The sequence below is a fragment of the Triturus cristatus genome, chromosome 7, assembly GCF_964204655.1.
Source record: "Triturus cristatus chromosome 7, aTriCri1.1, whole genome shotgun sequence".
NCBI lineage: Eukaryota > Metazoa > Chordata > Amphibia > Caudata > Salamandridae > Triturus > Triturus cristatus.
Genome location: NC_140590.1, coordinates 1275880257 through 1276970102, shown reverse-complemented (window position 1 = coordinate 1276970102; position 1089846 = coordinate 1275880257). Strand labels below are relative to the sequence as shown.

Below are 1089846 nucleotides of genomic sequence, written 5' to 3'. Positions count from 1 at the left end.
ACAGGACTGCCTCGTTGTATAAATTGGGCGCCATCTTAAAACAATAACAAAACCTATGTAGGTCTAAAGATAAACAAGGGACTAAGTCTAAAGGAGTTCAGGTGTCATCTTATACTAGTGATAAATAAAATACGTTAATAGAGTTAGGAGGGTGAAATCATAATCTAATACACAAGAAGCCCGCTATTGCCACAAATACTGATAAAACCAAACCGAAATGCATAAAGGGCTACTATTACCAATAAGTGGACACATTCTTAAATGGAGGTAAAACCAAGTCTGCTTGATATAACTTTGAGCGGCGAGAACAGCCATGTCAAACATTGGCAAATTTATGAAGGCATGACCACATGTCATTGCAATGTCGAAATGATTTACAACGAAGCCCCTGCCAAATAATTCAAAAATACTAAGGAGTACTTCAGGAACAAGAGCATCTAATCTCCTATAGATGTTGACTGTTCACCGGACAACCACCCCGGCGGACATGAGAAGTTGTTCTATCTTAAAGTGACCTCAAGATGTCACTATATTAGAGGAGTAATTTAAGTTAGTACAAAGGATACCAAAATAGCTGATCAGGAAACAAATCTGTAATAACGTGACAGACCAAGATATATTGCCTGGTTATGGGTCCGCCACCCCAGATAATATAAGGAAATGTACCATCGTAAGGTGGACTCAAGATATCACCAAATTTTATTTTTTTTTTTTTTTTTTTTTTTAAAGACCTTTATTGTGCTAAAGAATGGTCACACCGCGTCACGCCAACAACCCGGAGGCAGGCCGCAATATCAACAAGTGTTTACAATTAAGGTGTACCAGATTAGGAGACGTAAACAATGTAATATCCTAACATTCATGGCGATACACACCCTCAACCCTGGTGAGGAGTACCAAGGTGTAACCAGTGCAGAGTGGATTGGTCTTACATTTTTGGGTTCGTGAACTGGAAACGAATCCTAGGCTCACGGTCTCATCCAGACACTCCGGCGAGTACCAGGACCGCAGCACATGAAAGAGATACTGTATAGGTAAATCGTCCACTACCACCTTTACACCCAACCCCCCCGCAACAATCGGAAGGAAACAGCAAACTTCGGTGCAGAGCTATTACAAAAAGAAAAAAAAAAAGAACCAACAGACATCTCATCTCGCATACGCAGGGGCTCACGTACAAGGACCCGTCCGTCATTGAGGGACAACTACAAGCAGTATTGGTGGCTGCAGGAGGAACGCAAGGCAGCGGCCATGGGGCGGGGGCGGGGGAGGGGGGGGAGAGAACGCGGCAGGACAAAACAGCAGGGCGCCTGGACGGGAAGGGGGGCAATACGTCCACCCGATAGGATGCAACAGGCATGGGATCCGGCAAGAGCAACACATTCCACAGCCCTCACACACATCAACAAAGCATGTATCCATCCATCCCAACACAATGCACACAGGGCTCAAAGGTTCACCCCATGTCATCCGAAACACCCGTCCCAGGGGAGTCCACAGAGGCATCCGAACCCGCCTGCTCTCTAGTCCACTGCAGGAATGGTTCCCAGATGTCATTGGGCCTAGACGCGGTAGGCATCGTCTCCCAGTAGTTCGTGAGTTGTGCCTGACCATATGTAACGTCTCGAACCCATGCGGCGAACGTGGGCAAGGCTCCACGGCCCCAGTGTATCGCCACCTGGCGTTTAGCGTAAAGCAGCAGCATCGCGTGCAGTTTCCTGTCAACGGGTTCGGTGTCTTTAACGTATCCCAGGAGCCCCAAAAGCGGAGTGGGTTCATCTGACCTGTGTAAAATGTGATTGATGGCCTCAAAGATGCTCGACCAGTACTCATCTAGCTTTGGGCAGCTCCACGCCACATGGAGAAAGGACGCGTCAGCTCCGCCACACTTCCAGCATGAAGCGTCAGTGCGGATTCCCATGCGGTGTAGCAGCACTGGTGTGCGATAGTACCGGTGCAAGAATTTGAAGTGGACCAGTCGTAGCCTATAGTTCGGTGACAGCGCCGTGAGCTGCTTACAGCAGTATTCCCACACGTCATCTGACAGGGCACCGTCCAGGTCTGCGGTCCAAGCCAGCTTGGCCACAGGCACAGTGAGCGGGGCCTGCTCCTGCATGCAGTTGTACAGTCTGGATACCAGTTTCGCGGGGGAGGGTCGTGACAGCAAGTTCTGCAGGGCATCCAGTTGTGGAGGTGCCTCAGGGAATTGAGGTCACATCTTCTTGCAGGACTCCCGGAGGGAGTGATACAGAAGCGCGTCCGAGAACGAGGTAGGCTGACCGTCCTCACGGACACCCAACGCTCCAAACGTCCCATCAGGGTAGATGTCTGCGAAAGTGGCCACCCGCCTCCCCTGGAGCGTGATGGTGTCTCCCCTAGCGCAAAGGCAGGGCAGCATCGGGTTGCTTCGCAGCGGAATGGCCGGCGCATAGAGCAAGGGAAGGCCCGCCCTCCGGCGCAACTCCTTCCATGACCAGCGGATCATTTCAACGGTGTCCACCTCCTTCGAGGGGCGGGAAACCCTGCCATACAACGCCACCCGAAGTGGCAGCGGGGCAACCGCGGCCAATTCCACCGCTACATGCGGCTGGTAGGGGGTGGGGAATACCCAGAAGTGCAAAAATTGAGCCTGAGCGCACAGCGAGTAGAGCTTGAGGTCAGGCGCCCCGAGGCCCCCCTGCCGCAGCGGGAGTGTGAGCAAAGCCCAAGAGGTCCTTGCCTGCCGCCCAGCCCACACCAGAGATACAAGTAAGGAGCGGACTCGTGCATGGAAGCATGCAGTCATGGGCAACGGAAGATTAACAAACAGATATAGGAATTTCGGGAGAACTACCATTTTCGCCAGTGCAACCCTCGCAACCAGGGACAGGGGAAGTTTGTTCCAGACCTCCACCCTCCGCTCCAGCCAGTCGACCGCTCTGCCGAAGTTAAGTGACCATAGTTCCTGCGTGTCCCGACTAATCCAAATACCTAAGTATTTGACCGCGTCGGTCTCCCAACGTAGGGGGTAGTCCGAAGGAGGTTGAGCTGTCTCGCTAGTTAGAGGGAACGCAACGGACTTGGACCAATTTATAGACACGCCCGCCAGACCCTCGAAACGTACAAATTCTCGGAGCAGTGGATTCAAATTCTCTGCGGGGCTGGAGACATACAGAGTGACGTCGTCCGCATAAAGAGAGATCAGCAGACTACGAGAGCTGAAGCTTATCCCTCTCACCGTGTGGTGTTGGCGTATTCTGGCCGCCAGTGGCTCCATCGCAATAGCAAAGAGGAGGGGCGACAGTGGGCACCCCTGTCTAGTCCCCCTGGAGATGGGAAAGGGCTCGGACACCAGGCCATTTACTCGCACCCGAGCTCGAGGTCTGTCATATAGCAATTGGATGAGCGTAATAAAGTTACGACTGAAGCCCATCCTGCTCAAGACACGAAACAGGTACGGCCACTCCAACGAATCGAAGGCCTTAGTCGCGTCCAAAAACACGACTGCGGCCTGGACAGAGGGGTGGAGATAATGTAGGATGGAGAAAAGTGTTCTGAGGTTGTGCGAGGTGGCACGGCCAGGAATGAAGCCTGACTGGTCCGGGAGAGCGATGATCGGCAACAGCGGCTGCAATTTGTCTGCAATGACCTTGGCGAAAATTTTGGCGTCCACATTTATGAGAGAAAGGGGACGATAGGAGTCCAAGTGTAATTCGTCTTTGTCGGGTTTTAATAGGGTGACAATGAGTGCCTCGCGCATGGAGTCTGGGAGGGCACCCAGCTCTAGCGCCTCCACGAATACAGAGTGCAGTTTCGGGGCCAGTTCTTCAGCGTATGTCTTGTAAAACATTGTGGTTAGGCCATCTGGGCCGGGAGCTTTATTAGCTGGCATGCTCTTGATAACCTGAGCTATGTCTTGGGCCGAGACAGGCAGGTCCATGTATTGTCTATGGTTGTCATTGAACCAGACAAGGGCGATAGAATCAAGAAAACCGTCCAGGGGAGGCGGAGCAGCAGAGTGCTTGGACGTGTAAAGGGAAGCATAAAAATCGGCAAAGGCCTTCAGCACCGCCTCTTGGCCCGTGACCTGTGTCCCCTCACTATTCCTGATAGTGTGTATGTAATGCGCCTGAGCCTGGGGAGCGATCAGTCTAGCTAGTGTCCTGCTCGGTCTATCACCTTCCCCATATCTGCGGGCTTCGGCCTGTTTCCCTAGGAACTTCACCTCCCTCTGTGCCTCCTCGTTGAAGTCCAACAGTTTTGCTTTAATACTACCTGCAATAGCCAACGTCGGGTCTCGGCAGAAGGCCAAGTCCAGTTCCTTGAGTTCTTGCTCTAGCTTAGCCAGTGTCCGACGTATGGTATGTAGCACCCCTGCCTGCCGAGCTATGCACTGGCCCCGTATCACCGCCTTAAAAGCGTCCCACACCACGGCCTCAGAGGAGGCCGAACCCTCGTTTTCGGCAAAGTACTTGACAATGTCATCTCTGATTTCTTCCGTGAACACCTGATCCGTAAGGGCGTGGGGCGGCAGCCGCCATGAAAACGCCCTAGGGGCCACGTTGGGTATCCGCAGCTCTAGCATGCAGGGGGCGTGGTCCGAGAGCGACCTGGCCTGAATGTCCACCTCCCCCACCCATGTAGCCACCTCAGGAGACAGCAGCCAAAAGTCTAGGCGGGACCAAGCGTCGTGATGACACGTAATACAGGTCCCCATTCTCTCCCCAGGGTGACGAAGTCTCCACACATCAGTCAGCCTCCCCTCCTCCATCACATCTAGCAACGCCTGTCTCGCCTTCGCATGCGTAGGTCTACTAGCACCCCTTCTGTCCCAATCATCGTCCAGCACTACATTGAAATCCCCCCCCACCACTATCAAGGTACAATCGAGCAACACAATTTGCGCCCATACATTTCGAAAAAAATCAGGGTCGTCTACATTTGGACCATATATAGCGGCCAGAACCAGCGGCCTACCCTGCAACGAGCCATGCACCAGTACATAACGACCCTCTTTATCCAGTACACAATGATGCTCTCTCCAATCCAACCCTTTCCGTATGAGGACAGCCACCCCCCTGGCATAGTTAGAGTAGATAGCTGAATATACATGCGACCACCTGTGGTGTTTCAGCCTGGGCGATGGGGTCGAGTTGATGTGAGATTCCTGCAGCAAGCAAATGTCAACATTGTGTCTGGTCAACATGTTATGCATCAATCTGGCTTTTTTATAGTCCCCAAGGCCACGAATGTTCCAAGTCCACAGTTTAACTCCCCCCATGTCTATAGCACATCCAGGGCGACCAGGCCGCCACCCCGCTCCCCCCCCCCACACCGACAGGCCCAGGCCGCCGCACACCCCCGCGCAGCACAGTCATGAGAAGATAGATTGCAACTCGCTCCACCAGCACCGGTAACCAAACATTCAACATCCCCCCCCAACCCCCACCCACGCCAACCCCCCAATCAGGTTGCGCTAGAATCCCATACGTGCTCTGAATCGCACTTGAGTCAACCCAGAACAAAAACAACGGGAGATTTCCCATGGGGCGAGGTGCTCCTAGCTGACACCCCTGAATATACAGGGTGGCTGCACACTGAAGTTTATACGCGACACCCGAGGGGTGCCCAGCAGCATGGAACAAACAGTACTTTAGTTTTCGCCGTCCAGTACGCCTCGGACCTGTGACACAGTCAACAACCAAGACCCTCCCAACAGGAATGGGTCAGCTCCAGCAGTTCCAGTAGTGCCCTCCATTTCACCTCTCGAGGGAACCAAACAAGCCAGCAAATGTCAGCTTTAGTTGAAAGGGGCAACACAGACCCCATTACCCTCAGTCCCTCAATCATTGTCGCTTGTGCGGGCCGCTTCCTCCTCCAACCTCGGCGATTTGCGTCTGGCGCCAGGGCCACTGATATGTTTAGCAAACTTCAAGGCTGACTTAGCGTCGGTGAAGAAGTGGGCAGTTTGTTCATGGAAGACTTTCAATTTGGCTGGGTATAACAAGGAGTATTGGACTCCGGCCTGCATCAATAGTTTCTTCGCAGGTATGAACTCCTTTCTGGCAGCCTGGACGAGGGGGGTGAAATCAGGGTAAAATGAGATATGATTCCCTTTATGGATGATCTTGCCTTTTTCACGGGCCATCTGCAGGATGCGGTCCCTGTCCTGAAAATTGAGCAGCTTGGCCAATATAGGGCGTGGGGTGGCGCCTGGTGGCGGTCTCTTGCCCAGTGTCCTGTGCGCCCTCTCCACCGTGAATACCTGGGACAGGTCCGGGTCAAACAGCTCGTGTAGTAGATCAGTCACAAAGACCTCCATCTTTCCGGTGTTGTCCGTCTCCGGAATGCCCGTGATTCTGACGTTGGACCTCCGGGAGCGCGCTTCTAGATCGTCCGCCTTGGCCCGCATGGACTCCAGTTCGCGCTCAATATTGGTGATGTGATTTTTCGCCTGCTGCCGAAACTCGGCACATTCGGTATGCCCGTTTTCTAGGCAGTCTAGCCTCGTTTCGTGTACGTCCACTTTGGACTTGACCGCCTCTAGCTGTGTGGCCATAGCATCCAACTTTGCGTCGATACTCTTCAGGCTAGATCTAACCTCCATCATTAAAGCGCCAAAGTCAATCTCAGCTGCAGGGCTTTTGGGAGGAGACGACGCGGCTCCCGTGTCCGCTGTATGTTGCTTGGCCTTCTGCTTATGGTCAAAAGTCAGTTTGGGCTGCTTTGCATCCTTCGTGCCCCCCATCTCCGACACGCGTGGAGCACGGGGTGCAGGCTGTGGTGGGAAGCACTCCCCGGCACACCGCGTAGGCTTTTAGGGCCGACAGGCGCAGTGCGAGTCGTCGCAGGAGGGAACTGGGGGTCAGCAGCCCCAATCCACGGTGGGCTGCCCAGTGTCCCTCTGCGACCCCACCAAGTTCCCCCCACGAGCTCCGGCTGGAGGACAAAGCACGGGAAGGGCTCCGGCAGGATCAGGCTGAGGTTGCTAATACGTTGCTGTGCCCGGGAGCGGAGCTCCTGGTATCAGGGCAAGATCGACACCTGTACACCAAACGGCGATCTGCAGGGGTTCAGGGGCACGCCAAGCAGGGTGCTCTCGCAGTGTGGGCTGCAGCGCGCCACGGGTCCGCAGCTTCTCCGCTATCGACCCGGCCGCACCTCAAAATGGCGGCGTCTCGCTTCAGCCCAAGCCCCGACCTTCCCCCGAGCTGTTACCTCCGTCCAATGGCCGCTCCGCTCCCTGCCTCCGGTCACAATGGTCTCCGCGTAGTGGCCGCCGGCAGCTTCCAGCCCCGCGCCAAGAGCGCCAGAGTGGTCTCACCCCCGCCGATCTCCGTAGGCCCAGTAATCCCCGAGGCTCGGCCAGGTGTCACAGCCGCCTCGGGCTCCTCAGCAGCAGGAGGGCTTTGGTATGCGGGCCGGCGTCACCCGCGGCCGCCAGATCTCGGCACGCAGTCACCCGCGAGCGGCAAGGATTCAGTTTATCGTGCCTCCGGACTGCCGCATCAGTTACCCACGGAAGCCGGGCCCCTCGGTAGCGCTGTGTAGGATATTAAAGGATTAATTCATGTGCAGCCGGCGGAGCTCACTCAAAGAGCGGCCATCTCGCTGCTCGGTTCAAGATATCACCAAATTAACGGGATATTTGCAGTTAAGTTATTAAAGAGACACAAAATAACTTATCAGAACACAACTTTATCGTTTCGTGACAAACCACGAAATATCCTCGTTGAGTCCATTCCGTATGCAGTCTAGATGGAAAATCCAAAAAGTCTCACGTCTTTTACGCGTGAGTTCTATAGCCTGACCTACTTTGTTCTGTACCTTTTCTATTATACACCACTGTAACTCTGATTCTAGATGTTGTTTATCTAGGAAATGCTGTACTATCGGTGCAGTCAGTTTTTTTGTTCTTATCGCGGACTTATGCTCACTAAACCTGTAACGAAATTCTCGTCCCGTTTCTCCCACGTATGCAAGTCCACATGGACAAAATAGTATGTAGATTATATTGCTGCTTCTGCAGTTTGTAAGATGTTTCAGACTGATCTTAACTTCCTTGTAACACAGGGATGCTGTGACTAACGCTGCATTGCACGCATGGCATGAGCCACATCTATAATTACCCAAAACCATCGGTAAACCAGTGATGGTCATTTGCTGTATGGACCTGCCCGTATCACTGCGAGTATGGACCAGAAGATCTCTGAGATTTCGATTCCTGCGGTATGCCACCAAAGGTTGCGCGAGTTGAATCTCATTTTCGTTTGTATTTAAAATCCTCCAATTTCTATTGATCACATTTTTTATTTTGAAATTTAAAGTTGAGTGATTGATGACGCACGTGATTTGATCACGAGATGTTCGTTTCGTACCTTGTAAGAGTGCATCTCGATTGTAATATTTTGCCCTCTTAAAAGCATGTCTTACCAATCGATGTGGGTAACCTCGAAGTAAAAGTCGTTTTTTTAAAGCATCTCCATGTTTGTGGAAGTCCTCCATGTTCGTACAGTTACGGCGAATACGCAGGAACTCCCCAAATGGAATGGAATCTTTTTGGCAATTAGGGTGAAAACTACAATATTGTAAAATGGTGTTCTTTGCCGTGGGTTTCCTGAAAAGGCTCACCTGTATGTTACCTTCTGAACCATCAATCTTAATATCAAGGAACTCCACTGATTTTGTGCTGTAATTCGCCGTAAATTTTAAGTTTTCATCACTTGCGTTGAGCCACAATATATAGTCTTGGAGGGTCTCAATGTCGCCTCTCCAAATAAAAAAAATATCATCAATGAAACGCTTCCATATAAAAACATTTTCAAAAAACGGGGCTGTTGCATTAAAGATATTTTTTAATTCCCACTCGCCCATGTAGATGTTAGCCACACTCGGCGCGCAAGAAGCGCCCATACTAGTGCCTTTGATTTGCTTGTACAGTGATCCATCGAATTCAAAAAATGTATTTAGCAATACTATCTCAAGGCACTGTAGTATGAAGCCATCCGGTCTATTTCCAGGAAGCCTCAGAAGTAAGGAAGCCACGGACTGTAACACCCGACATTGAGGGATGTTGGTGTACAACGCCTCAATGACAAGCGTTACTAAAATTTCAGAGGAAGGATTGAATGATTTACCTTCAATTTTGTTATTTATGTCGCCCGTATCACGTATGAATGAGGCATAGGTTTGAGTAAGTGGACACAAGAAGGAATCCACATACTTCGACAGTGGCTCAGTGCTAGAGCCAATAGTCGAAATGATAGGACGCATAGGGGGATCCTCTTCATTTTTGTGCGTCTTTGGAAGACCATATAAGGCCGGAATGACAGGACAGGCTTTGTTTAAATACCTGCACTCATCTTCACATATGAGGTCCTCATCCAAGGCCTTGTGAGTCATTTCAAGGATGTGGGCATTCAATCTGACAAGTTCTCTAGGTTGTGCCGTTCTGTAGTGTTCAGTTATTGCCAACATATTAAGCATTTTTTTGTTATAGTCTGTTTTATTCAAAAGTGCAATTCCTCCACCTTTATCACAAGGTTTTACCACAAGGCTATTGTTAGATTTTATTCTGTCAAGGGCCATTTTGTCATCTTTCGAAAGATTAAAGCGTGGTTTAATCGGACATTTAACAATACGAGAAATGTCTTTTAAGACATTTTGTTCAAAAATCTGTACCTCCGGACCTACATCTAATGTAGGTGTAAAGTTTGAGGGAGGTTTACACTGTGATACGTTATTGTCTTGTTCATAGGGAGGCCTGTCCAAAAAGAACTTCTTCAATCTCACTTTTCTGAAGAAGGCAAATAAATCTTCATGAAGTTTAAATTTATCAATTTGTGTACTCGGTACAAATGATAAGCCATGACTAAGTACTGACGTCTCATTTATACTCAGATTTATTTTAGATAAATTGTAAATGGGCAAAGTATCAGTTTCTCTAGATTTGTTTACAGCAGCAGTACTATCTACCACCAGTATTGTTGGTTCCTTGTCCTTACATACATCTGTTGAGGTTGAGGGCTCATCTGATGTTGTCCTCCTCTGTCCTGTTCCCAATGGACATTCCTTCCCCTGTATTGGCCTGTCGATAAAAAACCCCGGTTGTAATTGGGGTTTCGGATTTGTCTGCCCCTATATGGTCTAGAGTTGAACGAGGGACCAGCTGTGTCTTGGAAATTGTCATTGTCTGAGTCAGAGGACCCTGTATCAGAAAAGTTGGTAAATCGTCTTCTGTAATTATTAGTGTAGTTAGGTACATAGTTACCTTGGTTTCCCTCTTGGTAATATGAGGGGGTCAGGTAAGGGTATGCTTTCTCTTGGGTATACCATCGTATATCCTTCCTCAACTTCTCCGATTTTTTATTCGTAAGATATAAGTCAAAATCTTTCATCTCCATTTGAATCCTCTCTAGTTTAGTTTTAGCCTCTTCAAGGGCGGTTGACTGTTTTAGTTTATCTTCCAATGCAAGGATCTCCTGGTTCAAGACTGCCAAAATTTATTTTGCTGTCTCAATTATCAAAATCATCCAATCCCTGGAGCAGCGGTTCGCAATAAGTGACCACCGCTCCAGGAATTTACGGACTTCCACAAATAAGGCTGGTGCATTACGTACCCTAAGGCCCGAGGGAATCACACCTGCCTTCAAGTATTCAAGCATGTAATGCGCATGTGATTCCATGCGTTTAAACTTCTTTTTGAGATTAAGTAAGTTCTGCCACTCACCAGTATCTCCATGTAGATCAGTGGTTGGACCTGTATTCATCATTACCTGTCCTATTAATGAAGAAAATTCCTCGTCAGAAAACCCAAAAGTCTTCAAACCCTCCATATTGGGGGTACCTCAAACAAACCACTCAATACTAAGACGTACAAAATCTCTGGTGACACCACAGCATCCCTGTGTTACAAGGAAGTTAAGATCAGTCTGAAACATCTTACAAACTGCAGAAGCAGCAATATAATCTACATACTATTTTGTCCATGTGGACTTGCATACGTGGGAGAAACGGGACGAGAATTTCGTTACAGGTTTAGTGAGCATAAGTCCGCGATAAGAACAAAAAAACTGACTGCACCGATAGTACAGCATTTCCTAGATAAACAACATCTAGAATCAGAGTTACAGTGGTGTATAATAGAAAAGGTACAGAACAAAGTAGGTCAGGCTATAGAACTCACGCGTAAAAGACGTGAGACTTTTTGGATTTTCCATCTAGACTGCATACGGAATGGACTCAACGAGGATATTTCGTAGTTTGTCACGAAACGATAAAGTTGTGTTCTGATAAGTTATTTTGTGTCTCTTTAATAACTTAACTGCAAATATCCCGTTAATTTGGTGATATCTTGAGTCCACCTTACGATGGTACATTTCCTTATATTATCTGGGGTGGCGGACCCATAACCAGGCAATATATCTTGGTCTGTCACGTTATTACAGATTTGTTTCCTGATCAGCTATTTTGGTATCCTTTGTACTAACTTAAATTACTCCTCTAATATAGTGACATCTTGAGGTCACTTTAAGATAGAACAACTTCTCATGTCCGCCGGGGTGGTTGTCCGGTGAACAGTCAACATCTATAGGAGATTAGATGCTCTTGTTCCTGAAGTACTCCTTAGTATTTTTGAATTATTTGGCAGGGGCTTCGTTGTAAATCATTTCGACATTGCAATGACATGTGGTCATGCCTTCATAAATTTGCCAATGTTTGACATGGCTGTTCTCGCCGCTCAAAGTTATATCAAGCAGACTTGGTTTTACCTCCATTTAAGAATGTGTCCACTTATTGGTAATAGTAGCCCTTTATGCATTTCGGTTTGGTTTTATCAGTATTTGTGGCAATAGCGGGCTTCTTGTGTATTAGATTATGATTTCACCCTCCTAACTCTATTAACGTATTTTATTTATCACTAGTATAAGATGACACCTGAACTCCTTTAGACTTAGTCCCTTGTTTATCTTTAGACCTACATAGGTTTTGTTATTGTTTTAAGATGGCGCCCAATTTATACAACGAGGCAGTCCTGTTTCTATGCAAACGATTTCAGATCGCGAAAACGTCTAGTGACCTCTCGCGTTATGTGATTGACGGAGCTATTTAGACCTTCATAGGTTTTGTTATTGTTTCAAGATGGCGCCCAATTCATACAACGAGGCAGTCCTGTCTCTATGCAAACGATTTCAGATCGCAAAAACGTCTAGTGACCTCTCGCGTTATGTGATTGACGGAGCTATTTAAACTCCGTTTAGAAGTATCAGCGACCTGGCGAATTTCACCTGGAACGCGTGAAGATCTACTGGCGAAGTAGTTTAAGGTATGGGGACTGGGAGACCGTTGCCGCATTTGGGTTATATACTGGAGCCTCTCTCGTCTTCTCAGAGGGACCATTGTAGTTTCCTCTGTTTCCGACAGCCTATTTCATTAGGGGTTAGTTTCAATCCCCCTTGCCTAGCGCAGCTGAGTAGCTGTCTGTTCTTGTTTTATACTGAAGGCAGGTCCGCATATATAGGTATCTGTGTAACCTCAATGTATTTTCGCATGTCGGTTTTTACGGGGTTGCTACAATCTGTGTCTTGGGTTGTATCCAGAGACTATATTGATTTTTAATTATACTTATTGCCAAAGCAACTTTAATTCAGAGTTAGTTTTTAGCTCGAGAGTCAACTATACCTTTAGATATCATGGATAGTACAGGGTAACTGTGGTAGTCTTTTCGTCATGTACGCCATCTTATTTTCATTATTTTGTTAATTGATTTGAGGGCACTGCACATTAGATATACGTTTTTGCTTCATTACTTTGAATCTTTCATGCGTATACCAGACTTAGGTTGAGATCACTTCCATATATAATAGATGAGTGGGAATCATCCGCTTATAGTCTTATGAGACTTGAATTCGACAGGGTCCTGTATATATACGGGCCTTTTTGCCAGTTTAACATACTGTGAGAACTATGTCAAGTGCGACATTGTCGTTGTATATACGTGTCGTTCTTGATATCTAAGTATATGGGAAATTTAAAATTGTGAGACTAATTAAATGTTATCACTTTTTTTAAGAGAATACTCGCCAACATTCAAGCCTACATATGATTTTATAACAAGGCTGATTTGAGGATTTCAAATTTTGGAGAGGAATCAGTAGCGAATCTCTGGTACATTCGTTTGGAACAAACCAACCCGTAACTGAAAATCTTGAAGCACTAAAAAATCGGATACGGAGTTTGCATACCACGAACTATAGGGATCCTCTTCGGGTAAGGATAGACAGGAAACTGGGTGACTTATAAAAGATGTATATAAATTTATCTCTAAAACAGAAATTCTACATCAATTTATTTTTTTCATCCAGAGAGACGCCTTTGATAGAGTCCCTTTGATTTCACGTTGCTATGGAAACAATTTTACAAATTTTGGCGAATAAAGTTGAGAAAGTGCCTTCTATCATCTGATTGTATGAGTAAGAACCAAGGAGTCTGTGTTGTATTAAGATTATGATATGTATTCACTTTCTTTTGGTAATAATGGTATGGTGACACTGGGCACTTGGGTATTGGTGGGTCCTTTGATCGACAGATGCATTGTATATACATGTTTGGCCCTTTTAAGAATGTTTGTGGATAAATTTAAGTTGTGCGTTGGTGACAAGTAAATTTTGCTTTATATATATTCTTTAGGTCCCTTGACAGCTATGTTGCGGATGGAATTGAACTCTGTATAGGTCCTGATGAAGGTGGTTGAATCATCTTTCTATACCACCGAAACGCGCGTCGACCGCTGACTGAGCTGTTTTGCTCTGCTATACTACACCTTATTGGTCGGAAAGGAATTAACTGTTATATACCACCGTGTCCTATGCACAGTTATTTTTTATATAAAGTTTTGTGAGAGTATGTATGTTTCGTATGAATGTGATATGCATGTATTTATTTGAGTCATTTATAGGGACATTCTATTAGTTTATTTGTAATTGTTGTTTTGACTATATGATGTTTTGCTAATAATTTATTTTCTTTCTTTCTGTAAAGTGTATGAATTAGGAATCTATAGTTTGTTGAAATATCTAAAAAAGATTACTTATCTTGAAAAAAATAACTTTAAAAAAAAGTGATACATATGAAAAATAAAATTATAAATGTTTTGGATAAGAACTCTTTGAAGAATGAAATTAATAAATTAATGAAAGAATTCATGTCTCTTGTCACTATTGTGAATTTATACAAGTAGTTACACTGGTATTAATTACCCTTTTCGAAAAGTGTCAAGGCTATGAGGGAACTTGTTTAGTTGTTTGTTTCTCTTTTTCCCCTCTTTTCCCTAGCCTAAAGTATCCTCTAGAGGGGGTCCCCCCATTTCTGCTGTCGCCTTAATGTACATCACAGATTATCAAAGTGTCTGGACCCCTGATCCTGGGCATGTATCTGTCTCTTTAATAGTTCTTGTGGGCTAGTCACTTAAGTCTGAGTCTAATTCTTCAGCCGGGGGGTCACAAATATTGCCCCGGAACGAATTCCACTTGCCCCACACCCGCTCCCACTTTTTTGGACACCCTCTGTGTGCAAAGACTGATTTTTCGGCCACCATTGATCTATCCATATCTTGGCACCAGTGTCAGTGTAAGGGTGTCGTTGGCGCGCCCCAGTGTTGTGCGATATTGCGCTTAGCCAACATAATCCCAAGGGTCGCCCAGTCCTGTGCCGCGTGATTAAGGTCGGTTGGTTCCCATTTATTGAGGAGGCACCTTTTCGGCTCAGGGGGAACTTCAAAGCCACACACCTGAGTAATTGTCCCCATGACCGCCTCCCAGTAGAGTGTTATGTGCGGACAGTCCCAAAGCATGTGGTAAAATGTGCCCGGCGTCCCACATCCTCGCAGACAGAGAGGTGTCTCAGCCCGGCCTATTTTGTGGAGCATGGTTCTAGTGTAGTACGTCCTATGTAGGATCTTCAGTTGTACCAATTGTAATCGAGACGGGATTGCCACCTCTCGTGGGGACGCCAATGCTTCCTGCCAATCCTGGTTGCCCATGTCTCCAAGGTCAGCCCACCATTTGTCTCGTAAGGCTTGTGTAGGGTCTTTTTGATTGTTAATTAGTTTGCGATAAGTGAGAGAAATGGCTTTCTTAGTTAAGTGGTCTGTAAGGAGATGGTCCTCGATTGGCGATGATTCAGCGAGATCAGTGCCTCTGGGTATGGCCCTTGTGAGTGCGTGCTTAATTTGTGTGTAGCGAAACAATTCAGTGTCTGCCATTTGGTATGTTGTTTGCAGGTGAGCAAATGCCACTACTTCTCCCTTTTTTCAGAGGTCCCCAATTCTTGAGATACCAATAAGGTCCCATTGTGCAAAACCTTTACTGTGGCGGAGCGTACCTAGTTTTGGCGTATCCCACAGTGGCGTAAGCCAGGTAAGTATTCCCTCCCAACCCAGCGCTCGCTGTGCTATGAACCATACGTGTATTTTATGCGCAGTGGGACCAATCCATGTGCCCCTTTTGTTTTTGTGGTAAATTGCCAATAGGGGTCCTTCGGCCCCGAGAGTGTGCCTGTCGAGCCAGAGAGCCGGTTCCTCCTGCGGGGCATGAAGCCATTGGTTCACTATGATAAGTTGCGAGGCCCAGTAATACAATTGTACGCTGGGTAAGGCGATCCCACCATCGTACCAGCTCCTAGTGATCTTGGATAGGGCTATGCAAGCGAGTTTTCCACCCCAGATGAGCAGTCCCACTTCCGCCTCGATGGCTTTGAAGTAGGAGTTTGGGACCAGGGTAGGTGTATTTTGCAGAGCCTATAGAAACCGCGGGAGAGCCATCATCTTACACAAGGCTGCATGGCCCAGGAGGGTTAAGGGTAGTGCATGCCAGTGTTTCACGTCGTTTTTTAGTCTCAGGAGAGGGGGCGCGAGATTCCGTTCATTGAATTGCGCATGGTCTGGGGTAATATGGATACCCAGATATTTAAAACCGTCTTTCCCTAGTTGTATCGTTACTCCCCTGGGTAGGCACGGAGGGGAACCGTGGAGGATAAACAAAACCGATTTCGCCCAGTTGATCACGTAGCCCGAGTATCTGCCATATGCTGTGCAGATATCCAATAAACAATTAATTGACGGCTGGGGGAGGTCATGTAGAGTAATATATCATCTGCGTACAGTGATATACGGTCTTCCCACCCTTCTGTCCATCTCAGTACCCGTATCACCGGGTCGCCACGTATCCAAGTCGCAAGGGGCTCGAGCACTAGGGCAAATAGGAGCACGGACAGAGGACATTCCTGTCTGGTCCCGCGCCCCAAAGGAAAGTCCTCAGATATGCGTCCATTGACCACTACGTGTGCCATGGGCTGTGTCATGCCCCGCGGTTAGGACCGGCAGACGGTCCAGTATATAAGGACTCTAAGATCGCATGAACGCGCTTAGCGTTCTAGCCTGGAATCATGTTCCGTCCTAGTTAGTGTAGCCTGTCTTCCGGTTGTTGGTTTCCTGTTCCGGGAGTCCTTTCTTGTTGTTCGTTGGTTTTCGCGGCTCGTTCCGCGTCCTTGGCGTTCGAGGAAGCGCCACTTACTTTTGTTGAGTTTGGTGCTTCGAGTCGGTGGTTAGCGCTCCATTCTTGCAGCTCTGCAGTCTTCAGAAACTTAGCGAGAAGTGTGAGTGTACTGTTCCCCTTTTTCTTTCTGCAACCGTCCTCAGTGTTGCAGTCACTCCCTGGTGGTGGTGTGTAGTGTGTGTGGCTGGGTACCTCAGTGTGCTCTGGCTTTGTGCTTTCGCCCCATTCCCAAATACTTCCATAAACCTCCGTCATTCGGCCCCCACAACCCGCTCCCTCAATACAGCGGAATTATACCGGGTCTGGTGTGTCACGGAGTGAGAGGTGCAGCCCATCCCCGTGTACCTCCCTGCATTTTAGTTACTAGTGGACGCTTGTGTTCCCCAGCGTTTTGCTCACCAGTTGGGTCTCACCCCTTCCAGACCCCTCTACTGTCTTATTCAGCGAGGACCATCCGAGGCCAAAGAACCTTATAAAGACGGAGGGGGAGCACTTACGTGGACCACGGTATTGTTTGATCGTTGTGCGTCAGAAACACGGTAATAGCGCTGTGCGCTACCTTTCTTTATATACACGGCATACCCTTGAGCGGGCGGGAGGTAACGATTGTTGTTCTGTTCCACTTTAGTCTTCAGCCCTTTATCGACACCTACTTGGTTAACCTGTTACCGGGATCCACATAGAAGAATCGAGGTTATTGGGTGTTAGCAAAGGGTGAGTTATCTTAAGGCAAGACTAATGTTATTGGGTGTGGGACAGGCTCTCAATTAGTGCTTTATGTTACATAGGATACTAGACTGCACTTTCCACGGTTCCTACCTCCTGACTGGGATCAAGATTCTCCATAGGAAAGAGCATACCGAGAGGTAGGACTATACAATCAGCAAAGTGATATTTGCAGGTATTCTTATGTGAATGGTTTATAATCTAACTTTCGTTACAGCACAGAAGAGTCTCACCCTTGGTTCCGCCTCTGCCACTATCTTGACGTCATACCCTCCTTCCCTTGTTTTGTTTCCCTGTTTTCCCCTGGCGCGTCCTCCGGTTCTCTAGTGTTCGATAGAGACGGGGAACCGCAGGGGAAGACTGGGAATTATCTTCACGGACCTGACGCTCCTGCGGATCAACCCACGGATCCTTACAGAACGCTAAGCCTAATAGAGTGTGTTCTGCCCGAGCTTCATGGACGTAGTACCGGTCACGTTGGCGGATGTAGCCAACATGATAGGAAATTTACAGGCTGAGACTCAAGCCTTGGCAGCCCGAGTGGACGCCCTGCAAGGCCAACATAGAGAAGCGTCCTTGGGAGAGAGAAGCGTAGTTCAACAACCCGTTATACAGGTTACTACACCCCAGTCTATTCCCTTGGCTCCTCCGGAGCGTTTTTCGGGAGACGCGGCTAGATGTGCTGCGTTTCTCAGTCAATGCCAGTTGCACTTTTTATGTAAAGCGCACTGTTTCCCTTCTGACCAATCACGGGTGGCGTTTACCATATCCTATCTCAGCGGGACCGCAGCCGATTGGGCCATTCCCTTGGTAGATAGGGACGACCCTTTATTATACAGTTATGCAGCCTTTAACAGGGAATTCCGCAAACTCTTTGACAGACATACATATACTCATGCAGCGGACACTGAATTATTGGCTCTGAAGCAAGGCAGTCATGAGTTAGTACAGTATATAACCTCCTTTCGGCGATTAGTGGTAGAAGCAAACTGGCCAGAGGAAAAACGTTGCACCCTCTTTTACAGGGGGTTAAGGGACGAGTTGAAAGACGCATTGTCAAAAATTGTAGACTTACCTAGTAGCTGTTCAGATCTCATCGACTTGGTGGTACAGATCGACCATAGGTTACGTGAGAGGAAACACGAAAAGGGGAAAGGAGAACCCCGGTATGTGTTTTCCAAAGAAAGAAAAGGTGACTTACCTAAGTCGATGGATGAACCGGAACCCATGCAGATAGGGGTGGTTCGGGGCCCTTTGACGCCCGAAGAACGACAACGGAGACGAACCGAGAATCTCTGCATGTATTGCGGTAAAACCGGTCATTACCTGAGAGCATGTCCAGTAAAGCCAATACCAGGGAATCGACAGGGAAACTAGAGTGTCCGGGGTCTTCCGAGACCAGGCTCCCGGGCAGTACAGAATATACGGTCTCCTCTGTAGAGCACGAATCATCGCCCGCTTCCCGTTTGTATGTCACTGCTTATCTCTCATTGGCACGCTACGATCTTCATGTACAGATTATGATAGACTCTGGGGCTTCGGGGAATTTCATGGATGTGGAGTGGGCTAAAGCTAATCTAATTCCCTGTCAAGAGAAGTCGTACTCCAATAAGGTTACTACTATCGATGGCAGTCCTCTTGTCTCTGGGCCCGTAACCCATCAAACAGTGAGGCTTCACTTGAGTATAGAGCCCCAGCATCAAGAAGACCTGTCTTTTGATTTGATTAGGTCACCACATATTCCGGTGTTGTTAGATATTCCGTGGCTAAAGCTCCACAACCCCATAATTGATTGGGAAAAGTCCACACTGGAGTTTCGAGCTACTAAGAGACAAGAGATCGTGATAGCTAGTTCTCAGGGGACCAGTGTTTCGGAAACCGGAGGAAAGATACCTGATCTGCCCACCTGCTATAACGATTTGAAGGCTGTATTCGATCCCCAAGAAGCTGATACCTTACCACCACATAGAGTCTATGACTGCCGTATCGATCTGGAGGCGGGAGCCAGAATACCTTGTAGTCGAGTTTACTCCCTTACAGAGAAAGAAAATACGTACCTAAGAGAATATCTGGATGATATGTTGGAAAAAGGGTTTATCCGACCCTCTCGCTCTCCTGCCTCCTCTTCCCTGTTTTTTATACCCAAGCGGGAAGGGGGATTAAGGTGCTGCATAGACTACAGAGGGCTGAATCTAGTGACCATTAAAAACCGGTATCCATTACCCCTCATCTCCTCCCTCCTTGACAAGGTCCGGGGCGCACAATACTTCACGAAATTAGATCTACGTGGAGCCTACCACCTGGTGCGAGTCAAGGAGGGAGATGAGTGGAAAACAGCCTTCTGTACCAAATATGGATTATACGAGTATCTCGTAATGCCCTTTGGGCTTTGCAATGCTCCAGCGGCATTTCAGTTTTTTATTAATGAGGTGCTGAGAGACATGCTTGAAGAGTATGTGATAGCCTATATCGATGACCTGCTGATTTATTCTGGTTCCCTGTCTGATCACATGCTTCATGTACGGAGGGTATTAGAACGCCTCCAGGAGAACAAGTTGTACTGTAAATTGGAGAAGTGTACCTTTCACACCCAAGAGGTGCCCTTTTTGGGCTTTGTGGTGTCACCGTGGGGTTTGGCGATGGACCCCGGTAAGGTAAAGGCTGTCCTGTCTTGGCCGGCGCCCACCACCGTCAAAGAATTGCAGAGTTTCCTGGGCTTTGCCAACTTTTACCGGCGGTTCATAAAAGACTTTTCCAACTTGGCGACACCCCTTACGGCCCTCTTAAAGAAAGGTGTCCTGTATTCATGGTCCAGAGAAGCTGAAAACGCGTTTCAACAGTTGCGTCTCGCTTTCACTCGTGCCCCTGTTTTACACCACCCAGATCCCTCCTTGCCTTATGTTGTAGAGGTAGATGCATCTCACGTGGCTGTGGGGGGGGTTCTCAGTCAAATAGATCCTGTCAGTGACCTAAATCATCCTGTGGCCTATTTTTCCCACAAGTTCTCCCCGGCGGAATACAATTACGCAGTTGGGGAAAAGGAGCTCCTTGCAATTAAAAAGGCATTCGAGGAGTGGCGGCAGTACCTATTAGGCGCCCGACATCAGACAACAGTCATTACTGATCACCGTAACCTCCAGTATCTTAAGTCAGCCAAGGCATTGTCCATGCGCCAAATCCGCTGGTCACAATTTTTTTGTGAGTACGACTTCAATATCCAATACAGGCCGGGTAGAAGGAATGGAAAGGCCGATACCTTGTCCCGTTTTGGTTTTGCTCTTCCTGAGAGGCCTGTGGAATCCCCGACTATTGTCCCCAGGGAAGCCTTCATAGGTGGGGTGGTCACGGAGGAACTGTTTCTCGCCCAGGTCAGACAGAGCCAGGAGTCATCCATAATGGGGGAAGTAGTGGGTTCCTGTTCAACTACCATCCAGGATGGGTATGTGTGTGTATCGGGGGGAGTGGTATTGCCCACCAAAGAACTGCAGACTCAGGTATTGAAGTGGTACCATTCCCATGCCCTGGCGGGCCATCCCGGAATAAAAAAGACAACTAGAGTAATAAGAGAACGGTTCTGGTGGCCAGGCATGACTAAGGATATTGAAGCTTATGTCAAAACCTGTCACGTCTGTGCTCAGACAAAGGTTTCCCGCCAAAATCCAGTAGGGTTGCTCTTACCTCTCCCTGCTCCACCTGGTCCATGGCATACGGTGTCCCTTGATTTTATTGTTGATTTACCTGTGACCTCCCACAAGCACAACACCTTGCTGGTGGTGGTGGATCTGTTTACTAAAGTCGCCCACTTTGTCCCCTTAGGCGGCTTACCTACTGCAGTTGAGCTGGCGTCAGTGTTTGTGCGGGAGATAGTCCGTCTGCATGGCTTTCCATCTGTTTTGGTATCGGATAGGGGGGCCCAATTTGTCTCCCGGTTTTGGAGAGGAGTATGTTCCTTGCTGGGGATAGACGTCAGGTTATCCTCGAGTCATCATCCACAGACAGACGGGCAGACAGAGAGGGTCAATCAATGTTTCGAGCAATACATTAGAACTCAGGTCTTGCAGAAACCCACGGAGTGGGATGAGTGGGTGTGGGTAGCAGAGATTGCTTATAACAACAGCCCACATTCCTCCACTAACCACTCGCCTTTCTATTGTTCTAGTGGGTTTCATCCCAAGTTGTTGCCTACAGGGGTTTCCCCGGGAGGCCCTACACCAGCAGCCAATGACTTCATACGGTTATTGCAAGATATCCATAGGGCCACCCTAGTACACTTGGAAGCTGCTAAAACAAGATACAAGGAGGGAGCAGATCTGCACCGTAGATTGGAACCCATCTATGAACCGGGGGATAGGGTGTGGCTTTCCACCAAACATCTGGCTCTTCGTGGTCCACGCAAGTTCAACCCTACGTACATTGGCCCCTATAAGGTACTGAGGGTGATAAACCCAGTAGCCCTGAAATTGGATTTACCTGCCTCCTTCAAAATACACCCTGTATTCCACACCTCTTTGGTAAAGCCTGTCGTACCTGGTACCCACATCCCTAGAAGACAGCTCCAATCCCTCTTCGGGAGGCCGAAGAATATGAAGTAGAATCGATTGTGGACTCCCGCATAGTACGTAACGCTCTCCAGTACCTGTTGCATTGGAAGGGGTATGGAGTGGAGGATCGCACTTGGGAGCCTGCTGATAATGTGCATGCTCTGCGTCTCATTCGTCTGTTTCACCTCAGATATCCAGATAAACCCAAAAGGGTGGGGGACCGTTGTGGGGGGAGTGTGCTGTCATGCCCCGCGGTTAGGACCGGCAGACGGTCCAGTATATAAGGACTCTAAGATCGCATGAACGCGCTTAGCGTTCTAGCCTGGAATCATGTTCCGTCCTAGTTAGTGTAGCCTGTCTTCCGGTTGTTGGTTTCCTGTTCCGGGAGTCCTTTCTTGTTGTTCGTTGGTTTTCGCGGCTCGTTCCGCGTCCTTGGCATTCGAGGAAGCGCCACTTACTTTTGTTGAGTTTGGTGCTTCGAGTCGGTGGTTAGCGCTCCATTCTTGCAGCTCTGCAGTCTTCAGAAACTTAGCGAGAAGTGTGAGTGTACTGTTCCCCTTTTTCTTTCTGCAACCGTCCTCAGTGTTGCAGTCACTCCCTGGTGGTGGTGTGTAGTGTGTGTGGCTGGGTACCTCAGTGTGCTCTGGCTTTGTGCTTTCGGCCCATTCCCAAATACTTCCATAAACCTCCGTCATTCGGCCCCCACAACCCGCTCCCTCAATACAGCGGAATTATACCGGGTCTGGTGTGTCACGGAGTGAGAGGTGCAGCCCATCCCCGTGTACCTCCCTGCATTTTAGTTACTAGTGGACGCTTGTGTTCCCCAGCGTTTTGCTCACCAGTTGGGCCTCACCCCTTCCAGACCCCCTCTACTGTCTTATTCAGCGAGGACCATCCGAGGCCAAAGAACCTTATAAAGACGGAGGGGGAGCACTTACGTGGACCACGGTATTGTTTGATCGGTGTGCGTCAGAAACACGGTAATAGCGCTGTGCGCTACCTTTCTTTATATACACGGCATACCCTTGAGCGGGCGGGAGGTAACGATTGTTGTTCTGTTCCACTTTAGTCTTCAGCCCTTTATCGACACCTACTTGGTTAACCTGTTACCGGGATCCACATAGAAGAATCGGGGTTATTGGGTGTTAGCAAAGGGTGAGTTATCTTAAGGCAAGACTAATGTTATTGGATGTGGGACAGGCTCTCAATTAGTGCTTTATGTTACATAGGATACTAGACTGCACTTTCCACGGTTCCTACCTCCTGACTGGGATGAAGATTCTCCATAGGAAAGAGCATACCGAGAGGTAGGACTATACAATCAGCAAAGTGATATTTGCAGGTATTCTTATGTGAATGGTTTATAATCTAACTTTCGTTACAGCACAGAAGAGTCTCACACTTGGTTCCGCCTCTGCCACTATCTTGACGTCATACCCTCCTTCCCTTGTTTTGTTTCCCTGTTTTCCCCTGGCGCGTCCTCCGGTTCTCTAGTGTTCGATAGAGACGGGGAACCGCAGGGGAAGACTGGGAATTATCTTCACGGACCTGACGCTCCTGCGGATCAACCCACGGATCCTTACAGGCTGTGTGTATAACAACCGGACCCACACACGAAATTTGGGCCCAAAGCCAAAGTGCTGCAGCACCGCGAACATAAACGGCCATTCCACGCAATCAAAGACCATACTGGCGTCCAGCGATAGAATAACTGCCTCTTCTTGGATGGTGGACATTCGGGCCATCACTCCGTGTAGTCGTCTCAGGTTCATGGCTGTGTTGCGGCATGGCATAAAACCGGACTGATCTGGGTGTATAAGGGACGTGAGGTGTGGTTGGAGCCTGGAGGCTAGTACTTTGGCTAGGATTTTCGCCTCTGCATTGAGGAGTGAAATTGGGCGATAAGAGTTGCAGTCCTGAGGGGGCTTGCCAGGTTTTGGGATTGTCACCAAAGTCGCTATTCTCTGATCCTTGGGGAGTATTCCCTTCTCTAGACTGTCTTCGTACATTTTAAGTAAGTGAGGCCCTAGCCTTTCCGCTTCCGTTTTGTAGAGTTCTACCGGAATGCCATTGGGACCTAGTGCCCCCTGTCAGGTTGTCACTCTGCAGGATTCAATCGCAGCAATAACCTCCACCTCCGGACCCGCCAAACACCCTGAGTCACAGATGTATACAGGGTATTTGAAGGATACGGCGAGGGAAAAAACCCCAAAGGGGAAAAACCACAGGAAGGGAAGGGAAGAGAAGGGACGGCAGGGAGAGGAAGCTGTAAAATAAAACACACAGGTTAGTACATAGCCAATTCCTACTCTCAGTAATGTCTCGCTAAAGATAGAGTGGTCACCTGAGCAGCTTCTGGAAGGAACCTCAAAGCGATGGAGCTCTCCTTGTCTGCCTGATCCCGTCTATGTAGTACTTAAGCAATAGTGGATCCAAAAACCCCCCACCAGTCGTGGTTTAAGTTATCAGTTCCTTATTTCCCACCTAGGTGATCCAAGTTAAAGATATGGAGGTCCACTGTGTATATTCCTTCATATACACTGAAGCCCGCTGGACTCCTCCCCTCTCACTAGTCCGACAAATACGGCAGGGCGTAGTGTATTTACTACTGCCGTCCGCTTTGACATTTGTAATCCTGAAAACAATCGTACCCTCTTCGTGCCGGCAGTGCGGAGTCGTCCTCCCCCTGCACTCCGCCACTTGCAATAACCTAACACGAAGGCCGGTACACTCTATACCCTGTCGTGCAGCTTCGCCGTGCAAACAGACGCACCATCAGCTGCTACCGGGTCGGAAGATAGACTATCCGTCTCTCCCTCACATGTTCGAGCCCTCCGCTCCGAACCAATAAATCCAAACACGGGAATCTTTCCCGATACACAATACCTTTGCAGGTCGCTGGGAACCTGCACCGATCCTCCGAGGAATGCTTCAACTGGGATGGAAGCCTGAAAACGGGAGCAGCCGCTCCCGCAGTGTTCACCAAAATCACGAACACTTCCTAAGATGCCACGCCTCCCTATATCCTGTCCGGCTGCTCAGGCTCATGGGAAATGTAGTTACAGCCCCGGTGATCATGGGAACTGTAGTTCAGGCAGGCGCCACAGCTACATCCTGACACCCCCTAAGTGCACTGGTAATTTCGTCCACTGTGAGCGGCTCGTCTAATGTGTCGGTGTCTTGGGATGTCAGAGTTGGCAAACGGATATCCTTGAGAAAGTCTAGATTCTCTTCCACTGTGGCGTTTGTGGTGAGTGTGTAAAGTGCCTCATAGTGCTGTGCAAAAGCTGTTACTATGCCTTGTGGGTCCGTTATGTCCTCCCCCGAAGGTGAGTGTAGGTATGCCACCCACCGACTAGCGTGTTCTTTCTTATCGAGCCAAGCAAGCAACTTACCGGCTTTGTCCACTATCTCATATATCGTGTGTTGCGTTTTTCCGGCCTTCGCCTTGGTGTCCTCCCATGTGTAGTCCTTGTATGCTTGTTTGACCAACTCTAGAGTGTGCGTTGTCTCATCGGTCTGTGTTCTTGTTTGTTCTTCTTCGGCTAGGCTAACAGCGCTCTCGAGTTCCTGCACTTCTTGTGCCTTGTCCCGTTTGTGTGAGGTAATTACTGATATTGCCTGCCCTCGTATGACCGTCTTATATGCCTCCCATAGATCACAGGGGAGGCAACTGAGTGTGTATTTTCTTGGAAATACTGTTTCGTAGTTTTGCGCAGTTGTTTCCTGATAGTTGGGACTTTTAAGTACCCCGGGTAAATCGGATAGATGCGCTTACGTCCCGTGTGATGCAATGTGTAAATTACTGACAAGGGAGAGTGGTCAGATATTCCTCTAGGGAGGTGTGTGATCTCTGTGATTGCTGCAAGGCTTGCCGGGGACGAGAGAATATAGTCAATCCTTGACAAACTATTATGGGCCCCAGAGTGGTATGTGTACTGGCGCGTCGTAGGGTGTCTTGCCCGCCAAACGTCTACAAGTCCCATAGCTTCCGTGAAGTCGCGTAGGTGTGTGGGGGGGTTCCCTTGATCTCGTGGTGGTAACCTATCCCAGGAGGCATCGAGAACGACGTTAAAATTGCCTCCTATAACCAGTTCCCCAGTGGGTAAGGTGAGCAGGAACTTACCAAGGGATGGGAGGGCCAGGCTATGGAGCGCAGGGGGGACATATACAGTGACTAGGTTGTAGGATCGTCCCTCCCACTGACAGGTTAGTGCCGCAAAATGCCCCATATCATCCGTCTGGGTGCTATGTATTATTAGTGGGCAACTCTTTCGTACCAGTATCCCCACCCCTCTCGATCCCATAGTAAATTCGGAGTGCACTATCATTTTGAACCCTCATCTGTCCAGTGCTTTAGTGACTGTTCCCACCAAGTGAGTTTCTTGTAAAAGGACTACGGATGAAGTTTGTCTCTTAAGATACTGTAGTACAAGCCCTCTTTTAATTTTGTTGCCTAGGCCATTAACATTCCACGATATGAGAATGAGGGGGGGGCAGGGCCCGCGAGTGTCGTCCCGACCTAATGGCGAGGGGGAAGGAATCATGTCACTCAGGGCGGTGAGGCAACTCTGTGACATTGGGGTCGTGTGTAAGGGTTGATGAGTTCCCTGTGCTTAACCTTGAGTTGCATGGTACCAGCTGAAAACAAATAAACATTTCTAAAAAGATCGAAAACACTAAATCCAACCATACTTAAAGCAAACCCCCCCCACCCCCCTCCCTGCCTCCCTGCTAGACGGATTTACAACTACCCGCCACCCCAACTGTGCAGAGTGCTTTAATCCCATGAACAGTACTTGCGTGTGAGGGTAGAGTACATCCGGAGCACTCCGAACATCCCGTCACTCCAAGACGTTGAAGAGGTCAGAATATTACGTTAAATATGGCATCAAGATTAAAGGTTCAGTCTCGGTAGTATGTCTCTAGTTGTTCCGTTCTGGACCTCCACGGGCGAACTGAGCCGTGTCCCGGTCTCTTGGTATGAGGTGAGTGTAGGTTCCAGTCAGTGAAAACCCAGTACCACCAAAGCGGCGATCACCATCCATTGGGGGTCAGTCCCCTGTGTCCGCTTGATGTTGGTCGTCTTCTTTTTCCATATGTCTCCGGCCTTGAGACGCTGCTGCTGAGTGGCGTTGGGGTCACCCGTTGCCGTTCTTGGATCTGTTGTCCGGTCGCCAACCCTCCAGCCAGTCATGGGCGTCCTCCAGCCTCTCGAAGAACCAGGTCTTACCATCTGCTACTACTCGAAGCTTCGCGGGAAAAAGCATGGAGTATGCAAGTTCCCTGCGTTGGAGTTCCTTCTTGACCTCAAGGAAACTCCTTCTTTGCTTGGTGGCTGCCACCGTGTAGTCCGGGAAGAAGGAGATGACGGAGTTTTCTATCCGCAGAGGTGGAGCCACCCTTGCTGTTTGGAGGATGGCGTCACGATCCCTGAAATGAAAGATCCTATCCAGGATCGGCCGAGGGGGTGCTCCAGGCTTTGGCTTACCCCCGTGTATTCTGTGCACGCGCTCCACTGAAAAGAAGCCGGAGAGACCCCTTGGCTGGAGGTGATTCTTGATGAGGTCTTCTACATAGAGGTCCATGGCTGGCATCCCCTTTGATTCCAGGACTCCTGTGATACGAAAGTTGTTGCGTCTCGATCTGCCTTCTTGGTCGTCCAGTTTGGCTGCCATCTGGCGGTTCTGAGCTTCCAGTTGTTGGTCCTGCCGCTGGAGACTGGCTGTATCCTTCGTTAGAGACGCCATCTTGGTTTCGACTTCAGTCATTCTGGAGGCCATTTTCTGGAAGTCTGCTCGGAAGAACGATACATCTGATTAAATGGACCCCACTGTCGTTTGGACATTCGTCAGGGCGGACATTATGTCTAGCAATGTGACTTCTTGTTGGCCTTCTGGCGTGGCACCGACCTCCGCGGGTGTCCGCTGGTTGGACACGCCCGTCGTATCTTGGGAGAAAGCATATTTGTCCAATTTGGCTTGCTGGGTCGCTCGTGGACCCCGACCACCCATCAGGCCCTCCCCGCAAGATTGCTAGTGTGTCGCAGTACTCACCGCCGCCTGCCACGTGACTGCATGTCACCTTGCGACCTGTCGGTTTTCCTGCTGGATTGTGAGGCGCCTTCCGGTGCAGGTCAAATTAGTCCTGGCCCTGTGTAGTCCGTATCTATGGCTTGTAGCGGTTCGTAGGGCATTGAATTCAGGGCTTCAAGCAGAGGGGTCCCTTGAAATACAGGGTCGTGAGGTCTCTCCGCGTGTGTGAGCGTGGTCGCGGTGTGATGTCTCAGGCAGCCCGGAGCCGCACGGGGGGATTCCGGTCTTTCTCGCCTGCGTGCCCTTTTTTTTTTGTCCCCCCCCCCCCTTTTTGTGTGTTTTTGTTTTTTGGAGGGGGGGGGAGGGGGAGGTTGTGCTGGAACTCTGTAGATGATAGTGGCACTGGAGTGCCGGGTATTCTGTATCCTTAACGTGGAGTCATTCAGTGCAGCCAGGCAGCGCAGGCCCCTCCAATGTTCCAAGAACTGCATATGATCCCTCCACCAGGGCGTGGGCCCCTCACCTGGGAGTCCCAGCGCTACAGTCTGTGTCCCTCTCTTCCAGTGGCGTGGTCTACCAGTTACATGATAAAGGCGGTCCCCCAAAGGCCTCAGGTGCACACCGCCTCACTGCTCCCTTCTCCTGTGAAAACCTATTAGTACGTTGGGTGCTGTTGTAGTGCAACCAGGGATGAGGTTTGATCTTGCTGTATAGATCAAGGCTCTTCTGTTGAGGTTTTTCTATAAGGATCAATCTGCAGCGCTACAGGGGGCATTCACCTGCGGTCAGAATCGCTTCTTTGGCCTCTGGGTTTAAATTCCTTTCAATCCTTCGTGTCTTTACAGTTGTTTGCTTTGCACAGCGCTACTTGGGGCCCACGGACTTGTAGTGGCTTGGCTCTGGTTGAAGAAGGGCACCGCCGGTGTCAGGACTCCACTGGCTCCTTCCCCGCGTGGCGATATAGCGGCTCGCCGGGCGGGAGTTGCGGATCGCTACCGGGACCCTCCCGGGCCCTGAAATCGCCGCAATGCTAACTTGCCTCACGGGGCCTCCCCAAGCTCTCAAGGACGTTGCATCAGGCAGCTGCCCAGGCGCCGTCCCCACAGCGACGCGGCGCCTCCCGCTCCTCACCGCTACTCCGTTGTCTTGATGGCCGAGCGGGCTGCGGGTCTTCCAATTGCACGAGACCGCGACTCCGTGCACGTCTGCAGGCCGCTCTTCGCCTCGCGCCCACTGATCTGCGAGTTCCCGTCGGTTCTGCTCCAAACTTGATCGGTAAGTGTCTCTGGTGTTCCGATGCCGATAACGGGTCTTAGGAGACAGATAAGTGGCCGGATTAGTTAGGGATGTTCTCGCGCTGGCCGGAGCTCGATTAGGTTGCGGCCATTACTATTGACTGCAAGCCACGCCCCCCAAGGATGAAGAATTGAATGTAAAGTAGAAGATCATATCATCAGAGGATGAGTCTGTCCTGTTAGGCCAGATGGCAAAGGAAGGGCCGAACTGAAAACCCAGAGCAGCTCCGGCAATTTTTTTTTAGACCAGCCCCATTCCATGTGTAGCGAGCTAGCCTACCCACTACAAGGGGGCATGGGCAGCTTCTCCCTCCAAGACAATTTGGGGAAAAACTGCAAAACATTATGCATTCTACATCAGATTTATCATTATATATTCAAATGTAGTTTTGAAGGGAACTATTCCAATACTGGAGTTTGCCACAGTATCAAGAAGCACCACTTCTCAACAGCAGTAAATTGTGTAGAGTCCCCATAACAAATTTGTGTGCAAAGCAAATATGTTTGTGTCAAAGAAGAAGTTGTTCCAACCCGGTATACTTTTCAATACAAGGAAACAACAGTGGTCTCTTGAGATACATCTATACTAATCTTCTAAATAGTCCAGTACAAAGACATTCTCGATGCCCTCATACCGCACCTCTATATGGAAATTCATCCCTACACCATTAGTGAAATATCCACAGAGCTCTCAAAATGTTCCTGTATTTTATTTACCACTCTAAATATAACAATATTCGTGGCCCTACACATGCCTTCTCCCAGAATCACTCCCCAAAACTCACACATTCTCTTACATTTCCTCTCTACGGCCTAGCATCCGCACCTATAGCTCTACATACATGTCGCCACCTCAGGGATTTCTGTGCTAGCTCCAGCGGGTACCAGACTATGGTCCCTCTCCCCCTTTTCCACCAGCCTTTCTAATATCTCGCCATAAAGGTCTAAGTCACGTTGACTTAATCTTTTAAGTTAACTGAGGTCTCCTTGAGACCAGTAAAGTAAGCAACAACAGCTGTACTGCTTACAGTAATTTAAGCGTTCATACCTTTCAGGACATATTTTGTAAAAAGTATTGCAATGTGCTCTGTCACAGCCAAAAAAGTCATCAGTATCTATTCATAAGAAAGATTAGCTGGTCGTCCTGGAACATAAAATGGAGTTACCAGGTGCCTAGTCAGGCAGCTCTGCTTAGGAAATGGAGATGCTTCTGTCTTTGGTTCAACAAAGCAAAACTGTATTTCAGGCCTGGGTTAAAGAGGTGCTCCATCCACTCCACTCGGCGACACTCCACTTCATGCCACTCTTTTCTACGCCACTAACTTTTAGCCATGCTGAACAGCCACCACAGTTGTGTACAGCATGGCTAAAACAACAAAGCCAATAGTTCTTGCATAGGGGTGACATATTGGCTTTGCTATGGCAATTTAACATTTTACATTTCTTTATAAGTGAACAATGTTCAGCTCCACTTTAACATCCTTATCAGCTTATTCAGACGTGAGACTGTGCTACTCAGTCAAAAGCAGTGTGCCTCTTCTTTAAGTTCAGAATCTAGTATTGATCTCTATGAGAACCGAGCTTCGAAAGGGCTGATTGTGCAGGATGTCTGCCCAACATAACACCAAAGTTTCTGCTTTGGTGATTTAGCCTGAGACCTCTTTAAGGAATATAGCTTTTGGGGCTTCAACGTGGTATTGCAATTAAAGGAATGTATTCGCCTTCTTTGAATGTAGAAGGACGGCCCAAGGTCATGGCTCTCCAAATCTCTTGTCTGGGAGACTGACCCATATCATATGCAAACTACTGCAATGCAAATCACTCAGCTGATTCAAACACAGTGTTGGTGTCTTATGAACTCCACTGAACTGTGTAAGCTTTAAAGACGTTTGGTGAATGGTTTGGTACCACCTGGTTTTCAGTACCTATGGTTCTTGTTTTACAGTAAATTTGAATGCTAAACTTCTCCACAGTACATCAGGGCGCCCGATTGTCTACTCCCCTGGTCACTGGAAGATCTTGCCTCCTCCTGTTCATACATTTGCCTACAAGCTTGAGAGGAACAGGAAGCTATTGGCGATTCTAAGCGTGTTCAACACCCTGTCTGTCAAAGCTCCTGCCTGACGCAGAGGGAGGGACAAACACCGCCATCCTATTGTGGGTTTCTATTGAAAAAGAAAACGCGTCTGTGCACCACACCCTCACACCCCTTCACTACCTGTATATGCTAGGCTGCCTGGCACCCAACCACGAAAAATACTGATACAGCCAGGAACAGTCTGGGAATCGGAGTGTGAATAAGGATGTGCGAGAGATGGCGAGAGCGAATGGGGGAGTGAAAGAAAATATTTCTTAAAATAATTACCTTGTTCCTTGTTCTTTTGTAACTTAGACCAGTTACACATCGGGTACATTGCAATTCTAGAATTTAACTCCTTTATAATGCGCTGAAATAGACTTCGAAATCGGGGCTGGGTATAGGATGAACTACTTTTTAAGGAAATTTCATGCAAAACTTCCAATTTCGCTCAAACTTGGCATATTGGTGTCTCTTGTATCAAGACTGGGGAGGCTGTTTTTTGGGGTTGTATGGATACAGTCTCCTCAGAGTTAACTTCTTATACACTGAGTCTGTAGTAGTAAAACAAAGTCAGAATTAAAAGACAGCAATCTGTAAATCACATCCAACCATGAAATCATTCAGATACACATCACCCTCTATTCCAAACTACGTTCCAGGATGGGTCTTTGTGGAATCAGCTTCTTTAGTGGACATAAGTGACCAATTTATCTACTTCTCCTAATTGACCTTTATTACCTTCATAAGTGGCAACCTATATACACACACATACATGCACCCGAGTGCTATACATCAAAATTAGGCCTCACCCTTACATGGATTAAGGGAAAATAAGCCTCCTTAGTCAGAGGTTAGCATTTCATCCAATACTTTGTTGAAATGAAAGGCTAGCCCAATCTGAACATGGTGAATGGATCTCACATATCTGCTTTTGAAGCTTTAAACGCTGAGTTCTGTGGATCGATGCATTATGTTGGGCAGCCCAAAAATTTGCGTTGTCTAAGCCACTTAAAACTCTCATAAAAGGAATGCCTTTAACCCGGGTGAAATGGCTGTTGAGAGTTTTTCAAAAATGGATTATCACATAAGGGCACTTGTACCTGCAGTTTGAGAAGTTAATGCATCAGCAAAAATTGTTCAGATTTAATTTCGTTGATGTAGTGAGCACAGATGACGAAGGAAACCACACCCAGGATACAACGGCTGTATTGGATTGGGCCCAAGATAAAAATAAAAAAAGATTGCACAACTGTGAATTTAAATAAAAGCAGTCTTAACAAAGGTTTCGATGGAAAACATAATTGATTTTGGTAGGGAATCGTTTTGTTTGATCCTTCATCGATCCATCTTCCAAATTCAATGGAATGTGTTCGCTTTGACCAAATGGGCGATTATAATACTTGCAGATTGACCTTGTATTTAGAAAAAACAAGCGTGCATCATATGAAATTTTGATGTCCTTGCCCACCCCTTGCTCATAACAAGGGTATGAATCGCACCTGGTCTTCCTTTAGAGATAAACCTCTTGATGCTATTGGTCCTTAGACATCATTGAGAGCGAAAACCAGGAAGACCCAAAACAGTCCCCACGTCTCTTTCTAATTGTGCTCAATGTTATGTTATATGCCTGAAAACAGAAAGGGTAAATCACCTTCTATTGAAAGTTCATAGACTGCTATTTTTTATTTTTTTTATTCCCGTTTAGGAATGCGAATTCAGGGGCAAAAGTCTGCAGTCCCTTGCAGGCATCCGTCGCTACATGTACAGCAAATTGCGACCTGCATAATTAATATTCATTAGACAGATAATTTTGCGACCGCCCACTGCGAATGTACAATTTGTGATGCGATCTATTAGTACAAAGGTTGCATCACAAATTGCATTCCCTTTGGGAACCAGTCGGTGGACAAAGTGTACATCTCTGGTTTATGAATGGGAATAGTAGATCAAGCCCATGTTTCTGGCACACGGTTTTTAACAAGATGGGAACAAATTACCACAGACCGTTCAGTGTTAAGCACCATTGGGGGATATCAAATTGAACTGTATACCTTTCCTTACCAGCGTTTCAATTCATAATCAGGTTTTTTTTTACGCGAAAACACTTTGTTGGAAGGGTGGTAAGTAGATCTATTTATTGGTCCAAAAGGGGCAATAATGCTGATTTCCATTCAGCCATCTGGGTTTCGAAACAATTCTCTGTGCTCAAAAGAAAAATGCAATTTGTTATACACTTGAAGAGTTTGCTATTTCCTGGTTACCTTCACCTCAAGATTGATGTATTAATTCAACTCGGAGATTCCTTGTTGCTAGGGGACTGGTTGGCCCAACTAGCTCTACAGCATGCTTTGCTTATGGCTCCTATTTATGAATACTACCAAAAGTTTTACAATAGCAATGGTCAATGTTACAGTTGACCTGCCTCACATTCGGTCTATCTTCAGCCCCACGTTTTCCAAATGTGAAACCATTGGCCACAGGCATGAGCTCTCAAGCAGTGAGAGTGCTTATTCACTTGGACAACATCTTACTTCTGGCCCAAGAACAGCTGTTTCGTCTGCAGCAAATCCGCTCAGCAGTGTTATTGCAGTCTCTGTGTTTTACCATCAAGCGGCAAAGTCTGACATTGTTTCCTTTGGACAAGCTGAATATAAGGGTTCTGAGATTGATAATCTCTCTATGAAACTTTGCTAAGATAGCGTCTATCTTGTCTCCTTCCATTGGGACTTTAGTCCGTTATTACATTATCAAGTATTTCAAAGACTAACGATTTCACATTTAAGACAAGGTTTGGCTTATGCAGGGCGATGATCTGTGACACAGGCATCTGAAACAACATCCTGGGAATGTTTTTGTAGCTTGGTTAAAGGCTTCATGTCTCCAGAGGAAGCACAACGCATCAGCTCCCAAATACAAACGTTGAAAGAGAAAAAATATATTTTGTTGCACTTTGGATCTTATGCTGCATGAGAAACGGGAACAATCCTCATCACCCTAAAAGACTGTTGACATTTTCACAATCAGATAGTGGTGCGTATTTAGGGAAAATAGGATTCATTTACATTAGTACGAATTATATAAACCTGATGTTTATTTATATTGCAGTTCAAGGAAAAAACCTTGAGTAAACAGTAGAACCAAAGAGTGCGTACTAACACAACAGAATGGGTTGTATGACGGAGCCACGCAAGTCATTACCATGCATGGCTTTACAACACAGCCATTACAACAACCACAACACTACCACGCATGCCATTACAACTAATTTTCGTTGTAAAGACATGTATGGTAAAGACTTATGCGTGGGAAAAATGTAACAGGTAACTATAACTCATATATATGTCTATATACACACACACACGCATATACAACCTTACTACGCAAAAACCCATACCAACCCTAAACCCTAAAATACCCTTGCCTCCTAAAAATCCATACCCACCCTAAACCCTGAAAACGTAATGCAAAATATATACATGGATGTGATGGTTTAAAAGCAAAATCAATAATTACATAAAGTGAGATTATGACAAAAGTTAAGTATATAATTACTGACATTTTATTTGTGTTTTAGGTCCATGAATGTCAGAGTTCCATCAGTGTGCCATAGAATTTGAGGCATTGAGAAAACTAGAGGTATATTTTTTGATGCAGACAGTGTTGAGGACTCTATGCAGAGGTTTGTAGTAAAGATATTATTTTCTTTACTTATCCACTGTTATCCAGCAAATGCTGACAACCACATAGTACACTTTAGCGTCTTACAGAATGATGATATCCAGTGTCTCCGTTTCTCTCCTCTCGTCTAGAGTCTACCCCGAAGTTATATATTACTATTGTGAATGGTTAGTCGTGGATCTGGAGTGGAAGAGGTACATCACTCCTGCTGTATTCACTTAGCATATTAGGATGATGTTTCTTTGGATCAAGAAGCTTGTGTGGGGCTCCAAGGGCCCTTAGATCATCTAGGTCGCTGAAACGGCAGGGCTATATTTTGTTCCTCCCATGATCTAGTCTTAGAGTCCAGAGCAAGCCTGACAGGATGGGGAAAGGTGTGGCCAGTTCTTGACTAGAGAAACACAGAGCAACAAGGAGTCATCTCTTTACATCTATAATTTAGAGATTCATTGGATTGCAATGTCTTGCAAAGGACTAGGGGCCACCCAGTCCTAGGTTTTACCCATTCTGTGTCTATGGGAAAATGTGTTTGTACCTATGGCCTTAGGGGCACTGTGGTATTCTACCTACGCATTGTTATATTCCATATAGGTACCCCAATATAGGCTCAGATAACATTCTAACCCTTCACCTATATTCTTCCCTACATTACATACATAACAGTTCTTAGGAACTGACCTTTTACCTAGATACGACTGCACACAGAATGCGGGATTCTCCCTGGTAAAAACCTCATACATTATGCATGAGGATTCTTGGAAACTCAGCAGGACTACCATCTTCTGTATGATAACTATGTATAAAGTTCATTCCCGACGTCATCCTAAATCCGACAAGTGGCACAGCAAGGTAGAACCCCCGGGGAGACCTTTGGGTATATAAGCATCACATCTTGCTGAGACAAATAGAGGAGATCAGGATTTCCCTGCCTACACACTGATGTGAGACGCTGAGATTCCTGCATGCAGATACTCCAGCTCGCAGTGGTCTAACATACCTTGCGGGCGGGTGTCCAAATTGAGACCAAGACGGGGTCCCACAGTCTCTCACTTCAGGTAATGGGGTTGACTTTATCCTAGAGGGATTCTTGGCTTAACACCTACATACATGCTAGGTACATTTAGGTATATCTAGTTAGGGTAGCATCGTATGAGTACGCATTTTATTGTCATGTATTTTATATACTTGCCTGTATTCATGATTATAGCGAAATGGTAGAAATCTACCATCCTTTTACTTTCTTAGTGCTTCTAATCATTTCCATCTGTTACTGTCTAATGGTTGTTTCAGCACACCTATTTTACACTAGAATAACGACTGCTCAATTAATGCTTATTGAAAAACTTCCATACCGTTTATTCTGTGTATCTCTCTGAGACTAAGTCGAAAGGTAGTGCACGGTTTCCACGGTCCTGAGATATCAGGTTTGTCATGTTCGATAGTTGCCAAAAACTATTCTCTCCTTGGTAAGAGGAGTTTCTAGCGGCACTGTGATCTAGCTAGTATACAGGCCAACATACCCAGTGGGGGTGTCTGTAATCAGTCTGGACACCCAACCTGCAGTATATGTTGTCCAAACGCGCAGATCCTGTATAAGTTTTATAGGAACTACACTACAGCATAAACAAATAGACGATCTCCTGAAATATAAACCTTTTGAGAAACTCCAACCATAAGCCTTTGGCAGAGTTAGCAAAAGGCTTCTAAGAACCTCTCAGTGCAATCTGAATAACTTTTGGGAAAAGTGGACATATTAAGGTACTGGTGTAGGACATCTGCCTTTTCTAATTGATCCCCCCCACAATTTTCTACTTTTTCTGGGGCCTATATTTTTGCTGTCTTTAGCACTCTGTGCACTTTACCCCTGTTAAACCGGAGTAAAAGTGCCTGTGCTTCCCCTTAAAAATGGGTGAATCGGCTTATTCTTAACTGCCACATTTAACTTGCTATTAAGTCACTAGTTAATGTTGTAAAAATACACCCAAGGCCTAGAAGTTAAGTGTCACTAGTGGACTGCAGCACCTTTGTGCCAGATCATACATTGGCAGGGCTAATATGACTTCAGGCTTACCTCTGTGGAACCTCACTACTGCAGTGTAAACCCTCCAGTGTGACCTGTCAAAATAACCCTTTTAGACAAAAGAAAACCTTCCATTCAAATATGAATATGTCACCCCTATGTAGGGCCTGCAGCCCACACGGAAGGGTGCATGGTTTTTAAAAGTGGGACAGTTAGAACATTAATGTTACCATTGTCCTACAGTGAGAAGGGCAAAACAGCTATTTTCGCTGTGGCATGCCTAGCTATCCTATGTAGGAAACCAGATTAAATGTTGCGTCCCACTGACGTGTCGCCCACCAGAACACTGCCAGAGCGTACGGCGCGGCTACGAGTCCGTAGTGGGCTAAACTACACGCCCCATGAGCCTCGGCAGCACGGACGCCGGTGACGTCAGCACGCGCCTGAGGAGTTTCCTTTTCAGAGCGCCCCAGGACCGAGGAAGGTGGCGATTACTCTCGCCGGAGCTGCAGCATTCAGCCGAGGCTGGTAGGGGTGCTTCGTGCACCATACTTTCTTGTTACTCTATTTGAATAATGCTGGTGGCTCGCTTCTGGTGGCATCCTTTGCTCTTGACGTTTTGGTTATGAAAGGAGGTGTTCCGTTGGTGGAATCATACGGATTCCTTGCGGAGCAACTCATGGTTTTGCCTGAGAAGATTCCTGGTCATTACATCTTGTGACAAAAAACCTGCTAGGCGGGGGGGGGCTTTAAACTGTTTTCCCGCATATTAGAACCTGGCAGTACCTGCGGGAGAACTGCTCCGGTTGTGCAAGACGTACAATCATTGCACACGCTGGCAAGTGAACTCTGTGGAACCACGCTGTTTAAAGAGAACTAGCCCGGAGCAGTGGGCTATTTACAGGGTGTGGTGATTCACTACAAGAATGAGTGGACTGTGAGCTTGGTGCCTTCTCTGAGCAGTGGAATTAAACCTTATAGGTTCATGTACCGACCTCTGTGCAAGACGTATTGCAGCACAGATACAACCTTTGTTTTTTCTACCGTCATTTTGGAGTGAATCATTGATAAACTATATCCTTTGATGTATGTCACTTTATGTATCACCTAGCAGGGGGTAGAGAGAAAGTGAGCTGGAGGTCGGCTCTTCAACTCCCCTGTTTCTAACAGGCTGGATAACTATATGGTACATGACTTTGTCTTTGCTGGTGATTCTGAGCTTGAGGTGTTAGGAAAACCCTGATGTCTGTTTGAATGTTGCATTGTCCTGTAGGTTCCGCTGGTACCACTGCACAATCCAGGCAGACACAAAGAATTTTCTTTCTTTACAGGTAATGCCCAGAGGGGTTCTGATGAGTCTTGTTCCCCATCACCTAGTATAGGAAGGAAGTAGGATATAATCGTATTGCTGTTACCTATCTTGTGCTTTCATTACAGGTCTCCCTCCCCGCTGTATCCTTCCTTCCCTTCCCTCGCTTGACCACTCCATGGAGTCTGTGTACTAACACTTAGACCGTGGTGGTGTTGAGAGGTGGACCATCTAAGCAACGTACGACCCCGAGGAGTTTCGGCCACAACAGAGTAATCGGCCCAAGGATTGTATTCCTCCCGGTTGTACGTTAGTGATGGCCACTCTAGAGGATGTGGTAGCAGCGTTACAGGTAGTACAGACGGAGCTGGCAGCATCCAGGGCAGAAACAGCTTCTCTATAAGCAACAGTAGATAGAATGCAGAGAAACCCATTCAGTATAGGCCTACCAGCACCTTCCCACACAACCCCACTTGTCGTGGAAATCCCCACACCCGTTCCACTAGCCACCCCTGAGAGGTTCCATGGCGAGAGCAGCAAAGTGCAGGTCTTTCTCACTCAAGTGATGTTACACTTTTCGTGCAAACCCAAAGCCTTTTCCACTAACCATGTGAGGGTTGCCTTCCTAATCTCCTACCTTGTGGGGGATGCTGCTCAATGGGCTGTTCCGCTGGTGAAGAGGGATGACCCTCTGCTCTATGATTGGGATTCCTTCATCCAGGACTTCGAAAGGACCTTCAACCGACGACTAGCCACTCTGTCGGCGGACAAAGAATTGTTGGAGCTTCGTCAGGGAAACCGGGACCTCATCGCCTACCTGAATGATTTTCGTCGGTTGGTCACCGAGACGGAATGGCCAGAGGCCAAACAGGCCGCCATTTTCCATAGAGGGTCTTCGTGAGGAGGTGAAAGACATCTTGACCCAGATAGACCCTCAACCTGTGACATGTGAAGACCTGATGAGCTTGGTTTTGCGGTTGGATCACCGCCTAGGCGAGAGGAGGGGAGAAAACAAGAGACGAAACCGAAGTTCCTGGAGAATGGACCTGCCAAAAACCTCGGAAAATCTCTCCACCGCTAAAACAGAGCCGATGGAAGTAGGAGCAGTGCGTTCTGCCCTGACACAAGAAGAGCGGGAATATCGACGGAAGAAAGGGTTGTGCATCTATTGCGGAAAGAAGGGCCATTTTATCAAGGAGTGTTCTCTAAGAGCCAGAGGTCCGCGAACCGAATACCGCGAGCAGACGGTAGCCACAACTGAAAGTACGCCGGGAAAAGACCTGGCTTGAGGATAACCGAAGGGATCTCTTCAAGCCACAGCTACATCCCTTCGTTGATGGATGATGACGTAGGCACCCACCCACACTTCTTTCTGGAAATCTCCTTGTTGGCCAAAGGACTATGGCAAACTGTTCCAGCCATGTTGGATTCCGTGTTTTATAGATCAAGAAAAGGCCTTAGCCCTCGGGTTGGTTCTTTAGGAGAAGAACAAACCAGAAGCAGTGTTTGCTGTAGACGGGAGGAGCCTAGAGGCCGGACCTATACGGTACCACACCGAGACCTTGGAAATGCGCCAAGGAAAGGACCACGTAGAACGGCTAACCTTTAATGTGATACAAGCCCCACAATACGGTGTAATACTGGGGTTACCCTGGTTGCGACTCCATAACCCGCAGGTGGATTGGGTGGAGAAGACCGTGCGGTTTACCTCTCCGTTCTGCGCAACCCATTACGCGCCTCCGTGCCACCGTCCGTCGTTAGGGCTGGCCGAACGTTATCACATTGCCACAGCAGCAAAACATCCAGTCACGCTGCCCAAAGAATACGAGGACTTTGCTGATGTGTTCAATGAAACCAAGGCAGTAAGATTTCCACCGCACAGACAATACGACTGCCAATTTGATCTCCTTCCTGGGGCAGTCGTCCCCACTGGAAGGGTCTATGCTCTAACGGAGCCAGAAAATGCCCATTTAAAGGCTTACCTAGACAAATACCTAGCCCTGGGGTTTATCCGCAACTCCATGTCCCCCGCGGCTTCCCCCCTGTTTTTTATCCCTAAAGCCAACGGCAAGTTACGGGCCTGCATAGACTTTAGGGCCTTAAACGCCATCACTGTAAAAAACAGGTATCCTCTATCTCTAATTCCGGTTCTATTAGAACAGGTGAAAGGCGCTGTCATCTATACACGACTGGATTTGAAAGGGGCGTACCACCTGGTTCGGATGCGTTGGGGCGACGAATGGAAGACGGCCTTTAAGACACGATACGGCTTGTATGAATACCTTGTTATGCCGTTTGGATTATGCAATGCGCCAGCCGCCTTTCAGTTCTTTTTGAACGACGTCCTGCGTGAGTACCTGGATCACTTTGTTGTAGTTTAAATTGACGACATTCTTATCTACTCACCAACTGTAGAGAGCCACACCACGCACGTGCGAACTATTCTACGCACCTTACGGGAACATCAGCTATATTATAAAATGAGCAAGTGTGAGTTTGGTGTGACTACCTTGGAATTCCTGGGGGTGATGCTGACCCCTAGAGGACAGGAGATGGCAGAAAGGAAGATCGCAGCCGTGAAGGAGTGGCCTGCTCCGGCTAATGTACATGACATCCAGTGCTTCTTAGGCCTCACCAATTTCTACCGTCGCTTTATCAACCACTTTTCCTCTTTAGCAGCCCCCTTGACCCGATTGCTACAGAAAAAAGTCCCCTTCCAATGGACCACAGAAACGCAAAGAGGATTTGAGGCCTGAAAGGACGCATTTGTATCAGCCCCAGTATTAGTACATGCCAACCCGGAGCAGCCCTACATCGTGGAGGCGGACGCATCGGATCATGCGGTGGGAGCGGTGTTATCACAACGCAACGTTGATACTGATCAGATGCATCCGGTGGCCTATCGGTCTAGGAAGCTCAACACGGCAGAATGCAACTACACGATAGCCGAAAAAGAGCTTTTGGCTATCAAAGACACCTTCCAAGAGTGGCACCACTTACTCAAGGGGGCTAAACACGTGGTTACGGTGTACACCGATCACCGTAACCTCCAGTTCATGACAGCTGTACGTCACCTCTCACCACGACAACTCCGATGGACCCTCTTCTTCGCAGAATACAACTTCCTCGTTACCTATAGACCCGGTAAGGAGAACAAAAAGGCTGATGCCCTCACCCGTCAAACTCACACCCGTCTTAGGGAAGATGGAGAAGAACAAACCTTGATAAGCCCTCAGCACGTTGTATGCGCCACCATAACTGAACCCTTTCTCAGGAGCATTGCATATGCTATCCAAACCCCAGACTGGAAGAACTGGCTGACACTAAATCCAGAATGGAGAATAAAAGAAAATCTAACGATACGAGGAAAACAGCTGCCGGTTCCACTCGTTTCTCTTCGGAAACGAGTTTTTACATGGTTTCACATCCTCCCCTGTACAGGCCACAACGGAGTGGCAAAAACTACAGAGAGAGGTGTTACGACAATTCTGGTGGCCTACAGTGCGAACCGACATCTATTCATGGGTCACAAACTGTGAAACTTGCAATCGAATGAAATCATCACATATGCCGCCAACCGGATTGCTGCGTCCCTTACCCACCCCAGACCTTCCTTGGGAAAATATTTCAGTAGACTTCATCGTGGGTATGCCATCAGACAAAGGTTACAAAAACATCCTGGTAGTTGTGGACTATCTCACAAAAATGGCGCACTTTGTCGCTTGTAAAAATATGCCCACGGCAGGACAGCTGGCCCTCCTGTTACTGGTTCACGTAGTACGGCTACAGGGACTTCCACAAGTGGTGGTTTTGGACCGTGGATCTCAGTTTACTGCCAAGTTTTGGAAGGCATGGTGTACAGCACTCCAGATAACATCCAACACGTCCACGAGATTTCATCCCCAAACAGACGGCCAAACCGAAAGAGCCAAATCAGTCCCTGAAACAATACCTACGGTGCTTTGTGGACAACACCACCGAAAACTGGGTTGACAGTTTGTGGTTAGCAGAAATAGCCTACAATAGCGCTACACACAGTTTTACACACCACTCACCGTTCTACAGTACTTATGGGTTCCACCCCAGGGTCATCCCCTTTGTACATCCCGCTAAAACAAAAAATCTAAAAGAGGTCAGAGAAAGAGTATCACATATACAGAAGACCCTGAAAAACACACAGAGAAGGTTGAGAGAGACAAAAGAGCGGTATAAGGCATACGCAGACAAACATAGGCGTTCAGGCCCGTCTATAAGGTGGGGGACTATGTATGGCTGGCTACGAGGAGTATTCGGTTCAAAAGATATAGCATCATTAACCCCAGGTATATAGGTCCCTACAAAGTAGTGAAGCTCATCAATGCAGTGGTGGTTCGACTCGCTTTACCCTCATCTTTGAGGATACACCCGTCATTCCATGTGTCCCTTCTTAAATCCTCCCTTTCAAAAGCCTCAGGAGGACCGCCTACTGTGCTGGTGAACGAGAACCTAGAACATGAGGTCAGGGGAATCCAAATATACCGGACCAGGCTATGGTACTTAATAGCCTGGAAGGGATACGGAGACGAGGAAAACACATGGGAACCAGCGACAGGGATTCAGGCGCCGCGTTATATGGCCCTGTTCCACAAACTATTCCCAAGAAAACCATGCCTCGGTCAGTGTTCTTCGGAGGAGGAATGTACTGTTGCGTCCCACCGGTGTCGCCCGACAGAACACTGCCAGAGCGTACGGCGTGGCTACGCGGCCGTAGTGGGCTAAAATACACGCCCCATGAGCCTCGGTGGCGCTGACGCCGGTGACGTCAGCACGCGCCTGAGGCGTTTCCTTTTCAGAGCGCACCGGGACCAAGGAAGGTGCCGACTACTCTCGCCGGAGCTGCATCATTCATCCGAGGCTGGTAGGGGTGTTTCGTGCACCATACTTTCTCGTTACTCTATTTGAATATTGCTGGTGGCTCGCTTCTGGTGGCATCCTTTGCTCTTGACGTTTTGGTTATTAAAGGAGGTGTTCCGTTGGCGGAATCATACGGATTCCTTGCGGAGCAACTCATAGTTTTGCCTGAGAAGATTCCAGGTCATTAAATCTTGTGACAAAAAAACAGCTAGGCCGGGGGGGGGGGGGGTGAGAGGGGTGTGTGTGCGTGCTTTAAACTGTTTTCACGCATATTAGAACCTGGTAGTACATGCGGGAGAACGGCTTCGGTTGTGCAAGGCGTACAATCATTGCACACGCTGGCAAGTGAACTCTGTGGAACCACGCTGTTTAAAGAGAACTAGCCCGGAGCAGTGGGCTATTTACAGGGTGTGGTGATTCACTACAAGAATGAGTGGGCTGTGAGCTTGGCGCCTTCTCTAAGCAGTGAAACTAAACCTTATAGGTTCATGTACCGACCTCTGTGCAAGACGTATTGCAGCAGAGATACAACCTTTGTTTTTTCTACCGTGATTTTGGAGTGAATCATTGATAAACTATATCCTTTGATGTATGTCTCTTTATGTATCACCTAGCAGGGGGTAGAGAGAAAGTGAGCTGGAGGTCGGCTCTTCAACTCCCCTGGATAACTATATGGTACGTGACTTTGTCTTTGCTGGTGATTCTGAGCTTGAGGTGTTAGGAAAACCCTGATGTTTGTTTGAATGTTGCATTGTCCTGTAGGTTCCGCTGGTACCACTGCTCAATCCAGGCGATACCTAAAGCAAACGCAAAGAATTTTCTTTCTTTACAGGCAATGCCCAGAGGGGTTCTGATGAGTCTTGTTCCCCATCATCTAGTATAGGAAGGAAGTAGGATATAATCGTATTGCTGTTACCTATCTTGTGCTTTCTTTACAGGTCTCCCTCCCCGCTGTCCCCTTCCTTCCCTTCCCCCGCTTGACCACTCCATGGAGTCTGTGTACTAACATTCAGACCGTGGTGGTGTCGAGAGGTGGACCAGCTAAGCAACGTACAACCCCGAGGAGTTTCGGCCACAACATTAAAATACTAATGTTGTATCTCAGGAACGGGATCAGCTACACAAATTATTAAACAACTATTGTATTAGTTATTAAAATCTGAATTCAATAAATATTAAAGAAAGGTAACTTTTAAAAAGTTACCCTTTACCTGCCTGGACTGTCAGAAGGCTAACTAGCATTAGCCTGAGCCAAGTCTCAGCCTGTGCTCAGCACTGAATAGGTGTGAAATCCCTCCCAATGGCAAACAGTAGGATGACCTGAGTCGGCAGAAGTAACTCCTCTGAACTCTACAGGATATTAGGAATGGGGGTTGTGGGCATCCTGTGACACCACACTGTCAAACTCTGTGTGACAGTACCTGCGCCAAACTGGATGTTAGTGTTATATATGGGAGGACACCTGGGTTATAGTACACTGCCCACAAACACACACCCTCGGAGCCCATGTTTAGTGTGGCTTAAGTCATCTGCCATCTTCAAAATGTCCCGAAGTGTGGCATTATTGGCCTGTTTGCATAATGGCAAACAGAGACTACTTTAAAAAGTGGGTAGGGTTGGCCCAGACAACTTTAACCCCATTGGTCTGGGAGGGGCGAGGAGTCACCTGGAAAGAACTTAGCTGGTGTATCTGATACATACTCTATCAGCGGTCAGCCTGGAAGTGCGCCCACGTCCTGGTTTACTGTGCTCATAGCCTATCCTTGGCACTTTGTGCTTTTTGGAGCTAATTTTCCTTAAATCTTTACAGACTCATAACTCTGGTTCCCATTATTTGATTTTTGCCATTTTGTATGTTAATGAAATTGTACTCTATTTTTTGCAAATTCAGTTTGGGATTTTTGTTGTTTTGCATTTTGACTTTACTGCAGTGGTCTTCAACTGGGGAGCTTTACTGTTTTGGTACTGCATAAATACTTTACACATTGCCCTAAGTTAAGCTGTCTGTTCCTTGCCATAGGGGTTAAGAAAAGGTTAATTGACTTTGAGGGTTCATCCCAACAAGGATTGTAATTATTACTTGAGGTGGGTACTTAGTCCTGTAAGAAATGAGTTACTTACCTGTAACTCCAGTTCTCCAACTTTGGATCTTTTACTCTTCACATGCTTGAATCATTCCTCATTGTCAGGCTTGGAATCCCAGGTACACTAAAATAGCAGTATACAATGTAAAATATACAGCATATAGTATACAATATAACATGGCCATAGGCCTGAAACAACATGGTATTTTTAATAGTACATCCACCTCAATTGGAAGAACCCAAACTTCAGCCAATGGGGTAGAAGCTTAAGTACTCCTACTCCCTCCAGAGGCCACCATGGCTCAGATTTTTACAGCACGTCTCCAATGTTAGTAAAATAATAACCCTATTTCTTACATTGGTGTTCTGCAGTGGGATCCAGGACTTGAGTTTTGCAATACTACGCAGTGATTTAAGTTAAGAACAATAAGCCCTTTTTATAATCCAACATCAAAATCGATTTTTGATATTTAAATTCCCCTGTTAATTTTGGTTGGTCATTTCTGTGGGCACCACAACCACATTCTAATAAAACTAACAACCATCCACTGAACACACAATCTACTTGATTTAGCAGAGGGTTGTTGCCACATTTAAGAGGCCAATCAAAATGTCACTACACTTCAAGAAACAGAAGCAGTAGTAATATTCTAGGATCAAAGCCACAATGAAAATAGCACATATTTTATTTCAAAATCTGCATATTAAAGAAAAAAGTATCCGAGTTAACATACAAACAAACACGAAGGACAGTTAATATCAGAGAGGTCAGAAAACAACTCCTTATTCAGAGTTCATACAGCAGGAAATGTGCTTTGAAAAAGATGAACATGGTTAAAAGACGACATAAAAAACAAAACAGGATAGAATACATTTGAAAAAAGGGCCCAAATGCCAGTAGTGCTCTTAACGAGAACATGGGAGTGGTGAATGTACTTAATCTCCAGCTCAGCACTCTAGACACAGATTGAAGGCAAGTGCAAGACTGTCGAGCTGAGCTCCTGGATTGGCATTAAAGCTCAGTACTTGCGGTGTCGTGGGAAGATGGCAGAGTAACGCTTAGGCGTAGTCAACTCCTTCCGGCCCTCAAACTCATCATCCATTCCAAAGAGGTCGCGGCCAGTTTTCATTATCTGCTCCTCGATCTTCTTGTGCCGCTTCATGTCTGACAGCACTTTGTCCAGCCTGGCCTCACGCTTCTGGCTCTTGGTGGAGCTCCCTGGTGACACAATAGATGTGTCAGTGGTGATGTCAGTTTATGGAAAAGCATGCTTTGTCTAGTAATGAGGAGGTTACATGGCACTGAAAAGACTTTAATACAGTGCTGTGCATAGTGTGCAATCCTTCCAGATAGGACCAGACACAGTTCTAGAATCTAAATAATGCTTAATAAGTGACAGAACTTCACTTATGATTTTACACAGGGGTTTAACATGTAGGGAGTCACTTTACGATGTCAGAGATAAACAGGCAAAAAATACAGTATAATGGACTGTAAACCAAAATCTACCATAGGAGCTTCAAATTACTTTTTGCTCCCATTGACGGGAGAGTGAGAGTGCATTAGCTAAGCCATTGGTTGGCGAGTAATAAATTAGCATGGAATGTAGTAGCTATGCAGATGCAGATTTATTATGCTTGTCCACATCCTCAAACATGTCATTACAGGAAACCAAGCCACCCTCCAAACATCTTTGTGGTTCCTAGTACATGAATGGTAGGGGCTACAGAAAGGTACGGCTATGGTTTACTGGCACAGTGGTGTGTGGGTTGCTGTATTGAAGCACCAAGAGTATCTGCAAGTCAGGTCTGAGGTGCACAAACTGATCTGTATGCAGGTCCATGAAACCCAAAAGCCAGGTGTGGGACTCCACAGATTTGAGAGGCATTGGCATAGCTTGTTGTGCTAGGTATTAGAGTATGTTATGAAATGGATACTTTTGGCTGTGCATTTGCCCCAATGCTGGAACAGCAGGGGTGCTGCATGAAAGCATTACGGATTATTAGTAGAGTTGTGTGTATGGGTCCCAGCATCAGAACAGCAGGGGTGATACAGGTTCAAATATGGGAAAATAGAGAGGGACCCCTTGTGATACTCAAGGGAATAGGGTACTCTTCCAAGTGTCTACTAGCAATCCCTTGAATACATATACATTGACACAGTCTTAGGTGTCCCAATATTATCACAATCACACATTCAAATTAAAAAGCAATGGACATTTATTTTATATGAAAACATGTGTTACATCGTATTAAAAACAGAATTTGTGCTAGTCCCTATTGCGCGCTAATCTACACAGTGGATCTTATCAAACAAAATGTTTATACCAAATTAAAAATATACAGAAAAAACATGAAACAAAATTTCATTTCTTGCACAATCATAAAAAAGTCAAAAGATCAAATAAAATAACACTGCCCCGTTATGAACCCGCATAACAGAGAAAACGCAACATAAAAAGACACTACACTTTGTCATATGATACACAACCAATTGAACAACTCTGGGAATTAACCACTTATGAAACATAAACCTATTTATCTCATCAAGTGGATATCCATTTCTCTGGATTATGTTTGTCCTATGCGTCATACAGGTTCAGACAGCGATGCCTCGCTAGATTGAAATGCATCAAAAAGAAACATCTGACTTCTAGTGCTGAAACAGCTGCATCTCTGAAATCTAGGCTGCAAATGCAATAATAGATCTGTGTGGGGTCTTAATACATGGAATAAGAAGGTCACAGTGAGGTGCACCTACAGAGCTGTGTGTGGGGGTCTTACTAATTGAATAGCAAGTAGTGCAAAAGGTCACGTTTGGGGTGCACTGATAACTTGCTTTGGTCTCAGTACTAGGCCTGGGCGGTGAACATCGCTCCGTTTGCGGAGTTTTCTGCACTCGCAGAAAACTCTGCTTCACGATGTGCAGCGGAGTTTTTCCCCCGCTCGGGAAAGGTAAGTTTGCAATCGTGAGCGGTAAGTTCGCGAGTGCGAGCTGCAGCTTGGGTACAATTTCTACCTGAGCAGCAGGAATACTGGTACAAACTGCAGGTTGCACTGCGCCACTCGCGGAACTTTGCAGAGTATTTTTGTAACTTCGCAGAGTTCCGCGTAGCAAAACTACGCGAACTACGCCTAAGCCTACTCAGTACTCGAATAGAATGGTTACGGCAGGTCATGTCTAAAGTGCCTCTATAGACCCTTGTGTAGGCTGCCATACTAGACTATCAAGGAGTGTTTGTGGTCAGGTCTGAGGACCAGTGGCAAAGATTAATGTATGCCGATGCCAGCGTTAAAATTGCAGGATGTGTTGCATATCAGAATAAGATGTCTCTGCAAAGCTATGTTTAGGGTCTGGTAGTGAAACAGAACATGTGCTGGTTACTAAGCACTTTGGTACACTAATAGATACCCAATAGACAGATAGATAGATATCTGAAGGCTTGAGTAGAGTACTGCAGGCAGAAACATTAATAGACCGATGAGTGAAGAAGCTGTGTCTCAGTTAAGCTTAGATTCTAGTACTGAAACAGCAGGGGTACTGCACAGTAGCAGACTTTGATTACCTTGGCATAATTAGAGATGCGCTTGGTACTGTTGTAACAGATTCTGATACTGTAAAGGACTGTTGCATCAGTAGAGCATTGCTGAAAACAGATTTTATCGGGCTGTATCTGGCTAAATATTTGTCAATAGCTGAAGTCCTATCAAAACATTTTTATAACCAGACCAAAATATTGACCTCAATTCCATTTCCTCTCCTCCTGCACCCCTTAGCGAAAGCTCTTTGTGAGAAATGCACACTTACCTGTTCTTGGCCGGTCTATGAGAGAATTTTTGGGTGTCACAGGCTCATCATCAATATCAAAGTCGAACTGGGTCGGCACATGGGGTCTGGAAAAAAACCAATTAAAATGGTAGAGAATGCTAAAATATGCAGAGTGTGTGTGATAGGCAGAGCCAAACAATAAACACGACATAAGAAAAAACGTAATACTTATGTGCGGGTAAGGTTGGTTGTTTTGTGCTTAATGTGACTTGTGGTGACTGCCTTTGCATGGGTTTTTTGTAGTCTGATGTTTTGTTTAATTGTTGTAGGTATAGATATATGCTGTGGGTGTTGGAGTTTTTAATATGCTATCCTGTTTTTTTAGTTACCTTTTAGCTTGTTTCGGTTGGTTTAGCTGTACATCTTAGGATTCCCTTTAGGGGAGTAGTTTTACATCCTTCTGTGTATTATGTCATCTCTTTTGCCATGTATTACTGCTATACCTTGTATTGCCTCGTCAAAAGAAAGAGGGTTGTGGCATCCTGCTGTGTGTTTGTGATTGTTTCAGTATCAAACTCCTGTAGCTTGGGAACTCTCAAATGGAGGGTTTTTAGTGGCCAGGGACTGATAGGCGCTCTGCTAGTTAATGCAAGTGTGTGTATAAGAAACGTATGGTGCAGCTAGTTGAGGGGATAAGCTCTATAACCCCTCAGTTTTATGTGTGGGAAAATCCCTCACAAATACAATTTAAAGCAAAATCATAGGCACACATAAACATATATGTGTGCCTAGGATTTTGTTTTAAACTCCTGTATCTTGTTAGTATCCCCAGATATCCTCAGCTGTGGTGGTGTATGTGAGAAAGTGGCTCTGTATATACTGTTCCCAAATAGGTACAGGGTGTCCCCAGAGGTTTGGCAGAGGCTAAAGTTAGATATAACCTTACTCCCTAAAGTGGTAACTTGCTCGAGCAGTAAGGCAGTATCAGAGGACAGTGTAAAGCATTTTGTTGTACACACTCAGTCAGCAAATGGTTTCACACACTCAATAACTGAACTCTAGGCCAATGGTTTAAATATAAAAAATATATATGCTTGTTTTATTTTAGAACCATCAACAGGTATCAAAATATACTTTCTCAGAATGAGATGCTTTAGGTAAATGCTTTTGCAGTATGCAATTGGCTTTTGTAGATATTTACAAGTTGTTGCAATAGGCAACACAGTTTAAACACAATAATGCATGGAGTTCAATGGAAGTTTCAGGTTATCTGCAATAGATTACTCTCAGGATTACTTTTGTAATTTCAGGACTGGATCCTAGATTCAGTCCTCGGACAGTTCTTAGAAACAAGTGATAAAAGTCGACTTGGTTACTACTAGGATTTTTAAGTAACATTTTGCTATTTTAAAAGTTGACACTTTGAAGAAATTTCATAGAAAACAGTCAATGATTCCCTATGGAAGAAAATGCAAGTTGCAGGTATAGTATGTTCTCGTTACTTTTGTAATCCAGTACTGGGTGCCTAGACTCAGTACTTGCACCTTTATCCAAAACAGGTAAGTAATTACGTTTTTACAATTTATACGATTTTTAAGGAATATTTAAAGTTTGCAAAAATCGACACTTGGAAGAAATTTCACAGAAAAACAATTGATGATTTCCTTTGGAAGAAAATTGGGTTACTGGTAAGTACGGTTATGAATATTTTTCAGGGTCAGTGCTGGGCACCAAGATCCAGCACTGGGAGCTCACCTAATAGCAGGTGAGTGTTTTCGTTTTCGTTACTCGGCTGATTTTTGGTGAATATTTTAAGTTTTGAAAACTCCACACTTAGGTTACACTGCCAGGGCCACTCGGGCGGCTGGGTGCAGGGTGCTTTTGAGCCTTCGGGCGCTCAATTGATTTCAATGGGAAAGCTCCGGTTTGGAAAAAGGCTGCAAGCTCGGGGACGAAGATTCTTCAGGTGCTACCACCACTTCGAGAGGTAAGTTGGGTAGCTGGAGGATAGGTAGGTACCCAGGAGTTGGGCACAGGGGGCCGCAGGGCGCCGGGTGCAGGGGTGCCTTTTGGTGTCGGGAAATCTTACCCTCTGTTGATCGCGGTGGGGGGGGTACCTGGTTCTGAGGCTGCAGGCGTCGTCAGGAGCGTCGAGGGAAGTCCTTGGGTGCTGGACTCGGGGTCACAGTCGCCAGGGGGTCGTCCTCGTGGTCTTTGTTCACTCCGGCACAGGCCAGGCTTGGCGGGTGCAGAGTGTGCAGGGTTTGCGGTTCCGGGCTGATGCCAGGGATTAGAAGCTGGTTTTGAGTAGAGCCTCTACTCATGGGAGTCCCAGGTGCTTAGAGCCAAAAGGTAGCCAGGTCCTCCGGGGTTTGTGAGGTTGCTGGCCACAAGAGGTGCCAGGAACAGGTTTGAGGGTCGACAGGCCGGTAGGGCTGGGGCCAAAGCAGTTGGTGTCTTCCTCTTCTTAGCAGCTGCAGGGCAGGTCTTCTTTCTTCTTGCTCTTCTTTGTATTTTGGAATCTGGACTCTGGGGAAGGAAAGTTCAGGGTGCCCTTAAATACTAGATTTAGGGGTGTTACAGCTAGGTAAAAGGCAGGGACCAATGGGTCCCTGTCCTGGGGTGGGTACACCCCCTATTCTGCCACTCTCCTGTGGGAGGGGGGCAGTAGCCTACTCCCGATTGGGTAGGGCCTCCCATTTTCCAGATGGCGAGCGCCTGGAGATATGCTTCACCTGCCTCCCCCACCTGAGGGGTGGGGTTGGCAGGCTGGCACATCCCCGGTCCTTATTTGGGGTTTCCGGCCAGGCTTCCTGCCAGAGTGGGGGTTGCAAGTGGCCTGGGAAGCTCACAGAGGTGGCATGCCTTTGAAGCTTCCCCCTGTCCATCCTGGGGGAGCAGACCTAGCACCTCGCCCAGGATGTGCATTGTTGCAGCCCCAGGAGAGCAGGGGCTCTCCTACCCAGGGGTCCAGCAACATGTCTGCTGTGTGGCAGCCTAGGCAGCCTCTCAGACCAGACGTAGATTGTAGGTTAGGTTTCAGGGGGCATCTCTAAGATGCCCTCTGTGGTTCTTGGTACATTAAATCCCACACTGGCATCAGTGTGGGTTTAATGTGCTGAGAAGTTTGATACCAAACTTCTCAGTCTTCAGTGTTGCCATTATGGTGCTGTGGAGTTCGTGTTTGACGAGCTCTCAGCACCATGTACTCTTAAATGGCAGCACTGCACTTACAGTGCCCAGGAATGGACCTGGGTACTGTAGGGGCACAGGGCTCATGCTCCTGTGCCCACACCACTGGCATAGGGTACCCAGCTAGAGGGGTGGCTGTTGTATGCCAGGGCAGTGTAGGTGGTGGGCATGGCACACAGGGATGTGTGCCATGTCGACTCTTTGTTTTGTCTTGTACCCAGACACTCAGCCTGCAAGGGCAGTGTGTGTGTGTGTTAGGGTACAGGGCCTCGAAGGGTGGCACAATGAGTGCTGCAGCCCTTAGAGGCCTTCCCTGGTCACAAGGCCCTGGGTACCTAGGGTACCATTTACCAGGGGCTGACATGTGGCCAGGGTTTGCCAATTTGGAGGTTTTTGTTTAGGGAGGGAACATAGGCCCCGGGCACCTGATTGGCAGGAGTCCAGGGCACACTCAGTCAAAGTACATTCAGCAATTCAGCAAAAAGTGGGGGCATACCATGCAAGAAAGATGGCACTTTCTCACAGTGTAGGCTTCTGGGGCAGTCTGAATTTCATTTGTGGTTCAAAGAAGGCTGGGCTACTGTTAACATTTTAGCTCCTGGTCGGGTACCCTGCATATGCTCTGCCTTACTTTCCTATTCCTGATAGTACAATTGTATAAAATTATATTGAACAGCATCTGCCATCTGTGAATCTTGGGACCACCCACCATTATAGATCTTCAGCCTCTTAGAGAGCATCCAGGAGTTGCCTGCCAGGTCTTGAGGTGGGTCAGTTCTCTAAACTTGCTGTACTTCCCTTGCTTTCTTTTATGTTATTCTATATTTTCCTGTTTCCTCCGAACATCACCAGGGCAAGATCCAGTAAAACAAAGGGCAGAACTAGCAACCACACACCTCTTAAGTGAGGAGACTGACTAGAGACAGGGGTGTGTTAGAAGGTATCATAGAGGCCATACCTTATCCATAGGCAGGTTTCCATTTGCTCCATTCTCTGTTTCCCTCCCTCTGGCCATTAGCTACTGGGCTCCCAACTCTCTCTTAAAAGACTTCAGACCATCTTCCGAACCTATCACTCAATCAGATCTGAAGTTGCTGACCAAGAGAAACTTGTTATTTTTGGTAACTTGCTTGAAGGGCATCGATTGAATATACTTTAAGTATTGCCACTAATGGCGTACATTCCATATTTTCTACAACTTTCTTATCAAGTTAAAGGAAACAGCTAAAGTGACCATCTACTTTTACCACTGCCTCATTGGTGATAAACACACCTGCAAAACAGTCCATTTCTAGCAATCTCTGCTCTGTGAAAGGCACACTCAAGCAAAACATTGGAGTAATAATACTCTTTCCTAGGTGATAGGCAGATCCAAAAAATGTCTTCAATTCTACCACACTCTCCTCTGTGATAAGCATACTTCATCAGAACTCCTCAGTTCTACCAGTCTTTGCTAAGCGCCAACACCCTCAACATACCTGACACTTCTACCATTTCCATTCGAGTACTAGCAGAACACATACCCTTTTTCCTAATTTTGTCTTCTTTGCCAAGATCTCCCTGTGCACCATTGCCCTTTAACCATGCTTTTATCAATGCAGAAGGGTACACTGGTAGTGTGAACCTGTAAACGTTGTCAGAGCTGTGAGGGTGCCATTAGCTGCATATGTGTACTCACCTTTCCACCTCTTCTTCCTCTTCCTCAGACTCTTCATATGACTTGTCATCGTCTGGATCATAGTCAGGAGTCAGAGGACGGCGTGGAAGAAACTCTACCTGTAAGGGCAGTGTGCCCTCACTGGCCAGTAGCTCGTACAGGTGCCGGATTTCTTCAGGGGTAGGCATCCAAGTGTCAGGTGATTCCAGTTCTTCATCACTGCAAGGCACACACCAATCCTCATCCTCTTCCTCTTCTTCTTCGTCCCCTTCCTCTAACTCCTGGTCACCCTCCTCTTCTTTTCCTGACCCTGCACCTTCCTCCGTGGCCACTGCTGCCATGTCCTCCTTCTCTTCCGCCACTTCTTTCTGTTCCTTGGGTTCCTTCTCCTGGTCTTCCTCCATTGCATCCTGGTCCTCCACTGCCAGGGACTCTATGCCAGCCGTCACCTCTCCCTCTTCCTCTGCTGCCTCCATTGTGAGGGGAAGGAGACTCACAAATCTGAAAAACAGTTGCCAAGCGGTAAGTGGTTTAAGTAACTAAACATAGCCTCCTCATCTGAGAACGAAATGTGTTATCTTTTATCTGAATTTAAATAAAAGCATTCATATGGTTGTATTAAGGTATTTTTAAAAAGGGATGGTGTGATTAAGAAAGGTTTTACAGTCAACGTTTATTTAAAGTAGGAACATTCACAGTAAACTATGGACGAGTGCATATGAAATATATATGGTTCAACTTAAAGTAATCCTCAACATATTTTTAACTAAGAGTGAAAATGGCAAGAAATACGAAAGAATCCCAGTTGCCAAGACAAAGCACCTTGCAGGTCCTTGTAACACCAACTGTCATTTGGAAATAGCAGGAGGAGATCATCATAGGTACTTATGAATGTGGTCTCTAAATTTACCCTTTCATCTACAAATTGTTGTTTTCAGGTGTTTTAGTCTAATGAGTACAATGGAAGCAAAAGAAGACTACAACTCCCAAAATACATTAGGTTTCACACAAACATTCTGAATTGGAAACAATGTCCGTAATAACCTGGAGAGAAATGAAGACTACAACTCCCAAAATACATTAGGTTTCACACAAACATTCTGAATTGGAAACAATGTCCGTAATAACCTGGAGAGAAATGGTAACCCTATTTGGAGAATCGGAGTCTCATTTCTGTCATATAACTAGAACAAAGAAATCATTTATGTGGCGATTCTTCAAAGTATTCACCCAATTGAATGAATTTCAATAGAATGCCAAAGGACCAGCATTACAACACTGACAGGATATGCGCGGCACCTGTGTTTAGGCACCTGTGTTTATTGTGATGCGTTCACCCTTTGATCCAAAAATACTTTGTCGCCTTGGGTCTTATAGCTGAACCACAGGCATAAAAACGTGTCCGCAAAAAGTTTTAGGATGGATGTGCAGTTAACTGAAAAGCCCAGATATGGGTCAGCTCGTCATCAACTGTTAGTCTAATAAGATTCCTGGTGTCATAATACACACTGTAGCTATAACCTGTACAATCATTGTACATGATATAGCAACAGTGTTTATTATGACACCAAAAATCTTATTAGGCAAACAGTTAATGTCAATGACTTGATTAACCAACTACCCATTGTTACAACACCCACTTGGCTGAAAAACTCTTGAAGAGGTCATAAAGCAATATGTAGCCCTCGACAAAATAAAAACATAGATGTATGACATTTTTCTGCATTCTGTCCATCAATAGTTCTTTATGCATTTGTCACCCCGAGTGGGAAGGGTATGCTCAGACATGAGTCCCGTGCTCTCCATGCCACTGGAACCAAGCTATCCTGGCTGAAGAGGGGTGAAACCTCGAAACCGGTCCTAGAGATGCTTGTTTCCAGTCCAGGGAGGACCTGGCCTGGCAGTTCGGACTGGACTGTTCCCATTGGGCACAGGGTCAAGACTGATTTGCATATGGCTGGGTCCAAACTGGAATGGCATGGTGAGCAAAAAAACTATGGATTTAGGCCCAGATCTCTGTACTGGGGTGAATGTATGACATTGTTCTGCATTCTGTCCATCAATAGTTCTTTTTGTAATTCTCGATCTTACCCCATTCGGATTACAAAGGAACTTAGACGTGCTAACAAGATATACAAGAGAGAACTTCTTGGTTCCAAATATAACAAAAACGAAAGTAGTCCCATTCAGAGGGAAAAAACATTACTCCAAATTCGCTGGACATTGGGAGGAGAAACGATAGAAGTGGTAAAAGAATATACCTACCGGGGGCGAATATTCACTCAATCATTACTAAGCTCTCTTGAGTCGTAAAGCAGACATTCACGTGGGGGCGCTCCAACGATTATATTCTTCTTCCGGGCAAAGGCACTTCTTTTCCTTGCCACAGGTTTATAGCTCTGAGATTCCCCCTATCTTATCGTATGCTCTAGAATACATTCCAATTGCCCATTGGTATCAAATACAAACTAAAGAAGGGAAAATCCTCTGCAAATTGGCTAAGGTCCAAAAAGCTGTCCCTGCACAAGCACTGCGTTTGGAATTTTCTTTAGTCAGCTCCTTCGATAGAGCCATCACTAATATATTAAGATGGGCTTACATTCTTTTACATGCAGATCAAGGCACTTTAAGATTCTTACTAAAAGTGGAGACATTCGAGCCCGAATCTACAAAATATACTTTTAGCCAAAACCTGATTATTGCTTTTAAATTATCAAAATGCACAACTGTACTCTTGAAATCAAGGACTCCTGCCCAATTGAAGCTTTTCTGAAACATCTAACGCCAAGGATCAGCTTCGAACTGGACATTTTGCACTGTCCTAAATTGCACCATTATGAATTTTATGCAGAATCAATTGTATACAAACAGGTTCCACGATATATTCGTTTTTCCCTTAGGGCATGAAATCCGGCATTGTATAATTTTATTGTGGCTTGGGATACTCCCTTTTAATTCATTGACTTTCAAATGGACTCATAAAGAAAATGCTACCAGTATTTGCGATCTCTGCAATGGAGGAGAACAAGACCCGAAGCACGTATTGTCGGTGTGCGCAAACTCGAAATTGGTCGAGGCTAGAAGGTGCTACTTAAAAACAATCCAATTTAGATATTCCATCGCATCTGTGCAGAGCCTAATCTCGCTTTTTAAATCTCCCCCAGATGAACTTGTGAGTTATACCTTGTTCAAATATTTAAAAACCTTTTTAAATCTGTATTTAATGTTTTTACGTATATCGTTACAACAGATGTTTTGTTTGAAATTTGTTGTTCTCAGCCGAGAACTAAATCACATATATTAAACTTGAACTTGGTATGGAATACACCAAACAATGGTAGAACTACCTAGTTGTGCAACGTCACGAAGGGTGCTTATTGTGTCCAGTTATTTTATTAAGGGTGGCAATCTTATTTACTGCTACAGTTATAGGTGACACAGTATTACTAGTTGCCACTTTGCTCCATATCAGTAGCATACGACGTTTACTACCCTGTGATTTCATTTCACAACCTTATATATCCTGACTGGTTAAATCTTGGATGGCTTACACTAAAGCAATATAACTAAAGCTCCTGATATTGATGAGTTAAAAACAAAAAACAGGAAGTAATCATTGTGGCATTTAGTAAAGCACCCTGTGCTACATTCGTCACGCAGTTTACTGTTAAAACAATCCCATTCATATTATTAAAATTCCATACTTGGCAATTTCTTCCTGTTTGAGAGCAGAACTGTCACATCAGGAGGCTGGCGGTCCTTGAGATTCCCATCTTCTTGCTCTTGAAACTAATTATTCACAAACTCGCTTTAGAACCACAGTGAAACAAAACACCCATGAAAGTTGTTTTAACCTCACATGATGTTACCACTAATAACACTTTAAAAAGATCTTGCAATTAGTCGGAAAACTGAATAGGCCGCCCTCTTAGTAGTGGCTTCCGACTACCTACATTCCTGTTCCGCTCTACATAGTAGAACGTCATAAAAAGCGGACACAGTTAAACATACTTGCTTTTAATCGATTTTATGTGTATACATAAAGAAATATTTAGGGTGAAGTCTGGTGGTTTTAGTTTAAGCTCAGTACTCCACCGCTTAGTGGTCCCCATACCTCCTCCAATTCTTACCAGTTATAAGGAGAAACGACGCGTTTTTCCCCTTTCTGTAATGGCCACCGTGCCAATTTACGAAGTATTACGTTGTTAACATTACGATAGCCTGGCCATGGTATGCAGCGGTCTTAGTCCGTTTTTCCTTTCAGAGCTCCGATTTTCTGCTTTGTTGTTAGCAAGACAAACGTTGATTGGTCAGCTTTTTTCAAGATGTCTCGCCAGGGCGCGTTCTTAATGAAGGATGCTGATTGGCTGATACCAGCGGACGAATTTCTAAATTTACTTTAGGTTTGAGGTGAGCGAAGGAACTCGAGAAAGAAACCAATACACGGTTTGTGGTGGTCCTTGAGCTACACAACAAGGGAGCGGTTCTGAGGGATTTTCTGCGGTAGTCGAAAATCAGGTGAGAAGGAAAATGATTAAATGTGAATGGTCACGACAAACAAGGATGTGTTTCAGCCGTTACTTGTTCCTCCCCCGTAACGATGCTCTCAACAGTTTTCTTTACTCTTAGACTGGTGAAGTCTTCTTCTTTTGGTAGAGCCCAATCAAATTAAGGTTAATAGTGTTTATAACGCGCTTACTACCCCTGTCGAGGTGTCGAAGCGCTTTTGGGCGAGTAGCGCTTTACCCGGAACACAAAAGGATTCGTGGTGAAGTAGTATTGAAAAATGAGTTAAATTGAGTAGTTTATATGCGAGTCCTTTAGTTCTATTGGATAGGGACATTGAGGGATTTACGAAGGGAAGAGTCTAGAAAGTGTTAGTAGGGAGATCATAGTAGTAAGATGAGGTGAGGTTTAAGATGAGAAGGAGAGCTGGAGGAGGGAAGAGTATAGAAAGCGACTAGGGAGATCATAGTAGTAAAATAAAAGGTTTAGAGATGAGTCAAAGGCGTGGTACATGAGGGAAGAATTTAAGGGTTGTTTTGGGAGCTCATTTTAGTAGACTGATGTTTGGGTGAGACGAGGAGGCACGATCCTAGAAAGGGTTAGTTTGGAGCGCAGACACATACATCGCCTGTATTTTCAGGGACACTGGCATTATGCTTCACTCTAGGCCTCATTCTGTGGTTGTATAATTTCACTTTTTTGTGTATTTTTATTATAGCAAACGCGTGTTTCCACAGGGACCTCTAACTCTGAAAATAGAGGGTGCTTCTTCAAAACATAACAAGCATTGGCATAGCCAATAGGTCTCGCCTTTGGGACCGTAGAAGTGTTTAGCCAGAGATATTGGCAATGTTTTTAAGGTATGTTGTAGAGCAGAGGTGTTCAATCTGTGGGGCGCTACCCCCAGGGGGGGCCTGGAGTCCTTGGAAGGGGGTCGCACATTTCTAGGCCTAACTTCTGCCTGGAATGCAAAACGTGCTTTGGACAAACACAACCGCACTCGTTAAAATGCTTCAGCTGACATGAATTGAGTCTCGTGCTGTAAAACTATGAGACCCAGCAGACGGGTAAAACAATCCTTCAAACACGCCTTCATGCAAGGGTGCCTGCTTGCCTGAACGAAATGAAAATGTACCCTACAAGTTAATCTGCAAATGTAAAGGATGCTTGGGAGTGGTTCTGGCTTTAATTGCTCGACTCACTTCAAGCATTGTGATGGCAAAGATGTGTTTTTTTTTGTGTGCTGGTTAGCAACTGGGCTGTGAAGTGTGTTTTTAATGATAACTGAGTTTACACAGCGCTTAGTACCCCTGAAAAGGTGCTGAATGGACAGTTATGCAAAAATAAATGCATTACTTGCAGTCTGATACACTAATCTACATTTTGGAAGCAAGTATAAAATTACTTGCACATTCACTGTGCTTTCTGTCACAGCCTGTGTCCTCAAAGCACTAAACATACCTAAGTCACTATTTTCCACTGCTCCAACCGATTTTTAATTCTGTGGCTCTCTGGTTACACACAGACCTATGCAGTGCATCAAATAATAGGTTATATAATGTACTGTACAGTGCTTTTCCCACTGAGTAACAACTTTTTAAATGTATTGTTCTTTTAAGCTACCCATTATTTTATGTAGCAACCTGATGGTGAAAGACCTACAAAGGAACAAAATATTTTAGGGCTGATTTATGAGCGGCTTGCGCCACTGAAGCTTCAATTATTTTAGCTTCAGCACCTAAATCGTATCTATGAGGTGAGGCAAAGTCGCCCTGCGTGGCTTTGCATCGCCTCATAGATATGGAGTAAGACAAAACATCAAGTCGCTGCGTTGCCTTGCTCTATGACAAGTAGGCATTCCATAGGAGTTGCGGTGTGTGTTCCAACACAACGCCCATGAATTTTGACGCTGCCCCAGATTTATAAAACCATGTAAACCTGGGGCAGTGCCAAACCTTATGCCTCCCCCACAGTAGGCGTAACGAGGGGAAATGTTTTCATGTCTCTTCGTTTTTTCCTCTTTCCATGTGTGCTGCGCACACATGGAAAGAGGAAAATCCCTCTCAGGATTGGTTTTTGTGCAGGAAGGTGCCCCTTTCTGCACAAAAACCATCCAACCCATGTTGGCGCTAGGCAGCAATTTGTGTGCCAACATAGGGGGAAATTTCATAAATAAGGTGCATTCCTGCCCTTTCACATTGGCATAGGGCAGCGCTGCAAGAAGACTTTCGGTGCTGCCCTATGTCAGTGCCTCATAAATGAGGCTCTTTGTTTTTAGCCACACCTTTGACCACGCCCCCAACCACTGACCTTTGGTTTGCTAAATACGGTTTAATTTATTTCCCCAATGTATAAATGCTCAAAGCCAGAAGGTTTCACCTATGCCAAATGTATTGGCTTTGTCAATGTGTTTTACGTCGCACAGCTGTTGATCTGCTGTACACCTGCACTTTCCCCTCTCTACTATAGTTGGGCTCTTCTGCCCCGATTATGAAATTGCCCGTGCGACAACACCGCACCCCCCACCTTTACAAACTTTACCTGGTGCACGCGCTGCACGAAACTCGGAGCATTAGGTGTGCTGCGTTCACAGGGCTGTGCTTCAAAGCGCCACAAAGCTGCAGGCCCCACCTGCAGCGCTGTTTACAGTATGCCTCTCCCTGTATTGGGACAGGTCAGTTCACTTTTTTTTTCCTTATGTATATAGCGCAAACTCGAGCCGAAGGTTCTGAAGCGCTTTACATGAGCCCTAGTTCCGTTACACAAGGACGCTTTAATGAGCCTGTGCACGTGAGAAGGATTCTGGGAAAGGTTGCGTGTGGTGGCCACATACACGCTGTCAGCTGCTGGGGCAGAGAGAACCATGCTTTTATGGCATAAACGGGTAAATGTAAATTTATCACTGTGACACAAACTATTCTTTCAAATGAGCACTCGCCTCGCTGGCGCCTGGAGTCACTGCTCACTCGGCTCTTACATTTCGTGTGTTCGTACACTCACAATTTACAGTGCGTTTCGGACAACAAAAAGGCGCCAATAGAGCTTGAGGCAGTAAAACACCAACCTACAGCAAACCGCGTTTTAAAGAGCGAACTACTCAACTACGTCACATTTTAAAAACTATCCTTGCCTCTAAACCCTTTTTGTTTAAATTCAATTCCCAGTTTCCGTTCCCCCTATAAAATTGTCACAGAAGCACAACACCTACAACGAAGTGGGAAAGTTTAAAGACCGGATGGAGGACGCAAACGAACACACCAACTGAATGAACAGGGTATTTGAAAATGAGGAAAGGAAGGAGAAAGTATTGCGAGAGCACCGAGAACGAGCACAGAACGCATGGATAAAGAACCGACCGATTGCGGGACTAAGGGGAGCGGAGGCTAAGATTATACATAATCTTTGCAATGTTGCTGACAGTCAATTAATCCGTTGTTAGGTTAATTAAAATTATTCCAATGTGCAAAATAAAGGAGCTGTAAATTAGCTATTGTCAGTACAGTATACAAAGTGCAAATGCATAAAACAGTAATACGTTAAATTAAAATTATTGCAGTAATCGAGGATACAAATTTTAAAAACATTGGATGGCTTTTAAAATCATTGCATTATGCTTAGAGTAAAAATGCAGGCAGGAGGGTGGATGGATTTATATCCTAGCCAGCTGCGAAGTGTCTAAGGCTTTCTTTAACGCCCCCTGAACTCCTGGAGATGTTTTACTGTCCAGGAGATTAGGTTCTAGTCTGCTAAATTGAAGCAAACCATTGTGGCTTGTCTGCAAGTGCGCAACCCAGACTGGTTCCAGAGAGGTCGCAGCCATCATCCATGTAGGCATATGGTAGATTTACAGAGGTATATAATATGTACCAAGTCTTTGACCACGTGGCCACATAGTTGACATCTGTCCTCTGTCAGAGCATGTTATACGAGATCGTGGTTAGGATCTCATCCTACAATTCAGAATTACTACCAGGTATTGCTGTGGTTTCAGGTTACTATAGCTGTTTAATATTGTACAGGCATGGGAGTGTTTTTCTATGGTTGCCCTGTCTTCTAGGGAAGGTAGTAAGGTAGTATTTTAGATGTCTCATTCAGTTTTCATTTTTATTTTGTTTTAAAAAAAAAAAAAAATTAAGTTCCATGTCTTGCTTCTGCCGTCCATAGTTCTGCAAGCCCGAACAGGTCAATTGTTTTACCAATATAATCTCTTGATAGTGAGCAGGATCTTTTACAGACTTTTTCCCATGCATGGTAATTTATTGTATTCTCCACTGCGGATTTACGCTTGTTGCAAAAGCTGCTAGCCTGGGAAACTATTTTATTAGCCCAAACTTGCAATCGTTATTCTAGTTATCGAGTCTTCACCCCTTAAAGCCTTGCTTCCTTAAGCCAAAGTGGGGCCCACTTTTGTGCTAGCGATTTCTAGGATGGGACTAAACAAGTGACTGTTTAGATTTATGATTCAGTATACAATAGGGTGACACTGTGTCCCTCAGAACCTGGGTATATGTAAGCAATAACAATGGTTCTGTTGGGTGCAAGCAACTATTTCTTATCCTGTTAACTTAATTATTTAGACCATTCAAAACAGTTCTCATATTTCGATATTGAGGCAATTCTAGTGACAAGAAACACAAAAATAACACCAGAACAATACTGCGTAATGGGTACTACCTTCTTTTATATCAATTCCATCATTTATATATACCGATAGATTTAAAGTGCTGCGTGATTGAGTGACATATTGTGCTTAGTGAAAGAAATAAGGCGAGTATTATACAAAGTGATAGCAATATGTACATGGGAGGCCAGAATGTTTAACAAAAGACAATGGCTCTGCTGGTATATCCAAATTAATTATTTGCATGCAGAGTCTTGATCTGGACCAGGCGGTGCAGTCGACATTTCAACCCAATATATGTGTTATTGAGTGGTCAATGCGGGTCCCCATCAGGACAATGGGGGAGGGGTTGACAGCCTGTAATTTATATAGTGTGTGTATTAGGAGTGTTGCAAGAGTACACCTTGAATAATTACTGTTCTGGTGTCGGTAGACAGAAGGAAAGAACTCATGGGCAACCAGAGAGAATCCTGGCTAGCTAGTCAATGTTGACAAGTGGAAATCTGGTCTGTACACGTATTACAGTACCATCATGTTCAATCTAAGGACAATGAAAAAACACGCGAATGATCATTACTTAAACCAGCCTGGAATGGCAATCGCAGGTCAAGTGCTCATTAACGGCAAGCATCCACGTTTATATGGCAGGGACTCACCAAGTTGTTTCAACGCTGCGACGGAGTAATTACTTCGCCCAGAGGTGTGCTGGACGTTAGGTAACTTCTGTGGAAAGGGGAGAGACTGGGGAGAGGTATCAGGAACCCGCTCTTAGATAATGGCTTTCTCACTTCATACAACTAACAGTGGCAGACCCCTCTGATTAAGTGTTAGGGACTCACCAAATGTCTCCAAATGGTAACGTATTGGAATTGCTTTCATCAGATGTCAAATGGCGCCTTTGCATGCTTGAAATCGGGTAATGCAGTGGAAAGGGCGAGACGGGGGAAGAGTTAAAATTAACCCGCTCGTATTTGTACAGGCAGCTAAACATGTGTCAGCGATTCAAGTCAAGGGCTTACCTCATGTAGAATTTCAAACTGGGCGATTTTGTTGCTCCCACTGCCAGGTGCTCTCTCAGGCCTGAGTCCAGTCAATGCACTGCATTAGTCAGTGACCCCCACGCTACTAGCAGACCTCAGACAAGGCTGCCAGAGCGTGTACCGGCGACCTCACGCACGTCGTGTTGCGGCGTGCAGCCGCTGGATGCTACTGTACTTGGTTGCTAGGCAACCGACTCACTGAGCTCGGGCGTCCCTGAATCAGTTCATGTGAGTAGCGCTGACTTGCGGGGAAGGATCTCAATCGCGAAATAAGTGCACAAACCATTTACAGATACAACATTGTATCATTTAAACACAATTAAAATAAGTTAATTGAAAATTCTCCAATTTGTGTATGCAATCAATTAAAATACCACTGGGCAAATGCATGTTTTAAAAAACGGTGATGTCATTCATATAGTGTTACGGAAAGTCTTGCACCTCGACGCTCCTGAAGCCGCCGGCAGCCTCAGAACCAGGGACCCAACCGCAATCCACAGAGGGTAAGACTTCCCGACACTAAAAGGCACCCCGGCGCCCTGCGGCCACCTGTGCCTACCTATCCTCCAACTACCCAACTTACCTCTCGAAGTTGTGGTCACACCTGAAGAATCTTTGTCCCCGAGCTTGCAGCGTTTTGTTCGTCCTTGTGCTTTTTCCATTGAGTGCCCGAAGGCTCAAAAGCACCAAGCCGCCAGTGGCCCTGGCAGTGCAACTTCTACTCCTACCTACTTTCCCATTTGCCCTGAGCAATTGACCAGCAGCCCAGCTCCCACAGCCGTGTGGCCTGCTAGTCAGCAGCCACTAACCAAGGCCCCCCTGCCTTCCATAGGATAACATTGGGCCTAACTCACTCTGCACCCGGCTGCCCCAGTGCCGCTGAGGGTGTAACAACTGTACCTACCTGACCCTGGGGACCCCTGAGTCTGTGCCCAGAACCTTAACTCTGCCAGTCGAGTACTTACCCAAAAGCCGATAACCCAATTTTCTTCCATAGGGTAACATTGACTGGTTTCTTCTAAAATTTCTTTTAAGTGTGCATTTTTGCAAACTACAAATATTCTTTAAAAATCGTACCAACTGTGAAAACGTAATTACTTGCCTGTTTTAGATAGAGGTCCCAGTACTGAGTCTAGGAGCCCAGTACTGGATTACAAGAGTAACGAGAACCTACTTTACCTGCAACTTGAATTTTCTCCCATAGGGAATCATTGACTGTTTTTCTATGAAATTTCTTCTGTGTCAATCTTTAAAATAGCAAAATATTGCCTAAAAATCACAACAGCAACTAAGCCGACTTTTATCACTTGTTTCTAAGAACTGTCCCAGGACTGAATCTAGGATCCAGTCCTGGAGTTACAAAAGTAATCCTGAAAGTAATCTATTGCAAATAACTTAAAACTTCCATTGAGCTCAATGCATTATTGTGTTTGAAATTGTGTTACCTATTGCAACAACCTGTAACTATCTACAAACGTCAATTGCATATTGCAAAAGTATTTAACTAAAGCATTTCATTCTGCCAAAGTATATTTTAATACCTATTGTTGGTTCGGTTCTAAAATAAAACAGATATATATATATATACCATTGACCTAGAGTTCATTTATTGAGTATGAGACCATTTGCTGACTGTGTACAACAAATGCTTTACACTGTCCTCTGATGCTGCCTTACTGCTCGACCAAGCTACCACTTTAGAGAGTAAGGTTATATCTAACTTTAGCTTCTGTCAAACCTCTAGGGAGTGTGGACTCTGTACACACTGTACCTATTTGGGAACAGTAGATACAGAGCCTCTTTCTCACAAAGGACAGTTGTTAAATATCTCATTTATGCTCCCACAGTACTCTTATTTACTGTGGTTATATAAAGACTATATACCTTAGCATAGGTTGCTTTGTTTCGAAGCAACTGTGGCTTAAATGGGTTTAATTGTAAATCGGCTACAAGTGTTTGTGCTGGTCACCAGTTCCTTTAGGATGAAGTAACCACAATGCTTTCTTCTTTGGTGAGTAGTTGGTAAAATCTTCAGCTTCGACTATTGTCTGCAGATGAGCTGCTCTCCCAGAGGTTACTAAAACTTTGAAAGAGGCTTGCTTGTTGCAGATCATGGGTTGGGCATGCAGTTGGCACCCCAGTCCTCAAAGGTATCTTGTAATCATGGAGTGGATCTTAAAACTTTATTTTTACGTATGCTGGAAATCAGTGGAATTCTTATTCGGCTTATCTTGTTTGGGATGCCAGAAATGTAGACTTATTGTGGCCATTTGGTTCTGAAGTCAGTTGAGGAATTTCTTTGAGAGCTTGGTGTAAACTTGGTCTATCACACCAGGACGTCATAAGGACATTTCTCGGCTCAATCAGATTTTTCAGTTAAGTCAATTAAGAGTCGCTATATCAGTCAACTGTTTAAATAAAGCTAGCCTTCTCTTCATCTTGCGCATATTTAACATGCTATTATGAAGCAACTGTGGCTCATTATTTCCAATCAACAAAATTATGGTTTGTGTGAAAGGAATACCTTCTCGATATTGCACTTCAATGCTTTTTTGAAGATTCCCAAAATCGAAAACTGGTTATACACAATCGTAGAGTAATTCCCGAAGTTGTCAAAACGCCTCTTCAGCATATAATACTTGGTTACATGCAGAATCCACTTTAAAGGGGTAGATCTTGGGATGGGTGATTTGTAAACGTTCCTGTTGGAGAGGCGTGGACCAAAGACCCATGCAATTTTACTCTGGTTTGATGCTCTGTTATACACCATTACTGCTACACAAATTGATTTGTTTTATTTCTGATAAGTGCCACAAAGACAATGTAGGGACTTTGCACCAATATGACTTCAGATTTTCCTATTTGAAAAGCACCAGGGAAAGATTTTAAATGTATTGCACTGGCGAGCGATAATCTGTATGTAGTACTGGTTAGGTCAGAGTTGCCACTGAAAAAGATATAATTTTTTTTCCCTCAACTCTGGCACTGTTTGAAGCTGCACAAAAACCTTCCAATAAAGTAGATCCAAATTGGCACAAAGTTCTGTGCAGATCAATCATGCAGGTTAAAAAAAAAAATGGGGGTGGGTGGACCTAGATAGATTTCAGATGTTAATTTCTATAGTATTTGATGCTTTACTATGCAGAAAATGCTAGTGATGTTACACCAAACTCTCTATGAAAGTAGTAATTTACTCAAGGATGCCTTTGCTAGGTGTGGTGTAAATCTGTTCATCAACGGAAGGTCCAGCATGGGTCAATGAGTCTGCGTGGGCTCACAAGCTCCATGGCAGAGCCCACAAAATAAAATCCTGGCCAGCCCACTAAGTTAAACCTCTCCTTTTCTGACATTCTCTAAGCCATGGGTCTCCAACCTTTTCTGTAATAAGTGCTACTCCGACTCAATGATGACCAATATAAGCTAATAATCCTTGTTCTAATAGTGACCACATCAGATTGCATTAGCGGCCATCATAAACATGTTTATTACCAGCAGTGATTGCCTTCGTGCATCAGGTATGGTTGCCAGCAGTAATGTGAAAAATGCTTACATTTGGAATGCCTCTACCTGGATAATACATAACTGCAATACTTGGGTAACAAATTAAAACTATTGTATGTTATCATTTGATTATAGCTCACAAACTAATCATCCCCAAACAAATATCTTAGCGATAGGCTTAAAATGCGGGCAAACAGTACCAACTGATCCAAAACCATCGACTACTATAGCCATGTTTTTAAACTTTTTTTATCTTTCCAAACTCAGAGCAAAGTCTGATATGTACAGATGACCCTTCCAGTGGATGGGGTGAGATAGGGAAACGCCTTCCCGCCATATCTGACAGTACGTTTTTGCAGCATTGGCAAAAAGGTTTTGTCTTTAGATCTTAACGGTCTGGTTTTATAATGTTGTCTGAGCCTGTTTTGCAGGTAAGATGGAGCGTTTCCTTTAAGTGCCTTGTGTGTGAGACCGCATATCTTAAAGTTGAGCCTTTTCCTGATGGGTAACCAGAGGAAAGAGTTCAGGATCTGGGCAGAAGAGTATGTAGGTGGAAGATTACAAACCAGTCTGGCTGCCATGTACCGCTTGTAATATGGACAGCAATGTTTTGTTTGCAGCAACCAGTAGAGCATTGCCATAGTCTAAACGACTTGTGATCAAGTCTTGCACTAGAGTTCTGCTAGAAGTTTGTGGGAGCCAAAGGGGAGCTTTTTTTTTTTTTTTCTCTTTCTTTTTCCCAGTAAACGCATGGTGGCAAAGCAGGTTCCACAAATGGTAGATATATGCACTTTTGTAGTGAGGGTAAGGTCCAATTTTACACCTAGGTTTTTTGCTACTGGCTTTGGGGATGGGGCTGGTCTCAATTCAGGGGCCCACCAATCAGATTTTATAAATTCTGAGCTGTACCAAATAAGAGTCTCAGTTGTTTTTTCTCCATTCAGTTGTAAACAATTACTCCACATCCAGAGAGCAGTCTTCTTCATACAATCAGAGTAGCGGGATTTAACCTCTTCTAGTTCTTGACCAGTTGTGTATCATCGGGATATGAAATTGCCCCAAAACATGCCTTGATGATCCGTGCCAGGGAGGGACAACCTAGATGTTGAATAATGTAGGGCTAAGTAAGGGACCTTGTGGTATCCCGTAAAAGGGCACGGTGCGCGATTTGAAGGGGTACAGAAAGATGTATTGAGTGTGGTCTTTTAGGAGGTTGATGAAGCATTCAAATGCTTTTACATGGACTCTTAACCCCCCCCCCCCCCCCCCACCTACACACACACAAATGTCATGCAGCCTGCAAATGAGAATCCTATGTGAGACCATATCGATGGCCACTGTCCACTCTAGAAGTACTAGCATCGCTGGAGTGCCTGCATCCAGGGACAGTAATAGTCCATGATGGGGACTAGCACAGTCTGTGCTGTGGTATGCTCTAAACCCAGGCTGGGAAGGATCGAGAAGCCTGTATTTTTTCTAAGAAGGAAGAGTTGCTTATTTATGATATACTCTAGAAATTTGCTGCAGAGGAAAAGTGATATGGGCTGAAAATTAGCTGGGATGCGGTCAGCTTTTGGTTTCTTTATATTGGGGGAGATTAGGGCAGTTTTCCATTCAGTGGGAACAGAAGCTAGGTCCATGGAAAGATTAAAAAGTGACATAGTGCAAGCGACGATTAAGCTGGAAATGCTCACCATAATGCTGAGGGGGCACAGGTCCAGGGGGAATCCTGATTAGGCTGTCTTGAGCAGCCCCTGGGTCTGCTCTAATGCACATGAGTTAAAGCGCTCCAGATAAAAAGTGGCCATAGGAGAAGGCCGATTTAAATCAGGAGTGCTGTCTGCCTCCAGGAAGCAGGGAAGTTTGCATAGATTCTCAATTTTTTTCTTCAAAAAAATTGAGTGGTGTTGCATAGTTCTTTGAAGGCCAAGATAAGATGCAGACAAGCACAAGCTTTGGTTGTCAAGTGTTGTAAAAATCGCTTTTGTAAAATTTTAAACTTGCTCAGTGTCTTTGGTTTAAAAAAAAAAAAATACAAATTCTCTGAGCTGTTTTAATATTATGATATTGCTCTTTAGCAGCAGTGTTGGTGCTTCCTTATCTGAAACGGATAGTCTTTTATGCCATCACCTTTCAAGCATTTTTCACTTAGTTTTTTTAAGTTTCTAAATCGTCTGGAAGCCAAGGGGCATTGTTCCTTCTGGGGGTGGCTGAAGACTTTTGAGAGGAGGCGACTAGGTCGAGGCCCCGGGTGAGAGCCATGGAAATCGGCAAGTGCATTGTCCTTGTCTGAAACACTTAAAAGCACAGGAGTAGTAAATGCTAGGCCAGTGCGACAGATTTCTATTCTCTTTTAGCCTGTCTGGCTTCTCTCTTAGATAACACAGCTTCATATGTCTTAGGAATTTGGAAATTAATCGGATATTAATCTGTCTAAAGAAGCAGTAAAGGTGACTCACACCTACACTCGGGAGTTGATAAAGATCAGGTCTAACGTATGGCCTGCAGAGTGGCTGTGGTCCACCACAATCTGAGTTAGGGCTAACATCTCCAGGGCGGCTAGAAACTGCTACCTCAATATTTTTGGTATTTACCCTAATAAATCAAAGTGCTTGGAAGCCAGAATGAGTGATGCTTTCTATTAGAAGATTACTAAAATCCGTAGCAGAGTTCAATTCTAAAAAGAAACCTTTCTACCCACTCAGCTAGCAGAGTGTCGACTACTACTAATTTGACTCTCTGAAAACAATACCCACACCTCATCGTGGTCTGGTCTCTTGGTCGAGGTTTAATAATTGATATGGCTCTGGGAGAGATAACGAAATGCATGGTAACACGGCTGCATTCAGCCACATTTCAGTAGAAAACTTCTGATGGAGGAATTAACAGGCCCCACAGTTCTGTTGCATGTTTTGACATTGCCCTTGTATTACAGTATGAGCTTTTTAGAGTGCGGGGGGGGGGGGGGTTTAGAGGGAGACATGGGGCTGGGGGTGGGGAGTGGTCGATCGGCTTCTGGCTCTTTATATGTGTTTGGCCATTTGAATTAACTGGTGTGGGACTAGCTGCTGAAACATCACTAGATCGGGATTAGAGAACCTACATATTAAACAAGAGACCGGTCCTTTGAGGCGAGGATGAAAATGGCCAGGGTAGCGCAAAACACAAGTCAGAGCACCTGTGTGTAGGATTGTAGAGGTGGCGATCTGGAGAGGAGTAGTAAAAATTCATAGTAGAATTGACTGTTCTAGTTAAAGCAGTGCAGTTCCTTGTGTCCGGCGCAGGCAACCCCAGACATGCTTGCTTTGGGGCACCAGTGGTGCATCCCCTGCATGTCCGCATCCCCATTAGTTCTAATTAGCTTCTCAGGCGAGTGAGGAGAGATGCCTAGAGCGCTGAACCATGACCAAAATGGCTGGCCAGAATGGGAATCTGGATGTGGGCAGCCTGCAGAGCACGGTTTCCGCATCAAATGGCCCTGCCGCGGTGACATTAAGAGGGCGAAAATGCGTGTGCAAATTTAAAATCACAACCATGACACCCTGAGCAGTAGACTAAATGCAGTTACAGCACTCTCTCTGCATCAGACAGCAATGCCGCGGCGGAACGAAGGGTGCAGAAGTGCATGTGCAGATCTAAATTCACGACCGTAACACCCCCAGCAATAAACTAAAGAGTTAAAAATACCACCAAGCAGCAGAAAATGTAGCCACCAAGCAGCAGAAAATGTAGCAGAGGTTTTGAGCTTGCCTGCATTTGGCAATATTGGGAATGATTCCCCACACTGCATGATTTATCACTCCTATTCGCTTTAAACACATTTTGGAAATTCAACCATTTATCTCCAGACATCTGGTTTTAAGTACTGAAATGCGCTAGTTTTATTGTCTGGAATTCACACTTTTTAATTTTTCTATACATATATTAATTTAAAGCGAGCAAAAGCTTCTAATTTAGCATTGTCTGCTGCACACAGGAGACCTATTTTCAAGTAGGTGGAGAGCTGATAGTAGCTCACAAACTACTTTTTGGAAAAGCCTTCTCTAAAGACTTCCTTCCTAATAGCTATCATGTTGCTAGTCCATCAGTCTTCAGCTACTGGTCTTTTTCATAGAACCGCAGACTCTGGCCAAAAGAGCATTACACACCACGGACATACAAAGGGGACTTTTGTACTGTCTACAAGGGACCACAACCCTGAAGAAAGCGAACAAACTCTTCATCTCCTTTGCAAGAGAAAGCAGGGGTTCAACAGTAACTAAGGGAACCTTGCACAGTGGAGAGTAGCTGCAATCCAAACCTGCTACACGAGCAGGGAAAGCTTTGCTTACAAGACCTAGGGCTCACTCCACAAGTAAGAAAGGAGCAACTCTAGGAAACATGCCCATCAAAGCCGTTTGCATGGCTGAGACACAGTTGTCCACATTCGCCTTCACAAAACACGAATGTGTGGACATCTGGGTAAACCGGGAAGCACTTCAACACCAGTCTGCAAATTCAAGCACATGTCAATCTAACCTCCCCAAGGAGACAAACACCATGTAAGAATCTGAAGATGGCAATCACACTTGGGAACTTACGGCATGCACATCTATCTGACTTCACAGAGAATGAACTTACCACCTAACTGTGATCAACAATGCCCAAAAACAAAACCCACTATTCTGGACCCAATCACTAGATGTCAGAATAATGCTCCGCATGTGAATCCAGAAATGTTTTCATGCTGCAAACTACTCCTGATTAAGTAACCATTTTGTTTTGGGTGCCCTGTTGGAAGGCTAAACCCACGTGGTGTGTTCAGTTATCATATTGCTGAAGTATTACAGATTCTACTTTCGCTATTGGAATTGGAAAACACCTATGCAGTATGACAGGTTAGCATCTTTCCCAACTAATGCCTTCTAACATAGTAGTGGAACTTTGAAAATTCCATGCTTTAAACCTATTTAGACTTCTATAAACTGAAGCATGGCTTGCAAAATCCTAGCCATTTCATTTTACGACTTTTAGGAGTTTGAATGTGTCACTGTTGTGATCTCATGGATGTGATGTTAAGTGCTTAATACTGTCGTTCCACTTATCAAATGATGTGGTAATTACGGGAATTAAAGCCCACTGCCATAATTCTTCGTAAAGTGTTTGTTGCATAGAAAGTTTGTGATGGTTAGGCTAACCATTTTTGTGCTAGATTTTACTGTGGTGCAAGTCCAGTATTGGATGTCTCTTGGCCCTAGAGTCATGGGTAGAAGTCTGTCCCTACAAACTTAAACACTATAACAACTTGGTAGGGATAAATTGTTGTCTTTCACAGACCTGATGTAATATTTGTCTCGCACATATGCTTCCAGCTGGTTCTCAATCATATATAGGGCTCCAGGTTTTATGGTATTTATTTTAACATTTCCACCTGTGTTTATCCATATATTTTTTTTTTGGGCCATTTTATCTGCATTTATCCAGATTTATTTTGTGTATAAATGTAGTTGTAAAACTGTACATTTCCATATTTATTTAAATGATGGACATGCAGTCATACTTTCTGTCGTGTTTTAGCTATTTAAGTTCCCAAATATTACAGAATACAGCCACTGGCAAATATTGGCAGTATCATTGGACAGTGGAAAGCATTTGTTGTACACACTCAGTCAGCAAATGGTCTCAAACACTCAAGAACTGAACTCTAGGCCAATGGTTTGTATAAAAAAATATATGGTTATTTTAGAACCAACAATAGGTATCAAAATATACTTTCAGATACTTTAGTTAAATACTTTGCAATAGGCAATTGACTTTTTGGAGGCAATAGTTAGTTTGCTGCAATAGGCAACACAATTTCAAACCCAATAATACATTGAACTCATTGGGAATTTCAAGTTAAATGCAATTGATTACTTTTAGGATTACTTTTCTAACTCCAAGATCCAGCACTGGGAGCTCACCTAAGAGCAGGTGAGTATTTTCGTTTCTCGGCTGATTATTGGTGAATATTTTAAGATTTGAAAAGTCCACACTTAGAAGAAATTTCAGGAAAAAGCCAGTCAATGTTACCCTATGAAGAAAATAGAGTTATCGGTTTAAAGGTAAGTACTCGACTGGCAGGGTTGAGGTTCTGGCATAGACTCAGGGGTCCCCCAGGGTCAGGTAGGTACAGTTGGTTCACCCTCAGCGACTATAGGGCGGCCGGGTGCAGAGAGAGTTAGGCCCAATGTTATCCTATGAGGGATAGGGGGGGCCTTGGTTGGTGGCTGCTGACTAGCAAGCCACGCGGCTGTGGGAGCTGGGCTCCTGGTCACTTACTCAGGGAAGTAGGTAGGTGTAGAGGTTGCACTGCCAGGGCCACTCGGGCGGCTGGGTGCAGGGTGCTTCTGAACCTTCGGGCGCTCAATTGATTTCAATGGGAAATCTCCGGTTTAGAAAAAGACAGCAAGCTCGGGCCGAGGATTCTTCAGGTGCCACCACCACTTCGAGAGGTAAGTTGGGTAGTTGGAGGATAGGTAGGTACCCCGGGATTGGGCACAGGGGGCCGCGGGGCGCCGTGTGCAGCGGTGCCTTTTGGTGTCGGGAAATCTTACCCTCTGTTGATCGTGGTAGGGGGGCACCTTGTTCTGAGGCTGCAGGCTTCTTCAGGAGTGTCGAGGGAGGTCCTTGGGTGCCGGACTCGGGGTCACAGTCGCCGTGGGGTCGTCCTCGTGGTCTTTGTCCACTCCGGCACTGGCCAGGCTTGGCTGGTGCAGAGTATGCTGGGTTTGCGGTTCCGGGCTGCTGCCAGGGATTAGAGGTAGGTTTTGAGTAGAACCTCTACTCATGGGAGTCCCAGGGGCTTAGAGCCAAAAGGTAGCCAGGTCCTCCGGGGTTTGTGAGGTTGCTGGCCACAAGAGATGCCGGGTTGGAGCAGGTTCGAGGGTTGACAGGCCGGTAGGGCTGGGGCCAAAGCAGTTGGTGTCTTCCTCTTCTTAGCAGCTGCAGGGCAGGTCTTCTTTCTTCTTGCTCTTCTTTGTATTCTGGAATCTGGGGAAGGAAGGTACCGGGTGCCCCTAAATACTAGATTTAGGGGCGTTACAGGTAGGTGAAGGGCAGGGACCAATGGGTCCCTGTCCTGGGGTGGGTACACCCTCTATCCTGCCTCTCTCCTCTGGGAGGGGGTCAGTAGCCTAGTCCTGATAGGGTAGGGCTTCCCATCTTCAAGATGACGAGAGCCCGGAGATGTGCTTCACCTCGCCTCCCCCACCTGAGGGGTGGGGTTGGCAGGCTGGCACATCCCCTGTCCTTATTTGGGGTTTCCGGCCAAAGCTTCCCACCAGAGTGGGGGGGTTGCAGTGGCCTGGGGAAGCTCACAGAGGCGGCATGCCTTTGAAGCTTCACCCTGCTGTAAGAAAGTGAGTTTCTGTTGCAGTAATCCCCCCCCCCCCCCCCCTCCCTTTTTTGCCTAATAGGTGATGCACTTTTCCTTGTTGTGCCCTGGGCTCCTGCCAATCAGGTGCCCAGGGCCTGTGTTCCTTCCCTGAAAACTGCCTAACAGCCAAAACGGCAAACCCTGGCCACATGTCAGCCCCTGGTAAATGGTACCCTAGGTACCCAGGGCCTTGTGACCAGGGAAGGCCTCTAAGGGCTGCAGCACTCATTGTGCCACCCTTAGAGACCCTGTACCCTAACACAACCACACTGCCCTCGCAGGCGGAGTGTCTGGGTACAGGGCAAAACAGTCGACATGGCACACATCCCTTTGTGCCATGCCCACCACCTACACTGCTCTGGCATACATCAGCCACCCCTCTAGCTGGGTGACCTATGCTAGTGGTGTGGGCACAGGAGCATGAGCCCTGTGCCCCTACAGTACCCAGGTTCATTCCTGGACACTAAGTGCAGTGCTGCCATTTAAGAGTATATGGTGCTGAGAGCCTGTCAAACACAAACTCCACAGCGCCATAATGTCAACACTGAAGACTGAAGTTTGGTATCAAACTTCTCAGCACATTAAACCCGCACTGATGCCAGTGTGGGATTTAATGTACAAAGCACTACAGAGGGCTTCTTGGAGATGCCCCCTGAAACTTAACCTACAATCCACGTCTGGTCTGCTGCCCAGACATGTTGCTGGACCCCTGGGTGGAGAGCCCCCGCTCTCCTGGGCCTGCAACCATGCACATCCTGGGCGAGGTGCTAGGTCTCCTCCTCCAGGATGGGCAGGGGGAAGCTTCGAAGCCATGCCGCCTCTGTGAGCTTCTCCAGGCTACTTGCTGTACCCAACAAACTGTCCCCCACCGGTTCTGACCCCCACTCTGGTGGGAAGACTGGCCGGAAACCCCAAATAAGGACAGGGGATGTGCCAACCTGCCAACCCCACCCCTCAGGTGGGGGGGGGAGGAGAGGTGAAGCACATCTTTGGGCGCTCGCCATCTTGAAGATGGGAGGCCCTGCCCAATCAGGACTAGGCTACTGCCCCCTCCCACAGGAGAGTGGCAGAATAGGGGGTGTTACCCACCCCAGGGCAGGGACCCATTGGTCCCTGCCCTTTACCTACCTGTAACGCCCCTAAATCTAGTATTTAGAGGCACCCTGAACCTTCCTTATCCAGATTCTGAACAAGCAAAGAAGAACAAGAAGGAAGACCTGCCGTGCAGCTGCTAAGAGGAGGAAGACACCAACTGCTTTGGCCCCAGCCCTACCGGCCTGTCGACCCTCGAACCTGCTCCTGCTAAATCCCGGCACCTCCTGTGGCCAGCAACTTCACAAACCCCGGAGGACCTGACCACCTTGAGACTCTACCAAGACTGGGACTCCATGAGCAGTGGCTCTGCTCAAAACAAGCTTCTCATCTAATCTATGAATAATCCCCGCCCATGTGCGGGATCCTGGAGCATATAGAAAATACATATATACATATATATGCATATGTGAGAACATATATATGCAGCCTAAAATGTTTCAAACATGGCAAAAATGCTGAAATTACATAGGTTTGCATTGTAGTACCCCTAACCCATAAGCAAACAAGCATTTGCAATGCAATAGGTCTCGCAGTTACACAAGTTAAAGCTATTGGCATTGTAAATGACAATGCCAATAGGCATTGTTATTTGCAATGTCAATAGCTCAAACTTGCGTAAATGCGAGACCTAATGCATTGCAAATGCTTGTTTTTAACTTGCCACTCTTCGTGAACTCCACGTGGATTAAACAAAACTCACACCGTTCTTGAGTAAAAGTAAGCGCATCCGTGTCTAAGTTTCCAAGAAAAAGTTTCCAAGAACAACATGTCCTTTAGCAAACACTTTATTCTTTTAATAAACACCCCACAGCTGTGTCTTTTCAAGCCCCTTTCTCTGCCACCCTGACGCTTGCAGTGTGTGAATGCACAAAGCCTTCTTAGCAGCCGGCCTGGCCGGTGCTTCACTACACCCTGTGCACACTCATCAACAAGGGAAGGGTGGATGGCTGCAGAGAGCGGACACAGCACAAAGAAGCTGGGATTCGCAAACCCCCACTCCCTGTTACCGGTGGGGTGGAAACTTGGGGCAACGCTTTACCAGTGTTTAAAGAAGCGGGGCCGCTCTACCGGATACAGAGGGATTCGCCAATATCTGGGGAATCAGGTGACGTAAATTTACTCCCGTCTGACCCCGCCAATTGTCTGAAAGGGAACGATAAAATGTTACCGTATAATCGCGTTAAAGCAAACGAGTGGTGCATCGAGGCAACAACTTTCCATAAAATAATTGCTGCGCACCTCGGGTTAACGGAGCCTCGGTTAAGTGTCTGCTCTCTTCTAAACAAAGCATGTTTATCGAGGCTCAAAAGTCTCTTAATGCGTATAACCTCCTGTTACTTGTTAGTGACCAAACAGCCGCTGAATGAACAGAGGCCAGAAGCACATTTAAAACAAAAGTAAAATGCTGTCTGAAGATAAAAATAATACTATTACGTTAGTTACAGGATACGCACTTGCACCGCTACAGCAGTGAACAAAAAATCATCAGGGCTCGTTTTAGAGCCTTTACGGTAATTTTGTTTAAAGCTTTCCCTCAATGCAACACACATCTCAAGAGTGCAGCAGGATGTGGAATGTCAGACAATACTGGCTGCAGGCAAAAGTAACTTCACAGATAGTCAAATGTATGCTATGTAAAATGCGTTTTTGTTTTTTTAACTTGTCTGTAGTGCCCTGTCATTTGACGCACCTGAAAAAACTCGCAGCGCACTCTATCGGAGAGAGAAATAACAGGACACATTTCAATTAAGTTTAAAGCAATACAGCTCTCCTAAGAAACAACAATAGCGCACCACCACCTCGCCTAGAAATTCGGTTGTGAGAGTTGTTCAAAAAGATGCTGCCACATGTTCGTCTGATGCCTAACTGTGGACAAGAAAGAGTTTCAGGAATAACCTACTTACGCACTGGGTATAACCTACTTACGCACTGGGTATAACCTACTAACGCATTGGGTATGCCTTGAAGAATCACACCGATTCAGTGTTATCAATATATTAATTTAAATAGTAATAGCATTCCTACATTCAAAACCAAAGGCGCATGTTACCAAATGTTCAACAATTGCGTTGCCATGTTTCCTACATTGGCAGTTTGCAGAGTACTAATAAAGTACAACTGACTGGTGAATAAATATGCCGTTAAAATGCTTACAGAAAGGGTGATATTTAACCATCCAAATGAATACCTTTTTTTAAATTGCCCGTAGAAAAAAATACGTACAGATGGATACAATAACCACGGATACGTTTGACTGACTGTGGCAACTACTTCTAAGCCTTACAACATTTTCCATTTTCTGCGCAGTACCTCAGTGGAAATACGCCACTGCACGTGACTAGAGTAAAGGAGAGGAAAGTATTTCTAGCACTGGCAATATATAAACAGATTATGCATGCTTAGTAATTGTGCAACTCACTAGCTCCGAGCACCAACAAAAACTTGAGATGGGCACAGCCTTTTACAATTGGCCATTTATCATCAGTCTGAAGCGTGAGAATACCCTCACGAACGTGGCAAAGTGACACACACAAGCCCGGCGGAGCGTGGCGCGCGCGTGCGCGCTTGGCGGGGGAGCACATTCCAGGCGGGGGAGCGGACCCTTTGAAGTGCGATGCCAAACGGATTGCATGGCGGCACGATGCGCGTGATTGTGCGCGTGCTAGCCATTCAATCCGCTTTTTGGGAGCACTTTTAAAAGCCCCTTACAATAGTCTCGCTTTGCGATCGCTTACGCGATAGCAAGGCGAGACCTAAAAAGGAAGCACTAAACCAGTTGTCCTACAACCATGCTTTATTGCTATCAAGCAAACTTGTAATTGCAGGTATTTGCCTGTAGGCTGCAGCAGAGTATCGAGAAAAGAAAACTGACCCCTTGCCTTTAAGGCATTAGAGTAGGGGGACCGTGCCTTTAAGACCTGTAGGAGACCCCCCTGCTCCCATGATGCACCACAGGTGACAGGTCTGTTCTTTTTTCCGGCTCCTTCTATGAGGATCCTGGAGCTTGAGCTCTTCAATTTTTTGACAGTGATTTTTCTTCAGATTTTCTCAGAAAACTCGACATTTTCTGACTTCTTAAAGCTTATTCTGCTGTATTTTGGTTTACTACTAAATTTTTCCAGTCAGAATGCCAGCCTTATTCAGTAAATGCCCTTCCTGTGGCAATAAGATGGCACTGGCAGATCCACACTGTGTATTGTGTCTCATCCTCACACAATCCTTACCAGTGCCCCCACTGCCAGAAATTTTCCAGGCGGACTCTACGTGATAGAGTGCATAAAGCTTCATGCCCAGCTGGAGAAGGAAAGAAGCCGTCTTGGAGGCGACCATGGACCCTTCAAACCGCCTTCTTCAGCCAAACAGCGACATACCACCTCTCCTGAGTCCAGGAAGAAGGCTACAGGAGATTTGCCGGCGCCGTCAAAGACCCAAGCATTCTTCGGCGTCAAGAGACGAAACATCTCAACGTCAAAATTCTCCGCCGCATGCAAGTAAGTCGGCGTCGAGGCACAGCACTTCGGGCTCAAAGGCTGTTGGTCCTATAAAACCCGGAAAGTCTCCGTTGAGGCTTCTGTCGACGTCGAGACTCTCTCCGCCACCCTCAGAGGTTGGCGTCGAGAAGTTCTCCGTCGTAAGTGGGCTTGTCGATGTCGAGCTTCGTCGAAGTCCCATCACTTGCCGTCAAGAAGATCGACGTCATGGGAGGTTGACGTCTATCACCAGCCCGACGGCGAAGGTCGACGTCTATCGCCAGGCCGACTGCAAAAGTCAACGTAGAGGTCTCCACATCGCCGTAGGCGATCGACGTCTAGGCCACCGTCTAGAGCGGAACAGCGTTCCCAGAGCAGATCCCCCTCGATCGACACCGATGGAGACGCAGACTTCATCGACTTCTAGGCATTCGACGTCGAGGGATAAAACTGCAGCGGCCACAGAGGGGACCCGGCGTAAAGTGATGTCCAGGTCTAGATCGTCATCTGGGAACCAGTCATCATCCCCTGGACTGCATATCGTGCAAATTTCTCCGGATAAATCTCCTAAAGCTGCAGAAAAGTATGGTCTCTCGCCTCGCTGGCTGGAGGCTGTGGGTACAGGTGACTGCAGAAGTCCGGGCTCGGACTACTCTTGCACGTATTCGCCCTCTAGGATCTCACCGCGAAGAGGCAAGTCTCCTCCCAGGAGACCAAGATCGCCTTCCACACGCCGATCGCGGTCCACGGTTCATCACAGCGATCGTCCCCACAAAGATGACGCACCAGATCACCCACATGGTCTTCCTCTACGTGGTCCGGGGCTATTCTCCAACCTTTTCCTTGACTCCTCCATCGCGGGTGTCTCCCATCGATGACCTCGCTACCTTCTCCGATGTCATGGGTAGAGGTGCGCAGAAACTGAACATCACGTTGCACACCCCTGTGGTTCCCACATCGATCATATTTGACACCTTACACCATCGCACAGCTCCCAGACCACTGCTTCCTTTGGTGCCAGGACTCTTGGAACCAGCTATGGCCACATTTCTCACCCCTGCTACGGTGTGCTCCGTGCCTTCCAGGATCGCCAAAAAATACAAGGCCCTAGCCGAGGATCCCTTATTCCTCAGTTGATCCACCAGCGGACTTAGTCATTGTGGCGGCTGCCATGAGGTCGCAGTCAGTGTCATCTCCTGTTCTCTTCCCCCCCCCCCCTCCTCCCCCTTAGAGAAGGACAGTAAGCAGATGAACTGCTATGGCAGGAGAATGTGCAATACATCAGCTTTGTACATCAAAGTTGCAAGTGCCTCAGCCCTTCTCGGGCGATATGACCTATCTCTTTGGGGCTCTCTCTCTCAAGGTACACTGAAAAGCTCCCTAAAGAGGACCGGCAGGACTTCAACGAGATTCTTCTTGAAGGTGGGCTTGTAGCCAATCAAATCATAAGTGCGGCAGCGGATCCTTCAGATCCTGCCGCTCATGGTTACTCCCATGGCGTCTGTTCTCGGCGTTCAGCATGGCTGCGAGTAACAGGCCTTAAGCCTGATGCGCAGAAGAAGATTTTAAACCTGCCTTTTAACGGTTCTTCCTTGTTCGGGGCTCACGCCGATGACGCAATGAATAAAATGAAAACAGAAATGGATACCGTCAAGGCTGTTGGGCTGGAGAAGCGCAAAGAATATCGGAAGCGCTTTTGTCAGAGCGACAAACGTTCCTTTCAGCAGAGGGCTCAAACCCCTCAATGGTCCTCCCAGAACCAACAGAGACCCCAATTCCAGCAGAGGAAGAGGGAACACCAAGCAGCAGCAGTCCACCTCGAAGGAGCCTCCCAAACAGTGAGGCTTTACTTCCTCCGCGCCCGTTTGCCACTCCGGTGGGAGGGAGTATCGTTTTTCACCTGGAAGAGTGGGAAACCATAACCAGAGACAAATGGGTGCTGAATATTGTGCGGCATGGTTACTTGCTAAGGTTCAAGTCTCCCCCTCTGCAAGTGCCCCCGCAATTGAAGCACCTTCCTCAACTTCAAAATCGGCTTTTACAGGACGAAGTAGCTATTCTCTTCTCCAAGAGAGCCATAGAGGAAGTCCCACCTCTCCAAAGAAACCAGGGGGGGTATACTCCCGCTACTTTCTAGTTCAAAAGCGAGGAGTAACCACACAGACCTATCCTCGACCTGCGCCTGCTGAACAGGTCTATCAGAAAGGAAAAATTCAGAATGCTAGCCTTGCATCAAATCTTTCCGCACCTTCACCAGGGAGACTGGATGTGTGCCATCTACCTGCAGGACGCCTACTTCCACAGTCCTGTCTCAGTGAAACATCGCAAATTCCTCAGGTTTCAGGTCTCTCGTCACCACTACCAGTACAGAGTGCTTCGGTTCGGCCTCAAATCCGCCCCATGCACTTTCTCCAAGTGCATGGCGGTGGTGGCTGCCTTCCTCCGCAAGCAGAAGATCTTCGTCTATCCTTATCTAGACGACTGGCTCATGAAAAGTTCCACACCTGCGCTGCTCCAGCGCCATCTCTCGTACTGCCTCAACCTGCTGCAGTCCTTGGGGTTGCAAGTCAACTACAAGAAGTCGGTCCTCAACCCCACTCAAGGGATACACTATCTGGGCGCCTCCCTGGACTCCGCAGAGGCAAGCGTGTGTCCTTCGGAGGAGAGGTTGTCATCAATGCTTCTCAAGTGCCACACTCTTCTCGACACTGCACTTCCCACAGCCAGGCAAGTGTCTTCACTACTGGGATCGATGGCCTCGTGCATCTACATTGTGCCCAATGCATGCCTTCACATGCGGCCTCTACACCAGGCACTCTATGATCAATGGTCTCCTAGGTCAGGTCGCTGGGAAGATCGTGTTTTCCTCCACCAAGCTGCCAGGGACTCTATCAGATGGTGGATGAAATGTTCTCACCTGCTGCAAGGGGTCCCTTTTCATCAGATGCCTCCCAACACAGACAGTGGTCACAGATGCCTCCATGCCAGGCTGGGGAGCTCATATGGACCAGCTTCAGGTACAAGGTCTCTGGTCCGAGACAGAAAGGAGTTATCACATCAACTTCAACTACGGGCGGTCCATCTGGCGCTCAAATCCCTGTACCCGTCTCTTCAATCCAGCCACATTCAGATTCAGATAGACAATACAACAACTATGTTCGATCTGAACAAGCAAGGAGGCACCAGGTCACAAGTCCTGTCTCTGGAGGCCCAATCCATTTGGCGTTGGCTGCTGGCGAGAGGCCTTTCAATAATCGCAGTCCACCTGCCAGGAACCCTGAACGCTCCGGCAGACTGCCTCAGCAGAGACTTCGTAGAAGCGCACGACTGGGTGCTCAATGACTAAGTCGCCCAAGAGGTCTTCCAGCAATGGGGGGTGCCGGACATCGATCTGTTCGCAGACGCGGCAAACAAGAAATGCCCAGTCTTCGCCTCCAGGTTCCCCCAGCACGGATCACAGGGGAATGCACTTTTGATCAGCTGGTCGCAGACATTGCTGTACGCTTTTCCTCCTCTCCCTCTCATCCCGGCGGTCATACAGAAGTTCTACAGGGCCAACACCAGAATAATCCTGATAGCACCGGAGTGGCCACGCCGGTGGTGGGGGTACCCGGATCTCCTTCAACTGTCAGAGGTTCCACACCAGAGGCTGCCCTGCCTCCCGGACTTATTGACCAAGAACCAGAGGAGAGTGTTCCATCCCGATCTCCCCTCCCTCCGGTTGACTGCATGGCTCCTGAAGTCATCCAGTACGGACATCTAGACATTTCGGCTGACTGTATGAACATTCTTCGAGAAGCAAAGAAGCCCTCCACTAGGAAGGCCTATGCCTTCAAACGGAAGAGGCTTTTCCTTTGGTGTAGAGACAACGCTCTTGATCTGATTCAAGGTCAAGCGCAAGTGATACTTCCATACTTACTGCACTTGGCATGGTCTGGCCTAAAGTACTCCTCCATCAGGGTCCACTTAGCTGCTATCACAGCTTATAGAAAGTCCCCTACCCAGACCTCATTCTTTCAACTGCCTGTAGTCCAAGATTTCCTAGAGGGGCTTAAAGTGTTTCCACCAGTGAGGTCCCCTTCTGCTCCCTGGGAGCTTAACATTGTTCGCACCAAGTTGATGGGTGCTCCTTTTGAGCCTATACATAAGGCATCTTTGCAGCATTTGACCTGGGAGGCTGCTTTCTTAGTAGCCATCACTTCAGCCCGCAGGGTAAGTGAGATTCAGGCCCTGTGCTGCAAGGAGCCTTGCAGTGTTTTCCACGCCAATAGTGGTGCTGCGGACTCATCCGAGCTTCCTGCCCAAGGTGGTCTCGGATTTTCACATAAATCAGGTTATCACGTTGCCCACTTTCTTGCCTCAACCAACCACTCCCCCGGAGAGAGCCTTACATTCTCTAGACCTCCGGAGGGTATTGAAGTTTTCCCTTGCTAAAACCTTTTCGCTTAAAGTCTGACCGGCTCTTTGTTAATTATGGTTTAACAAATACCAGGTTGGCTGCTTCCAAAAGATCTATTTCTAGATGGATCGTTTCCTGTATAGCCTTGTCTTACCAACTAGCCAACAAGGTTCTGTAGGGCAGACCACGAGCACACTCTACCAGAGGGAAAGCTTCTACTACAGCTCTCCTTCGCAACGTTCCGATATCTGGCTACATGGCGCTCGATACATACCTTTACACGCCATTACTGCCTAGATTCAGATGCACAGGCCGATGCCCAGGTGGGGCAGGCCTCTTTGAGGAATTTCTTTGCATAACTGCTGTTTGAATGTGATGTTACTTCATGTTCCATATGCTCTATTGCTCGTCCGCGAGACTTTGGGTATGGGCTTGCTACTCTATTCATAGATAATGACTTTTGATGAGTATCCCCTGGATGAGAAGGATTAGTTACTTACCTGTAATTGTAGTTCTCATCCAGGGGTATACTCATCAAAGTCATAAGCGACCCACCCACCTCCCCGGACGAGCATTCTATTCAAGTTATTGTTTATTGATTGCAGATCTACTCTGGTGCATGTGCACCGTCAAAAATAACTGACCTAACTGTCACCTGTGGTGCATCATGGGAGCAGGGGGTCTCCTACAGGTCTTAAAGGCACAGTCCCCCTACTCTAATGCCTTAAAGGTAAGGTGTCAGTTTTCTGTTTCTTGATACTCTGCTGCAGCCTACAGGCAAATACCTGCAATTACAAGTTTGCTTGATGGCAATAAAGCATTGTTGTAGGGCAATTGGTTTAGTGCTTCCTTTTTTTCCTTATGGGTACTACAATGCAAACCTATGTAATTTTAGCATTTTTGCCATGTTTGAAACATTTTAGGCTGCATGTATATGTTCTCACATATGCAAATATATGTATTTTCTATATGCTCCGGGATCCCGCACATGGGCGGGGATTATTCATAGATCATGACTTTGAGTATACCCCTGGATGAGAACTAGGATTACAGGTAAGTAACTAATCCTTCTAACCCCTGGCATTCTCCCGGAACCGCGAACCCTGCACACTCTGCACCCACCAAGCCTGGTCTGTGCTGGAGTAAACAAAGACCCCGAGGACGTCCCCCTGGCGACTGACACCGAATCCGGCACCTGAAGAATCTTCGTCTCAGAGCTTGCAGCCTTTTAGTCCTTGAGCTTTCCCATTGAAATCCATTGAGTGCCCGAAGGCACAAAAGCACCCAGCCGTACGAGTGGTCCTGGCAGTGTATCCACTTCCCCATTTGCCCTGAGCAAGTGACCAGGAGCCCAGCTCCCACAACCGCGTGGCCTGCTGGTCAGCAGCCACCAACCGCGCCCCCTCCCCCCCGCCTCCCATAGGATAACATTGGGCCTAACTCACTCTGCACCCGGCTGCCCCTGTGCCGCTGAGGGTGTAACAACTACATACCTGACCCTGGGAGACCCCTGGGTGTGCCCAGAACCTTAACTCTGCCAGTAGAGTACTTGCCCAAAAGCTGATAACTCACTTTTCTTCCATTGGGTAACACTGACTGGTTTTCTCTGAAATTTCTTCTAAGTGGGGAGTTTCTAAACTTTAAAATATTCACCTAAAATCAACCGAGTAACAAACGGAAATACTCACCTGCTATTAGGAGAGATACCAGTTCTGGATCTTGGTGCCCAGCATTGACCCTGCAAAGTACTCACAATCTTACTTACCTCTAACTGAATTTTTTGCCATAGGAAATCATTGACTGTTTTTCTGTGAAATTTCTTCTGGGTTTATTTTTTTTTTTTTTGCATACTACAAATATTCTTTAAAAATCGTACCAACTGTGAAAACATAAATGCTTACCTGTTTTAGGTAGATGTTCCCGCCCAGAGCCTAGGAGCCCAGTACTGGATTACAAAAGTAACGAGAACATACTTTACCCGTAACTTGAATTTTCTTCCATAGGGAATCATTGACTGTTTCTCTATGAAGTTTCTTCTGTGTTGATTTTACAAACGTATAAATATTCCTTAAAAATCGCCTGTATAACTTAAACGCTGTTTCTCAACTGCTTACAGGTGGTACACTAGTGCTGGATCTAGGACCCAACACGGACCTAGAAAAAGTAACCATAACCCCACTTAACTTTTAAGTGAAATTACTTCCATAGGATAACATGGGTAATTTGAACAGAAAAAGTGTCCACTTATAAAATAGCAAAAATCACAATAGTAACTAAAACGAATGTACTCACTTGTTTCCAAGACCTGTCCCAGGACTGAATCTAGGATCCAGTCCTGGAGTTAGAAAAGCAATCCTGAAAGTAATCAATTGCTTATAACATAAAATTCCCATTGAGCTCAATGTACTATGGTGTTTTAAATTGTGTTGCCTAGTGCAACAACCTGCAGCTATTACCTACAAAAGTCAATTGCATATTGCAAAAGTATTTAACTAAAGCATCTCATTCTGAGAAAGTATATTTTTGATAACTATTGTTTCTAAAATAAAACTACCATATTTTTATATAATCCATTGGCCTAGAGTTCAGTTATTGAGTGTGTGAGACCATTTGCTGACTGAGTGTGTGCAACAAATGCTTTACACTGTCCTCTGATACTGCCTTACTGCTCGACCAAGCTACCACTTTAGAGAGTAAGGTTATATCTAACTTTTGCCTCTGCCAAACCTCTGGGGACTGTGAACTTTGTACACACTGTACCTATTTGGGAACAGTATAATACAGAGCCATTTTCTCAGACTGGGGGAGCTGTATGTGATCTGGGTGAATGGAGGGGGTGATGTAAGTTAGGAGTGAGGTGCATTGGAAGAGCAGCTTGTGGGATCAGAGCTGCAGGTACACTGGGGGAGCGGTATGTGATGGAATGGCAGGGGTGTACGTTTGGAAGGAGTTGCATTAGAAGGGCAGTGTGTGTGGTCTCGGAGCTGGAATCAAACGGAAGGGGGCTGCAATCCACAATTGAGATGCACTGGGAGAGCTGCGTGTGGGTCTTTGTGGTATGGCAAGGGTGGCGCAGATCAGGATTTAGTCACACTGGTAGAGCTCTGAATTGGCCTCAGAAGTACAAGGCTCAGCATTGAGGGGCACTGGCATGGCAGACAGTGAGTCTTCAGCCCTCGGATAGTACGGTGTTCTTGTTGCAATACTGGAATTGTCGGAGCGTTGCAAGTGTGGACTGAGGTGCTCGTTCCAGTACGAGAATAATAGGGTAAGATCGAGGCGCACTGGCAGAGCTCTACGTGTCTCTCCTGCAGTGGTATTGAGCTACTGGCATTGTAAATGACAAACCTTTTATCTATGTGTTTATTTCGAAAATAGATAAATAAAAGGCATTGCCATTTACAATGCCAAGAGCTTAAAATTTCGCAAATGCGAGACCTATTGCATTGCAAATGCTTGTTCTTCTAAGCATTCCTGTCTGCTAGGAAACACCATTACTTTTAAGTTAAAATTGCATGTCGGGTGTATGTGTGTGTGTGTGTGTGTTTATTTTTTTATTACAAGTATGAGCCTGCTAGGTTTAGGTAGTAGCTTGTTGTGAGAAGTTGGCCTGGCATATGCTGGTCACTAGTTACAGTGGCCACCTTGCACCAGTCCAATTCGACTGTTATGGTAGAAAGGTTTAAGACACCCTTTAAAAGAAAGCTATCCTAGTGGTAGCTGTGGAGAGCAGCCTTCAGGCTAAGTCTCAGAGTATTGTAAAGCAGCTTGTTTTACCTTATAATCTCTTGACTCCACACAGGTATATATATCAAATATATATGTATTTATTTCTAGTCACACTCTACTAATCTGAGATTAGAAACCAGGTACACATTCAAATGTCAACGTTTCACAGTAAGTTAAGCACAAATATGGCTGGGGCCCTAGGGGCGTACCAGACCATATACTAAAAAAGAGGTTTAGGAAAGTCGACTTGCAGAATGACAAGGCCTAGGGCCTGTAGAATCGCTGGGGCTTCACTAATGCAGCAAAAGCAGGTAAGTAAAAGACCCACGGGAGACGCGTGCAGTGTGAGAACACAGCCGTGGGTTCCCTATTGATTAGAATAGAGCAAGTCGCGCTTTGATTTTTAAAGTTTACGGGTACTTCGAGGAAGTCTACAAGCAAGCGACTTACAAGGTAAGTAATTCGGGGGCCAACACACACTAGGGCACCGGAGTGCAGGAGTTACCTCACCCAGGGAAGCCGGGTGCATAGGTGTCTTTTGGTTTGGTGTCGGATCGCGTCGCTGTTTTCCATGGAGACCAAAAATTTGCTGCTTGCGGAGACTGTAGAAGTGTCCGGTGGAATCAAAGGGTGGATTCAGGATGAAGATGACCTGAAAGCAGAAGGGACAGTGTTCAGTCACTTGCCAGTGACCCGGGGCCAGGAAGATGGCTGCCCACGGAAGTCTGGTGATTTCAGGTGATCAAGGGTATTTTGACTCTTCGCTCACTAGGTCGAGGAAGGATCGACCATGACCAGCAGCTGGATTCGGAGTGTCCCACGACGTCTGCAGCTTACTGAGGTGTCTGTAACCGGATTGGAGCCAACAAGCCTTGGCAACAGCAAGTCTTGTGGAACGTGAATATAGTCAGCGGTGCAGACCAGCAAGGTCTGAGGGACTCACCCAGCGAGGGTGAGTGAGGGCAGACCTGGAGCAACCAGGGGAGCCTTTTGGTTTGATCCGAAAGTCTTAGGGGGACCCACAAGCCAACGGGCAAGGGATCGCGAAGACGCCTCATGAGGAAATGCTTCACAGGAGCCCACGGTCACTTGGGAATGGGGTAGGCCTCTGATTTTCGCTGCAAAACCTGCTGGAGGCTTGGGCCACAAATGGTCCAATGCACAAGTTTGTAGCACGTCGTGAAGGGGTTGCACTCGATGATAGTGCACGGTACCCAGGTATTGCTGTTCCTAGTCACTCGTGGGGTCCACTCGCCTCAGCTCTGCTGGGGACTCAATATGGCCGTCGAGGTCAGGAAATCCACTTCTGCTGCAGGAACTTCGAACTCCGGCAAGAGCGGGAAAGTTTGCGACTGTTGATTTAGAGTTTCTGGTGCCTGCCAAGCAGGGGAGTCACTCCTTGACTCCAAGGGAGATTCTTCTGTCTTCCAAAGGCAGTGGAACATCGAAGGGCCAGGATTCTTCTTGTAGAGCGTCGTCCAGGGTTATCGGATTTGCAATGGCAAGGTTTCCCTATCTTATACTGAAGGTAGGAGTAGGGACTAGCTCTATGACCACTCCTCTGGGAGGGTCGGGGTAGGGGGTGTTTACACCTACTTCCCTTTGTCCAGTTTCGCGCCAGAGCAGGAAAAGGTAGCCCCTGAACCGGTTTGAGCTGGCATATGCACAGAGGAGCCTACTGCTCCCCCAGTGCAGGACTTCAAAGCACTCTAGGAGTGCACCCACCCAGCCCCAATACACTCAATCCTGTCTGGAAGGTGGTGACCCCTCCCTGTGACAGGATTCCTATTGTTGGGCCTCCTCCACTGCGAGTTTGTCAGCAGCAGGAGGGTAGCCCAGTGTCTGTGCTGGTGGCATCCATTTTGTGATGCCAGGGCTCTTTCAGATTTCTACTGTTACCACAGTAGGTACATGTCGTCCCCTCTAGAAGGGTGGGATCATACTCCCACACCAGTTACTGGTGTGGGGGTATGATTCCAAGTTGTTTGACACCAAACACGACCTGTTTTGATGCAGTCATTCCAAAGTTAGCATTTACCGTTGGGTTATAATGCACTTAAGAGTATATGGTTTAACCGCATTCACAAACCGCCACAGAATAGACTCTGCCAGCTGCAGAGGGGTCCTGCTCATGCAGAGGCACCCCCTCCCATTGTAAACCAAGCACCCTGCCCTCAGGATTGATAGGGCCTGCCTTAGGGGTGGCTGATAGGTTTATATATGTGTGTATGGTGAGATATAGGAACCTATACCTCAGTGAGGAGTGCTAACACTACCTCCCCCAGGCTGCAGTAGCAGGCTTGTGGTGTCAGATTGAGTCTGCTTCCCAGGGGTGGCATAATACATGCTTCAGCCCCTGGTAGGCCTGTGAAGTACCTATGCCCTAGGTACCTAAGGTACCATATACTAGGGGCTCAAAAGGTACCACAGTATCCAATCACTAGTGCATCTAATATGCACTTCAAGTCGTTTAGAGAGAACAGACTGGGGCCCTGATTAGCAGGGACCCAGCCAGACTATAGTCAGAAACCAGTGTATACATCAGGAAAAAAGTGGGGGCAACATAAGTGCAGATCCTACTCTCCTACACTTGTGTTTTTCTAGCTAGGATGGGAGAGATGGGTATAGAATTCCAACTAAATATCCATCAAACTAGATTACCAAGACCCGATTTATTGGCTTTGCCACTTTTTTTGATGTGGCGTCCTCTATCCACCAAACTTAAAGGCCGCTGTCCAGCATGTCAGTAAAGATCAGGGGATGTGTGGGGGAGCTGGGGGACAGGCACCTGGGATGTGTAGTAGTATGGTAAGATCTCATCACTGATGTTGTGAACACAGAACCACAATCTGCCTCCATTACCTACCACTGCAGTGTTTGCCTCATCCCAAAGAGTCACACTAGCACCCCATATCTGCAGGACCACCATATATAAAACCCGTTCATGCTCCTCACAATCTTTTCACAAAAAAGCTGTTCTATTCTTCCTCAATTTTCCATGGAAGAGTTTTTTTTCAGTTCTGACGCACTTAAAATGAAAAAAGTATTGGGATCATTCAGTGATGTCATCAATTCTGGGGGGGTTGCACTCCGTTTTTCTTGAATTTTTAGCTCACTTTTAAACAACACAATTCATCTTTAGGTGTGCTCACTGGTGACGTGCCAAGCCCAAACAACACGTTTTTAAATTGAACACCATCTTATTGGGGCTACTTTTTACCCCAAAGCCAGTGGCGACAACCTGTTGCTGCAATTGCAGATGCATTTAATCATTCATTTAATTGTTCATCTTCTTCAAATCATTTTTCCTTTTCTTTCCACCATGTTTTTCCGTTTCTGCTTTTTACTGAACATACAGTATCCCATGCAAGGAAATGCAGCCCCAATAAGATGGTGATCATTCAGTGATGTCCCAGTTCTTCCACTGACAGTATTCAAGAGATGTGAGATATTTGGGACTGTTACACCAGCAGTCTTCTCTAATCCCTTTACTGGTATACAAAGGACTCGCATGGTGAGGTGAGCATGGTCTTCCCCCTCCCAATGGCTGCCAGTAATTAACTCTGCGCTATAGTTACTTTATAGTTTTTCATTATTGAAGCTAATCTTGACACTTTTTTCCTTCCAGCACTTATTTGAAGACTGAAGGTCTGGACTCTGCTGTGGTGGAGAGGCTGCTGAACCTGGAGAAGATGCTCATGAAGAAAGGGCTGAAAGGCATCCCACGTCCTAGCACCCCAAAACACGAGCGCCTGGATCTTATGAAGAAAGTAGAAGAGAGCAAGCTTGAAATACAGGTAATGGATGCTAGTTCATCTACTACTCTGTAGATCTTTACAGGAAACTAGAGCAAGCCTCTGCTGGTGGTAATTTGAGGCCACGGTAGAGTTGAAATTCTTCATAAGCAGGTTGTTCAGTGAAGCATTTTCCATCCTATTCTGGTGCTCTTATACATAACTTTTTTTTCATGGTAATATTGAATCACTAGAAACTCATGTTGTATACATTTTATATAGGCAATTTTCTTTTTTCCTTCAAGCCACCGTCAGACTTCCTCAAGTGAATTGTTACTACACTGCAGAAAAACTCCATTACTACCCAGTGGCAAAAGGCACTGTGTAAATACCTCGCTCTCGTGCGCTGGCCCCCCAACCCCCCACCCCCCTCCGGTAGGTAGTTCTCGTTAAGACCTGATTTCTATTAAAAAGCAGTTTATGATTAGCCAATACCTTTCATCTGACGATGTCACAATTTTCCAAACTCCCGCTCACTTCAGTTCCGGTCTTACATTTCAGGATGATCCGTCAAGCGGGGGCTGAGAAAAAGGGGGCCCAGAAATGCTTTTTCCTAGTCCTGGGGCTCTATTTTTATGCATGTCAGCCGCTCCCTGGGTGTAAAAAAACAATGCCAGCTCCCACAGGAGGTGGGAACCAACCTGAACCGTGGGGCCTTCAGGCTCCATCCGCCATCCCCAGTGAGGCCATGCCCTCGGGGATGGGGTTCCCAGGGCAGAAAATGGCCCGGTATAGGGGGGGCCCTCGGGGACCCCTCCCCCTTTAGAAAAAAGGAATGTATGTCGATACATCGCGGACGATTCCATTGCATGCTTTAACCACACCGTCAATACATCGCAAGAGCAAACACATCGCAATGTTTTACATCGCACGTTGGTGCAACGCGAATGCGTTGATGCCTATAGGCAAGTAGCAAACTTCACCAACGTTAAAATCGCACGTCATTACATCGTGTAACTTGTGATCCCGCCTCTACCCTTTTCTGCCTGCGGCCCCCTTTCCCCACGACGCCAATTCTTTAGTTTCTATTTCCCAATTCTTTTTTTTTTGTTGTGCTTTTCTGGCCACTAAATATTTCAATCCCTACATTATTTAAATTCTTACCATCAGCCTTGCAAAAACGTATTGGGGGGGGGTGGGGGGTACCAAAGATGTTGCCCACCGTGCATCCACCCATTTTTGCCTCAATTGTGCAGCTGACCAGACGTGAGGCCAACGTTCCTGTGCCCAGACATCCACCATATCCAGTAAGTGTAACCCAGTAACTGCTGAACGTTTAACCCGCTCTTTGAACTCGTTGCACATAAATTAATGGAATTTTTATCTCCTCCAAGACGAGACTTGCAGAGGCCTGCTGCGTAGATTGCGATGTTCACCGTACCCGTCCCCCCCCCCCCCCCCCCCCCCCCCCCCCCCCTCCCACGTTTTCCTCTGAACCGGTAAGTTGTAGCAATGCGAGTGATGCAAGTCTTGTCGATTCCAAACTGATGTAAGTTGTCAAGTCTCACTGCAATGTTGAAAGGGGTATAGTCTGATACAGCATGGCTGTCATGTCAGTCCCTTCAGAGAGGATTCTGGATCTATGCAATCATTTTTCTTGTCTCAAACCAAGATGGGAATTGCAGACTGATATTTGATCCAAAGATGCTAAATAAATGACCTTTGCTTGTCATTCAAAATGGTTGCTCCCCATGCCGGCCGCAAAGGGGAGTTCCGTGCCACAGTGGGACCCGCTACGGAGTATATATCTCCTGGGCCTGGGTGCATGTTAGGTCGTGCTTCTGCTAATTAAGCCGATAAAGCGAATCACCACAGGGTAATCTCGCTGTGAACCCCCACGTTGGCAGGAATGTGTATTTAAACCCGTCTGTGCATTTAATGAAAGTTAGTTTCTCTGTCTTACAAATAATTCGCGTTTCCACCTGATTATAAATGTCCATATCGACGTGGAGGTACAGTGTTCCAGTTTATTTGCAATCTTCGAATCTTGTGTCCCCAGCACTCCGCTGTAGCCGAAAACCCGTCCGCCTGCTTTTTTAGTATCTTCCACTTGGTGGCAGCGGAGTCACGTCTTTTGTACAGGTTTGCCCTATATGCTCTGATATGAACTATTATGAAAATCTTTACTGCCAGAATATCTTCATTCTGTCCACTCCCCTCCCTCCGCTGTAACAGTTATCTGAAATTGTCGTTATTTCTTTCCCGTGTTAGTGTCTGCTGGCTCCCATCCCTCGACCTGATATCCACTTCCCACCTTAGAAACATATTTTATTGCATTTGACTAGTTTAACATATAAGGCGGGTCGTTGTTGGTGTTTCATTTTACTCGATGCTGTCCTCATTCAGGTTTACTTACCTCATCGTTGACCTGTTAAATGACTGTTTCATCAAAAAGTAAGCATTAAAGACGGATGGGGGAGCTCTCTACTGGACAAGGGTTGGATTCCACGGTCTGCAAGACTAATAGTTCATATCAGCGCATATGATGGCGTTTTTCTCAGATAAACCAGGCAGGCAATGCAAAAATGCCTATTTTCCACCGTTGGTATATTATTTTAGAGGGCGCACACCAGTGATGTGTTTTTGTTTGTGGTACTGCTTGTCTGTATATTCTCACCTGTTTGACACCACTAAACCATCTTTGTTTCAAATGCAAACATTGTTATCTGAACTCAGTTACTTCCCCGTAATTGAGTAGTTATTTTGGCTTTCACTTCTCCTGAAGGACAGTTCCTAGGTATCCCTGTGCTTCCTGTTGAGAAATATTTCATCATGTTACTTCTGATTCCACCGCCCTCTTGTCCTATTATGACCTCTAATTATACATTAGCTGTTTCACTGTTCGGTCCACGGGGGGATGTGGCGGGCTCCTATTTAAAACATTTCCCCTCCATGTATTATCTGGATTACAAAAGTATATTTAATCTAGGTAGATCAGAGCTCCTTTTTGTTCCTCAGCGCAACCCCGGTTTTGACTCCTAAGGAAATAGCGTAGAGGGGTAGGTAATGTGTCTGCTGTAAAGCACATGTATTTATGTGGTTAAAAAAAATCTTTTTTATGTAGCTAGCTCAGTGGCTTACTGCTTTTGGCACGGAGATCCGCAAATTTAATTGTAAACTGTGCCCCAAAAAATTTCACTTGGTGCTGCCCTTTTTGCACATTAACGCGTGTGCTCAGTAAAGCTGTGTCTGCGCAAATGTAAAGCTCATGTCTGTTGAAAGTGTGTCAGTAATGGTAATGAGCTACCACACCATGCATACTCAAGTTAAAACCCGAACATTGAACAGTGACCTATTAACTGTCATCTAAGAGCTGCTTGCAAACGGCAAGTTATAACTTAGTGTTTATATTTTGATATGAAGCACGGTAATATCACCAATTGACATTCGGTGTAAATTGTTTATTCTTGCAACCTGAATCGCTTGGCTGTGATATTAATGTGCCATATTTTTTTTTTTTTTTTTTTTTTATTTTTTTACTTTCCCCACCAGCTAATGTCTGGATCAAAGAAGGCGAAATACCTCCCCTCCAGCAGAGGAAACCGCCTACTAGAACATAGTGGTTACGTGTATTGCAAAGAGCGCAATTCTGAACCTCGGTGCCATTGGAGGTGTGCAATACTACTCCACTCATTGCAGAGGTAGAGCGGTTACTCTGGGTGACTGTTTTAAGAAGCACATACCATAGCCACTCTGCCTCCGCAACAGCGATTCAAGTGAGTATCTGTAAATGAAATGAAAGAAATGGCAGTCAACTGTAATGAACCGTGCAGTGCAATTTTAAAGGAGGTAGCCCAACATATCCCTGAGCCTGTTGCAACGAGTATGCCTAGTATCCCAAATTTGCGTATGATTATACAGCGTAAAAAGCAGGCATGCAACCCCAAAAGTTACCCCGCAAATATTTTCCGATATATGTATTCCCCCCGCAACTATCTGTCACTGCTTGCAACGAACCGTTCTTATTATATGACAACGCTAACGACCAAATGCGCATTTTAATCTTTAGCACCCCCCAGGAACATGGTTAGGTTGGAGAACAGCGAGGTGTGGATGATGGATGGTACCTTTAAAAGCACGCCCCACCCTTTCAATCAAATGTATACAATTCATGGGTACTTTAACACAGTTGTCCCCTTGGTGTACAGTTTGCTCCCAGACAAGCAATCCTCCACGTATAGTGAGCTTATCGGTTGTAGGATCGAAAACCTCTGGCAAAAGTCCGCGCAAGGTTATAATGGACTTTGAATTGCCAATGATGAATACGATAAGTAAATTGTATTCAGAGACAAATCTTCAAGGTTGTTTTTTCCACTATTCTTAGATTTGTTGGTGCAAAATCCCCAAAACTCCTCTAATTGCAGATTGTGTCTGACAGCAAACTGCAGTTTGAGTTAAAAAAAAATTAACAGCACTTTGCTTTGTTCCTCCTGAAAGTGTAGATGAGAACTACACCTCTATTACAGAGTGATTACTTTACGGCAAATGAGGAGAAATTGGCACCTATCCTCAATTATTTTGAAGACACATGGATTGGCCATCTAAGCAGGTCAGGTCGCAGGAGGAAGCCACGTTTTCTTGTGGACTGGTGGAACTGCTACTCGACATGCTTAGAGGGAGGAGCAAAGACAAATAATTCCATTGAGGGATGGCACAACTCCCTAAACCACTCAATTGGGAACCTACACCCTCATTTGTACCATTTCCTTAATCTTGGTTAAGGAGCAAAGTTTCCAAGAAATGCGCATGTCTCAATCTTCAACAGGTAGTCTCACCCCAGTATTTCACATCGAACTAAGGAAATGTCTGCGAGACGGTCAGCATTACAACTTTCATTTGTCAGTGGCTTCAGACTACCTTTCTAGCCTTGCCCACATACTGAATTCCTATGTCTAACTATACTAATTTCCCCCTTGTAACATACAATAAAGAGTTGTTCTTTCAAATGTGTACAATAGTGATGTATAATTTCTACTAAAGAGGAGTAACCTTCATGTACTTTTCAAAAGTATTACTGTTCAGATTTTCTGTCCTCATGTCAATACATTTTGTGGAAAGAATCCAAAAATTGTACTTCATGTACATTAAAAATGTAATACTGTTAAGATGATGTTTGTCCTCCTGTCAATAAAATTTTGTGAACAATCCAAAATTGATTCCCAGTGAAGACGTACCTGTGTGAAATTACTATTCTAAAGTCCCCCTATTAATCACTCTCCCTTCACCCACCATCATTCTGGGGGGGGTTGTAGTGGCCTGGGGAAGCTCACAGAGGCGGCATGCCTTTGAAGCTTCCCCCTGCCCTTTCTGGGGGAGGAGATTTAGCACCTCGCCCAGGATGTCCATTGAGCAGGGGCTCTCCCACCCAGGGGTCCAGCAACATTTCTGCTGTGTGGCAGCCTCCCAGACCAGATGTGGGTTGTAGGTTAGGTTTCAGGGGGCATCTCTAAGATGCCCTCTGTGGTGCTTGGTACATTAAATCCCACACTGGCATCAGTGTGAGTTTAATGTGCTGAGAAGTTTGATACCAAACTTCTCATTCTTCAGTGTTGCCATTATGGTGCTGTGGAGTTCGTGTTTGATGAGCTCTCAGCACCATGTACTCTTAAATGGCAGCACTGCACTTACAGTGCCCAGGAATGGACCTGGGTACTATAGGGGCACAGGGCTCATACTCCTGTGCCCACACCACTGGCATAGGGCACCCAGCTAGAGGGGTGGCTGATGTATGCCAGGGCAGTGTAGGTGGTGGGCATGGCACACAGGGTTGTGTGCCATGTCGACTTTGTTTTGTCTTGTACCCAGACACTCAGCCTGCAAGTAAGTGTGTGTGTGTGTCCCCTCTAAGGGTGGCACAATGAGTGCTGCAGCCCTTAGAGGCCTTCCCTGGTCACAGTGCCTAGGGTACCATTTACCAGGAGCTGACATGTGGCCAGGGTTTGCCAATTTTGGTTTTGGCTATTAGGCAGTTTTTAGGGAAGGAACACAGGCCCTGGGCACCTGATTGGCAGGAGCCCAGGGCACAACAAGGAAAAGTGCATCAGCTATTGGGCAAAAGAAGGGGGGGGGGGTTACTGCAACAGAAACCCACTTTCTTACACGCGCTGCTGTGCCTTACGATGTAAATGTCGCCGCGATGTCCTGCTTGCGATGTGATCACTTAGTTGTGGTGGGTGTTTGCCGAAAAAAGACATGGCTGGGCCCTGGGATGCCTCCCAGCGCATTACTAGTTGGGGGATTAAGTCCCTCTGGAGACCTTGGAGGCATAGAAGCCCTCCTAGTACCTCCTGGAAGCCCAAGCAGCGGAATTCCTGCGAGCTGGTCAAAGGCCCAGCCCCAATTCTCCATCAGTCTGCAAACATGACTGATAGTTAAACCTTAAACATTCACTTAAAAATTCAAAGGTTACAGGGACGTTATAGTTGGTCAGATTTTACTCCTACAAAACCATAGCAATTCGGCCGTTCTAGTTACCTGAGTTAACTTACTGGCGTCCCTGCAATGTACTTCCTATGACCTCACATATTACATCACTCATGACGTGGTCAGTGACATCACTGACGACCTTTCCAATGACATCACTGACATCATCCACAGCATCTTTGACCCCTCATGCCCCTATGGAATCTTTTATATACCCACTGCCACACAACCATTCACACACCCATTTACCAGAGCCTTACCAGTACTTACACACCCACTCACTGATTCTTAGATCTACACACACATCCAGTTGCTCACCCATACTGCCACTCATACACCCACCCACCCACCCACTCACAGCCATTGACATATACACTGATACACCCATACAGGCACTCACACACTGAGTCAGTCCACCATAAAACTACTCACACACCTAGACACTCACCCATACAGCCAATTACTCACCCAAAAATTAACCCCCCCCCCCCCCCCCCATAATACAAATAATAACACCTACTCTGATGTATGGTGTTACAACGCGATCACATCGCTGTTTTTACAACACAAGTAGTTACGACTTGCGCTGGACTTACGAATAGAATGATTTACTATTCCAACTCCAGCCTACATACAGTAGGGAAGGTGTTGGAATAATAAATCACACTATTCCTTAGTCTATAGCACCATCCAGCGCAAGTCGTTGTAAGAAATTACTTTGTAAAAGCAGCGATGCAAATGTATCGCCGTGTTTTGACCGTGATAAGGTCCTTTTCCCACCTATACAGTTAGTGAAATACGCACACACTCCTCAATATAGCCACTCATTTTCACTCATGGATACAGTCACTCACATACCCTGTCACTCACCTATGCTGCCTTTCACATACCCAGTTACTCACCCATACTGACAGATGCACTCCATCACCGACACAGCCATACAGACACTCACACAACCATACAGCTTCTGAGAAATGCACACAGTACCCCCATACAGCCACATACCCCTCACTCATCCATACATACCCCCCTCCGACAACCATAGAGTTAGTCAGACAACCAATCTTCCTTATAACCATTCATGTGCCCACTAACACAACTCGTACACCCACTCGGACATCAACTCACAGATATACATTTATACGATCAGTCACTCACCTATACACTCACTTATACAGTCAGTCATGCACCCACTCTGTCATCCGTACACACACACATGCACCCACAAGTCACCAATACACCTTACTATATATATTTAATGCTCATAACCTTTTTAAAAAGTCACTTGATGTCCTCACGGCATTGCGGGGGTGTGATTTATAGTTAACTTGGGTAACTATAACGGCTGAATGTCTCTGGTTTTGTAGGAGTAACGTCTGACCCTAACTATAACGTCCTTGTAACCTTTGGTTTTTTCAGTGATCTACTAAATGAGATGAGCTGGATTGGACATGATGGTTAATGCATTATGCAGTTTTTTGTTTTTTTTTAAATCTGTCCTAAATTGGAGCTGTATTGGATTGGGGTGGTTCAGATTGCTACAGGTATGTTCCAGGACCTGGGTGAATAGAAGAAAAATGCCTGCTGTCTTGCCTTTGTTTTTTGCACTTCTTAATCTGCAGTCTAGTGTCCTTGCTGTCAGTCGAACTGCTAAAGGCCATCACCAGAAGGATGACCTTGTGCCTCACCCATTGCTAAATGCTGCATAGAGTCCAAGCTCCATTGGATGTAATGTTACTTTCCAGAGCTAATGCCGCGTCTGTGGCATTTTCCAGACATGTTCGTGATAGGATATACTATGTTGTTACCCACGCGATTTCAGATGGTGCTGCTCTGTAGCAGTCCTTATCAGAATGTGGCCAAATCAATGTTGGTAATTTGAACTACAAAACCATGCACAATATTTAATGTACAGATTTTCAATGGGAAGATAGAATCTTTATTAAAATTCAACTTGGGCTGCCCACCATCCATGCCTTATGATCTGTTTGATGCACTTGTACTCTTCCCATAAACCAATCTGATTATACCAACTTATTTTTTTTGATTGTTTCAAATTTCTTCCCATTTACAGAACGTTTAAAATGTTTCAATGTGCTTCTGTTTATTCACACTGTTTAATTTTCTAAACCATAGACCCCCTGATTAGGTTTTGTGGATCCCCAGGGACCATAGGTTAAGAACAATTCACTAGGGGAATTATTTTGGGCCAGGGTGGTTTTCAAAACAGCTATGACGAGGTCTTAGCTATCTAAGGCTGCTACCTTTTTCTTCCTAACTTAAAAAAAAAAAAAAAAAATTAACAGTTTTATATAGCGGGAACTTGACCCGAAGGTACCTGGTATTGGAGCGCTTTACATAGCACCTGTTGAGTTACATGAGGACACGTTCATTTTTGTTAGGCACTGGGAGATTAAGAGATTTGCCCAGAATCACATGATGTTCAGCGTAATTGCTGACTCTAACCCAGTTTCCCAGATTCAAGGTCGACTGCCCTAGCCTTTGGGCCAACTCCTCTCCCCAATAGCTGTAGAACTTCAACTGCGGTTCAGAATAGGTAAAAGCAGGTTCTCTTCCAGGGGATACTCATCAATAGTCATACGCACTGAATTATCTCCGCCCACGTGCGGGAACCCGGAGCATATACAAAAAAATACATGTGTGTTTTAGAAAAGGAGTACATAGTACTAAATAAACACACATATATAACATAAAAATATGCAGCCCCATACATATCCAATAAGCTAAAAAGCCAAAGTTGCATGCATTTCTCTAGTATGAAAAAAACACATATAATGTAAGAGAAGGACATGCACAGTAATATTCTGCAATAACCTTTTTTATTTTTATAAAGGAAAACTGGTAATAGCAGGCAATTGGCCTAAAAAAGGCTGCATAAATAAATAACATCCTTGTACTGAAAAGTAAACTGGCACCTCGCCTTTAAGGCCTGAGCACCTTGCCTTTAAGGCCTCCAGGAGCCCTTTGCTCCCATCATGCACCACAGGTGACAGGTCAGTTCTTTATTTTTATGGCTCCTTCTGTGAGGAAACTGGAGCTTGAGCGTAACGGATTTTGACTTTTTCCAGTCAATTTGTTCTCTAACTACTTTATTCGACATTTCTTGTTACTGGTTGTATTTACCAATCTTTTTCTGACAAAATGGTAATTCTTTTTAGTCAAATGCCACCTTTATTTTATAAATGTCCTTCCTGTGGGAAGATGGCCAAATCTGTTCCTCATTCGGTCTGCGTCGTGTGCCTACCTTCTCACGACAGAGACTTGCTACCACGGTCTTCAACTTTCAAGGACATTGAAAGACAGATCAGGCTTCTCAGTTTGATGGAGAGGGGAAAGGCCCAGAGAGTCATCATACCTCTAGAGAGCCCTCCTCTCAGAAAAAAATGCGAAGAACTAAATCACCAGACTCTAGTAGTAAGAAAAAACATCACAGCACGTTGTCTAAGTCAAGACCCAACGATGCAGGTGAGATTGACCTCGAAGACAAGATCACCGTCTAGGTAAGTAGACGTCCAGACATGCTTCGGACCAGAAGTATGATAGACCTCAGTTGACGTCGCAGCGCCCGTTGACATCAATTCAGAGGTTGACGTCTATCTCCACCTCCTTCTCAAAGGTCGTCGTCGAGACTCCAGATTACCCTCTCGGACCTATCAGCGGTCTACATCGAGGGCACAATCTATGTTGAAGTAGATGTCGAAGATGCCGCATGTACACCAGCGGTCGACGTCAAAGAGACCGACGTCGAGGGCTTCTTCTCATAGGTCTCCACTGTTAAGAGTCGCTGCCACAGTAGACTTCTATGATGGCTTACTCTGGTTCGACGTTGAGACGATAGATGTCGAGAGACAGACTGCTTGTTTCTGCTGAAGACCTGGAAAGACCGACGTCTATCATGGCGCTCTACGTCGAGGGATGCTTCTTCCTCTCCTTGTATCACTATTATACAGGTTACACTGGAGGGCTCTCCGACTAACAGGAACAAGTCTCCTCCTATCAACATATCACCAAGATGGTTGGAGGACATTAGGCACTGGAAAATCCAACCCAGGCCTTCTGAGAGACCGCCTCCCACGGAATCCTTACGCCAGTCTGCTGGTAGGTCCCTGAGGCGATCCAGATCTCCTTTAAGACTGCATACACACTCAAGAGCTCACAAGGTCCCGCCGATCACATACACCAAGAAGACTGAGGTCACCTTCAACGACCCGATCAACAAGGTCTTCGTATAGAGACTACTCACCAACTATCTCGTCAATGCCACCATCCAGGGTTTCCCCAGTTGATGATATTGGGACATTCAACGAGGTGCTCTGTAGAAGTGCCAGCAAGGTGAATATAAGCATGACTGTTCCTCAGGTGACTACTTCTATCATATTTGAAACTCTGCACCATCGAGCCTCTGCAAAGCCTCTTCTTCCTTTGATGCCAGGATTGTTAGAGCCTGTGATGAAAACCTTTTTGACACCTGCCACTGTGGGCTCGGGTTACGCAAGGATTTTAAAAAAGTATAAGGCCCCAGACCAAGATCCTTTGTTTCTTTTGTCTGACCCGCGACCAGACTCCCTTGTAGTTGCCGCCGCCAGAAAGGCTTATTCCAATACTTCTATCTTGCCTGCTCCTCATAAAGCTTCCTTGCAGCATTTAACATGGAAAGACGCTTTCCTGGTGGCTATTACATCTGCTCGCAGGGTGAGTGAAATCCAGGCTCTCTGTTGTAAAGAAGCTTCCACCGTGTTTCACGCCAACAGTGGTTCTCAGAACACAAAATCCGATTGGCCGCACCCTGCTGGTCCTACCAGCGTGTTACCCCAAAGAATTTTTGTCCATAAAGTAGCGACGGCAGGTACGCCTGTGCCAAAGTTTAAAGTGTAAGTAAGTGTCGCATTAGCCATCCCTGGACACGTGTTTCGAGGTAGTTGCCTCTCGTCAGCAGGGAGTAGGTATGTGTATGGGGTTGCCGCGTAGACTGCCAAAAAAGTATTCTCAGGTAAAGTACCACTCATGACGCGCAGGTGCTGGTCCAGGGCTCGTCCGCCCAATTGGCTCAGAACACATCCTAGTCTCAGACTTTCATATTAACCAGACTATCACTTTAGTTACCTGTGAGAAAGTGGCTCTGTATATACTGTCCCCAGTGGTTTGGCAGAGGTTAAAGTTAGATATAACCTTGATCTCTAAAGTGGTAGCTTGGTCAAGCAATAAGGCAGTATCCGAGGACAGTGTAAATCATTTTGTTGTACACACTGTCAGCAAATAGGTTCACACACCCAATAACTGAACTCTAGGCCAATGGTTTATATGTAAAAAAAAATATATATGCTCGTTATATTTTAGAACCAACAATAGGTATTGAAATATACTTTCTCACAATGAGATGCTTTAGGTAAATACTTTTGAAATATGCAATTGGCTTTTGTAGATACAAGTTGTTGCAATAGGCAACACAATTTCAAACACAATGCATTGAGTTCAATGGAAGTTTCAAGTTATTTGCAATAGATTACTTTTGTAACTCCGGGACTGGATCCTAGATTCAGTCTTGGGACAGTTCTTGGAAACAAGTGATAAAAGTAGACTTAGTTACTGTTATGATTTTTAGGAATTATTTTGCTATTTTAAAAGTTGACAGAAGAAATTTCATAGCAAAACAGTCAATGATTTCCTATGGAAGAAAATTCAAGGTGCAGGTAAAGTAGGTTCTCGTTACTTTTGTAATTCAGTGCTCGGCTCCTAGACTCCGTACTGGGACATCTATTTAAAACAGGTAAGCAATTACGTTTTTACAGTTAGCATGATTTTTTTAAAGAATATTTGAAGTTTGCAAGAATCGACACTTAGAAGAAATTTCACAGAAAAACAATCAATGATTTCCTATGGAAGAAAATTGTGTTACTGGTAAGTACAGTTGTGAATATTTGTCAGGGTCAGTGCTGGGCACCAAGTTCCAGCACTGGAATATCTCCTAATAGCAGGTTAGTGTTTTCGTTACTCGGCTGATTTTTGGTGAATATTTTAAGTTTTAGAAACTCCACACTTAAAAGAAATTTCAGAAGAAACCAGTCACTGTCACCCTATGGAGAAAATTGAGATATCGGCTTTTGGGTAAGTACTCGACTGGCAGAGTTAAGGTTCTGGGCACAGACTCGGGTCTCCCAGGGTCAGGTAGGTACAGTTGTTACACCCTCAGCAGCGTTGGGGCAGCCGGGTGCAGAGTGAGTTAGGCCCAATGTTACCCTATGGGAGGCAGGGGGGCCTTGGTTGGTGGCTGCTGACCAGAAGGCCACGCGTTTGTGGAAGCTGGGTTCCTGGTCACTTGCTCAGGGCAAATGGGGGAAGTAGATAGGTGTAGAGGTTACACTGCCAGGGCTACTCGGGCGGCTGGGTGCAGGGTGCTTTTGAGCCTTCGGGCGCTCTATTGATTTCAATGGGAAGCTCCTGGTTGAAAAAAGGCTGCAAGCTCTGGGACGAAGATTCTTCAGGTGCCGCCACCACTTCGAGAGGTAAATTGGGTAGTTGGAGGATAGGTAGGTACCCAGGAGTTGGGCACAGGGTGCTGCGGGGTGCAGGGGTGCCTTTCGTGTGGTGGGAAATCTTACCCTCTGATCGTGGTTGGGGGGGGGGGGGTTACCTGGTTCTGAGGCTGCAGGTGTCAGGAGCGTCGGGAAGTCCTTGGGTGCCGGACTCTGGGTCAGTCGCCGGGGGGTCGTCCTCGTGGTCTTTGTTCACTCCGGGACAGGCCAGGCTTGGCGGGTGCAGTGTGTGCAGGGTTCGCGATTCCGGGCTGATGCCAGGGATTAGAAGCTGATTTTGAGCAGAGCCTGTGCTCATGGGAGTCCCAGGTGCTTAGAGCCAAAAGGTAGTCCGGTCCTCCGGGGTTTGAGGTTGCTGGCCACAAGAGGTGCAGGGATGTAGCAGGAGCAGGTTCGAGGGTCGACAGGTTGGTAGGGCTGGGGCCAAAGCAGTTGGTGTCTGTCTTTTAGCAGCTGCATGGCAGGTCTTCTTTCTAATTGCTCTTCTTTGTATTTTGGAATCTGAGGAAGGAAGGTTCAGGGTGCCCCTAAATACTAGATTTAGGGGAGTTACAGGTCGGTAAAGGGCAGGGACCAATGGGTCCCTGTCCTGGGGTGGGTACACCCCCCTATTCTGACACTCTCCTGTGGGAGGGGGCCAGTAGCCTAGTCCTGATTGGGTAGGGCCTCCCGTCTTCAAGATGGCGAGAGCCCAGAGATGTGCTTCACCTCGCCTCCCCCACCGGAGGGGTGGGGTTGGCAGGCTGGCACATCCCCTGTCTTTATTTGGGGTTTCCGGCCAGGCTTCCCGCCAGAGAGGGGGTTGCAAGTGGCCTGGGGAAGCTCAGAGGTGGCATGCCTTTGAAGCTTCCCCCTGTCCATCCTGGGGGAGGAGTCCTAGCACCTCACCCAGGATGTGCATTGTTGCAGGCCCAGGAGAGCAGGGTCTCTCCTACCCAGGGGTCCAGCAACATGTCTGCTGTGTGGCAGCCTCTAAGTCCAGACGTGGATTGTAGGTTAGGTTTCAGGGGTCATCTCTAAGATGCCCTCTGTGGTGCTTGGTACATTAAATCCCACACTGGCATCAGTGTGGGTTTAATGTGCTGAGAAGTTGGATACCAAACTTTTGTCTTCAGTGTTGCCATTATGGTGCTGTGGAGTTCGTGTTTGACGAGCTCTCAGCACCATGTACTCTTAAATGGCAGCACTGCACTTATAGTGCCCAGGAATGGGCCTGGGAACTGTAAGGGCACAGGGCTCATGCTCCTGTGCCCACACTACTGGCATAGGGCACCCAGCTAGAGGGGTGGCTGATGAATGCCAGGGCAGTGTAGGTGGTGGGCACGGCACACAGGGATGTGTGCCATGTCAACTCGGTTTTGTCTTGTACCCAGACACTCAACCTGCCAGGGCAGTGTGTGTGTTAGGGTACAGGGCCTCTAAGGGTGGCACAATGAGTGCTGCAGTCCTTAGAGGCCTTCCTTGGTCACAAGGCCCTGGGTAGCTAGGGTACCATTTACCAGGGGATGACAGGTGGCCAGGGTATGCCAATTTGGAGGTTTTTGTTTAGGGAACATAGGCCCTGGGCACCTGATTGGCAGGAGTCCAGGGCATACTCAATCAAAGTACATTCAGCAATTCAGCAAAAAGTGGGGGAATACCATGCAAGAAAGATGGCACTTTCTCACACTGGGGGTAAATGTTTTGCCAATGTGCAACATCAGTCCATCTTGTGTGTTTTTTCAACTGCTCTAGTTAACCATCTTTTACTTTGTCTATTTAGGCAGACTCTTTAGCATCAAATACTTGATTTTTGCTGAAGGCCTCTTCAGTTTGATGGAGAATATCCAGATCTGCGTTTCAAGGACGCTTCTTGTGCCTGCATCGTGGCTTAGTATGGCTCGCATCGCTTCTTCTGTACTTAAAGTCTTTATCTGAAATCTTTTACAAACTCCAGAGCCTTCAGACTGAAGGTCCTTTGGAAGGACTATATTACACACCATGCATGTGTCTTTCTGCACAATTTAGGTTGGCAGCAGCAACCCCTGAAACGGTATTTTATGTTACTTTTCAGTCAAACTCAGGAAGGGACCCAGGAATTACAAAAAATCCTCCAACTATTCAGCCTTATTCCTTGACCTTCGATGGTTTCCGAGATAGTCAAACAAAATCCAGCCCAAGATTTAGTTGTAGTGAAAAGAGATTAGGTAGGGACGTTAGGGGTGAAAGTGGAGGTGGCAATGTACAGTCACACGAGCGCAACCATATAAATAGAACTGATTATTATAGAAATCTCCAAACTGCAAAGCCAAAGAGCTCAAGAATACGGTTATCCCTTACCTCTCAAAACTAAAAAGGATCCTCTCTAAACTAAAACGGATACATTCTGACAAGCTATCACACTCAATCACAATATTTTGGCAGCCACTTAAATTGCATTGCACACAAACTGTTTAAAGAAAGGCAAAACATTTAAATATTAGAGTATACGTGTTGGAAAGTTGAGCAGTTTATGCAGTAGGAAATACAATAAACACTACTCAATACATTGGATACAACAATCTAGGAGATGGTCAAGCATAAAATGGGTACATAAACTAGAAGTCACTTGCTCCAGAAGCAAAAAAAACAAAAAAAGCAGCAAACTGCAAGGCAAAATCTCACACAACCCACCAAGGGATAGATCATTCAGCAGAGTCAAGCTATCTAGGCATCAGTATCCAACCAGCCTGCTACGCAGGTTCAATTTCTCACCTTGCAAGGGCTGAACAATTGCCTGTTTCCGGTGTAAGACAGCCTTGCGCTGAAGTGGCCTAATGTAGGAAGGTGGAATCTGACTAATGGTTGCCCCCAACTTTTTGCCTGGTATTTGAGTGGTTTTTGACTAGTCTGGCTGGGATCCTGCTATCCAGGACCCCAGCCTATCTGCTTTCTCCCTAAAACTAATGTGAAGTACCCTAGGTACAACCCAATTGGATGCTGAGGATGCCCTGACAGTCCCTTGTAGATGGTACCCTAGGTACCCAGGGCATGGGTCCCTCAGTAGGCCTACCAGGGCTGCAGCACTTATTGTGCCACCCTGGGACAGCCATACCAAATGACACCACTAGACCACTACTGTAGTCTGGGTAAGGTGGTGCTAGCACCCTTTACAGGGATATAGGTACCCTATATCCCACCCCATTACAACACATATACTCTCATTGGTCACCCCTATGGCAGGCCTTGGTAATCCTACAAGGCAGGGTGCTGAGGTATGTGTGAGGGGGGACCCCTACGTGAGTAGGACCTCCCTGTAACCTTCGTAAAATCATTGCTGGGTTGTTTGTAGTGTAGCCATACCATATACTCTTAACCACATTATAAGTCTATCGCGATAACTTGGGAATGGCTACACAGAACCATATCGTGTTTGGTGTCAAACATGTAGGAATCATACCCCCAGTCCAGCCATCGGCATGAGGGTACGATTCCCCCCTGCTAGAGGGGCGATATGGGAAAAGCGGTAGAATTTGGACACCAATTTAAAAGTGCACAAGTAACACAAAATGGCTACTGCCCGCTACCTACACGACCCTGGCTGGCTGTTGCTGGGGAAAACCCCAGCCTCGCCAGCTGGACAATAGGGCTCCTGTGGCAGGGAGGTGCTAGCATCTCCCCAGACAGGATAATGTGGATTGGAACAGGGTGGGTGCACCGAATGTCCTTTCAGAGTTGCCCGTAGGCAGCTGCAGTGCCTTCATTCTGCATACACCGCTTGGAACCGGTTCAGGGGCATCCTGCCCCTCGCCCAGGTGGGAAACACGCAAAGGGGAGAGGGTGTAGCCACCCTTTCCCGCCTCACCACTCATTGGTGGACACTACTCTGGACACTCCCCTAATCTTGGGGATAAAGGTGAATAACGTGGCCCCAGAGCTTCAGATTAATCTTTAACTTTACAGTCTTGACCTTCGACTTGCTGCTGCCCAGCTGACGGAAGAAATCTCCCTTGGGATAAAGGAGTTATCCCCCTGCTTGGCAGGCACCTGAAACACTGCAAGTGACCTGGTTGGAACCTCGCTGCTCCTACGACTTCCAGCACCCTTGAGGTGGGTTTCCAGCGCATCCCAGAGGCCAGTGAGTGTGCTCAACGAGTTTTGGCACCATGGACCGCATGGGTGCCGAGATCCCCAATAACCCAGGACACCGGCCACCTCTTGCGTAGCACACAACCCTGACCAGTGGGGAAGTTGTGCTTTAGCCCGTTTACAAGCCAACCACTCTACAGCAATTGTGCCAAAGACCAGCGCCCTAGCCCCCTCTGGTGGACAGTGGGTGCCCTTTTATGCACTCCAAATTGGCGCCTCCCGCGGTCCCTTGTCTCTCGACTTGTGGGCTCCAGCGGAGGTCTATTTCGACAATCAAGAGTTCCCCTGGTTGCTCCAGGCCTGCTCTACAGTCTCCCCAAAGGAGACCTCTACCAGACCTCGTGGGTCTGTACTGCAGAAGATTTGTTCATCTTGCGTGGGTTGCGGTTGCCAAGGCTTGGTGGATCAAATCCGGACACTAACACCGCAGCGACCCTCATCCGACGTGGGACAGTCGCCCTCCGGAAGCTGGTCTTCCTTGAAGCTTCCCGGAGCCCGTGGCTGCAGATCCAAGCTACACCACTTGCCACCTGAAGCACCCGACATCGAAGGGCTCTTTGCTTTGAACCTCCTGGTCACTTTGCCGTGACCCAGACTCTGTCCCCTCTGCTTTCAGGTTCTGCTCTACAATCTTCACATCTTTGATCTTCACGGCATCATCGACGCTTTTGGCTAGCAGCACTTTTGAACATTTTCCTATAGAAAATCAGCCCACGACCAGACATCGAAAACGACCTATGCACCCGGCTTCCCTGAGGCAGGTAACAGTGGTACCTCGGTACTCTCGTGGTAGTGGGCTCCTCAAAAGCTTAAGTCTAAAGTTTTAACTTTGTACTCCTGCTAGAAGTGACTTTAATCTGTGTAATTTCAACCGCAACATTCTCCATAGGCTATAATGGAGATCCCGATAGCAGCTATTTCCACTGCACGCGCCTCCCGTGGTCAGTGTCTGGATTGCACACCAACAAGCCTTGGCAACTGCAACCCACGCGGGCAGAGAAAAGATGTTTGGCTGTGTACCAGCAAGGTCTTAGGGACTCTCCAAGCTATGGTGAGTCAGGGCACGTCTGGAGCAACCAGGAAAGCCCACGGAAAGTAAGTTACCTTCACAGGGACCCACAGGCCAACGGACCAGGGATTGCGAAAGGCCCTAGAGCTGAATCACAAAATACCAGCGCAAGGAACACTTGTGGAGTGTAGGCCAGAAATCTTCGGTGGAATTACTGCTTGGGGTCAGGTCTAAAAGTAGTCCAAAGCACGCCTCGGGGATCGCCAAAAAGCATATGCTGCTGCAAATGTACGCGGTGCACAGAGGTTCGGGTTGCACTGTCCCCACAAGGGATACGGGCCTTAGAATTTCTGAGAGCACAGATCAACCTCAGACCTCGGGAACCCACCTCCTGTGTTGCAGAAATCTTCAGAGTCCTCAGGAGATGCAAACCGGTCAGATGCGTTTGAGGTGCCTGCCTTGCAGGGAAGTAACTCCTTTACTCCAGGGGAGATTCTACAGTCACCCAGCGTCGTGCAGATCATCAAAGTACTTGGTTTCTGTAGCAGAGTTTAGTCCAGGTAAAATCTAAATTCCTGTGGTCGGGGGTTCCTACTTTATACCCAAGGAAGGGGTGGGACAAACTCTGGGAACCCACCTATGGGAGGGTCAGGACAGAGGGGTGGCTACACCCATGTCCTTTGTCCAGTTTCGCACCAGAGCAGGAGCAAATGGCTTCTGCAACCGGTTTGAGCTGGACTATGCACAGGGACACCAAATGTGCCCCCAGTGCAGACATCAAAGCGCGCTCAGAGTGCACCCACCCAGCCCCAATGCACTAAATCCTGTCTGGGAGGTGGTCACACCTCCCTGTGACAGGAAACCTATTGTCAAGACTTCTCCTGCTCGAGCTTGGCTCAGCAGCAGGAGGGCAGACTCGTGTCTGTGGCTGGCAGCCTCCATTTTGTGATGCCCAGGTCGAGAAAGCTGGTACCGGGTAGCCCGTTATGTCACATTTGCCCCTCTAGGAGGGTGGAATCATCCCTCTCCCGCCAGTTACTGGCAGACAACACCAAAGCCATGCACTACATAAACAAAGAAGGGGGCACCAGGGCTCTTCCGTTGTTACAGGAAGCCCAGAGGATTTGGAAGTGGGCTATCCTTCACAGGATATCTCTGAAGGCAGAACATCTTCCAGGAATACTAAACGAAAAGGCGGACATGCTCAGCAGGCTGTCGTCAGTCAGCCACGAATGGGAACTGAACCAGAGTGTCTTGCAGGAAATTTTTCACCGGTGGGGCAGACCTTCAATAGACTTCTTTGCTACCTAAAAATGCCAGTTTTACGCCAGCAAGCTACACCATCACGGATCGCTGGGGAGTGCGCTTTCGATAGCCTGGTCAGGCGCATTGTTTTACGCTTTTCCCCCCCCCCCCATTCGTTGATGCCCAGAGTACTCAGGAAGATCAAAACGGAACCGTGCAAGATGGTCTTAATAGCTCCAGCTTGGCCGAGGCAGTTCTGGTTCACGGAACTTCATCTCTTCTCCCTGGTCCTTCCACGGCTGCTACGGATGGTCCCAGACCTTCTCACGATGTCTCTGGGCCAGATCTGGCATCCGGACCCTCTCTCCTTACACCGAACAGCATGGCTCCTGAGCAGCAAGAGTTTCTTGGGCTAGATCTCTCGGAGGAGATTAAGGAGGTGTTCTCTCAGGCCAGAGCTCCTTCTACTAATAAGACATACAGTTTAAAATGGAAGAGATTCTGCATCTGGTGTCGGCAGGAGAGTTTCGACCCTTTTTCTTCTCAACCTCACCAAGTTCTTCCATATTTCATCTCTTTGGCTAAAGCGGGGCTGGCTCATTCATCCATAAAGGTTCATTTGGCGGCAGTTTCTCGCTTTAGACGCACTGCATCTGGACCTTCTCTTTGGTCAGCCAGGATTGTCAAGCAGTTCCTCAAAGGCCTGTTTAGAGTCTTTCTTCCAGTGAGGCCTCCGCCTCCTATGTGGTATTTGAATTTGGTTCTCAACCAGCTGATGAAGCACCCCTTTGAGGCGATTCATGGAGCAGATTTTAAATTCCTTTCTTGGAAGGTGGCGCTTCTCCTAGCTCTCACTTCTGCAAGAAGAATGGGTCAATTACAGGCTCTGACAATCCAGGAACCCTTTTCTACAATTCAAGAAAACTACAGTGATCCTAAGGACTAACCCAGGGTTCATACCTAAGGTACCTTCGGACTTTCATTTAAATGAGCCGGTGATCCTTAAGGCTTTCTTTCCTCAGTCCTCTACGCCAGCAGAACGAGCACTCCACTCTCTGGATGTGCAGAGATGTTCTATCTGGTCCGTACTAAGGAATTCTGAAAATCTTCTCAACTGTTTGTTTCGTTTAGCGCTCCCCGCAAGGGCTTGCCCCTGTCCAAGCAGGGGATTGGTCGGTGGGTGGCCAGTGCCATAAGTTTGTCATTCAGCAGCGGGCAAACCCCTGGAGGGTAGAGTCCGAGCACATTCTACAAGGTCCATGGCTTCCTCTACGGCCTTCTTTGCTGGGGTCCAGATCAAAGATATCTGCAGGGCTGCAACTTGGAGCAGCTCGCACACCTTCAGAAGACATTACTGCATGGAGGCCTCGACACAGGAAGACACGGCTGTTGGCCAGGCAGTCCTGAGGAACCTCTTTCAATGAGTGGTGAGCTTTGCTTTCCTTCCTTCCTTTCTTGTTATTGGCACATTTTGGTGATGGAATTATATGTATATATGCTTTTATTCTTTAAATGTTATTGCATTGGAGAGAACAAATGTGCTTCTGACTGATAGCTACTCTGATACAAGCTATGGGAATCTATGAAAGTTCCAATGCTGGAGTAAGAAAACAAGTTACTTACCTGTAACTTTGGTTCTCCAGTATTGGTAACTTTGATAGATTCCCATGCGCCCACTTTCCTCCCCTGGGAAAGCTCAGTCTTCAGCATGTTTTGTTATACTGTTACACAACGGCAACGAAAATCTGAGGTTCGCTCAGGAAGGTTCTGTGTGGTGAGGCTATTCTGATTTGTTGTTGCATTGTTTTGGTCTCTTTTACAAAAAGAGGTGGATTTGCTACAAAATGTGATGAGGCCTAGGCCTTTTCTCCTTTTTTTTGTACCTACTGCTATGTTTTTATTTACCGAGACTCCCATTCTGACGACGGAGAATGATACAAGCCATGGGAATCTATAAAAGTACCAATACTGGAGAACCAAAGTTACAGGTAAGTAACTTGTTTTCATACGTGCACCCAGAGGGTACCTTGGGAGGCACCCCCTGAAAGCTTGACAGCCTCTGGTGTGCTTTGACTGGTTTCTGCCTCCCGAGACACTGTTCTGACAGCCCCCCCTGCATTGGCTTGTGCTCTCCCCCCGCATTGGCTTGTGCCCTCTCCCCCCGACCCGCATTAGCTTGTGCTCCCCCCGCTGGCTTGTGCTCCCCCCGCCGGCTTGTGCTCCCCCCCGCCCCCCGCTGGCTTGTGCTCCCCCCGCTGGCTTGTGCTCCCCCCCCCGCCCCCCATTGGCTTGTGCTCCCCCCCCCCCGCCCCCATTGGCTTGTGCTCCCCCCCCGCCCCCATTGGCTTGTGCTCCCCCCCGCCCCCATGGGCTTGTGCTATCCCCCCCCCCCCCCCCCCCCGCCCCCATGGGCTTGTGCTATCCCCCCCCCCCCGCCCCCCATGGGCTTGTGCTCCCCCCCCGCCCCCCATGGGCTTGTGCTCCCCCCCCGCCCCCCATGGGCTTGTGCTCCCCCCCGCCCCCCATGGGCTTGTGCTCCCCCCGCCCCCCATGGGCTTGTGCTTTCTCCCCGCCCCCCCCATTGGCTTGTGCTTTCTCCCCGCCCCCCCCATTGGCTTGTGCTTTCTCCCCGCCCCCCCCATTGGCTTGTGCTCTCTCCCCGCCCCCCCGCCCCCCGCATTGGCTTGTGCTCTCTCCCCGCCCCCCCGCCCCCCGCATTGGCTTGTGCTCCCCCCCCCGCATTGGCTTGTGCTCTTCCTCCCTCCCCCCCCCCCCCCCCCCCCCCCCCCCGCATTGGCTTGTGCTCTTCCTCCCTCCCCCCCCCCCCCCCCTGCATTGGCTTGGACTCTTCCTCCCTACCCCCCCCCCCTGCATTGGCTTGGGCTCTTCCACCCCGCCACCCCCCCCACCCCCTGCATTGGCTTGGGCTCCTCCCAAGTTTTTCATGTGTATGCGTGCGGTTGCAGCCAAAAGAAGGGACCTTGTGGGAGATTGCATGGTATACATTGTAGGCCTGTCCTTCCGGGTACAAGGCTTTGTGACCCAGACCGTCTTAAACCAGGAACGCTTCCTGATCGGGAGCCAATGTATCCTTTTTAATATGTTGTGATAAATATCACTTATCAAAAACTGCTCTCTGCAGAGTGACCGATTATTGAAGGGTAGGGCCAATGGACTAGAATTGGTGACCGATTTAAATGCAAGTTGGTCTGTAGATGTTCTATACTTAAACCATCTTTAATCAAAATAAATGATCTGCTGCGTGGCAATTGTTGGCGTGCGAGATCAAGAAAGGCTTCACATAAATGAAAATCATAATGGTGACTTCTTTTTAGTACTAAATTCCATCCTCAAGTCGTATTGACCCATCTTGTTTGTACAGGTTTTGGATTTATTGGAGCCTAAACATCAGGATCTCCCCATCTGTGAGGACAAGGACAAAAACATCTTCATCCCGAACCTGACACAGAAGATTATAACCAGTTTCTCAGACTTTGAGAGCTTCTTCATCCCAGCCAGTCAGAACCGCACTGTGACTTGTACAAAGCGGAACACCCGCTCAAGCCGCAGCCACGAGGTATTGCTCATCAAGGTGAGGGTAGCTGCGTAATGTCCCCCATTTGTCACACAAGCTTCATTAACCTGTCTTGGCAATCCAGTGGCTGTCTGCATTATAGTGTAGTCCATTTAACTTTTGTGGGTATTATTTCACTTTCCTAGTAGTCGACACTGCTCCTTTTTTACTCCTAGGTAGTCCTGCACCAAGAGTAGCTACCTTAACTTGTAAGTTGTTTTCCGTGTCTTTTATTCATTGGAAAGGAGCTATCCGTTAAGGAGGCATATCACACTGTATTGTTTAATGTGGTATTTAACTATTTGACTTGTTTTCAGAGGAACAATTCAAACCATACTGGTTGAATCCAATCCTCAATTGACCAGTGAATATTGTGCTTCTTGTCCTTGTACGAGTTTGTCGGTCATGTTCCTGGATCTTCTCCCCACAGGTTCAGAAGAGTGTGTTTCTCACCCTTCCGGCAGCTAACTGGGAAGCTGTACTTGATTGACCTTGCTGGTTCTGAGAATAACCGGCGCACAGGAGACCAGGGTATGTCTCGAGAGCGGTGCGATCAACTCATCCCTCTTTGTTCTCAGTAAAGTTGTTGATGCCCTAAATCAGGGCTTACCCAGAATTCCACACAGGGACAGCAAGCTAACCAGGCTTCTGCAGGGCCTATCCTTTCCTTAACTTCTTTCAATTGTCACTAAGAACCTATTTGTTGATACTTGAGCACGACCTTCTTTCAATTTCTTAAGGAGTCTCTTGGAGGCTCTGCCCAGTGTCATGATCACGAACATTGCTCCTGGACAGAAATATTACTTTGATACACTCACAGCCCTGAACTTTGCTGCCAAGTCCAAGCAGATCATTAATAAACCTTTCACCCAGGAAACTACTCAGTCGTCAGGTGAGAACTCCAAGTGCACAGTCTCTGTAGATGACACATGGTTACGTTCAAGGTTGTGACCCTTTGTGCAATAGGGGAGAGGGGGTGTGCGGGTGGGCAGGGAGGAGACTTGAAGTTCCTAGTAACGGGTGGGGTAAGTGCAGTGTCCATGCATCAGGCAAACTCCTGCCCTTATCTCTGTTCCTTGAATTTATTACAAATACCTTTTCGACCTTTTGCTTGCAAGCTCTAGCACCCATGAAGAGACACCGGGAGGAGCAGGAGGCTGGCTCTGCAGGCGTGCAGCAGAAGAAACTGAAGGAAAGCAGTGAAGAGTTCCCCAAGCCCGCCTAATCTGTCATCTGGGCGCAACAATGAGTGTACTAAATTTTGTCAATTTCTGAGGGAAAACCAAATGGTTTACCACGATTTTAAGATTTAAAGCCTTATTTGTGAGGAACACTAGTCCTGGCCCTCTGAATGCAGAGTAAGGCGTAAAAAGGTTTTGGAATATTGTGGCTGCAATGTTTTTCATCCCAGAGTTTTAGGTTCATTTACATATATTAAAGTCTGTTTTTAAATTATTGGCTAGGCTTCCATAATTCGAGCTGCTGTATTAACTGTGCTAACTCTTATTCTTCATAAAACTTGCTGTTCATGAAATTGCTTGTGGTTTGTGAGCAGCCTAGTGTGTTTTTGGAAGGTTTTTGATCAAGCTCCAGTAATATTTTGATCTGTATGTTATAGGTACCTAATGTGCACGGTCACCAGGTAGCGCTTACTGTAGTCCCAGAATTGGTGATCGTTGTTTCCAGGGTTTACTCCAATTTAAATCAGTTCAAGTAATGCACTACACATCCCTGAAAGTATTGTTTTGAACAAATGCACACGACTGGAACGTGGAACGTTTTTTTTGTCCAGAGCATGAATTTTACCCAGGTCACCTAGAGGTGTATTTATTCTTTTGTGACACTATTGAAGTTTTGTGTATCGGAGGTCACAATTGCCTGTATTGAATTTAAAAATACACCTGTCTGCAAAAGGATTGCTCCCTCTAATAGAGCCTGTGTCTTTAAGAGGTCAATGGATATTTTCGGAAAGTCTGTTAATCAGTGCATGGTCTCTGCTTTGTTCGGCCAGGGCATTTCCTCAACATTTTCGTCATTTTTGCATTTTTTTTTTTTTTTTAGGACAGTGATTTAATGTCCATAGTACATCTTTTGTCACTAATATTACTGTGATGTGTGTTAAAATTAAAGGTTTTTATTCTTCTAAGCACTCCTGTCTGCTACGAAACAACATTACTGTAATATTAAAATTGCATGTCAGGTGTATGTGTGTGTATTTGTTTTTTTATAACAAGCATGAGCCTGCTAGGTTTATGTAGTAGCTTGTGTTTTTCGAGGTAGGAAGGGAGAGATGGGTGTCGAGTTCCAACTAAATAACCAAACTAAATTACCAAGACCAGATTTATTTGCTTTGCCACTTTTTTTTTTTTTGTTGATGTGGCGTCCTCCATCTACCCAACCTAAAGGACGCTGTCCAGCATGTCAGTAAAGATTGGGGGATGTTGCGGGACAGGCACTTGGGATGTGTAGTAGTATGGTAAGTAGTTCTCGTCGCTGATGTGAACACAGATCCCCAATCTGCCTCCATTACCTACCACTGCAATGTTCGCTTCATCCCCAAAAGAGTCACACTAGCACCCCACATCAGCAGACCACCATATATAAAACACGTTCATGCTCCTCGCAATCTTTTCAATCTTTTCACAAAATAGATAGCTGTTCTATTCTTCCTCAGTTTTCCATGGAACAGTTTTTTCATTTCTGACGCACATAAAATGAAAAAAGTATTGGGATCATTCAGTGGATGTCCCAGTTCTTCCACTGACAGTATTCAAAAGATGTGAGATCTTTGGGACTCTTGCACTAGCAGTCTTCTCTAATCCCCTTACTGGTATACAAAGGACTCGCGTGGTGAGGTGAGCATGGTCTTCCCCACCCCATGGCTGCCAGTAATTAACTCTGCTATAGTTACTTCATAGTTTTCATTATTGAGGCTAATCTTGACACTCTTCCTCCCAGCACTTATTTGAAGACTGAAGGTCTGGACACTGCTGTGCTGCTGAACCTGGAGAAGATGCTCATGAAGAAAGGGCTGAAAGGCATCCCCCCCCCCCCCCCCCTTTGTAGTTCTTGTTAAGACCGGATTTCTATTAAAAAGCAGTTTTTGATTAGCCAATAACTTTAATTTGACAATGTCACAATTTTCCAAACTCCTGCTCACTTCCGTTCCGGTCTTAAATTTCAAGATGATCCGTCAAGTGGGGGCTGAGAAAAAGGGGGCCCAAAAATGCTTTTTCTTAGTTCTAGGGCTCTATTTTTATGCATGTCAGCAGCTCCCTGGGCGTAAAAAACAATGCCAGCTCCCACAGGAGGTGGCAACCAACCGGAACCGTGGGGCCTTCATGCTCCCTGCGCCATCCCCAAAGAGGCCATGCCCTCAGGGATGGGGTTCCCAGGGCAGGTAATGGCCCGGGATGGGGGCCCCTCGGGGACCCCTCCCCCCCCCCCCCCCCCCTTTTTAGAAAAAAGACATGGCTGGGCCCTGGGATGCCTCCCAGTGCATTACTAGTTGGGAGATTAAGTCCCTCTGGAGACCTTGGGGGCATAGAAGCCGTCCTAGTACCTCCTGTAAGTCCAAGCAGCGGAATTCCTGAGAGCTGGTCAAAGGCCCACCCCCAATTCTCCACCACTCTGCAAACATGACTGATAGTTAAACCTTAAACATTCACTTAAAAAAACAAAGGTTACAGGGACGTTATAGTTGGTCAGATTTTACTCATACAAAACCATAGCAAATCAGCAGTTATAGTTACCCGAGTTAACTTACTGGCGTCCCCTGCAATGCACTTCTCATGACCTCACATATTCCATCACTCATGACGTGGTCAGTGACATCACTGATGACCTATCCAATGACCTCATCTACAGCATCTTTGACCCACTCACACCCTTATGGAATCTTTTATACACCCACTGCCACACCCATTAAGAGCCTTACCAGTACTTACACACCCACTCACTGATTCTTAGATCTACACACATCCACTTGCTCACCCATACTGCCACTCATACAGCCATTGACATATCCACTGATACACCCATACAGGCACTCACACACTGAGTGAGTCAGCCATAAAACTACTCACACACCTAGACACTCACCCATACAGCCACTTACTCACCCAAACAGTTACACACACACCCCACTCATACAAATAGTAACACCTACTCGGATGTTTGATCGCGGTACATTACATCGCTGTTTTTACAACGCAAGTCGTTACGTCTTGCGCTGGACTTAGGAATAGTATGATTTACTATACCAACTCCAGCCTATGTACAGTAGGGAAGGTGTTGGAATAGTAAATCACACTATTCCTTAGTCTATAGCGCCGTCCAGCGCAAGTCGTTGTAACAGCAGCGATGCAAATGTATTGCGGTGTTTTGACCGCAATAAGGTCATTTTCCCACCTACTCACTCACGTATACAGTTAGTGACATAGGCACACACTCCTCGATATAGCCACTCATTTTAACTCACGCCTAGTCACTCACGCATACAGTCACTCATATACCCTGTCACTCACCTATGCTGCCTTTCACATACCCAGTTACTCACCCATACTGACAGATGCACTCAACCACTGACACAGCCATACAGACACTCACACACCCATACAGCTTCTGAGATATGCACACAGTACCCCATACAGCCACATACTCACCCTCTCACTCATCCATGCACCTACCCCCCCCCCCCCTTCCCGGACAACCATAGAGGTAGTCAGACAACCAATCTTCCTTATAGCCTGTCATGTACCCACTAACACAACTTGTACACCCACTCAGACATCAACTCAGACAGATACTCATTTACACAATCAGTCACTCACCTATACATTCACTGAGACACCTAAGCACTCACTTATACAGTCAGTCATGCACCCACTCAGTCATCCATATGCTCATGCACCCACGAGTCACCAATACACCTTAGTATATATATTTAACACTCATAACATTTGTAAACAGTCACTTGATGATGTCCTCACTGCATTGCTGGGGCGTGATCTATAGTTCACTTGGGTAACTATAAACGGCTGAAAGTGTTTGGTTTTGTAGGAGTAACGTCTGACCCTAACTATAATGTCCTTGTAACCTTTGGTTTTTTCCAGTGATATATTAAATGAGGGGATGAGCTGGATTGGGTATGGTTAATGCATTGTTACGCAGTGTTTTTTTAAATCTCGGTCCTAAATTGGAGCTGTATTAGGTTGGGGGTGGTTCAGATTGCTAGAGGTATGTTCCAGGACCTGGGTGAATAGAAGAAAAATGCCTGCTGTCTTGCCTTTGTTTTTTGCACTTCTTAATCTGCAGTCTAGTGTCCCTGCTTTCAGTCTAACTGCTAAAGGCCCTCATTACCAGACGGATGACCTTGTGCCTTACCCATTGCTAAATTCTGCATAGAGTCCAAGCTCCATTGGATGTAATGCCAGTTTCCAGAGCTAATGCCGCGTCTGTGGCATTTTCCTGACATGTTCGTGATAGGATATGCCACATTGTTAGCAGTCATTATCAGAATGTGGCCAAATCAATTTTGGTAATTTGAACTACAAAACAATGCACAATATTTAATTTACAGATTTTCAGTGGGAAGATGGAAGCTTTTTTTGAATGCAACTTGGGCTGCCCACCATCCATGCCTTATGATCTGTTTGGTGCACTTGAACTTTTCCCATAAACCAATCTGATTATACCAACTTATTTTTTTTATTGTTTCAAATTTCTTACCATTTACAGAACGTTTAAAATGTTTCAATGTGCTTCTCTGTTTATTCACACTGTTTAATTTTCTAAACCATAGACCCCCTGATTAGATATTGTGGATCCCCAGGGACCATAGGTTAAGAACAATTCACTAGTGGAATTATTTTGGGCCAGGGTGGTGTTCAAAACAGCTATGACTAGGTCTTAGCTATCTAGGGCTGCCGCCTTTTTCTTCCTAACTTTAAAAAAAAAAAAAAAAGAAGAAATTTAGGAGTTTTATATAGCGGGAACTTGACCCGATGGTACAGGGTATTCGAGTGCTTTACATAGCAGCAGTTGCATTACATGAGGACACATTCACTTTGGTTACGCACTGGGAGATTAAGAGATTTGCCCAGAATCACATGATGTTCAGCGTCATTGCCGCGATTCTAACCCAGTTGCCCAGATTCAAGGTCGACCGCCGTAGCCGTTAGGCCAACCCCTCTCCCCAAGAGCTGTGGAATTTCAACTGCGGTTCAGAATGGGTAAAAGCAGGTTCTCTTCCAGGGGATACTCATCAATAGTCATAAGCACTGAATTATCTCCACCCACGTGCGGGAACCCGGAGCATATACAAAAAAATACATGTGTTTTAGAAAAGATGTACATAGTACTAAATAAACACACATATATAACATGAAAATATGCAGCCCCATACATATCCAATAGGCTAAGAAGCTAAAGTTACATGCATTTCTCTAGTATGAAAATAACACATATACATATAATGTAAGAGAAGGACATGCACAGTAATGGCATTCCGCAATAACCTTTTATTTCATAAAGGAAAACCGGTAATTGCAGGCAATTAGCCTAAAAAAGGCTGCATAAATAAATAACATCCTTGTACAGAAAAGGAAACTGGCACCTCGCCTTTAAGGCCTCCAGGAGCCCTCTGCTCCCATCATGCACCACAGGTGACAGGTCAGTTTTTTTTTTTTTTTTCTGGCTCCTTCTGTGAGGAACCTGGAGCTTGAGCTTAACTGATTTTGAATTTTTCCAGTCCAAATTTGTTCTCCAACGACTTTATTCGACATTTCTTGTTACTGGTTGTATTTACCAGTCTTTTTCCGACATATTGGTCATTCTTTTTAGTCAGAAATGCCACCTTTATTTGATAAATGTCCTTCCTGTGGGAAGATGGCCAAATCTGATCCTCATTCGGTCTGCGTCGTGTGCCTAGCTTCTCACGACAGACATGCTACCAAGGTCTTCAACTTTCATGAAGGACATTGAAAGACGGAGAGAAGATCAGGCTTCTCTGTTTGAGGGAGAGAGGAAAACATCAGAAGTCGCCTAGAGAGTCAGCCTACCTCGAGCTTTCCTCATCACCAGACTCTAGAAGTAAGAAAAAACATCACAGCACGTTGTCGACGTAGAGACCAACAACGCAAGTGAGATCGACGTCTAAGACAAGATCACTGTCTAGGTAAGTAGACGTCAAAACATGCTTCGGGCTAGAAGTATGATAGACCTCAGTCGACGTCAAAGTGCCCGTTGACCTCAATTCAGAGGTCGACGTCGAGATCTCTGCCTCTTTCTCGAAGGTCGGCGTCTAGACTCCAGATCACCCTCTCGGACCCCTCAGTGGTCTAAGTCGAGGGCACGATCTCTGTTGAAGTAGACGAAGATGCTGCATGTACACCAGCGGTTGACGTCCAAGAGACCGACGTTGAGGATTTCTTCTCATAGGTCTCCACCCTTAAGAGTGTTGCCGCCACGGTCGAAGTCTATGGTGGCTCACTCCGGTTTGACGTTGAGACGATGGACGTCTAGAGACAGACAACTTTTTTCTGCTGAAGACCTAGAAAGACCGACGTCGAGATCACGGCGCTCGACGTCGAGGGAAGCTTCTTCCTCGCCTGGTATCACAATTATACAGGTTACACCGGAGGGCTCTCTGAATAACCAGAACAATTCTGCTCCTATCAACATGTCACCAAGATGGTTGGAGGGGTTATATGACTTAACTACTGCCTAAACCACGACTTCCTGAACAACGAAGAGTACTTAACCACTACTTTTTTAGACAACTACTTCCTCAACAACTAAATAAAAACATTAAATTACCCATTACCAATTGAAGCCAGTATTTTCCTTTGAATAAACATGGAAAGAGCTCTGTCCATCAACGAGCACAATGAAGCAGAGAGATTAAAGGCTATGCTGATCTGTTTAAGTACCTAAAAAGTGACGAATACAAACCTCTGCGCTTACACAGTCAAGGACATTTCACTTGTATTTCTTTTACAAAAAGAAACGAGGATGTGCTTAATTTATTATCTTTAAAAGAATGTCAAAATAGTTAAATATTTGGTACGTATGTTTTTTTTAAGTGATTCCGTCAAAGAAAAGACATAATTCAAAATACCAGTCGGACAATTATAAGGCAATAATTCACACAGATTCACAATGTAAAGTCCATCATCTCATTTTAAACAGCTGTCTGCATTGATCACTAAAATGGCGGTATAACGACTGAAAAAGGTAAAGAAAAGCACTTTTTAAAACGATAAAAATAATCACCTATTCACACAGAATTAAACATTATTTTAAAAATGGATTTCAAAACATATTTTCATTGTCAATATAATTCAACAACATTAAAGCACATTTAATAACAAGCATTTACAATGCAATGGTCTCGGCAATATTATAGGTAGAGCTATTGGTATTGCTCATTTTTTTAAAATCATTTTTGTATCCCTAAATAAACGGCATTGTCATTTCTATTGGCATTAGCTTTTTTTGGCATATGTGATACCTATTGCATTAGCAGAGAGAGAGTGAGGTATTGAAATAGAGAGTGAGGTAGTGAGAGAGACTGAGGTAGATAGAGACTGAGGTAGTGAGATAGAGAGTGAGGTAGAGAGTGAGGTAGTGAAAGAGTGAGGTAGTGAGGGAGAGGGATGTTGTGAGGTAGTGAGATGTAGTGAGAGGTAGTGAAAGACAGTGAAAGTGAGATAGAAAGAGTGAGAGAGAGTGAGTGACGTAGTGAGTTAGAGAGAGAGTGAAGTTGTGATATAGAGAGAGGTAGTGAGAGTGAGGTAGTGATCTTTTTAGAGAGAAGTAGTGAGGTAGTGATATAGAGGGGAGTTGTGATGTATAGAGTTACGTAGTGAGAGAGAGTGAGGTAGATGGAGAGTGAGGTAGCGAAAGAGTGAGTTAGTGAGTGTGGTATTTTCTGACGTAGTGAGATAGAAACAGTGAGTGATGTTGTGAGAGAGAGAGATTGAGGTAGTGAAAGAGTGAGGTAGTGAGGGATGTCAGGTATTAAGATAGAAACAGAGTGAAGTAGTGAGATAGAGTGAGGTAGTGAAAGAGTGAGTGTAAGTGACTTAGTGTATTTGAGAGAGTGAGGTAGTGAGATAGAGAGTGAATTAGTGAGTGAATTAGTGAGTTAGAAAGAGTGAAGTTGTGAGGTAGTGAGAGAGTGATGTAGTGAAGTTTTGAGAGAGTGTGTTGTGATATAGTGAGGTAGTGAGAGTGAGATAGAAATAGATAGTGATGTAGTGAGATAGAGAGAGTGAAGTTTTTAAGTAGTGTGTTAGAGTGAGAGATAGTTACTGTGGTAGTGATATTGTGTTGCTGTGAGAGAGTTGAGTAGTGAGTTAGAGAGTTAGTGAGAGAGAGTGTAGTATAGTGAGAGATAGTGAGGTAGTGAGAGAGAGTTAGGGAGAGAGTGACGTAGTGAGAGCCAACCCCACACACATACAGAACCACCCACACAGAGCCACACACAGTGTATCCCCCAGACATACATACAGAGGCAAACCTACAGAGTCAGCCAGACAAAGATAGAGAGCTATCCACACAAATATTCAGAGCTACAGACATCCACATACAGAGCCACTGACTTGCACATACAGAGCTAGCTGCTTGCATTTGTCCCATTCTGTGGCTCGCGCAGAGCACTGTTGCCCGGGTTAGTTACCTTTCAATAAACCGATCACAAATGCTTTATTGGGGGGGGCGGCGGCCAAGCCCTAGAATTACACGAGACGGGACTGATATTTGTTATTTTAAAAGAGTTTAGACACTGTTTAGTGATTCAGAGTGACCAATTACTCATTTCCATAATATTTTGTAGTCCTGTGGGAACAAAGGATTCACATAACCTCGTGAGATTGCAGCCTCGAACAAATAAGGCCGCAGGGGATCTTTTTTTACTCGCAGCCTTCGCTAGCCGAGACCTAAAAACGTCATCTAGTGCGACACCCTAACTAATCCAAAGACTCTTTTGGATAGCAGGCATGTATTACCACGTGATCCCTAATCAGCTCTTTTTTGCAACCCCCCCCCCCCCCCCCCCCCAAACCTTGTAATCAATCAACCAACTTCTGTAATTTAGACACATAGTAAGTCTCAAGTCAAGTGGGCACTAGCGATGCTAAATGAGTGAACATCCCACGAAACACCAGTATTAGGTGATTGTACACACGTAAATCCATGGGGCCCAAATAATGTAATTAAGTCAGACAGAATAAAAATCAGCAGGGGAACGCAATGTGGATGTTCTGCCGTAGCTAATGTTATGTAAAAGTAGCCTTGTAAATTTCTGTGCGTATATACACATAAATATACAATGATTTCAATGGGCCGGTACTGAGTTCCAGCACTTTTTTATTTTGAGAGGGAGAGTATCTGCACTTCTCACGAAAAACAGAACACTGTTAATTGGAAAGTACTGGCACTTCCCAGAAACGAGATGTAACAGTGAGACTAGAGGCTTTAGTCCTTCTTTTATGACTGACCTGTCCCAGTACTTGCTTCTCAACATCTGGTCACCCTAATCAAGTGACACATAAAGCTCTGAACTATCACACATGTGTTGTCAAAAAAAGAAAACATCACACATAAGCAGACTGAAATCTTGGCGGCTATGTGCTGATGACCGGCTGCGTTTGGCAACCAAGCGGCACTGGGGTGACAGTCAGGAAGCTATGCTGCGGAGAGTGCTCCTTGACAGTGACACACTCAACATGCGTGTCAACTAGACTGCTTCTCTAATGAGCTGCTGTAGACACACACAACCTCTGTAAAAAACGCACTAGAGTGGGCCTAGCTCTCCCAAAAGCAGTGGACTACTTACCCAAGGGCTCCACGGTGAAGGCTGACATGGGATACATCGGGGAGCAGGGGAGGAATTCTAGGTGGCGGTTAATTTCGGGAGCAGGAAGCGACCAATTCGCCGGAGCCATGTGATAAGCAGAACTCCGTGGATTCCCGCTCCTAACCACGCCTATCCAATGACAGCAGTTTCCGATTGGTTAGCAGTTTCAGCTGTCTCTTTGATTTAATTTTCTTGGGTTGGCGTGAAGGAGCAGGCTGGAAGGAGAAACGATAGTTCACGAACGGGACAGAGCGCTCCTGCTTCCAAACGCGGATGCTCAAAAGCCGCATTGCACGAAGGGATAACTATGGGCTTTTGAGAGGTGTGCAGGAGGAACAAGCAACTCAAATTTTAAGGAAATAGAGCTGTTACTAAAGCTTACACGATCTGACAACCACCCAACACGGGTGCCTTCCTCAATAGTCCCAGACATTTCAAAACACTTAGCTCGTGAATTTTTTCGATCTAAGTACACCCAGGATGACTTCTTAAACTTCCGTTCTAGTAATATGGCGTACCTGACTGCTTCATGTTTTTTCCTCAAATGATACGTTTGTGGTCTACTTCTTTACAACACTTGGGACACCTCTTAGCAACGTCGATGCCGCTCGCAGCTGTACATGGCAGAAGCTTCTGACTAGCACCCGCTCTGCGCAGACACCACTGCCTTTCTCCGAGGTCGAGAAGAAATGCTTCGGAGAAACGCAGTGGCGTTTTCGGATTCGGGGGCGTGTTTCTTTTTCTCTCCTCTTGCCATTGGCTGGAGGAGAGCAAAACACGCCTAAAAAAGGGCGTGGCTAAAAAGTGGAAAGAACAGCATGGAACACGCCCCCGAATCTGAAAAAGACGGAGCCTATTTGGAGGGACGGCTCTCTCCTCCAATGGCTGGCCTCCGTTTAGGAAGCCAGCCAATGGAGGAGAGGCAAAAAGAGAGGCGGGCTAAATAGCCACTCAAAGAATCATAAGATCTCCGGACTTCCGGTTCTGCCTTCGGCAGACCGGACGGTCCCTCGACCTAAAAAACTGCACAATGTAGAGTCTGGGTATTAATAGAATCTATATTTTGGAAGCACTAGCTTTAAACCGTTTTGCACATTTTGTAGCAGCCTTTCTTATACTGTGCGTAATGTAAGTTTAAAATAATTACTTTTATGTTCAGAGTGCTTTTTGTCAAAGATTGGGACCTTGTAGCACTAAAACATACACACGTCACTATTCTCCACTGCACCAACCATGAATCAATTCTGACGCTCTCTGGTACAGTGCATTAACTAGGAGAGGTTTCATAATGTATTGTAGTGCATTTCCCACTAACTAATATAACTTACATTTAATTTTCATGTAAGCTGTGCCTGTGTTATTTTATATGTAGTTACTTGAAGGTGAAAGACGGAGAAAAGTTACAAAATATTTAGGTTTTTTAGCTACCTCTTTGAGCACGCCCATTCACCCAGCCCCACTGCACTCATCACAGTTTGCATTTTTTTTTTAATGCACTTCTTTAATGCACTTCTACCACTGAGTACATGTGACTGGTAGAAAGAGTAGAGATTTGTAATAGTAAGTTGCTTTGTAAAACTGAAGACATTTAACCACTATGGTTCGTTAAGTATTTTTTTGCATAAAAAAGGCATCTTCAATAAACAGACTGCTCAAAAGTGTTTAAAATGTCTCTATTTTAAGACCAGCCACATTATGTTTCTGAAGTAAAATGAATTGCATTTAAAACATAAAGGCCTGCGCTCGGATCTCAAGGGCGTCGTGTTACTTTTTACATTTTAATGGTGCTGCCCTGTAAATTTCTCTAGGGACAGGGATTATACATTAAGATGCATCTACAACAATTGCATAAACCCCACGAACAGACCATACTGAGCAATCTTAAGGACATCTGAGAGGAGAAGACGCGGCGGTGTGCGCCACCTTAAAACTCTGCAGTACAAGCAGCAGCCTTTGTCGTTCATTTACTGCAAGGTTAGGCTCTCGGATATGATGGATGATGCGTCGGGGCCGAAGCAAAGCTCCGCACTCAGAGAAGCGGCGGAAGTTTTACTCATAAACGTCGATAATCCTGATAAACGGCAAACTACTTTATGGGGGGTCGTGTCTTTTTCTATGTTTATAAAAAGGCAAACTAATATATATTGACATCGACAGTGCTCAGGTCTCCCGAGTGACGCTAGGTCGCCCCCCCCCGAATTCTCGAGGCCCCGGTATTTGCCTGTGGGATGAAGGGGACGCTTTGAAGGCTAATTTTTCACGCTTTGGATTAAGCGAGGCGGCGGGAAAAGGCGACGGCGCACGTGCCAGGGGTCCAAATAAGCCGCTATTGACCCGCTCAAATTTATTGTCTTTTTCTTGAAAAGGAGTCTGCTGTCCATGTCACTTTTGTCAGGTCATAACATCGGAAGGGACCAGGTCACATACCACCTCTGACACGCGGGCGAGTCACGTGCAGCTTTGCATGTCGGCAGAAAGCGCCAGGTTGTGCATTTTTTCAAACGCCTTTCGTATGTATATAGTAAAACATATTGTGGGGGGTTGTGCAATGAATGGTTATCATGGCAGAAGCTTCTGACTAGCACCCGCTCTGCGCAGACACCATTGCCTTTCTCCGAGGTCAAGAAGAAATGCCTCGGAGAAACGCAGTGGCGTTTTCGGATTCGGGGGCGTGCTTCTTTTTCTCTCCTCTTGCCATTGGCTGGAGGAGAGAAACACGCCTAAAAAAGGGCATGGCTAAAAAGTGGAAAGAACAGCACGGAACACGCCCCCGAATCTGAAAAAGACGGAGCCTATTTGGAGGGACGGCTCTCTCCTCCAATGGCTGGCCTCCGTTTAGGAAGCCAGCCAATGGAGGAGAGGCAAAAAGAGAGGCGGGCTAAATAGCCACTCTAAGAATCATAAGATCTCCGGACTTCCGGTTCTGCCTTCGGCAGACCGGACGGTCCCTGGACCTAAAAAACAGACAACCACCATTTTGATGTCATTTCAACTGTGACAGCCAGAGAGTTCAGACGCATCGAGCAGAGAAAGGCTCCACCATAGTGAAAAACAAAGCAACAGTGCCATCTACTGGCATAAACAGGTAAATACATTATAAACCTATTACAAGAACAAAACTTTAGATGAATTAGAAAATGTACTTTTTTTTTTGTAACATTTTTATTGACATTTTCATATTTTATATACTGTACATTATACAGTTCTATCAAGTAATTATGCCGTATAGCTCAGTATGCGGTATCACATATCTGCATAGATTGATGGAGTGTTGGCGATAAAAAGAAATGATCAAATACAAAACGATGTGTGTACCCTATGGTCTCTGATAAAGAATATGTCACTTGAACTGGGGTGCAACACAGGTACAAACTAGGGGATAGATATGGAAGTACATGTCCGGACTTCGCAAACAAATACTCGAGCTGTCGTGTGGGTGTGGCGCCCCAATGAATCGCGATTGAACCTCCTCTTATGTCCGACCGGCAACTGTGATAATATGCACTATAATGCTGCTTTGTATGTGATCATGTCCCCGGTATATTAAGGGGTTGGACGGTCAGGGTTTGAGACTGCGCTTGCAGGGTCGGTAGTGTAGGTGTGTCGTCTTTGGGGCCTTCGCCAGGGGTTTTAACTGCTTGAAGCGATATAATAACATGGCCCATTCCATGGATATAGGGTTCTTGCGGATCTCTCTCACCTCCTCCCGTAATGTCTCCTCCTCCGCCGCCGCCCATTTGTGTGTAGCTCCCACCCAAGCCGCCAGTGGGGGACCGGTGGGGGAACGCCAGTACATAGCGATGCTTCGTTTGGCCAATAACACCGCGAGGGAAAGGAAGCGAGTCTGCACCTTGTGTTGCTTGCGTGTGCGGAAGATACCTAGGGCGCTGGCTTCCCCAGCGTTCATGCAAGTGATCCCTGTAAGGTCACCCAGAGCAGTGTGAATGTGCTGCCAAAAAACTCGGATGACGGAGCAACTCCAGACCATGTGTTGGAAATCTGCATCCGGAGCATGGCATCTGGGGCAAAGGAACTGCGTGTCGGGGTAAAATCGTTGGAGGCGTGCTGGTGTTAAATAAGCTCTATGAAGTATGTAATATTGAATATTTTTAAAGCACGCATTTCTAGATACCTTCTTGGGGTACTCCAGGGCCCTCTCCCACTCCTCGTGTAGCACGCGCCCGATTTCAGCCTCCCATGTGGCCCGCAGGGTCTCAAGTGGTTTATTGGTCAGCTCTCGTATGGCCTTATAGAGCCATGTAGTTAGATGGCGACCCGCCCCCAGGTGGAAAATCGCGTGGAGAACTGGATGTGCGTGCGGTTCCCCCCTCGCGAGGTCTTGGTATGGCCGGTAACTATCTAATAGTTGGCGGTGAAGCAGGAACTGCCCCGGGGGAAGGTTGTAGTCGTCCACAAGATTGAAGAACGGTTTAAGCTGTCCGTCCTCAAAAAGGGAGACTCCATCTCTGTGATGCCACAAGATGTCCACGTGAGAAGCACGTTGTTTGTGTAATAGTGTTCCCGTTTGGGCCATCCAACCAAAGGGAGTAAAGGGGAATACAATGGTGTCCCCAGGGACATGCATTGAATTCTTTGCATGCACCTCCGTGCCACTGCCACCTGAAGGGGGTATGTACGTTTCGGTTTGGTGCCGGGGAACAGTAGGCGACGGATCTCTGGAGCAGGTATCCGCTCCGTTATGGTATGTGTTTCCACAGTGTACCTGTCTGCCGTCCAGTGGGAAAGCCACTGCAGTTGCGCCGCCAAAAAGTAGGCCTCGAATGAGGGAGCGCCCAGGCCACCCTGTGTGGTGGGCAACTGCAGTTTTTTCAGTGCTATTCTGTGTCTGGTAGATCCCCAGATTAACGCGCTGAGGAGGGAGTCCAGGTCCCGAAAAAAGGTTCTAGGCGGAATCACTGGCAGATTGGTAAAAAAGTATAACAATCGTGGGACCATAATCATTTTGGCTAATGCCACTCGTCCAATTGGGGCCAGCGAAAGGCTCTTCCAAAAACCGACTGCAGCTTTAATGCCTGCCAACGCCCTGCCATGGAATTAGAAAATCTATCATTTCCCAACCTTATTATTTTTATAAATATGATTTATACAATCAGAAACCGACTAAATACCTTATCAAGACAGGATTAATAAGCCCCTGACCAGGTCCCCCAATCACTCTCGCAATCAGGGCCAGCTCTAGGGCGGTGCAACCACACTGGGCTCTGACTTTGGGTGGGGGCATCATGCTTGAAGTATATTATGGATTTAAAAGCACCTGCTTCACCATTCCTGGCCTACAACATTTTTCAGGCAACAATAAAAATGTCAAGATAGCTCCGGTGATTAATTTTCTGCCTCAAGTGAGATTGGAGGTTTGTCTAGTGGAAGTTTTGACTCCTGGTACAGTGGGTTAATATGCCTGCTGCAAAGAACATGTATCATGCTGATCACAAAGTGCATTTAATGTAAATAGGTCAGTGTGTTACTGCTTTTGTCTTAGAGACCCTTTTGTTCCTTTCCATTTATAAGTTAAAATTCTAACATAGAACAGTGAGCTATTAAGTGTCATCAAAGATCTTCATACAAGCTGCAAGGTATAGATTAGTTTTACGATTTTCATTTTGATTGCAATCCATGGTGGAGGTGATCATTGGGGGGGGCACATCCACATTTTTTAGCTAATAACTTTCAATTGTTTAAAACATGAATCTTTTTAAAGGGATAAAACGTGTATAGTAATCAGAAATGTAAATTAAATAAAGATATGAAGATCATTGTTCCGCCCTCAGCCTCATATTATCCTGCACCCTCTTCCAAAAAAAAATATATTTTTTTAAATGTATAAATTTAAAATAGTCCCAAAAAATTATCTTTATATTCGAAAAAAATTAAAGATATTACTCTTTGAAAAACAAATTATTTGAGACGTCAAGGAGTATAGAAACAACCATAAATAACAAGTATGTTTAAAAATTATTTTATTTAATTTTTTTAATTATTATTTTTTATTTATTAATAGACAGCATTTTAAAGAGAAAAAAGTTTGGAAAGTGAATAAGAACCAAAAGAAAAATTCAAATCACTTAGGAAGTCAACATGCCTATTTTTTTCAGACCTGCTTAGACAACGCATACCTTTACCACAAATTATTTTTATTTTAAAAAACGTGTTTGTGAGTAGATACCCACCCCCCACTATCCCCAATCTTCCCTTAATGATGTAAAAACATGCGTTGTAAAAGCGTTCATGAGGAAAAAACATGCATTGTAAAACAAAAAACAGTGTGTAAAAACAGGTTTTAAAAGCCGATAAAGAGATAATGTGACTGAGAACAAAAACAACAATGCTACTTAGCCATTGAGTCAACACAGAACAGCTATGAATAAAATCACTTATCATGGTCTATTCATTTTTTAGAAATCTGATACGTTTCCTTGAGTCAAACAACCAAACAGCGGCCTATAAGGAATTTACAAATAGACAGATATACAAAATAAGTACCAGTAAATCTCTAAAAAATTAAATAGACTGTTAACAATTACAACTTGATAAACCAACACATTGTATGCCATTTACATGCCAATGCTTGAGTGGGATAAGTTTGAGTTTTTTAAAAATACTTTCCTTTACAGAACCAAAGAGTAGTAAATAAGCAAGTGCATAACAGTGACTCTGCAACCTAAAACGAGCATTTAACAAATCAAAGAAATAATATGCCTGTACCAAGACTATTTAAGACTGAAAAAAGTAAAAACTATTGAGAGAGAACCAAAACCATCAATGCAACTCATCCAAGAAGTCATCACAGAACAGCTGTGAATAAAATCACATTGTACCATGTCTATTCTATTTTCAGGAATCTAATCCTACTACGTTTCCTTTTTTTTTCAAACAACCAAGCAGCGGCCTATAAGAATCAACAAAAAAGAAAAACAGATATACGTAGTAAGTGCCAGTAAACTTTTTTAAATTACAGCGAATGTGTGAAAAAGACAACTTTAAGAAACATAAGTAAGAACCAATTTTATCGAACATTGCATGCCACACCATGTTTTTCTTTCTGCATACGTTTTTAGCTCAAACATGCTTTAACAACCCTTACCATTACCACGCATTTTTTTTTAAATTAAAAAACCTAACTTGTTTGTGGGTGGAGACCTCCACACCCCCAATCTTCCATTAATAATGTGGTGAAAGCATGCATTGTAAAAGAATATTTGAGGTAAAAATAATGCGTGATAAAACAGGTTGAAAAAAAAAATACTTTCCTTTATAGAAGAAGAGTGAGTACCAAAGAAGGAAGTGCGTAACAGTGAATCTGAAGCAACATAAAACAAGCATTCACAAAGCCAATAGAGACTTTTTAACCATGAAAGTTGAAAATAGTCACTAAAAACATAAGCAATAAAGCAAATCGCCCAGAAAGTCAACACAGTTCACCTGTGAAAAGAAAACCACTTATTGTACAGTTTCATTTCTATTCACAGATGTCTAATCCTTAATAAAAATTGTCACTTTGTTAATTACATCAACCAAGCAGCATCCTACAAGAAATTACGAAATATACAAAGTGAGTACCAATAAATATCTTTACAAATTAGAGACTGTGACAAAATGCAACTTGAGAAAAATAAGTAAGATGATTTAAAAAAAATCTTTTATACCGTGTCTTTTCTTTCAAAACACGTTTTTAACTAAAGCATGCTTTTAAAACGCTTACATTACTGAACATTTTTTTGTATTTTTTTAAAAATAATTTATTTGTGGGGGGGTCCCCCATTTACCCATATTAACATGGTAAAAGCATGTGTATTTGTGGGGGAGACCCCCACACCCCCATCTACCCATAATAACGTTGTAAAAGCATGCGTATTTGTGGGTGGACACCCCCAGCACCCCCCATCTACCCATAATAATCTGGTAAAAGCATGTGTATTTGTGTTGCGAGACCTCCAACACCCCCCCCCCCCCCCATCTACCCATAAAAATGATGTAAAAGCATAGATAATTGTGAGGGGAGACTCCACGCACCCCCCAATCTTCCCTGAAATGTTTTGGTATACTTTGAAAAGACATGTGTTCAGTAACAAACATGCGTAGGAAAAGCATAACCAGATTAAATCCACATTTGAAAAGCTGCTACCCATTCAAGAATCTGAAAGGAATCTTTTTTTTTTTTTTTTAAACCGATATATCCACAATGTCAAGCAGCAACCAAGCAACATATGTTAAATCTCGGACAGGAAATGACCTTCTAAAATATGGTGGGTACCTCTATTGTAAAGATAAAACTGTTGAACCCAGAAGTCGTTGGAGGTGTGTGCAGTACTTCTCATCCCATTGCACAGGTAGAGCGGTTACTCTGGAAGAAACCGTGGTTAGGACAACAGACCATAACCACTCTGCCTCTGCAATGGAAATAGGAGTACGTGAAAATGTCCAACAGATAAAACTTCTTGCACACACCTCCAATGAAAACTGTGGTACAATACTTGGGGAAGTGGCTCAGAACATACCTATGCATGTTGCCGGTAGCATGCCCTCCATCCCCAACCTCAGACGAATGGTTCAAAGAGAAAGTGACAAGTAATCCACACCACATAACACCCCGTAACTTTGAAGACATTAATATCCCTCATCATTTATTACTAACTTTCTCTAATGAAACCTTTCTCGTGTATGATAATGGAGATGTTCTTAAAAGAATTTACATTTTTAGCACTAACCACAACATTTTAACCCTTGAACAGTTCATTCTGATGGATACATCTGCCAGTGGATTCCTCACCTTGTGAATATCCCCTGCGCCAGCATTCCACTGAACTTTTTTCCCCAGATCTCTACGCCGACGTGGACGTCATAATGCTTCGGCTCCGCTCGCGACTCCGTATGACCGCCATGTGGTATTGCAACAAACAGGACAACAGTTCTATACGTGGACTGCGATGGTCATTGGAATGGGAAGACAAAATCTCACTTTATGCAGATGACATTCTGCTCTATCTCACTAACCCGAGGGGGTCCCTGACCTGTTTTTTGGACGTGTTAGCGATTTTCGGGAGGCACTCAGGCTTCGCGATAAATTGGTCCAAATCGGTGCTCTATGTCCTTAGGGGTGACCCGCCAGTCGTTCCAGACACTTGCCCGATACAGATTGCGCATGAAGGCTTTAGATACCTTGGCATCTATGTAACACTGGACCCGAAACTCCGCTACACTAAATCAGCGCCCTCCCCTGTCTAGATTCAGGAATGACGTGGCGCGCTGGAAAGCTCTCCCGCTCTCTATGCTGGGCAGAGCGGTACTTTTTAAAATTATGGCTCTGCCCCGGTTTTTATACGCGCTCCAGAACGCGGTGGATCCAGTCCCTGCCTCTTATTTTAGGGAAATAGAGGCCCTTCAGAGGCAGCTACTTTGGGATGTAAACCCCGCATAGCGTTTTCTAAACTCCCACTCCCCTGGTATGATGGGGGAATAGGATTGCCCGACTTAAGGAAATATTACTGGGCTTCCCAGTTGACGGCTGTTAATCACGGGATATACGGGCAGACAAATGACCCTGGATTTGCTATGGCCCGATGGCAGCTACCGGGAGGAGACTATACCAGAGCGCTATATGCCGGGCCCCGCAGATTTCCACTTACAGGGCCCACGGCGCATGCTGTCCAGGTGCGGCATGCGGTTAACAGACACCTTAAATGGGAAGGGAAGTTCACACTGGCCACCCGCTTTAGAGAGGTTGGGAAGTCTCTGGAAGTCCAAGGGGTTTGATAAGCGGGACCTTATAGGAATCACGCACATAAGGGACATCTGGAAGGAGGGTACAATACACACATTTATTTGACTCCCTTAAGTTGCAGTATAAATTGAATGATAGTGAGCACTTTCGTTACCTTCAGGTCCGACATGCGTTGCTCACACACATCCCCAGGGGCACAACGCTCCCAGACGCTTCTCCCCTAGAGGACAGGGTGTTAGACGGCCATCTTCCCGAGAAAACCATCTCTCTGATAAATAACATGGAGGATCCGTTAATTAACATACAACGCCACTGGAATGACGACGGTCTAGAGCTAGACGATGAGGACTGGCAGGTGGCGGTCTCTTCCCCACAAGTGGTGGCAATCCAGGTGAGGCTGAGACTGGTGCAACTTAAGATACTTCACAGGTCATATGTCACAGGGCCCTGTCTGGTCCGGATGGGTCGTTCAGAGAGTGGTGCAGAAGGGGATGTTGGGGACTAGGGACATTCACTCATATACTGTGGCACTGCCAAAGCATACAAGCGTATTGGGGAAAGATACACCACACACTGAGGGCGGTCCTGGGGATAGTCTTGCAGCCAGAGGCCCGCAGGTGCATCCTGAATGTCTGGGAGCCCACAGACCTGAACACACAAAACACAATGGGCAACGTTGGCATTCATGATAGCGAAGCGTAATATTGCCCAGCTGTGGGGGGCTAGCCAGCCACCCCGGATTGAGAAATGGGCAGAAGACCTGGACTGGTGTATGTTTAAGGGGGAGGTCAGTCTACTCTGCTAGGGGGTGCCCAGGGAAGTGGGGCGGGGTCTGGGAGGCTTGGAATAACTACAGGGGAGATATCTGTGCCCACCGGCCCGTCAAGAGGACGCTGAAGTGCGCAAGACCCCTTGATCCACCAACTGTTTTAAAAAAAAAAGAAAAATAATAATTAAAAAAATACGGTACATTATCTCTTTGGTATTCTCTAGGGGCTTCAGCCACTTGTCTGCCGTGGAGGATTTGAGGCGGAAGAACAGCGTTTTGGAGTTCTCCCTGTCATGTTCCTGGTGGGGTTACGCGCTCCCCGATTGCCTGCTTGTGTGTGTGTGTGTGTGTGTGTGTGTGTGTGTGCTCCTCAATGGGTGCGGAATCTCCTCCCTTCCGGCTTACTTGCGGTCAGCAGTCTAGTCTCTCCTTCCGGAAGTCGACACCACGGCGTTCAGCGCATCTGGGGGAGACCGCTTAAACATCTGCGGTTCCCGCCAGTTCGGCGCTTCAAATTAACGTCTGGCCGAGATCAGATGTCCACATCAGTGTTGGGTGCTACTTTCCAGGTATTCCGAGTACGCGCAGGAGCGCTGCCTCGCTTTCTAGCGACCCTGCTCCTGTTCCCCTGCGCCAACACCGCTTGTCCTTCCTAGCCTTGCTAAACTTTCAGACGCAAGTACACTGGGTTGTCCCTACAGTGGTGCGACAACAAGAGCCAGGGATTCTGTTTAGGTGTATTGACGTGCAGAAGCGCTTTCCCTTGGTTGTACATTGCCGCACTGGAGCGCTTTCTTTTGGTTCTACAGTACCGTGCAGGAGCGCCTTGTTTTGTTGATACATAGTTGCGCTGGGGCGCCAACTCTCCCTTTCATGCGCAGGAGCGCTTCATAGATTTCTGTTACTGTTGATGACTCCCTTACTCCATGGTGCTTCCCTTGCAAGGTGATTACCTGTTCCGCAGGTGTGTATGTATAGGAGGAGTGGAGGGTGTGTATAGGTCCAGGATCACCGGGTTTCCCCTTCTCTCCCCTAAACCAGGCCGTGTTTCACCAGACTTTCCCAGGACAGAGGGAGGTCCCTTAACTGGTCTTCTGGACACCATCTCCATCATATCTGGCTTCCTTCCCCGATCCCATCACCATCCTGGTTGGTGTATATACCTGTGCTAGGGTAAGGTGGGAACGGTGGCGGTAGCTCATGTCGTCTCTGCGAGATTACTTCACAAGCAGAAGGTAGGCCTTGTGGGGTACCTGACACTCCCCAGGGTTCCCCTTTTCTTTCCGGAACCGTACACTGTATGCCTCGGCGTCCATCCCCAGATCTAGTATGATTGTTTTGATCTCTGCATATCGGGTGTTACCGGTGGGATTCGCTACCTGGTAGGCAGCCTGGGCTTCCCCCGTCAACAAGGGCGCCAGGAAGAAGGACCACTTCTCAACGTGCCAACCACAGGCTCTGCCTGCCCTTCCAAAATTAAGGAGGAAAGCATCCGGGTCCACCCCTGCTATATACTTCTGTAGGGAAATGCCTGTGGGTGACTCCTGGTTTCACGGGTTCCGGCCGCGGTTTGTTCTGCTAATTTCTGTAGCCCTTCCATTTGGGCTCCTATGGTATCCTTGAAAACGTCCCAGTCGGCCTGGGCCGATGTCATTTGCCACTCCACGGCCCATTCCAGCCTCTCTTGTCCTTTTATCAAATGTTGGATTAGGGCGTCCATTAAGTCGGTACTAAGGGATAGGTTGCCCACATTCTCCACCAGTTGTGACGTAGAGCAAGGATCGAATCCCACACAAGGACTAGTTAAACTGGATTTTATTTTCCTGTTTATGCGTCTTTTATGAGAAGCCAGAGTTCAAGTGTATGGATAATACTTCTTATCCAGTCTTGGTCTTGACTCGTGAGTGTTTCTCCCCTTCTTCTCTTTTCAGTCTTCCTGACGATATCAGGTCACTCGGGCAAGAGAAGAGAGGGTGCAAAAACAAACGTGAGTTCTACTGTGAACGTCCAGCCTTGGGGAAAAAGGAGTGAGGGACCACCAGTTTCGTGTCAGAGGTGATAGTGAAGGGGGAACCGGGTAAAGACAGGCAAGAGAGAAGTGCCCCTAGTCGCCGGCTTTCTCCCTCTTCCCGACCCACCCCACAAAGCTGTCCCGTACCTGGGTGAGCCAAGCTCCACCAGGAGCGTGGCTGAGCGCAGCATGGAATCGTTGGCCTCCTGGCTCTCCCGATGTTCCTGGTTCCACAGGACTCGCCGTCAGGAGCAGTCATACATCTTCTGGCGTCTCCGTCTCTCTCCTCGAGGCATCTACGAACTCTTCTTCTTCGCGTCTTCTGGAATTGGAGTTCTCCTTGTCCTGACTTCAGCCTTCCTCTATTGGCCCAGGGCGGATGATGTCAGGCACCAGGGCGGCGTCTTCTAAGGACAATTCCCAGTTAAAAGGGCCATGACCTGCAAAGGGGATGTCCGCAGCATGCGTGGGGTATCGTGTGACAGTCCCGTCCTCTGGCTGAAAAGAGAGTAGAGGACCGGTTTCAAGAGGTACAGTCTACCAGTTCTCCGCATGATCCGTTTCCTCCCGGGAGATACTGGAATCGCGACATAAGCCTTTAACGAAATTGCTTACTACAGATGGATTATCTAGGGCTTCAGCAAGAATTGCTAGGCTTTCTATGTGACTTCAAGATTTTATCTATAATGTTCAGTATTTCTTGGAAGAAAAAATGTCACCGCTGATTTTTTAAGTAGATTATCCCTGCCACTCAGGGAAATTGATATCAATCCTTGGAATGATGTTTGTGTTGCAAGTATTTTTTCTATTGATGAAAAGAAAGGTTTACCAAGAGCTGAATGAGAGAAAGCTCAAGAGCTCGATCAAACTCTCAAAATTGTCAGACTTAAAATTCAAAATGGTTGGGGTCTATTAAATCTCAACTTCTTGTGTAATGAAAGCATTTTGGGAGGTTAGGAATGAATTGGGTGTTGATGGCTTGTTTGTCGTGAGAGGAGATAAAGTTATACCTCCTTTTAGTTTAAGAAATAAGATCATTTCTCTGTGTCATGAGGGCCATAGTGGCATTACACGCATTAAAAGAAATGTTAAGTCATTGTATTCGTGGCCTAAAATTGACATAGAAACTGAAAGGTTTGGGAGGTCTTGCAGTGAATGTGAGTGTGCTGACAAGTCACAGAAAACTCTTAATCCTCCTGTGAGCTCCTTAGGTTGTCCTTCTCTTCCTTGGGATGATTAAGCGTTGGACATTATGGGTCCAATCTTATGCAGTGATGGTTCATCTAAATATATTCTTGTTCTTGTAGACTTGTTTTCCAAATGGTTTGAACTCAAGGTTGTTAGTAAAGCTGACACCGCTAATGTCATTGACATTTTAGGTAGTGTTTTTGTTCGTGAAGGTTTTCGCAAAAATATTTTCACCGATAATGGTGTTCAGTTTAAGTCTTTTGAGATGAAAGTTTCTTGATGTGGCTGGTATTTCGCATACATTTTCTGCACTCTATCACCCTAGGGGAAATGGTGCTGTGGAAAGGATCCACCGCGTTATCAAAGCTGTTTTGTCAATTGGCCACTCAAGGCAAAAAAAAAATCGATTGGGCCCTTATGAAAATGCTTTGGACCTAGAGTCACCAGTCATGATTCCATTGGTGAGAGTCCTTTTGGTGTGATGAGGGGTCGCATTCCTTATTCCAAGGTCAATCCTGGCTGGATGAATAGAATCAAACAAGTAGAGTGGGATGCAGAAAGAATCAGGAGCTGTATTTTAGCTTCTCAACGTAAAAATAAAGTATTTTTTTTATAAGAAACATGGTGTTCGAGATGTTGAGTGTTGGCCAATGAGTTCGTGTTAAATCAGGTAAGAAGGTTGCTGAAGGTCAAAGCAAGTTTAGTTCTCCCATACAAATTGTAAAAGTTATGAACAACACTTAAATTATCTGATAGTAGTGTGTGTTACATGAATCGTTTATCGATTGTTAAAAATATTCAGGATCTTTCTCTAAAAGACTCCAAACAGTCCACACCTTCACGCAATTACTGGTGGATTAGTGTTCATCCTGAGAATTCTTCCTCTTCTGATTCTTTGTCAAAAAATTGTATTCAGAGTGGGGATGGTCTGTGTGGTTTTTCTACTGATAGTATTTCCGGAGAAGAGAGTTAGTACTTTTGGTAGAAGCATTGTAAAACCTAAGCGACTTGAAGACTATGTTTGTGAATCTTAAATATCTCTTATTGTACTTTTACATTTATTTATTATTTTCGTTCTGTAAGAAAGAGGATGTGTAGTATTGGGGTCTCATGCTTATGTGTCATGTGTTTCTCTTGTAATTCCTTTTCTGATGGATACATCTGCCAGTGGATTCCTCACCTTGTGAATATCCCCTGCGCCAGCATTCCACGGAACTTTTCTTCCCCAGCATTCCACGTCGACGTGGGCGACGTCACAATGCATCGGCTCCGCACGCGACTCCGTACGACGTCACCGGAGCCATAAGAAGCCCACGTCGGCGTGATGACGTCAGTTCCCTTTTTTCCGCGCCGTCGACGCGCAACGGTTTTTTCCCAGTGCTCTCTAGATACTTTGTAGTCTAGTGGTGTATTTTTGTTAAAATCGGTATGTCTTCGACGAGGAAGTCGGGCTTTAAGCCCTGTAGGGAGTGCGGAGGCCTGATCCGCATCAGAACTGTTTGTGGTGTCTTTCCTCTGATCATGACGTGGATGAGTGCGGGTGCTGTAGGAGCATGAATCCTAAAGCGCTGAAGGAGAGGAAGACCAAACTCTTCATGAAGAAGATCGGTGAGGAGAAGAGAGGGAGAAAAAAGGAGAAGTCCAGGCGAGAGTCTTCGACTTCGAGGTCGTCGAAGTCGAAGAAGCATCATAAGAAGAGGAAGCATTCTTCTCGGCGTCGGTCCTCGAAGTCTAAGAGGTCGAGGTCGGCTTCGCCTCGTCGACATCAGAGCAAGGTCTTGTCTCCTTCGCCTTCTCCTGATAAGTCTCCGAAGTCTCCCTCGCCGAAGCGGACTCCAGCTCGTTCCCCGACGTCATCACCGGCGCTGTCCAAGGCTTCGACTCCGGGTCGGGTGGAATCTGATGTGCATTTGGATGAGCAGGAGCAGGAAGAGTCTGTTCCTGTCAGGAATCGGAGGCGCGGTAAACAAACGCGCCTACCTAGAGTATAGACTACACATCCCAGCAGCCTCCGGGGCCCGGAAGAGGAAGCCCATATAACGGCGTCATACCCGGCCGGAGGTGTGCGTTATTCATTTACTTGGATGAGGTTCGGAGGAAGGAGCTGCGGAGCGTGGCGATCCCGGACGACGGTGCTCAGAGTCCCGACTTCCGTCGAGCGGTCACAACCGAGGGGGTGTTGTGAGAAAGTGGGTTTCTGTTGCAGTAACCCCCCCCCTTTTTTGCCTAATAGCTGATGCACTTTTCCTTGTTGTGCCCTGGGCTCCTGCCAATCAGGTGCCCAGGGCCTATGTTCCTTCCTTAAAACACACAAACTCCCAATTGGCAAACCCTGGCCACATGTCAGCCCCTGGTAAATGGTACCCTAGGTACCCAGGGCCTTGTGACCAGGGAAGGCCTCTAAGGGCTGCAGCACTCCTTGTGCCACCCTTAGAGGCCCTGTACCCTTACACACACACACTGCCTTTGCAGGCTGAGTGTCTGGGTGCAGGACAAAACAAAGAGTCGACATGGCACACATCTCTGTGTGCCATGCCCATTACCTATACTGCCAAGGCATATGTCAGCCACCCCTCTGGCTGGGTGCCTTATGCCTATGGTGTGGGCACAGGAGCAGGAGCCCTGTGCCCCTACAGTACCCAGGTCCATTCCTGGGCACTGTAAGTACAGTGCTGCCTTTTACAAGTACATGGTGCTGAGAGCTCGTCAAACACGAACTCCACAGCACCATAATGGCAACACTGAAGACTGGGAAATTTGGTATCAAACTTCTCAGCACATTAAACCCACACTGATGCCAGTGTGGGATTTAATGTACTAAGCACCCCAGAGGGCATCTTAGAGATGCCCCCTTACAGCTAACCTACAATCCACGTCTGCTCTGAGGCTGCCCAGGCTGCCACACAGCAGACACGTTGCTGGACCCCTGGGTGGGAGAGCCCCTGCTCTCCCGGGCCTGCAACAATGCACATCCTGGGTGAGGTGAGAAATCTCCTCCCCCAGGATGAGCAAAGGGAAGCTTCAAAGGCATGCCGCCAGTTGGAGTTTCCCCAGGCCACTGCAACCCCCCACTCTGGCAGGAAGCTTGGCCGGAAACCCCATACAAGGACAGGGGATGTGCCAGCCTGCCCACCCCACCCCTCAGGTGGGGGAGGCGAGGTGAAGCACATCTCCGGGCTCTCGCCATCTTGAAGATGGGAGGCCCTACCCTATCAGGATTAGGCTACTGCCCTCCTCCCACAGGAGAGAGGCAGGATAGGGGGTGTACCCACCCCAGGACAAGGACCCATTGGTCCCTGGCCTTCACCTACCTGTAACGCCCCTAAATCTAGTATTTAGGGGCCCCCTGAACCTTCCTTCCCCAGATTCCAGATAGAAACCTACAAGAAGAGCAAGAAGAAAAAAGACCTGCCCTGCAGCTGCTAAAAAGAGGAAGACACCAACTGCTTTGGCCCCAGCCCTACCGGCCTGTCGACCCTCGAACCTGCTCCTGCTCCAGCGCGGCATCTCTTGTGGCCAGCAACCTCAAAAACCCCGGAGGACCTGGCTACCTTTGACCTCTGATTCCCTGGGACTCCCATGAGTAGAGGCTCTACTCGAGAAACCTATTCCTAACTCCTGGCAGCAGCCCGGAACCGCGGACCCAACACACTCTGCACCAGCCAAGCCTGGCCAGTGCCGGAGTGGACAAAGACCCTGAGGACGACCCCACGGCGACTGTGACCCCGAGTCCGGCACCCAAGGACCCCCCTCGACATCCTGGACGAAGCCTGCAGCCTCAGAACCGAGTGCCACCCCAGCCGCGATCAACCAGAGGGTAAGATTCCCGACGTCAAAAGGCACCCCTGCACCCGGCGCCCTGCGGCCCCCTGTGCCCAATCCCGGGGTACCCACCTAACCTACAACTACCCAACTTACCCCTCGAAGTGGTGGTGGCACCGGAAACATCCTCGTCCCCGAGCCTGCAGCCTTTTTCCAAACCGGAACATTCCCATTGATTTCCATTGAGCGCCCGAAGGCTCAAAAGCACCCTGCACCCAGCCGCCCGAGTGGCCCTGGCAGTGCACTCTCTACACTAACTTACTTCCCCACTTGCCCTGAGTAAGTGACCAGGAGCCCAGCTCCCACAGACGCGTGGCTTGCCAGACAGCAGCCACCAACTAAGGCCCCCCTATCCCTCATAGGATAACATTGGGCCTAACTCACTCTGCACCCGGCCGTCCTGAAACCGCTGAGGGTGAACCAACTGTACCTACCTGACACTGGGGGACCCCTGAGTCTATGCCCGGAATTTCAACTCTGCCAGTCGAGTACTTACCCTTAAACCGCTAACTTCATTTTCCTCATAGGGTAACATTGACTGGCTTTTTCTTCAAAAATCTTCTAAGTGTGAACTTTTCAAAACTGTAAAAATTCACCAAAAATCAGCCAAGTGACAAAAACGAATTTACTCACCTGTTCCTGGGTGAGCTCCCAGTGCTGGATCTTGGTGCCCAGCCCTGACCCTGAAAAGTACTCACAACTATACTTACCTCTAACTCATTTTTCTCCCATAGGAAACCATTGTCTGCTTTTCTGTGAAATTTCTTCTAAGTGTCTATTTTTGCAAATTTGAAATATTCTTTTAAAATCGTACCATTTCTGCAAACAAAATTACTTACCTGTTTTTGATAAGGACCCCAGTCCTGGGTCTAGGCACCCAGTCCTGGATTACTAAAGTAACGATAAAGTACTCTACCTGCAATTTGAATTTCTTGCCATAGAGATCCATTGAATGTTTTCTGTGAAATATTTTCTAAGTGCTAACTTTTGAAATAGCTAAATATTATTTAAAAATCATTACAGTTATTAAGTCGACTTTCATCACTTGATTCTGAATACTGACCCCAGGCTGGTTCTAGGATCCAGACCTGGAATTCCAAAAGTAATCTGAAAAGTAATTTATTACAAATAACCTGAATTTACCATTGAGCTCAATGCATTGTTATGTTTAGGAAATAGGATTGTTTATTGCAACCAACTGTGACTGTTTACACAAATTTATTGCTTGAAACAAAAGTATTTATATTCAACCTCTCATTCTGAGAAAGTATATTTTTACCCCCTTTGTGGTTCTAAAAATAAAACAAGCATATATTTTATATATACAAATCATTGGCCTAGAGTTCAGTTATTGAGTGTGTGAAACCATTTGCTGACTGAGTGTGTACAATAAATGCTTTACACTGTCCTCTGGTACTGCCTTACTGCTCGACCAAGCTACCACTTTTGAGAGTAAGGTCATACCTAACTTTGACCTCTATCAGCCTCTGGGGGACTGTGGACTCTGTACACCCTGTACCTATTAGGGAACAGTATATACAGAGCCACTTTCTCTCATTGGTGGATCAGCGGTGGGATACAAACTTGCATTTGTTGGACTACTTGGTTACCATCTGATCACACGACAGAACTCTTAAAAATTGCCTTTAGAATTCTGATTGGTTTTTCCAAAATTACTAAAAGTCTTGCTAGGGCCTTGCTTAAGTCCCATTAGAATTTTAGAAAAATAAAAGTCACTATAGTCAGGGTAGAGGGTTAGAACTGTCAGGTTAGAATGTCTCAAACAAACCCAGCTATTAGTGATAATAATAACATGGACCTGGTGGAGGAGCTCGACCTCACACCTTACTTACACTTGTCTTTCAAGGAATTGAGGTCCTTATGTAAACTCAAAAATTTACAAATGGGTCAGCATCCAACCAAACAAGGGCTCCAGGAGCTCCTGGCTGAGTATGCTAAAGACCACCCATCTGAACATGGTGATGGCCAGTCAGATGAGGAAAGGGAAACAGGGGAGGAGGACAGCAACCTCCCCATACTATTCCCTAGGGAGGAGATGGCACCCATACCCTCCAACTCAAGACATAGCATCTGGGCACCTAGAGACCACACAGGTGGCTCTGGTCCCAGAGACAACACTGGGGGTCCCCCCAGTGAAGAGGACAGCCTTATGAGGCTGGCCAAAAGAATAGATCTAGAGTCCAGGCTCCTGGCTCTAGAAAAGGAAAGGAGAGAGATGGGTTTAGCACCCATCAATGGTGGCAGCAATAATAAAAACAAGGATAGGGAGGAAACTTCTGACCTTAAAATCCCCAAAGGGATTGTCCCTAAATTTGAGGAAGGTGATGATATCACCAAATGGTTCACAGCCTTTGAGAGGGCTTGTGATATCAGGAAAGTAAAGAAACCTCTCTGGGGGGCACTCCTGTGGGAACTGTTCTCTGGTAACTGCAGGGACAGGCTTCTGACTCTCTCTGGGCCAGAAGCAGGATCCTATGACCTCATGAAGAAAGCTCTGATTGAGGGATTTGGATTCACCACTGAGGAGTATAGAATTAGATTCAGGGGGGCTCACAAAACCCAGACCCAGTCCTGGATTGATTTTGTAGATTTCTCAGTGAAGACACTGGATGGTTGGTTAGCTGGACATGGTGTGCAGGATTTTACTGGATTGTACAATTTATTCATGAAGGAACATATTTTGAGTAACTGCACAAATGAAAAGTTGCATCAGCATTTGGTAGACCTAGGTCTACAATCCCCCCAAGAATTGGGAAAAAGAGCAGACCACTGGGTCAAGACTAGGGTGACTAGGACGTTCACTGGGAGGGACCAGAACCAAGGGGTCCCAAAACCTCCCCAGAAGAAAGAGAGTGAACCCCTTGTGGATAAAAGAAAGGAGTCCCAGGTAGCCCCCCAAAAACCTGACCAGGAGGGTGGGCCCAAAGACACCTCACAAACTAAACCAGGGTACCAAGGTAAGAATTGGGATCCCAACAGAATATGGTGTTTCAACTGTCAGAAGGCTGGACACCACACCCAGGACTCTAGCTGTCCTAAAAATAAGGTTCCTAGCACAGCTCCAGGGGTGACTAGTGTAGCCCCAGGGGTTGCCAGTGTAGCTTGGGAGGGAGGGTCCTCAGATGAGGAAGTCCTCCTAGCTTTCAACTGGGGAATGGGCCCAAGAAGCAAGCTGGAGATCCCAGAAGGAAGTAGACACTTCCACCACCTACTGGTGAATGGAATCCCAGCCACTGCCCTGAGAGATACCTGTGCCAGTCACACTGTGGTACATGACAGGTTGGTATTCCCACACCAATATGTCTCAGGGGAAACAAGAAGGGTAAGAACTGTCCCAGGGGGAGTCACTGTTAGGCCTGTGGCTATAGTGCCCCTAGCCACAGCTGGGTCCCTTAGATGGAGGAAAGTGATAGTCAGTAAAAACCTCCCCCTTGATTGTCTCTTGGGGAATGATCACTTAGATGTGGAACTGAGCCAAAGAGAGGTGCTGGCCCAATGCCAGGCCTCGCCCAAAGAACCTGTGGGGGCTCAACCTGCAGTCAGTGCAGCTGAGTCCCAAAAGAATGAGAAGAAACAGGGTAGGAAAGGTGGGCAACTGTTAGCCACAGTTCCAGAGAGCCAGGGAGATGCTATCCCAGTAAGGGAAAACTCCCACAATGGCACTGGTAAAGCCCCCCCTAGCCAACAGCAAGACCTGACTAGTCAGGCAACTGTCCAGCCTGAATTAGTGGCTCCTCAGGTGGCAGGACAAGGGGTAGAGGAGGGGTGTTCCCTACCAAGAGTAGGGACCCCCTATCCTCAAACAGACCAACAGCCAGGACCCAAAGAGAACTATAAAATAGCCCCCTCACTTGCCAGTCAGGAGCTAAAGGTATGGTACTGGGCACTGACAGCTGTCAGCAGCCTCTGCTGGGTGTTAGCCTTCATGGCAGCCCTATCCTTGGCATGGTGGCCTAACCCCCTGCCAAATAGCAAGTCAGGCCCCCTGACCTTATTGGTCATGGTGGGGTTGCTCAAGCTGTGGGTAGCCTCTGTGGGTAAGCTGGGCCTAGCCCTGGCTAAGTTAGAAACTACCGAGGTATACACCTCTAAACCCAAAATAGAAAGATGGGACCAGGACAGTAAAAGACAAGGAGAGGAGCCTTGGGAGTTAGGTCCTGAAACTAACAAGACAGGCCAGCTCCCCAAAGGGATTGACCTAGGCAGAAGGATGTAAGGCAGAGTAGGCCCTGCAACTTTCAAACCACTTCCCCAACTCTTCCTCGCCTGAAAGACTAGGTAGACTCTCCCAGCTTTGGCAGAAGTCTCCTGGCCTTTGGGCTGGGGGGGGCTTGTGTGAGAAAGTGGGTTTCTGTTGCAGTAACCCCCCCCCTTTTTTGCCTAATAGCTGATGCACTTTTCCTTGTTGTGCCCTGGGCTCCTGCCAATCAGGTGCCCAGGGCCTATGTTCCTTCCTTAAAACACACAAACTCCCAATTGGCAAACCCTGGCCACATGTCAGCCCCTGGTAAATGGTACCCTAGGTACCCAGGGCCTTGTGACCAGGGAAGGCCTCTAAGGGCTGCAGCACTCCTTGTGCCACCCTTAGAGGCCCTGTACCCTTACACACACACACTGCCTTTGCAGGCTGAGTGTCTGGGTGCAGGACAAAACAAAGAGTCGACATGGCACACATCTCTGTGTGCCATGCCCATTACCTATACTGCCAAGGCATATGTCAGCCACCCCTCTGGCTGGGTGCCTTATGCCTATGGTGTGGGCACAGGAGCAGGAGCCCTGTGCCCCTACAGTACCCAGGTCCATTCCTGGGCACTGTAAGTACAGTGCTGCCTTTTACAAGTACATGGTGCTGAGAGCTCGTCAAACACGAACTCCACAGCACCATAATGGCAACACTGAAGACTGGGAAATTTGGTATCAAACTTCTCAGCACATTAAACCCACACTGATGCCAGTGTGGGATTTAATGTACTAAGCACCCCAGAGGGCATCTTAGAGATGCCCCCTTACAGCTAACCTACAATCCACGTCTGCTCTGAGGCTGCCCAGGCTGCCACACAGCAGACACGTTGCTGGACCCCTGGGTGGGAGAGCCCCTGCTCTCCCGGGCCTGCAACAATGCACATCCTGGGTGAGGTGAGAAATCTCCTCCCCCAGGATGAGCAAAGGGAAGCTTCAAAGGCATGCCGCCAGTTGGAGTTTCCCCAGGCCACTGCAACCCCCCACTCTGGCAGGAAGCTTGGCCGGAAACCCCATACAAGGACAGGGGATGTGCCAGCCTGCCCACCCCACCCCTCAGGTGGGGGAGGCGAGGTGAAGCACATCTCCGGGCTCTCGCCATCTTGAAGATGGGAGGCCCTACCCTATCAGGATTAGGCTACTGCCCTCCTCCCACAGGAGAGAGGCAGGATAGGGGGTGTACCCACCCCAGGACAAGGACCCATTGGTCCCTGGCCTTCACCTACCTGTAACGCCCCTAAATCTAGTATTTAGGGGCCCCCTGAACCTTCCTTCCCCAGATTCCAGATAGAAACCTACAAGAAGAGCAAGAAGAAAAAAGACCTGCCCTGCAGCTGCTAAAAAGAGGAAGACACCAACTGCTTTGGCCCCAGCCCTACCGGCCTGTCGACCCTCGAACCTGCTCCTGCTCCAGCGCGGCATCTCTTGTGGCCAGCAACCTCAAAAACCCCGGAGGACCTGGCTACCTTTGACCTCTGATTCCCTGGGACTCCCATGAGTAGAGGCTCTACTCGAGAAACCTATTCCTAACTCCTGGCAGCAGCCCGGAACCGCGGACCCAACACACTCTGCACCAGCCAAGCCTGGCCAGTGCCGGAGTGGACAAAGACCCTGAGGACGACCCCACGGCGACTGTGACCCCGAGTCCGGCACCCAAGGACCCCCCTCGACATCCTGGACGAAGCCTGCAGCCTCAGAACCGAGTGCCACCCCAGCCGCGATCAACCAGAGGGTAAGATTCCCGACGTCAAAAGGCACCCCTGCACCCGGCGCCCTGCGGCCCCCTGTGCCCAATCCCGGGGTACCCACCTAACCTACAACTACCCAACTTACCCCTCGAAGTGGTGGTGGCACCGGAAACATCCTCGTCCCCGAGCCTGCAGCCTTTTTCCAAACCGGAACATTCCCATTGATTTCCATTGAGCGCCCGAAGGCTCAAAAGCACCCTGCACCCAGCCGCCCGAGTGGCCCTGGCAGTGCACTCTCTACACTAACTTACTTCCCCACTTGCCCTGAGTAAGTGACCAGGAGCCCAGCTCCCACAGACGCGTGGCTTGCCAGACAGCAGCCACCAACTAAGGCCCCCCTATCCCTCATAGGATAACATTGGGCCTAACTCACTCTGCACCCGGCCGTCCTGAAACCGCTGAGGGTGAACCAACTGTACCTACCTGACACTGGGGGACCCCTGAGTCTATGCCCGGAATTTCAACTCTGCCAGTCGAGTACTTACCCTTAAACCGCTAACTTCATTTTCCTCATAGGGTAACATTGACTGGCTTTTTCTTCAAAAATCTTCTAAGTGTGAACTTTTCAAAACTGTAAAAATTCACCAAAAATCAGCCAAGTGACAAAAACGAATTTACTCACCTGTTCCTGGGTGAGCTCCCAGTGCTGGATCTTGGTGCCCAGCCCTGACCCTGAAAAGTACTCACAACTATACTTACCTCTAACTCATTTTTCTCCCATAGGAAACCATTGTCTGCTTTTCTGTGAAATTTCTTCTAAGTGTCTATTTTTGCAAATTTGAAATATTCTTTTAAAATCGTACCATTTCTGCAAACAAAATTACTTACCTGTTTTTGATAAGGACCCCAGTCCTGGGTCTAGGCACCCAGTCCTGGATTACTAAAGTAACGATAAAGTACTCTACCTGCAATTTGAATTTCTTGCCATAGAGATCCATTGAATGTTTTCTGTGAAATATTTTCTAAGTGCTAACTTTTGAAATAGCTAAATATTATTTAAAAATCATTACAGTTATTAAGTCGACTTTCATCACTTGATTCTGAATACTGACCCCAGGCTGGTTCTAGGATCCAGACCTGGAATTCCAAAAGTAATCTGAAAAGTAATTTATTACAAATAACCTGAATTTACCATTGAGCTCAATGCATTGTTATGTTTAGGAAATAGGATTGTTTATTGCAACCAACTGTGACTGTTTACACAAATTTATTGCTTGAAACAAAAGTATTTATATTCAACCTCTCATTCTGAGAAAGTATATTTTTACCCCCTTTGTGGTTCTAAAAATAAAACAAGCATATATTTTATATATACAAATCATTGGCCTAGAGTTCAGTTATTGAGTGTGTGAAACCATTTGCTGACTGAGTGTGTACAATAAATGCTTTACACTGTCCTCTGGTACTGCCTTACTGCTCGACCAAGCTACCACTTTTGAGAGTAAGGTCATACCTAACTTTGACCTCTATCAGCCTCTGGGGGACTGTGGACTCTGTACACCCTGTACCTATTAGGGAACAGTATATACAGAGCCACTTTCTCTCATTGGTGGATCAGCGGTGGGATACAAACTTGCATTTGTTGGACTACTTGGTTACCATCTGATCACACGACAGAACTCTTAAAAATTGCCTTTAGAATTCTGATTGGTTTTTCCAAAATTACTAAAAGTCTTGCTAGGGCCTTGCTTAAGTCCCATTAGAATTTTAGAAAAATAAAAGTCACTATAGTCAGGGTAGAGGGTTAGAACTGTCAGGTTAGAATGTCTCAAACAAACCCAGCTATTAGTGATAATAATAACATGGACCTGGTGGAGGAGCTCGACCTCACACCTTACTTACACTTGTCTTTCAAGGAATTGAGGTCCTTATGTAAACTCAAAAATTTACAAATGGGTCAGCATCCAACCAAACAAGGGCTCCAGGAGCTCCTGGCTGAGTATGCTAAAGACCACCCATCTGAACATGGTGATGGCCAGTCAGATGAGGAAAGGGAAACAGGGGAGGAGGACAGCAACCTCCCCATACTATTCCCTAGGGAGGAGATGGCACCCATACCCTCCAACTCAAGACATAGCATCTGGGCACCTAGAGACCACACAGGTGGCTCTGGTCCCAGAGACAACACTGGGGGTCCCCCCAGTGAAGAGGACAGCCTTATGAGGCTGGCCAAAAGAATAGATCTAGAGTCCAGGCTCCTGGCTCTAGAAAAGGAAAGGAGAGAGATGGGTTTAGCACCCATCAATGGTGGCAGCAATAATAAAAACAAGGATAGGGAGGAAACTTCTGACCTTAAAATCCCCAAAGGGATTGTCCCTAAATTTGAGGAAGGTGATGATATCACCAAATGGTTCACAGCCTTTGAGAGGGCTTGTGATATCAGGAAAGTAAAGAAACCTCTCTGGGGGGCACTCCTGTGGGAACTGTTCTCTGGTAACTGCAGGGACAGGCTTCTGACTCTCTCTGGGCCAGAAGCAGGATCCTATGACCTCATGAAGAAAGCTCTGATTGAGGGATTTGGATTCACCACTGAGGAGTATAGAATTAGATTCAGGGGGGCTCACAAAACCCAGACCCAGTCCTGGATTGATTTTGTAGATTTCTCAGTGAAGACACTGGATGGTTGGTTAGCTGGACATGGTGTGCAGGATTTTACTGGATTGTACAATTTATTCATGAAGGAACATATTTTGAGTAACTGCACAAATGAAAAGTTGCATCAGCATTTGGTAGACCTAGGTCTAAAATCCCCCCCAAGAATTGGGAAAAAGAGCAGACCACTGGGTCAAGACTAGGGTGACTAGGACGTTCACTGGGAGGGACCAGAACCAAGGGGTCCCAAAACCTCCCCAGAAGAAAGAGAGTGAACCCCTTGTGGATAAAAGAAAGGAGTCCCAGGTAGCCCCCCAAAAACCTGACCAGGAGGGTGGGCCCAAAGACACCTCACAAACTAAACCAGGGTACCAAGGTAAGAATTGGGATCCCAACAGAATATGGTGTTTCAACTGTCAGAAGGCTGGACACCACACCCAGGACTCTAGCTGTCCTAAAAATAAGGTTCCTAGCACAGCTCCAGGGGTGACTAGTGTAGCCCCAGGGGTTGCCAGTGTAGCTTGGGAGGGAGGGTCCTCAGATGAGGAAGTCCTCCTAGCTTTCAACTGGGGAATGGGCCCAAGAAGCAAGCTGGAGATCCCAGAAGGAAGTAGACACTTCCACCACCTACTGGTGAATGGAATCCCAGCCACTGCCCTGAGAGATACCTGTGCCAGTCACACTGTGGTACATGACAGGTTGGTATTCCCACACCAATATGTCTCAGGGGAAACAAGAAGGGTAAGAACTGTCCCAGGGGGAGTCACTGTTAGGCCTGTGGCTATAGTGCCCCTAGCCACAGCTGGGTCCCTTAGATGGAGGAAAGTGATAGTCAGTAAAAACCTCCCCCTTGATTGTCTCTTGGGGAATGATCACTTAGATGTGGAACTGAGCCAAAGAGAGGTGCTGGCCCAATGCCAGGCCTCGCCCAAAGAACCTGTGGGGGCTCAACCTGCAGTCAGTGCAGCTGAGTCCCAAAAGAATGAGAAGAAACAGGGTAGGAAAGGTGGGCAACTGTTAGCCACAGTTCCAGAGAGCCAGGGAGATGCTATCCCAGTAAGGGAAAACTCCCACAATGGCACTGGTAAAGCCCCCCCTAGCCAACAGCAAGACCTGACTAGTCAGGCAACTGTCCAGCCTGAATTAGTGGCTCCTCAGGTGGCAGGACAAGGGGTAGAGGAGGGGTGTTCCCTACCAAGAGTAGGGACCCCCTATCCTCAAACAGACCAACAGCCAGGACCCAAAGAGAACTATAAAATAGCCCCCTCACTTGCCAGTCAGGAGCTAAAGGTATGGTACTGGGCACTGACAGCTGTCAGCAGCCTCTGCTGGGTGTTAGCCTTCATGGCAGCCCTATCCTTGGCATGGTGGCCTAACCCCCTGCCAAATAGCAAGTCAGGCCCCCTGACCTTATTGGTCATGGTGGGGTTGCTCAAGCTGTGGGTAGCCTCTGTGGGTAAGCTGGGCCTAGCCCTGGCTAAGTTAGAAACTACCGAGGTATACACCTCTAAACCCAAAATAGAAAGATGGGACCAGGACAGTAAAAGACAAGGAGAGGAGCCTTGGGAGTTAGGTCCTGAAACTAACAAGACAGGCCAGCTCCCCAAAGGGATTGACCTAGGCAGAAGGATGTAAGGCAGAGTAGGCCCTGCAACTTTCAAACCACTTCCCCAACTCTTCCTCGCCTGAAAGACTAGGTAGACTCTCCCAGCTTTGGCAGAAGTCTCCTGGCCTTTGGGCTGGGGGGGGCTTGTGTGAGAAAGTGGGTTTCTGTTGCAGTAACCCCCCCCCCTTTTTTGCCTAATAGCTGATGCACTTTTCCTTGTTGTGCCCTGGGCTCCTGCCAATCAGGTGCCCAGGGCCTATGTTCCTTCCTTAAAACACACAAACTCCCAATTGGCAAACCCTGGCCACATGTCAGCCCCTGGTAAATGGTACCCTAGGTACCCAGGGCCTTGTGACCAGGGAAGGCCTCTAAGGGCTGCAGCACTCCTTGTGCCACCCTTAGAGGCCCTGTACCCTTACACACACACACTGCCTTTGCAGGCTGAGTGTCTGGGTGCAGGACAAAACAAAGAGTCGACATGGCACACATCTCTGTGTGCCATGCCCATTACCTATACTGCCAAGGCATATGTCAGCCACCCCTCTGGCTGGGTGCCTTATGCCTATGGTGTGGGCACAGGAGCAGGAGCCCTGTGCCCCTACAGTACCCAGGTCCATTCCTGGGCACTGTAAGTACAGTGCTGCCTTTTACAAGTACATGGTGCTGAGAGCTCGTCAAACACGAACTCCACAGCACCATAATGGCAACACTGAAGACTGGGAAATTTGGTATCAAACTTCTCAGCACATTAAACCCACACTGATGCCAGTGTGGGATTTAATGTACTAAGCACCCCAGAGGGCATCTTAGAGATGCCCCCTTACAGCTAACCTACAATCCACGTCTGCTCTGAGGCTGCCCAGGCTGCCACACAGCAGACACGTTGCTGGACCCCTGGGTGGGAGAGCCCCTGCTCTCCCGGGCCTGCAACAATGCACATCCTGGGTGAGGTGAGAAATCTCCTCCCCCCAGGATGAGCAAAGGGAAGCTTCAAAGGCATGCCGCCAGTTGGAGTTTCCCCAGGCCACTGCAACCCCCCACTCTGGCAGGAAGCTTGGCCGGAAACCCCATACAAGGACAGGGGATGTGCCAGCCTGCCCACCCCACCCCTCAGGTGGGGGAGGCGAGGTGAAGCACATCTCCGGGCTCTCGCCATCTTGAAGATGGGAGGCCCTACCCTATCAGGATTAGGCTACTGCCCTCCTCCCACAGGAGAGAGGCAGGATAGGGGGTGTACCCACCCCAGGACAAGGACCCATTGGTCCCTGGCCTTCACCTACCTGTAACGCCCCTAAATCTAGTATTTAGGGGCCCCCTGAACCTTCCTTCCCCAGATTCCAGATAGAAACCTACAAGAAGAGCAAGAAGAAAAAAGACCTGCCCTGCAGCTGCTAAAAAGAGGAAGACACCAACTGCTTTGGCCCCAGCCCTACCGGCCTGTCGACCCTCGAACCTGCTCCTGCTCCAGCGCGGCATCTCTTGTGGCCAGCAACCTCAAAAACCCCGGAGGACCTGGCTACCTTTGACCTCTGATTCCCTGGGACTCCCATGAGTAGAGGCTCTACTCGAGAAACCTATTCCTAACTCCTGGCAGCAGCCCGGAACCGCGGACCCAACACACTCTGCACCAGCCAAGCCTGGCCAGTGCCGGAGTGGACAAAGACCCTGAGGACGACCCCACGGCGACTGTGACCCCGAGTCCGGCACCCAAGGACCCCCCTCGACATCCTGGACGAAGCCTGCAGCCTCAGAACCGAGTGCCACCCCAGCCGCGATCAACCAGAGGGTAAGATTCCCGACGTCAAAAGGCACCCCTGCACCCGGCGCCCTGCGGCCCCCTGTGCCCAATCCCGGGGTACCCACCTAACCTACAACTACCCAACTTACCCCTCGAAGTGGTGGTGGCACCGGAAACATCCTCGTCCCCGAGCCTGCAGCCTTTTTCCAAACCGGAACATTCCCATTGATTTCCATTGAGCGCCCGAAGGCTCAAAAGCACCCTGCACCCAGCCGCCCGAGTGGCCCTGGCAGTGCACTCTCTACACTAACTTACTTCCCCACTTGCCCTGAGTAAGTGACCAGGAGCCCAGCTCCCACAGACGCGTGGCTTGCCAGACAGCAGCCACCAACTAAGGCCCCCCTATCCCTCATAGGATAACATTGGGCCTAACTCACTCTGCACCCGGCCGTCCTGAAACCGCTGAGGGTGAACCAACTGTACCTACCTGACACTGGGGGACCCCTGAGTCTATGCCCGGAATTTCAACTCTGCCAGTCGAGTACTTACCCTTAAACCGCTAACTTCATTTTCCTCATAGGGTAACATTGACTGGCTTTTTCTTCAAAAATCTTCTAAGTGTGAACTTTTCAAAACTGTAAAAATTCACCAAAAATCAGCCAAGTGACAAAAACGAATTTACTCACCTGTTCCTGGGTGAGCTCCCAGTGCTGGATCTTGGTGCCCAGCCCTGACCCTGAAAAGTACTCACAACTATACTTACCTCTAACTCATTTTTCTCCCATAGGAAACCATTGTCTGCTTTTCTGTGAAATTTCTTCTAAGTGTCTATTTTTGCAAATTTGAAATATTCTTTTAAAATCGTACCATTTCTGCAAACAAAATTACTTACCTGTTTTTGATAAGGACCCCAGTCCTGGGTCTAGGCACCCAGTCCTGGATTACTAAAGTAACGATAAAGTACTCTACCTGCAATTTGAATTTCTTGCCGTAGAGATCCATTGAATGTTTTCTGTGAAATATTTTCTAAGTGCTAACTTTTGAAATAGCTAAATATTATTTAAAAATCATTACAGTTATTAAGTCGACTTTCATCACTTGATTCTGAATACTGACCCCAGGCTGGTTCTAGGATCCAGACCTGGAATTCCAAAAGTAATCTGAAAAGTAATTTATTACAAATAACCTGAATTTACCATTGAGCTCAATGCATTGTTATGTTTAGGAAATAGGATTGTTTATTGCAACCAACTGTGACTGTTTACACAAATTTATTGCTTGAAACAAAAGTATTTATATTCAACCTCTCATTCTGAGAAAGTATATTTTTACCCCCTTTGTGGTTCTAAAAATAAAACAAGCATATATTTTATATATACAAATCATTGGCCTAGAGTTCAGTTATTGAGTGTGTGAAACCATTTGCTGACTGAGTGTGTACAATAAATGCTTTACACTGTCCTCTGGTACTGCCTTACTGCTCGACCAAGCTACCACTTTTGAGAGTAAGGTCATACCTAACTTTGACCTCTATCAGCCTCTGGGGGACTGTGGACTCTGTACACCCTGTACCTATTAGGGAACAGTATATACAGAGCCACTTTCTCACAGGTGTTCACCGCGGCCGGCGGCTTCCCCGAAGATTACGTAGCAGGTAGGAAATGTCCCTGGCTCCCTGACTGTTTAACCCGGAGGGTTGCATGGCGACCTGTCCCAACCGCTGAGGAGCGGTATTCGTGTTACACGCACCGTAGGAGGTGCACCTGCTCAATTAGGCCGAGGGTGTCCAAATCCTTTCTAACCCCCGCATCATCCACCCTGGACAGGAAGACTTTGCCGTCTGGCATTTAGGGATGGGGGCTTATCAGAGGCAAGGATTCTAGCTCGGCAGGACGGCGAAAACTTCGGGAGTCTTGACACCAAACTGAATGCTCCTGGGAGTGCGCAAGCGGCGTATATCCCATTGGGAGGATCCCCGGGTGAAGTTAACCAGGGAGAGTCCTCTAACTTACTGTGTCAAATCCATGGGCGTGTTGATCCTCACGTTGTGAAGGAGCGCTTCTACATACGAACGCCGGCGGCGGTTGTACACCGTGGAAGCCTCTTGGAAGTACTCGAACTCCGTTAGTAATAGCGGGGAACTAGGATCCCTCAGTCTGAGGCAAGACTGAGGATAGGCCAGAGCGTTGCCTGGCCGGTGTGTTGTTTTGAACTAAGAAAGCCACAGGATTGGTCTGTGGGCTTAGAGACAAGATTTAGTGGTCCTGAGAGAGGCATCTCAGGGGTCACGGGGAAGGACTCCCATACACCTGGTAAATACTGGCGCTAGTGAGACCGTAATGAGAGTAGAGATAAGTGTTGTGCTTATATGAATATTGTCTTGTTTTGTCTTTCAGGTTCGATTCCCTGCTGTTCCTTGCCCCCCTTCCTTTTTTCCCTCACCTGATCGCCTCTGGGCTCTGTAACCTCTCGGTTGGAGTCCGGGGATATCGGGAGGTGGAACCCTGTTGCGTCGCCCGGATCCTGAGGAGCCCTGTATTCGTAACAGAATAACGCACCCACGATACGCGCTCCTCCCGGTCCGGGGTGGGCAACATGGCTACCTTGGATGAAGTAGTACAGGCTTTAGCCTTAGTCCAACAGGAACTAGTGGCATCGCGTACAGAAACCGCCGCCTTGCGGGACAGGGTAGATAGGCTAACGCGTAACCCCTTTGATGCGTCCGCAGAGGGCGGCCCACAGATTCAGGTGACGGTGCCACCCCCCATTCCCTTAGCCAGCCCTGAAAGATACGCAGGAGATCCCCAGAAAATACAAATCTTCCTGACGCAGGTCATGATGCATTTCTCGTGTAAACCATCGTCCTTTCCCACCAATCACTCGAGGGTAGCTTTTGCCATTTCATATTTAGTGGGGGACGCGGCGTCTTGGGCGGTTCCGTTGGTCAGAAATAATGATCCCGTTCTGTCCGATTGGGATGCGTTCAGGACAGCGTTCGAAGCCGTGTTCGATAGACGAACCACCACGTTTAGCACAGACAAAGAGTTGTTATCCTTGAGACAGGGGAAGAGCGATCTGGTGACCTACCTCACCTCCTTTAACAGATTGGTGGCGGAGACGGCATGGCCCGAAGAGAAGAGGATGTCCCTGTTTTATCAGGGTTTGAGCGATGATCTCAAAGACATAGTGGCGCAGATAGACCCCCAGCCTACCACCTGCGCCGCCATGATGAACCTGGTCTTGCGCCTAGACGGGCGCCTGGCCGAGAGAGGTGGTGATAGGTACAGAGGAGGAGGCTCCGCAAACAGATACACCCGGAGGGAACAGGCTCCTTTGGCCACAGACCACGAACCTATGGAGGTTGGGGCAGTGAGGGCCCCCTTGTCCAAAGTTGAAAGGGAAAGTCGCCGCACGTTGGGCCTTTGCATGTATTGTGGGAAACGCGGGCATTTTGTGCGCGGCTGTCCGGCAAAGCCCAAGGCCACCACTATTCCCTATAGGGGAAAAAAGGCGGCGGTGTCGGCATTGGGTAAAGACACAAGCAGCCAGGAGAGAGGCCAGGTGGGAACGGTGGGGGACACGGAATGGAGAATACCGTCGTTGACCACGACCCGGTCCACTGACACCGAAGCACATATCGTTCTGCAGGCAAGACTCGAGGTAGGTCAACAAGTACATCAGGTCCTAGTGATGCTGGACTCTGGGGCCACGGGCAACTTCATAGACCAGGGGTTAGTCAGAACCTTAGCCATAGGGGTCGTACCACGGGGGTCGCCAGAGGAAGTACTGGCGGTAGATGGGAAACCTTTGAAGTCTGGCCGCATTACCCTCCACACAGAAAGCCTTAAGATGTCCCTTAAGGACGGGGCCAACCAACATACGGAAGAAATAGAACTGAACATTATAGAGGCCCCTCAATACGAGGTCATTCTAGGGATGCCGTGGTTTTGTAGCCACAATCCGACGGTGGACTGGAAGGAACGGACGGTCCGGTTTCTGTCCTTCGGGTGTGCAGAGCATTGTCTGAGGGAACATCAAGCGATAGCCTTAGCATTGGCGTGTCCCTTTTATGTAGCTACAGCCGCCGAAAAAGAAGTGGAACTACCGGCCGAGTATTCTAAGTATGCTGACGTTTTTAATAAAACGCAGGCGGAACGTCTACCCCCACATAGACCGTATGACTGTCGGATTGACCTGGTGGAGGGAGCAGTCATCCCCACATGTAGGGTGTATGCTCTGTCAGAGCCGGAAACACACCATTTGAGAGAGTATTTAGATCACTACCTGACTCTGGGGTTCATCCGACCGTCCCGATCCCCGGCTGCATCCCCGCTATTTTTCATAGCCAAGGCCAACGGAGAGTTGAGGGCGTGTTGCGACTACCGGAGTCTCAATAAGAACACTATCAGGAATAGGTATCCGTTGCCACTCATTAGCGTCCTGTTGGATCAAGTGCGGGAGGCAGTGATATACACTAGGTTAGATCTACGAGGGGCCTATCACTTGGTAAGGGTCAGACAGGGGGACGAGTGGAAGACTGCGTTCAAGACCCGTTTTGGGCTCTATGAATACCTGGTAATGCCGTTCGGGCTCTGCAATGCCCCGGCGGCATTCCAGTTTTTCTTGAACGAAGTCATGAGGGAGTACATGGATATCTTTGTAGTCGTCTACATTGACGACATTTTAATCTATTCAAACACCGTGGATGAACACACTAGACACGTAGGGTTAATTCTCGAGAAACTAAGAGCCAATAAACTGTATTGTAAGCTCAGCAAGTGCGAGTTTGGGGTGAACACGGTGGAGTTCCTGGGAGTGATCTTGAGTCCCACTGGGTTGAACATGTCAGAAAGGAAAGTGAAGGCCATTCGCGAATGGCCCCTTCCAGGAAATGTGCGGGACGTTCAGAGCTTTCTGGGATTCGCGAACTATTATCGCCGTTTCATACAGGAGTTCTCCCAGATTGCAGTGCCGATGACTCGTCTGCTACGGAAAGGAGTGCCGTTTGTGTGGACTGAGGAAGCCACCATAGCTTTTGAGCACCTTAAGACAGCGTTCACCTCGGCTCCCATACTCCGGCATCCGCAGATGGATGTTCCATTCATCGTGGAAGCCGATGCATCGGAGGAGGCCGTCGGGGCCGTTCTGTCTCAACGAGACAAGAGCACAGGAAGGCTGCACCCGATCGCCTTTCTCTCAAAAAAGCTGGATAAGGCAGAACTCAACTATACAGTCGCCGAGAAAGAACTACTTTCGATCAAAAAGGCCTTTCAGGAATGGCGTCAATACTTGTGGGGGGCGCAACATACGGTGACGGTATATTCGGATCACCGAAATCTTCAATTCATGAAGACGGCGAGACATTTGACTCCAAGGCAAATGCGATGGACTCTCTTTTTTGAGGAATATGACTTTATAATCACCTTCAGGCCTGGCTCAGAAAACCGGAAGGCCGATGCACTGTCCCGTCAGTCCATGGAAGAAGACCGACCGTCCCCAGCGCCGGTGGCTATCATTAACCCGTCCAAGGTAATCTGTGTGCTAAGGGCAGACCGGTTCCTGGAAGAAGTGCGGATCAGCCGTTCCGTGGAGGAATGGAAGAAGTGGGCTCAGGAGAAGGCAGTGAGAGGGCTAAAGAGGGGACTCCCTTTTTATCTAAATCGGCTGTTTCTACCGACAAGAGCATTGCAGCGACAGGCGTTTCAATGGTGTCACGCAGCGCCCGTGGCCGGTCATCCGGGGATCCGGAGAACCTTGGAAGCCATGACAAGACATTTTTGGTGGGAAACCATGTCCCAAGACATACATCGGTGGGTAATGCAGTGCGAAGTATGTGCCAGAAACAAGGGAGAAAGATGCCGCAAGAAGGGGAAACTGCTCCCTCTACCTACGCCTCAACAACCCTGGAGAAACATCAGTCTGGACTTCGTAACTGGGCTCCCCAAGGATCAGGGGTGCTCGGCGATCCTGGTCGTGGTGGATAGTTTGACCAAGATGGGTCACTTCATCCCATGTAAGAACCTCCCTACTGCAGGACAGACCGCACAGCTGCTGTTGACCCATGTGGTGAGATTCCACGGCCTGCCGGGGGTGATCGTTTCAGATCGAGGCCCGCAATTTATAGCCAGTTTTTGGAAAACATGGTGCAAGGCGCTGCACATGGAGTCCGCCACCTCGACCAGCTTCCATCCGCAGACCGACGGTCAGACAGAGCGCCTAAATCAGACTTTAAAACAGTTCTTGCGGTGTTATGTGACAGAGGCACAAGGCTCCTGGGTATCCTGGCTTTGGTTGGCAGAGCTGTCTTACAACAACGCCCGGCACAGCTCCACCGGAGTGTCCCAGTTTATGGCAAACTTTGGGTACCACGCCAAGACACTTCCAGTAGAGATACCAACAGAGGTAAATAATCAACCGTCGGTGCAAGAACATGTCCGCGCTCTAAAGAATCTGCATAGGAAGACGCAACAGGCACTGCAGGCTGCCAAACAGTCCTACAAGAGGTGGGAGGACAAGAACAGGATCGATGGGCCTCAGTATGCTGTGGGAGACAGAGTCTGGCTGTCCACCAAGAACATCAGGTTCAAGCTTCGCAGCATTTTCCACCCACGCTACATAGGTCCGTATACCGTGGTGCGGCAAGTCAATCCGGTGGCGTACCGCCTCCGGTTGCCAGGCTCTCTCAGGATCCACCCCGTTTTCCATTGCGGCCTGTTGAAACCGGCATTATCAGCCAGGAAGAGGGCGCCACCGCCGATTTGCGGAGAACAGGGTTTGGAATACGAGGTCCGAAGCATCCTAGACGCAAAGTATCGCAGGGGCAAGTTGTGGTTCTTGATTGCCTGGAAGGGGTACACGGCGGAGGACGATTCATGGGAACCGGCGGAGGCGGTACATGCGCCGAATGCGGTGAAGAGGTTCTATGACAGACATCCCGGGAAACCTGGTGCTAGGAGGCGCTTGGGAGGGGGGCCTTCTGTCAGGAATCGGAGGCGCGGTAAACAAACGCGCCTACCTAGAGTATAGACTACACATCCCAGCAGCCTCCGGGGCCCGGAAGAGGAAGCCCATATAACGGCGTCATACCCGGCCGGAGGTGTGCGTTATTCATTTACTTGGATGAGGTTCGGAGGAAGGAGCTGCGGAGCGTGGCGATCCCGGACGACGGTGCTCAGAGTCCCGACTTCCGTCGAGCGGTCACAACCGAGGGGGTGTTCACCGCGGCCGGCGGCTTCCCCGAAGATTACGGAGCAGGTAGGAAATGTCCCTGGCTCCCTGACTGTTTAACCCGGAGGGTTGCATGGCGACCTGTCCCAACCGCTGAGGAGCGGTATTCGTGTTACACGCACCGTAGGAGGTGCACCTGCTCAATTAGGCCGAGGGTGTCCAAATCCTTTCTAACCCCCGCATCATCCACCCTGGACAGGAAGACTTTGCCGTCTGGCATTTAGGGATGGGGGCTTATCAGAGGCAAGGATTCTAGCTCGGCAGGACGGCGAAAACTTCGGGTGTCTTGACACCAAACTGAATGCTCCTGGGAGTGCGCAAGCGGCGTATATCCCATTGGGAGGATCCCCGGGTGAAGTTAACCAGGGAGAGTCCTCTAACTTACTGTGTCAAATCCATGGGCGTGTTGATCCTCACGTTGTGAAGGAGCGCTTCTACATACGAACGCCGGCGGCGGTTGTACACCGTGGAAGCCTCTTGGAAGTACTCGAACTCCGTTAGTAATAGCGGGGAACTAGGATCCCTCAGTCTGAGGCAAGACTGAGGATAGGCCAGAGCGTTGCCTGGCCGGTGTGTTGTTTTGAACTAAGAAAGCCACAGGATTGGTCTGTGGGCTTAGAGACCAGATTTAGTGGTCCTGAGAGAGGCATCTCAGGGGTCACGGGGAAGGACTCCCATACACCTGGTAAATACTGGCGCTAGTGAGACCGTAATGAGAGTAGAGATAAGTGTTGTGCTTATATGAATATTGTCTTGTTTTGTCTTTCAGGTTCGATTCCCTGCTGTTCCTTTCCCCCCTTCCTTTTTTCCCTCACCTGATCGCCTCTGGGCTCTGTAACCTCTCGGTTGGAGTCCGGGGATATCGGGAGGTGGAACCCTGTTGCGTCGCCCGGATCCTGAGGAGCCCTGTATTCGTAACAGTTCCGGTGCCTGGTGACTCTGCGGCTCCGGTGGAGGATTCTGAGGAGCCGACGCCGGTGACTCCACAGGAGGATACAGGGGCAGTTCCTTATCCCCAATTCCCGGCTCCAGGTACGGATCCTTCGGGATTTCTGAATGCCATGTATGGCATTTCTCAGAGAGCATCCTTCCCATCCGGAGCACCAGCAGGTCCCGTGGGTCCGATGGCGTTTTCTCTGGGAGTGCCGCAGCGATACGCTCAGGCTCCTTTTCTGCCTTTTATGCCGATGGCGCCTTCTTGGCAGTTTCCGGCGCCGGATGGGAATCCGGCTCGACCTCGGATGGATCGTCATTCTTCGGAGCCTTCTCTGACGTCGAGGCCGACTCCATCGACGCCGCATCCGGCGCCGCCGACTCCACCTGTGGCGCCTCCGACGCCGGTGCCTTTGGCTCCACCGACGCCGTGTACGACGTCGACGACGCCGGCTCCCCGGATCCGTTCGAGGCGGGAGGCCCAAAGGGTTTTGGAGGAAGAAAGATATCGGGCTGAGGTGGAAGAAGGTGAAGTCGACTCTTCTTCGGATGAGTTTGGAGGTATAGAGGTAGCAAGTGGTTTGGATACCACCCCGGAGTGGGAGCATGCTTCTGCAAGGTCTTCTCCACCACCGGAATTGGCGCCCTACCACGTTGTGATCAAGAAGGCCGCAGAGTTGTTAGATCTGCAGCTGCCCTCTGTGGAGTACAAGTCCAATCTGCTTACAGAGGTGTTGCACTCTCCAACGTCGGCTTCGGAGCCTTTGTTACCTTTCAATGAGGCTCTCTTGGAACCAGTGTTGGAGGTGTGGAAGAAGCCTCTATCAGCACCGGCAGTTTGCAGACAGGTGGAAAGGAGGTACAGGGTTGCGCCAGGAGACCCGGATTTTTTATCCACGCATCCTTCTCCGGAGAGCCTAGTGGTGCAGGCTTCATGTTCTAAACATGCTTCGGGTGCTTTCCCCCAATCTCCTGCTGATAGGGAGTCAAAGAAAGTTGATCAGGCGGCCAAAAAGACATTCTCCTCAGTAAGTATGGCGTTGAAGTCATCGAATGCCACATGCTTGCTGGGGCGTTATGTTCATGCCCTGATGGACTCTATAAAAACTTTGGCCCCTAAGTTACCTGAGGGGGATAAGTCGTCCTTCATGGAGGTTGTGGCGGACACTCAGGCAGCTGCCAGGCAGGTGATCCAGTCTGGGCTGGATACGGCGGACTCGGTGGCGAGGATTATGGGGTCGTCCATTGCCGCAAGGAGACAGGCTTGGCTCCGTTCCTCAGGTTTTTCTGCAGATGTCCAGGCCACGCTGGTAGATCTGCCCTTTGACGGACAAAAGTTGTTTGGGGAGAAGGCAGATTCTGCCCTTCAACGTTTTAAGGACAGTAGGTTGACGGCGAAGTCCTTGGGTCTGCAGGCTCCTGCTAAGAGTTCAACTTTCCGTAAGGCTAGGGGATTCGGAAGATCATCCTTTCGCTCCTTCCGACAGCCACAACAGCAGCAGCAACAACAGCAGCAGAATCCCCTCTATCGCTCCTATAGAGGGAAGCAAAGGGGTCGGAGAGGTTCTGGTCGCAACCCCTCTTCTTCCTCCTCCTCCTCTGCTCCAAATGAGGCCTCAGGGAAGCAGCCCTAGATCCCCCATCCCGGATCATGTAAGACCTGTGGGGGGTCGGGTGTCCTACTTTCTACGGGGTTGGAAATCTGTTACAACCGACCTTTGGGTTTTGAACCTCGTAGAGACTGGGTACGCCCTTCCCTTTCGGGAGTTTCCTCCCCCTTATCCTCCTTGCCAAGGTTATTCAGTTTCAGTTTTTAACGTCTTTATTTCGAATATTCTTCATAAAAGACAAAATATTTACATACATATAATTAATAACAGTATTACATAATCAATAACATTATATAAAAATTAAGAATTAATTAAAACCTCAATTAAATTAGATATGTACATAAAGACGACAAAAGAAGATTATTATTAAACAGATGCATATAAAAAGACACAACATCAATACTGGTCGGAGACACAATCTAGTAAAGTAACATACTATATGGGTTTTTCATGATGGTATGTTACAAACTATCTTAGACCTTAAAAACCAAGCCCATCCAAGGAATTTGGCCATTCCGATTGAAAGACATTCAGAGGTGTTAGTTCTTAAAATGAGCAGGGCTTCCCTGCTCGACCGGGTCTTTAGTCTATAGCATATAGGCTTTAGCCACTTATGGCGTGGTTCACGGTAAGCATTACAAACAAACAAGAAATTACCTATTGTTTCTTTATGATTAATACAACATGGACAAAATGAGGTCACCGGCTTCTGCCAACCACTGGTAAAGGCCCGTAATGGCAATGTACCTAGACGGAACTGAAAGTAAAGTTTCCTATCTAAGGTTTTGACAATTACATCCCAAAAGCACTCGGTATGAGGGACTATTTTATATAGCAGAAACAGACCGGTCAGGTTCGGTTTCTCCGAAAGAGCAACGTGTTCGTCTTTGACCATAGACCAAAAGAGAGATTTAAAATCTTTCTTAGAGGGAAAGATGTGAGAGCCCGGCTCAAACCACAACTGGGGGAGGCCCAATCCAATAAGAGTGTTTCTAATTGACTTAAACCATGGAATTTCACCTGCCCCCTGTTGTGATCTAACATCCTGAAGCTCTTGGGCAAACATGGCAAGTTCCGGTGTGGACCATATTCGTCTCCATAACGCCACCAACCTGTACTGGGCTTGATGTTTAAAAGAATGGAACCCCATATCCATCAATAGAGGTAGAGCGGGTGTTGATGGCGGAAGACTGACTAGGTTTCGAAAAAATTTGTTTTGTATCCTATCAAGGACAGCCAGGTCCACACAACCCCATATATCAGCCCCATATAATATAGCAGAGCTGATTTTAGCGCTATATATTTTAAGGGCGGGCAACACCCTTTTGGTCAGAGAGCTCCGCTGCTCCTTCACCAGACAACCGGACAGGCGCGTTAATTTCAAGCTAAGCGCCGCTATTTGCTCTTTCCAGCGTAATCTATAGTCCATTGTAACACCAAGATAGGTAATAACTTCAACCTGTTCCAGACTTGACCCGTTCATCGTAACATTGCCCCTCTGTGGTTTTTTCTTCGTAAAGACCATGAATTTGGTTTTGTTGATATTAATTTCTAAATCGTTCTCTTTGCAGAAATCCACAAATTTGTCTATAGCTACCTGCAAACCCTTCTGTGTTTTAGCCAATATGAGCGTATCATCCGCAAATATTAAAAGGGGGAATTTAGTCCCACCCAGTGATGGGGCATCGGTAGGGGTTTCTGAGAGAAACTTAACCACTTGATTAATAAAAAGTATAAAAAGGGTAGGGGCCAGGACGCAGCCCTGTCTCACTCCACGAGTCACTGGAAAGGTTTCTGTGACCTGGCCCTGGCGACCCCACCTAACTCTAGCAAAATTTCCCTCATGCATCCTGATGGTAAGTTCTAGGAGCGCAGAAGGGACTCCCATCTTTCTTAATGCAGCCCACATCTTTCCTCTGGGGACCAAATCAAACGCTGATTTGAGGTCCACAAATGCAGCGTATATCGTGCCACCTCTCAGAAACACAGTTTTCCAATAGATCATAACAAATCTTAAGATCTGGTCTACAGTGCTAATGTGAGCCCTAAAACCAGCTTGTAATGGGGAAAGAATGTCAGCTTCGGTCATCCAGGTGTTGATTTTTCCTAAGAGCATTCTAGCCACTACCTTTTGTAGGGCATCAATAAGACTGATGGGACGGTAGTTTCCTGCATCAGTTTTGTCCCCTTTTTTATACACGGGCAGGATCTCTGCCCCTTTCCATGAATTTGGGATCCGCATCCCTCTAGCTATCGCATTTGCTAGGGTAGTTATGTACGGAACCCAATGCACCTGATCATACTTAAAAAGGTCCGCAGGGACACAGTCCATACCGGGGGCCTTACCGTTCTGAACTTGTTTAAGAGCAGCTACGGTTTCTATTTCTGTGAAAACAATGTGGTCAAGTAAAGGCACCGCAGTCTGTACACTGGCATCTTCCCAAGTGTGGGAGATCCGTACCGTGTTACTAAACTGCGTCGCGTAATGTTTGACCCATTGTTCTGCAGACACATGGTTAACAGGGACTTTCGAGTCCCCAGTCCCACCCCACCTCACAACCTCCCAGAATTTTTGTTGGTTAGATGAGGTGCTTGCTTGGTATAAATCTAACCAACGCTGTTCATCCCAGTTGGTTTTTGCCTCTTTAAGTACTTTCTTGTAATTAACCCTAGCTAGCCTAATATCATTGGCTGACTTGGATTTAATAGCAGCTATTAGGGTGCTATGGGCAAAACGACAAGATTTATCGTACCATTTAGTCCTAGTTGGTACTGGGCCATAATTCCTTCCTTTTGTGGGTTCAATAAAAAAAGTTTTAATCTTATTGATCAGAGACTCGTGGATCGACCCTATTTCTTCCAGGGAAGTACCTTCGTTAACTATCGGTACCATCAAATTGGTGGCTACTGAGACCTCCACCGCAACCCTTTCTAATACGGTAGGGTTGTCTATAAGCCTAGTCCAGCGTACCCTTCTACAGTCATTCGTGAGAACAGCCTCGGCTGTAACGGTAGTGGATGCAGAATCCAATCTGTGACCCTCATTCAGTAGTAATTTAATTGCCAGAGGATTATGGTCACTTTCAGGTCTTTGGACTACTTCCATATCCTCTAGGATTTTCCAAAACTCTATCTTTATTAAGAAGTAGTCAATACGGCTCGAATACTGGGAATTGTCAAAAGTGACCTTTCCCATCGAATCTGATTTAGTTCTACCGTTAGCTGCACGCAGATCCCATTCAAGACAGAGGCCTAACCACTGCATTGCGGCCTCGGTAACTTTTTTAATTGGAGGGATGGATAATGATGGAATATTCCAAATTTGATCGATTTCCCCATATCCTTCATTGTCAAGACTAGGAAAAGGTTCAAAAGAACAATTAAAATCACCTGCCACCATTGTACAATTGTCACTAGAAATATTGTTTAATAGGGAGTCTAAATCGCTGGCTGCTCTCGCAGGCTTCCCACCAGGTTGCCCTCTTGCATATATGTTAATCAGAAAAAAGTCCTCTTTATTTTTACCAGACAATTTCAAGGCAAGAATATCACTACTTAAGGTAGGAATATCTTTAATTGTGAAGGCTAGAGATTGCCTGATCCAAATAACCAGACCACCTGAGGGACGACCTTTAGGTCCTTTACAGGCTGGTTTGTAGTAGTTAAGATAGCCAACCCGAAAGATGGCAACAGTTGACCAGCTTTCCTGAAAAATAATAACATCAAAAGAGTCCACATAAGAGCCCCAGTCATCTCCAGACATTTTCCCTTTTAATCCCGCTATATTCCATGACAAAACTGTGAGAGTATTACTTGTTTCTTTCTGCAAGTTGTTAGATGGATTCATAGTCTCCTCAGGGACCAGAGGTCTATATGTGGGATTTGGAAGTTTTACCCCATCTACCTCCCCTTGGGAATTACCACTCAGCCCTGTTACAGTCTCAGCCCTGGGAGATGGAGTAGGGTTAGGGGAACTCAGTACGACTTCACTCAGCCCGGGAATCGGCAGTAGATTGTCAAGTCAATCCACACCTTCCAAGCCGGATAGCGGAGCAAACCGGTTTGTGAGGTGCGGGTAAAACAAAGGATAGGCTGGAGTATCAAAGTGAAATCTCCCTCTTGGCCTGTCTCTTCTAGAAGGTTGAAGTGGGGTGTGAGGTCTACTTGTACATAAAGCGGGATAGAAATAATTCAACAATAAAGTTTGCACATCCCCAACTCTTCCGAATCTAGGTTCCCTACTGATAAATTTAGCCACCCATGTCTCTCTAAAATTTATCACCACACAGTCCCCCTCAAGATCTTTCTTACCATAACCTATCCAATCCACCCTTCTTACATTAAGAATTTCGGGATTCGTGTTGGGAGGAAGCGGGTGATTTTTGTTAAGCCAGAATGTTACTTTATTGTAGAGGTCCTTGTGTGTTTCTCTTTTACCATCTACTAAGGGAGCCACGCCAGTTAAGATGATGGTATAAGGCTGTGACTCTGGGGGGAGATTAACACATTGTTTCCTCGGGATAGGTTTGATATAGGGCCGGATGTTTTGATCATGACTACTAAGTGTTTTCTTGGCCTGGGGTTGCTTTGCGGCCTTCTGTCTAGGTGCGTCCTCAGAGCTAACTATTTTCTTGGTGGCCGATACAGATGTTGGCTGCGGGGCTTTTAACATAATGGGTCCCGCTTTTGAACTTGACGCCCCTACTTTGTTATTCACCAAAGTAGGCTTCGATAGTGGCAGGGCAGTGGGGGGCACGCCTTTAGGGGCTAAACTGGCAAGCGTTCTATTTGTAGATGCGATATTATCTTTAACCAACCTATCCAAGGAATCCATTTTTATATTCAATAGTCTTGTCCTTTCTAATAGTGGTAAGAGCAGGGATTTCATTAATAACTCTATCTTGGCCAGGAGTATGCCTTCTACAATACTAACTGTGGTATTGTGGTCTTCGAGTTGACCCACCACGTTAGTATTAGGCAACTGTATGGATAAATCAATAGTGCTTCCCACCCCCTCAATATGTTCATCTAAGTCGGGAGAATCTAACCTTTTACGTTTCACCGGGTTCTGTGAGGGTAAAAGTTGTAAAATGGGGGGGGAAGTCACTTGCTCCTTACTGATATTTAGATTAGGTGAATCCGAGAGACCTGATTTCTCTCCAGGCTGGTCTAAAAAAATAGTAGTCCCGCCATTTAGCATATTATCATGTGCAGAGGTGAATGAGCTATCTTGACCCACCCCCACTAACTCCACAGTTTGGGTCTCAGGAACGGTTACAAGCACTAAATCAGTGTTAACGACATTGCTATCAGTATCTAGAAGGGAAAGCGAAATGGGGGAAACTGCCTCATTAATTTTCCCAAGAGAGGATCGCTTACCTGTGATAATATCTAGTGAAAGACGTTTTTCAACTATAGCGATTTCTTTCTCCAGTATTGCAGTAGAGCGTTTAAAAAACTGGTCAATTGTACCCGTGAAAGTGCCATTAGAAGTGGAGACCTGGACTTGCCTCTCTTTTCCAGATCTTAGGGTCATCTTTAGATATACAAGTAACCAAATTAATACCAACCTCAAAATATATACAGTAATGGACAACGTTAGGTCAAAGCGGTTATACTAACGATGGGGACACGAGTCTAGTTATGGTCAGATGCAATGTTTACAATATGAACATTTAAAACGACTATTAAGTGGTACCATGCGATGTTGTAGATATTGAGAGGAAAATGTTAGGAAGGTGGCCCGGCCCGACCTCGCTCGGCCTCTGACGGCCACAGACGGCCCGCCCTTTGCCCGGGCTTGGCCCCGGGCGCTCCCGCGCGCTCCCGCGCAGCGGGAACAGTTGCTGGCTATAAGCTGTAACGTGGGCGGGGCAGGCAGGGAGAGCGACCCAGGTGTTGCGGGTCAGGACCTCGCGCAGGGACTCCTGGTACACTGAGTCCCTGCGGGTCTGCTCGCAGCCCTGCAATCCTGTTTAAGCGTGAGCAGTCACGCCAGCTGCACCGCCGCAAGTCCGTGGGAGGCACAGGAGGCAGACAAGCCCAGCCGCAGTCACAGAGGCCCAGTAGATGTCCAGGGGTCAGAGGCGGCGAAGCGGGACCCGCGAAGCGGGTCCGGCGAGGAGTAGCTGCAGGGAGGTGTGACCGGTGAGTCTCCGCTCTTGACAAGCAAATATTAGTCCCCCCAGGTTATTGCTCGGAGGACCACCTGCTTCTCCTGCAGAAAGAAGTTCTAGCCTTGTTTCAGAAGGGTGCAATAGAGGTGGTTCCGGAGCAGGAAAGGGGTCAGGGATGCTACTCCCGGTATTTCCTCATCCCCAAAAAGGACGGCAGATTGCGTCCGATTCTGGACCTCAGAATCTTGAATTTTTACCTGAAACAGGAGAAGTTCAAGATGCTGACCCTTGCGCAGGTTCTTCCGGCGTTGCAGCAAGGAGACTGGATGGTGTCGCTCGACTTGCAGGACGCGTACTTTCATGTCCCAATCCTGAAGTCGCACAGGAAGTATCTCCGTTTTACGGTTGGGTCGCAACATTATCAGTTTGCGGTCCTCCCGTTTGGTCTTACTACCGCACCTCGAGTCTTCACAAAGGTGATGGCAGTGGTGGCTGCTCATCTCAGGAGGTCGGGGATTCCGGTTTTTCCCTACCTGGACGACTGGCTTCTGAAGGCAGAGTCCCCAGAGATGGTGCAGCGTCATCTGCAGGTGACAGCTCAGCTGTTGTTCGACTTGGGTTTTTCGATCAATGTGCCCAAATCTCACCTGGTGCCCTCTCAACGCAACCTGTTTATAGGGGCAGTATTGGACACTACTGTGTGTCGAGCATTCCCTCCTCCTCAAAGGATTCTCGACATTCAGGAGATGGTCCCTTTATTCCACAATGGAGCGGTTGTTCCAGTTCTGAAGGTCCTTCGCCTGCTCGGTCTGTTCGCTTCCTGCATTCTGTTGGTCAACCATGCACGCTGGCACATGAGGGCGCTCCAGTGGTGTCTCCGCAGGCAGTGGTATCAGCACAACGGGGATCTCGGGGAGTCGATCAAGATCTCAGGAGAAGCTGCGGCGGATCTATCTTGGTGGAGCGTGGAGGGCAATCTGTCCCAAGGAAAGCCCTTCCATCTTCCTCCATCGGTGGCCACAGTAATAACGGATGCCTCCACCCTAGGGTGGGGAGCTCATCTGGGGGATCTGGAGATAAAGGGTCTTTGGTCTCCAGAGGAAAGGTTGCTTCATATCAACCTTCTGGAATTGCGGGCGATTCGTTTGGCGCTCAAGGCCTTCCTTCCTTCCCTTCGCGGTCAGTCAGTTCAAGTCCTGACGGACAACACGACCGCGATGTGGTATATAAACAAACAGGGAGGAGTAGGGTCTCTTTGTCTCTGCAGAGAGGCCCTGCGTCTGTGGTCCTGGACTCAGGACCATCAGATTTGTCTGATGGCAAATCATCTGGCCGGGGTTCTGAACGTGCGTGCGGACAGTCTCAGTCGGCAGTTCTCCGCCGACCACGAGTGGGGGCTCCATCCGGAGGTGGTTCGTCACGTCTTTCGGACGTGGGGGACACCTCGGGTGGACCTGTTTGCCACCCGCGAGAACGCGCACTGCCCGTCGTTCTGCAGTCTCCAGTTTCCGATGCAGGGGGCGTTGGGGGACGCGTTTCAGTTGAGTTGGGGCTCACGACTCCTTTACGCGTTTCCTCCCATACCCTTGATTCCTCGGGTTCTGAGGAAGATTCGCCAAGACCGGGCCCAAGTCATATTGGTCGCCCCGGATTGGCCAAGAAGGGTGTGGTACACAGATCTTCTCCACCTCTCCTCGTGCCCTCCGCTCCGTCTCCCTCCGAGGGCAGACCTCCTCTCGCAATCGGAGGGGCAGGTTCTACACCCCCACCTCCAGAGCTTACACCTTCATGCCTGGAGATTGAACGGGGCAACCTGAGTTCCTTCTCTCTCCCACCTGATGTGGTGGATGTTATTTTATCGGCCAGGCGACACTCCACCAAGTCCATTTACTCCTACAGGTGGTCCAAGTTTGTTAAATGGTGTGGAGAGAGATCCATTGACCCTTTAAAAGCTCATCTTTTGAGGTGCTCCAGTTTGCCCTTTCCTTGGCTCAGCAGGGCTGTGCTGTGGCCACGGTTAAGGGCTATCTATCGGCCTTATCGGCATTTCTGTGCCTCCCAGATCAACCTTCGTTGTTTAAGTCTCCGGTTGTTCTGAGGTTTATCAAGGGCCTTACAAACATGTTTCCTCCCACTCCATTTGTAATGCCTCAGTGGGACCTTAATCTTGTCTTAACCTTTCTGATGGGGTCCCCTTTTGAGCCTCTACATAGTTGTCCCTTGAGGCTGTTGTCCTTTAAGGTGGTTTTTCTTGTGGCCATAACCTCGGCAAGGAGGGTTAGTGAGCTTCAAGCTCTTAGTTCCAAACCTCCTTTTCTTACCTTACATGCTGAAAGGATGGTTCTTAGGACCAGGGCTGCCTTCCTGCCAAAAGTTGTTACTCCTTTCCATTTGGGGCAGTCTATTACCCTCCCTGTTTTCTATCCACCCCCTCATCCCTCCAAGGAGGAGGAAAGACTCCATCGCCTTGACCCAAAGAGGGCTATGAGTTTTTATCTGGACAGAACCAAGGACTTTCGCCTTGATGACCAGCTCTTTATTGGCTACGTTGGTCGTTCTAAAGGTAAAGCGGTGCACAAGCGCACGCTGTCAAGATGGATAATACTGACCATCAAGATCTGCTACGCCCTGGCTGGTAAGACTCCTCCTGAGGGTATTCGTGCTCACTCTACTAGAGCTAAGTCTTCGACATCTGCTCTGGCCCGGGGTGTTCCTGTGGCAGATATTTGTAAGGCCGCGACTTGGGCCTCCCTCCATACTTTCGCAAAGCATTATTGCTTGGACTCTGAGATGAGGAGGGAGGGCCACTTCGCGCGCTCAGTGTTACAAGACTTTCTGGTATAGGAAGGTGGACACCCTCCTCCGGGAGTGGGGACTGCTGTGGGAATCTATTCACAAGGTGAGGAATCCACTGGCAGATGTATCCATCAGAAGAACAAGTTACTTACCTTCGGTAACGCTTTTTCTGGTGGATACAGTATCTGCCTGTGGATTCCTCACCAACCCACCCGCCTCCCCATTGTCCACCTTTGTATGCCATGAAAGAGGTCTTGTTTGAAATATGGTTATACTTTCTTGTACATTTGTAGGAAATGCTTGGTTGTTTAGCATGCTTATGTTTTGTATGCTATGTATATGTGTTGGTATTCTATATACTGTGTATACTTGGAGTTGTCGTTGGTTCACCTGTTCGCCTCGAAGGCACGGAAAAAATGGGTGGAACTGACGTCATCACGCCGACGTGGGCTTCTTATGGCTCCGGTGACGTCGTACGGAGTCGCGTGCGGAGCCGATGCATTGTGACGTCGCCCACGTCGACGTGGAATGCTGGGGAAGAAAAGTTCCGTGGAATGCTGGCGCAGGGGATATTCACAAGGTGAGGAATCCACAGGCAGATACTGTATCCACCAGAAAAAGCGTTACCGAAGGTAAGTAACTTGTTCGTTAGAATTGTTCCGATTCTTAGGAATTAAGAATCAGAAAAATTGCAGTGTTCCCTGTATTTATGGTTGTACTTTGGAATGTTATGCCAGATGCTGCTAGCTGCTTGTTATTCTGGTTACCTGGGCCACGTTGGGGTTGCCAGAATAAAGAGAATACTTTACAACCCTTCTGACTACAAGATATTTACTTCAGTGAGCCTAAAAAATAACAATGAGTCAGTTCCAAGACAATTGTGGAAAAAAACTCAGTTTTTTATTTTTTTATTTTAAAGAGTTTTAGATAGCGCAAACTAGACCTGAGACATCGGGTATCAGAGTGCTTTACATAGCACGAGTTTCGTTACATGAGCTTAGTCTGCTGTGTAAATAGAACATTTTACAAGGAATAATGGATAAAGGTTAAATTTCCATTTTAAATTTAATATTACTCATATGAAGCCATCAAAAAGTTGACTCACTGAAGAGCTGCCACTGCAGTTCAGGCATGAGGTGGGTGTTTCTGAGAATGCAATAGGGAGACTCAACAACATTTTTTGCAACAGAAAATGATGGATCTGCCAGGATGGGTGACGTTAACACTATTGCCAGCTCCCTGTAAAAAAAACGGCCCTCCAGGGGCCCATGACCAGGCCCACCCTGGCGGACCACCGGGGATACGCCCGGTGCCCGCTACGGCCAAACCGGCCGTGTTCTTCCACTCTAGTATTTTATATGGGGAACTAGAGAAACCCCAAGCAATACATTCTACCATGAATCCAAAGGTCTGCATTATTTGTAGATGACTAACATATGGATTATTGATATATTTCCAATAATATATTTGATAGGGATTGCCTTCTCACTATTCCAGGCTTTCTTCCCAGGTAGAATCCCACAAAAGGTGCCAAAATCTACTTTCTATATTCCTATCTCTCCCCTGGGCTGTACCCCAGGTTACTTTCACATGGCGTAGATTGTCATCCTTGAACTTCTTTTTTAAATTAGAACATCACTCTCCTTCCCAGTAATATTATTAATATTTTTAGTCTTTTGTGAGCACTAATGTGATCAATTCAAAGCCACAGTATTTAGCGGATGGTTATACTGTGCCCTTGAGTTTACATTATGGCTTTGGTAATGTTGCTAAGTAGTTCCGTTCAGCATACAAACCCAGTGGAGATCTGCCATAAGCAGAAGTAGCTTCTCCAGAGCTAGCAGGAGCTTCACATAGGAGAATTACAACCCCCCTTCAACAGCACTCACACAGCCATCTTCCACTGAAGGTGGCTCTCTCACAGTACCCCCTCCAACACACACAAAGGCTAGTTCACACAGTGGAAACTAGGTGTTTCACCTCACACCTTGCAAATTTGCAAAGCCAAACATTTTCACCCTTCTGGTCTTTGTTAAGGCATCATGTGCGCAGCTACAACCGTTGCCTTTTAATATTTGAAAAGCTGTGAATGCTGCCATGGACAAATGGTGAGGGTGTATCTATTGTATCCAAATTGTCCCCCAGAGCTACCCTGCCTAGGATTAGTGACCCCTTTTACACAGACGCAAACAAAAAAAAACCACTGGAGTCATGTCTGTCATCCTTCTGGTGACAGGGTGCCTTCCTGTAAAGAGATCCCTCCGCCACGCCCGTCTCTACGGTGGGCTCATCACTCCCTTGTTTGAGCAACACCCCCCTTTCAATATCCACAAAGGGAGGGATAGTGTTCCTGACAACAACCTTATTCTGGTTTCCAGAATTCATTCTGTAGCATCTCGTAAAAGGAAACTCAGGCTGCGACAGTAGGCTCCAGATGAAGTGTATTCCTCAGAAGATCCCATCCATCATCCACCAACAGCTGGAACAACTGACTCTTATTACTATGCAGAAGCTTGGGCACACGTGACCACCTTACAGCGCTGCGTATTCTTAAATCAGACACGCGTTCTATGTGCGCTTGCGCTCTATCGAAATTCTTAAGGTGGGCCTGGCTCCTAAGAACTAAAGCCCTTGTAGCCTTTGACTAAGTAGCCCGACTGTTTCTTCTGCTTGCTTGTATATGTATTTTATATTGTCCTATTTATAATGTCTACTTGTTTCTTTTAATTTTTTTAATTTTTTGTAGATCTTGGGAATATGATGATTTTATATTTACATGATTCGTTTGTTGGTTTCTCTTGTTTGTACTTTTTATATCTGCATGTGCTTTTTAAGATATTCTTTTTATCGAAATAAAGCTTATTTCAATTCAACTGACTCTTATTTGCATTCTAAGCTACAGCTTATCTCTCAACTACTATGACATACATATGTTCTATATAAGAACTCCATGACCCCACAGCTCTACTAGGAGGTGCTGCATGGCACAGTAACAAGCACAGATACCATACCACACTTTCCTTACCAGACAAGAAGCCCAATGAATTGGTTAAAAAAATGCAAATGCCCTCATTGAGATGGTTTATGTCATATTATTGGATATTTTCATATTCCTTTGACACACTGCTGCCTGCTATTTTAGGGCCTCCTATCTTGAAACACGCTACACTTAACCCTAGCTTCACAAGGGTTGTGCTGGCCTTTTTAATGGCAGGCTAATCAAAGTGATGATGTGTGTTGCTTTGTGCCACATTTGTGCAAAGTTACTAAATGCTCATTGCTACAAAGCACCTGCTCCAGGCAGAACACACATGCATGCTATGGGCCTTTTTCGTTTCACAGGCCATCTGTCATCTGACACATCCTGTTATGCAAGATCTACTGTAGATGGCTCTTAAGTTCACAGTCTGCCAACTTCTGCAGAAGACAACATCAGGAGCATAGATTTTTGGCGCTCATTTTGTCCTCCACATTAGATGTTTCCCCAGCCTCTGGTTCAGATTTTATACATTCACTGACTACTGGACTATGGCTTGCAGGCTTACAACCAGAGAATGTGTGTTTTTTAAAGCACTTTGTCTTCAATGATGACTTATATTGCACTATCTTGTTCAGTTGTCAGGGTTCACAGACCTTGCGACTACTGGCTGCAGAGTGTTGGTTGAACTTGGTCGCAGACTTCCCAATCTGGTGCTCGGGCACATCCTGGGGCTGTCTGAGATAGAGAGGATCCCACATTCTGTTAAGGCTTGGGGTATAAAACAACATATTGAAGGTAGTGGTAAGTTGAGAGGTTAGAACAGAAGGTAATAGTCTGGGGACAAATCATTTGGACCACCCTACACTTAAATTACCAGATACTTTCACTAGCATCGAGGAAGGGGAGACTGTGGACGATTCATCTAGCCCCTCAATATCACACAGTCCCGGAATGTGGGGGGGATCTGGCTCGAACCCCTCGATTGTTAGTAATAGGGAGGACCCAGGTACAAGGTCACACAAAACCCGTCTTTTCGGAATTCTCTCCTGGAACGTCGCAGGTATCCGCTCGAAACCAGAAGATGAAATGTGATTAAAGTATATAAATGCTTTTGATATTATCTGTACCCAGGAAACATGGGCCAGGGAGAATATCATACTAGATGGCTTCTCTTCCATCAACGTCCATGCAATTGCCTCACCACCAGGGAGAGGGAAAGGAGGATTAGCGACATTGATCTCCCTTAAATACGGGTCAATCAAAGCGAATTGCGTCATAGACTCACCCTGGTATTAAATGATTTTGATTTTTAATTTGTTTCAGGTCAAGACCCTTTTAATTAATTGGTACTACAATGTTTTTGACTCAAATAGATGTGACATTATTGTAAATCTTAAAGAGGAAATTGACAAAATCACGGGGAAGTGGCAGCCCCTGTGTTTCTATTGGGTGGGGTACTTCAATTGCTCCATATGCCGGCATAGCACAAATAGAGTATGCGGGTTAAAGGATACTGATGCATTTTGTACATACACCACAGGGAGACGCCTTAAATGATATCATTATTGTGAACTTTTTGTTGATACCTTAGTCAGTAACACATTAACCCAATATCCTACCTTTATGGGCAGAGGGAGTGAAAGTGTCATTGACCATGTTAATATCCAGAAAATCTGCCTTCTTGGTGGGTAGTTTTGAGGTGGAGCCCAACAATGCTAGCGATCATAACTCCCTCACCGCCTCCTTATACGTTACCTCCCAAGAGGAGAAAGGTGATGGTCCCCTCCTCCAGTATAATCCAAATCAAGGGGTGAGAATGAAATGGAATAAGCTCAATCCCCCCCAGTTTGAGGAGAGCATTGTCAAAGCAAACTTAAGCTCCGTACTGCAATGCTCAGACCATGGCTCCTCCCCCCCCCGAAATGGTTATACAGGGATTCGAGAGAATTTGTAGGAATGTGTCCCGAAACCTGACAAATCCAATAGTACCAAGGGAACCTAGGGGGACTAAATGGTTCAACACAGAGTGTACAAGGGCCCAAAAGTATCTAAAAAAGGCATTACATACAAGCCCTAAAGACAAGACCTTAATCAAGAGTGCAAGGCAGGCTTACAAGAGCATAGTCGCTCAGCGGAAGCAAGAACGGAGAAAGCAGGCCTGGGCAGACTTAGAGAGAGTGAGCGCACTAAAAGTTTCTAGGAGTTTTTGGGAGGTAATAAACCGTCCCCTATTCTCAATGGACTCTAGGGGGATGGATTCACTGATACCAGGGGAAGTATGGAAATCGCACTATACAAATATATTCAACCCAAAGGGCATCTAGCCAGGAAATAAGCCTAGACGTCCCATTAAATCCAGTTACTGCATACCACCTGAGCTCTTCCCTATCTTTAAGTGAGGTTGAGGATGTCCTCATGAAAGGTATACAACTAAAAGCCGCAGGGCCGGATGGGGTACCCCTTGATCTATTTAAAGCAGTATCCAACTTTGGTCACCCCTCCTAACAAATGATTTTAGAGCGGCAATTACTGGCCCCATTCCAACTTCATGGAAAGAGGTCATAGTGGTACCCATGTATCAAAAAGAGCAACACGGAAGACCCGGCCTGTTACAGGCCCATCTCCTTGATTGACGCTACGGTCAAGGTGATGGGGAGGGTCATTTTAGCACGACTAGAGTCTTGAGTCTTGGGCAGATTCATCTGGGCTATCACAAACCCAATATGGATTTAGGAGAGGCATGGGGACAAAAGAACAGTGTCTCAATTTGGCATTGATTAGGGGCAAGTACATGAAGGCAAGGAAGGGATCAATCCACCTTTTCTTCATGGACTTGTCCAGCGCCTTCGATACGGTCAACAGGGAAAATTGTGGTCCATGATGGGAGAAATGGGTTTCGGGGAACCTCTCATTACCCTCCTGCGTAGGCTGCACACATCCACTACAGTAGCCATACGATATGGTCCAGGGGAAGAGAAGACTGGATCCATTGTTTCCACAGAGGGAGTCCGACAAGGGTGTATATTGGCCCCCTTTCTCTTTCTCGTGTACATAATGGTTTAGAATCGGCACTGATAGACCTGTCCTGTTGTTGTCATATGCGGACGACACGGTTTTAATGGCTTTAACTGCAAATAGCTTACAGACGTCCTTGAATGCTTTTACTGATTTTATGTTTGCCTTGGACCTAAAAGTAAATTTCACTAAATCCTACATTATGGTTTGCGGTCCAAGACATATTAAATCTAGGAAATTTACTGTAAAGGGCAAGTCAATTGACAAGGTCTCTAATTTCACTTACCTGGGGAATGTTTTTAATAATAAATTGAACTGGGACCCTCTTATTACATCCAGGGTGCTGAATACTAACCGTGCTGTGGAAGGCCTTTTTCGCTTTGCATGTAAGTTAGGCTACAAACCAGTAACTGAATTGATTACTCTATATACAGCAAAATGCTTGTCTATTGCTACCTACGGGGCGGGAGTATGGGAGTTTACAAAAGTACTCAACTGCAAACACTAGAAAACAAGTTTTTAAAAAGATTGTTGATGAGCCCAAAGAGTGCCCCCAAAGCATTTTGTCACTTCGAGGTAGGGATGGGTTTTATCTCAGATTTGAGTAACAGTGCCCCATTGATTCTTTGGGCCAAAGTCTGATTGTCAGAAAACCTGAAGCTCACAAGAGCGATCATTAAGGATTGCTTGACGCTGGATAATGCTGGGGCCATTCCATGGCTTTGCTATGTGAAAAGAAAATGTAATGAAATAGGGGGGGCGCTAGGTGGCGCAAGTGCGGAATGGCTGCCTTACAGTGAAGCTCCCGCAGTCCGGTGCCTAGTATCCGTTAATTAATCCTTCCTGCATGCCATCGATGAGATACGATGGAGCGGAAACGACAGATAAGGCGCTACTGCATTGTCTGCGAAAGTTGTGGCAGTGACGGAGAAGTGAGAAGGCGGAAGGCGGCGATCAAACATTTGACCGGGGGCGAGCCATATCCCGCTGGAGGCCGGACCAGGGACACGACAAACTACGCGAGGCCCACGTGGAGTGAAGGCCCCGCTAACCTGCAGAGTGCAGCGGAGGGGGCGAGCAGAATATCCTTGGCTGACATATAGCTACCGGAGGACAGTGCGGGTATGGGAGGCTGCGGAACGGCCTTGTAGCAAGCCATAAATAAAGATGACTGGCTGGGAGACCCACGCAGCCTGACAGACCAGAGACGGTGAGCTGCGGGCACGGCTTGCGCTGGCGGAGCTGACGGCGCTGCAAACACCTCGGCCGGAGGGTGACGACTGGGAACAGGACAGCGGCGGAGAGAGCGACCCTGTAATTTGAACTAGCCAGGCTACAGCTCAGGCACGTAACCCAGATGAGGGGGTATGATCCGGGGGCGGCATTGAGGCAATCTGGGTGATACGTAGAAGCGCTGCCGTGATGTGCGACAGGAGGACAGACGTGCAATGGATGTCTATGCCGCTTCGGTGTCACTGACAGTGCGGCTGATACTGGCGGTGGACCCCCCGGGCGTACTCCCTAGAGGTGGCAGGCTATCTGAGAGGCCAACGCTACGTGGGCAAAGTGGAGAACTGGCTGGTGGAGTATAACATGATGGCAGAGGTGTGATAGAACTTAACCTGCTGCGATGCGATGCCTGGCCTGCGCCTTTGTGAATGACCTGATGCAGCGATAGCGGGGACTCCTGACAGAACAGCTCTGCGTGCCAGAGACTCTGAGATAACCATTGCGATTGGTGGTAGCCTGACACCTTGACTGGGGGCATATGCACTGTTAGATGGAGGCGCGCTGGCTGCCCTGAGATGCTGACGAGATACGGAGCCTGGGATATGTCTGTTCAGCAAACTCGCCAATGATGGACGCTGAGCCATAGAGACCGGCGGCGGGCCGCTGCGGAGGACGTAAACCGACTCCAGCATGAGGCGGCGCTGTGGAGGAGAGTGAGCTCCGTCCCGGTGGCCGGCGTGATGCAGCCTGCTGCTGTTGATGCCTATTGGAGTAGACCACGGAAGATAGAGCAGGGAGAGCGCATTGTACGATCGGGTTGCGGCAGGTACTACTCTTCGCGGCTGTCTGGGGGGGACTCAGTGGCACTAGAAAATACCCAACACCGCAAGCGCAAAATGGGGAAGCCGGATGCACGGCAGTCTCGTCTCCAATTTGAAGCTAAGAAGAGCTCCAAACTGGCCCCGGAAGAAGATGCCGGATCTATGGCTCTGGGGGCCCGGGAAGTGCCAACTGAACCTGATGCAGACATGAAACCTATCCTTCTGGAAGTGCGCCAGGGCATAGCAACAATCGCGAGCAAGATGGATGACATGACTACGACGATGGACAATATAGTGCGCAAAATAGACGGACATGACGACAGGATCAAAGAAGCTGAAAGGCGCATCTCGGATTCGGAAGACGCCGCTGCGCATATGCAGGAAACCGTGACCCAGATGGACAAATTGTTAAAAGTGATCGCCTCCAAGAGTGAGGACATTGAAGCGAGAAGTCGATGCAACAACCTCCGCCTCATTGGAATACCAGAGAGCACCAATATGGGCAGGATGGAGCTGTACGTGGAGAAAATGCTGTTGACGGTGATGGGGCGGAATCCTTTTCCTCCCAATTCGTAGTGGAGAGAGCGCATCGCTCACTAGGACCTAAACCCCCGGTGGGAGGCACGCCGCAGCCTATCATAGCCCGCCTCCTTAACTACCGGAACCGGGATGTAGCTCTTAAAATGGCGCAAGAGAAGAAGCAACTCAACTATGAAGGAATAAGTTTCACTATATATCCGGACTTCACCTCTGCGGTACAGGAGGACAGACGAAAATTCCTTCCTGTAAAACAGAAGCTTCGACAGGTGCAAATTGATTATGCTTTGCTCTACCCGGCCCGCCTACGCATCACTCACCAGGGGAAGCAAATGTTTTTTACTAGGCCACAGCAAGCGGAGGAATACCTGAAGCAAGTGAAACGACGCAGCAAACCGACACGCTCTACAGACGAATCTCGGTCGCCCACCACATCGGATATTGAATGATTACGTCATAAAGACGTAACTAGACATAGACATAGGCACAGATGCAGAACTTGGACGCTGCTCTTTGGCCCTAAGATGAAACCTCTGTCAATATAAAACTATACGTCTACATGATATTGTGCACTTGGCATAGCAGAACGTGCACGGAACACACCGGACACCCTTGCTACCTCTATGGGGTGTGGAGCGACACCTCGCGCCCCTGGGGAATTAAGTGCTACTTGTAAGCCGCCTGGCGATAGGTCCCCACTTGGGAGAACCCTCTACTCTTTGTTTCTTCTGGTTGCCTCAAATACGCAAGACATACCAGTCTTGCAGGAGGGGTGTAATTGGGACTGGGAGGGGGGTGGGAATTACTATGCTGGCATGATTGGGATGCTTCAGTGGGATGAGGGAGGGGGAGGGGGAGGGGTTGTTTGGATCACATTACAATGCAATGTGACGATAATCAGTAAACGGTCTGGATGTAAGACGACAGTAGATAGTGGGACGATGACAGATCTACGACTAGCCCTATATACTACTTCTAATCGGACCTGGCAACATGACCTTGGATAAATCTTTGGGGGTTCTGTCCTGGAATGTGAGAGGGATGGGAGACCCTAGAAAAAGACAGATACTATCATATCTAGACCGAAATCGCATCAGTGTAGCGTTTTTGCAGGAAACTCATTTTACTCCACAGCGCCCTATCTCATTTGCTGGGAAATGGGCGGGCTACAGACTGTTTTCCTCATATTCTTCCTATGCCCGGGGGGTGGCCATCCTTATTAAACACCACGTGCCTTTTCTGCCACGGGGAGAGATGGTAGACGACACGCCATAGTTTAGGGAAGGTTGGGAGCTGACACGGTTGCGCTGATTAGCTGCTATGGCCCAAATGTTGATGCGCCTGAATGTTTTTCAGTCCTATGGGGTAAAATATTGGCATTGGACACCACACACATTATCTGGGGAGGGGATTTTAATGTAGCCCTGGACCCCCACATGGATAGATCTAGGGTAATGCCGCATCATTATACTCGCTTGCAGGCAACGCTGCAAGATATCCTGGAAGAGGGGGGGCTCATAGATACATGGCGCTACATGCACCCACAGTCCACAGAAGGTACGCATTTTACGTCGGGGGGGGCGGCGTCATGGGCCAGAATTGATTACTGCCTCACATCGAGAGGTCTGGGACCGTCCATTGAAGGAGCGAGCCACCTATCCCGCACATATTCTGATCACTCGCCAGTGCACCTGTTGATCGATTTATTAGGGAATGGAAAGCCGTGCTCTGTCTGGTGACTGCAACCCATGGCCTTGCTGGACGCGGTGTTTCATGCGGAACTGGAAGAAGAGATCCGAAGTTTCTTTCAGAGAAACAGGGCTCAGTAAAGTCGGTAGAAACTGTGTGGGAAGCCTTCAAAGTTACGATCGGAGGGATATGTATCTCTAAAAGCTTTGGAGTGCTCCGCGACATTCGGAGGTGACTTCAGAGACTGGAGGGGGAGCTAAGGGAGACGGAGATACACATGACTGAGGGAGACAGAGGACAAGCACCAATTGAGTTTCGAGAGAAACTATCGGAATATGTAGAAACGGCGAACCGCGAGTCAAAGTTTCTGGGGAAATACTGGCAGGCCCGGAGATACGGAGAGGGAGAACGCCCGGGGAGGACGCTAGTGGACATGATACAGAAGCACAAAGGCTCTAACTGTGTCCTCGAGATAGTGGGCCCGACGGGAGACATGCATAGAAACACGAAGGACATACAGGATGCTTTTGTAGACCATTACACTAAATTGTACACCACACAGAGAGGTGACACCTTAGAGTTTGAGACTTTTCTAGGTGAGGTTGCATTGGGATGGTTGGAAGATCACCATCGCGAATTCCTGTGTGCCCTGTTTGAGTTGGATGAAATACGGGAAGCCATAATGCAGCAGAAATCTGGCAAAACGCCAGGCCTCGACGGCCTCCCTCCCGAGTTTTATAAAGCCTACATAGATGTAATAGCCCAGATATTGCGGGAAGTATGCGAGGAGTCCTTGGAGAGCGGTTTACTCCCCCCTTCGATGAGGGAAGCCTTGATTCTGTAGTGGGGGATCTCTGTGTATAGTCATAATCTAGTGAATAGTCCCGCCCATGTGCGTGGACCCCGGAGCAATAAAAAATAATCTCTAAAAGGTGACAAATCATGCAGACCTGCATACACCTTTAAGAGAGAATTTAATTTAAAGACAGATAATGCAGCCTATACCCACAGGCTACACTGTCCAGTACTTCAACTAGAATTCCACCAACATCCACAAACAGCACTGCCTGTCTAGTTTTTCTCCACATAGGAAAAAACCCTGCCTCTACCAGCAAAAGCCTCTGGAAAGATAGAGAGGAAGGAGTGGACAGACAAGCCCCATAGGCTGCCATTATGTGGCTTAGAACAGGATACTGTGCCTTTAAGAAAACTTTCCAGATTTCCAGAACTTTCCCCAGTATCCCAGAATGCCCAGCAGGTCCCATTTACTTTCAGTTCTTTTTTCCGGCTCCTGCTAGCAGGACCCTGGAGCATTGAGCTCTCCCCTTTTCAAGGGTTTAATTGAGATTTTGGCAATTTTTGTCACTTTTTCTTGTGTTTAGTAGCTGGTACTGTCAACATGCCTGGCTTGTTCGACAAGTGCCCGGAATGTGGTCGAAAGAAGGCTAAAACTGATCCACACGAGGTGTGCATAGGTTGCCTTCCCCAGTCCCACGTGCCTGAAAGCTGTACCATCTGCCACTCGTTCTCAGCCAGGACCCTGAGGGACAGAATGAAAATCAGGCTTCAAGTTCTGGAGGAGCGAAGACTGAAGGCACCAGGTGGGTCTGGAGGGGCTGATTTGGCCCATACTGAGGCCTCTGGGGGGCTCCCCAGGGGCAGGAAGACCAGTAAGCGCTCCCACTCCCCGTCGAGGGCGTCGACGGCGACGTCGAGGAGGATGACCACCGTCTGTTCGCCGTCTCCCCAGGGCTCTGGGGAGAAGCGGCGTCGACGATCGCCGTTGAGGGACCTGATTAGGCCGCCGTCGACTACATCGGCGTCGGCGGCGACGACGCCGTCGTCGGCTCCGTCCAGCGGTCGTCGTCGAGATGGGACCCGGCGTCGGCATTCGCCGTCGAGGGATCGCAGCTCGCCGTCGATGAAGAGGAGAAGGAGATCGACGTCGAGACGCTTGAGGTCGCCGTCAAGGCGAAGGTCGCCGTCGAGGCGAAGGTCGCGTCGAGGCACAGGTCGCCGTCGAGGCACAGGTCGCCGTCAAGGCGAAGATCGACGCCGAGGAGAAGGTCGACGTCGAGGCACAGGTCGACGTCGAGGCACAGGTCGACGTCGAGGCACAGGTCGACGTCGAGGCACAGGTCGACGTCGAGGCACAGGTCGCCGTCGAGGCGACGATCGACGTCGAGGAGAAGATCGACGTCGAGGAAGAGAGAGTCACCGGGATCGGTGTACTCGGTGGTGTATACGCCTCCTCGGATGCCTCCGTCACTGCCTCCTCTCCCGCCTCCGCCGCCTCCACCACCTCCACCACCACCAACACCTCCACCTCCGTCACCGCCACCTCCACCACCGCCACCTCGGCCGCGGACGCTGCCCCCGCCGCCCCAGCCTCTGTCGCTGCCACGCACTCCTGTGGGACTGCCGCCGGTTCCCCCGCGGTCGGTTTCCCTTCCACGGTACCCGACTCCGCCGCAGGGGACCCCGAAGCCACGACGCCCACGGTCGCCTGGACCAGCGAGACCGGCGGACAGGCCGAAGCCGAAGAGGTCGCGCTCCCGCTCTCACAGGAGGAGAAGATCACGGAGCCGTGGACGGTCCTCGTCGGACTCAAGACGACGCCGTAGGAGGTATAGGTCCAGGTCGCGCACGCGCTCCTCGGACAGAGACCTTTCCCCGACGCTGTCGGACTCCCCGGGGACTAGGGTGTCTCCGGTGGACGACTTGGTCTCGTTCCAAGAGGTGCTGTTGCGAGGGGCTGCAAAGTTGGGTATCACGGTGACGGTTCCAACACCCACGACGTCTGTGATATTCGAGACGCTTCATAAAAAACACCTGTCTCGCCCCCTACTGCCTCTTGTACCAGGACTGGTGGAACCCGCCTTGGAGCTGTTCCTCACTCCCGCGACGACGAAGGCCGCTCCTTCCAGGCTCATGAAAAAGTATAGGGCCCCGGAGTCGGATCCGTCCTTTTTGAGAGTGGACACGAAGCCGGATTCGGTGATCGTGACGGCGGCAAGAAAACAACATGCGACCGCCCCGTCCTCCACGGTTCCACCGGACAAAGAAAGCCGCTGGCTGGATTCTGCGGGCAGGAAGGTGTGTGGTACCGCCGCCACCACCATGAAGGCGGCGAGTGCAGGGGCTTTGTTGGGCCGTTACGACCGGGCCCTGTGGGAGTCCCTGCAGCAATATGCAGACCTCCTGCCACGGGACAAGAAGGAGGACTTCTTGGAGACGGTGCGCGAAGGCATGCTGGTTTCTAACCAAACGATCAGCGCAGCGGCGGATGTATCTTTATTGGCCGCCCACGCCTACTGTCATGGCGTCCACCAGCGGCGCCATTCGTGGTTGCGCCTGACGTCCCTCAAGCCAGAGGCGCAGCAAAGAGTGGCCAACCTGCCCTTCTCGGGGGAAACTCTGTTCGGGAAGCATGCGGACGATGAGATGGCCCGCATGAAGGCTGAGGCGGAAACCCTGACGGCCGTCGGGTTGGAGAAGGCCGAGAAAAAGAAGCGCCCGTTCCAGAGGAGGTTCGGGTCTTCGGGCAGAGGGTGTGGGCAGGGCTCGGGACAGCAGCAGCCACAACAGCAGCAGTTCCGCAAGCCCTTCCAGAAGCGCCAGAGGGCTAGAGGAGGCCAGCAGGCTACTACCACAACCAAGGGCCCGGCCGGGTCTCGGCCCTGAGCGGCTACTTCCCCCTCAACCGTTACCCACTCCAGTGGGGGGAAGCATTCAATTTTTTCCGGCAGAGTGGAGAAAAATTACTCAGGACAAGTGGGTGCTGAATATTGTTTGCAATGGATACAGTCTTCGGTTTATCAGCCCGCCTCCAGCGATTCCGCCGGTCAGCTCTCGATTCCAGCTGAGAGAGCTCCAGGCGGAGGCAGACATCTTGTTGAGAAAAAAGGCGGTAGAAGAGGTACCTCTGTCTCAAAGGGGAAGAGGTCTGTACTCTCGGTTCTTCCTCGTTCGCAAGAAGGACAAGAACGAGTTCAGGCCCATTCTGGATTTGCGACAGGCAAACAAATGGATTCGCAGAGAGAAGTTTCGCATGCTATCGTTGCACCAGATTTACCCTCAGCTGCAACGGGGAGACTGGCTCTGTGCCATAGATCTACAGGATGCGTACTTCCATGTGCCCATAGCACGGAAGCACAGGAAGTTCCTGCGATTCCAAGTCGGCGCCAATCACTATCAATACACAGTACTGCCATTCGGGCTAAAGTCTGCGCCCAGGACCTTTTCGAAGTGCATGGCGGTGGTAGCGGCACACCTGCGGAGGAACAAGGTGTTTGTCTACCCGTATCTGGACGATTGGCTGATCAAGGCATCATCCTTCGCGGAAGCGCAAGAACACTTCCGATGGACGTGCGAGCTCTTGCACAAGCTGGGGTTACACGTCAACATGTCCAAATCGGTTACGACTCCGGTCCAGTGCATACAGTACCTGGGGGCCTCCATCGATACGCGGTCAGCAAGCTTGTCTCCTTCGGAGGAGAGACGGTTATCACTCCTTCGGAAGGCTCAGGACTGCTCCATCGACGACAGTGAGGAAGGTGTCTTCGCTGCTGGGATCGATGGCCTCCTGTATCTTCCTCACGCCTCACGCTCGGCTACACATGAGACCACTGCAGGAGTGTTTGGAGGATCAGTGGGATCAGAGGACAGGCTCTTGGGAGAAAAAAGTTACGACTATCGCTGCATGCTCTTCAGTCTCTGAAGTGGTGGTGTTCGGCGGAAAACCTCCTCAAGGGGGTTCCCTTCCACAAGGACATTCCCACGACGAGTGTCGTGACGGATGCGTCTCTCCAGGGCTGGGGAGCGCATTCCGGGGACTTGCAGATTCAAGAAAAGTGGTCTGCGTTGGAATCGACATACCACATCAATTTCCTGGAACTCAGATCTGTCTTCCTGGCGCTGAAGGCCTTCCTTCCGTCCTTCCAGACCAACTCGCTGCTGATACAGACGGACAATACAACTACGATGTATTACCTCAACAAGCAGGGGGGGTCGAGATCGCGCACTCTGTCGCAGGAGGCGCAGGCGATCTGGCGCTGGCTGCTGGCCAGAGGACTGACGATTACGGCCACGCATCTGCCAGGGGTGCAGAATGCTCAGGCGGACGCCTTGAGCAGGCTGATTCAGGAAAACCACGAATGGGTCATAAACGACGAAGTACTAGGAGAAGTCTTCGCAAGGTGGGGGACTCCAGACGTAGATCTGTTCGCCACCGCCGAAAACAGCAAATGCCGAGACTTCGCATCCAGGTACTACCAGCGGGGGACGCTGGGGAATGCGCTATGGATCGATTGGTCGAACAGCTTTCTGTACGCTTTTCCACCCATTCCCCTGATTCCGGCGGTGCTCATCAAGCTGTCCCAGTCCAGGGCGCGGATGATCCTGATCGCCCCGGAGTGGCCCAGGCAGTGGTGGTTCACGGACCTTCTTCACCGGTCTCTCCTTCCTCACATGCGGTTGCCGTGCAGGCCGGACCTTCTCACGAAGTTCGGGGGGCGGATGGTGCACCCCAACCTCTCGTCTTTGAGTTTGGCGGCATGGCTCCTGAAATAGTGCAATATGGCCATCTGAATCTACCAGACGATTGTATGGACATACTGAAGGAGTCTAAACGACCTTCCACTAGGACATCCTATGCTTACAAGTGGAAGAGGTTCTGTATCTGGTGTAAGTCCAAGAACTTTGATCCGACAACATGTAAGGAAGATGTCATCCTTCCATACCTTTTACATCTGGCGCAGTCTGGCCTTAATTTCCATTCCATTAAGGTTCATCTGGCTGCTTTGACTGCTTACAGGAAATGCCCTTCACAGACTTCCTTCTTTCAGATCCCTGTGGTCAAGGATTTTTTGGAAGGCTTGAAGAAAGTGTTTCCTCCCGTCAGACTTCCCTCGCCTTCCTGGGACTTGAATGTGGTGCTGTCCAGATTGATGAAGGAGCCTTTTGAACCCATTCACAAGGCTTCATTGCAGCACCTATCCTGGAAGGCGGCGTTCCTAGTGGCCATTACATCGGCCCGCAGGGTGAGTGAACTTCAGGCATTATGTTGTCAAGAACCTTATACTGTATTTCATGCTGCTAAGGTTGTGATGCGTACTCACCCTAAATTTCTTCCTAAGGTTATCTCTGATTTTCATGTCAACCAGACCATAACTTTACCTACGTTCTTTCAGAATCCCTCTTCGCCAGCGGAAAGGTCTCTCCATTCCCTGGATGTTCGGAGGGTGTTGAAATTTTATCTGGATAAGACCAAGGATATTCGTAGGTCTGACCAATTGTTTGTTAATTATGGATCAGTCATGACTGGTCTTGCGACCTCTAAGCAGTCCATTTCTAGGTGGATTGTGTCCTGCATACAATTGTGTTATCAAAAGGCTAATAAGACCTTAGGGGGTAAACCTAAGGCTCATTCCACCAGGGGCAAAGCTGCCACGACGGCTTTGCTGCGTAATGTTCCTATTGCGGAAATCTGCAAGGCAGCCACTTGGAAGTCGGTCCATACCTTTGCTGCGCATTACTGTCTGGACTCGGATGCCAGGGCAGATGCTCAGGTTGGGCAGGCTTCGCTGCGAAATTTGTTCGCACAGTAGTGGGTTTGTCTTGTTTGTTCTCCACCGCTGCTGTTGTGTGGGGATGGGCTTGCCGTTCTATTCACTAGATTATGACTATACACAGAGATCCCCTACTACAGAAGGAGTAGTTTCTTTTCTGTAACTCCAGTTCTGTAGTAGGGGTATCTCTGTTATAGTCATAAGCGCCCGCCCTCCTCCCCGGTGGAGAGATATTTTTTCATATGAAGAATGCTACAGGTCTGGCGTGCTACGCCTTCAAAAAGAACTGAAAGTAAATGGGACCTGCTGGGCATTCTGGGATACTGGGGAAAGTTCTGGAAATCTGGAAAGTTTTCTTAAAGGCACAGTATCCTGTTCTAAGCCACATAATGGCAGCCTATGGGGCTTGTCTGTCCACTCCTTCCTCTCTATCTTTCCAGAGGCTTTTGCTGGTAGAGGCAGGGTTTTTTCCTATGTGGAGAAAAACTAGACAGGCAGTGCTGTTTGTGGATGTTGGTGGAATTCTAGTTGAAGTACTGGACAGTGTAGCCTGTGGGTTTAGGCTGCATTATCTGTCTTTAAATTAAATTCTCTCTTAAAGGTGTATGCAGGTCTGCATGATTTGTCACCTTTTAGAGATTATTTTTTATTGCTCCGGGGTCCACGCACATGGGCGGGACTATTCACTAGATTTTGACTATAACAGAGATACCCCTACTACAGAACTGGAGTTACAGAAAAGAAACTACTCCTTATCTCCATTCTGAAACCTGGCAAGGAACCTACATCCTGCGCCTCCTACAGACCCTTGTCGCTCCTGAACTGCGATACCAAAATATTGGCGAAGCTCATTGCAAACCGCGTACTCCTCCTGATTGACAAATTAGTACTGCCAGACCAGGCAGGCTTTATCCCTGGAAGGGCGACTTCCCAAAACCTTCGTACACTTTTCTCAATAGTATAGAACGTGTCGCCTAATCTACCGCTAGCTGCAATATTTCTGGACGCCACGAAGGCGTTTGACTCGGTGGAGTGGGACTACCTCTTTGGTATTCTGTACCGCATGGGGTTTTCCCCTGGATACGGCTGCTATATCCTCAACCTACGGCTAGAGTCCTTTTCAATGGTCACACTTCAGCAGCTGTCCCCATCACAAGAGGGACTAGACAGGGATGCCCACTGTCCCCACTCTTATTTGCCCTAGCGATCGAACCCTTGGCATGCAGGTTGCGGCAACACCATAACGACAGAGCGCTCCGCTGTCCATTGCGACAAATATTGATCTCGCTATATGCAGATGATCTGACGCTCTATGTTCGAGATCCTCAAAGTAACTTGAACCCTTTGCTACGGGAATTCATAGTCTTTGGGAAACTCTCTGGGGTCTATATTAATTGGGAAAAATCGCAGCTTTTCCCCCTGACACCGGTGGTGACCAAATTCCCCCTGGATTACCCGCTGGCATGGTGCGATACAGATCTGAGGTATTTAGGGATGCGGATATCCGTAGACCGAGACGAAATGATTCGCCTCAATTATGGAACTGCCATAAGCCGTCTTACCTCTAATATCACACGATGGGTCGCCCTACCGCTATCAATGGCGGGCAGAGCCTCGCTGATTAAGATGGTGATATTGCCGCAGTTTTTATACCTTCCTTACCATCCAGGGCGTTCCTTTTTTAAAACATTGCAATCTGAACTTACGTGACTATTTTGGGGCGGTAAACGCCCGCGGGTCCAATGGACGACACTCACGAGACCCACAGCGCAGGGTGGCTTTGACATCCTGGATTTTGAACGTTACCACGCATGTGCCCAAGCCCATTACGTATACTATTGGGTGCACCCACCAGCATGCATGCCGCAAGTTGCGGCGGAGCACTGGCTGGCAGACCCGATTCCCCTGGATGGAATGATATATGAGCAACCCCGCCCTCGCAGCGCTGAGCTATCCACAATCACGAGTACGGTGAATGCATGGCAATATATTATGAAGGTCTTGGGAGTGTCGCATCCCTACTCCGCGACCTTACCCCTGACGTACCACCCAAGACTCTCGCTGTTGCAGGAAGAGGGTTTTAGGCAGTTATGCGCTCGTGTACGCAGACAAACCTGGGGAGCTTTGTTCTGTAATGGGACTTTTTGCACGTCAGCTCAATTCTTTGGTGCCATACAACCTACCCCCTTAGAGCTATTCCTATATGTGCATCTGCGGCAGGGAGTACGAGCCATTTTCCCGAGTTTCCCAAGAGAACCGGCGACCCTCAAGCCACTGCACCAAATGCTGCAGAGCGCAAACCCTGGACACCTGGTGTGCAATATGTATTGAGCGATTAGAGCAGAGTGTGAGAACCCTTACAGTGCTGCACGGACACATTGGGTGATTGACCTAGGCAGGGATATTACGAACGACCAATGGCAATATTGCTGCCTACAAACTGCAGAGATTTCGGCCAGTGCCCGGCTACGTATAATCCATTACAAATATTTGCAACGCATATACTATACCCCGGCCAGGCTGTACCATTTTGGGTTACGAGACACAGACTGCTGTGATCGATGTGGTAGATTGGGGGCTGCATTCCTCCATCTGGCCTGGGAATGCCCGACCGTGATGGAGTATTGGAACCGGGTCTTTGCAGCGCTCTCTGAGATGACAGACCTGCCACTGGAGAGTGACCCTCTAGTTGCACTTCTAGGCTACACTAAGCAAATCCCTAAAGCACGCCGCAGATATATCACACTTTCCTTGTTATTGGCTAAGCGCAGAGTAGCATGCAAATGGGGAAGAGGACGGGCCCCCAAATTCAAGGAATGGCTGAAAGACCTGATGTACTGTCAGGACCAACTGACAAGATATGCGGAGACGCTGCCCAGGTCCTCGAGACCAAAAGACATATGGGGCCCCCTTACGCATTACCTGATGGCACACACTGTGGACTCTCCCCTGGATGATCAGGCGACAGCAGAGAGTGGTGACAGAACCATCCCCCATACATTATAACCTTGGGATCTAGCGAAGGGTCAGTGAATTATTATCTTGTGATACGGTGGAGAGGGAACGGAGGCGGGGGGCTGGGCTACACAAACCGAATGACGAAATACATCCCCAGATAACATATGGATGCCCCTGTGATCTCTACATGGATGTGGACTTCATATTGACCTGTGCTGTACTTGACAGAAATGTAGAGGAGAAGGACATTAAGAACCCCGGAACGTGCCTATAGTTGCTAGCGAACATTTGGAAAAGGAGGCTCGAATTCATGGACATGATTTGTTGTATATGTACCCACATGATTGATATATGTGCTGATCTGTACATCCTCTGACCGAAATGTTTCTTCTATTTTTCACTTGGAAAATATAAATAAAGGTTTAAAAAAAATAAATGTAATGAAATAGGCCTAGGGCATTACGATGATAATCCATCCAGCATCAATACAAATACGAAACTGATCATAAAAAAACGCATATTTTGCTGAGCTTGACAATCGCCGGTAGCAACCACGGCTAAACCCCCACCTAGATCAGCACCTTTTACTACAACAATTTTACTTGTCCTTTACCACAAACTCGCAGTATAGATTTTTATTGACTAGGTTCCGGCTTTGCACACTGCACTTTTTAATGGCCTTTCCCAAACAGGCTGGCTGGTGCAATAACCTCACTCCTTACCCCTGTGATAGTTTAGCACAACAAAGCACCCTGCACTTTATTCTTTTTTGTGCACTTTACAGCCAAGGACACGTTTCCTTATTCCATTTTTAAGAAAAACTTGCCCCCGCAATTACCAGGAGGGTTTTAATCTCCTACAATCGCTGTCCTCTGAAGGTATTTGCACTGCAGTATTAAACTTTATCAGAATCGCATTTTTAATAAGGAAACAGTATGAATTGTAAATTAAATGGCTGTTTGACCTTTTTAGCAAATTGATTTAAATAAAAAATATTTACAAAATAAAACACCGTGTAGTAATTGAGTCATATGACATATTGTTGAACAAATTTAATATGCACATTTTATTCATTTTGTATGTATGTATGTTATACTTTTATGGTCAATTCTTTAAAGTTATTCTTGACAGGACTCCTATATACTTGGGCTTCTGAATTAAGGAGAGTATGGCACTGTTCGATCAAAACATTATAAAGGAAGTTACACTCAGGAAGGGATCAAACACCAATTGATAGCTATTGTTTGCCCATTTAAAGCAATAGGGCCTTGAAGAATGTGGTGAGTCACTATAAGAAAAGAGGCCATCAGTCCAATGACATTAAATGGACAGATACGAGACAGGGGCATGAACAAATACAGAAGGAAACTTTCAGAGAGAACTCTACCATATGGAAGTAAGGTAAAAACTCTTAGGAAGCATAGATGAGGGTCAATATTGATGGAATCCAGTTTCCTTTTTTCCTTTTTTGTGTTTTTAAAACTTTATTGGCATTTAATAAAGCAGCAGTATATTTATCACCATCACCAAGGTGCCTGGGGTCACATCTGTCGCTGGCTTTAATTCTGACTCTCACCCCGAGCTGTCGGATCAAAGCCCCCTTTTTCCGACCCGTCCATGTAGGTATGCATGCATCAATTATATATAGCGCCAACCTGGCGGTGAGCATTTGTGCGCTGTGCTGCGAGAGCGGAGACCAGGCCTGAGCTCACCTCACCCGGCTCTCACTCCCTGCTGCCCTCTGCCGCCTCACCCGGCTCACACACCCTACTCCCCTCTGTCACCTCACCCGTCTCTCAGTCCCTACTGCCCTCTGTCACCCTCTGTCCCCTCACCCAGCTCTCACTCTCTGCTGCCCTCTGTCACCTCACCGCCACGACACTTGGATTAGGGCCAGGACACTCGCAGCATGAGGAATCCATAGCTTGCGGAAGAAACTGATGTAGCGGGGGAACGTTGTCTCGCTGCCTTTATAATTGAATTGTAGCCTAATCTTTCTATTAAGGCCTTTTATTACTGTACTGGATGGCGGGCTGTGGCACCCACAGAAAAATGCGTAGTCTGTTGGTGCAGGTGGTTCCTGTTGCGCGTATTTATTAATCACTGTATCATACATGCCAACATTTCAGAAGAGCAAAGTGGGAGATTCTTTTTTTAAAAATCGGGAGAATGGGGCCTTGAATCGGGTTACTGTCATGTATGGGCCTTGGAAGTTTGCTGCTGCAGGATCGGACATTTGAAACGCAAATGCACGTTTTTTTCTTACGCTATACATTGCTCCGTACGTCATGAACATGTACACTAATGAGGAATGTAAATCAGAGGTTTGGGAATTGCTAACTGTTTTGAATCCATATGGCCTGAGTGAAATGGGATACACCTTGCTGGTGCCTCGGTCATAAGAATGCTGGGCGGGGGTGTTTGTTATTTTGTAGGACAAATCTGATGTTAGGCCCTTAATAAATGTCTTCTACAAAGGTTCTAAATATGAACATGTAATCTTTATCAACGGCACTAGAAATTGCATATGTTGCTTGAAAGAAGTAGAATCATTTCCGACCCTGCTATGACAGCCTCCCGAACACACACACACACACACACACACCCGCACCAGAGTACTTCACAAGTCTTTAAAAGACTATTCACTTGCTAACAAGCCTTTGTTGTATTTCACCTCTTAGCGCCCCCGCAGCTCCACTCTTACTATCGCTGGAATTGCCCGGCCCCCTCTCGGAGTCTGGGCTGCTGCAACCGCCGGTGTTTGCTGACATTTTAAAAAATAAAAAGAAAAGAACACAGGTATATTGTCTGCAAGCTCCGCGGGCCGCCAAGGAAGGCTTGCTGGGCCGTACTATGAGTACCCTTGGTTTAGCACAACAAAGCACCCTGCACTTTATTCTTTTTTGTGCACTTTACAAAAAGCCAAGGACACGTTTCCTTATTCCATCTTTAAGAAAAACTTGCCCCCGCAATTACCAGGAGGGTTTTAATCTCCTACAATCGCTGTCCTCTGAAGTTATTTGCACTGCAGTATTAACCTTTATCAGAATCGCATTTTTAATAAGGAAACAGTATGAAATGTAAATGAAATGGCTGTTTGACCTTTTTAGCAACTTTATTTTTAAACTTCTTTTAAAAAATAAAACACCGTGTAGTAATTGAGTCATATGACATATTGTTGAACAAATTTAATATGCAAATGTTATTCATTTTGTATGTATGTTATACTTTTATGGTCAATTCTTTAAACCGATTAAAGTTATTCTTGACAGGACTCCTATACACTTGGGCTTCTGAATTAAGGAGAGTATGGCACTGTTCGAACAAAACATTATAAAGGAAGTTACACTCAAGAAGGGATCAAACACCAATTGATAGCTATTGGTTTGCCCATTTAAAGCAATAGGGCCTTGAAGCATGTGGTGAGTCACTATAGGAAAAGGGGCCATCAGTCCGATGACATTAAATGGACAAATACGAGACAGGGGCATGAACAAATACGGAGGGAAACTTTCAGAGAGAACTCTACCATATGGAAGTAAGGTAAAAACTCATAGGAAGCATAGATGAGGGTCAATATTGATGGAATCGGGCTCCTTTTTTGTGTTTGAAAAGCTTTATTGGCATTTAATAAAGTACAAACAAACCAGCAGTATATATAGGAAACAGCAAGAGATACGATAAGTGTATAAGCTGGATATCATAAAAGAAGCATAAAAGCATTTTCGGGAGTTTACAGATGAGGGAAGGAAAAGAAAAGAAGGGGGAAGGAAAAGAATGGAAGAGGGGAGGGTGAAAGTAGGAAAGTAAAGAAGAGTACACTATGTTACATGTCATAGATAGTCACAAAACAATTTGTGAAATGAGTAAAAATGTATAACAGTGCAATAGGATAAAATAAATATAAATATAAAAAAAACATAAATATAGTATAAGGAGACAGAGATAAAATCATTCAAGGAGGTTTAAAGTTGTCAGATGACAAGTGTGAGATTTTCTGTAGGACAATTCGGTCCAAATATGTGGTAAGAGGTAACCAGAACAGATCCTTATTATATGCTGGAACACATAAGGAGGCGAAAGCAACATCTAGTCTATGATATTGACAGAGTGTGTTCCACCAATGCTGTATGGATAGGCTTGTGAGGGATTTCCAGTTGAAAGAAATGTGTTGAAAAGCCAGGGCAAGCATGAGGTCAAAAAGACCATGAGAATGTGGGGAAAGCACTAAAGATTCATAAAGACTACCAGCAAAGATGAGTGGAATAGAGTAAGGAATCGAAATAGAGAACAAACGGGAAATGTATGACCAGACTTTCTCCCAGAAGACAGACACTGAAGGACAAAGGAAGAGAAGATGAAGAAGGTCAGCATCTGAAGAACCACAAGTCCAACATTTAGAGTCAGTAGAAGAAGAGAAACAAGATAAAGAAAGAGGAGAAGGATAGAGTCTGTGGTAAAGGAAAAACATGGACTGGGTTAGAGAGGCAGAACGGGAAATCTTTAAGGATCTGGTCCAAAGTTTGTCCCAAAAGACTATAGACCATTTGCATCCTAGGTCCGATTCCCAGGAGAGTTCCAGTTTAGATTTCATACGATTTGGATTGGGGGCTGAAAAGAATTTGTAGATAAGACCGGCTTAGTGAAGTACAAAGTATCGCAAGGAGAGAGTTGTGAGTATCCGATGAGGGAGAGGAGGGAAGAGAATAGTAAGTGTCAGTTATTATCGCCATAAGCGTAGTGAACTGTGGGAGAAAGGAGCGAGGGCAATGGAAGAGGGACTGAAAGTGGGGAAAGGAGCACGGGGAGATACCATCAAAAAGATGCTTGACCCATATAATGCCTTTTAATCTCCATGCTTTCCAGAGAATGGGCCTGTTATTTAAGAGGATAAGCGAGTTATACCAGATAGGGGATTCTAATAAGGATTTGCGAGAAATGACAGTAGGGCGGAACAAAGGTTTCAATAAGGAACAGGTATGTTTAAATAGAGGGAGAGAGGCTAGAGAAGTTTTGGTGGAGAAACTGAGAACTTCACTGAAAGAATGGGGTAGTAACGCGACTTGTTCAATAAGGAGCCAAAGAGGAGTAAAGGGGGGAGAGGTCCGAAAAAAGCCATTTTGAAGCTTGACGTAAGGAGAAGGATTTATGATCAAGAAGAAAATTCGGGAAGTTCATGCCACCAACTGACTTTGGTTTGCGAAGAGAGGATAAAGCAATTCTGGGTTTTTTATTTTTCCAAAGAAATCTCGATAGGCATGAATCAATACGTTTGAAATAAAGAGTAGGAATGTGGACAGGAAGCATGGATAGGATATAAATTAAAATCGGGGCAATCATCATTTCAATCAAATCTAAACGTCCCCACCAAGAAAGAAAAAGAGGGTTCCAAGAAGATGTTAGTTTCTCAATACGTGATAATGCAGCGGACATATTTAATTTAATGGAAGACGTTATGGAGTTGGAAAACCATATGCAGAGGTATTTAATTTTGGAACTGTTCCATGCAAAGCCAGTGGAGGAAAAGGAGTGTGAAAAACAGTATTTCGTAAGAGGAAGAATTTCAGTCTTGTCAGAGTTAATTTTATAACCGGAAACCTGTGAAAAGGAGACAAATTCAGACATTAAAGGAGGAATAGAGGTTTCAGGAGAAGAAATTAATAAAAGAACATCGTCTGCATACGCAGCGAGTTTCAGTTGATGGTCACCGTAAGGAAAGCCAGAGATAGAATCATTGGTATGGATAGAGGTCAAAAAGGGTTCGAGGGCTAGGACAAAAAGTAGAGGGGATAGAGGAGAGCCCTGACGAACACCTCGTCGAAGAGGAAAGTAGGAAAAGACACGGCCATTAACTAAAACCGAGGCCTTCGGAGCGGAGTAGAGTAAGGAAATGAGTGATATGAAATTAGGACCGAAACCATGCCAATGTAGTGATGCAAACAAAAAGGACCAATTGACTCTATCGAAAGCCTTCTCTGCGTCAACTGAAATAGCGGCCAATGAAGAGGAGAGGGAGGAGGTTTTATTTAAGCCATTGAGAAAAAGACGAGAATTGTCGGAAGTCAACCTACCTTTAACAAAACCACACTGCTCTTTACCAATAAGATGGGGAATGAGGGGGTCTAGACGTAATGCAAGGAGCTTAGCAAATAATTTATAATCCACATTAACAAGGGAGATTGGGTGGTAGTTTTTACAGAGTTGAGAGTCACGACCATCCTTCGGAATAAGGCAATTGGTGGCTTCCTGAAAGGTGCCTTCTGTCTTACCAGTGGAATAGAATGAATGAAAGAGTTTTAAAAGCTTGGGGAGCAACAGATCAGAAAAATATAAATACAATTCTACAGAAAATCCATCTGGGCCAGGCGATTTGCCTTTAGTAAGAGTATTTAAAGCAGTAGAAAGTTGCTGAAGTGAAAGGTCCTTTTCAAGATCAAGAAAATTAAGATGAGAAGTAGAAGGAATAGGGAGTTTATCAAGATAAGCTTGGATGAGAGCAGAGGAAGGGGGAAATTCTGGGGTATAGAGATTTTGATAAAGCAATTTAAATTCATCAAGAATGTCCTGATCTTTGTACAGAAGGGAGTTAGTAGAGGAATAAATAGTCAATAAGCTTGCGCTCCTTACGGGATTTGAGATAGTTTGCTAAGAGTGTCCCTGCCTTGTTACGACCACCAAAGTACCGAGCACTACTGCGAAGGAGCACTGATGACGCATTATCAGTAGAAGATTTATTGAACTCAATCTTGGCGCGTATCAACTCAAGTGAAATAGAGTTGGTGGAAGAGGTATAAAATTCATGTTCCAAGTGCTTAATATGTGCTAAGGCAGACTTCTGCTTATGAAGAAAACGTTTCTTTTTCTTAGAGACAAAATCTATGATGAAACCTCTAGCCGTAGCTTTAAAAGAATCCCATATAATATGGGGAGAGGAATCAGAGTCACAATTAAACTCGAAGAATTCGTTAGCAAAAGAGCGAAATGAGGAGGAGAAAAGAGGGTCAGTAAGTAGGGAATTATTAAAACGCCAACAAGAGGATTTTGGAAGGGGAGGGAGTAAGTCCAGGTCAATAACAATTGGGGCGTGATCAGAGATAACTATGGGCTCAATAGAATAAGACAGTAAGTTTTGACACAAAGATTGAGAGAGAAAAATATAGTCTAGGCGAAAAAGAGAAGCATGCGGACGAGAGATAAAATAATAATCAAGAGTGTCAGGGTGAGAAAGCCTCCAAGAGTCCATGACATGTGTCTGAGAGATAGTATCAAGAAATTGTTTGTGAGTCTTGTGTGGAGTGAAGAGGACTGTGGACTTGCGATCAAGAAACGGATCAACAATTTGATTGCAGTCACCACCTAGAACGAAGAAATCATTTCGAAATTGAATAAATTTTTTCATAATCAAAGGCCAAAAAGTACAACAGGTTGAGTAGGACCGTAAATATTAAAAACAGTTAAAGAAACAGAATTGATTAATAACTTTGCTAGAACCCATCGTCCATCCTTATTCTCGTGTGATAAAACTTTACACTTCAATTTTTTATGACATAGAATAATAACACCATTTTTTTTGTTGGTAGACGGGGAGAATAAGACCGTACCCACCCAGCTTCTTTTTAACTTGAGATTCAGTTTCTGTAAGGTGTGTTTCCTGCAAAAGAACTATTTCAGGATTATACGAAGCTAGGTGGGAAAGGATTCTCTGTCGTTTAATAGGATTAATAAAAACCTTTTACATTCCAGGAAATAACTCTGAACGGAGGAACATTAAAAATTGTAAATACTTATATAAAATCAAATATGTAATAGTAGATAGAGAAAGAAGAAAACTCAATGAAGAAAAGAGAAATAGGATCAGTAGAGGGGAAAAGAGAAAGGGGCAAATACCAGTAAGAAAAGAAAAGTAAAGAAAGGGTAAAGTGGAAGCAGTTAGATAAGACAGCTGGTATGGAAAGAAGTATGAATGTGAGAGGGAAAGGAGAGAGGAGGAGAAGGAAAAGACAAAGGAAGAGAAAGAAAAGACAGTACATATCCAAAAAGGATGACTGATACGACATACCTAAAGGGATCAGGGGAAGAGATGTCAGGGCAAGGACGACACATGACAGGACGGGTCACCAAAACCAAGGACATCCGGACCGCATCAGGACGGGGGAAGACAAAGGTAAGGACTTTACAGGCCACGGTGACAGATAAACCTATATGAAATAGAGAAAAAATTATTAGTGATAAAAGGCATGAAGAAGAAAAGAAATAAACAAATAAGTAAATAGACAGATAACTAAATATATGAACAACAAATATTATGTAGCATAGATAATAAGAAAAAGATGAAAACAAAACTAGGTCATGACTGTAGAATAGCTAATGAGCTAAAAAAGAATGACAAAAAGTCAACCATTGGAAGGACCAGCTGTGTCCATAACAGAAGTAGTATGAGAATGGATGAATTTCTTAAGATCCACTGGGTCATGGAAAGTCCGAGTCTGATTTTGGTATGTCACCTTAAAGATGCATGGGTGGAAAAGGCCATAAAGAGCACCAAGGGATCGCAGAGGAGGTCGGAGATTAAGGAATTCCTTTCTTCTTGATGCCGTTACATTGGATACATCTTGAGAAATAAACACCCTCTGACCAAGCCAAGAAAGCTGACGTTTGGCTCTAGCCGCCGAGAGAACAGAAAGCAAATCAGTGAACTTCAAAAAGAGAATAATGACTCCTCTTGGTTTCGTGGGAGCCGTAGAGCTGGAGAGGCGAGGGCCCAGACGATGGGCTCTCTGAATATTGAGAGATGTGGAAGAAGGCATATCCAGGAGCTTCGGCAAGAAGGTAACAGGGTCCTCACCCTCAAGGGATTCAGGAAGACCATAAATACGTAGGTTGTTCCTATTTTTCAAATCCTCTGTATGGAATCGAAGATCACGAACCTCTTGCTCCAGGGAAGAGAGCTTCTGAGACGTATCGTGCACCATATGGAGCTGCTGCTCTACCGAGGACACCCTGGATTCCATCGTAGACCACTTCTCCTCCAAAAGTTGCATTTTACTGTTAGTTTCTTCTACAAATGGACGAAGAGCTCTAGTTTCTTCCAGTAAAACTTCCAAAGATATAGGAGGAGGCGACGATTTGTCAGGAGATGGAGGGTCCTGCTTTAAACATTTGGATGACGATAATGGCGGAGAAGGTTTGGTAACAGGTAATTGTGTTAAAGTGGAGCAGTTGGAAGAAACACCTGCCATCTCGCTTACGTTATGCGGTGAAGTACTTGCTGAAGAGGAAATTGGTACTGGCAAAGTAGTGTGAAGCTTAGGTACAAACACAAACTATGGTTTACACAACTTTCCCATATATGAATGATATGGAATAAACACTGCAAAAGCAGCACGTAGTATAAGAGGCAGGTATGTTCAGTAAACCTCGCAAAAGGCAACGAAAAACAGGCACTTGAGAGATCAAAAAAGCTTCCAATACACTCCGATGCAATAATGTCAAATGAAAATGCCTGAAAGATAGTGAAGCGGCTGGAGGGATAATCACTCAAGGAGCAGAGCAGCTATCATCAAAAAGAGGAAGCGTCAGAATCATGGCACCAACTGCTTGCGGAGGAATTCATGAGAAAACACCTCAAAATAGAGCAGAGCAGATGCAAAAAGACATTGACCCAAATTGTACATCAAAAATATAATTGGGTTAAGTGGAAGTAAGAAATAAGATAAAAATCCACCACCATAGGCAGCCACAGCAAAAAAAAAAAAAAACACAAAGCTGCAGGGAGTTGCCAGAAGCATCAGATATACATTTCATGCAGGGAAAGAGCCTCCGGTACTTGAATAAATCACTGGTATCCACTGCAGCATGTGTGGTTCTTGAGAAGCATTAGCGCGAGAAAGCGCTTAAAATGGCGGCCGTTCTGAGGAGAATATGTCCGTGAGACGAAGGCAGCCAATTTAGGCTTATTTCAGGGAAAAAACGCTCACCGGGTGCACGTCATGTTTCCTCAGCAGGAGGCAGCGGAGGTCCGTTGAAAGGACGCGAAAGCAAGCGCCCTCAAACAGAAGCTCGTCCCGGTGCAGCAGAGGTCCTGCGTCAGGCGGTCATCGCTGTTGGCGCCGAAGCCACGCCCCGGAATCCAGTTTCCTTTTAATAATTACTTAAACTTTATGGTGGAACAGGCTTCTTGCACAACATGGGATAGCAGCGATAAAGTGTTTGCAAAGAAGTATGGCATGAGAACCATTCCAAAAAGTTATTATTTCACAAGAGAGATGATCAGCTATGTATGTATTCAGATCAGTCTGAACAATGCTGCTACAGACACTACAGATCTGAGTAAAGTTGCATTCCAAACTAAGTGAAGGAGCTTGGTGGTGAATCAGTTCAGTAAATCTTTATTTTGCTGATTAAAAATCAACATAAAAAGTACAAAATACAAATACAATATACAGTGTACAATATATTTACATTAGATCTGAGCCGACGGACATTAAAAACAGGTTAAAAACGAAACTTTAAAAAGGCACTTTGCAAATGGCACATTACGTTATTAATTTATCATTATTTAGTCACGGGTATTCCTCAATCTTACCGACACTCTCAAGAAATTTACAATCGAGCACAAAGTGCGGGTGTCCACGGCCATTTGTAAGAAATTCAGGGCACTCTTGGCTTCACGTATTTTAGCCTCCTTTAGGATATGAACAAGAAATTTGCGACGGGGGATTTGATAAAAAGAACACAGAAGTACAAAATGAAGGGTGTCCTGCGGAGACCTATTGTCGCAGCCGCAGGCACCCTTCTGCTCAACCGTTACTGTGAAACCTGGAGGATAAGCTAACATGTGGTGTAACAGGTTGAGCCTAAAACGGCACATTAAAAATCTGTCCTGGTGATTATGCATTAGATATAAATAGGGCTCCATTCCTGCTCCATTGCTCACTCGGTGGTGTGCTATAACTGATTTCTTTAAGGAGTCAGTGCTTGCTCTTTGTGCTTCAAATTTATCCAGTAGCTCTCTCTTAATCTGGTTTCTACATGTGGGGGTAATGGAGGTAGGATCACTGAAAAGAGATAGGTGGTCGATTGAATCCAATGTCTCTTTTATGTACCTCAGCCATGGGATACGTAGGTGGTTATCCATTTGCAAGCAGTCCCGAGCTATTTGCCTGCTTAGTTCCGCTGCGGGATTCACCCATAACCTGAGCCATAGCATAATGGGTCTCACCTTTACCCAGTCGGTGATATAAGGTAACCCCAGTTCTGTGTGTGTTATTCCTGCTGGGGTACCCTGTGGTAGCTTCAATATCCTTCTAAAAAATGTATCTTCCTCCAATTGCAGGGGCCTTACATCTCTAAATCCCCAAACCTCCGCTCCGTAAATGGCTTTTGCAGTGCTAACCGCCACATACAGATTCATCACCTGTTCCGGCGACCACCTCCCCAGTCTATGAGCAAAGTTATGAATAGCCCCATTTGCCAATACCAGCTTTCTGCATCTATCCTCCATTAACAGATCAAAATTTGTATCCCCATCAAACAGTAGACCCAGATAAGAAAAAGAGCTCACTGTTTCCAATTTGTGCGACCCTATCTTAAAAGCAAATTTCCTGCTTGGTTTCTTGCCAGCTATCATGACATATGATTTGCTCAAATTTACGGACAAATCTAATTCGCCCATAAACTCCACAAATCCATTGACCAATTGTTGTAGGCTCACGGCCGTCCTGGCAAGCAGGAGGCATCGTCAGCATACAGTAGAACCGGTATGTGACGATTTCCAGCTTTGGGACAATCCACATTTAAGGCAACCAACCTTCTCTCCAAATCGTTAATGTAGAGAGAGAACAAAAATGGGGCAAGGATACACCCCTGCCTCACTCCGCTCGTGCAGGGGAAGGGATCCCCCCACCCCCCCCGTTGTGCAGCGGACCCTGGCAGTGGTGTTCCAGTGCAATTCTTTTAAGATGTCAATGTGTCCAGGCTCAATTCCCAGGTTGGTCATCAGATCCCAAAGTTTGCTCCTGTTAACATTATCGAAGGCTGCCGCCAGGTCCATGAAACCCATGAATAGTGTGCCTTTACCAGCCTTTGTGTATTTAGTTATTAATAGGTACAAATTCAAGCATTGGTCACTGGTAGACTTGCCTGGCCTAAAGCCGTATTGAGTGTCTGCTATAATGTTGTGTTCTTCTGTTCATGACATCAAGCGACTCAAAATTGCCCTGCCCAATAGTTTGGCCGATACGTCTATCAACGATATTGGTCTGTAGCACTGTGGATTGTCCCTACACCCCTTCTTAAAAATAGGGACAATCAGTGCCGTAGACCAAGACCGTGGCAGACCCGTGGCAATTGCTGCATTTAGGACCCTCGTCATAATGGGAGCCCAGAGATCGGGGTTACTCAGGTAAAGGTCAGGTTGCGTCCCATCAGGCCCGGGTGCTTTGTTGCGAGTTAGCCCTCTGATTGCTTGGGTAATTTCTTGGAGTGAGAATTCGACCTTGCCCGATCGGCATTCCTCCCATCCCGCTGTAGTCACAGTATCACTTTCATGATTGTACAGCCTCTTAAATGCGCCACCCACTGGTCAGGAAGAATATTGTTACTGATCCCCGGGGAGTTTTTCTCTTGGAAGCAGGGCCTATTGATAATCCTCCAAAATTTGCTGAAGTCTCTATGTTCCCCCGCTTACCTCAGGTCCGCCCACACTTCTGCTTGGAGCGTAATCTTCCTCTGCTTGACCTTTGTCTTGTATACCTTTCTACATAGGGCTACTGCCTGTTTGTCCCTAGGGTAGATTTTGAGACATAGTTTCAATTTCCTAAGTGCTCTCGCACATTCGGGATTAAACCAGCGTGGCTGTGTTACAATTTTTACTGGGCCTTTTGCTTTCAGGAGTTCCCCTATCATGGTGGTTAGTACCTCAAAGGCAGAAACCAAACACCCACCTTCTACTAGGGGATCAAGACAGTCTTCAATTTGGTGTTTGCCTTTTATCACCAGGGATTTATAAAACTCCTCTGCATTGATCTTAGCCCATCTTAATCGCCTCCCCTGGTCTGTTGGAATCAGTATAGAGGCGGCCTGTTGAGTTCTACTGCGTCCGTCGCTGTATTCTAGGACCATTATCAGCGGGTTATGGTCGCTCAAGGGGTTCCAGTCTATTCTCACTTCCTTCACCCTGTCCTTTATGGCAGAGGATATCATCATAAAATCTATAATTGAATAACAACCTCTGCCCTTAAATGTTGGAGTGAGGAAGCCATCCCTCCCTGGGGTTATCAGATCTATAGTGTGGGTCATGGCAAAGGTGTCCAGAGTTTTCATGAGGCTGTTTCCCTCCCTGTTATGCTCGAAGTGAGGCCCACTTTCTACCGGACAGGATGACCAGTCTGCCTTTGCGGGAATCAGTTTGGGGCAAAGGTGGCAATTAAAGTCCCCCATGATCAAAACTGCTGGTTCCCCGCCCCTTCTCTGTTGTTTGGTCTCATGCTTTAACCTATTTTCTAGTTCCTGAGTTATTGATTCATTTCCTTCCCCTCCCCTGAGACTGAGTTGTAGATGTTAAATATCAGTAACCTTAGTCCCTGTCCCTGAAATTCGACTGCCTGGATTAGGTGTGACGACCATGAGGGTTCTGACCATGTGCCTTCCAGCTCTAGATTAACATACAGGGCTAGCCCACCCTTCGCTCTGCCCGATCTTCCGCCCCTTGCAGGGACAGAAAAACATTTAAAGCCTTCTAGTTGGTAGGCGGATGGGTCTAGTGCCCATGTCTCCTGCAAGGCTATGACATGGTACCCCTGGAGATTACTTATCCAGTCCACATTGTCAAATTTCCCCGCCAAACCAGCAATATTCCAGGACAGTATTTTTAGGCCTTCCCTTGGTAGTTCACTCTCCACTTCTTCACCCTGTGTTGATGTTATGGGGTCTGCTGCCCTACTCTTGGTCCCTCCCTGACCCCCTTTGCCTGTATGTGTTTGGGTGATAACTGTCCCCTTCTCTGGGATGCTATCTAGATCCCTCCCTTCCCCGTACTCCTTTACCACCCATTTAAAGGCCCTTTCCTGGGGTGATTGGGATAGTCAGTCTAGTTCTTCTAAGGATTGCAAAGGACTGAATCTGTTTGCCCACTGTGTGTAATCCTGCCCTCTCTGTCCCTCCTCTCTTGGCCAATTTCTAGCCGCTATGTTTCTTGGTCTATCCTGGGCATGGTGTAGGGGATTTGGGGCACATCTCCTGGGGTAAAAGTATCTTAGTGGTAGGGGGCATATTGTGCTAGTGTGATTTCTATTGTAGCCTCCTAGTATATATTTTACTAACTCCGTGTCCCTAAAGTTTGCCACGATGCAGTCTCCTGCAGCATCTTTCCTCCTGCTGCCTACCCAGTTTGTTCTTCTTACTAACAGGATCTCCCCACATTCTCCTCCTCTCAGGGGCCTGTGTATATTTAGCCACTTAATTATTTTCATTTTTAACTCTGCATGTGACTCTCTCTCCCCTGCCCTAAGACCAGGTACTCCCGTAAAAACCACCACATAAGCAGCAGCTTCAGGTGGTAAATTGATACATGTTGGTACATAGTCTGTGGGGATATCTGGGGGACTGCACCCAGTTTGAGGTTTTTCTACACAGTACTGACTTTTTACAGTCCCTTCTTGTAAGAGTGTAGGAATTGTGCTCTGTGGGGTATTTTCGCGTTCGGTTACCCCCCCTAGGTTAGGGTTACCCCTGTCTCCTTGAGCCATTGCCGAGCGTGTGTCATGTAGTAGCACTATGCGACAGTCCTCGTTACTCACACAGTTGTTTCTACCTCGTGCATGTTCCCCTGTCTTGATTCCTACTGCGGGGTGATTTACTATTTGATTGGTGTCAGATGTTCCCTTACTTTTCCCCTGCTTTGCTATTTCATTTATTGCTTTGTCTAGCCTGCTTATAATTGGTTTTAGTTGGTTCACTATAAATGTTTCCATACGTTTTTGGAAATCGCCCATCACTTCTTCCAACCAACCTGGTGGGAGTTGCTGCCCTGCTATTGTACCTCTAAACTCTTCAATCACTGTCTCCCCCCTGCTTTTTGTCCCCCCTATTCCCCTGCTTTGCTTCTTTTTGTTAACTCTGCTCTTCCTGCTAGCCCCTGGTTTGGGTTTCCTGTTATTTTCCATCACTATTTTGTTTACCACTTGTGCGCAAGGGATTATATCTGTAGAATTTTCCGATGACTCATTTCCCGAAATTTCTAGAATTTCCGGTGCAATGGGTTGTATCGGTGTGTTTGGGGTGGACAAGCTTCTCTCGGTTCGTTCTATCTCCCGGTTTACTTTTTGCAGCATCAAATCAATTGCAGTGGGTTGTAACACCCCATTTAGTGCCGCACCTGGGGGATTATCAGACCGAGATGACTGGGTTTTACTTGTGGCAGATCGTGTTTTAGTTTTGTTAGACATACCCAAAATTTCAACAAAGTCAGTTTAAAAGGAACTATAGCACCATAAGCTCCCTACTGCCCTAGGTGTTCCAGCAATTGGTCAGATGGCCTACTTTTTATCCCTACCGTGTGTGTGAATGGGTGGCTTCCCCCGAACTCAGTGTATTCAGTAGTCCTTACCAACAGGCTATTATTGGTGTTTGGAAGGAGCAATCCAATCCCTGGGGGAAGAATGTCCATACAGTTCACAGTTTGTGTCTCTTTTCTCAAATACCTTTATCGTAGAAACAATGGGGGTGATCCAGCCCAGCCGCTTCAGTCACTGATGGGCACGGATGAACCCACCCTTGTCCCAGGCTTCTCCCGGTGCTCCCGCGTACTCCCTCAAGCCGAGGATCCTGGGTAGTGTAGTTTCTGCCCCTCCACTGCGGCCGCACTCGAGGATGCTGCGGCGGCGAGGGGGACCCAGGTAAGCTTCAAAGGACACCAGGCACCAACAGGTCAGCTGTACTTTACAGCGCTATGCCCCCAAAGTTTTAGCAAGGCTCCCCGCCCCCACCGGGATGTTCGCGGCCTTATGAGCGCCACCAATCGCGTTGTGGGCGTGCGCTATGCCCCCAAAGTTTTAGCAAGGCTAACTTCCTGCGGGACACTAAAGCGTGTCTCGCAGGATACCACAGGCTTAAACAAGTTCGTATCTGAAGAGAGGAGTCACAGCAGGTAAAGCACTGCTCAGCTTTTGACAAAATAAAACATGCACCGACTCACTCTATGGGTAAGGAATCTCTCTCCCTGTCACAGCCGTCGTCTCCCCGGCGTCTCAACTCACGCTTCGTAGAACGAACGCACCAGGGACCAATCGGGCGCCTCCAGCTCCAGCTCAAGGTAAGTCCTGGAATAAGTTCCAGCAGCTGCAGTGAAAACACTCCTCAGGCTCACCTCACCTCGACTCAATTTCAAGTGTAGCAACGATATATTTGGCCTCAGAGGTGCCTCCGGATACAAACAAACAAGCATCCCAGGGGGGGAATTCACGCTCTTTGTCCATTCAATCCTGTGACCGGATTATTCACAGACCCAAAAATAACATCCATGGCAATAATGTGTAATTCAATAAAAAATATTCCAGTTCTCTCCACTAGATGGGGGTGGTGTCAGACAGGCTGATGGAAGCAGAGGCAGACGATCAGTTCATCGAAGCATTCGAGACCAAGATCCTCGAGGTTTCAGCGTTCGACTCCAAGCAGGTGAGTGCCACAGTTCAACCAGCAAGCAGCAGGGTTTAATCAATAATTGCGTTATAAACGCAAACAATGATTCTTGTATTCTGGAGAATTGAAGGTGTGAGCGCGTGCATCCAGGCATCCAGGCAGTCAATGCGCAGCGAGGAGCGAGATAAGGGTCAAGTTCGGGGAACAAGGAAGGACTCAAGCCACCAGCATCCTTTGCAGCCAAGTGCCACCAACGTTCAGATAAACAGCCGCTTCGTAGGGCCACCGAAGTGCAGGGACCGTGCCGAGGCCGCTGAGTCTGTTCCCGGCAGAGCTTCTCCTCAGGAGACCTCCAATGGCGCCCGGGCCTCCCGCCGCTCCGGCGCACGTCAGTCAGAGCCGAGACTCAATTTCCACTACAACCAACTTTCGATGTTTCCCGTCATGATGTCACTGCGAGTCTCCCTGTCTCAGACTGGTGGTGAATCCTAATCAACTGGGGAACATCCCACCATACAGTAATAGAGACTTATGGCATTATGTAAACAAGTATGCACTAGATTGTAATGTTTGGTCCCATTTTTCACATTTTCTTGGGAGAAAATGCTCTGAGGGTCTCTAAGGAAGATTCTGTGCTTGTTTGCTTATCACTCTCGCTCACTGTAGTTCGGGTAGGTGTTTATATCGCACCAAATTCAACAGCTACCAGTGTTCACAGCTGTAAGGAAATGCCTCCCTTGGCATGATCAACCCCTTACGTTTTGATTGATACTGCTGGTTTTTCGACACTGAAAGTGCACTGAGTCCTGCAAAACAGACCTCAGTGCCAGTGCTCTGTTATATGTCCAATTGGTCTACCCACAATTGGTGTAAGTTAGCTTACTTAGAAGTCCCTAGTATATGCTACCACATGTATTTATTGCCTGTAAGATAAGTGTTCCTCATGAATTCTGGCACTCATTGCGCCACCACAGGTGTAACAAAGGAAAACGTGGCTGGCAGAGCAGTTTAAAAATGCTAACTCAACTTTGCCATTAAAACCAATGGCAAAGCCCAAACCTTCCTTTGTAATATTTATAAAACACCCCTAAGGCAGGCCTACTGAACCCTATAGGCAGGATCCTGACAGTAACAACCCTGTATTGTTGTTTGTACTGTGGAAAAGCTGGTAACCACGTTGTCATGTATGGAGTTACACACTGACCACTCAGCTGTGCTAACTTCCAAATACTGAATCGTTGCATTAAACCTTGACTTGTTGCTCAAGTCAAATTTAATGTACCTTTTACACAAGTAGCAACTTTAGAAAGTTGCCACTTAGTTGCTCAAAGTCTCCAGAGGCCCTTCATGGTTGCACACAAGCTTCTGACCTCAAAACAGCCTTCTGCCTTCTTGAGGGAAGGTGAAAACAACTCCCAGGAAGCCGAACAATGGATAAGCCGCAGGGAAGAGGAGTAACCTTCTGCTAGCAGGCTCATGAGTGGGTGTGAGTCCAATTGGCAAACTTCAAAGTGGAAGCTGACTATAAAGGGCAAATGGAGATCACAAGTGGAAGGGGCTGCTCTTTAATTTAGGCAGACAAGCTGGCATCTCAGGCAGAGAGGGAGAAGCCGTTATCAAACTTTATTTTTGTGCATGTGTAGGCCCCCCGTTACCCACACCTCCGGGGTAGGCTATGGAGCTCCACACACCAAAAGAAGTGCTCTGCCAAGTTGGGAGTGGGCATAATAGTGCATGCTGAATTAGCCAGATGCCACACTTCGCAGGAAGTCATCACTTTGTGGGAGGAAACTAAGTAGCCCATTGGCTAGTAATAGCCACATCCTGAGGGCAAGAAATAGGCATAAAAGTGGCACTTCTGGTACCCAGATCTCAGATCATGTCTGAACTGGAGAGAGGACCGAAGGACTGCCCTGCTGTTCCCAGAACTCAGCAAAGAGCAGCTGCAGCAAAGACTGGACTGCACCTGCTGAACCGTGGGCTAGCAAAGAAAGGACCATGCATGTGATGCCGCACTTGAGGAAAAGTCATCCCAGATCCCCAAACAGGGAAGGTGACTCCAACAGTCAGGTAGATGACTCTGTTACAGCCACATGACCACAAAAGCTGAGAAGCCTACACCTTTGTAAACCTAGTGCTACGAAGCCAGCCTAAAGCTGGACCCCGAGGTGCAGCCTGAGAGATCGAATCCTGACCCTAAAAAGTTGCACCCGAGTCTGCTGGACCAGGAAGAGTCATCAGAGTTCAGTTTTTTTTGCCCAGCATGGAAGTTACTCCAAGTTAAAGGAAACCGCTGGTTTTCCGGTTACTGGACCAGAATACTAGTAGCAACTGGTTTTGTTCTGGACCACATCAGGACTTTGTGGGACATCGACCACAGTTGCCCTCCTTGCACAAGAACTTTGGGCTGGCCACAGGAAGACCCCTTACACCGAAAGTTGCAGTTTACCACCCTTCGCAGAAGGGTGGTAAACCACTCGCAAACCACTGCCTGCCCTTAAATAATGAAACTGAAAAGTAAAATTTTTATTTTTTAAATGCATCCTATTTTCCTTTAAGGAAAATGGGCTGCATTTAAAAAAGAAAAAACTGCTTTATTTAAAAGCAGTCCCAGACATGGTGGTCTGCTGACCCCAGCAGGCCACCATCCCTGGGAGTGGCAGCCATTCCCAATGGGGTCACAAATGTGCGACAGTCTCATTAATATGCATAAGGCATGCAATTTGCGACTCCATTGGGAATCGCAGTGTCTCAGACACTGTTGTGCATCCCAATTTGCGAGTCTCAAATACAACGCAATTTGCGACTCACAAATTGGTGAGTTGTATATCTGGATCCTGATCCCTATATTTTTTTCACAATCTAAATATTTGATTAACTGTGTTAAAAACCATTACAATAGCAAGGCATGCGAAACCAATCATTCCATTACTACTGACATACATGAATTACAACTAGACATTTATCCCAATGGAGACAATGTATATCCGTTTTATCTAACTAAAATGTATATTGAAAAAAATAGCACAATTTCTTTTTCGTCCATTAGATGAGGAGGGCTTGGGTTTCCCTAATGCTGTTGCATAAGCTTGAGTGGCCCAGTTGTGTCCAGTCCTGGACTGGAATTACAACTCAAACAATAAGCCATGGGTGCAGGTGGAGCAGGCCTTCTCTGTAGGTCTGCTTGACTTAATACTATGGTTGCCGCATAAGCTGAGTCTAGGCATACACCCCTCCTCCTGGCTAAGCTGAAGGTGCTATATCATTGGCAGTCTGTGGTACGTGAGAAAGCATTTACCATCTACTCCTTTCCATGGAGTCCCATAATTCACAACCCGAACTTCCCTCCTGGCACCTCAGACCGGGAATTTACCTCCTGGAATGCTGGAGATCCCCATCTCCTGAAAGAGTTTTATGAAGATGGTGATATACTAACACCAGAAGCTCTAATTGAGAGATTAGAAATAAACAAAAGGGATCATTATCGACTTAAAAGGTGCTGCATGGGCTGGGAGGGATTTTTGAGATTTGCATTCCAGACGATGCTTTGAGGGCAGTTTGATAGAGAGCAGCGGGCTCCTCCATTGTACACAACATAGATTCAACGTTTGAAAGCTACTGACTAGATGGTACCTCACCACCACTTGCTTGTGTGCCACATAACCGCCTTTCTAAACCCTTCCCTCTGACTCTTCCCCCTCCACCTCCCTTTTATTCATCCCAAGACTTCTCCTACTGCTATGAACTCCAAAAAATCAAAAACATTCCAAATCCTTCCCTCTTTTATCCCTCCACTACCCTTTTCAATTTAAATAACAGACTAACATGTTCACCACTCAAATTAATTCCATATTTCACTATACTAATTGTTATTGTTATTGTTATTTTGGATTTATATCGCGCCCAATCACCTGCAGGTCTCTAGGCGCTCAATATTAATACTAATTCAACACTAATCCTTTATGGGTTCCAGAGTAGTGCGCTACTCACCGAAAAAGCGCTTCAACGCCTCATCATGGGTAGCACATGCTATATAAATGCAAACCTTTTCCCTCTTCTATCCCTCCACTGTCCTTCTCAATCCAGATAACTAACATATCCACCAGTCAAATTACTTTCATATTTTCACTATACAAATTCACCACTAATCCTTTATGGGTTCCGGAGCAGCGTGCTACTCACCGGAAAAGCACTTCAACACCATATCAGGCGTGGCAAGCGATATATAAATGCAAACCTTTTTCCCTCTTCTATCCCTCCACTATCCTTCTCAATCCAAATAAATGACTAACAAATCCACTACTCATATTACTTTCATATTTCACTATACTAATTCACCAAAATCCTTTTTGGGTTCTGGAGTAGTGTAATACTCACCAAAAAGGCACATTTGAAAGAAACACGTTAGTTAGATTCCTCACCTTAGAATATCCCCAGGCGTCAGACTGGATCCGGAAGATTTTTCGTCTGCAATACCCCTTGCGCGTCGCTAGGCGTCGTCTGTGGCTCCGCGTCCGTCGTCTGCGTCGTGCGCCGGAATGACGTCGTCGGAGTACTTAGACGCCGCCCTCGTGCGCTGACGTCAGTTCTTCTTTTTTACGCGCCAGTAAGCGCCGATCCGGGAGAGCTACCACTTTAGTCAATTTTTGACTAACTTTTTCGACTCTTTTTGGTCACTTCTCGACTCTGGTGCCGGTAGGATGCCTGGTTTCAAGGCCTGCGACGACTGTCACCGACTGATGTCGGTGACCGATCATCACCGCCGGTGCCTGTACTGCTTGGGCCTCGACCACGACGCGGAGTCGTGCTCCGATTGTATGGCCCTGACCGCGAAAGCTAGGCGGGAGCGGTCCCGCAAGCTTCTCGAGCTTCGCCACTCGGCTCCGCGCCCCTCTCGATCCCGGTCCAGGAGGAGGTCCAAGGATCGGTCGCGGAGCCGCACTCGACATCGTCACTTGTCTGGCTCGAAGTCTTCGGGTAAGTCGAAGCACTCCAAGAAGTCCAAGAGGCGACACCGCTCTTCGGACTCCCCTCGCCGGTCGCGCGACTCGGCCGAGGGTCCGGGTGGTTCCACCCCCGCGGCTCCGCGGGTGCCGCAGGTGCCGCGCAAGTCCCCATACCCGCCGGTCCCTGGGACTGACGCAACGCCGGCGTAGGTCAGTGCCTTCCTCTTGGCCATGAGGAGCCTGGCCCCGCCAGTCGACGCCCGCTGGCGCGCCTTCGGGCCCCGCGGACTCGACTGGGCGACCTTGCGTGCCGGCGGCTCTGGCCCCAGCACCGTTGGAGGCTCCGGCCCCGACGCCACAGGTCCCCGAGGGGCCCGAGCCTGGGCCCCCGTCGACGCCGGTCAACCTCGTTACGCCTCCGCCGACACCGATACCACACCCGACGCCGGCTCCGGTCGACGTCGATCTCCGGTTCAGCCCCTGTCCGGTCCCGACGCCGATGCGGCGCCGCCCGACGCCGCATCTGGCGCCGCTAGAGACACATATTGTCTATTGTCCGGCTCCGATCATTCCTCCTGTTTACCAGGAATCGGATGACGGGGGCGAATGGGAGGGGTCTGACGACCCTATGGCCCTTCAGGGGCACCTTTCTCAGGACGGGGCAGATGAACTGGGGGAGGCCAGTGGATTGGATACCTCACCGGACACTGGATTCATCTCTCCTCCGACTGTGGCTTCGGAGGAGGGTGCAGCTTTTTCTGTGGTGCTGCGCAAGGCGGCCGAAGCCCTTGGGCTTGAGCCGCCTGCCGTGGCTGTGAGGACTAACATCCTCACTGAGGTGCTTCAGTCTGCCGCATGCTCCACTGAGCCTCTGCTGCAATTCAATGAGGCCCTCACTGACGTTCTGCAGGGCACCTGGTCCAAGCCCTCCACAGTCCCTCCTGTGGATAGGAACGTTGCCAGGCGCCACCACCCTGCTCCGGGCGACCCCAGTTTTCTGTCCCAACACCCCACCCCGAGAGTCTGGTTATCCAGGCCTCTACCTCCCAATCCTCCTTCCCGTCCGCTCCTCCGGACCGGGATTCCAAGAGACTGGAACAGTTCGGTAAGAAGCTGTTCTTCTCGCTCAGTTTGGGCCTGCGGTCTTTGAACACCGCCTGTGTCTTGGACCGCTATTCCCACTCTCTGTGGGATACGGTGGAGGACGTGCTGCCACTGTGCCCGGAGGAGGCCCGGGCGCGGCTTTCCTCGGCTCTGGCCGATGGGAGAGATGCAGCGTGCCATGCAATCCGATGTGGACTCGACACTACGGACTCGCTGGGTAGGGCGATTTCTACCACGGTGGCGCTTCAACGTCACGCCTGGCTGCGGTCCACGTCCTTTACAGGGGATGTCCAGAGCACACTCATGGACATGCCTTTTGATGGCGCTCGCCTTTTTGGTGAGAAAGCGGACAGTGCGCTGGCTCGCTTCAAGGACTCCCAGGCTACGGCCACGTCCTTGGGCCTCTCGGCCCCGCGGCCACAAACTTCCGCTTTTCGCTCCTTTCGTGGCCAAGGAAGGGGCACCTCCTCACGTCCGCCTAGCCACCGGCCGCAGAACCAGCCTGCACGCGGTCGCGGACGTGGTTTCCGCCGAGGCGGTACTGGAGGACGACGCGGTCAGTCCACATCCACCCCGGCAGCATCCGCCTCAAAGCCTTCCTAGTCCGAGCTTTCAGGCCCGTTCCACGCCAGTGGGAGGCCGGGTTCGCCATCACCTGCTCCACTGGCGTACCATTACTTCGGACAGGTGGGTGCTGCAAATCGTCCGAAGGGGCTACTCCCTCCCCTTCGAGACGACCCCTCCAGCCATGCCACCGCAGCACCACCGTATCTCGGGGGATCATTTGAATCTTCTACAAGAGGAAGTTTCGGCCCTCTTGGCCAAGAAGGCCGTCGAGCGCGTTCCGAGCCCAGAAGTAGGTCGTGGTTGTTATTCCCACTACTTTCTGGTTCCCAAGAAGGGCAAAGGAGGCCTACGCCCTATCTTGGACCTCAGGAACGTCAATGCCTTCCTCAGGAAGGAACGGTTCAAAATGTTGACTTTGGCTCAGGTTCTAGCTGCCCTAGACCCAGGAGACTGGATGGTAGCGTTGGACTTGCAGGACGCATATTTCCACATCCCCGTCCTGCCGGCCCACCGGCGTCACCTACGGTTCACGGTGGGTCAGGAGCACTTTCAGTTCACCGTGCTCCCCTTCGGCCTCACCAGTGCCCCTCGGGTGTTCACGAAAGTGATGGCGGTGGTCGCAGCTCATCTGCGCAGATCAGGGGTTCTAGTCTTCCCCTATCTCGACGACTGGTTGTTGAAGGCGGGCTCGCCCCAGGCAGTCGTCTCCCACCTCCAGACTACGGCGGATCTCCTGCATTTGCTGGGGTTTTCCATCAACATGCCGATGTCACACCTGAGCCCCTCTCAGAAGCTCCTCTTCATCGGAGCGGTTCTCGATTCGGCGCAGTTCCGGGTTCATCCACCGGAACAGCGGGTCCGGGATATACAGGCCCTGATTCCCATCTTTCGGCCTCTATCCTGGGTTTCGGTCAGGCTAGTGTTGCGGCTTCTGGGGCTGATGGCCTCCTGCATCCTACTAGTGCATCACGCCAGGCGGCGCATGCGGGCTCTGCAGTGGGACCTGAAGTTTCAGTGGGCCCAGCATCACGGCAACCTGTCCGACCATGTCTTGATCTCGGAGGGCACTGCACAGCAGTTGCAGTGGTGGCTCACGGACCGCGATTGGGTCACGGGCAAGAGCCTCTCCCTACCCCTACCGGAGCATGTCGTAGTGACGGATGCGTCCCTCCTGGGATGGGGTGGCCATATGGGAGAGGCAGAGATCAGAGGCCTCTGGTCTCCGGCGGAGTCTCGCCTCCACATCAACTTGTTGGAGCTGAGAGCGATCCGACTTGCACTGAAAGCCTTCCTTCCCTCTGTCCGGGGAAGTTTCGTGCAGGTGTTCACAGACAACACCACCGCCATGTGGTATTGCAACAAACAGGGCGGGGTGGGGTCGTGGACCCTTTGTCAGGAGGCTCTGCGCCTCTGGACTTGGCTTGAACACCTGGGCATCACCCTGGTGGTTCAACATCTGGCGGGCTCTCTGAACGCCAGAGCAGACGAACTCAGCCGCCGGTGCATGATGGATTACGAATGGCGTCTGAACTCCAAGGTGGCGCAAGGTCTCTTTCAGCAGTGGGGAGAGCCTTGGTTAGATCTATTCGCCACCGACGAGAACGCGCAATGTCAGCAGTTCTGCGCATTGGAATTTCCAAGGCGGCACTCGCTCGGCGACGCTTTTCGTCGCGAGTGGAGTTGCAGTCTGTTGTACGCCTTTCTGCCTATACCACTTCTGCCCAGAGTGCTGAAGAAGATCAGGCGCGACCGGGCCCAAGTCATCTTGGTGGCTCCGGATTGGGCACGAAGGTACTGGTATCCCGAGCTACTCAGTATGTTGACCGATCCTCCGATACGTCTGCCCCTTCGGGAGGATCTTCTGTTGCAGCAGCAGGGGACGGTCCTCCACCCGAACCTGTCCAGCCTCCACTTCCATGCGTGGAGATTGAGCGGCGGCAGTTGATGCCATTTGACTTGCCTCCTGAAGTCTGTGATATCATTCTGGCAGCCAGGCGTCCCTCCACAAAGACGGTATACGCCTGCCGGTGGAACAAATTTGTGGCATTGTGCACAGCAAAGGTTGTGGATCCCCTTTCCGCCCCTCTTTCTGAGGTTCTCCTCTTTCTTCTTTCTTTGGCCCGGCAGGGCTCTGCCTTGGGCACCTTGAAAGGTTATCTTGCTGCCCTCTCTGCCTTCTTACGGCTTCCTGATCAGCCCTCTCTTTTCAAGTCCCCTGTAGTGTCACGCTTTCTTAAAGGCATTACGCACACGTTCCCTCCTGTCCCTTTCGTAATGCCTCAGTGGGACTTGAATCTTGTCTTAACATTCCTGATGTGCGCTCCCTTTGAGCCTCTTCACAATTGTCCTCTTCGTCTTCTAACTCTTAAGACTGCTTTCCTGGTAGCCATCACCTCGGCTAGACGGGTGAGTGAGCTCCAGGCTCTATCGTCCAAGCCTCCTTTTCTATCTGTTCATCCGGACAAGGTTGTCCTTCGGCCTCGTCCTTCCTTTCTACTGAAAGTGGTGACCCCCTTTCATCTTGGGCAATCTGTCACCTTGCCCACCTTCTTTCCGCCCCTGCATCCTTCCAAAGAGGAAGAGCGGCTCCACCGTCTGGACCCAAAACGTGCACTCTCCTTTTATTTGGACTGCACAAAACAGTTCCGAGTGGACGACCAGCTTTTCGTTGGCTACGTGGGTGCAAAGAAGGGAAAAGCTGTACACAAACGGACCATCTCCCGGTGGGTCGTTTTGTGTAGAAAAATCTGTTATTCCTTGGCGAAAAAGGACCCTCCTGTTGGGCTGCGAGCCCATTCTACTCGGGCCACGGCGGCTACTACTGCTTTGGGACGGGGAGTCCCTTTGCAGGACATCTGTCAGGCGGCGACGTGGGCTTCGCTGCACACGTTTGCCAGGCACTATTGCCTAGACAGCCAAGTCCGGAGGGATGGCTTCTTTGGCCGTTCTGTCCTCCAGGACTTTCTGGTGTGATCTTGGTTCGCAGACCCACCACCGGGGTTGGTATTGCTTGGGTATCTATTCTAAGGTGAGGAATCTAACTAACGTGTTTCTTTCAGATGAACAAGTTACTTACCTTCGGTAACAATGTATCTGTAAGAAACATTAGTTAGTTAGATTCCTCACCGACCCACCCATCCTCCCCGTTCTGCGAACTGACATCTAGGGTTAAGGCTATCCCTTTCAGGGCCCTAGAATTTTTTGGCACCAGTGTCGGTCTCTTGCATGGCTCTGTGTTCCTGGCGCGGAAAGCTATGTACAAGAACTGACGTCAGCGCGCGAGGGCGGCGTCTAAGTACTCCGACAACGTCATTCCGGCGCACGACGCCGACGACGGACGCGGAGCCGCAGACGACGCCTAGTGACGCGCAAGGGGTATTGCTGACGAAAAATCTTCCGGATCCAGTCTGACGCCTGGGGATATTCTAAGGTGAGGAATCTAACTAACTAATGTTTCTTACAGATACATCGTTACCGAAGGTAAGCAACTTGTTCTTCTATACCCATCGGGGTAGCAAGGGCAATATAAATGCAAAACCCTTTACCCTCTTCTATCCCTCCACTATTCTTTGCAATCCAAATAATTAACTAACATATCCACCACTCAAAATACTTTCATATTTCACTATACTAATTCACCGCTAATCCTTTATGGGTTCCAGAGTAGCGTGCTACTCACCAAAAAAGCGATTTGACACCTCATCAGGGGTAGTAACGCTATATAAATGCAATTATAATACAATACATTACGAATATATTCAATCATCAAGATGTTCCAATACAGTACTTTACCAATCAATATGCATGCATTTTCTTCATACAATTTACAGATTTACCACAGACAGATCGACCATTCTCAATTCTTAATTTTCTCCGGTACTTTCCCATCTAGTGTCTGTCTCTACTAGTTCAGATATATCATAAAGCATTTTTCTCCAGGGGGCCAAATCCCCAACCGCCTTCTTATCTTTCTCTGAAAGTTTTATATTTTGTTCATCAGCATTTGCCCATTCCAGGAGGTCTGCCCTCCAAGCATTTATTTCAGGGGCATTAGTCGCCAACCAATGTATTGCTACCCTCCTTCGTGCCAGCACCATACCCAGGCACAAATCTCAACTGCATTCTTCACTTCTTTCGTTTTGGCAAGATACTCAACAAGCAAACGTTATGGATGGTTGCAATTCCATCCTCACTATATGAGAGAACTTTCTCATTATTCACTCACAGAAGCTCCCTATCCTCGGGCAGGCCCCGGTCATATGCAAACAGTTAGCAGCCAGAAGCCCACATCTACCACATGCCACAGGTTGATCAATCAGGTGAGTGTGCAGAAGGTTAAGTGGAGTCAAATATGTCCTGTGCAAATAATGAAACTGTGTACATTTAAAACGCACATTTGGAGACATTTCTTAACCTGTTTGCAAGCTTCTCTCCGCTGGGTTGTAGTGATAGGTTCCGGCAGTCAAGCTCCCACCTGTCCCTTGCCCCCTCTGTATTATCCCCTCTATCAGTAATCAAAGCCAGGTGTAAATGTGTAATTAGCAGGAGACCTCCAGCCATATCCAATAATCTTATCACCTCGGCATGGCCACGTGGTAAATCTGGAAAAGTAGTCCCGATCCCTCTGGCCACATGTGCCAGTCGGGCATGTTGCAAAAACTGTCCTGGGCCCACATCAAATAGCAAAGGAGACGAACCTCTCCATCACATACAAGTCACTGACCTTCTCACATCCACCCTCTCTCCACCTTGAATAATCCATATCCCTTTGCAGACCACAGAAGTATTTCAGTGACCACAATGGAAGATCCTCAGCAAATTGAGCCCTACAAACAGCACAGTGCCACACCTCGGCCAGGGGTCAGACCATATATGGCACTTCTCTCTGCTCTCCCTTACCCATCGAAAACACCTCCAGAAGGACGTAAGTGGCCATGTGTGCCTGCAAACAACTGCTTTTCCCAATTTGATTCAGTGTCAAACCTACTAATCGGTGTTGCAGTTGTATGGCTTCAAAATATAAGTAAAAATCTGGGGGGTCCAATCCACCCTCCATCCAGGGGAGTTTCAGCGTAACCAGTGCTTCACTCCATTTCGCTTACCCGCCCACATCAGGGAGATAAACAACTTATCCAGTTGTGCTAACGTGGACTGTGGTACTGGACATATCAAATTCCGGAGAACATATAGGCAGCGTAGCAATAATACCATCTTAGATAGTGACACATGACCCATTATTGACTGAGACAGTTGTACCCAGAGTTCAACTGTTTTTCTCAAGCCATCCAACAGTGCCCAACATTCAAAATATATTGCACTTTAAGGCATGGCGTTACCAACACTCCCAGATAGCGGCACCAGTGCTTAGTCCATTGCAGGCCATTGCCCGCAGGTAAACCTACCTCCGGGCCAACCAATCTTCCTAATGGGAAGAGTTTGGATTTATCATTATTAGTACACAGTTCAGATACTTTAGAGAATGTCATCCGCCCCTTTAAAAAGGAGGAATAGATCTACCAGGGTCCTGCAAATAGACCAAAGCGTCATCTGCATACATCGAGATCACAGGTACTGTCTCTTGGGGGCGGCTCAATAGAGCCTTTTATCTGTGAAAGTGGGTAGGAGCGCACTGCTTGCATGTAACAGCGTCATTACCCGATAACAAAGTTCATATTATTTTTCAGCTAATCCAGTCTTTTGAAATCGTATCTCTAGACACCAGTGTTTCGGGATTCCTTCCTCAACAGTAGAGAATGTTTACGGGTTGCTTGACATGCTGCCAATTTTCTCAGGTATAATCCCACTCATAGCATGCAGGCGTTCCAAAGCTCGTCAGCTTGATGAGGGAGGAATCCCGAAGGCTCTAATGAGCCGCCGCTAAACTGACGAGCTTTAGAACACCTGCACGCTAGGATTGGGATTATATCTGGGAAAATTGCCAGCATGTCCAGTAACCCGTAAATATTCTCTACTGATGATGGAGGAATCCCGAAACACTGGTGTCTAGAGATACGATTTCGAAAGATGGCATTAGCTGAAAAATAATATGAACTTTGTGTGAAAAACTGAACTACAACTACAAAGACGCTATAGGGCAATGGCCCTATTACATGCAAGCAGTGCGCTCCTACCCACTTTCACTGATAAAAGGATCTAATGAGCCACCCCAAGCTGATGCGCTTTGGAATGCCTGCACGCTATGAGTGGGATTACACCTGAGAAAATTGGCAGCGTGTCCAGCAACCCATAAATATTCTCTACTGATGAATGAGGAATCCCAAACCACTGGTGTCTAGAGATACGATTTTGAAAGACGGCATTAGCTGAAAAATATTATGAACTTTGTGTGAAAAACTGAACTACAACTAACAAGACGCTATGGGGTAATTGCACTATTACATGCAAGCAGTGCGCTCTTACCCACTTTCACTATAGCCAAACAAATTTGGGCCTATTTTATCACCTCCCCTAAACGGATGTTGTCTATATTGTGTTTCTCCCATCATGCCCACGTCTTCAATCTGTATTTTAACCTCTGAAATTTGCTGCACCTTCCCCTGGTAGTGGTCATAAACTTTATGCAGCTCTGTCTGTTCCTTTTCAAGTGTAGTCAACTCCTGCTCTGGGCGTCTTCATACCCCACACACTGTAGCTAATGCACTGTCCTTGCAAAACAACTTTGTATGGCTCCTACGCCGCTCCCATTCTATTAGTAGAGTCTTGATTATTCTGAAATTAATTTGTCGTGCAGTCCTGAACGTGAGCAACAAAGGGCAGAAGGTTGGAGTGGGGACGAATGCGGGCAGTACCAAGTGACCTATACGTCACAATATTCGGGTGGGTGCAGTCAGCACTTCAAACAAGTAAAATTCAGTTTATAAAGTTTCAGTTCTAACGGACGGTTGCTCCAGATTCGAGTCATCCCTAGTAGTAATGGAGCAGATACCAACAACTAGCCGTTCATTGCTTTCTGGTACCTCAGAGGCAACATTCAGACCGGCGGTTGCAGCATTCAGTTTTTGGGATCACAAGTCTTCTCTTAGAGATGTAGGCTCTTTCGACAAGGAATCCCTAGGGTTGTCTAATGTGTCATTGTCTCGTACCAGTACACAAGTGGTGCAGTAGGGGGTTCCCCCCACAGCTTCTGGGCCTACAGCAACATCACCTCCTCTCCTCTCCTCCCTCCAGCCTGGGTCTAGGGCTAAAGAACGAGGAGCATCAGAACTCCATGGCCCAGCCTTGTACCACACCTCCAAGCATGACCAAACCTTCTCTGGTGTATCAAAGAAGTGGCTCTTTACCTGAGCACTGGCTTTAAGGTGTGCTGGAAAAAGGAGCATGTATCTCAAGCCCATCGCTCTCAACTGCTAATAATCTGTGAATGAATGAATGAATACGCATTTGTATAGCGCATGGCTACCCGTAGGCATCCCAGCGCTTACTCATGACACCTCACGCAGCAGGCAAAACTCAGGGAAAAAGGAAGGTCTTCAGCTGTTTCCTAAAACTAAAATAATTAGATTCCGAGCGAATATACTCAGGCAGACGATTCCATAACATGGCTACATTGTATGAGAATCGACGACCTCCTGAATTAGCTCGCTTGATCCTAGGCACTTTTAGCAAATATTTATGCTTGGATCGCAGCATCCTGTTAGGGACATAGAGTTGGACCAGCAATTGGATCAAAGGAGACTCTTTCCCAGCGATGGCCTTGTGAGCAATACACAAGGCTTTGAAGCCTATTCTGGCTTGAACCGGAAGCCAGGGCAGCAAGTGCTGGTTTAGCTGAACTATGTCTAGGAATGTTCAGGAGTAGACGGGCAGCGCAGTTCTGAACAATTTGCAACCTGTTAGTAGTGCCCAAGGGAGCACCAAGGTACACTGCATTTGCATAGTCCAGTCGCGAGAGTATCAGCGCCTGGACTAACACCAGTCTAACATCAGAAGGAAGAAGGGGGAGAATCTTCCTTATCATCCTGATCTGTCCATAGCAGCTAGCTGCCACCTTACACACCTGCTCTTTTAAATCAAGCTTGCAGTCGGGCCAAATTCCTAGGCTCTTAGTCTTTGTTTTTGGTACAGGTGGTGTACCCAGACAGCTGGGCCATGAAGCATCAATACAGGTGGGAACATTATGCCCAAGAAGCATAACTTCAGTTTTTGCCCCAAATAGCTTCAGAAATGACATGTCCATCCACTCCGAAATACTGCCCAAACAGGATATGAGACCCGGTTCGGTTTTGCCCTTATGGTTCAGAGACACCACTAATTGTGTGTCATCCGCATAGGTGACAATCTGGATCCCCCAAGAAGTACACTGCAACTGCATGATTCTCAAATGCTCGCTGCTCATTTATGCTATCCGCAGCCAGGATACAGTCCTGGTCTTTATGGTGCAAGATTCTCACAATCAGGGTTCTAGGAGCCTGGCTGTGGCCTCCCACCCAGGGACTATGTGCCCCAGCCATCGCAAACAAACTTGAAAGCCCCTCAGTGCACATCTCTTTTCGGATCCAGTTTTCCAACAATTCCTTAGCTTTGAGGCCCTCTGCTTGTTCTGGAAATCCAATAAATCGCAAATTGTTTTGACAGGAGCGTATTTCCACTTCCTCCACTCTGTCTTCCAGAATCTTATTGCAGTGATTTGGGCCATCTGAGTCTTGAGATCTTTAATTCCGTCTGAAGGTGCGTCAAGGTCCCCATCACAATGTGTATCTTGTCAACCACCTTCTGGAGGTCCTGCAGCAACAGATTCACATCTATAGGAACAGCCTCGATTTACAGTTCCAGCGCTGTATGGGATCCATGAATCGCTGCCAACAGTTCAGCCCTACTAGGCTCTTCTGCTAGGGGTTCAGTTGGCTGTGTTTTTGTGTGACTCTGTGTACTGCATGGACTTCTGTGGCTGAGACGTCATGTATTGAGTAACTGGGGTTTAGAGGCTTTGTCTTGCACCATTTCACATTCATCCGCAACTTAACACAGCTTAATTTACCAGTCCAGGGCTCACAGAAGTTCACCAATGACATTCAAACCACCAGTGGCTTCTGCAGCTGTCAAAAATCACTGCACGTCTAGCAGGCGTAGCAAAGTCTAGGCCAATATAGGACTCCATATTCGAGCACAAAACAGTGTACTCATGATTACCAGCAGAGCGTCCATTCGGGGTCAGAGTCCCGATACTACCCCAGCGTTTACAGTCAGCACATTTCCTCTGCAGCAGACTTTAAGTTTGATTACTCAATCCTGCTCTATGTTTCACACAATGTTCCTAGCTGCCCAGCAGCCAAAAACTAATGTATCAAGTCTCTGCCACACTTCACAAAGGGCAATCGGTCGTGCAGCACATTTCAAGCTTGGGCATCAAACACTCTTTGTCCCCGATGAGGTCAGCAACTGTTTCAGTCCACAAAAGAGGGTCCCACGCCCTTTGCAACTTAATCCTTCCTCTTGCTCTCCTAACCGCTATTCAGGGAGTTGCGTGCGTGGAGCCATACCATCATGCAAATACTCCAAAAGTGGGTACTATTACAGGAGGGGCACCAGCATGATTTTGTTGCTGCTGCTGCCCTCACGGCAATGCTGACAGTGTGCCCAGCGAAGCATGGGCTTCTCTGCCCCTCACCTACCAGCAGTTGATGAAAGTGCTCCTGCCGGCCATTGTAGTCCACAAGAATTAGGGGAGACACTCGCTCCACTCTTATCATGCTCCCCCTTTGGTGCTGCACCCTTCCTTCAACTAAGCGGGATACCGGACCCGAAAGTCCCCACTCGCACTCCACTCGCACTCCACCTTCTGCCGCTAAGACAAGAACCACCATGTTGGATCCCCACGAGAGTCAGGTCCCACCTCAGTCAGTAACACCCATGGAGTCCTGCTGCCTCTTCATGCTGCCTCGCCTCCCGGCAGTCAACAACACCTCCCAGCCACAATACCATGCCGAGGTAGAGCCCAAGCGGCCTAACAGGCCAACTGCCAGGCCAAGCCTAAGATGGTGCCTCCTCTTTTGTTCTTGATCCCGTTTGGGATCGAAACCATCAGGCAAGGCAGGAATTGGCTGTGTCTTAACCCCAATAAGGGTGAGTACCAATCTCAAGACATGTAGTCAGGGGACAGAGGCCGCGACTGAGCACAGGATTATATAGGATTTCTCGGAGCTTCGCAGATTTAGCTCCTGTTGGACATCTTGGCAAGACACCCCCCCCCCCCCCCCCACTTCCGTTGTAGGTAATTCTAGGCAAACAATTCTGTAGGTTATCATTGGCAGAAGCTATTGTTTAGATTATTGTATCAGCAATACAATAGATATGCCCTCGTATTTATTGTTAAACTGGTTCAAAACAACACATTGTCTCCTGTGCACTTGCTTTTATCCCTGAGTGATGTGCCCTATAAATCTGTTTTTCATCCACTACTATTCCAAGATATTTTTTTAGATTTAACTTCTTTAATTCGGTACTGTTTACATAGCAAGAATAGTTAGGGGCATTCTTGCCAAAATGTATGATTTGCGTTTTGTCTAGTTCAATAGTAAGTTGACTTTGAAAGTAGTTGATGGCTAAAGCGCCCAGTTGTCTCTTCAGGCCAACTGTCTTAGTGTCCATGATAATTAGGTCGTCGGCGTACAGCAATGGGTTTGTTTTTTGTCTGCTGATTTTCAACTTTAAGCCTTTCACCCTCTTAAGGATCATTGGTAAGTCATAGAGAAAAAAAGTAATGACGCAAGGACATATTCACCATAGTCAAAGCTGATTTAAAACCAATATAATAAACTGATATTATACCTTGTAAAATGTCCTTCCCTGAAATTAATTAAGGCTAAATATGTGATGTTTAAGGCTCATTTATGGGTGTAAACTAGGCTGCTCAGTGGAATTTTTCAAGCTGTCCATGTATCATTTTTGGGTATATCTGAGAAGAGGCATCCAATAGCCAGTAAGATGTAGGGGCTTCTGGGCCTCCTCTTTTGTAAATTGTTTGAATAATGGATCTAAGCCAAGTTGTTGGTAGCTTTCCACATTACATGAGATATTTGAATACCTTATACAAAGCTTGTGCCCAGAGCTGTGAGTCTTCTTTATCTGCTAAGTTGGGTGTGCCATTAGGGTCAGGAGCTATGCTGCTGCTAATGCCAGGATCAGGAGCTAATGCAATAAGAACAATTGATGGACAGAATGCAGAAGAATGTCAAACATTCACCCCAGTACAGAGATCTGGGAAGAAATCCATCGTTTTTTTGCTCACCATGCCATTCCAGATGAGAACCAGTCATATGCAAATCAGTCTTGACCCTGTTCCCCATAGGAACAGTCCATCCCAAACTGCCAGGCCAGGTCCTCCCTGGACTGGAAACAAGCATCCTAAGACCCGTTTCGGGGTTTCCCATGGGGAGCAGGATCAAGACTGATTTGCATATGGGTACGTCTGAACTGGTATGGCATGGGTAGCATAAAAATGATGGATTTCGGCCCAGATCTGGGCTGAATGTTTGACATTGTGCAGCATTCTGTCCATCAATTGTTCTTTTTGCAAGGATCAGGAGATCGGCTGCTGCTAGGGCCAGGATCAGGAGCTCGGCTGCTGCTAATGCCAGGATCGGGAGCTCGGTGCTGCTAATGCCAGGTTCAGGGACTCTGCTGCTGCTAATGCCAGGATCAGGAGCTCGGCTGCTGCTAATGCCAGGTTCAGGAGCTCGGCTGCTGCTAATGCCAGGTTCAGGAGCTCGGCTGCTGCTAATGCCATGAGCTACTCATACAAATTTCACAAACGTCACTTTTGCCTGCCACTTTACTTAAATGAACATAGCACTGGTGGCGAGGACACCTTCTTGTGGTGTGTAAATTGTGCTCAGATGTGTTTTTCCACTGCTCTTCGGTATTTAAGAGGTCAACCTGTCCCTCAGTGACCGCATCCTGGGCCGGCTTCCAGAAGCACTTTGTGTCTTTTGCTTTTATAGCAGCCTCGATTCTAACCCAGGCGTTTGGATACAAACTCTCTTTTTTCCTCCTAAGAAATCTGTAAGCTTTCAGCGTCAAATTGTACTTTATCAACCGTTCGTGCGAGGAACTTCAGTGAAGATGTGAATGCTTCTCTGAGTTCTTTTTTGTTTCAGACAACACTTATTGTCAAACCAGGAAACCCCTCAGCTCCGCTTGCTGCCTGCTGCGGTTATAGATGTTTGTGACAGTGACTTCGACATTAATCCTTCGAATGATTCGATGGGGAGACCTTGGCTAATATTGAAAACGAGTGGCAGCTTTCCATTTGGACTCCGCTGGGGAGCGCGAGGGGGCAGACGCTCTCTTCTGTGTGTTGGGGCGGGTGCTGGCAACTTACCTCGCCGCTGCTGCTGTCGACTTGCCGCCATACGTTGGGAGCACAGGACTACGGCTCCCAGGAACCCCAGTGACTCCGCCCCCACCCGGCAGCACTTCCGCGCCCGAAGGCGCTAAAACCAAACGGCTCCCTCCGCGTCGCGGGACGCGCCGGGCTAAGCCCGGGCAAAGGGCGGGCCGTCTGTGGCCGTCCGGAGCAGGAGGAGGCAGGGCAGGGCCATGGACTTTCGTTGTGGTCAATTGATGTAGAGAAACCTGGACCTCCAGGAACACCATCCGTCTCACGACCAGCACCGACAACACCCTGACCACTGCCGAACACCTGCATTTCCAGATCCACACCGACCCGAAGACCACCCTCAGAGGCACCCTGATCTACCGACCTCCGGGACCACGCACCCAATTCAGCGAGGACATCGCCGACTTCGTCAGCCCGCATGCCCTCCCCTCCGCTGACTACATCCTCCTGGGGGACCTCAACTTCCACCTGGAGAACAACAACGACCGCAACACCAGCACCCTGCTCGACAACCTCGCCAATCTTGGACTCAAGCAGCTGGTGTCCACCCCCACCCACCTCGCCGGACACACACTCGACGCAGTCTTCTCTTCCTGCACAGACATCGACTTCAGCCACGCCACAGAGCTTCAATGGACGGACCACAGCTGCGTCCACTTCACATTCAAAAGAACGACGACCCACCACCACCAGCAACAGGCTGCCCGCAGAAGCTGGAACAAGATCACAGCCGACCAGCTCGCCACCTCCCTGAGCCAGCACCCTCCTGCCAGCTCAGCGAACCCCAGCCAGGCCGCCGACAACCTCACGAAGTGGATCAGCAACTGCGCGGACGAGCTCGCCCCGCTGAGGACCCCGCCCAGCAGACCCGGCAGCAAGAAAGCCCCATGGTTCACCGACGAACTCAAGAGCTCCAAGAAGAACTGCCGAGCCCTCGAGAAAGTCTGGAGAAGGGAACCTACACCGGACAACAGGACCTCCTTCAAGCTTGCCACTCGGAAGCACCACCAGCTGATCCGCGCCGCCAAGAAAACTGCATTCAAGGACCGGCTGGACAACAACGCACACAACTGCAAGGAACTCTTCAACATCGTGAAAGAGCTATCCAACCCCAGCGCAGGAAACAACGACATCACCCCATCGCAAGACCTCTGCAACTCCCTCGCCTCATACTTCCACAACAAGATCGCAGACATACACAACAGCTTCAACAACCAACCAACGCACACCACGACCGAACAACCACCCCCCACCACCACCCTCCACGCCTGGACCCCGATCAGCACCGAAGACACCATCCGCACGATGAACTCCATCCACTCCGGATCACCGACCGACCCCTGCCCTCACCACGTCTTCAACAAGGCCGACGCTGTCATCGCACCCCACCTGCGAGACATCATCAACACATCCTTCGACACCGCCACCTTCCCCGAGAGCTGGAAGCACGCCGAACCCAGCGCTCTACTCAAGAAACCCACAGCGGACCCCACCGAACTCAAGAACTACCGCCCCATCTCGCTCCTCCCGTTTCCAGCCAAAGTCATCGAGAAGACCGTCAACAAGCAGCTGGCCGCCTTCCTCGAGACGAATGGATCCCTCGACCCCTCACAGTCTGGCTTCCGAGCCAACCACAGCACCGAGACCGCCCTCATCGCCGCCACCGATGACATCCGAGCCCTGATGGACAACGGAGAAACAGCGGCCCTCATCCTCCTAGACCTCTCCGCGGCATTCGACACTGTCTGCCACCGCACCCTAGTAAAGCGCCTCAGCAACGTCGGAATCCAGGACAAGGCTCTGGAATGGATCATCTCCTTCCTCGACGGAAGAACACAGAGAGTCCGCCTACCACCGTACAAGTCAGAGGCCACCGAAGTCATCTGCGGCGTCCCCCAAGGATCCTCGCTGAGCCCCACCCTCTTCAACGTCTACATGAGCCCCCTCGCGGCCATCGCACGCCAACACAACCTCAGCATAATCTCCTACGCCGACGACACCCAGCTGATCCTCTCCCTGACCAACGACCCCGCCGCCGCAAGAGCCAACCTGCACGAAGGGATGAAAGAGGTAGCCGAGTGGATGACGACCAGCCGCCTGAAACTGAACTCAGACAAGACGGAGGTCCTCATCCTGGGCTCTTCACCCTCCGCATGGGACGACTCCTGGTGGCCTCCCGCCCTGGGCACCGCACCCAAACCGACAGACCATGCACGCAACCTGGGCTTCATCCTGGACTCCTCCCTCTCCATGACCAGACAAGTCAACAACGTCTCCTCGGCGTGCTTCAACATGCTACGCATGCTACGGAAGATCTTCTGGTGGATCCCCACCGAGACCAGGAAGACCGTCACCCAGGCCCTCGTCACTAGCCGACTGGACTACGGCAACGCCCTCTACGCCGGTACCACCGCCAAGCTCCAGAAGAGACTCCAGCGGATCCAGAACGCCTCAGCCAGACTCATCCTCGACATCCCACGAACCAGCCACATCTCCGGACATCTGAGAGACCTACACTGGCTCCCCGTCAACAAAAGAATCACCTTCCGCCTCCTCACCCACGCACACAAAGCCCTACACGACCAAGGCCCGAGCTACCTCAACAGCCGAATCAACTTCTACGCTCCCAAACGCCACCTCCGTTCAGCCAACCACGCCCTCGCCGCGGTCCCCCGCATCCGAAGAGCGACTACAGGAGGAAGGTCCTTCTCCTACCTGGCCGCCAAGACCTGGAACTCCCTCCCGACCGACCTGCGCCTGACCCAAGACCACCTCTCCTTCAGGAAGAAGCTGAAGACCTGGCTGTTCGAGCAGTAGCGGCACCCCCCCCAGCGCCTTGAGACCCTACGGGTATGTAGTGCGCTCTAGAAATGTCTTTGATTGATTGACCTGGATCCTGGGCTGATAGCAAGGTACACAGCTAAAACCTGTCTCTTACCACGTATACTATACCTGTAGGTCGCGTATTATTGTGGGGGCTTCCTGCCTATTTGGTAACCGGCTAACTTATTGAGGTACTATTGTCTTTGCTCCTTCCACTATGTCCAAACCAAGGGCCGCCAAAACGGTCACAAATAATGACTCAAGGACTCTGGATAACTATCTTGTTAAAGTAGTTAGTAAAATTAACAAAGATAGGAGATTATCATTAACTAGGGCTAGCCCAGAAACATCTCCCTTAAGGCAGTGTTTATCTCCCTCACCAATGCCTCATAGTGCCCCGACCATTTCTAATAATGAGAATGATTTAAATACTGATGGATCTGTGGTTGAGCAGGATTATTGTTCCGATCCTATCCTAGTACAGGATCGGACACCACCACTAAGATCTCCTATAATTCAATCTCCCACTATGAGAGCGGTGCGTGCCTGCAGGAAGGGGCCTGTTAAGAAAGCAGGGGGTCGGAAGCCTAAAAAAACTGGCCCAATTAGTACTAATAGGGGAAATATTCCTGAGTCCACTAATAGCATAGAGGGGACTAAGCTGCTCCCAAGTCAAATTGATCTCTTGGTTACAATCCTTGAGTCTAAATTGGAAGCATTGATTAGTCCCTTAGTGGCTAAGGTAGAATCTGTGCTTCTTAGGGTTACTAGAATGGAAGGCCTTGTAGAATCCTGTCTGACTCGGTCTACTGTTTTATCGAGTGCCCAATCAGACTCATCAGGCTCCATGGATAATCGCCTAGTGGGTTCAGCTACACACTCCATAATCAGTAACAGGGGGGAGGGCTTGGGGGCTACTGTTCAGGCTCCACTAACTGTAATTGTGCCAAATGCCCCATCCTCGTCCTTATTGTCAGTAGGTTCTGCCAGTGCTCACAATATATCTAGTCAACCACAAACACTACAAAGGAGCACTCAGGACACTATAAGAGGGGCAGCCACTGCTGGAAGAAGTAAATCTAGGAGCGATGATTTTATTAACCTCCCGCCAGAGTGTGTACCATATACTGTGGTTCTAACAAATGTCCCAGAGGTTGACTCCCGTTTGAAAGGTCCTGGGTTAGAAACGTATCTTGCCCTCAAAAACAAGACGCTTGCTTGGTTGAATAAGAATTGTGGATTTCCATGTGCCCTTGCAAATGACATTTTATTTACCCACAGAGTTAGTTGGATTGGCAATGGCCCTAAGAACACAGGAGGAGACTGCATTATTATAAATTTTAAATACCCGCAACATGTGGCAACAGTTCTCCTCAGAGCTGCCAACTTGCCAGCCCTAGAAAATGCGGTCTGTGTTAGACCTCTTGGTTATTTTTATAATCACGTGGTAAATACCCAATGTCACCCCTTACATGTGCAAGGGCACCCTCTAAATGAGAATGGAAGAGGGATGGTTGCTCGTGCCCCGAATGTATTTGAGAATATGTCCCGGTCTCAAATTAGTGGGGAGTCAAATCGCGTTGACCTGATTAACAGGCAGACCGTTAATGCCCTACCTCTTCACAATCGGTATGCTGCTTTATCCTCCTTGGAGGAAAATGATTGACTGCCCAATGCCGTGGGGTGTTCTTCTCAGTCTCCAGCATCGTCTCTTAAGATTGCCACATGGAACATCGCTGGCTTAAAGAGCAAGACTGGGCTAGCCGAATGGGAGAGGACTTTAAAATCTTTTGATGTCATCGCTTTACAAGAGACTTGGGACCAATCAACAGCTTTTCCCTGGATGGCTATTGTCATTTTTGTATTCCAGCCACAAATAGCGTGGCAGGAAGATCTAAGGGGGAGCCTATTAAGTCTCTTCAAATTGGACATTAAAGGTACCTTAACTCAGTGCCATTCGGGTTCAGTAAACTGTCTAATTGTTGAGCTTTCTACCCAGAATAAGGCCAAGATCCTTTTTTATAAATTTGTAACGCCCTGAACGTCTCAGGATCGTTTAACAGACACGATAATGAGAACGCAACCACTTGTGAAGGTTTAGTTATTTTAATGAAGGCAAAAATAATACAAGGAATAAACAAAGGTTATAGTCACTGGAATCCTCCAGGCTAAGTACGTTACCAGCCCACAGCACGGATGGTCCTAACCGTCCTCTGCATATACGCCGATTCCGGCGTATGCCAACAGAGGGCAGAAATGAAATGGCCGACAATGCCAATCGGTAGGCTGTGAGGGGCACGAAGAGTGTTGGGGAGAATCGAGGAGTCAGGGAAACACCCAGCCGGGGTCTCTACCTGAAGGGAGCAGCCGCTCAACCTCTTCCTCAGACTGCACCGGGACGCAGAGTCACCTCCTGGTGATGCGTCACCGATACCCCAATCACAAGCAAAGAAGACTGAACCGAGAGCAGCCGCTCGATCGATCCTGTGGACTTCCGAGTCTGTAACATGGCAAACACCTCCTGGTGTGCGTTACAGCTGGCAGTCCCTGTATCTCTGGTCGGGCTGGGAGTTACGACTCCAACCAGCAAAAGCGCCACTGCGCTTTGACTCAGCCGAGTCAAAAAGCGAAGCTCAATGGTTATCCGGTAGAGCTTCCGGGTCCTTCACAGGTGACGATGGGGCAAGACACGGCCCAGGGAGTAACGACTCGACCTACCTCCGTTCTTGCCTTACTGGAGCACCACTCCGGAACACTGCTCTTCACTAAGCAGGTACGTCGGTGTAAACACAATATCCAACAGCGTTGTACCTCCCGGTTCCTCCCTTTATAGGGCGTGTTTTCCTTGAGTTATGTAACAGCTCTCCTGTTTACATAAGGGCGTGTTTCCTTGAGTTATGTAACAGCTCTCCTGTTTACATAAGGGCGTGTTTTCCTTGAGTTATGTAACAGCTCTCCTGTTTACATAAGGGCGTGTTTTCCTTGAGTTATGTAACAGCTCTCCTGTTTACATAACCTCTCAACCGCTAAGCATCCTGGGAGATGTAGTCAGTTTTCGCTGGTTACCGTTTTCCTCCCCTCGCATGACAGGAATTCTTGACAGTACATCCTCCCTCTCAGCGGCTCCCCACGGGTCCAGCGCTGGCAGGAAAACGCCGATGGAACAAGGAGACCAAGCGCGGAGCATGAACTCCTTCAGCCGGTTCCCATGACTGCTCCTCCGGGCCATAGCCTTTCCACGCAACCAGGTACCACAGCTTCCCCCTGCGCCATTTGGACGCCCGTATGCCCGACACTTCATACTCCACCTCCAACTCCACGCATACCGGCCTAGGTGTCCCAGACGGCTTGGAGGGTGCTGGTTTGAGCAATGATACATGAAAGACAGGGTGTATCCGCAATGACTGGGGCAAGCACACCTTCACGTTCACGGGACCCATACACTTGGTAATTCGATAGGGGCCCATGTACTTGGGATGGAACACACTGTTCTTTCGAAACCTCATGTTTCTTGTGGATATCCAGACGTAGTCTCCAGTGCGGTACAGTGGCCCGGGCCTTCTCTTCCTGTCTGCCGCAGCCTTGTATCTTCTCTTGGCCTCTATTCGGACAGCCCTTGAGCGCATCAACGTGTCTTTTATGTGTGCCACCCTGTCCGCTGTGGCGGGAATCCTGTCCTCTCTGAACGGATGTAGAAATGGCAAGAACCTGGGATGTTGGCCATAGTTGCTATAGAACGGCGATGACTGTGTGGAGCTGTGAGTGGCGTTGTTATAGGCTATCTCTGCAACCCATAGCAAGTCGACCCATTCTTCCCTGCCCTGGTCCACAAAACATCGCAGATACTGTTTGAGCGTTTGGTTCAGGCGCTCGGTTTGGCCGTCCGTTTGAGGGTGGTAGCTGGTGGACAGGGCGGTCTTAACATGCAGCGCAGTGCACCAAGTCTTCCAGAATTGCGCAGTAAACTGCGACCCCCGGTCCGACACGATCACCCCAGGTAATCCATGCAGTCGTACCACATTCTTTAGGAGTAGTGACGCCAATTCCCCGGCCGTAGGGACTCTCTTGCAGGGGATGAAGTGCCCCATTTTCGTCAAGTAATCCACCACCACCAGTATTGCCGTCATCCCCTGGTCTACCGGTAGGCCCACCACGAAGTCCAGTGATATGCTATCCCATGGTCTATCCGGGGTCGGAAGTGGATGTAAGAGCCCTTGGGTTCGGCCATGGTCGGCCTTCATGGTAGCACACGTAGGACACTCCTGTCCCCACCTCCTGACATCCACTCTCATGGTTGGCCACCAGAAATGCCGTCCCATGCTAGCCACCGTTTTTTCAAAGCCCAAATGACCTGCGCATGGAGAGTCATGGCACCAGATGAATGCTTGTTTCCTTAGCCTAGGCGTGGGTATCAATAGGCACCTGCCCTTCAGGGGTATCCCGTCCTTCAGCTGCCATTCTCTGTGACTGAGGAGCCACCTCCGCCATGCGAATGACCTGATCCCTCTCTTTATTCCCCTCAGGAAAGTATCCGGTTGGATAACCCCCAATACCATCCTCGGGGAAATGATGGAATGCTCGGTCGCAGGCAATGGTTCCTTAACTGCAGATTGACGGGACAGGGCGTCCGCCTTCCGGTTTTCCGTCCCCGGCCGAAATGTGATGCGGAAGTTGAACCCCGCAAAGAAGATCATCCACCGCAGCTGTCTGGGAGAAAGGTGTCTTGTGGCCGTCATGAACTGTAGGTTCCGATGGTCCGTGTACACCGATACCACATGTCTTGCCCCCATCAACCAATGCCTCCATTCGGTGAAGGCGTCCTTGATTGCGAGAAGCTCCTTCTCCGCAATATGGTAGTTGCGTTCGGCGTCGTTGAGTTTACGGGATATGTACGCAACGGGATGAAGCACCCCTGTGTCGTGGTTGCGTTGGGACAAGATAGCCCCCAGCGCCACATCCGATGCGTCCGCTTCCACCACGTAGGGGAGATCCGGATCGGGGTGAGCCAACACCGGCGCCTTACCAAAGGCGCTTTTCAGGGCCTCAAAGGCTTTGTTCGCTTCAGGGGACCAGACAAACTCCTTGGACTTCCTCAGTAGCTGTGTGATTGGGGCACCAATCCTGAAAATCCATCTATAAACCGCCTGTAAAAGTTGGCGAAGCCAATGAAACTTTGGACGTCCTTCACGCTTTGGGGCACCGGCCATTCTTTCACCGCCTTGATCTTTCGTTCTGCCATCTCCTGTCCCTCTGGACTCAGCATCACTCCGAGGAATTCCACGGATGTGACGTGGAAGTCACACTTGCTGAGTTTACAAAACAGCATGTTTTCCCTCAGCTTTTGGAGCACAGCCTTGACGTGGTGTACGTGCTCCTCCACACTGGACGAATAGATGAGGATGTTGTCGATATATACGACCACGTAGATATCCAACTCCTCTCTGAATACCTCATTCAAAAAGCACTGAAAGGCTGCCGGGGCGTTGCACAGACCGAACGGCATGACGAGGTACTCAAAAAGGCCGAACCTGGTCTTAAAGGCGGTCTTCCACTCGTCTCCGTCCCTCATGCGCACCAGATGGTATGCCCCTTTCAAATCCAACTTGGTGTAGATACGAGCTTTCTTGACCTGTTCCAGAAGTACACTGATGAGAGGCAAGGGGTACCGATTCTTTACGGTTATCGCATTCAATGCCCTAAAGTCCACACAGGCTCTCAGCTCCCCATTAGCCTTCGGGATGAAGAAGAGTGGCGAGGCGGCCGGAGACTTGGACGGGCGGATGAATCCTAGCTTGAGGAGTTTATCCAGGTACCCCCGGAGATGCACGTTTTCAGGCTCCGTCAGGGCATACAGCCTGCCGCTGGGAACGCTGGCCCCTGGCACCAGGTCGATCTGGCAGTCAAACTGTCTATGTGGTGGTAGCACTTCCGCCTTCACCTCATCAAATACATCCTCAAAACTGTGATAAGCCTGGGGGAGAGCCACATCTTTTTCTGCCGCTGTAGCCACCGTCTGACTCCCGCACTCATCTGCGTCAAGGGATTCCGTTCTTATTCCACAATGCAGGATGCAATACGGTGACGTCAGTTCCATGCGATGTGTTGGCCAATCCACAGAGGGGTTGTGTTTCTGTAGCCACGGCAATCCCAATATGACGCCATATTGGGGCACTCGGATGATGTTAAAATCGATTTGTTCCAAATGGTTCCTCCCACATCTCATCGGAAGGACCCCCGTGTGCTGCCCGATGGGCCCCGTCACCAATCGCCTTCCGTCTACAGCATAGACGTCTTCGGGTACAGCTTTGGGAAGAAGCACTAGCCCTAGCCTGCATGCCTCGTTGTGGTCCATAAACATGCCAGTGGCCCTTGAATCCACCATGGCCACAACGGGTATCCACTGGTCATGCACTCCCACGTGCACTGTGAGAAACAGGTGTCGTTGTCCCTTAGTGACCGAGTTGGAAAGTGAAGGGATGGATGAGTGACTCCGAGATGCCCCTTCTTTGGTCTGGGAGTCCTCTAGTTTTCCGCCGGTACGTCCACCACGGCTGTTACCGACCGGTTGGCCCGATAACGTGACGTCTTCGGTTTGGCAGGGCATTCACGTACGTAGTGGCCTTTTTTGCCACAATATAGGCACAATCCTTGTTTACGGCGTGACTCTTTCTCCGTGGCTGTGAGGCTCGCTCGTATTGCGCCGATGTCCATGGGTTCTCCCTTGGATGCGGTGGAAGTTTCAGGACTTCCCACTGTCACATAGGATGGAAGGGAGTTTCCTTTTCTCCCATGATCCCCCTTTCTTTCACTTAGCCTATGTTCCAGCCGTAATACCAGGTTGATAAGGCCCTCACATGTCTTGGGTTGAGGGTCAATATGAGCCACGGCGTCCTTGAGCTCATCGCACAGCCCGTGATGGAAGAGCGCCGTCTGTTTAGCAACAGGCCACTTGGTTTCCGCAACCAGCCTTCGGAACGCGTTGAGATACTGCACCAGGTCGTTGGATCCCTGTCTCAACTCAAGCATTTCACGGTCCGCCGTGTACGAGTCAGCCCTTCTGTCGAAGACTTTCAGGAATTCCTCGCGAAAAGCACCCCAATCACATAAGATGGGGTCGTCCCTGCTCACCAGAGGTACGGCCCATTGTGCCGCGTTTCCAGCTAAATAGGATATAAGGAAAGCCACACGAGCCTGACTCGTGGGGAACGCCCTTGGTTTGCACGATAAATGTAGCGCCACTTGTGTGAGGAATACCAGCACTGTGTTAGGATCCCCACTGTACCTCTCTGGTGTTGCCAAGGGGACGGCTACCGGCATTTCCACTACTACCGCAGGGGTCTGGCTCGTGAGGGAGGTGCTGGGCGTGAGCGGGTCCAATTGGATAGCATCCAGTCTGGCTTTTATATCGGCTGTTTCTTGCCTGGAGGCAGCCAATTCAATTTGCACGGTCGCTAAAGCAGCCAGCACATCATCAAGTGTTGTCATGTCTGTTATCGACCGGGAGACAGTTAGTGTTATTAAGGTCGGATATTTTGTAACGCCCTGAACGTCTCAGGATCGTTTAACAGACACGATAATGAGAACGCAACCACTTGTGAAGGTTTAGGTATTTTAATGAAGGCAAAAATAATACAAGGAATAAACAAAGGTTATAGTCACTGGAATCCTCCAGGCTAAGTACGTTACCAGCCCACAGCACGGATGGTCCTAACCGTCCTCTGCATATACGCCGATCCCGGCGTATGCCAACAGAGGGCAGAAATGAAATGGCCGACAATGCCAATCGGTAGGCTGTGAGGGGCACGAAGAGTGTTGGGGAGAATCGAGGAGTCAGGGAAACACCCAGCCGGGGTCTCTACCTGAAGGGAGCAGCCGCTCAACCTCTTCCTCAGACTGCACCGGGACGCGGAGTCACCTCCTGGTGATGCGTCACCGATACCCCAATCACAAGCAAAGAAGACTGAACCGAGAGCAGCCGCTCGATCGATCCTGTGGGCTTCCGAGTCTGTAACGCGGCAAACACCTCCTGGTGTGCGTTACAGCTGGCAGTCCCTGTATCTCTGGTCGGGCTGGGAGTTACGACTCCAACCAGCAAAAGCGCCACTGCGCTTTGACTCAGCCGAGTCAAAAAGCGAAGCTCAATGGTTATCCGGTAGAGCTTCCGGGTCCTTCACAGGTGACGATGGGGCAAGACACGGCCCAGGGAGTAACGACTCGACCTACCTCCGTTCTTGCCTTACTGGAGCACCACTCCGGAACACTGCTCTTCACTAAGCAGGTACGTCGGTGTAAACACAATATCCGACAGCGTTGTACCTCCCGGTTCCTCCCTTTATAGGGCGTGTTTTCCTTGAGTTATGTAACAGCTCTCCTGTTTACATAAGGGCGTGTTTCCTTGAGTTATGTAACAGCTCTCCTGTTTACATAAGGGCGTGTTTTCCTTGAGTTATGTAACAGCTCTCCTGTTTACATAAGGGCGTGTTTTCCTTGAGTTATGTAACAGCTCTCCTGTTTACATAACCGCTAAGCATCCTGGGAGATGTAGTCCGTTTTCGCTGGTTACCGTTTTCCTCCCCTCGCATGACAGGAATTCTTGACAAAATTTTTATAATTCGCATGCTAATGAATGCACAAGTCAAAATTTGGATGACTTGGATACATTTCTGTCAGTCTATAGTATAAATGTAAATACTTTTGAGTTAATGTTATTAGGGGACTTTAATATACATCCATATACCTTACCATGTATTAGGAGGGATGAGGAAGGCCCTCCCTTTTCCTCAACTGCTCACCCAAAACATACTAGGCATGGTGATTACCTTGAGCTTTTTCTTGCTAAATGGAATGTATATGAGTCTGGATGTGGAGATGGAAATATTAGGTACCCTACGTTCAAGGGCAAAGAAAAGGGTACTATTATAGATTATATTTTTTTGTCTTCTTTTTTGTTAAATAGTGTGTTAAATTATTGTACTGAGGTGTCAGTTTTTAGTGATCATAATCCTATCGTACTTGTTTTTAAGAATTCTGAGTTAATTTCTCTCAAATCAGTAAAAGTGAGTGGGGGCCTGAATCTTAAAGCCAAAGACCAGAATCGTAGGCTGAAGTGGACAAAGATAGTCCCTGAAACTTTCCACAAAGAGGTCTTACTTAAAGTGGAAGCTGAAGTCTCTACATGTTTAGCGGAAAACCCAGACCCCAAGGAGGTTATATTAGCATTTGATCAGATTTGTACTGAAATTAATCGTAGCCTCCAGGTTAAATCTAGCCAGAAGGCGTTAGATGGAAATAGATGGTTTGACAAGAATTGCTCTAAAGCACATGGTGTATTACTAAAGGCATTAAAAACTATCCCTAAAGACGGAGCAGTTATAGCAAATGCCAGGAAAGTGTACAAAAAACCATTCTAGAAAGGAAAAGGAATCTGAAAGATGATGCCTTGGCTCAACTTGTAGATCCAGAAACCCTAAAAAACAGTGGTTTATTCTGGAAAATAATAAATCAGCCCCTTTTTTCTGATGAAACTAATACTCCCCTAGAGGCAAACATTCCAGATGAGGACTGGATTAAACATTTTAGTCAGATATATTCTAACATTGGCCCTCCTGTTGGATCCGTAGAAGATGAAGGCGGGGAAACCTGCTCTGACAAGGATGTAGTTATTTTTGCAGTTGCAGATGTAGAAAGGGCTATAGATCTAACCGCAAAAAACAAAGCCCCGGGCCCAGATGGGGTACCTGGGGACGTTTTTAAAAGCTTTCCAAAATTCTGGTCCAAGGTACTATGCAAGGTTTTTAATACTCTTGCATACGATAAAATTGTAACGCCCTGAACGTCTCAGGATCGTTTAACAGACACGATAATGAGGACGCAACCACTTGTGAAGGGTTAGTTATTTTAATGAAGGCAAAAACAATACAAAGACTAAACAAAAGTTATAGTCACTGGAATCCTCCAGGCTAAGTACGTTACCAGCCCACAGCACGGATGGTCCTAACCGTCCTCTGCATATACGCCGATCCCGGCGTATGCCAACAGAGGGCAGAAATGAAATGGCCGAAAATGCCAATCGGTAGGCTGTGAGGGGCACGAAGAGTGTTGGGGAGAATTGAGGAGTCAGGGAAACACCCAGCCGGGGTCTCTACCTGAAGGGAGCAGCCACTCAACCTCTTCCTCAGACTGCACCGGGACGCGGAGTCACCTCCTGGTGATGCGTCACCGATACCCCAATCCAAAGCAAGAAGACTGAACCGAGAGCAGCCGCTCGATCGATCCTGTGGACTTCCGAGTCTGTAACGCGGCAAACACCTCCTGGTGTGCGTTACAGCTGGCAGTCCCTGTATCTCTGGTCGGGCTGGGAGTTACGACTCCAACCAGCAAAAGCGCCACTGCGCTTTGACTCAGCCGAGTCAAAAAAGCGAAGCTCAATGGTTGACCGGTAGAGCTTCCGGGTCCTTCACAGGTGACGATGGGGCAAGACACGGCCCAGGGAGTAACGACTCGACCTACCTCCGTTCTTGCCTTACTGGAGCACCACTCCGGAACACTGCTCTTCACTAAGCAGGTACGTCGGTGTAAACACAATATCCGACAGCGTTGTACCTCCCGGTTCCTCCCTTTATAGGGCGTGTTGTCCTTGAGTTATGTAACAGCTCTCCTGTTTACATAAGGGCGTGTTTTCCTTGAGTTATGTAACAGCTCTCCTGTTTACATAAGGGCGTGTTTTCCTTGAGTTATGTAACAGCTCTCCTGTTTACATAAGGGCGTGTTTTCCTTGAGTTATGTAACAGCTCTCCTGTTTACATAACCTCTCAACCGCTAAGCATCCTGGGAGATGTAGTCCGTTTTCGCTGGTTACCGTTTTCCTCCCCTCGCATGACAGGAATTCTTGACAGTACATCCTCCCTCTCAGCGGCTCCCCACGGGTCCAGCGCTGGCAGGAAAACGCCGATGGAACAAGGAGACCAAGCGCGGAGCATGAACCCCTTCAGCCGGTTCCCATGACTGCTCCTCCGGGCCATAGCCTTTCCACGCAACCAGGTACCACAGCTTCCCCCTGCGCCATTTGGACGCCCGTATGCCCGACACTTCATACTCCACCTCCGACTCTACGCATAACGGCCTAGGTGTCCCAGACGGCTTGGAGGGTGCTGGTTTGAGCAATGATACATGAAAGACAGGGTGTATCCGCAATGACTGGGGCAAGCACACCTTCACGTTCACGGGACCCATACACTTGGTAATTCGATAGGGGCCCATGTACTTGGGATGGAACACACTGTTCTTTCGAAACCTCATGTTTCTTGTGGATATCCAGACGTAGTCTCCAGTGCGGTACAGTGGCCCGGGCCTTCTCTTCCTGTCTGCCGCAGCCTTGTATCTTCTCTTGGCCTCTATTAGGACAGCCCTTGAGCGCATCAACGTGTCTTTTATGTGTGCCACCCTGTCCGCTGTGGCGGGAATCCTGTCCTCTCTGAACGGATGTAGAAATGGCAAGAACCTGGGATGTTGGCCATAGTTGCTATAGAACGGCGATGACTGTGTGGAGCTGTGAGTGGCGTTGTTATAGGCTATCTCTGCAACCCATAGCAAGTCGACCCATTCTTCCCTGCCCTGGTCCACAAAACATCGCAGATACTGTTTGAGCGTTTGGTTCAGGCGCTCGGTTTGGCCGTCCGTTTGAGGGTGGTAGCTGGTGGACAGGGCGGTCTTAACATGCAGCGCAGTGCACCAAGTCTTCCAGAATTGCGCAGTAAACTGCGACCCCCGGTCCGACACGATCACCCCAGGTAATCCATGCAGTCGTACCACATTCTTTAGGAGTAGTGACGCCAATTCCCCGGCCGTAGGGACTCTCTTGCAGGGGATGAAGTGCCCCATTTTCGTCAAGTAATCCACCACCACCAGTATTGCCGTCATCCCCTGGTCTACCGGTAGGCCCACCACGAAGTCCAGTGATATGCTATCCCATGGTCTATCCGGGGTCGGAAGTGGATGTAAGAGCCCTTGGGTTCGGCCATGGTCGGCCTTCATGGTAGCACACGTAGGACACTCCTGTCCCCACCTCCTGACATCCACTCTCATGGTTGGCCACCAGAAATGCCTCCCCATGCTAGCCACCGTTTTTTCAAAGCCCAAATGACCTGCGCATGGAGAGTCATGGCACCAGATGAAGGCTTGTTTCCTTAGCCTAGGCGTGGGTATCAATAGGCACCTGCCCTTCAGGGGTATCCCGTCCTTCAGCTGCCATTCTCTGTGACTGAGGAGCCACCTCCGCCATGCGAATGACCTGATCCCTCTCTTTATTCCCCTCAGGAAAGTATCCGGTTGGATAACCCCCAATACCATCCTCGGGGAAATGATGGAACGCTCGGTCGCAGGCAATGGTTCCTTAACTGCAGATTGACGGGACAGGGCGTCCGCCTTCCGGTTTTCCGTCCCCGGCCGATATGTGATGCGGAAGTTGAACCCCGCAAAGAAGATCATCCACCGCAGCTGCCTGGGAGAAAGGTGTCTTGTGGCCGTCATGAACTGTAGGTTCCGATGGTCCGTGTACACCGATACCACATGTCTTGCCCCCATCAACCAATGCCTCCATTCGGTGAAGGCGTCCTTGATTGCGAGAAGCTCCTTCTCCGCAATATGGTAGTTGCGTTCGGCGTCGTTGAGTTTGCGGGACATGTACGCAACGGGATGAAGCACCCCTGTGTCGTGGTTGCGTTGGGACAAGATAGCCCCCAGCGCCACATCCGATGCGTCCGCTTCCACCACGTAGGGGAGATCCGGATCGGGGTGAGCCAACACCGGCGCCTTACCAAAGGCGCTTTTCAGGGCCTCAAAGGCTTTGTTCGCTTCAGGGGACCAGACAAACTCCTTGGACTTCCTCAGTAGCTGTGTGATTGGGGCCACCAATCCTGAAAATCCATCTATAAACCGCCTGTAAAAGTTGGCGAAGCCAATGAAACTTTGGACGTCCTTCACGCTTTGGGGCACCGGCCATTCTTTCACCGCCTTGATCTTTCGTTCTGCCATCTCCTGTCCCTCTGGACTCAGCATCACTCCGAGGAATTCCACGGATGTGACGTGGAAGTCACACTTGCTGAGTTTACAAAACAGCATGTTTTCCCTCAGCTTTTGGAGCACAGCTTTGACGTGGTGTACGTGCTCCTCCACACTGGACGAATAGATGAGGATGTCGTCGATATATACGACCACGTAGATATCCAACTCCTCTCTGAATACCTCATTCAAAAAGTACTGAAAGGCTGCCGGGGCGTTGCACAGACCGAACGGCATGACGAGGTACTCAAAAAGGCCGAACCTGGTCTTAAAGGCGGTCTTCCACTCGTCTCCGTCCCTCATGCGCACCAGATGGTATGCCCCTTTCAAATCCAACTTGGTGTAGATACGAGCTTTCTTGACCTGTTCCAGAAGTACACTGATGAGAGGCAAGGGGTACCGATTTTTTATGGTTATCGCATTCAATGCCCTAAAGTCCACACAGGCGCTCAGCTCCCCATTAGCCTTCGGGATGAAGAAGAGTGGCGAGGCGGCCGGAGACTTGGACGGGCGGATGAATCCTAGCTTGAGGAGTTTATCCAGGTACCCCCGGAGATGCACGTTTTCCGGCTCCGTCAGGGCATACAGCCTGCCGCTGGGAACGCTGGCCCCTGGCACCAGGTCGATCTGGCAGTCAAACTGTCTATGTGGTGGTAGCACTTCCGCCTTCACCTCATCAAATACATCCTCAAAACTGTGATAAGCCTGGGGGAGAGCCACATCTTTTTCTGCCGCTGTAGCCACCGTCTGACTCCCGCACTCATCTGCGTCAAGGGATTCCGTTCTTATTCCACAATGCAGGATACAATACGGTGACGTCATTTCGATGCGATGTGTTGGCCAATCCACAGAGGGGTTGTGTTTCTGTAGCCACGGCAATCCCAATATGACGCCATATTGGGGCGCTCGGATGATGTTAAAATCGATTTGTTCCAAATGGTTCCTCCCATATCTCATCGGAAGGACCCCCGTGTGCTGCCCGATGGGCCCCGTCACCAATCGCCTTCCGTCTACAGCATAGACGTCTTCGGGTACAGCTTTGGGAAGAAGCACTAGCCCTAGCCTGCATGCCTCGTTGTGGTCCATAAATATGCCAGTGGCCCCTGAATCCACCATGGCCACAACAGGTATCCACTGGTCATGCACTCCCACGTGCACCGTGAGAAACAGGTGTCGTTGTCCCTTAGTGACCGAGTTGGAAAGTGAAGGGATGGATGAGTGACTCCGAGATGCCCCTTCTTTGGTCTGGGAGTCCTCTAGTTTTCCGCCGGTACGTCCACCACGGCTGTTACCGACCGGTTGGCCCGATAACGAGACGTCTTCGGTTTGGCAGGGCATTCACGTACGTAGTGGCCTTTTTTGCCACAATATAGGCACAATCCTTGTTTACGGCGTGACTCTTTCTCCGTGGCTGTGAGGCTCGCTCGTATTGCGCCGATGTCCATGGGTTCTCCCTTGGATGCGGTGGAAGTTTCAGGACTTCCCACCGTCACATAGGATGGAAGGGTTTTTGCTTTTCTCCCATGATCCCCCTTTCTTTCACTTAGCCTATGTTCCAGCCGTAATACCAGGTTGATAAGGCCCTCACATGTCTTGGGTTGAGGGTCAATATGAGCCACGGCGTCCTTGAGCTCATCGCACAGCCCGTGATGGAAGAGCGCCGTCTGTTTAGCAACAGGCCACTTGGTTTCCGCAACCAGCCTTCGGAATGCGTTGAGATACTGCACCAGGTCGTTGGATCCCTGTCTCAACTCAAGCATTTCACGGTCCGCCGTGTACGAGTCAGCCCTTCTGTCGAATACCTTCAGGAATTCCTCGCGAAAAGCACCCCAATCACATAAGATGGGGTCGTCCCTGCTCACCAGAGGTACGGCCCATTGTGCCGCGTTTCCAGCCAAATAGGAAATAAGGAAAGCCACACGAGCCTGACTCGTGGGGAACGCCCTTGGTTTGCACGATAAATGTAGCGCCACTTGTGTGAGGAATACCTGTACTGTGTTAGGATCCCCACTGTACCTCTCTGGTGTTGCCAAGGGGACGGCTACCGGCATTTCCACTACTACCGCAGGGGTCTGGTTCGTGAGGGAGGTGCTGGGCGTGAGCGGGTCCATTTGGATAGCATCCAGTCTGGCTTTTACATCGGCTGTTTCTTGCCTGGAGGCAGCCACTTCAAGTTGCACGGTCGCTAAAGCAGCCAGCACATCATCAAGTGTTGCCATGTCTGTTTTCGACCGGGAGACAGTTAGTGTTATTAAGGTCGGATATTTTGTAACGCCCTGAACGTCTCAGGATCGTTTAACAGACACGATAATGAGGACGCAACCACTTGTGAAGGGTTAGTTATTTTAATGAAGGCAAAAACAATACAAAGACTAAACAAAAGTTATAGTCCCTGGAATCCTCCAGGCTAAGTACGTTACCAGCCCACAGCACGGATGGTCCTAACCGTCCTCTGCATATACGCCGATCCCGGCGTATGCCAACAGAGGGCAGAAATGAAATGGCCGAAAATGCCAATCGGTAGGCTGTGAGGGGCACGAAGAGTGTTGGGGAGAATTGAGGAGTCAGGGAAACACCCAGCCGGGGTCTCTACCTGAAGGGAGCAGCCACTCAACCTCTTCCTCAGACTGCACCGGGACGCGGAGTCACCTCCTGGTGATGCGTCACCGATACCCCAATCCAAAGCAAGAAGACTGAACCGAGAGCAGCCGCTCGATCGATCCTGTGGACTTCCGAGTCTGTAACGCGGCAAACACCTCCTGGTGTGCGTTACAGCTGGCAGTCCCTGTATCTCTGGTCGGGCTGGGAGTTACGACTCCAACCAGCAAAAGCGCCACTGCGCTTTGACTCAGCCGAGTCAAAAAAGCGAAGCTCAATGGTTGACCGGTAGAGCTTCCGGGTCCTTCACAGGTGACGATGGGGCAAGACACGGCCCAGGGAGTAACGACTCGACCTACCTCCGTTCTTGCCTTACTGGAGCACCACTCCGGAACACTGCTCTTCACTAAGCAGGTACGTCGTTGTAAACACAATATCCGACAGCGTTGTACCTCCCGGTTCCTCCCTTTATAGGGCGTGTTGTCCTTGAGTTATGTAACAGCTCTCCTGTTTACATAAGGGCGTGTTTTCCTTGAGTTATGTAACAGCTCTCCTGTTTACATAAGGGCGTGTTTTCCTTGAGTTATGTAACAGCTCTCCTGTTTACATAAGGGCGTGTTTTCCGTGAGTTATGTAACAGCTCTCCTGTTTATTAAGGTCGGATATTTTGTAACGCCCTGAACGTCTCAGGATCGTTTAACAGACACGATAATGAGGACGCAACCACTTGTGAAGGGTTAGTTATTTTAATGAAGGCAAAAACAATACAAAGACTAAACAAAAGTTATAGTCCCTGGAATCCTCCAGGCTAAGTACGTTACCAGCCCACAGCACGGATGGTCCTAACCGTCCTCTGCATATACGCCGATCCCGGCGTATGCCAACAGAGGGCAGAAATGAAATGGCCGAAAATGCCAATCGGTAGGCTGTGAGGGGCACGAAGAGTGTTGGGGAGAATTGAGGAGTCAGGGAAACACCCAGCCGGGGTCTCTACCTGAAGGGAGCAGCCACTCAACCTCTTCCTCAGACTGCACCGGGACGCGGAGTCACCTCCTGGTGATGCGTCACCGATACCCCAATCCAAAGCAAGAAGACTGAACCGAGAGCAGCCGCTCGATCGATCCTGTGGACTTCCGAGTCTGTAACGCGGCAAACACCTCCTGGTGTGCGTTACAGCTGGCAGTCCCTGTATCTCTGGTCGGGCTGGGAGTTACGACTCCAACCAGCAAAAGCGCCACTGCGCTTTGACTCAGCCGAGTCAAAAAAGCGAAGCTCAATGGTTGACCGGTAGAGCTTCCGGGTCCTTCACAGGTGACGATGGGGCAAGACACGGCCCAGGGAGTAACGACTCGACCTACCTCCGTTCTTGCCTTACTGGAGCACCACTCCGGAACACTGCTCTTCACTAAGCAGGTACGTCGGTGTAAACACAATATCCGACAGCGTTGTACCTCCCGGTTCCTCCCTTTATAGGGCGTGTTGTCCTTGAGTTATGTAACAGCTCTCCTGTTTACATAAGGGCGTGTTTTCCTTGAGTTATGTAACAGCTCTCCTGTTTACATAAGGGCGTGTTTTCCTTGAGTTATGTAACAGCTCTCCTGTTTACATAAGGGCGTGTTTTCCGTGAGTTATGTAACAGCTCTCCTGTTTACATAAGGGCGTGTTTTCCTTGAGTTATGTAACAGCTCTCCTGTTTACATAACCTCTCAACCGCTAAGCATCATGGGAGATGTAGTCCGTTTTCGCTGGTTACCGTTTTCCTCCCCTCGCATGACAGGAATTCTTGACAAAAATCCCGCCTTCCTGGAAGAAATCTATAATTATTCCAGTGTTTAAAAAGGGTAATAGGCAAGACCCATCCTGTTATAGGCCGATCTCCCTGATTGATTCATCAGTGAAAATTTTGGGCCGAGTTATTTTAACTAAACTGAACGATTGGCTAACAGAGAAAGGGGTCTTAGCAGATGTGCAGTATGGTTTTAGACCGAAAAGGAGTACCATAGATCAAGGCTTGAATTTGTATTTATTAATAGAGAAATACACGAAGGCGAAGGAGGGGTCCATGTATCTGGGGTTCATGGACCTCTCGTCAGCCTTTGACCTTGTAAATAGATCCAAACTATGGAAAATCCTACTTGACCTGGGACTGGATAAGGCTCTTGTTAACCTTTTAGCAGACCTACATACTGACCTAATAGCCTCAGTTAGAGTTACTACTGCGGGGCGATGCACTAGCCATTTTAACTCAGAAAGGGGAGTTAGGCAGGGGTGCATTTTGGCTCCCCTCCTTTTTACTATTTATATAAATGCTTTGGAGGCCACACTAAAAGATGCCACCCAGGACATCCCACGCATAGGAGAACTCGGTATTCCGGTTCTCCTATACGCTGATGATGCTGTCCTGCTTTCTCGTACTGGTGTTGGCCTCCAACGATTATTGGACGCCTTTGAAGTATTTATGACTTCCCTGGATTTAAAGATTAACGCTAAAAAGTCCCAGATTATGATCATGGGTAAGGGTAACAAAAACAAACTCTCTAAAACTTTTACCTGTGGGAAGCAAGAATTGTGTAGAGTAGCAACATTCCCATACCTAGGGATTACTTTTGATGAGAAAGGCTCCTGGGGCCCCCAGATAAAAAATAGAAACGTTGCCCTTGTAAAGTCATCTTCTGCACTTCGGGGTTTTATGATTAAACTTGGCGCAAGGCCAATTGTTACTTTGCTAAAAATTTATGAAGCAAAATGCCTTGCAGTTGCAACATATGGAAGTGCCATTTGGGGTCATTGCTCTATGGAAAGTATACAGATCACGGAAAATAAATTTCTAAGATCGGTTCTTTCTCTCCCTCAGTCTACCCCCACACATATTGTTCACACTGAACTGGGTGTGAGTTACATTTCAGATCTGATTAAACTGGCCCCCGTTTTAGCCTGGCTAAAGACTTGGTTGAATCAAGAAATTCCGTTCAACCATATCATTCTAAAAGACTGTCTGCAGCTGGATAAAGTAAATAAAATAACGTGGTTAGTCTATATCAAAAACTGTTTTGATAGATTAGGGAGACCAGATCTTTTCCATTCCCCGGATTTAATATCTGTTAAAGATATTGGATTGATTAAAAGTATGATGAAAGATCTGTTATGTCTAGAAAGAGAACAAGTAGAATATGAGAAACCTTCGGTGCGGGCCAGTATCATTTTGAGTACTCATGTGGGCCCTGAATTATACCTGTCTATTGTTAATCAACCGTTCCACCGGTTTCTACTTACACGCTTTCGGTTGAATCTGATTCATTTTACTCTTGGTCACTTTCAAACTTGGTGTCCTCCTGAAAAAGGAACGCCGTGTAATTGTGATGATTTCTCGATCCAGAACACAATGCACTTCTTGATGTTCTGTGACCATTACGCGGCTTTAAGAAAGAAATATTTGTTCCCAATTCTAAAGGAGGCGGGGTTTATACAGGTCAAACCTGCCCTCCTGTATCTACAGGTATTGCAGACCCCCAGGATCATGTTCCATGTTGCAAGTTTTTTAGTGGGTGCTGTTAGGGCTAAGAAAAGGAAGCCTGTTATCAATCCGATTATTTTTTAATGTAACGAATTGGCTGATTATTTAACTTTTTATATGAATTGTAACATCTGCGAATTTGGGAGAATATTAATGTTTTATGCTAAATGATGTTTTTATGATGTTTTATTTTACTGACACCCCTTCTTAAACATTTTAGATAATATGAATTGTTGATTTTTTGTAATATTGTAATATTGATTGTACTGTTTCTATGCCTTTTTATGATATTTATTTATCGAAATAAAGTACTTTGACTGACTGACTGATTCGATGGGGATGTGTGTGCTGCTCAGAGAGGCAGATAAGTACTCCCCTGTACGCCCCGAGTTCCCTCCTGTGCCCTCTGTAATTAATCATTTGCCTTCGCCTGGTTGTGCCCGGTGTATTTCTACCATTAGACCTTCAGCTGGTTTGGTTAGTTCTTCCGGTGAGTACCACAAGGACAACGAAATGGTCCCTCCCCGACTATGAGAGTTCTGAGAAGTTTGTAGCAACGTTTCAGAGTACAGCCCATCCTTCCACAAATATATTATCTATTGAGGTTGGAATGGTGCGTCGGACCGTTTGGTCTTTGGCAGTTCGCCTATCCGTCGCCCTTGCAGTTGTCTCCCTGAGGGGCACCTGTACAGGGAGTGGTTACGGGTGTGGATAAAGAAATTGCGAGGCAGCCATGCCTTGAGCGGCGGCAGGCCCTTCCTTCCTCTGACGTCAGCAGCGCGGTGGGAATGGGACCGGTGTCCTTGTCAGGTGACGCTAGATCTGCAGCCCTGCAGGGGCGCGGGCTGCGCCTGTTGCCTGGATGTACTGTGATGGAAAATAAAGCTAGTTACATCTATGAGGGTCCGATTCTTAAGGAATATCGTAAATCTATGGCAACGTATGGGGGCAAATTTACAACGTTCAGTAACTCACAATAGTTCACCTTAAAATGCTACAAGCTTTGAGAAATCTATCAGTGCATAAGCAAACATACCGAAGTACATTTGTTCATACACAAAATCCACCCGTAGTATTTTTGTTTTCTCTATGTGTTTTTTTTATCCCTAGTGGTGGAACTATTAGTCTTTAAACCCCACCCATTTACTAAAGCGTCCGGTCCCAATCCGACTTCTGGCCTTGTTAGCACCGTATTTGAGACCTTTTACAGATTGGGAAGGGGTCGCACAGGAGTTTAGTAATACCCACAAAAGATTAGGTTTGTGGATGTGCAGAAACTGTAAAATAAACGCCAAAACTGATTTAGGCAAGAGACTGATGCTTTAAGCTAATAATTATTTTATTTTAGCTCTTTGTCGCCTACAACATCATTCCCTCCAATGCAAGTAAATGGAGACTTTTAATTCCACTGACTTTTTCTCTAATCGCCCGCTTTGTTGGTCCTGTGAGTTGATTTACTCACATGAAAATGTCATGTGAGTAAATCCTTTTAGGTGAGCAAAATCAAACTTTTGGGCCCAACATGGGGGGCAGCACAGACCACAAAATCGTTTCTTGGTGTGAAAAAGGCCGCTTTATTGGAAACAGGTGCACCTTACATACAAATCCCTTGGCCTGTGCCGTACAAAACTAAGCCTCACTAAACATTGTCTTCCTACCTTACCCCACCTCCTCCCCTAACATGTTTCCCCCCCCTGCAACAATTATAAAACAACTTACCATTCCTAACTTCTCCACACCTACCTAACTAGGTAAAATTCGTATGTTCTTTCAAAACTGTAACCATCCAACATTATCACGAATGACCTAGGAAAACGCCCCCCACAGCATAGCGCACCACACCCGCCGTGATGTGCAGCAGAGATTTTTCCCCACTCACGATTGCGAACGGTAAGTTTGTGATCGCGCACGGTAAGTTCGCAAGCGTGACATGCCGCTCGGGTAGAATTTCTACCCGAGCGGCAGGAATACCAGGACAAACTGCACTCCGCACTGCACTCTGCCACTCACGGAACTTCGCAGAGTTTTTTTGTAACTTTGCGGAGTTTCGCGTAGCAAAACTCCACGAACTACGCCCAGGCTTGGTTGTAGGGTGCGCTATGCAGGAGATGCTCTCAACCTAAACTTGGGAACCACCCAGAGTTCTCTGCTTCTTTTTTGCATACTTTATGCATCACTCTATGCCTGAAAGGGAATTGTTTTTGACTTATGCTAGGTTCTCCTTTGTGTCTGGATAAAGCCTAGTCTCTCTGAAGAGCTAAAATGATAGCAAAACACGTGCCAGGGGTTGCTTTTATTCATTCCAGGTTGGCTTGGATGGTATTTTACCATTCCAAAGCTGTAATACTGTGGTAAAAGACTTTTGTCATTTTACAGCTTGCCGTGGATGGCAATAGGCTAATCCTATGCTTAAGCGTTTGCTGTGGAAATGGCTAAAGACTTTGTCCCTTTCTATCTCGGAGTGGATGGCAATGTGCTTATCCTATGCTTAAAAACTTTGATAGAAAAGGAGACATTTGAGTGAGTAAATTCAGAGTGTCCCTGGTGTTGTAGATAGGTCTGGGCGGAGAACTTCGCTCCGTTCGTGGAGTTTGCAGAGTTTTCTGCACTCCGCAGAGCTCGCGGAGTGCAGAAACTCCGTTTCACGATGTGCAGCAGAGTTTTTTGCCCGCTCCCGATCGCGAACGGTAAGTTCGCGAACGGTAAGTTCGCAAGCTCGACATGCAGCTCGGGTAGAATTTCTACCCGAGTGGCAGGACTACCAGGACAAACAGCAGTTCGCACTGCACTCCGCCACTCGCCGAACTTCGCAGAGTTTTCTTGTAACTTCACGGAGTTCTGCGTAGCAAAACTCCACGAACTACGCCCAGGCCTGGTTGTAGGGTGCTCTATGCAGGAGATGCTCTCAACCTAAACTTGGGAACTACCCAGAGTTCTCTGCTTCTTTTTTTGCATACTTTATGCATCACTCTATGCCTGAAAGGGTATTGTTTTTGACTTATGCTGGGTTCTCCTTTGTGTCTGGACAAAGCCTAGTCTCTTGGAAGAGCTATAATGATACCAAAAAACGTGCCAGGGGTTGCTTTTATTCATTCCAGGTTAGCTTGGATGGTATTTTACCATTCCAAAGCTGTAATACTGTGGTAAAAGACTTTTGTCAGTTTACAGCTTGCTGTGGATGGCAATAGGCTAATCCTGTGCTTAAGCGTTTGCTGTAGGAATGGCTAAAGACTTTGTCCCTTTCTATCTCGGAGTGGATGGCAATGTGCTTTCCTATGCTTAGAAACTTTGATAGAAAAGCAGACATTTGATGTGAACACATTTAGAGTGTCACTGCTGTAGAGTGCTCTATACAGGAGCTACTCTCCACCTAAACTTGGGAACTACCAGGATTTCTCTGCCATATATATACATGTAGAAAAGAAGCGAAGAAAAATACTAGTAGTGTATATTCCACCCTTTCACAGTAAAGGGTGGAATTGTGTTTGTAGTGTCTATTTCTTCCTGTCTGAACCGCTGCATTTGAAGCTGAGGAGGCACTGATTTCGTTAACAAACTTAAAAAATTATTGAATTTTGAGATGTACAGCCATTTGACTGACACCAGCGAACAGTTCAGCATGATTTCTTCAAACTGCGTGAGGACGAGGGGCGCATTCTTTTAAATGATTTAGTATGGATGAAAGGACTCGAGCCCCGTACAAGATAAGTGACAGGCCATCCAGGGTGTAATTGTGAGGTAAAACTGTATTAACATTCCCAGCAGCATGATAATGAGAAAATGTTTACCTGACATTTTCAACCTAATTAAGGTGAAAGGAACTATTGGTACATTGTAACCTCTATTTGTGGTGATTTTATTAATTCCATTGGGATTAAATCTGAGAAACATCACGCTAACATGGCTGCCAAAAACAGTAGATGGCAACAGGCCTTTCTCACTTGTCACTTTACCATCTTCCAATGGGAGCCACACACATGATTTTTAAAACAACATGATAGGGTCAACTTCATTTATCTTTTAAAAAAAATATATTATTGTTTTTCATTTTTTCTTTCTTTCTTGTGATGACAACAATAACAAATTGCATCTCATGTTTTGCATGTAACGTCATTAGTCTTCTTTACAACAGTTCGGTTTAGTTTCATTTATCAATACAGCATTGAAAAAGCCAGTTTGCGGAAAGGCATTTGCTGTGAATTAAAGGAATTTCTTACCCCGTGAGTGCTCCCTGCTGCTTCTTGAAGCCTGTTTATATATATATATATATTCACTTAAAGAACCATAGGTTTCACACATGTTATAGTTAGCTGGACATTTCACTCGTAAAAAAACAATGAAATTTCCCCGTTATAGTTAGTGCAGGCAACTATAACTCACGCGACCGCAATCCTCTGCTGATGACGTCAGATATTACATCACTGTATTTAGACACCTATTTACCCATGTCTTCTTCCATTAATCTTTAGCTATACATATATTACAAATATTTATTTTTCATAAAGACACATATGTCATCAGTGATGTAATATCTGACGTCATCAGCAGAGGATTGCGGTCGCGTGAGTTATAACTATAACGGGGAAATTTCATTGGTTTTTTACGAGTGAAATGTCCAGCTAACTATAACATGTGTGAAACCTATGGTTTAAGTGAATTTGCAAGGTTTTTTAAATGCTAATTCGTAACTATAACGTGTGTGAAACCTATGGTTTTTTCAGTGAATTTGTACGGTTTTTTAAATGCTAAGTTATGTATTTATAAAAAAAAAATTTTCAGGTTTTTCACCGTGCGCGTACCGTGCGCGCACGGTGCGCTTCACGCACCGTGCACCCACGGTTCGCAGTGCGCGCACGGTACGCGCACCTCGCGATTTTAAAAAAAAATAAAATTGTTTTTTTCTCCCTTTGGGGTCCTTCTGTGACCCCCTGACCAAGGCTAGGGGGTCAGGAACTGTCCACTCTGCCCCCTTTTCACGTTCTCCACCTTTTTTTTTCACCCCCTCAGACTGCGAGAGACAAAATGGCGGCCGACACTTCCTGGTTTCGCCCGATTCGAATATTTACCGACATCTAACAACCAATCAGATCTGCGCTCGCGCACGGTGCGCGCGTATAGATATTGATATGCTTTTAAATGCTATTTTCTCAGGAAATACTGAACAGATTTACACCAGACCTGCAAAAGGCACTTCCTTGACCTTATGGCTACCTCTCTGCCAAATTTCACGTAATTCTGTTCAACCGTTCGGGCTGTAGCTGCGACTAAAGGTCCTATGGAAAAATGCATGGGGAAAACGCGTTTTGGGACCCCCCTTTTTTCTCAGCCCCCGCTTGATGAATCACCCCGAGACTTTCAGGGTAGGAGCTGAACGGAGTGCCCCATTAGATTTGAAAATTTCGCGAGGATTCGTCAACCGGCGCCAAAGGTATTCAAAATAGAATTTTCAGATTTCCTATGGAAACTCTGTCCTAACTATAACTATCTACTGGCGACCGCCAGTAGATAATATATATCTATATATCTATATTCACTAAAAAAAACATAGGTTTTAGGGAAAGTTATAGTTAGTTGGACATTGCACTCGTACATAACCAGAGAAATTCCCCCGTTATAGTTAGTTCAGCTAACTATAACTCGCGCCCCCGCGTCAGGCATGCCCCGTTCGCCAACTGCAATCGGAGGGCAGGGCGGAGTCGAGTGGAGATAAAAGGAGCGGTCTGTGAATAGAAAGCGCTTTGTGTTCAGTCACGGATTCTGCCTAGCCTCTCCTGCACTACTTGTTTTACCCACCTGCCTTGTATCCTGATGCTCCAGCTGTCGGGTCTTGCGAGACGTCTCTGATGCGCTCCTGCCACGGTGGGAGTAGTCTTCTCTTTCGGGATCGTGTTTTTCTCTTTGGGTCATCATCTGAATAAGCGTTGCCTCGCCTGCTTTTCCATGCAAATCAGCCCCTCGAGTTTACCGCACCTGGAGTTTCTTTTCGCCTTTCAAACTGCAATGAGAGAAGGGAAAAGAATTTACTTAAAAGAATCCTAGCCTCTTGACAAACAGTAGGATGGTAAAATTATGTATGATAGGAATATAATAATTATCTTATTTTCTAGATTCCACGAAGAGTGGAGAGTAGCTTCTTTAGTTTTCCTTCATTTTCATAAGCTGGCTAGAAGAGAAAATAGTTATAGGTTAGTTTCCTGAGCACGTAAGGATATGCCTATTCTAATCTGACCCAGCACCTTTTTGTGTAGCGTTTTTTCTTGTTTCATCCTGTCTAGGAAAATATGTTTTTTTTTTTTTTTTTTTTTTTTTTTTTTGAAACCGTTTATTACATCCATAAAAAGGTTACAGTTATGGGCCTACAACCGCACGGCCGGCCGCTAGAGCATCACAAATATAGTACACACAGACAGTAAAAGTCTCTCAGCGGTGCACAGTAGAAACACAGGAGTAATCAACGGTGCAGGCCTCACGGCGTCCTGCCACAGAGTACGGTTTCATTTTAAAGACTAACAACAACAACAAAAACCACAACCGCAAGGCAACCCAAGATTCAAGGTGACAACACTTGCTCCATAGTGGGGGATCCAGAGTGGCAGGAAAGATCTGAAGAGGGGGATGGGAGGAGATCAGGGACTGGGGGGCCGCGTGCCCGCGGCCGAGCAAGGGGGTCCAGCTAGGGAGACGGAGCAGGCGAGGCAGCCGGCAGCTGTGGCGGCTCACAAATGCCCCCACGGTAGGCGTTCCAGGGGCCCCAGAGTTTCACCCACGCCCCAGGCTTACCCCTCGCCACATACACCACCTTTTCACGGAACATACACCAATCCATGTGCTCTTTCCAGGCCGACACCGCAGGGGGCCTCTGGGATCCCCACAATTGAGCAATATCACGTTTCGCTATCATGTATCCCAGAGTCACCCACCGCGTCTGCGGAGCCAAATAGTCATTCGGTTCCCATACATTCAACAAGCACCTCCTCGCTTCAGGCAGCAGCGCTACACGCGTGACCACACGCAGGACCTCATGCACACCACGCCAGAATCGCTCCACCTTCGGGCACTCCCACAGTATATGCATAAAAGTCGCCAACGCACCACAGCCACGCTTACACAGTCCGTCCACGGCATAACCCATACGTAGAAGCCGTGGCCCCGTAACGTAGACCCGGTGAAGGATCTTGAGCTGGACGAAACGAAGGCGAGCCGGGATGGCCACCTCTTTTGGAGAGGCCACCGCGGACATCCAATCCTCGTCGTCCAGCTCCAGCCCGTCGGCCACCCAAGCTTCGCGCAGACTAGTCAACAGGCACGATCTATCATTAATCAGCTTCTTATATATGAGGGAGATCGTGCTGTCCGGGACATGGCCATCTAGCACTCTGTCCTCCAGGGGGGAAGACTCCGGAATGGATGCAACATCCGGGAAGACGGAGCCCAGCGCATGGCGGACTTGTAGGTACCGAAAGTACTCACTGCCCTGCAGCTGGAACTCCGCCTGCAGCGTCTCAAAAGTTTTGAATCCCCCCCTCGTCCAGAGATCCCCCACTGTGCTGATTCCGATCGTGTCCCACTTCTCGAAGCCCTTTGATGTCCACAGGGAGCCCAGCCTCTCGGAGGCATACAGTGGAGACGCCCGGGTCAAACGGTCCTTCCACCCCATAGCTGCATTTGCCGCGTGCCAAACCCGCACCATGACACGCGTCGGTCCCGTCAGACGGGAGTCGGGCGCGCCAGAGTACAGTGCTCGATTGTAATCGCCACCGGGAAGGAGCATCTTGTCCATCTCGAATGCCGGGTTCAGGGCGGGCCCGTAAAGGCCATGATTAATTGCAGCTAGCTGGGAGGCCCAGTAATACCGTTTAATGTCCGGGAGGGCGACCCCTCCATCGTACCACGGGAGCGTCAGTTTAGCCAGAGCAATACGCGGCCTCCCGTCCCAGAACAGGCGCCGCTGAAGGCCCTCCACCTCACGAAAGTAGCTTGCCGGGACCATGTCCATAGTGTTCTGGAGGGCATAGAGGAAGCGCGGCAAGGACATCATTTTAAACAAGGCCGCTCGACCGAGCGGCGAGAGCGGGAGACGCCGCCAGCGCACCACATCCTCCCTCAAACGCTGGAGAGGGGGCAGCAGATTCCGCTCATAGCGGGCCTCCGGGTCAAGAGTGATATATATACCCAAGTACCGGAAACCCTGGGAGGCAATCTGGATCGGGCAGTCCCGCGGCAGGACCGGAGCCTCCCCGGAGAGTACGTAGACACAGGATTTCGCCCAGTTGATGACTAGGCCTGAGTTGCGACCGAAGGAGCGCAGCACATCAACTAGGACGATCAGGGACTTGCGCGGGGAGGCGAGATACAAAAGGATATCGTCCGCGTAGAGGGACACACGGTCCTCGTGCTCGGGGGTCCAGCGGAGACCCCGGATGGAAGGGTGCCACCGCAGCCACTCCGCCAGGGGCTCCAGGGCCAGGGCAAACAGAAGAGGCGACAGGGGACAACCCTGTCGCGTGCCCCGTCCCAGCGCGAACGGGGTCGACACACGCCCGTTCACCACCACCTGCGCCATTGGGCCCGAATATAGTAATTTGACCCAGCTGATGAAACCCGGGCCGAACCCAAACTTCGCGAGCATCGCCCAGAGATATGGCCATTCGAGCGTATCAAACGCCATGGTGGCGTCCAAGGACGCCAAGATGGCTGGCTCCCGCACAAATGGAACACGCGCAAGCACGCCGTGCAAGCGCCGTAGATTAAGCGCCGTGTTGCGGTGCGGGATAAAGCCCGATTGGTCTTGGTGGACCAAATCGCCCACCACGCCAACCAACCGGTTAGCCAACACCTTGGCGAGGATTTTGGGCTCCGCGTTCAAAAGCGAAATCGGCCGATAGGATGTGACCCGTTCACGGGGCTTTCCCTCCTTATGGATCACCACAATTGTAGCCAGACGCTGGTCCGGCGGGAGGGAGCCCTGCGAGTGAGCCGCGAGGAACATCGCACGCAGGTGGGGCGCCAGCACATCCGGGCGTAGCTTATATAGCTCAATGGGAATGCCATTGGGGCCCATGGCCTTGCCAGATGAAATCGAGCGAATAGCTGAGGCAATTTCGTCCGAGGTGGGGGGGACGTCCAGCGAGTCTCTGTCTTCCGCCGTAAGGGAGGGGAGTGCAATATCCTGAAGCAGGGCAAAGGAGTCCGCTTCCGAACAGGAAGAAACAGGGGAGTAGACTCCGCGGAAATAATCCGCGAAACAGGAGACAATGGCTTCCGGCTCCGTGGCACACGCACCATCCACGCTCTCAATCAAAGGCACCACTCGGCTCGCTCTCTCTCTCTTATCCAACCACGCAATCAATTTACCGGCCTTATCACCCACATCGTACAAGCGCCCCTGCTGCTCTCTACCAAGGCCCCTGGCCGCCTCCGTGACGAGGGCCCGGTAGGCCGCCTGCTTTAACTGCAGAACATGTAACTTGGCGTCTGTTACCCCGTTCTCCAGGTCACCCTCCAATTCCGCAATCTCGGCCTCCACCCGGGTCACCTCCTCCCGCTCGCGCCGCCGGGCATTGGCAATAAAGGAGAGGGCCTCCCCTCTAAGAACCACTTTGAAAGCCTCCCATAGGGAGAGGGCAGATGGGACCGACCCCTCATTCTCCTCAAAATAGCGCTGCAAGGATGTGATCAAGTCTGCACGAATGGAGGGGTCGCGCAGATACCAGGCGTTAATCGGGGCCACCCTGCCATCCCCCCTCGGGATGACATCGAAATGCAACAACAATGGGGAGTGGTCTGAAATACCCCGTGCCAGATGGCGCACCTCTCCCACCCTCCCCGCATGGGCCGCTGGGACAAGGATGTAATCAAGCCGCGAGAGACTGCCATGGGCCCCCGAGTGGAAGGTGTATTGTTGCAATACGGGATGCTTTAGGCGCCAACAATCCACCAGGCCCAGTGTGTCTAACAGGCCAGGCAGCCACGCCTGTGCCCGAGGGAGGTCCCTAGGGGGATGGCGATCCATAGATCCAGATACAACCGCATTAAAGTCCCCTCCCACCACCAAGAGGCCACTCGGAAGGTCCAGAAGGAGGCGCCCCAGGTCCGCAAATGTAGTGGCCTGTAGCCCAGGCGGGACGTACACCGACACAAAACTGAACACTCTACCCTCCATACGTCCCGCCAGAGCAGTGTAACGTCCCCTCTCATCGTGGTGCACCTCATCAATCTCCAGCGGGAGCGAGTTCCTAATCATAATACCCACCCCCCGCGAGCCCGAGGTGAAGCCAGAGTGGGCCGCCAAACGATATCCCCTCCGATTCATTGCATGAAAGGTGTTACCTATAAGGTGCGTCTCTTGCAAAAAGACAACATCTGGTGAAATACGTTTTAAATACTGCAGGACCACACCACGCTTAATCCTATCCCCCAGACCGTTAACATTCCATGACAACACCGTCAAGTCCCTACCCCCCATCATACGTCGAAACAATCGGTCGTCCCCCACCGAGCAGTCTAAAGACAACAAAACAGCTGCAGGATTGCCTTGCGGTACAAACAAACAACACACCCCCCCCACCCCCCGGTCCCAACAAAACTCCCCCCTCCCTGCACCCCTGCATGAGCCCAGACAGCCCCCCCAAAGTGCAGTGTGCCTGTCGCCCCATAGCTAAATACTAACTAGTCCCCCAGAGGAGGAGGGAAGCCCCCAGCAGGCCCCACACGACCTCCATGGGAGGGGAACCTACAGAAGCAGTATGTGGTGAAGGAACAATGTCCCGAGCAAGGCAATACAGTCATCCCTCAATTCTGATCCAGCGGGCCCTCCTCGCCAGCCGCGCTCCCCCCACCCCCCCGGCCCCGATCCCCAGGCAAGGCGTCCAACCAGTCCCCAGCCGCCTCGGGCCGGTCGAAGAAGTGCGTGCGACCATCCACCTCCACCCGCAGCTTAGCCGGGAAGAGCATTGAGTACTTAAGATTTAGGTCCCTTAAACGACGTTTGACGCCAATAAAGCTCTGCCGCTGCTTCTGGACCGCCGGAGTAAAGTCTGGGTAGAAGTTGACGTCCATGTTGTCCAACCTGACCGGTCCCTGTTGCCTGGAGGTCTGGAGGATGGCATCTCGGTCCCGAAAATTAAAGATTCGGGCAATAAGGGGCCGTGGCGGGGCACCGGTCTTAGGGCGGCCCCCGGGGACGCGGTGGGCACGTTCCACCGCAAAAAACTTACTCAGCCCCCGGGGCTGGAGGTGGGTCAGGATCAAGTCTTCCACGAAGAGGTCCGCCGCCTCCGCCTCACGTCCCTCCGGCACACCAATAATGCGGATATTATTCCTCCGGGCGCGACCCTCGGAATCCTCCAGTCGCCGGTCCATCAGGGCGCTCGCCTGGCCAAGCCGGCGCACCTCCTTCTGGAGGGCCACCACGTCAGTCGTGAGGCTCGTTGTGGTGTGGGTCAGGGAGTCGACTCGGTCATTCGTTTTTGACAAGTCCGCCCTCACAAGTCCCACATCCACCAGGACCGAGTCAATTTTCTGCGACAAGGTGTCAAAACGCTGGTCCACTGAGGCCTTCAGTTCAGCGATGGCGCCCATGACGTCCCGGAGGGTTAGATCCACTGGATGGGCGGGTGCCTCCGTCGGGCCCACCGGGGATGACCGCGTTGTCTCCGGAGAACCCCTTTGGAGCGTGTAGCGGTCCATACTATTGGCCTGGTGCGCCGTACCACGGCGGGTCGTCTTCACCTTCGCCCGGTCGCCATCTTGTTTGGTGGCCATGCTGGCCCTTCCACCGTCGCGCCAAGATCTCCAAACGGGCCGTCACACCAGATCACGGGTGTCAAGGGGGGGCGACCACAGAGCTGCGGGTCGATCCACCGCAGGCGGGTCAGCTGGGCACCGGGACAAGGCAACACCACCGCACCCCGCTCCGCAGCCCGACCTCGCCAGAGAGCAAGGAGGGCGCAAAAGCGAAAGTGAAAGTGCGGGGTACGCGAGTCGCCCAGCCCCGCTCGCCGCTGTTATTCACCTTGTCCCCGGATCACGCCACTACTCCAATCCGGGGGGCCGGCGAGGAGAAGGCCGCAATCTTCAGGCGATGTCCCCACCGGTGTTCGGGGTCCGATTCGAGCCCAAAAAACGGGTAATGCCTCAGCTCGGGTTCCCCGACACAGTCCCCTTAACAAGGACAGGATATTTCCAGGATTTATTCAGGAGGTCGCGGAGGTCCACGGGAGCCTCGCACCTACGCGGCCATCTTGGTTGCGCGCTAGGCTCCTCCCCCGGAAAATATGTTTTTTGATTTTTTTTCTAGTAGTATCAGGATATATAATTTTTGGATCCAAGTGGAATAATACAGTGGCATTTGTTAAGATAAGTATCTTTCACTCTTTGTAATCAAAAAATTGGGTCCTCGGCCATAACATTAATGTCTAGTATTTTCTGGTTTTGTAGACACATCAGTTCTAAATTATTTGCTGCCTATCTATATCGTCAATTGAATTGGAAGAGGGATGTTCATCAGGTATATTCATCCTAAAGACTGTAAAGACTGTGATTTTAGCTTTCTTTATTTTAACCGCACTTGCACTTTACTTGTATAACGTTGAGCCTGATTTTAATTTACAAACATTTGGTTTTGCGCATGCTGAGCTGTTACTCACTTGCTGGGAACCCCTGCCTTCCTCGAAGCGCCCATTGCAGATGAATAGCTACTGCGTGGGGTAACGACTTCGGGCGCCATCTTGAGTGAGGCGAGGAGCTGGAGAGCGTTCTAGTGCTCGGCCCCTCCCGCCACACAGCATAAAATGGTTCCCTGGCATAGGAGGCGCAGCGGACGGGCGCAGCGGGCGCGCCGGCGGCGAACCCGTCTGCGCCCGTCCGTGCCAGTCCCGGGCCTAGGGCCAGTTATGCTGCCGGTTTCCAGTCTACCCAAAGACACTCCTGGTCTAGATCCCAGCTGATGGCCTTGAACAAGGAAGCTTGTATTTCCCAGGTACGCTGTAATCTCACCACGCCTACCTGGTCTCTTTTTAAATGTAAGCATTGCACCTTCTCCTTTATGGATAATGAATCCATCCTTTTTCCTACTTTTACTCCTCCCACTCACACCCGACTATACACGGCTGGCTTATTGAACTGCCGCTCTCTCCCGTGCCATTCTAGTGACATATGGTTACTACTTTCCGAAACGTCCTGGGATTTACTTTTTCTCACGGAGACGTGGATTAAAGATTCGTCTAATCCAGATATTGCTTTGGCCACACCCCCTGGCTATCACCTAATGGGAATTAGCCGCGAGGGTGGAAAGTCTGGAGGTGGAATCGCTGTCATTTTACAGAATCATTTAACCATCACCTCTAGGAAAATCTCCAACATAGGATGCATAGAGGCATTCTACTTCTCCATCTCAGATGCCTCCACTGCCATATTTTCAGGCGCCCTGGTATACGCCCCCCCCAACGCTCCCCAGCCCGCAATTGTCTCATTACTGGCGGCCATTGCTAATCTCTCCCTTAAACATCCTCACTTTACGGTACTAGGAGATTTCAATCATCATATTGATGTATATGATTGTACACGTGCCAAAAACCTCTTAGACTCTATGCAAGGTCTAAATTTAACCCAAAAAGTCAAAGGCCCCACTCACTCTGCAGGACACACTCTTGATTTAATTTTTTCAAGTTGGTCGGACCTTAAGGTTCTTCTACCTATGCCCCTCACGTGGTCTGACCATTACTTGATTCCGTTTGAAATATCCACTCTTCACCACCTAAGTTGAATCTGTCTATCAGAGACCAGGGTAGAAAGTGGCATAAAGTTACCTGTACGGCTCTGGAACAATTGGTTAGGAATAGCTATGATCCTCTTGATGAGGATCTTAATGTAGTTGTAGCCACTTTTAATAATGATCTCTCTGCTGCCATTGATCAAATTGCCCCTTTGCAGAACTTTTCCTCTCTACGTTCTAAACCTTCAGCTCCTTGGTTTTCAACGTTGTTACGGGAGAACAGAAGTAAATGCAAAAAACTTGAACGCATCTGGCGCCGTTCATACGACCCGGAGTCCAAAGCCCTCTACAGATCAGCTCTTAAAGAGTTTCACAAACTCAAACGTACTGCCATGAAACAGTACTTTACGGACAAAATTAAAAGTGCTGAAAACTCCACCAAGACGCTCTTTAATATTGTCAAGGAGTTCGCAAACCCTTCTGCTATGGCATGCCCTGTCACCCCGAGCCAGCTACTTAGCGATGGCTTGTCGGACTTCTTTTTTGAGAAAATTGTGAACATTACGGCAGCTATTCAACAGACTCCTATAGCTGTTACTTCAGCCAATGACACCACCTGTGCTTTAGCATTTACCTCTTTTAAATTGCTGTCTGAAGATCACGCTTTGTCCCTGTTTCTAAAATGTAAGTCCGGCTCTCCCCTTGACCCTGCCCCAGCTCAGATTCTGAATGAATTAGCTCCGCTATTGATTAAACCTTTGTTAAAAATCTGGAACTCTTCTTTGCAATCGGGCCTTTTTCCTTCTTTGTGGAAACATGCGCTGCTGTTACCTATCTTGAAAAAAACGGGTGCCGATCCATCATGTTTCAGTAATTATCGGCCCATCTCACTTCTCCCTAAACCAGCAAAAGTGTTAGAGAAGGCGGTACAAGAGCAATTGTCCGATTACTTGGAATCGAACCATCTGTTACATGACACCCAGTCAGGATTCAGGCCAAACTTTAGTACTGAGTCAGCCCTGCTGGAAGCAACTGAATCAATTCGCGAATGTGTGGATAGAGGAGAGGAGGCCATGTTGGTCCTCCTCGACCTATCCGCAGCATTCGATACTATCTCCCATAACATCTTAGTAAATCGTCTTCTGGAAGTGGGCATTGGCGGAACTCCGCTGGCCTGGGTAAAATCATTTCTGACTGGCAGATTCCAACAGGTCACCCTTGGCTCTTTTGTTTCCACGGAGAAACCATTGATATGGGGGGTTCCCCAGGGCTCTGCCCTGAGCCCCCTCCTATTTAATGTGTATCTTAGGCCATTGGCGAAGGTGGTCGAATCTTGGGGCGTCAGAGTGATCTCCTACGCTGATGATACTCAGCTTGTGTTTTCATTCAAGGATCACTCTGGAAGCTCTCTAGCTAATTTCCGCCACTGTCTAGTTAACATCGCCTCCTGGATGTCTACCAATAATTTAAAACTGAATGCTGATAAAACGGAGGTTCTTTTCTTCAATCAGAAATCTGCCATTCCTTCTAACATCTGGTGGCCAACTGAACGTAATCCTCCCCCAGCGCCAGTTCAGGCTGCCCGTAACTTAGGCTTTCAATTTGATACAGAGCTTTCCTGTAAAACCCAAATTAATAAAGTCTCTTCCGCCTGCTTTGGAAAACTCCAAATGATAAAAAAATCATCCCTTTCCTCCCTCTTGAGTCCCGCAGAACAGTAGTCCATGCTTTAATAACTTCTCACCTGGACTACGCAAACAGTCTGTACGTAGGGGCTCCAGCTTCCTTATTAATCGTTTGCAGATAATACAGAATTCGGCTGCCAGGCTGATCTGTAACATTCCTTATCGCCATTCGATTTCTCCATATTTGGCCAAACTGCACTGGCTACCAGTGAACCATCGCATTCAGTTTAAAGCTCTAGTCCTTGCCTTCAGAGCTCTCAATGGCCGAGGTCCTGCATACTTAATGCATAGACTTAAGCTGACTCAGGCGACACGGAATCTGAGATCCAATCATCTTCGCCTTATGTTCTGCCCTCGATTCTGTCTGGCACGCATGGGAGGCAGGGCTTTTGCCGTGGCCACCTCGAGATTGTGGAACCGATTACCGATGGAACTCATATTTGTGACATCTGAGCCTCTGTTTCGAAGGAAACTGAGGACTTGGTTCTTCTCTTGCCTTTAACCTCTTCGTTCCTCTACAGCTTATCCTCCTTGATCGTCGCATTCTCTTGTGGTCAGCGCCGGGACACCCCCGTCGGGGGTAGCTGAGCGCTTTATAAATTTCTAAATAAAAATAAATAAGTATGTTTCAGGTCATTGTTAAATACTACCTTCAGACATATATATGTAGAATACCTACTGTATGTTATTTTTCATAGGAAGTGTATGCAATCAACCCCACAAAGTCATTGTGCAAGACGTGCCATCATGTTCAATTCCTTCTCCCTTTCCTTGTTTTGTTTTCCCTTCTTCCCCACATTCACCTCATTGTCTTTGACTGTGTTGGGCTGATCTAGTGGGTGAGGGAAGTTGAGATCTAGCATCGGTTCTTCCACCTCGCTTCTGCGGACACAGGTGAGATCCATATAAAGTGGCATAGAGGGAGTTGTGTAGAATGGAATAGAGTGTCTCAGAGTAGAGAGGCATAGAGGGAGTTATGGACAGTGGAGTGAAGTAGATTGTCGTTGAGTGGCGTAGGCCGGAGTAAAGTGGCCTGGGATGGTGTAGAGAGAGTTGCATACAGTGGAGTAGATTGTTGTGGAGTGTTGTAGAGTAAAGTGGTATAGAGTGGTGTAGTGAATCAGAGTAGAGTCGAGTAAAGTGGAATAGAGGGAGTTGTGTAGAAAGGCATAGAGTGTCTCAGAGAAGAGTGGCATAGAGGGAGTTACGTACAATGGAGTGGAGTAGAGTAGATTGCTGTAGAGTGGAGTGGCATAGAATGCAGTAGAGTGACACAGAATGCAGTGGCATTAGACATCATGGAGTGGCAATGATTGACGGATGCCGAGGGTGTAGAGAGGAGTGCAGTAGAGTGGAGGGGCGTAGAATGAAGTAGAGTGTCATACAGTGGAGTAGAGTGGAGTAAAGAGGCATAGAGGAAGTTACTCAAAGTGGAGTGGAGTGTCATGGCACAGAGTGGAGTAGATTATCTTCAAGTGGCGTAGAATGGAATACCATAGAGTGGAGTGTCTTCGAGAGGTATGGAGTGGACTAGAGTGGAGTATGTTGGATTGGCATAGAGTGGCCTGGAGTAGAGTGGAGTGTCTTGGAGAGGCGTTGCGTGTCAGAGTGTCTTGGGGTAACAGAGAGGAGTGGCATGAGTGTCGTGGAGTGGCTTCGAGTGAAGTAGAGTGTCACAGAATGGAATGTCGTGGAATGTCACAGGATGTAGTAGTGTAGAGTGGAGTGCCATAGAGTGGCGTGGAGTGACATACCATGAAGCATTGTAGAGTGTCATGGAGGGACTAGAGTGGTGTGCAGTAGAGTGGAAGGAAATGCGTGGAGGAGCTTAGAGTAGAGTAGGCTCATACAGTGCATTGGAGTAGAGTGGTGTTGAGTGGTATAGAGTGGAGTAAAGTGGTGTGGAGAGGCATAGAGGGATTTGCGTAAAATGGAGCAAAGTGTCATGGCGTAGAGTGGAGTAGATTGTCAAAGTGGAGTAGGGTGGCATCGAATGGAGTGTCAGAGTGTTGTTGAGTACAGTAGAGTGGAGTGGAGTGTCTTGAAGTGGCGTAGAGTGTCGTGGGGTGGCATACAGTGGTATGGTGTAGAGTCTTACAGAGGGAGAAGAGTGGAATAGAATAGAAGAACGTATAGTGGAGTGGCGTATACAGAAGTAGAGTGTGGTAGAGTGGAGTAGAATGTTGTGGTGAGGCAAAGAGTAGATTGTCGTAAAGTGGTATGTAAGTTGATTAGAGTGATGTGGAGTGTCATGGTGTGTTGTTGAGGGAGTAGAGAGGAGTGCAGTAGAGTGCCATACAATGGAGTGGAGTAGAGTGTCAGAGTGGAGTGGCATAGAATGTCGTAGAGTGGATTGGCTTAGAGCAGAATGGATTGTCTTAGAGTAGCGGAGAGTGTTGTGAGATGGAGTGGAGTGTCGTGGTGGGAGTAGGGTGGATGATAATGGAAGGGCGTAGAGTGGAGTAGAATTTTGTAGAGTGGAGTGGCGTATATTGAAGTTCAGTGCCGTACAGTGGAGTGGCATAGACTGTTGCTGAGTGGCATGGAGTGGCGTAGAGGGAGTTGCATACAGACAGTAGAGTGGAGTATATTGTCGTGGAGTGGCAATAAAGTGGAGTAGAGTGTCGTAGAGTGTAGTGGCATACAGTGTCATAGAGTGATGTAGTGAAGTAGTGTGTCAGACTAAAGTGAGGTGCAATGGAGTGATGTAAAGGGAGTTGAGTGGAGTATCGCCGAGTAGAGAGGCATAGAGTGTATACAGCGCACAAAAGATGATGTGTAGCAATATCATCACCAAGTGTATTAATTTGTTTTGATCATGTTAAAATATTTGTTTCCACATTGCTTCAGATTCACAAAAAATGTGTCTCATTTGTGACTTCCTAATTATGATATATTCTGAAATATCTGCACAGTTCATATATGGACATTAACATTTTGTGTCCTAGAAAAAAGCCTTTCCTTTCACATTATGATTGTCACATAAATCCTCTGTCTTTGAAGTCTGAGAAAGAAAAGTAACACTAAGCTCCCTTGGAAGACAGAGCCTGTCTTTGAATGCACTGAAATTTGACAAGATGAGAACAAGATTTAAAGGCCTGTTTACTGAAAGCGAGCACTCATGGAAAAACACAGTTAATAAGCTATGCTCCACTGAAGGGTAAACTGAAGCTGGACAGCCTAAAACAAATAAAGCCAGCAAATAGAAAGCAAACAAACGTGAGTTACAAACCACAAACCAATGGTAAGCAATGGGTGGAATGCAGTCCCTGGGAAGCTTTCAGAATGTCCCCAAGATGTCATTAGCAAACCAGACATTTGAACGGTTGGTTAGGCTTTGTTCTAAGAACGTATACTTAAACTTTTGCAAGCAATGGAAAATAATGATAAATCATATCTATTAGCACATCACTTTAATCAAGAAGTCAATGGAAATGAAAATGTACTTTTTTTTTGAGGAGACCACATTTCTCACAACATAAGAGGCGAGGATAGATAAACAATCAAAATATGAATATGTTACAAACTTGAATACAAGTGAACTCAATGGACTGAATGTAATAGAGTAATTAGCTGTCCATTTTTAGGCATTAATTATTGCTGCAAGTCTATCTATAATAACACTTTTATGTGTTTCCCTCTTAACCCCTTCAGCGCTGCGCGGATTCCCGCGCAGTGCTGAAGGATCTGAGCGCGGGCGGGGCCATGACGGAACGGTTCCGTCATAAGCACAGCCCAACCGACGTGCATGACGGAACCGTTCCGTCACAAGCGTCGAAGGGGTTAAAAGTTAGTATGCACCATGTAGCTTTTTATTTTCAAACTATTTGGAAACATTTTAAGTAAAACTTTCATTGGGGCTAGACTGGACAATGAACCAAAGTTTTGGAACATGAATTATTTATGAAACTATTTATACTAATTAACAAGGATAATGGCCTCACTCGGGCAACAAGAAACAATGAACCAATATAATATAGAATTCAACACCTCACTTCTTTTGCAGTGAACCACATAATATTTATGTGCAATTTACAATAATTTTCAAACTAACATTGAACCAAAGGCCCACTTAGGTAAGATGGGATAAGGATTTATACATAATACCCATTGTCCTTCAGCTTGCAATAATATAAACAACAGGAATATTTAAAGATGAAATTTGACAATTTTAAGTGGAGATAGCATAAGGGTTAATGCTATATGTTTGTTTCGGACTGTGGTCCGTATTTGACCCAAGTGGGTTCTGAGGTTTGACGCATACTCTATCAGGGGTCTGGTGTTGTGTGGCTCATTGTCCCATGCCTCATGTGCCATATCTAACAGGGACCGAGGTTGGTGGCCGTATAGCAACTCAAAAGGGGAGTACCCGGTGCTCTTCTGTACCTTGCACCTGATGGCGGATAATGCCAAGGGTAGCATATTTTCCCATTTTATGGATTCTAGGGTGAGAAGCTTCCTGAGAGTTGTTTTAATGGTGGCATTATATCGTTCCACTAAACGGTCTGTCTGTGGATGGTATGCTGCGATTCGTATCTGTTTTATACCTAGCTGGAGGCAGATTTGTCTCATTAGTTTGAACACAAACGGGGTCCCTTGATCTGTTAAGATTTGTTTCGGGAACCCTACTCGTGAGAATACGGTTACCGTGGCTTTGGCTATGTTAGTGGTATCTGGGCGGCGTAGGGCAATCGCTTCAGGGAAACGGGTGGCATAATCCACTATGACCTGTATGTAGAGACACCCACTTCGAGAAGGCAATGAAGGACCTATAATGTCTATTCCCACCCTACTAAAGGGCACTTCAATAACAGGAAGAGGACGCAAGGGGACACGGGAGGCTGGTAACGGCTGGGTTTTTGGCATATGGGGCATTCCCTACAATATATTTTTACCTGTTGATAAATGCCCGGCCAGTAAAAGTGTTCAGTGATCTGCTCCTCTGTTTTCTCATTGCTAAAGTGTCCCCCCAAGAGGTGACTATGAGCTAGGTACAGGACTTTTTCTCGAAATGGCTCTGGGACCAACAATTGGGGGTTTTGAGTGGGACTTCCCTTTCTATACAATAGCCCATTTTTGACAAAGAAGTAGGGACCTACTTGAAGGGGATCTTCATTTTCCAGGGCCTGCTCCCAGGCCTCTCGTAGGACAGGATCCCCCCTTTGGGCAGCGTGATAGTTTCTATCTATTTCCCAGGGGTTCTCATCTGGTAGGACAGGTAAGGCTGAGAAGGATTTTTTTTTCTGGTTCTCCTTTGTTTCCTGCTTTTTCAGGGTTTGGAGTCAGGCCAGTCATGGTCTTCATCCCCGGAGAAGGGGGCCGTCTTCCACCACTCTTCCGCTTTTGATGGCGTTTCTGTGATCAGGCATGAGAGATTCGGGTAGTCGCTCCCGAGGATGACCTGCTCAGGCAGTCGGGGAATGAGACCCTCCTTCAGAGAGGAGCCAGGGTCGTTTTGGTGTTTGATATGTACTTGGGTGGTGGGTTACTGTTTCTTGTCCCCATGGACTCACTGGATAGTCACCGTTCCCTCGATGGGCCCGATCCCATATTCTATATCTTGAGGTCTTATGACACTGTCTACAACTGGTATCTGCCAGGGCAGTAACAGGTTGTCCATTCACAGACACTCTGCAATGATACGGAGGGGGTCGTTCATTTGGAGGCGCTACCGATCAAACAGCCAGGTCTTGAGTAGCCTCCTGAAGGTCAGCTGGTCTTGGGTCTGTCGTAGGCACAGTGGGAGGGTGTTCCAGGTCTTGGTGGCGAGGTGGGAGAAGGACCTCCCGCCGGTGGTTGTTCTTCGGATAGGCGGGAAGGTGGCGAGTGCGAGGTCGGCTGAGCGGAGCTGGCGGTTGGGGGTGTAGAAGGAAAGCAGTTTGTTGGGGTAGGCTGGGCCGGTCTTGTGGAGTGCCTTGTGTGCGTGGATAAGGAGCCCGGGGAAGTGGCGTGGGCAAATGTAGAGTCTGTCACCAAGTCTAACATGACCACACTTTTTTTTTTTTTTTTTTACTGTTGCCTGTGGAGTTGTTGAACCTTCGTTGACCGCACAATCTTCACAAAAAATGAAATAAATGTAAAACGTCAGCACTTGGTCTGTTGGAGAAGGGACCAATGCGCTTTTGGGAAGAGGGAAGCAGCACAGACCACAGACACTTTGCCTTTCAAATTATAAGCTCACTATACTTATAATCACCTATTTAGAACTTTCCCCACCCCTAAGGTATCCCTCCTCGATAGCAAACTAGCTGATCAATAAACTACTTTTACCATGACTGTTGAACTGTCACTGGGACCTATGAAGGCCCTTCACTTTTTTCTACCAATGTTATCCTGTGAACCCAATCAACTGTCTAAGTAATTGTGACAAGTTGGCCTGGTATATGCTGTCCACTAGTTATAGTGAGCACCTTGCACCAGTCCAAACAACCCCTTATTGATGTTAGGTTAAAGACAACCTTTATTGAAAGGTATCCGAGTGGTATCTATGGAGAGCAGCCTTCAGGCGAACTCTTGAAGTAATGTAAAGCAGCTTGTTTTACCAGTCTATAATCTCTTGAGTGGCTAAATGAAAGTAGACCACACCAGGTATATATACAAAATATATGTATTTATTACTAAACACACTCCTCTAGTCTCTTTATGAGGCTAGAGGCAAAAGCACATAAGTTACACTTCAAATATTACAGTAAAGTAGCACAAATACTTGTTAGGCCCTAGGGGCGAGACAAATCAAATACTAAGAAAGTGGTATAAGAACCACAACTTAACTAGACACAAGGCCTAGAGTCTGTAGAATCGCTGGGACCCCAAGGAACCACCCAAGGTAGTGACAAAGGGGACCCACGGGGCCGTGTGCAGTGTGAGAACACAGCCGCGAGCTCCCGTTAGCTTCTATGGGGAAAGTCGCGGTTAGATTTTTAGAGTTAAAGGACACTTAGAAATGGACTAGGACCAAGAGGGAAGATGGCGACCGACTGACAGCACCACTGTGACGCTCGCTGAGCGCTACCCCGCAATCTAATTCATTCATGGCTCGAGAAATGGCTCGAGAAATAAAGAGTATGGTGTAAAGTACGAGATAGAGCTTACCCCCGCCGTGAGGACGTTCGTGCTACTCCAGCATCCCGGATTCGCGCTGGCCTACATGCGTCCCGTTCGGCTCCGGCAGCCTCTCCGAGCAAGCGAAGCCACAGAGGCGCTCTTGGAGACAGCTACACGTTTTGTTTACACACTGGGGGCCGAAGGACTCTTGCCCTTGATGACGGCAATTGAGATCCTGGGCGGATCGGTATTGTTGTAGTGCAGCTTTTCCTCTGCGCTTGCGACATACAAGCGAGCATGACAGGGAAGGGGGCGCGAGGAGGCAAAGCGAGGAACTCAACTTCACAGGTGAGCACTGGGTTAGCCGCAACCCGGCAGAAAAAAGCGGATACCCTGGGAGGCAAAACTAAAGGTGGGGGAGAGAAAGGGGAGAGGATGGATGGTTTTGTAAGGCAAACCAACGAAAGTGAATTTATTAAAACAGCGACCATCAAAAGGATCCCCTCACGTCTGATTAAAGATGATGGCAATCTGCAACCCTTAATCACTACAAGTTTTGGTATTGCAGCAAGGGCAGAGAATCTTACTGCAAAATGCCCGGGAGGGATTGAGGCAGTACAGGGGCTGAGCGAAAATGGGCAAAGAGAAAATCAACAGTCTGCCTTATCAAAAGCTCCAAATGAACTTCAATCTCTAGATTGCGTAGCACCCACCGCAGTCACAGCTACATTAATACAGATGGAAGGTGTGAGGAACCGAGACCTTAGGCGCCTACCTAGCGTCAAACAACTACATGTCCCAGCAGCCCTAGAACCAGGAAGGGGGCGTCTATAAGAAGACGTCGCGCACAGCAGAAGGCGTGCGTTATTTTGAAACCTTCGGATTCTTTTGTTAACGCTAGAGCGAGGAGTTCCAGGAAGGAACGGATATTACGGCCGGAGCGGAGGAACTCCGGAAAGCGCATCAAGGACTCGACGTTCCCCGTCCTTCGGAGCTTTGCGACCTAGGCGGGGGAGCAGTATCGGAGAACTCGACTTTCCCCGTCCCTCGGAGCTTGGCGACCAGGCGGGAAAGCTAGTTGGAGTCAACGCGGTACACGTGAAGACGCCGGTGAGTGAGAGCGTCGGAGCTCGGCTGAGCTGACCCTCCTTTCCCATTTCTGTCTATTCGTGGCATTCCATACCCGCCTTCCGCCAGACCCCGATCGAGGCTCGGATGAGCCTTATAGAAGAGCGCGGTAAGTAGAGCAAGAGCGTTCTGAACTCAGGGGGTACTTTAATGTACGGAGAGAGTTAGTAATTCAAGCTCGGAGGAGCTTACCTATCGGACAGCGTGTGCAGGAACGCGTGACTATTATCGAGCTCAAAGGAGCTGACAGGTGCTAAGCTGCGCTGGGGGAGCGTGTCTTGGGGAGCCATGACCAGTGTACCTATCCTTCACAACTGCCTCGGAAAAGCGCCCACAGGATGAGCAAAGCGAGACATTGGAGCTGGACAACGGGGTCACTACGCTATGGAGGATTAGAGCAGAGACCTAGCATGTTGAGATTCACAAAGGTGAAGGAGCGCTACATCGTAGGGATCCCAGGCGGCGGTGTCTCCACCGTGGAAGCATCTTTAGTTAGGTTGTCCTTTTTGTTGCACCATTACCCTAGGGAAGGGGAAAAGTTCATTCATAGATAAGGTCTGACGTAAGACCAACACTGTTGTCGCACAGGGAGGAACTTACACTAAGGGTCTAAGAGCGCGCTAGATGGAGGCTCTATAAATAACTGTGGGAGTGTCTGGTGTTGTGAACCAGGTGGGAGGACTCTCAGGAAGAGAGGTCTGTGCCCGCAGTAATAGCAGCAACCCCATTGGCTAGTGAGACCTAAATAGTGTAGACTGTTAATATTGGTTATATGTATGTTTTGTCGTTTCAGAATCCTGTCCCTGCTGACCCTTCCCCCACACCCTTTCCCTCACCTGATCACCTCTGGGCTCTGTAACCTTTGGTTGGAGTCCGGGGAGATCGGGAGGTGGACCTATTTATTATCACCCGGATCCCGAGGAGTTCTGCAACCTGACAGAAGGGAGCTTGACTCAACACAATGGTTTTCCCCGCAGTGACAGCAGCAAGGCAAACTGCAGTACAAACCCCCTAGTAGATCCCCTGAATACATCTATTTCGGGGCAAGCCAGTAGCTATGGCTGACAAGAATACATCCTGAAAACGCCGGACAACCAGGATAAATTCTTCTCCCTTACTGAGGAATCTGAATTATCTGATATAAGCATCTCGGTGTCAAGTGGGGAGGAGGGAGCTAAGGGGTACAGCAGCTCAATTACTGACTCTCTAAGGCATACACATCTCTCAAAAAAATACAAAAGGAAAAAAATCGAGTCCAACTTAAAGGAAACTGTGACTCTACTGATAAAGAAGCTGAAACAGACTTGAACTGGGACTATGAAGATACCCCTCTTACTATATTTTCCAAACCTGCTTCAATCTCCGGCAACCAAACGATTATGGAGAACACCAAAGTGGTCGAGCACTGTCAACAGAATAAAGAGTTAGCATTAACTGATATCCTGCAATCCATCAAGAGCTTCCAAGCAGAAGCTAAAAGTGACAGTCACAGATCTCGTCTGGCTGCAAAAAAATTACAGGGAGCTGTCCGGAAAGTAGGAAAGACATGTGCCGAAATTGCTGACCGCATGGCTTCAGTTGAAATAAGAATCGAACAATTGGAAAAGGATTTTACCACGTTAAAATTACAGAGCGACGAACATGATGGAATTGTCAAAGACTTGATGTGGAAGGCCGAGAAGCAGGAAAACCGGCAGAGGCGCAATAATCTTCGCTTTCTGGGGATTCCAGAAGGTATTGAAAAGGATGATTCAAGGAAATTTATGATAACATTCCTTAAAGGGGCATTTCCAGAATTACAAGATTGGGATTGGGACAAAGAAGTCCAGAGAGCTCATAGGTTTCCTTTATTCCCTAGCAAAAGCGCCCCGACAACTCAGCAACATCCAAGGGCCATGCTGCTATTCTTTGGCAATTTTTTGCTTCGACAAGCTCTCTATGATTTGGCCAGACCCACCAACAAACGCTCATTTGAAGGAATAGCTTTTTTCACCCATCCAGACTTTGCGCATGCCACGGTGGAGCGCAGATGGAGACTTCGACAGCTCTTTGACCCTTTTCAGAAGCTGGGGGCAACGGTATACTTGCAGAACCCGGCCAGACTTAAAATTGTTTATCAAGGGACTACTAGAAGCTTCATTTCAGAGATACAGGCTAAAAACTATATAGAGGATATTGCAGGGCACAAACAATGAACTTAATTGTAACTGTGTTAGTTCTGCTAAGGGATGCATGGATGTTGGTATTTTGATTAGTATTGCTGTGAGGGGGTATTTAGTCTTCTAATCACCATAGCTCTTCTATTACTGAGGGGTGAGCGCTCAGCTGGTTCATGGGGGATCAGATGACGGACGTCAAACTCCTGGCCCTGCGGCGGCCAGGTAACTTCCATGAATGGTGGGGGAGGGGACCAGGGGAGGGTGGTGGGAGTGGCTGGGTCAGACAGGTTGTCAAAACTATCGAGAAAAGGTACATTAGGCAACACTAAAAGGCAAAGGCAAAACAATAAGCAGGTTTTTGGCAAACTAGGTGTAATATATAGTCCACTTAGCCTAAAACTATGGGGGTGTTAAAAATATTATCCCTAAATATCTGTGGATTAAATGACATTAAAAAAAGACAGACAGTTGCAATAGGATTACGAACCTGGGGGGCAAATATTGTGTGCCTCCAAGAAACCCACATAGAGGGATCTCAGAGCCATATTTTAAATACACTAGGGTAGAGGTTGGTGTGTGCAACATCACAGGGGGCACGGGTTCGGGGGGTTGCAATTTTAGCCAAGGGCAGTGGGTATGTCTTTAATCACTCCAAAACGGATAAATTTGGCCGATGGGCTATTACGGAATGCCAATATGGAAAAGGACAGAAGCGAACACTGTGTGCCCTATATGGGAGTAATAGCGATGACTCTGTTGTATTTGACGAAATCTCTAATGAGCTTGCACATTGGCCTCTACCCGTAATAGTCTGTGGGGACTTTAATATTAATCTCCCATCGGATTGGTCCCTGATGAATGACTGGATTTATAAAGGCCGCAAACCTAAAGTTTTTAAGTCTTTGAAGAATATGTGTTATGTACATGGATTAGTGGATGGCTGGCAAAGATTCAATCCTAGCGACCCAGGGTATACTTTTTTTTCTAATCCACACTCTATACATGTTAGAATAGATTATGTATTAACGTCAAACTCACTCAAATCCAAGTGTCAAATAGAGAAGTTGCCTCGAATATTATCAGACCACAACCCTTTAGTTTGCACCCTGGAAATAGCACCTGTAAACGCATAACCAACACCTTGGACTTTTGAACGATCCCTGCTGTTGGATCTTAATTATTGTTCCCATATCAGAAGATGGATTCCCAACTTCCTAGCTGATAATATTGGCAGTGCCTCAATTGAAATAGTATGGGACACCTTGAAGGCACGGATTCGGGGAGAGACACTGCAATATTCGTTGAGGGCTAATAAATTAGAGAGGGAAAGTATGCGGGGTTTACAGGAAAATCTTAGGTTGGCCGAAGAAGAGCTGATAAAAGCAACAAATGGGATTAAAGCGGAAGGAAAAATCACTAAAACCCAAAGTCAGGTTGCAATCGCTAAAGCGGCAATCACCAATATCTTTACTGACAAAGCTGTCAGGAAAGCAATTGTGCGAAAAGAAATGGTGTATGAAGTTAATGAACAAGTGGGTCATCAGCTAGCCGTACGAATGTGACAACAAACTACGTCTAATCTGATACGCGAAATACATGATTCCGTTGAGGGCAATATTTCCGATTCAGAACTTATTAGAGAAGCTTTTTGGCGATTTTACCAAGACCTGTATACTGAAGAAGGTAGGGGGGGTTTATCCGAAGTTGATAGAGACTGCGGCAATTATGATAAGTTTGCTGAGGGAGATCAGAGTATGCTGGAGGAAACACCTAATCTAGATGAAATCTTAATCACTACTAAAAATCTCCCGAAGGGGAAAGCTACCGGATTGGATGGTATCCCTCCGAATTTTATATAACGTTTCTAGAGCAAATTAAAAATCTTTTATTAGAATTAATCATACATATTTTTAAAGGTGGCAAACCCCCAAACTGTTGGTCTAGGGCAAAAATAGTTATCTTCTCTAAAAAGAATAAACCTCCAGAACAGCTAGGCTCATACCGCCCTATCACCCTTATCAATGCAGACTCAAAAATATATTAAAAAATTCTAGCTAATAGGGTAGCCCCCATTAATTACAAAGTGGTTGCTAAGTGCCAACACAGTTTTATTGCGGGGCGGTCAACCATTAATCACATTCAGAGAGTGATTACCCTATTTGGTGGTACGGAGGTTGCGGGAGACCCTATGGCACTGATCCTCCGTTTTCCGTTTTCGAATTGGACCCCGGGTGCCGGAGTGAGCACCGACCGAAGTTTGCGGCCTACTTCTCTCCTGACCCCAGATTCGAGTTTGGGGGCGACCCAGTGGCGAAGTGAACAACAACGGCGGGCTGGGTCTGGCGAGTCGCGTACCCCACACTTTCACTTTCGCTTTTGAGTCCCCTTGCCAGTATCGCAAGTGGGATCACAGCGCTTCTTTGTGTTGGGGTGGCCTCGCTGGGAGACCCTGCCTGCCTGCGGTGGCCCGCTCTGCCGTCCTGGGGTGGCCCCCGAGGCTCTTGGCCTTGATTGCCTGCTCTCCACTGCGTGGCTGGTGCGGGTGCGAGATACACGACGATGGCCACGAAGCAGGATGGGGATCGGTTGAAGGCCAAGTCGACCCGGCGTGGCACCGCACATCAGGCCAACGTCATGGACCGCTACACCCTCCCGAAGGGATCTCCCGGCGGATTGCACAAGTCCTCCGAGTGCCCCCCGGATGCCCCGGATTTGCCTACGGATCTGACTTTGCAAGACGTCATGGGCGCCATTGCTGAGATGAAGACCTCGGTGGGCCAGCAATTCGACACTTTGGCACACAAACTCGACGCGGTCCTCATTGATGTCAACCTTGTGAGAGCTGATCTCTCCAAGACGAATGACCGGGTCGACTCCTTGGCCCACACCGCGTCGGGCCTCACGACTGAGGTAGCGGCCCTTCAAACGGAGGTGCACCGGCTCCGCCAGGCAAGTGCGCTCATGGATCAGCGCCTGGAGGACTCCGAGAGCCGGGCCCGGAGGAATAATATCCGTATCATCGGAGTACCCGAGGGACGGGAGGAGTCGGCGGCGGATCTCTTTGTGGAGGACCTGATCTCTACCCATCTCCAGCCTCGAGGACTGAGTAAATTCTTTGCTGTGGAGAGGGCCCATAGAGTTCCCGGAGGCAGACCGAAGGTCGGAGCCCCTCCGCGGCCTCTTATTGCCCGTATTTTCAACTTTCGGGACAGGGATGCGATTTTGCAAGCTTCCAGATTGCAAGGGCCGATTAAGCTGGAGAACATGGAAGTGAACTTTTATCCTGATTTCACACAGGCGGTCCAGAAGCAGAGACTGAGTTTCCTGGGCGTCAAGCGGCGGCTTCGAGGCATGAACTTAAAATACGCCATGCTCTTCCCTGCCAGGCTGCGGGTGGAGGCGGATGGTCGCACTCACTTTTTTGATCGTCCAGAAACGGCCGGGGACTGGCTGGACACTTTGTCTGGGGTCATGGTCGGGATGGGGGGGGGGGGGTCGGGAGGAGAGTGCCCACCGGACCGGGTCTGAGGTACTGACACGGGGGCTCACTCCGGATGATGCCACTTTCGGCCAAGCTTAGGGTCTTTTGTCTGTTGTGTCTTGTCTCCCCTCCATTGGAGGAGGTGCTGGGTCTCGAGGGGGTTCTCCTTCCTCCTCTAGGGGGTCTTAGTAGTTCAAATCACATAGGGGCGACAGGCACACTGCAAGTTGGGGGGGCTGTTTGGGCTCATGCAGGGGTGCAGGGAGGGGGGAGTTTTGTTGGGGTTGTTGGGTTGGTGTTGGGTATTGTTTATTTGTCCCACAAGGCAGAAGTATTGTTGTGCTATTTCTAAAGTGCTCTCTGGGGGGCGATTGATCGACTTCGGCTATGATGGGGGTAGGGGACTGAGTCTTTTGTCCTGGAATGTTAATGGACTGGGGGACAGGATCAAACGGGGGGTGGTCCTGCAGTTCCTAAAACGAATTTCACCAGATATAGTCTTTCTGCAGGAAACACACCTCATTGGAAACTCCTTTCGTGCCATGAACAGACGGGGCTATCGCCTTATGGCCCACTCGGGCTTCACGTCTGGTTCGAGGGGTGTGGGCATTATGGCTAAGACCTCGCTCCCGTTGGAAGTTGATGAGGGGCTCCATGATGACAGGGGACGATACACGGTTCTGGTGGGTAGATTGGAGGGTAGAGTGATTGTTTTAGTTTCTGTTTATGTCCCGCCAGGGTTGCAAACGACTACTTTTGCGGATCTGATGCGCCTCCTCCTTGGCCTTCCGGAGGGGATTCTAGTGGTTGGGGGGGATTTCAACGCTGTGGTTTCCGGGACTGAGGATCGTCACCCTCCTAGGGATCTCCCCCGTGCCCAAGCGTGGTTGTCCGGCCTCTTGGATACCTTGGGGCTGGTGGATTGTTGGCGGTTGAAACATCCTACGCAGATACAGTACACCTTTCATTCCGGGGCTCATGGCAGTCTTTCGAGACTTGATTATGTCCTGATGCCAGCGGTACAGGCGGGGCGGGTTGGGGAGGTTCGACATTTGGCGCGGGGTATTTCAGACCACTCCCCGCTCCTGTTGCACTTCGACATTGTCCCGAGGGGAGAGGGGAGGGTGGCCCCGATTAATCCCTGGTACCTGCGTGACCCCACAATTCGCGCAGATTTGGTTAAATCTCTTAAGCGATATTTTGAAGACAATGTGGGGTCTGTGTCGTCCGCGGTTTCTCTGTGGGAGGCGTTTAAGACGGTACTCCGGGGGGAGGCCCTGTCCCTTATTTCCCATTCCCGGAGGCGCGAGCGGGAGGAGGTGACCCGTATTGAAACTGAGATAACCGAGTTGGAGGGTGATTTGGAGTGTGGGGTGACGGACGACAAATTGCATGCTCTCCGACTCAAGCAGGCGGACTACAAGGCCCTCGTCGCGGAGGCAGCCAGGGGCCTCAGTAGAGAGCAACAGGGGAGACTGTATGATGTGGGTGATAAGACTGGTAAACTGATTGCGTGGCTGGATAAAAAGGAGAGAGCGAGTCGAGTTGTCCCGTCGATTGAGAAATTGGATGGTGTGTGTGTCACTGAACCAGGAGAAATTGTTGATTGCTTTGCAGAATATTTCCGTGGGGTGTATTCCCCGGTATCTTCCCGCTCGGAAGAGGATTCCCATGCCCTGCTTAAAGACATTGCGCTGCCTTCCCTTTCGGAGGAGGATAAAGTGTTGTTGGACGCGACCCCAACTTCTGAGGAGATTGCCCTCGCCATACGTTCGGTCGCCTCCGGCAAGGCCATGGGTCCTAATGGCCTTCCCATCGAATTGTACAAACTACGACCGGATACGCTGGCGCCGCATCTCCATGCTATGTTCCTCGCGGCCCGCTCGGCGGGTTCCCTCCCGCTGGACCAGCGTCTGGCCACTATCGTGGTTATTCAGAAGGAGGGGAGGCCGCGGGATCGGGTCACGTCTTACAGGCCCATTTCGCTGTTGAATGCGGAACCCAAAATTCTCGCCAAGGTGCTGGCTAATCGGCTGGTTGGCGTGGTGTGCGATCTGATTCACCAGGACCAGTCCGGCTTTATCCCTCATCGCAACACCGCGCTCAACCTGCGGCGTTTGCATGGGGTGCTCGCGCGGGTCCCGTTCATACGAGAGCCGGCCATTTTGGCGTCCCTAGACGCCACTATGGCGTTCGACACGCTTGAGTGGCCATATATTTGGGCGACGCTGGCTAAGTTTGGTTTTGGCCCGGGATTTATTGGTTGGGTGAAACTGTTATACTCCGGACCGCTGGCGCAGGTGGCGGTGAACGGTAGAGTGTCGGCTCCGTTTGAGCTGGGCAGGGGCACGCGGCAGGGCTGCCCGCTATCGCCGCTCCTCTTCGCGCTTGCCTTGGAGCCCCTGGCGGAGTGGCTGCGGTGGCACCCTTCTATCCGTGGTCTCCGATGGACCCCCGAGTATGAGGATCGCGTATCCCTTTACGCTGATGATATTCTCTTATACCTTGCTTCCCCGCGTAAATCGCTGATTGTACTTGTGGATGTTTTGCATTCATTTGGCCGCAACTCCGGCTTAGTCATCAACTGGGCTAAATCCTGTGTGTATGTCCTTTCCGGGGAGGCTCCTATCCTTCCGCGGGGTTGTCCTATCCAGATCGCTCCGCAGGGATTTAAGTACCTGGGTATCTTCATTACCCTGGACGCTGAGGCCCGATATAAACAGAACTTGCTCCCCCCCCTCCAGCACCTGAAGGAGGACGTGGCGCGTTGGAGGCGCTTGCCGCTCTCACCGCTCGGCCGTGCGGCATTGTTTAAGATGATGTCGCTGCCACGTTTCCTATACGCTTTACAGAACACGATGGACGTTGTCCCGGCGCGCTACTTTCGCGAGGTGGAGAGTCTGCAGCGACGCCTGTTCTGGGAGGGTAGGCCGCGTATCGCCCTTGCGAAGCTGACGCTCCCGTGGTACGACGGGGGGGTCGCCCTCCCAGACATCAAACGATATTACTGGGCCTCCCAGCTGGCTGCTATAAACCACGGCCTTTACGGGCCCGCTCTTAACCCGGCCTTTGAAATGGATAAACTATTACTGCCGGGTGGCGACTATAATCGGGCGCTTTATTCTAGATCGCTCGACGCACGTCTGACGGGCCCTACGCGGGTCGCGGTACGGGTGTGGCACGCGGCAAACTCGGCGATGGGGTGGAAGGATCGGTTGACCCGGGCGACGCCGCTGTATGCATCTGAGCGGCTGGGCTCTCTGTGGACCTCGAAGGGCTTTGAGAAGTGGGACATGATAGGCATCAGCAAGGTGGGCGATCTCTGGACGAGGGGGGGATTCAAAACGTTCGATGTGCTGCAGACTGAATTCCAGTTGCAGGACAGGGAGTACTTTCGATATATCCAGGTCCGTCACGCGCTGTGCTCCGTATTCCCGGATGTTGCCTCCATCCCGGAGTATTCCCCTCTGGAAGATAGAGTGCTAGATGGGCATGTACCGGACGGCACGATTTCATTGATTTACAAAAAGCTCATCAACGATCGCTCGGGACTGCTGACTAGCCTTCGTGAGGTGTGGGTGGCCGATGGATTGGAGCTGGATGACGAGGATTGGGTGTCTGCGGTGGCCTCCCCGAAAGAGGTGGCCATACCGGCTCGCCTTCGCTTCGTCCAGCTCAAGATACTCCATAGGGTCTATGTTACGGGGCCGGGTCTGATGCGTATGGGATATGCCGTGGATGGGTTGTGTAAGCGTGGGTGTGGTTCTTTAGGGACCTTCCTCCATATTTTGTGGGAATGCCCGGAGGTGGCGCGATTCTGGCGTGATGTGCACGCGGTGTTGCAGGCGGTCACGCATGTGACGCTGCTTCCTGAGGCGCGGAGATGTCTGCTAAATGTGTGGGAGCCGACTGACTACTCAGTGCCGCAGACGTGGTGGGTGACTCTGGGATATATGGTGGCCAAGCGTGACATTGCGCAATTGTGGGGTTCCCAGAGGTTGCCAACGGTCTCGGCGTGGAAGGACAACATGGATTGGTGTATGTTTCGGGAAAAGGTAGTGTATGTTGCGAGAGGTAAGCCTGGGAAGTGGGTGAAAGTGTGGGGCCCCTGGAACACCTACCGTGGCGGAATTTGTACCCCGCCGCTGACGCCTGATCTGGCACTGGCCCCGTCTCCTTAGTCTGCTTGTCGCCTTGGTTCTGGGCTTGAGTCCACTTTGTCTCCTATCCCCCCCCGCTATTCCTGTGGATCGGTAGGGTCCTCCCCAGGGGAGCTCATACTGTTGCTTTGACTTTTGGCTGCCTTGTGGATTTGTTTGTCGTTTCTTATATAAAAATGGAACCGCCATGTGGGGGGTCCGGACGGTGTGGCCGCCAACGCTTCTTTCAACTCCTGTGACCTCTCTCACGTTGCAGCGACTGTTTATTGACTGTATTCTATGCTCATACTGTCTACTAGCGGCCGGCCCGAAGGTTGTAGGCCCATCTTTGTATATCTTTTGAATTCTGTAATAAAGGTTTCAAAAAAAAAAAATAAATAAATAACAATCTCCCGAGGAACACGCCAGGGCTGTCCATGCTCACCATTGCTTTTTGCAATTTACATAGATCCCTTCATCCGAAGATTGGAAAGGAATAGGGAAATAATACCTATTGTATTACAATTATATCCAACCAAAACATTGGCATATGCCGATGATATAGCTATTGTTACTGCCGACCCTATTATAGACATGTCTGTTATTGAGAGCGAAGCTAGTAAATTTGGTCTAGTTTCTGGTTATGCGCTCAACCGTGGGAAGACACAGATTGTTTTAAATAAAAAAAGCAGAATGGATGATCCTCGGGTGGTGGAAAAAGCTACATACCTGGGAATCGCCATCTGCTCTAATCTTGATCATATGGTCGACATAAACTTAAAACTGATTATGGGCTCAAAGCAAAAAGATCTACGCTGATTAGACAATCTTTGTCTGTCTATAATTGGAAGAGTGAATGCAGTGAAGATGGTGTATTTCCCGAAAATGTTGTATTTGTTCAGAGCAATCTGCCTTGAATTTAACAGTCACTGGCTTAAGTCTATAGAACGTATGTTCTCTAGTTTTATCTGGGCATATTCTCAACCTCGGCGTGCTTACAGCTTTCTCACTCTCCCTAAAGACAGAGGAGGCCTAGCTCTCCCTAATTTAAAAGCTTATTATTGGGCATCGGTACTACTCTATAGTAGTGAGTTTTTACAAAATACGGGGGTTGAAGCAATGTGTGAAGATAATACACCGTCTATTTTCCGATTAATTCTTGGTAGCAAAAGCAGAGTGTATTTATGGGGACACCTACATGATCCTCAATAACTATATATATCTAGAATCTGCCAGATATATCAAAAGGGGTCTAGGGGAAAATGTTCCTAACCCCCTAATTCCAAAACGTTATGACAACAAAGAGAACCTATGGTCGAAAATATATCAAAAATGAGAAAGCAAGTGAGTACCATTACTGGTGAGAATGAATCCCATCAGCCACCAGGGTAGCAACCCACATCATCTGGGATCCAGTGGCCCTTGCTGTGCTCTCCTGATAGAACAAGGCAACAGCTATCGCGGGCTACCAGAATCTTACTCACGGTATAAAATATAGTATCTACCGTAATACAGGAAAGATGTGGTTTTAAGCGTTAAATGGTGGTGAATAAAGCAGTGCAGTGAATGTGAAAAATTAAAATCATCTACTGAAACAGATATAGTATTTTATTGGTTCTGTTTGAGTGATGAAAGTAAAACCAGTGCAAGAGCTGCTTTGAAAAAATAACAGCTCACATCCAGTTGGAAAACAGGTCTACATGTTTCAGCCTATGGATTGTGTGGTAATCCGGCTTTCGTCAGGACCTAGGATGTTTTGCTACTGCTAATTAATAATGTGTGATAACAAAAACGTGTATAACACAGTGAAAGGAAATTATACAACCTACTTGGGTTGCGGAATGTATCTTTCAGCACTCTTTTCTGAATTTGTCAGGAGTGTGCATCCATTTCCTAGAAACAAAAGAACATTGGGTGCCAATTATAATACAAACACCTGCTTTGTCATTTATAGCTATGTTTAGAAGGTTCTATAACAATGCTGGGTCCATTTATGCCGTACATTGCGTACATTACAAGTGACCTATAGAAAAATGCTTACCCGTCGTTATACGGGGTCGCTCCTCTCCTCACCAGGCATCCGCTCTGGGAAATGAGGCCCCACTCTGAATAAACATAAACGGGTATATACTTTGTTTACCCAAATCGTACACATGTGCTAAGCACACTCTAAAAAGAAAGCAAACCCACTTATTGCCAAGCGTCCAAACATCACGAGACTCGATGGTTTAACCCATCCAGAATTACCTCAGTTATGTTTAGAGACCCTCGATTTGAAAGGCTCGCAATCATCGGTTGATGTTCTAAAAACCATAATGTTGTTTCTAAACATACTCCCGCAATATGCTAATTTCTTAATAAAGCAAAGGTTCTGCATAGTGAATGAAGATCTTATTCGGATGCTTCTATTTGACAACAAATAGCGGATCATCCTTCTCATCTCACAGACCCTTATACTATATAGCGTCATGCCCAACGGAAAGTTTACAGAGTAAAGAAAAGATCGAGACGCCCAGTTAAAAAGTAACTCTTTGGTTATGTGGTTAACTAACCTGTCCGTCGGTACCCCAGGCTTTTGTTGAGCAGGAAGGGGAGGCAACGATACGTCTATGTTAGAGGATTAAATAATGCCGGTTAACTTAGGCAAAACTCCCGCGTCACTGTTGTGCGCCGGGACCTGCGCATCATGGGAGTAGTAGTTTATTCACTTTAGTGGAGAAATATCACCTTTAGTCACGGAGTGTTGTAACCTCGTGTATGTGCTGCGTCTCCGGTCATTAAAATTCTTACAGGAACACGAGCATGCAGATAAACCGAACGCTCCTAGAATGTTTGTACAGATTTCTTCTTTCGTTTCGGCCAACAAATACCCGTGACGCAGTGAGGCATCATGGGAGTTGTGGTCCATTTGTCAATCAGAAATAGACAGTGCTGGTGGATTACATTAACAGCCATCAACCACTTTATTAAGCCAGTGTTGATTAAAATATAATACTGAGTAAGGTTCCCCTTGTTAAAGGAAGAAACGGTCCCCCACCTGAGATGTTATTTAATAAACCTCGTTTTCACTTGTCTTACTACGCAAATACACTCTAAGCGGTACTGGCAGACAGCGCATTATAGTCTTGCTGTGATATGAGGAATTTTCAAGAAATATCAAAATGGACCTATAGTGCTACCCAGGGTATTTCGTCATTCAATCCCTGTGTATCACTTTTGAGTTTGTAGACCCATCTTTGTTCTCTCTTAAACAAAAAGCGTGTGATATCACTTATATGTGAAGGGATGTAGGGTTGTTCGAGCACTAGCCATTTCAGATCCTCCGCTTTGTGTTTGTAATCAACAAAGTGATTAGTGAGTCTGGTGGATTGTTTTTTGCACCTAATGGTGCTTTTGTGTTCACTAATCCGCAGCTTTATCTTGCGTGTAGTCATCCCTACATACCGCAGATGACAAGGGCAGGTGATAATGTAGATGACCTTATCTGAGTTGCAGTTAGTGTGTTTATTCAAAACCCATGGTCTTGTTGTCCCTATAGCTACGCATTTGGTATGTTGAGTTTGCGGGCATGCTGAACAAGAACCGCAGGGAAAATGACCTTGCACTGCCGGTAGGTTCCATAGTGTTGGTTGTTGTGGTTGTTACAGTCTTAGGTCTTGTGTGTACCAGGCTGTCTAGTATACTGGTACCTCTTTTAAAAGAAAACAATGGAGGTAGAAGGGACTCAGATCCTATATTCAAAATACGCCAATGTTTGCGTATTGTCTTTTGTACCTGATTGGAAGAGGTATTAAACGTGTGAACAAAGGTAAGTCTGTCTAACGGTGATTTATTGATTGGTGGTTCTAAAAGGGCCTCTCAATTGTTATTGGAGGCTCTCTTCCAGGCTTTTTTTACCAGAGGTTGGGGGTAGCCACGGTCTCTCAGATCTCTTGACAGATTTGTTGCATGTCTCTGGAAATTGTGTTGTTCCGAACAATTTCTCCGTATACGGAGAAACTGGCCTACTGGCAAATTCTCTCGCAGAGCTTTTGGATGGTGACTTGCAAATGTAAGGAGAGAATTTCTTGCCATCGGCTTTTTGTACAGCTCACTTCCCAAATACCCTTCACAGGGGTATATAGAGATGTCTAAAAAGGGCAAGCATTTCTTGCTAAACTCTACTGTGAATTTGAGAAAAGCATTCTGCTGGTTGAGCCACTGGTGAAAGGCTGTAATATCCATTGTAGTACCTCTAAAGATGACCAGGATATCATCTATGTATCGCTTCCATAGCAATATCTGATCTCTGAACAGGTTGGTGTTAGTCAGGACATGCTCCTGCTCAAACAGATGTACGTACAAATTCGCTAACGTTGGAGCAAAAATGCTGCCCATCGAAGTGCCAGAGATTTGAAGGTAGATGTCATCTTCAAATCTAAAGAAGTTTTCGGTCATTGCAATTCTGGCACAGTCGAGGACAAACGGTATTGGAGTCATAGTTTCTCTATCGCTAGTTGTGCATTCAAGCAAGCCTCGAATAGCATCAAGAGTTTCTTCTTGAGGGATGGACGTGTACAGTGATTCGATATCGAATGATATCATATAGTCCAACTCTGGGTTGAACGGTGTCTCTGATAGAAGCCTCAAGACATCTTTTGTATCTTTTAGATACGTGGGCATTTTTTTGACCATCGGTTTAAGGAAGAAATCAACGAAGGTGGACAGTGGCTCCAACAATGAGCCAATCCCTGAAATTATAGGGCGTCCAGGAGGAGGTCGCTGTATTTTATGAATTTTGGGGAGAGTATAGAACTGAGGCATGACTGGGTATTTCGTCACTAAGAACTCCGCTTCATTAGATGTTATCCACCCATTTGTTTTGGCTTCTTCAATTAAAACCGTGATTTCTTTGGTCAATCTAGAAGTAGGGTCTGTTCTTAGACGACTATATGAACGCATATCGCCAAGTTGACGAAGACATTCTTGTCGGTATATTTCCGTGTCTTGAATCACGATTGCACCCCCTTTATCTGCTGGTTTGAATTTTGACTGTATGATGTGGGTGATAAGGCTGGTAAACTGATTGCGTGGCTGGATAAAAAGGAGAGAGCGAGTCGAGTTGTCCCGTCGATTGAGAAATTGGATGGTGTGTGTGTCACTGAACCAGGAGAAATTGTTGATTGCTTTGCAGAATATTTCCGTGGGGTGTATTCCCCGGTATCTTCCCGCTCGGAAGAGGATTCCCATGCCCTGCTTAAAGACATTGCGCTGCCTTCCCTTTCGGAGGAGGATAAAGTGTTGTTGGACGCGACCCCAACTTCTGAGGAGATTGCCCTCGCCATACGTTCGGTCGCCTCCGGCAAGGCCATGGGTCCTAATGGCCTTCCCATCGAATTGTACAAACTACGACCGGATACGCTGGCGCCGCATCTCCATGCTATGTTCCTCGCGGCCCGCTCGGCGGGTTCCCTCCCGCTGGACCAGCGTCTGGCCACTATCGTGGTTATTCAGAAGGAGGGGAGGCCGCGGGATCGGGTCACGTCTTACAGGCCCATTTCGCTGTTGAATGCGGAACCCAAAATTCTCGCCAAGGTGCTGGCTAATCGGCTGGTTGGCGTGGTGTGCGATCTGATTCACCAGGACCAGTCCGGCTTTATCCCTCATCGCAACACCGCGCTCAACCTGCGGCGTTTGCATGGGGTGCTCGCGCGGGTCCCGTTCATACGAGAGCCGGCCATTTTGGCGTCCCTAGACGCCACTATGGCGTTCGACACGCTTGAGTGGCCATATATTTGGGCGACGCTGGCTAAGTTTGGTTTTGGCCCGGGATTTATTGGTTGGGTGAAACTGTTATACTCCGGACCGCTGGCGCAGGTGGCGGTGAACGGTAGAGTGTCGGCTCCGTTTGAGCTGGGCAGGGGCACGCGGCAGGGCTGCCCGCTATCGCCGCTCCTCTTCGCGCTTGCCTTGGAGCCCCTGGCGGAGTGGCTGCGGTGGCACCCTTCTATCCGTGGTCTCCGATGGACCCCCGAGTATGAGGATCGCGTATCCCTTTACGCTGATGATATTCTCTTATACCTTGCTTCCCCGCGTAAATCGCTGATTGTGCTTGTGGATGTTTTGCATTCATTTGGCCGCAACTCCGGCTTAGTCATCAACTGGGCTGAATCCTGTGTGTATGTCCTTTCCGGGGAGGCTCCTATCCTTCCGCGGGGTTGTCCTATCCAGATCGCTCCGCAGGGATTTAAGTACCTGGGTATCTTCATTACCCTGGACGCTGAGGCCCGATATAAACAGAACTTGCTCCCCCCCCTCCAGCACCTGAAGGAGGACGTGGCGCGTTGGAGGCGCTTGCCGCTCTCACCGCTCGGCCGTGCGGCATTGTTTAAGATGATGTCGCTGCCACGTTTCCTATACGCTTTACAGAACACGATGGACGTTGTCCCGGCGCGCTACTTTCGCGAGGTGGAGAGTCTGCAGCGACGCCTGTTCTGGGAGGGTAGGCCGCGTATCGCCCTTGCGAAGCTGACGCTCCCGTGGTACGACGGGGGGGTCGCCCTCCCAGACATCAAACGATATTACTGGGCCTCCCAGCTGGCTGCTATAAACCACGGCCTTTACGGGCCCGCTCTTAACCCGGCCTTTGAAATGGATAAACTATTACTGCCGGGTGGCGACTATAATCGGGCGCTTTATTCTAGATCGCTCGACGCACGTCTGACGGGCCCTACGCGGGTCGCGGTACGGGTGTGGCACGCGGCAAACTCGGCGATGGGGTGGAAGGATCGGTTGACCCGGGCGACGCCGCTGTATGCATCTGAGCGGCTGGGCTCTCTGTGGACCTCGAAGGGCTTTGAGAAGTGGGACATGATAGGCATCAGCAAGGTGGGCGATCTCTGGACGAGGGGGGGATTCAAAACGTTCGATGTGCTGCAGACTGAATTCCAGTTGCAGGACAGGGAGTACTTTCGATATATCCAGGTCCGTCACGCGCTGTGCTCCGTATTCCCGGATGTTGCCTCCATCCCGGAGTATTCCCCTCTGGAAGATAGAGTGCTAGATGGGCATGTACCGGACGGCACGATTTCATTGATTTACAAAAAGCTCATCAACGATCGCTCGGGACTGCTGACTAGCCTTCGTGAGGTGTGGGTGGCCGATGGATTGGAGCTGGATGACGAGGATTGGGTGTCTGCGGTGGCCTCCCCGAAAGAGGTGGCCATACCGGCTCGCCTTCGCTTCGTCCAGCTCAAGATACTCCATAGGGTCTATGTTACGGGGCCGGGTCTGATGCGTATGGGATATGCCGTGGATGGGTTGTGTAAGCGTGGGTGTGGTTCTTTAGGGACCTTCCTCCATATTTTGTGGGAATGCCCGGAGGTGGCGCGATTCTGGCGTGATGTGCACGCGGTGTTGCAGGCGGTCACGCATGTGACGCTGCTTCCTGAGGCGCGGAGATGTCTGCTAAATGTGTGGGAGCCGACTGACTACTCAGTGCCGCAGACGTGGTGGGTGACTCTGGGATATATGGTGGCCAAGCGTGACATTGCGCAATTGTGGGGTTCCCAGAGGTTGCCAACGGTCTCGGCGTGGAAGGACAACATGGATTGGTGTATGTTTCGGGAAAAGGTAGTGTATGTTGCGAGAGGTAAGCCTGGGAAGTGGGTGAAAGTGTGGGGCCCCTGGAACACCTACCGTGGCGGAATTTGTACCCCGCCGCTGACGCCTGATCTGGCACTGGCCCCGTCTCCTTAGTCTGCTTGTCGCCTTGGTTCTGGGCTTGAGTCCACTTTGTCTCCTATCCCCCCCCGCTATTCCTGTGGATCGGTAGGGTCCTCCCCAGGGGAGCTCATACTGTTGCTTTGACTTTTGGCTGCCTTGTGGATTTGTTTGTCGTTTCTTATATAAAAATGGAACCGCCATGTGGGGGGTCCGGACGGTGTGGCCGCCAACGCTTCTTTCAACTCCTGTGACCTCTCTCACGTTGCAGCGACTGTTTATTGACTGTATTCTATGCTCATACTGTCTACTAGCGGCCGGCCCGAAGGTTGTAGGCCCATCTTTGTATATCTTTTGAATTCTGTAATAAAGGTTTCAAAAAAAAAAATAAAAAAATAACAATCTCCCGAGGAACACGCCAGGGCTGTCCATGCTCACCATTGCTTTTTGCAATTTACATAGATCCCTTCATCCGAAGATTGGAAAGGAATAGGGAAATAATACCTATTGTATTACAATTATATCCAACCAAAACATTGGCATATGCCGATGATATAGCTATTGTTACTGCCGACCCTATTATAGACATGTCTGTTATTGAGAGCGAAGCTAGTAAATTTGGTCTAGTTTCTGGTTATGCGCTCAACCGTGGGAAGACACAGATTGTTTTAAATAAAAAAAGCAGAATGGATGATCCTCGGGTGGTGGAAAAAGCTACATACCTGGGAATCGCCATCTGCTCTAATCTTGATCATATGGTCGACATAAACTTAAAACCGATTATGGGCTCAAAGCAAAAAGATCTACGCTGATTAGACAATCTTTGTCTGTCTATAATTGGAAGAGTGAATGCAGTGAAGATGGTGTATTTCCCGAAAATGTTGTATTTGTTCAGAGCAATCTGCCTTGAATTTAACAGTCACTGGCTTAAGTCTATAGAACGTATGTTCTCTAGTTTTATCTGGGCATATTCTCAACCTCGGCGTGCTTACAGCTTTCTCACTCTCCCTAAAGACAGAGGAGGCCTAGCTCTCCCTAATTTAAAAGCTTATTATTGGGCATCGGTACTACTCTATAGTAGTGAGTTTTTACAAAATACGGGGGTTGAAGCAATGTGTGAAGATAATACACCGTCTATTTTCCGATTAATTCTTGGTAGCAAAAGCAGAGGGTATTTATGGGGACACCTACATGATCCTCAATAACTATATATATCTAGAATCTGCCAGATATATCAAAAGGGGTCTAGGGGAAAATGTTCCTAACCCCCTAATTCCAAAACGTTATGACAACAAAGAGAACCTATGGTCGAAAATATATCAAAAATGAGAAAGCAAGTGAGTACCATTACTGGTGAGAATGAATCCCATCAGCCACCAGGGTAGCAACCCACATCATCTGGGATCCAGTGGCCCTTGCTGTGCTCTCCTGATAGAACAAGGCAACAGCTATCGCGGGCTACCAGAATCTTACTCACGGTATAAAATATAGTATCTACCGTAATACAGGAAAGATGTGGTTTTAAGCGTTAAATGGTGGTGAATAAAGCAGTGCAGTGAATGTGAAAAATTAAAATCATCTACTGAAACAGATATAGTATTTTATTGGTTCTGTTTGAGTGATGAAAGTAAAACCAGTGCAAGAGCTGCTTTGAAAAAATAACCGCTCACGTCCAGTTGGAAAACAGGTCTACATGTTTCAGCCTATGGATTGTGTGGTAATCCGGCTTTCGTCAGGACCTAGGATGTTTTGCTACTGCTAATTAATAATGTGTGATAACAGTGAAAGGAAATTATACAACCTACTTGGGTTGCGGAGTGTATCTTTCAGCACTCTTTTCTGAATTTGTCAGGAGTGTGCATCCATTTCCTAGAAACAAAAGAACATTGGGTGCCAATTATAATACAAACACCTGCTTTGTCATTTATAGCTATGTTTAGAAGGTTCTATAACAATGCTGGGTCCATTTATGCCGTACATTGCGTACATTACAAGTGACCTATAGAAAAATGCTTACCCGTCGTTATACGGGGTCGCTCCTCTCCTCACCAGGCATCCGCTCTGGGAAATGAGGCCCCACTCTGAATAAACATAAACGGGTATATACTTTGTTTACCCAAATCGTACACATGTGCTAAGCACACTCTAAAAAGAAAGCAAACCCACTTATTGCCAAGCGTCCAAACATCACGAGACTCGATGGTTTAACCCATCCAGAATTACCTCAGTTATGTTTAGAGACCCTCGATTTGAAAGGCTCGCAATCATCGGTTGATGTTCTAAAAACCATAATGTTGTTTCTAAACATACTCCCGCAATATGCTAATTTCTTAATAAAGCAAAGGTTCTGCATAGTGAATGAAGATCTTATTCGGATGCTTCTATTTGACAACAAATAGCGGATCATCCTTCTCATCTCACAGACCCTTATACTATATAGCGTCATGCCCAACGGAAAGTTTACAGAGTAAAGAAAAGATCGAGACGCCCAGTTAAAAAGTAACTCTTTGGTTATGTGGTTAACTAACCTGTCCGTCGGTACCCCAGGCTTTTGTTGAGCAGGAAGGGGAGGCAACGATACGTCTATGTTAGAGGATTAAATAATGCCGGTTAACTTAGGCAAAACTCCCGCGTCACTGTTGTGCGCCGGGACCTGCGCATCATGGGAGTAGTAGTTTATTCACTTTAGTGGAGAAATATCACCTTTAGTCACGGAGTGTTGTAACCTCGTGTATGTGCTGCGTCTCCGGTCATTAAAATTCTTACAGGAACACGAGCATGCAGATAAACCGAACGCTCCTAGAATGTTTGTACAGATTTCTTCTTTCGTTTCGGCCAACAAATACCCGTGACGCAGTGAGGCATCATGGGAGTTGTGGTCCATTTGTCAATCAGAAATAGACAGTGCTGGTGGATTACATTAACAGCCATCAACCACTTTATTAAGCCAGTGTTGATTAAAATATAATACTGAGTAAGGTTCCCCTTGTTAAAGGAAGAAACGGTCCCCCACCTGAGATGTTATTTAATAAACCTCGTTTTCACTTGTCTTACTACGCAAATACACTCTAAGCGGTACTGGCAGACAGCGCATTATAGTCTTGCTGTGATATGAGGAATTTTCAAGAAATATCAAAATGGACCTATAGTGCTACCCAGGGTATTTCGTCATTCAATCCCTGTGTATCACTTTTGAGTTTGTAGACCCATCTTTGTTCTCTCTTAAACAAAAAGCGTGTGATATCACTTATATGTGAAGGGATGTAGGGTTGTTCGAGCACTAGCCATTTCAGATCCTCCGCTTTGTGTTTGTAATCAACAAAGTGATTAGTGAGTCTGGTGGATTGTTTTTTGCACCTAATGGTGCTTTTGTGTTCACTAATCCGCAGCTTTATCTTGCGTGTAGTCATCCCTACATACCGCAGATGACAAGGGCAGGTGATAATGTAGATGACCTTATCTGAGTTGCAGTTAGTGTGTTTATTCAAAACCCATGGTCTTGTTGTCCCTATAGCTACGCATTTGGTATGTTGAGTTTGCGGGCATGCTGAACAAGAACCGCAGGGAAAATGACCTTGCACTGCCGGTAGGTTCCATAGTGTTGGTTGTTGTGGTTGTTACAGTCTTAGGTCTTGTGTGTACCAGGCTGTCTAGTATACTGGTACCTCTTTTAAAAGAAAACAATGGAGGTAGAAGGGACTCAGATCCTATATTCAAAATACGCCAATGTTTGCGTATTGTCTTTTGTACCTGATTGGAAGAGGTATTAAACGTGTGAACAAAGGTAAGTCTGTCTAACGGTGATTTATTGATTGGTGGTTCTAAGAGGGCCTCTCAATTGTTATTGGAGGCTCTCTTCCAGGCTTTTTTTACCAGAGGTTGGGGGTAGCCACGGTCTCTCAGATCTCTTGACAGATTTGTTGCATGTCTCTGGAAATTGTGTTGTTCCGAACAATTTCTCCGTATACGGAGAAACTGGCCTACTGGCAAATTCTCTCGCAGAGCTTTTGGATGGTGACTTGCAAATGTAAGGAGAGAATTTCTTGCCATCGGCTTTTTGTACAGCTCACTTCCCAAATACCCTTCACAGGGGTATATAGAGATGTCTAAAAAGGGCAAGCATTTCTTGCTAAACTCTACTGTGAATTTGAGAAAAGCATTCTGCTGGTTGAGCCACTGGTGAAAGGCTGTAATATCCATTGTAGTACCTCTAAAGATGACCAGGATATCATCTATGTATCGCTTCCATAGCAATATCTGATCTCTGAACAGGTTGGTGTTAGTCAGGACATGCTCCTGCTCAAACAGATGTACGTACAAATTCGCTAACGTTGGAGCAAAAATGCTGCCCATCGAAGTGCCAGAGATTTGAAGGTAGATGTCATCTTCAAATCTAAAGAAGTTTTCGGTCATTGCAATTCTGGCACAGTCGAGGACAAACGGTATTGGAGTCATAGTTTCTCTATCGCTAGTTGTGCATTCAAGCAAGCCTCGAATAGCATCAAGAGTTTCTTCTTGAGGGATGGACGTGTACAGTGATTCGATATCGAATGATATCATATAGTCCAACTCTGGGTTGAACGGTGTCTCTGATAGAAGCCTCAAGACATCTTTTGTATCTTTTAGATACGTGGGCATTTTTTTGACCATCGGTTTAAGGAAGAAATCAACGAAGGTGGACAGTGGCTCCAACAATGAGCCAATCCCTGAAATTATAGGGCGTCCAGGAGGAGGTCGCTGTATTTTATGAATTTTGGGGAGAGTATAGAACTGAGGCATGACTGGGTATTTCGTCACTAAGAACTCCGCTTCATTAGATGTTATCCACCCATTTGTTTTGGCTTCTTCAATTAAAACCGTGATTTCTTTGGTCAATCTAGAAGTAGGGTCTGTTCTTAGACGACTATATGAACGCATATCGCCAAGTTGACGAAGACATTCTTGTCGGTATATTTCCGTGTCTTGAATCACGATTGCACCCCCTTTATCTGCTGGTTTGATTGTTATCGTTGCGTCATTGGATAAATTCAGCAACGCGTTCTTCTCTCTAGCAGATAGATTCTGATAAGGTTTACCTTGAGAAGTGTTCAAAGTACCTATATCATGTGTGACTGCTTTCTCAAAAGTTAGTACCTGTTCGGGTATTAGGTGATAAGGGGGATTGAAATTCGACGGTGGTTTCAGGCCTGTGTTGGTGAATGTCAAATCAGTAGGTGTTAAACAATTACTTTCTTTGTTTTTAAAAAAGAAATGTAAGCGAATTTTTCTAAAAAAACGCGCAAGTTCACACCTAATTTGAAAAGGATCCCCAGTATTAGTAGGGACAAAACCTAGTCCTCGATCAAGTACCAATTGTTCTTCTGTGGTAAGAATACGTGAACTCAGGTTAACTACTAAGTTATCTGATTTGTACTTGTGCTGGGTTGCTGTTGGCCTTTCCTGCTCCTCGTGTTCGGAGGAGGAGGATCTTGTTCCCAATGTACTTGTTGTCTGCCTCTTCTCTTTCCCCTGTTTCTTCCTCGACCTTGTCCTAAAAAAGGCTGGTTGTCAAAGAATTGTGGTTGTGGCGGGAAATGTGGCATAGGTTGTTGGTATTGCGGGAACGGATAATTCCATGGTACCGGTGGCCACCAGGATCCCTGCTGTGGATATATTCCTTGTCTACCACGTCTGCGATTGTATCTAGGATATGTTCTTATCCCCTGTTCTTGCTGAGCCTCAGTATATGAGGATTCTGAATCACTCGAGAAAACCTCAGAGCCTGAGGAGGAATAGTTAGACCCTGTCCGTCTGCCTCTCTGGTTAAACTCTGGAGCTACATACCCTTCCTTGGTGTATGGATATACTCTCTCCAGAGAGAATTTCGCTAAATCTTTCTTAAATTTCTCAATCTTATTCACAACATGATACATGATAGCTATCACAAAAAGGTAAAATTTAAAACCCTCTAAAGTGGGTTTAAGGTTTGGAAGGCGGTGAGGAAAATGTTAGGCTTAGGGCAAGTGTCACATTATACCCCCCTAATGGATAATCCAACTCTTCCGGGCGCTATTTTTAGAGATAATTGCATAAATAGATGGAATAAAGCAGGATTAGTACAGTTAGGATGCCTCTTCTGCCCATCCGGGATCAAATCTTTTGAAACTCTGAAGAACGAATATCATTTGGATTGGCGCGATTTTTTTAAATTTCTACAAATCAGGGATTTTTTTACACATAAACTAGGGGGCAGGCCACTGGGTGAAAAAATATCCATAGTGGAAACAGTCATACATACTAGGAATCACACTATAGGAGAAGTCTACTCTTCTCTTATTACTATGTTTTCGGATGATTTGGAGAAAATTTCACAGAAGTGGCAGGGTAAGCTAGAAATATCTGCTGATGGATTTAACTATGCCTATCTTCTTTCTCAAACTATACTCATTTCTACCAAACTTCAGGCACAGTTTTACAAAACCTGCTTTTTTTTTATACTATACCCCAGATAAAAAAGCTAAATGGGGGAGTGGCAAGGGAACCCGCTGCCCCAGATGTATGATGTCTAATGCTGACTCTATTCATATTTTCGCTACTTGCATTGGATTAACAATATTAAAACAAGACATAGAGAAATTCTTGACTATTATACTGCATAGAGAGATAACGTTAACTAGTGGAATAATTCTATTAGGGGTCGATGACCCTGATAGCCTTGGGTTTGGCAATGAGTTTATCTTTATCGCAATGGCGGTTTTAAGATTGTGTATAGCCTCTGCATGGCTGGATCCTATAGCACCATCTTTCCAACAGTGGTTAGCCAGGCTATTAGCTGTGTCTAATTTGGAGGTTGCCATCTATAAGCGGAAGGGCAAGTTACGGCGCAAGAGGGGCTTGAGCATTTGGACTCCTCTTTTGCAATGGAGCCTAGCTCAAGACTAACCGCTAAAAAATCTTTTTTTTTTTCTTTTCTTTTAAATTAACTAAATGTATGATAAACAAGAATGCTTTTGCCGATTATTTATTTTGCTTATTCTAAGAATTATAAGGAATTTGTTTGTATATCTGTCTGACTCCGGAGGGTGGGGGGCGCGGTGATAATTGTTGAAAAAAATCTGAATAAAGATATTTTTTTTAAAAACAAAATAGAAATGAACTAGAACTAAACCCTCGTGGACTTTGACAGTTCTAGGGTCAACATCCACGGGAGCACCGGAGTACTCTAGTTACCTCACCCAGGGAAGCAGAGTGCATAGGTGTCAAATGGTGTTGGGTCGCGTTGTCGTTTTCAATGGAAGCTGGCAAAAAAGTGCTGCTGCCGTGAAGATGCGAAGTGTCCGAAGAGATCCAAGCCTGGATCGGAGATGTGAAGAACCTGAAAGCAGAGGGGACAGAGTCTGGGTCACTTGCCAGTGACCAGGGGCACAATAGACGAATGCCCACCGATGTCGCGTGTTTCAGGGGAAAGAGGTGAAGCTTGACTCTTCAGCCACAAGGACCAGGAGCTGGATTCGAGCTGTCCCACAAAGGATGTCGAGTGCTGCAGCATCGGTGCCCGGATTGGACACAACAAGCCTTAGCAACAGCAACCCACGTAGAAAGGAGAAAGATGCTTCGGTGCGGAACAGCAAGGTCCTGGGGACTCCCCAAGCGATGGAGAGTCAGGCATCGTCTGGAGCAACCAGCGAAGCCCAATTAAAGTAAAGTTACCCTTCTCAGGGACCCACAAGTCGACAGAAAAGGGATCGCGATGGGACCTCGAGAGGAATCCCGAAAAGGCGGCCCATGGGTCACTCGGAGTGGGCAGGCCAGCAATCTTCGGTGGATTCACAGCTCGGGGTCTGGGCTACAAGTAACCCAATGCACAGCCTCAAGGGACGTCGAGAAGCTATTGCACTAGCAAATGTGCATGGTGTCCAGGGGTTCCAGTTCCACGGTACCCACGAGGGCTACGGGTCTCAGCTTTTCTGGGGACTCGGTTCAGCCTCTGGGAAGTCTGGAAATCCACCTCTGTTGTTGCAAAGTCTTCGGCGTCCGGCGGGAGCTTCGGAGCTGCAGACTGGACAGATGCATCTTTGGTGCCTGCCAAGCAGGGGAGTAACTCCTTTACCCCAAGGGAGATTCTTCAGTCATCTGGCGTTGAACACATCGTCGAAGGTCCAGGATTAGTTTCAGAGTTTCGTCCAGGGATATCTAAAGTTCTGGTTACAGAGGTACCTTCTTTATACCCAAGGAAGGAGTTGGACTAACTCAGGGGACCCACCTATGTAAGGGTTTGGAAAGAGGGGTGGCTACACCCATTTCCTTTGTCCAGTTTCCTGCTACAACCGGTTTGAGCTGGACTATGCACAGGGACACCAAATGTGCCCCCGGTGCAGGACTTCAAAGCACTCTGAGTGCACCCACCCAGCCCCAATACACTGAAGCCTGTCTGGGAGGTGGTAACACCTCCCTGTAACAGGAAACCTATTGTCCAGGCCTCCCCTGCGGGAGTTTCGGTCAGCAGCAGGAAGCCAAACTCACGTCTGTTGCTGAGCATCTATTTTGTGATGCCAGGGCTCTGTTAAGCTGGTACCGGGTATACCGGTGCTGTCATGTCTCTCCCTCTAGGAGGGTGGGATCATACTCCCACACCAGTTACTGGTGTGGGGGTATGATTCCAAGGTGTTTGACACCATACACAACATGTTTCCGTGCAGCCAGTCCAAAGTTAGCATTTTCCGTTTGGTTATAATGCACTTAAGAGTATATGGTCAGGCTGCATCACAGACAACCCCGGAGAAGAGGTTCCGAAGGCTACAGAGGAGCTCTGCTTATGCATGGACACCCTCTCACATGTAACCAAGCACCCTGCCTTTAGGGTTGATAAGGCCTGCCATGGGGTGACTGATAGGTTTATTAGTGCAGTGATAGGTGAGATATAGTGAACCTATATCTCTGTAAGGGGTGCATGCACCACCTTACCCAGGCTGCAGTAGCAGACCTGTGGTGTCATTTTGGAGGGCTTCTCAGGGGTGACATAATACATGCTTCAGCCCCTGGTAGGCCTCTGGGGTACCTATGTCCTGGGTTCATAGTATACCATATACTAGGGACTTATAAGGGCACCCCAGAATCCAATCTGTGGTGTACCTAAGGTACTAGGAATCCATTTATAAGAGAAAGCAGATAGGCTGGGGACCTGAATAGCAGGTTCCCAGCCAAACTAAGTCAAAAACCATCAAAACACCAGGAAAAAAGTGGGGGCAACCATGTAGTCCGATTCCACCTTCCTATAGTAATGTTGAACTTTCTAACTCGTCCAGATGTGAACTGCCTTCCCGTTCCCTTTCAGCCTGAACTGCCTCTGATAACAATTATACATTTCTGTAAATGGTGGCAACTTCTCAGACAACCGCGCCCAGAAAAATGGAAGGGGCCAGAAAGGCTACCCTTCCCCCTCCTTTTTTTGCCTCCAATGCCTTAGACCTCGAATGTTCAAACATTCTAACTACATTATCGCACTTTGAAGACTTTCTCAACCTCCAACTGTAACTGCATAAGGTATAACTCCCCCCCCCCCCCCCCCTAAAAAGTCTACGTCTTCATACCTGAGATCTGAGTGCAGAACCCTACCTATCCCCAGGTCTCTACAGAATGAATGCATCTCTATTTAACTTTCGCCTGGCTTTATATATGGCTGAAGGCTTGACAGCCCCACACCAAACTCTTCTGGAAATAAGCTCTGTCCGCATAATGTGGCAGCCCAACCGAAGCCTGCTGACCTCCCTCGAATCCTCCTTCATGGCCTTAGTGAGAACCAAACCCCTCTGAACAGCGAGATCATACTCCCCGAGGTGAAGTAACAACACATCAGGACACTGACTGCCAACTAACAGTCTCAGACCAGGAAGGCGCTCCCTCCATTCCATGCCCCTTTTCCCCAACAAGGTTATGAAATATAATGCCCTATCCTGCCCCAAATTCGAACTGTGGCTGATAGCCCTTGCTTGAGGCTCCTTTCGCTTCACAAAGGAATGGCCCACAATCCAGACCTTCAGCCCTGCCACCTGGGGTCCTGGAACAGAACCTGAAACGGAGTTGACAACCTGTCGCATCCAACTCCCCCAAACATATCTCTGAAAGCAATTAGATGACCAGCTGCATAATGCAACCTTCATCCCAACCCTGCCTGCCTACTTCAGTAGCTGCAACAATCCTGAAAGAATGAATGCCAAACCCGCACGGAACAAGCCCAACCCGAACCAACGCCTTGTGCATCACAGCCAGCAATTGATACGAAGTGACTGGCATACGATTCCCATACTTGAATACCTTTCCTTCCACCCCAGAGTGATATCTCAGGGAAGTAGCCCAGCGAACCGGGCAGATGTGTGATAAGGGGTAATTCCTCAACAGCACTGATCTACTTACTTAACGCTGGTCAGCCTTTGACTTGTACAACCATATTTGCATCCCTCCTGAACAGCAAGACACCTCCTCCCAGAGTACCCCACTGCTTCCCCTGCCCCCTACGAGTTCAGACAGTCGAAAGGCACCAGAAAACATCCATGACATGGGTGTGGAGAATAAAACGGAATCCCCCTCATCCTTGCAGGTGCTGAGGTGGGCCTCAATTAGCTTGGACAGGATGCCTAGAGTCAGGGGTCTTTGCCTCGCCACCCCGTGCCCCACTTCCCTGGCCTAGCCTTCTAACATTCTTCTCCCCAGTTCGCCTGCTGAAGGGACGTTACCCCACAGGAGTTTTCCCATTAACGCAATTATTGCCAATTTTCCTGTAATCGTTACCCGCATTTGACCCTTATCTATTAAGGAGAGAATAAATTGCACTACTTCCACCTTTTCCCAGTCACTAGTTCTGTATATTGCTCCACCTGCTAAGAATTCAGTCCAGGCCTTAGAGTATGCCCACCTAGTGGAAATGGCTAAAGAATCAACTACCACTTGGAGGATCCTCTCTCCCATATGGACCACAACTTCTGCGGCATCCGTGTCATCACTCGGTCCGCCTCAGTGGCCAGCCCATGGACCCTCTCCCACTGTGAACGAGACACAGCATCAGCAAGGTCATTGTCCACACCAGTAACGTGTTGGGCTCTGAACACAATGTCCAGTCTCAGACAGCGTAACACAAAACCTCATAGCAGCTGCCACAGCTAAGGCTTCCTGGTCCATTGTTAACTAACTGCACTACCAACATGTTATGCACCCTGAAAAGAACCTTCCTATGTGCCAGCTGCTCTCCCCCATAGCACCACTGTCATAAGTAGAGGGCAAAATTCTAGGAAGGCGATGCTACGTCTACTCTGTTCCCAGCCTGGCGGCCACTCCTCCGCACACCAGTGACCGTGTCAATAATTGTCCAAACCACCGCTGCCACCTGTGGTATCAGAAAATATCTGGGCATTCCACTCCAAGTTCATCAAAGCCGCCTGTGGAATCCCATCAAGCGGCTGCAAGAACACCTTCCACATCATTAAATCCTCCTTAACACCTACTGTGAGCCTGATGTGATGGTGGGGTAAAGGCAAGCCGGATAGTGACAGGCCTAACCATCTACAGAATGTTGTCCCTGCTCTCACTACCCTGCAGGCAAAATTCAAGCGCCATAGCAAAACCTGCACTCCCTGCACAGTCGCCTTTTGCTTTGCCAACATTGTGTCCAACAGAGCCAGCATGGTAAGCTGTTTTTCTCTTGGCAACCTTGCCTCCATGGCCACCAAATCAATCTCTGTGTCCAAGAAGACAACATGGTGCTGCGCCCCACTGTTCTCTCTGGGGCCAGTGTCATCAATGAGTTCTTGTAACTTGGCCAGCCAACACTGACAGTCCCCAGAACCGGGCGCTCCCACAAAGAAAGTCATCTAGATAGTGTGTCATACTTTCGTGCCCTGTGTACCAAGTGAACAGCCACTGCAGAAATATGCTGAAATACTCAAATCAAGCATATGAAATGGAGCAACCCATAGGGAGTGCTTTATCTACGTACCATTTTCCTTCAGATTGTATTCGTAGAAGTTGAAAGTCGTCAGGGTGTACCGGCAACAGACGGAAAGCTAATTTGATGTCACTCTTACCCATCAGAGCCCCCTGTCCTACCTTCTGCACAAATTCTAAAGCGACGTTAACTGATGAATAGGTCACTGAAACTTGCTCAGCCTGTATTAGGTCGTTAACTGACTGTCCTTCAGGCCATGACGTGTTAAATTAGTCTGAACTGACCACTTTCTATCTTGGGAACCACCCCTATCGGAGACACGATAAGGTGCTCCATCAGCCAAGCATCAAAGGGGCCTCTCTTTAGACAACTTGTCCCTCACCACTTGAGGATGTTCAATCACAGACTTCAGGTTAGCCGCCCAGTGACACACCCTTGGGCCCTCACAGTCCAGTCTTAAACTGTCTCAGAAACCTTTTAGCAATAGCCCAGCATTGTCAATTCTGTCTTCATGACCTAGCCAAAACTCCAGTCTCTGCACGCTAATGGGCATAAGAGCACACTCCACCCCCAATGCTTCATAGCCTGTGGCCTGACCATGCTGCTGACCTGAAGATCCCCTTGCTGCCCGACCGCTGTCCCCTGCTGTCACCCATATCCAGTCGAGAAAATGGATGATCCGCTCGCCCATTTTGGTGTTGACCAAAGGGTGTCTCCCTGTACTCTTAGAACACTCATGTCTAAACTTGCAAAATTCCCTTGTGCAGAGACCTTTGTTTAAGTTCCAACTCCCACCCACCCCCAACCCCCACCTTGGCCACCTTGAGTTTTGCTTGGAGACCCCACCCCTCCTCACTAGCCGTAAAAATGGTCTTGCCTAATTTTACCAGGCCCATGGTATGATGCCACAAGTCTGGGTCCAGTTCACCTCAATGTGCATCTGGGTCCACTGCCATGTGCACCTGGAATTCCTCATCATATTGTGCCCGAGCATATACCCCTTAGTTAAGCTGGGCTTTTCCTAATCACGTCAATGTATTTAAATAGGGCCACTTACCTCTCTGGGTACTTCTCACAGTACATGCTTGCATAGATTAAAAATCCTGCAGTCCAGTTTTCTATTGTCATCGGTTTCTGCGGTTGTTTGGACAACTACAACTTCTCTTCTTTAGACCCCTTTGTAGACCTCAGTTCCCTTTGGAGGAGCTTAAGCATTTCAACATAGTCCTTCTAAATCCATTCCTTAGTGGCTTGCCTAAGGTGAGCCCCAAGCGTCGTAGACATCCCCATATAAGGAAGTCTTTTGATTATTTGTTTTTCTCCTTGCTCTCAAGCTTCTTGCCCTCCTCTTTGATTGCATCACCCCTTTTGTCGCCCCTAGACCCTAAACTATCTCTGTAGCAGTATCCTTACTTGGTGAAATAGCCTTATCGACACTCATGGACTTCCTCCCTTTCTCCTCAAATTTTCTCTTCCCAGGCTTCGTTCCATCCTTATCCGTGCACACTGTGTGGTCCCCTGTTCCCAGTTCCCACACCTGTGTCCCGCACGTATAACCCTTTGGCTCAAGTGGGCCTCCCGCTGCCTTGTGGTTCTCTAGTCTCGATTATAATTGAAACCATTATTGTGCGCGCCTCCCCGCAACCTAAAGGATCCTTAGGCTTAGTTTCCACAGGTATTTTCCTCCTGCAGGCCTCCACGCTTGCAAGAGGCTCTGCAGCTTCAACCTTCCAAGGTATCGTGTAAACCAAGAGCTGCCCATATTTTGGTATCTTATCTAGCACCAAGATCGGTGCCCGTTCCGAGGCCCGCTGCTTTGCCATCGTTTGTGGACGCCAAGTCCTTTCTAGACCAGATGGGTACCGCTCTTTATCACATTTCTGCAAGACACTAGGGGCAGATGGGTTAGAAGACCTCTTCCCCCCCGCCCCTACCTGCCACCAGTGAAATACTTCAGCCTGACCTTCCATATTCCCCCTTAGCTAATCTTCTTCCAGACTCTCTTCGTCATAATCAAGGGCGGTGTGCTCCTTTGTCACCCGTGTGTCTATTGCCATCACCTCACCGCACTTTTGAAAAGGCTTGCTTGCATCAATAACAGGTTTTTAAGATACCCTACCAGGGGAGGGCTGTACCTTGCCCTTCCCAATGCTCTTCTGTTGCAGGTGCCATCGTCCTGTAGTCCATCCTTCCGGGGGATGCCCCAACTCCATCCAGCCATTGCACCACTGAGGCCACCTCACACCTTCTTGGGGCTGTGATCTTGCATTTCCCCCGATGCCTTCCAGCCAGCCGCCCAGGGCTGCACTGTCTCTTCCTCTGTGGGCGGTTGAGCCTCACGGAGCTCTCTTCAGTCTGCTTCCCTCCCCCACCTCATTTAACTGCGCAACCTAAAAAGCAAGAGAATGGTCCGGTGTGCTGGTAAACAAACCTCTGTTCGACCGTCCTGGCCCTCAACCTGTATCAACCCTACACTTTTTCACGTGTCTTTTGAGTACCCTACCCGGAGGACATGGGCCACCTTTAATGGCAAAGCACCCCCTCCCTTCCTCTAGGCTCTCGACCTGTCCCCACCTTAGGTTTCCTCCAAAAAACCCAGCTCAGGGACTTCACTGCCCATATGCTGCTACTGTCCTCACACAGTCCTCTTTCATCCAAAAAGTTCTTATCTGGACCCTCCTCTTCACTAGCGCTCCACTCTAGATCCGCGGCAACCAGCTTCGGGAGATTAGGGCCTGTACTTCGCACCCCCGTCCCCTGCTGCTCCAAGGTAGCCCCATAACCCCCTAGACCCTATTATCACTCAAAATTGCCCTGGCCCCTGCAGGTTCTCTCTCCAACCACGTAGCCCTGGGCCACATGATTTTGTTAGGGCCCTTGCCCTTCAGTGACCCTGTCTCAACTTCTGCCCCCCTTTGCTACCAGCTCAGCCCGCTCCATCGTTTGATTTTCAGGAGTTTTATGAGCACCAATCTCCTCATGCCCCTGTTCCCCTTGGGCTCTCTTCCTCAGGTCCTGGATTATTTCTTCTAGTTCCCCCTTCCCCACACCTCCCAGCCTGGTTCTCTGCCGTAGGCTTCGACGTGTCCAGGCATTACCTCAATGCGAGTCCCAACTTCCCCCCAACCTTTCTGCGAGGCGGCATGCGCTTGGTGGCGGCCCGCCCATTTTTTCCAAATGCCAGGCCTCATACCTGCTCAAGAGGCCTTGTGCTGTTGCCTCAAATCTCCCTGCACCCTGTGGCCCAGCCGCACTTCCCCGCCACGTGGCCCTACCTCAATGGCCTGTGGCCCTACCTCAATGGCCTGTGGCCCTACCTCAACGGCCTGTGGCCTTACCCTCAATTTCAAAGCACAAGGCCTATTGCTGCATGGGGATGACCTTGCAACGCTCCTGACACAGTGCATGCACCCCACCATCGGGCTGCTTGCCCACAGCCAAACAGCGGGTTCATATCCAGAAATTCCTGCTCTCCTCCTTAACAGCCTTTTCACCAAGACTTTCACTTAGCACGAGATGGCCCATTCACTCGCCTGTTCCTGGACCAGGGATTGCAAGCAGTGCGGTGAATCTTAGGTCATCACCGTGACCGCCACACCCTCAGAAGCCTTATGGGCAGGACGTCCCAAAGCTGCTGGGCCCCCTCCACGAGCAAGACCTCTGAAAACGGGCGCACCGCCTGGGCCACCTTCTCCTCCACTGCACCTACAAATACCATCAGGTAAGCTTTGTATACCTAAAAGCCTAACAGCCACAGAGCACCACTAAAGATATACTGATGACAAAAAAACACTGCGCTGGTACCAGCCATAGTGATGTGACCAGTGATTCAAGATACCCTGGCTGATGAGGGTTATGAACCCGAAACCGGTCCCAGCATGCTTGTTTTCGGTCCAGGGAAGACATGGCTTGGCAGTTCGGGCTGGACTGTTCCCATGAGGAACAGGGTCAGCCTGATTTGCATATGACCATGGCTGAACTGGGGTGGTGGAGTGAGCTAAAGAATGATGATGGATTAAACCCAGATCAGTTGACTGGGGGTGAGTGTTTGATTTGCTCAAATGCTCCGTCCATCATCCCCTTTGGTATTGCTTTGTTTGCCCTAAGTCGGCAGGGTATGCCCAGACGTGGGTCCCTTGCTCACTTTGCCACTGGATTCAAGATTAGGAACAACCTTGGGTTTTGACTTATGGGGCAGCAAGGCCAAGTCAATTTATAGTTAACACAACAAAAGTACTGCCAATGCTGCACTGGATTTAAAGAAGATGCTTTTGATCATGGACTGAACAAAACAGTTCCACTATAAACCACTTTTTCCGTTTGATTTTAATCAACAATTTTTGAATTCAGTGCTACATTAACTCATTATTTAGCACGGTTTCATTTCAACAAATAGAACAAATTCGACAAAATAGTAGAAAAAACAATACATCATTAATATTTACATTACATAGACATATGCACACGACACTACCACTGACATACAAAAATCAATCAAACCACACATACACACTACTCAATCATACTGTGAGACACTTCAGACAAATATTCAATGACAGTTTGGAATGACAATTTTGGAAAGGGGGCTATCAAAAACTTGTTTGCAACAAAATGGTAGTAGTTGAAAGTAATTGAATTAGATTGTTAATTGTACGATTAGCCCAAAACGAAGAGGTCTACGCGTTTCGAATCCCTCAAGTTGTGGGGATTCTCATCAGGACCAAACGCTCTCTAAAAGGAGAACAAAAAAGCTAAATTAGACTAATCTAATTCAATTACTTTCAACTACTACCATTTTGTTGCAAACAAGTTTTTGATAGCCCCCTTTCCAAAATTGTCATTCCAAACTGTCATTGAATATTTGTCTGAAGTGTCTCACAGTATGATTGAGTAGTGTGTATCTGTGGTTTGATTGGTTTTTGTATGTCAGTGGTAGTGTCGTGTGCATATGTCTATGTAATGTAAATATTAATGATGTATTGTTTTTTCTACTATTTTGTCGAATTTGTTCTATTTGTTGAAATGAAACCGTGCTAAATAATGAGTTAATGTAGCACTGAATTCAAAAATTCTTGATTAAAATCAAACGGAAAAAGTGGTTTATAGTGGAACTGTTTTGTTCCGTCCATGATCAAAAGCATCTTCTTTAAATCCAGTGCAGCATTGGCAGTACTTTTGTTGTGTTAACTGGATTCAAGATAGCCTGGCTGATGAGGGTTATGAACCCGAAACCGGTGTCAGGATGCTTGTTTCCGGTCCAGGGAAGACATGGCTTGGCAGTTTGGGCTGGACTGTTCCCATGAGGCACAGGGTCAGACTGATTTGCATATGGCCATGTCTGAACTGGGGTGGCAGAGTGAGCTAAAGAACGGTGATGGATTAAACCCAGATCAGTTGACTGGGGGTGAGTGCTTGCAATGTTCAACACTCCGTCCATCATTTCCTTTGGTTTTGCAAGTAAAGTTCGACAGTGCCTGCCAAAAATGAATAGACCTTAAACAAATTCTCCTCTCTGGTACTCCGCCAGTAAAAACAAGTATTAAAGAGGCATTGATATATTAACTTGAGTACATTTTGTGTCCTTCTTTTTTCTTTTTCACGATTTCATCTGATATTTGTGATCCAGTAAACTGAGTCCATGTCTCTCTCTTTCACGGTCTCCCTGTATTTCTGTCTCTCTCACCGCCCCCTTTTTTCAAAGACAATTCATATATATACAGAATCGGCAAACATCCCTGCCTTGACCTATCTGTCCACACATGACCTGTTTTATCCAAGACAAATACATCCACACACCATAGGCCAGACGTGCATACAGAGGAAGATATACAGTCACCCATTACTAAATACACATACACAAATGTACAAACAAATCCACATACCGCAGAACATCTGTCCCCTATAAAAACACTCAGATCTTAAACAAGCTTTGTGTTTTATACCCAATTCGAAATCTCTACCAATAAGTTCAGTCGAACCTGAACTCGTTTCTTAAATTCGTGCAGTCTTTGGCATTCGATAAATCTATTTTCCCAAGTGCTTACCTCCTTTTTACATCGGTGGCAGCTGGGCTTCGCATCGGGAAGTCATCATCGAGTCCTAGGTGGTGTGTAATAATATCTAAAATGGTTGAAATGTGAGTGCTGGATATTAGATAACCGAAACAGACTATGCTTCTTTTCACAACCTTGGATCCGCTCTGAATTGTTAATTCCAGTCCAGCTAGTGCCTATTTGCGACCCATTTGTCGGTAAGGGCCCGCTTTTGTGGAGTTAAGAAAAAGGGTTTTAAAAACATACATATTATGTCTCTCTCTCTTTTTTTTATTTGTATTTTTTACAAAAATCAGCTAATTCTCTCTGACGCATTATTGATCTATACATTTTCAAAATAGTGGGTAGCCAATTTCTAAACTGCAACTACTTAAAAAGTAATGTAGCAAATCCATATTTTTCTGACCATCAGCTTGTACATCTGTGTTTGTGGCTGAAGGGATCTTTTCAAGTCATATTCCTATTACGATAAATGCAAAACTAGAGAATATTTGTGTCTGTTCTGTTATGGTGCGGCACTGGGGTAAAGATTTTATACACCAAATTATCAGCTCTGCCAAATCTGTCATTATTCCAATTAATCCTGCTTGATCAATACTGTTTTAGAGCCGATAGAGATATTTAACTTCTACATTTGCCTGTTACCTGTGTAGTAGAGGGGTACATCCCTGGGACCACTTGCCTCTGAAATGATCCTATAGGTGTAAAATGGAATGCACCATTCAAATTTTTTGCACAGGCTGGATTCATGTCTTTGGCATGTTTCTTTGGCTGTTAGGTAACAGAAGGAGATATGTCCCCACATATGGATTTTTTTTTATAGTGGGCAAAATCTGGGAACACAAGGCTTCGCGGTGCGGTTTACAGCTGTGATGTTATTTTTTTTACCTTATTCAGTGATGAGTTGCGGTCTGCCGGTTTGTAATCCTGAATATTTGTTCTCATATTCTGCATAGATCTTCAATAGCTGTGATGACCATTATCACTAATCTTGACCCTAGACCTACCCAAATCCTAAATCTTACTGCAAGTCCAGCTGCCTCAGTAACTGCCCTCACTGTAAACCTTACCCGAACCTAAGCCTAACTTCACCCTGAACTTAATTCACCATTACCAACGTAGAACGGGTAGGCTGCGGGACTCCCAGGCTCCAGAGGAGCCGCAGGGGCAGAGCCCCTGTCCCCCACATCCACCTCCGGGGAGTGACGGGGGGACGTCGGAGAGCGAACACGCTTCTTCGACGACTTCTTATGGCGTCGCTTACCGGAATCTGAAGGTGAAGACTTAAGAGTCTGAGGAGCGACGGCTGCAGTCCCGCGAACGGCCCCTAGACCTGGAGCAACCTCCAGCAACTTCCGGCGCTGCTCCCGCAATGCCTACGGGGCCATGGCACGGCAGTCCCGACAATCCCGGAAGTTGTGGTCGGTCTCCAGGCAGTAGAGGCAGAAATCATGGGGGTCCGCCACCGACATATTACGGTGGCACGACCCGCAAGTCTTAAAGCTGGGCATCCCTACGTGCACCAGGAGACAAGAGAAAAAGACGAAAAGTCTCAAAAAGTGGTCAAAAATTGACCGAGGTATGTGCTCAATTCGGATCTGCGCTTTCGTCACGGAAAAAGAAGGAACTGACGTTCGCGCGCATGGGTGGTGCCTAAGGAGCCTCCGTGACGTTGTCCCGGCGTGCACGACGCTAGTGACGGCGCTGAGCCGCACGGCGCCACCTACTGGCGTGCAGGGGTACTGCTAAGCAGAAAACCTTTCCGGATCCAGACTGATGCCTGGGGAATATTCTAAGGTAAGGAATCTATCACTAACGTGTCTCTTTCAGATAGGAGGTTTCGAACTAAGAGCCTGGAGGTCACTTACCCTCCTGGCAGAGTTAATAGCTATCAGAAAAACTGTGTTGAAAGTAAGAAGCCTCAATGGACAACTATGAAGAGGCTCAAAAAATGACCCCATCAGGAAAGTAAGAACCACATTTAAATCCCACTGAGGCATAATAAAAGGAGTGGGCGGAACTCTATTAGTGAGGCCCTTAATAAACCTCATGACTACGGGAGACTTAAACAACGATGGTTGGTCTGGCAAACAAAGGAAGGCTGACAAAGCTGACAAGTAGCCCTTGAAGGTCGCCACAACACAACCTTGCTGGGCCAAGGAAAAGGAAAATCTAAGATCATCAGACAAATGAGCCTTCAAAAGATCAATAGAACTCTCTCCACCCCCCCTTAAACGTGCCCATCTACACGAATAGACAGATTTGATGGAGTGTCTTCTGGCTGGTAAAATAGCATCCACCATTCAATCTCCAGGCATGAAGGTGCAGGCTCTGGTGGTGGGGGTGTAGAAACTGCTCCTGCACCTGGGAAAGGAGGTCTGCCCTGAAAGGGAGACGGAGCGGAGGGTGCGGTGAGAGGTGAAGGAGGTCTGTATACCACATCCTTCTTGGCCAATCCGGAGCGAGTAATAGGACTTGGGCCCAATCTTGGCAAATCTTCCTCAGAACTCGAGGAATCAAGGGTATGGGAGGAAATGCGTAGGAGATGCAAACCCCAATCCCCAATCCAAAGGAAACACTTACCTCAACACTCGCCGCATTGAATACTGAAGACTGCAGAATGACGGGCAATGTGCGTTCTCATGAGTGTCAAAAAGGTCCAAACGAGGAAACCTCCACATCCTGAAGGCATGATGGACCACCTCTGGATGAAGCCACCAATCATGATCGGCCGCAAATTGCCGACAGACTGTCCACACGTACATTCAGCATTCCGGCCAGATGATTTGCAATCACACAAATCTGATGGTCCTGAGCCCAGGACCAGAGCAGCAGATACTCTCCGCAGAGACTAAATGACCCTACTCCTCCTTGTTTATGTACCACATTGCGGTAGTGTTGTCCGTCGGGACCAGAACCGACTGACCGCGACGGGAGGGAAGAAAACCCTTGAGAGACAAGTTTATCACCCGCAATTCCAGAAGATTGGAGGAGAGACTGCTGCAAATCAGAGACCAAAGACACTTGATCACCAGATGAATACCCCGCCCTAGAGTGGAGACATCCGTTATCACTGTGGCCACCGGAGAAGGAGGTTGAAAGGGCTTCCCTTGAGACAGGTTGCCTGAAACACTCCACCATAACAGGTCCACTACAGTGTCTCTGGAGATTCTGACCACCTCCCTGAGATCTCCATTGTATTGAAACCACTGCCTGCAGAGCCACCATTGGAGCGACCTCATATGCTAGCGTGCATGGTTGACCAACAGAATGCAGGAAGCAAACAGACTGAGTAGGCGTAAGTCCTTCAGGACTGGAACAGCCGCTCCATCTTGAAACATTGGGATCATATTCTGGATGCCTAAACCCCTTTGAGGAGGCAGGAAAGCACGACTCACAGTAGTATCCAGTACCGTCACTTTGAACAGGTTGCCATGAGAGGGCACCAGTTGAAATTTGGGTACATTTATTGAAAAACCCAAGTCGAGCAACAGCGGGGCTGTTATTTGCAGATGATGCAGCACCATCTCTGGTGAGTTTGCTTTGAGCAGCCAGTCGTCCAGATACAGGAATACAGGATTCCCTGACCTTCGGAGATGAGCTACCACCACTGCCATCACCTTTGTGAAGACCTGAGGTGCGGAAGTAAGGCCGAACGGGAGGACCGCATACTGGTAGTGCTGAGATCCTACCATAAAACGGAAATCCTTACGATGCAACTTCAGGATGGGAATGTGAAAATACGCATCCTGTAAATCGATTGACACCATCCAATCTTCCTGCTGCAGCGCCAGAAGAACCTGAGCTAGGGTCAACAATCTGAACTTCTCCTCGGAGGTAAAAATTCAAGATCCTGAGGTCCAGGATCTGCCACAACCGACCGTTCTTTTTGGGGATAAGGAAATACTGGGAGTAGCATCCCTGACTCCTTTCCCGCTCCGGAACAACTTCTATTGCACCTTTCTGTAACAAGGACATGACCTCTTGCTGCAGAATCAACAGATGGTCCTCCGAACACAAGCCCTGGTGAGGAGAGTAAGGAGGGGGGAACTCCTGAAAAGGAAGGGCGTACCGATTTCCCACAAGATTTAAAACCAAAAGATCTGATGTAATAGATTTGCAATTTTGTGGAAAATGGGACACAGACCTACGGGTCTAACATGCTCCAAGAAGGGGAATCTAGAGCCGCTACCCTGCGGATCGGGGTGGGGGGGGGGCAGGAGAGGAGGAAGAAGAGACCGGTTGGTGAGCAGCGCCTCGCAGACCTCTTCCCTTCCCTCTGTACGACTTATACAGGAGGTTCTGCTGCTACGGCTGTTGCCAACGACCTCGAAATGGAGCAGCCTTCCCAAATTCTGGTGACATCCAAGGGAAAATCCAGCAGTGTGGTTTGAATGTCCAGTGAAAATCCAGAACCACTTAACCAGGTGCGTCTCCTGGTCACCACTGAAGAGCCCATCACCCTGGCGACCGAGTCCGCTGTATCTAGACCTGACTGGATCACCTGATGGGCCGCTGCTTGTGTATCAGTCAACACCTCCATAAACTGACCTTGAACATCCTAAGGCAGCTTAGGAACCACCTCCTCGGCTGTGTCCATCAAGGCATGGATATACCTTCCTAACAGGCATGTGGCGTTAGTAGATTTTAATGCCATGCTAGCCGATGAGAACACCTTCTTAGCAGACTGTTCCAGCTTTTTAGAATCCCTATTCCCCAGGGTAGAGGGGAAGGAACCGGCTGACGGTTTGGAAGAACATCAAGCTTGAACCACCAAGCTTTCCAGTGAAGGGTGAGAGGTTAAAAAAATGGATCTCCAGGTGCAGCCTTATAATGTCTTGCTAATGCCCTGGAGACAGCCGGGGCAGACATTGGCTTCTGCCACACCTCCAAAATCAGCTCTGTCAGAGCTTCATGGAATGGGAGGAAAGGCTCCAACACTGAAGAAGAGTGCGAAACCTCAGTCAGAATTCTAGACCAGACCTCAGAAGTTTGCAGCTGCAGATCCAGAAGGTCAGCAGCAACCTTCCTAATAACCATGTGATATGGAGCCACGTCTTGAGGAGGTAGAGCCTTGGGAGAAGAGAGCTCCCACTCTTGAGAAGTGTCCAATCCACTGGCCTTCTGAAGACCGTCACAGTCATCCACAGCCTCAAGAATTTCTCACTCCTCAGCCTGCTCCTGCAAGTCCTCCTCTTCTAGAAGCCTTTTTGGATCCCTCCTGGACCGCATCTTTGGAATCAGCGTCGGTGGCGTCAGTGACATCGGAGCCGGCATTGAAGGAGGTCCCTCAGTAGCTGCCAGCAGCGCCGCACAAAGTCGGGAAGGTGCCGGCCCAGAGCCCGAGGGCGCCAGAGAAACCTGCAGGATCAGCGTTCAGAACCTCAGCATCGGGAGAGGCCATGATGGAGACATTGGCATGAAAGGCACGAGCGGTGCCTGGGCAGAATACTGGGGAATGCCCAAATAAAAGGAAAGCGGTCCCACCGTGTGATCCCACGTGCCGTATTGGTTAGCAGCATTGGAAAACATTGCATTTAGAAAATATGAACGATCCACACCTGGACCTAGAAAAGGTGGGTATGGATCCGGACCCACTTGGTCTGGTTCAGTCCGAGCCCATGAGGTAGGTTCTGGCTGTGCCACCAGAGCCGGAATAGGTGAAGCCGCAGATACAGGAGACGCCTCCCTGGGTGCCGGTGAATCCCTCGGCACTGGAGAATGTACTGGAGTCGCCTGCTGAGAAGGTGAGATGTCATCTTTTCTATGACGACGCTGGACTGTGGAAGCAGAACTCAAAGACCTGCCCTTAGAAGAACGATGCCTGGACCCATGGCGCTGCTTCTTGTGTTTTTTGTATGACCTCGAGGTGTGCGAGGTCAGCGACTTAGACTTCGTCCTCTTGCGGCCTTTCTTTTCCTTCTTCGCCCGGGCCGTAAATAGCTTTGCCTCCCTTTCCTTAAGGGCCTTCGGATTCATTCTTCAACAAGACGAACATCCCTCAGCATCATGATCCAACGACAGACACCAAAGGCAACCTTCGTGGGGGTCTATGATGGACATATGACCCCAACATTCCCTACAAGGTTTGAACCCTGACTTTCTATGCAGCCATCTCACTGCTACAACCACAGATAGACTAACAATGTTAATCCTACAAAGAAATGGAGAGTCTTAGAAAAACCGCTACGCGTCGACAGCACGGAACAAAGGGAACGGACGTCAGCACGCCGATGAGGTCTTCTTATGGCTCTGATGACATCATATGGAGTAGTGAGCGGAGCCATGCTATTGCGACATCCTCGATGTGGGAGAGCTATGAATAAAGTTTCAGTGGAAAGCTGGCGCAAAGGTAATTCGAAAGGTGAGGAATCCACAGGCAGATGTATCCATAAGAAGTTCCGATTATATAGTCTTGGAAAAATCTTTTTTTGTTTAATTGTTTCTGGAACCGGAGATGGTAGTCAGTTCTCCATATTGAGCAAACATTGAGTGCCAAAGTTTGGCAGTCTATACATGGTGTGATTGAATCTGTTCATGTCTTTTGGAATGAAGACACATTGGAGCTTGGAGCTCAACCCAAACGGATGATGGATAAAGCTTTTGTGGAAAGAAAAGTGATTCAGTTCTATGCATTGCTCGGTGAGATATGGCTTTTGCTTTATATGCGATTCATCTGAACAGTGGGACCCAGTGTAAAAGGACTGAAATGTGTGCGACATATCCTCATTAGAAAGTTGAGTAGCTGTCCATTTTAAATTGTCTGTAGATTCTGAAGTGGAAGTAATTCAAGGCATAATTCAGTGCTGGTCAAGCTAGAGTATAATGCGGACAGGGACTTGGATCTTCTTTGGAAAACAACAAGTGGGAAAATTTGATGACAGCCTCTCAACATGTGAAATGGTTTTTCAACTTGATTTACTTGGAGAAAATGACACCTTGGTATTGAACTTGATGTAGAAATATGGTGGTGGTCTAATGTCATGAGGGCATGTGGTGGAGGGGGTGAGGATTTGTCCAGCTGCCCCAGGTCAGAATCTCCATTTCTGAAGAGTTGAGCTCGAGGTGTTTTGCAGACATCCAGCGATCATCTGTGTGCATTTTCTAAAGTCACAGGAGTCAAAATCAGATGAACCTTCAAACTTTACAATTATTTGCTTATCATTAGTTTTGTTATAACAGCTGGGATTATAAGATTAAACCATGTCTGATTCATATGGTACAAAGTAATCCATTTGCAGCCGGGCCCTATTTGGCAAAGTTGGGAAGTCTTTGTAGTAATGGTGTTTTAGGGATTCTGCTCTGGAACAGAGCTATGCTTGGGACCTTAGAACATCGGCATGTAGGGACCGAGTCACCATACTACCTTAGTATCTATGAGCCTGAGTCAGACTAGCTATGGTTCCTCTTTTGTCCTCCTAACCTTTCTAGAGAGATAAATGAATTGGCACCCCAGAACACAACACTCTTGATTCTCTCAGGGATTGCAGTAATAAGAACCAGGAGAAACAGTTTTAAATATTTAAACTATTGTGCTTTGAAATGCAGAATTTGTGCCACAATTAGAAAACAAATGGATAGTAAAAAATACTGTTAGCATGGTTAATAATCCGTATACCATAAAAAGCACTGTCATTATATAGGACAGAGCAGCCTAAACCTACCTTCCCTGCTATTGAAGCTAAATGATTATATATAAAAGATCTTTGAGATTAGTGTTGGACCCCGTACCTTAGCATACACAGATGGACACTCTACATCTCAGTAGACACAGTAATCTGGTCTCAGAACTCTTGTTCCATGTGTTTGTTTGGCTCCTGTGCTCATCTATATGATAAGAAGTGTATGCACATAAACAGCTGCATTTTAGTGCTATGTCTAGGTGCTAGTGTCTGACCAGAAAGAATAACACGAGACATTGTTGGTTGACCTGGTCTATGATGTTCAGACCAAATTCCAGGAAAAGAACAGTACACGGAAACATCTGCAGGTTCCGTGTGAAAGTACAATGTAGCACAAAACCAGCGTGTTTATATAGTAACATGTGCAAAAAGAAAATGAGGCCTATAACATGTTCAGTTAGGCTCACATAGGAAAATCTATGATGGGCCAGGCAGGAAACAATAGTAGAGGGTGGTGCACCGTACAAAAATCGGGGAAAAAAATCAGTGCCACAGGAGAGAGAGCTCAAGAGCAGTGTGTAACCTTCTATGGATGCAGGTTTGAATGCAGATCTTTTGATCAGTTTGTTTAAAAGGAACATCTGTACATGATCAGTAGGAGTTTGGGTCAGAGATAGGAGGCACACATCTTTCAATGTCCACCAGATACAAAAAACTTGCATGTTTTGGTACTCAAGGATGCCTTTTGCAGGATCTGTCAGAAGAGCTGTCTAAGTGGTTACATTTCAGGTGCTTGGGATCCAAGCTTAGTTTGCTGATCATTCATAGGATGAGGGGAAGCCATTGAAAAAAAGTAAAGGTGTTTCATCATGTGATCAAAACATAGCTCTCCTATCCCTGTTGATGATGCCTGCTGGCAAAGAAGTGCTCATTAGCCGCTGATCAGACAAGATACAAACTGGACAGGCCCCAGCAATAAAACACTCTGGGCCTGATTTAGATCTTGGTGGACGGGTTACTCTGTCACAACGGTGACAGATATCCCTTTCACCTAAATACAAATCTCATTATATCCGAAGGGCTTTATATTTCAGCAGGCGGGATATCTGCCACCGTTGTGCCGGATTAACCTGTCCGCCAAGATCTAAATCAGGCTCTCTGTCAAGATGGTTCCACACCCTCATGATACTCTTGTATTATCCATCTGAGAGCATCTGCCCATTCATTGTGGACACTTGGCAAGTGCTGCACTATTAACATGATCACATGACAAATCTCAGATTTTGTAAAAGCTGTGCTTCATTAGAAAGAACATGAGATTTTATCCCCACCTGCTCATTCACATAAAATATTGAAGTAGTGTTTGTCTTTATCAGCACCTTAAGAACTCGGGACTCTGGGCAGAAACAACTGAAGGCTTGTCTTGATTGCTACAAATTCTAGGATAATTATATCAAGTTGCATCTCCAGCTGAGTTTAGTGGCCATTTGACATTAGTTCCTGAAAGGGAGCACCTCAGCTCTCCATAAACACATCCATTGTCAACAAAGAGTGGTGCTCGATGTTGAAAGTGGAGACCCACTGCCATGTTGTAACGTGGCACCAACCAAAGGAGATGCACATTGAAGCTGGCTGTAGCTTTGATCTGGTGCTAAAAGATTCAGAGAGCTGCAGCCACTGGGCATCCTTCTCCTCCTGGAGTAGCCGCATTTAAAGGTAACAGTAGATGGGAGGAATGCTGGGGGACATAATGCCTAGGATCCATTGTAAATGTGTGCACTTGTTTTGTGCAGCATGGGAATCTGTTTTGACAAGTAGTGAGGAAGTGGGGTTCTTTTCTGATTGGAAGGGTTACACTTTCGGGTGTTCAAAATGGTCACAAAACATCCAACTTGAAAAATTCTGAGATGTCAAATTGACAGAGGTCAGGGATCGACTCCATCAAAAAGACAGTGATCACCGCAGATGCCTTCATTGGACAGCTCATAGTTATTCCTTCTTGTCCTCTAGGATCACATACAGGTAAGGAGTTATGTCAAACCACATCCGGTAGTCATATCAGACCATGATAGCTAGTGAATATGATGGTGTGAAGGCAAAGGCGGAAACCCACTTGCCAAAAGTATCCAGCTTCCTGCCTCTCTCCATGGGAGCTGTGGAAGCTAAAGTACAAGTTACTTACCTTCGGTAAAGATGTATCTGGTAGAGACGATTCTAGCTGCAGATTCCTTAACGTAGAATTATCCCCAGGCGTGAGACTGGACCCGGAAAACTTTCTTTAAACCAGATTGGTCGCACACTGCTACACCTACCAGGCGTGTTCCCCCAATGAAAATGGTCCCTGAAGGTCAGCGTCGGCGGATACACCTATGCTCGAGTGTGAATGCAAGTATGCGTGGCGTGTGCCATCCCTGGACACGTGTTTCGAGGTAGTTGCCTCTCGTCAGCAGGGAGTAGGAAAATGTGTGGGGTTGCTGTGTAAGCTGCTAAAATCGTATCAGGTCTAGTACCTCTCGTAGCACGCAGGTGCGTAACCATGAGTCCGTCGACTCCACCGGCTCAAGGGAGCCTGAATATAAAGTTAAACCAGATTGGTCGCACACTGCTACACCTACCAGGCGTGTTCCCCCAATGAAAATGGTCCCTGAAGGTCAGCGTCGGCGGATACACCTATGCTTGAGTGTGAATGCAAGTATGCGTGGCGTGTGCCATCCCTGGACACGTGTTTCGAGGTAGTTGCCTCTCGTCAGCAGGGAGTAGGAAAATGTGTGGGGTTGCTGTGTAAGCTGCTAAAATCGTATCAGGTCTAGTACCTCTCGTAGCACGCAGGTGCGTAACCATGAGTCCGTCGACTCCACCGGCTCAAGGGAGCCTGAATATAAAGTTAAACCAGATTGGTCGCACACTGCTACACCTACCAGGCGTGTTCCCCCAATGAAAATGGTCCCTGAAGGTCAGCGTCGGCGGATACACCTATGCTCGAGTGTGAATGCAAGTATGCGTGGCGTGTGCCATCCCTGGACACGTGTTTCGAGGTAGTTGCCTCTCGTCAGCAGGGAGTAGGAAAATGTGTGGGGTTGCTGTGTAAGCTGCTAAAATCGTATCAGGTCTAGTACCTCTCGTAGCACGCAGGTGCGTAACCATGAGTCCGTCGACTCCACCGGCTCAAGGGAGCCTGAATATAAAGTTAAACCAGATTGGTCGCACACTGCTACACCTACCAGGCGTGTTCCCCCAATGAAAATGGTCCCTGAAGGTCAGCGTCGGCGGATACACCTATGCTCGAGTGTGAATGCAAGTATGCGTGGCGTGTGCCATCCCTGGACACGTGTTTCGAGGTAGTTGCCTCTCGTCAGCAGGGAGTAGGAAAATGTGTGGGGTTGCTGTGTAAGCTGCTAAAATCGTATCAGGTCTAGTACCTCTCGTAGCACGCAGGTGCGTAACCATGAGTCCGTCGACTCCACCGGCTCAAGGGAGCCTGAATATAAAGTTAAACCAGATTGGTCGCACACTGCTACACCTACCAGGCGTGTTCCCCCAATGAAAATGGTCCCTGAAGGTCAGCGTCGGCGGATACACCTATGCTCGAGTGTGAATGCAAGTATGCGTGGCGTGTGCCATCCCTGGACACGTGTTTCGAGGTAGTTGCCTCTCGTCAGCAGGGAGTAGGAAAATGTGTGGGGTTGCTGTGTAAGCTGCTAAAATCGTATCAGGTCTAGTACCTCTCGTAGCACGCAGGTGCGTAACCATGAGTCCGTCGACTCCACCGGCTCAAGGGAGCCTGAATATAAAGTTAAACCAGATTGGTCGCACACTGCTACACCTACCAGGCGTGTTCCCCCAATGAAAATGGTCCCTGAAGGTCAGCGTCGGCGGATACACCTATGCTCGAGTGTGAATGCAAGTATGCGTGGCGTGTGCCATCCCTGGACACGTGTTTCGAGGTAGTTGCCTCTCGTCAGCAGGGAGTAGGAAAATGTGTGGGGTTGCTGTGTAAGCTGCTAAAATCGTATCAGGTCTAGTACCTCTCGTAGCACGCAGGTGCGTAACCATGAGTCCGTCGACTCCACCGGCTCAAGGGAGCCTGAATATAAAGTTAAACCAGATTGGTCGCACACTGCTACACCTACCAGGCGTGTTCCCCCAATGAAAATGGTCCCTGAAGGTCAGCGTCGGCGGATACACCTATGCTCGAGTGTGAATGCAAGTATGCGTGGCGTGTGCCATCCCTGGACACGTGTTTCGAGGTAGTTGCCTCTCGTCAGCAGGGAGTAGGAAAATGTGTGGGGTTGCTGTGTAAGCTGCTAAAATCGTATCAGGTCTAGTACCTCTCGTAGCACGCAGGTGCGTAACCATGAGTCCGTCGACTCCACCGGCTCAAGGGAGCCTGAATATAAAGTTAAACCAGATTGGTCGCACACTGCTACACCTACCAGGCGTGTTCCCCCAATGAAAATGGTCCCTGAAGGTCAGCGTCGGCGGATACACCTATGCTCGAGTGTGAATGCAAGTATGCGTGGCGTGTGCCATCCCTGGACACGTGTTTCGAGGTAGTTGCCTCTCGTCAGCAGGGAGTAGGAAAATGTGTGGGGTTGCTGTGTAAGCTGCTAAAATCGTATCAGGTCTAGTACCTCTCGTAGCACGCAGGTGCGTAACCATGAGTCCGTCGACTCCACCGGCTCAAGGGAGCCTGAATATAAAGTTAAACCAGATTGGTCGCACACTGCTACACCTACCAGGCGTGTTCCCCCAATGAAAATGGTCCCTGAAGGTCAGCGTCGGCGGATACACCTATGCTCGAGTGTGAATGCAAGTATGCGTGGCGTGTGCCATCCCTGGACACGTGTTTCGAGGTAGTTGCCTCTCGTCAGCAGGGAGTAGGAAAATGTGTGGGGTTGCTGTGTAAGCTGCTAAAATCGTATCAGGTCTAGTACCTCTCGTAGCACGCAGGTGCGTAACCATGAGTCCGTCGACTCCACCGGCTCAAGGGAGCCTGAATATAAAGTTAAACCAGATTGGTCGCACACTGCTACACCTACCAGGCGTGTTCCCCCAATGAAAATGGTCCCTGAAGGTCAGCGTCGGCGGATACACCTATGCTCGAGTGTGAATGCAAGTATGCGTGGCGTGTGCCATCCCTGGACACGTGTTTCGAGGTAGTTGCCTCTCGTCAGCAGGGAGTAGGAAAATGTGTGGGGTTGCTGTGTAAGCTGTTAAAATCGTATCAGGTCTAGTACCTCTCGTAGCACGCAGGTGCGTAACCATGAGTCCGTCGACTCCACCGGCTCAAGGGAGCCTGAATATAAAGTTAAACCAGATTGGTCGCACACTGCTACACCTACCAGGCGTGTTCCCCCAATGAAAATGGTCCCTGAAGGTCAGCGTCGGCGGATACACCTATGCTCGAGTGTGAATGCAAGTATGCGTGGCGTGTGCCATCCCTGGACACGTGTTTCGAGGTAGTTGCCTCTCGTCAGCAGGGAGTAGGAAAATGTGTGGGGTTGCTGTGTAAGCTGCTAAAATCGTATCAGGTCTAGTACCTCTCGTAGCACGCAGGTGCGTAACCATGAGTCCGTCGACTCCACCGGCTCAAGGGATCCTCCAGAATCCTATGGGGCTATTTGCTAGTATGACGAGCGGTGTGCGACCCACTTCGCATTTTGTATTTAAAGCTCCCTGAGCTATGGGTTGACGAGCCCGGATCCCGCACCCGCGCGCCGTGAGAGGTACTATACCTGATAATTTTTGGCAGTCTACAGCACCCCGCATACGTACCTGCTCCCTGCTGACGAGAGGCAATTACCTCGAAACACGTGTCCAGGGATGGCATTTTAAACTTTTTACTCGTGGCATAGGTGTACCCGCCGCTGTCACTACATCCTCCAGAATCCTATGGGGCTATTTGCTAGTATGACGAGCGGTGTGCGACCCACTTCGCATTTTGTATTTAAAGCTCCCTGAGCTATGGGTTGACGAGCCCGGATCCCGCACCCGCGCGCCGTGAGAGGTACTATACCTGATAATTTTTGGCAGTCTACAGCACCCCGCATACGTACCTGCTCCCTGCTGACGAGAGGCAATTACCTCGAAACACGTGTCCAGGGATGGCATTTTAAACTTTTTACTCGTGGCATAGGTGTACCCGCCGCTGTCACTACATCCTCCAGAATCCTATGGGGCTATTTGCTAGTATGACGAGCGGTGTGCGACCCACTTCGCATTTTGTATTTAAAGCTCCCTGAGCTATGGGTTGACGAGCCCGGATCCCGCACCCGCGCGCCGTGAGAGGTACTATACCTGATAATTTTTGGCAGTCTACAGCACCCCGCATACGTACCTGCTCCCTGCTGACGAGAGGCAATTACCTCGAAACACGTGTCCAGGGATGGCATTTTAAACTTTTTACTCGTGGCATAGGTGTACCCGCCGCTGTCACTACATCCTCCAGAATCCTATGGGGCTATTTGCTAGTATGACGAGCGGTGTGCGACCCACTTCGCATTTTGTATTTAAAGCTCCCTGAGCTATGGGTTGACGAGCCCGGATCCCGCACCCGCGCGCCGTGAGAGGTACTATACCTGATAATTTTTGGCAGTCTACAGCACCCCGCATACGTACCTGCTCCCTGCTGACGAGAGGCAATTACCTCGAAACACGTGTCCAGGGATGGCATTTTAAACTTTTTACTCGTGGCATAGGTGTACCCGCCGCTGTCACTACATCCTCCAGAATCCTATGGGGCTATTTGCTAGTATGACGAGCGGTGTGCGACCCACTTCGCATTTTGTATTTAAAGCTCCCTGAGCTATGGGTTGACGAGCCCGGATCCCGCACCCGCGCGCCGTGAGAGGTACTATACCTGATAATTTTTGGCAGTCTACAGCACCCCGCATACGTACCTGCTCCCTGCTGACGAGAGGCAATTACCTCGAAACACGTGTCCAGGGATGGCATTTTAAACTTTTTACTCGTGGCATAGGTGTACCCGCCGCTGTCACTACATCCTCCAGAATCCTATGGGGCTATTTGCTAGTATGACGAGCGGTGTGCGACCCACTTCGCATTTTGTATTTAAAGCTCCCTGAGCTATGGGTTGACGAGCCCGGATCCCGCACCCGCGCGCCGTGAGAGGTACTATACCTGATAATTTTTGGCAGTCTACAGCACCCCGCATACGTACCTGCTCCCTGCTGACGAGAGGCAATTACCTCGAAACACGTGTCCAGGGATGGCATTTTAAACTTTTTACTCGTGGCATAGGTGTACCCGCCGCTGTCACTACATCCTCCAGAATCCTATGGGGCTATTTGCTAGTATGACGAGCGGTGTGCGACCCACTTCGCATTTTGTATTTAAAGCTCCCTGAGCTATGGGTTGACGAGCCCGGATCCCGCACCCGCGCGCCGTGAGAGGTACTATACCTGATAATTTTTGGCAGTCTACAGCACCCCGCATACGTACCTGCTCCCTGCTGACGAGAGGCAATTACCTCGAAACACGTGTCCAGGGATGGCATTTTAAACTTTTTACTCGTGGCATAGGTGTACCCGCCGCTGTCACTACATCCTCCAGAATCCTATGGGGCTATTTGCTAGTATGACGAGCGGTGTGCGACCCACTTCGCATTTTGTATTTAAAGCTCCCTGAGCTATGGGTTGACGAGCCCGGATCCCGCACCCGCGCGCCGTGAGAGGTACTATACCTGATAATTTTTGGCAGTCTACAGCACCCCGCATACGTACCTGCTCCCTGCTGACGAGAGGCAATTACCTCGAAACACGTGTCCAGGGATGGCATTTTAAACTTTTTACTCGTGGCATAGGTGTACCCGCCGCTGTCACTACATCCTCCAGAATCCTATGGGGCTATTTGCTAGTATGACGAGCGGTGTGCGACCCACTTCGCATTTTGTATTTAAAGCTACCTGAGCTATGGGTTGACGAGCCCGGATCCCGCACCCGCGCGCCGTGAGAGGTACTATACCTGATAATTTTTGGCAGTCTACAGCACCCCGCATACGTACCTGCTCCCTGCTGACGAGAGGCAATTACCTCGAAACACATGTCCAGGGATGGCATTTTAAACTTTTTACTCGTGGCATAGGTGTACCCGCCGCTGTCACTACATCCTCCAGAATCCTATGGGGCTATTTGCTAGTATGACGAGCGGTGTGCGACCCACTTCGCATTTTGTATTTAAAGCTCCCTGAGCTATGGGTTGACGAGCCCGGATCCCGCACCCGCGCGCCGTGAGAGGTACTATACCTGATAATTTTTGGCAGTCTACAGCACCCCGCATACGTACCTGCTCCCTGCTGACGAGAGGCAATTACCTCGAAACACGTGTCCAGGGATGGCATTTTAAACTTTTTACTCGTGGCATAGGTGTACCCGCCGCTGTCACTACATCCTCCAGAATCCTATGGGGCTATTTGCTAGTATGACGAGCGGTGTGCGACCCACTTCGCATTTTGTATTTAAAGCTCCCTGAGCTATGGGTTGACGAGCCCGGATCCCGCACCCGCGCGCCGTGAGAGGTACTATACCTGATAATTTTTGGCAGTCTACAGCACCCCGCATACGTACCTGCTCCCTGCTGACGAGAGGCAATTACCTCGAAACACGTGTCCAGGGATGGCATTTTAAACTTTTTACTCGTGGCATAGGTGTACCCGCCGCTGTCACTACATCCTCCAGAATCCTATGGGGCTATTTGCTAGTATGACGAGCGGTGTGCGACCCACTTCGCATCCGGAAAACTTTCTTGCCCAGCATCTCTGTGCGGCGGAGGGTGGTACCACGCGACTCCGCCCAGACATCCTCCACGGGCGTGACGTCAGCGAGGTCACATAAGCCCCACCCCGGCGCATTGACGTCAGTTGCTGCGGATAACTTTTTCCGCGCCACAATGCAGAGCCATCACAAAAAAACTGAGGAGAGCATGGGAACAGTGTGCGAAAAACCAGAGAACAAAATAGAGAGAAACAAAAGGTGAAAAACATCACCAGGTGACACCAAGGCACCAGAAGGAGACAACAGCAGGCCAGAGCAAGAAAAGGGCAAAGCACCACTCCGTGGATCCACCTTGCAAGCCAAGGCGAGAGCCATCCTGGAGGCACAAGCATGGGAAAGCGCCGTGACAGAAGAGAGAGAGAGTCTGCCACCACAAAGGGAAGGGCCACAAGCCCGGAACAGAGGGACAACAGCAATCCATCTCCAGACCACAATGCCGATGATGGCCATACCGCATGAAAGGAGTAGGTCAAAGGACAGGTAATCCACCCGCAAACTACATTGCCAAGGAGGGCCATAACCTCTGAAAGGAGAAGGAGGTCAAAGGACAGGGAAAAGAACCCCCAACGCAGAAGACCGGGTGGGGATCAGAAACCCTAACAGAGTGAAAGAGCAAAAGTAGGCCCTCACGCTGGAGAGAAACCAGCTGGAGGGAAGCCTGACCAGAAGAAAACGAAGAGTACACCCACAGAAGACAAGCCACCCAGAGGTAGGCGACTGAAGAAACTCAAGCAGAGGGCCCTCACAGGATGGGGAGGAATGGTGGTCGTGAAGGAATCTGTGGCTAGAATTATCTCTACCAGATACATCGTTACCGAAGGTAAGTAACTTGTACATCTGATAGAGACTACTAGCCACAGATTCCTTAATGTAGAATAGATACCCTAGCCATACCCAGGAGGGCCTGCGAGAGAGCCTCCCCACCAGGAGAGACCGAGACCCCACTAGGGGACTTGGCACAAGAACGAGAAGGAAAAGGGCCAGGAGATCCTAAGCCCAACCAAGAGAGAGCGCCCAACACCCCGCAGGGGAAGACAGCACCCAAAAACTTCAAGGAACACAAGGGTCATGTCGAACCCAGTGAGAAGAGGTAGAGCCAGAGGCAGGGCCCACTGGAAGAAACACACGCACAGAGATAGAAAAGAGCTGAAAACACTGTGGCCGCAAACAGCGGACAAGGCCGGAACGGCGCCACCGCCAACAGCACAGGCGGAAGAAAAGCACCGTTGCATGAAGCCCCAACGGAACCAGAGGCAGGGGCGCAAGGAAACACATAAAGAGCACCGCGGTGGAGCAGAACAAGCAGTCCTGCACTGGCATGCGTCGCTAGCAACAGGCAACACCACGGAACAGCGCACCCAGGAAAAGGCAGACTCCAAACGAAGGCAGAGGCCCGGGAGAACCAGGACACACCCCAAGGGAGGGGCCGGGCCAGAATACACAAACACTGACCACGAAGAAGTGGCGGAACCGGCAGAAAATAAGAGGGAGACGGAGAACGGGCCCAAGCCGGCCACCCGAACACAGGGGCCAAGGAAAGCCAACCCCTCTGGAGCATCAGGCAGAGCACCCAGTCAAAACAGGACAAAAATCTGGAACCGCCACAACACGATGCTGCAGACAGCAGACCAGACCGGCCGAGCGGCATGGCGACAAGGAGAAGGACGGCCCTAGGGCAAGCTGCTCCAAGACAATTGGCAAGAAGATCACACCTGCGACATACCGTGACGCCACGGAGAGCAAGGAACCGAAAGGATGACCACACCTCCCCAGCACATGACAGAGCTATATAATAGCTACAAGTACCCCACATAGGGTAGGTTACGTCCCAAGAACCATGGGAACACCTCTTAGTAAAAAACATTTCAGCAGCAGAGGACAATACAAAGACCTGCAGAAAATACCCAGAGACGGCTTATGAAGCAGCCAATAAAGAAGAGACAGAAGGCCTAATCTCAGGGCCTACCGAGCTTACCAACAGCCAAAACCACAAGACAACAAAAGGGCCGGACCAGCAGCCAACAGCACCAAGGGCCATAAAAGGTCCCCCAAGGCACAGCAACCAGACAGAACACACAACCTGGGCAACCCGATACAAGGCCCCAGGAAAATAACGGGAGAACACCTCCCAAAACACAGACCGACAATCCGGTCACTGAGGGGGAGGGGGGAATAGGGCGAAGCTCTGCAAGAAACCTCTGAATGGCAGACTCCGCAGGGGCGTGGAACAGAGCGCCATTAAAGGGGGTGTCAACCAGCCGTTCTCTAACGTTCTCAGGGAAAACACTATCCCGTAGCAAGGCATGGCCCCCGAAGTAGCCATGGTACGACCAAGCACCTCCGAGACGTCCAGAGCCGAGCGAAGAATAAATGCCGCCAGCTCTCGGCCATCCAACACATGGTGCCGCAGATCAACGCAGGCAACCTCCGGAGAAGCGGAAGACATAAGGGACTCCTCTGAGTCCCATAAGCAAGAAGTGGGTCTGGCCAATACACAGAGTGTTAAGGGCCCGCAAAGCAGCACTAGAGGAGGCGAAGTAGTTGCACCCCCAAGAATCCAACCAGCGTGCCTCCCGTGACGGGGGGAGACAACACCGATGGCAAGGAGGGAAAGTCAGTCTGTAAAAGAGGGACCCTGGTAGAAGGGTGGAGGGAAGGCAGACAGGATCATGGGGAGCAGGACGGTGGCGGTGCAGAAGAGGCTGGGGCACCGGGTCCCCCATGGCAGGACGCCCCCAGGCCCCCAAAAGAGAATTGTGAAGTGCAGCCTCGAAGGGAAGCAGCTCCCGTCCACCAGAACCCTGGTGGAGAACCTCCAGCAGATCTGTGGGGGAAATGGGCAGCTGGATCGCGCTCATGCGCAAGCTGCCCGCAGCTGTGGAAATAGCCCGAGCGAAGGCAGCACTCCATAGGGCCCTGTGGCGGAGAAAGCGCTCCTGCCTGGGGGCGACAGCTGCAAGCTAAGGCAGCCGTCCCCCAGCCCAACCGGAGGAAGGAAAGGCCAAGCTCGAAACGGGGGAGGGTGGACCAACGAATGGGGAACCCGACGCGCCTCTGGCGATGACTGCGGGCGCGGCGACAGTGAAAAGCCGTCCTCAGAAGACACCGGGGAAAAAGGCACGACGTGGCGACCCGTCTCCGGAGAAGATGAAACAAACAGCTGCTGAACCTCTGGCGAAGAGGGGACATCCGAAGACGAATCAACGACCAGACGTCAGACCGGGCCGTAGAGTCCGCCACCGGCGTCAGGTCAACAACAACCGGCGTCGAAGGGGATGCCGGAACTACCTCCGCCACAACGCGCCGCGTGGGATACCGGGGCTGGGTCAGAACCGAGGCGGGTAAGGAATGGCGCCGAAAAGGCATCGACCCGACCTCCGACGAGGCAGCCGCTTGCATGGAGGGATGAGGGGGGCCCGGAGACATGCCCCGACCCCTAGCCGGCCCCTGTGTGGCACCGCCAGTACCAGCAGCCGCCGGCGCCTGAGCGGCGTCACCTCGGACAAGGCCGCCGCCTGCCCAGAGGACTGAGGGGGACTCAAGGACACGCCCGAGCCCTGGAAACCTCCCGCGACACCACAGGGACACCCGCAGGGGTTTGCGGAGAGGCAGAGGCGCCGTGGTGTGAAGGAGGGAACCTCGAAGGGCAGCACCCCGACGGCACCACATTCTCCAAACCTGGATCCGAACCAGTCTGCGTCCCTGCACACGGCAAGGGATACGCAGACGTCCCAGGAAGAGTAGGAGAAGACGGAAGAGCCAAAAAGGCCTGCAAGGCAGCCGCATAGGCCTCCATCTGGCCTCTGGTCGCCCCCGCGCCAGGGAATGGTGGATAGGGTGAAGACGTGCAGGGCCGCACCACCCGCGGAGAACCCACGCCCCCAACAGGCCGGGGACCGGGCCTCGGGGACAAACTGCGACACTTACCAACAAGTGAGCGATGCTCTTGGGGAGGGACAATGTCGGAGACGGAAGCAGTGGTTCTTGGTTTTTGAAGCCCTCTGCAGGGGACGGACGCGGCGCCGCCGCCCTGGACATGCGGGCTGAAAGGAGTTTCAACCGGCGCTCCCGCCGGGACTTCAGCTTCCTTTGCTGGCACCCCTCGCAGTCCGTGGAGTCGTGGTGCTCCCCTAAACACCACATACAGATGGGGTGAGGATCCGTCGCCGACATCTGGCGCGTGCAAGACTAGCACGTCTTGAAGCCCGAAGGCATTCGCACACTGTACCCAAGAAAACGCTAAGCGTAAAAGAAAGGCCTGAAAACAGGCCAGGAACACGATCCGGGTCCGCGTTGCACGTGGAAAAGAAAACCGACGTCCGCGCGCTGGGGTGGGGCTTATGTGACCTCGCTGACATCACGCCCGCGGAGGACGTTGGGGCGGATTCGCTTGCTACCGCCCCCCGGTGCACAGAGATGCTGGGCAAGAAAGTTTTCTGGGTCCAGTCTCACGTCTGGGGATAATTCTGCGTTAAGGAATCTGCGGCTAGTAATCTCTATCAGATGAGGGATTGCAGGATTGTTTTTTTGCAGGTAGTATGACCACCAAAGCCACCCTTAGGATGCCCAGCCAAGCATGTCTATTTAGTATCGGTTACGCTTTTGTTCAAATAAAGAAATCACACTGCCATCAGTACCGATGCCTCTTTATAATGGATTCCATCCTGACAGATAGTGCTTTGCTGTCTTCCTTGAAGGGTCTTGGGAATCTAAGAAAACAATCTGTTTCTTGGTGAAATTGAGAAGATCAAGTTACTTACTTTTGGTAACACCTTATTTGGAATAGACTAGCTAGGCGTAGATGCCTTACCTGAAAACGATCTCCAGGAGTCAGACTGGATCTGGAATTTTTTTGTGAGTAGTACCTCTGCATGCTGGTAGGTGGCATCGTTCGGCTCCACGTGGAGTCTCGTCCACACCGGAAGGGTCGTTCATGGTGCCTATATAAGCACCACCCAGGCACACTGACATCAAAACTCATCACTGATAAAGACAAGACTGCGACGAAACTTGCTGACATTTCTGCAAACCCATTTGGCCGCTACCCGCGGTCCTTCACAGCACTGACCTTGTGAACCAACTTCAACTGTGACAAAGTGTTACACATCAATAAGAAAACCGAAAAAGCGACTAAAAAACTCAAAATTAATGTGGAGTAATGAGGCTACCGCTTCGGTATCCAAAACTCATCACTGTCAGAAGGCATTTGACAGACAAAACAAGATCTGCGACGGATGTCAGTTACTTTATATGACTTTCCAGGAGAAAGTCCTGACCCTGGAAATCTTTTTGCAGAGCAGGGAGGATGGGCGGGTCGGTAAAGAATCTGCACCTAGACAGTCTCTGCCGATAAGGTGTTACCGAAGGTAAGTAGCTTACTAATCTGATAGCGACTTCTAGCTGCAGATTCTGTACCTTAGGATATATACCGAAGCAATACCTCCCCGGAGGTTGGTCTGCGGACCAATTTCACACAAGGAAGTCCTGCAGGACCAAATGGGGAAAAGGCCCATCTCTACAGACCAGACCGTACAGTCAGGAGTGCTTAGTAAATGTGTGCCTGGAGGCTCACGTTGCCTCGCAGATATCCAGGACCAGAACTCCATGTGCTAACACAGTGGTCGCAGCTTTGCCTATGGTGGAATGAGCACAGAAACCTGCAGGGGGTTGCATTTTTGCCAATGGATAGAAGTTCTTAATGCAGAGCACAAGCCATCTGGAGATGGTTCGCTTCTACACTGCCTGTCCTTTCTTCGCTCGAACATACCGCATGAAGAGTTGGTCGTCCACCCAAAACTCTTGTATGCAGTCAAGGTAGAACAATAACACTCTTTTTTGGGTCCAGGCAGTGGAGTCACTCCTCTTTTGGAGACATGGGGAGGTGCGTAAAAAGTAGGCAGCATGCTGGATTGGCCTACGTGAAATAGAGTGATCCCTTTCAGAATAAAGGAGGCTTATGCGAAGCACCAGCTTGTCAGGATAGTGTGGTAGGGAGGCTTAGATGAAGGGGCCTGAAGCTCACTGATCCTCTGGGCAGATGTACTCTCCACAAGGAAGGCTGCCTTGATGGTAAGGAGCCTGAGAGGACAATTATGAAGCAGCTCAAAAGGAGTGAACATAAGAAATGTCCACACAAGAACATATGTTGAAGACCTTTTAAGAATCTATTACTACAGGGGATTTGAAAAGGGACGGCTAATCAGGCAACCGCAAAAAAAAGTAGCAGAGAGATAGCCTTTGAGATAGCCCAGAGCAGAGCCCTGCTGGGTAAAAGAAGGAAAGAAAAACCTGGGAAAGGGGGCAGAAAGGTGTTCAATGTTTTCTGTACACCATGCCACACATTTTTTCCAAGGGCTGGTGTATACCATCTTAGTGTAGGTATGACTGGCATCCATGTTAACGACACAGACTTCAGGATGAAGGTCAAATGCTGCAACTACCACAACTCTATCTCCACACAAGAAGGTGAAGAGTTGACAAGTTCGGGTGGAAGACCCTCCCCTGCTGCGACAGAAGACTCTCCCGAAGGGCCAACCTGATTTGAGGACCGATGGCCATACTTAACAGTCCAGGATACCAGACTCTCCGTGCCCAGTCCGGAGCCACAAGGATGACTTGGGCCTATCGTTTCTGATCTTGATAACTCTGGGCAGAAGTGGTATTGGTAGAAAGGCATACAGGAGGCCTAAGCTCCACTCGAGACTAAAAGCGTCTCCGAGCGAGAGTCACTTTGGAAATTCCAATGTGCAGAACTGCTGACATTGTGCGTTCTCTGTGATGGTAAACAGATCTAACCAAGGATCTCCCTGCTTCTGAAAGAAATCTTGCACAACCTCCGGGTGGAGACCAATGTTCCCTCTAATTTGTTTCCTCAGTGTGCGGCAGTGTAAGGTCTCTGTGCGCTGCAGTCATGGCTATGTGTGCCAATAACCTGACCACGCATGTGGGTGCAGCGAGAGGGGTTCCTGCTTGATTGTAGAGATAACGGACCTTGGTACTGGAATGCAGGAGGCCTGCTTGATCAGGCAGATCACCTTTGAATTCATGATTCAGTTTCAGCTCTCTCGTGTCCTCCTTGGCCATTTCACAAATAGTGCACACACACAAATTCTAAATGTCTTTATAGTTAATATTCAGGGATAGTGATGTTTTTTTCCAATATTGTAATATAGTAGGAGCTCACTAATACTACTGCAAATAATCACGGTGACATCCTCCCATTTCTCATAGCAGAGATCCTGTTTGGATCTAAAAGAAACATTTTTTATGGATGTTGCATGAATCAAAAACACATTTGTCATTACATGTCTGTAACAGACTCTCACACATTACCCAGATTTAACATAAATTAAAAGAAAATGCTATTTGCATCAATCTGTTTAAGAATTATTCAAGGTAAGCAGGGCAAGACTCTCTGCAGAACAAAGCTGGCTCTACGGGGGTGGCCGGGTCACTCCATTCTTCAGAACTGATAATCATTAGTTCATTTATCAGTTCTGAAGATGGTTTCCTGGATACGCAGGGGGAGGAACATGCATAGAAGTCCACCACGTGTGCTTTTAGAATCACTAATATGTGTTAGTTATTCTGAGAGCAGACATGGTGCTTTTTGGCCTGTTAAGGGCTTTAAGTGAGATGAAAAAACTGAGGGGGGTCTCTCAAAGGGGCGTGACTGATGTAATTAAGGGTGTGGCTCAAAAACATTTGAGCTAAAAATCTGTGCTTAGCATAGTGTGCCACGCGATTGTTATTGTGCTGCCTCTGTCATTGCATCCAGATATATTGTATTGTAATTGCATTTATATAGCTCTTGTTACCCTTGATGGGGTGTTGAAGCACTTTTTCGGCGAGTAGCACGCTACTCTGGAACCCATAAAGGGTTAGTATAGTGCAATCTGAAAGTAATTTTAGTGGTAGATATGTTAGTCAGTTATTTGTATTGAGAACGGTAGTGGAGGGATAAAAGGTTTGCATTTCTATAGCGCTTGCTACCCATGATGGGGTGTTGAAGCATTATTTTGGCGAGTAGTACGCTACTCAGGAACCCTTTAAGGATTAGTGTTGAATTAGTATAGTGAAATATGAAAGTAATTTGAGTGGTGGCTATGTTAGTCTGTTATTTGGATTGAAAAGGATAGTGGAGGGATAGAAGAGGGAAGGATTTAGAAATATATATTTTTTATATAAAACTCTGCACAACTATCCTTCTAGTAGGGAAAGGTAGCCTCTGCAAGACTTTCCTTGGGGATCTTAAAATGCCAAAGCATGAACCTGCCAATTTTTTTACTTGTATCTCCATCATGAAATTCAGCATTTATTTGAAAACACTTATGGTAAAGTCTCCAGATATGTGGGGTTTTGCATATTAAACCTACATTTAGACATGTGCTCCACCGCAAGCACTGCTAACCTGATTGAACAGCATAACTTGGGCTCAAAGAGCCACTGTTATCCCTCTATGCTTGTGCCATTTCACCAGTTGTCCTTATAACAGCTACACTGTGCACCGAGACAGTAAGCTTTTTTTTTATAGTAAACTTTATTGCATTTGTAGTTATCTTTGCCAACACAAAATTACAGCGGTAGCAGATCAACACATCAGGTGAGGTATAAGCAAGTTATCAAGACTGAGGCTCACAAAACACTGATAGAATAGATAGACCATTATGTGAGGACTAGTACTGTCGCCTATGCATTCGGATCACTCATGGGGGAAGTGGATTGAACCATTTACCCTATACTCTGCCAAACATCTCTGGACAACCTCTGGCTGCAAAAAGGGGCTTCTCCTGGGCTCCGCATCAATCCACTCCCCGCCTCCAGCACTGCACAGTGGGTGGTTTGGCTTGGGACCATAATGTGGCAATGTCCTGCTTCGCTACCGCTACCACCACCGCCGTTCCCAGTAGGCGTTTATCTGCCCGGGATCCGTCCAGGCCATCCAGCACCCCCAGCAGCAGGCGAAGTGGATCGTGGGGAACCACAAAACCCAGGGCGCCTGTGAGCTCCGCTTCCACTCCCCTCCAGAACGGCTCAATAATGGGGCATTGCCAGACCACATGAAAGAAGTCTGCAGAGGTGTGAGAGCAACGTGCCAAAGCTGGGGAGGGCCGCATATTAGCTTTATATAAACGTGCCGGAGTAAGGTAGGCCGAATGAAGGATTTAAAGTTGGGTAAGGCGAAGTTTGGAGGAAGTTGTCAGGGTCTTGGGTGGCATAAGGGCATCTCTCCAGTCCGCCTCCTCCAGGGGGGCCCAGCCACCCCTCCCACCGGGTGCGTAGGCGGGCGAGAGAAGCGGGACCATTGTTGACCAGGGATCTGTAAATCCTTGACACCCCCCCTCTGCCAAGGTTCCCCATCACCTGGGCCTCCAAGGGACTGAACTCTGGAAGGATAGTGGGAGCAGGGATGTGCGCCTGGAGAGCGTGTCGGAGTTGGAGGTATTTGTAAAATTGTGAGGGAAGGAGAGAGTGACGCTGTTGCAGGTCTGCAAAAGTTCTAATGTGGTCCCCTGCCCAGATGTCCCCCAAAAGCGAGATCTCCACGAGGTCCCAACGACGGAAGTCTCGAAGGGAGGAGACCTCCCTCAACCATGCTCCGTTCCACAGGGGCGTCTGCCTGGTGAGCTTCCGTTCCCACTGGACGTAGCGCAAAGCTGTGCGCCAGGCCAGGAACACCGACTTAGTGATGGAAGTAATATCCCGCGGCACCGGACACCCATATAGGTGATCCAGGATCCGTGAAAAATCCAGGGTTCTGAGTTCCACTTGGTACACCGGATCGGACCAGCCGCCTGAGACAGTAAGCTTTGATAGACAATTCACCCACCATCAGCTTAGTCCCCACCTCCCATTGACTGCTATCCCTTATAACAGAATGCAGAAAGAACAGGTACCTCTAAGGGATACAAACATACAAAGGAGACCTGAGGCAAGGAGTGTGATGGTGCAGATATCTTATCATAGGGAGTCAGTGTCTCCTGGTAGATTTGTGTTTGTGTTACTGGAGAAGAGACAGACATCACAACACCCAAAATGGAGATCAATGTCCTAATGCTTGACTGGAGTACCTTTTATTTATTCGCCTTTCTTTTTTTTACTTTAAATCTCCACCTGTTCCTTCTCAAATGCGTTACTGAATTCTGTACCAATAGCTCTTTTAATGCACCATTACTAAGTCGATGTAAAGCATGACTTGGAGATGGTGGTGGCCTACCAAACAAAACAAAAAAATTACCTTTACTTCAGCTGAAAAAAAATCTAATACTAATATTTCCTGTCCCTATTTTGTGGGGTTGTCGTCGGTTTCAACTGCTTCTAATATCTTTACTCTTCCGGAGAATAATTTCAGGAAACAGCCCCATAACTGTCCAAGAAACACTTGGTGCAACAGCTGTAAACTAAGCATGCTACTCTGGATGAGACTTCCAGTGCTTTTGGCAACAGTTGGCATGGAAGTTGGCACGAGGTCCCCAGAGGCACCCGCTTCCCCCGCAGGCATACAGAACAGGAATCTCAGGTGGACATGCAAAGATTAAATTCCAATACAGAGACAGTCATCAGAAGAATCTGTGGGGCATATTCACAAGGAGCTATCGCCGAATTAACGGCACTTTATCGCAGCCAAAGTCGTGATAAATTTAACTCCCCAATCACAAGGTGGTGTTAACAACACACAGCACCAGTTTACCTGCGATAGCAGCCGCAAAAATCATCGCCACAGAGGACGCCCGCAACTATCGCTAATGAGATGCAGAGTAGGCGTTCCCGTGCCAAAAGCCGCGACACCACCACACCTCAACATTCTCAACGACCAACCAGATTGGCTATAAAAACACAAAACAGGCGATAAGGCGCGTTCGCAGCAGGAAATTTACACCTGCTCTGACCTAGTGTAAAGTTGGACGGCAGCCTGCACCACAAATGGGAGCCCAGTCCAGGGCTACATCGGAAGGGCAACAGATGCCATGGAGCCACTCATCATGTGGCCCGGACACACAAGGTGGCCACAACACCCACAGTCACCACCCCAGGACCCCAACCCACACTCGGAACACCACCCCCGGACAACCACAGATGCAGCGCAGACAAAGACAGCAGACCCCCAGGAAACGCACCAGCCTCACTGACCAAACATCTGACAATGGCACCATCCACTACAGGCTGAAAGGGACAACCATCCAACGCATCCTGACCAGCATCTTCTAACAGGCCTACGGCACCAACACAGTGGACAATCAACATCCCATCCCACCCCACCCCAATCTGCTGGCTTGGCTGCACCTGTCGGCCCCTGGCATCGCCCAACCAACGTCCGCCAGAGTCAGAGTCTCACAGCCAGCCACATCCAAGTCCCCCACACATGTCCTGGACATCACCATCACCCTGGTACCCCAGTCCCCATACGTCCAACACAATGCGCAGGATCCGCTGGAGAACAAGCAAAGACCATACACCATAGCAGGATGCTTGCACGTGTTGGGGACGATCCACAGCACAAATGTCCTACCTGTGCCCCCTAGTGACAGCACACAACCGCAACAGGAAGCACACGTCTCACATCAATGTGCAGGTAACAGCAGAACACATCTGCTGTAAAGGACAATACTTACTTCAAATAGATCAATAATGCTTTGACCTCAGAAACAGTAAGGATTTTAATGTAGTCAATCAGAATAGATGGATCGAGACCCTTGTCATCAACTTCTGTACAATTTTGCGAGACTGAAACTGAGCCTGTGATGATGATGAAATAAGCTTTATTTCGATAAAAAAATATCTTAAAAAGCACAGACAAATATGAATTATAAAAACAAGTGATACCAAAGAACGAATCATATGAATATACTATCAACATAATCCCAAGATATACAAAAAATTTATAAAAAAACATATAAACATTATAAATAGGACAATGTAAAATAGATATGCAGACAGGCAATGTAAAACAGTCTGACTACTTAGTCAAGGGCTGCAAGGCCTTTGGACCTTAAAAGCCAGGACCACCTCAGATATTTCGATAGGGCGCAAACAAACAGAGATCGTGTGTCTGATTTAAGAATGCGCAGCGCTATGAGGTGGTCACACGTGCCCAAGGTTCTGCATAAAGGTTTAAGCCAATATGATCTTGGGATTTTATATTCTGGGCATGCAAAAAGCACATGTGCAATAGATTCAGGTTTAGTTACACAGAAAGGACAGGTGGGCGAAGTTTGGAAGGGAGGTTTCCAGCGGGCAGTCAGCTCTCGTACTGGAAGAGTGCCAATTCTGAATTTGAAGTAGAGGGCTCGATCGTATGGCTTCTGAATAATGTCAAGATAAGGCTCAAAATGAACGTCATCTTTGAGCAGAAGAAATTCGGTAGTACATCTACTGGAATGGGAGCTGGAATTCCTTTTTCCTATAACCCATCTCCAGTAAAGTTTCTTCAGCTCAGCTTTCGGAGGCGAAGTTCTATTTATCCAGGCATCTTTTAGGCCAAGATCGAAGAGCAGGGACTTTACCTCTTTCAACCATTTGATTTTATTCCAAGAAGGCATGGAAAGTATTTCGGATAAGCCCTCCGCATACTTGGCTAACTCGGGGGTCCGCCAGAGCCGAGCCCAGAGAAGTAAAGGGCGTAGTTTAGCCAAATCTTTCAACGCATGGCACCCTAGGTCCGATAGCAGGGGCACTATAGGTGTGCTCTGCGGAAGTGCCATCAGTTCCTTGTAGAAACTGGAATCAGATTTGGCAAGTTCCTCAATATTGTTTGAGCCCCATAATTCGGCACCGTAGAGTGCCGAGCTCACACCCTTAGCTTTGTATATGTCCAGTGCTGGGGCTATTGGTCTAGATGAAGAGGAACGATGTTCTCTGAGAAGGGCGCCAGTGACCCTCTTATGAGATAGGAGCATTTTTTGCAAGTGAGATGTCCATCGCATATTGTCTGTAATGCGAATGCCTAAGTAATCAAACTCTTTGACCCTTTCGAGAGGGACTGCATTCAAGACTGGAGGCTGACCTAATTTTTTGGGTGGGTTTAAAATTAGGTATTTTGTTTTGGTGGTGTTGATGATGAGACCTCTATCATTACAGAAGGATTGTAAACTGTCAAGAAGGGTTTGCAAACCCATGGCTGTTTTGGAGAGGAGGAGGGTATCGTCAGCAAACAGGAGAGTTGGAACACGTTCGCCCGCCAGGGATGGTGCATCAGCAGGAACTTTCAGCAGATGGTCCACTACCCCATTCACATAAAGTGAAAAAAGGGTGGGAGCAAGAACACACCCCTGGCGGACGCCCCTGTTTACTGGAATTCTCTCAGTTTTTTGGCCCTGTTGGCCCCAACGTACTTGGGCATAATTGCCATCATGGAGTTTTATTAGCAGGGCCAACAGGTAAGAAGGAATGTGCATGTTGGACAGAACACGCCAAAGGGTATCGCGGGGGACAAGATCGAACGCTGTTTTTAGATCTATAAAGGCCAAATAGAGACTGCCTTTTCCAAGGAGGACAATCTTCCAATAGATAAGGATCAATCTGAAGACCTGTTCTATAGTGCCCGTCCCGACCCTAAAACCTGCTTGATAATCTGAGAGAACGTTGTTGTCATTTACCCAAGTAAGTATCCTTTCCAAAATCACTTTCCCAATAACCTTCTGAGATGAGTCGATCAGGCTTATTGGGCGGTAATTAGCCGGGTCTTCTCGGACACCCTTTTTGAAAATGGGGACGACCTCAGCCCCCTTCCATGACTCAGGGACTGGGGCGCCATTAACAATAGCATTAATAAGGGTCGAAAGGAGCTTCCCCCAGCTAGATGGATCAAGTTTAAGCACATCACCGGGAATACCGTCCGGACCAGCTGCCTTCTGCGGAACAATAGACTGGATAGCACTGTGTACCTCCCTGTCAGAGAAGGGGTCAATTTTCTGGGCGTCCACGAGGGGAAGCGCCCCCTCGGGGAAGAACTTCTCCACCGTCTCGGATCGAGTAGAATAAAGATTGAGGAAGTGCTCGTACCAAGCTAAACCAGTGATATTGCATGTCAGAAGTTCATGGGCTGGTCTATTCTTTGATCTAATTGTGTCCCAGAAGGCACCGGGATTACGTTTGAGGGAAGCCTCCCTTAGGGTCTGCCAAAACTGTTCCTCCCAAGACTTTTTTGCATTGGAAACCGAGATCTTATAATCTTTCCTGGCTTTCTGGATCATGGATGTATTCCCACTTTTTAGAGCCACTATTAGGGCAGATTTGTTAATCCTGCAACTTTGCCAATACCAGCCATTCTTGGGGATGGGCTTTGGCCCTCCCCTCGGCGGGCCACCTTTGCTATGTGTTCGAAATAGATTCCCCAGTTTAAGGATGGTATCTTGAAAGACTGATGAAGCCCTGTCAAGGGAATCCTGAATATTGTTGGTTGAAGTCAACTCAGCTTGCGTAGCGTGTAAAATAGACCTGATTGATTCGACTTTGCCATCATCCAACATTACTTTGCGCCATTTAAGGCGCCTCTCACAGTTAGCGGGGGTAACCTCCGAAGATTGGAGGGGGTTAGCCACTGATGAAGACAAGGACCCATGTGATTGTGCCCAGAGTGAGTTTAGACAAAGAGATAACTGGTTATGGTCGCTATCATGAGAGGGAATTATTTCCATGTCCACCATGTGTGTCCAGAGCTCGAGATCGAGAAGTATATAGTCGATCCTTGAGGTGTGATTAGGTCTGTTGTACGTGTGTGCGCCCTGGAGGTCAGAGGGTGTTCTGCCATTGGCCGCCCTTAGGCCAAACTCTAGAGACATGGTGTTCAGGAATACAACAGATTTGGTCCATCTCTTGATAGGGGGCAGTGTTAGTAGCGGAATACCTCGCTTGGCGTCATCCTCAAGTAGGTCGGGAAGGTCTGCTGAGGCAAGGGGCTCGAAGGAGCAGTTAAAGTCACCTGCTACTAGGACGTAAGCTGCATAGTGACACTTGCGTAATTCGCCCTCAAGAGATACAAGCGCAGGTGATAGAGCTCCTCCGCTAAGGCCCCTCGCATAGACGTTAAATATCTCAAGAGGTTTCCTTCCCTGGGCTCCCTTAAGGGTAAGCCTTAATATGTCAGGGGAGACAATGTGGGCCCGCCTAATGGTACACCCAAGGGAAATACTAACCCAGATCAACAGGCCACCCGAAGGACGACCTCTTCCTGTCGGAGATAGGACGGCCGGTATAAAAAAGGTGGTATAGCCAACCATATGATACGGCTCTACAGCCCAGGTCTCCTGGAATATACAGATGCTGTAAGATGTTAAAGAGGACTTCCAATAAGGAAGATCTAATTTGCTGGCGAGGCCAGCAACATTCCAATTTAGGATCCTAAGGAGAGTAGTGGTGGTGGCTACGTCTTGTGAGATAGGTGAGTTGGAAAAATCAGGAGTGACCTGAGTCGAGTTGCTAGAGGAGGGTGATAGGAGATGATTAGTACCCTGTGGAGTTGGAGTAGGCTGGGGACAAGGCTGCTGAGCATATGGACCCAAGCTGGTTTGCAGAGGATCCCTAACAGAGTCAGTGGCTACTTCGGGATCATCTGCAATACTTTGGGCACCAACAGAAAAAGGAATATCGGCCTCTGCCGAGGTTCCATGTCAGTAGTGCTCATAACGACTATAAGTGTCATAATATTTGCTTGGGGCAAACGTGAAAAAAGCCTTATCGCTAGTGTTCCAGACTCCCTTTAGATGCCCATCGCAAGGTGGTTGAAAAAGAGGATATTGATAATGGGAGTAAGCAGTGTCAGAGTAAAATTGGCTTAGATCAAGACATCCTATGGCGCTCATAGTGGGTTGGTGGTAGTTGCAGATTAGCCTTGCAACCCGAAGATCTCTAAAATTTATGATGACACAGTCACCAGGCATGTTTTTTGGTTTATTGCCCACCCAAGATACCCTTCTAACATGGAGAACATGACCGTCCAGATGATTTGGGAGCGGTCTATTAGTATTCAGCCAGTGTGTTGTTTTGTTACGCAATTCGATATAAGATTCAGGCTTGTCAGGTTTAAGGCAAGGAACTCCAGTCAGGATGGCAACAAGGGGTAGGCACTCCGGTGGAAGGTTAACATAAGGTAAGCTCAATTCTTGACCGGTAGAGGGGACTTTGGGATGGGCTTGTGTGAGATCATTGGTGGATGATTTAGAGAAGTTCTGTGCAGGCTCTACAGAGCTATCAGTCGAGCCGGAAACCTGTTTTTTGTTAATAGAAAGGTTATCCAGAGGAGTATTAAGTAATAGAGGCCTTGGGGCTGGTAGAGGAATTCCATTCTTAGGGCCTGAGCTTGAGGCCGCATGTGGTTTAGGCAATGCAGCTTGAGGCGTAGGCTCAATGGAAATAATTGAAGAGGGGTCGACAGTGACGCCATGACCCTGACCCGTCTTTGCGTGTAATTTAATTAGTGACTTAAGAGAAAAGAAATTGTCCAGAGAGGCTTGCTCGAATCTCTCAAGCCTCTCGGACAATAATCTCACTCTTTCTATCATGGGAAGTAACAGGGATTTAATCAATAGTTCGAGTTGACCAATAATTGAAGGTTGGGGTTCGGGGACAGTTTGTGGACCAGATTGTTGAGGGAATTGCTCTACGGGGATATGGGTAGACAAGATGGTAGGGTGGACAGGAGATGATCTTATCCTCTGCTGATGTGAGGTAGGCAATGCTGTTCGACCCGCTTTCTTACCCCCGATAGTGCGTGGTTTGCTTTTGTATTTCTTCGATACTTTTGCATAGTCCTCCTTGTTACCACTAACTGCTCTTTTCCTTTTACTTGGAGCGGGTATTAGGCCTGCTACAGTAGGTGACCCAGTGGACGCAGGAGTTACAGGGGGTGAAGTGATAGTAATGGCAGAGTCGGGACCTGCCTGGGAAGTAACTAACAAAGGGGAGTATGAGAGGTCTAGCGGTGTAGCATGAGCAGGGTCGGTGGGATTGGTGAGATTTGAGGCCGCACTCGATGGTGAACGCTGCAAAGTCTCAGTTACAGTGCCATCCACTTGAATGTTCGTTCTGGCGGGAGACACAGCTCGCGCAAATGCACCCATTGAGGAGCGCTTGTCTTTTAGTGCGTCGAGGGAGAGTCTCCGCTCTGTAAGGGCAATTTCTTTCTCTAATACAGAGCAGGCGCGAATAATAAAGTGGTCAAGGGTGCCACTGACGGAAGCCCCACCTCCCTTTCCCGAACGTGTGGACATTGCCATGGCCAATAAGTAAATACGGTAATCACAGAATAAAGTATAACAAACAATCAGTCATAAGTGCAATGCGCCAAGTCTATAGGGCTATAAGGTTCTTTACCGGATAGTAGGTTGGAGTGGTGACAAGAGGGGTGGCCCAGCCCGGCCTACTTTGGCCCCTGACGGCCACAGACGGCCCGCCCTCTGCCCGGGCTCAGCCCGGCGGCGCCCGCGCGCGTCCCGCGACGCGGGGGGCGTGCTCCAATTTGTAGCGCCTCCAGGCGCGTCCAATGGGCGTGCACTTCCGCCCTGCCCCACCAGGTGCTGCTGGGAATAGTAGTCCCCCTCCCTGCCGGTTCTGCGGGTGTTGTAGCGCGGCAGCGGGAGGGAGACCCGGACACAGGCAGGTAGGCTCAGTGCGAAGATCCCGGTAACGGAAAACAGGACAGGAGACAGGAGACCTCTGCTGGCACAAGTGATCAGGTACGACGCCCCCGCTCCACCGAGGGCGTGCTCCAATTTGTAGCGCCTCCAGGCGCGTCCAATGGGCGTGCACTTCCGCCCTGCCCCACCAGGTGCTGCTGGGAATAGTAGTCCCCCTCCCTGTCGGTTCTGCGGGTGTTGTAGCGCGGCAGCGGGAGGGAGACCCGGACACAGGCAGGTAGGCTCAGTGCGAAGATCCCGGTAACGGAAAACAGGACAGGAGACAGGAGACCTCTGCTGGCACAAGTGATCCGGTACGACGCCCCCGCTCCACCGAGGGCGTGCTCCAATTTGTAGCGCCTCCAGGCGCGTCTAATGGGCGTGCACTTCCGCCCTGCCCCACCAGGTGCTGCTGGGAATAGTAGTCCCCCTCCCTGCCGGTTCTGCGGGTGTTGTAGCGCGGCAGCGGGAGGGAGACCCGGACACAGGCAGGTAGGCTCAGTGCGAAGATCCCGGTAACGGAAAACAGGACAGGAGACAGGAGACCTCTGCTGGCACAAGTGATCAGGTACGACGCCCCCCAGGTACGAGCCTGTGTGTCTTCATTGCATATGGAATAGTCCCACAGATTGTGTCCTGATGAAGGAGCGCCAGAGTGTGTACAACCACTGATAAATGTTTAAAGCTGTTGGCCTACCACACAGAGTCATCCATGTAATAACAGTAGTAACGTGAGCTTTGTCGAACACCGCATGTAACTAAACCATAGCTTACACAGCTCACAGTCAACACCTCTGTGGCATCCTTTAGTCAATCCAACACAAACTGGGTGGTTGAGGGTGTCAAAAGGCCCTAAGAGATCGAAGTATATATAGAGATAGCTGCCTCACCCTGATCTGACGCCTCAAGTTATACTGTGAGGGGGGCGTGACATTGCCTCTCCATGTCTCTACTGAAGACTATCACAACAAAATTACCTTTCCAATACAATTACCTCATGTATTACGCTGTGCACCTCAACCTCATTAATGTGTAAAGTAATTGAGTATTTAACATTTATTTTCACTTTATATTAAATAGAATAACAAAAGAATAATATAATAAAAGTATTATCAACAGTGATAGCATTAGGACGAGCCTAATGATAGAAGTAATTGTAAATACTTTATGGTAATTGATTAAACAAATTTGAAATTATTATAACTATTCAAATGTGTTTGGAAAAGTGGTTATGCTTACAGTTTGGATATTCGATTTCCTAGTTAAACTATTTAGGGTAGTTTATTTTGCTTTAATTGGAATAGTAACTTTAAATAATAATAAAATATATTGGCCAGTGTAAGCATTAGCATTAAAATTGAGATAAATGTACCATATTCGTTGAAAAAAGAGCTTGAAATGTAATTACATTAAGTACTCTATTTAACATAGATTATGGTTAGGACAATAATTTCCCAATCAATTTAATTTAACTTAGCCAAATTTATTTTACAATACTTCAACTAAGAGACAAAAATAACTTAACATTTGTAATTGGAAATTTCTAGCATTAGGGTTAAACACAAGAAAATTCACCTGAATTTAATTTGACCTAATTTAGATGAATTACACATAATTCTGTACAAATAGATATTTATCACAGGGGTAGAATTATGGTTAGCAATAGGGATATGATAAGGACGCAATACTCAATTTATTAAAAAATATAATTAATTATGAAATAATTGAATATTATTGCCACAGAATATGGTTAGGTTAAGAGTCAGGCATTAGCAACGAGCTAAATGTTATAAGAAGGAGATGTGGTCTAGCTAAAAGTAAAAGTAATGTTAAACCACTGTAGAATGGCCAATGTGATAAAAGTGTTGTGTTAATGGCAGGAAAGGTAATGGCTTGTATTCTACTGTGACGGAAAATGTGGCCATTTCAGCCCCTCTCTCCTGAATGAATCCTGACAGCTGATGACAAAAAATGGGATTCAATATACTCCTGGAGTAAGATGGATGCTCTCTGTCCAGGATCTCAAATGGAAGTGATTGAAAAAGGGTGACACTAGCAAAGAGCAGAGGAAGCATAGCACCGTTCTTTGCATGAGGAGTGATAGGGATTCGCTTCAGAGTCAGGAACACTCAACTGTCAACGAGGCGCTAACAGAGCTAACCAGCACAAGTACTACAGTGGAACCAGGGCATAGCCGAGGACACCTCATGTTTAGGGCCCAGATAATACCAGATCTCTCAATTGCTGTACCTCAACTAAACTCAAGATGTTTCTCCAGAATATTACAGGCTATAGAGGCATGAATGATGGCCCACATCAGCCCCACAGCCGCGCACCATTAGTAAAATTAATGCAGAAAGTTAACCAACACGACGAGTGTTTTCAGAATCCTGAACGCACAAGTCGTGCTTGTTGACTTTCTGCATTCCTTTTCCTAATAGTGCACGGCTGCGGGGCTGATGTGGGCCTTTGAAATAGTTTTCATGTTAATTGCAGCGCCCGTGTGCTCTGCAATTAACATGAATACTATCTCAAAGGCCCACATCAGCCCAGAAACAGCGCACTCTTAAACAAATGCTGAAAGTCAACAAGCACGACATGTGCGTTCAGAATTCTGAAAACACACGTCGTGTTGGTTAACTTTCAGTATTAATTTTCCTCATGGTGCACGGCTGTGGGCCTTTGAGATAGTACTCATGTTAATTGCAGAGCACACGGGCGCTGCAATTAACATGAACACTGTTTCAAAGGCTCACATCAGCCCCGCAGCCGTGCACTATTAGGAAAAAATAACAGGTCCCCGAGGGGGAAGAATCCTGGTCTCCTGTGAGACAGCGGAAACAGACCACAAGACTGCCCATAAAGGATAGAAAGAAGGCACAGACAAAAGCCTGGCGCCAAAAGCCTACACAGCCAAAAGCCTACATCGCCAAAGACTGACACTGTCTAATAAAATGGAGAACTTCGAGAAGAATACACACACAGTAATGCTACCTAAAGAAGCACCTGTGCCACAATGGGAGTACGAACTCACACCCAGAAAAACATCAGGGGTGGAGCACAGATCCAGAGCAGAAAGACATAGACCAGAGCTACTCATTGAGAACTAGGAATACGCACAGGAAAGGAAGGGACAAACCGGACTCCGTGTCCTGCAAGAAGCAAGGAACTGTAGACAGTGCCAGGGAAGGCCTGCCCCCCCAGGAGCGCATGTCCACCGATAGCCTGGCAAGACGTGCACAGCGAGGTTGTAGGAACATGCCAGGGTGACAAAACCCCCTACGGAGGCAGGGATGTATTACGGACCAACCGTAGACAACCAATGGTAATCCTTGGACAGAAACCAATCCTATGGATCTCACCAGAGAAGACATCCTACAACAGTAGGAAGAGTCCACTTGTGTCATGGTGGCGAATAGATCTAACCAAGGCTCTCCCCACTGCCGAAAGAGACCTTGCACCACATCCGAGGTCAGACGCCATTCGTGATCCAACATGCATCTGCGGCTGAGTTCGTCCGCCCTGGCGTTCAGGGAGCCTGCCAGGTGTTGAACCACCAAAGACATGCCCCGATGTTCCAGCCATGTCCAGAGGCGCAGACCCTCCTGATAAAGGGTCCACGACCCCACCCCGTCCTGTTCGTCACGCTGCCAATGGCTCCAAGGCCAGGGCAAAAAGGAGTGGGGACAGGGGATAACCCTGTCTGGTGCCCCTGCTCAGATGGAAATCGGGGGACCTGCGGTTGTTCACTACCACTCGGGCCATCAGAGTAGAATACAGGAGGCATATCCAGCCCGTGAATTCCAGGCCGAAACCCAGTTTGTCCAACACTGTTAAAAGATAGGGCCACTTGACCTTATCGAATGCCATAGTGGCGTCCAATGATACCAACGCCGCTGGCTCCTGAATTGTTGGAGTCCTACCCAGAACTCTGTGCAGCCGTCGCAGATTGAGGGCTGTATTTCGATGTGGCATAAAGCCCGACTGATCTGAATGGATCAAGGTGGTGATGACTTTAGCCAATCTTGTTGCCAGCAGTTTTGCCAGGACTTTGGGTTCTACGTTTAGCAACGAGATAGGTCTATATGACGAGCAGCTTGTCTTGGGCTTGCCTTCCTTGTATATTCCACTATGTTGGCCACCCACTGATCGTAGGGAAGTTGCCCCCTCTCCTTGCTTTATTCAAACATAGATCAAAGAAATGGAGCGATTCTATTGGACCTCAATTTATAGAGCTCTATAGGAATGCCATTGGCCCCCGAGGCTTTCCCGGAATGTATTCCTCTGATGGCTTGTGCCATCTCATCATCTGTGAGCGGGGATTCCAAACAGTCTCTATTTTCGCCTGATAAGATGGGTAACTGGATATCTCTAATCATCTCCCTATTGTCCGCTTCTGTAAACGTACCCGCCGTACTATAGACCCCCCGATAATATGCCGCGAACGCATCCGCTATAGCTTGCAGGTCCGTAATAGTACCGGAGTTCTCCACCTGTATCTCCGGCACCAGCCTCGACGCCCATTCCCTCCTTTCCAGCCATGCAATCAGCGTTCCAGCTTTGTCTCCATGTTCGTATATTCTGCTCTGAACCTCTCCGTTCTGTGCCCTGGCTCGGTCCCTGGCAATGCTACCGAACTCGTCTTGCTGTAATTTCAAACGGTGAAGGCCCTCAGGGGTCACCGCCCGAGACACCTCCCCTTCTAATTTTAACACTTCCTCTTCTGCTTTTTCCAAATCGGCCTGCTGTTCCCTCCTTTTCCCTGCAATCAGGGATACAGCCTCCCCCCAAAAGACAGTCTTATACGCCTCCCACAAGGTCTGTGCTGAGTCCACCGTGCCCTGATTCTCCTTAAAGTATCTATCTGCGGCCATGACTATGCTTTTCTTTGTCGAAGGGTCCCTCAAGTGCCACGGGTTGATAGAAGCTATCCAGCCTGCATTTGTCTGGTCAAATTCCATTTTGAGCCAAATGGGGGAGTGATCCGAGACACCCCTACCCAGATGATGCACTTCTCGGAGGGCGTGAGCCTGAGCGACTGGGACCAGCACATAATCTATCCTTGATAAACTATGGTGCGCGCATGATACATGTCTATATTGAGCTCTGTTTGGGTTGTGCGCTCGCCAGACGTCTATTAGCTCCATTGTGTCCAAAAAGTCAGGCAGCCACCTTTGTGTCGGTCTCAACGTACGGGCGGGATGCCGGTCTAGTTCACCATCCATTACCGCGTTGAAGTTAGCCCCTAACACCAGGAGGCCAAGGGGCAGCGTTAGGAAAATGGAGCCCAGATCCTGAAACGTATCCGATTGAAGGCCAGGAGGGACATAAAAATGGACAGTATTTACATAGAACAATACCTAGAGGCTCTTCCATATAACACCCAAAGGTGGTTGTGTCAACATACACACCTTACCACTGAAGAAGCGGTGGAGATGGCAACCACTTTCTCTCATGCCCAACCCCGTACTCTCATATGGGAACCCGAAAAACCAAACCGTCGTATACCAGGGAAATGTGATAAACGGAATAGCAGACCCCCACCAGACTCACCAAAGCCTCGACCCCAGATGACCTGAAGTCCCTCCATACAGAGGCTCACAGTGCTTTGACTGTGGCGCCTGGAGACACATAGCCCGATTATGTCCCTGGAAGAAAACCACCGAGGAGCCCATGGAAGTTGGCTACATCCCGAGGTCCATACTGTATACAGCAGAACTGGGGAGTGCATTCTATGTAAGTCAAGAGGTGAAAGGGCGAACAGTGAGGGCCCTAAAGGATTCAGGGTGTAGGCAGTCCATCATACAGGGGGATCTAGTGAAACCCACACAGATCATACCTGAGACCTTGGCGCACATCAGATGTGTACATGGGGACATAAAACCTTATCCCGTAGCCACTATAGCCCTTTCCCCAATAGGTGGGTCCCCCTACACTGTCGGGGTGAGTATGGACCTTATTGGACCTCTACCAAAAACCCGGAAGGGACACCAATATGCCCTGGTAGTCGTCGATTACTCAACCTGGTACCCCGTGGCGTTTCCGTTAAAAGCCCCTAACACCCACAACATCTCAGATAGACTCATCCAGCTCTTCTCTAGAGTAGGATTCCCACGGGAGATCTTAACTTATCAAGGCACCCGGTTTGTCTCCCGACTTATGAAAGAGGTTTGTAAAACCCTGAATCTAAACCACATCAAAACATCAGTATACCACCCACAAACCGATGGGCTGGTAGAAAGGTATAACGGAACCCTGAAGTCCATTTTTAAGAAGATGCTGAACACCGAAGGGAAAGAGTGGGACCAGCTTCTCCCCCTGGCCTTGTATGTGATCCGGAGACAGGTCCAGAGTAGCCTCGGATGTTCCTCATTCGAGATGTTGTGTGGGAGACAGCCAAGGTTCCGCCTGGAAATGACGAAGGAGGCCTGGGAAAAAGAAGAAGCGGATGAGGCCCCGGATTTCTCGAATACACCCAGAATCTCAAGTCCTGGATAGGGAAGTTCCGAGATTTTGCTTATTCACACCTGGAGAGAAGAAAAGAAAGGCAAAAGCATTTTTATGATAAAGGGAAGAAATGGAGGCGGTTGGCCATCAATGATTTGGTCTTGGTGCTACTGCCCTCTTCCTCAAGCAAGTTCAGGTCAGAATGGTTGGGCCTCTACAAAATAATGGGAACCGTGGGGAAAACCAGCTCTAAGGTTCAGATAAGACTCCCCCGTATACAGACCTATCACATCTTTGCCCACGTCAGCCATCTAACCTTACCGACAGCGAAAACACCCTCCTGTACTCTAGACCAACTAGTACCTAATGACGCTCTTTCAGACCAAGAGAAACAGTCACTAGATGCTGTATTAGGTCCCTTCTCGTTTATGTTCTCAGACGACCCCGGGAAATCGTCCTTAATGGAACATGCTATTGATACCATTCCGGGCAAGGTCATAAAACAGCGGCCCTGCTGGATACCGGCAGCCCGGAGGCAGGCTGTCCGGAGTGAAGTCAAAAGCATGTTGGAAATGGGGGTCATATGCCCTTCCCGGAGCGAGTGGTCGTCCCCTATCGTAATGGTCCCCAAACCGGATGAATCCACCAGATTTTGCATGGATTTTAGAGCCCGCAACTCCATCTCCAAATTCGATTCCTACCCTATACCTAGGATAGACGAGTTAATAGAAAAACTGGGAGATGCACAGTATATAACCACTCTAGACCTTACGAAAGGGTACTGGCAGGTCCCGCTAAAAGAGACAGACCGAAAAAAACGCCTTTGGTACGCCCGATGGGCTGTATGAATTCACCGTACTACCCTTCGGCCTTCACGGAGCCCCAGCCACTTTCCAACGCTTAATGAATACGGTGCTCCGTGAACATCAGGCTTTCTCATCGGATTATCTAGATGATATTGTGGTATTTAGCCCCACATGGGAGGACCACCTAAGACACAGCAAATCTTGCAGCCCTACAACAAGCTGGACTTATCATAAACTCGAAAAAGTCCAGGGTGGGATTCCAGAAAGTCCGATACCTAGGATATGTACTGGGACATGGGGTCATAGCCCCACAAAAGGAGAAAGTAAGGGCCATTATAGAGACCCCTTTTCCCTCCACCAAAAGCGAGATGAGAGCCTTTCTGGGGTTGTTGGGGTATTATAGACGATTCATACCCCAGTATTCAGAGATAGCGGGTCCCCTCACAGACATCTTACGTAAGGATGTAAAATCACAGATGCTACTAAACCCCACAGACAGAATGGTAGATGCCTTCTGTCGACTAAAAAGGGCTATCACTTCCAGCCCTGTACTCTCCTCTCCAGACTTCGCCAAACCCTTCATACTCCACACGGACACCTGTGACTATGGACTAGGAGGGGTGTTGTCACAACTCTCACCTGAGGTATAGACCACCCCATCCTTTTCATCAGTAGGAAGCTGTTCCCCGCTAAATGAAATACCCTACGATAGAAAAAGAGTGCCTCGCAGTTAAGTGGGCTAGTGATAAGTTGAGATGCTATCTAGAGGGGAACCACTTCACCCTGTATACTGGCCATGCATCCCTCCAATGGATCAGCAGAAACATGGGCCATAACCCACGGGTCCTGCAATGGTTCCTCTCCCTACAACCCTTTTTAATTCAAGGTGAAACATCGGAGGGGGACCAAAAACGGGAGCGCTGAATTCCTATCCCGGGTATTCCCTCTCCCTGATTGGGAGAATCCTAGGGAGGGGGGGGGGGGGTGTTGCGATTCCAGTATCTCTTGAAACCGGTCCTCTCCTCTCTTTTTAGCCGGGGGACGGGACTGTCACACGATACCCCACGCATGCTGTGGACATCCCCTTTGCAGGTCATGGCCCCTTTATCTGGGATTCGTCCTTAGAAGACGCTGCCCTGGTGCCTGACGTTATCGCCCTGGCCAAATAGCGGAAGGCAGAAGTCGGGACAAGGAAAACTCAAATCCCAGAAGACGCAAAGGAGAAGAGTTTGTAGACGCCTCGAGGAAACAGACGGAGACGCCAGAAGACGAACAACTGCTCCTGACGGCGAGTCCTGTGGAACCAGGAACATCGGGAGAGCCAGGAAGCCAACGATTCCGTGCTGCACCCAGCCACGCTCCTGGTGGAGCGTGGCTCACCCAGGTACGGGACAGCTTTGCGGGGTGGGTCGGGAGGAGGGAGAAAGCCGGCGACAAGGGGCGCTTCTCTCTTGCCTGTCCTAACCTGTTTCCCCCTTCACTATCACGTCCTTAGACATCTGACACGACACTGGTGGTCCCACACTCCTTTTTCCCCAAGGCTGGCCATTCACAGTAGAACTCACGTTTGTTTTTGCACCCTCTCTTCTCTTGCCTGACTGACCTGATACTCTCAGGAAGACTGAAAAGAGAAGAAGGGGAGAAACACCCTTGTACCAAGACTGGATAAGAAGTATTATCCATACCCTTGAACTCTGGCTTCTCATAAAAGACGCAGATACGGAGCGCTAGGTGGCGCCCGACCGGCATGGCTGCTCTGCCGTGAAGCTCCGGCTGCCGGACCCCAACGATCCTCCCCATTTCGCCTGATCCTGCCCTGGCTGACCGTTTTTGGCAGTCTTGGGGTCCTGGCCCGCCCGGCTGTCACCGGTGCGAGTTTGAGGTAATCGCCCCCCCGGAGCTGTGTTAGCGGACTCTCTTCAACGCCCGGCGGGAGGCGGCTACTTTCCTGGATGCTGGGTGCGGGCGCGCGGCTACTCGAGCCCGCGGCGCCCACGAGGCGGCTGGGCCTGGAGGTCCTGGTCCTGGCCTGCGGGAGAGGTCATCGCGGTTGCTGTGGAGAGAGCCCTGCCTACGATCCTGTGGCTGGCGGTGGGGTGCTGTGAGGCCCATCCTGGCCGGTGGAACCGGGCCGACGACCAGGCGGTGAGTGGGGCACCGAGTGCTCTCCCTGCTGGGGTGACTGGAGCGGCTGGGGGTGCTGGAGGTGGCGGGGGCCCTCCCCATCGGACCGGGTGTCGGCGGTCGGGGTCCGGCGTTTCCCCCCCCCTGCGAAGAGAATCCGAGCTGAAGGGCGCCAAAACACACAGCCGCGCAGAGTTGAAGAGGACGTGATTACCTGAGGGATAACTCTGCTGTCCGACCACGTGAGGGATGGACAGCAGGGCCGTCTAAGGCTCGAGACTGCTAGGTGTGCGACACCTTCCCATCCTGCGACCTGCGCATTTCAACCCTGCCGAGATCGTAGGGATAGCCCTGCTGTTTGCACACGTGAGGGATCTATAGCAAGGCTGTCTAAGACTCGGGCCGGCTCGATGTGACAAAACCTTCCCATTCTGAGGCCCGAGCAGGTAAACCCAGTGAAATCGGAGGGATAACTCTGCTGCCTGAGCCCCGAGCCAATAACCATGTGACGGATGGCTGGACTGTCTAGGGCTCCAGACTGCCACCTGTGAAACCCGTGGGAGGGCTCCACGCTCGGAGGCTGAGCGGGTAAACCTACTTGACATCTGACAAATGGCTCCGCTGACTCTGTGGCCACTGGAGGAATAGCAAATCTGGCCTACGATCCTGTGGCTGGCGGTAGGGTGCTGTGAGGCCCATCCCGGGCGGTGGAACCGGGCCGATGACCAGGCGGTGAGTGGGGCACCGAGTCCACTCCCTGCCGGGGTGGTTGGAGCGGCTGGGGGTGCTGGAGGTGGCGGGGGCCCTCCCCATCGGACCGGGTGTCGGCGGTCGGGGTCCTGCATTTCCCCCCCCCCTCACCCCCCGCCAACGCTGCTTGCACTGCCCTGGTGCCCCGAGGCCTGCAGCGGTGAGCTGGTGGAGTGGCGCCGCGGCGGGGGTTCGGGCCGCAGGTCGGCGGCCGGGGGGAGGTGAATGGTCATCCCTCGCCTCCTCCTTCTTTAGCCTTCCTCCTCCCCCCCTCCCCCCCCCTCTGGGGGCCTGAGTGTTGGGGGTGGCCCTGTCCGCGGGGGCCCCTGGAGCCCCTAGCCCTGAGCCGTTCACGGGCGGTGGACGTGTTGGGCTCTCCGAGGCGGACGAGCGCCTGGTGACTTCGGCAGCGACGCGGGGTGAGGAGTGGTGCCCCTCCGGGCGGAATCCTAGGCTGCAAGCAGGTGGCGGCCCGCCGGGCTCATCTCTTGCTGGCTCGGGCGGTTGGCGAAGAGAGACGCGAGTAACGAGCAGCCTCCAGATCACACAAGGTGTCCTCCTGCTGTTCTCCTCCCGAGTCCGTCTGGCATCGCTGCGGCTGGATCTATTGCCCGTGGATTGGGCGACGAGCCCCCCGGTCTTGCAGGTGCCACCGCCATGGGTAAGGACAGGGCTTCCAGGTCGACGCCAGCGGCTACCCAGACTAAGATGGACAAATTCACGACCTCCGAGAGGGGGCCGGGCCCCGCCGGGGAGGGGACCCCCCCTGGCACCGACCTTGCTGCCATCTTGCAGGCCATCACGGCATCCCGCTCCTCCCTGGAGGGCATGGTGGGGGAGGTGAAGGTGGGCGTGGCCCTTCTTCGGCAAGACCTGCGTAACGCCACGGCCCGTATATCTGAAGCTGAGTCACGTATCTCAACGGCCGAAGACGATATCCGCCAGCTGCAAGACCAGGTGCGTGAGCTTACCACCCACTCTAAAGAGATGCATCGCCGAGTGGAGGACGCTGAAAATCATGCCCGACGCTGTAACCTCCGCCTGGTGGGGTTCCCGGAGGGAGCGGAGGCAGGTCGCGCGGACGACTTCTTGGAGCGTTGGTTTCAATCCTGGATGCCAGTGGGCAGCCTCTCAGCCTGTTTCGTGGTGGAAAGGGCCCATCGTTCCCTGGCGCCGAGGCCCCCGGGAGCGCCACCCCGTCCTTTTATCCTGAAGATCCTGAACTTCAGGGACAGAGATGCGATCCTCAGGGAGGCCAGGCGCTCTGCGAATCTCCCCTACCAAAATCACACCATAATGGTGTTCTCGGATTACACCCGAGAGGTCCAAGAGCTCCGGCGCTCCTACATGGAGGTGAAACAGAAGATGCGTTCCCTGGGCCTCCAATATCAGTTGCAGTTCCCAGCCCGCCTCCGGGTCATTTTCCAGCAAAAGACTCTCTTCTTTGATACGCCGCGGGCGGCCTGGGCCTGGCTCATGGAGGAATGTCCTCTGCAGCGTGCTGGTCGAGGATCACCGGTGGAGGGGCGGGCTGGGCGAGGAGCGCTCCGATCTTCCAGATCCCGAAGGCGACGGCGCACGTTGCCCCGGAGGCGCGCGGGGGAGGAGGTGACTGACGTGCGCTCCGGGGGGCGGCTGCGACGGGCGTCCGGAGCCTCATCGGCCTCCTCGGTGGCGCCCACCGGTCCTGACGCCGCCGGGCAGCGGACCGTCTCCCCCCGGCGAACGGACTCTGCGACCCAGCCTGCTCCTCAAATAGACACTTCGGACCTCTCCCGCAGCCCTACCATTTGACCTCCACTTGCTGCTTGTAATGTTCTTATCGGGGAGGGGAGGTGGGGGTGTGCTTCCTGGTTGCTGGACTTTGCAGTCGGGCCTTGGTGCTCCTACACATTTGATGCTCTCGGCCAGGGCGGATGATTCAGGACTGATCTGATTTCTTAAGGGGTCCACTAGCGCTCAGGCCCGAGCGTTTTAGCTTGGTTTTGGTTACACACTGTTAGGGCGACAGATGCTTCTGTTTTCGAAGTATAGGGTGGGGGGTGCGGGTGGGGATTGGTTTGGGTTGGTTTTTCCTCCTAGGGAGGTTTTTGTTGTTCGAGGATGCGATCCTCGTTGTTATGGTTCTAAGGCATCTTGTAATGTTTGACCTGCTCTCCTGTCAGAGTTCTTCATGTCCCTCCTTCCGGGGAGCTCTCCTGCCCACGCGCTTATTGGCCCCAGTGTGGACACGATGCCTGCAGGGACTTGGCATCCTGCGCGCTTCCTGATCCACCCACGCCTCCCTTTCGCGGTTGCTGTGTCTATCTCCTGTCCTCCATAACCCCTACTTGCTCCCATGGCGGACACACCCCTGCCTAGAGCTGCAGTGCGCGTCTGGTCCTGGAATGGAAATGGTCTGCTAGATCGTTTCATGCGCAGCGCGCGGAGATTGACATTCTCCTTCTTCAGGAGACCCACCTTATGGGTAATAAATGTCCCTTCCTCGCCCGTTATGGCTACGATAGGGTCTGGCACGCGGGCTTCGCCAGGGGTTCACAGGGGGTGGCTATCCTGCTTAAGCGTTCCTTTCCCTTTGTACTGACCCAGGTGCATTTGGACCCCCAGGGTATGGTTGTTACGGTATGTGGCGCCCTGGAGGGACGGCCGCTTACACTGCTGTCCCTCTACGCATTGCCATCCCTGCTGCAGTCCGCTCTTGCCTACACGGCGGCCCTCCTCACCAGGCTCCCGACGGGGTCCCTTGTCCTCGGTGGGGACTTCAACGCGGTCTATACACCCCATCTGGACTCGACGGGTCCGATCTCCTCAACCAGGACCACTCGCGCGAAACAGCTATCGTGTTGGGCTGAGGCCCTGGGCATCTGTGACGTTTGGAGGATTTGGCACCCTCACGATCGCCAATATACCCACACTTCGGCGGCGCACCACTCCCACGCCCGTATTGATCTAATTTTTCTTCCCTCTACCGATTGTGCAGGGGTTTGTGACGTCCGCATTCTTCCGCGGGGCCTCTCTGACCACTCGCCGGTGCTTCTGGCTCTCGGCCCACCTCCCTTTACTGCCCGTCCGACGTGGCGTTTGAATGCCTGGTTCCTTCAGGACAAGGCCTTTCGGGGGGTGGTGGAAAAAGGGATTGCGGAATACTACCTTCATAACGTGGGCTCCGTCTCTTCTGCGGCTGTCCTCTGGGAGGCCGGCAAGGTAACTATTAGAGGGGTGGCGAAGGGGCATCTGCAGCAGCAGCGCCGGCGCCAACTCCAGCAACTTGCGGCTTGTGAAGCGCAGGCCCTGGAGCTTGAGCGCGCCCAGGACGCGTTGGGTGACGCTGCTCGGGTGCGGCGGCTGGCCTTTCTCCGCGAGGAGATACGCATGCACTCCCTAGATGCGGCAAAGACTCTTTGGCGCTCCTCGGTGGCCCGGGTCTACGGGTGGGGGGACAAGAACGGTACGCTCCTGCACCGACTGGCCACCTACCCTCGTGCAGGCCGGGTGATTCCAGCCATCGCGAACGCTGCGGGAGAGACGCACACGGTTTCGGTGGAAATTGCTCAAACTTTTGTGGACTACTACTGCCGGCTATACCGGGCGCGGCCACAGGGGCTCTCCCTTGCGGGATTGATGGGAGGGGATGGAGCGGTCTTGGCGCGGTTGGGGCAGGAAGATAGCGAGACCCTGGACCTGCCCATTACCCTGCAGGAGGTCGAGATGGCAATCTCCCATTTGGCGCCTGGGAAGACCCCGGGTCCGGACGGTTTTCCACAGGAGTATTACGCCCATTTCCGTGATACCCTGGCCCCGCGACTTCGGGATTTCTTCGCGGAGGCGGTGGAGAAGGGTTCCTTCCCGAGAGAGACGGATACCGCCACTATAGTTGTCTTACCGAAGACTCAACCCCCTTCGCAGTCCTGCTCCGAGTACCGGCCGATCTCTCTTATCAACACCGAGCTCAAAGTCTACGCTACCGTCCTTGCGCAACGGCTGGGCCCGTTTCTGGCCGCGCTGGTTCATCCGGACCAATGCGGGTTTATGCCAAACCGAGGAACCAGACACTGCCTGCGGCGCCTGCATCTTGCCCTGGCCCACCGGGAGCGCCTATCTCCTTATCTGGCCCTTCTACTGGTGGACTTCGAGAAAGCCTTTGATTCGGTGGGATGGGAATATCTTGGAGACACCCTAGAACTAATGGGGTTTGGCCCCCAGTTTCGCGCCATGGTTCGGGTGCTTTACACGGACCCACGGGCCCGAGTGCTGGTCAATGGGACCCTGTCCCGCGTGTTTTCCATTGGGAGGGGGACGCGGCAGGGCTGCCCGCTCTCGCCCCTCCTCTTCGCCCTGGCGATGGAGCCCCTGGCTGTGCTCATCCGGGCAGACCCGGTTCTCCGTGGGTGGGACTGGCCGGGTATGGTCCCTGATAAAATTGCGTTGTATGCGGACGATGTACTTATTTATCTCTCAGATCCGGCTGTCTCGGGTCCTCGGGTGCGCCGAGTTCTTCATCGGTTTGGGCAGGCATCTGGTCTCCGTTTGAACTCCGGGAAGACTGTCCTGGTTCCGCTACACCCCTCACGGGAGTGTTTTGATTGGCAGTCTGACATTCCCCTCCGACGGCTGTCCTTTAAATACCTGGGGATCTGGGTTACCCTTCTCCCGGAACTCTGCTGGGCTCTCAACGTGGCCCCCTTGGTTAACAAGGCCAGGGCGGATATGGTGAAGTGGCAATCTCTCCCACTGAATCCGTTGGGAAGGATCGCTCTTTATAAGATGATGATCCTCCCCCGGTTTCTCTATATGCTCCAGAACACGCCCTGCTCCTTCCCCCGCTCCTGGTTTCGGGACCTGGACAAGACCGCGACTAACTTTCTTTGGGGCAGAGGTAGATCCCGGTTGGCCTTAGACCGCTGTCGCGTTCCTTCCTATGACGGCGGCCTGAGCATGACGAATCTTTACCTGTATTACCTCGCTACGTGGCTGCTGGTGGTACATGACTGGTTCTCGGGTGGGTGGGACGATCCGGCTTACAGACTGGAGGTGCGGCTCATCGGATTCTCCTCTATTCAGAATATGCTCTATGGCGCGACGGTCCCTAGATCGCTTCCGGAGGTCGTGCAGGCCCCCTTTCTGGCGTGGCGAGCGGCTCTACGGCACACCCGGTGGTCGAGGGTGTTCACCCGGGTGACACCGCTATGGCATGGCACTTGGATGCGGGAGGTGGCGGGACTCGGTGGCTTTCGTAGCTGGGACCTCCTGGGGATCTCCAGCCTGGGCGACGTCTGGCGGGGAAGCCACATGTGCTCCTTTCAAGAGCTCCGGAGTCGGTTTTCTCTGCATCCCTCGCAGTTTTATCGTTATCTCCAGTTGCGCCATGCGCTCCAATCTCACGTCCCCCTGGACTCCAAACTCCCTGACCATAGCCCGCCTGAGGCCCAGGTGATGTTGGGTTATCTTGGGAAGGGGGGCATCTCCCGTATTTACCGATCCTTGGTTAATAATACCCCGATGGACTGGAGTGGGTTGAAGCAGCGGTGGGAGGCCTGGGTGGGCCCTCTGGACGACATTGATTGGAGGGACGCCCTTATGGCGCCCAGGACGATCACCGCATCAGCCCGATTGCGGCTTGTCCAGGTCTATTACCTTCACACTGCATACCTGACCCCGGAGCGTATGTTTCGCGCCGGCCTATGCCAGGGGGCCTCGTGCGGGCGGTGCGGGGTGGACCCGGCTGATTTCTTTCATATGGTTTGGTCTTGCCCTCGCTTGGACGGCTTCTGGGGGGAGATTGAGACGGAATTGACTGACGCCCTGGGATGGGAGGTCCCCCATGATCCTCGAAGGGCGCTACTGGGCATAACAGATGGGCTGGATGGCTCCCGTAATGAGCACTATTTCTTAACCACGGCCCTGGTGGTGGCCAAGAGGGATATAGCGGCCGCCTGGAAGCGGGCTGACCCTCCCACGGGAGACAAATGGCGGAGAGGGGTGGATTGGTGCGCTGCTCAGGAAAAGGCACTGTACGCTGCTAGGGGTTGCCCCAAGAAGTTCCGGAAAATATGGGGGAAATGGCTCGGGGGCCTAGGTTAAGGGGTGGTATGCGTGGGGTGGGAACGGAGGGAGAGGGGTGGGGGAGAAGGCTTGTGCTGATGTTTTTTACTTACTATGTGATGGGTCTGACTGCTGACAAATTGCTCGACTTGCTGTATGTCCTTTTTGATCGTGATGCCAATTTGAAAATAAATAAAAACTTGTTTATCAAAAAAAAAAGACGCAGATACAGGAAAATAAAACCCAGTTAAACTAGAACTTGTGTGGGACTTGATCCTTGCTCTACGTCACAGCTTATGATCAGTACGCACTGTAAATCTCCTCCCTCACAGAAATTTACAGAAGTGCTCCAAGGCCCACACACAGCCCAAAATCTCTCTTTCAATAACAGAATATTTCTGGAGGCAAATGCAATGACAATGTCAGTACCTCTCTCATCAGTCTGTGTGAGAACATACCCCAAGCCCTTGCCACTAGCATCTCTAGTGACAAAAGTTGCAGCAGTGGGATTAAAAGCTTGTAAATTAGGAGCTTTACTGATGGGACACTTAATATCAAGAAAGGCTTTTTGACATACATTTGTCCATTCAAATTTGGTTTTGTTTTACAACAAAACACACATTTCATGAGTTCTTTCAGAAAAACTTTCAACAAATTTTGAGTAGAACTCTGCTAAGCCCAAAAATGAGCGTAACTCGTCATTGTTCTTGGGCGAAGGTGCACAGTTGATAGCCTCTACCTGTTTCTCTTTCGGTTTAATACCTTGATCACTGATTTCATGTCCTACGTAAATGACCTTTTTTTTCAGCAAACTTGCACTTACTCAATTGAGCCGTTAGACCTTTCTCAGACAAAATACAAAGTACTTTTCTTAAAACTTCATCGTGACGTTATTTAGATTTACCCATAATCAAGATATCATCTTGGAAAAATGTAACTTCTTTTAAATTACCAAAAAGTTTAAACATAAGTCTTTAGAAGACAGCCGCCAGACCAAAAGGCATGCGTCTGAACTGGTAACAACCAAAAGGTGTACAAAAAGCTGTTAAATGCTTAGATTTTTTGTTTTAGACCACCTGGTGATAGGCACTAGATAAATCTAAAGTGAAAAATCACTTGGCATTTCTGGTTAACATTAGCATTTAGTCTATACGTGGAAGAAGTGTGGCTCACTGGTTAGAGGAGGCAGACCTGGAAGCAGAGGTCAGCCCAGGACCAGGGTTCAATTCCTGGCTCGGCTGGGTCTTGAGTCCATAAATGTCCATGGACTCGATAATTCTCGCTCCAGTGCATACTCGACTCATGGGTTCACACTCTGCGACTCTGGGCAATAGCTTGCTTAATCTCCACATGGGCCCCTCGCGGCGGGATGCCTGGCTTTCACCTTGCGGATGCCCTGCCGGGTTATCTCACAGGGGAATACCAGGACGGGTTCCCTAAGCAAGCGCTTAGAGACCGCTTGGTGATTTGCGCTATATAAATTCCTGCACATTTACATTTACATTTACACAAGAGGAAATTGGTCCATAATATTATTGAGTACTCTCAAATCCACACATAGACGAACCTTGCCATTGGCACGTCTAGAAACAACCAATGGATAAACCTATTCAGAGGCTTCAATGTGTTCTATGATGTCAGCATCCAACAATTTTTTTAACCCAGCTTGAACTTCATCTCTACCTATGAAGGGAATTTTGCGTGCCTTGTGGATCTTGGGTGTAGCATCATGTTTTAATCTGGTCAAGTGAGTGAAACCTTTTAACTTACCAATTTTCCCATTGAACACAGCAGGAAATTAATTTAAAACTCAATTTTTTGCTTCTTCCCCATCACAAGCTACCAGTACCTGCTTAGGGCTTTTGGGAACAAGTATGATCTTAAGTTTCTTCTGATCTTTCCAGCCTAAAACTGAGGGTCCCTCTTTGCACCCTTGAAATTGCATTCGCAATTTGCGAGTACCTTAGGGGTACTCGCAAATTGCGAATGTCTTCCCATTCATTCCTATGGGCCTCTAGGCCCATAGGAATGAATAGGAAGGTATTCCTTAATTGCGAATTGTGATTCGCAATTAAGGAATACGTAGGATTCGCAATTAATATTGCGAATCCTACATATATCGTCTTTTGCGAGTCCTTAATAGTGATTCGCTAAAAATCGCTATTAAGGACTCGCAAAAAAGATTTTTCATACATATGCCCCTTAGTCTCTAATAAAGTCATCATGCAAGTTACAAAATTTGCAAGTAATGGATAATTCTTTAAGTGCAGAAACGTATTCGTCAATAGATTCTTGTTTTCTTTGGCAAAAAGCATCTCATGCCTGCTTCACACACTGTGGGGGAAAAGTGTTCATCCAAGTCTAATAATACCAATTTAAATACATCGAAGTCACCAGCTCTATCACGCTTTTGAAGTTGGTTGTACACACTTACTCCTTCTAGACCTAAACAGTACATTAAGATTCTCTTTTTTCTTTCAGGGGAAAAAGAACCATTACGATCCTCTATATTGGCAATGTAATTTAGAAAGTATTCTTTCCATTCGAGCTACTGAACATTAGGATCACCAGGAGCTGATAAAAATTATTTAGGTGAATTGAGATTAAAAGCTGAGCTGCTTCTGGGAGGTTCTTCTGGTGTAGACATTCCAAATAGAAACAAAACAATTAATGTTAAAGAAGAAGAATAGCACTGCAGAAAAGCAGAAGAGTAGCACTGGAGTAAAATGTTAATAAATGTACTTACAGAATTCAAGAATATTGCGCAGAGAAAAATCTTAATGAGGCATATGCTTGTTACTGAAAGACGCGCTATAAAATGCACCAGTTAATAACTATACCAAGCAGGTAAACGCGCTCGTAAGCAATTGTAAGTGTGAAGAAATGAGTGTAAAATCCAAAATGGCGGCACGTTGAGGTCACGACCTTGCGTGCCTACGCTGACGTGGTGTTGGCAGTGAATAGTTCAGATGAGAAAAGCTGAAATGTTGAATACGCAAGGAAGCGTTCTGCAGAGAAGGGAGTGCGCACGTGAGGAAGGCGCGGGGATGCACTCGTAAAGAAGGAACTTGCGACAGCCGTTGGAACGGAGAGTACGTTTGAAAAAAAATCTTACCCAACCGTTCTTAGAGAAGAAACATACAAAAATCCTTCAACATATTTCAGAACAAAGTAGAAACACCAGATCAACACGGATCAACACAGGATAATTCCAGTGAAAAGCAGACGCTCGGTAAATCTCCTTGATAGAGCAGAAACCCAGACTGTATCGCAGAGGTGTAGGCCACAAGTCATAGGATGGAGAAAAATAAAAATTCCAAATTCTTGAGAAGTTGTGGGTTCACGGGGATGCCAGCTCATCGCCAAATTCATGAAGTAAATATCTTGCAGTCAGAAGGGTTGTAAAGTATTCTCTTTATTCTGGCAACCCCAACGTGGCCCAGGTAAGCAGAGTAACAAGCAGCCAGCATCATCTTGCATAACATTCCAAAGTACAACCATAAATACAAGGAACACTGTAATTGTTCTGATTCTTAATTCCTAAGAATCAGAACAATTCTAACAAGGAATTACAAGAGACACACATGACACATAAGCATGGGACCCCAATACTGCACTCGCCTAGGCAGCGCATGCGTGGTCTCTTCGAGACATGCTGTATGGACTGTAAGCTCCTCCTATTTTCCACCCATCTTTACAATTGGCTCCTCTTCCTGTCCTTTGTAAATGATGGCTTTTGATTTGTGAATAGGCTTAGTAGTCCCTCCTCGGTATCTCCCTCTCCTCTGTTGTTACCTCTCATAACGATAGCCCCTCTTACATGTGTCCTTACACTCTAGCTATTATGGAGCACTATTTACTTAATTCATGTCTTGCTGAAGCAGACACGACAGAGCGCATAGCAATGGCACCGGTTGTTGTTTGTATTCACATTCACTTTATCAATGGCTGCCCCACACAGCACTCGCAGGATGCCGGCTTTGGCTGCCTTTGCAGCGCACCATGCGCGCTTTCACTTTAATCTGGTCTTGCAGCTCCACACAGCACTCACAGGCAGCCTTTGCTGAAGCCAGCCTCAAGCTGTCACACTTAACGCAAGGACGCCTTCACAGCAAATGCAGCGCGTCTGCAGCAATGACGGACGCTTTTTTGTACTTGCAGCACACCATACACGCTTTCACTTTAACAATGGCTGATGTCCCGTGAGTGCTGTGTGGGGCTGCAAATCATTATTAAAGTGAAAGCGCGCATGGCACGCTGCAAAGGTGGCCAAAGCTGGCATCCCGCAAGTGCTGTAGGCCATTATTAAAGTGTCTCATCAGTAAAAGTTTTGGGCAGGTAATTCTGGCTAGACTGTCAGGTTGACTAGAAAAAAGAAATGTGATTTCTTGCCTGCAGTATGGGTTTAGGCAGGGGAAAGGCACACTCGATCAGTGCCTTAACCTACTTTTGATGATGAGCAAAACCACTGTGGCTAAAAGATGGCGGATACATCTAGCCTTTATGGATTAGTCATCGGCCTTTGACCACGTTAACAGAGCCAAACTATGGTCGCTGTTGAACGATCTAGAGTTTGACCGTAACATCATTAGATTGTTTCACGACCTTCACCAGGACCTTACAGCATCAGTCAGATTCAGTCCAAATGAGTCATTGACATCGTCAATAAAAATTCGTAAAGGGGTGAGGCAAGGCTGTATTTTGGCCTTTCTATTATTTACCCTGTATATTAATAATTTAGAACAATCCTTTTGTACAGCTACCAAGGACATTCTCTGGGTGGGGTCGCAGTTCGTTCCAGCACTTATATATGCTGATGATACTGTCCTGTTAGCCAGAACTGCGGTGGGCCTCAGGTGACTTCTTAATTCCCTTACAGAGTTCATGGCTTCCCTCGATATAGATACAAACTATTCTAAATCCCATACAATGGCTATTAGTTATAAGAACAAAACTAAGAAGAAAGTTGTCGGAGTAAACCATGAATTGATAAGAATCTCTACATCTCCATACTTGAGGGTTGTTTTTGATGAGAGTGGACCCTGGGTCCCGCAAAGAAGGGTTAAGGGAAACCTCCTAGCTAGATCAGTAGCCTCAGTATTTGATTTTAAGAGAAAAAGGGAGGCTAGACCCACACAGGAAATAGTTAGTTTACCAAGCTAAATGTCTATCTATCACTAGTTATAGAAGCAATTTATGGGGTTACAAGGATTGTGGGCAGATACAGAGAGTAGAAAACAAGTTTCTAAGAAGACTGTTGTCAATTCCACAGTTGTTCGCTACTTTTATAGCCCATGAAGAACTGGGGCTGGAGTATATATCGGATAGCCCTTTCACCCCTTATCAGATGGCTCAAAATTTGGTTGAATACTGAATTAGAGCTGAACCAGGCTATCATCAGAGATTGTCTTTCTTTGGACAAAGGCCATACCATCCTATGGTTGCAGACAGTACATTAAAGTCTCATTTGAGAAATTGGGGTGTCCAGGCCTATATGGGATGCCAAATAGGATCAACAAAAAAGCCCTGTCCTGGATCAAAAAGCAATGTGTGATAAGAACTAAAGCTGATAGAGAACTTCAGCAACCCATGGTTAGGGCATATACCCTTTTAAAATCAGATACATCTATAGACCCCTACCTGAGTATGGTGATATTACCCCTTCATTGCTTCCTTTTAACATGTTTTAGGCTGAACCTTTTGCACTGGTTTTTATCAGAACCTCAGGGTCATCATAATGTAGAAGAACAGGGCCATGGTAGTGTGATAATTTCTCAACCCTAGACACAATGCACTTTAGCTTTTTTTGGGACCACTATAGGATCCTGAGACGGCGTTACATTTTGCCCTTGCTTAGAGGGATGGGATTTTGGCACGTAAAACCTGGCACGATCTACTTTCAAATGCTGCAGCTCCCTCTAGTTTGCTTTAATGAGTCCAGTTTTCTGTCTGGAGCTCTTAGAAGCAGGAAAAAACGCTTGAGTTGTTGAAAATATGTGACTGCCTTTTTTAACTGTTTTACTGTATTTTAATTATTGAGCATGTATATTTATAGAAGATGAGTGGTTTATTTTCCTTTTTCTTGTATGTAATGTCCTTTCACGGTTGTTATTAACCGAATAACGTTTTTTGAACCATGAACCTACAAGCAGCATAATAGCTTCCCATCAATTATAGCTGAGGATTTATTTTCCATCGTCTTAGGTTATGAATAATGGATATTAGTCCTGCCTTTACCCCTTTTCAGAAACCTTCCTCCCATAAAACAACATCCCATATGTCATTTTGGTACGAGTATGAGGGGAGAGAGGGTGCCTGTAAAAAACAATTCAATGCAAAGGAAACAATAAAAATATATTTGTGCGTTTAACAATTACTCAAAATCCCCAACTGCAAATTTTCCACAGTGCAGATAACCCACAGTTAGGGCACTATGTGGTACAGCCATACTTTCGGATAATTAATAAAACCTTAAATTGCAGATAACCCACAGTTACGGTACTATGTGGTACAGCCATACTTTCGGATAATTAATAAAACCTTAAATTTGTATGGCGTAAGGAGGGGCCTGGGGCCTTTGTGAATCAGGCCATCATGTTAAGTAACACTCAACATTTGAGTCCACTCGGGGGCGCTAGAGGGCGCACAGCAAGATGGCCGCACTGTAGTGCAGCTCCGCCGGCCGTCCCATCTATCCTCTAATTATCTTGTTCCCAACAGACATCTACACCCCAAACTGTGAGGCGGCATTACTTACACTCCTGTGCTGCAGCACGAAGCTGGGAAACAGGACCAGACGAGGTATACAAGCTACTTCTGGCCGCCTGACTGGACCTTCGAGCGCTGGGCCCCTGCCAAAATGGCGGCGCTGGAATCAAAGTAAGTAGTAACATCGGCTCATCCAGAGATATATTCGCGGTACTGATTTATTTACGCATCGGACACATAATTGCTGCAGCAAGAAGCTGGGAATCGGGACCAGACGAGGTATGCAAGCTACTTCTGGCCACCTGACTGGACCTTGAAGCGCTGAGCCCTGCTAACATGGCGGCGCCGGAATCACAGTAAGTGGTAACATCGGCGCATCCAGGAATTTACTCGGCGCACTGGTTTATTCACATATCGGACCACGTTGCACATAATTGCTGCGGTGGTGGAGTTCGCAAGAGCGTGTACAGCATAGGCGAGATGTGTGCCCGACTGTGAGCGGAGACTGAATATTGCTGATAGCTCACCGGCGCGGGCGCCCACTGCAGCTTACCTCAGAGGTTCTGACACGGTGCCAGCGTTGAAGGCTCGGCCCGCTGGCAGGCGTGGGCTGGGACTGATCCTGCGGTCGCCTGCCGTCCTGTGAGCGCTGTGGAGCCGGGCCGCCCCTCCTGTTGGTTCCCGAGGCCCGGGCGCCGCAACCTCCGCGTCCCCTTCGTCTTTGCCGTGGGCGAGGGCGCGCGCTGAAGCTGCAAGGCCTATCGTCGGAGGCGGAGGACTGTGGGCCTTCAGTGAATTAGTGAGTAAACGCATGCTGCAGGCGAGGCCGCGTTAAGGATCTACAATAATACTGAACGTGGCGGCTAAGTGAGCCTGGGGGCTACTAACTGAGTACAGTGCCTACACATGAGACATACTTTATTTGTGCCACAACAGCCACCTGTGGTTAACTCCCGTTTGATGCAATCTGGGGAATTTGCTGGTCTTTCTTCCTGAGTATTGAACACACGCGTGGAGCACCTGAAGCGTACAAATTGCAACTGGCTCACAGGTCGCTGTTTGCCATTCACTCCTTGAGAGTGCCGTACAACGTGGGGTTTGCTGTTGTATGCGTGGTTAGGTCACTGCAATCCTCTAAAATGGGCAAGCCAGACAAAAATCAGCCACGACTCAATTTTGAATTGCGCAAAACTAGCAAGGCTGGGCAATCTGGGGCTTCAGACTCAGAGCTCGATGCTGTTAGTGAACCGCCCACTGCACTGGAAAAAACACTCACCTCCATACAGGCCAGTCGGCAATCTATAGACGGCAAAATTGAAGCTCTGAACGGTCGCATGGACACTATATCTGCCAAATTAGATAGACACGCGGTTCGCAAAGGTGAAGCTGAACAGCGGTATCCACCACGGAAGATGGACTGCAGCAGGTCACCACAAAGGTCTCAGATATGGCAAAGATTCTTGCTCTAATCCAAGCCAAGAACGAGGACTTGGAAGCGTGCTCAAGACGCAACAACGTGCGCATTTTGGGGCTGCCGGAGTCCACAAATGTGGGCAGACTAGAGACCTATGTAGAACAAATGCTACGTGAAGTATGTGGCGTGGACAATCTATCCACTATGCTGGTGGTGGAGAGGGCCCACCGTTCACTGGCCTCTCGCCCACCTCCCGGCACTCCGCCTGACCAATAATTGCACGCCTGCTCAATTACAGAGACCGGGAAGCGGTTTTACATATTGCTAGACAAAAAGGCGCCATCTCCTACCAGGGCAACACCCTATCCTTGTACCTGGATTTCACGGCCAACGTTCAGGCAGCCCGTAAGGAATTCCAAGCGGTGAAAAAACTCCTAGTCAACGAAACATCCAATACACCATGCTGTATCCGGCCCACCTGCGCATAGGAATCGACGACAAGGCCCGAATCTTTGACAATCCCAAACGTGCCATGGAGTTCGCTAAGTCACTCTGCTGTAAGAAGACACCTTCTCCTGCTGCATCTGACGACGACGACGATTAACCAAGAGGAGTCCAATGTCCTACTTTCTCGCGCGTGCGTGACTATTGACTGCGGTGAGCAGCTGCACGATCGGTGGTGCACCAGAGATCTGGTAACATGAGGGTGCCATTGTGCAGCTGATGACGTATTGTTTTATTTATCCAACTGCCTTGAATGTATCAATCAGAGGGATATCTGGCTCATCACGTATAGGGTCTAGTATGCCTGATAAGTTGATATAACATTTTCAAGAAGGGGTATTTCTCACATACGACAATTCTAGCAGGGATTATATCATTATGAAGCGGCCACGTCCCTATGCCAACAGGGAGTTACTGTGCCACAGTGTCCCCCAATGGGTATACCCCACCACGACTTACATGTTGGCCATGCTCTGTATTCACAATTGCAACCTTACATGCTATGATTATGTACACACTTCAGTTCTGGATTGTGCTTTTTGCTGATGGTCGATAAATACAATTGTTTAACTTGGAACGTTAGAGGGCTTAACACCCCCAAGAAAAATCGCCAGGTTTTAACACACCTAGACAGACACCGGGTACAGGTTGCCCTACTACAGGAGACACATCTCACCAAATACTCTGAAGTCAGGTTTGCGGTTAAATGGGCGGGCCACAAGATAGCATCTTCATATTCTTCATATGCCCGGGGGGTTATTATACTCTTTAAAAGGGGATTGCCTTTAACACCTATTAAGATGTACTCTGACGATGAAGGCTGATGTGCCATGATCCATGGGAAACTAGGGATGTCATTGATCACGGTCATCAACATTTATGGGCCCATACTCGATGATCCGCAGGTCTTTCTACGCATGCTCAATGTATTGCGCACCTGGCCTGATGCTGCCATTTTATGGGGGGTGATTTTAACACCAGCTAAAGACAAATAGAACCCACAGGGCGCCCGTACAATGAAAGTCTCTCAGTGTATAAGGGATGTGATGTTGGAGCTGGGGCTGATGGATGCCTGGAGAGTGCGAAAGGAGGATGCCAGATCTGGTACACATATCCCACCAGCACACAATAGTTGGTCCCGATTAGATTACTGGCTCTTAAGTGAAGAATCCAATGGATGGGTTAGGGATATAGTTCCTCTACCACGCACCCTATCGGACCATAACCCGATAAACTTTCCTTTAGTATTCCCACTGCTACACACAGGCCGTTTACCTGGCGCTTTAGAGCTGAAGCGTTACTGGACCCTATTTATAATGACAGTACGGAAAGCAATAACACAATATTTTGACATAAATGTTGGGACAGTTGAAACTGCCTCTTCTTTGTGGGAGGCTTTCAAGGTCACAGCGCGTGGGGTTTGTATAAGCACCACTACAGGCATATTACGGGACATACGGGGACAACTGTCTAAAATAGGATCGGAATAAATCGGAATTAGAACTGGCTTACACGAGGGATCCCAATACTGACACTCTGGCACGAATTCATGAGCACGTGCTGGAATACAATGCACTGGCAGAATCCGAGGCCCACTACTTGTCGCATAGGCATGTCACGAGGGACTATGGGGAAGGAGGTCGGCCAGGTAGACAATTTGTCAGGGTTATGCCTTGCAGGGTCCCGATGTGATGAGCAATGGTCCACCTCCTGATAACACCAACACCCCGATGGTACCGGCAGGCATGGGGTGTTCGAGGGATCAGGTGAGGGAAGGGAAATGGGAAGGAACAGCGAGGGATTTGTAAGGATCTGTAAAAATAAAGAACACAGCATGAACAACACACAGCAATAAATGAACTACTCTCATAAATTCTCGCTAGGGGTGGTGAATACCTGTAAAGAGGACTGGGACCTTCTCCAGCAATACACAACCTTTACTCTTCCAGGTCATCACCTAGAAAACACAACACCCGTAACTACTTGTATCACACGAGCAAGAGGCACTTCTCGCCTCTCCGCAAAATACATACTCACAATGGCCACAGCCTTCTAGACTTCAGGCTAGTCGCCAAGAACAGCTGGTCCTCAGAGCTCTTCCTACATTTCTTGTACTTAATCCCTTGTGCAAAGAATAAAGACCTGTTCAAATCATAAGAAGTAAAGGCACTGTTCCCAACCAGTGTTAGTGTAGTAGGATGTTCAAAGCACACCCCCTGCACGTAATGAAGTCTAGAGCACTGACGATAGTTTAGTTCCCTGAGTAGCGGTTAATCCCCAATGTACGAGAACGTGGTTCAAATCACCACATAGCTTCCGGCTAATACAAGGTTTGGGTGTGTGAGAAGCCTTATACCCCGGAAACGGTAAGGTGCAGCTCCCACAAATACGCCGCTGCCTTCCGCTCAAAGAGTAAGGCCCTTCATCACTCCCCACGCCCGCTTCCCTACCTCCAGGAAGCATAGTCCAGCGTGGAGGTCCTATCTCTCCGCAGCTCGGAGTCAAACATGGCTGAAGCAACTGCTTCCTGGAACACCTCGGGAAACTCTCTCCGCTCAGCCGAGCGAGAGCGAACACAAACGGGAAACTGAATTACGCACGCCGACGTCCTCGCGTCGGCGTCTAAAGTACTGCCCGCTCCTTCGGGCTTCTGGGAATTGTGGTTCCGAGTTGCGTAGGTGCCGCTACGCTGGAACCCTGACAGTAGGTCCCCCCCCCCAGCGCCTTCTAGGGCCGGGCTTTGAGGGGTGTCGGTAATGGAACGCCCGAACAGCTGCAGGTGCGCGGATATTTCGCCATGGCTCCCAAGAATCATCCTCTGCTGTATACCCTTTCCAGGAGACCAGATACCAGAGTACTCCCCTCTTTAGTTTGGAGTCCTTAATGCTTTTTACCTCATATTCCAGAGTCCCATCTCGCCACACCGGGGGAGGAGCTCGACGTTTTGCTGAAAGGGCTGGTTTTAGCAGACTACAATGGAATACTGGATGTATCCGAAGGGAGATCGGCAGTCTTAGTTTGTAAGCCACCGGATTGATCCGTTTTATCACTGTATAAGGTCCAATGTATCTAGGGTGGAATATGCTGCGTAACTTGAACCGAATGTTCTTGATGGAGAGCCACACCCTGTCGCCTTCTTGATATGTAGGTCCTTCCCTTCGGTGTCGGTCCTCCCACTTCTTGTACGACTGTTTGTGCCTGCACCTTCCGGTGGACTTCACGTAGACGTCTGACCTGCTCCAAGACGGCAGGTTGAGAAGCCACCTCCTCCGGGATACGAATGGGTAGGATGCGGGCATCGTAACCGTAAGTAGCCTGAAACTGAGAAACTCCCACCGAACTGTGCCAGGAGTTGTTGTACGCCAACTCAGCCATCCATAACAGGGATACCCATGTATCCTGAGCCTCCTTCGCATAGCAGCGGAGATATTTTTTCAGAGATTGGTTCAGCCTTTCGGTCTGTCCATCAGTTTGGGGGTGGAAGCTGGTAGACAGGGCGGGCTCTATGTGCAGAGCCTGGCACCAGGTTTTCCAAAATCTAGCCACAAATTGGGGCCCTCTGTCTGACACGATGACTTCCGGCACTCCATGCAATCGGATGATGTTACTCAACAGCAATTGAGCGGTTTGTCCCGCTGAGGGGAGAGTAGGGCAAGGGATGAAGTGCCCCATCTTAGTTAAGCTGTCAACCACTACCAGAATGGCCGAGAAGCCTTTTTCACTCGGTAGTCCTGTAACGAAGTCTAGACTGATGTTTTCCCAGGGTCTTCGGGGTGTGGGCATCGGTATGAGTTTTCCTGTGGCTGGTGAGGTCACGTGTTTAGCTCTGGCGCAGGTCTCACAACCGAGCACCCATAACCGAATATCTGTGCTCAGGGTCTGCCACCAGAAGTGTCTTCGTACTAGATGAAGGGTCTTATGTATTCCCGGATGACCCGCCAGTGGAGACACATGGCACCACATAAAAGCCTTTCTCCGTAAGGCTTTGGTAGGCAAGTAGAGCTTGTTGTTATAGAACGGTAGCCCATGCTTCACGGTTCTCTGGTCTTCTAGCGTGGCCCAAGTATCCCATGTGGCTCCTGCTCTGCTTAGCCGTACTTGTTGCAGAAAGTCTTCCGCGCTGATAGCGCATACCACCTTAGACGGCTCGATTATGGTTCCCATGGGCTGGCGTATGTCGCCCCCTTCTCGTGCTCCCAGACGGAACAAAGAATCGGCCTTGTGGTTGTCGGCCCCTGGACGAAACGTGATTACAAAGTCATATTCGGAGAAGAAGAGCATCCATCTCATCTGGCGTTGGGAGAGGTGTCTAGCTGTCTTCATATACTGTAAGTTTCGGTGGTCCGAATAGACAGTGACTGGATAACATGCTCCCCATAGGTAGTGTCTCCACTCCTGGAATGCCTTTTTGACAGCCAGGAGTTCTTTCTCTGCGACTGTATAGTTCCTCTCTGCTGGAGTCAACTTGTTGGACAGATAGGCCACTGGATGGAGTTGGCCAGTGGATGCGTTCCTCTGTGACAAAACAGCCCCAATCGCTTCATCCGAGGCATCCGCTTCTACCACAAAAGGAAGCTCCGTTTGTGGATGAGCGAGTACCGGGGCAGTGGTGAACGCTCTCTTTAGGTATAAAAAGGCGCTGTCAGCCTCACTAGACCATTCAAAGGGCACCCCTTTTTTGAGCAATCTGGACAAGGGAACGGCTACTTGGGAGAAGTGGAGGATAAACCTGTGATAATAGTTTGCAAAGCCTAAAAAACACTGAATGTCCCTCACATTTTTCGGGACCGGCCATTCCTGCACAGCTTTCACCTTTCTTTCGGACATCTGCAAACCTGCTGGACTGAGCATGACTCCCAGAAACTCTACCTCTCGCACCCCAAACTCGCACTTGCTCAGCTTGCAAAACAGGTTGTGCTCGCCCAACTTTTGTAACACACTAGAGACATGAGTCTGATGCCTTGAAACGGAGTCAGAATAAATCAAAATATCATCTATATATACTACCACATATAGATCCACGTATTCCTTCAAGACATCGTTAAGGAAATACTGAAATGCCGCCGGGGCGTTACACAGCCCAAACGGCATCACAGTATATTCATATAACCCGTAACGAGTCTTAAAGGCGGTTTTCCACTCATCCCCTGATTGGACCCGCACCAAATGGTACGCCCCTCTGAGGTCTAACCGGGTGTAGATCTGGGCGTCCCTTACTTGGTCGAGTAGCACTGAGATGAGGGGCAGGGGGTATCTATTCCGTACCGTGTTCTTGTTCAACATACGGTAGTCCACACAGGCCCTCAAATCCCCATTAGCTTTTGATATGAAAAAAAGGGGAGAGGCCGCCGGGGATCTAGAGGGTCTGATGAACCCTATATTCACGTAGTGGTCTAAGTACGCCCTTAAGTGCTTTGTTTCTGCTGTCGATAACGCATAGACTCTACAAGCCGGTATAGTAGCACCTTCTATTAAGTCAATTCGACAATCGTACTCCCTGTGAGGAGGCAGTTGTTCGGCCTTAATCTCACTGAATACGTCCTCGTACTCTTTGTAAGCTATGGGTAAGTCCACTGCCTTTTCCGCAGCCGTAGCCACTGCGAATGGACATGCCAGAGCCGGCGCCTGTGAGGGCTTGTTCTGGCTGCAATGTTTCTTGCAGTCTTCTGACAGGAATTGTATGGTCTTGGTTCTCCAGTTAATGGTAGGGTTATGATGGCTTAACCATGGCATCCCCAATATGACCTCGTATTGAGGAGCATCGATGATGTTTAACTGTAGCTCTTCCGTGTGACTACCTTGGGCCTCTCTCACCGATAACCCCAATACCTCTGTCGGTTCCGTGATACAACCGGATTTCAGTGGCTTACCGTCTACGGCCACCACTTCTTCGGGGGTTTCTCTCTGCACCCGTGTTAAGGCCAACCGAGTCACCAACCCGCTATCTATAAAATTACCGGTAGCTCCGGAATCAATCATGACCAATACCTGGTGACAGTGGTGGTTGCTTTCAAGACTCATAGGGAGCACGATATGAGACTCTGTGTCCCGTGCCTCCGTAGTAGCCAGGGAGGGTATTTTCCAAATCGTCTCTGGTTCGGCCCCCCCTCCTCCTTCCCCTTCTGTACTTGACCGGGAAACGGCCACCTGCTTCTGTCTCCCCCAAGTACTGGCATTTTTCGGTTTAGCGGGGCATTCTCTGACATAATGGCCCTTTTTCCCGCAGTACATACATAAACCCTGTATCCTACGGGTCTCCCTCTCTTCAACGGTGCCCTTACCGCACCTATTTCCATGGGTTCTACTCCAGTCTCGGGCGTTCCTCCTATTCTGCGAGGGGTTCTCTCCAACCAGAAGAAACTACCTCCTCGCCTCTTCTCTCCCCCTCTCTCCGACATTCTGCCGTCCAATCTAAGAGTGAGGTTAATCATGTCGGCACAGGTTGGGGGTCTATCTGAGCCACCACGTCCTTCAATTCCTCCCTCAACCCCTGATAATATAAGGACGTTCGTTTTTCTTCGGGCCAGGCGGTCTCTGCCACTAACCTGTTGAACGTTGTTAGGTAAGTCAATAAGTCGGCTCTGCCCTGTTTTAATTCCAACAACTCTTTGTCGGCGCTAAACGTGGTGGCCCTCCGATCAAATACTCTCTCAAATTCGGTCCTGAAGGCCGCCCAATCGGATAATACTGCGTCATTGTTCCGCACTAGAGGAACAGCCCAATTAGCAGCATCCCCCGCTAAGTAGGATATTGCAAACGCCACACGCGAGTGGTTATTGGGAAAGGAAGCGGGTTTGCAAGAGAAGTGCAACATGATTTGGGTTAAAAAGACCTGCACCTTCAAAGGATCCCCCGCGTACCACTCAGGACTCGCCAGAGGGATAGGTGGAGGCACTGTGACCTGTATTTGAGACGCCATAGGTGACGCGTCAAAGGGGTTTCGGGACATTCTGTCGACCTTGTCTCTCAGGGCCGCTGTCTCTGCCTTAGAGGCCGCCAATTCCTGTTGTACAGCCACCAAGGCCTGTAAAACGTCCTCCATGGAGGCCATGGCTCAAGACACCCAGACCGGGCGAGGCTGTATTTCTTGGGTGCGTAATTCTGTCAGGGTATTGCCTCGCAGGGTCCGGATGTGATGAGCAATGGTCCACCTCCTGATAACACCAACACCCCGAAGGTACCGGCAGGCACGGGGTGTTCGAGGGATCAGGTGAGGGAAGGGAAATGGGAAGGAACAGCGAGGGATTTGTAAGGATCTGTAAAAATAAAGAACACAGCATGAACAACCCACAGCAATAAATGAACTACTCTCATAAATTCTCGCTAGGGGTGGTGAATACCTGTAAAGAGGACTGGGACCTTCTCCAGCAATACACGACCTTTACTCTTCCAGGTCATCACCTAGAAAACACAACACCCGTAACTACTTGTATCACACGAGCAAAAGGCACTTCTCCCCTCTCCGCAACATACATACTCACAATGGCCACAGCCTTCTAGTCTTCAGGCTAGTCGCCAAGAACAGCTGGTCCTCAGAGCTCTTCCTACATTTCTTGTACTTAATCCCTTGTGCAAAGAATGAAGACCTGTTCAAATCATAAGAAGTAAAGGCACTGTTCCCAACCAGTGTTAGTGTAGTAGGATGTTCAAAGCACACCCCCTGCACGTAATGAAGTCTAGAGCACTGACGATAGTTTAGTTCCCTGAGTAGCGGTTAATCCCCAATGAACGTGGTTCAAATCACCACATAGCTTCCGGCTAATACAAGGTTTGGGTGTGTGAGAAGCCTTATACCCCGGAAACGGTAAGGTGCAGCTCCCACAAATACGCCGCTGCCTTCCGCTCAAAGAGTAAGGCCCTTCCTCACTCTGTTGTAAATAAAACAGCGATATGATTAAGCATTCACTGAAGACATGTGCTCTTCATGTCCGAATTACGTTTTCTGCTTTATATTGACTAATGTTCAGACTCCATTTTGCTTAGCCATCCGCCATCTTGTATGGCCATGAAACCACGTGCTCTGCACGAGAAGATTCTTACCTCTTCATTAGCCACTCCCGAGATCTGCCTAGCAACAGTCTATAAATAACTCCTTTGTGCGTTTAGTGCATGTTCAGAACTGACCACATCTGTCACTAATTAGGCTTTGCTCGAATGTGTTGTCACGGGTCTCAGGAAACGTTAACTCCACCCATGTATTGATTATGTACTGAATATGTCCATATAAGACCATAAATCTTGCTTTATGTTGTATCCGCCTACTTTTGAGCCCCCCTATTGTGTATAAAAGGGGACCTTGTGCACAAGTTCTTTGTGCTACTCTGTGCAATACTGTAGAGTGTTGCGCAGGTTGTAGGACCACCTTTGAAGGTTAATAAACTTTGTCTTTGTATTTGCAGTTTCCGTGCCAACTTCCTTCTAGTACTTCGTACACAGAAGGGCGAACCCTTTGTACTTGCGGGCCTAGCTGGGGCCTGTACTCATCACTTGGCACCCGTCACGTGGGGCTCATCGGCGACTCGGATACTCAAAGGACTGGTCGTGACGAAGGAGTGGAACCTTGCCGGGGACGTGATCACTGCCAGTGGTGTCTTTAGTCCTGGCATCCCGAGGCTTTCTTCCTTCCCTTCCGAGCTGACCATCTGGGTGGCGCCGGTCCTCGACTGAGACCCCTTCTGTCGGTTTTGCCGTGCAATAGCCGTTTGGGCGAATTTGGAACTTGGCAGTTGGAATCTGGACGCTCTTGATTGGTAAGAACCGTTGTACGGTACTTGCTGCGAGCTTTTGAAGCCTGGGTTGGCAAGGCAGTTTTAGGATACGCTTGTTGTGGCTATTTGATTTGATTTGTGATGACCGGTCATATTTTGAAATGAATAATGTGAAAATATATGCGTTGCAACACATATAGGCAGGTAATATGGAGATATTTCTCCAGGGTTGTTTGAATTTGAACGGCGCAACGTTTAAGTGCCATTTTTGGATAATATTGCATATTTTGCATTATTCTTGAACATGCCTGCTTTGAGCGCACTCCGTAAGTGGTGCTGCTGTATTGGAAACCGGTTAAGTCTTGAGGAATCTGAACCAGCCCCCCCAGAGGGGACTCCTAATAGGGACATGTACGTGAAGCACGGTCTTTCCCCTATAATGTACAGCACATTGTGGAGGAAATATACCAAGAAGGATCCTGAGTTGCGATGGCCTTTGTATGGATCGTTTGATATGCGTAAGATTGAGTATGTGGAGCAATGTATATGTAAGCGGCGTGCGAGACAAGACATGTTTGAATGTATACGATTGTGGGTGAAAGAAGTGCGTGAGCGCGAGAAACGTGAAAAAGCGCTGATTGAAAAAGAACAACGGAAAAATGAACATGTGAAAGCACAGGAAGCGAAAAAGCGTGAGGAAAAAGACCTGGCGGAAAAACAGGAGAAAGAGCACAGGTTGCAAATTTCGGGTCAACATGCTGTCCGTCAGCCTCTTTATCCTGTCCTTACTAATCTTGAAGATGATTTTTCTCTATTAGATCGTTCTCCGCCACCTTATGTTGGCCCGTCCGCTCCGGGAGTCAAGGATCCTGGATTGCTCAAGGAGAAGGTAGACACGCGGTCCATGTTATCAACTGATCGCATGGGCGAGCTTCGGAAAGTTTCTTTTCGTGCGCTTAAAAATAAACCATCTCTCGCTGAATTATTGTCGTCTTTGGAAGTATGGCAGGATAGGGAAAAGTTATACTTTGCTGAAACTTTTTCTGATGAAGTGGTTACTGCTTTTCGGAAATACTCCGATGTTTTTGAGCCTGGTGATATAGTATTAGATTCTAAAGCATTACGTAACGGTGTCCTTTCTCCCTCTAAGGTACCCGATGCGGTTCGACGGCTGTTTGCGTTACGGGACGCGATGTTTCAACTTAAAGAACAAGCGCGCCAAAAGAAAGAGGAGGAGGAGCAATCGAATTCAAATGCAGGCGGAAAGTAGTCGTCTATCATTCATTCAGATAAGATTGAATTAGTGCATGCTAAGCCGATACGAGAGGCAGCGCCTCTATACGTTCCTCCTAAGGGAGCGGGAACTAGTTCGGATATGTCTTCCCCCGATGCTAGAGGATATTTTGTGTACAATTGGGTTTATACTCCTTGGCATAGGGCTGATGTTATGGCATTAAAGAAAGCACTACCCGATCCCCGAAAGAATCCTGCCGCCTTTTATGAGGAAGTTGAGGGGGCTTTAAATTCTTGTACTATGACCCTAGCAGATATAGATTTGTTCTTTGGGCTTATTTTACCACCGGATATGTGGAGATCCGTACGGAAAGTAGATGATCAAGCCGTTTTTAAGGCGAAATGGTCTGACATAGAGGTTGAGGATAGAGAGAGAAAACCCGCGCAAAAGCCGCCCCAGATTATTTTAGATCTCCCAGCTGCGATTTTGACTAAGTTAAAAACGATTATCCCCCTAAGAAGATTGATTGGAATATGTTAGCCTCATGCAAACAGAAGGTTGATGAATCAGTTTCTGATTTCTTTACGCGATTTGAGGAAACATTTCATGATTTTAGCGGTCAGTCACTTACGGATGATACGGGTCGACATCTTTTTGTTGATAAATATGTGTCGAATTTATTGCCAGGAGTAGCAGCTCGATTAAAGGCGAGTGAAAGCTCTTGGACAACATCGTCTCCGGCATCCCTCCTGACGATGGCTCAGTATTACGAGCGTCCGGAACAAGAAGCGAAGGGTAACGAAGAGAAAAAGTCGAAAGATTTAAAAACAAAGGTGATGTTAGCGCAAGTGTATGGTCCGCCTCGCCGGGGTGCTGAGAGAGGTGGAAGAGGATTTTATGGTCCCCCTTTGGGTCGCCCAGATGTAACTAAGGATCAATGTGCGTATTGCAAACAGTTGGGTCATTGGGCCAGGGATTGTCCGGTATTACATGCACAGCACCAGGGGCGTGGCCAGGGGCCGATGAGGTAGAGGAGGTTTTTCGGGCCCTAGAGGACATTTACCTGATCGTGCTCAATTTGATTCTAATATGCGGCCACGTGAGGGGCCTAATGTGTTTGATCGACGAAACCAGTATCAAATGTCCGATTATGAACGCCCTGGGTATCAAGATTCACAATATGCATAGGATTGCGTAGGCTGGGGGGAGGAATCAGTTGAAGTGCCAGTAGTAGATCAGAGGGTTCCTTATGTTACAGCACATGTTTTGGGTTTTACTGATCGGTTTCTGGTTGATACAGGAGCTACTCGTAGCGCTCTGTCCAAACAATTGGTTCCGAGGGCTCCCCTGTCTGGCTTAACGGTTACATCGATAGGGTTCGATGGCACACCTTCACTTAGATAATGTGGTTGAGTGGGCCTGCACACCTATCGTGTAAACTGGTGTAAATAGTAAGATATCAAAAAATCTTAAGCTGTTTTAAGCGTGCTTTCACGTGAGGGGATGTGAGTCTGCGTCCCTAGGTATAACATCAATTAGGGGAGGTTCTGGAAAGACCAAAACCTGCGTGAATCACAGCTAGGACCCGAAGGTCTCATTAAATGTAGATCAGAAATACATAAAATATTCCAAAATTGTCTAATAAGAAAAAATGCTCAGTGATGTACTTTGTGAAACTTGAGAACAAGTACAAGTTTTTACCACTGTTTACTTTATGTTTTAAAGCAATTCAATATAGATGTACTGTTAGCATCACAATTCATCTGATACAGTATATGCGTTTCAAAATACGAATCAAAATATACATCAAATGTTTCATAAAAAGTCCCAATGCATTTCGGGTTAATTTCTAACCCTTCGTCAGGGGTCATATAAAATCACAATCAAAAATAAGCGGTAAGTTAAGTTTCTCTCCGTCAAGTCCTGTCAGCCTCCAACCGGAGCTACAACAAAAGCCACATGAATGCAATTAGAAGAACAAAATACATGTAAGGTTTATAGAATTTGCACTCGAAAAAGCAAAAGGAAAAGCAAGACCCATAGATTAGGATCCCTCACCAGATGGTCAGTGTGTAAATAGGCGAAATCTCACCGAAGTGTGTTTAACAAAGAGACTGCTGTGAAAAAAGAGCGTAGTGCTCAGGATCACTGTGTGTGTGCTTACCGCAGCGGTGTCTGGACTTGCGTGGCAAAAGATACTCAAGCCAATGTATAGGGAAACTTCTGTAAGAAAACGTAACTAATGAGGCCTCTCACTATAAAACGTGCCTGTATTGCACAAACAAACGAAGGCATAGTGATAACACGCTGACTCACCCTCCTCTACCTGTGGAAATATGGATTTTTCTGGTCAGTTATGTCCCCTATCTTGGACCCCAACAGTTCTATGTGCATGTCACAAGTACCTGTGTGTTCCCTCCAGTTCCAGTTATAAAGACGCAAACACATGTGCGTCCACCGTCAACATGTCCTCTGTCAGATCCGCCATGAATAGGCCGGATATTCCATTCCTAAGTATGAAAAGCCACCGGCTTTATATGGTTCACTTATGCCATTTTACAGTCCAGGCAAGTAGGCCCTGATTCTGTCATCAAACTCTTCTTGCCTTCTGCCTCTGAAAGCTCCAGTCTGAGCCTGCATCTGTGACCATGAACTTTGTCTCATTCTCTGCGCGGCTCACGAAGCCTGACATCAGCCTATTCTCTGCCAAGAACTGTATTTCACCTTCGAATTATCTGCTTCCCCCTCAGCCGATGCATTCCTGCCTAGTAGCTTAAGTAAACATTCTTCCAGTTACCGAGCAAAAGGCCGGCTTCTCTGTCCTCATGCAAGTAATTCATAGCCTTGTTACCATGGAATATTCCGACCCCCTCGCATTTAGTGTAGACACTTAGACGCTTGTACATGCACGCACAGTCAGTATAGAATAGATTCTGTCCGAGAGTCCTTCTTTTATGGATAACATAGTTCTTTAAACATAGGATGTTAGATATGATTTGGGATTAGGTTGACTTGACCCCCCAGACTTCTTGTCTCCACATGTAGAGCTAAATGTCAAGTCCCCTTCACCCCCTAGTTACACGTCAATTACACGTCAGACTGCTGCGCGCGCATCCATGCCAAGTATTATCTTATAGATCCACCTATACATGACATCACAACCAATTATGTTCCTTTTTTTCGCCTTATTACACCCATTTCTGGTTACGCAGAACAACTCGTCATTTTCCTTATCAATTGTTACGCCTACTGCATTTACTTCATTGTCATGTATGTACTATAAAAGTCATTTCTTGTCAATAAAGTGTGTGCTTCACTTCCTGAACCTTCGTGGTGACGGAACATTGGGAGCAACCGATTATAATCGAATTAATGGAATAAAGCCCATTCCGAACCTCTAATACCACGGATTCTGCCTCTCATTTTATTGAGCTATTTTACTATGTTCCTGTATCAAATTCAGTCCCGGTAAAGGAGAAATATTTACCACATGATGGCGCCCGAACAGGGACACTTTCTCATCTCACGCGCCGGCGGTGCGTTGCAGGCCCGGTCTCCTGCCACAGCTGGACGGACAATAACGCGTACCAGCAGGATTTCCTGTATCTCCCTCCGGTCAAGCGGGGGCGACTGAGACTGCGATCAACACCCAGACGAGGCGGTGAGAAGTGCGAAGTATCCCGACCAGAGCCTAGCTGAGAGAGCAAGATCCGAGGTATACAGAGACCCACCAGTCCGAAGTCAAGCCCAGTGTCCGACGAGTCGAGTCGAGTCGAGTCCAGTCCGGTTCAAGTTCAAGTTACTGAGGCCTTCCATTTCCGAAGCTACCCGGTGAGTACCATTGCTGGGGAGGCATTTCTGACGTGCACATAGGTTGTGCCGGTCAAGACGGGTTTGGGTACACAAATCCGGTCTGCACTGTTTTAGCAGTGTATCTGTACTGTTTAGCAGTATATCAAGTATTCCGAAGTATTCCGAAGTGTCTAGTTATTGTCTAGTTATTGTCGAGAATTAAGCTTGGTGATTAGTTATGCAGACGATCATCATTGTTGTTTCAGTTAAAGGTTTAATGTTTAGTGTTTAAAGTGTTTAAGTATGTTCTGTATATCGTGGTATGAATGACTGTTCATTATCGTGTTTATTGTATTAAGTCTGTTCAAATTCAAGTATCAGGTCAAAATCAAGTATAAGGTCAGTTCTCAATATGCCGCTCTTTTCGAAATTAAGACAGATCACTACCAGAAAAGGGGTTCTCGAAGAAGCCGTCCCTATTCCTCCTAGGGACACTCCAGGGCACTTTATGTATCACAAACATGGCTTAGACGCTATATTATTTCTTCATTTATGGGTAGACTATACCAAGGGATTACCAGAAAGTCAGAGGTGGCCCACAGCGGGGACCTGGGATGCAGAGTGCATCATGAAAGTCGAGGAAGAGTTATGGAAAAGGAAAGTCAGACAGTCACAGAAAGACGCCGTTGAATTATGGCGTAAAGAATCACATAGACGAACAGAAAAAGCACGTAGACAGGAAGAGAAGAGTAAAGAGAATTCCAATAAAGTTCGAGAGAATCTATTAATTGAGGAAGGTATCCGAGTGAAATCAGAACAAGTAGACAGACAAAGAAATGCCCTTATGAATGGTATGTATCCCCTACTGGCCGAAGGATTACCTAAGGCTACTCCAGAAACACCAAAAGACTTGCCAACCCCATTGTTCCCAATAAAGGTACATCCTAAGGGGCATCCTAGAACCGCAGAAGATGTTTTTCTTTCCTCATATTTAGATGACGCAGCTCCCGAGTATGCTAATTCCGCCCCACATAGACCGCATACCAGGGAGGTTCAACGCCAAGATCCAGTGCCCGTATCCCTACAGCAACAAATCGAGTCACAAGTTCCGGCAAGCACATCTGTTTCTGTATCCGCTCCTACGGCTACTTCTATGGCTGTGTCCACACCTGTAGTTGCTGTGTCACGTTCGACGAATCCTTTTACACCCGACGCCCCAGATGGGGCCGCGGGAGGAGCTACCAATATCTTTTCTACGCCACCCAGAATAAATAAACTTACTTTTCAAGAGTCAGCGCATTCACGTACACCCAAACTCCTTAGTGCCCGTGCGCTTAAGGAACTTCTTGTAGATTGTAGATATGACCCGGTGCCTGGAAAGGAGGACGAAATGACTCTAGCATCATTGCGTATCAGACGAGCCGCAGTGTATTTAGCGAAGTTACCAGGAATGACTGCGCATCTAGATAATATATATCATTTTGTCCAAACAGGGCGAGATCCAGAATGTATTTACAGAGCTATGGAATACCAGAAAGTAGAGATACAGGGGGAACTGTTACGTTTCCTCATAAACTGTGTGATCAGAAATCAAGACCGACCGGGGGTAGACCCGGAAGCAATGAAAATTCTTACAAGATGGAGCCAGAATATATCAGAAGGGAGACATGATAAACAAAATTGTATAATAGCCATGTGCCGAAAGATCCGTAAAGAAATAGAACGCCTACACGAAGAGCGATTAGAGGTAGACGAGTTCGAACAAAACGAGGAAGAAGGGTCAGGACTGCCCACAGGACAGTCGGACACCATAGCCTATGTAGGTAGAGGAAGATCTTGTAATAGGAATCAGACTAGATATCATACTGACTCAATACATCCGATATGTCCAGATAATAACAGGAATTTTCAAATACCTATAATTAATATAAGGTCTAACGAGCATTCGTTCCAAACCGCCGACAAACTACTCCGAGAACGAAGGGGTTATCATTTCCTCGATTCTATGGATGAACAAGATTTAGCCAGGGCAGCTGTCCATTGGGTGGACAGTCCCGGAAAATATAGTGATGATACAGTAGTACGCACATTTTTGAATCTTACCCCAGATGAACAAAGGTTAGCTGGGATTTATATGATTCAACAACTCATTATACTATATCGGAGTCAGCATTCGGACCCTGGTCCCTTGCCTGACATACTGACTGAATTACTTATGAATAAATGGAGAGGTCCAGGTACTGAATTAATTAAAGAAATTCTAGAATCAAGAAAGCAGTATATTCTTTTTGTATGTTCAGAACATGTTCCATTGTCCGTCAAGGAAAGAACTACGTATCACATAGATAGACAGAATCCCTTACGAGAAGTGCACCCAATAAAGGGTGAGGACAATCAGTTTAAACGCGTATTTGTATATACGCCCATATCGAAAATAGAATTGTTACAAATGAAGAAAGTGGTACCCAGTCATGACAAAGACCCAGCGGGTTTTCACCGAGAAATTAGAGACATGTTACTCATGGGAGAGTATACCTACCCCGACATTATGACAATATTAAAGGTATTGATGCCTGCTGGCATTTATGAAAAACTCAAGGAAAAAGAGTGGGAGGTAGGAGACCAAAAGATAGAATGGTCAGTGTTAGAAGCTGAAGAAAAGGCCCGAACTGCAGGAGCAGGGCTTGGGGACAAAACTAAGGCATTACCAGGATTACTAGTACAGGTACTGCCGCGTTTATTAACTACGAAAAAGGAAGATTGGGGTACAATTTCAGCCTGTAAGCAGAAGCAAGATGAAGACACTAGTGATTACTATGCCCGATTTGAAAAATGTTTTGGTATAAATAGTGGCATAAAAGCAAGTAGCGAATCATACCCACATCTGTTTGTAACAAAATTAGTAGAAAATGCTCTGCCCCCAGTAAAGAATAGAGTATTAAAATTCGAGAGTACCTGGCAAGGTAACACTCCATCACAAATGTTACAAATGTTACAGTACCATCACAATAGAATTAGAGAGGAACAAGAACATGAACACAGACGCATGAAAGACACAAAAATGAAAATGTTAGTTTCCCAGACAGTTCCAGCTGAAGGGCATAAAAGGGGTATGACACATTCCGATTCAGCAGGACCTGTAAAAGGGACATGCAATTATTGTAAAAAGCCAGGCCATTACGTACACGATTGTCCAGTTTTAAAACATAATATCGCCATAGGTAAAACACAAGAAAGATCACGGCCACTCAGACAAGATCAGAATGAACAAGGAACTATGCAGCATACCCAGGCCATGCCAGCCGCACAACAGCCAATACAGTTTGTGCCAGCTGCACCCCCATTGCCTGTTGCTGCCACACAAACAACAACACGACAAATGTATCAGACCGCACAGTATGAATATCCCGAGTATCAGCGTTACGCATGAACAAGCCTAGAGAGGGAAGTTGACTTACCCCTTATTGAAATCCCAGTAGACCAAGAAGGACCTTATGTACATAGTGAATTATTAGGCCAAGATAGAAAATTTCTACTCGATACAGGGGCAAGTCGAACGACCATAAAACGTAGTGAAGTTCCAGGGGCACCCCTCTCAGGCTCACAGAATATTTCCCTTGGTTTTTCAGGAAAACCTATTGTTAATGAAGTGTCACAACCTCTGCCACTTACGATAGGACCTTTGACCCGAACTACAGATTTATTGCTTACTAAATCATGTCCAGAAAATCTATTAGGAATAAAAACGTTAAAAGCTCTAGGAGCTATAATATGTTGTTCTCCGGAAGGAGTAAGATTGTTTTTACGTGATTTTAAAGGTCACTATGTGTCTAGAGACATGGATCCCCGATTACAGATTTTACCTACACGTCTATGGGCACAAGGCCCTACTGATGTTGGATGCATGAATATTACACCATATCGAGTCACATTAAAGGCAGGAGTGGTGCTACCACGAATGCGACAATACAAGTTACCACCAGATGCTGTAGTGGCTTTACTACAAATCATTGACGAGCTCATTGCCCAAGGAGTAGTTGTGGAAACAGACTCCAATATATGTAATTCACCGATAATACCGATCCTTAAACGAACAGATCCGAAGGCCCCGCCAGTATATCGATTGGTTATTGATCTGCGCGAGTTAAACAAATGCATTGTGCCACAATTCCCTGTGGTCCCAGATATCTCGTCATTACTGACAGCTATTGATTCCGAAGCGACATTCTTCACTGTAATCGATCTCAAGAATGCCTTTTTCAGCGTCCCAATAGATCCGGAAAGCCAATATTTGTTCGGATTTAGTTTAAATGGACGTAGCTTTAAATTCTCACGCGCACCTCAAGGATTTACAGAAAGCCCCAGCATCTATAGCCAAGCACTGAAACGAGAACTTGACAGTATCCACATGCCAGTTAACACTGCTCTGCTTCAATACGTCGATGATCTGCTGATCACCGCCCGAAGCGAACCTGAATGTGAAAAAGCATCACTGACAGTTTTACAATTTCTAGCCGAAAAAGGGCACAAGGTGTCCCCTTCTAAGCTGCAATTCTGTGTCCAGCGAGTTATTTATCTTGGACACTCGCTGTCCAAGGAGGGAAGGCAGCTTACACCAGACCGCATTCAGTTAATAGCTAACATGCCAATACCCAAGACACAAAAGGAGGTGCGGGCTTTCATAGGCCTCACTTCATACTGTAGACAGTGGATCCCGCAATATGCATTTCTAGCAAAACCACTCATTCAGTTGACAACCCAGGAGGCAGCCACATCGACTGTTCTCCCTTGGACTCAAGAACATACACAAGCTTTTGAAAGCCTAAAGAAAGCTTTATGTCAAGCACCTGTTTTAGCAACACCATGTTACAGAAAACAGTTTACACTCTTTGTTACAGAACGCGAAAGTACTGCTTTGTCAGTACTCACACAGGATCAAGCAGGAGCACACAAACCATGTGCTTATTTTTCTAGTACATTAGATCCCGTAGCTCAGGCTTTGCCTGCATGTCTGAAATCAGTGGCAGCGACAGCTTTAGCAATCAGACAAAGCGATGCCATAGTGTTAGGACATCCATTGACAGTTCAAGTACCACACGCAGTAGAGGTTCTTGTAAATAGAACACAAACACAACACTTGACCATAGCACGACTTACAGGGTATGAACTTACATTGTTTCAGCCACATATAGAAATAAGACGCTGTAACACATTGAATCCTGCCACACTTTTGCCAGTAACCGGAACAGACCCACTAGCCCATGACTGTATTGAAGTTATTACTGTAACGACAAAACCCAGACAAGACTTGACCGATGTTCCATTGTCAGATCCAGACTTGACATTTTATGTAGATGGTTCATGTATGAGAACAAGTACAGGAGAATTAGTGGCCGCTTATGCAGTCACAACAGATACTGAAGTCATTGAAACTAATCGTATAAATACTTTGTCAGCTCAAGCCGCAGAGCTCATCGCTCTGACACAAGCCTGTATTCAAGCCACGAATAAAAAAGTCAACATATACACTGATTCACGTTATGCATTCGGAGTTGTACATGACTTCGGCGTGCTGTGGCGAGAGAGAGGTTATTTAACTTCCCACGGTGCCCACATTCAGCACGGACCCCTCATTCATGCCTTATTAGATGCAATACATCTACCTACTGCAATATCAATTATGAAATGTAAAGCTCATACGAAAGTTACTGATATCATTTCCCAAGGCAATGATCTAGCCGACAGAACGGCTAAACAGACTGCTCAAACTCAAAATCCCGACATGACAAAGACAATAGTCCCGATGCCGACACATTGTATGACAGTTAAAGATCCTACTCTTGACGTAATTGACATACAGACACATGCTACACCAGACGAAATAAAGAAATGGACTGAATTAGGAGGGATCCAAACGGACCAAGGATGGATGATGAAGGAAAAGTCTGTGTGGTTCCTTCCTGATTCAATGGTCCAAGTTATAATTAACACTATACATAGTCCGGCACATCTAGGAGAAAAAGCTATGCTAGACAGCATTCAACACATTTGGTTTAATAAACATTTACGAGCAGCAGCCAAACAAAAGGTCCGTACCTGTATGATCTGTTGCCAGTTCAACCCAGGAAAAAGTGTTCCCGTAGAACAGGGTGGATTTCATCCTCCTGATCACCCTTTTGAAGTCCTACAGATGGATTATATCCAGATGGAACGATGTCGAGGATTCAAATATGTTCTCGTAGTTGTCTGCGCTCTGTCCCGTTGGACAGAGGCGTACCCGGTTTCAGATTACACTGCCCCGACTACTGCCAAACAGTTGGTTCGAGAATTCTTCCCACGATACGGTTTACCACGTGTTGTTCACTCAGATAACGGCCAGCCGTTCTCATCCGAATTAATGAAACACGTTTCACTTCTGTTAGGTTATCAGTGGAAATTCCACTGTGTCCGACACCCCGAAGCAGCAGGTCTCGTAGAAAGACATAACCAGATACTGAAAATCAGAATGTCCAAAATATGCAGAGAAAAAGGTATCGACTGGGTAGTAGCGTTACCCGTTGCACTCTTTTACATGAGAATGGTAGCACATTCACGAACAGGGCTATCCCCGTATGAGGTGATCTTCGGTAGACCACCAAATATGTGGGGGACGCCTATACCACGCAAAATAACTGATATTGACTGTAATATGCTGACAGATTACTTGGCTTCCTTGATGTCTGCACTACAATCTTGTCGTTCACAGGTAGCTGCAGCCTTTCCTGACAACACTGAGGTGAAACCCCATGACGTAGTTCCGGGGGATCTCGTCTTTGTGAGGAATTTCGACCGAAAGACTCAGCTGGAGCCCAGGTGGAAGACACCCAAGTTGGTTCTGCTGACCACAAGAACAGCCGTGAAGATCGAGGGCCGCAAGGGCTGGATTCATTCAAGCCATATCAAAAAATGTCATGGACAATCCTCGGATATAGACATTGTGCCCTGCACTCCCTCACAGACTGATTCAAAACTTCCTTTGGTGGAAAAAACTGAAAGCGAACTTTACAAAGTTAAGTTAAGGCCTAGGACGTCAGACGGTTTGATTGTTTAAGTCCTCTCCTAGGTGAAGCGGTTGAATCTGTCTCTGACATGTATCCTCTAGACCTGAATCATGAACAATCGCGAAAAATGATGAAACGACAGGCGTATTGTAAATCACTGCGTAGCCATTGTATAGGGACATTATTAATTTTGTTTTCCTTAAGTCTTTTAATAATTATTACCAGTATGTTGTTGCACATATATTACCCTATTGCCAGAAATGTTCACAATGTTATTGCAGAACATTCTTTTAGTGACTTACCCCCGCATGAATTGTCCTATAGACTTGCGCTGCGCAATAACACTTTCATTAGTATGTAACATCATTCCCATCAGACTAGTAATGCTACTAATTGTTGGGTGTGTGGCCGACTCCCTCCCTATCAGAATTATGAAGGAGTCCTGCCATTCTTTCCACACCCATTTACACACAATGGCTCCTGTGGAGCATGGTTCAGTTTAATCAATTCCATAGACTCAGACACAGCAGTTTACCAAGATCATTGGATATGGGGAAACCTGAACCTAGTTTTACTCAAAGTCTGCTACCCTGACAAGGAGGGTCGCCCCAAAAGAACAGGAACTGATCTAGAAAATGAAGTGTATGGATTAGGTAATTTTACACCTAATCTCATGATTCTAAATGTCGTATCCGAAGTTGAGCTAGTCTTACCCACCATGTCAGTATTCCCAGCAAAAGGTGAATTGTGTGTAAGAAAGGTTGGTTCCATACATATGGGCCATAGTCAATGCACTACTACAGTAGAATTCAGTGATCAAGGCAAAACTTCATTCAGAGCTTATCGCCACTCCTACTTTATATGTGGTCAGACTGCATATATGCGTCTACCTCTAGATTGGGATGGTACCTGCTACATAGCATTCCTTTTGCCACCTGTTTTCCTAGCTCCTCCTGATTATTATAGAAATATTCATTTAGTACACAATAGAGAGCGGAGAGATCTCCCAATTGTCGATTATACTGAGACGGCATGGGACAAGTATGTAGATTTCAATAAAGGCATCTTTCCCTATATAGGTACAGTTACCAATAGTAAGCTGATACGTAGATTAACTAGAACCCTTGAAGCAGTAGTGAATGAAACTATTTCCGCCTTAGGCAATTTAACAGAAGAGCAGTCTGCTATGCGGATTGTTGTGCTTCAAAATCGTCTTGTCCTTGACGTCATCCTGGCTGATAGAGGCGGAGCTTGTAGGGTCATCGGATCAAGCTGCTGCGTATTCATACCAGAAAATTCGCCATCTGTATATAAAGCTATAACTCGCCTTCACAAGATTGTAAGCCAGATGCACCAGAACCCAGGCACTTGGACTTGGTCCAGTTGGTTTTGGAATGTGATATCAGCCTGGGGATGGAGAGTTCTATCCTTCCTAGGTATTGGCCTTCTCCTACTATTCAGTTGCTGTCTATGTCTACAATGTGGACCAGCGATCTGTGGTCTGTGTGCCACATCGTGTATTCCACCACCAAGATTTCATTCGTCACGGAAGAAGAAAGAAGAACAAATGATGCTATATGAACAGATCAATGGATTAATGAAGATTGATATCTCTTAACGGGCAAGTAGGGGACAAGGAGGGAATGTGGAAATATGGATTTTTCTGGTCAGTTATGTCCCCTATCTTGGACCCCAACAGTTCTATGTGCATGTCACAAGTACCTGTGTGTTCCCTCCAGTTCCAGTTATAAAGACGCAAACACATGTGCGTCCACCGTCAACATGTCCTCTGTCAGATCCGCCATGAATAGGCCGGATATTCCATTCCTAAGTATGAAAAGCCACCGGCTTTATATGGTTCACTTATGCCATTTTACAGTCCAGGCAAGTAGGCCCTGATTCTGTCATCAAACTCTTCTTGCCTTCTGCCTCTGAAAGCTCCAGTCTGAGCCTGCATCTGTGACCATGAACTTTGTCTCATTCTCTGCGCGGCTCACGAAGCCTGACATCAGCCTATTCTCTGCCAAGAACTGTATTTCACCTTCGAATTATCTGCTTCCCCCTCAGCCGATGCATTCCTGCCTAGTAGCTTAAGTAAACATTCTTCCAGTTACCGAGCAAAAGGCCGGCTTCTCTGTCCTCATGCAAGTAATTCATAGCCTTGTTACCATGGAATATTCCTACCCCCTCGCATTTAGTGTAGACACTTAGACGCTTGTACATGCACGCACAGTCAGTATAGAATAGATTCTGTCCGAGAGTCCTTCTTTTATGGATAACATAGTTCTTTAAACATAGGATGTTAGATATGATTTGGGATTAGGTTGACTTGACCCCCCAGACTTCTTGTCTCCACATGTAGAGCTAAATGTCAAGTCCCCTTCACCCCCTAGTTACACGTCAATTACACGTCAGACTGCTGCGCGCGCATCCATGCCAAGTATTATCTTATAGATCCACCTATACATGACATCACAACCAATTATGTTCCTTTTTTTCGCCTTATTACACCCATTTCTGGTTACGCAGAACAACTCGTCATTTTCCTTATCAATTGTTACGCCTACTGCATTTACTTCATTGTCATGTATGTACTATAAAAGTCATTTCTTGTCAATAAAGTGTGTGCTTCACTTCCTGAACCTTCGTGGTGACGGAACATTGGGAGCAACCGATTATAATCGAATTAATGGAATAAAGCCCATTCCGAACCTCTAATACCACGGATTCTGCCTCTCATTTTATTGAGCTATTTTACTATGTTCCTGTATCAAATTCAGTCCCGGTAAAGGAGAAATATTTACCACATACCGCCTGATGCCGTAAAGTGTTCTTGAACTCTAGCAATCGATGAAAAAACTGTGCCTGTAATAAAAGGACCCAGTGTCACCTATAACCATGAAGAATCACAAACGGTTTGTTGAAAAAAGTTACGAGGACTGAATGTACATAACACGCTTCCGCGTCTCACCTCTCTCAAAAGGAGTCTGTTCGTCTCAAGATGACTTCCGACATTGACGAGCTCACAAAGAGCGCATGCGTGCTGGTGGAAACAGTAAAGGTCTTATATTGAAAAAAATGGTGCTCGAATGACAAAAATAAACGAAGGACTAACGCGATTTGAATGTTAAGAAGCCGTGTGAACAATAAACAGAGTAAAAACAACAAACATGCCATCATTTGAGAACAGCAGTGTTAAGTTCTGAAGGCGCTGCGGTGTGAGAGTAATGTGAAAATAAAATTATGTATGAATTACATAAACTACAAAACTCGCGGGTGGAGTCAATCTTAGTGTGAATAATGAGTGTGATGATTTAGGAAAGCAAAGAAAAGAGAAATGAATGCTGAAAGTGGACAATGAGAAAGGGTAAGATTGGTTGCGAGTGCAAATCCTTTACAAGGAAGAGTAATATAAAACACTGTAAAGAGCAATGAATGAGAGTCTCAGATGAAACATAATAATTCGTAATGATCATTCAATCCACCCGGGATCACCGTTCCCAGGAATTTTATCCAATGTGTCTCTCTGCATGAAAGAACTGTGTTCATATCAATGTCTGACTGCATGTAAAGGCGCTCTAAAATTGTGAATCGTAACTGAGGAATGGTGTGAGATGTGTTGATCCAATGTGTAACTAGGGAGGAGTTCATATTCCTGTTAGGGATTCTGCTCTTATGTTCAATAATTCTAGTTTTGATCTTTCGACTAGTCCTCCCAACATATACAAGGCCGCACGGGCATTTGATGGCATAGATTACCCATTCTGTGTTGCAGTCTGATGTGTGTTGCAGTATTAGTTTTTTGCCTGTGTGAGGATGTGTAAAAACGTTGCCTGGGATTACATTGCCACATTGCCCACAATGGTTCCAGAACTCTTTTAGAGCAAAGCATTGCAGAATTGAATCTGTGTAATCCAAGAATACAGTTCACCCATGACATTCAACTGGAAAAAATTCATTTCTTGGACATTGAGATCCACAAATCTACCCACGGTTTAATTACCATGATGTATAGGAAACCCACAGATGTTAACAATGCACTGCATTTCACAAGTGCCCATCCATATTCTCTAAAGAAACATTTACCAGTGTCTCAGCTCACCAGAATCAAAAGAATCACCTCAGATCACCATCAATGCGAAATTGACATCAAACAACAATTGGACAGATACAAGAATAGAGGTTATCCTGAAGACATCCTCATAGAGGCAGAACAACAGGTGGCACGAAAAAGACTAGAAGACCTACTTCTTACCACCCCCAAGGCCTCCTCTAAACGGGAAGTTTTTGTATTAAAACATTCAGCTCAATCCACACATATCAAATCGATCATCTGTAAACGATGGGATATAATTGAACAGGAGGCTGATTTTCATGATTTGTTTAAGGATCCTCCACTTTTTGCACATACCAGACCGAAGAATCTGAGGGATCTTCTCAAAAGCCATGCCAACCCTAAAATACTGAATAATGCAGGAATGAAAAAATGTCACAATTGTGGGCAATGTGGCAATGTAATCCCAGGCAACGTTTTTACACATCCTCACACAGGCAAAAAACGAATACTGCAACACACATCAGACTGCAACACAGAATGGGTAATCTATGCCATCAAATGCCCGTGCGGCCTTGTATATGTTGGGAGGACTAGTCGAAAGATCAAAACTAGAATTATTGAACATAAGAGCGGAATCCGTAACAGGAATATGAACTCCTCCCTAGTTACACATTGGATCAACAGATCTCACACCATTCCTCAGTTACGATTCACAATTTTAGAACGCCTTTACATGCAGTCAGACATTGATATGAACACAGTTCTTTCATGCAGAGAGACACATTGGATAAAATTCCTGGGAACGGTGATCCCGGGTGGATTGAATGATCATTACGAATTATTATGTTTCATCTGAGACTCTCATTCATTGCTCTTTACAGTGTTTTATATTACTCTTCCTTGTAAAGGATTTGCACTCGCAACCAATCTTACCCTTTCTCATTGTCCACTTTCAGCATTCATTTCTCTTTTCTTTGCTTTCCTAAATCATCACACTCATTCACACTAAGATTGACTCCACCCGCGAGTTTTGTAGTTTATGTAATTCATACATAATTTTATTTTCACATTACTCTCACACCGCAGCGCCTTCAGAACTTACCACTGCTGTTCTCAAATAATGGCAGGTTTGTTGTTTTTACTCTGTTTATTGTTCACACGGCTTCTTAACATTCAAATCGCGTTAGTCCTTCGTTTATTTTTGTCATTCGAGCACCATTTTTTTCAATATAAGACCTTTACTGTTTTCACCAGCACGCATGCGCTCTTTGTGAGCTCGTCAATGTCGGAAGTAATCTTGAGACGAACAGACTCCTTTTGAGAGAGGTGAGACGCGGAAGCGTGTTATGTACATTCAGTCCTCGTAACTTTTTTCAACAAACCGTTTGTGATTCTTCATGGTTAGAGGGGACACTGGGTCCTTTCATTACAGGCACAGTTTTTTCATCGATCGGTAGAGTTAAAGAACACTTTACGGCATCAGGCGGTAGAGGAGGGTGAGTCAGCGTGTTATCACTATGCCTTCGTTTGTTTGTGCAATACAGGCACGTTTTATAGTGAGAGGCCTCATTAGTTACGTTTTCTTACAGAAGTTTCCCTATACTTTGGCTTGAGTATCTTTTGCCACGCAAGTCCAGACACCGCTGCGGTAAGCACACACACAGTGATCCTGAGCACTACGCTCTTTTTTCACAGCAGTCTCTTTGTTAAACACACTTCGGTGAGATTTCGCCTATTTACACACTGACCATCTGGTGAGGGATCCTAATCTATGGGTCTTGCTTTTCCTTTTGCTTTTTCGAGTGCAAATTCTATAAACCTTACATGTATTTTGTTCTTCTAATTGCATTCATGTGGCTTTTGTTGTAGCTCCGGTTGGAGGCTGACAGGACTTGACGGAGAGAAACTTAACTTACCGCTTATTTTTGATTGTGATTTTATATGACCCCTGACGAAGGGTTAGAAATTAACCCGAAATGCATTGGGACTTTTTATGAAACATTTGATGTATATTTTGATTCGTATTTTGAAACGCATATACTGTATCAGATGAATTGTGATGCTAACAGTACATCTATATTGAATTGCTTTAAAACATAAAGTAAACAGTGGTAAAAACTTGTACTTGTTCTCAAGTTTCACAAAGTACATCACTGAGCATTTTTTCTTATTAGACAATTTTGGAATATTTTATGTATTTCTGATCTACATTTAATGAGACCTTCGGGTCCTAGCTGTGATTCACGCAGGTTTTGGTCTTTCCAGAACCTCCCCTAATTGATGTTACACCTTCACTTAGCCCATTATCACAACCCCTTGCATTTCATGTTAATAGGTTTTCTACACCCTGTCCGTTTTTGCTTTCCCCGAACACGCCTGATAACATTGTGGGTCTGGATATGCTCAAACATTTCAGAGCCACAATCCGTTGCTCCCCTGAAGGAGTGCGTGTGATTTTGAACGATAACTATCCAATGACAGGAAGGATGTGTGTGGTTGCAGAGGATACCGCATTGGCTTCTCTACCCCGCGCTCTGTGGGCCACCTCGGATACTGATGTGGGACAGATGGTTATCCCCCCGGTACACATTAGGGTAAAGGAGGGAGCTGCGTTACCACGCCTACCTCAATATCGCGTTTCGCAGGAGGGGGAGGAGGCACTCACGCAGATAGTGCAGGATCTCATTAAGGTGGGGGTAGTGGAGGAAGTTCCATACAATGTCTGCAATAGTCCTATCCTTCTGATTTTGAAGAAAGACACTGATACTAGGATTTATCGTTTTATTATTGATTTGAGGGAGGTGAATAAGATAGTGATACCCCAATACCCAGTGGTTTCTGACATCACGACATTACTTGCTTTGGTCCCGCCAACGGCAACCACGTTCTCTGTTATTGATTTGAAAAATGTTTCTTTTCGATTCCTATTCATCCTGATAGCCGATACCTTTTCGGCTTCACTTTGAATAATCGTTCATATCGATTTTGTAGAGTTCCTCAAGGCTACACAGAAAGTCCTAGCATTTACAGTCAAGCATTGAAACGACAGTTGGATTCCTTTGTTTTACCTGAAGGGGTGGCCCTCATACAATATGTCGATGACATCTTGTTGGTGGCCGATACTCCTGAGCAATGTGAGAAGTGCACGTTATCTTTGCTTTCCTTTTTGGCATCGCACAATCACAAAGTATCGAAGAAAAAATTACAATTCTGTAGACCAAAGGTAACCTACTTAGGTCACGTTTTGTCTAAGGAGGGGCGTGCACTCACATTAAATCGCATTGAAGCAATTTTGGACACGCCAGTACCTTCCACACAGAAGGACGTGCGTGCATTTTTGGGCCTCACTTCTTTTTATAGGCAATGGATACTGGGTTTTTCACACATAGTTAAACCGCTGTTGGCACTTTTGAGGAAAGACACTCCAATTCCCTTTCCCTGGTCAGATGAGTGCGGAAATGCTTTTCAACAATTACGACAAGCCCTTTGTTCAGCACCAGTGTTAGGCACCCCTGATTATACGAAGCCCTTTACATTGTATGTGCATGAAAGAGATGGATGTGCGTTATCATTTTAAGTGCAGATGCACGGCGACAAGCAGCGCCCTTGTGCATATTTCTCGGCAGTACTTGACCCTGTTGCCCGAGCGTTGCCTGGTTGTTTTCGCTCGGTTGCGGCGACAGCTGTGTCAATACGCCAAAGTGAAGGAATTGTGTTATCTCATAAGTTATTGGTGCTGGTCCCCCATGCTGTTGATGCCCTGTTGAATCAGACAAAGACGCAGCACTTAACTAGTGCTCGTCTAACAGGATATGAGCTGACGTTGTTGGCTCCTCATATCACTTTGAAGAGATGCGCAACACTAAACCCAGCCACATTGTTGCTATTTCCGGAGACTCAGCCTGAGGCACAAGAAACACATGATTGCATCTTTGTAACTGAGGAACAGACAAAGGGTCGTATTGATCTCCAGGATACGCCCTTTACAGATGTAGATGGAGAACTGTGGGTGGATGGGTCATGCCTGAAGCTACCAGATGGTACGACTTCAGCGGCGTATGCAATCACCACGTTACAAACAGTAGTGGAGACAGCGCGCATACCGCAGAAATCAGCTCAAGCAGCGGAACTGCTAGCATTAACACGAACATGTGAGCTTAGTGCAGGATTGCGTGTGAATGTCTATACGGATAGCCGCTATGCCTTCGGGGTAGCGCACGACTTTGGCCTACTCTGGAAGGAGAGAGGGTTTCTAACGTCAGATAGAGCACAGATAATGAACGGAGAGTTAGTTCACAACCTCTTGACTGCATTAACATATCCAAAGAAGATTGCCATAGTTAAATGCAATGCACATAAAAAGGTGATAGATAAAGTGGGAGAAGGGAATGCTCTGGCAGATCGAGTAGCACGAGACACTGCGACGCAGCCTGACTCCACTGCAATGTATGTTGTGAAGTCGCAGGCAGAAAGATGGCACGATGCTAGGAGAGAAGTGTTAGAGATACAGAGGACAGCTTCCGATAAAGAACGGGAGCAATGGTCTAATGGCGGAGAACTGGACGATGAAGGTTGTTGGAGAAATAAGCAGATGGATAAATGGAAGTTACCCATAGCTTTTGTACAACCTATGGTTCAGATGGCACATGGGCTAGCTCATGTTGGAGCTTCTGCAATTGTAAAATTGCTCACACAAGTTTGGGAGCATCCAGAGATCGCTAGCACGGCAAAGAGAGTGGTGCAGACTTGTATGATTTGCCTAAAGTACAATCCAGGAAAAGGGACACGAACTCCAGCAGGATGATTTGCAACACCCACTGCACCTTTTGAAGTTTTGCAAATGGATTATATTTAGCTTGAACGCTGTAATAATCTGAAGTATGTCCTAGTAGTGGTTTGCGCCTTCAGCAAATGGATTGAGGCATACCCTACGAAAGACAATACTGCCATTACTACAGCCAAGGTGTTATTGAAGGAGTTCTTCCCTCGATATGGAGTTTGTAGATTGTTGTGGAGTGATAACGGACCTCATTTTATAGCAGACGTTATCAAGTATGTCCTGAAAGGATTGGGAATCACCCAGAAATTCCACGCAGTGTTTCACCCTCAGTCTGCGGGATTGGTTGAGAAGTACAACGGCACTCTGAAGCTTAAGATAGCGAAAATACAAGCTTCCACTTCTCTGACTTGGCCGGATGCTTTACCTCTGGCATTATTGTCAATCAGATCAGTGCCGCATTCTCGAACCGGTCTCACGCCATATGAGATCGTGTTTGGACGCCCGATGAACATCTGGGGCCCACCGAAACCAAAGTCAGTGTATGATGTACCTTGTGTAATGATGAGTGATTATCTGGCACAGTTAACCGATAAGTTGGTCTCTATTCATCAACATGTTCGAGAAGCGCTCCCTGACCGGTCCACAGGTGAAGGCCATGGTCTCCGGCCCGGAGATTTTGTTTTGGTGAAATCGTTTGAGAGGACGAGCAGTCTAGAGCCGAGGTGGTGCGGTCCCGAGCAGGTCTTGCTTGCAACGAGAACGGCTGTCCGGGTCTCCAACCGCAAAAATTGGATCCACTCTATACATTGTCGTAGAGTGCCACCTGGATTGGTGGAGCCTGCTGTATTGACCTACCATCGAGAAATCCTGACTGCGAAGAAAGGCCATGCTGTGGAACCGGACGACACTGAGGAGCTCTTCCCGGACCAAGCGAGCCCTGGAGTAAGAAGATATCACCTCAGACCGAGGAAGTGAATTTTTGAGTATCGGAATACGTTGTCAGAGCAGCCCCTGGGTTAGTGAAACGGAGAGCCGATGAGGCAAGGGGGGGGGGGGTCAGCCCTGCATTAGTGTAGCGACACCCGTCTTGGCCGGATGGTGAAGAAATCAACCGCTGCCTAGGGGGAAGAGTTCTGACAACCTTTTTAGTTTCAGGAAGATATTGACATTTGTTTGACAATGGAGAAGAAGAAAAGTTTTTGCGCGATAGGTTTCATTGTTGCTATGGCAATTGCTGCTATAACCACGTGGTTTGTTGAGGTTGTAATTCCTGCCCGTGAGTTGCTTGTTGTGTCTACTCCAGTGCCTGAGGAGCACTACTTCTACACCCTTCCATACCAAGAATTGAAGCATCGCCAGTCCTATCTGAATAATACTTTCATCCAGATGCTGCATCATACCCACGTTGCTACAAATGCTACAAACTGTTGGATCTGTGGTATGATGCCAGCTCATCAGAAGAAAGGGGGGACACCATTTATACCTCTCCCTTTCTCCCATAACGGCTCTTGTAGAGCATGGTACACTTTGCTTTTTGCCACACGAAAACCTACAGTGGGACGATTACTCGTTAGACTTAATAAAGAGTGTCATCAGGATAAAGAAGGCTACCCACAAGCCAATGGAACAATATGGGAATGGGAAGAATATCGACCAGACAATGAATCAATTCCCTACATCTTTACGAATACTAGAGACACTAATGGAAACGAGAAATTTGTAATTTCAGTGGCACAAGCCCAAGCGGACATGTGTATCCAAAGCGTTGGTCATATTCCTGTTGGTGTCAGTGATTGCATTGTTGTACTAAATATAGACGGATTAAATAATAGTACATTTCTGGCCCCCCACAATACCTATTTTGTGTGTGGTAATAAAGGTTACTATCGGTTGCCTGCCGTATGGTCCGGGGTATGTTATGTGGCATTTTTATTACCCCCTGTATTCTTAGCACCTGCATCTTATCATAAAGATTTGAAGTTATTAAACAACGTAACCATAAATAGGTATAAACGCACTCTATCTGTTGATGACGTTGACCAGACGGATACCAGTTTGCAACAGTATATTGATTTTAATCTAGGACTGTTTTTCTTTGTTGGATCTGCCCTGAATAGTAGGAAGGTTCGACGATTAACTAGGGTTGTAGAGGCTGTGACGAATCAAACTGCTGCTGCTCTCGGGAACATTACGGAAGAATTGCAGATCACTAGAATTGTTACATTACAGAACTGTATGGTATTAGATGTTATGTTAGCGGATAGAGGTGGAGCATGTAGAATTATAGGAAGTAGTTGTTGTGTGTTCATCCCTGATCACACACCATCAGTTTATAAAGCTATTAATAAATTGCATAAAATTGCTGCTGACATTCATACAGAAAATGGCACTTGGACCTTTTCTGGATGGTTTTGGGCCTTAATTACTACATGGGGATGGAAAGTTTTTACTGGTCTATGTATTATTGTATCAATTTTGTTCACATGTTGTATGTGTATTCAATGTGGTCCTATGATATGTTCTCTATGTGTTTCATTCTGTATCCCCAATAAGAAAGCTGTTGCCTATGCCACCTATCAAAAGAGCATAAACAAAGAAATAACTGAGATGATGAGAATTGATATAAATGATGATTATCTTGATTATCCTAGTAAGCCGAATATCTTCCGCAAATGCTGAAAGGGTCGTCTGTTGTAAATAAAACAGCGATATGATTAAGCATTCACTGAAGACATGTGCTCTTCATGTCCGAATTACGTTTTCTGCTTTATATTGACTAATGTTCAGACTCCATTTTGCTTAGCCATCCGCCATCTTGTATGGCCATGAAACCACGTGCTCTGCACGAGAAGAGTCTTACTTCTTCATTAGCCACTCCCGAGATCTGCCTAGCAACAGTCTCTAAATAACTCCTTTGTGCGTTTAGTGCATGTTCAGAACTGACCACATCTGTCACTAATTAGGCTTTGCTCGAATGTGTGGTCACGGGTCTCAGGAAACGTTAACTCCACCCATGTATTGATTATGCACTGAATATGTCCATATAAGACCATAAATCTTGCTTTATGTTGTATCCGCCTACTTTTGAGCCCCCCTATTGTGTATAAAAGGGGACCATGTGCACAAGTTCTTTGTGCTACTCTGTGCAATACTGTAGAGTATTGCACAGGTTGTAGGACCACCTTTGAAGGTTAATAAACTTTGTCTTTGTATTTGCAGTTTCCGTGCCAACTTCCGTCTAGTACTTCGTACACAGAAGGGCGAACCCTTTGTACTTGCGGGCCTAGCTGGGGCCTGTACTCATCAACTCCCCACGCCCGCTTCCCTACCTCCAGGAAGCGTACTCCAGCGTGGAGGTCCTATCTCTCCGCAGCTCGAAGGCAAACACGGGTGAAGCAACGGCTCCAGGTACGCCTCGGGAATGGAGGTCCGTTCTCCCCGCAGCTCGGAGTCAAACACGGCTGAAGCAACTGCTTCCTGGAACACCTCGGGAAACTCTCTCCGATGAGCCGAGCGAGAGCGAACACAAACGGGAAACTGAATTACGCACGCCGACGTCCTCGCGTCGGCGTCTAAAGTACTGCCCGCTCCTTCGGGCTTCTGGGAATTGTGGTTCCGAGTTGCGTAGGCGCCGCTACGCTGGAACCCTGACACAATTAGCCAATCGACTTAAATTTAGGACAGAACATCAGCATTTTGCCAAAATAGTGGACTCATATGGGGGGGGGAACACTACACGCCCCGCGGGATAGTGGAGCAATTCAGATCCTGCTATAGGGACTTAAAGGCGTCACGAGGGGACACAGACGAGGACTCTTTCGTGGATTACCTATCCGATATTGCATGGTTGGCTGATGGCCACCGCGAGTACCTGACCCAACCGATTGACGAAACCGACATTAAAGAGGCGATTCGCTCCCTACCAAATAAAAAAGCCCCAGGACCGGACAGACTCGCAGCCGAGTTCTATAAAGAATATGCGGACCTTCTAACACCTTACCTCTTAGAGGTATATGCAGAAGCCCACGACACTGGCATATTATTACCATCTTTGCGACAAGCTCTAATCATTACATTTCTGAAAAAAGACAAAGATCCAACACAATGCGACTCCTTTCGTCACTTGTCGCTCATCAACTTGAATGCTAAAATATTAGCAAAAATTTTGGCTACCAAACTCCAACCACTGATGTCCTGCCTGGTCCTGCCGGATCAATCCGGCTTCATTCCGCAGCGCTCCACTTCTCACAACTTGAGGACTTTATTCGCCATGTTCCACATTTTAAATCCTGATTTCCCAGCAGCCACTGTCATGTTGGATGCGGCTAATCCATTCGACTCCATAGAATGGCGCTATATGTTTTTCATCCTGCGGCACATGGGATTTCCATACATATTCAAACGCTGGATACAGTTGCTATACAACGATCCATCGGCAAGGGTCCGGGTGTTTTTTTTTTTTCTTACATCGGAGCCGTTTAATATCTACAGAGGCACGAGACAGGGATGTCCACTCTCGCCGCTTTTATTTGCCATTGTGTTGGAGCCATTAGCTTGCTTAATTCATCAGTGTCACAGGGACTCAGCACAAAATTTTAACCATCGCCCTGTCGGGATATCCCTGTATGCGGACGACATAGTACTCTTCATTCGTAAACCACATACATATTTGTCTCCTGTCCTACGTGAGTATATCCGTTTTGGCTTATTCTCCAGGCTCCTGATAAATTGGGAAAAGTCAGTAATTATCCCGTTGACATCCAACACCGCACCCCCACAGATGGAATACCCGCTTATATGGCTCACTGACCCTGTATGATATTTAGGAATATGGGTCCACCGTGACCCGGAAATTGTTATACGGGAAAATTACGGCATAGCTTGTGCTGCCCTTGCAACTCAAGTTGACAGGTGGGCCACATTGCCACTCTCCTTAGCTGACCGTATCGCCATTGTTCAAATGATTGTATTGCCGCGGTTTCTCTACCTGTTTAATAATATCCCAATCCAGTTATTGGCACACTTCTTTCGCACTCTTCGCTCCCATTTAATTAAACTCATATGGAATGGCAAACAAGCTCGAATAGGCTGGCACACACTTACCCTGGACTATGCACAAGGAGGGTTCTGCGCACCTGACCTCTACTTTTACTATCTGTGTGCACAGGCACAATATGCCTATTACTGGTACCACCCACACGCTTTTACACCACACCTTGAGGTGGAGGACGGGGATGCGCATCCCATCCCATTAACCGGTATCCTTACACATACTCACAGGGGTACACCCAAGAGGGAAATAAACACAGTGGATACCACCATAGCTGCTTGGCAATAGATAGGCAAATTGGCGCAGAAACTCCCGCTTTACGCTCCAGCCATGCCGATAGCACATCATGCATCACTCTCAGTCATGCAGGAAGCAGGACCAATTCGCTCGCTACAAGAGGTAGGATTTAGGCACATGCATGACCTTTTTCTAGATGGCCATTTTCTCATGACGGAAGACATGCAATACATAACAAATCAAACACCCTTATTCCGTTTCACCATTCACCGTTTGAAACTTGCGCTTCAAAAGCATTACGAGACTTATCCCATGGAACCACCTATTTTGCAATCTTTACAATTTCTGCTGGTAGCACCTTCGAGACGGAGACTAGTGACCAAATTGTATAAGCTGGTACTGGCTGAAACGGTCCATCATGAAGATTGCAGTTTGCGTCGCTGGAACACTGCGTTAGACACCCCGTTGACTTCATCAGAGTGGGAACACATTTGTACATTAACAGGCAAATTAACCCCTAATGGCAACCTAAGGATAATTCATTTCAAAGACATACACCAGATCTATCACACACCAGCAAAATTGTACAGAATAGGCCTACGGGACATGAGTAACTCTAAGCGCTGCGGGGTACAAGATGCGGATTTCTGGCATCTGGCATGGCAGTGTAATCTTGTCTCACAATACTGGAAACAGTCATTCAATGTTTGCAAGTTATGTCCGACCAGATTTTACAATGTACGCCAGTGGTGTGTTTGCTGTGCTATGTACCTCAAATTAATGGCACCATTGGGAAATTCCTGAGAATCGCTCTATTACTAGCAAAGCGGTGGGTGGTGCTAACGTGGGAAAGTTCTTTGGCCCCCCGTACTGATCATTGGCTGAAGGATATGGTGTATTGCAAAGAAACACTCGAATTGTATGCTGAAGAACTTCCGTCTTCATCTAAGCCCAAAGACATTTGGGAGCCATTACGACAGTATCTGCTAACGAAAGGTCAAACTGATGCCAGATCTGATGGTTAAAGTCTAAACTGTTGCAATGTGAACTTATTAATTTGAAGTTTGTAAATGGTTAAGAGCCGTTTACTAGCAATGTAAATCCAGAATGTAGTAGCAATCACATTTGTTTGTAATTAGGTATGTAATTCACAGTTAACATTAGGAGGATACCATCAGTTCTGTATTTACCAAAGTAAACAGTTTTATGAACTACATACAATGTATTCACGTTAGTAACCCTACCCTAAGCAGGAGGTGGCCTTTTAAAATATTTAAGAAAAAGCCTAATGATACAAAAAGTATTTTGAGATCTCATGTTTTACATAAAGGCACAATTATTAGAAATCACAAACTCGAGGGTACGTCACAAAAAATATCAAAGAATTTCGTATTTACTTATCGCATCTCACTTAGATTTGACTTTGCAGGGTGAGTGTGGGATATGGGAGGGCCACTTGCTTGGTCATAAACGGGATGAGTATACTTCACCCCAGGGCAGTAGGACTGATATTAATCCACAGACCCACTCTTGTGTTCACCGGTACAAACCCAGCCCAGTGATGGCTTCCCTTGATGAGGATACTACTCTGTGAGAGTGCTGCCAGTCTCTCCTGACTCCAGAGTGCAGGGCACACTGCTCGATTGCCGGCCTCAGCTCAGGGAGGCACATGGTGTGACGCTGAGCAATAGCTCACTTATTCTCCCAATGGCGCCCAGCACATTGAGACCTTTAGGGGCGAGTAGTCGTGCTTTACAAATACCAGATTTCGATTTTATTTAAAGACTATGGGCCGGATGTAGGTAAAACCAAAATACTGAGTCCTTAATAGCGAATTTTACCGATTTGCTATTAAGGAAATTGAATGTAGGTAGGAATCGCTAAAATATTAGCGAGTCCTTAACATTCCTTAATAACGAATCCCAAATTGAGATTAACTAATAAGGAATACCTACCCATTCATTCCTATGAGCTAGGAGGCCTATAGGAATGAATGGGAAGATATTCACTATTAGCGATTCGGTATTAAAGAATGGCAAATAGCGGGCACTATTTCAAGGGTGCCAGGGTGTCAAAAGGACACCCTGTTGCACCCCTGAAATGTGCATGTGTGCATATGTGGCGCACATACATGCCCTAAGGACATGAATGTGTGCCACATGGCACTTTAAAAAAAGCAAAAATTGCTTTTTTAAAGGAAATCGCTAATTACCACCAACTTGAAGTTGGTGGTAATTAGCGAATCCTTAAGGCTAAAGTGCACTTACTTTTGTGCTACTTACATTGCATTTAAGGAATTGCAATTCCCGATTCCTTAAATGCAAGAGCAAAATAAGGAATCGCAATTTTGCGATTCCTTATTTTGCTAGTAGGTTTAAACTCACCTACATTGCTCGCAGCCAAATAGCGATCGGTAACACTGGAATTCTGCTAATTTCAGCGTTACAGATCGCTATTTGGCCACCTACATTGGTATTAGGAGCATACAACTTTGTGTGGTAGAAGAGACACCGACGCGCTGACTGGCACCTGATGTCGAGAAACGTCACTGTCAGCAACGGCTATGACCATACGTCATCGCTGGGAAGCTTATGAGGTAATGGGTACCTTTTACCCAATATTGGCTTGCTGCACTGCTACGGAGTCTGTTGGACAGGAGACGCGTCTTGAAGTTGTGTCACTGATGTCTGCTCTTATCGGGGTGCTCTCGCTCTGTTCTGGACACACGGCGGTAGCAGTGCAAACCAAAAGAAATGTGGTTGGTTTGCCCACAGGGGTCCGAAGAGGATCGTCGCCAAGTTGTGGTAGAAGGACTGAAGCAGACGCGGTGAGTACTTCCAGAGACCTTTATTATAAGTGCAGAGAGAGACGAGAGCGGACATTTCCAAGCAGGAGTGGAGGGTAACTGCTTTGGAACAGAACGCTCATAAGCAAGTACAAACATAATATGGGAATGCAGGTACATTCTTAGAAACACTAGACTGGGAACATGTACTACACTCTGCTCAGTGAGTCTTGACCTTTCTCTATCATACTATAACAGGCCACAACCTCCAGCCTTACTCTTAGTGACTCTGAGTCTTATTAAGAACAGATCTATAAATGACTATTATCTGACGAGGATCTTCGGGGCACTCTAGATATTGTTAAAACTACAGTTGGGACTGTGTCTGTATTATTGAAAGAAGAATGTTATGAAGAGCAGCAGAGCTCACAGTGCGTCTGATATTAATAAGAATAGACCTGTGAGCCCTGAGTTGACCTAGTGAAGGCAAAGTCTGGGTGGCATCTAACTGCAATGCAACATTGTGCATGACTGTGACAGGAGGATGATAGATTTAGATGTTCTGAAACCAGATTGCTGATTTCTAGGCTAACTGCTGAAAATACATGACTGTCAGACAAGCTGGGGAGTGCTATTTATTTAATTATTTATCTTTAGAGTTTGACATAGTGCGAACTTGACCCAGGGGTATCAAAGCGCTTTACAGCATGTGCATAGCAACCTTTACAGACAATATACAAGGATATTAGTAAAATACATTTACAGATAATATACATGAGGAAAAAAAAGTAAAGAAATGGTATTAAATACAATACATTTCAGAAGCTCAGTGCAAGTGTTGTGCAGGCGAAACCTAAATGCGAGACTAAAGAAGGAGAAAGCACTCAGAAAAACAGAAGAGAAGGCAGGAGGAAGCAGTAGAATGAGGCAGAAAGTAGGAGAGAGTGAGGGATGTTACAATTTAGTGATGATTGATCAACAATTGTGATGTCTGTGAAATTCACAAAGACAGGAATTGGGAGCAATGCTAGTCATGTTATGCTAAGGGTATCTCTATATGGTCAATTTACAAATAAACCCATATAACATACCAGATTTATTCCACCTATGAGTAGAATAATTGTTGTCTTCCACTTCACTATGATACTGCAATTATAAGCTCGCACACTGTGGAGGAGTGGGACTTTGGAAGTCTCTTGACTAGGGTTCGAGACCCCAATGGGGATGTTGACTTTTGATGCATGATCTTTGATAAATTACTGTACGCATGATATATAATATGCACATGAGAGTTCTGTGGTTTTTTGGAATGGGTTTGGATTTCCAGAAGAAGATGATAATCCTCATTGGTGGAGTAATGAGTAAATATTAGAAATAATTGTTTATGTGAACAGTGTATGATAGGCTATTTTTGAGGTGGCTTAAACCAATGATAAGTATACAATAATTGAGATCTATACAAAATCTATTGAGATACAGATTGGGAGCAGTTCCGGTTATATACGGATAAGCATAGTGACAATTGAATAGTACTTTTATTCACACACATGAATTGGTTTTCATTTACTCTTACGAAATACTTTGTAATATAATATGTGGAATATGTGGAACCCATTATTAGAGCAAATTGATATCTGATCAGTATATTGAATGGATTACTTAAATTATGATTCAGGATTAGTTTGAGTTATGGAGAGTGTGCTTAAACTATAAACAGAATTATAAGGTGTAAACCATGTGTATATTCGATTGTGACTTGGGTTAAAGTGGGACAATTTATGATCCTCACTTATAATAAGTACTATTATACATTTCATTTGAAATGTCGTCATGGAGCTTTTATGATTTGTAACACAATGGGATTCAACAATAGTATGACATTTTGTGAAATTGAAGGACCTTCACAACATCAATACAGATTTTATAGTTGTCAACTATTTGTTTACAGTATTGAAATGTAAAAAAATCTGAATAACTATTAATGTCTAACAATTCTTTTTTCATGAAAGTATGAGAAGTTAATAGGTAATATACATTACTGTGTAGTGTTGAGATTAATGGTAATTAAGATTCTCCCATCTAAGGAACACTTCCTGATTGCAAGACCCAAGGAACCATCAAAATAGCCACAGATAATTGTGCCGGCTACAGTTTTCTCCTACACCTAATCCTTACCCTGCAGGTTCCACAGCGCAGGAACCTGAGTTGCATCCCCTCTTCCAAGCTTCCACCCACCTGTATCTCTGATCTTCTCTCTATCATCTCATAAAAAGGAATCCCCAGATGAGGGTGACTTCTCCCCACTGAGCATGCCTTCACTCTCCCAGACATCCAGGTAGCTTTATCGTACAGCCATGCATAGTGAGGGGGTTACCAGTGGACAAATGCTATTCTTTGGAAGGATCTGTTATATCAAAAAAGGGCCTCTGTGTGTGGTGGATATTTGTGATGGACTTTGATGATTGGGGGTGCTGTTGATGTGCTGGACCATACAGATGTCTCCCTTTCTCTACTTCCATATCTCCTTTCTTCGGATCTCTCTCACTGGTCAGTCTTTTCCACTCCCCACTTATATCTCAACTGTTCCTTCTCTTTCCTTTTGTTGTGCCTCCCACTTCCTTACTCTTCACCATTGCTCCATATCGCAGCAGTCTCCATTTGCTTTTCCTTACACAACTAAGTCCCAGCCTCACTGCTGGGTCCCCCCACTCAATACCCACGGCCCTCAACCACCAGCTGTACCTCGAGGACACACATAATTGGAAGGCCCGCTGACACAAGTTTTTGCTGTGGTCCAGCAATTCTATACCATGAGATCATTCCCCAGTCTTGTATGTAGCCACACTAGTGCCCCCCCTGCTTATCACCTCCTGATGTGCCAGGACTCCGGAATCCTTGGTATCAAAGAAAAGAAAAGACAGGCAATGAGCTATGCGAGAGGAGTGATCGGGTCGCCATGTTCTAGCGGCAACATCAGCTTATAAATAACACCAGACCTATCATTTTTACATTAATCCATACAGCATTTCTTTTTCAAGCTGCCAACTACCCAGAGCACTCTGTGCCCTGCATCTACCTAACACATTATGCCAAATGTTCCCCCCACTCGACAGCACCATCCACAGTTCGCCCGCGGACCCTCCCAGATTATCTTATCTCCTATTTACTGCACTCCTACACCCCCCTCCCCACCCATCATGCCGTTTTACCTTAGAACCGATCAGCCCAAGCAATCCACTCCTGCCATATCCATCCCGAAACCTTGAACTTTCGTTAGCCCTCCCCCTAACTTCCGCCCCTAATTATTTTTTTTAATCTATTTTTATCTTCGTTAACAGGTTCAAACACTACATTACAAGCTTCAAGTGTGGACTGATAGTTACAGTTCCGGGTATGCTTTACATGTTTATAGGATAAACAGCAGCAAATCCACATATTTATTTCCATTACATTGTCAGCGATAAGTACAGTGACTGTGATCTCTGGGCTTGACGTATCATGTATATCCTAGCCACCAATATTTTGCGGTCAGCGGTTGCCACCATATTTAGGGCCATCCCAACATGCTGCAAGCAAAGCGTTAGTCCCAGGTCCATGTTTTAGATTTGGGAGGCAGGAAAATAGGGAACAGGACAAAGTATAAAAAACACAGGTAAACTTGAACCAAACTAATGTGGCTCTGGACCCTGAGCATAAAAAGTGTGGGTGCAGTCTACAATTCCAAATCAGATGCATCAGGCACTGTATCCATGGTGAGAGGTGCACACCCTGTCCCAAATCCAGCGGTACCCCCCACCCCACCCTCCACCCCTCATGAACCGCTTTGCACAGCCCTGCTCATAGTAAAGAACTGTAGAGAGCTGGGTTTAATAGGCATTAAGAAGATGCAGAACAGAAGGTACATGCATAACAGCTTCAGGGACAAATGTAACTTTAGAGACACTGTTAAAGAGAAATGTGAACTTGCAGCAAAGCTGCCCTGGACCAGCAGAGGAGCAGCTTTAAACTAACAGGGGACTGCCCTACAGATTTTAGCTAAGGGAACGTCATTGCTAGGACTATTAATAGAAACAGCATGTAACCACATTAAGTGCAGCATTAAGATTTTGACTGTTTTTATTGTCTGTTAAAATGGGAAAATTCGAGGCATCTTTTCCCACCATTAAGAGATGTATTTGAAGTTTAGTATTTCTACATAGTGTCATTGTAATGCTAGGGTAAACTTTATGGACATATGCAGTTCCAGGTAGCCATTACCTTTCAACGATCCCAATCCAACCACAAAACTAGGCTTAAATAAGTGATGAGTGAATGAAAGTGAACTTGGTGCCAATTTCCTGTAAAAAGCATGTTTTGAAGTTCACACCTAATGACAGAGAATGCACCTTAGCGTTACCCAAGATCAAATAATTTGCTCAAGTAGGAGAACCAATAATGCAATGTAGTATTGTTTTAGGGTCTATTACCCTCCCACTATAACACATGGTAGTGAATAAATTATGAGACATGGGACTGTGGGAAGTTAGTGAGTAGACTGTGAGACTAGTGATTGGTTTCCTCTAGGGTAGTATTATAGGTATTTCATTTAGTCTCCATTTTAGCATATTTTTAAGATGGTGGCTTGAACATGTTTTTCATGAACACAAGAAAATGTCATACGCACATTTATTTTTGGTAGACGTTGTTCTGCAGTCTTCACTGTTAGTTCCAGGGACACACATATTAGAACACGGTGTCCCTGCTTTATTAGATGCTGAATGGAGACAACTCTTTTTTGCCCAGACTAAGTAAAAGATGTTTTCTGCATCTCTGTCAGAATGAGAATTGGGCAAAAGACCACCAGCTCTACTCCTGCAAATCTACCAAGCTAAATGTGCTAGTGTAGCTATCTATGGGGTGGGTGTGTGGGGACTTCGAGATATTCAACTCATTCAACAATTGAAAATGCCTTCTTAAAGTTTCTTCTATTGGTCCCGGCTAGCACCTCCAACTATTATTGCCACATTGAACTAAGTGTCCCGTACATCTCCGATATTATTAAAGCTCATCCTGCTCTCTTGTGGCACAGCATCTGGACTTCCCCTAGTACCGGTCTCAACCGTGACATCATTTGTGATAGCATGAAACTGAATCATGCTAGCAAGATCCTCTGGTTGAAGTATATAAAAAACTTTATGTTAGATCTTGGTTACCCAGATTTTTATAACTTTCCTGAAACCCTAAATTTCGTCTCTAGGAAGCAGTTCAAAAGACTCTGTATGGCACACTTGGAGGCAAATAGATTTACTTTAGAGGCAAGCAAATTGTCAGTACAATCGCACCAAATGATCTTAACTACTTACAATATACAGCCCTACATACAGTTCACGTTAAGTGGGTATGATAGATACATACTGACTCGTTTTAGATTCCGGATCTTCCACCGCTTGATAAGCTTTCCTCAAATAAACAACTGGTTGAACAAGTTATGCAGTTGTCCATGCGATAATCAGTCCCTGCAGTCGCTGATTCATGTGGTTTTATTCTGTATATTTTATAAAACACAAAGGAGGTGGATCCTACCAATTTTAAGACTAGGGGGATGGACACAATGTAGACCAGACCAGCGTTTTTATTCCTGCAATTTTTAGACAATGAATGTTTTACTGATGCAATTGTTTGTTTTTTAAAAAGTACTGTGAAAGCCAGAAAATCAATTTTGATCTCAATTTTAGGTGGGTAGATGCATTTGAAATCCTGGGCCAAATTTAAACCGGCGAGGCAACTGTTTAGTTGCTATTGTAGATTTTAATCAAACTTTTATGAAATGAAAAGCTATGTTTTTAATTTGTTTTTGCTTTTATGATTTTACATGTATAAAATCGAATGAAGCTTGTTCTGATTCTGATATGGCCGTGTGTTTTATTATTTAAACCATTTCCATTTTGAATTTGGTGAGAGGCACTGCATACCAGAGTTATCATAGAAGCTGCTGAGAGCTGTGACTGAGATGCAGCTCCGCAGGCCCCAATATTCATCCTAAGAAGGTAGATAACTGCAGGCAGATGTGGGCAGGCTTGCACACTGAGACTGAGTGCCATTGTTAATTCACTGATGTTGGCTTTCTAAGACATTGCACCAAGATATAGGGTTAGATCTTTTCAACAGGTTCTGGCAGAAGGCTACTCCCACAACGCTTTCACTAGAGTATGGGTATTAGTGATAGATAGATAGGAGTAACATTAAGAACAATTTGAATTGAATTGCTTGTGTTTTTCACCATTCTAATAATGCTTATAACAATGATGTGTCTCATCTGTCTAAGTTCATATTTTATTCCCAAGGATTAGATCTTGGCAACAAAACATTTGAAAAATTAGTTTTGTCTGTTCTCTTTGTAAAACGTTTTGCATGTAAAAGTGACAAATGAAAGGGTTCGATTTGTTTTCACATTCCTTGGGAATAAGAGTTATGTTCAAGGTTACTGACAGCATCTGTACCCTTGGAGGTTTAGGAGTTTAGATGTGGTACTGTGAGCTAGCCGAACCAACATTTACTGATGATATAAGAAGACTCAGTCCCTATATTATGACATTTTGTTGATCTAATACACAGTTCTACTAAATTCGTAGGAACCGTATAACAGTGGTAATATCTCACATATGATGGGTTCCAGTATTATATTCTTATAAAACACTGATTACCAGCTTTAACCCTAATTCTAAGTACTTCTAATATTTGCAAACAACAGGAGCTGAGGAACTTGTTCATGTCTGATTGCTCGAGAGCACACAATTTAGACACAGGAGCAGGCCATAAATACAAACTATGGGTCTTATTTAGAGTTTGGACAGCTATACTATCTGCTATATTACAAGTATCATAGGATATAATTCACTTGCAATAAGTTGGATGTAATATCGGTTATGTTTGCGATGGAGTAACCTGTCAGCCAAACTCTAAATCAGGCCCTATCTCTTTTGATACTGTGAGAAGTTGCCCTCTTTCTGCATGGTTGCCCCCACTTTTTGCTGAATTGCTGATGTGCTTTGACTGAGTGTGCCCTGAGCTCCTGCTAATCAGGTACCCAGGGCCTATGTTCTTTCCCTAAACCTGCATTAAAGCCTAAACCCAATTGGCATCTCCGACCACAGGTCAGCCCCTGGTAAATGGTACCACAGGTAAGAAGGGAACTGTGACCAGAGAAGGCCTCTAGGGGCTGCAGCACATACTGTGCCACCCTTAGAGGTCCTGTACCCTTACACTCACACACTGCCTTTGCAGGCTGCATGTTTTGGAGCAGAACAAAGTAGAGTCGACATGGCACACATCTCTGTCTGCCATGCCTACAACCCACTGGCATGGCATAGATCAGTCACCCCTCTAGCTGGGTGCACTATACCAGTGGTGAGGGTACAGGTGCATGAGCCCTGTACCTCTACAGCGTCTAAGTCCATTCTTAGACATTGTAAGTGCAGTGCTGCAAATAAGAGTATATGGTGCTGGGAGTTTGTCATTACGAACTTCCCAGCACCATAATGGCTACACTGAAAACTGAGAAGTTTGTTATCAAACTTCTCAGCTCATTAAACCCACACTGATGCCAGTGTGGGATTTAATGAAAAATGCACACAGAGGGCATCTTAGAGATGCCCCCTAAAAACTAACCTACCACTAGTGTCCAGGCTGAGTGGCTTCTTTCCAGACATGTTTCTGGACCCCTGGGTCGAGAGCCTGCTGCTCTCTGGGGCCTGAAACAATGCACATCCTGGGACGAGGTGCCAAGCCCCCCCCCCCCAGGATGGGCAGGATTCACGAAGGGGAAGCTTCAGAGGATTTCTACCTTTGTGAGCTTCCCCAGGCCACTTGCTGCTCTCAGCAACTGGTCACCACTGGTTCTGACCCCCACTTTTGGGTGGGAGAACCGACGGGAAAACCAAGTGAGGAAGAGAGGTGTGCCCACCTCTGCCAGCTTCATCTCTCAGGTGGGGGCGGCGAGGTGAAGCTCAACTCTCAGACTCCGCCATCTTGCAGATGGGGGGACTCAGCCAACCAGGGACAGGCTCATGCCCCCCTCCCACAGGAGGGTGGCATAATAGGGGGTGTACCCACCCCAGGGAAGGGACCCATTGGGCCCTTGCTTTTACCTACCTGTAACGCCCCTAAATCTAGTATTTAGTGGTACTCCTGAACCTTGCTTCCTCAGACAAGAAGAAACTACAAGAAGAAGAAGAAGAAGAAGGACCGAACAGCCATGCAGCAGCTAACAAGAGGAAGACGCCCACTGACTGGGCCCCAGCCCTACCGGCCTGTCTCCACCTTGAACCTGCTCTTACGAAATCCTAATGCATCTTGCAGCCAACAACCTTGAAAACCCCGGAGGACCTCCCTGCCTTCAACCACAAGGACTTTGTCTCCCGTGAACACCGGATTTGTTCATCTGCAACCTCTGGCTCCGGTCGGACACCGCGGATCTGCCTCACTCTGCACCTGCCGCCCACGGCCCGAGCGGGCAAACACCACCAGGAGGTGCCCCCGGCGATCCTGACCTGAGATCCGGCGACCCCTGACCTACCTCAAGCCTCCAGCCGACGCCTGCAGCCTAAATCCAGAAGGTCCCCCCAACCGCAACCAGGAGCTGGTAAGACGATCCGACCCCAAAAAGCACCCTGCACCCGATGCCCCACGGCCTGGGGTGCCCAAACCGACTGTGCCTAACCAACCCCTAACTTCCCAACTTGCCTCTCAAAGTGGTGGTTGCACCCAGAAGACCTTCGTCCCCAAGCCTCCAGTGCCTTTGCAAACCGGAGGTTCCCTGTTGAAACCAACAGGGCTCCCGATGACGAAACAGCACCCTGCACCCGGCCGCCCTAGTGCCGCTGAGGGTGCACCTATGGTGCTACTTTGTTTCCCCATTTGCCCTGAGCTAAAGTCTAAGAGCTTTGCTCCCACAACCATGTGGCCTGCTCGTCAGCAGCTACCACCCGGAGGCCCCCTATCCCCCATTGGATAACATTGGGCCTCAGCACTCTGCACCCAACCGTCCTAGTGCCGCTGAGGGTGTAACTAGAATGCATCCTTGACCCTGGGAGATCCCTGAGTCTACCCCCAGAACCTCAACTCCCACTACCAAATACTTACCTCAAAACCGATAACACTATTTTCCTCTATAGGATAACATTGACTGTTTTTCTTGGAAAAGTTTCTAAAAGTGTGTAGTTTGAAAACCTAAAGAAATTCTTTAAAATTGCACTAACAAAAACGATTTTACTTACCTGTTTGCAGGAAATGTCCCAGAGTAATATACAGGTATACTACTGTGAGTAAGAAAAGTAATCTCAAAAGTACTTTACCTGTAATTTTACTGAAAAGCCCATTCAAGTCTATGTGCTGTATTTACAAAGTATTGCATTTCTCGGAAACCATACTGTAAGTCAAAACAAAGTGCATATACAATTACAATTTAAACTGTTTACAAACTACATTACTACTGTAAAGTATTTATTGCCATCTGTTCCAGGCGTGCTTGGTTCTAGAATATAAAATAACTAAAAGAATATTTTCATACAGAAACAATTGGTCTGAAGTTCAGTCTTTGATTGTGTGAATTCATTTTCTGACTGAGTGTGTACAACAAATACTTAACAATGTCCTCTGATACTGCCTTACTGCTCGATCACACTACCACAAATAGAGATTGAGGTGCTATCTAACTTTACCTCTGCCTACCTTTGGATCCACTGGACTCTATACCTCCCTTTGGTATAGTATATGCAAAGCCAGCTTCCTACAGATACCAATTTCGAGCTTGCTACCTTGTCGTGAAGTGTCCTGCCCACCCCTGGAGAATGAGCCACTACACACGAGGATCGGGATAGGTTGAGGTATTTTTATTCTAGTTTGAATCACACTTGTGAGCAACAATCCACGATTTGGCTTGGGTGTCTTTCCCTCCTCTCTACGGTCTGTCTTTCAATCTTCGGGCTCGCACTCCACGTCTCTCCTGGGTTGTTTCAGGAGGGAACAAGACACAAATACACACGTGTGAGATGAGGGACGTGGTTCAAAGGGGATAAAGGGTTAGGGGAGTGTGGGAACACCGGGGGCCGTCACCGTAATATTCCTTAAGAAAAAGTAACGTGAATACTCGTAGACGAGTGTGAGGGAAGAAGATAAAAGAAACTAAAGAGCTTCTTCTCGTCCTAGACGCTCACAACCCCGTGCTCTCCCCGCCTCCCACTAGCGAGTCCCTCCCCGTGAAAAGGTTAGCCCCAGGACTCGGTCCCGTACCAATCCCAGCCACGCTCCTCCGGGAACGTGGCGGGGCGACTCGTGATGTCGTTGGCCTCCTGGCTCTCCGCTTCCCCCTCCGACTCGCCATTCCTCACTCCGAACTGCGTCCTTCGCTCTCCTTCCTTCAGATGTCCCCGCCTCGTCACCGCTCCTCGCTCTCCTCTCTTCCACGTCCTCCACTGTTCCAACCCGCCTCGCTCTCCTCTCTTCCACGTCCTCCGATGTTCCAACTCGCCTCGCTCTCCACTCTTCCACGTCCTCCGCCCTTCCGACTCGCCTCGCTCTCCACTCTTCGATACCGCTGCTCCGCTGATCCACTCTCTCTCACTCCTCTCCTTCGACTCCTCCGCTGGCTTTCGCGCCGCAGTCCTCTTCCTGGTGGGCTTTACCATCAAGCCGAGAGTCTGATTGGTCCGTGTCCGCTGACGTCGGCCCCGCTGTTACCTCCTCTTTAAAGCTCCAGTCCCCGATACTGGAATCAGCGGCATCCTGTGGTCGGGGTGGAAACGAAGAGTCATTACTGTCTCCACCCCAACCCTCCCTATTAGTGGCTGTGTGACACATCCACCCCCTAGGAATGCCCCGATCGGGGGAATAAGGATAGCGGGAGAGATAGTCAGCATTCCCCTGCAAGGACCCCTTCCTATGACGGACCTCAATCTGATAAGGTTGCAGAGCCAGAAACCAACGCAAAATACGGTCGTTGTGACCCCGGTTGCGTTGTAGCCAGGTGAGGGGGGTGTGGTCGGTGTAAAGGATGAAAGACCTACCCTCCAGATAATATCTTAACTTTTCCACCCCCCACTTCACAGCCAGACACTCCTTCTCTATCGTGGAGTATGCCTGTTCCCGGGGGAAGAGTTTCCGGCTGATGTAAAGAAGAGGCCGCTCCTCACCTTTCTTGTCTATTTGAGAGAGCACTGCTCCGATTCCTACCCCCGAGTCGTCTGTTTGGAGTACGAATTGTTTGGAAAAGTCTGGGGTCATTAGCACCGGGGTCGTGGTTAGGGCTGTCTGGAGAGCCCTAAAGGCCCCTTCCTCCTGCTCTGTCGGGGACCGTAACCGGGGTGAGGGATGGGTTTTCTTCAGCAGCTCGGTAAGGGGAGCAGCTAGATCTGCGAATTGTGCTATGAACCTGCGATAGTACCCTACCAAACCCAAAAAGGCTCGCAGATCTCGTTTGGTCTGTGGGTACGGGACGGCTAGTATAGCTGCTACTTTCTCTGACTGAGGGGCGATGTGACCGTCCCCCAGGAGATACCCCAGGTATCGGACTTTCTGGAAAGCTATTCGTGATTTCTTGGCATTCACATGAAGAGATGCTCGTCTAAGGCTGTTACAGATCTTTTCCAGGTGGCGTAAGTGTGCTTCCCATGTTTTACTAAAGACTACAATATCGTCCAAATACGCAGCGGCATATGGGCGATGGGGTGTCAAGAGAGTATCCATGGCTCTCTGAAATGTGGCGGGGGCTCCATGTAAGCCGAAAGGGAGAACCGTAAAATGGTAGTGGCCTGATGGGGTAGAGAAGGCGGTTTTCTCCTGATCTTCGGGGGACAGGGGAATCTGCCAATACCCCTAAGTGAGGTCAATGGTTGTTATGTACCGGGCCTCTCCAAGACGTTCCACCAGCTCGTCCACCCGAGGGAGGGGGTAGGCGTCCTGTTTGGACACTCTGTTCACTGCTCTAAAATCTATACAAAAGCGGATGCTGCCATCCGGTTTTGGCACGAGGACCACTGGAGAGCACCAGTTGCTATGGGAAGGGACGATTACTTGGGCCTTCAACATGCGGGAGACTTCCTCTTGAAAAGCCACCCTCAGGGCTTCGGGGATCCGATATGGTTTTTGTTTCACTACCACTCCCGGAGGAGTGGAGATCTTGTGTTCAGCAAGGTGAGTCCTTCCGGGTTGGTCAGAGAAGATATCCGAATATTGCAACAAGAGTGACCGTACCTGTTCTTTTTGGGAGGTTGTGAGATCGGGATTTATGGGAGTCTCATTGACGGTATGGGGTATGTATGAGGCCACCGACACCGTGTGGGTTTTTGCAGGAGGAGGTCCCAACCATTTTTTTAGAATGTTGATGTGATACATCTGGGTCTTTTTTTCGGAGAGTTGTAGGACGTATGTGGTTTTTCCCACTTTCCGGAGAACCTGAAATGGACCCTGCCATTCCTTCTTTAGCTTGTGGGAAGACGTGGGTAAGAGCACCAGAGCCCAATCTCCTACGTCTAACACCCCCCACTTCGTACCCTTGTCGTAGAAGACTTTCTGTCTGACTTGGCTTACTGCCAACTGATTCTGAGCCAGCGAGCGTAGCTTATGTAGCCTAGTTTGCAGTTGTTGTGTGTAGTCAAGGAGGGCAGTGGCTTCATGCAGTCCCTCCTTTTCCCAACTGTCTTTCGTTATTTCCAATAGGGTCCTGGGTTTACGACCAAAAAGCAATTCGAAGGGGGAAGCCCCTAGGCTGGCCTGTTGTTGGCTGCGTAAGACAAACAGGGCCAGGGGAAGTAACTGGTCCCACTGTTTACCATCCCCAGACAGGAGTTTCTTTAACGTTAGCTTAAGGCTGCCGTTGTATCGTTCCACCAATCCGTCTGTCTGAGGATGGTAAACCGATGTTTTTATGTGTTTAATATGCAATTGTTCACAGACTTGCTTCATTAACCGTGACACGAAAGGGGTTCCCTGATCGGTAATGATTTCACGAGGGAACCCCATTCGGGAAAACACCTCTATTAACTTCTGAGCGATAGCACTGGAAGTGGCAGCCCTTAAGGGGAAGGCTTCCGGATACCGAGTAGCATAATCGAGGACCACTAAGGCATATTGGTGTCCCCGCCCGGTCTTGGGCAAGGGTCCTATTATGTCCATACCCAGTCTCTCGAAGGGAGTACCTATAATAGGTAGAGGCTGTAATGGGACGGGAGGAGGGATGTAGGGGTTGCGGCGTTGACACACCTGACATTCTTGGCAGTACTTTTGTATTTGGGCGTATACCCCGGGCCAAAAGAAATACTGTAAATTCGACTGCCCTGTCTTCTCTGCCCCCGAATGACCAGCTAGCAAATGGGCGTGTGCGAAGAAAAGGATTTGGTCTCGGAATGCTAGGGGAACTAATAGTTGTGGAGATGCGTCTGGTTTGGCTATCCGATATAGTAGGCCTTTTTGTTCGACAAACGTGGGATAGCTCAGGTTTTGAGGGTCTCGGGTCTCTCGGGCTTTCTGCCAGGCATGAGTGAGACTGGCATCATTCAGTTGAGCTGTTCGAAAATGAGTGTCTAGTGCCCAGGGTTCAGGGGTAAGGAGAACATCTTGGCAGGGAGTTCTTAGGACATTGCGGAGCAAGGAAGAGAAGCAGGGATTGTCTACCCCAATAATCAATAGTTCGGGAAGGAAATCCAAAACCCCAACCACCACTTCGGACTGTACTCCGAAGTCGGTCCCCAGGGTTAACTTGGCTAATGCGTATTCTTTTACATCTCCATGGATACATCTAATATGAACCGTTTTACCGGGCACAATACAAGCCGAAGTGATCAGTTCCCGTTTCACTACGGAATGCTTACAACCGGAGTCCAGGAGAACCCTTATAGTTCTTCCATTAAGACGTACACTCACGTAAAAGACAGGCCCGGTTTCTTGGGCGAAGAGGATGGACCGGGGTACATAGCTCACGTCCATTGGCTCTTCTTCTCTTTCTCTTTTTTTTCGACAATACCGAGCTATGTGGCCCCATTCCCCACAATCGTAACATTGGGGACCAGAATAAGCCGGACTGTCCATACGAGCTGTACGGGGAGGGGGAGGCAATGGTTTCAAGGGCTTCCGATCGGTTTTCCCAAGACCCCGCTTCGGTTGGTTTTCTCTGGTTCCCTGAGAGGGGGTCTCCCCTGAGCCCGAGCAAAAGAGGTTGCCATCTCTATGGCCTGTTCTAGGGTCAGTCCTGCATGTTGCCGGAGCCACCGCTGGGTTGCATGGGGAGGGCTTCCAAAAACTGCTCCAGGTAAATCTTATTCATTACCTCCCCTAGGTTGCCTTCTTCGGGTTTAAGCCATAGGTCTGCTGCCCCTTTCAGTTTATAGAACAAGGTTTTCGGTAATTCTCCCGGCACTCCCCTTTCCTGACGAAATCGCAAGCGATGGGTTTCGTCATCCACTCCCAGCCTGTCCAGGACATACTGTTTTACTAGGGTATAGGAGGTAGTTCCGTCTTTGTTTATGGTTTGGTAGGCCGCCTGTGCTTCGCCGGTCAAGAGGGGGGCTAGGTAGAAGGGCCAACGTTCTACCGGCCAAGCACTTGCCCGTGCGGCTCGTTCGAAATTTAGAAAAAACGCCAATGGATCGTCCCCGGGGACGTGCTTTTGTAACGGATCCACGGTCCCCGGTGGGTTGCTGGCCCTCCCTTGTCCCAAAGTGGCTAATAACTGGGCATGTCCTTCGGCCAATTTTATCATGGTGTCGGCCTGGTTTTGTAGGGCCGACGTGAACACCGCGCGATCTGCGTCCGCCTGACTGGAGGTTTTCTCCATTGCCCACTCCAGTTTTGCCTGTCCTTCCTTCATTTGATGGATGAGGGCCTCCATCCTGTATCGGACGGGATTCGCAATCTCCTATCTGGCTCGCCAATTGTCGTGAAGTGTCCTGCCCACCCCTGGAGAATGAGCCACTACACACGAGGATCGGGATAGGTTGAGGTATTTTTATTCTAGTTCGAATCACACTTGTGAGCAACAATCCACGATTTGGCTTGGGTGTCTTTCCCTCCTCTCCACGGTCTGTCTTTCACTCTTCGGGCTCGCACTCCACGCCTCTCCGGGGTTGTTTCAGGAGGGAACAAGACACAAATACACACGTGTGAGATGAGGGACGTGGTTCAAAGGGGATAAAGGGTTAGGGGAGTGTGGGAACACCGGGGGCCGTCACCGTAATATTCCTTAAGAAAAAGTAACGTGAATACTCGTAGACGAGTGTGAGGGAAGAAGATAAAAGAAACTAAAGAGCTTCTTCTCGTCCTAGACGCTCACAACCCCGTGCTCTCCCCGCCTCCCACTAGCGAGTCCCTCCCCATGAAAAGGTTAGCCCCAGGACTCGGTCCCGTACCTTTCCCAGCCACGCTCCTCCGGGAACGTGGCGGGGCGACTCGTGATGTCGTTGGCCTCCTGGCTCTCCGCTTCCCCCTCCGACTCGCTGTTCCTCACTCCGAACTGCGTCCTTCGCTCTCCTTCCTTCGGATGTCCCCGCCTCGTCACCGCTCCTCGCTCTCCTCTCTTCCACGTCCTCCACTGTTCCAACCCGCCTCGCTCTCCTCTCTTCCACGTCCTCCGATGTTCCAACTCGCCTCGCTCTCCACTCTTCCACATCCTCCGCCCTTCCGACTCGCCTCGCTCTCCACTCTTCGATACCGCTGCTCCGCTGATCCACTCTCTCTCGCTCCTCTCCTCCGACTCCTCCGCTGGCTTTCACGCCGCAGTCCTCTTCCTGATGGGCTTTACCATCAAGCCGAGTGTCTGATTGGTCCATGTCCGCTGACGTCGGCCCCGCTGTTACCTCCTCCTTAAAGCTCCAGTCCCCGATACTGGAATCAGCGGCATCCTGTGGTCGGGGTGGAAACGAAGAGTCATTACTGTCTCCACCCCGACCCTCCCTATTAGTGGCTGTGTGACATACCTACACCACAAATGGACTTGGGGTGGCATCTTATCTGTGTGCCTAGGAACATGTCACTCTAATGGGGGTCAACCCCATATTTTAATATTGTTTGTTACCAGCACATTTTGCTAAAGTGGTAAACCCAGGTTTAGATCTCAAGTTGGCGATTTGACTAAACCTACCCAGTGGACCACACCTAGTGGAAGGGTAAGTGGTTGTGCCAATCCACCTCAGTGAATTGCCCACCTTGCTTGGGGGTTCTATAAAAAAATGATAGCATGTACTATCTTAATTCAGTCTGTTACTAAGTATAAACATTTCCGATGTTTGTAGATTTGGAAATAAATGTAGAACATTTGTGATGCCTTTCCACTGAGTCCTAGGTGATTAGTGGGCAACATCTGTGGTGGAAGCTGTAATTTACCATTTGTGTTCCAATATAATTTCTTTCCAATTGGACAACTAATGTACTGCTTTTGTACACTTAAATCTCCAAAGGTAATGATAACCATCAGACAAGGCTATTACTAGAGGAGGAAAAAGAATTCAATGCAGATGTAAAACAACACAGTAGTTAAACTCAGTAAACTCCATGTCTGCTTTGATTTCTTCTGATTTATAAGAAACTAGTGGCCTAAATTTGAGGATGGCAATATTGAACAGAACCCTAAAAATGAACTTCTTGACTTATAGACCCCCTATGCACATTTTCTTTTCACCACTGACTCTGCACGCCGTAGCCGGCATCAACACAGCCCTCGGTCACAACTTAGGCTACACTTCTTGACCCATGAGAAAATGTCTGAGAATGCCTGTTATTTAGAGCATGTAACTCAGTACTCTTGGAGTGACACTGGAAATTATTAAGAGCCGCTGTGTTAGAGAAGCTGGGTATTTATAAGGATAATGCTGTAGTATTTCAGTAAATACAATAGCACATTATATGCTCAATTCGCAGACATCTTTTAAAAGAAACAAGCAATATCTAGAAAATAATTCTTAAGCATCTTCCTAAAGCAACCCACCATTAATACTCTAAGGGCCATATGCATGAACACATTTTCCCATAGACACAGATTGGGCAAAACCCTTTGATGCATCTGGCCCTAAATATGTTCACTTAACTATGATGGCCTCTCGAGGTTTATGCCGAAAATAATATCATATAATTGTCCTTAATTCATTATATAATTGTTATGAGCACGCATTTGTACCATATAAGATATTATGCCAAATTCTGCAGTCTAGTTATCTGTGGGAATGAAATCGCCTAATATTTTGATTACATTTGTTCCAAGGCATGGTGTTCATAGTTGCACTGGCCATTACATAGCATCATATTGGGGTATTACTTCTAGTATCACAGTATCTGTGATGGAACAGCATTCCTTAAGGTATTTGTAAACTATACAAGACTACAAGGTTAGATTATATTTCTTGACATTACATTTGTGATGAGTGTTAATTCAGGGATGGCTTTATGGTTTATAACTGAACAGTATGGCTGTTAGACAAATATAACTATTCATGAATCTAAGTTGACAGACCATCAATTCTAGAGCTGCAGAAACTATTACATCCAGGTACTGTTAAAAACTGTCACCCATTTCATGAATTCACTAGATCCTTTAAGAAAAGCATACAATAGGAATAAATAATGTCTAGCTCATTCCTAAGTAACAAACCCAGACTTCCCACCTCAAGTTGTTATCTGTCGCTTATTAGCTTCCAAACAACATTGTGATGGAAAATGTGCTTCCTAGAAATGACAAGACACAATCATAATGAATTTATCATTATGGATAGGAATTTATGTGCTTACATTCACCACTACATCCCATTTGTACAAAAGATTCTTTTGGAAAGCACCCAGACGATCCAGTTAGATGTGATTTACTGATTCTCTACACTAACTTGTCCAGTAATATGAGAATTCTATAGAAATCTTTGCTTGTAGTGAGGTAACGTCAATGCCAGCCCCTCCACTCTGCAGATTGTTGCAGCATCAATCAGGCAGGAATCATCCCCCTCCCGGTGGTCAAACATAAAATAAGAAATTTCATTTCACAAGGTTGTTTTGTAAAACTTACAAATACTTCAACGCTTGAATACATTTGAGGGGCTTTGAGAATGTTATTTAGGTTTCCATACATCAATTTTCCTTCCATTGACACCTCTAGAACTCCCACAACTCTCCATTATAACAATTTCCCTTAAATCTATTACCTGCTCATCAGATGATGGTATCTAATTAGGTAAGTCAAACTGATTGCCGGCAAATTTCCGACCCAAAGCAAAGCATCTGACTGGACCCTGCCATGTTTTCCAAGCTCTTTTCCCTTCTTCCATTCCCCTCGCAGTCTCTTCTTCCCATGAACTCTTCTTCCCTTCTGTTTCATTTTCAGCTCCTGTCTTTCACTGGTCTTTGGCCAACACTCCTTTTGTTTGTCTCGCTACACTTTCTTTCACCTGTTCTTTCTTCCGCCGGTTTTTCCTTACTTCCATCAATTTGCTTTGTTCTTTATTGCATACTCCTATACTTGCTCCCCATCTTACCCTCCCCCTGCTTGGCTTTTACGCCTTCAAGCCTGTTACTGTTTATGACATTTACAACATTCTCATATCACCTGTCACTCTCTCTTTGTCTCTCTCTGCCTTTCTCTTTCTCTCATTTTCCTCCCTCTTTTTCCCATGCTTGCTGTCTCCCTACTTTCCTTTCATCTGTCTCACTAGCAGTCTCTGCTGTTGAGTTTTTGTCATCTTGGTCCTCAAGAAGGTAAATACATCCCCTTTCCAGTGGAAATGTGGGAACAAACTCTTGAGTTACGCCCTGACCGTGATCAGCAGAGGAGATGGTGAGCCCTCTGTTATATCCTATGCTTCTTAGTCCTGGCTGCTCAGCCTGCATGAGTGTGATGTCATAGAATGTTGGGTGTGTCTGCATGCTTTGAATGAGTGATCAGTTAGATTGAGTGGGGCTGAGCAGCAGGATGCTGCTCCCGGTGGGGCACCTTGTACCAACTTACCTGAACCAATAAATCTACTTAACTACATCTCAGGCTCCTGGTCTACATATCACGACAGCACTTACTTCAATTACAAAAATGATGACGATTTTTAAAAGAACCGTGAGTGAAGAGCCGTGAAATTACACAAGGAACTAGAGAAGATGGCCAGAGTCTGAAAAGAAGCCTGGAAACTAAGCCTGTGCAACGCCCTGTATGCCCCACCGGTGTCTTTTCCAACAGACAGTCCACAGAAGTATGTGTTGGGCGGTAGACATTATGTGGCTTGAAACTTGCCTACAGACTATAAAATGAACGTTTTTGACGTAGGATTTTGAACTGACAGTCCACATGAAGTGACATTTGGCATATGGGACTTGCACACTGCCTATGCAACATACAGAAGAACAGAAGATATGTAAACCACCTGAAACCTGCCAGCCTACAGATTATTGAGCTTTGCGTGTTTAATTTGTCTGACAACCATCTGTAGTCATCTGGAAACGTTAAAGGGATGTACGTTATGGATCGTGTTGTAGTTTGCATTTCACATGGAGTAAACTGGCAGTGTTAGTTTGTCAACAACAGGCAGCAAGTAAATGTTCGAGCAGCATTGATTTTAAAACCAATCTACAGCCTTGGAAATGCAGCGAACCGGCAGTGTGGGTTTTTGAAGCCAGCCATGCATGGACGTTGTGAACATTAACTGCAGTGTTAGTTGGTAGTGCGTGAGCTTATCTAAAAGGCATTCCGCAGTCGGGGGCATAAGTCGAGCCCCGAGGAGTGTTTGGCAGAACTTCATGCTCACATGGAGGATTGGTGAGCATCGCCCATATGCATAGAAGCTGGTTCGCATGAATTGTGCCAGAGTTATTTGCAGTTTTAAGAGCACCAAGACGTGAGTTTAACTGTATTTTTTTGTCTGGATGCATATATCTACAGCCTCACGCGATATTATTTGGGGGTTTAAATCGAACTTTGGCAGAGCGTGATTAAGTAAACTTGTTGTTATTCAAACTTACATCAACGCATTTGACTGGAACTTTGGAGCGAATTCTGCATGCCAACATTCTCCAGAGGAATCTGTTTCCGCCATACGGTGGTTCATAGCACGTTCGGCGTGTGCTGCAAACTATTCAATAGCAGCGGACGTCGTCATTACGTGGAGGCCGTCATGGCAATTTGTGTGACGCGTTTGGAATGTGAGGCTGTCCTGCCTACCTAACTACGGCATGTCTGAGGCGGCAGACTAATGGAAGAAACCGTCCCAATGCGAAAGATGCCTGTGCGGGGACTGGGAAAATCCAAGGGACTGCTCCTGCTAAAAGATTATGGCGCATGAACAGCGAACTGAGTTATCTCGAGTAGCGATCCTTTTCAACATGCGTATAAATGTACACCGCGTTAGAGTGAGTCAAGCATGCTGGTCTGTCTGTGGATCTATTAATTATTTTTGAGTTATTGTGATTATAGCCCACGACCTTGCCTTCTGCATTTTTCCTTTCACGTCGCGGGACAGAGGTGGACTCATTCTGTGTTATTTGCTGTGTAGGCTTGGTTGAGAGGTCGCTCACCTAATATTTTATTGTTTTAACCTTGTCTAAGTTTAATGCATTGCCATACAATTGTGGTACATACTGTCATGAAGGTTTTCCTGTGTTTTTTTTGTATGTGCCACGCATAGAGGCCATCATTTGTGGTAGTGAGCGGTAATAGTGAGTGGTACATGTGAGCGGTATGGGAGGGTGTTATTTTGGCATGTGTATTGTTTTATGTCGTTCGGTGAATTTTCTGGTATTTTGTTGAGTTCGGTTTATGAGTGAATCTTCAGTGTGGGTGTGGTTGCACTGTTGGATAAGTTCATATTTTTTTTTTTAGTATTAGTATGTATTACATTTCCAGGGGCACAGTGATTTCTGTTTGTGTTCAGTACCTTGTTCATTTCTAGGTCTACCCCGTGCAGTATTTATTTTTTGCTTTTCCCTCTCATGTCAGGGTTGCGTTGGGAATGTGCCTTACACTGTTGCAGCGTGGAATATTAAATCCTCTCTTCGTCACAGAGCATAGATCTTCACAAACACATTCATTCACTCCATTCACAGGTGGGGCCCATAACACCAACATTCATTCCTTATTGATCTATGTTTCTACAGAGATAATTCATTCCATACGCTGTAATGAGAGTAAATACACGTAGTCCCTAATGAGCAATAAATTCACCTATCCTCCCTACCTCACCAGGATCTAACATCACCCTTAGTAGTCATCTCATGGATAGGCCATGGATCAGCTAGTCGCTGGGTTGAGTAACTCTTAATTCTCTTAAACACTTTACATCAATACATTTCTCAAATAACAACCCGTCACAGTTCTTGTAATTAATAATTGAAATTTATCTGAATAATGTAAAAGAAACCATTAGTTATTCAAGCAGCCAATAATCATATTTACCTATTCTGGCTAAATGTCGTCCTCTAAGTCAAATTCAGATCTTTTGTCTCTCTTTGCCCATAAAAGCGATTAATCAGTTCGTCTGGAAATTGGGCATCTGATCAGTCCGTCAGAGTATCGGGGAAACAGCTGTCCTGCAGTGTCACCGTCCTCTCCGTCAGCATAACGTCAGGAAATCAAGTAGGCAATCAAAAGTGATGGCTATTGACCCTCTCTATTCTACTTCTTTTATAATAAAATCACTTCAATCATGTAACAAATTTCGAGGCACAGTCCCTCTGATTGGTGGATTTAGTATAGTCTCTAAGGTTTCCCATAGGCATTTTGTCATGAGGTCATCAATTTGTCAAATCCGGATTTTATGAAAGTCTTTTGTTCATAAGGTTGGCACCTCTCCCGGTGCGTCCTTGGTGGGTACAGTCTGCCTGGGGTCAGGACGAGGTTATTGTTGCTCATCTTTAGCGCAGGCGCACTTCACCCATAATCGTGTGGAGTGTAGTCAATCTTGTCAGCTACGAAAGGCAGCCATCTTATGGCAGGCCCGAATGGCCAACTTAAGTAAAAGAAACACAAAACGTACTTAATACATTGAAATGGCTATTAAAATGTTATTCCCTCGCTAAACCCTTTATGTGTGTGTATTTATCTAGCAGAAAGCAAGACTATTTGGTAAATATACTTATTTTATAAAGCACAAATTACAAATACATCACAAAAGCAAAATATAACATACAAATTCTAATTATCTATCATTAATATGTGTACGAAAATTAGTTTACATATTAATTAAGCCATGCAACTGCAATTCCCACGTGTATTTTCTTATATTAGTAATGTTGATCAATCATCACAGCAAACCATTAGTACAATTATTATTAACAATTTTTCTTATTAATATAAACCTATAGAATGGAGGGGGTATATAATTTTTAAGGAAAAAACCCCGCTCCAGCAACACGTCAGGGTTGTGTTGGGAATGTGTTTTGCCTCGCACGTCAAGTTGCGTTGGCAGTGTCCCTCGCACGTCGTGGTTGCGTTGGGAGTGTCCTTCACACGTCAGGGTTGTGTTGGGAATGTGTATTGCCTCGCACGTCAAGGTTGCGTTGGCAGTCTCCCTTGCACGTCAAGGTTGCGTTGGGAATGTCCCTCACACGTCATGGTTGTGTTGGGAAGGTGCTTTGCCTCGCACGTCAGGGTTGCGTTGGCAGAGTACTCAAGAATTCGGTTGTAGTTGTCGTGTGCATTATTTTTATCTTTTGCCTCGCACGTCATGGTCGCGTTGGTAGTGCACTAGCTATTTAAACTGTAATGTTCGGTGTGCATTACATTTTTGTTCTCCCTCGCACTTCATTTATTGTGCTTTACTACATCCATACTGGAACATGTGCAAGTTTTTTTTTTCTTTTCATGATCTTTGGTAGAGGGAGATAGATGTGTTGTGGTGTTCTTCAGAGTGTACTGGGTAAGTGTGCTGATTGCATTTTTCCTGCGGTGTTCTTCAGGATGTACTGGGTAATTGTTGTGATTGCATTATTCCCGAAACATTTGCAATCTGTTTTGATTGCACCCAGCCTGAAACATGTGCAATTTTTTAATGTGATCTTACATGTTTCATTACCATTCTATATGAAGAACACAATTATTTATGCTATATGTTCTTAAGTGAACTAGAGAGGAATCATTTATCTCTTAGCAGTTTATTTGATCTTGTTGATCTTAATATCCTAGAATGCTATTTGATTAATATTGTGAACTAAAAATGCATTTACTTATCTAATATGATTTTTGTGACCTATCTTGATTTAATTTCCAAGAAACGAAATGTGATTATTTTTCTTCACTTTGCTTCTTGTTGTTTTATTGTTTCTAAAGGAAGGAGATATGTTATATCCTATGCTTCTTAGTCCTGGCTGCTCAGCCTGCATGAGTGTGATGTCATAGAATGTTGGGTGTGTGTGCATGCTTTGAATGAGTGATCAGTTAGATTGAGTGGGGCTGAGCAGCAGGATGCTGCTCCCGGGGGGCACCTTGTACCAACTTACCTGAACCAATAAATCGACTTAACTACATCTCTGGCTCCTGGTCTACATATCACGACAGCACTTACTTCAATTACAAAACCCTCAATCAGAGAACCAATCAGAGTTGTATCTCCCCTTTCACTTAATAGATGGATAGGTCGATTTGAGCAACCACAATGCAACCTCTTATCCCCACTTGCCCCCAATGCTGCCATCATCAACTAAGCCGGTATATTAAAGAAATTAGAAACTGGAAAACAACTTCACCAACTTACTTCAGTAAACAGGTTTTAACATTCAGTTTTCAGACTACAAAGCACATAGTCCAAATTCAAAGCAAGTCGCCCAAATTTCAAAATGAGAATGCTACATTTTAACACTGATTTTAAACTGGGAAAAACATGAATATAATTGTTGCTTTGTATGCAGCTATACGTGTGTGTACATCTGATTATCCAAATAAACAATATTTACATTTTTTATCCAAAAATCCCACAAACTTGTGTAAAAGATGATACCGTTTAGCTTTCAGACAGCCAATGGAGTGGTTCAAATCCAAACCGAGTAACTAAAATTCAACAAAGTGGACAAGAATATGATAGAATCCCAAGTCCAATGTTTTGCTCCTAAAGAGCAGAGCAAGCAGAAAAACGTCCCAAATCATCTCTAAGCAGAAATGGCCACACAGCTGAGTTTAGTCAAGTTGAGAGGCAGGTATCGACTATGGCATGGCTGAGGAGGTTCATTTGCATTATTTCTTTGACCTTAACAGAGAGGTTTGTAAACAAACACTGTGGGCCAATTAGTCTATGCCTATTTGGCTGTATTCTTTATTATATATTCTAATTAAGTTTTTTTTAACTTTCTTTTACTATCTGTAAGGCACAGAATGTTGTTTTTAATAGCAAAATGTTTCTTTCTTTCTTTCAAAACTTTGTTTGGCCATACGTTTTTTAAGTTGTACAAGGAATATCAGTCTCCTGGTATGGGCATGTGATCCAGATCAGGGTATACAAATTCTCCTTACTTCCACTGATAGAGTAAATTCACAGTTACACATTACATACACTCACCATACACTTGGGCCCATTTTACTAACACACACTCAATTACTCTATTACCACTAAACCTGTGGAAAGAAAACCCTTCTAAACACCCTGCATCTGCACCAAGGTCGATAAGACCTAATTGGTACTGTCTTGAGTCATGATTTAAACATCAATCTAAACAACAATAATCAAAATAGAGTACTCAATAATTGACAAGAAATAACCACCAACACTGTATTTAAAATTATGATACTTTATCTAAAATTAGTTCAAATAGAAAATCAATTCAAAATAAATCATCATTCTCATAATTACCTATTCTAGCTAAATGTCAAAATGGGTTAGGACAGGTCTCTCAGTAGAAGTCTCCCGAGTCGCCGTCCTCACAGCATCGATCCTCACCAACGCAGGTTTGGGAAGAAGTGGCATAGACCCTCTCTAGGCTAACAATATTTATAATAAATTTAACAAAAGAAGGCAACATAAAATGTTTAAAACATCCGCTGAACCGCTGAGCAGAGCGAGAAGGAAAGGATGTAGCATCGCTACATTTGGAAAATCTCCGCTCAGAAAAATCACAAAAATAAAAAGACGGAAGAAGAGGACTCAAATTTGCAAATATTTCTTTCTTGAAATGTACTTCCTTAGAATCATCACGAAGCCACTGCTATAATCACAAAGTTCATTGTGGCTCCTTTGTCCTCCAAGGACACTCAGATGCACTTGGATGTTCGCCCAGAGCTGCTGTCCTCACGGAAAATTTTAAACCAGGCGAAGACTGTGGTCAGATGACTCTCGACCATGTTCAGCAAAGCCTTCTCATCACAAATCGACTACCCAAACGCAGGCTTTAAACGGCAACCATTTTCTACTAGGCCAAAACGTATCATCTTAATTAAAAGAGACAAAAACAACGTTACCACAGCATAGTGATTAAACAGTGTTAACCCCACTAATACCCTTATGTGTATGTAATTATCTAGCCTTTGCAACATAAGAAAAGCATTAATACACGACATTTTAAAAAGCGTTTTGTGCTTCAAAATAAACAGCACTCAGCAACATTTATTCAATAAACATGCACATTTATTAGTAAGCACAAAAATGCATCCCCACGTATAGTTTTCTCTTATTAGTACGCATTGATTAATCAAAACATTTACACAAAAAAAATAATTAGTAATTATAAATTAATAATTTTAATTTCTTTCGACAATAGACAAACCAGAGCTTAAAAACCCAATAGATTTTCAACAGAAAACTCTGCTCCAGCAATCCCCCCTTTGGTGATATTATCACCAAATAAACAACCCCCAAAAAAAAAAAATTAGTAAAATTTAGTCCCATTTTAGGAGAAATTGGAAATGTCTTTTTCTCCTTACACAATACTACACACCAGACTCCCTTTCATCATCCCTCTTTGTTTCCAAATAAACACTCTCTCTCAATTCTTCTAATTCTATTTCTTGTGGTTCTCTTTTCAACCTTTTATTTCTCTTTTCATTATTTCTTTTAATTAATTTCTTTTCCCCTCCCCTGTTTTTACAACACACACACATCAATCTTAGTATCAATAAAGCAACAATTATACAAGTCAAAGGAAACAATATCTTACCTATAATAGTACTACCTATTTTTGCAATAAAATTCTTAACAGCAACTATTTTATCAGCTATTTTAGTCCAAATACTTTCAGCTTCCAGTGGTACTAATTCTTCATGCAAATCAGTAATATTTTTGATATAGACCTTCAGGTCTTTGCTTTCGTCTGGAATGTAAGTGCAACAATGTTGAACTTTCAGCATTCCACAAACTCCACCCTCCTTAGCTAATAGAATATCAAGGGCAAGTCGATTTTGCATAGACATGGCACGTACGGCAATCAATTCCGTATTCACCAAAACAAACCCTCCAGCGGTATTTGTCGATAAGCGATCCACCACTGTTGACAGTTTCCGAATTCCATAAGCATTCAAAGAAATTCCCACTGCTGGAATTAAAGCTCCAAAAATGTCACCCACTATTTCTGACCAAGTTTCTCTCTTGAAACGCGTTAGTAAATTAATATGTTCTACATCTTCTATTCTATCTATATGAAAGATCTTTGGAAAGACCAGGCCCACATAACACGTGCCATACCAATGGTCAGGCAACTTGTAATAAGCCTTGTTCCCACAAACATAATACACTCCTGGGAAAACTGGATCTTCTCCTCCTCTGAAACCCCATCCTGTTGCAATGAAGTATGTATCATGACACTCACTAGTCCCAACAAAATATGTATCATATTGGGATTTCCTTCTTGTAATGCACAGCTTACCCTTCTGTGGTGCATCTAGAGCTAAAGTTGGACTAGCTCCATTTCTCAATTCTTTTCCCATCTCAATGTCCCAAATTGTCTCACTCACTTTGTATTTCCCTGCCTTTTCATGCATGCTCAATCTCCTTTCCTCTACCATGTTTAGGAAAGCTTTCTCCTCTTCTTTCAGACTGCAAGTTAAATTATTCTTAAAAATGTAATCTAATGTTAATTCTTCTTTCTCAATAAAAATCTCACCAAAAATGTTAGCTTCTTTAGCTGGATTCAGCTTTTTGTTCATAGGCAAGTGCCCAAAAATACTATCTTTGTTAGACATCTCATAATCTATTTTCCCTAACAAATAAAAAGCACTACTCAATACACTACATGAAATTCCATACGTAGCTGGTAAATGATGATAAGTAACACCCTCTGAAACGGATACAGGTAACTGCATACATACGTAGCAATCCCTAACTTCCATTGTCTTCACATATTCATACAACAATTTCGAAAAAACATTGCTAGAAAAATCATTAATTGACCTATCTTTATGTATGTAAGTATTATTAATTCTAGTTGGAACTACTTTTTGCGAAATTTTCCCTATATTAGTCTCATTCTCAGTATGTATCTCAAATGTACCTATCGTAACTCTAAAAGTAACCAATAAAGCTAAAACACCCCATAGTAGCATTAATAATGCAGTACAGCAGCAGCACATTTTACACCGTCTTTTCAAGAAAGCACATCTACTTTGGTTATTCTCTATGTTAGCCATTTTACTACTTTGACCTTATCTTTTGACTTAGCCTCTACTACTCCACTACTGAAATTTCTTAAAATTCTGGATTACTTCAAACAATCAATTAATTTTCAGACTTTCTTCTTTTCACTTTTCTCCAAGTGATTTCTTCTATTCACTCAATCCAAGTGAATTCTTCTTCTGTTTATTCAGTTTGGATACTTGTCATTCTTCACTTCAACTTCTTCGACATCAAATTGTATTAGATCTCCAACATCATCCTCAGTATCCGACTTTTCTCCAATGTCAGTCAAGATTACTTTCAGGATTTCACCTGTACCTTCCTCAACCACTTCACGTAAGGTCTCCTCTGGATTTCCCTGACTTTCTGCCTCTTCACCTTCAGACAGTGCCACGTACGTCCATTCCGGCGACCTATACTTCTGGTTAGGTTTTCTTATCCTCTTGATCTCCTCTGGTTCTTTTGACTATTTTCGCTTTTCACCTTTTGCTGAATTCTGACTCGATACCTCATTCACTTGTTCAGCTTTCAAGGTATTTGCTCTTATCAGTCTGTATCTCAGCTTCTTTATTCTGTTGTTAGGCCAAAGATCTCCTCTTATAACCTTTTTCGGTCGTGATTCTTTATTATTTCTTTCTCCAATCCAAGCTCTCTTTCTCAGAACTCGACCCTCTGATTTCTCATTCTCACTTTCATCCGATTCTGTTTCAAATGTCTCTTGTTCTTCAGCAGTTTTCTTTCGCTCCACAGTCTTTTTCACCACTGTTTGAGACTTCCCTATTTCTGTCCCTCCTCGAGTCTCCGACACGCAATCTTCTTGCTGTCTACTTGTCCCTTCACCTAGCTTGTCAAGAATGTTCCCTACACCTCCTCGGGGGTCTTCCGCAATCTGTCCCTCTCTATCTCCTTCTGACCCTGCTTCTTCAGTTATAATCTCAAGTGGTTCTTCAATCTCCTCTTCTGATTCAGGAGTAGTCTCTGTGGAATTGCTCTTTTCTCTTCTTTTTCCTCCACTGCTTTTTGGAACTTCAGGCTCTCTTACAGAATCTGATCTCCCTTCTGAGACTCTCAATGGTTCTCTTGAAGCATTTTCTGCTTCTTCTTCTGAACTCCGATTTTTTCTCACTGGTTCTGTATCTTCATCATCACTGGAATCTGACTCTTCAAAATACTCCTTACCAGTCCCATCTTTTGGGTTTGGAACTCTCAGAGTATGACTCGCATGTACCCAGTTTTTCACACCAGCGCACTTCACTGCAGTTGTCGTAGTCAGAATGACTTGTCTTGGCCTTCCCCACCTTGGAACCAAGCAATTTCTTCTTCTGTGTACTTTGATTCTCACCCAGTCCCCTGGACTCAGATCATGAGCTTGCTTCTTCTCAAGTGTGGTAGCTTCTTCTCCAACCTGGTGAAACACAGAATGAACTGCGTCAGCCAGGACTTTACAGTAATCCAAAATCATGTCATCAGTTATTGTCATCAACTTATTGACAGGTACAAATGCATGACGCATTGCACGTCCCATCAAAATCTCGTGCGGACTCAAACCAGTAGTTCTATCTGGAGTAGATCTAATAGTCATTAGCACTAGAGGCAAGACATCAGGCCATTTCATTCCAGTGGCTAAACACATCTTACCAATCCTGTTCTTGATTGTGCCATTCATCTGCTCAACCACGCCAGAAGCCTCTGGCCTGTATGCACAATGTAGCTTCTGCTGTATGCCCAATGCTTCACAAATCAAACTCATGAGCTCATTATAGAAGTGTCCACCTCTATCAGACTCAATTGTTACTGGAAACCCGTACCTAGGAATCAACTCTCTTAACAGTAACTTTGCCACTGTTATTCCATCATTTCTCCTAGTCGGATAGGCCTCCACCCATCTTGAAAACAAGCAGACTACCACTAGAACATACCTCAATCTGTTCACTTGGGGCATTTCAATGAAATCAATCTGCATTCTCGTGAAAGGACCACCTTCTCTGCCTATTGTTCCCAGACTCACCACTGTCTTTTTCCCAGTGTTAAATTGCTGGCAAATCAAACATCTTTGACAGATGCTCTCTGCAATTGTCCTAAACTTTGCATTATACCAAGTCTGTTTAAAAGACCTGATCATCGCATCCCTTCCCAAATGTCCCTGGCCATGATACATCCTTGCCATTGTCGACAGCATAGAATTTGGCATGACTGGTCTGCCATCTCTATAGACCCAAACATGGTCTGTTTCTCTTGGGGCACAACCTGCCTTGATCCAGTCTTTCTTTTCTTCCTTTCCTGCCTCATCCTGCAACTGTTTCACTTCATCCCACGTTTCTAGGACATTAGTAAACATCACAGAACAAAAAGACATTTCTCCTTCTCGTTCCCTATTAATCGAGTGATTATTCTTAGCACAATACTGTGCAATGTCGTTGGCATATCTGTTTCCTACTGTCACAAAATCATCTCCTTGTCCATGAGCAGCACATTTCACAACTGCTAACTCTTTAGGCAGCTGTATCGCCTCAAGTAATTTCCCAATCACTTCAGCATTCTTTATTGGAGTCCCACTCGACGTCAAGAAACCTCTCTGCAGCCAAAGCTGGCCAAAATCATGCACAACTCCAAATCCATACTGACTATCAGTCATCACAGTAACTCTCAAATCTTTCCCAATTTCACAAGCTTTCGTCAATGCCACCAATTCAGCAACTTGTGCAGATTTCACTCCTTTCAATGATGATGCTTCCATAACTTCTGAAACCTTGCACACTGCATATGCTGCACACAGCACACCCTCATCATTCCTCAAACATGATCCATCCACAAACAGCACATGATCACTCTCAAGCAAGGGAAGATCCCTTATGTCTGGTCTCGGTTTTGTACAGTAATCCAGCACATCCAAACAATTGTGATCATCTTCTGTCTTCACACCCACATTTTCAATATCCGGCAACAATGTCGCTGGATTCACATTCACACATCTCTCAAGAGTCACATTTGATGCTCCCAGAATGACTTTCTCATATTTAGTCAGCCGACTATGTGACATGTACTGGGTTCTGCTTCTCGTCAAAAGAATTGCCACATTATGAGGTACAAATACCCTTACAGGATATCCCATTATGATTCCCTCACTCTGTTCCAGGCTTCTGCATGTTGCAGCTACAGATTTCAAACAACCTGGTAAACCTACAGCTACAGGGTCAAGTGTCGATGAGAAGTACGCAATAGGCCTTCTCAGTAGTCCATGCTTCTGGATTAACACTGAAAGTGCACAACCATTTCTCTCACTGCAGTACAACTCAAACTCTTTTTCATAGTCTGGCATACCCAAAGCAGGGGCTTCACACATTCTGCTCTTCAGCTCCTCAAATGCTGCCATCTGTTCTCCATCTAGTTCCAATGGGTCTGTCATCTCACTTTTTGTCAGCTTAATCAGTGGCTTTGCTATCAGGGAGAAATTAATTATCCACTGACGACAATAACCCACCATCCCCAGGAACATTCTCACTTCCCTCTGGGTCTTTGGGGCCTTCATTTCCCTGATGATTTTGATCCTGTCATCAGTCACCTTTCTCAGACCTTTTTCAATATTGTGTCCAAGATAATGCACCTCTTTCTTGCAAAATTGCAATTTGGCTGGAGATACCTTTAACCCTCCATCTGCCAGATGATTCAGTAAAACTATGGTATCTACTTCACAAGCTTCACGTGTCTTTGATGCCACAAGTAGGTCATCAATATACTGCACTAGTACTGAGTTTTCAGGCATAATCAAGCTCTCCAATGATTTTTTCAATAACTGATTAAATATCGAAGGACTCTCTGTACACCCCTGTGGGATTCGACACCATGCTAAAATACGCTGGCCAAACCTAAATGCAAAAATCGGCTGGCTATCATGATGCAATGGAATTGAAAAGAAAGCATGACACAAATCAATCACTGTGTACCACTCAGCATCATGTGGAATCTGATACAAAATCACTGACGGATTTGGAACAATGGGACAACATGCCACCACAATTTTGTTAACCTTTCTCAAATCTTGTACAATCCTGAACTTCCCATTAGGCTTCTTTAGCCCCATTATCGGCGAATTACACGGACTACTCAGTAGTTCTCTCAAAACTCCTTGCTGAATAATTTTCTCAATAATAGGAGTTATTCCTTCAATTATTTCTGGTGTCATTTTGTACTGAGGAATGTTAGGATAAGTAATTCCCTCTTTCACTGAAATTTTCACAGGATCTACATTATTCATCAATCCCACATCCTCTCCAGTAAAATCCCAAACTGTCCTTTTCACTGTGTCTCTCAGCTCTTGAGGCAAATCCTCCGGATCAAACACAGCATATGCACCAATTAACTCACTCTCTCTATTTTCTAGAGTCATTCGGTACAAAACATCCTCATCTGGTGTTTCAAAAGCTATTCCATCCGGCGTACAAAGAATTGTACAGTTCATCTTACAAAGCAGATCCCTGCCTAACAAGTTCACTGGACTCGTGTCACAGACAATAAATCTGTGCATGTCTGAAAATTTCCCTATTTGTACTCTTACTGGTTCAGTAAGACGTGTCTTGATTTGTGTATTAGCTACACCAACTACTTGGATTGCTTCATCCGAGAGAGGAAGATTTCTAATATCTGCTGACCTGACAGTTGATCTCGTCGCACCTGTGTCTACTAAAAAAGTAACACTTTCTTCATTTATTTTCCCATCCACAAATGGTCCTGCCTGGTCTCTTTCTAGAGTTGCACCAAGTATGCACTCCTCCTCCACTCTTCGGCACCGTCAATAATCACCCTCAGACTCACTCCCTTCATTCTTCAACAAGTACTGCTGTACCTGGTTAGAACGCCTTTGTTTGTTTACCTGCTCATCATTGTAGAATCCCGAATCCTGATTGTACTTTTGTGACCCTCTATTCTGCGGCAAGGGCGGTTTTGGCTCTTGACTCTGCTGTCTCACAACCTTCTGTTGTTGCTGCTGTTGATTATTCCCTTCGTTCTGCACCTGTTGATTTAAGGGTTTACCCTCATTATTCGCTAATGGTGGATTGGTACATTCAGATCTCCAATATCCCAGTTGGCCACAGTTGTGACACGGGAACTTTTTCTTTGCTTCCTCAAGATTTCCCTTTCCTTTCCCTGCATACCTGGGCCTATTCCCTGCATTTATTTCCTGTATTATTCGCCTGTTCCACCAACTGTGCTTCTTGTCTTTCCGCATATTTCACTTGTGCCCACATTGCTTTTTCTTTCAGCTTTCTCTGTTTTGCTTCAATTTCATCACTGAAGTATTTTGCATGTCTCAGAATCTCATCTATTTTCTTACTCTGCCAATCCACTGTATGCTCACGAATTCTCTCACTAATCTCAGGTCTCAGGCCATATACAAATCTGTATACAAAATGATTCAAATCTTTGTCACCCAGGTGTTCATCTCCACTGAATTGTTTAAAAGCCAGTATCAGCCTTTCGTAAAAAGCATGAACTGATTATTTTGCTTCCTGATGTGTTCGATCTATTTTAACCCAGTCTGTTTCTTTTGGAGGTACTTTACTTTTCAGGTATACCATCACCTGATCATACTTTCTCATTACCTCTGGATCTGGTGCTCCTGTTCTCTTGGATATTCCTCAGTAGGCCAACTCACGACTATTTTACACTCAGTCCACAAGTCTGCTGGAACAATTATATCAAACAAACTATTCAGGTCAATCCACAGCACTTTTGACAATTTCACAAACCTATCTACCTGCCTATACCACTCGACGGGCTTTTCTCTCAGTCGAGGAAAATCATTCGTAAATGATAAAATATCCTGTCTGGTCCATGGAACATGTACATATCCTCCTCCAGGTATTTCTCTCATAGGAAAAACATCCACTGTTTTCTCTTTCTCTCTCACAGGAAATGCTGAATAAGTCCTGTCTCCTGATTCTTCCCTTTTCTTGTACCACCTATCCTTCCACTTTTCAACATCACCCCATTTTCGCAACAATGCGACCATTTCCTTAATCTGTCCTGTTCTACCAGCACCATTCAGATTTTCAATGTCTTTATCCGTGAAATCCATCCTGTAAGACTTCTGCAAGGCTTTCACCTTATCAATGTCAACTCCCTGCTCATTCGCTACTGCTCTTAACCTGTCATGTGTATTTCTTGCTCTCCAGGTGATATTTTCGCACATAAACAACAGTTCACCATCATGATGATTTTTTAGAATTTCTGTAGGAACTGTCCCTGCAACAAGCTCCTCTAATTCTACACGTAACCTGGCCACATCAATTGCCTGTGAATCTTTATCCCTCTTTTGAAGAACTTTCATCCATTCATTCAAATCTTCAGCTGTTATTTCAGTAGATTTTCTCACTGGAACCACTTTCTTCTGTGGTTCTAAAATTGGCATCCCTGAACAACCAGCATCACTAGCATCCAATCTCGAATTAGACTGTACCTCTAATCCGTCACTACATGTGTCATGTCTGGAATGTCTCGGATCACTACTTTCTGTCCTTCTTCCTGAATCTCCTGAGGGACCAGCCAAACTTGTTATCTTATTCCCAACATATGGAATCACCAAACCATTTTCACCTATCCTCTGCTTATCAAAAACAGGCATAACTGGACCTATTGTTACAGGCACCGTAACAGCTTCCAGATTCTTTGTCAGCTCTCTTATCTTTTCAGTCAGTTCAGATGTAGTTCTGGCTAATTCTCTCGTATTCTCATCACCACATCTTTTCTCTCTCTCTTTTTCCCTGAAAGGATTACCACTTCTTAACTCAGGTGTCACAATTTCTGTCTCAATGATACGCAATGTATCTCTTATCGGAGAAACAACTGGTGTGCTCTCTTCTGGTTCTGGTCTATATGGAGGTGGTCTCTTGTAAATCATGTCATTCAAGACCTCATCCTCATATTCACTAACTCCATATCTTTTTACTTCTGCCTCAGGAACCCTTTCTGTACCCTTCTCATCAACTGTTCTCACAGGATATAATCCTTCTGACATACTAGCATCTCGCCATCTCTTCATTCGATCATGATGAGTTTCACGATCATGTCTCCTTCCAAACATGTACCTGTAGTTTCCTCCAGACCTCTGTTTTTCTCGCTCATGTACTTCCTCTTCCCATTCCACTAAAGGCTCAAACTGTGTCGGCCTTGGTCTTGGGTCAAGACACAACATCTTTTCCCGTAAATTTTTCAACACGGCCAAATTAAATGAACCATGTTCTGGGAATGCTAAGACACCATCTTCTTTAGTATACCTAACCCAATTCTCCAACCATATACAGGTATGATACCCATATCTCGCAGCCATAAAGGATGCAGGCGTTTTCGATGGAGGTAACAATTCACCTTCTCTTGTCTTAACATCTTTATCCTTGTCAAACCATTTTTTAATCTTTCCGAACAAAGATTTTTTCTTTTTCTCTTCTTGGTAATACATTTTAACGTTTACCAAAACTTTCTAATCCCTTCCGTATTACAATTGAATAGTACGATGTTTTATCCAATAACAGCGCGGCTCACACTAACGCACCAATCCTGGTGCGTCTACGTCACAAGAGTACAGGGTGACTCCTTCCAATCCCTGCGCGGCTCACACCAACGCACCAATCTCAGCGCGAGCACTGTTCTGATCCAATATCCAATCAGAGCGCGGTCTGTATGACGTCAGTAGTCGCTGCAGTCTCTCCTACTCCTGTCTCCTGTCACTCGTCTACCCCTCCTTTACAAAACTTCTCAGTAGACTACGTGTCAAATTCTACAAAATCTATTAGTTACAACATATAAACATCTCCATTGTCTGCTTCGCTAACCACAGAATAGTAAAGAAAATCTATTTCACAAGAATTCCGTCTTTCACTCACTCCTGTTTCAGTACGGAATTAATACTTTCGTTGACACAGTAGCACATCCCTCTATTCTGCCCTTCTAACATGTATTCATTAACTGTTTCCTCTAGGACTGCTCCAAAGAGTTTTACAATCAACTAAATACTTATACATTCACGCACATTCGTGCAAGAAAATATAGTACATACACACAGAATCCTGCCTTCCCGAGAACAGCGAACAGTCTGCCCTACTACAGAATTATAACACACGTTAACCAAGCAGCTTACCTCTGCCCAGTCCTTCAGACAAGCTTAGAGAATACCTATTACTTCTCCCGCGATAAGCTTTAACGGCAAACCTTACGGATCCCTGGGACTTAAAACCAGATTTTCACAGATAACCTTCGCTACCATACGCACTCCTTTTATACCAGAAATATATCCCTAATAGTAACACACGAATATGTCACTTATTCCGAACCCAGACAATGTGACGCGCAACTTCAATTGTCACACGTTTTTCCTGCATACATACAGGACCAACAATCCCGTCTTTCCCGAGAGCAGTATATACTTCCCTCTGCCCTACTACGGAACTGCTACTAGCTCCCAAGTTCCAGAAGCACTACATATAACTCAACACGACGACTCCAACATATAGTATTAGTACATATACCAACATCAATCAATAATCAAAAAGCCAATATACAAGCAATCTAATCAAATCAAGACAATCACCATAACCATCAAATTCTGCTACCAGGAAATTGATCCAGATCAGGGTATACAAATTCTCCTTACTTCCACTGATAGAGTAAATTCACAGTTACACGTACATACACTCACCATACACTTGGGCCCATTTTACTAACACACACTCAGTTACTCTATTACCACTAAACCTGTGGAAAGAAAACCCTTCTAAACACCCTGCATCTGCACCAAGGTCGATAAGACCTAATTGGTACTGTCTTGAGTCATGATTTAAACATCAATCTAAACAACAATAATCAAAATAGAGTACTCAATAATTGACAAGAAATAACCACCAACACTGTATTTAAAATTATGATACTTTATCTAAAATTAGTTCAAATAGAAAATCAATTCAAAATAAATCATCATTCTCATAATTACCTATTCTAGCTAAATGTCAAAATGGGTTAGGACAGGTCTCTCAGTAGAAGTCTCCCGAGTCGCCGTCCTCACAGCATCGATCCTCACCAACGCAGGTTTGGGAAGAAGTGGCATAGACCCTCTCTAGGCTAACAATATTTATAATAAATTTAACAAAAGAAGGCAACATAAAATGTTTAAAACATCCGCTGAACCGCTGAGCAGAGCGAGAAGGAAAGGATGTAGCATCGCTACATTTGGAAAATCTCCGCTCAGAAAAATCACAAAAATAAAAAGACGGAAGAAGAGGACTCAAATTTGCAAATGTTTCTTTCTTGAAATGTACTTCCTTAGAATCATCACGAAGCCACTGCTATAATCACAAAGTTCATTGTGGCTCCTTTGTCCTCCAAGGACACTCAGATGCACTTGGATGTTCGCCCAGAGCTGCTGTCCTCACGGAAAATTTTAAACCAGGCGAAGACTGTGGTCAGATGACTCTCGACCATGTTCAGCAAAGCCTTCTCATCACAAATCGACTACCCAAACGTAGGCTTTAAACGGCAACCATTTTCTACTAGGCCAAAACGTATCATCTTAATTAAAAGAGACAAAAACAATGTTACCACAGCATAGTGATTAAACAGTGTTAACCCCACTAATACCCTTATGTGTATGTAATTATCTAGCCTTTGCAACATAAGAAAAGCATTAATACACGACATTTTAAAAAGCGTTTTGTGCTTCAAAATAAACAGCACTCAGCAACATTTATTCAATAAACATGCACATTTATTAGTAAGCACAAAAATGCATCCCCACGTATAGTTTTCTCTTATTAGTACGCATTGATTAATCAAAACATTTACACACAAAAAATAATTAGTAATTATAAATTAATAATTTTAATTTCTTTCGACAATAGACAAACCAGAGCTTAAAAACCCAATAGATTTTCAACAGAAAACTCTGCTCCAGCACATGCACACTGAAAATGCTGGAAGAGCTTGAAAGGATACAAAGGGCCAAATTATTATGTTGGGCAGATTGCCACCGACAGACATCTCAGGCTGCGGTCCGATAATAATGCGGTTGGTTGGAGCGCAGCGGGTGGAGGTACCGACTGACGCCTCTGACAAGCTCAAGGAGCCTATCAGAGTGTCGGTTGGAGCGTAATCCCTACAAATGGGGAGGTGCCTTCGGCAGCACCGCTGTAGGGATTATGACGATTCGTTTCCCTTTGCCTCCACATGGCGGTCCGACCGCAAAGACAGCACATCCTTAACGTGGTACATCCCTGTGGCAAAATTAGCATCAACAAAATAGAAAACCATGTTCTTACAATATTCGTTTTTCAATTAGCCTACCTGTAGATGAGAAGATGCTGATGTATGGAGAGGCAGATATTAGAGAGGTGCAACATCCATATCCTACTTATATGCTGACATCTCCCTGAGTTCTTGGACATTGTTCAATTGCATTATTAGAATGTTCAGAAATTATTATTTCACTTATCATCCTTCCCATAAAACTCCAATAACTCCTGTCTCATTGTCATTATCGCTTTCTCTCTCACTTGTCTTTTTTCTCCCTCTGTCTCTGTCCCTTGCAATCTCTCTGTACCTCTATTTCATGACTCTTTCCCTGTATGTCTTTCACTTCTCTCCATTATCCTCCCTTTCTTTTCCTCCCTCTTTCTAACTCGCTACCTCCGCACACACCGTCCATCTGTCCCTCTAGCCCTCTCTGCTGTTGTGTTTTTCACCCCAGTCATTATGAAGGCAAATACGCTTTCATCTTCAACGAAAATAGGAAATACCTAATTAGTCATGGCATGACCCTAAACTGAAGAGTCCCGCACAGGAGATCAAGTGACTTAAAACAGAGCACTAATCATTGCTGTGTGACACCTTTTCACACAACCGTGGGATGGATAGCTCTAGGCCAGCAAACATCCATGAAGCCTCTTATTCTCATAATGATTTATAACAGGATAAACTGTGAAAATATGTTATGTTTTGTATTGTAGTGCATGCAATTTTACAGTTCTGTAGAAATGTGATTGTCTAAAGAATATTTAAATTTTTAAGGAAAACGTTCAAGAATTTCCGTGAGTGAAGAGGTGCTGATGTTCTGCTCTCAGTCGGTCAGGTCAATAGCCCAACTACCTGCAATTAAGCAAAATTCCACAAAGTGTACTTTCCTCCATGTGGCTCAGACTACCACATTTGAGAACATGATGGGTCTCTCAAAACAAGGTTTTGGTCTCAGAAGATTTAAACCAAACTCTACAGAACAACAATATGGATCAGGATTCACAGAAGATCTACAAGAAAAGATAGACTCTGAATACTAATATTTCTCTCATAAAGAGTAGCGCAAGCAGAGATACCTCCCAACTTGTCCCTTTCTGAGGACAAATGGTGACACAGATGAGTTTGGGTTCGTAAAATACTAATGACTAAAGATGTATTTACTTAAATCTGTGTAGAGCACATGTTATGTTATGTTATGTTACATACATTTGTAATGCGCACTGCTGCCCCAGCTAAGGGGCGTCCAGGCGCATGGCAGGTAAAAAATGCAACACCACAGGAAACACAACAGAAGGAGGAAAATAAATGTATTAAAATAGAAGAGTTTTCAAGGCTTTACGAAAGACTAAAAGGTCATCTAGCAGATGCAACTCTACAGGAAGGGAGTTCCAGAGCTCGGCTGCTCTGACCCGGAAAGAACGGCCCCCGACCCGACACAGCCTGTATCGGGGAATCACAGTGAGTGCCTGACCCATGGATCTCAGGGGCCGAGTAGGCACATACCAGGACAAAAGGTCCATAAGAATAGGGGGACCTACCCCCCTCAGGATCTTGAACGCCATACACAGCACTTTAAACTGAATTCTGCCCTGATAGGCAGCCAGTGCAGTGATCTCAATGTGCTGGAGGCAGAACAGGTACGGGGTAGGCCAACAATGGCTCTCGCCGCAGCGTTCTGAACACGTTGGAGGCGGGTAACCTCAGCCACATTGGACCCTACCAGAAGAGAGCTGGCATAGTCCAGGCGAGATAACACTGTAGCCTGGACTATCAGCTGCCTGGTGCGATGGTCAAAGAACTTCAAAACAGGGCGAAGCGACCGTAACACACCAAAGCAACAGGCCGCGATTTTCTTCGTGTGGCCAACGTAGCTGAGGGAGGGATCCATCCATACTCCTAAGTTCTTTAATTCCGTGACCGGAAGGGGGGCCGGCCCCAGCTCCATAGGCCACCACCTGTCCCCCCATAGCTCCGATCTCTTGCCTACGATCATGATCTCTGTTTTCTTAGCGTTGAGCTGGAGACAGTTGTTCTTCATCCAGCTCGCCACCGCCCTAAGTCCGCTCTGAAACCTGGGGGCATCCCGGTCCGCATCCCCGCTGATCGTAACCGCTAGCTGAGTGTCGTCAGCATATGAGACCATAGACATGCCCCATTGCTTGACGACCTCAGCCAGCGGTCTCACGTAGAGATTAAACAACGTGGGACTCAGCGAGGATCCTTGCGGCACCCCCTGTTTCAAAGGATGGAATTGGGACTGGAACGGTGGGACGGCGACGCTAAAGAAACGATCGTCTAGAAAAGACCGGAACCACTGGAGGGCAGGTCCACCCAGCCCAATCTCCTCCAGGCGATGCAACAGGATAGGATGCGAAACAGTATCAAACGCGGCGCTCAAGTCCAATAAGACGAGCGCTGCTGTCTGTCCCGCATCCATCACCGTGCGAAGATGTTCAGCCATGGAGAGGAGGGCGGTCTCCGTGCTGTGTCCAGCACGGAACCCATTCTGGGTGGGATCCAAGATGTTAGCATGGATAAGGTGAGCAGAAAGCACTTTGTTTACATGGGCCTCCAACACTTTGGTCGGCCACGGAAGTAAGGAGATGGGCCGGTAGTTTTCAGGTTTATCTGGATCCAGGGACGGCTTCTTCAATATGGGAGAAACCACTGCCCGCTTCCAGCTGGCGGGTACCGTGCTTGATTCCAACGAGATGTTAATCAAGGAATGAACCACGGCCCGTCCCACAAACGACTGCTCTCTAAAAAGAGTCGCTGTAAGCGGATCAGCGGGGGACCCTGATTTGACCTGCAGAGCCAGGAGGTCAAACCCCTCTGATGTCAGCGGGGGCAGCACGTGCAAGATGGAAACCCCATGGATGTTAATCGGGGGCTCAACCGGAGGCCCTGTACAAGGAAACGTAAGGTAGATGTTTTGAACCTTTTCCAAGAAAAACCGAGCGAGAGCCTCACAGTGAGTGGTGGAACCAGTCGTCAAGATACAGGCACGCTTTGCCAAAAGATCCTTCATCACTTTAAAGATGATTTTAGAGGGGTTGGAGCTGTTGCCGAATTCAGTAGCGTAATAAGCTGCCCGAGCTTGGCAAACAGCCCGATGGTATGCTTTGACGGAGGCGAGATAAATAGCTTTCTTCCCGCTATCGTACGCCTTCCGCCAAGCCCTCTCTGCTCGCCTACAACTACCCTTGAGAGTACGTAAGGCGCCATCGTACCACGGGCTGGAGTCCCTGGAGCTGACTTTACAAGCGGTAATAGGAATAAGGGCGTCAAGCGCCTTGGAGACCCAGGAGCAGAACTTCTCATAACCCGAGTCAACCAGCCTTGGAAGTTCTAAAGGCTCCTCGGCGAGGACACGATGTAAGTCCTCCAGCCGTAATTTACTCCATTGCCGCCTTGTAACCAGCTTTGCCGGGGGAACCGTAATCATTCCCGGCAAAGGGGTACAGATGGTAACCAAAGAGTGGTCCGTCCAGCCAAGAGGTGTGACGGCGGAGACAGTCACATCTGCCAGATTGGAGAAAAAAGGATCTAAGGTGTGGCCGCCTGTATGGGTAGGCTGTCGAACCATTTGCACCAGTTGAAGGGCCTCCAGGTCAGCAAGGATACCGCTAACTGAGGGGGAGGTAAGGTTCTCAAAATGTAGGTTGAGGTCTCCCAAAATCGAGAAATTAGAGCAGCCTACCACCAAGGAGCTAACCACGTCGGGGAAGGCCGCTCTAAACGCCACATCACTCCCAGGGGGGCGATAAACCACCAACCCTGAGAGTGTGAAATGTGGGGTGACCGAGATCTTAAACACCGCACTTTCACATCCCGCAATGGTCAGACCAGACCAACTACCAGCGAGGCCAGGTCGCATGGCCAACGCAATACCCCCTCCCCTAGTAGATCGGTTAAGGGTAAAAACCGAAAAATCAGAGGGAAATGCCAGGTTGATAATGGCCACATCGTCATCCTTCAACCACGTCTCGGTGATGGCTACGATGTCCGGGGCCTCTTCCTGTATCAGGTCAAACACGGCCTGATAATGCAGCACAAGGGACCTGGCATTCAGGCTGAAGATGCGAAGGGGATGCTCGGCATGGTTCCTACTAAGGGCAACCGTAGGATTTTCGTGTGAGCTCAGGGTAGGGGGATCCAAAGACCACCTTCCACACGCACAGTGAAAGGGGCCCACTAGTGGGTGTATAGGGGGAAGGGTACAACTCACAATTGACCGACCTATACCCCGCAGAGTATCGCCAGAATACACCAGCATGGTAACGAGAGCCGAGACCAACTATCAAAGGCCCCAGGTGCCCGCTGCGCCCTGCGCGTCCTCAGCGCGGACGGGCAGGACTCAGGCACGACTCCGGCTAAGCGACGGCGTCCACTGCGCGTACCCGCTGCGCGGGAGAGGACGACTTCAAATAGGCGTTCCTTGGAGCCGAGCGAGCGTCAATACGCTCCAAGATGGCGCCCGCAAACAAACACCAAAGCCCAAGGCAAGATGGCGCCTAAAGCTGCAACCCCGGACCACCCACGGAACCCGGACCCGCCAAGTGACGGTGCTTTAGTTCCAATTACGTGCGGTAAGAGGGAGGGGGGGGTCTATGCCCAAATCCTGCTGAAAGCAGGGGAACAATAAAAGCCAGAATGACACAAAGCAAAACTAGAGTTAAAAATGCAGAGCGAACAGAGCGCTCGTACCAGCGCGCTAAAGGTAGAAGAGGTACCTGACCAGAGTCCCAATACCGAGTCCGCCTTAAATAGGCGTTCCTTGAAGCCGAGCGAGCGTCAATACGCTCCAAGATGGCGCCCGCAAACAAACAAACACCAAAGCCCAAGGCAAGATGGCGCCTAAAGCTGCAACCCCGGACCACCCACGGAACCCGGACCCGCCAAGTGACGGTGCTTTAGTTCCAATTACGTGCGGTAAGAGGGAGGGGGGGGTCTATGCCCAAATCCTGCTGAAAGCAGGGGAACAATAAAAGCCAGAATGACACAAAGCAAAACTAGAGTTAAAAATGCAGAGCGAACAGAGCGCTCGTACCAGCGCGCTAAAGGTAGAAGAGGTACCTGACCCCTGACATAATGTGGGTTTCAATAGCAACATGTTTCTTTTCTGATTTCAATGAATTGTGTTTAGCTTTTTCAATTAATTCTGTTCAGCTTTACGTTTTAAAGTTATATATGGAAAATTAGCCTCCTGTTAAGGGCACATGCATTGTAAATGCTGGAGTGATGTCACTCTGACATCATAAAAGGATAAGCAGTTCCCCAATACTAGCCATCAGGTTTTGTTCGTACCCAGTTTTTTCAGCTTAAACACATATATATTTTTGACCGGGCAAGGTGAGAGTCCTCAACCTGTGTCCTCTAGAATTAAAATTGGCTAAACCTCAACAAAATCTTTTAGATGCATGTAAGTGTGTTCTCATTTTTTGCTTAGGCCTTTTCATTCTGATCCTCTGTAATGTCATCAGGCACTGTCTATTTGAGTATCATACATACTGAAATTCCCATGGATACATTTTTATAGGGAAATGGTAATCCCCCAGACACAATATAGAGCCCGATGAGAAGGGCTCACTGACCCTTTCTGAGAAGATGTCCAACTCCTTACTCTGCTGTCATTAAGAGATGTAGAAATAAGCTATTATTTTAAAAGCTATGAAAGCCCATTTAGAAATGTCAGTGCTGTGTCCTAAAACAAGTTCTGTTACTGTGTCCCTGCCGTTACAAAAAAGATGGGTTGGATTGCAGCTGAAAAACATTACCAGTGACTAAGACTAATCCAAGCATTTCCTTCATCCATTTGTCTTTTTTGCTAAGTGAAGCGCCCTAAGTGTGGCTAGTGTGTCAAGACGTGTGTCCCATTGTTATGGTTTGTATCTTTTTGAATGTCATTCATCACCGTCTAGTTCCACTGAGCATTCTGGCTGATTACAGTTGCAGCAGTGGAACCAGACACACCTGTTTCCTATGTGTGTAATTACCTGGAATAAAGGGGCATATGTATCAAATACCGTTATTGCGATTCTCAAATAGCGATTTTTAGAGAATCGCTATTTGAGAATCGCAAAACGGGATGTAATAAAAAATTCACAAATATTTTGCGATTCCTTGGCATTCCTTAATTGCGATTAGCAAATTGCGAATCGCAATTAAGGAATACCTTTCCATTCATTCCTATGGGTTAGGAGGCCCTTCAGAATAAATGGGAAGACATTCTCAATTTGCGATTCACAATTATAGAATCGAAATGAGAATGCAATGTCATGAAATTTGTATGCAAGAAATCGCAAATTACCACCAACTTGAAGTTGGTGGTAATTTGCGATTCTGTGGGCGTGGGGACAGAAGGCTCTCGAGACAAGGTCTTTGTAAAGCGGGTTTTATTTTAAATGATCGTCTTCTCCTGAAAGAAGCCAGTGTTAGGACACTTGACAATCCCGTCTTGTCGGGGTCCGCTGCACTCTGTCTTCTTCGAGACGTCTTGGGCTCGGGTTGGGGTCTTAATCCGAAGGCCTCAGGTGCATGAAAAGAGGAGAATATGTGGGTCAATGTCCTGGACGGATGAAGATATGAGGAAAGGGAGTGAGGGACTCACTCGTGCTCGGTGCTATACAGTGGGGGTGCCCGTGCACAAGGAAAGAGCGGGTGGAGCGGAGAGGGATGACAGAGTGAATTGAAGACACCTCTCTACGGGTCTTTTCTCTCCCGTGTTCCAACCCACCCCGCAACCTTGCTCCGTACCTTTGTGAGACATGCTTCTCCTGAAGCGTGGCGGGGCGCAGTGTGCATACGGTGGCCTCCTGGCATCTGCAGGTCATCGGCTCCTCCCGTGGTTCTTGGTATCGCCTCAGCTACCTCCAATGTTGTTCCTCAGTCTCCCGTTCTCTCGCCACTCTGTTGTTCTATCTCCTTCACTCCAGAAGCATACTTTCCTCTGGTGTCGGCTTCCTCGCTCCTTATTGGCCCAGAAGTACTGACGTCAGGAGTAGGAGTGACTGGAGCTTGATTCGTGGTTGTCTTAAAGGGCCCGTGTCTCCAATCCGATGCATCGGATACAGCCGCGGAAAAGCTGGCTCCACTCCAAACCGTCTGTTGGGAGACAAGAGGCATGGTAACGGCGGGAGCAGACCACCATCCAGTAGCACCCTGGTACACACAAAGCACATTGTGACAGATTCCTTAAGGCCAAATCACACTTTTTCTGTGCTTCATACATTGCATTTAAGGAATCGCAATTTGCGATTCCTTAAATGCAATCGCAAAATAGAGAATCGCGAATTTTGCGATTCTCTAATTTGCAATGCCCTTTTGGGATGATACATCCCAAAATGCCTTTTCCCGTTCGCAAACGATACTATTCTGAGAAGCGGCCCGTTTGCCAACGGGAAAAGGGTTTGATACATATGCCCCAAAGACATTCCTTATCTACTACCGAGCCCATGTATTTGTGTTGTGACGTGACACTAGCACCACTACAATTTGGCGATGAGCTGGAAACAGACCTAATAGTTTTAAGGGATTTTTTTTCCTATACCAGTTGGAGTGCATGATGGCTGGAAGATTTGGGAACTAGCCCGCGCAGACAATCAATTTCAAGGACCAGTTTGGCTTAATGGAATGCGGAGAGTGTTTATAACATGTTTCGGTGCTGTACAAAGAAAATTACTTTGGAGTGCAGAGGTAGCGTGGGCATTTTTAAAACCTGCAGATTGGCCGTTGATCCGGTAAAACGTGCGTGCACCAATGCTTATGAGGTGAGCATGCCATCTTTGTTTTGCAACTGCGCCAGGAAGGAGTGCGCTATTCTTGTTTGTAGGAAGCAGCTTTGCGCACTAGTCGTGCGTATTACATGCAGTGACGCATTTGTATCAAATACCATTATTGCGATTCTCTATTAGCGATTTTTAGAGAATCGCTATTTGAGAATCGCAAAACGGGATGTATTGAAAAATTTGCAAATATTTTGCGATTGCTTGGCATTCCTTAATTGCGATTGGCAAATTGTGAATCGCATTTAAGGAATACCTTCCCATTCATTCCTATGGGCTAGGAGGCCCTTAAGAATGAATGGGAAGACATTCTTAATTTGCGATTCGCAATTATAGAATCGCAAAATGAGAATGCAATGTCAAGGGTGCCAGGGTGTCAAAAGGACACCCTGTTGCACCCCTGAAATATGTATGTGTGCACATATGGCACATGCCACTTTGAAAAATGCAAAAAAGTGCATTTTTCAAAGTAATTGCAAATTACCACCAACTTGAAGTTGGTGGTAATTTGTGATTCCTTAAGGCCAAATCACACTTTTTTTGTTCTTCATACATTGCATTTAAGGAATCGCAATGTGCCATTTCCTTAAATTGCAAAATAGAGAATCGGAAATTTTGCGATTCTCTAATTTGCAATGCCCCTTTGGGATGATACAGCCCAAAAGGCCTTTTCCCGTTCGCAAATGGGCCAATTCTGAGAATCGGCTCGTTTGCAAACGGGAAAAGGGCTTGATACATATGCACCATAGTGCCTGTCGGGGTCAAGGTACGCGACCTGGGTGGCCATTTGTGGATGCTACCAGCAAAGGAGAAGAGTGCTGTCAGTGTTCAATTACACGGAAGACGTTTCTTTCATTAAATCTGCCCGCGCGTGTTTGAGACTCTGAGAAAAGACAGATAAAAGGAGGCAGAACTTATATGTGTGACTTTTAACTTTAGGCAAAAAATTTTGTGGAGTAAATGTTTTGTGTTTACATGATATGTTTTTGAGATCTTCTATTACACAGGAGTCAGGGGTTAGACTTTACCAGTCATTCATTTAGGAACTGTTTGTGGGCACAAGTACTTTTACACAGTTTATATCACCTTTTCTCTAGGGTCTAATTTTCTGGGAGCTAAATAGTTTTTTCCCCTCAGAGTACAGCTCCATGTGGAACTGAAATATGGCACAGCAGAATTTCTCAATTAGCCCCTCACATGCATTTTGGGTGTAAGGATCCGAACCTTTCATGAAGTGGTAGAATGGCAGGAATATTTTGAGAAATATATTGCTTCAATAGATGAATCTGAAAAAATGTCAGTGGAGCACAAAAAAAGGATCTTCTTGCATTGTTTGGGTTCTGTTGGCCTGAAAACATATAGTCGCATGACGAAAGCTGCTGTTGGGGGGAGGTTAATGTGTTTATTGCTGCCTTACAGAATTTGGATAAATATTTTGCCCTTCAGCGGGCATTGTAGCCAAACGAAATATTGCAAGGGAGTGGGGTGCGAACCAACTGCCAAGTATTGCAAAATGGAAAGACGATCTAGACTGGTGCTGTAGCACCAAAAAGGTGGTGTTCTAGGGGAGGGGTTGCCCGCTAAAATGGGACAACATTTGGGGGAAATGGACGCAATATAGAGGACTGTCGCTGTTGGCGCAAAGTGCAGGTCCCACTGCAGATTAACGTTGGTGGTAGATGTGGATGGTCTCTGTCAGCAAGAAGTGCATGTCCTGCTGGAGCTTCATGTTGGTGTTCATCGCGGACGGTCATTTCTCGGCACAAGGAGGCCGGTTCTTGGTCGCGAGGAGCCTAAACCTTCTGTATCTGTACCTAGAGTTCAGGAAGAGTACACTCTGATACCAACCCAGGATCCATGACCTGGGGGGGAAACACCTGTTGGGTGATCAGGACTCACCCCAGCAGAGGCCAGTAGCAGGGTTCAGTCTGGTCCAGTTGGTGTTGGTTAGCTGCGCACTTGAAGGGAGGCCTCTGGAAGCTTGTGGGTGTCCCTGTAGATCAAACAGTTACTTATGGGGAGCCTGAGTTCAAGGCAAGCAGGTCCATTCTTCATTTTTCAGACAGCAGGGCAGTTTTCTTTTGAATCTTTCACAGGTCCAGGGGCGTTCTGATGAAGGGTTGTAAGGGTGCTACTTTTATACCTGGTGCCAGTCTTTGTTTGGGGGAATTCCTTAGCCTACCTCAAAAACTGATTCTGGTCAGTACTTTCCCTTCCCTTGGTCGTGGCTGTGGCTCCAAACTGTCTAGAGTGACAAAGGCAAGGGCAGGCCTGGTGTCAGGTTCCTTTGTGTGTGCTGCAGGCAGGGCCCTTTGAAGTGCAATCAGGTCTGGGTACAGCTCCCCCGACACATTCTGTTAGGAAGACCCACTCTCCTCACACCTAGCCTCCTTTGTCCCCATGTCTGAAAAGAATGCATAACCCAAAACAGGAGAGCTATTCACAGTCATGTGACCCTGGGCTCTGATAGAAAGGTACATTTGGTTTAGGCAGAAAAGTGCCAACTTAAAAAAAAGAAGCTATTTCAAGAACAGTAACTTAAAATCCGACGTTATCATTAACGAGGATTTTAAAATATAATTAATTTGAGTGGAAACAGCATTTTTCTATCTGGTCCCAAACTGACTTCATCACATAATAATGTGTAACAAGGAAACCCAGTGTTAATCTATGGGAGAGACAGCTTTACAACAGTGAAACAAGCATTTGCAATGCAATCGTTCTAGCATTTGTAAAAGTTAGAGCCTTTGTCATTGAAAATGACAATGTTTTTTTTCTTTTGTTTTTTATTTGAAGTGGAGTGATTATATTTGCATAGCCCTATTGTCATTTGTATGATCTTGCAGCGCTGGAGAACCAGAAAATGGGAAATAGGTTATGAGGGAGGGGTGACAAGAGTAATATGTTCTCTGAAAAAAAAGCAACAATATTCTGGAAAGAGCAAACACTCATAGGGAAAGCAAGATTAGTAAAGCGTGTGAAATGTAAGCAGAGCAACAGTTACCTGAACGAGTTCACACCTATTTAGAAATTAATGAGTGGGTTTGCCTGAAGAGGTAACAACATGACTACAGGGCCCGAAGGGACTACAGGGACCAGCATACACCGCTAAAAGCAAACAAAAGCTAATCATGCCAATTACGAGAAGTGAGTGTGAAAAGACCAACAAGTTGACGAAACGTGCGTAATGCATAATACAAGGTTAAGACTTTTGCAGCAGAGCAAGTGGTCTCGGGCTATATGGCCCTGTTAACAAACGTTCACATCAGGAAGAAAAAAAACTCTGGATAGTCTACTTTACTTTGAAACTTTAAATGAAACAAGCAAAGTAGAGAAGGGAGGCATCAATTTGTGCCATACTCTGAGTGTGTTTCCAGACCTTTCATCTCAATGTCGGCTCAGAACTCCAAAAACAGGCTCACCTGATAAAAAAATGTGTGTTTCTGAAACTTAAATTAATGGCATTTAATGGCACTCAGTTTGCCGCCCTCTAAAGGATGAAAGCACGAGTTGGCCTTGCTTGTGACCTGCAGATCACAGTAGTTGTGAACAGAAAACGCCTGTAGACCTCTTGCATGTGAAAGGGACTGGAGTTAAGATCTGTTCCCACCTCTCCTGTGGACACTTTCACTGTCTGTTTACATGGCGGCTGGAGACTGGGTGTAGGAGGTGGCAATGGTGGAGTTCCCATGTGTGATCTGTGTAAACTTGTGTAAAGCAGGCACCTACATGTAGGATGTATGCACAAGGGTAAGCCTGCTGCCCATGTGCAGTTTATGTAAGAAAGAATAAAGCTGAACACCATGTGTGGTCTAATTTGGAAGGGTGTTTCCAGAGTACATGCTGTTTTTATTCACCTGAAAATATAAAGAGATTTATTTTACCAATTTTAGTTAAAGTGTGGGCACGTTATTTCACACCGCTCGTGGGCACTGTGCCAGATTTGAATATTTACTACTGTTGAAAATTGAAACAGCGATGTGATTAAGCATTCACTAAAGACATGAATTCCCCTTAGGACCGAGTTTCTTCCCTTATGTTGACTAATGTTTGGACTCCATTTTGTATTGTCGTGTCTCCACGTGCCCAGCACGAGAAGAGTCCTATCTCCGTATTAGTTGCTCTTTGTAATCTGCCCAGTAACAGTCTATAAATAGCTCCTTTGTCCGTATGGCGCATGCCCAGACTTGACCACATATGTTATCAGTTAGTCTTTGCTTGACCATGTTTTCGCGGGCTCAAGGAGTGTGTTAACTCCGCCCACATATTGATTCTGTATCGAAAATGTCCATAAAAGGCAACATTCCTTGCTTCATGTTGTATCCACCCACTTATGAGCCCCTCAGTTGTGTATAAAAGGGGACTGTGCATGCAAGTTCTTTGTGCTACTCTATGCAATACTGAAGAGTGTTGTATAGGTTGTAGGACCACCCTTAAGGGTTAATAAACTCTGTCTTTGTACTTTGCAGTTTCCGTGCCAACTTCCTTCTAGTTTCCGTTACAGGAGAGCGAACCCTTGTACTCTACGGGCCTAGCTGGGGCCTATATTCATCAATTGGCGCCCGTCACTTGGGGCTCATCGGCGACTCGGATGCTCGAAGGACTGGTCGTGACGAAGGTGAGGAATTTGGCCGGGGATGTGATCACTGCCAGAGGCATTTTAGTCCTGGCATCCCGAGGTTTTCTTCCTTCCCTTCCGAACTGACCTTCTGGGTGGCGCCGGTCCTCGACTGAGACCTCTTCTGTTGGTTTTGCCGTGACAGCCGTTTGGGCGAATTTTGGAACTTGGCAGTTGGAATCTGGACACTCTTGATTGGTAAGAACCGTTGTACGGTGCTTGCTCCGAGTTTTGAAGCCTGGGTTGGCCATTTGAGTTTGATTTGTGATGACCGGTCATATCTTGTATTGATTACTGTGAGAATATATTCGTTGCAACACATATAGGCAGGTAATGTGGAGATATTTCTCCGGAGCTGTGTAAATTTGAACGGCGCAAAGTTTAAGTGCCATTTTTTTGATAATACTGCATATTTTGCATTATTTTTGAGCATGCCTGCTTTTAGCGCACTCCGTAAGTGGTGCTGCTGCTTTGGAAACCGGTTAAACCTCGAGGAATCTGCTCCAGCTCCCCCAGAGGGGACTCCTAATAGGGATATGTATGTGAAGCATGGTCTTTCTTCTATAATGTACAGCACAGTATGGAGGAAATACACTAAAAAGGATCCTGAGTTGCGCTGGCCTTTGTATGGATCATTTGATATGCGTAGGATTGAGTATGTGGAACAGTGTATGTGTAAACGGCGTGCTCGGCAAGACATGTTTGAATGTGTACGGTTATGGGTGAAGGAAGTGCGTGAGCGAAAGAAACGGGAGAAAGCGCTGTTTGATAAAGAGCAACGGAAGAATGATCATATGCGAGCACAGGAAGCGAAGCGTCGGGAGGAAAGAGACCTGGCGGAGAGACAAGAGAAAGAGCGTAGGTTGCAAGTCTCGGGTCAATATGCTGTTCGCTAACCACTTTATCCTGTCCTTACTAATCTTGAAGATGATTTTTATTTATTAGATCGTTCTCCGCCTCCTTATGCTGGCGCGTCTGCCCCGAGATCACAGGATTCTGGATTGGTTTCAGATAAGGTAGACACGCGGTCCATGTTATCAGTTGACCGAATGGGTGAGCTTCGGAAAGTTTTTTTTCGTGCACTTAAGGGCAAGTTATCCCTTACTGAATTGTTGGACTCTTTGGAAAAGTGGCAGGATAGAGAGAAGTTGTATTTTTTGGGACACTTTTCTGAGGAAGTGATTACTGCCTTTCGGAAATATTCAGAAGTTTTTGAGCCTGATGATGTAGTATTAGATGCTAAAGCATTACGTAACGGTGTTTTTTCTCTCTCTAAGGCGCCTGATGCGGTTCGACGGCTGTTTGCATTGCGGGACGCGGCGAGTGCCCTTAAAGAGAGAGCACGCCTAAAAGCCGGGGAGGAGGAGCAGTCGGATCCACGTATCGGCGGCGACCAATCATCTACCTCCCACTCAGATAAGAACGACCTAGTGCATGCTAAACCAATGCGAGAGGCGGCACCTTTGTATGTTCCTCCTAAAGGAGCGGGAACTAGTTCGGATATTACTTCCGCCGATGCTAAGGGATATTTTGTGTATAATTGGGTCTATACTCCCTGGCATAGGGCTGATGTTATGGCATTAAAGAATGCATTGCCTGACCCCCGCAAGAATCCAGCGGCCTTTTATGAAGAGGTCGAAGGGGCCTTGAATTCTTGTACTATGACTTTAGCAGATATAGATTTGTTCTTTGGGCTCATATTACCACCGGATATGTGGAGATCTGTGCGAAAGGTGGATGATGTTCCCGCTTTTAAGGCTCGGTGGTCCGAGATTGAGGATGAGGATAGGGAGAGAAAACCCGCGCAAAAACCACCGCGGATTATTCTAGATCTTCCTGCTGCTATCTTGACTAAGTTGAAAACGATTATCCCCCCTAAAAAGATTGACTGGAATATGTTAGCATCGTTTAAACAGAAGGTTGATGAATCAGTCTCAGATTTCTTTACGCGCTTTGAGGAGACATTTCACGATTTCAGTGGTCAGTCACTTACGGATGATACGGGTCGCCATCTTTTTGTGGATAAATATGTGGCGAATTTATTACCGGGAATAGCAGCTCGTCTAAAAGCGAGTGAAAGTTCTTGGTCCACTTCGTCTCCGGCATCCCTCCTGACTATGGCTCAGTATTATGAGCGTCAGGAACAAGAAGCGAAGGGGCAGGAGGAGAAGAAATCGAAGGATTTGAAAACAAAGGTGATGTTAGCGCAAGTGTATGGTCCGCCTCGTCGGGGTGTCGATAGAGGTAGGGGAGGATTCTATGGTCCCCCTTCAGGTCGGTCAGATGTAAATAGGAATCAATGTGCGTATTGTAAACAGTCGGGTCATTGGGCCAGAGGTTGTACGGCGTTGTACGCATCTCGTCAGGGACGTGGTCAGGGACCACCGAGAGGTAGAGGGGGTTTTACGAATTTCAGAGGGAATTCTAATGATTGTGCTCGCTTTGAACCTACCGTGCAGCAGCGAGATAGACCCAATGTATTTGATCGACAGCACCAGTATCAAATGTCAGGGACTGACCGCTCTGGGTACTATGATTCGCAGCATGCATAGGAATGCGTTGGATGGGGGTTAGAATCAGTTGAAGTGCCGGTTGATCAGAAGGGTCCTTATGTTTCAGCAAAGGTTTTGGGTTCTACTGATCGGTTCCTAGTTGATACAGGAGCGACCCGCAGTGCGCTGTCCAAACAATTGGTTCCGAGGGCTCCCCCATCTGGCTTAATGGTTACATCGGTAGGGTTTGATGGTACCCTCTCTCGAAGCCCTCTTTCCCGACCCCTTGCATTCCATGTTGATCCCTTTTCTGCACCCTGTCCGTTTTTGCTTGCCCCGAACACGCCTGACAACATTATGGGTCTTGATATGCTCAAGCACTTCAGAGCTACGATCCGCTGCTCCCCCGCTGGAGTACGTGTGATATTAAATGATAATCACCCGATGACGGACCGGATGTGTGTGGTCGTGGAGGATACTGTGTTAGCTTCCCTCCCTCATTCTTTGTGGGCTACTTCAGATACTGATGTGGGACAGATGGTGATTCCACCTGTCCATATTAGTGTCCAGGAGGGTGCGGTGTTACCGCGCCTCCCTCAGTATCGCATTTCCCAGGAGGGGGAGGAGGCACTCATTCAGATTGTGCAGGATTTGATTAAGGTGGGGGTAATGGAAGAAGTTCCCTATAATGTTTGCAACAGTCCTATTTTACCCATCTTGAAGAAAGATACGGATGCCAAAGTTTATCGGTTTATCATTGATTTAAGGGAAGTGAACAAGACTGCGATACCTCAGTATCCAGTGGTTTCTGATATCACGACGTTGCTCACTTTGGTCCCGCCAACGGCGACCACGTTTTCAGTTATTGATTTGAAAAATGCCTTCTTTTCGATCCCTATTCATCCTGATAGCCGATACCTCTTTGGTTTTACTTTGAATAATAGGTCTTATCGCTTTTGTAGAGTCCCTCAGGGCTACACAGAAAGCCCTAGCATTTACAGTCAAGCATTGAAAAGGCAATTGGATTCCTTTGTTCTGCCCGAGGGTGTCGCCCTTATACAATATGTCGATGACATCTTGTTGGCGGCTGACACTCCTGAGCTGTGTGAGAAGAGTACGTTATCCTTGCTTTCCTTTTTGGCATCTCACAATCACAAAGTGTCGAAGAAGTAATTGCAATTCTGTAGACCTAAGGTGACTTATTTGGGTCACCTTTTGTCTAAGGAGGGGCGTGCACTCACACCAGATCGTATTCAAGCAATTTTGGACACGCCAGTGCCTTCCACACAGAAGGACGTGCGTGCATTTTTGGGTCTTGTTTCTTTTTGTAGGCAATGGATATTGGGATTTTCGCACATAGCTAAACCATTGTTAGCCCTTTTGATAAAGGACACACCGATTCCTCTTCCCTGGTCAAATGAGTGTGAAATTGCCTTTCAGCAATTGCGACAGGCCCTTTGTTCAGCACCAGTGTTAGGGACCCCTGATTATACGAAACCCTTTTCACTGTATGTGCATGAGAAAGATGGATGTGCATTATCAGTTTTAGTGCAGATGCACGGCGACAAGCAGCGCCCTTGTGCATATTTTTCGGCTGTACTTGATCCTGTTGCCCGAGCATTGCCTGGTTGTTTTCGCTCGGTTGCGGCGACAGCTGTGTCAATACGTCAAAGTGAGGGAATTGTGTTATCTCACAAACTATTGGTATTAGTCCCCCATGCTGTTGATGCCCTGCTTAATCAGACAAAGACGCAGCATTTGACCAGTGCCCGTTTAACGGGATATGAGTTGACGCTTTTGACTCCTCATATTACGTTAAAGAGGTGTGTAACGTTAAATCCGGCCACATTGTTGCCGTTCCCGGAAACTCAGTCTGAAGCACGGAAAGCACACGACTGTATTCTTGTGACTGAGGAACAGACAAAGGGTCGTATTGATCTCCAGGATACGCCCTTTACAGATGTAGATGGAGAACTGTGGGTGGACGGATCATGCCTGAAGCTACCAGATGGTACGACTTCAGCAGCGTATGCAATTACCACACTGCAAACAATAGTGGAGACAGCACGCATACCGCAGAAATCAGCTCAAGCAGCGGAACTGATAGCATTAACACGAGCATGTGAGCTCAGTGCAGGATTGTGTGTGAATGTTTATACAGATAGCCGCTATGCCTTCGGAGTAGCGCACGATTTCGGCCTACTCTGGAAGGAGAGAGGGTTTCTAACGTCACATGGAGCACAGATAATGTACGGGGAGTTAGTTCACAACCTTTTGACTGCATTAACATATCCAAAGAAGATTGCTATAATTAAATGTAGTGCCCATAAGAAAGTGGTTGATAAAGTTGGAGAAGGGAATGCTTTGGCAGACCGGGTGGCACGAGAGACTGCGATGCAGTCTGGTGCTACTGCAATGTATGTTGTGAAGTCACAGGCAGAAAGATGGCACGATGCTAGGAGAGAGGTGCTGGAAATACAGAGGACCGCTTCCGATAAGGAACGGGAGCAATGGTCCAATGATGGAGAATTAGATGACGAAGGATGTTGGAGAAATAAGCAGATGGATAAATGGAAGTTACCCACAGCCTTTGTACAACCGATGGTTCAGATGGCACATGGACTAGCGCATGTCGGAGCTTCCGCAATTGTTAAATTACTCACACGAGTTTGGGAGCATCCGGAGATCGCTAGTACGGCAAAGAGGGTAGTGCAGACCTGCATGATTTGTCTGAGATATAACCCGGGAAAGGGTACCCGAACTCCAGCAGGAGGATTTGCGACACCTACTGCACCCTTTGAGGTTTTACAGATGGATTACATCCAGCTTGAGCGCTGTAACAATCTGAAGTATGTTTTAGTAGTGATTTGTGCCTTCAGCAAATGGATTGAGGCATACCCTACGAAAGACAATACTGCAATGACTACAGCCAAGATGCTATTGAAGGAGTTCTTCCCCCGATATGGTGTTTGCAGATTATTGTGGAGTGATAACGGACCTCATTTTATAGCAGACGTTATCAAGTATGTCCTGAAGGGTCTAGGCATTACCCAGAAGTTCCATGCAGTATTTCACCCTCAGTCTGCAGGATTAGTTGAGAAGTATAACGGTACTCTGAAGCTTAAGATCGCTAGGATCCAAGCTTCGACTTCTTTGACTTGGCCAGACGCTTTGCCGCTGGCATTATTGTCAATTAGATCGATACCGCATTCTCGGACCGGTCTCACACCTTACGAGATCGTCTTTGGACGTCCAATGAATATTTGGGGTCCACCAAATCCTAAGTCACTGTATGATGTACCTTGTGTAATGATGAATGACTATCTGGCACAGTTAATGGATAATTTGGTTTCTATTCATCAACAGGTTCGAGAGGCGCTCCCTGATCGGTCCACAGGTGAAGGACATAACCTCCGGCCTGGTGATCATGTCATGATCAAAGTCTTCGAAAGGACGAACAGTCTGGAGCCGAGATGGGTTGGTCCTGAGCAAGTCTTACTCGCAACGAGAACGGCTGTGCGGGTTTCCAATCGGAAGAATTGGATCCATTCCTTGCACTGTCGTAAAGTGCCGCCTGGATTGGTGGAGCTTGCTGTATTGACCGACCATCGAGAAATCCTGACTGCGGAGAAAGGGCGTGCTGTGGAACCGAACGACACTGAGGAGCTCTTCCCGGACCAAGCGATTCCTGGAGGAGGAAGATATCACCTCAGACCAAGAAAGTGATTGCTGTATCCAAAGTTGTCAGAACGGCCCTAAGGTTAGTGAAACGGAGAGCCAATGTGGCAAGGGGGGGGGATCAGCCCTGCATTAGTGTAGCGACACCCGTCTTGGCCCGCTGGTGAAGAAATCAACGGCTGCCTAAGGGGAAGAGTTCTGACAACCTTTTAGTTTCAGGAAGATATTGACCTCTTACTATAAGATGGAGAAGAAGAAGATTCTTTGTGCGACAAGCTTTATTATCATTGTGGCTATTGTTGGTATAACCACATGGTTTGTTGAGGATGTGACTCCTGCCCGTGAGTTGCTTGTTTTGACCACCCCAGTGCCTGAGGAGCACTACTTTTATACTCTTCCGTATCAAGAATTGAAGCATCGTCAGTCTTATTTGAATAACACTTTCATCCAGATGTTGCATCATACCCATGTTGCCACTAATGCTACGAACTGTTGGATATGTGGCATGATGCCAGCTCATCAGAAGAAAGGAGGAACTCCGTTCATACCTCTTCCTTTTTCTCATAATGGCTCTTGTAGAGCATGGTACACTTTGCTTTTTGCCACACGGAAACCTACAGTGGGACGGTTACTTTTCAGACTTAATAGGGAATGTCACCAAGATAAAGATGGTTATCCACAAGCGAATGGGACAATATGGGAATGGGAAGAGTATCGACCAGACAATGAATCGATCCCCTACATTTTCACGAACACTAGAGACACTGTAGGGAGAGAACGATTTGTGATTCAAGTGGCACAAGCTCAAGCGGACCTGTGTGTCCAGAGTGTGGGTTATATTCCTGTTGGTGTTAGTGACTGTATCACTATCCTGAACATTGACGGGTTGAATAATAGTACCTTCTTAGCATCCCATAACACATACTTCGTATGTGGGAATAAGGGTTATTATCGTTTGCCGGCCGGTTGGTCCGGAGTATGTTATGTAGCATTCCTATTACCTCCTGTATTCTTGGCACCTGCATCTTATCATAAAGATTTGAAGTTGTTGAATAATGTGACTGTAAATAGGTATAAATGTACTCTATCTATTGATGATGTTGATCAAACTGATACTAGCCTGCAGCAGTATATTGATTTTAATTTAGGATTGTTTTTCTTTGTTGGAGCTGCCCTAAATAGTAGGAAAGTTCGAAGATTAACAAGAGTTGTAGAGGCTGTGACAAATCAAACCGCTGCTGCTCTTGGGAATCTTACGGAAGAATTACAAATTACTAGAATTGTTGCATTACAGAATCGTATGGTGTTAGATGTTATGTTAGCTGACCGAGGTGGAGCATGTAAAATTATTGGAAGTAGTTGTTGTGTGTTTATTCCTGACCACACGCCATCAGTTTATAATGCTATCAATAAATTGCATAAAATTGCAGCTGAAATCCATACAGAAAATGGCACTTGGACCTTTTCTGGATGGTTTTGGGCATTGATCACTGCATGGGGATGGAAGGTTTTAACTGGTCTCTGTATTATCGTAGCAATCCTGTTTTCTTGTTGCATTTGTGTCCAATGTGGTCCTTTACTCTGTTCCCTATGTGTGTCATTCTGTATTCCTGATAAGAAAGCTATTGCCAATGTCACCTATCAGAAACATTTAACTAAAGAAATAGAAGAAATGATGAAAATTGACATATATGATGATTATTCTAATAAACCGGATGTCTTCAGTAAATGCTGAAAGGGTCGTCTGTTGAAAATTGAAACAGCGATGTGATTAAGCATTCACTAAAGACATGAATTCCCCTTAGGACCGAGTTTCTTCCCTTATGTTGACTAATGTTTGGACTCCATTTTGTATTGTCGTGTCTCCACGTGCCCAGCACGAGAAGAGTCCTATCTCCGTATTAGTTGCTCTTTGTAATCTGCCCAGTAACAGTCTATAAATAGCTCCTTTGTCCGTCTGGCGCATGCCCAGACTTGACCACATATGTTATCAGTTAGTCTTTGCTTGACCATGTTTTCGCGGGCTCAAGGAGTGTGTTAACTCCGCCCACATATTGATTCTGTATCGAAAATGTCCATAAAAGGCAACATTCCTTGCTTCATGTTTTATCCACCCACTTATGAGCCCCTCTGTTGTGTATAAAAGGGGACTGTGCATGCAAGTTCTTTGTGCTACTCTATGCAATACTGAAGAGTGTTGTATAGGTTGTAGGACCACCCTTAAGGGTTAATAAACTCTGTCTTTGTACTTTGCAGTTTCCGTGCCAACTTCCTTCTAGTTTCCGTTACAGGAGAGCGAACCCTTGTACTCTACGGGCCTAGCTGGGGCCTATATTCATCACTACTGTGTACCCTTAGGGTCCTTCATAAAATCCAACTATTTTCACTGAACATATTTAGAAAGTTTTGCTGCAGATTAAAAAGTTGGCCCGTCTAAAAAAACATATCCTGGTAGTGTGGATTCCACCTTCTGTCCCAAGCCCTTTCATGGAGGGCCATCTTGCTCATAAACTCTGTGCAATATGAGGCTGGTTCCAGTGCAGCATTTGACTGCTTTTCAGACTTTGATGACAACGCCTGAAGCACAAATACTGTAGAAGGACTGCACTTTCTATTCCTCATCTGTTGCTGATACAACGCCAGAGTATGGAAAATGCAAGGATTTTTAATGTAACAAGCAAAATAGGATATTGTTTTGACACGCACTGTCTGCTGAAAAAATGTGGCTGTTTTCAGACCTTTATTGTTTTTGTTGTGTAACGCAGTGCTTAAAGGATGCTGTCTTACCTAGCTTTATGAAGTGCCAGCCCTGCCTCCATGTTTCCATTCCTGGTCTTTTCATTTGCAAATCATTGCTATCTGCTGCGATAGTCTAAATAGGTCAATGTAAACAAAGCACAACCAGTACTGCAGCCTCCCCCAATAAAAGAAACTGGTTTAGTAAAATTACGTGTACGGCTCTGACAAAGAGCTGGCCAGGTGATTTCTCCCTCTTTTTTAAATCTCATATAGTCTTTCGATGGCTTTTTTCCCAGACATCCTTCTTCTTAATTCAATGGTGATGTAAAACAAGCTCGCCGTCTTTCCCAAGAGGCAGAGGTAGGTTGTAATCAAGCAGAAAACTAGAAGTTTGGACAGAAGGGAGGCTCATGGAAGCGCCCTACTGCATGCCATGTCGACATTAAAGCCTCATATAAAAAAAAAACAAAGCGGGCGAGTGAAGAGGTAGCGCTCTAAGAGCATAAGAGGTGAATACGTCCTCCTCTAGTCAATATATGTTAAACAAAGGGATCCACCCTTATAAACATGGAAAACATTGAAAGAAAGTGTCCCTCCTGAATTTGTGTCTCTCCTACTTTCAGGGAAAGCACACAACTTGGTTAAAATACCCCTCACCCACCAAAAGGTGGCATGCTTCATCATCGGGGTCTTCCCGCCCCGCTGCGGGACAGGGCGTGCTATGACCTACGACTACGCGGGAGCACTGATTACAATACTATGTGGGATATAGGAGTGTGAGTGGATGGTTCAGAAGTGAGTGAAAGTGATGAATAATTAAAAAATGCCTGGCTCAGCGGAAAAATAAACTTTAATGTTCCTGTAAGCTGGTATTATTAAAAGTGGGGAAAGAGACGGAGGTACTATGCTTTAATGGGCCGTACTTCCTTTGCCGACATGTTTCGAAGCCCTCCCCTGGCTTCTCATCAGGACCTAGTGAGATCCCTTCTACACTCTAAATACTAAAGATAAAAAGTGAATTCTTTATAAGGTAATCACTATGTGGTGCATATTACAATCTACATGCACTGTATACTGTACCCCAATGTGTATTTTGCTGGTATGGGTCTGGAAGAACAAAAACACGATTAAAATTACAGTCCCTTTTGTTTTTCACTATTGCAAGGCTGCCTGTTCTCCATAGGCCAGAATGGGCAGTTTGATTATTACATCTTATAATCCTAACTGACTCAGGGAACATGGTAGAAATTCGAATTTAGTATGCCTGAACTCAGAATGATAAAATACATCTTTTAGTAAAGTTGGTTTTATATTTTGTGTTTGAAAATACCACTTTTAGAAAGTAGGTATTTTCTTGTCTAACTGTCGAAACCTACCTCTGCTAGGTTGTGTATTCCCTGTCTGGAGTTTGAGTGACAGGGCTGGGGAATTCCAGGAGACAGGGTGAGTCTGCCCAGTGGCGAATAGAGAGATCTGCATCTAGATGAGAGGGAGGAGTTGCACCTGGGACCTGAATAGGACTGTGCCTGCCCCCCACAGTGCTGGCTCCACCCCCTGTGGTGCGTCTAATGTCTCTGCCCTGCACTGTGAAAGGAGAAAAGGAATCATGTCGACAGAGTGCTCCAGGGCTGTGCCTTTCCTCCACAATGTTGGCTCCACCTCCTGTGGGGCGTCTGATGTCTCTGCCCTGCACTCTGAAAGGAAAGAAGGAGTCATGTAAACAAAGTGCTCCAGGACTGACCAGAACTGGTTTGGACTAGGCAAAGGCCTCTCTGCCTTCAGAGAACAAAGGATTTGGTGGTATAAATATTGGGGCCCAGACCCCAGAACTTTAGATTACTTCTGAACTAAGGAAACCCGCAAGGAAGAAGAACCGGGAAAGCTGGAGGAGGAGTGCTGCCCCTATGCTGCGTGTTGAGGGATTGGCCTGCAGTGGTTGCTTCTGCCTTGGATAGGGAAAGGACTGGACTGTGCTTTCATCATCCTGCTGTTAGAGTTTTCTCCAAGGGCTTGAAGTAGAGCTTGCCTCCTGTTGGAAGTCTCAGGGATAGAAAAGACTTCATAGATCTTGCTGGAGTCAAGGAACCTGCCAAGACGAAGAGCTGGAAGAGCTGCCAGGAGGAGTACTGCCCCTTTGCTGTGTTGTTGCTTTGTTGGGTTGGCCTGCAGATGCTGCTTCTGCCTTGGCCAGTGAAAGGACTGGACTGAACTTTCTCTACTTGTGCTGAGTATCTCCAAGGGCCTGAACTGAGCTGGCCTCCTCAGGGACTGCAAAGACTTCACCAACCTTTGGGTACCGCTCCTGGAACCGCTGTTTCAGTTGCCACAGAGAAGAGGGAACCGCGACCAACTCTGTCACCGACTCCATCGCTGGCCTTGTGTCCTGAAGGCACCGCAGGCCGCACCGACCCGCCCTGCACCGCAAGCCTTGGTCTCACCGACTCTGTCACCGAGCCACTGCCTGCACCGCATCGAGAGATACCGCAACCTGCATCGCCTCGCTTCACTTCGTTGGCCTGGGCTCACCGACACGGTCGCTGCTGGCTCGACACCCATGACCGACTCGTCATGCACAGCTGTCCGGCTCGGCCAGCGCCAATTCACGCCAACCCGCTCTGTCACTTGCATCGCAACTTGCCAGCACCGCATCGAGCACCGTTTCACCCTGCACTGTAAGCCTTGGTCTCACCGACGCCGACTACACGATTGTCACCGAGCCGCTGCTGGCACCGCATCGAGGAACACCGGACTATGCACTGCTTCCACTTTGCATCGCAACCGCGACGGACGCCAAGACGGACTCGCACCGCCGTGTGGGTCACACTAAGAAAGGTACTGTGAACGAATCTGTCCTGCTGTTGCTGGCCCATACCGAAGCGGTCAGCGGGAACTGCGAGACTCTGTTGTTTTCAGCATTGCGGTAGGCTCGGACCGAGCTTCTGACTCGTTCGAACTGTGTTTTTCAACGTATTTTGCAACTTAAAGACATTTTGAGAAGTAACTATTTCTGAAGTACTGTATGGTGGATATTTATCGTATTTGGTCTTGTTATATAAAAATATTAGATATTTTTCTAAAACTGGTGTGGGGTCTGTTTGTAGTGCTTACATTGTATTACTGTTGGTTTTGTGCAAATGCTTTACACACTGCCTCTAAGATAAGCCTGACTGCTCGTGCCAAGCTACCAAGGGGGTGAGCAGGGGTTATTTTAGGAGTGTAAATCCCTTGTCCTGACTAGAGTGGTGGTTTCAGCCTGGCTTGGGTGCAAACCTTAGCCAACCAGAAATCCCATTTCTAACATTGGTTGTCAGCGGTGAGGATAGGACTTGTGTTTGCACTTGACTTACAGTGATTGGTGTGCACTACTACCATATCGCAGACCATTACGTACCACGTACAGGTTCTTTTTCTTTTTGGCCTATTTTTGACCTTGCCAGTTTAAATTTGCTTCAACATGCCTGAATCAATTGCGTCATCACTTGCATCAATCGATATTGCCTTTGAGGAGGATCGATTGGAAGCCTACACTGTGAGGGAGTTAAGATCGATTTGCAAGAACCTGAAAGTCCAGGTCAGAGGCTTCACCAGGAAGAAGGAGCTACAAAAGGCGCTGAGGGCCTGGGTAGCAGCCAGAGATGCCAGTGGGCAATCTGGTGATCTCACTGGAGAGGTGGAGGAGCCTGTTCCTAGGGTAGATGTGCTTTTAGGAGGGGGGGAACCCTCCAGGCCAGGCAGCAGTAGCTTGTCCCCAGAGGAGCTGGAGGACAGGCGAGAAGCAAGGAACTTTGAGTTGGAAATGCTCCGGATGGAGAGGGAAATAGAAGACAAAAGAATGGCCATGGAGGAAAGGAAGATGGGAGGAGACTCTGGGCCTTAGAGTGACACCCATCGCATCCCAATGGGGGGAGATGCTGCAGACTCTGATGCAATCGGAGGAGGTGACCCCGGGTGGTGGCAGGGAAGTGCTGTCGGAGCTGCGCTAGGCGATGGGGCGCAGTCAGCCTGGTGGAGATGCTGCGCTGGTGGGTGTGGCAGGCTTAGAAGTGAGGCCAGTGCATGTCGTGGACCGAATTTTAGTGCTTGAATTAGTCCTGACGGTGGGGGCTGGGGAGTTTGGAATCTGACGGTGAAGGGGATCAGAAGGGAGGGGCCGTTCAGACTAGAACTTGCGAGCTGCTGTTGGAAGTTGTTTTAGTTGCTAGGCTGTCGAGGAGACAGCTACCCGGTCACTGAGCGGGGAGTTTAGCACTGTTTGTATAACTGTTTGGGGATGCACCGGGATTTGCACGTAACTGATACAGGAGATGGTGAGCGGATGCTCTCCACAAGGGCTGCGGCCACAGCATCACGCATGGCGAGAAGATTTGCCCAGAACCTCACGGGTGGTAAATTTGGGCACAGCTGTTTACTTTTCAGTCAAAGTAACGCAACCGGACTACATGCGCTGTGCACTGACATCTGCCAAGTGATGTATGTAACAATGCTCACTGATTAAATATGATGTAATATGTGATTCCACCTGCAAACTCAATAAACAGATTTCTAAATAAATAAATGGAGGAAAGGAAGATGATCTAGAATCATGAGCTTAAAATGAGAGAGCTGGAGCTGGATTGGGAAGACGGTAGGGCTTGGTCTAACCCAGATGGTGGCAGCAAAAATGTAGTGTCTAGTACTGAGGGTGAGGTACACACACACACAGATTGGGTGCCCTGCTTCAAGGAGGGGGTTGGTATACACCAGGGGGTTCAGGATTGTGAGGTAACTCAAGTGGTGCTCAGTGTCCCTGAGGTGGATTGGGGAACTGGCACAGGGGATCATTTTCCTGGTAGTGGGAGGGACACTCTACTGACTCTAGATGAGAGGTGCAGGGAGAGGGGTTCCCCCATGACAGAAACCCTGGTGAGTATACAGACCAGCCAGAAGAGCATGGGTTGAGAGACAACAACAGTCGGACACTGTCTCACCAGTCTTGTGAGAATGATGTGGGGTACTTTTCTGAGGCACTGGATGGTTGGGTGAAGGGTAGTTTGGTTAACATCTGTGTGGGGCTGTGTGATTCAATTTTTGGAGAGCATATTTTAAGTCTCTGTTTTCCAGAGCGATCCCAGCACCCGGTGGAGTGTGAGTTCTCTGTCCCCAGGGAGCTTGCACTGGAGGCAGACCTTTTGGTGGATTCCAGGGGGTCTGCAGAAGCATCTGGTGGAGACCCTCTAAGAAGTGGTTCAGGTATTTCCCAACCAAGGGTGGTGGGAAAGGTTTGTGGTAGCCCAGATAGGTCCCGGTGTCGTGGGAAGGGTGTAGGGACTCACGTCCTGTCTCCACGGAGAAGGAGTGGGAAGGGGCTGAGGCCCAAGGTGCCAGAAACCAGGTCCCAGAGCCTGGGTGGTTCCAGACGGGAACACCAGGTAGGGAGCCTAGGCTGTACTGGAAGGCCACCCCTTGAGGGGATCCCCTAGTGTGTGGGGGTTTGGGGGGGAATGCTGTAACCAGCATCCCACCGGTTTTGGTGTCTGGCAGCACTGCTCCAGTTGGGAGAGTGCATGAGTCCAGATGGGGGGGGTGAGAGGGGGATGCATTCCCCAGTGGGAGAACCAGTGGGTCAGGGTCCAGCCAGAAGGGCTGAGCCTCCTAGCAGTGACTATGGTGACACCACTTCTGTCCTGGGGGATCTTTGTGCACTGTCAGATGTACAGAGGTCAGGAGATCTGCGCCAGGCAGACTATCACACAACACATGAGTCATGTGTTACCCTCAGGGAGGGCATGCGTGCTCCCAAGGAAGTCCTGGTGCGCTGGACAGGTGCTCAGCTGCAGGGTTTAGTCCCTGGGTTGGAAAGCCAGGTGCAGGTCCTACCTGACCTGGAAGGAAGGACGACTGTAAGCAGTGTCCTGACCGGGTTGTCTTCTAGGGGTACCACTCCAGATGGGAGGGTGCAGAACTCTGGAAGGGGGTGCAGAGGGAGGGAGTCCTCGCCTCTGACCCTGGTTCAACATGAGGGTTTAGACCCTAGGTTGATAGACCAGTTGTTGGAGAGAGGTCCTGCGCTGGTAGGCGAGATGGGCAGGACACCTGCCACAGGTGCCCTGACAATTTTGGAAGGACCAGTGGGTCAGGGGTTGCCAGCTCTGAGGTCAGAGCACCCCGGGACTGACCCTGGTGAGGCCACTTCTGGCCTGGGGGGTCTTCATGCTCTGTCAGGTGGACAGGAGGCTGGAGACCTGCACCAGGCAGACTCTCGCACAACTCAGGAGGAGTGTGTTTCCCTTGGGGGGGTTGGTGTACTCCCCCGGAAGTCCTGGGTTGCCAGGCACAGGTCCAGCCCAAGGGTACAGACCCTGGGTTGGAGGGCCAGGTGCAGGGTGTCCCCCTTGACCTGGAGGGAGGGGTGACTGCTAACAGTCCCCCTACCAGTTGGTCTTCTGGGGGTTCTGCTCCAGGTGGGAGGGTACAGAGCCCCGTGGAGGAGGACAGGGTGCGGGAGAGCCCACCCCAGTCTCCTGTCCAGCCGCAGGGTACAGACCCTGGGCTGGGGGGATAAGTGCCAGGATGTCATCCCTGACCTGACAAGAGGGAGTGGACAAAGTGTGCCAGATACCTGGGGCTACAGTCCCCACTCTCTGACACCACAGAGGTTAGGAGAGCCCTGAGAGGCATGAGGCCTGGGTCTCCCCACTGACAACTGTCGGTAGCCACTGTGGCTTGCTGTCCTGGTGGACAGGGTTGCCCCTGGGAGGGGGACAGGAGTCCTACCCTGGGGGTGGACTGGGCCACAGCACTGTGTTGGCCATGTGGGCACTGTCGGCCTGTTGGGACACACCTGTGAGCAAAGTAAGTTTAGGCACTGCACAGATTGTGTTCACAGGTGAGGAGAAGGATTCCCCATGGGTCAGCTTAGTGGGCCCTGAGAGTATGGATAGAGGGATCCAACTAGGTTCAGGAAGGTATAGAACGGGAATGAAACCCTGCTGTGGCGGGCCAGGTTCCATGTTCTATCGCCCCAAGCAGGGAAGTCCATCAAAGTATGGATTGGTCTTCCCTGGCTTAAGGGTTATCCCTAAACTTTTTGCTTTTTCCTCCTATTTTTTCCTGACCTGTATGTTTTGGTTTTAGGACTCTGGGCACTTCACCACTGCTGATCAGTGCTACAGTGCATATGCTCTCTGTGTAAACTGTGTTTTGATTGGTGTTTCCATGATTGGCTATTTGATTTATGTGTCAGTCCCTAGTAAAGTGCACTGCGAGTGCCAGGGCCTATAAATCAAAGGCTGTTGGTGGGCTGCAGCACTGGATTGTGCCACCCACGCAAATAGCCTGTAAAGTGTGTCTAAGGCCTGCCATTGCAGAGCCTGTGTGCAGCCTGGGGCTGCCATGTCGACTTGGCAAGTGCACACACTTGCAAGTCCCTAAACCTTCCCTTTTCTACATGTTAGTCACCCCTAAGGTAGGCCCAAGGTACCCCTGTGGGCAGGGTGCATTGTATGTGAAAAGTAGGACATGCCCTGGTGTGTGTGGCTGTGGTGCGTCTGATGTCTCTGCCCTGCACTGTAAAAGGAGAGACCAGAACCACATCGAGGGACACCGCACCTTGCACCGCTTCCACCTTGCACCGTGACCGCGACGAACGCCACAACCGGCTCTGTCACCTGCACCACAACCTGCCAGCACCGCATCGAGCACCGACTCGCCCTGCACCGCAAGCCTCGGTCTCACCGACGCCATCTGCACGATTGTCACTGAGCCGCTGCTCGCACCGCATCTAGGGACACCGCACTGTGCACCGCTTCCACTTTGCATCGCAACCGCGACGGACGCCAATACGGACTCGCACCGCCGTGTGGGTCACACTAAGAAAGGTACTGTGAACGAATCTGTCCTGCTGTTGCTAGCCCGTACCAACGCGGTCAGTGGGAACTGCGAGACTCTGTTGTTTTCAGGTATTGCGGTAGGCTCGGACCGAGCTACTGACTCGTACGAACTGTGTTTTTCAACGTATTTTGCAACTTAAAGACATTTTGAGAAGTAACTATTTCTGAAGTACTGTATGTATTAGATATTTTTCTAAAACTGGTGTGGTGTCCGTTTGTAGTGCTTACATTGTATTACTGTTGGTTTTGTGCAAATGCTTTACACACTGCCTCTAGGATAAGCCTGACTGCTCGTGCCAAGCTACCAAGGGGAGTGAGCAGGGGTTATTTTAGGAGTGTAACTCCCTTGTCCTGACTAGAGTGGTGGTTTCTGCCTGGCTTGGGAGCAAACCTTAGCCAACCAGAAATCCCATTTCTAACACGCGGAGTGAGTTGTCTTGCTGCTCGCATAAATTGTAAGTTACGATGGACCGAATAGACCATCACCTGGTGTGTTGCTCCCAAAAGCCAGTGTCTCCACTCAAGAAAGGCGCGTCTTATCGCCAGAAACTCTTTTTCGGCTATGGTGTAGTTCTGTTCGGCTGGGTTGAGCTTCCTAGACATGTAGGCAATGGGGTGTAAGTAACCTGTTGCTTCATTTCTTTGAGAAAGTACGGCCCCTACCGCTATGTCGGAAGCATCTGCCTCCACGATGAAGGGTAGTTCAGGTATGGCATGTGTGAGGACCTGGGCTGTAGTGAAAGCTTTCTTAAGGCGTTAGAACGCTATCTGTGTCTCTTCTAACCAACGGAACAGAGTTTTCTTCTTTGTCAGTTGAGACAGTGGAGACTCCATGTCTGAGAACCGTTGAATGAACCGCCGATAGAAGTTGGCGAATCCCAAAAACTTCTGAATATCCTTTACATTCCAAGGGCGATGCCAGTCAGGGATGGCATTGATTTTCCTCCCTGCCATCTCCTGTCCTGTAGGGGTGAGCATGACAACCAGGAATTCTACGGTGGTTACATGGAATTCGCATTTGCTTAATTTGCAAAATAGCATATGTTTTCGTAATGCTAGTAGTACTTGACCAACATGGACCCTGTGTTCTTCTTCGGTGGAGGTGGAGATCAGGATGTCGTCTATGTACACCACAACGAAGTGGTCCAAGAAGTCCCTCAAGACGTTGTTGAGAAAAAAGTGGAAAGCCGCTGGGGCATTGCACAGCCCAAACGGTATAACCAGATACTCAAACAGTCCGAATCGTGTTTTAAAGGCTGTCTTCCATTCGTCACCTTCCCGCATCCGGACCAGATGGTATGCCCCTCTGAGGTCGAGCTTGGTGTAAATGTTGGCTGATGTGACTTGTTCCAAAAGAACCGGAATCAAGGGTAGAGGGTATTGATTCTTAATGGTGATGAGGTTCAGCGCTCTGAAATCAATACAACACCTCAATTCTCCATTGGTTTTCGGAATAAAGAAAAGGGGTGAAGCAGCAGGAGAGCGAGAAGGGCGAATGAAACCCAATGCAAGATATTTATCCAGATACTGTCGTAGGTGTTGGGTTTCCGGTATTGTGAGGGCATATGTACGACTACAGGGAACCACCGCCCCTGGAACCAAGTCTATCCGGCAATCATACACCCTGTGGGGAGGGAGTTCCTCCACTTTGGTATGGCTGAATACATCCGCATATTCCCTATAACATTCTGGTAGAACCACATCTTTTTCCGCCGTGGTAGCGATGTGATGCCTAAGGGCCAAAGCTTGGGAAGGACTGGTGAGCAACTGGTTCCACTGGTTCTGGCAGTATGTGGACTGCATACGTAGGGTTTTGTTGGTCCATTCTATGGTGGGTTTGTGTTTCTGCAGCCAGGGGAGACCCAGAATAACTCCATACATAGGAGCCTGGATGATGTTATACGCTAGTCTTTCATGGTGATATCCATCGTATGTCACTTCGTATTCGGGGGTGACATAGGTGATTCCAGCTCTTTGCCATCTACTGCATACACCTTTTCGGGGGTGTTTTTGGGAATGAACTCCACCCCTATTTTCTGTGCTTCTTCTTTCTCCATGAAGCATCCGGTTGCTCTGGAATCCACCATTGCCTGTACTGAGAAAATAAAGATTATGACAAGGCCTATGTGTCCCCTAACGTTTCGTTTACATGCATGTACGCCATACATTTTCCCTCCATGGCCTGTCAACCATGATGCCTATGCTATAACGTGGCCTGCCATCAAGTCTCCCATGAGAGAAACGACAAATATGCACTGAGGCCTACACGTTTTGCATCATGTTTTCCTGCACTCGTGCCATTTTCATGAAAGCCCATTTTGTGGCTCAGCCGGAGCCCGAAAAGAGGTTTCAGGCCTCAGACGCTCTGAGAGCTGCAGCTGCGTATCCTTGGCCTCGCACACTTGGGCCTCAGCCAAAGGGGCCCAGTCCGGGGTGCCGAGATAGTATTGAGCACGATTATCTGCTTACTCCTACTGAATGACATTCCTGCCTGGAAAAGGAGGAATAAACAAAACCCGCCTGCAAAGGATAGAGCCTAGCCTTTCTGTCTCCTTTTCCGTGATTGCAAAGCTCACGTCAGTGAAAAACCCATAGCCCCCATGTAAGGCCCACGCAGTGAATAAAGAAATAGAAGCCACATCGGCTCTTGGTGATGGGCAACCTATGTCACAGATCAGTTCCTGCTCCGGACTTTAGATATCAGATAATACAAGATGTGCTGGTCGTCCTGACACTGAAGGCCTCTCTTCCAGACTCCCCGACTGCACAGCAACCTTCCCCCAGTTACACGTCAGTTACACGTCATGCTCGAGTTGAGCACAAGTAAGGCAAAGTTCCAGTAAAGTTCCAGCTGATCACGCAACCCCCTCCAGGTACCCACCCACCTATGACACTCACCTATGACTCATCAAGTGGACGCCCACATGGACGCCCACCTTCACGCCTACTTACACGCCCACATGCTCTTATCTCATTCTCTCTTGCTCTGCCTGAAGCGCTCCTGCTTACGTATAATATGGAATGTATATATACTGTACTCTGTGAATAAAGTTAGAGAAGACCCTTCCTGATCCCTTGTGGTGATGGAACCATTCTCCCTATAACTCGAGTTATTGGAATAAAGCCCTTTTGAACCTGATACCACGGACTCAGCCTCTTGCTTTATGCATGATCCTATTGATACCTATAGAAATTATGAGTGCGTAATACTTTATCTACGACATTTTATGGCGCCCGAATAGGGACAAATCCCCTTCCCCACGCGCCGGAGATGAAGGTCCAGTTTTGCCCCCTTCTACAGCCGTGACGGACTTCAAGTGCGCACGTCGCGGGTTTTCCCGCCAACTCCCTCAGGCCAACGGAGGAGACGGACTGCGACCAGGCATCCATACGAGGCGGTGAGGATTGCGGATCGTCCCGACCCAGAGCCCACCCTGCGAGAGAGCTGTGTCCGAGGTTTCAAGAGATCCGCCAAAGATACACCATTCCCGCGCATGCTCAGCGTCGAGAGTCCGAGGCCTTCAAATTCTGCTTCCCGGTGAGTTTCATGGGGGTTGCATAAAGACGGGTTCATTTAATGAACACGGTAAAGACGTGTCTCACTTGTGAGACCGGTATGGTTGTGCTGTATTCCAGTGCATAGAGTTTTCAAGTATTCAAGTATACAAGTGCATGCATAGAGTGATTCAAGTATTCAAGTATTCAAGTATTCAGGTGCACCGATTCAACTGTATGAATGTTATTGTCTTAGTGAGGTTCAGTTAGGTTTGAATGTGTCAGGTTCGTATGTAAGATTGTTTTATTGTGATTTTTTTCTTTTTTTTTGGTTACATTTCAACATGTCGTTATTTTCAAAACTGCGTAAAATAGGTACTAGGAAAGGTGTATTAGAGAAATCAGTTAACATTCCGCCTAGAGACACACCTGGACATTTTATGTACTGTAAACATGGTTTAGATGCCGTGTTGTTTTTAGAGCTATGGGTGGATTACACGAAGGATTTAGAGACACAGTATAGATGGCCTATCACGGGAACGTGGGATGCGGAATGCATTATGAAGGTAGAGGAAGAGCTATGGAAGAGAAAATGTAGACCTGCTCAGAAGGATGCCATTGAGTTTTGGCGCAAGGAGTCACATAGAAGAACAGAGAAAGAGTTCCACAAAGCAGAGAGAAGTAGACAGGAGTCTGAAAAAGCCAAAGAAAAAAAAAGTTACAGGAGGAAGGGGAGCGGGTCAAAAGAGAACAGGCTGAAAGAGAAAGAAATACTGTCGTTGCTGGTATTTATCCCGTCCTTTCAGAGGAACTAGCAAGAGTGGCCCCAGTAGAAAGACCCATTAGAGTGCCACCGCAAGTACCCCGAAAAATAAGACCAACAGCATCCGAAGCGTTTGTTACCACCTACCTAGAGGAATCCCCACCAGCATACCTAGACGGATCTTTCCCTGCACCCCCAACACAGGCCCAGCTCCAGGAGTAGATGGATAGGTAACGACCAGCCCCTCACCCCGACCGAAAAAGAATTAGCACGGTCAGCGACCCTGTGGGTGTCCCAAAATGATACATATAATAATGATATAGAAGCCCAAAGGTTCTTGAGCCTCCCACCAAACGAACAGCGCATAGCTGGTGTTTACATGGTCCAACATTTGATTACGTTGTCAAAAGGAAATTGAGAGGGGTGTAGCTAGAAAAAGAGCAACCCCTGTGATTTGATGACACCCCTAATGTACAAAGTGTTAACGAAAAACAATTAGTGATCGGTTAAAAGTTTAGCTTGAGAAAAATTGTGGGTATTTCGAATTTGCAAATTGTTCAAGAATACAGGTTTGTGTTCTTCGTGGTTCAGTGAGCCAATGTGCTAGGTCCAGACGGTTGTGGGTCCTGATTCACGCTGAACATGCAGAGACTCCCACCCATTAGAGGTTGATAAAATAAATACCATTGTGCGAAGTAATACCCAATCTCTGCTCTGTGATAGTAAGTTATGTGCTGTACATTATTCACCGTGAGCGTTTTACTAATCTGAGATTGGAAAAATAAGATTACGATCCCCTGAAAACAAATTGTATATCAAAAACAATTTTTCAATAGGGCGAATTATTGCAGTTTATATGGAATTGGGAAGACTTTTTGTCTTTGACAGCTTCAGAGTGAGGAGAAGGTGGGGGCTAAAGAGCGCAGAATGTGATGCAGAAATCGAAGGCAGATTCTGACCTTGAAGCCTGTAAGGTGGGGTCTAGGAAAAGGAGCGGAAAACGGGAGGTGTAATCACTGCTTAGAAAGCTTCTCTGACATAGCATCTGTGTAATGCCTGCAGCCGAAGAGCCTTGAGGGCCAGGAATAGATAGAAAACAGATGGCTGGCAGCCCAGGCTCAAGCTGGGCTGAGGGGCTATTTTTAGCTTCTCTGATACAGACAGGGCAGCTGAGAAATGAAACTCGAGAAGCCTTCCTTTGTTCTATTCTGTGCAAGACTAGTGCCCCGAGGAAATGTCTATGGAAGACTGTTGTTTTTCTTTCTTAACTACTGTTGAATTGATTCTAGAACAAAAAGTAAAATGATGCTCTTGCTTGAAATTTTAAGGGCTATATGCCTATATAAAAACGATTTTCAAATTCAGACAATTTTCACAGTGGAAATTGTGGCCCAAAGCTGCCACCAGTTGGATTGGCAAAATGATCCAAAGGTTACAAGTATGAGAAGAAACATGAGATATGCGCCTTCAAATAGGAAATCAGGGTACATTGTGTTATAATAGATGCATAACACCTTTCCAAAAAGAAATGTTCGTGTGTTTTTCATTTTTGATTATTCTTGCTGGTCCTGTGTGTCAGAAATAACACAGTGAGTCCAGCTGACAGCTGCTCATCATTAAGATGACCTTCTGTCAGATGGGGGGTGAGTAAGGCAGGAAAGGAAAATCAGTTATTGATTATAAGCCTGACAAATTAAGCAGGCCAGAATGTTCACCTCTGAGCTGTAGGTACGGTAATTACGCATCATTGCTCATTTATATATGTTATTGTAATTTGTCTATGTTTTCTGTGCTTGGTATACTGATGGCTTGGCATATGTATTTTTTTTGTTTTTGTGTCGTATTGACCAGTCTGTTTAGCATTAATACAAGTTCTCCTGTGCGGTACAGAGATGGTCGTGACGACGTCAATCTTTGCGCAGCACTTGGCTGGAACTTGTTTACAATTACTAAATTTCACAGACATGATATTACCATCATCATGTCGTTAAAATAGCAGACAACACGTTATCAGTGTATGTCTAATTGGTATTGGAGATGAATAAAAAAAAAAAAAAAAAAGTTATGCAAGACTAAAATATGTGTCACATGACTGCCCTTCTCTTATAGACAGGCAGCCTCGGTCATATGTTTCCAGATTGGACATTAAGGAACCATTATGATCTGTACACTCGCATCTTAACACTTGAAATGCCTGTTTTAAATAAGGACTGCCACCCCAGAGTGACAACTCTGCCTTTTAGAATGTTGTAAACGGGTTTCCACCCAGTAGCCCAGGGTTTGCCTGCGTGCCTAAAATCTGTTGCAGCAACGGCCTTAGCCATAAGACAAAGTGACTCGATAGTGCTGGGCCACCCCCTGACAGTACAAGTACCGCACGCAGTAGAGGTTCTCTTGAACCGGACACAAACCCAACACCTGACTGTAGCGAGACTGACAGGTTATGAGCTGACGTTATTTCAACCACACATAGAGATCAGACGATGCAACATACTGAATCCTGCTACTCTTTTGCCCTCCAGTACAGAAAACGTTCCACCACATGACTGTGTTGAAGTGATACATACCGTGACTAAATCAAAACAAGACTTGACAGATGTTGCACTCCCAGACCCTGACCTAACACTCTATGTTGACGGCTCATGCATGAGGACGGGGGCGGGAGAATTAGTGGCAGCATATGCAGTGACCACTGCTACTGAAATAATAGAGACTAAAAGAATAGACATACTGTCAGCACAAGCAGCAGAGCTCATCGCTCTGACACAAGCATGCATAAGAGCTAAGCACTTGAGAGTAAACATTTACACCGATTCACAATATGCATTCGGGGTAGTTCACAATTTTGGAGTACTATGGAGAGAAAGAGGTTTCTTGACCTCTCACGGGGCCAAGATACAGCATGGCCCCCTTATACAAGCCCTTCTGGAAGCGATACATTTACCGACAGCCATAGCTATCCTGAAATGCAAAGCACATACTAAAGCAACAGATACCATTTCTCAAGGCAATGATCTGGCAGACCGAACTGCTAAACAGACAGCTCAGACCCCACTAGACATGACGAACTCACAGATACCATCAATGACCAAAGCCATGACAGTCAGGGATCCTTCCAGGGATGTACAAGACATACAGACACATGCTACTCTAGACGAATTAAAGAAATGGTCGGAACAAGGAGGGGTACTGACTGATCAGGGTTGGATGACTAAGGGCAAAGCAACATCGTTTCTTCCTGATTCGATGGTACAAGTGATCATAAATACCGCACATAGTCCTGCACACTTAGGAGAGAAAGCAATGCTAGACAGCTTACAGAATATCTGGTTCAACAAGCACCTGCGTGCAGCAGCGAAACAAAAGGTCAGAACATGTATGATCTGTTGCCAATTCAATCCAGGTAAAGGCATTCCGGTGGAACAAGGTGGATTTCTCTCCACCTGACCATCCTTTTGAAGTCCTCCAAATGGATTATATCCAAATGAACAGATGTAGAGGTTACAAATATGCCCTGGTACTCATGAAGCAGGTGTCCCTTCTGTTAGGGTATACCTGGAAGTTTCATTGTGTGCGACATCCTGAAGCAGCAGGCCTTGTAGAAAGGCACAATCAGACCTTAAAGACAAAACTAGCAAAGATTTGTGCAGAAAAAGGTGTAGATTGGATGGTAGCCCTGCCGGTTGCACTCTTTTACATGCGAATGGTAGCCCATTCTAGAACTGGCTTATCTCCTTACGAAGTGGTCTTTGGTAGACCACCGAATATGTGGGGCACTCCGATGCCTAAAAAGATTACTGATGTTGATAGTAACATGCTGACAGATTACCTGGCTTCCTTGATGCCTGCACTACTCTCTTGTCATTCGCAGGTTGCCGTCGCCTTCCCTGACAACACCCAGGTCAAGGAACACTCCATCGCTCCTGGGGATTATATTTTAATAAGGAACTTTGACAGGACGAGTCCTCTTGAGCCGAGGTGGAAGGTGCCGAAGTTAGTGCTATTGACCACGAGGACAGCCGTTAAAGTCGAAGGACGGAAAGGATGGCTGCATATACACCACTGCAAGCGCTACTTCGGGAATAACGACTCTTTTAAAAAGGAAACAAACTTTTCAGACTTTGAGCCCCCTTTACTAGAGGAGACTCCTCAGCAGGAGTACAAAGCTAAACTTAGATCTAGAAAGCCAGACCCCGTTTGATCAATTAAGTCCACTAGGTGGTGAATCGGTTGAACATGTATTCTGACTTGCATAAGATCTCGGACAATGATAATCATAAAAAGAGCAAGATGAAAAGCAAATACTGTAAAATATTACGTGGTAGATGTATAGTGACTTTGATTTTTCTATCTCTTCTGTGCATCACGATAATATGTATCAGCTTAATACTACATGCTATTTTTCCTCCTATTGCCTCACTCTTACACTCCTCCACTAATGATACCATAAAGCACACATTTAGTGATCTGCCATCCTATGAGCTATCCTATCGACTTGCCCTGCGCAACAATACCTTTATTCAGATGCTGCACCATTCACATCAGACTAGCAATGTTACAGACTGCTGGGTCTGTGGCCGACTTCCCCCGTATCAGAAGGTGAAGGGAGTGTTGCCTCTTTTCCCTTTTCCGTTCTCCCATAATGGTTCTTGCGGAGCATGGTTTGCCTTAATGACATCCATCAACGGTGATGCCAAAGAATGTCAAGACAAGGAGTGTAGGGGTGACTGGGTATGGGGTAACTTGAATAAAGTCATGAATGAAGCATGTTTCCCAGACAAAGAAGGTCTTCCCCAAAGAAAAGGTACAGATCTAGAAAATGAAGAGTATCAGCAAGGAAATGTGACCCTCGACTTTATAATGTTGAATATCAAGCCCATACACAATGTAGGTCCATCCTCAATTACAGTTCTGCCAGTAAAAGGGGACTTGTGTATCAGAAAAGAAGGCTCAGTACATTTGGGGCACAGCGAGTGTAATACTATAATAGAGTTTAAAGACAAAGGAAAGTACTATTTCAGAGCATCACGACACACCTACTTTATTTGTGGCCAGACAGCCTATGTACAGCTGCCCTTAGACTGGGGTGGGACGTGCTACATATCATTTCTTTTATTCCTAATAACGCACCATCTGTATACAAAGCAATAACAAGGCTCCACAAGATTGCCCAAAGCATACATCAAAACCCAGGCACGTGGACTTGGTCCAGTTGGCTCTGGGGAGTAATATCGGCATGGGGATGGAAAGTGTTGACCGTCTGTGGGTTAATACTACTAATGGTATTCAGTTGTTGTCTATGTCTGCAGTGTGGCCCGGCCATTTGCGGCCTGTGTGCTACTGCATGTGTTCCACGTCCCCATATGCAAAGCATTGAAAATGGAAAAATAATGCTGCAAGAACAGATCGACTGTCTCATGAGAATAGATGTGACATGAAGGGTCCACTAGGGGACAAGGAGGGAATGAGAAAATAAAGATTATGACAAGGCCTATGTGTCCCCTATGTGTTCCCCAACGTTTCGTTTACATGCATGTACGCCATGCATTTTCCCTCCATAGCCTGTCAACCATGATGCCTATGCTATAACGTGGCCTGCCATCAAGTCTCCCATGAGAGAAACGACAAATCTGCACTGAGGCCTACACGTTTTGCATCATGTTTTCCTGCACTCGTGCCATTTTCATGAAAGCCCATTTTGTGGCTCAGCCGGAGCCCGAAAAGAGGTTTCAGGCCTCAGACGCTCTGAGAGCTGCAGCTGCGTATCCTTGGCCTCGCACACTTGGGCCTCAGCCAAAGGGGCCCAGTCCGGGGTGCCGAGATAGTATTGAGCACGATTATCTGCTTACTCCTACTGAATGACATTCCTGCCTGGAAAAGGAGGAATAAACAAAACCCGCCTGCAAAGGATAGAGCCTAGCCTTTCTGTCTCCTTTTCCGTGATTGCAAAGCTCACGTCAGTGAAAAACCCATAGCCCCCATGTAAGGCCCACGCAGTGAATAAAGAAATAGAAGCCACATCGGCTCTTGGTGATGGGCAACCTATGTCACAGATCAGTTCCTGCTCCGGACTTTAGATATCAGATAATACAAGATGTGCTGGTCGTCCTGACACTGAAGGCCTCTCTTCCAGACTCCCCGACTGCACAGCAACCTTCCCCCAGTTACACGTCAGTTACACGTCATGCTCGAGTTGAGCACAAGTAAGGCAAAGTTCCAGTAAAGTTCCAGCTGATCACGCAACCCCCTCCAGGTACCCACCCACCTATGACACTCACCTATGACTCATCAAGTGGACGCCCACATGGACGCCCACCTTCACGCCTACTTACACGCCCACATGCTCTTATCTCATTCTCTCTTGCTCTGCCTGAAGCGCTCCTGCTTACGTATAATATGGAATGTATATATACTGTACTCTGTGAATAAAGTTAGAGAAGACCCTTCCTGATCCCTTGTGGTGATGGAACCATTCTCCCTATAACTCGAGTTATTGGAATAAAGCCCTTTTGAACCTGATACCACGGACTCAGCCTCTTGCTTTATGCATGATCCTATTGATACCTATAGAAATTATGAGTGCGTAATACTTTATTTACGACAGTACTTGCTTCTTCTCCTGATTTATTTCAATGGTCAACGGTATGAAGAAATGCACAGATTCTGTGCTAATGTAGCGGTCCACTGAAGGGATATTATATGCACTTGATGGTTCCCCTTCCTGCACCCTCAAGCTGTGGAGTTTTCCACCCCATCCACAGCTACTACTGGGGCTGTTTGTTTAGGTCTGGGACGTCCGTATTTAGGTTTGACGGGGCAATCCCGGAGGTAGTGGCCTTTCTTCCCACAATAAAGTCACAGACCCTGTTTACGTCGGTGGTCTCTTTCGCTGAGCGTTAACGAAGCTTGAACGGCCCCAATGTCCATGCGTTACGGTTTGTGGTTTCCATTGTCGGCAGGACGAGCACGTTCTCCCTGAGTCTGAAACCGGTCCTTTCGTTTAGAATCCCCTCTTCGTTCTTTTAGTCGATGGTCCAAACGCAGGGTTAATTCTATAAGGGCTGTGCATGTTTGGGGTTGTGGGTCTATCTGGGCGATAACGTCCTTCATCTCATCTCTGAGTCCCTGATAGTAAATGGCTGCTTGTTTGGATTCCGGCCAATCTGTTTCTGCCACAAGCCTGCGGAAATTATTCAGGTAACTGATTAGGTCAGACTTTCCCTGCCTCAGTTCCAGTAAGTCCTTATCCGCTGAAAAGGTTTCTGCCCTACGATCAAATGTCTTCTCGAACTTTTCCCTGAACGCATCCCAATCAGAGAGCAAGGGATCATCACGCCTGACAATAGGGACAGACCATTGTGCTGCTTCGCCTGCCAAATAGGAAATCACAAATGCTACCCTGGCCTGATTAGTTGTGAATAGCTTAGGTTTACATGTAAAATGCAGTAGTGCTTGTGTTATGAAAACATGTACTTTATTAATGTCCCCTTAAAACCTTTCAGGAGGGGCTAAGGGTATTTGTGTGGGTACTTCTACCACAACCGAGGGAGGTGCGGGGTGAAGAGACCGCCCCTATATCAAAAGGGTTTCTCTGCATTGATTCAACCCTAGCCTGTAGAATAGCGGTTTCACGACGAGAGGCCGTGAGTTCCGTTTGTACTAAAGCCAAAGCGGCCATCACATCCTCCAAGGTGGCCATTCTTGTCACCAGCACAATCAGGAGGATAGAGAATCTTGGGCCGATTATTCTGTCAGGTACGGCCTTCCAGAATCCTCGGGACTGTGCTGATGCTCAAAAGGGGTTCACCTCTCGACTGCTCCAAGTCCGGAATAGGAGTAAACGCAGACTAGTGGCATAGTCAAGTGAGGGAAGGAAAGGGTAGGAACAGCAAGGAGGGAGACCTACGGATGACACAGGATAAACATCATCAATACCCAATGCAGTGAAACACAATGACAAAACAGGTAAACACTCTGTGAGGTATCTCTTAGTAAATTACTATAACCCTCTACCTGTAAAGAAAATAAAGAGAGGCTTCTACCAGAAGAGAGGAGAGGGTATTTTGCCGGTTTCCAACATGAAACACCTGGTCATGTGTGGAATACTTCCAAAAGCAAGACAGGAACTTCCTGACACCCTCCTGTTTTTTCCCTCTCCTAGGAAAATGATATAGAAAATAAACCATGCATGAATGCCACCAAAGGAGAGGTGCACATCGCTATTGGCACGTAGAAACTTAAAATGCTCCTCTGAAGGAGTCCAGTTATTGCATGGCCTTCTGGATTTGAGCCTTGGAGAGCCTAGGAGAGTCAAGCAAGGTTCTTTGATCCACTGAAATGGTGAATAACACCAAAGTATTAACACGCACTCCCAGGAAAAAACTCCAAAAGAAAAGAATTCATTCCGTGCATAAGAAGCCAGGGGACCCTGGTCTCGCCAACAGGGAATGACCAACAAAGGAGCGAAGGAATATCAAAACACACCAGTGCCCCTTTGCAAAGAACCGCCGATAGTGCGATCCCACCAACAAAGAAGCAATGAGCTGGCCCTCCAAGGACCAGCTTATCCAGAGTAAGAATGAGTCTAGAGTTGCCCAGTGATCTCTCTGCATAAACAGCCCAAAAAAACGCTGTGTACTCTCAACAGAGAAACGGGGGCCAAAGAAGTGCTGAGCGCGCAAAGAAACAAGAACTCTGAGGAACAAAAATGAGGTCCTTGGGCACCCTTACCGCCTCTGAATCTGGATCGGGATGCCGCTGCAGCCAAAGGAAATTCAGAATAATCAGCAGCGTTCAAAGCGTCTGCTGTACCTATATCCAGGCAAAACAGCGTCTGTGTCACGTGGAGCGTGCTCACTCTAGGGACGCTGGAAAGTGTAGTTTTTTCCATGACGGGACTTCCTGCTAACTTGCATCGTAAACAGGCAGTCAGCGCTTTGCCGGTTTACAGAACCTGACAGTTTTACAGTGCTTACTTTTAAGGGCTTAAAGAAATGTAACACTACTATAATTGTATTTAATTCTATAAGGAAGAAGGTGTAAATGTGTGAATGCGTGTGGCCAGGAACAGTAATGTTATTGTTAAATAGCATTTGCCTATTACTCGAATATAAAAGGCCATGAGGCAATAGGGTAAAATTACAAAGCCTACAAACATCAATTGAATAGGTGTTTCAGATCTTTCTAGAAAGAGGTGAGCAAAAATATGCTTTTATTAATGGAGATAAAGTCTGAGGGTTAGTTCAATGAGGCGTCTAGGAACAAAGTAGATTTGTCGCTCAAGTAGAGAGGTGGGATGCTGGGTGGATAAAGAGTACAATGACTTGGGAGTTGAAATAATTTATCAGAATGTGATGGGGTCATTATGGCAGAAACCTTAAGCTTTGAATGATGGTAAATAACTTGCTGTGGGGAACTTGGTTAATGTAAGAGATGGTTTTTGCCATTCTGACAGGCAAATATGAGCTGTTCATAAAAGAAAGGAGTGAGAGAGATTAAAGACTGTTGAAGACAAGGGGCCACTTTGGATGATCACAGCATGATGTACCTATGATTAGGGTTGCATAAGGTATTGAAGGTCTGGAGATGATAGTTTCTCGGAGCAAAGCGGAACAACCAGTCATTCTTGGGCGCTACGTGACGGGTGTGTTGTGAATGGGTAAAAGTAAATGTTTAGGAAGAAATGTAATTTAGAAAAGTTCGGAGGGTAGTTAATTGTAAAGGAGTGAGGAGGTCTGGCACATTTATTGTGTAATGCATGATGGAAAGATAGAGAAACAAGTGAGAAATATGGGTGAGAAGGGACATAGAGAGTAGACAGCAGAGGTGAACTAAAGGGAGTGGCGTAGTTTTGAAAGAGAAAGAAATGGGGAGTTCAAAACAACACGACCTAGGTCTATTATAAAAGCATGTTTACAGCATGTGTAACCTTGAGTTGTCATAGGCAGGACAGTATTTCAAAGAGTTTCTAAAGTTAATGCAGAGAGCAGAGAGGGAAAAGGTAATTACATAATTAAGTATTGAGAAATATGTTGCAAATAAAGTGATCATAGATGTTTAGCATTTACCAAAGGTTAACTGCTATTCTGAGATTGTATAATCTCTTGATGGAAACTGTCCTAATTTCAGAGAAAAACAGAAATAGAGCATTCAACAAGGAAAATATATTATGGATATAATAAACTCCTCATTCAATATGGAAACTGGTGAAAGAGAGGTGGATTGTGGGTTACATAATGCATGGAAGATTGACTGTCTAATGTAAACTTGAGCAAAAGTGTGGGAAATGATTTGCCTTTTCGTGATACATCTGTCTGCCATGTTCTTATTGGAGTTGACATGTTTTTAATATCAAGGCTACAGTACATAATGGTAGTGCTGCCTGCCTTTAGTTAGAGCAGCGACATGCAAAGGAGTCACTCTGTAAGTGGCACCAGTGATGGGCCCAGGCTGCAAGTAGGATGAATACAGTGAACATTACTTCAACTGAGTAAAAGCTTGACCGTCCATGACTAGTGGGCCACAGTGAAGTTAATGAGGAGTGGTTTGGTGGAGGCGTGCTCGTCTGTGACCTAAGACAGATTGTAGCGCTGACTGGGGTCATGGGCTTGCATTAACCCAGCATGGCAACCCGTTGTTGGTGGACAGTAGGTATTTCTTACTGCAGCCCTGAGTCGGCCACAGGCATTTGCTAGGAATAAGGTGCATTCTGTTCCCTTACTTTTAACCTGTGGTGACATTCTGAAAAACGGAAAATGTACCCCAGGCCTAGGCAGCCGAAGCAACAGACTAACCTACATAGACTGTCAGGCAGACCACCCACACATAATTACTGATCTGGTGCCTTCAAACTCTGCCCCATGCTGACGGCCTCACCCCCCTTAGCCACATCCGGATCCACCATGATTTCCTGCGGTTGCCTCTGCCCGTTCTGGCTGGTGACGTCTTTCATCAAGCTACTCTACCCTTTAAAAAGCTGATTCTGTTCATAAAATATTGTTAGCAAAAACTGCATTGGAGAGTTTATTTTTAACATTTTTGCAGGTTGTGCCTCCGTTTTTATAAATATTCATGTGTATGGACACAACAGGAATGACACCAGGTAATATTTTTGTTAAGCTAAGTCAATCGTGGTCATTTTCCAATCTTAAAATGATGAAAGTCTCTGTTCCCTATGTCAGGATTTCAACCTCTGAAGGTCCATGATAGCTCACAGATAGCCAAACAATGCGTGTGAACAGTGAGTACTCTCAAAAAGTAGCGAGGCATGTTTTTAACAAGATTGATCCCTCCTACTGACGTGTGAAAGGACACCTCTGGGTGAATTCTAGTAGGGCAAATTAAAGTCAGAAAAGAAGGTCAGAAATTGAGAGAAGTGGGTGAGGGAAGGAGGAAGACCGACTAAGGATATGAGGACAAAAAGCAAAAAAGATGAGCTACTAATGAAGATAGAGAAGGGAGGAAGGAAAGAGAGGCAGAGAAGTAACATGTCACCCGAAAGATGGTACAAGAGGAAAGAAGAAACGGGTGGAATAAAGCAGAATGAAGAGAGTAAGGTAGTAGGATTGACTAAAGACTTGGAAAGAAGGGGAGGAGTATTGAAGAAGAATAAAGAATGGCATTGGAAGAAAAAAAGCAGAAGGAAAAGATGAGATACGGAGGTACTGGCATTTGCTTGCAATTGTGGGTGGGGTGGGAAAGTCTGTGCGCAGTTTTCAGTGTATTATTCTTATTACTATTATTTTTTGTTTATTTATACAAATTGTACCCGTTAATATTTCCACGCCTGTAAACTCTTCATAATGTGCCTTTATGTGGATTTTGTTGGGCTTTTGCCCTCCTGGTACATTTCAAATCCAATAAAACAGGTTTTCAAAAAAACAGACTGAAAAGATGAGGTGGTTTGGCATAGTTACCCATTTTTTAACCAGAACACTTAAGGTTTGGTCCTAGTTTTCTGATCCTTGAGCTATTTTGGGCTAACAGTTTTATCTCGCTGTCAATGCCTCAGTTTCGCAAAATTCATAGCCATTATTATGTGCACTTTTAAACAAATTTATTGCAAGAAAAATGAACACGTGCTAACATGTAACTTATCCCTTTTTAGGTCTCGCCTAGCGTTGCAGGGCGCATGCGGTGCTCGCTCTGCGAGACATATTGTGGTAGAAGAGATTTCAGAAGGGGACTTGAAGCCCCGCCCATTATTTTCATTGTCTGGCGCCATCATTTATGCTAAACGGTGGCCTCCCATTGAAAATGAGGCTTCTTTGTTTCCGCCATGTCTCCTTTTGGGACGGCCCATCCGGACTGGATCGTGTGCTTTACGGCTGTCGTGAGGGTATTTCTTATCTTTAGGAGGCGTGTAGTGATGGATCATGTTCCTGAAGTGTTGTTTCTTCATTCGCGCAATGGCGACAGCGTGGTCTGTGGCAGTACGGTGGAGGTCCGTGTCGTTTTTTCATGTCCTAACACTTGTTTTATATGTTGATTTGAGCGCGGCGTCCACGTGTCTTTTATTCATGTATGTGTCTTTTTTTCATGTCCTCACACTCGTTTTATATCGTGGTCTTTTTTTATTTAATTGATTTGCTGCACGGGCCACTTTTACCGCGCTTGTTTATTTATTTAATTAATTTGGAGCAGGGTCCGCTGACTTTGGCGGCCACGCTTAGTTTATTTAATTAATTTGGAGCGGCCGCGCTCGGTTTATTTATTCACATAGGCTTGCCGTATTGAGTCCACCATAGTTGTAACATGCGGCCTTTCTGACACCAGTAAGAAATCCCAATATGGGAAGGCTCGACAGGGCGCTGCGCCAATCAGTCTGGTTTTTTCCGGGGGAAGCCGACGTTGGTGGACGGAGGAAATTTCCATGTGATTGTACCCGTGGGATGCTTCAGGGTTCTCAGTACCCCCACACTGGGCATTCGTGTTTTATTTTTTTGTGAGAAACACAGTGGTTATTACTTTGTCTTGTCTCCTGAACAAATGTGCTCTAGTGACGGCTTTTTAAAAAAAACTTTTTTAAACTCGGCATTCACGTTTCATTTTTATTTACAATGGTAGAGAGCCGATGCCGAGACCCTGCCCACACCTCATTGCCACTGAACGTGAAGCAGAGAAGGGAGAGGATATGGCTTAATTGCTAGGGCGGCCGACTTTGTAGCTTGGGAACCAGGTTCGAGCCTTGGCGTCGGCTAAACATCTTGTGATTCAGTTAAATGAAGGGCCTTCCGCTGTGCGGGAACACGTTGGCACGTTTTTAGTATCTTTTGATCTGTGTGACTAGAAACTATTTTTTTGTGAAAATCTGCAGATTATGCAGCAGATGCCGGATTGTACCTAGAAGAACAGGCATGCCTGCCAAATGGGTCTGTGTCATTTATGACACCTATAGTTATAATATGTTATCCAAAAACACTTTGCATTCCCATTGATTTTCCATTAATTCATATTTATAAGACACATCATAAGGTTCTAGCATGCAAAGAAGGTGTTGACACAAAACCAGCGCTTGCTTATCGGTGCGATTGGCAGCTAAGATCGGGCATCAGACCTCTGTGTGAGAAGGTGCAGCTCCTGAGTATCAACCCTCAGGTAGCTCTTTTCTATAGAAATATGTGAACCGGGATTAGAGGGAAACCAACCAATCAGAATCAATTTGCTATCATTGGTCCAAACTCAATGTTTGTTTGATAAAGAACGGACGACATCGAGGCTTCATATTGGAGATTGCATGTACATGCTAGTTTAACAGTTTCCTCTCTGGTCCGCATAAACTGATTTACTGTAACCATAAACTGCAAAAACGTTTGGGATTGAAGGCTGTCCTTATCCAGCTTTCTTTCTTTCTTTGTTCTCGATCTGGAATTAATACATTTGATTTATATAAATTACTGCATTCAGGCTTGTTATTAAATGGTGTTCTTGTCTAATGAGAATGCCTACTTTCCGGTAATCTCTCTGGTCCGTACAGTATAATTGTTTGCAGTATAAATGTTGATACAGGGATACGGATTGGTGGTTTCCAATTTTTGGATGCAATAATTGGTCACATGGCTCAATAAATACTTTGGTAACAGCACTTTGGTGGTGCATGAAGAACTGGTGTGGATAGAATGTCACGTCCTTCTACATAGTTGTAGTATTGAGAGTTTGAGCTAAAGTTCTTAACTTGATCAAAATGATTGTATTTGTAGAATTCTAGATACAGCACTATGCTGCAATGGTATATGCATTGAATTGAAGGTACTAGCTCTGTTTTTGTACAAATGTTGTGACTTAATGGCTAGTGCGGCCGACTTTGACGCTGGGGAACCAGCTTCAAGTCCAGTGGGAAGCTCAAACACCCTGTGATTCTGTGCAAATCACTTAATCTCCCCGTGCCTAAAATAAATGTGTTCGACTGTAATGCAACTGGTGCTCATGTAAAGCTCTATGATACCCTTGCGTCGAGTTCGAGCTACTTAAAACTGCAAAAAGAGACTTGCTTCAGCTGTCCACTCTTTCTGTTGGCATCAGCCTCCCCTTCTACGCTCCTCCTCCAACCTCATTTACTCCAGAGTATGTTTTCATGTGATGTTTACTTTTTTCTTCGGTTTCTATATAGCCTTGACTCAACCGGAATGTATTGGAGCGCTTTAAAGAAACAACACTTACATTGCACAAGGGCACATTCATTTTGCTTTAGGCACTAGGAGATTAAGTGACTTGCCTAAAATGACAGGGTGGTTGTACTGTTTTTTTGGCATGCCCATCCGGCCGCTCTCCTCCAGTCTGCTCTCATTAAAGCAGCTGGCTGTGCACGGAGCATAGCACAGGCTGCCTCTGTGCAACGTTTGGCACTGCACTCCTTGAAGTGGACACTTGTTGCAAGCTGCCCGCGCGCCTCGCTTTATTAGGAGATCGAAATCACGAAACCAGCAAGACTGATGACTGAAAAGTGTTTCTTTCTGCAGAATCTGTTTTACAAAAGAAAAATAAAACAAAAAAAAATGTCATTTACAATGTCAAAAACTCAAAATAGTGTCAGTGCGAGACCTATTGCATTGTACATACTTGTTTAAGAATGTTTACTTGTTCCTTCTAAATTCCTTGCCGTTCTGTGCACGTCAATGGAGTTTTTCTTTCTCACATTTATCACAGCCAAGGAAAGAAAGTGGGGACAGTTGCTGCTGTCAAATGCTCAACCCACAGCACTTTGTCTGCAAGTGTGAGATATTGTCTTGCCACTGACCACGTACAAAGCAATTCTCAGAAGTCTAGTGCCATGCTATGTCATGGACCAGTGCACCTATGTTAAAATCAAACCATGAAGAACGTTTGAAAACATTCTAGAAAGATTTATCAAGTTGAAGAGTTTCATTAGGTTATAAAAAATTTTTTTTTTTAAATTGAAGTTAGACTTATTGCCTCTAGACATGATGAAGTTTTTCTTGGTGGAAGGGGTCAACCACCCTCATTAGGAATTTCTGATGCCACCTCTAATGAGTCTTTTGTCACAGTGTTCTATTTACTTTCTCTTAATTCAAGCATGTAGGTTTTGTCCAAGAAAAGACAAGTCACGGTTTACATTTTAAGGATGAAGAATTTTTTTATTTAAATTTTTTTATTTATCCAGAAAATAACATTAAACAGTGCTGGTTACACTTAGCAAGCTCAATATCATGACATATACATTATTGGTTATTTACACAGGTAAGATGTTGCAAGGAGTCGCCTTAATGGACATCACAGATTATCAAAGTGTCTGGACCCCTGATCCTGGGCATGTATCTGTCTCTTTAATAGTTCTTGTGGGCTAGTCACTTAAGTCTGAGTCTAATTCTTCAGCCGGGGGGTCACAAATATTGCCCCGGAACGAATTCCACTTGCACAACACCCGCTCCCACTTTTTTGGACACCCTCTGTGTGCAAAGACTGATTTTTCGGCAACCATTGATCTATCCATATCTTGGCACCAGTGTCAGTGTAAGGGTGTCGTTGGCGCGCCCCAGTGTTGTGCGATATTGCGCTTAGCCAACATAATCCCAAGGGTCGCCCAGTCCTGTGCCGCGTGATTAAGGTTGGTTGGATCCCATTTATTGAGGAGGCACCTTTTCGGCTCAGGGGGAACTTCAAAGCCACACAGCTGAGTAATTGTCCCCATGACCGCCTCCCAGTAGAGTGTTATGTGCGGACAGTCCCAAAGCATGTGGTAAAATGTGCCCTGTGTCCCACATCCTCGCAGACAGAGAGGTGTCTCAGCCCGGCCCATTTTGTGGAGCATGGTTCTAGTGTAGTACGTCCTATGTAGGATCTTCAGTTGCACCAATTGTAATCGAGACGGGATTGCCACCTCTCGTGGGGACGCCAATGCTTCCTGCCAATCCTGGTTGCCCATGTCTCCAAGGTCAGTCCACCATTTGTCTCGTAAGGCTTGTGTAGGGTCTTTTTGATTGTTAATTCTTTTGCGATAAGTGAGAGAAATGGCTTTCTTAGCTAAGTGGTCTGTAAGGAGATGGTCCTCGATTGGCGATGATTCAGCGAGATCAGTTCCTCTGGGTATGGCCCTTGTGAGTGCGTGCTTAATTTGTGTGTAGCGAAACAATTCAGTGTCTGCCATTTGGTATGTTGTTTGCAGGTGAGCAAACGCCACTACTTCTCCCTTTTTCCAGAGGTCCCCAATTCTCGAGATCCCATTGTGCAAAACCTTTACTGTGTACCTAGTTTTGGCGTATCCCACAGTGGCGTAAGCATTCCCTCCCAACCCAGCGCTCGCTGTGCTATGAACCATACGTGTATTTTATGCGCAGTGGGACCTATCCATGTGCCCCTTTTGTTTTTGTGGATAATTGCCAATAGGGGTCCTTCGGCCCCGAGAGTGTGCCTGTCGAGCCGGATCCTCCTGCTGGGCATGAAGCCATTGGTTCACTATGATAAGTTGCGAGGCCCAGTAATACAATTGTACGCTGGGTAAGGCGATCCCACCATCGTACCAGCTCCTAGTGAGCTTGGATAGGGCTATGCAAGCGAGTTTTCCACCCCAGATGAGCAGTCCCACTTCCGCCTCGATGGCTTTGAAGTAGGAGTTTGGGACCAGGGTAGGTGTATTTTGCAGAGCATATAGAAACCGCGGGAGAGCCATCATCTTACACAAGGCTGCACGGCCCAGGAGGCTCAAGGGTAGTGCATGCCAGTGTTTCACGTCGTTTTTTAGTCTCAGGAGAGGGGGCGCGAGATTCCGTTCATTGAATTGCGTATGGTCTGGGGTAATATGGATACCCAGATATTTAAAACCGTCTTTCCCTAGTTGCATCGTTACTCCCCTGGGTAGGCGTGGAGGGGAACCGTGGAGGACAAACAAAAACCGATTTCGCCCAGTTGATCACGTAGCCCGAGTATCTGCCATATGCTGTGCAGATATCCAATAAACAATTAATTGACGGCTGGGGGAGGTCATGTAGAGTAATATATCATCTGCGTACAGTGATATACGGTCTTCCCACCCTTCTGTCCATCTCAGTCCCCGTATCACCGGGTCGCCACGTATCCAAGTCGCAAGGGGCTCGAGCACTAGGGCAAATAGGAGCATGGACAGAGGACATCCCTGTCTGGTCCCGCGCCCCAAAGGAAAGTCCTCAGATATGCGTCCATTGACCACTACGTGTGCCATGGGCTGTGTGTATAACAACCGGACCCACGCACGAAATTTGGGCCCAAAGCCAAAGTGCTGCAGCACCGCGAACATAAACGGCCATTCCACGCGATCAAAGACCATACTGGCGTCCAGCGATAGAATAACTGCCTCTTCTTGGATGGTGGACATTCGGGCCATCACTCCGTGTAGTCGTCTTAGGTTCATGGCTGTGTTGCGGCATGGCATAAAACCGGACTGATCTGGGTGTATAAGGGACGTGAGGTGTGGTTGGAGCCTGGAGGCTAGTACTTTGGCTAGGATTTTCGCTTCTGCATTGAGGAGTGAAATTGGGCGATAAGAGTTGCAGTCCTGAGGGGGCTTGCCAGGTTTTGGGATTGTCACCAAAGTCGCTATTCTCTGATCCTTGGGGAGTATTCCCTTCTCTAGACTGTCTTCGTACATTTTAAGTAAGTGAGGCCCTAACCTTTCCGCTTCCGTTTTGTAGAGTTCTACCGGAATGCCATTGGGACCTAGTGCCTCCTAAGTGCAGTGGTAAATTCGTCCACTGTGAGCGGCTCGTCTAATGTGTCGGCGTCTTGGGATGTCAGAGTTGGCAAACGGATATCCTTGAGAAAGTCTAGATTCTCTTCCACTGTGGCGTTTGTGGTGAGTGTGTAAAGTGCCTCATAGTGCTGTGCAAAAGCTGTTACTATGCCTTGTGGATCCGTTATGTCCTCCCCCGAAGGTGAGTGTAGGTATGCCACCCACCGACTAGCGTGTTCTTTCTTATCGAGCCAAGCAAGCAACTTACCGGCTTTGTCCACTATCTCATATATCGTGTGTTGCGTTTTTCCGGCCTTCGCCTTGGTGTCCTCCCATGTGTAGTCCTTGTATGCTTGTTTGACCAACTCTAGAGTGTGCGTTGTCTCATCGGTCTGTGTTCTTGTTTGTTCTTCTTCGGCTAGGCTAACAGCGCTCTCGAGTTCCTGCACTTCTTGTGCCTTGTCCCGTTTGTGTGAGGTAATGACTGATATTGCCTGCCCTCGTATGACCGTCTTATATGAATCCCATAGAGTACCAGGGGAGGCAACTGAGTGTGTATTTTCTTGGAAATACTGTTTCGTAGTTTTGCGCAGTTGTTTCCTGATAGTTGGGACTTTTAAGTACCCCGGGTAAATCGGATAGATGCGCTTACGTCCCGTGTGATGCAATGTGTAAATTACTGACAAGGGAGAGTGGTCAGATATTCCTCTAGGGAGGTGTGTGATCTCTGTGATTGCTGCAAGGCTTGCCGGGGACGAGAGAATATAGTCAATCCTTGACAAACTATTATGGGCCCCAGAGTGGTATGTGTACTGGCGCGTCGTAGGGTGTCTTGCCTGCCAAACGTCTACAAGTCCCATAGCTTCCGTGAAGTCGCGTAGGTGTGTGGGGGGGGGTTCCCCTGATCTCGTGGTGGTAACCTATCCCAGGAGGCATCGAGAACGGCGTTAAAATTGCCTCCTATAACCAGTTCCCCAGTGGGTAAGGTGAGCAGGAACTTACCAAGGGATGGGAGGGCCAGGCTATGGAGCGCAGGGGGGACATATACAGTGACTAGGTTGTAGGATCGTCCCTCCCACTGACAGGTTACTGCCGCAAAACGCCCCTGATCATCCGTCTGGGTGCTATGTATTATTAGTGGGCAACTCTTTCGTACCCGTATCCCCACCCCTCTCGATCCCGTAGTAAATTCGGAGTGCACTATCATTTTGAACCCTCATCTGTCCAGTGCTTTAGTGACTGTTCCCACCAAGTGAGTTTCTTGTAAAAGGACTACGTATGAAGTTTGTCTCTTAAGATACTGTAGTACAAGCCCTCTTTTAATTTTGTTGCCTAGGCCATTAACATTCCACGATATGAGAATGAGGGGGGGGGGGGCGGGCAGGGCCCGCGAGTGTCGTCCCGACCTAATGGCGAGGGGGGAGGAATCATGTCACTCAGGGCGGTGAGGCAACTCTGTGACATTGGGGTCGTGTGTAAGGGTTGATGAGTTCCCTGTGCTTAACCTTGAGTTGCATGGTACCAGCTGAAAACAAATAAACATTTCTAAAAAGATCGAAAACACTAAATCCAACCATACTTAAAGCAAACCCCCCCCACCCCTCTCCCTGCTAGACGGATTTACAACTACCCGCCACCCCAACTGTGCAGAGTGCTTTAATCCCATGAACAGTACTTGCGTGTGAGGGTAGAGGACATCCGGAGCACTCCGAACATCCCTTCACTCCAAGACGTTGAAGAGGTCAGAATATTACGTTAAATATGGCATCAAGATTAAAGGTTCAGTCTCGGTAGTATGTCTCTAGTTGTTCCGTTCTGGACCTCCACGGGCGAACTGAGCCGTGTCCCGGTCTCTTGGTATGAGGTGAGTGGAGGCTCCAGTCAGTGAAGTCCCAGTACCGCCAAAGCGGCGATCACCATCCATTGGGGGTCAGTCCCCTGTGTCCGCTTGATGTTGGTCGTCTTCTTTTTCCATATGTCTCCGGCCTTGAGACGCTGCTGCTGAGTGGTGTTGGGGTCGCCCGTTGCTGTTCTTGGATCTGTTGTACGGTCGCCAACCCTCCAGCCAGTCATGGGCGTCCTCCAGCCTCTCGAAGAACCAGGTCTTACCGTCTGCTACTACTCGAAGCTTCGCGGGAAAAAGCGTGGAGTATGCAAGTTCCCTGCGTTGGAGTTCCTTCTTGACCTCAAGGAAACTCCTTCTTTGCTTGGTGACTGCCACCGTGTAGTCCGGGAAGAAGGAGATGACGGAGTTTTCTATCCGCAGAGGTGGAGCCACCCTTGCTGTTTGGAGGATGGCGTCACGATCCCTGAAATGAAAGATCCTATCCAGGATCGGCCGAGGGGGTGCTCCAGGTTTTGGCTTACCCCCGGGTATTCTGTGCACATTCTCCACTGAAAAGAAGCCGGAGAGACCCCTTGGCTGGAGGTGATTCTTGATGAGGTCTTCTACATAGAGGTCCATGGCTGGCATCCCCTTTGATTCCAGGACTCCTGTGATACGAAAGTTGTTGCGTCTCGATCTGCCTTCTTGGTCGTCCAGTTTGGCTGCCATCTGGCGGTTCTGAGCTTCCAGTTGCTGGTCCTGCCGCTGGAGACTGGCTGTATCCTTCGTAAGAGACGCCATCTTGGTTTCGACTTCAGTCATTCTGGAGGCCATTTTCTGGAAGTCTGCTCGGAAGAACGATACATCTGATGAAATGGACCCCACTGTCGTTTGGACAGTCGTCAGGGCAGACATTATGTCTAGCAATGTGACTTCTGGTTGGCCTTCTGGCGTGGCACCGACCTCCGCGGGTGTCCGCTGATTGGACACGCCCGTCGCATCTTGGGAGAAAGCATATGTGTCCAATTTGGCTTGCTGGGTCGCTCGTGGACCCCGACCCCCCCATCAGGCCCTCCCCGCAAGATTGCTAGTGTGTCGCAGTACTCAACGCCGCCTGCCACGTGACTGCATGTCACCTTGCGACCTGTCGGGTTTCCTGCTCGATTGTGAGACGCCTTCCTGTGCAGGTCAAATTAGTCCTGGCCCTGTGTAGTCCGTATCTATGGCTTGTAGCGGTTCGTAGGGCACTGAATTCAGGGCCTCAAGCAGAGGGGTCCCTTGAAATACAGGGTCGTGAGGCCTCTCCGCGTGTGTGAGCGTGGTCCCGGTGTGATGTCTCAGGCAGCCCGGAGCCGCACGGGGGGATTCCGGTCTTTCTCGCCTGCGTGCCCTTTTTTTTTGTCCCCCCCCTTTTTTGTGTGTTTTTGTTTTTGGGGGGAGGAGGGGGAGGTTGTGCGGGAACTCTGTAGATGATAGTGGCACTGGAGTGCCGGGTATTCTGTAACCTCAACGTGGAGTCATTCAGTGCAGCCAGGCAGCGCAGGCCCCTCCAATGTTCCAGGAACTGCGTATGATCCCTCCACCAGGGCGTGGGCCCCTCACCTGGGAGTCCCAGCGCTACAGTCTGTGTCCCTCTCTTCCAGTGGCGTGGTCTACCAGTTACATGATAAAGACGGTCCCCCGAAGGCCTCAGGTGCACACCGCCTCACTGCTCCCTTCTCCTGTGAAAACCTATTAGTACGTTGGGTGCTCTTGTAGTGCAACCAGGGATGAGGTTTGATCTTGCTGTATAGATCAAGGCTCTTCTGTTGAGGTTTTTCTATAAGGATCAATCTGCAGCGCTACAGGGGGCATTCACCTGCGGTCAGAATTGCTTCTTTGGCCTCTGGGTTTAAATTCCTTTCAATCCTTCGTGTCTTAACAGTTGTTTGCTTTGCACAGCGCTACTTGGGGCCCACGGACGTGTAGTGGCTTGGCTCTGGTTGAAGAAGGGCACCGCCGGTGTCAGAACTCCACTGGCTCCTTCCCCGCGTGGCGCTATAGCGGATCGCCGGGCGGGAGTTGCGGATCGCTACCGGGACCCTCCCGGGCCCTGAAATCGCCGCAATGCTAACTTGCCTCACGGGGCCTCCCCAAGCTCTCAAGGACGTTGCATCAGGCAGCTGCCCAGGCGCCGTCCCCACAGCGACGAGGCGCCTCCCGCTCCTCACCGCTTCTCCGTTGTCTTGATGGCCGAGCGGGCTGCGGGTCTTCCAATTGCACGAGACCGCGGCTCCGTGCACGTCTGCAGGCCGCTCTTCGCCTCGCACCCGCTGATCTGCGAGTTCCCGTCGGTTCTGCTCCAAACTTGATCGGTAAGTGTCTCTGGTGTTCCGATGCCGATAACGGGTCATAGGAGTTTTTGACAGATAAGTGGCCGGATTAGTTAGGGATGTTCTCGCGCTGGCCGGAGCTCGATTAGGTTGCGGCCATTACTATTGGCTGCAAGCCACGCCCCCCAAGGATGAAGAATTGAATGTAAAGTAGAAGATCATATCATCAGAGGATGAGTCTGTCCTGTTAGGCCAGATGGCAAAGGAAGGGCCGAACTGAAAACCCAGAGCAGCTCCGGCAATTTTTTTTTAGACCAGCCGCATTCCATGTGTAGCGAGCTAGCCTACCCACTACAAGGGGGCGTGGGCAGCTTCTCCCTCCAAGAAAATTTGGGGAAAAACTGCAAAAAATTATGCATTCTACATCAGATTTATCATTATATATTCAAATGTAGTTTTGAAGGGAACTATTCCAATACTGGAGTTTGCCACAGTATCAAGGAGCACCACTTCTCAACAGCAGTAAATTGTGTAGAGTCCCCATAACAAATTTGTGTGCAAAGCAAATATGTTTGTGTCAAAGAAGAAGCCGTTCCAACCCGGTATACTTTTCAATACAAGGAAACAACAGTGGTCTCTTGAGATACATCTATACTAATCTTCTAAATATACCAGTACAAAGACATTCTCGATGCCCTCATACCGCACCTCTATATGGAAATTCATCCCTACATCATTAGTGAAATATCCACAGAGCTCTCAAAATGTTCCTCTATTTTATTTACCACTCTAAATATAACAATATTCGTGGCCCTACACATGCCTTCTCCCAGAATCACTCCCCAAAACTCACACATTCTCTTACATTTCCTCTCTACGGCCTAGCATCCGCACCTATGGCTCTACATACATGTCGCCACCTCAGGGATTTCTTTGCTAGCTCCAGCGGGTACCAGACTATGGTCCCTCTCCCCCTTTTCCACCAGCCTTTCTAATATCTCGCCATAAAGGTCTAAGTCACGTTGACTTAATCTTTTAAGTTAACTGAGGTCTCCTTGAGACCAGTAAAGTAAGCAACAACAGCTGTACTGCTTACAGTAATTTAAGCGTTCATACCTTTCAGGACATATTTTGTAAAACATATTGCAATGTGCTCTGTCACAGCCAAAAAAGTCATCAGTATCTATTCATAAGAAAGATTAGCTGGTCGTCCTGGAACATAAAATGAGTTACCAGGTGCCTAGTCAGGCAGCTCTGCTTAGGAAATGGAGATGCTTCTGTCTTTGGTTCAACAAAGCAAAACTGTATTTCAGGCCTGGGTTAAAGAGGTGCTCCATCCACTCCACTCTGCGACACTCCACTTCATGCCACTCTTTTCTACGCCACTAACTTTTAGCCATGCTGAACAGCCACCACAGTTGTGTACAGCATGGCTAAAACAACAAAGCCAATAGTTCTTGCATAGGGGTGACATATTGGCTTTGCTATGGCAATTTAACATTTTACATTTCTTTATAAGTGAACAATGTTCAGCTCCACTTTAACATCCTTATCAGCTTATTCAGGCATGAGACTGTGCTACTCAGTCAAAAGCAGTGTGCCTCTTCTTTAAGTTCAGAATCTAGTATTGATCTCTATGAGAATCGAGCTTCGAAAGGGCTGATTGTGCAGGATGTCTGCCCAACATAACACCAAAGTTTCTGCTTTGGTGATTTAGCCTGAGACCTCTGTAAGGAATATAGCTTTTGGGGCTTCAACGTGGTATTGCAATTAAAGGAATGTATTCGCCTTCTTTGAATGTAGGAGGGCGGCCCAAGGTCATGGCTTTCCAAATCTCTTGTCTGGGAGACTGACCCATATCATATGCAAACTACTGCAATGCAAATCACTCAGCTGATTCAAACACAGTGTTGGTGTCTTATGAACTCCACTGAACTGTGTAAGCTTTAAAGACGTTTGGTGAATGGTTTGGTACCACCTGGTTTTCAGTACCAATGGTTCTTGTTTTACAGTAAATTTGAATGCTAAACTTCTCCACAGTACATCAGGGTGCCCGATTGTCTACTCCCCTGGTCACTGGAAGATCTTGCCTCCTCCTGTTCATACATTTGCCTACAAGCTTAAGAGGAACAGGAAGCTATTGGCGATTCTAAGCGTGTTCAACACCCTGTCTGTCAAAGCTCCTGCCTGACGCAGAGGGAGGGACAAACACCGCCTTCCTATTGTGGGTTTCTATTGAAAAAGAAAACGTGTCTGTGCACCACACCCTCACACCCCTTCACTACCTGTATATGCTAGGCTGCCTGGCACCCAACCACGAAAAATACTGATACAGCCAGGAACAGTCTGGGAATCGGAGTGTGAATAAGGATGTGCGAGAGATGGCGAGAGCGAATGGGGAAGTGAAAGAAAATATTTCTTAAAATAATTACCTTGTTCCTTGTTCTTTTGTAACTTAGACCAGTTACACATCGGGTACATTGCAATTCTAGAATGTAACTCCTTTATAATGCGCTGTATTGGATTGGGCCCAAGATAAAAATAAAAAAAGATTGCACAACTGTGAATTTAAATAAAAGCAGTCTTAACAAAGGTTTCGATGGAAAACATAATTGATTTTGGTAGGGAATCGTTTTGTTTGATCCTTCATCGATCCATCTTCCAAATACAATGGAATGTGTTCGCTTTGACCAAATGGGCGATTATAATACTTGCAGATTGACCTTGTATTTAGAAAAAACAAGCGTGCATCATATGAAATTTTGATGTCCTTGCCCACCCCTTGCCCATAACAAGGGTATGAATCGCACCTGGTCTTCCTGTAGAGATAAACCTCTTGATGCTATTGGTCCTTAGACATCATTGAGAGCGAAAACCAGGAAGACCCAAAACAGTCCCCACGCCTCTTTCTAATTGTGCTCAATGTTATGTTATATGCCTGAAAACAGAAAGGGTAAATCACCTTCTATTGAAAATTCATAGACTGCTATTTTTTATTTTTTTTATTCCCGTTTAGGAATGCGAATTCAGGGGTCGATGTTTCTGGCACACGGTTTTTAACAAGATGGGAACAAATTACCACAGACCGTTCAGTGTTAAGCACCATTGGGGGATATCAAATTGAACTGTATACCTTTCCTTACCAGCGTTTCAATTCATAATCAGGTTTTTTTTTTACACGAAAACACTTTGTTGGAAGGGTGGTAAGTAGATCTATTTATTGGTCCAAAAGGGGCAATAATGCTGATTTCCATTCAGCCATCTGGGTTTCGAAACAATTCTCTGTGCTCAAAAGAAAAATGCAATTCGTTATACACTTGAAGAGTTTGCTATTTCCTGATTACCTTCACCTCAAGATTGATGTATTAATTCAACTCGGAGATTCCTTGTTGCTAGGGGACTGGTAGGCCCAACTAGCTCTACAGCATGCTTTGCTTATGGCTCCTATTTATGAATACTACCAAGAGTTTTAGAATAGCAATGGTCAATGTTACAGTTGACCTGCCTCACATTCGGTCTATCTTCAGCCCCACGTTTTCCAAATGTGAAACCATTGGCCACAGGCATGAGCTCTCAAGCAGTGAGAGTGCTTATTCACTTGGACAACATCTTACTTCTGGCCCAAGAACAGCTGTTTCGTCTGCAGCAAATCCGCTCAGCAGTGTTATTGCAGTCTCTGTGTTTTACCATCAAGCAGCAAAGTCTGACATGGTTTCCTTTGGACAAGCTGAATATAAGGGTTCTGAGATTGATAATCTCTCTATGAAACTTTGCTAAGATAGCGTCTATCTTGTCTCCTTCCATTGGGACTTTAGTCCGTTATTACATTATCAAGTTTTTCAAAGACTAACGATTTCACATTTAAGACAAGGTTTGGCTTATGCAGGGTGATGATCTGTGACACAGGCATCTGCAACAACCTCCTGGGAATGTTTTTGTAGCTTGGTTAAAGGCTTCATGTCTCCAGAGGAAGCACAACGCATCAGCTCCCAAATACAAACGTTGAAAGAGAAAAAATATATTTTGTTGCACTTTGGATCTTATGCTGCATGAGAAACGGGAACAATCCTCATCACCCTAAAAGACTGTTGACATTTTCACAATCAGATAGTGGTGCGTATTTAGGGAAAATAGGATTCATTTACATCAGTACGAATTATATAAACCTGATGTTTATTTATATTGCAGTTCAAGGAAAAAACCTTGAGTTAACAGTAAAACCAAAGAGTGCATACTAACACAACAGAATGGGTTGTATGACGGAGCCACGCAAGTCATTACCATGCATGGCTTTACAACGCAGTCATTACAGCAACCACGACACTACCACGCATGCCATTACAACAAATTTTCGTTGTAAAGACATGTATGGTAAAGACTTACGCATGGGAAAAATGTAACGGGTAACTATAACTCATATATATGTCTATATACACACACACACGCATATACAACCTTACTACGCAAAAACCCATACCCACCCTAAACCTTAAAATACCCTTGCCTCCTAAAAATCCATACCCACCCTAAACCCTGAAAACGTAATGCAAAATGTATACATGGATGTGATGGTTTAAAAGCAAAATCAATAATTACATAAAGTGAGATTATGACAAAAGTTAATTATATAATTACTGACATTTTATTTGTGTTTTAGGTCCATGAATGTCAGAGTTCCATCAGTGTCCCAGAGAATTTGAGGCATTGAGAAAACTAGAGGTATATTTTTTGATGCAGACAGTGTTGAGGACTCTATGCAGAGGTTTGTAGTAAAGATATTATTTTCTTTACTTATCCACTGTTATCCAGCAAATGCTGACAACCACATAGTACACTTTAGCGTCTTACAAAATGATGATATCCAGTGTCTCCGTTTCTCTCCTCTCGTATAGAGTCTAAGTTATATATTACTATTGTGAATGGTTAGCCGTGGATCTGGAGTGGAAGAGGTACATCACTCCTGCTGTATTCACTTAGCATATTAGGATGATGTTTCTTTGGATCAAGAAGCTTGTGTGGGGCTCCAAGGGCCCTTAGATCATCTAGGTCGCTGAAACGGCAGGGCTATATTTTGTTTCTCCCATGATCTAGTCTTAGAGTCAAGTGAAAGCCTGACAGGATGGGGAAAGGTGTGGCCAGTTCTTGACTAGAGAAACACAGTGCAACAAGGAGTCAGCTCTTTACATCTATAATTTAGAGATTCTTTGGTTTGCAATGTCTTGCTAAAGGACTAGGGGCCACCCAGTCCTAGGTTTTACCCATCAGTGTCTATGGGAAAATGTGTTTGCACTTATGGCCTTATAGGCACTGTGGTATTCTACCTATGCATTGTTATATTCCATATAGGTACCCCAATATAGGCTCAGATAACATTCTAACCCTTCCCTACATTACATACATAACGGTTCTTAGGAACTGACCTTTTACCTAGATACGACTGCACACAGAATTCAGGATTCTCCCTGGTAAAAACCTCATACATTATGCATGAGGATTCTTGGAAACTCAGCAGGACTACCATCTCCTGTATGATAACTATGTATAAAATTCATTCCCGACGTCATCCCAAATCCGACAAATGGCACAGCAAGGTAGAACCCCCGGGTAGACCTTTGGGTATATAAGCATCACATCTTGCTGAGACAAATAGAGGAGATCAGGATTTCCCTGCCGGCACACTGATGCAAGACGTGGAGGTTCCTGCATGCAGATACTCCAGCTCGCAGTGGTCTAACATACCTTGCGGGGGTGTCCAAATTGAGACCAAGACGGGGTCCCACAGTCTCTCACTTCAGGTAATGGGGTTGACTTTATCCTAGAGGGATTCTTGGCTTAACACCTACATACATGCTAGGTACATTTAGGTATATCTAGTTAGGGTAGCATCGTATGAGTACGCATTTTATTGTCATGTATTTTATATACTTGCCTGTATTCATGATTATAGCGAAATGGTAGAAATCTGCCATCCTTTTACTTTCTTAGTGCTTCTAATCATTTCCATCTGTTACTGTCTAATGGTTGTTTCAGCACACCTATTTTACACTAGAATAACGACTGCTCAATTAATGCTTATTGAAAAACTTCCATACCGTTTATTCTGTGTATCTCTCTGAGACTAAGTCGAAAGGTAGTGCACGGTTTCCACGGTTCTGAGATATCAGGTTTGTCATGTTCGATAGTTGCCAAAAACTATTCTCTCCTTGGTAAGAGGAGTTTCTAGTGGCACTGTGAGCTAACTAGTATACAGGCCAACATACCCGGTGGGGGTGTCTGTAATCAGTCTGGACACCAAACCTGCAGTATATGTTGTCCAAACGCGCAGATCCTGTATAGGTTTTATAGGAACTACACGACAGCTTAAACAAATAGACGATCTCCTGAAATATAAACCTTTTGAGAAACTCCAACCATAAGCCTTTGGCAGAGTTAGCAAAAGGCTTCTGAGAACCTCTCAGTGCAATCTGAATAACTTTTGGGAAAAGTGGACATATTAAGGTACTGGTGTAGGACATCTGCCTTTTCTAATTGGTCCCCCCCACAATTTTCTATCTTTTCTGGGGCCTATATTTTTGCTGTCTTTAGCACTCTGTGCACTTTACCCCTGCTAACCCGGAGTAAAAGTGCCTGTGCTTCCCCTTAAACATGGGTGAATCGGCTTATCTTTAACTGCCACATTTAACTTGCTATTAAGTCACTAGTTAATGTTGTAAAAATACACCCAAGTCCAAGAAGTTAAGTGTCACTAGTGGACTGCAGCACCTTTGTGCCATATCATACAGTGGCAGGGCTAATATGACTTCAGGCTTACCTCTGTGGAACCTCACTACTGCAGTGTAAACCCTCCAGTGTGACCTGTCAACATAACCCTTTTAGACAAAAGAAAACCTTCCATTCAAATATGAATATGTCACCCATATGTAGGGCCTGCAGCCCACAAGGAAGGGTGCATGGTATTTAAAAGTGGGACAGTTAGAACATTAATGTTACCATTGCCCTACAGTGACAAGGGCAAAAAAGCTATTTTCGCTGTGGCAGGCCTAGCTATCATATGTAGGAAACCAGATTAAATGTTGCGTCCTACCGACGTGTCGCCCGACAGAACACTGCCAGAGCGTACAGCGCAGCTACGCGTCCGTAGTGGGCTAAACTACACGCCCCATGAGCCTCTGCAGCGCTGACGCCGGTGATGTCAGCACGCGCCTGAGACGTTTCCTTTTCAGAGCGCCCCGGGACCGAGGAAGGTGCCGATTACTCTCGCCGGAGCTGCATCATTCATCCGAGGCTGGTAGGGGTGCTTTGTGCACCATACTTTCTTGTTACTCTATTTGAATATTGCTGGTGGCTCGCTTCTGGTGGCATCCTTTGCTCTTGACGTTTTGGTTATTAAAGGAGGTGTTCCGTTGGCGGAATCATACGGATTCCTTGCGGAGCAACTCAAGGTTTTGCCTGAGAAGACTCCTGGTCATTAAATCTTGTGACAAAAAACCTGCTAGGCCGAGGGGGAGGGGGGAGTGCTTTAAACTGTTTTCCCGCATATTAGAACCTGGCAGTACCTGCGGGAGAATGGCTCTGGTTGTGTAAGGCGTACAAACATTGCACATGCTGGCAAGTGAACTCTGTGGAACCACGCTGTTTAAAGAGAACTAGCCCGGAGCAGTGGGCTATTTACAGGGTGTGGTGATTCACTACAAGAATGAGTGGACTGCGAGCTTGGCGCCTTCTCTGAGCAGAGGAATTAAACCTTATAGGTTCATGTACCGACCTCTGTGCAAGACGTATTGCAGCACAGATACAACCTTTGTTTTTTCTACCGTGATTTTGGAGTGAATCATTGATAAACTATATCCTTTGATGTATGTCTCTTTATGTATCACCTAGCAGGGGTTAGAGAGAAAGTGAGCTGGAGGTCGGCTCTTCAACTCCCCTGTTTCTAACAGGCTGGATAACTATATGGTATGTGACTTTGTCTTTGCTGGTGATTCTGAGCTTGAGGTGTTAGGAAAACCCTGATGTCTGTTTGAATGTTGCATTGTCCTGTAGGTTCCGCTAGTACCACTGCACAATCCAGGCGATACCTAAAGCAGACGCAAATAATTTTCTTTCTTTACAGGTAATGCCCAGAGGGGTTCTGATGAGTCTTATTGCCCATAGTATAGGAAGGAAGTAGGATATAATCGTATTGCTATTACCTATCTTGTGCTTTCTTCACAGGTCTCCCTCCCCGCTGTCCCCTTCCTTCCCTTCCCCCGCTTGACCACTCCATGGAGACTGTGTACTAACATTCAGACCGTGGTGGTGTCGAGAGGTGGACCATCTAAGCAACGTACGACCCCGAGGAGTTTCGGCCACAACATTAAAATACTAATGCTGTATCTCAGGCATGGGATCAGCTACACAAATTATTGAACAACTATTGTATTAGTTATTAAAAATCTGAATTTAATAAATATTAAAGAAAGGTAACTTTTAAAAAGTTACCCTTTACCTGCCTGAACTGTCAGAAGGCTAACTAGCATTAGCCTGAGCCAAGTCTCAGCCTGTGCTCAGCACTGAATAGGTGTGAAATCCCTTCCAATAGCAAACAGTAGGATGACCTGAGTGGGCAGAAGTAACTCCTCTGAACTCTACAGGATATTAGGAATGGGGGTTGTGGGCATCCTGTGACACCACACTGTCAAACTCTGTGTGACAGTACCTGCGCCAAACTGGATGTTAGTGTTAGTGGGAGGACACTAGGGTTATCATAGTACACTGCCCACAAACACACACCCTCGGAGCCCATGTTTAGTGTGGCTTAAGTCATCTGCCATCTTCAAAATGTCCCGACGTGTGGCATTATGGGCCTGTTTGCTTAATGGCAAACAGAGACTACTTTCAAAAGTGGGTAGGGTTGGCCCAGACAACTTTAACCCCATTGGTCTGGGAGGGACGAGGAGTCACCTGGAAAGAACTTAGCTGGTGTATCTGATACATACTCTATCAGCGGTCAGCCTGGAAGTGCGCCCACGTCCTGGTTTACTGTGTTCATAGCCTATCCATGGCACTTTGTGCTTCTTGGAGCTAATTTTCCTTAAATCTTTACAGACTCATAACTCTGGTTCCCATTATTTGATTTTTGCCATTTTGTATGTTTATGAAATTGTACTCTATTTTTTGCAAATTCGGTTTGGGATTTTTGTTGTTTTGCATTTTGACTTTACTGCAGGGGTCTTCAACTGGGGAGCTTTACTTTTTTGGTACTTCATAAATACTTTACACATTGCCCTAAATTAAGATGTCTGTTCCTTGCCATAGGGGTTAAGCTAAGGTTAATTGACTTTGAGGTTTCATCCCAACAAGGATTGTAATTATTACTTGAGGTGGGTACATAGCCCTGTAAGAAATGAGTTACTTACCTGTAACTCCAGTTCTCCAACTTTGGATCGTTTACTCTTCACATGCTTGAATCATTCCTCATTGTCAGGCTTGGAATCCCAGGTACACTAAAATAGCAGTATACAATGTAAAATATACAGCATATAGTATATAATATAACATGGCCATAGGCCTGAAACAACACTGTATTTTTAATAGTACATCCACCTCAATTGGAAGAACCCAAACTTCAGAAAATGGGGTAGAAGCTTAAGTACTCCTACTCCCTCCAGAGGCCACCATGTCTCAGATTTTTACAGCATGTCTCCAATGTTGGTAAAAAATTAACCCTATTTCTTACACTGGTGTTCTGCAGTGGGATCCAGGACTTGAGTTTTGCAATATTACGCAGTGATTTAAGTTAAGACCAATAAGCCCTTTTTATAATCCAACATCAAAATGGATTTTTGATATTTAAATTCCCCTGTTAATTTTGGTTGGTCATTTCTGTGGGCAGCACAACCACATTCTAATAAAACTAACAACCATCCACTGAACACACAATCTACTTGATTTAGCAGAGGGTTGTTGCCACATTTAGGAGGCCAATCAAAATGTCACTACACTTCAAGAAACAGAAGCAGTAGTAAAATTCTAGGATCAAAGCCACAATGAAAATAGCACATATTTTATTTCAAAATCTGCATATTAAAGAAAAAAGTATCTGAGTTAACATACAAACAAACACGAAGGACAGTTAATATCAGAGAGGTCAGAAAACAACTCCTTATTCAGAGTTCATACAGCAGGAAATGTGCTTTGAAAAAGGTGAACATGGTTAAAAGACGACATAAAAAACAAAACAGGATAGAATACATTTGAAAAAAGTGCCCAAATGCCAGTAGTGCTCTTAACGAGAACATGGGAGTGGTGAATGTACTTAATCTCCAGCTCTCTAGACACAGATTGAAGGCAAGTGCAAGACTGTCCAGCTGAGCTCCTGGATTGGCATTAAAGCTCAGTACTTGCGGTGTCGTGAGAAAATGGCAGAGTAACGCTTAGGTGTAGTCAACTCCTTCCGGCCCTCAAACTCATCATCCATTCGAAAGAGGTCGCGGCCAGTTTTCATTATCTGCTCCTCGATCTTCTTGTGCCGCTTTATGTATGACAACACTTTGTCCAGCCGGGCCTCACGCTTCTGGCTCTTGGTGGAGCTCCCTGGTGACACAACAGATGTGTCAGTGGTGATGTCAGTTTATGGAAAAGCATGCTTTGTCTAGTAATGAGGAGGTTACATGGCACTGAAAAGACTTTAATACAGTGCTGTGCATAGTGTGCAATCCTTCCAGATAGGACCAGACACAGTTCTAGAATCTAAATAATGCTTAATAAGTGACAGAACTTCACTTATGATTTTACACAGGGGTTTGACATGTAGGCAGTCACTTTACGATGTCCGAGATAAACAGGTAAAAAAATACAGTATAATGGACTGTAAACCAAAATCTGCCATAGGAGCTTCAAATTACTTTTTGCTCCCATTGACGGGAGAGTGACTGGAGAGTTGGAGTGCATTAGCTAAGCCATTGGCTGGCGAGTAATAAATTAGCATGGAATGTAGTAGCTCTGCAGATGCAGATTTCTTATGCTTGTCCACATCCTCAAACATTTCATTACAGGAAACCAAGCCACCCTTCAAACATCTTTGTGGTTCCTAGTACATGAATGGTAGGGGCTACAGAAAGGTACGGCTATGGTTTACTTGCACAGTGGTGTGTGGGTTGCTGTATTGAAGCACCAAGAGTACCTGCAAGTCAGGTCTGAGGTGCACAAACTGATCTGTATGCAGGTCCATGAAACCCAAAAGCCAGGTCTGGTACTCCACAGATTTGAGGGGCATTGGCATAGCTTGTTGTGCTAGGTATTAGAGTATGTTATGAAATGGATACTTTTGGCTGTGCATTTGCCCCAATGCTGGATCAGCAGGGGTGCTGCATGAAAGCATTACGGATCATTGGTAGAGTTGTGTGTATGGGTCCCAGCATCAGAACAGCAGGGGTGATACAGGTTCAGACACCGATGCCTCGCTAGATTGAAATGCATCAAAAAGAAACATCTGACTTCTAGTGCTGAAACAGCTGCATCTCTGAAATCTAGGCTGCAAATGCAATAATAGATCTGTGTGGGGTCTTAATACATGGAATAAGAAGGTCACAGTGAGGTGCACCTACAGAGCTGTGTGTGGGGGGCTTACTAATTGAATAGCAAGTAGTGCAAAAGGTAACATTTGGGGTGCACTGATAACTTGCTGTGGTCTCAGTACTAGGCCTGGGCGGTAAACATCGCTCCGTTTGCGGAGTTTTCTGCACTCCGCAGAGCTCGCGGAGTGCAGAAAACTCTGCTTCGCGATGTGCAGCAGAGTTTTTTCCCCGCTCGCGAACGGTAAGTTTGCAATCGTGAACGGTAAGTTCGCGAGCGCGAGCTGCAGCTCGGGTAGAATTTCTACCTGAGCAGCAGGAATACTAGTACAAACTGCAGGTCGCACTGCACTTCGCCACTCGCGGAACTTTGCAGAGGTTTTTTGTAACTTCAGGGAGTTTCGCGTAGCAAAACTACGCGAACTACGCCTAAGCCTACTCAGTACTCGAATAGCATGGTAACGGCAGGTCATGTCTAAAGTGCCTCTATAGACCCTTGTGTAGGCTGCCATACTAGACTATCAAGGAGTGTTTGTGGTCAGGTCTGAGGACCAGTGGCAAAGATTAATGTATGCTGATGCCAGCTTTAAAATTGCAGGATGTGTTGCATATCAGAATAAGATGTCTCTGCAAAGGTATGTTTAGGGTCTGGTAGTGGAACAGAACATGTGCTGGTTACTAAGCACTTTGGTACACTAATAGATACCCAATAGACAGATAGATAGATATCTGAAGGCTTGAGTAGAGTACTGCAGGCAGAAACATTAATAGACCGATGCGTGAAGAAGCTGTGTCTCAGTTAAGCTTAGATTCTAGTACTGAAACAGCAGGGGTACTGCAGAGTAGCAGACTTTGATTACCTTGGCATAATTAGAGATGCGCTTGGTACTGTTGTAACAGATTCTGATGCTGGAAAGGACTGTTGCATCAGTAGAGCATTGCTGAAAACAGATTTTATCGGGCTATATCTGGCTAAATATTTGTCAATAACTCAAGTCCTATCAAAACATTTTTATAACCAGACCAAAATATTGACCTCAATTCCATTTCCTCTCCTCCTACACCCCTTAGCGAAAGCTCTTTGTGAGAAATGCACACTTACCTGTTCTTGGCCGGTCTATGAGAGAATGTTTGGGTGTCACGGGCTCATCATCAATATCAAAGTCCAACTGGGTCGGCACATGGGGTCTGGAAAAAAACCCATTTAAAATGGTAGAGATTGCTAAAATATGCAGAGTGCGTGTGATAGGCAGAGCCAAACAATAAACACGACATAAGAAAAAACGTAATACTTATGTGCGGGTAAGGTTGGTTGTTTTGTGCTTAATGTGACTGCCTTTGCATGGGTTTTTTGTAGTCTGATGTTTTGTTTAATTGTTGCAGGTATAGATATATGCTGTGGGTGTTGGAGTTTTTAATATGCTATCCTGTTTTTTTAGTTAACTTTTCGCTTGTTTCGGTTGGTTTAGCTGTACATCTTAGGATTCCCTTTAGGGGAGTAGTTTTACATCCTTCTGTGTATTATGTTATCTCTTTTGCCATGTATTCCTGCTATACCTTGTATTGCCTCGTCAAAAAAAAGAGGGTTGTGGCATCCTGCTGTGTGTTTGGGATTGTTTCAGTATCAAACTCCTGTAGCTTGGGAACTCTCAAATGGAGGGTTTTTAGTGGCCAGGGAGAGATAGGCGCTCTGCTAGTTAATGCAAGTGTGTGTATAGGAAACGTATAAGTATGGTGCAGCTAGTTGAGGGGATAAGCCCTATAACCCCTCAGATTTATGTGTGGGAAAATCCCTCACAAATACAATTTAAAGCAAAATCATAGGCACACATAAACATATATGTGTGTCTAGGATTTTGCTTTAAACTCCTGTATCTTGTTAGTATCCCCAGATATCCTCAGCTGTGGTGGTGTATGTGAGAAAGTGTCTCTGTATATACTGTTCCCAAATAGGTACAGGGTGTCCCCAGAGGTTTGGCAGAGGCTAAAGTTAGATATAACCTTACTCTCTAAAGTGGTACCTTGGTCGAGCAATAAGGCAGTATCAGAGGACAGTGTAAAGCATTTTGTTGTACACACTCAGTCAGCAAAAGGTTTCACACACTCAATAACTTAACTCTAGGCCAATGATTTATATATAAAAAAAATATATGCTTGTTTTATTTTAGAACCAACAACAGGTATCAAAATATACTTTCTCAGAATGAGATGCTTTAGGTAAATGCTTTTGCAATATGCAGTTGGCTTTTGTAGATATTTACAAGTTGTTGCAATAGGCAACACAGTTTAAACACAATAATGCACTGAGTTCAATGGAAGTTTAAGGTTATCTGCAATAGATTACTCTCCGGATTACTTTTGTAATTCCAGGACTGGATCCTAGATTCAGTCCTGGGACAGTTCTTAGAAACAAGTGATAAAAGTCGACTTGGTTACTACTAGGAGTTTTAAGTAATATTTTGCTATTTTAAAAGTTGACACTGAAGAAATTTCATAGAAAACAGTCAATGATTCCCTATGGAAGAAAATGCAAGTTGCAGGTATAGTATGTTCTTGTTACTTTTGTAATCCAGTACTGGGTGCCTAGACTCAGTACTTGCACCTTTATCCAAAACAGGTAAGTAATTAAGTTTTTACAATGTATACGATTTTTAAGGAATATTTAAAGTTTGCAAAAATCGACACTTGGAAGAAATTTCACAGAAAAACAATCAATGATTTCCTATGGAAGAAAATTGGGTTACTGGTAAGTACGGTTATGAATATTTTTCAGGGTCAGTGCTGGGCACCAAGATCCAGCACTGGGAGCTCACCTAATAGCAGGTGAGTATTTTCGTTTTCGTTACTCGGCTGATTTTTGGTGAATATTTTAAGTTTTGAAAACTCCACACTTAGAAGAAATTTCAGAAGAAACCAGTCAATGTTACCCTATGGAGAAAATTAAGTTATCGGATTTAAGGTAAGTACCCCACTGGCAAAGTTAAGGTTCTGGGCACAGACTCAGGGGTCTCCCAGGGTCAGGTAGGTACAGTAGTTACACCCTCAGCAGCACAGGGGCAGCCGGGTGCAGAGAGAGTTAGGCCCAATGTTATCCTATGGGAGGGAGGGTTGGTGGCTGCTGACTAGCAGGCCACGCGGCTATGGGAGCTGGGCTCCTGGTCACTTGCTCAGGGCAAATGGGGAAGTAGATAGGTGTAGTGGTTACACTGCCATGGCCACTCGGGCGGCTGGGTGCAGGATGCTTTTGAGCCTTCGGTCGCTCAATTGATTTCAATGGGAAAGCTCCGGTTTGGAAAAAGGCTGCAAGCTCGGGGACAAAGATTCTTCAGGTGCCACCACCACTTTGAGAGGTAAGTTGGGTAGCTGGAGGATAGGTAGATACCCAGGAGTTGGGCACAGGGGGCCGCAGGGCGCCGGGGTGCCTTTTGGTGTTGGGAAATCTTACCCTCTGTTGATCGCGGTTGGGGGGTACATGGTTCTGAGGCTGCAGGCGTCGTCAGGAGCGTCGAGGGAAGTCCTTGGGTGCCGGACTCGGGGTCACAGTTGCCAGGGGGTCGTCCTCGTGGTCTTTGTTCACTCCGGCACAGGCCAGGCTTGGCGGGTGCAGAGTGTGCAGGGTTTGCGGTTCCGGGCTGATGCCAGGGATTAGAAGCTGATTTTGAGTAGAGCCTCTACTCATGGGAGTCCCAGGTGCTTAGAGCCAAAAGGTAGCCAGGTCTGCCGAGGTTTGTGAGGTTGCTGGCCACAAGAGGTGCCAGCTTGTAGCAGGAGCAGGTTCGAGGGTCGACAGGCCGGTAGGGCTGGGGCCAAAGCAGTTGGTGTCTTCCTCTTCTTAGCAGCTGCAGGGCAGGTCTTCTTTCTTGTATTTTGGAATCTGGACTCTGGGGAAGGAAGGTTCAGGGTGCCCCTAAATACTAGATTTAGGGGTGTTACAGCTAGGTAAAGGGCAGGGACCAATGGGTCCCTGGCCTGGGGTGAGTACACCCCCTATTCTGCCACTCTCCTGTGGGAGGGGGGCAGTAGCCTACTCCTGATTGGGTAGGGCCTCCCATCTTCAAGATGGCGAGCGCCCGGAGATGTGCTTCACCTCGCCTCCCCCACCTGAGGGGTGGGGTTGGCAGGCTGGCATATCCCCTGTCCTTATTTGGGGTTTCCGGCCAGGCTTCCCGCCTGAGTGGGGGTTGCAAGTGGCCTGGGAAGCTCACAGAGGCGGCATGCCTTTGAAGCTTCCCCCTGTCCATCCTGGGGGAGGAGACCTAGCACCTCGCACAGGATGTGCATTGTTGCAGGCCCAGGAGAGCAAGGGAATCTCTTACCCAGGGGTCCAGCAACATGTCTGCTGTGTGGCAGCCTAGGCAGATTCTCAGACCAGACGTGGATTGTAGGTTAGGTTTCAGGGGGCATCTCTAAGATGCACTCTGGGTTGCTTGGTACATTAAATCCCACACTGGCATCAGTGTGGGTTTAATGTGCTGAGAAGTTTGATACCAAACTTCTCAGTCTTTAGTGTTGCCATTATGGTGCTGTGAAGCTCGTGTTTGACGAGCTCTCAGCACCATGTACTCTTAAATGGCAGCACTGCACTTACAGTGCTCAGGAATGGACCTGGGCACTGTAGGGGCACAGGGCTCCTGCTCCTGTGCCCACACCATTGGCATAAGGCACCCAGCTAGAGGGATGGCTGATGTATGCCATGGCAGTGTAGGTGATGGGCATGGCACACAGGGATGTGTGTCATGTCGACTTTGTTTTTGTCTTGCACCCAGACACTCAGCCTGCAGAGGCAGTGTGTGTGTGTAAGGGTACAGGGCCTATAAGGGCGGCACAAGGAGTGCTGCAGCCCTTAGAGGCCTTCCCTGGTCACAAGGCCCTGGGTACCTAGGGTATACCATTTACCAGGGGCTGACATGTGGCCAGGGTTTGCCAATTTGGGTTTGGTTTGTTTTAGGGAAGGAACATAGGCCCTGGGCACCTGATTGGCAGGAGTCCAGGGCACACTCAGTCAAAGTACATTCAGCAAAAAGTGGGGGCATACCATGCAAGAAAGATGGCACTTTCTCACAGCCTCCTCATCTGAGAACGAAATGTGTTATCTTTTATCTGAATTTAAATAAAGCATTCATATGGTTGTATTAAGGTATTTTTAAAAAGGGATGGTGTGATTAAGGAAGGTTTTACAGTCAACGTTTATTTAAAGTAGGAACATCCACAGTAAACTATGGACGAGTGCATATGAAATATATATGGTTCAACTTAAAGTAATCCTCAACATATTTTTAACTAAGAGTGAAAATGGCAAGAAATTCGAAAGAATCCCAGTTGCCAGGACAAAGCACCTTGCAGGTCCTTGTAACACCACCTGCCATTTGGAAATAGCAGGAGGAGATCATCATAGGTTATTATGAATGTTGTATTTAAATTTACCATTTCATCTACAAATTGTTGTTTTCAGGTGTTTTAGTCTGAGTACAATGGAAGCAAAAGAAGACTACAACTCCCAAAATACATTAGGTTTCACACAAACATTCTGAATTGGAATCAATGTCCGTAATAACCTGGAGAGAAATGGTAACCCTATTTGGAGAATCGGAGTCTCAATTCTGTCATATAACTAGAACAAAGAAATCATTTATGTGGCGATTTTTCTAAATATTCACCCAATTGAATGAATTTCAACAGAATGCCAAAGAACCAGCAATACAACACTGACATGATATGCGCGGCACCTGTGTTTAGGCACCTGTGTTTATTGTGATGCGTTCACCTTTTGTTCCTTTTGATTCAAAAGTACTTTGTAGCCTTGGGTCTTATAGCTGAACCACAGGCATAAAAACGTGTCCGCAAAAAGTTTCAGGATGGATGTGCAGTTAACTGAAAAGCCCAGATATGGGTCAGCTCGTCATTAACTGTTTGTCTAATAAGATTCCTGGTGTCATAATACACACTGTAGCTATATCCTGTACAATAATTGTACCTGATATAGCAACAGTGTTTATTATGACACCAAAAATCTTATTAGGCATACAGTTAATGTCAATGACTTGATTAACCAAATACCCATTGTTACAACACCCTCTTGGCTGAAAAACTCTTGAAGAGGTCATAAAGCAATATGTAGCCCTCGACAAAATAACAACATAAATGTATGAAGTTATTCTGCATTCTGTCCATCAATAGTTATTTTTGCATTTGTCACCCTGAGTGGGACGGGTATGCTCAGACGTGAGTCCCATGCTCTCCATGCCACTGGAATCAAGCTATCCTGGCTGTAGAGGGGTGAAACCACGAAACCAGTCCTAGGATGCTTGTTTCCAGTCCAGGGAGGACCTGGCCTGGCAGTTCGGGCTGGACTGTTACCACTGGGCACAGGGTCAAGACTGATTTGCATATGGCTGGGTCCAAACTGGAATGGCATCGTGAGCAAAAAAACTATGGATTTAGGCCCAGATCTCTGTACTGGGGTGAATGTATGACATTGTTCTGCATTCTGTCCATCAATTGTTCTTTCTGCAATTCTCGATCTTACCCCATTCGGATTACAAAGGAACTTAGAGGTGCTAACAAGATATACAAGAGAGAACTTCTTGGTTCCAAATATAATAAAAACGAAAGTAGTCCCATTCAGAGGGAAAAAACATTACACAAAATTCAACTGGACATTGGGAGGAGAAACGATAGAAGTGGTAAAAGAATATACCTACCGGGGGCGAATATTCACTCAATCATTACTAAACTCTCCTCATCTGCAGCACTTGAGTCGTAAAGCAGACATTCACGTGGGAGCGCTCCAACGATTATATTCTTCTTCCGGGCAAAGGCACTTCTTTTCCTTGCTACAGGTTTATAGCTCTAAGATTCCCCCTATCTTATTGTATGCTCTAGAATACATTCCAATTGCCCAGTGGTATCAAATACAAACTAAAGAAGGGAAAATCCTCTGCAAATTGGCTAAGGTCCAAAAAGCTGTCCCTGCACAAGCACTGCGTTTGGAATTTTCTTTAGTCAGCTCCTTCGCTAGAGCCATCACTAATATATTAAGATGGGCTTACAATCTTTTACATGCAGATAAAGGCACTTTAAGATTCTTACTAAAAGTGGAGACATTCGAGTCCGAATCTACAAAATATACTTTTAGCCAAAACCTGATTATTGCCTTTAATATATAAAAATGAACAACTATACTCTTAAAATCAAGGACTCCTGCCCAATTGAAGCTTTTCTGAAACATCTAACGCCGAGGATCAGCTTCGAACTGGACATTTTGCACTGTCCTAAATTGCACCATTATGAATTTTATGCAGAATCAATTGTATACAAACAGGTTCCACAATATATTAGTTTTCCTTAGGGCATGGAATCCAGCATTGTATAATTTTATTGTGGCTTGAGATACTCCCTTTTAATTCATTGACTTTCAAATGGACTCATAAAGAAAATGCTACCAGTATTTGCGATCTCTGCAATGGAGGAGAACAAGACCCGAAGCACGTATTGTCGGTGTGCCCAAACTCGAAATTGGTTGAGGCTAGAAGGTGCTACTTAAAAACAATCCAATTTAGATACAACATCGCATCTGTGCTTAGCCTAATCTCGCTTTTTAAATCTCCCCCAGATGAACTTGTGAGTTATACCTTGTTCAAATATTTAAAAACCTTTTTAAATCTTTATTTAATGTTTTTACGTATACCGTTATAACAGATGTTTTGTTTGAAATTTGTTGTTCTCAGCAGAGAACTAAATCAAATAAATTAAACTTGAACTTGGTATGGAATACACCAAACAATGGTAGTACTACCTAGTTGTGCAACGTCACGAACGGTGCTGATTGTGTCCAGTTATTTTATTAAGGGTGGCAATCTTATTTACTGTCACAGTTATAGGTGACACAGTATTACTAGTTGCCACCTTGCTCCATATCAGTAGCATACGACGTTTACTACCCTGTGATTTCATTTCACAACCTTATATATCCTGACTGGTTAAATCTTGGTTTGCTTACACTAAAGCAATATAACTAAAACTCCTGATATTGAGGAGTTAAAAACAAAAAACAGGGAGTAATCATTGTGGCATTTAGTAAAGCACCGTGTGATACATTCGTCACGCAGTTTACTGTTAAAACAATTCCATTAATATTAATAAAATTCCATACTTGGCGATTTCTTCCTGTTTGAGAGCAGAACTGTCACATCGGGAGGCTGGCGGTCCTTGAGATACCCACCTTCTTGCTCCTGAAATTAATTATTCACAAACGCGCTTTAGAACCACAGTTAATCAAAACACCCATGAAAGTAGTTTTAACCTCACATGATGTTACCACTGATAACACTTTATAAAGATCTTGCAATTAGTCGGAAAACTGAATAGGCCGCCATTTTAGTAGTGGCTTCCGACTACCTACATTCCTGTTCCGCTCTACATAGTAGAACGTCATAAAAAGCGGACACAGTTAAACATACTTGCTTTTAATCGATTTTATGTGTATACATAAAGAAATATTTAATGTGAAGTCTGGTGGTTTTAGTTTAAGCTCAGTACTCCACCACTTGGTGGTCCCCATACCGCCTCCGATTCTTACCAGTTGTAAGGAGAAACGAGCTTAGTGGTTCCCATAACGCCTCCGATTCTTACCAGTTGTAATGAGAAACGATGCGTTTTTACCCTTTATGTAATGGCCACCGTGCCAATTTACGAAGTATTACGTTGTTGCATTACGAGATAGCCTGGCCATGGTATGCAGCGGTCTTAGTCTCTTTTTCCTTTCAATGATCCGATTTTCTTCTTTGTTGTTGGCAAGACAAACGTTGATTGGTCAGCTTTTTCCAACACGGCTGCCAGGGCGCGTTCTTAATGAAGGGTGCTGATTGGCTCATACCACGGGACGAATTTCAAAATTTACTTTAGGTTGAGGAGCTAGACGAAACCAATACACGGTTTGTAGTGGCACGTGAGCTAAACAACAAGGGAGCGGTTCTGAGGGATTTTCTGTGGTATTCGAGTTCGAGAACCAGGTGAGAAGGAAAATGATTAAATGTGAATGGTCACGACAAACAAGTATGTGTTTCAGCCGTTACTTGTTCCTCCCCCCGTAAGGATGCTCTCAATGTTCTCTTTACTCTTAGACTGGTGAAGTCTTCTACTTGGTCGTGACACGTGAGCTACACAACAACGGAGCGGGTTTGAGGGATTTTCTGCTGTAGTCGAGATCGAGAACCAGGTGAGTAGGAAAAGGAATAACTGTGAATGGTCACGACAAACAAGGATGTGTTTCAGCCGTTACATGCCCCCCCCCCCCCCCCGTAACAATGCTCTCAACAGTCTTCTTTACTCTTAGACTGGTGAAGTCTTCTACTTTTGGTAGAGGCCAATCAAGTCAATGGAGGTTAATAACAAACGGGTAGTTCGAGTCTTCAGTTACTCTAGCAAGGGAGACATGCGGAACACTAAGAATATTCAATGAATCGCTCATTTCCGGCACGCTATAGGACATGTATGTATTTCACATGAGACAATCTTGTTTCGGGACAGGACGCTACCATCACTTTTTCGGCAAAACAAAGGCATCGGGAAAGCCTTCCAAACTAGAACGAGATTATTAAAACCTTAATAAACCACACACCAGTATCAAATGTTCAAAAGAGCGTGTGTCTGACGCCATCCCACTTTGAACCTACTAGGCAAAATGCCCAAGTGTACACCGGTACCCCGTCAACTACGTTGTATTATAGTGTAATAGTCTTTATAACGCGCTTACTACCCATGCCGAGGTGTCCAAGCGCTTTTGGGCGAGTAGCGCTTTACTTCGGAACACAAAAGGATTAGTGGTGGAGTAGTATTGAAAATTGAGTGGTTTATATGCGAGTCCTTTAGTTCTATTGAATAGAAACATTGAGGGATTTAAGAAGGGAAGAGTTTAGAAAGTGTTAGTAGGGAGATCATAGTAGTAAGAAATGCAAAGTATGCTTGGGAGTGGTTCTGGCTTTAATTGCTCGAATCACTTAAAGCATTGTGATGGCAAAGATGTTTTTTTTGTGTGGTGGTTAGCAACTGGGCTGTGAAGTGTGTGCTTTTAATGATAACTGAGTTTACACAGCGCTTAGTACCCCTGAAAAGGTGCTGAATGGACAGTTATGCAAAAATAAATGCATTACTTACAGTCTGATACGCAATCTACAATTTGGAAGCAAGTATAAAATGACTTGCACATTCACTGTGCTTTGTCACAGCCTGTGACCTCAAAGCACTAAAAATACCCAAGTCACTATTTTCCACTGCACCAACCAATTTTTAATTCTGTGGCTCTCTGGTTACACACAGACCTATGCAGTGCATCAAATAATAGGTTGTATGATGTACTGTATAGTGCTTTTCCCACTGAGTAACAACTTTTTAAATGTATTTTTATTTTAAGCTACCCATTATTTTATGTGGCAACCTGATGGTGAAAGACCTACAAAGGAACAAAATATTTTAGGGCTGATTTATGAGCGGCTTGCGCCACTGAAGCTTCAATGTTTGTAGCTTCGGCGCCTAAATCATATCTGAGGTGAGGCAAAGTCACCCTGCGTGGCTTTGCATGGCCTCATAGATATGGAGTAAGACAAAACATCAAGTCGCTGCGTTGCCTTACTCTGTCAAATAGGCATTCCATAGGAGTTGCGGTGGGTGTTCCAACACTACGCCCATGGATTTTGACGCTGCCCCAGATTTATAAAACCATGTAAACCTGGGGCAGTGCCAAACCTTAATGCCTCCCTACAGTAGGCGTAACGAGGGGAAATGTTTTCATGTCTCCTCGTTTTTTCCTCTTTCCATGTGTGCTGCATTCTGCAGCACACATGGATAGAGGAAAACCCCTCTCAGGATTGTTTTTGTGCAGGAAGGTGCCACTTCCTGCACAAAAACCATCCAACCCATGTTGGGGCTAGGCAGCAATTTGTGTGCCAACATAGGGGGAAATTTCATAAATAAGGTGCATTCCTGCCCTTTCACATTGGCATAGGTCAGCACTGCAAGAAGACTTGCGGTGCTGCCCTATGTCAGTGCCTCATAAATGAGGCCCTTTGTGTTTAGCCACACCTTTGACCACGCCCCCAACCACTGACCTTTTGGTTTGCTAAATACGGTTTAATTTATTTCTTCAATGTATAAACGATTTGCTGTAGTAATTGGAGGAGTTTGATTGTCATAGTTAGCAATAATGAGGCTGAAGTTCTAGAGATTTTCGTCAGGAGGGGGTCCTTATGCCTAAAGGTTTATGACAGGGGGGTCTCTGCATCAGAAAGTTTGAAGACCTCTGTTGTAGATTAATGTAGCTGCTGTGTTTAATACTGTACAGTTTGTGTGCAAGTTGTGCTTAGTGTAGTGGTGATAGGGCTGTGGAATGTAGTGGTGAGTTGTGATATGATGCGTGGTGTTGGTATGCGTGTAGTGTTTTTTGCTGGTGTATGTTGGTGGTATTTGTAAGTTTACCCCCGCTTTAAAAAAAACAATTGTAATGATATTATGTGCGTAGTGTGATGCGGTTAATGTGTTTTTTTTAATCCAATACATTGTTTGTTGTTTTTGTATGGCTATGCAAAGACTTTATTTGAAAGCAATTAGAATCTGAAAAGTTTCTGCAAAAAAGCTCAAAGCCAGAAGGTTTCACCTATGCCAAATGTATTGGCTTTGTCAATGTGTTTTACGTCGCACAGCCGTTAATCTGCTGTACACCTGCACTTTTCCCCTCTCTACTATAGTTAGGCTCTTCTGCCCCGATTATGAAACTGCCTGTGCGACAACACCGCACCCCCCTCCTTTACAAACTTTACCTGGTGCACGCACTGCACGGAACTCGGAGCATTAGGTGTGCTGCATTCACAGGGCTATGCTTCAAAGCGCCACAAAGCTGCAGGCCCCACCTGCAGCGCTGTTTACAGTATGCCTCTTCCCTGTATTGGGACAGGTCAATTCATTTTGTTTGTTTTTTAGCCTGATTTATATAGCGCAAACTCGAGCCGAAGGTTTTGAAGCGCTTTACATGAGCTTTAGTTATGTTACACAAGGACACTTTAATGAGCCTTTGCACATGAGAAGGATTCTGGGAAAGGTTGTGTGTGGTGGCCACATACACGCTGTTAGCTGCTGGGGCAGAGATAACCAAGCTTTTATGGCAGAAACATGTAAATGTATCACCGTGACACACACTTTTCTTTCAAATGAGCAGTCTCTTCCCTAGCACCTGGAATCACTGCTCACTCAGCTTAGATTTCGTGCGTTAGTACACTCATGATATACGGTGGGTTTCGGACAACAAAAAGGTGCCAATAGAGCTCAGGGTAGTAAAACGCCAACCTACCGCACACCATGTTTTAAAGAGCAAACTACTCGACTACATCACTGCGTTCACACGGCTGTCCTTCAAAGCGCCACAAAGCTGCAGGCCCCAGCTGCGGCGCTGTTTGCAGGGTGCCCCTCCCTGTATAGGGACAGGTAATTTCACTTTTTTTTAGACTGATTTATATAGTGCAAACTCGACCCCGACGGTTTTGGAGCGCTTTACATAAGCTCTAGTTCCGTTACACAAGGACGATTTAATGAGCCTGTGCACGTGAGAAGGATTCTGGGAAAGGTTGTGTGTGGTTGCCACATACCTGCTGTCAGCTGCTGGGGCAGAGAGAACCATGCTTTTATGGCATAAACAGGTAAATGTAAATTTATCACTGTTACAAAAACTATTCTTTCAAATGAGCATTCGCCTCGCTGGCGCCTGGAGTCACTGCTCACTCTGCTCTTACATTTCGTGTGTTCGTACACTCACAATTTACAGTGCGTTTCGGGCACTAAAAAGGCGCCAATAGAGCTTGAGGCAGTAAAACACCAACCTACAGCAAACCGCGTTTTAAAGAGCGAACTACTCAACTACGTCACTTTTTAAAAACTATCCTTGCCTCTAAACCCTTTTTGTTTAAATTCACATCCCAGTTTCCGTTCCCCTATAAAATTTGGTCACAGAAGCACAACACCTACAATGAAAGGGGCAAGTTTAAAGACAGGATGGAGGAAGCAAACGATCACACCAACTGAATGAACAGGGTATTTGAAAATGAGAGGAAGGAGAAAGTATTGCGAGAGCACCGAGAACTAGCACAGAACGCATGGATAAAGAACCGACAGATTGCGGAACTAAGGATTGCGGAGAGAGAAGAGACCAAAAGCAGTGCAGCTGGGGACTGAGCAGAGCGAAAGTACAAGCCGTAGGGGTGCCGGTGGGGGTGCAGCCAAGAGCACTCACAGCGTTTCCCTTGCGGGAGCGATCAGGGGCACCATCTGTTTGAGATGTAATTACAAAGATGTTGCCAAAGCTCGCTCCTGCAAGGGAATCGCCAAACGTGCATGTGTTGCCATTGAAAGCAATGCAAAGCGTGCTTTGCAGAACAGTATTGTACAGTACATACACATAGTTTAATGTCTGATTCATGACTGCAAACTTTAGGGATTTTAAATTCTTGCGCAGACTAACATTATGTATAATCTTTGCAATGTTGCTGACAGTCAATTCATCCGTTGTTAGGTTAATTAAAATCATTCCAATGTGCAAAATAAAGGAGCTGTAAATTAGCTATTGTCAGTACCGTGTACAAAGTGCAAATGCAAAAAAGAGTAATACGTTAAATTAAAATTATTGCAGTAATCGAGGATACAAATTTTAAAAACATTGGATGGCTTTTAAAATCATTGCATTATGCTTGGAGTAAAAATGCAGACAGGAGGGTGGATGGATTTATATCATAGCCAGCTGCGAAGTGTCTAGGGCTTTCTTCAACGCCCCCTGAACTCCTGTTTTACTGTCCAGGAGATTAGTTTCTAGTCTGCTAAATTGAGGCAAACCATTGTGGCTTGTCTGCAAGTGCGCAACTCAGACTGGTTCCAGAGAGGTCGCAGCCATCATCCATGTAGGTTTGAGGTAGATTTACACAGGTGTATAGTATGTACCAAGTCTTTGACCACGTGGCCACATAGTTGACAGGTCACTCTCCCTTCTACCCTCTGTCAGAGCATGTTATGCGAGATCGTGGTTAGGATCTCATCCTACAATTCAGAATTACTACCAGGTATTGCTGTGGTTTCAGGTTACTATAGCTGTTTAATATTGTACATGCATGGGAGCGTTTTTCTATGATTGCCCTGTCTTCTAGGGAAGGTAGTATTTTAGATGTCTCATTAAATTTTTTTTTTTTTTTTTTTTTTAAACAAAATAAAAACTGAAGTTCCATGTCTTGCTTCTGCTGTCCATAGTTCTGCAAGCCCGAACAGGTCAATTGTTTTACCAATATAATCTCTTGCTAGTGAGCAGGATCTTTTACAGACTTTTTCCCATGCATGGTAATTTATTGTATTCTCCACTGTGGATTTACGCTTGTTGCAAAAGCTGCTAGCCTGGCAAACTATTTTGTTAGCCCAAACTTGCAATTGTTGTTCTAGTTATCGAGTCTTCACCCCTTAAAGCCTTGCTTCCTTAAGCCAAAGTGGGGCCTACTTTTGTGCTAGCGATTTCTAAGATAGGACTAAACAAGTGACTGTTTAGATTTATGATTCAGTATACAATGGGAACACTGTGTCCCTCAGAACCTGGGTATATGTAAGCAATAACAATGGTTCTGTCGGGTGCAAAAAACTATTTCTTATCCTGTTATCTTAATTATTTAGACCATTCAAAAAAGTTCTCATATTTCGGTATTGAGGCAATTCAAGTGACAAGGAACACAAACAATCATTTGCAATGCAATGGGTCTCGCATTAGTTAAATAGAGCCATTGGTTTTGGAAATGGAAAAGAAATGCGGCGTCCGCCTGCCTTTGTTTTTCTATTTATTGACTTTTGTGGCAATGGCGACACGCTGCACTTTAGCTTTAGATGTTTAAAGCTAAAGCACAATATGCTGCCATTGCTGCAAAAGTCAATATATAGAAAAAAAGTTGTGCGGCCGCCTGGTTTTTAAATATTTTTTTACTATTGTACCAATCGCTGCATGCCGCTCTTAAGCTTTATGTTTAAAAGTAAAGAGCGGCATAGCACGATTGATATAAAAGTAAATAAATGGAAAAGAAATGTGCCATCCGCCCGCCTTTGTTATTTCTATTTATTGCATTTAGTAGCAATGGTGGCACGCCACACTTAAGCTTTAGATGTTTAACACTAAAGCGCGGCGTGCCGACATTGCCACAAAAGTCAATCAATAGAAAAAAAAGTTGGGCGGCCGACATATTTTTTTCTATTAATTTACTTTTGTAGCAATCACACCAAATAGGGGAGAGGATGTAGCCTTACGGCTAGGGCTGTCGACCTCGAAACTGGGGAATCTGGTTCGAGTCTTGGCAACGACGCTCAACATCCTGTGATTCTGGGCAAATCACTTAATCTCCCCGTGCCTAACAAAAATGAATGTGTCCTCATCTAACAAAACTGGTGCTCATGTAAAGCGCTCTGATACCCGATGTCTGGGGTCTAGTTTGTGCTATATAAAACTCTGGAAAAAGAAAGAAAAAAAAAAGGCTGCGCTTTAGCTTAAAATGTTTAAAAGTAAAGCATGGTTAAAAGTAAAGCATGGTCTGCCACGATTGCTACAAAATTAAAAAATGGAAAAGAAATACGGCATTCGCCTGCCTTTGTTTTTTTTAATCTATTTTTTGTAGCAATGACGGCATGTCGCGTTTTAGCTGTAGATGTTAAACACTAAAGGGCGGCGTGCCGTCATTGCCACAAGTCAATACATTTTTAAAAAGTTGTGCGCGCGCCATATCTCTTTTAATTTATGTACTTTTGTAGCAATCGCGACACACCGCGTTTTAGCTTAAGATGCTTAAAAATAAAGCGCATTATGCAGCGATTGCTACAAAAGTAAGTACGCCCTGCAAAGAAAAAACAGGAAGGACAGCGGCAATAATGGGAGGGAGAGGGTGCATCTGCGAGCAAGGAGGCAATGGATAGCTAGAGATAGCCAACAAAAAAAGCAGACTATATGCAGACTCACTGTGTTACCATCGTATAGAGCACTACTGGTTTTTAAGAAGAATTCAAATGATTAACTGAGTGCAGCCTTAACTCACGCGCATGTGCACAAAAATACAATAAATTGGATTTAACACAATTGTTCTTTTATTTTAACCCTTTTGGAGGGTAAAAGAGGAACCATTGCCATACCACGGAAGGCTGCATGTTTATTCTTTTTGTTTCTAAAGTATCTGTCGTAAAAACATTCAAAAAATAGTTTGACCGGGTTTTCCAGTGAGCATAAAGTGAAGCTTTGTGCTACGGTGGTCCTGGTACGACTTATCTGTAGACAATGACTTGTAAACAGAGCAACGAGATGGGCCCTGCGCTGCACTTCAGCAGAAAGAGTGGGTTAGGGTGAGACAGTCACAGAAGGAGCCTGTACTGCACACTAGCACCTGGGATGGCTTAGGGTGCTAAAGCTGTAGATAAGGCCATGCACTTAACTGCAGCACTGCGAGTGGGTTAGGGTAAGACAAATACCGGACGTGCCCTGCACTGCACTTTAACACTGAGGGTGGGTTGGGGTGAGACAGTCACAGAAGGAGCCTGTACTGCACTCCAGCACCTGTGATGGCTTTAGGGTGCCACAACTGTAGACCTGGCCATGAAGTCACTGCAGCACTGTGGATCGGTTAGACTGGCAGATCTAAAGATGGGCCTTGAACTGCAGCTCAGTCCTGTGGAAGGGTAAGGGTTAGACAGCTAAAAAAGGAGCCTTGCAGTGCACATCAGCACAGTGAATAGCCTAGGATGACACAGCTACAGGTCAGGACGTGCACTGCACTACTTCACTGTGCTTCTGTTAGGATGCCAAAAAGTGATGGATGAGCCCTGCACTGCATTAGACACTGAGTTGGATAGGTGACATGGCAGGAGTAAGAGCTTTGCACTGGAGTCCATCATGTGGTCCAGTGGGAGTGAAAAAGCCGCAAAATGGGCATTGCACTGCAGCCCTTTACTGTGGATGTGTTAAGGTGAAAAACTGAAGGATGGGCTTTGCACTGCAGTCGAGAACTGTGTGTGCGATGCAGCAACAGAAATGGAGGATGAGCCATGCACTGCACCTCAGCACATCAGATGGTGCCAAAACTACATTATGGGTCCGCACTGCAGTTCAGCACTGTGGATTGGCTAAGGTGACAACGCTGTAGGATGGGCCTTGCGCTGCAATTCAACACTGTGGGTCAGTTAGGGTGATAGTGATGCACATTCAGTATTGCACTGCAGACCCACCTGTGGGTTGATTATGAACATAAAGCTAAGGGTAGGCCGTGCACCTCAGCTCAGCAGTGTGAAATGGTCTAAGTGGGCATGGCTGCAGGGTGGCCCTTGATGTGCAGCCCCCCAGTGTGGGATGGGTTACTGTTACAAAACTTTAGGACAGGCCTGCACTGCAGTTTAGCTTTGTGAGCAAGTTATAGTAGGGGGCTGCAGTGATAAGCACTGCACTTGAGTCCAGCGACGTGAAAATTGATTCTGCTGACAGGGCTACATGGCACCCCGCCCTGCCACACTGCTTTGGTTGAATTATGATGACAAAACCTACAAGATGTGCATTTCACTGCAGTTCAACAGTGTGGCATGATGCAAGCATTGCAGCTTGTACTGTGGATGAGATAGGGTTACACAGCATCACTTTCGATCTGCACTGCATTTCAGCACTGGGAGTTGGTTATATTGAGCGAGCTTCAGGATGGGCCAACATGTCTTTTTTCTGAATGAAAAAGCGAGATCTAAAAGTAGAAATGTAGTAGTGTAATATATTATCGTTAGAGCAATGCTGGCAGCAGTGTAAGGTACCATCAAACAGCCAAAACCGTTTTTGTTCCTCCCAGAAACATATAAAATAATGCATTTGAATAGTGAATAAAAATAAACGTGTTTGGAAAAAGTGACTAGTTAAAAACTTTGTGATAACTGAATTTACACAGCGCTTAATACCCCGGAAAAGGTGCTGAATGGACAGGTATGCAAAAAATAAATGCATTACTTAGTCTGATACACTAATCTACATTTTGGAAGAAAGTATAAAATGACTTGCACATTCACTGTGCTTTCTGTCACAGCCTGTGACCTCAAAGCACTAAAAATACCCAAGCCACTATTTTCCACTGCGCCAACCAATTTTTTATTCTGTGGCTCTCTGGTTACACACAGAACTATGCAGTGCATCAAATAGGTTATATAATGTACTGTATAGTGCTTTTCCCACTGATTAACAACTTTTTAAATGTATTTTTATTTTAAGCTATCAATTATTTTATGTAGCAACCTGATCGTGAAAGACCTACAAAGGAACAAAATATTTAGGTGTTGATTTATGAGAGGCATGCGCAACTGAAGCTTCAATTTTTTTAGCTTTGGCACCTAAATCATATCTATGAGGTGAGCCAAAGTCACCCTGCGTGGCTTTGCATGGCCTCATAGATATGGAGTAAGACAAAACATCAAGTCGCTGCGTTGCCTTACTCTGTCAAGTAGGCATTCCATAGGAGTTGCGGTGGGTGTTCCAACACAACGCCCATGGATTTTGACGCTGCCCCAGATCTATAAAGCCATGTAAACCTGGTGCAGTGCCAAACCTTACGCCTCCCCACAGTAGGCGTAACAAGGGGAAATGTTTTCATGTCTCCTCGTTTTTTCGTCTTTCCATGTATGCTGCATTCTGCAGCACACATGGAAAGAGGAAAACCCCTCTCGAGGTGGTTTTTGTACAGGAAGGTGCTCCTTCCTGCACAAAAACCATCCAGCCCATGTTGGCGTTGGGCAGCAATTTGTGTGCCAACATAGGGGGAAATTTCATAAATAAGGTGCATTCCTGCCCTTTCACATTGGCATAGGGCAGCGCTGCCCTATGTCAGTGCCTCATAAATGAGGCCCTTTTTTTTTTAGCCACACCTTTGACCACTGACCTTTTGGTTTGCTAAATACGGTTTAATTTCCCTAATGTATAAATGATTTGCTGTAGTAATTGGAGGCGTTTATGGTTGTCATAGTTAGCAATAATGAGGCTCAAGTTCTAGAGAATTTTGTCAGGAGGGGGTCCTTACGCCTAAAGGTTTTTGACAGGGGGGTCTCTGCATCGGAAAGTTTGAAGACCTCTGTTGTAGGTTAATATAGCTGCTGTATTTAATACTGTAAAGTTTGTTTGCAAGTTGTGCTTAGTGTAGTGATAGGGCAGTGGCATGCTGTGGAATGTAGGAGTTGTGATGTGTGGTGTTGGTATATGTGTGTAGTGTTTATTGCTGCTGTGTATGTTGGTGGTATTTGTAAGTTTACCCTCGCTTTAAAAAAACAATTGTAATGATATTATGTGCGTAGTGCGATGCGGTTGATGTGTTTTTTAAAATCCAATACATTGTTTTTTTTCTGTATGGCTATGCAAAGGCTTTATTTGAAAACAATTAGAATCCCGGAAGTTTCTGCAAAAAAGCTCAAATAGTTAGTGGCAAAGCCAGAAGGTTTCACCTATGCCAAATGTATTGGCTTTGTCAAAGTGTTTTACGTCTCACAGCTGTTAATCCGCTATACACCTGCACTTTTCTCCTCTCTTCTATAGTTGGGCTCTTCTGCCCAGATTATGAAACTGCCCGTGCAACACCGCACCCCCCACCTTTACAAACTTTACCTGATGCACGTGATGGAGCGCAAAAACCCTGGTAACGGGGACAGCAAACCCGTACCGGTATCCTCCCTTCAGCAGACCAGATGTCACATTAACTCATTCACACATGCAGTCATTGGTGGGGCCCATAACACCAACACCTACCATTCTCCGGTCTGCACACAAACAGGAGGGATGAGCGGTTCAAGCGCTCGACATGTGAGGGGAACACCTTATAACCTATAGGGAAATAAGTTATTTTACACCAATGTACATCAATATCCCTTCCACCTATAGATCTCCATCCTAAACATCAAGGCACTCCTCCCACATGGTCTATGGATTATTTAGTTGGATTGGTTGATGGTGATTTAGAACCAACTAAAACACATTCAAGATTTAGATCATACCTTTCTTAATAAACCACAAACTCATTTCTTGATCAATATTTGTTTATCTAAATTTCTTGAATTAGGTTCGCATTTGGAAAGTTTATATCAAATTTCAACTAAATCGCAGAACATCATATTTACCTAATCTGGCTAATTTGGAGATCTAAGTCATTGGGTCTGCATTCTTAAATCTGTCGTCATTCGTCTAAGCAGATCAAAGTTCTTTGCTCAGCACGCTACAGTCTCAATGGATCGTCAAAAGACCAGAGACGTGCAAAAAGACCAGAGACGTGCAAGCATCTATCAGTGCCCATAGAATTAGGAGAAGTTCGCATTCCTCAGATAATTGGGCAGCATCCGCACTATCTAGGATTCAGGAAAAAGCAGTCAGTCGCCTAAGTAGCGTCACGAGTAGCGTCGAAGTCTATGTAGGGAACGGTCGAGCGCGATCTATCAAGTGATGTAACCCTCACTATTCTACCATGTACTTTTATAATAAAATCAAGAAGATATATTTTGTAATTTCAGCACAGTTATGATTGGCTGGTTGCGATCGTCCGATGCTAAAGTTTGGGACCTTAGTACAGTTCGAGGGGGTGAGGTCATCAAGTCAGTGAAAAGTCAGTTTGTTCCGGTTTTACTGAAAAATCAATCGTCTTGGGACGCGCCTTTGCCTGCTCGAACTGCTGCTGGGACTCCAAGTCCCAGAGTCCTTCACTCCCAGGGGGGAGGAGCCACTGACACCTCCGCGCTCAAACGCGCCACCAACAACCGCAGCGTGGGATGCGCCCGGGCCATGGCTGGGCCCGTCCTGCGCCCGTCAACGCCAGAAGAGGGCAGGGCAGGGCTACCTCCCTAATACTCCTAACGCGTCATCGGCTGGAGCTCAGATATTTACTAAGGTACTGTGCTGATCTGGACCGCTCAATGACATTGTCTTAAGATATTTTGAATTGACAACTGGATCAGCTTTTAGCAGTGACATTGTCCCTCTGTTAAGTATCCTCTCATAGGCTCTTATCTTATTCCGTACTCTCGCATTTAACCAGTATTTGAAAGGGTAATTATGGGTAAAAGGAAAGCAATGGAAAGTTTGGGGGGGGGGGGGGGGGCACATGGAGCAATTTGCGGGGTGGGCAAGGTCAAAGTCAAAAAGGCTAGGAAAACTGCCAAACGCGGTGTTAACAACTGTGTGATTGATAGAATCGAGACCCTAATCACAGAATGTGAAGGGATTCTCGAAACTTAATTGCCTGTGGCCACTGGTGCGGAGAAAACACTACCAGGGAGGTCTCGGGAGAAATCCTGCCGTACTATAACCCCGTCTGTTTTTGAAACCTTCTCAAAGCTCCACTGTACCCAGTGGTGAGTAAGATCATACTGCGCCAGCACAGGGGGGGGGGGGGGGGGGGGGGGGGGGTCGCCTCTATACAGTGCGAGATTAGCATTTCGCCCAGAAATCTCATTCCCAACTCAGAGGCTCTTGCCATCTCCTGCTCCAGTCGGTTTGCGGTGTTGGCCGAGGCCCCTGATCTACGGGAGGATCCGGTCCACCAACCCCAAATCTAAGGCCCCATAGTTCTTGTAGATTCGCCCAAGCCAGGAGGGTCTAGTGCCTCAGAACTTTAAGACCCATTGCAGATTGTCAATGAGCTCAGGTCAGAAATTGGTGCAATGAGGGTGTTGATCGAGGAGCTAGTGGCTGTAGTTAAACTAATAGCCCCAAGCGACATCTCTCGTAAGTTGGTTGGAAATAAAACATCCATCCCATACCCCCATAGGGCTCACACAAATGTACAAATCGAACGACCCCCTGTATATCATCTCTCTGGTTGCTCCCTCAAACCACCTGCCATCAAACCTCCCTATTACCAGCAGACATCTCCTTCCCAAATTCGCTTGCTCACTGACCAGGCAGCACATCCGCCCCTTCAACCTATTACGACTAATGCTAGATCTTTTTATATGCCATCAGATCCTAGTCAGCGCCCTAATAACTATCTGCATTCAGAAAATGTCTTGAACGACCCTTCTGAACAGACCCGTATAGTTTACATGGTCAATGTTCCGAAGCTCACTTCACGCAATGTTCGCGAAAACAAGGACTCCTTAAAAAAACAAGATCTTTCATTGGATCCGCCATGTCAGGGGCTGTCGTTCACTGATACGGGAAGACATAGTCAGGGTTCGGCAATGTACAACCTATGACGGCTCCCTTGATTGTGTCGAACTTATCTTGGCAAAACCTGACCTGGCGGCAAATTTGTTGGCATTAGAATTTCGGACATGTCCTCCAGGGCCCTCGGCCATTCAATTTAGAAATTCTCCATTGCCTACTGATTTAGGGGCAGAGGACAAAGTAGTAGAGAAGAGCGTTGAGGGAGGGTCCACACTGGATATCAATGATTGACTGAACAGTTCCTGTCTTCCATTTTGAGCTCATAGAGACTTGCTATATTAGTAACCCAAAAGCTTGTAGCCCATATCCTCCAAGTACTTCCGACTATCTGTTGAAAATTTTTTCTAACAACATTGACATTGATCATAATATTGTTAATCTAAATAACCAACTTACAGACACAAACAGGGCAACCTCTGTTGCTGCTAGGCCTGATCTATTATTGCAACCCCAAGTGATACCCTCAGGTGAGGAAGCTTTCGCAACTCCACACCGATAGCTCAAGCTTATCTCTTGGAACATAGCTGGTCTTGGTAGTAAGCTGCTTTTACCTGACTGGAACAGGCTAATAGACTATGACATCTGCCTCTAACAGGAAACTTGGAGCCTAGTTCCCCTTTATAAATCTGGGTATACTTGCTTCTTTTTGCCAGCTGTCTCCTTAGGGAAAGGCTGCCCTTCAGGAGGCCTGATGGCCTGGGTCAATATCGCTTTGGGTTACAGAATCATCAATCATAACTGTGCTAGTCCAGACATAATGAGACTTGGTATAAGTGGGAAGGAAGGAGGCACACTGCTTGAACTGTTTAATGTATATGTGAGAGGGACTAAGGGGGGTACCTCTTCACCTATTGTATCTCTCTTGGAGCAAGAACTGTCTAAATGCCATCCTGACTCGCTCCTTATGATAGCGGGAGACCTTAACTGCACGTTCGAACCTGAAGAACCAGGCTGAATTGGGCTTGGCGACGCAGGGTAAGCCTGAAATCTTTTGAGTTTGCCTGCTTAATTGTACAGAGACACGGAACACTCTGTTGGCATAGGAACTTCAATTTATTAGCTGCAGCTAGGTACAGTTGTCCAAGAAGTACATCAGTGGTAGGTTCTCAGGAGACTGCCACTTCAATCCGTGGCTCATAGTCTTTTATAGCGCTTAAATCCCCTAAAGCAACAACGCCCTCAATGTGCAAAAACATGTCCTCCCACTAGCAAACATTCCTTTTACAAGATACAGCATAACAGGTAATAGAAATTCCTTCCCTAGGGTCGTGTTCTCTACCTGACCCTATAGGCCAGGTGGCATGAGCATTCCTAAGTTTAATTAATTTACAACAGGACGTGTTTGCGTGATGCAGGTGGTGATTCGTAAAACAAAGGGAAGGCAGAGAAGGATCACCAAGGGTCAATAGATGGTTATCACGGAAATTAGTTGCTTCGAGCCGGGTCCCAGAATGTACTTTGCTCAGAGAGACAGGAAAAAGGTCATTTAACATGTTACAGTTCAGAGTACGAAGAAACGCTACGAAGGTCGTGGCGCCTGAGTGAGGGCAACATCACAATGGTGTCCATACGCAAGATGGAGCCGTAATCAAATTTCCTCAGACCCTCCTTTTGCCATTACTCAGGCAAAAACACACAGGCTGTTAATCAGAATCGACTTCAATAGTCATGAAATCTACAAGCTGTTGTTGCAGCATTATTTTCGTGTTTTCTGCTTTCTGGGATATAGGATTTGGAACACACAGGGTGGCGCAGAGCCCGCATATAGCGGGACCACATTGTAGGCAAAGGCAACATGAGAAGAGAATAGCCAAAGTCGATCCGACAAAGGTAAGAATCTTCCATCCCCATGTAGACAGTAGTCCCCAAAACCATCCCATCAGAGACCAATTCCCTTCATCCTGGTGGACGGACTCAGCGATCTTATGTGGTTTAGAGATGGCTTGGTATACTGTAGGGGCGTTGTCTAGAATATAAATGCAACAGCTAGATCCGATCAATTTGCATACGCCCCCACGGTCAGCAAGAATAATATCCTGTTCAGAAGCGTGACAAGGTGGTCAGCAACGAGTTCTGCAGTGAGATTACTCAAAGCTCCAGCTGTTTCATTGACAGTGGCTTCTACAACTCGAATTAGTTGTCTTGTGTCTCTACTGTTGGCTATTGGGCCCCAGAATGGAAGGAGTCCTTTCAAGACATCCCCGACTTCTTGTCCTGACGTATCCTGGTCAGACACCACCCTTCTTTTCTGTAAATGATGCTTGGCATCCGCTATATATGTAGGGGGGCAACAACCAAGCGATATAACTAGTGCCTCTCCAATTGCCAGGTAGAGAAGTGTAAGCCTTATTTCCACACACAAAGTGTGTATTACGTGAGGGAACCATGCGAGGCCAATCTGTCCCATTCAAGGTCACAATATGCTGGCATTTGCTTGTACCTTTATATTCTAACCCTCCTTTCCTAATACAGAATGGTGCTGGTCCAGGTACCACTAGAAAAGTTTGTCCTTTTCGAGAGGTTTTATTAGAGGGCAGGAAATACAAATCCGTAGATCTGGTTTGGCGATCAGCATATTCTGACTTCTCACTATTCGTCCATATATCCTTTTTCTGTCCCGCCAACATAAATGGTATAGATGTACTCCCAAGCTCCTTACGTCTCGGGTATCACCATCTCCAGAAAATGACCAACTGGCACTCCATTCCCACCATGCACTACAAGAACCATTAAATGAAAAAGGAAGGGTAATGTATGGTATTCCAGTGTTCACCGAACTTGGCAGAAGACCACAAACCCAACAGTTCGTCGCATTAGTAGCCAATTGATGTTGGTGTAGCATAGAAACAAATGTGTTACAGAATTCACTCCTCGACTCAACATGAGGGGGTAGAGTGACATGTGTGTGTCCTTTTCAACGGTAACTTTGGGAATAGGCTGCGCAAAAATTACATGTAGTCCCCATCCTACGCAAGACCATATAATACACATTAAAATCAATATTATTAAAGCCACCACAAAACGATTATGCAATAATTTACAATGCTTCGTGCTTATTGTTTGTATTTTGTCCATTCCCTTTTGAACAGTCATTTCCATCTGTAAATGTTGCCTGTGACGGGAGGCTGCTTCACTCAGCTGTGATTCTGTAGTTCTTTTTATTTTCCTACAAGTCCCACAGGCCTAGAGCCACACCTTGGGTCACAATTCTGAGACTAGGATCACGGCCCTGCAACGTGTGGAAATCGGGACAAAGTCAATGAGGCACTATTGAGGTATTCTTGTTCAGTCTGGGCCTCAAATCGTACCTCCGGGAACCAGGTACAGTTTGTTCTGGGAAAAGGAGATGTGGTTCAGTAGGGTCCAACTCCAATGCCGGTGGTATTGCTGCTTGGGCGACCTCGTCGTCTTTTCCCTCTGATCTGGTAAAGTCTTGGTGTGAATCGCTAAACGGTCCATATCTTGGTATCCTTTCGCTTTCAGAATTGCCAATTCGTTTACGAACCCACTGATCATAAGGCAATGGTAGGGGCACTTTCTTGCAATGTACCCCATGTACCCAGTTCTTTTTTCCGACCACCTTCACTGCAGTACGCGTCGTTGACAGTACTTGACGAGGTTCTCTCCAGCGAGGTTCCAAGTTCTTTGACCTCTGGAAGTTTTTAATGCAGACCCAATCTCCGGGTTGTATAGTATGACCAGGATCAGTGGAAGCCTGAGGCAAAGTGTCTTGTACCTGTTGGTGAAGGACACGTAATTTAGTGGTGAGATCATGCAAATAGTCAATTAACAATGGATGCTTTATCTCGGAGTATTTCTTCGGCCTTGGGACTCCCCAATCATTTGCAGGGTGTCCAAATACAACCTCATAAGGACTAAGCCCCATACGGGAATGGGTGGCTGTTCTAGTGGATAAAAGAGCCAAGGGCAGAGCATCAGGCCAAGCGAGACCCGTGCTGGCTTGTATCTTCGCGAGTTTAAGCTTAAAAGTGCCATTATAGCATTCTACCAAACCAGCTGACTGAGGATGGTTTGCTGCGTGGAACTTTTGTCTGATGCCAAGGCCTGCACATACTTTCTGCATGATCTGACCCACAAATTCACTTCCGTTGTCACTCCAAATAATTCTGGGTAACCCAAGTCTCAGAAGCTCCTTCAAAAGGACTTTTGCCGTGGATAGAGCAGTATATCTTTCAGGGGATAGGCCTCTATCCATTGGGAGAAGGCAAATACCACAACAAGAACATACTTCAGATTCTTACATCGTTCCATGTGAATGTAATCTATTTGCAACACCTCAAAGGGGTACATTGGGGGAGCAAAGTGGCCTGCCGGTGTTGGTCTTCCCTTACCCGGGTTATGCATCAAGCATATAGTACAATGCTTAACCAGATTGTCTGCGCATTTAGAGATCCCCACATTCTGCCATACCGGAGCCAGAAGTTTGCATATACTTTTAGCGCTAATGTGGGCTGGACCATGCGCCATGGTAACTACTGGGAGTACATAAGCATCTGGTAACAACCAGCGTTGATGTTCTGACAAGTCTGTCCAGCACCCTGTCACATCCAACCTTCCTATACCATCTTTCCACTTACTTAATTCTTTCTCTGTGGCTTCTGCCTGGATCGTTTTCACACTGTCCACAGTATTCTCACACATCCCTCCTTGTGTAACCCATCAAGCAGAGCCCGCAACATACATGCAGCTTGTAGTGTCTCTAGCCGTCTCTTTCGCTATCCGGTCTGCGAAAGCATTTCCTTGACCTACATCATCGGTAATCTTCTTATGTGCACTACACTTCACAATCGCTATCTGAGTGGGCAAGGTGAGTGATTCAAGGAGGTCATTTACCAATTGGCCATGCTGTATCTTAGTGCCATGGGATGTGAGAAACCCTCTTTCCTTCCACAGGCGGCCAAAACTATGAGCCACTCCAAACGCATACTGACTATCGGTATTCACATTCACCCTTTTCGTTTCTGCCAACACACAAGCTCTAGTCAGTGCTATCAATTTAGCTGTCTGAGCTGAATTATGCATAATGCGCGCTGTTTCCACAATGGTGTACAAGGTAGTGACTGCATAGGCTGAGGTCGTTTCACCATTGGGAAGCTTAAAATAAGAACCGTCCACCCATAGGATCCCATCCGGGTCCGGGAGTGGAGTATCCTTTAAATCAACTCTGCCTCTCGTCTCTTCCTCCGTGCGGAGGAAACAATCATGCTGCTCTTGAGTACCGTTTTCTACTGGAATTGGCAGCAATGTCGCCGGGTTCAAGGTATTGCATCGCTTAATGTGTATGTGGCTAGCCAAGAGCGTCAACTCGTACCCCGAAAGGCGGGCACTCGTGAGGTGGTGTCTTCGTTCTATTTAGGAGGGTGTCTACTGCATGCGGCACCATGACAATGAGGGTATTATCTAATACCAATCCAGCATACTGGCGAATGGAAACGGCTGCGGAGGCTGTAGCTCTCAAACACCTAGGTAACGCCTTGGCCACTGGATCTAACGTGGCCGAAAAATAGGCACAGGGACGTTGCTTGTCCCCAAATCGTTGCGTTAAAACTGATAATGCGCAACCTTCTTTCTCATGAAGATAGTGTGAAAGGCTTACTGTAATCAGGAGTACCTAACACGGGGGCAGAGCACAAGGCAGTACGTAAATCAGTGAAACTTTTCTGACATTCCGCAGTCCATGAAAGCGGGTGTGGTGTATCTTTAAGAGTGAGTGCCAACAAGGGTTTCGCCAGAAGGGAAAAATTGGGGATCCATTGTCTACAATAAGAGGTAATACCTAAGAAGGCACGCACCTCTTTTTGCGTACATGGAATAGGCATTTGGGCAATTGCTTGAATACGTTCTGGGGTCAATCGCCGTCCCTCCTTTGACAAGAGATGACCTAGATGGGTAACCTCTTGGCAGCAATATTGCAATTTAGACGGTGAAACCTTGTGGTGGTGATCAGATAAGTGGCGTAACAGTGAAATAGTAGCCTTTTTACAAGTATCCTCAATCTGCTGCAACCAACAGGTCATCCACATATTGAATGAGAGTGGCACCTGGTGGTAAAGACATAGTATCGAGCTGTGATTTCAATATTTGACTGTAAATGGAGGGGCTCTCACAATACCCTTGAGGTTCCCGTTTGAACCGGAAGCTTCGGCCTGCTAAGGAGAAGCCAAAAATATCCCTACTTTCCTCAGCAATGGGAATGCTGAATAAAGCATTTTTGAGGTCAATGACGGAAAACCAGGAGGCTGAGGCAGGTATCGTTGTCAATAGGGCATTGATATCCGGGACAACAGAGAATTGAGGTACTACAATCTTGTTGACCTCTGAGATCAATTACAAAACGATAGACAGGTGGCTGAGAAGGGTCGGTTCGTTTAAAAACGGGCAGAACAGGGCTATTGCATACATTTCCCCTAGTCTCTTCAACCGCACCATTTTGTACCAAATCATGAACTATAGTCAAAAGAGCTTTTTCGCCGTCACTGGAAATTCTATACTGTGGAATGCGAGGAAATGTAACATTAGGCTTGAGGGTAACCATGTAGGGCGGGATCCGCAGGAGGCCCACATCATTGGGGCCGGTGGCCCAGAGGGCGGCGGGAAGAGTGTAATTCAGGGGGAAACCGGTCTTTAGAAAAATACATCGGTGAGGTCAATTTCTTACCTAAGGTAAGACGTACACCAGAAGGGGAACAGTGTAATGTCGCATACAATCTCTTCAATAAATCCAAACCCAGCAAATTTTCGCCACAACCAGTAGTTAAAAGGAGCGGGCCTCTAATTTGTAAGGACCTATGGAAATGGGCAAAGGGCGTGAAACTGGGTTTTGAACTGGGGTGCCAGAAAAACCTACAGAAACCTTTGTACAGCCAGACAAAGGTGCCCCAGGGAGTTTAAAGTGAATCACAGTGCTCTTCGTCGCACCAGTGTCTAATAGGAATGGCTCTGTAACGCCTAGTGCTACAACATCAACATAAGGCCCGCTTTGGTCCACTGGAACTGATACTACTCCCTCACTTTGTCCATGGCTGTCCTAGCTAGATTGGAAATTCTGACTCTCATCCTCTGTGTAATAATCATCATTGTAATAGTTGGTAGACTGAACAGTTGGCTGATCAAAATAAAAATAATTCGTGGAGAGTCCAGGGGGCATCGAACGTTGGTTAATAGGCGATGTACCTCGTCCTCTACCTCTGGGTGCTGACTGATAACCACCCCGGCCTCGTGACCCGGGAATGCCGCCCGTACGCCGTAGCAAAACCGGGCAATTATACTTTAAATGGCCTTCTTCTTTACAGTAAGCGCATTGATTTTGGCCCAGTGGGGGTCGGGGAACAAAAGGCCCAGACCTCTGAAATTGTTGAGGTGGCTGAAATTCACGTTGGGCAGGGCGAGGGGGATAAGCTTGTTGCAAAAGAACTTTTGTTTTCAGCTCTTTAGTCTTTTTATCAAGTTTCTCTTTCCTCTTTATCCCTGTTTTCATAATACTGAGCAGTAGCCAATATCTGGGCAGAAGATGATACTGCCCACGCACTTTCGGAATTCTTCAATTTATTAGATATTTCCGGAACCAAATTTCACACATTTGTCTACAGTCGTTGGCCACCTTGGTGTCAATACGCAAGATGGAACCGTAATCAAATTTCCTCAAACCCCTTAGCTCAGGAGACATGTTTGGGTTGGAGGAGAATGACAGCAGGTGGGGCATTCCCCCCCCCCCCCATCAAAAAATGGTCACGGTTTGCAGTACACTTGAATGCACTTGTTTTGGAATATGGGCTAAGGGCTGCAAATGGCAGAACAACATCAGATCTTGGTGGGGCTTGTACGTACAATAGAATTAGTTGTCCATCCCGCATCGATTTATATTTTAATAGATATTCGATTGTGGAGAAATATAATTGACATGGAAGTTATTCCATCCATTGATAGTGACCACAATCCTCTCTGAGTACTAAACTCCTTTGGCCTGCCCCTGTTCCAGCTTCTGAGGCAACTAATAATCTAACGACCAAGGAATTAGCTCCTTCAAATAGTTGGAGACACCTTAAGTGGTCTAAAGTGGTTAACGAAGCCAAAATGGCGGAAATTAATAGTCTATTGGTCAAAAATGTAATGGATCTACAAGAAGCATCCATCAACCCCAACACCCCACAGAAAGTGGCAGATGTCTACACAAGAACGGTAGAACAGCTGGGATCTCTGTTCATGACTACTGCCAGCCATAGATCTGCAAAACCTTGCCCAAAAAGTAGTCATGCCTGGTTTTCAAAAACTTGCAGATATAAAAGGAAGGCCTTAGCTCTAGCTATTAAAAGTAAAAACATCTCCAGTGTCCGACGTGCTAGGAAGGAGTATAAGGTGACGCTGTGATGTGCTAAATCAGATTGGGACGAATTGTATTGGCAGAACCTTAAAGACGCGAGCCTGGAAAGCAATGCCTACTCTTTTTGGAATCTTGTTAAGGGGGCTAATAGGAATGACCCAGATGTAATTCCTAATCGTATATCTAGCCAAGCTTGGTTCGACCACTTTAGAAGTCTATACACTGGGTCAGTCACAACTTATGAGGGCGGAGCCTGTGCCAAGCCAATCACTTGCCCAACTCCTAGTATCACTGATTACTTTAATTTAAATGAAGTGATAGCAGCAATTAATAAAATAACACCTTTAAAAGCCCCAGGACCGGATGGTCTCCCAGGTGATCTATTTCGTGCAAGTCCTTGTAACTGGGCGAAGTACATTATGCTCTTAATTAACTCTATTGCCAATGGTTGTCCCATACCAGTCATGGAAGGGAGCTGAAGTGGTGCCTATTTTTAAGAAGGGGGCCAGGGAGGACCCTGCCAACTATCGTCCAATCGGCCTCATAGATGCTATACAAAAGGTAGTTGGGAGGGTTTTATTGCAGAGGATTCATTCTTGGGCCGACGATGAGATCATTCTTTCCCAATTTCAGGCGGGTTTCAGGCCAAAGACTGGAACAATGGACCAGGTGTTCAGGCTCCTTCTTATTTATTGGAAGGTAGTCGTGATGGGTGGAGGCAATCTCTATCTTGCCTTCATCGATCTAAAAACAGCTTTTGACCTGGTCCCGCGGGACCAACTATGGGAAGTCTTGGCCGAAATGGGTATGCCTCTGTTCATCTTGAGTCTGCTTGTCCGACTGCACGAGGATAATTATGCTCAAGTGCGATGAGGGTCACAAGAACAGAAAACCGAAAGAATCTCAGTGAATAGAGGAGTCCGCCAGGGCTGTGTTATGGCCCCCACCCTGTTCTCTTTATATGTGAACGGGGTGGTTAGTTTTCTACAGGAAATTCCATCTGATGCCCCAGCCCTGGCTGGAGATAGGATACCTACACTCCTCTTCGCTGATGTTACTTTGCTGATTTCTAAGACCCCGGTCGGGCTGCAGAAGCAATTAGATAGGTATCATCTTTTTTTGTTCATTAAGAGGGTTCACCATCAACACCACAAAGACCAAACCAATGACATTCAATCCCTATAAGCCCTTTAGGCACATCTTTTCTTTAGGCGGAACACCTTTAGAAAGAGTTAGCACCTCTGATTATTTGGGTATTCGTCTTTCCGACACAATGCAATGGAGACCGCATTAATAAGATGCTCCTGAACCATAGACGTGTGACTGGGGCAATAGGCAGGGAACATCGTCGCTCATGTAGCAGACCCGTTGCCCTAGCGCTCATGATCTATGCAGCAAGGGCAGTAAGTTCCGCCCTGTATGGTGCGGAACTTTGGGGGTTTGACAATATGCAAGAGATCAGTAGTTCGGAACCCAAGTTCTTGAGAGAGCTTGTGTCCCTTCCCTGCAATGTCCCGCTTAAGCCTTTGGTGAGCGATATGGGAAGACGCTCTTTTAAAGACATTGCTAGATTAAGGCCATTGCTTTTTTGGGCCCGTTTGTTACGAACCCCTGAACTTGCTTACTACACCGCCGCACTTACGGAGGTAATTTGTTCTGGATTTTAACTATAGGGTCAGCTGGCTCAATAACGTTAAACTTGTGTTTACTTTGGGTCTCAGAAGCTATTGGGAAAGCCAGAATCCGCCAAGTAGGGATGAGCTAAAAAAGGCTTATTGGCTTTGGGTTGACATGCAGGAATTTAGCAATCCTTAGCTGGGGACGATGGCCGATTTTTACCAGTTTAAACAGCATATTTTCCTAGAGCCGTATCTTGATTTCATCAAAATCCCAAGTTTAGACAGTTTAGAGCGGGCTCCTTAATGGTACGTGAGTTTACCGCAAAATGGAGCCCCCGCGCCAGACAATCGCGAACTGTCCTTGCTGCGAGGCACCAAAAGAGTGTGGCCCACCTCATGTTTGTCTGCCCAGTATACTCAAGAGCCAGATCAAAGTGTCTTAAACCAATTTGTAGTCAATTGGGCACCACGGCTCACACATCTGCCCTGCGGATCTTGAAATCAGATTCTAAAGATCTTTTTGTATGTGGTGTGGCGAAGTACCTTGGTTGCATTTGGCTCATCAGATCTAAATTTTTACGCAGGGAGGTGTAAAATGAAATTTGAAATGTGATTGTGTTCCTTATGTTGGCTTTTCCCACATTTTTATTCTCTTAATTGATATTAGATAGTCGTACTTGAAGTATGTCTTTTTTATTCTTATTTATCCAAACTTATTTATTATAGTCTGCCAAAAACTCATTATGTATATAAATTATATTCTTTTGGGTATGTAATTGTTATTTTATTAACAAAACTATTCTTTCCAAACCCTCTTTGGATCCATTGTATATAAATGTTCGACTTTTAACGTCTTATGATTCTGCTTTTATGATACTTTGTTTATCGAAATAAAGCTACCTGAATGAATAGTCTTCAGTCTTGGCCATCTTCCCACAGTGTCCTTGCTTTGGTACATGGAGATCAAAGTTCACGACTGGGTCTGGAAGACTTTGTCGCTTCTGCGCACTTCACTCCGCACCTCATGGGACAGTGGCCACTTCGTCGTGTCGCGTCAGCGGCCATTTTGGAATTTAGGCCCAAACGCCAACTAAAGCGAAACTAACACAAAAGAGTAATTAATGCATAGAAATAATAAATCTAATGTTAACCCCTTACTAATCCCTCTGTGCTTGTATTTATCTAGCGTATAGTGACATTTAAAGCAATTATATTCACCCTTTTGGTCCTCCTCCTGGGCAACATTACAAGACATTACAAAAGCTACATATATCGTGCAGTATTCTATTTACTACATATACTACTGTTACTATGCGTACGTATTTTAGTCATAAAGGTTATTTTGCCATGCAATATGCAATCCCACGTGTTATTTGGTTATTAGTATTGTTGGTTTAATATACATGCAAACTCGTTTAATAATATTATAATTAATAGATTATTCAATTAGTTTTTTCATGCAGAATGGGGGAGGTATACAAAATCTTTTACTACTCGCTCCGTGCAGCGCGTGTGATGGAACTCTGAGCATTAGGTGTGCTCATTCACAGGGCTGTGCTTGGAGCATTAGATGCGCTGCATTCACAGGGCTGTGCTTCAAAGCGCCACAAAGCTGCAGGCCCCACCTGCAGCGCGGTTTACAGTGTGCCTCTCCCTGTATTGGGACAGGTCAGTTCCCTATTTTTTTTAGCCTGATTTATATAGCGCAAACTGGAGCTGAAGGGTTTGAAGCGCATTACATGAGCTCTAGTTATGTTACACAAGGACACTTTAATGAGCATATGCACATGAGAAGGATTCTGGGAAGGTTGTGTGTGGTGGCCACGTACACGCTGTTAGCTGCTGGGGCAGAGATAACCAAGCTTTTATGGCAGAAACATGTAAATGTATCACTGTGAGACAAACTATTCTTTCAAATGAGCACTCTCTTCGCTAGCACCTGGAATCACTGCTCACTCAGCTCTTGGATTGTCTTGTGTTAGTACACTCGCGATATACGGTGGGTTTCGGACAACAAAAAGGCGCCAATAGAGCTCAGGGCAGTAAAACACCAACCTACAGCACACCATGTTTTAAAGAGCAAACTACTAAACTACGTTGCTGCGTTCACAGGGCTGTGCTTCAAAGCTCCACAAAGCTGCAGCACCGAGAACGAGCACAGAACGCATGGATAAAGAACCGACCAATTGCGGGACTAAGGAGAGCGGAGAGAGAAGAGACCAAAAGCAGTGCAGCTGGAGACTGAGCAGAGCGAAAGTACAAGCCGTAGGGATTTTAAATTCTTGCTCAGACTAAGATTATACATAATCTTTGCAATGTTGCTGACAGTCAATTAATCCGTTGTTTGGTTAATTAAAATCATTCCAATGTGCAAAATAAAGGAGCTGTAAATTAGCTATGGTCAGTACCGTGTAGAAGGTGCAAATGCAAAAAAGAGTAATACGTTAAATTAAAATTATTGCAGTAATCGAGGATACAAATTTTAATAACATTGGATGGCTTTTAAAATCATTGCATTATGCTTGGAGTAAAAATGCAGGCAGGAGGGTGGATGGATTTTTATCCTAGCCAGCTGCGAAGTGTCTAGGGCTTTCTTTAACGCCTCCTGAGCTCCTGGAGATGTTTTACTGTCCAGGAGATTAGTTTCTAGTCTGCTAAATTGAGGCAAACCAGTGTGGCTTGTCTGCAAGTGCGCAACCCAGACTGGTTCCAGAGAGGTCGCAGCCATCATCCATGTAGGCTTACGGTAGATTTACAGAGGTATATAGTATGTACCAAGTCTTTGACCATGTGGCCACAATAGTTGACAGGTCACTCTCCCTTCTACCCTCTGTCAAAGCATGTTATGCGAGATCGTGCTTAGGATCTCATCCTACAATTTAGAATTACTACCAGGTATTGCTGTGGTTTCAGGTTACTATAGCTGTTTAATATTGTACAGGCATGGGAGCGTTTTTCTATGGTTGCCCTGTCTTCTAGGGAAGGTAGTATTTTAGATGTCGCATTCAGGTTTTTTTTTTCTTATTAAAAAAAAAATAAAAAAAAATACAAAAAAAAAATTAAGTTCCATGTCTTGCTTCTACTAGCCCGAACAGGTCAATTGTTTTACCAATATAATCTCTTGCTAGTGAGCAGGATCTTTTACAGACTCTTTCCCATGCATGGTAATTTATTGTATTCTCCACTGCGGATTTACGCTTGTGGCAAAAGCTGCTAGCCTGGCAAACTATTTTGTTAGCCCAAACTCCAGCCTGATCTGAGTTGGTGAGGCTTAACAGTGGAGCTGGAAGATTTGCCTATAAAATCTTGCAATCGTTATTCTAGTTATCGAGTCTTCACCCCTTTAAAGCCTCCCTTCCTTAAGCTAAAGTGGGGCCCTCTTTTGTGCTGGCGATTTTCTAAAATGGGACTAAACAAGTGACTGACTTTTTAGATTTCTGATTCAGTATACAATCGGGTGACACTGTGTCCCTCAGAACCTGGGTATGATATGTAAGCAAGAACAATGGTTCTGTCGGGTGCAAGCAACTATTTCTTATCCTGCTAACTTAATTTAGACCATTCAAAAATTCTCATATTTCGATATTTAGGCAATTCAAGTGACAAGGAACACAAAAATAACACCAGAACCAGGTGAGTTCTTGCCTTCTGTCTACCTACACCAGAACAGTAATTATTCAAGGTGTACTCTTGGAACACTCCTAATACACACTATATAAATTACAGGCTGTCAACCCCTCCCACATTGTCATGATGAAGACCCGCATTGACCACTCAATAACGCATATATTTGGTTCAAACGTCGACGGCACTGCCTGGTCCCGATCAAGAATCTGCATGCAAATAATTAATTTGGATATAGCAGCAGAGCCATTGTCTTTTGTTAAACATTCTGGTCTCCCATGTACATATTGCTATCACTTTGTATATAATACTCACCTTATTTTTTTCACTAACCACAATGTCACTCAATCACTCAGCACTTTAAATATCAGTGTGTTGATAGCATTTTATTAATCTATGGGTATATATAAATGGAATTTATATAAAAAAAGGTAGTGCCCATGACGCAGTATTGTTTGTTGTTTTTGTGTTCCTTGTCACTTGAACTGTTTAGATTTCTGAACATGACCAGTAGTCCTGCCGCCAATGCAATCCCTTTTTTTCTTTTGATTTATTTCTTGTGTGGTTTAAATGAGCCACGGCTGACACATAGGAGGCCGAGATATTTAGATTCTCTTTTTTCATCGACCTTGTTATCGAAACCAACGGGCCTTTTCTTTGAATTTGCTCCTTGAGAAAATGATGATTTTTGTCTTTGCTGTTTATTTTCAAACCATTCGCCAAGGAATATGCCTGGGTGGCGCACAGAAGACCCTGTAGGCCCACCATGGTCCGGCTGAGTAGCACCAAAACTGTTGCTGCCTCTCACATCCGCACCTTTAAAGCATTTACATCATAAGATTCTACAATGGAATTAAAAACTGAACAAGCAGCCATATTCCTCCCTTTTGCTACTGCTCGTGCACTCTTAAGTGGTGTGATGGGGAAGGCTTTTTGTTTGGCATGTCTGACTTGTTTGAAACACGATAGCTGTTAGAGAACATGGATTGTGGAATTTGGTAAATGGGAATATATATATTACAATTTTTTTGATTGTAGGCATGGATACATCCAACACATCAAGTGGAAAATAACAAAATTCCACACTGCATTTCCATACCCGTTTCTTCAGGAAAATTAAGAGGAATCTCCACCATTGGGTAGTCGTGCCTCCAGTCCTGTATCCTTAGACCATTATTTGCTCTGTAGTTTATCAAATTTAAGGTGGCACCCCAGGCAATATAGATCGGCTGTTCCTCTTTGGCACACCAGTACATGCTGGCCCTCCACTCGGGCAACTGTGATTTGTTGGCAATTCTATTTATGCTCTATACCCCTCTTAGCTACCACTTTAGCTATGCCCTAGAAAGTGTGAGGCCCGAGGGGACCAAACCATCTCATCGGGAAGAGGTGTGGCGCCAGGGCAACTGACACCTGAATCTGGGGATCACGGTTCGATACCGGCGGCTGATTAGCCCAGCACCATGTGACTCTGGGCAATAGCTTGCTTAATCTTCCCGACGGCGCCCAGCGCCTAGAGACCCTTATGGGTGATTGTTCGCGCTTTACAAATGTGGATAATAATCATTGAGGTCCAGTAGGGCGAATTCGGGAGTCTGCTCAATCGATCAATCCAGTGCTCAAGAGAGACTGGGCTGCCAGTAATGTGAGACAGAAGAGCACTGCCACACCAAATGGAAGAAATCTGTTTTTGGAAGGGAGCGGTCCGGACAGCAGTCCGCGTGCCAGAACAATTGGGAGGCGTGACATGTCATATGTAAGTTAGTAGTGTAGCTGTATCATGCGTCGCTATGGCAATTTCACGGGGGCTATGCTTGCCTCCCACTGTTCAGTGTCTTCCAGGCTGGCCATCCACTGCGTCTATCTGTGCCGGAATGACTCAAGCGCTTCTGGGGCATTACAGACCAGTGAGTGGTAGATCTGTGATGCCCCCACGGTTCATGCATCCAATCAGCATTTTTGCCTTCAAAGGGATCAATTTGGATAGGTCAGCAAGCTCTGTGCAGTGCATTCAGTACATGTCTTAGTTGTAAACATTTATGGGATTGAGTATGTGAAAGTTTTACGGTATCCGGCAGTTCTTGATATGAGTGCATATGAGACACGGTCCAGGCGTCTCCCAATCTAGTGACCCCGATTCAGTCCCTGCCTCTTAAGCCCTCTAGTTTCACCATGTGACTGAGCCATCGGCCACTCCAGAGAAGCGTGTGGTGGGTCAGTCGTTTGTCCCAGCCTGCAAATCTGTTAGCTGCCCGCCAGACAATAAAGATTGTCTTAGTAACTTTCCCAGTACAGGAGGGAATGGGTCTGCCATGCATGATATGCATGACGTTGTCGAGTCCAAGATGGCTCAGCTCAAGTTGATACGCCGGGTCGCCCCAGTCATTGATAAGTTGGCATGATCAATCGTTTAGTCTGATATCCACTGCCCCTAGCCTGCCATGGTAGTCCGTCGTATGACACTTAGGAAAGGCAATGTGGGGAGCACTGCCCCTTCAGATAAAGGTGCAAAGCAGTGCCTCGATCTGGGTAAAACAATAGTGCAGAATGTGGAGTGGGAAATTTTGAAACAAGTTAAAGAATTTCAGGAGTAACGTATTTTTAATGAGTAAAAATAGTCCCAGCTGATTTAGAAGAAGTTTGTTTATGGGGTGTAAGCTGGTCTTACTGGTAGACACCAGAGGACCAAGATTAAGGCTACGTGTAAGTTCCTGTAATATGGTGATGTGGATGCCCAAATATTTAAAGCTAAGATGGCGGGTTGTGATGCATGATTGCCAAAACAGTATGGTGTGGTCCATGTGTTTGGAATCAAGGAGTGACTTGCCTCTGTTCGTCAGAGGTCCGGGGTTGCCTCAAGCACACTGTGGATGTCTAGGATCTTGGGACCAGTTGTGTGACGATCCTTGAGAAACAGAACGTTTTCAGAACTTTGAACTGTCTTTTACATCACCTCGGGGATGGGTCTGATTCAGTTTTAGTTAACAGTGTAACTTTAGTATAGTTAATAATTAACTATATATTGTATTCAATCTATTTATTCCAAGTATAGTTTAGAATAAGGAATTTTGGACGATGAGGCTGAAGATAAAATCGAGGACAGCATTAATAAGAGTGGATAGAATATTTGCTGCTATTCGCAGTAGAAAGGAGAGGAAATTAGAGCAAATTGTATTCAGTGTTGGTCATGGTCATAAAGCTGATGAAATGAGAACTAAAAAATTAAATGGAAAGCATAAGGTGGCTTTGTGAAGAATCTTCAGACTGAAGTAGGAGTAAGTTGATCATTATTTTGTTGTAATGCAGACGTTCAGGCGGATGTGGATTAAAGGCCTGAAAAGAACCAGGATGGGCATCTTTTATTAGATCAATTGGGGGTAAAATGTTTGCTCATTTGAAAGAGTATGTATTATCAACAGTGGGCTCCTACATAATTGGCTGCATGATCTGTAAAATTTCTTTACAAAGACAAATGTCTGGTTATGAGATCAGAATGTCCTAAACCCACACTGTCAAATAAGTCAGCATGTGTACGTGAGTTAGACGCTGAGAATTTCCTTTTCATCCAAAGGTTTACTTGATCTACGAACGAGTTAGGATAAAGGCCTAAGAACCACCTGTCAGGTCATGCTTCTGGGTGTTATTGGTCTTCTGTCTAAGATATTTGATTTAACAGAAAGGTGTTTGTCAATGATAATGATGTGAGAGAATTGAGATGGAGAATTCAGTGTGTTTTTTTACTCATGTAATGCTAATACGACACTAGCTGTGAAAAGAAGTAAACATTTTCTTTTAAAATGTTATCAAAAGTTAATAGAGTTGGCTACCAAAGTGTGGTTGTACAGCACAGGGAATTGTTTAGACTCTTTTTATATAGGAAATGTCTAAAAATGCAGGGATCTTTTAGTTCGATTCAGAAGTCAGGAAGAGAAGCTAAAGATCTTAATACCTGTTTTTGGATAGGCTGGGAGTACTAGAGGTAAGTTCCTTGGCTGTGGATAAGATCCCCACCAGAGGCTTTTTTGCCTTTGGGTACAGGCCTTTTAACATTGTTCAAAAGTAAAGTATTCTAAACTTAGAGATTGTCAGAGTAATCCAGGTCCTTGTAGTGGTGACAGAAGTTCCGTCCCACCATCAGCCTACAAAACCTTTGAACCTAAAATAGATTTGCTATGGAGGAGCTGAATAGACGATTGGGATAGTATTTAAGTGTTTCTTAGTGAATGCACTAGAGAGCTCTATTTAAGGTTCCATGAACTGTGTGCATAGTTTTAAACTGCAGACCTTATTAATGGGACGCCAATGTAGATCTTGTAGCAACAATTTGGTATGCTGAAACCAAAAAGTACCTAAAAGCAATCATGCTGCAGTGTTTTGAGTCGCCTGCAATCTTTGTTAGAGGCACTCCGGAAGATTTCCTTATCTCTCTTCTCCCCCCCCCACCCTCCCCCAGTCCACCAACTGGTAACATTAACGCTGTTGGCATATTTTTCCCCTCGTTAGTCTCAACACACACACCAGGTACGATTTTCTGTTATGAGACCACAGTATAGAAGTTGTATGTATATTTAAGCTAAAACTGGAGACTAAGCATTTCTGCTTCCAAGTACACTCGACCAGACGTAGGTGGTGGAATTTACTTATAACATTTGAACATTATTGACACATATTGAAATAGCTGAGTCAGACATGCATGCATGTGATAAATAGATTTTGCAATTTAAGCTGAAATAAAATATTGACAATCTTGTCGAAGCATGACTACATTCTCACAATGCTGAAGACCGGTGCGAGTTTCGACATCTGTTTGTCGGTCATTCTTATGTACCTCTTATCTACGAAATCCATCTGTTTGAAACACAAGGAGAGGCTGAGGAGAATAAACAATTCATGGACTTTTACTCTTCTCGGCCTAACTGGAAAAGCCTGGGTTTGTACAGCTGTAGTATTTATGAAATTACTATAAATGTACCATGAAGGATGTGAGAGTGCCATCTTTCTTGCATGGTATGCCCACACTTTTTGTTGAATTGCTGAATGTACTTTGACTGAGTATGCCCTGTACTCCTGCCAATCAGGTGCCCAGGGTCTATGTTTCTTCCCTAAAAACCTCAAACCCAAATTAGCAAATCTGGCCACATGTCTGCCCCAAGTAAATGCTACCCTAGGTACCCAGGGCCTTGTGACCAGGGAAAGCCTTTAAGGGCTGCAGAACTCATTGTGCCACCCTTAGAGGCCCTGTACCCTAACACACACTTCCCTTGCAGGCCGAGTGTCTGGGTACAAGACAAAACAGTCAACATGCACACATCCCCGTGTGCCATGCCCACCACCTACACTGCCCTGGCATACATCAGCCACCCCTCTAGCTGGGTGCCCTATGGTGGTGTGGGCACAGGAGCATGAGCCCTGTGCCCCTACAGTACCCAGGTCTATTCCTGGGCACTGTAAGTGCAGTGCTGCCATTTGAGTAAATGGTGCTGAGAGCTTGTCAAACACTAACTCCACAGCGCCATAATGGTAACACTGAAGACAGTTTGGTATCAAACTTCTCAGCGCATTAAACCCGCACTGATGCCCGTATGGGATTTAATGTACAAAGCACCACAGAGGGCATCTTGGAGATGCCCCCTGAAACCTAACCTACAATCCACGTCTGGTCGGCTGCCTAGGCTGCCACACAGCAGACCTGTTGCTGGACCCCTGGGTAGGAGAGCCCCCGCTCTCCTGGGCCTGCGACAATGCACATCCTGGGCGAGGTGTTGGGTCTCCTCCCCCAGGATGGACAGGGGGAAGCTTCAAAGGCATGCCACCTCTGTGCTTCCCCAGGCCACTTGCTGCCCCCACTCTGGCGGGAAGCCTGGCCGGAAACACCAAATAAAGACAGGGGATGTGCCAGCCTGCCAACCCCACCCCTCAGGTGGGGGAGGCGAGGTGAAGCACATCTCTGGGCGCTCGCCATCTTGAAGATGGGAGGCCCTGCCCAATCCGGACTAGGCTACTGCCCCCCTCCCACAGGAGAGAGGCAGGATAGGGGGTGTACCCACCCCAGGACCAGGACCCATTGGTCCCTGCCCTTTACCTACCTGTAACGTCCCTAAATCTAGTATTTGGGGGCACCCTGAACCTTCCTTCCTTAGATTCCAGATTCCGAAAAACTAAGAGCAAGTATTAAGAAGACCTGCCGTGCAGCTGCTAAGAGGAAGACACCCATTGCTTTGGCCCCATCCCTACCGGCCTATCGACCCTCGAACCTGCTCATGCTACATCCCGGCACCTCTTGTGGCCAGCAACCTCGCAAACCCCGGAGGACATGGCTACCTTTGGGCACTAAGCACCTGGGACTCCCATGAGCAGAGGCTTTGCTCAAAACCAGCTTCTAACCCCTGGCATCAGCCCGGAAACGCAAACTCTGCCCCCGCCAAGCCTGGCCTGTGCCGGAGTGAACAAAGACCCAGAGGACGTTCCCCGGGGCGATTGTGACCCCAAATCTGGCACCCAAGGACTCTCCTTGATGCTCCTGATGACACCTGCAGCCTCAGGACCAGGTACCTTCTCTTCCCCCCCCCCCCCCCCCCCCCCCCCGCAATCAACAGAGGGTAAGATTTCCCGACACCAAAAGGCACCCCTGCACCTGGCGCCCTGTGGCCCCCTGTGCCCAACTCCTGGGTACCTACCTATCCTCCAACTACCCAACTTACTTCTCAAAGTGGTGGTGGCACCTGAAGAATCTTCTTCCCCGAGCTTGCATCCTTTGTTCAACCAGGAGCTTTCCCATTGAAATCCCATTTAGCGCCCGAAGGCTCAAAAGCACCCTGCACCCAGCCGCCTGGCTGTGTAATCTCTACACCTATCTACTTCCCCATTTGCCCTGAGCAAGTGACCAGGAGCCCAGCTCCCACAGCCGCGTGGCGTGCTAGTCAGCAGCCACCAACCAAGGCCCCCCCCTGCCTTCCTTAGGATAACATTGGGCCGAACTCGCTCTGCACCCGACTGCCCCTGTGCCGCTGAGGGTGTAACAACTGTACCAACCTGACCCTGGGGGCCCCTGAGTCTGTGCCCAGAACCTTAACTCTGCCAGTCGAGTACTTACCCAAAAGCCTATAACCCAATTTTCCTCCAAAGGGTAACATTGACTGGTTTCTTCTGAAATTTCTTGTAAGTGTGGAGTTTCTAAAACTTAAAATATTCAGCAAAAATCAACCGAGTAACAAATACTGAACTGCTATTAGGAGAGATCCCAGTGCTGGATCTTGTGCCCAGCACTGACCCTGAAATATTCACAACCGTACTTACCACTAACCCAATTTGCTTCCTTAGGAAATTGTTTTTCTGCGAAATTTCTTCTAAGTGTTTTTTGCAAACTACAAATATTCTTTAAAAATCGTACCTACTGTGAAAACGTAATTACTTCCCTGTTTTGGATAAAGGTCCCAGTACTGAGTATGGGAGCCCAGTACTGGATTACAAGAGTAATGAGAACCTACTTTACCTGCAACTTGAATTTTCCCCCATAGGGAATCATTGACTGTTTTTCTATGAAATTTCTTCTAAGTGTCAACTTTTAAAATGGCTAAATATTGCCTAAAAGTCACAACAGCAACTAAGTCGACTTTTATCACTTGTTTCGAGCTGTCCCAGGACTGAATCTAGGATCCAGTCCTGGAGTTACAAAAGTAATCTATTTCAAATAACTTAAAACTTCCATTGAGCTCAATGCATTATTGTGTTTGAAATTGTGTTGCCTATTGCAGGATTTAATGTACCAAGCACCACAGAGGGCATCTTGGAGATGCCCCCTGAAACTTAACCTACAATCCACGTCTGGTCTGAGAGGCTGCCTAGGCTGCCACACAGCAGACCTGTTGCTGGGCCCCTGGGTAGGAGAGCTCCTGCTCTCCTGGGCCTACAACAATGCACATCCTGGGCGAGGTGCTATGTCTCCTCCCCCAGGATGGACAGGGGGAAGCTTCAAAGGCATGCCGCCTCTGTGTGCTTCCCCAGGCCACTTGCAACCCCCACTCTGGTGGGAAGCCTGGCCAGAAACCCCAAATAAGGACATGGGATGTGCCAGCCTGCCAACCCCACCCCTCGGGTGGGGGCGAGGTGAAGCACATCTCCGGGCGCTCGCCATCTTGAAGATGGGAGGCCCTACCCAATCAGGACTAGGCTACTGCCCCCCTCCCACAGGAGAGGGGCAGAATAGGGGGTGTACCCACCCCAGGAGAGGGACCCATTGGTCCCTGCCCTTTACCTACCTGTAACGCCCCTAAATCTAGTATTTAGTGGCACCCTGAACCTTCCTTCACCAGATTCCAAAATACAAAGGAGAGCAAGAAGAAAGAAGACGCCCTACAGCTGCTAAGAGGAAGACACCAACTGCTTTGGCCCCAGCCCTACCAGCCTGTCGATCCTCGAACCTGCTCCTGCTACAACCCGGCACCTCTTGTGGCCAGCAACCTCACAAACCCCAGAGGACCTGGCTACCTTTGGGCTCTAAGCACCTGAGACTCCCATGAGTAGAGGCTCTACTCCAAACCAGCTTCTAATCCCTGGCATCAGCCCGGAACCGCGAACCCTGCACACTCTGCACCCGCCAAGCCTGGCCTGTGCCGGAGTGAACAAAGACTACGAGGACGACCCCCTGGCGACTGTGACCTCGAGTCCGGCACCCAAGGTTTTCCCCCGACGCTCCTGGCGACGCCTGCAGCCTCAGAACCAGGTACTGCCCCAACCCGCAATGAACAGAGGGTAAGATATCCTGACACCAAAAGGCACCCCGGCGTCCCGCGGCCCCCTGTGCCCAACTCCTGGGTACCTACCTATCCTCCAACTACCCAACTTACCTCTCGAAGTGTTGGTGGCAACTGAAGAATCTTCGTCCCCGAGCTTGCAGCCTTTTTCCAAACCGAAGCTTTCCCATTGAAGTCAATTGAACGCCCGAAGGCTCAAAAGCACCCTGCACCCAGCCGCCCGAGTGGCCCTGGCAGTGTTACCTGTACACCTATCTACTTCCCCATTTGGCCTGAGCAAGTGACCAGGAGCCCAGCTCCCACAGCCACGTGGCCTGCTAGTCAGCCACCAACCAAGGCCTAACTCTCCCTGCACCCGGCTACCCCTTTGCTGCTGAGGGTAACTTCTGTACCTACCTGTCCCTGGGAGACACCGGAGTCTGTGCCCAGAACCTTAACTTTGCCAGTCGAATACTTACCTTAAAGCCGATAACTCAAGTTTCTCCATAGGGTAACATTGACTGGTTTCTTCTGAAATTTCTTCTAAGTGTGGAGTTTTCAAAACCTAAAATATTCACCAAAAGTCAGCCGAGTAACGAAAACGAAAATACTCACCTGCTATTAGGTGAGCTCCCAGTGCTGGATCTTGGTGCCCAGCACTGACCCTGAAAAATATTCATAACCATACTTACCAGTAACCCAATTTTCTTCCATAGGAAATCATTGATTGCTTTTCTGTGAAATTTCTTCTAAGTGTCGATTTTTGCAAACTAAGTATTCCTTAAAAATCGTATAAATTGTAAAAACGTAATTACTTACCTGTTTTGGATAAAGGTCCCAGTACTGAGTCTAGGCACCCAGTACTGCATTACAAAAGTAACTAACATACTATACCTACAACTTGCATTTTCTTCCATAGGGAATCATTGCCTGTTTTCTATGAAATTTCTTCCAAGTGTCAACTTTTAAAATAGCAAAATATTACTTAATAAACCTAGTAGTAACCAAGTCGACTTTTATCACTTGTTTCTAAGAACTGTCCCAGGACTGAATATAGGATCCAGTCCTGGAATTACAAAAGTAATCCTGAGAGTAATCTATTACAGATAACCTGAAACTTCCATTGAACTCAGTGCATTGTGTTTAAACTGTGTTGCCTTTTGCAACAACTTGTAAATATCTACAAAAGCCAATTGCATGTTGCTAAATTATTTACCTAAAGCATCTCATTCTGAGAAAGTATATTTTGATACCTGTTGTTGGTTCTAAAATAAAACGAGCATATATTTTTTTTTATATATAATCCATTGGCCTAGAGTTCAGTTTAGTGTGAGACCATTTGCTGACTGAGTGTGTACAACAAATGCTTTACACTGTCCTCTGATACTGCCTTACTGCTCGACCAAGCTACCACTTTAGAGAGTAAGTTTATATCTAACTTTAGCCTCTGCCAAACCTCTAGGGACTGTGGACTCTGTACACACTGTACCTATTTGGGAACAGTATATACAGAGCCACTTTCTCACAAAGGACAGTTGTTAAATATCTCATTTATGCTCCCACATTCCTTATTTACTGTGGTAATATAAAGACGACTATATACCTTAGCATAGGTCGCTTTGTTTCGAAGCAACTGTGGCTTACATGGGTTTAATTGTAAATGGCCTACCAGTGTTTGTGCTGGTCACCAGTTCCTTTAGGTTGAAGGAACCACAATGGTTTCTTCTTTGGTGAGTAGTTGGTAAAATCTTCAGCTTCGACTATTGTCTGCAGAGGAGCTGCCCTCCCAGAGGTTACTAAAACTTTGAAAGAGGCTTACTTGTTGCAGATCATGGGTTAGGCATGCAGTTGGCACCCCAGTCCTCACAGGTATCTTGTAATCCTGGAGTGGATCTTAAAACTTTATTTTTACGTATGCTGGAAATCATTGGCGTTCTTATTAGGCTTATCTTGTTTGGGATACCAGAAATGTAGACTTATTGTGGCCATTTGGTTCTGAAGTCAGTTAAGGAATTTCTTTGAGAGCTTGGTGTAAACTTGGTTTATCACACCCGGACGTCATAAGGACTTTTCTCGGCTCAATCAGATTTTTCAGTTTAGAGGATTGCTCCCTTTGTGGAGAAAGGTTTCCACTTAAATAAGAACGATTTCCACACTCATTTAATGGTAAAAAAGCTTTTGTTAAATTAATTCTACCCATTTTGTTTGCATTTACAACACTTCCTTGCCAAATGTTTTTCTAAAATCGAAAGCGCTGTTGGTGGTTTTATCAAGTCAAGTAAGAGTCGCTATAGCAGTCAACTGTTTAAATATGCGCAAGATGAAGAGAAGGCTAGCTTTATTTAAACATGGAATTACGAAGCAACTGTGGCTCATTATTTGCAATCCACAAAATTATGGTTTCTGTGAAAGAATACCTTCTCAATATTGCACTTCAATGCTTTTTTGAAGATTCCCAAAATCCAAAACAGGTTACACACAATCGTAGAGTAATTCCTGAAGCTGTCAACTCTTCAGCATATAATACTTGGTTACATGCAGAATCCACTTTAAAGGGGTAGATCTTGGGATGGGTGATTTGTAAACGTTCCTGTTGGAGAGGCGTAGACCAAAGAAAGACCCATGCAATTTTACTCTGGTTTGATGCTCTGTTATACACCATTACTGCTACACAAATTGAATTGTTTTATTTCTGGTAAGTGCCACCAAGACAATGTAGGGACTTTGCACCAATATGACTTCAGATTTTCCTATTTGAAAAGCACCAGGGAAAGATTTTAAATTTATTGCACTGGCGAGCGATATTCTGTTTGTAGTACTGGTTAGGTCAGAGTTGTCACTGAAAAATATATATCAAAAAAATTGGGGGTGGGTGGACCTAGATAGATTTCAGATGTTAATTTCTATAGTATTTGATGCTTTCCTATGCAGAAAATGCTAGTGATGTTACACCAAACTCTATGAAAAGTAGTAATTTACTCAAGGATGCCTTTGCTAGGTGTGGTGTAAATCTGTCCATCACCTGAAGGTCCAGCATGGGTCAAGGAGTGCGTGGGCTCATAAACCCCATTGCAGAGCCCACAAAATAAAATCCTGGCCAGCCCACTAAGTTAAACATCTCCTTTTCTGGCATTCACTAAGCCATGGGTCTCCAACCTTTTCTGTAATAAGTGCTACTCCGGCTCAATGATGACCATTATAAGCTAATAATACTTGTGTTGTAATAGTGACCACATCAGATTGCATTAGCGGCCATCATAAACATGTTTATTACCAGCAGTGATTTCCTTCGGGCATCAAGTATGGTTGCCAGCAGTAATGTGAAAATTGCTTACATTTGGAATGCCTCTACCTGGATAATGCATAACTGCAATACTTGGGTAACAAATTAAAACTATTGTATGTTATCATTTGATATAGCACACAAACTAATCATCCCCAAACGAATATCAGTACAATAGCCATGTTTTTTAAACTTTTTTTTTTTTTTTTTTTTTTTTTTTTATCTTTCCAAACTCTGAGCAAAGTCTATGTACAGATGGTTCCTTCCAGTGGATGGGGGTGAGATATGGAAACGCCTTCCCGCCATATCTGACAGTACGATTTTGCAGCATTGGCAAAAAGGCTTTGTCTTTAGATCTTAACGGTCTGGTTATATAATGTTGTCTGAGTCTGTTTTGCAGGTAAGATGGAGCGTTCTCGTTTAGTGCCTTGTATGTGAGACCGCATATCTTAAAGTTGAGCCTTTTCCTGATGGGTAACCAGAGGAAAGAGTTCAGGATCTGGGCAGAAGAGGATGTAGGTGGAAGATTACAAACCAGTCGGCTGCCATGTTCTGTACCACTTGTAACATGGACAGCAATGTTTTGTTTGCAGCAACCAGTAGAGCATTGCCATAGTTTAGTGCAAGACTTGATCACAATTCGTTTAGAGTTCTGCTAGAAGTTGGGGAGCCAAAGGAGGGTTTTTTTTTCTTTTCTTCAGTAAACGCATGGTGGCAAAGCAGGTTCCACAAATGGGTCGATACATGCACTTTTGTAGTGAGGGTAAGGTCAAATTTTACGCCTAGGTTTTTTGCTACTGGCTTTGGGGATGGGGCAGGCCCCAATTCAGGGGCCCTCTAATCAGATTTTATAAATTCTAAGCTATACCAAATAAGGGTCTGTGTTTTTTTTCTCCATTCAGTTGCAAACAATTACTCCACATCCAGAGAGCAGTCTTCTTCATACAATCAGAGTAGCGGGATTTAACCTCTTCTAGTTCTTGACCAGTTGTGTATCCTCGGTAAATGGAATTGCCCCAAAACATGCCTTGATGATCCGTGCCAGGGAGGGACAACTTAGACGTTGAATAATGTAGGGCTAAGTAAGGGACCTTGTGGTGTTCCTGTAAAAGGGCAAGGTGCGCAATTTGAAGGGGTACAGAAAGATGTATTGAGTGTGGTCTTTTAGGAGGTCGATGAAGCATTCAAATGCTTTAATATGGACTCTTAACACCCCCCCACACACAAATGTCATGCAGCCTGCAAATGAGAATCCTATGTGAGACCATATCGAAGGCCACTGGCCACTCGAAGTACTAGCATCGCTGGAGTGCCTGCATCCAGGGACAGTAATAGTCCATGATGGGGACTAGCACAGTCTGTGCTGTGGTATGCTCTAAACCCAGGCTGGGAAGGATCGAGAAGCCTGTATTTTTTCTAAGAAGGAAGAGTTGCTTATTTATGATCTACTCTAGAAATGTGCTGCGGAAAGGGAATAGTGATATGGGCCGAAAATTAGCTGGGATGCGGTCAGCTTTTGGTTTCTTTATATTGGGGGAGATTAGGGCAGTTTCCAATTCAGTGGGAACAGAAGCTAGGTCCATGGAAAGGTTAAAAAGTGACAAGGTGGAAGGGACGATTAAGCTGGAAATGCTCACCATAATGCTGAGTGGGCACGGGTCCAGGGGGAATCCTGATTTGGCTGTCTTGAGCAGCCCCTGGGTCTGCTCTAATGCACATGAGAAAGCGCTCCAGATAAAAAGTGGCAATAGGAGAAGGCAGATTTAAATCAGGAGTGCTGACTGCCTCCAGGAGGCAGGGAAGTTTGCATAGATTTTTAATATTTTTCTTCAAAAAAATTGAGTGGTGTCGCATAGTTCTCTGAAGACCAAGATAAGATGCAGACAAGCACAAGCTTTGGTTGTCAAGTGTTGTAAAAATCCCTTTTGTAAAATTTTCAACTTGCTCAGTGTCCTTTGGGTTAAAAAAAATAAATACAAATTCTCTGAGCTGTTTTAATATTATGATGATTGCTCTTAAGCAGCAGTGTTGGTGCTTCCTTATCTGAAACGGATAGTCTTATGCCATCACCTTTCCAGCTTTTTGCACTTAGTTTTCAAGTTTCAAAATCAGCCGAAAACCAAGGGGCATTGTTCCTTCTGGGGGTGGCTGAAGACTTTTGAGAGGAGGCGACTAGGTCGAGGCCCCGGGTGAGCCATGGAAATCGGCAGGTGCATTGTCCTTGTCTGAAACACTTAAAAGCACAGGATTAGTAAATGCTATGCCATTGAGACAGATTTCTATTCTCTTTTAGCCTGTCTGGCTTCTCTTAGGTAACACAACTTCATATGTCTTAGGAATTTGGAAATTAATCAGATATTAATCTGTCTAAAGAAGCAGTAAAACTAAAGGTGACTCACACCTACACTCGGGAGTTGTTAAAGATCAGGTCTAACGTATGGCTTGCAGAGTGGCTGTGGTCCACCACAATCTGAGTTAGGCCTTACATCTCCAGGTTGGCTAGAAACTGCTACCTCAATATTTTGGGTATTTCCCCATATAAATCAAAGTGCTTGGAAGCCAGAATATGAGTGATGCTTTCTGCTAGAAGATTACTAAAATCCGTAGCAGAGTTAAATTCTAAAAACCTTTCTACCCACTCAGCTAGCAGGGTCTTGACTACTACTAATTTGACTGTCTCTGAAAACAATAGCCACGCCTCATCCTGGTCTGGTCTCTTGGTCGAGGTTTTATAATTGATATGGCTCTGGGAGAGAACGAAATGCATGGTAACGAGGCTGCATTCAGCCACATTTCAGTAAAAAAAAAACTTCTGATGGGGAAAATTAACTGGCCCCACAGTTCTGTTGCATGTTTTGACATTGCCCTTGTATTACACTATGAGCTTTTTAGAGTGCGGGGGAGGGGGTAGAGGGAGACATGGGGATGGGAGTGGTCAATCAGCTTCTGGCTCTTTATGAGTTTGGCGATTTGAATTAACTGGTGTGGGACTAGCCGCTGAAACCTCACTAGATGGGGAATAGAGAAACAAGAGAACCTACATATTAAACAAGAGACCGGTCCTTTGAGGCGAGGATGAAAATGGCCAGGGTAGCGCAAAACACAAGTCAGAGCACCTGTGTGTAGGATTGTAGAGGTGGCGATCTGGAGAGGAGTAGTAAAAATTCATAGTAGAATTGACTGTTCTAGTTAAAGCAGTGCAGTTCCTTGTGTCCGGCGCAGGCAACCCCAGACATGCTTGCTTTGGGGCACCAGTGGTGTATCCACTGCATGTCTGCATCCCCATTAGTTCTAATAAGCGTCTCGGGCGAGTGAGGAGAGATGCCTAGACCGCTGAACCGTGACCAAAATGGCTGCCCAGAATGGGAATCAGTATGTGGGCAGCCTGCAGAGCACTGTTTCCGCATCAAATGGCCATGCCGCGGTGAAATGAGTGCGAAAATGCGTGTGCAAACTTAAAATCACAACCATGACACCCTAAGCAGTAGACTAAAAGCAGTTACAGCACACTCTCCGCATCAGACAGCAATGCCGCGGCGGAACGTAGAGTGCAGAAGTGCATGTGCAGATCTAAATTCACGGCAGTAACACCACCAGCAATAAACTAAAGAGTTAAAAATACCACCAAGCAGCAGAAAATGTAGCGAAGGTTTTGAGCTTGCCTCCATTTGGAAATATTAGGAATGATTCCCCACACAGCATGATTTATCACTCCTATCTTCTTTAAACATATTTTGGAAATTCAACCATTTATCTCCAGAAATCTGGTTTTAAGTACTGAAATGCACTGTTTTTATTGTCTTGAATTCACACTTTTCAATTTTGGTGTACATATATTTAAAGCGAGCAAAAGCTTCTAATTTAGCGTTGTCTGCACACAGGAGACCTATTTTCAAGTAGGTGGAGAGCTGATAGTAGCTCACAAACTACTTTCTGGAAAAGCCTTCTCTAAAGACTGCTTTCCTAATAGCTATCATGTTGCTCGTCAATCAGTCTTCAGCTACTGATCTTTACAAAGAAACGCAGACTCTGGCCAAAAGAGCATTACACACCATGGACATGCAACGGGGACTTTTGTACTGTCTACAAGGGACCAAAACCCTGAAGAAAGCGAACAAACTCTTCATCTCCTTTGCAAGAGAAAGCAAGGGTACACCAGTAACTAAGGGAACCATCGCACAGTGGAGAGTAGATGCAATCTAAACCGGCTACACAAGAGCAGGGAAAGCTTTGCTTACAAGACTTAGGGCTCACTCCACAAGTAAGAGAGCAACTCTAGGAAACATGCCTATCAAAGCCGTTTGCATGGCTGAGACACGGTTGTGCACATTCGCCTTCACAAAACACGAATGTGTGGACATCTGGGTAAACCGGGAAGCACCGGTGGAACAGAGTACTTCAACACCAGTCTGCGTATTCAAGCACATGTCAATCTAACCTCCCCCAAGGAGACAAACACCATGTAAGAATCTGAAGATGGCAATCACACTTGGCAACTTACGGGATGCACATCTGACTTCACAGAGAATGAACTTACCACCAAACTGTGATCAACGCCCAAAAACAAAACCCACTATTCTGGACCCAATCACTAGATGTCAGAATAATGCTCAGCATGTGAATCCAGAAATGTTTTCATGCTGCAAACTACTCCTGATTAAGTAACCATTTTGTTTTGGGTGCCCTGTTGGAAGGCTAAACCCACGTGGTGTGTTCAGTTATATTGCTAAAGTATTATTGATTCTACTTTTGCTATTGGAATTGGAAAACACCAATGCAGTATGACAGGTTAGCATCTTGCCCAACTAATGCCTTCTAACATAGTTGTGGAACTTTGAAAATTCCATGCTTTAAACCTATTTAGACTTCTATAAACTGCAGCATGGCTTGCAAAATCCTAGCCATTTCATTTTACGACATTTAGGAGGTTGATGGTGTCACTGTTATCTCATGGATGTGATGTGTTAAGTGCTTAATACTGTCTTTCCACTTAACAAATGATGTGGTTATTACGGGAATTAAAGCCCACTGCCATAATTCTTTGTAAAGTGTTTGTTGCATAGAAAGTTTGTGATGGGTAGGCTAACCATTTTTGTGCTAGATTTTATTGTGGTGCGAGTCCAGTATTGGATGTCTCTTGGCCCTAGAGTCATGGGTAGATGTCTGTTCCTACAGACTTAAACACTGTAACAACTTGGTAGGGATACATGGTTGTCTTTCACAGACCTGATGTAATAATTGTCTCTCACATATGCTTGCAGCTGGTTCTCAATCGTATGTAGGGCTCCAGGTTTTATGGTATTTATTTTAACATTTCCGGCTGTATTTATATTTTGTGTATAAATGTAGTTGTAAAACTGTACATTTTCTTATTTATTTAAATGATAGACATGCAGTCATACTTTCTGTCGTGTTTTAGCTATTTAAGTTCCCAAATATTACATAATACAGCCACTGGCAAATATTGGTATTATACCACAAACGTATGTTGACAAATGCATTTAAAAAAAATGGTATTTCGAAATTACAATTGACATTCTCCAATATACAGATTGTTCTAGTATAACATTCCCGTTAGCTACACTACATATCTGCTGAACATAAAAGAAAACAATAACTAGCTAACATTGGGATTCCAGCCAATGACGCAGCAAGATTCAGGTTCTACATTTCTAGCACATGTTGCATTTAAACAAGCACCACTAAAGGGCAATCCTCCCAGAATCACATTGTGATACCTGTTGCTCCAAAACATGCACAGTAGGCTGTAACAATCCTACCTCTAGTAGGGTGGCCTACAGAGAGCCATGCAATAAATAACGGGGACATATGGTAATCTCTCCTCATGATGCTTCTACAACATAGGGCAGACTTCTGAATTCTAGGTACACACCCAGGTTGACCAATGCAGTTATTTAAAGAGATTCCACCCTATTTTTAAGTTATCATGCTCTCCATCTGCTCAGCTGTTGGGCTAAATGCATCAAAGTCAGCACGGAGAGTCATTGAAAAGAAGCACATTTTCTGGTTTTATCCATTTTTAAAAATAAATTCAGACTAACACATTTTGTCTATCTGTAAAAATTCATAAACTGAAACCCCCCCCCCCTTTAAAAAAAACCGCCTGATTTCAACAGTTTTCATTGAAGAATGGCTCTGCTCTGCTGCTTTAGTCTGTATCCCAAGAGACCTGCTGACGGCTCATTTCAGGGAACTATCCCAATCTGCACCTACGAAAAAAGTGGTATTTAATCATTCTGTCCTTTTTTAAGAAAAAAGTGACTAGATCTTGACTGCAACTTGGACCTATACAATTTGGGAAAGTTCCTCACACTGCTAAGGTTGAAAGATGCAGACTTGCCTCAGGCCTCGTGATGGTAGTTGCCAGGATTGACTGGCAGTGGTTGGTAAAGCTCAAGGGTAAAAAGAACAAATTATAAAGTCTTTACCAAGATCCTAGCTCTAATGGTAGGTTCACTCCTATATGTACATAGATGACCATCAAGAAAGGAAGTAGAACCTGGTCCGACGCCAAAACTTGGAACTATATTCAGTCTTGGTTCCTGTGAACCAACCCAGATTCTGCTTAATATCAGTCAAAATCTGGGTTCCAGCTTGTCAAAGGCCTTGTTTAGGAAAGTTGCCATCCATGGACTGCTTGCTGACTGAGGCAGTGACAGTCTGAAGGCTCCTAGGGCTACATGGATCCATCAAGCAGAACACTAAAGCCTGCTGTTAGCAAGACCAAGCCCCTTTTGATCTAGCCACCCCTGGTTCCAAGTTTACAATGGTGATCACTGGCTTGTCTACAGCTCCTCAGAGCAAGGGTTTACGGAGACTTTGCCTGCAGCTTTGTTAGCAGCTTGTCAGACAAGTCGGATTTTCGTCCACCTAAATGTGTTTGACATCAAGGCTTTTAAGGTATCGCCTGAGCCAGCGCATGCGCTGGATTGGCGAGATGTTAGACCTGTCAGCCCTTTGGGTGTTCCCTCCATCATTATTTATTTTGTCCCACTTTTGCCTCAAACCCTGTTAGTATTTTTCCTTTTTGGGAACCACCAGACTTTTTAGTGTTGGCGCAGGGTCAGGGAGCCATTTTCCCTACCCCTGGAACTTCTGTCTGAGGGCCTGAGATACAAAATGGTGGCCACCTATTGTCACCTGTGACATCACTGGAACCTACTAGCACCTTCCAGAACATTCTAGAACCCTGTGACAGTGTGAGGCAGTTTGGAATGTTGGGAAGCCAGCTCAGAGTTGGCAGTTGGAGTTGGCAGTTGGCACCTGACTGAAGAGAGAGGAGCACAGAACTGAAGGAGGAAGGAGTGAGGCAGCAGGGGTGGAAACTTGTGCCTGGAGTGGGGTCCAGAAACCTACCCTTGATACTAGTCCCTGCTGACTGAGCCCAGCCTGGAGCCCTGTGTGGGAGAAAGCAAGAAAAACCATCTTAAGGACCTGGACAGCCGGAACAGGCCTTAAAAGTAAAGAACAGCAAGTTCCTGACCTGGTTACTGGTAACTTCCTGAAGTCCGACGTCGAAGCCTGGAGACCTGGAGCCCGAGGTGGAGAAGCGGCGCTGACTGGAAAGCCGACATCGTACCCGGAGCCGCCAGAGGTCGAGAGAGGGTGCCGACGGAGGTCGTGGAGACACCAGAGGTCGAGGAGGAAGTCACCTGAGGTCGAGTGTGCGGCGTCGACGGGGGAGTGAAGTCCGCCCTCCGGAGTCGCCGGAGACCGAGGTGAAGCGTGCCGGAGGTCGGGAGTGGAGATCGCACTCCGGAGTCGCCGGAACCTGAAGAGAAGCGTGCCGGAGGTCGGGAGTGGAGATCGCACTCGAGTCGCCGGAACCTGAAGAGAATCGTGCCGGAGGTCGGGAGTGGAGGTCGCACTCCGGAGTCGCCGGAACCTGAAGAGAATCGTGCCGGAGGTCGGGAGTGGAGGTCGCACTCCGGAGTCACCGGAACCTGAGGAAAGGTGCACCGGAGGTCGGGAGTGGAGATCGCACTCCGGAGCCGCCGGAGCCGACATCGAGCCGAGGCCGCCGACATCGAACCGGAACCGCCTCACGGCGTCGACACGACTCCAGCGGCGTCGGAACTTCATAAAAAGGGCAGTAAGTGGAATAGAGGGCGCCTAAGGCCCTGTGGAGCCCTAAGAGACCATCCTAGGGGCTAGAGAGGTGCTGGAACCAGCTTGATAGTGCCAGGGGTGAGCTGAGACTAATACAGAGGGGTTGTGTAGTGTGGGAGAGCCAGATCTCTAGATTCCCCCTTGATCTACCTCAGTTTAAGCCTCAGCCTTGTCCAAGCCAAGTAGTACACCCCTCAGGTCATCCAAAACTCTACAAGCTGGGATTGGGCCAAATCATCCCATAGTACCTCAGGAATGTGAACTGATTTTCAAGTGTCACTGTTGGCTTCTATTATTTATTGAGAGCACTGTTTTTATTGTATTCATCCTATTTATGGCCGCACAGTATTTATTGTCTCGCAGTATTTATTGTCTCGCAGTATTTATTGCCTCATAATATTTAATTGCCTTTTATGTAATGCACTTATATTTATGCCTTGCCTATTTATGATCTACCTTATTTATTGAATCGTTGAAGTATTATTTATTTGACTTACCCTTCCACAGGAAAAGCCTTGTGTACTGTGATTGTATTTATTTAATCAGCAACTAAGAGAAAAGAAGATAAAGAGATATATTTTCAGTATAATTTTTAAGGTGTAGTGTCGTTTTTGGAACGGATGCACGCATGGTTATTGTGTGGGTATGACGTATGCTTAGCACGGTGCCTGACCCCTGACCACTCGAGCCAAGCTACCACAGTGTATGTCTGGGAGAACACCACCACCCTTCCGGTGTGGGAGAGTGTTTTTCTAACACGAGACATTTAGTGAGTGGGCTTCAGAAATCAGACCACAAGCTTTTGCTTGTGGCCTAAAGCTTGCAGGCACGCGCACAGCTGCCATCTGGCTTTCCTCTCTCACTCGCACCCTTACACTCGCAGGATGCTGCAGCTGCTTTCACTTTTGCCGCCGCGTGCACCACTCGTGTGTGTTTTTTTGTTTTTTTTTAAATTTCCTTTTAGAGCGCGCGCGCACACACAACTCCCCGGGCTTAGTGCTTTGAGCTGATATTGTCCGACTACATTACATTGGGCGTTAGCCGCTTGCCTGTCCCGCATAATTATAGCGCAAACTTGAACCAAGGGCATAGCGCTTCACATGGAAATCAGCTCCCCTTACACAATTTTTTTTAAGCGGTGTTACGAAGCGATTTGTACGGAATCACAAGATGCTGCTCCTGAGCTGAGATTCTAACCTAGTTACCCAGTTCTAACATCCGCAGCCCTAGCCACAACGGGTGTGTTATTAGATTTGTCATAAGAAGCACTCCCTCAGCTGTGAAAATGTAGTGCTTTCACCTGATATTGTCGATTACATTAGGCCTCACCTGCTTGCCTGTCCCGCATAATTAGAACGCAAACTTGAACCAATGGCATTATAGCGCTTTACATGGAAATCAGCTCCCCTTACACAACCGTTTTTAAGCACAGTGTAACTCGCACTGTGCCACCTCAGCCTCACTCTGCGCCACCCCAGAGTATCATTCAGTATCGCCTAAGCATCGTCTCCAACACTACCACCTCTGCCTGCTCTCAGGATCTGGTACCGGTTGATTCTCCCCTAGCGTCTAGCTGCTGCTAGTGTTACAATACAGGTACTAGTTCCCAACCTTCACCCTCTGATTATGCCCCCTCACAAAAAAAAGCTTTAACAAACAACCATTGGAATAAGCAGAAACAAGTTGCCAGCATTTCAAGAACAAAAACACTAGGACTTTTTTTTTTTATTTTTTTTTTTTATTGTAAATACTTTTAATATGGCCGTTCAGTTGTACATATTGCTTTCTTGTTCATATATAAGGTAAAAAAAGCTGGCACTTTTTTATTAAAACTTTTCAGCAAGCTGCACAGCAGCCACACTTCTCTACAGCACAGCTTAAGGACGTTGGTAAAGTCAATAGTTCTGGCTAAACACTTATAAGGTCCCAAAGGTGAGACCTATTGGCTATGCCAATGCTTGTTTTAATCCTTTTTCCAGACTGATGGGGAACCACACACTCTTTAGTATGTGCTGTTTTTTTTTTATCTATACTTAAGATTTGTGTGGTTCATTCAGTAGTCTTGTGAAGCTCGATGAAGCAGGTTTGTTAGCTCAGAGTGGTGAGGATAGCTGGGAAAATGAGACTTCTAAGAAGTGTGTCTGATGAAGATGCTATAAGCCAGGGGCATCTTTTGGGCCTATATCTTCTAGTGTGAGTGTTAGTAAGATTGCTTTGTTGAGAAGATGTTACTTATGTGAGACCTCCAAAGCAATTTACATATGTTGGAAGGATAAATAAATTTGAGTATGGAAATCTGACTTTATAACTAATGTTTTTTAAGGCTTTCGACATGATGCCAAAGCGAGTTAGTGTTATGGAGCCTTCAAGTCACCCCAAGAAGAGTGCTCCTGCACGAGTAAAGGTTGGTGTCCGTCTGCGACCATGCATGAACCTGGAAGAGGGCCAACAGCAGAGGCCATGTGTGCGGGGGCTGAACGATCAGTCTTTGGAGATAGTCAACTGGAGGAACCAGCTGGAAACCATGCAATACCAGTAAGTACTCTGTTATAGGTGTAACATGCATGGTCCTTAGACCCCAGTCGTACCAAAGCATATTTTTATCTAGCACAGTAGGAGAATGCACCTAGAGATTAATGATAAATTTGTACCTTTTCCTGATCTCAATCCTAATCATGATCACATGAAAACAAGAGCATTGCCTATAATTTTTCAACTTCCTTCCCACAGTAATTTGTTTACCTCGCTACACACTCCAGGAAAGGGGGGGGGAAGGTGTGTGTGTGTCTCTCACTCTCCTCTTCACACATAGCCCGCACTCAACGTTCAGAATAACTTATTGCTGCAACGCCATTCAATCTCAACTGGTCATACAAAGTAAAATTGCCCAATCACCATTCGAATTTATATTTAAAGTAAATTTGCTTTTTTATAATTTAAGGATAAGGTCTTTCCATTCATTGTCATGGATGCCTTCATAGTTACACAGGTGAGACGCTAACATCATAATAATGAACCTGTAAATTCATTATTCACATGCACTTCAATGACCATCAAAACCATGTGCATGTATTGTATTAACGTAAACGGAGCCTATTTTTGTTTTTGTTTAAACATTTTTTTGTTTTATTACCAACATACCAATCCAATTCCCACAAAAGCCCCAGCAACTCACCAGAGAATATTACATATGACATTTCAACCATTTATGCATTGGAGAAGTTACCCTTCCTGCTGCCCCCCCCCCCCCCCCACTCCCTCCCGCAACCCATGTCCGTGTGCCCCCGTCTTCCTATCCTCCCACTGATGTGGCCCTCCCTATTACTATGATGCATATAGGGGTATTCAAACCTGTCTGTCAGCTTGGACGTTCCTCTGGGTTCAGCCGCGTTGAATGTGTCCACCTACCATAGTGACCCCCCTCCTACTCCCCTCTTATCGCATCCTCATGTCGATCAGGTATGCCCCCCTCTCCTATGTTTTCTGACATCAGCCCCTGAAGTTCAACCACTAGTGACTCCCATGCACGGGCCGTCGCTAACGCCTTTTCGTCGTTCCTCCTATGCGCTAATTGCAGGCGAAGTGTGCCCTCCGCGCCTGCCCATTTCGCGAACGCCGTCCTCCACCTCAAAGCTAGGCCCCACCCTTGACTTCCAATGCATGGTTAGCTCCCTCTTGGCCATGATCAACCCTAAGTCACAGAACTTGCTAGTAACCTTCGTGCGGCAGGTGTGGGGGAACCAAAGCAACAGGCAGGCCCCCATCTCAAAATCGATGTTGCGATCTGTCACTTGGTTCAGGCATTCCGTGACGTCTTCCCAGTAACTACCCAGCGCAAGACCAAAACATATGGCGAAAATCAGCCCCATCTCCCCCACACCGCGGGCACTGAGAATGGGTGCCCCCAAAATATTGCAATATCTTAACTGGCGTCAGGTATGCCCTGTGCAGTGTAAAAAAACTGTACTAGCTGAAACCGGGCAGCGTAAACGGAGCCTATTGCTCATTAATGCCAATACATTAGTAATTACATCATATGAAGAGACCAGTGAGATCACCCAAAATATAAAAATTCACTCTAAATGCAGGCGCAGTTGCCAAAACTAAACTAATTGCACATCACCAACTGATATTACCTTTCATAATAAAATGATGCATTTGTAATATGCCTCCCCAGATTGGGCTGTCAATCTCACTGATTTCCTCAAAACGAAACCCATCCAGTTTAGCTGTGAAAAGGACAGCTACACTCACCATGATAATCATGTCAGAGCCCCTTAGGTAGTTCATGGCCACCCTTTCAGTACCAAAGAAATATAAACCAACAGTTGTGAAATGAAGCAAATCTTTAAATCGAACAAAAAAAATGGGCACTGTTGTGGACTCTAGCAGAAAAGAGCTCCACCATATTGCGACCCAGAAATAAGGTTAAAAAAGAGGGCTGGGGGAGAGAGATATCCGTTAAAGCATGTAAGATCACTTCGATAACTACAACATCTGTCCATGTGTACATGAAGCTATTCATCCTCGTTGAAGCCACCATGGCACCTGTTACGGAGTAGAATAATATATTCTGACTCCAAAAGCTTGAGTTCTTTGTCTCCTCCTCAATCAATCGATACCAAAAAACAAGAGGTCAGCATTCTGGTTATGTTCTCTGGCCCAGTGTCTCTTAACCGGGTAAGATACATCCAGATTCTTTGTTGCCCTGTAATAATCTAGGAAGCCTCTTCACAGGGCAGATGGTACTGCCAACGTACCTATATCCACAGGGACATTGCAAAACATAATCACAGTAATCCCTCCTTACATAATGAGTCCTGTCTGCCCATTGGCTATCCTGTATGTTTTCATGTTGCTACTCTTTCTGCAGGCCTTGCACCTACCGCACTTGTAGAATCCCTTTTCCTCCTGAAGCCAACTTGCCCTCCTGTCTCGTGTACTGTTGTAACTGTGTATTAAAATGTCTTGCAGTATTTTAGATTCTGATGGATACTTCTGCCTGTGGATTCTTCACCATTTGAATACCCCCGTGCGCCAGCATTCTGCGGGAAGATTCTTTCCTAGCTCTCCCACATCGACGTCACAATGGACAGGCTCCACTTGAGGAGCCACAAAAGGACCTCGTCTGCTTGCTGACGTCTGTTCCCTTTTTTTCCGCGCCGTCGACGCTTAACGGTTTTTTCAGGGCTCTCCATTTTCATTGTGTAAAACTTTGTGTATCTCATTGTTTCAGATGGCTACTTCCAGGAAGACTGGATTCAAACCCTGCAGTGTGTGTGGCGGGCATATGTCGCTTACGGAACCGCCTGATGACTGCTTTTGGTGCTCCTCTTCAGACCACGACGTCAAGTAATGCAGAAGCTGCAGGAAAATTAATCCGAAGGCCATTAAAGAGCGTGAAGCTAAGTTCTTTATGGCCAAAGCCAAGAAGAGGAGGTAGGAAGAGGGCGAAGTCTTCGTCTTCTAACACTTCGAGGTCGAAGAAGCACAAGAAATCAAAGAAGACCTACCTCTCATCTTCTTTCTTCGAAGGCCAGGGTTTCGAGGTTGCCTACTCCGGCTGAGTGACCTCGAAGAAGGGACTCTATCTCTCCAACTCCTTCTCCTCAGGCGCTGCCATTACCATCTCCGGCTGCGGCGTTGCCGGTTTCAGAGGCTTCTTCGCAACATGAAGATTCACCGGCTCCAGCGAGTGTGGCTTCACCTGAGCGGGCGCAGTCCCCGGCTCGGCAGGCTCCAGTGCGACCTCTGGTGACTCCCCTTCAGGAAGGTACGGATCCATAGCCTCTTTTTCCTGCGGCGGACTCTTTGCATTTTCTTCTTTATGTTTACCAGAGCCTCGACTCCATCCGGCGCGCCTTCAGGCCCCGTGGGTGTTCAGTTCTATCCCCAGGTTCCTTTCATGCCTTTTTTGCTGTCGACTCCGGCTTGGCATTTCCCGGTGCCGAGATCGTCCACTTCGGCTCCCTGGACTCCTTCAGCTGCTGAGTTGACTCCACCTCGAATTCGGTCGAGGTTCGAAGTCTAGGCTCCTCCATTGACGCCGTTGGTGTATTCTCCGGCGCCGCGTGTGGCTCCACCGACACCGTTGCCTAAGCAACGCTCCAGGAGAGAGGCTTGGATTGCTTGAGGAGGAGTATTTACAACATCAGGAGGAAGGAGAAATTGTGGTCTCTGTGGATGAGTTTGAAGGCCTTCGAGAAGCTAGTGGCCTAGATACTTCCCCGGAGTATGACTTGCCATCTGCAAGTGTATGTGTTGTACAGGACGTTGCACCTTACCATGTGGTTATAAGGAAGGCGGCTGATTTATTGGGTCTCAAACTTCCGTCTGCGGAGGTAAAGTCCAACATACTAACAAGTTTTAAATACTTCATCAGCTTCTGAGCCTTTGCTTCCTTTTACAGATGCCTTAACCGATGCAATTCTGGAGGTGTAGCAGGAGCCTTGTCAACTAATGCAACTTGCCTTCTTGGAAGATGCATTCATGCATTGATGGACTATGTTGTACAATTGGCTCCTAAGTTGCCTGGGGAGGATCGTGCCAACTTCTTGGAAGACCTTTCGGATTCGCAGGCCGCAGCACGTCAAGTGATTCAGTCAGGCATGGACACTGCTGACTATGGCTCGTGTGATAGGGGATGTGGCTACAAGGAGACGGGCATGGCTCAGGTCTTCTGGTTTTTCGGCTGATGTTCAGGCGACTTTGCTGGATTTTCCCTTTGATGGGTCAAAGCTCTTTGGTTCGAAGGCGGGTTCGGCATTGGAACGTTTCAGACAGCAGTGCTACTGCAAGATCTTTAGGCCTCCAGGTGCAGTCTAGAGGTAATTGTTACAAAAGATATCAGGGCTTTGGGAGATCTGCTTCCTTTCGTGGCTGCCAACAATCTCTGCAGAGCCAACAGCAGAATCCCTTGTACAAATCATACGGAGGGAAGAATAAGAGAGGCCTCAGAGGGGCACATCGACAACAGGCCTCCTCTTCCTCCATCTCCACTCCCTCCACCGTTGGAGGAAAGCATTTCTATATTCCCCCCTCCCCCCCCCTCCCCCCCCCCCCCCCCAAATCTTAGAACATGTTGGTCCAGTTGGAGGTCGGGTGGCCCATTTTCTACTAGATTGGAGACTGATCACATCAGATCGTTGGGTCCTGAATCTTGTAGAGAATAGGTACGCCCTCCCATTTTGGGAATTTCCTCCTCCTTCCCCCTCCTCGCCAGGGTGGGTGGTCAGAAGACCATTTACTGCTTTTGCATGCCGGAGGTACTTGCATTGCTTCAAAATGGTGCGATGGAGGTGGTTCCAGAGCAGCAAAGTGGTCCGGGTTGCTATTCCCGATTATTTCCTGACCCCCAAAAAGGATGGTCGCTTGAGACCAATCTTGGACCTCAGGATTTTGAACCTTTACCTCAGGCAGGAAAAGTTCAAAATGTTGACCTTGGCCCAGGTTCTCCTTGCACTGCAACAGGAAGACTGGATGGTGTCTGATCTGCAGGATGCGTATTTTCATCTTCCCATCCTGAAGTCGCATCAGAAGTATCTCCGGTTCACAGTGGGCTCGCAACATTACCAGTTTGCGGTTCTTCCATTCGATCTTACTTCCGCTCAGAGTCTTGACAAAGGTGATGGCGGTGGTTGCTGCTCATTTCAGAAGGTATGGGGTTCCTGTTTCCCCCTACTTGGACGACTGGCTGTTGAAAGCGGAGTCTCCAGGGTTGGTTTCGTGCCACTTGCAAGTGACCACTCATCTGTTGATCAAATTGGGTTTTTCGATAAATGTACCCAAATCTCACCTGGTGCCTTCTCGCAGCCTGTCCCTAGGGGCAATACTGGACACTTCTGTGAGTTGAGCATACCTGCCTCCGCAGAGGATTCTCGACCTACAGGAAATGATTCCTTTATTTCACGATGGAGCGGTTGTTCCAGTCCTGAAGGTTCTTCGCCTGCTCAGTCTGTGCACTTCCTGCATTCTGTTGGTCAACCATGCACGCTGACACATGAGGGCACTCCAGTGTTGCCTCCACAGGTAGTGGTATCAGCACAAAGGAGATCTCTGGGAGAATATCAGAATCTCCTGAGAAGCTGCAGCGGAGCTTTTCTTGGTGGAGTGTGCAGGGCAACCTGTCGCGAGGAAAGCCCTTTCAGCCTCCACCGGTGGCCACAGTGATCACGGATGCCTCTACTCTAGGGTGGGGTGCTCATCTGGGGAATCTGGATTTCAAAGGTCTTTGGTCTCCAGAGTAAAGGTTGTTTCACATCAACCTTTTGGAATTGCGGGCGATTCGTTTGGCACTGAAAGCTTTTCTCCCTTCCCTTCACGGTCGGTTCAGGTCCTGACTGACAACACTACTGCGATGTGGTTCATCAACAAACAGGGAAGTGTGGGGGTCATATCGCCTCTGTCGAGAGGCTCTGCGACTCTGGTCCTGAGCTCAGGGCCAACGGATTTGTGTTTGCAAATCATCTGGCCGGTATGCTGAATGTTCGTGTGGACAGTGTCGGTGTTACTCGGCCGATAACCAGTGGGGGCTTCATCCGGAGGTGATCCATCACACCTTTCAGATGTGGGGATTGCCACTCACGAGAACGCGCACTGCCCATTATTCTGCAGTCTCCAGTATCTGATGCAGGGAGCTTTGGGGATGAGTTTCAGATAGATCGGAGCTCGCAACTCCTTTACGCGTTTCCTCCCATACCCTTGAGTCCTCGGGTTCTGAGGAAGATTTGCCAAGACCGGGCCCAGGTTATACTGATTGCCCCGGATTGGCCAAGAAGGGTGTGGTACACAGACCTACTTCACCTCCCCCTCCCGTCGCACCCTCTGCTCCGTCTTATCTCTCCTCCCCCCGCCCCCCCCCCCCCCCCCCCCCCCCCCCCGGGAAGACCTCTCGCAGGGGCAGGTTCTACACCCCCACAGCTTGCACCTTCATGCCTGGAGATTGAACGGGGCAACAGGAGTTCTTTCCCGCCAGAGGTAGTGGATGTTATTTTATCATCCAGGCGACGCGCCACTAAATCTGTTTACTGGTCCAGATTTGTTAAGTGGTGCAAAGAGAGACATTGACCCCCATTGTCATGAGGTTCATTAAGGGCCTTACAAATAAGTTTCCTCCCACACCTTTCATTATGCCTCAGTGGGGATTTGAATCTCGTACTCATTTTTGATGGTTTCTCCGTTTGACCGGCAGTTGTGACAGTATGCGCTATAATGTTGCGTTGTATGTGATCATGTCCCCAGTATATGAAGGGGTTGGGCCGTCAGGAGTTAAGACTGCGTTTGCAGGGTTGGCAGTGTAGGTGTCGTCGTTGGAGTCCTCGCCAGGGGTTAACTGCCTGAAGCGATATAACATGGCCCACTCCATTGATATGGGGTGCTTGCGGATCACTCTCACCTCCTCCTCCCGCAGTGTTTCCTCCTCCGCTGCCGCCCATTTGTGCGTAACTCTCACCCAAGCCGCCGGTGGGGGAACGCCAGTACATAGCAATGCACCGTTTGGCCAATAACACCGCGAGGGAGAGAAAGCGAGTCCGCACCTTGTGTTTGTGTGTGCGGAAGATACCTATGGCGTTGGCCTCCCACGTGTTCATGCACGTGATCCCTGTGAGGTCCCAAAGTGCAGTATGGATGTTGCCAAAAAATTCTGATGACGGAGCAACTCCAGAACGTGTTGGAAATCTGCATCCTGCGCATGGCATCTGGGGCAAAGGAACTGCATGTCGGGGTAAAATCGTTGAAGGCGTGCTGGTGTTACATAAGCTCTATGCAGTATGTAATACTGAATGTTTTTAAAGCGTGCGTTTCTAGATACCTTCTTGGGGTACTCTAGGGCCCTCTCCCATTCCTTCTTGTGAAGTACGCGCCCAATTTCAACCTCCCATGTGGCCCGCAGGGTCTCTAGTGGTTAATTGATCAGCTCTCGTATGGCCTTATAGAGCCATGTAGTTAGATGGCGACCCGCCCCATGTGTAAAATCGCGTGGACAACTGGATGTGTGTGCGGTTCCCCCCTCGAGAGGTCTTGGTCTGGCCGGTAACTATCCAGTAGTTGGTGAAGCAGGAATTGCCCCGGGGGAAGATTGTAGTCGTCCATAAGGTTTCGGAATGGCCTAAGCTGTCCGTCCTCAAAAAGGGACTCCATCTCGGTGATTCCACAAGATGTCCACGTGATTAGCATTTTGTTTGTGTAATGGTGTTCCTGCCTGGGCCATCCAATCAAAGGGAGTAAAGGGGAATACAAGGGTGTCCCCGAGGACATGCGGTGAATTCTTTGCATGCACCTTCGTGCCACTGCCACCTGAAGGGGGTATGTGCGTTTCGGTTTGGTGCCAGGGAACAGTAGGCGACGGATCTCTGGAGCAGGTACCCGCCCCGTTATGGTGTGTTTCCCCAGTGTACCTGTCTGCCTTCCAGTGGGAGAGCCACTGTAGTTGTGACGCCAAGAATTAGGCCTCGAATGAGGGAGCGCCCAGGCCACCCTGTGTGGTGGGTAATTGCAGTTTTGCAGCGCGAATCTTTCTGGATTCACTATGCTGTGCATTATTCCGCGATCTTGTGGTTGGGTCCGGATTCGTAGTCTTCTTTGTTTTTTTCTTTTTTTTGTTTTTTTTGTAGCCCAGGTGGGCGGCGACGACCCACCATTTGGAAGACTCCTCCAAAATCCGACTGCAGCTCTAATGCCCGCCAACGCCCTGCTGTGGTTACCCTCAAATGTCAGTTGGGGAATGATATAGACGGATCCCGAGGTACCGAGGTGCATCCGCGCTCCAAGGCACTCGTTGAGTACCCAGTTTAACCTCCTGAGGGGGTAGGCCCGGGTGCAGTGGGTACACCGTGGATTTATCCCAATTCACCCGTAGTCCAGAGGCCGCTGCGAATTCTGTCAATGTCTCCCAAAGGGGAGTCAAATCCTCCGTAATGTCTCGCACGCATATTAACAGGTCGCCAGCGTACATAGACACTGCACGGTGCCTGCTATAGGAATGCCCCAGCTTGCTCCCTCCTGACGAAGCCGTATGGCTCGGGGCTCGACTGCCAGGGCAAAAAGTAAGGGGGACAGTGGACATCCCTGCCGCGTGCCCCTCTGGACCGCGAACTCCGCAGAGATCTAACGGCCTAGGCGCACCCGAGAAGGCAGTTTAGTATACAGAAGATGTGCATATGCGAGGAGGGTGGGGCCGATGTCCACTCGCTGCATGACCGCAAAAAGATACTGCCAAGTGAGGGAATCAAATGCCTTCTCGAGGTCTAGGATGAGACCGGCCGAACGGGGGTAAATCCCCGTCACCTGATCTTGGATGTGGAAGACGCGGCGTATGTTCTGAGATGTGCGTCTGCTGGGGATAAATCCACACTGGTCCGGATGGACCAGGGGACGTATGATTTGTATATCTGCTAGTATTTTCCCGAGGAGTTTGCAGTCTGCGGATAGTAGCGATATGGGGCGATAGGAGGCCATTTGCTGTGGATCCCGATGGGGTTTTAAGAAAGTCACGAGTACTGACTCTCTCATAGATCTCTGTAGCTCTCCCATCTCAAGCGCAGTCGCGAGCATCTCCACCAATCGAGGGATCAGTTGTACAGAGAAAGTCATGTAATATTCTAGTGGGAAGCCATCTAATCCCGGTGCCTTATTGCGGGCTAGGGCATGTTAGGGGCGGGTCACTTCCGCCGCTGTCTTTTGTTTCCGGAGCCTCCTTATCTGCCCTTGTGATTTTCGGTATAGTCGGGGGATCGAGGAAGCGATCCACTACGGCTTGTGGAGTTGAGGCCGGGCCATTATATATCCCCACGTAGTAGCCGTAAAAAGCCCCAAGAATTTCGGCCTGTAAGCGCACCAATACACCCCGGGAGTCTAGTATTTCGGTGATGGGTTTGATATCTGTATCATGCCTGGCCAGCCATGCCAAGAGTGTGCCCGTTTTGTCCCTTTCTTTATGCATCCGTGTAGCGTACGGTCTAAAATTGTACCGACGGAGATCCGCGCAGGCGTCCTGATAAGCTGTTTTTGCTTCGGCTAAGCGCTGCGTCTCTCCCTCTGATGTGGTATCCCGCTTAGTGATAGCGGCGAGGTGTTGCTCCGCCTTGGTAAGCGTTTGCTCCAACACGCGCTTAATTCCGGTTATTTGTTTCATACATTCTCCCCGGGCCACTACTTTAAATGTGTCCCATTCCACTAAAGTGGAGGAAGCTGTACCCGCGGTGTGTAAAATAGTCTTGGATACTACACTCCTGCTCATGCCTAAAGACATGGTCTGAGAGACAATTCCGCGGCAAGCGCCAGGCAGGGACGGGGGGGGGGGGCCGCCAGTTGAGTCGGAGAATGTTGGCATCGTGATCCGAAATGACCCTGCCCATGTAGTCTGTGTAATTTTGGGCAGTATAGCTGCTGAGCATAAGAATCGGTCAAGACGGACGCGTCGATTGTGCGGGATGGAATGGAAGGAGTACAATCGGGTCTGAGGGTGGCGCATTTGCCACGCGTCGGTAAGTGGCCAATGAGTGAGCCAGGCCCGAAATCTGTCAGTTTGCCGGTGGGCCGGAAAGTGCACCGGAGGGGGATGCGAGCAGTCTAGGTTTGGGTCGAGCGTGCAATTATAGTCTCCTCCCAGGATCCAGGCAATTGAAGCAAAAGGGGCTAGGACCCATGCATGCCAAGTCAATTACTGTAGACTGACGAGAATTTAAAAAAAAAAGTTGTCTGCAATGCAAATGATTTCAGATGACTGCATTGTACTGTAAATGGCTAAAACTAATTGCATTGCACAGCACAAAGTAAATGAGGATAAAATGAGCAAAAAAAATATGAATACAGATGGAAGTGTCAAAAAAAAAAATACCCTTCCAACACACCAGCATTGGTGCCGTGATATGGACCGCAGGATGGTAACAGAGAAATCTGTATACATCCACAGGGGCTGTCCCAAAAAATGGACGCGGATCTGGGGCAAATTGAGTCTATTTCGGGGTGACATTTGTGAGCCTCCCCCAACAGAGTGGGAGTCGGGAGACCGCGAGTGACAGGGGGCGGATAGCCGGAAAAGACAGAACATAACACATACCACACTTATAGGATGTGAGGCATTTTTGTTGCTTTGCAAGATGTACCACTATTGAGGATCTCTAAATCCTAAATTGCCGACGTTCTTGATTGTGCCACCGAATACTGATTGTTTATCTTAAATGCCAATAAAAATTTTTTTAAAACCTAGCGCCCTTTTTATAGTAAATGGTTTGTGTATAAGGGATATGTTGACCGCCAAGATCTGTGACTAGAGATATTTAAGACTTGATATTAGTTCCGATTAGTTGAACTGAAATAAGGCATTGTGGTATTAAAACGTTTATAATAGCACCTTTTTAGAGAGGAAAGATGAGATGATTCACCTGCCTTTAAAAAAATTTTGGGGTCGTTGCACACTGAAGGACTCAGTGTTGCAACCTTAACCAAAAAAAAAGCAAAATGCTTTGTGGCTGATTCGTAGCCATTTTCCATCTGCGAGGTTGTCCTTTCTGCTATAGTTCTTCTAAGTTTCATGTTTGTTGTTCGTCAGTGTGCCCTACTACTAAATTGGCTTATATTGCAGCTTCCATAAAAAGCTTCTTTGGATGTGTTTGGTGAGGGAACTTCTGCGTTGACAAAAGCTGTAGGGGAAAGTCGTGGTGGGTGTGTATGTTTGGAGGGGTGGGGCGGTTTACTAAAATGCTCCCCCCAGTATATTCATTAATTGGGTGTTTTGTTGTACTTTTTCCTTATTTTTTTTCCTGTTTCCAGGTTTGATGCTTTCTATGGTGAGGACAGCACCCAGCAAGAGGTTTATGCTCGGTCTGTTGAACCGATCCTCTCGCACCTCCTTGATGGTCAGAATGCCAGCGTGTTTGCTTATGGACCCACTGGAGCAGGTCTGTATTACTCACTGCTGGAATTTACATGTAAACAAGAAAATGTGCCAGGCTTTTGAATGCTGCAGTGCTCCTCAATCATTCCCCCCCCCCGCCCCTCTCCCACTGAGTTTGTTCATAATCCAATCCAACTTGTATGTGTGTATATAATCTCAAAACAATACCCTTTCATGCATTGAGTAATGCATAAATTATGCAAAAAAAGCAGAACTCTGGGAGTTCTCATGTTTAGGTGGAAAGTAGCTCCAGTATAGAGCACTCCACACCAGCAACACTCTAAATTTGCTCCCCTCAAATTGTCTGCTTTTCTATCAGTATTTATGCACAGTGCCATTCACACCATGATTATCTCCCTTTTGGGTGCCCTTTTGACAATGGAGCTGAGTTTTGGTGTCTCGCAATAGCAGCTTGCATGAACGTCTAGATAATGAGGTATGTGTGTAGGAGTGCAGCGTGCTGTCTAGATAACTTGCAATGGCAGGGTTTAACAGCTTTAACAGTCCCCATAAGGGACTTTTGTCTGATCACTGGGAAATATTTCTCTGGTCCATTTGGTCTCACTTATCACCCTCTGATCAGCTTACGCCATTAACTCAGCCACATCTTGCCCTGCTGCATCCCATCATGACACCAGCAACAAGGTCACCTAGCTTTGTTACGGAATAGGAAACAAATATCTACATGCCTCTATCAAAGATCCCATGATCAATGCTTGCTAGGGGCCAATGTCAATGATATCATTATTTCATCTTTTTATTTGTCTGACATCAGTACCCTTCAAGTCAGAAAATCAAGCGATCTCTGCTTTAAATAGAATATCATTAATTGCCAAACTCAAAGGCTACAGAGCATCCCATATTTTGTTACAGAAGGAAGTTTTAGACAAATCCAACAATCTGAGACATTTAATTCCTTGTTATAGATGTTCATTGTATGGCAACATTCTCATGATATTCTTTAGTGATGGGCATGCAAATCAGTTGCCGTCCTATTACGATCGGAACCCTGCGCAGCAGAATAAATACGCATCGTACATATAGATGGCAATAATGGCTGGTATAGCTACTAGAATGAGAGCAAATGTAATGCAGAAGTTTCTGTAACAGTCTTTATCCATCCAGGTCGTTCGCCTTCATTGCTCCTACCCTCTGTTAGTTGTTCACCATAACTAGGGTGCAAGAGTTCACCAGTACTTCGTGGCTATGAACTCCAATATAAAGTGTACTGTTTGAGTTCAAAAGATGAACTTGGAATTTTATTTAGTAGCACTGAAGTGGAAAGTAGATACTGATGAATTGGTCAGCCAAAAGACTTTCAGGGGTGGAAATGGTACAGTGATCTCTGGGGTATCATAGGTGGTGCTCTTTTCACCTGGGTGTCATGTATTTAGTTTTTGTAGTCAGGCACTTGACAGTTGTCTGTGTGGCTGGGAGTACATGAACCAGCCCCTTCCAACGTGGTTGCAAACAGGTGGTGTGCTGAAAAGCTTTTCACCAGAGCCCTGTCACCGGGTTGATACGGGTGACCTGGCCTCTGCCACGGTTCTGTCAAGGCGACCTTTATCTGTTTGACAATACTGGTGCAACAGCTCATCCGACACAACAGAAGTCAGTTCTTTGAAAGACCTCCCAAACAAGTTGCTGCTGGACCAGGGAATATTTCATGTGTGCTCAACTTCGTCTTACTGTCTGGGTTATTACGAATCCTCATTAGTTCCAGTGTAAGAGCATCAAGCCATGTCAAGGAGGATGCTACGATCTTTGATACTTTGTTCTTTATCATCCCAAAGCAGGAGGATTGGTGGAGAGGAGAAACTGGATGCTAAACAATGGAATTTTTGCTGTATACCCAGGGCCTTGCACACATTGTCCATAACTGCATACATCAAGTGACTTTAATTGTCGCTCCCATATCCTTCCGGGCAACCCGAATCAGAGTATCCAAGTCTTAACAGAAATTTGGCTGTAATAATGCATCATTGTTCTTTACTAGATATGCCTCCACCATTTAAAAAAAAAAACAAAAAAAAAAAACAGGGCGCTGCCACGGGCTTGATTGAGTAATGCGGCAGCCCCCATCTTTTGTATTGCCCCAGAGGCCTGTGTGAAACTGCAACCCCTGGCGCAGTCGCAGTTCAGTCTGGTGGCGGAGGCTCCTGGGGCGACTTATACAGTGACTCTACTTTCTTGCTGGGAGATCGGACAAGGGGGCTATAGACAACTGTGGTGGTGCACCCCATGTTTCTGTGGCTGGACAGAAGCCCTGACCTTCCCACCCATAGACAATACCTTGGGAGACTGCGCAGCATACCAGCAGCAGCTCCCTGATTGAGTGGGTTATTGTCCCCAGGCCCCAGCTATGCCACATCCCTTGGCCCGCAAGAAGATACCAGTGACTAGGGGAGTGGCTTTTGGAGGCCAAGAACATAAGATTATCCTCTTTGCTCATGACCATTTACTCACACTGACCGAACCACAATTATCGCTTTCATGTGTGGTGGACACCCTAGTCGTTTGAGGCTTTAAAATCAACCTCTCCAAATCGTTCGCCCCTTAATATTAATATCCCAGCCCCGGCAGCTAGCATACTGCAAGGAGTGACTCCATTCCAGTGGACGGAAACCTCCATTACATACTTGGGACTCTAGCTTACCCCCACACTCTACTTGGTCGCGTGTCAACTGGGCGATTCTTGCGCTGCTCTGTACTGGCTGACCTACAGAGATGGAAGCCCCTTTGTATTTCGTGGTTGGGGCACATCAATGTCCTTAAGATGAATATTTTACCGTGGGTTCTCTACCTATTCCAAACGCTCTTGATCCCACAAGCGGACATTCAGTGCCTCCAAGCTGATCTGCATGCTTTTGTGTGGAATGGAAGGCGCCCGTGGGTGGCGCATTCTCTTCTGATGCATCCGTCTGGCAAGGGAGGCCTGGCTTGTCCAAATCTTCAGGAATACTATTAGGCAGCGCATCTGAGGTACATCTAAGTGGGTTGCACGGGAGAGTGAAAAGCATTGGTTTCACATTGACCGGGCGTAGTCATGCCGGCCCTTGTGGGACCTTGCTTGGCTGCCTAAGAACTCCCGTCCCTGGAGTGCATATGTTGTGCCGCCGACCAACAGTCCTCGATATATGGGACAAACTAGCAGTCAAAAGGGGCCTGAGCACATTCCTGTCCCCACGTACTCCTATAGTACGCAAAACTGAGTTTCGCTCAGGCTTGCCAAAGCAGGCACTCCGCACGTGGAATGAAAGGGAGTGTCAAACGATGAGCCCCTTATCAACAGGGGTGTCCCCAAGCCCTTCGACAAATGCAAATCTGACTTTGCGTTGTCACACACGGTCCATTCTCATCCAGGGGATACTCATCAATAGTCCTAATCTATGAATAATTCCCGCCCATGTGCGGGATCCCGGAGCATATAGAAAAAACTTATATATACATATATATATATACATATGTGAAAACATATAAATGCAGCCTAATAATGTTCAAAACATGGCAATGCTGTAAATTACATATCTTTGCATAGTAGTGCCCCCGTAACCCGTAAGGAAAAAAGGAAGCATCAGGCAAATTATAACAGCACTGCTTTATTGCCATAAAGCAACATGTAATTGTAGGCATTCGCCAGTAGGCTGCAGTAGAGTATCAAGAAAACACGAAAAACTGACACCTTGCCTTTAAGGCATTAGAGTAGGGGGACCGTGCCTTTAAGGCCTGCCTGTGACCCCCTGCTCCCATGATGCACTACAGGTGGCAGTTGGGCCAGTTCTTTTTTCCGGCTCCTTCTGTGAGGATCCTGGAGCTTGAGCTCTTCAGTTTTTTGACTGAAATTTTGAATTACAGCTTTTTCAAGCTTTTTTTCGACGTTTTCTGGTTTTTAAGGGCTGATTCTGCTGGTTTCCAGTGAATTTTCCAATTTTTTCCAGTCAGAATGTCTCCTTTATTTAGGAAATGCCCTTCTTGTGGTAATAAAATGGCACTGGCGGATCCACACTCGGTGTGTATTGTGTTTACCATCTAAACACGATCCTGACCAGTGTCTCCACTGCCAGAAGTTCTCAAAGCGCACTCTGAGGGACAGAGAGCGCATTAAACTGCATGCAAGACTGGAGAAGGAACGAAGCCTTAGTGAAGGCGAGCATTCCTCCTCAAGACCACCTTCTTCAGCTACGCAAGTACAGAAACGGCGACATACCAGCTCCCCGGGCTCCAAGAAGACCAGGAGTCCAAGAGCTTCGCCGTCGAGGATGCCGGTGAAAAGGCAGAGAACTTCGGCGTCGAGGGATTCATCCCACCATCAAGAGTCTCCGCCGCACAGAAGTAAGTCGGCGTCGAGAGGCGGCCCTTCGGGCTCGAAGGCTGCTAGTCTAGTGACATCTGGACGGTCTCCGTCGACGTCGAGGCTTCCGTCGACGTCGAGACACTCTCCGCCACCCTCGAGGGGGTCGACGTCGAGAGATGCGGCGACGTACATTCCGCCGCGAGTGGGCCGGTCGCCGTCTATGGTTACCCCCACTTGGCGACATAGAAAGTCGACGTCGAGATCGGCGTCAAGATCACCACGTCGACGTCGAGAGAGGTCGCCGTCGAAGTCGCCCAGTCGACGTCGAGAGAGGTCGACGGCGAAGTCGCCCAGTCGACGTCGAGAGAGGTCGATGTCGCAGTCGCTTGGTCGACGTCTAGAGAGGTCGCCGTCGAAGTCGCCCAGTCGACGTCGAGAGAGGCCGACGTCATCTAGCCGACGTCAGGTGCCAGAGAAGAGGAGATCGACGTCGAGGTCTCCGCGATCGGCGTCGATCGACGTCGAGACCAGAACGGCATACCTCACACTTACCGATGGTGACGCAGACGTCGTCGACGTCAAGGGACTCTACGTCTAGGGCGAAAACTGTACCGCCCGCGGAGAGGTCCCCAGGAGAACAGTCATCTCCGGGACTGCACATCGTGCAAATATCTCCGGAAAGATCACCCCAGCGATTTGGACTGTCACCGCGCTGGTTACGAGATGTGGGCGCTGGCGCATGTCGGAGTCCGGGACCAGACTACTCCCGCATGTATTCCCCACCGCGCAAGAGTAAATCGCCTCCGAGGGATCCAAGGACGATTTCACCACGCCGGTCTCGTTCCAGGGACCGTCGCACTGCGCCAAAACGTCCAAGATCTCCGTCCAAGCGCAGATCAGGATCAAGGGCTCACCATAGCGAACGCTCCCACAAGAGGCGACGCACTAGGTCGTCCACTGGGACTTCATCCACAAGATCCTCAGTCCGGGACTACTCTCCTACTTTTTCATCCACGCCTCCATCGCGAGTGTCCCCGGTGGATGACATAACTTTCTCGGACGTCCTGGGTAGAGGGGTGCAGAAGTTGAACATCGCACTGCACGTCCCTCAGGCACCCACTTCTGTGATCTTTGATACTTTACACCATCGGTCAGCTCCCAGACCTCTGCTCCCGTTGGTGCCAGGATTGTTAGAACCAGCGATGGCCACGTTCCTTACACCAGCTACAGCGGGCTCGGTCCCCTCGAGAATAGCAAAGAAGTACAAGGCTCCGACCGAGGACCCTTTATTCTTGAGGGCGGACCCGCCAGCGGATTCGGTGATAGTGGCGGCGGCCATGAAGTCTCACTCAGCCTCAGTATCTGCTTCTGTCCCCCCTGAGAAGGACAGCAAGCTGATGGACTCCTACGGCAGGAGAATGTGCAACACCTCTGCCTCGCACATGAAGGTCGCTAGCGCTTCAGCCTTACTGGGGAGGTATGATCGTTCCCTATGGGATTCCCTGGCCAGATTCGTGGAGAAATTGCCTAGGGAGGACAGGCAGGACTTCACGGAGATCCTCCATGAAGGCGGACTGGTGGCCAACCAAGTAATAAGCGCAGCGGCGGATGCATCAGACCTAGCCGCGCATGGCTACTCCCATGGCATCTGCTCCCGCCGTTCAGCCTGGCTCAGATTAACGGGCCTCAAACCAGATGCGCAGAAGAGAATTCTTAACCTGCCGTTTAATGGATCATCGCTATTTGGAGCTCATGCGGACGACCAAATGAGCAAGATGAAAACGGAATTGGACACCGTAAAGGCTGTGGGACTGGAGAAACGCAAAGAGTTCCGCAAGCGCTTTCGCCAGGGCGACAAACGTGCCTTTCACCAGCGCGTTCAAACGCCCCAATGGTCCTCTCAAAACCAACAGAGGTCCCAGTTTCAGCAAAGGGGCCGGGGCAGAGGAAGAGGAAATGCTAAACAGCAGCAGTCCTCTAACAAGCAACCTCCCAAGCAGTGAAAACTTACTTCCTCCGCGCTCGTTCGCCACTCCGGTAGGAGGAAGTATCACCGCTCACCTGGCAGAGTGGAATGCAATTACAAACGACAGATGGGTGCTGAGTATTGTAGAGCGTGGCTACTTGCTGAGGTTCAAATCTCCCCCTCCGCAGGTACCCCCACGGAAACAGCCACTCCCTCCCAGCCAAAACAAGCTCTTAAAGGACGAAGTTGCCACTCTCCTCTCCAAAAACGCCATAGAGGACGTTCCAAACAGGCAGAGAAATCAGGGAGTGTATTCCCGGTATTTTCTTGTTCAGAAAAGAGGAGTGATCGGAGACTACAGACCCATCCTCGATCTCCGCCTACTCAACAGATTTCTCAGAAGAGAAAAATTCAGGATGCTAGCACTGCACCAGATCTTCCCACATCTACACCAGGGGGACTGGATGTGTGCCATCGACTTACAGGATGCATACTTCCACATTCCTGTCTCAGCGAAACATCGGAAGTTTCTCAGATTTCGCATCTTTCGCCAACATTACCAATACAAGGTCCTGCCATTCGGCCTCAAGTCCGCGCCACGAACATTCTCAAAGTGCATGGCGGTGGTGGCTGCATTTCTCCGCAAACGGAAGATATTCGTCTATCCCTATCTAGACGACTGGCTCTTAAAAAGTTCCACTCCGGCTCGACTCCAGAGTCACCTCTCGTTTTGCCTAAACCTTCTACACTCGTTGGGCCTTCAGGTCAACTACAGGAAGTCGATCCTCAATCCAACTCAGCGGATCCACTACCTGGGCGCCTCTCTAGACTCCGCAAGCGTGTGTCCTTCGGAGGAGAGGTTATCCTCCATGCTGCAAAAAAGCCGCACGCTTCTCAGCACGGAATATCCTACAGCCAGACAAGTGTCATCTCTCCTGGGATCCATGGCCTCGTGCATCTACATCGTGCCCAACGCACGTCTGCACATGCGTCCTCTGCAGCAAGACCTAGAGGATCAGTGGTCGCAGAGGTCCGACCGCTGGGAAGATCACATTACCCTTCATCAAGCCGCCAAGGATTCCATCCGGTGGTGGATGAAGCGCTCCCATCTGCTTCACGGCGTCCCTTTCCATCAGGCGCCTCCGACACAGACAGTGGTCACAGACGCCTCCATGCAAGGCTGGGGGGCTCATATGGGCCGGCTTCAAGTACAAGGGCTCTGGTCCGCTACCGAACAGAGCTATCATATCAACTTCTTGGAGCTCCGAGCAGTCCATCTCGCTCTCAAGTCCCTGTACCCATCCCTGCAGACCGACTATGTTCAAGTTCAGACGGACAACACCACAACTATGTTCTATCTGAACAAGCAAGGAGCGACCAGATCACGGGTCCTGTCTCTGGAGGCCCAGTCAATCTGGAAATGGCTTCTGGCGAGAAACCCGACGATCGTCGCTGTTCACCTGCCAGGGACCCTGAATGTGCAGGCGGACGGCCTCAGCAGAGACTTCGTCGAAGCGCACGACTGGGTGCTCAACGAAGACGTCGCTCAAGACATCTTCCGCTTGTGGGGCATACCGGACATCGATCTGTTCGCAGACGCGGACAACAAGAAATGCCCCATCTTCGCCTCCAGGTTCCCCCAACAGGGATCTCAGGGGAACGCGCTTTTGATCAGCTGGTCGAGGACATTGCTTTACGCTTTTCCTCCTCTCCCTCTCATCCCGGCTGTGATTCAGAAGTTCTACAGGGCCAGAACTCGGATGATCCTAATAGCACCGGAGTGGCCCCGTCAGTGGTGGTACCCGGATCTACTCCAGCTGTCGGAGGTACCACAGAGGAGGTTGCCATGCCTGCCGAACTTGCTGACCAAGGACAAGGGGAGAGTGTTCCACCCCAATCTCCCCTCCCTCCGCTTGACGGCATGGCTCCTGAATTCATCCAGTACGGACATCTAGATCTTCCATCTGACTGTATGAGCATTCTTCGGGAGGCAAAGAGGCCCTCCACGAGGAAATCGTATGGCTTTAAATGGAAAAGATTCTGCTTCTGGTGTAGAGATAACGCCCTTGATCCGGTCCGGGGTCAAGAACAGGTTATTCTACCCTACTTACTGTACTTGGCGAAGTCTGGGTTAAAGTACTCTTCCATCAGAGTACACTTAGCTGCTATTACAGCCTACAGGAAGTCTCCTACCCAGACCTCATTCTTTCAGATGCCAGTGGTAAAAGATTTCTTAGAAGGGCTTAAGAAAGTTTACCCACCTGTAAGGTCTCCTTCCCCTTCCTGGGAACTTAATATCGTTCTCTCCAAGCTGATGGGAGCTCCTTTTGAGCCGATTCATAAGGCCTCCTTGCAACATTTGACCTGGAAGGCTTCCTTCTTAGTAGCCATCACTTCGGCCCGTAGGGTTAGTGAGATTCAGGCCCTCTGCTGCAAGGAACCTTACACTGTGTTTCATGCTAATAGGGTGGCGCTCCGTACTCATCCGAGCTTCCTGCCCAAGGTGATTTCGGACTTCCATATTAATCAGGTGATCACGTTGCCCACCTTCTTTCCTCAGCCGACCACTCCCCCGGAGAGAGCTCTACACTCTCTTGACCTCCGGAGGGTTTTGAAATTCTATCTAGCTAAGACCCTTCCTCTTAGAAAGTCAGACAGGCTCTTTGTTAACTATGGGCCCACTAATACCGGGCTGGCTGCGGCCAAGAAGTCTATCTCTAGATGGATTGTCTCTTGTATAGCTTTGGCTTACCAACTGTCCCACAAAGTTCTGCAGGGTAAACCTAGAGCACACTCTACTCGAGGGAAAGCTTCTACTGTAGCACTCCTTCGCAACGTTCCCATGTATGAGATCTGTAAAGCGGCTACATGGCGCTCAGTCCATACTTTTACGCGCCATTACTGCCTAGATTCAGACGCACAGGCCGACGCCCAGGTGGGGCAGGCTTCTCTGAGGAACCTGTTTGCATAACTGTAGATGCAAAATTTGTTTTGCTGTTGTTTTTTAACTGTTTGCTCGTCCGCGAGACTTTGGGTATGGGCTTGCTACTCTATTCATAGATTATGACTATTGATGAGTATCCCCTGGATGAGAAGGATTAGTTATTTACCTGTAATCCTAGTTCTCATCCAGGGGTATACTCATCAAAGTCATAAGCGACCCTCCCACCTCCCCCGGACGAACAATGTTTTCTCTTTAAATAAGTGATGTATGGAAGACAGATCTACTCAGGTGCGGAGGCACTGCCAAAAAGAACTGGCCCAACTGCCACCTGTAGTGCATCATGGGAGCAGGGGGTCACAGGCAGGCCTTAAAGGCACGGTCCCCTTACTCTAATGCCTTAAAGGCAAGGTGTCAGTTTTTCGTGTTTTCTTGATACTCTACTGCAGCCTACTGGCGAATGCCTACAATTACATGTTGCTTTATGGCAATAAAGCAGTGCTGTTATAATTTGCCTGATGCTTCCTTTTTTCCTTACGGGTTACGGGGGCACTACTATGCAAAGATATGTAATTTACAGCATTGCCATGTTTTGAACATTATTAGGCTGCATTTATATGTTTTCACATATGTATATATATATGTATATATAAGTTTTTTCTATATGCTCCGGGATCCCGCACATGGGCGGGGATTATTCATAGATTATGACTTTGAGTATACCCCTGGATGAGAACTAGGATTACAGGTAAGTAACTAATCCTTATCCTATATATGCAGCTGCGCCATTGGCTTTCCGTCGCCAAGGTGTATGCAGCGGTGACGTGTCCCTTCACCCGTTAAAAAATTGTCAAGAGCCTTTGAGGACTCCAAAGGCCTCATATCCAAGACATACTGGGTGTTACACCATTCGACCCCCACTGCGCCCCCATCGTTCAGACTGCATGGCAGGCCGCTACTCCTGAAAGGACTCCCTCCCAAATAGTGGAAAAAGCTGTGCCAAGATATCCCTAAAACTTACCGCAGCCTTGCGTGAAACCGCCTACAAGCTGATGCTCCAATGGTATTATACACCCTCCCGACTGGGCACCATGCATCGTTCGTCTCCAGCCTATGCTGGAGATGTGGGGTGGCGGAAGGCACTCTATCACATCTTGTGGTCCTGTCGCGTGATAGCTACCTTCTGGAAGGAAGTTCTGGGCCACATCCATGGGCTGGTGGGCTACCCAATCCCGCCATTGCAACATGCGGTGATCCTGGGCATCCGTCCCCATACCCATCCGTCCCCATACCCCCCCATCTAGCGGCAATGACTGGGGCGGATTAGGCTCTCATCAGCCATCTACTTTTGGCAGCGCGACCACGCATAGCGTGCGCATGGAAGCAGACCTCTGCCCCACCCATAGCTCAGTGGTTCGTTCGGGTCTGGCAGCCTTTGCTCTCCTCTCATGCGCATCAAATTCACTTGCTTTAGTTCCCCCCCCCCCCCCCCCAACTCAGACCGTTGCAACTCTTTCCGTGCGATTGAAGGATGATTGAGCCCCAGCTTGATGGTAGCCCGGCCGTAATGGCATTGTAAGCTGATCTCCCCACCGTCGTTGCCCCCCTCCATAGTCTGCTACGTCCAAACACATCATGACCTGGACGGTTATTGTTACTGCTCCTTTTTAGGTCGAGCGCAGCACGCATGCTCTGCTCTAGAAAATGATCTCTTGGATTCACTTCAGCTTTTCAGCAAACTCGTGCGTGTGGCTAAAAAAAAGCCACACGCACAAGTTTGTTGAAAAGCTGAAGTGATTAGCTATTGCATGTAGCCTTCAAAAAATTGAAGCCCGCAATTGGCCAAAGGCGTGTGCATTTCCCGCCTTCTCTCAAAACGTTAACTCCCCTGTTTAGGGAGCGAGCAGCAGCACGGCCAGATGCCAGCTGCATTCCTGACTCTCCTCTTCAATTAGCGCGGTCGGTTTAACTTTCGCAGCTGTGCTTGTTGCAGGTTAGGCTTGTTCTTCCTCCTACCTTTCACTTTCCTTGCCGTCGCCCAGGGCCCCCCTGTTTTTCAGGGCGTGATTCCCTTCCTCCACAGGGCACCCATGACCTGTGAGTGCACTTGGGGTGTTTCCGTCGGAGCCGTACAGGGTGCGACGGTGGCCACGCTGCAGCAGGAAGCTCTTTGTTGCAGCGACTGGAGCCCCTCTTCCCTCCCTCCTTCCCTCTGGAATACAAAGCCAGACTGACTCTTTCCCTCCCCCATTAAGAGCCCCCCATGCCCTCTGTTTCCCTTTGAGCACATCTCGTTCACCTGCGCCGCGGATGCCAGGCACATCCAAGACCCCTCCGCCCCGGGGGTCGAGGAAACACACAGTGAGAAGGGGGTTAGGCTGGTACTACAGACCCCTGCAAGCCCGCTACAGCGCTCCTGTTTTAGGCGGTACATGGAAACAATTGGTATAGGTCTCGAGTCACTGTCCTGTGATGCATGTTTCTGGTACCTTTTTGTAGGCAGAGCCGTGGCTAATCACAGGCATCTTAATGTACCCATTTAATATTCACTTCACAGTTCATGAAGGGAATTTCTTTGCTTTTCTGGTGAAAACCAGGCCTGCGTGGCTTTGAAAGGGTTTTACGTAAGTCAATAGTCACGCGCTCTGCCGTGGTCCTGGGCCGCCCCTGCTCCAGAGTGCAGCGCAGCCACCAATTGTTAGCAAATCACGCCCCAAAGCCAGCCTTGCCGAGAGCTCCGTGTATCCGTCACCACCCTGGCCGCCCTGCCCTTACAAGGGCCTGTTTGTTTAGCAATAAGGGTTGTAGGACAAGATCCTGCCAGAATTATCACAGCAGAGCGAGCCGTGGGGTCACAGGGGAGATTACGGCAAACAAGACAGGTGCCCTGAGGCGAGCAGCAATGCACCTGCCCCGCCAATGCGCGTCACTCTAACAGACCCGAGAGGCACGGCTCAGACGGGAGAAAGGTCCAGGAGAGAAGTGAGTGAGTTAAGAAGGGTAGTGTAATTGCATTAATGTAGCACTCGTGCCCCTAAACTAGGGTAGTCTCACACGAGTGGACCGCTACTTCTGAGCACACGTTGGTGAATGAATGTGGGTCTCCGAAAGCACTGTGGTGGTGTGAGTGATGAGTTGACTTGTGCTCTTGTCGTGCATTTGCCGCTGTACCCACAATAAGAGCACAACTTGAGTCACCGAGACTCATAAAGACACTAGTGTATAGTTGGATTGAGAAAGGTGTGTGTGTTTGTAGGTGTATGCCAGTGGCAGTTCATATTGTCTACAAAAATATTGCCCTATTAAATGACATTTTTGCAAATTATGTTTAGGGCACAATATTCATTTAGGCAATATTTCTGTATGATACTGACATGCAGCTGTTTAGCACAATGAGGGATAGCTCTGCATGTTGTTGTGCTGACTAACATACATATGTGACCTAACCAGCACATGTTGCCACTAGATGGGTCTCAATCACTTATGACTTTTGAGCTTTTCCACGTCTCAACCAATCCTTGCTGCAATGTTTCATTTGACTCAGCCGGCCCGAAGTGGTTGTAGGCTACTTCCTGTGTACTTTTATACTGCTATGCTTGCTATTTCATTACGCTGCCAGCGCGAACAGGGTTTTGTAGGCACTATGCCGTGTTCGACGGTATTTACCTGCAATAAATGTTTTTGAAACTAAAAAAAAAACATAGACCACCACCAGAATATATCCAATAAGTTTTTTAATAGCCATTCCAATGTAATCCATTTGGAGCTCCTCGAAGGGTGTAAACCTTTGTTCCCTTGCCAGCATTGTACTGAGCACACCTCATACAGCGTTGGCATATCTGCCCAGCCACACTCCATATCTTGCAGTTTGCCTAAAACTGCAACATGCTATTGGTCAATCCATCCCGACCCAAGAGTGGGGATGTGCATCATTGGTAAATGTAAATGTCAAGGTGTGAGAAAGTGGCTCTGTATATACTGTTCCCTAATAGGTACAGGGTGTACAGAGTCCACAGTCCCCCAGAGGCTGATAGAGGTCAAAGTTAGGTATGACCTTACTCTCAAAAGTGGTAGCTTGGTCGAGCAGTAAGGCAGTACCAGAGGACAGTGTAAAGCATTTATTGTACCCACTCAGTCAGCAAATGGTTTCACACACTCAATAACTGAACTCTAGGCCAATGATTTATATATATAAAATATATGCTTGTTTTATTTTTAGAACCACAAAGGGAGTAAAAATATACTTTCTCAGAATGAGAGGTTGAATATAAATACTTTTGTCTTAGGCAATAAATTTGTGTAAACAGTCACAGTTGGTTGCAATAAACAATCCTATTTCCTAAACATAACCATGCATTGAGCTCAATGGTAAATTCAGGTTATTTGTAATAAATTACTTTTCAGATTACTTTTGGAATTCCAGGTCTGGCTCCTAGAACCAGCCTGGGGTCAGTATTCAGAATCAAGTGATGAAAGTCGACTTAACTGTAATGATTTTTAAATAATATTTGGCTATTTCAAAAGTTAGCACTTAGAAAATATTTCACAGAAAACATTCAATGGATCTCTATGGCAAGAAATTCAAATTGCAGGTAGAGTACTTTATCGTTACTTTAGTAATCCAGGACTGGGTGCCTAGACCCAGGACTGGGGTCCTTATCAAAAGCAGGTAAGTAATTTCGTTTGCAGAAATGGTACGATTTTAAAAGAATATTTCAAATTTGCAAAAGTAGACACTTAGAAGAAATTTCACAGAAAAGCAGACAATGGTTTCCTATGGGAGAAAAATGAGTTAGAGGTAAGTATAGTTGTGAACACTTTTCAGAGTCAGGGCTGGGCACCAAGACCCAGCACTGGGAGCTCACCTAGGAGCAGGTGAGTAAATTCGTTTTTGTCACTTGGCTGATTTTTGGTGAATTTTTGCAGTTTTGAAAAGTTCACACTTAGAAGATTTTTGAAGAAAAAGTCAGTCAATGTTACCCTATGAGGAAAACGAAGTTAGCGGTTTAAGGGTAAGTACTCGACTGGTAGAGTTGAAATTCCGGGCATGGACTCAGGGGTCCCCCAGTGTCAGGTAGGTACAGTTGGTTCACCCTCAGCGGTTTCAGGACGGCCGGGTGCAGAGAGAGTTAGGCCCAATGTTATCCTATGAGGGATAGGGGGGGCCTTGGTTGGTGGCTGCTGTCTGGCAAGCCACGCGGCTGTGGGAGCTGGGCTCCTGCCCACTTACTCAGGGCAAGTGGGGACGTAGGTTAGTGTAGAGAGTGCACTGCCAGGGCCACTCGGGCGGCTGGGTGCAGGGTGCTTTTGAGCCTTCGGGCGCTCAATGGAAGTCAACGGGAATATTCCGGTTTGGAAAAAGGCTGCAAGCTCGGGGACGAGGATGCTTCAGATGCCACCACCACTTCGAGAGGTAAGTTGGGTAGTTGTAGGTTAGGTGGGTACCCCGGGATTGGGCACAGGGGGCCGCAGGGCGCCGGGTGCAGGGGTGCCTTTTGATGTCGGGAATCTTACCCTCTTGTTGATCGCGGTTGGGGTGGCACTCTGTTCTGAGGCTGCAGACTTCTTCCGGAATGTCGAGGGGGGTCCTTGGGTGCCGGACTCGGGGTCACAGTCGCCGTGGGGTCGTCCTCAGGGTCTTTGTTCACTCCGGCACTGGCCAGGCTTGGCTGGTGCAGAGTGTGCTGGGTTCGCGGTTCCGGGCTGCTGCCAGGGGTTAGAGATAGGTTTCTGAGTAGAGCCTCTACTCATGGGAGTCCCAGGGGCTTTAGAGTTCAAAGGTAGCCAGGTCCTCTGGGGTTTTTGAGGTTGCTGGCCACAAGAGATGCTGCGCTGGAGCAGGAGCAGGTTCGAGGGTCGACAGGCCGGTAGGGCTGGGGCCAAAGCAGTTGGTGTCTTCCTCTTTTTAGCAGCTGCAGGGCAGGTCTTTGTTCTTCTTGCTCTTCTTGTAGTTTCGAATCTGGGATCTGGGGAAGGAAGGTTCAGGGGGCCCCTAAATACTAGATTTAGGGGCGTTACAGGTAGGTGAAGGCCAGGGACCAACGGGTCCTTGTCCTGGGGTGGGTACACCCCCTATCCTGCCTCTCTCCTGTGGGAGGAGGGCAGTAGCCTAATCCTGATAGGGTAGGGCCTCCCATCTTCAAGATGGCGAGAGCCCGGAGATGTGCTTCACCTCGCCTCCCCCACCTGAGGGGTGGGGTGGGCAGGCTGGCACATCCCCTGTCCTTGTATGGGGTTTCCGGCCAAGCTTCCTGCCAGAGTGGGGGGTTGCAGTGGCCTGGGGAAACTCCTAGAGGCGGCATGCCTTTGAAGCTTCCCTTTGCTCATCCTGGGGGAGGAGATTTCTCACCTCACCCAGGATGTGCATTGTTGCAGGCCCGGGAGAGCAGGGGCTCTCCCACCCAGGGGTCCAGCAACGTGTCTGCTGTGTGGCAGCCTGGGCAGCCTCAGAGCAGACGTGGATTGTAGGTTAGCTGTAAGGGGGCATCTCTAAGATGCCCTCTGGGGTGCTTAGTACATTAAATCCCACACTGGCATCAGTGTGGGTTTAATGTGCTGAGAAGTTTGATACCAAACTTCCCAGTCTTCAGTGTTGCCATTATGGTGCTGTGGAGTTCGTGTTTGACGAGCTCTCAGCACCATGTACTTGTAAAAGGCAGCACTGTACTTACAGTGCCCAGGAATGGACCTGGGTACTGTAGGGGCACAGGGCTCCTGCTCCTGTGCCCACACCATAGGCATAAGGCACCCAGCCAGAGGGGTGGCTGACATATGCCTTGGCAGTATAGGTAATGGGCATGGCACACAGAGATGTGTGCCATGTCGACTCTTTGTTTTGTCCTGCACCCAGACACTCAGCCTGCAAAGGCAGTGTGTGTGTAAGGGTACAGGGCCTCTAAGGGTGGCACAAGGAGTGCTGCAGCCCTTAGAGGCCTTCCCTGGTCACAAGGCCCTGGGTACCTAGGGTACCATTTACCAGGGGCTGACATGTGGCCAGGGTTTGCCAATTGGGAGTTTGTGTGTTTTAAGGAAGGAACATAGGCCCTGGGCACCTGATTGGCAGGAGCCCAGGGCACAACAAGGAAAAGTGCATCAGCTATTAGGCAAAAAAAGGGGGGGTTACTGCAACAGAAACCCACTTTCTCACACAAGGTACTTGTAGAGCGCACTGTCACTAGACGGACACCTTGCGGTGTCGCCTTTTGCGGTTTCCTGGCGCTGATACTCATACCGCTGTGGAACCCCTCCTGGCTTTCCCTGTGAAGTGTCCACTCCTGGGCACCCCCAGGGTGAAGCCAGGCATCCTTAGCGCTGTTGGGGCCGGTGTGGAGGCTAAGCAAGCTATTGCCCAGAGTTGCAGCGTGGAGCCTGTGATTAGAATAGGCACCGAGGCGAGAATAGACAGGTCCGAGGAAATTGAGCCCGATCCCGCCGAGGCAGGAATCGAACCCTGGTCCCTGGCCAGAACTCTGCTTCAGGGTCTGCCGCTCTAACCATTGAGTCACACTCTTCCACTTGGTGATTTTAAGTGGCGGGGCATCGGGCATGAGATCTTTTTCTGTCTGTATTAATCGGACATCGCTAAACCTGCGTAGCTGTTTTTCCCAATTCATCCTTACTAAATTATATTTGCATTTCAGCTAATCCTCCAGTGCTAAAGTCTTGAAACCCCTTTGCCAGATTGTGGCCAGTGTGGACAACATAAGTGAAGGCAGTGGGGGAGGAGGCAGTCCTCCTTATTTAAAGTTTTATATAATGCGAACGTGATCCCGAAAGATATCGGAGCGCTTCACAATTAAGGTTGGTCAGGGTTAGGAAGGCATCAAATGCATATCAAAGGAAAGTTACAAAGGTTACAACACAGCAGTACAATAGTTGAAGAAAAAATAAGATATACATTTATATAGCAGGACTGGGAGGGGAAGAAAAGATTGTCGGGATATAGAACATCAGTACAAGAGGTTATAAGTCCAGTATCTTCAAGCAAATGATAGGAGTCTAATTAGGGTAAAACTTGCCTTCAAAATGGAAGTAAAAAGATTCCTTATGTGCAACTGTGGAGGTGAGTCTGCGAATTTCATGTGGGAGAGTTCCAGATCCTTGGAGCGGAGCCAGAGAAAGCACTTTGACAAGTTCTCCTTTTGCGAAATATCTGTGGTTTGAGAAGGAAGGTTTTAGCACTTCTTGAGGGTCTACCACCTCCAGATAGTTCTAGATTTTGGCCTAGGTTCTTGGGGGTTTTGAGATGGAGCGCTTTGGCTGTTTTAGAAGCAAAATCGTGTTTCCTACCCACAAAATCAGTTATTTTCTTATGAGTGCTACATGTTATGCTCTACACTTTGGCAAGTTAGGACAGTGTTCAGTAATCTTGTTACCACCACCTCATGTTGTGTTTTAGCACCTTGTGAAGTAATAAACCATCTCACAGCCTTTAAACTTACAAAATGTTGGGAGACACCAAAGGCATATCGACTATCCGTGTAAATGTTCACCCTTTTCTCCAAAATCAGTTCACTGGCTCGGACTAGTGCAATCTGCTCCGTTGCCTGGGATGAGTTCCCGGTATCTTGCATATGTCTAATACTATATTGAGTATGGTAATAGCATATGCTGCCATAGTACCACCATTCAGCAATTTAAAACTGGACTCATCCACCCAGAGATCTCATCCTGATCTGCCAAAGAAACATCTGGGGGGGGGAGTAGGAATTGGAAAATCCCAGGAAAGTTCAAGAAGAATTGGATACCAAGCTTGAGACTTCGAAAAAGGTGTTACCAAGGTTACCGCCGCCTTCTTCCGGCGGATCTGAGCCGTCGTCCTCGTTATCATTGGGAAAAGGTGGACACACATAGCCCCGTTCTGCGCTCCAATCCTGATGGAAGGTGTCCGTGGCCAGAGCCAATGGGTCCGGTCTCCACCTGAAGAACTGAGGGACCTGATGGTCCAGCCGAGAAGCTGAGGTCCGCCAAAAAAGGCCCCCAAAGAGTGTTCATCCACAGGAAGGCTGGAGTCGTATAGATGTCTCGAGTACCAGTCCGCCACCGGATTGCTCTGGCCGGGAAGATATTCCGCCGTGACAGATATGATTCAGGCAGAACCGCCCCCCCCCCCCCCCCCCCCGCCCAAAAGTCTCTTGCCAGAATCGCAAACGCCCGGGATCGGGGACCCCCCAAGCGATTGACATACTGTACCCTGGAGATGTTGTCCATCTTCAAAAGGACGCAGGATTGCACCCTGTCCTTGGTCCAACATCGTACCGCAAAAGAAGCCGCTAGAAGCTCCAAGCAGTTGATATGAAGGTTCTGTTCGTTCAAGGACCAAACCCCTCTGGTGGAAAAATCCCCCGCACTGAGTGCCCCAGCCTGACCTGCTGGTGTCGGACTCTGACAAGGTCTGGAACCGAGCACAGTATCACGCGTCCATTCCATGCCTCAATATGGGACAACCACCATGCAATCTCTTCCTTGGCCTCTGCCGAGAGGGGAACTGAATAATCGTACGACCGTCCTCTCATGATACGCCTTGAGACGTTGGAGGGCTCGCTAATGTAAGGGGGCCCGGAAAGATCGCTTGGATCGATGACGACAGGAGACCAACCAGTCTGGCCAGGTGATGTCAAGAGGTGAAAGGCCTGGAAGTTGTCTGCCTTAATTTGTGGCAAATTTTCGCCATCTTCCGCGACGGAAGGCTTAACCTCATGTGAATTGAGTCCACCACGAACCTGAGAAACGTTAGATTGAGAACTGACTTGGTTTCGTTGATGATAACCTAGATTCTGTAAAAGTCAGGCTGGTGGAGATGTCTTGATGGGGTCTGAGGACATTGGGCAATAAGATCATCTAAATACACAATCCTGCGAATGCCCTGCACTCGGAGGAACTCCACTGCGGGATGAGGCACCTTGGTGAAGCACCAAGGGGCTGAGGAAAGAGCGAATGGAAGGGCGGTGAATTTGTATACCCGCTCTCCAACAAAAACTGAAGGAACCATCGTTTGGATGGATGTGAATCACCAGGTAGGCATCCTTCAAGTCCTATCGTGCCATCCAATCGGAAGGCAGAAGGACATCACGGAGCAGATGGATTCCCTCCTTCTTGAAATGGCGGTATACTAACCAACCGTTGAATTCCTTGAGGTTGATAACAGGCCGGCGACCTCCGTCTGCTTTGTCCACCAGAAAAATATTGCTTAGAACCGGGAGGGTGCAAAGTTGATCGGCAAATGGCTCCTTTGCGGAGCAACCCGGAGACTACCTCGTCGATCAACTGTGCTTCTGGGAAATTGAATGTCAGCGGCCGAGCCTCTTGCCAAGGGTTTCCGTATAACTCTATATAAAAGCCGCTGTTCGACCCCTGATGAGAACTTGCTATGCTGGGAGGACACTTACCGCTGGAATTTCCTCCGCCGGAATTGGTCTTAACCTCCGGCCTCTGAAACACTGTCCTCGCGTTGGATGGAAGTTTGTGTAATTCGTGGTTGAATTATACTGCCTGCCACCAGAGCCTTGTCCCTCTGAGGAATTTTGTTGGAAACCGCAGCCGGACGAGCGGCCCCTGCCTCGACCGCCCCCCGGAAAACCTGCTGGTTGAAAACTCCCAATACTGGACTGGGCCTTGTCCAGCGAAGTAAATGTGGAAACAAATTTACCTAACTCCTTAATAAAAGGGTCACCAAACAGGCCCCCATGGGCCACCACTCCTGCCTCTGAAGAGACCAGATCCCCAAGTCTCAGGTCAAGTTTAATCAAGAGCGAGCGACTACGTTCGGTTGAAAGGGTGCAATTGGCGTTGCCCACGAAGATAATAGCCCGCTGAGACCAATTTGAAAGGACTTCTGGGGAAATGGGAGACCCTGACACCTTGAAATGGGAGACCCTGACACCTTGGCTTCTACCGTGTCTAATATCTTCGTCATTGGTCCGATAGCGTCGGACCGTGTCTTGACCGGACCACCAGGATCCATCTATACCCTTCCTAGGATCCTTCACGTACTTAGCCAGAAATGTGGCCATTTTAGGATCCAACTCCGGCGTGGAAGCAATCTTGTCTGGCAGGGAGGGCTTCGGATACTCTGCTCGCAAACAACCCCATGCCTCCTGCTCGAGATGCTTGCGGAGTTGACCCGTGACAAATCGGACTACCTTTTCGCTGTTAATCCAGGCCGCAGAGCGCGGATGCATGATTTTGTCAGGATTAAGCATGTCTGAATCCTCCTCTGACGGCGTGGAAGTAGAGGGAGTAGCAGATGGGCGCCCAGGACGTGACGATCTTGCTTCCTCGTCATTATCCGTCGCGGGGGAAGGAGGGTCCGGAATATCCTGAGGGGCGTCCGCCAGAGGGGGGGTTGGGGACGATAGACCACGCTTTTGCCAGAAACGCAGTCTTAAGACTTGCAAAGGCATCCATGTCCACCCCTTCTGGGCGTTGTTTCTTGGACGGTTGGGGGGGTTGCCCTCCGACGCTCGCCGGGGAGCGCAGAGGGTCTGCGCGCGGCAGCCAATTTTTGCACTTCTGCACTATTCTGTCAAAGTCGTTGTTCCATAGGACCAACTACCTTGTTGACCACCCGATAGATGGAGTCCATGGCGTCAAATCATCATCCCAGGGCATGTACTCTTGGAACCTCCTCCTTATAATACTCCGTCTGGCTATCCATACTGCCAAGGGAAGGTAAGTATCAAAGTAGGTGAAGAAATACCCCCTTGTTTAACACGCTGCGCACAGCAAGCGACTAGGTCCGTAAATAAACCAATTAGGGGCAGACTGAAGGCTGCGCAGATATGGGTAACCCCAAGGGCCAGAGGTTTGCACCAACCAAAAAAGTGCGCTACCGTCCTCTGGAAAACCTGACCGTGCTTCTGCCTCTCTGCGCTTTCGGAGATGAAATGTATGCCTTCAAATGCCTGCGGTTGCCGCAAGAAACTTGTGAAATGAACCTAAATAACTGCAAATATACAGCGCGTTCACCGCGGGTAATCCTGCTGTACAGACCCCCGCTGGGGCGTTCTTCTGAAAGACAATGCGGGAAAATACAATCCGTTAATACGGACGTCAAAGGTGAGGCAGAAGGGGAACAAGGGTCTGTACTCTTCACTCTCGCTGCGCGGCTCCTCATCTGAGGAGCTGCGGCGTAAGAGCAACGAGACGAGCGAGTCCCTCTAGTGGCCAGAGACCGCGCCGCACCAGCAGGGGGGGCGGCCGCGTTGGGAGCAGAAAACGTTCCCGGATCTGAAAAGGAAATCGGAAAAAGCTTGCAAAGCTGGAAACGCGCACAAGAATTTAAAAACTGCGCCCGTAATTAAACACCATTACTGTAACCTGAATCAAGAAAACAGGGAAAAACTACTTGTGTGGCTGCGTAGCAGCAAAGGAAGAGGAGGTGAGGGGAGAAACATGAGACTATGTACCAAGGACAATGGCAACAGACGAAGGACTACGTATTTGGATTCCTCCCTGGTTGTAGGGAGTTGTAGTTTTTTGTAATATTGTTGATTTCTTTGAAGATCTTTCTGGCTGCTACGAGTTTCTGTAGTAATAAAGCAAAGAGAAAAGCATAATCCGAAGCTTCCGGTCCTGATATACCGTGGCAGTTCCTCCAACTTGGTGAATCCCAGGTTTCGGCACTATTTGGTAATGCATACTTCTCATTCTACGTAAAGCACAGCCAACACAGTTGTAAGCTGTCAGGAAGCAAAGTTTATTTTCTTTAGCTCTAAGCGAGAACAGCCACTGACCAACTGCGCTACTCTGCTGGGGGTTACAATCTGCAGCATTTTATACATTTCGAGCTATGTAAGAGACCATTACTGAAGACACTCCACAGACCAAGAGCAATGTATTTTACATGAACTGCAAAATGACTTGCAACTTATTTAAATGGATGAGCAGTTGTTCACAAAAGATATCTACTTCCAAAGTGACCATTGTGCACTAAGGGCCCAATCTGCATTTAGACCAGGTGTCCCTGATTTGCCGTTAGTCATGGTTCCCAACCAACTTAGCAGTTCTCCTAGTTCAGAGGGTCAACTGAACACTAGGGCTAGTTTTCATGCAGGATTTGTTAGCAGCCTTTGTCAGAAAGTGGCTGAAGTAGCACAGATGTGTGTAAATGTCACTGATTCCCCTTACTGCTTTATTGTCTGCGTTATAGGTTGGTGAGCTGCATCGATCATTTTGTTCTCCATTGTCATGTCAAAAGTGTAGTACCACATCTGTGTGTGCAATGTATGAGTTTTTTGGGCGTCCAAATATAGTAACCCTACCCATCAGCACCTGGCACCATGGAAAAAAGATTAGTACCCATAGGTTCCACCACTAATCTTCTCGGGGCAAATTACTTCTGCAACCCTTGATGCCACACTGTGCTTAACCTGAGCCACTAAGTCTAGCCAGCGAAACAAGCTGCTGGTGTAGCTAGGCCACATCTTCTGCCATCCTCTATGCACACCATTAACTCCAACGCCGGTCCTAGAGTGTAGCTTATTTTCAGGACTAAAGCATTTGACCATTCAATCTGGAGTTTCTGATGTCTGATGCATAGTTTATTTAGATGGTCTCCAATGACTAATTGTTTAAAAAAATAAATTGTATATTTGTGGCTTTACCATCAAATGTACGGCTAGAAAACATAGAAAAATGCCTTTTGGACAACCATTTGCTCTTTCTTGCCTGAAGCAGAACCTTGTGTCTGCATTAAATGCTTCATTTTCTAAAGCTGATATAAAGGACAAAAAAAATAAACCTTGTTCTCTTAATGCTGAGTAGTTTGGGATTGTGGCATCCCAAACAGCTTTTGAAAAATATTAGAAATAACGCTTCTTTTTAGGGTGCCTGTTTAGTTTTCTGGGGGTAGCCTGGTAGCCAGAGTCAGTAACTTGATGTCCCTTACTTATTGTGTCATTTCCCACGGACCACCCTTTTAGAAACAATCAACAATTTGAGTAGTGTGACCACTTTCGTACAGTGTTATACTCCTAGAAATCCTGCTTACCCCCAATAAGGCTTTAGCTCTTAGTTCTGCTGCTATGCTGTAGTGACTATTTGAAGTAACCCTCAACAAAAGGAGATTCAAAACTCCTTTAACTCCTTTAAACTTTGCTCTTATATTGCAATTGTTTTCTCCACCTCTGCAATCCCAATGCTCCCCTCAGAACCCTTGCACACCCAACGCTTGGCTTTCTAACCACCCTTCTGTACCAAACTGCTCCAAATCATGGAAAGATTTGTGTACTTTGTACTGTAAGAACTCATTGAGCAGAAATGTCCATACAGCATGGTACCAATCTCCTTTTAAAAGTTACCCTGCCTCCCACCCCTTAACATGCGACCTGCTGTACCAACTAATACTTGCATCCTGCTTTAAGATAGACAACAGAAAACAAGAGACTTACTTAACCAGTCTCACCCTCCTGTTATGTTAAAAGCAGCATTGTACTCCAACTGCGTGATCACAGGATGAAATACTTAAGCTTTCGCCCTGAAAATTAAGTTTGCTTTTCTGACTTACTTGCTGATGAGACTTGTATTTCAAGAGTGCCACAGTCCACAACAAGTCTTAGTGGCCTTTAAATTCTCTCATGCCCCTTTTGGTCTGGAAAAATTTCCCCTGGGCAGGTTTCCGGTCTCTTAATCTAACTCCATATTCTGACAGTCCTGCTTAGTTAAGTTATCTAGCCTGCAAATGTCTCCTCAGACTAGTTGTATACTGCCAAATATTTTAACATTGTAATATCTGCAGTACTGTTAGTCCTCATTAGGTGCTGCATATGGCGCTGTTACTTCTTTGATTTAAGTTTATTTTTTTTTAACCTGAATAAAAGTTATCTGAACACAGTAAGCAGTCCAATTTCTCCTTACAGCAAGACTGCTCTAGTCTGAAATTGAACATCCATGCTTTACCTCGTTGTGCTACTGTTGTATGTCAAGGTCTGTGATAACATATCCTTACTGTGTATTCTGGTTTCCTCACAGGTAAGACTCACACTATGCTCGGAAGTCCAGAGCAGCCTGGTATCATCCCCCGAGCAGTGAAGGACTTGTTTCAGATGACTCGTTCAGAGAACAGTTCTTCTGGCGCCCCATGGAATTTCAAAGTCACCATGTCTTATCTGGAGATCTACCAGGAGAAGGTGAGTCTAATCTTCTCAACAGTGGCCTGAGCTGCAGAATGGCCTGGAGGTGCGCTGGTTGTATTCTCAAATTGCTCTTGATGATCACCTCTAGAGTGCGGTCTAGAGGATGAAAATGCAACAAAAGCTAAATATGCATTTGAAGGTTTTTTGTTGTTTTTTTAATTTCCGAACTAAGTGGGTCACTATCTGGTATCTACTCCTCAAATATAACGTGAATTTACTGCCCTTGAGTGCAGTTATATAATCTTTGTAATCCTAGAGCATGCTGCAAGGATGAAGGTTTGTTATGCGCTCTCCCACCTGCAGGAACAAGTTATTCTACTTTTGAAATATTTAATTTTCTGAGGGGGTCGAGAGTTAATCTGACTCCACAAATTTGCTGGAATATAAAATATTGTGTGCTTTATTATTCTCTTCCCCTCTCCTGCCTCCCTAAAGTGTCTTCAAATCTTGTGATACTGGCACTGGGGCAAAAATTATTACTCTGGTGCAGAATTTGAGTGATTCTAGTCGGATAGAAATGCCATATTAGATTTAAATCTCCTGAGTTGAATCTAGTACTAGTGTAGATACAAGTTTGTAGTGGATAACTTTTAGTGAAAACCTTAGGAAAAAATATAATTTGGAAACGCTATAATTCAGTATTCTGCTGATGCAGATTGTAGAAATGTGAATGGGCAGAGTAAAACCTGAAGTCTGCCGACACTCAATGTATTTGTTTCAAATTAAATGCTAAAGTATATACATTGACCTTAAGACTCAGTCTATAATATCATTAACTTTAGGCCCACTGCAGGTCGCACCTCTCTTAAAGTCCAAACAAAGTGTCCATCCAGTGATGTATATATTTTCCAAACTTCCTCTTTAATTCTTCTTTACAGTTTCATAGTTCTTAAGCAGCCAACGTGTTTCGTTCTTTGAAAAAGAACTTCGTCAGGGCTGTAAAAACATTTAAAATACATATGTAATACAAAAGTAATACGAATTGTACAACTGTCTTAATACATTACATGTGAATCACATTGACCTTTAGACAGAAGTTACGCATAGCACCATACTGATAACTTAGCATGTCCAATGATTGTACATAACAGCTTATATAGACATTAAACTAGTAAACAAATTGTATTTCATATCTATATTATTGATAGGGAAAGTCATGTAGAATACACTATAATATATGATGTCAAAACATCATTGAAAATGCACTCAATTCAGGTGCATCCTCCATAGGCTCATCATGGCTTTTACTGAATGTATTCATCCAATAGCATTTATAGAACATTGGTTTGGCCTAATCAGTAGTTGTACTCTATTCAAATGTATAATTATAAAAAGGTTAAATGCACCCACCAATGTTTTCTTGATTTTTGAACAGCGTTATTTGTACACTGTACGACGCACATCCATCTGCTTTTTTGAACATTCCATATTGGGTATTATGATCCTTCAATGTTGCACTTTTCTAGAATCAGGCGTTATGGATCTGTGAGAAAGTGCCATCATTCTTGCATGGTATGCCCCCACTTTTTGCTAAATTGCTGAATGTACTTTGGCAGGAGTCCAGGGTACACTCAGTCAATCAGGTGCCCAGGGCCTATGTTCCTTCCTTAAAACACACAAACTCCAAATTGGCAAACCCTAGCCACATGTCAGCCCCTGGTAAATAGTACCCTAGGTACCCAGGGCCTTGTGGCCAGGGAAGGCCTCTAGGGGCTGCAGCACTCGTTGTGCCACCCTTAGAGGCCCTGTACCCTTACACACACACACTGCCTTTGCAGGCTGAGTGTCTGGGTGCAGGACAAAACAAAGAGTCGACATGGCACACATCTGTGTGCCATGCCCATCACCTACACTGCCAAGGCATATGTCAGTCACCCCTCTAGCTGGGTGCCTTACGCCTATGGTGTTGGCACAGGAGCAGGAGCCCTGTGCCCCTACAGTACCCAGGTCCATTCCTGGGCACTGTAAGTGCAGTGCTGTCATTTAAGAGTACATGGTGCTGGGAGCTCGTCAAACACGAGCTCCACAGCACCATAATGGCAACACTGAAGACTGGGAAGTTTGGTATCAAACTTCTCAGCACATTAAACCCACACTGATGCCAGTGTGGGATTTAATGTACTAAGCACCCCAGAGGGCATCTTAGAGATGCCCCCTTACAGCTGACCTACAATCCACGTCTGCTCTGAGGCTGCCCAGGCTGCCACACAGCAGACACGTTGCTGGACCCCTGGGTGGGAGAGCCCCTGCTCTCCCGGGCCTGCAACAATGCACATCCTGGGTGAGGTGAGAAATCTCTTCCCCCAGGATGAGCAAAGGGAAGCTTCAAAGGCATGCCGCCATTTGGAGTTTCCCCAGGCCACTGCAACCCCCCACTCTGGCGGGAAGCTTGGCCGGAAACCCCATACAAGGACAGGGGATGGGCCAGCCTGCCCACCCCACCGCTCAGGTGGGGGAGGCGAGGTGAAACACATCCCCGGGCTCTCGCCATCTTGAAGATGGGAGGCCCTACCCTATCAAGATTAGGCTACTGCCCCCTCCCACAGGAGAGATGCAGGATAGGGGGTGTACCCACCCCAGGACCCGGACCCATTGGTCCCTGGCCTTCACCTACCTATAACGCCCCTAAATCTAGTATTTAGGGGCACCCTGAACCTTCCTTCCCAGATTCGAAAAACTACAAGAGCAAGAAGAACAAAGACCTGCCCTGCAGCTGCTAAAAAGGGAAGAAGACAACTGCTTTGGCCCCAGCCCTACCGGCCTGTCGACTCCCAGACCTGCACCAACGCGGCATCTCTCGTGGCCAGCAACCTCATCAACCCCGGAGGACCTGGCTACCTTTTGGCTCTAAGCCCCTGGGACTCCCATGAGTAGAGGCTCTACTCAGAAACCTATTTCTAACCCCTGGCAGCAGCCCGGAACCGCGAACCCAGCACACTCTGCACCAGCCAAGCCTAGCCAGTGCAGGAGTGGACAAAGACCCTGAGGACGACCCCACGGCGACTGTGACCCCGAGTCCGGCACCCAAGGACCCCCCTCAACATTCCGGAAGAAGCCTGAAGCCTCGGAACAAGGTGCCCCCCCAACCGCGATCATCAGAGGGTAAGATTCCCGACACCAAAAGGCACCCCTGCACGCGGCGCCCTGCGACCCCCTGTGCCCAATCCTGGGGTACCCACCTAACCTACAACTACCCAACTTACCTCTCGGAAGTGGTGGTGGCACCTGAAGCATCCTCGTCCCCGAGCTTGCAGCCTTTTTCCTAACTGGAACATTCCCATTGATTTCCATTGAGTGCCCGACGGCTCAAAAGCACCCTGCACCCAGCCGCCCGAGTGGCCCTGGCAGTGCAATCTTTACACTAGCCTACTTCCCCACTTGCCCTGAGTGTGACCAGGAGCCCAGCTCCCACAGCCGCGTGGCCCGCTAGTCAGCAGCCACCAAACCAGGCCCCCCTATTCCTCATAGGCTAACATTGGGCCTAACTCTCTCTGCACCCGGCTGCCCTAGAGCCGCTGAGGGTGAACTAACTGTGCCTATCTGACCTTGGGGGACCCCTGAGTCTATGCCCAGAACTCCACCTTTGCCAGTCGAGTACTTACCCTTAAACCGCTAACTTCGTTTTCCTCATAGGGTAACATTGACTGACTCTATTTTCTACATAGGCTAACATTGACTGGCTTTTTCTTGAAATTTCGTCTAAGTGTGGACTTTTCAAATCTTCAAATATTCACTAAAAATCAGCCGAGCGACAAACGCAAAAACTCACCTGTTCTCAGGTGGGCTCACAGTGCTGGATCTTGGTGCCCTGCACTAGCTCGGAAGAATACTTGCATCTATACTTACCAGTAACCCAATTTTCTCCCATAGGAAACCATTGACTGTTTTTCTGTGAAATTTCTTCTAAGTGTTGATTTCCGCAATCTTGAAATATTCTTTTAAAATCGTACCATTTCTGCAAACGTAATTATTTACCTGTTTCTGATAAAGACCCCAGTGCTGAGTCTAGGTACCCAGACCTGGATTACAAAAGTAACGATAAAGTACTCTACCTGCAACTTGAATTTCTTGCCATAGAGATCCATTAAATGTTTTCTTTGAAATATTTTCTAAGTGCTAACTTTTGAAAAAGCTAAATATTATTTAAAAATCAGTACAGTAATTAAGTCGACTCTCACCACTTGATTCTGAATATTGTCCCAGGGCTGGATCTAGGAACCAGACCTGGAATTCCAAAAGTAATCTGAAAAGTAATTTATTACAAATAACCTGAATTTACCATTGAGCTCAATGCATTGTCCTGTTTAGGAAATAGGATTGTTTATTGCAACCAACTGTGACTATTTACAAAAACCCATTGCTTATTGCAAAAGTATTTATATTCAACCTCTCATTCTGAGAAAGTATATTTTTATTCCCTTTGTGGTTCTAAAATAAAACCAGCATATATTTTATATATATATAAACCATTGGCCTAGAGTTCGGTTATTGAGTGTGTGAGACCATTTGCTGACTGTGTACAACAAATGCTTTACACTGTCCTCTGGTACTGCCTTACTGCTCGACCAAGCTACCACTTTAGAGAGTAAGGGCATACCTAACTTTAACCTCTATCAGCCCCTGGGGGACTGGGGACTCTGTACACCCTGTACCTATTAGGGAACAGTATATACAGAGCCACTTTCTCACAGGATCACATGTCTAATTCCCATCGATTATTTTAAGGGCTAGTGTGCCTGTAATGCAATAACACCATATAGATAATACAGTGTTGTGTCGTCCAACATTTTACAAAACACTGGATGTTACCTTACTGTGCATGTCCAATGGAAAAATCCTCAATTTAACAAGCACTCCACACTTTATAACTAGAACGTACAACGTCCCTACACGAGAGAGGCTCTAATTTGAACAATGCATCACCATTTTAGAAAGCGTTTGTTAAGCCGCTCTCACCTCCAAATGCAATATATATTATATTCGAAAGCCACGTAAGTCACATGACCTTACGTGTGTTTGCAATTTGCTAGGGGCAATCTCTAAATGCCACAAACTAGAAAAAAGCGTCCAATAGAAGCCATGCCTAAGATAAATACCGCTATTTTAACATACATTATTATGCCACACTCCCATCCAAAGTAATGTATTTCACCAATCCTGTAAGGTTGTTCTGATGCCTCCAAATGCCTCACGGGCGTCTTTTTAATTTTATATTCATTAAGCCACGTTAAGTCCTCTGGAATTAATTATAAAGAGTTTCTACAATTGTATTGTTTATAAAGAACTGCTATTCAAAATGTGATAGGCGCGTGGATTTCGGCACCTAGCATTTTTGAGATTGTCCCTAGTAAACTGTAAAACATAAAGGCATGTGACTTACGTGGCTTAATGTATATAACATTTCAATATTTGGCATTTAGATATTGGCCCTAGCTAACTGCAAACAAACGTAAGGTCATGAGACTCACGTGGCTTTCCGAATATAAAAAACTGAAAGTTGTTTGCGCGTTCGTGTTGGAGCTATTGTTGAACTTTCTGCTGATCGGCAAATTTTTTATGTTGCATTTGGAGGCGAGAGAGGCTTAAACGCTTTCTAAAATGGTGATGCATTGTTCAAATTAGAGTCTTTCTCGTGTAGGGACGTTGTACGTTCTAGTTAAAAAGTGTGGAGTGCTTGTTAAATTGAGGATTTTTCATTGGACATGCACAGTAAGGTAACATCCAGTGTTTTGTAAAATGTTGGACGACACAAAACTGTGTATTATCTATATGGTGTTATTGCATTACAGGCACACTAGCCCTTAAAATAATGGGAATTAGACGTGATCCATAACGCCTGATTCTAGATAAGTGCAATATTGAAGGATCATAATACCCAACAATATGGAATGTTCAAAAAAGCAGATGGATGTGCGTCGTACAGTGTACAAATAACGCTGTTCAAAAACCAAGAAAACATTGGTAGGTGCATTTAACCTTTTTGAATTATACATTTGAATAGAGTACAACTACTGATTAGGCCAAACCAATGTTCTATAAATGCTATCGGATGAATACATTCAGTAGAAGCCATGATGAGCCTATGGAGGATGCACCTGAATTGAGTGCATTTTCAATGATGTTTTGACATCGTATATTATAGTGTATTCTACATGACTTGCCCTATCAATAATATAGATATGAAATACAATTTGTTTACTAGTTTAATGTCTATAAGCTGTTATGTACAATCATTGGACATGCTAAGCTATCAGTATGGTGCTATGCGTAACTTCTGTCTAAAGGTCAATGTGATTCACATATAATGTAATGTATTAAGACAGTTGTACAATTCGTATTACTTTTGTATTACATATGTATTTTAAATGTTTTTACAGCCCTGACTAAGTTCTTTTTCAAAGAACGAAACACGTTGGCTGCTTAAGAACTATGAAACTGTAAAGAAGAATAAAGAGGAAGTTTGGAAAATATATACATCACTGGATGGACACTTTGTTTGGACTTACAAGAGTGGTGCGACCTGCAGTGGGCCTAAAGTTTTGGATCTAGTTGATCACCCCCGTGAAACGGTGGGGGTAGCAGGGTTGCACACCACGTTAGCTAAACAACTTTCATTTTTCATTCAATATTTAGGAGGGCAGGTGAGAGATTTGTCAGGAGAGGTGCGACCTGAACCTTAGGGTTCAGTAATTGAACAGTTTCCTTTTGGGTTAGTATAATATCATTAACTGTTTGATAAATGAGTTTTGTTGACCAGTCAAGTCAGTAAATGTTTGTGCATGTGACCAGACTTGCTTTAAAATCGGTCCCATGTGGATTGCACAGTTTCTGGTGTCTTGACTTGGAACACGACTGTCAGTGAACCCTCGTTCACCCAAAGGGTATCTGAGACCCAGAGGTGAAGTTGTTGGTTACAGCACACAAGTAGTAGTCGCAGCCTTCGCATGGTTCTTGTTCCTGGGCACAGTTCTGTAGCTACTTCATGACTGAGCTTCTCGTTCAGTCATCCAGGAAGCTCAAGCACAAGGGAGAAAAGTGGGGCTTTACCCAGTCATGCCATTCTTACTCGGGCGTGAGGGGTCATAATGGAAGTCTCACTTCAAGGTCTACAGCCACCAAATTGATCCCTTCGCTGGTATTGATCTCCGAAATCTCCTAGGCAGTCGCTGATCTCTCACCAGATGAGGCCTTTAAAAGCAGCCAGGCAGTACATCTGTAGTGTGCTTCCGGCTCCCTGTAGTGTACCTTTGGGCCCTATAGAGCCACAGGGATCTGCAGTCCGGTTACTGCTGTTAGGTCCGTCCCCAGCGATGTCTGTCTCTGCTGGACCAGTTGCTGAACCACTGCCTCCTGTTACAGACTACATCCAGCTTCATGACCCACGTCTGCTTCTGCCATGTTGACCACTCTTAATGTCAGGCTCCGAATTGACTTCTGTCCGAACTCGTAAGATGTTGCAATACAATTTCAAAAGTATAATTAGTCGTCGTGCTGCGTGACTATCCATGTGCCTCTACCGCATCGCAACTACCAGCAGAGTCTCCATTCACTTTGTGGCTCTTTTGTGGTTGTCTCTAGTTGGAGCAGGGTGCACCTCCCAGGATGTTGATGGAGAAGGGAATACCTTGTTACTCCAGTATTGGAGCCTTTCATAGATTCACATGCCTGAATCATTCCCCGTCGTCGAGACGGGAGTCTCCGGTACATAAAAAAGCTTTGCTTAGTATCATAGCAAACAGAAAAAAGGCCTAGGCCCATTTTCCTTTGCAACCCATAACCTTCGTTATGTAAAAAAGGACTAAACCAGTCCCTGAGCCAATCAGAGCCTCTCACCCTCTAGAACACTCCTGAGAGAACCTTCTGCCCTTTGATTTTCTACCGCACGTTGTGCTAGGGAGTCTCCTTTGAGCTCTGCTCAAATTCTACAGTTGGTTTTAGATTGATTTTTTCTACTGAAATTTCTACATCATCTAGGAGAATGGCTGATAAAGAAAAAGGCTTGTTTAGGGCCTGTGCCACCTGCTCAAAGAAGAGATTATATACTGATGATCCTCATAAGGACTGTATATACTGCCTTTACCCACACCACCAGGCGAAGGAGTGTAAGGTATGTTGCACCTTTTTTAATAAGACTTTAAGGGATCGTGAAGGCAGACTGCTAATTTGGCTCCAAAAACTTAAAACCAGGAAGGACGTCGTGTCTAGTGACAGTGATGAGGCGTCAACTGTTTCAAGGAGATCTCAGAAGAGAGGCAGATCTCCTCAGGCTCATACCTCAGGGGAGAAACCTGAGAAGGCTCCTAAAAAGACCACTGCTGGGTCTTCAGAGCGCAGTTCCTCAAAATCTCCTAAAACTAAAGAAAAGGAGAGCAAGGGTCATGCTTCAGGGGTGAAACAGCCAAAGAAAACAAGTTCTGAGCCTTCAAAATCACCCCTTAAAATTAAACATGCGCTTAAAAAGCCAGCGTCTACTTCACCTGAGGAGAAATTAGAAAAATCTACATCGTCGACGGGATCGTCGACGAGGAAGGTAGCGTCGACGAAGAAGAGTGAAGTAAAAGTCATTATTAAGCCTGAACTGCCTGTGGCAGTGTCGACGACTAGAGCGTCGACGACAATGACGACTACGACAATGACGACGACAACTACTACATCGTCGACGGCACCGTCGACGACGGTGACAACTACAGCGTCGACTGCGGCAACGACGACTATGTCTACAGCGTCGACAACGGCATCGACGACTGTCGACGGCGGTTATTATGGCAATCTCGTCGACGAGGGAAAAAACCCCGGAAAAGCGGGATTTTGACAGGAAAAGAAGGATTACCCCGGATATTACGTCTCCTAGTAAGGTAACGCCTCTGGTTCCATCCCATTTATTGGAGGAGGAAGATTCGCAGGAAGAGGATAATGAGGGTCCGTTTGGCTATGCAAGTAGCCCCTCAGTTGCATGTTAAATGTCAGGAGTATGACTGGGAGGATGAGTATGGGGGTTATCAGGACCGCCCCCGACAACAGGATCAGGAAGAGATGGTGAGTGTTCCAGCTTCTCTTCTGACGGATTTGCAGTTCATGTTGGATGATTACAAGAAGAGGCATACTTTGCCTCAGTCTACCCAAAGGATGCCAGTGGCTCCGGCGCACTCTGTGCCATGTACACCAGTGCGAAGACCGGAGATACCGGTTCCGCGGCCACTAACACCTTTGCCACAGCCGGTTCTGGACACTTCTGAGGATGAAGAGCAGGAGGAAGGGGAGATAACAGATCCTAGTAAGGAATGGGATGAGTATTTGATTCCGTCCCCTTCATCTCCGTCACCAAGATCTGTGGATTCCCCTCCGGAGGACATTGGAGGGTTCCATAATCTGATGGAAAGAGCCGCGCAGAGATTTGCGCTCAGTATGTCATCAGATAAAGCAGAATGCTTTTTATATGATTTCAAAGAACCGTTTCGCAAGACGGTTAGATCTCTTCCAATTGTGAGTCATCTATGGGAGGAAGGTCTCAAAGTGATGGAGACGCCGGCAACGGTTACTCCAGTGCTGGCTAGGCTGGACAAAAAATACAACACCTTCCGATGCTCCGGCTTGTTTATCAGGTCACCCCAAACTGGACTCTGTTATAACTCAAGCGGCGCAGCAAAAATCGAGGAATCCCTCTGCTCCAATTTCGACGCCACCGGACAGAGAGGGTAGGCGCTTGGATAATGCAGGTAAAAGGTTTTCGTCCATGTCTGCTCTTCTGGTCAAGGCAGCAAATGCACTAGCCATCCTGGGCAGGTATGATAGGCAGATGTGGTGCGACCTATCACCATACATTGATAGCATACCTGAAGCGGACAGACAAGAGGCTAGAAAAATCCTCCAGGAGGGTGAAAGGACTTCGGCTGAAGTCATAGATTGTGCAATGGACATTGCGACCACGGCCTTCAGATCTCTGGGAGGAGCGGCGGTTTTGCGCAGACAAGGATGGTTGAGAGCAACATCTTTTAGGCCTGAAGTCCAGAATATGATCTTGGATCTTCCGTTCAATGGGGAAGATCTGTTCGGAAAACATGTGGATGAGGCCTTACAGAGTATCAAAAAGGATACGGAAACAGCGAAATCTCTGGGAACATTGCAGTATAGAAAAGTTCCTTTTCGTGGCTCACGTGGTAGGGGCCAGCCCTCTTATAGAGGTTATCAACAAGGCCGCTATTCTTCCTACTCCACATCATCTCAACCATATCGGCAACAACAATATTCACAAAGAGGAGGTTTCACAAAATCTACTCCTAGAGGTCGAGGAAGTCGTCAAGGGAAAGACACCACCCGAAGACAATGACATTCTGGTGACAGTTACTCCTCATATGTCATATATTCCCCTGGGTGGAAGAATTTCCTATCATCATCAAAATTGGCAGCAAATAACGACTGACCAATGGGTCCTCCACATAATTCAATTCGGTCATACTCTAGACTTTCTGGAACGCCCCCCTTGTTCACCTCCAAGATTTCAAGAGGTCAAGTATTTACATCAGATGCGTCAAATTCGGACAATGCTCCGAAAGGGAGCAATAGAACCGGTACCGAATTCCCAGAAAGGAAGGGGATTTTATTCCCGGTTTTTTCTGATCAAGAAAAACATTCTTCAATGGCGCCCCATTTTGGATCTCAGATCCCTAAATACTTACCTCAAGGATCAGACCTTCAGAATGATCTCCCTTCTGTTGCTGTTAAACCCAGGGGATTATATGACCAAACTGGATTTACGGGATGCATATTTCCATATTCCAATCCATCCTTCACACAGGCAGTACCTTCGGTTCGTGGTGGCCGAAGATCATTACCAATTCAGGGTGCTTCCTTTTGGTCTGAAATCGGCCCCGAGGATTTTTACAAAATGTCTGGCTCCAGTGGCAGCGGTACTAAGGAGACAGAAACACCAAGTGTTTCCTTACCTCGACGACTGGCTAGTCAAGGCTCCATCGAAAGCGTCAGCCCAGTTGTCAACAGAGGCTTGCATAGAACTATTTGCCAGTTTAGGCCTCACTCTAAACGAGGAGAAGTCGACTCTACAACCTTCAAGAAATATAACTTTCTTGGGAGCGATCCTGGATACGGAGGTAAACAGAGCGTTCCCCTCCGAGGAGAGACAGCGGGGAATAATATCTCTATCCCAGGCGTTTATAAAAAGAAAGTCTCTTTCAGTACGCAGGTACAAGTCTTTGCTGGGAACGATGTCATCTTGCATTCCCCTCGTACCTTGCTGCAGACTACGGATGCGTCCGTTACAAGAGCAATTGGATCTTCAGTGGCATCAAGCGACAGGATCCTTCGAGGATATAATCAAAGTGACTCCGATCATGGTCCACGCGGCGACATGGTGGACCCGAAAACGAAACATCTCACAGGGTCTTTCTTTCCTGACTCAGCCAGCTCCATTGGTCATTACGACAGATGCATCCTTGGAAGGATGGGGAGCATTCCTTCAGGATCTGCAGGTCAGCGGTCGTTGGAAAGCGGATGAACAACAATTGCATATCAACCTTTTGGAGCTCAGCCGTCCGCCTAGCATTGTTGGCGTTCCTGCCAAGGATTCAAGGTGCAGCCGTGTTGGTAAGAACAGACAACACAACAGCAATGCACTACTTGAACAAACAGGGAGGCACAAGATCACTCTCCCTGTCTCGGGAAGCCCAGTAGATATGGGAATGGGCTGTACGACACTAAGTATCCATTACAGCGGAACATCTTCCAGGGGACCAGAACACCAAAGCGGATACTCTAAGCAGACTAAAGTCTGTCTGACACGATTGGGAAATCGACAACGGGATTTTGGACAACATCTTCCAGAAATGGGGAACTCCAATAGTAGATCTTTTTGCGACAAGGGAGAACAGAAAATGCCGGTTCTTCGCAAGCTGGCTTCCCCAACGGGGATCTTGGGGGAATGCGTTTTTGATGGCATGGTCAGGCATCTTTGCCTATGCCTTTCCTCCAATTCCCCTCCTGCCGCGGGTTCTTATGAAGATCAAGAAAGAACCATGCAAGTTAATCTTGATAGCTCCGTGGTGGCCCAGACAGCATTGGTTTGCAGAGCTCCTTCTGCTGTCAGAGGAGCGTCCGATTTGCCTGCAGACGATACCGTCTCTGCTGACCATGTTCCAGGGGGAAGTTCTGCATCCGGATCCGAAATCTCTGCAGTTAGCAGCCTGGCTCCTGAATACCGTGAATTTCAACATCTGAATATCCCTACGGAGTGCAGAGAGATTCTATCTGGAGCCAGAGCGGATAGTACAAACAAGACATATCGGATGAAATGGAAAAGGTTCTGTTTATGGTGCAAAAGGTCTAACATTCATCCGCTGCTTTCAGAAGCTCACGAGATTATTCCATACCTCTTGCTTTTGGCTAAGTCTGGTTTGGCGCATGCATCTATAAAAGTACATCTAGCTGCAATTTCACGCTTTAGAAGAACGGCCTCTGGTCCATCTCTGTGGTCTGCTAGAGTCATCAAGCAATTTATGAAAGGTCTGTTCCGAGTTTTTCCTCCAATAAAACCACCACCACCTCTCTGGCAATTGAATGTCGTTCTTTCCCAGTTGATGAAACAGCCCTTTGAACAAATTCACAGGGCGGAACTGAAATTTCTTTCCTGGAAAGTTGCGCTTCTCATTGCGCTCACTTCAGCCAGGAGAGTGGGAGAAATTCAGGCTCTCACGATCCTAGAGCCTTTCTTGCAGTTCAAGGAGGACAGGATAATACTCCGGACTAATCCAAGATTCATCCCTAAGGTTCCAACTGACTTTCATTTGAACGAACCTTTAATTCTCAAAAGATTTTTTTCCACAACCAGCAACAGCGGCGGAAAGAGCTCTCCACTCGCTGGATGTCCAGCGTTGTTTGAAATTCTATTTGCAGAAAACTAAGCCTTTCCGCAACTCTTCACAGCTTTTTGTGGCCTACAGCGCACCCAGAAAGGGTTTCCCTTTGTCAAAGAGGAATTGCCAGATGGATATCAAGTGCCATAGGGTATTGTCATCAGGCAGCTGGCCGACCTTTGAATGCACGAGTCCGTGCACATTCAACAAGAGCAGTCTCCACCTCTACTGCTCTATTTGCAGGAGTACCGATCCAGGATATCTGCAGGGCGGCGACCTGGACGAGTACGCACACCTTCACCAGGCATTACTGCTTGGATGCAGCCACAGGAAGAGATGTGGCGGTGGGAGAAGCGGTGCTGAGGAACCTTATCCAGTAACGGTGAGCCTTCTTTACCATCCCTCCTTCCTTGGTTATGGTACGTTGGCGCATTTTATTGTTCATTGTATTACTGTTTGCAAAGAATTTTGATATGTGGAATTTGGTTTACAGATACCAGTTTTATCATACTGTATATGTTTCCTGGATTCACTTTCTAGGTAACAAAAAATGTGCATTTATTTACTGCTCGCTATTCTGATTCAGGCATGTGAATCTATGAAAGGCTCCAATACTGGAGTAAGAAAACCAGTTACTTACCTGTAACTGTAGTTCTCCAGTATTGGACCTTTCATAGATTCACATGCAACCCCCCTCCTCCCCTGAGAGGCTCACCTCGGATTTAGCACAAAGAGTGTTATTGCACAAGTGCACGAAAATCTGAGGGCAGAAGGTTCTCTCAGGAGTGTTCTAGAGGGTGAGAGGCTCTGATTAGCTCAGGGACAGGTTTAGTCCTTTTTTACATAACTAAGGTTATGGGTTGCAAAGGAAAATGGGCCTAGGCCTTTTTTCTGTTTGCTATGATACTAAGCAAAGCTTTTTTATGTACCGGAGACTCCCGTCTCGACGACGGGGAATGATTCAGGCATGTGAATCTATGAAAGGTCCAATACTGGAGAACTACAGTTACAGGTAAGTAACTTGTTTTCTTTTCGAGAACTCAGTATTGCCTCTCTCGGGATGGAGTTTTACTAGTCACTTTGGCTACCAATAGAGTGTAGCAACAGCTGAGCTCCTACTTTCATTTAATGATATCCTAGATACTGTGCTAGCCAGTTGATGTTAACCATGTTCTTGGCAGTTTGTGAACAGGCTGTGGTCAAGTGTCCTAGACCGAAGATTGTTTTATGTTGCAGTAACCCCCTGCATACTTTCCCCTGTTATATGCAACTTTCACTGAAGTGTACGGAGTCCCTGTTAACCAGGTTCCCATTACCAGTGTTCTTTCCCTAAAAGCTGTACAATTGTTCCCCCAAATAGCAAAACCTTTAGAACCCTTTGTAAGTTCCCAGTAAACTGTACCATGACTAGAGCCTGATGTATTAAAGAGGGTCCCTAAGGACTGCAGAATGAATTTTGCCACCCCAAGGGACTCCTCACCAAGCACATGCAAGACTACCATTGCAAGCTGCGTGTCTTGGTGCAGACAAAAGTGAAAACATGACTTGTCTCGCATCCCTTTGTGCCATGTCCCCTACCACTGCATGCAATATTTGTATGTCACCCCTACAGCAGGTCTACCAGCCCTAAGGATTGGTGCTGAGGGCATACCTACATGAGCAGATATACCCCTGTGCTTGTCATTCCTATTACTGTCAGTACAAGTGTTCAGGGAAGCCATTTTAAAAACCCCTGCTACATGATGGCTTCTCTGAAAATAGGGATGCTCGGTATCAAACCACTCTTATTGGTAAACCCACACTGATGCCAGTGTTAGATTTATCAATACGTGCACCCAGAGGGCACCTTGGGAGGTGTCCCTGAAAGCTTGACAGCCTCTGGTGTACTTTCTGTCTGGTTTCTCCCCCCCTAGACACTGTTCTGACCACCCCCCCTCCTCCCACATTGGCTTGTGCTTTCTCCTCCCCCTGTCCCCCCCGCATTGGCTTGTGCTTTCTCCTCCCCCCCCCCCCTCTCCCCCCGCATTGGCTTGTGCTCTCTTCTCCCCCCCCCCCCCCTGCATTGGCTTGTGATCTTCCCTCTCCCCCCCCCCGCATTGGCTTGGGCTCCTCCCCCCCGCATTGGCTCCTCCCCCCCGCATTGGCTTGTGCTCTTCTCCCCCCCGCATTGGCTTGTGCTCTTCTCCCCTCCGCCGCATTGGCTTGTGCTCTTCTCCCCCCCCCCCGCATTGGCTTGTGCTCTTCTCCCCCCCCCGCATTGGCTTGTGCTCTTCTCCCCCCCCCGCATTGGCTTGTGCTCTTCTCCCCCCCCGCATTGGCTTGTGCTCTTCTCCCCCCCCGCATTGGCTTGTGCTCTTCTCCCCCCCCGCATTGGCTTGTGCTCTTCTCCCCCCCCGCATTGGCTTGTGCTCTTCTCTCCCCCCGCATTGGCTTGTGCTCTTCTCTCCCCCCGCATTGGCTTGTGCTCTTCTCTCCCCCCGCATTGGCTTGTGCTCTTCTCTCCCCCTGCATTGGCTTGTGCTCTTCTCTCCCCCCGCATTGGCTTGTGCTCTTCTCCCCCCCCGCATTGGCTTGTGCTCTTCTCCCCCCCCGCATTGGCTTGTGCTCTTCTCCCCCCCCCGCATTGGCTTGTGCTCTTCTCCCCCCCCGCATTGGCTTGTGCTCTTCTCCCCCCCCCGCATTGGCTTGTGCTCTTCTCCCCCCCCCGCATTGGCTTGTGCTCTTCTCCCCCCCCCGCATTGGCTTGTGCTCTTCTCCCCCCCGCATTGGCTTGTGCTCTCTCCCCCCGCATAGGCTTGTGCTCTCCCCCCCCCCCCCCCCCCCCGCCCCCTGCATTGGCTTGTGCTCTTCTCCCCCCTGCCCCTGTATTGGCTTGTGCTCTTCTCCCCCTCCCCCGTCCCTGTATTGGCTTGTGCTCTTCTCCCCCTCCCCCGCATTGGCTTGTGCTCTACTCCCCCCCCCCCCTCCCCCCCGCCCCCATTGGCTTGTTCTCCCCCCCTCCCCCCTGCATTGGCTTGTGCTCTTCTCCCCCCCCCCCCCCCCTGCATTGGCTTGTGCTCTTCTTCCCCCCCCCCCTGCATTGACTTGTCCTCTTCCCTTCCTGCATTGGCTTGTGCTCTTCTCCCCCCGCCCCCCCCCGCATTGGCTTGTGCTCTTCTCATCCCCCTGCCCTGCATTGGCTTGTGCTCTTCTCGTCCCCCTCCCCTGCATTGGCTTGTGCTCTTCTCCCCCCTCCCCCGCCCCTGCATTGGCTTGTGCTCTACTCTCCCCCCCTCCCCCACCCCTGCATTGGCTTGTGCTCTTCCCCCCCCCCCTGCCCCTGCCCCTGCATTGGCTTGTGCTCTTCTCCCCCCCCGCCCCTGCATTGGCCTGTGCTCCCTCCTCGCCCCCCATGCATTGGCTTGTGCTCTCTCCCCCCGCATTGGCTTGTGCTCTCTCCCCCCCGCATTGGCTTGTGCTCTCTTCTCCCCCCCCCCTGCATTGGCTTGTGCTCTTCTCCCCCCCCCCCCCCCCCCGCCCCTGCATTGGCTTGTGCTCTTCTCCCCGCCCCCCCCACCTGCCCCTGCATTGGCTTGTGCTCTTCTCCCCGCCCCTGCATTGGCTTGTGCTCTACTCCCCCCACCCCTGCATTGGCCTGTGCTCTACTCTTCCTTCCCGCCCCTGCATTGGCTTGTGCTCTTCTCCCCGCCCCTGCATTGGCTTGTGCTCTACTCCCCCCCCCCCCCCCCCCCCCCGCCCCTGCATTGGCTTGTGCTTCTCTTCCCGCCCCCTGCATTGGCTTGTGCTCTCTTCTCCCCCCCCCCCTGCATTGGCTTGTGCTCTTCTCCCCGCCCCCTGCATTGGCTTGTGCTCTTCTCCCCCCCCCCTTCCCCCTGCATTGGCTTGTGCTCTTCTCCCCCCCTCCCCCTGCATTGGCTTGTGCTCTTCTCCCCCCCCCCCCCCCCGCCCCTGCATTGGCTTGTGCTCTTCTCCCCCTGCATTGGCTTGTGCTCTTCTCCCCCCCGCCCCCTGCATTGGCTTGTGCTCTTCTCCCCGCCCCCTGCATTGGCTTGTGCTCTTCTCTCCCCCCCGCCCCCCCCCGCATTGGCTTGTGCTCTTCTCGTCCCCCTCCCCTGCATTGGCTTGTGCTCTTCTCGTCCCCCTCCCCTGCATTGGCTTGTGCTCTTCTCCCCCCTCCCCCCCGCATTTGCTTGTGCTCTTCTCGTCCCCCTCCCCTGTATTGGCTTGTGCTCTTCTCCCCCCTCCCCCGCCCCTTCATTGGCTTGTGCTCTACTCCCCCTCCCCCCCCCCCCCCATTGGCTTGTGCTCCCCCCCTCGCATTGGCTTGTGCTCTTCTCGTCCCCCCCCTTCCCCGCCCCTGCATTGGCTTGTGCTCTTCTTCCCCCCCCGCCCCCTGCATTGGCTTGTGCTCTCCTCCCTCCCCCGCCCCTGCATTGGCTCGTGCTGGACCCCCCCCCCCTTCCCCGCCCCAGCATTGGCTTGTGCTCTTTCCCCCCCGCCCCGGCATTGGCTTGTGCTCTTCCCCCCCCCCCCCCCGCCCCCCTGCATTGGCTTGTGCTCTTCCCCCCCCCCCCCCCGCCCCCCTGCATTGGCTTGTGCTCTACTCCCCCCGCCCCTGCATTGGCCTGTGCTCTTCTCCCCGCCCCTGCATTGGCTTGTGCTCTACTCTCCCCCCCCCCCCCCCCTCCCCCGCCCCTGCATTGGCTTGTGCTTCTCTTTCCCCCCCCCGCCCCCTGCATTGGCTTGTGCTCTTCTCCCCGCCCCCTGCATTGGCTTGTGCTCTTCTCCCCGCCCCCTGCATTGGCTTGTGCTCTTCTCCCCGCCCCCTGCATTGGCTTGTGCTCTTCTCCCCGCCCCCTGCATTGGCTTGTGCTCTTCTCCCCGCCCCCTGCATTGGCTAGTGCTCTTTTCCCCGCCCCCTGCATTGGCTTGTGCTCTTCTCCCCCCCGCCCCCTGCATTGGCTTGTGATCTTCCCTCTTCCCCCCCCCCCCCCCTGCATTGGCTTGGGCTCCTCCCCCCCGCATTGGCTCCCCCCCCCCCCCCGCATTGGCTTGTGCTCTTCTCCCCCCCGCATTGGCTTGTGCTCTTCTCCCCCCCGCATTGGCTTGTGCTCTTCTCCCCCCCGCATTGGCTTGTGCTCTTCTCCCCCCCGCATTGGCTTGTGCTCTTCTCCCCCCCTGCATTGGCTTGTGCTCTTCTCTCCCCACCCCCCCCCGCATTGGCTTGTGCTCTTCTCGTCCCCCCCCCCTTCCCCGCCCCCTGCATTGGCTTGTGCTCTTCTTCCCCCCCCCCCCTCCCCCCCGCCCCCTGCATTGGCTTGTGCTCTTCTCGTCACCTGCCCCCTGTATTGGCTTGTGCTCTCCTCCCTCCCCCGCCCCTGCATTGGCTCGTGCTCGACCCCCCCCCCCCCCCCCCCCTTCCCCGGCATTGGCTTGTGCTCTTCTCCCCCCGCCCGCCCCGGCATTGGCTTATGCTCCCCCCCGCTCCCCTGCATTGGCTTGTGGTCTTCTCTCCCCCTTCCCCAGCCCCCCTGCATTGGCTTGCGCACGCTCCTTTCCTCTCCTCCCCCCCCCCCCCCCCCTGCATTGGCTTGTGATCTTCCCTCTTCCCCCCCCCCGCATTGGCTTGGGCTCCTCCCCCCCGCATTGGCTCCCCCCCCCCGCATTGGCTTGTGCTCTTCTCCCCCCCCGCATTGGCTTGTGCTCTTCTCCCCCCCCGCATTGGCTTGTGCTCTTCTCCCCCCCCGCATTGGCTTGTGCTCTTCTCCCCCCCCGCATTGGCTTGTGCTCTTCTCCCCCCCCCCGCATTGGCTTGTGCTCTTCTCCCCCCCCCCGCATTGGCTTGTGCTCTTCTCCCCCCCCGCATTGGCTTGTGCTCTTCTCCCCCCCGCATTGGCTTGTGCTCTTCTCTCCCCCCGCATTGGCTTGTGCTCTTCTCTCCCCCCGCATTGGCTTGTGCTCTTCTCTCCCCCCGCATTGGCTTGTGCTCTTCTCTCCCCCCGCATTGGCTTGTGCTCTTCTCTCCCCCCCGCATTGGCTTGTGCTCTTCTCTCCCCCCCGCATTGGCTTGTGCTCTTCTCTCCCCCCCGCATTGGCTTGTGCTCTTCTCTCCCCCCCGCATTGGCTTGTGCTCTTCTCTCCCCCCCGCATTGGCTTGTGCTCTTCTCTCCCCCCCGCATTGGCTTGTGCTCTTCTCTCCCCCCCGCATTGGCTTGTGCTCTTCTCTCCCCCCCGCATTGGCTTGTGCTCTTCTCTCCCCCCCGCATTGGCTTGTGCTCTTCTCTCCCCCCGCATTGGCTTGTGCTCTTCTCTCCCCCCGCATTGGCTTGTGCTCTTCTCTCCCCCCGCATTGGCTTGTGCTCTTCTCTCCCCCCGCATTGGCTTGTGCTCTCTACCCCCGCATTGGCTTGTGCTCTTCCCCCCCCCCCCCCCCCCCCCCCCCCCGCCCCCTGCATTGGCTTGTGCTCTTCTCTCCCCCCGCATTGGCTTGTGCTCTTCCCCCCCCCCCCCCCCCGCCCCCTGCATTGGCTTGTGCTCTTCTCCCCCCTGCCCCTGTATTGGCTTGTGCTCTTCTCCCCCTCCCCCGTCCCTGTATTGGCTTGTGCTCTTCTCCCCCGCCCCTGCATTGGCTTGTGCTCTACTCCCCCCCCCCCCCCCCCCCCCGCCCCATTGGCTTGTGCTCCCCCCCCCCCCCCCCTCCCCCTGCATTGGCTTGTGCTCTACTCCCCCCCCCCCCCCCCCTGCATTGGCTTGTGCTCTTCTCCCCCTGCATTGGCTTGTGCTCTTCTCCCCCCCCCCCCCTGCATTGGCTTGTGCTCTTCTCCCCCTGCATTGGCTTGTGCTCTTCTCCCCCCGCCCCCCCCCCCCCCCCGCATTGGCTTGTGCTCTTCTCATCCCCCTGCCCTGCATTGGCTTGTGCTCTTCTCATCCCCCTCCCCTGCATTGGCTTGTGCTCTTCTCCCCCCTCCCCCTGCCCTGCATTGGCTTGTGCTCTACTCTCCCCCCCCCTCCCCCACCCCTGCATTGGCTTGTGCTCTTCCCCCCCCCCCCCTGCCCCTGCATTGGCTTGTGCTCTTCTCCCCCCCCCCCCCCGCCCCTGCATTGGCCTGTGCTCCCTCCTCGCCCCCCATGCATTGGCTTGTGCTCTCTCCCCCCCCGCATTGGCTTGTGCTCTCTCCCCCCCGCATTGGCTTGTGCTCTCTTCTCCCCCCCCCCCCCCCCTGCATTGGCTTGTGCTCTTCTCCCCCCCCCCCCCCGCCCCTGCATTGGCTTTTGCACTTCTCTTCCCCCGCCCCCCCACCTGCCCCTGCATTGGCTTGTGCTCTTCTCCCCGCCCCTGCATTGGCTTGTGCTCTACTCCCCCCACCCCTGCATTGGCCTGTGCTCTACTCTTCCTTCCCGCCCCTGCATTGGCTTGTGCTCTTCTCCCCGCCCCTGCATTGGCTTGTGCTCTACTCCCCCCCCGTCAACCCCCCCCCCCCCCCCCCCCCCCCCCCGCCCGCCCATGCATTGGCTTGTGCTTCTCTTCCCGCCCCCTGCATTGGCTTGTGCTCTCTCCCCCCCGCATTGGCTTGTGCTCTCTTCTCCCCCCCCCTGCATTGGCTTGTGCTCTTCTCCCCCCCCCCCCCCCGCATTGGCTTGTGCTCTTCTCCCCCCCCCCCCGCATTGGCTTGTGCTCTTCTCCCCCCCCCCCTGCATTGGCTTGTGCTCTTCTCCCCGCCCCCTGCATTGGCTTGTGCTCTTCTCCCCCCCCCCCCCTTCCCCCTGCATTGGCTTGTGCTCTTCTCCCCCCCCCCCTCCCCCTGCATTGGCTTGTGCTCTTCTTTCCCCCCCCCCCCCCCGCCCCTGCATTGGCTTGTGCTCTTCTCCCCCTGCATTGGCTTGTGCTCTTCTCCCCCCGCCCCCCCCTGCATTGGCTTGTGCTCTTCTCGTCCCCCTCCCCTGCATTGGCTTGTGCTCTTCTCGTCCCCCTCCCCTGCATTGGCTTGTGCTCTTCTCCCCCCTCCCCCCCCGCATTTGCTTGTGCTCTTCTCGTCCCCCTCCCCTGTATTGGCTTGTGCTCTTCTCCCCCCTCCCCCGCCCCTTCATTGGCTTGTGCTCTACTCCCCCCCCCCCCCCCCCCCCCCCATTGGCTTGTGCTCTTCTCGTCCCCCCTTCCCCGCCCCTGCATTGGCTTGTGCTCTTCTTCCCCCCGCCCCCTGCATTGGCTTGTGCTCTCCTCCCTCCCCCGCCCCTGCATTGGCTCGTGCTGGACCCCCCCCCCTTCCCCACCCCGGCATTGGCTTGTGCTCTTTCCCCCCCTCCCCGGCATTGGCTTGTGCTCTTTCCCCCCCCCGCCCCCCTGCATTGGCTTGTGCTCTTTCCCCCCCCCCCGCCCCCCTGCATTGGCTTGTGCTCTACTCCCCCTGCCCCTGCATTGGCTTGTGCTCTACTCCCCCTGCCCCTGCATTGGCCTGTGCTCTTCTCCCCGCCCCTGCATTGGCTTGTGCTCTACTCTTCCCCCCCCCCCCCCCCCCCTCCCCCGCCCCTGCATTGGCTTGTGCTTCTCTCCCCCTTCCCCAGCCCCCCTGCATTGGCTTGCGCACGCTCCTTTCCTCTCCTCCCCCCCCCCCCCCCCCCCTGCATTGGCTTGCGCGCGTTCAACCCGCATCCTATTCTCTCTTGCATTGGGGCTCTCGGGCTGCTCCCCCCCCCGCGTTGTTGTGATAACATGGATGGCTTATGAGGTACCATGAATAAATATCACTAATCAAAAACTGCTCTCTGCAGAGTGTCTGATTATTTAAGAGTAGGGCCAATGGATGAGAATTAGTGACCGATTTAAATGCAAGTTGGTCTGTAGATGTACTATACTTAAGCCATCTTTAATCAGAATAAATGATCTGCTGCCTGGCTGTTGGCTTGCAGGATCAAGAAAGGTTTTTCATAAGAAATGAAAATCATAATGGTGACTTCTTTTTAGTACTAAATTCCATCCTCAAGTCGTATTGACCCATCTTGTTTCTACAGGTTTTGGATTTATTGGAGCCTAAACATTCGGATCTCCCCATCCGTGAGGACAAGGACAAAAACATCTTCATTCCGAACCTGACACAGAAGATTATAACAAGTTTCTCAGACTTTGAGAGCTTCTTCATCCCAGCCAGCCAGAACCGCACCGTGGCTTGTACAAAGCTGAACCCCCGCTCAAGCCGCAGCCACGCGGTGTTGCTCATCAAGGTGAGGGTAGCTGCGTAATGTCCCTCACTTGTCACACAAGCTTCATTAACCTGTCTTGGCAATCCAGTGGCTGTCTGCATTATAGTGTAGTCCATTTAACATTCGTGGGTATTTCACTTCCTAGTAGTCGACACTGCTCCTTTTTTACTCCTAGGTAATCTTGCACCAAGAGTAGCTACCTTAACTTGTAGGTTGTTTTCCGTGTCTTTTATTGGAAAGGAGCTATCCGTTAAGGAGGCTTATCACTGTTTTGTTTAATGTGGTACTTAACTATTTGACTTGTTTTCAGAGGAACAATTCAAACAATACAGGCCGAGACGCCTGCGGGCATTTGTTCGCGCTTTAAGAAATGCTAAAAATAAATAAATAAATCCAATCCTCAATTGACCAGTGAATATTGTGCTTCTTGTACGTGTTTGTTGGTCATGTTCCTGGATCTTCTCCCCACAGGTTCAGAAGAGTGAGTGTTTCTCACCCTTCCGGCAGCTAACTGGGAAGCTGTACTTGATTGACCTTGCTGGTTCTGAGGATAACCGGCGCACTGGAAACCAGGGTATCCGTCTCAAGGAGAGCGGTGCGATCAACTCATCCCTTTTTGTTCTCAGTAAAGTTGTTGATGCCCTAAATCAGGGCTTACCCAGAATTCCATACAGGGACAGCAAGCTAACCAGGCTTCTGCAGGTGAGCACTGAGCCTATCCTTTCCTTCTTTCAATTGTCACTAATAACCTATTTGATACTTGAGCACGACCTTCTTTCAATTTCTTCAGGACTCTCTTGGAGGCTCTGCCCACAGTGTCATGATCACGAACATTGCTCCTGGACAGAAATATTACTTTGATACACTCACAGCCCTGAACTTTGCTGCCAAGTCCAAGCAGATCATTAATAAACCTTTCACCCAGGAAACTACTCAGTCGTCAGGTGAGAACTCCAAGTGCACAGTCTCTGTAGATGACACATGGTTACGTTCAAGGTTGTGACCCTTTGTGCAATAGGGGAGAGGGGGGTGTGCGGGTGGGCAGGGAGGAGACTTGATGTTCCTTGTAACGGGTGGGGTAAGTGCAGTCTGTGTCCATGCATCAGGCAAACTCCTGCCCTGATCTCTGTTCCTAGACTTTATTACAAATATCTTTTCGACCTTTTGCTTGCTAGCTCTAGCACCCATGAAGAGACACCGGGAGGAGCAGGAGGCTGGCTCTGCAGGCGTGCAGCAGAAGAAACTGAAGGAAAGCAGTGAAGAGTCCCCCAAGCCTGCTGAATCGTCACTCAGGTCAGCTTCTTGCCTTTAAAATCGGTCATCTGGGAGCAACAGTTACAAAATGTGTGTACTAAAATTTGTCAATTTCTGTGAGGGGAAAAGCAAATGGTTTCCCACGATTTTAAGATTAAGGCGTACAAATGTTTTGATTATTGTGGCTGCAATGTTTTTCATCCCAAAAGTTTAGGTTCATTTACAAATATTGTTGGTTTTTAAACGGTTACCTATTGGCTAGGCTTCCAGAATTCGAGCTGCGGTATTAACTGTACTAACTCTTATTCTTGCTGTTCATGAAATTGCTCGTGTTTTGTGAGCAGCCTAGTGTCTTTGGAAGGTTTTTGACCAAGCTCCAGTAATATTTTGATCTGTATGTTATAGGTACCTAATGTGCACGGTCACCAGGGACCACTTGCTGTAGTCCCAGACTTGTTAATCGTTGTTTTCAGGGGTTACTCCAATTTAAATTAGTTTAAGTAATGCACTACACATCCCTGAAAGTATTGTTTTGAACAAATGCACACGACAAACGATATTTTGTCCAGCATCAATTTTACCCAGGTCGCCTAGAGGTGTATTTATTCTTTTGTGACTCTATTGAAGTTTTGTGTATCGGAGGTTACAATCGCCTATATTGAATTTAAAAATACACCTGTCTGCAAAAGGATTGCTCCCTGTAATAGAGCCTGTGTGTAGGAAAGTGGCTCTGTATATACTGTTCCAAATAGGTACTGTGTGTACAGAGTCCAGAGGCTAAAGTTAGATATAACCTTACTCGCAAGTGGTAGCTTGTTCGAGTAGTAAGGCAGTATCGGAGGACAGTGTAAAGCATTTGTTGTACACACTCAGTCAGCAAATGGTCTCACACACTCAAGAACTCTAGGCCAATGGTTTGTATATAAAAATATATGGTTATTTTAGAACCAACAATGGGTATCAAAATATACTTTCTCAGAATGAGATACTTTAGTTAAATACTTTGCAATAGGCAATTGACTTTTGAATGCAATAGTTAGCTTGCTGCAATAGGCAACACCATTTCAAACCCAATAATACATTGAGCTCAATGGGAATTTCAAGTTAAATGCAATTGATTACTTTTAGGATTACTTTTCTAACTCCAAGACTGGATCCTAGATTCAGTCCTAGGACAGTTCCTCGAAACAGGTGAGTAAATAAGATGTAGTTACTGTTGTGATTTTTAAGCAATATTTTGGTATTTTAAAAGTTGACACTTAGAAACTTTTCCTAATGAAATCACCAATGTTATCCTAAGGGAGGAAATTCACTTAGCAGGTAAGTGGGGTTATTGTTACTTTTTCTAGCTCAGTGTTGGATCCTGGATCCAGCACTAGTGTACCACCTGTAAACAGTTGAGAGAATGCGTTTAGGTTATACAGGAGATTGTTAACGAATATTTGTAAGTTTGCAAAATCGACACTTAGAAACTTGCAAAAACTAGGCAATGTTATCCTATGGAAGGAAATTCAAGTTGCAGGTAAAGTATGTTCTTGGTACTTTTGTAATCCAGCGCTGGGCTCCTAGGCTCAGTACTGGTACATCTATCTAAAACAGGTAAGTTATTCCGTTTTCACAGTTGGTACGATTTTTTTAAAGAATATTTGTAGTTTGCAAAAATCGACACTTGGAAGAAATTTCACAGAAAGTCTATGGTTACCTATGGGAGAAAATTGAGTTAGTGGTAAGTATGCTTGTAATTACTTTTCAGGGTTAGTGCTGGGCACCAAGATCCAGCACTGGGATCTCTCCTAATAGCAGGTGAGTATTTATGTTTTCGTTACTCTGATTTTAGGTGAATATTTTAAAGTTTAGAAACTCCACACTTAAAAGAAATTTCAAGTGAAACCAGCCAGTGTTACCCTATGGAAGAAAAGTGAGTTATCGGCTTTTGGGTAAGTACTCGACTAGCAAAGTTAAGGTGCTGGGAATAGACTTGGGTCTCCCAGGGTCAGTTAAGTACAGTTGTTACACCCTCAGTGGCACAGGGGCAGCCGGGTGCAGAGTGAGTTAGGCCCAATGTTATCCTATGGGAGGCAGGGTGCCTGTGGTTGGTGGCTGCTGGCTAGCAGGCCACGCAGCTGTGGGAGCTGGGCTCCTGGTAACTTGCTCAGGGCAAAGGGGGGGGGGGAAGTAGGTTAGAGTAGAAGTTGCACTGCCAGGGCCACTCGGACGGCTGGGTGCAGGGTGCTTTTGAGCCGTCGGGCGCTCAATGGATTGCAGTGGAGAAGCTCAAGAACAAAGGCTGCAAGCTCAAAGATTCTTCAGGTGTGACCCCCACTTCGAGAGGCAAGTTGGGTAGTTGGAGGATGGGTAGGTACCTAGGAGTGGGGCGCAGGGGTGCCTTTTGGTGTCGGGGAAATCTTACCCTCTGTTGATCAGGGGAGGGGGGCATGCCCTGCTTTCGCCAGGCGAGACCTAATAAAAACCTTTAGTTTTAACACATCACAGTAATATTAGTGACAAAAGATGTACTATGGACATTCAATTACTGTGTCCATATATATATATTTTTTTAAATGACGAAAATGTTAAGGAAATGCCCTGGCCGAACAAAGCGCAGACCATGCACTGATTAACAGACCTTCCTAAAGTAGCTTTTGACCTCTTAATGACACTGTGAGAAAGTGCCAGTTTTCTTGCATGGTATGCCCCCACATTTTGCTGAATGTACTATGACGAAGTGTGCCCTGGTCCTATGATCCTTCCCTAAAAACTGTGCTGACATCTAAAACCCAAACTGGCAAACCCTGGCCACATGACATCCCCTAGGTACCCAGGGCCTTGTGACCAGGGAAGGCCTCCAAGGGCTGCAGCACTTCTTGTGCCACCCTTGGAGGCCCTGTACCCTAACGCAACCACACTGCCCTCGCAGGCTGAGTGTCTGGGTACAAGACAAAGTCGACATGGCACACATCCCTGTGTGCCTTGCCCACAACCTACACTGCCCTGGCATACATCAGCCACCCCTCTAGCTGGGTGCCCTATGCCAGTGGTGTGGGCGCATGAGCCCTGTGCCCCTACAGTACACAGGTCCATTCCTGGGCACTGTGCAGTGCTGCCATTTAACAGTATAAGGTGCTGAGAGCCCGTCAAACACTAACTCCACAGCGCCATAATGGCAACACTGAAGACTGAAGTTTGGTATCAAACTTCTCAGCACATTAAATCCCACCCTGGCATCAGTGCGGGTTTAATGTACAAAGCACTACAGAGGGCATCTTGGAGAATACGTAAAAAAGAGTCACCCAGATTTCACCAAAAGGGACCGGGTATATATTATATCACAAAGATTTCCCTTTTGTGTCAATCAAACACCTATATAGGAGTTGTACAAATTATACTTGGAACCAAAAAAGGGAAATAGTTATAAACCAAGGAAGCAAAATCTCTTATTCGAGCATCACAAAGTCCAATTGAGTAATTAATTGGATTCAAATTGATTATGCCTGTGAGAAAGTGGCTCTGTATATACTGTTCCCTAATAGGTACAGGGTGTACAGAGTCCACAGTCCCCCAGAGGCTGATAGAGGTCAAAGTTAGGTATGACCTTACTCTCAAAAGTGGTAGCTTGGTCGAGCAGTAAGGCAGTACCAGAGGACAGTGTAAAGCATTTATTGTACACACTCAGTCAGCAAATGGTTTCACACACTCAATAACTGAACTCTAGGCCAATGATTTGTATATATAAAATATATGCTTGTTTTATTTTTAGAACCACAAAGGGGGTAAAAATATACTTTCTCAGAATGAGAGGTTGAATATAAATACTTTTGTTTCAAGCAATAAATTTGTGTAAACAGTCACAGTTGGTTGCAATAAACAATCCTATTTCCTAAACATAACAATGCATTGAGCTCAATGGTAAATTCAGGTTATTTGTAATAAATTACTTTTCAGATTACTTTTGGAATTCCAGGTCTGGATCCTAGAACCAGCCTGGGGTCAGTATTCAGAATCAAGTGATGAAAGTCGACTTAATAACTGTAATGATTTTTAAATATTTAGCTATTTCAAAAGTTAGCACTTAGAAAATATTTCACAGAAAACATTCAATGGATCTCTATGGCAAGAAATTCAAATTGCAGGTAGAGTACTTTATCGTTACTTTAGTAATCCAGGACTGGGTGCCTAGACCCAGGACTGGGGTCCTTATCAAAAACAGGTAAGTAATTTCGTTTGCAGAAATGGTACGATTTTAAAAGAATATTTCAAATTTGCAAAAATAGGCACTTAGAAGAAATTTCACAGAAAAGCAGACAATGGTTTCCTATGGGAGAAAAATGAGTTAGAGGTAAGTATAGTTGCGAGTACTTTTCAGGGTCAGGGCTGGGCACCAAGATCCAGCACTGGGAGCTCACCCAGGAACAGGTGAGTAAATTCGTTTTTGTCACTTGGCTGATTTTTGGTGAATTTTTACAGTTTTGAAAAGTTCACACTTAGAAGATTTTTGAAGAAAAAGCCAGTCAATGTTACCCTATGAGGAAAATGAAGTTAGCGGTTTAAGGGTAAGTACTCGACTGGCAGAGTTGAAATTCCGGGCATAGACTCAGGGGTCCCCCAGTGTCAGGTAGGTACAGTTGGTTCACCCTCAGCGGTTTCAGGACGGCCGGGTGCAGAGTGAGTTAGGCCCAATGTTGTCCTATGAGGGATAGGGGGGCCTTGGTTGGTGGCTGCTGTCTGGCAAGCCACGCGTCTGTGGGAGCTGGGCTCCTGGTCACTTACTCAGGGCAAGTGGGGAAGTAAGTTAGTGTAGAGAGTGCACTGCCAGGGCCACTCGGGCGGCTGGGTGCAGGGTGCTTTTGAGCCTTCGGGCGCTCAATGAAAGTCAATGGGAATGTTCCGGTTTGGAAAAAGGCTGCAGGCTCGGGGACGAGGATGTTTCCGGTGCCACCACCACTTCGAGGGGTAAGTTGGGTAGTTGTAGGTTAGGTGGGTACCCCGGGATTGGGCACAGGGGGCCGCAGGGCGCCGGGTGCAGGGGTGCCTTTTGACGTCGGGAATCTTACCCTCTGGTTGATCGCGGCTGGGGTGGCACTCGGTTCTGAGGCTGCAGGCTTCGTCCAGGATGTCGAGGGGGGGTCCTTGGGTGCCGGACTCGGGGTCACAGTCGCCGTGGGGTCGTCCTCAGGGTCTTTGTCCACTCCGGCACTGGCCAGGCTTGGCTGGTGCAGAGTGTGTTGGGTCCGCGGTTCCGGGCTGCTGCCAGGAGTTAGGAATAGGTTTCTCGAGTAGAGCCTCTACTCATGGGAGTCCCAGGGAATCAGAGGTCAAAGGTAGCCAGGTCCTCCGGGGTTTTTGAGGTTGCTGGCCACAAGAGATGCCGCGCTGGAGCAGGAGCAGGTTCGAGGGTCGACAGGCCGGTAGGGCTGGGGCCAAAGCAGTTGGTGTCTTCCTCTGTTTAGCAGCTGCAGGGCAGGTCTTTTTTCTTCTTGCTCTTCTTGTAGGTTTCTATCTGGAATCTCCGGAAGGAAGGTTCAGGGGGCCCCTAAATACTAGATTTAGGGGCGTTACAGGTAGGTGAAGGCCAGGGACCAATGGGTCCTTGTCCTGGGGTGGGTACACCCCCTATCCTGCCTCTCTCCTGTGGGAGGGGGGCAGTAGCCTAATCCTGATAGGGTAGGGCCTCCCATCTTCAAGATGGCGAGAGCCCGGAGATGTGCTTCACCTCGCCTCCCCCACCTGAGGGGTGGGGTGGGCAGGCTGGCACATCCCCTGTCCTTGTATGGGGTTTCCGGCCAAGCTTCCTGCCAGAGTGGGGGGTTGCAGTGGCCTGGGGAAACTCCAACTGGCGGCATGCCTTTGAAGCTTCCCTTTGCTCATCCTGGGGGAGGAGATTTCTCACCTCACCCAGGATGTGCATTGTTGCAGGCCCGGGAGAGCAGGGGCTCTCCCACCCAGGGGTCCAGCAACGTGTCTGCTGTGTGGCAGCCTGGGCAGCCTCAGAGCAGACGTGGATTGTAGGTTAGCTGTAAGGGGGCATCTCTAAGATGCCCTCTGGGGTGCTTAGTACATTAAATCCCACACTGGCATCAGTGTGGGTTTAATGTGCTGAGAAGTTTGATACCAAACTTCCCAGTCTTCAGTGTTGCCATTATGGTGCTGTGGAGTTCGTGTTTGACGAGCTCTCAGCACCATGTACTTGTAAAAGGCAGCACTGTACTTACAGTGCCCAGGAATGGACCTGGGTACTGTAGGGGCACAGGGCTCCTGCTCCTGTGCCCACACCATAGGCATAAGGCACCCAGCCAGAGGGGTGGCTGACATATGCCTTGGCAGTATAGGTAATGGGCATGGCACACAGAGATGTGTGCCATGTCGACTCTTTGTTTTGTCCTGCACCCAGACACTCAGCCTGCAAAGGCAGTGTGTGTGTGTAAGGGTACAGGGCCTCTAAGGGTGGCACAAGGAGTGCTGCAGCCCTTAGAGGCCTTCCCTGGTCACAAGGCCCTGGGTACCTAGGGTACCATTTACCAGGGGCTGACATGTGGCCAGGGTTTGCCAATTGGGAGTTTGTGTGTTTTAAGGAAGGAACATAGGCCCTGGGCACCTGATTGGCAGGAGCCCAGGGCACAACAAGGAAAAGTGCATCAGCTATTAGGCAAAAAAAAAAAGAGGGGGTTACTGCAACAGAAACCCACTTTCTCACAATGCCCATCTCAAAAAAGTTTTATATTATCACTATTGTATTCAGGGGACATTAGAAATAATACATCCTCATATCCAATTTCGTACATAACAGACTTTTATTCATAATATCAATAATTTCTTTATACAGTTGAACAATAAAAAATCATGAAGAGTAAAATTGATTCAATAAATCTTCACAGGTTCAAAACCTAATAATAATTATTAAACATATGTTAAAATCAAATTAACTGTGTCCTCTTGTCGACGCGTTTCGGTGTACTCTGTATTTAATAACACCTTCTTCAGGACCACAACATAAAAACATGGACAGCTGACTATAACCAGTTTAAAATGTGGAAAATAGAGATACATCTAATTAGGCATGAATCGTGTGCTGAGAGAACTTTCTTTATTTCAGTATAGTTTGCACAACTAGAGAATAAACAAGGAGTTAAATTAAAACCTCCCAGAGTCAAAAAGATGGTATGCAAATCAAACCATACCACCAAACCGAACTAAATGGGACCAGGGTAAGGTACGAATAAACTGAAACCAGTGTTGAAAATAGTAAGATACTGCAATTCATAGATATCAATTTAAACCATCGCACAATCTTTAGAGGACTCTTATTTTTTTTTTTTTTTTTTTTTTTGTAGAATCTAGAGTCTTACGAGCAGCCAATCCGTTTCAATAATATTGATTATAGCTTCATATATATTGTATTCAATTACTACAACAAACACCTGGTCAATACGTCATCCTATTTATTATTTGTGTATATTCCTTGTTGACCATGCAGATATATATACTTTTTATTTCATTCCTTCCTTAGACTTTTTGCAGCCGAAAGATGTTGCTTTCTTTTGTCCTAATACAACAAATTATACAAAACAGAATTGATAGACCAAAGTTGAGGGCAGATTACTTGAACATATTATTCCAATGATTAATTTAGGTTTGTACACTCACCCGCAATTTAAGCGTAATATATCGCTAGTCTTTGTTATTGTTAAGTTCAATATTTTCATAGACAGAGGATATTGTCTTTGTTAACCCTGTCAGTTTAAAGAGGATATATGTATTATATTTAATGTACTCACAAGAGAGAAAAGCCCTCCTGTTCAAAGATTCTTAGTCTTAATTCGCAACAACTCACCATGGACTTAAAATTGACTACAATGGTTCTTTATCCGCCCTTTGCAGTTTTGGAAACCTTTTCTTCATTAATTAAAAAGGTGACCTCCGGCAATTTTTATCAGTCATCGAAGATTTCAGATTTTCGGTGTTTATTCTGAAGATTGCTCCTACAATGTGAATCAAAGGACCACAATAATAAGCATATATATGCCAAGAACACATAATCATTCAAACTGGAGTGTCAATATTTTAATTATTAATCTTACTCGAAGGGACCCAGTTAGTTCCGGTCCCCCAGTGTGTCCACACACCAGCCCCGATGACTGAAATTGCCGGAGGTCACCTTTTTAATTAATGAAGAAAAGGTTTCCAAAACTGCAAATGGTGCGCACCGTGCGCGCACGGTACGCACAACGCATCGTGGGCGCACGGTGAAAAACCTGAAAATAAATAGTAATAAATACATAACTTAGCATTTAAAAAACTGTACAAATTCACTTGAAAAACCATAGGTTTCACACGTTATAGTTAGCTGGACTTTTCCCTCGTAAAAAAACCAATGAAATTATCCCGTTATAGTTAGTGCAGGCAACTATAACTCACGCGACCGCAATTCTCTGCTGATGACGTCAGATATTACATCACTGTATTTAGACACCTATTTACCCATGTCTTCTTCCATTAATCTTTAGCTAATGGTTTAATTTGCATACCATGTTTTTGACTCTGGGAGGTTTTAATTTAACTCCTTGTTTATTCTCTAGTTGTGCAAACTATACTGAACCAAAGAGTTTTCTCTCCGCACACGATTCATGCCGAATTACATGTATCTCTATTTTCCAGATTTTAAACTTGTTATAGTGAGCTGTCCATGTTTTTATGTTGTGGTCCTGAAGGTGTTATTAAATACAGAGTACACCGAAACGCGTCGACAAGAGGACAGTTAATTTGATTTTAACAAATTATGTTTAATAATTATATTTTGAACCTGTGATTTATTGAATCAATTTTACTATTCATGATTTTTTATTCAACTGTATTAAGAAATTATTGATATTATGAATAAGTCTGTTATGTACGAAATTGGAAATGAGGATGTATTGTGTCTAATGTCCCCTGAATACAATAGTGATAATATAAAACTTTTTTGAGATAGGCATAATCAATTTGATAAATCTAATAACTCAATTGGACTTTGTGGTGATTGAATAAGAGATTTTGCTTCCTTGGTTTATAACTATTACCCTTATTTGGTTTTAAGTATAATTTGTACAACTCCTATATAGGTGTTTGACACAAAAGGGAAATCTTTATTTGTGATATAATATCTTGGAGAATACCCCCTGAAACCTAACCTACAATCCACGTCTGGTCTGGGAGGCTGCCCAGACATGTTGCTGGACCCCTGGGTGGAGGGCCCCCGCTCTCCTGGGCCTGCAACAATGCACATCCTGGGCGAGGTGCTAGGTCTCTTCCTCCAGGATGGGCAGGGGGAAGCTTCAAAGGCAATGCCGCCTCTGTGCTTCTCCAGGCCACTTGCTGTACCCAGCAAACTGGCCCCCACCGGTTCTGACCCCCACTCTGGCGGGAATACTGGCCGGAAACCCCAAATAAGGACAGGGGTTGTGACAACCCCACCACTCAGGTGGGGGAGGAGAGGTGAAGCACATCTTCGGGCGCTCGCCATCTTGAAGATGGGAGGCCCTGCCCAATCAGGTCTAGGCTACTGCCCCCTTCCCACAGGAGAGTGGCAGGATAGGGGGTGTACCCACCACATGGCAGGGACCCATTGGTCCCTGCCCTTTACCTACCTGTAACGGCCCTAAATCTAGTATTTAGAGGCACCCTGAACCTTCCTTCTCCAGATTCTGAACAAGCAAAGAACAAGAAGAAAGAAGACCTGCCGTTCAGCTGCTAAGAGGAAGACACCAACTGCTTTGTCACCAGCCCTACCGGCCTGTCGACCCTCGAACCTGCTCCTGCAAAATCCCGGCACCTCCTGTGGCCAGCAACCTCACAAACCCCGGAGGACGGGACCACCTTGAGACTCTACCAAGACCCCCATGAGCAGTGGCTCTGCTCAAGACAAGCTTCTAACCCCTGGCATCAACCCGGAACCGAGAAACCTGCACACTCTGCACCCGCCTGGCCTGTGTCAGAGTGAACAAAGACCCTGAAGACGTAATCCCGCCCCCCCCCCCCCCCCACCCCCCCCCCGCCGGCGACTGACCCTGAATCTGGCTCCCAAGGACCCACCTAAATGCTCCTGACGCCTGCAGCCTCAGAACCAGGGACCCCCAACCGCGATCAACAGAGGGTAAGATTTCCCGACATCAAAAGGTACCCCTGTGCCCGGCGGCCCCCTGTGCCAGACTCCTGGGTACCTACCTATCCTCCAACTACCCAACTTGCCTCTCGAAGTGGTGGTGGCACCTGAAGAATCTTCGGCCCGAGCTTGCAGCCTTTGTTCGTCCTTTAGCTTTCCCATTGAAATCCATTGAGCGCCTGAAGGCTCAAAAGCACCCTGCACCCAGCCACCTGAGTGGCCGTGGCAGTGTAATCTCTACACCCATCTACTTCCCCATTTGCCCTGAGCAAGTGACCAGGAGCCCAGCTCCCACAGCCACGTGGCCTGCTGGTCAGCAGCCACCAACCAAGGCCCCCCTGCCTCACATAGGATAACATTGGGCCTAACTCTCTCTGCACCCGGCTGCCCCTGTGCCACTGAGGGTGTAACAACTGTACTTACCTGACCCTGGGAGACCCCGGAGTCTGTGCCCAAAACCTTAACTATGCCAGTCGAGTACTTACCCAAAAGCCGATAACTCACTTTTCTTCCATTGGGTAACACTGACTGGTTTTCTCTGAAATTTCTTCTAAGTGTGGAGTTTCTAAACTTTAAAATATTCACCTAAAATCAACCGAGTACCAAACGGAAATACTCACCTGCTATTAGGAGAGATACCAATGCTGGATCTTGGTGCCCAGCACTGACCCTGAAAAGTACTCACAACTGTACTTACCTCTAACTCAATTTTCTCCCATAGGAAATAATTGACTGTTTCTGTGAAATTTCTTCTGTCGTTTTTTTTTCTTTTTTTTTGCATACTACAAAAACTTTAAAAATCGTACCAACTGTGAAAACGTAAATGCTTGCGTGTTAGATGTTCCAGCCCGGAGCCTAGGAGCCCAGTACTGGATTACAAAAGTAACGAGAACATACTTTACCCGTAACTTAAATTTTCTTCCATAGGGAATCATTGACGTTTTTCTATGAAATTTCTTCTAAGTGTCGATTTTACAAACTTATAAATATTCCTTAAAAATCGCCTGTATAACTTAAACCCAGTTTCTCAACTGCTTACATGACCCAACACTGACCTAGAAAAAGTAACCATAACCCCACTAACTTTTAAGTGAAATTCCTTCCATAGGATAACATTGGTAATTAGAACAGAAAAAGTTTGTCAACTTTTAAAATAGAAAAATATTACTTAAAAATCACAACAGTAACAAACTAATTTACTCGCTTAACAAGACCTGTCCCAGGACTGAATCTAGGATCCAGTCCTGGAGTTAGAAAACTAATCCTGAAAGTAATCAATTGCATATAACTTAAAATTCCCATTGAGCTCAATGTACTATTGTGTTTGAAATTGTGTTGCCTAGTGCAACAACCTGCAACTATTGCCTACAAAAGTCAATTGCATATTGCAGAAGTATTTAACTAAAGCAACTCATTCTGAGAAAGTATATTTTTGATACCTATTGTTGGTTCTAAAATAAACTATATATTTATACAAAAATCATTGGCCTAGAGTTCAGTTCTTGTGTGGGAGACCATTTGCTGACTGAACAACAAATGCTTTACACTGTCCTCTGATACTGCCTTACTGCTCGACCAAGCTACCACTTTAGAGAGTAAGGTTCTATCTAACTTTAACCTCTGCCAAACCTCTTGGGACTGTGGACTCTGTACACACTATACCAATTTGGGAACAGTATATACAGAGCCACTTTCTCCCAGACTGGGGGAGCTGTATGTGATCTGGGTGAATGGAGGGGGTGATGTAAGTTAGGAGTGAGGTGCATTGGAAGAGCAGCTTGAGGGATCAGAGCTGTAGGTACACTGGGGGAGGGGTATGTGATTGAACGGCAGGGGTGTACGTTTGGAAGGAGTTGCATTAGAAGAGCAGTGTGTGGTTTCAGCTGGAATCAAAATGGGGGGGCTGCAATCCACAATTGAGATGCACTGGGAGAGCTGCGTGTGGGTCTTTGTGGCAGGGGTGGCGCAGATCAGGATTGAGTCACACTGGTAGAGCTGTGAATTAGCCTCAGAAGTACAATAGCAAGGCTAAGCATTGAGGGGCACTGGCATGGCACAGTGGATCTTCAGTCCTCCGATAGTACAGTGATCCAGTTTCAATACTGGAATGGTAGGAACGTTGCAAGTGTGGACTGAGGTGCTCGTTCCAGTACGAGAATAATAGGGTAAGATCGAGGCGCTATGGCGGAGCTCTACGTGTCTCTCCTGCAGTGGTATTGAGCTACTGGCATTTTAAATGACAAACCTTTTATCTGTGTTTATTTCGAAAACAGATAAATAAAAGGCATTGCCATTTACAATGCCAAGAGCTTAATTTCACAAATGCGAGACCTATTGCATTGCAAATGCTTGTTCTTCTAAATATTCCTGTCTGCTAGGAAACACCATTACTGTTACGTTAAAATTGCATGTCAGGTGTGTGTGTGTGTGTGTGTGTGTTTTTTTATTACAAGCATGAGCCTGCTAGGTTTAGATAGTAGCTTGTTTTTCTAGGTAGGATGGGAGAGATGGGTATAGAGTTCCAACTAAACTATCAAACTAGATTACCAAGACCCGATTTATTGGCTTTGCCACTTTTTTTGATGTGGCGTCCTCTATCCACCAAACTTAAAGGCCGCTGTCCAGCATGTCAGTAAAGATCAGGGGATGTGTGGGGGAGCTGGGGGACAGGCACCTGGGATGTGTAGTAGTATGGTAAGTTCTCGTCGCTCATGTTGTGAACACAGAACCACAATCTGCCTCCATTACCTACCACTGCAATGTTCGCCTCGTCCCCAAGAGTCACACTAGCACCCCACATCAGCAGGACCACCATATATAAAACACGTTCATGCTCCTCACAATCTTTTCACAAAAAAGCTGTTCTATTCTTCCTCAGTTTTTCCATGGAAGAGTTTTTTTTTTTCTTCATTTCTGACGCACTTAAAATTAAAGTATTGGGATCATTCAGTGATGTCCCAGTTCTTCCACTGACAGTATTCAAGAGATGTGAGATCTTTGGGACTCTTACACCAGCAGTCTTCTCTAATCCCCTTACTGGTGTACCAAGGACTCGCATGGTGAGGTGAGCATGGTCTTCCCCTCCCCATGGTTGCCAGTAATTAACTCTGCGCTATAGTTACTTCATAGTTTTCATTATTGAAGCTAATCTTGACACTCTTCCTTCCAGCACTTATTTGAAGACTGAAGGTCTGGACTCTGCTGTGGTGGAGAGGCTGCTGAACCTGGAGAAGATGCTCATGAAGAAAGGGCTGAAAGGCATCCCACTTCCTAGCACCCCAAAACACGAGCGCCTGGATCTTAGGAAGAAAGTAGAGGAGAGCCAGCTTGAAATACAGGTAATGGATGCTAGTTAATCTACTACTCTGTAGATCTTTACAGGAAACCATAGCAAGCCTCTGCTGGTGGTAATATGAGGCCACTTTAGAGTTGAAATTCTTCATAAGCAGGTTTAGTGAAGCATTTTCCATCCTATTCTGGTGCTCTTATAGATAGCTTTTTTTCATGGTAATATTGAATCACTAAACTCATTTTGTATAAATTGTATATAGGCAATTTTCTTTTTTTCTTCAAGCCACCGTCGGACTTCCTCAAGAAACTCCATTACTACCCAGTGGCAACAGGCACTGGATAAATATAGCGCTCTCGCACACGCTCTCTCGTGTGCTATCTCTTCTCGCACCCCCCCCCCCCTTAAGAAAAGACATGGCTGGGCCCTGGAATGTCTCCCAGTACATTACTAGTTGGGGGGGGGGGGGGGGGGGATTCAGTCCCTCTGCAGACCTTAGGGGCATAGAAGCCCTCCTAGTACCTCCTGGAAGTCCAAGCAGCGGAATTCCTGACAGCTGGTCAAAGGCCCAGCCCCAATTCTCCATCAGTCTGCAAACATGACTGATAGTTAAACCTTAAACATTCACTTAAAAATACAAAGCTTACAGGGACGTTATAGTTGGTCAGATTTTACTCCTACAAAACCATAGCAATTCGGCCGTTCTAGTTACCGGAGTTAACTTACTGGCGTCCCTGCAATGTACTTCTCATGACCTCACATACCACATCACTAATGACTTGGTTGGTTGTCATCACTGACGACCTATCCAATGACCTCACTGACCTCCACAGCATCTTTGACCGCCTCACACCCTTATGGAATCTTTTATGTTCGAGGCATGTGGGCTGCTGAATTCATATCTGTGCATAGATCGCCGCCTAGTGTTGGGTCCGGATGTTTGCACGTTGTTGTCCTGGAAGAGTCTTCGAAGTATCCTGGGATAGGTGACTCCTCCCCTGGACTACAGTGCGCATGGGCATCCTCCCCATCCTCAGATTGTTTTTTTCCGCCATTGGGTTCGGATGTGCTATCTTGACTCAAGTTAGGAGAATCTTTTTTAGGCCAAAAGGCCTTTAGTTCGCGTCGGTACTGTTCTCGATCGGTATCGATAGTATCTTTGTTAGTTTACTAACTTACAGAACAAACTTTCGCATCTTACCCGACCGTCGATTCGACATCAACGATGGAATCGAGGACACCATTCAAGAGGTGTCCGGTATGCAATGCGAAATATCCCCACGTCGACGTCCATCCGGTGTGCAACAAATGCCTTTCACCGGATCACGACGAATCTACATGCATGGCCTGTGCCAGATTTCGATCAAAGAAGACTCTACGGAATCGACGAGCGGCGAGACTCGAGGCGCAGCAAGCGGCCCCGGCCGACATCTTCAACGCCGAGACCGAAGATGTCGAAGTGGAGAACCTACCCTCCAGCCCCGTTTCCGAACATGACTCCGGATCGGAAGACGTCGACGAAACACTCTTTCGCAGAGATGAAGACACCGAGGTAGGAGACTACAATGAGGCCTTAGGGGCCGAAGAGAGTAGCTCCGGTGACGAGCAAGGCCTACCCGTTCAGACTGAAGAAAGCCCAGTGCAACAGTCTATGGCTCCGGTCGAGGGATCGCCTTCGGGCCTTACCCAAGACCTATCCCGCAGTTCTTCGGCCCCGCCCTCGGGCCCGGCCTCGGACATTCAGCGTCAGCCATTAATGCCCAAAACGGCTGTTTTCTCTTCTTCAAAGCCGAAACCGAAAGCTGTATTGGTTCAATTGAAACCGAAACCGAAAGTGGCGCTGGTCGGATCGAGGCCCTCCACACCTTCGACGCCAGCAAAACACATCGGCACCGAGCGCACCAAACGAGACTTCGGTGCCGAACTCGAAGCGGCCGACGTCGGAGTCGACATAAGGAAGAAGACCTTCGGTACCACCAAACCTGCTCGGCTCCCGGCACCGACCCCATCGACTCCGACCCCAAAGGTCAAACAGCCTGCTGCGTCTCACACCGCTTCCACGGCGACACCAAAGCCACACTCATCGAAGAAGTCGACGGCCATTCCCGCCCCTCGACTCGATGACCCACCGGCGCCGAAAAAATCCACGACCGCCTCAACAGAATCGGTCGGTGCAAAAGAATCGAGGGCGCTCCAGACGCGACCCATTGCTGCGCAAAGCACCAAAAGGAAAATGGTCCTCCAGGACACGTCGGGCTCCGAACCAATTAAAGCTCCAGCAGCCTCTTCGACACCAGCCAACATTACTTTTGGCCTGCCACCATCCACGGCCCCGAAACTGTTCCAAATCAGGACGCGGGTGACCCATACCACGATCACGCCTCCCGAACGCTCTGCGGAGACGTCTCCATCGCATCTAATCGACGCCGGCAGGATGATTATCCACAAACGGAAAATCACTTCGGAACCGGCTTTGGACTCCTTCAGGATTCCACTTAAAAGAAAGCTGCCTGTGGCTTCAGAACCAGTTCTTTACGAACCGTTCCACTCACCCTACCAGGATCCACAATCCTTCTCTCCCACACACTCCGACACAGATGCGTTGGTGGACTACATGGGTGACCAAGTCCCCTACCACGGAGACGTGGACCCTGACGGCCAACAGGACCCTGATCAAACTTGGGATGACCCTGTGGACCCAGGTGCACCTATGGATGCACAAGACCCGCAACTCTATGGAGCAAAAACATCTCCCACAGAGGACACTGCAGCGTTCAACGCTCTAATTGAACGTGCTGCGGCCAATCATGGGGTGCAACTTCACTCGGACACCGTCGAGGACGACTTTCTTAAGGATACTTTTGCATCCTCAGAAAGGAATATAAAAACTCTACCCATGTTGAAGGGTGTCCTCAAACCAGCAAAGGACATCTTCAAGGAACCCACCAGGGCAAGAGTGATTAACCCCAGGATCGACAAAAAATACAGATCAGCGCCTGGGGACCCTACTTACATCAGAGGCCAATTACCTCTGGATTCCATTGTCCAAAGTGTTAGAGACCTCTGGCAAACGGGTTGCCGCCCAGGCAGCCAACATATGGCGCATTGCCAATACTCAAGCACTCCTCGCTCGCTACGATAGAGCGCACTACGACACATTAGAGCAACTAATCTAACATCTCCCTGACCAATACAGAGAAGGTGCAGAGAGCCTCATCAGGGAGTGACAGCTCCTCACAAACGCATCCATCAAGTGTGCGCTGGATGCCGCAGACACAGCTGCCAGGGCCATAAACACTAGCGTCATGCTGCGACGACATGCCTGGTTACGAATCTCCGGATTCAAACCTGAGGTGCAAAACAACATACTCAACCAGCCTGTCAACCCCGACTATTTATTCGGCCCGGAGGTTGACACCACCCTAGAGAAAATAAAAAAGGACACGGACACTGCAAAGTCCATGGGGGTTCTCCAGACTCAGTCCTTTCGGAGCGGCTCCTTTCGTCGCCCCGGAAATAGAGGAGCAGGTAGAGGACAGGGGTCACAGCAAACATACAACAAGGGCAATACACAAACCACCTACGATAAAAACACCCGGGGTGGATATCGTGGCTCCAGTACAAAGGGCAGAGGACGCGGCTACGGCAACACCAGGTCCTCCCCCAAGAACAAGCAGTGACGCCCTCTCCCTTCCTCCCGACCACATAACACCTGTCGGGGGAAGGCTACAAAGGTTCCTGTCCACGTGGACCTCCATCACCACGGACAGGTGGGTCAAAGATATTGTCAAATACGGTTACTGTCTAGAACTAACCTCCACTCCACCCACAATACCGCCAAAAAACCGTCCTATGTCCTCCGAGCACTTAACGCTCTTACAGCAGGAGGTGCAAAGTATGCTTCTAAAAGGCGCAATAGAGGTCGTACCCGTCCACGAGCAAGGTACGGGGGTGTACTCCCTGTACTTTTTAATACCGAAAAAGGACGGGTCACTCAGACTCCATCACTGCCACAATGGCGAAAAACAATCTGAGGATGGAGAGGATGCCCATGCGCACTGTAGTCCAGGGGAGGAGTCACCTATCCCAGGATACTTCGAAGACTCTTCCAGGACAACAACGTGCAAACATCCGGACCCAACACTAGGCGGCGATCTATGCACAGATATGAAGGTCAGCAGCCCTACATGCCAAGAACAGATGCATACTGGTAAGTAGCATATTCAATACCCACTGCCACGCAACCATTCACAAACCCATTTACCAGAGCCTTACCAGTACTTACACACCCACTCACTGATTCTTCAATCTACACACCCACTTGTTCACCCATACTGCCACTCCTACACCCCCTCACACAGCCATTGACATATACACTGATACACCCATACAGGCACTCGCACACTGAGTGAGTCAGCCATACAACTACTCACACACCTAGACACTCACCCATACAGCCAATTACTCACCCAAACAGTTGCACACACACCCCCCACTCATACAAATAGTAACACCTACTCTGAGGTATGGTGTTACAACGCGATCACATCGCTGTTTTTACAACACAAGTCGTTACGACTTGCACTGGACTTAGGAATAGTATAATTTACTATTCCAACTCCACCCTACGTACAGTAGGGAAGGTGTTGGAATAGTAAGTTCGAGGCATGTGGGCTGCTGAATTCATATCTGTGCATAGATCGCCGCCTAGTGTTGGGTCCGGATGATTGCACATTTTTGTCCTGGAAGAGTCTTCGAAGCATCCTGAGATGGGTGACTCCTCCCCTGGACCACAGTGCGCATGGGCATCCTCTCCATCCCCAGATTGTTTTTTTTCCGCCATTGGGTTCGGATGCAACTATCTTAGCTCAACTTCGGAATACTTAGTTTAGGCCAAAAGGCCTATAGTTTTCGTCGGTACAGTTACCGTTCGGTGTCGACTACTAGTCCTAGTGCTCCACACCCTTTTCAAACTTTCGATTCGACTTGGTCAAAACTTCGACGCTCCATCGACGATGGAATCGAGAACTCCGTTCAAGAGGTGTCCGTTGTGCCACGCCAAATACCCTCACATCGACGTCCACCCGGTCTGTAACAAATGTCTCTCGCCGGATCACGACGAATCAAAATGCATGGCCTGCGCGCGGTTCCGATCCAAGAAAACTCTACGGAACCGACGGGCAGCGAGACTCGAGGCGCAGCAGACAGCGCCCGCACCCACCAACATATTCAGCACCGAGGACGCCGAGAGCGTGGAAGAAATACTATCTAGCCCCGCTTCGGAGCATGGTTCCCGATCGGACGACGATGACTAAGAGCTCTTTCGACGTGAAGAAGCAGTCAACGAGGTAGGGGGCATCGACGAAGCCTATGGGGCTGAAGAAGACAGCTCTCCCGAGGAGTTAGGCCAATCCGTCGAAACGGAGGCCGAAATTAGTCGTCAGGCTCCGGTCGAAGGATCGGCTTCGGGCCTTACCCAAGACCTAATCCATGGTTCCTCGGCCCCGCCTTCCGGCCCGGCACTGAACACTATGCAAGAGCCAATATTACCCAGGACGACCGGGTTGTTAAACCCAAAAACATCCATCGCTCCAGTCCCTTCTAAATCGAAAGCGAAACTGGTGGTGGTCGGATCAAGGGCGTCGACACAGTCCGCTGGCCCGGCACCGACGCCGAAAAAAGTCGTCGGCTCCGAACGCGTACAGAAAGACTTCGGCGCCGAGCTCACCGCAGCAGACGCGGTCGACGCTCAGAAGAGGCGCGCCCTCGTGCACCACAAGGTGCCGACACCGAAGCCCGTCGCCTCCGCAGTCAAAATGGCCGCCTCGGCAACGTCGACGCCTAAAGCACCGATGCCAAAGAAGTCCTCGACTACGTCGACTATCGATGCATCCCTTCAAGCCAGTGACCCCCTTCCGACAAAGTCGGGGTCGGCCTCCACACCTACTACCAAGATGCCCACCAAACCACCATCTCAGTTTGCTGTGCAGCAGGTCTCTGCCTCTCCAACGTATCCGGGACCAGGTAGCCCTCCACTCTACCTTGGGTCCCCACACTACCTCACCCGGTACAGTGCACTCTGAGCCCACCAACATCACCTTTGGGCTGCCACCGACATCGGCACCGAAACTTTTTCAAATTCGGACTCTTGTCCTCCACACACAGTCCACCGCCTCTGGCCTAACGGAACACGACCCTTCAGGGCCACAGTTTATCGACGCCGACACTGGCAGGCTCATGCTCCACAAGCGCAAGATCACGCCAGTCAGGGAAGAGGTGCCATACAAAATTCCTCTCAAACGCAAGCTACCGGCGGAGCAGGACCCAGTGTTGCAAGAACACTTCCATCCCCTCCCACTAGCTCTGCAGTCCTTTTCTCCTACCCCTTCTGAATCGGACACAATGCAGGAATATGGTGGGGACGATACCATCTACCCCGGGGACGCAGATCCCGATGACACACAGGATCCTGATCAGGCATGGGATGACCCCACAGACCCAAGTGTCACGCCACATGCTCAGGATGCGCAACTCTACAATATTAAAACTTCTCCTACAGAGGACACGGCCGCATTTAATGCCCTTATCGAACGGGAAGCTGCTCATCATGGGGTGGAACTGCACTCTGACGCCATTGAGGAGGACTTCCTGCTTGACACTTTCGCATCTTCGGAAAGAACTGTCAAGACTTTGCCCATGCTTAAAGGGGTTCTGAAGCCTGCCAAAGACATTTTCAAGGACACCACAAGAGCCCGAGTGTTAAACCCAAGGATTGAAAAGAAATATAAACCTGCACCTGGTGACCCCTAATGTATTTAGGGTCAGTTGCCATTAGACTCTACGGTGGTTGCCAACGCTCGCAAAAGAGCCCACTCACAGACAACTGGTGATGCTCCTCCCCCCGACAAAGAGTCAAAGGTCCTTGCAACATCTGGCAAACGTGTGGCAGCGCAAGCAGCCAATATCCTGCGCATCGCAAATACACAAGCACTCCTGGCACGTTATGACAGGTCACATTATGACACCCTAGAGTCACTGCTCCAACACCTACCAGAGGAGTATAAAGAGTCAGCGGAGCTCCTCATTAGAGAAGGACAACTCCTCACTAATGCGCCCTAGACGCAGCTGACACAGCGGCCAGGGCAATAAACACAAGTGTCATGTTACGACGCCATGCCTGGTTACGCATCTCAGGCTTCAAACCCGAGATCCAAAACAATATCCTCAACTTACCGGTTAACACAGAATTTTTATTTGGCCCAGACGTTGACACTACCCTAGAGAAAATAGACACAGATACTGCCAAATCTATGGGGGCGCTACAAAGCCAACAATTTCGTAGTGGCTCCTTTCGTCGCACTGGAAATAGGGGAACGTCAAGGGGCCAGTGGTCACAACAGTATGCTAAAGGTAGCACACAGACCACCTACGACAAAAATAACCGGGGTGGATATCGTGGATCCAGCGCCAAGGGTAGGGGACGTGGATATGGAAACACCAGGTCCTCCCCAAAAAACAAACCGTGACGCCCTCTCCCTACCCCCCGACCACTTAACACCTGTCCGGATGACTCCAGCTGTTCCTGCCCGCATGGAAGAACATCACCACGGACAGGTGGGTCAGGGACATCATTCAACATGGGTACTGTCTGGAACTAACTTCCACTCCACCCAACATACCACCAAAGCACCGTCCTATGTCAGCCGAACACTTAGATTTACTCCAGCAAGAAGTGCTTGCTATGCTCGCAAAAGGGGCCATAGAAGTAGTGCCCACCGCCCAGCAGGGCACAGGAGTGTACTCTCTGTACTTCTTGATCCCAAAAAAGGACGGCTCGCTCAGACCTATCCTAGACCTGCGACCCCTAAACCTAGACCTGAAGGATGCATACTTCCACATACCAATACACCCTTCACACAGGAAATACCTCAGATTCACCATTCAAGGGAATCACTATCAGTTCAAAGTTCTCCCCTTCGTAGTAACAGCACCCAGGGTCTTTACCAAGTGCCTGGCGACAGTGGCCGCACATCTGCGAAGACAAAATATTCACGTCCTTCCCTTATTTGGACGACTGGCTAGTTCAGGCCAAATCAGCACAACAATGTGCCGCCCACATGTCCCACACCATTCACCTTCTTCACGATCTGGGATTCTCACTAAATTACCCAAAGTCAAGTCTCCAACCTGCGCACGTACAACAGTACTTAGGCGCTACAATCAACACTCTGGCTGCCACAGCTCAGCCAACTTTAGCGAGAATCCACAGCATGCAACTGCTGATCTCAAAATTCAAACCTCAACACTCCCTGCCGGCGCGAGTGTTCATGCAGTTGATAGGCATGATGGCCTCCTGCATCTTCGTAGTCCCACACGCGAGACTACATATGCGCCCGCTTCAGGAGTGCTTAGCACGTCAGTGGAATCAGGCTCAAGGACAGTTGAAAGACCTAGTGTTGATGAATGGGCATACAACTCTCTGAATTGGTGGAATCCACAAAACCTTTGCAAGGGCCGACCGTTCCAAGAGCCTGTTCCACAAATAATACTGACAGCAGACGCGTCTCTCCAGGGATGGGGAGCTCATGTACTCAATTACACAGTGCAGGGACTATGGACTACACAACAAAAGAAGATGCACATCAACCTTCTGGAACTGATGGCAATCTTCCTGGCAATGAAAGCATTCAAAGTACACCTGTGCAACAAGGTCGTGTTGATCCGGACGGACAACATGATTGCCATGTACTACATACAGAAGCAGGGAGGAACACTCTCCACAGTTGTCTCATCTGGCTCAGAGCATGTGGAAGTGGGCCATTCAAAGGAACATGTTCCTCATGGCAGAACACCTCCCCGGCAAAGACAACCAGATGGCGGATCTGCTCAGCAGACACAGCCACCAGATGCACGAGTGGGAGTTACACCCATCAGTACTCCAACCGTACTTCCAGCAGTGGGGTCATCCAGAGATAGACCTATTCGCGACAAGCGAAAACGCAAAATGCCAAAGCTTTGCCGCCAGGTTCCCACATCCGCAGTCGCAGGGCAATGCGATATGGATGAACTGGTCCGGCAGATTTGCGTACGCTTTTCCCCCAGCACCACTAATACCGCTGGGGGCACTCCAACTGCGTCAACACTCACTGACGCTCGTCCTGGTTGCTCCAACGTGGGCACGCCAGCCGTGGTACACCACCTTTCTCGAACTTTCCGTGGTGCCCCATCAAAGGCTGCGGGTCAAACCCGAGCATTTGACGCAGAACCATGGAGAGATTCAGCACCCAGATCCACAACAGCTGAACCTGGCAATCTGGCTCCTGAAGTCCTAGAGTTTGGCTACCTAAACCTGCCACCTGACTGTATGGACATCATTAAGGAGGCCAGGAGACCCACTACCAGAGCTTGCTATGCAGCAAAACGGAAGAGGTTCGTCATTTACTGCACTAATAATGACATTAACCCGCTGGACGCATCCATCCAAAACATTATCTGTTACCTATTACACCTATACCGATGCAATCTGGCGTACACCTCTATACGTGTCCATTTGACCGCAATATCAGCCTATCTACAAACCAGGCAGCACCTCTCTATTCAGAGTGCCTGCCATCAAAGCATTCTTGGAAGGACTCAAACGAGTCATTCCACCAAGCCACCCACCGGCTCCGATGTGGAACCTCAACTTGGTCCTCACACGCCTGATGGGTCCACCCTTTGAACCTCTACACTCATGCGAGATTCAATTCCTTACCTGGAAAGTAGCTTTCCTAGTAGCGATCACTTCTTTAAGAGTTAGTGAACTCCAGGCACTAACCGTTCAGAGCCATTTATTCAGGTTCACGCCAACAGGGTCGTACTACGTACCAACCCCAAATTCATGCCAAAGGTGATATCGCAGTTCCACATGAATCCAACCATTGAACTGCCCGTTTTCTTCCAAAACCCACAAACTGTCGCAGAAAGGGCACTCCATACACTAGATGTCAAAAGCGCCCTCATGTATTATATTGACAGGACCAAACCCTTTAGGAAAACACAACTTTTCGTTGCCTTTGCCCCACACCACAAAGGTAACGCTATCTCCAAAGCAGGAATAGCCAGATGGATCGTTAAATGTATTCAAATTTGCTATCAAAAGGCTAAACGCACTTTAACGATTCCCCCACGAGCCCACTCAACACCTAAGTTAGGGGCCCCAATGGCTTTCCTAGGAAACATTACTTTGCATGACATATGTAGAGCAGCCACCTGGTCCACTACACATACATTTACCAAACACTATTGTGTAGATGTGCAATCAAAACAGCAGGCAGCTGTAGGACAGGCTGTTCTCAAAACTCTTTTTCAGACCGCTGCAGCTGGCACTGGTAGCCGCCGCTAATAAGAGGGCACTGCTATATATTCTATGCACAGATATGAATTCAGCAGCCCACATGCCTCGAACTGATGCTACTTACCAGTATGCATCTGTTCTTGGCATGTAGGGCTGCTGACATTCATATCGCCCTCCCTCCTCCCCGGCGCCTGTCGCAGCTGCAACTCTCAGAATTACTGTATGGCATGGTCATCCCTTCCTGTATCTACTCCATCACTGCCACAATGGCGAAAAACAATCTGGGGATGGAGAGGATACCCATGTGCACTGTGGTCCAGGGGAGGAGTCACCTATCTCAGGATGCTTCGAAGACTCTTCCAGGACAACAATGTGCAATCATCCGGACCCAACACTAGGTGGCGATCTATGCACAGATATGAATGTCAGCAGCCCTACATGCCAAGAACAGATGCATACTGGTAAGTAGCATAATCAATCACACTATTCCGTAGTCTATAGCACCATCCAGCACAAGTCGTTGTAACTAATTGGGTTGTAAAAGCAGCGATGCAAATGTATTGCGGTTTCTGATGGATACATCTGCCAGTGGATTCCTCGCCTTGTGAATATCCCCTGCGCCACCAACATTCGGAATCTTTTGTAGCAGTCCACGCCAATGAGGCCGAAGACTACGTCAGACACTGCTCCGCTGGCGACTCCTCTGACGTCACTGGTTCCAAAAAGACCTCGTCGGCGTGATTACGTCTGTTCCCTTTTTTCAGCACAGTCTATGCCAACAGATTTCGGGAATCTCTGTAGCTATACTGGTTACTTTGTTTTCTGCTGGTTTCTGTCTTCTGCAGAAATGTCGACGAAGTCAGGATTTAAACCCTGTGAATGTGGGAAACACCTGTCCGTAACGGATCCGCATGACTACTGCGTGTGGTGCCTATCATCGGACCATGATGTCGAGGGATGTTCTTGTTGTCGCAAGATGAGTTCCAAGGCTCTTAAGGAGAGGGAAGCAAAGCTCTTCATCGCGAAGATTAAGAAATAAAAAGGAGGCCGGAGGAGATCGAGATCAAGGTCGAGGTCGGCGTCTAAGTAGACTTGGGGGCATGCTTCCAAATCCAGGAAGCACAAGAAGAGGAGGAGGCATTCATCTCGACTTCACTCGGATAGGGATGTGGGTCCGAGATCAACATCGCCCTCCCGACGCCGTAAGGACTTGTGTCTCCCTCGCTCGTTCCGGATTCACCTATTGGCCTGTCACCTGTGGCTTCACCGGAACATTCTCCGGCTCTGACGCCACCTCCGGCATCGTCCCCGGTTCCGTGTGAGGAGGCTCTGGCCCCGGGTGAGCCTTCGGCTCCGCTGATTCCACCATCTGCGCTGGTTGCCCCGAGTCTGGTGATGCCTGAGCAATATCCTGCATTTCCAGGACCAGGTCAGGACCCTACGCATTATCTTAATGCGATGTACGGAGTATTCTCCAGAGCCATGTACCACTCTGGTGCACCTTCGGGTCCTATGGCCTTCAGTTTGGGAGTCCCCCCAAGCCTATCCTCTGGCTCCCTTCATGCCATTTTTCTGGCGATCTACCGGCGCCGATGACATCGACGCCGCTCCCTTCTTCAACCTAGTTCGATGCCGGCTGTCCCTTTGGATCCACTTTCGACTCCGGCGTCATCTGATTCGGTCACGGCACCGCCGACTCTGTGAGAATCCGGTTTAGGAGGGTGGCTCAGAGGGTGCTGGATGAGCAAAGATACCTGATGGAGGAGGTAGAGGAAGGGAAACTCATGGAATCTGACTGTTTTTGAGGAGTTGAAGGAGGCTAGTGGCCTGGACTTATCACCTGAATGGGAGATTACTCCTCCTTCTGATGCTCCTTCAAAGGATGTGGCACCATACCATGCTGTTATAAGAAAGGCAGCTGAACTTTTAGATCTGCAGTTGCCTTCTGCAGAGTTCAAGCCTAGCATAAGTTCTGCACACTCCCTCTACTGTTCCTGAGCCTTTACTCCCTTTTAACGACGCCATCATAGAGCCAGTGATGGAGGTGTGGCGTGAGCCCTTTACTGCTCCTGCAGTTTCTAAAGTCATTGCCAGGAGGTATAGGGCAGCTCCGGGGACCCAGAATTTCTGACATCTCACCCGTCTCCTGAGTCTGGTGGTTCAGGCTGCATGTTCAAGAAAGTCATCAGGTTTGTTTCCCCAGGTCCCGAGTGACGGGGAAGCAAAAAACCTGGATCAGTCGGCCAAGAACGTCTTTTCTTCGGCCAGCATGGCCCTTAAATCAACGAATGCCACCTGTCACTTGGGATGTTATATACATGCTCGCATGGACTCCGCAAAGCAGCTAGCCCCAAAACGATCAGAAGAGGAGAGGATTGGTTATAATGAGAGCCTTTCGGATGCCCAGGCGGCGGTGCGTCAGGTGATCCAGAGTGGATTGGACACAGCTGACTCTAGCAAGAGTCATGGGATCTTCTGTTGCCACTAGGAGTGCTGTGGCTTAAGTCATCTGTATTTTCCCCTGATGTACAGTCAACGGTCTTGGACTTGCCTTTTGATGGCTCTGGTCTTTTTGGCAAGAAAGCAGATGCTGCGCTGGAAAGATTTAAGGAGAGTAAGGCCACGGGTAAATCTTTGGGCCTTCAAACTTAGCCAAGAGGCTCATTCAAGAGTTACAGGGGCTTCGGAAGGTCTACCTTTCGTACATACAGCAGCAGCAGCAAAGCACTCTGTATATGGGTTGGAGGCCGAATCCGGGGTCGCACTCGTGGCCGACAGCTATCGGTTACTACAGACCTTTTGGGTTCTAGATCTTGTAGAAAATGGGTACGCCCTTCCCTTTCGGGAATTCCCTCCAAATTACCCTCCTTGTCAAGGGGCTTGCTCAGAGGACCACCGTCTTCTCCTACAGGAGGAAGTCCTGACGTTACTAAAAAAAAAAAGGTGCGATAGAGGTGGTTCCAGAGCAGGAGAGGTCAGGGATGCTACTCCCGGTATTTCCTGATTCCGAAAAAGGACGGCAGATTGCGTCCAATATTGGACCTCCAGGATCTTGAATCTTAATCTGAAGCAAGAGCAGTTCAAGATGCTCACCTTTGCGCAGGTTCTTCAAGCGCTGAATAAGGAGGACTGGATGGTGTTGATCGACTTGCAGGATGCGTATTTTCACATCCCCCATCCTGAAGTCGCACAGGCAGTATCTCCGGTTTACGGTAGGGTCGCAACATTATCAGTTTGCGGTCCTTCCGTTTGGTCTTACTACTGCACCTCGAGTCTTCACGAAGGTGATGGCAGTGGTGGCAGCCCATCTCAGAAGGTTGGGGACTGGCTGATCAAAGCAGAGTCGCCAGAGAAGGTGCTTCATCTGCAGGTTACGACTCAGCTGTTGTACAAATTGGGTTTTTCGCTAAACGGACCCAAACCTCACCTGGTGCCCTCTCAGCGCAACCTGTTCATAGGGGCTGTACTGGACACTGTCGGGCATTCCCACTTCCACAAAGGATTTTCGGCATACAGGAAATGATTCCTTTGTTTTATGCTGGAGCGCGCGTTCCAGTCCTGAAGGTCCTTCGTCTGCTCTCTGTTTGCTTCCTGCATTCTGTTGGTCAACAATGCACGCTGGCACATGAGGGTGTTCCAGTGGTTCCTCCGCAGGCAGTGGTATCAACAAAAAGGAGATCTCAGGGAGTCTGAGGATCTACAGAGAAGCTGCAGCGGATCTATCTTGATGGAGCGTGGAGGACAATCTGTCTCAAGGAAAGCCCTTCCATCTACCTCCATCTGTGGCCATAGTGATTACGGATGCTTCCACTTTAGGGTGGGGTGCGCATCTGGGGGATCTGGAGATCAAGGGTCTTTGGTCTCAAGAAGAAAAGTTGCTTCACATCAACCTTCGGGAATTGCGGGCGATACGTTTGGCACTCAAGGCCTTTCTCCCTTCCCTTCGCGGTCAGTCGGTTCAAGTCTTGACGGACAACACTACCGCGATGTGGTATGTCAACAAGCAGGGAGTAGTGGGGTCTTTTTCTCTGCAGAGACTCTGCGTCTCTGGTCCTGGGTTCAGGATCATCGGATTTGTCCGATGGCAAATCTGGCCGGGGTTCTGAATGTACGTGCAGACCGTCTCAGTCGGCAGTTCTCCGCCGACCACGAGTGTAGGCTTCATCCGGAGGTGGCTCGTCATGTCTTTCGGATGTGGGGATCTCCTCGGGTGGACCGGTTTGCCACTCACGAACGCTCACTGCCTGTCATTCTGCAGTCTCCAGTATCCGATGCAGGGAGCATTGGGGGATGCGTTTCAGTTGAGTTGGGGCTCAACTCCTTTACGCGTTTCCTCCCATACCCTTGATTCCTCAGATTCTGAGGAAGATTCGCCAAGACCAGGCCCAAGTCATATTGCTAGCCCCGGATTGGCCAAGGGTGTGGTATACAGATCTTCTCCACCTCTCCTCGTGCTCTCCGCTCCGTCTCCCTCTGAGGGCAGACCTCCTCTCGCAGTCGGAGGGGCAGGTTCTACACCCCCACCTCCAGAGCTTAAGCCTTTATGCCTGGAGATTGAATGGGGCAACCTGAATTCTTTTTCTCTCCCGCCAAATGTGGTAGATGTAATTTTGTCTGCCAGACGTCATTCCACCAAATCTATCTATTCCTATAGGTGGTCTAAATGTGTGCTCTGCTGCGGAGAGAAGTCAATTGATCCTTTGAGGGCTCGTTTATCTGACATTCTTCAGTTTGCCCTTTCTCTTGCTCAGCAAGGTTTTGCCGTAGCCACTGTAAAGGGATATCTTTCGGCCTTGTCGGCATTCCTTTGCTTGCCAGATCAGCCGTCATTGTTTAAATCTCCTATTGTTTTACGGTTTCTGAAAGGCCTTACAAACAAGATTCCTCCTCCTTTTATTGTGCCTCAATGGGACTTAAATCTTGTCTTAACTTATCTGATGGGTTCTCCCTTCGAGCCCTTACACAAGTGTCCCTTGAGACTGTCTTTCAAGACGGTTTTTCTTATTGCAATCACCTCTGCAAGGAGGGTAAGTGAGCTTCAAGCTCTGAGTTCAAAACCCCCGTTCGTGACCATTCATGCTGAAAGGATGGTACTCAGGACCAGGGCTGCTTTTCTGCCTAAGGTGGTAACTCCCTTCCATCTGGGGCAGTCCATGACCCTCCCTACCTTCTATCCTCCCCCTCACCCTTCCAAGGAGGAGGAGCGGCTTCACCGCTTGGAGCCGAAGAGGGCGGTGAGCTTCAACCTTGACAGGACAAAACTTTCAAGTTGACGACCAGCTCTTCGTGGGCTTTGTTGGCTGCAGGAAAGGCAGAGTGGTGCACTAGCACACCCTTTCCAGATGGATTGTCTTGTGCATCAAGATATGCTACTCTTTGGCTGGTAAGGAACCTCCAGAGGGTTTAAGGGCTCAGTCTACTAGAGCTAAGTCTTCCACTGCTTTGTCTAGAGGTATTCCTGTGTGAAGACATTTGTAGGGCTGCAACTTGGGCCTCCCGCCACACTTTCGCGAAGCATTACAGCTTGGACTCCGAGGTGAGGAGGGACGGACACTTTGCTCGTTCCGTCCTTCAGGACTTTCTGGTATAGAAGGGTGAACACCCTTCTCCGGGAGTGGGACTGCTGTGGGAATCTTTTCACAAGGTGAGGAATCCACTGGCAGATGTATCCATTAGAAGAACAAGTTACTTACCTTCGGTAACGCTTTTTCTGGTGGATACAGTATCTGCCTGTGGATTCCTCACTGACCCACCCACCTCCCTGTTGTCCACCCTTGTATACCTACAATTCTGTGATGATTTTTCAAAATGTATTTGTTACTGTCTAAGGCATTGTTATTTCTTCTGCCTTCCTGTTAGACCTGTCAGCCCTTTGGCAGTTCTCTCCTCATTTTATTATTTTTGTCCCTTGTCCCCTTCTCATTTTTTCTGTCTACTAAACTTTTTAGGTGCTGATGTAGAGGTTCTGGGGGGCCTTTTTATCATCACTTGAGGGAAAGGCGCAAGGTGCTCCTCTGAGAAATAGATGAGGAAGGTAGGATTCACAAAATTTTGGCTCCAACTGTCACCTCAGCACCCGGGCCATGACTGCCATGGGAGGTTCCAGAACCTTCTGGACCCCTCTGGCATGTCCAGCCCAAGGTGATAAATAGAGGTGGCAGGAGGGCGGCCATTTTAGGATCAAGTTGGGCTGTGGAGTAGTCAGGAGTGAGGCACCTGAGTGGAGAGGTGGTTGCGCTGGACTGGGAGTGGACAGATCCTAGGGTCTGCGCGAATCCCCTACTTAGCTGACATCACCCTCTACCATTTGACCAGTCCCTGAACTCAGCCAACGACCCTGGGAGGCATTGTTTTCTGGTCAAGGGTCCCTAGCGTAATCTGAAAGCCTGAAGAGGAATCCCGGGGAAGAATTGCCGTTGGGACTGCCTTGACCTCCATGGTTGTCATTTGGGAATCTGACCTCCCCCAGTGGCGATAACGACGGCATACCATTGTGGGCTTTAGGGGGAAGGGAGTTGTGCTAAATACTCCCCAGGCTAGTGGATCTGCTCATCTGGTTTACTGTGAGCCATGCCCCTTAATCTCTGCCTACAAGAACTCGCCCCGATCGAAGATCCTCACCTCCGTGGATCCGAGGCGTGGGCCTATCTGCGGGTTCCCAGGGAAAGGCCTGAGGGAGCAGTGGAGTCTGGTGGGGTGCTGGGACTCTCCGAAGTGGCCTGCATCCATCGCGCGCGTCAGCTGTGTGGAGAGCTGTCAATGCGCCGATCATCTGTCTGGAGAAGCGGCGGCCAGGAAGCCGAATCAGAGCTGGCCTGGAAGCTGACACCCGGGTCACGTGACCCGGGTATCGGAGAAGTGCCGCCCCTCCCAGCAGCTGTGAGACGAGGCCGCACCCCCCACGAGTCGCGCTGCGTTCGGCAGCGGCGGAAGCGCCTGACAAGTGAGAAAAGCCGGGAAGCGTCGAGGGAAGGCCAGCGGCAACGGAGGACACCCGCTCTACGAGTGAGCGTTGGGTGAGGCATTTCGGTGGGGTGCCTAGTGAGACGCCCTCTGAACGTACGGCAGGATTTCCCCATCGGGTGTCGTGAGTTCTGCCACCTGGGAACAGGATCCTTCTGTTCAGGATTGAGCACTACTACGCGCAGGATGTCCAGCGCGAACACAGTAAGCGGGGTACTAGAAGGAGAAGGTGGGCGATAAGAGAGTCCCCAGAGGGCGTGGGAGTACGTCGCAGTGGGCAGGAAGTGTCCTGGTATCCCTTGGGTTCAGTTACTGGGGAACACCAGCTCTCGGCGACTAGTACGGAGAAAGTGACTGGATTTGACTATTGGGGAATACAGTCCTGTTGCACAGTGTGGGGAGGGACAATCTCTCAGTCAGTGACAGTTGGAGATTGAATACCATGTTAATGAAAATGTGATGGGTTGATTGTTAAGAAAGAAGGCAGAGATTGGATAGGATTGGCAGTATAAGAGCCCCGAGGTACAGCTGTGAGGGGAACCCTCAGATCGAATATTTAGAGGGGACTAAATGCTCTTTTGAAATGTGATTTGAAGCACGCCCTGTAGAAATGTAACTAGGTCTCCCGATTCGGGGTGGGAGAAGCTCAAAGGGTGTTTCAGAGACTACTGTATGAAATGTATTGTTTCGATAGAACTGTCATTTTAAATGCAAGTATAAGGTTCATTTTTGTCATGTGGAATTGAGAATTCCTGTAAAGGAAGAAAAGTGGAAGAATTCTAGTAAACGTTAAAATATATTCAGTGTAGTGTCCTTTTTGAGTGGTGTCGCGCTAGATTGCGGACTGAGGATGCAAGCACGAAACGCCATGTTGAGAAGAACGCTTGTTAACGTAAGTCATGCTACCCCTAGGACATAGGTCCAACACTTCCTATTTATTCTTCACACTGTGCGTTGCATTGTATATTATGTACTGTGTATACCGTGTATGTCTTGCTGTCAGTCCGTCCGTGTGCCTCGAAGGCACGGAAAAAAGGGCGGAACTGACATGCCGACAAGGTCGTCTTATGGAGCCGATGACGTCAGCGGAGTCGGGAGCGGAGCAGTGTCTCTGTGACGTAGTCTTCGACCTCATCGGCGTGGACTGGTACAAAAGTTTCCAAATGTTGCTGGCGCAGGGGATATTCACAAGGGGAGGAATCCACAGGCAGTTACTGTATCCACCAGAAAAAGCGTTACCGAAGGTAACTTGTTCATTTTGACCGCGATAAGGTACTTTTCCCACCTATACAGTTAGTTACATAGGCACACACTTCTCGATATAGCCACTCATTTTCTCTCATGGATACAGTCACTCACATACCCTGTCACTCACCTATGCTGCCTTTCACATACCCAGTTACTCACCCATACTGACAGATGCACTCAATCACCGACACAGCCATACAGACACTCGCACACCCATACAGCTTCTGAGAGATGCACACAGTACCCCCATTCAGCCACATACTCGCCCCTCACTCATCCATACTCATTCCTCCTGACAACCATAGTGGTAGTCGGACAACCAATCTTCCTTATAACCATTCATCTACCCACTAACACAACTCGTACACCCACTCAGACATCAACTCACAGATACTCATTTACACGATCAGTCACTCACCTATACATTCACTGAGGCACCTAAGCACTTATACAGTCAGTCATGCACCCACTCAGTCATCCGTACACACACATGCACCCACAAGTCACCAATACACCTTAGTGTATATATATTTAACGCTCATAACCTTTTTAAAAAGTCACTTGATGTCCTCACTGATGTCCTCACTGCATTGCGGGGGGGGGGGGTGATTTATAGTTAACTTGAGTAACTATAACGGCTAAATGTCTCTGGTTTTGTAGGAGTAACGTCTGACCCTAACAAGTCCTTGTAACCGGAGATGAGCTGGATTGGGGATGATGGTTAATGCATTGTTATGCAGTTTTTTTATTTATTAATCTGTCCTAAATTGGAGCTGTATTGGGTTGGGGGTGGTTCAGATTGCTACAGGTATGTTCCAGGACCTGGGTGAATAGGCAAAGGGCCTGCTGTCTTGCCTTTCAGTTTTTTGCACTTAATCTGCAGTCTAGTGTCCTTGCTGTCAGTCGAACTGCTAAAGGCCATCATTACCAGAAGGATGACCTTGTGCCTCACCCATTGCTAAATACTGCATAGAGTCCAAGCTCCATTGGATGTAATGTCACTTTCCAGAGCTAATGCCGTGTCTGGCATTTTCCAGACATGTTCGTGATCAGATGTACTACATTGTTACCCACGCGATTTCAGATGGTGCTGCTCTGTAGCAGTCATTATCAGAATGTGGCCAAATCAATTTTGGTAATTTGAACTACAAAACCATGCACAATATTTAATGTACAGATTTTCAATGGGAAGATTGAATCTTTTTTAAAATTCAACTTGGGCTGCCCACCATCCATGCCTTATGATCTGTTTGGTGCACTTGTACTCTTCCCATAAACCAATCTGATTATACCAACTTATTTTTTTGATTGTTTCAAATTTCTTCCCATTTACAGAACATTTAAAATGTTTCAATGTGCTTCTCTGTTTATTCACACCGTTTAATTTTCTAAACCATAGACCCCCTGATTAGGTTTTGTGGATGCCCAGGGACCATAGGTTAAGAACAATTCACTAGTGGAATTATTTTGGGTCATGGTGGTGTTCAAAACAGTTATGACTAGGTCTTAGCTATCTAAGGCTGCCGCTTTTTTCTTAATTTAAAAAAAATATATATAAAGTTTTATATAGCGGGAACTTGACCCGAAGGTACCTGGTATTAGAGCGCTTTACATAGCACCAGTTGTGTTACATGAGGACACATTCATTTTTGTTAGGCATTGGGAGATTAAGAGATTTGCCCAGAATCACATGATCAGCGTCGCTGCTGAGACTCTAACCCAGTTGCCCCAGATTCAAGGTCGACCGCCCTGGCCGTTAGGCCAACTCCTCTCCCCAATAGCTGTGTAATTTCAACTGCGGTTCAGAATAGGTAAAAGCAGGTTCTCTTCCAGTGGGATACTCATCAATAGGCATATGCACTGAATTATCTCCACCCACGTGCGGGAACCCGGAGCATACACAAAAAAATACATGTGTTTTAGAAAAGGAGTACATAGTACTAAATAAACACACATATATAACATAAAAATATGCAGCCTCCTACATATCCATACATATCCAATAAGCTAAAGCCAAAGTTACATGTATTTCTCTAGTATGAAAAAAACACATACATATAATTGTAAGAGGACATGCACAGTAATAGCATTCCGCAATAACCTTTTATTTTCATAAAGGAAAACGGGTAATAGCAGGCAATTGGCCTAAAGGCTGCATAAATAACATCCTTGTAAAGAAAAGGAAACTGGCACCCCGCCTTTAAGGCCTGAGCACCTTGCCTTTAAGGCCTCCAGGAGCCGTCTTGTTACTGGTTGTATTTACCAGTCTTTTTCTGACAAATTGGTAATGCCACCTTTATTTTATAAATGTCCTTCCTGTGGGAAGATGGCCAAATCTGTTCCTCATTCGGTCTGCGTCGTGTGCCTACCTTCTCACGACAGACCTGCTACCACTGTCTTCAACTTTCAAGAAGGACATTGAAAGACAGATCAGGCTTCTTGGTTTGATGGAGAGAGGAAAACATCAGAAAAGTGGCCCAGAGTCATCATACCTCTAGAGAGCCCTCCTCTCAGAAAAAACGGCGAAGAACTACATCACCAGACTCTAGAAGTAAGAAAAAACATCACAGCTTGTTGTCTACGTCGAGACCAACGATGCAAGTGAGATCGACCTCTAAGACCAGATCACAGTCGAGATAAGTAGACATCAAGACATGCTACAGACTAGAAGTATGATAGACCTCAGTTGACGTCGAAGCGCCCGTTGACATCAATTCAGCGGTTGACTTCTATCTCCGCCTCCTTCTCCAAGGTCGGCGTCGAGACTCCAGATCACCCTCTCGGACCCATTAGCGGTCTAAATCGAGGGCACAATCTCCGTTGAAGTAGATGTTGAAGATGCTGCATGTACGTCAGCGGTAGATGTCAGACCGACGTCGAGGGCTTCTTCTCATAGGTCTCCACTGTTAAGAGTATCGCCGCCACGGTAGAAGTCTATGGTGGCTCACTCTAGTTCGACGTTGAGACGATGGACGTCGAGAGACCGACCGCTTGTTTCTGCTGAAGACCTAGAAAGACAGACTTCTATCATGGCGCTCGACATCGAGGGGAAACTTCTTCCTTTCCTACTATCACTATTATACAGGTTACACCGGAGGGCTCTGACTAACAGGAACAAGTCTCCTCCTATCAACATGTCACCAAGATGGTTGGAGGACATTAGGCACTGGAAAATCCAACCCAGGCCTTCTGAGAGACCGCCTCCCATGAAAACCTCACGACCATCTGTTGGTAGGTCCCTGAGGCAATCCAGATCTCCTTCAAGACTGCCTTCACGCTCAAGAGCTCACAAGGTCCTGCCGATCACATACACCAAGGAGAAGACTGAGCACCTTCGAAGACCCGATCAACAAGGTCTTCGTATAGACTACTCACCAACTAGCTCGTCGAACCCACCATCCAGGGTTTCCCCAGTTGATAGTCATTCAAGAAGGGGCTCTGTAGAGGTGCTAGCAAGTTGAATATAAGCATGACTGTTCCTCAGGTGACTACTTCTATCATATTTGAAACTCTGCACCATCGAGCCTCTGCAAAGCCTCCTCTTCCTTTGATGCCAGGATTGTTAGAGCCTGCGATGAAAACCTTTTTGACACCTGCCACAGTGGGCTCCGGTCACGCAAGGATTTCAAAAAAGTAGAAGGCCCCAGACCAAGATCCTTTTTTACTTTTGTCTGACCCGCAACCAGACTCCCTTGCAGTTGCCGCTGCCGCCAGAAAGGCTTATTCCAATACTTCCATCTCGTCTGCTCCTTCAGAGAAGGACAGCAAAAGCATGGACTTTTAGGGTAGAATATGACCGGTCTTTGTGGGACTCTTTTTAACAAGATTTACAGAACAATTAGCCAAAGACTACCAACGGGATTTCCAAGAGATTTTACAGGAAGTTGGGCTGGTAGCAAACCAGATCATTAGTACAGCGGACGATTCTGCAGACTTGGCAGCCCATGGATACGCACATGGTATTTGCTCTAGAAGATGAGCATGGCTTCGACTCACGGGTCTCGAGCCCGATGCTCAATGAGATAGTCAATCTGCCGTTTAATAGCTCGTCGTTCGGTTCACATGCAGATGACTAAATGGCAAAAATAAAAACTTGAGTTGGATACCCTCAAGGCTGTAGGCCTAGAAAAGAAGGAATTCAGTCTGTTCCGTTCTTATGACAAACACCCTTTCCAGCAGCGGGTTCAAACCCCTAACTGGACCTCACAGACCCAAGGCCAGACGCAACAAAGGTCCCAACTTGAACATCATAGACCGGGATGAGGTAGAGGTGCGAACAGTCAACAGTACCAAAGCAGCCACAAAAGCAATAAGGTGTCTTCCTCAAGCTGTTGTCCACTCCGGTGGGACAAAAGGGGGTGGTGATGGACGGAGCATCAGAACCAATCAAACACTCACACCCAGTCAACAGATCCGGGTTTGATCCATCACCGTTCTTTAGCCCACTCTGCCACCCCAGTTCAGACATGGCCATATGCAAATCAGTCTGACCCTGTGCCTCATGGGAACAGTCCAGCCCGAACAGCCAAGCCATGCCTTCCCTGGACCGGAAACAAGCTTCCTAGGACCGGTTTCTGGCATTTCAGCCGTCTTCAGCCAGGCTTGCTTGAATCCAGTGGCAAAGTGAGCAAGGGACTCACGTCTGAGCATACCCTGCCAACTTATGGCGAACAAAGCGGTACAAAAGGGGGTGGTGATGGACGGAGCATCAGAACCAATCAAACACTCACACCCAGTCAACAGATCCGGGTTTGATCCATCACCGTTCTTTAGCCCACTCTGCCACCCCAGTTCAGACATGGCCATATGCAAATCAGTCTGACCCTGTGCCTCATGGGAACAGTCCAGCCCGAACAGCCAAGCCATGCCTTCCCTGGACCGGAAACAAGCTTCCTAGGACCGGTTTCTGGCATTTCAGCCGTCTTCAGCCAGGCTTGCTTGAATCCAGTGGCAAAGTGAGCAAGGGACTCACGTCTGAGCATACCCTGCCAACTTATGGCGAACAAAGCGGTACAAAAGGGGGTGGTGATGGACGGAGCATCAGAACCAATCAAACACTCACACCCAGTCAACAGATCCGGGTTTGATCCATCACCGTTCTTTAGCCCACTCTGCCACCCCAGTTCAGACATGGCCATATGCAAATCAGTCTGACCCTGTGCCTCATGGGAACAGTCCAGCCCGAACAGCCAAGCCATGCCTTCCCTGGACCGGAAACAAGCTTCCTAGGACCGGTTTCTGGCATTTCAGCCGTCTTCAGCCAGGCTTGCTTGAATCCAGTGGCAAAGTGAGCAAGGGACTCACGTCTGAGCATACCCTGCCAACTTATGGCGAACAAAGCGGTACAAAAGGGGGTGGTGATGGACGGAGCATCAGAACCAATCAAACACTCACACCCAGTCAACAGATCCGGGTTTGATCCATCACCGTTCTTTAGCCCACTCTGCCACCCCAGTTCAGACATGGCCATATGCAAATCAGTCTGACCCTGTGCCTCATGGGAACAGTCCAGCCCGAACAGCCAAGCCATGCCTTCCCTGGACCGGAAACAAGCTTCCTAGGACCGGTTTCTGGCATTTCAGCCGTCTTCAGCCAGGCTTGCTTGAATCCAGTGGCAAAGTGAGCAAGGGACTCACGTCTGAGCATACCCTGCCAACTTATGGCGAACAAAGCGGTACAAAAGGGGGTGGTGATGGACGGAGCATCAGAACCAATCAAACACTCACACCCAGTCAACAGATCCGGGTTTGATCCATCACCGTTCTTTAGCCCACTCTGCCACCCCAGTTCAGACATGGCCATATGCAAATCAGTCTGACCCTGTGCCTCATGGGAACAGTCCAGCCCGAACAGCCAAGCCATGCCTTCCCTGGACCGGAAACAAGCTTCCTAGGACCGGTTTCTGGCATTTCAGCCGTCTTCAGCCAGGCTTGCTTGAATCCAGTGGCAAAGTGAGCAAGGGACTCACGTCTGAGCATACCCTGCCAACTTATGGCGAACAAAGCGGTACAAAAGGGGGTGGTGATGGACGGAGCATCAGAACCAATCAAACACTCACACCCAGTCAACAGATCCGGGTTTGATCCATCACCGTTCTTTAGCCCACTCTGCCACCCCAGTTCAGACATGGCCATATGCAAATCAGTCTGACCCTGTGCCTCATGGGAACAGTCCAGCCCGAACAGCCAAGCCATGCCTTCCCTGGACCGGAAACAAGCTTCCTAGGACCGGTTTCTGGCATTTCAGCCGTCTTCAGCCAGGCTTGCTTGAATCCGGTGGGAGCAAGTGTTTTGTCACCCCTGGAGCAGTGGAAACTTATAACAAAAGACAAATGGATCGTCAATATTGTACAAAATGGCTATCTTAGGTTCAGAACTCCTCCATCTATACCTCCGAGGGATTTCTCACCACGACCATCGTTTGTTGCAAGTGGAAGTAAACACCTTTATTGAGGAAAGGAGCTATAGAAAGTTCCAGTTTCTCATAGAAATAAAGGAGTCTACTCTTGCTACTTCCTCGTGCAGAAAAGAGGCCCCACCACAGAATACAGACCGATACTGGACTTGAGACTATTGAACAAATACATTCGCAGAGCGAAATTTAGAATGTTAGCACTTCATCAAATATTCACACAGCTTCATCAAGGGGATTGGATGTGCTCCATCGACTTGCAGGACGCATACTTCCAGGTGCCAGTATTTTTTTTTTTTTTTTTTTTTTTTTTTGAAGACCTTTATTGATAGAAAAGGGGCAAATACAAGTCAACAAGGAGCCCGGGGGGGCTCACACATACGGTACATTACAACTTACTGAAAACACAGAGGATACATTACAGAAGGACTGAGGTCTAGTTTTAAAAGTTTTCCTTGTAGGATAGACATAAGCAGGATATCGTAGCACAACAAGTCAATACTGGTGTTAAACAATCAGGATAGATAATCTTATAGCAGTAGAAAACACCAGAGTCGCTGCGTGACACCCAGTAAGGAACGTCTGAACCCCAGGGAAGGAGAAAGGACAAAGAATAGAAGGCCCATAGAACAAAAAGGAAAAACAAAAAAGAAAGCAACCCCACCCCCCAAGTGCCCCCCACCCTGCACCCCTGCAGCTGGCTACGGCCTTTCCCCCCCTAGCAGTGTGCCTGTCGCCCAAGAAAAGGAGTCCCGAAATATAGAAAGTAAGAAAAAGAGAGAATCCGAAAACTCTCATAAAATTGAGAAAGGTGGGGAGGAGCCCACTATTCGTCCCCCAGCTCCGCCACCTCGCACCCATAATAGCAACAGTAGTCTAACACCCAATAGTAATAACATGCCCGGTATGACGAGAGAACTGGGGCCACAGCAGCAGCGCGCAGGGTAAGTAAGGCAGCAACACCCAACCGAAACATCCAAAATATCAACAAGGAATCTTCAAGCCATGATTGATAAGCGTAAGCCCCCGCAATAGTCTTCTAGCACCACCGATACATGTCTCGGTCACTCAGAGAAAACTAGTTCCCCGGCTGCCCCACCCACAAGAACGGTGCAAAACATTTATCAACGGAGGAGGGCCAACCCAAGAGAACAAAAGAAAAAATCAACAGAAGTGTATCCGGCCATCACCTCCCGGACCCCCATGCAAACCATACCCAAAGTCCAGCGTTCTCGTCAGTCCAGCACAGTCCCAGGAATGTAGTTACCGGTATCAGGGCAAGAATAAAGACAAACTCAACCCTGACCCCTACGTGCCAGTGCGCCAGCATAATGCAGTTGCGGCGTAGCCCCGTAGAGTAGGAAGAGCATCCGATGTGAACACCCAGAGAGATGGCAACAGCCAGTAATCGCCATCCAAAGCAGGACAGTGTTATCCCCAAGAGTGCAGTACGGGTAGGCGTACAGTGGTAGTCCACCAAAATTGGGCAACTCACTCCCGGGCAACATGTTCAAAGTAAGCAGAGCGATCTTGTCAGCAATACCCGCTGGCGGTGGTAGTCCTGGCATCCGACGGCGAACCTCTAGGTTCCGTCCAAATATAGAATGCACTGTGTCCTCCATAGTTGCGACAGTCCGAGCGGCGGTGATGTTAAGTTCACTCACAATCAGTTCCTCTACGTCTCCCCGGAGAGGCTGCACACGACTGCCGAGTCCTGGGCTCGGCGATCCGCTCCGCGCACAGTCGCCCGTCCGGTCAGCCAAGGAGAGAACGGGCACAGCGTCGTCCAGCCGGCGCTCCAGGTCACGGGCGTTGGAACAAAAAGCAGCTCGCATAGCGGCCAAAGCTTCCAGGACGTCGCCGATACTCACGGGCATAGCGTGAGAGGAAGAGATGCCAGCTCCCTGTCCCCGGAATCCGCAGGCGTGTGGCGACCCTCGAGCCCAGTCGTTAGCATACATGTCCAGGCGTCGTTTAGTAGGTCAGCTCCCAGAGAGGCAGCGCCAAACCACAGGGACAGGGCAGCAACCCCCAGCCCAGCGCCACGCACAGGGACAGCACAGTGACGGTCCAACCAGGCGCCGTGTATAAGCGCCGATCACTCAATAAAGATGGCCCCTTCCATTACACTTCGTAGCGAGAGATCAAAGAGGAACTTCCAACAGGGGGGGATACATTTGTTGCATCGGTGGTGGTAAAGCAGCGTAGCGGCGAGACTCCAAAAGAAACTGTTGCGCTACTTCTGGGAATCTCGGTGGCCTGTCGCGTCTCGCCGGCGGTTTCAGATTCTCCTGTAATGGCCGCTGTTACCCTCCAGCCGGACGCCGCCGAGAACAAAGGACCGGACCCACTCCGTAGGCGTCTGCGGGAATGCAGGGCGTTTCTTCACCCCCGGTGCAGGAGGGACGACGGGGAGCCCACCATCGGATGCAGCGTCGCCTCCCCAACCCGTTACCGCACAACAGACACGATTCAGCAATCAGGAGAGGAAGCGGTACGGGAGGGAAGCGGACGAGTCGGCGGAGCCGAGGGCTCAGGCGGCCATCTCTGTTGCCGGCTAGGCTCCTCCTACCCAGGTGCCAGTATTAAAGAAACATTACAAATTTCTATGGTTTGAAGTGTCATTCCAACATTACCAGTACTCAGTTCTCCCGTTCGGGGGGGGCTGATTTGAGCCCGAGCATTCTCCAAATGTATGGCTGTGGTGGCCGCTTTTCTCAAAGCAGAAAATATTCATATATCCTTACCTGGACGACTGGCTCCTGAAGAGCTCCTCTCCCAAACTGCTGCAGGATCATCTGTTGTGCTGCCTTCAGCTACTCAACAACTTGGGCCTTCATGTCAATTTCCAGAAATCGATACTAAATCAGGGATCCATTACCTAGGGTCCTTCCTGGATACCGAAAAAGCAAGCATGTCCTTCGGAGGAGAGATTGTCCTAAATCCAAGAAAAATGCCTGAACCTCCTTCACCCAACTCCTGACAGTTCGTCAGGTGTCATCACTGCTGGGCTCGGTGGCTTCCTGCATCTTTATAGTACCAAACGCACGATTGCACATGCGTCCATTACAACAATGCTTTGAAGACCAATGGATGCAGGTATCAGGGTGCTGGGAGGATCATGTAGTTCTTCACCAATCAGCCAGAGACTCCATCCGGTGGTGGATGAAGCGATTGCACCTGAAGAAGGGAGTCCCTTTTTACCAGGACCCTCCAACCCAGACGATAGTCACGGATGCCTCTCTCCAGAGATGGGGAGCTCATATGGGTCCTTTACAAATACAAAGTCTATGGTCCACCTCAGAAAAGAGTTACCACATCAACCTGCTAGAGCTGAGAGCTGTACATCAAGCTCTCAAGTCACTATTCCCGTCCAAGTCTCGGTCCATTCTAATCCAAACAGACCATACAACGACTATGTATTACATGAACAAACTGGGTGGTACCAGATCAAGAACACTCTCCATAGTCTCAAACCATATGGAACTGGCTTCTAGCGAGAGACTTGTCAATAGTGGTCATTCATCTACCGGGCTCAACTCCCAGACAGATTTCCTCAGCAGAGACTTCGTCGAAGCCCACGATTGGGTTCTCAACGAGGTCGCTCACAGCATTTTTCGAGATTGGGGAATGCCAGACATAGACCCATTTGCAGATGCGGTAAACGCAAAATGCCCAGTCTTCGCATCCAGATTTCCCCAACAAGGATCTCAAGGGAGTGCTGTTTTGATCGCATGGTCTCAGAGCTTACTGTACGCTTTTCCACCGATTCTGTTGATCCCAATTGTAATCAACAAGCTGTACAGGACCAATGCCAGGATGATCCTGATAGCCCCGGATTGGCCTTGCCAGTGGTGGTTTCCGGACCACCTTCAACTATCAAGTGCCATGCCGTCCAGATCTCCTATCCAAACAGGCAGGGAGAGTATTCCACCCCAACAACTTCTCCCTCCGGTTGACAGCATGGCTCTAAGTCATACAGTATGGACACCTGCAATTGAATCCAGACTGTATGGCTATTCTCAAAGAAGCGAAAAGACCTTCCACGAGGAAATCGTATGCCTTCAAGTAGAAGCGTTTCTTCCTATGGTGTGTGGACAATGGACATGATGCCATCTGGGGTCAGGAACAGGTGTTTTAATCATACTTGCTGCATTTGGCTAGCTCTGGTCTTCAGTTCACATCTATCAAAGTCCACCTTGCAGCTATCAGCCTATAGGAAGTCCCCCAACCAGACTTGAATTTCTGTGGTAAATGATTTTCTTGAGGCTTATCCACCAGTCGGGTCTCCCTCTCCTCTATGGGAACTTAACATTGTATTAAAGTTAGATGGGAGCCCCTTTCGAGCCTATTCATAAAGCTTCCTTGCAGCATTTAACATGGAAAGACTCTTTCCTGGTGGCTATTACATCTGCTCGCAGGGTGAGTGAAATCCAGGCTGTGTTGTAAAGCACCTTACACTGTGTTTCACGCCAACAGAGTAGTTCTCAGAACACATCCTAGACCCAGACTTTCATATTAACCAGACTATCACTTTACCTACCTGTGAGAAAGTGGCTCTGTGTATATACTGTTCCCAAATAGGTACAGTGTGTACAGTCCACAGTCCCCAGAGGTTTGGCACAGGTTAAAGTTAGATATAACCTTACACTCTAGTGGTAGCTTGGTCGAGCAGGTTCAGAACTCTTCCATCTATACCTCTACTGGTATCCGTATCAGAGGACAGTGTAAAGTATTTTGTTGTACACTCAGTCAGCAAATAGGTTCACACACTCAATATAACTGAACTCTAGGCCAGTGGTTTATATAAAAAAAATATGCTTGTTTTATTTTAGAACCAACAATGGGTATTAAAATATACTTTCTCAGAATGAGATGCTTTAGGTAAATACTTTTGCAATATGCAATTGGCTTTTGTAGATAGTTAAAAGTTGTTGCAATAGGCAACACAATTTCAAACAAAATGCTTTGAGTTCAATGGAAGTTTCAAGTTATTTGCAATAGATTACTTTCAGGATTACTTTTGTAACGCCAGGACTGGATCCTAGATTCAGTCCTGGGACAGTTCTTAGAAACAAGTGATAAAAGTCGACTTAGTTACTGTTATGATTTTTAGGCAATATTTAACGATTTTTAAAAGTTGACACTTAGAAGAAATTTCATAGCAAAACAGTCAATGATTCCCTATAGAAGAAAATTCAAGGTGCAGGTGAAGTATGTTCTAGTTACTTTTGTAATCCAGTACTGGGCTCCTAGACTCAGTACTGGGACCTCTAGCTAAAACAGGTAAGCAATTACATTTTTACAGTTAGCACGATTTTTAAAGAATATTTGAAGTTTGCAGAAATCGACACTTGGAAGAAATTTCACAGAAAAACAGTCAATGGTTTCCTATCGAAGAAAATTGGGTTACTGGTAAGTACGGTTGTGAATATTTTTCCGAGTCAGTGCTGGGCACCAAGATCCATCACTGGGAGCTCACCTAATAGCAGGTGAGCTTTCGTTACTCTGCTTTTTTTTTTTTTGTGAATATTTTAAGTTTTGAAAGGTTCACACTTAGAAGAAATTTCAGGACAAACCAGTCAGTTACCCTATGGAGAAAATTGAGTTATCGGCTTTCAGGTAGGTATTCGACTGGCAAAGTTAAGGTTCTGGGCACAGACTCGGGGGGGGGGGGGGGGGGGTGGGGTGTCTCCCAGGGTCAGGTAGGTGCAGTTGCTGAGGCTGCAGGCGTCAGGAGCGTCAAAGTCCTTGGGTGCGGACTCTGGGTCACAGTCTCCGTGGGGTCATCCTCGTGGTCTTTGTTCACTCCGGCACAGGCCAGGCTTGGCGGGTGCAGTGTGTGAAGGGTTCGCGGTTCCGGGCTGATGCCAGGGTTTAGACGCAGATTTTGAGTAGAGCCTCTACTCATGGGAGTCCCAGGGACTTGGAGCCAAAAGGTAGCCAGGTCCTCCGGGGTTTGTGATGTTGCTGGCCACAAGAGATGCCGGGTTGGGGCAGGTTCGAGGCTCGACGGGTCGGTAGGGCTGGGGGCCAAAGCAGTTGGTGTCTTCCTCTTAGCAGCTGCAGGACAGGTCTTCTTTCTTCTTGCTCTTCTTTGTATTTCGTAATCTCGAATCTGGGGAAGGAAGGTTCTGGGTACCCCTAAATACTAGATTTAGGGGCATTACAGGTAGGTGAAGGGCAGGGACCAACGGGTCCCTGCCTTGGGGTGGGTACACCCCCTATCCTGCCTCTCCTTTGGGAAGGGGGCAGTAGCCTAGTCCTGATGGGGTAGGGCTTCCCATCTTCAAGATGGCGAGAGCCCGGAGATGTGCTTCACCTCGCCTCCCCCACCTGAGGGGTGGGGTTGGCAGGCTGGCACATCCCCTGTCCTTATTTGGGTTTTCCGACCAGGCTTCCCGCCAGAGTGGGGGCTGCCAGTGGCCTGGGGAAGCTCAGAGGCGGCATGCCTTTGAAGCTTCCCCCTGCCCATCCTGGGGGAGATCTAGCACCTTGCCCAGGATGTGCATTGTTGCAGGCCCAGGAGAGCAGGGGCTGTCCTTCCCAGGGGTCCAGCAACATGTCTGCTGTGTGGCAGCCTAGGCAGCCGACCAGACGTGGATTGTAGGTTAGGTTTCAGGGGGCATCTCTAAGATGCACTCTGGGGTGCTTGGTACATTAAATCCCACACTGGCATCAGTGTGGGTTTAATGTGCTGAGGTTTGATACCAAACTTCTCAGTCTTCAGTGTTGCCATTATGGTGCTGTGGAGTTCGTGTTTGACGAGCTCTCAGCACCATGTACTCTTAAATGGCAGCACTGCACTTACAGTGCCCAGGAATGGACCTGGGTACTGTAGGGGCACAGGGCTGATGCTCCTTTGCTCACACCACTGGCATAGGGCACCCAGCTAGAGGGGTGGCTGATGTATGCCAGGGCAGTGTAGGTGGTGGGCATGGCGCACTGGGATGTGTGCCATTTCGACTCTGTTTTGTCTTGTACCCAGACACTCAGCCTGCAAGGGCAGTGTGCGTTAGGGTACAGGGCCTCTAAGGGTGGCACAATAAGTGCGGCAGCCCTTAGAGGCCTTCCCTGGTCACAAGGCCCTGGGTACCTAGGGTACCATTACCAGGGGCTGACATGTGGCCAGGGTTTGCCAATTTGGGGTTGTACGTCAAAGTACATTCAGCAATTCAGCAAAAAGCGGGGGCATACCATGCAAGAAAGATGGCGCTTTATCACACAACCCCCCAACGAAAGGTGATGAGACTAACCTTGCCCTATGGAGTCTTCATTGTCATTGTCTAAGTGGAAGAACCTGGAAAGTCCATCTGCATTGGCATGGGCAGTCACTGGTCTGTGTTCCACTTTAAAGTCCATTCTCTGTAGGGAGATGGACCACCTTAATAGTTTTGGATTTTCCCCTTTCATCTGCATTAGCCATCTGAGAGGTCTGTGGTCGGTGTGAACCAGGAAGTGAGTACCAAACAGGTATGGCCTCAACTTCAGGGACCAAACCACAGCAAAGGCCTCCTTCTCAATGGCACTGCAACGCTGCTCTCTGGGGAGTAGCCTCCTGCTTATAAAAGCAACAGGTTGGTCTTGACCTTAATCATTGGTCTGGGATAGGACCGCTCCTATCCCTAGCTCAGAGGCATCAGTCTGCACAATGAACTGCTTGGCATAATCTGGAGCTTTTAGAATTCGTGATGAGCACATTGCTTCTTTCTGGGTGTCAAAAGCATTTTGGCAACTGACTGTCAGTTCACTTTCTTGGGCATCTTCTTGTAAGTGAGTTCTGTGAGGGGGGTCACAATGGACCCATATCCATTCACAAACCTCCTGTAGTACCCAGTCAAGCCAAGGAATGACCTGACTTGGGTCTGGGTTGTTGGAGCTACCCAGTCCAGGATGGCCTGGATCTTGTGGTTGTAAGGGTGGTACCTGGCTTCCATCTCCAAGGTGGCCCAAGTACACCACAGTGCCCTGCCCTATCTGGCATTTGGATGCCTTGATGGTGAGATCTGCATTTTGCAGAGCCTCTAAAACCTTCCCAAGGTGGATCAGGTGGTCTTGCCAGGTGGTGGTAAAGACAGCAATATCAAGATAAGCTGCGCTAAAGGACTCCAGCCCAGCCAGGACATGGTTCACCAAACTCTGGAAGGTGGCAGGGGCATTCTTTAACCCAAAGGGCATCACAGTAAACTGATTTCTGATGGATACATCTGCCAGTGGATTCCTCACCTTGTGAATATCCCCTGCGCCAGCAACATTCGGAAACTTTTGTAGCAGTCCACGCCGATGGGGTCGAAGATGACGTCACAGAGACACGGCTCCGCTCGCGACTCCACTGACGTCACCGGCTCCATAAGAAGACCTCCTCGGCGTGATGACGTCAGTTCCCTTTTTTCCGCGCCGACGACGCCAACCGATTTCGGGAATCGTTACTGGTAGCTTTACCTGTTACTTTGTGTTTATTCCGAAGTTTCTCTGTCTTTCTTCGAGAATGTCGGCAAGGAAGTCTGGTTTCAAGCCTTGCCATGAGTGTGGCAAACACATGTCCATCACTGACCCGCATGACGACTGCGTTTGGTGTTTGTCATCGGACCACGATGTTGAAGGATGTTCGTGTTGCAGGAAGATGAGCTCAAAGGCTCTTAAGGAAAGAGAGGCAAAGCTCTTTATCGCCCGGATGAAGAGAAAGGAGAAAAGAGGTAGAAGAAGATCCAGGTCGAGGTCGAGGTCGGCTTCCAAGTCGACTTCGGGACATGCTTCAAAGAGCAAGAAGCATAAGAAGAAAAGGAGGCATTCGTCTCATCACAAGGCCTCGACGTCGAAGTCTAAATCACCTGCTCGGCGTCGAAGGGAGTCGGTGTCTCCTTCTCCTGTTCCGGCTTCGCCTCCCGTTCCATCTTCTCCTGTGTTTTCTCCGGCTGATTCGCCGGTGCCGGCGTCCTCTCCGGCGCCGATGGCTTCTCCAGGTCCTGCAGGTCCTTCGGCTCCGTCTCCGACTCCGGCCCAGGATGAGGATGATCAGGCTCCGGGTGAGTCTGTGACGCCGCAAGTTCCACCGTCGGCAGGCCCGAGTCCGGTGTTACCTGACCAGTATCCGGCTTTCCCTAATCCAGGTCAGGACCCCTCGCAGTATCTCAATGCGATGTATGGGGTGTTCTCACGGGCCATGTATTCCTCTGGTGCACCTATGGGTCCGATGGGTCCGATGGCTTTTAATCTGGGAGTGCCGCAGGTTTATCCTCAAGCACCGTTTATGCCTTTCTTCCCAGCGACGCCGTCTTGGCAGATGCCGGCGCCGAAAACATCGACGCCGCTTCCCTCTTCACCGGCGCCGGCTCGACCTCGTTCGACGCCGGCTGCTCCAGCTGATCCGCGTTCGACGCCTCTGCCGGCGCCGTCGGATTCGATCACGGCGCCGCCGACGCCGCAGGTGCGGATCCGTTCCAGGAGGGAGGCGCAGAGAGTGCTGGAGGAGAGGAGCTATCTTATGGATGAGGCTGAAGAGGGAGAATTGGTCGAATCCGATGAGGTGTTTGACGAGTTGAAGGAGGCAAGTGGGTTGGATTTGTCTCCGGAGTGGGAGATCACTCCTCCTTCAGATGAACCTTCTAAAGACGCGGCTCCTTATCATGCTGTAATCAGAAAGGCTGCAGAGTTGTTGGACCTTCAATTGCCATCTGTTGAGTTCAAGTCCAATATCTTGACTGAGGTGTTGCACTCTCCAACTGCGGTGTCAGAGCCGCTGTTGCCTTTTAATGAAGCAATATTGGAGCCTGTGTTGGATGTGTGGCGCAAGCCTTTTTCGGCTCCTGCGGTGTCCAAGGTGGTTGCAAGGAGATATAGGGTGGCTCCGGGGGATCCTGAGTTTTTGTCATCACACCCTTCTCCTGAAAGTCTGGTCGTTCAGGCTGCTTGTTCTGGACGTTCAAAAGGTGCGTTTCCTCAGGTCCCAGGGGACAGAGAGGCCAAGAAGGTGGACCAATCAGCCAAGAAAGTCTTTTCTTCAGCCAGTATGGCATTAAAGTCTTCTAATGCGACTTGTTTATTGGGGCGCTATATCCATGCGCTTATGGATTCAGCTAAAAAGTTGGCACCGAAGCTGTCGGAGGTGGATAGGGCAGGCTTCAGTGAAGTACTGTCGGATGCCCAGGCGGCTGCTCGCCAGGTTATACAGAGTGGCTTGGATACGGCAGACTCAGTTGCCAGGGTCATGGGGTCTTCAGTTGCCACCAGGAGGGGTGCATGGCTTAAGTCCTCCGAATTTTCTTCGGATGTCCAGTCGACCTTGTTGGACTTACCTTTTGATGGGTCTGGTCTGTTCGGGAAGAAGGCTGATGCTGCTCTCGAGCGCTTCAAAGAGAGTAAGGCTACGGCTAGGTCGTTGGGCCTTCAATCCCAGCCGAGAGGTACTTTCAAGAGGTACAGAGGTTTTGGAAGGGCGAGTTTTCGTTCTTATAGACCAGCCCAGCAGCAGCAGCAGCAGCAGCAAAGCTCCAAGGGATATAGAGGAAGACTTAGAGGTCGCTCACGTGGCCGTCAGCTCTCCTCCTCTTCTTCCTCTTCCTCAGCCCCTCCCACCACCGCAAAAGAGCCCTAGATTCGACATTCCGGATCATGCTGGTCCTGTGGGGGGCCGGCTTACCCATTTTCTACAAGATTGGGAATCGGTTACTACAGACCTTTGGGTTCTGGATCTTGTAGAAAATGGGTACGCCCTTCCCTTTCGGGAATTCCCTCCAGTTTACCCTCCTTGCCAAGGTGCTTGCTCGGAGGACCACCGTCTTCTCCTGCAGGAAGAAGTCCTGAAGTTGTTTCAGAAAGGGGCGATAGAGGTGGTTCCGGAGCAGGAGAGGGGTCAGGGATGCTACTCCCGGTATTTTCTGATCCCGAAGAAGGACGGCAGATTGCGTCCGATACTAGACCTCAGAATCCTGAACTTTTACCTGAAACCGGAGAAGTTCAAGATGCTCACCCTTGCGCAGGTTCTTCAGGCGCTGAATCAGGAGGACTGGATGGTGTCGCTCGACTTGCAGGATGCGTATTTTCACATCCCCATCCTGAAGTCGCACAGGAAGTATCTCCGTTTCACGGTAGGATCGCAACATTATCAGTTTGCGGTCCTCCCGTTTGGTCTTACTTCGGCACCTCGAGTCTTCACAAAGGTGATGGCAGTGGTGGCAGCCCATCTCAGAAGATCGGGAATTTCGGTTTTCCCTTATTTGGACGACTGGCTGATCAAGGCGGAGTCGTCGGAGAAGGTGCTGTGTCATCTGCGGGATACAACTCGGCTGTTGTACAGATTGGGTTTTTCGATCAACGTGCCCAAATCTCACCTGGTGCCCTCTCAGCGCAACCTGTTCATAGGTGCGGTACTGGACACTACTGTGTGTCGAGCATTCCCTCCTCCTCAAAGGATTCTCGACATACAGGAAATGATTCCTTTGTTTTTCAGCGGAGCGGTTGTTCCAGTTCTGAAGGTCCTTCGCCTGCTCGGTCTGTTCGCTTCCTGCATACTGTTGGTCAACCATGCACGCTGGCACATGAGGGCGCTCCAGTGGTGCCTCCGCAAGCAGTGGTATCAGCACAAAGGGGATCTCAGGGAGTCTGTGAGGATCTCCAGAGAAGCTGCAGCGGATCTATCTTGGTGGAGCGTGGAGGGCAATCTGTCTCAAGGAAGGCCCTTTCATCTGCCTCCATCGGTGGCCACAGTGATAACGGATGCATCCACCTTAGGGTGGGGTGCGCATCTGGGGGATCTGGAGATCAAGGGTCTTTGGTCTCCAGAGGAAAGGTTGCTTCACATCAACCTTCTGGAGTTGCGGGCGATACGCTTGGCGCTCAAGGCCTTCCTCCCTTCCCTTCGCGGTCAGTCTGTTCAGGTTCTGACGGACAACACTACCGCGATGTGGTATATAAACAAGCAGGGAGGAGTGGGGTCTCTTTGTCTATGCAGAGAGGCCCTGCGTCTATGGTCCTGGGCTCAGGACCATCGGATTTGTCTGATGGCGAATCATCTGGCCGGGGTGCTGAACGTACGTGCGGACAGTCTCAGTCGGCAGTTCTCTGCCGACCACGAGTGGAGGCTCCATCCGGAGGTAGTTCGTCACGTCTTTCGGACGTGGGGAACTTCTCGGGTGGATCTGTTTGCCACTTTCGAGAACGCGCACTGCCTGTCATTCTGCAGTCTCCAGTATCCGATGCAGGGGGCGTTGGGAGACGCGTTTCAGTTGAGTTGGGGCTCTCGACTCCTTTACGCGTTTCCTCCCATACCCTTGATTCCTCGGGTTCTGAGGAAGGTTCGCCAAGACCGGGCCCAAGTTATATTGATCGCCCCGGATTGGCCAAGAAGGGTGTGGTACACAGATCTTCTCCACCTCTCCTCGTGCCCTCCGCTCCGTCTCCCTCTGAGGGCAGACCTCCTCTCGCAGTCGGAGGGGCAGGTTCTACACCCCCACCTCCAGAGCTTACACCTTCATGCCTGGAGATTGAACGGGGCAACCTGAATTCTTTCTCTCTCCCGCCAGATGTGGTGGATGTTATTTTATCGGCCAGGCGACACTCCACCAAATCCATATACTCCTATAGGTGGTCTAAGTTCGTTCTCTGGTGTGGAGAGAGGTCGATTGATCCCTTGAAGGCTCGTTTGTCTAACATTCTGCAGTTTGCTCTTTCTCTTGCCCAGCAAGGCTTTGCTGTGGCCACTGTTAAGGGATACTTATCGGCTTTGTCGGCTTTCCTATGCCTGCCGGATCAGCCGTCCTTATTTAAATCACCTATTGTGCTTAGGTTTCTCAAGGGCCTTACGAATAAGTTTCCTCCTACTCCCTTTATTGTACCTTAGTGGGACTTAAACCTTGTACTGACTTATCTTATGGGTTCTCCTTTCGAGCCCTTACATAAGTGTCCCTTGAGACTGTTGTCTTTTAAGACGGTTTTCCTCGTTGCAATCACCTCGGCAAGGAGAGTAAGTGAGCTTCAAGCTCTTAGTTCAAAACCCCCATTCTTGACTGTGCATGCTGAACGAATGGTTCTCCGGACCAGGGCTGCGTTTTTGCCTAAGGTGGTAACTCCCTTCCATCTGGGGCAGTCCATTACCCTTCCTACCTTTTATCCTCCCCCTCACCCTTCCAAGGAGGAGGAGAGACTTCACCGCTTGGACCCTAAGAGGGCGGTGAGCTTTTACCTGGACAGGACTAAGGACTACAGGATTGATGACCAGCTCTTTGTGGGCTTTGCTGGCTGCAGAAAGGGTCGTGCGGTGCACAAGCGCACCCTTTCAAGATGGATTGTGCTATGCATCAAGATCTGCTACTCCCTAGCTGGTAAGGAACCTCCGGAGGGTTTAAGAGCTCATTCCACTAGAGCAAAGTCTTCTACCTCTGCTTTGTCTAGGGGTGTTCCTGTGGAGGACATTTGTAGGGCGGCAACTTGGGCCTCCCTTCACACCTTTGCAAAACATTATTGCTTGAACACCGAGGTGAGGAGGGACGGACATTTTGCCCGTTCCGTCCTTCAGGATTTTCTGGTATAGGGGGATGGACACCCTCCTCCGGGAGCGGGGACTGCTGTGGAATCTATTCACAAGGTGAGGAATCCACTGGCAGATGTATCCATCAGAAGAACAAGTTACTTACCTTCGGTAACGCTTTTTCTGGTGGATACAGTATCTGCCTGTGGATTCCTCACTGACCCACCCGCCTCCCCGTTGTCCATCCTTCTATTCCAGTGACTCTATGACGGTAATTCTATTGATGATTTCAAATGTATTTATGACTGTCAAGGACATTCGGTTATTTCTAGTGCTTTGATGTTTCTTTTCCACACTGTGTGTTGATATGCATATTGTGTACTGTGTATGCTGTTTATGTACATATTGCTGTCAGTCCGTCCGTGTGCCTCGAAGGCACGGAAAAAAGGGGCGGAACTAGACGTCATCACGCCGAGGAGGTCTTCTTATGGAGCCGGTGACGTCAGTGGAGTCGCGAGCGGAGCCGTGTCTCTGTGACGTCATCTTCGACCCCATCGGCGTGGACTGCTACAAAAGTTTCCGAATGTTGCTGGCGCAGGGGATATTCACAAGGTGAGGAATCCACAGGCAGATACTGTATCCACCAGAAAAAGCGTTACCGAAGGTAAGTAACTTGTTCAATGCCCATCAGGGGTGGAGAATGCTGTCTTTTCTTTTGCTCCTGGGGCCATGCCAATCTGCCAGTACCCTGCAGTTAAGTCAAAGGTACTGAGAAATTGGGCTGCCCCTAATTTATCTATCAGCTCATCTGCTCTTGGAATAGGGTGAGCATCTGTCTTGGTGAAAGTTGAGCCCTCTATAGTCCACACAGAACCTCATCTCTCTTTTCACCCTGTTGATGAGGTTTGGGGACCAGAACCACTGGGCTAGCCCAGGGGCTCTCAGAGGGTTCAATGACCCCTAACCCCAGCATCTTGCTGACCTCCGCTTTGATGCTTTCCTTGACTTCATCTGACTGGCGATAGATTTTGTTCTTGACAGGTGCACCAGTGTCCACATCATGGGTACACCAGTTTGTCAGACCAGGGGTCAGGGAAAAGAGGCTAGCATACTGTTGCAAGACTTGCTTGCAGTCAGTCTGCTGTTGGGTAGAGAGGGTGGCTGAAAAGACCACACCATCTACTGACCAAACTTGTTGGCTGTAGGAGAGGTTCACTCTCTGCTTCCTGTTCCTCAACAGTCACCATCAGCACGGTGATGTCAGCCCTGTCATTGTAGAGCTTAAGGCGGTTCACCTGGATAACCCTTTTGGGTGTCCTGCTAGTGCCCAGGTCAACTAAATAGGTGACCTCACTCTTTCTTTCTAGGATAGGGTAAGGGCCACTCCATTTATCTTGGAGAGCCCTTGGTGCCAGTGGTTCCAAAACCCACACCTGTTGCCCAGGTTGAAATTCAACCAGTGCAGCTTTTTGGTCAAACCAGTGCTTCTGGAGCTCCTGGCTGGCCTCAAGGTTCTTGGATGTTTTTTCCATGTACTCCGCCATTCTGGACCTTAGGCCAAGCACATGGTCCACTATGTCTTGTTTGGGCTCTTGAAGAGGCCTCTCCCAGCCCTCTTTTACAAGACAAAGTGATCCCCTTACAGGATGACCAAACAGAAGTTCAAAGGGTGAGAAACCTACTCCCTTCTGTGGTACCTCCCTGTAAGCGAAAAGCAGGCATGGTAACAGGACATCCCATCTCCTTTTGAGTTTTTCAGGGAGACCCATGATCATACCTTTCAATGTCTTGTTGAATCTCTCAACAAGGCCATTGGTTTGTGGGTGGTAGGGTGTAGTAAACTTGTACTGCACTCCACACTCCTTTCACATGTGGGTTAGGTAAGCAGACATGAAGTTGAAACCTGTCTGAAACCACCTCCTTAGGAAACCCTACCCTGGTGAAGACACCCAGGAGGGCCTTGGCTACTGCAGGAGCTGTAGTAGTCCTAAGTGGAATTGCTTCGGGGTACCTAGTAGCATGATCCACTAACACTAGAATAAATCAATCAATCAATGACACTTATAAAGCGCGCTACATACCCGTAGGGTCTCAAGGCGCTGGGGGGGGGGGTGCCGCTACTGCTCGAACAGCCAGGTCTTCAGCTTCTTCCTGAAGGAGAGGTGGTCTTGGGTCAGGCGCAGGTCGGTCGGTCGGGAGGGAGTTCCAGGTCTTGGCGGCCAGGTAGGAGAAGGACCTTCCTCCTGTAGTCGCTCTTCGGATGCGGGGGACGGCGGCGAGGGCGTGGTTGGCTGATCGGAGGTGGCGTTTGGGAGCGTAGAAGTTGACTCGGCTGTTGAGGTAGCTCGGGCCTTGGTCGTGTAGGGCTTTGTGTGCGTGGGTGAGGAGGCGGAAGGTGATTCTTTTGTTGACGGGGAGCCAGTGAAGGTCTCTCAGATGTCCGGAGATGTGGCTGGTTCGTGGGATGTCGAGGATGAGTCTGGCTGAGGCGTTCTGGATCCGCTGGAGTCTCTTCTGGAGCTTGGCGGTGGTACCGGCATAGAGGGCGTTGCCGTAGTCCAGTCGGCTGGTGACGAGGGCCTGGGTGACGGTTTTCCTGGTCTCGGTGGGGATCCACCAGAAGATCTTCCGTAGCATGCGTAGGATGTTGAAGCACGCCGAGGAGACGTTGTTGACTTGCCTGGTCATGGAGAGGGAGGAGTCCAGGATGAAGCCCAGGTTGCGTGCATGGTCTGTCGGTTTGGGTTCGGTGCCCAGGGCGGGAGGCCACCAGGAGTCGTCCCAGGCGGAGGGTGAGGGGCCCAGGATGAGGACCTCCGTCTTGTCCGAGTTCAGTTTCAGGCGGCTGGTCGTCATCCACTCGGCTACCTCTTTCATCCCTTCGTGCAGGTTGGCTCTGGCGGCGGTGGGGTCGTTGGTCAGGGAGAGGATCAGCTGGGTGTCGTCGGCGTAGGAGATTATGCTGAGGTTGTGTTTGCGTACGATGGCCGCGAGGGGGCTCATGTAGACGTTGAAGAGGGTGGGGCTCAGAGATGATCCTTGAGGGACGCCGCAGATGACTTCGGAGGCCTCTGACTTGTACGGTGGTAGGCGGACTCTCTGTGTTCTTCCGTCGAGGAAGGAGATGATCCATTCCAGCGCCTTGTCCTGGATTCCGATGTTGCTGAGGCGCCGTACTAGGGTGCGGTGGCAGACCGTGTCGAATGCCGCGGAGAGGTCTAGGAGGATGAGGGCCGCTGTTTCTCCATTGTCCATCAGGGCTCGGATGTCATCGGTGGCGGCGATGAGGGCGGTCTCGGTGCTGTGATTGGCTCGGAAGCCGGACTGTGAGGGGTCGAGGGATCCGTTCGTCTCGAGGAAGGCGGCCATCTGCTTGTTGACGGTCTTCTCGATGACTTTGGCTGGAAACGGGAGGAGCGAGATGGGGCGGTAGTTCTTGAGGTCGGTGGGGTCCGCTGTTGGTTTCTTGAGTAGAGCGCTGAGTTCGGCGTGTTTCCAGCTCTCCGGGAAGATGGTGGTGTCGAAGGATGTGTTGATGATGTCTCGCAGGTGGGGTGCGATGACAGCGTCGGCCTTGTTGAAGACTTGGTGAGGGCAGGGGTCGGTCGGTGATCCGGAGTGGATGGAGTTCATCGTGCGGATGGTGTCTTCGGTGCTGATCGGGGTCCAGGCGTGGAGGGTGGTGGTGGGGGGTGGTTGTTCGGTCATGGTGTGCGTTGGTTGGTTGTAGAAGCTGTTGTGTATGTCCGCGATCTTGTTGTGGAAGTATGAAGCGAGGGAGTTGCAGAGGTCTTGCGATGGGGTGATGTCGTTGTTTCCTGCGCTGGGGTTGGAAAGCTCTTTCACGATGTTGAAGAGTTCCTTGCAGTTGTGTGCGTTGTTGTCCAACCGGTCCTTGAATGCTGTTTTCTTGGCGGCGCGGATCAGCTGGTGGTGTTTCCGGGTGGCAAGTTTGAAGGAGGTCCTGTTGTCCGGTGTCGGTTCCTTTCTCCAGACTTTCTCGAGGGCTCGGCAGTTCTTCTTGGAGCTCTTGAGTTCGTCGGTGAACCATGGGGCCTTCTTGCTGCCGGGTCTGCTAGGCGGGGTCCTCAGTGGGGCGAGTTCGTCCGCGCAGTTGCTGATCCACTTCGTGAGGTTGTCGGCGGCCTGGCTGGGGTTCGCTGAGCTGGCAGGAGGGTGCTGGCTCAGGGAGGTGGCGAGCTGGTCTGCTGTGATCTTGTTCCAGCTTCTGTGGGCGGCCTGTTGCTGGTGTTGGTGGGTCGTCGTTCTCTTGAAGGTGAAGTGGACGCAGCTGTGGTCCGTCCATTGAAGCTCTGTGGCGTGGCTGAAGTCTATGTCTGTGCTGGAAGAGAAGACTGCGTCGAGTGTGTGTCCGGCGAGGTGGGTGGGGGTGGACACCAGTTGCTTGAGTCCCAGGTTGGCGAGGTTGTCGAGCAGAGTGCTGGTGTTGCGGTCGTTGTTGTTCTCTAGATGGAAGTTGAGGTCTCCCAGGAGGATGTAGTCAGCGGAGGGGAGGGCATGCGGGCTGACGAAGTCGGCGATGTCCTCGCTGAATTGTGTGCGTGGTCCAGGGGGTCGGTAGATCAGGGTGCCTCTGAGGGTGGTGTTTGGGTTGGTGTGGATCTGGAAATGCAGGTGTTCGGCGCTGGTCAGGGTGTTGTCGGTGCTGGTCGTGAGACGGATGGTGTTCCTGTGGATGATGGCGATGCCTCCTCCCATCTGGTTGGCGTTTCGGTCCCTCCGGACGATCTTGTAGCCCTCTGGGATAGCGATGGCGATGTCGGGAGCTGAAGAGGCGTTCATCCAGGTCTCCGTGAGGAAGGCAACGTCAGGGGCTGTGGCGTCTAGAAGGTTCCAGAGTTCGATGGCGTGTCTGTGGACGGAGCGGGTGTTGAGCAGGATGCATTTGAGGTGGGTGCTGCTGGTGTTCGACTTGGCGGGGGCTGGTGCGAGGCTGGTCCGGATGCAGGAGAACTTGCAGGCGTGGCAGCTGAAAGGTCCGTGGGTACGTCGTGGAGTGGCTTGATGGCATTCTGGGAGTCGGCCGGTGTTGAGTGCGGTGAGGGTGGCGGCGGAGTACGTCAGGCGGGTCGGTCGGTCTTCGGGGGCCAGGGGTCCTGGCGCTGGACGCGATCCGGTCGCGGACGGGCGCAGACGGGCTTACCTTTGGCGCGCCTTCGGCGCACAATCGGCGCGCCCGCTGCGCGTGACCGCTGCGCGTTCGCACGGTCGCCATATAAAGGCGAAGTGCGCGGGTGGGCGGAGCAGCTGGGAGGCGGGAGCGGGGAGGGAACAGAAGAGAAAAGGGGCTAATGGCGGTGGCGGGAAGCGGGAGCGGGGAGGGAGAGCGGAGGGCGGCGAGGTAGGCGGGCAAACAGGAAGGAGACAAGCACAAATGGAGGGCAAAACACGAAGAAGAAACGGTATAAAAAAATACAGGCAACAATGCAGGTCAAAACGGAGGCAAAACAGTTAACAAACTATCATACGGCATACAGAGAAAACAAGCACAAATTTTGTTCAAAAACCGGCGAAAACCAAAGGGGAGTGCTCAAGGCGGCAGCGAGGCCGGCGCTGAGGCAGAAGGCAGGCACTGGGGCACACGCAGCAGCTGGTGGCCGTGCGGCGCGGGGGTGTCCCACAAGTGGGTCACACTCACCTGCGTCGCACGGTCGCCATTTAAAGGCCAAGTGCGCGGGTGGGCGGAGCAGCTGGGAGGCGGGAGCGGGGAGGGAACAGAAGAGAAAAGGGGCGGGGCTAATGGCGGGAGCGGGGAGGGAGAGCGGAGGGCGGCGAGGTAGGCGGGCAAACAGGAAGGAGACAAGCACAAATGCACAAATGGAGGGCAAAACACGAAGAAGAAACGGTACAAAAAATACAGGCAACAATGCAGGTCAAAACGGAGGCAAAACAGTTAACAAACGATCATACGGCATACAAAGAAAACAAGCACAAATTTCGGTCAAAAACCGGCGAAAACCAAAGGGGAGCGCTCAAGGCGGCAGCGAGGCCGGCGCTGAGGCAGAAGGCAGGCACTGGGGCACACGCAGCAGCTGGTGGCCGTGCGGCGCGGGGGTGTCCCACAAGAATAAATGTGTTCCCTGAGGCTGTGGAAGGTTCAAGTGGACCCACAATGTCCACTCCTACCCTTTCAAAGGGGACCCCCACCACTGGTAGTGGGATGAGGGGGGCCTTTGGGTGGCCACCTGTCTTGCCACTGGCTTGACAGGTAACACAGGAGCTGACCAACTCCTTCACCTTTTGGCGCATCTGGGGCCAGTAAAAGTGACTCACTAGCCTTTCCCAAGTTTTGGATTGCCCCAGATGTCCAGCTAGGGGGATGTCTTGAGCCAAAGTTAGGAGGAACTCCCTGTACATCTGTGGCACTACCACCCTCCTGGTGGCTCCAGGAGTGGGGTTTCTTGCCTCAGCATACAGTAATCCCTCTTCCCAATAAGCTCTGTGGGTACCACTGACCTCTCCCCTTGCTTCTGAAACAGCTTGCTGCCTCAGGCTTTCAAGAGTGGGACAGTCTCGCTGACCCTGGCACAGCTCTTCCCTAGAGTGTCCCCCTGGGCCCAAGAGTTCAACCTGGTAAGGGTGAAGCTCCATGGACTCAGTTCCCTCAGGGGTATCCAAATCCTCTCCCTGTGGAGAGGGGTCCTGAATGTTTTGCTGTGTAGAAGCTGGTTCCTCAGTCTTCTTACCTTTTCTCTTGGTTGGTTGGGCGATTATTTCAGGCTCCAGACCTACTTTTCCACCCTACCTCTTGCTCTGGTTTGCACACACACCAATTCAGGGATGCCCAGCATGGCTGCATGGGCCTTTAGCTCAACCTCTGAGGTTTCCAGATCATTTCCAAGCATACATGCAGCTGCCAACTTTGGAGAGACCACTACCTGTTTCAGGCCAGTACCCCCCCAGCCTAATGTCACCATGGCCATGGGATGACTAGTGGTGACACTGTCAGCGTTGGTGACTGGGTAAGACTTCCCAATCAAGTATTGCTCATGGGGAAAACCAGTGTCTTTCACCATAGTGACACCGGCACCTGTGTCCCTCAGAGCTTCTACCCTTGTTCCATTCACCCAGGGGTACTGTAAGTGTTTCTTTAAGGTGGGGGGGGGGGGGGGCACACAGCTACAGTGGCAAACTCCACTTCTCCCAAGGAGACTAGACTTGCTTCAGTGTGTACCCAGATTTGCTCAGGGTGCAACTCTGATCCCATTTGTATACTTGCTGCCCCAGGAGTAGCTGTACTGGGTGCCTTAGGGGCTTTGTTGTGGGGGCACGATTTGTCTTCAGTAAGGTGTCCGGACCTCTTACAGTTATTACACCAGGCCTTTAAGGGTTCAAAGTTCAAAGTTCTTTCCCCTATATGGTTGAGGCACATAGGGAGTTGTTTGGGTCCCACCCCCCTGAACAGGTTTTTGGGGCTGTTTGGAAGACTCAGACTTTTTATCTTGGGGATTCTCACCACCTTTCCCCAGGGGAGGCTTTGTGACCACTTTCTTCTGGTCACCCCCAGTGGCTGTCCTTGTCACCCTAGTCTTGACCCAGTGGTCTGCCTTCTTTCCCAATTCTTGGGGAGAAATTAGACCTAGGTCTACCAAATGCTGATGCAACTTTTCATGTGTGCAGTTACTTAATATATATTCCTTCATGAATAAATTGTAAAATCCTGCACACCATGTCCAGCTAACGAACCATCCAGTGTCTTTACTGAGAAGTCTACAAAGTCAATCCAGTACTGGGTCTGGGTTTTGTGAGCCCCCCTGAATCTAATTCTATACTCCTCAGTGGTGAATTCGAATCCCTCAGTCTTCCTCATGAGGTCATAGGATCCGGCCTCTGGCCCAGAGAGGGTCAGAAGCCTGTCTCTGCAGTTACCAGAGAACAGTTCCCACAGGAGTGCCCCCAGAGAGGTTTCTTTACTCTTATTTCACCAGCCCTCTCAAAGGCTGTGAACCATTTGGTGATGTAATCACCTTCCTCAAATTTGGGGACCATCCCTTTGGGGATTTTAGGATCAGAAGTTTCCTCCCTATCCTTGTTTTTATTATTGCTGGCACCATTGATGGGTGCTAAACCAATCTCTCTCCTTCCTTTTTCTAGAGCCAGGAGCCTGGACTCTAGTTCTAATCTTTTGGCCAGCCTTTCTAAAAGGCTGTCCTCTTCACTGGTGGGTTCCCCAGTGATCTCTCTGGTACCAGTCACCTGTGTGACCTCTGAGTCCCCAGATGGTAATTCTTGGATTGAAGGGTATGGGGGCCCTCTCCTCCCTAAGGAATAGTGTGGGGGGGGGGGGGGGGTTTATTATCCACCTCCTCTTCGTCCCTTTGCTCATCTGACCGGCCATCACCATGTTCAGATGGGTGGTCCTTGGCATACTCAGCCAAGAGCTCCTGGAGCCCTAGTTTGGTTGGATGCAGGCCCATTGGTATATTTTTGAGTTTGCATAGGGACCTAAATTCCTTGAAAGACCAGTGTAAGTCAGGTGTGAGGTCGAGCTCCTCCACCAGGTCCATGTTATTATTTTCACTAATAGCTGGGTTTGTTTGTCATTCTAACCTGACCGTTCTAATCCTCTACCCTGACACTTATTTTTCTAAAATTCTAATGCGACTTAAGCAAGGCCCTAGCAAGACTTTTAGTATTTTGGAAAAGACAAATCCGAATTCTAAAGGCAATTTTAAGAGCTCTGTTGTGTGATCAGATGGTAACCAAGTAGTCCAACAAATGCAAGTTTGTATCCCACCGCTGATCCACCAATGTGGGAAAGTAGCTCTATATACTGTTCCTAAGTAGGTACAGGGTGTACAGAGTCCATAATCCTCAAAAGTTTGGCAGAGGTTAAAGTTGGATATAACCTTACTCTCTAAAGTGGTAGCTTGGTCGAGCAGTAAGGCAGTATCAGAGGACAGTGTAAAGCATTTGTTGTACACACTCAGTCAGCAAATGGTCTCACACTAAACTGAACTCTAGGCCAATGGTTTATATAAAAAAAATATATGCTGGTTTTATTTTAGAACCAACAATAGGTATTAAAATCTACTTTCTCAGAATGAGATGCTTTATATAAATACTTAAGCAATATGCAATTTGCTTTTGTAGAAAGTTACAAGTGGTTGCAATAGGCAACACAATTTTAAACACAATGCATTGAGTTCAATCGAAGTTTAAAGTTATTTACAATAGATTACTTTCAGGATTACTTTGACGATTCCACGACTGGATCCTAGATTCAAACCTGGATCAGTACTTAGAAACAAGTGATGAAAGTCGACTTAGTTATCCAGTATTAGGGTATCTTTCATAGATTCACATGCCTGAATCATTCCCTGTTGTCGGGATGGGAGTCCCCGGTACAGCAATGTCTAAGTAGACCTATAGAGTAATAGGCCAAAGGCCTCACCTTAGTAACATATCCACGTCCTTTTGTAAAAAAGGACCAAACTTTGGAGAGTAGCCAATCTGCTATCACCACTCTCTAGAACCTTCCTGGAAGGAGCTCTAGTCCCTCAGATTTTGCAGCGTGAATCTTTCTGGATTCACTATGCTGTGCATTATTCCGCGATCTTGTGGTTGGGTCCGGATTCGTAGTCTTTTCTTTGTTTTTTTTTTTTTTTTTTTTGTAGCCCAGGTGGGCGTCGACGTCCACCATTTGGTGCACCTCCCGTGACGTCGTCGTGCTTCCTGCGGAAGTCCCACCTTTGGGGCGCCATCTTCAGATTCTTTTTTCCGCCGTTGGGTCTGGATCGTCATCGGGAAGCTCCAGAAATTCACTCGGAGGAAGAAGGAAGAAAAGCGAGTTTCATCGATAGAATCAAGAGAAGACATCAGGAATAGAACAGATTTCATCAGGAGCGCGAAGAAAGAGGACCAGCGAGCTTTTTTCTTCGACAGCCTTGGAGAATGCACGCTCAGACCCTGAGCGAAATGGACAAGACGCCATTCAAGTTCTGCCCAAACTGCCACCACAAGTTCGCGCAGAAAGACCAGCATCCGGTCTGCAACCTCTGCCTACCGGTGGATCACCAGAGTATCGACTGCAACGCCTGCTCAGCCTTCGCGCCGAAGACACTCAGGGTGAGAGAGAGGCAGAGAAGAGCCAACGCCAACATGGATGGCAAAGGGAAACCCCCGACACTCTACGAGCTGGGCCTCGACACGGACGACGAGGACAACGTTGCCGAGACAGCCGAAAACTTCACGGTCGTAGAGACCGACAAGAAAAAAGAAGACGAGGTAAGAGAATCGTCGAGCTCAAATCAAAAAACACCTCGCAAACACGAGGGTGACTCGAGAAAAACTGAGTCAAGGTCCACGAAGGGAGCCCCGGCGCCGAAAACTTCGACGTCCAAAGGGGGAACTTCGGACAAAAGGCCCAGCGGATCCTTACAAAAGGACTCCCTGGTGCAGAAAGACGCCGAAAGGCAAGGGTCGTCGAAATCATCCCATGAAACGGGCCGATCGACGCAGAAAGAACGTTCGACGTCGACGCAAGTTTCATCGAAAAGACCCGCGGTCGACGCCGAAAGCATCTCCGAAATGGAGAAAAAGAGGCGGCTCGAGGCCGAAATTGAGAACATCCTTCAAAGGAAGAAGGAGTTCGACGCCAGGATGAAGGAATTCAAGATTCCAACTGTTTCATCGGCGGAAGTCGTCGAGGTCGAAGACGAGTTCGACGCCGAAGGGCTGACAAGGGATCTCGAAGAAGAAGAGGAGCCCTATTATGAGGGAGAAGCCGAGGAAGAAGACCAACAGTCGTTCTACGAATCGGCGGCATCTACCAGCAACGACGTCGAATGGCACGATCTCGACACCGAAAACCCGGAGGAGCCCGTGGACACGTTCCCCTCGAGGCCTTCGCCACCCGACGACATCGGGGTGTACAATATGGTGGTGAAGAGCACAGCAATGGCCTTCGGCGTCAAACTCGACGAAGAGAGGCCGAAAGCCGATTTTCTCGTCGAAACACTGCTCCCCATCCAGACTAGGAGTCAGTTCCTCCCCATGCTACAAAGCGTGATGAACCAGGGGAGAGAAACCTTCAAGGAGCCTGCCACCTGCCGGTCGATCACGCCCAGGACAGAGAAGAAATATAAGCACTCCTCCCTGGACCCACCTTACATCAAGGGTAGCGTCACCGCAGACTCCATCATAGCCTCCACGGCCAGGAGAAGGGCCAACGTTCCAGCAACTTCGGGCCCACCTCCGGATAAAGAGAGCAGGAGGATCGACCTCACAGGCAGAAAGGTCGAGAGGAACGCTGCAATGCACTGGCGCATGGCGAATTCGAATGCACTCCTCAATAGACACCAATACCAACACTGGGATGAGATGGGGGAGCTAGTAAAGCACCTCCCCGAAGAATACCGCCAGAGAGCCTCTCACCTGGTAGATGAAGGCAAGAACATCGCCAACTCCTGTATAAAGACGGCGTTGGATGGGGCAGAGACTTCAGCAAGACTCATGGCCATAGGGGTCACAGAGAGGAGGCATGCATGGCTAAGAATCTCGGGATTCAAACCGGAAGTGCAGAACAACATCCTTGGCACCCCCTTCAACGGAGAGACACTGTTCGAAGCAACGGTGGACGAAAAGCTCACCCAGCTCAAGAAGGAAAACGAGACAGCGAGGTCCATGGGGGCCCTACAGCTGAGGGGAATGAGACGAGGAAATCCCTCGAGGAGACCCTACGGTAGGGGTGGAAGCCAACAGGGGACGTCGCACCAGGCGTTCCAACAAGGTCAGCAGGGCGAAGGTCACGGACAAAGTCAGCAGAAGCAAAGCTGGCAATATCAACCTCGGGGCCAGTCCTTTCGCGGGAGAGGGAACGGACGTGGCCAAAGGAGGAGAGGGGGCGATCAGCCCTCCTCGAAGTGACTCAGCACGCAAGAAGACGCCTACCCTCGTCAGGTCCCCAAGGGTGAGGCGCAAAAAAGTGTCATCAGGGGGAAGAGAAGATTCAAGAGCCTACGAGCATACGACACCAGTAGGCGGAAGGCTGAGGTTCTACCTTCAGGAGTGGCGGCGTATAACCACAGACAAGTGGATACGGAACATCGTGCAGTACGGATACTGCGTAGACTTGGAGAAAAGACCTCCAAACAGGAAGCCGAAGGGAAGACAGAGATCGGCCCAAGAACTGGCAATACTCAGAGAAGAAACGCGGAAACTCCTACAAAAGGGAGCCATAGAGACAGTGCCGTTCAGGGAACGCAACAAAGGGGTCTACTCAAACTACTTCGTGGTTCCGAAGGTAGACGGGGACCTCAGACCCATACTGGACCTCCGTTACCTAAACAAGTTCGTCAGAACGCAAAGGTTCAAAATGACTTCACTGCAGGAGGTACTGCCACAGATAAGAGAAGGGGACTTCATGGTCACCGTGGACCTCAAGGATGCCTACCTTCACATCCCAATAAACAGAAGGCACAAGGGCCTTCTAAGATTCAACATCGAACAGGAACACTACCAGTTCACAACCCTGGCCTTCGGATTAAAATCAGCGCCAAGGGTCTTTACAAAATGCCTGTCGGCGGTAGCGGCACACCTACGAAAGCAGGGAATACACGTATACCCCTACTTGGACGACTGGCTGGTCAAGGCAAACTCACGCGAGAAGTGCGAGAGGCACGCAAAACGCGTAACAGACACCCTCACAAATCTGGGATTTTCCATCCACTGGGGAAAATCATCGCTGGAACCGGAACAGGTAAAGATTTTCCTGGGGGCAAAGATCAACTCCCTCAACAGTACAGTAGTGCCCAGCGACAGGAGGACAGATGCTCTACTGAAGGAGACGCAGCTCTACCAGAAGGGGCGAGCTCTGACAGTGAGGGCGGTGAGCAAGATGATGGGGATGATGGCGTCCTGTATCCAGCTGGTGCCGAATGTACGCCTGCACATGAGACCATTCCAGCAATGGCTGCAACAGCAATGGTCCCAAGCAAACGGAAGTTGGGAGGATCTAGTGGTTGTTACGCACGCAGTGCAGGAGGAGATAACTTGGTGGAACAGAGACAACATAACAACGGGGAGAAGCCTGACACCACCAAGCCCAACAGTGACCATTACCACGAACGCATCGCAGAAGGGATGGGGAGCGCACATGGACAACCTCAGAGTGAGGGGTCTATGGGCTCCAGCAGACGCGGTCCGCCACATCAACTACCTCGAGTTGAAAACGATACTGCTAGCCCTGAAGGCATTCCAGAGACACCTGTTCGGCCAGAGGGTGTTGGTACAGACAGACAACACCACGGCGATGTTCTACATCAACAAACAAGGGGGGACACAGTCGTTTCCACTCTCATCCCTAGCTCAGGAGATTTGGAGATGGGCCATACCTCTCAAGATAGATCTACTGGCAATTCACCTACCAGGGAAGGACAATGTGGAGGCAGACTGGCTGAGCAGGCAGACCTCAGCATCGCACGAGTGGGAGCTCAATGGCCAGGAAACGGAGAAAATCTTCCGGAGATGGGGGACTCCCACAATAGACCTATTTGCAACACGCCACAATGCAAAATGCCAAAGCTTCGCGTCCAGGCAACCAGATCCGCAATCCAAGGGAAATGCCCTATGGATAAGCTGGTGGAGGACATTTGCCTACGCCTTTCCACCGATACCCCTGTTGCACAGAGTGCTCGACAAGTGCAGAACCAGCAACATGACTCTGATCCTGGTGGCTCCACAGTGGGCGAGGCAGACATGGTTCTCACAGATTCAAGAAATGGCGCAAGGCAATCCGTACAGGTTCGAGAGGAGAAAAGACCTGCTCTCAATGCAAAACGGGGAGGTCCTGCACCCAGAGCCAGAGACCCTCAACCTAGCAGCATGGCTCCTGAAGACCTAGAGTTCGCACACCTAAGGTTACCTCAGAGCACTATGCGAGTGCTACGGGAGGCAAGGAAACCTACTACAAGAAAGTGCTACAGCGCAAAGTGGAAGAGATTCACGGTGTGGTGCAGGAAAAAGGGCCTGCAAAACAGAATGACAAGAGACTCAACTGTGCTGAGGTACCTCACACACCTTCTAAAGAGTAACCTCTGCTCGAGCTCCCTAAGGGTACACCTAGCAGCGATCGTTGCCTACACCAGAGGTGAGAAGGGTGGAAGTTTCTTCACCTCGCAGGTGGTGAAGAGATTCATGGAGGGAGCCAAAAGAATGGCACCCCCGAAAAGGTTGCCGCCGCCGGCATGGAATTTAAACGTGGTTCTGACGGAGCTCATGAAGGCGCCGTTTGAACCCATTCACAAGACCACTCTACAAATGTTGACGATGAAAACTGCCTTTCTAGTGGCCATAACCTCACTACGCAGGGTGAGCGAGCTTCAAGCACTAACGCTACAGGAGCCCTACATTCAAATTCACAAAGACAGGGTAGTCCTGAGGACGGACCCACACTTCATGCCCAAGGTAGTGTCGGCGTTCCACATGAATCAGAGTATCCAGATACCGAGTTTCTTCCAAAACCCGACTACAAACGCAGAAAAGGCCCTGCACACCCTCGATGCCAGAAGAGCGGTGATGCACTACATTGAAAGAACCAAGGAACTCAGGAAGTCGAAGCAGCTGTTTGTGTCCTTTGCTACTAGCTTCATGGGTAGACCAGTGACCAAGGGCACCATCGCTAGGTGGATTGCCCTCACTATTCAATTCTGTCACAAACAGGCTGGACAGGAGCTAACGGAGGGGCCCCAAGCTCACTCCACAAGGAAGAAGGGGGCCACAGTTGCCGTCCTGGCAAACACGCCCATCCAAGACATTTGTCTCGCAGCAACTTGGGCATCTGTGCACACGTTCACAAAGCACTACTGCGTGGACATTCAAATGAATAAGGAAGCACAGGTCGGACAGAAGGTGCTACAACACATTTTCAACGACCAGCAATCATCTTCCACCCAGCCACCACAAAAATAGGAAAACCGCTACAAAGTCTATGCACAGCATAGTGAATCCAGAAAGATTCACGCTGCAAAACGAAAAGTTTCTTACCTGTCGGTGTAGTTTTGCAGCTTGAAGATCTTTCTGGATTCACTAGCGAACCCACCCACCTCCGCCAGGAAGATGAGGCTGGAGGAAGAGGGGGTGAAATGGATAGGATCAAAGAGGTGGAAACGTACAGAAATATGGACGAAAGGATTAATCAATCGCCTAGGGTTAAAAAAAAAAAAAAAAAAAAAAAACAGGGAAAAAAGAACCCGAAGATGGCGCCCCAAAGGGGGGACTTCCGCAGGAAGCACGACGACGTCACGGGAGGTGCACCAAATGGTGGACGTCGACGCCCACCTGGGCTACAAAAAAAAAAAAAAACAACAAAGAAAAGACTACGAATCCGGACCCAACCACAAGATCGCGGAATAATGCACAGCATAGTGAATCCAGAAAGATCTTCAAGCTGCAAAACTACACCGACAGGTAAGAAACCTTTCGTTTTCTACCGCACGTCGTGCTAAGGGAGTCTCCACTGAGCTCTGCTCAGCATTCCTGGTTTCTGGATTACCAGGGTTTTTCGCTTCAACTTTCCATTTTCTGAGTGAAGTTCTTCAGTTCCTCATGGCAGACACTCCGAAAAAGGGCCTTTTCAGGTCTTGTGCTTCCTGTGGTAAAAAGACTTCATATGGACGATCAACACAAAGACTGTCTCTACTGCCTTCATCCGAACCACGCTTCAAAAGACTGTGGTATGTCGTACCTTTTCCTCTAAGACCCTTTAAGATTGTGAGGGGCGCCTCTTAATTTGGCTGCAGAGGCTTAAAGACAAAGATACAGTATTGTCTTCTGAGGAAAGTGATGGCTCGTCCATCTCTTCAGTCCTCTAAAAAAAAAAAAAAAAAAAAAAGACCAAGGGTGACTTCTCCTGGCCCTTCGTCGCAGCCACCTCAAAAGAAGGCGCATAAAAAGTCTTCAGAGGTCCTTCCTACGACTCTTCCAGTGAAGGTTTCTCCTCAGGAAGTTCATCATGCCTTCAAAAAGCCTTCTTTCATCCCTTCGAAGACTACCTCGTCGCCGGTGGCTTCGACTAGGAAATCTCCGTCGACGGCATTGCATGTCACCTCGTCGACGACGACAGTTTCCACTTCTGTCGCGTCTGTCACTATCCACATCGACTACTCCATCTTCGACGGCCGGTAGGTCTCTCGTTGACGCTGAATTAGAACTCGTCGACTTCCAAGCTGCCGTCGACGCTGCGATCGCCAACGACGGCGTCGATTACGACACGTCTACTAAGACTGTCCTGTCTACATCATCGAGGACTCCGACCGCTCCGTCGACTAAACCTTCGGCACCTCAATCCACTATGATGCCCGTCCACACTTCACCGTCTACGACGACCGATTCTGCCATACAAAGTACGTATGTGCACCTAAAATTCACCAAACTTGCACTGACACCGGCCCTGACCTCTCCTAGTAGAGTCCAGCTCTTGCCTCCAGCACATCTTTTAGAGGAAGAAGACTCGGACGATGGAAGTATGTTCCGAACGGCGACCAGTCCATCACAACTGCATGTTAAAATATCAGGACTGTTCTGAATACGAAGATCAAGGGCAGGAAGATCAGGCGGTTTCTCCTGAAGAATACCATCCACCTCCACAGCCCATGGTTTGTCTGCCTGCTTCTCTGGTCTCTGACCTACAGTTCCTCATTTCGGACTATAAGCAGAGGTTTCCAACGTCTGCACCATCTCCGCTTCCGGTTGTGCCTCCAACACCACGCCCACGACCTCCATTGAATCTACGGTTTGAGCCGGTCACATCACCACCTCTTTCTACAGATGATGAAGAGGAGGCGGACCATGAAGAAGGGTAACTTCAAGATTCCCCATCTAATCGGTACGAGTGGGATGATTACGTACTTCCCTGTCCAGCTTCTCCTAGTCCTACCACAGCTGACTCACCTCTGGAGGACATTGGAGGCTTTCACATATCCATGCCCTCACACCAATAGGATTGTTTTCTCTACGATTTTAAAGAGCCGTTTAAGAAGTCAGTTTGGTCGATCCCTATTGACTACATATGGGAACAAGGCGTTAAGATCATGCAGAACCCTTCCTCGGTACCTCCCGTATTGCCTCGTCGGGATAAGAGGTATAAAGCTCCTGAAACTGTTCCAGCTTGCCTGACAGGCCATCCGAAACCAGACTCATTACTCAAGCTGCTCAGCGGAAATCAAAAAGTCCTTCCGCTCTGCTGACTGCTCCTCTGGACAAAGAGGGTAGGCGGCTGGACAACATTAGCAAACGCTTCTCGTCCATGTATGCATTGACAGTGCGTGTATCCAATTCCTTGGCACTGTTGGGACGTCATAACCGGCAGATGTGGGCGGATATTGCTCCATACCTTGCATCCTTGCCGGAAGAGTAAAAAGAGGAGGCGAAGAAAATCTTACTGGCGGGTGAGAGATCTGCCTCCGAAATTAGACTGTGCGATGGATATCTCCTCTACCTGATTTCGCCAACTCACGGGCGCAGCTGTATTACGGCGCCAGGGTTGGTTGAAGGCGACTTCCTTCGGACCAGAAATACAAACCAAAGTCTTGGACATGCCATACGATGGCCAGCTTCTTTTTGGAACACACATAGACTAAGCTCTGCAAGGTATTAAGGATACCGACACAGCCCGGGCTTTGGGTACCCTGCAATTCCGAAACCCCTCTTTTCAAGGCTCAAGAGGGAGAGGTCAAACATCTACCAGAGATTTCAAATACCGATCTTCCTTCTCTTCCACTCAGCAATATCGACCTCACTATCAACAGCACACCACCTACACTAAATCTTAGTTTCGTGGCAAAGGAGGGCAATAAAGACTATGACAATGACTTCACACTACCGCCGGTCTCCAACTCCTCTCTGCCCTCCAAAGTTGGAGGAAGAATTTCCCACTTTCTGAAAAATTGGAAACAAATAACAGACCGTTGGGTCCTGCAATTAGTTTAATTCGGACATTCACTGGAATTCATCCAAATTCCTCCCCAAACCCCTCTCCGACCTGTGCTCCACAAAAATTTGCATGCTCTGCTCCTGAAGGTTGCACTTATGTTTTTTTTTCTTTCCTCATATGCAAAAAGGAGAAAAAATGGAGACCGATATTGGACTTGAGAAATCTACACAAATTCCTGAAAAAATGTGTTTCGTATGGTCACCATCCAGGAAGTACTACAACTCCTCAATGCGGACTACATTGTGTCTGTCTTTAGACCTTCAGGACGCCTATTTTCACATCCCGATCCACCACAACCACAAAAAATTTCTGAGATTCGCGGTGGCGGGCAGGCATTACCAATTTCGTGTCCTGCCTTTCGGACTCCAATCGGTGCCACACATTTTTACAAAATGTCTTTCTCCAGTGGCTGCATACCTTCGACAACACCACCACCAAGTCTTTCTGTATCTTGACGACTGGCTCTTCAAAGCACCCTCTAGAAGGCGCGTCCAGGTCTTCCAGCACCTGTCTAAGGCTTTTCGATTTTTTTTTTTTTTTTTTTTTTTTTTTTTTTTTTTTTGGGCTTACTCTCAATCAGGACAAGTCCGTCCTTCAGCCCTCCCAGCGCATAACTTTCCTGGGTGCTACCCTCGACACGCTACAAAGAAAGGCGTTTCCGTCACAGGAGCGCCAAACTTCTTTCCTTGGTGCTTCGTATACGTTCCAAAAAGACTTTCTGTGCGCTTCTTCAAATCCCTGCTCTGGATGATGTCCTCCTGCCTCCTGCTAGTTCCACACTGTCGCTTTCACATGCGACCTCTTCAAGAAGCGCTTTCAGCTCAATGGGTCCAATGTACGGGCTCCTTCGATGTCATCCAGGTTACCCCTCTGATGAAATCGGCTCTAAGGTGGTGGATTTGCCCTCAGAACCTTTCTCGAGGCTTGCATTTCTTGCTTCATGCTTCTCAAACCATCACAACGGATGTGAGAAGTTGGCCTGATACAGGGTGTACACTAGAACTAGTGACATCATATATCAGTCCAAACAACCCTTATGGTGATTGGTTGTAAAGTCAACCTTATAGACCAGCTATCCTAGTGGTAGCACGGACAAGAGCAGTCTTAGGCTAAACTCTGTATGGCATGTGAAGCCAGCTGTTATACCATTACAATCCCTTGAATATCAAATGAAAGGACACCACACCAGGTATATATAAAAGTAGAATGTATTTATTCTAACATATACCCTCAGCACTCTTTGAGTTCAGAGGTTTAAGTACAAACAATTTCTTAAGTAGCATACGTTAAGTTACACAGGAAAAATACAGTTGGGCCCGGGGGCCACGCAACCATATACTAAAAGGGGTAGAAGTACCACGACACGAACAGGGAGTAGGCCTAGGGAATCTCTGGGGCTACACTACCAATAGTTAGGAAGTGGGAGGCCCACGGGAAGCGTGTGGAGACACACACGCGGGTTACACTAAAGTCAATAGGAATGTAGTAGTTGGAAATAGGAAGAATAAGGACACTTCCGAATTAACTAGGAGGAAGCAACTAAAGACTTAGACACTTGAACAGTCAATATCCACTGGAGCACCGGAGTACTCGCGTTACCTCACCCACATGAGGCGGGTGCATAGGTGTGAAGATGTGTCGGGTGTCGTCGCTGGATCCTATGGATGCCTGAAGATAAGATGCTGGCAGGTGACCAGGGGGAAGATGTCCGGTGGACCCAAGGATGGATCTTGAAGGAAGGACTCCTGCAAGCAAAGGGGACAAAGTCTGGGTCACTAGCCAGTGACAGGGTGGAACCAGGAAGGAACCAGGCGATGTCGTGCAGAACACAGGTGATGTCTTGAAGCTTGTCTCTGCAGCCACGTGGACCAGGAGGCGTCGGACGACCAGAACCAGGATACCAGTTGTCCCACAAAGGATCTTGCTGATGGCGGAGTCGACGTCCCGATTGGAGTCAACAAGCCTTGGCAAAGGCAACCCACACGAAGATCGAAATTCACTTCGGGTGCGGACCAGGAAGGTATGAGATGCTTCTCTTTCACAGGGAAGCAGGAGCCAGTCTGGAGGAGCCAAACCAGCGGTGGAAAGTTAAGGGTTCATCGCCACTGAGGCTACTAGCCAACGGGCCAGCAACCGGACGGACGCGTTGGCAGGAAAATGCAGAAGGGCCCCACGCAGAACTCGTGGAGGGCTGATCTTCGGTGCAGATGGTGCTCGGGGTTGGGGCTTCTCAATCCCCAGAGCACAACTTCAAGGATGCCTCAGAAGCTGCGCTGGAAGCTACTCGCCAATTTTCCCAGGTAGCCGGTCCCACATCGCTCGTCGCCTCCACGGATCTCAGCTCTGCTGTGGATCCGGGTCGGAGAAGTCAAGGTGCTGGTCGGGCTCGGCAGTCGGTTCCTCGTAGAACTTGGGCAAAGCAAACGGCAGGTCGCTTGTTGGTGCCTGTTTTGCACAGGGTGGCCACTCCTTGGCCACAAGGGAGATTCTTCAGTCTTGTCGAATGTCGAAGTTCCAGAGTTTCATGTCTAGTTTCAGTTCAGGATAATCTAAAGTCCTAGGGACTCTGCTCCCACTCTTATACTAATCTGGGGGGCTGGATTACCTGCTAGGTCCCTCCTATGGGTGGGACCAGGGAAGGGGGTGGTTACACCCCCTTCCCTTTGTCCAGTTTCGCGCCAGGGCTGGGGCTGGAGTGCCCCAGCACCGGTTTGAACCGGGCTATGCATGGGACACCTTGTGTGCCCCAGGCAGTCTCTCGTTTCTTTCATCCCTCCCTGCCCCAATACACTAAGTCCTGTCTGGGGTGGTGCTCGCACCTCCCAAGGCAGGAAACCTATTGTCCAAGCCTCCCTTGCTGGAAGGACTCCCAGCAGCAGGAGGTCAGACTTGTCCGTGGCAGCCGCATCCATTTTGTGATGCTGGGGCTCTGGTTAACTTTAACCGGGTAAGTAGGATTTTAACATGTCTTCTCCCTCTAGAAGGGGGGGAAATACTATCCTCATCGCCAGAAATGGTGTGGGGTAGCATTCCAAAGTGTTAGACACCTTACTCAACATGTTTTGATAAAGCCAAACCATAGGTACCATAACCGCGAGGATTATAAGGCACTTTAAGAGTATATGGTAGGCGATATCATAGAACAGCTATAAGGACATGGTTCCGAAAGCTGCAGACAGGCTCAGCTCATGCTAGAGCACCATCTCACATGTTACCGAGCACTCTGCCTCCAGGATTGTTGAGGCCTGCCATAGGAGTGGCTTACAGGTTACCCATATGTCTCTATATAAGGTAGGTATAGGAATACTATACCTAAGCAAGGGGTGATAACACGACCTTGCCCCAGATGAGTGATCAGCCAGTTGTCATGATGGGAGGCCAGCAAGGGGTGGCATAATACATGCTGCAGCCCCTGGTAGGCCTAGGGTACACCTATGCCCTGGGTACCTAAGGTACACTGTACAGGGACCCATAAGGTGATCCTTACCAATTGGGTTATGTACCTAAAGTACCTAGTATGAATTTAGATTGAACAGCTGGGCTGTGGGTCTGATTAGCAGGCCCACAGCCACATCTACGTCGGAAACCAGTAAAGCAAAAAGTGGGGGTGACCTTAGGAAGCGGACCCAACTCCTACACAACCCCCCCCCCCAAACTTGGGGACATTAAACTAACCTTGACCAGTTGAGTCTTCATGTTCTAAGTGGAAATATCTGGAGAGTCCATCTGCATTGGCATGGTGTGAGAAAGTGGTTCTGTATATACTGTTCCCTAATAGGTACAGGATGTACAGAGTCCACAGTCCCCAAGGGTTTGACAGAGGCTAAAGTTAGATATAACCTTACTCTCCAAAGTGGTAGCTTGGTCGAGCAGTAAGGCAGTATCAGAGGACAGTGTAAAGCATTTGTTGTACACTCAGCCAGCAAATGGTCTCTCACACACTAACTGAACTCTAGGCCAATGGTTTATATATAAAAAATATATGCTTTTTTTTTAGAACCAACAATTGGCATTAAAATATACTTTCTCAGAATGAGATGCTTTATATAAATACTTTTGCAAAAGGCAATTGACTTTTGTAAACAGTTACAAGTGGTTGCAATAGGCAACACTATTTTTAAACACAATGCATTGAGCTCAATGGAAATTTCAAGTTATTTGCAACAGATTGCTTTTTGGATTACTTTTGGAATTCCAGGACTGGATCCTAGATTCAGTCCTGGGTCAGTTCTTAGAATCAAGTGATTAAAGTAGACTTAATTACTGTGATTTTTAAACCATATTTAGCTATTTTAAAAGTTGACACTTAGAAAATATTTCAGAGAAAACAGTCCATGGTTTCCTATGGAAGAAAATGGAGTTACTGGTACTTACAGTTGTAAGTATTTTTCAGTCAGTACTGGGCACCAAGATCCAGCACTGGGAGCTCACCTAAGAGCAGGTGAGTACTTTTGTTTTCGTTACTCTGCTGATTTTTGGTGAATATTTGAAGTTTTGAAAAGTCCAGACTTAAAAGAAATTTCAGGAAAAACCAGTCAGTGTTACCCTGTGGAGAAAATTGAGTTATCTGCTTTCAGGTAAGTACTCGACTGGCAAAGTTAAGGTTCTGGGCACAGACTCTGGTCTCCCAGGGTCAGGTAGGTACAGTTGCTACACCCTCAGCGGCACAGGGGCAGCCGGGTGTGTGTGTGTGATATATGCGGATTGTATTTGGTGAGCTTTATAGGGATACGGATACATCTCAATCACATGATTCTAGTTTTCAGTGAGTAGTGTTTCTGGCTGGTAGCTTTGTTGTAGTTCAAGTGTTACCTGTAATAAACAGCAGGTTTTTATCTTGCTAGGACTGTACTGTACTTTTGGTCCACTTTCTGCCTTAAGCATGGGGGGGGGGGGTTAGTGTGACAAGATTTTCAGAATGAAAAACCGGGACGGGCACAGATATAGAAATGGAACTAATGTACTATTACGTCTCAGCGCCTCTTATTTACAGATATATATTTAGATATGGAGATCTATCTATCGTTTGTTCTTTAAAAAAAAAAAGTATATTTTCACTTTACTTCGTTACTTTACCGCCCTTTCTGGGAAGAGCTCCAGGGTCCGGCTGCTGGTGGGCCTGGCCTTGCCCTATGGCCTCTGCAGCCCGATTCACCTCATTAAATCCTTCTGTGCTGCTTAAATGAGGCGAAGCAGCACAGCAGGAGAGTTTAAAGAATTTAACTCTGTCCCCGTTTCTAAGAGCCGTGGAAATATGAGCCTGCATAACACTGATTAACGTGCAGGTTCCCCCGACCCTCCCTTAAAAACAGGGACATAACCCAGGCACTACCCAAAAACCGGGACATTTGTAGAATTTGGAGAAAAGTGTCAGGACACTGGGACATTTCTCCAAAAACTGGGACCGTCTGGGGAAGTCCAGGACGCCTGGTCACCCTTGGAGGTGGCGGGGTGTCACTATTTTATTCAACGTTTGAAGGGATGGTGTTCCTGAGGTTCAATTCAAAGTACAATTAGTATTTATTGGTGAATATTATTTTCGAGCATGTGTAGTGAACGTTTTATAGCTGGGTTATTTTGTAGGAGTGTTGAAAAGAACTGCGGTAGAGCGAATAGTGACCCATAATGAGGCAAAATGTCTTCCAAACTCTGTAGTTTTTAGATGCCTGCCTATAATCCTTGCAACTGCCGCTTCATGTATGCCTCTGTTGTGCTTTCTTTGCTTGTTGGGGCCATGAACTTCCACTCTGGAGACCACTCTTCTGAGAAAGCTGGTGAAGTGACAGATGGCAGGCTTCTCACTCCTGCCATTGTCCTTTCAAGTTTCTTTGGTTGTATTGCTGCTACACGAGACGTTCAGAGTCCCACTATAATCTTCCCTGTCTTAGACAAAAAAATTTTTTAAAGATGCTGACGGACTTGCATGAATAGGGGGCAAATGTACTACGGCTAACCCATGTCTGTAGGTATTCCTAGTAATTTGTCAAAGCTTACAAAAACAATGATCTCTGATAGACATCTAGCCACGGATTCATTAACTTAGAATATCCCCAGGCGTCATACTGGATCCGGAAAATCTTTTGCAGCAGCACCTCTGCGCTCCGGGGTACGGCACCACACAACCCCGCCCTGACGTTGTCCACATCCGTGACGTCAGCGAGGTCATATAAGTCCCTCCCGCCGTGCTGACGTATGTTTCCTTCTTTTCTCTTCCAGGGGATCCTCATCAATAGTCATAAGCACTAGAATATTCCCGCCCATGCGCAGCACCCCGGAAACATAATCACATATGTGACATATATAATATAACTATGTCTATGTCCCCAAAACCTCAGATGGGACTGAAAGCATTGACAGCTCACAGGCTGCATTGCAGAAAACTACAGCCTAGAAAGCGAACTGTGAGAAAGTGGCTCTGTATATACTGTTCCTTAATAGGTACAGGGTGTACAGAGTCCACAGTCCCCCAGGGTTTGACAGAGGTTAAAGTTAGGTATGACCTTACTCTCTAAAGTGGTAGCTTGGTCGAGCAGTAAGGCAGTACCAGAGGACAGTGTAAAGCATTTGTTGTACACACTCAGTCAGCAAATGGTCTCACACACTCAATAACTGAACTCTAGGCCAATGGTTTATATATAAAAAATATATGCTTGTTTTATTTTAGAACCAACACTTGGGAGTTAAAATATACTTTCTCAACAATAGATGTTTCATTTAAATACTTTTGCAATATGCAGTAGATTTTAGTAAACCGTTACAAGAGGTTGCAGTAGGCAAATCTATTTTTAAACACAATACATTGAGCTCAATGGTAAATTCAAGTTATTTGCAACAGATTACTTTTTAGATTACTTTTGGAATTCCAGAACTGGATCCTAGATTCAGTCCTGGGTCAGTTCTTAGAATCAAGTGATTAAAGTCGACTTAATTACTGTGATTTTTAAACAATATTTAGCTATTTTAAAAGTTGACACACTGAAAATATTTCAGAGAAAACAGTCAATGGTTTCCTATGGTTCTGAGGCTGCAGGCATCGGGAGCGTTGGAAGAGCTTGGGTGCCAGACTCGGTCACAGTCGCCGTGGTCTTTGTTCACTCCAGCACAGGCCAGGCTTGGCAGGTGCAGAGTGAAGGGTTTGCGGTTCCGGGCTGATGCCAGGGATTAGAAGCAGATTTTGAGTAGAGCTTCTACTCGTGGGAGTCCCAGGGGCTTAGAGCCAAAAGGTAGCCATGTCCTCCGGGGTTTGTGAGGTTGGTGGCCACAAGAGATGCCGGGTTGGAGCAGGTTCGAGGGTCGATGGGCCGGTAGGGCTGGGGCCAAAGCAGTTGGTGTCTCCCTCTTAGCAGCTGCAGGGCAGGTAGTCTTTCTTCTTGCTCTTCTTTGTATTTCGGAATCTGGGGAAAGAAGGTGCAGGGTGCCCCTAAATACTAGATTTAGGGGCGTTGCAGGTAGGTGAAGGGCAGGGACCAATGGGTCCCTGTCCAGGGGTGGGTACACCCCCTATCCTGCCTCTCCTGTGGGAGGGGGGGCAGTAGCCTAGTCCTGATTGGGCAGAGCTTCCCATCTTCAAGATGGCAAGAGCCCGGAGATGTGCTTCACCTCGCCTCCCCCACCTGAGGGGTGGGGTTGGCAGGCTGGCACATCCCCTGTCCTTATTTGGGGTTTCTGGCCAGGCTTCCCGCCAGAGTGGGGGCTGCCAGTGGCCTGGGGAAGCTCAGAGGCGGCATGCCTTTGAAGCTTCCCCCTGCCCATCCTGGGGAGGAGATCTAGCACCTCGCCCAGGAGAGCAGGGGCTCTCCTACCCAGGGGTCCAGCAACATGTCTGCTGTGTGGCAGCCTAGGCAGCCGACCAGACATGGATTGTAGGTTAGGTTTCAGGGGGCATCTCTAAGATGCCCTCTGGGGTACTTGGTACATTAAATCCCACACTGGCATCAGTGCGGGTTTAATGTGCTGAAGTTTATTACCAAATGGTGCTGTGGAGTTAGTGTTTGAGCTCTCAGCACCATGTTCTCTTAAATGGCAGCACTGCACTTAGTGCCCAGGAATGGACCTGGGTACTGTAGGGGCACAGGGCTCATGCTCCTGTGCCCACACCACTGGCATTGGACACCCAGCTAGAGGGGTGGCTGATGTATGCCAGGGCAGTGTAGGTGGTGGGCATGGCACACAGGGATGTGTGCCATGTCTACTTTGTTTTGTCTTGTACCCAGACACTCAGCCTGCAAGGGCAGTGTGTGTGTTATGGTACAGGGCCTCTAAGGGTGGCACAGTGAGTGCTGCAGCCCTTAGAGTCCTTCCCTGGTCACAAGGCCCTGGGTACCTAGGGTACCATTTACCAGGGGCTGACATGTGGCCAGGGTTTGCCAATTTGGGTTTTTAGGGAAGGAACATAGGCCCTGGGCACCTGATTGGCAGGAGTCCATGGCACACTCAAAGTACATTCAGCAAAAAGTGGGGGCATACGATACCTTTTTTCTGAATCCTCTGGAAAGATCTCTACACTCCCTAGATCTCAAGAGGGTTCTGAAGTTTTACCTAGACAAAACACTGAGGAAATCGGAACATATGTTTATTCACTATGGTCCTGATAACACAGCTTCTGCGGCCTCCAAAAGATCCATCTCGAGATGGGTAGTTTCTTGTATTATACGGTAATACCAATTGGCCAACAAATCCCTTCCGGGGAGACCTAGGGCTCATTCCACTAGAGGGAAAGCTTCTACCACGGCTCTCCTGAGCAATGTCCCCATGGCAGATTTGTAAAGCAGCTACATGGCGATCATTTCATACGTTTACTCGCCACTACTGTTTAGATGCTGACACGCAGGCAGATGCTCAGGTTGGGCAGGCCTAGCTGAGAAACTTGTTTGCTAATACCGTTTAACATGTGTGTCAATTTTGTTTGCTGTTTTTTGCTCGTCCGCGAGGAAGTGGGTATGGGCTTGCTACTGTATTCAGTGCTTATGACTATTGATGAGTATCCTCTGGAAGAGAAGGATAAGTTACTTACCAGTAATCCTAGTTCTCTTCCAGGGGTATTCTCATCAGTCATAAGCAACCCTCCCGCCTCCCGGACGAGCATTAATAGTTTATACGGTATTGTTGCATCTTAAGATGCAGGTTCCTACAGGTTTCATGTACTGTACAAAAGAACTGACCTGTGGTGCATGATGGGAGCAGAGGGCTCCTGAGGCCTCAATGGCAAGGTGCCAGTTTCCTTTTCTGTACAAGGATGTTATTTATTTATGCATCCCTTTTCAGGCTAATTGCCTGCTATTACCTGTTTTCCTTTATGAAAATAAAAGGTTATTGTGTAATGTTATTACTGTGCATGTCCTTCTCTTACATTATATGTATGTTTTCATACTAGAGAAATGCATGTAATTTTGGCTTCTTAGCCTATTGAATATGTATGGGGCTGCATATTTGTTATACATGTATGTTTATTTAGTACATTTCTAAATCATACACATATGTATATTTTTGTAAATGCTCCGGGTTCCTGCACGTGGGCGGAGATAATTCAGTGCTTATGACTTTGTATACCCCTGGAAGAGAACTAGGATTACAGGCAAGTAACTTATCCATAGTTACCTTTATGTTGACTATTACTTAGTTTTTGGTTCTTTACCTATTATCAGGTTGATGGGTTTCCTACTGACTTAGGCGATTTGGAAGCGCATCCGTGCAGGGATTGTGTGCGCTGTACATGTATAACATGGTACGAAAGCTCAAAGTTCTGTACTAAAGCCGCTACAGCCTGAATTTCTGGTGTCACCACTGTCTGAGGGATAGGGTTGTGCATGGTGCCATTTACACTGGAGTACCGACAAATTTATCCTACTGTGAAGGTGTAGCAACTGCCTAACTTTGAGTGTTAGACCGCTTTGATAACTGGTGGACCTCGCCTGCTGATGAACTGATGGGGTCGGTGTCTAATGACTTAATGATGATAGCCATGTAGGAGTGTGGCATTGCCCCAGTATAATTTAAAATCTGTTTTAAATGACTTCCCAAAGAAATGCTTAATGGCTTTATTGCTTCACAAATTCATGATTCAGGACTGTTCATCTCGATATTCTTTATCCTCTTCCACCCCCTTTTCAATCTTCAGGAACTTAAAGAACAAAAGAGAAAATTAGAGGCTGCATTTGCTACAGAAAGCAGTTTAAACCAGTCCGAAGATTCAGAAAACTTTGAAAACATTTTTCAGTCGAAACTTAGGCCACTTCAGCGCAAGGCTGTCTTACACCGGAAACAGGCAATTGTTCAGCCCTTGCAAGGTGAGAAATTGAACCTGCGTAGCAGGCTGGTTGGATACTGATGCCTAGCTAGCTTGACCCTCAGTGATCTATCCCTTGGTGGGTTGTGAGATTGTCTTGGAGTTTGCTGCTTTTTTCTTTTTGCTTCTGGAGCAAGTGACTTCTAGTTTATTTACCCATTTTATGCTTGACCTTCTCCTAGACTGTTTTATCCAAAGTATTGAGTAGTGTTTATTGTATTTCCTACTGCATAACCTTTTCAACTTTCCAACACGTATACTCTAATATTTAAATGTTTTGCCTTTCTTTAGACAGTTTGTGTGCAAATCGATTTAAGTGGCTGCCAAAATAGTGATTTTGAGTGTGATAGCTTGTCTAAATGTATCCTTTTTAGTTTAGAGAGGAAAGGGGTAACCGTATTCTTGAGCTTTGGATTTGCAGTTTGGAGGTTTCTATTATGATCAGTTCTTTCTATGGTTGCGCTCGTGTGACTGTACATTGCCACCTCCACGGTCACCCCTAATGTCCCTACCTAATCTCTTTTCACTACAACTAAATCTTGGGCTGGATTTTGTTTGACCCTCTCTGAAACGATCTAAGATCAAGGAATAAGGCTGAATAGTTGGAGGATTCTTTGTAATTCCTGGGTCCCTTCCTGAGTTAGACTGAAAAGTAATATAAAATGCCCTTTCAGGGGTTGCCGCTGCCAACCTAAATTGTGCAGAAAGACACCTGCATTGTGTGTAATGTAGTCCTTCCAAAGGACCTTCAGTCTGAAGGCTCTGGAGTTTGTAAAAGATTTCAGATAAAGACTTTAAGTACAGAAGAAGCGATGCGAGGCATACTAAGCCACGATGCAGGCACAAGAAGCGTCCTTGAAACGCAGATCTGGATATTATCCATCAAACTGAAGAGGCCTTCAGCAAAAATCAACGATTTGATGCTAAAGAGTCTGCTTAAATAGACATAAAGTAAAAGATGGTTAACTAGAGAAGTTCACCTTCAAACAAATCTGCCTAGAATGCCTCAGGGTCACAGCTATTCAGAGCTGAAGCAAACTCATTCAAATACAAAGAAAACCCCCTCAATGCTGGACAAATGGTCTGATTTAGTCAGATGAGCCCTCCAGGGTCGAAAACCAAAGATGCCACTGTAAGCAAATATTCAGACTCCACTTTGATATACGGTCGAGATTAGGAACGAAGAAAACAAGCATTTGCAATGCAATAGGTCTCACATTTGTGAGTTTATGCTATTGGGATTGTAAATGAGAATGCATTTAATTTATCTTCTGAAAACCAACATATCATTAAAAGGCATTGCCATTTACTATGCCAATAGCTCAAAATCTCGTAAATGAGAGACTTACTGCATTGCAAATGCTTGTTTTATGTTGCATACGCATGCCACATGGTGAAAAAAAAGAACAGATGTCCTGAGACGTAAAAATGGTGGCTATATACTTCCAATAAAAATGTTTAATTCCAATGAAAATAATTCACTATTGCAAATAATTGTGTAATACAGTAGGGGTGCTTCTTAGCGGACAAGTGTATTAGGAGCGTGCATTGAAACCATAATTTAGCTTTAAAGCACAGAACAGGAAAAGATGATTCCTAATGATGCACAGAAAAAGAGCTATTGGCTTTGAACCTTTCTGAAAGTATGTTTTAACACACAAGACAAAAAAATACAAGCATTGGCATAGCCAATAGGTCTCGCATTTGGGACCTTTATAAGTTTTTAGCCATGCAACAGTTGATGTTGTTGCACCAAGGATATTGTGCTGCATAACTAAATACTTATAGGGTCCCAAAAGCAAGATCTATTGGCTATGCCAATGCTTGTTTAAATGTGCTCCCTGATAGACTGTGTCAAGTTAATCCCAGGCTCATGTTGAGGGAATGCTTGAAAAACACATTCTCCCTTAGAGTGTGTCCCTGAAAGGCAGCTTAAAAGTAAGATACATATAAAGATTTATTTTTTAAAAAGCAATAGAATGCGACCAGTGCTGGCTGCGCATAGAACATTCTTTATAGGGCAAAAGGCAACAAGCAACGTGAGGGGGCGACAACGGTGGAAGCAATAATAAACCAAGCATACTGGACGCCCGATATCGAAGATGGGAAAAAGGATACCAGCTAAATGTATAAAATGTGAGCTAGAGAAGGCCAGTGATGTTCACAGGTTTATAGAATGTCCTGGGATCTACAGCTTCTGGGAAAATGTGGCTAAGGCCTGGAACATTTTTGGGATAAGCATTAAGGTAAGCCTCACCCTCATTATATTTGGAATCCCAGAGGGCCCAGTAAAGCTGAGTAAAGAAAAAACAAAGCTACTACTCTACTTAATAATTTTAGTATGTAGAGAGATTTGCAGGAAAGGATCATACAGTGCCCACCAAAGTATACTGAATGGCTCTTCTTGTTAAGATACATATTAAGAACGGATGTCGCACTTCTGACTTCTAAAAGACATACTATTTGGTTACCACTAACCAGTTGGTTGGAACAAGGTAATGTTGGTGAGTGAATGGTTCATAACTTTGTCCTATGATTACATCCATCCTTTTCTCTGTATCTCGATACTCCGTTATATGCTGATGCACGCCGAGAGAGAAAGCAAACTACCCCTCAGGCATGGCTACCTTGGAAAGTGCAGAATCTCCGGAAATTTAGGGGTATGGACCTGGGATGAATGAGGACAAAAAAAAACGCTGAGCAAGGAATACACAGCTCTGCACACAGCAGTCAGTAAGAAACGAACAGCCCACAATCAATACCTCCCAGACACAGATTGCCCCGCACAGCAGGAGGAACCAACCCACAGTCCTAAACCCAGCACGGGTCCAAGCAAACAAGTGTACACAGATCACGGAGCAACAAACTCGGACTGCTACATATAGTTCTAAGTGTAAAATGTAATTACGCATATACACATTGGGTAACAATATACTCACACACACACCAATGCACAGCAGTCCAGCCACTTGCAAAGCAGTGGGCACACATAAGAGAACAATGCACAACTATGTGTACGTGCTGTACATAAAGACATTTCAGGAAACCAAAATACACACTTTTCACCACAATCCAAAGAGCACAATATAAAAAGTAACAGTCAAACACACAACGAACAACACGGTACACTGCTTACAATACACAGCAATACAATCACAACACATTCAAAATACGCATATAATTTGCACACAACTAGGTGATAGTAGGCTCCAGTGAATAGACATGCATGTACTGCACACAGAGATCACTCTAGCTCGCAGACATACAAGATGGAACCGAATCATTGTGTGTGAGCCGCAATTCATGGATTATTTTTGGGGGCACCCGGGCACCGATGAGGGTGCATGCTTGGTGTGTTTCCAGGGTGCATCCGGAAGTGCAAGTGGAGGTCCGAGTGCACAGGAGTGCCTTCAGACGGTGCTTTGACCACGAGGGTGTTGGGTTTTATCATAGGGTTGTTGGATAGTGGAGGGGTCACGCACATGGAGAGAGAGGTGGACTGCGCAGGGTCATCACAGCATAGCGTGAGCGCGCCAGGAGTCACGGGGGCGCGTGTGTGTAGTGTCAAAGAACGCTGCGCGTGTAATGTTACCTGTTTGTCGAGAGGCGAGGGCTGGCTGCCCCCGTCAGCAGCGTGGCTTCGCTCTGGGGTTACTATTTAAGGTGGCAGCCAAGCGCGACATTGTGAGAGGTCTCTTGCGCCTCCGGCTTCAAAGCTCCTTGTGATACAGATAAAACGGAGGTGGTTAAAGGATAAGGAAGCGGATGGTTGACGGACGGCGAGAGCGCACTGCCTGTGGCCTAAAGTTTGAGTGCACGCGAGTGTTGCGCGCGCAGCAGTGATTGGCGGCTGCGCGTGTGCATGCTCACGTGCACTCAAGCTTTAGGCCACAGGCAGCACTTTAAAAATCCCAACTACAAAATGTCTCTCCGAGCCAGCGCATGCGCTGGCCTCAGCGAGACCTAAAAAGCCTTCAGCTGGACTGGGCCAACTTTTTGGTGTAGCAGTGGAGTTCTTGGCACAAATGATGCCACAAGGGTGATGGGAGCCCTTTTGGAACCGCTATGAAGTAGGCCTTTTGCTTGGGGACACTGCAGAGTGATTATGCTTCTAGGCTTGGAGCCACACCTCTTTATGCTCTTTGCTATGAATTAAAACGATAAGCTTAAAGCGCTGCTGTTTGGACCTTTTGATAATGCCAAAAATCCTTCACAAATGTGTGGTGCCAGTCATGGCTTACCCTAGATGACCGGATTTTCTTTGAAGTTGGATGTGTTGCTCTATGGGGTCCTATTACAGACCCCTTCACATGAATCATTAACCATGACGTTAAGAAGGCTGCCGTTATAGGACCGGATATGTATGTTTGTATAGGCTGATCAACAGTCAAGATCGTTTGGAAAACAAATGAGGGATGTTCAGTTGTGCACATCTAAGTTCTCTTCCAGGGGATCCTCATCAATAGTCAAGCACTGAATATTCCCGCCCATGTGCGGGGACCCCGGAAATAATAAAATTATATATGTAAAAAACACATATATACAGCTCTGTATATGTATAAACATATATCATTTTTTCCAAGCAAATGCAGCTCCCATAAAAGGCTAGGCAATGTAAATATACACATCCAATAACACATATATACATATAAATATATATATAAAGGTATAACAATACACCTAAATCTCTTTTTTTTTTTTTTTTTTTTTTTAATGAGGTAAACACTCATGAGAAATCAAAAAATAAAGAGAGCAAACTGTGGAAAAACACAGATGTACAACACATTGCCAGCCTGCAGGCTGCATTGCAATATAATACCATAGAGACTAAAAAGCCCTGTACAGGTAAAAACTGGCACCGTGCCTTTAAGGCAGCCCTGACTTCCATATCCCATCATGCCTCAGGGGTGACAGTTAGGTCAGTTGTTCTTTCCGGCTCCTTCAGTCAGGACCCTGGAATTCAGCTCTCTTCTTTTTTGACTCTTTAGTCAAGAATTATTACAACTTTAAGATTTTTTGGACTTCTTCTTACAACATCTTTGAAGAAGTTAGTATCCTGTGTTTTTCTGACTGACTTTTTTGCTGTTTTGTCAGAAAAATGCCTTCTTTATTTGTTCCATGTCCATCTTGTGGAAAAAAGAAGGCTGCTTCAGACACACATGAGGTGTGTATTATCTGTCTGCCGGACTCTCACTCTCCAGCAACATGCCATCATTGTGAAGACCTTTCCAAAAGGACTTTAAAGGAGAGGGAGAGGATTAGGCTGTATGGCCTAGCAGAACGGTCGACGTCGAAGCAGTTGGTCCCTGTTTGCTCCCCATCGACGTCGGGCTCGGCGTCGAAGACTCCAGCGGCGGGATCGTCGCTGAGAGGTGAGGAGTCAAGGGGAAGTCATGCTGCAAAGAGAAAATCGTCGTCGACTTTAGATTCAGCGTCGAAGCGGATGCGTTCGACGTCGACGGTGTCTAAAAGCTCGGCGTCGAGGACTCGGCGCCACAGTTCAACGTCGAAGAAGCATCTGTCGACGTCAAGAGAAGATCGATCGACGTCGGCACAGAGATATCGTTCGTCGTCGAAAGAAAGACATCGTTCGACGTCGAGGTCGGCGAGACATCATTCGACGTCGCAAGAAGTACGTAGGCGATCTCCACAGTCGACGTCGAGACCAAGATCGCCGTCCAGATCAAGATCGCCGTCGAGGAAACATCGTTCGAAGGCGAAGAGGCTTTCGACGTCGTCGGAGCATTCGACGTCGAGACAGAAGTCTCCGTCAGGAGTGACGTCGAGGCAGACGCCTCCGTCAGGGCCGACGTCGAGGCAGACGCCTCCGTCAGGGCCGACGTCGAGGCAGGAGCCTCCGTCGGAGTCGACGTCGAGGCAAAGGCCTCCGTCGGAGTCGACGTCGAGGCAGGTGCCTCCGTCTGAGTCGACGTCGAGGCAGGTGCCTCCGTCCTCACAGGTCTCCAAAGCTTTGGTGAGGTACATGAAGCCTCCGTCGAAGATAATCTCGACGTCGAGACAAGAAGCTCGGAGCCTCGAAGATTCGAGTCAAAGATCTCCGGTGATAGGCCTATCACCGTCGAGGCAGCCCTCTGTTGAGGGTACGCAGGAGGTGTCGCATGTTCGCCTCACGATTCGACCAGTCTCAAGGCGAAAATCTCCTCATAGACTGATATATACGACTCCTGAGTCACCGCGTCTCATATCTATCTCGCCTTCAGGATCAGAGGGCTCAGGTTCAAGATCAGAATCGCCAGAGCTTGTGCATCAATCTCCAGTACCTGCAAGAGAAAGTTCGCAGGAGGAGGACAATGCTGTACCTCAAAGTCCCGTAAGGGAGATGCCTCAGGACCCTGCTGTACCAGACGCAATAAAGGCATCGCTAACAAGAATAAGGGGCGTGGTATTCCCAGCGACACCGATCAGACCAAGATCTCGAGAAAGAGAATCCCGAAGTCACTCTCGAGCACCAAGAAGGCGATCCAGGTCTTCCTCCCGCAGAAGGGAGTCGACCAGATCAGAGAGAAGGCGCCGTAGAACCCCTTCTACCTCCCCTTCTTCCAGATCATCCAAAAGGGATTATTCACCGACACTCTCGGAGACGCCACCCTCTCGGGTATCTCCGGTAGATGATATTTCTACGTTTCAGGAAGTGTTGTGTAGAGGAGCTACAAAATTAAATATCCCTATGCCGGTTCAGGAGACCACTTCATCCATAATTTTTGAAACTCTTCATGAACGTACAGTGTCACGCCCGTTATTGCCGTTAGTCCCCGGTTTGCTACAACCGGTAATGGATATCTTTCTTACACCAGCAACCACCAAAACGGCGCCGGCGAGAATTCTAAAAAAGTACCGTCCAGCTCCGGAGGATCCTCTATTCCTTAAATCAGATCCTCCACCGGACTCTGTCATCACCGCCGCTGCCAGGAAGACACATGCAGTAGCTGGATCTTCAACGGTACCACCAGATAAGGACAGTAAGACACAAGACTCCTGGGGGAAGAAAGTTTGCGGCTCAGCATCCTCAAGCTTAAAGGTGGCGAGTGCCTCGGCGCTTCTGGGGCGCTATGATAGGTCATTATGGGACTCTCTGCAGAGGTTCATTGACAAAGTTCCATCAGAGGACAGACGGGACTTTGAAGAGATTTTGCATGAGGGGAGTCTGGTTTCTAACCAGATCATAAGTGCAGCGGCGGATGGGGCAACACTGGCAGCACATGAATATGCGCATGGAGTCACAGCCAGAAGATCATCCTGGCTTAGATTGACGGCCTTGAAACCGGAAGCGCAGGCAAGAATTTTAAATCTGCCTTTCTCCGGTAGTTCTCTTTTTGGGTCCCATGCAGACGAAGAAATGGCCCGTATGAAAGCAGAGCTGGAGACCATGAAAGCTGTCGGGCTTGAAAAGAGAAAAGAGTTTCGACGCCGCAAGGGAAATGACAGGCGCAGTTACCAACAGAGGGTTCAAACCCCTCATTGGCAAAAGAACCAGGACCAGCAAGGTCAAAAGAAACAGCAATACCAGTCCCGCAAGCCATCCAGGGGACGAGGTAACAACAGGCAATCTAATGCTGGAAACAAAGCTCCGGGGAAGCAATGAGAAGCCGCTTCCTCCGTTGCTGTCCACCGCTCCGGTGGGAGGAAGTGTTGCACATCATCTTCCAGAGTGGCAGTCCATCACAAAGGACAAGTGGGTACTGAATATACTGCGTCATGGGTACTCGCTTCGTTTCAGAAGTCACCCCCCATCGATTCCTCCTGTCAATTCATCCCAGCATCTAAAGCAGCTCAGAGAAGAGGTAGCGACGCTTCTACTCAAATCTGCAATAGAGAAAGTGCCCATAAACCAAAGAGGAAAGGGAGTTTACTCCAGATACTTTCTCATCCAAAAGAGGAGTGTGAAGGTAGAGTTCAGACCCATTTTAGACCTACGGATACTGAACAAGCACATAAGAAAGGAGAAATTTCGCATGCTGGCGCTCCACCAAATATATCCTCTTCTCCGGATGGGCGATTGGATGTGTTCACTGGACCTTCAGGATGCATATTTCCATATTCCCATCCTAAGGAATCATCGAAAATTTCTCAGGTTTGTGGTAGGCAACTCTCACTATCAGTTCAAAGTCCTCCCATTTGGCCTGAAGTCAGCTCCTCGAGTATTCACAAAATGCGTGTCAGTAGTAGCGGCTGCTCTGAGGCGCGCAGGAGTCTTCGTCTATCCCTACCTAGACGACTGGCTAATAAAGGGCTCATCACCACAGAATGTGCGGTCACAGCTGTCGCTATGCCTGAACTTATGTCGCAAGTTGGGTCTCAGAGTGAATGTCAAAAAGTCCAATTTTTCACCAACGCAGAGGATCCACTACCTGGGTGCAACTATAGACTCCGTAGTAGGAAAAGTGTTTCCTTCGGAGGAAAGACAGTCATCCATTATGCTAAAAGGCAGACAGATTATAACCAGCAATCTGTCGTCGGCAAGGCAAATCTCATCTCTGCTAGGGGCCATGGCATCCTGCATCTTCCTAGTGCCCAATGCCAGGCTAAGGATGCGTCCTCTCCAGCAAGATCTCGAGGACAAATGGGATCAAAGGAACTCCCTGTGGGAAGAAAAGGTTTGCCTCTCCTCTGCAGCCAAACAGTCAGTCAAGTGGTGGCTGAAGCCAAGGAATCTACAAGTGGGGATCCCCTTCCATCAAGAGCCCCCTACTCAGACCTTAATCACCGACGCATCCCTTCAGGGATGGGGTGCGCATTTTGGGACTCTGCAAACTCAGGGACAGTGGTCCAGCAGCGAGCAGTTGTACCACATCAACATGCTGGAGCTCAGGGCAGTCCACCTAGCCCTCAAAGCGTTCCTGCCTGCGATCACGACGAGTACCATTCTAGTGCAGACGGACAATACCACCACAATGTACTACCTGAACAAGCAGGGGGGTACTCGATCCAGAACGCTCTCGCGGGAAGCTCAGTCCCTGTGGCACTGGATCCTAGCAAGGAACATCTCATTGAAAGCGGTGCACCTACCAGGAGAACTCAACGTGCAAGCGGACTTGCTCAGTCGGCATTTCCAAGAGCCAGAGGACTGGGTAATCAACGACGAGGTGTTAGAAGACATCTTCAGGGAATGGGGGCGTCCTCAAGTGGACCTCTTCGCGGACGAGCAAAACACAAAATGCCGAGGCTTCGCCTCAAGATACCATCGACCAGGATCCCTAGGGAATGCCCTTTTGATCAATTGGTCAATGACATTTGTGTACGCTTTTCCGCCTCTCCCACTAATTCCCAAGGTGGTGACCAAGCTACAGAATTCATCTGCCAAGATGATCCTCATAGCACCGGACTGGCCGAGGCAGTGGTGGTACACGGATCTCTTGCACATGTCGATCCGACCCCACAAGCGGCTGCCGTGCAGGCCGGACTTGTTATCCAAGATGCAGGGGAAGATTTACCATCCCAGCCTTCCCTCGCTGAGCTTAACAGCATGGCTCCTGAAGTCCTCCAGTATGGCCATCTGAACCTCCCTCAAGAGTGTATGTCCATACTGAAGGAAGCCAGGAGGCCTTCGACAAGACACTCCTACTTCTGTAAGTGGAAAAGATTTTATATATGGTGTGCTCAGCATCATTATGATCCCACTAAATGCCAGGAGGATGTAATTTTACCCTATCTTCTACATTTAGCAAGGGCAGGGTTGAAATTTTCATCCATAAAGGTTCACCTAGCAGCCATAACAGCATACAGGCGTTCGCCTTCACAGCAGTCATTTTTTAAAGTGCAGGTAGTGAAGGATTTCTTGCAAGGACTCAAGAAAGTCTATCCCCCTGTTAGACCTCCCTCTCCTTCCTGGGAGCTAAACTTGGTTCTGTCGAAGCTCATGGGTGCGCCTTTTGAGCCTATTCATAAGGCTACCCTACAGCACCTCTCATGGAAGACAGCATTTTTAATAGCCATCACTTCAGCACGGAGGGTCAGTGAGATACAGGCCCTCTGTTCTAAAGAACCCTACACTATTTTTCATCTAAATAGGGTGGTGATGAGAACTCATCCTTCGTTCCTACCCAAGGTGGTATCGGATTTTCATGTAAACCAAGCCATATCCTTACCAACCTTTTTTCCCAACCCCTCCTCTCCAGCAGAGAGGGCGTTGCATTCTCTAGATGTCAAAAGGGTCCTAAAATTCTACCTAGATAGGACTAAGAATGTCAGGAAATCTGATCAATTGTTTGTGAACTATGGGGTTGTCCGTATGGGCTTTGCTGCATCCAAACGTTCCATTGCTAGGTGGATTGTTTCAAGTATTACATTGGCCTACCAACTGGCTCAGAAACCATTGGGGGCGCGCCCTAAAGCGCATTCGACAAGAGGAAAAGCGGCTACCGCGGCTTTTCTCAATAATGTCCCACTCTCCGAGATCTGCAAGGCAGCCACTTGGAGATCTGTCCACACTTTTACCAGGCATTATTGTCTGGATTCGGACACCAGAGCAGACACTCAAGTAGGACAAGCCTCCTTGAGGAATCTGTTCCATGCATAATCATTTTCATGATTCGCTTTCTCCATGGGTGATACAACCTTAGTTTCATTTGCCTGCTGGTGGAAGGGGAGCTTGCTACTCTATTCAGTGCTTATGACTATTGATGAGGATCCCCTGGAAGAGAAGGGTAAGTTACTTACCTGTAATCCTAGTTCTCTTCCAGGGGTATCCTCATCAAAGTCATAAGCAACCCACCCACCTCCCCAGGCAAATGAGAAGAAGTGTATTATTCATTATGGAAAGGATATATCTTTGTGTTTAGGACTACGGTCCCGCAAAGAACAACTGACCTAACTGTCACCCCTGAGGCATGATGGGATATGGAAGTCAGGGCTGCCTTAAAGGCACGGTGCCAGTTTTTACCTGTACAGGGCTTTTTAGTCTCTATGGTATTATATTGCAATGCAGCCTGCAGGCTGGCAATGTGTTGTACATCTGTGTTTTTCCACAGTTTGCTCTCTTTATTTTTTGATTTCTCATGAGTGTTTACCTCATTAAAAAAAAAAAAAAAAAGAGATTTAGGTGTATTGTTATACCTTTATATATATATTTATATGTATATATGTGTTATTGGATGTGTATATTTACATTGCCTAGCCTTTTATGGGAGCTGCATTTGCTTGGAAAAAATGATATATGTTTATACATATACAGAGCTGTATATATGTGTTTTTTACATATATAATTTTATTATTTCCGGGGTCCCCGCACATGGGCGGGAATATTCAGTGCTTATGACTTTGATGAGGATACCCCTGGAAGAGAACTAGGATTACAGGTAAGTAACTTACCCTTTAAGGCCAGGGGTCGGAATTATAGGTTTGTGATGCCAAAATGATTGAAGGATTTTTGGAGCCAAGGCTCAAAACATCTCTGGCTAGTAAAGAAATACTATGTGGCAGAAGCAGTAGCCTGCGATCGTTGGATGCGCTCCTGGATGGTTGTAACTTTGATGCCACCCTAAATGAGGGAGACTGCTCTTGGATCTCCTGAAAGTTATTGGTATGTCATCTAATTTTCAATGTCTTTGTTTCTAGAAAGGATGGTAAGATTGTTTTGGGGTAATATGCAGAATGGTAGTGAGCCCAAGAGACTGACAGATGACTTTGTTGCTGTAAGCTTCCTTCAGAGACTTTGATGCTAGTCATTGACTGGATTAAGAATTGGTAGCTGTCAGGTGTCACTGCAACAAGGAGCGATGTTTCTAGCATTTATTTTTAATGTTAATTAGAACCTGCTTGCCAGTTCAAATAGCTTTTAATTTCAAAATGTCATCTGTCTGAAATTACTACGGCTTACCTGGGCATGGAACCTAGTTAGCTGTTTAAAATATCTGAGACATGTTGGTGATAGATTCCTTACCTTAGAATATCCCCAGGCATCCGACTGGATCTGGAAAGTTTTCGTCAGCAGTACCCCTGCGCGTCGATAAGCGTCATCGTGCAGCTCCACGTACATCTTAGTCGCCGAGATGTCGTCTGAGCTACTTAGACGTACCTACGCGCGCTGACGCCAGTTCTTTTTCCGCTTGTCGGGCCATGGCGCAGAAGGCTTGCGAGAGCGTTCCCGGAAGTTGTTGGGGGGGAGGGGGGCCCGGCACTCAGTAACTCGCCGCTCAAGGTCCTGCTTCCGTAGGGAGGTCGCGGGATCGCTGGCGCAGCAGACACCATCATTCATCGGAATGTGGGACAGGTAAGTCCAAGCGCCAATAAAGGTCGAAGGAGCAGCGTCGCTCTTAGTCTACGCCTCACCAGTCGCAGGACTCTGAAGGGGGCGGATGGTCCCTCCCCCGCAGCTCCTTTGGGGCCTCCGTTGTTGCCTGCGGCTTACCTGCATTTTTGAGAACCGTACGTGCCTCCGGAAGAAGTATAGGTACTTTTGTCAGCAACCTGTGCTGTTTCTTTGTCCCATCGGGTCCCTCCGGAGCGCCTTTGGGCCCCGTGGACCCCTTGGGTGGTTCTGCCCTGTGCAATCTCCTTTGGCCCCGGGTACGCCAGCCAGATACCCTGTGGTGCCATTGGCTCCGGCCTTGGCGCTGCCGTTGGCTCCAGCCTTGGCGCTGCCGTTGGCTCCAGCATCAGCCTCTGCACCGGCAACTGTTTCTCCACACCCTGATACTGTCCCCCTCCTCCGTTGCTACCGAGGTGGTGGGTTCATTGTGATATGGCATAGGGGAGGCTCCTAATTTAAAATTCCCTACAGTGCCTATCGGGGCAATCTCCTCACTGTAGTGCTTCAGCAGCGGCCTTCCCTACAGAACCACCGCTACCCTTCAATAACGCACTTTAAACATAACACAGGGGCGCCTGTGCATACAATGCATCCCCAGTTTCATTGCACATCACCTATCACCAGTGTGTCTAGTGGTCCAGGGTCTGCTTCTCCAAGGGCCTTTTGGCCCTATATTCCAACTCTGTGTGGGACACGGTGGTGCAGGTGCTGCCACAGTGTCTAGCGGAGGCTTGGAAGGTGCTCTCCCAAGCAATTGCCGAGAGCAAAGATGCAGCGGGATTCCCTGCATACTCCATAGGCAGAGCAATTTGTATAACAGCAGGGTGGGTCCCAGGGCTAGCGGGCAGATCAGTCCACTGCCACCCTTACCACTGCTGCCTCAAGACCTTCCTAGTCTGCTGTTTCAGTCCACTGTTTTAGGCCCACCACACGCCAGTGGGCGCAGGATTCTCCATCCCCTCCCCACTTGTGCCCCATCACTTTGGACTGGTGGGTTCTGCAAACAGTCCGAAGAGGCTACTCCTCCCGTTCGAGACTACTCCTCCCCTTCGAGACTACTCCTCCTGCTATGCCACGTCAGTACCACCGCTATCGGGGATCACTTCACGCTTTGCAAACAGGAAGTTGCGGCACCTTTTGCCTATGGGGCCATCTAGCATGTTTTAGACCTTCGGAACGTCAATAGTTTCCTAGACCCGAAAGGCGGAGGGTAGCGTTCCACTTGCAGGATGCCTACTTCCAAGTCCTGCCGGCCCACTGGCGTTACCTGCGGTTCACGGTTCGCCACTAGCCTTTTCAGTTCACTGGGATCCCCTTTGGGCCTGCCCAGCGCCCCTCAGGTGTTCACTACAGTGATGGTGGTGGTCGCAGCTCGTCTGCGCAGATCAGAGGTTCATCCAGACAAGGTTGTGCTTCGGCCACGTCCCTCCTTTCTACCAAAAGTAGTCCCAGTCTTTCAACTGGGGCAAACTGTCACTCTGCCCACTTTCCTTCCGCCTCCGCACCCTTCCAGAATGGAGGAGGGGCTCCACCGTCTGGACCCTAAAACGTGCGCTTTCATTCTACCTCAACCGCACACAACCGTTCCGGGTGGATGACCGCTCTTTGGCTACGTGGGCGCCAAGAAAGGCCGGGCTGTGCACAAGAGAGCTATCTCCTGCTGGGTTATCTTGTGTATTCCAGCCTGTTTCACTTTGGCTAAAAAGGAGCCTCCGGTAGGGTTGCGCGCCCATCTAAACAGGGCGACGGCGGCTACTACAGCATTGGGACGCGGTGTCTCACTGCAAGAAATCTGTCAGGCGGCCACGTGGGCCTCGCTGCACACGTTCTCTAAGCACTATTGCCTTGACAGTCCAGTCCGGAGAGACTGCTTCTTTGGCTTTTTGGTTCTGACTTTCTGGTGTAATCTCACTTCGCAGACCCACCACCGGGGTTGGTATTGCTTGGGTATGTATTCTAAGGTAAGGAATCGATCACCAACATGTCTTTCAGATGCACAAGTTACTTACTTGCGTAACGATATAGCTGTAAGACATTAGTTAGTGATAGATTCCTTACCGCCCGCCCATCCTCCCCTTTCTGCGAACTGTTCTCTAGGGTTCAGGTCATCCCTTTCAGGGCCCTGGTTCTATTGCACCAGTAGTCTGTCTCTGGCATGGTTCTGCAATCCTGGAGCGGAAATTCTTGTACAGAACTGACGTCGGTGCGTGCGGACAGGTCTGTAGCTCCGTCATCTCTGCTATTAGGACGCCAGCGACTTATGCGGAGCCGCACGACCACTCCTACCGACGCGCAGCGGTACTGCTGACAAACTATCCGTATCCAATCTGACGCCTGGGGATATTCTAAGGTAAGGAATCAATCACTAACTAATGTCTCTTACAGATATATCGTTACACAAGTAACTTGTGCGTCATAGCAGTCTTGCAAGTATTCCGGCAAATGCTCACACCAACTTTCCAAGTCCCACAGCTTAGCTTTCGGGTTAGAGTGTAGGAACCTTGGTGTTCTTTCCAATTGTTTGAACATCTAAAGACAACATGGAGCTTTCCTCTTCAGGTTACCAGAAGGATTTGCATTTATGGCATGAGCAGCAGGCTTCACAGGTAGGTCTTACTGCAGTATGCTCTACCATAGTCATTGGAGGTGCGAGGCTGCCTACAAATACTGCTCCGTGTCTGCTGATACAGGGGCCAAAAGCTTTGGAACTATGCTTGCTGCCTCAGTAACAGAAGATTCCAGTGGAGGTCCGTTTCAGTCTACAGTATGGAAGCATGATATATTACAACACTGGTCCTGAAATGAAGCCTTAAGTCATTGTCAGGCTTTCGGTTGTGTTTTTATTTTTTTATTTATAGGGGAAGGAGCAGTTCAGAAGAAAGCCAATGTTTGTTCTGAAGGTTTCCACAGACGTCTATTAGCCAAATGCCCATGCATTTATTTTAGCAGAATCCTAGTCTGCTGGCTGAAACTGTAGTGCATACATTAGCTTTTAGGAGTACCTTATAAACAAAGTTTTTTTCTGAAGTTAAGCTTTGCTTAGTCAGATTGCTGAGGTTATTTTTTTTCTAGTGAGGTGTGACCAAATGGGTATTGGGGTTGTTAAACCAATTGGAGGCTTGTGCAGTAAAACAGTTGATGACGTTTAGCCCACTGTCCTTTTTCCTTTGTCACTCAGCTGGTTACTTAAGTTGATCTTTTTATTTGCAGTTCAAAGCCAAAACACAGTGGAAAGCCCGCTGAGTGAAGTTGCGATCATTAAAAAGGAGCGGCCGAAACGAACGGTAGGTAGTGTGTGATATATACGGATTGTATTTGGTGAGCTTTATAGGGATACGGATACATCTCAATCACATGATTCTAGTTTTCAGTGAGTAGTGTTTCTGGCTGGTAGCTTTGTTGTAGTTCAAGTGTTACCTGTAATAAACAGCAGGTTTTCATCTTGCTAGGACTGTACTGTACTTTTGGTCCACTTTCTGCCTTAAGCATGGGGGGAGGGGGGGGGGGGGGGGGGGGGGGTTAGTGTGACAAGATTTTCAGAATGAAAAACCAGGATGGGCACAGATATAGAAATGGAACTAATGTAATATTACGTCTCAGCGCCTCTTATTTACAAATATATATTTAGATATAGAGATCTATCTATCGTTTGTGTTCTTTAAAAAAAAAAAGTATATTTTCACTTTACTTTACCGCCCGTTCTGGGAAGAGCTCCAGGGTCCGGCTGCTGGTGGGCCTGGCCTTGCCCTATGGCCTCTGCAGCCCGATTCACCTCATTAAATCCTTCTGTGCTGCTTAAATGAGGCAAAGCAGCACAGCAGGAGAGTTTAAAGAATTTAACTCTGTCCCCGTTTCTAAGAGCCGTGGAAATATGAGCCTGCATAACACTGATTAACGTGCAGGTTCCCCCGACCCTCCCTTAAAAACAGGGACATAACCCAGGCACTACCCAAAAACCGGGACATTTGTAGAATTTGGAGAAAAGTGTCAGGACACTGGGACATTTCTCCAAAAACTGGGACCGTCTGGGGAAGTCCAGGACGCCTGGTCACCCTTGGAGGTGGCGGGGTGTCACTATTTTATTCAACGTTTGAAGGGATGGTGTTCCTGAGGTTCAATTCAAAGTACAATTGGTATTTATTGGTGAATATTATTTTCGAGCATGTGTAGTAAACGTTTTATAGCTGGGTTATTTTGTAGGAGTGTTGAAAAGACCTGCGGTAGAGCGAATAGTGACCCATAATGAGGCAAAATGTCTTCCAAACTCTGTAGTTTTTAGATGCCTGCCTATAATCCTTGCAACTGCCGCTTCATGTATGCCTCTGTTGTGCTTTATTTGCTTGTTGGGGCCATGAACTTCCACTCTGGAGACCACTCTTCTGAGAGAGCTGGTGAAGTGACAGATGGCAGGCTTCTCACTCCTGCCATTGTCCTTTCAAGTTTCTTTGGTTGTATTGCTGCTACACGAGACGTTCAGAGTCCCACTATAATCTTCCCTGTCTTAGACAAAAAAATTTTTTAAAGATGCTGACGGACTTGCATGAATAGGGGGCAAATGTACTACGACTAACCCATGTCTGTAGGTATTCCTAGTAATTTGTCAAGGCTTACAAAAACAATGATCTCTGATAGACATCTAGCCACGGATTCATTAACTTAGAATATCCCCAGGCGTCATACTGGATCCGGAAAATCTTTTGCAGCAGCACCTCTGCGCTCCGGGGTACGGCACCACACAACCCCGCCCTGACGTTGTCCACATCCGTGACGTCAGCGAGGTCATATAAGTCCCTCCCGCCGTGCTGACGTATGTTTCCTTCTTTTCTCTTCCAGGGGATCCTCATCAATAGTCATAAGCACTAGAATATTCCCGCCCATGCGCGGGACCCCGGAAACATAATCCTATATGTGACATATATAATATATATAACTGTCTATGTCCCCAAAACCTCAGATGGGACTGAAAGCATTGACAGCTCACAGGCTGCATTGCAGAAAACTACAGCCTAGAAAGCGAACTTCGAGAAAGTGGCTCTATATATACTGTTCCTTAATAGGTACAGGGTGTACAGAGTCCACAGTCCCCTGGGTTTGACAGATTAAAGTTAGGTATAACCTTACTCCCTGAAGTGGTAGCTTGGTCGAGCAGTAAGGCAGTACCAGAGGACAGTGTAATGCATTTGTTGTACACACTCAGTCAGCAAATGGTCTCACACACTCAATAACTGAACTCTAGGCCAATGGTTTATATATAAAAAATATGCTTGTTTTATTTTAGAACCAACACTTGGAGTTAAAATATACTTTCTCAACAATAGATGTTTCATTTAAATACTTTTGCAATATGCAGTAGATTTTAGTAAACCGTTACAAGAGGTTGCAGTAGGCAACTCTATTTTTAAACACAACAATACATTGAGCTCTGGTAAATTCAAGTTATTTGCAACAGATTACTTTTTAGATTACTTTTGGAATTCCAGAACTGGATCCTAGATTCAGTCCTGGGTCAGTTCTCAGAATCAAGTGATGAAAGTCGACTTTAGTACTGTAATGATTTTCAACTAATATTTAGCTATTTTAAAAGTTGACACTTAGAAAATATTTCAGAGAAAACAATCCATGATTCCCTATGGAAGAAAATGCAGGTTACAGGTACAGTACGTTCTCGTTACTTTTGTAATCCAGTACTGGGTGCCTAGACTCAGTACTGGGACCTTTATCCAAAACAGGTAAGCAATTACGTTTTCAGATATTATACGATTTTTGAAGAATATTTAAAGATTGCAGAAATCGACACTTAGAAGAAATTTCACAGAAAAACAGTCAATGGTTTCCTATGGAAGAAAATTGAGTTAAGGGTAAGTACAGTTGTAGAGGTTTTTCAGAGTCCGTGCTGGGCACCAAGATCCAGCACTGGGAGTTCACCTAGGAACAGGTGAGTAAATTTGTTTTTGTCACTCGACTGATTTTTGGTGAATATTTGAAGATTTGAAAAGTCCACACTTAGAAGAAATTTCAGGAAAAAGCCAGTCAATGTTACCCTATGAGGAAAATAGAGATCTGGGATCTGAAAGAAACACGTTAGTTAGATTCCTCACCTTAGAATATCCCCAGGCGTCAGACTGGATCCGGAAGATTTTTCGTCAGCAATACCCCTTGCGCGTCGCTAGGCGTCGTCTGCGGCTCCGCGTCCGTCGTCGGCGTCGTGCGCCGGAATGACGTCGTCTGAGTACTTAGACGCCGCCCTCGCGCGCTGACGTCAGTTCTTCTTTTTTCCGCGCCAGTAAGCGCAGATCCGGGAGAGCTACCCCTTCAGTCACTTCTTTTTTTTTAAAGAAACCTTTATTTACACAATAAAATAGACAAGGGCCTACAACCTCCAAGGCCGGCCGCTACAGAGCCGGAGGGCCCGCAATGCAACGCCACACATTCAAATAAACCAGAGGCGAAGCTCTCGGCAGTTCGTGAGCATATGCAACAGGCCGTGGCCATAGGTCCAGAGCAATCGGATAAAACAGTTTCATTTTTTCTGAAATACAAAACACACAAGGCAATGAGAGTCTAGAATAGCAGCGTGCGCTTCCCAGGACGGGGGACAACGTACAGTATCCGAAGCAGTTCTTGACAGGAAGTGGAAGTGGGGCGCAGTGGGAAGACAAAACATGGAACACACCTCACACCTTTAGTCACTTTTTGACTAACTTTTTCGATCCTTTTTGATCTTCGCTCGACTCCGGTGCCGGTAGGATGCCTGGTTTTAAAGCCTGTGCTGACTGTAGCCGCTTGATGTCGGTTACGGACCATCACCGCCGGTGCCTTTTCTGCTTGGGCCTTGACCACGACGCGGAGTCGTGTTCGGACTGCAAGGCCCTGACCTCGAAGGCTAGACGGGAGCGGTCCCGTAAGCTTCTCGAGGTTCGCCACTCTGCTCCGCGCCCCTCTCGATCCCGGTCCAGGAGGAGGTCCAAGGATCGGTCGCGGAGCCGCAGCCGACGCAATCATCGGTCGTCGGGGATTCAAGTCTTTGGGTAAGTCGAAGCACTCCAAGAAGTCCAAGAGGCGACACCGCGCTTCGGACTCCCCTCGCCGGTCGCGCGACTCGGCCGAGGGTCAGGGTGGTTCCACCCCCGCGGCTCCGGCGGAGCCGCAGGCGCCGCGCAAGTCCCCATACCCACCGGTCCCTGGGACTGACGCGACGCCGGCGGAAGTCAGTGCCTTCCTTTCGGCCATGAGGAACCTGGCTCCGCCGTTGACGCCCGCTGGCGCGCCTTCGGGCCCCGCGGACCCGACTGGGCAACCTTGCCTGCCGGCGGCTCCGGCGCCGTTAACGGCTCCGGCCTCGACGCCGCAAGCGCCCGAGGGACCCATTCCCGAGTCCCCGCCGACGCCGGTCGACCTCGTCACGCATCCTCCGCCGGCGTCGACACCAGTACCACCTCAGACGCTGACTCCGCTCGGCGTCGAGCCCCGGTTCAGCCCCACTCCGGGCCCGGCGCCGATACGGCGTCGATGGATGCCGCGTTCGGCGCCGCTAGAGACACATTTTGTCTATCGCCCGGCTCTGATCCTTCCTCCTGCATACCAGGAATCGGATAATGGGGACAACTGGGAGGGATCCGAGGATCCTATGGCCGTTCAGGCTCAACTGTCACAGGACTGGGCAGATGAACTGGGGGAGGCCAGTGGCCTGGATACCTCTCCGGACACTGGATTCATCTCTCCTCCGACTGTGGCTTCGGAGGAGGGTGCTGCTTTCTCTGTGGTGCTGCGCAAGGCGGCCGCAGCCCTTGGGCTCGAGCTACCTGCCGTGGCTGTGAGGACGAACGTCCTCACTGAGGTGCTTCAGTCTGCAGCAAGCTCCACTGAGCCTCTGCTGCCATTCAATGAGGCCCTCACTGACGTTCTGCAGGGCACCTGGTCCAAGCCCTCCACAGTTCCTCCTGTGGACAGGAACGTCGCCAGGCGCCACCGCCCTGCTCCGGGCGACCCCAGTTTTCTGTCCCAACACCCTACCCCGAGAGCCTGGTTATCCAGGCCTCTACCTTCCAATCCTCCTTCCCGACCGCTCCGCCGGACCGGGATTCCAAGAGGCTGGAACAGTTTGGCAAAAAGCTGTTCTCCTCCCTTGGTTTGGGCCTGCGGTCTTTGAACACCGCCTGCCTCTTGGACCGTTATTCCCACTCTGTGGGATACGGTGGAGGACGTGCTGCCCCTGTGTCCGGAGGAGGTCCGGACACGACTTACCCAGGCTCTGGCCGATGGGAGGGATGCAGCGCGACATGCTATCCGATGTGGGCTTGACACTACGGACTCGCTGGGTAGGGCGATTTCTACCTCAGTGGCGCTTCGACGTCACGCCTGGCTGCGGTCCACGTCCTTTTCGGGCGATGTCCAGAGCACCCTCATGGACATGCCCTTTGATGGCACTCGCCTTTTCGGCGAGAAAGCGGACAGTGCGCTGAATCGCTTTAAGGACTCCCGGGCTACGGCCTAGTCCTTGGGCCTCTCTGCCCCGCGGTCGCAATCTTCCGCTTTTCGCCCCTTTCGTGGCCAAGGAAGGGGTGCCTCCTCACGTACGCCTAGCCACCAGCCGCAGAACCAACCTGCGCGCGGTCGCGTACGTGGTTTCCGCCGAGGCGGTTCTGGAGGACGACTAGGTCAGCCCACATCCACCCCGGCAGCATCCGCCTCAAAGCCTTCCTAGTCCGAGCTTTCAGGCCCATTCCACGCCAGTGGGCGGCAGAGTTCGCCATCACCTGCTCCACTGGCGGTCCATCACATCGGACAGGTGGGTGCTGCAAATCGTCCGAAGGGGCTACTGCCTCCCCTTCGAGACGACCCCTCCAGCCATGCCACCGCAGCACCACCGTATCTCGGGGGATCATTTGAATTTTCTCCACGAGGAAGTTTCTGCCCTCTTGGCCAAGGGGGCCGTCGAGTGCGTTCCGAGCCCAGAAGTAGGTCGTGGTTGTTATTCCCACTACTTTCTGGTTCCCAAGAAGGGCAAAGGGGGCCTACGCCCTATCTTGGACCTCCGGAACGTCAATGCCTTCCTCCGTAAGGAAAGGTTCAAGATGTTAACTTTGGCTCAGGTTCTAGCTGCCCTAGACCCTGGAGACTGGATGGTAGCGTTGGACTTGCAGGACGCATATTTCCACATCCCCGTCCTGCCGGACCACCGGCGTTACCTGCGGTTCACGGTGGGCCAAGAGCACTTTCAGTTTACCGTGCTCCCCTTCGGCCTCACCAGTGCCCCTCGGGTGTTCACGAAAGTGATGGCGGTGGTCGCGGCTCATCTGCGCAGATCAGGGGTTCCAGTCTTACCCTATCTCGACGACTGGTTGTTGAAGGCGGGCTCGCCCCAGACAGTCGTCTCCCACCTCCAGACTACGGCGGATCTCCTGCATTTGCTGGGATTTTCCATCAACGTGCCGAAGTCACACCTGAGTCCCTCTCAGAAGCTCCTCTTCATCGGAGCGGTTCTCGATTCGGCGCAGTTCCGGGTCTATCCGCCGGAACAGCGGGTCCGGGATATACAGGCCCCGATTCCCATCTTTCGGCCTCTATCCTGGGTTTCGGTCAGGCTAGTGTTGCGGCTTCTGGGGCTGATGGCCTCCTGCATCCTACTAGTGCATCACGCCAGGCGGCGCATGCGGGCTCTGCAGTGGGACCTGAAGTTTCAGTGGGCCCAGCATCACAGCAACCTGTCCGACCATGTCTTGATCTCGGAGGGCACTGCACAGCAGTTGCAGTGGTGGCTCACGGACCGCGATTGGGTCAAGGGCAAGAGCCTCTCCCTTCCCCCACCGGAGCATGTCGTAGTGACGGATGCGTCCCTCCTGGGATGGGTGGCCATATGGGAGAGGCGGAGATCAGAGGCCTCTGGTCTCCGGCGGAGTCTCGTCTCCACATCAACCTGTTGGAGTTGAGAGCGATCCGACTTGCACTGAAAGCCTTCCTTCCCTCTGTCAGAGGAAGTGTTGTGCAGGTGTTCACGGACAACACCACCGCCATGTGGTATTGCAACAAACAGGGCGGGGTGGGGTCGTGGACCCTTTGTCAGGAGGCTCTGCGTCTCTGGACGTGGCTGGAACACCAGGGCATCACCCTGGTGGTTCAACATTTGGCGGGCTCTCTGAACGCCAGAGCGGACGAACTCAGCCGCCGGTGCATGATGGATCATGAATGGCGTCTGAACTCCGAAGTGGCGCAAGGTCTCTTTCAGCAGTGGGGAGAGCCTTGGTTAGATCTATTCGCCACCGAAGAGAACGCGCAATGTCAGCAGTTCTGCGCGTTGGAATTTCCAAGGCGGTACTCGCTCGGCGACGCTTTTCGTCACGAGTGGAGTTGCGGTCTGTTGTACGCCTTTCCGCCTATACCTCTTCTGCCCAGAATGCTGAAGATCAGGCACGACCGGGCCCAAGTCATCTTGGTGGCTCCGGATTGGGCACGAAGGTACTGGTATCCCGAGCTACTCAGTATGTTGACCGATCCGCCGATACGTCTGCCCCTTCGGGAGGATCTTCTGTCGCAGCAGCAGGGGACGGTCCTCCACCCGAACCTGTCCAGCCTCCACCTCCATGCGTGGAGATTGAGCGGCGGCAGTTGATGCCATTTGACTTGCCTCCTGAAGTCTGTGATATCATTCTGGCAGCCAGGCGTCCCTCCACAAAGATGGTATACGCCTGCCGGTGGAACAAATTTGTGGCATGGTGCACAGCAAAGGCTGTGGATCCCCTTTCCGCCCCTCTTTCTGAGGTTCTACTGTTTCTTCTTTCTTTGGCCCGGCAGGGCTCTGCCCTGGGCACCCTGAAAGGTTATCTTGCTGCCATCTCTGCCTTCTTGCGGCTTCCTGATCAGCCTTCTCTTTTAAAGTCCCCTGTAGTTACACGCTTTCTAAAAGGCATTACTCACACGTTCCCTCCTGTCCCTTTTGTAATGCCTCAATGGGACTTGAATCTTGTTCTCACATTTCTAATGTGTGCTCCCTTTGAGCCTCTTCATAATTGTCCTCTTCGTCTGCTGACGCTTAAGACTGCTTTTCTGGTAGCCATCACCTCGGCTAGACGGGAGAGTGAGCTCCAGGCTTTATCTTCAAAGCCTCCTTTTCTCTCTGTTCATCCGGACAAGGTTGTCCTTCGGCCTCGTCCTTCCTTTCTACCGAAAGTGGTGACCCCCTTTCATCTCGGGCAATCTGTCACCTTGCCCACCTTCTTTCAGCCTCCGCATCATTCCAAAGAGGAAGAGAGGCTCCACCGTCTGGACCTAAAACGTGCGCTCTCCTTTTATTTGGACCGCACAAAGCAGTTCCGGGTGGACGACCAACTTTTCTTTGGATACGTGGGTGCTAAGAAGGGGAAAGCTGTGCACAAACGGACCATCTCTCGGTGGGTCGTTTTGTGCATCAAAATTTGTTACTCCTTGGCAAAAAAGGACCCTCCTGTTAGGCTGCGCGCCCATTCTACTCGGGCCACAGCGGCTACTACTGCTTTGGGACGGGGTGTCCCTTTGCAGGACATCTGTCAGGCGGCGACGTGGGCTTCGCTACACACGTTTGCCAGACATTATCGCCTTGACAGCCAAGTCCGGAGGGATGGCTTCTTTGGCCGTTCTGTCCTCCAGGACTTTCTGGTGTTATCTTGGTTCGCAGACCCACCACCGGGGATGGTATTGCTTGGGTATCTATTCTAAGGTGAGGAATCTAACTAACGTGTTTCTTTCAGATGAACAAGTTACTTACCTTCGGTAACTATGTATCTGTAAGAAACATTAGTTAGTTAGATTCCTCACCGACCCACCCATCCTCCCCGTTCTGCGAACTGACATCTAGGGTTAAGGTTATCCTTTTCAGGCCCCTAGATTTTATTTTTGGCACCAGTGTCGGTCTTTGCATGGCTCTGCATTCCTGGCGCGGAAAGCTATGTACAAGAACTGACGTCAGCGCGCGAGGGCGGCGTCTAAGTACTCCGACGTCATTCCGGCGCACGACGCCGATGACTGACGCGGAGCCGCAGACGACGCCTAGCGACGCGCAAGGGGTATTGCTGACGAAAAATCTTCCGGATCCAGTCTGACGCCTGGGGATATTCTAAGGTGAGGAATCTAATGTTTCTTACAGATACATCGTTACCGAAGGTAAGTAACTTTTTTCTTTGCGCCCTCCCAACCGCGATCAACTGAGGGTAAGATTTCCCGACACCTAAAGGCACCCCTGCACGCGGCGCCCCACGGCCCCCTGTGTCCAACCCCGGGGTACCTACCTATCCTCCAACTACCCAACTTACCTCTCGAAGTGGTGGTGGCACCTGAAGCACCCTCGTCCCCGAGCTTGCAGCCTTTTTCCAAACCGGAACATTCCCATTGATTTCCATTGAGCGCCCAAAGGCTCAAAAGCACTCTGCACCCAGCCGCCCGAGTGGCCCTCGCAGTGAACACTCTACTCCTTCCTACTTCCCCACTTGCCCTGAGTAAGTGACCAGGAGCCCAGCTCCCACAGCCGCGTGGCTTGCCAGACAGCAGCCACCAACCAAGGCCCCCCTATCCCTCATAGGATAACATTGGGCCTAACTCTCTCTGCACCCGGCCGTCCTGAAACCGCTGAGGGTGAACCAACTGTACCTATCTGACACTGGGGGACCCCTGAGTCTATGCCCGGAATTTCAACTCTGCCAGTCGAGTACTTACCCTTAAACCGCTAACTTCATTTTCCTCATAGGGTAACATTGACTGGCTTTTTCTTCAAAAATCTTTTAAGTGTGAACTTTTCAAAACTGCAAATATTCACCAAAAATCAGCCGAGTGACAAACTAATTTACTCACCTGCTCCTAGGTGAGCTCCCAGTGCTGGATCTTGGTGCCCAGCCCTGACTCTGAAAAGTGTCCACAACTATACTTACCTCTAACTCATTTTTCTCCCATAGGAAACCATTGTCTGCTTTTCTGTGAAATTTCTTCTAAGTGTCTATTTTTGCAAATTTGAAATTCTTTTAAAATCGTACCATTTCTGCAAACGAAATTACTTACCTGTTTTTGATAAGGACCCCAGTCCTGGGTCTAGGTACCCAGTCCTGGATTACTAAAATAACGATTAAGTACTCTACCTGCAATTTGAATTTCTTGCCATAGATCCATTGGATGTTTTCTTTGAAATATTTTCTAAGTGCTAACTTTTGAAATAGCTAAATATTATTTAAAAATCATTACAGTTATTAAGTCGACTTTCATCACTTGATTCTGAATACTGACCCAGAGCTGGATCTAGGAGCCAGACCTGGAATTCCAAAAGTAATCTGAAATACAATTTATTACAAATAACCTGAATTTACCATTGAGCTCAATGCATTGTTATGTTTAGGAAATAGGATTGTTTATTGCAACCAACTGTAACTGTTTACAAAAATTTATTGCTTAAGACAAAAGTATTTATATCCAACCTCTCATTCTGAGAAAGTATATTTTTATCCCCTTTGTGGTTCTAAAAATAAAACAAGCATATATTTTATATATATATAAACCATTGGCCTGGAGTTCAGTTATTGAGTGTGTGAGACCATTTGCTGACTGTGTACAATAAATGCTTTACACTGTCCTCTGGTACTGCCTTACTGCTCGACCAAGCTACCACTTTTGAGAGTAAGGTCATACCTAACTTTGACCTCTATCAGCCTCTGGGGGACTGTGGACTCTGTACACCCTGTACCTATTAGGGAACAGTATATACAGAGCCACTTTCTCACAGACACTGAGTGCAGGAATGGACAAAACACCTTTTAAATTCTGCCGTAACTGCCACCACAAATACGCGCAGAAGGACCAACATGCGGTCTGCAACCTTTGCCTGCCAGTTGACCACGAGAGCAAGGACTGCAACGCCTGTTCGGCCTTCACACCGAAGACGCTCCAGGTGAGAGACAGAGGGGAGCCAACTACAACATGGAGGGCAAGGGAAAAGGCCCAGACACTGTACGAACTGGGCCTCTCCACCGACGACTAAGACAAAGTCGCCGAGGGACCTGATGACTTCACGGTCGCAGAGACCGAAAAGAAAACGTCTGACAAGGTACGAGAGACTTCGAGCGCTAAACCCTCGACAGGGCCCTGAAAAACCGAGTCAGCTTCTCGAAAAACAGTCAGTCCTCGAAAGGAACACCGGCGCTGAAAATTTCGACGACCGCGAGTGGATCCAAGCACGAAAGGACTGGCGGATCCTTCTTCGAGAAGGACTCCCAGGTGCCGAAGACCGCCGAAAGGCAAGGGTCGTCAAAGCAAGGCCAAGAAACTGGGCATTCGACTTCGAAAGATAAGGTCGCGTCGACACAAGCTCCGTCAAAGACCGGCGCTCGACGCCGAAAACGCCTCTGAAATAGAGAAGAAAAAAAAGCGGTTCGAAGCAGAGATGGAGAGCATCCTTCAAAGGAAAAGTGAGTTCGACTAGAAGATGAGAGAATTCACTATCCCAACGAAACCACCGTTGATCAAGGAACAGGAGTTCGACGCAGAAGAACTGTCGAAGACTCCCGCAGAGGAGGAGGAAGAAGACCTTTACAATGAGGGAGAAGAATATGAGGAACAATCTAACTACGGCTTGGCGCCGTCGACTACGCAGGACCTGGAGTGGCAGGACCTTGACGCCGAAAAACCAGAAGAGCCTGTGGAGACTTACACTTCGAGGCCTTCGCCGCCAGATGTCATAGGGGCTTACAACATGGTAGTCAAAAGCACGGCTGCAGCTTTTGGTGTTAAGCTGGAGGAAGAAAAGCCGAAAGACTTTTTACTGGACACACTGCTCCCTATCCAAACAAGGAGCCAGTCCCCAACCCCCCCCCCCCCCCCCCCATGCTCCACAGTGTCATGAACCAGGGGAACGAGGCGCTCAAGGACCCAGCAACATGCAGGTCCATCACACCGAGGACGGAGAAAAAATATAAACACTCCTCCCAGGACCCTCCATAAATCAAAGGATCCGTTACAGCAGATTCAATCATTGCATCTACTGCCAGGAAGAGGGCAAATGTCCTGGCAACCTCTGGACCACCTCCAGACAAAGAAAGCAGGAGGATGGACCTCACGGGGAGAAAAATAGAGAAACGCGGCAATGCACTGGGGCATGGCGAACTCCAATGCCCTACTGAACAGGCACCAGTACCAACATTGGGACGAAATGGGGGAACTGATTAAGCACCTCCCCGAGCAATACCAACAAAGAGCTGCGCACCTAGTGGAGGAAGGAAAGAATATAGCAAACACTTGCCTTAAAACAGCGTTGGATGGAGCAAAAACATCAAGCAGGCTGATGGCAATTGGAATAACAGAAAGAAGGCAAGCCTGGCTCAGGATTTCGGGCTTCAAGCAAGAAGGCAGCAGGCCCAGCAGAAACAACACTGGCAGTACCAGCCTCGGGGCCAGTACTTTCGGAGCAGGGGGAACTGACGAGGCCAGATATGCAGAGGGGGAGACCAACCCATCTCAAAGTAACTTCACACGGGAAAGAGTACTCGTCCCACAAAGTCCCTCCGAGGGTGGAGCACAAAAGATCAAAGACGAGAGGGTTACACAGACCAAACGCCAACAAACATGCAATACCTGTAGGCGGCAGACTGAGACGTTGCCTTCAAGAATGGAGAAAGATAACAGACAAATGGATACTCAACATCATACAGTTCGGATACTGTATAGAGTAGGAAAGGAAACCACTGAACAGGAAAGCAAAGAGGAGGGATCACTCAGGACAGGAGCTAGCGCAACTCATAGATGAAGCACAAGAACTGCTCCTAAAGGATGCCATAGAGCCAGTACCTTTCAGAGAAAGGAACAAGGGAGTATACTACAACTATTTCCTGGTACCAAAGGTGGACGGAACACTAAGACCCATCCTGGATCTATGGTTCCTAAACAAGTACGTAAGGACGCAAAAAGTCTAAATGACGTCCCTACAAGAGGTACTCCCGCAAATGAGACGGAGACTTCATGTCCACCGTGGATCTCAAAGATGCCTACCTGCACATCCCAATGAACAGGCAGCACAAAAATCTGTTAAGGATCGCCATTGGCAAGTAGCACTACCAATTCACAACCTTGGCATTCGGGCTAAAGTCCGCACCAAGGGTTTTCACAAAATGCCTGGCGGCAGTGGCAGCGTACCTGTGGAGGGAAGGGATTCATGTATACCCTTATCTCGACGACTGGCTAATAAAGGCAAGTTCACGCGAAAAATGCGAGGAACACACAGCGGGTCACGAACACACTAACTAAGCTGGGATTCTCAATACACTGGGGGAAATCCTCTATGGAACCAGAACAGGTGAAGATCTTCCTGGGGTAACAGATCAACACCTTACAGAGAACAGTGATGCCCAGCGACAAGAGAACTCTGACCCTGCTGAAGGAGACGCGCCTCTACTAGAAGGGGCAAGCTCTGACAGTGAGAACAGCGAGCAAGATCATGGGGATGATGGCGTCATGCTTTTACCTAGTTCCCCATGTACGCCTACACATGAGGCCTTTGCAGGAATCGCTGCAACGGCAATGGTCACAAGGAAGCGGAAGTTGGGAGGATCTAGTGGTTGTAACGCACGCGGTGCAAGAAGAGAGCATGGTGGAACAGGGAGAACATAACTATAGGGAAGCCCTTGACACCACCAAGCCCAACGGTGACCATCACCACAGACTCATCACAGATAGGATGGGGAGCACATATGGACAAGCTCAAAGTGAGGGGTCTGTGGACGCCAGCGGATGCGGTCGGACACATCAACTACCTGGAATTGAAGACCGTTTTCCTAGCCCTGAAAGCCTTCCAGAAAAAAACTCTACGGCCAGAAGGTGTTGATACAAACAGACAATAAAACAACGATGTTCTACATCAACAAGCAGGGAGGAACAGTCATTTCCCCTATCCAACCTGGCACAGGAGATTTGGAGATGGGCCATCCCACTCAAAATAGACCTGCTGGCCATTCACCTACCAGGGAAGGACAATGTGGAAGCAGACTGGCTCAGCAGGCAGACTTCGGCGTCCCACGAGTGTAAGCTCAATGGACCGGAAACGCAAAGGCTATTCAGAAGGTGGGGTGCACCGACAATAGACACCGGAATGCAAAATGCCAAAGCTTTGCATCCAGACAACCAGAAAAACAATCCAAGGGGAATGCCCTATGGATAAGCTGGTCAAAAACATTTGCCTACGCTTTTCCACCAATACCACTGATACACAGGGTACTCAAGTGCAGGTTTGAACATGACGCTGAACCTAGTGGCACCACAGTGGGCAAGACAGACCTGGTACTCTCAAATAGTGGAGATGGCACAGGGACCACCACACAAGTTCACCAAAAGAAAGGACTTGCACTCCATGCAGAACGGAGAGGTTCTACACCCAGAGCCAGAGAGCCTCGGCCTAGCGGCATGGCTCCTGAAGACAGTTCGCACACCTTAAGCTACCTCGAAGCACTATGCGAGTGCTCAGGGAGGCAAGGAGACAGACGACACGGAAATGCTATGGGGAAAAATGGAAGAGGTACACACATTGGTGCAGGAGACATAAACTGCATAATAAGTTGACAAAGGAATCAACGGTGCTAAGATACCTCATGCACCTACTAAAGGCAAAACTATGTTCATCCTCACAAAGGGTACACCTTGCAGCGATTGTTGCCTACACACGAGGTGAGACTGGTGAAAGTTTCTTTACATCACGAGTAGTAAAGAGATTCCTGGAAGGGGCGAAAAGGATAGCGCCACCAAAGAGTATGCCGCCGCCGGCATGGAACCTCAACTTGGTCCTAACGGAACTTATGAAGGTGCCCTTTGAGCCCATTCACAAGCCCTCCCTTCAAATGCTAACAATGAAGACAGCCTTTCTGGTGGCAATAACCTCGCTGCACAGAGTAAGCGAGCTGCAAGCACGAACGTTGAAAGAGCCCTACATCCAGATACACAAGGACAGTCTCGTAATGAGAACGGACCCACACTTCATGCCGAAGGTGGTGTCGGCATTTCATATGAACCAGACAATACAAATACCAAGCTTCTTTCAGAACCCTACCACAGGCGCAGAAAGAGCACTGCACACTCTGGACTCTAGAAGGGCGGTGATGCTCTACATCGAGAGAACCAAGGAGCACAGGAGAACTAAGCAGTTTTGTGTCCTTCGCAACCAGCTTCCTGGGTAGGCCGGTAACAAAAGGCACCAATGCAAGATGGATCGCACTCACGATACAGTTTTGCCACAAACAGGCAGGGCAAGAACTATCAGAAACGGCACGGGCCCACTCCACAAGGAAGAAAGGAGCAACAATTGCTTTTCTGGAAAACACACCCATTCAAGACATATGCCTGGCGGCAACATGGGCTTCAGTGCACACGTTCACTAAGCACTACTGCGTGGATATACAAATGAACAAGGATGCACAAGTAGGACAAAAGGTGCTTCAACATGTATTCAGCGACCAACGCTCATCTTCCACCCAGCCGCCAGACAAGTGACAAACCGCTACAAAATCGATGCACAGCATAGTGAATCCAGAAAGATTCATGCTGCAAAACGAATACTTTCTTACCTGTTGGTGTAGTTTTGCAGCTTGACGATCTGTCTGGATTCACTAGCGAACCCTCCCACCTCCGCCAGAAAGATGAGGATGGAGAAGAGGGGGGAAAGACAGAGAATGGAGAACAAAAGGAGATTTGAAAAGGAAATGTGAGAAAGGATATAATTGAGAAGAAATACGGTAAATAGCCTAGGGTTAAAAAAAAAAAAAAATCCGAAGATGGCGCCCCGAGGTGGGACTTAAGCAGGACGACGTCACGAGAGGTGCATCAAATGGTGGGATGTCAGACGCCCACATGGGCTACAAAAAAAAAAAAGACAGACTACGATTGCGGAATAATGCACAGCATAGTGAATCCAGAAAGATCTTCAAGCTGCAAAAGTACACCGACAGGTAAACCTATTCGTTCTCTTCCAGGGGTATCCTCATCAAAGTCATAAGCAACCCTCCCGCTTCCCCGGGCAAAGGATCCTTATTCTTAAAGCATTGTCAACTCTTTGTGTCATGGCTTTCTGTCACCGCAAAGAACTGACTTAACTGTCACCCCTGAGGCATGATGGGAAGCTAGGGGTCATGGCTGCCTTAAAGGCACGGTGCCAGTTTTTTCTAGGTTGCTATGAGTTAGCTTTCTAGCCTTTCTAGGCTGTAGTTTTCTGCAATGCAGCCTGTGAGCTGTCAATGCTTTCAGTCCCATCTGAGGTTTTGGGCTAAATGCTAAGCAGTAAAACATGCTTTGCTGTTCTCTTCCCTGTTTTTATGATATATTGTTTATATTAGATATATTTATAATATACAGGGGAGTCCTTACAGCATTCAGCTCTGGTTGTGAAAAGCTGCATTTGCTTTTTGATGTGTGTGTGTGAGTGACATGTATTATTGTTTCTGGGGTCCCGCGCATGGGTGGGAATATTCTAGTGCTTATGACTTTGAGGATACCCCTGGAAGAGAACTAGGATTACAGGTAAGTAACGAATCCTTCCGCGTGCAACGCGGATCCGGAGTAAGCAGTTCCTCTGGCCTGTATTCAGGCCCCCTTTTGACGCTTTGCGTCTGGAACAGTGTGCAATGCCTTCGGGCTTTTAAACGTATACCTCTTGTTTGCAGCAAATGTCCACGACAGACCGACATCTGTATGTGGAGTTTGGGTGAACACCATGATTCGACGGATTGAGACGCCTACCAACACCTCAAGCCGAAGTCCCTGCGGGAACGCCGGATGAAGCTCCTTTCGGCTCGCCTGTCCCGGTCTGATTAGTCTCGTCCTCCTGCCTACTCATCGCCGGCAGTCCCCTCTGATTTCCAGTTGTGACGTCTGTCTGCCTCTGGGGCCCAGAGAAGTCGTTCACCCCTTCTAGGTAAGTCACGGCGCATGTCGCCGAGGTCCTCTACCTCCCTTCGGTCTGTTGTCGGGGGCACTAGTTCCCAGAGCCCTCTGGACTTGTGCCCCCGGGAGTTGCCAATCCCCTATCCGGGCAAGGAGGCGACTTAGACCCAAAAGGAGGCATATGCTGTGGCTCTGCAGGCCTCCCTTGGGTCTGCTCTTGTCCCTGGGGTGTCCTTGGGGCATCCGCTACTTACGGACTCGCCGGTGGGTTTTCCCCCTGCGACAAATAAGAACTTCCCCCTCAGGCGCGAAGGAGATCTGGTGTAGTCAGGGTGCGGCCCGGCTGGGTCCTCCTACAAACCCATAGGACCCCTGCTGCGCCGCATAGTCCCGTGGGATTCCCTGGTGCGTCGCAAGTGGTTGCTGGTGCTCAAAGCCTTGCTTAGAGCACACCTCTGCCTTCCTGACAGGCGGATGCCTGCCCGAAGCAGAGGTCAGCGCGGTTCAGGTGCAGAAAACTCTCCTCCCCGGTTCCGACTTCCCTTCTTCTTACTTCAGTCAGAGCCTGTTACGGCCGAGTCTGTGCCTCGCCGGCTCTGGCGCCATCCCGTTCTTCGGAAGCGATGCATGTCGTGGTGGACGTGGTATCGGCACCGGATGGAACCGACTCGGTGTCAGACGAGGCAGGGTTGGCGCCGATCGCAGTAGTTTTGGCGCCATGTCGACGCAAGATTGACTCTTCTCCAGGAGCTTCTAGGGAGTTTGGCGTCGCCTTCAAGTCAGACTACGCCAGATCTATCCTTGCCTGTGCCCTTCTTTCTTCCTCCTTCCGCCTTCTCAATTAAGGCTCTTGTCTCCTGTATAGTCTTCTTTGATCCCACACTTCCATTGTTATAAGGGAAGATGCCTTCTTAATGTACATTGCTTTCTTTCTGTGCTCCGTCCTTTGTGGACGGCACGGTTCGTCCTTGTTAGACAGCACAGTTCTACATGGTAATACTAGTCTATTTTTTGGTCTGAGATTTATTTATTTTATTTTTTGAAGCTTGTAAAGCGCACAGCTACCTCCGGCGGAGGTGTCCCGGCGCTAAGATTACATAATTGTCCCCATAAAGAGTAACCAGAGTCATATCCCACAGAGGGACTAGGAGAATGCGAGAGTCTGACAATGCCAGGCCCTAACGCTTAGTGAACAACCAGGTCTTGAGTTTGCGTCGAAAGGCTGGCTCAGATTCGCAAAACCTGAGATCAAGGGGGAGGCTGTTCCAGAGCTTGGCGGCAGTGACAGTGAAAGATCTGCCGCCACTCCGAGAAAGCTTGAATCTTGGTACCATCAGAAGACGAAGGTTGTTGGATCTTAGATGTCTAACTGAAACAGAGATTTTGAGACGCTTTCTCAGATAAAGCGGGCCAATTCCATGAATAGCCCGAAATGTCAGTCAGGATTTTGAAATCGATGCGACGTGAAATGGGAAGCCAGTGAAGCTCTTCTCGATAGGCTCTGACTGAAGTACGGGCAGGGATATTACCAATGAGCCGGGCTGCCACGTTTTGAACTATTTGCAGGCGGTCGATAAGGTATAGAGGGGCACCTGCATATAGACTGTTAGCATAGTCTAGATGGGTGGTGATAAGAGCCTGGACCACAGTTTTGCGTGAAGATTGAGGGAGGAAGGGGAAGATTTTCCTGATCATACGTAATTTGGAGAAACAGGCCCCTACCACTTTGTTGACTTGTACACTTCCAGACAAAGAATTGATAGTCTTCCCTTGTTGCACACACTTTGGGATGTGGGTCTACGCTTCGCTATGCGGGGTTTTTCTCTCAGCATAGTTCCTCTTTTGCTTTTTCACTTGCATCTGGACAGTGTCTCATACTGTCTTTTATGATGGTGTTTTGCACCATCCGCCTTATTTATTTTGCGGATTTCTCATCCTTTGCACACTGCTCCCATACTTTCACAGTTTTGTTGGTGGCTCCGCGTTGCGCCGCGGAAAAGTTTCTCTGAAGAAAACTGACAGCGCACCGGGAGGTACTTGTATGACCTCGCTGACGTCACATACGTGGAAGATGTCATGGCTGGGTCGTGTGGTGCCGTCCCCAGTGCGCAGAGGTGCTGCTGAAAAAGATTTTCCACGTCCAGTCTGATGCCTGGGGATGTTCTAAATTGAGGAATCTGCGGCTAGACAACGTCTCTACCAGATAGTTACCGAAGGTAAGTAACTCTTACTTTAAGGCTTTTTGTGACAAAATATTATGGCGACAACTTACACCACATGTGCGTCTTCGAAGCATAACTATGCTGTAGAATAGAAGTATTTTCTTTGTGTGGTAGGTGGGTGATGTGTTTGGAGACGGGGTATGGATTGAACCAAGGCTGTATATTGCCTAGAGACTTATCAATACTATGCTGAGGTGCTCCAGCTAATCTCTGATGAGGCATATTTGCATGAAACTAAATAAAAATAGATCAGGCCCTAGTGGGTGGGTTTTTCTGGGGATCCTTGATGAAGTACCCCACTTAAATGTACCCTTGTTTATGAACTGCCCAACTCCTCTTTTTTGTTTACGTCTGAACTCTACTTGTGTTGATGTGAAGCCCTGGAATTAATAAATGTGATCTTTTCTATTGAGTGGGCATTTGTGGTTCCTTTTGTTGCCCATGTGGTTGTTTGCTAGCGAAGGTGTCATTTGGAATTAGTTTGCCAAAAGGACGCATTATTTATTGTTGAAGGTGGCCTGTGAAGGGGTGGAGAATGAAGCTGACTGGGGACTGAATGTCAATGAGGACACCATGGAGCAGGCCCGCAAGAACATTCTGAACGTGCTGAACGGTGGTAACTTGAAAGAACTGAAATCTTTGCAGAAGATTGGCGACAAGAAGGCCAGGCTCATCATTGGATGGAGGCAGATAAACGGGCCCTTCTTGAAGGTAACAGCAAGGGGATCTCGCAGTAGGAAATACTCTACAAAAGTGTGCATGTCTTAACAAGTGAGATTTATTTATTCCTTCCAGCTGCCTCTTTTCTGTTCTGACTCAGTTGGTGCAAGCATTATTTAACTTTGTAACAAACTTCTCTAGCTCTTTAATAGCTTGCCCACCCAGTCCCCCTCACAGGGTTAGTTATATGCCCCTTGCCCTGTGGAGGTGTGCACCATCCACACACTACATAGCTTAGAGCAAAATCTGCATCTGGTACCCTCATCTCACCAGTCTTCCTTCTAGTGCTCCTGTGAGGTGTTTTCACAAGCTATTTAGTGACCATTCATTTTTTCACATTGTTCATATAATTGCAACTTTCCATAAATTGCTTCTTGAATTAATTGTGCAAAATTTAGATTGAGATTATAGGGGCAGGTCTTTTTTTTGACACTGCAAAGGCTTTTTTTTAAAATCCTAGTATTGGTGTGTATTGAAAACCCGTTTTCCTTTGCAACTGCCAACAGGGTATGCTTAACATCTGAGCAATTTAAACTTTTCTCACTTTGCTCACCGCCACCTGCACTTTATGTGCATTATTTTCCCACGTGCAACATCTCCTCTACATACAATCTGCTCTGGATATCTTATTGAGAAAATTAGTCTAGATGAGAGTACAGATACTGAGTCATGGCAAAGTATTAGGCACTTATTCTGTCACTAAAGTGGTGAGGTGCTCTGTCTGGGTCACTCCTTTTCCTCTTGCCTTTCCAACAAACTCTGAAACATTTCAGTTTTTCATGTGGAGGTAATTCGTGCAGTTCCTGCGCAATGTGGGATTCATGCTCTATCGCCATCTTTCTCAGTGTTTCTTTTTATCCAGTTATTGGGAGGGATGCCAGCGTTTTAGAAGGGGGTCACTGGGGGATCAAACTGTCCTGCTCTAAAGACCCCTACAACCTCCTGACAAGCTAATGCCTAGTCTATGTACAGATGCCATATCCTGCTACTGTACTGTCAGAAGAGTCTGTCACTTCTCTGGGTGAACTGCTGCTGACTCACTGCAGCGAGAAATCTGTGCCTCGCCTGGCTGCATGGCAGCAGCAGTAGTAGAACATTAGCTTTTGAGACCTCGTTTTTGTGGGCTCCCTATGTTGCAGTCAGTCTAGCCTCTACAGTTGTGTTCATCTCCAGCTGTAGTACCACTTGGTATTGCCAAATGCCCTTCTCCAATGTAATGCCTGTGATCCAGCAGAAAGTGAGGATCTGTGTGCTGGAGTCAGCCTCTGCACCCTAACCAAAGCCACTTCTGATCAATTGGTGCCAAGCCGTCATAATCTGTCTGAAGTAAGCCTTGACCGGAGCATGCTCTCTCTGGACAACACAGTATTTCACACAGACCCATCTTTGTCAGCGTCCCCTCATTCTTATGCACAGCTGACATCTTTAATGTTTAAAGCTCAATCTTCTCTAATTGAGTTAGGGAATCGGCCCGAAATCCTGTGATAAGTTGTCGCAGACCTTGTGTTGGAAGGAGAGGTGAGAGAAGAATGTCCTGACTTGGGTGAATGCTAGGGTTTCCATATCTGAAAGACACGTTAGTGATAGATTCCTTACTTCAGAATATTCCCAGCCGTCAGACTGGATCCGGAAAGTTTTTCGTCAGCAGTAACCCTGCACGTCAGTAGGAGTCATCGTACAGCTTCGCGTACGTCGCTGGAGCCGCCGAGATGACGCCAGAGCTACTTGGACGCACCCACGCGCGCTGACATCAGTTCTTTTTCCGCACAGATCCGAGAGCAGTAATCCCCCCCCCCCCAGTTAAGTTTTAACTTGGTTTCTGACAACTTTTTGTCGTGTACTTGACTCCTGGTGCAATAGAGATGCCTGGGTTTAAGTCCTGTAGAGCCTGCCATCAAAACATGTCGGTATTGGACCCTCACGACGTGTACCTTCTGCTTGGGGTATGCCCATGACCCCGAGGCTAGCCCTGATTGTCAGGCCATGGTGCCAAAAGCTTTGCAGGAGCTTTCCCGAAAGTTGTTGGAGGTCCGGCAATCTGTTCCTCGCCGATCGAGGTGCTGATCCCATGAAAGGTCAAGGGACTGGTCGTGGTGACATCCGCATCACTCATCGGAATCGGGGACAGGTAAGTCTAGGCACCATAAAGTCAAAGCGACGTCTCTCTTCCTCTACCCCTCACCGGTCGTGTGACACATTGGAGGGGGCGGGCGGTAACTCCCCCACTGCTCCGTTGGAGCCTGTCGTTGCCTACAGCCTACCCACCCTTTCCGAGCCCGCACACGACTTCGGGTGAGGTGCCGGCCTTTGTCGGCCATGTGCCATTTGTTTGCCCTGCCGGGTCCCTCTGGAGCGTCTTTGGGCCCCGTGGATCCATCGGAAGGGTCAGCCCCCGTGCCGCCGCCTCTGGCCTCAGCTATGCCGGCACCATACCCTGCAGCGGCTCCGGCCTCTGCGCCGGCCCTGGATCCGGCTGTGGCGCAGGGCGCAGCACCGGACGGTGCCAAACCGGGACTGGTATCTTACCCTCCCATTTCTTGGAGGGGAGTTTATCCCGTTTCCCAGGGCACCTTGTCCTTACTGGCCTCTTCAGCAACCGGTGGACGGCAGGGAATACTGGGACGGGTCTGAGACCCTCTTGCAGCTCAATGCGAGGATGAGCCCGAGTGGGAAGGCAATGTGGAGGGTCCAGTGGATCTGGATTTCTCTCCACACCTTGGTACTCTGTCCCCTTCTGTGGCCACAGAGGAGGTTGGGACTTTTTCGGTTTTGCGTAGGGCATCTGAGGCTCTTAATCTCGAGCTCCCTTCTGTGCCTATCAGGACCAATCTCCTAACAGGTCCTGCAGCCACAGTCTTACTCTGCGGAGCAGTTACTGCCCTTCAATGAAGCGCTTACTGATATCCTGTTGGGCACATGGCTTAAACCTAACACGGGAGTCCCTGTAGACCAGGGTGTTTTTGCGCGCCGCCATCGCCCGGTGCTGGCTGATCCCAGCTTTTTCACACAACACCTGACGCCGGAGTCTGGTTGTTCAGGCTTCTGCCTCACCGAGTTCGTTCCCTTCGGCTCCTCCGGACAAGGAATCTAGGAAACTGAAGCAATTTGGGAAAAAGATGGTTGAGGCATATGAGCTGCAGATCTCACACTTGGCATTAGATCGCCATCTGGTGTTGGGCTCGGATGCTTGCACCTTTTTGCCTTGGAAGAAGTCTTTGTAGTCACGAGATAGGTGACTCCTCCCTTGGACGATAGTGGGCATCGACTCCATCCTCAGATTGTTTTTTTTCCGCCATCGGATGCAATTTTTGCGCACTGGTTCTGAACTTTAGTTTTCAAACTATTCTCGCAAAACTTTTACCAACTTTTCCAATTGACAAGACATCGAAATCGCGACGCGCCTTTCATTGGTTCGATTCCAGTCGGCGCGGGCTGCTGGGCCCATCGACTCCGTAATGCCTACGGCTCATGGGAAGGACGCCTTTTAAAAAATGCCCCCAATGTGGAGCAAAATTTCCACACAGTGACCATCACAAGGTCTGTAACCTGTCTCTCGCCAGATCACGACTAGTCCAGCTTGCGCTTCCTTTCGATCAAAGAAGGCTAATCGAGATCTAGCTCGAAGACCTGTCATGGCGCAGATACCAGCTCCGGAACCGGTGGACATCTTCGGCCCAGATGTCCCAGAAGAAGATTCCGAATATCTCCAAATCGGGTCAGGCACAAGACTCAGACGACCCCAATCACTCCTGGGCAACGAGTACTACTGCCCCTACCCAAACTCACACACCAAAGCCGAAGGCACCGGTCAAAACTTCGCCTGTTGGCCTCAGTTGCGACCAAAAACACACTTCAGAAGGCCCGGCTCCGAAGAAAAAAGACCAGCCTTCCGGTAGCTCGGGACCGAGCAAACCGGACGTACTAGTCCCACCGGCTCCTTTGACTCCGAAATCGGCTCCGATTCTTTCCACTTCCAAAGAAAAACCTGCCTCGGACACATCGAAGCCCATGGATAAGCTGGCGTCAAACACCTCAAAATCTAAAAATCACACCACAGCTCCTAAACCAAAACCTTTGGAACTGAAAACCAAGGATTCCTCCACGCCTCCTAAGGCCGAAGAGCAAAAGACTCCGCAAATGCCCCGCTCGGAACCCAAAAAATCGGCACTGAGACTGGTTATTGAGGAGGGACTTTTTCATCCGGATCCTGTTGATCCTAAACAGACAAAATCTATATCAACCCTAAAACAGGACATGTCGCAGCTGTGCCATGCAAGAAGAGGAAATTGGACACAGCACAAACCCCTCCAGTGCCTGTAAAGGACTGCTTTATCGCCTATGCCACCTTCTCCTGTCCTTCCATCTAACACCCCTCCCCAAACCTGTTACACCGCCTTAGCCTGTAACTTCTCAACCACATACACCACCTCCAGATGATTGATGATGACTTTGTGTGGGTGGTGACAGTAATGACCCGTTCACAGATCCACATGACCCACCACAAGACGATTGGGATTACAATGATCCAAGAGATCCCCCAGACCTCCCAACCATACCCAAAAAACCATCTCCTCCAGATGATAATATTGGGTTTGGACAATTCATCAATAGGGCTGCTGTAATTCATGGGGTGCACATTTGACAAGTCCCAGAAGACTGTACAAATATTGCCAATGATTAAAGGGGTGATTAAGCATGCTCCCGACATATTTAAAGATCCTGTACGGGCCAGGATTCTTAATCCCAGGATCGATAAGAAATATAGACCTACCCCTGATGATCCTGCATACATCAAAGGTCAGCTGCCTCTAGATTCATTAGTAGTGTCCAATGCTAGAAAGCGAGCTAATTCACAAACCTCAGGGGACGCACCGCCCCTTGATTAAGAATCTAAATTGTTAGGCGCATCTGGCAAGAGGGTAGCTGCGCAGGCAGCCAGTCACTGGCGCATAGCCAACACAAGCACTGCTGGCTAGATATGATAGGGCCCATTATGACCAGCTGGAAACCCTATTACAACATTTGCCTGACCAGTATAAGATGCAAGCAAATGACCTAATCCAAGAGGGAAAACTAATCACCAACGCATCAATTAAATGTGCCCTTGATGCAGCGGACACTGCCGCTAGGTCTGTCAATACTAGTATACTGCTCAGACCTGCCTGGCTGCTCTTTCAGGCTGCAAGCAGGAGGTCCAAACAACCATTCTAAATCAGCCGTTCAATCAAAACCAACTTTTTGGGCCGGCTGTGGACCCTGCTCTTGAAAAAATGAAAAAAGATAGACTGCCAAGTCCATGGGAGCATTGCAGTCTCCGCGAATGCAGGACTCCTTTCGTCACTCCGTTTATAGAGGAGCCTCCAAGAACGTGGGCACAGATAGCTCATCTTCCTTTAAAAACACCACCCAAACATCCCCCAATAGGGGATATTTCAGGGGAGGTTACAGAGGTAACAGTAAAGGGAGAGGCAGAGGTAACACTGGTACCTCCCCTGCTGCTAAACAGTGACTTCCCTCCACTCCGGTCGGGGAAGATTAACACAGTGCCTACCTGTCTGGAACTCCATCACAACAGACAGGTGGACAAGACAAATTAACCAATATGGTTACTGCCTGGAACTTACAGCTACCCCACACCCCAAACATACCACCTAGACCGCGTCCAATGTCCACAGACCATCTTACACTTTTGAAACAAGAGGTTCTCTCACTGCTTCAAAAACACGCCATAGAGCCAGTCCCCTTACTACACCAGGGAACAAGAGATTACGCCCTATATTTCCTAATTCCCAAAAAGGATGGGACCCTACGGCCAATTCTCAATCTCCGACCCCTCAATCAGTATACACACTCAGATCATTTTCACATGATCACTCCAACAAGTGCTTCCACTACTATAACAAGGAGACATTTGCAGCGTGAATCTTTCTGGATTCACTATGCTGTGCATTATTCCGCGGTCTGGTGGTTGGGTCCGGATTCGTAGTCTGTCTTTTGTATTTTTTTTTATTTATTTATTTTTTATTTTTTTTTGTAGCCCAGGTGGGCGTTGACGTCCCATTTGGTGCACCTTTCGTGACGTCGTCCTGCTTCCTGCGGAAGTCCCACCTCGGAGTGCCATCTTCAGATTAGTTTTTCCGCTGTTGGGCCTGGATCGTCACCGTGAAGCTCCAGAGTTTTTTGGTGAAGAAAGAAGAAACAAGCACATGTTTCATCGAAGAGAAGTTGAGGAAGACTACAGAAAGGAAGAGCAACAAGCCGGGACGACTAAGAAGGAGAACCTCTATCTTCGACGTCCAACGGAGAATGCGCACTCGGGGACACTGAGCGCAGGAATGGACAAAACACCTTTTAAACTCTGCTGTAACTGCCACCACAAATACGCGCAGAAGGACCAACATGCGGTCTGCAACCTTTGCCTGCCAGTTGACCAAGAGAGCAAGGACTACAACGCCTGTTCGGCCTTCACACCGAAGACGCTCCGGGTGAGAGACAGAGGAGAGCCAACTACAGCATGGAGGGCAAGGAAAAGGCCCCGACACTGTACGAACTGGGCCTCTCCACCGACGAAGACAACGTTGCCGAAGGACCTGATGACTTCACGGTCGCAGAGACTGATAAGAAAACGTCTGACAAGGTAGGAGAGACGTCTAGCGCTAAACCCTCGACAGGGCCCCACAAAACCGAGTCAGCTTCTCGAAAAACAGTCAGTCCTCGAAAGGAACACCGGCGCTGAAAATTTCGACGACCGCGAGTGGATCCAAGGACGAAAGGACCGGCAGATCCTTTGAGAAGGACTCCCAGGTGCCGAAGACCGCCGAAAGGCAAAGGTTGTCGAAGCAAGGCCAAGAAACTGGGCGTTTGACTTCGAAAGATAAGGTCGCGTCGACACAAGCTCCGTCAAAGACCGGCGCTCGATGCCGAAAATGCCTCCGAAATGGAGAAGAAAAAGAGGAGGCTCGAAGCAGAGATGGAGAGCATCCTTCAAAGGAAAAGGGAGTTCCACGAGAAGATGAAAAAATTCACTATCCCAACGAAACCACCGTCGATCATAGTCTAGGTCGAGGAACAGGAGGAGTTCGACGCTGAAGAACTGTCGAAGACTCCCGAAGAGGAAGAAGACCTTTACTATGAGGGAGAATGAGGAACAACAATCTAACTACAGCTCTGCGCCGTCGACGACGCAGGACCTGGAGTGGCAGGACCTCGACGCCGAAAATCCAGAAGAGCCTGTAGAGACTTACCCTTCGAGGCCTTCGCCGCCAGATGTCATAGGGGCTTACAACATGGTAGTCAAAAGCACGGCTGCAGCTTTTGGTGTTAAGCTGGAGGAAGAGGACGGAGAAAAAAATATAAACACTCCTCCCAGGACCCTCCATAAATCAAAGGATCCGTCACAGCAGATTCAATCATTGCATCTACTGCCAGGAAGAGGGCAAATGTCCCGGCAACCTCTGGACCACCTCCAGACAAAGAAAGCAGGAGGATGGACCTGACGGGAAGAAAAATAGAGAAATGCGGCAATGCACTGGCTGGCGCATGGCGAACTCCAATGCCCTACTGAACAGGCACCAGTACCAACATTGGGACGAAATGGGGGAACTGATGAAGCACCTCCCCGAGCAATACCAACAAAGAGCTGCGCACCTAGTGGAGGAAGGAAAGAATGGAGCAAACTCTTGCCTTAAAACCGCGTTGGATGGAGCAGAAACATCAAGCAGGCTGATGGCAATTGGAATAACGGAGAAGGCAAGCCTGGCTCAGGATTTCGGGCTTCAAGCAAGAAGTTCAGAACAACATCCTGAACACCCCTTTCAACGAAGAGACGCTGTTCGGGGCACCGGTGGATAAACTCACCCAGCTCAAAAAGGAGAAAGAAACAGCAAGGTCCATGGGGGCCCTGCAATTCAGAGGAATGAGAAGAGGTACCCCGACACGGAGACCTTACGGAAGAGGAGGAAACCAGCCGGGAACGTCACACCAAACATTCCAGCAGGGGCATCAAGGCAACAATCACGGGCAGCAGGCCCAGCAGAAACAACACTGGCAGTACCAGCCTCAGGGCCAGTCCTCTAGGAGCAGGGGGAACGGACGAGGCCAGAGGGGGAGACCAACCCACCTCAGTGACTTCACACGGGAAAGGGTGCTCACCCGCAAAATCCCTCCGAGGGTGGAGCACAAAAGATCAAAGACAAGAGGGTTACACAGACCAAACGCCAACGAATATGCAACACCAGTAGGCAGCACACAGACGTTTCCTTCAAGAATGAAAAAAGATAACAGACAAATGGATACTCAACATCATGCAGTTCGGATACTGTATAGAGTTGGAAAGGAAACCACCAAACAGAAAAGCAAAGAGGAGGGATCACTCAGGACAGGAGCTAGCGCAACTCCTAGATGAAGCACAAGAACTGCTCCTAAAGGATGCCATAGAGCCAGTACCTTTCAGAGAAAGGAACAAGGGAGTATACTCCAACTATTTCCTGGTACCAAATGTGGACGGAACACTAAGACCCATCCTGGATCTACGGTTCCTAAACCAGTACGTAAGGACGCAAAAATTCAAAATGACGTCCCTACAAGAGGTACTCCCGCAAATGAGACGGAGACTTTATGTCCACCGTGGATCTCAAAGATGCCTACCTGCACATCGCTATGAACAGGCAGCACAAAAGTCTGTTAAGGTTTGCCATTGGCAAGGAGCACTACCAATTCACAACCTTTGCATTTGGGCTAAAGTCCGCACCAAGGGTTTTCACAAAATACCTGGCGGCAGTGGCAGCGTACCTGTGGAGGGAAGAGATTCATGTATATCCTTATCTAGACTGGCTAATAAAGGCAAGTTCACGCGAAAAATGCGAGGAACACGCACAGCGGGTCACGAACATACTAACTAAGCTGGGATTCTCAATACACTGGGGGAAATCCTCTATGGAACCAGAACAGGTGAAGATCTTCCTGGGGGCACAGATCAACACCTTACAGAGAACAGTGATGCCCAGCGACAAGAGAACTCTGACCCTGCTGAAGGAGACGTGCCTCTACCAGAAGGGGCAAGCTCTGACAGTGAACAGCGAGCGTGATCATGGGGCTGATGGCGTCATGCATTCACCTAGTTCCCAATGTACGCCTACACATGAGGCCTTTGCAGGAATGGCTGCAACGGCAATGGTCACAAGCAAGCGGAAGTTGGGAGAATCTAGTGGTTGTAACGCACGCGGTGCAAGAGATAGCATGGTGGAACAGGGAGAACATAACTATAGGGAAGCCCTTGACACCACCAAGCCCAACAGTGACCATCACCACAGACGCATCACAGATAGGATGGGGAGCACATATGGACAAGCTCAAAGTGAGGGGGTCTGTGGACACCAGCGGATGCGGTCAGACATCAACTACCTGGAATTGAAGACCATTTTCCTAGCCCTGAAAGCCTTCCAGAAAAAACTGTACAGCCAGGAGGTGTTGATACAGACAATACAACAACGATGTTCTACATTAACAAGCAGGGAGGAACAGTCATTTCCCCTATCCAACCTGGCGCAGGACATTTGGAGATGGGCCATCCCACTCAAAATAAACCTGCTGGCCATTCACCTACCAGGGAAGGACAGTGTGGAAGCAGACTGGCTCAGCAGGCAGACTTCGGCGTCCCACGAGTGGGGGCTTAATGGACAGGAAGCGCAAAGGCTATTCAGAAGGTGGGGTACACCGTCCATAGACCTTTTTGCAACACACCAGAATGCAAAATGCCAAAGCTTCGCATCCAGACAACCAGAAAAACAATCCCAGGGGATTGCCCTATGGATAAGCTGGTCAAAAACATTTGCCTACGCTTTTCCACCAATACCACTGATACACAGGGTACTCAAGTGCAGGACCAGCAACATGACGCTGATCCTAGTGGCACCACAGTGGGCAAGACGGACCTGGTACTCGCAAATAGTGGAGATGGCACAGGGACCACCACACAAGTTCACCAAAAGAATGGACTTGCACTCCATGCAGAACGGAGAGGTTCTACACCCAGAGCCAGAGAGCCTCGGCCTAGCGGCATGGCTCCTGAAGACATAGTTCGCACACCTTAAGCTACCTCGAAGCACTATGCGAGTGCTCCGGGAGGCAAGGAGACCGACACGGAAATGCTATGGGGAAAAATGGAAGAGGTACACACATTGGTGCAGGAGACCTAAACTGCATAATAAGTTGACAAAGGAATCAACGGTGCTAAGATACCTCACGCACCTACTAAAGGCTAAACTATGTTCATCCTCACGAAGGGTACACCTCGCAGCGATTGTTGCCTACACACGAGGTGAGACGGGTGAAAGTTTCTTTACATCAAGAGTTGTAAAGAGGTTCCTGGAGGGGGCAAAAAGGATAGTGCCACCAAAAAGGATGCTGCCGCTGGCGTAGAACCTTAACTTAGTCCTAACGGAACTTATGAAGGCGCCCTTTGAGCCCATTCACAAGGCCTCCCTTCAAATGCTAACAATGAAGACAGCCTTTCTGGTGGCAATAACCTCGCTGCGCAGAGTAAGCGAGCTGCAAGCGCTAACGCTGCAAGAGCCCTACATCCAGATACACAAGGACAGTCTTAATGAGAACGGACCCATACTTCATGCCGAAGGTGGTGTCGGCTTTTCATATGAACCAGACAATACAAATACCAAGCTTCTTTCAGAACCCTACCACAGGTGCAGAAAGGTCACTGCACACTCTGGACGCTAGAAGGGCGGTGATGCACTACATCGAGAGAACCAAGGAGCACAGGAAAACTAAGCAGTTTTTTGTGTCCTTCGCAACCAGCTTCCTGGGTAGGCCAGTAACAAAAGGCACCATCGTGCGATGGATCGCACTCACGATACAGTTCTGCCACAAACCGGGCAAGAGCTATCAAAGGGCACGGGCCCACTCCACAAGGAAGAAAGGAGCAACAATTGCTTTTCTGGCAAACACACCCATTCAAGACCTATGCCTGGCGGCTACATGGGCTTCAGTGCACACGTTCACTAAGCACTACTGCGTGGATATACAAATAAACAAGGAAGCACAAGTAGGACAAAAGGTGCTTCAACATATATTCAACGACCACGCTCCTCTTCCACCCAGCCGCAACAAAAGTGACACCGCTACAAAATCGATGCACAGCATAGTGAATCCAGAAAGATTCGCGCTGCAAAACGAATAGTTTTACCTGTCGGTGTAGTTTTGTAGCTTGAAGATCTTTCTGGATTCACTAGCGAACCCTCCCACCTCCGCCAGAAAGATGAGGATGGAGAAGAGGGGTGAAAGACAGAATGGGGAACAAAAGATTTGAAGAGGAAATGTGAGAGGATATAATTGAGAAGAAATACTGTAAATAGCCTAGGGTTAAAAAAAAAAAAGTATCTGAAGATGGCGCCCCGAGGTGGGACTTCCGCAGGAAGCAGGATGACTTCACGAGAGGTGCACCAAATGGTGGGACGTCGACGCCCACTTGGGCTACGAAAAAAGACACAAGACTACGAATCCGGACCCAACCACCAGACCGCGGAATAATGCACAACATAGTGAATCCAGAAAGATCTTCAAGCTGCAAAACTACACCGACAGGTAAACTAGAGTTCCTTGCCACACTAGATCTTAAGGACGCCTACTTCCACATTCCCTTACATCCTGTGCACAGGAAGTATCTAAGGTTCGTACTGGACAGACAACACTATCAGTTCAAGGTCCTTCCCTTCGGGGTCACCACTGCTGCAAGAGTGTTTACCAAGTGCCTTGCAGTAGTAGCTGCAAACCTACGAAGACCACAGATCCATGTCTTCCTGTATCTTGACGACTGGCTAATAAAATCCAGATCATTCAACCAGTATATCCAACACTCCTCAAACCATCCAAACACTACACAACTTGGGGTTCACAATCAACTACACAAAGTCACACCTTCAGCCTTCTCATGTACTTCAATACCTGGGGGCCACAATAAATACTTAAACAGCTCTAGCGTTTCCCAGCCCAGCCAGGATAGTCAGTATACATGCTCTCCACCAAATTTCACGCTCTCCCAGCCAGTGTGTTCATGCAACTCATAGGCATGATGGCATCTTGCATTTTCATCGTACCTCATGCAAGGCTTCAAATTCGTCCCTTACAGGAATGTCTGGCACATCATTGGAATCAGGCTCACGGACAGCTTACAGATCTGGTGTTGGTAGACAGCCGCACACATCGCTCTCGGCAGTGGTGGAACACAAACTTGTCCAAAGTGCGGCTGTTCCTCGATCCTGTTCCACAGATGGTACTAACAGACGCATCACTCACAGGGTGGGGAGCCCATCTTAGCCCACACAACGCAGGGCAAATAGACCACTCAACAAAGTGCTCCACATCAGTTATCTGGAACTACTAGCAATATTCCTGGCTCTGAAATCATTCCAACTCCATGTACAAAACAGTCATCCTGATCCGAACTGACAACATGACTGCCATGTATTACATACAAAAACAGGGAGGAACACATTCTCTACAACTGTCCCACCTTGCACAGAACATTTGGAGGTGGGCCATCCCACAAAACACATACCTCCTTGCAGAACACCTTCCAGGAGTTCACAATCACATTGCGGATCTGTTAAGTCGACAGACACAACAGATTCACAAATTGGAACTACATCCACAAGTTCTTCTACCTTTTTTCCTGATGTGGGGCCAACCAGACATAGATTTATTTGCCACACACGAAAATGCAAAATGCCCAAACTTCACTGCCAGGATTCCACACCCACTGTCCAAGGGCAAAGCGATATGGATGAACTAGTCAGGCAGATTTGCGTACGCTTTTCCGCCCCTCACACTGATTCCACTAGTGGTACGCAAGCTCCGACAACAGTCTCTAAAAATGATCCTAGTGGCTCCCACATGGGCGCGCCAATCGTGGTACACACTACTGCAACTCTCACTAGTCCCACACCAAAAACTACACCTCTCCCCATCACTAACGCAGAACCATAGAGAGATAAGGCACCCCATCCAACTCAACTGAATCTCGCGATCTGGCTCCTGAAGTCCTAGAGTTCGGTTATCTTAACCTTCCACCGGACTTTATGAACATCATTAAAGAAGCCAGACGCCCTACCACCAGAGCTTGCTATGCAGCAAAGTGGAAAAGATTCGCCATTTACTGCACTAGCAATCATATCAATCCAGAACATCATTTGCTACTTACTACATGTGCAAAGATGTAATTTGGCATACTCATCCATACATCTACATCTAGCAGCACTTGCCGCTTACTTACAAAACAGACAACACTAGTCACTTTTTAGGGTCCCAGCAATTCAAGCCTTTATGGAAAGCCTTAAACGCATCATACCCCCCAGATTGCCACCCTCTCCAGTGTGGAATCTCAACATTGTGCTTACTAGGCTCATGGGACCCACATTTGAACCTCTACATAAATGTGGCTTTCCTTATTGCAATAGCTTCTCTCAGGAGGGTAAGTGAGATCCAGGCTTTAACCATACAAGAGCCATTTTTACAAATACATCGTAACAAAGTGGTTCTCAGAACAAACCCAAAATTCCTATCTAAAGTCATTTCTGCATTTCATCTTAATCAATCTGTGGAGCTACCAGGTTTTTTTCAAAACCCGGACTACGTAGCAGAGCTCTTCACACCCTAGACGTCAAAAGAGCTCTACTCTATTACATTGACAGGACTAAATCCTTTCGCAAAACAATTGTTTGTAGCTTTCTCTCCACCGCATAAGGGTAATCTAATCTCAAGAGCTGCGATTGCAAGATGGCTCGTTAAATGTATCCAAATAGGCTACCAAAAAGCCAAGCGCACATTAACAGTTCCCCCTAGAGCGCACTCAACAGGTAAACTAGGGGCTTCCATGGCATTCTTGGGAACATTCCCCTAGAAGACCTTTGTAAGGCAGCGACATGGTCTACAACACACACCTTCACTAAACAGGGTTGTGTTGACGTGCAAGCCAAGCAACAAGCTTCTGTAGGCCAAGCAGTTCCTAAAACACTTTTTCAAACTACTGCAACAGATGCAGGTGACCACCGCTAGGGGAGACACTGCTGTACAGTGTATGAAGTGTGAGATCTGCAGCTCCTATGCCTTGAATGGAAAATGCTACTTACCAGTATGCATCTGTTCTTCACATGTAGAGCTGCAGATCCTCACATGCCCACCCACCTCCCCGGGACCTGTATATGTTCCAGTACTATCTTACTTGGATATACACACATGGACATCTTTCTTTTCTACTAACTCCATTTCCAATCATGGCGAAAAACAATCTGAGGATGGAGTTGATGCCCATGCGCATTGTCGTCTTGTATCTTGTGACTACAAAGACTTCTTCCAAGACAACCAGGTGGAAGCATCCAAGGCCAGCACCAGATGGCGATCTAATGCAAAGTGTGAGGATCTGCAGCTCTACATGCCAAGAATAGATGCGTTCGAGGCATGTGGGCTGCTGAATTCATATCTGTGCATAGATCGCCGCCTAGTGTTGGGTCCGGATGATTGCACATTGTTGTCCTGGAAGAGTCTTCGAAGTATCACGAGATAGGTGGCTCCTCCCCTGGACTACAGTGCGCATGGGCATCCCCTCCATCCTCAGATTGTTTTTTTCTGCCATTGGGTTCTGATGTCCTAATCTTAGCTTTTTGAGTTATTTAGGCCTTTACATTCGTCGGTATTTTCGTTCGGCGCCAAGTCTATTTGTCGAGGGCGTTGCCCTCTTTGCAACGCTAAGTATGCTTGCTTCGACGTGCACCCGGTGTGCAACAAGTGCCTCTCTCCAAACCACGACGAAGCCACCTATATGGCGTGTTCCAGGTTTCGATCGAAGACCCTTCGCATTCGTCGAGCAGCTCGGCCCGAGGCGCAGAAAGCGACGCCGAACTCGGACAACATCTTCGGGACACAAGATGAGGTCGTGGACCTTGAAGTTCGGGGGGAGCTATCGGATCCGGCTTCGGAGCGAGAATCCGACTATGATGCCGAAGACTAGCTTATAGTAGACGACCGGAAGATGGTGTCGTCGAAGAGGTAGGAGACGAGGAGGCCCTTGGGGCCGAGGAGGATGGCTCAGAAGATGAGCTAGGCCCACATGTCGGTACAGGGCCCAGAGAGGCACTCTATAAGGCTCAGGTCGAGGGATCGCCACAAGGCCTTACCCAAGATCATTCTTCTCGTTCTACAGCCCCGCATAAAGGCCCGGCTACGAACTACCCTAAAGAGCCATCGGTATCGAAAGCGCCATCATTCGATCAAACGAAATCGAAACTGAAGGGCCAGGCACCGAACTCGAAACCGAAAGTGAAAGAGTCTCATCGGCAACAAGGCCTCGAAGCCCTCGGAGCCGAACAAACAAAAGGCCGTCGACGCACAGATCTCATGGGGACGTCGAGCCGAAGGCGGCGCCGACAACCGAGGTCAAGGTTGCCGACCCGAAAAAATCAGCGTCGAGGATCGCCGACACAAATACAGAGCGACTCGCGACAGCTGACCCATCCCAGTCCTCGTGTCGAACACGGCGTCTGGTTCAGGGTTAGATGCCACGTCCAAAAGGGTATCGAAGGAACGTGTCGACTCAAGTCTCCCTTCCTAAAGAAGAAGGTGTCTGAGTCGTTACTCCGCATCCACGACACGGCTTCCATGCTCGGCGCAAAAGCACCCCCGCAGCCGAAGAGTGTCAGCACAGTTCACATCGCGTCGACGCACATAAAATTCGGACTACCACCGGCGGTACGACCGCCGATGTTCGACGCAAAGAAAGTTCCCGAGCCGCAAAAACGGGTCGACCCGAAGAAACCTGTCGAAGCACCAACAGGAATGCCAATGGGACAGAGCTGTCTTAAGTACCTCAGGAAGATGAGGAGCCAAGGCAGTTTATCGATGCGGAGACTGGTAGACTTTCAATATATAAAAGAAAGATACTGCCAGAGAAATCAATGGAGCCATACAAAATTCCATTGAAGAAGAGGACCACATCACCAGTTCTAGTGGAACATGTTCAATATTATGACCAGGAGCCTGTCATTCTCACCCACACAGTTTGATGTGGATGCAGGGGATGCTGGTGATGTTGAGGACACTTATCCTGTGGACACTGACCCTGAAGATCAAAACCAACCTTGGGTGGACGATATTGGTACAGGGGACCCACATACTGCTCCAGACACACCGGCATATGTGGTAAAATAATCTCCTACGGAGGATACTGCTGCTTTCAATGCCCTGATTGAGAGAACAGCTACAAATCATGATGTACAGCTCCACACTGATCCTATTGAGGACGATTTTCTGATGGATACCCTCTCTACCTCAGAAAGATCTGTTCAGACTCTGCCCATGCTGAAGGGGGTCCTAAAACCGGCTCATGACATTTTTAAGGAGACCACAAGGGCGAGAGTACTAAACCCTAGGATTGACAAAAAAATATAAGCCAGCTCCTGTGGACCCTACCTACATAAGAGGCCAGTTGCCTTTGGACTCGTTGGTGGTGTCCAATGCTCGGAAAAGAGCCAATTCACAGACAACGGGTGATGCTCCTCCCCCTGACAAGGAGTCTACGGGGATGTATGTCGTTACAACGCACACTTTTACAACGCATGACATTACAACGCATGACACTACAACGCATTTTTAAAAACTACCTTTACAACGCATTCCATTACAACGCATACTACCATTACAACGCATACCATTACAACGCATAATATTAAATTGCATTTAAGGTAAGTATTAGATAGTATAGGGGTAAAAATTACTTTTCTAACTCCAGGGGGTGCAACAGCAGGGTAAGTGTTGGATAGTATAGGGGTAAAAATTACTATTCTAACTCCAGGGGGTGCAACAGTAGGGTAAGTGTTGGATAGTATAGGGGTAAAAATTACTAGTTCGAGGCATGTGGGCTGCTGAATTCATATCTGTGCATAGATCGCCGCCTAGTGTTGGGTCCGGATGTTTGCACGTTGTTGTCCTGGAAGAGTCTTCGAAGTATCCTGGGATAGGTGACTCCTCCCCTGGACTACAGTGCGCATGGGCATCCTCTCCATCCTCAGATTGTTTTTTTCCGCCATTGGGTTCGGATGTGCTTATCTTGACTCAAGTTAGGAAAAACTTTTTCCAGGCCAAAAGGCCTTTAGTTCGCGTCGGTACTGTTCCCGATCGGTATCGATAGTATCTTGTTAGTTTACTAACTTCCAGAACCAACTTTTTCGCATTTTACACGACCATCGACCCGTCATCGACGATGGAATCGAGGACACCATTCAAGCGGTGTCCTGTATGCAATGCGAAATATCCCCATATCGACGTCCATCCGGTGTGCAACAAATGCCTTTCACCGGCTCACGACGAATCTGCATGTATGGCCTGTGCCCGATTCCGATCCAAGAAGACTCTCCGGAATCGACGAGCAGCGAGACTCTAAGCGCAGCAAGCGGCACCGGCCCCGGCCAACATCTTCAGCGCCGAAGACGAAGATGTCGAAGACGTGGAGAACCTACCCTCCAGCCCCGCTTCCGAACACGACTCCGGATCGGAAGACGTCGAACGACTCTTTTCCAGACATGAAGCCGACACCGAGGTAGGAGACTACAATGAGGCCTTAGGGGCCGAAGAGAGTAGCTCCGGTGACTAGCAAGGGCCTCCCGTACAGACTGAGGATATCCCAGTGCGCCAGTCTATGGCTCCGGTCGAGGGATCGCCTTCGGGCCTTACCCAAGACCTATCCCGCAGTTCTTCGGCCCCGCCCTCTGGCCCGGCCTCGGACATTCAGCGGCAGCCATTACTACCCAAAAAGGCTGGTTTCCCTTCTTCGAAACCGAAACCGAAAGCTGTATTGGTTCACCAGAAACCGAAAGTGAAGCTGGTCGGATCGAGGCCCACCACACATTCGACGCCAGCAAAACCCGTCGGCGCCGACCGGACCAAACGAGACTTCGGTGCCGAGCTTGCAGCAGCCGACGATGGCGCCGACACACGGAAAAAGACCTTCGGTGCCACCAAACCTACTCGGCTCCCGGCACCGACACAATCGGCTCCGACCCCAAAGGTCAAACTGCCTGCTGCGTCTCACACCGCTTCGACAGCACCACCAAAGGCACACTCATCAGCGACGTCTACGGCCATTACCGCCCCTCGGCTCTGACTCACCGGCGCCGAAGAAGTCCACGCCCGCCTCTACGGAACTGGTCGGCGCAAAGGACTCGATGGCGCTCCAGGTGCGGCCCGTTACTGCGCAACGCACCAAACACAAAGCAGTCCTCCAGGACACGTCAGGCTCCGAGCCGATAAAAGCTCCAACAGCCTCTTCGGCACCGGCCAACATCACTTTTGGCCTGCCGCCATCCACGGCCCCAAAACTCTTCCAAATCGGAACACGAGTCACCCACACCACGTTCACGCCTGCCGAACGCTCTCCTGCGGAGACGTCTCCATCACACATCATCGACACCGGCAGGATGATGCTCCACAAGAGGAGAATAACTTCCGAGCCAGCTTTGGACTCCTACCGGATCCCGCTTAAGAAAAAGCTGCCAGTGACTACGGAACCAGTTCTTTACGAACCTCTCCATTCCTCTTACCAAGATCCACAGTCCTTCTCTCCCACACACTCCGACAGACGTTTTGGAGGACTACATGGGTGACCACGTCCCCTACCCTGGAGAGATGGACCCTGAAGGCCAACAGGACCCTGACCAAGCTTGGGATGACCCTGTAGACTCGGGTGCACCTATGGATACACAGGACCCGCAACTCTATGGAGCAAAAACATCTCCCACAGAGGACACTGCCGCATTCAACGCCCTAATTGAACGGGCTGCGGCCAATCATGGTGTGCAACTCCACTCTGACACCGTCGGACGACTTTCTCATGGATACTTTCGCATCCTCAGAAAGGAATATAAAAACTCTACCCATGTTGAAGGGTGTCCTCAAACCAGCAAAGACATTTTCAAAGAACCCACCAGGGCAAGAGTAATAAACCCCAGGATAGACAAATACAGGTCGGCGCCTGGGGACCCTACCTACATTAGAGGCCAGTTACCTCTGGATTCCATTGTAGTTGCGAATGCTCGCAAACGGGCACACTCGCAAACAGGTGATGCTCCTCCCCCGGACAAAGAGTCCACGGTGCTAGAGACCTCCGGTAAACGGGTTGCGGCCCAGGCAGCTAACATATGGCGCATTGCCAATACTCAAGCGCTCCTCGCTCGCTACGATCGAGCACACTACGACACATTAGAACAATTACTCCAACATCTCCCTGACCAATTCAAAGAAGGTGCAGAGATCCTCATCAGGGAGGGACAACTCCTCACAAACGCATCCATTAAGTGTGCACTGGATGCCGCGGACACAGCTGCCAGAGCCATAAACACTAGCGTCATGTTGCGACGCCACGCCTGGTTGCGAATCTCCGGATTCAAACCGGAGGTACAAAATAACATCCTCAACCAGCCTGTCAACCCCGACTACTTATTCGGGCCGGAGGTTGACACCACCCTAGAGAAAATAAAAAAGGACAGACACTGCAAAGTCCATGGGGGCTCTCCAAACGCAGTCCTTTCGGAGCGGCTCCTTTCATCGCCCCAGAAATAGAGGAGCAGGTAGAGGACAGGGGTCACAGCAAACCTACAACAAGGGCAACACACAAAGCACCTACGATAAAAACACCCGGGGTGGATATCGTGGCTCCAGCACAAAGGGCAGAGGACGCGGGTACGGCAACACCAGGTCCTCCCCAAAGAACAAGCAGTGACGCCCTCTCCCTTCCTCCCGACCACATAACACCTGTCGGGGGAAGGCTACAAAAGTTCCTGTCCACGTGGAACTCCATCACCACGGACAGGTGGGTCAAAGATATTGTCAAATACGGTTACTGCCTAGAATTAACCTCAACTCCACCCACAATACCTCCAAAACACCGTCCTATGTCCTCCGAGCACTTAACGCTCTTACAGCAGGAGGTGCTAAGTATGCTACTAAAAGGCGCAATAGAGGTCGTACCCGTCCACGAGCAAGGTACGGGGGTGTACTCCCTGTACTTTTTAATACCAAAAAAGGACGGGTCACTCAGACCTATATTAGACCTGAGACCCCTGAACCGCTACATTCTCTCAGAGCATTTTCACATGCTCACTTTACAGCAAGTCCTCCCGCTGCTCAAGCAGGGAGACTTCCTGGCCACACTGGACCTCAAAGATGCGTATTTCCACATACCCATTCACCCCTCACACAAAAAATTCCTCCGGTTCACTGTTCAGGGGCAGCACTACCAATTCAAAGTCCTTCCCTTCGGCGTGACAACAGCACCCAGGGTTTTCACAAAGTGCCTAGCTACTGTGGCGGCACATCTACGGAGGCAGCACATACACGTCTACCCTTACCTGGACGACTGGCTCGTTCAAGCAAAGTCAGCCCAGCAATGTGCCAGCCACATGTCCCGCACCATTCACCTCCTTCACAGTCTGGGGTTCTCACTAAATTACCCAAAATCCCATCTCCAGCCCGCACACGTACAACAGTACCTAGGTGCGACTATAGACACTCTGGCGGCCACAGCTCAGCCAAATTTAGTGAGAATCAACAGCATTCAAATGCTGATTTCCAAGTTCAAACCACAACACTCCCTTCCCGCGCGAGTGTTCATGCAGTTGATAGGCATGATGGCCTCCTGCATTTTCATAGTCCCACACGCGAGACTACATATGCGCCCGCTTCAGGAGTGCTTAGCACGTCAGTGGAATCAGGCTCAAGGACAGTTGAAAGACCTAGTGTTGATGAATGGGCATACAACTCTCTGCATTGGTGGAATCCACAAAACCTTTGCAAGGGCGGACCGTTCCAAGAGCCTGTTCCACAAATAATACTGACAGCGGACGCGTCTCTCCATGGATGGGGAGCTCATGTACTCAACTACACAGTGCAGGGACTATGGACAACACAACAGAAGAAGATGCACATCAACCTTCTGGAATTGATGGCAATCTTCCTGGCAATGAAAGCATTCAAAGTACACTTGTGCAACAAAGTCGTGTTGATCCGGACGGACAACATGACTGCCATGTACTACATACAGAAACAGGGAGGAACACACTCTCCACAGTTGTCTCATCTGGCTCAGAGCATGTGGAAGTGGGCCATTCAAAGGAACATGTTCCTCATGGCAGAACACCTCCCCGGCAAAGACAACCAGATGGCGGATCTGCTCAGCAGACACAGCCACCAGATGCACGAGTGGGAGTTACACCCATCAGTACTCCAACCGTACTTGCAGCAATGGGGTCATCCAGAGATAGACCTATTCGCGACAAGCGAAAACACAAAATGCCAAAGCTTTGCCGCCAGGTTCCCACATCCGCAGTCGCAGGGCAATGCGATATGGATGAACTGGTCCGGCAGATTTGCGTACGCTTTTCCCCCAGCACCACTGATACCGCTGGTGGCACGCAAACTCAGACAACACTCACTGACACTCGTCCTGGTTGCTCCAACGTGGGCACGCCAGCCATGGTACACCACCTTTCTCGAACTTTCCGTGGTGCCGCATCAAAGGCTGCGGATCAAACCCGCGCATTTGACGCAGAACCATGGAGAGATTCAGCACCCAGATCCGCAACAGCTGAACCTGGCAATCTGGCTCCTGAAGTCCTAGAGTTTGGCTACCTAAACCTGCCACCTGACTGTATGGACATCATTAAGGAGGCCAGGAGACCCACTACCAGAGCTTGCTATGCAGCCAAATGGAAAAGGTTCGTCATTTATTGCAATAATAATGACATTAACCCGCTAGACGCATCCATCCAAAACATAATTTGTTACCTCTTACACCTATACCGATGCAATCTGGCGTACACCTCCATACGTGTCCATTTGACAGCAATATCAGCCTATCTGCAGACCAGGCAGCACCTCTCTCTATTCAGAGTGCCTGCCATCAAAGCATTCTTGGAAGGACTCAAACGAGTCATTCCACCAAGCCACCCACCGGCTCCAATGTGGAACCTCAACTTGGTCCTCACACGCCTGATGGGGCCACCCTTTGAACCTCTACACTCATGCGAGATTCAATTCCTTACCTGGAAAGTAGCTTTCCTAGTAGCGATCACTTCTTTAAGAAGAGTTAGTGAACTCCAGGCACTAACCGTTCAAGAGCCATTTATACAGGTCCACGCCAACAGGGTCGTACTACGTACCAACCCCAAATTCATGCCCAAGGTGATATCGCAGTTCCACATAAATCAAACTATTGAACTGCCTGTTTTCTTTCAAAACCCACAGACTGTCGCAGAAAGAGCACTCCATACACTAGATGTAAAGAGGGCCCTCATGTACTATATCGACAGGACTAAAGTCTTTAGGAAAACAAAACAGCTTTTCGTTGCCTTTGCCCCACACCACAAAGGTAACGCTATCTCCAAAGCAGGTATAGCCAGATGGATCGTTAAATGTATTCAAATTTGCTATCAAAAGGCTAAACGCACATTAACGATTCCCCCACGAGCCCACTCAACACGTAAGTTAGGGGCCTCCATGGCTTTCCTAGGAAACATACCTTTGCATGATATATGTAGAGCAGCCACCTGGTCCACTACACATACATTTACCAAACACTATTGTGTAGATGTGCAATCAAAACAGCAGGCAGCTGTAGGACAGGCTGTTCTCAAAACTCTTTTTCAGACCGCTGCAGCTGGCACTGGTAGCCGCCGCTAATAGAGGGCACTGCTATGTATTCTATGCACAGATATGAATTCAGCAGCCCACATGCCTCGAACTGATTATGCTACTTACCAGTATGCATCTGTTCTTGGCATGTAGGGCTGCTGACATTCATATCGCCCTGCCTCCTCCCCGGCGCCTGTAGCAGCTGCAGCTCTCAGAATTACTGTAAGCATGGTCATCACTTTCTGTATCTACTCCATCACTGCCACAATGGCGAAAAACAATCTGAGGATGCAGAGGATGCCCATGCGCACTGTGGCCCACTGACGGGCCCTGCGGACACGTCTCAGGATCCGATCGGCTCTGACCATAGCGCCACAAGGTCCCACGCTGCTGGCTCCGGCCCCAGTGCCGCCCTCTTCCTCCGGCGCCTCAGTGGGTACCATTTGTCGTCCAACACCCCCCCCCCCCCCCCCCCCCCCCGGTTCTCGGACACTTTTGTCTCTACCAGGGATCGCACTGGGACACGGCGCAGGTTCGGCCCCGTCTGGCAACGTTTGTTCCTTCCCCAGTCCCTGCCCTGCCACCACAGCCTGTCTCGCATGAGGTGGAGGTTGACTGGGAGGGGGTCCGAGGACCCTCTTGCTCGTCAGTGTGACTCCAAGCAGGACTGGGCGGACGAGTTAGAGGAGGCTGGCTGCCTTGATCTCTCATCTGACCCGGGGTTTGTCTCTCCTCCGCCTACCGTGGAGGAGGGCGCCTCGTACACAATGGTCCTTTGTCGGGCCGCTGAGGTTCTCCACCTTGATCTCCTTATGGTGGCCCTAAAGACTTATCTCCTCACTGAGGTGCTCCAGGTGGTGTCCACTTCGTCGAAGCTCCTGCTGCCATATGACGCCCTCCCGGACGTCTTGCTGGGCACTTGGTCGCGACCTGCCACGGGGGGCCCGGTTGATAAGAATGTCGCCAGGCGTCATCGCCCGGCACCGGGTTACCTTGCCTTTCTGACCACTCATCCTACACCCGATAGCCTGGTCATCCAAGCTTCAATGTCCAAGAGTGCCTTTCCCACGGCTCCGCCGGGTAAGGACTCTAAGAAGCTGGAGAAGTTCGGCAAGCAAATTATTATTTTTTTTTTTCAGCCAGCTTAGGGCTGCGCTCGGTGAACACCGCTTGCCTCTTGGGTCGCTATTCCCACACTTTGTGGGATGCCGTTGCACAGGTGTTGCCTCGGTGTCCTGAAGAGGCCCAAGCTGTGCTGTCTCAAGCTGTTGCCGAGGGTAAGGATGCGGCTAAGTTCGCCATTTGGTGTGGTTTGGACACCCGTACTCACTAGGTAGAGCCATTTCTACTGCTGTGGTGCTTCGTCGCCACGCCTGGTTGAAGTCTACCGGGTTCTTTCCAGATAAAAGCTCCCTCATGGAGATGCCCTTTGATGGCACCTGTCTGTTTGGCGATAAGGCCGACAGTACGCTGGAGCGTTTTAAGGACTCGCGAGCTACGGCTAAGTCCTTGGGTCTTTCCACGAAAAGCCCAGCCCCTCCTGGTTTTCGTTCCTTTCGTGGCCAAGGCAGGGGCGCCCAGGCACGTTCCTTCTGCAAGCCTGTACAGAACCAGCCTCCGCGCGGACACTGCTTCCGCAGGGGTGGTTCTGGGAATCAGCATGGGGGTCAGTCCACCTCTGCCCCCACTGCTTCTACCTCCAAACCTTCCTAATACGGTTTTTGAGCCCCATCTTGGACCTCCGGAACGTCAATTGCTTCCTCCGGAAGGAGAAGTTTAAGATGTTGACTGTGGCTCAGGTCTTGGCTGCCCTCGACCCTAGCGACTAGATGGTAGCGTTGGACTTGTGTGAGAAAGTGGCTCCTGTATATACTGTTGCTTAATTGGTACAGGGTGTACAGAGTCCGCAGACCCCAAGGGTTTAACAGAGGTTAAAGTTGGATATAACCTTACTCTCTAAAGTGGTAGCCTGGTCGAGCAGTAAGGCAGTATCCGAGGACAGTGTAAAGCATTTGTTGTACACACTCAGTCAGCAAATAGTTCCACACACTCAATGACTGAACTCTAGGCCAATGGTTTGTATATAAAAAATATATGCTTGTTTTATTTTAGAACCAACACTTGGAATTAAAATATACTTTCTCGACAGGAGATATTTCATAAAAATACTTTTGTATATGCAATTGACTTTTTAGTAAACAGTTACAAATAGTTGCAGTAGGCAACTCTATTTCTAAACACAATACATTGAGCTCAATGATAAATTCAAGTTATATGCAACAGATTACTTTGTAGATTACTTTTGTAATTCCAGGCTTGGATCCTAGATCCAGTCCTGGGTCAGTTCTCCGAATCAGCTGTTAAAAGTCGACTTTGGTACTATAATGATTTTTAACTAATATTTAGCTATTTCAAAAGTGAGCACTTAAAAAATATTTCAGAGCAAATAATCAATGATTCCCTATGGAAGGAAATGTAGGTTACAGGTACAGTAGGTTATCGTTACTTTTGTAATCCAGTACTGGGTGTCTAGACTCAGTACTGGGACATTTATCCAAAACAGGTAAGTAATTACGTTTTCAGATGTTATACGATTTTTGAGGAATATTTAGAAATTGCAGAAATCAACACTTAGAAGAAATTTCACAGAAAAGCAGTCAATGGTTTCCTATGGAAGAAAAGGGAGTTAAAGGTAAGTATAGGTGTGGGTACTTTTCAGAGTCAGTGCTGGGCACCAAGATCCAGCACTGGGAGTTCACCTAAGAGCAGGTGAGTAAATTCGTTTTTGGTACTCGGCTGATTTTTGGTGAATATTTTGAGTTTTGAAAAGTTCACACTTAAAAGATTTTCCAAGAAAAAGCCAGTCAATGTTACCCTATGAGGAAAATGAAGTTAGCGGTTTAAGGGTAAGTATTCGACTGGCAGAGTTTAAGTTCTGGGCATAGACTCAGGGGTCCCCCAGTGTCAGGTAAGTTCAGTCAGTTCACCCTCCGCGGTTTCAGGACGGCCGGGTGCAGAGAGAGTTAGGCCCAATGTTATCCTATGAGGGATAGGGGGGGGCCTGGGTTGGTGGCTGCTGTCGGGCAAGCCACGCGGCTGTGGGAGCTGGGCTCCTGGTCAGTTACTCAGGGCAAGTGGGGAAGTAGGTTAGAGTAGAGTTTTCACTGCCAGGGCCACTCGGGCGGCTGGCTGCAGGGTGCTTTTGAGCCGTTGGGCGCTCTATTGATTTCCATGGGAAATCTCCGGTTTGGAAAAAGACTGCAGGCTCGGGGACGAGGACTCTTCGGGTGCCACCACCACTTCGAGGGGTAAGTTGGGTAGTTGGAGGATGGGTAGGTACCCCGGGATTGGGCACAGAGGGCCGTGGGGCGCCGGGTGCAGGGGTGCCTTTTGATGTCGGAAATCTTACCCTCTTGTTGATCGCGGTTGGGGTGGCACTCTGTTCTGAGGCTGCAAGCTTCTTCAGGATAGTCAAGGGGGGTCCTTGGGTGCCGGACTCTGGGTCACAGTCGCCGTGGGGTCGTCCTCGTGGGTTTAGTTCACTCCGGCACCGGCCAGGCTTGGTGGGTGCAGAGTGGGCTGGGATCGTGGTTCCGGGCTGCTGCCAGGGGTGAAAGGTAGGTTCTGAGTAGACCCTCTACTCATGGGAGTCCCAGTGGATTAGAGTTCAAAGGTAGCCAGGTCCTCCGGGGTTTCTGAGGTTGCTGGCCACAAGAGATGCCAGGGTTGGAGCAGGAGCAAGTCCGAGGTCGACAGGCCGGTAGGGCTGGGGCCAAAGCAGTTGGTGTCTCCCTCTCCTTTGCAGCTGCAGGGCAGGTCTTCTTTTCTTCTCGCTCTTCTTGTAGTTTCGGAATCTGGAATCTAGGGAAGGAAGGTTCAGGGTGCCCCTAAATACTAGATTTAGGGGCGTTACAGGTAGGTGAAGGCCAGGGACCAATGGGTCCTTGTCCTGGGGTGGGTACACCCCCTATCCTGCCCCTTTCCTGTGGGAGGGGGGCAGTAGCCTAATCCTGATAGGGTAGGGCCTCCCATCTTCAAGATGGCGAGAGCCCGGAGATGTGCTTCACCTCGCCTCCCCCACCTGAGGGGTGGGGTTGGCAGGATGGCACATCCCCTGTCCTTGTATGGGGTTTCCGGCCAAGCTTACTGCCAGAGTGGGGGGGGTTGCAGTGGCCTGGGGAAACTCCTAGAGGCGGCAGGCCTTTGAAGCTTCCCTTTGCTCATCCTGGGGGAGTAGATCTATCACCTCACCCAGGATGTGCATTGTTGCAGGCCCGGATGAGCAGGGGCTCTCCCACCCAGGGGTCCAGCAACGTGTCTGCTGTGTGGCAGCCTGGGCAGCCTCAGAGCAGACGTGGATTGTAGGTTAGTTGTAGGAGGGCATCTCTAAGATGCCCTCTGGGGTGCTTGGTACATTAAATCTCACACTGGCATCAGTGTGGGTTTAATGTGCTGAGAAGTTTGATACCAAACTTCCCAGTCTTTAGTGTTGCCATTATGGTGCTGTTGAGCTCGTGTTTGACGAGCTCTCAGCACCATGTACTCTTAAATGCCAGCACTGCACTTACAGTGCCCAGAAATGGACCCGGGTACTGTAGGGGCACAGGGCTCCTGCTCCTGTGCCCACACCATGGGCATAAGGCACCCAGCCAGAGGGGTGACTGACATATGCCTTGGCAGTGTGGGTGTTGGGCATGGCACACAGGGATGTGTGCCATGTCGACTCTTCATTTTGTCCTGCACCCAGACACTCAGCCTGCAAAGGCAGTGTGTGTGTGTAAGGGTACAGGGCCCCTAAGGGTGGCACAATGAGTGCTGCAGCCCTTGGGGGCCTTCCCTGGTCACAAGGCCCTGGGTACCTAGGGTACCATTTACTAGGGGCTGACATGTGGCCATGGTTTGCCAATTTGGAGTTTGTGTGTTTAAGGAAGGAACATAGGCCCTGGGCACCTGATTGGCAGGAGTCCAGGGTACACTCAGTCAAAGTACATTCAGCAATTTAGCAAAAAGTGGGGGCATACCATGCAAGAAAGAGGGCACTTTCTCACAACTTGCCAGACACATATTTTCACATCCGTGTCCTGCCGGCCCACCGCAGTTACCTGTGGTTCATGGTAGGCCAGGAGCATTTTCAGTTTGCTGTGCTCCCCTTTGGCCTTACCAGTGCCCCTCGGGTGTTCACGAAGGTGATGGCGGTGGTCGCAGTTCACCTGCTCATGTCAGGGGTGTCAGTCTTTCCTTACCTCGACAACTGTTTGCTAAAGGCGGGCTCGCCCTAGGCAGTCGTCAACCACCTTCAGACTATGGCTGACCTCCTGCATTTTCGGAGGTTCTCCAACGTGCCGAAGTTGCACCAGAGTCCCTCTCAGAAGCTCCCCTTTAACAGAGCGATTCTGGATTCAACGCTGTTTCGGGTTTATCCTCCCGAACTGCGAGTCCGGGATATTCAGGTTCTGATTCCGATCTTTCAGCCTCTATCCTGGGTTTCAGTCAGGATTACCCTCCGGCTTGTGGGCTTGATGGCCTCCTGCATCCTGCTAGTGCCACATGCCAGATGGCATATGTGGGCTCTACAGTGAGACCTGAAGTACCAGTGGGCGCAGCATGAAGGCTACCTGTCCGTTTGTGAGAAGATGGCCTGGTATATGATGTTCACTAGTTAAAGTGACCACCTTGTACCATGCCAAGCAACCCTTATGGTGTGGTTGTAAGTCAACCTTTGCGGACTAGCTGCCCTAGTGGTAGCGTAGGCTAAGCAGTCTTTGAGGCTAAACTCGTTAAAGCGTGTTAAGCAGGCTGTTTTACCAAATGTAACCCCCTTTTATACCAATGAAAGGACACCACACAGATATATATTCAAAATATATATGTATTTATTTCTCAAAGTAACCCCTAGACTCTTTATGAGCACAGGAGCACAAATTGTTAAACAAGACAACGTTATAATATACAGAAGTTGCACTTTATATGGATGGGCCCTGGTGGCCACTCAAACCATATACTAAAATAGTGGTATAAGTACCACGAACAGGAAAGGGAAAAGGCCTAGGGCCTCTAGAATCGCTGGGCCTACAAGGAGCTGACTTCAGTTAGTGACCAGGAGGTCCACGGGTTGCGTGTGCAGTGAGGAAAATCACACGCGTGCTCCCATAGGTTTTCAATGGGTGCGTAAAAGTTAAAAAGGTACTGCAGAAAGGGTCTTCTGGGTGGACTACGATCTCAAGATTCGAAACAGACACTAGAGATGATTCTCTACACTTGGGCACCGGAGTGCCAGCTTTACCTCACCCACAGGAAGCGGGTGCATAGGTCTCGAAGTGCGTCTGGTTTCTTCTATCGATTCAATGGAGCCTGATTACAAAGATGCTGCAGGCGGTCGGTCCAGAAGAGCTGCGTTGGATCCAAGAGTGGATCGGAGTTGTAGAAGACCTGAAAGCAGAGGGGACAGTGTTCACAGTCACTAGCCAGTGACCGGCGTGGCACCAGGTAGGTACCAGGCGATGTCGGGTGCAAACAGGTGGTGAAGTGTAGCTGGTCTCCGCAGCCACGTGGTCCCTGAAGGTCGACGACGTCCAGGAGTCTAGTCACGAGCTCTCCCACGCAGGCTCTCGCTGTCGGCGGTGTTGGCGACTCGAAAGAAGCAAACAAGCCTTGGCAAAGGCAGGAGTCGTGGAAGTTCAAGAAAGCTGATTGTTCTGACCAGCAAGGTCAGAGGGGCTGCTCTTTTGGAGAGCAGCTAGGGCCAGTCTGGAGCAACCAGACCAGCGTTGTTGATTTCAAAATAGGTCGCCAAAATGGCCACTAGCCAACGGGCCAGGGACCGGGCAGGCGCGTCGAGATGCAAAGTGCAGAGGGGCCCCACGCAGATCGTGGAGATGCTGGAGGGCTCACCTTTGGTGCAGATGCTGCTCGGGTGTTGGGCTTCTCAGGACCCAAAGCACAACTTGGAGGGAGCCTCTGTTGTTGCGCTTGCAGCTTGTCGTCGGTCTTCCAAGATGGCTGGCTCCACGTGTCTCGGTGCCTCCACGGGTTCCTTCCTTGCAGGGACTGTGGATCGGGCGGTGAGAGGTCTGGAGGTCCAGGTCTTGTCGGGCTCTGAACTCGGGCACCGGCAGGAGGCGGCGGCAAAGCAGACGTTCAATAGCTGGTTGGTGCTTGCGTTAGCAAGATGGTCACTCCCTGACCATAGGGGAGATTTCCTTCAGTCCTCTGTGCAGCGGAGCGTCGAAGTTCCCGTCTTCTTGTGGTTAAGTTGATTCCAGGATGTCTGAAGTCTTAGGACACAGCTCCTACCTTTAAGCCGATTCTAGGGGCCGGACTACCTGCTAGGTCCCTCCCTAAGGGTGGGACCAGGAAGGGGGGTGGTTACAGCTCAACTCGCTGCCACTGTTCAGAGCACCTCTGCCTCCATAAGCGTCCAGCAATTGGTAGAGCGGCCCAACCTATTCAGGGAAGTAAAGCGGGTCTCACCCAAGGAAACTGGCTTTGAATTTATTCCTAGAACTTCTTGTATGGAAAAAGGATGTGGAGTCCTATGCTCTATTTCCGAACTTATGATGCGGAGTGCAAGACTCTGACTTTGGCTTGTACTTTTGCGATTCTCAAACCGTCGACCTGCAAGTTGCTGAACTCCAGGTACGTGCCATACAGGATGTACTTACCTATCCAAATGAGATTATTTACAATAATGTAGTAAACTTACCCTTCAGCCTAGAAGCAGTACCCTGCACTTGGACCCTGGCCTCTCTGGTTTGGTTTATGGTACTGTCAAAGGTCCGCTGCGATCTGCGACTGGCCTAATTGGAGATTTGTTGAGGGAGTTTGTCTCTATCTGGCCCTGAACCTTAGGACCCTCTTTAATTGTGCGACATCTGTAAATTACCCCACATTCTCCTTGACACCTTTGGAAGTACCAGAATGTATTTTTCTCCAGACACTAAAATCAGTAAATGACATCCTACAGGCCTGATGCCCAATTTCCCCCTTTGTCTAATCACTTTCTTAGCATATGAAGCCATTCTGCCCAGACTGATATTTGTCATTTGTGTAATCTGCCACGCTCATCAAATACTAACTCCAGATTTCCATAGTTTGACTAGTATTTCAGGGGTCGGTAATGCCTGAATCAGTTTCATCGGCACAAGATGAGCTGCCCCTGAAGTTTAGTATTCGAAGTACATTTTTCTGTGTCCCCACGCCGCAGCTGAGTTCGTTTCCAACGGTGTCCTGTGCTTTTGCTGTGAAAGAACCACGACTGTTCTGAAGGTGAACTCCTAATGACCTAGAGGCATGGATTATGGCCGAGCTGAAGTTCATTAGCAGATGCATTGAACCCCGCCTAGTCTGCCGTGCCCTGCATGGTGCAGACTCTCCCGTTACTGATCACACACCTGTACAGAGGAGGCGGCGTCAATGACCCCGCGCAAGCATGTGCTGACACATGGAGGTCCGCAGTGTGGGCTACCTACCCCAAGAAAGAGGCGTGGGTGGTGCACTGCATAAGCTAGGTGAAAGGTATTTTCGTTCAATAAGGTCTGGGTGCGCAATCAGGGTGGTGTTATCCGTCCTAACACCATCAATGAACAGCTGAGTAGTGTCTTGCAGAGATCTGCAAGTACATCCCCTGGGTAGGCACTCCAATGGGTAATCAAACTAAGTTGATTCATGCAAAAGTGAATCCTTTTAAGATGCGTGTTTTTAAATGCTTTTATTCAGCAAATTAGTTCAATTCGATATTGTTTGGCATATCAAATGTTCATTTGTAATCCATACTACCAGATTGTATGAATCTTGATCTCCTATGCATTTCGGGCTGGGACGCCCTTGGTCACGGAGCATTCATAGATACCGGTGGCAAAGCGTGCCGTCCATCGCTTAGTCGAGGGGTACGCAGACCCCTCGACTAAGCGATGGACGGCACGCTTTGCCACCGGTATCTATGAATGCTCCGTGACCAAGGGCGTCCCAGCCCGAAATGCATAGGAGATCAAGATTCATAGATCTGGTAGTATGGATTACAAATGAACATTTGATATGCCAAACAATATCGAATTGAACTAATTTGCTGAATAAAAGCATTTAAAAACACGCATCTTAAAAGGATTCACTTTTGCATGAATCAACTTAGTTTGATTACCCATTGGAGTGCCTACCCAGGGGATGTACTTGCAGATCTCTGCAAGACACTACTCAGCTACCTACCCCAAGGGCATTCTGCAGGCAGGGAAAGGTTTAGGCTTCTTGAAGCCATGCACAGGTTGACTAGATCACTTGGGCCTGGTGCAGCAATGATTTTCTTGTTCACCTGACATTAAACTCGAAAAGCTAAACCTCAGTCCCTTTCTATTGAATTATATTCCGCCTTGTGTTCCGCAATGGAAAAGGTACGAGTTGGCCGACCTGACAAACTTTCTTTCTTCAGTCAATCTGCCCTTGAGGGGGGAGCACTGGTAGGACTGGTCAATTCCTTGGGATAGGCTACAGGTGAAAATGAAATGGCCTGCTGCACAGCTGGTGTGATGTATTTTTTGGGGGGGGGGCGCCTAAAAGTAAAAATGTGATACTTGTATAGCGCACTACTCGCCCGCAAGGGTCTCAAGGCGCTTGTACGAATACCGCTGTGGAACCCATCCTGGCTTTCCCTGTGAGGTGTCCACTCCTGAGCACCCCCAAGGTGGAGGCCAGGCATCCTTAGCGTTGTGGGGGCCGTTGTGGAGATTAAGCAAGCTATTGCCCAGAGTTGCAGAGTGGGACTCCATGAATGGAATAGGCACCGAGGCGAGAATTATCAGGTCCGTGGAATTTTTGAGCCCAAGACCCGCCGAGGCGGGGAATTGAACCCTGGTCCCGGGCTAGACCTCTGCATCCGGGTCTGCCGCTCTAATCAGTGAGCCACACTTCTCCAGTTAGGTTAAACAAGTAATGATTAGCAAAGTTGCAAAAACCATTTATTTGCTTGGCTGCTCCTGCAGTTCGTTTTTAATTGGTTGCAGTTTTATCTTGGTTTGTGATGACTCCTGCCATTTACTACAGCCATATACTTGCTTTTCTTTTACAGGTGGACGACCTCCAGAAAGTTGAAGGAATGTCCGCCAAGATGGTGTCTTCTTTCTTGAAGGTGAAGTGTACTGCATGCCTGAAACACAACACCGCTTGGGGTGGATTCAAAGATTCCCTTTTGTATATTTTTTCATACTATGACACTGTTATGTTAATTTAGATTTATTGAGCGCTTAATACCAAAGGTCTCTAAGCGCTGTCGAAGACTAGCGTAGAATCTTGGCAGTGCACTGATCATTAAGCCCAAGTTTCTAAAAACAAGATGGTTTTTAATTGCTTCCTGAAAGGAAGAAGGCGGTTTTCTGCACGGAGTTGGCTAGGTAGCTTGTTCCAAAGAGTAGGGATGACGGAGGAGAAGGCCCTCCCTCCTTTGGAAACGTAATTGAAACTAGGACAGGAAAGCAGACTCCCTGTGGAGGACCTGAGTAAGCGCCTTGGCACGTATTTTGTGAGTCGTTGTTTGATGTAAGTAGGGGCTTGGCCATAAATGGCTTTATGGGCGATGCACAGGCCCTTGAATTTAGCCCTTTGTTTCACAGGGAGCCAGTGAAGGCGTTGGAGAAGAGCCGAGGCTCGGGAGTGTCTTGGTAGTTTAAAAATGAGCCTGGCCGCATCGTTCATAACTATCTGAAGTCTTCTGACTAAGAAGTCAGGGAGTCCTATGTACAGGGAGTTGGCGTAGTCAAGACGAGCCAAGATGATGGCAGACACAATAGTTCTCATGGTAGAGAATGAGAGAATGGGGGATAGCCTCCTTAATAGTCGGAGAAGTCCCACACAGGTGCCAAAGACCGTGGAGACTTGGTTGGCCATGGTGAGTTTGTCATCTATTTTGATTCCCAGGCTTTTAACTACCGGGATCGGGACTGGACCATCACCCAGCTCCTGGGGCCAGTACAGGGAGTTCCACGGATTGTGGTCATCTGACATGGCCAAAACTTCGGTTTTGTCAGGGTTGATTTTAAGTGAGTTGGCCGACATCGTCGACCGTAAAGTGTAGAATCTCTTTTGCCCTGGATTGTGCTTGAGGAGAATTCTCAATATGGAGAATGAGCTGAGTGTCATCTGCATAATTGAAGATCTGGCATTCCATAGCCGATAGAGCCTTGATTAGAGGACTGAGGTAAATATTAAACAGAAGGGGTGAGAGTGCGGATCCTTGCGGGACTCCACAGGTAATCGGGCCTTTCTCCGAGACCCACTCACCCATCTGAATTCTTTGGGTGCGATCTGTCAGAAAAGAGGTGACCCATTGTAAGACAGATCCCTCAATTCCTCTAGAATGTAGTCTTTCCAGGAGAATGGCGTGGTTGACCGTGTCGAACGCTGCCGACAGGTCAAGAAGGACCAGCACACAAGGCTTCTTATTGTCGGCAATCAATCTGATGTCGTCGAGGACAGATAGCATCACCAATTCCGTGCTATGATGAGCACGGAAGCCGGCTTGCCTGTCCCCCAGGAGGTGGTGATCCTCAAGGAACCTGGAGAGATTTTGCAACACGTGCTGTTCGAGTAGTTTAGCGAGGAAGGGAAGATGGGGGGGGGGGTAGTTCTTCATATTAGATATGTCCGCACCTGATTTTTTCAGGAGGGGGATAATTCTGGCTTCCTTGAAACAGCTAGGAACATTTCCTAACCTTAGGGAGGCGTTAAGAAGGGCCAGGATGTTGTGCTCAATTTCTGGAAATGCAAGGTTAAAAATACTAGGCGGGCAGGGATCGGCTGGGGAGCCTGATTTTATCCTTTTGGCTAGGCCTCGGAGAGTCTCTATTCCAAGGGGTGAGAAAGAGGAAAGGGATTCAGCCGTAGTAACCTGCAAGGCATCCGCTGCTTTGGGTAAAGGTGTGCAGGGAGAGTTGCCAATCTCCATCAGAATATCCTGAATTTTTTTAGAGAAATATGTGAGGAAATTGTTACATAGTTCTTTGCTAGGCGGGGTGGTCTTTGATTGTTTTTGACTGAGTTCCTTCAGGATTCTGAACGTTTCTTTTTGTTTATTGGGAGCAGACAATATCCTGTTTTCATAGAAGACTGCCTTACTAAGCAGCAGCGCTTTTTTATATGAGGCTAGTTCTCCTTTATAATCTGCCAGGGCCTGAGGATTGTAGTTTTTCCGCCAGAGTAGTTCGTAATGGCGTAAAGTACGTTTGGAAGTTCTGAGTTCTTCCGTAAACCACGGGGCACCTTTACCTTTATTGCAGATTTTTATTTTATTTTCCGGGGCCACTATATTAATGACTGCACGGAGTCTGTCGGAAAAGGCAACGGCCCCACATTCTATGTCATCCGCACATAGTATATCAGCTGACACCCACTTAGTGGGAGGAAGATCGCGGAGGGCGCTTAGCAGCAGCGGGCCATCTATTTTAGACCAGATGCGCACGCGTTTCCAGTCCACAGTGGGTGGCATTATGTGTTTAGTAAGGGGGAGTGTCAGATGAATACAGGAGTGGTCCGACCAGGGACAAGGGGTGACTTCTTTACGTGTTAAAGAGGGGAAGGTGGACCAAACCAGGTCCAAAATGTGCCCCTGCACATGAGTGGGAGTTGTAATTAGTTGGGAGAGACCCAGGTCGGAAAAGGTCTCTTCTAGTAGGCGAGCCTGAGCCTCCCTGGGTTGTTCATCCCAGTGAAAGTTGAAGTCTCCCATTACTAGGAGGTGTTGGAAACATGAGCGGAGATTGGAGATAGATTCAATTAGGAGGTTAGTAGAGTTGGGGGGGCATTTCGGGGGGCGATAGAGCACAGAGATCGTGATACTTGAGGAGTGATGGCAGACCTTAATGGTCAGCAAGTCAGTTCCACCCAAAGTTTCACCTGATACTTTCTCTATCCTTAGGTGCTTTTTGAAAAGGAACGCTACCCCTCCTCCTCTTTTACCAGCAGGGCGGTTGTGCCAGATGGCATCATAGCCGTCTGGGAGCGCAGCCAGTATAGTAGGTCCAGATTCTTCGTCTAACCAGGTTTCGGACACGGCCAGGATATCTGGGGCATCATTTTGTATAAACGCAAAGATTTCAATGGCGTGCATTTGGAGAGAGCGTGTATTTACAGCCATAACTTTCAACAGTTGAGGCGTAACAGGGGAGGTCTGGGCCAGAGTAGGGCTGGGGTGAGCAGGCTTATCCTCCAATGGTATAAGGAGACCTTCTCTCATAAGAGCACTAGTAGTCTCCCTATTCAAGGGGCAGTGGTCCCGGTTAAGGGATCTTAATTCTAAGCTAGAGTAAGATAGTGTTTGGGCAGAGTTTTTGGCCCCTGGGCCCGTCCGGGCGTGGATGGGCACAGACGGGCTTGCCTTAGGCACGCCAGCGGCGCGCCCGCTGCGCGCGTCCGCTCCAGTGTGCTGAATAAATGCCCCCGTGACCCCTGGCTCCTCCCCGCCAATCAGCCCTGCTGTGCAGCAGCTGACACCCTCACGGTCACTAGACCACGTGAGCATGTGCGTGGGAGGAGAACAGGACCGGCCAGGTGAGGTAGAGATTGCAAGAGTGCACAATAATCACAATCAAATGTTAAAAGAGTAAAATCTGTAAAAACGATTAAAACTTCAGGAGCAAGGCTTAAAGCATTCAGACATGTACTGCCAGAACTAGCGCGTCTTCTTCTGACACTAGCTCTAATAGAATGCTAAAGCGGTCTATAGCTAGACCTAAAGATGTGCTGGCCTGTCCATTACACAAGGCCTCTCAGTGTTGGTGTAGTAGATGCCGTGGTTTGTCAGGAGTGGCATTCCCACGCCTCACTCAAACTTGTGCAAACACGTCACGTGAAACCCATTTCGCTTGATTGTAGGAACCTTAAATGTAGTCGATGCTGGAATCTGGTTTTAGGTAAACTGTATATTACTACTTTTCTCACCCTCCAACGTTCCTTTGTATTCGGCATTAATGGAGGCAAACAGTATAAATGCTTTATCACTTCTAAAATTGTGAACTGTAAAGTTTTTTTTTTAGTTAACTATTTTTCTCTTTCTTTTTGCAGGCTAACGTTCTCAGCAGCCTTGAATGCTGACCGCCGCCGCTGCCCCTGTAAATACATGAATTAGTTTGCAGCCCACTTTTGTACAGTTTCCAAAGCGTGTTGACTTCTGTTTGTCGGGAAAGAATGTTCCTCTTAACTTCCATTGGCTGACTTCAACCTGTGCCCAACTGCTTTTAGTCTTTTCTGCAGGGTGTGGAAATGGGAATGCATGGCGAAGTGTGCACGCTGCCCAACTAGCTCCGTTTTGGGGCAGTCCACTTTTAGCAGTGGCGTCTGGGCAGGATAGCAACGATAGCCATGCACAGCCGAACTTGGGTTAGCAGGGTTTTTTTTAACCAATTTGCACTAGCCCTCATTTTATTTCTTCAGATGCACAGTGCCTAACTGGCGGTCTGTGCCATCTCCCTGTTACTTTGCTTCATGGCTGTAGTCCTGGAATTTCTACAAGCCACTGTTAATATTCACTAAAATCTTAGCTTGCACAACTAATTCCATCACCAGTTTTGCGTATGCAGTAACGATGGATCGCATCTTGGTATTTGTGTACCAGTTCTTTCAATTCGATTTAGGTGTTTCTTGGTTCATTTTCAATCGTTTTAAAATATAGGACATATACAAAATATGCAAATGTAGGGTCCCATAGGTTACATCCCAAATTAAATTTGCATGTAAATGCTAATTTTTTGTTTGTTTAATGTTGGTCTTTTTCAGTATATAACTAGCCTGTTCCAAGTAGGAAACCGCGATCTTCGCTGCCAAAAGCAGTTCTGGAATACTCATAAAATGAACTCTAGAAAATCAAGGTGCCTTCTTGACCAATATATTGTTGCCTATATTTTATTTAACCCACCCAGATGGTCATCAAATTTCTTCCACCCATAGCTAGCCCTGGACCATAAGAATGTACTACCCTTTTTCCCGACATTTGACATAGCGTGACCTGGTTGTATCTATTTCTGTAAATATCTGTTGTATAGTATTTTATAACACTCAGGCTGAGCATTGATTACATTTCTAGGGTGTCATGGAATATCTGAATTGGGGGTATCATCCGTACATTACCACTGGACTATCCATGCTGATCAGAACCCAAGTTGTTGGAAATTTCAGACGGGGTTGGCTTCGATTATGAAATTCCCTGCGCATGCTTGGATATGCACTCAGTTCATTTATCTTTGTGTTGATCCTTTCGAATGTGAACTCTTGGGCCCTTAGTTTTGAGTGCACTTCTTGAAAAGATTTTCCATTTATTGTATGAGTGGTGTACAGTTTTTGTGTTATCTTTTACAGCAATGTGTGGATTTTTGGTTGCTCTTTGCTATTTAATAAACAATCCAAATTTTTTACCCAGCTCTAGTAATTGGTTTTATTTGCTGAAACTAGCATAATTATTTCTCTAATTAGAGACTCGAAGTTGAATTTAGCAGGCCATACTCCTACCTCATATTCATGCAACAGAACACACTGAGATGGCAATGTAGTATTTATAACTAGTCTTAGAATGAAACTTTTGGGTGTTGGGCCTGATTCAAAACAAGCAAACTTAAAAAAATTGTAAGTTTACTTTTGTGAAATCCAAAAACTGATTTAATGGTATGTGTACGACTTGGGAGGCTGCGGTCAGGGCAGAGAACGCCGCAAACAAAAAATGGGCATGTCCTACTGTGAGAAGTTGGCCTGATGTATGATGTCACTAGTTATAGTGTACACCTTATATCAGTCCAAATACCCTTATGGTGATTGGTTGTAAAGTCAACCTTATAGACCAGCTATCCTAGTGGTAGCATGGACAAGAGCAGTCTTAGGCTAAACTCTGAATGGCATGTGAAGCCAGCTGTGATACCATATATAATCCCTTGAATACCAAATGAAAGGACACCACAACAGATATATATATATATATATATATATATATATATATATATATATATATATAATAAAGTGTATTTATTCTAAGCAAACCCTCAGCACTCTTTATGAGATTAGAGGAAAGTACAACACAGTCTTATTTATGCATACAGTAAGTCACACAGGTAAGTAATACAGTTAGGCCCTAGGGGCCACGCAAACCATATACTAAGTAAGTGGTATAAGGACCACTGTCACGGAAATAGGATAGGCCTAGGGAATCGCTGGGGCTACACTACACTAGCAACAGTTAGGAAGTGGGAGGCCCACGGGATTCGTATGCAGAGTGGAAACACTCGCGCGTAATGCGTAAAAGTCACTAGCAATAGTACAGTTTAGAAATAGATAGATTTAGGACACTTCCGGAGTAGTTAGGAAGTTGAGACTTGAAACTTAGACACTAGGATAGTCACTATCCTGATAAGCACCGGAGTACCCAAGTTACCTAGCCCACAGGCCGCAGGTGCATAGGGGTGAAGTTGCGTCGGGTTTCGTCGTCGACTCCTATGGATGCCTGTAGAAAGATGCTGACAGGCAGTCAGTGAAGAGTGTCCGGTGAATCCCAAGGCTGGGATCAAGAAGAGAGGAGACCTGCAAGCAGAAGGGACAGAGTCCAGGTCACTAGCCAGTGACCACGTGGAACCAGGAAGGAACCAGACGATGTCGTGAAGATTTGCAGGTGAAGGTGAAGCTTGTCGCCGCAGCCAGGAGGACCAGGAAGCGTCGAGGACGACCAGGACCAGGAGGCGAGCTGTCCCACGAGGGCTCTTGGCGGCGTCGAAGTTGGACTAGGACTCACCAAGCCTTGGCAAGCGGAACCCACGAAGAACGGAGGACTTGCTTCTGGTGCAGACCAGGAAGGTCTGGGATGCTTCTTCTTTGCAGAGAAGCGGGAGCCAGTCTGGAGGAGCCAAACCAGCGCAGAAGATTTCAGGGTGCGTCGTCACAAAGGCCACTAGCCAGCGGGCAAGCAACCGGACAGACGCGGCAAGCAGGAAAATGCTGAAGGGCCCCACGCAGGACTCGTTGAGTGTGGGGGGCTGATCTTCGGTGCAGATGGTGCTTGGGGGTGGGGCTTCTCAATCCCCGGTGCACAACTTCGAGGGTGCCTCAGAAGCTGCGCTTGAAGATACTAGCCACTTTTCCCAGGTAGCCGGTCCCACGTCGCTCGTCGCCTCCACGGATCTCAGCTCTGCTGTGGATGTGGATCAGGGTCGGAGAGGTCTGGAAGTCAAGGCTCTGGTCGGGCTCTGCAGTCGGTTCCTCGTAGAACGTGGGCAAAGCAAAGGGTAGTCTCTTGATGGTGCCTGTTTGCACAGGGTAGCCACTCCTTGGCCACAAGGGAGATTCTTCAGTCTTCTTCTTTCATCGAATGTCGAAGGTCCAGAGTTTCTGTTCAAGATTGCAGGTTCAAGATAATCTAAAGTCTTGAGGCCCAACTCCCACTCTTATACTAATCTGGGGGGCTGGGATACCTGCTAGGTCACGCCTTATGGGTGGGACCTGGGAGGGGGTGGTTACACCCACTTCCCTTTGTCCAGTTTCGCGCCAGAGCTGGGGCTGGAGTGCCCCAGCACCGGTTTGAACTGGACTATGCAAGGAACACCTTGTGTGCCCCAGGCATGTCTCATTCCTTTCAGCCCACCCTGCCCCAATACACTAAAGGCTGTCTGGGGAGGTGCTAGCACCTTTCCAAGCAGGAAACCTATTGTCCAGGCCTCCCTGGCTGGGATCACTCCCAGCTGCAGGAGGTCAGACTTGTGTCGTGGCAGCAGCATCCATTTTGTGATGCTGAGGCTTTGGTCAGAGGCTAACAGTGAAGTATGATTTTAACATGTCTTTCCCTCTAGAAGGGGGGAATAATATCCTCATGTCCAGAAATGGCATGGGGGTATTATTCCACAGTGTTAGACACCTTACACGACCTGTTTCGATAAAGCCAAACCATAGTTACCATAACCGTCTAAGATTATAAGGCACTTTAAGAGTATATGGTAGGCTATATCATAGAACAGCTCTAAGGACATGGTTCCGAAAGCTGCAGCCAGGCTCAGCTCATGCTAGAGCACCATCTCACATGTTACCAAGCACTCTGCCTCCAGGATTGTTAAGGCCTGCCATAGGAGTGACTGATAGGTACACATGTGTCTATATATAAGGTAGATATAGATATACTACATCTAAGCAAGGGGTGATTACACGACCTTGCCCCAGCTGAGTGATCAGCCAGTTGTGTCTGATTGGAAGGCCAGACCAGGGGTGGCATAATACATGCTGCAGCCCCTGGGAGGCCTAGGGTACACCTATGCCCTGGGTACCTAGGGTACACTGTACAGGGTCCAATAAGGTGATCCTTACCAATTGTGTATGTACCTAGGGTACATGGAGTCCATTTTAAGGAGAGAGCAGGCAGCCTGAGACCCTGAATGGCAGGATCTCAGGCCAACTAAGTCGAAAAACCAGCTAGACACTAGGCAAAAAGTTGGGGGTAACCATAGTCAGATATCCACCTTCCTACACCTACCTTTTTATTTGCGCAGTTCTCCACTCCGAATGCGGAGCCCCCACAGTTGTAAACTTACTATTACATGGGAGTTTGAATTCCAAATCAAACGTAAACTCTCATAAGTGTAAGTTTACCTTTGTGAAGCAGGCCCACGGCCTTGTAACATGTTATCCCTGTGTCATGGACTGGAGCAGAGAACTTTGGGAGGTGCCTCGAGTGCTGGTTGCATGCTTGGTGGGCCCCCATGAGAAAGGTCTGCCCTTAATTTTGGAACCGGCAAGCGGGTCTGAATTGTTTATGCACTCTGGTAGTGCAGTCCTATTTGGGAGAGCAGTGCTCATTGTATTTCAAGTATTAACATTTGTGCTTTGTCCCTTACAGGGAAATTGTTTTGTGTTCCATTTATTGCTCCTTTTTACTGCTATTGCGGTTTGCCTGTGTCCCCTCAACTTGAGACCTTTCTAATTTGCTGCTGCTTCTATTTTCTGCATTGTCTGCTCTTTGTTAGTCATAAAATCTAGAATAACTGTGTCCCAGAACTCTGATATCCAAGGGGTGTGCAGAGTTCAGTATAATGAAATGCTGTAAATCTCCTCAAAGAAGGTTATCCCAGCAAAGCATTAATGTTTAGTCTGTGATGTATCCAAAAATTCTGTAGTAGGGGATCTCTGTGTATAGTCATAATCTAGGAATAGTCCCGCCCATGTGCGGGGACCCCGGAGCAATCAAAAATATCTCTTAAGCTGTCCTGCATTTGCAACCCTGCAAAGACACAGACAAAATAATACAGCCTAATAACAATATGACTGCACTGGCCAGCACTTCCTCTGAAGTGAACACAAAAGCCAAAATCAAGTTTAAATGTCATTTTTATTCACATCTGACATGTTCCTTTATTATCTCAGACTCCCTTCACCAAAATCCCTTTAAACAATAGAGAGGAAGGGGTGGACAGACAAGCCCTATAGGCTGTCATTATGTGTCTGCTAAAGGGATACCGTGCCTTTAAGGAACTCTCCAGAGACCCCCGGTATCCCAGGATGCACAGCCAAAGCAAGTTACTTTCAGTTTTTTTCCGGCTCCTGCTAGCAGGACCCAGGAGCATTGAGCTCTACCCTTTTGGGTGGTTTTTGTGACTAAAATTGGTTTTTTCTTGATAAGTTTGTTCATTCGACGTCTAGAGCCTTTCTCTGCTGCTTGGTGCAGTTTGACCCACTCTCTTTTCAGCAGCATGGCTTTATTTGATAAATGCCCTGAGTGTGGGAGGAAAATGGCCAAGACGGACCCACATGATGTCTGTATTCTCTGCTTACCGTCTTCACATGTCCCTGCTACATGTGACATCTGCAAGACCTTCTCCAAGAGGACCCTGAGAGACAGAGAGAAGATTCGCCTTCAGGGACGGGAGAAGCAGAGAACAGGTGGGACTTCTGGGCATGGAGGATCTCATTCCCCTTCCTCTGCCCATGCTTCAGCCCCTTGAGGGACCTCCGGGCAGAAAAAGGAGCAGAAACGACGCCTACCGGCTGGTAGATCGCATTCGACGTCGAAGGCGACGACTGCGAGAGGTAAAGCACCGGTGTGTTCGCCGTCGATCCAGGGCTCTGGATCTCTTCGTTCTCGCCGTTCGACGTCGAGAGAGTGGCGGGCGAGACCTAGGACTAGGTCGCCGTCGAGGATTTCGACGTCGACACACCATCGACGTCGTACCGAGCCCCACAGACAGCGCAGCTCGCCGCCGAGGCGAACCCGCTCGTCTCCTTCGCCGTCGGCTCATGGAACGACGCCGACGACATCGACGCCGAGACACCTGCGAAGGAGATCGCCGTCGAGACGAAGGAGATCGCCGTCGAGACGAAGGAGATCGCCGTCGAGACGCAGGAGATCGCCGTCGAGACGCAGGAGATCGCCGTCGAGGCGCAGATCGCCGTACGAGGTCGACGCTCAGTTCAACGTCGGACATCTGGTAACACTTCTTCGGTGATTACGATATCCAGTCGTGTATCTAGGAGAAGAGGACGCTCCCCTTCGTTTACTTCAGCACGGGATAGACCCGCCAAGAAGAGAAGGGTGGACGGAAGTCCGGACAGTGCTGGTCCGGGTTCTCCTGCAAGGAGTGATGGAGCTCCGCAGCCTCCGGTGCCACAGCTCCAGCCGTCTCCTCGGCTACCGGGGGTTCCTAAGGCCCCACGCAGACAGATCGTCCACTCACACAAGGCATGGACGACGGAGGTATAGATCTCGTTCCAGAGGCACGAGGTATACGGACTCTTCTGGCAATGGACGGCTTTCCCCCACGTTGTCGGAAACACCGCCTACTAGAATCTCGCCGGTGGATGATATTGCCACTTTCCAGGATGTACTGATGAGTGGGGCGGCGAAATTGGGAATCTCAGTGGCAGCACCGGTTCCCACTACCTCTAATATTTGAGACATTGCACAAGGCTCACCTATCAGGCCCCCTTCTCCCTTTGGTTCCGGGTTTGGAGGAACCAGCCATGGAGGTCTTCTTGACACCAGCCGTGGTGAAGTCTGCTCCCTCCCGGTTGCAGAAAAAGTACAGGGCCCCGGAGTCGGACCCGGCGTTCCTCAGGGTGGATCCTCCCCCAGACTCTGTCATTGTGGTTGCGGCTCGGAAACAGCACTCCACGACGCCCTCTTCAACGGCTCCTCCGGATAAGGAGAGTCGCAAGATGGACTCCTTGGGGAGGAGAATGTGCTCTACGTCGGCCACGTCTATGAAGGCTGCTAGCGCCTCCGCTCTGCTGGGTCACTATGACCGATCGCTTTGGGACTCCCTGCAACAGTTTGCTGCCTCCCTACTTAGGGATGAACAGGAGGACTTCCAGGAGGTGTTGAATGAGGGCATGATGGTCTCCAACCAGATCATCAGTGCAGCGGGGGACGAATCGTTGCTGGCGGCCCATGGGTACTGTCATGGAGTACACATGAGGAGACATTCCTGGCTGAGACTTACCTCCCTAAAGCCTGAAGCGCAGCAAAAGATTGCTAACTTGCCTTTCTCTGGCACGACGTTGTTCGGGTCTCATGCGGATGACGAAATGGCCCGCATGAAGGCCGAAGCAGAAACCCTGAAGGCCGTAGGGTTGGAGAAACCCAAGGAACAGAAGAGGCCATTCCGTTCTTATGGTAGGCGTTATTCTAAGCAACGCGGACAAGGGCGTCGGTCTGGTCACCAACAGCAGCACCAGCAACAACAGTTCCCGAGGCAGTCCTTTCAAAAGCGCCAGCGGGGCAGAGGGCAACATCAATCCTCGTCGGGGACCAAGGGCCCGGCCGGGTCGAAGCCCTGAAAGGTCACTTCTCCCTCATCCGTTACCTGCTCCGGTGAGGGTGAGGGGGGGGGGGGGGGGGGAGTATTCAATTCTACCTGGCAGAGTGGAGAACAGTAACTCAGGACAAGTGGGTGATGAATATTGTTTGCAATGGGTACAGTCTTCGTTTCACCAGCCCGCCTCCACAGATTCCACCAGTGCGCTCTCACTACATGGTACGAGAGCTCCAGCGGGAGGCGGACATTCTGTTAAAGAAGGCGATAGAGGCTGTTCCTTTGAGGCAAAAAGAAAAAGGTCTTTACTCAAGGTTCTTTCTCGTCAGAAAAAAGAACAAGAACGAGTTCAGGCCTATTCTGGATCTGCGTCAAGCAAACAAGTGGATCCGCAGAGAAAAGTTCTGTATGTTGTCCCTGCATCAGATTTACCCTCAGTTGCATCGAGGAGACTGGCTGTGCGCCATAGATCTGCAGGACGCTTACTTTCATGTGCCGATCGCACAAAAGCATCGCAAGTTCCTGAGGTTTCTGGTAGGCAACAACCATTACCAGTATACAGTACTCCTGTTTGGTCTGTCTGCACCAAGGACGTTCTCCAAGTGCATGGCAGTGGTGGCAACACACTTGCGGAAGAACAGTGTTTGTGTATCCATACCTGGACGATTGGCTGATCAAAGCTTCCACGTACCAGGAAGCCCAGTGTCATTTCAACAGGACAGCTGCCTTGCTTCATCGCCTGGGATTGCACATCAACATGTCGAAGTCAGTGCCGATCCCTGTGCAGTGTCTCCAGTACTTGGGGGCCTCAGTCAATACTTTGAACGCAAGCGTGTGTCCTTCGGAGGAGAGACGCTTATCTCTCCGTGGGAAGGCCCTGCACCTCCTCTCAGCCCACTCTCCTACAGTGAGGACGGTGTCCTCTTTACTGGGGTCGATGGCTTCATGCATCTTTCTCACCCCCAATGCACGTCTGCATATGAGGCCTCTGCAGGAATGTCTGGAGGATCAATGGGACCAGAGGCGGGGGCGTTGGGAGGACAAGAGTCTTCTGTCCCAACACGCTCTACAGTCTCTGAAATGGTGGTGCTCCTCAGAGAATGTCTGCAAGGGGACTCCCTTTCACAAGGATATTCCGGTCCAGACCATAGTAACCGATGCGTCTCTCCAGGGTTGGGGAGCGCATTCGGGCCCTCTTCAGATTCAGGGGATATGGTCGCAGACGGAGATGACTTACCACATCAACTTTTTGGAACTCAGAGCAGTACACTTGGCCCTGAAGGCGTTCCATCCTTCCTTCAAGACTAACTCCCTGCTAGTTCAGACGGACAATACTACCATGTATTACCTCAACAAGCAGGGGGGCTCCCGTTCACGCACGCTGTCTCGGGAGGCACAGACTATCTGGAATTGGCTGGTGGCCAGGAACCTAACGATCACGGCAACCCATCTGCCGGGAGTGCAGAATGCCCAAGCCGATGCGCTCAGCAGGCTCGTTCAAGAAAATCACGAGTGGGTGCTAAACGACTACGTGCTAAGACGTCTTCGCAGAGTGGGGCACTCCGGATATCAATCTGTTCGCTACGGCAGAAAACCGCAAATGCCGCGACTTCGCTTCCAGGTACTACCAACCAGGGACGCTGGAGATTGCCCTATGGATCAGCTGGTCGAACAGCTTTCTCTACGCCTTTCCACCCATTCCCCTGATTCCGGCGGTGCTGATCAAGCTGTCGCAATCCAGAGCCAGAATGATCCTGATTGCTCCGGAATGGCCGAGGCAATGGTGGTTCACCGACCTTCTTCACCGGTCTGTTCTCCCACACCGGCGCCTGCCGTGTCGGCCGGACCTTCTCATGAAATTCAGGGGACAGATGGTTCACCCCAATCTCTCGTCCTTGAGTTTGGCAGCATGGCTCCTGAGCTAGTACAGTGTGGACACTTGAACCTACCTCAGGACTGTATGGAGATCTTGAAAGAGGCGAAGAGACCGTCCACGAGGACTTCTTACGCCTATAAGTGGATGAGATTCTGCTTATGGTGCACGGCAAAGGACATTGACCCTACCTCTTGTAAAGATGTTATTCTGCCTTATCTGCTGCAGTTAGCTCAATCTGGGCTTAATTTTCAGTCTATTAAAGTTCATCTCGCAGCTTTGACTGCGTATAGAAAGGGCCCTTCCCAAACCTCATTTTTTCAAATCCCTGTGATTAAAGATTTTTTGGAAGGTTTGCGTAAGGTGTTTCCCCCTGTTAGACGACCTTCTCCACCATGGGAATTGAACGTGGTGTTATCCAGATTAATGAGGGAGCCTTTTGAGCCTATTCATAAGGCTTCGTTGCAGCATGTGTCCTGGAAGGCTGCCTTCCTTGTGGCCATTACATCGGCCAGGAGGGTGAGTGATTCAGGCTCTGTGTTGTCAAGAGCCGTATACTGTATTCCATGCTTCTAAAGTAGTAATGCGTACTCATCCTAAATTTTTACCTAAAGTGATATCTGATTTCCATGTAAATCAAATGATAATTTTGCCTACATTTTTTCAGCATCCCTCCTCTTCGGCGGAGAGTTCTCTGCATTCACTAGATGTGCGTAGGGTGTTGAAATTCTATCTAGATAAGACAAAAGACATCCGCAGGTCGGATCAACTGTTTGTTAATTATGGTTCAGTACGAACTGGTCTAGCTACCTCAAAACAGTCCATCTCCAGATGGATTGTGTCCTGTATTCAGCTTTGTTATCAGAAAGCTAATAAGACATTAGGGGGTAAGCCTACAGCGCATTCGACTAGGGGCAAAGCAGCGACTACAGCTTTGCTTAGGAATGTTCCAATTGCTGACATTTGTAAGGCTGCCACCTGGAAGTCGGTCCATACGTTTACAAAGCATTACTGCCTGGATTCTGATGCTAGGGCAGATGCGCAGGTTGGACAGGCTTCGCTGAGGAATTTGTTTGCACAGTAATTTGTTGGTGTTTGGTTTTTTACTCCACCGCTGTTTGTTGGTTGGGATGGGCTTGCCATTCTATTCATAGATTGACTATACACAGAGATCCCCTACTACAGAAGGAGTCGTTTCTTACCTGTAACTCCAGTTCTGTAGTAGGAGTATCTCTGTTATAGTCATAAGCGACCCTCCCTCCTCCCCGGTGGAGTAAACTGGCAGTATCAGGCCTGTTATACACCTTCAAAAAGAACTGAAAGTAACTTGCTTTGGCTGTGCATCCTGGGATACCGGGGGTCTCTGGAGAGTTCCTTAAAGGCACGGTATCCCTTTAGCAGACACATAATGACAGCCTATAGGGCTTGTCTGTCCACCCCTTCCTCTCTATTGTTTAAAGGGATTTTGGTGAAGGGAGTGTGAGATAATAAAGGAACATGTCAGATGTGAATAAAAATGACATTTAAACTTGATTTTGGCTTTTGTGTTCACTTCAGAGGAAGTGCTGGCCAGTGCAGCCATATTGTTATTAGGCTGTATTATTTTGTCTGTGTCTTTGCAGGGTTGCAAATGCAGGACAGCTTAAGAGATATTTTTGATTGCTCCGGGGCCCCGCACATGGGCGGGACTATTCCTAGATTATGACTATAACAGAGATACCCCTACTACAGAACTGGAGTTACAGGTAAGAAACTACTCCTTCTGATGGATAGTTTGAACTCCAGATTAATCTCTTGAATATCTCCAGGCACCAGACTGTTCCCGCTCTCCAGCAGATGGTGCTGTAAGGCTTCGCACTGCCCCAGAAGTATCTGAGCGGAGCCGCAACCACCCATGCCTGCTGGTGGTTTTTTTTCTTCTGGATATCCACTACTAACTTCCGATAGCCCCTAAACATTTCTTCAGTTTGCTAGGGAAATGTAATTTCCAAAACTACAGGATTCAAACTGTCCCAAGACTGCAGGAATCTGGGGTTAGTCACGGACCTGCAGGCAGTTTTTCTATGGTGCCTAGGTTTCAGCTGTAATTCTAATTCATGCAGTAAGTATGCCCTCCCTTATGCGCTCGAGTCTAAGTTTTTTTGAATCGCTGTACTAAAGAGGTTGCGGTAAGTTGAAGTCCAGATGCAAACCTAGAAAGACAAAGTGGGACTCAATCACTGTCCGCCTCTAGTTGTAAAGAGAAGGTGTGAGGTAGTCCAAAGGTTCCATTTCCCCTCCCCAAACTAAGATAAATGTCCTCTCTGCGATTCTACAGCCAGGGTCTAAGGCCTCTAATCCATGATATTTGAATGAGCATCCTGCTGACACTTCAGAGGCTACGTGGTCAAAACCCTAATCTGAAAGACACGTTGGTGATCGATTCCTTACCTTAGAATATCCCCAGGCGTCAGACTGAATCTGGAAAGTTTTCGTTAGCAGTAACCCTGCGCATCGGTAGGTGTCGTTGTACAGCTCTGCATAAGTCGCTGGCATTGTAGCCGCTGAGATGACGTCGGAGCTACGTCGGAGCTACTTGGATGTGCCCACGCGCGCTGACATCAGTTCTTTGTTGTTGCACGCAGATGCGAGAGAAAGCGGTACCCCTAATTAAGTTTTAACTTGGTTTTTGATAACTTGTTTTGTCGTGTACTTGACTACTGGTGCAATAGAGATGCCCGGGTTGAAGTCCTGTAGGGCCTTCCGTCGAAACATGTCTGTGTTGGACCGTCACGTCGTCTCTTCTGCTTGGGGCACACCCATGACCCCAAGGCTTGCCCCGATTGTCTGGCCATGGCGCTGAAAGCTTTGCGGGAGCGTTCCTGAAAGTTGTTGGAGGTTAGGCAATCGGCTCTACGCCGATCGAAGTCCCGATCCCGTGGGAAGTTAAGGGACCGGTCGCGGAGCCATCAACATTGCTTGTCGGAATCGGGGACGGGTAAGTCTAGTCACCATTAAAAGTCAAAAAAGCGACGTCGCTCTTCCTCCACCCCCTTACCGGTCACGGGACGCGGTGGAGGGAGCGGGCGGTAGCTCTCCTGCGGCTCCGTTGGAGCCTCCGTCGGAGCCTCCGTCGGTCCTCGGATGCAGACGAGGGGGACAGGGGCTCTTCTTGGGAGTCCCGCGGTCTACCTAGCCTTATCAGGGTCTGTCGGCGACTCCCGAACAGGTGCCAGATTCTTGCCACCATGGAACGCCTTTTTAGGCCTCAGGCTCCCGCTGGCGCGCCTTTGGGCTCAGCGGTCCCGTGTCCAGATGCTGTTGGCCCGTCGGCGCAGCCGGCAGATCCAGCTTCGGCACCACAGGATCCTACGCCGTTGGCCCCGGCGCCACGAGGTCCGGCACTGCCCTCGGCTCGGCCTGCGGCACCGCAGTGGGTGCTGTTCGTTCCACCCTTGCCCCGGTTCCAGGACCATTCCGTTCCTACCTGGGACCCGCATTGGGAGACGTTGCTGGCGCCGTTTCTGACGCAATTTGTCCCCTCTCTGGCTCTCCCGCCGCGACCGGTTCCTCCTGAGACCGAGGTGGAGGATGACTGGGAGGGGTCCGAGGACCCTCTTGCCTGTCAATGTGACAACGAGCAGGACTGGGTGGACAATTTGGAGGACGCCGGTGACCTCTCTTCTGACCTGGGGTTTACCTCCGCCGCATATGATGGAGGAGGGCGCCTCCTACACGATGGTGCTGCTGAGGTCCTCTATCTTGATCTTCCTACCGTAGCACTCAAGACTAACCTCCTTACTGAGGTGCTCCAGACGGCTTCGACTTCAGAGCCTCTGCTTCCCTTCAACGACGCCCTCACCGACGTCCTGTTGGGCACTTTGTCGCGGCCGGCCACAGGCGCCCCTGTGAATATAAACCTCACCAGGCGTCACCGCCCGGTGACCCCGCGTTCTTGACCACTCATCCCACGCCAGAGAGCCTGGTCATCCAGGCCTCGACGTTGCAGACTGCTTTTCCCACAGCTCTGCCGGATAAAGACTAAGAAGCTGGAGCAGTTTGGTAAGCTGTGGTTCTCGTCGGCCAGCTTGGGGCTGTGGTCGGTGAACACCGCCTGTTTGTTGGGCCGCTATTCCCACGCGGTGAGGAACAGGGTTGCTCAGGTGTTGCCTCAGTGTCCTGCGGAGGTCCAGGCTGTGCTTTCCCAGGCAATTGCTGAGGGTAAGGATGCGACTAAGTTCGCCATTCGGTGTGGTTTGGACACCGCTGACTCGTTGGGCAGGGCAATTTCTACAACTGTGGTGCTGTCGCCACGCTTGGTTGCAATACACTGGGTTCTCGCCGGACGTCCAGAGCTCGGACATGCCCTTTGATTGCACTCGCATGTTTGGCGATACGGCCGAGGTGCACTGGAGCGTTTTAAGGACTTGTGGGCCACGTCCAAGTCCTTGGGCCTTTCCACGAAAAGCCCAGCCACTTCTAGGTTTCGTTCCTTTCGTGGCCAAGGCAGGGGAGCCCAGGCACGTTCCTTGAACAAGCCTGTGCAGAACCAGCTTCCGCGCAGCTGCGGCTTCCGCAGGAGCGGCTCTGGAATTCTGCGTGGGGGGCAGTCCACCTCCGCCCCTGCTACTTCTACCTCCAAACCTTCAGCTTTGGAGCACCCCAAACCAGTTGGTGGCAGGGTCCACAACCACCTCCAACACTGGCGCGATATCACATCGGACGAGTGGGTGTTGCAGATCATCCGCAAGGGTTATTCTCTTCCCTTTCAGTCTTCCCCTCCAGCCATGCCACCTCGGTGCCACCGCATGTCGGGGATCACTTGGTGCTTCTCCAGCAGAAAGTTACGGCCCTCTTGGCCAAGGGGGCCATCGTTCGCGTTCCTGGGCCAGAAGTAGGACGTGGTGGTTATTCCCACTACTTTCTGGTCCCCAAGAAGGACAAAGGGGGTTTGTGCCCCATCTTGGACCTCCGGAACGTCAATGGCTTCCTCCGGAAGAAGTTCAAAATGCTGACTCTGACTCTGGTCCTGGCTGCCCTCGACCCTGGAGACTGGATGGTAGCGTTGGACATGCAGGATGCATATTTTCACATCCCTGTCCTGCCGGCCCTCCGGCGTTACCTTCGGTTCACGGTGGGCCAGGAGCATTTTCAGTTTGCCTTGCTCCCCATCGGCCTTACCAGTGCCCCTCAGGTGTTCGCAAAGGTGATGGTGGTGGTCGCAGCTCACCTGCGTAGGTCGGGGGTGTCAGTCTTCCCTTACCTCTGACTGGTTGTTGAAGGCGGGCTCGACCCAGGCAGTCGTCCACCACCTCCAGACTACGGCTGACCTCCTGCATTTGCTGGGGTTCTCCGCCAACGTGCCCAAGTCGCACCTTAGTCCCTCGCAGAAGCTCCCCTTCGTCGGAGCGCTTCTGGATTCGACACTGTTTCAGGTTTATCCTCCCGAGCAGCGAGTTCGGGATATTCAGGCTAGGATTCCCATCTTTCAGCCTCTGTCTCAGGTTTCGGTCATGATGACCCTCTGGCTTCTGGGCCTGATGGCCTCCTGCATCCTGCTGGTGCAACATGCCAGATGGCATATGCGGGCTCTGCAGTGGGACCTGAAGTTCCAGTGGGCGCAGCATCAGGGCAACCTGTCCGATCATGTCCAGATCTCGGAGGGCACTGCACGACAATTGCAGTGGTGGATCACGAATCGCGATTGGGTCAGTGGCAGATCCCTCTCCCTTCCCCAACCGGAGCACACAGTGGTGACTGATGCATCCCTCCTGGGATGGGGAGGCCACTTGGGAGAGGTGGAGATCAGGGGACTCTGGTCTCCGACGGAGTCCTGGCTGCATATCAACCTCTTGGAGCCTCAGGCGATCCGGCTTGCACTGAAAGCATTCCTTCCCTCTGTCCGGGCGAGTGTGGTGCAGTTGTTCAGACGACACCACCGCCATGTGGTACTGCAACAAACAGGGCGGGCTGGGGTCCAGACCCTATGTCAGGAGGCTCTGCGCCTCTCAACGTGGCTGGAGCATCACCTTGGCGGTTCAACACCTGGCAGGTTCTGTGAACGCCAGGGTGGACGAACTCAGCCGCTGGTGCTTGATGGATTACGAATGGCGTCTGCACTCGGACGTGGCGCGAGGTCTGTTTCTGCAGTGGGAAGAGCCTTGGTTAGATCTATTTGCCACCGACGAGAACACGCAATATCAGTTCTGTGCTTTGGAATTTCCAAGGTGGCAATTGCTCGGCGACGCTTGTCGTCGCGAGTGGAGTTGCGGTCTGTTGTGCGCCTTTCTGCCTTATACCACTTCTGCCCAGAGTGCTGAAGAAGATTCAGCGTGACTGGGCCCAAGTCATCCTTGTGGCTCCGGATTGGGCACGAAGATACTGGTATCCCGAGCTACTCAGCATGGTGATCGATCCCCCGATCCGTCTGCCTCTTCGGGAGGATCCTGTGTCGCAGGGGACGGTCCTCCACCCGAACTTTCAGCCTCCACCTCCATGCGTGGAGATTGAGCGGCGACAGTTGACAGCTTTCGATCTTCCTCCCGATGTCTGAGGTAATTCTGGCAGCCAGGCATCCCTCAACTAAAACGGTATACGCCTGCAGGTGGAGCAAATTTGCAGCATGGTGCACAACAAAGGCTGTGGATCCCCTTTCTGCCACTCTGAAGTTCTTCTGTTCCTGCTTTCTTTGGCCCAGTAGGGCTCTGCTCTGGGCACTATCAAAGGTTATCTATCAGCCATCTCTGCCTTTTTGAGGCTTCCAGATCAGCCTTCTCTCTTTAAGTCCCCGTTAACCGTTTCCTTAAAGGCATTACGCACATGTTTCCTCCTGTGCTGCTCATCATGCCTCAATGGGACTTGAATCTCGCTTTGACCTATCTGATGTGCGCTCCGTTTGAGCACCTTCATACATTTCCTTTGCGTCTTCTCACTCTTAAGATTGCTTTCCTGGTCGCTATCACCTCCGCCAGAAGAGTGAGTGAGAGCCAGGCTCTTTCTTCCGAACCTACTTTCCGTTCTGTTCATCCGGTCAAGGTGGTGTTAAGGACCAGTCCTTCTTTGCCAAAGGCGGTCTCGCCCTTCCACATCGAGCAGACTACTTTACCTACCTTCTTTCCGCCTCCGCATCCTTCGAGGGAAGAGGAGAGGCTCCACCGTCTGGACCTAAAACGTGCGCTCGCATTCTATCAAGCATACACAGCAGTTCCGGGTGGATGACCAGCTCTTTGTTGGCTACGTTGGCGCCAAGAAAGGTCTGGCTGTGCGCACACCATCTCCTGATGGGTCGTTCTGTGCATCAAAGAATGTTACTCCTTAGCTAAGAATGAGCCTCCTGTTGGGCTGCGTGCCCATTCTACCAGGGCAACTGCAGCCACTACTGCCTTTAGATGTGGCGTCCCTTTGCAGGACATTTGTCAGGCAGCTACGTGGGCTTCACTGCACAAGTTTACCAAGCATTACTGCCTTGACCGTCCGGTCCGGAGGGACAGCTTCTTTGGCGGTTGTGTTCTCCGTGACTTTCTGGTGTAATATTCTCGCAGACCCACCACCGTGGTTGGTATAGCTTGGGTATGTATTCTAAGGTAAGGAATCGATCACCAACGTGTCTTTCAGATGCACAAGTTACTACTTGTGTAACAATATATCTGTAAGAGACATTAGTTAGTGATAGATTCCTTACCGCCCCACCCATCCTCCCCATTCTGCGAACTGATTCTAGGGTTAGGGTCATCCCCCTTTCAGGGCCCTAGTTCTATTGCAGCAGTAGTCGGTCTTTGGCATGGCTCTGCGCTTCTGGCGTGGAAAAGTTGTGTACAGAATTGGCGTCAGCGCGCGAGGTCGTGGAAAAGTAGCTCCGACATCACGGCGGCTATGACGCCAGCGACATACGTGGAGCAGCATGACTACGTCCACCGATGCGCAGGGGTACTGCTGGCAAACGCTCAGGATCCAGTCTGACGCCTGGGGATATTCTAAGGTAAGGAATCTATCACAAACTAATGTTTCTAACAGATGTATTGTTACACAAGTAAGTAACTTGTGCTTCTTGCCCTCCAGTTACTTTTCGGACAGTGACCCAGTTTTGCTGTAAAGGCTTTTACAATCTAAGATGAAGCTAACTTTTCTGACCAATCTCCCAGACGGGGAATATACATTGATGGACTCTTTCAGTGAAAGAATGTTGTCATGAGATTTGGCCCCAAGATTCCCTGAACCCCATATTCTTGATGGGCAAATACACACATGCTCTCTGGGACATGGCCAGCTAGGTGAGCAAAATAATGATGGATGAAACCCAGATCTGTGACTGGGGGTGAATGTTTTGCCAATGTGCAACATTCCGTCCATCTTGTGTTTTCCTGTTCGCCCTATTTGGGAAGGGTATGCCCAGACGTGGGTCACGTGCTCACTACGCCACTGGATTCAAGCTATCCTGGCTGAAGAGGGATGAAACCCCGAAACCGGTCCTAGGATGCTTGATTCCGGTCCAGGGAAGACATGGCTTGGCAGTTCGGGCTGGACTGTTCCCATGAGGCACAGGGTCAAGACTTATTTGCATATGGCCATGTCTGAACTGGGGTGGCGTGGTGAGCAAAATAATGATGGATGAAACCCAGATCTGTGACTGGGGGTGAATGTTTTGCCAATGTGCAACATTCCGTCTGTGAAGTTGGCCTGATGTAGGATGTCACTAGTTCTAGTGTACACCTTATATCAGTCCAAACAACCCTTATGGTGATTGGTTGTAAAGTCAACCTTCTAGACCAGCTATCCTAGTGGTAGCATGGACAAGAGCAGTCTTAGGCGAAACTCTGAATGGCATGTGAAGCCAGCTGTGATACCATATATAATCCCTTGAATACCAAATGAAAGGACACCACAACGGATATATATATTGGCAAGTGTGGAACTTTATTAATACACTGCAGCCATGCCGTGAGGACAGCACCACCGCAGAGGGGCGGGCCGGAGGCTCTGGATGTCGAGAGCCGGTTCGGTCCATGAGGATGGCTTGCATATTTTAACAACGTTCGTTTGCTTTCCCTGGCAGCCCATTAATGGCGAAATTATGGATTTATTGAGAGTGGACATTGTGATTACGAACTCTGGGGCTGAGTTAAGAACTGCTGTTCCCAGAATGCAATTCGCTGACACTACGAGGCCTCACCTGAAGGCCATTAAAGGTATTTGTAACACCCAGCAGCAGTTTTTGCCTTTCATTTGATGTCGCTCTGCCTGGGAGAAAGGACAGTCTATGTCTGAAACGCGCAAGGCAATATTATTTACTAGGGAGTTGCAGACTGCGTTGTTGCCTTATTTTTCCTATGGAGAGTGCGTCCTAAAGCTTTGGCAAGTGTGGAACTTTATTAATACACTGCAGCCATGCCGTGAGGACAGCACCACCGCAGAGGGGCGGGCCGGAGGCTCTGGATGTCGAGAGCCGGTTCGGTCCATGAGGATGGCTTGCATATTTTAACAACGTTCGTTTGCTTTCCCTGGCAGCCCATTAATGGCGAAATTATGGATTTATTGAGAGTGGACATTGCGATTACGAACTCTGGGGCTGAGTTAAGAACTGCTGTTCCCAGAATGCAATTCGCTGACACTACGAGGCCTCACCTGAAGGCCATTAAAGGTATTTGTAACACCCGGCAGCAGTTTTTGCCTTTCATTTGATGTCGCTCTGCCTGGGAGAAAGGACAGTCTGTCTGAAACGCGTAAGGCAATATTATTTACTAGGGAGTTGCAGACTGCGTTGTTGCCTTATTTGTCCTATGGAGAGTGCGTCCTAAAGCTTTGGCAAGTGTGGAACTTATATATATATATATATATATATATATATATATATATATATATATATATATATATATATTACCTACTGGCGGTCGCCAGTAGGTAGTTATAGTTAGGACCACGTTTCCATAGGAAATCCGCAACATTCTATTTTGAATAACTTTTGCGCCGGTCGACGAATCCTCGCGAATTTTTCAAAATAGGTGGGGCGCTACGCTCCGCTCCTACCCTGAAAGTCTCGGGGGGGGATTCGTCAAGCGGGGGCTGAGATAAAAGGGGGTCCCAAAACGCGTTTTTCCCATGCATTTTTCCATAGGACCTTTACACAGGGCTACAGCCCGAACGGCTGAACAGAATTACTAGAAATTTGGCAGAGAGGTAGTCCTCAGGTCAAGGAAGTGCCTTTTGTAGGTTTGGTGTAAATCTGTTCAGTAGATTCTGAGAAAATAGCCTTTAAATCAATATATATATCTGAGCCAGCTTACGGTGCGCTTACGGTACGCTTACCGTACGCGTACGGTGGCGTGCGCGAGCGCGATTCTGATTGGCTCTTAGATCTTAGTAAACATTCGAATCGGCCGAAACCAGGAAGCGGCGGCCGCCATTTTCTCTCTCGCACAGAGTGATTTTTAAAATTTAAAGCCCAAAAACATGTAAAGGGGCTGTTTAGACAGCTCCCACACACATAGGCATGTTGAGGGAGTCCCCAAAGATCCCCCAAGGCCAAAAACTGAATTTTAATTTTTTCGGTAATTTCGCCGATTACGCTTGCCGTACGCGTACGGTAAAAAATGATTAAAAAAAAAAAAAATCATCCACACTATCTCCACCCCGTGTGCAATTGGTGGCAGATGGCCACCAATTGTGCATGGCTTATCACAGGTGAGAAACTAAAATATTAAAAAAAAAAAAAAAATTATCCACACTCTCTCCACCCCGTGTGCAAATGGTGCCCGACGGGCACCATTTGTGCATGGCTTATAAAAGATACGAAAAATTAAAATATTACCTTTCAAAACTAAGTGCATCATATGTCCTCCATGTGCGCACAGTGCGCGAAGCGCATCGTGCGTACATGGCCCATCTAGCGTAACGTGGGCACGCGGTGCGCATAGCGCACCGCGTGCCCACTGTGCGTGCATGGCACTAACTGCGTAAAGTGGGCGCGCGGTGCGCGAAGCGCACCGTGCGCGCACAGAACGAACTGCGTTAAGTGGGCGCACACACCACGAATGGCGTAAAGTAACTTAGCATTTAAAAAACCGTACAAATTCACTGAAAAAACCATAGGTTTCACACACGTTATAGTTAGGAATTGGCATTTAAAAAACCTTGCAAATTCACTGAAAAAACCATAGGTTTCACACATGTTATAGTTAGCGGAGATTTTACTGATAAAACACCAATAAAATTCCCCCGTTATAGTTACTGCAGGCAACTATAACTCACGCGACCGCAATCTTCTGCTGATGACATATGTGTCTTTATGAAAAAAAAATATTTGTAATATATGTATAGCTAACAATGTATGGAAGAAGACATGGGCAAATAAGTGTCTAAATACAGTATTAGCATCAGCAGAGGATTGCGGTCGCGTGAGTTATAGTTGCCTGCAGTAACTATAACGGGGGAATTTCATTGGTTTTTTTATCAGTAAAATTTCCGCTAACTATAACATGTGTGAAACCTATGGTTTTTTCAGTGAATATATATATATATATATATATATATATATATATATATATATATATATAAGTGTATTTATTCTAGTCAAACCCTCAGCACTCTTTGAGATTTGAGGTAAGTACAACAGTCTTATTCAAGCATACATTAAGTCACACAGGTAAGTAATACAGTTAGGCCCTAGGGGCCACGCAAACCATATGCTAAAGAAGTGGTATAAGGACCACTGTCACGGAAATAGGATAGGCCTAGGGAATCGCTGGGGCTACACTACACTACCAACAGTTAGGAAGTGGGAGGCCCACGGGATTCAGGTGCAGAGTGGAAACACTCATGCGTAATGCATATAATCGATAGAAATAGTACAGTTTTGAAATAAGCAGTTTAAGGACACTTCTGGTAAAGCTAGAAAGTCGATACTCGGAAACTAGACCCTAGGAAAGTCACTACCCTTGTGAGCACCGAAGTACCCAAGTTACCTAGCCCACGGGCTGCGGGTGCATAGGTGTGAACTTGCGTCTGGTTTCGTCGTGGACTTCTATGGATGCCTGAAGGAAAGTTGCTGACAGGCAGTCAGTGCAGAGTGTCCGGTGGATCCCAAGGCCGGGATCAAGAAGGAAGGGTACCTGCAAGCAGAAGGGACAGAGTCAAGGTCACTAGCCAGTGACCACGTGGAACCAGGAAGGAACCAGGCGATGTCGTGAAGATTGCAGGTGAAGGGTGAAGCTTGTCGCTGCAGCCACTGGTACCAGGAGACGTCTAGGACGACCAGGACCAGGAGGCGAGCTGTCCCACGAAGGCTCTTGCTGTCGGCGGCGTCGAAGTTGGACTAGGACTCACCAAGCCTTGGCAAGCGGAACCCACGAAGAACGGAGGACTTGCTTCAGGTGCAGACCAGGAAGGTCTGGGGTGCTTCTCTTTTGCAAAGAAGCAGGAGCCAGTCTGGAGGAGCCAAACCAGCAGTGAAGATTTCAAGGTGTCGTCACAAAGGCCGCTAGCCAACGGGCAAGCAACCGGACAGACTCGGCAAGCAGGAAAATGCAGAAGGGCACCACGCAGGACTCGTGGAGTGTGGGGGACTGATCTTCGGTGCAGATGGTGCTTGGGGTTGGGGCTTCTCAATCCGCGGTGCACAACTTCGAGGGTACCTCAGAAGCTGCGCTGGAAGATACTAGCCACTTTTCCCAGGTAGCCGGTCCCACGTCTCTCGTCGCCTCCACAGATCTCAGCTCGGCTGTGGATGTGGATCAGGGTCGGAGAAGTCTGGAAGTCAAGGCTCTGGTCGGGCTCTGCAGTCGGTCCCTGGTAGAACTTCAGCAAAGCAAAGGGTAAGTCTCTTGATGGTGCCTGTTTGCACAGGGTAGCCACTCCTTGGCCACAAGGGAGATTCTTCAGTCTTCTTCTTTCATCGAATGTCGAAGGTCCAGAGTTTCTGTTCAAGTTGCAGGTTCAGGATAATCCAATCTCCTGGGGCCCAGCTACCACTCTTATACTAATCTGGGGGGCTGGGTTGCCTGCTAGGTCACGCCTTATGGGTGGGACCTGGGAGGGGGGTGGTTACACCCCCTTATCCAGTATTGGGGTATCTTTCATAGATTCACATGCCTGAATCATTCCCCGTCGCCGAGGCGGGAGTCCCACGGTAAATACAAAAGTAGTGCCAAGAGTAAATAATAGTAGTAGGCTAAAAGAAAAAGCCTAAGGCCCAAGTCTTAGTAGCCTATCTACATCATTATAGAAAAAAGAACCAAACATTGGTCCCAGCCAATCAGCTGCCAGCACCCTCCAGAACCTTCCCAGCAGAGGCAGTTCTCCTCAGATTTTCACCGCACGTCGTGTGTGAAGGGAGTCTCCCTGAGCTCTGCTCAGTTTCTTCAGCTATTACTACTTTTTGGATCATCCAAGATCATACTTCATTTCTCTGACCCTATTAAGGCAGTAATATGGCAGAGTGGCAGGAAACAAGGTAATAGACTACGAAATAGGTCTACCCTTTCCTCAATAACTCTCACGTTATGGGAGATGAGGCTATTATTGGGACTACAGGGACTTTCATCTGTCACTTCTGATGAGAACAACGAGGATTCCTTCACCTCATAGGAGAGGTCAAAGTGAGAAGTCGCGCCAGGAGCCTCCAGAGGGCGCGCAAAAATGCCATAAAGACCTACCTTGAGTCTTGATAGGCACTTCTCACAGAGAGAGGCAAGTGGGAAAAACTTCCTCAGAGGCTGATCTTACAACTCCCTTTTCATCCCTACATCAGGGAAATCTGTTTAACCTGACATTAAGGAGTCTATTACAAAACTCCATGTCTAATATTACTGCCTCACCAATATTGACCTCATCTACAATGGCCTCGTCTATGATGGGCCTCCTATGATGGTCGTCTACGACGGCCTCATCTACGACGGCCTCATCTACGACTGCCTCATCTACGACGGTCGTCTACGACGGCCTCATCTACGACGGTCGTCTACGACGGCCTCATCTACGACTGTAGTCTACGACGGCCTCGTCTACGACGGCCTCGTCTACGACGGCCTCATCTACGGCCTCATCTACGACGGTCGTCGACGACTGCCTCATCTACGACGGTCGTCGACGACGGCCTCATCTACGACGGTCGTCGACGACGGCCTCATCTACGACGGTCGTCGACGACGGCCTCATCTACGACGGTCGTCGACGACGGCCTCATCTACGACGGTCGTCGACGACGGCCTCATCTACGACGGTCGTCGACGACGGCCTCATCTACGACGGTCGTCGACGACGGCCTCATCTACGATGGTCTCACCCACGAATGGCCTCATCTACGATGGCCTCCTCTACAATGAGATTGCCCAGGACAGCCTCATCTCGAAGAAAAACTCATCATACGATTGCCTCATCTAGGACTGCCTCATTTACGGATGGCCTCACCTATGATTACCTCATCTATGATGGTATTGTCTATGACCATCGTCTACGACAGCCTCATCATGTATGGATGGCCTCATCTGCGAATGGCCTCATCTGCGAATGGCCTCATCTGCGAATGGCCTCATCTGCGAATGGCCTCATCTTCGAATGGCCTCATCCACAAATGGCCTCATCCACAAATGGCCTTCATAGGACTACCTCATCTACGGATGGCCTCATCTACGGATGGCTTCACCTATGATTGCCTCATCTATGATGGCATTGTCTATGATGGTTGATCAGGACGGTCATCTATGACGACGGCCTCGTCTGCAATAACCTCGCCTACATACCCATGTCTACGACAGCAAAGTCTACAATGAGATCGTATACGATGGCCTAATTTATGACTGCATCCTGTACATAATTTAATACAGCGGGCAAGAACTAGACTTCTACTGCCAGTTAATCGAACAGACAGAATGTTTCCTTTATGATTTCAAAGAAGAGTCCAGGAAGATCTCGAGTGTGGTACCTATACTAGACTACATCTATTCCAGCAGTGTTTCCGCGCATAGAAAAGTAATACTGTGCACCTGCTAAAAGCCCATACTGTCTAATGGGTCACCCTCGGCCAGCTTCAATAATTTTACAGGCCGCCCAACAGTGATCTAAAATCCCGCAACGCCTATCACCACACAAGGAAGGACGTCGTCTGGACCTTGTAGGCAAAAAATTCTCTACCATGGCAGCGGCCTCTATTAGAGCTGCCAATCCTCTAGCCATAATCGGCTGTTATGACCGTCAAATGTGGTCAGACATGGCGAGTCTCATTGACCTCATTCCTGAGGACCGAAGGCAGAAAGCAAGAAAGATTCTGTTGGAAGGAGAACGTGCCGCATCGGAAACTATAGATGCGCCTTGGACATAGTGAACACCAACTTCCGTCAGCTAGCAGGGGCTGCAGTGTTTGGACACCAGGGATGGCTTAAAGCCACTACTTTCAAACCTGAGGGGCAATCAAAGATTCTAGACATGGCCCATGATGAAGAGGTTTTTGGTTTGGTGAACATATTGATGAAACCCTCTTAGCTATAAAAATTAACACGGATACTGCAGGATCATTAGGCACCCTTTAATACGGATGCAGATCTTTCGGAGGAGCGAGAGAACGTGGTTTATTTGTCAAGAGGAGGATACCAAAACCAACAGAATAGGCAGTATCAATCCCAGTACAGCCTTACAGCCAGACATCATACCGTCAATAGTCTACGGCTAGTTTCTCCCGTCAGGGTGGTCGAAAGAGATCGCAGTAACAAGGCCGAGACGCTAACAGGAAGCAGTCATGTCCATAGGGCACCAACCATTTTACCCTTCTTACTCGTGGGCCAGAAGATATCAGCTTTGTTCACAAGTGGCAGGAAATTACATCAGACCAATGGGTTCTAGACCTAGTAACCAATGACCACACCCTGGAATTCATCAAACAGCCACCTATTACTCTGCCCAGGGGTCCCCCTCGTCATGAGATTTTGAGTTTTTTAAACAAAGGAGATTTTATGGCTTCTCTGGATATGGAAAATGCGTATTTCCACATACCTATCCACCCCAAACATCACATATCTTCGCTTTCAAGTGCCTTGCGCCCATTATGAGTGCAAAGTGCTCCTGTTTGGGTTGAAATTGGCACCAAGAACCTTCACGAAGTGCTTGGCACCAGAGGAAGCAGCATTGCGATCTCGAGGAATACAAGTGTTCTCTTATCTAGACGATTGGCTGCTCAAAGGTCCTTCAGAACATGAAACCAAGATTGCCACAGCAGAATGTATCCATCTCTTCTCTTCTCTGAGGCGGTTTCTCAACGACAGCAAATCATTTACGTCCTCCAAGTCATGTTTTTTTTCTCGGAGCAAGGTTACACACGGTCCAATGCAACGCATTCTTGTCACTTGGTCGCCGACTGCATCTTCAAAATTGGCAAGGTTAATTTGAAAAAAAAAAAAAAGGCCAGTTTCAGTCCGAATGTTCGCTTCGCTCCTGGGGATGTGCTCTTCAACGATACATCTCATACCCTTGGTACGGCTCAAAATGCGCCCTCTTCAGGAGGAACCGCAACTTCAATGGCAACAAGCCATGGATTTGTTTGACGATACCATCAAGGTCACGCCGCACATGATAAATTCTCTACATTGGTGGTCGCAGACAGAGAATCTAACCCAGGGTCTCACGTTCCTACAGACCATTGCAGATGGAAGGATGGGGAGGTCATCTGCAGGATTTGATCTCAAAGATCAAAACAACAGCAGATCAACAGGCTGAGTGTCGCGCCGTTTTTCTGTTTTCTCCAAGCATTCCTCCCGAGGATTAAGGGTTCGTCGGTGCTAGTCCGGACTGGCAATACCATCAGCATGTATTATATCAACAAACAAGGAGGATAAAAATCAGCTATGCTCTCGCAAGAAGCTTAGGAATTGTGGGAATAGGTCACTTTCCACGAGATGCCCTGAGAGCCAAACACGTCAGGGGTCTCCTCAATACCCTGACGGACACGCTGAGCCAGCCCTGGACCTATTCACAACAAGAGAACAAAGAATGACAATATTATGCCAGCAGGTTCCCTCAACAGGGATCAGGGATTGGTGTGTACGCTTTTCCCCAATACCATTGATTCCGAAGGTGCTCCGCAAGATGAAGCTGGAAGGTTGCCGTCTAATTCTGATTGCACCCCGTTGGCCAAGACAACATTGCTTCCAGGAACTTCTACTATTGTCAAGGCAAACCCATTTGCCTACTGCTGACGCCTATGATGTTGTCAAGGGTCGGAGGCCAAGTGGTTCATCCGGACCCACAGTCACTGCACTTGCATGCATGGCTCTTGATTTCTTAGAGTTCAAGGACCTCAACATTTCACAAGACTGTCGTGAAATATTGGCCAAATCTCGTGCCCAAAGCACAATCAAAAAACGTATCGCTTCAAATGGAACCGATTTTGCTGTTGGTGTGAGGCAAATAATATTCACTCAATTCAAGCTACTGCAGAACAAGTTCTCCATTATCTGCTTTCTCTAGCCAAGTCTGGGCTTACTTTTTCACCGGTCAAAGTACATCTTGCTGCACTTTCTAGATTCAGGAAATGCTCAAAATTCCCTCTTCTCTGCTCGCCTTTACTTATCAAACAATTTATGAAAGGAATCTTCCGAGCCTTCTCTCCAGTGCGAGCACCCCTCCAGAGTGGGGACTCAACACTGTGCTAGTGCAGTTAATGTGGCGTCCATTTGAGCCTATCCATAAAGATGATCTCAAATTCCTCACTTGGAAGGTTGCCCATTTACTGGCTCTTACCTCGGCAAGAAGGGTTAGTGAAATCCAAGCTTTCACTATAAATGAACCCCCTTTTACATTTTCCTCGGGACTATGTAAACCTTCAAACAAAACCCAGGTTCTTTCCTAAGGTACCATAAAATTTCACTCGAACAAACCGGTAAGATTAAAAACATTCTTTCCGGATCCATCCACTCCAGCTGAAAGAACATTACACTCGCTGGATGTTACACACTGTTTTAAACTCTATCTACAGGAAACTAAGGATATCAGACAATCCAACCGGCTGTTTGTGGCGAATGGTCAAGCAACTCTTGGAGATGCTGTAACAAAGCGGAACAATAACCAGATGGCTGGCATCTGCTATTCATTTCTGCCATGACAAGGCTAACAGACCTTTGCAGAGGAAAGTCAAAGCTCATTCAACAAGAACAGTATCGACGTCGACAGTTTTGTTTGCTGGAGTAACTCCGGAAAATATGTTGTGCTGCGACATGTAAAAATTTCCACACGTCGACAAAGCATCACTGTCAATTTTCGCATCAAGATGATGCAGCGGTTGGACAGGCTGTTCTATGCCATCTCTTTCATTAAGACCAGACTCAGATACTTTGCCCTTTTATGTATTATTCCATTCTTTAATATTCTTGCAAATGTACAGATTTATATATCTGCAAGATTTTAAATGTGTGTGTATATATATATATATATATATATATATATATTAGTTAATACTTGGATATAGCTTGGTTTCCTTTAAGACTACTCTTTAAAAAAAAAGAAAGATGTGTTTTTTCAAGCACTGAGGATGCTATTTGGGAGTTTAAGAACCAGTGTCTCCCACCATCCGCAAACGACAGTATATGGTTATACTGCTTACTACTCTGATTCAGGCATGTGAATCTATGAAAGATACCCCAATACTGGATAAGAAAACAAGTTACTTACCTGTAACTACAGTTATCCAGTATTGGTATCTTTCATAGATTCACATGCACCCACCCTCCTCCCCGGCTAGTCAGTTCTCTATATCTGGTATACTTACTTCTCACTTGTGCTAGGAAAATCTGAGGAGAACTGCCTCTGCTGGGAAGGTTCTGGAGGGTGCTGGCAGCTGATTGGCTGGGACCAATGTTTGGTTCTTTTTTCTATAATGATGTAGATAGGCTACTAACACTTGGGCCTTAGGCTTTTTCTTTTAGCCTACTACTATTATTTACTCTTGGCACTACTTTTGTATTTACCGTGGGACTCCTGCCTCGGCGACGGGGAATGATTCAGGCATGTGAATCTATGAAAGATACCAATACTGGATAACTGTAGTTACAGGTAAGTAACTTGTTTTCTTCCCTTTGTCCAGTTTCGCGCCAGGACTGGGGCTGGAGTGCCCCAGCACCGGTTTGAACTGGACTATGCATGGGACACCTTTTGTGCCCCAGGCATGTCTCATTCCTTTCAGCCCTCCCTGCCCCAATACACTAAAGTCTGTCTGGGGAGGTGCTAGCGCCTCCCCAAGCAGGAAACCTATTGTCCAAGCCTCCCTTGCCGGGATCACTCCCAGCAGCAGGAGGTCAGACTCGTGTCTGTGGCAGCAGCATCCATTTTGTGATGCTGAGGCTTTGGTTAGAGTTAAACAGCAAAGTAGGATTTTAACATGTCTCTCCCTCTAGAAGGGGGGAATAATATCCTCCTCACCAGAAATGGTATGGGGGTATTATTCCAAAGTGTTAGACACCTTACACGACATGTTTTGATAAAGCCAAACCATAGTTACCATAACCGTTTAAGATTATAAGCAGGGCTCCCGGTTTTCCGGATTTATACATATAAATACAGACGGAAATCGATATTTCCTTTGTCTGTATTTATATTTATAAACGGTAAAATACGAGTTAATGTTGCCGCGCTAGTCTCCCGCCTCCCGATTCCTGCAAGCAAAAACCCGATGCCTCTGGGTTTCAGCTGACAGGGCAGTATTGTGTAACGTGCTAATTCTTCAGCAATAGTCGGAGTGGCGATGCAGGGGCTCTAGAAGGGGTGAACAACCAACAAAGCCCCATTAACAAGCGAATGGTCTTTTAAAGACCTGTGAAGTGCTCGGGGCGGCAGAGTGCCACTCATGGTGCGCACGAAAGTAGCGTAAACGCAGAGTTTGGGGTGCCACGAGCTTCTCCTCAGTTCACGGTCAGTGAGAGTCTGAGCTTTCCCCATCTTCTGGATGCCAGCACAGACGTTTGGGCAGGTACCAATGACATGTCACTGCTTTACTAATTGTCAGGTCATGCATAGTTTTGGCAGCATGTATTTGCAGACAACTGGTTGTAGCCTCTTTGCTCCATCACGGTTTGGTTTGGTTATTGTTGGGTTACTGTGCTTTGTTTGGTTATTGTTCAGTTACTGCGTGATCTGTAGCGTGCGTCTGGCACTCACAGCTCTACCGCCTCTTCCACTACACAGACCACTCAAGTCATTGTACACAACAGGCTCGTCTGCATGGGCGTAGGAAGTGTGGGGGACGCGGGGGATATATCCCCCCCCCCCCCCAGATTTTGGAGTGGGGGGGACATGGGGACAAGGGTGGGGGGGACGAGGGGACAAAGGAATTTCCCCTCTCCCTTCTGTTATCGCAGGGCCATTAGCACGCGAAAGCGCTACCTAATGGCCCTGCACTTGACCTGCCTGGAGTCAGAGGCCACCCGCAGTCTGCCTTTTGTTATGCTGCAGGAAGGCTCAGCCGTTCTGGGAAGGGCAGAGAACGGAGAAAAAATAAACACTGTCTCTTATCCTTCATGGCAAGGACCGTGTCCACTACTCCTGATCTGCCTCTGGTGGCTGCCCTCTCTCTTTATTCCTCCACCTTTTTCTGTCTGTCTCGCTCCTGCTTACGTGCTGATTTCAAGAGGCAGCTCTTAAGGTACTCTCTCTTTCCTCTCCTTTTCTTTATTTGTTCCCCTGTGAAATTGATCCAAAAAAGGCTGAACACTTTGGCTGTAAATGTCCTCATTTTCTGACCGTTTTCTATTGAAAAGAAAAACCTCGGAATGGAGAGAAAAAATAGTTAAATACCTAAATAAAGCAATACAGAGTGGACAGCAGACAGGTCAGACTGTTATTTATACCCACACACATTAGCGCCACTTTACAGAGTTTGCCAGTGAAAGCGCTACTTTCTTTGTATCTTCTTTCTTTGAACAACAATGTTTTCCCAGGGTGGGTAAGTGCGCCATTCCTAAAGGGACTGCAATACCTGGTTGATGGGTAGAGTGGAAACGTTTAATATGATCGTTTTCAACTTTTTAATTATTTTAGCTTATAAAATGCGGCTCTGTTTGGGGATGTGGTCTTTTTTAAACCAAACTGCGTACATTTTGAAAGGATATAAGCAATGGACATTGAAAGGGGTCCCTTCCTGGTCCTGTAGCCATGTCTTGAACTTTTCAGGCAAAATCTCTTACTGATTTCTGAATAATGAGTTTAAAACCGTTAAGGTAACCATGTTTTTTTCTGATTACAGTTCACATGCTTTGCTTATTCTTGCATTCCCTATGAGTGTTTGCTTTTTCCAGGGTGGTGTTCATTTTTTTTCAGACAGCATTTTACTGTTGTCTAGTGCATAATTTGAATTTAGTCGCAGCACAATTGAGTTGTGCTGAAGGCAGTGCGAGTTTCTCTCAGTGGGGCAGTATGGTGTAAATAAATGTGGAAAAATACTAGCTGTAGCGTCGCCTTTTGCTTGTGGCAAAAATAAATATGGATAAATACAGAAAAAAAGCCCAAAAAATAAATATGGATAAATACAGACGGAAATGGCAAAAAAATAAATACCATAAAACCGGGAGCTAATTATAAGGTACTTAAGAGTATATGGTAGGCTATATGATAGAACAGCTATAAGGACATGGTTCCGAAAGCTGCAGACAGGCTCAGCTCATGCTAGAGCACCATCTCACATGTTACCAAGCACTCTGCCTCCAGGATTGTTAAGGCCTGCCATAGGAGTGGCTGATAGGTACACATGTGTCTATTTTAAGGGTAGATATAGGTATACTATATCTAAGCAAGGGGTGATTACACGACCTTGCCCCAGCTGAGTGATCAGCCAGTTGTGTCTGATTGGAAGGCCAGACCATGGGTGGCATAATGCATGCTGCAGCCCCTGGGAGGCCTAGGGTACACCTATGCCCTGGGTACCTAGGGTACACTGTACAGGGTCCAATAATGTGATCCTTACCAATTGGGAATGTACCTAGGGTACATGGAGTCCATTATAAATAGAGCAGAGAGCCTGAGACCCTGAATGGCAGGATCTCAGGCCAACTAAGTCGAAAAACCAGCTAGACACTAGGCAAAAAGTTGGGGGTAACCATAGTCTGATATCCACCTTCCTACACCGTCCATCTTGTGTGTCTTGCTAGTGGTTCAGAAGATAGTCTCTTTGGCACAAACGCAAAGGATCGAGCAATCTGTAAGGTTTGTGCTGGCCTTTATAACGCAGATTTTGCAGCGTGAATCTTTCTGGATTCACTATGCTGTGCATTATTCCGCGGTCTGGTGGTTGGGTCCGGAATCGTAGTCTTCCTTTTTTTTTTTTTTTTTTTTGAAGCCCAGGTGGGTGTCGACATCCCACCATTTGGTGTACTTTTCGTGACGTCGGCATGCTTCCTGCTGAAGTCCCACCTCGGGGCGCCATCTTCAGATTCTTTTTTCCGCCGTTGGGTCTGGATCGTCACTGTGAAGCTCCAGAGTTTTTTGCGAAGAAATGAAGAAAAAGCACGAGTTTCATCGAAGAAGTTGAGGAAGACTACAGAAAGGAAGATCAACGAGCTGGGATGACGAAGGAGGAGAACCTCTATCTTCGACGTCCAACGGAGAATGCGCACTCAGGGACACTGAGAAGGAATGGACAAGACACCCTTTAAATTCTGCCGTAACTGCCACCATAAATACGCGCAGAAGGACCAACACCCGGTCTGCAACCTTTGCCTGCCAGTCGACCACGAGAGCAACGACTGCAAGGCCTGTTCCGCCTTCACACCGAAGACACTCCGGGTGAGAGAGAGACCGAGGAGAGCCAACTACAACATGGAGGGCAAGGGACAGGCCCCGTCGCTGTACTAACTGGGCCTCTCCACCGACTATGACAACGTCGCCGAGGGACCTGATGACTTCAGTCGCAGAGACCGATAAGAAAACGTCTGACCAGGTAGGAGAGACGTCGAACACTAAACCCTCGACAGGGCACCAAAAAACAGAGCCAGACTCTCGAAAAACAGTCAGTCCTCGAAAGGAACACCGGCGCCGCAAAGTTTGACGACTGTGAGTGGATCCAAGGATAAAAGGCGCGGCGGATCCTTCGAGAAGGACTCCCAGGTGCCGAAGACCGGCGAAAAGCAAAGGTCGTCGAAGCAAGGCCAAGAACTGGGGCGCTCGACTTCAAAGGATAAGGTCGCGTCAATGCAGGCTCAGTCAAAGATCAGCGCTCGACGCCGATTATGTCTCCGAACTGGAAAAGAAGAGGAGGCAGAAATGGAGAGCATCCTTCAAAGGAAAGGAGTTCGACGAAAATATGAGAATTCAAAATTCCAACGAAACCACAGTTGATCATCGTAGAAATCGAGGAACAGGAAGAGTTCGCCGAAGAACTGTCAGACTACCGGAGATGAAGAGGAGGACCTTTACTATGAGGGAGAAGAATATGAGGAACAATCTAACTACGGCTCAGTGCTGTCGACGACACAGGACCTGGAGTGGCAGGACCTCCACGCCGAAAATCCAGAAGAGCCTGTGGAGACTTACCCTTCAAGGCCTTCGCCGCCAGATGACATTGGGGCTTACAATATGGTCGTCAAAAGCGCTGCTGCAGCTTTTGGCGTTAAGCTGGAGGAAGAAAATCCAAAAGCAGACTTTTTACTGGAGACACTGCTCCCCATCCAAACGAGGAGCCAGTTCCTCCCCATGCTCCAGTGTGTCATGAACCAGGGGAAGGACCCAGCAAAATGCAGGTCCATCACACCTAGGACGGAGAAAATATATATAAACACTCCTCCCAGGACCCTCCATACATCAAAGGATCCGTCCCAGCAGACACCATCATTGCATCTACTGCCAGGAAAAGGGCTAATGTCCCGGCATCCTCTGGACCACCACCAGACAAGGAAAGCAGGAGGATGGACCTGACTGGGATTGAGAGAAACGCGGCGATGCACTGGCGCATGGCGAACTCCAATGCCCTACTGAACAGGCACCAATACCAACATTGGGACGAAATGGGGGAACTAATCAAGCACCTCCCTGAACAATACCAACAAAGAGCTTCGCATCTAGTGGAGGAAGGAAAGAATATAGCATTCTTGCATTAAAACAGCCTTGGATGGAGCAGAAACATCAAGCAGGTTGATGGCAATGGGAATAACAGAAAGAAGGCAAGCCTGGCTCAGGATCTCGGGCTTCAAGCAAGAAGTCCAGAACAACATCCTGAACACCCCATTCAACGGAGAAACGCTGTTCGGAGCACCAGTGGATGAAAAACTAACACCGCTCAAAAAGAACGAAATAGCAAGGTCCATGGGGGCCCTGCAATTCAGAGGGATGAGAAGAGGGACCCCGACACGGATACCTTACGGAAGGGGAGGAAACCAGCCGGGAACGTCACACCAGACATTTCAGCAGGGCCATCAAGGTGACAATCACGGACAGCAGGGGCAACAAACTGGCAGTACCAGCCTCTGGGCCAGTCCTTTCGCAGTAGGGGGAACGGACGAGGGCAAAGACTAAGAGGGGGAGACCAACCCGCCTCGAAGTGACTTCGCCCGGAAATGCTCACCCACAAGATCCCTCCGAGGGTAGAGCATAAAAGATCCAAGATGAGAGGGTTACACAGACCAAACGCCAACGAGCATGCACCACCAGTTGGCGGCAGACTGAGACGTTTCCTTCAGGAATGGCAAAACATAACAGACAAGTGGATACTCAACATCATACAGTTTGGATACTGCATAGAGTTGGAAAGGAAACCACCCAACAAACCAAAGAGAAGGGAACACTCAGGACAGGAGCTATTGCAACTCGTAGAGGAACCACAAGAGCTACTCAAAAAGGAGGCCATAGAACCAGTACCATTCAAAGAAAGGAACAAGGGAGTGTACTCAAACTACTTCCTGGTACCAAAGCTGGACGAAACACTAAGACCCATCCTGGATCTACGGTTCCTAAACAAGTACATAAGGACGCAGAAATTCAAAATAACGTCCCGACAAGAGGTACTCCCGAAAATGAGAGACGGAGACTTCATGTCCAACGTGGATCTCAAAGATGCCTACCTGCACATCCCAATGAACAGGCAGCACAAACATCTGTTAAGGTTCTCCAACAAAGAGCACTACCAATTCACAACCTTGGCATTCGGACTAAAGTCCGCACCAAGGGTTTTCACAAAATGCCTGGCGGCAGTGGCAGCGTACCTGCAGAGGGAAGGGATTCATGTGTACCCTTATCTCGACGACTGGTTAATAAAGGCAAGTTAACACGAAAGATGCAAGGAACACGCACAGCGGGTCACAAGGACACTAACGAAGCTGGGATTCTCAATACACTGGGGGAAATCCTCAATGGAACCAGAACAGGTGAAGATCTTCCTGGGGGCACAGATCAACACCATACACAGAACGGTGATGCCCAGCGACAGAACACTGGCCCTGCTGAAGGAGACGCACCTCTACCAGAAGGGGGGAGCTCTGACAGTGAGAACAGCGAGCAAGATCATGGGGATGATGGCGTCATGCATTCACCTAGTTCCCAATGTACGCCTACACATGAGGCCTTTGCAGGAATGGTTGCAACAGCAATGGTCACAAGCAAGCGGCAGTTGGGAGGATCTAGTCGTTGTAACGCACGCGGTGCAAGAAGAGATAGCATGGTGGAACAGGGAGAACATAACTATAGGGAAGCCCTCGACACCACCAAGCACAACGGTGACCATCACCACAGACGCATCCCAGATAGGATGGGGAGCACATATGAACAAGCTCCCAGTGAGGGGTCTGTGGACTCCAGCAGATGCGGTCAGACAACAACTACCTGGAATTGAAGACCGTATTCCTAGCCCTGAAGGCCTTCCAGAAAACTGTACAACCAGAAGGTGTTGATACAGACAATACAACAACGATGTTCTACATCAACCAGCAGGGAGGAACACAATCATTTCCCCTATCCAACCTGGCTCAGGAGATTTGGAGATAGATCATCCCACTCAAAATAGACCTGCTGGCCATACACCTACCAGGGAAGGACAATGTGGAAGCAGACTGGCTCAGCAGGCAGACTTCAGCATCCCACGAGTGGGAGCTCAATGCACAGGAAACGCAAAGGCTATTCAGAAGGTGGGGTACACCGACAATAGACCTGTTTGCAACACACCAGAATGTAAAATGCCAAAACTTCGCATCCAGGCAACCAGAAAAACAATCCCAGGGGAATGCCCTATGGATAAGTTGGTCAAAAACATCTGCCTACGCTTTTCCACCAATACCACTGATACACAGGGTACTCAACAAGTGCAGGACCAGCAACATGACACTGATCCTAGTAGCACCACAGTGGGCAAGACAGACCTGGTACTCACAAATAGTGGAGATGGCACAGGGACCACCACACAAGTTCACCAAAAGAAAAGACTTCCTCTCCATGCAGAACGGAGAAGTTCTACACCCAGAGTGCCTCGGTCTAGCGGCATGGCTCCTGAAGACATAGATTTCGCACACCTTAAGCTACCTCAAAGCGCTATGCGAGTGCCCCGGGAGGCAAAGAGACCGACCCGAAAATGCTATGGGGGAAAAATGGAAGAGGTTCACGCAATGGTGCAGCAAAAAGAAACTGCAAAACAAGTTGACAAAGGAATCAACGGTGCTGAGAACTCACGCACCTACTAAAGACAACTATGTTCATCCTCGCTAAGGGTACACCTAGCAGCAATTGTAGCCTGCACACGAGGTGAGATGGGTGAAAGTTTCTTTACATCACGAGTAGTAAAGAGATTCCTGGAAGGGGTGAAAAGGATAGCGCCACCAAAGAGGATGCCGCCGCCGGCATGGAACCTCAACATAGTCCTAACGGAACTTATGAAGGCGCCCTTTGAGCCCATCCACAAGGCCTCGCTTCAAATGCTAACAATGAAGACAGCCTTTCTGGTGGCAATAACCTCTGTGCAGAGTAAGCGAGCTGCAAGTGCTAACACTGCAAGAGCCTTACATCCAAATACACAAGGACAGTCGTAATGAGAACGGACCCACACTTCATGCCGAAGGTGGTGTCTGCATTCCATATGACCCAGACAATACAAATACCAAGCTTCTTTCAGAACCCAGCCACAAGCGCAGAAAGAGCACTGCACACTCTAGACGCTAGAAGGGCGGTGATGCACTACATCGAGAGAACCAAGGAGCACAGGAAAACGAAGCAGGTTTTTGTGTCCTTCGCAACCAGTTTCCTGGGTAGACCAGTAACAAAAAGCACCATCGCACGATGGATCGCACTAACGATACAATTCTGCCACAAACAGGCAGGGCAAGAACTATCTGAAGGGGCTCGGGCCCACTCCATGAGGAAGAAAGGAGCAACAATTGCCTTTCTGGCGAACACACCCATTCAAGACATATGCCTGGCGGCAACATGGGCTTCAGTGCACACGTTCACTAAGCACTACTGCGTGGATATACAAATGAACAAGGAAGCACAAGTAGGACAGAAGGTGCTTCAACATATATATTCAACGACCAATGCTCATCTTCCACCCAGCCGCCACAAAAATGACAAACCGCTACAAAATCTATGCACAGCATAGTGAATCCAGAAAGATTCACGCTGCAAAACTTATAGTTTACCTGTCGGTGTAGTTTTGCAGCTTGAAGATATTTCTGGATTCACTAGCGAACCCACCCACCTCCGCCAGAAAGATGAGGCAGGAGAAGAATGTGGAAAGATGGAGAACAAGAAGAGACTTAAAGAGATGTGAGAAAGGATATGATTAAGAAGAAATACTGAAAATTGCCTAGGGTTCAAACAAAAAAAAGAATCCGAAGATGGCGCCCCGAGGTGGGACTTCCGCAGGAAGCATGCCGACGTCAAGAAAAGTACACCAAATGGTGGGACGTCGACGCCCACCTGGGCTACAAAAAAAAGACAAAAGAACTATGATTCCGGACCCAACCACCAGACCGCGGAATAATGCACAGCATAGTGAATCCAGAAAGATCTTCAAGCTGCAAAACTACACCGACAGGTAAACTCTTCGTTATGTAGGCATGGCTGTTCGTTTCAGCATGGTCTTGAGGCACCCATGGATGATTGTCTTTTGGATTTTCTGGTAATGTACAGATTTCCTTAATGAACATGTCATTTGTTGGGTCTAGACTGTTTTTTTTGGGGGGGGGCACTGCTCTAGAGATTCAAAGACCATCAATCAATTACACGATCCTTAGGACTGTGGACACCAGCAAAACATTTTCCCCAGTAGTTGTGTACTTTCAGAGTTTACCCAGAGGGGCTGGCCTGTAGACAGTAGCACACATCACCAACCAGTGGTGCAGCAACTAGAATTGCTGGGGTCACATCACTGGCAAACAACTTGCAGGGAGTAAGGACTACTGTTCTCCAACTCCTCCCCTCTTGCTGCAGCAACTACAAAGTTAGTTTAGTTTCTCCTTCATTGCCCATGCCAGGCAGGTAGGGGGCAAGTTCCAACATTTCCTCCCTGGGTTGAGATCATTACATCAGACAAATGGGTCTTTCAGATAGTTTAAAGGTATGCTCTACCTCCCAAACCAACGCAGACAGCTTAATGGCGCACTGTCAGTTCAAGCAGAATCTGACACTGCAAAGGACGATGCAGAAGTAGTCCTGGTTGATTAGGAAAGAGATGGTGGTGAATGGGGCATAGCTTCAGCTACTGGTGAAACCATACCACCACTTAAACTCTTCTCATGACTATGTTGACTGCTTCCACTCTTTAGTGGCATAAACGTTTACATGCATCCTCCAACTTTTAAACTTCTAGCTGCTGACTCCTTACCTTCGAATTAACCCAAGATTGGATCAGGACACTTTTTAGGGAGCAGTAACTGTGTGTGGGTAGGTGGGATCGTTCGGCTCCTGGTGGCGTCATCCGTGCTGGAAGTAAAGTTTATGGTGCCTGTATAGGTGCCACCCAGTTGCGCAGATCTGGTAAATGCTACCCCTTAGTCACTTTTTGAGTGATCTATTTTTTTTTTTAGTCTTTTGTTAGTGTTTTTGAGGTGTTAACTCCTGCCGTGGCAGGAATGTCATCAAAGAAGGCCTTGTTCAAGCACTGCAGTGTCTGTTACTGACTTGTGTGTGACTGTGCTGCACCTTGTTTACCTTTGGTGTCTTGGGCGTGACCATGACCCGAAAGCCTGCCCTGATTGAGCTAAGCCCCCGAGGCCTTGAGGGTGACATCCCTCAAGCTTCTGATGGCTCAACGTGCGATGCCACGACGATCCAGGTCCTGGTCGAGAGGAAGGTCCTGGGATCAGTCGCGGAATCAGTTCTTGTCGCACTCCAAGTCTTCAAGCCATTCAGGTAAGTCCCACTCCCACAAGAAGTAGTCTAAGCGTGATTCGGCTTCACCTCCTCCTTCAGCCGATGAGACAAGGGAGTGTTGCCACTTGAAGCATGGCTCCAACGTTGTCAGTTTCTGGGAGCCGGAGCAACCCCGCCCAATTGAGAATTTTGAGGCTATGTGCTTCTTTGTTGGGTGGACAGTTCCCTCCTGTAGGCCTTTTCGGGCCCTGTAGGTTCGGAAGGGACTCCTGCTGGATCCACACCGGCAGCTCCAGTCCCATTGTCGGACAGTGGAAGATGGAAGGTTGGGGAGTCAACCCACCCGTGGATGCTCCAGGAACCAGGATACTTACACCAGGGAAGTCTGGTGCATAGGTGCGAATTGACGTCTGAAACCGCAGTAGACCACAGTATTGGACTTTAGTGAAGAAGCTGCTGGCAAAGGTGAAAGAGTCCGGTGGAATCCAAGGATGGATTCTGGAAGAAAAGTACCTGCAGTGATCGGGACAGTCTATGCCAATCAGGAGTGACCAGGAGGCACACAAGACTAATGAGCACCGATGACAGACGATGCAGGAGAGTTGACGGTACCTTGTTGCTGCAGCTGTGAGGACCAGACGACTCCCTGGAAGACCAGGAGCCGTTCACGAGCTATTCCATGTCAGTCAAGAATCAAGAGGTCGGTGTCTGTTGGGAGCACCAACAAGCCTTGGCAGCAGCAACAGATGTTGTAAACAAAGAAGGTGCAGTGTCCGGACCAGCAAGGCACAGGGGACTCTGCAAAGTTGGAGCAGGCTCGAACAAGCAGGGGGTCCCACTGAACTCCAAGAAAACCCTGAGGACCCACAGGCCGAAGGCACAGAAGTCGCAAAAGGACCTTGAGCAGCTCACCAAGGATGCAGGCCCACGATGTCAACAAGCCTTGGCGACTGCAAGTCAGTGTGGCGCACAGGGGTGCTGTTCCGACTAGGGATACTGTGCTTCATGCTTGCTGAGACGGCATTGCAGGCCTCGAGTTGCAGAACCACCACCTGTGTTGCTGAGCCTATGGAAGTCGGTGGGACGTCGGGAACAGCAGACATGGCAGGTTAGCTGCTGTGCCTGCAGAGGCAGGGGAGTGACTCCTTCACTCCAAGGGAGATTGCTTCAGGTGTCCTTGATGCCCACAGGCCTGGAGAAGAACCTGGATGAAGCACAGACGCAGAAGACTGGCAGAGCGACTAGACCAGGAGCAGCAGGATTCTTACTTGATGCAGTCTCTGTTCCCAAAGCAAAGTCCAAAGTGCCCAGACTGTAGGAGTAGATGTGTTTTCGGATCAAAATATTGTCCCGTGTAGAATCTGAAGAGCCACCCACAGGAAAGCCCTCAAGTACCCTAGGAAAAGGTTTGGGACGATTCAGGGAGCCCTCTCAGAGGAGAGGCTGGACAGAGTGCAGGTTACTCCCATGTCCTTTGTCCAGTTTGCACCAGAGCGCGGGAGCCAACTGCTCCCTGAACTAATTCCAACTGGAGTATGCAAGGAGGGTACTAAATGTGCCCATCTGATAGACTACTAGCTGCAGATTCCGTCACGTAGAATTATCCCCGGAAATCTTTTTTTGCCCAGCATCCCTGTGCGCCGGGGTGACGGCATCCCGCGACTCCGCCCAGGCATCGTCCGCATACGTGACGTCAGTGAGGTCACAAGTCCCACCCCGGGGCACCCACGTGAGTTTTTTCCTTTTCCGCGTGCAACGCGGATCTGGTTTGTGCTCTGGGCCTGTTTAGGCCTTGCCCTTATGCTATTGCTGTGTGTGTGGTAACAGTGTGCGAATGCCTTCGGGCTTTAAAACTTGCTCGTCCTGTGGCCGCCTCATGTCGGTGACTGATCCTCACCCCATCTGTATGTGGTGTTTGGTGGAACACCACAACTCCACTGATTGTGAGGCGTGCCAGCAGATGAAGCCGAAATCCCGGCGGGAGCGCCGGACTAAACTTTTCGGCTTGTGTGTCCAGGTTGGCGTCATCTCGCCCGGCCCCTGCGGAGGGTTCTCGGACCCGCGGCTTCCTTCGCCGACTTTGATCTTCTCCCAGGTCGCAGGAGCGCCACGCACCTCTTGGTAAGGGTCGCAGTTTGTCCCCGAGGGTCGGGTTCTGGCCTGTCTGGGGCGTGGGCTCTCCGCGGGTGGTGCAGCCCTGCGTGTCGTCTCCTTATCCGCCGTTTCCCAGCATGGGAGCGACCAGAGCCCAGATGGAGACATATGTGGCGGCTTTGCAGGCCTCGCTGGCTTCTCCTCCTGGGACGTCAACGGATCCCTTGCAGTGTGCGGGGCCCTCCGCGGCATCGGACCTGGCGCCGATTGATTCGGATCCAGGCTCTGTGGATGTGGTGCTGTTGGAGTGCGGCCCTTCGGGGGTCCCTCCTTCGGACCACGGCACCTCTGCTTTGCCGCAAACTCCCGCGGGAGTCCCTGTGGTGTCACGGGAGGTCGCCGGGGCACAGGTCGCACCCCGAGCCCCGCTCGGTCCTCAGGACAGGCAGCGGCCTTGGCCTAGGTGACGGCGTGTGGCTTCTGGCCCTGGCGGTGCCACAGGGGTCAGCGGAGGACGCATCTCTCCCTGTCGCGTGTCGTGGCTGGTGGGGGCTACTCATCCCTCCACGCAGGCGGCTGCCTCGTCGGAGGTTAGGTCGGCTCAGGCCTCCTGCGCCTCCCCGGCTCCGGCCTCCTGTGCCGCTCCAGCCTCCTGCACCATGTGCTGTCGGAGGCCGCCCCGGCGTAATCTCAGACTGTGTCCTGCCTTCGGTTGCGTACTCTCTGGCACCGAGCCGACATCGGGTTGTTGACTCTTCTTTGGACGCCTCCTCTTCAGAGGCTCGGCAGTTGCTGGTGTCATCCTTGCCGGAGACGGGCCGCCGTGTCGTGCCTTTTTCCCCGACGTCTAAAGGCGGCTCCTCGTCGTCTCCACGACCGCGGTCTTCGCTGGAGGAGCCGCAGGTCCCCCACTCCTCTGTCCCTCTTCCTTCCGGCCTTGGCCCTTCCTTCCTCCGGTTGGCTTGGGGGATGGCCACCTTAGCTTACAGCAGTCACCTAACGAGGAGCTGCTTTCCCCTCTGCGGGGCACTACGGAGGCGGGTGCGGCTTTCGCCCACGCTGTTTCCACGGCTGTGGGAATTTTTTGCATGGGTGATCCAGCTACCCATTTCCCCGCAGATCATCTTCTGGAGGTTCTCAATCAGGGCTCTGATCCCCCCCTTCCCCCATCGCAGGAGGCCCGCTGGCTGGACTCCTGGGGGCGCAATATGTTTGCCTCGACCAGTGCGGCTCCGCGGGCCCTTAGCACGCTGTATTTTGGCTAGGGCCACTTCTTGCTTGTGGCACTCGGCGGAATCCCTTTTGTCTGCCGCTTCTCAGGAGGGTGCCTGTGTGGATTTGAGACACCATGTCTCGGATGGTCTGGAGCTGGCGGCGTTTATCCTTCGCTCAGCTCTGGACCTCTCGGAGGTGCTGGGTCATGCCATGGATGCTTCGGTTGCCCTTCGTCGCCATTCCTGGCTTCGGGTCAGTGTGTTCCCGGAGAATGTTCGAGAATGGCTGATGGACCTCCCCTTCGATGGTGCTCTTTTGTTCCATGCCCCTGCGGACTCAGCCATCCAGTGGTTCTTGGCGGGGCTTCGTTCTCCTCCTCCCTCCCCTCCTCAGTGACCTGCGTGTTCTGGTTCTTGGAGCTGTTCTTCCGTTGAGGTGGGTCGCCGCGGTCGTCTGTTCTGTGTGCTCATGGCCACTCGAGTCCTCCTTGCTGAGGCTGTGGTTCTGTTGGCTGCGGGCTAGCCCTTTTTGACTGTGTGCTTTTCCTTTGGGTTTTTTACACCATGCTGGGCCTGAGAATTGGGCCTTCTGCGTTTCCCCTCTGGCTGCTTGATATGCTTCCTATGAGGTTTTTTGCTGCAGGTCTGCTTTTTTTGTTCTCTGCTGCGGAAGTTTTTTCCTAAGTGGTTCCCTAGTCTTGGGATATGATATGCCCTATGTGGGGCAGGGTTGGCTGTTATATAGCCCTGGTATGTGCTGGGGAGTTGTGGTCGCCTGCGGGCTTCTGCTCTCCGTGGCGTTATGGTATGTTGCGGATGCAACCTTCTTCGCCTTTTTACTTTGAGTGTTTCATTCTGTGGTGTCCCTGGCGTCTGGCGGAGCTTGCCAGTGCCGCCCTCTTGTTCTTTCTGCACTGTTGTGCATTCTTGGGGCTTTAGTAGGGACTGTCATCCTGCCTTCTCTGCTGCTTCCAGTGGGCCTTGTACTCTGTTCTACCTTTTTCCCCTGTGGGGGGGGGGGATGGTCCCTGACTTCTGGACCCTCTTCGGGTGCAGTTTGATCCTGCGGGGCGTTGGACGATTCTTCCTGGGTGACCTGGAGTTCCCCTTTTTGGCTTCCGCCTGCTTTTTGCTGCCGGCACCGTCCTGTCTGGGATTGCCTTTGCTCTGCATCTTCTCCTTGGAGTCTCTAGGTTGCTCTTCTCCTTCGGTGCTCCTTTCCTTGCCGTGGCCTAAGGCGGGCGTGGGTGTTTGGCCTCTTTGCGCCTTGCCTCGTTTCCTCTGCGGAGTGAGGACAGGCTATCTTCTCTTTTCCCGCCGCCCCAACCCTCATTGGGGTTGGTGGCCTCCTGCTGGCGGGGTTTTCCCTTTGCCTGGGGGAACGGGGCTCCTCATCCTGTTTCCGGACTCTACCCTGTGTCCTATGTTGTTCCCAGATTGGTGGGGTCCTCTCGCAGACCCTCCTTCCCCTTGGGTATGGCTAGGGTATCTATTCTATGTGAAGGGATCTGCGGCTAGTAGTCTATCAGATGTATGAGTTACTTACCTTCGGTAACGATGTATCTGGTAGAGAAGATTCTAGCTGCAGATTCCTTCACGGCCCGCCCTTCCTCCCCATGCTGCGAGGGCTTGTGATTTGGTCTTTTGCACTAGCTTCCCTGTGGGGGGCTGTGTCTTCTGAGTACATTCTTTCCCTGTTTCTGTCAGGCTGTCCCTTTTTCCTCCCCGTTGTCGTATGGGAGCATAGGTTTGTTGGTACTTCTGGCTCTTTGCGATCCTTGAGGTTGGGGTCTTTTGGCTGTGCCTCCGCCCTTGTTCCTGGTGGGGGTTGTCACGCTCTGTGATGGGGATGTCTTGGAGTTTTGTCGTTCCCGGTGTGTCCCCGACTGGTTCCCCTTCCTTGTCTTTGGTTGGGGTTGTAGTCCTGTTGCATGTTATCGGGACATTTTTACATATGTCCCTTGTCTCCGGGGGGGGCTGTCTCCGTACTGGCAGGGTTGCTACTCTGTTCTTCTGTTCTTTATTCTTTCCCTGCCTTTGGGTTCTGCAGTGCCGGGCACTGCTCTTTATGGTGTTCCTCGCCATTCCTTGTTCTGCTCTTTCGCACACTGTTCCTATACTCTCACAGTTTTGTCTGCTGACTCCGCGTTGTGGTGCGGAAAAGTTCTCCAAAGAAAACTGACGTGGGCGCACCAGGTTGGGACTAATGTGACCTCGTTGACGTCACGTACGCGGACGACGCCTGGGTGGATTTGCGTGATGCCTTCCCCAAACCCCCCAACCCCCCCCCCCCTGTTTTCCGGGTCCAGTCTCACGCCTGGGGATAATTCTATGTGAAGGAATCTGCGGCTAGAATCGTCTCTACCAGATGCATCATTACTGAAGATAAGTAACTGGTACTTCAAAGCAGTCTGGTGGTGCTGGCAAGCACCTCCACCCTGGTCCAATACACTAAGTCCTGTCTGGGAGGTGCTCACACCTCAATGTCACAGGAAACCTATTCTACCTTCCTCTGCTTGAGCTCAGCAGCAGGAGAGCAGAATTGTCTTTGGTCGGCAGCAGCACTAGCTTGTTAGACCCTGAAAGGCTGGTACGGGGAATACAGGGGGGCTCCTTAGGGGAGCACCTTAGTACATGCAACCCTACATCAGACACTGGAATCTGTTTGGGTAGGATTCCAACATGTTTGATACAAACCTGACCGATTTCAGTGCAGCCACTATATAGTTAGACTTCTCGTAATTTATTTGAAGTCCACTATATGTAGAAAATGGCTGACCCCACTTCCAAAGTCTGGAGAATTGACTCTGGAGTTCATATAGGGTATCCTGCTCATGCAGGGCACCTTCACACTTATAACCTAGCACCCTGCCTTCATGATTGAAAGGCCTGCTTTAGGGGTGACATAGATATCTGATAGATATCTAGCCGCAGATTCCTTAACTTAGAACATCTCCCCAGGCGTCAGACTGGATCGGGAAAATATTTTTTACCCAGCAATACCTCTGCACGCTGGGAGGCGGTGCCGCCCGGCTCCATCCTGACATCGTCCAGGGAAGTGACGTTAATGGAGCCATATAAGCCCCTCCTGGTGTGCTGCCGTCTCTTCTTCTTTTCCGCGTCCTAACGCGGATCTGGGAAAAGTACTACCTCGGGCCTGTTGTTTATTACAGGCCTTTTCGCATCCTAGAAGTGTCGATGCCATTTGTGGGCTTCAGACCGTGCCGGTCCTGCCTGACAGATGCCAGCGACGGACCCTCACAAAATCTGTATATGGTGCTTGGGAAAGCACCATGACTCCATGGAGTGACATTTGCCGCCAGCTGCGTCCGCAATCACTGCGGCAATGCAGCATGAAGCCGTCTGCCCGGATGTCCTGAACGGATCTCTCACGACGCAGGTCTCCTCCAGCGGAGTCGTCCACGCTGCGCTAGTCCTCACAGGAGGACGTTCTTGTTCGGGGCTGGTCCCGGAACCATTGCCGTCATTCGCCTACCTCAGGTGTTTGAGCAGAACCACTGCTCGGGGGAGTCCCAGCCTTTAAATGAGCAAGGCAGTCTGGTCCTCCGGGGTTTTCGAGGGTGCTGACCACTGGAGACTCCGGGGTTTAGCAGAAGCAGGTTCGATGGTCGACAGGGCTGGGGCAAAGTCAGTTGGTGTCGTCCTTGTTAGCAGCTGCACAGCAGGTGGTCTGTCTTCTTGTTTCAAAATCGGGATCTGAAGAAGGAAGGTTCAGGGTGCCCCTAAATACTAAATTTAGGGGCGTTACAGGTAGGTAGAGGTCAGGGACCAATGGGTCCCTTCCCTGGGGTGGGTACACCCCCTAGCCTGCCACACTCCAGTGGGAGAAGGGCAGGAGTCTAATCCTGATTGGGTAGGGCTCACCATCCGCAAGATGGCGAGAGCCCGGAGTTGTGCTTCACCTCGCCTCCCCCACCTGAGGGGTGGGGTTGGCAGAGGCTTGCACACCCCCTTTTCTCACTTGGGTTTTCCCGCCAGAGTGGGGGTAAGAACCGATAGGGGCCAGTTGCTGAGTACAGCAAGTGGCCTGGGGAAGCTCACAAAGGCGGCATGCCTTTGAAGCTTCCCCTGCCCATCCTGGGGGAGGAGACCTAGCATATTGCCCAGGATGTGCATTGTTGCAGGCCCAAGAGAGTGGATGGCTCTCTACCAAGGGGTCCAGCAACATGTCTGCTGGGTGGCAACCTAGGCAGCCTCTCAGCCAGGACACTGGTTGTTGGTTAGTTTCAGGGGGCATCTCTAAGATGCCCTCTGTCGTGCATTTTACATTAAATCCCACACTGGCATCAGTGTGGGTTTATTGTGCTGAGAAGTTCGATACCAAACATAGTCTTCAGTGTAGCCATCATTGTGCTGTGGAGTTCATGATGACGACTTCCCAGCACCATATACTCTTAATGGCAGCACTGCACTTACAGTGCCCAGGAATGGACCTGGGTACTGTAGGGGTACAGGGCTCATACACCTGTACCCACACCACTGGCATAGTGCACCTAGCTAGAGGGGTGACTGAGGTATGCCAGGGCAGTGTATTTGTGGGCATGGCACACAGGAATGTGTGCCATGTCGACTCTTAGGGCTGCGGTCGGTGAACACAGCCTACATTTTAGGCTGCTATTCCCACGCGGTGTGGGATACAGTTGCACAGGTGCTGCCTCAGTGCCCTGAAGTGACCCAAGCTGTGTTGTCCCTAGCTGTTGCCGAGGGTGGAGATGCGGCTAAGTTCGCCATTCGGTGTGGTTTGGACACCGCAGACTCACTAGGTAGAGCAATTGCTACGACTGTGGCGCTTCGTCGCCACGCATGGTTGAGATCTACCGGGTTCTCGCCAGATGTCCACAGCTCACTCATGGACATGCCCTTTGATGGCGCTCGCCTGTTTGCAATAAAGCCGACAGTGCGCTGGAGCGTTTTAAGGACTCGCGGCCAAGTCCTTAGGTCTTTCCACGAAAAGCCCAGCCACTCCTGGTTTTCGTTCCTTTCGTGGCCACATAAGCGGCACCCAGGCACGTTCCTTCGGCAAGCCTGTGCAAACCCAGCCGCAGCGCGAACGCGGTTTCCGCAGGGGCAGGTCTGGTAATCGGCGTGGGGGTCAGTCCACCTCCACCCCCGCTGCTCCTACCTCCAAACCTTCCTAATCCGAGCTTTTGGGGGCACCCCACGCCAGTGGGTGGCAGGCTATCACATCGGACAAGTGGGTGTTGCAGATCACCCGCAAAGGGTACTCCCTTCCCTTTCAGTCCACCCCTCTAGCCATGCCACCTCAGTACCACCGCATGTCGGAGGAACACTTGGCACTTCTCCAGCAAGAAGTCACGGCCCTTTTGGCCAAAGGGACCATCGAGTGCGTTCCTGGGTCAGAAGTAGGGAGTGGTTGTTCCCAATACTTTCTCTTCCCCAAGAAGGACAAAGGGGGCCTGCTTCCCATCTTGGACCTCCGGAACGTCAACCGCTTCCTCTGGAAGGAGAAGTTCAAGATGTTGACTTTGACTCAGGTCTTGTCTGCTCTTGATCCAGGAGACTGGATGGTGGCGTTGGACTTGCAGGATGCCTATTTTCATGTTCCCGTCCTGCCGGCCCACCGGCGTTACCTGCGGTTCATGGTAGGCCACAAGCACTTTCAGTTTACTGTGCTCCCCTTTGGCCTTACCAGTGCCCCTCGGGTGTTCACAAAAGTGATGGTGGTGGTCGCGGCTCATCTGCGTAGATCGGGGGTCTCAGTCTTCCCCAATCTAGACGACTGGTTGTTGAAGGCGGGATCGCCCCAAACGGTCGTCTCCCACCTCCAGACTACAGCCAACCTCCTGCATTTGCTGGGGTTTTCCATCAATGTGTCGAAGTCGCACCTGAATCCCCCTCAGAAGCTCCAATTCATCGGAGCGGTTTTGGATTCGGCACAGTTGTGGGTCTATCCTCCCGAACATCGGATCTGATATTCAGGCTATGATTCCAATCTTCCAGCCTCTATCCGGGGTTTGTCAGGATGACCCTCCGGCTCCTGGGCCTGATGGTCTCCTGCATCCTGCTAGTGCAACATGCCAGATGGCATATGTGGGACCTGAAGTTTCAGTGGGCACAGCATCAGGGCAACCTGTCCGATCACGTCCAGATCTCGGAGGGCACTGCACGTCAATTGCAGTGGTGGCTCACAAATCGCGATTGGGTCAATAGCAGATTCCGCTCCCTTCCCTAACTGGAGTTCACAGTGGTGATGGATGCGTCCCTCCTGAGATGGGGTGGTCACATGGGAGAGGCGGAGATCAGGGGCCTCTGGTCTCCGGCGGAATCCGGGCTCCATAGCCTTCTGGAGCTGCGGGCAATCAGACTTGCTCTGAAAGCCTTCCTTCCCTCTGTCCGGGGACAGGTAGTGCAGGTGTTCAGACAACACCACTGCCATCTGGTATTGCAACAAACAGGACGGGGTGGGGTCGTGGACCCTTTGTCAGGAGGCTCTGCGCCTCTGGACATGGCTGGAACATCGGGGCATGCCTTTGGTGGTTCAACACCTGGCAGGCTCCCTGAATGCCAGGGTGGACGAACTCATCCGCAGATGCATGTTGGATCACGAATGGCGTCTGACCCCGGACGTGGTGCAAGGTCTCTTTCTGTAGTGGGGAGAGCCTTGGTTAGATCTATTCGCCACCGAAGAGAGCGCGCAATGTCATCAATTATGCGCGTTGGAATTTCCAAGGTGGCACTCGCTCGGAGACGCTTTTCATCGCGAGTGGAGTTGCGGTCTGTTGTACGCCTTTTCCCCCTATGCCACTTCTGCACAGAGTGCTGAAGATCAGGCGTGACTGTGCCCAAGTCAATCATGTGGCTCCGGATTGGGCAAGGTGGCACTCGCTCGGAGACGCTTTTCATCGCGAGTGGAGTTGCGGTCTGTTGTACGCCTTTCCCCCTATGCCACTTCTGCCCAGAGTGCTGAAGATCAGGCGTGACTGTGCCCAAGTCATTCATGTGGCTCCGGATTGGGCAAGAAGAGTATGGTATCCCGAGCTTCAGTCTGGCAATCTGTCCTCCGATCCGACTGCCTCTTGGGGAGGATCTTCTGTTGGAGCAGCAGGGGACGGTCCTTCACCGGATCCTGTCCAGCCTCCACCTCCATGCGTGGAGATTGAGCGGCGACAGTTGACAGCTTTTGACCTTCCTGCTGAAGTCTGTTTTCAGAATCCTGAACGCACAAGTCGTGCTTGTTGACTTTCTGCATTCCTTTTCCTAATAGTGCACGGCTGCGGGGCTGATGTGGGCCTTTGAAATAGTATTCATGTTAATTGCTGCGCTCGTGTGCTTTGCAATTAACATGAATACGATCTCAAAAGCCCACATCAGTCCAGAAACAGCGCACTCTTAAACAAATGCAGAAAGTCAACCAGCACGACATGTGCGTTCAGGAGTCTGAAAACACACGTCGTGTTGGTTAACTTTCAGCATTAATTTTCCTAATGGTGCGCAGCTGTGGGCCTTCGACATAGTACTCATGTTAATTGCAGAGCACACGGGCGCTGCAATTAACACACATACTATCTCAAAGGCCCACATCAGCCCCTCAGCCGCGCACCATTAGGAAGAGTAATGCAGCAAGTGAATGCCAGCTCTCCCTAACCCCACAGGCGCTAAGTGAAACACTTACCTGCTGCTCCTTCGTGTCTCCATTGTCTCTTCCTGCCTCCCGCAAGCAGAAAATTACCCTATTTCGCGCCATTCGCACTTTAAAAGCGGCGGCGCGAACGATCTATCAGGGATGCAGGGTGGGCGGCAAATCCAGGACACTGCACACTCCGGGTGACCATGGTGCACGCGCACCTTATTGGGAACAGTGGTGGAGACCCCATTTGTGATTTGCTAGTTATCTTCGGCCAAGTTTGTCAGCTCTGGCGTTCAGAAATCCCACCAGGTGTTCAACCACAAGGACTATGTACTGACGTTCCAGCTATGTCTAGAAGCGCTGGGCCGCTTGACAAAGGGTCCACAACCCCACCCCGCCCTGTTTGTTGCACTACCACATAGCAGTGGTGTTGTCCATTGTAGGATCTGCTTTCATGGTTACCCCCACTGTTTGCTGGTTTTTTTTTTTTTTTTTTTTTTTACTAGTCTGATGGGGATCCTGCTAATCAGGACCCCGGTCACTGTGCTTCATCCCTAAATTTGTTATGGTAAGTACTTTGGTAGCCTTCCAAATCGCTACTGGCTGTGCCCAGGTAAGTTCCTAGTATATGGAAGTAAGTTACCCAGGGCATAGGTACACAAGGGGTCTCCCATAGGCTGCAGCATGTATTATGCCACCCATGAGAGGCCACTCAAACTGTGACTACAGGCCTGCCAATGCAGCCTGTGTGAGCTGGTACTAGCACCACTCAACACAAGTTTTCTTATATCGGAGGTCACTGCACTTGAAGGAAGTTACTTACCTTCGGTAACAATATATCTGGTAGAGACACAGTCTAGCCGCAGATTCCTTAACTTAAAACATCTCCCCAGGCGTCAGACTGGATCCGGAAAATCTTTTTTCCCCAGCAATACCTCTGGATGCCTGGAGGCGGCGCCTCCCGGCTCCATCCTGACGTCGTCCACGGAAGTGACGTCAATGGAGCCATATAAGCCCCTCCCGGCGTGCTGACGTCAGTTTTCTACAGGAAACCTTTCTGCGGAGCTGTGCAAAAAAACTGCGATAGCACAGGAACAGTTTGTGTTAAAGCGCCCAGTACCCGGAGGGGCTGAAGGGAGCTCAGAGTACTTGCTGTGAGCAAGGGCCCAACAAATTGCCAAGCCGTGCCCCACCTCGCGGTGGAAACGACAGCGGCACAAAAGATATGACAAACTAGGCACAGCTTGTCCCCACAGAAGGAAAATTAAAAGAACCACAATATTGAAGCAACATGTTGCAAGACATGGGACTAGAAGTGCACAACCACTACAAAGTTCACCCCACACACTCCAGAGATTGAACTGTAGCACCAAGAGAACCTAACCCAACCGACTGCCAGAGAAAGGAGGAGGCATAGGTGTGGGCGGTGGAAGGGAGTTATAAACAGAATAACTCCACGCGTGAGTAGCACAGGAGGAAAAGCATGACAAGGTAGTAAAAAGTATAGACCTGAACCACCTTAAAACGTGGACAAAGTGGAGAGCCAAAGGGCTCGAAAGCTGCCAAAGGAAGGTGTAAGAGTACGCCACCAACCAAACACTAGGACGGAGGGGAGTTCTAAGGGCCCTACGTAGAACACACCCTACCCCAGAGTGAGGTGCGAGAGCACACCTCTGGAAGACCAAGTCCACCAGAAAGAGGAAGGCTCGGTGGAAAGACACCATATGGAAAGGCCTTCGCAGAGTGGGAGGATGGGCGGGCGTTAAGGAATCTGCGGCAAGACTGTCTCTACCAAATATATCGTTACCGAAGATAAGTAACTCTTCCATCTGATAGAAACATCTAGCCGCAGATTCCTTAACTTAGAATAGATACCAAAGCAATACCCCATAGGAGGAGGGTCTGCGAAACAACCACCAAGTTCCAAGAGAACATATTAGTCAAGAGGATGACGAAAAAACGGAAACCGCAATGCCATCATACCCATGACCCACCTTAAGGAGCATGAACAAGGGACGGTAAAGACACCAAATCCGACGAGGCACGGTGAGACCTCTCTTGCCCAGACACAGACAAAAGGAAAACAGAACTAGAAAGTTCCGTGCCAACGTAAGACAATGCAGCGAGACCTTCAAAGAAGGATCCAGGCATCGATCCCTATACCCCAAGAGGAATTAAGTACCAAGGGTCAGAACAACATGACAGCGGTAGAGCATACCGCCTGAATACACATCACAGTGGAAGTCACAATTAACAGGGGACAGGAACAGGAGCCGCAGCATGAGGCCCGTGGGTGGAAGAAAAAACACCTTAATGTGTACTGCCTAGGACATGTGACAACAGTGGCAGGGCAGAGCCCAGAGCCTAGTGTCAACAGATAGAGGAGCCACCATTGAGCAAAAGCTCAGGAGGTAGGCATGCAGCCAAACAAATTAAAAGGCACCACTGTGAGTGGATAACCTGCAAGGCTATGAATACAAAGAGGACACTATCCCGAAGGAAGGAGTAAGCAAGAATGTCTGACACTAAGGCAAAAAAGACTTAGTATGCGAGCACCCCAGTGGCGTGTAGAATCCACGATATACACACCAAAGACAGGAATGTTGACACGTACGTGGAGTGACTAAATCCTAAATAGGGGTCATGCAAGTGGCACCGATGTGCTGCATAACAGTTAAGAATGCAGAAAAAAATAACAGGTCCCCGAGGGGGAAGAATCCTGGTCTCCCGTGAGACAGCGGAAACAGACCACAAGACTGCCCATCAAGGATAGAAAGAAGGCACAGACAAAAGGCTGGCGCCAAAAAGCCTACACCGCCAAAGACCGACACTGTCTAATAAAATGGAGAACTTCGAGAAGAATACACACACAGTAATGCTACCTAAAGAAGCACCTGTGCCACAATGGAAGTAAGAACTCGCACCCAGAAAAACATCAGGGGTGGAGCACAGATCCAGAGCAGAAAGGCATAGACCAGAGCTACTCCTTGAGAACTAGGAATAGGCACAGGAAAGGAAGGGACAAACCGGACTCAGTGTCCTGCAAGAAGCAAGGAACTGTAGAACGTGCCAGGGAAGGCCTGCCCCCTCAGGAGCGCATGTCCACCGATAGCCAGGCAAGACGTGCACAGCGAGGTTGTAGGAACACGCCAGGGTGACAAAACCCCCTACGGAGGCAGGGATGTATTATGGACCAACCGTAGACAACCAATGGTATTCCTTGGACAAAACACAATCCTATGGATCTCACCAGAGAAGACATCCTACAACAGTAGGAAGAGTCCGCTTGCGTCAAAAGTCCCTGGGCAAAGAAGAGTAGGAATACGATTGCCAACAAATACGCCACATAGGGCAAGGCACAACCCTACAAAAGGGTCCCTCTTGATACAAGCTAGTAGGCAGAGGCAGAAAAGAAAGGTAAACACAGCTTAACCAGCTGTACCAGAATAAGTAAACACGGCTGAGCAGCCACACAACCCAGAACATCTGTGGCCCACGACGGGTAACAGAAAAGAGATACATGTACAGGAGGCGCCTGACTGCCGAATCAGCATGGGCGTCAAAAAGAGTGACCCATTAAATGGTACATCTCCAAGCCGCTCCTGAACATGCTCTGGGAAAACGCCATCACGCAACCATGCGTGGCGGCGTATGGCAACCGACCTGGCCATAGTGCGACCCACAGAGTCCGTGGTGCCCATGGCAAACCTAATGGAAAAGTGCGCCATATCATGGCCATCACTGATTAGGCGGGCCAGATCGGCACGAGAAATCCCCGGCAAGGAGGGGAGGAGCCAGTCAACAGCGTCCCAAAGGGCAAATGTAGCCCAAGCAAATACACACAACGTGTTGAGGGACCGGAGTCTCGAGCTAGTGGATGCAAACACATCGTGGCCATATGACTCCAACCACCGAGACTCCAGAGTGGGAGGATGCAACGGCACAGGAGTCAGCTGCCTGAAGCACAAGTCCTCCAGCTCCAGGATGAAGGGTCAAACAGGCGGGGTCCGTGGGGGCTGGCCGATGTGCCACAGCATGATCCATGGGGTCCCCCGAGGAGGGCCGTGCTGATGTTCTGAGAAGGATGTCAAACCATGACTCCGCAAAAGGTAACAATGGTTCCATGTTCCCCGCGCCCTGGTGGAGAATATCCAGCAAGGGCTCCGAAGGACTAGAGACTGAGGGCAGCTCCATCCTTAAAAATTTCTGCAGCCCTGACGAACATCCTAATAGCCTCCATGGCCCCTCGAGACAGTGAAAGCGAGTCATCAGTAGGTGATTAACAAGTTACTTACCTTTGGTAACGATATATCTGTAAGAAACATTAGTGTTTGATTCCTTACCTTAGAATATCCCCAAGCGTAAGACTGGATCTAGAAAGTTTTCGCTAGCAGTACCCCTGCGTGTCAGGTGGCGTTGTGCGGCTCCGTGTCAGTCGCTGGTGTCGTATGCGCCGAGATGACGTCACAGAGACTACTTAGGTGCCACCCATGCGCGCTGACGTCAGTTCTGTGCACGCCAGGAACGCAGAGCCATGTAAGACACGGACCGCTGGTACATAAAACTAGGGCCCTAAAAGGGATGACCTTAACCCTAGAAATCAGTTCGCAGAACGGGGAGGATGGGTGGGGCGGTAAGGAATCTAACACTAACTAATGATTCTTACAGATATATGGTTACCGAAGGCAAGTAACTTGGTCATCTGAAAGAAACACGTTAGTGTTGGATTCCATACCTTAGAATAGATACCCCAGCACTACCAACCCTGGTGGTGGGTCTGCGAACTAAGATCACACCAGAAAATCCCGGAGAACTGAACGGCCAAAGAAGCCATCTTTACGGACTTGGCAGTGAAGGCAATAATGCTTGGTAAAGGTATGCAGCGAGGACCTCGTAGCTGCCTGACAGATATCCTGCAAAGAGACGCCCCATCCCAGAGCAGAAGTGGCTGCTGTCACCAGAGTAGAATGGGCACGCAGCCCCACAGGAGGCTCCTTTTTAGCCAAGGAGTAACAGGCTTTAATACACAGAACGACCCACCGAGAGATGGTATATTTGTGCACAGCCCGACCTGTCTTGGTGCCCACGTAGCCAACAAAGAGTTGATCAGCCACTGTTGTGTGCGCTTCAGATAGAATGAGAGCGCACGTTTTGGGTCCAGACGGTAAAGCCTCTCTTCCTCTTTCAAAGGATGCGGAGGCGGAAAGAAGGTGGGCAAAGTGATGGTCTGCCCGATGTGGAAGGGCATGACAACCTTGGGCAGAAAAGGAGGACGGGTCCTTAACACCACCTTGTCCGGATTACCAGAAAGGAAAGGAGGTTTAGAAGAAAGAGCCTAGAGCTCACTCACTCTTCTGACAGAGGTGATAGCAACCAAGAAAGCAGTTTTTAAGGTGAGAAGACGTAAAGGACAGTTGTGAAGCGTCTCAAAGGGAGCATACATCAAATAAGTCAACACAAGATTCAAGTCCCACTGAGGCATTATAAAGGGGACCGGAGGGAACGTGTGTGTAATGCTCTTCAAGAAAAGCCTAACAGGGGACTTGAAAAGAGAAGGCTGATCTAGAAGCCTTAAAAGGGCGGAAATGGCAGAGAGAGCCCTTGATAGTGCCCAGAGCAGAGCCCTGCTGGGCCAGAAAAAGGAGGAACAGAAGAACCTCTGAAACCTCTGTGTTGGTTAACTTTCTGCATTCATTTTCCTAATGGTGTGCAGCTGTGGGGCTGATGTGGGCCATCATTCATGCCTCTATAGCCTGTAATATTCTGGAGAAACATCTCGAGTTTAGTTGAGGTACAGCAATTGAGAGATCTGGTATTATCTGGGCCCGAAACATGACGTGTCCTCAGCTATGCCCTGGTTCCACTGTAGTACTTGTGCTGGTTAGCTCTGTTAGCGCCTCGTTGACAGTTGAGTGTTCCTGACTCTGAAGCGAATCCCTATCACTCCTCATGCAAAGAACGGTGCTATGCTTCCTCAGCTCTTTGCTAGTGTCACCCTTTTTCAATCACCTCCTGGACAGAGAGCATCCATCTCACTCCAGGAGTATATTGAATCCCATTTTTTTGTCATCAGCTGTCAGGATTCATTCAGAAGAGAGGGGCTGAAATGGCCACATTTTCCGTCACAGTAGAATACAAGCTATTACCTTTCCTGCCATTAACACAACACTTTTATCACATTGACCATTCTACAGTGGTTTAACATAAATTTTACTTTTAGCTAGACCACATCTCCTTCTTATAACATTTACCTCGTTGTTAATGCCTGACTCTTAACCTAACCATATTCTGTGGCAATAATATTCAATTATTTCATAATTAATTATATTTTGTAATAAATTGAGTATTGTCCTTATCATATCCCTATTGCTAACCATAATTCTACCCCTGTGATAAATATCTAATTATTTGTACAGAATTATTTGTAATTAATCTAAATTAGGTCAAATTAAATTCAGGTGAATTTTCTTGTGTTTAACCCCAATGCTACAAATTTCCAATTACAAATGTTAAGTTCTTTTTGTCTCTTAGTTGAAGTATTGTAAAATAAATTTGGCTAAATTAAATTGATTGGGAAATTATTGTCCTAACCATAATCTAAGTTAAATAGAGTACTTAATTTAATTACATTTCAAGCTTTTTTCAACGAGTATGGTACATTTATCTTAATTTTAATGCTAATGCTTACACTGGCCAATATATTTTATTATTTAAAGTTACTATTCCAATTAAAGCAAAATAAACTACCCTAAATAGTTGTGTATTGGGGGCTGGAACGAGGGGAGACTCTGCTCTTGATTCTTGCTCTGGCACCATTGTGTGGATCCCTATCGGCAATATGGACATCATTGTATATGGAGGTAACTGTTTCGTCTATACTGGATCCTATACATTCTGCAGTGTATTATGTTTGTATTGTTGTTGAAATGCAAATAAAAAGAAATTAAAAAAAAAAAAAAAAAACTACCCTAAATAGTTTAACTAGGAAATCGAATATCCAAACTGTAAGCATAACCACTTTTCCAAACACTCTTAATCCCTTCGGTGCTCATGACGGAACGGTTCCGTCATGAGCGTCGGTTGAGCTGTGCTCATGACGGAACCGTTCCGTCATGACCACGCCCGCGCAAGAAACGGTCAGCACTGGGCGGGAATCGGCGCCGCATGGAAGGGGTTAAATATTTATTTGAATAGTTATATTAATTTCAAATTTGTTTAATCCATTACCATAAAGTATTTAAAATTACTTCTATCATTATCCTCGTCCTAATGCTATCACTGTTGATGATAATTTTATTATATTATTCTTTTGTTATTCTACTTAATAGAAAGTGAAAATAAATGTTAAATACTCAATTACTTTACACATTAATGAGGTTGAGGTGCACAGCGTAATACATGAGGTAATTGTATTGGAAAGGTAATTTTGTTGTGATAGTCTTCAGTAGAGACATGGAGAGGCAAGGTCACGCCCCCCTCACAGTATAACTTGAGGCGTCAGATCAGGGTGAGGCAGCTATCTTTATATACTTCGATCTCTTAGGGCCTTTTGACACCCTCAACCACCCAGTTTGTGTTGGATTGACTAAAGGAAGCAACAGAGGTGTCGACTGTGAACTGTGTAAGCTATGGTTTAGTTACATGCGGTGTTCGACAAAGCACACGTTACTACTGTTATTACATGGATGACTCTGTGTGGTAGGCCAACAGTTCTAAACATTTATCAGTGGTTGTACACACACTGGCGCTCCTTCATCAGGACCCAATCTGTGGGACTATTCCATATGCAATGAAGACACACAGGCTCGGTATCTGAAAGAAACACGTTAGATTCCTCACCTTAGAATATCCCCAGGCGTCAGACTGGATCCGGAAGATTTTTCGTCAGCAATACCCCTTGCGCGTCGCTAGGCGTCTTCTGCGGCTCCGCGTCCGTCGTCTGCGTCGTGCGCCGGAATGACGTCGTCGGAGTACTTAGACGCCGCCCTCGCGCGCTGACGTCAGTTCTTCTTTTTTCCGCGCCAGTAAGCGCAGATCCGGGAGAGCTACCCCTTTAGTCAATTTTTGACTAACTTTTTATTTTGACTCTTTTTGGTCAATTCTCGACTCTGGTGCCGGTAGGATGCCTGGTTTCAAGGCCTGCGACGACTGTCACCGACTGATGTCGGTGACCGATCATCACCGCCGGTGCCTGTACTGCTTGGGCCTCGACCACGACGCGGCGTCGTGCTCCGACTGTATGGCCCTGACCTCAAAAGCTAGGCGGGAGCGGTCCCGCAAGCTTCTCGAGCTTCGCCACTCGGCTCCGCGTCGCTCTCGATCCCGGTCCAGGAGGAGGTCCAAGGATCGGTCGCGGAGCCGCACTCGACATAGTCACTCGTCTGGCTCGAAGTCTTCAGGTAAGTCGAGGCACTCCAAGAAGCGACACCGCTCTTAGGGCTCCCCTCGCCGGTCGCGCGACGCCGGCGGAGGTCACTCCCTTCCTCTCGGCCATTAGGAGCCTGGCCCCGCCGTCGACGCCTGCTGGCGCGCCTTCGGGCCCCGCGGACTCGACTGGGCGACCTCGCATGCCGGCGGCTCCGGCCCCGACGCCGCAGGTCCCCGAGGGGCCCGAGCCTGGGCCCCCGTCGACGCCGGTCGACCTCGTTACGCCTCCGCCGGCGCCGACACCACCCTCGACGCCGGCTCCGGTCGACGTCTATCCCCGGTTCAGCCCCTGTCCGGTACCTCAGACGCCGCATCCGACGCCGCTAGAGACACATTGTCTATCGACCGGCTCTGATCATTCCTCCTGTTTACCAGGAATCGGATGACGGGGGCGACTGGGAGGGGTCTGGTGACCCTATGGCCCTTCAGAGCCAACTTGCACAGGACTGGGCAGATGAACTGGGGGAGGCCAGTGGTTTGGATACCTCACCGGACACTGGATTCATCTCTCCTCCGACTGTGGCTTCAGAGGAGGGTGCAGCTTTTTCTGTGGTGCTGCGCAAGGTGGCCGAAGCCCTTGGGCTTGAGCTGCCTGCCGTGGCTGTGAGGACTAACATCCTCACTGAGGTGCTTCAGTCTGCCGCATGCTCCACTGAGCCTCTGCTGCCATTCAATGAGGCCCTCACTGACGTTCTGCAGGGCACCTGGTCCAAGCCCTCCACAGTCCCTCCTGTGGATAGGAACGTTGCCAGGCGCCACCGCCCTGCTCCGGGCGACCCCAGTTTCCTGTCCCAACACCCCACCCCGAGAGTCTGGTTATCCAGGCCTCTACCTCCCAATCCTCCTTCCCGTCAGCTCCTCCGGACCGGGATTCCAAGAGACTGGAACAGTTTGGTAAGAAGCTGTTCCCTTAGCTCAGTTTGGGCCTGCGGTCTTTGAACACCGCCTGTCTCTTGGACCGTTATTCCCACTATCTGTGGGATGCGGTGGAGGACGTGCTGCCACTGTACCCGGAGGAGGCCCGAGCGCGGCTTTCCTCGGCCCTGGCCGATGGGAGAGATGCAGCGCGCCATGCAATCCGATGTGGACACGACACTACGGACTCGCTGGGTAGGGCGATTTCTACCACGGTGGCGCTTCAACGTCACGCCTGGCTGCGGTCCCGTCTTTTTCAGGGGATGTCCAGAGCACCCTCATGGACATGCCTTTTGGTGGCGCTTGCCTTTTTGGTGACAAAACGGACAGTGCACTGGCTCGCTTTAAGGACTCCCGGGCTGCGGCCACAAACTTCTGCTTTTCGCTCCTTTCGTGGCCAAGGAAGGGGCACCTCCTCACGTCCGCCTAGCCACCGGCCGCAGAACCAACCTGCACGCGGTCGCGGACGTGGTTTCCGCCGAGGCAGTACTGGAGGACGACGCGATCAGTCCACATCCACCCCGGCAGCATCCGCCTCAAAGCCTTCCTAGTCCGAGCTTTCAGGCCCATTCCACGCCAGTGGGTGGCAGTTCGCCATCACCTGCTCCACTGGCGTTCCATCACGTCGGACAGGTGGGTGCTGCAAATCGTCTGAAGGGGCTACTCCCTCCCCTTCAAGACGACCCCTCCAGCCATGCCACCGCAGCACCACCGTATCTCAGGGGATCATTTGAATCTTCTCCACGAGGAAGTTTCGGCCCTCTTGGCCAAGGGGGCCGTCGAGCGCGTTCCGAGCCCAGAAGTAGGTCGTGGTTGTTGTTCCCACTACTTTCTGGTTCCCAAGAAGGGCAAAGGGGGCCTACACCCTATCTTGGACCTCCGGAACGTCAATGCCTTCCTCCGGAAGGAACGGTTCAAAATGTTAACTTTGGCTCAGGTTCTAGCTGCCCTCGACCCTGGAGACTGGATGGTAGCGTTGGACTTGCAGGACGCATATTTCCACATCCCCGTCCTTCCGGCCCACCGGCGTTACCTGCGGTTCACGGTGGGTCAGGAGCACTTTCAGTTCACCGTGCTCCCCTTCGGCCTTACCAGTGCCCCTCGGGTGTTCACGAAAGTGATGGCGGTGGTCGCAGCTCATCTGCGCAGATCAGGGGTTCCAGTCTTCCCCTATCTCGACGACTGGTTGTTGAAGGCGGGCTCGCCCCAGGCAGTCGTGTCCCACCTCCAGACTACGGCGGATCTCCAGCATTTGCTGGGGTTTTCCATCAACGTGCTGAAGTCACACCTGAGTCCCTCTCAGAAGCTCCTTTTCATCAGAGCGGTTCTCGATTCGGCGCAGTTTCGGGTTCATCCACCGGAACAGCGGGTCCGGGATATCCAGGCCCTGATTCCCATTTTCGGCCTCTATCCTGGGTTTCGGTCAGGCTAGTGTTGCGGCTTCTGGGGCTGATGGCCTCCTGCATCCTACTAGTGCATCACGCCAGGCGGCGCATGCGGGCTCTGCAGTGGGACCTGAAGTTTCAGTGGGCCCAGCATCACGGCAACCTGTCCGACCATGTCTTGATCTCGGAGGGCACTGCACAGCAGTTGCAGTGGTGGCTCATGGACCGCGATTGGGTCACGGGCAAGAGCCTCTCCCTACCCCTACCGGAGCATGTCGTAGTGACGGATGCGTCCCTCCTGGGATGGGGTGGCCATATGGGAGAGGCGGAGATCAGAGGCCTCTGGTCTCCGGCGGAGTCTCTCCTCCACATCAACTTGTTGGAGCTGAGAGCGATCCGACTTTCACTGAAAGCCTTCCTTCCCTATGTCCGGGGAAGTGTGCAGGTGTTCACGGACAACACCACCGCCATGTGGTACTGCAACAAACAGGGCGGGGTGGGGTCGTGGAACCTTTGGCTCTGCGCCTTTGGACATGGCTAGAACACCAGGGCATCACCCTGGTAGTTCAACATTTGGCGGGCTCTCTGAACGCCAGAGCGGACGAACTCAGCCGCCGGTGCATGATGGATCACGAATGGCGTCTGAACTCCGAGGTGGCGCAAGGTCTCTTTCTGCAGTGGGGAGAGCCTTGGTTAGATCAGTTCGCCACCGACGAACGCGCAATGTCAGCAGTTCTGCGCGTTGGCATTTCCAAGGCGGCACTCGCTCGGCGACGCTTTTCGTTGCGAGTGGAGTTGCGGTCTGTTGTACGCCTTTCCGCCTATACCACTTCTGCCCAGAGTGCTGAAGAAGATCAAGCGCGACTGGGCCCAAGTCATCTTGGTGGCTCCAGATTGGGCACGAAGGTACTGGTATCCCGAGCTACTCAGTATGTTGACCGATCCTCCGATACGTCTGCCCCTTCGGGAGGATCTTCTGTCGCAGCAGCAGGGGACGGTCCTCCACCCGAACCTGTCCAGCCTCCACCTCCATGCGTGGAGATTGAGCGGCGGCAGTTGATGCCATTCGACTTGCCTCCTGAAGTCTGTGATATCATTCTGGCAGCCAGGCGTCCCTCCACAAAGATGGTATACGCCTGCCGGTGGAACAAATTTGTGGCATGGTGCACAGCAAAGGCTGTGGATCCCCTTTCCGCCCCTCTTTCTGAGGTTCTCCTCTTTCTTCTTTCCTTGGCCCGGCAGGGCTCTGCCCAGGGCACCTTGAAAGGTTATCTTGCTGCTCTCTCTGCCTTCTTACGGCTTCCAAATCAGCCCTCTCTTTTCAACTCGCCTGTAGTGTCGTGCTTTCTTAAAGGCATTACTCACACGTTCCCTCCTGTCCCTTTCGTAATGCCTCAGTGGAACTTGAATCTTGTCTCGACATTCCTGATGTCCGCTTCACAATTGTCCTCTTCGTCTTCTAACTCTTAAGACTGCTTTCCTGGTAGCCATCACCTCGGCTAGACGGGTGAGTGAGCTCCAGGCTCTATCGTCCAAGCCTCCTTTTCTATCTGTTCATCCGGACAAGGTTGTCCTTCGGCCTCGTCCTTCCTTTCTACCGAAAGTGGTGACCCCCTTTCATCTCGGGCAATCTGTCACCTTGCCCACCTTCTTTCCGCCTCCGCATCCTTCCAAAGAGGAAGAGCTGCTCCACCGTCTGGACCCAAAACGTGCGCTCTCCTTTTATTTGGACCGCACTAAACAGTTCTGAGTGGACGACCAGCTTTTCGTTGGCTACGTGGGTGCAAAGAAGGGAAAAGCTGTACACAAACGGACCATCTCCCGGTGGGTCGTTTTGTGTATAAAAATGTTATTCCGTGGCAAAAAAGGAACCACCTGTTGGGCTGCGTGCCCATTCTACTCGGGTCACAGCGGCTACTACTGCTTTGGGACGGGGGGTCCCTTTGCAGGACATCTGTCAGGCGGCAACGTGGGCTTCGCTGCACACGTTTGCCAGGCATTATTGCCTAGACAGCCAAATCCGGAGGGATGGCTTCTTTGGCCGTTCTGTCCTCCAGGACTTTCTGGTGTGATCTTGGTTCGCAGACCCACCACCGGGGTTGGTATTGCTTGGGTATCTATTCTAAGGTGAGGAATCTAACTAACGTGTTTCTTTCAGATGAACAAGTTACTTACCTTCGGTAACATGTATCTGTAAGAAACATTAGTTAGTTAGATTCCTCACCGACCCACCCATCCTCCCCGTTCTGCCAACTGACATCTAGGGTTAAGGCTATCCCTTTCAGGGCCCTAGAATGTTTTGGCACCAGTGTCGGTATCTTGCATGGCTCTGCGTTCCTGGCACGGAAGGCTATGTACAAGAACTGACGTCAGCGCGCGAGGGCGGCGTCTAAGTACTCCGACGTCATTCCGGCGCACGACGCCGGACGCGGAGCCGCAGATGACGCCTAGCGACGCGCAAGGGGTATTGCTGACGAAAAATCTTCCGGATCCAGTCTGACGCCTGGGGATATTCTAAGGTGAGGAATCTAACTAATGTTTCTTACAGATACATAGTTACCGAAGGTAAGTAACTTGTTCTTCAGTCTCGCTAAATTATACAGAAGTTGATGACAAGGGTCTCGAGCCATCTATTCTGATTGACTACATTAAAATCCTTACTGTTTCTGAGGTCAAAGCATTATTGATCTATTTGAAGTAAGTATTGTCCTTTACAGTAGATGTGTTCTGATGTTACCTGCACATTGATGTGAGACGTGTGCTTCCTGTTGCGGTTGTGTGCTGTCACTAGGGGGCACAGGTAGGACATGTGTGCTGTGGATTGCCCCCAACACATGCAGGCATCCTGCTATGGTGTATGGTCTTTGCTTGGTCTCCAGCGGATCCTGCGCATTGTGTTGGACGTATGGGGACTGGGGTACCAGGGTGATGGTGATGTCCAGGACAGGTGTGGGGGACTTGGATGTGGCTGGCTGTGAGACTGACTCTGGCGAATGTTGGTTGGGGGATGCCAGGGGCCAACAGCTGCAGCCAAGCCAGCAGATTGGGGTGGGATGGGATGTTGATTGTCCACTGTGTTGGTGCCGTAGGCCTGTTAGACGATGCTGGTCAGGATGCGTTGGATGGATGTCCCTTTCAGCCTGTAGTGGATGGTGACATTGTCAAATGTTTGGTCTGTGAGACTGGTGCGTTTCCTGGGGGTCCACTGTCTTTGTCTGCGCTGCATCGGGGGTGGTGTTCCGGGTGTGGGTTGGGGTCCTGGGGTGTTGACTGTGGGTGTTGTGGCCACCTTGGGTGTCCGGGCCGCATGATCTGTTGCCCTTCCGATGTAGCCCTGGGCTGGGCTCCAGTTTGTGGTGCAGGCTGCCGTCCAACTTTACACTAGGTCAGAGCAGGTGTAAATTTCCTGCTGCTAACGCGCCTTCTCGCCTGTTTTGTGTTTTTATAGCCAATCTGGCTGGTCGTTGAGAATGTTGAGGTGTGGTGGTGTCGCGGCTTTTGGCACGGGAACGCCTACTCTGCATCTCATTAGCGATAGTTACGGGCGTTCTCTGTGGCGATCATTTTTGCGGCTGCTATCGCAGGTAAACTGGTACTGTGGGTTAACACCACCTTGTGATTGGTGAGTTAAATTTATCACGACTTTGGCTGCGATAAAGTGCAGTTAATTTGGCGATAGCTCCTTGTGAATATGCCCAACAGATTCTTCTGATGACTCTCTTTATTGGAATTTAATCTTTGCATGTCCACCTGAGATTCCTGTTCTGTATGCCTGCCAGGGAAGCGGGTGCCTCTGGGGACCTCGTGCCAACTGCCATGCCAACTGTTGCCAAAAGCACTGGAAGTCTCATCCAGAGTAGCATGCTTAGTTTACAGCTGTTGTACCAAGTGTTTCTTGGACAGTTATGGGGCTAATTCCTGAAATAATTCTCCAGAAGAGTAAAGATATTAGAAGCAGTTGAAACCGACGACAATCCCACAAAAAAGGGACAGGAAATATTAGTATTAGATTTTTTTTCAGCTGAAGTAAAGGTAATTTTTTTGTTTTGTTTGGTAGGCCACCACCATCTCCATGTCATGCTTTACATAGACTAAGGAATGGTGCATTAAAAGAGCTATTGGTACAGAAAACAGTAACGCATTTGAGAAGTAATAGGTGGAGATTTAAAGTAAAAAAAAAAAAAAAAATGGCAAATAAATAGTACTCCAGTCAAGCATTAGGACATTGATCTCCATTTTGGGTGTTGATATCTCTCTACCCCAGTAACACATAAACACAAATCTACCAGGAGAGACTGACTCCCTATGATAAGATATCTGCACCATCGCACTCCTTGCCTCAGTTCTCCTTTGTATGTTTGTATCCCTTAGAGCGTACCTGTTCTTTCTGCATTCTGTTATAAGCGATAGCAGTCAATGGGAGGTTGGGACTAAGCTGATGGTGGGTGAATTGTCTATCAAAGCTTACTGTCTCAGGCGGCTGGTCCGATCCGGCGTACCAAGTGGAACTCAGAACCCTGGACTTTTCACGGATCCTGGATCAACTATATGGGTGTCCGGTGCCGCGGGATCTTCCTTCCATCACTAAGTCGATGTTCCTGGCCTGGCGCACGGCTTTGCGCTACGTCCAGTGGGACCGGAAGCTCACCAGGCAGATGCCCATGTGGAACGGAGCATGGTTGAAGGAGGTCTCCTCCCTTCGAGACTTCCGTTATGGGACCTCGTGGAGATCTCGCTTTTGGGGGACATCTGGGCGGGGGACCACATTAGAACCTGCAACAGCGTCACTTAATTTTACAAATACCTCCAACTCCGACACGCTCTCCAGGCGCACATCCCTGCCCCCACTATCCTTCCAGAGTTCAGTCCCTTGGAGGCCCAGGTGATTGGGAACCTTGGCAGAGGGGGGGAGGGGGGGGGGGAGGGAGGGGGGGGGGGAGGGGGGAGGGGGGGGGGGAGGGGGAGGGGGGGAGGGGGGGGAGGGGGGGGGGAGGAGAGGGGGGGGAGGGAGGAGGAGGGGGGGGGGAGGGAGGAGGAGGGGGGGGGTCAAGGATTTACAGATCCCTGGTCAACAATGGTCCCACTTCTCTTGCCCGCCTACGCACCCGGTGGGAGGGGGGGCTGGGCCCACTGGAGGAGGCGGACTGGAGAGATGCCCTTATGGCACCCAAGACCCTGACAACTTCCTCCAAACTTCGCCTTACCCAACTTTACTTCCTTCATACGGCCTACCTCACTCCAGCACGTTTATATAAAGCTAATATGCGGCCCTCCCCAGCTTGCACGCGTTGCTCTCACACCTCTGCAGACTTCTTTCATGTGGTCTGTCAATGCCCCGTTATTGAGCCGTTCTGGATGGGAGTGGAAGCGGAGCTCACGGGCACCCTGGGTTGGGTGGTTCCCCACGATCCGCTGCGCCTGCTGCTGGGGGTGCTGGATGGCCTGGACGGATCCCGGGCAGATAAACGCCTACTGGGAACTGCGGTGGCGGTAACGAAGCGGGACATTGCCACATTGTGATCCCAAACCACCCACTGTGTGGCGCTGGAGGCGGGGAGCGGATTGGTGCGGAGCCCAGCAGAAGTCCCTTTTTGCGGCTAGAGGTTGTCCAGAGATGTTTGGCAGAGTATGGGGTAAATGGGTCAATCTACTTCCCCCATGAGGGATCCGAATGCGTAGGAGACAGTACTAGTCCTCACGTAATGGTTTATCTATTCTATCAGTGTTTTGTGAGCCTCAGTCTTGATAACTTGCTTATACCTCACCTGATGTGTTGATTTGCTACCACTGTAATTTTGTGTTGGCAAAGATTACTACAAATGCAATAAAGCTTACTATAAAAAAAAAGCTTACTGTCTCGGTGCACAGTGTAGCTGTCATAAGGACAACTTGTGGAATGGCACCAGCATAGAGGGATAACAATGGCTCTTTGAACCCGAGTTATGCTGTTCAATCAGCTTAGCAGTGCTTGCGGTGGAGCACATGTCTAAATGTAGGATTAATATGCAAAACCCCACATAACTGGAGACTTAAACGTAAGTGTTTTCAAATAAATGCTGAATTTCATGATGGAGATACAAGTCCAAAAATTGGCAGGTTCATGCTTTGGCATTTTAAGATCCCCAAGGAAAGTCTTGCAGATGCTACCTTTCCCTACTAGAAGGATAGTTGTGCAGAGTTTTATATAAAAAATATATATTTCTAAATCCTTTCCTCTTCTATCCCTCCACTATCCTTTTCAATCCAAATAACAGACTAATATAGCCACCACTCAAATTACTTTCATATTTCACTATACTAATTCAACACTAATCCTTAAAGGGTTCCTGAGTAGCGTACTACTCGCCAAAAAAATGCTTCAACACCCCATCATGGGTAGCAAGCGCTATAGAAATGCAAACCTTTTATCCCTCCACTATCGTTCTCAATACAAATAACTGACTAACATATCTACCACTAAAATTACTTTCAGATTGCACTATACTAACCCTTTATGGGTTCCAGAGAAGCGTGCTACTCGCCGAAAAAGTGCTTCAACACCCCATCAAGGGTAGCAAGAGCTATATAAATGCAATTACAATACAATATATCTGGATGCAATGACAGAGGCAGCACAATAACAATCGCGTGGCACACTATGCTAAGCACAGATTTTTAGCTCAAATGTTTTTGAGCCACACCCTTAATTACTTCAGTCACGCCCCTTTGAGAGACCTCCCCCCAGTTTTTTCATCTCACTTAAAGCCCTAAACAGGCCAAAAAGCACCATGTCTGCTCTCAGAATAACTAACAGTGATTCTAAAAGCGCACGTGGTGGACTTATATGCACGTTCCTCCCCCTGCGTATCCAGGAAACCATTTTCAGAACTGATAAATGATCTAATGATTATCAGTTCTGAAGAGTGGAGTGACCCGGCCACCCCCGTAGAGCCAGCTTTGTTCTGCAGAGAGTCTTGCCCTGCTTACCTTGAATAATTCTTAAACAGATTGATGCAAATATCATTTTCTTTTAATTTGTTAAATCTGGGTAATGTGTGAGTCTTTTACAGACATGTTATGACAAATGTGTTTTTGATTCATGCAACATCCATAAAAAAATATTCTTTTAGATCCAAACAGGATCTCTGATATGAGAAATGGGAGGATGTCACCGTGATTATTTGCAGTAGTATTAGTGAGCTCCTACTATATTACAATATTGGAAAAATACATCACTATCCCTGAATATTAACTATAAAGACATTTAGAATTTGTGTGTCTGTGCACTGTTTGTGATCTGGCCAAGGAGGACACGAGGGAGCTGAAACTGAATCATAAATTCAAAGGTGATCTGCCCCATCAAACAGACCTCCTGCATTCCAGTACCAAGGTCAGTTATCTCTAAAATCAAGCAGGAACCCCTCTCTCTGCACCCACATGCGCGGTCGGGTTCTTGGCGCACTTAGCCTTGACTGCAGCGCACAGAGACCTTACACTGCCGCACACGGAGGAAAAAAATTGGAGGGAACATTGGTCTCCACCCGGAGGTTGTGCAAGATCTCTTTCCGAAGCAGGGAGATCCTTGGTTAGATCTGTTTACCACCACAGAGAACGCACAATGTCAGCAGTTCTGCACATTGGAATTTCCAAAGTGACTCTCGCTCGGAGACGCTTTTAGTCTCGAGTGGAGCTAAGGCCTCCTGTATCCAATCATCAAACAAGTCAAAATGGGTTTGGGTCTCAGGGATTAATTTTAATGACCACTCAGCACTACACTCCCCGAAAGTAACTAAACACAATACAAAAAGTAATGGAGGGTCAAAGGTATGAAATTCACAAGATACGACTATGTAATGGAGCTAGTGATATTGGTTCGCTAGACAGGGTACATCATTCATAGTTTTTGAAAAATACCCATCAGTAGCTCTTCCTGGGCGCCCTTTTCATCATGTGGGTTCCTTCTAACCATGAAGGATAGGAAAAGAGTTTAGTCATGAATGACAACATAGGAACCAGTGATGGTATAACTGGGTCACAGGGGGCTACTGAAAAGCAGTGCGAGTAAAAAAGTGAAATAGTGCAAAAGTGCAAAGTAGTGATATTAAAATTAGATGGCTCTGAGGAAAGTACTTATTTATTTGAGACCTCAAAGTCTCTAAAGCTTAAAAAGAGCGAAATTGGTAGTTTTAACTAATAGCTACCAACAGGTTGGTCGACATGTTTCAGCAGGAATTACGGATCACACTGGTATCCACTGCATTCTTCAGGACCTGTGTCGCTACTGCTAGTGTTGTGTAAAGAAAATATGAAAAAGGAAAAGGTATCACCTGGGTATTAGTGAAGGATCATTCTCCCAGCTGTGAAGTCCGAAGGAGAACAAACATAGTCGAAAACAAGGGAAAAACATATAATTAGTATATCTACGGTATCCAAAACAATTACATGGTATACCATATCTATAAAGAGAATTTATGAAGCAATCCTCTTGGTAGTGCTTTAATTACTACATGGAACTACAATACCTACATATGATATGTAGTAGGGCTCCCACTTACCATATTGTGCAGGAGAGTACTGCCTCACCTCACCTGGCAAACAGCTCAGGTAATTGAAGCACCGCTCTAGTGGAAAGAGAGACACATACAGAGACACGTCAGCGAGCAGCTGACTTCACACATAATCACAAATTGTACTGGTGTTAATAGTAGGTCAGAAAAGCCAAAAAACCTTGGCTAAGGCAATGGCCGCAGTTGAACAAATGGCAAAGATCAGACCCTCGATGGCCTGAAAATGTGTTTAATGACAATTAAGCCAGTGCAAAGAACAAGCATATCTGTTCCTAAACATTGAGGTATAGGGTCCGCCTGTACCTCATTTTATAATTACTTATGCATGTATCACTTAGTCATTAGAGAGCTGCCACTAGTACACATCGTGACAGGATCCCTGCTTGTGAGGTTATATTTTAGCAGGTTATATTTTAGCATCAACACTCCAGCTATTATATTAGAGCACATTTCGTTAGTAATACCATCATCTGGGCGGTATCTGGTTAAACTGTAAACACATAGGCAGAGCGCCAGTACACAACACCCGCAATGACGCTTTTTGAACATTTTCTGAAAACTGCTCGCGTGTGGGTCATAACCAGCAGCCAAACGCGAGAGAACAAACAGAGCTCTAGTGCGCCGTGAGTCAAATGTCAATTACCGCGCTGAGGGTTTTAAACTCCACAAAGGCAGCAGAGCTCGATAGTTAATGCAGAGCTCTGGTCCTCCGTAAAACAAATAGCTCTTACCGCGCTATGGGATTGAACTCTACACTGGCAGCAGCGCTCAATGGACTCTGGATAAACAATGCCCACACTGGTGGCGAGCGCGCACAATGGCATCCTGCTACTAGGATTGCTGAGAGACAGGCAAGAAGAACGTGTCTCTCACCTGTCCGTCGGTACTTCCAGCGTCCCTCTGGCTGTAAGGGGAGGTAACGCGCGGAGTCAAACACTACAGTTTTACTTCCTCAACTGGGCGTGTCAATTGTCAACACATGACCACTAAGGATTCTGGGATATGTAGTCCTATTGAGAGAAAGGGCGCTCACAGGTAGATTAGAGCTTATGAAAGCTCACAAATTTATTAATTTATTTATTAATACTCAGTCTCCAGAAACATTGATATTTGCATGTATGTTTAAAGCAGGGGCATCCAAAAGAAATGGTTTTTTTGGAGGTACTGTTGTTTGTAAAAGCTCAGGTACAGCGCACTAGCAGCTCTACATGCTACTATGGCTACCAATGTTGTAAGGCTCTATTTTAAGCCAAGCAATACCGCACCAACAAGTGAAACGGTAAAAAATAAATAACAAATAAAGATCCACTGAAATATTCTTTATTATTTATTTTTACTTTAGACAAGTGAGACAAGTGAGCACTTGTTGATCAGGCAGAGGGGCTCCAATATGTGTTAAAAAATAAATAACAAATAAAGATACACTGAAATATTCCCTATTATTTATTTTTACTTTAGACAAGTGAGCACTTGTTGATCAGGCAGAGGGGCTCCAATATGTGTTAGATATAAGTTGACAAAGGCAACGGGGTGTTTATGCCCGACAATGGCCTAGAAAACACGTATGAGGCTACACCATCACAAGGAATGGAAAGATTATGGTGAATCCTACATTGAACCTCACAAGAAATGGCGAAGTATGGAGAAAAGCAAACGTAGCCTGTGAACTGGTCAGAATCAGTGCCAGACCCCATATAAATGTTGAGATGACTAATACGCTAGAGGAGTGCATCTCACAGAGACATCCACGGGATGTCATCATTCAACCCGTCCTTGTCTGAGTTCAGAGTGTACACCCATTTTTGTTCTTTCCTGAACAGAAACTTGCTAATGTCTGTCACATGGTTAGGTATCAGGGGCTGTTCTAGAATGGTCCATCGAAATTCATCAGGGCCATGTCCCACCTCCAAAAAGTGATTGATCATTTTGGTGGACTGTTTACGACAGCGGATGGTGCTCCTGTGCTCGGAAATGCGCGTCTTGACCTTCCTGGTCGTCATACCCACGTATTTGTATTCACAGGGGCAGACTATCAAATAGATGACATTGAGGCTGTTACAATTTGTGAAGCGCCTTTGTTCCCATAGACGCCCTCCTCCAATGTCAATAGTGGTAGATTTGACGGTCTGGGGGCAGGCGGCGCAATTCCCACAGGGATGGTGACCTGTCACAGCTGTCATACCCCAAAGTGTTCCTACTGCTCTCGGAGTCGCTACTCTGGGTCTTGTGTGGACAAGTTGGTCTTTGAGGTTCCTACCCCTTTTGAAGGCAAATAGAGGCGGGGGCAGATTATCATTCCCCGTGTTCAAGATACCCCAATGTTTCTTGATGATCTTCTGGATCTGATTGGAACGAGTGCCAAACGTGTTGACACAGGTGATCCGAGATTCTTTGGCTTTTGGGAATGTAGGCTCCAGAAGGCTTTCACGGTTATTATTGAACGCCCTCTTTTGTGACCGGCGTATTAATTGCTTCGGGTACTTTTTTTCAAGCAAGTTGTTCTCTAGCAATTTGGCATGATGAAAGAAGCCCTCCCTGGTGGAGCAGTTCCTCTGAATTCTCAGGAATTGCCCATAGGGCAGGTTGTCCCTTAGAGCTTTCGGATGGCAACTCTCGTAGCTCAACAGGGAGTTCCTTGCCATAGGTTTCCGAAAGAGCTCAGATTGAAGACCAGTTGGAGTTACATTAATTTTGAGGTCTAAGAAGGCCAGATGTGTATTACTGTACTCGACAGTGAAACGGAGGAATGCATTCCTACTATTCAGCCAATTGTGGAAAGTGTGAAGCTCATCCACAGTCCCTCGCCACACCACAAGGACGTCATCGATGTAACGTTTCCAGAGGCGGAGCGATCCGAGAAAGGGGTTGGTATCGGTAAGGATGGTTTCTTCTTCGAACCGATGGACGTAAAGGTTCGCCAGGCTAGGGGCAAAAACGCTGCCCATGCTGGTCCCAGAGACCTGTAGGTACATGGACTCCTCGAATTGGAAATAATTCTCCGTCATGGCCAAATTCGCCAAAGTCATAATGAAAGAGACCGGGGTGATGGAATCTAAATCATGTGCTCTTAGTAGGGTCTCGATCACATCAAGAGTCTCTCTTTGTGGAATTGACGTATAGAGAGATTCTACGTCGAAGGATACCAGTAGATCTATGTTGGCATCAAACTCGACGTCAGGTAGAATCTTCAGGACATCCTTAGTATCTTGTAAATATGTGGGCATCTTGTGCACCATCGGTCTCAAAAAGTGGTCTACAAAAGTTGAGAGGGGTTCAAGAAGAGACCCAATGCCTGATATTATTGGGCGTCCAGGGGGTGGCCGCTGTGGTTTGTGCACTTTAGGAAGCACGTAAAAGTAAGGGACAATGGGGTGTGCCAGTTGTAAATACAATGCCTCCTTTGATGTTATCCATCCCTCAGATAAAGCCTCTTCAACGTGTTGTTTGATGGCCAATAATAATCTCTCTGTAGGGTCCTCAGTGAGTTTACAATATGACTTTACATCACTGAGTTGTCGAATGCATTCCTCGCGGTATGTAGTTGTATCTAGGACCACTATAGCACCGCCTTTGTCGGCAGGTTTGATCACTACCGAAGGGTCCTCTGCTAGTTTTTTCAAAGCTAGCTGTTCTCTCTTAGGGAAATTGATGAATGGCTTGCTGGTTTGTTGTAAAAGATTCGTGATATCGCAGTCCACCGCCTCCTCAAAGGCCAAAACCTTCGCTGGCAATCCGGTGGTAGGTGGATTGAAGGAAGATGGTCGTTTCAGGCCTGTATTCTGGTCACTCAGAGTCAGATCACTTCCACCTTCATTCTCTTTTGCAAAAAGGAAGTGCAAGCGGATTTTCCTGAAAAATTTCCCCATCTCAATGTTAGTCTGGAACGGATCACCCATGTTAGTAGCCACAAAACCCAAGCCTCTGTTGAGCATTTTCAGTTCTATCTCTGAGAGTGTTCTAGAACAGGTGAGAGACACGTTCTTCTTGCCTGTCTGTCAGCAATCCTAGTAGCAGGATGCCATTGTGCGCGCTCGCCACCAGTGTGGGCATTGTTTATCCAGAGTCCATTGAGCGCTGCTGCCAGTGTAGAGTTCAATCCCATAGCGCGGTAAGAGCTATTTGTTTTACGGAGGACCAGAACTCTGCATTAACTATCAAGCTCTGCTGCCTTTGTGGAGTTTAAAACCCTCAGCGCGGTAATTGACATTTGACTCACGGCACACTAGAGCTCTGTTTGTTCTCTCGCGTTTGGCTGCTGGTTATGACCCACACGCGAGCAGTTTTCAGAAAATGTTCAAAAAGCGTCATTGCGGGTGTTGTGTACTGGCGCTCTGCCTATGTGTTTACAGTTTAACCAGATACCGCCCAGATGATGGTATTACTAACGAAATGTGCTCTAATATAATAGCTGGAGTGTTGATGCTAAAATATAACCTGCTAAAATATAACCTCACAAGCAGGGATCCTGTCACGATGTGTACTAGTGGCAGCTCTCTAATGACTAAGTGATACATGCATAAGTAATTATAAAATGAGGTACAGGCGGACCCTATACCTCAATGTTTAGGAACAGATATGCTTGTTCTTTGCACTGGCTTAATTGTCATTAAACACATTTTCAGGCCATCGAGGGTCTGATCTTTGCCATTTGTTCAACTGCGGCCATTGCCTTAGCCAAGGTTTTTTGGCTTTTCTGACCTACTATTAACACCAGTACAATTTGTGATTATGTGTGAAGTCAGCTGCTCGCTGACGTGTCTCTGTATGTGTCTCTCTCTTTCCACTAGAGCGGTGCTTCAATTACCTGAGCTGTTTGCCAGGTGAGGTGAGGCAGTACTCTCCTGCACAATATGGTAAGTGGGAGCCCTACTACATATCATATGTAGGTATTGTAGTTCCATGTAGTAATTAAAGCACTACCAAGAGGATTGCTTCATAAATTCTCTTTATAGATATGGTATACCATGTAATTGTTTTGGATACCGTAGATATACTAATTATATGTTTTTCCCTTGTTTTCGACTATGTTTGTTCTCCTTCGGACTTCACAGCTGGGAGAATGATCCTTCACTAATACCCAGGTGATACCTTTTCCTTTTTCATATTTTCTTTACACAACACTAGCAGTAGCGACACAGGTCCTGAAGAATGCAGTGGATACCAGTGTGATCCGTAATTCCTGCTGAAACATGTCGACCAACCTGTTGGTAGCTATTAGTTAAAACTACCAATTTCGCTCTTTTTAAGCTTTAGAGACTTTGAGGTCTCAAATAAATAAGTACTTTCCTCAGAGCCATCTAATTTTAATATCACTACTTTGCACTTTTGCACTATTTCACTTTTTTACTCGAACTGCTTTTCAGTAGCCCCCTGTGACCCAGTTATACCATCACTGGTTCCTATGTTGTCATTCATGACTAAACTCTTTTCCTATCCTTCATGGTTAGAAGGAACCCACATGATGAAAAGGGCGCCCAGGAAGAGCTACTGATGGGTATTTTTCAAAAACTATGAATGATGTACCCTGTCTAGCGAACCAATATCACTAGCTCCATTACATAGTCGTATCTTGTGAATTTCATACCTTTGACCCTCCATTACTTTTTGTATTGTGCTCCTGTATCCAATACCACTTCTGCCCCGAGTTCTTAAGATCAGAAACGACAGGCCCAAGTCATCCTTGTGGCTCCGGACTGGGCACGGAGAGTCTGGGCTGTTAAGGATGGCCATCCGTCCTCCAATCAGGTTGGCCCTTTGGGACAGTCTTCTGTCGCAGCAGGGGAGGGTCTTCCACCCGAACTTGTCAACCCTTCGCCTTCTTGCGTGGAGATAGAGTTGTGGTAGTTGACAGCATTTGACTTCATCCTGAAGTCTGTGTTAGCATGGATGCCAGTCATACCTACACTAAGATGGTATACAACAGCCCTTGGAAAAAATGTGTGGCATGGTGTACAGAAAAACATTGAACCCCTTTCTGCCCCCCTTTCCCAGGTTTTTCTTTCGTTCTTTTTCCCAGCAGGGCTCTGCTCTGGGCTATCTCAAAGGCTATCTCTCTGCTACTTTTTTTTGCGGTTGCCTGATTAGCCGTCCCTTTTCAAATCCCCTGTAGTAAATAGATTCTTAAAAGGTCTTCAACATATGTTCTTGTGTGGACATTTCTTATGTGCACTCCTTTTGAGCTGCTTCATAATTGTCCTCTCAGGCTCCTTACCATCAAGGCAGCCTTCCTTGTGGAGAGTACATCTGCCCAGAGGATCAGTGAGCTTCAGGCCCCTTCATCTAAGCCTCCCTACCTCACTATCCTGACAAGCTGGTGCTTCACATAAGCCTCCTTTATTCTGAAAGTGATCACTCTATTTCACGTAGGCCAATCCAGCACGCTGCCTACTTTTTGCGCACCTCCCCATCTCTCCAAAAAAGGAGCGACTCCACTGCCTGGACCCAAAAAAGAGTGTTATTGTTCTACCTTGACTGCATACAAGAGTTTTGGGTGGACGACCAACTCTTCATGCGGTATGTTTGAGCGAAGAAAGGACAGGCAGTGCAGAAGCGAACCATTTCCAGATGGCTTGTGCTCTGCATTAAGAACTTCTATGCATTGGCAAAAAAGCAACCCCCTGCAGGTTTCCGTGCTCATTCCACCATAGGCAAAGCTGCAACCACTGTGTTAGCACATGGAGTTCTGGTCCTGGATATCTGCGAGGCAACGTGAGCCTCCAGGTACACATTTACTAAGCACTCCTGACTGGACGGTCTGGTCTGTAGAGATGGGCCTTTTCCCCATTTGGTCCTGCAGGACTTCCTTGTGTGAAATTGGTCCGCAGACCAACCTCCGGGAAGGTATTGCTTGGGTATATATCCTAAGGTACAGAATCTGCAGCTAGAAGTCTCTATCAGATGAATAAGTTACTTACCTTCGGTAACACCTTATCTGCAGAGACTGTCTAGGTGCAGATTCCTTACCGACCCACCCATCCTCCCTGCTCTGCAAAAAGATTTCCCGGGTCAGGACTTTATCCTTTCAGGGCCCTAGTATTCTACAATGGTGTGCTTTTTGGCTCAGCGCTTCTGGCATGGAAAGTCACATAAAGTAACTGACATCCGTCGCAGATCTTTTGTCTGTCAGATGGCTTCTGACAGTGATGAGTTTTGGATACCGAAGCGGTAGTCTCATTACTCCACATTAATTTTGAGTTTTTTAGTCGCTTTTTCGGTTTTCTTATTGATGTGACACTTTGTCACAGTTAAAGTTGGTTCACAAGGTCAGTGCTGTGAAGGGTAGCGGTCAAATGGGTTTGCAGAAATGTCAGCAAGTTTCGTCGCAGTCTTGTCTTTGTCAGTGATGAGTTTTGATGTCAGTGTGCCTGGGTGGTGCTTATATAGGCACCATGAACGACCCTTCCGGTGTAGACGAGACTCCACGTGTAGCCGAAAGATGCCACCTACCAGCATGCAGGGGTACTGCTCACAAAAAAATATCAGATCCAGTCTGACTCCTGGAGATAGTTTTCAGGTAAGGCATCTACGCCGAGATAGTCTAGTCCAAATAAGGTGTTACCAAAGGTAAGTAACGTGATCTTCTCAACTTCACCAAGAAACAGATTGTTTTCTTAGATTCCCAAGACCCTTCAAGGAAGACAGCACAGCACTATCTGTCAGGATGGAATCCATTATAAAGAGGCATCGGTACTGATGGCAGTGTGATTTCTTTATTTGAACAAAAGCGTAACCGATACTAAATAGACATGCTTGGCTGGGCATCCTAAGGGTGGTTTTGGTGGTCATACTACCTGCACAAAAACAATCCTGCAATCCCTCATCTGATAGAGACTACTAGCTGCAGATTCCTAAACGTAGAATTATCCCCAGACGTGAGACTGGACCCGGAAAACTTTCTTGCCCAGCATCTCTGCGCGGCGAGGGGCGGTACCACGCGAATCCGCCCCAACGTCCTCCGTGGGCGTGACGTCAGCGAGGTCACATAAGCCCCACCCTGGCGCGCTGTCGTCGGTTTTCTTTTCTGCGTGCAACGCGGACCTGGATCGTGTTCCTGGCCTGTTTTCAGGCCTTCCTTTTACGCGTAGCGTTTTCTTGTGTACAGTGTGCGAATGCCTTCGGGCTTCAAGACGTGCTAGTCTTGCACGCGCCAGATGTCGGCGACTGATCCTCACCCCATCTGTATGTGGTGTTTGGGGGAGCACCACGAATCCACGGACTGCGAGGCGTGCCAGCAAATGAAGCTGAAGTCCCGGCGGGATGTTTTCGTGTACTGTTCTTTTTCTGGAATTTGGTCTGAACATCCTAGACCAGGTCAACCAACAATGTCTCGTGTTATTCTTTCTAGTCAGACACTAGAACCTAGACATAGCACCGAAATGCAGCTGTTTATGTGCACACACTTCTCATGTAGATGAGCACAGGAACCAAACAAACGCATGGAACAAGAGTTCTGAGACCGGATTACTGTGTCTACTGAGATGTAGAGTGTCCATCTGTGTATGCTAAGGTACTGGGTCCAACACTAATCTCAAAGATCTTTTATATATAATCATTTAGCTTCAATAGCAGGGAAGGTGGGTTTAGGCTTCTCTGTCCTATATAATGACCGTTCTTTTTATGGTATACGGTTTATTAACCATGCTTACACTATTTTTTACTATCCATTTGTTTTCTAATTGTGGCACAAATACTGCATTTCAGAGCACAATAGTTTAAATATTTAAAATTGTGTCTCCTGGTTCTTGTTACTGCAATCCCTGAGAGAATCAAGAGTGTTGTGTTCTGGGGCGCCAATTCATTTATCTCTCTAGAAAGGTTAGGAGGACAAAAGAGGAACCATAGCTAGTCTGACTCAGGCTCATAGATACTAAGGTAGTATGGTGACTCGGTCCCTACATGCCGATGTTCTATGGTCCCAAGCATAGTTCTGTTCCACAGCAGAATCCCTACAACACCATTACTACAAAGACTTCCCAACTTTGACAAATGGGGCCCGGCTGTAAATGGATTACTTTGTACCATATGAATCAGACATTGTTTAATCTTAGAATCCCAGCTGTTATAACAAAACTAAAGATAAGCAAATAATTGTAAAGTTTGAAGGTTCATCTGATTTTGACTCCTGTGACATTAGAAAATACACACAGATGATCGCTGGATGTCTGCCAAACACCTCGAGCTCAACTCTTCAGAAATGGAGATTCTGACCTGTGGCCGCTGGACAAATCCTCACCCCCTCAACCACATGCCCTCATGACATTAGACCACCACCATAATTCTACATCAAGTTCAATACCAAGGTGTCATTTTCTCCAAGTAAATTAAGTTGCAAAACAATTTCACATGTTGAGAGGCTGTCATCAAATGTTCCCACTTGATGTTTTCCAAAGAAGATCCAAGTCCCTGTCCGCATTATACTCTAGCTTGACCAGCACTGAATTATGCCTTGATTTACTTCTACTTCAGAATCTACAGACAATTCAAAATGGACAGCTACTCAACTTTCTAATGAGGATATGTCACACACATTTCAGTCCTTTAACACTGGGTCCCACTGTTCAGATGAATCACATATAAAGCAAAAGTCATCTCACCGTGCAATGCCTAGAATTGAATCACTTTTCTTTCCACAAAAGCTTTATCCATCATCCGATTAGGTTGAGCTCCAAGCTCCCTTGTGTCTTCATTCCAAAAGACATGAACAGATTCAATCACTCTGTATAGTCTGCCAAACTTTGGCACTCCATGTTTGCTCAATATGGAGAACTGACTACCATCTCCGATTTCAGAAACAATTAAACAAAAAAAGATTTTTCCAAGACTATATAATTGGAACGTCTTATGGATACATCTGCCTGTGGATTCCTCACCTTTCGAATTACTCTTGCGCCAGCTTTCCACTGAAACTTTATTCATAGCTCTCCCACATCGAGGATGTCGCAATAGCATGGCTCCGCTCACTACTCCATATGTCATCAGAGCCATAAGAAGACCTCATCGGCGTGCTGATGTCCGTTCCCTTTGTTCCGTGCTGTCGACACGTAGCGGTTTTTCTAAGACGCCATTTCTTTGTAGGATTAACATTTAGTCTATCTGTGGTTGTAGCAGTGCGATGGCTGCATAGAAAGTCAGGGTTCAAACCTTGTAGGGAATGTTGGGGTCATATGTCCATCACAGACCCCCACGAAGATTGTCTTTGGTGTCTGTCGTCGGATCATGACGCTGAGGGATGTTAGTCTTGTTGAAGAATGAATCCGAAGGCCCTTAAGGAAAGGGAGGCAAAGCTATTTACGGCCCGGGCGAAGAAGGAAAAGAGAGGCCACAAGAGGATCAAGTCTAAGTCGCTGACCTCGCACACCTCGAGGTCATACAAAAAACACAAGAAGCGGCGCCATGGGTCCATGCATTGTTCTTCTAAGGGACAATTCCTTGTGTTCTGCTTCCCCAGTCCAGCGTAGTCATAGAAAAGATGACATCTCACCTTCTCAGCAGACGACTCCAGTACATTCTCCGGTGCCGAGGGATTCGCCGGCACCCAGGGAGGCGTCTCCTGTATCTGCGGCTTCACCTATTCCGGCTCCGGTGGCACAGCCAGAACCTGCCTCATGGGCTCGGACTGAACCAGACCAGGTGGGTCCGGATCCATACCCACCTTTTCCAGGTCCCGGTGCGGATCGTTCATATTTTCTAAATGCAATGTTTTCCAATGCTGCTAACCAATACGGCACGTGGGATCACCCGGTGGGACCGCTTTCCTTTTATTTGGGCATTCCCCAGCATTCTGCCCAGGCACTGCTGTGCCTTTCATGCCAATATCTCCATCATGGCCTCTCCCGATGCCGAGGTTCTGAACGCTGATCTTGCAGGTTTCTCTGGCGCCCTCGGGCTCTGGGCCGGCGCCTTCCCGACTTCGTGCGGCGCTGCTGGCAGCTACTGAGGGACCTCCTTCAATTCTTGCGTCTGTGGATGGCTTTGACGGTCTTCAGAAGGCCAGTGGATTGGACACTTCTCAAGAGTGGGAGCTCTCCTCCCACGGCTCTACCTCCTCAAGACGTGGCTCCATATCACATGGTTATTAGGAAGGTTGCTGCTGACCTTCTGGATCTGCAGTTGCAAACTGCTGAGGTCTGGTCTAGCATTCTGACTGAGGTTTCGCACTCTTCTTCAGTGTTGGAGCCTTTCCTCCCTATCAATGAAGCTCTGACAGAGCTGATTTTGGAGGTGTGGCAGAAGTCATTATCTGCCCCGGCTGTCGCCAGCGGTACAAAAGGGGGTGGTGATGGACGGAGTATCAGAACCAATCAAACACTCACACCCAGTCAACAGATCTGGGTTTGATCCATCACCGTTCTTTAGCCCACTCTGCCACCCCAGTTCAGACATGGCCATATGCAAATCAGTCTGACCCTGTGCCTCATGGGAACAGTCCAGCCTGAACTGCCAAGCCATGCCTTCCCTGGACCGGAAACAAGCTTCCTAGGACCGGTTTCTGGCATTTCAGCCGTCTTCAGCCAGGCTTGCTTGAATCCAGTGGCAAAGTGAGCAAGGGACTCACGTCTGAGCATACCCTGCCAACTTATGGCGAACAAAGCGGTACAAAAGGGGGTGGTGATGGACGGAGTATCAGAACCAATCAAACACTCACACCCAGTCAACAGATCTGGGTTTGATCCATCACCGTTCTTTAGCCCACTCTGCCACCCCAGTTCAGACATGGCCATATGCAAATCAGTCTGACCCTGTGCCTCATGGGAACAGTCCAGCCTGAACTGCCAAGCCATGCCTTCCCTGGACCGGAAACAAGCTTCCTAGGACCGGTTTCTGGCATTTCAGCCGTCTTCAGCCAGGCTTGCTTGAATCCAGTGGCAAAGTGAGCAAGGGACTCACGTCTGAGCATACCCTGCCAACTTATGGCGAACAAAGCGGTACAAAAGGGGGTGGTGATGGACGGAGTATCAGAACCAATCAAACACTCACACCCAGTCAACAGATCTGGGTTTGATCCATCACCGTTCTTTAGCCCACTCTGCCACCCCAGTTCAGACATGGCCATATGCAAATCAGTCTGACCCTGTGCCTCATGGGAACAGTCCAGCCTGAACTGCCAAGCCATGCCTTCCCTGGACCGGAAACAAGCTTCCTAGGACCGGTTTCTGGCATTTCAGCCGTCTTCAGCCAGGCTTGCTTGAATCCAGTGGCAAAGTGAGCAAGGGACTCACGTCTGAGCATACCCTGCCAACTTATGGCGAACAAAGCGGTACAAAAGGGGGTGGTGATGGACGGAGTATCAGAACCAATCAAACACTCACACCCAGTCAACAGATCTGGGTTTGATCCATCACCGTTCTTTAGCCCACTCTGCCACCCCAGTTCAGACATGGCCATATGCAAATCAGTCTGACCCTGTGCCTCATGGGAACAGTCCAGCCTGAACTGCCAAGCCATGCCTTCCCTGGACCGGAAACAAGCTTCCTAGGACCGGTTTCTGGCATTTCAGCCGTCTTCAGCCAGGCTTGCTTGAATCCAGTGGCAAAGTGAGCAAGGGACTCACGTCTGAGCATACCCTGCCAACTTATGGCGAACAAAGCGGTACAAAAGGGGGTGGTGATGGACGGAGTATCAGAACCAATCAAACACTCACACCCAGTCAACAGATCTGGGTTTGATCCATCACCGTTCTTTAGCCCACTCTGCCACCCCAGTTCAGACATGGCCATATGCAAATCAGTCTGACCCTGTGCCTCATGGGAACAGTCCAGCCTGAACTGCCAAGCCATGCCTTCCCTGGACCGGAAACAAGCTTTCTAGGACCGGTTTCTGGCATTTCAGCCGTCTTCAGCCAGGCTTGCTTGAATCCAGTGGCAAAGTGAGCAAGGGACTCACGTCTGAGCATACCCTGCCAACTTATGGCGAACAAAGCGGTACAAAAGGGGGTGGTGATGGACGGAGTATCAGAACCAATCAAACACTCACACCCAGTCAACAGATCTGGGTTTGATCCATCACCGTTCTTTAGCCCACTCTGCCACCCCAGTTCAGACATGGCCATATGCAAATCAGTCTGACCCTGTGCCTCATGGGAACAGTCCAGCCTGAACTGCCAAGCCATGCCTTCCCTGGACCGGAAACAAGCTTCCTAGGACCGGTTTCTGGCATTTCAGCCGTCTTCAGCCAGGCTTGCTTAAATCCAGTGGCAAAGTGAGCAAGGGACTCACGTCTGAGCATACCCTGCCAACTTATGGCGAACAAAGCGGTACAAAAGGGGGTGGAGATGGACGGAGTATCAGAACCAATCAAACACTCACACCCAGTCAACAGATCTGGGTTTGATCCATCACCGTTCTTTAGCCCACTCTGCCACCCCAGTTCAGACATGGCCATATGCAAATCAGTCTGACCCTGTGCCTCATGGGAACAGTCCAGCCTGAACTGCCAAGCCATGCCTTCCCTGGACCGGAAACAAGCTTCCTAGGACCGGTTTCTGGCATTTCAGCCGTCTTCAGCCAGGCTTGCTTGAATCCAGTGGCAAAGTGAGCAAGGGACTCACGTCTGAGCATACCCTGCCAACTTATGGCGAACAAAGCGGTACAAAAGGGGGTGGTGATGGACGGAGTATCAGAACCAATCAAACACTCACACCCAGTCAACAGATCTGGGTTTGATCCATCACCGTTCTTTAGCCCACTCTGCCACCCCAGTTCAGACATGGCCATATGCAAATCAGTCTGACCCTGTGCCTCATGGGAACAGTCCAGCCTGAACTGCCAAGCCATGCCTTCCCTTGACCGGAAACAAGCTTCCTAGGACCGGTTTATGGCATTTCAGCCGTCTTCAGCCAGGCTTGCTGAACGGTGATGGATCAAACCCAGATCTGTTGACTGGGTGTGAGTGTTTGATTGGTTCTGATGCTCCGTTCATCACCACCCCCTTTTGTACCGCTTTGTTCGCCATAAGTTGGCAGGGTATGCTCAGACGTGAGTCCCTTGCTCACTTTGCCACTGGATTCAAGCAAGCCTGGCTGAAGACGGCTGAAATGCCAGAAACCGGTCCTAGGAAGCTTGTTTCCGGTCCAGGGAAGGCATGGCTTGGCAGTTCGGGCTGGACTGTTCCCATGAGGCACAGGGTCAAACTGATTTGCATATGGCCATGTCTGAACTGGGGTGGCAGAGTGGGCTAAAGAACGGTGATGGATCAAACCCAGATCTGTTGACTGGGTGTGAGTGTTTGATTGGTTCTGATGCTCCGTCCATCACCACCCCCTTTTGTACCGCTTTGTTCGCCATAAGTTGGCAGGGTATGCTCAGACGTGAGTCCCTTGCTCACTTTGCCACTGGATTCAAGCAAGCCTGGCTGAAGACGGCTGAAATGCCAGAAACCGGTCCTAGGAAGCTTGTTTCCGGTCCAGGGAAGGCATGGCTTGGCAGTTCGGGCTGGACTGTTCCCATGAGGCACAGGGTCAGACTGATTTGCATATGGCCATGTCTGAACTGGGGTGGCAGAGTGGGCTTAAGAACGGTGATGGATCAAACCCAGATCTGTTGACTGGGTGTGAGTGTTTGATTGGTTCTGATGCTCCGTCCATCACCACCCCCTTTTGTACCGCTTTGTTCGCCATAAGTTGGCAGGGTATGCTCAGACGTGAGTCCCTTGCTCACTTTGCCACTGGATTCAAGCAAGCCTGGCTGAAGACGGCTGAAATGCCAGAAACCGGTCCTAGGAAGCTTGTTTCCGGTCCAGGGAAGGCATGGCTTGGCAGTTCGGGCTGGACTGTTCCCATGAGGCACAGGGTCAGACTGATTTGCATATGGCCATGTCTGAACTGGGGTGGCAGAGTGGGCTAAAGAACGGTGATGGATCAAACCCAGATCTGTTGACTGGGTGTGAGTGTTTGATTGGTTCTGATGCTCCGTCCATCACCACCCCCTTTTGTACCGCTTTGTTCGCCATAAGTTGGCAGGGTATGCTCAGACGTGAGTCCCTTGCTCACTTTGCCACTGGATTCAAGCAAGCCTGGCTGAAGACGGCTGAAATGCCAGAAACCGGTCCTAGGAAGCTTGTTTCCGGTCCAGGGAAGGCATGGCTTGGCAGTTCGGGCTGGACTGTTCCCATGAGGCACAGGGTCAGACTGATTTGCATATGGCCATGTCTGAACTGGGGTGGCAGAGTGGGCTAAAGAACGGTGATGGATCAAACCCAGATCTGTTGACTGGGTGTGAGTGTTTGATTGGTTCTGATGCTCCGTCCATCACCACCCCCTTTTGTACCGCTTTGTTCGCCATAAGTTGGCAGGGTATGCTCAGACGTGAGTCCCTTGCTCACTTTGCCACTGGATTCAAGCAAGCCTGGCTGAAGACGGCTGAAATGCCAGAAACCGGTCCTAGGAAGCTTGTTTCCGGTCCAGGGAAGGCATGGCTTGGCAGTTCGGGCTGGACTGTTCCCATGAGGCACAGGGTCAGACTGATTTGCATATGGCCATGTCTGAACTGGGGTGGCAGAGTGGGCTAAAGAACGGTGATGGATCAAACCCAGATCTGTTGACTGGGTGTGAGTGTTTGATTGGTTCTGATGCTCCGTCCATCACCACCCCCTTTTGTACCGCTTTGTTCGCCATAAGTTGGCAGGGTATGCTCAGACGTGAGTCCCTTGCTCACTTTGCCACTGGATTCAAGCAAGCCTGGCTGAAGACGGCTGAAATGCCAGAAACCGGTCCTAGGAAGCTTGTTTCCGGTCCAGGGAAGGCATGGCTTGGCAGTTCGGGCTGGACTGTTCCCATGAGGCACAGGGTCAGACTGATTTGCATATGGCCATGTCTGAACTGGGGTGGCAGAGTGGGCTAAAGAACGGTGATGGATCAAACCCAGATCTGTTGACTGGGTGTGAGTGTTTGATTGGTTCTGATGCTCCGTCCATCACCACCCCCTTTTGTACCGCTTTGTTCGCCATAAGTTGGCAGGGTATGCTCAGACGTGAGTCCCTTGCTCACTTTGCCACTGGATTCAAGCAAGCCTGGCTGAAGACGGCTGAAATGCCAGAAACCGGTCCTAGGAAGCTTGTTTCCGGTCCAGGGAAGGCATGGCTTGGCAGTTCGGGCTGGACTGTTCCCATGAGGCACAGGGTCAGACTGATTTGCATATGGCCATGTCTGAAATGGGGTGGCAGAGTGGGCTAAAGAACGGTGATGGATCAAACCCAGATCTGTTGACTGGGTGTGAGTGTTTGATTGGTTCTGATGCTCCGTCCATCACCACCCCCTTTTGTACCGCTTTGTTCGCCATAAGTTGGCAGGGTATGCTCAGACGTGAGTCCCTTGCTCACTTTGCCACTGGATTCAAGCAAGCCTGGCTGAAGACGGCTGAAATGCCAGAAACCGGTCCTAGGAAGCTTGTTTCCGGTCCAGGGAAGGCATGGCTTGGCAGTTCGGGCTGGACTGTTCCCATGAGGCACAGGGTCAGACTGATTTGCATATGGCCATGTCTGAACTGGGGTGGCAGAGTGGGCTAAAGAACGGTGATGGATCAAACCCAGATCTGTTGACTGGGTGTGAGTGTTTGATTGGTTCTGATGCTCCGTCCATCACCACCCCCTTTTGTACCGCTTTGTTCGCCATAAGTTGGCAGGGTATGCTCAGACGTGAGTCCCTTGCTCACTTTGCCACTGGATTCAAGCAAGCCTGGCTGAAGACGGCTGAAATGCCAGAAACCGGTCCTAGGAAGCTTGTTTCCGGTCCAGGGAAGGCATGGCTTGGCAGTTCGGGCTGGACTGTTCCCATGAGGCACAGGGTCAGACTGATTTGCATATGGCCATGTCTGAACTGGGGTGGCAGAGTGGGCTAAAGAACGGTGATGGATCAAACCCAGATCTGTTGACTGGGTGTGAGTGTTTGATTGGTTCTGATGCTCCGTCCATCACCACCCCCTTTTGTACCGCTTTGTTCGCCATAAGTTGGCAGGGTATGCTCAGACGTGAGTCCCTTGCTCACTTTGCCACTGGATTCAAGCAAGCCTGGCTGAAGACGGCTGAAATGCCAGAAACCGGTCCTAGGAAGCTTGTTTCCGGTCCAGGGAAGGCATGGCTTGGCAGTTCGGGCTGGACTGTTCCCATGAGGCACAGGGTCAGACTGATTTGCATATGGCCATGTCTGAACTGGGGTGGCAGAGTGGGCTAAAGAACGGTGATGGATCAAACCCAGATCTGTTGACTGGGTGTGAGTGTTTGATTGGTTCTGATGCTCCGTCCATCACCACCCCCTTTTGTACCGCTTTGTTCGCCATAAGTTGGCAGGGTATGCTCAGACGTGAGTCCCTTGCTCACTTTGCCACTGGATTCAAGCAAGCCTGGCTGAAGACGGCTGAAATGCCAGAAACCGGTCCTAGGAAGCTTGTTTCCGGTCCAGGGAAGGCATGGCTTGGCAGTTCGGGCTGGACTGTTCCCATGAGGCACAGGGTCAGACTGATTTGCATATGGCCATGTCTGAACTGGGGTGGCAGAGTGGGCTAAAGAACGGTGATGGATCAAACCCAGATCTGTTGACTGGGTGTGAGTGTTTGATTGGTTCTGATGCTCCGTCCATCACCACCCCCTTTTGTACCGGCTGTCTCCAGGGCATTCACAAGACATTATATGGCTGCACCTGGAGATCCATTTTTTTAACCTCTCACCCTTCACTGGAAAGCTTGGTGGTTCAAACTTCATGTTCTTCCAAACCGTCTGCAGGTTCCTTCCCCTCTACCCTGGGGAATAGGGATTCTAAAAAGCTGGAACAGTCGGCTAAGAAGGTGGTCTCATCGGCTAGCATGGCATTAAAATCTACTAACACCAAATGCCTGTTAGGAAGGTATATCCATGCCTTGATGGACAGCCGAGGAGGTGGTTCCTAAGCTGCCTTAGGATGTTCAAGGTCACTTTATGGAGGTGTTGACTGATACACAAGCAGCGGCCCATCAGGTGATCCAGTCAGGTCTAGATACAGCGGACTCGGTCGCCAGGGTGATGGGCTCTTCAGTGGTGACCATGAGACACACCTGGTTAAGTGGTTCTGGATTTTCACTGGACATTCAAACCACACTGCTGGATTTTCCCTGTGATGTCACCAGGCTCTTTAGGGGCAAAGGCAGATTCAGCTCTGCAACATTTTAAGGATAGCAGGGCTACTGCTAGATCCGTAAGGCCTACAGTCTCGGCCTAGGGGTTTTGGTTACAGGAGATTACAAGGATTTGGGAAGGCTGCTCCACTTCGAGGCCGTTGGCAACAGCCGTAGCAGCAGAACCTTCTGTATAAGTCGTACAGAGGGAAGGAAAGAGGTCTGCGAGGCGCTGCTCACCAACCGGTCTCTTCCTCCTCTCCTTCCCCCCCCCCCCCGATCTGCAGGGTAGCGGCTCTAGATCCCCCCCTTCTTACTCTCCTGCTGGACCCGTAGGTCGGTGTCCCATTTTCCACAAAATTGCAAATCTATTACATCAGATCTTTGGGTTTTAAATCTTGTGGAAAATAGGTACGCCCTTCCTTTTCAGTTCTCCCCCCCTCCTTACTCTCCTCACCAGGGCTTGTGTTCGGAGGACCATCTGTTGCTTCTGCAGCAAGTGGTCATGTCCTTGTTACAGAAAGGTGCAATAAAGGTGGTTACGGAGTGGGAAAGGAGTCAGGGATGCTACTCCCGGTATTTCCTGATCCCCAAAAAGAACGGTCGGTTGCGGCAGATCCTGGACCTCAGGATCTTGAATTTTTACCTCCGAGGAGAAGTTCAGATTGTTGACCCTAGCTTCTGTTATTCTGGCGCTGCAGCAGGAAGACTGGATGGTGTCAATCGATTTACAGGATGCGTATTTTCACATTCCCATCCTGAAGTTGCATCGGAAGGATCTCTGTTTTATGGTAGGATCTCAGCACTACCAGTTTGTGGTCCTCCCGTTCGGCCTTACTTCCGCACCTCAGGTCTTCACAAAGGTGATGGCAGTGGTGGCAGCTCATCTCCGAAGGTCAGGGATTCCTGTATTCCTGTATCTGGATGACTGGCTGCTCAAAGCAAAGTCACCAGAGATGGTGCTGCATCTGCAAATAACAGCTCAGCTGTTGCGCGACTTGGGTTTCTCAATAATTGTACCCAAATTTCAACTGGTGCCCTCTCATGGCAACCTGTTCAAAGTGACGGTACTGGATACTACTGTGAGTTGTGCTTTCCTGACTCCGAGGGGTTTAGGCATCCAGAATATGATCCCAATGTTTCAAGATGGAGTGGCTGTTCCAGTCCTGAAGGTCTTGCGCCTACTCAGTCTGTTTTCTTCCTGCATTCTGTTGGTCAACCATGCACGCTAGCATATGAGGGCGCACCAGTGGTGGCTCTGCAGGCAGTGGTTTCAATACAGTGGAGATCTCAGGAAGGTAGTCAGAATCTCCAGAGACACTGTAGTGGACCTCTTATGGTGGAGTGTTTCAGGCAACCTGTCTCAAGGGAACCCCTTTCAACCTCCTTCTCCGGTGGCCACAGTGATAACGGATGTCTCCACTCTAGGGTGGGGTGCTCATCTGGAGATCAAGGGTCTTTGGTCTCTGATTTGCAGCAATCTCTCCTCCAATCTTCTGGAATTGCGGGTGATACGCTTGGCTCTCAAGGGTTTTCTTCCCTCCCGTCGCGGTCAGTCGGTTCTGGTCCCGACGGACAACACTACCGCAATGTGGTACATAAATAAGGAGGAGTAGGGTCATTTAGTCTCTGCGACTCTGGTCCTGGGCTCAGGACCATCAGATTTGTGTGATTGCAAATCTGGCTGGAATGCTGAATGTACGTGTGGACAGTCTGTCGGCAATTCGCGGCCGATCATGAGTGGTGGCTTCATCCAGAGGTGGTCCATTATGCCTTCAGGATGTGGGGGTTTCCTCGTTTGGACCTTTTTGAAACTCATGAGAACGCATATTGCCCGTCATTCTGCAGTCTTCAGTATTCAATGCGGGGAGTGTTGAGGGAAGTGTTTCCTTTGGATTGGGGTTTGCAACTCCTACGCATTTCCTCCCATACCCTTGATTCCTCGAGTTCTGAGGAAGATTTGCCAAGATCGGACCCAAGTCCTATTGCTCGCTCTGGATAGGCCAAGAAGGATGTGGTATACAGACCTCCTTCACCTCTCATTGCACCCTCCGCTCCGTCTCCCTTTCAGGGCAGACCTCCTTTCCCAGTTGCAGGAGCAGTTTCTACACCCCCACCACCAGACCCTACACCTTCATGCCTGGAGATTGAATGGGGCAACCTGAGATCTTTCTCTCCCACCGGATGTGGTGGATGCTATTTTACCAGCCAGAAGACACTCCATCAAATCTGTCTATTCATGTAGATGGGCAAGTTTAAGGGGTGTGGAGAGAGTTCTATGGATCTTTTGAAGGCTCATTTGTCCGATGTTCTTAGATTTTCCTTGGCTCAGCAAGGTTGTGTTGTGGTGACCTTCAAGGGCTACTTGTCAGCTTTGTCAGCCTTCCTTTGTTTGCCAGACCAACCATCGATGTTTAAGTCTCCCGTAGTCATGAGGTTTATTAAGGGCCTCACTAATAGATTCCCGCCCACTCCTTTTTTTTTTTATGCCTCAGTGGGATTTAAATGTGGTTCTTACTTTCCTGGTGGGGTCATAATTTGAGCCTCTTCATAGTTGTCCATTGAGGCTTCTTTCAACACAGTTTTTCTGATTGCTTTTAACTCTGCCAGGAGGGTAAGTGAGCTCCAGGCTCTTAGTTCTAAACCTCTTATCTGAAAGAGACCCGTTAGTGATAGATTCCTTACCTTAGAATATTCCCCAGGCGTCAGTCTGGATCCGGAAAGTTTTCTGCTTAGCAGTACCCCTGTGCCCCAGTAGGTGGCGCTGTGCGGCTCAGCGCAGTCACTGGCGTCGTGCACGCCGGGACAACGTCACGGAGGCTACTTAGGCACCACCCATGCGCGCTGACGTCAGTTTTCTTTTTCCGCGCCGAAAGCGCAGATCCGGATTGAGCATGTACCTCGGTCAATTTTTGACCACTTTTTGAGACTTTTCGTCTTTCTCTTGTCTCCTGGTACACGTAGGGATGCCCGGCTTTAAGACTTGCGGGTCTTGCCACCGTAATATGTCGGTGGCTGACCCCCATGTAGTCTGCCTCTACTGCTTGGAGACCGACCACGACTCCCGGGATTGTCGGGACTGCCGTGCCATGGCCCCGAAGGCATTGCGGGAGCGGCGCCGGAAGTTGCTGGAGGTCCGGCACTCCTCTTGCCGCTGCTCCGGGTCTAGGGGCCGTTCGCGGGACCACAGCCGTCGCTCCTCGGACTCTGTCTTCACCTTCAGATTCCGGTAAGCGACGCCATAAGAAGTCGTCGAAGAAGCGTGTTCGCTCTCCGACGTCCCCCCGTCGCTTCCCGGAGGTGGACGTGGGGACAGGGGCTCCGCCCCTGCGGCTCCTCTGGAGCCTAAAAGTCCCGCGACCTACCCGCTCTACCCGGGTCCGTCTGCGACTCCCGAACAGAGGCAAGAGTTTCTTGCTGCCTTGGACCATCTGTTTAGGCCTCGGGCTCCCGCCCGTGTTCCTGCGGGCCCCGTGTCTAGATCCTGTTGACCTGGCGGCACCAGCCCTGGAGCCACTGGATCCAGCGCCCGCGGCTCCGGCTCTGGCCCCGGTGCCACAAGGTGCAACGCCGCTGGCTCCGGCCCCGGCGCTGCCCCTGGCTCCGCTACAGGCGCCGCACTGGGTGCTGTTTATCCAGCCCCTGCCTTGGTTCTTGGACCATTTCGTTCCGACCTGGGAGCCTCATTGGGATGGGGCTCCGGTTCGGCCCCGACCAGCGCAGCTGGCCGCCTCTCCGGCTCTGGTCCAGCTGCCGCGACCGGCTCCTACCCCGGAGCCGCATGAGGACTGGGACGGATTCGAGGGCCCCTTTGCGCGGCAGTGTGACTCAGAGCAGGATTGGTTGGATGACCTTCAAGACGGGGGTGAACTTGATGTGTCTTCTGACCCGGGGTTTGCCCCGCCTCTGCCTACTATGGAGGAGGGCGCTTCCTACACTATGGTGCTGTGTCGAGCCGCGGAGGCTCTCCACCTCGACCTCCCTACGGTGGCCCTTAAGACCAACCTCCTTACGGAAGTGCTCCAGACGGAGGTGCTCCAGACGGCGTCTGCGTCATCTGAGACGCTGCTCCCTTTCAATGAGGCCCTTACCAAAGTCCTCTTGAGTACTTGGTTGCGGCCAGCCTCTGGGGCGCCAGTGGATAAGAACGTCGCTAGGCGTCATCACCCGGCGCCTGATGATCCTGCCTTTTTCGACCACTCGCCCCACGCCTGAGAGCCTGGTCATTCAGGCCTTGACATTGCAGAGTGCCTTTCCCTCGGCTCTGCCAGACAAGGACTCTAAGAGGCTGGACCAATATGGCAAGCGGTTGTTCTCCTCAGCCAGTTTGGGGTTGAGATCGGTTAATACCGCCTGCTTATTGGGCCGTTACTCCCACGCAGTGTGGTATTCGGTGGCGGAGGTTCTGCCTCAGTGCTCCAATGTGGTCTAGGCTGTCCTTTCCCAAGCAATTGCGGAGGGCAAGGATGCAGCCAAGTTTGCCATCAGGTGTGGTTTGGACACAGCTGATTTGTTGGGCAGGGTGATTTCCACGACGGTGGCGTTGCATAGCCACGCCTGGTTGCGTTCCACTGGCTTCTCACCCGATGTCCAGAGCTCGCTCATGGACATGCCCTTCGATGTCTCCCGCCTCTTTGGTGATAAGGCTGACAATGCCCTGGAGCGCTTTAAAGACTCTTGTGCCATCGCCAAGTCTTTGGGTCTTTCCTCGAAAAATCTCTTCCAGCAAGCCAGTGCAGAACCAGCCTCTGCGAGGCCGCGGACGTCGGTTCTGCAGGGGCGGGTCTGATAACCAGCACGCAGGGCAGTCCACTTCCACCCCCGCCGCTTCCGCCTCAAACTTCCTAATCCGAGCTTCAGGGCGCACCCCATGCCAGTGGGTGGCAGGGTTAACCTCCACCTCCACCACTGACGCAAGATTACGTCGGACAAGTGGGTGCTGCAGATAATCTGCCAAGGTTACTCACTCCCCTTTCTGTCCTCCCCTCCAGCCATGCCACCTCGGTACCATCGCATGTCGGGGCATCATTTGGCTCTTCTCCGTCAGGAAGTCACGGCCCTCCTGGCCAAGGGGGCCATCGAGTACGTTCCTGATCAGGAAGTAGGGAGTGGTTGCTATTCCCACTACTTCCTGGTCCCCAAGAAGGACAAGGGGGGCCTGCGCGCCATCTTGGACCTCCGGGACGTCAATTTCTTCCTCCGGAAGGAGAACTTCAAGATGCTGACTCTAGCTCAGGTCCTCTCTGCCCTGGAGACTGGATGGTAGCGTTGGACTTGCAGGATGTTTTTTTTTCACATTCCCATCCTGCCGGCCCACCGGCGTTACCTGCGGTTCACGGTAGGCCAGGAGCTTTTTCAGTTTGCTGTGCTCCCCTTCGGCCTTACCAGCGCCCCTCGGGTGTTCACGAAGGTTATGGCGGTAGTCACAGCTCATCTGCGCAGGTCAGGGGTGTCAGTCTTCCCCTACCTTGACGTCTGGCTGTTGAAGGCGGGTTCGCCCCAGGCAGTTGTCTCCCACCGCCAGACTACGGCCGACCTCCTGCATCTGCTGGGATTCTCCATCATTGTGCCGAAGTTGCACCTGAGTCCCTCTCAGAAGCTCCCTTTCATCGGAGCGGTTCTGGATTCAACGCTGTTTAGGGTTTATCCTCCCGAACAGCGAGTCCGGGATATTCATGCTATGGTTCTGCTCTTTCAGCCTCTATCCCGGGTTTCGGTCAGGATATCCCTCCGGCTTCTGGGCCTGATGGCCTCCTGCATACTGCTGGTGCCGCATGCCAGATGCCAGATTTTTAAAAAAAACCTTCGTTTTTTGGATTTTGTTTCTTTTACTTTTTAGCCTGCTTCCCTGCCTCTAAACCATTTCTGGCCCTTACTTGCACTCTAACTTTGGTGAACTCCACCGCTGTTGGGCGGATCCGGGTTACCGGGAGGGTTTGGGCTGAGCGCCATCTTGGAGTGGGGAGTAGTGCGAGCGCCATCTTTGAGCGTCCAGGTCACCTGGGACGCCGAGACGACGCTATTTAAAGCTCGTCAGACTAGCGCAGCGGTGACGCGCAGCGGTTGCGCCATCCCTGCGCCTGAGTCGTGCCAGAGTCCTGCCCGTCTGCGCTCGTCAGCGTCTCGGAGGCGGCCGAGGCGGGACTCTGGCATCTTGGGTAGGTGTGTAGGATGATTAGGTATAGTGCGGCCGCTTTATGTGCGCTCCGTCCCCCCAAGAGCGGTTGTATTTGTCTTTTCCCTGGTGGTCGACACCTGGCTAAAGGGTGCCCTGGATGTTCTTGGCGTCCCATATCATCTCCATCTCGCGCTCCCCTCTCCCTCCCCTTGGAATGTCAGTGTGCCTTGTTAAATACCAGATCCTTGGCGCGTCATTCCATGGAAATTTGGGACCTCCTTACGCTCTCGAAAATCTCCTGTCTTTTTTTGACAGAGACTTGGTTGGGGGCTGGCTCGGAACCTGACATCGCTAGTGCCTTTCCCCCCAACTTCACCATCTTAAGGAGGGATAGAACTGGAGGCAGAGGTGGTGGGGTGGCCTTAGTTGTTGACAGGTCCCTTGTCTGCACCTCTTATCCTGTAGATAATATCGCTGGTTGTGAAGCTCTGGGCTTTATTCTCCAGCTGTCGGCTTCACATACCTGCACAGGAATTTTGATCTATAGACCTCCAGGGCCTCTAGGCTCGTTTTTCGAGGATTTACAGGTGGCACTGTCAGTACCCTGTGTGCGCTCGGCACACTGTGTACTGCTGGGCGACTTAAATCTGCACATGGACTCGACAACTGACGCCGATGCATCTAAATTACGGGACATTACCGAGATGCTCGGACTGACCTCTTTCATCGATAGTCCAACGCACGTGAAAGGGCATACGTTGGATTTAATCTTTTCCACTGTGCCAATTAAGGTGTCCTCCCCTTTGCCGGTTCTATGGTCCGACCATTATTTAATTAATTTCGTGTTGTTAGCTGAGCACCAGACGAGTCAAAGAGCTCATAAGGACGGGTCTCGTCAAGCTAGAGCCTTTCACCTGGTGTCAGCTGATATGCTCGCTGACGCACTCCATGCACATCCTTGCATTACGACTGGGAACTTAGAAGTCGACCTGCCGCTAGTCCAGGACTGGCTTCGGACAAGATTCGAGGAGCTTGCCCCTCGGAAACCGGTCAGGACAGCCCCCTGCCAGGATTCCGCTCCTTGGTTCACCGCTACTCTGCGAAAAGCGCGCCAGGACTGCAAAAGATCTGAACGGCTCTGGCGGCGCAGATATGCGCCTGAGGAGAAACTTAAGTACAGGGGTGCGATAAAATCCTATCACAGACAGATTGCCGAAGCTAAAAAGATCTACTTCGAGCATAGAATAGACCAGGCTGATAACACGAGCCGGGAACTATTCCGAATTGTGAAGGAATTCGTAGAGCCGGTGGCGGCCGCTAGGGTTCACTCCCATACTGAGGAGTGGATCAAGCAGCTTGCTGACTTCTTTGTGGACAAGATCCGTAGTATTCAGGACTCTTTCGATCGGGTGGGGTCCCTGGAAGTGGCTGCAGCTGTGGAAAGTGATCTGAAGGTCCTTCCATCCGCTGCAGCCGAGCTGGCGCCCACTCTTTCGACGTTCCCCCCGCTATCCTGCGAGTCCTCTCTGGAGCTGCTTTCCCGGTTGAAATCTGGATCCCCCTTGGATGCGTGTCCGGCTAAATGCCTGAGCTCGGTGGCACCAGCTATTAACAACGTGCTGAACCCCTTGCTCAACATGTCTCTGAGTTCTGGAGTGGTCCCTAAAGAATGGAAGCATGCTCTTATTCTCCCGCTCATTAAGAAACCTCTGCTCGACCCTTTACAGTGGGCCAACTATAGACCAATCTCCCTCCTCCCTGCTCTGGCGAAGGTGGCGGAGAAACATGTTCAGCATACTCTTACCACCTTTATAGAGAATAACAAACTGCTGCATGACTCCCAATCTGGTTTCCGTGCCAATTACAGTACGGAGACAGCTCTTGTGGAGGTGACCGACGCCATCAGGGAAACGCTTGATCTTGGGGGAAAGGCTATGTTGGTCTTGCTGGACCTGTCGGCGGCATTCGACACCGTCCCACACGCCGGCCTCCTCCTAAGACTCAGGGAGGTAGGTCTGCGGGGGACGGTGTTGGACTGGTTTCAATCCTTCTTAACCGACCGTCGGCAGGTGATCTGGGCTCCTCCGTTCTCCGCGGAAATGCCTTCGCTAGAGGTGGGGGTGCCTCAAGGATCCATCCTGAGCCCCACCATATTTAACATTTATGTGGCCCCTTTGGCGAAGGTCGCTGAGGCATTTGGAGCCCGAGTCATCTCATACGCTGATGACACCCAGCTCCTGTTTACCTGCAGGAAGGGAGAGGTTTTTAATGGCGACAGAATCAGAGACTGCCTGAGTGCTGTTTTTGCATGGTTTCAGCACCAGAACCTGAAATGTAACTCGGATAAGTCCGAGTTGCTCTTTTTTGGCTGCGCTGAGGACCCTGGCTGGAAATCGTGGTGGCCTTCCGACATGTTCCCCCCTGAGAAACCATCTGCCCAAGTAAAAAATCTGGGTGTGGTATTTGACGACAGTCTTTCTTTTCGTCCCCACATCACGGGCCTGGTGGGGAAATGTTTCGGTATCTTGAAGATGGTGAGGAAATTTCTCCCACTGCTTTCCCTTCAATATCGCAAGAACATCGTGCAAGCACTTGTGGGCTCGCGTTTAGACTACGCTAACGCACTTTTCTCTGGTCTGCCTAAATATCTGGTTTCCAGATTGCAAGTTGTCCAAAACTCGGCGGCCAGAGCCATCTTTGGCCTTCCACGGAGAGCCAGTGCCTCTCTACTGCGCGGTAGGCTGCATTGGCTGTCTATCCCTAGCAGAATTAGTTTCAAGGTCCTCACGTTGGCGTTTAAAGCCCTCCACTGCATTGGCCCAGCTTACCTCAGGAAGCGGATTGCTCTTTACGTTCCCCGGAGGAGTTTGAGATCTGCTGACCTGGCTAAAGTGGAGGTACCAGTGATCAAACGCGTGCGGATGGGAGGCCGGTCTTTCCAGTTTATGGCGGCCAGTTTGTGGAATGAGCTCCCTCTGTCACTCCGCAAGGCTAACAATCTTCTGGCCTTTAGAAAGGAGCTCAAGACGCTCCTCTTCTCCGCCTAACCAGTGGGCCTACAGTGTTTCTGCCGCTGGGTTTTTCTTGGTTGTGTTCAGGACTCTCTGCCAAAGCGCCGGGACACCCGTTCTGGGTAGCCGTGCGCTCAAGAAATATAGTTCTAACATAACATATGCGGGACCTGAAGTTCCAGTGGGCGCAGCATCAGGGCAACCTGTCCGATCATGTCCACATCTCGGAGGGCACTGCACGGCAATTGCAGTGGTTATGTTAGAGCATATTTATAGAGCGCACGGCTACTCCCTGGAGTGTCCTGGTGCTAAAACCAAACATAAGTCACGCATCATAGAGCAAAATAAACCACTGCTAAAGAGCTCATAACTGGAAGATCCATGTTTTAAGACTTTTCCTGAAGGTAAGGAGATCAGGACTCTGTCTGATAGAAAAAGGAAGGCTATTCCACAGCCGTGAGACAACTGCATAAAAAGATCTACCCCCTATCCGGGAGAGACGCACCTTGGGAGTGATGATCAGAACTTGGGATGAAGATCTCAGGGTACGCTGAGGGAGATGAGGTTGGAATCAATCCCTAAGATAAGGGGCTCCAATCTTGTGGAAGGCTTTAAAAACCAGAACCAGGGCTTTAAACTGAATTCCCTTCCATACCGGAAGCCAATGAAGTGGACTCACAAATCGCGATTGGGTCAATGGCAGATCCCTCTCCCTTCCCCAACTGGAGCACACGGTAGTGACTGATGCATCCCTCCTGTTCTGGGGAGGCCACATGGGAGAGGCGGAGATCAGAGGCATCTGGTCTCCGGCTGAGTCCCGGCTCCATATCAACATTCTTGAGCTGCGCGCGATCCGGCTTGCACGGAAGGCATTCCTTCCCTCTGTCCGGGGAAGTGTAGTGCAGGTGTTTACGGACAACACCACCGCCATGTGGTATTTTAACAAACCGGGCGGGGTGGGGTCGTGGATCTTTTGTCAGGAGGCTCTGCGCCTCTGGACGTGGCTGGGACATCAAGGCATTACCTTGGTGGTTCAACACCTGACAGGTTCTCTGAACGCCAAGGCGGACAAACTCAGCCGCCGGTGCATGGTGGATCACGAGTGGCGTCTGAACTTGGACATGGCGCAAGGTCTCTTTCTGCGATGGGGAGAGCCTTGGTTAGATCTATTCGCCACCGATGATGACGCGCAATGTCATCAGTTCTGCGTGTTGGAATTTCCAAGGCGGCACTCGCTCAGAGATGCTTTTAGTCTCAAGTGGAGCTGCGGTCTGTTGTACGCCTTTCCGCCTATACCACTTCTGCCCAGAGTGCTGAAGAAGAGCAGGCGCGACCGGGCCCAAGTTATTCTTGTGGCACCGGACTGAGCTCGAAGAGTATGGTATCCCAAGCTACTCGGTATGACCATCGATCCCCCGACCCATCTGCCTCTTCGGGAGGATCTTCTGTCGCAGCAGCAGGGGACGGTCCTCCACCCGAACCTGTTCAGCCTCCACGTCCATGCTTGGAGATTGAGCGGCGACAGTTGACACCTTTCGATCTTCCTCCCAAAGTCTGTGATGTCATCTTGGCAGCCAGGCGTCCCTCCACGGGAAGAGAAGCGGCTCCACCGTCTGGACCCTAAACGTGCACTTGCTTTCTATCTACAGCGTACACAGCAGTTCCGGGTGGATGATCAGCTCTTTGTTGGCTACGTGGGCGCCAAAAGAGGTCGGGCGGTGCACAAATGGACCATCTCCCGGTGGGTCGTTCTTTGCATCAAAGCATATTACTCCTTGGCCAAGAAGGAGCCTCCTGTGGGTCTGCATGCCCATTTGACCAGGGCAACTGCAGCCACTACTGCCTTGGGATGCGGTGTCCCCCTGCAGGGTATTTGTGAGGCAGCTACGTGGGCCTCGCTGCACCCGTTTACCAAGCACTACTGCCTTGACAGTCAGTTCCAGAGAAACATCTTCTTTGGCTGTTTTGTGCTCTGTGACTTTCTGGTGTAATCTTGTTCGCAGACCCACCACCGGGGTTGGTATTGCTGGGGTATCTATTCTAAGGTAAGGAATCGATCACTAACGTGTCTTTCAGATGCACAAGTTGCTACTTGTGTAACAATATATCTGTAAGACATTAGTTAGTGATAGATTCCTTACTGCCCCACCCATCCTCCCCGTTCTGCGACTGATTACTAGGGTGAAGGTCATCCCATTTTAGGGCCCTAGTTTTATGCACCAAAGGTCAGTTTCTCGCATGACTCTGCGTCTCGGCGTGGAAAGTTGTGTACAGAACTGGCGTCAGCGCGCATGGGTGGCACCTAAGTAGCCTCCGTGACGTCCACCCGGCGTGCACGACACCAGTGATGGGTGCGGAGCTGCACGGCGCCACCTACTGGCATGCAGGGGTACTGCTAAGCAGAAAACTTTCCAGATCCAGACTGACGCCTGGGGAATATTCTAAGGTAAGGAATCTATCACTAACTAATGTCTCTAACAGATATATCATTACACAAGTAGTAATTTGTGCTTTACATCCATTTATGCATACCATAAGAGGGTTCTCTGGACCAGGGCTTTCCTGCCTAAAGTGGTTACACCTTTTCATCTAGGGCAGTCAATCACCTTACTTACTTTCTATCCTCTCCCCCCTCCCCCCCCCACCCTTCCAAGGAGGAGGAGAGACTTCACCGCCTGGATCCTAAGAGGGTGGTCAGCTTCTACCTGGACAGAACCTGGTACTTAAGGCTCAATGACCAGCTCTTCATTGGTTATGTGGGAAAAATGAAGGGCAAAGTTGGCCACAAGCAAACGCTTTCCAGGTGGATCACCTTGTGCATTAAAATCTGCTACGCCTTGGGCAAGAAGGAGCTGCCTTAAGGTATTAGGGGCTAGGGGTGTCCCTGTTGTAGACATCTGCAAGGCGGCAACTTGGGCCTCCCTCCACATCTTTGCGAAGCATTACAGCTTGGATTCTGAGGTGAGGAGGGACGGTCGTTTAGCATGTTCTGTGCTGAAGGATCTTTTGGTATAGGTAGGCGGACACCCTCCTCCGGGAACACGAGACTGCTTAGGGATTCAATTCGAAAGATGATTAATCCATAGGCAGATGTATCCATCAGAAGAACAAGTTACTCACCTTCGATAACGATTTTTCTGGTGGATACAGTATCTACCTGTGGATTCCTCAGTGACCCACCTGCCTCCCCGTTGGCTGCCTTCCTATACCGAGAAGAATTTTGAATATATTAGTGATATTTCATTGTCTTTTGAAATATGTAGCTTGTTGATAGGAAATGTTTAGTATTTCCAGTCTCTCTTCTCCTTTGAATAATATATTGTGTATATTGGTGCATATATTGTATACTGTGTATTTGTGAAATGTCATTTCACCCGTTCGCCTTGAAGGCACGGATAAAATGGGTGGAACTGATGTCAGCATGCGGACGAGGTCTTGTGGCTCTGATGACATCATACGGAGTCGTGAGTGGAGCTGTGCTATTGTGACGTCCTCGTCAACGTGGGAGTGCAATGATAAAAGTTTCTGTGGAATGCTGGCGCACGGGTAATCCAAAAGGTGAGGAATCCCCAGGCAGATACTGTATCCTCCAGAAAAATCGTTACGAAAGGTCAGTAACTAAGTTACATGTTTGGTGCTCACTTCCATCAGAAGAGTCGACGAGATGCAGTTAAAGAATAGTTTTTATGATTCCACAAAGGCAGTCATCCTGCGTTCCCGATTTTTCTTAAGATGCCAACACACTCATCTTAATGACCCGGTGATCCTAAAAGTGTTCTTTTAGAACCCTACAAATGCTACATAGAGGGTGCTGTACTCTGTGGACATTTGCAGGTGCTTCAAATTTTACACCAATGGAGCAAAACATCAGGAAAATTGACTAGTTATTGATACGTTCTGATGGATGTATCTTTCCAGAGATTCCTTAACTCAGGATTATCCCTCCAGGTGCCAGACTAATCCAGAAGCTTTCCATTGTAACAGGTTTTTAGTGTTGCAAGGTTACCCCATGTGACTTCAGCTACAACTCCATCACTGGACATAATGAGATCAAAGTATATTAGATGTCAACTGTCATTTTCGGATTTTGGCATATAATTGACTGGATTCAATTGCTTCAACTGTGAACTTCCTTAGCTTCTCGGCAGCAACTAGGTTAAATGTTTCCCACAAAGATTTCAGGCTTTAAACTCAGCTGAAGATGCCTAAAGAAGATTTTCTTCTCCGATCTACATTACATCTGCATGTGGTGTCTGAGACTGAACCATGACAACTCATTTAGTAATTATTTTTCATAGATACACCGGAATATGCTCAGAGAGTGGGAAAACAAGCTATTTTTTGCCAATGTCCAAAAGTATGCACTGAAGCATTTCCCTTTGCTTCAGTTAAGGCTTCCGATAGGGAACAAACTCCCATAATATCACAAAAGGTGCAATCCGAAGGATAAATTCCCTTATTCCTTGAGGGAACTGTCCCTCTCCAAGGTGTTTTAGATATCTGAAAGAGACACGTTAGTGATCGATTCCTTACCATAGAATATCCCCAGGCGTCAGACTGGATCCGGAAAGTTTTCGTCAGCAGTACCCCTGCGCGTCGGTAGGCGGCGTCGTACGGCTCCGCGTACGTCGCTGGCGTCATACCTGCCGAGATGTTCATCAGATCTACTTAGACACGCAGGAGCGCAGATCCGAGAGAAAGTGGTAACCCTAGTTAAAAGTTTTAACTTGGTTTTCGACAACTTGTTTTGTCGTGTACTTGACTCCTGGTGCAATAGAGATGCCCGGGTTTAAGTCCTGTAGGGCCTGCCGTCGAAACATGTCGGACTCTCACGACATGCCTCTTCTGCTTGGGGCACGCCCATGACCCCGAGGCGTGCCCCGATTGTCTGGCCATGGCGCCGAAAGCTTTGCGGGAGCTTTCACGAAAGTTGTTGGAGGTCCGGCAATCGGCTCCGTGGCGATCGAGGTCCCGATCCCGTGGGAGGTCAAGGAACCGGTCGCGGAGCAATCGGCATCGCTCGTCGGAATCAGGGGCAGGTAAGTCTAGGTGCCATAAAAAGCCAAAGAAGCGACGTCGCTCTTCCTCTACCCCTCCCCAGTCACGGGACGCACTGGAGGGGGTCGGCGGTAACTCCCCTACGGCTCCGTTGGAGCCTCCATCGTTGCCTACGGCCTACCCACCCTTTCCAGGCCCGCACGCAACTTCGGGTGAGGTGCAGGGCTTCATGTGCCATTTGTTTGCCCTGCCGGGTCCCTCCGGAGTGCCTTCGGGCCCGACGGATCCGTCGGAAGGGTTTGCCCCCGTGCCGCCGCCTCTGGCCTTGGCTATGCCGGCACCATACCCTGCGGCACCGGTGGCTCAGGCTCCGACTTCGGTTCCGGCCCTGGATCTGGCTTCGACGCCGGATGGCACGAAACCAGGACTGGTATCTTACCCTCCCATTCCATTTCTTGGCGGGGAGTTTATCCCGTTTCCCATGGCACCTCGTCCATACTGGCCTCTTCAGCAACCGGTGGACGAAGCGGAATACTGGGAGGGGTCTGAGGACCCTCTAGCAGCTCAATGCGAGGATGAGCCTGAGTGGGAAGGTGATGTGGAGGGTCCGGTGGATCTGGATTTCTCGCCGCACCCTGGTACTCTGTCCCCTTCTTCCGTGGCCACGGAGGAGGTTGGGACTTTTTTGGTGGTTTTGCGTAGGGCAGCTGAGGCTCTTAACCTCATGCTCCCTTCTGTGCCTATCAGGGCCAATCTCCTAACTGAGGTCCTGCAGCCACAGTCCTCTGCGGAGCCGTTACTGCCCTTCAATGAAGCGCTTACTGATATCCTGTTGGACACCTGGCGTAAACCTAACACGGAAGTCCCGGTAGACAAGAGTGTGGCGCGGCGCCATCGCCCGGCGCCGGGCGATCCCAGCTTTCTCACACAACACCTGACGCCTGAGAGTCTGATTGTCCAGGCTTCTGCCTCGCCGAACGCGTTGCCTTCTGCTCCTCCGGACAAGGAATCTAGGAAACTGGAGCAATTTGGGAAAAAGATTTTCACATCTGCCAGCTCTGGGTTGCGGGCGGTGAAATCTGTGTGCCTGCTAGGCCGCTATTCCCATTCTGTGTGGGACACTGTGGCACAGGTGCTACCTCCGTGCCCTGTGGAAGTAAGGGCGGTTCTCTCCCAAGCCATTACCTAAGGGAGATGCTGCCAAATGTACTATTAGTTGTGGGCTTGACACGGCCGATTCGCTCGGTAGGGCACTTTTCACAACTGTGGCGCTCCGTCGTTGTGCTTGGCTCCGAACTACTGACTTCTCTGGCGATGTCCAGAACACCCTGTTAGACATGCCCTTTGATGATACACGCCTCTATGGTGATAAGGCAGATAGTACCCTGGAACGCTTTAAGGACTCGCAGGCCACGGCACAGTCCTTGGGTCTTGCCTCCACACGTACTCCCTTGGGGGTCTGCTTTTCGGTCCTTTCGAGGTCCAGGTCGGGGCGCCCAGGCGCATTCTTTTCAGACCCGCAAGGCTGCGCAGCCACAGTCTCAGCGCAGCCGCGGACGTGGGACCCGCCATGGTGGGACCCGGGGGCAGCGGACAGGTCAGTCCACCACTTCCGCTGCCTCGAAGCCTTCCTAGTCCGGTGTTTCAGGCCCACCTGACGCCAGTGGGTGGCAGGATTCGCCATCACCTTCCCCACTGGTGCTCCATAACCTCTGACAGGTGGGTTCTGCAAATAGTCCGAAGGGGCTACTCCCTCCCATTTGAAACTACCCCTCCAGCCATGTCACCTCAGTCCCACCGCATGTCGGGGGAATACTAAGCACTTCTCCAACAGGAAGTTACGGCCCTCTTGGCCAAGGGACCCATCGAGCGCGTTCCGACGCCAGAAGTAGTTCGAGGTTGTTACTCCCACTACTTCTTGGTTCCAAAGAAGGACAAAGGTCTGCGCCCTATCTTAGACCTCCGGAACGCCAATCGCTTCCTCCGGAAGGAGAGGTTCAAGATGCTCACGCTTGCTCAAGTCTTGTCTGCTCTAGACCCGCAAGACTGGCTAGTAGCTTTGGACTTGCAGGATGCTTATTTTCATATCCCCATTGTTAGACCTGGCACCTTGGCGTGAGTTTCCCTTCCACTTTTTGATGGTGTGCCTCGATTGTTTTGCTGGTGTTGTCCGCTCAGGGCACTGCGCCACGGCTAATCCGTGCCGCAGTGCAAGTGCTCCCTAAGTAAAGTGTACCTGTAATTGATGTCCATGATTGGTTTATTGGATTCACTGTCAGTCCCCAGTAAAGTGCACCAGGGGTGCCAGGGCTTGTGAATGCCAATGCTGCTGGTGGGCTTGCAGCGCTGGTTGCGCCACCCACAGAAAGCGGCTTTGTAAAGTGTGTCTAGGGTCTGCCACCGCAGGCCCTGTGCGCGGTCCGGGACCGTCGCGCTGACTGCGCAAGTGCCCCCACTTGCCAGTCCCTAAACCTTACCTTACCTACATATTAGCCACCCCTCTGGTAGGCCCAAGGGCAGGGTGCATTGTAGGCATAAGGTAGGACATGCCCTGATGTGTGTGGCCTGTCTTAGTAGTGAATTACAGCCATTTTCGTTCTTCACTATTGAAGGCTACCTGCTCTCCATAGGCCAGAATGGGCTGCTGGAGTCACTACACGCTGTGACCCCAGTGGACTCAGAGAGCATGGTAGAGTGTCAAGTTTAGTATGCCTGAACTCAGGATAATAAAATACTTCTTGTAGTCAAGTTTATTTTAATATCCTGGGTTTGTAAATACTACTTTTAGAAAGTTAGTATTTACTGACCTGACCATCTCAGTCCGCCTCTGCTGTGTGTGTGTGTGTTCTGCCTAGCAACAGTAAGGAGCAGGGTGGGGGGATCCCCAGAGACAGGTTGGCTGCCAGGTGGTGGGTAGAGAGGTGACACCTGGATGGGTGGGAGGAGTACACCTTGACTCTTGAATAGCCCTGTGCTCTGCCACCACAAAGCCGGCGCTGCCCCCTGTGGGGCGGCTGATGTCTCTGCCCTGCTGCTGAAAGGAAAGAGTAGAGTCACCATAACAAAGTGCTCCAGAACTGGACTGAGCCAGGCCTAGGCCCCCTGGCGCTAAAGAACAAAAGAATCATGGTATAAAAGTAGGAGCCTGGCTCCTAAGAATGAGAATCCTGTTTTACCACAAAGAACCTCTGCCCGACTAGAAGGAGAAGAAGACGCTGGAGGAGCTGGCCTGCTGCTTGCCTTGCTGAGAAAGGAGAGGAAGAGACTACTGAAAAGACTTTGCTACTTTGTGCTTTAAACATTCTCCAAGGGCTTGATCTGAGCTTGCCTCCTGAACTGAACCCCAGGACCAGTGGGTTCTCTGTGCTTTTGCTCGACCTCCGATTCGAGCCGTGTGTGCATCCCGCTGGAAAGAGACTGCGCCCCTCATCGCCCCTCCTAGGGCCGTGACACTCAGAAGCTTGCCTGCCTCAACCCCGTGAGAGCCCCGCTCCGTCCAGAGCCGCTCTCTGTCCCCGGGCCAGGTTGCCTGCATCCCTGTCACCGCCTTCCACTGGAGCGCGCTGACCGCGCTATCACCCCTCCCGCCGGAGACCGTCCGACGACTGTGATCGACGCCGGGTCATCCAGCTGCACTGACCGTGCCCTGTGACCCCGCTTCGCTATCCCCGGACATCTCAGGCCGCGCCGCCCCCGCTGTGGAGACCCCCCTGCACCGCCGTGCTGAGGGTCGCTGGCCGCGCCTGCCTACCTGCCCACACCCGCTGATCGAGGACCCAAGACCACTTCCCAAGCTGAGAGTCGCACCGACCTGTGCCAACTCTCCCCATCACGAAAGAAGTTCCAGTATCGGGCTCGGGGCCCGCAACGCCTTATTTCCCCGTTCGCAGGAGCCGATCGCTGTGAGTACTGGAACCACAAGTAACATTTGCAAGAGACTACAAAGTATCCATTTGAACCTACGAACAAAGAACATTTGCCTGCTTTACAACCTGGTGGCATAGCGAAAACGTTATTGGTCTTGTGATAAGTCTGCTGAGATATATATACCTATTTTTACATAAAGAAGCATATTTTTATATATATCCAAGTCTGGTGTCCGTTTCTGGGGGGATTGATGTATTTACTGTGTGTATGATTGTAAGTGCTTAACCAACAACGCCTGAGGAATCGCCTTGGCTGCTCACGCCACGCACCTAGAGGGTGAGCAAGGGTCATTCGCGAGGGGTTCTCCTGCGCCCTGACGTGGAGGAGAGGGTTCCTGCTTGACACAAGGGCAACCTTGCGCCAACCAGAGATCCCCGACTCTAACATTGTTGGCAGCGGTTGGGATTTCGGATTTGCACTTGTAATTTGCATACAGTGAATTATTAATCACCAGATAGTGAGAGCAGACCAAATAACGCAGCCACAGGTTTTCATTTTTGGAACTTTTTTGAGACATCTGCCATTACTGCAACCATGCCTAGCTCACTCTCCGCTGGGAGAGCACTCTCTGTGATTTCTGGAATAGATGAGGTGGATTGGGAGAGACTGGAAGGCTACACGATGGAGCAATTGAAAGGCTACAGTGTAAAATTCCGAGTTCCCCATGCTGGATTCAAGAGGAAGAACCAGTACACCAAGGCGTTGAGAGCCTGGAAGGAGTCACGAGACCCACGGAATGCGAGGGACATCGTTCCACCCGACAACCTTGAGGAGCCCAGCAGAGTCCGGTCGCCAGAGGAGCTGGCAGACAGGGCAGCAGACAGGGCACATGCAATGGAGATGGCAAAGTTGGCAGGACAAATGGAAATGGAAAAGCAGAAGTTGGCCCTGGAGGCACAACAACGCCAAATGGATCATGATATCAGATTGAAGGAGTTGGAGCTAAAGGCGAAAAGTTTGGACACCGCTCCTTCTGGTGGCAGCACTCCACCAGTGCAGGTAGAGTCCAAGGTGTACATCCCCAAAGATGTAGTAAAGGAGTATTTTAGAAAGGATGACATAGGGCAGTGGTTTAGAGCCTACGAGGTGGCCATGTCTTCACACCGGGTCCCTGAGAAAGACTGGGGAGCGGGGTTGTGGGGAAGGTTCCTTGCTGAAGGGCGGGACACACTGTTAGATTTGCCCTTAGAAGTCCAGACCTCATACCCCCATATGAAGGAAGCTTTAATGACCAGGTATGGGTTAACTCCTGAGCTATATAGACAGAGGTTCAGGGAGACTAAGAAGATCCCTGAGAGTACGTATGTGGAATATGTGACCTTTTTCTGCAGAGCACTGGATGGTTGGGTGAAGGGTAGCAAAGTGAATGATTATCAAGGGCTGCTTGATTTAATTGCATGGGAGCACTTGTCCAGTCAATGTTTTCCTGAGCTACGCCAGCACCTGATTGATAGCAAGCTGTCCAACCCGAGGAAGCTTGCTGAGGAGGCGGACCGCTGGCTCAGCACCAGGGTCCACAAGGGTCAAGTGGGAGACTCCGCCAAAGGTGGGCAGGGTCCCCAGCAGAAGAGTGGGGGGGACAGGGGTAAACAGAAAGGGTTCCAAAAAGGCCCCCAAAGTAATCCCCAAGGGAACCCGCAGAAGGGTTCTCAGCCTCCCCCACCCCCGCAGCAGAACGGGGCCCCGACAGGTAGACCTGTTCCAAAGGGGCCCTTCAATTGTTATAGGTGTGGTGACCCGGGTCACATTGCCTCTGATCCTAAGTGTCGCCTGTTTGGTAAGACCGCACCCACTGGTGCTCCACCCCGGCAAGTAGCTAGTGTTACCTTTGGGGAAGAGGTAGCAGTCCAGGAGGGTGGGGGTCCCGGGCAGATGACCCTAGTCTCGCTAGGAGACAGTGAGATGGTCCCCGAAACTTACTTGCCCTCTAACACTAAGAAATATGGGCAAGTAGTGACCATCAATGGAAAGAAGGTTGAGGCTCTTAGAGATACAGGAGCCAGCGTGACCTCGGTGAGGCAACACCTGGTGTCTCAAGAGCAAATTGTACCCAATGCCTACTGTAGGGTTGTCAATGCTGACAACGTAGAGAGTCGTTGTCCAATGGCTCAAGTTCCCTTTGAGTGGGGGAAGGTCTCTGGTACTCTACAAGTCGCTGTGAGAACTGACATGCCTGTAGACTGTCTGCTAGGGAACGACCTGGAGAGTTCCCCTTGGGAAAAGGTGGAGAAGACCACGCATCTGAGGATGGTGGGTCTACCCGACTGGGCGTGCGTGACCACCCGGTCCATGGCAGCCAGTAGGGGTGTTGAGAGGGTCCTGGAGCCTGAGGGAGAGGTCCAGGAACCGGCCTTAGGGAGAAGGCGCAGGAGGCGCGGGAAACCGGCCCCCGAAGTTCCCACGGCCCAGGAGGAAGTAGACCCTGAGGGGGATGCTCTGGAGCCTACCGGGGAACAGATTGCCGAGCTGGGAGACCTGCCTGAGCTGACCCATTGGCAGCAAGAAGGAGGTCCCTCCAGGGAGGAATTCTGCAGGGAGCAGAAAGAATGCCCTTCTCTCGTGGGTATGCGGCAACAGGCTGCAGACCAGGCCAACGGTGTTCAGGCCAAAACACACTACGTGTACTGGGAGAGTGACCTCCTGTATTCCGAGCCTAAGGCTGCTGAACCTGGGTCAGCCCGTGTGCTGGTGGTACCCCAGAAGTTCAGGACCTTCCTACTGGGGCTGGCTCATGATGTGCCTTTAGCAGGACATTTGGGGATGGACAAGACCTATGACAGGCTTGTCACCCACTTTTACTGGCCCCAAATGCACAAGAATTCAGATTCCTACTGCAGAACCTGTCAGACTTGCCAGGCAAGTGGTAAGAGCGGAGGGAAGCATAAGGCTCCTCTGCAACCTTTCCCTGTGGTCGGTACGCCATTCCAACGAGTGGGTATTGATATTGTGGGGCCTCTGGACCCCAAGACAGCCCTGGGCAACAGGTTCATCCTGGTCTTGGTGGACCATGCCACCCGGTACCCTGAAGCCATCCCTCTGAGGACAGTGACGGCCCCCGTGGTGGGACGGGCACTGATGGGAATTTTCTCCCGAGTGGGATTCCCTCTAGAGGTGGTGAGCGACAGGGGGACCAATTTCATATCCACATATATGAAATCCCTGTGGAAGGAGTGTGGGGTAACTTACAAGTTCACCACTCCTTACCACCCCCAAGGAAATGGGTTGGTTGAGAGATTCAACCGAACCCTCAAAGGCATGATCATGGGCCTGGACGGTCCAATGAGGCGTAAGTGGGACGTCCTCTTGCCATGCCTGCTCTTCGCTTACCGAGAGGTGCCACAGAAGTCTCTAGGATTCAGCCCCTTTGAGCTTCTGTATGGTCACCCGGTAAGAGGACCTCTGAGTTTGGTAAAGGAAGGCTGGGAGCAATCTCCCAGGAAACCTCCCCAGAATGTATATAGTTACATGCTGGCCTTCCGAAACCAGACTCGGCGTTTCAGGCAACTTGCTGAGGCAAATCTGGAAGCCAGCCAGGAGGAGATGAAGCGGTGGTACGACCGGAATGCCACTCTGGTAGAGCTTCAACCTGGACAAAAGGTGTGGGTCTTGGCCCCAGTGGAGCCTTGTGCACTTCAGGATAAGTGGACAGGTCCATTTGAGGTTGTGGAGCGCAAAAGTCCTATCACCTACTTGGTGGACATGCAGACTCCCAGGAACCCTTTGAGGGTCCTACATGTTAACCGCCTTAAGCCCCACTTAGAGAGGACCGAAGTGGGCATGCTGCTGGCCACTGATGATGGAATGGAAGAGGAGACCGAGCCTCTTCCTGACCTCTTAGTGGCCTCTGAGAAAGATGGGTCAGTGGATGGAGTTAACCTCTCACCCACCCTGACGCCCGAACAACAGGAAGATTGCCGCCACTTGCTGGGACAGTTTTCCGACCGATTCTCCCTGGTTCCTGGTGTCACAGATTGGTGCGTCCATGATGTGGACACAGGAGACAGCTTACCTGTGAAGCACAAGGCTTACAGGGTAACTGACGGGGTCAGAGCTTGCATTAAGGAGGAGGTCTCCAAAATGCTTGCGCTAGGGGTGGTTGAGTCCTCCAGCAGTCCTTGGTCCAGCCCCGTGGTCTTGGTCCCCAAAGCTGCTGCGCCGGGAGCCACACCTGAACTCCGGTTCTGTGTGGACTACAGAGGACTCAATTCAGTAACGAAGACTGACGCGCACCCCATCCCCAGAGCTGATGAGCTCATTGATCGGCTGGGGGCTGCCCGGTTCCTCAGCACGTTTGATTTAACGTCTGGGTACTGGCAGATCGCCTTGACCGAAGGGGCCAAAGAGAGGTCAGCATTCTCTACACCAGATGGGCACTTCCAGTTCCGAGTCATGCCATTTGGGATGAAGAATGCCCCTGCCACCTTTCAGAGGTTGGTCAACCAGGTACTGGTTGGGCTGGATGCGTTCAGTGCCGCCTACCTGGATGACATCGCAGTGTTCAGTGCCACCTGGCCCGAACACCTGCGCCACCTCTGGGAAGTGTTGATGGCTCTGCGCCGAGCAGGCCTCACGATCAAGGCAAGCAAGTGCCAGATCGGGCAGGGTTCCGTGGTGTACTTGGGACACCAAGTGGGGAGTGGCAAGGTGGCACCCTTGCAACCCAAAATTGAAACCATCCTGGCTTGGGAACCCCCCAAGACGCAGACCGCAGTGAGGGCCTTCCTGGGGCTCACTGGGTACTACAGGAGGTTTGTCAAGGGCTATGGAACGATTGTTGCCCCCTTGACAGAGCTGACTTCCAAGAAGCAGCCCAGGAACGTGATTTGGACTGACACCTGTCAGAAAGCTTTCGACACCCTGAAGACTGCCATGTGCACGGCGCCCGTGCTCTTGGCCCCTGACTTCTCCAAGGAATTCCTAGTGCAGACAGACGCTTCAGAGCATGGTGTAGGGGCTGTTCTCTCACAGATGACTGAGGAGGGCTGGGACCAACCCGTAGCCTTCATCAGTAGGAGGTTACTTCCACGGGAAAGTAGGTGGAGTGCAATTGAGCGAGAAGCATTTGCTGTGGTCTGGGCGCTGAAGAAGCTAAGACCCTACTTGTTTGGGTCTCACTTCCGGGTTCAGACGGACCACAGGCCCCTCAGATGGTTGATGCAAATGAGGGGTGAGAACCCGAAGCTGTTGAGGTGGTCCATCTCCCTACAGGGTATGGACTTTACGGTGGAACACCGTCCGGGTACAGATCACGCCAACGCTGACGGTCTGTCCAGGTATTTCCGCCTTAGTGACGAGGAACCCCCTGGGCAAGGGTAGCTCTCCCCACATTTCAGCTGGAGGGGACACGTGTTAGACCTGGCACCTTGGCGTGAGTTTCCCTTCCACTTTTTGATGGTGTGCCTCGATTGTTTTGCTGGTGTTGTCCGCTCAGGGCACTGCGCCACGGCTAATCCGTGCCGCAGTGCAAGTGCTCCCTAAGTAAAGTGTACCTGTAATTGATGTCCATGATTGGTTTATTGGATTCACTGTCAGTCCCCAGTAAAGTGCACCAGGGGTGCCAGGGCTTGTGAATGCCAATGCTGCTGGTGGGCTTGCAGCGCTGGTTGCGCCACCCACAGAAAGCGGCTTTGTAAAGTGTGTCTAGGGTCTGCCACCGCAGGCCCTGTGCGCGGTCCGGGACCGTCGCGCTGACTGCGCAAGTGCCCCCACTTGCCAGTCCCTAAACCTTCCCTTACCTACATATTAGCCACCTCTCTGGTAGGCCCAAGGGCAGGGTGCATTGTAGGCATAAGGTAGGACATGCCCTGATGTGTGTGGCCTGTCTTAGTAGTGAATTACAGCCATTTTCGTTCTTCACTATTGAAGGCTACCTGCTCTCCATAGGCCAGAATGGGCTGCTGGAGTCACTACACGCTGTGACCCCAGTGGACTCAGAGAGCATGGTAGAGTGTCAAGTTTAGTATGCCTGAACTCAGGATAATAAAATACTTCTTGTAGTCAAGTTTATTTTAATATCCTGGGTTTGTAAATACTACTTTTAGAAAGTTAGTATTTACTGACCTGACCATCTCAGTCCGCCTCTGCTGTGTGTGTGTGTGTTCTGCCTAGCAACAGTAAGGAGCAGGGTGGGGGGATCCCCAGAGACAGGTTGGCTGCCAGGTGGTGGGTAGAGAGGTGACACCTGGATGGGTGGGAGGAGTACACCTTGACTCTTGAATAGCCCTGTGCTCTGCCACCACAAAGCCGGCGCCGCCCCCTGTGGGGCGGCTGATGTCTCTGCCCTGCTGCTGAAAGGAAAGAGCAGAGTCACCATAACAAAGTGCTCCAGAACTGGACTGAGCCAGGCCTAGGCCCCCTGGCGCTAAAGAACAAAAGAATCATGGTATAAAAGTAGGAGCCTGGCTCCTAAGAATGAGAATCCTGTTTTACCACAAAGAACCTCTGCCCGACTAGAAGGAGAAGAAGACGCTGGAGGAGCTGGCCTGCTGCTTGCCTTGCTGAGAAAGGAGAGGAAGAGACTACTGAAAAGACTTTGCTACTTTGTGCTTTAAACATTCTCCAAGGGCTTGATCTGAGCTTGCCTCCTGAACTGAACCCCAGGACCAGTGGGTTCTCTGTGCTTTTGCTCGACCTCCGATTCGAGCCGTGTGTGCATCCCGCTGGAAAGAGACTGCGCCCCTCATCGCCCCTCCTAGGGCCGTGACACTCAGAAGCTTGCCTGCCTCAACCCCGTGAGAGCCCCGCTCCGTCCAGAGCCGCTCTCTGTCCCCGGGCCAGGTTGCCTGCATCCCTGTCACTGCCTGCCACTGGAGCGCGCTGACCGCGCTATCACCCCTCCCGCCGGAGACCGTCCGACGACTGTGATCGACGCCGGGTCATCCAGCTGCACTGACCGTGCCCTGTGACCCCGCTTCGCTATCCCCGGACATCTCAGGCCGCGCCGCCCCCGCTGTGGAGACCCCCCTGCACCGCCGTGCTGAGGGTCGCTGGCCGCGCCTGCCTACCTGCCCACACCCGCTGATCGAGGACCCAAGACCACTTCCCAAGCTGAGAGTCGCACCGACCTGTGCCAACTCTCCCCATCACGAAAGAAGTTCCAGTATCGGGCTCGGGGCCCGCAACGCCTTATTTCCCCGTTCGCAGGAGCCGATCGCTGTGAGTACTGGAACCACAAGTAACATTTGCAAGAGACTACAAAGTATCCATTTGAACCTACGAACAAAGAACATTTGCCTGCTTTACAACCTGGTGGCATAGCGAAAACGTTATTGGTCTTGTGATAAGTCTGCTGAGATATATATACCTATTTTTACATAAAGAAGCATATTTTTATATATATCCAAGTCTGGTGTCCGTTTCTGGGGGGATTGATGTATTTACTGTGTGTATGATTGTAAGTGCTTAACCAACAACGCCTGAGGAATCGCCTTGGCTGCTCACGCCACGCACCTAGAGGGTGAGCAAGGGTCATTCGCGAGGGGTTATCCTGCGCCCTGACGTGGAGGAGAGGGTTCCTGCTTGACACAAGGGCAACCTTGCGCCAACCAGAGATCCCCGACTCTAACACCCATCCTGCCAGTCCACCGGCATTACCTACGGTTCACGGTGGGCCACGAGCACTTTCAGTTCACCGTGCTCCCTTTCAGCCTTGCCAGCGCCCCTCGGGTGTTCAAGAAAGTGATGGCGGTGGTCGCAGCTCATCTGTGCAGATCAGGGGTTTCAGTCTTCCCCTATCTCGACGACTGGCTGTTGAAGGGTGGCTCGTCCCAGGCAGTCGTCTCCCATCTCCAGACTACGGCCAACCTCCTGCATTTGCTGGGGTTTTCCATCAACGTGCCGAAGTCGCACCTGATTCCTTCTCAGAAGCTCCTCTTCATCGCAGCAGTTCTGGATATGGCGCAGTTTCGGGTTTATCCTCCTGAACAGCGAGTCCGGGACATTTGGGCTATGATTCTGATCTTTCAGTCCTGGGTTTCGGTCAGGAAGAAACTGAGGCTGCTGGGCCTCATGGCCTCCTGCATCCAGCTGATCAATCATGCCAGATGGCATAATGCAGGCTCTGCAGTGGGACCTGAAGTTCCAGTGGACGCAGCATCGGGGGAACCTGTCCGACTACGTCCAGATCACGGAGGGCATTGCACAGGACTTGCAGTGGTGGCTCATGAACCAGAGGTGGGTCAGCGGCAGATCCCTCTCCCTTCCCCAACTGAAGCACACAGTAGTGACAGACGCGTCCCTCCTGGGATGGGGCGGCCACATGGGAGAGGCGGAGATCAGAGGCTTCTGTTCTCCGGCTGAGTCCAGGCTCCATATCAACCTTTTGGATCTCAGGGCGATCCTACTTGCACTCGAAGCAATTCTTCCCTCGGTCAAGGGGAGAGTAGTGCAGGTGTTCACAGACAACACCACGCCATGTGGTACTGCAACAAACAGTGCGGGGTGGGGTCGTGTACCCTATGTCAGGAGGCTCTATGCCTCTGGATGTGGCTGGAACGTCAAGGCATTTCCTTGGTGGTTCAACACCTGGCAGGTACCCTGAACGCCAGGGTGGACGAACTCAGCCGAAGTGCATGTTGGATCACGAATGGCGTCTTCACTCGGAGGTGGTGCAAGGTTTCTTTCAGCAGTGGAGAGAACCTTGGTTAGATCTATTCGCCACTGAACAGAACGCGCAATGTCAGCAGTTCTGCGCGTTGGAGTTTCCAAGGCGACGCTTTTCGTTGCGAGTGAAGTTGCGGTCTGTTGTACGCCTTTCCGCCTATACCACTTCTTCCCAGAGTGCTGAAGATGATCAGACGCGACTGGGCCCAAGTCATTCTTGTGGCACCGGACTGGTCTTGAAGAGTTTGGTATCCCGAGCTACTCAGTTTGAGTGTGGATCCCCTGATCCAACTGCCTCTTCGGGAGGATCTCCTGTCGCAGCAACAGGGGACGGTCCTCCACCCGAACCTGTCCAGCCTCCACCTCCTTGCGTGGACATTGAGTGGCAACAGCTGATTCCATTTGACTTGCCTCCCGAAGTCTGTAATGTGATTCTGGCAGCCAGGCGTCCCTCCACTAAAACGGTATACACCTGCCGGTGGAAAAAATTTGTGGCATGGTGCACAGCGAAATCTGTTGATCCTCTTGCTGCCCCTCTTTCTGAAGTCCTATTGTTCCTTCTTTCTTTGGCCCAGCAGGGCTCTGCTCTGGGCACTATCAAGGGCTACCTTTCTGCTCTTTCAGCCTTTCTTAGGCTGCCTGATCAGCCCTTTCTTTTCAAGTCCCCAGTTGTCAATAGATTTCTCAATGGCATTACTCACCTTTTCCCTTCTATTCCTTTTGTGATGCCTCAATGGGACTTGAACCTGGTTCTTACATACTTGATGTGCGCTCCCTTTGAGCATCTTCATAACTTTCCTTTGTGGTTATTAACTTTGAAAACTGTCTTCCTGGTGGCCATCACCTCCCTCGGCGGGTGAGTGAGCTCCAGGCTCTTTCCTGCAAACCTCCTTTCCTGGCGATTCATCCGGACAAGGTTGTGCATCTGAAAGAGACACGTTGGTGATAGATTCCTTACCTTAGAATATCCCCAGGTGTCAGACTGGATCCGGAAAGTTTCGCTTAGCAGTACCCCTGCGCGTCAATAGGTGGCGTCATGCGGCTCCGCATCCGTCACTGGCGTAAGCGGCAAGATGACACCACGGAGAGTACTTAGGCGCCACCCATGCGCGCTGACTTCAGTTCTTTCTTTTTCCGCGCCAGCAAGCGCAGATCTGGATTGAGCACGTACCTTAGTCACTTTTTGACTACCATTTTGAGACTTTTTGCACATAGGGATGCCCAGTTTTAAGTCCTGTGGGGCCTACCGCGGGAATATGACGGTGGCGGACCCCCACAATGTTTGCCTCTACTGCCTGGAGACTGCCTACGACTGCTGGGATTGTCGAGCCATGGCCCCCAAGGTCTTGCGGGAGCGGCGTAGGAAGCTGCTGGAGGTCCGGCATTCGTCACGCCGCCGCTCCGGGTCCAGGGGCCGTTACCGGGACCGCTCGCGGGATCGGAGCGGTCGCTCCTCAGGCTCCAAGTCTTCACCTTCGGATTCCGGTAAGCGACGCCATAAAAAAATGTCGAAGAAGCGTGTTCACTCTCCGACGTCGCCCTCCCCGGAGGGGGACAGGAGCTTCGCCCCGGTGACTCCCCTGGAGCCTGGAAGTCCCGCGGCTTACCCGCCATACCCAGGTCCTTCGGCAACTCCCGAACAGGTGCAAGAATTTCTTGCTACCATGGACTGCCTTTTTAGGCCTCTGGTTCCCACCGGCGCGCCTTCGGGCCCTGCGGTCCCATGTACAGATCCTGTTGGCCTGGCGGCTCCACCCCCGGCGCCACAGGATCCTGCGCCAGTGGCTTCAGCGCCACGAGGTGCGGCGTTTCTGCCCCGGCACCCCCCCTCGGCTCCACCCTCTGCGCCACACTGGGTGCCGTTTATTCCTCCCTTGCCCCGATTCCCAGACCATTTTGTTCCTGCCTGGGATCCGCATTGGGAGCCGGCGCCGGTCCGACCCCGGCCGGTGCCGTTCGTCCCTTCTCTGGCTTTGCCGCAGTGACCGGCCCCCTCTACGCCAGAGGCGGACGAAGACTGGGACGGGTCCGAGGACCCCCTTGCCCGGCAATGTGATTCTGAGCAGGATTGGGTGGACGACTTGGAGGAGGCAGGCAACCTTGAAGTCTCCTTTGACCTGGGGTTCGCCTCCCCCCTGCCTACGATGGAGGAAGGAGCCTCCTACACGATGGTCCTCCGGGCAGCTGAGGCCCTTAATCTGGACCTCCCCACAGTGGCCCTCAAAACCAACCTCCTCACCGAGGTGCTCCAGGCGGCGTCTACTTCGTCTGGGCCGTTGCTTCCCTTCAATGACGCCCTTACCGACGTCCTCTTGGGCACTTGGTTGAGGCTGTCCACGGGGGCCCGGGTGGATAAAAACGTCACCAGACGCCACCGACCGGCGCTCGTTGACCTCGTTTTCTTGACTACTCACCCTACGCCTGAGAGCCTGGTCATTAAGGCCTCATTGTCGCAGAGTGCTTTTCCTACAGCCCCGCCAGATAAGAACTCTAAACAGCTGGACCAGTTTGGGAAGCGTTTGTTCTTTTCGGCCGGCTTAGGGGTGCGGTCGGTGAACACCGCCTGCTTGTTAGGCCGCTGCTCCCACGCGGTGTGGTATGCCGTTGCTCAGGTGTTGCCTCAGTGCCCTGAGGAGGTGCAAGCTGTCCTTTCTCATGCAATTGCTGAGGGTAAGGATGCGGCTTAAGTTCGCCATTCGGTGTAGTTTGGACACCGCTGACTCATTGGGCAGGGCGATTTCTACAACTCTGGTGTTGCGACGTCCCGCCTGGTTGCGTTCGACTGGGTTTGAAGTCCAAAGCTCGCTGATGGATATGCCCTTTGATGGCACCCGCCTGTTTGGCGGCAAGGCTGACAGTGCCCTGGAGCGCTTTAAGGATTCGCAGGCTACGGCCAAGTCCTTGGGCCTTTCTACTAAGAGTTTGGCCTCTCCTGGTTTTTGTTCCTTTCTTGGCCAAGGTAGAGGCAGTCAGGCATGCATGTCCCTTAAGCCTGGGCAGAACCAGCCCCAGCTTGGCCGGGGTCGCAGTTTCCGCAGGGGCGGGGCGGGGAACCAGCGTGCGGGTCCGTCCACCTCCACCCCCGCTGCTTCCGCACCCAAACCTTCTTAATCTCAGCTTCGGGGAGCACCCCACACCGGTGGGTGGCAGGATCCGCCACTGCCTCCCTCACTGGCACGAGATTACATCAGACAGATGGGTGCTGCAGATAATCTGCCACGGTTACTCCCTTCCCTTTCAGTCCTCCCCTCCTGCCATGCCACCTCGGTGCCACCGCATGTCTGGGGATCACTTGGCTCTTCTCCGACAGGAAGTCTTGGCCAAGGGGGCCCTCGAGTGCATTCCTGAGCCGGAAGTAGGGAGTGGTTGTTATTCCCACTACTTTCTGGTCCCCAAGAAGGACAAAGGGGGTCTGCGTCCTATCTTGGACCTCCGGGACGTCAATCGCTTCCTCCGGAAGGAGAAGTTCAAAATGCTGAATCTGGCTCAGGTCTTGGCTGCCCTCGACCCTGGAGCCTGGATGGACTTGCAGGACGCATATTATCAAATTCCCGTCCTGCCGGCCCACCGGCGTTACCTGAGGTTCACGGTAGGTCAGGAGCATTTTCAGTTTGCTGTGCTCCCCTTCGGCCTTACCAGCGCCGCTCTGGTGTTCACGAAAGTGATGGCGGTGGTTGCAGCTTATCTGCGCAGGTCGGGGGTGTCAGTCTTCCCCTACCTCGACGACTGGTTGTTGAAGGTGGGCTCGCCCCAGGCAGTTGTCCACCACCTTCAGACTACGGCCGACCTCCTGCGTTTGTTGGGGTTCTCCATCAACGTGCCGAAGTCGCACCTGAGTCTCTCTCAGAAGCTCCCCTTAATCGGGGTGGTTCTGGATTCGACACTGTTTCTGGTTTATCCTCCCGAGCAGCGAGTTCGGGATATTCCGGCTATGATTCCGACCTTTCAGCCTCTGTCCCGGGTTTCAGTCAGGGTGACTCTCCGGCTCCTGGGCCTGATGACCTCCTGCATCCTGCTAGTGCCACATGCCAGATGGCATATGCGGGCTCTGCAATGGGACCTGAAGTTCCAGTGGGCGCAGCATCAGGGCAATCTGTCCGATCATGTCCAGATCCCGGAGGGCACTGCACGACAATTGCAGTGGTGGCTCACGAATTGGGTCAATGGCAGATCCCTCTCCCTTCCCCAACCGGAGCACACAGTGGTGACGGATGCATCCCCCCTGGGATGGGGTGGTCACTTGGGGGAGGCGGAGATCAGAGGACTCCATATCAATCTGTTGGAGCTTTGGGCGATCCAACTAGCACTGAAGGCATTCCTTCCCTCTGTCCGGGGAAGTGTGGTGCAGGTGTTCACGGACAACACCACCGCCATGTGGTATTGCAACAAACAGGGCGGGGTGGGGTCCTGGACCCTATGTCAGGAGGCTCTGCGCCTCTGGACATGGCTGGAACATCGGGGCATGTCTTTGGTGGTTCAACACCTGGCAGGCTCCCTGAACGCCAGGGCGGACAAACTCAGCCGCCGGTGCTTGATGGATCGCGAATGGCGTCTGCACTCTGACGTGGTGCAAGGTCTCTTTCAGCAATGGGGAGAGCCTTGGTTAGATCTATTCGCCACCAAAGAGAACGCGCAATGTCATCAGTTCTGCGCGTTGGAATTTCCAAGGCGGCACCCGCCCGGCGACGCTTTTCGTCGTGAGTGGAGTTACGGTCTGTTGTACGCCTTTCCGCCTATACCACTTCTGCCCAGAATGCTGAAGAAGATTCGGCGCGACCGGGCCCAAGTCATCCTTGTGGCTCTGGATTGGGCATGAAGATACTGGTATCCCGAGCTACTCAGCATGGCGATCGATCTCCCGATCCGTCTGCCTCTTCGGGAGGATCTTCTGTTGCAGCAGCAGGGGACGGTCCTCCACCCGAACCTGTCCAGCCTCCACCTCCATGCGTGGAGATTGAGCTGCGACAGTTGACAGCTTTCGATCTTCCTCCCGAAGTCTGTGATGTCACCTTGGCAGCCAGGCGTCCCTCCACTAAAACGGTATACGCCTATCGGTGGAACAAATTTGTGGCATGGTGCACAGCGAAGGCTGTGGATTCCCTTTCTGCCCCTCTTTCGGAAGTTCTTCTGTTCCTGCTTTCCTTGACCCGGCAGGGTTCTGCTCTGGGCACTCTTAAAGGTTATCTTTCTGCCATCTCCACCTTTCTCCGGCTTCCTGATCACCCTTCTCTTTTTAAGTCTCCGGTTGTTAACAGTTTCCTTAAAGGCATTACGCACACGTTTCCTCCCGTGCCGTTCATCATGCCTCAATGGGACTTGAATCTCATTTTGACCTATCTGATGTGCGCTCCTTTCGAGCCCCTTCATACCTGTCCTCTACGTCTTCTCACTCTCAAGACAGCTTTCCTGGTAGCTATCACCTCTGCCAGAAGAGTGAGTGAGCTTCAGGCTCTTTCTTCCAAACCGCCTTTCCTTTCTGTTCATCGGACAAGGTGGTTTTAAGGACCTGTCCTTCTTTCTTGCCAAAGGTTGTCACGCCCTTCCACATCGGGCAGACCATCACTTTGCCCACCTTCTTCCCGCCTTTGCATCCTTCAAGGGAGGAGGAGAGACTCCATCGTCTGGACCCAAAACGTGTGCTTGCGTGCTATCTGCAGCGTACACAGCCGTTCCGGGTGGATGAGCAGCTCTTTGTTGGCTACGTGGGCTCCAAAAAAGGTCGGGCCGTGCACAAACGAACCATCTCGCGGTGGGTCGTTCTGTGCATCAAAGCATGTTACTCCTTGGCTAAGAAGGAGCCTCCTGTGGGGCTGCGTACCCATTCTACCAGGGCAACTGCAGCCACTACTGCCTTGGGATGGGGCGTTCCCTTGCAGGACATTTGTCAGGCAGCTACGTGGGCCTCGCTGCACCCGTTTACCAAGCATTACTGCCTTGACGGTCAAGTCTGGAGAGACGGCTTCTTTGGCCGTTCTGTTCTCCGTGACTTTCTAGTGTAATCTTGTTCGCAGACCCACCACTGGGGTTGGTATTGCTGGGGTATCTATTCTAAGGTAAGGAATCTATCTCCAACATGTCTCTTTCAGATGCACATGTTACTACTTGTGTAATGATATATCTGTAAGAGACAGTTGGTGATAGATTCCCTACTGCCCCACCCATCCTCCCCGTTCTGCAAACTGGTTACTAGGGTTAAAGTCATCCCTCTTAGGGCCCTAGTTTTCTGCACCAATGGTCAGTATCTTGCATGGCTCTGCATTCCTGGTGCGGAAAGTCGTGTACAGAACTGACGTCAGCGCGCATGGGTGGCGCCTAAGTACTCTCCGTGGCGTCATCTCTGCGCTTACGATGCCAGTGACGGACGCGGAGCCGCACAACGCCACCTACTGACGCGCAGGGACACTGCTAAGCGAAACTTTCCGGATCCAGTCTGACGCCTGGCGATATTCTAAGGTAAGGAATCTATCACTAACTAATGTCTCTTATAGATATATCGTTACACAAGTAGTAACTTGTGCTTCGACCGCGTCCCTCCTTTATACCAAAAGTAGTCCCAGCCTTTCATCTCGGGCAAACTGTCACTCTGCCCTTTCTTGCCGCCTCCGCACCCTTCAAGAGAAGAGGAAAGGCTCCACCGTCTGGACTCAAAACGTGCGCGTTCTTTCTATCTCAAACGCACACAACGGTTCTGGGTGGATGACAAGCTCTTTGTTGGCTACGTGGGTGCCAAATAAGGCCAGGCTGTGCACAAACTCACTATCTCACGATGGGTTGTCTTGTGCATTAAAGCCTGTTACTCTCCGGCTAAAAAGGAACCTCCGGTTGGGCTGCACGCCCATTCTACCAGGGCGAAAGCAGCTACTTCAGCATTGGGACGCGGTGTCCCCCTGCAAGACATTTGTCAGGCGGCCACTTGTGCCTCGTTGCATACTTTCACTAAGCACTACTGCCTTGACAGTCAGATCCGGAGAGACGGCTTCTTTGGCCATTCAGATCTCCGTGACTTTCTGGTGTAATCTCACTTCGCAGACCCACCACTGGGGTTGGTATTGCTTGGGTATGTATTCTAAGGTAAGGAATCTATCACTAACGTGTCTCTTTCAGATGCACAAGTTACTTGTGTAACGATATATCTGTAAGAGACATTAGTTAGTGATAGATTCCTTACCGCCCACCCATCCTCCCCTTTCTGCGAACTGTTCTCTAGGGTTCTGGTCATCCCTTTTAAGGGTCCTGGTTCTGTTGCACCAGTAGTCGGTCTCTGGCATGGCTCTGCGCTTCTGGCGCGGAAAAGTTGTGTACAGAACTGACGTCAGCGCGCGTGGGCGCGTCTAAGTAGCTCCGACGTCATCTCCGCAGCTACGACGCTAGCGACGTACGCGGAGCTGTACGACGACGACTACGGACGCGCAGGGGTACTGCTGACAAACTTTCCGGATCCAGTCTGACGCCTGGGGATATTCTAAGGTAAGGAATCTATCACTAACTAATGTCTCTTACAGATATATCGTTACACAAGTAACTTGTGCGTCTATTGCACACCAGTCTTTGGGGCTGGGGTAATTTGCCTCTGATGTCCCAGAGTCTGTCCTCCTATGACTTTTCAAAAATGGGCAAATGCAACCCCTTCAACACTTGACTCTCGATGGCGATCTGATGGACGGTGGAGTGTGCTTGCATCAAGCTCCAAACTCAGCAACCAACCAGCAATCCAATGATTGATTTCCAACCCAGTGCTTGTCGTTCATAAAAAGAAAATATTGTAACATACTCAAATACTACACACTACAGTACACAGGCACGAATATCCACTAGTGTGGGGCCACTGTACGCCAAAGTCTAGTGGTCCACGTTTCTTCAAAATTGAGCCCATATGCCTTTCCCATTACACCTCCAAATAATCGAAAGATCAGGACTGTCTAAAAAATCTTTGCCTACAGCTGCTTTATTTTCCATACAGCAAATAGCACAAACCTCTGTGTCCATTCCCTATTGAAACAGCCAAAACTCATGTTTTTTAACTTGTACAACCACTGAAATACTTTGTCAACAATAATTTGGAGGCACCATGGCTCCGTCTATGGACTTGACTGTCATGCTGTGCTGGCTCACTTGGAAGCGTTTCACTGGCTTATCTGAACATGCCCAGACAACCCTCACAGACGTCCTCCAATGGAAAGTGGGTATTCGGAGAGAAATTAGATTCCTCTCTGAAGTGCTTCAAGAAGAATGTGGGGAGAGGATGTAGCCTTACAGCTCGAGAGGTCGACCGCGGGCATGAGGAACCGGGTTCGAGCCTCGGCAACAACGCTCAACATCCTGTGATTCTGGGCAAATGACTTCATCTCCCCGTGCCTAACAAATGAATGTGTTTATCTGTAAGAAAACTGGTGCTCATGTAAAGCGTTCCGATACCCAATGTCTTGGGTCTAGTTTGCGCTATATAAAACTAAAAAAACAGGAGAGTGCAGCTCGCTCACTAGGTCTGTACTCCTCAGCAAGCCAATCCCACTCTCTGTAGTAATGTTTTTTAAGCTCCTTCAGGACACAACTCTCTGGGAAGTCACAATGCTCACAGCAACTCCAAACACCTCAACATTCTTCTTTTGCGCAGGAGTGGCTCTAGGGTGACACGGTTAGCAAGCAGCAGATCCGGTCTACAGCAATCTCAAACCCTGTCAGACTTCTTCCAGTGGAGAGGAGTCGTCCCACTTATCAACCAATTAGGAGTCCATCACAACAGATCCCTCGATCATGCAGTTTATCCTCAAGTGCGACATCCTACCCTTCCTGTCCTCCCCTCTATTAGGCCCTTCTACCACAATGATGATATCTGTGGCACACACATAGATTTTGGAGGCTTAAGTCCTTGTCCTATAGAATGAAGCGGCCACGGAAATGGCGCCTCTGGAATAATGGAACATAGGCTGGTACTCCCTTTACTTCCTAATCTCCAAGAATTCTTGGTGGTCTGGGAACCATCCTTGCCTTTTGAACCTGTTTATTTGACCGGACAAGTCCTTGAGCCATGTTCTGATGTCCCTCAATAAGGGGAATGGGCTGGCATCCCTGGATCTCCAAGATGCTTATTTATTTTTACCACTCCTCACCAGTCAAAAGCTTTATCTGAGATCCCAGAAGGATACCGTAACTGGTTCATTGTCCTACTATTTGGATGGATGAATGCACCTTTATCTCTTTGCGGAAGTGATGGCAGTTGTGGCTTCAACAGTGCAGCAGTCAGGAGTCCATGTAGTCCCATGCATGAACGATTAGCTGCTGAAAGGGGAGTCTCCAGTGCTGATTGAGGAAGATTTTACTGCACAATGACACTCCTCCTCCAACTGGACTTTGCAATCTTTGCCCAGAAATCTCATCTCGCTGCAAGGCAGAAGCTGACCTTCAGTGCGGACCTCTTCTCAGAGGATCGCAGATATTTGGGACCTGATTTAGACTCTGATCCCGGATCTGCTCCTTTTATGTCTGTGTGGCCTCATGACCTCGTGTATGATATTGGTGGACCCCATGGCGGATGAGGGTTTTTCAGTGGTGCCTGAGAAAACAGTGTCTCCAACTTCAATGGAGGCTTTTGGCTTGGCTGCAGATTTAAGAGGCGGTACACCCAGATCTGCACTGGTAGATGGCCCCTTCCTATATTTTGGTGGGTTGTCCCTTTAGCCTTCTACAGGTGCAGCATTTTGTGGTCACAGACACCACTCTGGGTTTGGGTGCCCATCTGTGCGACATGACGGACCAATGCCTTTGGTCCATGTTGCAGCAGTGCCTTTACCTAAACCTGCTGGAGCTGTCCACCTAGCCTTGAAGTCATACCTCTCTTCCATCTTGGAGTGAACGTCTGTCAGAGACAGCTTTACAAGTATCTATTACAAAAGATGGTGCAGTGTAGAGCCACAAACTCTGTGTTGGGAGACAATTCAACTATAGCAGTGGGGAATTTGGCCAGTAGAAGCACTCCTTACAGGTTCCCTCAATGTACAAGCAGATGTTTAAAGCTGCCTCTCACTGAATCTCTGCGAATGGGAACTACATCTTGCGTGACGGATGTGATCTTCTCCAGATTGGGATGTCCTGCACAGTGGTGAAGAAATCTACATATGAACCGTAATGAGCCTCAGTTCTTGGGCATATATTTCTCTCAATGCATGTCTTTAGGGCTGAGGGCATGCTAAACTGATGTTATAGACTCTGCATCTGTTCAGGGTACCTCAGAATGTGCGGAAGGATTGAGCACAGCGGATCCAGAATGTTGTATGTGAGGATGGGACTGTCCCCTGCATGCTGTACAGTTGTGTTTCCCAGCTCTAATTGCCCATCCATGACTATCATATATCCTGCTTTGGATTTTGGCCGCAGTCTTATGCTCATCCAGTGTGTGCGCAAAGTTCAGGCCTCTCCCTAGACAGGAGTAAAGGACCTTGAACTGGAGAGCACTCAAATTATACCCTGATTTGTTTGACAGTGTACTACCATCCCTGTCATGGGTTTAGCATGTAGAGGGGTAGTGGCAGCATACCATGTTATGTGAATCGGTAATGGTGACCAGTCCTTTTAAGGTCAAAGCATACCAAACAGCACAGCTGTCTGGTTGTAAAGACATATTGGGGGCATACTGAAAGCTTCCCTAGGAATGCATTCCGCCCATTGCTTACCATTGGCTTAGTGTTTTGTATCTCAAATTTGCCTGATCTCTATTTGCTGGCTTTGTTTTAGGCAGTCCATCATGTCTTTGTGCCTCCTGTGGACCATAGCCTGGTTACCCCTCTGACTGGCTCTTTGTATTCTTCTTGTAGTGCCTGCTTCTGGGGACTTTTTTTTTCTTTTTCATGAGGCTCCCCATAAGAGTACATATGTTTTCAGTTGTCTCCTTTGTATTTTAGTTCAGGAAGCAGTAAACATGGTGTATTTCATTCCTGCCTCTAAATATTTCTGCTCGACTGATTCTACATTTGTCTGCCACTAGCAGTTCATCAATCGTGCATGCATGCGAGGAACAATGTTCTGTCTGAGTTGTCTTTTTTTGGTCAGTGCTCTTTATTAATTGCATAATTTAACCAATCCTCTACCGCTATTTCATACCAATGCTATTGGCACTGGAAGTAGGAGACTGAGTGGGTGGGAGGGGGCGACCCAGTATTAACCATCCTGGAGGACAACCCAATATTAACCATGCTGGAGTTCAGAAGCGAATAAAGAGGCCTTACCATTTTATTTTTATGTTGGCACATTTTCTGTGCATTCAAAACAGAAGTCAAATGTTGGGATCTATCTTCCAGAGGGAGGTTGGTGTTTACTTTTCTTTTTCTGAATGCAAAGTGAATGGTTTTATGTAACATTCTTGCTGGGTATTGGAATTATGAAAGTAAAGGCTGTAGGATGTTTTTTTGTAGCACAAAACAAAACTTAAATGCCAGTAAATGGACTAGAACTATAACAATATTACAGAATATACCAGAATTTGGAAATCACAAATTAAGCATATTTTTGGGGGAATTGTGGTGCAAACAGATATTTGAATACAATCATAACAAATCAATACACTCATTGAGGCAGATTTCCATACACAATTGTTTGTGTACTGTATAGATTTATCACTAAAACAGTATGTTTGGGCACATGTAATGGTAATTTCAGTTGAAATTATGTTGTGTATAATGGCAGTGCTCCACACTTTACTCAACTATACACCCCTCCATGCCACTTCAATCTACGCCACTCCACCCTACACACTCTGGTCCACTCTACAACACTTACACTCCACTCCAGTCTGCCACTCCCCTCTATGCCACTCCACCCTTCTCCACTTTGCGCCTCTTCACCACTTTATGCCACTCTTCTCCTCTTTACGCCACTCTTTTCCACTTTATGCCACTCTTCTCCACTTTAGGCTACTCTGCACTTCTCTGCTGGGTGCCACTCATCTCCGCTCAGCGCCACTCTTCTGATGGATACATCTGCCTGTGGATTCCTCACCTTATGAATATCCCCTGTGCCAGCATTCCGCGGAATTTTTTCCTAGCTCTCCACACCGACGAGGACGTCTGCTCCGCTCGCGACTTCGCATGACGTCACTGGAGCCATAAGAGAGCCTCGTCGGCGGGAGGACGTCAGTTCCCTTTTTTCCGCGCCATCAACGCATAATGGTTTTCTAGGACTCTCCATATTTTGTCTAGTTACTTTGTTGTTACTTCAACTTTAACTGTTGCTGTTGCGATGTCATCTTCGAGGAAGTCTGGTTTTAGAGTGTGTGGGGGTCACATGTCCATCACTGACCCCCATGAAGATTGCTTATGGTGTTTGTCGTCTGATCACGATGTGGAGGACTGTTCCTTTTGCAGGAAAATGAATCCGAAGGCGCTTAAAGAACGGGAGGCCAAGTTGTTTTTGGCCAAGGCGAAGAAGGAAGGAAGAGGGCGTAAAAGAGATGTCGAAGCCGTCGACTTCGCATACATCGAAGTGGAGAAAACATAAGAAAAAAAGAAGACCTGGATCTCGGCGCCGTTCGAAGATTATGGCATCGAGGTCGACTTAGCCTGCTCCTCGACGTCGCCAGAAAGACTTTGTATTGCCTTCGCCCTCGCCTTCACCTTGTGTGACTCCAGAGAGGTCTCCTTCGCCTAAAGGTGCTCTGGCGCAGTCTCCGACGCCGAGAGATTCACCGGCTTCCAAAGCAGAGCCGGTGCAGGATGATCCATATCCTTCTCCTATGCCTGAAAATGAACCGGTGGAGTTGGCTGTAGATCCGATCGTTCCAACGTCGGATATTCCCCGTTTGGATACTGGCTCAAATCCGTATCCACAGTTCCTGACTCCAGGTTCGGATCCGTCTAATTTTTTTAATGCAATGTACGATGTGTTTGCAAGGGCCGCTTTCCCATCCGGAGCACCTTCTGGTCCCGTGGGTCCGCTGGCTTTCAACTTGGGTGTGCCCTAGCACTATGCCCAGGCACCCTTCATGCCGATGGCGTCGTCATGGCAGTTTCCGGCTCCGAGGGTCTCGACCCCGTTGATGGAATTCCCGGCATCGCTTGATGGGCCTTCCTCTCGGCCTCGTAAGAATCCCATGCCTCCTTCGGAACCTGCTTCGACACCGGCTCCGGAGCAGTTGGCGCTGCTTCCGCTGGTTCGTTCAAGGAGAGAGGCATAGAGGCTGCTGGAAGAGAAGCAGTATCGCAGAGAGGAAGTAGAAGAGGGTGAATTGGAAGAGTCTGTAGATCAGAGGCCTTCAAACTTTTTTAGGTTGAGCACCCCAGCTCAATGTTTTTAGATGTGGGGCAAATCTGAGACAGAAACAGCGAATGCCCTTGCAAGGGATACAACTATCATCATCAAACAAGCCGATAAGGGTGGAGCGACTGTTATCCAGTCCAGCGATGATTATGATAAGGAGTGCAAACGACAACACAATGATGACAAATACTATGCCCCTATCACCATTGACCCCACCCCTCGCCTCTCCAAAGCTATCTCTATACTAGTTAATGAGGCATTAACCAATGGGTGGATAAACAAGAAAGAAGCAGCTTTTCTGGTTTCTACCGAACCGAGGACCTCTTACTTCTATACCTTACCCAAAATACACAAAGGTACAACCCCGGTCCCTGGCCGACCCATAGTCTCTGGCATTGGCTCAATACTTGAGCCTCTCTCTAAATTTGTGGATCACTTCCTGCAACCTCTGGTAAGGGATATACCATCCTTCATCAGAGATACAACTGATGTACTCAGAACAATTGATTCAATTGAGGACTCTTCCCACATTGACTTTCTCGTTACGCTCGATGTAGAGGCCTTATACACTAACATTCCTCAGGGAGACACCCTAATAGTAGTGGAAGCGGCCCTGAATTCGCTGGAGTGGACTTCTCCGACCCCAGTCACATTCATTATGGACTGTGCATCCTTAGCACTAACCGAAAACTTCTTTGAGTACCAAGGCCAGCTATATCACCAGTGCCAGGGTACATCGATGGGGAGCACCTTTGCCCCCAGCCTGGCCTGTTTATATATGGCGACCTTTGAAAAAGAGATCATCAACACTGCACATAACCCGTTTCAACAACATCTAATTCTTTGGAAACGGTTCATTGATGATATTTTGATCTTTTGGCATGGCCCTGCTGATACCTGTAACATGTTTATCCAATGGATCAACCAGCAGAACCCTTTTTTGAAATTTTCACACACCGTTTCAGACCCGACTATTGCATTCCTTGACCTCAACATCAAGTTATCAGGAGGACAGCTTTCCACTAGCTTGTATAAAAAGCCCACAGATCGCAATAGCCTTCTCCTATACCAGAGCCATCACCCTAAAGCGCTGAAAGACAACCTCCCTGTGGGACAATTCCTACGTATCAGACGTAACTGTACATCCACCACTGACTACAAATCAGAAGCTTCTGTTTTAGCAAAAAACCTCAAAACTAGGTGTTACCCAACCAAGGTGATCAAGGACTCTATGAAGAGAGCCCTAAACAACCCTAGAGAGGCCTTATTAGAAGTACATCACAAACAACCCGAGGATGTCATCACATGTGTTACTACTTTTACACCCAACTCTGCTCTAACCAAGAAAACCATCCTTAAACATTGGAGTATCCTCAACACAGGTGACCTACAGATACCCAAACCTAGGTTTGCCTACACTAGAACATGTAGCCTGAGAGACATCTTGATTCACACAAGACCTATGAAACATAAAAACCCATCACAAACCACCCTCTGGGACCTCCCACCTGTCAGAGGACATTTCCCTTGTGGCATGTGTACAGTTTGCAAATTCACCATAGCCACGAAAGAGATCATGTTACGGCCCACTTTTAAGTGGAGCCTTCAGAAACACACCAACTGTAACACCAAACAATGTATCTACTTGATCACCTGCCCTTGTAATCTTCAATACATAGGCATGACTATGCGCCCAGTTAAGATTCGCATAACTGAACATAGGAGCAACATACGCTGCCAACGCATGACAACTAGGTTCTATAGACACTTCACTGAGGCTCAACATTCCCCTGACACACTACATTGGGTCATATTAGAATCCCACGCTCTGATTTCCAAATCGTCTTTATTCAGGCTTGAACAGAGATGGATACACAGATTGTCTTGTAACACTGATGGTCTTAATGACGACATACCCTGGAGCGCTTTATCCTAACTGGTATTTCAGATCCTATACATCCAGTTTATTTCCTATCTGACTCGTGGAATTACTGTGATCCATACTATAAACACTAGCCTGAGTGGGGTAGTACTACATCTGTGCAACACAGTAATACGATCAGTGATTGCTCCTTCCACTCCCTTTTCCCAGGAGTCCATGTACTAGCTACTATACTACATGACTTAAGATACAACACATCACCGTATATATGGAGGAGCTTCGTGGAATCCACCTCACACATACAGCTCCCCGTATGAAGTTTACTCCTTAGAACTATTTGCTGGGTTTCACACATGCTGAAACGTTTTTGTACAGCACATTAACACACATGGCATCTGTTGGTTTATAGTTACCAAGATATCCTGTTTTTCCTTTACACGACCAACCTAGTAGTGGACTTATGTGTTTTATCACCTCCAATGACTGCCGCATTGTCTACCAGTCCCTATAGTGTAATATCATTCCTGTACGTCTACTGTACACGTTGAAAATACCTTGACACACCTACACCTTGAATGGGAGACGTCATCACTTGACGTAGTCTTATGTGACTCTACCGTAATACGAGAGTCTCAACACATTTTACTTACCAATTGCCGAGGAACGAGACACGTCACACTATGACGAAACATCACGGGACTCTACCCGATGTACGAGAGTCTCCACTTTGTTTATGTCTCGTTACCGAGATACATCACAACCTGACGTAGCATCACGTGACTCTCACATCCAATGAGAGTCCGTATGACGTTACGTGACACACCCCGCGAGTCACCCGGAAGCAGAGTATATCTTACCGGACTTCGTCTTACTCGTTACCACCCCGGTTCCTGGCGGTCTGGGTAGGTCAGCTGCTTTCACGTGAATTCACGTCGGTGAGTAACTTTATTGATCCTTATCCACCGGCCGTTGAGCTACAACGACCTGTTGTTGGTCGGAGCCTCCCGTTTTGAGCCCTTCTCCTCGCTGATTTGGTGCACCGGATCCTGGTGACCGAGGCTGACACTCCATTGCTCGGCCCCCGGATCCTACTGCCTTGTCTGCTTGGTTGGGGTTCGGCATGGGTGGTTGCCCCCCAGCAGACTGTCTGCCACGGCTTTCGCAGCCTTCGTGGATGACACCTCGTCCTCCGCCTTTACACTCATAAGGTCCATTGAATCTTTGGAACATTTATATCTCTTGTGTTTCTACAGGACCCAATCGGTGTTCCTTTTAGCCGCCAGTACCGTTGCTTACATTAGTAGCAACCTTATTAGGTGAGTGTCCTTGTGTTGCTCCACAGTGTCTTGACTGACCTATTATTGGTTTTTTATTCCCCCGACCCTCACTCCCACACAGTTTATTGACACTATACTGTATGTAATGGTTCTTCCACACACCTCCAGCACGGTGAATCCTAAGACACTATTGGTCTTAACATATATATAGGGTGTGAAGAGATTGTTGTAAGGATCAATTAAATCTTTCTTTATTTTATTTCACCGCCAACAGGTTAAAGACCCTAGGACGTGGTATGTAAATGTTACTTTACCACTTTATGTAGACAGTTTTCTCGTTGATCCTGATGAATTGCCTAGATCCTCCTGACACAACTGGCAAGAAACATGTCGATCCAATAGAGTAGAGCTACATGCCTAGACACTTAACTCCTAGCACTTAGCCACTCTACACTATTTTAACACGGCAGTTTACCTCTGGAATAAAATGTCAAATCGGACTAACTGACCCGTTTTTAATCCACTTTCTGCTACATCTTTTTTACACTAGGCCCCTCACCCCCAAGCATCTATCGGCAGGAACAAAAGATCCCCGACAAAGAGCCCCGATTTCGGGAGCCCGTCAAGAATTGCAGCGCCGACTTGACGAGGGGCAGTGCTCATATGATGAAGCATGACACCTAGCTTGCTGGGTGTGTGAAAGCTCTAGTTCCCCCAAGGGGAATTTTCCCCTTTTTTCCTATTACTCTCCCTTCACGACTGGTTGGTTGAGACATTTTCTCCACCACTCTCGGTCACCGCCTGTCACTATACACGAGGAACTCTGTACCCTTCTTGCTTTCATGCCCCCTCACCACCTGACAGATTTCTGCAATCTGGTACACTACATAATTGACCGCTATTTGCATATCCCAGGCCATATCCCGCAATTTCTGTCACCCTGCCTGCTGCAGCACAAGCACTATCCCCAGCCGTAATGCTGCCAATGCCTGTGAGACGTGATTATGGCTGTTGCGACTACAGAGCTCACGCACACTCAGCAATTAGCATGATGGGAGGCAGCGCACCGATACTGCAGGTGGCTCCATAGCGCACAAAAGCTGCGGTAGCCACAGCTGCATCGAGCACATTGAGGATAGTAGCAATGCACAGCTGCAGGCTATATTACTCTGGCTACACAGCAAGTGGAAACTTCACACTGACTTTTGTGTATTCTTCCTCATGAGCCCTCAGTCCCAAGTTCGAAACGCTCTCTTGCAGATTCCTTGCCTTAACTCGGTCATAAGCCAGCCCCCAGCTACAATTATCTAATGGGAGGCTTAGGCTCAGGCAGTGGCAGGGTGCCGCAGACTCGGAGAATAGAATGCAAGCCATTCATTGATGAGGACTTCTTGGATTCATGACAGGCGTGATGACATCACTTACATGGTGATACACAATCGTGCCTGCCTGGACAGACCTACGCCTGCCTATGAAAACATACCAGCCCGTCACCATGCAAGGTATGTTCTTTTTATTTTGAAGTTGGGCAATTAATATTGAGACCACGATCCTGCAGGGTCAATAATCGTAGCCCTGTCCCTGTGAAATAAGTGCCGGTGCTGAGTGTCGGAAACCAATGGGTCAAATTAGGCACCATCTTGCCAAACACAGAACTGCTAATGTACTATTAAACGACCGTGAGTGTCCCCAGAGTATTTGAATCATCCTACATGACATGAAACTAAACAAAATACGATACCGCATTACGTGCCCCTTCTCAAACCCATACAAAATATAAACATGCAAACATTTCTCCTCACCATATGTTTTGTTTTAAAAACATAATCATTGACACAGAAACAAAATTGCTTTAAAACTCAAACTAATGATAAATGTGTCAGTGTACAGTGTGTCTGAATGTTGCCAACTCAGTAAATGTCCACACTATCTTCATGAAATCGTTGCATAATTGAAACTGCAGGGAAAGCCAGCTGAAAGTTTTTAACACAGTCAATTGGGTGTGCATTCTACAAATTATGAAGACTGGACATGCCCATACTTATGTAATTTAAAGAGAAACTTTGCCTCCTTCCTGTGAAGAACTAACCTTCCCGGGTTGGTTCATTCCGAGAGCTGAAAAGCTTCAGCTGCCATGAGAGGCAGGGAGTCTCCTGTGCTGTGAAACCGAAAGCGGATTGCTTTCACGATTTGCTTTAAAAATGACAAAAGTATGGGCAGGTCATGCCCAATGTTCCCTCTAATTTCTTTCCTCTGTGTGCGGCAGTGGAGGGTCTCTGTGCGCTGCAACCATGGTTATGTGCGCCAGGAACCAGACCGCGTGTGTGCGCGTCGCCAAATGTCACTCAAAACGTTTACTTTAAAAAGTGAAAAGATGGCGCATTTTCACACATACAGTGCCACAATAAGGGTCTTAAGGGCAGTTTCCAAATTGGATAAACACGCCATGACATGAATTGGTTACACAGGCAAGTACACTTCAAGTTTAGAAAAGCACAAGACTTCAACGGTGGTACCGTCATAAGATTTTAATAAATATTCTTAACTTGAGCACTGTTCATTGGGTGGGGAAATGTTGAGAGCCTATAAAATATCACAAGTAAACAATAAGGGAGACATGTCAAGTGACATCACTAGAGGGATGACAGGGTTGCTTCTCACGGCGATCTTTGGCATTTTTCCAGTGGTGATAAACTCTATCTAGGTCAACTTTCCCATTCAGGAGGTAGGTCTTTGTCCTCATCAGCATATCCAAATGCTTCTGCTCTAGTCTATTCCTCAATTTACTCTTGATAGTATTCATGAGGCTGAATCCTCGTTCACAATCTGCACTAGATGCTTGAAACGTTGCGCAGACATCAACAAGCTGGGACGCCACACTATACTGAGCAGCATTGCGTACAGTGAAATTCGCCATGTCTTGAAAGGTGGTAAATAACCCACCCTTTACATGTTCTGACACCACATATTTATAGTCTCTGTATTGTCGAACAACATCTTCTGGTGTTTCGCAATCACCCAGGACCAAGACATTTTTATACTTTTCTAAAAGTCTTTGTATATTCTCAGTCCCAAAATCAAAATGTGATTGTGTTGCCATTGCCTGGATTTCAAAACTTGCCCATTCTTTCAGCTCATCTTCAGGGAACCTTTTTTGCATGTGCTCACAAATAAGGGAAACAAAAGACAAATTAGGCCCACTGTCAAACTCTTGCCTTTCCTTGTACAACACCATCAGATCTCTTACATTGCTGCTCCAAAAGACAGTGTCCCCCAAATACTGTTGCTTAACTTGGCCAATCTTTGCTCTTGCATACTGTACAGCTTCGACAGTAGTCAAAGAACTTTTTTGGAATGGTTTGCACAAAGATGCAAATTCACCCAGAATGTCATTAAGTACTGCAAGTGAAATATGGTAGTTGGAGTTTGATAGCTTTTTGTAACAATATTTAGCAACTGGATCATTCTCCTCAACTTTCTCATGCTCAAAGTACTTAAGAACAGCCTCGTAATTACGAATTAGTGCACCAACAGCAAAATGCCTTGAAAGCCACCGGACTTCATTCAGTGGTCGAAAAGAGACCACTTCACATTCAGTGACCGATGCAATTTCATCCCGCTTGGACTTCCTTGCAGGAGATCTGGAGAACACAGTGTAGACAGTCCTCAATAATGTCTCCATCTCTTTAACCATTGGAACCCTTTTCCAGGCATCATCAACTCTCAAAGCTTCTCGATGGGCGACACAATGCTGCTCAACTAGATGAGGTATGGATTGTTTAAGGCGAGTAGCAACACCATTATTCTTACCCAGCATCACGGACGCACCATCGGATGTGAACATGACCATTTTCATAAGGTCCAGTTCATTGGCAGTGTAGAATTCTTTTACAGCAGTAGTGATAGCCTCAGCATTACAACTAGTCAGCTTCACTATGCCCCCAAACTGTGTTTTGTGCTCTGTTGATGTTACAGGTCGGAACTTGAAGTACAGGATGAGCATTTTTGTAACAGAAATATGAGCTCATCAATTATCAATGTGTGATACAAAGCGTGACGAAGTTCTGCCATAGCTTTACAGTGTATCACGCTATTGATGGCCTCAAGGAACTCAAAGGCATAGTTCTTGCTCCTCCAGCTGTCCTGTCTGGTATCTTGACATACAAAGCTAGGTGGTCATGGATGTCTTGTACAGATAACATTGAAGTATTCATCTTGACTGCTAGCAACACGTTGTTGATGAGAATCTTTATCTCTTCAGGCATAGATCTTTGGCGTTCAACAACTTCCATTCTATTTGCTTTGTCAGTGGCAGTTTCTGTCAGCATTGCCCGCACTCCATAACCAAACCTGGCAGCAGCACTTCTGTTTCTCAATATCACCATGGCAGACTTGTGTACTTTGCTAAGTAGATGACGTTTCATGTGATCCAGTTTCCAGCCATCACTCCATTTCTTCCCTGTGGAAAAGTCCCCAACAATCTTGGCTTCGGCACATGCTTTGCAAATCAAGCCCACGTCTGGACTGTATTGAAAAAGTTCCCCGAGTTGCACGCAAACCTTGCTTCGTGATTTCTGCGTCTCAGCCTCCACAATTTCTTTCATCCACTCTTCCTTGAATACAAGGCAACATTTCTTCCTTTGTGGTGAAGCACTGCACTCTCCCAAAGTTACAGCTTTGCGCTTGAACATTTCCGTGCCCGCCGGTTTGAACCTGCTGTGCCATAAAGCCTGCAAAATAAGCAAACATGGCTTACGTTGACGCCTAGCTCATGAATGCAATCCGTTATACTACAATGTACAAGATACACCACAGTTTAACTCTACCAAACAATTACTTCTGCTTGAACTCACGCACGCCTGTTTAAATGTATGGGGTTCTGGCTTTGAAACCTGCAACAGAAGAAAACATGGGTAAGTATATTATACAAAAGGGGATGTTTGACTTCATCAATAGGTGAGCAAGGAAGCACTTCCTTTTGGTTTAGTTACCCTCACACACCCTAGTGGTGTCATGCTTCATCATCGGGTCACCCCAACGCCTATAAGTCGGGGTGGGCTCGACCACAGTGTTGGGAGCTCTTTGAAGAAATTAGAGACCAGGGGGGGCTGAAAGATTAAAAAACCTCAGCAGATCCCCAGTTTCCCTTTATTTTTGGGTCTGTCTGGGTTAATAAAATTACTTAAAATATGGGTCTTTTTGTAAGTATTATGGTCCTAAGACCCTGGTGCCAACATGTTTCAGTCCGTGCGAGGCCGTAAAGGTGCAAGACTTTCTTCAGGGCAAAGTAGGCCACCCTGGGTGGCAGAAGAGGGAATTCCCTATCCTGTCTGGGAGACAAGGGCAGAGTAGCTGCTCCTTGTGTAAGTGACTGATTATTTAATCTGTCATACGTCGTACTCCATCTGAAAAGAGAACAGAAAAAACAAAACAACATACACTTGTATGATTGCTCCGTGGTATTTCCAAAATGCTGTCCCCCTTAAACGTGCTTTGGAAAGAGACCGACACCTACATGTACCTCACATGGACACCATTTTTCCAGTCCTGCACGTTTCTCATATTCAGGTTGGTTCAATCGAACTAAACAAACCTACAGCTACAACATGGTAAATTAAAAAACCCAAGCCAGGAAACAACTTTTCCCAGTTATCTTGTGGCCCCACACATGTTCCTACTTGAACATGAACCCTTTAGCCACTTCTAGGATTTTAGCAATTGGCGTGTTATGTGTTTCGTAATTTATATCTGTCAAGTTATGTTGGCAGAGATTTGTAAAGCTCTGTGTTGCATTAGAACAGCCTTTGAGAAATGTTGCGTTTATATACTTTTTACTGGTCTCTAGGATCCCTTCCACAGCCTGGAGTCTGTTTATGTTTGTTTGAGTAAGGGCACTTACATCTCTTACTATCATGGTTAGGGTGTCGTAGAACATTCTCCTTCTAGGTGGCTTTTCATGCAGATGTTGGAGAGTTATCAATATGCCCGGAGAAACCATCATCTGATAGTGTTTTTTGTTGCATGCTGGTACTTCTAGCTTTACTTTCAATACTAAGCATTCTTGGCTCATGCAACACCATATTTACTAAACACCAGGACTGGCAGCAGGAGTGACACATGAAACTGGGCGATTTCAAACGATATGTCTGCTGCTCTTTGAGAAAAGACAGTGTGCGCATCTTCAATTTGCAGTGTGAGAATGATGCAACTCTAGGGTGACCAGATCTTGAGAACCAAAAACCGAGACATTTTGGAAAAAATAGGACTACAATTTTTGGCACCGAATGACAGCTGTCATCAACATAGGATCACAGAAGATGCATTAACAAAGTTAATAAAATGTAATTTCTAGAACCAACATCATACCTTACATTGCTTGTTTATAACAGCTGCTAACTAGCACAGCTTTAGAACACCCAAAAAAGTACCTCTCACTGTTTTCAGTCGACCCCCTCTAGGGGGAACATGAGCCAGAATTACAGAAATCTGCCGGGACAGCTGGTGAAAACCCGGGACTGTCCGGGCAAATTCGAGTCAACTGGTCACCCTATGTAACTCACTATCTGCTGTCGCTTGGTCACCGCTATACACTAGCTGCTATTGTTGTCGGGTTTATATAAACAGCATTTCTGCAGACACGAATGTTTCTCTTCCTCGCATTGCAAAGCTCAAACGGTGGTGCGAGGCTGTGTTTTTCTTCTTCTCTTGGGCGCACATTGACAAATCAATTGAGTGACGTTTCTCGTTTCCGAGGATGTTTCTTTTTTACTTTCTTATTACATGCGGGACGGTGAGAGCGAGGTGCGTAATCTAAATGACTGGATTGGTTTTTAAATGAAGCGCTTGGAAGCCCACTTAAAATAAAATTACGCCACAAAGGTTACCAGATCAGGGTTTTGACAGGACCTGCACACTTTGAAACGTTCCCGAGCAACGATATTCTTACTTGTTTTTAAAACCCTATCCAACGACAAATCAAATTCTAAAATTTGGCCCACGTTAAACAGTCAAAGAATGTTCGCTTGAGTTGCATAACAACGTAATTTAACCCGAAAGAAAGAAAATGGAATTAACGTGCAATTGGATAGCCGTAATAACGGGGGATGGTGGGAAGAACATAAACAAAGTAAATGATTCTGAGTAAAAAGGCAAATAAGTTAAACATCGTCCCAATTCTCTCGATTTAGAAATCCATTTCATACATGTCATTTTATATTAATTGTATCTGTTTCTTAATGTTCTTATTTGTCACGTTACTGTTCTAGTTTCCGTTATTTTTTGTAAATACATACGTTTGTAATTCAGAAACACAGCGTGTACCAAAGTACACCCTGTGTTTTGAAACTGGCTCTACTCTTTTGTTAGTAAAGCGCGGGGATGCTTGTGGCCTTTTGTTTAAGTATTGATGGTAATCAGAGCCCATTCACGGGCTGTGATTACCATCAATACTTAAACAAAAGGCCACAATCTGCCCCGCGCTCTGCAGCCACATGCCCACAAGCCCCCAAGCACACAAGCCCCCTTACCTGAACTCCGTCACGACTCCTCCGGCACGGCATTCAAAAGTGCCTGCTTTTCGCACTGCTCGCTTCTTTAAAGCAGTGGCGCGACTCTCTCGCTGTGCGTGCTGACGTCAGGGGAGGTGCGCGCGCGTGCCTTAAAGGGAACGGTGGTCATGCCCCATCAATTAGGAAAGTGGAGAACAATGAGATGCTAGGGTGGAGTGCGCCCCCCCTGCCCCTGAGATAGTGTTGGGCCCCCCCGGGGGGCACGCCCCACAGTTTGAAGAACTGTGTTCTAGATGAAATCGAGGGAATTCAGGAGGCAAGTGGATTGGACACCTCCCCTGAGTGGGAACTCTCTTCAACAAGGGCTTCTCCTCCTCAAGTGGTAGTGCCTTACCATATGGTTATAAGAAAAGCTGCGGAGCTTTTGGACTTACAGTTACCTACTGCTGAGTATAAGCCAAATTTGCTAACAGAGGTTTTGCATTCGCCTTCTTCTACAGTTGACCCCCTGTTACCCTTTAATGAAGCCGTATTGGAGCCTATCCTCGAGGTTTGGCATAAACCACTCTCTTCGCCTGATGCTTCTAAGGCTGTGGCTAGAAGATATAGGACTGCACCAGGGGATCCACTATTTCATTCTTCTCCTCCATCTCCAGAAAGTTTGGTGGTGCAGGCATCTTGCTCTAAACAATCTTCAGGCGCTTTTCCTCAGGCTCCAGCTGACAGGGACTCTAAGAAAATGGAGCAGTCGGCTAAAAAGGTCTTCTCTTCGTCTAGCATGGCATTAAAATCGACCAAGGCTTCCTGTCTGTTGGGCCGTTATAAACATGCCTTGATGGACTCTGCAAAACAGTTGGCTCCCAAGTTACCTGATAAGGAGAAGGGAAACTTTATGGAGGTTCTGTCGGATGCTTGGGCTGCAGCTAGACAGGTTATTAAATCAGGCCTGGATACGGCTGATTCAGTGGCCAGAGTTATGGGCTCCTCCATAGCTACAAGAAGGCAAGCTTGGCTTCGATCCTCTGGATTTTCTCCTGATGTCCAGGCTACTCTTTTTGATTTGCCCTTTGACGGATCTAAACTCTTCGGAGAAAAGGCTGCTTCGGCATTGCAAAGGCTTAAGGACAGCAGAGCCACGGCGAAATCCTTGGGATTACAAACCCAGACAAGGGGTTTTGGCTGCAAAAAATATCGTCGCTTTGGAAGATCTTCCTTTCGCAGCTTCCGTCAACAGCAGCAGCAGCAAAATCCACTCTAAGTCTTATAGAGGAAGAGTCAAAGGACGCCAACGTGGTTCTGCTCGCAATCTCTCCTCTTCTGCCTCACCTGCTCCCTCTGGTAACGCTGGAAAGCAGCCCTAGATCCCCCATCCTGGATCATGTGGGTCCTGTAGGGGGTCGGCTGTCTCATTTTCTATAGGGTTGGAAATCGGTCACGTCAGACCTTTGGGTTTTAAACCTTGTAGAAAATGGGTACGCCCTTCCCTTTCGGGAATTCCCTCCTCCTTGCCAAGGTTTTTGTTCAGAGGACCATTTGCTGCTTCTATAGAAGGAGGTCCTTGCATTACTACAAAAAGGTGCGATAGAGGTGGTTCCAGAGCAGGAAAGGGGTCAGGGATGCTACTCCCGGTATTTCCTGATCCCCAAAAAGGACGGCAGGTTACGTCCGATTCTGGACCTCAGGGTCTTGAATTTTTACCTGAAGCAAGAGAAATTCAAGATGCTGACCCTTGCTCAGGTTCTTCTGGCGCTGCAGCAAGAGGACTGGATGGTGTCGATCGACTTGCAGGATGTGTATTTTCACATCCCCATGCTAAGTCACACAGGAAGTATCTCCGTTTTACGGTAGGGTCGCAGCACTACCAGTTTGCGGTCCTCCCGTTTGGTCTTACTACTGCACCTCGAGTCTTCACAAAGGGGATGGCAGTGGTGGCAGCTCACCTCAGAAGGTCAGGGATTCCTGTTTTTCCCTATCTGGACAACTGGCTGCTCAAAGCAGTCGCCCGAGATGGTGCTTCATCATCTGCGAGTAACATCTCAACTGTTGTTCAACTTGGGTTTTTCAATCAATGTGCCCAAATCTCACCTGGTGCCCTCTCAGTGCAACCTGTTCATAGGGGCGGTACTGGACACTACTGTGTGTCGAGCTTTTCCTCCTCCACAAAGAATTCTCGACATTTAGGAGATGATTCCTTTGTTTTATGATGGAGCGGTTGATACGGTCCTGAAGGTCCTTTGCCTGCTCGGTCTGTTCGTTTCCTGCATTCTGTTGGTCAGTCATGCACGTTGGCACATGAGGGCGCTCCAGTGGTGCCTCCGCAGACAGTGGTTTCAACACAACGGAGATCTCGGGGAGTCGGTCAGAATCTCCAGAGAAGCTGCAGCGGCGCTGACTTGGTGGAGTGTGCAGGGCAACCTGTCTCAAGGCAAGCCCTTACAGCTTCCTCCGCCTGTGGCCACAGTGATCACGGATGCCTCCACTCTAGGGTGGGGTGCTCATCTGGGGGATCTGGAGGTCAAAGGTCTTTGCTCTCCAGAGGAAAGGTTGCTTCACATCAACCTTTTGGAATTGCGGGCGATACGTTTGGCACTAAAAGCTTTCCTTCCTTCCCTTCACGGTCAGTTGGTTCAGCTCCTGACGGACAACACTACCGCGATGTGGTACATCAACAAACAGGGAGGTGTAGGGTCTTATCGTCTTTGTCGAGAGGCTCTGCAACTCCGGTCCTGAGCTCAGAACCATCAGATTTGTGTTTGCAAATCATCTAGCCGGTGTGCTGAATGTTCATGCGGACAGTCTCAGTCGGCGTTACTCGGCCAATCACGAGTGGAGGCTTCATCCGGAGGTGGTCCATCACATTTTCCAGATGTGGGGGTCTCCTCGGTTGGACTTGTTTGCCACCCAAGAGAACGCGCACTGCCCATTCTGCAGTCTCCAGTATCCGATGCAGGGAGCGCTGGGGGAAGCGTTTCAATTGGATTGGAGCTCACAACTAATTTACGCGTTTCCTCCCATATCCTTGATTCCTCGGGTTCTGAGGAAGATTCGCCAAGACCGGGCCCAAGTCATATTGATCACCCCGGATTGGCCAAGAAGGGTGTGGTACACAGATCTACTTCACCTCATCGCACCCTCCGCTCCGTCTCCCTATCAGGGCAGACCTCCAGTCGCAGGAGCAGGTTCTACACCCCCACCTCCAGATCCTACACCTTCATGCCTGGAGATTGAACAGGGCAACCGGAGTTCCTTCTCTCTCCCGCCGGACGTTGTGGATGTTCTTATCATCCAGGCGACACTCCACAAAGTCGATTTATTCCTATAGATGGTCTAAGTTTGTTAAATGGTGTGGAGAGAGATCCATTGATCCTTTAAAGGCCCACTTGTCGAATGTTCTTCAGTTTGCTCTTTCCTTGGCTCAGCAAGGTTGTGCTGTGGCCACGGTTAAGGGTTATTTGTCGGTCTTATCGGCTTTTCTGTGTCTGCCTGATCAGCCGTCTTTATTTAAGTCTCCTATAGTTTTGAGATTTATAAAGGGCCTTACCAATAGGTTTCCGCCTACTCCCTTTGTTATGCCCCAATGGGATCTAAATCTTGTTTTAACTTTCTTGATGGGTTCCCCGTTTGAACCCTTATATAGCTGTCCTTTGAGGCTTTTGTCTTTTAAAACAGTCTTTCTGGTGGCTATTACCTCAGCAAGGAGGGTGAGTGAGCTTCAAGCTCTCAGTTCAAAACCCCCGTTTTTGACAATACATGCTGAAAGGATGGTCCTCAGGACCAGGGCTGCTTTTCTGCCTAAGGTAGTTACTCCCTTTCATCTGCGGCAGTCCATAACTCTCCCCGTGTTTTATCCTCCGCCTCTCCCTTCCAAGGAGGAGGAGAGGCTTCACCGCCTGGACCCTAAAAGAGGGGTGAGCTTTTATTTGGACAGGACAAAGGACTTGCGTATGAATGATAAGCTCTTTGTGGGCTACTTTGGACGCACGAAAGGCAAAGCTGTGCACAAGCGCACTCTATCCAGATTGATCATCTTGTGCATCAAGATCTGCTACGCCCTTGCTGGTAAGGAGCCACCTGAGGGTATTAGAGCTCATTCTACTAGAGCTAAGTCTTCTACTTCTGCTTTAGCCAGAGGTGTTCCTGTGCTGGACATTTGTAAGGCAGTGACTTGGGCCTCCCTCCACACAGTCGCAAAGCATTATTGCTTGGACTCCTAAGTGAGAAGGGAGGGCCACTTTGCGCGTTCTGTTTTGCAGGACTTTTTGGCATAAGAAAGGTGGACATCCTCCTCCGGGAGCGGGACTGCTGTGGGAATCTATTCATAAGGTGAGGAATCCAAAGTCAGATGTATCCATCAGAAGAACAAGTTACTTACCTTCGGTAACGCTTTTTTCTGGTGGATACAGTATCTGCCTGTGGATTCCTCACTGACCCACCCTTCTCCCCGTTGTCCACCTTTGTATACCTTAAAGGATGCTTTGTTTGATATGTTTTACATTGTATCTTCTTTCTATCTGGTGCATTTATAGGATATGCTTATGTTCTTTAGCTTTCCTATTTGATTATGTACCATGTATATTTGTTCGAAAGTTGTGTACTGTGTATACTTTGAATCTGCTGTCGGTCCACCTGTTTGCCTCGCAGGCACGGAAAAAATGGGTGGAACTGACGTCATCACGCCGAGGAGGCTAGAAATTCCCCGGCCAGTCTGGCAGCAGGAGGCTTATGCACTTGGATAAAAAATATCTCTCCAGTGCTTAGTAAAGGAGACCCCTACCCCCAAGCATACACATCTCTTTATATCTTATTAGATCACTGAATGTTGAGAACTCTATTGAATAAAATGGAGTGGCTCAGGGCCTATAATGCCTGGTATAAACCCGGAGCGCTAACATTCCAATATTTGTCTTCATGTTTCTCCCTTTTTAATTTAGAACATTCTACCCTTAATGGGTGGAATTTTCTAACAGCCTTATAGCCCTAACTAATAACTGCTGAATTTCTATGGTTTTATGCAAGTGTATTCTGAGCCTAGCTATAATGTGACTGTAACCTTTGTATTTTTTCAGTGAATTTCGAAGATTTTTAAAATTCTATTTCCGAACTATAATGTCCCTGTATCCTTTGGATTTTTTCAGTGAATTTCTAGGGTTAAAAAAAAATATTTTTCCTAACTATTAGGATCCCTGTAACCTTTGGGTTTTTTCAGTGAATTTCTACGTTTTTTAATGTTATTTCCTAACTGTAACATGTAGCCTTTGTGAGTAAGTGCACGAGTGTCTCACTGTGTCTGTGAGTGGGTGCATGGGTGTCTGAGTAAGTCGCTGAGTGAGTTCTGCTTGTTTTCTGCCTTTTTGCTACTAACTTATCACCTTTATCTTGCCTCTTTCAGCTCATTGCTGACCTTTATTTTTCCTCTTTTTGTTATGCCTGACTGGAGCCTGCGGAGTTAAAACTCTGCCAAATTCCACAGAGTTCCGTAAGCGGGTGGAGTATTGCTCTGCCACCCATAATTAAGAACCCTTGGACGCTGAGAGTAGTTAGGAGCCAAGAACCCCTCCTGTTACCACCAGGTTTGTTGAGACATCGTCGGAGTCCCCGCCCACTTCTGAACCACTCTGCAAATGCTCTTCCTGGTGCACTACTCATCAAGGATGAAGTCCCTTTGGCTGCTGAGGATCCTTGGAGGCAAGAACCCTAATCATTGCCACCAGTACGTTCCCCACAGTGGGATTGCTGAGACCTTGTTGAAAGTCCAGCCCCCTTTCTCAATCACGCTACAAATGTGCCTCCTGGCGCACTACTGATTGGGGGATGAAGTCTCCTTGGCTGCTGAGGGTCCTTGGGGCCAAGAACCCCCTATTGTTGCCACCAGTAACTTCCCCGCAGCTGGTTTGCAGAGACTTCGTCAGAACCCCCCCCCCCCTTTCTCTACCACTCTGCAAACGCACCTCCTGGCACACTACTGGTTGAGCGATAAAGTCCCCTTTGCTGCCGAGAGTCCTTGGAAGCAAGAACCCCTATCGTTGCCACCTTTAAGTCCCCCACAGCAAGATTGCTGAGACCTTGCTCGAGGCTCGCCCCCTTTCTCAACCACTCTGCAAACGCACACTACTGGTTGGCTGCTTGTTGGCTCCTTGGGGCCAAGAACCCCTACTGATGCCACCATTAAGCCCCCACAGCGGGTCTAATGAGAGCTTGTCATTTGAGCCTATGGTGAGGGGTCCATCCGGCCCCCCTCCAAAATGTAAATAAAGTTGAGGAAAGATGTGGTCCCAGGGGTTTAAAGATCCTCAGAAAGGGGGCCCCTTGCGCCCCCTCTTTTTTTAAATTATAGAATGCCTCCGGTACCTGGCCCACCCGTGTATTACGTAGCAAATGTTTTTTTCCCCAAAAATGCTTTGTTAGCTTGGTGGACCCCATGACCAAGTTTAAGGGTTCAGGGTATTTCTTCCCTGCCCGTGTTTTTTTATTTACATTTTTTTACTTTTTTTGGAGACTCAGCTGGAGCAGAGTCCCAAGATGGCTGCCAACACTTCCTGGTTGGCAGGCAATCAGAGCTCTGCATTTTCCTGCACAAGCTTGTAATTATTCTCGATTAGTTGCTGCAAGAGATATATAATTTTGGATTTCCTTTCATTTCTCTAAAACTAGTGAACCAATTTATACCAAATAACTGAAAGCGTGATCTGTGTAACCAAATCTTCCTTTCTGCCAAATTTGGTATAATTCTGTCCATCGGTTCGGGTTGCAGGTTTGACTAAAGGTCCTACGGGAATTAACATGGGAAAAGGCACGTTTTTTCAGCCTGCTTTTTCTTGGCCTCCGCTTGACGGATCACGCTGAAACTTTCCATGCACAACAACACTCACTATGCCTGGAAACGTGGGTTCTGCAAATGGTGTCAATGATATTGGCAAGTCAAAAATGATTTTCCAATGGAAATATGGTCCTAATTGTATTTATTTGTATTTAATTTAGTTATTTAAAAAAATACTTAAATAGATAAATACCCACATTCTAATACATAGGCAAAATGTATACATAGTTAGAGACCTTAACACAAACATACTTATTCAACTTTGTCGCACTGAAGATAGTTGTATATATTATATTATATTATAAATACCCATATGTACTCTCATGGATTGTTATTTACAAGATGAGGCATTCATATTTTAGTTTTTTTTTTATTATTATATACGTAATATGTAGGTAAATAGTTAAGTGCTTACATATGTTCACTATAGAATGAATTGCCATTTGGAAAAAAAACCTGTAAGCATAAGCTCATCTACTTATACTTATATACGTATGATAGGAATAAGATAAAATTACAGGGATATATATGTATACATACAGAACTATAAATACACATACATATATTCATAAGCATGCACATTTACACACACACATAAAAATCATTGTTTTTATTATTTTTTTAGGATTTATTTTGGATACATTTTTATGTAATAGGTGTAGTGAAATAATTTGACATGTAAACATATTTTCAGTATAATCATGTTTCTTATAATGTTATATTAAAACAGAAAACCAGAAGCATGTAGTCAAATACTTGTATATTATCTATGCAGTGACCTATATGCATGTGATTATATAGCAAACAACAATGTCTCAACATGCAATATTTAAAGACAATTACAGGAGAAATGCACATAAATTTAAAAAAATAACGAGACCGGGAGGCATTGATGATAGTAACACCTAATGTAAGGAGTGGTCTGTATTTCGACAAGGTAGGAAGGAGGCAATGATAACACTATTGCATTAAATGTATATGTAACCTGTACAATCTTGTGGATAGTAATGCTTGTGCAAATCACGGTGAACTGCGCAAGTGAAAAACAGCAAAAAATGGTGCAGAAAGGACATGATTGTCAATATTTACAAGAAACATTTTTGTGGTTCTAATTCATTAACAGGGAATTTACAGAGGGTAAATGATTATAGTGAACCACAAAAGTTGTGCCCAAAATTGCGCTGTAAAGTCGACGGCATTTCGACCTGTATACATTTCTGATGGATACATCTGCCAGTGGATTCCTCACCTTGTGAATATCCCCCCCCACCAGCATTCCACAGATTTTTTCCCCCAGCTCTCCACGCCGACGTCATAATTCCACGGCTCCGCTCGCGACTCCGTATGACGTCACCGGAGCCATAAGAGAGCCACGTCGGCGTGATGACGTCAGTTCCCCTTTTTCCGCACCGTGGACGCGTTACGGTTTTCCAGCACTCTCCTTGATTGTAGAGTAACTTTGTAGTCTCCTTGTGAGTTACTGTTTCTGAAGTACTCATGTCTTCGTCGAGGAAGTCAGGTTTCAAGCCGTGTAGGGAATGTGGGGGTCACATGTCCATCACTGACCCCCATGAAGACTGCTTATGGTGTCTTTCGTCGGACCACGACGTGGAAGACTGTTCCTGCTGCAGGAAAATGACTCCTAAGGCCCTAAAATAAAGAGAAGCGAAGCTGTTCATGGCCAAGGCGAAGGAGGGCAGAGGTCGAAAACGAGACAAGTCGAAGCCGGAGTCGTCGACTTCGCACTCGTCGAAGTCGAGAAGACACAAGAAGAAGAGGAAGCATGACTTTCGGCACCGATCGACTGAGAGTAGGGATTCGAGGTTGCCTTCACCTCGACGCTGAAGTAAGGACTTGGTCTCTCCTTCGCCTTCCCCTTCTCGTGTTTCTCCGGAGAAGTCTCCTTCGCCGAAGATAACTCCGGCGCAGTCTCCGGCACCGGTGGATTCTCCAGCTTCCGACGCCGAGCCTGATCAGGTTCCTGAACTCTCTCCTGTGCCTGAAGGTGAACCTGTGGATCCAGTAGAGGATCTGTCGGCTCCGGCTCCAGCTACTCCTCGGCTGGATTCAGGTTCGAATCCATACCCCCATTTCCCAACTCCGGGCGCAGATCTGACGCATTTTTTTAATGCTATGTATGGTGTTTTCCAGAGATCAGCCTTCCCATCTGGTGCACCTTCAGGTCCTGTGGGTCCAATGGCGTTCAGTTTGGGCGTGCCACAACACTATGCTCAGGCACCATTTATGCCCTTCTTGCCGATGGTGCCGTCATGGCAGTTCCCGGCGCCATCTGGAGAGCCTTCCTCCCGGCCTCGTCTGGATCGCTTGCCTTCGTCGGAGCCTCCCTCGGCGCCGACTCCAGCTGCGCCGCGTGTGATGCCGCCAACTCCTTCGGCGCAACCGACTCCGCGTATGGCGCCGCTGACGCAGTGTCCTCGGATCCGCTCTCGAAGGGAGGCTCAGAGGCTTATAGAGGAGGAACAATATCGAGCAGATGAAGTGGAGGAAGGTGAATTGGGTGACTCCACGGATGAATTTGAAGGTATTCAGGAGGCAAGTGGATTGGACACCACTCCTGAGTGGGAACTTTCTTCTTCCAGATCTTCTCCACCTCAAGCGTTGGCTCCTTACCATTTGGTAATTAAGAAGGCTGCAGAGCTATTGGACTTAATTGCCTTCTGCGGAATATAAGCCCAATTTATTGACTGAGGTCCTTCATTCGCCTTCCTCTATTGTCGAGCCTCCGTTGCCTTTTAATGAGGCTATCTTAGATCCTGTTATGGACGTTTGGCGCAAGCCACTTTCTTCGCCTGCTGTTTCTAGGACTGTGGCGAGAAGATATAGAGTGGCTCCGGGGGATCCGAGCTTCCTTTCCTCTCACCCTTCTCCAGAGAGTCTTGTAGTTAAAGCATCCTGCTCAAAACAATCTTCGGGGTCTTTTCCGCAAGCGCCAGCTGACAGGGACTCAAAGAAGATTGAGCAGTCAGCTAAAAAGGTCTTCTCATCTGCTAGTATGGCGCTTAAGTCAACAAATGCCACTTGCTTGTTGGGCCGCTACATTCATGCATTGATGGACTCTGTGAAAGTTAGCTCCCAAATTGCCTGATGAGGAGAAGGGTTCTTTTATGGAGGTTGTTTCTGACACTCAAGCTGCAGCTAGGCAAGTTATTCAGTCAGGCCTAGATACGGCTGATTCTGTGGACAGAGTTGTGGGTTCTTCCATAGCCACTAGAAGGCAGACTTGGCTCCGTTCTTCCGGTTTTTCAACGGATGTTCAGGCCACTCTGGTTGACTTACCCTTTGATGGGGAAAAGCTTTTGGGGGAGAGGGCGGATTCCACCTTGCAGAGATTCAAAGTTAGCAGAGCTACTGCAAAGTCTTTAGGTTTGCAGACACAGTCAAAAGGGTTTGGCTTCGAAAAGTATAGAGGTTTTGGAAGGTCATCCTTTCGTTCGTTCCGTCAACCTCAGCAGCAGCAACAAAATCCTCTCTATAGATCCTATAGAGGAAGGCATGGTTCTGGCCGCAATCCCTCCTCCTCAGCCTCCTCTGCTCCCAATGATGTTACAGGGAAGCAGCCCCTAGATCCCCCATCCTGGATCATGTGAGGCCTGTTGGGGGTCGGGTGTCCCACTTTCTGCGAGGTTGGAAATCGGTCACAACGGACCTTTGGGTTTTAAACCTTGTGGAATATGGGTACGCCCTACCCTTTCAGGAATTTCCTCCCCCTTACCCTCTTTGCCAAGGTTTTTGCTCAGAGGACCATCTGCTTCTTCTGCAGAAGGAGGTTCTTGTCTTGCTACAAAAAGGTGCGATAGAGGTGGTTCCAGAGCAGGAAAGGGGTGAGGGATACTACTCCAGGTATTTCCTGATTCCCAAAAAGGATGGCAGATTGCGTCCAATCCTGGACTTAAGAATCTTGAACTTTTACCTCAAGCAGGAGAAATTGAAGATGCTAACCCTTGCACAGGTTCTTCAGGCGTTGCAGCAAGAAGATTGGATGGTGTCGATCGACTTGCAGGATGCGTATTTCCACATCCCCATTCTGAAGTCGCACAGGAAGAATCTCCGTTTTACGGTTGAGTCGCAACACAACCAGTTTGCAGTCCTCCCGTTTGGTCTTACTACCGCACCTCGAGTCTTCACCAAGGTGATGGCGGTGGTGGCTGCCCATCTCAGGAGGTCGGGCATTCCGGTTTTCCCCTACCTGGATGACTAGCTACTGAAAGCAGTCGCCAGAGATAGTGCAACATAATCTGCAAGTAACATCTCATCTGTTGTTCAACTTGGGTTTTCCAATCAATGTGCCCAAATCTCACCTGGTTCCCTCTCAGCGCAACCTGTTCATAGGGGCGGTACTGGACACTACTGTGTGTGGAGCATTTCCTCCTCCACAAAGAATTCTCGATGTGATCCCTTTATTCCACAATGGAGCGGTTGTTCCAGTTCTGAAGGTCCTTCGTCTGCTCTGTCTGTTCGCTTCCTGCATCCTGTTGGTCAACCATGCACCCTGGCACATGAGGGCGCTCCAGTGGTGTCTCCGCAGGCAGTGGTATCAGCAAAACGGAGATCTCAGGGAGTCAGTCAGAATCTCCAGAGAAGCTGCAGCGGATCAGTCTTGGTGGAGCGTGGAGGGCAATCTGTCTCAAGGAAAGCCCTTTCATCTTCCTCCAATAGTGGCCACAGTGATAACCGATGCCTCCACCCTGGGGTGGGGTGCTCATCTGGGGATCTGGAGATCTTGGTTCTTTGGTCTCCAGAGGAAAGATTGTCTCATATCAATCTTCTAGAATTGCGGGCGATACGTTTAGTGCTCAAGGCTTTTCTCCCTTCCCTTTGCGGTCAGTCGGTTCAAGTCCTGACGGACAACACTACCGCGATGTGGTATGTCAACAAGCAGGGAGGAGTAGGGTCGTACCGTCTCTGCAGAGAGGCTTTGCGACCCTGATCCTGGGCTCAGGACCATCGGATTTGCTTGATGGTGAATCATCTGGCTGGGGTGCTGAACGTACGTGCGGACAGTCTCAGTCGACAGTTTTCTTCATCCAGAGGTAGTTCAGCAAGTCTTCTGGACGTGGGGGACTCCTCGGGTGGACCTGTTTGCCACTCGAGAACGCTCATTGCCCATCATTCTCCAGTCTTCAGTTTCCGATGCAGGGGGCATTGGGGGACGCGTTTCGGTTGAGTTGGGGCTCACAACTCCTTTATGCGTTTCCTCCCATACCCTTGATTCCTCGGGTTCTGAGGAAGATTCGCAAAGACCGGGCCCAAGTTATATTGATCGCCCCGGATCGGCCAAGAAGGGTGTGGTACACATCTACTTCACCTTTGGTCGCACCCTCTGCTCCGTCTCCCTCTCAGGGCAGACCTCCTCTCGCAGTCGAAGGGGCAGGTTCTATACCCCCACCTCCACAGCCTGCACCTTCATGCCTGGAGATTGAACGGGGCAACCTGAGTTCTTTCTCTCCCACCGGACGGATGTTATTTTATCTTCGGGGCGACACTCCACTAAGTCTGTTTATTCCTATAGATGGTCTAAGTTTGTAAAATGGTGTGGAGAGAGATCCATTGACCCTTTAAAGGCCCACTTGTCAAATGTGCTTCAGTTTGCTATTTCCTTGGCTCAGCAGGGTTGTGCTGTGGCCACGGTTAAGGGCTATTTATCAGCCTTATCGGCTTTTCCGTGTCTTCCTGATCAGCCGTCATTATTTAAATCTCCTATTGTATTAAGATTTATCAAAGGTCTTACTAACAGGTTTCCACCTACTCTCTTTGTAATGCCACAGTGTGACCTTAATCTTGTTTTAACTTTTTTGATGGGGTCCCCTTTCGAGCCCCTTCATAGCTGTCCTTTAAAATGGTCTTTCTTGTAGCCATAACCTCGGCAAGGAGGGTGAGTGAGCTTCAAGCTCTTAGTTCGAAACCCCCGTTTTTATCCTTACATTCTGAAAGGATGGTCCTCAGAACCAGGGCTGCTTTCCTACCTAAGGAAGTTACTCCTTTTCATCTGGGGCAGTCCATTTCTCTCCCTGTGTTTTATCCCCCCCCCCCTCACCCTTCCAAGGAGGAGGAGAGACTTAACCGTTTGGACCCTAAAAGAGCAGTGAGCTTTTATTTGGACAGAACAAAGGATTTTCGTTTGGAAGATCAGCTCTTCGTGGGCTATATTGGACACTCAAAAGGCAAAGCTGTGCACAAGCGCGCTCTGTCCAGGTGGATCATCCTAACCATCAAGATCTGCTACGCCCTTGCTGGTAAGGTTCCTCCTGAGGGTATTAGAGCTCATTCAACTAGAGCTAAGTCTTCCACCTCTGCTTTGGCCAGGGGTGTTCCAGTTGCAGACATTTGTACGGCCGCGACTTGGGCTTTCCTCCATACTTTCGCAAAGCATTATTGCTTGGACTCTGAGATGAGGAGAGAGGGCCATTTTGCACGCTCTGTCTTGCAGGACTTTTTGGTATAGGAAGGTGGACACTCTCCTCCAGGAGTGGGACTGCTGTGGGAATCTATTCACAAGGTGAGGAATCCACTGGCAGATGTATCCATCAGAAGAACAAGTTACTTACCTTCTGTAATGCTTTTTCTGGTGGATACAGTATCTGCCTGTGGATTCCTCACTGACCCACCCGCCTCCCCATTGTCCACTTTTGTATACCTTAAAGGATGCCTTGTTTGACATGTTGTTTTACATTGTATCTTCTTTCTATCTAGGACATTTATAGGAAATGCTTATGTTCTTTAGCTTTCCTTTTGTATATGTACTTTGTATATGTGTTCGAATGTTGTATACTTTGAATCTGTTGTCGGTCCACCTGTTCGCCTCGGAGGCATGGAAAAAATGGGTGGAACTGACGTCATCACGCCGACGTGGCTCTCTTATGGCTCCTGTGAGGTCATACGGAGTCCCGAGTGGAGCCGTGGTATTATGACGTCCACGTGGAGAGCTGGTGAATAAATTCCGTGGAATGCTGGCGCAAGGGATATTCACAAGATGAGGAATCCACAGGCAGATACTGTATCCACAGAAAAAGCGTTACCGAAGGTAAGTAACTTGTTCTTCAGGTCATCTTCAGAACCAGGTTACGATTTAGAGTGCTGCATGAAAGAAAAAGAAAGGATAGTGTAAAAAGAAGGTATCCATGACCAGGGGGATCAGTAGAAGGGGCATTGAAAGGGCAATACCTACGTAGTTGCTGGAATTCCAGTTCAGTAGGTGAAATAAGGAGCACCTTGGTATAAGTGTGCTGGGGTAATGGCTGGTCGATGAGGTAACCTGCAGGATGAGAGAGAGCTGTTAGACTGGAGTAGTGCTATAATTTTTTAATTATTTGTTTTTATTATTTATTTAGGATTTATTTATTTTGGATACAGTTTTAAGTAATAGGTGTAGTGAAATAATTTAACGTTTACACATACTTTCAGTATAATCATGTTTATATGTTGTGGTGTGTTATAATAACACAGAAAACCATAGGCATATAGTCAAATACTTGTATATTATCTATGCAATGACCTATATGCATGTGAAGCATAAATATAAGAATATACATATACTAATTTTTAACCAGAAGTTATATACACATTTGTTCAAAGAAATGAAGATATCTAAATATATATTTAGAATTATACATGTTTACATACACACATACATGCACTACTGGTGTCTTGTGCATACTATTGCTGTACATTTCTGTAATGAGTTTGGCGGTTATGTAGAGAAGAGCCAACTCTTGAGTAATCTTCTGAAGGTAAGGTCCATGGATCTTATTGGGGGTAATGAATCCCATACTTCAGTGCTCGAACAGAGAAAGAGGTTTCATCTATGTCTTTTTCTTGTATGCTGGGATTTTGAGGTAGGGCACCAGGCTAGACCAGAGGTCCCTTTGTAGTATTTGGTGATTTTCTTCCTGATTAAAAGTTTTTTTCCCCATGTATTGCTTTGTGGGTGATACAAAGCAGCTTGCAGGTAGATCTTCTGACAACTGGTAGCCGATGCAGGGCCCTCAAGTCAGTGATATGGCCTTCTGGCTTTACATGTAGAAGTAGTCTGGCAACAAGTTCTGAATTCGCTGTAGTCTGTTCATAGTTGATAGAGGCCATTGGCTCAATCAAGTTTAGGCAACACAAGAGAGATAGTGGCTTGGACCTTCTTGGAAATCCTAGGTGGAGAAAGATGCATCGTAAAGGTTTCAAGGTAATATAGCATGATCTTGTTAACTTATTGACTTCAGCATTCATTGATAGTTTGAAGTTCAATGCAATTCTGAGGATTCCTAATCCTCAGATACTTTAGAGGTAGTCCCAGATCGTCGGGTGCATAGTGGGGTCAAAAATTTTCCAGTCACTATAGGTGTTTTAGTTTTACACGCATTCAATTTGAGGTGGCGTCATGTCATCCACTGATCAACGGCTCTGAGTCAACTGAAGATTTTTGAGTTTCCAATGTTTTGGGGCTTTCCAGTTTAAGAAGTATTTGTGTCTCATCTATGAAGTTATAGCAAGTGTACTGTGATTCATTGATCATTGCCACTAATGACTTAATGCAGATGTGATGATTGAGCCTGAGGGACCCTGCTTTTATGATCTAAGGTTTGGATTAGAAAGGACGGGTATGGATGACAATTGTTCTATTTCGATGGTAGGATGCGATACAATTAAGAAAAATTCCAACAAAAAGAAGGATGTTTCCTCTGGTGGCTCCAGAAGTCCAAGGCCAAAGGGATACTCTCCTCGGGTGAGTAGTCTGATAACCCTGTACAACTACCTGCATAAGTCCCAAAAAAAGAGGATAGTCTGAGCACAAATCCAGCTTTAAGGTGATTTTAGTTGATGAGGAATCTTCAACATACAAAGAAAAATATTTCCAACTTCCATGAAAAATTAAAACTGTAAAACACTGCAGTATATTTCCTTCTGTGGCAAAACTAGGTGTGACAGCTGTCGGCTCCTTCACTGAAGGTGTCTCTTTCGGACCCTCTGCCGCACTCTTCACAGTCGGGGCACATCTTGAATTTTGGTACAGTCAATGAAAAACCCAGTTATTGGTTGATGGTAAAACCAACAAGGACAGTCACTTAGGACTCCATCTATAACACTGTCAATGCGGTCCCCATTGATGGGATTCTCACCACTACACCGTTAATTACTGTCGTCTCTGACAAAAGTATCCCACGAACGCTACTGCCTGACTACACATCACCAGCATACATCACCTGGAAAGGTGTTACCGCACCCTACAAAAATTGCTGGATACAGACAATTCTGAAGATGATGGCCTGCTTGGTACAGGGTACAACCCTGAAAGTGAAGTGTCAGGACTTCGACGAGGAGACTGTCCCCATCCCAGCATATACTGAGGTCCAGTAAAACAAAAAAAAAATCACCCTCCATACCAAACATACCACGAAGATTCTGAAAATTGTTGGCCACATAATTCTCATTATGACTGTCTGACTCCTATTATGAGGTTTAGCATTACCCACAAAACACCTTTACTAGATGATGGTGGACAATTGCTCTAGTTTCTGTGACCTGGAAAACCATTTATACAGCATCCACCTGTGTAACACTAGATGCCAAAACAACAGTTGATGGACAGAATGCAGAACAATGTCATACATTCACCCCAGTACAGAGATCTGGGCCTAAATCCATCATTTTTTTGCTCACCATGCCATTCTAGTTTGAACCCAGCCATATGCAAATCAGTCTTGACCCTGTGCCTCATGGGAATAGTCCAGCCCGAACTGCCAAGCCAGGTCCTCCCTGGATTGGAACCAAGCTTCCTAGGACCGGTTTCGGGGTTTCACCCCTCTTCAGCCAGGAAAGCTTGATTCCAGTGGCATGGAGAGCACAGGAATCACGTCTGAGCATACCCGTCCCACTCGGGGTGACAAATGCAAAAACAACAGTTGATGGACAGAATGCAGAACAATGTCATACATTCACCCCAGTACAGAGATCTGGGTCTAAATCCATAATTCTTTTGCTCACCATGCCATTCCAGTTTGAACTCGGGAACCCGGGCTGGACTGTTCCCAGGAGGCACAGGGTCAAGACTGATTTGCATATGGCCATGTCTGAACTGGGGTGGCGTGGTGAGCAAAATAACGATGGATTAAACCCAGATCTGTGACTGGGGATGAATATTTTGCCAATGTGCAACATTCCGTCCATCATCTTGTGTGTTTTGTTGTTCGCCCTATGTGGGAAGGGTATGCCCAGACGTGGGTCCCATGCTCACTACGCCACTGGAGTCAAGCTATCCTGGCTGAAGAGGGGTGAAACCCAGAATCCGGTCCTAGGATGCTCGATTCCGGTCCAGGGAAGACATGGCTTGGCAGTTCGGGCTGGACTGTTCCCATGAGGCACAGGTTCAAGACTGATTTGCATATGGCCATGTCTGAACTGGGGTGGCGTGGTGAGCAAAATAACGATGGATTAAACCCAGATCTGTGACTGGGGGTGAATGTTTTGCCAATGTGCAACATTCCGTCCATCATCTTGTGTGTTTTGCTGTTCGCCCTATGTGGGAAGGGTATGCCCAGATGTGGGTCCCGTGCTCACTACGCCACTGGAGTCAAGCTATCCTGGCTGAAGAGGGGTGAAACCCCGAAACCGGTCCTACGATGCTTGATTCTGGTCCAGGGAAGACATGGCTTGGCAGTTCGGGCTGGACTGTTCCCATGAGGCACAGGTTCAAGACTGATTTGCATATGGCCATGTCTGAACTGGGGTGGCGTGGTGAGCAAAATAACGATGGATTAAACCCAGATCTGTGAATGGGGGTGAATGTTTTGCCAATGTGCAACAATCCGTCCATCATCTTGTGTGTTTTGCTGTTCGCCCTATGTGGGAAGGGTATGCCCAGATGTGGGTCCCGTGCTCACTACGCCACTGGAGTCAAGCTATCCTGGGTGAAGAGGGGTGAAACCCCGAAACCGATCCTAGGATGCTTGATTCCGGTCCAGGGAAGACATGGCTTGGCAGTTCGGGCTGGACTGTTCCCATGAGGCACAGGGTCAAGACTGATTTGCATATGGCCATGTCTGAACTGGGGTGGCGTGGTGAACAAAATAACGATGGATTAAACCCAGATCTGTGACTGGGGGAGAATGTTTTGCCAATGTGCAACATTTCGTCCATCATCTTGTGTGTTTTGCCTAACAATAGATGCCACCAACTTTTTTGCCAAGGATTTCACCCTCTGAATCACCACAACCACTGCCACCTGAGCCCAGAGTGCCTAGACCAATCTCACTGCTTAGTTAAGGCAAAGGATGATCAAGAGGATGAAGTGATTGTAGATGGGTCGCAAAAACCAGTGGGTACAGAATGGGTGATTGACCAATTACCAAACCACCCATTTGGTCCCCTGCTAACTCGCCAACTGACGACAAGGTAGGTTTCCATTTTTTGACTAAATGGGGTGATACATCTACTGCCTGGCAGTGTCCTAAAAAACTACATTGCCCACGATTTCCTGATGCCACATCTGATTGTCCTCAGTGCCGGGCCGCCGCAGCTTGGGACGTGCTCGGGAGCGTGTCCGGGCCAAGAGCAGGTCCAGCTTTACCTGTCATCGCCTGGAGGAGGTTAGGCTGGGCCACTCTTGCTGCTCAGTTAAGGCAAACCGTGATCAAGGGGATGGAGTGATTGTAGATGGGTTGCAAAAACCAGTGGGTTCAGCATGGTGATTGTCTGACCAGTTACCAAACCACCCACTTGATCCCCTACTTACTTGCCACCTGACGACAAGGCAGGTATACATTTTTTGACTGAATGCTGTGACACATCTACTGCCTGGCAGTGGCCCAAAAAATTACATTGCCCATGGTTCCCTTAGGCCACACGTGATTGTCCTCAGCACAGGGCTGGCACATACATCAGACCCGGAACCCAGCGGCGTGGGACTCGCTCGAAGTGTGCCCAGACCAATAGCAGGCCCATCTTCCCCGTCATCGCCCGGAGGAGGCTGGGCTGGGTCACCCAGTCTTGGCCCCCTTCTTCCGAACATCATTGTCCCTGGAAGCCCCACCATACAACCCCACATAGAACAAGGTAATTCTGAAGTTTAAACTTTAACCCACCTACATTTCTTTACTTCATGGACAATTGTAATTGATACAGTATGAGCTAAGGTAGATGAAACTGATTCTAAATTATCTTCATGATGGGTAAGAAGAACGATACCTTGAGTCACCATGGGGGGGGGGGGGGGGGGGGAGCAAAAGAGGCAAGCGATGCACTCTGCCCGGAAATTGTGTGGAAAACTATATAAGCAACCTAATAGAGAAGGTGGAGACGTTTTGGGGGACTAAACTGTTCCATCCTCCTGGGGCAGTCAACAAACTAGAAAGATGGCAAAAAACTTGAGAGGACCTTCAACTGAACAGCCAATTTATTCTAATACTTCTATAAGGGCCTGTTCATCCCCTGCTATTTCTCCCCTATTAATACCACAGGTTGCCTGCAACAACAGATATGCACTACTTGAGTCTATAGTACATCCTATTGACTTTGGCACCATACGTTTTTTCCCGCGAGCCATAAAATGTTCGTTTGGTGCAAGAACTCCCCCATGCCAACATAGGGGCATTAAACGTCCAACTTTTAGACCTGCAGTCTGAAATTAAACATCTAAAGTCATGGTCACCAAACTGATGGACATTGTGATAAGTTTTAGTACGTGCAAATCTATACAACTAAAAGGGGACCAGCAGGTACATAGCCCTGTAGGTCCAGATTAGTCATTGCACCGTCCAGGAAGATCTATACCCCTGTCACCAATGCCTCCTGATACCAACGCTTGCGCATCCATCTATTGTGATCCTCTTCCCCCTCTCTCTGTCCCTCCAACATCTGACGACCTTGTATAAAGATGAGGCGACCATGGAATGCCACGATTCCCACAGGGTGATAGCTCACCAAGGGGCTACATTTAGGGAATACAGAAACAATTAAATAATTCTATTCTGCTCTGCTCCCACAATCCAAACTTTCTGTGCACCCAGGGCAAAGCCATTTGATGCCAGTGCATCTGCTATCTCCCATGATTTACATCTACGCAATCTAACTGGTCGCCCATGCTCCCCGAAGAGAGAGAAATACTTATGATTAATTTAGAACCGAACCAATATCCATGGGAGGATGTAGAATCTCTGATGAATAAAGTAATACACTGGATCAGAAGTGTGGGGCATTGCTATTCTGTAATCCGTAATGATATAGTGAGCACGAAACGCAACCCCCACCCAAGCAGCAACTGTGACTATATCAAAATCACTTTGACCAAAGCAGATCTAGTAAGGGGACTCCTCTCCTTAGGCCTCAGATTTGATCCACCATCTGGCTCGGAGATTGAATTTAAAATCCTTCCTGACCAGAGCCTTTGTCAAAGATCAAACGGTTGAAGAGCCTATTCAATTGGGGAAAAACAACTTCCACCTTTGATTCCATTGATCTGCCACCCAGCTCCCAGGGAGTCTTCTTTGGCTGAAGCACATTCCCAAAATCAGTTTCCAGTGTCTAGGCCCCATTCCAAGCCAGTCCTTGACATTGAACCCGCTTTGGGAATAGTAGGGAACCTACAGAGGGAAAACCCACGCTTCATGGCCAACAGTGAATCTTCAGTCTTAAAAAGGTCCGCTCTCTGGCTCTCCTTACCTCACTGCTAGCCTCGAAAAGCAACCACTGCCCCAGACGCCTATGTCGCGCACCCTAGAAGCTGTTAAGTCCCTAGAGGCACTTTACCCAAGGAACTGATTTGTGGAACATCGCAGGACTACAAACAAAGGTATTGAACACTGACTGGAGTTTGTTCACTGACACCTCTGTTTGTTTCCTTCAAGAGGCACTGATGATTACTGGGGTTTTCAAACCCGGCTTCAGAAGCTTTCAAATTAGGACTAGAAATTCCCCGGCCAGTCTGGCAGCAGGAGGCTTATGCACTTGGATAAAAATATCTCTCCAGTGCTTAGTAAAGGAGATCCCTACCCGAAGCCAAAACACATACTTATTCTTAAACTTATCTCACGCAAAGGTAAAAATAGATCGCTTCTTAACATTTATAATAGATCATCGAACAATTCTACAGGATCCCCCACCGTTAGATATAGAGATCACTTGCTAAAGTCACACTTTGCAATTATAATGTGGGAGATGTTAATGTTTGGTTTGAATCTTTTCCCCTGGCTACCAACCTAGCTAGAGATGAGGATGATTACTGGGGCATACTGGAAGTCCATGTTAGCCTGGTCAAGTAGCTTTCAAAATCCGCCTTGCAAATCCTTAACATCAGCCTGGCGCATGGCCTTTGAGCATGCAATGGTTATTCACTCTAGACTGTAAACTTGCCCCAACTTTCAAGAGGGGAACCTATAGAAATCATTTTGAATACCTGTTGTTATCCTGGGGTTGGGGAATGAGCTATTTGACTTTTATGTGGCACCTCAGGATTAGAGCGACCACAACCCCATAATTCACCTGATGGAAGGCCCACTAATTAACAATTTGGTTGTGGGACTATTACATGGAAGTGACGATCTAGTCATGACAAACACCATGAAGGGGTTGATTTACTAACATTTTGCACTGGCTTTGCGTCTTTAAAGAAATGCAAACTAGCATTTTTTATTATTATTTACTTTTCAGAACATTAACTGAAAGTAATACAAATTGCTGCTTTGAGTAACTCAGCATCAAAGGGGTGTTACACCAGCGTTCCCGTGCAACTACCCACACTTTTTGACGCAAAATCATATCTACCGAAAATGCAAGACCGGGTTTTGCGTCAAATAATAACGTCTTGTGAAACCAGGCATTAAAAGGAGACATTTTGTCATTTCTCCTCTCTTTTCTGACTTTGTATGTATGCTGTACAGTGCAGCACACATGCAAAGCAGTATACTTTTTAAATGTGGTCTAGCCATAATATTTTGTACTGGAAGGGAACCCTTCCAGTACAAAACCTCTGCTAGACTCTCACACACACCCTTGCACTATGGTGCAAAGGTTTGTGCGTGGCACACAGCAACACAATTATGTGCTGGCGCTAGGGAGAGGGGAGGAGAGGAGAGAGCCATATCTCTGTAGAAAAGGAGCTCTCCTGCTCCCTTCCTGTCACGCAACGCAGCACAGCATCTTTGCAGCCGCGGCCCGTGGAGGGAGTTCCGTGGGGCGGAAAGGCGGGGCGGGGGAGGGGCAGGGTGGGGGGGGTACTAAAAACTGGAATATGGATAATTGAAGGTAAGTAAACAATTAAATAAGTAAAACGAATTTTCGAATTTAGTACCCCCACCCAGCCCCTCCCCCGCCCCGCCTTTCCGCCCCACGGAACTCCCTCCACGGGCCGTGGCTGCATCTTTGGCTGCTGCGCTGGTTTGGGTGACACATTAGTAAATCTTCCCTGAGCAATGTTAAATTTGGTGTTATAGGGACTAATTAAAATGCACTAAAATACATCTTGGCAGGCTCTTCTTTGGCACTTGACGTCTTTAAAACAAACATGAATTCCTCTAATGCCTTTCTTGAGATTCATGATGTACTATTCGAAGTGATTAGGGTGTTTTTTTTTTTTAACAAAATCTAGGACTGAGAGAGTATTGCACCAGAAATCCCAAGAGTGGTTTAATTTCAAAATGCTTTTCTAAAAATTCCTATCAAATCTGACATGGAGGCAGCAACCATGGACAAGTTACTCGATGCAGCCAAAAATAATGACTCAACTCTTTTGGAATTTAGTTTCACATGGAGGCAAGAGGGGACTTAATAAGCCAGTGACACATATTTTAGCCAGTGAGTGGGTGACCGATTTTGGAGATCTATATTCTGCAGAGCCCCCTGATTTATTCCCCTTCCCCAATTCTGATTTGCTTGTGCTCCAAAACATTAATAACACTGAGAAGAACCTTGTTTTTTCGGTGGGTGATACCACAGCAGCCTTTAAGGCACAGAAACCAGGGACGGCTCCTGGCTTGGATATGATTCCATTTGATCTCTTCCACTCCAAACCTCAAATATGGGTAAAATATATCAACACTCTATGGAACGCAGTTTTGTAGGGAGATCCAATCCCAGAATCATAGAAAAGACCAGAAATGTTCCCTATTTTTAAAAAAGGGTCCCGAAACAAACCGGGTAACTATCGCACAATTAGTCTAATTGACAATCTGCAAAATAGATTTTGTGAACAGATCCTATATAAACTTATCGAGTGGATGTCGGAAAATCACATACTAAGCCAATTTCAAGCTGGCTTCAGATACAAAATAAGTACAATAGACCAGGCCTTTTTATTTCAATTGATTAAGTGGAAGATAGAGACCATGGGAAGGGGGTAGTTTGTATGTAGCTTTCGTGGACCTACAGGCTGCGTTTGATATGGTTCCTAGGGACAAACTATGGCAAGCCCTCATAGATTTAGCTATGCCATCTGACATATTAGACATTATCAAAGGTCTACACTCAGCAAATTACGCTTGTGGCCCCTATGCTGACCTTCCGTGGAAAATAGAAATTGACAGAGGGGTTCATCAGGGATGCGCGTTAGCCCCTACACTATTCCTTCTGTTCATTACCGGCTGCCTTGAACTCTTCTCTAACTGCAAGAATGATTCCTCTACTCTGGCAGGACAAAAGGTCCTGGCGCTACTTCTTTGCCAACGACACTCTATTGATATCCAAAACACAGAAAGGCCACCAGACATTGATTAAGAAGTTTGGTCTGTTTTGCAGAAAAAAATGATTTTGAAATAAATTCTAAAGAACAAACTAATGGTATTCATCTCCAGCAGTCCAAATAGGTGTGAAATAAGCCTAGGTTCAAACGTTTTGGAAAGAGTTGGGGTCTTTCACTATTTGATTATTGGGATGGCTGAGTCGGACTCCTGGGAGGGACGAATTGAAAAGAGCAAGCTTTTGTTCAAACACAGGGCATGTACCATAGCAACATTTTTTAAAGGGTTTACAACTTATACAATTTCTCCCGCATTGGATGTCTTTAGAGCACAGGCAGTTAGTGTGGCCATTTATGGAGATGAACTGTTGGGCCACAGCGATGTTGAAGATCTTGCACCCCCAGAGAATTCTTTTATAAGATCACCGTTGATGCTCCCAAGGAGCACTTATTTGCTACCTTTGCTGCTAGATTTAGGCTTCAAACCAATAAGCGAGCGCGCCGCTTTGAAACCTGTTTTATACTGGGTCAGAGTTTGCCTCAGTGAAGACCCAGCACATTTTAGAGCAGGCCTTCGAGATGTTACTACCAGACCACAAGCGTTAAAAAAATCCATGGGGGGCGTGGCCAACCATCATGGCCGATCGGACGGATTTCTGATCGGCTCCGTCCTTGGCCCTGTGCAATTTCGTTCCCGGAGGCAAACTTAACGGTTTTAGGGCAGCGGAGGGTGATCTTCCATGTAGCGGGATGCCACGGATCACCCGACTTTCCCTGTGAGGTGCTCCTGTGTGGCGCAAACTGCTTCAGCCGGTAGCGGCGGCTTGGGGAGCTGTGGGGGAAAGATGGCGCCTCCCGCTGTGGCGGGCCCTTGACTACGTCTGGCTGCGATCTACACGGGACCCGGTGAGCGACCGGTTTAGTTGGAGCGGGTCTGGCCGGGAGGAAGACGAGACTGCTGTAATCATTCCTGCTCATGCTGTTAATGGCGGGCGCGGCGGGGAGGCAGCCTGCAGCGGGAGCTCTGCCTCGTAAACATGGCGGACCCGCGCTAAACGAGGAGCCCTGTCCATCGCACAATAACTCACGATCCACCATTTCTTTATTAGCAAAAAAGGCCACTTTATTAAGACAGGTGCCAAATTATAATTTTCTCTAAACACCAATTTTCACTATCTGTTCAGCAAATCCCCCACATTTTCTTTGACATCCATAAAGCATAACCCCCAATGCAAACCCCAAGCAAAAACAACTAAAATGACTCCTGTTGATAGATCCCCCTCATTCTCATTTCCCGTCCCCGTGACTGCGTCCCCCACCTCCCCCGTTGGAGGATGGGCAATCCCGCTCAAGGCTGCCCACCCCCCCATCAAAAAACCCGCCAACCAGGAAAACCTGAAAGAGTTTTCCTGCCCCACCCAACAGAAAAATGTTGCAATCTGGAAGATGTGCACCACATACTCTCCTTCCAAATCTGAGCAATTCTGTCCCTCAATTCCAGCAAATAGAAAGCTTGCCCCATGGTAGACAAATGTACCCCATCTTCCCTGAAGAGATGCCCTTCAGTGCTCTGTATATGAGAATGAGAGAGAACCTGTATTTCCAAGCCTTCACAAAACAGTCTCATGGCTCTATTAAGCTTCCGTCGCGCTTTCTCTATAGCTGCGTGGCTTCGTGCTCCTTTCCAGTGCATCCTCGTTATGAGCTCAGTCCAAACGATCGTGGTGCCTGTCCAAGTAGACTTGATGTTTGCTCAATCCTGCTTCATCAACTTTATTAGCGTCAGCCCAGATAGAGCAACGAGATCATTCTCCCACAAATGAATAAGCAGGTTTGGCGGGCCCTTGTTGGAACACATCCTGGCCAGCAATGAAATGAACTCCCCCCCCCCCCCCTGCATCCCCCCCCCCCCCCCCAAGCATTCCCCCTTTACCCTTCCACACCACTTCATGGCTATCACTGCGTAGTCCGAGCGATCTCCCACAAATCTGTTGCTCAGCATAAACAGCGGCCCACTTTACGAAGGAGTGGCCTACTATCCATGTTGCCTTTTTCAAATTTACAAGCCCCAAAGTCTTACCTAGGCAGAAAAACAAATGTTACAAAAGAAAACACAAAAACTCAAAATATTATTTCCTAACATATTTCTCGCAACATCTGGATTTCCATCTCCCAATCCGGCGTATATCCGCCCATGACCATCCCAATCTGGCCGCCTCTGTTGCAGCCCCAATACGGAAAGAATGCGTTCCAAACAATAAAGGGTTCTCTCCCAAACTAACAAGCACTTTCCTCATCATCCCAAACAACTGTGCAACTGAAATCTGACTCCCTTGTGCATGGCAAAATATGGCACCCGGAGAAAATAAACTAGAGGCCTTGAAAACCTCCCACTCCCGTACTGAACAGCATTGACCCACCCCACACCTATTCAAGAAAACCCATTTACCCCTTCCCAGCTGATCCGTTTTAGATACCCTCAACCAAGGACGCAACCTGTGTTCTTACAGAAAAACCTCCTCGCTATGAATCCCCGCCCTATGCCGCAAACCTAGCAGCTCGGATGCCCTGAACGCCCCAAAAAACAGCCAAACAAAACATAGCCTAAACAGGACGCACTCAGACTCATTATAACAGCAAAGTGGCAGCTGCCCCAGCATCCTTTGTAATAAATCAAACGTCACCGGCCGGCGTAACTGCTTGTTCCCAGCCCGTACCCTACTTAAACCTTTGAGAACTCTCCTCACCAGTACCCCCCCTCCCAGGTCCCTCCCCCACCTCAATTGTCCATAAAAAGAAATCCCAGCCAATTTACCGGAAATGGTATTGTGGGAAAAACCTTTATCAGGTGTAAAACAAAACCCAATAATAACTGCTCGTCATCCATTCGTTCCCTACTTTCAGCACACGTGTTGCCATAACCGAGGAACTCGCTCCATGCTTGCTGATAGCTCCGTCTTGTAGAGTCCGCTATGGAGTGCTCTACCAAGTCGACAATTCTTAGTCCCCCCACTCCCAGACACTCAGTGGGACCTGAGTCTTGTGAAGTGCGGCCCCAGGAGCCAGCCTGCGAAATCTCTCCCACTGCAAACGAGACAGAGAGTCTGCTATACAATTGTTGACCCCTGAAATATGTCGTGCCTTGAAAACAATGTTAAGCTGTAAACATTTCAACATGAAAGCACGCAACAAACGTAACACTCTCAAATCCCTGGCCTTCTGGTGATTAATCAGCTCTACCACCGCTAGATTACCCCTCACGCTGTCTCCTCCTTGGAAGCAGCACTGGCGCGGTGTCTCTCTCCTCTCCACAGACTTTGGCTGCAACATAGAGAGCTGGGGACATCGCTTTTGGGCCTGTGAGAACCCAACTGACACGTGGCCGCCGACTTCAGAGCTCCTAACCAGGCAAGTGGGGCACACAAGGGAGGCGATGGAGCTGCAGCAAACCCCCTGATCTAACCTACACCTAAGCTACGCCGGCTCTTCTACCTGAGGTGGCAAGGTTGGTTTCTTCGTGGCCTGCATGAAGTATTAATCAATTGCTCTTTACTGCCTGACCCGAAGATGGCTGCCATTCAGGACACTCAATTTCCAATATACTGGTAAATCCCAGGTTTCAGCGTATGGCCTCAACCTCCCAAGAACCGCAGAGTGGGACCAGAGGATAGCACAACGACCGCATTATCAAGAAACTGGTTTGTAGTACCAGAAGCCGAGGAGTACGGCGGCGCGCCTACCCAGGAGTCAAAAGACTAGCGCACCGGGTCGCACAACTCCTGACTACCGGCGCCTTTCGGAACATCCGGCGACCTCGGTGCCCCCCTCCAGCAGCAGCGCCTTTACCCAGCTGGGAACGCAAGGTGGCCAGTGGCTGACCCGGCGGTGCCCGCCTTATGCCGCCCAAAAAGAACACAAACAATAAGGTCTCATAATACTTCGAGACGGCGGCTACCAAGACCCTTGAAAAGGGAGCGACGTCACGATCCTCGGCAATGGCGTTAACACGGGAGGATCTTATGGCCTCTCTTCATGAATTTCGGCAAGACCTCCGAGCAGATATTAAAGCAGACATGGAATCTTCATTTAAAAGCTTTTCGTGCGGGAGAAGCTGGTGTCTCTACAGGCGGATGTGGATTCAACGGGGATGCGGACGCTGGACCTCGAAGCCAAATACCAAGATGTGGAGAACCGCCTCAAGCCTTTGGAAGGAGGAGTGGTGGAACTACGTAGGCAGATCTGAGCGGCCACAATCAAATGCGAAGATTTGGAGAATCGCGTCCGGCGTGACAATATCCGCATCCGTGGCCTGGCGGAAGGGAGCGAAGGCCCAGATCTCGAGGCGTTCATGGTAGGGCTCTTCTCGAATGTCCTGGGGGAAGACGGCCCGGAGGTCACGCTGGAGAGAGTCCACAGAGTGGGGCCGAGGCGTCCGGGGGAGTCTAACAAACCAAGAGACATTTTAGCAAAATTTAGCTCTTTTAAATTTAAGGAGAGGGTTTTACACAAGGCGTGATCACTGGACACCATCTCCTTTCAAAACACCACCTGCACGCTCTACCAAGACGTGGCCCCAGCTACGCTCCTGAGGCGCCAGCAATTTCGTCCGATCACTAATTTTCTACGGGGCAAGAACATGAAATATCGCTGGACCTACCCCTTTGGGATCACATTTCAATGGAACAACGAAAATTGCCACTGCGAGGAGTTGACGGAGGCGGCAGCCATGCTGGGTCTGGAGGTACCTGATAATTCAATGGATGACCCGGGGGCCCAGAAAAGACCCGACCATCTGGAGGGAGCTAAGTGGAAACAGATGGGCAGGAAACCTGCGAAACAGTCCAGATAAACTGCAGTCCGGCGAGACCTGTTGGGAGATCTTTCTCCAACTGGAGGGGATTACGGTTGATTGACTGGAGGGATGGATGGAACGGAGGACTTGCACGGAACTCCTGATAAGAAATATGCCCTCTAATTGATTCTCCCCTATGCTTTCCCGCTTATAAGTGTATACATTGGGGACACCTGTGGTTTTACCTCGACGGCCAGTGTGCGGGGGAAGGGCGCAACACGCGCGGGGCGTCCGGCGGTTACCGGAGGTGTGGTACGAGGGGAGGTGGGGGGTGATTACATGACCTGGGGTGGGCTGCTTAGACTGAGATACATTCTGGCATATACATTCTACTACTCAGGACACAAGGGGGAGAGGCAAAACGAACTGCCGCCCACAGGATTTATCATGTTCTTTACTTGTTTGCCTTACTACGTTTACTGTTCAAGGGGCATGGGATACGGGAATGGTCACGCTCTTCGAGTGTGTGCATGCACGGAGTCTTCCCTTTATGATGGGAACTCTCCGCACTCATTTTTATAGTTTAAGTAGTTTTGTTAAATTAGTTGGGTGTCATGGTGCCGTTTTTTTTCGTTTTTTTTCTCTCGCTTTCATTTTTCTCTTCTCCTTTTTTCTACCTGCATGGGAGGGGGGCAGTCCAGAGGGGGGCGAGGCAAGGTTGGCAGGAGGCCAAAGAACAACGCAATCAATCAATCAAAGCATTTGTATAGCGCACTACTCACCCGGAGGGTCTCAAGGCGCTAGGGGAGGGGGTCCGCTACTGCTCGAACAGCCAGGTCTTGAGCTGTTTCCTGAAGGTGAGGTGGTCCTGGGTAAGGCGGAGGTGGGTGGGGAGGGAGTTCCAGGTCTTGGCGGCGAGGTAGGAGAAGGACCTTCCTCCTGTGGTGGCTCTTCGTATGCGGGGGACGGCGGCGAGGGCGTGGCTGGTCGATCGAAGCTGGCGTTTGGGAGCGTAGAAGTTGAGGCGGCTGTTGAGGTATCCTGGGCCTTGGTTGTGTAGGGCTTTGTGTGCGTGGGTGAGGAGACGAAAGGTGATTCTCTTGTTGACCGGGAGCCAGTGCAGGTCTCTTAGGTGTCCGGAGATGAGGTTGCGGCGGGGGATGTCCAGGATGAGACGTGCTGAGGCGTTCTGGATCCGCTGGAGTCTCTTCTGGAGTTTGGCGGTGGTTCCGGCGTAGAGGGAGTTGCCGTAGTCCAGACGGCTGGTGACGAGGGCCTGGGTGACCGTTTTCCTGGTCTCGGTGGGGATCCACCGGAAGATCTTACGTAGCATGCGCAGGATGTTGAAGCACGCCGAGGAGACGGCGTTGACTTGTCTGGTCATGGAGAGGGAGGAGTCCAGGATGAAGCCCAGGTTGCGAGCATGGTCTGTTGGTTTGGGTGCGTTGCCTAGGGCGGGGGGCCACCAGGAGGCGTCCCAGGCGGAGGGTGAGGAACCCAGGATGAGGACTTCCGTCTTGTCCGAGTTCAGTTTCAGGCGGCTGTTCTTCATCCATTCGGCTACCTCTTTCATCCCTTCGTGTAGGTTGGCTCTGGCGGTGTCGGGGTCGTTGGTGAGGGAGAGGATCAGCTGGGTGTCGTCGGCGTAGGAGGTGATGTTGAGGTTGTGCTGGCGTGCGATGGCTGCGAGGGGGCTCATGTAGACGTTGAAGAGGGTTGGGCTAAGCGAGGAGCCTTGAGGAACGCCGCAGATGACTTCGGTGGCTTCTGATCTGAACGGTGGGAGGCGGACTCTCTGTGTCCTTCCGGTGAGGAAGGAGATGATCCACTCCAGTGCCTTCTCCTGGATTCCGACGTTGTTGAGGCGCTGCACTAGGGTACGGTGGCAGACCGTGTCGAAGGCTGCGGAGAGGTCTAGGAGGATGAGGGCCGCTGTTTCTCCGTTGTCGAGCAGGGTTCGGATGTCATCTGTGGCTGCGATCAGGGCGGTCTCGGTGCTGTGGTTGGCTCGGAAGCCAGACTGCGAGAGGTCGAGGGATCCATTCGTCTCGAGGAAGGCGGACAGCTGCTTGTTGACGGTCTTCTCGATGACTTTTGCTGGAAACGGGAGCAGCGAGATGGGGCGGTAGTTCTTGAGGTCGGTGGGGTCGGCTGATGGCTTCTTTAGTAGAGCGCTGAGTTCGGCGTGCTTCCACCTCTCCGGGAAGGTAGCGGTGTCGAAGGAGGTGTTGATGATGTCTCGCAGGTGGGGTGCAATGACAGCGTCGGCCTTGTTGAAGACATGGTGGGGGCAGGGGTCGGTCGGAGACCCGGAGTGGATGGAGTTCATCGTGCGGACGGTGTCTTCGGAGCTGATCGGGGTCCAGGCGCGGAGGGTGGTGGTGGGAGGCGGTGGTTCGGACGTGGCGTGCGACGGTAGAGTGCTGAAGCTGTTGTGTATGTCCGCGATCTTGTTGTGGAAGTAGGAGGCGAGGGAGTTGCAGAGGTCTTGCGAAGGGGTGATGTTGTTGTTTCCGGCGTTGGGGTTGGAGAGCTCTTTAACGATGTTGAAGAGTTCCTTGCTGTTGTGTGCGTTGTTGTCCAGTCGTTCCTTGAATGCTGTCTTCTTGGTGGCGTGGATCAGTTGGTGGTGTTTTCGGTTGGCGAGCTTCAGGGCCGTCATGTTGTCAGGTGTTGGGTCTCTGCGCCAGTCTCTCTCGAGGGCTCGGCAGTTCTTCTTGGAGCTCTTGAGTTCGTCGGTGAACCATGGGGCTTTCTTGCTGCCGGGTCTGCTAGGCGGGGTCCTCAGAGGGGCGAGGTCGTCTGCGCAGTCGCTGATCCACTTCGTGAGGTTGGTGGCCGCTTGGCTGGGGTTCGTTGCGCTGGTGGGTGGGTTCTTGCTCAGGGAGGTTGCGAGCTGGTCGGCTGTGATCTTGTTCCAGCTTCGGCGTGCAACCTGTTGCTGGTGGTGGTAGATCGTGGTCCTTCTGAAGCTGAAGTGAACGCATCCGTGGTCCGTCCAGTGAAGTCCGGTGGCGTGGCTGAAGGAGATGTCCTTGCTGGATGAGAAGATGGCGTCGAGTGTGTGTCCCGCGTAGTGGGTGGGGGTGGTCACCAGTTGCTTGAGTCCGAGGTTTGCGAGATTGTCCAGCAGGGTGGTGGTGGTGCGGTCGTTGTTGTTCTCCAGGTGGAAGTTGAGGTCCCCGAGGAGAAGGTAGTCAGCGGAGGCGAGGGCGTGCGGGCTGATGAACTCGGCGATGTCTTCGCTGAATTGTGTGCGTGGTCCTGGGGGTCTGTAGATGAGGGTGCCTCTGAGGGTGGTCTTGGGGTTGATGTGGATCTGGAAGTGCAGGTGCTCGGTGGGTGTGAGGGTGTCGTCGGTGTTGGTCGTGATACGGATGGTGTTCCTGTGGATGATGGCGATGCCTCCTCCTATCTGGTTGACGCGGTCCCTTCGGATGATCTTGTAGCCGTCTGGGATAGCGATGGCGATGTCGGGCGCTGAGGAGGCGTTCATCCAGGTTTCCGTGAGGAAGGCGACATCTGGGGCTGCGGTGTCGAGCAGGTTCCAGAGTTCGATGGCGTGTCGGTGGACGGAGCGGGTGTTGAGCAGGATGCACTTCAGGTGGCTGTTGCTGTTGCTCGTCTTGGTATTGGATGGTGCTGGTGTAGTGCAGGTCTGGATGCAGGTGAATTTGCAGGCGTTGCAGCAGAAGGGTCCGTGGGTGCGTCTCGGGGTGGCTTGGTAGCAGCTCGGGATTCGGCCGGCGTTGAGTGCGTTGAGTTCGGTGGCGTCGTAGGTCTGGCGGGTGGGCGGGTGAATGCGGGGGCCAGGGGTCCTGGCACTGGGCGCGGTCCAGGCGCGGACGGGCGCAGACGGGCTTACCTTTGGCGCACCTTCGGCGCTCCCGCTGCGCGCGTCCGCTGCGAGGTCGCTCAGGGGGCGTCATAAGTAAGGAGCCGGGGGGGAGGAGCAGCTGGGAGGCGGGAGCGGGGTGTCCAATGGGCCGGAAGGGGAGGCGGGTCAGCAGGGTCAGCGGCGGGAAAAGAAGTCACTGGGCGGCGGCGAAAAAATGCAGGCAGCAGGAAGCGGCAGGCAGGCAGCACTAGCAGGGCAGAGAGGGCGAGGAGCGACCGGCTGTGTGGGGCACAGGGGTCACCATACACATCAGGGAGGTTACACATGGCTATTAAGTTAATAACTTGGAATGTTCGGGGACTTAACTCCCCGCATAAGCGTCAGCGTATGTGGAAATACTTGATAGACCACAATGTTCAAGTGGCCACTTTGCAGGAGACGCACCTCAAAAAATCCTAAATACACCGATTAAAACATAGGGCCTACCCGCAAATATTTAGTTCATCTCCTATTAATAAACATAACGGGGTGGCATTGCTGTTTCATACGGGGTCCCATTTCAGATGCAAGAATCCAAAGCTGATAAATTGGGGCGATATATCCTAGTCAAAGGGGAGCTGGGGGGCAGGGCCTGTACATTCGCTGCGCTATACGAACCTAACCAAGGCCAACAGGACTTTCTACTCTCCTTTCTTGGGACCCTCAAACATTTTGCTGGGGGATATCCTTGTCTTTGGGGACCTTAATCTAATATGGGATCCTGCTCTAGACACCTGCAATTCCAACAGAACGGCAGCGGGAATTGTGGGTAGGGCGCTTAAGACACAGCTGCAGCGCTTGGGACTGGTAGATACTTGGAGGGACAGTAATCCCGCTGTGCGCGATTATACCTTTTTCTCTCACTCCCATAGAACATATTCCCGTATTGACTATATCTTCCTTAGCCAATCCCTGCTGCCCTCGCTAGTGCACACACACATACACCCGATTTGCTTATCTGACCATGGCCCACTTGAATTGACCCTTTCCTGGCCGAACCCCCGCCCTAAACACGTGCGCTGGTATTTCCCCAACTTCCTATGTCGTGATCGATTACTCCGGGATGAGATAAGACAATCTATAAAACAATTTTTTGAGCAAAATACCCCCGCCCTCACTTCCTACGCCACCACATGGGAGGCCTTCACGGCAGTAATTCGGGGGAAATGTATTGAGTTGGCCTCTACTCTGAAGTCACAACAAAAAGCAGAACGTCTCCTATTGGAAACTGAATTACAGGCCGCAGAAACGGCACACAAAACCTTCCCTTCAGCTCCTGCACTGCGAAAAGTCACTGCGTTAAAGGGGAAATTGCAGGCGATATATTCTAATAGGGCGGAAAAGACCCTCCTCCGGCTTCAATCGGGGAAACTACACAGGGGGAAATAAAGTGGGGTCCCTTCTTGCACGCCAATTGCGGATCAAGCAAGAACGTGAGTATATTAAGCTGATTGTGGATGAGACCCGGGTCACCCACAAGACGGAAGAAGAGAAGGCACTAGCCTTTGAAACCTTCTATCGTAAGCTATATACCTCCGACGACCCACGGCCCCACGATCAACAGTCTTATTTGGACTCTGTGGATCTCCCTCAGGTCCCCCAGTCCCCCCAGTCCGTTACGGAAGATCTGGCCCTGCCTATCACCTCAGAGGCGGTGCAGAGAGTGATTGATGCGCTTGAACTTCTGAATTCGCCAGGGCCCGATGGCTACACGGCTCATTTTTATCGTACCTTTGCTCCCGAAATAACTCCATTTTTAACTACACTATTTAATGACATTGCCACAACACAACAGACCACTCCGTCTATGAGAGAGGCGATAGTAGCAGTGATCCCCAAACCAGGTAAAACCCCCACGGCCTGCTCTTCATATCGCCCAATTGCCCTCCTAAATTTGGACGCCAAGATTTATACAAAAATTTTAGCCACCCGTCTTGAATCGGTGCTCCCTTCCCTCATTGCCCCGGATCAATCTGGCTTTATTAAGGGCCGACAGACCCACGATAACTTGAGACGCATTATTCATGTTATAGAAAAGGCTCAGAGGAAACATATTCCAACGGCTCTTCTTGCGCTGGACGCAGAGAAGGCCTTTGACCGGGTTGAATGGTCTTTTTTGTTTAGAGTTTTACAGAGATTTGGCTTCCCTAGAGGCCTTCATAGGGATGATCCGCGCCAATTATCATGCTCCTACCTCGCGGGTACTAGTCAATGGGGTGGCATCTTCCCCGTTCCCTCTGGCTCGCGGGACGAGGCAGGGATGCCCGCTCTCACCCCTTCTCTTTGCTTTATGCATTGAGCCACTGGCACACGATCCGACAGAACCCTGCTATCACAGGGATGCGCTTCGGTCTGGACGATCACAAGGTTTCGTTATTCGCTGACGATGTTCTCCTTCTGATTACTAATCCGCAAATTTCTCTCCCGGCCATCCAAGAAGCACTTGCACAGTTTGAGTGTGCGTCCGGATTCAAAACTAATCTGACCAAATCCTTTCTGCTTAACTTGACCCTTCCTGCCGAAGTCTGGCGTCAGATAGAGAGCACCACTCCATTCTCTTGTGTAACCAAGGAAATCACATACTTAGGGGTCCGACTCACTCCACGAATCTCTTACCTTTATAAAGCTAATTTCCCTCCGCTGCTTCGCCAATTGAAGAATGATATGGTCCGTTGGAGTACAGCCTATATCACATGGCTGGGTAGAATCAACGCCATTAAAATGAACTCACTCCCTTGTTTGCTTTACCTTTTTCAGGGTCTGCCTATCCCTGTGGACGGGGGCCTCTTCACAGAACTCAAACGAATGGTGACTAAGTTCATCTGGCAGGGGAAGAGGGCTCGCCTATCCTATTGCTTGTTGACGCGCCCCCGTCGGGAGGGTTGGCCCTCCCAGACTTCCAGGAGTATTATAGAGCAGCTCAGCTTCGGGTGATCATGGAGTGGTCGTTCTGAGAGTCAGAGAAGCATTGGCTTCACATAGATCGTCAACTCACCGGCCGTTCTATCTGGGACTTGCTATGGAAGCCCAAAGTTGACAGGTCGGCCAATGTGTATATCAGCACACCCATCTCCACCACACTCCGGGTCTGGGACACGCTCACTACACGGCTCCGGCTGACCTCTTTCCCCTCCCCCTTCACGCCCGTCCATTACAATGAGGCCTTCCCGCCAGCACTGTACGAGGGTCCTTTTGATGCTTGGAAGGAGGGTGGGTGCCGCACGATTTCACATCTGTTTCACAAAGGAGAGCTCCTCACGTTTAGTGAATGTCAGCAAAAGTTTACCTTAACAAGGAGGGAGCACTTCCGCTACTTACAGCTCAAACATTGGGTGATGCAGCCCTCGGTGCGGCACGCCGCCACCAGGGATCTGCTTCCCATTGAAAAATGTGCCCAATCAGGAAGTGGCTCTAAGGGGTGCATCTCCTTCCTTTACACTCTTATTCAGTTCTTAGGCCCCCGCATCACCCCAAGACACAGAGGCTGCTGGGATAACCTCATAGATACTTCACTCGAGGGAAAACAATGGGAGCGCCTACACAACGACATTACAAAATGTAACCGCTTAATGTACTTGCGGGAAGCGCACTACAAGGTTGTGTACGACTGGTATCTATACCCTCAGAAACTACATAGGATTTTTCCCGAAACCTCAGATAGATCTTGGAGGGGGTGTGGCCTTCTGGGCGACTTTAAACATATCTGGTGGGACTGCCCACATATCCAGCCTTTCTGGAAGGAGATCCTCTCTCAAATTAAGCTTATTTAAGGTTACCCAATCCCACAAACTCTAGAACACACTCTGTTAGGGATACGAAACCCCCTTTTAAAGCGTCAAACGCAAAGTGATCGTTCGGTTATGTGGCTGTGCCTGGGGGCCGCAAAAATGGCCCTAGCAGCTGCATGGAAGCGACCAGAGGCACCCTCACTGACACGCAAGACTATGGAGGGCACTGGCCCTCGAGCGAATGGCGGACATTATGGATGACACCAGGAAGGAATTTGAATATACCTGTTCCCCGCTCGTGGGCTACCTTTCTGAAGGGCTTCCACTTACGGCCTGCTCGCCAAGGCTTAGGGCCCTCATATTGTTCCTTATCTAGGGGCACAGCTACCTCACCGCTTGTATGCGCCGCCCAACATCGACAAGGAGAACACGGACACCTAACCACACCGATACACATATTTAGTTTATGGCATCACGGCACCCTTGTTTTTTTTGTTTTGTTATATCTGTCAAAATTAACTGTAACGCCCCCCCATGGGGGAGGTGATTGTTATGCTGTTCAAAGACTTGCACATAACAATACTTGGTGTAAATGCTTGGAATGGGGACTTTTTTTTTAGCCACAGATCTTGAGACGAAGATGACACTCCTACTACCTCTTTGTAATTCCTGGCTCTCCCCCTCTATTTGCTCTGTTTGTATGTATTGTCTATGCTGCTTGTCTGTGGTCATATTAAAAACCAAATAAACAGATTTTGAAAAAATAAAAATCCATGGTTGAGGCACATCAAAGAGCCTCTAGATAATCTAGGGTTGGGCGAATTTTGGTCGAATGAAACTTGTATTTCTCCCAATGCGCCTATTTTAGTAAAGAAGAACTTCTGATGCCAAGCTCAGACCAAAAGAGTAAACTCTCCCTTTGTGGGGAACTTAACTGCATTCTTTTTAAACCTAAAGTTTACTTACAAATTTAAGGAATTTTTAGATTATTTGCAAACCTCATTCCCTAGGAAGCTGTACATGCACTTTCCACTAGCATCCTTTACGAAAAACTGGTCCGATCCGAAATCAGAGTATGATAAATGCCCTGCTTATAATGATAGTGAAAGTGTTGAGCATGCCCTTGTTTTTATTTTTTTGTTTTTTTGCCCTGCTTACAACCAGGAGCGACTAAAATGGATCAAGCCTCTATGTTTGGCTCTAGAGATTAGACATTATTGGGAAGCAGCAAGGAAATGCAAAATGAATCCCTGACCTTTGGTGTTGTATGATGTGACCAAATTCATCTACGGAGCTTGGTTTAAAACATTAAAGCAACTTAAGCACTGACTAGCAAACTGTACCCTTGCCCTTTGTATATGCACTAATTCTGCACTGGTCACTTTCTCAATTGATTAACGTTCATCAGTTGCTAACTTGTTTTTTAAGCCTGGGGATTTTTGAAAATAAATTTAATATGAATGTTTTTATTGTAAGTTCTATCTTTTTTATGCTTGTAATGTGTTTCTTTTAATACCTCTTGCATGTTGCAAATGAATTTAATAACTTAAACAGACAAATTAATAAATAGAATGGGGAGTCAAATAGATTGTCATTCAATTCAGAATAAGGAATAGACTGTTTTCTGTATGACTTGAAAGATCCACCTTGTAAGTCCTTCAAGGCCATCCTTACTATAAATCACATTTGTGACCCGACTTGAAAGTGATGCAGACAGTGGCAGCTGTAGTATCAGGTTTACACAATAAATATATAGTCCCAGAATATACTCCAGCATGTTTGTTGTGATGCAGGTGGTGCAGAGAAAGTCCCAAATCCGTTCCCGCCTTCTAGGTCTGGATAAACATCGGCAAGAGAGTACCCATCATGGCCTCAACTTCAATTAGAGTAGCAAAATCTTTAATCATGCTGGGAAGGTATGTGGGCTAATGAGGTCAAATCCTGCACAGTTCCTAGACCTTTTTCTGGAGGACAAACCTGCAGAGGCCAAACAGATTCTGCATGATTGCTTCTTCTGGAATATTTATTTAATAAATCTTTTTATTGATGACAGCAAAGTTACGGTACAGACATCACATAGTTCATGCCATTGATTTACAATAATTCTGGTTTGGGACATATCAAGTTCAAATGCTTGTTTCAGTTAATTAAAACCATAACAATATAAATTCTAAAAACAGAAAACGACAATAAAAAGTTTTTTTTTGTGTACATTCCTTTAGATCTTAAAAATCTTTTGTTAGCAGTTATTAATACTCAAGTATATGTTAAAAATATCCGTTAAACAATTAGTTGATCGATTAATAATATTCAAATGTTTACAGAGTACGTAATTAACAGTTAGTAGATCAGACGCATTAGTTGGCCCATAATCCGCTGTACTAAGGAGAATACTTTTTGAAAGTTCTTGACATGCTTTCCAGTGTTTTCAGTATGCATTGTTCACTCTCAAAGACCAGTCAGTCTTGTTCAGTATTATCGGGCAGTAGCTCAAGATTCAATATTTAGGGCTTGCTCATGTTCGGTAAGGAACTTTATTAGTTGACAGTTCAGTATAGTGTCTGTTGGATCCAAGCCAGGTATGATTGCAGATCTACACGTCCTTATTCTTCTGATGTTCATAGCGTTTTTTAGTAAAGTGACTTATGCGTTTAACAATTTCAGACGTGCAGACTAGATGAATAAAATCCTCTTTACTGCTTCCACATAGTCTGCACTCTTTCGGCCCTTTATGGACCCATGATGGCTGATCCGTGATGGATGGCAGTTTGCCTAAACGCAGGGCCATTAGTTGTGACTTTTGATAGGCCGAGAATGTGATATCTAGATATGGTGCTGGGGTGAGTGTCTTATAGTTGGTGATTACCATCCAGGCATGTTTTCTCTTACTGAAGATGTTTTTGTCTACTAGCAAAGAGTGAAATTTTGCTGATTTATTTATCGATTGTTTGAAGGATGAGTAGGACAGGCTAGTTTTCCAAAGCTCACCTGCGCATGTTGCTGATAAAGCTTTTTTTAAGTATTGGTTGTAGGGAGACTTTTTATCCTTCTCTAATTCCTCCCACAGAGCCTTATTCAGTTCTGATTCTGCTGCATTTTGCTTCAGTCTGTGCCATTGATTGATGGTTGCGTACATTCTCCTCAGCGTTTCGTTAGTTACCCCAAACTCTAGTCTCACCTGCGCTGGGTACGCAGACTGATGGATTTGAAAGACCCTTTTGTATGTTGAGACTTGTAATTTATTTAACAGGTCAGCGTCTTTCCCATGTAATGCCGTACTGCCGTATGACAACCTCGGTAACATTTTAGCTGATATTACTGCTAATAAGGGTTTGAATGATGGCCCCTTCAATTTGTTTGCTAAGGACCTGAAGGCAAATGATAGAGCATTTGTCCACTGAACCATATGTGCTTTTTGTTCCCGATGGTTGTGCCTGCTGTCGATGTAAAAGCCCAGATATTTGTAATTAGAGACTGCCTCTAACGTTTTGCCCTCTAGTTGAAAATGCTGTTTAGCCGTCCGGTGTCTAGTGATCAGCATTGTTTTACTTATTGCAGCGTTTATCTCCAACTTGTTATCGCCTATGTATTCCAGCATTACTGCGAGCGACCTACATAGGCCGATCTTAGTTAAGCTCATCAAGACCACGTTGTCCGCATATGATAGGTGGGATAGTGACAGAGTACCCTATTTGGGTGAATGGGAATTGATCTTGTTGAGCTTTTGTGCCAGGTCTGCTATAAAGAGATTACATTCTCTCCCTCATTTCTAGCTTTTCTATCCTTTCCTCCTGCACCTACTCTATCTAAATTCTAGCCAGCAAGGTGTTAACCGCATAAACAGTAAAGTACTAACGTTCTGTGCCAATCGTGGTTAAACATGCAACAGCATTTGTGACTGTATACACTTTATAAAAATAAATAATACCAAAAAAAAGATGGTTTGAGACATATGATTTACTCTTGATGATTGGTACGTAAATTGGTTGTAATGTCTCTGTGATCTAGTACTCTGACGTACCAGGACTTATTCTGGAATATTCGATTCAGCCATGAGTGCCATCACAACTGGTTTCAGACAGCTGTAATATTCAGGGACACTGCGCAGACTGGGCTGGCTCTGATGCACATCTTTGAGGGTGGGAGACCAAAGCAGGATTCTACATAGCTGTCGACTATGAACGGTTATTTGTCAAGCATGAGGATGAGGCATTAAAAAACATAATAGCTGACACAGAGACAGCACGTTTAAGCTGGGAGTATTGTAGCAAAGACTTCAGCAGCCCTTTCTGGGGTTCAGAGGAAGGGACAGTTGTAGTAATGAAGTCCACGCAGGTAGGATGTAGATTTATTGAAGTAAGTTACAAGTAGAAGAGTTCCGGTGTAGCAGCCCCAACAGGAGCAGCCTGCCTGCCGCTCAGCCCATTCTCCAACTGTCACACTTCACCTCACAATCACCCAACATTCCTATCCACATCATCACTCCAACATTCCATGCAGCACATTCACAAGGACAGGATACTACATAGCCCCCTTTTTCACATAACAGAAGTATAAATGAGAGAGAAACAAATGCAGCTGAATAGATGCAATGAAGTGAACAAAAAGGAGTGAGCGGAAAGATAGGTGGAAGTAAATGAAGAGAAAGCAATATATATATATACACAGATAGGTATAAGCCATCCTCCACTTCTATCAATTTCAACTGAATATAATAAAATTATGTGGCATGAGAAACAAAATATTAGCAGATTGACGAAAGTGCACTAATGACTACCACAAACATACCCACTGGCCAGACAGGCATGCAAGGAGGCAAGACATAGCACGACACAAACAAAACACTAGTCTTACACCGAGACACACAAATAAATATAGGAACAATCTCCTCCTATAAATAGAAGAAAGAGAATCACACTACAGTGAGGGAAAGACTATGGACAAGGGATGACTAACAACCAAATATAGTCCAGATTCCAAGGATGAAAAGAAGATAAGACATCACGAGGAGAACTGAACAAGAAGAACAAGTTACTTACCTTCCGTAACGCTTTTTCTGGTGGATACAGTATCTGCCTGTGGATTCCTCACCTTGTGAATATCCCCTGCGCCAGCATTCCACAGAACTTTTTTCCCCCTGCACTCTAAGCCGACGTGGACGACGTCATAATGCATCGGCTCCGCTCGCGACTCCGTATGACGTCACCGGAGCCATAAGAGAGCCACGTCGGCGTGATGACGTCAGTTCCACCCATTTTTTCCATGCCTCCGAGGCGCACAGGTGGACCAACGACCGACTCAAAGTATACAGTATACCAACACATATACATAGTATACAAAGGAAAGGAATTCTAAATAAACAAGCATTTCCTACAAATGAACAAGAAAGTATAACAACATTTCAAACAAGACCTCTTTCACGGTATACAAGGGTGGACAACGGGGAGGCGGGTGGGCCAGTGAGGAATCCACAGGCAGATACTGTATCCACCAGAAAAAGCGTTACCGAAGGTAAGTAACTTGTTCTTCTGATGGATACATCTGCCAGTGGATTCCTCACCTTGTGAATAGATTCCCACAGCAGTCCCCACTCCCGGAGGAGGGTGTCCACCTTCCTATACCAGAAAGTCCTGCAAGACAGAGCGCGCGAAGTGGCCCTCCCTCCTCATCTCCGAGTCCAAGCAATAATGCTTTGCGAAAGTATGGAGGGAGGCCCAAGTCGCGGCTTTACAAATATCTCCCACAGGAACTCCCCGGGCCAAAGCAGATGTAGACGACTTTGCTCTAGTCGAATGAGCTCTAATACCCTCAGGAGGAGTCTTACCAGCCAGGGCGTAGCAGATCTTGATGGCAAGGATAATCCATCTCGACAAATTGCGCATGTGCACCGCTCTTCCTTTTGAATGACCAACATAGCCAACGAAGAGTTGATCATCCAGACGAAAGTCCTTCGTTCTGTCCAGATAAAAGACCTCTTTGGATCCAGGCGATGGAGTCTTTCCTCCTCTTTGGAGGGATGAGGAGGTGGATAAAAAACAGGGAGAGTAATAGACTGCCCCAAATGAAACGGAGTAACAACTTTTGGCAGGAAAGCAGCCCTGGTCCTGAGAACCATCCTTTAAGCATGTAATGTAAGAAAAGGAGGTTTGGAACTTAGAGCTTGAAGCTCACTCACCCTCCTTGCCGAGGTTATGGCTACAAGAAAGACCACCTTAAAGGACAACAGCCTCAAAGGACAGCTATGAAGAGGCTCAAATGGGGACCCCATCAGAAAAGTTAAAACAAGATTAAGGTCCCACTGTGGCATTACAAATGGAGTGGGAGGAAACATGTTTGTAAGGCCCTTGATAAACCTCAGTACAACCAGAGATTTAAATAGTGACGGTTGATCAGGAAGGCATAGAAAAGCCGATAGGGCCGAAAGATAGCCCTTGACCGTGGCCACAGCACAGCCCTGCTGAGCCAAAGAAAGAGCAAACTGGAACACATTAGAAAGATGGGCTTTTAAAGGGTCAATGGACCCCTCTCCACACCATTTTTCAAATTTAGACCACCTGTAGGAGTAAATGGACTTGGTGGAGTGTCGCCTGGCCGATAAAATAACATCCACCACATCAGGTGGGAGAGAGAAGGAACTCAGGTTGCCCCGCTCAATCTCCAGGCATGAAGGTGTAAGCTCTGGAGGTGGGGGTGTAGAACCTGCCCCTCCGACTGCGAGAGGAGGTCTGCCCTCAGAGGGAGATGGAGCGGAGGGCACGAGGAGAGGTGGAGAAGATCTGTATACCACAACCTTCTTGGCCAGTCCGGGGCGATCAATATAACTTGGGCCCAGTCTTGGCAAATCTTCCTCAGAACCCAAGGAATCAAGGGTATAGGAGGAAACGCGTAAAGGAGTCGTGAGCCCCAACTCAACTGAAAAGCGCCCCCCAACGCCCCCTGCATCGGAAACTGGAGACTGCAGAATGACGGGCAGTGCGCGTTCTCGCAGGTGGCAAACAGGTCCACCCGAGGTGTCCCCCCACGTCCGAAAGACGTGACGAACCACCTCCGGATGGAGCCTCCACTCGTGATCGGCGGAGAACTGCCGACTGAGACTGTCTGCACGTACGTTCAACACCCCGGCCAGATGATTTGCCATCAGATAAATCCGATGGTCCTGAACCCAGGACCATAGACGTAAGGCCTCTCTGCATAGACAAAGAGACCCTACTCCTCCCTGCTTGTTGACATACCACATCGCGGTAGTGTTGTCTGTCAGGACTTGAATCGACTGACCACGAAGGGAAGGGAGGAAGGCCTTGAGCGCCAAACGAATCGCCCGCAATTCCAGAAGGTTGATGTGAAGCAACCTTTCCTCTGGAGACCAAAGACCCTTGATCTCCAGATCCCCCAGATGAGCGCCCCACCCTAGGGTGGAGGCATCCGTTATCACTGTGGCCACTGATGGAGGCAGATGGAAGGGCTTTCCTTGCGACAGATTGCCCTCCACGCTCCACCAAGATAGATCCGCTGCAGCTTCTCTGGAGATCTTGATCGACTCCCTGAGATCCCCGTTGTGCTGCGGAGGCACCACTGGTGCGCCCTCATGTGCCAGCGTGCATGGTTGACCAACAGAATGCAGGAAGCGAACAGACCGAGCAGGCGAAGGACCTTCAGAACTGGAACAACCGCTCCATTGTGGAATACAGGGAACATCTCCTGAATGTCGAGAATTCTTTGAGGAGGAGGAAATGCTCGACACACAGTAGTGTCCAGTACCGCCCCTATAAACAGGTTGCGTTGAGAGGGCACTAGGTGAGATTTGGGCACATTGATCGAAAAACCCAAGTCGAATAACAGCTGAGATGTTACCTGCAGATGATGCTGCACCATCTCTGAGGACTCTGCCTTCAGAAGCCAGTCATCCAGGTACGGGAAAACTGGAATCCCCGACCTCCTGAAATGAGCAGCTATCACTGCCATCACCTTTGTGAAGACTCGAGGTGCGGTAGTAAGACCAAACGGGAGGACCGCAAACTGGTAATGTTGCGACCCAACCGTAAAACGGAGATACTTCCTGTGCGACTTCAGGATTGGGACATGGAAGTACGCGTCCTGCAAGTCGAGCGACACCATCCAGTCTCCTTGCTGCAACGCTTGAAGAACCTGCGCAAGGGTCAGCATCTTGAATTTCTCCTGTGTCCGGTAAAAATTCAAGATTCTGAGGTCCAGGATTGGACGCAATCTGCCGTCCTTTTTGGGAATCAAGAAATACCGGGAGTAGCATCCCTGACCCCTTTCCTGCTCCGGAACCACCTCTATCGCCCCTTTTTTAAACAAAGCCAGAACCTCCTTCTGTAGAAGAAGCAGATGGTCCTCTGAGCAGTAACCTTGGCAAGGAGGGTAAGGGGAGGAAACTCCAGAAAGGGAAGGGCGTACCCAGTCTCCACGAGGTTCAAAACCCAAAGGTCTGATGTAACAGATTTCCAACCCCGCAGAAAGTGGGACACCCGACCCCCCACAGGTCTTACATGATCCGGGATGGGGGATCTAGGGCTGCTTCCCTGAAGCCTCATTGGGAGCAGAGGAGGAGGAAGAAGAAGAGGGGCTGCGTCCAGAACCTCTCCGACCCCTTTGTCTCCCTCTATAGGACCTATAGAGGGCATTCTGCTGCTGCTGCTGCTGATTTAGCAGTTTCCCTACTGTCCTTAAATCTTTGAAGGGCGGAGTCGGCTTTTTCTCCAAATAATTTGTCCATCAAACGGCAAGTCCACCAATGTGGCCTGAACATCCGTGGAGAAACCAGACGAATGGAGCCATGCCTGCCTTCTTGTGGCTATAGACGAGCCCATTATTCTCGCCACTGAATCTGCTGTATCAAGCCCCGATTGGATAACTTGTCTAGCAGCAGCTTGAGTATCTGCGACCACCTCCATGAAGGACGCCTTATCATTATCTGGCAGCTTAGGGGCTAAAGACTTCATTGAGTCCATTAAGGCATGCACATAACGACCCAGCAAGCACTTGGCATTGGTAGACTTTAACGCCATACTTCCTGAAGAAAAAGTCTTCTTAGCCGCCTGGTCAACCTTTTTGGACTCCCTATCTGCAGGAGACTGAGGGAACGCCACTGAAGCATGCTTTGAGCAGGACGCCTGCACAACCAGGCTCTCTGGAGACTGGTGAGTAGAAAGAAAATCCGGATCTCCAGGTGCCACCCTGTATCTTCTCGCCACCTGCCTGGAAACTGCCGGAGAAGAAAATGGTTTTCGCCAAACCTCCAAAACAGGCTCCAAAATGGCCTCATTAAAAGGCAGCAAAGGCTCAGATGTTGAAGTGGGTGAATGCAACACCTCTGTCAATAGATTAGACTTATATTCCGCAGAGGGTAGCTGCAAGTCCAACAGTTCTGCTGCCTTTTTAATAACCATATGGTAAGGCGCCAATTCCTGTGGTGGAGAGGATCTAGACGAAGTATGCTCCCACTCAGGGGTCGTATCCAGGCCACTAGCCTCTTGTATCCCCTCAAACTCATCAGATGATGTGTCCACTTCACCTTCCTCTACCTCCACTCTATACCTTCCTTCTTCCAATACCCTTTGAGCCTCCCTTCTTGATCGAATCCGTGGAGCCGGCGTCGTCGACATCGTACGCGGCGCCGGTGGAGCCAGAGGAGATGGAGTCGGCGGCACCAAAGACGGAGACGGCGGCGCCGGACGCGGCGCCGAGGGAGTCGGCAACGGCGTCGAGGAAGGCTCCGAAGCAGGATGATCCAGCCGAAGTCGCGATGGATCCCCAGATGGAGCCGGAAACTGCCACGAAGGCTCCATCGGCAGAAAGGGCATAAAGGGGGCCTGAGCGTAATGCTGCGGCACCCCTAACGTATATGCCATAGGACCCACGGGACCAGTCGGTGCACCGGATGGGAAGGCAGCCCGATTAAAGATTCCATACATGGCATTTAAAAAATGCGAAGAATCAGTACCTGGAGCCGGGAACTGTGGATAAGGTACCGAACCTGTATCCTTCTTCGGAGTACCTGGCAGCGGCGCCGCAGTGTCCTCTACTGTAGCCGTAGAATCCTCAGGCCCCGGAGAAGGCTCTTTCCTTTGTTCCTGCTCACCATCAGAAACAGGCGACTCCACTGGAACCGGAGATGATGCCGGTGACGGGGCCGGTGACTGCGCCGGTGACTGCGCTGGAGTCCGCTTCGGCGAAGGAGATCCTCCCGGAGACTTAGAAGGAGAAGGAGACAAGTCCTTACTTCGACGTCGTCGAGGCGAAGCCGATCTCGACCTCCTGTTCTTTGAAGACCGGCGTGGCGAAGAATGTTTCCTTTTTTTATGATGTTTCTTCGACTTCGATGACCTCGAAGTCGACGACTTCGACCTCTCCTTCTTTCTTCCTCTCTTCTCCTTTCCGATCTTGGCCATAAAAAGCTTAGCCTTCCTCTCCTTCAATGCCTTCGGATTCATCCTCCTACAGCATACACAATCTTCAACATCGTGGTCCGAAGAAAGGCACCACAAGCAATCCTCATGGGGGGTCCGTCATCGACATGTGGCCCCCACATTCCCTACAGGGCTTAAAGCCCAACTTCCTCGTCGAAGACATTACAGATTTTACCAACAGTAACACCTAACAACTACAAAGTAGCAGGAGAGTACTGGAAAAACCGTTGCGCATCGAGGGCGCGGAAAAAAGGGAACTGACGTCATCAGGCCGATGTGGCTCTCTTATGGCTCCGGTGACGTCATACGGAGTCGCGAGCGGAGCCGATGCATTATGACGTCGTCCACATCGGCGTAGAGTGCTGGGGGAAAAAAGTTCCGTGGAATACTGGCGCAGGGGATATTCACAAGGTGAGGAATCCACTGGCAGATGTATCCATCAGAAAGAAATCAGAGAAGATGAGTAGAAAGTACAAGAAGTGTCACTCATCCTCCCCCATTTTCATATTGGTAAAGTAATACAATATTAGCATAACGTTGCGAGTAAAAGAACAGCAAAGTCAAGGTGTAGACTCAAAATAAACTGTACCCCAACAAGGGATTACTAATGTAAAAGTTAGTGGCAAGAATAGTGTAAGATGGGAATGACACCCAAAGAGACAACCCTCGTGTGAGGATAACCACTAGCAGAGATGGGACTAACACCCCATAAGACACACCCTGCGTAAGGGTAATAATATACAACTAGTACCTGTAGATGGGACTAACACCCATGACCTACCCCCTGACATAAGGGTGGTTAGCTAATGTAAATGGGACTGACACCCCTGACTTACCACGTGACATGGGGGAGGGAAGAAAATGTTAATGGTATTGACACCCATTTCCTACCCCCAGGCATAGGTGTGAAAATCTAAAGTAAATAGAACTGACACCCAATATCTACCCCCTAACATAAGGGTGATTAGCTAAAGTAAATGGGACTTAGACCCATAAGCAGGTACCCTGTGTGAGGGTTATGGAACATAAAACCCAAGTGTAAGGATTAAAATAGCAGTAAGACTAATGTCCTGTGTGGAAGTGGCGTAAAGACAAAGTAGTAGCTAACACTAGATGCTACAGTGATGGATAAGTAACATTGAAGGACGCCTCAGCCAAGGACTGCTATACAAACAACACTCCAGGTATGTTGAGCTAAGATATGGAGTAATTCCTCCAAGGTGTTAAGATTCTTGTAAACATGAAGCAAATAACATAAATATATTGCCTACAATGTCAAGTAAAGTGACTTTACAACAGCACAGAATGTAATAGATCATTGAGCATGGGGATGAGCTCATCCTTTTCACAACGGAACACACAGCTCAAGGAATAAAGTCGAAATACACCTGAAAAACGCATCAACGTCCTCACTACAAATAAAACAGGAAGTCTGTTACTTTGCAGCCCATTGTATGCTGTTGTGTGGAGTTGCGACCAAGTCCCATGAAGCCGTGCACCCATGTGCACGGCCAGGCCAGAGAAGTGTCACACGCCATAGAACACAAAGTGTCTTCCAATCTTGCCGGTTGAGGTGTGCGTGTTATAGCAACAAAAAGACACAGGAGTCGGAGACAAGAAGTTCGCCAAAGGCGAGTCGCCTACCACATGCGTCAGTTGCTTTGTACACTCCCCTTTACCAGACAGCAAGCGGCAAAGACGCGACTGCCTCTCGTCGGCACCGTTGTGTTGTACACTCCCCTTCACCGCTTAGCAAGCGGCAAAGACGCGACCGTGCCTCTCGTCAGCACCGATCATTAGCACCTTACAACCCCATCCAAACCAGACCTCATAAAAGGAAAATCCAAAAATGCCGACACGCACGATGCGCTGTGCCGGGTGGCTCCCGGCACGTACTTGTTGGAAAGCGTCCTAGAGCAGCTCGGGAAGCTGCCTAGCAACTGCGATGACGCTGAAGGTTTCATGCGACGAAGAATGAAGAGGCGTGTCGTCACAGAAGGTCCTCGTCCACGAGACAATTTGCGCGGCTTCGAAAATTAGGTAAGAAGCTTGCGCACTAACTGCCATGAAAACGATAATAACGGCACTTGAAATGGTAAAACGTTGACATCGATGAGGAGATTCAGTTATTGAAAAAGAGGTGGAACCAGTAGAATGAAATGCACAAAAAGCTTACGCCTACTTGAGCACAGCCATGTAGGTCTGATGTGGCCCCTTAGATTTCCTCTTTGTACGACAGAGTTTACCAGAAAACACCACGATCCACCACTTGTGATGTAACTCAAAATCACATTTTGGCTCTGTGCAGCTACACGTCTCCCAAACACTGAAGCACTGCAGTGGCAGGTTGTAGCCAGCAACAAACACTCTGTAGTAGACAGAATTGATCAGCTATGTGTCACTTGGTGTGGAAGATTGTGGGAAGAGACCATTATTCCCATCCTTGTTGACTGGATTCTTTTCCCAAGCTCCGTTATGTTTTTGCATGTCCTCAGGGTCAACAGAATTTACAAGCTGTAAGTTGGTAGGCTTAGTGACAGAATCACTGCTTGTAAAATTCAAAGTTCCAAGTAAGTAATCCAGATGAGCACAGCGCGCCTGGGCTAGGTCTCTCAGATGGTGATGACACTGGTGGTCTGAGAGACGTAGTGCTTCATCTTCACAGGTTTCTTGTGGACATCTTTAGTTGTATGTGAAGTACCCCGTGCTTTCTCATGGACATCTTTACTGTTCTGTGTAAAACTCCTTTGTTTCTTGTGAGCGTTATTTCTTTTCAGTGGATACCTCCTCTTGGTAATGTATGTTGCTTTGCCAGCATCTGTAGGCTCAGCAGATTGTTGCATCTTCAGGTCCTCTTTTGTTTGCCAGGTCCCTGAAATCCAGTTGTAGCACATAGGCAGTAACCAACTCGTCGCCAAAATAATGTAGTAATGAAGTCCACGCAGATAGGATGTAGATTAAGTAGATTTATTGAAGTAAGTTACATGTAGAAGAGTTCCAGTGTAGCAGCCCCACCAGGAGCAGCCTTCCGGCTGCTCAGCCCATTCTCCAACTGTCACACTTCACCTCACAGGCACTCAACATTCCAATCTGCATCATCACTCCAACATTCCATGCAGCAAACAGCCCATTCACACTGGCTGAGCAGGCAGAGAGATAATGGCAGGACATTCACAAGAACAGGATACTACAACAGTCTTCGTACCACCGGTATCAAATATATTGTTACAAGCCATACCTGTTATAACAGTCCGTCTCAGTAGCAACACCTGCCTCAACCTATATGGAACGGCCTCCATGATGCATACGTGGTAAGCAGACCAAAACAGAAAAGACAAATTCTGTGCAGGCACTGGCTACACAACACCCTCAAATGACTACAAAGGGCTCCGATGGGTCCACAACCCAGAAAGGTGTGGACACACATCAGGCTTCATTCAGACGCTTCCTCTCACGCCTCCAAGCAGGACGAAGCACCATCATCTGCAGCGGTTTCTAGGTGAAATCCTCTCCAAGTAGCATAAAGGAGCATTAGAACTAATGTCAAAATCTTAGGAAAATAGAGGCTTCTGTTAACGGTCAGTATGAAAAAACATGCAACTCTCTCCCTTTCCATATATGTGTATGTATATATGTATGTATGTATGTGTGTATAGATATACACACATATATATATATATATATATATATATATCTCTCTCTCAAAGGTTAAGGAATGCTTAGTTAGGCTCAGACTTAACTCGTACAAAACCTATGAAATTCAGCAGTTATAGTTACCTAAGCTAACAATAACTTACAACCCCGCAATGCACTGTGTGTGACCTCACTTATTACATCACTCATGACTTCGGGGTTGAGTTGGCCACTAGGGAAAGGTGGAGATCAGAGAGGTGGACATCAGAGGCCCTGGTGTCTGGCAGAGTCCTGACTCCATATCAACCTTCTGGAGTTGAGAGGCATCTACTTGACATTGAAAGCCTTCCTTCTAACCATCAGGTTGAGGCTGATACAGGTGTTTACGGAAAACACCACCACCATGGGGTATTGCAACAAAAACTGGTGATAGTGGTCATGGACCCTGTGTTGGGCTGAGGCATTATGTTTCTGGGAAAGCCAGACCATCAAGGAATTTTCCGGAAAGTAAACCACCTAGCAGGATCTTTTAATGCCAGGGTGGACTAGCTCAGCTGTGGACGCTTTAGCGGATCATGAGTGGCAGTTGTACCCGGAGATGGGGCAAGGTCTCCTCCATGAATGGGGAATACCTTGGCTCGACCTATCCTCCACTGCTGAGAACGCGCAATGTTAGCACTTCTGCATGTAGGAATTTCCAAGATGTCTCTATTCTGAGATTCCTGTATGCCTTACCACCGATATCTCTCCTGCCCGAGTTCTGGAAAATATGAGACTGCCTGGTTCCAAGCCATTCTAGTGGAACAGAATCGGCAATGGAGAGTATGGTATCCAAAGCTCCTGCACATGAGCATCTGTCCTCTGCATATGCTGATCCTCAGGAAGGATCTGCTGTCTAGCAACATGACCGGGTCCTGCACTTACCCCTTCACAATTTCCACCTCCATGCTTTGAGATTGAGCAGCAATAGCTAAACACCTTCAAACTTCTTCCAAATGTGGTTGATGTAATTTTAGCAGCTAGGCGTCCCTCTACTAAGACAATATACTCCTGTCGTTGAGACAAATGTCTGGTTTGGTATGGCACACAGCAGATTGACCCATTCCAGGATATGCTATATGATGCTTTGTTGTTTGTTGTGTCTCTCACCCAGTAAAGCATTTGCTCTGGGCACAGTCAAAAGGTATCTTTTAGTTTTTTTTGTGGTTGCCAAATCAGTCCTCACTAAAGAAATCATCTGATGTGATGCATTTTTAGAAAAGTCTCCAACATGTTTCCTACCTCTCCCATTGTCTGTGGTACTATAACTTGGTACTCATATTTTTGATGTTTACTCCCTTTGTGCCACTTCACATCTATCCTTTGGGAGTTCACACATTCAAGTTAGTGATCCTCATCGCCATAACATTGGCAGGGTGTGTAGGTAAGCTCTTTGCCAACCGGTCGTACGCCACCTTCTTCACAGACAAACTGGTTCTATAGTCGTTAGCATCCTTATTGCCGAAAGTTATGATGCCTTTCCTCGTTTGACAAAATATCACCTTATTGGGGTCCTTTACTCCACGTCACCACTCTCTAGAGAAGGAGAGACTCCGATGCTTGGACCCCCACAGAGCACTGAGCTTTTACATCGATCGTACCTGAGAACATCCGGTGGACGATTAGCTTTTTGTGGATTTCACTGGAGCTGAAAAAGGCAAAGGATAAGGTCCACATTGGCCAAACATTAGCCTCCAGCAGAACAGCAAGCTTATTCCACCTGGGCCAAAGCTGCTACCACTGCATTGGCATGCGAAGTTCCTGTCCTGGACATCTGCCAGGCAGTTATGTGGGCGTCACTTTTTAAACTCATGAGCACCACTGTCTGGACAGTCAGATTCACCAAGAGAGGCAGTTTGCCTGCTAGGTCTTGCAGGACTTTTGGGTTTGAGTCAATTCACAGTCTTGTCTCCAAATAGGCACTGCTTTGGTAAATATTCAAAATATGAGTAATCTGTGGCTAGAAGCCTCTATCAGAAGAAAAGGTTACTTAACTTCGGTAACGCTCGTTCTGGTAGAGGCTCTCTCTAACCACAAACTCCTCTCCTCATCGACCTTCCCAACTTCCTCATTCTTTGAATTGAATTCTATTCATTAGTAAGATTCCAATTTTAGGAATCTGCACACTAGAGTTCTGCGTCTAGAGGGACGGACAGCTTTGAAAGCAACTGACGTCTGCCTCTGGAGCGGTGCCTATTTAGGCTCAGCACGTAATTTCTGGAGGGGAATGGTGTCAGAGTAGATTCCTACAGCACCAACTACCAGCACGCAGAGGTAATGTGGAAAAGTTTCCGGATCCAGCTTAACCTCTGGGGAATATTCAAAAGGTGAGTATTCTGAGGTTAGATAGTCTCTACCAGAAATACTGTTACCGAAAGTAAGTAACTTGTTACTGCATGTTTTACTGAAATGGATGAGGAAGATATTTGAGAGCCCATAAATATTGTGACCACACTTTAGATTCGTAAAGCATTACCCATAGTTTATATTACAAAATTAAATCCCTCATTTTTCATTTACTGCAGTATCCTCTCTAGGAAATGCTTTGTTTTACAGCTGTGATTCCATCAAAATGGCTTTCAAGTGTGCCACCAAGTTGTCATAAATACAGAATGTCAGTAAGCTAGTTAATTAGCCCTTTGTGGTAAAGATGCAGTTGATCACCAGGGATTACAGGCTGCTGCTGGTGTTGAAAGTACATGTTTCATTCTGCATGTCGGAATGCTTTCTAGGGCACTAACCACAATATCTATGACAAAACAAACTCCCACATCTTTTTTCATTGCTAAATGAAGTGCTTTAACTTTTACAGTTTTGCTTCCATCAAAATGGCTTCTGGTGTGTCAGTTTTGTCATTAATAATGTTGGCCCACTAGTGTTCATCAATACACTGGAGGAATCTACAGTGGAACACTAAGGGACCAACTGACAGACTGCTGCTGTTGGAAGTACATGTTTTACTCCGAATATCAGAATTTAGATATTGAGCAAAATAGTGTGAACTGCGCTCTCGTTTTAACTTCCAGAGCACCTTCCATGACCTCTGAGAACATCATGAGAAATCAGAGGTCTTTCAAATATGGTCCATCTAATCCCATCATAGGGTCAGCATTTTTAAAAGGATAATATCACATTAGAACACACCACAATGCCTGAAATTATTATGGTACCACCAACAAATTATTCATATTGTGAATACAATCTGTTGTAACCCTCGATTTGTGCTCCTTTTTGGGACCCTCAAAACCTGGCATTCACTAAATCTCAATGAGGACCATTCTGCAGAGTCCTGTAATGGGTGCCACAACTTGTCGTCCATGTTGTTGCCAGTGAATCAATGGGGAGGGGCCCTTTAGGACCCCGCATGCACATGTCCCCTGCTGTCATGGTGTGCTCACTTTGCCCCATAGATACTTTTTAATTAACTTTCAGGGCACAGAGACCATGTCCCTGAGTCCTACAATAGCTGTCACAATATATTATTCATGATGTGGCCAGTCAATCAGGATTGACTAGCACTCCTTAAAGTTGTCAATGAGATCATATCCGGACACCAACTGTCCAGAAGTCACTAACATTGTAACCCCTTCATAACTATCCCAAGCTCCTCTTTAAACACAAACTTCCCAAATAGCTGAACGGGTTTACATAAAACAATGAAAAGAGCATGGTTTCTGAGTAATGTTCTAACTTTTTGCCAAATTTAATGTAATTCCATTCAGTCGTTCTTTTCTGCATTGCTTCCCAAAATGTCCTATAGGAATTAACATAGGAAATCAATATTTGTTTTGGGATCCCCTTTTTCATGGCCCCCACTTGATGGATTACCCCGAAACTTTCCAGAAACTAGCTGATGTGGCTGAACTTTCTTTTTGGAAATTTTTATGAAGATTGGTCCTATGGTGCAAAAGTAATTAACAAAATAAAACATTTCTTCCTTTGGAAACTCTGACCTAAGTATAACTGAACTATACAACGGTGACCGCCACTAGCTATCTATCTATCCGTCTGTCTGTGATGGTAATATATGACTATGCTACATATGATATTTATGTACTTTTTTATTACATGATTCATTCATTGATTTTAGTATTCTTTAAAAAAGATTTAGAGCAACTGAGTGTCATCCATTTAGTATTCATTTTTCATGCAACAATGTGTATTATTATAAATCAAATTTCACATGCAAGCACATTATAAGGAATTTAAAAACATGCATTCTAAAATGTGTTTTTCTTTTGTACTACATTGACAAGAGCAACAGCAGGTCCAAGTGCAGCATTGTCACTGTGAAAACATTTTTAACCAGCACTGAAAGAAAAACGAAATGTTCTTTTTAGCTTTTTAGATGTGTTTAGGAATAGCAAAATACCCTGCAAATTAATTCAGCCCTGTGAATTAAGGGAAGAAATTCAGTTACCCTATTTTCTGTGCAATACGATCTCTTATATGTAAAATAAAAAGAGAGGGTTCCGAATTATAGATAGAGAGTAGGAAGGTGGATAGGAAGCAAGGTTCTACATGAACCTTGTAGAACACCAACAAAGAAAACTGGTTACCAAGAAGAATTACATCTACACTTTAAAAAATAGGTATTCAAAAGTAAATTTTGTAAAAAAAAAAAAAAAAAAAGCCGTTCTCTAAAAAAAAAAAAAAAAAAAAAAATATTATAAAATGGTAAATGCGTTTCATCTTGCAATTGAACAATTTAGGAGAACTGGTTTCTCAGTGATAGTATGAGGTGCGGCGCCGCGCCGCAGCCAGGGCGACTGACTCCGTAATCTGGGGATCACGGTTCGATTCCCAGTGCCGGCGGCAGATTAGCCCAGCACCATGTGACTCTGGGCAATAGCTTGCTTAATCTTCCCGACGGCCCCCAGCGCCTAGAGACCATTACGGGTGATTGTTTGCGATTTACAAATGTGGATATTATTATCAAATCTCTGAATTCACATACAACCTATCTAATCACTGCGCAGCTGGCCAGGTTTTTGCTAAACAAGGAAAAATCCTCTGATTCCTCAGAGATGCATGTAGTTTTTAATAGTAACCCTTGATGAATATATGACGTTACTCCGCTAACAAGCACTCCGCATACCATCACCACAAAAGTTTTACCACGCAAATTCAATCACCCCGCAATTTATGACAACGCAAACTTTTACCACGAATATACTTTTACCATGCATGCCATTACAATGCAAAGGCATGCGTGGTAAAGGTATACTCAAAGTAAAAAGTTTGAGAGTACCCTGCAAAAAACACTAACCTACACAAACACTACCCTACACTACACCAACACCACAACACTACCCTAAACCCTAAAACACTACCCTACACTACACAAACACTACCCTAAAATACTACCCTACACTACACAAACACTACCCTAAACCACTACCCTACACTAACACTAGCCTACACTACACAAACACTACCCTAAAACACTACCCTATAACACTACCCTACACAAACACTACCCTACACTACACCAACACCACACCAATACCACAACACTACCCTAAAACACTACCCTACACTACACAAACACTACCCTACACTACCACTACCCTAAACCACTACCCTACACTACACAAACACTAGCCTACATTACACAAACACTGTCCTACACTACACAAACACTACCCTAAACCTTAAAACACTACCCTATAACACTACCCTACCCTACACTACACAAACACTACCCTAAACCCTAAAACACTACCCTACACTACACAAACACTACCCTACACCAACACCACAACACTACCCTACACTACACATACACTACCCAACACTACACTAACACTACCCTAAACCACTACCCTAAACCACTACCCTACACTACACAAACACTGCCCTAATCCCTTAAAAATTAACGCCCACTCCAGGCCCATTCCCCCTTACCTCTCTCTCCTCGTGGTTTCTTTCTCCTTCTGCTTCCTGAATCACGTTGTCTTTCTGTGGGGGGCGGTGCACGTAGATGTGAGGAAACGGAAAAGCCTGTTTCCTCACAACGACGTGGATCGTCCCAAATTCTTTTTTTCTTTTTTTTTTTACAACGAATGTGCATTTACCATACATACCTTTACAACGATTTTCGTTGTAAAGGCATTTTGTGATAAATGCACATGCAGTGTAAAAAAATGTGGAGTAATGTTATGTGGGGTAGGTGCACTATGCGGAGAAAAGGTATGCGGGGTCAAATTCCGCGTTGTAAAAAATTTGTTGTAAACGATATTTACCACCCTGGATACCATCAAAGTGAAAGTGTTTCCCTCAGAGGATTTAATTTGTTGATTGCACAAAAGTTCTGCCCTATGTAATGGCTTGAAAAGGACTCTTTCAACTAGATACACGTTTTAAATTCTCATGAATATTTTTGTTTAAACATAGCTATATAATACACATAGCCAGTAACTATTGTTATTTGATGAAACTATTATACTTGTATGAGGAACCACCTTTATACAGTTATTTAGGGTGATATGCTTATAATTAACAAAATATTGGTTAGACGTCCTATGGGTCTGCGGACGCAAAGGAGTCCATGGTCTAGAGATTAATAACCAGGGGTCTAGGTGGTAAATGCACCTGCGTGCAAGGGGTTGTAGGCCTTGTTTGTGGTCTGAAACCTGTCTGGGTTGATTGAGTTAACGCTCAGAAATGTTTATAATAATTAGCAAGCATTAAACTCAGGTTTTTAGAATCAATCTTTTTTATTAAGTGATACACCTGCAAAATACACAGCTCGACTGCCGACATCAGTTGGCCGGCAGAGCGAAACAAAATATGCCATACACAGCATAAGGATGGAACACAGGCCAGGCCTGTCAGGCATTTGCTCGTGTATCACAGTTTTAGAAGAAGAGTCCAAAATAAAACATATAAACCCCCTCCCCTCCCTCTGCGCATCAGCCTCTACCCGTCACCCCAAAGCCCTGAGAGTCGACAGTCTTGATAAAAGTGAAATCAAACCTCCCCAGTGTCCCCTGCCGGTTCCAAAGGGATAAGCTGAAGAATTTGCAAATATTTAGGGCACAAAACTTCCCGCACCTCCTTGGACAGGAGCCGCAAAAAGGGGCCCCAAAGCTTCACATAGTCCGAACCCCTCCCATCGATTCTGAGTGATAGACATTCCATCACCAGCAGATGCCAGAGCCTCTGGATCCAGTCCCTCGGATCTGGCGCAGCCGTAGAGCCCCACTGCGCCAACAGAACCTGCCACGCCGCAAACAGCGCCAACGCCAGTTGTCTACCCCGCATCGTGCGCAGGGGAAAGCACTTGGGATGAGGGAGACCTAACAGCGTGTGCACAGGTTTCCGCAGCAGCTTAATCTGAAACGCCCCGTCAAGGTCTTCCAAGATTGCTGCCCAGTACCGCACCAACTTTGGGCATCACCACAGCAAGTGAACGAGGGTGCCATATTCCCCACACCCCCGCCAACAAAGACCAGGTTTAGTAGGGTCCCAAGACTGAATGCGTGCCGGAGTATAGTACCAGTATGCCGCCACCTTATAGGCAGATTCTTCCCCCGCCGTGTCGGACGCTGTATGGTGGGCGCGATAGAAAACTTGCTCCCACTCCTTGCTCGTTAACGGACGCCCCAGCTCAGTCTCCCAGCAAACCTGCACCTTCGACCGTTGCTGCGTAGGATACGCCATTATCGGTGCATACAGTTCCGAAATGAGCTTCCGATCATCCTTCTTGTAAAACAACCAGTGCTCAAAAGCGGTTAAGGAACGGGACATCAAGGCGAAGTTGGAGGGGAGGGTCACCCAATGTGCTAGCTGTGCGTGGTGATAGGCGTCAGTGGACGGCAGGGCAAAATAGTCTTTGCGCAGTTGGGCGAAAGGGATCACTCCATCCAGCTCCAACAGGGAGCCCACTCTCTTACAGCCTTCCTCACGCCAGCGATGGAAAACAGGGGATGCGCATCCCAGCGGAAAGTCGGGGTTGTCCACGATAGGCGTCATAGGGGAGGGGAACGTGGTCCACCCCCGGGAGCTCACTAACTGGTCCCACACCTTAAGAGTCAGAGAAGTCACCGGGGATGAATAGAGACCCCATGCCCTATGCTTCTGCGGAAGCCAAAGCTCACGCCAGATATTACAACCCGCGACTGTCTGATCCATAAAGAGCCAATGTTTGCTGGATGAAGGCCGGTTCCATTCCGTGATATATCGGAGGCAAGAGGCCTGATAATACGCCCTCAAAAGCGGAAAACCCAACCCTCTGGCAGCCTTCGGCGAAGAAACAAGCGATAAGGCGAGCCTTGGCCTCTTATTGTGCCATAAAAACGTATCAAGCAGGTCTTGCAACTTGCGGATGGTACCTGGAGGCGGCTGCGCGGGGAGCATCTGAAACAAGTTAAGGACCCTCGGCAACACCGTCATCTTTACCGCCGCAAGCCACCCATACCAGGCCAGGCCAAGGCGAGACCAATCAGATAATGATTTAGCGGTTTGCTCCACCAAAAGTTTATAATTAAGGTGGGCCGTTTTGACAACGGAGGAAGTCAAGCGAATCCCCAGGTAGGAGATGTCAGAGTGCACCCACTGGAAGGCAAAGTCCCGCTGCAAATCACCGACTTCCTCTTCAGGGATAGAAAGGTTAAGCACCAGCGATTTTTAAAAATTGACTTTAAATCCTGCAACTGATCCAAAGTCGTAGAGCTCTCGCATCAAATACCGCAAGAAGGTGCGCGGATGGGTAAGCGAGAATAACATCGTCCGCGTAGAGACTAATTTTATGAATGTCGGTGCCAAACTGATGGCCCTCGACATCCGGATTCGACCGTATGCTCTGAGCAAAGGGCTCCATATAGAGCGTGAATAACAGTGGAGACAGGGGGCACGCCTGCCTCATCCCCCTAGTGATGGGAAAGAGGGAAGACCGGCACCCGTTCACCCTCACCGATGCCTTAGGGGCTGCATAGAGACAGTGTACCCAGCGAAGGAAGTGCTGCTTGAAGCCAAAAGCACGCAGGACCGCGAACATAAAGTCCCAATCCACCCGATCAAAGGCCTTCTCTGCGTCAATGGAAAGGAGACAAGCTTGGGTCCGAGACCGATGGACCAAGTCAATAAGATGGAGAAGACGCTTGCCGTTGTCCCCTCCCTGGCGCGTAGGAATAAACCCTGACTGATCCGGGTCTATGATGCCATCCATCAGCGGACTGAGACGAGCCGCCAGAATGCCCGCGAACAATTTGGCGTCGATATTTAAGAGGGAAATTGGCCTATACGAGCCACAGTCCCTCGGATCCTTACCAGGTTTAAGGATGACCGTAATCGCAGCTTCCGACATAGTGGGGGTCACCTCCCCTGTCTCCAGAAAAGAGTTAAAAAGACGCGCTAAAAGCGGAGCCAGCTCAGCACAGAATGTCTTAAAAAACAAAGCAGACAAACCGTCGGGGCCAGGCGATTTGGCGACCTTAAGGCGAGCTATCGCTGATATGACTTCCTCAATACGAATGGCGGACTCCAACGCATCAGCCGAGGTTGCAGACAACGGCATGATACGGCAGGAGGCAAGGTAGGCCTCTCGTTCCGCCGGACCGGTCGACTCTCTAGTATACAAGCGCTGATAAAACTGTCGGAAAGAATCCACAATAAGGGCGTCAGTGGTCTGTTCCACCGCTCGAGCGTCCCGAATGGACTGGATCGCTGTGCGCTGCGCGCTCGCCCGGAGCCTATGGGCTAGTAAACGCCCCCCCTTATCCCCGCTAAGGTAAAATTTATGTCGCAGACGCAACAGCGCATACTCGGCCCTGTCGAGGTCCAGTTGTTTCAGCATGCGCTGCTTCGCTTCAAGCTCTCTCCACACCCTAGGCGCTCCGGTGCGCTTATGGATGGACTCCAGGGCCCCACCTCCCGCTCCAGCTCTGTGCGCTTATCCCTGCATAGACGCGGAAACGCAGCCGCCAGCGCAATGAACTCACTCTGGACTACCAGCTTGAGGGCCTCCCAAACCGCCGCCAAAGACGTATTGCCCTGATCATTAACCGCCAAATAAGCAATGATTGTGTCTCGTATACGAGTAACCGTGGAGTCTGAACTGAGCAAAGAATCGCGCATGCGCCATCCAAATGAAGAGGGACGGACAGCAGGAGAGTTGAGTTGCACAGAAATGAGGGCATGGTCGGACAGGGAGCGGGGAGTGATAAACGCATCCGTCAGGCATGGCAAAAGGAAAGTAGAGGCAAAGAAATGGTCAAGGCGGGCATAAGTTTGATGCGCTGCCGAGTAGAAAGTATAATCGCACTCGGTAAGGTGCTGCATGTGCCAGACGTCATGCAGACCGCCATCACTCAACCACCGTCTGCCTCCCGGCGAGAGAGCACCTGCCTGATGTGACCGCTGCCCTGACCTATCCAGACCCGCATCCATCACCACATTCAGGTCCCCTCCCACTAACATCAGGGAATCGGGCGAGGCCAACACCTCCGAGAAGGCCACCTTTAGGAAAGACTCCTGATGCTCATTTGGGGTGTACATTGAACCTACAGTGAAGCACATGTCCCCCCATTGCACGCGAAGCGCCAGGCGTCTACCCTTCAACTCAGCAACCTGGGCGAGAATCTTACAATGAGCATGCGCACTAAAAAGAACTGCCACCCCATGCTTCTAAGCCATGCCGGAAGACCACACTTGCAGAGGGAACCGCCGATCCCTCAACCGCTTAATATCTTTAGAGAGAAGATGAGTCTCCTGCAATAAACACACATCACCACCCGCACCCTCCAGGAGGGATAGAATAGCTGAGCGTTTAACCGGATTATTTAAGCCCCGAACATTCAGACTCACCACCTTCAGACTCCTACCCATGAAACACAAGGGAGGAACAGCCAGGTACCAAGCGCAAGAACCCAGAGCAAGTAGGCGGGCCTACCGACAATAATTCGGGACAGACAGTTCCCAACCCCAGAGAGGACTGATGCAGAGTTTAACACATTCCCAAAAACAACCCTTGCCCCCCACCCCCTCCCCTCACCCCGACCCCATAAACAAAAAACACCCCGAACATAGAAAAGACACTGCAAAACACAGAACCCAAAGGCCCCGAGAAAGGACAACAGTCTGTCATGTAGAACAAATGATGTGGGGAACGTGGCATCCAGGAGGATGACACCTCTGCACGAAGGGCACCAGTTATCCAACCCCCACAGGGCAGTTGACAACAAGAACCCCCAACCAAGGACCCCCCCTCCTTCCGGCGCCGCAAGAAAAAGTCCACCTGATGCTTGCTATAGAAGGTTCATGGAGCACCGTTGCTGTCCGTCACCTGCGCCACTGAAGTAACCGCCGCCTCCTGTTACAGAAGACTAGTGGACACGTCGGGCCCTGAGGGCCGGGGGGAGCGGCCCACCCGCTGCCAGCCATCCGAGCGTCTACGCCGCTGCAAGGGCGCGCCAGCTACCCCAGCCGGGGAGGAGGGCCGCTCCAATCCCAGAGCCTCATAAACTGCAGTCAATGAGCCAAGCTGATGGAGTTTGCCCTGGTGCTTAAAGATCAGACGAAATGGATGACCCCACGAGTAAGGAATGTTATTCTCACGCAGGTGAGCAGTGATGGGCTTGAACTCCCTGCGTTTCACCAGAGTAGAGGCAGCTAAGTCTTGGAAGAGGGCCGGCTGGTGGCCGCGGAACTGTACCGGGTTAAGATCACAGGCCTTGAGCAGAATTTGCTCTTTAAGCTGAAAATCGTGCACGCAAACCAATATCTCCGGTGGTGGCCCCCTTGGCAAGCCAACTCGGTGCACGCGATCCATCCGAATGTCCCGCTCCGTCACCTCCCCGAGAATCTGCCGGAAAAGCTGAAGAACATAGTCTCGGAGATCGCCCCCCTCACCCTTCCATGGCACTGCACGAAATCTAATGTTATTCCGTCGGGATCGGTTTTTGAGGTCCTCGATGTGGGCCTGCAAGTCAAGGTTTTGCTCCCTGAGACAGAGGATATCCTGCTGAAGCTGATGCATATCGTCTTCACGCCCTAAGTCATGCTCTTCCACAGTGGCGATGCGGTCCCCAAGAGTGTCCACGTCGCGCCGCACTTCACGAAGGTCAAAAGAGAGCTGGGAGCGGAGTTCTAGAATGTCCTCCTTAATGGCAGAGAAGAGGTCGAGCATAAAGGCCTTAGTGGCCGGCTGGTCGCTGTCTTCAGACGATTGCGAAGGGGGAGCCAACTGGGAGGAGGACTGCCCCGCGGACCGCTGCAGAGTGTCTTTCAGGGTCTTATCCCGCCGAGCTTTAGTGGAGGACATTACAGCAACCCGGGCCCTCCACCAAGCAACCAAAGCAGCAAGGCCCCCGAGGCCGAAGGATCAGGGCTGCGCACCAACACCATCCAGGCCCGACTCCAGAACACCGGTGGGTAACCAGCCCCTTCGCCGACCGCCGATGCGCGGCCCGAGCGCCGCCACCACTCAAGCAGCCAGTGCCCCTCAACCGTAAGGCAGCGTGCGGCACAGCGGCAGCAGAGGGCCCCAATCCTCCAGACCCAGCAGACCTCACCACCGGCCCTCCACTGAAGAACACTGGTCAAGGAGAACCGCCCGCCAGACTGCGGGCCGAAAAGTGGGCCCTTGAGCCAAAGCCACCGGCCCCCCGCGCCCTCAGCCAGACCCTCTAACACCCAGGTAATGGCAGGGAACACTCAAGCAGTCCCAGCGCTCCGCCACACAAGGTCACTGCCAGCACACAGGGCCACGTAGAGCACCGCTACCAGTGGCAGGTCACAGGGGCCCAAGCCAGGTCCCCGGCGCACCCCAGCAGCTCCGATTCCACCGTTCGCCGAAATGCGGACCGATCAGGCCTCACCACCGGCCCCCCACTGAAGAGCACTGGTCAGGGATCACCGCCTGCCGGACTGTGGGCCGAAAGGCGGGCCCAGGAGCCAAAGCCACCGGCCCCCCCGCACCCTCAGCCAGGCCCTCTGACACCCAGGTAATGGCAGGGAACTCTCAAGCAGCCCCAACGCTCCGCCACACAATGTCACTGCCAGCACATGGGCCACGTGGAGCACTGCTACCAGTGGCAGGCCACAGGGCCCCAGCCAGGTCCCCCGCGCACCCCAGCAGCGCCGATCCCACCGTCTGCCGAAATGCAGACCGAGCAGCACCCCCCAGCATCCAGCACTCACCAGGGGCGTATTGAAGCGATGAGGGCGAAAGGGGCGCGAAGCCCCGCCGGGGAATCTTCATCTTGAGCACCGCCCAACAGCAGGCCCGCCTCGCGTCCCGCGCCAACTCCAGCAGTTGCAGGGGGCCCTCTCCAGGCAACACCGCCAACGTCCATAGGCCCAGCGGCGCCACAAGAGAAATCCAAGGGGCCGCCGGGGCGCAGCAATGCCGGGACCGGAGGGCCCCACCGGATCCACCAAGCAGTGCCTCACCGCCAGGGAGCGGATCCAGAAGGCAGCAGCGTCTGCCAATCACACCGCCTGCAGACGCCGCGCCAGCCCCTCCAGTCCTCAAATGGCGGCCACAGCAGCGCGGACCCAGGTCACCTCGAATAGCCGCCGTCGCTCCTGCCCCTACCAGGGGCGATTCCCCAGTCGCGCCGCCATCAGCATGCAACCAGTGCCAAGGGGCGCTGAGGCTCCAATCTCCCCTCCACGCCACCGGGCACGGCTGCCGATTCCCCACAGAGGGGCCGCCGGGCCGCAGCCAGGGCTGGGCAGGCCCACACGTCACACAGGGCACCGCCGCTCCCCGAAAGAGGGACCACCAGAGTCAGCAGGCAAGTGGTCCACACGTAGGAGGGGCAGAGCAGGAGCGGATGGGCATCAGGGGGCTAGATGTTCCATGCGATGATCGGTGGCACCGGAGAGACAGAGAAACACGTCTCACTCAGCCGCCATCTTAGCCACGCCTCCTAAACTCAGGTTTTTGACCAAGGTTTATAGGCACCTATGTCATCCCTTCATGTGATGCTTGCTCTGTTTGATCATAGGTGTCAAATCTATAATGCCACCCATCATCATCCCGTCAAAGGGGCACCTCCACAGGCCCCAGGATATTGCGTCATAGATTTGGATCTTTGTGGCACACTATTGCGGCATTTCTGTAGTGACATTTATGCAGTATGTAGCCCTAAATACATTTATAATCAAAACTCTAACCTGCATACTAGATTAGCCTCCTGTGCTGCAGTCTACATGCACTCAATGTAGAACACCTTGAACCAAGGTTCAAGCAATGGAAGCACACTGCCGCAACATCAAGCCAAGAATAAATCGAAGTAAGAAAAATATTACCCATTTTTTTCTAAAGTCTTGAAGTGGGAGCAGCACCCAACACTTACTTGCACCTAAGAACTCATTTTTGAACAAAGATAGTTAAGGCATAACAATTTGTTGTTGCCTATTAAAGATATATAGGTTTGTGCGGAGGCATAATAAATGGTGTTCCCTCAGAATGAGAATGTGAGGTGCTAAAGAGACTGTCCCAGGACTGCTGGTGTACCTGCATTGAGCCTATGGTTCAGCAGTCATCCAGCAGCCTCCTTATTTGTAGTCCGAATTCAGAGTAAAATGTGGACTGCTGTCCTTAGTGTGCTTTCTTACTGGTGAACACTGTCGTAAACATGCGCCTTTTGTTCCTGTATACCTTTGTAAAATCAATAAGTATTAGTACAAAATTAATTCTACCTGTAATTAATAAGAACACAAAAGGAAGTACCAAGTGTATTGCTGATTTTATATGAATCAGTGTGGAATTCATTTTGTACTAATACCTGTTGGGACATTGTTGCAGATATCATTGATTACCCCAATCTCAACTGGGTCTACGGGTTCCCCTGTGGGTTGTTTGGTTGAAAAAACAATCAAACATTTTTTCATTTTTTTGAGTGAGGTACTAAGAGGAGGATTATGGGCTGAATGAGTCCTGGATCCCTGCTGACAAACACTGTGTTGAGCACGGTCCATGGGCACCTTTCAGAAACTGTTCAGAGCCTCACTGCGAGCCAGAAACTTGCAGTTTGAAGTAACAGACGTAAACTGGAAATTAAAAGAATATGACCCATGACGGGGATAAAAGTGACGGCACGAATAAAAAAACACCCAATGGCACTTAATAATTTGCCCACAGAATATGGCGTGCAGCTGACTAATTAACAGGCCGGACAGGTGTTTGGGTTTTATCTGTCCAACATATTCCAGCACGTCACAGAAATATGTTGCGTATGTAAGAATAAGAAAACAACAAGCATGGCGCCCGAGAAGCTCAAGCCTGGTTCTGGCTCAGCTCAAGGTCCTCTTGGAACCTTGAGCACAAAACGATCCAAGCTTTCCCAGGCGGGGGTGTGGCCTAGTGGCTATAGCTGCTGACCCTACCATGTTGGGGAACCAGGTTCGCAACAGGCTGTGCTCAACTCACATCCTGTGAATCAAGTGCAAATCACTTCATCTCCCTTTGCTGGAAATGAAATAACATCGTCTGAGACTTGTGTGAAGAGCTATTGTGTCCTTGGGACACATTGGCTCTGTGAAGAACTGGGGGAAAAGTGGCTTTTGCCTGCCCTCCCCTCTCCACCCCCCAATACACCGCGTATGTCAAAAATTAAAGATAGAGCATTAATCTTTGATATGAGAAAGAGGTACCGATCTAGTGTCTGAATTGCAGTGTGAAACGATAAATTCTGGTAACAATCCTGGCTAGCCCACTTTACCAAATAATGTGATCCTAGGCAAATGCTTGAATTTACTGAGCCGCCTTTTTCTTTATTATCACATATGAGAACGCCTTATAATATGTGATTTCAGGATGTATGCTATACAAAAACTTCTCGTAGTTGATTTATCAGCTTGGAATGTTTCTCCATGCAGGGAAACAGAACACTGCGGCCTCAGCCACGTGTGTTCCAACATCGCAAGCGTAACCACGCTTGCCTTAACCACGCATATGCGTGGTCTAGTTGCTAGCTGCAGCTCAGCGGAATAGGAAAGATCGGGACGAGGCGGTGAGGTGAGTGGGGTTTTGGGGGGGGGGGGTAGGTTGTAGGGGTTGGGGTAGTTTTCAGGGCTGGAGGTCAGAGTTTTAGGGCTCAGGGGACGGGGGTAGTTTGTTTGGGTTGGGGGTAGTTTTGCGGGGTCTGGAGTTTTAGGACAGGAAAGGGGCAGTTGTCCTGGGGCATGGGCTAGGTGGGGGCAGATTTTAGGGGGTGGGGCTGGTTTTAGTGCTCAGGGAGGGGGGCTGCGGTTGGAGTCGTTTTTAGGGGGCTGAGTTTTGAGGCTCAGCGCAGGGGACAGGAAAGGGGCAGTTTGCAGGTCGAGGGGGAAGATGAGCTCGGGCAGGGGGAAGTAGGGGTAGGTTTTAGGGGGTGGGGGCTGGTTCTTGTGCTCATGGAGGGGGGCTGTGGTCTGAGTAGTTTTTATGGGCTGGTGGGGTTGAGTGTTCAGATTCAGGATAGGGAAGTTTATAGGGCTGGAGCAGGTAAAATAGACCGCTCAAGGCAGAGGGGCAGGAGCGTGATCTTTATCACACATTTATCACACATGTCCCTCTACCAATCATGTCTTTACCACGAAATTGCATGGTAAAGACACGGTCATGGTTAAGACCCCTTGGTTCAGGCATGCGTTGTTCCATCACACAACCCTCCATGTATAATGCTAATCGAGGCGCCATATAAAGGGTGCACATGACAATTGACTTGCTTCTTACTTCACTAATGGCATTGTTGTCAGGCCAGAGAGGAAGCAATGTCTCTAAGTTCGTGTTTAAAGACGATCGCTTTTAATAAATGCTTCTCAGTATAGTGATATAATTGTATGCACTAAGATCAAAAAAAGCTTCAGCATGTTAAATAAATACACTTTTTGAATTTTGAACAGACATTAGCATATTTTTACATGATGGCTGTTGCACGATTTACATGCCAAATATTAGCACAGCTTGGCTCGGGTCATGAATGGGCTTTTTACAACCAAGCCAGACACCTGGCTCGAATCTCCCAGTTAATTTGTTAGCTCACCCACCTCTGTGGCGTCCTCGCGTTTACCTACATTCCTGTTTCAGTTCTAATCGCGAAAGTGGCGGAAAGACAGCGGCATGGTAAGGTTACTGTCGTGGCAGAGCCGGTCTTTGCTAGGATAGCGCCCTGGGCGTGGGCGGAGAGACATGTGGTCCCTTGCTGATGGTAGTGATTTTTTTTTTGTAAACATGTTTTTATTGCAGAAATAAGAGTAAGGCATCCGTGATGTCAACCTTTCACCACATGATATCTCGGAGCACACCCATCTTCGTAACATAGCACACAGCCAATCAGCCCACATCCCGGAGGCCGGGCGGCATACCAGTACATAAACTCTGAGCATCATAGCGATCAGTTCACAAAGTGGCAGGTCAACGGCCCAATTTAATAACTGCTTTTTTACCCACCCGCCTCAGTCCCCAACATTCCGTCCTAACTGCTCTCATCCGGACTCTACTTCAACACCCCAATAACTCCCCCCCCCCACCCTCCCCTCCCCCCCAACTACTGCTGATGTGGGCCCTGGTTGTGGGGTCTAACGCAATTATTCTCCAGCTCTCGGTTGTGACATGCAATCTCACCGGCCTCGTGGAACCCCGCCCTCCGGACCATCGTGCTCTGTGCTCTCCAGCCGGTAGTCCTTCAGAGCCTGTACTATCATCTCCCATGCCCTCACCCATTCCAATCCTTTCTCATCCCCTGCCCTGGTCGCCTGTCGCCTCCGAAGCATACTCTCACAGTTGCTGATGGTAGTGATGAGGAAGCAGAAGGTCCCTCCCTTTCGTCTTCACTGGTCCTCACCTGGATGAGCAGGGACTGGCTCCTAAACACAAACATCCCCGGACCTCACCCAGATAGCTGAGCTGCCTCCCGCAGATGATGTTTTTGTTGGTGTGTGCCAGCAGGGGTCAGAGGGTGAAGGGAGGGCAAGGAACCTCCTTCCTAAAGGGGTGTTAAAAACATCTCCCGCCATATGATGCTGAAGGACTAAAACCACTTTAAACTGTCAGGCAGAAACGAAGGGGCAGGGACGGCCAAGGATGGAGCTAGATGAGAAGGGGCTGCTGTTGGTATAACCGTATCTGATCTAGGATTTGCTATAGCGCTGGGACGCTCTAGGGTAGCCATGCGCTCTATAAATGTCCTTTCAATTCAATTCAATTCAATTCACCTTAATGCACACAGCTCCATGCGCCCCTCAGAATAGCGGCGCTCTAGGTCTGGGCCCAGCTTGCCCCTGCTAAAGCCCGGCTCTGCCTCTTGGCTTAGACATATGCATTATTGTACAGTAAGAAAAAGAAAAGTAGACGGTCATCCTTACTGTTCCGTGGCTCTCAAGTGTAACCCTCTCTCTTGCCGGACTTGAAAAGGAGGACTTCATTTGTAGGGCAATTTGGTTCTCTTACGGCCCACTACACTTTTTGCTTCTTACACATGATGACTTTATTTTGGAAACGAGGCCTGTCGCTCTCGACAATGAGTCCCTTTGATTAGATACTTCAATAACAGCCCCCCTTCAGTTGTACTAGGCGGCTCAGACGAAAACATTCCACGCTGCTACACATGCACGGGTACCTTATGACATGCAGAAAGCACAGCTAGGTAAAGAGCCTTGGAAAACCAACACGGACGGAAACAGTAAAAAAACACAGAACCAGGGAGACTGTTCATTGTATGCGGCGTTTGTATTAGAAATTGAGGTCCCCCACCTGCTTCGCTCTAATATAGTGAACTGCGGAATTGTATAAGTTGGGAGCTCTTCTCTATGTGCCTGTAAAAGTGTAATCTTTGCACTACTCAAGGAAATGATGGACGGAGTATTGGGATCTCCAGCAAAAGTCTTTATTCTGCTGCAACAGTCTCTTCCTCCAGTGAAGATGCGACCGCAACTCCAACAGAAGCGCTCCGATTCTCACTGGAAAAGCACACAGCCACAGGCCCACCGCCAATTATAAACGTTTACAAAGAGTACTTATCTGCTCAGAAGCAGCAAACAAAAGAGGAAGAAGATGGCAAGATTATATGGGACCTTAATGCTATATTACTATTGAGCGTTCGGAGTTCTATTCTGAAGTTTTATCTTTGAAGTGTTGCTGCTCCGAAGTGGTAAATAAAAGTAATATGCATAATGCTAGCCTCCTGTCTTGCTATAAAATCACAATTCTCTATGCAGTTAACCTATGAGATTTGACATTCTCACTGGACAAGCACACAGCCAAGGGTGCACAGTCAATTATAAACATGTTTACAACTGTAATATGATGGCATGTGGCCACATGCCATCATAGAATGTGAACATGCAATACATTCAAGAGAAAATAAATCCTTTGAACACACGGCCCCAACAGCGCTGGGATGCCTGGCCTTCACCATGGAGGTGCCCAGGAGTGGACACCTCACATGGAAAGCCAGGAAGGGTTCCTTCAGCGGTATGAATACAGCGCTGAGATACCCGTAGTGGTGATCAGCGCTATATAAGAAACCATACATTTACATTTACTACAAACTGGGACCAGCGAGCCAATCGTAATTGAGTCTCGCCCCCTTAAACAGGGCTTGGTCTTTTATACATTTCATCATTCATAGAGATACATTAAAAAAATGCTGAATCACTGCATAGGTGAGACTTTATACAACGCGGAGCTTAACCAAAAACAGGTGTGCTCTGCGAGTTTCGAATAGTGAAACAAACAGATATTTGCTTTCTCACCCACACCTTCCTCGGTACTTGCCTATCAACAGAAGCTTGAATATAGACATAGAGTGGGTGACACATTTGTCCCCGTCTAGTGGAATTATCCTTTTTGCGTAGACAACATATTGAGCTATAAAAATGCACTCTTTCATGACCATGATCCCGGGAAAACATGTTCTCTACCCCCCTTAATTCTTCTTCTTCCTGGTCTTGGTACTTCACCTTTAATTGTGTAGGGCTGTATGCAGGTCTGATGGATCCTTCTTCGTCTGAGTCTTCTGTTTCCAGTAGAGACTGTGGTGGATAAGGTGAGACCTTACTTGATGAGGTGTGTTTTAACATGAGTGTCATTAAAATACCCCTTTTCCGAAATTAGGGTAATGTTAGAGGTTTTTAGTTTTGTTAAAACATCTGTTCTAGTCGAAGGAATGGTTGTCGTTTACTGGGTTGTTGTCGATGCAGTGGCAGATGACATTGCCTTGGATAATGTCATTGACTGAATTGTACCGGACACTGTCGATGGGTTTTTGTCAACAAAAGGGTTCTCGTTAATGGGGTTGTTCATATTTTTGTCGACCCGATTACCGTCAATGGGCCGCTTTAGATATAGCAGATGCCAGTGTTTTTGACTTTGTCGACAATAGTTTCATCTGTAGTAAGAAGGTAAGAGTCTGTTTTGTTGATGGCTTCATGAATACCTTCTTTTTAGGAGTGGCTGGCTCATAAGAAGGCTTAAGAGGCGAACAAGATGGCATTGTTCCAATCAGAACCACCACCTCTGAGGCTGGGCCATTCTCTCTTGTGGTCTTTTTATAAGCCTTTTTAGTGGATCCTCACAGATTGAAGATTTTTCCCCAAATGTTGTCTTTGAAGGTCAGACAGAGTGTGAATGTGTCCTTTTTCCTGATATTTTTGTAGAGCCCTCATCTTCTTGATCAGAGGTATGAACATCTCCACATTTCGATTCTCTGAAGAGCTATAATAGTCTAGCCTCTCTATCTTTAAGAGTCTTGGTAGAAAATGTTCTACAGACCTTGCAGTCCTTAGCCCTCTGGACAGGATGAAAGCAATATACTGTGGGTGTCCTCAGAGCGAAGCCTGTATTGGCCACAAGTCCCACATGTTCTTAACAATATTGCTGTGAATAGGCTACTGTTGTATTTTTTTTTTTAATGATCGCTATTGACTTTTGAGAAGAGATCAGCAGTAACAAGGCTTTACGTCAGTCATAACACAGACAGTTTAAATATCCCATCAATAAGATCATATAAACATGCTTAGCATCCCTCCACCCAGCTCTTGTGCCAATTATCCCAGTTGAGGTAATACATTGCAGAACACAAAGGCTATACAGGCACTGATAGTACAGTGTAGTGACCCATCCCTCAGTTATGCTCGACCCCATTTGGTCGATCAGTGGATATCTCTGTAGAAGGACCTTTCAGGTCTGCTCGCATGGCCACCCATCATCATTGCGGACATGCTTTATTCAGATTTCTGCTATTGCCCGTTCAGAGACAGCTCTGAGCCAGTCTACATATCTAAGGGGTACAACACTCAACAATATTTTTTGCTATTAAGCGTTTTGCTAATGTTAGACTGAACAGAGCTAATTTCCTGCTAAGTTTCCTACTGGGGGGGATTAGACCCAGTATCACTTGTCATATTTCCAACGGTATCTGCCACCCAGCAGCTCTAGTTAGGTTTTTCTGGACCAACCGCCGAGAGGGCTGTGCACTCCCAGATCATGTGTATAAAATCCAATGTCATGCTTCTGCACCGGCGACATGTATCGGAACATGCAGGGTAGATAGTATGCAAGATTTTTGGGGAGAGAAGTTTAGTGCATAAAATTAAATTGAATAAGTCTAAACCTAGCCTTTGAGCTGGCAGTGCCAACCCCTTTATAAATATGCATCCAGTCCTTCCCCGTTATTGGTTCCGCTAGCAACCCTTCCCATTTGGTCTGAATTGAGAGATGAACCTCCGGGAGGTCCTTGCACAGCACCTTGTAGATGTGAAATCAGCCGCCGGTACCCCACCATCCCCAATAAAGTGATTAAGATGTTAGAGCTGGGTGGGGCATTTAGAAAGCTAGGCCAAATTTCCGTGCTGTGGCAGAGATTTTGGGTATTGCAAGAATTGACCTGTGCCAAGAAAGGACTCCACAGCAATGGCATTCCGGATAAAGCATCCTTCTGGGTAAAAATCCCCCCGAGTGTTACATCCCCCATCTTTCCATCTTTGGATTGACATACACTCCACTATCCTGTGAAAAGGTTGCTGAATCCAGAGCGGTACATCCGGGGCATAAGCAGTGTGACGGATCTCCCTGTAGACTACTTTTGTATGTTGTTAGACCTGGCATCTTTGGCGTTTTTTCCCTCAGTTTTCTGCTTCTGGCCTTCTGTTTTTGACAGTGTGCTGCATTTTGTTTCTTTACCACTACTAATCAATGCTAAAGTGCAGGTGCTCCCTGTGTAAATTGTGATTATGATTGGTTATCCCTAGTTGGCATATTTGATTTCCTGGTTAAGTCCCTAGTAAAGTGTGCCCTGTATGCCCAGGGCCTGTAATTCAAATGCTGCTTGTGGGCCTGCAGCACTGATTGTGCCACCCACATGAGTAGCCCTGCAACCATGTCTCAGACCTGCCACTGCAGTGTCTATGTATGCAGTTTTAAACTGCCATGTCGACCTTGCAAGTGCACCCACTTGCCAGGCCCAAACCTTCTCTTTTTTTAACATGTAAGGCAACCCTGAGTTAGGCCCACGGTAGCCACATGGGCAGAGGGCAGTGTATTTGAAAGGCAGGACATATACTGTTGTGTTTCACATGTCCTGATAGTGAAATACTGGCAGTTTTGTTTTTAACTATTGCAAAGACTGTCTCTCCCATAGGTTATCATTGGAGATGCCTAGTAACATCTTGCAAGTATCACTTCCTACTGGGAAGAGAGAGAGATTTGGGGTTTGCGTTTCCTGAACTCAGAATTTAAAAATATATCTTTTAGTGAAGTTTGTTGTTACATTGTGTGTTTGATAATGCCACTTTTACAAAGTGGGTATTTTCTTGCATTACCATTCTGTGTGTCTGCCTGAATGTGGAATCCATGTCTCGTTTAGACTGACAGTTGGGCTGTTTGTGCATTCACACTAGACAATTGCACAAAGGGAGCTGAGGTGTGCCCTGCATATCCTGATGGCCTATCACCGGGCTGATGAGTCTTCTTGAGCTAGAGTGGTGGGAGGAGTAGTCACGGACACCTAAATAGGCCAGTACCTGTCCTCACATAAAGCTGTCTCCACCCCCTTTCCCTTCCACGTCAGGGAAAGATTTTCCTTTGAAGTTTGCCTACTTCAAAGGCAGACACTGTTATATGTTTTGGACCTTTAACACTCAAATCAGAACACTCCTGGACTAAGATGAGCTTCTGCCAAGAAAAAGAGCTGGAGAAGCTGTAGGAGGGGAACTGACACTCTACCTGTTGCTGTGTTGTGCTGACCTACTGCTTCTGTGTTGGACAGTGAAAGGACTGGGCTTTGCTTTCTTCATCCTGTTTGCCAAGGTTCTCCCTGGGCTTGTGTGTGCTTGCCTCCTGTTGGAAGTCTCAGAGGGATCCACATCTTTTTGTCAGTACTGGGACTCTTCCTCTGTGGGTCCTGCGTTGCTAAGTGGTGCCAAAACAAATCCTGTGCCTTTGGAACCTGCACTGAATCTGTGGTCACTGCTCGTGAGAAGCACGACGCATCAACAGTGATGACACCGATTCATGCCGTCATCGACGCCGCTGCCTGCAACGTGGCTGAGGGCACCGCTTGTGAAGAGCACTACTCATCTCCCCGTCTCACATCTTAACCTCTGGTTTGCAGACCACAGCACCATTGACTCAAAATCCACCCAACGACGCACTGTGTCTGAGGGCACCATTTGCGGAAAGCACAACACATCACCCTGTCTCACATCGCAGCCCCGGGTCTACCAACGACAGCGCTCAGCCCTGACGCCATGCCGCTGCCTGCACCAAAGTCGTGGTCACCACTCATGAAGAGCACAACGCATTGACCCTGACAACATCGCCGCCTTTAGTCCCGCCGAACCCAGCACTCCTGACCTCGACATTGCGGAGATCGACCTGCGAGTTTTGTACAAATGCTTTACACTTTGCCTCTGAGATACACCTGACTGCTCATGCCAAGCAGGTTAGAGTCCTTCAATGTGCAGCAATTAATGCTAATCTGAAGAGACCGCAAGGTCCAGTTCAAAAGCCTCACCAAAAAGGATGAGCTAAAAAAGGCAGTGAGGGCCTGGGTAGCAGCCAGGAATGCCGGTGGGCACTTTGAGGAGCAAAACTTGCATGAGTATGTACTGATAATTCATGATCTGGCTGAAGGGAGGGCGCCGTTCCAAGGCAGGAAGCAGTGTACCATCTAAAGGTCTGTTCTCAGAGGAGCTGGGGGACAGGCATGAGGCCAGGAGCCATGCAATGGAGCTAAAAAGGCTCAAAATGCAGCATCAGGAGAAGCTCCAGTTGGAGCTAACCAGGCTAAAAATTAAGAGAAAAAGATAGTCTTGGATCAAGAAGTGAATTTAAGGGAGCTGGATTTAAAGTCCAAGTCCAGCATAGATGGTGACAGCGTTAATTCAGTCCAGTTGGAGCAAAAACTGCCCATCCCCAAATAGTTTGACACAGGATTATGAGAAGGAAATAGACATGCATCTGTGGTTTAAGGCTTATACATGCACCAGGTCCCTGGGAGAGATTGGAGGGTGGGTCTGTGGATGCATTCTCAGCAGAGGATCAGAATACTTTGTTGGCACTAGGGTCACCAGAATCACTTACCTACCCAGAGATGAATGGCCTTACTCCTGAGAGGTACAGGGTCACATTTAGGGAGAATAAGAAGCTGGAGTCCCACACATGGTTGGAGTGTGCTGAGCACTAGATGGCTGGGTGGAGGGCAGAGGGGTCACCGATTTTGAAGGGGGTTGCAATTTGATTGCATGGGGGCACTTGTCTAGTCTGTGTTTTCCACAGCTGCGCCAGCACCTGATTGACCGTAAGCTTACTGATCCCAGGAAGCTTGCTATGGAGGCGGACCGCTGGCTCAGCACCAGGGTCCAATAGAGGTTGTATGGGGAGATTCCACCAAGGGTGGGCAGGGTCACAACAGAAGAGTGGAGGACAAGGGTAAACAGCAGGAGTTCTCTAATGGGCCCCAAACTAGTCCTCAGGGTAATGATTCCCGTCCCTCAGGTGATAAGAACCCATGAAACTCCTCAGGGAAGATTGGAGAGAGGGTTCCCAGTAAATGTTATACTTGTAATCAGGAGGCTCACATGAGAGGGGACCCCAAGTGTCCCAAGTGGGCACATCCCCCCAACGGTGGGCAGACATGGGTGATAACTAGAGTAGCGCTTGGGGAAGAGTTGGTCCCAGGAGGGTGTGGGGACCCAGCTGAGATGACCCTTGTCTCACTAGGGGACAGCGAGATAGTCCAGAGAAACCTAATGCCTGATAACACTAAGAAGTACAGGCAGTGGGTGACCATCTATTAACAGAGGCTCTGAGAGACACAGGAGCCAGTGTGACCACTGTCAGGTGTCACCTGGTGTCTGAAGAGTTAGTAGTCCCTGATGTACTTCAGTAGACAACAGGAAGTGAACCTGTAAAGTGCCTCAGGTTCCCTTTGGGGGGGGTCCGCAGGTTCCTTGCGAGTACCTGTGAGCCCATCCATGCCTGTGGACTGTCTGCTGAGGAACAACCTGGAACATACAGCCCGAAGGAAGGTGGGGTTCAAGTCGCACTTGGAGACATTGGGATTGCCTGAGTGGGCATGCATGATCACACGGTCCATGGCAACCAAGGGGAATCAAGAGGACCTGGAGCCTGAAGCAGTGGCCCATGTGAGGAGCTGGGGGACAGGCATGAGGCCAGGAGCCATGCAATGGAGCTAAAAAGGCTCAAAATGCAGCATCAGGAGAAGCTCCAGTTGGAGCTGGCCAGGCTAAAAATTAAGAGAAAAAGATAGTCTTGGATCAAGAAGTGAATTTAAGGGAGCTGGATTTGAAGTCCAAGTCCAGCATAGATGGTGACAGCGTTAATTCAGTCCAGTTGGAGCAAAAACTGCCCATCCCCAAGAGTTTGACACAGGATTATGAGAAGGAGATAGACATGCATCTGTGGTTTAAGGCTTATACGTGCACCAGGTCCCTGGGAGGGATTGGAGGGTGGGTCTGTGGATACATTATCAGCAGAGGATCAGAATACTTTGTAATCAGGAGGCTCACATGAGAGGGGACCCCAAGTGTCCCAAGCGGGCACAGCCCCCCAACGATGGGCAGACATGGGTGATAACTAGAGTAGCGCTTGGGGAGGAGTTGGTCCCAGGAGGGTGTGGGGACCCAGCTGAGATGACCCTTGTCTCACTAGGGGACAGCGAGATAGTCCAGAGAAACCTAATGCCTGAAAACACTAAGAAGTACAGGCAGTGGGTGACCATCTATTAACAGAGGCTCTGAGAGACACAGGAGCCAGTGTGACCACTGTCAGGTGTCACCTGGTGTCTGAAGAGTAAGTAGTCCCTGATGTACTTCGGTAGACAACAGGAAGTGAACCTGTAAAGTGCCTCAGCTTCCCTTTGGGGGGGGGGGGGCGCAGGTTCCTTGCGAGTACCTGTGAGCCCATCCATGCCTGTGGACTGTCCGATGAGGAACATCCTGGAACATACAGCCCAAAGGAAGGTGGGGTTCAAGTCGCACTTGGAATCGTTGGGATTGCCTGAGTGGGCATGCATGATCACACGGTCCATGGCAACCAAGGGGAATCAAGAGGACCTGGAGCCTGAAGCAGTGGCCCATGTGTCTGGCAGGAAGGGCAAGGGGCGTGGGAAACCCGCTCCTGAAATTCCCACAGATTGTGCTTCAGAACCTTCCTATTGGGTTTGGCTCATGACGTGCCTTTGGCAGGACATTTGGTCAGGGCAAGACCTTTGCCACCCACTTTTACTGGCCCTAAATGCAAAGGCAGTCAGATGCATTTTGCAGGTCTTTTCAAATTTGCCAGACAAGTGGCAAGAGTGGGGAGAAGTGCGAGGCTCCCCTCCAACCGTTCCCTGTTGTGAGTACCCCTTGCAAACGGGTGGGCATCGACATTGTGGGGCCTCTGGATCCCAAGACAGACATGGGCAACAGGTTTATTCTGGTCATGGAGGACAATGCCACCCAATACCTGGAAGCTATTCTTCCCAGGACAGTGACGGCGCCTGTTGGGGCCCGGGCACCCATGACGATCTTTACCCATGTGGGTTCTCCCAAGGAGGTGGTATCTGATCAGGAGACCAATTTCATGTCGCTGTACATGAAAGCCATGTGGAAAGAGTGTGGGGTGAACTACAAATTTGCAATTCCTTACCACTCTCAAAGTAATGGGTTGGTTGAGAGAATAAATCGGACCCTGAAATGCATGACTGAGGTCTGTCAGAACCAATGAGGCGTAAGTGGGATGTCCTCTTGCCACGCCTTCTCTTTGCCTACAGGGAGGTACCGCAGAAATAGGTTGGCTTTAGCGCTTTTGAGCTGATGTATGGGCCCTCTGTCAGACCACCTGTCAGTTTGGTCGAGAAGGGTTGGGAGGAAGCTCCCAGGAAGCCCATCCAGAATGTATTCAGCTACATGCTGGCCTTCCGAAACCAGACAGCCAGATTCAGGAAATTCGCTCAGGTAAAGCAAGCCAGGAGGATATGAAACACTGTTATGACAAGAATGCCACTCTGGTTGAGTTTCAGCCTGGTCAGAAAGTGTGGTTGATGGAGCCGGTAAAGCCTTGTGATGTACAAGACAAGTCGTTGGCCCCTACGAGGTGAAGGAACGCAATAGTGAGGTCATCTACCTAGTGGATTTGTGAACTCCTAGGAACCCCTTAATTGTACTGCATGTGAACAGTCTCAAACCCCACTTTGAGAGGTCTGAGTTAACCATGCTCTTGGCTACTGATGATGGGATGGAAGAGAACCGCTCACCGACCTCCTGTCTGCAAAGGAGCAGGATGGGTCAGTGGAATGCGTGGTCCTCTCCCCTACACTGATCCTGGAGCAGCAGAATGACTAATGCCAGTTGCTGGGCCAGTTTGCCACTCTGTTTTCACTCACCCCAGGTGTCATCCATTGGTGCACTCACGATATTGACACAGGTACAGTCCACCTGTGAAGCACAAGATTTACAGGTTGAGAGACAGGCTAGCATCAACGAGGAGGTGTCCAAGATGTTAGCTCTGAGAGTGACTGAGCCCTCCAGCAGTCCTTGGTCCAGCCCAGTGGTCTTGGATTCCCAAAGCTGATGTGCCAGGTGCCACTCCAGAACTGCGGTTCTGTGTGGACTACTGGGGGCTCAATGCTGTCACTAAGACTGACGCACACCCCATCCCCCGAGCTGATGAGCTCATTGATCAGCTGGGACTGCTAAGCTCCTCAGTACGTTTGATCTAATATCTGGGTACTTGCAGATTGCCTTGACCGAGGGGGCACAGGAGAGGTCGGCGTTGTCCATGCCAGAGGGGCACTACCAGTTCCGGGTTATGCTCTTTGGTTTGAAGTACGCCCCTGTCACCTTTCAGAGATTGGTCAACTAGGTCCTGGCTGGGCTGGAGGATTTTAGTGTTGCCTACCTGGATGACACTGCAGTGTTCAGTTCCAGTTGGGAAGATCACTTGCACCACCTCTGGGAAGTGTTGAATCCCCTACAGAAAGCAGGACTCACTATCAAGGACAGTAAGTGCCAAATAGGGCAGGGGTGTGTGGTGTACTTGGTGCACCAGGTAGGATGAACCCAGGTGGCCGCCCTTCAACCCCAGACTGACACCATTCTGACTTGGGCACCCCCCCCCCAAGACCCATACAGAGGTGAGACCCAATGAGACCTAAGAAGGTTACTACCACAGATTTGTCGAGGGGTATGGCAGCACTGTTGCCCCCTTGACTCAGCTGACCTCAAGAAAGCAGCCACATCTGGTGACCTGGACTGAGGCATGCCAGACTGCTTTTAATGCCCTGAAGGAGGCCATGTGCATGGCACCTGTGCTTCAAAGCCCCTGACTTCTCAGAGGAGTTTTTGGTACAGACTGCTGTCTCAGGCATGGTGTGGGAGCTGTGTTTTCACAGCTAAACGAAAAGGGTCTAAATCAACCCGTAGCTTTCATTAGTAGGAAGCTACTTCCCAGAGAACAGAGGTGGAGTGTACTTAAAAGGGAAGCTTTTGCTGTGGTTTGGGTGCTGAAGAAGCTAAGGTCCTACTTGTTTGGGACTCACTTCCGGGTTCAGACAGACCACAGGCCCCGCAAATGGTTAATGCAGATGAGGGATGAGAACCCAAAACTGTTGAGGTGGTCCATCTCCGTACAGGGAATGGATTTCATGGTGGAACACCACCCTGGTACAGAACCCACCAGTGCTGATTGTCTGTCCAGGTTCTTCTGCCTTAGTGATGAAAACTCTCAGGAGGCTGGGCAGTTCTCCCCACTTTCCACTGGGAGGGACACGTTTTAGACCTGGCATCTTTGATGTGTTTTTAGACTGTTTTTTTTGCTTCTGACTCCTGCTTTTGACTTAGTGCTCCATTTAGTTTTTGCTGGTTTTAGAACTCTGGGAAATTTACCATTGCTGATCAGTTCTAAAGTGCAAGTTCTCCCTGTGTAAATTGTGATTATGGTTGGTTATCCCTGATTAGCATATTTGATTTACTGGTAATCCCTAGTAAAGTGGTCCCTGTGTGCCCAGGGTCTCTAATTCAAATACTACTTATGGGCCTGCAGCACTAATAGTGCCACCCATATGAGTATCACTGCAACCATGTTCCAGACCTCCCACTGCAGTGTCTGTTTGTCCAGGTTTAAACTGCCATGTCGACCTAGCAAGTTCACCCACTTGCCAGGCCCAAACCTTCCCTTTTTCTACATGTAAGGCACCGCTAATGTCAAGGTACCAAACAAGCACTCTTACCTGTAGGGTGCTTGATTGTAGTTCGCAGAGACACTATGAGCCAACTTCCCTGTACCCTACCTTATAACCTGTGTTTACAATGATTCACTAAGGCTACGAGATGAGGTTTAGGGAGGAGTGCCGGATTCAGGACGCTGGCGTCTTCTTGTCGACCTGCGAGGCAACAAGTTAAGGTTAACACCCTTGTCTAAATTCTTCGAGTGATGCACTACACTACTATCTGTAATAAGCGTTGTCTTTTTGCTAAAACAAAAGTGTCCTACCTGCGATCTTAAGAATTGTTGCTTAGCGTCCTTGAAGTCTTGTGATTGCGTCCAGTCGAGGTTAAGGAGTGTTCAATCAATCAATCAGGACATTTGTAGAGCGCGCTACTCAACTGCTAGGGTCTCAAGGCGCTGTGGGGGGGAGGAGGGGAGGAGGGGGGGTGCTGTTGCTGCTCGAAGAGCCAGGTCTTGAGGTGCTTCCTGAAGGAGAGATGGTCTTGGGTCAGTCGCAGGGGGGTGGGGAGGGAGTTCCACGTCTTGGCCGCCAGGTAGGAGAAAGATCTTCCTCCGGTGGTGGTTCTGCGAATCCGTGGGACGGAGGCGAGGGCGAGGCTGGCGGAGCGGAGATGGCGGGTAGGGGCGTAGACCGTGAGGCGGGTATTGAGGTATTCGGGGCCCGCGTCGTGGAGAGCCTTGTGTGCGTGGGTGAGGAGTCTGAAGGTGATCTTCTTGCTGATGGGGAGCCAGTGCAGGTCTCGCAGGTGAGCAGAGATGTGGCTGTGTCGGGGAAGGTCCAGGACGAGTCGAGCAGCTGCGTTCTGAATGCGCTGGAGTCTTTGCTGTAGTTTGGCGGTGGTCCCAGCGTAGAGGGCGTTCCCGTAGTCCAGTCGGCTGGTGACGAGGGCCTGGGTGACTGTCTTCCTGGTTCCAGTGGGGATCCACCGGAAGATCTTTCGGAGCATGCGGAGGGTGTTGAAGCAGGAAGATGTGACGGCGTTGACTTGCTTGGTCATCGCGAGGGAGGAGTCAAGGATGAAACCCAGGTTGCGTGCGTGGTCCGTGGGCTTGGGAGCGGTGCCCAGAGCAGGGGGCCACCAGGAGTCGTCCCAGGCGGAGGGGGATGGTCCGAGGATCAGGACTTCCGTTTTGTCTGAGTTGAGTTTCAGACGGCTGAGCTTCATCCATTCCGCGACGTCTTTCATGCCTTCCTGGAAGCTGGCTCTGGCGGGGTCGTTGGTGAGGGAGAGGATCAGCTGGGTGTCGTCGGCGTAGGAGATGATGTTGAGGTTGTGTTTGCGTGCGATGGCTGCGAAGGGGCTCATGTAGACGTTGAAGAGGGTGGGGCTGAGCGAGGAACCTTGGGGTACGCCGCAGATTATCTTGGTGGCCACTGCGCGGAAGGGTGGGAGACGGACTCGGAGTTCTGTCGGAGAGGAAGGAGGTGATCCAATCCAGGGCCTTCCCTTGGATCCCGGCGTGGTGGAGGCGGGTGGTCAGGGTGCGATGGCAGACAGTGTCGAATGCGGCCGACAGGTCAAGGAGGATTAGGGCGTTGTCGAGCAGGGTCCTGATGTCGTCGGTGACTGCGATGAGGGCGGTCTCGGTGCTGTGGTTCGCTCGGAATCCGGACTGCGATGGGTCGAGGGAGCCGTTCGGCTCAAGGAAGGTGGTCAGCTGTTTGTTGACGGTTTTCTCGATGACTTTAGCGGGGAAGGGGAGGAGCGAGATGGGGCTGAAGTTCTTGAGGTCTGTGGGGTCCGCGGTGGGTTTCTTCAGGAGGGCGCTGATCTCTGCATGCTTCCAGCTCTCCGGGAATGTGGCGGACGTGAAGGAGTTGTTGATGATGTCCCGGAGATGGGGTGCGATGATGGAGTCGGCTTTGTTGAAGATGTGGTGTGGGCAGGGGTCGGCTGGGGAGCCAGAGTGGATGATGTTCATCATGAGGGTGGTGTCATCCGTGTTGATGGGGTTCCAGGTGCACAGGGTGGTGGTGGGGGGCATTGGTTCGGTGGCTGGGTGTGCGATCTGAGCGCCGAAGCTGCCGTGTATGTCGGTGATCTTGCGGTAGAAGAATGTGGCGGGTGAGTCGTGGAGTTCTTGCGATGGTGTGATGTCGTTGTTGCTGGCGCTGGGGTTGGAGAGCTCTCTGACGATGCTGAAGAGTTCTTTGCTGTTGTGTTGGCTGGTGATGTGTTGTCAAGATGCGATGTTTACTGTTTCTGTTCTGTGAGACAACCAGAATTTACAAGATTAAGTTACTAAATTTCTTTGTTATATATAACTTGTATTACTAACTTTTTCTAATACTTTATAATCACTTACTTGTATTTTACCCCAACCAAGTTGTCCATCACGTTCTCTATAAACAATTATAATGCAAATACTACTATTAAATCTAACTTATTATCAAAGTTCGCTTTAAAAGGTTACTTTTAGTTTTCAGCAATATTTCTTGCTACTATTTTTAGCGTTCCAGAAATTGTCTTAAGTTCGATGTTGCTGTCAAGCAATACTTCTTGTCACAAAAATAAGCGCTCCAGAACTTGTCCCAAGTTCGATGTTGCTGTCTTGCGTTGGGCGCCTTTTATTTAAGCTATACAAATAAGAAAAACGGTTCACTTAGCTTTTCTTTTTTGTTTTCTTTTTCGGGAACCGGAGATAAGATTTCCTGTACTCGCCCACGCTGTAATCCGCCGGAGCACTGATATTGGAAGAAGCCAAGCGGGAGCCGACGAAGAGCAGGTAAGCGGGTTTCTTCTCAGGACAACGGTGGAAGGCTAAGCGCCTTCTAGAACTCGGGTGTGGCTATTTATAGCCTAGCCACATCCAAGTAGACGCGCACGTCGTGCACTTTGAGCGTGAGTGTTCTTGACATTAAAACGGGCATAAACAGAGATTTGCAGCTCTGTTTTACAGAGTTTTTTCCTACGATGTATTTTCTTGCACTTTTGCACATTTAACCTTCGTCTACAAATCTATAAAAGATCACAACAAAATTCCATTTGAGCAGTGTGAGACGGCGCTAGAGGGAACTCTCTTCTTACCTGCCCCATCGGGTCAGCACAATCAATCCCCTTATCATCCCTGGAAATGGACCGTGGGACAAACACATTGCGCGAGGTCCAAGAAAACAGTCCCATCTACCTGACATGTTTCCCCACAGGAAAGTCGTAATAGAGACCGCACGGCGGAAGGGGAAGGAGCCGACCCCGGAAGAAGTCATCATCGGGACGTGAAAAGGGGCGTGATCAGGGAGGACGAGGAGACGAGTGGAGAACGGCGTCCGAAGAAAGCAGGAAGCGGCATCGGAGGCGAGGACTATGCGATCTCTCCAGAAGACGACTAGCAGTGGAGCGAGGAGTGGTGGTACCCTCCGGAGGATACTGGGGAGCAGCCGCAACTCAGGAGAGTTGCGGCGGAGCCGGTGAGTGTTTTCAGCCCAGGAGAGGAACGGGAAGGCATTGCGGGCGGCAGGAGGGATACGGAGCTTGCGGGGTCAGATTCACAAACTTGAAGTTCCAGCTGCACGGCACTACGGATCCAAGACCACAACGCCCCCCCTCTCACTTTTCCGATATCCTGGCACATAGTCCATCGATAAGGGAAACGATCAGGGCCAACTGAGACTGGGTGTTCTTGCGTTAGGTTTCCTGTTTCCCTTACTCATACCAACGTGGTTGGTTTTTTCTTTATTACTTATCGTTTTTCTTTTGCTCAAGTTTTGATTTTTGGCACAAGACGGGTGTGGTGACAGGTATGTAAATAGCCCTACCCCTACTGACTACAGTAACTGACGGCTTCCTTTTCTTTTCCCCTATATGATCCTCCGGGGAAGCACACACGAGACCGAAGAACAGGACAAGAAGCCAGTGAACCTCCACCTGGCTGGGGAGAAGAAGGACCATGGGAGTAGTAAAGAGGAAGATCTCGCTGTGATTCCTAAATCCCAGAGACTTGGCAATAAAACACAAATCATTGCTCATTATATACAGCCTTCGGCCCGCACTTTCACAAGTGGTGTCAGAAGTGGGATCCACCAGAGACATGGAGGCCGCACTCACTAAGATGGCTGAGAACCAGGAACACCTGGGAAAGGTGATGGAACGCTTTCTGACTGTATTTGTTTATTGTTTCAATTAACTAAAATTGTTAACAAAAGTAAAAGGCTGGTTGGAGCGCACTCCGTCCAGACACTTTTTTAAGTTTAGATAAAACATGGTCATTTCATTTAACAAAACTGTTAAACATATATTAGACATAATCATTTCTTTAAAACATTCGGGTAGTTGCTACTTTAAGAAAAGGTGGGACCGCTAGATCAAGACTACAGTTTGTCTCTAGTCTTTAACTGAGTCGTTATGTAACAGAACTTTCACCATGTGGGCAAATTTCGCTAATCTTGCTAGTTCCATTGGGATCTCCAGCTTGAAGAGAAGTTTCATGGCGTCTGTGCAGGTACGTATCCCATATTTTAAAAACAATTGTTTCAATAAAGTGCGACGTGCATGATTCAAACGGTGACATGTGCAGACCATGTGGGCCATGGATTCCTCATGCTGGTGGCACAATCTGCAAGTAGTGACTACCTCTAATGTTTTCCAACGGCTGTTGATGTCTTTTATCGGTAGTACCATCAATCTCACAGACAGAATTTGCTTTAAAATTGACTTGTTCAAGGCGGAGTCAAGGTATGGCTGGCTCAGTTTATTGTGGAAGGAACTGGCTAATAGCCTGATGTTGCTGCTGGAGGACTCTAGTTCCTTCAAGTCCTCTTCCTTTGATAGCAATCTAACTTGTTTTTTAAAATGTGTTTTTAAAATTCCGGGTTGATAAATAAAATCCTGCCAATTGGACAAGTCAAGGTGCAATTCAGTGCAAGCAGTTAGGCCATTTGCCCACGGGTTGTCATTTTTCACAAAAATTTCCTTTAAGATTGCCTTCATTGTGTTTGGGGGGGCAGCACAAACCCCTCGATAATAACGAACAAACGATGCCAATGTTCGTAGCGCTGTTTTCTTAGCCCAAATTCAAGACGTACCAAGGTGTTCCGAGCATGGTCGGGGACTTGAAAGATCTGTTTAAATGCCCGGCAATTAGCGTGTTCCATGATGTTTATTGATGCCGCGGGAAATGCTAGTTGGCCGTATGTAATTGTCAGGAGTAGCTTGGCTCTTATAACCTTTCTAATGGGTCCAGTTGTTGGACTACGTAGTTTGGAGTTTAGTTTGCACAGGGCGTACGTCACTGCCTTAGCTTTTGATTCAATAAATGCAGTGTGTGCTGCAGACTTCCCACTGCTCATAATCCAAACCCCTAAGTAATTGTATTTAGTTGTTGTTGCTACTTTCAGGTTACCCATTTGCCATTGTTTTTTTTGTTTGTTCGCATACTTCCCGAAAATTACTACTTTTGTTTTCCTTACATTTACTATTAGATCATTTTCATTATTATAGATGTTTAATGCATCCAGTATTCGTTGCATACCCGTTTTGGTATGGTCCATGAGCACCATGTCGTCTGCATACTGCAGTAAAAACAGTCTGGTAAGCCCAATTTTCGGGGATAACAGATTGGCTTTGGAAATTGTTTTGCCAAGGTCTGCAGTGTAGAGATTGAAAAGCAAGGGTGCCAGTACACACCCTTGTTTTAGACCACGGTCTGTGTAAATTGTTTTGGTCGCCGAGTTCGTCGTTACTTTCACTCGTACCCAGGTTCCGGTGTAGAGAGCAGTAATTGCTTTCAACAGTGTAGTCTGGATCCCCCAGTCTTGTAATTTCCTCCACAGCAAATTCCTATTGACACCATCAAATGCTGCAGAATAATCCACGAAGCATGCAAACAGTGGGGGCTGTTTTTCCTTAATAGACAGTGCTAACAGGTAGGCAAGGGCTAGAATGTTGTCTAGTGTTGAAACTCCTGGCCTAAAGCCGGACTGGTATGCTGGAAGGATTTCATTATCATTGGCCCAATTTTGCAGATCTTGCAGAAGGAGATTTGCATATCCTTTTGCCTCAATATCCAATAGGGCTATCAGCCTGTAATTGGTTGGATCTCCAGTGTCGCCCTTTTTATGAATCGGTTGAAGCAAGGAGCCTTTCCAGGCTTCAGGCACCGTTGAGTTATCCAGGCAGAACTGATAAAGTGGAGTAAATAGGGTTCCCCAGAAATCGCTGTCTTCTTTGAAGAGGCTTCCAGGCAGGCCATTGGGTCCAGGGGCCCCATCCTTTCTGATGATTTTTATTATTGGCTTTACCCGATTTCCTACTTCAGAAGTTTCAGATGGTTCCTCCGTGCTACTTATACGAGAATTGATCGAGCTGGAATTAGTGGAAACTATTTGATGGTGTACTGGTCTATGGTCTGAAGCACTACAGTACAGTGTAGTCACATGGGAGACCCATGTATGGCTGGCGACCCCATTGCGCCGGGCGTGGCTGTGGCCGGACAGCCTATTGATATATGCCCAAAATTCAGCCTGTCTATTGATCGTCAGCAGGCTGAAAATATGAGACCATTGCGAATCTTACAGTTGCCTTTTGTGGTCCCATAGGTTTTTCCTGTGAGCTTTAATTGCTAGAAACCGATTTTGTAGTGTTTTGTTGTGACCCTCTCTCGTATGTTCACGCTTGGCTTGTCTCAGGGCCCGCTTGCTTTGTGCGATTTTTTCACATCTCGGTTGAATTTGGCAGCACTCCCTTTCTCCACAATCTTGCTGATGGTGTGCTCTTTTACCTGACAAAAGGCGATACAGCTCCGGCGCCAGGTTAGTTCAATTCTCAGCCATGTTGCCAGTTGCGAAGTCTTTCGCAAATGCAAGCCAATTACTTTTCCAGTTTGACAGGCTAGTTGTGTCTATTTTATTCCATTTTAGCCTTCTCAGAAGTACGTGAATTTCCTCTCCATTGGAATGGCCTAAGAGGGTAATATACAGGAGACTATCTTTTTGCAACGTGATGGCTGTGGCTAATGGTTGATGATCACTAGTCTGCAGCACTGGGTTTTAAAGTGCTGCTGCTTGATCATGCAGGCGATTGCACATGAAGATGTAATCAATTGGGGCTTTAATTTTCCCCTGTGAAGCATTGTTCGTGGCGTGGTTGGTAAGTGGTGGGTCTTGTATTGGCCTCAAGCTGTACGTGTTTAAAAATGTATTTAGTAGGATCCCAGCCCGATCCTTGTGCACTACTGCGTCATTTGCAGTCCCCAAATTCTGGGTGTAAAAGTCCCCGGCCAATATAAACCCACTATTTGAGTGGTTACTGAGCATATCTTCAAGTGTGTCTACCAAGACCCTCATCTCAGAGTGTCTTGGTTTGTCTTTGCAATTAAAATAGACATTCAAAAGGAGAATAGTTAATGGGCGGCCATTCAGTTTGAATCCCTGCAGGTAAATAGCTTGAACTGTGTCCGTGACTAACACGGTTTCAGTTTTTATATTGCGGCCAATTCGTATATATATATGGATAAGACCCCAGATGGCCTACCAAATATGTTATACTTTTTTTGCTGGCTGTTGAATTTCTACAAAGCCTGGGATGACCACTGGAGCAAGTAACCAGGTTTCCTGGAGACACAACAGGTCCCCAGACTGTAAGAATTCGAATGCGGCTCTATTTTGCAGCGTAGTTTTTAGACCGTACACATTCCATGAGATGACTTTCATAATGGTGGTCATTCGACTCCCCCGACAGTAGTTCCTTGTTGTGCTAGGAGCAATTTGGTTTTATGCATGTTCGGGTCATTACAGCTCCCTTTTTGGGGTTTCTAGATTGATCAAGTTGTCCTCTTTCTGTTAGGTTGGAGTTTGGTGAGAGATGTATTTTTAAATTAAGAAACGCTGACATGCGAGGAACTGGTTTTATCCCTTTTAAGATGGTCTTTCTTGGGGTTTGTGTCTTTTTATCAATAGGTCCACCTCCTGACATGTGTGGGTACCTTTCCTCTTTTGGTATATGTGCACCGATCCCCCATTTCGCAAATTGGTCTCTTTCTTGCCTAATCTTGTGGACTATTAAATGGTCTTTCCATTTTAATATTGTTGACTCTCTTAGGGCCATATGTAGGTAGCCTCACATTTACCGATTCATAAATACCGAATTTTACCGATTCGGTATTTATGAATCGGTAAATGTGATGTAGGTAATGATTCGGTAAAGATTACCGAATCGGAAAAATTCGGTAATTATGAATCTGTATTTACCGATTCGGTAATGAGGCATACCTTCCCATTGATTCCTATGGGCCTGGAGGCCCATAGGAATCAATGGGAAGGTATGCCTCATTACCGATTCGGTCAATACCAATTCGGTAATGGGGGGAGCATATACAAGGGTGGCAGGGTGTCACATTGACACCCTGTTGCACCCCTGAATCTTGCATGTGTGCACATGTGGCGCACATACATGCCCTAAGGGCATGTATGTCTGCCACATGGCACTCTTAAATCTGCAAAATATTGCTTTTAGCAAGGTATTCGTTATTTATCACCAACCTGTATTTGGTGGTAAATAACGAATTCTTAATACTAATTTTAACACTGTAGAGTGCTCCCTACATTGCATTTCTGGATTCGGTATTTACCGATTTCTTAATTTCCTATTCGGTAAATACCGAATCCAGAAATCAGCCCCCTACATCGCAAATGCCTAAATACCGGTCGGTAACGGGATATTTACCGAATTTTGGCCGTTACCGACCGGTATTTGGCTTCCTACATGATGCCCTTAATGTGTTACTGCCCAATGTCTTAAATTGAACTTGAGTAAGGTCTTCGGTCACAATGGAAGAGAGCTCTGGGATGTGTTGAAAGATTTGTAAAATATTGGACCTGTTTAATGTGTCGCAGTTTCCACGAGATATATATTCGGGTGTAAAAATTATGATATTATTCTCCGATTCCCTGTACACTAGGGCCCTCTGACCGACAGCGATGGGTTGTATTTCTAGGATTTGAGCCGTTGTTGTTGTCATCGTGGGCAGCCTTATTCCTCCTTAACCCAAAGTTTTCAACTAAGGGGAAAAGTGTCCTTTCTCTGCCCCTAGCCTGTGGAGATGCAACCAACTCTTGATTTACTGTGCTCTTTTCTATGAAGTGGCACCCTCCGCTGTCTATTTTTAGTGGAGGTTTGGGCTCATGTAGGGCTCTAGTAAACTGCTTATTGTTCTCGGTAATATGACCAGCTTCAAAATTTGTGTTTGTGGTTAATTTGATTGCTGGTAATTTGTTTGACTGGTTATCCTCACAATTTGAATTTATGATTGATAGTGGTGATTTGTTTGGCTCATCATTTACTGGTCTATACTTTTGAAATATAGAATAAAATTTCTGAGACTCCGGGCGGCTTTGTGCATGGGCCTTCTTTGAGATAGATTTTTGACTCAGGTTACCGCGTAATGAGGCCAGGCCCAGTTGTAATTCCTTTGCACGCCCACATTGTTTATTATTTTTTGCTTGCTTTTTCAAGCGTTTTTTTGCTCTCCTTGTCAATGCTTTAACAGCTTCCATGGCTTCTTGCGGGTTGTCTAAATGGCTAGTATTGCTAAGGGGGGTCTTGCCCATCACTGGTTCCTCGTGGTAGGGGGTGTTTTCACATGTTACTGACGCTAGCTGCGTCGATGACGGGGGGGGGGGGGGATGGGGGGTCCGGCCCTGGAGTGGATTTACTATCTTGAGTCTTATTGTGCGTGAAGGACTTGTAGTTCACGCTCTTCGCTGTTATCTGGTGTGACAAAATGAGGGAGCTGTCAGCACCTTTTGTGGCATTAATACCATTGTGTTTTACATGATTTGGTATTCTTTCAGCTGAGTTTTGATTTGATTGATCTATGAGCTTTAATTGTCTTTGCTTTAGCTCTGAAATTATTGATGTTAAGATTTCGGGGAGCGAGCTGAGCTTCTCAACTATTGGTGAACAAGAGCATCCGACTGTTGTCTGCAATTTCAACGACTCCAGATGTCAGGATTGGTCAAGGTTGTTTAGAACCTAAGCGATTGGGTCTTGCCCATCACTGGTTCCTCGTGGTAGGGGGTGTTTTCACATGTTACTGACGCTAGCTGCGTCGATGACGGGGGGGGGGGGGTCCGGCCCTGGAGTGGATTTACTATCTTGAGTCTTATTGTGCGTGAAGGACTTGTAGTTCACGCTCTTCGCTGTTATCTGGTGTGACAAAATGAGGGAGCTGTCAGCACCTTTTGTGGCATTAATACCATTGTGTTTTACATGATTTGGTATTCTTTCAGCTGAGTTTTGATTTGATTGATCTATGAGCTTTAATTGTCTTTGCTTTAGCTCTGAAATTATTGATGTTAAGATTTCGGGGAGCGAGCTGAGCTTCTCAACTATTGGTGAACAAGAGCATCCGACTGTTGTCTGCAATTTCAACGACTCCAGATGTCAGGATTGGTCAAGGTTGTTTAGAACCTAAGCGATTGGGTCCTACATTCAAACTTAAGCAAGGTTATTCCCTGTTGCACTCCCCCATTAATTGGTCTCAGTTAGTGGCGAGGCTAACTGCAAAATTATAGTTAGAGAACATCAAACACCTCACACTCCTCCAACATGGCGGCCTTGGTTATTGGGTTAGCGCTCTAGTGTTGCTCCCTTGTTTTGACAGCTCAGCTGTATCGAGCGCGCTCACCTGATTACCGGCGCACTTCAACTGAATTTCTTCGCCGGCAGCTGCGCGTTCTCTTTCTCCTCAGAACGCGCCGTTTTTTCCTGTTTGATTCAAGACTCATTTTGAATCTCCTGACTGAATAATCCGCGAGGTTCCAATGCTCGCAGCATACAGTGACGCCTTGGTGAAGTATTTTCTCTGTAATTCCTGAGAGAGTTTCCGCTTCCTTCAACGCACCAGTTTCCAGAGAACGTATCCTTTTTTGTGAGGCAGCACTCAGTAGTACATTATAGTTTGGTCAGATAAACCTCCAGTGGGCATTCTATGGTTGGACATTCGATAGTCAGTCACAAGAGACTATCATTTGTTCCATAATTTTCGTTCTAGTGTTCCTACTTCTTTTTGGGAGCTTGTAATTTTTTCTCACACGAATACAAGGACAATTCTGTTAATTTTTGGAAACTCTCTAGAGACATTTGCTTATGAGAAGAAGCTATTCATTGGCAGTAACGGTGATTTCTAAAGACAACCTTTTACTTAAAGTTTCCGGAGCACTCCTCAGCTCTTGCAGTTGGGGTTTTACCAGCACTCAACTCAACAAGTAAGCAGAAATATATATATATATATATATATATATATATATATATATATATATATATATATATATATATATATATATATATATATATATATATATATATATATATATATATTATACTTACCGACATCTCTGTAGTAATCAGGTCCACATCCAGAATGTAGTTTAAAGTAGATTTATACAGGTTGGTTATAAGATGTAGGTTCAGTAGTATTCAGCCCCACCAGGAGCAGCCAGCCAGCCAGGCGCTCAGCCCATCTCCAACTGTGAGTTCCCACTCCCAACATTCCATCTTGCATCATTCAGGTAGCATTCCACTGGCACATCATGAACCATAACAAACCAGGATACTACATATCCTCCTTTGTTCCAAAAAGAAAACAAAAGGAATGCCAAAATTTAGAATAACAAGAGAGAAAGAGTGCAGAAGCTAGACGCAGGCTAAAGGAACGAGAAGAGCGAAAAACACCAGCGAGAGTAGGGGTAAAATATAATGAAAGGAGATGAGAAAGAATAACATAAACCAAACTCATCTTCCCTTCCAAAGATAGAAACAGAGCAGAAACACCAGAGGGCAAAGAATAGAAGGAGAAACCATTAATGACTGTCCTCTGCACACCCACTGGCCAGGTAGGCATGCAAGAAGGCAGCTCACATCAGGAGAAAACAAGACGACAGAGAAGAAGAGGAATGTAAATACTCATTCTTCTCCATCAAAAACATGAAGAAAGAAATTACAAATAGAAAATACAACTGGGCTACAGCGTGGAAAACAAAGCTAGAACAATTTAAACGCCCAGAGTAACGTAACCCATGCACTACGGCGCCTTAAACCATACACCCGCTAAGGGTAAAAACATTTGCTGATGCATGGGCAACCTCTAGTGGAGGTAGGGATATGTGCGCTGTTAAAAAAAACATGACCAACACTAGACACCTTAGGAAAGGTAAACGTGCACTGCAGTGAAGGCATAAGACATGTAACGTGATGTCCATGTACGGACGCACCTCGACTGGAGGTAAAATGCTATGCACAAGGTGATGGGGGAAAGACCCCACAACACACAACAGCAATATTGAAATGAAGGGACTGACACCCAACACAAACGTAACAAAGGTGGGACTCACACCCCCTTTAAACAGAAAAACAAATGGGGCTAAAACCCATTCCACGTGTAAATTACTGTGAACATGGGGTAATGGGACTAAAAACCCACTCCCATCCCCAGGTAGGGATACAATATCTGAAATTTAGGGTAATGGGACTAAAAACCCACTCCCATCCCTAAGCAGGGATGAAATATGTGAACGTGGGGTCATGGGACTAAAAACCCACTCCCATCCCAATGACATGGATAAAACATCTGAAACAAAAACATGCGTGAAGAAGGAAAAGGGGACTAAAACCCACTCCCATGCCAACTAAACATGTACATGTGGAAAACAATTCTGAAAAACAAATGTTGGCATACAGCAATAACAAGACATTGTAAATGCATATATTTTAGCATTAAATACAGTAAACATGAACCACAAACTTGTATACCGAAAATGTCAATGGTGTGCCTGTCACGGCGATTATGAGGGACAGGCGTTCCTAGGAACAATTGAGCACTACAAATGAAAGTAGTGGCACACGCAGCTTGAGTAACAAAGTACAATGCTGCTGAGAGGACGCCCAGTGAAGACTAAAGGGCAGGTCTTGTTACGAAAAATGAACTCACCACAGGATCTGCCAGCAAAGTTCTGTGTCCAGGGCCTGAACCAGAGAGAACTCAAACTCATCACCACGCGTTGAACATGCCAAACATTGCGCTTACTTGTAAAACGTTGGGCGAAAACCACCTTCTTGGCAAACACAATGCTGTCCATCACATCATGCGTAAGTTGACTAAGCGTTATTGCGAAGACAATGAGGAGCATAACAATCTTTGATTTGCAAGGCGGGAGCAGACTTCATCATGCAGTTAACTTTATTGAGCGAACAAAACGTGGTTGGCATGTTACCGGAAGAAAAATAAATCGCAGACTGTAAAAGGCAACAACTATATCTGCACACACCAATTCCAAGATGGCAGCACGTTCATAAGACGCACACCGAGTGGCTCACGGCACGGTCATGCAGCAAGGCGTCCAACGACAGCATTGAAGACTGGAGAGGAACGAAGACATCATGAATACCTCCACAACAGCTCCGCGCGACACCATGAACAAGGTAAGGCGCACGAGCTGTATTTGAAATTTTAAAACGAAGAGTAACTGTTGATTTTCTTAATAGAGGCCCAATATGTGGAAAACAAATATCTTAATGACATGAAACTGAAAACTGTAAATTCCTCCCCTAGATGGCCCACCTCTTGCGGCAAGCATTGAAAACGGCCATAGAAGTAGTGATGAACCAAGCGGTATTTTAAATACCCGTTAGAGGAAGTAAAACGGCACAAAACAGAGGGAGTTTCCACAAGTCATGGCTAACACGGAGGCACGTTGAGCAGGAAACACCCACCACAATCCAGACATGGATGAGACTGTTGAATAACGAAAAGCTTGTACTTAAACAGTATGTCCTTAAACAAAAATGTATTGTTCCACAGAAGGCACATACCAAGACAACTTTTTTTTTTAGTACACACACATTGTAATGTATGATCTCCAACAAAATCTAGGCTGTCTTGACACGACAGGTCACAGATGTCACAGATGTAAAACTTGAGCAAGAAGTTGCCTTTCGCAAAACAGAAGTATTTAAACGTGCGCTGGGGCAGAAACACAGGCAGCCACAGATTACCTTCCTTTGTGAGGCACTGTAGACATTTCCAGACATAGGTAGGCTTACCCTCTCTTGAAGGCACAGCACAGGAACACACAATGATGAATGCTGTAGACTTTTCCAGACGCAGGTAGGCTTACCCTCTCTTGAAGGCACAGCACAGGAACATACATTGATAAATGCTTGGCTTACCCTCTCTTGAAGGCACAGCACCTGACCAAGGCATTGCAGAGTGTCAGGCTTACCCTCACTGAGGGCACAGCACGGGAACCAACTGGAAGGCTGATGAGGGCGACCGAAGTAGAGGTCACTGGTGGGCCTGCGTGGCAGTTTGATGATAGCTTGAGGTTCCCAGACAATTCACTTGAACTTGAGAGGGAGAGATCGCAGGTTCTTTCTTTAACTCGTCGCCAATAAAATGTAGTAATCAGGTCCACATCCAGAATGTAGTTTAAAGTAGATTTATTCAGGTTGGTTATAAGATGTAGGTTCAGTAGTATTCAGCCCCACCAGGAGCAGCCAGCCAGGCGCTCAGCCCATCTCCAACTGTGAGTTCCCACTCCCAACATTCCATCTTGCATCATTCAGGTAGCATTCCACTGGCACATCATGAACCATAACAAACCAGGATACTACAATCTCCAACTCTGCAGTGCCATCTCTGGAACTTTGTCTCCTGTTGAATGAAAGTGAAAAAGACACTTATTCTACGGCATTAGTTACCAATTAAAGACATTTTTGATATTAAAGAGTATTAAATTGGAAAGCACATATTACCAGAGAGAGGCAAGGTTCCACACACGACAAGGTAACCATACTGTACTAGAAGTGTAGAAGTGTAAGCAGTAGAGGGTACATTGGGAATTTAGAGCTGTAATAATGATGTGCTAAATGTTGCAGGTGCAGATAGTCCCTACCTGGGTAGCATCCAGCGAAGACACCGGTGTGGCAGTCTCTCTTTCTGTCCCATTCCCCTTTCCCCCCTGCTTCTGATATCAGAGAGATTCTGGTTTAGGGGCATTGGGGAGTTGGGAAAATATCATCAAGGAACTTCAGCCGTCCGGCTCCTGTGGAAGAATCTAGATACAGGTATTGGGCTTTGACACCAGATTTCCTGCTAAAATGTCAATTTTACCTTCTATGTTAATCATAGCTGTTGCTATTGCCTGCATTGTGTCCATTTGAATTTCCAGTTTTTGTGTTTGCCAGGTAAGCGCCTTGATGGCCGTCGTCAGTGTAGAATTTATTGAGGATAGCAGAGTGTTTTGATGGTAGGAGTCGCTTTGCATTGTACTCTTTGTTTCTGCGGTTAGTTGATGGGGGTTTTGTTCCCCCAGATGGCTATTCTCACTCAACTTTGATCCCCTGAGACTAAACTTTAGTTAAAGGTGAGGAGTTTGATCGCTGACAGATATTGTGACTGGGACAGTTTGTGCTGAGTTCTTCTGTCACCTGCCTGTGGGGTCACCATGCTGTCCCCATACATCCGCAGATTGACCTTGGTTTGGGACTCCAAAGCTGACGATATCACCAGGACTTCTGGAACTGGGCTCTCCCCATGCATCTGCTGTTTGACCTTGATGGGGGACTCCAGGGCTGATAATATTTCCAGGATTTCTGGATTTCCCTGCCCCGGTGCGTCTTGCCCCCTTTCATGGAGCTCCAATGCTGAAGGAGTTTCAAAAGCCTCCAGGTTTTCTTGCCCTAACGTGTCTTTTCTCCCTTCCGGGGGCATACAGGGGACTGCTCCATTGTTCCAGGAAGAAGAATGTTTCCCGGCATCCGGTTTTTCAATGCTCTGTATATTTAATTCCTGGCACGGGCCATCTTCAGCTTGTTGCTTCTCCTGTTTTGATGTATTGCCGCAGGACTCTCCCTTCCCCTATATTCTTTGTCCGGACAATTTTGGGATAAAATATTTACAGATTCCCATGCTATTTAGATTGGTATTTGGATTTAAAATTGTGTGTGCAATAGGGGTAGACTCTAATTGCGCTCTGATCTGCTTGACCGACTTTTTCTCTGAACCGGTGCCGGCTCTAGTTTTGGGCATTTTTCATTCTTTATCATTTCCCTCCCCTGTTGTGCGCAAGCTTGTTTTTGGTGTCCGCGTGCAATCCAATCCTTAAGTTTATATGGTAGTCTGTATATCGATTTCCAGCTACATACCAGATGTTTGTGCACTTTGAGTGCCGAGGTTATATGTGCTTTATAAGTAATAGCACTACGCTTAGTTGCTCCTTCTTGTCTAGTTTTCCTATTGTCCTGGAGGCTGTTTGGTGTCATTTAAGGGAAGCTAAATAAATTATAACAAAAAAACAAAATTCTGAGGTCGTGCGGGGCTGGTATCCGCCTCCTTCTGTACCTTGCTCACTGCTTGCTGCTCCCGCGGCTGGCAGTTGGGGTAGATGCAAGACACGGCCTGGACCGGCAAGTCAAAGACTGTACTTGGAGCAATACCTTTGTGTTTTCTGTGTTTCTGGCAGGGCAATCGGAGTGAGCTCAGGGGCGAGCAGGGCACGCTGGTGAGCCACAAGCAACAGCAACCCAGTTGGGCTACCACCGTGGAGCCACCTGGCTCGCACTCCGTGGCCGCTACTAATTGCGGCCGTGTTCGCACCTTGGCATTCACCAGTCTCTCGCTCTCTGCACGCCGCTGATGGAGTTGCTGTCAAGGCAGGTCAAAGGCAGGCGTTTACGCGCTGTCTGCGTTGTCCGGGGTTTCACTGGGGTGGGTAGGGGAGGTTTGGCAGCCTTGTTGTCCCCCCCCCCCCCCCCCCCCCTGCGCGCTACTAATTTTTCCTTTTTTTTTTTCCGGGGAGCAATCGGGTCGAGTCGCGGGTGGAGTCTCGGTAGATTCTGAAGCCGCCCGCTGACTCTACCGCTGCTCTCGCTACTCACTCGTCACTCGCCTCCGCCGCTGTGGCTGTAAGCAACGAGCTGCGGGGGCTGCGGGGTGTCCAAATTGCAGGGGGAGCTGCGGGAGACCTCAGCAGGCCTCTATGGGCTTTGGAGAAACTTTACCCCGAAGGACAGGGCCGTCAGACAAAGATGATATGATGAAATGATATGGGGGTTAATGGGGGGATGAAGCAGTGAGGAGAGACGGCGTCCTCCGCCTCCTCTCACTGAACTCGCGGCTCAGCGCGTCTGGCAATCACAGAGACCCGGGACGGATCTGACTGTGGTAGAAGAGGATCGAGGCAAATTACAGCAAGCGCTCACCGGACAGAGCCAAACCCACGGAGCAGCCATGGATAAAATTACTGAAGCTATCGGTCAGCAGAGGGGACCTACGACACTGCCCTCGGTGGTATTGCAGAAATATGTTAGCGGAGAAGATCCGGACTACTTTTTTAATAACTTCGAGAGGATGGCCTTGGCAGCAGCCTGGTCAGAGGATAAATGGGGACAGTACTTGGGCCCTCTATTGTCCGGTGATTTACAAGCAGCTTATCAAGCCGCAACGGTACAGGGGGCAACTCCCTATACTGAGATAAAGCAATGCATCATGGAGCGACTGGGGATAGTCGCTCCCCCACCACACAGCTCCGTCTGTGTGTCCCGCCGCTGCTGTAAAAGTTGAGGCCCTCCTCCACCCGCAGGCTACCAACTGCGCCACCATCCCTGGTGGCCAGTGGTAGGCCTTAGGTTTGTATCTCTGTCGCTGTCTGTCTTCCCTGTACTGCCTGCATTCTTCTGTGCCCGTTTAGCTTGCCTTCTGTTTCCCCCTCGCTGCCTCTGATTTGTGCCCTGATTTGTGCCGTTTTTGCCTTCTGTTTCCCCCTCGCTGCCCCTGATTGTGCTCATTTTTGCCTTTTGTTTCCCCCTCGCTGCCCCTGACTGTGCTAGTTTTTGCCTTCTGTTTCCCCCTCGCTGCCCCTGACTGTGCTAATTTTTGCATTCTGTTTCCCCCTCGCTGCCCCTGATTTGTGCCCTGATTGTGCCATTTTTGCCTTCTGTTTCCCCCTCGTTGCCCCTGACTGTGCTAGTTTTTGCCTTCTGTTTCCCCCTCGCTGCCCCTGATTGTGCCGTTTTGCCTTCGGTTTCCCCTTCGCTGCCCCTGATTGTGTTGTTTTTGCCTTCTGTTTCCCCCTCGCTGCCTCTGACTGTGCTCGTTTTTGCCTTCTGTTTCCCTGTCGCTGCCCCTGATTGTGCCCTGATTTTTGCCCGGATTGTGCCGTTTTGCCTTCTGTTTCCCCCTGGCTGCCCCTGATTGTGCCGTTTTTGCCTTCTGTTTCCCCCTCGCTGCCCCCGATTGTGCTAGTTTTTGCCTTCTGTTTCCCCCTCGCTGCCCCTGACTTTGCTAATTTTTGCCTTGTTTCCCCCTCGCTGCCCGATTGTGCCCGTTTTTGCCTTCTGTTCCCCCCTCGCTGACCCCGACTGTGCTCGTTTTTGCCTTGTTTCCCCTTCGCTGCCCCTGATTGTGCCCGTTTTTGCCTTCTGTTTCCCCCTCGCTGCCCCTTCATTCTGTGCCCTCTTACCTTCTGTTTCCCCCTTGCTGCCCCTGATTGTGCCCGGTTGCCTTCAGGTGCCCTCGCCGCTCCCGTTCCCGCTGCTGCTGTTCAGCGACTCCATCACCGACTTCATCAGCACGCACGCCCTGACCTCCACCGACTACATCCTCCTCGGAGACCTGAACTTTCACCTGGAGGACAACAACGACAGCAACTCGACAACCCTGATCGATAACCTCGCCAACCTCGGACTGAGGCAACTCCGCCGGCCACACGCTTGACCCCATTTTCTCCGCAAGCCCCCACGTTGCCTTCAGCTACACCACCGAACTCCTCTGGACTGACCACCGCTGCATCCACTTCTCCTTCCAGAAACCCACCACACACCACCGCACCCAACAGATCCCTCGCCTCTGCTGGAGAAAAATCACCGAAGAACAACTACACGCAAACCTCGCTCTCAGTCCACCCACTGATCCCTCCAACACCGACGACGCTGCTCACAGCCTCAGACGATGGACCGACGACTGCGTCAACACCCTCGCCCCGCTGAAGAAACCCCCCCACAGAGACACCAGCAAGAGGGCCAGCTGGTTCACCCCAGAACTCCTAGCCTCCTAGCGAGCCTGCCGGAAACTAGAGAAGAAATGGCACAGCGAACAAACTCCGGACAGCCATGCATCCCACAAGGATGCCACCCGCAACCACCATCACCTCATCAGGACTGCCAAGAGGACCTCCTTCAAAGACCGCCTCGATAACAACGCACACAATAGCAAGGAGCTCTTCAACATCGTAAAGGAACTCTCCAACCCCAGCTCCAAAACCAATGACATCCTACCCTTGCAAGCCATGTGCGACTCCCTCGCCACTTTCTTTCACCGTAAGATAGCAGACATCCACGACAGCTTCAACACCCAGACAGCCCCTACAGACAGCAACACAACAGACTCTCCGCACACCATCGACCACGACCCCCTGCTAGCCTGGACCAGCGTGAGCATCAATGACACCATCAAGACCATGAGCACAATCCACTCCAGCTCCCCGTCAGACCCATTCTCGCACCACATCTTCAACAAAGCCAGCAGCTCCATCGCACCCCACCTGCGCAACGTCATCAATTTCTCCCTCGAGACCGCGACCTTCCCAGAGAGCTGGAAACACGCCGAGATCAACGCCCTACTCAAAAAACCCAAGGCAGACCCTAGAGACCTCAAGAACTTCTGTCCCATCTCGCTGCTCCTGTTCCCGGCCAAGGTCATCGAGAAGATCGTCAACAAACAGCTAACCCGATACCTCGAAGAAAACAGAATCCTGGACCCCTCCCAGTCAGGGTTACGCAGCAACCACAGCACTGAGACTGTCCTCATCGCCGCCACCGACAACATAAGGACACTGCTGGACAACGGTGAGACTGCGGCCCTCATCCTCCTGGACCTCTCTGTCGTCTTCGACACCGTCTGCCACCGCACACTATGCGCATGCCTCAGGGATCCGAGACAAAGCCCTGGAATGGACCACCTCCTTCCTCTTCGGCAGAACCCAGAGTGTCCGCCTCCCCCCATTCCGATCCGAATTCTCCAAGAACATCTGCGGCGTACCCCAGGGTTCCTCCCTCAGCCCGACACTGTTCAATATTTACATGGCCCCGCTCGCACAAGTCGCCCGACAGCACGACCTCAACATAATCTCCTACGCCGACGACACTCAACTGATCCTCTCCCTCACCAAGGACCCCATCACCGCCAAAGCCAACCTCCACGAAGGAATGAAGGCCGTTGCTGACTGGATGAAGACCAGCCGACTGAATCTGAACACTGACAAAACGGAGGTCCTTATCAGACTCAACTACGGAAACGCCATCTACGCGGGAGCCCCGACCAAGCTCATCAAACGACTGCAACACATCCAAAACGCCTCGGCACGACTGATCATCGACGTACCACGCCACAGCCATATCACCCCCCACCTGAGAAACCTGCACTGGCTGCCCGTCAACAAGAGGATATCCTTCAAGCTCCTTATCCACGCACACAAGGCACTCCACAAGACCGGCCCAGCCTACCTCAACAAACGGCTTTCCTTCTACACCCCCAACCGCCAGCTCCGCTCCACCGACCTCGCACTCGCCACCGTCCCGCGCATCCGAAGAACAACCACCGGTGGGATGTCCTTCTCCCACCTCGCTGCCAAGACCTGGAACACCCTCCCACTGAGCGTACGACAGACCCAAGACCTGCTGACCTTCAGGAGGCTACTCAAGACCTGGCTGTTTGATCAGTAGCGGGACCCCCAGCGCCTTGAGACCCTCACGGGTATGTAGTGCGCTCTACAAATGTTTGATTGATTGATTGATGATGAGACGTATAGGATAAAATTACGCCAAATAAAAAAGGGCCTGCAAGAAACGCCAAGGGCACTCTACTTCCGGGTTAAAGACATGACCGACCAATGGTTAAAACCTGCCAGCACTACCAAGGAAGCGATCATGGCGGAAATCTATCTTGAGCAATACTTATCCTCCATTCATCCGCCCATATAGAGGTGGGTCAGACAACATGCACATCTCACCTTGGAAACCGCTGTTGAGATTGCTAGCGCATACAGCAGGGCCCAGGAAATACAAAAGGGTTGTGATGACCCACGATGGAAAGCAGGAACTAGTGGGACTCACCGACCACCTCGACCCACAGTTGCACGAAAGCCCGAACCCGTCACTATCGTTCCAGGTCCTCCACTGCTTAGACCTCCCCCTGCTGGACCACAATGCTTTGCATGCGGAGGGATGGGACATATAGCCAGATTTTGTCCCCAAAAAGAGGAACTGATGGAGGTTGGAATGGTACGGAACTATTATTGTACCCCTCCAAATGAACGACACCTTCCGTATCATTGCAGTGTGTCTGTGAATGGACAACCTGTTACTGCCCTGGGAGATACCAGTTGTAGACAGAGTGTCATAAGACCTCAAGATCTAGAACATGGGACTGGGCCCATCGAGGGAACGGTGACTATCCAGTGAGTCCATGGGGACAAGAAACAGTACCCCACCACCCAAGTACATATCAAACACCAAAATGACCCTGGCTCCTCTCTGAAGGTGGGTCTCATTCCCCGACTGCCTGAGCAGGTCATCCTCGGGAGCGACTACCCGAATCTCTCATGCCTGATCACGGAAACGCCATCAAAAGCGCAAGAGTGGTGGAAGACGGCCCCCTTCTCCGGGGATGAAGACCATGACTGGCCTGACTCCAAACCCTGAAAAAGCAGGAAACAAAGGAGAACTGAATAAACAAAATCCTTCTCAGCCTTACCTGTCCTACCAGATGAGAACCCCTGGGAAATAGATAGAAACTATCACGCTGCCCAAACGGGGAATCCTGTTCTACGAGAGGCCTGGGAGTAGGCCCTGGAAAATGAAGATCCCCTTCAAGTAGGTCCTTACTTCTTTGTCAAAAATGGGCTATTGTATAGAAAGGGAAGTACCACTCAAAACCCCCAATTGTTGGTCCCAGAGCCATTTCGAGAAAAAGTCCTGTACCTAGCTCATAGTCACCTCTTGGGGGGGGGTACACTTTAGCAATGAGAAAACAGAGAAGCAGATCACTGAACACTTTTACTGGCCGGGCATTTATCAACCGGTAAAAATATATTGTAGGGAATGCCCCATATGCCAAAAAACTAGCCGTTACCAGCCTCCCGTGTCCCCTTGCATCCTCTTCCTGTTATTGAAGTGCCCTTTAGTAGGGTGGGAATGGACATTATAGGTCCTTCATTGCCTTCTCGAAGTGGGTGTTTCTACGTACAGGTCATAGTGGATTATGCCACCCGTTCCCCTGAAGCGATTGCCCTACACCGCCCAGATACCACTAACATAGCCAAAGCCATGGTAACCGTATTTTCACGAGTAGGGTTCCCGAAAGAGATCTTAACAGATCAAGGGACCCCGTTTGTGTCCAAACTAATGAGACAAATCTGCTTCCAGCTAGATATAAAACAGATACGAACTGCAGCATACCATCCACAGACAGACGGTTTAGTGGAACAATATAATGCCACCATTTAAACAACTCTCAGGAAGCTTCTCGCCCTAGAATCCATAAAATGGGAAGATTGCTACCCTTGGCATTATTCGCCATCAGGTGCAAGGTACAGAAGAGCACGGGTACTCCCCTTTTGAGTTGCTATACGGCCACCAACCTCGGTCCCTGTTAGATATGGCACATGAGGCATGGGAAAATGAGCCACACAACACCAGACCCCTGATAAAGTATGTGTCAAACCTCAGAACCCACTTGGGTCAAATACGGACCATAGTCCGAAACAAACATATAGCATCAACCCTTATTCTATCTCCACTTAAAATTGTCTAATTTCATCTTTAAATATTCCTGTTGTTTATATTATTGCAAGCTGAAGGACAATGGGTATTATTTATAAATCCTTATCCCATCTTACCTAAGTGGGTCATTGGTTCCATGTTAGTTTTTAAAATTATTGTAAATTGCACATAAATATTATGTGGTCCACTGCAAAAGAAGTGAGGTGTTGAATTCTATATTATATTGGTTCATTGTTTCATGCTGCCAGAGTGAGGCCATTATCCTTGTTAATGAGTATAAATAGTTTCATAAATAATTCATGTTCCAAAACTTTGGTTCATTTGTCCAGTCTAGCCCCAAATAAATATTTGCTTAAAAGTTTTCCAATTAGTCTTAAAAAAAAAATCTACATGGTGCATAATAACTTTTAAGAGAGAAACACATAAAAGTGTTATTATAGATAGACTGTTTTAAAGGATTGAGAGGGACCCCTTAACAATCAAGGGAAGTAGGGTACTTAAACCAGAAAAAAGAGAATGTTCCCTTGATTCAGCATTTGAGAGAGCATAAAATATTATGTCAGAAAGGAAGTTCTCTATGGGAAAGTTTTCTTTATTTTAAAAAAACACATATTTGTCCTTGTAGATCATACAAATTCATTTAACATTTCATAGTACATCAAATTGTTAAAAACCTCATAAAATACATAACAGTACAATTTCAATCACATAAAACTATGTAACACAATTATGACCAGCATAATGTGGAGACAGACACAAATTGTAAGATTCAAATATTCCTCTTTACGAGTGCACATCAAATTCAATTTCTAAAGATACAGCACATTATACATTCGTAAATCTGTATATACATAGTCTGTATTTGTTCTTTGATTGTGCTTATCCACAGCGTCGACGCGTTTCGATGGTTTCAAAGTGATAGTACCATCTTTATCAAGACCACATGATTCTGTCTCCCACCACAGTAATTTTATTCCTTTGTGTTTTTTTGGCTCCGATCCGGAAACTGACAGGACGGAGGAAACACAGCGAAAATCAGACTCGCTGATCTAAGAAGAGGATTTTAATATACTCCGCAGTGCAGGAACTCAAAAATATAACCATAGAAAGAGGTTCCTTGCAACAAGCGAGCCCGCATTAATCACGAAAAGAGAAGGTATAACATGTTACTCGAATCATTACGAGGGTGTAAGAAGAGGAATGTGAGTTCTCCGAACTACTCAAAGAATAAGGAGCACAGATAGATATCCCCCAACACAAAGGAATAAAATTACTGTGGTGGGAGACAGAATCATGTGGTCTTGATAAAGATGGTACTATCACTTTGAAACCATCGAAACGCGTCGACGCTGTGGATAAGCACAATCAAAGAACAAATACAGACTACGTATATAGAAATTGAATTTGATGTGCACTCGTAAAGAGGAATATTTGAATCTTACAATTTGTGTCTGTCTCCACATTATGCTGGTCATAATTGTGTTACATAGTTTTATGTGATTGAAATTGTACTGTTATGTATTTTATGAGGTTTTTAACAATTTGATGTACTATGAAATGTTAAATGAATTTGTATGATCTACAAGGACAAATATGTGTTTTTTTAAAATAAAGAAAAATTTCCCATAGAGAACTTCCTTTCTGACATAATATTTTATGCTCTCTCAATTGCTGAATCAAGGGAACGTTCTCTTTTTTCTGATTATAAATAGACTTGCAGCAATAAGGAATGCCTAAAAATGGACAGCTAATTACTCTTACATTCAGTCCATTGAGTTCACTTGTATTCAAGTTTGTAACATATTCATATTCTGATTGTTTATCTATCCTCGCCTCTTATGTTGTGAGAAATGTGGTCTACTCAAAAAAAATAAAGTACATTTTCATTTCCATTGTCTTCTTGATTAAAGTGATGTGCTAATAGATATGATTTATCATTATTTTCCAGTGCTTGCAAAAGTTTAAGTATACGTTCTTAGGTCAAAGCCTAACCGACAGTTCAAATGCCTGGTTTGCTAATGACATCTTGGGGACATTCTGAAAGCTTTCCGGGGACTGCATTCCACCCACTGCTTACCTTTGGCTTTGTGGTTTGTAACTCATGTTTGTTTGCTTTCTATTTGCTGACTTTATTTGTTTTAGGCTGTCCAGCTGTCCGGCTGTCTGCTCGCTTTCAGTAAACAGGCATTTAAATCTTGTTCTTATCTTGTCAAATTTCTGTGCATTCACAGACAGGGGTCAAATGTCAGGCTCTGTCTTCCAAGGGAGCTTAGTGTTACTTTTCTTTCTCAGACTTCAAAGTCAGAGGATTTATGTGACAATCTTAATGTGAAAGGAAAGGCTTTTTTCTAGGACACAAAATGAAAATGTCCATATATGAACTGTGCGGATATTTCAGAATATATCAGAATTAGGAAGTCACAAATGAGACACATTTTTTGTGAATCTGAAGCAATGTGGAAACAAATATTTTAACACGATCAAAACAAAATCAATACGCTTGGTGATATTGCTACACATCATCTTTTGTGCGCTGTATACTTTTATCAGTAAAAATGTATCTGGGTGCAAATGTAATGGTCATTTCAATTGAAAATGTCTTGTCTGTAATGGCAGTGAGCTACCACACCATGCATACTCCACACTACACTACTCTACGCCCCTGCCAATTTACGACATGTCACTCCATTCTATATCACTCTACTCCACTCTTTGCCCCTCCACTCTACGCTCCTCCACTGTACGACAAAACACTCTACAACATGATGCGCTACGCCATTTCACTCTGACACTTTATTCCACACTACACTACTCCACTCTGGTCTGCTCCACTCTGACACTCTACGCCTCTCTACTCGGCGATACTCTACTCAAACTCCCTTTACATCACTCCATTGCACTTCACTCTAGTCTGACACACTACTTCACTACATCACTCTATGACACTGTATGCCACTACACTCTGACACTCTACTCCACTTTATTGCCACTCCACAACAATATACTCCACTCTGTCTGTAAGCAACTCCCTATACGCCACTCCATGCCACTCAGCGACACTCTATGCTACTCCACTGTACAACACTCAACTCCAATATACCCCACTCCACTCTACAAAATTCTACTCCACTCATACGCCATTCCAATCCACCCTACTCCCACCACGACACTCCACTCCATCTCACAACACTCTACGCTACTCTAAGACAATCCATTCTACTCTAAGTCAATCCACTCTACTCTAAGCCAATCCACTCTACGACATTCTATGCCACTCCACTCTGACACTCTACTCCACTCCATTGTATGGCACTCTACTGCACTCCTCTCTACTCCCTCAACAACACACCATGACACTCCACACCACTCTAATCAACTTATATACCACTTTACAACAATGTACTCTTCCCCTCACCACAACATTCTACTCCACTCTACCGCACTCTACTTCTGTATATGCCACTCCAGTGTACGTTCTTCTATTCTACTCCACTCTTCTCCCTCTGTAAGACTCTACACCATACCACTCTACACCACCCCACGACACTCTACGCCACTTCAAGACACTCCACTCTACTGTACTCAACAACACTCTGACACTCTGCCACTCCACTGTTCTCCACGTCACTCTGTCACTCCATGTGATGCCACCCTACTCCACTTTGACAATCTACTCCACTCTACGCCATGACACTTTGCTCCATTTTACGCAAATCCCTCTATGCCTCTCCACGCCACTTTACTCCACTCTATACCACTCAACACCACTCTACTCCAAAGCACTGTATGAGCCTACCCCACTCTAAGCTCCTCCACGCATTTCCTTCCACTCTACTGCACTCCACTCTACTCCCTCCATGACACTCTACAATGCTCCACGCTACTCTATGGCACTCCACTCTACACTACTACATCCTGTGACACACCACAACACTCCATTCTGTGACACTCTACTTCACTCGAAGCCACTCCACGACACTCACGCCCCTCCTCTCTGTCATCCCAAAACACTCTGATACACTACGCCTCTCCAAGACACTCCACTCTACTCCAGGCCACTCTGTGCCAATCCAACATACTCCACTCTAGTCCACTCCGTACCACTCGAAGACACTCCACTCTATGGTATTCCATTCTACGCCACTTGAAGATAATCTACTCCATTCTATGCCATGACACTCCACTCCACTTTGAGCAACTTCCTCTTTGCCTCTTTATTCCACTCTACTCCACTGTATGACACTCTACTTCATTCTATGCCCCTCCACTCTACTGCACTGCTCTCTACGCCCTTGGCATCCGGCACTCATTGCCACTCCATGACATTCTATGCCACTGCATTCTGTGTCACTCTACTCCATTCTATGCCACTCCACTCTACAGCAATCTACTTTACTCCACTCCATTGTACGTAACTCCCTCTATGCCAGTCTTCTCTGAGACACTCTATGCCTTTCTACACAACTCCCTCCATGCAACTTTACTCGACTCTACTCTGATTCACTTCACCACTCTATACCACTTCACTCTACAACACTCCACAACAATCTACTCCACTGTATACAACTCTCTCTACGCCACTCCATGCCACTTTACTCCAGCCTACGCCACTCAACAACAATCTACTTCACTCCACTGTCCATAACTCCCTCTATGCCACTATACTCTGAGACACTCTATTCCATTCTACACAACTCCCTCTATGCCACTTAATATGGATCTCACCTGGTGTCCGCAGAAGCGAGGGGGAAGAACCAATGCTAGATCCCAACTTCCCTCACCCACTAGATCAGACCAACACAGTCAAAGCCAATGAGGTGAATGAGGGGAAGAAGGGAAAACAAAACAAGGAAAGGGAGAAGGAGTTGAACACGATGGCACGTCTTGCACAATGACTTTGTGGGGTTGATTGCATACACTGCCTATGTAAAATAACATACAGTAGGTATTCTACATATATATGTCTGAAGGTAGTATTTAACAATGACCTGAAACATACTTAGGATGAATATACCTGATGAACATCCCTCTTCCAATTCAATTGAAGATATAGATAGGCAGCAAATAATTTAGAACTGATGTGTCTACAAAACCAGAAAATACTAGACATTAATGTTATGGCCGAGGACCCAATTTTTTGATTACAAAGATAGTGAAAGATACTTACCTTAACAAATACCACTGTATTATGCCACTTAGATCCAAAAATTATATATCCTGATACTACTAGAAAAAAAATCAAAAAACATATTCTCCTAGACAGGATGAAACAAGAAAAAACGCTACACAAAAAGGTGCTGGGTCAGACTAGAATTGGCATATCCTTAAGTGCTCAGGAAACTAACCTATAACTATTTTCTCTTCTAGCCAGTTTATGAAAATGAAGGAAAACTAAAGAAGAAGCTACACTCTTCGTGGAATCTAGAAAATCAGATGAGTATTATATTCATATCATACATAATTTTACCATCCTACTGTTTGTCAAGAGGCTAGGATTCTTTTAAGTAAATTCTTTTCCCTTCTTTTGTTGCAGTTTGAAAGGCGAAAAGAAACTCCAGGTGCGTTAAACTCGAGGGGCTGATTTGCATGGAACAGCAGGCGAGGGAACGCCTAGTCATATGATCACCCGAAGAGAAAAACACGATCCCGAAAGAGAAGACTACTCCCACCGTGGCAGGATCACATCGGAGACGTCTCGCAAGACCCGACAGCTGCAGCATCAGGATACAAGGCAGGTGGGTAAAACAAGTAGTGCAGGAGAGGCTAGGCAGAATCTGTGACTAAACACAAAGTGCGTTCTATTCACAGACCGCTCCTTTTATCTCCACTCGACTCCGCCCTGCCCTCCGATTGCAGTCGGTGAACGACACATACCTGACACTTTATGCCAATTTACTCTACTCTACTCTACTCTGACTCGCTACTTCACTACACCACTCTATGCCACTCCACTCTACAACACTCCACAACAATCTACTCCACTGTATGTAACTCCCTTCACGCCACTCCAAGCCAATTTACTCCAGACTACACTACTCTACTCTACTGGATGACACTTCACTTCCTTCCATTCTACTTCCTCCATGACACTCTGCAACACTCTATGCCCCTCCACCCTACGCCACTCCACACCAAGACACTCCACTCTACGCCACTCCACTCTGACACTGTACTCCACTCTATGGTACTCCACTCTACAACAATCTACTCCAATCTACACCATGATATTCAACTCCACTGTATGCAACTCCCTCTATGCCCTACCACGCACGCCACTTTACTCCACTGTACGCCACCCCATAACACTCTATGCTATGCAATTCTACTCTATGCCACTCCACTGTACTCTACAACACCCTACTATACAACATTCTACTCCACTCCCTTCCACTCTACACCACTTCATGACACTCTGCTCCACTCCTCTCTAAATCACTCAACAGCACTCTACACCACTCAACGCCACACTCCTCTATGCCATTACCTTGTAGCCATGCTGAACAGCAGTCAGGGTAGTGTGCAACATGGCAAAAACACATTGGCAAAGCCAACCGCTGTTGCATTGGTGAGACCTATTGGATTTGCGAATGCTTGTTTTGAATGGAAAGGTTGTGGAGCCCATAAACCTCTTAAGGCAGGGATATTGGGGAAAAGATATATAGATATATTACCTACTGGCTGTCGCCAGTAGGTAGTTATAGTTAGGACCTATTATCCATAGGAAATTCGTAACATTCTTTTCCCAATAACTTTGGCGCCGCATGACGAATCTTCGCGAAATTGTCAAAACAGGCTACAGCCTGAACTGCTGAACGGAATTACACCACATTTTGCATAAAGGTAGCTCTTGGCTCAGAAAGAGAACATTTTTTTAAATGGTGTAAATCCGTTCAGTAGTTCCGGAGAAAATCAAAAAATAGAGGTAAAAAAATCAATTTCCCAAAGGAAAGTTTAGACACAGTTGTAGCAAAAACTGCTGAACGGAATTACACCAAATTTGGCAAAAAGGTACTGCTTGGCTCAGAAAGCGTCCTTTTTAAAAATGGTGTAAATTCGTTCAGTAGTTTTTGAGAAATTAAGAAACAAAGATAGTGATATTTATGGCCGCGGTGGATCAGTGCACCCTCCCGATCCCGGGACTTTTATTTATTAATTAGGGGGGGCACGGCCCCCTGCTGCCCTGGGGACTGCCACCCCCGGGGCTTTTGTTTTTAAGATAAAAAGACCTGTGTGGGGGAGCTCGACCCCCCCACACACCCCGGGGACCACCACCTCCCCGGGGCACTAATTTTTAAATGCGGGGGTACGTAATGTACCCCTGAGCCACGGGGACCACCACCCCCTGGGGCTTTCACAATGTTGGGAGGGCGGCCCCTCTCCAGGAGCCAAGGATGGCCCTGGGGACCGCCACCCCCCAGGGCAGGCTCCTGCAGTGTCCCGGGGTGCCCACCCCAGGACACTGCAGTTTGCTATGACAGGACTTGAGCCTCGCGGCTCCCGCCTTGTCATAGCAAACTCTGGTTTGGTTTTCGGAATAACCTGCTCTCTCTTCCAAAAACCAATCAGATTGCTTTTCCACACGGGGAGCTGCATCTTAGCAGCTCCCTGTGTGGAAAAGCAATACCGGCTCCCGCAGGAGGCGGGAGCCAGCGGGCTGTGGGGGAATTGGGGACCCCCCCACGGTCCCCAACGATGTGGCCAGGCCCTGGGGGATTGGGTCCCCGGGGCCAGATGTGGCCAGGGAGGGGGTCCACGCAGCCCCCCTCCCCCATAATAGAAAAAAAAACAAAACACAAAGGCAGGCTCCGGGGGATGGGGCCCCCGGGGCCATAAATGGCCTTGGGAGGTGGGCCATGCAGCCCACCTCCCCATTTTTTTAAAAAAAACAAAACCACTGGCCATGCCCCGGGGGATGGGGTCCCCGAGCCCAAATATGGCCTCGGGAGGGGGGCCGCGCGGCTCCCTTCCGTTTAAAAAAAAAATAAAAGGGGCAGGCCTTGTGGGATGGGGTCCTCAGGGCCCATAAAATAGAAAAGGAAGGGGGTCCAGGCCACACCCCTTTTTACACCTCTGCAACTCAGCTCTGTGGCGCTTACTGGAGGTACCCGGTGGGCTAGTTGGACCCCAGGGACCCTTAGGATTCAAGGGGACTTAATCCCCCAACTTAAAACGCGCCACAGGGCGCGTTTGCACAGTGGTGAAGTGAGGGGGCGGGGCTTTATGTGACATGTGTGCAAACAGGTCCTGTGGCGCGTTTTAAGGTGGGGAATTAATTCCCCTTCAATCTTGAGGGTTCCTGTGGGCCAACTAGCCCATCAGGTATCACCAGTAAGCGCCACAGGGCTGCGTTGCAGAGAGGTGTAACAAGGGGTGTGGCCTCAGACCACCTCTCTGCAATGCAGCCAAGTGGCGCTAACTGGAGGTACCTGGTGGGCTAGTTGGACCCCAGGCACACTCAAGATTGAAGGGGACTTAATCCCCCAATTTAAAACGCGCCACGGGAAGCGTTTGCACAGTGGTGAAGGGAGGGGGCGGGGCCTGAGGTGACATGTGTGCAAACACACCCTGTGGTGCGTTTTAAGTTGGGGAATTAATTCCTCGTCAATCCTGAGTGTCCCTGGGGGGCAACTAGGCCACCAGGTACCGCCAGTAAGCGCCCCGTAGCACGTTTTAAGAGGTAGTTTTAATCCCCCTGCCCTATTATGTACTAGGGACTTAGAGGAGGTCATGCTAATCACAGGGGTATCCCAACGCATAGTGTTCCCTAGTGTATGTAGGTGTTTTCACTGTATTCTAAGTGTCTTTTAGCATAGCACTGGCTCTAAGCCTGGTTAGTCAGTCAGTTACCACCATTACCCGTCTGAAAAAGTTGGGGGCACAGGATGATTTTGGAACAAGATCTCTTTCTGCTCTATCTGTTGGTTCTTTCTGCACATGTCTTGCTTCTTCCTGCACTTTTCTTCGTCTTTGTGCACTTCTGTTGCTTCTTTCTGGATTTCTTTTGCTTCTTTCTGGCTGGTTTTTCTTCTTTCTTCACATGTCCTACCTCTGTAGGCATAGTTAGCAACTAGCATTTGAAAAACCTTTGAAATTCACTGAAAAAAACCATAGGTTTCCGGCATGTTATAGTTAGAAATTAGCATTTAAAAAACCTTTGAAATTCACTGAAAAAAACATAGGTTTCAGGCACGTTATAGTAAGAAATTAGCATTTAAAAAACCTTACAAATTAACTGAACAAAACCATAGGTTTTAGGGAAAGTTATAGTTAGTTGGACATTGCACTCGTACAAAACCCGTGAAATTCCCCTGTTATAGTTAGTTCAGCTAACTATAACTCGCGTCCCCCGCAATGCACTGCTGATGACGTCACATATTACATCACTCATGACCTGGTCAGTGACATCACTGATGACATCTCAAATGACATCACTGATGACATCATCCAGTGACTGTGTGTTTCTGTAAAGTTTAAATATGTTTAATATATATAGGGAAAGGCATATTGAAGAATAAGTGGATGTATGAGTGTCTGAATGGATGTTTTACTAGGTGCGTGACTGACTCTACAAGTGAGTGGTTAAACATATCTTACTGAATGCATGAGTTAGTGACTAAACTGTGTGAATCTCTGTATACGTCTGTCTGTTGGTGTGTTAGCGACTGCATGGGTTTGTGAATAACTACAGAAGTGTCTATATGAGTTATTGATTGGTTGTCGGAGTATCTGTATGGGTGCCTGAGTGTTTGTGTGGGTGGGGTGTGTGTGACTCTGTGGATAGATGTGTGAGTGGATGATTCACTGGGTGCATAGTTTGAAGTGTGCATCTGTGATGGACTGTATGGGTGGGTGAGTGTGTGTATGGGTGTGTTAGTGAGTGAATGTATGTCATTGGTACAAGTGTAAGTAACTACATATATGAAAGGCAGTATATGTGTGTGTTAGAGAATATAAATGGCTATAAGTGAGAGCGTGTGATTGTGAGAGTGACTGCATGGATGGAGGAATTTCTCGGGTTTTGTACGAGTGCAATGTCCAACTAACTATAACTATCCCTAAAACCAATGGTTTTTTCAGTGAATATATATATATATATATATATATATATATATATATATATATAAACAGGCTTCAAGAAGCAGCAAGGAGCACTCACGGGGTAAGAAATTCCTTTAATTCACAGCAAATGCCTTTCGGCAAACTGACTTTTTCAATGCTGTATTGATAAATGAAGCTAAACCGAACTGTTGGAAAGAAGACTAATGACGTTACATGCAAAACATGATATGCAATTTGTTATTGTCATCACAAGAAAGAAAGAAAAAATGAAAAACAATAAAAATATTTTTTTTTAAATGATAAATGAAGTTGACACTATCATGTTGTTTTAAAAATCATGTATGTGGCTCCCATTGGAAGATGGTAAAGTGACAAGTGAGAAAGGCCTGTTGCCATCTAAGTTTAAATACTCTGTTTTTGGCAGCCATGTTAGCGTGATGTTTCTCAGATTTAATCCCAATGGAATTATTAAAATCACCACAAATAGAGGTTACAATGTACCAATAGTTCCTTTCACCTTAATTAGGTTGAAAATGTCAGGTAAACTTTTTCTCATTATCATGCTGCTGGCAATGTTAATACAGTTTTACCTCATAATTACACCCTGGATGGGCTGTCACTTATCTTGCATGGGGCTCGAGTCCTTTCATCCATACTAAATAATTTCAAACAATGCGCCCCTCGTCCTCACGCAGTTTGAAGAAATCATGCTGAACTGTTCGCTGGTGTCAGTCAAATGGCTGTACATCTCAAAATTCAATAATTTTTTAAGTTTGTTAACGAAATCAGTGCCTCCTCAGCTTCAAATGCAGCGGTTCAGACAGGAAAAAATAGACACTGCAAACACAATTCCACCCTTTACTGTGAAAGGGTGGAATATACACTACCAGTATTTTTCTTCGCTTCTTTTCTACATGTATATATATGGCAGAGAAATCCTGGTAGTTCCCAAGTTTAGGTGGAGAGTAGCCCCTGTATAGAGCACTCTACACCAGTGACACTCTAAATGTGTTCACCTCAAATGTCTGCTTTTCTATCAAAGTTTCTAAGCATAGGATAAGCATATTGCCATCCACTCCAAGATAGAAAGGGACAAAGTCTTTAGCCATTCCTACAGCAAACGCTTAAGCATAGGATTAGCCTATTGCCATCCACAGCAAGCTGTAAACTGACAAAAGTCTTTTACCACAGTATTACAGCTTTGGAATGGTAAAATACCATCCAAGCCAACCTGGAATGAATAAAAGCAACCCCTGGCACGTTTTTTGCTATCATTATAGCTCTTCCAAGAGACTAGGCTTTATCCAGAAACAAAGGAGAACCCAGCATAAGTCAAAAACAATATCCTTTCAGGCATAGAGTGATGCATAAAGTATGCAAAAAAAGAAGCAGAGAACTCTGGGTAGTTCCCAAGTTTAGGTTGAGAGCATCTTCTGCATAGAGCACCCTACAACCAGGCCTGGGTGTAGTTCGTGGAGTTTTGCTACGCGGAAGTCTGCGAAGTTACAAAAAAACTCTGCGAAGTTCCATGAGTGGCGGAGTGCAGTGCGAAGTGCAGTTTGTCCTGGTATTCCTGCCGCTCTGGTAGAAACCGAGCGGCATGTCGCGCTTGCGAACTTACCGTTCGCGATCGCAAACTTACCGTTCGCAATCGCGAGCCGGGAAAAATCTCTGCTGCACATCACAAAACAGAGTTTTCTGCACTCCGCGAGCTCAGCGGAGTGCAGAAAACTCTGCAAACTCCACGAATGGAGCGAAGTTCTCTGCCCAGGCCTACCTACAACACCAGCGACACTCTGAATTTGCTCAACTCAAATGTCTGCTTTTGTATCAAAGTTTTTAGGCATAGGATTAGCACATTGCCATCCACGCCGAGATAGAAAGGGACAAAGTCTTTAGCCATTTCTACAGCAAACACTTTAAGAATAGGATCAGGGTTGCCAGATTGGGCTAGTTCTCACACAATTGGACAATTTTCCCTGATTGTGTGAAAGAAAAGCAAGTTGGACGGGCAACCAAAATTTGGGCTAGAATCCACTCTGTGTGCGGCGGATTCACAGAATTGTGCGTCACAGCCATGTTCCAGACTGAGGTAGCTTAGCCATGCCCCTCTTCTAAGTGTGTGTCTGCCCACAGTAACACCTGCAGGGACATAAATCCTTTGATGCGCTGGAAATTCCTTCCTGTTAGGGTCTTGTTGCTAATGCATTGACCTCTGGTCTGCCCCAATAACCCTGCCCCTTTGTTCCTTTGACCCAATCGTGGTCAGATCTATACCTCACTGTGTGGGTATGTCAGCACTTCTCCGGCCCCGCCCCCATCCTCAGATCTGCCACCCAAGTCAGCTGTTCGTCGCTGACCCAGCCCTTTCCCATTCAGCAACATTTGTTTGCCTCTGGGCTCCGGAGCTCTGCAACACCCCCTAGCTAGTTCAAAAGTAAGTAAGTAAAAGGGAGAGTGTCTTTCTTGTGTTTAACTTTCAGCACCACGGCAGCATGTTTAAGAGGAGCTCCTCTTATGTGAGTAGAGCAGCTTTTGCACGTTGAGTGGGGCCGGGGATGCTATAAGTAATAGCAGCACTGTGTCCTTGTGTAAATTTCTAACAGCTGCTCATGGTAAGTGCTCTGATACCGAGAGAGAGAGAGAGAGAGAGAGAGAGAGAGAGAGAGAGAGAGAAAAAGTCCAAGTCCCCACTTAATTATCAAAGAAAGGTCTGACACAGCCGCGTTGAAATCGAGAGGATTTATTCAGGGTAACTTCACAGCGCAAGTAAGTAACAATTCGGCAGACGCGTTTCAGCGGCTCGGCTTTCCTCAGTGCCTGTTACGAATGGCAGGTCCTCGCGCCTGGTGGCCATTTAGGTGTTCCCTCGACCACTCCCCCTCCATCGAGGCTCCTCCTCTGCCACAGCGATAGATCAGTTCGCGCTGAAAGGACAGACTGCTGCATACTGGAAAATGAAGTCCGTGTGCGGTTCCCCCTTAAGTAAGTAGGAAAACCAAACACCTGGTGGTGTCCCATCACTGTGGCCCGGACTTCACTCCACCACAGCTTACTGTCCTGATGAATGTCCTTGCTGAGACCCCTAAATCTTCCCTTGCAGAAAATGCTGCTCCTCTCTCCCCACGCAATGGTGTTTGCACACAGTGGTGCTTTCGTCTGCGCGGGGGGGCAACGCGTTTGCATGAAAATACCAAAGTCCATTCAAACTACTGGCTACCACGTTGCTCTCTCTCTCTCTCTCTATATATATATATATATATATATATATATATATATATATATATATATATATATATTCACTGAAAAAAACCATAGGTTTCACACACGTTATAGTTAGGAATTAGCATTTAAAAAACCTTGCAAATTCACTTAAAAAACCATACATGTTCACACATGTTATAGTTAGCTGGACATTTCACTCGTAAAAAACCAATGAAATTCCCCCGTTATAGTTAGTAAAGGGAACTATAACTCACGCGACCGCAATCCAGTGCTGATGACGTCAGATATTACATCACTGTATTTAGACACTTATTTACCCATTTTTCCTTCCTTTAACCTTTAGCTATACATATTTAATAAATATTTATTTTACAGAAAGACACATATGTCATCAGTGATGTAATATCTGACGTCATCAGCACTGGATTGCGGTCGCGTGAGTTATAGTTCTCTTTACTAACTATAACGGGGGAATTTCATTGGTTTTTTACGAGTGAAATGTCTAGCTAACTATAACATGTGTGAAACCTATGGTTTTTTAAGTGAATTTGCAAGGTTTTTTAAATGCTAATTCCTAACTATAACGTGTGTGAAACCTATGGTTTTTTCAGTGAATTTGTACGGTTTTTTAAATGCTAAGTTATGTATTTATTATTATTTCTTTTTTTAAGGTTTTTCACCGTGCGCCCACGGAGCGCGCACTGTGGGCGCGCGGTGCGCTTCGCGCACCACGCACCCACGTTACGCAGTTCGCGGAATTTTTCCGTTTCGACCGTGCGCGCACGGTGCGCGCACTCCGCGATTTTTCGCAAAAAAAATAAAAAAATGTTGGCCCTTGGGGGTCCTTCTGGGACCCCCTGACAAAGGCTAGGGGGTCAGGAACTGTCCACCCTGCCCCCTTTTCACGTTCTCCACCTTTGTTTTTCACCCCCTCAGACTGCGAGAGACAAAATGGCGCCCGACACTTCCTGGTTTCGACCGATTCGAATGTTTACTAAGATCTAACAACCAATCAGAAGTGCGCTTGCGCACGGCAGGGTGCGCGCACGGTGCGCGCCTATAGATATGTATATGCTTTTAAATGCTATTTTCTCAGGAAATACTGAACAGATTTACACCAGACCTGCAAAAGGCACATCCCTGACCTGAGGACTACCTCTTTGCCAAATTTCAAGTAATTCTGTTCAGCCGTTTGGGCTGTAGCTTGGACTAAAGGTCCCTATGGAAAAATGCATGGGGAAAATGCATTTTGGGACACCCCCTTTTTCTCAGCCCCCGCTTGACGAATCCCCCCGAGACTTTCAGGGAAGGAGCGGAGCGGAGCGCCCCACCTATTTTAAAAATTTCGCGAGGATTCGTCAATCGGCGCCAAAGTTATTCCAAATAGAATGTTGCGGATTTCCTATGGAAACACGGTCCTAACTATAACTATCTACTGGCGACCGCCAGTAGATAATATATATGTAGTTATATATATATGTAGTTAAATCTAGCCCAGAATTAACATCTAAAGGCAGTTGGCTATCTCCCAAATTGGGATTTTACAAGTGCAGCTCTTGCCGCGCCTGTAAATTTGGGATTAATACTAACAGCTATACCACTCCCTTTTCTACGGAAAGTATTCCAATTAAAGGACATTACACCTGCAGAACCGAATATGCGGTATATATGTTAGAATGCACCTGCGGTTTGAAATACATCGGCAGCACGAAGTTGCCGGTCTATGCCCGCATTCTCCAGCACTTGCGAGCTATCGTGAATTCGGATCCCGCTTATCCGGTGGCCCGACATTTCAAAAAGGTCCATGCAAACAATCTTAATTGTCTTAAATACTGTGTCCTTGACTCTATACCATGCCAGAAAAGGGGAGGTAATCGCGAAAAGCGATTACGCCAATTAGAATCCCGCTACATTATAGAGATCGATACCAAGAACCCTCAAGGTCTCAATATAGGTGAAGATATGCATCACTTTCTTTAATTACTATTCTAGTACAATACATGAGGTCAAACGTTCAGGTATCTGCTCCGCCCCACTACACATATTTATTCTTTGGCTAACAATACATATCTCTGATCTATCGACATCTGTGTATTTTTGCTGTATTTCTGTGGTCATCCTGTCAGTCAAACATCTACATTATCCACTATCTGATTACATCAGGATGTTGAGTCATCATTGAATTGTCTTTCTCAGCATATGTCATGGTATGCTTATTACAATATAAACAGCACAGTCATTGTCTGTTTTCATCAATAACCTTTGGGGTTTGTTTTTAAGGGGGATCCCTGTGGTTCAATATCAGCCATAGATATGTACATTATTAATTTGTTTTAGTACTCTTTTGTCCACCTCCATTTTGGAGTGAGTGACTTTGTGGCTGATATGTTGAATTTGCAATTTTATTACCTGCACTTTCTACACTTTTTTTTTCACTCCAGCACCGAGCACCTGTTTGATGACGACATATTTTGCATGTCTCTCAAGGACATATTTTCCCACACATGAATTGTAGTACCAGTTTGAAATTACGTGTATTATATCAATTTTGCCAATTATTCCATATGTACTATACTTGGGGTATATAGCAGCTTTGTGTAGAGACCGACTCATAGTTGGATAATGGGGTATTTGTACCCAGCATTTTAGTTTTTCAGTCTTTGCCAGCATGACTAGAAAAAGTTTTTTCAATTTTTTCATTTTTCCATAGTGTCTTTACACCAACCATAAAAGTTTTATGGTGCTTTATACCTACTGAATGATTAAATCTTTGTATTTTGCACATATATCTTTCATTCAGTAGATGATCATTGAGCCCATTATTTATGTACAATGATGTTTTTGGTAATCTAATTTCCATTTTGAGATGCCACAATATTAGTCTTTATGATTCGAGTGGGATTGTGATATTTAAATGTATATATTTTGAGTGTGCACGTAATAGTATTTTTTCTATTTCTATTTCTGTTGTCATGACGGCTAATTGTTTACAGGTGCAGGGTGTTGTTCTCTATTTATATGCACTGTTATGCACGTAACGCAGTCATGTGAGCAAGGGCCAAGTGGCTCGAAACGCGTCATGGACTAGGCACGAAATTCAAATCTAAATAAATACCTTTTTCCAGCATTGGCGACTGAAGTTGTCCGTTCCTGTTGTTGTGCGTGATGGCATAATCTGGGAAGTTTCGTTGATATATATATATATATATATATATATATATATATATATATATATATATATATATATTTCTAGACCAAGACCCTTCTCCCTGGCAAATTTGGGGTAATTCCGTTCGACCTGTAGCCTTGTCTAAAGTTTCCTATGGAAATTAACATGGAGAAAACACGTTTTGGGACCCCCCTTTTTTCTCGCCCCCCCCCCTTGACGAATCACCCACTAACTTTCAACATAGGAGCCGATAAGAACAAAGAATTAGTTTGGAAAATTTCATGACGATTCATCAAACGACGCTAAAGTTATAAGCAAAAAAAAAAATGCTCTTCCTATGGAAACTTGGTCCTAACTATAACCAACCCACTGGCGACCGCCAGTAGGTAATCTATCTATCTATCTATCTCACACTTGTGCAGGCTGTTGCTGTGGTGCTGGTTAGTGGCGGAGTGAACTTTTACAATCAAAATAAACGCCCTGTGGTTATCTAGCCAGAAGCTATGTATACCCTGATGATCACAAGTTATTCTTCGAAGGAGGTACTCGGCATTTAAACCTTTCAAAGTTGACAAAATAAGTATATTTAGTTGTGCTATACGTTGTGCTACACGCAGCTGTTTCTGGAACTGTGGATGACCCATGAGGGGTATTTAACCATATGAATGCTAATTACACACCCCTCTCTTCACTCTTATGAAAACATAACATTTGAGTCGTGTGTATTTAGCAGTGATCTTTTACCCTGAAAATTAGAGCTATAGTTCAAGTGATTATAAGTAGTATTGATTCAGTCTACCCAATGCAGTCACAGCAGATATTTTGTGTAAACTTCAGCTAACAATTGCAGAAAGCAAATGTTTCTCCTGAGGTCAGAAAGGAATAGAGGTCGGCTTCAACTTCTCAAGGGGCATTACCCTACGGTTGGTTAGGCATACATGAAATACCCTTCTGTTTTCCATCTCACACTTTTCTTTTCCGTGTTTCTGACCGTACTCACTTCTACCTCTAGCCTATGGCTTTCAAAACTCACACTGCTACTGTATCCCAGTGGACTCTTGTTGCACTCCCTACATGCAGCAAGGCTTGTTTGTTTTCGGAAGATTGGGTACACTTTTTGCTGTGTTGTCCACATTGTTCCTTATCTGGTGAGATGCCTAAGACAGGAGGTCTGTTAAACAGGATTCTTGCCCAAACACTTGTTTGAGCAGGGATCACAAGTCTACATGGCACGGTAAAGTGTGTGCACTTTGTTAAATTTCGGCCGATCAAACCAGATGGAATTTAATAAAGGCAGAAAGCACAATATATACCGGACATGCAGCAAAATCTGCTTATTATTCCCCAAAAAGACAGAATCAACAATAATAGCATTTGATAAATCCGAACACTTAAGTGTCAGATTTTATTGGGTGCGATCACTGTTGCATCCAACGGTAACCACTTGTAATCAGGCTGTTCGAGTAATGACCAGGCTTCAAATAAGGTGCTGTTGTGCAAAACAAATGGCCCCTGTCCAGCAGATTCATTTTAATACTTTAAGAAGAAGTTTTCTCATCTTTGTGCACTTGAAGAACATTTATCCCACATTCTTAGCAGACGTTTTAATGATTTTAAGTGGAAGTGCATGTCTAAGACTTTTAGACTTCCTTTCATTATGGTGAGCAGCAAAGGCTGGAATCATCCCAATAACATTTGCCCAAAAGGAGCAGTCTGTCTTGAACTCGAATGAATGCTATTAATGCATGTTTCAGGGAGAAGCAGGAGTGCGGACAACTCTCAGAAAAGATGTAGTTTAAAAAAACTGAGAAATAGGGATGTTGCCAGATGTACTTGTGAATGCTTGTTGGTAGTGATGTGAGCTTTGGTGCAAAAATTGCCCAAGCAGCATTCTGGTACATTCATTTTACATAATACACAATTTCTGTTTTGGAAAGCAGATCTGTGCGGACAACAAATGTCCTATTTCTGAGATTGCTTTTTGGCCAGCACTAGCTGAATGTTCCATTGCATGTTCTGATGTAGTCCACCAGGCTCCTAGGCCGTGTATTCGAAAGGGGGATGTAGTTGGTGGCAGTATGTACAAGACCAATGCTATTTCTTGTTACTGGGCTGGTATGCATCATGCTTTGCTTGGAGCCGTTTCAATTTGTAAGTGCATTTACTTACAGGTTACCTTACCATGTTATTCATGATTTCTCAGAAACACAATTTGTTTTTAGAGCACAATTAAACTATCGATATTACTCAACTCAGTAGAATACTTAATACTTACCTTGTGTTGATGAAAGACAGAGTTGGTCGTGATGGACACACAGGCTCTCTCATCCGTTGCCTCGGCCATAGACATGTGAGGCAGAGCACCCTACTGAGTTATCTTACAGCCAAAACTTCACTTTTTTTTTTTTGGGGGGGAAATATCTTTATTGAGCATCAGACAACAATAGTGAACAGTTACATCTTGTATGCATGCGTCATCTGTGCATTTTTCTGAGAATAAGCCACGATCTGGTATCCCACTGACAAAGATCTGCCCCTCCATCGATGAGGCACACCCCATCCCACATTGTCAATGGTAATCAGCAAATGAGACACTCAACTAGTAACCCAATTGGCATGTACCACACCTACAGAGAGCAGATCAGCAAAACTTCACATAATAGGAGGTAAACTCACTCTCCGTCTTTGCTCCTCTTTAGATGGGTGCATCTCGCATCACAGTGATGACATCAGTTTTTCTTTGATAACGACCCCATTGCTTCCAAGTAGAAAGCGTCGTGAACTTGTGTGACGAGGACATAGCTCCTCTGGTGTACAGTTGTCCAATTTCCGTCTCCAGGTGGTTGTTTTGAGCAGCCGTGTAATGTGTAGGTAAGAGCCTGTGATAGGGTGGGGCCGGGTAAAGGGGGATTTCGACGGACGATGACGAGGGAAAATTAATTAAATAAATAATTTCCCCTCAACATGGTCAGTTGACGCCCCCCCCCCCCTCCCCCACCTGGCCACGCCGCTCTTCCCTGCAGGGGCTGGTTTTTAGGCATTCTTCCCACTATGGTTCTTTGATGCTGCTCTGTGTGGATGCGGCTATGGGTCTATGTGATTATCCATACTGTTGAGGTGGGAATGGATTTGGTTGTTTTACTTTTAGTGGCTTATGATCTTCCTAAAGGTTAATATCCTCAACATTTCGAATGACATCCTAGGTTGTTTCCTTTAGTCACTTGGCTGCTTCCCAGACTGATGTGAACAGCAGTGAGTCTGCCATCGCCCCACACCTTGGAACACAGACATCACTCATGACTTTTGAGCTTGTTTGCTCTTGTGAGCCACCTAGTTTGCGTTCTGCCGCTTTGCATAATGATGATATCAGTCCTGTGACTGTAAATACCTACTAAAAACATGCTACAAAACTGCAGTGTTTACAGCGGTTCTGTTTGCATCAGGGGGGATCCATATTATCTACCCATGGAAGTTTGAGTTCACTACACTAAGCACTTGCCAAAAGTAGTGCAACATTTCCACTCCAACTGGCTACAGTAAGAAAACAACACCCTATAGCTGTATCAAAGAGAACCCAATTACACATATGCAAGTTGTACTTGCATCGCCTTTGTATTGCACCACTCCGCTTGTACCGTGCTCCACCGTTTTACAAGTAGCTTTGCAGTAAATAAGTACAGGGGAATAAATAGTGCAGTTTTGGAGACTCGGTGTCTGCCAGCACTAAGCACAGTATTTAAGAGGTCCTTATGTATGGGACTATAGTACACAGGATTAGAACACTGTTTACAGTATATATAGTTTTATTCAATCAAAGAAATGATCATTCACATCATAAAAAAATACAACACATCAGAATAAAAACAGTTAATATTCGTTTAAAAAAACAAATATATATATATTATCAGAATATCCACTAAAAACAAGGTTAAAATTCCTGTAGAAAACACAGTAGGCCAAATCATCCATTAAGACAAATTAAGGTTATGTATGCACAGCCATTTTCACAGGGTGAATTACACAGTTTAGCCTCCTCCTCCACGCAAATAGCAGAAATCTTGAGATAGAAAACACTAGCCAACGTGTGGTATCAGATTTAAAAATGCGTATAGCTTCCGAATGAGACCTAATAGAAAGCATACGACAAACAGTGGCTATCCAGGTTCTTCTATAGTCAGCAGAGGAGGGGCAATAGAAGAGAAAATGCTCAGTTGTCTCGGATGCAACAAGGCAACATGGACACAATACATTAACCACCACATTTCCCCAGCTGTTTTTTCTTGTGTTTAAAGGAATCGTTCCATATCTAAGTTGGGTATACAGAGCTTGTGCCTGTGGTGGCTCGATGTCGTCCAAAAAGGACTCAAAGCCGTAGCTGTCTTTTACATTTAAAAACCTCACGGTTAAAGTGCCATGTGCAAAATGTTCAACACTTTCCAAGATCATCAGTGCCCAGAACCTTTTTTTAACAAGAGGGATCAAAGATTTAGTAATGGACCCAGGTTCCTCCCAAAGCTGCACTAAGCACAGTATTTAAGAGGTCCTTATGTATGTGACTATAGTACACAGGATTAGAACACTGTTTACAATATCTTTGCGGGACCACTGATCAAAATACTAATAAGGTATTGTCTGCCTTGTTTGTCTGCAGTGAGCATATGGTTCAAACTGCTAAGCCACCATCTCTTTGTTTTGAGGGCCCTCTCATTTAGTGTCTCAGACCAGAAACCCAGCCCCCCCAACACACAACAAAACACACCTATTCAATGTTGGTTCTGTTAATATTCCAGCTGATTTGTAACACCATCACTTACTTTCATACATAAGTATACTTGGTACTTGCCACCATTACTCTGTGCACTCTGCAGAGAGGCCAACCAAATAGTCCTAACACCCTAATGACCCCTTGCACTGTAAGCACCATGAACTTTCGTCTGCCTCAAATCCAAACCTCTCAATAATGTCCTGACAGGAATCATCAGCCCACAACCTGAACTCAGATATACCTACAAGCCATGAGGCCACAGCAGAAGAATAATACACAGTATGGAAAAAACTGCAGGCAAACAATGTGCTGGTAAGAAGCAAATTAAGCCAAATGTGAACAGGAGCTTTGTCACCAACTTGGATAACCTAATGATTATTACTGTTGAACTTTGGCCCTAGTTTCCCCAGACTGCTTGGAATAGTGCTAGGCACTATAGCTTGCGGCTCCCCTAAAGAATGTGTTGAGGACTCCTGGGGGATGCGGCCCACAAGGTAAGAATTGCTGTCTGGGCATTATTTGCACCTAATTAGAACCAGTTAAACACCCAAAGATGGCAATAAGCAACAGAAATGTGACCAGTCAACCGTCACAAAGGGGCTTCCACTGTGCGGCAACGCCTGTCTCTGCGCTTTTAGTAACTTTTTAACTATTTCAGCTGGAAGCAACTTTTTTTGTTAAAATTGATTGATTGATTGATTGGATACTTATAGAGCGCAGCTATCACCCTACGGGCATCTTGGCGCTTTAGACTGAGGAAGCCATACCAGGACGACAAAATCTGCAGGTTATGAAGCGGATTCATTATGGGGCCAATCTATAATTATGCACAAAATGCTGCCGTCGTGCAATCTCAATTCCAGTGGTCCTGTCTATGGCCAAATATTACTACGGCAAATGCAGGTGCTGATTTGTTGAAGGTTACTTTGAATTATATAATGGGATAAACTATTAACTGGGCTAGAAAGCAAAGGAGAAACCTACTATGTGAGCCATGAGTGATGTGTGCAATGCGTTTAAGGTTCAATTATGATTTGACTTTGGCCATTTGTGTGGGTTTTTTAAAGTGATCAATGTATGAGACCGTGCACCAGACCAAAAACAGTAATAAGCTCTTCATTGCTAAACAGACACTTTGAACTAAGTTATATTATGCAATTTGGCTTACTAATTTTATTGTACTAAGGACGAATTTGGATATTCTGCCTCTTCCAATTACAGATACTTGCCCAGCCGCACACCAGGTATTTGGCAGTCATCTACCAGGTCCCAAGCAGGCCCAGGGCCGTTTCTAGGTGTTTTACCGCCCTAGGCGAGAATTGAAAAATGCCGCCCCCTCCCTTTTACTACCATCACTCGCTCCCCCTGTCATCCAGGCTAGAAGAATTAATGCATTAGATATTCCCAAACTCATGTTTTTTTACGCCCCCCCCCCCCCATTTTGCCACCCTAGGCGGCTGCCTAGTCTTGCCTGATGGTAGAAACGGCCCTACAAGCAGCTACCAGCTAAGTAATTTTGAGAATGGGCAAGTGGGCACAGTACAAGAAAGTGTACAGGAAAATTGGGAGTCTGACCCTGAACTAAAAAAGTGGGATGCTGCTATAAAAACAGATGAAGCAAATGCAAGCTGTAAATACTGTCATATACAGCAACGTTCCCCCACCATGATTTAAAGCTGCATGCATCCACAGAAAAACATTGTGCATGCTTGAATACACCTGCCCTAGTCATGGCATCTTTTGCCCCACCAGTTCCTCAATGATCAAATGACCAGAAAAGGAGAGAGCTTAGGATTGCAGTGCAAAGTGCATGTAGCACATCCATTAACAACATTGACACACTAGGACAAATGTTAAGCGAAGAAGTTCCTCCATTCCATATGCATTGGACAAAGTGCACAGCTTTGATAAATTGACTTTAAGGCTACTACTCCAAAGGGGAGCTCCTTCAAGATTTAGGCAGTTCACCTTACTCTTTGATCATTGATGAATTCACTGACATTTCTGTAAAGTAACTTATCTGTAAAATACTTCAGTCAGAAAAGTAACAGAATTGGGAGCAGAGACCTTGGAATGATAGAATTGCAAGTGGCATGCACACAAGATTTGGTAGATGCACTTCTGGAATACCTCACAGAACACAGGCTTCCAAATGAGAATTTAGTAGGTGTAGGTACAGATGGTGCAGGTGTAATGTGTGGCAAAAACCACTCCAGATACACTTTTTTGAGGGAAAAGCAGCCTACATTGCAGCATGTACGTTGCATCTGCCACTCGCTTAACATTGTTGCTAAAAAAGCAATGCGGAGTTTGCTCAGCGACATGGAGGTCATGGTGCGAGAAACCTACGACTGGTTGGCGCATTCTCCAAAGCGCTAGGCGAACTATACAGATTTGTATCAAACTTTGGATGGATGAATCACGCTGAAGCATATTTCGACATGCGAAAAATGGTGGCTTATTATGACGGAATGTCTGGAGCGTTTTCTGTAGCTGTATGTTGTGCTGAGCCTGCTAAGACATTCTGAACTTTGAAGCCGCAAAATATGCTTTTAGATCCTAAACCTCTAGTTACTGACTTGCCAAAAGATTTTTTCACATACCCAACACACGTCTTAGAAATGCAGTGGCCTCCTCGGCGGGCTCACAGCAAACTCGATCGCACCAGTCTATGTCCAGAAGAAGACATTGCTCTGGATCAGATCGCCGCTCCTCCAGTCCTGTGTAAGCTACCAAACTGACCCTTGGCCCGTGATACTCCTACTGGTATATCATAGATTCTCTAAGAGTTGGACTATTCTCCTGTTTATCAGTATTGTTTGGGATTGACTCTTCAGGTGGTGGCTGGCCGCACTGCTACCAACCCCAGAGGTTTATGTTGTTTGGGGTGGGTGGGATTCATTGGCGGGGGGGCCGTGGGGTCCAATGTTCGGGCCCCAGGGACTCTCTCACCGCGACAGATGCTCCTTGTTCTTGGCGGTATCGGGCAGGGGGAGCGGTTTTGATTATTATTGTTATATTTTTGGTTGTTAGTTTATGCAGGCACACATCCCGCTTTTCACTAACTAGATTTATACTACAGACCCCAGATTAGATACACGGCTTCTTTGAATATACTCGCCAAATTGGTGAACTGAAAATAGTGACGTGGAACGTTCGGGGACTGCTCGATGGGGTTAAGTGTGGGGCCTTCCTTAGACAGGCCAAACGATATGGGTCCGATATTCTCCTCTTACAGGAGACGCATCTTCTGGGCAATAAGCTCCCTGTTTGGCCAGGTTTGGATTTCGACAAGTGTTTCATGCTGGTTTCACCAGGGGCTCCAGTGGGACGGCTATTCTGGTCCATGAGCGAGTCCCCCTCCTCCATACTAAAGTTTGGACAGACCTGGGTGGTAGATATGTTTTCCTGTCAGGGACCCTTTATGGTGAACAAGTCACGCTGGGTAGTGTGTATGCTCCTCCGCCCCTCGGTGCCACGTTTGTTGAATGTCTGACTTGGTAGTGTGGTAAGTTGCCAGAGGGCCTGTCTATCTTGGGTGGTGACTGGAACGACACTATGAGTGTGCTTGACAGGAGGCGGGGATCCGGGGCGGCTTCCCCGGTGGGTACATCCAGGTTGTTCTCCCTTGCCGGGGTGTTGGGTTGGGCAGTCCTCTGGAGGGCATATCACCCATCTGATATAGGCTACACATACATGTCGCCGGTACATGGCTCCCAGTCCCGTTTAGACCACTTGTTCACACCACAGAGCTGCGTGGGCAGGTTCTCTCGGGTCTCACATCCCCCGAGGGGGTTATCCAATCACTCGCCCGTTGTGGTGACACTCCTCCTAAATTTTCGCTAGCCCCCGTTTCGGTGGCGGATTTCCCCATGGCATTTATGGATCACAGAGTATCAGGAGTGCATTCATTCGGTGAGCCTAGAATATATCTCCCTGAACACTGATTCTGCGCCTTCCAGAGTTCTCCTGTAGGAAGCCCTGAAACCCACTATCAGAGGGGTAGACATTACCTATAGGGCCACCGATAAGCGGAAACGTGCTGTTCAACGGCACGCGCTGGAGGCCCACTGCCTTACATTGCAGACGGAATACGCTTCAATACCCGCCCCGGCAATACGGAGAAACCTGTCCTTGGCACAGCAGCAGCTGTATCAACATTTGACCGATGAGGCCAAAGAAATTTGGATGGCGTCCCAATACCGGATATACCAGTGGGGGGACAAATCTAGCAAAATGCTACATAGACTCTGTCAGGCTCTGTCAGGCTAGGCAGGCCACAGCTGCGGTCCCAAAAATGCTACATAGACTGTCAGGCTAGGCAGGCCCCAGCTGCGGTCCCGCCCCTCAGGGGAGTGGATGGAACCTTGCACACTGCTCCTGTGGAAGTGTTGGAGGAATTTGTGCAGCACTTCTCCACATTGTATGCTCGTAGGGAGCAGGTTACAAAAGATGTTAAGGGATATTCCCCCACAGCGGCTGTCCGCTCAGATGAGGGATCACTTAGATGCCCCTTTATCACTGGAAGAATTAACAGCAGCTGTTAACGCGCTGCATCCATGTTGTGCCCCCTGCCCCAATGGGTTCTCCATGGAATTTCTACGCTCTCACATGACCGCGCTGGCCCCACACTTATTGGGCTCGATTCATGAGGCCTTGGAGCAGGGACTATTGTCTCAGGACTGGGGTCAGGCTGAAATTATCCTTTTCTTGAAGCCCGGCCGCCCGCCAGACGACCCGTCTTCGTACTGCCCTATTTCCTTTATTAATTTTGAGTCTAAACTACTGGGGAAGTCCTGGCTGACCTTGGTGCGAATAGCTGGGCACCGTTCCTCCTTTTTCCCGGTGGGTCGGGGCACACGACAGGGCTACCCGCGTTCCCCCCTCCTTTTTGCCTTGGCGGTGGAGCCATGGTGGTATGGGTACGTAAGGATCCGGTCCTTGGAGGTTTTGGGTAGTCACGCTCTCGGACTTTGTATGCGGATGACGTACTGTTCTTTATTACTGACCCATGGATCTCAGGGCCCCTTATTATGCAGATCCTCCGGGTCTTTGGCCAAATCTCGGGGCTCCATACTAACCCGGCCACGTTGGTACTGTTTGCGGTCTGTGGCCAGCAGGGTAGTGGCAGGTGGACGTCTCAGCTACAACATGCGACTGACGGTTTTCAATATTTGGGCATATTTGTGTCCCCTTGCCAGCAGGTTTCGTGGATGCGTAACATGCTGCCACTTATGGCCAACATTCGCGAGGATACTGCGGTTTGGTCTTCCTTACCTCCCTCGTTATATGGGCGGTCCACCATCTTCAAGATGGTCACTCTTCCCAGGATTCTATATCGTCTGCAGAACTTCCCATACTATATACCACGGGCATGGTTCGCACAGGTCAACGCCCTACTTAACAACTCCTTATGGGGGAGAGGAGCCGTCCGTGTTGCACTTCAGACATGCACACAGTCCATTTACTGTGGGTGTACGCCGCTGCAGACGTCTATTCATACGCAGCGGTGCACTTGTTAATTATCAACGATAGGTGGGACAACTCACCCATGGACCCGGCGTTCGCACTTGAACATAGGGCCATGGATAGTACTTCCCTCTTGCACTTACTTTATAGCGCACAGAGATTGGATTCTTTCCCACAGGCCACTAAAACTATGATCAGGCTGTGGAGGTATTTGGCACGTCGTATGGGATGGCACGGGCGGCTGACACAGGCAACGCCCCTATGGCATGGTACCGATTTGCGTCAGGTGGTGGCCCTGAGGGGATTCCACCAATGGGACCTGATAGGTATTTCCTCCCTGGGGGACATTATGCAGGGTACCATTCTCAAATCATTTCAACCCCTTCAATATGAGTCTCAGCTGAACAAAACTCAATGTTACAGATATCTCCAACTGAGGCATGCGCTGTCCCCTTCGCTGGCGCACATTCCTGATCACCCATGAGAGGGCCGCCTGCTCATGGGGGACTTGGGTGGGCATAAGATAAGACAAATATATCAGACACTGACAACACACTCCCCTATGACCCTGCACAAGACGAGAAGGGCGTGGCAGGATGACATTCCAGACTTAACAGACGATGACTGGGCTGAGGCCATAGCTAGTCCCTGTGGTGCTGCGGTTGCTTCCAGATACCGCCTTATTCAGTTTAAATATGTACACCATGTATACTATACCCGATCGTGCCTCTGGAAGATGGGAGTTATTGCGTCCCCCCTTTCCTTCGCTGTGACAGGGAAGAGGAGACCTTTCTCCATGCAGTGTGGAGCTGTGCAACCTTTATGGTGTAAGGTATTGAATTGTCTTAAAGAGGTGCTGGCCTGGGACCTGCCGCTTGATCCACGGTTGGTCCTCCTCCATGGTACAGAGGACATTGGTGGCAACCGGTACAAACAGCATTTTCTCTTTCTTGCACTTACCATCGACAAACGGGATATCGCCCAAATGTGGAAAAACATCTCCACTCCGACATTAGGAAAGTGATGGAGAGAACTAGATGAGAGCATGGGCGCTGAACTGGCTGTCTTTCAGGCGAGGGGCTGTCCTCATAAGCCTAGGAAGATCTGGTCCAGATGGGCTCCATAAAGTGGTATTGACCTCCCTCCCCTTCCAGCACAATCCCCATTGTGGTAACCCACTAGGTTGTTTCCCAGTTGTTATCCACAACATGTCTTTGTATCTTCCTGGGTTTATAAACATGTCAACTTATGTTTGCCAATGTAGATGGGGGTGAGGTATGCCTGCGTACAATTTCAAAGGTTTTATTTTTGTTATATGTACAACTTTCACACATGGATAGTTCCGGCTATTGTAATCCTTGGCCATTGCACTCATATGTTGGAATTGTTGGGCCCTCGCCCATGTGGTATTCTCAAAAATTCAATAAAATATGTTAAAAAAAAAAAGCAGTGGCAAACAGTGACTTCATGTTAATTCAGTAGCTCATCAAGCATGGAATCTCTATGGATAGAAGTATTCAATTATTCAGACGCAGCTGGGACTCGGTTTCAGGAGTTGGCCATGGCGTCATTAAACTTCTGACCCAGCCCATATCAAATGCACAAGTGGAAAAAGTGTTCTTACAAATGACACTACTTAAATATGAGAACTGTGACAGTATGGAGCTGAAACAGCTTGGAAATATACTTCACATAAAATTTTGACTCAAGCGAATTGACCTCAATTCATCTTCATTCAGACCCTCCCCGGAACTGCTGGCTAATTACGACAGCAATTTGTACAATTAATTGTTAAGCAGCGTATCCAAACCTTTGTTCACTATAACAGCAGTCCTGACACTGAACAACTCACATACCAAATTGGGCTACATATTTTACCACACATCAGGGTGTATATGTGGCAAAACACCAGCTCCAAATTCAAATTCATCCACAAAACATGACTTAACACAGTGGTTCCAAAGGACTCATTACTGCTGTTGCATTGTCCTCTTGTCACTGCCAAGCCCAGACGAACACTAAAAGCACCTCAACCTGCCACTGCCAGACTCTGAAGGATGCTGCTACTTTTGGCAGTGCCAGGCCCCAAAGAACACGTTTGTGCACCTTAGCCTGCCACGGCCAGATTCTGAAGGATGCTGCTACTCCTACCAGATATAGGCCCAGTATAAAACGTGTGTGCACTTTAGCCTGCCACTGCTAGACTCTGCAGAATGCTGCTACTCTTGGCAGTGCCAGGCCGAGAGGAACACTTTAGTGCTCCTCAACATGCCATTGACAGATTCTGAAGGATGCTACTACTCGACACTGCTGGAACAGTGTTGGACACCTTAACCTGCCACGGCCACACCCTGAAGGTGCTGCTACTCTTTACAGTGCCACTGGCAGACTCACATAAATACTGCTACACTTGACAGTGCCAGGACCAGAAGAACACGTTTTGCACTCAGCATGCCACAGACAGACTCTGAAGGATGCTGCTACTGTTGACGCTGCCAAAACAATTTTGGACACCTTAACCTGCCACTGCCAGAATCTGAAGGGTGCTGCTACTATTTACAGTGCCACACCCAGACTCCGAAGAATGCTGGAACAATTGACAGTGCCATGCCCAGAAGAACCCTTTGGCACCACTGTACTTCCCACTGCCTGAAGAAGGATCCACCCTACTATTGCCTGGCAAAGAGAATGGTGATTCTTTTGTGTGCCTGCAGAATGCACTTGCACTTTATTAGGTATTAGCTCACAGTAACATCAAGCAACAAGTTGTGCACCCCATGCTATGCACTGCTCTCTTCTGGTGAGTACCAAACGTAAAGGGATGTTCAGCATTTACCTTTGAACTACTCTTGGAGTAATGAAACCAGTGTGAGCAAGCGTGAAGCTTTGGCCTATATTACAATTACTCTAAGGGGCCTGTTGTGAGTATGCAAAATAAACTTAATGCCGAAGAGGAACTTCCCCTTGAAGAACCCTTCCGAAATTGCAGTAACCAACATCAGACCCAGAACATTTTTTGGCACCTTGTTCCACATCGCGAGAAATCAAGTGAGTGACAATTTTCCGGAAAGACCAACTTTGATTTTGGTGAACAGAATATAGGTAGTCTGATTAATGTGGGCGTTAAACATATAATCCTTGAAATCAAAGTATATTTTTGAATGTTGCGGTCAAGCTACACATAAATTATTGGAGTGGTAACTTTGGGCTAGTAATTGGTTGCTTTTGGGCTTGAAAGTTGTGAAAAAATCTGGCAACACTGCATCGGATTATCACAGTGCCATCCACACTCAGCTTTAAAATGACAAAAGCCTTTTCCCACTCCAGCCACAGTATTACAGCTTTGGAATGGCAAAATACCATCCAAGCCAACCTGGATTGAATAAAAGCAACCCCTGAGGCGTGTTTCGCTATCATTATAACTCTTCAGAGAGGTTTAGCTTTTTCCAGACACTAGGTAGCACCCAGTTAAAGTCAAAACAATACACGACGCATACATTATGCAAAAATAGAAGCAGAGAACTCTGGGTAGTTCCCAATTTTCGATGGAGAGCCGCTCCTGTATAGAGCACCCTACAACACCTGCGACACTCTGAATTTGCTCACCTCAAATGACTGCTTTTCTATCAAGATTTTTAAGCATATGATAAGCACATTGTCATCCACTCCGAGATAGAAAGGGACAATGTCTTTAGCCATTTCTACAGCAAACACCAAGCTGTAACATGACAACGTCTTTTACCACAGTATTACAGCTTTGGAATGGTAATGTACCATCCAAGCCAACCTGGAATGAATCAAAGCAACCCCTGGCACGTGTTTGTGCTATCATTATAGCTCTTCAGAGAGATTAGGCTTTATCCAGACACAAATGAGAACCCAGCATAAGTCAAAACAATACCCTTTCAGGCATAGAGTGATGCATAAAGTATGCAAAGAAGAAGCAGAGAACTCTGGGTAGTTCCCAATTTTAGGTGGAAAGCCGCTCCTGTATAGAGCACCCTACAACACCTGCGACACTGAATTTGCTCACCTCAAATGTTTCCTTTTCTATCAACGTTTTTAAGCACAGGATAAGCACATTGCCATCTACGCCGAGATAGAAAGAGACAAAGGACCAGATGTACAAAAAAAGACAGCTTGCGATTTCCTAATTGTGAATTTTAGCGATTCCCAAACAGGAAATAGTAAACACGCACATACAAATGTGTCTTAGAAAAATGTTCGTTTCCCAGTGGGTCGCACATAGACCTACCTCATTAATATTCATGAGGTAGGTCTCGCGTTGCGACCCATTGGGAATGGTCTGCGCTCACTGGGATGGTGGCCTGCAGGGGTCAGCAGACCACCACGTCTGTGATTGCTTTTTAAATAAAGCATTTTTTTTTTGCAAAGCAGCTCGTTTTCCTTAAAGGAAAACGAGATGCATTTTAAAAATGAAAAGCTACCTTGTTATTTTTTTAGGAGTAGGCCACTTCCTGCTATCAAAAAATGTTGGCACCCAGATTCACTAAGGGGAAGGGGTCCCTTGGGGACCCCTTCAATTTTGCAAATGGGTTACCATCAACTTGAAGTTGGTTGTAAGTGCAAATGTTTTGCGACCGTATTCCCAGTCGCCAAACATTCCAATATACCAACGTGACTCGCTATTAGGCAGGGAAGGCTTTAAAACGCTCCTCCCTAATAGCGATTCCCAAACCTTATTTTGCAACTTGGTAATAGGTTACTGACTCGCAAAATAGGGTTGGTACATGACAAAAAGTATTTTACCGGCCGCAAAAAGGCCCGATGGCCCTTTCGAGACCAGTAAAATGCTTTGTACATCTGGTCCAAAGTCTTTAGCCATTTCTACAGCAAGGTCTTTAAACATACGATTACCACAGCGCCATCCACGCTCAGGTGTAAAATGACAAAAGCCTTTTACCTCTCCATGCGCAGTTTTAAAGCTTTGGAATGGTAAAATACCATCCAAGCCAGCCTGGAGTGAATAAAAGCAGCCCCTAACACCCGTTAAGCTATCAATGTAGCTCTTCAGAGAGGTTTAGCTTTGTCCAGACACAGGGGAACACTGAGTATAAGTCAAAACAATACCCTTTCAGGCACAGGGTGATGCATAAATTATGCTATGCTGAACAGCAGTCACGCTGGTGTGCAACATGGCTAAAACACATTGGCAAAGCCAACAGCTCCTGCGTAGGCAAGAACTATTGGCTTTGCCAATGCTTGTTTTAAATGGAAACATTGTGGAGCCCATATACCTCTTAGGTATATAATAAAATAATATTCTCTGCTAGTGCTTTCCAATGTTTTAACAGGAGAGGAAGGTCCTTTCAAGGAGATCACCACGCTGTCTAAATGTGCCCATTATTTCTTTCTTTCCACCCTTAAATGCTTATTGTGTATTGCAGTTCCTTCATGTACTAAGCTAATCACCTGTATAGGACACTCCATTTTAAATGTTGTGGGTAGTGGCTAGATGTGAGAAGTTGGCCTGATATATGATGTCACTAATTCTAGTGTACACCTTGTATCAGTCCAAACAACCCTTATGGTGATTGGTTGTAAAGTCAACCTTATAGACCAGCTATCCTGGTGGTAGCATGGACAAGAGCAGTCTTAGGCTAAACTCTGTATGGCATGTGAAGTCAGCTGTTATACCATATGTAATCTCTTGAATACCAAATGAAAGGACACCACAGCAGATATATATAAAAATAGAATGTATTTATTCTAGGCAAACCCTCAGCACTCTTTATGAGATTCGAGGTAAGTACAACACAGTCTTATTTAAGCATACATTAAGTCACACAGGTAAGTAATACAGTCAGGACCTAGGGGCCACGCAAACCATATACTAAGTAAGTGGTATAAGAACCACTGTCACAAACACAGGATAGGCCTAGGGAATCGCTGGGGCTACACTATACTACCAAAGGTTAGGAAGTGGGAGGCCCACGGGATTCAGGTGCAGAGTGGAAACACTCACGCGTAATGCGTAAAAGCCGATAGAATCACTAGCAGTTAGAAATAAGCAGTTTTAGGACACTTCTGGTATAGCTAGAAAGTCGAGACTCGGAAACTAGACCCTAGGATAGTCAATACCCTTGTGAGCACCGAAGTACCCAAGTTACCTAGCCCACGGGCTGCGGGTGCATAGGTGTGAACTTGCGTCAGGTTTCGTCGTGGACTTCTATGGATGCCTGAAGGAAAGTTGCTGACAGGCAGTCAGTGAAGAGTGTCCGGTGGATCCCAAGGTGGGGATCAAGAAGGAAGGAACCTGCAAGCAGAAGGGACAGAGTCTAGGTCACCAGCCAGGAGCCGGGAAGGAACCAGGAAGGAACCAGGCGATGTCGTGAAGATGCAGGTGAAGAGGTGAAGCTTGTCACAGCAGCCACGGGTACCAGGAGACGTCGAGGACGACCAGGACCAGGAGGTGAGCTGTCCCACGAAGGCTCTTGGTGTCGGCGGCGTCGAAGTCGAGTCAGGACCCAACAAGCCTTGGCAAGCGGAACCCACGCAGGATGGAGGACTTGCTTCTGGTGCAGACCAGGAAGGTCTGGGGTGCTTCTCTTTCACAGAGGAGCGGGTGCCAGTCTGGAGGAGCCGGACCAGCAAGATGAAAATAAAGGTTTGTCGTCGCAGAGGCTACTAGCCAACGGGCCAGCAACCGGACAACACATCGAGCAACACAGGTGCAGAAGAGCCCCACGCAGAACACGTGAAGTGTGGGGAGCTGATCTTCTTTGCAGATGGTGCTCGGGAGTGGGGCTTCTCAATTCCCCAAGCACAGCCTCGAGGGAGCCTCGGAAGTCGCGCTAGTCAGTTACTAGCCACTTTTCCCAAGTCGCCGGTCCCACATCCCTCGTCGCCTCCACGGGTCTCAGCTCCGCTGGAGATGTGGATCTGGTTCAGAGGTGTCTGGAAGTCTCGGCGCTGGTCAGTCTCAGCAGTCGTCCCTCGTAGGATTCAGTCGCAAAGCAAGCAGCGGTCGTGGATGGTGCCTGGTTGCCCAAGGTGGTCACTCCTTGGCCACAATGGAGATTTCTTCAGTCTTCGTCCTGAGGTCGAATGTCGAAGGTCCAGAGTTTCTGTTCAAGTTGCAGATTCAGGTTAATCTAATTTAGCAGGGCTCAGCTAGCTACTAATATACTGGGCTAGTGGGCTGGGCTACCTGCAAGGTCCCTCTTCTATGGGTGGGACCAGGAAGGGGAGTGGTTACACCCCCTTTCCTTTGTCCAGTTTCGCGCCAGAGCTGGAGCTGGAGTGCCCCAGCGCCGGTTTGAACTGGACTATGCATGGGACACCTTGTGTGCCCCAGGCATGTCTTATTCCTTTCAGCCCTCCCTGCCCCAATACACTAAAGTCTGTCTGGGGAGGTGCTAGCACCTCCCCAAGCAGGAAACCTATTGTCCAGGCCTCCCTGGCTGGGAGGGCTCCCAGCTGCAGGAGGTCAGACTCGTGTCTGTGGCAAGAGCATCCATTTTGTGATGCTGAGGCTTTGGTGAGAGTTAAACAGCAAAGTAGGATTTTAACATGTCTCTCCCTCTAGAAGGGAGGAATAATATCCTCATCACCAGAAATGGTATGGGGGTATTATTCCAAAGTGTTATACACCTTACACAACATGTTTTGATAAAGCCAAACCATAGTTACCATAACCGTTTAAGATTATAAGGTACTTTAAGAGTATATGGTAAGCTATATCATAGAACAGCTATAAGGACATGGTTCCGAAAGCTGCAAACAGGCTCAGCTCATGCTAGAGCACCATCTCACATGTTACCAAGCACTCTGCCTCCAGGATTGTTAAGGCCTGCCATAGGAGTGGCTTATAGGTACACATGTGTCTATATTAAGGGTAGATATAGGTATACTATATCTAAGCAAGGGGTGATTACACAACCTTACCCCAGCTCAGTGATCAGCCAGTTGTGTCTGATTGGAAGGCCAGACCAGGGGTGGCATAATACATGCTGCAGCCCCTGGGAGGCCTAGGGTACACCTATGCCCTGGGTACCTAGGGTACACTGTACAGGGTCCAATAAGGTGATCCTTACCAATTGGGTATGTACCTAGGGTACATGGAGTCCATTTTAAAGAGAGAGCAGACAGCCTGAGACCCTGAATGGCAGGATCTCAGGCCAACTAAGTCGAAAAACCAGCTAGATACTAGGAAAAAAGTTGGGGGGAACCATAGTCAGATATCCACCTTCCTACACAAGAGACCTCCTGGATTCTATTTCCCACAGTAAATTTTCGGAATAACTGTTGTGAATACTTTGATAGTTGCATACAATAATTCAATAGCACTTGTACTCAATGTTGGTGTAAATTTGAAAATTCGGATAATTAAAATGTAATGCCTCAATCAATTCTCTAACCTGTCATCTATGTAAGAGGTAGCCACCTTTCCTAGAGAAAAATACCAGAAGTAGAACTTTATCTGAAATCGACTGTATTCTTTTATTACTTGCCCTTTTTGTCTTTTGAGTAGGGGGTCATTTAGGCAGCTGCAGAACGTGTTTAAAGCGTTGTCTTACAATTACTGTTTAAAGTATGTAGTGACAAGGGGAAAAAATAACTGTTGGTGATTTTCCTAATTTTTGTATTAGTAGAGATATGAAATTACCGTCATGTTGGTGTAAAACCGGCCAGTTGCAACCCTAAGAATCTCAGCCAACATTTTAAACGTTGTATATGTTGTTGCATATCTTCACTCCATAATCCCTACTCCTCCCACCAGCCCATGTGGAAATTTACATGGCTGGGGAAGATGCACTTCGTACTTCATGGCCTGTCGATTGCTTGTAGTACATATTTTAGAACGGGGAAATAACATAACGTGTATTTGTAAAGTGCGCGTTCACCCCCTAACAGGGTATCTTGGCGCTGAATAACAGATGTTTATTGTTACCCAACTCAATGGTACTCATTTTATCGACCTCAGATGGGTGAAAGGCTGAGTAGACCCACTGGGATTTGAACCTGTGACCATGAGGTCGAACACAGGCCCCTGTAGTGGATGCATTAGTTTATGATTTAAACTCAATTCTACCATATCTAATATAATTTGCGTATGATTGAAGTACACTGCAGACCATCCTCTTTCTACAATACCCTCCTGGACAATTCTCCTCATCGTTCATGTCTACGGCTGCCAACACTCTTACCTAGCTCATGTGCCATATCTTCTCCCTCCTTTCTTCACCTCCCTAACTCCATGCCTTTCTTTGACTCCCATCTCTTCCCTTCACCCTTCTCAACCTCATTTAATACACAATATAACTATTTCATTCAATAAATGCCCTGAGACTTTTTGCACCACAGCTACACCCACTTATTTCCAACCAGCACCACTTGCCTATACACTCTCCACATAATAGTCCTATCCCCCAGCACATCATCTTCCCCCTGCCCAATTTCTCAAGTTGAACTCCCCTCAGAACCCGTCGCCCCATCGGGCAACATAACATTCTGTCCTCAGCTCTGCTCTCCTTAGAAAATAAACTAAGCCACCTCATCTCCTCAATCGTCCATCTTGAAGCTACCATCTCCCACCTAAGTGTTACAATATACACTTTAACCCACTCCCTACTCTCCCTGGCGAGTACACAATATCCCAAACTCCTTATCCCGAGGAGTGCTCTCCTCCCACACCCCAAAAAAGCTGCACACAGTCTGTTCCCAACAGACATTTCCAATTTACTGGCTAGTTACAATACCTCGAACTCCCCCATCTTCACTTCTCCAACCAACCCAAATCATTGCACTATACCGAAAATCTCCCTACTCTGAACCAAACGTCAGCCATTTACATCCAGGCACCAACCTACAGGAACATCACCCCTTTCGCTTCTAAAAGCCCCAACACCACCTTCACCAAAACAGTCATATCAGAGTTGCGCTGTTTGCTTCACAACTGTAGGGGTCTGCAACTAAACACAAGCTGGAAATCTTAGACACAATTAATCAATACAGCCTTGATATACTTTTCCTCACTGAGACTTGGTTCAATGACACCTCTCATACTACTTTCGATCTTCTGCTCCTCTGGACTATTCCATTATCAGAAATGATAGACAGGGCAAAGTCGGGGGAGGCGTTGCTGTTGTCTTCAGAAACTTCCTTAAATTTAAGGATTTTCCCAGTAGCTCTTTCCGCACCTTCAAATGTCTTTCTCTGGAACTTCAAATACAGCACAGCTTCCCTTTCAGGTTTCAAGCCATTTCTCATGAGCCAAAGGACTGCTCTGCCTTCACAGAGGAATTCACTGACTTTGCTAGTGACCAACACTCACAAAGTGACAAATTGTGGAAAAGGTTTATAGACGATATACTGGTCATCTGGCGAGACACTGAGGCCTGTGAGTTTATAGAATGGCTAAACACAAGAGATACTTTTTTTTTGTGAAACTCTTTTTATTGTTAACTTTGCACACAATTGATTACAACAGTTTTTGAATTACCACATCGCATCATCCCGTTTGCACATCATCATCTACTGACAAGCAATTGTACAATAACAGTCTAAAATTCGTTATGCCCTCCTGCTGGGTATCTGGCTGGATGATTTCCCTTTTCAAGTACAACTTGGTTACATATTTGCCCTCTGTGAGTGTTCCACTTGCTCCAGATTATTTCCAATTTCCTGGGGCAGATTCTTTTTTCATAAATTGCCTTTTCTGCCACCATCTCCCCGTCCATATCTCTCTCCTGTTCCACCATGGTGGGCAGCGTCTCCAATTCCCTTTTCTTTGCAATGTTTTGTTTGCCAATTACAAAGTCTAGTGTGACCAAAATACGCTTCTTACTATCGAGATCTGTTGAATCCCATATATTGAGTAAGCATTGTTGTGGTGGTTGCTGGATTTGTTTACCTATCACTCTCTACAATTGTGTCACTATTGCTCCTCAGTATTTCTGGATGAGAGGACAACCCCATAGGATGTGGAAGAACGTTCCCTCCTCCCTACATTGTCGTCTACATGTTTCCGTTTCAATTTGGCATAGTGTTGCAGCAGTATTATGTTCTGTATAGGACTTGGAGTTGTATTCGTCTTAGTCTGGAGTTTATGGCTACCTCTCTAGGGGAAACTAATGCTTCCTGCCTGTCCTCTTCTTTTAATTCCCCTAAGTTACACTGCCATTGCTCTTGCAATTTTAACAGGGGATCTGGCATGGCGTTTAGTCATTTTTGGTATGTCTTCGAAATGGCTTTACCATCTATTTGGTTGCATATTAGCCTGTCCTCCAGTGGGGACGACTCTGGGAGATCTGATCTCGACGGGAGAACCAACATTATTGCATGTCTAATTTGTATGTATCAGTAAGTCTCGTATGGTGCCATCTCGAATTCTTCCCTCAACATGTCAAAAGGCATGATCTTACCGTATGCCCATAAGTCCCCCACTTTCGATATGCCTATCAAGTCCCATTTGTCAAACCCTGGCTGTTTAATTAGTACGTTATAATTAGTTAGTATTTCCGCGTCCCACAATGGAGTAGCCTGAGTTATTTTATTTTTCCATCCTAGTCGTTTAGTTACCTTGTGCCAGATATGGATGGTTTGTTGCGTCGCCAGGTTAATGCCTGTTGCTTGGAGTTTGTATATAGTGCCTGTCTATAACGCTAGGCCCCATAAGGAATTTATCCATTTGGAATGCTGTGTCTGAGTGTGGGCCATATATCCATTGATTAATTACTGTCAGTTGAGTTGCCCAATAATATAGTTGAATGTCCAGGAGGACTATACCGCCCTCGTACCATCCCTTCACCAGTTTACGTGCTGCTAGCCTCGGGGGGGGGGGGGGGGGAGGGCAGGTTTCGCCTTCCATAGCAGCATTCTTATTTCGTTCTCAATCTGTGAGAAATATGTGTCTGATATGGGAAATGGTGTATTTTGTAAGGCTTACAAAAATCTTGGTAATGCCATAATTTTAAAAAGGGCAGCGTGGCCCAAGAGGGTCAGCGGCAGTGTTCTCCAGTGTTTTGTATCATTTTGTAACCATTTTAGCGGCCCAAGGAGGTTGTGTGTGTAGAAAAGTGAGGGGTCTCTTGTGACATAGATCCCCAGATAGTGGAATCCTTCCTCTGTCACTGGCCCAAGAGGGACAGCGGCAGTGTTCTCTAGTGTTTAGTATCATTTTGTAACCGTTTTAACAGCCCAAGGAGGTTATGTGTGTAGAGAATTGAGGGGTCTCTTGTGACATAGATCCCCAGATAGTGGAATCCTTCCTCTGTCACTGCGCAGCCCAATGGCAACTTTGTTTTGGGACCCTGAAGGATGAATAATATTGATTTGGACCAATTATTGGTACACCCAGAGTATTTCTGGAAATTAGTAAAGATTTGCATAATCCTATTTATTGATGAATGAGGTGACGCCATATAGAGGAGGATGTTGTCTGCATATAGGGAGATTTTATCCTCCCATACCTCTGTCCATTGCAGTCCTCTAATTATGGGGGCTCCCCTAATCCAGGCCGCAAGGGGCTCCAGCATCAAGGCGAAAATCAAGGGCGAAAGTGGGCACCCTTGTTGCGTTTTTTGTTTGAGGGGGAAGGGACGTGAGGCGTGTCCATTTACTACTACTTGAGCCAGGGGTTGCGCATATAATAGTTTAATCAAGGTTATATATTTGGGACCAAAACCTAGTCTCCCTAGGACTGCAAATAAATATGACCATTCGATGGTATCGAACGCCATACGGGCGTCAAGTTATAATATTGCAGCTGCTTCTTTGATAGTATCATTCTACCCAATACTCCATGTAAACATCTTAGGTTTAATACCGTATTTCTCCCTAGCATAAAACCGGATTGGTCCGGATGCACAAGGTTCATAATCACCAGCATTAGTCTGTTGGCCAGCAATTTGGCTAATATTTTAACTTCATCGTTAAGGAGTGAAATGGGGCGGTATGATCTACAGAGTTCCACTGGCTTTCCCTGTTTATGTATCACTATAATGGAGGCAAGTCTTTGATCTTGGGGTAAAAAACCCTGTTGTATGCTTTCTTCACACATTTCTTTAAGGTAGGGTGCAATTTTTGTAGCGACCAATTTATATTGCTCGATAGGGAGTACGTTGGGCCCTATTGCTTTGCTGGATTGTATACTATTAATTGCTCCCGTGATTTCCTCGTCCGTGATGTCAATGTTTAGTAGAGTCATTGGCTGTCAGGGAGGGTAGACGCATTTCTGCGAGTAGCTCTCTGGAGTTATCTGGAGTGGCCGAGGAAGTAGTTGTGTATATCTGCCTAAAATGTGTTGCAAAGGTGTCTACTATATCTTGGGGGTCTCTTATTATTGCACCAGTCTTCGATTGCAGACAAGCTACCCATCTATTCGCGTCTATCTAGCCATGCCAGTAATTTCCTGGCTTTATCGCCGGATTCATATATTTTATGGAGCACTCTTAGTCGCTTATTTTTAGCTTCATCAGTTACTTTGTTTTGGTATTCCTGTCTTATAATTGCCAGCGCATGGATAGCCTCTGCGCTGTCGGTCTGGGCTATCTGTGATTCCTTCTCTAGAATCTCTGCTTCCAAATTTACTAATTCCTTTTGTTGATCTTTTTTATGCCCGACCATCAGGGAGAGCGCCTGTCCCTTCATTACAGATTTAAATGCTTCCCAAAGTGTTTTGTGAAGAGGAAACAGAGTCTTTATTTTCAATAAAATAACTTTCTGTAGTTTGAATTAAGTTATCTCGTATTTGTGGGAGTCTTAAATATCCGGGATTTAGGGCGATCGAGTTCCGAGCTACCTTTGTTCCCCGAGAGAAGGTAAGCCAGACTGGAGAATGATCTGATATTCCTCTCGCTAAATGTCGGATTTCTTTAAAATAGGGCAGTTGTTGAGCTAATGTTAGTATATGATCGATAAGCAACTGGCTGTTGTGTGTCCCGGAATGGAAGGTGAATTGTGGGTTTTTTGCCCTCCAAACATTCACTAACCCCATTGCTTCTAAATAGTTTGATAGGGTAGTGTTCTTACTGTGTGTTTTCCTAGGGGGTTTTCGGTCTTTTTGTCCACAGAGCATCAGGTTTAGATATCCTCTGAGTATCATGTCTCCCTCTGGTAAGTCAAGTAGTAATGCACTCAGGTCGGGTAGGGTTATTCTTTGTAACTCCTAAGGTATACAGACTGATAGCATATTCAAGGGTTTGCCCTCTGTTATAGAGATGTATTACTCTGTTTCAGTGGTATGTGTATTAGAGTCGCGTGGCATCACGCGACTCATGTCATTTCATTGTGTGCATTCCAGAGCGTTGCCTTCCACTCGTGGAGATTCCTTCTTAACGTCACTCTGGACGTTGGTTTCTTCACGGTTGGAAGGCTCCGGTCGTGGGTGCATTATTTATGCAATAAACCATGCTTTCAACTACTTTTACCTTGTCTGGTATTTAATAACTTGGCGACGAGCGGGATTTCTTATCGCACCCACCACCCAGAGCAACCTTCAAGGATATTCTTCTCACCGTGTTTCATCCGAGCAGCTGATCGTTCCTGCCACTTACGTCGAGCGACCTTCCTGATGAAGCGGCTCTGCTCTACATCGTCCTTCATGACCTCGCACTGCTGAAAAAGGTCGTATCAATTTGACTTTTTCCATTATTTATCCGCGCACGGCGGTTCGAATCCAGCCGGCTTCTCGCGCTGTGTGTGTTTCGTCAACCCCGCCTGCACGCACGCCTTAAGTCACGTTAAGAAACAAGGCCAACTGCTGTCAGAAATCACGTACAACCGTAACCACGGATACAGCGTCAAGTGGCCATGTTTAATTTCAGCGGAGTTGTCTCCTGCCTACCGCGATAGGCACGCTTTAACAAACGAAGCTGTTTTCTGCCTACAGCGATAGGCACGCTTTCACAAACGAAGCTGTTTCCTGCCTACAGCGATAAGCACGCTTTCACAAACGAAGCCGTTTCCTGCCTACAGCGATAGGCACGCTTCTGCTAACACTTTACTAAGTTCTTTCACTCTGTTGTCTCTGCTTTCAGCTTTCAGTTGTAAGGGTCAAATTTTTGCAGCGATAGGCACGCTTTCATCATCGCCTATTTCTGCAATATGTACACTTTCATCTGCACGGTATAACAGTGCATGTCGTAACTCAGTGATCTGCACGCTTTTTACCTACTGAAACATTGTTGCAATTGTTTTTGCAATTGGTCAGTGTTATTTATATTTATTTATTTGCTTTATTTGCTTTCTTCTGTCATGGCTTCTTCCCAACAATTTCAAACACCAACTCCATTTTTACAGACTCCTGGCAAACCATCTTTGGCCTGGCGCAATTGGCTAAAGGGTTTCGAAAACTATTTGGTTGCCATTGATGCGGTCAAATATCCTCCTGCTCGCAAGGTTGCCATTTTATATGGTTGTCTGGGAGTCGCAGCACAACAAGTATTTGAAAATCTTCCACCGATTTCTCCTCCTCCAGATTCGGGTGATAGTTGGAACACATACCAAGAAGCTCTTTGTCGTTTAAAAAAACAATATGATGATGAACCCAGTATTGTTTTGGAACGGCATAACTTCTTCAAACGTAAGCAGAGTGCAGATGAAAGCGTGGAAGACTATATTGCTCAACTCAGAATCCTCGCTTCCACATGTGAATTTGGTCCAAGTACAGATACTTCAATTAGAGATCAATTCATTTTTTCTTGTTCGTCTAAAAAAATCCAAGAACGTCTATTAAGTTGCAAAAATCCCACACTAGCAGAAATAGTGGATATTGCTAAGGGCATTGAACGTGCAACAATATCTTCAAGAATTTTACAAGAAAGTCAAGCCGCGCAAGTCAGTATTCACACGGTTGATGGAGAGTCTCCATCTGCTTCCTGCTCTGTGAATCTCGTCAATAAGCCTTTCAGACAATCATCGAGGAAAATCACCATTTGCTATAGGTGTGGGTCAAGAAATCATCTGGGCAATTCCCCTAGTTGTCCTGCATCTGGGAAAAAATGTTCTTTGTGCAAAAAAATTGGTCATTTTCCATCTGTTTGCAGAGGTGGCAAAATATTTACCAGAGTGAATAACCTTGAACTTGATGAGAATCTAGAGTTGTGTTCCACTAGAATCAACGATGTTTCATTGTCTATTGAATGTGATTCTATTGATTTTTCTAAAGTCAAGGGTCCATTGTGTGAATTAATTGTTGGTACCATTCCTTTACAGGTCAAAGCTGACTCTGGTTCACCTATCACTATTTTATCAGACCTTACATTTCATTCAAATTGGGGTAGCAGCGTGTCTCTTTTTGTGTCTGATGTCAATCCCAAAGCTTATGGCGAAAAAGATATTGACATGTTAGGGTACTTCCATTCAAAAATCGAATGCCTTGGTAGAAAAACTTTCACTAAGGTATACGTTGCCCTCAAGGGTGGAAATATCTTGGGTTGGTTGGATCAAGCTAAAATGGGTTTAATTCTCCAACCCGGGTCGGATCAACCCATTACTTTGGGTGATATCCCAGATGATTATTACTCTAATCTTGAACCTGAGAACATTCAGGTGTCTGAATTATCTGTGTCTACTCATAAAGTTGATCATATACTCAATCAATTTCCAAAGGTTTTTCAAAATAAAGTTGGCACAGTTTTGGGTTTCAAGCATGAAATTCGTCTCAAGCCCAATGCTCAACCAATCGTCCATAAAGTCCGATCTCTCCCTTTGAGCGCGAGGGATGAATTGAAAAAAGTGTTGAAAGATTTGTGTGATGAGGGGGTTATTACACCTTGTGATTCTTCCGAATGGGTCTCCCCCATAGTTTTAGTTCGCAAAAAGTCCGGTGAGATCAGATTATGTGCTGATTTGCGCTCGTTGAACAACAATATCATCGTCGATTGTCATCCCTTACCCAAGATCCACGATCTACTCGCTAATCTGGGTGGGTCTAAGTTCTTTTCCCTTTTGGATCTCAAGTCGGCGTATCATCAAATTCACTTGTCTCCAAAGTCCCAAGAATTAACAACTTTTGTAACACCATTTGGGGCGTACAAATATTTGAGGCTTCCCTTTGGTCTAGCCTCAGCTGCTAGCATTTTTCAGAAACTAATGGATAATCTATTCCGTGACATTCCTGGGGTACAAGCTTACCAGGATGACATCTTGATTTTTGCCAACAATATTGCGGAACATGATCTGATTCTCTCTAGAGTGTTAGGAGTTTTAGAGAGAGCTGGGATGACAGGCATGCTAAATGCAAATTTGCTGTTCAAGAATTGGACTATTTGGGTCATACACTTTCTCCTAATGGCATTAAACCCACATTTTCATTGATAAAAGCTATTAGAGATGCCACCCCTCCCAACGATAGGGATTCACTTCGTTCATTCCTTGGCCTGGCAGAGTACTATGCCAGATTTGTTCATGGCTATGCTCAAATTGTTTAACCTTTAAGGAATCTTTTGAGAAAGGGCGTGAAGTTTGTTTGGTCACACGACCTACAAATAGTTTTTGAGCATGTTAAGAAGCTCATTGAAGACTCACCAGCTCTACATCCTTTTTCTGATGGCTCAAAATGTTTTATTACTGTAGATGCTAGTCTTACTGGTCTGGGGGCCGTCTTAGGACAATGGGTAGATGGTATTGAACACACTGTTGCCTTCGCCTCTAGAACTCTTTTACCAGCTGAAACTAGATATAGTACGATTGAAAGAGAAGCTTTAGCCTGTGTTTGGGCCATACAGAAATTTAAACCATATATTTGGGGTCGTGAGTTTCAAATCTACACAGATCACAAACCACTCATGTACATGCTTTCAAGCAGCACGTCGAACAGAGCTTCTGCTAGGCTTGTTCGACTCCTGTCAAAACTTCATGAATTTCACTTTGTCATCAAACATATTTCTGGGGAAAAAAAATTCAGAGCGGATTGTCTTTCAAGAATGTCTTTAAAGGAAAATTCTGTTGATGATGATGTTGAATGTGTTGTTGCTGCAATTGATGCTATTGCGGAATGTCCACCCATTTCTGAGTCCGAGTGGAATTCGGCGTATAATGATGATGTCACACTTTCCAAGGTTAAGAGCTTTATTGTGAACAAATGGCCTGAGCGCAGAAATCTATCTCCAGATTTAAAAGCTTTTGCGAATGTTTCTGAAGAACTTTCTTTAGTTAACAATATGATTATGCGTCATGAGTTGTTTGTTCCACCTGAATCCTTACGATATTCAATCATTCGTTCGGCCCATCAAGGTCATCTTGGTGTTGTCAAGACATGTCAACGCATTAAACAATTTTATTGGTGGCCTTCCATGGATGCACATGTCAAGAGAATGATTGACAATTGCACTCAATGTCTTCTTTCTGACAAACATTAGAAGACTCTTTCCACTCCGTTGCATCCTGTTCCTCTTCCTGTAGGCCCATGGGACAAAGTTGGGTTAGATTTTTCTGGACCTTATGATATTTTACCTACTGAAAACAAATTTCTCATTGTCTTGATTGACTACTATACTAAATGGTTATACTATTCTTTTTGCAATGCAGCGTCAACTGATAATGCTATGAAATTTTTGCAAACAGTGTTTGATGTTGAAGGTTTCCCTAAAACCATTGTCACTGACAATGGTACACACTTTGTGTCACAAAAGATGTGTTCTTTTCTCAAGACTCATGACATTTCTCATTTTAAGGTTGCTTTATACTCACCTTCTTCTAATGGTTTGGTGGAGAGGTGCAATCGAATAATTAAGGAGGGCATTCAGACTGCAATATCTTCTAGATTAGATCCTTTATCCTTTGTACATGATAAGGTCTGGGCATATAACACCACGCCACATTCCACCACTGGCATTGCACCTTTTACGTTGCTTAGGAAAAGGAAAGTGCATACTCATCTCAATCCCACTTGGCTTCACAAAGATGATAGTGTCTCACTTAAGCCTGCTTCCATTCAAGAGTATGTTAAAATAAAACAAAATGCTATGAAAGCACGTTTTGATGCTGGCAAACATTCTGTAGATCAACCTTTGAAAAGAGGAGATTGGGTGCTCATCAAAAATCCCAAAAGGGCAATCAAAATTCTATTCTCCTACATTAGTCATTCATGTTAGTAGAGGTTCCGCTCTCCTTGACAACAAAGGATGGTGGAACAAGAGAGCTCTTGTTAAGGTATCTCCCCTTCAAGCTGATGTTATTAGACAACATACCTGTTCAGAGTCAGAGTCTGAACATTGTGACTGGTTTGATTTGATCTATGAGAAACCTTTTTCCGTTGGTATTTCGGTATCATCTGGTACACAAATTGCTCAACCCGTTGTTACTGACAGTGGTGCATTGTCTATACCTCTTTCAAGTTGTGTTTTGGAACCATCTGGAAGTCAACCCATTCAATCTGTTGCCCCATAACCTTCGCCATTGTCTCCTTAAATTCAGCCCAGTGCTATGGAGGCTGGTGAATTTTCTGTGGCAACGGCAAAAAGATCATCACGTCTCAGACGAATTTCGTGTAGATTGAGAGACTTTGTTTTGGAATAATGATATGTATATTTATTTATTTTTCTTGTTCTTCAAAGAGGGGAAGGTGTTATAGAGATGTATTACTCTGTTTCAGTGGTATGTGTATTAGTCGCGTGGCATCACGCGACTCATGTCATTTCATTGAGCGTTGCCTTCCACTCGTGGAGATTCCTTCTTAACGTCACTCTGGACGTTGGTTTCTTCACGGTTGGATGGCTCCGGTCGTGGGTGCATTATTTATGCAATAAACCACGCTTTCAACTACTTTTACCTTGCCTGGTATTTAATACCCTCTCACTTCAGCAAATCTCTCCAGTGGGTCCTTCCATATGCAGTCTATCATATATGGACATCTATTATGTAGGAGTAGTCCTGTCCCTCTAGATCCCGTGGTGAAACCAGAGTTTGCAACCAGTTTGTAACCCTCTCGGTTCATTGCCTTACATGTATTTCCCACCAAGTGGGTTTCTTGTAGTAGTACCACATCTGGTGTGTGTCGCCTGAAGTAATGTAGGGCTATCCCTCTCTTTAGTTTGTATCCCAGCCCATTGATGTTCCTGGAGAGAAGCCTAAGGGTGGAATCTGTCCTACCCAAGTTCTTGCCCGTCATAATGATAGGTGTACCTAAACTCTTCTCCTCCCGTCTCAATCGCTTTGATGCGAGGTGTAAGATTTTGCGATGTGCATGTGGTTTCCTTTGGTGACCGGTTCTCGTAGATGGCTGTACATTGAAACTGAGTGGTGTGTGCAACATTTGCTAAACTAAGTCTCACACTACAGCTACCCCAACTTGCTGTACTAAAACAATGTTCTGCATTATTATTTATAAAACAAATACCAACCCTCCTCCCTGTATGACAGTCTTGGAACTGTCTGCCTCCCCAACAATGCAGAGTGCCTGTCGTCCCTCCCTATTAAACTCAGGGGAATCTAGGATCCCGGGAGCCACTGCCCTCCCACATACTTACCCCCAATTGAATGTTGCATGGTGCCATTGATACTGTTCCATATACATTTACCGTTATGACCTAAGAGAGCCCTGAGGCGCTGGCAGTCTACGTATATGCATGTGTCCCTATAGCATTAGTACAAGCCCACCTTGAGTTACTCGAGCCCTAAATGAGCCTGTATGGTTTACTGCGATAGCCACAACATGTTGCATTAATTATGTCACCATTTAAAGTAAGTCCTAGGATAAAGGATCATTCCTCTTTCTCCGGTCCTTCATTTGATTTCTTGGTGCTGTCCCACGTTGCTTCTACTTTTGCCATCCGGTTTGCGCTTTTTCCTGTCTTGTCTTCCGAGGACTTAGCCTTACCAACTGTACGCCATCCTTTTAGCCAGTCCCAAGTATTTTCCGGAGTAGAGAAAAAACAGTTTTTACCCTGTGCTTCCACCCTCAGTTTGGCAGGAAACAACATTCCGTACTTAAGTTCTTTATCTCTGAGCGCCTTCTTGACTTCAAGGAAGCTGCGCCTTTGTCGTTGTATACTGAGTGTAAAGTCTGGGAAGAATGAGGTTGACGCATTTTCATATCGCACTTGTGGAGTTGTACCGGCTGTTTGTAATATGACGTCACGGTCGTTGAAATTAAAGACTCCGGCCAGAATCGGCCTTTGGGGTGGCCCTGGTCTAGGTTTACCTCCCAGGACTCTGTGCACCATTCAATGGAAAAGTAGTTTTTGTATTAAGTCCTCCACAAAGAGATCCGCCGCCGGCCCCTCCGCCCGCTCTGGTACCCCGATAATTCTTATATTGTTCCTCCTGGAACGGCCTTCATAATCGTCTAGTTTAGCCCCTAATGTTTTGGCTGTGGTTTGAAGGTTTTGGACTTGTTGTTGGAGAGTCTTGGTGTCTATTTTTAATGAGTTTGTTACATCTTCGACTTCGTGAACTCGGTCCCCCAATTTGCGCAAATCTGCTCTTATTAATGAGACCTCTGTAGACACCGTGTCTATACGTGCTCCCAGTGAGGTTTGAACTTTACTGATGGGCGCAATGAAGTTGTTTAGTGTCAGTTCCTCCTTTTCTATGAATCGTTCAGGTTGGTTGCTCATGTCTTCTGTATTTTTTTGTAGGGAGTATTTATCTAGCTTTGTTTGATGTGTTCCACGCCCTCCTTTATTGCTGACATGGCTGATCAAGACGGTCGTTATTTACTGAGTATGTCCGTTGGTTCCCCCCCCCGGGTACTGTCACCGCCTGTTCAGTGAGAATTCGCCACAGCCTGTCGGTTTTCCCTGAGGCGGGAGGGTTGATCTATCTGAGTGCTGTCTTGTGTAGCCCTGTGCTGTGCTGGTGCCACTCTGTGTTTAAAAATCCGGATAATGGTAAAAATACTCTCTAGGCCAGGAGCCAGGAGAGTGGCACAGTTTTAATGCAACGCAGTCCTGGCTTCGCCTGCCTCACCAGCTACCCCTTTCACGCGGCGGTGAGGGGACAATTCCTACTATTTACCCTTTTCTTCCCTCTTGTTGTGCCAGGTGCTATTCTTATCCCTTAAGTTGTGTTATGTTCTAGGCTCACTGAGACAGTATGGGTCTTGTCGCCTCATTGTTGCAGCCCCTTGTTTCAGCCTCCCGGTTCCTGGGTTTTTCTCTCTTTACCACCGGTCCATTCTGCCAGGCGTCCTGATCGTGGGCTCACCTTCTCCTGAGGCCTTGGTTCATTTAATGCGGAAACTTCGCCAAGGCGGGCCCCACTCTCTGCCCCTCCGAATTCTGTGGGGCCACGGCTTTCACCCCCGGCAGTCCCACCGTGAGTACTCCCTCAGCGACCGGGGTCTGCTACCCCCGCCGTGAAGGAGTCTATAATTGTGCGCCAGTAAAATAATGCCGCAGATATCGACACTGCTCCGTAGAAGAGGTCCTCGGCCGCCACACCTCCTCGCTTCACTTTGACCCACTTGGGGCTGCTCACCACCGCGATCCTGGCTCCAACGCGTTGCGCAGATATTAGGTGCGTTCCCGGTCCTCCTTGATCGGCAGAACGTCACCGGAGGTTCAGCGTGTCCCGCCCGAGTGCAGCGGTGCGGCTACCAGCAATTCTTATCCGTGATAGGGGCTCTCTGACGTCACACCTCTTACTCGTGATCTTGTTTGGGCCTGTATATTACTATGGCTCCCGGCTTTAGCATCCGGCACAGGCTTCAGCAGGGTGCTCAGATCTCCGTGATCTGCGTGACTCTGCAGAAACCTCTGGAGTAATCCCTCAGAGATTGGATTTCTCTAATCTCAATTTGGCTCCAAGCCTGCGGATTAGTTTACCGGATTTTGGGGGGAAAAGGCTCGGTCTCCCGGGAGCTCGGCTAGTGTGCGGCCATTTTCCTGCTGTGTTGGCCACAAGATACTTTCTTAAGGTTCACCATGACTGCAAGCAAGGAATCAATCACCTTCCTGGACCTAGAAATTTGGTCAGAAAACAACCGATTGAAAACTGAGGTTTTTTACAAACCAACAGATGTAAACAACCTGATACGATAGCGTCCTCCCAAAAGCCCACAGGGAAAACTTACCAGTTGGTCAATTTCGTAGACTCCAAAGAAACTGCAAGGAAAGGTCTACCTATGACAACCACGCAGCTCTACTATCGACCAACCTGACGACAAAATATATCCAAAAGTTTGATCAAAAGAGCCAGAAACACTCAAAGAGACTCTTTTGGAGACACATGAGGTTTCAGAGAGTACTGGGAGCCCTGCACATAAACCTGCCTGCTATTCCGCTTGCTGCTGCTCCATCTTCCCCTGTTGCCGCCGCCGCGCTGCTGACTACGCGGCCGCCGCCGCATCCAGGGAAACTACAGCCCCCAGAAGTCCTAGCTCCTGAGAGCGGGCCAGGTGTCGGAAATTACGCGCCTGGAGGCGCCATAAAACTCTGAGCATCTCCTGGGGAGCGGGTGATGCCTAGAGGTTTCAGAGAGTACTGGGAGCCCTGCACATAAACCTGCCTGCTATTCCGCTTGCTGCTGCTCCATCTTCCCCTGTTGCCGCCGCCGCGCTGCTGACTACGCGGCCGCCGCCGCATCCAGGGAAACTACAGCCCCCAGAAGTCCTAGCTCCTGAGAGCGGGCCAAGTGTCGGAAATTACGCGCCCGGAGGCGCCATAAAACTCTGAGCATCTCCGGGGGAGCAGGTGATGCCTAGAGGTTTCAGAGAGTACTGGGAGCCCTGCACATAAACCTGCCTGCTATTCCGCTTGCTGCTGCTCCATCTTCCCCTGTTGCCATCCGCCGCGCTGCTGACTATGCGGCCGCCGCCGCATCCAAGGAAACTACAGCCCCCAGAAGTCCTAGCTCCTGAGAGCGGGCCAGGTGTCGGAAATTACGCGCCCGGAGGCGCCATAAAACTCTGAGCATCTCCGGGGGAGCGGGTGATGCCTAGAGGTTTCAGAGAGTACTGGGAGCCCTGCACATAAACCTGCCTGCTATTCCGCTTGCTGCTGCTCCATCTTCCCCTGTTGCCGCCGCCGCGCTGCTGACTACGCGGCCGCCGCCGCATCCAGGGAAACTACAGCCCCCAGAAGTCCTAGCTCCTGAGAGCGGGCCAGGTGTCGGAAATTACGCGCCCGGAGGCGCCATAAAACTCTGAGCATCTCCGGGGGAGCGGGTGATGCCTAGAGGTTTCAGAGAGTACTGGGAGCCCTGCACATAAACCTGCCTGCTATTCCGCTTGCTGCTGCTCCATCTTCCCCTGTTGCCGCCGCCGCGCTGCTGACTACGCGGCCGCATCCAGGGAAACTACAGCCCCCAGAAGTCCTAGCTCCTGAGAGCGGGCCAGGTGTCGGAAATTACGCGCCCGGAGGCGCCATAAAACTCTGAGCATCTCCGGGGGAGCGGGTGATGCCTAGAGGTTTCAGAGAGTACTGGGAGCCCTGCACATAAACCTGCCTGCTATTCCGCTTGCTGCTGCTCCATCTTCCCCTGTTGCCGCCGCCGCGCTGCTGACTACGCGGCCGCCGCCGCATCCAGGGAAACTACAGCCCCCAGAAGTCCTAGCTCCTGAGAGCGGGCCAGGTGTCGGAAATTACGCGCCCGGAGGCGCCATAAAACTCTGAGCATCTCCTGGGGAGCGGGTGATGCCTAGAGGTTTCAGAGAGTACTGGGAGCCCTGCACATAAACCTGCCTGCTATTCCGCTTGCTGCTGCTCCATCTTCCCCTGTTGCCGCCGCCGCGCTGCTGACTACGCGGCCGCCGCCGCATCCAGGGAAACTACAGCCCCCAGAAGTCCTAGCTCCTGAGAGCGGGCCAGGTGTCGGAAATTACGCGCCCGGAGGCGCCATAAAACTCTGAGCATCTCCGGGGGAGCGGGTGATGCCTAGAGGTTTCAGAGAGTACTGGGAGCCCTGCACATAAACCTGCCTGCTATTCCGCTTGCTGCTGCTCCATCTTCCCCTGTTGCCGCCGCCGCGCTGCTGACTACGCGGCCGCCGCCGCATCCAGGGAAACTACAGCCCCCAGAAGTCCTAGCTCCTGAGAGCGGGCCAGGTGTCGGAAATTACGCGCCCGGAGGCGCCATAAAACTCTGAGCATCTCCGGGGGAGCGGGTGATGCCTAGAGGTTTCAGAGAGTACTGGGAGCCCTGCACATAAACCTGCCTGCTATTCCGCTTGCTGCTGCTCCATCTTCCCCTGTTGCCGCCGCCGCGCTGCTGACTACGCGGCCGCCGCCGCATCCAGGGAAACTACAGCCCCCCCAGAAGTCCTAGCTCCTGAGAGCGGGCCAGGTGTCGGAAATTACGCGCCCGGAGGCGCCATAAAACTCTGAGCATCTCCGGGGGAGCGGGTGATGCCTAGAGGTTTCAGAGAGTACTGGGAGCCCTGCACATAAACCTGCCTGCTATTCCGCTTGCTGCTGCTCCATCTTGCCCTGTTGCCGCCGCTGCGCTGCTGACTACGCGGCCGCCGCCGCATCCAGGGAAACTACAGCCCCCAGAAGTCCTAGCTCCTGAGAGCGGGCCAGGTGTCGGAAATTACGCGTCCGGAGGCGCCATAAAACTCTGAGCATCTCCCGCGTCGCGGGCCGCGCGCGGGCTAAGCCCGGGCAAAGGGCGGGCCCTCTGTGGCCCTCAGGGGACCGAAGGAGACGGGACGGGCCATTTCCCTAACAGCCACCACCAGCTCGGGACAAAGCACTGAGGTGACATCAGTAACATATTCGTAGGTCAAACGGTAGTTTGTGTGGACTGTCTATGCTAGTTAGGTCCAATTTGGTATATGTATTAAATTATATCGCTACTGTGTTGGGTAACTTGGGTAACTAGTATAAAATGACGAAGGTCAGAAAGACCACCATGGCGACTAGATCAACCACTAGAAATAAGCCTGATCCAACTACACCATTACCATCTCTCACAGCTATAGACCTAATGTTACAAGAAACTATTGGTGTGGTTGCTGATGCAATCCAAAACACGGAGAGACGTCTCTCATTGACTCCAAACATGTGCTTCCCAAACCTCTCAATGCATACTACTGTGCAGAATAACACTGTGGAATCTATTATTAACGCAGAGAATTCACTTTTGCTGCAATCTTTCTCGGGGTTGCCTAGTGGTAAAAGTTGTAGAAATAATATATCTTTAGCCTCACTTATTCCATCAAATAGCCCTGAAGGAAGCCCTCTATTTGTCTCTAATGGCGGGGTCAATTCATGTTCATTACATTCAGGAAACATGTTATTGAACTCCCCAGGGGAAGTACTTGCAGAAAGTTCCCCTCTAATCAACACATTAGAAGCAGATAAATCCCCTTCCCCAAAAACGAAGAAACGGCGTTATGGGAAGAAAAAAAAAAACAAAATCTATTGTGAGGAAGACATATAAACCCATAGGCAACCATAAACCTTCAGCAAAAGACGTTTGGCTAAACTTCAGATTGGCTAAACCGACAATCAGTACATCTAATACGATCACAACATCCACAGAGCAAGCTGCACCATTGTTTAAAGAAAATCAGCCAAAGAATAATAAAACTTTTATAAATGAGACAATACAGACTGAAAAGGTGTGTTTAATAGATAAATTATATCTGACAGAACTGGAACAGTTGATCAGATCCCTTTTTCAGCCTATAAGTGAAAAAATTATTAGTATAGAGCAAACCCTAATAAAACTTGAAAAACTTCAAAATAAGGATCTCATTAGTATGCTCAAACCCACTAATGCCTTTACCCAGATAGACAATTTAGAAACTGTCGGTCATAATTCGACATCCTCCACTCTTTCAGAAGTCAAAGATCAGAATGATCCAAAACAACATACAAGTGTACATAAAAATGTATCTGCTTCCCTGACTATGCCTACTACCTTGGCGGGCCCCTCAGTTGGTAGTGACGAGAGCGAATGGGCCACGGAAGGTACATCTCCTGTCCCACTTGACGATCAGGCTGAGCCTGATAGGCCCATACCAATAGTATCATTAGCTACCAACACACGATCAGCGCAAAAATACATGCAGCCCCAACAAAATAAGAAACCCATCCACATTAATCTCCCTCCTGAATCCCAACTATACACCATAGTGATGATAGGTGTACCGCAACTAGAAATGGGTAAGGTGGAGAGATATGGGGATCTGAAAAATAAAGTAAGTCATTGGTTAACCGCCCATAGACCGATCCCCCACCACATTAGTGGCAAAATTACAAATGTTAGGAGGGTTGACTGGGTGGGCCATAGATTTAAATCAACCGAGGGTGACTGCATTGTTGTTACTTTTAATGATAACCGCGCAGTAAGGCATATTATTAGCTGGAAGGATGATCTGATCCATAGTTTAATTCGTACTAAGGATCTAAGTTACTTCTACCCCTCAAGAAATTACAGCTCTAATATAATGTCTTCACATCCTACTATTGAGGAGGAAGCAAATCACGCTATCCGTAATCCAAATTATATCGGAGCAACATCAAGGAATTATGATCTTTATACTATAAGAGATCAAAGACACTATAGAAGTGATACATCAGGTGAGTTTAGAAAAGTTAACCACCCAGCAACCTATTACGAGAGATGGGAGGATCCAAACGGATTATACAATCATCGTAATCAACCTCGACCAACACATCCCAATACATATTATAATGTACCCACCTCAAATAGGTTTGATGTCTTTTATGAGCAAAATGGCTTGGAGGGGGTTGATTGACTGTGTGACATATCAGCCACATCTATGTTCACTGATTCTAAGTTAAGTAATCCTGTCTATGCTGATAACATTCCCCCCCATTTATTGAACTAGATAGTAATAACCTTACAGAGCCAGTCACAGACTTTTTTATAGTCAGCCCTGAACCAGTCGGTTACGAGCACATTAGTATATTGCATTATCAGCCTGAAGTTTTTAACTCTCAACGAACCTATGTAGACTCAAAACCTTCTACAGTAGAAACTGCGGGAGTTATAAATGCTGAACAACTAAACCGGGTATTAGAACCTATTATCACCGAGGTTGCAATTGATATAGAGAACGGTGAGGTTTGTAATGTGAGTCTAGTCTCTTGGAACATAGCAGGCCTGGCTGACAAAATATGTGATTCTGCCTGGCTGGCATTTGTTAAAAAATATGCAATTATATGCCTCCAAGAGACATGGATGGAAGAAAATAATGCCTTCATTGAAGGATATCAAAGCTTCCTCAGGCCAGCAGCCCCCTCAGCTAGTGGCAGAGCAAAGGGGGGTCTTGCTATCTTTATTAATTTGGCTCTTTCTTGTGATATAATTAGACAACAATATGCAAATTGTAATATTCAAATGCTCGTACTGAAGAAAGGCAAACATGCTCTGACTCTAGTGAATTTCTATAATGCTATATCCAGCCAAGGGGAGTGTAATATATTGTTACTGAAAGAAATGTTGAAAGAAGGACCAGGCACATCGCCAAGTAATGTATTGATTGTAGGAGATTTTAATGTACATCCTTGCGGTAACCCTTGGGATACCCCTATGGGATCCCTGGGGTGTAACAGCATGGATGGTTTCCACTTTGATCATACTAGGCGTGGATCATACTTAAACGATTTGCTAAATGAAAATAATTTGTTTGTAGCTATGTCATTGGCACCTGAGTCCAAAGTTTATGATGTTCCAACATTTAAAGGTTCAGGTTATGGGTCCTTTATAGATCACATTTTATTATCCGCCGACCTTGTCAATCAGGCTTCTAGTTTTACTATTCAAACAAACATCTACAGTGATCATAACCCCCTTATTATTAAATTGAATGGGGGTGTATTTGCACAGCGAAAACACTGTGATGATGGGGGAACTCTAAAATGTATAAATGGTAAACGTCGTCTGAAATGGCATTTGGTAAACCAAGAAATTCTCTACAATGAAATTAATAAGATATGTGGCGAGGATCTAGTGGACTGTGTTTCAACATTTACGGCCCCAGAGCAAATCTTAGCTATCTTTGAAGGTGTAGTGTTAACAGTAGGGTCTATGTTATCAGTTCCAGTGAAGGGGCAAGTTAAAAATAACCCCAAATGGTTTGATCACACATGCTCCTTGGCAAGTAGAAATTTAAGAAAGGCGTTAAAAATTAAACCCAGAGATTCAGGTCAAATTAAAAATCTATGTCTGAATTATAAAAAAACACTTGATAAACGGAAAAAGGAAATTAAAGCCTGCACCTGGGAGTCTTTGCTTGACCCCTCAGTCCTGGGTAACAGCAATAAATTTTGGGAAATTGTCAACAAACCTTTGTTTGACAACCCAAGTAATACTGCAATAGGCACTAATATTCCAGAGGCAGATTGGGTCATTCATTTTAGTGCAATTTTTAAAAGCTATGAACAACAGACAGCATATGACTTTTTAACATTAAAGGAGAATTCTCCATGTTTTTTAGTCAATGAAGTAGAAAAGGCAATCCAAGGGTTAACTGGCAATAAGGCACCAGGTCCGGATGGCTTGCCTCCGGATCTTTTTAAATCTTGTATCTCATTATGGGCCCCTGTTCTCACAAAGGTGATAAACGCAGCTGCAACTTTCGGCTGCCCAAAGTCTTGGGGGCAATCGATTATTGTACCTGTGTTTAAAAAGGGCGACCGTAGTAGTCCGCTATGCTACAGGCCAATATCTTTAATTAACTCTGTAGCAAAAGTGGTAGGAGGAGTAATCCTGAACAGGCTAACAACATGGGCAAATGAGAATAATGTTATATCCCCAATACAATATGGCTTCAGACCTGGCCACTCAACAATAACTCAATGTCTGAACCTATATTTGATTGTAGGGAAATACACCTTGGCCCGGCAGGGAACCATTCATATGGCTTTTATGGACCTATCGTCCGCCTTTGATTGCGTGGATAGAGGTAAACTATGGGACATCATGCTAAGGATGGGCGTTGAGCAGAATCTAATTCATGTATTGGCTGACCTGCATTCAGACACAAGGGCTAATGTCCGTTACACTCAAGATTTGAAAGTGACAGGTGACATTAGAATTAAACGGGGAGTCCGCCAAGGATGCATTCTAGCACCATTTCTGTTCAACCTGTATATCAACGAGTTGGAGGATTACTTGATAAGAACAGGTGCGGATTACCCCTACGTCGGCCGAAAAGGCGTCCCAGTTCTGCTCTACGCGGATGATGCTGTCCTTATTTCAAGGACAGCAATTGGTCTCCAGATACTCCTAAACTCATTTTATGATTTTATGAAGTCTCGAGGCTTAAGCATTAATAACTCAAAGTCTTACGTTATGAAAATAGGCCAAGGGTCGCGAAAATCTAATTCTTTCATCATAAATAGGGAAAAAATTCCAAACTCCAAAACCTTCTCATATCTCGGGGTCCTCCTTGATGATCAACTAACCTGGGGCCCAGCTGTTGTTAAAAAGAAGGGCGAGGTAACACGCACCAATGCAGCCATACTTGGCTTTGCAAGAAAAATGGGCAATAGCCCGGTGGCTGCCTTGCTTAAATTATATCAAGCCAAGAGCGTTGCCACTGCCTGTTATGGCAGTGAGCTCTGGGGCTATAGCCAGATGCGAGACCTGGAGGTTGTAGAAAATAATTTTTTAAAGAAGGTTTTGAGGCTGCCAAGGGGATCCGGTAACTTCTCGGTACACGAGGAGTTAGGTGTACCTTTTCTTAGTGACAGATTAGCAGCAAATCCCCTATTATGTTGGCTGAACTCTTGGCTAAACAATGACATACCCCTTACTCATGATATATTAAAAGAAGCCTTAACATGGGATGGCAGGTTCAAGGTCCCGTGGCTGAGGTATATTAACGACCGTCTCACTGAAATGGGACGGCCAGACCTGTTCTTAACTCCAAATTCCATAACCAAAGCTGATGTTATTTTTGTGAAAAGAACATTCATGTCAACTAGGTATCTTGCCCAGGAGGAGGGTGAACTGTTGAAAGACAGTGTTAGGAAACATGCCCTACTTAAAACATGTCTACGAATGGAACCATATCTATCATGGCCTATGTCTGGCTATGAACGCTACTTATTGACACGGTTCCGTTTTGACCTATTTCACCTCCTGTTGGCGTCACCGAGAGGGGCCCATCGAGGTCAAGTGTTACCTGCTTGCGGCTGCGACGGGAAGTCTCCGCAAGATATGGCGCACTTTTTATTTATTTGTCCTTATTATACAGTACCGCGGAAGTTATATCTAAATCCTTGCTTAAAAGATTTAAATCTTATACAGATCAAACCAGCCCTTTATTACCTTCAACTCCTGAATTGCGACTGCACTCCATTCATATGCAGTTTTTTTAAATTAGCCATTATTTTCAGGAAAAGTATGGAGGGTTAATTATGCTGCTACTATCATTGTACTTTTTAACCTTTTTATCTTGATTAATTATTTATATTCTTAATTGTTTATTCTGTCTGATGCTCTGGTTCTATAATAATTCTGTAACTTATTTTGTCTCACAAATGATTTGGATGGTTTGTTTTTAACTGCATACTTATGAAATGTGTTTATGACTGTATGTTTCTGAAATGTACTTTTATGATTGTAAAGAATACAATCGAATAAAGATATCTGTATCTGTATCACAGAGTTATAAACTAGTGTGTGTCACAACATATGGGACACATGCTAATGTAATGAGAAAGATAGTCTAACGACACTGAAAAACCTTGACATCAGCCTCATTGAATTTTGAGAGACCAATGTTTGTGTTCAGGAGAGGAAAACCAATTATAGACTTACTGGTCCACAGGGGCGACTCCTCCACGTGGTTGTCGGAGCGTCGCTCCACTGCTTTCTTGCAGTGCGAGAAGCAGAAACGTAAAATGGTATAAATACCATTTTACATTTCTGCTTCTCGCACTGCGAGAAAGCAGAAGGGTATGCCTGGTTGAGGACAGGAGGGTCGTGGAGGAGTGCCTAGACCAAAGTTATGGGCGCTGACTGTTTGATCAGCCTCAGGGCCGAACAAACCAGTCGTAGCACTCTCCGTTTTCTCCATGTAGGCTGCTGTGCAGCCTGCATGGAGAAAACGGCCTCCTCATAGAAGCCTGTAAGGACAGTGTCCTAGCCAATCAAAACACTGCCCTTGCAGCGTTGTGATTGGCTTAGAGGGAGGCTGCCTGCCTCTGCTTCCTGTGAGCAGAGAGAGAGCAGGAGACACGACGCAGGAGTCCGGAACCGGAGGCGAAGCTAAGTTTTTTAATGTTATTAAATTGATACCCCGCACCCCCCCCCCCACCCCCCCCACCCCCCCCCCCACCCGCGAGTCATACCAGCTGTGGCTGCTGGTCCACACTAGGCCCAAACAGAATGAAAACTTAACACGTACACTTCAAACTATGTGGAATCAACCCGAGGTAACTGGACACCAATCCTGCGGCCAATGCAATATCTGCCAACTTACAAAAGATAAGAAAGACCTAGACTTGGGACTATGCACCCCTGGGGTCCTCAAGAAATTTACCAACTGCAACAGTACTAATGTGGTGTACATAATCATATGTGGATTGAAGTATGTAGGCATCACCACAAGGAAAGTCAGATTACGCACAATGAGCATAAAGGCACCTTCCGATGTAAAAAAATAAAATAAAACCATGACAAAGCTGATGCGTCACTTTCTATCCTCAGGCCACACAGAGAATTTAGTTCATAGTTGAGAAACTGCCACCCTGAGCAAGTGAGAAACAACTATTAAGGAATGAACAAAAAATTGATATACAGGCTATCCAGTATGACACAAGGATTAAATTAGGTAATCCAATGGACACAACTATTGTGAACAGAAGATGAGCAAGTAACCTATAAACGAAAGGTAGCCCTAGTGAATATAAAGCAATCATATGAAAAACTCGAAATAAATCAGAAAATCTCAAACTGAATAAAGCTATATGTGCAACAAAGGAGTAGAATTACTTTATTAATACAAGATCATACCACCCGAATTAATAACCTTAAAAAAAACCAATAAAGATCCAACATAGGATGGCACAATAACCTTTTTTGTCATAGAAAGAACAAAAATGAAAAAACTGTCTGTAATGACCAGAAAACATGTGAAGTAACTGGGGCTTCACTTCCCATCATTCCTGGGATATCACAATGGTGACGTCATCAAGAACATCAACAGGAAGCCGCAGCTTTAGTAAATACCACCGATCAGTGAAAACCATTGCTTGGTGGTGGTCTGAGAAGAGATGCCAGGTACTTCCGCAGTGCTGCTTCTTTGAAGTAGAAAGTAAACTTGCAAGAAAAAGAGGGTGGGAGATACAGTTATACAAATCTACACAACCACAGTGGTATGCGGTGTCGCAAGATGGACATGGTAGTATGGCTTAGGCAGGAGCTTTAATAACATGCCTCCCTTTTAAAAGCATACTCAGAATACATAAACTAGGCATATGAAAAAGGCGGCAGGAGCTGTATAATGGAAACACTCTGCATATATTTAGCAACATGATACACTGAACGGAGCAGTACAGACCTAACCTATACAACCCACACAAGTATTAACGTATCAAATGGTGGAACGCTACTCTACCACCGTTTGATGACCATACAGATAATGACAGAAAAGATGCAAATTTCCAAATAGCGCAGGGTGTGAATTGTACAGGACAAGGGCTTTGGCGGAAGTTTTAAGAATGGAAATAAAAAACAATTATAATCCTTAGATATTTAACAACTATAGCAAATAATGCAAGTATATGTCTCTCGTCCGATACAAAACACAGCCCCAGGCAGGGGTTTTCTAAGAAAAATGTGTCCAGTGCATGTGAACACAAAAAGCATATATTCATACGATGAGTATTCAGTCACATTTAAAAATTCCAATGTGAGGTAAGTGCCCTTTTGTTGGTTTAAATCTAATGAATATTTTTTCCTTGATAAGAATGTGACTAAAAGACAGCACCATCCTCCAGAACCGCATGACCCTTGGAATACCTGAGCAGAGGGTAAGCTTAGTATGTGGATGAAATGCCGGCAATACACCTAGCCACACCCAAAAAAGTCTGCGTGGTTGTATAGTGAAAAAAACTATTAAACAATAAAAAAACACAGAATGTCTCATTTTAATTGTATAATCCTTGTATAATTTTCTTGTAAACACCCAAACATGTTGTGACTACCTTGTTACATCGATAACACTATTGTCACTTGTTTTAATTAAGGGAGGTGACCCCACTTATTTAGGATCTAGACGAGTATCGGCTATGGCCTGCAAATCACCTGGTTAAACAGTTGAAATCATCTTTTTTACTAAGCACCCAATGCTTCAAGTTCACCTTTACTATCTTTAATAAAACATTGTCTTACAGAAAATCCTCAAGAACAGAAAAGCAAGACAGGTGAGACCCTTAGGGCTCACAAGTCTGCATGGTGTTCATGCTTGAAAGGCAGGGGTACATTTAGCATGCCCTGACGAAGGCCCCAGTCCTGAACAGGCTAGGAGTGTGTGCCGCAACATGTTGGCACAAAATACAGGAGGTTTAATTGAACAATTATATTCAATAAACCCAAACAAACGTTTGTATCCATACCACAGATAACCTATGAATAAAGAAAAACATTTTGGGTATACCTGCAGGTATTTTTAACAGTATACCTTCATCTGGATCCCTGCTTATACATGTTTTTTTTTTGTAAAACCGTTTTTATTGCAGAACAATGTAATAAGCAGCGTACATTCATAACCTTCCTGCACCGCCATTGCCAGTGCCATATCTTACGTGGCTATTTAGGCAGTCGTACACAGCTGGTAAGCCCACATCCCTGAGGCCGGGCAGCGGTGGCAAGGAAATCACTGTATATAACCATATTTTCAATCTGTACATTTGCCGCAAACATAGTAGGGTGTCTGCGTTCCGCTTTGAAGTTTCCTCCCCCCTTCTCCCCCCCCCATCACTTCCCCCTCCCCAGTCCCTATCCCCCAGCCCCCTCCCTCTCCACCCTCCAGTGCCCACGCCTACGACTGTGACTGTTCCCGGCCTTAATGTATAGTCTGGGGTACATCTCAGAGGTACATAACCATTTATTGTGTTTGTGTGGTTGGAATGCTCCGGGGAACAACATCAGGCTCAGAGGGCGCCTCATCCTCCTCCGCCACGCTGCTGCGCAGGGCCTGCACCAACCCCTCCCACGCTGTGGCCGCCGCCAGATCCCTGCTTATACATGTTGATCTACTTTGGTTGAGTTCCCTCTGGTTGGCACCATCCTACCAGAGTGTGGATAGGCGCCGGTGATGAAGCATGTCACGATAAGTGAGTGAAGCGTCTACTTCAATATCTTTGGATACCCAAGAGGTTTAAAGAGGAACCTTTTTAATAAGGTTCATAAGTCGTTCATCCTCTAAATTCGTTTAACATTCCATTTGCTTTTAGTGTGGGACTATTGATTCTGGGAGAGCGCAACTGGTCTCTTTGTCTCTCGCTATCTACGTTGTGGTAAAGCAATTTACAAACCTGCCTGCATCCCCTATTAAGCCATACACACTTCTACCCCTCGCTACCTGGCCAACAAACTTAAAATATCAGGTGGCTCCAGACATTCATGTAAAGCTGAAAATATACAGCTTGAAACTCCTACTTCCAAAAGGGAAAGATTCATGGTGCAATCCTTCCCAGGTAATGTGACTAGAATTTGGAACTCCCTAGTCCAACCCTTTGGCCCACTGCCTTTTTCCGGACTTTCAAAACCGATTCTATGTCAGGACCGGAGGCTCCGATTATGCTTCTCATTTTCTTTACTGAAAATCTCAGCAGCCAATCAGAAAGTAGAAAAAACACAACAAGTACTACAATACCCATAAACCCAGTGGGTATCACGACATAACCATAGAATAGCCCACTATAAATGCAGTCCAAGAGAATACCACTTCCTCTTTCTTTGCTGCTCCGCAGCCAGTTAAGTACATTCTCCTTTTTCTCTTACGAGTGTTTTTTACTGTTACTTGCTTACTTGGCTTTGTGATTGTGGTGCGCGTTGCTCGCATTGTTTATTGCTGCCTTTGTGCTCTTCGGCGGTTCCCGCCTCCTTCCCCGTGCATACTTCGCATTTCTTACGACGTCGGTCTCTCTGTCATTGGCTTTGCCGGTTGCCTTGGGAGCGCGTCTCTCGCCTCCCGCTTACGGGCGTTCTTCGCCCGTTGAGCTTTGCAGTGGAGCGGGAGACGGGGGAGTGTGGACACGCGCGCGTTGCAGCGCAGTCCTTCTTCTGGCTAGTTTGGTCGTCCGCGCATGCGCGGCGGCCATATTTGCATAATAAAATATTACCGGCGACTTTTTTCTCCTCACAGCACCGGTGTTGAACGCAGGGGCAGCGTTTTGTGCCCTATACCCACAAAACTTGCCAGTTTCTCCCCATTGACGTCCAAGTCCACCAGAGGGCTTGGGCTGGATAATTTGCATAAGGCTTTGCCTAGAGTGGCATTATTGGCAAGCCCTCCCTCCACATTTTACCTATTTGCATTTATTTTCACATTGGAATTTCCTCATTCCTCTGTGTTTGGCTTGCCTAGGGTTTGGCCACTCCCCTTATTTGTCACTGTCTTCATTGATTTACCATTTTGATACCTCTGACAGTGCATATTACTCCTCTTAATTCCTCCTGTGGGTAGATTTGGTCACTTTTAGTGATTATAATGTCCGAATATTATTATGATGAGGCGGACTATTTTGAGGAGGAACCCTCTGGGTCTTTGGAGTATGAGCTCGTCGAAGCTCTTGATGTGGGAGTCCAGCACTCCGTTAATAAAGCAATGGTCAAGGCAATTGCACCCCTGAAGCGCCATTTATGCAACTATGCCTTACAGCAGGGATGTCTTCCAGCCTCTTCGTCCCGCACTTCTGCTGGGGTAAAACGCAAGAACCCACATTCATCAGATTTTGCAAAACTGGCTAAAACCATGGCTTCCGACCATTCCTATGGCTCCACTTCCAAAATTTCTCCTTCTAGCTCCCCCCCCCGGAGATGATGGTAATACCTCCTCTGGTACTTCGTCGGAGTCCGAGTCTTCTCCTCCTCCAGCAAAGAAATCCCGCAAAGAGAGATTTGTGGACGCCCCCTCGCATCCCTCTTTATTGACCTTCGAGCCTTCTTCAATTGTTCATCCGAACTCTTCTTCATGGCTCCCGTCGGACGAAGTTGCGACTTACGTCCATTCCCATTTACGTCAACCCTTTGACAAAGATGTTCGAGCGCGTTTGCGTTCTGAATGTCCCCGCCCAGACCTAGCAGACAAGATAGCGGATACTCCAGATGTGGATCCTTCCATGCTTACTTATCTTAAGAAATATACGAAGGATCCCAAGAGAGGTCTTGATCGGGCATGGAGATCCTGCCAAGATAAGTTACTGGATTTGTCCGGCCCCCTCACCAAGATCTTGGATTTAGGCTATATGGCCAAAGCCTCGGGGCAGATTATCAACCCTGATGATTTAATTGGTTGGGCCCAACGGGCAATATGTTTCTTAGGCAATGCAAATTGTGCCATGTCTTCTGAGCGTCGCCGCTCTATCCTTTTAAAGCTTGATCCCAAGCTCGCTGAGTTGTCCTCCTCGGAGTCCGGCCCTTTGGCTCAGGGTCTCCTTTTTGGTCAGCCCTTTTTAAAAGAATTGACTAAGTTTGTCGCAACATTCAGTGGTCTGGATAAAGCTCAAGGCTCCTTGAAGCGAGCTTTCCGCCCGGTTTTTGGAAGGGCCGGACGATATAGGGGGCGGTCGTTCGGCCGAGGTTTCCAAAGAGGCACCCAGCGAGGCTACGATACTCACCGTGGGAAGTTCCAGGAGTCCACTTCATCCGCCAATTTCTACCCCACTCGGGGATCCCGTAACTCCAGCAAAAAAGGACGTTTTGGAGGCAACCAAGGAGGTCACCGCGATGCCAATCCTTCAGGTGAGCTTAATCCCCTTTTCAGAGGTTCTCTTGGGGGGCCGTCTCCAGTTTTTTCTCCACAAATGGCAAGAGATCTCGCAGGATGCGTGGATCCTGGATACGGTGCAGGGTTACAGAATAGAATTTCTTCATTCCCCCTCTCAGAGTCTTGCCCCCCGTCCGATGGTTTTTTCCCATTTAGATCGGGATTTCATTTCCAGCGAGTTAGTTTCGCTTCTTCAGAAAGGGGCCATAGAGCAGACGGTTCGTCATCCTCAGGGCTTTGTCAGCAACGTATTCCTAGTTCAGAAAAAAGGGGGTGGATCCAGGCTTGTTTTAAATCTCAAGGACTTCAATGGTTGGGTCGTCTATCGTCATTTCAAGATGGAGGGGATCCATCTTCTTCGCGATCTTCTTCAGGAAGGGGACTGGATGGTCCGTCTGGATCTGAAGGATGCTTATCTGTCAGTACCCATCTTCGGCCCTCATCGTCGTTTTCTACAATTCCAGTGGCTGGGTCTATGGTACGAGTACAAAGTCCTTCCTTTCGGCCTCTCGTCGGCACCTTGGTGCTTCACGAAACTTCTGAGGCCTGTGGTCGAGTTTCTTCGGGTCAGGGGCGTTCGCCTCATTATTTATCTGGACGACATCCTCATCCTGGGTCAATGTCCTCGTCTTGTTTTGCAACATCTTGCCTGGACCACGGATCTCTTGCAGAATCTAGGTTTCGTGATCAACCCTCAAAAGTCAATGTTGACTCCTTCTCAGTCGGTGGAGTTTCTGGGCTTTCTTGTCAACTCCCTATCTTGTCAACTCCTCTTGCCCCAACAGAAGATCAGATCGATCAAGAGAGAGTTGAGGTTGATTTTGAACAAGCAGACTGTGTCCTTGAGGTCTGTAGCCCGGGTCGTAGGGTTGTTGGCTTCGTCTATACAAGCGATTTTTCCGGGTCCTCTTCATTACTGAGCGCTTCAACGTCTCAAAATCCGCCATCTCCAGAAAGGCCTCAAGTATTCCGATCAGATTCCTCTCTCAGAGGAGGCGAGGTGGGAGATGTTATGGTGGCTGGAACATATGGAATCCTGGAACGGTCGAGCCCTTTTCGGCACCACTCCGGAGGTAGTGATCGAATCCGACGCCAGTCGGTGGGGTTGGGGAGCCCGATGCGGTCAGGTGTCGACGGGCGGCCGTTGGTCTCCGGACGAATTGAACCTTCACATCAACTGTCTGGAGCTGTTAGCGGGCTCCTTTGCGATTCGTTGTCTCTCTCCCCGCCAGACAAATTGTTGCATCCTGCTTCGCATGGACAATGTGTCGGCGGTTCGCTATGTCAACAAGCTGGGAGGGACTCGGTCCCGTCTTCTGGCAGAGATTGCCAAGGACTTTTGGCACTTTTGCCTTCAGAACAGTCTTTTTGTGGTGGCGGAATATCTTCCAGGGTGCAGCAACCAAGTTGCGGATTGGAATTCCAGACATCTCCGAGATTTCAGCGATTGGCGGCTTCACCCTCGAATGTTTCGCTTATTGGACAGGTTATGGGGCCCGTGTCAGATCGATCTGTTTGCCTCCCGTCTCAACAAACAAATTCCGGTCTTTTTCAGCTGGCGTCCGGATCCGGAGGCTCTAGCCACGGATGCTTTTCTGCAAGTATGGCCTCCTGTGATGTGTTATGCGTTCCCACCGTTTGTGATGATTCCCAGGGTATTGGCCAGAACCAAATGTTATCGCTCAGAATTGATTCTGATCACTCCTCTTTGGAGGGCACAAGCATGGTTCCCGGTTCTTCTAGAAATGTCATGTGCAGTTCCGGTTCTTCTTCCCCTTCGTTGGAATCTGTTGTTAGACCCTCTCCAATCTCCGCATCCGTTGATCTCATCGGGTCAACTACGGCTGGTCGCTTGGCGGATTTCGGGGATCGTTGGAAAGTCCCTGGCCTTTCGGGAGACGCTACCAGATTTATCAATGAGGCTTGGTCGCCCAACACACACAAACGTTATGCTACAGCATGGAAGCGATGGTGTGATTGGTGCTCTTCACGGGATGTGGATCCCTCTGCAGCAGATGTCTCCTTGGTAGTGAACTTCTTAGCGTCCTTAGCCGCTTCAGGTCTTGCTTATCGTACTGTTAATAATTTTCGATCAGCCATCTCGGCAGGTCACGTGGCCCTTGAGGGCAAACCTCTTGGTGAGCATCCTTTGGTGTGTAAATTACTTAGGGGTATCCGGTTGGTCAAACCTCCGTGTCCTAAATATTCCGAGCTCTGGGATGTCTCCATTATTCTTCGTTTCTTGGATTCCTGGCCTGTCAATCAGAGTTTGTCTCGCAAACAGCTTTCTGCCAAACTAGCGATGCTACTTTGTTTGGTATCATGTAAACGTGTATCTGATATTCGCGCTCTTGATCTAGCGGGTCGTAGTTTTTCCCCGGAGGGTGTTACTTTTCTGGTCACTAGACGCACAAAATCTAACACCACTTCTGTCACCTATCCCGCGTTTCCTGCAAATCCTAAACTATGTGTGGTTCAATGTATCCGAGATTACGAGGTAAGTACTGCAGGTTTTCGTCAAGATTTGACTGGTCAATTGTTGATTGCTCTCCAGAAACCGTTTCGTCCGGTGACCCCAGCTACACTGGCACGTTGGGTGCGTTGGCTTATGAGCGAAGCTGGTATTGATGTTTCCAAATTTGGTGCACATTCTGCTCGTGGTGCTATGGCATCTAAGGCTTTTTCTAGGGGAGTCACTTTAGTGGACATCATGAAGACTGCTGATTGGTCCTCTGAATCTACATTTAAAACTTTTTATTATAAACCTATTGTAAATATTGCATCTGTTGTGGTGGCTCAGCTTTGAACAAGCATAATCGGAGCCTCCGGTCCTGACATAGAATTAAAAATTTGCAAACATTCGTGACAAGAATTTTCAATTCTATTAAGGACAAGGAGGCGAGGATTATCCCACCCATTTTCGGTATTGTACTGTTTGATTTACACTGTTTTATGATGCATTGTATATTTATGCTCATGTTTTTTCCCCCCCCCCCTTTTTTGACTATATCCCTTCTGGGGAGTTGGTATTACGGCTTTATATTTCTATTTTCAGGTTCTGATCTCAAGTGAGCTCTGCTGCCCTGTTTTCATCTTAACGAAGGCTCTTCGTCGTCTACCAGAACATGCTGTTCCTTTGCAGTTGTCTTCACGTTCGTTGCTGCCTTTGGCCTTTGGATTCTTTTTCGTTGAATGGACTTTTCCAGTTTCCTCGCGTTCCAGACTGTGACTATATTTTGCCTTAACTTTTCACACAAAGAAAGAGGAAGTGGTATTCTCTTGGACTGCATTTATAGTGGGCTACTCTATGGTTATGTCGTGATACCCACTGGGTTTATGGGTATTGTAGTACTTGTTGTGTTTTTTCTACTTTCTGATTGGCTGCTGAGATTTTCATTAAAGAAAATGAGAAGCATAATCCTCGCCTCCTTGTCCTTAATAGAATTGAAAATTCTTGTCACGAATGTTTGCAAATTTTTAATTTTAAAACGTTACTCTTCCAAAGACATTTCTGAGAATAATTTACCTTGACCCAGGTCATGACCCTGATTGTTACATGACTTTCACGAGAGGTCAATTTTGTAAACATGTACTCTGTAGTTGTTTAAGCCTAATCGTGCTACTTCTCGCTTTTATAATTGTGAATGTATATTTAACTAGTTAATATGTGAATTCCACAACGAGTACGTATAAGTAGTTTTACCTACTTCCATGCTACTCTCATTCCTTATGTAATTTACTTTGTTCTATTGTAGAGCGCTCTGACGCCTCTGGGTAAAGTTTGCGCTATATAAAAATGCATAAATAAATAATGCGCACATACTTCTAAACAGTGTGCCTGATCAATTCTGTTACATACTGTAACAAGATCTATAGTTACCAATATGTAATGCAGTTATGGATGAATTTCAACTTAAATTATCTTGCCGACCTTCCCGCCCACCATTATCAATCTCTTTAAGTATTCTCTTTGGCTTTCTACGGTATATAATGCAGTAATGCTTTAATTTCAACTAAAATAATCTTGCCGACGTTCCCGTCAACCATTATCAATCTCTTTAAGTAATCTCTTTGGCTTTCTGTCGTCAATGCCTGAGCTCTGCAGTTGGTGTGTTGATGTCGCGCAGGGGGGGCTCTCTGTGCAGCGGAGACTGACCCCCTATTGCAGCCAATCCCACTCCTCTCTCAATGTGCGCCTCCTCATCCCCCTCCTTCTTTGTACCTCTCACCAGATAATGAATGCCTCCTTTAATGTCCACAATATTTGTCGGCCAAATATTGCCACCTCCAAGCTTGTGAACGTATTGTCTAGCTGCCATGTTGCATTGGGCGGATTCACTCGACAAGCAAGCACACCTACTATTCATTAATAATGAAATAAAATATAGGTTAATTAGCATGAATTATTACGCATGTAAAAATGCTGCAGATCCAAATTAAATTAGCTGGTTAGATAGTAAACCTGTTAAAATATAAGAGTTAAATAGGAAGTCGGAGATGGGGTTCGCTCAATTGAAATGCATACGTGCAACTTCGTTAAATTTATTGTTTTATTTTTCTCA

The 1089846-nt window shown here is 47.9% G+C and overlaps 3 protein-coding genes and 1 long non-coding RNA gene across 9 annotated transcripts; 2 read left to right on the top strand and 2 right to left on the bottom strand.

The window, feature by feature from the left end:
- Positions 1-45861: 45861 nt before the first annotated feature.
- On the bottom strand, positions 45862-58097 carry PAGR1 (PAXIP1 associated glutamate rich protein 1). Of its 2 annotated transcripts, none has more exons than XM_085618809.1 (4): positions 57942-58097; positions 53833-54312; positions 49002-49087; positions 45862-46412 (listed from the first exon to the last, which is right to left on the bottom strand). In XM_085618809.1, the coding sequence occupies exons 2-4, from the start codon at positions 54285-54287 to the stop codon at positions 46213-46215; spliced, it is 741 nt and encodes a 246-aa protein (XP_085474935.1). In that variant the 5' UTR covers positions 54288-54312; positions 57942-58097; the 3' UTR covers positions 45862-46212. The 2 variants fall into 2 exon arrangements, with proteins under 2 accessions (XP_085474935.1, XP_085474936.1); XM_085618810.1 differs by lacking the exon at positions 57942-58097 and adding an exon at positions 57516-57777.
- A 23-nt stretch (positions 58098-58120) lies between these two features.
- LOC146811816 (kinesin-like protein KIF22-A) lies at positions 58121-116479 on the top strand. 4 transcript variants are annotated; one of them, XR_014966784.1, is made up of 5 exons: positions 58121-58329; positions 91197-91365; positions 94855-95078; positions 114083-114292; positions 114705-116479. XR_014966784.1 is itself a non-coding variant. In XM_085618811.1 (5 exons), exons 2-4 carry the CDS (start codon positions 91261-91263, stop codon positions 114762-114764), a joined length of 375 nt encoding a protein of 124 aa, XP_085474937.1. In that variant the 5' UTR covers positions 58173-58329; positions 91197-91260; the 3' UTR covers positions 114765-114805; positions 115393-116479. The 4 variants fall into 4 exon arrangements, 2 of the variants coding, with proteins under 2 accessions (XP_085474938.1, XP_085474937.1); XM_085618811.1 differs by lacking the exon at positions 94855-95078 and having other exon boundaries at positions 58173-58329; positions 114705-114805; positions 115393-116479; XR_014966783.1 differs by lacking the exon at positions 94855-95078 and having other exon boundaries at positions 58174-58329; positions 114705-115166; positions 115393-116479.
- A 93263-nt stretch (positions 116480-209742) lies between these two features.
- On the top strand, positions 209743-782044 carry KIF22 (kinesin family member 22). Of its 2 annotated transcripts, XM_085618808.1 has the most exons (15): positions 520183-520317; positions 520429-520523; positions 569572-569783; positions 581022-581149; positions 605317-605474; positions 627356-627565; positions 628016-628246; positions 628335-628488; positions 628720-628837; positions 642103-642271; positions 708716-708884; positions 724362-724435; positions 743756-743953; positions 776709-776768; positions 780695-782044. In XM_085618808.1, exons 3-15 carry the CDS (start codon positions 569581-569583, stop codon positions 780722-780724), a joined length of 1902 nt encoding a protein of 633 aa, XP_085474934.1. In that variant the 5' UTR covers positions 520183-520317; positions 520429-520523; positions 569572-569580; the 3' UTR covers positions 780725-782044. The 2 variants fall into 2 exon arrangements, with proteins under 2 accessions (XP_085474933.1, XP_085474934.1); XM_085618807.1 differs by lacking the exons at positions 520183-520317; positions 520429-520523 and adding an exon at positions 209743-209763.
- Positions 509781-520078, bottom strand: LOC146811815 (uncharacterized). Its single transcript, XR_014966782.1, has 4 exons — positions 519885-520078; positions 519459-519537; positions 512409-512494; positions 509781-510326 (listed from the first exon to the last, which is right to left on the bottom strand). It is a non-coding gene; the product is annotated as an uncharacterized LOC146811815 (long non-coding RNA).
- Positions 782045-1089846: the final 307802 nt, after the last annotated feature.

Coding starts and splice junctions, on each gene's coding strand:
- PAGR1 (XM_085618809.1), bottom strand. CDS start 54,287: ATGGAGGCAGCAGAGGAAGAGGGAGAGGTGACGGCTGGCATAGAGTCC. Junction 49,088..53,832: donor GAGGAAGAAGAGGTGGAAAG/GTGAGTACACAT, acceptor GTTTTTTTCCAG/ACCCCATGTGCCGACCCAGT. Junction 46,413..49,001: donor CATAGACCGGCCAAGAACAG/GTAAGTGTGCAT, acceptor TTGTGTCACCAG/GGAGCTCCACCAAGAGCCAG.
- LOC146811816 (XM_085618811.1), top strand. CDS start 91,261: ATGCTCATGAAGAAAGGGCTGAAAGGCATCCCACGTCCTAGCACCCCA. Junction 91,366..114,082: donor AGAGCAAGCTTGAAATACAG/GTAATGGATGCT, acceptor TTGTTTGTACAG/GTTTTGGATTTATTGGAGCC. Junction 114,293..114,704: donor ACGAGGTATTGCTCATCAAG/GTGAGGGTAGCT, acceptor TTCTCCCCACAG/GTTCAGAAGAGTGTGTTTCT.
- KIF22 (XM_085618807.1), top strand. CDS start 569,581: ATGATGCCAAAGCGAGTTAGTGTTATGGAGCCTTCAAGTCACCCCAAG. Junction 628,838..642,102: donor CCTGCTGAATCGTCACTCAG/GTCAGCTTCTTG, acceptor TCTTCCTTCCAG/CACTTATTTGAAGACTGAAG. Junction 724,436..743,755: donor AGGAGCGGCCGAAACGAACG/GTAGGTAGTGTG, acceptor TTATTGTTGAAG/GTGGCCTGTGAAGGGGTGGA.